Below are 1,153,433 nucleotides of genomic sequence, written 5' to 3'. Positions count from 1 at the left end.
TCTCGAGGACGAAAGTCTAAAAATCAAGGACAACATGGAGGCATACCTTAATTCCCCACACAAAATCTTTGAAGAAGACAAGTGTGAGGGAATGCCCACTGTCTATGTGGATGGATGCTCGTACCATGTTGACGACAACGGGGAGAAAGAACTGGTGGCCGGAGTAGGGAATGCATGGGTGAATGAGTCACCAGAACCCTCCGCTGGATACAAAATTGGTCCCCGAAATAGTCAGGTGGCAGAATTGATGGGTGTCCATCAGGCCATCCTCACTGCTGTCCAACATCATCTCCATGAACTGGTCATAATCACAGATTCAGATTATGTACGGAACGGGTTCGTGGAGCACCTGGTTAATTGGAAAACCAGAGGCATGTTATGTGCTAATAACAAACCCTTGAAACATGGGAAGTTAATCCAAAACATTGATGATCTGGTCACATCGAATGGGATGACCATCTACTGGAAAAAGATCAAGGGTCATTCCAAAGTAGAGGGGCCAGACAAAACTGGAAATGACTTAGCTGATCAGCTGGCCAAAACCGGGGCCATCCAAGGGGATCTAATAGAAATAGAGTCCCTGTTGGGGGAAATCCAGGTCACTGCTATCACTAGGTCTCAGACAAATGCTCACAATGATCTTTCAACTGCCCAATGGAGCAAGGCTGATTTGATTACAGCTCAGAAGGGGGATCCAATTATTGGTAAGTTTTACCAACACCTTGAGGACCCTGAGAACTTTCCCCTGACGGATACCGATTACATTGGGAAAGAGGACCTAAGAGTGTTGATGAAATGTCCAAAAATATTCCGGATCCAAGACGGTTTGCTGGTAAGGAAATCCAAAGCTGGCCACGATCAGTTGGTGGTTCCTACCTCATTCCGAAGTCTGATGTTAAGTCACGCCCATGACGCGGCCACCGCCAGTCATAGGGCGTTTCACACAACACTGGAAATCTTAAGAGAGGTTGCATACTGCCCACACATGGGGCAGGACCTCGACCAATACTTGAAGGGGTGTCTTGTGTGTGCACAATTTCAGCCATCATCCCTCACACACCGTGCGCCTCTCCAAAAGAGGGGGATGACACTGCCATGGTCAGATTTGCAAATCGACTTTGTAGGCCCTGTAATCCGCTCGTCTAGAGGAAACAAGTACATGTTGACCGTTACATGCTTGTTTACCAAGTAGGTGGAATGTCTCCCAGCCCCAAACTGCAAGGCAGAAACAGCAGCTGCCCTGATGATTAACCACATCTTTTCCCGTTTTAGTCTACCTCAAAGGATTGAGTCAGACAGAGGTAGCCACTTCACCAGTGAAGTAATGACAAAGATGTGGGAGATACTGGGGGTTAAAAGGAAGCTACACATTGCTTACAGGCCAGCTTCTTCTGGAGCAGTGGAGAGATATAACCGAACCATTGTGAGCATCTTAAAAAAGTTTGTGGCAGACTCTGGGCCAAGTTGGGATATCCGATTACCTCTGGTCCTAATGGCCATCAGATCTACCCCTTCATCTGCAACCAAAATGTCACCATTTGAGTTGATGACTGGACGCAAGATGGTGCTTCCCCAGCATTTGCTTTACAGAACCCAAGAGCAAACGTTGATAAATGCCTCCACAACTCATGAGTATGTGGAGAATTTAAGGAAACACCATCAGCATGCTTTTGCCTATGCTCAGCGGAATCTAGAAAGATCAGCCGAGAGCATGAAGACCCACTATGATTTAAAAACTACCCGAAAGGAATATAAGGTGGGTGATCGGGTCTATCTATACAATTTCCAAAGGAACCAGGCCAAACAGCGAAAATGTTTGCCTACATGGAAGGGACCCTTTGAAATTATAGACAAAATCTCCCCTGTTGCATACAAGATCCGCATCCCCAAAGGCAGTTTGGCGGAAGGGGAAGACAAGTGGGTACATATAAATCAGCTAAAGTGTTGCCATCACAGGAACATGCTGCAGCAACTGGAGGACTCCTCTGCAATACCAGAGGGGGCCGCTCCAGAGTAAGTCAGTTCAAACTCTAAAATATTCCACATATCAAAAATATAGTAACGTTATGCAAATGTGCCCTGTTATATATTGTTTTTAAAATCAGACTGCAAAATGCATTTGGATGTATAAAATGTACATGTTCGCCACACCATTAATAGTGGTGGAAAAATGTCTAGGAATGTGTATTGCCGCTTTGCTTTATCATCCTAGGAGAGATGAAACCATGGAGACTGACCAAGGAGGACGAGGGGGACCGGGAGCAGAGACCCGAGGGGCCCAGGTTACCGCCCAATCCTCCCATCAGGACCAGCAAGGAGAACTGATTGATCGACTGGAGGGAGGAAAAGATGCTCAACTGTGCCATCCATGGAATTGGAAGAAGAGGAGGTGAACATCCCAGATCTTGCGAGTTCCATCAGCGAAAGGACAGAATGGCCATCGCAAGAGAGGGGGCTTGTGGGATGTTTTTACCCATGCATACAAGCCCTACCATAAAACTGTGCAGTACTGGCATGGAAAACATCATGATGGCCAGAACTCCCCAGAGAGTGCACAGGGAAAACATGAAGAATAGGCTGCCACCCATTTTTGCCTATGTTGTGAGCACAGGAGGGCACTGCCTAAAACCACCATTGGGCTACACACACAGTAGCCTGAAACCATTGGGAATGGCAATGCTGATTGCCAAAAAAGCAACTCAGAACTGTGGGGAATTCATTTTCTTAATCCCAAAAATGGTTGCATTACCAGTACTCACCACTATCAGAAAGCCGGCGTTTTAAAACCACCAGACTTTTGTGTAAAACTGCACAAATGAAACAAAACCAGACCAAGGAAAGACTTGCTAAGAGGTGGAAGAATGCAAAACCATATTCTGAAATGACTTGAAGGAAGTAATTATTTAATGTATAGGTACAAATTGTCAGTTTGATTTGAAATTAGAAAACTGGGAACAAAAAGTGACATTTAGCTGAAACCTGGCTTAGTGAAACTGTATTCTGCCTGACAACTACCCCCGACAGGAGAAACCTGTTCAGCCACTCTTCCCATGCCTAGCTGCATCCTGCTGCCCCTTGCCAAAAGGAGTTGTCACCTCTCTGATTAGATTAGGGGTGGAGCACCTGGGAACTGGAAGGAACAGAACAATGCAACTCCCTTGACTCAGGCAAATGTTATATTGGGGGCGTCGAAAAGTGGCTTCCACTTAGGGGAAACTGGGAGGGGCAGTGCCTCTGCTAGCAGCTGAGCTTGGGGGAAGTGGATAAACCAGTTATTCCACCCTGTGATGTGGGAAGCCACACCCCTTTTTGACCAGGGCATAATTTTAAAAAGATAGATAACTCATAGTGCGGACTTGTCAGAATTGTATAAGTAATATCATTATTTTTGTGATTTTTCTATGAACATTTTGAGAGGCGTTAGGACCCTGTGGTGTATTCTGGGGGGTTGCTAGCGGAAAATAGGGTCTCACTCCAAATGTCTGCATGTTAAAAATCTGATACTTCATCAATTAATGTCCACACTCCTTGCGCACATGTGTGTAATTTTGGGTAAATGTCCGATATTGCAAAACCAGTTAAAAAGCGCAAAATGTTGTCATTTTTGAATGCAAGCCCCCAGGAAGATCAGAGGCGGACAAGCATGGACCATAAGGAATATATAATGTGCACATGTAATTTCAACAAATTGTATATCTGGGAAAGATGTATTTGAATCAAATATAGATTTGTGTGCAAACTGACCAGGGGAGGATCCTCTGACCCATAAACAGACCTCATCATGATGACAATCCATTTCCTTCCCCCAATCATGGGAGAGGGGAGAATTGGGCCAATGACAAGTAGAGAGGGGCAGGCTTAGCTAGACCCAGGCACACACCCATTTCCAAAACACATAAAAAGAGACTGCTGGGACAGGTAGAGAAATTCAATTCCATTTGCTGACGACTTCACATCCAGAGATCCAACAATTAGACTTCAAAGTGAAACAGAGACTACAGAACTTTGAACCAAGAAGGCCCACTGCAAGCAAAAGTATTTGTCAGCAGGCCTCAAAATCATTTGCAAGCTATTCCACAGCCGGGCGAGCTGTCTGAATTCTTTTGCCAAGAACTCTTGCCAGTACCCAGAAAGCAGTGTTACATCCAGAATCCACTTGATCCGGACCGGAAAGCAGAGCAGTATCCAGAACCAGAGGCCGCTGAATCCAGAGAGGCTAGACCAGCAGAGCAGAGCTGACCCAGATCGCTGTGAGCAGAACCGGTGCCTGACTGACCCGCCGAGCAGACAGAACCTCAGCCGGACGTGTTGACTAGATCCGTGACGAGGCCTAGTTCAAATTTATATTGTGAGTACCTAGCAGAACTGTGCAGAACCAATCTCTTAGTTAAAATAATCTAATCCAAACTATTTAACCTAAGTAGATCTGCCTCCTAGAAATCGTGTCATCTGTCATTTTTAAAGCTGCACAACTGTCACCTGTCAATTCTACAGCTGCAAGCTGTCACCTGTCATTTTGAGTTTTACTTTAAATCCGAAAAACTACCTTTATTAAATCGTCCGTATCTCTGGAACCGTTTGTGCTAGGAACGTGGTTTAACTTTCCTCTGAAAGCTTAGAATCTAAGCTTTCCAACAAGCATAGAACCGACTTCCTACTTATACTTTTACCGCAATCGCGAGACACGCACTCGCGAAATTTACCGCGATTTGCGATTTTGGCTCAATTTCTCCACTTGTCAAAATAGCAGCTCCATTCTTTCTTTTGTTAAAATCCGTTTGCAACTTGGTAATAACTCATAGAGCATTGCTAAAGTGAGCCTGAACTAATACCAACACGCATCTCCCACTCACCCTGAATCTCTAGAGGGAATTAAAATCAGTTGGCACATTTTCCCATCCATTGCCATCACATTTAAAAAGCATTTTGGGCCTGTGTTTCAAACTCCTACCTGTTTCCTCTAAGCTTGCTGGGGGGGAACTGAATTTCGTATTGTATTTGATTGCATTCCTGAGAACTGTGTGCTTCTCTTTCCATCTCCTTCCATTTCTCACATTGCATAGGGGAGGGGGGTGAATTGCCAGAGAAAAAGTGATTATCTTATCTTTTGCTAAAATCATATCAAGTATTTCTGTACTGCATTTTATTCCTCATTGCTTTTCCCTTGAAATCATAAAAGTATTTTTGCTACTTTATCCATCCTATACTAACTCCTCATTGATTGTAAAGAAGTGTGCTAGTGCCAGATTACCCATTGTTGATCAACATCGTATGTCTAAGTGTACTATCAGATATTAATTTATTATAAAGTGTGATATATATATATATATTGTTTAAATTCTCAAATAAACCTTTTAATTTGCAAAACAAACCTACTTCTTGGCTCAATGGGGTCAGGGGGATTCTAAGAGGGGGGTGTTATACAAGGGTGGTCATCCAGAGTACTGAACTAGACATAAAAATACATTAATAAGGGTTTTCCTCAGCATCCCAGACTAGGCATTGACTTGGCTGTAGTGTTGATTGAATATCGCTTACATACACTAGTCAAGTCTGCTAATAATTGAAATGTTTCATTAATTATATCGACTATACACATGCAATGTGATGCTCCACTGCTCATGTCTGGTCAGACAATGGTCTGCACAAAGGCAATTGAACCTACAATGCTTCAAAGCCTTAACATATGGCAGTTGGCGCTATACAAATACCATATGACATAACTTGTTGAAAGGCAGATGGTTTTGCTGAAGCTGGTAAGAATGGATCACAGTGCGACTCCACAATAGGTCCCAATCTTGAAGCTCTCTTTTGGGGCCTTCACATTGCATGAAGGATCAGTCTTATTGCTGTGGAACTAATTGCTGCAATAGCAGTTGCAGTACAGTTTTCTTCAACAACAGAGGTGCTAATTTCACCAATTCCAGCAGGAAAAGGTTCACCAAAAAGTCAAGAGTCAAGAGATTGGCACTGAAGGCTCAATGGAGGTGTTGCAAGTCCCAAAAGACATTATTGACACTATGTTGACGTAATGGTATCTCCCAAAAGAGATTTTAAATGTGTGCTGAATGTCCAAAAGTTACCTCTCCATTGAGATCTGGAAAACTTCTAAATAGAGAGCTTATCAATATGGTTCTGAAGGCCAAGATTCTTCATTTATGGGGGAGCTTGCGTGTGCAATCCTACGCAGTGTAGATGTCACAGCATCTGGTACAATGTGAAATGCTGCAGCTGTTGCTGAATAACAATTTAAATAAAATGATTACTAAGGAAAGCACAATAGTATATATTAAATTATTTAGGAGTAGATACTGGTGTCCAATGTATTAATATATAAGGACGTTAAAGGTTTCAGTTATTTCCCATGCCTTTTGTGATCAGTAAGGCATGGGTTTAGACATCACGCAAATATATATATTATCCACTAAATATGTGGACGTTCACGTTATGTTCTGATGATGATGCGGGTAATAGCTAAAAACATAAGGTTTTTGTGAATGCACTTACTGGTGTTTACACCATGACAGGTTATAGCCAAACATCACAAAGAGAAAGGAGAGCAGATTGGCAATGAATGCCTTTATGTCTTGGTTTTGCTGTGGAATGAGCCTCGTGTATGTGTGATCGTAATCTGTTATGTTGTGCTGCTGATGCAGATGGTTGAACAAGTGATGGCTAAGCTCTCATCCCATACTCACCACCCCTCAACTCCCCAAAGATTGTTTGATAAGTTTGACAAATGCAATGTTGTGTTTTTTAATATGTTTCACAACGCAATGTTCGCAGACTATGGCCGATGTCTCCGAATCCAACATGGTGGGTGTTTCCAAAAGCCTGACACACTTTGCGCTTTTCACCATCCAATCAGCGGGCGCGTCCGATGTCCGCGGACCTCACGTCAGCCTCTGAGCCAATCGGAGGCCCTTCCGCGGACCAAACAAGGAAGTTAGTCTGGGGACCGAACCAAGATATCACTAATTTTTTGTACCAACTTTCTGGTTGTTTTATGAAAAGACTACTGGACAGATTTACACTACATTTACAAAAGCACACTTTTGGGACCAAGCCACTGCTCCTGCCGCAAATTTGGTGAAAATCCGTCCAGCGGTTTGGGCTCTAGGCGTGAGCTAAATTTTATTCCCATTGAGTCAATGGGAAAGACCACAAGTTTGGGACCCCCCTATAACTTTGCCCCCTTGATGAAACCTCACCAAGATCGATCTGTCAGGGCATATACTTTGTTTGCTAAGTTAATGAGGATCCATCTGGGGGGGTTTAAGTTATAAGCCGCCCAAAAGGGGCTCTTCCTATGGGTTGAGCAACTTAACCATAACGACAGCGCTGCTACCGCAGGCCCTGTAATTTGAGAACACAGTGTTCTGAATGGACTGCCGCTCAGCCTCTAAAGGTGGGTGGCTTGAGAACTAGCCACTACAAACCAACACAACCGTACCAATATCCTCCTCTACCATGCATACAATCAACAGAACAAGTGGGTCATGGAACAAAAAACCAGGGCACTCTATCCGTGCTACATTAAAACATTTTCAAATTTTATTCAGTTTAAATCTAAAATATCATGGTTACAGACATGGAATTACTAAGAAACTCCAGAGTCTAGGATTCAACACTCCTATGGTCACCACACATTATACTCCTCATTCAGGGCTTCGTCAGGTGTAGTTTTACTGTCTAAGTTTCCAGGTTCTATTTTATTCCATTCTAGACCTGTCTCTGAATGGTTCTGCAAAGTGTGGTGCTGTTTTGCCAAGAGGGAACAAAATTATGGGGGTGGAGGGTCACAAAATATTAAAAGACTTATACATGTAGTGCCATTTGACAAATCCGGACCAACATTTGCAAAGGGATTTTAGACCTACATATGAATGTCTTTACAAAGTTTGGTCGGATTTTGTCAAGAGAGGACAAAATTAGAGGGGGGGGTTTGAACATTTTTAGATGACTTATTATAAGTTTGTTGCCATTTGACAAATGTGGAGAAAGGTTTTCAGAAAGATCATAGACCCAACCTTGAATGTTTGTGTAAAGTCTGAATGGATTTTGTCAAGTGGGGGCTAAGTTATATGACTATTTTATTAATGCATATTTTGAACATTTCGAAAAATTCAACATGAGCGGATTTAAAGCAAACTCATGAGGAGCATTGGCAGGGACCTGAAAACATGGCTTTGCAAATGTGTCCATGTTCTATTTTTTGAAAAGTGTCATAATGTAGGTACAAAAAAAGTTATATACCGTCGGTGAATTGTCCGGGCCATGGTCGAAAATCTGGCTACTCGCCATGACAACGAGGGATTAGTAATGGGGTTGAAGTAGGCATGGCCACCAGGGACCGGTTATGTGGTAACATTTTTCGAAATTGGGACAGGCTTGAATGGGAAAAAATGTGTTTGCTTGTGGGTACAGGTTGAAATGCTGGGTGGGATTGCAGCAACTATGTACGAGGAGGGCAAGCAAGCTCTTCAAAGCATATTTTTGCAAATATGTCCTGTGTTTTATTTTTTTGAAAGTGTGAAAATGTAAGTACACAGAACAGTGATATAACATTGGTATCTGGACAATGTGCCTGGTCATTAGCAAGGGGAAATGTGCACTGTAATGTGCTTTTTTGGGGAATGCAGCATGGGCGAAGCGGTAGCTTTGTATGGGAAAACATATTCTACTTGCGGTTACAGCCTGCAGTGGCGGACTAGATTACAACCTTGCGCGACGAGCATTAACAAGGAACTAAAAGCATATTTTGGAAAAGGGTCATTTGGTGGCTGGGTAGTGGGCCTGGCCCTCATCAAATGCAAATGTGTACTTTGCTTATTGGGGAATGCGGCATGGCAAAAGCCCATGTCCCATGGAGAATGGCCATGGTTGAAAGCCATGTGCACTGGTCATTGGTTACATTATTAGTATATAGTGGACACTGAGCTAGGATGCAGGGTAGGTGCAGTGAATAATAGCGGTGGTTGGGTTAGGCTGGGGTCATGGTTGAGCCTTATGCCGTAGGCAATTGAACAATGATTTACATCCCCAGCTTGCGCTGCTGAAAATAAATATGTTTCTTAAAGGAGGTTTATAATTCTTTAATATATATGAGAAGAGGAATTTGTAATAACTTATACACAGTGATGTAACACCATGAAAAGGTTTCACTTATAAAATCCTATTCAATTGATTAAAAAAACTTTATTAAAGGGATGTTACGGTCAAGATGCGTCCCATTGTTGGGACTCATCTACTCTAGTAGCTAGCCAGTGGTATCCCAGCTTGGCATCCATTGGTATTTCCCTCCTACGTTCTCATGAGCACTTGCCCATCCGTACTGCCCCTTCTATTTATGCACTTCTCTCACTACAAAATGCACATGTGCATTTATAGAAACATTGTGTACAACTTTTTTGTATTAGTAAGGGAAATGCAGATGAAAAAGATGTGTAGAAGATTGTTAAGTGGCAGTTGGTGTGTGGAAGCTTAATATGGTCATAGGGCTGTATGTACCGTTTTCAGAATTGATTGGTGGATGGATGTGTGACTGAGGGAGTGTTACAAATATAAAATTAAAAAGGTTAGAAGGGCTGCCCTGTGTGATGGTGTGCACATGCCATCCAGGTCTTTTAATGATCCACAGCCTGGAAAGTGGACTGTGGAGACCACGGATAGTTTTAAAGGTCCATCGTTTATGGTTCTTTTGTATGATAGAGAAAATTATTTGGGACAGAAAATTGTTTGTCCTTTTATATTTTTCTCTAGTATACGATTATCAATTATTCCCATTAGCATAGCACAAAATGCTAATGGAAATGTTGGAGAATCATATTGCATCTAACTACTTTACTGAGAAATGTAAAGTAGATGAAGTTCTATTTTTTAACTGTGAAGGGCCTTTTTTGATGTTTTAAAAAAAATATTTTTGCAGGAGAGGTCAGAAAGTAAGGTGGGGAGGGGAATGAGGGAAGAGGCACCATCCATAAATATGGAGGGGCAGGTAGACAGGGGAAGATGTTGCACCTGTGTTACATCTAAGGTAGGGGGCAGTGTTTCTCATGCTCCTTGATTCCAGCTTCAAAAGCACTTTGAAATTGCTCTCCCCTGCAGAATGGTGTGTTGCAGTATATACAAAGTACTGTTGCCTTTGAATGATATAGATCAACAGCCTCTTTTGTCCCTTGCAAGCTAGCTGGTAGGATTTTGTGTCCCACAGAAGTAGGCTGTGTGGTTACAGTATTGGTTGAGGAAGATGAGAGGGAGGAAGACAGTCTACTACTTCCTAAGAAAGGAACAACCTTTCTGAGAGCATTGCGGTGGTTGGATTTGTTGTGGTGGCGCATGGAGGTGGCCGTAGGAGTACTGTCCAGATAGTCGGCGACTGAGTGTTGCACTCAGTGCATTTCACTTTAGTAGCTTTAGCCTTTGGTACATTCCCAACAGTGGTAAAGACCTGCCACACCCATGATTCTCTCTGGGTGTTAGAGGTAGGCACTTCCTCTGCCTTATCTTCTTGGTTCTCTTCATTGTTTTTTAAAGTGCTGCACTTCTTTTGTTGTGTAGGTAATCCAGCTGGTGGTGGTGGTGGGGGTGGCTCTTGGGGAGCAGGGATGGCAATAGCTGATGCCATTTTAAAGATAAATAGCGGTTTAGCTAATATTCTTCCAGGTGTGTGCTGTGTGCTAGAGTGTTAATGTATAATGAGTAGGACTAGGTGTAGGAGCTGTGCATGGGTAAACCTGGAGCTTCAAAGTTCCTAGATCAGCTGAAAATGCAGTTCAGAACTGTTCGTGAAGCAGACTCGTTTGCAAACTGCGGCCTCGTTCGCGAACACATCATCATGCCAGGCGCTCAAAAAGTCACGTGACGCTGTTTAGAAAGTCTGCAATGACGGCACACGTTCGACGATGTCGAAGAACACAAAAACAGTGGGAAAAGTTGCAAAAAGTGTATAGAAGTGTTACACATTATGCTAGAAGGTGGGGAATGGTAGAAAATTGGACACAAATGTTGCTATATTGGATTGAGTATGATATTAGTTTTAGGAAATTAGCCTGCACTGGTAAAAAGCCATGAAATTCACTGAAACAACTTTGTTAAAGGGACATTATGGTTACAGGTAAAACCGAGAAAACACAGAAATTCACCAGTTATGGTAAGCTAAGCAACCAGAACTGGTGCCACCACGGTGCACTGCTAAGACTAACACCCAGGACATGAAAGATAACATCACAAATGGGGGTTAGTATATGTTTTCCTGTTGCTGTTACTACCAACAGTAATGGTAATGTGATCTCCTTAGCCAATTTGGGACAATACACAAAAGATTGTGCAGTAAGTGTGCGTGGGAGGACCTTGGTGGCATTCTTCCAGGGGCAATTTGCTTCGACACATTCATAAGAATTCCTGACTGTGTAACAGCCCCTTTTGCAAAATGGTGTCTGAATGAAAAATGACAATTGCAGTAGCCAGTGACGTCTCTTCTGGTTGATCTACAATAGTAGTGTCACTTGAATCAATTAGACCTAAAGATAAAATAAGTTGCATCAAGTTCAACAAGGTCCATCGGTTCAGAGTGCATTCTCTAGGATTGCAGAACAGGTTTTGAATTTGTAGAGCTCTCTGTGGTTTGTCATCTCCCATGCTAATTGCAAAGGGTGCCCCCATTCTTATATCAGGCTGTGATGTGCCCACCGTGGTGTTCGCAAAGTTCTTTCTCCATTCTTGCAACTTGCTAAAAGAATAGTTAGAAAGAGTCCCAGCAGCACTAATCTGTTTAGTTGGTTAATCTTCTGCAGGCCCACCTGGCCGTGTTCCCCGGTGATTATCAAATAAGCAGTTTAGGCCCTCTAAAATAGAGGCGTCCTCAGTGCAACATTGGATTGAAGTGTTTTCTTTAATTGGTGACGTGTTACGAGATTTAACATATGTTTCTCAAGAGTCCTTCTTAAATGCATCAAATTGTATTAATCACGCCTGGAACTAATATTTGTATATCAACAAGTAAGACGAGGCCTGCAGTCTGCCAAAACTATAACATCTTCACCACGGTTTTCAAATCGAGGGTTGACAACACATGTGGATCTACAATGAGACATGTGGACTATTGTGTGTTTTGGGGGGCGAGCAATGTGCTAAAGGTGAATCAACACTGAGCCAAGAGTGAGGACTCGCCCCGGTGGCCGAGGCATTTGACTGTGGTTACAAGGGTTAAACACTTGATTGATGAGGTCCCAGATGCAGAGTGTGTGGGTGGAGGGGGGGAGCTGTTTTGCTCAGTGGGTACTTTCCATTTGCTTTGCACACCAAAAGCAAACACAGCATAGAATGGCAACTCCCTGAAATAACACATGGGGATTTTATTTTATCTTGTAGATAATTTTAAGCATTTGACAAGTGTGGTGCTAAATTACCAAGTCCCAGTCTGGAAAGTGCGTTAATGAAATGAAGGTGCGACCCTCCCGCGGTCCTTCCTGTTTAAGAGGACTCAGTGTTCGGGGGGCTGTCGTCACAGAAGTCCTTGTCAGGAACACAATAAATCATTCCTGTTTCTGAAAGGATCCCTTTGAGGTCCCAGAAGTGGAAAAGTTCAGGTAACTAACACTGCAGGAACTCGGCTTGAGTGCTGGCCTTGCCAAGAGACCACAATCTTATTGCCGCATTTAAACGTGCTTTGTAGCTGTTATTTCAGCGTGTTCGCGAACATTATCGGCCATGTTGATCTAGTCCTCGCAAAGTCTGGCGGAGGAATAATTGCGGAGATTGTTGGAGAGGTGATTAGAACACATGCTATTGATTTGGCATGTGCTGCAGGAAAGGGTAGGCGTTGCAACATGTCTGATCCCATCTGCTCGGCGCTTATGTACACAGCAACACTGCCAGTTAATGGGCTATTCTCTGAAGTGCAGTGAGGTGGAGCTCGCAGGAAGCGCATGCCGCATATTTCCATCTATCTCTGTAAACACGATCTCTCGTTCCTCCAGGTCGGGCTATGGGAAAGAGCTCAGAGGATTGTCTTCAAAGAGACAGACAAACAATACAGAAACGGCCAGTGTCCAAAGTGCTCTCTGTGAGATGGCAGCTTCTCCGTAAACGGCTTTCCAAGTTTTACTGAAGCGGAAAAGCAGACCCATTCTAAACTCGCACAAGGAAAGTTCATATGCGAAAAACGCTGTATGTACCTGCGTGTTTGCTTACTCAGTATGGCAGCGAGTAGTGGCGTAGTGGACATTCCCACACTGATCACTCACCACTACATGCACAAATAAGGTTAATAATACCTTTTTCCAAGGCGCTTTTCTTTAAAACTAAGCTTGCATTGCATTACAAAATGCAAAACAGTGGTTTCTATTATTTGCCGGGTCAGATAAAGAAGCTATAGGGCCACAGATATTTGAATTCTATTTTACCCAGCAGTAATCCCTAAACACAAGGGGCCTCATTACAATCTTTGTGGAATGGGTTAACGGGTGCCGCTAATGGAGGCGGACCCGTTAAACCACGTTAAACCCATTCCGCAAGATTACGAGGTTCCCTCGCGGAACCCGGTAAGGACGCCTGGTAAAACCAGGCGTCCTTACCGGGTCCCGCGAGGGGACCAGGGAGCTAACAAAGGTGCCTTGAGGTCTCCAGCATCCCAGGCGTTTTACACAACCGACAAATTCTGTCTTTAAGCAAAATGCCCAAGGAGCCTCCCAAGGCAACTAACGGGAGCCGATTAATTCTCAGCCTTAACCGAAAACTCTGTACAGATACATTTGGACATTGCCTCAAATATCTCTCAGGTTTTAGGTATTTATGCACTACTGTAGCAACATAGCCATGGCTTCTAATCGTGGCAAGGTGGGTGTAATTATTAATCCAGTCTCATTGGTTTATTTTATGCTTAAAGATACATTTCAGGCAAGCAAAGTTGGTCCCCCGAGAGAAATCGGAGTACCAACTAATAGCCTCATATGTTTTATAGACCAAAGTATCAAACTGGGATTTCCCACTACGTTGGGCAACAAGGCTAAAATCCAACAACACAAGTAGTTGGCATTCGTAAGACGTATGTATTTTAATATGAAAAACACCCTGTCTGATTAGCAACTCGCTTTTAAGAGACACCAGTCCCAGCTCTAGTTTAATGTATTCCATGGGGGTGGATTTGCGCAATCTCAAAATGGTTTTCCAAAATGCGCCCTCTATTATCCCCAGCCACTGTAGATCTTTCATGGCCAGGGGCTCTAGCCCATAGAGAACCATGGGACAGAAGCATTGCTTATAGAGGGTAAGAATTTCCTCCATGGAAAATCCAGCAGTATTTCAGGCAAAGTTAGAAATTAGATAGGTCACATGCTTGGCCTTCATTTTCTTCATGGTGACTGTGTGTACATAGGCCCTACTAGCGCTCATATCGAGGTACAGATATGGGTACAATATCACATAATCCACCTTCCCGAGTGAGGACCGGAAATCAAGGAATTTAACCTTTTTTGATGTGACTGCCATGATCGTAGTTTTCCCCATATTTGTTTGCATCTCATTTACGGTTGTGTAGCTAATCAAAGATTCAAACATAGCTTTAGATCCCATACACGTGCAGTTAAACATAACCAGGTCATCGGCGTACAGCATACAGGGGATGGAGCTGGCACCAACCGTTGGTCAACACCACCGGACATCCGAAAGCCAAGCTGGGAGATCAGCCGTGAATAGATTATAGAGCAGTGGCGCAACAGTGCAGCCTTGCTTCATTCCTTTCCTATGGGGACTTGTCTGGATAAACTACCCTCTTAATTCATCCATAAATGGGCCTGAGTGGTAAGGTGCAATCTTGTTAGGATTGCAACAATCCAGGCCGGGCACCCATATTCCAAAAGTTTATTCCAGAGTCTGTTTCTGTTGACTCCATCAAATGCTGATTTGAAATCAACAGACATGACATACAATGTGCACCCAGCCATATCCAAATACCCTCGAATCCGGTGGTCCAACATTCTTAAATTATGATTGGTGCAGCGGCCGGGTCTAAACCCTGTCTGCATAAAAGGTAGTATGCCTGCATTATCTGCCCAGGTCTGAAGCTCCCTAAGCACTAGTGTGGAAAAAAATGTCCCGACACGTCTAATAATGGTAAAAGTGTGTCGTTGTTGGGCATGAGCCGATCACCCATTTTATATACTGGCAGCAGAATGGATTGCTGCCAAGACCCAGGGATTATTTCTTGTCAAACACACTTTCTCAAATAATATTCTTAATGAACGTGCCCAAATATCAGGGTTTTGTTTTAAGGCAATGTTCTCAAGGCCATTTGGGCCAGATACCCTGGAGTTCTTAAACTCAAAATAAGGTGATATATTACCTCCTCATCAATTGCCAAAGGCCAGCGCCCGAGCACTTGCTCTGCAGGAATAGCCAAATCAACATCCCGCTTTGCTTTAGAATATGGGCCACCCAATCGTTCTCACAAATGGGATTCAGCAGGTGTTTGCTTTGATCCCCCTTTGCGAAGGCTAGCAAATCCAAAATTCTCTTTATGATCAGTGCCAGTCAGGGAGATATACATTTCCTGCCAGCTGGCATAGAGGGTGGAATGCTTCCACCTTCTAAGCCATCTCTGATACTGTTTCTTAATAGGAGAGATGCATCTTGACGACTCACTGACTGACAACCCAGAATAACGTGCCTGTCATGTCAATCCACTGCTCAATTTCGTCACCAGTCATAGATTCAATTGCAAAAAAATCAGACTTACTAAGTCCAGCTAAATAAGCACCAATTCTCTGTTAATTCTTCCGGGTCCAACAAATACAATTGCCCGCGTGGATAGTGCGGACATTAATACAACCACTTCTGGTAAGTCTAGTGTGTTGTAGGTCAATATACAATACTAAAATATCATGATCGCTGCTATCTATGGGATGCACTTTAAGTTCTTGGGTCACAAGCAGACATGCCCTATTACCAAAATATTAAGCTAAAGTGGCAGTACACTCTTTTCCCCGCAAGGTGCACCTACCCGGGACATCACCAACACTTCTGCCATTGAGCATGCACAATTCCCATTGGTGAAGAAAGTCCACCCATACCTTCCCTTTACGGTTACTTCAACCGTGTGGCATTATACCATTTTTAAAAACATTTCTATAAGAAGCAACTATATTTTCGTCTGTGCACTTTGCATTAAAATCCAAACCCAATATGATCGTGTAGTCAGGGTTTTTCCCTACCCTGGTCCATATTAGCCCCTCGAGAACAAGTTGGACCTCGTCCAATTATTTAGTAGTAGGGGGTATGTAAACATTAATCAACAATAGTATCTAGTCACCCTCCTGCCAGACCTCAACAGCAAGGACGTTTTTTACGTCCAGAGAACCTATCACCTGGTGGGAATGAAAAAAGTGATTAATACCAATTATAGGACCCCCAAACGGTCTGCCCTTAAGGCCCTTTTCCACCAGAACTTGGTAAATGTAATACCCCTCTACCTGGAGGGCACTATCCAACCAAGTTTCTTGGAGCATAAAAATTTCATAGCCCATAAAAACTGTGAATGTCCCATTTTTCTGAAAAAGATGGCTAAAGCCTTGAGTATTACAGCTAGTGATGGTGATCGGTCAATAGTGCCTAACTTGTGGTGGTTCTAAAGGCACCTCCAAACACCCATCCCAGGTTACTGTTTCATAGTCAGAACCCGGGAAATCATCCCGCCTGCTATTTATCTGCATCTCCCTTAATGAGTCGGAGCACGAAGCCCCCCTTTACATATTAGGGCCGACCTCTGATGGCACACCGTTAAACTCGAACCCATTTTAGCCAATACATTTGCATTACCGAATAGCAAAGATACCACTGCGGGGGGTCGCAAATTCGAGCAATGCCCAGTTTGTTCTACTTCCCCATTTTGGGAGCTTTCTCTTAAGCATATCTTCGGATAAAATGGCAGACAACCAGGAAACGGCAGCCCAAAGTTTCAAAGGGGCCGAATTGTTTAAGAATGGGCTTGTTTCAGTGGGATTGATCTCATCTAGCCTCCCCGATGCCCCCAATCTAAGTTGATCCAGAGGTCCATTATTAGTGGGTCACATGTGGGCTCCCGATATCTTCTTCCCCCTTACAGCTACCCACATTGGAGGAAAGGGGGCCCACCAGGGTCACCCAATCAGAGGTCACAGGATTTGGGGCACTTACACCTACTTTCCCAACAGATGTTTTTAAATTATCCACAGGTCCATCCAGTTTGTTGTTCCCTCTCGGGGGCTCAAAAATGGGAACACTTCCAATATTATCATTCTTGATCAACTTAAGGGAACGTACAGTCTCCACATACAGGCCATGTGTTGGAACCTGCTTTTTTGGCAGCAGCAGCACCTCTGTGGGCCTATTTATCCAGTGGGCCATGGAGGGCCATCACCCGTCTGGAGCCATCCCCTTGCATTCTGGATATCAGGGTAGGTGCATTCACAGCTTTCGGTATACTACTAATTGTAGGCAGGACTCTAGGCTCAATGTCTAGCCAATTAGATGTAATGGAGTCCACCTTATTACTATAGTGAGGAATGTTGACCTGGTCCTCGGGAGTAGGTGATTTCATCATTGAGATTTCAGCACATAGCACATCCAGCGGATCGTCTTCAGTGGCGGCCACAATATTTACTGAATCTTGAGACTTCCATGTGATGTCAGGGCAATCAGAAATCTCAATTGCTCCACCCGAGGTATCCAATGTCACATCAATCTTGTCCTCCGCTAAACTTTACACACCTTTCTGAATTTTGATGGTCAGCACTTCTGGTAGGCGCAATCTTCCCTTGGGGAAGAGCAGATAATGGTTTGTTTATATGATGCTGCACTTGGCCGTGTGGTTCCAATATTCTGCACATCATAGTATGTATTATTCGCAGATCCGAAGCAACAACTGTACATAAAGGAAACACTGCTTCAATGCAAGCAGTTCTGGTAGTAGGTCAAAGTGAGGCCCTTTATGTTCAGGCTCCCTGAGAGATGAAAAGTGAGCTCGACAAGCACTACTTTGTGGTCCCAGGGTGCCCCTGGGGGACGCCAACATATTCAAATTAGGGCTAGCTGACAAATTAGAAGATGCACCAGTATTCCTTGCCATTAGGGTCGTTCACAATGATGTACGCCTTATGCTTTTGCACAAATTTTACAGGAACCCATTATTGTCCAAAGAATGTTGTGACCAAGAGAGCAGCGGATCTTGTGCTGATGTAATAGGAGCCTGGTCCATAGGCTGAGAGCTTAAAGTCAAGTCCACACATTGATGTCACAGCCTGCTTATCCAATTGGCCCTTCCAGCGAAAATGCCAGTGATGCTTGTTTATGCAGCACCACCAGCTTTTACACTGGTCGCTCAGTCTCTTTTCCCCTTTTTTGACTTTGACTGCGTAATCCCTGCCTTTTTGATGGCTTTAGTTTCATTATGCTTAGATAATATAAAACATTTTCACAAAAATGCCTAGCAAAACGTCTGGGCCCGAGGCCGTGAATCAAGCAGGCGAGATGAACAGGCCAATGTTGTAATAAATGTTCACTCAAGTGCAATATATCAATTGCAAGCCGGGCAATACGAAGTGCCTCTTTAAAGTACAGGTATTAACTGCAGCACACCCAACCAATCATACACACACTAAGGTTTTTTTTTACTTTCATGCATAAGTCCCAAGCCATAATCAAGCACAGATTGCGTGTAGGGAATGCCCAGTTGTGTGCCCTGCACAAACAAACCAGGCAATACAGAAATGACAGACCTCTGTAGGCAACAAAATGCAATCGGGGCGGGTGGCTCACCAACCGTCAGTACCTGCCCATACAGTGACGGCTTACCTCGAGGGTCGGATTAACTCTGTTCTGCGCAGTGGCACTTCCGGCACCAGGGAGACATTTGACAACCGTAATGTCTCTCTATCACGGGCGGCGAGGTCATGCAGTGAAAAATCAGCTTTTCGGTCGTGGCTGCCCCTCGGAACCCCGGAACACCGAAACACATTGCAGCACAGCGCTGTGCTCCGCTAAAGGCAGAAGCTTTTAATGAAAACGCTGTCCCTCAAATAGTTAAGAATGTAGAAAGACCCTGGCAAGCTCCGACAAGTTGGATACACGTTTTCACAGTCCAAACACTGCAGCACACCAGGGCGCTCCGCTAAAGCAGGTGCTTTTAATGAGAATGCCGTCCCTCAAATAGTTAAAACTGTAGAAAGACTCCGGCAAGCTCCGACAAGCTGGATTCACATTTTCACAGTGTTTCACAGTCCAAACACTGCAGCACACATGTTAAACATATGCATTCTATTGGTTACCCAAGTTAACTTATCTTTTTCCAGCCGTCTGTGTTCTAGTCCCAACAACCATTTTTGACACTATAGGCTAAAATCAACATGAAGTAATGTGTTACAAACTGGATATGCTAATTTCCTATTCTTAGAGTTCCAGATGTATGCCCAGGAACCCTGTTGCAGTGGTAGAGGCCTGTAATAAAGCACTTTACTCGGTGAAGCACTTGAACCGTCCTACCTCTAGGTAAGATTTGGAAATGTATATGACGCTTTAAAGGATGCCATATAGGTTCGTTCAATTACTGTTGTCTGTTAAGAATATCAATTTTACATTATTTAAAACTTTGTTCAGCAAACAATCATCCTTTGGGGTCTAGCTCTGCAGTAACCATTGAGCATCAGAGAAGACATAGAGCAAATGACCTCAGTAGTAGCGTCCAGTTCTTGGACCAGTAAATGAAAGTTCCCCTGCAGAGAAGGGGTGCTTTGTGCACAATGGCACTGGCCTCTGCATGCAATTAACCGCCTTTTATGTTTAAGAATGCCTGATGTGTACATTTGCAAGTTTAATTCTATGGCTGCAAGTGGATGAGAGTGGCCTGTGAGTGGATGGACATCTGTTTTTGGGATTTGGGTGGTTAAGCAAGTAGAGAGCATTTGGGCTAATTCATAGAAATTCACTTCTGAGCAACTCTCCATTGACCCCTTCCCTTATATGCAAATCGTGCCTATTACCCACTCCACCTCCTATGCTTAAGATGTGAAGACTGACTGCATACATACATGTTCTCGCTTTGGGTCAACTGCGGATCTGCTATGGAAAACCTTGGGATTTTGCCCTTAGAAATTATCCATTGTTCTCGCATTTCTCACGATTTGCAATGAAATCATGTTTCCAAATGTCTTACCTTACAGGGTCGACATAACGCGAAACAATGGCAGGGTTTTTGAAGGCCACCAAGCCTCACCGGAAGCCGCCTGACGTATTTGTATTTATGAATCTGAAACTGTATGCATTGATTTTAATTCTTCCATAAGTGCATACGACCATTCCAAAACGTCAATTTCTTAACATGTTGCATCTAGTCTTTCTTTCCAAGCCTCCACACAAGTGCAGGCCAAGACTTCTTTATATACAGCACCAAGGAACAGTGAGTTCACATGAAGCTCCTGCCAGGAGGCTCTACATATGTCTGCTCAGTATGTTCAGAGCAAAACTGCATTCATCAGAATTGGAACGTCAGAGTTTCCTACAATCTGTCCCAGGAAGACATGTCTGCCGCATCTAGGAGCACGGCTATTGCGACACAAAAGCAACGACGCCGATGGATACGCTTCACTGTAAGAGCTCGCATGTCTTTTAAAGACCTTAACTGTCATACATAACATTGTTAAATACATTTGAATATTGAAGTGGCCAGCGCTCTCACCATCATTAAGATATTACATTATCGCACAGATGGTAGGTGGATTCTATGTTTATTTTCCATTCACAGCTACAAACAAATAACTAAAAATGTTATACAACATCAAGGTGAAATGAAAATAAAAAAGAGAAGCAGAATAATTGTGGCCTTGTCTGCAAATGCGAGTGTATAGACGTATCTGAAAGGGTCTGGTGGATACACAGTTATGGACGGTCAAAGCTCATTCCTTTAAACAACTATTCTATGACAAATCGATAGATACGATCCTAAAAGCTAAAATTGATGGGCTTTGCAACTGTATGGGAATCATATACCCTGAGAGTTGACAGCCATCTTGGCTGTTAGAAGTCCACAGGGCCGCGTTCTATCCCTAGTAAGGCCATGGTGGTTAAAGGGATCTCAGGGATGTTATCGTATGGGTATAGCCACTATGGGAGGTACAACCATTAGCACCTGTTTTGACTTTGAGGGTGCTAAATTCAGAGAGGGGAAATATGTGTGTGTCCTGAAAGCAATGTGGTAGGAGTGCACATATATTTTCTGAACAAAAAGGAGATTTGAGTAAAACCTCTAAGAGAAGGTCCCAATGAAACACATAGTAGGGAGAGGTAAATGCACTTCCTATTTCCTTTTATTTAGCTTCATAGAGCCCGCACCAGTCAAGCTATGCATGCGTACTCATTTCAAGTCCCTGTATCTTCTTCAGAATTGCTGGAATCCGAAAAATATACAAGTGGCAATTCAAGGGCCACATTTGTGGTCCAGGACGAGGGTGCCTGTGTTCTACAGTAGGCACAGGATATATGTGAACAATATCAGACATGAGAACGGTATAGGATAGGTGCAGGCCATGAATCAGAAGCCATATGAAAAAAGGTACCTATATCCCATCAGGGAGAGGACGCCGAATAGCAGTCTCACAGAATGGAAATGTGCTTAGACATGGAGACCGGCGGGAAGGAACAAGGAATGGTCACATACCATTGCAGAGAGAGTGGCTGTCCATTAGAAGCTAGGAGATAGGTGCACGTAACTTGACAAAGGGTGAAATTAGAACAGCGACATGGTTTTCAAGTGATGACTTTGTGGTGTGCAATGGTCACTTTTATTGAATTGCAAATTAGTATTCGCAATCTAGTGTCACAACATTGAAAGACATTTTTTCTGAATAAAGTGACATTTGCAAATAACTTATCTGCTTTCCTACAAATCTAACCAAACTGCTGATGGAATTCTCAATTGCACCTGGGCCATGCCGCTTCCCATGTATCTAGCTAGCATGTTAAGCCTAAAGATTCAATTGCGGACTCTGGGACAAGGGAATTTTTTTCAAATATGCCATTGGTGTCACCATCATAGGTGGCTATTTTACATATTTTCTCAACAATTTCTACTTATTCCGTATTTTCCATTTTTCAATGACATTCCATTCTCTTATTTTTCGTTTCACTAGCTGGACATTTTCAGAACAGTTTCTCAACTCCAGATTTCATTCTTTGAGGTGATCCTCACAATAAATCGTAGAGTACCAAGCCAGCTCTAGAGTCCCTTGTTGTGATATCTTGCTCAGTTCTACATATAAGTTTATTTCTCTTAAATGTACATACATGAAAATATAGGTTCAGTTTAGTCAATTCAATAATGGGGAGCCAGGAACTCCAACCAAGTCCAGATATGATCGCTGTGATTGGCAAATTGGGTGGTAGTCTGAAGGCTGGCCACCATATTCGTCGCACAGCCAGCCATTTCCAAGTTTTGTTATAGATTAATTCTAGTCCAAAGAGGAGGCTAAGTATGAATAGATGAGTAGTTGTAACGAAAATCACCCACATATTTTTAAAATGATTTTCATTTGTACTATTAAAACGTCCTCTATTTTGCTTCATTTTTTGTTAACTAAAAATACATGCTGTTTGTAAGCTCGAATGAAACGGAAACAAATAGTAATCATCATTTAATGTGCCATTTAAAACCCTTACATTTCATGTTTTGTTTAAAATGAATAACATTCATTTTCGTATGATTAGTTTTAGGGTATTGTGAGGGCACATTTTCCAAAACAGTTCAAGCTCCATTGTAGACCAATGGGAGTGGTGTCAATTCGGAGGACGTCATCAGCATATGCTAACCAGCCTATATATATATATATATATATTATATATATATCGCTCCTACCTTTGGTGGAAAAGCGTTACACCGTGACAGGGCCACTTGTAAATCTGAAATATATGTATATATTAAACAGTAAGGGAGCCAATACACCTCCCAGCCTGAGTCCTGTAAAAGGGTGTACCTCCTAGGGAAAAAAAACACTCTGAGTCCAATCATATCTGCAGGGAAGAATCCTCATGAAACATCATGACCATGTTTTAAAGCCACCAGGCATATCCCCTTGAGCAAGTTTCTTCCATAGCAGTTTTCGGGTGACAGAGGCAAATACTGCTATCCAATCCTATCAGGCTGTAAAAAGAGAGCGGCATTGCAAATCAATCGCATGCCATTGGCACATTGAATAGATCACTCCATTCAAGGATGTCCCAATATTTCGCCAGAAACCAGTTTGAAAGATGCTAAGCCTCTTAATAAACTCAGCCCAGTTTGTTAGGGCCCTAAAAAAGAAAGAATCCAAACCCTTGCTGCTAGTGTCAAGTAACAAAATTGGTCTATGATCTAGGGGATGACCATCTTACACCTTTCCTATTGATTGGAATTTTGAATGCCTTTCAACAAGAAAGGGGAAATGTGTCTGTTGCCAAGATTTGGCGATATAACATCATACGGCTTTCGGCCAGCAAACTAGTGTTGGCCTTATAGACTGCATTCCATGACATCAGATCCACTGGCCCTAGAGCTTTTCAAAATGCCTAGCAATACTTCAAGATCCTCGGTATTAAAATGAATAATTCGATATTGAGGTATTTTGTGAACTACAGCCTCAGAACAAATCATACTTGCTTATAATTTTGAAAAATACATGATTCACATCTTAACATCAATGCAATTAGATTGCTTAGCAAATTGGTTTAATGTTTCGTTGTGCAATAGTGACCAGAGGCCTTTGTTGTGTACTCAACACTGATTGTCAGTCTCTAAAGGTGTGATAAATGCTGTACCTGTTTAGCCAGTTTTTATACCTGTGCTTTATTAATTTCCGACCTATATTTACCTATGTGCTACCTCCTCACAAGTCATTAATGACATTATTTAAAGCAGATCTGAAATCACTTTTATTTATAATCTCTATATCAAACCCACAACTTTGGTTCTCAATAAATGGTTTAAGCCAACCCACAGCACAGTTTTTTTTTGATACCATTTTGGGCCACTCCTTTACAACTACAGTAGAATTGACAAGGGAACTTACTCAAGTGATTACTACGTGATCCGCTTCTCTGAAATCACTGGCAAAATAAAATCTATACTTTTGTATGAAATCTCATAAAGTGAGGGGAAACAAAACTAAAGTCACTCTCAGAATGTGAGTGCAATCCGGTCCAAGTTGGCTGACTGGGGATATCACTTTCTATTTTGCCATTTTCTTTAAGTCAAATTACAAATGGTGAAGAATTTGGCCCAGTTACCGCCTCAAGAATATTCCCTATTCCCTAATGTATTTGCCGGAACTACACAAGTATGATTATGCATCCTGTCCATTAACATATCTTCTGCTTCCTTCTCTGACATTTCCCCAAGACATCTTACCAACTTCTACAAAATGTGGAAATGTAAGAGCGCAATTCAATCGACATCCCGAGTACTTCAGAGAGACATCCTGGCAGAGCCTCTCCTCCTCTGCTCTCTTAGCTGTTAATAGGTGAGGCAGAAACTTCCCTGGCTCCAGGAGACCCCCTGTGGGGAACAGCTCACACCCTGTTCATATGCTAATCCCTGAATACCCCTATGTACCTTTGGAAGGACAGCCCTGAATTAATAAAGCATGTCTTTCTTATACTGCTCCCACCATTTTAGCTGTGCAAAAGTAAAGGACAACCCCCTTAAACCCTTAGCTAGAAAGGGGCCAGAGATACTGCAAACTCGAGATGCCAGATTTATTGGAAAGCCCATCATATGCTGCAGCATTACCCCTGTCTGTCACTGCCAGCACACTGCTCCTCACCATCCTCTGGCCCTCACACCAGTCCCCTTTTCTACCTCAAGGTGCAGCAAATTTTTGAGGAATACACACCTCTCTCTCCATCTTTTCTGCTCCATATTTCATCATGAAGAATCCCCTGCAGTGTTGCAGCATCACTGATATCGAAGGCCTAGTGCCACATCAAAACCTGGCAAGCTTGTGTGTGTTGGTGGTGCTGGAGGGGGGACTTTCAGTCTGGACTGCGTGAGAAGTGTTTGGGGGCTTAAGAGAGATAGCACAGTAGACCTCTTTGTGAAATGACCAGGGATTCCAGCCTGACAAGTGCCAGAGAATGTCTGACAAACACCTTTTATTGCCCTGCTGATGACAGGCTCAGCTCTGATGGGCAGAATTCCCAGCAGGGCACCTGAGCATGGTAGAGTGACCTTTGAGGCATCTCTCAACCTGCCAAAAAGCATGCTAACCAAGGCCAAATGGCACACATTTCAAGTTGCCTTTTCTCTGAACCAAAGGTTCTTGCCTCCCATGACCCTTAGCAGTTGCTTATGGTAATTGACTGGAGTTTACAGATTACCTAGCCCTTCCCCCTCACCTGCCAACTCACAGATGCTGCTTTTGCTGCACATGAGATACAATGTATCGATGAGAGAAAGAGAGAGTGATAGAGAGAGGGGGCAGGGACAGTGTGAGCAAGTGAAATAGGACCTGTATGCAAGAAACCAGTGGTGGGAGTGCGGGTTGCAGGTTGTTTTGCCTTGACTACATGTTATTCAGTGTGCATGTGTTCTGCATTTAAAGTATAGCAAAACCCTCAACTTTAGAATGTTGCCTTAGGGGTTGATCAAGCTCATAGAGTATTGCTAAATCCCACTAAGAATCCGGTCCAGCTGTCAAATAATCACTGACATAACAGTCATCTCTGCACCAGAGCACAATGTTCTGCAGGAATTTCATAATGTTTTAAACAAGTCATCTCTTCAAGTAATTGAATAGTCATCTAAGCCGAATTACTACTTGCATGCATAATGCTCTTTTATTTCCATGTTGGAACAGACGTTGGTCTTCCAAAGAGCCTTCTACCCCCACAGCTCCTTGAAGCCATAACAATGGAAGTATGCACTATACAAATACCAAATAACATAACATATCTGGGCACTTAAGGTGTAGGCCAGCAAATATTATAGCCTCTAAACACCCCAAATCTATCCATCAATTGAAGATGGCTACCAGCCTAGACATCAATTGCTTATCATTTTCCACTCTAATGTTGTGGCACCTATTAATCACTAATAAATATTTCTCTTCTAGTCCATCATCGCTAGTCAGTACAACTGTAAGGAGAGAGTTTGAACTCAAAAGGGCTTTCTATGAGTATGTCACCAAATGTAACTTGTACTTCAATTAAGAGACCACCCAGGGTTCTGCCCATTTTTCCTCTAAACACTTTCTTGGGACAGACAATAAACCCATCAATAGTCAGGAGTATTAAAAGCCACAACTCTTGAAAGAATAATATGTCAAAGTCAAATATTTGATCATAAATATTAGGGCACAAGAAGATATTCAGACCGCTACTGTTCCAGATCAGTAATCGTGAACTCTTTGGATTAACAACTTGGGTGACACAAGGTGCTAAATGCAAGGTGGTCGGCAGCCAAGACCAATTGTGCACACCTTCTTTACTTGAGCTTTTCCCATAATTATTGCTGAAGACCTGCCTCCACCCCTGCTACTGCATTGGGCATGTGATCATTAAAACATTGGGATTAGATTTGGGCCAGAGATGAGTGTCTTCCTTAGCTAAGATTGCCTTATATGTTCTGCTTGTATGCAGGACGTCATCCGTCCTAAAACATGGGCATGTTATGTCAATATACCCCTTTTCATGCGCCGACTTCACCAGCATAAAAAAACAGCATCAGAATAAAAGTGGAAAATCACATTGTTCTCTTGGAGGTACGTCCCAAAATACACCTGTTTAATATCAGCAGATATTATAGTGTTCAACTAGGGTATCCCAGAGAAGATTTGCAACATCCTTGTTCTATTTAGCATTACAACATCATCCCCCTTCAATATTAATTCTATTCATAAACATAAGTCTGATCCAAACTTCCTTGGCCGCGAGTTACCAAAGTCAGAAATTGGGGTAACATGCCCACTACCTGGGTTAATTGTGATGATCTGCTTCTCTTCCACAATTATATTATGGGTTACTAAACCCCTTACAAAGGAACAGTCAACAGTTTGGTCCTCTCATCTTCCTTCTCCTCCAAGATTTCTATGCAGCTTTCTAACTCAGGGTAAAAACTACCTCTTACCTTTACTGCCTCCGTGGGTCTACTATTATCTTATTGGAAAGAACATCTCTAATGTCCTTCTGCTTAGACAGTTTCTTCCTGTTCATTTTTACTTCAGTAGAAATAGGCTCATGACTTTGTGAAGTAAAGTCTGCATCTATACTAAATTGTAATCTTTCATTCTTTTTGCTAGACACCTCAGGATTTTCCTCGATTTTTTTTCTTCACTTTACGGATGTTTTTGATATTTTTAGATTTCTTCTTGTTAATTATTAGGTGTTTTGTTACTCCCGAGTGTTGTTTCGGGCTTGTGCTACGAGCTGTTCAAGAAGTGGCCCCTGATAAAGGCACTGATTCTTGCCATAAGCCTCCATTCAGCCAGGTAATATCAATTCACACCTTTTAATAGGGATACAAAATTAAAGGATTTGACAAACACGCAGAAAGTGCCTTCAAAGATTTTTAGGTGCGGTGGAGGAACTGTGATCCTGGCACAGAATCACCACAAATAGAATAAAGAAGATCCAATATTAGGACCCTCACGTCCCCTGCACACTTTTACAAACTGTAAGTGTCATGTGCATCAGATATCTGAATAACTCATCAAAGAGTATTTGAGTGGCAAATAAATTTGCAAAATGTAATTACAATCAACATCAAACATACAAAGATCATGTTAAATAAAAAGTCTGCTGTAAGCTGACAAGTTTCGTGGTGATAACCCCTCCTACCTGAGCAAAGCGTACTGAAAAAAACAAATATCAAAAAGGACCAGTTCAATTTTTTCGTGTTCTCCACATTCGTTATTTTCTGTACATATTTAACTCCATGTATACGTTCACTTATTTACACAGTGGTGAGATCCCAATTAGTTAGTTCAGCTGATTAGCCATTTGAGCCAACTGTATGTACTCCATTTCTAATAAATATGGTGATTTTAGTCTTATCACCTAGTGAATCCCCATATCAAATCATATACTCAGTGATTCCAGTGCCTCATGCACCTCCCATGTACACATGTAACTGTGGTAACAAACTTCAAAAAATGCTTACCAATGTTCCCAACTTGAAGTAGGATCGTTCAATAATTCTGATAGAGCGCAGAATCAGTTTCTGTGTTCAATAATGCATCCACTGCACTATGCATTCAATCGGGTAAACAAAACCCAGGTAGTACAGCCACAGTAAAGCAGTATATGTACAGGTCCAGACCAACTCCCCACAACAGATAAAATCACCTGGTCATTAACCAATCTGTGCGCTCTGGTCGTGATATGCACTGCCTTTAGTGTTTCACAATCATAAGCACCCTAGAAGCACTATGCCCCTCAAAGCATCTGGAATGATAAAAATGTATTCAATCCACTTACCCCATCGGGGTCACATTAACACTAGTCTACGTCTAAATAGATCAAACACGGACGGTGTCTGTTCCACCACAAGCACAAGCAGATGTGCTGGCTTCAAGACTCCATCTTTTAGCTATTCCCACGTTTATTCTTCAAGATACTACAAAAAAGTCAGATACGTGTAAGCCTCGCTCGCAGCAGTTGAGCATTTGATAAATGAGCAGTTGATAATGTAAATAGGAGACTTCTTCTTCTTGGCCCATTTCTGATCATAGAACAGTCTGAAGTATAACCCTGAATTTGGAACATGGTGATTTGCCAGCAGCTGCTGACCTCTTAGTACTTTATCTACTTTAGCAACCTCTAATAGTTTTGCGGAGTGAGCCCTGACCTAACATCCAATATTGTCATATAGTCTGAGAAAAGCCTGCGAAACCATGTTCAGGGTAGCAAGAGAGGAAGAACGGAAGGAAGCACCTTCTATACTGAATGGACAGCCAAAATCACCTTCTTCCACACGAGGGTGGCCAAAGTTTGTTTATATATTTGGGTTATGGTTATCCTCCTTATTAGAAGCATTGCTCCATATGGGGCAACTTAGATTGTGTCTGTCTCAATCTGAAAGGATGTTCATTCGCAGTGTTATGGCCAAGTTCAATGAAGTATCCCCTAGGGGCGAGATTTCTGTTTCAAGGCTGAGGCACAAGTCCAATAAAGAAGTGGTTTGGGGACTTTTATCCCGTGTACACTGTCAATCAATTGTAATTGTGATAGATGGCATACTTGGCGGTGCTGGCTCTAGAGTCTGAGAACATTCCTGCCTCTCTTTATGCAGGGCCTGACTATATGATTTTGGAAACTGTTGTGGAAAGTAGTCATTGTAGAGGGGGGTTTGTAAATCCTTCCTTGGAAATGTAATACGTTATATTTGCAGTGAAATACTGGGTAGTGCTTCCCTTCCTTCCTTGAATGCCAGCGACTTGGAAGTGGAGAAATTCACTGCTCTCCCCTTTCTGCTCCTTAATTTCTATACGTTATTAAGGCCTTTCATGTTAAAGTTAGTCAATACGACTTTCACAGCGTCTTAGGCACTACTTAATGGTTTTACAGTCAATGCTGATTAGTATATCAAAGCAGCAGGGACCGGTCTGATATCGGGCCTCTTCACACACCTAGGCCACCGAGCCCACTGCTGGCTCCAAACCTTCTGCAGGCTTGCTGGCATCATGCATCTGGGAGTTAACTGGCAATTGCCTTTCTCCCTTTCACCATTCAGGGCAGCAGTCAAGATGAATAAAGGGGATCCATTTGTCCATCCAAAAAAGTATGCTGTCACTCTCCACTCCACGCTCCTCTTGCATGGAGCTGCTGTAGCTCCATCGGCACCGTTTGCAGTCATAAGGTCTTAGAGAAGAGGACATTTGCCTGTTATGGAAAAGGAGAAGGATTCTAGCTTCAATTTATCCTTCATCAAGGAAATTACATAAGTATCAGAATATGAACTGAGGTGAACTTAAAAGATATTGGCCCTCATTACGACCCAGGCGGTAAGTTACCGCCTGGGTCGTACCCTTACCACCATGGCGTAAACTACGTTTACGCCATGGTGGTTGGCGGATTTACCACCCCATTCCAAGGTGAGTGGGGCGGTGAATCCCCATTTCCCATTTTACCCTTCCCCATTCCCTTTTTCACCTCATAGGGCATAATGGGAATGGGGAAAGGTGATAATTACGGCACCGTAAATTATGGTGCCGTAATTATCGCCAAGGTCCCTTTGCGGCATGGCTTTTAACGGCTGCAAAAAAGCAGCCGTTAAAAGCCATCCCGCAAAGGTAACCTTGTAATCAGGCGTTAAGGGTCGGCGCCGTTTACTGTGCCGTAAACCCCTTAACGCCTGAGTCAGAATGAGGGCCATTATCTAAGGGTTTTCTGTTGTATTTAAAATCTTGAAATACACCATCCTCACAGACTTGTGGAATGTATAAAAAAGCCAACCATTTTCAGTGTCAAATAAGCAGACCTGAAAATATGCTCATCAGAGGCCTGTGACATTTGGTCACCTCTCTTCTGTCTAGGATACCTTCTAGTCAAATGACCTACTCAAAAAGAGAGATCAGGCCATGAGCAAGCAATGCCACCAGCATATGAGAAGAGAAACCTTCTCATAGAGCATTGCACACATCTATGAAGTTAGATACGATCATTTGTCCGGCACTTTATCATCCACTGGCAAAGCTGGCAAGCCAGGATATGGGCATTCACACTTTGGTTCCACACTTCTGAATTTAGCTACCTAATCAGCTCTCCTGACTGACACCATGGGCTCTTTATTGGGGGTGGGTGTCCTTGTTTGAAGTAACCAAGCTCTAGACCTGCACCATACTCCTGCTATGTTACTTTTCATAGCATGCACTATATGGTGCAGGTACTTTGTGTTGTAGCACAGTAGGTGTTACTGCCATCAAAGTATATATGCACACACAGCTGTATTAACCTCAGATACAGGAAATATTTAGTCAGCCTTGCTGTAATTTGGAACTCTGATGTGGCATTTGAACACAAATCTCTGTAACAATTGCTTAAAACATTGAGCTATCTTTTGAATTATGGTTGGATTTAAATTTATCAACATGCATTTAAACTTTGGGTATTGCACATGATCACTATATTCATCGTAGAATGGCAAGAATGCTCCAGGAGTTGTACTATTATGAACTGACACACGCATGAACGATAGTGAAACACAGAAAGCATTACAGGATTCACTGATTGGAGCCGAATGTACTTGTCCCGAATAGCCTGGTAGGAGGTTGAAAGAATCATCAGTGCATCATAGAGTTTCCTGGCAGCCTTCTCATGTTTTGTAAAACAATGGGGACTGACTTTTTTGAATCAGTTATCCATGTGGTGGCCTCCAACAAGGTGGTGACCCAGGCCATGTGCCTATTTTGCACTTCCATAAAGACTGCTCTGTGCAGATGTCCAGAGGGAGTGTGTGTCATAGCTGTGCACTGCAAGACATCTACCTCAATTTGTGGTGAAGGTTGTTCATCTGCAGTTGCTCTCATTGAATGAGCCTGGAAATAGTCCTGAGATGAAGAGCGGAATGCCAGGGCTTCTTTCTGGTTGTGATTCTCTCTGCTGTGTCATAGAACGTTTGGAGATTATTCTTTCACTAAATGAAATAGGTTGAACCAGTATAGTCAAGGCAAGAGTTTATGGTGTTCCCATTGCTAGTAAGTAGCCCCCGAGTAGGATTACATGGAAAATGCAACAGAGCAGCGGTTGCATGTGGAGAGATGTGATGACGGTAGATTGAATCAGCGCTTTGAAACATAATTTACTTGCTGTATAAGTGCCTTACAAATGCACAATAACATCTATATAAATAAAAATGTAAATGGTTGTTTGTTCAAAATCTTAAATCTCTGAATGTTCTTCACCGATTGCTTTGAAATTTTGAAACAATGTTGCATTCGAATAGGTGCGTTTTTTTTATATACCTACTATACATAGATGTCACACCTGTGATAGGTAAAAACATGCTTTTTCTGAAAAACAGTGGCATCTGTCGAACCTAAAACAAACACATGCTATTTTTACGATTCCATTTCAATGCTCAAATACGTGTCGAGGAAGCAGCAGAGCAACGTGCAGCCAGACTTTAGGATGCACGGTTGCGAGCACAGCGTTCACGTTCTGCAGCTTCAGATCTGCTTCGTTCTCAACAGAATGGACGCGACATGCTGAGAGTGGCTGAAAGACGTCAACGAGAAAAAGCAAATCAGCGTCAAACACGACTCCGTGCTCAGCAAACACGACTCCGTGCACAGCAATCACGCGATTACAATCGCCTTGCATTCCGGTACAACTCAGCTGATGATTATAGTTTGAGCCGGCATGTTCACATCGGCACCATGACTGAAGTGTGTCCTTATTGTAAGGCTCTGAAATTTAATGGAGAACCGAAAGGAATGTGTTGTGCTGCTGGGAAAATTTAACTGCCTCAACCTGGAGAACCGCCAGAGTGGGAACATTGAACTGCTCCAACTTGGAGAACCACCAGAGCCATTAAAAACTACCCACAAACATTGCCAAATTAAATATTTTCTTTCTTTTCCATTTAACCAGACTGAGCCACAGCAACGCGTGGCCGGGGACAGCTAGTAAATAAATAAAAGAAATTTTGCAAACCAATTTAATGATGACTCCTAAATATTTACATTGGTTTAATGAATTGTCTATGATGAGTGTTGTTTTTTTGGTCAATATGTAATGTAATGTCATGTAATTTGTCAATTATATAGCACCTTTTCCATAGGTATGACCTCAAAGCGCTGCAGGCGAATGCCCTCGAGGACCAAAGTCCAAGGTATGGTAAATTCGTCAGAGGAGTTTAGAATGCATGTGTGCATTTTAGCCAACACGAAGGTAGGAAGTGGTAGCTAAATCCCTGTTAGATTCCCATGTCGAGCTTGTGTGTGGATGGGAACTGGGAGGTAGTCAGGAGAGTATGCAAGTGCAGGAGACTCATTATGTGTCCATCAAGAGCGAATTGTTTCATGCGACATAGCTGCATTCTTATGGCAGAGCTGTTGTGTGATGTGTCCTAAAATTGTGTATGATATCAGATGCGTGCGGGTGGGCTGCTGTGCCTGTGGCTATCTTCCATCAGCATGGAGTGCGATATGTACCTGTGTCCTGGTTAGTTTCTTGGTTTTTCAGCTGTGGTGCGGATACTGTTTGTGGTCTGCTGGAGTTTTTTCTCTCCATCGGTCAGTATATTTCATGAGGGGTTCATTGCTGCCTCAACCTTTCTGAAAGGTGGTTAAATAATCTGAAGTGTGTCATGGAGTCATCAGGAAGCGGGGGTGGGAGGAAGCCAGGTCTTGCGGAAGGCACAGTTATCCTCTATGCAGCAGATGCTAAGGCAAATTGAGTTCCAGTTTGTGGGGGCTTGGACGGAGAAGGAGGATCTCCAATTCTTGTTTATTTGAAGGGATGGATCAGAAGGAGGAGTGTAGTGCCTGAATGCTGGTTTTTTATTTGTTAAGACACAATGGGAAACCCCAAATAGAAAAACCAGACTCAATAACAGAAATAGAGAAAGTTAAAGACAACACCAAGCTTTATTAACATCCAAATAAAGAAGGGACAGCATACGCACATAAAATGACATTCTTATCTAAAATAACATGTGTGATGCTCATTATTTGTCATAACTGACATAATACTGTAATGTTAGCTACCAAAACATAGTGGCTAGGGGGATTGGTTAAGGGGATTGACTGCATATAACTTCTATAGGGGTTAAAGTTCTGATTCGGTAACGCTTGTCTGATGGCCCCTCCTGAGACCACCTCTAAATTGATAAGTGTAAGAAGACATCATCTCTAAAATAAACTATTAGTTGGCATAATACGTAATTGAGCCAGCCTAACATTGGGGGTTTTGAATGGTTGGCTTTCTACTGACCAACCATGGGCAACTGACTGGCCGTCAAGACATGGGCCAGACAGGAATCTGGGAGAGAGGTCCATGGACTGCTTTCCCTTCAATTAAAGAAAATACCATCCCTCATTCCTAGGCCATGAGCCAGGTTGATTTCTTTGTATTCAACGTTCTGTGGTGCCTTGTGTCTGGGAATATGTGTGAGGAGGGAGACAGGTGTCCTATGTGTTCTGCTTGCTAATGAATAGACAGTGTTCTTCAATTATGGGTCACATGTGATGAGATCGTGTTTGGAATTATTTCACTGATCATTTATTGGAATTTTGCTAATATTAGTGTGAGTGTTATGGTTCCTTTTAACACTTGGGACACTCATGGGTTATTCATTGTTGGGTCTTCTTAGGCTTATGGTTCACTTGCACCTGGCTTACAAAAAGGCTGGTGTTTAATCTAAGAACATATGGATTGTGTCTTGCGGATGGATATCTGATGCTTTCACTGCAATGTTGCTATCCTTCCTTTTTCATGGTAACCTTGGCTTGGGTTGCTAGCCACTGCCTAAGCTCTCCATAGATCTGTATTTCTGTGATTCAGCATCTTGAGTTCTCGTGAAGCCTTACAGCCTTTCATTTACTTAGAAACGTGTTGTGGCTTCCATTTTGGAATGGATGGCTGCCCATTAGTCTTGTGTTTCTATGTTAGTGAGATTAGTTATGCAACATTAATGTTACATTCAGCTTATACATTGCTTATGGTACTGTTTTTCATGTCTTGTGGATGCCATGTTGATATTCTTCTTGTTTATTTGCATTTATTACCTAGTGTTTACATTCTTCATGTTGAGTGCACATTTCCTTTGTGTCGACTCCATGCACATGCATGGTTTCAGCATTAGTTTCCTTTACTTGTGCTGTCTTCAGTTTAAATTGTGTGCATCTGCTGCTGTACCTGCCTGGGATAAGGGTGGTATAAGGGAGGTATGATTATCTTGGTTGTCTTAGTAACATTTCTCACCTGTGCGGTATTGGACCTGGGGAGAGGCAGAAGCTATGGGTGATGTATTCATCTGCCTCTCAACATTCCCCCCTCTGGTCGAGTCCTCAACCACACCCTACGCCATGCCCTCCACCACAAAGTGCTTTTTGGGAAGCCATACTTTAGTCAGCCCCTTCACGGTGCCTGTATGCCTGACATGTTTGTCCACGATCCGTGTCATATAGCAGCATTCCCCATTGGAATCACAATATACCCAATTCTCTGTGTAATTGTAAAGATCCTATGGACAAACAAATTTTTATCCTGGTGGGGCAATAGTACTTTCCAATGCCTGGGAATGAGGCAGGTCATCTGTTTGAGTATACTCATGTATGTGGGCATCCAGATTTATTACTATTTCTATTCCAACTGCCCCATTGACAGCCTTTTTGCAACTGTTTATTGCTATTCTTAGAATGCAGAAAGCCAGTAGTATCTGTACTACTATGGCTATTCATATTGTGAATTCATTAGCGAGCCAAGTGGGTATCTAGGAGAACAGGTAGCTAAACCAGTCATCATTTGCAATCTCTTCCACCTCCTCCACCATTTTTGTGTGTAGTTCTGTTAAGGTGGCTAAGGCCTCTGTGAGGGTTCCATTTTCCTTATCGTGATGAGGATACCTCTGCGCAGCAATAAGGCCCAATTATTGCACACATGCCCCCCTCCATGGCAGTTGTCAAATTGAAAAAGCATACCTGTTCCTGAGGGTCACAAGCCTTATGACCCCCAGCCATTCCCAGTTGCATTGATTGCTTGCAACAACTCCCATCTGGGTTATTTGTAACAACTTTGCATTTGTCGATGCCTGCAAACCTGGAGTAAATAAGGATGCAAATAATACTGTCGTCCTACTGAACAATTCTGGTATGCCATCATAAGCCTCTATTGATTTAGCCGAAACATACTTTTCCATTTTTCTGTGTTTTAGGGTGAGGGAACTTTTATTCCTTAGGTGTGAATTCATTTGGGGAAAACAGCAATTTGTAATTAACTGGGTATTACTAGAGCTGGTGTATTTATTAGTACTATGGAGCATACGCCTCCCCATTTTGGAGGGAGCTGCATATAGGCTTTTGAACCACAGGCCCAGTAGTGGTCCATGTGGCAGTGGCCAATTTTATACCTGGTATATCAATGACTTTTGCATCCCTAATTTTTGCCAACTTTCAATGGCCCATTATTTCTAAAACATAACTTCAGTGCTTTCATTTTAGTTATGTTTAGTGGTCCAGCTTCATCTTACACTCAGGTTAAAAGTTTGGAATTTTGTTTCCATTCTTCATGGCAGACTTTATCTGCATGTTTTTTTGGATCTATGGATGTGGACATCAGTACCTTGGTTGTGCATTCCATTACTCCATCAACCCATTCCCCCAAGGAGAATACATGTCTTGTTATCTGCAATTAAAACACTAATGTATCAGCCTTCCCAGGGCATCCCTGCATTTGAACATTTCACAAGCCAGTATCTGGAACTCCCCCGTGTTTGGACCTGTCAGGATATATTTAACCACCTTAGTGGGAGGTGATTTTTTTTTTTTTATTGATTTAGCTGATTTCTCAACTTTTCAATTTATACAAAAAAGAAAAAAGGAAAATGTCTTAAACAGTTTGTTAAAAAGGTTAACAGATACTTAATTCATTTTCACCAGTTTTTCAAATAGTTAACCATTCATAAAATGTGCGATACATCAAAACACAGAATCACAAGAATACACACACATGTAATACTTAACCAACCTAAAACATTAAAACACAGCAAATATGTATACATCATAACATAACATAGCATGACATAGCATATTTCAAGCCATTGTTCACAGGTCATCTGAGAAGACTTAATTTCTTCTTATTACATTTCAGTGAAGATGGGTCTGGCTTCTAACTTTAAAGCATTCAGAAAGTTGGTTGTTGCTATGTATAAACTCATATTTTCAGTTGTGAGTATTTTTAACCATCTGTGTTCTGGTAATACATAGGACATATAGAGCAAATGGTTAGCATAGTGTTTATCTCTCAATTTGCATAGCGCAGTGCATTTCATAACAAGATGTTCAAGTGTTTCTTGAAAAGAAGGATTAAGGCAAAATCAACAGTAATTTCTTTCCAAATGTAGCTGTTTTCTCTGCGCTTGAATGTCCCGAGTAGGCCATAAATTCAAGCGTAAACGTAGGATCGCTGAGCGTGCTTTGGGATTTGGAGCTTTAAGCAAATAGGTTTCAGTTACTCCCATTTTTTTGTCCAGAAATGCTTGCGCATTGAAATGTTTGTATGAAAGACAGCTAGCACGAGTAGTTATCCAATCTTGCATGAAGATCTTTTTTTTGACATGATACGGATTATTAATCAACATTTCAAGAGTGGCTTCAGCCTTGGCCAGTATTGATATTACGTTCTTTGTCCATTCTTGAGTGAAGCGATGTTTAGAATGGAACATATAGTCTGATACAGTTGCCAACAAGGTGTTATTCTTATCATAAATTATACATTTCCTGAAAAACGCACATAATTGCCAGTGATATCTGGCGTGTAAAGATGTGAGTCCCAGCTCGTATCGTAACCAGGGCCCAGGTGTACATATCGGAACTCTTAATGATTGTCGCCAGTATTTTGCTTCAATTTTTTCAAAGAATGAATTTTCAATAAATGTTCTGGTTTCAAGACCATAAAGAAGAGTAGGCGTGATTTTTTGTCGCCAATACTGGATTGCCGGGGCTATTGAAAATTTGCCAAATTTAAACAGGATTATCCTGGTTTGCGATATGGCTGGGATCACTTTATTTACAACGATGAGCTTTTGGGTGTCAATGTTAGGTACATCATCAAAAGCCAATCCTAAATATGTGTAGTTTTGAACAATATCAAGTTTAACATCTTTGATTTTCCAGTTCATTGTATTGCTCAGAGAAGCTTTTGGAACGTATTGTACTACTTGTGACTTTTTAAAGTTTATGATGAGTTCGTTTAGATCAAAATATTGAGACAAAGCTGTCAAGAGCCTTTGCAGGCCACTAGGGGTTTTTGATTTAAGGACAAGATCATCCGCATACCAAAGAGTTTGTATGAACACATTGTTTAACTTAGGAGAATATGATGGTACTTCTCTGAAAATCTTCTTGATATTTTGAATATAGAAATTAAACAAGGCAGATGCTAATAGACAGCCTTGTTTTAAACCTTTAGATGTTCTAATAGAGGCAGACAGCAGACCCATTATTGACAGTCTAATACGTATTGATGTTTCAGAATGCAACGCATAGATAATACAATTAAAGTAGGGGGGCATTCTTCTTCAATGAGCTTATTAATGAGTTTGACTCTAGAAATAGAGTTGAACGCTGCCTGTAAATCGATAAATGCAAAATATATAGGCATCTTGGTGTAATGTGCTTGTTTTTTTAGGGCATGTAATGTAATTAAATTGACAGCTGTTCCCATGCCTGGCACAAAGCCCGTTTGATTCGGGTCTCGATGTTGGGTCTCCAGAGTCCATTGATTGAAATCTCGCAAGACAAATCGACAAAATATTTTGCTCGGGGTGTCCAGAAGGGCGATGGGGCGATAGTTAGAAGGGGCCTCACGATTGGCGTTTTTGAAAATTGGGACTATTAATGACGTACACCATGATGTGGGTATGGCTTTTGTGTGTAGAATTTGTTGGAATATCTTGTTTAAGATTCTAGCCCACAATTTTGGATGATCTTTCATCATTTGGTTTGTTAGACCATCAGGTCCCGCAGCTCGAGATGAAGAGGACTTATTTATGAAGTCTTCGATGATTTCCGCAGAAATATCAAGATTCCAAGATGCATTATTTTGTGTTAGATATTGATAATGCTCAAAGTTTTCATCGTGGTATAGTTCAGAGAAGTGTTTTATCCATTCCCTCTCTGCAACACCATTTAGTTGTGTGTCGACTTGTTTGTGGACAACTGTTTCATTCAAAAGGGACCATATTTGAGATGTATTTTTGGTACGGGTTAGATACATAAAATTTTCACTGTCTCTTTGAAACATAGAGGCTTTGTGACCACGTATCCAATTCTTGTATTTGCATTTTAAGCTTCTTTTCGCTCGTTTTTGCTGATCTACAGATAGAAATCGCGTCAATCTTAGTTCTTTTCTGTAAATAGATTTCACCTGCTGTAATTGGTGATCGTAGACGTGCTTGTTTTTTTTGGGAGAAATAAGATGTATATGGCGAACTTCATTGAACATATTCAAGACTGTTGGGTAAGATTGAAACGCAGGAGAACTTATCTGTGCTTGTAGTTCTCTTTTCATTGATTTTAGTTTGGCTTGGGTCCATTTAAATCTTGTTTTGGCATTATTCATTTGCAAATTTGGCATCATCCGATGTTGTGGATCTTCTTGGGATTCTGTCCATGGCCAAGTCAACAGCAGGATATTGTGGTCACTTGTTGATTGTTGGATGATTTCAAATTTTAGAGCCTTCATGAATATATCTTCAGAAAGGAATAGATAGTCGATAATGCTTGTAGATTTGCCTCTGTGCCACGTGGGCTGAGATGGTATGTCTCCTGGAAGAGAACCATTTGCGATATATAAATTGCACTCACTCATAAAATTTTGAGCTCTAATAGCATCTTGTGATAGGTTTTTTTTAGATGTGGACATATCATGCAAATTGAAATCGCCAGCAAGTATGATGGTTGAGATATCTGGGGTTTTCGAGATTATTTCCAAGAGGCTAGATAGATCTTTATAAAAGGTTTTGTCAGGAATTGCCGCTGGATTGCGATACAATGCAATATTCACGGAACCTCTCGAAATTTTGACTAACTGCATGAAATTGTTTGGGGAGGCCAATGCATGGAGTTTAAGGCCTAATGTAGTTCTGACAGCCACCAATAAGCCTGACATAGGTCTTCCTTTTGTGGAGGCGATTGCTGGAAGATGTACCACGGTATGCTCGTCCCATATTGGGGTCTGTGTGATCCACGTTTCTTGAAGCGCTACAATTTCAAAGTTGTTTATGCAGTTCTGCTCTTGGTTCAGTAAATGTCGATAGCCTCGCGAATTCCATGAAATCAAGGAAACATTTTGTTTGGGCGGGCTCAATGATGGTTATGTTTTGGCTGATAAGTTGCAAAAGGCACATGTACATTCTTCTTGTCATTGATTGACCTGTGCATTTTGTTTTTGATTTGATTTTTGCTCTTGGTGTTCGTTGTAGCTTCTTTCTGGGTCTTGTGCCAATAGAAATCCCATATCAAATAAGGCAATTTTTGCTCGCCATAGGGTGTTTAGCACTAAACCAGATCTAATCCATAGGCGGACGATAGAGAGATTACTATCGCACAGAAACTCCACTTGGTCAATGTCAGATGATGAAATATCTTCCAAAACTGGTAGTTCACCAAATATGTTAAGAACGCTTGTTCTGGACAAGTCGTATTGGGCATGCGGAGCATTTCGACATTTCAAAATAAGAGTATGGAAATCATGAAATTTGTTCTTCTTGGTTTCTTTTTTTGGAGGTACTATCTGTGTCTTTTTTATTGGTTGTTCAGGTGTTGTAAAATGGACTATCTTCTTATTCTGCACCTCATTAGCTGAGGTAGATCGTTGTCCTGTTGGATGATAATTCAATTGGGCTACTTGTGACCAATTTTTTTCTGCAGGGTAATTTTCATCCTGTATTTGTGAATGCGATTCCCAGTTTGCTGCTTGTCTAGAGTGATTGTTATTGGGAAGTTGTAAACGTTGATGTAAATACTCGTCCACAGCTGCTTTGATTTCTTCAGCTCGTTCAGAAATATGATTTCGGTCAGAGATCGCACTGAGGGATGATTTTGTAAATGATGATGATGATGCAGCTGTGAAAAATTGCAACGGCAGATTTTTGGAGATAGGAACAGCATTCACTCGGGTATCTTCTGCTTCTTCAGATAAGGCAACCAAAGCGTTCAAAGGTGAGTGTGAAGGTGGATAGGCCAATCGAGTCTGAGTCGCAGAAGTAGCTATCAGAGTGTCACCTGAGGATCCAGTGTCTTTCGCCGTATTGCATTGTCTTAAAGCAGGAATCATAACAGCTGCTGTTGGTACTTGAAACTCATTTGGTTTCGCACTGGTTTGGCTTATTGTTTCTGCTTGTTGAATAGTAGAACTCGAATGGATATCAGTAGATGCGTTTTTTAGTATGTCATCATTTATTGCTAGGCGTGCTTTCACTTTCATCATTCATCTTAATTTTTGTGTAGTATGACGTGGTTTTGAAATGAGAAGCCTTGGAGGGGGCCCCTGACGGGCTTGCTTTTTGAAGACATCGTAGGTTACTGGAGCCGTAGGGAGTGGACTTGTGGGTATTTTGTCGACACTAATCCATGATGCATTCGGGTCAGGGTTGATGAGATTAATACTCTCCACCGGCCGGATGATTCCAGTTACAACAGGAACTGCAGTAACTTGGATTTTATCCTCAATTAATATGGCCTGCGGGTGCAGATCCTCTGTGTTATTATTTGGTTTAGGCTGATTCATGTAGGGGTGAAATTGTATCCACGTTGCAATTTTTTCAATTTGCTTGGATTGATAGTTTATTTTTTGCTCGAGTGTTTCGAACATTCTGTATAAACTTTTGATTGTGGTGTTTACCGCTGTGAGGGTGATCTCCAGGAGGCCATTATTGGCAGATGTTGTCGGACGTTGAGAAGATGATAAGCGCCGTCGAGGAGTGGGTTGAATAAAAGAGGCTACTGAAGAAACACTAGAGTCCATCGAACAAGGTGCTCGGTAGTCGGGTATATTTGACACCACTGATGAATTCTGGATCGTATTGGTTGCACATGTCGGTGTATTAGAAAACACTTCATTGTTGTCTTCTTCTTCAGCCACAGATGGTAAGGGTGCATATTGTTTTTGATTGATGATTGGAGATTTAATGGTTTGCAAAATGGTATTGTCCCACATGCACTGTTCCTCGTTTTGCAAAGGCAGAGATTGTAACGGCTGCACTTGCTTTGGAATTGGGGAGGTATTATTTGGAATCTTTTCTGATGGGGCTGAGGCAGGCACGGTGGCCTGAACATGACTTGAAGTCTGCGCACAGAAAGTGCGGATGTCATGCTTGGATAGAGGTGTTTTGGGCACCGGTGTAAGCGTGATGCTTTGCCGAGTGGCCATGCGTTTGGCTTTTCCAGCAGCTTTAGAGGTATTGTTTGCTGGCGTAAGTGGTAAATCAGGTACTTCAGGCATGTTTGTTTTCAGAGTGTAAGAGAGCATGAAAAGAAAACCAGCTCCATTAGAGACAGAGCAATGTGTTAGTTTTCAGAGTGCTGCGTGCGTATTGCCACTGCTAACTACGGATGTTATGTAGCATAATCAATAAAACAAACAGAGCATAACATTATAAAGTGTCAAAATTGCGAGAGCAAAGTAAGCAAAATTTGCCAAGGTAAAAATAAATAAATAAATCAGTCAAGAAATATACCGCCGCAACGCCGCAGCTTCGCGGCTAAGCGGCCAAGCGGTACTTGCACGGTACTTGGTACAGTGCGCGTGCGCGGTGCGCGCGAGAGTCTCAATAAATACACGCCTTCAAAGGGGTGTGGTAAAGGTTGCCGCACAGCCTAAACAAACAAGATAGAAATAACTGTAAGGAATTAAGTTCATATAGTAGCTTCTTTTAGTCCATACATGTATGATGTTCATCTGATGGTAATCAAAGTCATTTCGTAAAAAAGAAAATCCACAGAGAAACGAACAGCAAGCAGCGGACAATCGGTACTTGCACGGTACTTGGTATGGTGCGCGCGCGCGGTGCGCGCGAGAGCCTCAATAAATACACGCCTTCAAAGGGGTGTGTTAAAGGTTGCCGCACAGCCTTAACAAACAAGATAGAAATAACTGTAAGGAATTAAGTTCATATAGTAGCTTCTTTTAGTCCATACATGTATGATGTTCACCTGATGGTAATCGAAGTACTTTCGTAAAAAAGAAAATCCACGGAGAAACGAACAGCAAGCAGCGGCCAAGCGGTACTTGCACGGTACTTGGTACGGTGCGCGCAGGGTGCGTGCGAGAGTCTCAATGAATACACGCCTTCAAAGGGGTGTGTTAAAGGTTGCCGCACAGCCTGATGGTAATCGAAGTCCTTTCGTAAAAAAGAAAATCCACGGAGAAACAAACAGTAAGCAGCGGCCAAGCGGTACTTGCACGGTACTTGGTACGGTAATTTATCTATCAGGCTTGCTTCAACATTATCCATCAGGTGTTTCTCCTTTATATAGTTATTTTTTTATTGTAAATTTGTAAGGCGCTTATACATCAAGTAAATTGTGTTTCAAAGCGCTCACAGGGTAATGGGGGGAACATGGGAATGAGAGGCAAATATAATAACAGTGAAGATAAAAAAGAGGCAGTCCGACTAGGCCTTGTGAGCATTCAGAATTTGCAAGTGCAGAGAGAGAGAAGGGATGAGGGAGGGGGGGTAAGTGATAGTGATCCCATATATAGTTACCTACATATGGGAAGTTTGCACATGGCACATATTATATTACAGATGATTGTCCTTCAAATTCTCCTCTTGTCAAGCACAGTGTAAGATGTGCCAAGCAATATGCTCTGTGTTCAAGTACTTCATGAGGTCTGAATACTCTAGAGGCACTCATGGCATATGGGATAAGTGAGCAAACAAAACAGCTCTCATCAGATGTATCTCTTCCTACTCGGCTAACATACTCATACCACAATGTATTAGTGTCATAGGCAGAACCAGACATATATTTACTCAGGTGCCTAATGTCATCTAACCCACTTTTTTTTATTCTATTCATCTGCATGCTTAATATAGGGAATTCCGTTGTTGCCATTTCACTTGTCATTGTAACAATAGTAATATTTCTGTTTACTGGTCAGTCTAGCTACATAGTAAATGCCCAATTCTTCTAATGTCATAAGATGGAGGCTAAAACATGTAATTTTCTTTGCTATATGCATAATTCTAAAGTGTCTACCATTTTCAAATAATTGGAATTGTATTCCTGCTGCAACAGGTTATTATCTAACAGTATTGAATAATCCTATTGTTTACACCAGAATAAGTCATTTTACCTTTCTTTAAAGAATGGGTATTTACAGAAAAAAATGTGTTCATATTGAAAGGACAATTATTTAAAAAACAAAGTAGGCTTTTATATTAAACAATAATACAGTGAAACAGATGTTACTTGCTCCTATAAAGGGATAAGTGTCCATTAAATAGGGTAAAACCAACACAAATATAATTGTTTTAGGGAACATTTGTTATTATCTTTTTACTGTGGAACTATTCAAGATTTATTTCAAGCAAGCATAATTGAAAAGACATTGAACAGTCTTGTCTGTATAACTATAAGCAAACAATGTTTTTTTCTTCTTCTTGCTGCTGATTGCCCCTCATCATTGATCTTGTTTGGACTCTTCCCATGTCTTCTTCAGCTTTGTGCTTGATATTGGCAGGCGGGGGGGTTTCTCCTTTGTAGAGTTTGATGTCACTGAGGTACAGCCAGGAGCCCCCCTTCCTTGGAGTTTCACTGCTGTCTATGTAACCACTTCCACGATAAACAGTCCCTCGAAACGGGGCTTCTGCCACTGTTTCTTGCACAGCACCTTGGCTCCTGTATACAGCACTGTTGGTCTTAGTAAGGTCTCAGAATCAACTTGTTCACTTGCTTCATCAATCTTCTTTGACTCCTCTGCCACACTCGTAGCTGTTGAGACATATATTTAAGAGATTCCATCATAGATATCAAATAATCATGCATTTCTGTCCCTAACACAGAAGCTGCATTCTCTGCCTCAGTTTGAGCTCACATGAGAGAGAGCAAAAATGGTGTGCCTTTGCCACCCCTTCAACAGCTCACGTGATGACAGTTGATGGTCAGAGACAGGCTGATTGTGTAATGCAAATAGGGCTGAAGGAAGGTAATGGAGCCAACCTTTTTCACTGTCTCTTTTAGTTTGGCAATCTGCTCTTTAGGAGGCCATTGAGGCACTCGCAGATGATGTTTGCTTGTGGACGGTAAGCGTACAAGAAGGCATGCTTAATACCTAAAAGTATTGGTATGTGCAAAAATACCTCATTTACAAAATGTGGTCCATTGTCAGACCAGAGAAATTTGCACAGTCCCCACCTTTGAAATGCCTCACGTACGAGGAACTTCATAGGACATGCAGCATCTGGATGTGTGCACGGACCTGCTTTGATCTATTGTGAAAAGGGATATACGACTAATAGCATATACATGTAGCCGTTCCAAATTTGGAGAATATCTACATATTAGATATGCAAATGCTGAAATGGTCCAGTAGGATAGGGGTATTGCTCCTCTCACTGTTCACAAAGTATGGCCAGCTGTTAACTTTTGTAACATAAAACAATTTACAACAAAACCTGCATCATGTTCTGCCAAATGTGGGACAAACCACTCCTCCAAAATCTGTACCACAAGACACTCTCTTGATGTGGGTGCTGGGTGGTGCAGTTGGTTTAATGCTACTTTAAGCAGCCCTAGAGGTATGACTTGTTTCCTTTTGCTGTCCTGCCTCCACATTGCATCTGTGGGGACAATGAGCACCCCCTTTGTTTCCATAACTCTTGCTATTTTGATGCTGCTCATCCCTGTAAGTCAGTTATTTGTCCTTTGAGTAGTGTATTAAAACCCTCCTTCATCACCATGTTGTGTGCACAGGTGTATTTGTTCAGTACAGTCCCAATGTCAGATTTTTCTGAAAAATATGCTACTATTTTTGCTACAAGTTTGGTGGTTTCATTGCCATGAGAAATCAAATCCACACCTCCAGTGTGCACTTCACCACGGCAATCGCCATTGGGAGTTCAAGTTGCATCCATGAGCCTGTCCAATAGTGGCACATGCTGAACTGGTGTGCCATCTAACTGGTGTTCCGTCTTCGCATAAGAAGCCGCACCTCTTCCAACATGACAGTCTTAGGTGTACTGTTCATGTCACTTAGGCATAATTGCAATACACATTTACAGTCTCTTATTCATGCGCCCCAAGTGCCAAAATCAGCGCTACCAATTCCTAATGACAGAGACATTGAAGGGTGTTGGTGCTCTTGTCGCTGTCTCAAGGCTGCCATTCTCTTTTGCTGTTAAAACTGCTGTCCCACTATGCCACTTGCCAGTGCTCTGGTCTATTGATGAGGACCCATAAATAAAGAGAATTATCCCCCCGCCTTGGGCATTTTCCTTGACCTGTGGTATTTCATCATAGTATTCAGTGTACTTAGTGCAATCATGCACTGTCTCCTTTCTTCACTGGTTCTGTTAGATATCTGGCTGGATTTACCACTCGGCACCTGACAATTTTAATTGATGTGTTGGATACAATTACTACATACCTGGAGGATCTCTGTGTGGTCAATGTGCTTTTGGGCTTTTTAAGTATAGCAAATAGAGCATGCTCAACACACAATGTAAATTTGCAGCCATAGTTATTCTGGCAGATTTCTCAATCGCAAAGACGGCTGCGCCTATGCTTGCTCACTCGGGTAATGGCCTCTCATCACAGGATGTAAAATTCCACTGTAGAACACTGATGTTTTAAATTCCATGGTAGTTTTCTTTGCAAGGACAGCCATCATCAAAACTCCATTTGAATGAGAAAATTAAAAGTATTCTTCAGCTGTGTTGATTGTTAGCTTCAATTCATCAAAGGCATCTATCATCTCACCTGTCCAGGATATATGTTATGTTATGTTATTTCATTTGGCATTTATACAGCCCTCTATATATCATTGGTATGACCTCAAAGCGCTTGTGGGTTGAACGCCTTCGGGGTCCATAGTCCAGGTCAGTTGAGAGAGTAGGGTATTATAGGGTGCTTGGGTGCACTCAATATGGGAGTAGCTGATGTGAATGCCTGCCTATCACTGTTTTCCCTCTGTGGCTCCTTGTGCCCTTTTAGAATTGGCATTATGTAATGGTTGTAGTCAAAAACCCATGCCCTGCAATAATTGCAAAGGCCAGGACATTGCTGCAACCCTTTCACTGTCTATTGGCTTGGGTATTTTCATGATTGCTTCTGCTCTTTCAGGTGTAATTTTCCTTCCTTCCTTTGATATTAGCTAGCCTATATACAGTGCAGTACTTCTTCCTGGCAATAATGCATTTTTTATTTGTCAGCTTTGTACCATTGTTCTGCCAGTACTGTCATCAATTTTATTGAGTCTCTCCTGCACTCTTCCTCTGTGTATCTGCACACTAAAATGTCATCTACATATTGTATTACTGAGCTGTCAAGTTGTACGTTTCCCACGTCCATCTGCAGCACTCGGTTAAAGACTGAGGGGGACACACAATTTCCCTGAGGTAACCGAGTATGTTTTAGTTTCATTGTGAGGTAATGGGACAAAGTCACATACTGGGATTCTTCATGCAAGTGGATGGACAGGAACACATTCTTTAAATCAATCAGTGTAAAATACTTAGCTTTAGATGATATGTTAAATAATATTGCTTTGTTTTTACCTTTCATTTATAAAACACTCTGTGCGCAGACAGTAGGACAGCTACAATCAACCATAAATAGAGCATGCAGGTACAGTAAAGGCCCATTGCACTAACACAGCACGCACAGGTATGCTTTTCATTACATACAACTTAACTTCCCAAGGCTCCAAGGAATTAGATTGAAGGTGTACCCTTACTCCTAAGGAAATGACAAAAGTCCTGCCAAACATTCTGAGGACGCATTTGGGGGACACCAAGGACAAATTCAGATCCTCTGTATCATTCGTCCATAAAACTTTGTGTATCCAATCTTCGTGGGTAGGTGGCCCACTCCAGGACCAACACAGCAATATGGTTTTCTTAGCAAGCAGCACTCTCAAGTTCAGAAACTGCTGCTTTACCATCGTCATCTTACACGTGAACCCCAACATACAATCCTGTGCCTCAAGGTTGAGCTAGCGTCCAGAAATACCTGACAACATCTGGCAAATCAATGCCTATTAGCACCCAGCCAAGGACACCCCAAAACATGTGCAGCAATGTGGCACTCACCTCGTGACATCTGGGGCAGCACTGAGTGCTCTGAGCGCCAAATGTATTAATCCTAGAGGGTGGATAATACAGTCTGTTAAGCATCTTAAACTGTATTAAACAACATTTTGAATCGAGTGTGACCCCTTTCATCAAGTTGCATATATGCTGCCATTGAGAACCGCTAAATTCTATGTGAAGGTCAGTGCACCATTGGTTACTAGACCACGGCCCACCAAGGTTTCCGTAGCCTGTGCCAATGTGTAAAGTGTAGAGACATCTTTGTTAGTGCCAAGGTTACATAACATATATTTCAAAGAGGGGTGTGAGGGAGGTTCTGCCGGGAACACAGGCCAGTGCACCTTGAAAGCAGCTGTCATGCAAAAATAGTAGAACAACTGCAGGGGATCACTGCACACATAGTCCTTAATTGTATCCCAGCTGACAAACTGGTCATCCACACACAAATCCTCAAGGACACAAACAAGCGCATTGCGCCAATACCCATCAATTTCTCTGTTATTAGTGGGTGACAATACCAGTCTAGCATTAGGCCTCTGCCATGCCACCCACATGGCCCCCATTGGAATCAGGGGATGGGAAGGCTGATACCGGAAAACAGCGTCACCAAGGGTGTGGCACCCATCTGCAGCCTCCCCAAGTGAACTTGTGGGAAGTCCGAAATCGCACCCACCCAGTAGTATGCAAAGTGAACCTGTGCCAACAAGTAGTATGGTTCCCAATCCAGCAGTGCCAACCCCACCACAGCATATGGCCTGGCAAAATTAGCCCATCACATTTGAACCTGCCCATTGGCCCACAAAAACCAGAGCACGCCCATGCCAAGTCCATGAAGAATGCCCACCCCAGCCACAACAGAATATTCGAGAACAGATACAACCACTTTGGGAGTATGGTCATCTTGATCAGGGATAGACGTCCAGTCAGCGACATGAGGATATGACCCCATCTTTGAAATTTGGATACTAAGGCAGTCAAATATGACAGGTAATTGAGGGTCAGCATTTGCTCTACCGATCTGTTTATCAATATCCCCAAATAGCAGAAACTGTGCTCAGACCATCAAAGACAACAAGTGTCCTCCAGTACTGTTAACAGAAATATCTCTCGCTTGTCGGCATTGAGATGCAGATGCAGACAGCGTGGCAAGATGAGCCCATCACATTTGAACCTGCCCATTGGCCCACAAAAACGCGGAGCAAGCACATGCCAAGTCTGTGAAGTATGTCGACCACAGCCACAACGGAATATTCGAGAACAGATACAACCACTTTGGGAGTATGGTCATCTTGATCAGGGATAGCCGTCCATTCAGCGACATGAGGATATGACCCCATCTTTGAAATTTGGATACTACGGCAGTCAAATATGACACGTAATTGAGGGTTGGGATTTGCTCTACTGATCTGTTTATCAATATTCCTAAATATCAGAAACTGTGCTCACACCATCAAAGACCAGAAGTGTCCGCTGGTACTGTTAACAGAAATATCTGACTTGTTGGCATTGAGATGAGAGTATCTATCGAAAGCCGTCACTATTGCAAACAATGTGGAGAAATTGACCTTCAGGTCTTGAATTTCTAAGAGTATGTCATCAACATAGAGTGATATAATTTCAGACCTCCCTTCGAGCCATATGCCCACTCTGGAATGATTATCTCTTATCCTATCCACCAGGGGTTCAATAATCAACGCAAAAAGGAGGGGCAACTGGGGACAGCCCTGCCTGTTGCCACCATGCAGCATCAACGCCGAGAGACAGAAACCCATTTGCGCATACCCTTGCCTGACACATAATATAAACCATGGGCAAAACCCATAATTAGCTAATACCTGAATTAAAAATGGCCAGGACACTGTGTCAAATGCCTTCCTCATATCCAGTGAAACCACCACAGCACTGCACTCCGGAGGGGTCTGTGCCATCGCGCCATACAGTCTACACAAGTTCAGGGCTGTCGAACGAGTGGCAATGAATCCCGACTGGTCAGGATTTACCATGTAGGGCTTCAGTGACGATAGCTTGGATGTTAGTACTTTAGCAAATACCTTTGCATCCATACTAATAAGGAAAAAGGCCTATACTATCCCCAGTCCTCAACCAGTTTGCCAGGCTGAACAAGAGAACAATAATTGCTTTGCAGATAGTATCAGGCAGAACCCCTTTCCGCAATGCCCCTTGCCACAACTTCAACATATACAGGGCGAGAGAATCTTGGAATTTATTGTAAAATTGTGCACAAAAACCATCGGAACCCTAGGCCTTGCCATTCAGCAGCCCTCTTATGGCCTCCTTAATATCCTCAACAGTAATGGGTAAGTCAAGAGTCTCTTCCACTTCAGCAGATAGTATAGTGGTCGGTATCCCATTAAAAAACATTAAGTTTCACTGAGGTCAATAGAGGTCAGAGTAAAACTGGAAAAACACATCATTGATCTTGACATCAGTATGCGCCATCATACCATCCTGGCACTTCATACACGATATGTGCCCACCACCCCCATCCACTTTCACCAAGCTTTCAAGAACCCTTCCAGGCCTGTCCGCTTCACCATATTCCCTAGCAAGTGCTGGTCTGTCAAAATACTTCGCCTCTTTCCCTGCAGTGTTACGAAAGGCGCCCAGTTCAGTTTTAATTGTGTATCTCAACTCAGGAGAGGGGCTAAGCACATACTGCCACTGCAATGTCAAACACTTGACCTCTATGGGGTGCAGCTCACCCCCTATACTCTGTGGACCCCACATTTGGTTGATATGGCCACCCCACGAATCAATGCCTGAGAGTCACTACCATGTCTACCATGCCCAGGTTAAGATCAAAGTAAGAGGAGACCTGCTCACGCAAGTTTTGCAAAAACACTGTGTCAAGCAGCATCACTGGTTTCAAACACCACAGCGGTCAAGGCTCACACCCAGGGATAAACTCCATATATAGCTGTATGAGAGCATGGTCTAATAAAGTGCGTGGCAGGATCATGCAGCGCACCACCTTATTCAAAATGGAGCTGGACACTAGCCAATTGCCTACACAAGAGTGCGTAACATGAACATATGAATAGAAGGAATACTCCCGACCGGCACTATACAAGGTGCAAGGTGCGCCAGGCATCAAAGATGTTCATGGCATTCATATGTGAACAAAGACACAATGCGGTCCTCGTGGGTGCCCTAACACTAGTACCTGTGTGATCAAGGTAAGGTTGCAAGAATATGTTAAGATCACCACCGAACAGTATCTCAACCATCGGGTACACCACACACAACAGAAAAAAGCCATTGTAAAACTCAGGGTCATACATGTTAGGGCCATACACATTAACCAGCACCACCTGACTTTGCTGTAATATACCATGCACCATTACAAACCGCCCCGCTCATCAATCTTGGTGTCTAAGTGATTAAACTGGAGGGATCGATGAATGAGAATCATCACCCCCTGGCATGAGAACAATAGAATGTATAATACCGCTGAGGGCCCCAGTTTGGTGCAAGCGCCACGGCCTGTCACCCCATGTGTCTCCTGCAAGAATAAAACCGTAACCCCATTCTGATTAGTATAGGAGACAATTTGAACAAAACCTTAACCTCCTTCTGACCAATATAGGAGACAATTTTGAGGACCTTAACTGGATTACCCAGTCCACGGACATTCTAGCTAAGAAGGGCTACTGGATGGGTCATCCCATGGGGTACTGTCATATTGACCTAGGCAACCCACCACAACCAACTGCAGCCACCAATCCTTGCACACGCCCCACTCCATTTGCAACCAAGTGTGTTTTCAACTGACCCAACTCCCAATTCCCATCCCCCACCACCACCTCCACCACTCCCAAACAACAGCAGTGCAGAACCCTCCCCCCGGCAAATCAACATGCCACATATTTGCACTTGCAAAAGGAGACAACGTTGCTGTGCAGTGCGGGTCCCCGGCTATCAACACTGGATAAATTAACCAAGGATAGGGCTGTGGGCCTGAAAACAATATTCAACACATTGCAGTGAACTTGCACAATGACACATAATAGTGGTAATATGTACCAAAGAGCCCACACACATGCATCAGTGCATCACAGAGGCTTCCCCGCCCCGAGCATCACCCAGTGGTATCTTAGACTCAATAAAACAAACCGTCTCCTCTGGCACAGTGAAAAAATATGTTTTGTTATTTAACTGAATCTTTTATTTTACCAGGAAGAGCATCACATAGGGTATGTTTCTTTCACTAAGCAATTTCTTATCTCCCATGAACGTGTGTCACTCCTGCTAGACCGCAACTGTAAAATCTGGATAGATATGGATCAACTGAGTGTCCAGACTCAGCTCCTTCTGCTCTCTGCACATCGCAGAATAAATTGTGATCTCTGTAGTTCATGAAACACAGAATGATGGGCCTAGGGTAGTTACCAGGCTTAAGTTTCACCATGAGAGCTCTGTGGGCATGCACCACTGTGAAATGTGGAGATAGTGGTGAATATCCAACAGGTTGCAGAGCAGATCCTCAACCGCCCCCTCCATGTTTTTGCATAATGCCTCCTCAGAGACGCCTATTACACGGATACTGTTTCTGCGCAACCTAGAATCCAGGCCATCACATTTCACCTTCACCACCTTTATATCCCTTGACAGAGTGGAAATGGCAGATTGCAGGGTTGCCACATCATCCTCTGTTGAGCTAATCAGACCTGCCGTAATTACGTTGTATCCCTCTCCAACCGGCATAGGGTGGCATCATTGGTGTTGATGTCATCTAGTTTCTCGTTCACTGACGCAAATCCATGCTGCATTGACTCTAGGATCTGCTGCATGTCAAGCTGGGTGGTGGCAAGCATAGTCAGGGCATCCCCAGGTGGTTGTATCAAGCCTGTGGTGCTAGGAGATGGCCTGGGTGTGGATTTTATAAACAAATCCATGCTCCCTCATTTCTTGTTGCCAGCCCTATTTGTCATTTCTGGACATACCATGGGCAACACTCCTATGGTCCTAGCATGTTTTTGGAGCGCAGTGCCACTACATGGGATCAATATATAGCGTGTTTTTGGAGTGCAGCACCACTGCATGGGATCAATGTGTTGCTATAACGTGGTACAGCAAGCTATGTGTTGCCGGTGTAACATATGGATATGTAAATGAAGACAGGCTACTCAGTCAAAAACACAGCATTTATTTTCACATTTAAAAACTCATTTTTTTTTCTTTTCTTTCACCTGAAATGCCTCTGTTGCAGGAGACACATTAGAGGATTAATGAACTAATATAATTAACAGTACTAACATGATTCTAATCAAATAACATCATAATGTGTTCTCCAGTGCAAAATGAGGTAGAAAAGACAGGCTCTGAAAGTCATTTTAAACGTGCACTTGGATTCATTTTTTTCTCTGTTCACTGTGTTAGCTGGATGCAAAATCTGCATGCCAGGAAAAGAGTAGATACAGTTTCTAAACCGTATAGGCCAAGCCATTGTTGAAAGAGGAAGATAGATTTTTGTGTATTTTGATTGGTGACACTTCACCTTGGGGGCTGTAACGGAGGTTTCCTGAAGAATCTCAGGGAGAGAGAAAGGCAGTGGACATTTTTACACAGCTTTGGTGAGGACTTGGCGGGAGTTGCTGTGGGGCTGCCTGATTGAGAGGCGTCGTTCCAGTGTACTGCTGACCTTCACAGGCTGGAGATTCCAGTCAATTGGCACCGGCTTGAGGACCAAAGAGTGCAGATTGGAACTGCATGTCCTCGCCGGGTGCTCTAAACGGAAGCCCCGAGCCATTTAAAGAAAGCGACTTGTCCAGAGAGTTTGCGTGCTGATCTGCTACAATTTTGCTGGTAATTATCTTACACGAAGCGAGAATGCGGTGTGTGAATGAAAGCTATTTCAGTCAGGCAGCGTAGCGATAGCTGCATTCTAATGTTGTTATTCAGAAATGCAAGTCAACTGATGCACTGTTCTTTTTATTGTTGCAAAGAATCTAATGAAATGCCATGTATTTTGCAGTTGCTTCTCTTATGTTTATTCTAGAAAAGACTGCCTCGCAAAACGGGTAATTGTCATGATCTCTGCTTCCAAAAGATCAGGACTTGCCTGACTCCCTTGGAAGCAGACCCATAACCCCGGTTCCGAGTGCCAGCCAGTCCCAATTGGGACCTTTTGGACCCTGTCCTGGCGCCAGTGGCACCAGGCTCATAAAGATGCCCAGTCCCAGCGCTGGAAGCGCCGGGCTCATAATGCTTGGGTGGACTTACCTGCAGCAGACCATGCTGCTTACTTACCTGCCAGTTGAGCCCCTGATCCTCTTCTGTTTGGGACTACTTTTCCTGTTGGGTGGGGCAGGAGCCACTCCCTAGGTTCAGAACACTGGAACTCTTCTGGAAAGCAGGAACTCTTTTCTTACCTAGGCGAGGCTGTGGAAGGAGACACCTAAGCACTACAGGAGGCTATTTAAACCACACCCGATGGATGAATCTTGCTTTGCGTTATTCTGCATTCTCTGCAGCAGAACGCTCATCGTGTCTTCTGCTTCTGATCCTGGGCCTAAGTGAACAAAGGCTTACCATCCTGGAATCCAGTCTTCAGCAGCACCTGTAAAGACAAAGAAAGAACAGGTTAGCACTACGGTCTTCAGTGGCAGCGCATCTCTTACCTGGTCCATCGGCTGTCACCAACGCCTCGCGCTGCATTCCGGCATCTGAAAGACAAAGGCTTACCTACTCTTCGCATGCTCCGGAGGTCTTCGCACTGCATTCCGGCATCTGAAAGACAAAAGCTTACCAGCTCTTCGCACGCTCCGGAGGCCTTCGGCGCTGCATCCCACATCTGAAAGACAAAAGAAGGTGCGTTTAAAGACATTGGGCAACTTTATTACTCACGTGCCATTACTCCTTCCCACGCCGAATCCAGTGGGAATTCCAGCACCCTTCAGCTTCTCTAAAGCTCCGAACTTGTACCTGCAAGATAAAAGGGACAGTTAGTGCGCATCGTGAAGCAGGCTACAAGCGCTTACTTACGTGCTTCCAGGCGCTTCTATTCCTCACGCGGGTTCGTTCCTCAACTCTCATCAGCTCGCCAGCCGCCATCGCCGGAACCCTGCAAAACAAGAGATATCATTACAAAAGACTTTTAAGACATTTGAAGTGCCCAGAACTTACAGTTCGTGCAGTTAACGACGTACAGCAGTCCTCTGAGGTCAAGAGGCCTGCACCCTTATCCAGTGAAGAAACTGGTTACGGCACCCTGCCCCGAGGCAGATGGAGAGCTCGGCGTTCACTTACCTAAGACATCTTACTCTTCGAGTCAGACATACAGTGTACAGAGGTCCAGCCCAAAGAGCCAACCGTGTGTTACACATCACCTTTGAAGATACGGCATTCACCCAGTCAAGACCGGCGCCTCTGCGGGAATCAGGTGAGCGTTACAGAACGCAAAGCCTACCGCAAAACTCCCACCCAGGCGCTATGGAAACCTCGGATACCGACCAGCTAGCCCAGTTACTTGGGGAACTAAGAGCAGAAGTGCATGCAGCCCGTCAGGAAACGAATGCTCTAAGAAGGGAACTGATTATTTCCAAGGAGCGAACAGACGATCTCGCTAGACAATTGCTACAGTCACAAGCCGGACAAACTCCGTTACCCGCATCAGGGGCAAATCTTCCTTCAACATCCTCTACGAACCCAGTGCAGATCAACCTACCTGGGAATGTACCTCTGGCTCCGCCCGAACGATTTTCTGGTGACCCAAAGAGGTTTGCAGTATTTATTAATCAGTGCCGGTTGCACTTCTTATGCCGGCCAGCAGCCTTTCCAACTGATCAAGCTAAGGTAGCTTTCGTGCTTTCGTACCTTAGTGGCAATGCGGCAGACTGGTCGATCCCTCTAGTTAATCAGGATGATCCGGTTGTCCATGATTTTCAAGCTTTTCAGCTGAGTATGGAAAAACTGTTTGCAAGACATTGACAGGGGCAGGCCTTGGACAATGAGCTCCTTTCATTGCGACAGGTAATCAAGACCTTTTGGCTTATATTGCGTCTTTCAAAAGACTGATAGTGGAAACTCGATGGCCTGAGGACAAAAGGATTACGCTGTTTTATAGAGGTCTACGTGGAGAGCTTAAAGATGTGTTAGCCCAAGTAGTGAATCCCCCGCAAGACTGTTCGGACTATATTGACTTAGTCGTTCAAATTGACCACAGACTGCAGAACAGGAAGGCCGATCGTTCCAAGTTTGATGCTCGAGTATTTTCCAAACCACCAACTCCTACCAAAGGATTAGACTCCGGGGAACCCATGCAAATAGGGGGCCTGAAAGGACCACTAACACAAAAGGAGCGGGAAAGGAGAAAACAGCTGCAATTATGCCTCTATTGCGGAAACTCGGGGCACTTTCTTCGAGACTGTCCGGTGAAACCAGCCAAGAAGGCAGTAGGAGCGGCAGTTACCAGGGTCACAAACTCTGAGCAGGGAAACGACCTTGCCCGACAAGAGTAGAGGTCCTCTTGCCGAGCGTTAAAACCAGTTCCGTGACCTCGCATTTCGTGATACCTATGGTCCTCATTAGCCCTGAACATCCGGATCGATTACATGCGATTGAAGCTTACGTCGACAGCGGTGCCATCGGCAATTATGTGGATCATGAAATGGTTTTGAGGATGAATCTGACTCTTTGTCCAAAGGCTGTAAAGGACGTCATTTCTACGGTGGATGGTATGGAGATAGCCTCCGGACCAGTAACGCATACCACCCAAGAAGTGACGCTAGTAAGTCAAGATGGACACCATTAGAAGATTGTGTTCGATGTGATCAAGGCGCCTCAGTTCCAGATTATTCTAGGAATTCCTTGGTTAGAGAAGCACAATCCTCAGATCGATTGGCGAGCAAGAACGGTTCAGTTTCCAGAATGTGTCTCTACTTGTCACCCTCGACCTGGTGTTGCACTGGCAGCAATTTCCTCGGAGGCTCCCCAGTTACCTCCTGAATACCTAGAATTCCAAGATGTTTTCCGGAAGGATCAGGCTAACCCTCTACCTCCTCATAGGTCTTATGACTGCCAGATAGACCTGATACCTGGATCTACTCCTCCTTGTAGTAGAATTTATGCCCTCACCGAGCCTGAGAATCTTCACCTCCGACAATACCTGGATCAATACCTAGCGAATGGGTTTATTCGTCCTTCCAAGTCCCCTGCTTCCTCAGCTTTGTTCTTCGTTCCAAAAAAAGAAGGGGACCTTAGAACTTGTATAGATTATCGCGCCCTGAACCAGATCACCGTTAAGAATAGATATCCGTTACCTTTGATCCCTGAACTCCTGGACCAAGTCAGAAAAGCATGCATATATACAAAGCTGGATCTTAGAGGAGCCTACCACTTGGTACGAGTAAAAGAGGGCGATGAATGGAAGACGGCCTTCCGCACCAAGTATGGGCTATTTGAATATCAGGTCATGCCCTTCGGACTTTGCAATGCCCCGGCCGCCTTTCAATATTTTATGAACGATGTCCTCAGAGAGCTCATAGATGTGTGTGTTGTTGTTTACATTGACGACATCCTCGTTTATTCTTCATCGGAAACTGAACATCGGAAACACGTGAAAATGGTCCTCGAGAGATTGCGTCAACACAAACTTTTCGCTAAGTTGGAAAAATGTGTTTTCAACGTGACTGAAGTTGAATTCTTGGGATTCATATTATCACCTAGCGGAGTGCGTATGGATTCAAAGAAGGTCGATGCAATTCTCAAATGGCCATCGCCATCCTCCGTAAAAGGTGTTCAAAGCATGTTAGGCTTCGCTAACTTTTACCGCAGGTTTATCCCCGAATTCTCTCGAATAGTCCAGTCCATCACCGCCTTGTTAAAGAAAAACAAACGTTTTGAATGGTCTACCGAGGCGGAACAAGCTTTCCAGAATTTGAAGACTAGATTTATCTCTGCACCGATCTTAAAACATCCTCGCCCAGAACTCCCCTACATCGTTGAAACTGATGCTTCGAGCCTTGCCATGGGGGCAGTTCTATCACAAAAGGACCCAGTAACCAATCAGTTGCATCCCGTGGCATTTTGGTCCCGCAAATTCTCGCCTCCTGAAATCAATTACACTATTACTGATAAGGAACTTCTAGCTATCAAGTCCGCCTTTAAGGCTTGGCGGCATTATCTTCTGGGGGCCCGACACACCGTTACTGTGATTACAGATCACCGAAACCTGCAATATTTGAAAACCGCAAAAGCGCAATCCTCTAGGCAACTCCGTTGGGCACTATTCTTTGCTGAGTTTGACTTCATAATTACCTATCGACCTGGTACAAAAAACGGTAAAGCTGATGCCCTTTCTCGGATGGGAGTGGAAGAACATTTGATCAATCCTAAACCTGTACCTATCATTCCCGAACAAAGAATTCTAGGTGTAATCGCCACACAATCCATAGAGGAAGTTAAGGATAAAGCCAGGCTACTGGTAACTCCAGCAGACATACAGAATTGGCATCTGCAGGGAAAGGACTTTACGGTGAAGGACAACCTATTATATTTCCAAGAACGGTTATACCTGCCCAGCACAGATTTACAGAAAAAGGTAATCTCTTGTTATCACGATTCTTTAATGGAAGGACATCCCGGTATGACCAAGACCTCGGAAAAGATCAAGCGCTACTTCTGGTGGCCGTCTTGGAAAAAAGATATCAGAGACTTTATAATGTCCTGTGGAGTATGCGCCCAAAACAAGAGTCAAAAGAAAAAACCAGCCGGCCTCTTACGCCCTATTGACATCCCACCTCGCCCTTGGCATACGCTTTCTATGGACTTCATCACCGATCTAACTCCATGCTCCGGATACAATACGATCCTAGTAATCGTGGACCTATTCTCCAAGATGGCGCATTTCATTCCACTCAAAGGCTTACCAACACCAGCAACTCTGGCCCGAGAATTTCTGGAAAACATCGTCCGACTGCACGGTTTTCCTTCAGTTCTCATTTCGGATCGAGCTAGTCAATTTATTTCTCATTTTTGGCGAAGTTGCTGTCGGTCGGCTCAAATTGATGTGAGACTTTCGACCAGCCACCACCCTCAAACCGACGGACAAACCGAGAGGACCAATCAAACTCTGGAACAGTATTTGCGCTGCATGCTACAACAAACTGAAAAAACTTGGAAAGATATCCTTTGGATAGCTGAATATGCCTACAATAACTCTGTCCACTCGGGAACTGGGAAGACCCCGTTTTTTCTTTTATACGGTAGTCACCCTCGAACCTCGGAGTTGGATCCACTCCAAGATCTTGGAACACCAGCAGAAGACCACCTGCATTCTACAATCACCCAAGCCTTTAAGGAAGCCGTTTCTCACCTTCAAAGGGCTAAATAACAATACAAGAAAAGAGCAGACCAACATCGGAAGGAAGCCCCCCAATATCAAGTAGGAGATCAAGTCTGGTTATCCACCAAATATCTACCTCTAAAAGGACCACGCACATTCAACCCAAGATACCTTGGTCCCTATTCCATCACTACCATAGTAAATCCAGTAGCAGTCAAGTTGGACTTGCCCCCTCACATGAAGATACATCCGGTCTTCCACGTCTCTCTATTAAAACCCGTGCAACCTCAAACCCGACTAACTAAATCTCCAAACCTATTCTAGTTGATGGAGAACTCGAGTTTGAAGTCAAAAGCATCCTGGATTCCAAGATCTCCAAATCTAAACTATTTTACCTGATTGACTGGAAAGGCTACGGTCCCCAAGAAAGATCCTGGGAACCTGCAGAATATGTCCACGCCCCTCGTCTAATCAAAAGATTTCATCGAACATTTCCTAACAAGCCCAAACCCCCGGAGAAGCCCGGTTTGCGAGGGGCCTTGAGGGGGGGTGCTGTCATGATCTCTGCTTCCAAAAGATCAGGACTTGCCCGACTCCCTTGGAAGCAGACCCATAACCCCGGTTCCGAGTGCCAGCCAGTCCCAATTGGGACCTTTTGGACCCTGTCCTGGCGCCAGTGGCACCAGGCTCATAAAGATGCCCAGTCCCAGCGCTGGAAGCGCCGGGCTCATAATGCTTGGGTGGACTTACCTGCAGCAGACCATGCTGCTTACTTACCTGCCAGTTGAGCCCCTGATCCTCTTCTGTTTGGGACTACATTTCCTGTTGGGTGGGGCAGGAGCCACTCCCTAGGTTCAGAACACTGGAACTCTTCTGGAAAGCAGGAACTCTTTTCTTACCTAGGCGAGGCTGTGGAAGGAGACACCTAAGCACTCCAGGAGGCTATTTAAACCACACCCGATGGATGAATCTTGCTTTGCGTTATTCTGCATTCTCTGCAGCAGAACGCTCATCGTGTCTTCTGCTTCTGATCCTGGGCCTAAGGGAACAAAGGCTTACCATCCTGGAATCCAGTCTTCAGCAGCACCTGTAAAGACAAAGAAAGAACAGGTTAGCACTACGGTCTTCAGTGGCAGCGCATCTCTTACCTGGTCCATCGGCTGTCACCAACGCCTCGCGCTGCATTCCGGCATCTGAAAGACAAAGGCTTACCTACTCTTCCCATGCTCCGGAGGTCTTCGCACTGCATTCCGGCATCTTAAAGACAAAAGCTTACCAGCTCTTTGCACGCTCCGGAGGCCTTCGGCGCTGCATCCCGCATCTGAAAGACAAAAGAAGGTGCGTTTAAAGACATTGGGCAACTTTATTACTCACGTGCCATTACTCCTTCCCACGCCGAATCCAGTGGGAATTCCAGCACCCTTCAGCTTCTCTAAAGCTCCGAACTTGTACCTGCAAGATAAAAGGGACAGTTAGTGCGCATCGTGAAGCAGGCTACAAGCGTTTACTTACGTGCTTCCAGGCGCTTCTATTCCTCACGCGGGTTCGTTCCTCAACTCTCATCAGCTTGCCATCCGCCATCGCCGGAACCCTACAAAACAAGAGATATCATTACAAAAGACTTTTAAGACATTTGAAGTGCCCAGAACTTACCGTTCGTGCAGTTAACGACGGACAGCAGTCCTCTGAGGTCAAGAGGCCTGCACCCTTATCCAGTGAAGAAACTGGTTACGGCACCCTGCCCCGAGGCAGATGGAGAGCTCGGCGTTCACTTACCTAAGACATCTTACTCTTCGAGTCAGACATACAGTGCACAGAGGTCCAGCCCAAAGAGCCAACCGTGTGTTACACATCACCTTTGAAGATACAGCATTCACCCAGTCAAGACCGGCGCCTCTGCGGGAATCAGGTGAGCGTTACAGTAATGCATGATTTTTTAAATGAAACTGATGTAAATCACAATCCGTGTAAAGGCTTCTATTTGATCTGTTTTTCTCTGGTACAGTTAGCCCATATCACCTGATAAAAGGGGAGATTATTTGGTAATCTATGTCAAGCATCCAATGTGGAAAAGGTTATGTTATGAGTAATTATAAATAGCTGTGTGCGTGGTTCCACTCAGTGTATGTGTGTGTGACTTCTGAGTGGAACACAATCTGATAGTCTGTTGGACATACATGAGTCAGCAGAGAAAGGGGCCTCTGGAAATAGTTTCACTAATGTAAATAAATTAGTGATTATACCACATGTTATTGTGAATACTTTATGGAAGCATAGCTCACTGGTGTGGATAAATCAGTGATAACAGCCATAAGTGGCACTCCATATCAAAATGTGGTGTTCTTGAATAATGTAGAAGCCTGAGGCCTCTAGAGATCACAAGAACAGTCTAAACAAAAGAAAGGGGTTTTGTATGTTGGGGCCACAAATAAAACAAAGAAATTATGCTCATCACTATACCACAACGAAATGCATACCAACTAAATGTATCTGTGTACTGAAATAATGCATAGCCACCATACCACTATAATACCAAACCCAATCTGAATGCAAGGAATGATTGTTGCTAAATTACTTTTATTCTTGGTGGTAAGAAAATACCGCTAGGCCCCAAATCTACACAAAATACCCTACATATTTATGGAGCGTTGGACAGGAAAGTGATCATAAAGCACCTTCTGGGCGTGGCAAGTGTGTCTCACACCGCCATCTGTACATTAAAGGGAACCCATTTCATAATAGCAGTGTGTCACTAAAAACGAATTTCAGAATGTCTCAAAGGGAAACCACATTCTCAGACCTAGTGCAGTATTTAGAGGCAAAGTTATTCGCACATGAGACGTGGTCATCAAAGAGTACCTCAGAATGGCATGACCGCATTCAGGGTGAGGTGCAGAAAGAAAAACTAGACAATATTTTTGCAGAAGGCAGCATAATTCAGGTCTGCCTTCTAAGGCTATTAAATGCAGCCGATAAAAATGCAGAGAAAGACTGTTTGATACGGTTATGTGCCAAAATCTGGTTTATTTTGAATAGGTCCCTGCGAATGCAAGAAAACGACACCCAGCTAATTAACAGGTTAAGGACTGAATTAGATGGGGCAAGTAAAAAAGAGGAAATGTTAAGAGCAGAATTGGATTTATGCCAAAAAGACATGCAGTTAAAATGCAGAGATTTTGATGTTCAATTGTCCAAAAGCAAGAAACAATTTGAGGACAGTGAACAAGAATTGGTACACTTAAAAGCATTGGTGGACCACATTAGACAAGATAAAGATGAGGTTGTGTCAGAGATGCAGATTTTACAAAAAGAACATTATGAGAAAGAAAGTGACCTCCAAAATGGGAACAAGAAATGGTTAAAATGCTCCAAGAAAGAGACAAGAGGAATAAAGAATTTAATGAGTGGCAAATGCAAATGTGCGACATGCAGGAGGTAATTAATAAAATGAGTGATGCAAACAACTATTTGCAAAACGAAGCAAACAGGCTCCTTAAAAGTTGTAAGGCCTTAGAACAGCAAATGTGCATTCCCATGTCCCAGTAGAGGCGGCAGGGTACCACATTCAATGGAGTTGAGGTGAATTATATTTCTACCCAAAGGACTAGTGCCCCAGGGACTGGGCCGGTGACTGAACTTGGTTGCAGCAACCTTGGGGGATTTGATACTCCCATTGGGGGCCGCCACCAATCCCATACACCTGGAACCAGGGTTGAGTCACCAAGTAGTGCAATTCCATGCATTGCAACAAGTAGCCCCATAAAGATAATGAAATCCATTAAAGCCCTGATCAAACCATTTAAAAAAGGAGGGGAATGCTGAATTGAGGATCACTTAGAAGCGGTTCATGACATTTTTAAAGCACTCCAGATACCTAAGGAACAGTACAGGCAATATGTTCATTTAACTTTAGATGCTCCGACGGGCAGTATTATAAGAGGATTGAATGAACAGCAGAATATGACATGGGTGGAGTTCGAAAAAGAGATTAGGCGTCATTTTTCTCCTTTCCAGTCATTGCAGGAGGCAAAGAAAGTCGCTTACACAATCACTGCTGGGCCGAATACATCCCCTCGCCAGTTTTTACAAGACTTAAAAAGAGCATTTTGATGTATCTTTTGACCCCAATTCCAATGAGTTTAAAACTGCCTACTTCTATGGGCTACAGAAAGACATCATATCCCAATTGGTCCGTGAATTTGACCGTGACAAGTCCCTGGAATGGATTGTAGACCAAAGCACAAAACTATATGAGTTACTCTATTGTCAGGGTAGAGAAAGTGATAAAATGAGAGATACTAGACCTAAATCTAAAGAACCCTCAGCAACAGTGATGGAAATCAGGTGAGCCAAAATGTCCCTTGAGTCTGCTCAAAGTCCAAGTAAAAATAACTTGGCACCTTAACAGAGGGGTAATCAACAAAGGTCATCACACACTGCACCAATGTTCCAATCACATGATCCTAGTAATAGGGAGAGCTACATCAGCCCCAGGTACTTAGGAGATACACCCCGGGCAGGCTATCGACCTGATATGTCAGGTATGAACAATAACCAAAGACAAAATCAGGATCAAAGAAATGATGGTCCTTATCAGACATTGGGGACACAAAGCAGATTTGATCCCAATACCATGATATATGGTAATCAGGATAGACCCCGATATGTGGATCGATTTGCTGATAATGGGAATCAACATAGGGGCCAGTACCACAACCTGAGAGACAAGACATGAGGCAGAACATGAACTACACTTCACATCAGTACAATGATTCCCCACCAGGGGACTACAACCAAAGGATGGGTGCACCCCGCTCCCTTCCGCGAATGAATCAAGAGTTCAGGAACCATCCCAATAGAAATCATTCTCCTGAGAGATATCAGAATAGATCCAATCAGGGAGAAAACAACCAATATCGATCTAGGCCACTGAGAGAGGATTCTAGAGAGATGGAAAGATTCCAGTGCCTCGAGGCCCAAGTGAAAATGTTGGCTGAGCAAATAGGAAAGCTCTGCACAACACAAAAACAGTAATCAAAGGAGAGGGCAGAAGGCCATAGCAATGATCGGGGGGCTTCTGAAAAGTGACTAAGTACTTATGATACCTGCACCGCCGAAAAGACAGTTTGCTCTGATGTAATTTTGCATAATGACTCTGAGATGCCTAATGATTTAAAAGTAGAAATACCAGTACATGAACATGTAGCAGAAAATGCAAATACTTCTAAAAGAGAGGTACGGTTTAACCTAAAACTAAATCAAACATTGGCGATTTGTACAAATGAAATAGGAAAACCTGAAAGTCCAAAAGAACAAAGAGACAGGTTTAAGAAAAATGACTCATGCATGGGGAATACCAGTGAACCGGGAGTCAGTGGCGATGCTATACCTCCTTCCCTGGGCAATCCAAACAATGACCAAACACAGGCAGGAAAAAGAAATGCTCAAAAGGAGGGTACAGGTCAATCACCCGAAGAATTCTTTGAACAACATCTTTTTGAAGAGGTTAAAAGGGCTGGTATCATACTGAATAATCACAGATGCACAGAATTAGACAATGACAAATTGCCAAGTGATGTTGTTACACATGTTCAGTTGGAGGGTTGTAGTGTGACCTCTGATGATACCTGGATGGATGGGCGAACGGTGGCCACACTGCAAAAAACCTCTGAACATGGGGAAATGAATACACTCTCTCACACAGGAATGAGCAAAAAGGAGGGAAAAATGTCTTTCCATTTACCGATGTGCTTAGCCAAAAGTGAAAAAGGCCTGAGAAAGGTGAGCCCTGAAATGAGTAAGAATTCACATTTCCTATGTGTGTTTGAGGAAGTTGAAGACAGGTATTATGCTCCCATCATTGTGGAAGAAAAATGCTATACATTTGCAATTATTGACACTTGCGCACAGGACACAATTATGTCTAAAGAATTAGTAAAGAGTATCAATGAAGGGAGATCCACGCAGAATCATATCACAGTAAAGGAGAATCAAGGTCCAGTGCATAAAAATTTAACGGGGAGGAGGTGCCTATTATAGGTGCCACCGAGGTTGACATAAAGATAGGTAAACACAGAATGAAACAGGTATTGGTCACATCCATTTGTGATATTCCATTTCTGATGGGAACAGATTGCCTGAAAATATTATCTCCGCTCATAGATGGGGTGAATGGAGTACTGTGGGCCTTAACCAAAAAACCATTGAGACCTAAGAAACTACAATCACAAAACAGCGATATAAATTAATGTCACACCGTTGCAAAAGCAAATGATGCAGTGGAGGTGTATCTCCAGAATAGTTGCATACCTTGTGTCACTGTTATATTAATGTGTCAAGACAAGATGCAGAGTGAAAATAAAAAATTAATTGTACAAATATACTTAGACCCAAGGAAAGAATGGCAAACTGCCATAGATGCGCACACCTTACGTTTTTATTTAAAAGAGAAGACATGCAAACAGAATACTGCTCCTAGAGCAGGTTCAGAAAAACACATTACCACTCTTACTGAAATACACATGGAAGATGAACAACCATGGGTTCATGTTGGGATAAATGACTATTCTAAAACAATATAAGCCACTTTAGCGCACTTTAGGAGAGCTTCATTAATGAGAAATTGTTGCAAAAAATAATGGAAAGGGAGGAGATCCCGAAATTTAGGATTAAAAACCAGTATGTCTCTGGTTTGGACGGTCCAGACTTTGAAAACCGAATTACAGGTAGATGCATGCTGAAAATTAGTATTGGACAAAAAACAATTTACCATAATTTTTGGATAGTGTGTGGAACACAAAATGACTTTTACATGGGCAATGACATCATGCACAGAATGTGTATGGTGCTAGATTTCCTTAATCAAAAGATATGGTCACGCATAGGTGGGCCGGCACCTGAATTTGAAGACAAAAGAAGGGCTTATCATTGCGCACAGCTAGTCCCTTATGCAATTGAATTACAAATGAGGAAAGATACTGTTATCCCTGCATTCACAAAGCAGTTTGCAATAACATTGAAATGCAAAAATGGACAGCAGATGAAAGATTCTGATGCATTTGTGTGTCTGAATGAATCCATAAAACAGCAAGGCCTGGATCATGATACATTCCATTGGTAGATGTGGGTGAAGGGTCTGTAAAAATTATGGTGAATAATAAAGGTTATCAGAATATTCATTTAGAGGAAAACTCCCCAGTAGGAATGGCCATACAAAAATCACATTGCACAGAAGATCTAAATAACATGGTGATTGGAAATATACCTGAAAAGTATGTAGATGCTAAGGGTGAATTGCCAGAATACCTGGACTCTCAGCCCAAAGGGATATTTAAAATTAAATCTGTGTACCCTTATGATTCAAGCGAGACAGTGTGCTGTCATCAAGAGGATTGCATAACATTTAACTTAAATGAAAATGAAATAGAAAATCAGCCCATTGAAGTGGAAGCTGATATGCCAAAACATTTAAATGTGACAGCTTTACAAAGAGACACAGCCACACAATTAGAGGAAAGCGCAGAGATTCCCATGCCAGAACATTTTCCAGAGTTTTCCAAAATGGTAGAGGAGCAGATTTTGTTAGCGGATGCATGTGACAACGAGGAGGATAGAAATGAATTGAGGAAGATATTTATGGAGTTTAAAGGTGTATTTGCAAAAGATGCTTATGATTGCGGGCTAACTAATTTACTTGTGTCCACACTTCCGGAAGGGTGTAGCAGAAGCCCAGTATTTGTACGCCAATATAGACTACCGCTGGCATGTTTAGAATCATTGGCAGAGATTATTAAACATTTGGAGTCGCGGGGAATAATCAGGCCCATTCATAGCACATCCAATACACCTATTTTAGGTGTGTTAAAACCAAACGGTCAATGGCGACTCTGTGCAGATTTGAGAGAGTTAAATAAAAGAGTGCCAGTATCCAGATGGCCACTGCCATTCATTGATCAGGGATTAGCTCAGGTACATGGTTCAAAAGTGTTCACCACATTAGATTTCACCTCTGGATATTGGTGTGTGCCATTGGCAGAGGAGATACAGAATTTATTTTCCTTTTCATTTGATAAGACTCAATACGCATGGGTTAGAACTCCATTCGGGTACGTCAATAGTGGGAGTGAATTTGGCATATTTTTGAGGAAGGCTATGCCTGATGCAGCAGAAAGAGGAACCATAATTTATGTGGATGATGTCCTGATAAAAAATTATAGCTTGAAAAGCCATTTTGATGAAATAAGACATGTTCTTGGCCAATTGCAGAAAGCAGGCGCCAAAATATCTTCACAAAAAGCACAATGGTGCAAGAAAAAGGTGAATTTTCTAGGCCATGAAGTGACTGAACATGGACTTAATCCACAAAAGAAGAAAATAGAGGCCATACAGAAACTAAAAGATCCTAAAAATGTGAAAGGGGTAAAAAGTTTATTAGGAATGACAGGCTATAACAGAAAGTTCATTGAAAATTATGCTGAAATCTCTCAACCATTGACTAAACTGCTTAAACTGAATACACACTGGAAATGGGAAAAAGAGCAGTCTGAGGCAGTGGCTAAATTAAAGGAATGTCTTGTAAAGGCACCATGTTTAGCATATCCCATAAAGGACAGGGATTTCTTTATAGAAATAGGTTTCCCTGAACATTGTATGTCAGCAGTGTTATCACAAAAACATGATTTGAATCACAAAACCATTGCATATGCAAGTAAGGCATTTTCCCAAGTTGAAATTAAATTCAATGAATGCGAAAAGACCCTATTAACCACTGTGTGGGCGCTACAACATTTCCGCCCCATTGTTCAGGGAGAAAAGGTGATTATTGAGAAAAATCATCAACCTTTGCAGTTTCTAGAGAGTAAAAGAATTCGGTCAGGCAATTTAGCGCAGTCCAGAATCACTTCATGGACGCTAGCATTACAGGGTTTTCCTGTAGAAGTGAGATATGGCCAAAATAAAAAAAGCCCAATTGCTCAAGGTTTAGCAGATTTACATGACTGTGCAGCTGAACTAGTACCAAATGAAATAGAAGTGGAACCTAATTGGCAGGAATTTGAACAATCACCACACAAAGCTTTTGATGAAAAAACATGCAAAGACTTGCCAACTGTATATGTTGATGGTTGTGCCTTTCACATTGAAAATGACAGTGATAAACAATTAGTGTCAGGAATAGGGAATGTCTGGTTGAAGTGTGAAGGTATCCCGAGTATAGGGATGAGAATTGCTGCTAGGAGCAGTCAGGTAGCGGAATTGGCAGCCATTTATAAAGCAATTGCTTCTGCAGTTGATAATAAATTCAGTGAAATTGTCCTGGTGACTGATTCTGATTACGCACAAAATAGCTTTGTGGATTATTTACCTGGCTGGAAAGCGAGAGGCATGATTACATACAACAAAAGGCCACTTAAACATAGAAAAATGATACAAGCCATAGACAAATTGGTGTCAGAAAATTATTTAACAGTATACTGGAGGAAAATTCGTGGGCATTTAAAAACTTCAGGAGAGGATAAGGAGGGAAATGGTAAGGCAGATCACCTGGCTAAAATTGGGGCGGTGATGGGAGAATTGCTACCTATTGAACATTTACTAGGTGAAATACAAATTGATGCAGTAACACGTTCTAAAGCACCAAAGGAGACAGATCAACCAGTGGTACAGTGGAGTAATGATCCACCAGACCAAGATCTGATTGAGGCACAAAAGAATGATCGAATTTTGGGAATCTATTATAATCATTTGATAAATCCTGAAAAAAAACCTTTAACAGAAAATGATTGTATGGGAAAAGAAGAGTTGAGGGTGGTATTAAAGAATAAAAAATGAATAAGACTACAAGATGGACTCATGATTAGAGAGTCCATAACAGGACAAATACAGTGGGTGGTACCCCTTTCATTCAGAGGGCTAATGCTAGAACATGCGCATGATGCTATAACTGCAGGCCACAGAGGCTCACAGAAAACAATGGAAATACTAAAAGATTATGCTTATTGGCCACATATGTCCCAAGATGTAGAATTATATACTAGAGGATGTCTAGTATGTGTCCAATTTAAACCTGCTTCACCAATGCATAGAGCTCCATTAATGAAAAGAGGCCTAACTCTTCCATGGTCAGATTTGCAAATAGACTATGTAGGGCCTGTAAAGAGGTCGAGCAGGGGAAACCGTTATATTTTAAGTGTGGTGTGTTTGATGTCGAAGTGGATTGAGTGTATTCCTGCACCAGATTGTAGTGCGCAAACAGCAGCCACATTGCTGGTGAATCATGTGTTTTCAAGGTTTGGGTTGCCACAAAGAATAGAATCAGACAGAGGAAGTCATTTTACAAGTGCTCTAATGAGTAAGGTATGGCAAATACTGGGTGTGAAGAGAAAGCTACATATCACATATCGGGCGGCTTCTTCAGGTGGCATTGAACGCAGCAATAGGTCTGTTGTGGACATTTTAAAGAAATTTGTGGCAGAAGCAGGTTCCAGCTGGGATTTACGCTTACCTTTGGTTCTGAAGGCAATCAGATCAACTCCTGCCAAAGCAACAGGTATTAGCCCTCATGAAGTTTTAACAGGTAGGAAAATGGTGTTACCACAACACCTGCTATACAGGACACATGAGAAAACACTTGTGAGCACATCCACAGTTCATGAATACATTGATGAACTGAGGAAGCATTTACAACATGCATTTGCTTTTGTACAGAAAAATGTAGAAAGAGCTGCTGACAGTGCAAAGTCATATTATGATAAAAAAAGACGTCAGTAAAGGAATATTGTGTGGGTGATCAGGTGTATAAATTTCATTTTGGAAAAGGTAAACAGAAAAATTCCAAATTTCTAGCAGCCTGGCAGGGGCCATTTCGAATTATAGATAAGGTCTCTCCTGTGGTCTATAAAATTTTGAAGACTGAAGGTGAAACAGCAACAGAACAGTTTGTTCACGTGAATCAAATTAAACCATGTCACCCCAAACATTAGATTAAACAACTTGAGCGTGTAGAAGCAGATAAAGTCCCTTGAACATAAAAAGGTAAAGTGAAAAGGTCTAGTCAATAGTAGTGGCAGAGAAGTTAAATAAAGATGGTTGATTATGATAATGGCACATAAACACTGTAATATATGTAAATATATATATATCCATATATATATATATATAAAAATGGAAGCTAAAATTTATGGAATTGGTGTGCAAAATGAAAATGTATTCAATATTGAATGCTGTTTTATGTTTGTTTGTTTTCTCTTTAACCTATGTTTAATTTCAGAAAGCAAGAGGAAAAAGGGCGAAATATTTTACAAAGCATGTTTTATTTTTGGCAAAAGGGTGAAGTTAGTATTGTGCTATGTACTTAATTTGTTTCTTTTCTATTTGATTTAGAATATTAACATATTTGTACTTGGAGGACACGGGACCAGAGGACACGGGAGGCGATGGAGTCTTGGAGTCCCCTGGAAGAAGATCAAATGATGCCTGCCTCTGGGTGGAGGTGAAGACAAAATAACCGGAATGCCAAAGAAAAGATGACTTCTATGGAAAAAGGATCCAAGAGTGCCAAGATGGAAGAGCACCCGAATGAATCAAATGATGTGACATCGCCGGTCGGGACATATCAGAGGCAGACAAGTGTCCCGGAGTATGGAGTTCCATGTATTTATTATTTTAATTAATTATTTTAATCTGTTATGTTAATTATTTATTTTAACTATTTGTTTTATTTTATTGTTTTGTGATTAACTTCAAGTATAAAGTTAAAACACTGGACTATGGACACTTCCATTGGGAAGAGAAATGTAAAATATTTTATAAGAACTGATGGACTCAAAGATGAATTTTGATATTATGATGATTGAACAGTGACTTTTCAGTTTCATTTCTTCACATATGAGTATTGATTTTGTTGGATTGCTACATGTTAAAAGAAGAAAGGGGGCAAGTTGGATTTCTTCCAATTGTGGCTTGGACCATGGCCAAAATTCTCAGAAAAAGGAGGGGATATGTAGGATTATTTAGCGTGTTTTTGGAGTGCAGCGCCACTACATGGGATCAATATATAGCGTGTTTTTGGAGTGCAGCACCACTGCATGGAATCAATGTATTGCTATAGCGTGGTACAGCAAGCTATGTGTTGCCTGTGTAACATATGGATATGTAAATGAAGACAGGCTACTCAGTCAAAAACACAGCATTTTCACATATAAAAACGCATTTTTTTTTTCTTTCACCCGAAATGCCTCTGTTGCAGGAGACACATTAGAGGATTAATGAACTACTATAATTAACAGTTCTAACCTGATTCTAATCAAATAACATCATAATGTGTTCTCCAGTGCAAAATGAGGTAGAAAAGACAGGCTCTGAAAGTCATTTTAAACGTGCACTTGGATTCATTTTATTCTCTGTTCACTGTGTTAGCTGGATGGGAAATCTGCATGCAAGGAAATGAGTAGATACAGTTTCTAAACCGTATAAGCCAAGCAATTGTTGAAAGAGAAGGATAGATTATTGTGTATTTTGATTGGTAACACGTCACCTTAGGGGCTGTAACAGAGGTTTCCTGAAGAATCTCGGGGAGAGAGAAAGGCAGTGGACATTTTTACACAGCTTCGGTGAGGACTTGGAGGGAGTTGCTGTGGGGCTGCCTGATTGAGGGGCGTAGTTCCAGTGTACTGCTGACCTTCACAGGCTGGAGATTCCAGTCAATTGGCACCGGCTTGAGGACCAAAGAGTGCAGATTGGAACTGCATGTCCTAGCCGGGTGCTCTAAAAGGAAGCCCCAAGCAATTTAAAGAAAGCGACCTGTCCAGAGAGTTTGCATGCTGAACTGCTACAATTTTGCTGGTAATTATCTTACACAAAGCGAGAATGCGGTGTGTGAATGAAAGCTATTTCAGTCAGGCAGCGTAGCGATAGCTGCATTCTAATGTTGCTATTCAGAAATGCAAGTCAACTGATGCACTGTTCTTTTTATTGTTGCAAAGAATCTAACGAAATGCCATGTATTTTGCAATTGCTTCTCTTATGTTTATTCTAGAAAAGACTGCCTCGCAAAACTGGTAATGTATGATTTTTGAAATGAAACTGATGTAAATCACAATCTGTGTAAAGGCTTCTATTTGCTTCTGTTTTTCTCTGGTACAGTTAGCCCATTTCACCCGATAAAAGGGGAGGTTATTAGGTAATCTATGTCAAGCATCCCATGTGGAAAAAGTTATGTTATGAGTAATTATAAATAGCTGTGTGCGTGGTTCCACTCAGTGTATGTGTGTGTGACTTCTGAGTAGAACACAATCTGATAGTCTGTTGGACGTACATGAGGCAGCAGATAAAGGGGCCACTGGAAATAGTTTCACTAATGTAAATAAATTAGTGATTATACCATATGTTATTGTGAATACTTTATGGAAGCATAGCTCACTGGTGTAGATAGCCTGAGGCCTCTAGAGATCACAAGAACAGTCTAAACAAAAGAAAGGGGTTTTGTATGTTGGGGCCACAAATAAAACAAAGAAATTATGCTCATCACTATATCACAAGGAAATGCATACCAACTAAATGTATCAGTGTACTGAAATAATGCATAGCCACGATACCACTATAATACCAAACCCATTCTGAATGCAAGGAGTGATTGTTGCTAAATTACTTTTATTCTTGGTGGTAAGAAAATACCGCTAGGCCCCAAATCTACACAAAATACCCTACACCACTCAATAAAACCTCTCCTTTGCATGTTGTTTGCATCTGTACCTCTGAACAATTAACACACCACAATCATATCATGACCCGTTGAAGCCAAGTCCAAAGCAAAATATTCCTTTTAGAAAATCTAACTTTTCTATCAACAACAGCCTCTCTTGCCTATCACCAATTTGGTAAAGACTGCTGACATTCAGGGAAGCACTTGCTTTTTATAACCGAAGCAAGCATTCAATGGGCACCTAGCAGTGTAAAAGAAATCTGAGAACAAGCTCCATCCTGCAGGTGTGGCAGATGGTAATAGATATTGAGTTTTTACAAGTCCACATATATTTCAGTCGGCGCAACAATGGGCTCGAAGCCTTGTTTACGGTCTTTGGTAACATTTTTCAGAGTCACACCAGGTTGTTCAAAAGTGGGTTGGACAAGACTCTACACAATGGAAAACCTTGTTTTGTTGGGGAGGATAGTCATTGTTTAAAACATCCAGAAACCCACCTTTGTAATTGGTTTGGATGCAGTGGACAGTGTATGCAAAAAGAAAGACAAGTTGCAAAATATGGAGAGATTGCATGTTGTTTGTATGGGCCAAACACATTGGGCCTCATTACAAGGTTGCCGGTCCGGACACGATGGTACCGGTAAGCTTACCGGTACTGTCGGATCCGGACCAGCAAACTCTGAGTTGCGCTGCGGGTGCCTTTCATTCCGCCAGGTCTGTCCTGGCGGAATGAAAGGCACCCGCGAGCACAGCTTGCCTGTTGCATCAGCACCATTAAAGGGCAATTACCGGGTCTGGCGGGGTCGGAATAACCCAGTAATTGCCCATACTTGGGTGCCGGACTTTCATGCCGGTATGGAGGTAGCCTTGACACTCTTACCGGCAAGGCTACCTCCAACCTCGTAATGAGGCCCAATATGTCCATTTTGATGGGTTAGGCTAGAACTAGGTTTTGACCATCCAGGACTGTGGATGACCTCAAGACAGCGAACTAAAATGAATTCTTGGTTGGGATAGGAGGATTTACATTTGTTTTCATCCACATAGACATGCCTGAAAATACTGAATCTGTTCACAAGTGACAAGAGGTGGGATATGTTAGAGCCCTAGTGAACTTGCATGATCTATTGCCTAATAATGACTTGAACCAACTGATCACTGCAGGGAATGAAGTGGGACAGCAATACAAGGCAGCATAACAGCTCCCTTTGGTCCACCGGGTTGGAGATCGGGGAGAGATCCAAAAGAGTTGCCTTACACTGTCGGGTTGGAAATAGGGGAGAGATCCAAAAGAGTTGCCTTACACTGTCGGGTTGGAGATAGGGGAGAGATCCAAAAGAGTTGCCTTACACTGAAAGGCTTTTCACAAATAATGTATTGACATTGTTGTATAAGGTTGTAGAAGGAGAGCTATTATTGCACTATGGATTGTGGTCCTAACCTCGTGGACAGCTCGGAAAAAGGTGTTGCTGTTATCAGCCTGAGCCAAAATTCTTTAAGGTAGGACATCCTTTTTCAATGAGAAAATTAGTTTATTGTACTCTATTGTATGTGTCCCTGCCAATGAACTAGAGAGGTTTGAACATTACAGGGCTCTGTTTTTATGTAATGCTTTATGCTTTATAAAGAGTGAGTGAACCGTGCGTGGATCTATGTTTTGCTTTGTACAGTTTTCCAGGGCCAAGTGTAAGTGTATACAAGATCAAAGTGGATCCATCATTGTACTAGCCTGCTAAAGTATTACAGGTGATTCGAAAAAAGAGAAGTAGACTGTGCGAGAAAGGGGCAGATTGTTTTCTTTTCATTGATTGAAAGAGGTGCCTCCTTGAGAGTCTGTGAGACCTGCAGTATATTTGCTGATAAGGCAAAAAAAGAAAAGCAAATGAGGGCATCATTATAAGTTTGCTGGTCGGGAAATAAGGGTGCCGATAGCAACGGATCGGCAACCTTTCCAGACTGAAAGACTACAAGTGTGCGTGCCGACACTGTTGCATGAGACAGGTCTGACCTGCCTGGTGCAATTGCCCTGGTAGGCACACTTGCCATGGAAGCACCGGCATCGTCACTAACGGTGCCGGTACTTAGTCCCCATTTCTATGGAGTCCTATACCTGTATGGAAACTCAAAACTTGTGTTATTGGAATCACCTGAAAGCTGGAATGGGTACCGACCACAAGGGTATGTATGAGGAAGGAAGGATGTCTGTGTCATGGACTGGGTGTCTTGTGTGTGCATATGTGTATGCGCATGCAAGAGATGCATGCCACCCTTAATGGCAATGAACAGAGGACTGAAGGGTTAATTATTCTTGCATTTGACCCATTTCACTTACTTCATTCAAACCCCTGATGTAACTTCTGGTCAGAAAAATGTATTTCTGTTCCCAATATGTCAATGCATATTCCTTATTGGGACTGTTGAATTGTAAAAGGACCGTCCAAAAAAGATCATTTTCAGAGTGTTGAAAATCCTGATAATTTTGTACCAACGGACCATTTAAGTTACCAGTTTTAATACAACTCCTATGTTGACTGATCCTTAGTTTGATTTTACATGTGGTCTTACTAATATATATTTTGTTGCATGTGCACTTGATGTAGTATGTGAGCATCTGTGAATAACAATTAGTCAGTGTGCGTTGTTGCCAAGTGCGTTCCATTCCAATATCCACCTCAGTTGAACGTGTTGTGAACTTACATGTGCTGCAACATCCACATGGGGTATGTCCTATGGCCTTCGGAAGACCCCACATCTCGGAAAGGGTTAATTCCTTTTCTTTCTTCCTTCTTTGTGCATCTGTTCTTGCCATTGCGTTCTTTATATGTTTGCTTTTCTTAAAAGCGGAAAGTGGGCAAGGTAGATCTAATGTTTCCTTTTCTAACAGATGCCAATGCTTGGTAATGCTTCTTTTAAGTTTGAAAGATAAATGTGACAATGGATACACACACTAATCCATTCTTCCTCTTGGATTCCAAGAGGATTTCTCTTGGGATATCACCCGATTTCTTGTATTACTTATGATCTTTAGGGATATGATTCCGCTTGCAACTTTTTAGTAAGAATTCCAGCTGATTCCTCGAAATGGACCCTATTGGTGCTGTTCTAGGTCAGCCTCATGAATTGACTGAAAGGCAGATTTTTACTGAGATTTTAAGGGTGAGAACTGTGAAAATTAAGAGGTGCATTGGAGTCAGTGGGTTTTATATAAGGTTTCACTTTCAATACATTGGCACTCATTATGAGGTTGCCTGATCTACCGGCAACCTCCGCTTACCGTTTATGACCCCCGATATTCCGGTAATACCGGGATATTATGGGCGGTGGAGGAATGGTAAGTTCTCAATCCCGTGGAGTCCCATAGGAGTCGACGGGAATGGGTACACTGAAGCACTGGCACCATTACTAACGGTGCCGGTGCTTCAGTGAAAAATCTGCTGGTAGGAGCCTGAACATCCAGCAGGTCAGGCCTGCCTGTTGTTTACAGCCACTACCAGCATACTTAGAGTGACCTGGTCCTCAAAAGGTTCCCAGACCAGGTCACTCATAATGAGGGCGATTGTCTTCACTAAATACTTTGATGTCTAGAAATGCGATCTCTGTCTGTGAGTAAAATGGAGTTTCGGATACAAAAGGTTTATCCAGGTGAAAGATTCCTCCATTGTGTCCAGGGAGCCCTCACAGATGAGGAACACATTGTCAATAAATCTTTTCCACATTTTGATTTGGTGATGGTAAGGATGGTTGGCGACATATAAATGGGTTTATTCAAAATAGTTGACATATAAATTGGCCAAGTTGGGGCCACCATGGAACCCATTGATGTTCCTTCGATTTGATGATACAGTGTCTGTTGGAATCTGAACAGGCTTTTAGTGAGAAATGGTTCTTTGCACCATACAATTAACTCTCTCATGTCTTGCGTTAGTTGTTCAAATTGGGAGCCTACGGGCCTCATTACAATCGACCCGGCATGGAAACAAAGGTGGCGGTAAACCCCCCGCCACCGTTGTTTCCATGCCGGGTGATCACAACTCCTGCAGGCGGAGGCGTCAAACCCGCCAGGTCTGACCTGGCAGGTTTAACACCGCCCGCCTGCAGGCTGACGAGGAAATACCGGCACCATCACTAGATGTGCCAGTGTTTCCATGATCCCCGTTCACATTGAGTCCTATGGACTCAATGGAATGGGGATTAACACCATTTCGCCTCCAGAATTTCCGGGTCACCGGGGTTGTGATGCCCCGGTAATTCCGGAAATCACGGTGGCAGAGTGGTAATACGAGTCTGCCGGTAACCAGGCGGTTTTACCACCTTGGTTACCACCAGACTCGTAATGAGGCCCTACATGTTCCGTTACTATTTCTAAAATTCTTGTCTAAGGTACATTTGTATATAATGCCTCTAAGTCCATGCATATGAGGAATTGTATATTGGGGTCAAAATTGGTGCCTTCCACCGTGTTGATGAAATGCCCAGTGACCGTGAGATATGATTGCATTTCCCTCATAATGATTCTCATTCACTCCTCTTGGTTTCAGAATCACAGTCACTTTACTTTGTCTGGGACGGGTATGATTGGTCCCATAACGATTCTCATTCACTTCTCTGGGTTTAATTATCACAGTCTCTTTACTTTGGTCCAATTACAATTCTCAGCTCCAATCCCGGGTCTCTTGTTCTCCCTGTAAACTAGGGCCCATATGGATAACATCACTGGGGTTTCTAACTGCTCAGTGCTTTTATTTTATTTACTTTAAATTGTTTATTTATTGGGTATTTATAATGTGCCTAGACAGCAGAAGGTGTTTCCAGGTGCAACAAGACAAAAGGGTGGAGGACAGGGATGAAAAACTAAAATGTTCCACTAGCCCTTGTGTCATTTGTATTGTGCAAGTGCAGTAACAAGAAGTGCAGGGGCGAGGGTATGGGGAAGTGCTAATCAGGGAAGAAGGGCCCATGGGTTAAGAGAGTGCCAAGGGGAGGACAGGTGGACAAATGCCAGGGGAATGCAGAGAGTGCAGGGGAAAGAAGGTCCATGTGCAGGGACGGGGTTGGAAGGGTTTGATTGGGATTAGGCCCAGCCAGGCAAGTACGGAGGGAGCACGGAAGAGCAAGTGCAGGTTGGGGGTGTCAGAGGAGACCAAGTGTAGGGGTAGATAGGTCGAAGAAGGCCAGGTGCCCTGTAATAATCTGAATGAACCAGGCAGGTAGTCAAAAGGAGGCAGGGGGGCATTGGCAGGGGAGGGGAGAGGGAAGGAGGAAGAGAAAAGGAGGGTCTTGAGAATCCTCCAGAACTTAAGGAGATCCAGCTTAAGTTGGAGAGGGGTAGTGTGGGCATTCCAGAGGGAACCACCTTCAGAGCAGAGAGACCTACCCCCCACACCCCAATCTCTGATTGGAAAAGCATCTGATCTGCAGAGAGTTGGAGCTAAAAGAACGAATGGCTCTAGAAGGGAGGTATTTAGGGAGAGAGAGCTATATGTAGTAGGGTCCCAGACCCCAGAAAGCCTTCTGGAAGATGCAGAGGGTCTTGGACTTGATCCTCGCAGCAACCGGGAGCCAGTGGAGAGATTTCAGGGCTGGAGATGTGTGGTCCCTGGGCTTGAGGCCAAGGGTAATTCTTGCAGTCCTTTTCTGGATTATTTGAAGGGGGCGAAGGAAGGAGTTAGGCAGATTAAGGAAGCATTCATACCAGATAATGCCAAGTTTCGACCAAGTTCTATGAAATGGTGTGACACTCCGCCATTTAAGGTATCCACTTCAGTGAAACCAAGATTGTTGTTTGTTTAGGAAACAGGAAAAGGGGTGTGGATGAAAGTTAGCTTGTGGCAGACAAGAGGAAAATCTTACATGTGGCAGCATTCCACCCTTTTAATCCATCACCAGCATGCTTTAGAGTTTCAGTCTCTATGGATTGGAACTAGACTATTCTCCACTCCAGAGGAAAAAGTACATATGCATGCTTAGATTAGTATAATTCACCATGTGTGCACTTAATTCTCACGTGCTTAACTTACATCCTACCAAATATGTCCCATGGAAGAGCGTAAAATTTACACTGAGGAAGACCAAGTAAGGGATTAATAGGATTTACTGCCCAGCAAAATTGTCTCATTCCGAGACATGCCCAGTGCACTATTAACTTCCACAATGAGGAAACAAGCATTGCAATCATGCAATGTTCTTCTGTACTTCATGAATTTCTACCGAAATGGCATCCTGTGTGCCAGCAAATCCACCATCCACTTTATACATTCAACATACATTGTCACTTCCAAATAATGCATTTTCTTTATTCATTTATTGGGTATTTATAATGTGCCTATACATGAAAACATGTTTCAAGGCACATCAAGACAAAGTGGGGGGGGGTATCGATCCTACTATGTCTTGAGTGAGTTATTCGGACCGTGCAAGTGCAGTAACAAGCAAACAGGGGAGAGGGGAAGGAGGGGAAGTGAAGGTTGGGATGAAAGATAAATGACAAACAATAGCTTTCCTACTAAGTCATGAGACAATTCATAGAGTGCAAGTGTAGTAACATAAAAGAGGGTAGACAGGGAGGAGGGGAAGTGAAGGGTGGGATGAACAGGGAAAGACAAACACTAATATTCATACTAAGTTGTGAGACAATTCGGAGCATACAAGTGCAGTAACAGAAAAGATGGGAGAGGGGGAGGAGGGAAGTGATGGTTCTCTCTACCATGTGAGGTTTCTCTCTTGCTTCTGTATTGTTTCCTCTTTCATGCCAATGTGGAGGATTGTTATATGGTACTTTCGTACCGTTAAGTCCACCGTCTCCATCTGTGGAGTGGTTTTGGCATTGTGTGGGGTAATCCTGGTCCACAACAAGTCTTTCATGGTCACACCACCAGCTTTGCGCGCTCTCTCTCTCTCTCACTCTCTCTCTCTCTCTCTCTCTCTCTCTCTCTCTCTCTCGACGTTCTGCATCTGACTACTTCTCTCACTCTCCTCCAGGAAAAACGCTGCACACACATCTGTTTTGACTTCCCATTCCTGTTTGGTCACAGGGCACTGTGCATCCAACTCTCCCTTTACCGAAGCCAGCAGCACCATTTTGTAACTCGCTGGTTTTTTGCTTCGCCAGTATCCTCTCTGCTCATGCCTTAGGTATGCTTAGGACTTCCCTGGCATATATCTTTTTCCTCTTACATGGCATCTTCTTCCACATATCATCCTCCTTGTCCCAGTTGAATGGGATATTTCTTTTAAAAAGATATTTACAGTTTATGGGTGAGAGTAGCAGATATTGTTTTCTTCTTCATACATGTTTCCATGGAAAATGTTCTCAGAGGTATTGTAGAGATGACTTTTAGGGAGTTCCTTATCACAATGGGAGACCTTTTCCCTAAAGGGGGTGTCTCTACTAGTGAGGTCCCACTTGCCTCTACCACTAGGCAGGGTATTGCGGAGCAGGCTCTCCTCCCTAGCCTTACAATGGGGGTTCCCTTGGGGAGAAGGGATGAATTCCCACAATTTATCACATTATGCATGTGAATGAGAGCATCCATACCATATGAGTGGTGTGTGTGCCTGAGTGTGTGAAGGGCCAGGGAACAGGTCTCTGCCACCAATAACACCCTCCCACTCTAAAATTAAAGGCTTTTTTGCTGGACATCAAGAGTAAACCAAACACGATAAGTGGTGACATCAGTCTGGTCATATATTTTTTACTGTACAATGTATGTTTGCTGGGTTTAAAGGCAAAGCACACATAATGAGACTAGCCACACACAACGGCTAGATTTGACCACATTGGTGCACTCAGTCTGGACATGTGTTCTTACTGTGGTGTGACATTTCCTACTGGGCATCAAGGGTTCTTACATGGATAGGCTTGTCTACATTGGTGCAGCCAATCTGGCTATATTGGCATGGCATTATTTACTGGGCATCAAGGGTAAAGCCAACATGATAGGTGTAATTGTGTGGCTATGGTGGTCTACCTTGGAGCAGTGAGTCTGAACATATTTTAAACTATGGCACATGATTTATTATAGGGCATCGAGGGCAAAGCAAATATTACATGTGTTTGTATGTGACTAAAGTGGCCTACATTGGTGCAGCCAGTCTGGATATATTCTCTTATGACATTTATGTTTTGCTTGCTTTCAAGGGTAAAGCAAACATGATAGGTGTTATTACATGGCTAGACTGTGCTAGATCCGTGCAGAAAGACTGCATATACTTTCTTAATGGGGCTTGAGCTTTTTTACTGGCAAAACCAATAGAAGGAAGAAGTATGTTCTTATATGGTAATTTTTCATAGACATGAATGACAACAGCGAGCATTAAAAAATGTTTTAGACTGGCATATATTGTTGGCAAAGGCATCTTGTGCACTATTGGTGACCTGCATCTATCGGATTTCTTTCAAGTACTTCCATAGAAAACAGATTGCAAACTGTGTGGCTTTTACTACATTTTTCACAGAATGCGTGTTAACATGCCATTTTAACTCTTAATTTTTCTGTTGGTGTGGGCTGCGCACAGACAAACATTTTTATCCTCCAATTAAAACATTCAAAATCCACCACTGCCCTTAAGCCGACGGTATTCTAACTGGGGGTCGCGACACCCCAGGGGTCCGCGGGTGCATCCCTGGGGGGCCCTGAGAGCTCAGCAAGAAATATAAATAAAAAAAACTTTTTTTTTTTTAGATTGGAAGAAATGGGCAGGGATGGCTCACATGGTTGGGCTGAAGCATGAAACTGTCTCAGGCAACAATGAAAAAGTGGCCCGCAGTTGTAAATGGATATTCATTCCTTTAGTCACAGACTGGGCCTCATTACAACTATGGCGGTACGGTAACAACGGTGCTGGTAAGCTACCGGCACCGTTGCTACCGTACCGCCATAGTACGAGTTGTGCTCCTGGGTGCCTGACAGCCCGCCTGGTCTGACCTGACAGGCCGTGCGGTACCCGTGAGCACAGCTCATCGGATTCACCGGCACCATTATTAACGGTGCCGGTGCATCCGAGCTCCCCATTCCCATTGAGCCCTATAGGGCTCAATGGGAATGGGGATCTACCGGTACCGGCACCCGCGAAAGGGCAATTATCAGGTCTGCCTAACTCGGCATGACCCGGTAATTGCCCATTCGCGGGTGGCAGACCCGGATACAACGCCGACAGCAGCCGTGCCGGTTTTACCGGCACAGCTACCGCCAGGGTTGTAATGAGGCCCACTGTTTCAATAGTACCCAAGGGGGTGCTTTGTGTTAAAATGTAAGTAAATTGTGATATATTCAGCAACAATGGTCAAAATTACTAACTGCATAGTTAAGTAACTCATAAACCTGGTCCACATTGGCCAAAATGGTCGCCCATTTTGACTGGCCTACACTAGCATTTTACATTTTTGGTACAGGCATTGCCTTATAGGCCAGTCTGAGCCTGGCGGCTCATCCATAATGGCGAGGGGACGCCCACCCAGTGGCCCCTCACCCATTATGGAGGAGCTAATGAACCAGCCCAGTGAAACAGTGAGCACTCCCTCAGCTGCTTTTTCCAGCTGATGGAGTGCTCCTGGGCTGGCTGAACTGTTTCCCTTTGACAGTTCAGTTTAGTTCCCCAGCCGCACATGCTCACTGAGCCATGCAAGTGCTGGGGTGTTTTGCTTCGCCAGCATTGCATAGTTCATTGGAAAGGCTGGCTGGGGCACTGCATGTCTGTATGTCCGAGGGGGAGCTCCTGCGCCTCCTCGCACATACGGACAGAGCAGCCTGGAGCAGGGCGTTTCAGCACCCACACGAAGGCCAATGCAGAAGGCACGTTTATGTTCATTGTTTGTTTTTATTTAAACATGTGTATGGATGCGTGTATGCTTATGTTATGAGTGATTGTATGGTGATGGATGCTCGTGTGAATGATAGAGTGATTGCTGTATGAATGTGCAGCGCCTTGCATACACACATAATCATGTTGATTGTGTTAGGCCCAGTGGGGCCCAGGAGACAGGGATGGTATCTTTTTACTGGACATCTAGATGTCCAGTAAAAAATGTCATGCCTGCCCCCTGGGCCCCCCAGCACCAATTGCAAACTGTTTGGATATGTACCCATTTTTTTGTTAAAAGTATGCGCTACAATGCAACATTTCAACCCATTATTTAACAAAAATACATAATTCTACATAATTCTCGTCCAATGAGGGATATTAAAGTTGAATTTCGAGTCGCAACACAACTATAAATATATACCTAAGGACATCAGCAACTAGGATTCATTATCACAAGATCAAACAATCACATATTACAGTTACGTATCAGTTCATTACCAACCCAATAGCCTTGAGAACGACTTGTAGTCGAAACACGTGTCGGCTGACTTTCCATGGATATTATTAATACATTTTGAATGCTGCTTTAGTCTTGAACGTGACATATTATCACATCTGACTGAAATTTGGGAAGAGCACGATTTTGCATGTCATTTTATACAGATTATAAATAAAGGAGGCTGACAGAACTCTGGACACACACTCTCTCCAGAATTTCCATCCCGGCGTATCCTGATCTTCTTCATTCATCTTGCCAGATTCCAGATCCTACTGCCAGGCCAAAGCATAGCTGAAACTATCTCAGCAAGGTCTACATCCAGAAATCCCATTAAAAACCCCAAGAACAAAGGGGAAAAGCTGTGGTTCCCTTTTGGGGAGCATCCTGTGACCAGACTGGCTTTTGCCCACTAACTGCATGGCCGCTGTACCCCTGCCATCCAGCTGTACTTGCTATCCAGTGACTGGGCAGGCCCAGCTGTTGTTCTGCTAGGAGAGTCCGCTGCTACCTGGTGACCCGATCCTTGGACTCCAGAACCCGGTTGACTGTCCCTAATCCCAAATTCAAGAGCAGATTGTGAGTATTCCCCATCCCATAGCAACATACCCTACCCCATCTAGGCCCTTTGTCTTGGTTCCACTCTGGGTGTTGGCGCCGTTAAACCCTTAACGCCTGATTACGAGGTCCCTTTGCGGGACCCCACCTTAACGGCTGGTTTTTCCAGCCGTTAAAGTAGGGACCTGCAAAGGGACTTTGGTGCTAATAACGGTACCGTTATTAGTGCCTTCCCCATTCCCATTGAGCCCTATGGGGCAAAAATGGGAATGGGGAAGGGCCATGGCAGCATGAGGAATTACCGCCCCACCAACCTCGGTTTGGGGTGGTAATTCCCCATTCCGCCATGGCGGACACCGGCATGGACCATGGTGCTAATAGCACCATGGTCCTCCGCCTGGGTCGTAATGAGGCCCCATGTCTTGGATAATTTGTTCAACTGGCAGAATTCTTTGTGCATCCTGTCCTTGATTCATAGTGCTAGCGCCATTCTTTCATTCACCCCATCTTGTAACTCCTTAATAATATTTGGAATAATTTAAGTAATTTCTACATAAAGAGAAACGAGGCATGGAGCGGGTTAATCCGGCCGCTTAACCTGTTTCATGGGCAGCGCTATCTTTTTGATAATCTAGTATAAGTAAACTATGGGGGTCATTACGACCCCGGTGTTAAGGGGTTAATGGTGCCGTAAAAGGCTGCGGCGCCGTTAACCCCTTAACGCCTTACTACGAGGTCCCTTTGTGGCTCCCGACCTTAACGGCTGGTATGGACCAGCCGTTAAAGTAGGGACCTGCAAAGGGACCTTGATGGCAATTACGGTACCGCAATTTGCGGCACCGTACTTAGCGCCTATGGCGCGAAAATGGGAATGGGGAAGGGCCATGGAGAAAGGGGGAATTACCGCCCCGCGAACCTTGGAATGGGGTGGTAATTCCCCCTTTCTCCATGGCGGACTCCGGCTTGGACCATGGTGCTAATAGCACCATGGTTTAGCGCCGGAGTCCTAATGAGGGCCAATGGCCCTCATTACAAGTCAGGCGTTAACGGTTTAATGGCGCCGTCTGCGCCGTTAACCCTTAACGCCTGATTAAGAGGTCCCGGGTTTTAACGCCTGCTTTTTGCAGGCGTTAAAACCCATGCCGCAAAGTGACCTTGGTGCTAAGTACGATGCCGCAATTTGCGGCACCGTACTTAGCGCCTTTCCCCATTCCCATTATGCCCTATGGGGCAAAAATTGGAATGGGGAAGGGCAAATGGTGAATGGGGAATTACCGCCCCACTCACCTTGGAATGGGGCGGTAATTCCGCCATCCACCATGCCGGAGTCCGGCATGGACCATGGTGCTAATAGCACCATGGTCCAGCGCCGGACTTGTAATGAGGGCCTATGGGCCTCATTACACGGACGGCGGTAAGGGTTAACGGTCACCGTTAATGGCAACGGTGACCGTTAACCCTTACCGCCGTACTACGAGGTCCCTTTGCGGGTTGGAGGAATTAACGCCTGCTTCTTGCAGGCGTTAAGTACCAACCCGCTAAGGGACCTCGGAGCTAATTACGGCACCGCAAAATTGCGGTGCCGTAATTAGCGCCTTCCCCATTCCCATAGAGCCCTATGGGGCAGAAATGGGAATGGGGAAGGGCAATGGCGGAAGGGGGATTTACCGCCCCTCCAACCTTGGAATGGGGCGGTAAATCCCCTTTCCGCCAAGGCGGTGCCGGTAATTTACCGGCATGGTCCAGGGTGCTAATAGCACCCTGGATTACCGCCTTCCGTGTAATGAGGCCCTATGTCTTTTTCTTTCCAAACTGATTTTCTCTCTTTAACGGCTTTATTTTTCCAAAACCGAACCTCCTTTTGTCTTGCAAATCTCATCAATTCTTCAGCTATAGCCATCCTTTCACTTCTATATTGTCCCAGTGATGTGCATCTATTCCCCAGCCCAAGAACTACATTCCGATTTCGAGTATTTTACAGTTTTTCTTAAAAAACGTTTTTGACATTTCAAAATGCAATTGAGAAAAATGAAACTTTTCCATGTGATTTGACTGCACGGGTTCTCAATTTCAACCTGCTTTGTGAAATGTATGCCTTTTGTGATACCTTACCTTATAGTTGCCAGTGATATAACATCCCCGATACTGTGATAAAACATATGTACATAATTATTTAAATACACATATAATCAATTATTTGTTAAAATCCGAGTGTCATTTTAGGCCATTGCAAAGGGTTTTTGCCTCTTATTTTGTGAAGGAAGTGTGGATTTTGATTCTATTTGCTGCCTCATATTCCTGACTACCCGCTGCGTCTTGCTATCCACTCAGAATTCAATTAATTGTGGGTTGAGGGAACATTGCATGGGGAAACCTTAACTTGGGTGCTATCTAACCTAATTGAAAAAGTGTTCCTATTAAATTGTGCTTTGGATATGTTCTTGTAGAAGGTTAACCAAGTGTATTTCCTCAGTTTCCATTGTAATTATCACCCCATTGGTGATTGCTGCCCAATATTAAAATTTGTGTGATTTCTTTGAATTTTAAAATAAATAAACATTGCTTTCCTAGCAACCGGCCTGGTTCATGGTCCATTGTGACCCGGGTGATTTGAAAAGGGGGGTGTGAGATGGGTTGTGTGTCACCTAAAATTGAATTTGTAGAAAATAAAGAGAAAGCATTCCAATTACGCGCTACATCCAAGGGTAGGGGCAAGGGTCCTGGTCCGGTGTGTGTCGCCCGATTGAAATCCTTAACAGGGGTGGTCTGGCCCCTGAGTTGCAGTGGCAGAGGGAATGTTAGCATGGGAGGGAGAGAGGGAAGGAAGAGGAGAATAGCAACGTCTTGAGAAGTTTCTGGAACTTAAGAAGACCCAGCTCAAGTCTGAGGAGGGCCGGGAGGTCATTCCAGAGGGTGGAACCTGGTGACGAAAGGGATCTACCGCCCACTCTCCGTTTGGAAAAACGTTTGACCTGCAGAGAGTTGGAGCCAGAGGACAGAAGGACACTAACGGGGAGGTATTTAGGGAGGGAACGCTGGATGTAGAGAGGTACCAGGCCCCAGGCAGACTTGTGGATTATGTAATGAGTCTTGAATTTGATACTTGCGATCACCAGGAGCCAGTGGAGAGATTTTAGGTCTGAAGAGATGCGATTCCTGGGCTTGAGGCCAAGGATAAGTCTTGCAGTCCTTTTCTGGATTAGTTGAAGGAGACAAATGGAGGAAAGAGGCAGATTGAGGAAGAGGATGTTGCAATAGTGCAGCCTCGAGAGATCCAGAGCTCTGGAGTCATTGAGCTTCCGGGGGAAGGTGAGAAAAGAAGAATGCCCCTGAAGAGGTGGCGCTGGAAGTTGGACTTCTTGGCGAGGTCACAACTCTTCTCTTGTTACCCATATCACCACAGATCTACTCCCCTGGAACTACCTATTTGTACTTGTTTGTTTATAACAGAGTATACAAACAACACTTGGAGCTCATCTATGCCAACACAAACCCGACGGGCTCAAGCAAAACTCCAGGAGAATCATTCTAGCAGTAGAGCTGGGAGACCCTGATGAGGCTTTTGCTTCCCCAGGTCAAAGCTTGGGCTCTGGCCTGACCCTCCTCTTGGGGCAGTGCTTGTCTAAAGCAAGGGCCAGACACAAATTCTGCTGGTTGCCCCTGACCCCCATAAAAAGTGCTTTAAAAAGAAATCACTCTACCTGACTTCCAGTCTGGACTGCCTGACTTCCTGACCTGCCCCAGTCACTCACTGATTGGCTGGGACAGGGCAGGAGTGCTTCCTGGCGTGGCCAATGAAGCAATTTCAAAGGTAAGTGACTCTTGAGCACAAAGACTTGATAGGCACAACCAACACTTTGTGCTCCTCTGGTGCTCGCTCCTCTTACAAAGCGCTTCCCCACCTCAGAGAATGGGAATATCCCCTTTTTCTGCCCAGCACACTCCCCAAAACAACAGTGTTGTCACTATACCGCAGTCCCCAGCCCTCTTTCTTGGCCCAGCACCATTTGGCCCCTCTTCTTGCCCCAGCACCGTTTAGGCCCTTTACTTGCGCCCAGCCCCTTGTAGCCCCTTTTCTTGCCACCCAGTCTTTTTATCCCCTTTTCTTACCCCAACCACATTTATCCACTTGTATTGCCCCCTTTAGCACCTTTTGTAGCCCCCTTTAGCATCTTTTCTAGCCCCCTGCTCTTGCCCCATACACCCTTTGCTCCTTTTCTTGCCCCGTACCTTTTTTTCCCGTTTTGCCCTATCTAGCCGTTTTCTTGCCCCAGTCCCTTTTAGGCCCTTTTCTTGCCCTTTCCATCCTCTTGTATCCCCTGCTCTTGCCCCAGACCCCTTTTGCCCCGTGTATTGCCCCAGTCACTTGTATCCTCTTGTTCCTGCCCCAGTCCCTTTATCCCCTTTTTGACCCTTTTGTTGTCCCCAGACCCTTTTAGCCTTATGTCATGACCCCCAGGCCTTGGCACTGCCCCCTCCTCCATTTTGCATGGTTTGCCCCTGGCTCTGCTCATTTTTGTCCCTAGGAGCCAGAGCACACCCCCAGGCTCGTCCCTACCCCAGAATTCTATGGTTCTCCCAGATCTATCTAGCACACATCAACAACTTCCCTTCCCTCTTCCTTCTCTTGAATAATTGAGAGTCAAAAGGATGTAAAAATGGCAGACGTCATGCACTACAAAACCCAGATATATTTAATTGCATTTATAAATATCTTATTAGTTAAGTAAAATATGTTTCCTAATGAGGATTATGTCTGCAAGGTTGCAGTAGAAAATGAATGAAATGGTTTGGCGGATTACTTATGACAGGAGAGATTTAGTGCACAGGAGCCATATCTCACAGTCAGATCACTGCACTCCCACATATCAATGCTCCCTCTTTCAAGTAATTAAAAATGTGCTGCGTCACCGCATGAGCTTGTTGAATATCAATAGCAAACTGGGCATGAATATTCAAAGGAGGCCTGGGGAGCAGTAACTCATCCTTTCCTACAGAAACTAAGCAATCTGTACTATAGCTTACAATTGTAAGAAAAAAGTCAAAACACGGGCCCACATTTTATGATAATGCACTGGTATGTTTCATTGACACAACACACTAGAAGGAAGGTGAGGCGTGAATGGATTATCTCAAGGGATGCATCTACACGAATGTGTGTTTGGCCGGAGACCAGTGAGCAGTTCAGCGAATGTGTGCGCCCTTTGCATAAAGATGCTTGTGTGTTACTCGGTGCTCATCTTGCTATGGGGCTGCTGGGCATTGGTTGAGAAGAGAGCCTAACAAATTACTCCACGCACTCAAGCTACACACGTTCTGGCTTTTGAAATGCAGCAAACCAAAACACGCGTGAGGAACTTTTCCCAGATAACAATCTTCAGAAAGCATTTACATTCTTTGAGTGTCAGTAACCCGTTAACACTGTTGTCCGTTGTTCATCATTGGTCCCTCATTCTATAGCACTGCACGTGTATCGCGTTTTAAATGTGATGTGTTTCTCTGTTTAGTTTCCCTCATTCCCTGTATTATGAAGGAGAGCATACGACTCCAGCCCCTGTCTGCTTTCTCTGTTTCTGAGTCACTGGTCCCCACTGGACGTCTCGGTCTCAGCAGGAGCGCACCTGTCAGAAGCCCTGACATATCCACGACCTGATGCTGTTGTTTATCTCCGTGTGCTGATATGGTGCGCTGGTCTCAATGCACGTGACGCTTTCAAGAAGAGACTACATCAGCCTGGAGACAGCTGCTTTTATTATTCAAATGATGGAGCCGATCTGGATCATTCAAACAGGCTGTTTGCCGCATAAGGATTTAAAATCAGCATTCAATGTGGCCTCCTCCGTGAGTTTACGTTTCTCCATCATTATAGTACATATAAGTCGCTCTTTTCAGGAATTTCAGCAGGGACCTCATTTCACAAAGATGTTAAGGGTAGCGGAAGTGACATCACGTGACCATTGACCATGATGACATCACAGGAAGTGATGTCATTCGACCCCACCCCACGGTGACACCACAGGAAGCAATGGAACACGAAGAGTTATTACCCCTTTGACAAAACAGCAAATGGTGTAATGCATTGTTTCTAAGTGCACTATGAAAAATCTGGTTACACTATTACTGTAACGTGATATACATTTCATACAAGAATGGATCACCATATGTATAGGCAGAAAAATATAACTGCAACTTGGGAAAAGAAAAATACATAGGGCCTCATTACACGGTAGGCAGTGAACCATGGCGCTATTAGCGCCATGGTTCATGCCGGTAAAATACCGGCACCGCCTTGGTGGAAAGGGGAATTACCGCCCTATTCCAAGGTTGGCGGGGCGGTAATTCCCCCTTCCACCATTGCCCTTCCCCATTCCCATTTTTGCCCCATAGGGCATAATGGGAATGGGGAAGGTGCTAATTATGGTACCGCAAATTTGCGGTGCCGTAATTAGCACCGAGGTGCCTTTGCGGGTTGGTTTTTAACGCCTGCAAAAAGCAGGCGTTAAAGTACCTACCCGCAAAGGGACCTCGTGATAAGGCGGTAAGGGTTGACGGTCACCGGTACCATTACCGGTGACCGTTAACCCTTACCGCCTTCCGTGTAATGAGGCCCACAGTCTGAAATTAATGCTTATTCTATTCTAAATGCTTTTTGGAGGAGTTTGTCTGCATAGTGAATTTGAGGTGTTTAAGAACAGACTAAATCAGTGACTCACCCCCTGAAGTGTGCCTGAAATAAACCTTTAATGAGTCTAGCAATTATTGTATGGAATTCCATAAAGACAAATAGCTCAAATAGCCACATGGCATTGGCCACAGCCCAGGAGCTTCAATTTGTAAAAAACAAAACAAAAAAAAACACGTTTTTTTGTTGTTGAGGGATAGCAAGGGAGACCTCAGGGGTCGCAAGTGCGACCTCTGGCGACACCTAAATGACGTCCCTTAATTTCAGTCTTCAACGAAAGCCCACTGGATGTGCATGGTAGACACAAGTTAACATTTCCAGCGTAGGAGGCACTGGCCCTCATTACAACTCAGGCCGTGGACCATGGTGCTATTAGCATCATGGTCCATGCCGGATTTCGCCATGGTGGATGGCGGAATTACCGCCCCATTCCAAGGTGAGTGGGGCGGTAATTCCCCATTCACCATTTGCCCTTCCCATTCCCATTTTTGCCCCATAGGGCATAATGGCAATGGGGAAGGCACTAATTACGGCACCGTAAATTACGGTGCCGTAATTAGCACCAAGGTCGCTTAGCGCCTTGGACTTTAACGCCTGCAAAAAGCAGGCGTTAAAGTGTGAATCAGGCGTTAAGGGTTAACGGCGTCAACGGCGCCGTTAAAACCTTAACGCCTGACTTGTAATGAGGGCCACTGAATAGTAAATGCACGTACTGTGCTTATTTGTTCTTTACACATAGCTCTGTTCGTTTATGTATTTCACACACAGGGCCTCATTACGAGTCATGCCGGTAAGGGAAAAATAATGCCGGTATGTAAATACCAGCATCATTTAACGCCCCGTAGCATTCTGACCCGCAAACCCGGCATTAGCGGCACCGTTATCTACGGTGCCGTTAATAGCGGCATAGGCGCGTACACGTGCCTCTTCGGGTAGTAAATACCGGCATGTCGGTAATAGGGGGCAATCACAACCCACGCAAACATGCAAATACCGGCATTGCGAACACGGAAATAACGGGCTGCATGATGCCAGAAAAACAGGCATCGCGGACTACCCGCAAACAGCAGCCAAGATACAAGGCAGCTGCCACAGGTGCACACAATCCCCACAGGTGGAGTCAAAGGAGGCTGTGCCAGTACAAAAGAAGCACACCCACACACCACACCCCCCCACAGGTGTAGGCAATGCAGAGTGGGCCCAGTACAAAAGGACCACACCCACACACCACACCCCCCCATAGGTGTAGGCAATGCAGAGTGGCCCAGTACAAAAGGAGCAAACCCACACACCACACCCCTTCCTACACCAAAATGCTACCACTAGCATTTGCAATCATGGCGCTGGAGGACATCCCTATACTGCTACAACTACAGCAACAACAGCAACAACAACACCTACAGCTGCAAGAACAGGCAGCACAGAGGAGATGCAGGAGGAGAAGGAGGGTGAGACAGGCCCAGCAATTACCACCAGCCCAGCCACCAGCGCCTCGTAGGCAGCCACCAATCCCTCGCACCAGACCCAGCCCATTCAACCTAACCCCTGAACAGATCCACACCCTGTACCGGTTGGACCGTGACACCATCACCACCATAGTGGACATGATACACAACGACATTGCCAGCCACATACAAATACGCACTGCCATCCCCCCACTACTGAAGGTGGTGTCTGTGCTACACTTCCTGGCCACAGGCACCTACCAACACACAGTGGGCCAGCTGCATGGAATTTCACAACCACTATTCTCACACATGCTGAACCAAGTGCTGGATGCCCTCCTGAAGCACGCAAGCACCCACATATCCCTACCACGGACTGCCCAGGAGATAGCAGAAACCAAAGTAGGCTTCCATGCACTGGCAGGCATGCCCAATTGTGTCGGTGCCATCGACTGCACCCATGTGGAATTGGTAGTCCCCCTTGCCATAGAGGCGGTGTACCGCAATCGCAAGCAATACCACTCCATCAATGTGCAAATGGTATGTGACTCCAGCAAGATCATCACCCATTGCTGCGCCCGATTTCCTGGATCCACACATGATGCCATGGTACTGCGCAACTCCACGCTACCTTGTCACATGGAGCGACATGCTGGACCACGTGCCTAGCTGCTCAGTGAGTTGCACAACAGGCCCATGGCCATGCTGTGGGGTACTCATGTGTGCGGATGCAGAAGGGGGGGATAGTACACCTGGGTGGGAAAGGGGGGGGATAGTTTACCTGGGTGGCAATAGCCAGTGAGTGGAAAATGAATGCAGAGCTAAACACTCCTCACCTGACACAGCCAAACAGAAAATGACACATCACTGGGCCACATATCACAAATAATGCAAATGGAAGACAACAAGTAAGAGGCACAACCGGGGCACCATGGTGATGGCAAGTAATGCATGACTGAATAGGATGGCAACTGTGCCAATGCGGCCTGTGTGACCATGCATAGTCAAGAGTATACAGCATGAATTGGAGGCTAAACATTGTCGCACTGCCACAGCACATCTGCCGCAGCATGCATGATTACACCCTGAATCATCTATTCAACCCCATCCAGTGTTCCACACCTCTTTACAGTATACATTCCATATTGGTGACTATTTGGTACACGTACAGGGACATGTGCATGCTCACACCTAATAGCTGCTGCCATGACCGTGCTCCCTGAAGGTGTCAGTTCAGAGTGACACACACCTATTTGTATCTGCTTGCAGGTGATGGAGGATATCCCTTGAGGCCATGGCTACTTACCCCTGTGCGGATCTCGCAGAACAGCCATGAAGAGGAGTACAATCATGTGCACACTTGTACCCGTGTTGTGATTGAGCAGACATTTGGCCTGTTGAAGGCGCGGTTCCGCTGCCTAAGCAGGTCTGGTGGGGCACTCCTATATAGACCTGAGAAGGTGGCAAAGATCACCATGGCCTGTGTCATGCTGCACAACATGTGCGTCCGAAGGAATGTACCACTGCCACCTGACATTGACATGCATGGCCCGGGTGAGGATGAAGGGGATGGAGACGGAGGTAAGGGAGCCCCCCTGCCAGTACGTGATGCACGGGACGGCCATGCTGTACGCCAAGCACTAATTGACGAATACTTTTAAGATACATGGACCATGAATGACTTTTGTCAGTCAGACACTAGGCCAATGTGAACATGCACAAAGGGAATGTTGTAATTTGGACATTGAACACCGTAACACATTAAATGGATGCACACCAAAAATAACAATGTCCAGCCATGGATTGTTCTCCAGAAAACTTGTGTATTATATGAAAGTGCAAAACTGTGCCCACTCCCCCCTCCCACAATCCCCCAACAAACTCCCTCTCCCACCCCACAAACCCTCAAAACACCCTTGTTACCACCCTCTCCCACCCCACAGATGCAAAGTGTCCCCATGTGTGCAACGGACAGTGCTCCCTTCCACAATGTGTTTTGCCACAATGTCATTATCCGTACATTCACTTCTTTCGGACTTTAGTGTCGGGTGGTGCCATGGCCGACTGTCGTGCGCTCCTCCTTATGTGACGCACCGGACTGGATTGCGCCGAGGTGGTAGGGCTAGTAGTTGCGGAGGAGTCTATTGTCAATCGACTGTCTGTGTGAAGGTGTGGCCGCTGCATCGGAGCGTTACCTGCAAGGATGGCCTCCGTGAGTGTCCCCATGCACTCCCGGAAGGCACGCGTGGATGCCTCCACTGCTGCAGTATTGGCTGCTATTGCCCTTTTGATGGCACTCATGGCCTCATTGCCTGCTTCCACCTGCTGGCGCATGATCTGGAGCATGTACTCCTGCCGGGCCTCGACCCTTGTCAGGCGGGCATCAAATGAGGTGTCGTCCGCAGGTCTGCAGGTTGCTGGCAGGGTGGAGGAAGGCAGAGTGGAGGAAGGCAGAGTGGAGGAAGGCAGAGTGGAGGAAGGGGCGTGTGCGGAGCCATCCTCCGGGGCACTGTCCTCAAACAGCGCAATGTCTGATTCCCCGAGGTCGGAATCATGTAGACACGGATCATCGAGGCACTCAGACTCCGCTAGAGCTTGGGGGCTGGCAATGTGGCTTGGGGTGGGTGTGCCAGGCATCATGTCTGATTCTTCTTCCACCTCTGTGGACACAACATCCCTGTTGGCTGGCGGCAGGGCTACCACTGTTGTGGTTCTTTGTTGTTGGGCAGTGAGTGCAGGTGTCCCTCGCAGGGTTGGTGCCTTGCGTGGCACACTGGCTTTGGCAGGTGTCTTTTCCTTGGCCGGTTGTGTTGGGGTGTCCCTGGTCGCCTTGCGTGCACTGGACGTGCTTGCACCCCTGTCCAGTGGTCCACCTTCATCATCGGTGCCTGGGAGATAGAAGAGATGCAGGTCATCAGTGATGTTGTCAAATGGCAGCTATGTTGAATTGCGGTGGGATATGTTGATGCATTCAGCCATCATTTCATTTCTGGTTTGTTGCTTTAGGTGGTCTAAGTGGGTATGTGGGGAATCAATGCATGGCTGGTGGGGTAGCATTAGTTTGGTCTCTGGGTGGTGGGTGCATGGGCATGGTTGGGTCATTTGAAACCTCTGTTGGGATTGGGGTCGTCACTCAGCGTCCATGTGGTGCAGGGAGTGACAATGATTATTCTATGGATATGGTGATGCATCACCTTGCCCACTCTAACTTCCCCAGTTGGGCCACGTCATGTGTCGTGATACTTGGTTGTGATGGTACACTCACCTTCCTCTGTGGTGGTTGCTGCGCCGACCTCCTGATCTCCGATCCCCTCAATGGTTTCGGGGTCAATGAAGCCACTTGCCGTCTCCTCCCATGGCATCAATTGGACTGGGGAGTGTGGGCCACCGCCTGTCGCCATTGCGGCTCTCCGGTTCTCAGACATGATCCTCCGGACACGGAGGCAGAGGTCATCCCACCGCTTCCGGCAGTCGCGCACACACCTTGGGGCGCACCCCACTGCTGTCAACCTCTGAGCTACCTCAAGCCAGACCTCTTTTTTGCGGGTTTGGGCCGAATGCTTTAGGTCTGTGCTGCGTATTACATCCGCATGCTCTTCCAGGGTGTTGGCGAGCATGGTGAGCTCAGCGTCCGAGAAACGCTGCTTCCTCTTCCTCTGTGTGGATTTCCTGCTGGCCTTGGACATGATAATGCTCCTCTGACACACTACGACACGGGAGGAGTGTTGGTTGTGGAGGATTGCAATGGATTGTGTTTTTAAAGATGGCCGCCGGCCCATTTCCCGTTCCAGCGCGATGACGTAATTTCCGGGTCCGGTTTTGCGAACACAGTTATTCCGTGCCGGAGTTACCGTGCCGGTGTTTAGGGGTTCATTGAAGGCGGTTACGGAGTGGACGCAAGCCACAATCCCGGTATAGGGGGGTTGGTGGGACGTTACCGGGATGGCGGTTTTTCCACTACCGGCATGGGGGGACGCGTGTGCTCGCGCGCTCGTGATTGGCCGCTGGTAGCGGGTTCTCGAGGGCACGGACACGCACTTCCCGCCATGCCGGTAATTGTGCCGGATTTTCCGGCCGACTCGTAATGAGGTCCACACTCTTGAAAACAACATGCCCACACGCGGTCATAATACTTAGGTTCCGGTGCCCTGTCAAATGTCAGTGGGTGACTTGCCGTGCTCTCACTGTTCACGTGTACTCAGTGAAAACAAATAAGACAGGTGGGTTCTGGGGGAGGAAGGAACACCAACATGGCCACATACCAAAACAAAAGAACATGGACGAATTTGGAGGAAAAAAAATACACACGAAAAAAACAGGGAACACAGTTTTGTGCTGTAAGAAATGAAAATGGAAAAATGAACATGGAATAGCTGGACCAGCAGAGAATGGTGCCCCCCACCACCACCTCCTCCTTGGGAAAGTAAGTTGAACATTCTTGGGCAGGCTCCGTAACGAGGAAGAGCCATGCAGGAAGGCAAAATAAGACAGAGCATGCAGCCGAAGGGGGATCAGGAGTGGCAGTAAGGATGATGACAGAGCGTGATGGCCAGTTGTGCTGTGCTCCCAAAGGCGCTACACATGTGGCGACATTGCAAATGCTGCATAAGTGACAAAGTCGTCACTCATGCTAAGATAACCGTGATGACGTTGTACATTTGCACAAAAAGGCAAGGAAACACCATACATTCCCGGGAAATGGTGATATAAACATATTTGTTTTAACTTAATGACAGTAATGGGATGCGAGGAAACATTTGAGCAAAAACAGAAAAACAAAAAGAACTCTGAGTTTTTAATATGGTTGGTGACTGCGTCTTCATAATAACAGTTTTGTATATGAGTCCAGTAAACACTATGAAGGGTAGAAAAGTGTTCCAATTTTCTTGGTATGCGCTTGAATACCAATGAACATAACGTTGTGTTGCAAACCAACATGGTTGACATGGCATTTGGGTCTGCTGGAAATATTTTCCCATTGGCATTTCCTCATAGCATTTTTGTAGCGCTAACGTTAAAGTTGATACCACTCCTGTGGTTCAGCTCACTGGACGTTCCCTGTCTTGATTTTGAGACTGATTATGTGACTGGCAGATGATAATGACAGGTTTCTGTAAGCAGACCCCTCACAAAGAGCTGCCAGCGTAATCTATGTATCAAGCTGGATCATGTAACAGATGGCGCCTGAAGAGGTTTCCATGATTGGATAGGCACAGCAGGTGAGAATGCTAAATAACTCTGAAAAAGGTGGAAACTGTCAAAATTAGAGGGGCACTTCAGTCGGTGAGTACTGCACTTCAGAATTAGAGGCAGCTGGGCAAAAGTTACAGTTTCCACAGACCATATTCAATTTGTGCACTTGCTCATCCTAAACTATTACGTCCGAAAATAACCATATTCGATCCATTAAAATATCATGATACATTGATATGTAAATTCCACAATTGCCATTATTCAAAACATGTTTTGAATAGCTGAAGCACCAATGAAAGACAGATAGGGAGTATCGGCAGATTTGATTCACAGCATGATTTTCTATGACTGAAGACCAAACATTGCCAAACTCTTGATGAAAAATTGAGAGATAGTTAAATAGAGGAGCAGTTTAGAAATGTATTTCTCAAACTTGCCAAACCTGGATATTCATGTTAGTAGCAATCTGAGAAATATGTTAGAAATCGAAGAAAGGAACAAACAGCGAACACCAGTGTTAAGACGGCTGGGAAAACCCCAGAATTACACAGAGGATCAGGAGCCAGAAAAAACGGGCTCAATAATGAAAATACACAAAGTGAAAAGCAAAACCCAGCTTTATCAACATCCAAATAAAGCAGGGACAGCATACAAGCAAAAAAGTCATTGCTGTCAGCATGCTTATCAAAAACAACCATTTTTATACTACGAATGTGTCATTAAAAAACTCATCATACACTCACAGATATCAAAACCTTCAGGAAGAGCAAATTGGTTAAGGGGATTGACTACATATACATTCTGTGTGGGTTAAACCTCTGATTGGGTAACAACAATCTGATGGCTCCTCCTGACACCACCTCAAAATTGATAATACTAAAAAGACATTGGGCCTCATTACACGGATGGCGCTAAGGGATTACCGGCACCGGTAAGGGCACCGATGCGGTAATCCCTTAGCGCCATACTACGAAGTTCCCTCAGTGGGTCCCGTCCTTAACGTGTGGTCAGACCACACGTTAAGGACGGGACCCGCTGAGGGACTTCAGGGCAAATAACGGTACCGCTAATAGCGGTACCGTTAATTGCTCCTTCCCCATTCCCATTGAGCCCTATGGGGGCTTAAATGGGAATGGGGAAGGGCCTTGGTGAATGGGGAATTACCGCCTCACCAACCTTGGAATGGGGCGGTAATTCCCCCATTCACCAAGGCGGAATCGGTAAAATACCGGCAGCAACCATGGCGCTAATAGCGCTATGGTTACCGCCGTCCATGTAATGAGGCCCATAATCTCTGCAATAGGTTACTGGTTGGCCTGATACGTACTGGGGGCTTAACATTGGGGATTTTGATTGGTTGCCTTTCTACTGACCAACCTTGGACAACTAACGTATCATCAAGACGTGAGCCAGACAGGAGTAGGGGGAGAGAAGTCCATGGACTGCTTTCCTTTCAATTAAAAAAGATAAAATGCCTTTTTCCTAGTCCATGAGCCAGGGTGATTCCTAAGTAGTTGGAGTTGTACAGCGTCTTGTGTCTGGGAATATGCGTGAGGATAGAGGCAGGTGTCCTATCTCTGTTTGTTGTAGTTGAATAACAGTGATCTTCCATAATAGGTCACATGTGATGAGACCGTGTTTGGAACTGTTTCACCCTGTATTCATCAGGGTTTTAGCTAATATTAATTTGAGTATTATGGTTTTCTCTACCACTGGGGACACTTGATCCATTTCCCATGGAGTCTTTGGGCTTACAATTATCCTGTACCTGTCTTACAAAGACTGTCTGCTCTTTAAATGAATCTAAGAATATATGGTTTGTGTATTGGGATTGGCTATCGTGTGTTCTCTCTGAGATGTTCGGACCCTCCCTAATTTCTCAGTAACTCTGGCTTTGTCTGCTTAGCTACTGTGGAGCACTGCACAGATCTGTATTTCTGTAATTGCTGCATTTTGAGTTCTCCTGAATGTTCGAGGCCTTTCTGTTTATCTAGAAGCATGCTGCTTTAATTTTGGAAAAGATGCCTGCCAATTACTGTTGTGTTTCTATGTTAGTATTGTATTGTATTGTTTTCGTCATTTATATAGCACCCTTTCCCCATTTATATGGCCTCGATGCGCTTTGTGGTTGGAACGCCCTTGGGGACCGAAGTCCATGTGTGGGAGATATTAAGAGTTAATTTTAAGATAAGTGTGTGTATTTTGCCAGGTTAGGACTTAGTTGGGCTGGCTAAGCTCCAGTAAGCAGCCCGGAGGTCAGGCACAATTGTAAAAATTCCACAATTGCGTAAATGTGTGATTTATGTGAAGAATGATTTTAGCTAAAGTAATTGTGGGATGATCCTTTGATTTGTAAAGCTCACCTCAAAAAGCTGATGTCATGTCCCTAAAAATCCAACCAGCTGACAGCAAGGCGATAACAATCATCCCTGACCAATCCACTTGTTTAAAGGTGTGCCCAGATAATCCTGCCCCACCGTATAATCTTATGGTGAAATCATGTCTTATAAATAAAGGAGATTATATAGTTAGTGGGTAAAGGCTTGTACATGCACTTTGCACACTCAACTTAGGTAATAGGATTGAGCTGCATTGCAAGTGTCAGGTCCAGGAACCCACTAATTGCCTGGAGTAGTAGATAATCTGTATAAAATGACATGCAAAATCGCGCTCTTCCCAAATTTCAGTCAGATGTGATAAAATGTGCTTTTGGTGATTTAGGATAGAGTGCTAGTGCCAGAGACTTGATGTGTGTCCAGCTAGACTGAATTTCAGTCAAAGGTTGTTGATGTATATTAATGGCAGAGGTGTTGAGGTAGGTCAGGTGCTTCAGTGTGGACGGCTATGCGAGCTGCTAGACTGGAATTGCATAGCCATAGCTGCATTTTATGGTGCATGGATTAGTAGCCGTGCCTGTGGCCTGTGTCCAAAGACGTGGTGCAAGGTATACATACCTTAAACCTGGATGGAGTTAATCTTCAATGCCGTTTTCCTAAGTCCCACGTGATTGACTGGTCTCGCCAGCTGTGGTCTCCCTAGATCGAGAGCCTGAGCTGTGGGAGAGGGGCCCAGTGGGATGGTGCAGTGATGTACGATAATCTGGGGGACACCTAGATTCAAGACACCATGAAAACTGGGAGAAATGCCCAAATAGGGGGTACAGCAGCAAATGCAGCAGCACCCAGACCTGGCACACCTGGATAGAGGGAGAAACACCTAAAATGGGGGCACAACAGCAAATGCAGTAACATCTAGATCTGGGATACCGGGATAGAGGGAGAGACACCTAAAATGGGGGCACAACAGTGAATGAATTAGCACCTAGATTTGGGATACCTGGATAGAGGGAGAGACACCTAAAATGGGGCACAACAGGATTTGGGATACCTGGATAGAGGGAGAAACACCTAAAATGGGGACCCAACAGTAAATTCAGTAATACCTAGATTTGGGACACCTGGAAAGAGCGAGAAATGCCCACAATGGGAGCACAACAGTAAATGCAGTAACACCTAGATTTGGGATAACTGGATAGAGAGAGAAACACACAAAATGGGGGCACAACAGTACACGCAGTTACACCTAGATATCGGAAACCTGGATAGGGGGAGAAATGCCCAAAATCGGGGCTCAACAGTAAATGCAGTAACACCTAGATTTGGGATACCTGGATGGAGGGAGAAACAACTAAAACGGGGGCCAACAGTTAATGCAGCAACACCTAGATTTGGGATACCTGGATGGAGGGAGAAATGCCTAAAATGGGCTGTTCATGTTGCATTCATCTTATATATTGCTTATGTTAGTGTTCTTCATGTCTTATGGATGCCATGTTAATATTCATCATGTATAAATATATATTTGACCTAGTTTGCAGATTTTTCATGGTGAGTGCATATTTGCTTTGTGTCTAATGCATGCACATGTAATGTTGCAACGTCAGTTTGGTTTTACTCATGCCATCTTCAGCTTAGACTGTGTCCATCTCCTACTGTACCTGCCTGGGATAAGGGAGTTATGGTTGCCTCAGTGAGTAGGGTTTCTCAACTGTGCCGTAATGGGCCATGGGAGGGGCAATAGCTATGGATGATGTAACCATCTGCCTCTCAACACCAGTATTTTCATGAACACCTAACAATGAGGTTATCTTTGTTTACATTGCTCAAACTATGGCAACAGCCCACAGAGATAGCTTATCTCATTAATAACACTGTTAGCCACATGCAATTTTAGCAATGCAATGCAAAAGACTTGTGTGATTTAGCACATAGGTAAAACCAGTAGGAAACTGATGAACTTAACACAGGTCAAAAATCAGGAGTTCAGATATGATGCAGGTAATATAAGGAGGACAGTGATAGACACAACGTTAGGAGTAAACATATATCTTGCAATAATAAAAGGCCGGATGTGTGTTTGTCCAGTGCAGTCTTGCACAGTAGACACTGCCCGCTACTCATGTTGTTACCACTAGAGGGAGCTGTTGCCTTAGGAATTCATCACTTTCTTTTTCCCCATAAAGAGGGCTTTCTGTGATCCAACACAACGTTGGCCCCTGTACACAGAGTTTTCTACAAATTAAATAATAATTGATGGCTCACAATTCTTGGGAACACTTACACACTATTACTAACTTTTCTAAGAAGATGGAAAGAACCAATTGGTGGAAGTGTGGCAGTGATCTACAAAGCCAGTATCACTCTACATGTAATTCATATTTTCATCTTTCTACATTCTGAAGGCTTTCATATCAAGTGTCAATTCACTTATACAATTATTTTGTATTGTTTAGGTTAATGCCCCTCTTTTAGCACATATGTTATTGTTTGTTGAGTCAACATCATCACTTTAATTGTAAATAAACATCAACATTTAAAAGTCGAAAGACATTTTCATTTTTAGTTGGGGAATCAGGCATTCCTTCATAGTTGTATACTAATTGACCTTTTCACAATTGACCTCGGGAGAATTGACCTCGGGAGAATTGACCTAATTTAGAAGGTCAATTAGGACATATATGTGGGGGGAAACCCCCTGCTATCCCCCAACCAATCCAAAACCCCCTCAACTCCCCCACCCAATCCCCTTATATTATTTATAATACAAAATCATCCCAATACATATATAAAATAACTAAAATAATATAAAGGTCAATTGTGCAGAAGGTCACTTAGGAGCACTATAATTAGGTCAATTGTGCAAAAGGTCAATTGTAAAAGGTCAATTTGGGTTATACCTTCCTTCACACCTATTCACTGTTGTGTAACCAGAAAGATTTACGGTTATCATTGTGGGCCCAACAGCTCACCCATGAAACAGGTCATGTTGAAGGTTGTCCCTCCAATTAGCTGGTTTGATCATTACTGCCTTCCATTCAATCTGTATCAATGAGACCTAAATTCAATTTCCTTAATCACTCATAATTAAGCGGTCACTCAATCTATTTTACTCAAACCTAATCAATGTTCTTTATGAAAAAAAGGTGGATTAAAACAAACGAAAAACTTATCAGAAGTCGCTTACTCCAACAATGGCAAACTGAAGACTAGCCAAATGTAATGTCCATGGAGAGTGGAATACTGTCCAGCTCGACCTGCCAAACTAAAAGCATTCAGAAGGTACTTCAAAAAATGATTATTGAAGGAAAGCAATCCTTCCATACTGATAACATTTCGTTTATAAAAAACATAAAAAAACACTCTTCAAAGTCTTATAGGACATACACACAATCGAAGTCTTAAAGGACATACAAACAAAGTGACAGACTGGAATTCATGTTCATGATTCACCTGTGTCAATTTTCTCTTATGAGGTTAAGACAATCAGTAATGTGATTGGAATACACCACCCCCAAATGTAAATATTCTTAAAAATGTGGAAGTGACTTGGTAACACAGTTCTATTATTACTCAGTTTATCTAATTAACACTGAAGAAACAAAAGACAACATCCTCTTAAAATAATCTCTACTTTCTGCTACCACAAATGATCCCTACCTGGAAAGAGTAATATATGCATTAGGCACTTCGGTGGCCCTGGACCTTCAAAATGTTGTTAATATTGCCTTGATGGTGGCTACTGTCCCGCAGACTTTAACTCTTGTAGTGGTGCAGTCCTTGTTTAAAAATGTCAAACTTGTATAAGTGCCAGACTTAGAATTATGAATGTGTTGCATCTAGATAGGATTGTGAATGTTAGCAAGTGCCACAGTTAGATAGAATTATAAACATTAGCCTGTGTCACATCTAGATAGAATAGCGAATATCAGCCATTGCCACATCTAGACTTCTTTGGTAATATTACCAATGCCACATTTGGATAGAATTGTGAATGCTAGATTGCTTCGCATCTAGACAGGATTCTGAAGGTGGGCCAGTGCCAAATGTGGATATAATTGTGAATATTGGCATGCATCATCTATATATCCAGGATTGTGAATATTAGCCAGTGCCGGATCTAGATAGAAATGCAGAGAAATTCAAACACCACATCTAGAAAGAATATGGAAATGTAGCACATATCACTCCTAGATAGCAAGGCCAATAACCAACCCACTAACAATTTCACCCCTCTGCATACACCTCTCAAACTCTAACCAAACACATCCACAACCCTAAAGCACAGAAAACCGCACAAACTTCACTACACCGCAACAACAAAAAAACACACACATAGCTGCGCACAACAGCACATGACAGCTACTGACCGGAAAGCACTCGAAAGCTCAGTGAACGGTGTTAACCGAACTGAAGCTGTCAACAGCACATCACTCACTGCTCTCTTGCACTTATCCCGCTCGTTCCCACTAACTGAACCCCCTCCCCCTTTCCTTTTCATATCTGCCAGAGCACCAGGGGACCATTCCTGTGGTGATAGTGCACGGTATAAACATCCTTTAACATTAACATTAACTACTGACTTACAGACCTTCTGCCCGGTATCTCAACCAATGTTTCTAGGAAAATTGATTAAGGACACAGCATACATACACATGCAACCATTTAAGAGAGAAAATGCAGCAACTTTATTTGTAAATTAAGCCACTGGGCAGAGGGACCAAATCGGTCCTAGTAGTGATAATAGATGATCACAAGCGGGTTTTTTATGAAGTTGGTTCAGGTATTCTGATGTTATTAAATCATTAATCGATTGCCATTTCAGTTGTTGTAGATAGGTGTATGCTACTCTCAGCCTGATGGTGGTGGCTGTCAAGAAGCTGAGGGGAACCATAAATGATGGACAATGTTCTGGGCTAACAAAGTGGATGTATGCTGATGTGGGTTGATACAATGCTTGGGCAAAAACAAAGAACTGACAACAAAACACAGTATGGTCTCTCTGTGATTCTCAGTATGTAAAACATGTTTATGGATGCATTACGTGTTCTCTTGCTGAAACAAAGTCTCTCGTACTGGAGACCTGTCATGGAGATACTTTGGTCAGTGACTGTCTGTATTGTCAAGTGGCCCCCAGAGCCTTTTCTTGGTTCTTGGATTCCTTAGTTGCTGTCAGCTTCTTCTGGTTATCTGGATCTCTTGAGACGATTCCTCTCCCGTCTCCAGGATTGAGTGCTTTGTCACGTGTGAATGCAACATTCCACTCAATCGTGCTTTTTGCATTCTTTTCATTTGCTACTTTGCAGGTTTGGGTAATCCACGATGTTACCATCCTCTTTTCCATTCCCTTGGTTGGTTTTGCAATGTTGTCTTTCAGCATGGACATTTAAATTGGCGATATATTGTTACTAGTGAGGAGTGTTATAGGATGACCTCCATTGGGGTTGCCGGTACATATTGCATGAGGCCACTGATATTAGAGCTGATGCCACAGTGCAATGAGACTGTACAGCATTAGGCAGCTGGCACTATAAACCGCTGGCACTGCAAAAGTGGCCTTGGTGCTGGGAAGCAGAGTGGGAATTGGACTGCCAAACGATAGAGAACTGCCTTTAGGATGTAAGATAATGGAAGGAAATATGCTGACTGTTTAGCATGGGGAGAAGGCAGCAGATAGCCACAAGATTACAACCAGAGTCTGGAAATTGTAATAAGGTGTGTGACATGTGGTATGGTGCAGCAAGGCTGTTGATGCCCTAATAGGGACATGGAAGTAGGTGTCTACCGGACTTGCTCCTGAAGCATTGAAAGCCTCCTTCTCAGGACTGTCCAAGGCCATATTGCCTCATTATTTCTTATACTCTTTCCTTTCAATCAGTCCTCTATGTCTTATACAAGCTCACAATCTGGGGGGGGGGAGTCCAAGTTGCTGGTGAAAGGTTAGTAGGAGGCATGCTGATAGTTGATAGTATCGCTGTGCAATACAATAAACTGACTATGTTCTTTACAACTCTTTAAGATTCTACTGTGTGCACTCCTTTTCTCCAGGACACATGTTAGACGTGGGCAGCAAGAGGAGGGAGGTTAAAGTGATGTCAGGCTAAGGCCAAGATTCTCCACCAAGGGTTGGGCCACCTGTTTTCATCTTATTCCTGACTAGGGGATGTGTCTCTGTTTCCCATCACCATTAGTTTAGTTTAGTTTAGTTTATTATTTGTATAGCGCCGCCTGGCTCTGGGGCATCCAGGCGCTTGAGATGAATACAACAGGATTAATACAACAGTACAATATGATAAAATATGGTTTTAGGGGACCAGTAACAGAGATTGAGGGAGTTGTCAATCAGTTTCAATTACAGATAGTTACATATATGGTATAGCATGGTCAAGGTGGATGAGAGCAATACATTTGGGACATTATCACGCAGTTAGAGGTAATGTACAGACCGATTTACATATTTACAAATTTACAGTCTTGGTGCATGCTAGTAAGGTAGGGCTAGGCAGTTTACGTTTCTTTGGATAGAAGCCATGTTTTGGTGTTGTGTCGCCATTACGCCCCATAACCCAGCTCCTTGATCTGTCAGGACAATCTTATTCCTTGTTCCTCCCTCCTTGACTCAACTCTTTGGTCTTGCGTCATCTCCCACTTCCTTGATGCTTTTTCATATATCATTCCTCCTCCCGCCTCATTGCTCCACTCTCATACTTATGGAAGGCTTTTTTCTCCTCACTGCTTCTGGCTTCCCCTTGGATAATCTGCTTCTTCTTTCTTCCTGAAGGATCAACCCCTATTTTCTCCACTACTGTTGGTTGAGCCTTTTCACCTCCTTAGCCTTCTTCTTCCCACCTTGATGGTCACCTCCTCCTTAGTCGCTTTCAACTCCATCACCACCTCCTCTATCCTTTCTTCCCTCCATCCTGCTATTATCCTCCCTACCTTCACTTCCTTCTCTCCAATTTCCCTGCTCCAGACTCCTGCTCTGCACTCTAGCTAGACCTTCTATCACTTAATTTCCATTCCCAAGCCTCCAGCACCACACCCCAACTCCCTTCAAATGTGAACACAGCTTTGCACATGCCTCTCCAAGCTCCCAGACGTTTTGAGTAGCTGATATATTTGTATTCACACATTTTGGTATCCAATGACCAGGCTCTTGCATCAGCATAATAGAGTATTCTTTTATGGGGTTTGAGATTTTGGGTACATACATTTACAACACAGCATAGGCACAATTGTTAAGCATGAGTCACTGGGGAGCTGGGGCACTTTTTACAGGCCTCATATAGGGTTCCCTATTCTATCTCTTGCTACCACCTGTTACTATCAGGACTAAGGTATGCAAACGTTTGCTTTCTAAAGCACAGTTTGTTGAGAGTTATTAAACTGCTGTCTACCCACAGCATTGTGGTTCCTGCTACCTTGTGCATTCTCTGTGGGCCAAGTCAGTAAAATTACCCACCACCATCTCAAATGTATATCTCATGCATGTGCAGGAGGACTAGTTGCTCTGGACCTCCATACACTTTGGACTCACCAGGGTTCACACGGCTGGACTCACCGACACAGCAGAGGATTACTTAGTATGAACATAAAAGCATTCAGGTTAGTTTTTTTATGAAACTGTTATGCATTTCTAATCCCAGTGTCACTGAAAGCTTCGTGCTTGAGGTGCTTGCCAGCCTTCCAGGGACATGTGTGCATGGATCTTTGTGGAACCATGCCTGAGTTGGGGTTATGATTAAACAGCGAGAGTGGTAAGGCACACAGGCCATTCTACCACAGCACATCTCTAAAAGGGACAGAGTCTCAGGCATGCTCAGGGGGGCAATATCCCGTCACATGGGCGGGTTGAGGTGGGATATCCGCAATGCCTCACACCAAGTAATGCACAGTGGGAGACAGCACAGAGGCCCTGTGGCTTCCCCTCCATTCACACCCAGATTCAGACAGCAAACGTCATCACACTGTATTGATTCCATTCTTGTAAACACTTGCTCTAAGTTAATTCATCTCTCCACACATGTTCTTAACATGACTCAAAGGGCGAAAGCACTTTTCCAATATAAGTCTCCAATGGTGTTGCCACCAAGAGTAGTCTTAGAAAATGTTGTCTGCCTCTTGGGCTGGAAAGCATCCCTCATGGCGTACCATCTTCCATTTACTTGAGGTATTGATAATGCCACTGGGGTAATCGGTGTTTCCCTCTTCTTGCCCCGCGTTTAAAGATCCACAGTTGAAATGCTGCCAATACTGTGGGTCCTAGACAATAATATATGAACATTCGTAAATACCACGTTAGTAATTTCACTGATGTCCTGGCCTTTGGAAGCAAATGGGGCACCTGCAAGGCATAAACTGCTGACATGGAGTGCAAAACATTTTGGACACAGTCGATGTCAGTCCCAAACTTGCCGGTTTCCATACTCTCTCTCCTTGAGGCTAGAGGTCACCAGGGGAGTTGCTAGGTCTGGAAAAGACCCGGGGCTACGCTGATGTCGGAACCGTTGGGACTCGGGGCTAGCTAGTCTTTTGGCTGTAGCTCCTGAGATTCTATCCGGGGCTACAGCCAAAAGATCAGGTACTATAGCCCCCTTAGCCCCCCCTAGCAACGCCCCTGGAGGTCACCCTGCCGTTGAGGCATTAAGACTTTGAGGCTTGTTGTACAATTTACCCACTCACAAGAAATAGTATTTTTTTCCCCAGATAGCTTGAGGTATTTTTCTTGGGGTTCACTGCTTTGTATGGTGTGCAAGCTAATATGAACTCTGCGCAGTCTTTACTTTCGGTCAGTGCAATGTCTTTAGGGCCTAACTCTATGTGCTTGTTGAGTTTAAATCCCCTAAAAGGTCACTGTTTTTTGACTGAGTCTAAATCTCATTTCCTCTATAAGTAAGAGTAATCCTGGATATTTTGCGGCAATGGAAAAAGTCTGGAATGCTTCTCTTCAGGAAATAATCCGCAAAGAACTGTGGTAATAACCTCAGCACGCCCATCCGCGCGCGCGTGCGTGTGTGCACGTGTGTGTGTAAAAACGGCAAAAAGATACGTGGTTTGCTGTCTGTACTTCGTACCTAAAACCAGACCGAAGTGCTGAGATGTTTTTTGATATTTCTAAATGCCTTTTTTTTCGAGGCCAGTGGTTTCAGAGAGATATTAGAAGTGACGTCTTTCATTTTATTTGTATAATTTATGTGTTATAGTATTTCATTATCATTCGCCTAGGGCTAGAGAGATGATAGAATTAATGATGTTTGCTTATGAGCAATGGGGAGCCCCAGAACCAAGATGATATGTGCTGCTGGCTGCATTGAAATTGTTTGACATATAAGTATTTCCATATACGTCACAGATTTATTTCAATGCATTTTAACTGAATGCAGACAATTGTGTAACTAATATTCCCTTCATGACACTGCAGTCACAGACTTAGCAGTGAGCATCAGGTAAGCCGACGACAGTGTGTTTAGCATATTTGATATTACAGTGGAGTAATTAAAATGCTATTGCTATTAAGGTTTGGGTCAATGGACGGATTTCTATGAAATAATGTTCGCAAAATAAAATGCCTAACACGGCCCCTCCTAACTGGAAACTTCGGGACAATTTGTTAAACAGTTATAAAGTTATTAAGAAAATAAACAAAAAAGTTGTTGTCGGCCTACTCCCATTCGATTTCCCATAGAGAAAAAGGTGCTTATAGCGTGAAAAACACTGGGTAGCTATGCACCAAATAAGAAACAGCGTGTGCATAGAGCAATGTAGATGTGCCTTTTGGCCCCATTATGTGAGAGACATGTTCTGTTGCGTCCTGGAAACTGAAGCAAAGTTTCCAAAGCATGAGTCAACAAGGAACATTGTGAGAGAAATGGAAATCTCGTGCTGCATCCTGAAACATAGATTGGAGGTCCTCAAGCACACAATTGTTAAAACCGAACAGAGTCAATGGGAGAGAAGCATTGCACTGAATCCTGGGTTTTGAAGTCCATATTGAGAGAGAGAAAATAAAAATAAAATAAAAAAAACAACAAAAAAAGACCCCGGTGATACATATTGGAATCTGTATCTTCATACATTTTGTCGGGATGGTTGTAACTTCTTTAGATTTTGATTAGATTATGCAGCAGTCAAATGAGAAATGATATGGTCACAATGGCAAAGGTTTTCAGGATGTGTGTCTCAGTCATCTGAGACACACATCCGTGAAAGGAGGATAGTACAGGGGCGACATGCTGGTCTTGGAAGCAAGACCACAGAGAGCAACAAAGGTTTGAATCCTGGATCCGTGCTTAGAAACCAAACTCAGGCATGTTAAAAGAAAAACAATAAAACATAAACAAATAAAGTCCTGTGTGTATGAATCCAACTGGGGTTAGCTAACACAAATATCATTAGCACTCTCAGTTACTAGGGATACAGTACTTTGCTTCATTCATGGCCGACCCTGTACGTTTAACCATTCTCCTTCCATCAAGAACTTATCATCTCTTGCTTTAGGATCTTGTTGGGCCTACATTTTGAAACCCGCTTGACATTTGTCACCCTCCTGAGTCAGTATCAATACTGCAAAACAGAACCCTACTAGCAGGTAATTCCCCACTCCCACTGCTTAGGTTGTTTGTCAGGGGTAGATATGCTCACTCATTAGCCATGGGTTGCCTTTCTGAGCCAGATTCAATGCCTCTGTACACATAACTACCAGAAACTAGTTCTCCCTCTTGCTTATGATTGTGTAAACCCTCCCTCCCTCCATAGGCTGGACATTCCTTTCATTATCACAGTAGCCAAATATTCTCACCCTGTGCCAAGATCACCCACCGGTGCAAGCTTCACACTTTCTTCTTGCTCTGCTTGCAGGCTTTAGTTAATCATTGGTGCACCATCTGTCAGAGACGGCATAAAGGTCAGATTTGAATTTACCTGGACTGAGGGCTTCATCAGTTTTAGGTCGTTTTTAGTAATTCAATATACCATTTCACCAGATAACATCCCCCACCCCATAAGGGCATGAGGAACACAACACAAATTCACCCCTCATTGACTGGCTATCTGCTCTGTCCGGATACTGCCCATGATGTCATAGCAGTCATCAGAAATTGGACTTTGGATCTGGTTTTCTAAATCTATAGAAAGATATTGGGAATCAGCCACCTTTCTTATTAAGGTCTCCATGCTCAAAATGATACTTTGAGGATCACCACTGTCCAATAATATTCAAATGGTGTCTTCTTTGAGGTCTACTAATTGTGTCAGATGTAGGAAAAGTACTTGTATTGAACAATGTTATTTAGATCTACAAATGCTTCCATATTTGATAAAGTTGGTCCCTTTGTTAGACACAGTTAATGGTCCAATATTTCCAGGGATGCTAACCTCTTCTTTTATATGGTCTTCAACAGCATAAGTCAAAACTTGAGCCGATCAAAATGTTTTCTCAACATTGTCGAAGCCCATTGGGTTACACCCAGTCTGGACCAACATTTATTTTTTAATGAAGTTCAGTTTAATAAAGAATCATTGGAGAAGGTCCTTACCAACACAAACATCTGAAGTGACATCTATAATGTTCCAACAATTACGTTCTGTGGTTTTGGTTCCAATTGACATTTGTAACATAAACAGGCTAGGGAATATGTGTTTAGAATTTTGAACTTCTAAATCAACTTCCCATTTATTGATCAAATGACATGAGGGACTGGTCTGATCTTTTGCAATCATTGAAACAACATTTCACTTATAAAGCTTGTCACATTGTTTAGACAGACTCTGTTGAGTACAGGATCCATCTCTCTATTGTTCTCCATAGGTAACAATACACCTTCTCCTTTCTTTTGTATGCTGGCCAGGCTAATGTTTTGCTTTTCTGCTTTACCCTCGAGCTGACTTGGTTTTCCGTAGAGGCCTGCGGGATGTAGAAACCCATGAAGTACGGATAACAAATTGTTGTTGGGAGGAAGATTGATCTTTAATGGTTGAGATGAGGTCCCTTCACCATTCTTTTCTTCTACTGAGATGACAGGGACATTTCGGACCTGTTTGTTTGGATTCAATGTGGCTGAGGTACCGTTCAATCAAGTGACAGGTGTTATTCAAGCTGATCAGTGGAAATACCTGCTAAAGGAAATCACTCCCCAGTTCATATGGTGTGTCCACAACAATCACTGTATGGGTAACCCGGTGCTGTCCAATTTATATCTCCAGATCTGGAATCCCATTGACAGAGGTTTCTTTGCTGTGAAAGTTGGGAGTTTTCCAAGAAGAGGTTTGAGAAGAGTTTTAGGTCTGTCCCCCCTCCCTAGATTCAATTTGTCGAAAATATCTCATGAGATCAAAGTTGCATGTGACCCTGTGTCTATGGGGGCCAATATGTCACTGTCCCTTATCAGGAATAAGAGCATACATTTTATCCTCCTTATATTTTAGTTTACATAGAAAGGGTGAGTTGCTGGACAACTCACACTTACATTTCTGTAGATTGATTTAATGGATTTGACATTTGTTTGCCACTGCATAGTCATTTGTTCCCCAAGATTAAGTTCATGTTGGTTGGCTTGGGAACCTGTTGCAATAAAACACACTTTGCAATCAGATAAGGAACAGGCACATTCTTTTCGCCCCAGAGTCTTTTATGCCCCTGCTTTCAAAAAGCAGTCCTTAGATTCCTCCAGGTGGGAATTTATTTCTATTTTTCCTGGACTCTCGCTAAAGTTTCTATCTTTTCTTGTCAGACTTTGTGTCTAGGGGTTTCTTTACAAATACCTATTGTCTGTTCTATGCTATTGGAAACTGTTTCTATAATTTCAATCCTTTTCTGTTTAAGAGATGTCAGTACATCTCTGAAAGAGAAAACCCATAGTTCTGTTTTGACTCAGCTTCACTCTTTCTTAGTGGTGACCATCTTGTTTTTCTTATCATCAAATGTCACTTGCCTCTTCTCTTTTTAGTTTGATTTCAGGGTGATGTGTTCACTGATTTCTGATAGATTTAGGTTTAAAGGAATGGTGCGGTCAGAAATATTATTGTCCCTATGGTTCGGCCATGTGTTTTTAACCATAAGTCTATCGATCGTACAAACATTTCCTATGCACCTTACCCGAGTTTTCGTCTCTTGAACACAGGCGAAATCAGGCAGCAGGGCGCAGCCATCTTGTCATAATCTTATCACTTGCTGTATCTCCCTGGGTGACCTGCGTTTGTGGCACTAAATCATATCCCCCGCCCCTGAGCCTGACATCACCAAATCATTGATATTCTCCACCTCTCTCCATGACGTTACTGGGCAGCGTAGCCAAAGCGCCCAGTCGAAACCTACGCGACTTGACGCAGAACCCAGAAAACAACACACATCGTCTCACAGCGCTGTGCGTCACTATTGGGAATATGAAACTGTACTTTAAAAGGAAACAGCAAGACTGTACAATTGGTAAAGTACATTTATTTCACATTAAATGTTTCAATAACATTCGGCGTCTGACATATTCAATCAAAATGGGACTTTTCTTCTTTGCTCTTGATCCGCAAATCTGCAAATGTTTATCGCGAGTCATGCGCTGTTCCTTTTTGGTACAAAGGGTATTCGTTTTGGCTAAATGAAACACTTCAGTTGCACAGTGAATTGCAAGGCTGGTGCATCAACTTGGCACTAGACCACCGTAAAGGTTGTTATGTTGCTCCTAATCACTGGTACCACGTAGGGGCATATTGTCCCTTGTCTATCGTCCCAAAAAATGGTCAAGTAAATCCAGTGATTGACATGTAGCTGCAGCTGGCGATTGAAGAATCCATCGGTCGGGGTCTGGAATAGATGACAATATCAAAAAAAAGGCACGATGTACCTGTTTGCAAAACATAAAAATAGAAATGTGTCTCAGTAGCCGATCTTTATTACAATGAATCATTTTCTTTATTATCGCAGAGGTGACACAATGTGAAACGAGAGAATACAACGTGGAATATCAAAATACTCAGCTATTTGCTTCCGAGGATAGTGAAATGTAGTATGTTGAGCTCTAAACATTATGCGTAAACTGAGGCAACAATTCGAGGTGCACACACAATGTAATGATATATTAGCGTAGAACCAGGGGGAAACCAGTGGTGGTGCACATGTGCCCGGTAGATAGCCCAGCACACAAAGGTTGTACTAGCACTTCTTAGCAATATGACATACAGAACGAAAAAGTACATTGTAACCCAGCAATAACGGTCAGCTATTCATATTTCGACTAGTTCTGGTATAAAATCGTCTAAAGAGAAACATACATTATATTCGGCATTTCCATTCTCTTGGCGTAATGCAGACCGTAATGCAGACTCCTCCGTTCGTCTCAACGATTTTTCATAAACTGCACTTACATGTAACTAAGTCCAGTTTTGGAAAGAACAACTTTATCATATCATACGTTATTACACCCCCCCTTCAATTCAATCCCTTTCAGAATGGTCCCTGTCTCTCAAGGTCAAAAACAATAGAACCTTATACGTGCGCGGGACTCGTGGGCCTCCCGGCTCCCCAAGCAAAAATTCAAAGCTGGTGACCTTCACTCACAATGAACATACATTCTCAGTTTGCAACATCCCGTGTCAACGCATTCATGAGAACATGAATTTTGTAGCACAGGTCATGGAGGAAAAAATTGCGGGCTGTCACTGCTCGTTGTTCGTGGCACTGCTGAGGGGTAGGGTAAACTTGCCAATGACAGAATGCCCCGTACTCCAAAATGATAGTCTATGTAACACAAAAACTGAGTCAAAGGGCCTCATTACACGGTAGGCGGTAAACCATGGTGCTATTAGCACCATGGTTGCCGCCGGTACCATACCGTTACCACCATGGAGAAAAGGGGAATTACCACCCCATTCCAAGGTTGGCGGGGCAGTAATTCCCCCTTTCTCCATGGCCCTTCCCGATTCCCATTTTTGGCCCATAGGGCATAATGGGAATGGGGAAGGAGCTAATTACAGTTATGCAAATTGCGGTACCGTAATTAGCACCAAGGTCCCTTTGCGGGTCCCAACTTTAACAGCTGGTCTACACCAGCCGCTAAGGTCGGGTCCCGCAAAGGGACTTCGTAGTAAGGTGGTAAGGGTTAATGGTCACCGGTACCCTTACCAGTGACCGTTAACCCTTACCGCCTTCCGTGTAATGAGGCCCAAAATGTGTCTAGTAATAGGCCGACCTCTGCTTATCTCATGGCCTCCTATCCCATGGCATGTTTTCACAGTCAGTACTTCTTGCGTGCCTAGTATGTTATGTAGCCTAGGTCTAATCCCTTTTGTGTGGCGAGCAGATATTCAGCTGTTTGTGGAACTTTATGGCAAGGCAACTGCCAAAACCCAAAGGTTCTCACACACTGTTATCCATTGGTCATTAACACGAAAAACGAAGGTCCCACAGTAGCGCGACTAAACTGTGAAATGTGAAAGCAATCGTAATAATTGTACTATTTTTTTTTAAACGGACTAAGAGGATAGATTTCAAAAGACAAATTGCATACTTTATTTGGAAACTTTTTAAAAACATTTTTGCCAAAAATAACAGATGGTAATCATTTGTACCAGGATTTGAACTGTTCAACGAGCTCTGCTTTGGGTGGACAGGGCACGTTGGCAATGTTTTTTGGCAATGTATATGAGTATGCATCTCTACGACATTAATGATAAGATCCTTCACAAAATCGAATTCCATTTCCTCATATACTGGTTTGACAACCCATTTTTTGCTTCTTTTCGTGAAGGCCATAGTTTAGCGAAGCATTCCTAAGTTTCCTGCAGTCCTAGATTGTTCACGGCCTAGATTCTCGCTATGCACTAATTCCGCTAGTAAAGTCCTAGATTTCATCCCTTGGAAGCCGAAATGCAATCACTTTGGCCTGTACTTTAGGCACATATTGTGGAACACCTCCAAATCTCCTGTGAGACAGAATTCTGATCTCTTGATAGAGTTTTATCAAACACAATCTTCTCACGGGCTTTGTGTGGAGGTGAAGATGGGATCAACCACTTATTCTTCCGTGCCTACTCTGGGGACAACTCTGGGGACAAGGGGCCATGTTCACATTGGTGGAAATGTTGGTTTTCTGTCCACTGGTGAACGTTGGAACAGTGGTGCATTAGTGACCACCATTTTTCCAGTAGAATTTCCACAGACCCATCACATGTTTTGGAGCTCCACCAAAAATGGTTGCTGAAAGACTGGGACCATTGTGAAATAGTTTCCAAACCTTTTTTTTTCCCTGCAGCCGAGATTCTTTTATTGATTGATTTGGCAACATGTCATGAATCAAATTGCTGTTTAATATTTGGTTACTGCTCTCTCATTGTCTTGGCTATTGAAATGTGTCTGTCCATGTCTATGAGTTCGATTTGCATTCCCCTCGATTGTATATCTTCCGGTGATTTTATAAAACCAAGTTTCTCCATGGCCACTGAGGATTTACATTGGGACACCTGCATGACCACCGAACTCACAATTTGTTTACTTTCCATGTCCTGAAAATGGTACGTGTGTACTTAGCAGAAAATCCAGGGCTGTCACACTGTCCATTGCTAGCTAGCCTGAACCGTTTGTCGGAGAATGTACTTTGAATAGCCAATTGTTCAATTTTCCAAGCTTCACTAATAGCAGGCAATAGATAATCATGTTGGTATTTGTAGTTTGCATTTTAGAAATGAAATGGAGTCCCACAAACTGAAAGAAACTAGATCCACTGAAAAGTAAAGCTGCTGCACATAGTAGATTGCCAGCTGGCATTTTCCCCAGCTTCGGTTGAGCGGACCATGAAAATGTTTTATGTAACTTTTCACAGGTGGCATGTATTTTAAGGTTACTGCCTTGTGTTAGACAGTCACGTTCACCAATGGCTTCCCACATACTTCCCCTCCCACTGAATGCACACATTTCAGCATCTTTATAATCTCCATCAAGCTGCTGTCGAATACTATGTATTTGGCGTCTTTTATTAGACTGTTATCCGGCAACACTGTTGTTTTGGACTGAACCGTTGTGCACATATCAGCCAAACTGGACATACTATAATTAATATCTTTGTCTAGTTCGTCGGTCAATAGTGTTCATGCTTCAGTCCCTGTCATTTCAACATCTGTTACTTGACCAAGGATAGGAGAAAACATCAATGTTGACTGTTTTTTGGGGGGCATTTTTTTGGGGTGTCGATTGTGTGAAGTGCTCAGCGAGTAATGTAAAACTATCTTCTATAAATTCAATTTCATCTTCAACTGGCAGAGCATACGCATTGTAGCAATGGTCCAAAAACACTTTGCTGGATTCCCTGGTCACATTAAATTCATTTTCTGGCCATTGGACATAGGCATCTCTAGTGTGAACACGCCACGCCTCAATTAATAGTTCCTCCATGGTGAAAACAGTTTGGCAAGCAGCATCTGTCATTTGTATCGCTGTGTGTGTCTGCATAGTCCGTACTCCATCGGGCAACAACAGGACAGATAGGAAAAGGGATGTTCAGTGTAAATCCAACAAACAGTGTTGTACAATTTACATTAAAAAAAGCATGTAATGAAGGGCTCAGCACAAAACAATAGCCAAAAATATAAACTGATTATAACTAACCTTATTTTTCTTTCTTTTCTTTGAAACCTTCTTTACTCTAACATCACCATCAGCAAGCTGGCGCACTGACTCAGATCCACGTGCCTCCCGTTCAATATACAGATCTTGTATACAGCCCTACAAAAAAGAGTATCCATTTAAAATAAGTCATTTGCATTACACATATAATTAGCCCAACTTTCTTTCATTAGAGGGTACTGTCAGTACGCATACCTCTGGCTCCGGATCAACTACAAGGTCTGGTTCCGGAACAACTACAAGGTCTGGTTCCGGAACAACTACAATGTCTGGTTCCGGAAAAACTACAAGGGATAATGTAATTGTAGAGGACGCTCCAGCATCTCCCTGAAACACAGTACTTGCATTAGTATGGATTAAAATATTGGAAACCGGACCCACAATTTAGTAAAGTTGACAAAGGTACATATCAGTAGTAACGTACGAATGAAAAATTGTGTGAAACAATTCCACGATAAGTAAATCTGATCAGATTATCTCATTCAATTGAACTGTCAAGACCCATACATCTGGCTCCGGATCTACTACGAGGGATGTTGTAATTGTAGTGGATGCTTCAGCATCTCCCTGAAACACAGTACTTGCATTAGTATGGATTACAATATTGGAAACTTGGACACACAATTTGGAAAGACGACAAAGGTACATATCAATAGCAAAGTACGAATGAAACATTGTGTAAAACAATTCCACGATATGTAAATATGATCAGATTGTCTCGTTCAATTGAACTGTCAAGACCCATACCTCTGGCTCCGGATCTACTACGAGGGATGTTGTAATTGTAGTGGACGCTTCAGCATCTCCCTGAAACACAGTAATTGCATTAGTAAGGATGAAAATATTGGAAATTGAACACACACATTGGGACGCGGACAAAGGTACATATCAATATCAAACCACGATAAACATTGTGTAAAGCAATGATACGTTGCAAAAATATTATCACATTTTCTAAAATTCTGTGCATAAAACCAGTCTGGAACAGAATAGCTAGGTAAGATTACCTGGTACACGCTCAAAGTGGTTGATGACTCCAGGCAAGACATGGATGTTGAATCGTGTTGCTTCATATTCGGAGGATAGTACTGGAGTTGTAAAGGGAAAGTATTATTCGATTTAGAAATGCCAACAGTAAAAAGTGACATGTAAGGAGACTCAATACTAGAAAATGATGCTTATGTAAATGCATAATATAGCATAGTTATCTGTGCCCATAAATCAATTTTCTATGAGGGTTCTCAAAAACAAGGACTGATGTTTACCAAAATAGTCATTATTTAAACAGTTATTCAATCATATAAATATCAAAAGTAGTATAAGTGACATTTACACCGAAAATACAGGCGTAAAGCTAAATCCATAAGCGTGACTCACCTGTGGCGGCATTTTCACGAATAAAGTCGGAATAGCGTTTGGGAGCAATTTTTGAGTTGTTCTCAGTTGATTCCTCTTTGTGTACAAGGATGTGTCGTACATATTCGGGGTAAAGTGGAGGCTGCAGCTGCGGTATCGATGACCCCTCTTGTCCTCCAAGACTGGTTTGACTCTACTTTCAAGCTCTTCTGGTGGATATCCGCAATATCTGACCCATTCTCGTATTCGATCAACAGTCCTAGGGAGTACATGCATTGTAATGCCTTCAGATTTGTCATGGGTCTTCGAAGGGCAACCGAAAATAGAACATGCAGGCATTGTTGTAAATTCTGCAAACTAAAGGTCAACATTATTCGAAAATTATTTAGCATTAAAGGGGCCGATTCATGGAACAAACGTGCGCCGAAAATCTTCGCGCAAGCAGGCGCAAGCGGAAAAAAACAGGCGCACGCGCACGCGTGCGATTCAAGGAAGTCCCTGCGCGTATTCACCGCGGGATGTGCGCCAAACCCATGCATGGCGCACAAGTCACTGCAACATCGCGAAAGGCGTGCGCGACGCGCACAGTGAAAGCGCACAACCTCAGCGCACACACCAGAAAGTGGGCGGGACATGGGGCGTAACGCGCGGAATGGGGAACAACACGGGAAAATAAGGGCGTAACTGGGGATGTACTGCAGGGAAGCAGACGGAACGCCCACACGCACTCGAACCACACGTATTCATGGAATCGAATAGGGCAAAGCCACGCACAGGCAAAGACACGCACAAGCTGAAACACGGCCGCCACAAGAAGGCAGGCGGTAGATTCCCAGCGCATCAAAAAAGTGGCGCGCGGGAAGTCAAATACGCGATTGAGCGGGGTACGTGGATCTCAGGGGTGCGCGAGAAATTCTACACGCGATTGGCCTGGGTACGTGTATTTCAGGGGTGCGCGTGAAGTTCCACACGCGAATGGGCTGGGTACGTGTATTACAGGGGTGCGTGAGAAAATCTACACGCGAATGGGCTGGGTACGTGTATTCCGGTGGTGCGCGTGAAGTTCCACACGCGAATAGCCTGGGCGCGTGTATTTCAGGGGTGCGCGTGAAGTTCCACACGCGATTTCTGCAGGGTACGTGTATTTCAGGGGTGCGCGAGAAAATCTACACGCGAATGGGCTGGGTACGTGTATTCCGGGGGTGCGCGTGAAGTTCCACACGCGAATAGCCTGGGCGCGTGTATTTCAGGGGTGCGCGTGAAGTTCCACACGCGATTTCAGCAGGGTACGTGTATTTCAGGGGTGCGCGAGAAAATCTACACGCGAATGGGCTGGGTACGTGTATTCCGGGGGTGCGCGTGAAGTTCCACACGCGAATAGCCTGGGCGCGTGTATTTCAGGGGTGCGCGTGAAGTTCCACACGCGATTTCAGCAGGGTACGTGTATTTCAGGGGTGCGCGAGAAAATCTACACGCGAATGGGCTGGGTACGTGTATTCCGGGGGTGCGCGTGAAGTTCCACACGCGAATAGCCTGGGCGCGTGTATTTCAGGGGTGCGCGTGAAGTTCCACACGCGATTTCAGCAGGGTACGTGTATTTCAGGGGTGCGCGAGAAAATCTACACGCGAATGGGCTGGGTACGTGTATTCCGGGGGTGCGCGTGAAGTTCCACACGCGAATAGCCTGGGCGCGTGTATTTCAGGGGTGCGCGTGAAGTTCCACACGCGATTTCAGCAGGGTACGTGTATTTCAGGGGTGCGCGAGAAAATCTACACGCGATTGGGCCTGTGCGAGTGGGGCAGTGTATTACGTGGGTGTGCGGGAAGTTGAAGAGGTGAATTGCCAGTGTGGGTCCTCCCAGGTCTCCCCTCTACCCCCTCCACGACCTCTGCAGGCAGCCCACACCACAGGGGACTAGCCTGCACCCCTGGTCATGTCCCGCAGGCAGCCCATCCACCATGGGCATGCCCCCCAGCCAAGCCACATGTCCCCCTGCACCCCCACCCCCCAGCACTGTGGGGCACCTGCCAGCAGGCCCCCAACCATGTCCAACTCATGTCCCCCACCCCCCCCACCCCCCAGCACTGTGGGGCACCTGCCAGCAGGCCCCCACCCATGTCCAACTCATGTCCCCCACCACCCCCACCCCCCAGCACTGTGGGGCACCTGCCAGCAGGCCCCCACCCATGTCCAACTCATGTCCCCCACCCCCCCCACCCCCCAGCACTGTGGGGCACCTGCCAGCAGGCCCCCACCCATGTCCAACTCATGTCCCCCACCCCCCCCACCCCCCAGCACTGTGGGGCACCTGCCAGCAGGCCCCCACCCATGTCCAACTCATGTCCCCCACCACCCCCACCCCCCAGCACTGTGGGGCACCTGCCAGCAGGCCCCCACCCATGTCCAACTCATGTCCCCCACCCCCCCCACCCCCCAGCACTGTGGGGCACCTGCCAGCAGGCCCCCACCCATGTCCAACTCATGTCCCCCACCACCCCCACCCCCCAGCACTGTGGGGCACCTGCCAGCAGGCCCCCACCCATGTCCAACGCATGTCCCCCACCCCCCCCCCACCCCCCAGCACTGTGGGGCACCTGCCAGCAGGCCCCCACCCATGTCCAACTCATGTCCCCCACCACCCCCACCCCCCAGCACTGTGGGGCACCTGCCAGCAGGCCCCCACCCATGTCCAACTCATGTCCCCCACCACCCCCACCCCCCAGCATTGCGGGGCACCCTCCACCAGGCCCTCGCCCATGTCCCATCCATGCCCCCCTGCACCTGGGTCCCAACAATCCCCAATCATGTCCGTAATGGCCATCCTCCCCTGCCAAAAGGCCCAACCAACTATCACATCCACCCACATATCAAAGGCAATTACATGTTACACACCCAATGTAAATAATGCAAATGAACACATGTCTGTCACACACAATGGCTGCAAGTGAATGTTAAAACACCCAACATGACATGCATGAAAGCAATGAGATGATACGACACATTGAAGGATGAAAGTAAAAATGTATTGAAAATCAACTAGAATGGAAATGAAATGAGAAAAACCACAAAGAAAAACAACAAAAAGAAGATGAATGTCCATGAAAAAAATCCAAAAAATCAAAAAATCCATAGAAGAACCATTTACAAGACAATCCCGGGTCCATGAGCCCAACCAAATGAAACCTAACTATGTCAACTAACTAAAAACTGAACTATATACAAAAAAGTGGCGCATTGTCCAATCGCAACCAAATTAAAAAAAAAAAATTCAAAGGAAACCTACCACTAACTATATAACTATATACAATGGCAGCGGGCAAGTCCTGCGGCTCACTCTGTGATGTTGCCGGCCAGGGCATCATCGAACTCCATGTCGATGTCCCGGAGGCGGGACTCTGTCCTGGCCCCGAGGTCTCGCAGGGTCAACCCCGTGTCCACCTCAAACTCCCTGCGAGCTTCCTCGAGGCACTCAGCCCGCCTCAACGCCCGACGCATGGAGAACTCCGCCCTGACCATGGTGAGCCGCTCCTCTTCCGCCCGCTGCCGCTCCGCACCTATCCGCTGGACCAACTGCTCCCACACGGAAGACACTGCCATCCCAGGGTTCTCCTGCCCTCCGGCCGATGCCTGCCCCTCTGATCTTGATGGCCCCGAGCCATGATGCCTCCCACGTCGAGCCTGCTGCTGCCTCCGACGCCACTGCCTCTGCCAGCACGACGGCATCCAGGCTGATGGAATCCACCAATGCCGTCGTGCACGTGCCCTGCCAGATGATGCCGGCACATCCTCCATCTGCAGGGGGACAGTTGCTGGTGTGTCCACCCCTGCTGGACCTTCGACTCCCGACTGTGGCAGGGATGGGGTCCCCACCGAGCTGGCTGCGTTGGTCGGGGCAGGTCCACAGGGGGCCCTGGTGGCATCTGGGCCGGAAGACGGCATGGAGCACGACTGGCGCATAGCCCCCACAGAGGAGGAGAGGGTTGCCAGAAGGCCACACACATGTAGGAAACCCCCGACCATGGCGGCTCCCAAATGGTTCACGTACGCACGGTGCTCTTCGTGATGATGTGCATGCTGCTCCCGGGAAGCATGCACCTCATCACGAATGCCAGCCGTGCGCAACGCGACACCAATCAGGACCCTCTCCACACGGCCAGGGGTCCCCTCGTCCGCAGGTAGAGGAGTGTCAGATGACATGGACATCTCCCCTACCTGCGGACGGGCCTGGGATGGGGCATCCCTGCTGGTGCATGGTGGTGCAGTCACAGTGTCAGGGACAGTGACATGCACAGGCACCTCCACGGCGACCTGTGCTGCCTCCTGCCCCTGGCCCTGGACTGCACCACTTGCACCAGCGGGGATGCCCCCACCAGGCCCCATGTGTGGCTCAGTAGCGGCCTCCTCCCCCTCTGTGGAAACCACCAACCTGGATGTCTCCACGCCGTCTTCCGCCGGTGCAAGCCCCTGTGGGGGCTCACCCACCCCTTCCGCTGCAGCCGTGGCGGCATCCCCGCCGCTCTGCTCCACAGCGCCTTCTCCGCCCTCTTCTTCACTTGCCACTGTGTAGAGGGAGACATAGAACACAAGCATCAGGGTACTGTACAATGGTCCCCTAGACAGGAAGCAACAGCAGATGAGTGGCACTGTCATACATCACTTCCATCATGTCCCTCCACAACACATGGGTCAGTGCAGGCAAAACACATACAGTAACAGGCATGGCGCATGCCATGGACATTGGCATACATGACCAAGGGACTCATGATTCATACAATGTTGGTTTTAAACTCACATGCATCATGGGTCTTGCCATCACATGCACACACCTCACCGTAGTTCCATCCATCTGGCCTCGTACACCACAGACGCAGTGGATACAAGGATGACTAGGCTGCATCAATGAATCTGAACATTGTCACAGACATGTGTCATGCATCCATGGCATTTACAAGTCACAGACACACAGGTCAGACACACACACATGGACACCATACGTGTACATGGGACCAGCACCCATCCCTCACCCCCACCCATGTCCAGGAACAGAGACTGCCATGCTTCCATGTGTCCATTCCGCACAGAGCCCCCCATGTTGCAATAGAACACATCACTGTACTCACATGCCTGACCATGATGTCCCTGCACACACACATACGTACATGGCCTATGTCACACATACAGGCAGGTATCAGACAACCAGCACACTGCAACATGCCTTGTCTCACACAGCAATGCTTGGCCACTTACCGGCCAACTCCAGATGGGTCTGCCTCCGAAGGATCTGGGCGTGGAGCGCTGGGTCTACGCGTTCCAGGACCCTCATCTGGATGTCACTCAGGCGTGCCCGGCCCCCCTCCGCGAGGCGCCGGGCCTTATTGAGGGTCCTGGACCTCAAGTCCTCCCAGCGCTTCTTGATGTGCTTGATGTCGCGGGTTGCCACCCCCTCCGCGTTGATGGCAACCACTACATCGTCCCAGATCCTCTCCCGTCCTTCCTTGTTGGCGCGTGGTCTTCCGAAGAGGGCATCATAATGCCCCAGGACATGCTCCACCAGGACACCAACTTCCTTCTCACTGAAGCTGGTGGCCCTCTGCCTCTCTGGCTGGGGGTCGCCACTGGTCTCAGATGGTGCTTGCCCCGACATGGCGACCCCCGAGGCAGGCGTGGGTGGGCAACTGGGTCCTGGGGCTGGGCTGTGGAGCGATGGTATCCCAGTCGGGAGTCTACTGTTCCAGCAGGGGTGGACACAGCAACTGGACCCCTGCAGATGGCTGATGTGCAGGCACCAAATGGCAGGGCACGGTGGCAGCAGGCAGGCAGGCAGCAGCAGATGGCACGTGGGAGGCTGCTCGGGGCACTGGGGGGCAGTGATTCGGCCTTCTGGGCAGGAGCGTGGTCTTCCGTGTGTATTCGCGTGGCCAGCTTGATACGGAGTGATTTGGCACGTGAAAAATCTGCACGTCAGCGTGTAATTCGAGGAAAGGCCCTTAGCGCGTAAGCGCGTCTGCACGCATACGCATTTTCATTGGACCAAAGGCCCTCAGCGCGTGAGCGCGTCTGTGACGTGACGTGCGAGGGTGTATCCCTCATTGCACGTGATGACAGAACACACGTGGATTTCAACCAATCGCGTGTGAAAGTTCACGGCACCCCGGAACACACGTACCCAGGCCAATCGCGTGTAGAATTACTCGCGCACCCCTGTAATACACGTACCCAGGCCAATCGCGTGTAGAATTACTCGCGCACCCCTGAAATACACGCGCCCAGGCTATTTGCGTGTGGAACTTCACGCGCACCCCCGGAATACACGTACCCAGCCCATTCGCGTGTAGATTTTCTCGCGCACCCCTGAAATACACGTACCCTGCTGAAATCGCGTGTAGAATTTCTCGCGCACCCCTGAAATACACGTACCCTGCTGAAATCGCGTGTAGAATTTCTCGCGGACCCCTGAAATACACGCGCCCAGGCTATTTGCGTGTGGAACTTCACGCGCACCCCCGGAATACACGTACCCAGCCCATTTGCGTGTAGATTTTCTCGCGCACCCCTGAAATACACGTACCCTGCTGAAATCGCGTGTAGAATTTCTCGCGCACCCCTGAAATACACGTACCCTGCTGAAATCGCGTGTAGAATTTCTCGCGCACCCCTGAAATACACACGCCCAGGCTATTCGCGTGTAGAATTTCTCGCGCACCCCTGAAATACACGCGCCCAGGCTATTCGCGTGTGGAACTTCACGCGAACCCCTGAAATACACGTAGCACGCTCCCCCAGGCCCGATCGCGTGAATCAGTTCACGCGAACCCCTGAAATACACGTAGCCCGCTCCCCCAGGCCCGATCGCGTGAATAAGTTCACGCGAACCCCTGAAATACACGTAGCCCGCTCCCCCAGGCCCGATCGCGTGAAAAAGTTCACGCGAACCCCTGAAATACACGTAGCCCGCTCCCCCAGGCCCGATCGCGTGAGTGACTTCACGTGAACCCCTGGAATACACGTAGCCCGCTTGCCGTGCTGGTACAGGGTTAGCGCAGCCCTTTGCGCTGGATTGGGGATTTTGATGGCTTTTCCCTGCGCGGAAGGCGTTCTTGGGGGCGTAACTGGCGCTGCTGCAAGGTCGCTGCGCCACTATGCGCCACGGCTGGTTTTGGTGGCTGGAATCCATGAATACGCTGTGCGCGGAAATGGGTTTTGGCGCACGCGGCTGGCGCAGGGATTCGCACGCGCACACTGTGCGCCAGCCGCGTGCGCCACTTGTGCGCCGAATTCTATGAATTGGCCCCAAAATGTGAGAAAGAAGGAATTGGACCATACACTGTTCATTGCACACTTTCTTTTGGGCACCACAGCAAAACCAGTGCAGCATGGGCGGCTGTATTATAGGATAACTTTTACAAAAAAATCATTGATTTGTTGAAAATCAGAACATGTTACTCGTCCCTTGAATGTTCTATTGTGCATGAAAAGGAAATATGCTTATACTATAGACACGGTCCGCGAAGGATGCAATTCGATGCCAATTGACACTGATAAAAATTAATATATATCACATAACAAAAGAAACTCAAGTCAATAGCAATGAGACAAATTAACATAGCACTACTGAGTATGTTACTTCGAAATGGAGATATGATTAGGATACATGCACTTACCTTGACCAACAAACAGTTAGATTCAGCAAGCAAAGTAGTTAGTGGCAGGAGAACAGGGAGATGTTTAAGAGTTCACTCGAAGCGGTCACAGAAGTTCACAGATAACACGATGAAGAGCAGATTAGCATCGGTCACCGGGCTTCTCGAGTAGCACATTCACGAGTTGACTTGCAGTGCTGAAAGATGTTCTCATGATAAATATCAAGTGTTTTTATAAAGAATTACAAAAAGGGGTGTGTTTGTGAATGAATGACGTGTATATGTCATGGTATTATGTGTATTGCAGGGGCGCGGCCTGCTTCAAGGGGAGCCTGCCTGGAGACACGGGGTCTGAGGAGGCCATGTGAACAATGACCCTGCGCGAAAGATAGCTTTGAAGTGTACATGGTGTTTGGCACCTTGGCCGTTCGCGCCCCTGACAGCACCCCCTGCCAGCGCACATCCACTGGTGCGAACTGCCTTTGATAGTGGAGGGGGGATGGATTGGCCTGCGGCGTGCAGACAAGGCACCGGAACACTGCTGAATGGAGACTCACTTATGTGGATTGCAGGGGCGCGGCCTGCTTGAAGGGGAGCCTGCCTGGAGACACGAGGACTGAGGAGGCCATGTGAACAATGACCTCTGCGTGAAAGATAGCTTTCAAGTGTACATGGTGTTTGGCACCTTGGCCGCTCCCACCCCTGCCAGCCCCCCTTGGGAGGGCACAGCCACAGGTGCTAACAGTCATTGATTCTGGAGGGGGATGGATGGGCCGGGGATTTTTCAGACAAGGCACCGCAACACTGCTGAATGGAGACACACTTTTGTGTATTGCAGGGAGCGGCCTGCTTCAAGGGGAACCTGCCTGGAGACACTGGGTCTTAGGAGGCCATGTGAACAATGACCCCTGCACGAAAGATAGCTTTGAAGTGTACATGGTGTTTGGCACCTTGGCCGTTCTCACCCCTGCCAGCCCCCTTGGCAGTGCACATCCACTGGTGCGAACTGCCTTTGATAGTGGAGGGGGGATGGATGGGCCTGGGGCGTGCAGACAAGGCACCGGAACACTGCTGAATGGAAACACATTTGATTCACTTACAAACTGAAACAACCATTGATAAAAAATATGTTGTGTTTTATTTGGTTTCTTATTTTGAGGGCACAAAACTACTACACATTGTAAAGGTCTGGTTGCAGCACGGCGAGGCAAAATCCCCTGTACTGACCGCTGTCACTCGGGAAAGTTTCTCTAATGGCACCAAGGACACAGGCGGGTATTACTTGTCGAACGTGGTGTCCTAGCCTCCATTGAAGCCACCATGTAAACGAACGATAGGCCACCAGCCTGTACCACCTGTGAAAAAGAAAGATAGAAACTGTTTTTAAATGACCAATATAAGTATATTAAACCTTAGTTGTCAATGAAAATTTTTGTATCCAATGACATTTTTGCCAGGACAAATGCTAACTAGACAATGCACAATATTGAACAACTTTTATGCGACTATTACTAGAGAATTGCAAGACTAAACTGATTTGACAGTAATATATTGAAGTTACGAGAATATAGGAGACAACCATGAAATAGTAGTGGCCTAACTGAAATCACAACCAGAGTATACTTACTTGTTACTTGGATTACGAGGGCGAACTGTTGCGTGAAGTTTGTGCATAAGCCCCATCAAAATCCTCAACATGGACCGTGTGAGGCAGGCTGCCCTGAAGTCTGGCAGCTCGGTAACGCATTGCGACTGTGGATCGCCTTGCGATATGTAGGACAAGCATCCAGAGTTTTCTCGGCAGCAGCAGTTCTCCTCCTCGGTTGGCATTAGCGTGCACCGATTGCAGGTACACCAGGTGGAAACACTGTCCATGCAACTAGGCGAGTTGTCCATGCATCTGTTGAATCGTCCTCCCAACTGTCGTCCGAAGCCCCATCGTTTCTGCATCTTTCTCTTTCCAGTAATTCCTCCTCGGAATACTCGGGCTCGTACAGGTAGGGCATTATTGTTGTCATTGTGTGGTAAACAAACAAAAATAATTTATGGCGGTGGTACTGTTATCTGTTCACACGGGCTACAAGCAACGAAGGTAGCTGACCAGAGCACAGAAATGAGCCACAGAATACTCAAAGAAATACAGTGAGAGTAATAGAAAAGAAAATCTGCTGTTGTGTGTTGTGAAACAGTCTGTTTATACTTATCGAGGAAAGAGGCTTCCTGTCATTTCCATGGCGACACATCATTAGCTGAAGCGCAGAGAAAGTTGACACGGGACATGCTTTGGCGTTGTGAAATGGGCGGTACGCGTCTGGTGATGTCAGGCTCAGGAGTGGGGGATATGATTTAGTGCCGCAAACGCAGGTCACCCAGGGCGATGCGGCAAGTGATATGATTATGGCCCTCATTCCGAGTTTGGAGGCAGCCATGGCGCTATTAGTGCCATGGCTGCCTCCAAAATCGGTCCGACTCCAGTCTGGTGAAGGGAGTAATTACCGGTCCAGTCCGAGGTTGGTGGGACCGGTAATTCCCCATTCACCAGACCCATTCCCCATTCACATTTGAGCCCCCGTAGGGCTCAATGGGAATGGGGAAGGTGCAAATAACGGTACCGCAATTTGCGGTACCGTTATTTGCTCCCTGGTCCCTTTGCAGCTCCCGCTAAGGCCGCCTGGTAAAACTACTTTAAGTTATTCTACTTTAAATATAGAAGATGGCATTTTAACTGTGAGCCCTACTCACAATGCATGAGAATTACACCTATGATTCAATTGGTAATCCAAGTTCACCACAATATGTGCATGAATAATTCATTCAGTAAGACCTGTCATATCAGCTAATATGAAATACTTACAATAGAATACGCATACCTTTTTTTAAAAAAGCAACCGCCTTATAATCCACAGGTGGGTGATTGTTCAGACTGACAAATTCAGTTTGGCAAAATCCATTGATCACAAGGATAAGCAACATGTATTTTGATTTACACTTTCTAACAGATTAAAAATCTACATAATTTGAGGCAAATCGGTAAAACCATTTGCCTATGAAATATTACAAAAGTACATACAATCTATTGATCGATGACTTTGTTTTAGGTGTGTTAACCCAAGTTCCACACCTTTAATACTGGGATCCTTCAGAATACGAACCGGTCTAAACACATAGTGATACAAGACAACTATGTATTGCCATAATGATGCTTTTATGTAGCATCTAAAATGTTGGTCTTTTCAAATAAATATCTTGTATCACAAAATATGTTTCAGGATTCCTATGAACAGTGAACGTTTCTCACTTTTTCTTCTTTGTGACTCAGGCCCATTTTAACATCCATAGAAAATGGGGGGCGTGGCTTGGTGCCATAGGGAATGGCAACCTAGCCTTTGCGTTATGCTCGGGTGGAGTTCTAATATCTTTATTTCTCCTTTCTTGCCTGATATTTGGCCTTTCCGGATAAACGTATGCCCTCCACTTGACTTCCCAAGGGTCTGTACGGCTTAGGTGGGAAATGCTGAGACTACTTCTGCTGAATAAAACTTCCAGAGGCTGGCCTAAAAGCCAGGGCATCATGCCTGAAGTGCGGCTGGCGTCTGCTGTCAGCTGTGCGGCCGCAGCGATGTTGGCATCCCGCTGTGTACATGGTAACACGTTTTCTTCATAATCCCGGGTAAATACATGCATAAAACATTTTAAACCAGAATGTTTCTATTTTTTAAAGGGTATTGACTGTCTTTAGGGATTTTTCTGTCAATATTTGTTTGCTTCTTGTTCCTGACAGAAGAGGAACAGGAAAGGGACATTTTACCCTTTAAAATATACAGTTGTTTGTCTTTTCCTCTGCCTTCTCCCACATAATACTTACTCCTTTCACATGAGATAACTTCTTGGACAGTCTTCTAAGCCAATTCATCAGACCATTCTTAAATACTTACATTTTGAATATTTTGGCTTGGTGAAGAGACGAAGGAAGGAATGTAGTTAGAGATAAAAGAAAGAAAACAGAAGAAAAGGAAAGAAAGAAGCAGAGAGGTAGGGCGAAGAGCTAAGGAGAAAGAGAAGAAGAAACGTAAAGAGAAAAGAGAAAGGATAGAGGAAGAGAAATAAATAATAACGGGAGGTAGAAAAAGAGAAGGGAAAAGAAGAGAGAGAAGAAAAAAGGAAAAAAATAAGAAAGAAAAAGAGAAGAAGAAATACTAAAAAAGAAAGTTGAAGAGGAAGAGTAAAACAAGGAAAATAAAAAGAAGAAGAAAAAGGAAAAAATACATTATTTTTGTCACATATGCTTTGATTGCACTATGGCCTCAAAAAAGGGACAGACAAAGGAGATCCCCTTATCAACACCGACTACTCTCAAAAGGCAAAAAAGTGAATCTCCTACACCTCAAGAAGATGCAACTGACCCTGTTATGCAGACCATTTTATCAGAGATAAGGGCCCTCACGGAAGATACCAATGCTAAATTGCAACAAATGGATAATAAATGGACCATCTTTGAGGCTCAAATGAATCAAGTGGAAAGAAGGGTTGGAAACACAGAAGATATATCTAACAAAGTTACCAACTTAGAAATTACAGTAGACACTCTAGAACAACAAGCTGAAAATCTGAAAAACAGGAATAGAAGGAACAACCTTCCTGAAGGAATTGAGAAAGATAATCCCATTGCCTTCATATATGAATTCCTGCCTCAAATTCTAAATTTATCAACGTCTGTGCAGCTTAACATACAAAGGGCATATCGAATGGGGCCAATTAGATCATCTTGAAGTGCACATGAGTTACCTAGGACCCTTATACTCACCCTTCTAGACATTACCCATGTGACCCTCATCATGGCAAAAGTTAAAGAAACATTTGACCTGGGAAGGAAAGAACATTTTCATCACTCAAGACGACTGCAAGGCAACTGCAGCAAGAAGGAAATAACTCCTAACTTTTAGGACAGCCCTCAAACAACTGAATGCCGGATACAGCATTATACATCCAGCCACCTTAAAAGTTACCTTAAATGGTCATTCCTCAACATTTCAAAACATAGGAGACTTAAGACAATGGGCCTCATTACGACCCAGGCGGTAAGGGGTTTACACCAGCGTAAACAGCGCTGACCCTTACCGCCTGAGTACGAGATCCCTTAGCGCCATGGCGGATTTAACACCTGCTTTTAGCAGGTGTTAAAATCCATGGCGCTAAGGGACCTTGTTGTTAATTACGCCACCGTAATTTACGGTGGCGTAATTAACGCCTTCCCCACTCCCATTATGCCCTATGGGGCAAAAATGGGAATGGGGAAGGGTAAATGGGGATTGGGGACTTACCGCCCCGCCAAGGTCGGAATGGGGCGGTAAGTCCGCCAACCACCATGGCGGAGTTGGCAACTTAGCGCCATGGACCATGGTGCTAATAGCGCCATGGTCCTCCGCCAAGGTCCTAATGAGGCCCAATGTATTCAATCCTATAAAAGGAATGACATGGACACATCAAATTCTATCACTTGAAAGATGATTGGTAACTTGCTCAAGCTAATTTCTCTTATTTCTGAATTCTCCACCAGAGTGAGGTTTGACACTTTTTCTCCTATACTTCTTAGACATATCCTATTCTTACCAAGCTCCATGTTTTGACTGTTCGTCATTTCCCCTCACTTATTTGTCTTCCCCTGTATGTTTTCATATTGCTTTGTCTTATCCTTTGTGAGTATCCTTTTTTATTTCATTCAGCTGGTATCGAAATCCTTGTACTATTGTAACTACTTCATTCTATGTACATCTCATAATTTATGATCTTATCTCCCAGATCCATGTCACTTAACATAGTCTCTTGGAACATTAAAGGACTACATTACCCATTTAAGAGACAAACAGTCTTATTTCACCTTAATAGACTAAAGCCCTCAATTGCATGCTTTCAGGAGTCACATCTTTCTAATGAAGAAGCTTTAAAACTTAAAAGACATTGGGTGGGCCAGGTTTTCTCTAGTGCTGCTATTGGTAAAAAAAAGTTAGTTATTACACTAATTAGCAAAGCCCTTAAATGTAAAGTACTATCCAAGGAATCTGACAACCTAGGAAGATGGGTTTTACTTAAAATATTGAATGATTCTAAAGAATATTCCGAACTCAATATCTATGGCCCAACATCTCCTGACCCTACCTTTTGGCGACAACTAAGAAATCATATGCTTCAATGTAATCCCCACAATTTGATTGTCTGTGGAGATTGTAACCAAGTTGTGGACCCTTTTTTAGATAGAAAGTCCAATGTATGATACATCGATACTACATCTCATAAGAAATGTTTAGACTTTATATCGGAATTGGGGCTTAGCGATGCATGGGGTATATCTCACCCTACAGACTCTACCTTCACCTTTTATTCTATATCCCATAACTCCTTCTCGCAACTTGATTATATCTTCATTCCCAACTCTATGGTTAATCTCCTTCTCACTGCCCAAATAGAATCCATCCTAATCTCTGATCATCCCCCTGTATATATCCAACTTGCACTCCCAACAAATTCTAAGATTTCAAACAGATGGAGATGTAACACTAGCTTGTTAAGTAATGATTCCTTCGCACCTTTTATTATACAACAACATAACAATAAGAACAAAAATCAAGACACATCCATCACTGATAATTGGAACTGTTATAAAGCAGTCCTTAGAGGTCATATAATATCCTTTGTTGCTAATCAAAAGAAAACACTTTAAAAAAGAGTCAGAATCCATTCTAAAACTGCTTAAACATGTGGAAATCCAATATGCTAGTACTAATGCCTCCTCTTTTCTCACAGATATTCTAAAACTAAGGTTTCAATGTAATAAAAATATTACACAATACTCTTGCACAAATGTACTCAAATACAAAGCTAAAAGATATCAACTCTCAAATAAAGCCAGCAAGTCTTTGGCTTCCTATCTTAAATTTAAGAAAGAAAGATCGAATATTGTCATTCTTAAGGACCATCTAGGTAATAGGAAATGTTTGGATAAAGAAATAATTAAAATCTTCTCAAAATATTATTCTAATCTTTATTCCTTTGAAGCCCCTCCTAATAATGGTTTTATTGATGACTTTTTACATAGTATATCTAGAAACTGTTATCCTTTAATACACCCTCAATCACTCAATGTTCCAATTATTCCTTCTGAAATACTTCTTGCTATTAAACATCTTAAAAAAGGCAGAGCTCCAGGACCGGATGGCTTCCACTCTGATTTTTTTTGCCCATTTTTCTAACCTTTTAGTCCCTAAACCTAGTGACCTTTACTCGAATTTCATCTCAGAAGAAAAAAAATCAAGGCTCCTTTCTTGATGCCATGCTCATTGTCTTCCCCAAGCCTAACAAAGACCCTGAACTTCCTCAAAATTATTGTCTCATCTCCCTAAAATCCTAGCCAATAGACTTATCCCTTTTTTACCTAATCTCCTCAAACAAGATCAAGTTGGTTATGTCAAGGGTAGAGTATCCTCCTCCAACATTAGACTTTTTAAAAATATCTTAGATGTAATTCACAATTCAAAACATCCCCATGCTGCAATAGCCCTTGAGACCGAAAAAGCTTTCAATTGCGTTAAATAGGATTCTTTTTATTCGAAACTCTTAAATGGCATGGCTTTGGCCCCCCTTTTATATCTATGATTAATGTTCTGTACTCTAAACCCAAAACTGATTTTTTTGTAAATCAACAAACATCCTCTTTTATTCCCTTCATCAAGAGGGACTCTCCAGGGCAGCCCTCTCTCTACAATCCTTTTTATTCTAGCACTTGAACCCCTTCTAGAAGTCAACAGGCAGAATAAGAATATTTCAGGTATACAATGCAAACATCTTCATATTAAAATGTTAGCATACGCAGATGATATTCTTCTGTTTGTAAAGAATCCAGAGCAAAGCGCCCAACTTTTGCTGGCTATCATCTCAAAATTTCAAAAAGCATCCGGCTATAAACTCAACATTGATAAGTCTGAAATACTTCCCCTTAATAAATATTGTTTACCACATCATACTCTTTCCCTAGGAATATAATGGTGTCCCAAGGGTTTCAAATATCTTGGGATTCATATTGCAGCTTCTATTAATAACATTTGCAAACACAATTTGGAAATAATACTGGTCAGAATCAAAGAATTAGTAACTTCATGGCCACCCCTTTTTCTCTCCTGGTGGGGCCCTTTAGAATCTATTAAGATAATGTTATCCCCCTTTATCCTATATTTCCTACATATGCTCCCCATTTCCCTTCCCCTTTTCTTTTTTAAATCCATAGATTCCTACTTGATCAGATTTTTGTGGGGAAAGAAAAAGCATAGAATTTCATTGAGTAAATAAAAAAAAAACCTGCTCCTTAGGTAGGGTTAACCTCCCTGATTTTCAGAAATATCACATGGCCTTTGTCACTAAACAAACGCAGAAGTGGTTCACCCAGGAGGAAGTAATGCATATAACCAATTGGGCGCATCTGGAGAAAGCCATTGTCTCCCCAATCTCCCTAGCAGATATTTACCTCATTAAAGGTAAAAGTAGATTTACCAGATTTCCTTGTATTCGCCAATCTGTACTTTATCTCAAAATGTATATGTTTCCATCCTTAACTAAACTGTCCACGTTTACCTCTCCCATCATTTGGTTTATTCCCCTAATTAAAATCAAAGGTACATCTATTATTCGGAAACCATGGCTCTCTAGAGGTATTACATTTTGGAATCAATTCCTTTTGCAGAATTTTCCCTTCACCTTTTACAACTTTGCTGTTAAGTACCATCTGCCCACCTCTTTTCTGAGACAATATTTTGACATTATGGCTGCTTTTCTTGAAAATGCATAATTCTAATATGCCGGATGTGAAAATATTGTTACACATGCTGACTTCTAATACTACGTCCTCTGCTTACTATAAGATATTGATGTCAACATCACCCAATCCAACGGTTGACCTCCTCCACAGTGACTGAAAGAATGATTACACACTACCGGATCATAAACTATGCTGGCCTTCACAGTGGATTTACGTTTCTAAGATTACTGCTTCAGCCAGCCTAACCCAAACCCTTTTCTTTTTCCATCACAGAGCCTTCAGCACCCTATTTCCCTTTTCAAATATGGACTAATAGTTAATGCCCTTTGTTGGTCCTGTTTGCAGGTTCAGGGTTTGTTTAAGCATATGTTTGTAGAGTGTCAATATGTTCAACCTTTTTGGATCTCTGTATGGCATGCTATCAAATCTATCTTTAAAGTTCATCAAAACTTTTGCTTTGACTTCCTTATATTTGCGAGTTCCCTTTTACAAATTACTCCTTTTAACAAATACGCAAATTACCTATTTGATTTATGTTTAATGGTTGCAATTCAGACTATTACTACTAATTGGAAAAACCAGAATCACATTCATTATAATATATGGTGGAACAATATATGTAATATTAATGGATTAGAAAATTACATTGCATCCTCCCCTGACCTATAACGTAAACATCAATTGAAATGGCAACCCTTTCTTGATGTCTTATCTAATGCTGATTCTTAGTAACATCATATAAGCATCATTTGCCATAATTACCATGTACCACCTCATCCCCCTTCTCGTTTTTTCCCCCATGTAGGTGTTATGTCCCGTTTTGTCTTGTCCGTTATTTGTTTGTTTGTCATGGTATTGTCATCCTCCCTTTATATTTAAACATTTTTAAGCCAATTGTACCCAGTCATCTATACATGCCTGGCTTCAATATATGCCAAATATTTGCTTCTGTTAATACATTTGTTGTTTATTCTATATATTAGTAATGCTTACTAATGGGCATGTATGTTTATGTACAACAATGAAACATTTTGAAATAAAACATCCATAGAAAATAGATAAGTTTGGCTTTTTTCACAGCTGGTCTAAAAGGCGACTCCTTATCATACCTGATTTTCTTAAGGACCACAGCGTCAAATTGAAGAGTAAAAAAATGCATAAATCAGTAGAATATAGATAGTGTCGCAATTCACTGGAGTACAACAGTATGAAGCCTAACCCATTAGATAATTGTTTGTAGAAGGAGACTCCAGGACTCTGCACCAATTGTTCACAAGTTCTGTGCTTTAATCACTGTTAGATCAAAAAGGTGCCTTTGATAACACATGTTTCGGCTTAGCAGAGCCTTTCCCAAATCTGGGCTAGGTCCTTACTAATATTCTAAAATGCATGTTTAACATAGATTTATATGGTGCCATTCATAAATAATAGAATATGTATCACAATAGCCATAGTATAAACATCACCCCCAACAAACACACATTAATGGTTACATAATCAAATAATGATTCATAGTCGCCAAAACCATATAAGTTGCAGATGTCATGGCAGAAAGTAAGGGTTGGCGTTGGGGAGCATTGTATAGGATGTGAGAAAATAAAAACATAAAAGAGAGAAAATATGGGAAACAAAAGAAGAAAACATAATCAATTAGGATCTCTTCAAAACATCATGTTTTTACTGAAAGTACCATGAATGTACCATTCCGTATATATGTGTATACTGAATATGGTCTGGGTAGCTTACCCAATATGATTCTCATCTTCTTGCTCATTAAATTAGAAGTATTCATTTAATTGGATTTAATCCCAAAATTCTTTCCTGAACATGATATGTTAACAGTTGACTTCATTACTACCTGTAATTACATTTCATAATTGATTTTAGTGCACTAATTGTTTAACATAGGAACTGGTGCTATTCATAAATAATTTATTTATTTTATTTATTTATTTATTTATTTTATTTATATAGCGCTCCAGGCCCAAGGGCATCCAGGCCCATCACTTAGTTTCAGGCAAGACATTTGAATTGAATATACAGAAATATGCAAGTTATAAAATTTCTAATATACAAAATACAAATGTACAAGAGCAGGTTATAACAAGAGGCCATTAATGCTATAGCTTATGATCTGGGGCAGAGACATGGGCAGACATCCAAGCTTTAGCTTTGTGCTTGAAAGCTGGGAAGGAGGATTCAGCTCTAAGAGGATTAGGTAATGAGTTCCATAGCTTGGCTGCTAGGACTAGGAAGCTGCGTCCACCAGATCTTTGGAGGTTGAAGCGCGGGATGTCAAGGCAATTGGTTTGGGTACTTCTGAGTGGTCTCGCAGCGGTGTGTGGTGTAAATCGGTTGGCTAGGTAGCTAGGGGCTTGGTTGGCAAGGATTTTGTGTATTAGCGCAAGTGCTTTAAGAGAGACTCTTTGGGAGACTGAGAGCCAACGGAGACTCCGACTGGAGTCAGAAATGTGAAGGTTCCTAGGAATGTTTAGAGCCGCTCTGATTGCATTATTTTGGATGATTTGTAATTTTTTAATATTGCATTGGTTGGTGCCCAGATAGAGGGCATTGCAATAATCAATTTTGGATAGGATTAGGGTCCTGGCTAGTGTGGTGCAGTTGGCTGGTGAGAGGAAGGGGCGGCATGCTGTGATGAGCTTGCAGGTGTATGATCCTGCTGATGATACTGCATTAGTTTGTCTGGATAGTGAGAGTGTGGTATCAATGTAGATACCAAGCGTTTTAGTGTCATTGGCCACTTTGATGGTGTTACCATCAATGGTGAAGGATTTAAACGATGGGTCAAGCTTGCTAAGTGTTTGGTGGGAGCCAAAGATGGGGAGCTCAGTCTTTTTCGTCATTTAAGCACAATTCATGCTGCACCATCCAGGCTTAGATGACTTGACAAATGACGTTGATGGCTAGGGAGTCAGTTTTGTGGTCTCCTGTGATGTGATGGGATAAGTATCTGGGTGTCATCGGCGTAGTTGGTATACGTGACGCCCAGTAGATCCAAGATGTCAAAAAGGGGTTTTGTGAATACACTGTAGAGTGCTGGGGATACACATGATCCTTGAGAGACTCCACAAGTGACCGGAGAGGGTTCAGCAGTGGCCGTAGGGGAGAAGACCCTCATGGATCTATTGTCCAGGAAGGAGGTGATCCAAGCTGTAGCTTTGCCCAAGAAGTGGGCGGCAGTTTTAAGGTGGCGGCATAGGATTTGGTGATTTACTAAATCGAAGGCCGCAGAGAGATCTAAGAGGAGTAAGAGGGCCAGTTTGCCCTTATGCTTTAGGTCTTCAATGTGAGTTTTTAGGTCTAAAAGAGCAGTTTCTGTACTGTAACGCGGGCGGAAGCCAGATTGCCTCAATCCCAAGAGATTATTGGATTCCAAATACTCTTGGATCTGCAGGTATGCAGCACGATCAAAAATTTTTAGAAGAAAAGGAACCATGGTGATTGATCTGTAGTTAGTGGGTATGTTAGCGTCCAAAGTGGTTTTTTTTCAGGAGTGGAATAACCCCGGCATCCTTGAGGTTGTCTGGGACAATCCCAGAGCTGAAGGAGGAGTTTATGAGTGTGGTGATGAAGGGCGCTAGGTTATGCGAGGCCTCCTTAATAATGGTGGCAGGGCATGGGTTCCCCTGACAATTGGAGGGTTTACGGTTGTTGATAATGTGTTCAACTTCAATGAGAGGTGAGAAGCTAAATAGTTTCAGGGATTCAATGTTGGATTTGATATTAGCCTGAGGGGTATTATGTGACAGACTGGACTGCAAACTGTTTTTTTTCTCATTAATTTTAGTTTGGAGGGTGATGATTTTACCCAAAAGGGCCTTTTGAATGTTAGCACACCAGATGCTGTCTTTGGAGTAGGTGTCTGGAGGAGTGGCATGGTATTTCAGTTCCTTTAAGATTTTTAATAACTCCTTGGTGTTAGATTGGGCTAGTTCAATGCGTTTATTTTATGTCTCTTTTTTAGCAGAAAGTATGGCTTCTTTGTAATTTAGGGTGGCTAAGGCAATGCTTGCTTTATTGGCTTCCATTGGATGGCTTTTCCAGCGTGCTTCAAAAATCCTTTTTTCCTTGCATAGGGTTCTCAACTGTGGCGTGAACCAAGATTTGAGGTGGGCCCAAGGTTTGGGTTTTTGTAATTTGGAGGGCGCGATGAGATCAAGCGCTTTTAGCATGGTCTGATTGTATGTGTCTACCAAGATTGTGGGATCAGAGCATGAGGAAGAGAGATCATTGAGAGCAGGCAGGGTGAGTGGGAGTAGTTTGGCACAGGTTATGTTGTGCTTATTTCTTGTGGTGGTGGCGGGAGCAATATTAGGGATAGAGTGGATGATTTTAGTGGGGATACAGAAGGTGATTAGGTGATGGTCGGTCCATGCACATGGTTGATTGGAATTGACATTAGTGTCGCAATTTAAATCAGCTATCCAATCGTGGGTCCTGCCCTTGGAATGAGTTGGCGTAGTGACCCGTTGTGTGAAGCCTAGGTTAAGTAGTAGGTTGTTGACTTCGTGGGCAGAGGCATCATTAGTGTCTTTGTAGCCTAGATTGAAATCACCTAATACAATGATTTGAGACTTGGTCTTGGTGTTGTCAGTGAGGACGTGATGAGAGGTCCTCGACAAATGTGGATAGTGGGCTAGGAGGTCTGTATATAATGTGGAGTGTAATAGTCTGGTTGGGGAAGATGGATAGTTTAGCTGTGAGTAATTCTGCTGAGGTGATTTGGCAGGGAGGGGAGAGTCGGAGATTAAGCAAGGTTTTATGAATAATGGCCACAATGCCTCCTTTAGTTTGATCAGTGTTACGGTCACTTCTGATAATAGTATAGCCTTCAGGGATAGCTAGTGATAGAAGAGGTCCTGAGGCAGCGTGGAGCTAAGTTTCGGTAATGGCTAGGAAGTCCTGGTCGTGAGTTGTGATGAGGTCAGCCATGTCGAGTGAGTGGGCCGTGAGTGACCTAGTGTTAATCAATGCAGCCTTAAGATAGGTTGTAGGGCTAAGTGGTAGGTACTTGAAACAGGAGTGATGTCCAATATGGGTATGTCCAAAATAGGTGTGGGTATGTGGTGTTGGGCAGAGGTTGTAGGCTTAGTGCGCAATGGTTTGGCTGGCAAGTTGGTGTTAGTGGAACGGTGGGAGATGTGGGAGAGTCTAGATCCTATTCTAAGATTTCTCACGGGTACAGTGCAAGGTTGGTTGAGCGTGGGCTTCATGGCAAAGTGCTGGAGCCAGAGAGACAGAGAGTTAAGGTAAGGGTTGGCAGGAGGGTCGACCGTAGAAGATAGTGTGAGGTGGTGCTGCTGTGTGTTACACAAAGTGTCACTAAGGCAGCACATGTGAGAGGTGGGATGCATGTTGGGAGCAAACTGTGAAGCACAGGAAGATGAAGAGAAGGCGTCTGGGCAGGTCAGTGGTGAGGCTGCAGTAGGGGTGATATAACAGAGTAATAGTGGTCCCAACAATGCTGATAGTTTAACTGTGAGACATAGTTGCAAACAGGCAAAGGTAGAGCTCTGGGCGAGCATAGTAGCAGGTAGATAAGGCTTGCAGGGTCGCAGTGTATCACAAGAGAGCAGGATAGGGTGTCATCTAGGGTGAGCAATGATAGGGCAGCCAAGGTGCAGTATTTGAGGAGGAGGCTAGGCATGGATTCAAAGCATACATGCAAAGAAACATATGCCAGTATGTTTGGAGGACTACACAATAGGCATAATCATAGGGTCGGCAAACCATGAACAATTATAGAGGCTGAGCAGGACCAGTAAAAAATACAGTGTGGGGGTGACAGGCAAAGCATGGATCAAAGAGCATACATGCAGCAGTAGAAACAGTGTGCTGCAGCGGCTAATCTGTAGGCATAAATGCAAAAGTCAGCACAATAGGAGAGGTGAGAGACACGGCAGTGAAGAGGCAGGGTCAGGCAGATCACAAGTGAATGACGCCAGGTAAGTAGCGTGGCCATGAGTATTAGCAACAGTGCTCACCACACAACACTCACACAGGCAAAGCATGGATCAAAGAGCATACATGCAGCAGTAAGAACAGTGTGCTACAGCAGCTAATCCGTGGGCATAAATGCAAAAGTTAACACAATAGGAGAGGAGGAAGGCACGGCAGTGAAGAGGCAGGGTCAGGTAGATCACAAGTGAATGAGGCCAGGTAGGCAGCTTGGCCGCGAGTATTAGTAACAGTGCAGTAGCAAGGAAATACCCGACGTGGAGACATGGGCCGTTATACAGGGTGGTGCAGGGAGCGTTGCAATGTTCACAGGGCTGAGGAGGGCGCGATCATGCGCAGTAAATGGGCGGTTGGGAAATAAGCAGGCATACGTAGCATCTGTGGGGGGGTGCAGGGAAAATAGCTCCTATAGGGATGCCAGAAGCAACAAATAATATAGGTAGTGTATAATAATAATAATAGATTATGTATCACAATAACCATAGTATAAACATCACCCCCCAAAAAAGGATTAGCATTAAACACACATTAATGGTTACATAATCAAATAATGATTCATAGTTGTCAGAAACATATAATTTGCAGATGTCATGACAGAAAGTAAGGGTTGGCGTTGGGGAGGATTGTATAGGATGTGAGAAAATAAAAACATAAAGCAGAGAAAAGATGGGAAACAAAAGAAGAAAATGTAACCAATTAGAAGCTCTTCAAAACATCATGTTTTTACTCAAAGTACTGTGAATGTACCATTCACTATGTATGTATATACTGAATATGATATTAGTATCGTACACAATATGAATATTGTCTTCTTGCTCATTAAATTAGAAGTATTCATTTAATTGGGTTTAATCCCAAAATTCTTTCCTGCAAATGATATATTAATAGTTGACCTCATTACTACCTGTAATTACATTTCATAATTGATTTTAGTGCACTATTTGTTTTCTACAATTTTCGCAGTCCCCGGTTATTAACATTACAAGATTGTTCTAATTTTTTTCCAAATTTATTCCATCCAATTTCTCCATATATACATGCACCAATAAACTTGTGTGCGTGATTCTTACGAGTGCGTCCCAGCCAGTACTTACTATTCAAAGATCTTAAGACCTCCATTAACTGTGTTCCCCATGCATCGTATCCGTAATAAAATAAATGATACCATATATCATTAATTTTTATGCCATTTGAATAACTCTGCTTGAGTTAGGTAAATAGATCAGCATATCTACTTGTGGGGCGTTTACCGTAGCACAAAGTATTCCCGCGCGTTGGCTAGGCACGAACCTCCAAGCAGTCAACGCCATTTTGGAACTCATTGTTATAGTGTTACTATGACAACGTGGCATATTCATTTCCCTAATACGCCCGTTTCACTATGCGTTTGATTTACATGGTCTTCGACCTCCCGGAAACCATCTTTAAATGCTATTGTGCTTATTTTTGTTATTCTATATTGTGTTATTATAAAACCCATTAATGAAGAGACTTCATAACAATTTGGTGTGCACTAATTGATATATAATTTCTTTGTTGTATTATTGTCATTGCAACTGCCGCCATTTTAGGGATTGTTGTTGTAGTGTTACTATGACAACGCAGCATGCTGATTTCCCTAGTAAACCCGCCTTACTAGACGTTTCATTAGCCCGCTTTTCTGCTCTACACAAGACCATCTTTGTATCTTATTATACTGCTTATATTATTCTTAAATGTTAGAATTGTAGAGCCGATTTATAATTTTAGCTGCAGATCAATACAAATAAAATTTCAATTTCTTCTTATAAAGTTACCTTAACGGCGCAGTATGCTCATTTCCCTAATTGAATCACGCCACCTGCGAAATATCCACTCAAAAAGTAATTACACTTACTTCTCCTACCTATCTTGATGTTTATTGTATACCAACTACCTTTGCCTTTTATACCTCAGTATGTGCTTTCCTCCAATATGACCCAATCCAATTCTCTTCCTAAATGCCTCCTGCTGCAAAGAAAATGCAAAAATAGTGCAAAAAACTGTGCAAAAACAGTTCTACATGAACATTCTTTTAACATTGGTTCTCCAATAATGTTCTACGGATTCCTGCAGTATCACAAGTACTATACAGTTGGGTAATACTATTGTACACCATATTATTCGATATCCTAGAATATTAGAATAGCTCTTGACACTCAATAGACTGTTCAAAAGAAAATGTCATCTACATAGCACACCTACAGGAACAATGCTATCTCATTATCAGGGTTTAGACCTGTTACCATTGAATTTAAAAAACAAATTAGCCGTGCCTCTGCCTGTCGTAATGCTTTGGTCCTATCCCCTCCCCTTTTAGACAAGGTCACATGTTGGAGGCCAATGAATTTAATATTTGATTTATAATCCATTTGATGAACATTTTGCCAATGCAGATACAATGGCAAAGAAGGGACCTGACTCCCAATCTTCATCATATGCTCACAAATCCTTGTTCTGAGCTCCCTTTTAGTACTTCCTCTGTGCACTTTCTGACATACACAGAGAATGCCATACACAACATACTTAGTTCTGCAGTTAATTCCCTTCTTAATCTTGACAATTTTATCACTGATGTCCTTGAATTCCTTTGTTCCTTCTGTTTCGAATTTGCATACAGAGCATATGCCACATTTTCTAAAGCCAATATCATCAATTCTCAACCATGTTTGATGCTTAGTCTCCTTGATATCTGGTAATAGTGATGGGCTGATTAGTGTCTTGAGGTTATCCGCTCTCTTGAAGATCACTGATGGTTTAACACCTACATATTTGGTTATGTCTTCATCCAATTTGAGTAAATGCCAATGTTTTTGTAATGCCTTTTTAATTCTGTAAAAATTCTTATTGAATTGAGTTATGAAATAACTTCCGTTAGTCTTTTTGTCTTGTTTTGTTAGCTATCCAACTGCTTCAAATGCTTGGTTTTCTCAAATGCCTTTTTCACACAACTCATTGGGTACCCCCTGTTTTTGAAGCGATTTTTCAAGAGCTTACATTCCTGCTCAAATTTGTCCTGTTCTTGACAATTACGGCTTGCTCGGGTATGTTCTCCTAATGGTATATTCTGAATCGTAGTACGGTGATGACAACTTTTATCATGTAAAATTGAGTTAACCTCTGTTTTCTTTCTGAATGTCCACATTTCTAGATGGTGTCCATCAGTATGTATCGTAAGATCTAGAAAATTGATTTGATTGCATTACATTCTCCTGTGAATTCAATATCAAAGCAATTCCAATTCAACCTGTTTGTGAATTTTTGAAAATGTTCCTCTGTTCCCTCCCAAATGAGGAGGATATCATATATATACCATTTCCACAACTTTATTTTAGTACCGTAATCCCGATCTTGATATACTACTTGCTCTTCCAGCATGCCCACAAAGAGGTTTGCCAGGGCTGGAGCATATTTAGTCCCCATGGCTACCCCCTTCATTTGTTGATATGTACAATTGTTAAAGGTAAACATGTTGGAATCCAATGCCAACCCTTACTTTCTGTCATGACATCTGCAAGTTATATGTTTATGGCGACTATGAATCATTATTTGATTATGTAACCATTAATGTGTGTTTAATGGCTAATCCTTTTTGGGGGGTGATGCTTATATTATGGCTATATGGCTATTGTGATACATATTTTATTATTTATGAATGGCACCATATAAATCTACGTTAAACATGTATTTTAGAATATTAGTAAGGACCTAGCCCAGATTTGAGAAAGGCTCTGCTGAGCCGAAACACGTGTTATCAAGGGCACCTTTTTTGATCTAACAGTGATTAAAGCACAGAACTTGTGAACAATTGGCACAGAGTCCTGGAGTCTCCTTCTACATTCATAGAAAATAAGCTCAATTCCACAGAGCTTCTATACTTACTTTGGTTCTGTCTCTCTCAAATCCTGGCAGGAACATAGGGAGGGACCACAATCTTTCAAGAGGCCATTTCCTCCTTCTTGGGACACCTGTCCGTGTCTATGGCTAACAAGTCCCTCTCAGTTTCGGCACTCAGTCCTGCTCTGGGATTCTTCATGCAATCTGTCCCCCTTGCTAAGGGTGTGCATGCAATCTAAACTGCTCTCTCCCATAGCAATGTTGTCTGTGATCAAACCAGTTTGCTCCCACTTTTTAGTTGATTCCCCTTCTTCCCAAACGTTATGAGCTTAAATGGCACACAAATCCCTTCTGCTCGCTACTCTAAACACTCTTCTATTTTTATACTTTTGGATCTTTCTCCTGCTTTTCACACAGTGGACCACATATTACTTCTTCAGTCTCTTTCTTCTATTGGTTTTTCTGGATCTGTATTATCTTGGTTTCAGTCTTTTGTACCTAACTGTACTTACTCAGTCGCACGGGCCGGAACCTGCTCTGAGGCCTCTCTGCTTTCTCACAGTGTTCCTCTGGGCTCTGTTCTTGGTCCTTTTCTCTTTTCTCTTTTTACCTCCCCTCTTGCATTTATCATTTCTTCCTTTGGGTTATCTCATCACTTCAAGCTGAAGACACCCACATTTTCTGGTATTTTCCTTCCTTTACTTCTGCTAAGCATATGAATCTCTCAGCTTGTCTTTCTGCTATTCAAACTCAGATGTGATAATTTTCTTTTTCTTAATGCTTCTAAAACTGAAGGTCTTTTCTTTCCTGCCAGTACTATTCCTTCTCCATCCCCTCCTTCTTTTGTCCTGTTTCCTCCATTTCATCTTTCTATTTCCCTTACTGCCCATAATCTTGATCTTCATCTCACACTGATTTATTTTTTTCTCACCATATTTCTAGTATCCTTCGACCCTGTTGATTTCATTTATTTAAAATGTGTAAGGTTAGGGCCTTTCTTACATTCAGGGCTACTAAACCTTTGATATCTTCACTTATTTTCTCAAAGTTGTTTTACTGCTCTACACTACTCTTTGGCCTTCTTGTTTCTCATCTCACCCCTTTAAAGTCTATCTTTAATGCTTCAATGTGTCTTCTCTATTTTTCACCTCACAATTCTATTTCCACCTCTTTTTCTTCTCAAATTTCTACAGGGCCTTGCGCAGATCTATCTTGCATCCCTTGTCTCCTTTCATGTTCCCCCTCAGGTTCTTGGTTCTCAATTTCTCTGTTTGTTATCTGTTCCTCATCCTGCTTGTGCACAGTCACATGTTTCTTCTTTTTCTCTGTATGCTCCCTTTCACTAGAACACTCTTTCTCTTTCTCTTTGTTCTATTGTATATGCACATGATTACCAAAGCACTACTCCTGTTTGTGTATTATGTGTCCAATAAGTTGTTTTTCAAAATGTCCTGGCTGTTTGGAGCGTTTTTGGCTATTGTTTCCATATCTTGGTATGATTTGAGAACTCTTTTTCTGAATGCAGCAAGACCAAGGCTTAGCCACACTATGTTTTCAGATTTCCCATACAAGGTTGTGCCGGTTAAACGGTCTGCAGCTTCGTAGCAGCCACATTCTCTATGGGAGAGCATTGCTATGCCAAAGCTGTATCATTTTTGTCACAGTGTTTTGTCAGATGCTATGTCATCCCAGTACCTTGACACATTTACATGGTCAAGAGAGCAGAGTTCTCCTGGTGTTTTCATGTCTATTCCTGCTTTGTTTTAGTTTGCTATGTGTAGGAAATTGTTCAAGTCTTGCCATGCATATTCTGCACAACTTAAAGTGACAAACCATGTGGCTGGGCCAAGGTTGTGTAGCATACATCGTACATTTGCGTGATGTTGGAACCAGTATTCATTCGTACCACGCATGTTTGCCAAGAGATTTGTAATACTTGACTGTAAAACTTCATCTTTCTCTTGCACCTTTTGAAGTAGCTGCGTAGTACACATGTTTAGAAAATTGGAACCTGTTTTCAATGTATGTGCAGCTCCATAACATAGAGTTGCTAGTTCACTTTCAAAGAGGAGGTGGAATATGTATTCAACGTTTTGTCTGAATCTGGGGTCTTCAGAACACATTTGTTAAGAGCGGTATTCTGATGCTGTTATTTGTGTGCATCTTCAGTCATACCTTCCACCTTTTCCAGTAGGAAACAGTAGAGGAAAGGCTTGTGTGTCTACACTTTTTTCCCCATATGCTGATTGGAGATGCTTTGGCTTGCCGCATTTGATATTTTTGTAGTGCATCATCTATGGTGTCTTTGGAGTGCAGTGGGTGAATTGTATACTGGTCTAAAATATTGGAGGCTGTAGTAGGATCTAGAAGTTCAAAGTGTCCAGTTGATGAGGAATCCTGAATTAATTTGGTGGTTTCTCTCAGGTTTTCTTCAATGTTTATTTCTTTGAAGTATTCATTGTTCTCTTTGAGAGATTGCAGGGCTTCCCTAACTTTGTCTTAGTCTACTAGTTGCTGTCAATTTCTTTTATCTTTTGCAGGTAGACCATTCACTAGGATAATCAGATTGATCTATTGGCTGTTGCACTCCTAGAGTGTCTACGTTTTCTTTAAGATCTAATGGCAAATAAACTACTTTGCCACAAATGCCTTTCAGTAATTCAGAAGGAGGCAACTTGGCTGTTTTCGGTTTGGATTACAATGCTCTCATACAAATTAAGCTGTTGGAGTCGTTTTGGCAGTGGGAATATTTCCAAGTTATTAGTGATAGCCCATGAAGGCATTTGGTTATTGTCAGGTTTTCCAGTGCAGTAAGTGCAAATTATTGAGGGGTTAGTAATTTTGTATTTGTTTTCTGCTATAAGATAGAGAGGTAATTGGAACGATTGGGATTCCTCATTGTCTTCTATTTTGTACGTTATATATATAGTTTTGGTGCTTTTTGTAAAAAAAGTTCTGCGGCAACACACACATACTTGGTTTGGTACTTCAGCAGATGTGCTTTTAAACTTTGATATTTCTTTTTTGTATGTGTGTAATAGAAGGTTGGCATCTGCAAGGTTGTCGCTACTCTCTTCTAAAGTTACTGGATTTTGTAAGTCCTGCCTCAATTCCACTAGGCGTGGCTGTGTCTTCAGGACCAATATCACAGGAGAAGCTGATCATAACTGTCATAGATTTTCAGGGCATTATGTTGGATCTTTCTGAGCAACTGTTGACAGCATTGCATCAGTGTTCATTGGCCGAGTGATCCTATTGTCTAATGTGCCAGCTTGGTTAGTGTTTTGAAGTGCTTAGAACTCTTTTGTTGCACTTCAATCATTTTTTTCATTTTTTGCGACCATGTGCATTTTCTTTGTTCCTCCTTTGATGGTTTTGAGCATTGCTACTGGTCTGGCTCACTTTATTTAGTAGCCCAGTAACATTATGAGAGTCTTTGGAGGGAATACGTTCCTGTTGTACGGCCAGGATTGTTGCTGCAATCTCGACATTGATCAATTGTGATGGCCCATTTTCTTCCATAGAAGCCTTGCCTAGCTCACTGACTTGCATGAATGATGATTGCAGATGGTTTGCGGCTGTTAGGGATTCAATGTGCTTAGTGTAGCCCTATTCATCTTCTGAGTTTTTAAAATGACAGAACACTCTGCCATTATAACTTTCAAAAAGACCAATAGTTGATCCTAGTCTAGTAAAGTTGGCCTACTGGCTGTGCTAGAAACAATCTCAGTAGTAGTGGTCTCTGTATATGGAATTAGCATTGGAGATGCTAACAGGTTTTCCATGTACGATACATGCCTTGCTAATGTTAATGAAGTGTTTGCAGCCATGCTAGCATTACCATTAATTTCCTTTTGGATGTCATAGCACAAGGAATTATTGTCGATCAGCAAAGAGGTAGTATTGGGTATGGACAAGACATTTTCTGTAATTATTTGTTATTAGTCAGGCCAGGAGTAGAATTATCTGATGCAGCTTGGAAAAAGGCAGTGATTTCTCCATCTGTTGTGATCTTCTGTTTTTTTTTTACATTCTGGCTATCCAAACTAAGAGCTTCAATAAGAGAGGACATTTTATTTTCAACAGATGAAATCATCACTTTCTTCCCCCAGAGCACTTCTTCGATTGTAAGGTATAATATAGAAATTGCAGAAACAGGTATGAAGTGTGAGGAAAGCCTACCTTGGAAGTAGTTGCTGAAAAACTAGTCATTGAAAAGCTGGATAAAAACTTCAATTCCAGTAGCTAATAAGGCCGGTCATCAGCCACAGTCGCAGACTTGCAGACTGCCAACTGCACACTTCCAACACACTTTCTCACAATGCGCAATGCTGCATTAAAGTACAAGAACTCCAAGGGAAGGCAGTGCTTCCTCTGCTCTATATCATGAAGCGAAAGAACTGCAGAATCTTGATCTGGTCCATAAGTGCAGCAAATTGCCTGCAGTCCTCCAGCTATTTCACACTTCCAACACACTTGCTCACAACCTGCGCATGCTACGCTTAAAGTGGAAGAACTCCAATGAGGTGGTGCTTCCTTTGCTCTGTAGCATGAAATGAAAGACCTGGATAATCTAAATGAGCCCTATAAGTACAGCAAATTGCCACCAGTCCACTGCCTACTTCACACTTCAGGCACACTTGCTCACAGAGTGCATGCTCTATGTGCAACGCTGCATTTAAAGTACAAGAACTCCAAGGGGAGCAGCGCTTCCTCTGCTCTGTAGCACAAAGCAAAAGAACTGCAGAATCTTGATCAGCCCTGTAAGTACAGCAAATTACCAGTAGTCCTCCACCGACTGCACACTTCCAACACACTTGCTCTCAATGCCATTTTGGGACATTTTTTCTTTATGTATCCACATTATTATTTTTCATATAAAACAATAATTATCAAACATAAATCTAATAAAGCACACACACAGCCATAAAGGACATACACGGAACTGGGTTATTCCACATCAATGTCAGCTCCATTTTTACTATAACAACAGATGTTCAATCTTGGAATTGCTGATGACTTAGGATATATTTTTTCAGCAATGTGTACATTTTAATACTATTTTTCATACAACCTTTGCAATCTCCATGATGCCAGTCTGTAATGTGATTTGCCTGCATTGCATGATTGACAGCACAGAGAACCAAGCTGAAAGATATGCTTTTCTGTTTTTTTTCATTCATATTTATAAATAAATACAGCCAGAAAGCAGACTGATTTCTATCTGTATTGATTTATAAACATCAATAAAGACAGAACACTGGGAGCCTTACTCATAATAGGCTATTCTGTATCTGGCAAAGCAGGCCCTGACCTTTCAGATCATTTCATAAAGTGGGCGCTGGTTCTCAAAGAGCCCTTGATGGATATTGAGATTTCTGAGTTCAAATGTAAAGGGCAGTTTATTAATTAGCAAACCGAACCACGAAAACCATTATTGTGAGTATATTTCTTTGTATTTTTTGCGAGTTAATCTCCAATGATGCAAACTGTTATGGTACTCTCCTCTCAAACAAGCTGACTCATGCCCACTTAATGGCAAGCTTATTAAGGCTGCAGGGTATAATTTAGCTGACATTAGGGATGCACATCTCAGCAAAAAGGAAAACCACAGAATAAAACAGCAATGTAGAGCCTTGCAGGAGCTTTGATGAATGCCATTCATGATTGCTCTGGTATTGACACACTCAGACACATAGCACTTGCTTAGTCAGACACCTCAGCAAACATGGGTTAGTGGAACACACAATAACCCCCCTAAAGCTATGCATCTGAAAATAGGTAGTCCAAATGGGTGGAAGACCCTGTCCTCCAACCACCAGTGAGGGACAAGAGAGATGACCTACTGAAAAAAGTTGAAGTTTACGTTCTCCAAGAATACTGGTATTTAGGAAGCTCACTGACCCTGTTGTTGCAAGCCTCCTTCAAGTAATTGTGGGACCTTCTCTGGATTGCAGGTTGCAGAAGACAACCCTAATTATTCAATGAAACTGGACAAGGGCTCACATTATTTTCCCAATGCAAGGGCTTTACCCCTGGCACATGCTATTGTTCAGGATAACAACATTTCATTAAAGAACAGTTGGAACCTGTCTTAATACTGTAAAGCTGCCCTCTGGCCCCTGATGCAACCACCTGACATTTCACACTACTAACTGCCATCTAGGACTAAGCTCACTGCCATATCCAGATTTCTGGATTAAATCATCCATTTCTACTGCAGTACCATGAAGCATGCCCAATTACACTGATGATCCTTTTTAAAACACTAAGGTAGTGAACTTGTGAACCAGAAGCCCCATTGCAGGGCATTCCTTAAACCATGAAAACCTGGACTATTACCTTGAGCCAAAGAGATTGGGTATGTCACACATTCCTAAATTATCCAACAATGTTTTAAAAGAAATAGTTTTGGGGGTTTTTTCAATGCTCTATTGATTCTTGCCGGATAACTGTGTAGATCTAAGGTCTATATATCTTTTTTTGGGTACTTACCCTACAGGGTTTGGCTTTTAGAGATTATGGGCCTCATTACGACCCAGGCGGTAAGTTACCGCCTGGGCCGTGACTTTACCACCATGGCGTAAACTACGTTTACGCCATGGTGGTTGGCGGACTTACCGCCCCATTCCGAGGTCGGCGGGGCGGTAAGTCCCCAATCCCCATTTACCCTTCCCCATTCCCATTATTGCCCCATAGGGCATAATGGGAGTGGGGAAGGCGTTAATTACGCCACCGTAAATTACGGTGGCGTAATTAACTCCATGGTCCCTTAGCGCCATGGATTTTAACACCTGCTAAAAGCAGGTGTTAAAAGCGCCATGGCGCTAAGGGACCTCGTAATTGGCGGTAAGGGGTCGGCGCAGCTAACGCTGGCGTAAACCCCTTACCGCCAGGGTCGTAATGAGGCCCTATGTTAGTTATCTGTGTTTAGGTAAAGTGTATATTTTTATAGGACCTTGCTTGGACATTTCTTTTATTTCATGTCCCTGGTGGCCTGAAGAACCCACCAACTCTCAGATATAGTTCAAGGGTTTCTATTTTAGTTTTCAACTGGCCGAGTGGCCATCCCTCTCTCTATAACCTAGGAATTGGCAATCCAACAATAGCCCAGGTTTTTTTTACCCTGGACTGGCACTAGTAGCCGGTAACCCATACTATTTAAAAGCCATCTATCTATAGATGATGGTCTTAAGGCAAATGTCTAATCTTTATAGACTTCCTCAGGGAACACTCCTTGGAGAACCTATCCAGGAACGTGGTTGCATAGTGCCCTAAACTCACTCTGGGGCACTCTCTTGCTCTTTCACACAGATCTATGTCTTTAGCTAATGTTTAACTCTCTCCATCTCTCTCCTTACTTCACTACTCTTCTCCCTTCCTTTCTTCCCTCTCGTCTCCCTTTCTCTCTCCCATTCTGGTTTCTGTCCTTCTGATGTTCTTCTTGTTGTTACCTACCTCCATCCTATGATTTGACTCCCTTCTACTCTTGTCTCTTACACCATTATAACTCTCCCCTCTACACACTACTCATCCTCCCATCTCTACACCACTATTACTCCACCCCACCCTCTCCTTAGTCACCCTCCTTTCACTCCCTCATTTACTCTTCATCCACTCCCTGATCGCCTTTCTACCACTCTCACTCACAGACCATACATCCACATTCACAACAAAGTACCACTATCTCTCAACAGCCAATTCCTTATCTTTACTATACATTGCCTCCACACTAATTTCCACTGTCCTTTCTCCTTTTGGTCTGCTTCCTCTTCCTCCTCTGGCCTCACCCAAATAACCCACACCTTCATTTTACCCCTTTTATCCTCCCCCTCTTGCCTCCATCATCTCTCCCCTCCTTTCTCCCCAGGCTAATTAATCGTTGCCTTCCCCTCCAGGAAGGTGTTTCAAACAGTAAAGCACATATATAGTTGTCTAAGCCTCTCCATTTCCCTCATGCAGATCTACTGCGGATCAGCAATGGTGTCCCACTAACATCAACGTTCCAGTTCATTTAAGGGACAAGTTATTTGCAAGGCAGTCTCTATTAATTTGCTGTTCTGCATTGTGGTCAACAGTGAGTAGTTGCACTAGTGTATGTGGCTGACAGTACGTTTCGGAAAGCTGCTCCTCTGTGTTTATCCAGCTAAGTGCTGCTATTGTGCGATGCAATGGACAGTGTTTTGCTCACTCACCTTTAGTTTGGTCACTCCTACAATGTCCTGTAGCAATTCCAAAGGGTTACTCTGTTGGCTGGATTTTGTTGTAACTAGGCATCTCTCTTTTGGCTCTTGTGGGCTGCTTACCCTCCGGTCCACCACTGGTGATACTGGTAATGGTAGTTATCTAGACGAAAGAGAGGAATATTGACCAGCATTTGGAAACAGAGCTAAGGCGTGATTAAGGGTGGTACTGTATACAATTCCACTGGCAGTACAGAAGGAACAGGGACTGGGGCCGTCCTAAATGCCACTTCCCCTGTCTGGGATAGGACTGGCTATGGCTTCTCTAAGACAATGGTTGAACAGTGGGAGGACTGTGCCCAAAGGTACTCTTTCAGGGAATCTGAGCATGACTATCATTGACATTGTTGCTTCTGTTTTCAGGACCTGGATGCCATGATGATACAAGTCAGTGTCTCTGTGGACTTAAACGATCTGGAACAGTGATACTGGGTGAAGTTCCTTTGAAATGATTATGCCTGCCTGACTGCCTATAGTCTGACTACTACCAGAGTCCAGTGGAGCTCTTGCTGTGACTCCCTCGATCCACTCTGGTACATGGACATTCTTGTCAGTCTCCCTTCCCTATAGTACATTCTGTCCAGGGGATTCATTCTGTTTCCTCTTCATCACAGTTAAACAGGTCAGCAAAATATTCAGGATTGACTGGTTTCTCTAATCATTCAGGCCTGGATCTTCACTCTGAGTATCATGAACCCAATTTCCATTGGCTCTTCCATCAATTTCTCTGGGCAGAATCTAGTGATGTGTCCAGGTTTCTCACAATCACAACACTTTATGATTTCCCAGTCGAGAAGCTTTCTCGTCTTTTCATGGGATTACCCTTTTCAGTTCCCCAACCCTTTTTGGCCCAGGATTGACTCATAGCAGTCTACTGTAAATGGGTGCTGGAGGAGCAGAGGACACATCTGTGTCCTCCGAGAGCGGGACTGCTGAAGCGAGTGCACCTTGAGCATTGGTTTATCATGCAACAGGGCCTTGTGTTGGATGGTGGATCATGAGACCAAGTCAATGGAAGGGACCAATTGTAAGCTTCCCTGCAGTGTCTGGGGCCACATATTGCAAAGGTTCTTCACCATCGGTGTGTATAGAATAGGAGCAGTGCTTTCATCTTCCTTAGGGGACTCATTTTGCCAGCTGTTTTGGGATGAGTGTCAGTGGCTGAAACCACTGCATTCCTGAACAGATCTTCCACGAACAGAATTTCAACTTTCTTAGCTTGATGTTTAGCCAAAGGCCTTTGCATTTAAGCCAACTCTGGTCACATAGGACAACACCATTAGCCATTTGTCAGAAACCAGTCCCTGCAACATTGATTGCTGTATTGATTGCATCCAAAATAATGTGCTAAGGGCCAGAATCAATTTCCTGCTCGATTGCCGGTTCTTTCTCTTTTCTATCCTCTGGTGGACAGTTCTGCATTGTTCCAAATGTGTTGCCTACAGTCATAAGGCATCAGAATAGCAAGAGCATTGGCTGCTCACACTGCAATCACTGCTGTTGTGCGTATCCTCTTTCCTCATATCCAATGACATATCAGTGGAATGAAGGGTTTGATAACTTTATTCTCACTATTGGAACAACTTCTAAAATGAGACGAGACAGAGATCAAAGACGCTTGAGAGCTCTGTCTTGTGGCTTAATTTTCTTTTCCATCCTTTCCTTCAGTGTATCGCTCCTTGATACAGCCAATGATGGACACACCATGCAAGGTGTCTTAGTAAAACGGCTTTTGAATAAGAAGGGAATCCCAAATGAGCTCTGAATGAGTGCAGTTCCTGGTGAAATCAGTGGCACCATAGTTGGTTCTTCCAGTGACTGGGACATTGTCATTATAGACTTCTTAGATAGCAAGTTCACAGTTGACAATTGTTTTGAAAAGGGAAGAATTGAGGTCTTTGTAGTCACAGTCAACTCTGTCCTTGTTGCCAGCATTGACAAGATCTTGATTGATGAGGATGAAGATGTGTATTATTCCATGATTAAATTATTTGTGTAAAAGCAGTAATTATTGGCCATTTATGAAGATATCAGAACTGTGAAATCTGCTGTTGTAAATGCTGATTACCCTTTTTTGCTTGAGAGCGGGTTTGGCTGCCTACGTCTGATATTCACCATCCGCTTCTCCCTATCCACTGTGCTTCTATGACTTGGATCATTTGCTAAAGCTATTTTTCCCAGGCCTTGTTCTACCCGTCCAAGAAGTGGCTGCACTCTTTGTTGAATGTGCCTCTGAGGTGGTCACTGCCCCATCTTACAGCCAAGCCATCAATCTCTTGTGCTGTGGAAAATGACTGCCATATATGGAAACCATCCACAGAATGGTCATGGAAGGGGCAGCCAAGACATTCCTTGTGCCTATCTTCCGCATAAACATTTTAGATGGGCATTTAGTGAATCTCTTTAGTAAACCTTAGAATTATTCCTCTAAAACATTGAATGAATGAGCATGAGTATGTACAATAAAGCATCTGAAGATGACTCCGATAGCTCACTTAAGTGAATGCAGTTCATTGTTATGCATATGGAACTGCATTGTAAATGTCCCAGGGATTACCATTCTGTTGCTGAGTGTTGGGATGCAGGTCCGACGCCCTAAACACTTAGGGAAGTAAAAGTTGCGGAAATTCTATTACAATGAAGATTTGGTCATTTTTAGTTGTAATGCTTCTGTCAGCGTTTAAGGTCATTTTCAAATGGGATTTAGTTTTTCTTTCGTTTTGACGCATGTTAAAGAGCACTAGGCTACGGGTGGAAAGATGGACAGCAAATCAATTGTTACTGGTTTCTATTAGCATAAGGGCCTCTTGCCACAATAGCCACGGTCCTGCCATTTTGAACTAGGCCCCATCAGAGTGTGTAGATTTCCTTTCTTTAGGGCACTAAGCCGTAGTTCTGAGCCTCTGCCATTCCATTTAATTAAATGTATTCCTTCTTCCCCCAGCGAGTGCTCGTCATGCAAAGGTCCTTGGAGGAAGGGTGAGATGCAGCACACATATTAGTTATTGTTGCAGGGCTTAGCTGTTTGCAGGAGCTTTTAGTGAAATTTTGAATAACGGTTTGTGTTCTTGACGATAGAGTAAATACAATACTTACGGAGGATATATTTTGGTTGGAACAGAGCCTTGGGTGAAGGAATTGCAAAAGCGTAAAAACTAGATCGTGATCATACTGCCCCTGGGAATGTTGGGACAACTGAACCTGCAATAGAATGACTTGGTAGCATGAATAAATATGACAAATTAATTTCCAAGGAGTGGGGCCTCAGTTTAGTTTTTTATGAACCCACCTGCTTCCCAAAAGGTAGCTGAAAGAAGGGACAGCAACATGTTTCAAAACAGGAGTTGCAAAAATTGTTGCAGAATAAACTGCCACAGGGCCTGAGAACAGCCTGGGATTGCCAAGTTGACTGATCACTTGGGAGAGGAAATTGCTGTCTCCAATTTGTTGACTTCATTGTAAACACCCACAACATTATTTTGTCATTTTGGGGGGACTGCACATCAGAAGTTACATGAACTTGTCTTAACCAATGCATATACACCATTTTAGTAAATGTTAAATGCATAACTTCAGCCAATCAGGATGACGTATTCTCTGCTGTCTGCAGAATTAACTCATTCGTAAGGGTCTGCACATAGGATGGTCACAGGCAATGTACTAACCAATTGGAGGTACTTAGTGGGATACTAATGTATTTTGTGTTTAGATTTATCTACAGGTGGGCACCAATTGGGAGCGTAGGATTAACATGTACTTGATATTACACAGCCACAGGTAGTGTAGTTATGGTTAAGTTGCTAATCCCATTGGAAGAGTACTTTTTGGGTGGCTTATAACTTTGATCCCCCTGGACGAATCTTCACCAAGCTTTGCAAAACAAGTATATGGCCCACTCTGAATTATTTTTGCAAAGTTTGGTGAGGGTTGCTCCAGGGGGGAAAAAGTTATAGGGGGGGGTCCCAAAACCTGGACGGATTTTCACCAAATTTGCGGCAGGAGCAGCGGCTTGGTCCCAAAAGTGTGCTTTTGTTAATTTGGTGTAAATCTGTCAAGTAGCTTTTTTTTAATGACCAAAATATAAGGCAAAAAATTAGTGATATCTATGTCTGCTCTGCGGACACACTTCCCTGTTCGCTCTGCAGACAGGACATGGATTGGCCAAGCGGCTTGCATCATGCCCGCGGACATGTGACGTGCTCTCTGATTGGCTAGGGTGAAGCGTGAAGTGTGTCAGATTTTTGGAGACGCCCGCCATCTTGGATTTGCGTCCGGTGTCCGCAGACATCACGGTAAAACATATAAAAAAACACAACATTGCACTCATCAAACTTATCAAATAATCTTTTGGGAGGTGAGGGGTGATGAGGACAGGATGGAATATGGCTGCAAGCGGCAAAAGAACGTGTTAACTAAAAAACATTCGAACATGAAGAAAGCACATAGCGGTGTAGACCACGCTCACGCATAGAAGAGTTCACGTGGTAAAGCGCACCTGCACAACTACTTCACCCGCTCCTGACATATACCGCGCCAGTCAAAACGCGCAGACACTTTCTTTTTCAAACTTGCACGCGCGCCTCATCCGAACACGGACATGTGTTGAAGAAAACAGGCAGAAATGATGACCGCGCACAGGAGTTAACTGAAAACACATAGCAGTGAAGACCACGTACACGTGCTGTAGAAAACACGTAGATGCGAAAACCACACACACACGCTGCAGATAACACGTAGCTACAAAGACCACGCACACGCATTGTAGAAAACACATAGCTGCGAAGACCGCACACACACAATGTAGATAACACGTAGCTGTGAAGACCACGCACACGCGCTGTAGATAACACGTAGCTGAGAAGACTGCGCACACGCGTTGAAGGAAGCACGTAGCATTGTATCTTTTTCAAACTCGCACACGCACTTTTAACAGATGAATCCGAGCTCACACACGCCTTATCCGAACACGCACACGCACTGTAGAAAACACGTAGCTGCGAAGACTGCTCACATGCGCTGTAGAAAACACTTAGCTGCAAAGAGCACGTACACGTGTTGTAGAAAACACGTAGTTGCAAGGACCAGGCACACGTGTTGTAGAAAACACGTTGCTGCGAAGACCGCACACATGCACTGTAGATAACACGTAGCTGCGAAGACCATGCACACGCATTGTAGAAAACACATAGCTGCGAAGACCGCACACATGCGCTGTAGATAACACATAGCTGCTAAGACCATGCACAAGTGCTGTAGATAACATGTAGCTGAGAAGACCTCGCACACGCATTGAATGAAGCACATATCAGTGTCTTTTTCAAACTCGTAGGCACGCTCTTAACAGATGAATTCGAGCTCACACGCGCCTCATCTGAACATGCACATGCGTTGAAGTAAAACATGCAGAACTAATGACCGCAAACAGGCATTAACGGAAAACACGTAGCAGTGAAAACTGCACAGACGCACAGTGGAAAACACGTAGCTCCAAAGACCGTGCATATGCGCTGTAGAAAACACATAGCTGTGAAGACCGTGCACACGCACTGTGGAAAGCACGTAGCTGCGAAGACCCCGCACACGTGTTGAAGGAAGCACGTAGCGGTGTAGACCACGCTCACGCATAGGAGAGTTCACATTGCAAAGCGCATAGGAGATTTCATGCAGCAGAGAAGTCTGTGCACACACGTTGGAAGAAACATGTATCAGTGAAGACCACAGCAGAGTTAGTGACACGAGCAATCGAAAACCGCACACGCGCGCAACTACTACACCCACTCTTGGCAAAGATTGGTGGGATTCTGTCAAGAGGGGCAAAACTAGAGGGGGGTCCCAAAATTATGTAAAAGCTTATAAATGATGTGCCATTTGACAAATCTACACTTAATTTGGGAAACTGATAATACATATAGATATAAATGATTTTGGAAGTTTAATGGGATTTTGTCAAGAGGGGCAACATTAGCGGGGCGGGGTCCCAAAATATTGTAAAGGCTTATTAATGTGGTGCCATTTGACAAATCTACACAAAGGTTTGCAGAAAGATTATAAATCTAGATATAAATGTTTTCGTAAAGTGTGAATGGATTTTGTCAAGTGGGGGCTAGATTATTTGACAATTGTTTGTGCGTATATTTGACACTTTTGAAAAATAAAACATGGGTGGATTTCCAGCAAACTTGTGTACGGAGCATTGAGAAGGACCTGAAAGCATGGTTTTGCAAATGTGCCCGTGTTTTATTTTTTGACCAGTGTCATAATGTAGGTACAAAAAATAGTGATATACTTTGGTAACTGAGGTGTAGCCTGTGGCCATTGGCAGTGGCCACATTGTCCGGGTCATATAATAAGGTAATGATCTGGACAATTTGGCTACTGGCCATGACCATGAGGGACAAAACATGGGATTAACGTGGCCATATCCTCCTGGGACTGGCTTTGTGGTAAAGTTATTCGAAATTGGTATAGATTTCAAATCAAAAGGAAGAAAAATGTGCTTGTGGTAATATGGTCATAGAGTTCCCTTTTTGCCTTCTGTAGGCTGCCATGAAAAGCGAAGAGGGGCCCTGTGTGGAACCCTGCCTTCCCTTTCCATGGTGTCCATCTTGGTAAAGGATTTTCCTTCCTACACTGGGACGCCGCAGTGTGGGAAGAAAAATCTTTTTTTTAGCACCCCGGCATCCCGCTTTGGGAACCTAGGCTACTAATGGCCTTCATCCATTTAAAGGGACGTTATGGTTCAGTTGCACTAATAAAAACCGATGAAATTTAGTAAAAAAACTTTGTTAAAGGGATGTTATGGTTAAGTTGCTCTGCTAAAAACCTATGAAATTCAGTAAAAAAACTTTGTTAAAGGGACGTTATGGTTCCAAGTAAAACCGAAAACCCCCTGAAATTCGCCAGTTATGGTAAGCTAAGCAACCATAACTCACGCCACCACCGTGCACTGCTAAGACTAACACCCAGGACATCAAAGATGACATCACAAATGTCATTGATGACATCACTGATGACATCACATGTGCATTTACTTTTCATGAAAAGTCTGTACAAGGGATTCTTATTATAATGTTGACAAAAAAGTGTCAAGGATCATTGGAATAAATATCATGAGCTACTTAGTGCATTAAGCAATGCATTGATATAAATAGCATTGTATTATGAAGTTCTATCCAGTATGCTAAGCTACTCATGCAGAAACATAGGCATTGTGTGCAGCATACATGATGGATGTGCAATATTCATAATCTTGCCATGTTGAATAGTGAAATGATAACTGCTTTCTTATTAGAGTTTTGTGTGCTGTCAAACATGTTATAAGTAGCTAATAAAACCCACTTACTACATAATTGCATTATTACAGACAAAACACAAAGAGACAGCAATACATACAAATATGAGTATATACAAGGAAAGTGAAGTAAGCAAAAAAGCAAAAAAGCAGCAGTAGTAGCAGAAAGTGTTCATAACCTAAATGATTATCTTTATGCAGAGAAATGATTGCTCTGTTTCAAAGCTGCTACTTACCCTATGTATATGTATCACACGATGTGACGGGACCCTAAGGAAAGTAGTGTGAGTACAATGTGTACAAATATGAGCATATACAGGGAAAGTACAGTAATAACAAAAACAACAGAACTATCAGAAAGTGTTGATAACCGTACTGATTATATTCATGCCTGTGGGGTCATTCCGAGTTTGGAGGTAGCCATGGTGCTAGAACTTGGGTCCGGGTCCAGGTAGGCGGAATGGGGACTTACCAGGACATTCCGACCTATGCGGACCCGGTAAGTCCCCATGCCGAATACCATTCCCCATTCCAATTCAAGCCCCCATAGGGCTCAATGGGAATGGGGAGGGCGCTAATAACGTGCCCGCAAATAGCGGGCCCATTATTTGCTCCCTGGTCCCCTAACGGGACACGCTAAGGATGTCTGGTCTGACCAGACACGTTCAGCGGGTCCCGCTAGGGAATCTCAGAATAGAGCGGTAAGGGGTTACCGGCACCAGCATCCTTACCGGTGCCAGTAACCCCTTACCACCAACCTCGGAATGACCCTCTGTGTCTTCCCCTATGTATATGTTTCATATGATGTGACTGGACCCTAAGGGAATTACTGTAAGAACATAATTGAAGGATAAGTCTACAAATATAGTACCTTTTTAATTTTTAGTTCCTGACTGTGACTGAAGAAAACCATGTGGCCTAGATATTTCAGTAAAGGAAAAAAGGGGAGCCAGACATGTGATGTCATCAGTGATGTCATCAATGACATTTGTGATGTCATCTTTGATGTCCTGGGTGTTAGTCTTAGCAGTGCACGGTGGTGGCGTGAGTTATGGTTGCTTAGCTTACCATAACTGGCGAATTTCAGGGGTTTTTCGGTTTTACTTGGAACCCTAACGTCCCTTTAACAAAGCTTTTTTACTGAATTTCATAGGTTTTTAGTAGCGCAACTTAATCATAATGTCCCTTTAACAAAGTTTTTTTACTGAATTTATAATATTTTCTGATTTTGCGGTTTATGTCCTTAAATGCTGTAACTCAATGTGGGCGGATCCAGTGCGTTTTCAGTTTTTCAGTTACACAGAGCTGATTGACCCTCCCAGCTCTAATTTGCATGTATTAAAACTGTTTTTCTTGCAAATTGTGCACTCTGTTATTGCTTCCTTGGATTGATTTTTTTGATCAGTTTTTCAGCCTACCATACACTTTTTGGTGACCTTGACGTGATATCCAGAGCCTCCCAATGACGCTGTGTTACTCTGATTGTCTGTCTGATCCCTTGAGTGTGGGCTGTGCAGGCCATTTTCAGGTCCTATGAGACAAGGACAGGATATCCCTCAGCTCTAGAAGGGGAGTTTGAGGAGGGAGGGGTTTTCTCGCCTTGAGGCTAGGAGGCAGATGAAGGCAACATTGTTAGTGCATCAGGTATAAACAGTGGTCCTATCCCACCTGGATGGGCGCAATACACTCCTTGAGGGCCTCCCGTCATACTCCCTTGTGCCCCACAGAAATGTAGATGCACATGTCAGGATGCGTCCTTCTTGGTCCTCGTGGGCTCATCGTTGGCAAGCTGTTCCCTCATCAAGATGGCGGCTGCAGTGGTACAGCTCATCCCACACCAACATGGCCGCTGTGTCTGTTGCCAGAAGTATGGCACTACAATACAAGCACCCATAAAGATACCGGTCACAAGGTATTCCTTGCGTTGCAACTTCTTTCCAGTTGCACAGCGCTCCATTTCTTCTTGAATCCCTTTTTACTTAACTCCTTGTCTGCCTGCTCTTAATGTCCTGAGACCCACCTTCCTGCTACTCTTCTACCTTTCAAAACCCTTCCTTGACTTGTTAATTCTTGTACTGCCTTGCTGTTGCCTCTGAGACCTTTCTGCTGCAGTCCTCTACTGGAGTTTCTACCACACCTTCTATTCATACAGCCTTACCTGTGTCCTCCTTGCACAGCGGTTGGAATCCAGAGGGTTTTTTTGCTTTGAGTTTTTTTCCCTCTTTGTTGGGCTGCTCCTCCGGAGTACCCACAATGCATTTCCTGTTTTCTCATGACACATCGTGGCTACACGGAAGGAAAGACCATTTATCTACCCGGACCGAAAACCCACGCTACAGATGGTAATGTGCAAACCTGAAAGCACGCCTCATCAAGTGTCTATGCAGATATGACCATATCACGCCAGCCCTCATCTACCTTCACTGGCTCCCACTGCACTCATGAATCACCTACAAGTCTTGCTGCATCATCTATAAGGCAGTCCCCCAATTACCTCGCAGAGAAACTCTGTATCTTTGGTGGGCAGTGCACCACTAGAAGCCAGGATACGTGCAGACTTGAAATTTGCTGCTGCAAAAAGGAAAGCACCAGGAAACAACCCTTTTATGCCTATGCCCCAATACTATGGAACCTCCTCCCTGTCAGCATCAGACTCGCCCCCATGCTCCTACAATTCAGAAAATAACTCAAGACCCACCTCTTCAAGGAGTCTCTCCTCCTCAACACCTAGGCCATCACATTGCCCCTCACACCACCTGACTTGTTCAACACCACCCGCCCCTTCTCCTCCCCACCACCTGGTACAGCTGTACCCCTCCTCTGTTCCCCGCTGTATCCTACCACCTGCTGTATATCTGTTCTGTTGTTACCACTGAAAAGCACTGCATTATGCATCTGTAATGTTGTACACCTCTGTAATGTGTTCTCTTATGTATCTGTGTTGGTGTATACCTCTGTAAAGCTCTCTGCTGCATCTCTAAACTAGGTCCTTGCTAAATAAATACATTAATACAAATAATAATAATAATAATAATAATAATAGTAATAATAATAATAATAATAATAATAATAATAATAATAATAATAAGTAAAGGTGAATGTGGGTAGGGAGCTCTTTGTGTGTAAACAACTGTGTTTTAGGGTCAGGTGTTTTTATATTTGTGTGATTGTTTTATTGGTACACTGTGAGACTTGAAATAAGCTGCTGCAGGTCTGGTGTCTGCAGGAATTATCTAGTTCATTTTGGATGAGGTCGGAACCTTGTGTTTTTATGGATACTTCGTTGGAGATTATGTGTAAAACATTTCCACAATATGAAGTGAAAATCCTGAAGTAGCACCAAGATTGGGTTCAGGGAACTTTGGGCAAATTGCTTAAACCTTGGCCCTAGGATGGCACACATGATAAAAATGTATCAGAATATATACATACTCATTTGTTTTCAGCTTATAAAGGGAAGAAATTGAAACATAGGCAGAGTGTACTTGAATTATAGAACATGATTGATGAGGCAGATAACGCCCCGAATGACAGTATAGGGGGAACCAATAAGCATGGTGTACAGGCCACCAGGCCACCCGCGTATGGGTGCTTTCCTTTACAATCCTCCGTAAGGTACACCTACCCCAAGTTTTTGCTCCTAGCGGACAAAAAAGAAACAGTAGGGAAACCTGAGGAGGCCTCCAGAGACCCATTAATTATGGAATAGAAAATAAGGCTTGCAGAGAATTAGAGGCAGCATTGCAGAAGGCAGAAGAGCAGCTAGCGAAAGTGGCACAGGAACAATTAGTCTTCACCTCCCCCTTTGAAGAATAGGCAAAACCTTTACCCACATCAAATGAGCCAAACCTCCAAACTTGGAAGTCCACCTTCTTCAGGTGCATTTTTCCATCATCCAAAAATACTTTGCTATTTAAAACTATTGAAAGTGAGCATGCAAGCTCTACAATGGACTTCTTGTCCCAAAATCACTCAGGTACTGGGACGAAGAATAGGGAAAGAGTAATACAGAGTGGGAGAAGCGGCAAGCCCAGCAAGCACTCTAGTCTTTTTCCAAAGACATCTGTGCCCAGGAAATTTAAAGGATGGTAACAAGATGCAAGAGGCTGCTGTTGGGGAGACCACGTTTCACCTCTTTCTGAGGCCCGAAGGACTGAAAAGGATTAGCAAACATGGTGGAGCCGGGTGGCTCACCAGCAAAGAAGAAGGGAGATGCTGAGAGCACGGTTTGTGCTGATGGGATGCTATGAGCCAGGGAAAGACTCCTTGGAATTCGCTGACTGCCACAAGCAGCCCCTTTTTTACCGGAGACTGAGGCAAAGCAGACAAATGGAAGAGATGCCGCGAGAGATGGGAAAACAAACACGAAACAACCATGAAGGGAAACCAGGCTGTGCACATTGACTATGAATGAGCCCGAGAATGCCACAATAGCTGGTGAGTCAGCCCAAAGACAGTGGGAAGCCCCTGGACATAGTGGCGATCACAGAAAGAGAGAAAACAAAGAGACTAACTGTAAGAAGGGGAAGAGAATTTAAACCCTTGTCTATAAGATATGATATGATATGATATTTTATCTATAGTGCACCTATACACAAGTGTTTCAAGGCACAATGAGGCATGGAAGGGAACAAGGGAGAACAAGACAACGATCTTACTAGGCACAGTGACAATGAGATTGCGCAAGTGCAGGGAGGGGAAAAAGGGAGAGAAGTGCCAGGGGAAGTCGAGGGGAGAAGTGCAGGACATATGAACAAAAAAACACAAAGAAAACAAGAAGGAAGAGCGGTCAACAGGTGGCAGTGCAAGGGTTAAGTGCAGGCAGCAGGTAATTGGGGAAATGCAGGTGTGGGGACCTGGCAACACAGCCCCAAAGTGCAGGGTTGCCAGGTGGCAGTGTAGTTGTGCAACTGGGGGGCAGGGATCTGGGCCCGAGGTTCAGAGGGTAGCCAGGTAACCAGTGCAGTGACAAATGGGAGTTCTGCAGGGAAGAGGTAGAGAGAAAGCAGAAGCAAAGAGGACAGTCTTGAGCAACTTTCAGAACCTGAGATGGTTCTGCTGAAGTTTCAGAGAGTCCGTGAGGCTGTTCCAGAGGAAGGCACCAGCTGAAGAGAGAGATCTGCCTCCAGCTCTTTGCTTGGAAAAGCGATTGACCCTCAGGAAGTTGGAGGTGGAAGAGCGAAGAGCTTGAGCAGGGATATACTTCCTAAGAGAAAGCTGGAGATATTTTGGTCCCAGGGCCAAGAAGGTCTTGTGGATAATGCAGATGGTCTTTTATTTGATCCTTGCAGCCATTCAGAGTCAATGGGGAGATTTCAGTGCTGGAGAGATACAATCCCTGGGCTTGAGGCCAAGGACAAGTCTTGCAGCCCTGTTCTGGATGAGTTGGAGAGGATGGAGAGTAGAGGCAGGGCGATTTAAAAGAGAGGCTGTAACAGTAGTCAAGCCTAGAGAGGACCAGAGCTCTAGAGACAGTGAGCTTCTGGGGGAAGGAGAAGAAGGGAAGAATACTGCTGAGGAGGTGAAGTTGGTAGTTTGACTTCTTAGAGATGTCAGAGATGTGAGGAGAGACGGAGAGAGTGTATTCAAAGATAACCCAGAGATTCTTAACCACACAGGAGGGAGCAGGAAGAGGGCCAAGGGAGGCCAGCCAGAGAGAGCAGGCAAAGAGAGTAGTAGGTGCACCGATAAGGAGTATCTCCGTCTTGCTTGCATTCAGGCAGAGATCATTGGCGGCACACCATTCTTTGATTGCTGACAGATAGTCAGGAATGAGAAAAGGAGAGGAGGCAGCAGAGAGGAGCCTGAAAACAAGCTGGGTGTCGTATGCATAGCATTGGAAGATGGAACAGAGTGCAGCAATGCGGTGGGTAAGAGTTGCCAAGTATTGGTTGAACAGCCAGGGAGAAACGTTAGACACCTGGGGAACACAGCAGGTGGAGAGAGAGATAGAGGAGAGGAAGGAAGTTGGACCTGGGAGGGTCGGTCAGAGACGAAAGAGGTCAGCCAGGCCAGAGCCTGATCAGTGATACCCAGGTTATCACCCAGCCGGTTGAGCAAGGTGGCATGGTTGACCGTGTCAAAGGCAGAGGAGAGATCAAGAAGGATGAGGACGGAGGGGAGATTAGAATCAAGGTTAGAGAGCAGGTCTTCACAGATGTTCAGGAGAGCAGTTTCTGTGCTTCTGGCCGCTTTGAAGCCAGATTGATGGTCATGGAGACAACAGACAGATTCAGTGTGAACTTTAAGCTCGGAGATAGGCAGATTTTCAAGGAGTTTTCCCAGGAAAGGAGTGATAGACATCGGTGATAATTGGTGCAAGGAACGGGTCAGATGAGGGTTTCTTGAAAAGACGGTGCACAAGAGAGTGCTGAATGTATGCTGAATGATTTGTGATATGTGACTGCATGGAATGTAAATACATGAGAACAGCAAATAAAAATGTAAATCAAGAGGATATATCATCTAAACAAGTAGATATACAATTGGAGACTATACTAAGCAATTACAAGTTTGTCAAAACAGGAAGCCCTGACAGGAAAGTATCCCATGCAATTACAAGTGGGTGAGAAAGAAACCCTGGCATGAGTGTATACATGGCAGTTATAAGTGCACGAGAACAGGAAGCCCTGGATGGAGAATATACTAGGCAATTATAAGTATGTGAACATGAGAAGCCCTGGCAGGAAAGTATACCAGGCAATTACAACTGTGAAAGGAGCAGAAGCCCTGGCAGGAGAGTATACCAGGCAAATCATAAGTGTGTGAATCTGAGAAGCCCTGGAAGGATAGTATACCAGGCAATCAGAAGTGTGTAACTAAAAGAAGCCCTGGCAGGAGACTACAACAGGCAATTGCAAATTTGCAGGGAACAGGAACATCTAAGTAGAGGAATATCAGAACTGTGCATATGAGGAAAATCTAAGTCCTGACACAAGGATTTCCAAAGCTAGGGAGCTTTGGTTGTGACAGTGCTATTGTGGGCCAAGAAAGACACTGTTGCATTCAGTGAAGAGAAATCCAGGGGAAGGGAACCCCCCCCATGTTGGAACAAGAACTATTCATTCATAAAGTATGTTTGTATTGGAACTATTTATTGTTCATCAGAAGAGACCAGGGTGAGCGCATTACATGCCTTGGCCCCACATGGATAGGGATAACTTAATGTGCACCTTGTCGCACCCTCACAGCGGGAGCAACAAAGTGGATTTATGCACTCAAAAAACAGACAGCAGGAATCACATTAGCAGTAGTGGACATGGAGAGCTTGTTTGCTGCTCTGTTGGGGAGCAGGAGTACAAGATTTTGAAAAAAAGCAGTGTATAAAGAAGTAAAATTGAGCAGTGCACCATGTAACTTCTGTCAAGCGCGCATGTGCTAAACTTTGAGGATAAGACACCAAACACATCTTACATAAATGCAATCATAACCAGCACCATGAAGGCAGATGAGGACCCTGCTCATTACATTTACCAAATACATGAGATGTGGCGGTTGGAGACTGGAGAGGGGTGGATCAAGAATATAGCTGTCTTTTATCACATGTTGGTCAAGAGTCTTCCTCTAGAGATACAAGCAGATTTGAATAAGGTGGTTGGAATTGAAGCAAAGCCACAATCTTAAATACAGCCACACATAGTACATTATTATAGAGTAAGACAAACAAAGGAGAAGGAGAGAATAGAGCAAACACAGAAGGCAGAAGCAAATCTAGTGCAGAAAAAGCTAGCTAAACTCAGCATGGAAGGAGCAGTGATTACTAAAACCATGGCAGGGCAACAGGAACAGTGCACCTTGCACGTTTTATTGCAGGGATGGACAGAAAGGCTGGTAGATGGTAGGTTTCCAGAGGGGGGATGCGGAAAAATGAGACCAAGGTTTGGGGGACCTTGTTGGTCTTGTGGGAAGATAGGACATCTTGCGCAAGACTGCAGAAGTAAGCAACCCTTGTCTTACAACAATCAGGTGGTCCAGCAGTCCAGCTCTCTAATCACCCACTGTCCCAGATGCAGCACCTGTTTTTTCTACCTGACCCAGGTCCCATGCACCCACAGCCAATTCAATACCAAGCACCAAATCTCCCTCAGACACCCATACAGCAGATACCAAATATCCTTCAGACACACATACAGCAGGGACACACTCAACCCTGGAGAAAAAAACAACCTCAGGGCAGGATAAATCATTACACAAGTGTTTACCCACAATAGGACAGCCCACAGAGCGCTCTGATGTACCCAGTACTATCCAGATCAGAGAAAGTAATGATATGGTCATTGCCAAGCTAAGAAACTGAAGCCTGGTAAATATGAGTGCATAACTACAAATGAGTATACAATGTGCCTCATTACGAGTTTGGAGGTAGCCATGCCGTATTTAGCGGCATGGCTAGCCCCAAACTCGGGTCCAGGTCCTGCAAAATGGGAATTACCGGGCCATTCCGACCTTTGCAGACCCGGTAATTCCCATTCGTGGGACCCGGACACGGTACGTCCCCATTCCCATTTGAGGGCTCAATGGGAATGGGGAGGATGCTAACAACTGACCCGTTAATGACGGGTCCATTGTTAGCATCCTGTTCTGCTAGAGGGTGCCGCTCTGCACGTTTGGTCTGGCCAGGCGTACAGAGCGGGACCCGCTGCAGAACTCGTAATGTGGCGGCCCAGTATGAACGGTGCCGGTCCGGCATCGTTCCTACAGTGGCCCCCACAGTCGTAATGAGACCCAATATCTTTTGAAGTTTAAACTAACAACATAATCTTTGAAAACATTTCATATTTAATATCATTTTTGTAAATATCCTTTTTGTTTAGAAATTGTCCCTGAAGATGGTCATAATTACCAAAATGCATTGGACATACATTTCACAGGCCTTTTCTTCCCCTCTTTTGGAATAAAACATTTTACAAGTTTTTGAACCACTTTGATGTACAGTATCTTTCTTTCCAAAGAAGAGAATATAACAGATCTAAATAAAAATATTAAAAAATAACTCAGAGTGGTAATCCACACAGGTCCTTCGAGCCATCTGGGTTACCATACCCAGACAAATGATCAGTCAATTCTACCCCAGGCACATAACATGCTAGAGCTACTGAGGTAATACACGCACTTTATGGCCACAGCGGCCTGCAGGGTGTGTCTCTCCATACAGATTTGTTCTTCTATGGGGTAACACTTCTGTTAGGTTTCCTGCCTGGTATTCAGAACAGAACACTATGAATGGGTGCAGAATTGCACTTCAGACCAACAGTCCCACAGGAAGTAGCACCAGGCACTATCCTCACACTAGATTTAGACGCAGTGATCACCAAGGCAGACAAAGTAATACTGTCTGGCACAGAAGAGAATGACATTGGATGGCGACAGTTCTATGCATTGACCCAGTACACCAACTGTGAGAGGTGTCTGTGGAGCAGTTGTTTGAAGACACTGATGACACAGGGGAGATGGTGTTTCAAATAGGCGTACCCTGTCAGATAATTATCTAACAGAGAGTAGTATCCCATACTGTGCTCCTTGCTAAGACACTGCCACCACACCGGAAGATAGATTTAGAGAAGGTACCCAAAGAGTTATGGACCAGTATCCCCCACAATGTAGGTCTCTTAAAAGAGATTGGGGCAGCTTGCATCAAACTGAAACCAGGGGCAGTGTTACCCCGTGGTCAAGCAGTACCCCATCACCAGAGAAGCAGATATAGGTATTTATTCCACCATAGTAGCATTATGGCAGCAGGGCATACTAGTGCCATCAGAGTCCCCATGCAACACACTGTGTCCCCTGTAAAAAAAAGCAAAAGGGTTGTCATGGAGGATGGTTCAGGATTTATGACCGTTGAACAATATTGTAGATGCAGAGTTTGCAGCAGTCCCCAATCTTGACACCATCCTTTGCAATATACCTACTGCTCTAACCCATTGCACAGGAATATATCTCAAGAATGCATTTTCCCCCATCCCATTGCATCCTGAATCCCAGTATCTCACAGCATTTACCAACAGAGGATAGAGGTTTCAAAACACTTGTTTACCACAGGTTATTGTGAGTCCCCAAGCATTTTCAACAGAGTACTGCAAATGAAACCACAGGTGCTGTTTGTTACACCTGTGTGATTTCCACACTCTCGGCAGGTTTTGCTCCATTTCCTCTGAAAGTCCTCCTTCAGAAGGTCCGCCTCCCTGCCACTCTTGTTTCCCCCTTTTCCACTAACCAGCTGCTAGTAAGGCTTCTTTTTCAATTTCACACTTCTTTGGCTTTGGCAATGTGGGTTTAAGCCATTTTCTCTTAAGACCTGCTTTTCATATGTGCTATTGCTTATACCAACACTGAAAGTATCAACTGCCTTCTTCTGGCTTTGGAAATTCTGTTTTTTTAATGGCCTGTGTATGTTTCTCTTAGGCACTGGCAATGATAGTTTATATTTTCTCTTATAACTATTGTTCCTTTTCGTTGCTGAATCGTATTATTCCCCACACTGTCACAATCACACTCTTTTGGTATGATAGTCAAGTTCTTAATTTGTCTGCTGTGCCTTTTTAAATCAGCTTGGTTCACAACAGAAGGATTAGCCTGCTTTATAGTGGTTCGGCTTTTAAAAATTGTCTTCGTCACTTGTTTTACTCTGTTCATCCCGTTTCTATAGATAAGGCCCCTGGACTTGGCCAGTGGGCGGTTACGGATAAGTCTGCAGTCAAAATCTAACAGTAAATTCACCACATCTGGCGTGCGTGTCCATTCACCTTGCTGCCTCCAGGTCCTCTGCTTCTGTTTCCCAACACAGTCAGGAAATCTCTCATTCACAGCCTTCCATGACTTGCATCTGTCACCAGCAGGGCTCCCCTGGCTCCCACAACTCTCCAGTGCTTGCCAGTCACTGGTGCTTGACAGAATATAGGGGAAACTGTTAAAGTGTTTGCTTTCCAGTGCGCAACCTCTGCATCTGCAATCCTCAGAGGGAGAGTTAGTACTCCCAACGCTTCCTGCTGCACCAGCTCTGCAATCACTTCTTCATCCTAAAAGACCCTCTCAGGAATGGCATCTAATTTCCACGCCACTGTGGTCCCGGGATTTTGGCTCATATTTGACCTTTGCGTCTACTGACAATTGGAGGTAGGAAAACTCCTCCACCTTCTATTGCTGCTCATTCTCATGGCCTGCACCCGAGTGGGCTTTTTATGCCTCCCAGTATTCCTCAGGTGTGGGTCATTATTCCTGATTAACTGTAACCTACAGTCTTGTGCCTCTGAATTCTTATTCTTGAAGTGCACAATATCAAAATTAGGTTTTTGAACAGTTTCTACTTTTTATACGCTATTTGAAGGTTGGGATCTTGGAGAAAATTTTACAAACTGGTGTCCCATTCTTCTTGACCTGGTCCTCGCCATATGATACTTCTGCAGACACCACCCCCAGGGTTAGGATCAGAAAGCGCCTGCCTTTCCCTGGCCACATGAGAAGGGTGCCAGGCCAGGTTTTCTGGGGGAACACTAATACGTTTTTCTGTACCATTTTTCTCTTCTTCTCTCTCTTTCTCTCTCTCTCTCTCTCTCTCTCTCTCTCTCTCTCTCTCTCTCTCTCTCTCTCTCTCTCTCAGTGCCTCAAGTTATGTGGTTGTTTTCTAGGGTTGGGTCTAGTAATGTCCCTAACAAGGCATTTATACCAGTGAATTAGAAGTGATATTTGACAAATCCAGTGATGTCATCCCTTCTCCCGAAGGGAGAGACCCTTTCCATGAGGCCAGGTAGGTGTGGCCACTACCCGATAGTCTGCCTGGAGGTGGTACTCAGTGGGAAGATCTCATGGGGAGGAATTCCCCCTCTGGGATAGAGGGAACACAACATTGTCCAATGCGGTATTCGCAATACTCACCCACCTCTTTCCCATTTCCTTCCTTACCTTCCTCTAATCCTGCAAGCTTCCCTATATACATGCGTCAAACCACTAACACCTCTAGTATTGGGATGAAGAAGAGTAGGGTTGACTCCATTGGACCTCCATCAACCTACTGAGACGACGAGAAGGCACGGAGCAATGAGGAAGCCTCCACGCAATCTAATAGAGCAGTCCAGCTTCCAAGCAGGTAGTGGCTTAAAGATGCAAGAGGGACTAACATGGGTATCAGTCCCTCCCGGAGGCATCATGAGCAAAGGTACCGTACTGCAGGTGGAGAACCTGCTCCTGCAGCTGCTGACTGTGACATGGCGGGAGAAGTTAGAACTTCCCTACCTGCTCCAGAGAAGACTGAAATATCAAAGCCAGAAGAGGCTTAGGTTCCCGGCATGGAAGAACGTCGTGAGATACGGTCAAGTAGCTACGCACAGCCGTCTTCTAGGAAGTGCTAGGGATCTGCGTATGGCAGTGCACAAACAGGAAAAAACCATCAATTGAGACCAAGGACAGCGACCCGGAACCTATACAGAAGGTACAGGAGTGGCCCAAGAACCTTGAGGGGTCACAAGAAGTCATTTGTGAAGGGGTCTGGGACCAATAACAAAAGGACATTGTGAAGGGGCCTGAGATCCGAGAACGAAAATCATTGTGAAGGGGTCTGGGACCTGAGATTGAAAAGCCTATGTGAAGGGGTCTGGGACCTGAGAATGAAAAGCCATTGTGCAGGGATCTGGGACCCGAGATTGAAATGCCATTTTGAAGGTGTCTGGGTCCCGAGATTAAAAAGCCTATGTGAAGGGTTCTGGGACGTGAGATTGAAAAGCCATTGTGCAGGGGTCTGGGACAAGAGAACAAAAACCTGTTGTCACAGTGCCAAGGTCCCTCAAGTGGAGAACAGGTATACCTGTTAGAGGCGTGTACCAGGGATACTGGAAGAGAACCAGTTGGACAAATACAAGGTCAAGGACCCATCTGTGACTGAGGAGGAGTTCCTCAGATACACATCTTCCTCGTGGCAGTACCTGGCAGGGGAGTATCCCAGATCTGTCCAACAAAGCCACTGGAGAAGCACATCAAGTGCTTGAGAGAGGCCAGGGGAATGGAAACATTCCACCTACTTTGTGTAACTGTGAAAGCCAGACTGAGGTAGGCCATGGAAAGGGAGACGTTCCCTCTACATTGTGAAACTGTAAATACCGGCCTGAGAAAGGCCGGGGGAGGGCCTTCATTCCCCCTACTTTGTGAACTATAAATGTCCAGAAGAAGGGAGTCATTCTTCTGGACTCAGAAGAGATTAATCCAGTTTAGTTTAGTTATAAGTGTAAGGGATAGAAGGAGAGTTTTGACACAGGATGGTATACTTTGTAGTTGTGGACATTCTGACATTTCCTTAGTATTTTGTTGAGGTAGAGAAATCCCTCTTAGAGTTAGGGATAGGTAGGTTTTCTCTTCTTTTGTGTATAAATAACAGTGGTTGTCCAAAAGCATGCCACCTGTGTGTCAGTGCCATACTTCTGCACCCTTACAGATATTTCAAACCCAAGGGCTAAAACAGACGTGTGGTATAACCATATGAAGGTGATGGGAAAAGGGAAGTCAAACGATTCTTGTTAAGTGTGTTTGTTAACCCCCCATTCAAAAGGCATAACCAGACTGTTCAAGACTTACCACAAAATGTGGTACAATGTTAAGTGCATCTTGCCTTATGGAAGGCAAAGGGATTGATTCCGGTACAGAGGATCGGAGCACAATTGATAGAAACTGACACCATAGCATACACAGATAACTGCATAAATATAAAGGAAATGGAATAGACGGGGAGTACAATGAAGCTCAAACTTAACTACCAGACAACAAGGTAGAGGAAAGGTGAAGTTGTATTTATTGTACCACCCCTGATCAGGTGTCCTGATGAAGTAGAACAGGAGAAGCTTGAGTGCAAAATAAGGCCTTAATTGCAGATGGAAGGTGCTGACTACTGTGGAGATAATTGTGTTAAGGGATTGATTGGGTGCAAAGTACGAGGGGTGGTTGGACTATCAAAAAGTGCATTATTATAAATAAATGAGACATGTTTCGTGGTGTGGGAAAAGTTTGTTAAGAAATTGACTTGGATTGACCAACACGAGAAGCCTACCCAAGTACTGAAACTCGCCCGATTCTCATTGTGTTTCAGAGGCAACGGAAGTATGCATGTGCGGACTAACAAGAATCGCAACCAAACCGGCGATCGCCCAGAAATTGGGGTGAGACCAGCAGCTCTCATCGATGTATACTGGGTCTGCGGGAGCATAGCGTACATCCAATTGCCACCACTCAAGAAGGGTGTGTGTTCCTTTGCGGCCGTGCAGTCACCCGTTCTCATTGTACCTAATGTCAATCTCACCCTAATCAATGAACACCCCATGCCAAAGCTAGTACACCTCAGCATCAGCGGCCCTGGCACTCTTCGAGTTTGCAACGCCATCAAAGCAGCAGCTATTTTTCCCAAGACTTGAGCAATAAATTAAATGCTATCTCAGAGGATTATAGGTTATTTAGTAAAGTTGAGATATGTTTTATCTCACTTCTTTCTCCCTGTGTATAGGTAACCGCGAATGGAAAATGTCTTAAAATAGAAAAGGCACTAAATGCCATTAGAGAAGAACTGCATGAAATTAGATTGACCATTCTCCAAAATTGATATGTCATCGCCTAACCACCATGGAAGGTGGCATCTGTGCAAAGCAGTTCCTGTTGCACTTACATACCTTCCAATGATGCAGACAATGGCATCTTAACACAATCAATTCACTCACTACACATTTTGTTTTCTGAGTTCCGGTGTTGATGCACAATATATTGAAAGTACTGGTTCATGTGCTTGTTTTGGTGCTTACTGATTTTTTTACCTGCCAGCTGATTATGGGTTGCTGCAGAAAGATGGTGTCCAAGAAAATGTTTATGATATCACTTACACTGAATACAGGTGAGGCCACTCCCCTTTTGAAACATGTGCTCACACAAACAGATCAATGGATTGGCGAGATTGAGCATCGCATGGTTAGGATACCAAAACCAATAGGTCCACCAGAAACACGTATTTAACCCTCTCCTGATCCAGAGAATTATTGAGAAGAATATGCTGACTGCAGAGGGGATGGGGGTTGTTGTTTTCTAAAGTGTACGCCTGAGGAATATGCAGTGCAAGGAGGAGACATGTGTCATGATAGTAAAGTGTGGGTACCACAGAATGATTTTGCCAAAATGAAAGAAGCAGGTAGGATCGTTAATGGATTAACTAAAGAGGTAAATGTTGTAATGCATGTGCAACACCCTAATCGTGTGAGATTTGGTCATTTTCATTGTTAGTGCTTCTGAAATGTCTTGCAGCATTTCAGGTCATTTTCAAATGGTATTTAGTTTTGACACATGTCAGGGAGCAGTAGGTTACTGGTGGAATGATGTACAGCAAAAATATTTCTACTGATTTCTATTAGCAGAAGGGTCTCTTGGCACAATGGCCAGGGTAACACCATTTTGAGCTATTCCCTGTCAGAATGTGTATGATTCTGTTCTTTAGGGCACAAGGCCACAGTTCTGAGCCTCTGCCTTTCCATTTAATTATATTTTATGCCTGCTTCCCCCAGTCAGTGTTTGGCATGCCAAGGTCCTTGGAGGAAGGGTGAGGTGCAACACACAAATTAGTTATTATTGCAGGTCTTAGCTGTTCCCAGGAGCCTTTTGTGAAATGTAGAATAAAGGATTGTGTTTTTGACAATAGAAAAGATACAATAGTTGCAAAGGACATATTTGGGTGTGAACGGAGCCTTGGGTGAAGGCATTGCCAAAGTGTCAAAACTAGATTGTAGTCATACTGCCCCTAGGGAGTGTTGGGATAACTGAGTCTGCATTAGAATGGCTTGGTAGCATGAATACATATGAGAAATTAATTTCTAAGGAGTGGGACCTCAGTTACGGTTTTTATGAAGCCACCTGGTTCACAAGAGATAGTTGCAAAAATGTTGGCTAGGGACAGCCACATGTTTCCAAATGGGAGATACAAAAAGTATTGCAGAGTAAACTGTCACAAGGCCTGAGAACTGCCAAGGATTGACAAGTTGACTGAACTTGTGGGAGAGGAAATTGCTGTGCCTAATTTGTTGACTTCACTGTTCACACCCACAACATGATTGTGTCATTTTGGGGGGACTGCACATCAGAAGTTATATGAACTTGTCTTCACCATTTTAGTAAACGTTACATGTATAACTTTAGAAAATCAGGATGAAGTATTCTCTGATGTCTGCCCAATTAGGTCATTCGTAAGGGGCTGCACTTGGGATGGTCACGGGTAATGTACTAACCAATGGAAGGTATTAATGGGGATACTAATGTATATTGTTTTTAGATTTCTCTATAGATGGATAATCTGGAGCGTGGTTCTTGACATGTTCTTGATATTTGTAATATATTCTAATATTGCAGGTTTCATCCTTAAATATTGTAACTCAATGTGGGCGGAACGAGAGTATTTTCAGTTTCTTAGTTCCATGGAGCTGACTGTCCCTCCTGGCTGCAATTTGCATGCATTAAAACAGTTTGCTTGCAAATCATGCACTTCATTATTGCCTTCTTAGATTTATTTTCTCGATCGTTTTTTGGGCCTACCATACACGTGAAATGTTCGAACATTTAAATCTACAAAAGATAGAATGGTGGACAATTACGAATAATTCCTACAAAACATGTGGATCTTACATTCATGTTCAGCCCCCACCATTCTCAGAATGTGGAAGAAATATCATGCATGGGATGGAAATAAAGATGTTCCGAGAGGAGTACAGCTTTGATCAGATCAATATCATTGCTAGATTGCCACGCTACACTGATCATATGCACTCGGGTAGTGTCTGATGAGCAACAGTTTCAGTTAGCTTATGGGAGAGCCCAAGCAGCTGCCCTATAGATCATTTAAATATTCATCTATACATGTGAAACACAAGAGTTATTTTGCAATCAAGGTGGGGGTCCAAATAATCATTGTATTGTTCAGACACAGAGTGATTTGATTGAAGCTGTGAAGCTCACTCTCTCTTTAGGCCGGATGATGGTAACTAAAACACCAGTTTCCAGGTCGCTAATTTAAAATGACGTGTTGCAATGATTTGAACTGGAGGACTAGCTTACAAGATACTTTTTCTGATCCTACTGTAGAAATGTCTCATGTACAGATAGGTGGAAGAGTTTCTGGTCTGAATGCCAATGTGCAAATGTGAGGCTTTCTGCGAGAGTTCTATTGGTCACCGACCTACAGGTGCTTCACCTAGAATAAACTATTAGGCAAAAGTCAACCATTTTAATAAATACATTTGAGGTTTGGTTATAAATGAGCATAGGAGATGGTGTTTTAGAGAGGTAATCTGGTGAAGGGGAAGTATTGGGAAGGAAGTTGGCCTTAAGAGCCAACCCCTCCCACTTTTACCATTTCCCTGATTAAATAACAAGACATTTCAGACAAAAAGGAGAACAAAAACTTTCTGCAGCCGGAGAGATTTCCCCTTTTCCACAAAACAGTTAAGCATCAAGATAAGGGCCAGTAGCGTCCTCCCAGGTGGAAAGAAGCATTCAGAGTCATTTTCCAACTTGCATAAAGAAAAGGAAAATGAGATGCTCAATAATGCACAAAATATATTTGTTGCTGAATCTGGCTGATCCACCGCTTTGCCTCCTCAAAAATACTTAACAACCTAGACTGAAGGCTCATGACGTAAAGTTGCTTCTGCAAAAGGACCTAAAGGACATATTTTAAAGACAACAAATGAAGGTCCCCTACTTACATTATGTTTTAGTCAAAAGAAGAGCACAAATCAATTGAGGCTCATACTGAATTTCTTAACATTAAAACAATATGTAAAGAAGGAGTCACTCACAATGTCGGTAGACTAGATTTTTCCATGCCTCACTAAGAACAATTAGATGTGTTTGTCATACCTTCTAATTGCATGTTTCCACATTTCATTGGCTTTATAATAGCCCATGTTCCTGACAGTCATGATGAACAATCAACACTACAAATAGAAAGTGCTCTCTATATACCCTGACAAATGCACCCACCATCTATTTCTACGATTTCGTTGGAACTTAATCCACACTTAAGAGATCTTATTGTGATATGGACTGGCTAATGAAGAGTTGCTATCTTGTAGATTCTGTCATGATACAGAACAACGGGAAACACTAGAACATTTGCTGCTACAATGTTCAGGGTTAATGGGATTACGATGCAATGTTTTTAAGAAGCATGCCTCAAATGTCACCATTTTTGGTTTTGAAAGCTTATCTGGATCGACTACATCCATTGTTGTTGCAGTGGCAACAGTTTTTAGAGAACTGAATATGGATGTTAAGTCTTACGATTTATTTTCATGATCAGCTTAAGATTTTGCTATTTTATTAAGTTTAATTAAATTATAGGAGTCTGAACATTTTATTTACCTTCTTTGTAAATGTACACTGTGTTGTTAAAGGTCACATTTGTTTTTTTTTTTAATTTATAACCAATAAAACAAAAAAATAAATAAAAAGAAAGTGCTCTCTTTAGCCAACAATTAGTCCTAAGAGTATACTCAAAGTACATGGCAGTGGTAGCTGCCCACATGTGGGTGTTGAGGCAAATCTCTGTATATCCATTCCTCGCTTCCTAGGTCATAAAATAAAACTCAGCACTGAAGGCCAGGGAAAACAGTCAAATGACACCATTCTGGATCATCTAGGCATTCAAGTCAAAATAAATAAATGAGTTCCTCAACTATGTAAAAAATGTATTTAATTGGAGCAACATTGGGCATAGAAAAAGCAAGAGTGTGTCAGTCTCTAATGTCAATGAAGCTTTTCATTGAAAGAGAGATATGTTAATACCTAGGGGAAGTGTCCCGTTGTATCTATATTGGCCAGAATACACGGCTGCAAACAATATAATTCCAAAAATATCAGAAAACCAGTGGTCACAAGAGCCTGGTGACTGTAAGAAACATTTCATTTTGAAACAAACAGTATTATAGTGTGTGTCCTAGTGGTGCAAGGTCAACAATCCTCTACATTGATAGATGTCTCCGTAGATCATTAGGGTTCAAGTGCTGTTTATCTGACAACTTAATGAAAATGGCAGGGAAATGGAAGATATGCCACATAAATATATGGTGCTCAGAACAGGTCGCTTGCCTTTGAATCCATCATGATTCAGATGAACAATGGCTAACCCACATCAGCACTAATGTGAGTTGGAGTATAAATTATACTAAGAGACCCAGAGGCGATTATTATGAATTAGATCTTTTTACTTCAACCATCAGCAAAGAACAATGTATTTTAAAACTTTGTGAACCAGAAACGATGTTTCCATAAAACTCAGAAAACAAATGTTTGTATCTCCAATCCAACACGGGAGCCTAATTCAAGCCCCCCTAAAAGCCAATCAATTACAATTGCAAAGCATAAAGCCCCATAAGGTAGTTCCTCATTGTCTTTGGTAGCTATGCAAATAATCGTTAAAAGTACCAAAACAGGAAAGCAATCCATCCCACCAAAGAGTGCAGTGAGGTCCTCTGGATATCAACATACTGGACAAAAGTTCCATTCCTTCATCAACTGAACTTTGCAAAACAGAGAGAAACAAACCAGTGCAGGTGTGAGTGAAAATGTTCTTCTGTGTGTCAATTAATCTAATCTAATCCCCACTGACATTAGCGCTGCTGAAACGTCAAACATTTAGTATCTCTGTGAGATTTTTATCCCCTCTCTCACTTCTGGACTCTTCCCTACCTCTGTCAAATCTGCAACTGTCCTACACATTTTTAATAAAATATCTATTGAAAAGAGTGTCCAGGCAAAATATTGCCCGATTTCCCTCCTTCCGCATCATTCGAAGGTCCATGCATGGGATGTTTTCAACCAGATCACTAATTACCTGGGGCATGGTGGGCCTTTTGACATTTATTTCAATCTTGCTTCCACAATAACCGCTTCACCTAAACTGCACTCATGTATGTCTCAAAATGGGGCTCTGATGCTCACCACTCCCGACTCTCTTCTATACTCATCATTTTGGACCTCTCTGCCTTCTTTGAAACTTCCTGTCTTGCTTCTCCATTCTCCAATCTGCTTGAACCTGGATTGGCTCCTACCTAAAAGGTTGCTTCTTCAAAATCTCACAAACCTCTGACCCCCACACTTCTCCCTGATGGTATCCCTCAAGAATCAGTTATTTGGGCCACTGTTCTTCGCCTATTTCTTTAATTGTTTTTTGGTTGTTTGCTTCCCGTTCTATGTCCCATTTCATTCGTACCCTTATATACTGGCTGACCACTTCTTCTCAACGTTGTGCTCTGTACAAGCACCATTTCAGGGACTACCTCCTTGAATTACAACATTAGTCGCATGCTGAACATGTTTATGGTAAAAAGTCTAAAATGTCAACACCTTCAAGCAGGCAACTGCATGCAAAACCTCTTCAAGCCTTCCCCTGAAAACACTGGTTTGGAGGCCATCACATTCCAGCCATGCAGAAAGCACCCCACATAAAGAAATTGTCACCCTAGTCTCCTTCAGCTCCCTGCAAGCTAGGATAGAAAAGGTAGTGTAAGACTTGTAAAATGACATAATCAGGTAGAGGTGTATGGAGGATGAAACACTCTAGTCTTGTGGTCATAGCATTGAAAAGAATGGACCCTACACAGTTTCTGATCCTCTAGAAAGAAAGGATAAGAAATTAAGGAGGCTATAGATTTAGTTTGTTGTGTGACAACAAAATATCACTCCCTCAGAGGAGTATGAATTTGTTGCCCACGTCCTGAGCTATAACATCTGAAAATATATTATTAGAGATGAGGAATAACAACATTATTAACTTTGTATGATATTTCAATGGTTCTAATAATGGCCAGACAACAATTGTCTGATGTTGCAAAAGTTGTATACTAACATTCCAAAATGCTTACTATCTAACCTTAGCCCAGATATTAATTAAAATGGAGGTAAATGCTCTTTTCACCAGAAAATGTCTACCCACCAGTTCCCCCTTGAACAATGTTTGGCCAGCAGAGATTGCAGACCTAAAAGGATAAATGCTTCCTAAACAATGCAACCAGGAAATTCCTACTGTCTCGACTGATGTCGGTCGCAGGAGGTTCAGATCACACTCTGTGATGGTTCAGATAATTTGCTTTGTGAAAAACCTAGGGTTATTCTCCCATGTAGACCCCAAGAATCCTCTGCTCATGGGACCAAGGGAGGGCCATCTCTTTTGGATCCCAGCCCTTGGGGTGAACAAGCGAGGGAGGATCACCTGGGTATAGGAGGCCGGGGTTGCCCTCAAGAGAATACCCTAGTATAGACGTAGTATTCCAATGGGACGATAGGATAAGGAATCCCAAAAGCATTTATGGGTTATGCAGGTCCCATTACCCCTAACCGCAGAGAGAGACAAACCGATTATCCCAGAACAACCCTGGGGAAACACGAAAGCAAGGGAAGACAAAGACATAATCTCTATTCCAACGTTTCTATGTTTTTCCCTAATTCAGATCATGGGAAGGGTTATACAGACCCAGGGCCACATGGCCGGGTGGGTAGGAAAGGGAGTAAGTTAATACAAAGAAAATCACCTTTTGTATAGCAATATAGGGACAGGGGGTCTTCACCTATCCTTAACTAATTGCCTTGTAATAATACAGCCATTATGGGGTATCTCCACTATCCTCCCATCTCGCCCTTCCCATTTCCAACAAATACTGAGACAAGGAAGAGGCAACTAAGATAAGTAAAGATTATCCACAGAAATAACATGGGGAAAGTAAGGGCAACCTATCCTAGAAAGAACTCGAGTTGGCCCACTAATAGAGTCAGGCAGGGTCAGTCAGTTAATTGTGACCATTTAAACCTTACTCCACTCGACTGTTTTTTTCAGTATAAAAGGAGTGTTTTTACAGAGCTGATGATCGAGCTGAAAGAGCACTTTGGACCAGAGAAGCCACGAAGCTAGGAGCTGCAGGAAGGGAGAACCGGAGGAGAGCGGAATGCAGCCCAGTGTGTGAGGAGGGCTGAAGCGTGGCTGGTGAGCCATGTCTCCTGGGAGTCGGAGCAAGGCAGCTGGGACCCTACTGGCAGAGTCAGTGCAATTGCTCTTTCCCTTGGGCCTTCTGGCAGGCCCAAGGATGTCTAAGGGGTAGGTGGTGAGACTCTGACTTCGAACCAAAGCATCACAGAGAGACCGTTCACCAGCGCTAGACTACCCAGGGAGTTTTGTCTGACAGTAAGAGAAGCTTGAGAGCGTGCAGGTGGCTGGAGCTTGAAAAGGAAAGAAAATGCAAATGGCACGAAGCAGAAAGCAAGTGAAAGAAAGTAACTGTGTGTGCGAGCGGCGAGGAAACAAATGACAGAACACAAAATAGATTTGAAAAAAAGAGCAGGCGACCCGAATGTAAAATTAAAGCAGACAGTTTGAAAGAAGGGGCAAGCGGCCTGAATGTAAAGTTAAAGCAAACAGAAGCAAAGTGAGTAGAAAGTGTGAGGGCGCACAGTAAAGTCAAGAGAGGGCAAGAAGCCGGAAAGGAAAGTAACGAAAAGGTGCAAATGGGCACAGAGAAGGAATGTGACAGTTTAAATGTGCAAGGATGCACAGCAAGGGAAAAAAAGTACAAGTGTGCATGATCCAAGACAGAAGTGAGCGAAACAGAAGGGTGCAAGAAGCACAATAAAGTAGGAAGGTGCAAGAGGCACAGCAGAAGTATATGGTGGAAAAGAACAGTGCAAGTGTTCGCAACAAATTGAAACCAATAAAAGACAATGCAAGTGTGCACGAGAAACACCTGAAGATAAAATGTACCAAGGAAAAGTGAAAGTCAGAAATATAGAGATGGGCAAAGGATCAGAGTGGTTATGCCTAGGAAAAACAAAGAGCCTGGTGTTTTCAAAATACTCTGATTCTACACAATTAGATGATTGGATATAAGAAAAGCTGTAAATAAGGAAAAGGCATATCGTGATCAGCTGAATTTTTGTTTGGACTTAGAGGAACCTAAGCTTGGGAAGAGCACCCTGAGAAACCTGAAAGAAACTATGATATATCTTGTTGTATGTTGAAAGCTGGCAGAAGCCTGAGCTTGGGGAAGGGAACCCTGTGAGGCCTACTTATCAAATCAAAGTACATCCTAAGAAATATATATATATTCAATGAAAAAAACGTTGTTAAGGGTACATTATGGTTAAGTTGCGCTACTAAAAACCTATGAAATTCAGTGAAAAAACGTTGTTAAAGGGACGTTATGGTTCCAAGTAAAACTGAAAAACCTCTGAAATTCGCCAGTTATAACCATAACTCGCGCCAACACCGTGCACTGCTAAAACTAACACCCAGGACATCAAAGATGACATCACACATGTCATTGATGACATCACTGATGATATCACATGTCTGGCTCCCCCTTTTTTCCCTTACTGACATATCTAGGCCACATGGTTTTCTTCAGTAACAGTCAGGAACTAAAAATTGAAAAGGTACTATATTTGTAGACTTATCCTTCAAGTATGTTCTTACAGTACTTCCCTTAGGGTCCAGTCACATCATATGAAACATATACATAGGGGAAGACACAGGCTTGAAAGACAGCAATTCTTTTTGTGCATAAGATAATCAGTAGGGTTATCAGCACTTTCTGATAGTTCTGTTGTTTTTTTTATTACAGTACTTTCTCTGTATATGCTCATATTTGTATACGTTGTACTCACACTACTTTCCTTAGGGTCCAGTCACATCATGTGATACATATACATAGGATAAGTAGCAGCTTTGAAACAGAACAATCATTTCTCTGCATAAAGATAATCCATTAGGTTATGAACACTTTCTGCTACTACTGCTTCTTTTTTGTTTACTTCACTTTCCTTGTACATACTCATATTTGTATGTGTTGTTGTCTCTTTGTGTTTTGTCTGTAAAAATGCAATTATGTAGTAAGTGGGTTTTATTAGCTACTTATTACATGTTTCACAGTATGCAAAACTCTAATAAGAAAGCAGTTATCATTTCACTATTCAACATGGCAAGATTATGAATATTGCACCTCCATCATGTATGCTGCACACAATGCCTATGTGTCTACATGAGTAGGTTAGTATACTGGATAGAACTTCATAATGCAATGCTATTTATATCAATGCATTGCTTAATGCACTAAGTAGCTCATGATATTTATTCCAATGATCCTTGACACTTTTTTGTCAACATTATAATAAGAATCCCTTGTACAGACTTTTCATGAAAAATAAATGCACATGTGATGTCATCAGTGATGTGATCAATGACATTTGTGATTTCATCTTTGATGGCCTGGGTCTTAGTCTTAACAGTTCACAGGTGTGGCGCGAGTTATGGTTGATTAGCTTGCAATAACTGGCGAATTTCAGGGGTTTTTCGGTTTTACTTGGAACCATAACGTCCCTTTAACAATGTTTTTTCACTGAATTTCATAGGTTTTTAGTAGCGCAACTTAACCGTAACGTCCTCTTAACAAAGTTTTTTCATTGAATTTCATAGGTTTTTATTAGTGCAACTTAACCATAATGTCTACGAACATCTGACTTCATTGCAGACCTTCCGGAGAGTGCCAAATCACCATATGCTGCACGCACCATGATGACTTGTCCGAGAAACCGTACGAACTTCACAATAAGATCTGTGCTTCACAGAAAGTTTGGAACTGCATTTTCTACTGATCTAGGAACTTTCAACTTCAAAATTTCCCTTGCACAGCACCAACACCTATTCCCACTCATCCATTAACAATCTAGTACACAGTACACACTTTTAGCAAAACTGCTATTTATCTTAAAATGGCATCAGCTAAGGCCATCCTTCCTCCCCAAGAGACACCACCACTGCTGTAATCAAGGAGCATGAGAAACACTGCCCCCTACCTTAGAAATAACACACGCACAACATTTTCCCCTGTCCACCTGCCCCTCCATATTAGTGTTTGGTGCCTCTTCCCTCATTTCCCTCCCCACCTTTCGTTCTAAGGTCTCCTGCCAAAAAAATACATCCAAATACAAAATAAATGTGCCTTTACGAACCACCTTTCACAGTTAAAAAATAGAACTAAAAAAAAACCGCATAGACTCCATCTACTTTAGATTTCTCAGTAAAGTACATAGACTCAATAACATTTTCCAACATTTCCATTTGCCTTTTGTGTTATACTAATGGCAATATTGGGGCGTTTATCCTCCGTTCAAGGGACTGGAATGGTGGATACCGGCCCAGCAGCCCAAGTTATCAGCCGAAGCGAAGCGAGGGTGGATCACAAGGTCTCTGGACCATTATCCCCCCATTCCTGCCCCTGAAATGGGGGATGAAGGCCATTAGCAGCCTAGGTTCCCAAAGCTGGAACCCGTGGTACTAAAAAAGAGGATTTTTCGTCCTACACCGGGACGCCTGTGGCATCCCGGTTTAGGAAGGACAATCATTTTCCAAGATGGCCACCATGGAAAGGGAAGGCGGGGGTTCCATACACGGCCCCTCTTCGCTTTCCATGACAGCCTGCAGAAGGCAAAAAGAAAACCATATGACCATATTACTACGAGCACATTTTTCTTCCCTTTGAAATCTATCCTAATTTCGAAATACTTGACCACAAAGCGAGTCCCAGGTGGACCTGGCCACTTTAATACTATGTTCTGTCCCTTCTGGTCATGGCCAGTAGCCAGATTGTCCGGATCATGACCTTATTCCATGACCCGGACATTCTGGCCACTGCCAATGGCCACAGGATACTCCTCAGTCACTAAAGCTATACCGCAAATGTTTTTAACTACATTATGACACTTGTCCAATAAGAAAACACTGCCACATTTGCAAAACCATGCTTGTAGATCCTTGCCAATGAGCCTTACGAAAGTTTCATAGCCAAATGCGCCCATAATCACCTACGTGACGTGACGCAGAACCCGAAAATCAACACACATCGACTCACAACACAGCACATCACTCACAATTCAGAATATTAAACCGTTTTTTAAAAGAAAACAACAACACTGTACAATTTGTAAAGTACTTTTATTTCACAATAAATGCTCCGAGAACATCTGACTATTGCCCAATTCAATCAAATTGCAAATTTGTTTCTTCGCTCACGATCCAAAATGTTTATCGTGAGGCACGCGTTGTTCTTTTTGCGTACACAAGGTGTTCGATTTTGGTAAAAGAAGCGCTTGGGTCGCACAGTGAATTCCAGTGCTTTTGCATCAACTTTGGGCTAGACCACCGTAAAGGATGTTATGTTGCTCCTAATCGCTACTACAGCGTGAGGGCATATGGGCCCTTGGCGATCGTCCCAAAAAAGAGTCACTGTGATCCAGTTGTTCACAACTATGTTCAGCTGCCGGTTGAAAAACCCGTCAGTTGGCATCTGGAATCTATGACAATTGCAGAATGGCAGAATTAATCTGTTTCAAAAACATAACAGAAATGTGTCTCACTACCTGATCTTTATTACAATTTATCTATTGACTTATTAATTCGGCATAGAGTTTAAACTAACGATTAGCACAGACATGAAACAATCTCAACAGAGAGAAAACAATGTGGAAAGTGGTACACAATTCAAGATGGTCATACATGACATTTTAATGAAATATTAGCGTTGAACCTGGGGGAACCGAGTGGCGGTCTACATGCACCTCGATGCTGGACTCCCCATAAGTATGTTAAAAAGACCACTACACACAAAGGTGGTACTTGCATTTCATTGCAATAAGCCACACAGAACAAACAAATAGAATGTAACCCAGAAATAATGTTCAGATAATAATAAGTTAACGTTTGTTCCGGTATACAATCGTCGAAAATCAAACTTACATTATATTCACCATTTCCATTCTCTTGGCGTAACTCAGACCGTAACGCTCACTGCGATCCCATAAACGATTGTTCATGAACTGAATTTACATGTTCCTTCCCCACTTTTGGAATGCATAACCTTATCATATCTTCATTATTACAAACCTCCTTTCATTCAATTCCTTTCGGAATGGTCCTTTTCTCTCAAGGTCAAAAAACAATTGAACCTTATACTGTGTGTCCGATGTGTGGGCGTCCTTAGCTCGCAAGCAAAAATTCAAAGCTGGTGACCTTCACTCACAATCAAAATACATTCTTACTTTGCAATAACTTGCCTCACCGCATCCATGAGAACTGTTATTCTGATCCACGTCCATCAGGCACTGTAGGTTGCTGCCTGAGGTGCCAGGCTCTAGGGGGTGCCAGTCTTACTCCATTATTATTTTAATTACATTTTAACACGGACACATTAGCCCTTTATTTGCTGCGCTCTGGGTGTAGCACCAGCATATCAATTTATAAACATCAACCATTTTAATTAAGAGTGCAAAATAACCTGAAATTGCTTCTATTTAATATTAATAAATATTGGGCAACCAATATAAACAATATAGAGGAACGGGCATTCGGAATTTAGTATTACTCTGTAATACCACAAGATATGTTTGGGGTTGCAGAATCAACAATCTATGTTTACAAGTCCACAATTCCATGATTATACATCTCCATCCCTTGAATGCCAAAATGCAATCTCTTTCACCTGTACTTTAGTCACATATTGTGGAACACCTCCAAATGTACCTTGTGACTTTCGTGACAAAAAAACACACGTTTTTTGCTTCATGCAGCCATATCCCATCCCATCCTCATCACCCCTCCCCACAGATTATTTGATAAGTTTGACAAGTGCAATGTTGTGTTTTTTAATGTTTTTACCGCGATGTCCGTGGACACCAAACACGGATCCAAGATGGCGGGCGCATCGAAACAATCTGACACACTTCACGCTCTTCACCATCCAATCAGTGAACGCGCCACATGTCCGCGGACATGATGCAAGCCAATTAGCCAATCGATATCCTGTCCACGGAGCGAACAGGGAAGTGTGTCTGCGGAGTGGACATAGATATCACTAATTTATTTAGACCTACTTTTTGATCGTTTAAAAAATAAACTACTGGACGGATTTTCACCAAATTTGCAAAAGCATGCTTTCGGGACCAAGCCGCTGCTCCTGGTGAAAATCCATCCAGCGGTTTGGGCTGTAGGCGTGCACAAAGTTTTTTCCCCATTCAGTTTATGGGAAAAAAATAAATTATGGGACCCCCCCTATAACTTTGCCCTCCCTGGACCAAACCTCACCAAACTTTGCACAAACATTCAGAGTGAGCCATATACTATTTTTGCAAAGGTTGGTGAGGATTCGTCCAGGGAGAGCAAAGTTATAAGCCGCCCAAAAATTGCTTTTCCTATGGGATTAGCAACACAACGTAACCATAACCATAACTACCGTGGCTGTGTAATTGTGTAATATATATATATATATATATATATTTATATATATATATATTGTATTGTGTTGAAAACTGGAAGAGGCCTAAGCTGGGGCAAGGGAACCCTGAGAGGTCTACTTAAGAAATCAAAGTTCATCCTGAAAAAAACTGTCTTTGTGGTTTAAAACTGGAAGGGGCCTCAGCTCGGGAAAGGGAATTTTAACAGGCCTGGACAAGTTAACGACTTATTGATTTGCCTTATAGTGTTGAAAGGTTTGAAGCATGGGGAAGGGAGCCATGAGAAGTTTATAAGGAACTGTGATACATTTTCTTTTGCAGTGTTTGAAACTTTAATAAGTTGAAGCTTGGGGAAGGGAACCCCAAGGAACACAAAGACACTGAAGGTATTGGAATTCACTGCAAGGACCCTGCACGGACCAGGCGGCAAAGGTATTGCAGGCAACTCTGTTTGATTGAACTCCTTCTGGTGAGCTTGAAACCACGTCTGGCAAGAAGGCTACCGGAAACCAACCCTGGTTTCCTATTTTTCTGTTGAACCATTACTTTTCATTTTTGACAAAATAAACCCTTATACATTTTTTGCATAGAGTGAGGCGAAGCATAGGTTTAGCCACAGACAGGCTTTTTATTTGGACTTTCAGACATCAACGGCCCTTAAAAGCATCATTTTAGGGAAACATCCCTTTAGAGTTAGATTAGTTAGGTATTACACCAACGCTTAAACTTTAAATTAGGGTTTTGAAATCTTACTTTCTGTGTCAGTGTCTCTCTTGTCACCATACCTGTCTCACAGTTTCCAACCATTTTCAACTTGTGAAACTTTCAGGACATCATTCAGATGTAATACAATTCAACTGTGGTTTTCCCTAGGGATCCTTGCTTTTGCCCATTTTATTCAGTCTCTATCGCCAACCTTTAATCAGTATTATTTGGAAAAATGATATGGGTTTGCATTCCTATTCTGACGACACTCAGATTCATCTGACAGTCAATAACTCAGACGAGTCTTTGCACAGTGTAGTACAATGTATTGAGGAGGTAGGGCAATGGATGCCTCATAACTGGCTCCAGTTGAATCTGTGCAAAATCAATTTGATTCTGTCTGGACTCTAACATCTCTTAAAAGAGCAATCCACGTGCCCTCCACCACCCTGTCTATTGGAATCTAGACTAATCTTTGGCCCCAAAATCAAGTATCTGGGCTGCATTAGGCAATGAAATTTTGGCAGTGAGCTTGAACAGGTCTGAGCCAAGGTGCAATCATTGTTCTATTGCCTTCATTTGCTAAGCCTCGCTCTCCTATTCCTCCCCAAAAAGACCATTCTACTGTGGTTGGTGGCAGTGATGAATTCTCTTCTAGATTACAGTAATAGCACTTTAGAAGGCATTCCTAATAAACTGCTGCAGAGGCTCAGAACACTGCCGTACAACTTCTTTTTAGTGTCTAAATCTGCCACGATTTCACCTCTGTGCATATCTCTCCATTGGCTCCCTGTTAAGAAAAGGATCGACTTCAAGATTATCTGCTTGGTTTTTAGGTGCATACACAACCTCACACCCAAATACCTCACAGACAAATTGATGGATTATAAACCAACATGCCTGTTTCGATCTTCAGAAAAACAACTTCTGATGATTCCAGCCTCCACATGTGTTTCGAGGGGGGTTAGGCCTTTTGCGGTCTACGGCCCCAGACTTTGGAATTCTCTGCCTTGGCAGCTCCGGAGTGTAAAGAATCTTTTACAATTACACAAATCCTTAAAAATTGACTTGTTTAAATAATTGGTCCTAGGGGCCACTTTCTGAATCACCATTGTATTGCTTTGATCTATCTATTTGAGTTTCTACATTATCACCTTTCCCCATTACAATTTTGTAGCTGCACAATATCGGAGGAGCATAACAAGCATAAATACCCTCACCCAGGCACCAGCCCACCCACCTTGCCCAGGGTGAATAAAAGTGGTTTGAATGGATTTGGCCCATTACTCCCTTATGATCTGCAAAGTTTCCCACAAAAGGCCTGGGAAGGACCAGGACTTGCATAAATCTTCCATTACATGAGAGGGAGGTAGTCTGTGAGGACCAGGTCATGGATCCAGCCCCCTCAGGCCTGTGAAGAGATGAGGAAGAGAAATCTGTAGAAATCGACAGCCAGTTCCAGTTTCAGAAAGCCTCAAAACTAAACTTGAGATGGAACAAATGCAGTGATTAAAAACAATGGATACATGTTTCCTCCACCAAACCTTAATGCCAGCTGAATTGTCAAGTTATATGACAGTTGAGACAAGAGGCAAAGCTATCTATGTCCATTGCACCAAGATGGTGAACATACTGCCATCAAGCTCCCAGTCACTCCTGCCCTGAAGGTGCGTGGGATTCCAGTCTGCTACTGTATTTACAAATCCTGAACTTCTGCTGTGTATACACAAACATCTAAAATATCTCTTGAAATCTGCCTATGTATGTATCATACTGTGGAAACATTTTCCACTCCCAGAAGGGCACAGCAGTTCACTTTGTCCTTAACCAAAATTATTAGAGTAAAGCAGTCATCCATCAGCTTCAGATAATTAATACACAAAGAGCTCCCTTCTGTAGATCATTTTCCCACAGAAGAGGCCTCTCATCTCCCTCCCCACCTCCCCAGCCTATCATACTTGCATCTGATTCCATTTAGGAGAGGGAGCAAAGATTGCCCTCTCATTTCAGACTTCAACATTGTTGAGCCACCACAATAACACTTCCCTGGCATCTGGTGAATTAAATGGGAATAGAAATAACCTTTACATATGTGACTGGCCTTTCATTTCTGAAGAGCCCTGTATTGCAATGGGGCCAGGAAAAGTCCTTGAATGGAGGTTGAAAATATTCCCTCCACTTGAGCTAGGAGTCTGAGAGAGGTCTTTCTTCCACATTATGGACATACATTTCCTTAACTTTTGTCTTTGAAAAAGAAGACATTTCTAAGAACTGATTGCGAAGACCAGAAATGTGATGGATTGTGTCGGTCCAAGAACAGAATTCCTGTTATTTATTATAAACCCCAGGTCTTGTAAGAGTGACACTGTAAACCTGATATGTATGAGAAGCAACTGACATCTTGCATCACCAGGAGCATACCAATGAGATAAATGATTATCCTTATCCATTTTGCCCTGATGAATACCATTACCAGACATAGCGGTTTTGTAAAGCACCACTGTACTGTCAAAAGGCCATATGAGGTCATCAACCTTTGTGTCGAACACCAGAGGAACAGGGGAAACCAGATGCCACTGAGTAAACCTCTGTTTGGTACCATGATACAGTTGGTACTATGATATAGTTTGGAGCACCAATGTGTCTGAGGTATAGGTTGAAGGGTTCTGGGGGAAACGGGTGAATTTGCACCCTCAATCCTTTCTGGGAAAACACTTTAGCATTCAGTCCACATCCTCTGCCAGATATTCTCCGCCATTTGCCCCCTCTCTGGGGGAAGAAGCTTACCTTCCCTCCTTTAATGGAAGGCCGTGGATAGCCACTTTTGGTTGTAAGTGGGAGGGAAGTGATGGATCATGTGAAGTTAATTCATGGTAGGTCATGCCCCTTCCAGCCCTGGAAAAGACTTATCTTGGCATGCCTGCAGTTCCCTACTTATTCATTTGTTTGGGTCCTCCCTTTTCCTGTACAAGAAAGCCACCATAGATGGCCCGGAGTCTGGGCAACCTTGTCCTTAAAACCAACCTGCAGAAAGCTGAACTGAACTGTTTCCATCTGTCTTTCCTGAACCCGTCGATACTTTAAGATGAGGTAACAGTATCTGAGATGGATGGGAATGCAGATTTTACTCATCCATCAATAGATCGACTCGTGAAGTTTGGCAAAATCATGACTGTTTTAATAACACTTATTAAAACAGGGAGTACAACGGGCATCAACGAACGCAGCACAGCACAATCTCAATACATTTCATAAAGCATTATACATTTGTAACAAACACTTGTCATACGTGACATGATACTATGTGGCAAAATAAGAAAACCTACTAGGGGATGTGATAGGCTTAAGGGGAACATCTAACTATACTTTCTACAAGGGCATGGATCGTGATTGGGTCTCTAAGATCAGGTGGACAACTAAGCCCACCCCAAGTGCAAAACATCTTCTGTGTTAGACTAATACACAATGTTCTATTGACTTCTCAAACTATAGGGCTCTTTGCTACGTGGCCCTCTACAATTGTTTGGCATGCTTGTACCCTTCCAGAATATTCCACTTGCTAGCAGCACACAAGCTGGTACCCCAGGTGCAGGGGGGATGACCTGGCCATGCCATCCCACCCAATTAGCCCAACATCCATCATCACTCCAGCGGTCTACCATTCAATTACTGTGTTTGAACTTGGCCTTGCAAAGACTCACTGTGCCTGAGAATAAACGGGAGTGAAGGCATGGCCTTATCTTCTGGTCTCGGTGTAGCTCGCCCCAAAGTCTATTTTCATCTGACCATGTGACTAGAGACCACGGTTTGAGAACCTTTTTTGCTTTTAATATTATTAAATGAAGAAAACCTGGCACTTCTAGTGTTTTTCCATTACACCTCTAACAGGAGCTCAGCTCGCATCTTACGATCGCTTCTTGAGTAGATAACCAGGCTCTTGGCGGCCCGACTCTTGACACTGGGCCAGGCAAGCCTTCTCGAATCTTCCTTCGCCTTCCGCTTGTTTTATTCTGCTGTGTCACACTTCCAGCCCTTTCATTCATGGGATCCAAGTTTGCTAAAATGCGTCATGGAATATCCAGATTCTATACATTCCTACATATATATTGGCAGCACTGCCTGCAGTCTATTCACTACATAGCCAGCCTCATGATTACTTTGTCTACTTGCGTTACTACATCTGTACATTTGGAAAATGGCTTTGCATTTTCTTCAGTGCTTCCCTGCATATGCAATCTTCATTTTGCTCCCAAAATGTTTGTCAATTCTTTACTTCGCAGCAGATTCTGTAAGGTCTATATTCTTTCTTCATTGGCATCTTTTCTAGGTGTGTCATTTCTCCTTCATTCATTTTCACACTCCTTCCAGAACTTCCTTCAGAAGACCGTCATTTTTTCGCTGATACATATAGGGTTTTCTCAATGGATACCTTGTTCCAATGACTCTTTGCAGTATAGGAACAATTATTGGCTTTGCGCATGTTGCAATTTCCGGCTGCCAACATATAGCCAGAATGGGGGCAGGATTTCCAGTAGAGGAGCTTGGCTCCACCTCTACACTTCCCTATGGGCCTCCTCATGCAATGACTCATGAAAGTACTCACTGCTTCCAAAGGAAATAACTCCAGAGAACGCGTCTGATCCATGTTCGCCAAATCAAAATAGTCCTTCCCTAAACCATCCTTAAACAATGACCCAGAGAAAGCATACTCAATGGAGCCATCCTTTTTCTTTTTCCTCTGAGGAGGAGAATTCAAGTTCTCAGAGGGAAAAAAGGAGTTGTCTGTACAGAGACAATCTGTGATGGCCTCACATCCAGAGACAGGCTGCCGCCACCAGAGTTTCCTCTTAATCTTAATTGGTTGGGCTAGTGAGGTGTAATCCCTCATAGGAAAAAAAACAACTCAATTCACACTTGCCTTCACTAAGGGTCCTGATTTGCTAGACTACTTATGAGATTTGGATTGTGAGAGCACAAGTTTGACTGAATGAACCGGGTAGCTCGTGAGATGAAAATCTGTAATGGTGTCGATTAGGCAGTCAAAAGTCACAGTTAGTGTATTTAACAAATTCAAGATAATTTATTGAGGCAGGAATTACCAAGCTCCTTCATGGTGTACACCAACTTTCTAAGCGGATCCCCTTGTCCTCCAGGGAGCTACACCCAGCCTGAACATTAAATTGCTTTGCCCCAAGGAAGTCACTGAATCTTGCAGGGAACCCTCTCCCCATTTAGGGGACATTATTGGACCTAGAAAAGCACTCCCCTTCTGTTTAATTAAAATTACTGTCTCTTTAAATTGTTCTAGGCAGTAGAGGCACAGGCGCCAACCAGAGGTACTCTGAATCGACCCACAGCAGGACATTGCTGGGCTCCGAGGAAGAGAGAGTAAGGGCAACCAGGCCATCAGTTATGGAAGGAAGTGGGCATAGAGCAGGCACAGAAGCCAAGCAGATTTTCTTTCACTTGTCACTAGGTAATGGGGGAGTGAGTAATAGTCCACTTTAATTGTTCTGAATGAGATTCATTGGGGGATCGGCACCTTACGGACTGATGTGTGAGCTCCCATCGTAGAACCAGCAATGCATGACTAACACTGGGTGTGCTTATGCCAAGGTCATGAAGAGCTGTGAGTGTTGTACACAGCACACATCCTTCCTCACATGTGCAACACACTTTTGTTGCTTGTACAATCTCATACAAAATGAAAGTATCAAAACTAAAAGAATTATGTAGCAAGAATTATAAACCTTCAGAAATAACAAGCTTTAGCATGCAGCAAAGACATGAAATACATAACTGTGCTGCTCAAGCAGCAAAGAAGAGGATGAGGGACTAACTCAATGGGGCTTTATGTTCTTGGACTGGGACTCAATAGATGTTAATGGGTGGATGTCAATATAGACTGGATGCTCCACCGCCAACTCACCAACACACCCCTAGCTACCTGCCTATCCAGAGTAAGACTTACACTCCCTATATACATTGACTATATGTCTAAGCATACCCGTAAAAGATAATACCACCGCTCCTAATATCGCATACTTTACAAGTGATTATCTAATCATTTGCTTATACTGTCCACCTTATTAATTATACACGTTTTTGTTCTTTATGCTTGATTTTACAATTGCCTCTCAATGTCCACGGATACCACATGACGTATTACCTCTGATTAGCATTGCATCGGCCCTTGTGCCTCCAACCCCACTAGCAAACGACCGTCTTTGTGTTACAGCGTTGCCGATTATTGTTTGTATTTGCACCACCTGGATGCTTGTAAAACTACTCGAGTACTAGTTGTTATTTGTACTATCTGCACTATTGCCTCATTCATGTTCCTTGCTACTGCACCGTACCCTAATTTTGCTTCACTTTTATGCTCTACACTGCTTCACTCCAACGAATGCTTAGACCAATTGCCAATTACTGGCAACTTCTGTGCATTTCTTCTGTTTTCTCAATTAAGTATACTACTGCTAACTTAAATGCTGCACATCCTTGATGTATTATTCCCACTGTTACAGACGCGGCATTGTTAACTTGCCAATTTGTACCTTACTATCCCTATACATTTTTTCTGGCCCACGCCAACTATCAACAGAAGTGCCGCTTATAAACCTTTGAAAATTGTACCCCGTCACACCTAACCCATTGACATACTTGCTGGTACAGTCACTATGTATGGCCGGTGCATATGCTCTGTTGCTGTTCACCTCGCACTGTGTTTCCTCCTAAAGTTATTAGCATTGTCTAGAGTATACTCATCTTATCTCAACTCCTCACCAGGAGCCCGATCACATACCTGTTCGCACTTTCATCCTATGCTCCCCTGCGCTTCTCAACTAATGTTTAACATGTCTCCCACCTCACATGCACATAGCCTTAGCACTACTTTGCACATCAACCAGCAGCACCACCCTATCTCAGCTATGGCCACCTTTGCACACTCCACTAACCCATACCTCAACTCCCCAGACCTCTGGCTTGAACACTTTGCCACCAAACCGATTCCCAACCAATCATGCACTGTGCCCCTGAGGAACCTCACACTTGGATCTAGACTCCCTCATGCTTCCCACAGCCATACAAACACCATACAGCATACTAACCTATCACATTCAGAGGTAACAGCTCACGCCACATCTCCACCTACACCTATCGTGGACACTAATCTCGATGGGAGCATCCTATCCATTCCCAAAACATCTATCAAGGCTGCATTGATCAATGCCAGATCCCTTATGGCACATGCACTTGATATGGCTGATCTCATCACAACACATGACCTTGACCTCATTGCCATTACTGAAACTTGGCTCCATGATGCCTCAGGACCGCTACTGTCATTAGCTATTCCCACAGGCTATACCATCATTAGAAGTGACCGCAATACTAGTCAAACTAAAGGAGGTAGCATTGCCATCATTCATAAAAACTCTATTAATCTCTGCCTTTCCCCCTGCTCATCAAACACTTCAGCTGAAGTGATTACAGCGAAATTAGCCATAACCCCAAATCAGACTATTACATTCCACCTTATCTATAGGTCCCCTGGTCCATATCTACGTTTGCCAAAGACCTTTTCAACATCCTTGCTGATAATACTAAGACCAAATCTCAAATCATCATACTAGGTGATTTCATTTTGGGTTTCCAAGACCCTAATGATGCTTCAGCCTTTGATATTAACAACTTGCTACTTAATCTAGGCTTTACACAACAGGTCAACGAGCCTACACATTCCAAGGGCAGAATCCTTGACTGGATAGCTGACTTAAATTGCGAAATTAATGTTGAATCTAACCAACCATGTGCTTGGACAGACCACCATTTAATCACCTTCAGTATCCCTGCCAGAATCCTCCATACCATTCCTGACATCGCACCTGCAATCTCTACGAGAAATAAGCATGACATAACCTGCGCTAAACTACTCCCACTAATCCTCCCAGTTCTCAATGAACACGCCTCTTCATGCTCTGATCCAACGGTCCTGGTAGACACGTTCAATCAGACTATGTTCAAAGCCCTTGACCTTATCGCACCCACTTAATCCAGAAAACCGAAACCACGGGCTCACCTCTACTCATGGTTTACACCACAGTTGAAAATTCTACGTAAAGAAAAACGGAACCTCGAAGCGCGCTAGAAAAGCAATCCTACGGAAACAAATAAAGCAAGCATTGCACTAGCCACTCTGAACTACAAAGAGGCTATACTTCAGGCTAAAAAAGATATGTATAACAAGCGCATTGAACTAGCTAAATCAAATACTAAAGAGTTATTGAGAATGTTAAAGGAATTGGAATCCCCTGCCACTCCACCCGACATCTGCACCAAAGACAGTACATGGTGCGCCAATATTCAAAAGGCACTCCTTGGTAAAATAGCTATTCTCCAAACTAAAATCAATGACTAAAAAACCTGTCTGCAGATTGACCTGCAACCTAAAACCCCTCAGGTTAGAAATAACACCAACTTTGACTTTCTGAAACCTTTCAGCTTCTCGCCCCTTTCCATCATCGAAGTTGAACATATTATCAACAATCTCAAACCCTCTAACTGTCAGGGTGACTTATGTCCTGCTCTCATTATTAAGGGGGCATCTCATAATCTAGCACCTTTCATCACCATTTGCCCTGACAACCTGAAGGACGCCTGGGCCATCCCACTCCTAAAAAACCTGCATTGGATGCTAACATACCTACCAATTACAGGCCCATCACCACGGTCCCATTTCTGCAAAAAATTCTTGATCGTGCTGCCTACTTGCAGATCCAAGATTACCTGGAAACTAACAATCTAATGGGACTGAGGCAATCAGGGTTCCATCCTCGGCACAGTACTGAAACCGTCCTTATTGATCTCAAAACACAGATTGAAGACCTAAAAGATAAGGGTAAACTGGCCCTCCTACTCCTATTAGACTTATCTGCGGCTTTCGACCTAGTAAATCATCAAATCCTTTGCTGACACCTTAAACTAGCTGCCCACTTTTCTGATAAAGCAACGGCATGGATCACGTCATTCATGGATAACAGATGCATGAGGGTCTTCTCTCCTTCTGTGGCCGCTGAACCCTCACCAGTCACCTGTGGGTTACCACAAGGATCGTGTATTTCCCCTACACTCTACAACATGTTTACGAAGCCACCTTTCGACATCCTGGACTATCTGGGTGTCACCTATACTAATTATGCAGATGACACCCAGATACTCATCCACATTACAGGCGATCACACAACTGATACTCTTGCCGTCAACTCCATATACCAAGTCATCCAGGCCTGGATGTCGCAACATGAACTTTGTTTGAATGACGAAAAGACTGAGCTTCTCATCCTAGGCTCTCACCAAAGACTCATTAAACTAGACCCTTCGTTTAAATCCTTTGTCATTGATGGTAAAACCATCAAGGTCACTAAGGATACTAAAACGCTTGGCATCTATATCGACTCCACCCTCTCTCTGACCAGACAAACTAACACAGTATCATCTGCTGCAGCTTATGCATGTAAGCTCATTACAGCACGTCATCCTTTCCTATCACCAGCCAACTGCACTACTCTAGCCAGGACATTGGTTATGTCCAAAATTGACTATTCTAACGCCCTCTATCTTGGCACTAACCAATGCAATATCAATAAATTACAGGTCATCCAAAACAATGCCATTAGAGCGGCACAAAACATCCCCAGGAACCATCACATTTATGACACTAGACGGAGTATCCGATGGCTCTCAGTAACTCAAAGAGTCTCACTACAAGCTATAGCTCTAACACATAAATGCCTCACCAACCAAGCGCCTAGCTATCTGGCCAGTAGATTCACTATGCACACTACCAAAAGACCTCTCTCAAACTAGCTGCATCTGCATACCTCGCTTCAACCTTCAGAGATCTGGTGGGATCCGTTTCCCAGTCTTGGCGGCAAAACTTTGGAACTCGCTACCGATTCCTCTCAGAGTGGAACCCTCTTTCCTGGCTTTTAAGAGTAAAGACAAAGCCTGGCTGTCTGCCCAAGACTTGCCCTGATTCTGACCGCCCATTTTTCCCCAAGCCCTAACTCTGGTGTAAATATGTAATTAGTAGTCCTTTATAATTTTAACCTGTATATAATTTTCAAAATGTTCTCTTGTTTACTGTATTGCTCTGTTTCCTACATTGTTATGTACTATGTTGTAACCTAGGTGATGCGCCCGGATGCCCTCGGGCCTTGTGCACTATATAAATAAATAAATACAAGTAAGGGCAGACCACCAACAACCAGACAATAAAAAACAGTCCTCTATGGAAACAGGCTCAGCGCGCCTCTTGCAAGTATAACATGGTTTATTTATTATACAGAAAGGAAAAATGTATCAGAAGGGGCATTTAATCCCGAGTGCCATGGAGCGTACTGGTTAGTTCAAAACAGACAGGACATTTTAAATGACATTGTCATCACACGTGATGCAACCAGAATACAGTTTTCATTCTCCACACTCATTGGCTACCCGCTATATAAATATCATCTGTTCCCTATAGTGTATTGGTTGACTGGCTTGATCTACTGTATGCCAATCTGCTTATACATGGTCTTCAGCCTTGCCACCTTGGGTCCTGTGAACATGATTGACGGGCCATTTAAGAATGTTTCCCTCCTCGTGGGTACCTCACATGATGTGCACCTGGTAGTTGGGCAAGATAGTCTTGAGGTCAAATTGGCCCTCTGGAATGAGAGATACTTGTCTTGATTCCAGACATGCAGGCGCCCCCACCATGTCTCCCCAGAGCAGAACTAGATTTGTTACTATCACCCTGTGTACCTCATAGAACAAATCACAAGACATCATGCTCTGTGCTTCCACCTTAGAAGATGCCCCTCCTCAGGGTTTCACCTGGGCCTCTCTGAACTTACATCTATCAATCGGGTTCAAGGATTTGATGGCAATTGATATATCTGATGAATGTGATTCAGGATGTACGGACTCTGAGACGTGGAGTTACGAGTAAACCAAATATTTTTTTTTTAATTCTTGGCTTAGGCCAAAATGAGGGTTTGTTAAACGGTAATTATATAGTGTAGTATTTATATTGGCCTAAGACTATTCACGCTACACGGGAAACCGCGTTGCAAAGTTCTGATTTTTGAGTTAAACTTTGCTGCCATTTTAGGATTTATCTGCCATTTTGATTTTCACTCATGTGTTCTATGTTCTAAAATGGTCGAGTATGTTTTCGACTTGCAGCCAAGCCTTCCGACCGTTGAGTTCTGTTAATGTTTAGGTTGTCTGAAAGCCGACTGTTTAGAGTGAGCAAAGAGACCTTGTGTTTCATATGAACTGTCATTCAAGTGTTGTCTGCGCTCACAATCCTCATCCTTGTATAAACATTGGAACAATGAAGAACAAACCTCAAGCGTATGCTTTATCTGAACTACATTGTGAAGTAACTTGGAACAAGGCTTACCGCGGGATCCGAGAACATACATCACCATTCTGTCTTCATGGAAATACAAACTTATGTATCCTTATGTAAAGCCTCCTGTCCCCCCTCTGGACTCTTTCGCGACCTCTGCGACTCTCTCTCACTCTCTATTCTCCCGTCTGGGCCGACTCATTTTGCAGGGCACACTCTTGATGCCCTGATCTCTTCTGACCTTCCCCTCTCTGTCCCTCTCTCAACTCCTCTCTCCTGGAGTGATCACTTTCTCCTCTCCTCCCACCTCACCCTCCCTACCCCACAGGCAAAGCCACCCTCATCACTGCCATCTTCCTCCTCGGTCATCCGACCCATGAAGCAAGTGTCAGTTGAGGCTTTCGCTGCCACCTTCTTGTCCCCTCCTCCCCCTTCGGCTGACTCCCACCCTGACACAGCCCTCTCCACTCTCTACTCTGCTATATCTGATACTCTTGATATCCTTGCCCCTGTCATGAGAATCCGCTTGAAGCCCAAAGCCAAATGTAACTTCTGGTATGACTCGGATCTCGTCACCTTTAAACGCAAGTGCAGGGTGGCAGAGAGGAAATGGCGTGCTTCATGTTCATTCTCTGACAAACTGGCCTGTCGCCTGCTCCAAAGGCAATACCAGCTCTCCGTTCTCACCAAGAAGAGAGCCCTTATGCAAACCAGCATCACTGCGGCATCTAACAATTCGGCCGAACTCTTTAAAATCTGCAAGGAGCTGGCCAACCCTGCTGCAGTCTCTACCTCTCCTGTCCCCTCCCAGGCCCTCTGCACGGCACTGTCCTCTCACTTCATTTCAAAAACTCAGGACATCCTGTCCTCACTTTCCTCCTATCACCTCCCCCCCTCTATTCCCAGCCCTTCCTCTGGCCCTTCTGCAGCCACCCCTCCTCTCTCCTTCTCTGCCTTTCCCCTTTTTTCTGCTGATGAGGTTTCGAGACAAGTCCGATCTATGAAAGTCTCGTCAAAACAGGTCCACCCCTGTTCCCCCAAAACTATCAAGGACCACATTGACTCCTTGGCTCCTGCCCTTGCTGACCTCTGCAATCACTCCTTCGCCTCTGGAGTCTTCCCACCCCCCTTCAAGCACTCCCTTGTGCACCCCCTTCTTAAGAAACCCTCTTCCGACCCTTCCTGCCCCGCTAACTATCGCCCAATCTCTATCACTCCCTTCCTGGGCAAGATCCTGGAGAAACTGGCCATCTCCCAGCTAAATATCCATGCTGAGTCTGTTGGTAGCCTTCATGACCATCAGTCTGGCTTCAGAGCCGCCAGAAGCACGGAAACTGCTCTTCTGAACATCCGTGAGGACCTGCTCTCGAACCTTGACTCCAACATTCCATGTGTTCTCATTTTGCTTGATCTCTCTTCTGCCTTTGATACTGTCAACCATACCATCCTGCTCAACCGTCTCCGTGATAACCTGGGTATCACTGGTCAGGCTCTGGCGTGGCTGACCTCTTTCCTCTCAAATCGACCCTCCCAGGTCCAACTGGGGTCTTTCCTCTCTGACATCTTTTTCTCTACCTGTGGTGTCCCCCAGGGTTCTAACCTCTCTCCCTGGCTGTTCAACCAGTATCTGGCACTTCTCGCCCACCGCATCGCCGCTCTCTGCCCCAACTTTCAGTGCTATGCGGATGATACCCAGCTAATTTTCAGGCTACCCTCTGCCTCCTCTTCTCCTTCCCTCATCTCTGACTGTCTTTCTGCTATCCAGGAATGGTGTGCTGCCAACAACCTCTGCCTTAACGCCAGTAAGACTGAGATTCTACTCATCGGCACACCCACTCCCTCCTTCCCTGCAGCTCTCTGGCCGGCCTCTCTTGGGCCTCTTCCTGCTCCTACCTGCAAGGAAAAAAACCTCAGGGTCATCTTAGACTCCACACTCTCCTTCTCTCCTCACATATCCGACGTCTCTAAGAAGTCACACTACCAACTACACCTCCTCAGAGGTATCCTTCCTTTCCTCTCCTTCCCCCAGAAGCTCACTGTCTCTAGAGCCCTGGTTCTCTCGAAGCTGGACTACTGTAACAGCCTCTACCTAAATCTGCCCGCCTCTACTCTCCGCCCTTTGCAACTCATCCAGAACAGGACTGTCAGACTTGTCCTTGGCCTCAAGCCCAAGGACTATATCTCTCCAGGACTGAAATCACTACACTGGCTCCCAGTAACTGCGAGGATCAAGTTCAAAACCCTTTGCATTGTCCACCAGGCCGTCTGGGGCCTTGGGCCAAAATACCTTCAACTCTCTCTTCCTAAATATCTTCCTTCTCATGCTCTTCGCTCATCCGCCTCCAACTCCCTCAGGGTCAGCCGCTTCTCCAAACAACGAGTTGGGGGCAGATCTCTCTGCGCTGCAGGGGCCTCCCTCTGGAACAGCCTTCCTGTCTCCCTGAAACTTGAGGAGAACCAACTCCGGTTCCGGAAGCACCTCAAAACCTTCCTCTTTGCCTCTGCTTTCTCTCCCCCTCTCCCCTGCTAAAATTACTGAAACTGCACTGAATCTGCAACTGGGCCACTCACCGTTCTCGGTCCTTGGCCCAGCCACTCTCCCCTGTACTGCCTCCCTTGCAACCCCTGCACTGCGGGACTGTGTCTGTATCCCTACAGCCCCCCTTCCCAGCACTTGTCTGCACTTACCTCGCACTTGCCACCAGCTGGCCCTTGTTATTTATCCTGTATGCTATAACCCTGTACTGCACTTTTCCCTCCACCTTTCCCCCCCTGCACTTTTCACTTCCCCTCTACCCTTGCACTTGTGTGATCTGAATGACACCTGGCCTAGTAGGATCATTGTCTGTCTCCCCTTGTTCCCCCCCGCCTCGTCGCGCCTTGAAACACTTGTGTATAGGCGCGTTACAAATGCCATATCATATCATATCATATCAATATTGTAAAATCTGTACGTGAACTAAGCACAAACTCTAGACCACAAATTATTAACATGAAGAGAGGCTGGACAATATTACATGAATTGTATAAAAGCACGAGTGTTTAGATGTTCAGCTCTCTCTCACCTCTCCTTGTCGGCTGGTACAGACTGCGAGGTGTTGGGAGCCAGATAGCTATCTGTTTTGCTTTGTAAACTGTACTGCAATAAAAGATCTGTGAATCTTTTTAGCCTGTGATTGGTGTATTTCCTTAGTGGTACTCAACCTCAATATTTCTTTGTTCTTTCAGATGGTGCCCGAATAGGGACCCTCAAGATTGATGCCACCTCGTTGAAGAGTAGACACGGCTATCGGACCGGGATTGGACAGTGAGAAAAAGGGGGCCCCTTTTGGATGAGACGTGACACCTCAACAGTACTGCATGATCTGATCCCTGGCGGGAGAGCACGCGGTCCGAGACGGCATCTTGACGGGCAGTTTTTCTGAAATCACCAACCACGAGGGTCCTTTGTCCTTTGTAATCTGATCAGACATCCGTTTGTCCTTTGAATCAGGTGAGTCGTGCCCCGATTCCTAAGTATCCTGATATTTGGTTGTAGAATTGTACTTGCGACCACAATCGACGCCAGGTAACACCAGTAATCTGATATGCCTGGGAAATTGTCTGCATGTTTCAGGGCGTTATTCTGCAGAGACAGACAATCTTTGGAATTTGGCCATCCAGAACCACAGGAGGGGTCGCTGGCATGTACTATGTACTGTAAGTACGGCATTGGTAGTATAGTATTCAACGATATTTGGCACAGACAAACTAGACATGCTCCCAAACTTCAGTGGCCAGTCAATCGTAGTTTTGAGATTGCTCGAATAGAGTATTTAGAATCCATATTGTTAAAGAAAAAAGCCAGACCTGCAGCATTTGATGTAATACAAAATTTGAAAAAGGAAGCTATGCAGCAATTTAAGAGTAAAGAGAAGCATGCTCGTCGCCATATGTCAAACTCTGAAAAGGCATTATTGTACGATCAACAAAAACAGTCAGAGTCTGTTAGAAACATGATAGAGCTTTTCAACTTGGTATACAGAAAATATATCTGTCTAAAGATTTTCATGCTTCAGATGAGCTAATTGATAAACGTAGGCCTAGTGCCACTGCACCACCTCCTTATGTACCTCTTCCTGCTGTCTTACCTCTTCCTACTGTTGTTCCTCCTCCCGTAGCAATTCCTATTCTTCCTGTTGCTACTCCGCCGCCAGTTATTGTTCCGCTTCCTGTTGTTGTTCCTCCGCCTGTACCTTCAACTTTACCGACTGTTACTGTTCCAGTAAATCCATCTTTGTTGCCAGTGGTAGTGTCTCCACTACCTATTGTACAGGATTTGTCTACTCTCTCTTTCCCAAGCGGTTCTGCTCCGCTTGTAGCTGATAAAGGGGTGAGTGCTGAATCAATAGTTGTAACTCGGAACACAGTTTCCAAAGAGAAGAGGAGAAATTTGAATGCATGGGCAAAGCAATGTATAGATAAAGGTGAAAAATCCACTGTCTTAGCTACACTCCTTAATCTAGAAAGTATTCCCGATCAGAACGTCTTTATTGAGGGGATGGGGATACATTTGGCTGTAATGTGGAATAGATTGACGGACACAGATGTCCCACAAGGGTTGAGAGATATGAAAGTTTTAGCTTATTCAAGGGATACTGTGGAGAAAGTACATGAGCATGTCAAGAGGGTTTTTGAGTTCAGAAGGGAATTAGAACAGTTACAGAATGATGAAATAGATGGTGATAGTTTGGATGCTTTTTACGTGCAGAAACGGTTCCTTCCTCTTTGTAATCAACGAGGGAAAAAACACAAATTCGCACAAGGGATGCGCTTAGATGGATTTCAGATATGTCGATATCTCCCGTAGAAGTATATGATACGTATAGTCAGTATACTCCAGAATAGCACAGGCAAGTGTTATAGGTAATGATAGAATACCTGCAGGATGAATTTATAAAGAAAAAGGTTTGCTGTCCCGCAGAATTATTGAATATTTATATGAGAGCTTTTGCGTCTGATACTGCTTCCACCACTTTAGCACTCGATTTGCCTCTGTTGCCTAGTTAACGTTCGAGTTGCCTACTTCTCAGCTGCCTATGAGAGAGGTTCCTCCTACACTCATTCTTAAGGTTGAGATTCCGGCTAATGTTGCAACAGGTGCAGCAGCCATTGATATTGAAGCTCATTATGTATCGCATTTTCGTCACGTCCCGTTCTCAAGACAGGAAGTGAATACTATTAGACAATCGATTACAGACATAAGGAAAGATCCAACAGGGTTTTACAAAGAAATAGAATCTGTCCTGCATTTGTCAGTTTTCACTCTGGGTGATATAGATTTGTTGTTTCCTGTGATCCTACCTGCTGATTTATGGAAACAGATTAGGACTGTAGATGATCCAGCAGGGTTAGGTGACATGTGGCTTAACTTGGTTAGGCTAGATTGAGAAAGGAAAGCTGGTGAAAGACCACCGCAAGTGATACTGACTTTGCCAGATAGAATAGTAATGAAATTAAAAACTTTGATTCCAGAGAGAAGGATTGTTTGGGACAAACTCACTGCTTGTACCCAAGGAAAATCTGAAGGTGCTACTGAATTCTTTAATCGGTGCGAACAAGTATTCTCAGATTTTAGCAGACAGGATTTAAGCACCGAGTCAGGGAAAAGATTGTTTGTGGATAAGTTTGTGCGTGGATTGTTGCCTGATATCCAGTCACAAATTATGACTTCAGAGAGTGCTTGGCAAGCTAAATCACAGTCCGAAGTGCTGCATATGGCTCAGTATTATGAGAATAGAGTCAATAATGAAAAAGAAAGGAACGAAAAGAAAAGGGGAGATCTAAAAACCAAAATATTATTGCAACAGATGGTCAGAGGGCCTAGAGGTGGAAGCACACAGTTTCGATGTCAATTCGTTCCACAAAGTAATTCGCCGTTGGGTCCTGCACACGCAAACCAATGTGCTTATTGCAGTCATGAGGGTCATTGGCGAGCACAATGCCTGATCCTCCAGCAAAAGTCGAATAACACATATGGTGTCATGGGTAGATGATCCAGAGGCCGCCCTGAAGTAGGGTGTCCTGGTAGAAGCCAGTTCGCTCAAAATTCTCAGTCATTTTCGCAAGACAATCAGTATCCTAGTGTAGATAGCAGAAATATTTGTGATAATCCTTCAACTGCCTATCTTTCTGAAGATCTTGTTTTTGACGATATCTTGTTTTGTTAGGACAGCCCGAAGCAGGGTCTGGAACCGACGCCTATTCTCATTAATCAGAAAGGTCCCTACATTGAGATGATGGTGGGGAATAGGAAACATCTATTTTTGATAGACACAGGAGCACAGAAGTCTTCCATTGATCATTCACGGGTTCCAGACACTCCACTGTCAGGGCAGACGAACGTTTCTGTAGGGTTTTCTGGCACGCCAGTGGTTATTCCGATTTCTCTGCTGGTACCGATTTCACTGGGGCCATTCACGGATCACTGTCTGTTTCTTCTGACAATGAACTGTGGAGAGAATTTGTTGGCTTTGAATCTGTTGAAGGAATTAAATGTGGTAATTCATTTTTCTTCGGATGGAGTGCGTTTGACGATTTCACCTCAGCAATCTTCTGCCTCACAGTTTTTGACTAGACCTTTGCCGCCAGAATTTAGTGGAGTTCTGGCGTGTTTATGGGCGGTTCACGACAATGATGTTGGTATTTTGCAAATTGAGCCTGTTAAAATTGTTTTGAAACCAGGAGTTAAGTTGCCACGAATTCCACAATATAAGATTTCAGTTGATGGTGAGCAAGCTTTGAAATGTATAGTCTCCGACTTTGTCCATCGTGGAGTAATTGAGGAAATTGCAGGAAGTTTGTGCAATAGCCGATTTTACCGGTGTATAAGAAAGGGGATAATGCGATTCCGTTCCGTTTCATTATCAATTTGCGCGCTATCAATAAGACTGTTGCTCTACAATTTCCAATTGTGCCTGATGTATCGACGATACTAACAATGATTCCAGCTTCTGCTACTCATTTCAGTGTGGTGGACCTTAAGAATGCCTTCTTTAGCATTCCCATACACGTGGATAGTAGATATTTGTTCGCGTTCACCCTAGGGGGACGCTCGTTTACATTCACCCGTGCACCACAAGGGTACACTGAGAGTCCCAGCATGTATAGTAGGGCTTTGAAAGAGCAGCTCGATACACTTGAGTTGCCTTCTACTTGTGCATTGCTGCAATACGTCGACGACCTTCTCTTAGCTGCAGACTCAGAAAGTGCTAGCAAGGAAGGCACTGTGTTATTGCTTATTCATCTAGCAAAGCATGGGCTTAAAGCTTCATTGAAAAAGTTTAAGTATTGTCGACAGGAGGTTGCCTATTTAGGCTATCTCCTGTCAAAGGAGGGAAGAAGATTGAAACCTGAATGAATTAAGAGCATTTCTAGCATGTCTGTCCCAAATACACAGAAGGAAGTCAGTGCCTTGATAGAAATGGCTTCTTACTGTAGACAGCGGATCCCAAACTTTTCACTAGTGATAAAACCAATGTTGGCATTGACAAAGAAGGGCACTTCTTTGCCACTACCATGGAACTTGGAACACCAGAAAGCTTTTGATCTGCTCAAGACTGCACTGTGTTCAGCACCGGTTTTGGGCACACCAAATTATGATAAGGCCTTCGAGTTGTATGTACATGAACGTGATGGATGTGCATTGGCGGTGTTAACGCAGAAACATGGGGGGAAGAATAGACCGTACAGTTATTTTTCCTCCACACTTGATCCTGTTGCATGCACTTTGACGAGATGTTTGAGAGCTGTTGCTGCTGCGTCTGTAAAACAAAGGGAGGGTATGGTTTTAGGCCATACTTTGACCATGATGGTACCTCACTCTGTAGACGTTGTATTAAATAGAACGCAAACGCAACACCTTACTTCCGCATGATTAACAAGATATGAACTGATCCTATTTGCACCGCATATCCAAATTAAGAGGTGTTGCGTATTGAGTCCGGATGAATTGTTACCTCTTCCGCAAGATATTGCTTGCAATGACGAAATGTCACATGACTGCCTTTATACTACAGATCAAGAAACTAAAGGCAGGATTGATTTAAAAGATACACCTCTGAATGATCCACAAGGGTGGGGGAGTTGCGATGGCTCCTGCTTCAAACTTCCGGATGGTACATACACTGCTGCGTATGCCATCACCACACTAAGCATGATCGTGGAAACCAAGAGAATTTTGCATAACTCTGTGAGGCTGCAGAGATTATTGCACTGACTCGAGCTTGTGAACTTTCCAAAGTGCTTAAAGTGAATATATATACTGACAGCCAGTATGCCTTTGGGGTGGTCCACAACTTTGGTAGATTATGGGCAGAATGAGGTTTCTTGACCTCACACGGAACGAAAATCCAACATGGCACCTTGATAGTTCAGCTACTCTCAGCACTTGCGCTTCCTACTCAACCAGCAATCATGAAGTGCGCCGCATATCAGAAGGTAGTAGATGATGTAGGGAACGGTAACGCTTTCGCTGACAGGATAGCTAAACAGACTGCTACTGATTTATGTTCAGAAATATATGTTACGAAGGAAGCCACAAATACCTGTACAGTAGATGAAGGGATTGATTCGATAAAGAATATTCATGCTGATGCCACTCTAGAAGATCTTAAACACTGGGCTGAGGGTTTAGCAAGTTTGGATGAGGAAAGGTGTTGGGTAGACAGTTCAAAAGGAAGATGGATGCTACCCAATGCATATGTCGTCGCCATGATCACAATGGCTAAAGGTCCCACACACATATGTGCTAGGAAAATCTGTAAATTACTAGAATCTGTCTGGGTAAATGTCAACATCTCAAAAACTGCTAAGCGTTTTGTCCAGAATGGTATGGTTTGTTTACAGCATAATGCAGGGAAGGGTACGACGACACCAAGGGTTAGTTTTGGTCCGCCCTCTGTGCCTTTTGAACTGATTCATTTCGACTTCATCGAGATGGAGCGCTGTAATAACTACAAGTATATCTTGGTAGTCATTTGGGCCTTTAGCAAGTGGGTTGAAGCCTTCCCTGTGAAAGATGCTACAGCAATGACAACGGCGAAAACCATGCTTAAGGGATATTTTCCTAGATTTGGTTTGCCGAGGGTCATCTGGTCGGATAATGGTCCACATTTTATCGCTGCTGTTATTCTGTAAGTATGCGCAGGATTACAGATTGATAAACGGTTCCATTTGGCTAGACACGCTCAGAGTGCTGGACTTGTAGAACGCCATAATGGTATCTTGAAGAATAAATTCGCAAAGGTCTGTGCTTGCAGTAATTTGAAATGGCCAGACACCTTACCTATAATGCTACTGTCCGTGCGGACAACCCCACAGACTAGAACTGGACTCTCCCCCTATAGAATTATAATGGGCAGGCCAGCTAACATTTGGAACCTGGCAAACCCTAAGAAACTGAAAGATGTGGAGCATTTGCTTCTTGCTGAACACTGTGACCAGTTAACTCAAAACTAGTATTTGATTTATCAACAGGTGCGAGAAGCCCTCCCAGTTAAATACGAGGGGCCAGGTCACATAATTTGACCCGGTGACTGAGTGCTCACTAAGTCATTTGAGAGAGCATTCAGCCTTGCACCGCTCTGGAGAGGACTGTTTCAGGTCCTGTTAACCACACAGACTGCTGTACGAGTAGCTGGCCAACGACACTGGATACATGCTACACACATCAAGAGGATACCTTTCCCTTTGCCACACGATGGAGAGGAAAAGAAGGAAACTACTTGCTCTGCTCCCGGTGATCAATCGGTCTTGACCAACATCAAGGGCATTCCGTAGACTCTTCCTGAGCCGGTGCCTGGGGAGACTGCTGCTTTGTTTCTAAATTCTTCTTTGGATCTTTCTGCACCCTTGAGCGACCTTGCCTCTGTTTCACCGCTTCCACCAGGAAGCAACGACACACTGTTTGCGGATCAGGCAGTACCTGCAGTCTTAAGGTACGATCTGCGTCCACAGCACTAGACCTACAGCACAGCACGGCTGTGCCTACAGGAAACGACTGTTGAGCTCGTCCTTTGCAACTTTCTCGGAGAAACATAAGTGAGAGGCTGGGACCGGCAAAAGTTATCTTCATTCAAGATAAATCAAGTGGTCAGGAGATCACCAACAAACAAACTTACTGAGTCTATCGCAGTAACTTTCCGGGAAAGAGCTTTGAGGAACAATGCCTGTCACTATATCTACTTGTACGGAGCAACCAATCGATTATCTGGCTAACAAAGACATTGGACAGAAAAATACATGGTCCTTCAGGACGTACTGTTTTCTTGTAATTATGTTAACTGGTCTGACAATAGTAATTGCTCTTGGGTTTTGGTACATTGAGGGCATGCGTCCACTTGAAACTTTTATACCCACTGAAAGTGTTCCCACTATGCCTTCACCTTTCGTGCATCTGCACACTCTATCTCCTAGGGATTCCCAACACAGACAGAGTTATCACAACAATACACTTTTGTTAATTATGAATGCGACCAATGCAATCTTAAACAGAACTTATTGCTGGATATGTTTGCATCTGCCACAGCACGGGGAAAAAGGGTTGGGCTGGTATATTCATCCTTTGCTTCTAACTACTGCATGCTATGCCCCTCTAAGGGCATTATTCTTTGGTCGTTGGAAGGATAGCATCTCAGGGAACTTTGATGGGACTCATTTAAATGAATTTGAAAGGTGAGTCCTGAGGCCTCTGGGATGCTCCCTTTTCGCAAATAGGAGCAAGCTTAATGTTTCTTCCATTAGGCCCTCCGATAGACTTTCTAGACCTTTCCAATCGGTACTTTCTTTCAAGATGGTTCCCGTAGGCAACCAGGATGCCACGCCTTCTTCCTACACTATCAATCACATCCCCAACTCTATTTCCTTCTGCATACAAAGGAATGGTTCTCAGTCAATGGGTACTTTTGAGGGTTGTACCAATATTGCGAGCTTGACTAGTGAGGACAGACCCTTGTATGTAGGTATCCTGTTTATTTCATTTGTGGAAATGAAGCTTATCCTTGGCTACATAGGAATTGGCAGGGTATCTTGCTACCAGAGGTATATGTAGCTAGCACCTCTGAGGTCTCTAGGGCTCGTCCAAGGCGGGACGAGAACTGCGATACTCCTTCACAAGTCATGGGTGATGTAGCGAAATCCTTTGTGCTATTTTGGGGACAGATCATGAATTGTGAGGATATTAGGAGGCTGGCAAGAGTATTGGAGAGAACCATCAACCAGACCACCGATATACTCTACAACATGACGTTGGAACAGAAAGCAATTAGATTAGTGGCTCTACAGAACCGGATGGTATTAGACGTCATTGTGGCTGAGCGTGGTGGAGTATGTAAATTGGTGGGATCTGCTTGTTGTGTTTTCGTACCTGACTCCTCCCCTACAATATTCAAGGCAATACAAAATCTGCACGTCCTAAGTACAGAAGTACATGTTCCCGAGGGAAACTGGGATCTTAGAACTTGGTTCTGGAGCTTCTTACGGTCTTGGGGATGGAAACTCTTTTCAGTTTTGATGGTAATCCTTGGTATTCTGTTGTTCTGTTGTTCTGTTGTTGTTGCATACAATGTTTTCCTGTCATATGTTCGATGTTAGGAGGATGTTGTGCACAAACTGTAGGAACATTAGGACTGAAAATACACACACCTGAGAAGATGACTAATGTTTTTGTAATGAAGGATATTACTGTCAAGGAGCTGATGGCAATTGATATATCTGATGAATGTGATTCAGGATGTACGGACTCTAAGACGTGGAGTTACGTGTAAAATGAATATTTTTTTTAAAGCTCTTGGCTTAGGCCAAATGGAGGGTTTGTTAAACGGTAGTTATATAGTGCCTCCTTAGTATTTACATTGGCTTAAGCCTATTCGCGCTACATGGAAAACCGCATTGCAAAGTTCCAATTTTTGGTTAAACTTGGCCGCCATTTTAGGATTTATCCGCCATTTTGATTTTCACTCATGTGTTCTACGTTCTAAAATGGTGGACTATGTTTTTGACTTGCAGCCAAGCCTTCCGGCCTTTGAGTTCTGTTAATGTATAAGTTGTTCGAGAGCCGACTGTTTAGACTGAGCAAAGAGACCTTATGTTTCATATGAACTGTCATTCAGGTGTTGTCTGCGCTCACAAGCCTAATCCTTGTATAAACATTGGGACAATGAAGAACAAACCTCAAGCGAATGCTTTAGCTGAACTACATCGTGAAGTAACTTGGAACAAGGCTTACCGCGGGATCCGAGAACATACATCACCATTGTGTCTTCATGGAAATACAAACTTATGTAATCCTTCGCATAATATTGTAAAATCTGTATGTGAACTAGGCACAAACTCTAGACCACAAATTATTAACACAAAGAGAGGTTGGACAATACTACATAAATTGTATAAAAGCACAAGTGTTTAGATGTTCAGCTCTTTCTCACCTCTCCTTGTTGGCTGGTACACACTGTGAGGTGTTGGGAGCCAGATAGCTATCTGTTTTGCTTTGGAACTGTGCAGTAATAAAAGATCTGTGAATCTTTTTAACCTGTGATTGGTGTATTTCCTTTGTGGTACTTAGATTCAATATGTCTTTGTTCTTTCAGGGGTGCTGTTTGTGGGAACCTGGCAGTTCAAATAGTATGACCACCCTCCTGGGGAACTGTAGTGTCCTAAATCTTGGTTGGGATGCATTTAAGTGCACATTTTGTGGGAGAAAACAATGTGGGAGGGGAAAAAGGGATAAGCGTGACAGTTGGCAAATGCAGAAGGAAGTGGGGATGTGGCGACTGATGTGTGGGTGTTGAGTAGAAAGACGACATGGCATTTTGTTTTTTTTTCATTGAAATATTTTTTATTATTATATGGAATAAGAAGATGATGGAGTAACGGGACCCTTTGAGGGAAGAAGACAGCTCTGTATCTTTAAGGAGTAAAGAGGAACGAGGCTAGAGGCTACATATGTTGAGAGGGCCTGGTATCTCCCAACCCGATATAAAGGGGGTGTGAGAATGAAGCGTAATATTTTGGCGTTTTTATTGCTTTTGTATTGTATTGGTGTGGACGAAGCAGGGGTCCAGGTTTGTTGTGTAGAATTTTTGCAGTGAAGTGGAGTGAGGGTGTGAGTGGCAGGTGCGTGAGAGAGCGGGGGTGTATTGGTGCATGAATGGAGTGGGGAGTAAACGTATTAAGTGGTGTGATGAGGAGAACGAGTATGGCTATTGAGATCGGGAGAGGTGGGGGGCAATGGGACAGCCATGTACTGCTGGATCGGAACCTGAATAAGCAAGGATTATATAGCTAACATGTGATTCTGCAACAGTCCTTGCACTATCTTTCTTTTATAAGCACCTGAGCTGGAAGGTAAGAATGCTAGGAACTCATCAGGATCCACAGCTTCCTGACATTATGTGTTGGTGTTGTCATGGGATCCTGATGGCTTTTGGGATTTCATGGTGGGATCCATCTTTGTCCACCCCTCCTCCCCACTACTCTGCTCCTATTCCTGCCCTGTCCACACTCCCTTCCCCCCCTCCCTTCTTGTCTGTGCTAGCCTCTCTCACCACAGGCCAGACCTGCATGACCACCCCTTCTCTCTTCACACCTGTGCAGTCCTGCAACATAAACATAACAAGTGAAATTTTGCCCCAAGGCGACCAAACAGTTGTCGCTCGGCAGTCATTCCTAAGTGGCTGTGACACTTTTCTTTTTTTTGTTTCAAACTATATCTCATTCTAGTACTCGATCCTGTAGACAGGTGCTAACAGCTTTATTGTCAGCAGCTGCACGGCAATGTGTCCTCTTACGGCTCCCAGCATCCCTCCTTTCAAGCAGTAACACCAGACTTTGGACTGCTAGTGTTATTTCTAAGTGGTCTGATGTGGGTGATTGTCCACTTTACGGCTGTAAAGGTTCTACTGATACAATAAAAATGTCTTAACCAAATGTACCTTCAGCCTAGCCCTATTAGAAACAAGTATTGACACAACCATCAGTTTTGGCTTATCTAAACATTTGCCAAGCACTGTTTTCCAGCTCTTGCCATATTATTTCTTGGTGCCTGGCAAATGTCTGCTCCAGGCCTAAATATATGCCAAAATTGCTGGCTTTGCCAATGTTTGCTGAAAATTTGTAGTCAGACTCAACAGAGGAAGTACTTTGAGTTTTCCATCACAACAAATATATTTGGAAAGTTGTTACCTAAACAATATTCATGTATTTATTTTTTCTTAAAAGAAAAATCATCATAGTGCACCGCGTACGTGTTTTGCATTCATGGAAAGTAGGGCTACATGGAATGAAACATTGGAACACGTTCTACTCAAGAATGTTCTTTGTAGCAAACACACCTTAATTCTGTGTGTCCTGTAGATACAGCTGGCTGCACTTTTTTCAAACACTACCCAATAAATGTAACGCGGGAAAAGAGCCCACGGCTGCTTTCAAAATAAAGACAGCCTATATACATAATAACGCCTACGGATTGCACAGAACACCTGCAAATTATGTTTGGATATTAAAAAAAGAAAAAAGAAAAAAAAATCCCTTCGTCGCTTACACATTTTGAGGAACGGAAATTCGTGGAGGAGAATCACAAGCCATGCAAGATGTGTGTGTCTTGCTTTTCAAATGGCAGTCGTGCTGTGTGCTGGAATTAAATTGCCGTACGGCACCCATTGTTCATACTGTTTTCCCCTCAAAGCTGCAGCTCACCACATATGCAAATTAATTTTCTGCAGTGCCAGCATATTTTTTGTAAGTAGGTCTGAGCACTCGTCAGAAATCAGCTGTCTTGGTTTTCTGCAGCTGTTTGCTAAACGCTGCACATTTCATAAACACACCTGTCAAAGAGGCCCTGCTGTCTCCACACTCGCCCGTCCAATTCTCTCCAAACACTCGGAGCCGTGCTCGGCCTTGCGAATATCTGCTTTCCTGCAACTCGAAACCGGGCAGTGCATGACATGCGGCTAAGTCAATTAATGGTAAAAGCGTCTTGAAACCATCGGCTTTCGAAATTAAACACCAACTGTGGTATGATGACTGTTTCATAGATGGTGCTTTATAAATATACTTTAAAGAAGTATAAATGCATGTTTGCTTTTTCTATGCTTAACTGTGGGCGCTACGAAGTAACTTTGTTGTGCAGTTGGTGCTGAATATGTCAACACAAGTTGTGAAGTTATTCTTTAGATGCATGTGCCATCCTAAATTGTCCAGGCTCAGGCAATGAATAAGAGGAAATATGAGCGAGAAAGGGTGCGAGTGAGAGGGTAAGAAATAGTGTGAGAGGAAGGATGAGAGTGAATAGGAAGAGGGGCTAAAGTGGGTTGGTTGGGGACTTGAGGGTGTAGGGTGAGATAGGGTAGGTGGGGGAATAAAGGTTGTGGGGTGGGTGGGGCTAGAAAGAGAGAGGGGGCAGTGTCCATGGTGGGAGTAAAGAGAAAGGGGGTAGGGTTGAATAGAGAAAGATGGGGTAGGATGGGTGGTGGTAGAGAGAGGGGGTTGGTAGGGATGGAGAGAGAGGGGGTAGGGTAGGTGGACGTGGGTAGAGAGAAGGGGATTTGGATGTAGAGAGAGGGGGTAGGGTCAGTTGGTGGGGGCAGGGTGGGTGGGGGTAAAGAGAGTTGGTAGGGTGGGTGCTGGTGGAGAGAGTGGGGTAGGAAGGGTCGGTTGAGGTAAGGTGGCTGGGAGTAGAGAGAGTGTGGGTAGGGTCTGCGGGTATAGGTATAGAGATTGCGGGTAGGGAGGGTGTATGGGGTTAGAGACACTGGGGATAGGGTGGGTGGTTGGGGGTAGAGAGAGTGGGTTTAGGGTGGTTGGGAAGGCGGTAGAGACTGGGGACAGGTGGGTGGGAGTGAAGAGAATTGGGATAGGTTGGGTCGGGGTAGAGGAAAAGGGGCTAGGGTGGGTGGGAGGTAGAGGGCATGGGGGTAGGGCAGTTGGGTGTAGAGGGAATGGGGATAGGATGGGTGTGGTTAGAGAGAATGGGGGTGGTGTGGGTGTAGACAGAATGGGGGTAAAGTTGGTGGGTGGGGGCAGAAGAATGGGGGTAGGATGGAGGTAGAGCGAAAGGGGGTAGCATGGATGGGTAGGGGAAGAGAGAGTGGGGGTTGGGTGGGTGTGGGTAGAATGAGTGGGGGTAGTGAGTGTGGGTTGAAGTAAGGCGGGTGGGAGTAGAGAGAGTGGGTTAGGGTATGTCGGTGTAGGTATAGAGAGTGGGGGTAGGGCGGGTGGTTGGGGTTAGAGACACTGGGTATAGGGTGGGTGAGTGGGGGTAGAGGGAATGGGGCTAAGGTGGGTGGGGGTAGAGAGCATGGGGGTAGGGCAGTTGGGGGTTGAGAGAATGGGGATAGGATGGGTGTGGCCTCATAGAATGGCGGTGGGGTGGGTGTAGACAGAATGGGGTAAAGTGGGTGGGTGGAGGTAGAAGAATGGGGGTAAGGTGGGATAGAGAGAAAGGGGGTAGCATGGATGGGTAGGAGTAGAAAGAATGGGGTAGTGGTAGAGATAGGGAGGGTTGGGTGGGTGTGGGTAAAGTGAAGGTAGGGAGGGTGGTTGGGGTAGACAGAGTGGGGATAGGGTGGGTGGCTGGGATAGAGAGGATGGGGTGATGTGGGTGGGGGTAGAGAGTGGGGTTAGGGTGGGTGGGTTGTAGAGAGAGTGGTAGAGAGAGTGGGGGTAGGGTGGGTGCAGGTAGAAAGAGAGGGGGTAGAGAGAGTGGGGGTAGGGTGGGTGGATGTGGGTAGAGTAAGGGTACGGATAGTGGTTGGGGGTAGAGCGAGTGGGTGGATGGGGTAGAGAGGGTTGGGGTGGCCTGGGATGGTGGGGGTATAGAGTGGGGTTAGGGTGGGTGGGTTGTTGTAGGGAGAGTGGGGGTAGGGTGGGCACAGGTAGAGAGGGTGTTCGTACAGAGAGTGGGGGAGAGAGGGTGGGGGTGGAGAGAGTAGTGTTAGAGGGGGTGGTATTAGGAAAGAGAGAGTGAGGTTGGGGGTTTGGAGGTTCAGAGAGTAGTGGTAGGGTGGGTGGGTGGGTGAAAGTAGAGAAAATGGTTTAGGATGGATGGGGGTAGAGAGAGTGGGTTAGGGTGGTTGGTATGGGGTAAAGAGAGTGGGAGTAGGGTCGGTAGGGGGTGGAATAGAGAACGTGTGGATAGGGTGGGTAAGGGGGTGGGGTTCTGAGAGTGGGTGTCATGTTGGTAGGGGGTTGGTGATTGAGAGTGTGGCGGTGGGTGGGTGAAGGTAGAGAGAGTGGGGTTAGAGTGGGTGTTGGTAGAGAGAGTGGGGGTAGGATGGCTGGGGGTAGAGAGAATGTTGTTCATAGTGGTTAAGTGGGTGGGCTTGGGGAGAGTGGGGTTGGGTGGGGTGGCTGGGTGGTGGTAGTTCATTGGGTGAAGGAAACATAAACAGCACTGCCTCAGGAGGACTTGTCAAATGTACCCCCAAATAACCTAAACATAACCCAAACAGCATATGGAATGGGGGTGGGGTCGTTGGTGGTAGAGAGAGGGGGAGTTGGGTGGGTGAGGATAGAGAGAGTGGGGGTGGGGTTAGGGTAGAGATAGAGGGCAGTGGGTGGGTGGTATTAGAGAGGCGCCGCGGGAGGTATACAAAATATATATTGCTGCTGAAATTAGCCCAAAAATAGCCAGTGTGCACATGAACAAGCCCAAAATAGCCGAACAGTCCAAATCACTAATCAGCTGGGAAATGGAAAGCCTGTCCAACTTGCTTCTTGCAAAGCTGCAGATTGGAGCAGATCTTTTTAGGGAGCACCTCAGTGGGTAGTACGGCAGCGTAGTTTGGCAAAAATAAATGTTTGTGAGTTGGCCATTTCATGCTATGCCAACCAGCTATTCTCAGCTGAGTACCCTATTTCCCTCTGTCTCACTTTTGGAACATAGGTTTCAGAAATGTTACGACTTGCGCCACAAAAATTCACCAAAAGCAAAAATGCCTTGCCTTCATCACCACATTGTTTGGGAATAACAAGAAGGTGACCTGATGACACTATAAAGGCACAGAAGCACTGCCTTCTCTCCACTGGAGACAACAGAGCAGGGATTGATTTAGTCTTGACAGGAGATCATTAAAATACAGGAAATCAAAGGGATAGAAATGCAAGTCTCCAATGATTATAAAAAACATGTGCTACCCTTTTTTGTAGAAAAAAATGGGTATGTCATACTTACGAATGACCTTACACTTTGGCCTCTGACCCTGATGGGCATCGCAAGAGAAGATTATCTTTCACTGCCTGTCACATTATCAAGATATCGCTCTTGGTGTGCGTAAGGGGGCTGTTGCAGTTACATATGCATGCGCATTTCTTTCAGCTCTGCAATATGTAGGCTAAGCAGAGCTTCAGGGCTGAAACACGGGCAGTTCTCAATTCACACTCATAAACCTTTCCCGCCCAGGTGCAAACGTAATTGATTCAGAAGTTTGTGATCTCTCTGAGCGTGAGACAATCCATACAATTGCACAGGCTTTCCTTGCCAGGGGCACTTAACTTCACCACTGCAAACCGAGAGTGCAGCAAATCCACATGACAAGAAATCACGTGACTACATTTCTGATTAGATTCCTTTGTCCCTTCCCCCTCACATTTCCAGCTCTACACGATCACCACAAAACCTAAATCAGGAAATGCGGCGGCGAAGTGTAATGCCCAAGAATTCAGAGATGTTCGGCAAGGCTGTCAACTCACATACATATTTCATATAAGGTGGTAGGTAGCCTGCATTACAGAGGATATCAAAAACTAAAAATAGTAATGTGAATCACTCCACCTTATATGTGATTTTAAGCTATGCTTTATTTGAGTTGATATTTAAAAAAAAAACCTACTCACAATTGAAACGCATTGAGTTGTCCATGCAATTTTCAGTATTGCATAGCATCACGGGTGCTACGAAACCTACATTTAGGGTTCTGGGGGTTAACCCTTCAAATTTTGGGAGAGGCGTGAACTTCAGAGACAGTGGGGAGGTGGCAACTTATTTGTGTGGGGCACATCCAACTTCTTTACGCATTCTAATGAGACTATTCTAGTGCAGCTTCAATGTTACAAGCAGTTAATGCTCTCCTTTAAGTCTGGAAGCACCGACGTAAGGACTTTTGTGAGAGTGCACGGTCTCCTGTCCTCTCTATACCCTTACAATCACTCTGCTGGCATGCAAGTACTAACTCCGCATCACGATTTGAATTTCCTAAAAATGTGTGCATATGAATGCAGGTGCTCACAGTGAAATGGTTTACATTAGTAATTGCAGGACCTTTGTTAACAGAGAAGCCCAGGGGCTTCCGTTTAACATCTGTGTCTTGCTCTGTCTGGCCACGCTCTGTTGTTAAGCCAGGTTGAGTCAAAATAGCCCAAAATTTCGCACGGGGGGGCGGGGTCAGATCAATGGTGTAAGGGAGGAAGGGTCTCGCAGGCCCCCCCTTCATTCCTTAATGATGCACACAGTAAGTTCATTGCAAGGTTCACAGCACACCTCTGGCCAAGGTGTGAGGTACCCATTGAATGATACATAACAGTGCATGGCTTATGAGCCACAAGACCCCATTTTGTATGAACTGCCGACTCCATGTCCCACTAGGCCGCAAATACACTCTGAATGCAAGCCTGCACCTCTCCCCTTCCCTATCTGCCCACAGACACCCTGGCACCCCCCCACCTCCTCCCCTCTGCCGACTCCATGGCTGTTCTGTTCTCACGGAAGCTCCGGCACGAATTCTTGCAAGCTAGCACTGTATCTCTCTTCTTCCTCTGAGATCACTGCCCTGTGTGTGACCGGGCAAGACCCTGGCTGTAGGAAAACCACCCATCTCCACAAACCTGCCTCTGTTCCGACAACCCCCTCCATGAAAATTTTGCACCTCAAGCCCCTAACCTTATATCCGTTTGATGTAATAGTTGCAAGACCCTTGCCCATGTGCCACCCCAGTTTACCCCCATGTATCTAATCCTGCGAGGCCATATATTTTCCCTGTACTAACAAATAGTAAAACACCCATGTTTGATCTAAGAAACGAATGACCAATGTATCCTGAAAGACTGTGTTAGATAATTCACCTGGACCCATGTGCCTTCGCTCTCCCTGTGGCCCAGATCAAATGTGTAAGTGGTATATATTATGTTGAAGTGTATGTACAACGCTAAATCTTGTGTAGCTTAGTGTGAAGACTTAGATAGCAAGAAATATAACTTCACGGACATCGCCTGACCCCGCACCACTCTCTGAGGAGCCCAGCTGACCGCGTGCCTCAAGAAGTTGCAAGTTCAGCGCTGACCAATCCTGGAGCAACACATTTATATGATCTGTAATGTCTTGTCTTTTACAGCCAATGAGCAATACTTATTGTATCCCTTATAGCACACGTCATCAGTGATGTGTTTTTGTAATATAATGTGTATTTCCTATTGTTTGGGCAGAGCGCTCTCGGAGTAGCAGAGTCCACTGCATGCCCCATTTTATCTTTATATAAAGGCCTCTCTTTTACTCACTCGCAGTTGTCCTGGTCTCATTCCCTACTGGGGTGTGTCTATTGGTGTCCCATTATTTGGTTATTTCATTGTATGAGTGGGGAGAGCCAGCCTTCATTTGGTGACCCAGACGCGATAGCGTTATTTCGTTCTTTGGTACGAGATGTCCCCCGGCCACAGCGGCGAGATCCAGGGTGCCCTCGTCAAGGATGTCCACCTACGGCAACTGGCCATTGAGCATGGGGTGGCGCCTTGATAGACCGGATCCGGAGGCTCTCGGATCAATGCGGACACATGAGTATCAATTGCGAGAGATTTCAAAAGAAGGTGGGGAAAATGGGAAAGAGTCAGACAGGTGTTCTGGGGATATCTGGTGGGGGTAGAAGCGGGGGGTATTTTCTTTACTACTTCTCTCTGCATATGGCCATTAGGATTTTAAAAAGAGGTGATAGGGTGAACAGAGGTACATGGAACCTAGCTCCGCAAGGGGGTAGAAGGCGGTGCTAAATAGTACTCGACTAGTAAAAGAGGTTAAATGATGGAAAAATAAACAAAGTAGGAGTCTTGTATAAGGGGAAGACTCAAAATACTATTAGTTTTGCTTTCTTTTCTTTCTAAGGAAATAAGGTTTCTAAAGTGAGGTCCAGAAGGGACCAGGAAAGGGGGAGACTCTGGGTGAAGTAGGGGGACAGGGGAAACAGGAAGGCAGGGTTTGTGTTTTAATGTTCATGTATCATGTTGTGTTTAATGTTGCATGATATGTGTTGATATGTCAATTTGTGCTTAAAAGTCAAGTGGCCAGTGTCATGTTTTATTTTGTTTTGATGATAATGAAATTTGGAGTTACAAGGTGCTTGCAGGTTTAAGAACAAGCGTATCGTGAAAGTGTCACTATAAAATTGTTGAAAAGTTCCTTGTTTTTTGAAGAGCATCTTGTAGCAGAAGGTTGTCAAAAGGTGGTCTTAGATTGTTCATACCTCCACCCACTCATACCACAGCTAATAATCAAGACACAATGGGAGCGGAAACCAAATTAATGTATATATGCCAGAGCCTACCGGTGTATGGTGAAAAAATCAAAAAGTACCATGAACAGTGGCAAACAGAAATGAAAGGGGAGGGAATGCCCCAGGTATGGCCAGAAGGTGGGTCATTTGATAAATCAGTTCTAGACATGGTAGCAACATACCTGACCAATAGATATACAGGTAAGCAACTCCAAAACAGAAGAGAAGTGTTCAATTTGTGGAGGTTATTCGAAGAGATACCCCCGAGCAAAAACAATGGCAAAACTTTACTACCCCAGGTAATGAGCAACAATGAGGAAGGGGGAGAAAATAAGGAAAAGGAAACAGAGCCTAAAAGGTTACAGCCCCTGCTAACGAAACCCGCAGAGGGATATAGTGACCCCATGTATGTACCAAAGCCAAGTGTTCCCCCCAAGTTATCCGCAACAGCTCCTCCCCGTGATTACTCAAATGGGTCATACGGGCAGGCGTGCGTCCCTCCCGTAAACATAGGGCAGTTAACACATGAGTTAGAAACACAATTAACAATGACACAAGCAGAGGTAACGAGGTTAAGAGTACTACGTGAACAGAGCCAACTCTTATCGGGGGGCCACCCCCGATATCCAATACCCCAGTAAGTACATTGGGGAATGATTGGAAAGCAGGAGACATTTCATTCCGCATTGATAACACTTCCGTTTAAATAGTACGAGTAGACAGAGGAGAGGAGCAGATGAGTACGGGACAGGGGAGTTTGACATTAGAAAGGGAGGAAGAATATTGGAGTGACCCAGACGAGGATAAAGGGGGGAAGGAGCAGATGAGGTGTCAATACCCAGAGAGTCCGCGCTCAGTGAACAGCGGGAGGAGGAAGGATGGCACCCAGGGAAATTAAAGAATAGAATGGGGATAATGGCGGTAGCTCGAAAAGAAGGAGTGAAGGTGAGCAAGGGAAGGGGGAAGAGTAACCTACAGATGCCACTGATACACAAGGGAGTGGGGAGGCCACATTATATTCCATGGACACAAATGGATAAAGACAATCTACTGAAAACATTGCCACCACTTTCAGGGGGAGCGAGCAAATGGATATACGCCTTTGAGAAAAACACTGCAGGAGTGCCTTCAACAATTGGTGACGTGAAAAGTTTGTTGGTATCAGCAGTAGGTGATCAAGCTAATGGGGTGTGGGCGAAAGCAGGATTCCCTGGGATAACGCTGGATTGTGACCACCATGATCGAGCATCATTTAACACTGTGAGGGCTCAAGTGTGGGAAGCACTGAGGAGTACATTCCCAGACACCTGGATTTACAATCAGTGATGCAGTGTACCATGGGGGAGGACGAGGATGCTGCAACTTACATTTTTTGGGTACAGGATATGTGGAGGGCAAAGACGGGCATGGCTTGTGACCAAACCACCTCCCTTTTCTACTTCATAATTAAGAGGGGCCTCCCAAAGGAAGTACAGAAGGCACTTGATAAAATTGCAGGGATAGAAGCCAAAATCTGGCAAGAAATACAGAGCATTATAGTACACCACTGTCGGAGGATCAAAAAACAGGGAAAAAGATTGGCAGACGAAGCAAGGCATGTACAAATGAAATAGAGGAGGAGGGGCCAATAGCAATACAGGCAAGAATGGAGGCAAACTGGGCAGTAAATGGATAAGAGCAATGGGCGGGCGAGGAGCAGTATGGTGGGCCACAATGGCAAGGAAGAGCTGGAGGAGGAAGAGGAGGATGACAAGGTTGGTACCGAGGACCAAGAAGAGGTTAAGGGGCCCACGGGCCCAGAGGAGGGGGACAAGGAGTGTGTTGGACATTTGGTAGGTGGGGTCATTTTTCAAGGGAATGTCACAGTCGTCCCATGGTACCTTACCAGAATGAACAACAGTATGGTCACCCCAACCCAGATAGCCCCATATGGCCTGCCCTTGTGTGGATTTAGACATGAAGAACAAATAGACCTCCGGTTCGCACACAAACAAAGAGCAACACTGCAGGGTACACAGCCACGATTACAGCAACAGAATCACCTAATACAGCATGCAGCAATCCATTTGTTAGCACGGCAAATGGCACACCAGCGCCGTTTGGATGAGTAGCAGTGGTGGGAGACCACCACAAGCCGCCGAGACATCCAGCATAGGACAGCCCACAGAGAGAACTTGCGTGTCCAGTCCTGTCAATGACCCTAAACCCAGACGAGGAACCACTGGTGGGGGTGGAGATAGGAAACAAGCAGTTAATCTTTATGGTGGACTCGGGAGTGGAAAAATCATGTCTAAAAGAAGGCCGGTTTCTGCTTTCGGACCGGACAATGGAGACGCGGGGATTCTCTGGGGTGGTGTTCGAGGTTCCATAGACTCAGGATTTGGATGTAACAGTGGGGGGAAGAACAGTGCAAGCACACCTACTGTATTATGAAGAATCACCAATAAATTTACTGGGGAGGGACCTCCTCAGCAAGCTCAATATGGCTATCTCTTTTACAGAGAGAGGAATAGTATGCTCGACACCGGGGATATGTACCATGAGAATGTATTTCTGGATGCAGGGCGCACTCCTAGATTAGTTATAGGATTAATTATTTAAGAAAAATTAGAGGGGTGCATGGGAGATAAACCAGCCCTGACTCTAGGTGATATTCAAACTGAAAGCACAATGGATGTCCACAAATTATGTAGAACTCTCCTATCACTCGCACACCCGATTTGTGTTAATGAACTACAAACAAAGTATAGATCTATACATTAATTTTGGAAAAATAAAGATTTTACTGTTTTTTGGAAAAAAATTCAAGCAGAATAATATTTCTTCAAATATTCAAAAGCAATTTAGATACAAAAATATCTTCAGTAATCATTTGGCATTAAACCTTCAAAAACCTGTGCTCTATTATTAATATAATTCACTTCAAATCATTAGTTATAATAAATGTTTTTCATCAATAGAGGATTACCACAATAGAGAACATAGTAGGATCCACACTATTGGACTCCGGTAGTTGCATAAATCCGCTCTTGACATCACAGACTTTTGTAAACACAGGACGTCATCATGTGATGACGTCAGTAAATGAAAAGCAGCCATTTTGTTTTTTATTTTTACATGCTGCAGCAAGCAAATAAGATGTATGATTCGCTTGGGCTCTACATATAGGTAAGTGGATTAAAACACCACCCTAGGAAATCAGGACCTGGCACAGTATAAGCTACACTAACTGGGCTCTAAAGCTTTGCTTGCAGACCAAGTCGGCACATAAGAACCATACGAGTGGAAGCTCTGTACTTGATATACAAGTGAGATCAAGAATCACATACCCAATAACAAAGGGCATAGGTAAGAAGAATGTGCTTTGAATGTCACTCTGCACCACAGATGGAGCGGATTAATAGTACTCCATATAGTTATAGATGTTTTCCCTCTTCTTTAGAATCATTAATCAGGACTAGTGATCAGAACGAGGCATTTGTACCCATAAGGGCTTCCTATGGCTGATGGGCTGAAACTTACCAAACATTTGACGCAACCATTGCATTGGAGTACAGGTATACTTTATTTTATATACACTGAGTGAGTGTTTAATTTTAGAACTTTTCCTAAATAGACTTATCCCTCTATAAATGTTCATATACATATATTTATATTTTGAAACCCCACAGTCCATACACCGCTCCAGAGTGGAGAGGATTGGGAATAGTGTTACAGACACCACAAGTTGAGGAAGGTAGTAATTTTTGAATTTCAAGAAACTGACGGAGATCGATTCTAAGAATATCATCCAACTGATTTATTTATTTAGAATGACAGTGAACTGGTGAAATAGAGTCAAAGCACAAACCCATTTACACTTTCTGTATAATTTCTTTTCGATTTAATCAAGCATTAAGAATTATAACAAGTTTAAGAGCTCCTGGTGAAGGGAACACATTCCCGAAAACGCGTTGAGCAAACTAGGTTAAGAGAACATCAAGAGTTCCTTTTGATGACCAAATGTGAAATGATGCTAATATTTGATACGGATTGATTTATATGTTTGACAAATTGTTTTCATGTAACTATTGATTTGAAGTTAATTATATTAATAATAGAGCACAGGTTTTTGAAGGTTGAATGCCACATGATTATTGAGATATTTTTGTATTTAAATTGCTTTTGAATATATGAAGAAATATTATTCAGCATGAATTATTTACCAAAAAACAGTGAAATCTTTATTTTTCTTAAATTAATGTATAGATCTATACTTTGTAATTTATTAACACAAATCGGGTGTGCGAGGGACGGAAGGGTTCCACATAATTTGTGGACATCCATATGTATATGAGAGCAATGTTTCTAATACACACAATGGCCAATAAGTCAACCGTTTGTGGAGTACCAATTGACCCAGGCATGTTTGTACAGGGGATAGTAGTACCTGAAATAACACGGCGAGTACCATCAGAATTTGTGTTACGCCCTGTGGCAGCCCCAGAGGTGGCATCTGGGTCGATAATGTCCATAAACCTGCATGGTGTGCAAGTATCTGCATGATGAATAGCGGTAATGGGAATGGACATGCATGGATGTGAGTGGCGGACAGTGCTCTGCATAGACCCCAATATAGCACTACTTGATTTATCAGATGAAGAGCTGTTCACTGACAGTGACAATGATGGAGAAATTATAATGCAAATTTGCATCCCTTGTGAGATAATGATTCAGGACAGACAAGTAACAAACCCCCTCATGGCCATTGTCAGTACACCACCGGCATTTTCTGACCAAGACATGCAACAAGTACCATAAATACTATGGACTATTGGTCCCCATGATGTAGGACTCCTGCAAGAAGTGACCCCCGTTAAGATCAAGCTCAAACCAGGTGGGATATTCCCCCAAGTAAAACAGTACCCATTGTAAAGAGAGGCTGAGAAAGGGATAACAGAGACAAAATAGGCCCTACTAGAACAAAGGATCATTGTGCCATCACATTCACCCTCTAATACTGTCATTAATTCTATCAATAATGCAAAGGGTGGGGCTTGGAGGATGATACAGGACTTGAGACCCCACAATGACATCATACAAAAGGAATTTCCACTTGTCCCAAACCATGCATCCATTTTGTGTGGCATTCCCAAGGACAGCAACGTGTCTATCAGTGGTAGACTTGAAAAACACATTTTTTCTTGGTACCACTGGACCCATAATCACAGTATTTGACAGCATTCACCTTGGGGGGTAAGAGATGTGAACATTGCCGGTTGCCTGAGGGGTATTGTGAAAGCCCAAGCATTTTTAACAGAATACTATATGAAGACCTTGGAAATATTGACACAAAGAGCACAATCATTCAGTACGTGGATGATCTGCTAATTTGTGGAGAAAATGAGGAAGAGTGCAGAAATGACTCATTCATATTGCTCACTTTGCTGGCTCACAAGGGGTACAAAGTAAACAAACAGAAATTACAGTACTGTTTAACAGAGGTGCTGTATTTGGGACAATTGATATCAAAAGATGGCAAGAGAACACTACCAGACAGCGCCGCTGCAGTGCGCGTGGATATTAAGCCCCAAACCGTGAAAGATATGTAGACATTTCTTGGCATATGTAATTATTGATGAGCCTGGATTTTGGATTACGCATCATACATGAGGCCCTTATTGCAAGCACTCAAAGAAGCACAAAGAGAAAGCACTACACTTACATGGACCCCAGAAATGAACACAGCTTTGGACACACTTAAAGAACTCATTTCAACAGCATCAGTTCTAGCAACCGCTGATTATGACTGCGAGTTCTACCTGTTTTCACATTGTGACGGAACACTCATGACAGCAGTACTAACACAGAAAACGTCCTTAGGACATAAGCATCTAGCTTACTACAGTGGAACACTTGATACGGTAATGCAAGGACACTTTGTAGGCGAACAGGCTCTCGCAGCTGCCACATTTGCAATTGAAAAAAGTGCCACTATTGTAATGGGATGTTCAGTAATATTGTTTGTTGAGCATTCATTGTTTGCCATTCTTGAAAGATCAAAATCTACACTGACGACACAGAGAACCACAGCATATGAAATTATCTTGTCCACTTCAAATGTACACACAGTAGGGTGCAAAACAGTAAACCCAGCGACATTCAATACAGAAGCGTGCACCATAGAAGATATGCAAAATCATGATTGTGCCATGTACCAAGGGAAAGAGGATGACATGCCCATAGCAAACACAAATACCCTAGAAGAAGGGGAAGTGTATTTTGTAGATGGGTCAGCGTCAGTGTGCCCAGAAACAGGCGAAAAACAAGTAGGAGCAGCAGTGGTGCAGTTAGAAGATGGAGAGTATGAGATAATAGTGCAAAAAAGGTTACCCATGCACTTTTCAGCCCAGGCAGCAGAATTAGTGGCACTAATAGTGGCTTTACACAGAGCAAACAGAGCAAAAAAATGTACAGTAACAATCTATACAGATTCAGCCTAAATGACCACAACAGTACACGGGGGGCTGTCACAGTGGGAGAGGAGATGATTCAGAAGGGCAGATTGGTCCTCAGTGCAACATGCAGAGCCTTTAAAATAACTAATAGAAGCATTAACAGAACCGACAATGGTGGCCCTGTTTAAATGCCAGGACCACACGAATAAGTGCCTGCTCTCCCCTCCCCTCCCACTTCCTGGTCCTCCTCTCCCTCCCGCCTCCCTGCCCACCCATACCCCCCTCCCCTTCCTCTTCCTATAACCATTCTCTCCTGGGCAGCCCTCTGCCCGGCAGCCCCCTGTGGCTAAGGGCCCCTAGGCCAAGGGCGACTCCTACAGTTGCGGCTCCCTGTGTGTCTGCAGGTGTCCGCAGGGGACGCCAGGCGCCAGCATCACTTTCTATCTCCACCTTCTCCCGGCCCACCCCACCTACACTGGGCCACTACATTCGCATTGGTGTCTTCACCTCACTGTGTCCAACAGTTGTGGTTAACTAGGGTTTTTCTCCCCTCGCAGGATTCTCAAACTTAGGTGGGCTCTCCACTGTGTACCTAATACTCATTACTGCTGCTGTTTCTGAATTGTGCTAAACTAGGGTTTTTCTCCCCTCGCAGGATTCTCAAACTTAGGTGGGCTCTCCACTGTGTACCTAATACTCATTACTGCTGCTGTTTCTGAATTGTGCTAAACTAGGGTTTTTCTCCCCTCGCAGGATTCTCAAACTTAGGTGGGCTCTCCACTGTGTACCTAATACACATTACTGTTGTTGTTCTGAACTGTGGTAAACCTGTGCCTGCCGCTCTATTCCTGTCTGCGGGCTCTCGCATCGTCTGTCTTCCCCCCCTCCACTCCCTCCTACTCCATGGTGCTCTCTATCTCGCCTATCTTCTCTAACTGCTTCTCCATCGACTATCCTGCTCTCCTCACTAAATCTGGTAGGAAAAAGTTTAAAAAGGACATCCTGGTCTCCAACCCAGGCCTCCCTATCGCTGACACCTATACCAGTGCCTGCTCCAAGGAAACTCTTACTGACATCCTCTTTTTTGTGCCTTCGCCTGACCTATGGACCCTTCATATGGTCTCTTTGCTCTCTCCTTTCTCCTCTTCTCCCATTAATGGTGGCACCCGTTGGGATGTCCTCCTGGCCCCCTTCTGCTCCTCTAAGGCCATCATTAATGTCTATGCAAATGGGACCGTCTTGGTCCAAGGTCCTCAGGCCAACCTTCACCTCTTTGATAGACGCTTCCCTCGCCTCATCAACTTCCTTTCCTCTCCCGCTGTCCCCCCTCCTCTGTCCTCGGCTACCTTGCCTCTACCCTCCCTCCCTGCCCCCTCTAGTGCTCCTTCTTCACCTCCTTCTTCTATACCTCCGCAGGGCGTACCTCTGATCTGTACCCCCCCCCGGAAGTCCTTCAAGGCTGGCAACCTTCTCGACATTGCCACTCTTAACTCTCGCTCTGCCATCAAGCATTCCTCTGATATCTGACACCTTCTTGAGGAACTGGACCTTGACGTCCTCCGTCTCACTGAGACATGGTTCACAGCCAGCTCTGTCACCAGCTTTGACACACTCCTTCCTGACGGTTACAAGATCTTCTCCGTGCCCAGGCCCAACCGTGCAGGTGGGGGTGTTGCCCTTATCTACCCTGAGTGGATTCCTGCCTCTGTCACTCCTACGCAGACCTACTCCTCTTTTGAATGTCTTGTCTGCCGACTCTCTCTCTCTCCTAGCCATTCTCTTACTGTGGCTACTATCTATCGGCCACCTGGTCAAATTTCCTCCTTCCTCTCTGAATGGGCTGACCTCTCCTCCTCACTCTTGTCCTCACCCACTCAACTCCTCTTTCTTGGAGACTTCAACATCCACCTTGATGCCTCCTGTCCCCCCACTGGACTCTTTCGTGACCTCTGCGACTCTCTCTCACTCTCTATTCTCCCGTCTGGGCCTACTCATTCTGCAGGGCACACTCTTGATGCTCTGATTTCTTCTGACCTTCCCCTCTCTGTCCCTCTCTCCACTCCTCTCTCCTGGAGTGATCACTTTCTCCTATCCTCCCACCTCACCCTCCCTACCCCACAGGCAAAGCCACCCTCATCATTGCCACTCACCTTCTCGGTCATCCGACCCATGAAACGCGTGTCAGTTGAGGCTTTCGCTGCCACCTTCTCGCCCCCCCTCCCTCTTCGGCTGACTCCCACCCTGACACAGCCCTCTCCATGCTCCACTCTGCTATATCTGATACTCTTGATATCCTTGCCCCTGTCATGAGAATCCGCCTGAAGCCCAAAGCCAAATGTAACTCCTGGTATGACTCGGATCTCGTCACCCTAAAACGCAAGTGCAGGGTGGCTGAGAGGAAATGGCGTGCTTCATGTTCATCCTCTGATAAACTGGCCTGCCGCCTGCTCCAAAGGCAATACCGTCTCTCCGTTCTCACCAAAAAGAGAGCCCTTATCCAAGCCCGCATCTCTGCGGCATCCAACAACTCGGCTGAACTCTTTAAAATCTGCAAGGAGCTTGCCAACCCTGCTGCAGTCTCTACCTCTCCTGTCCCCTCCCAGGCCCTCTGCACTGCACTGGCCTCTCACTTCATCTCAAAAACTCAGGACATCCTGTCCTCACTCTCCTCCTATCACCTCCCTCCCTCTCTTCCTGACTCTTCCTCTGGCCCTTCTGCAGCCACCCCTCCTCCCTCCTTCTCTGCCTTTCCACTTTTTTCTGCTGACGAGGTTTCCAGACAAGTCCGATCTATGAAAGTCTCGTCTAAACAGGTTCACCCCTGTTCCTCCAAAACTATCAAGGACCACATCGACTCCCTGGCTCCTGCCCTGGCTGACTTTTGCAACCACTCCTTCGCCTCTGGAATCTTCCCTTCCCCCCTCAAGCACTCCCTTGTGCACCCTCTTCTTAAGAAACCCTCCTCCGACCCCTCCTGCCCGGCTATCTATCGCCCAATCTCCATCACTCCCTTCCTGGGCAAGCTCCTGGAGAAACTGGCCATCTCCCAGCTTAACCTCCATGCCGAAACTGTTGGTAGTCTCCATGACCATCAATCTGGCTTCAGAGCGGCCAGAAGCACGGAAACTGCTCTCCTGAACATCCGTGAGGACCTGCTCTTGAACCTCGACTCCAACACTCCGTGTGTTCTCATTCTGCTCGATCTCTCTTCTGCCTTTGACACTGTCAACCATGCCATCCTGCTCAACCATCTCCGTGATGACCTGGGTATCACTGGTCAGGCTCTGGCATGGCTGACCTCTTTCCTTTCAAATCGACCCTCCCAGGTCCAACTTGGGTCCTTCCTCTCTGACATCTTTTTCTCCACCTGTGGTGTTCCCCAGGGATCTAATCTCTCTCCCTGGCTGTTCAACCAGTATCTGGCACACCTTGCCCACCGCATCGCCGCTCTCTGCCCCTACTTTCAGTGCTATGCGGACGACACCCAGCTCATTTTCAGGCTACCCTCGGCCTCCTCCTTTCCTTCCCTCATCTCTGACTGTCTGTCTGCCATCCAGGAATGGTGTGCCGCCAATGACCTCTGCCTTAATGCTAGTAAGACTGAGATTCTACTCATCGGCACACCCACTCCCTCGTTCCCTGTAGCTCTCTGGCCATCCTCGCTTGGCCCTCCTCCTGCTCCTACCTGCAAGGCAAAAAACCTCGGGGTCATCTCGACTCCACACTCTCCTTCTCCCCTCATATATCTGACGTCTCTAAGAAGTCACACTACCAGCTGCACCTCCTCAGAGGTATTCTTCCCTTCCTCTCCTTCCCCCAGAAGCTCACTGTCTCCCGAGCCCTGGTTCTCTCGAAGCTGGACTACTGTAACAGCCTCTATCTTAATCTGCCTGCCTCCACTCTCCGCCCCCTGCAACTCATCCAGAACAGAACTGCGAGACTTGTCCTTGGCCTCAAGCCCAGGGACCGTATCTCTCCAGGACTGAAATCTCTACACTGGCTCCCAGTGGTTGCGAGGATTAAGTTCAAAACCCTCTGCATTGTCCACAAGGCCTTCTGGGGCCTGGGGCCTAAATACCTTCAACTCGCTCTTCCTAAATATCTTCCTTCCCGAGCCCTTCGCTCATCCATCTCCAACTCCCTCAGGGTCAGCCGCTTCTCGAAGCAACGAGTCGGGGGTCGATCTCTCGCCGTGGCAGGGTCGTCCCTCTGGAACAGCCTTCCTGCCTCCCTGAAACTTGAGGAGAACCATCTCCGGTTCCGGAAGCACCTCAAAACCTTCCTCTTTGCTTCTGCTTTCTCTCTCCCTCTCCCCTGCTAAAGTCTCGACATGAATCTGCACCGAATCTGCAACTGGGCCACTCTCACCGACCTCGGTCCTGGCCCCAGCCACTCTCCTCTTGCACTGCCTCCCTGGCAACCCCTGCACTGAGGGACTGTTCTCTGTATCCCTACAGCCCCCCTTTTCCCAGCACTTGTCTGCACTTACCTTGCACTTGCCACCAGCTGGCCCTATTTATTTACTTATTCTACTTACTTGTACTGCACTTCCCCCTTCCCCTTGCACTTTTCCCCTTCCCCCTTCCCCTGCACTTGCGCGGTCTGAATGTCACCTGGCCTAGTAGGATCGTTGTCTGTCTTCCCCTTGTTCCCCCCCCCCTGCCTCGTCGCGCCTTGAAACACTTGTGTATAGGCGCGTTACAAATGCCATATCATATCATATCATAATAACAATGGCGTCATCTCTTTGGGAAATGTGGCAGCGGATGTTGCCACCAAAGAATCAGCATATTTAGAAAAACCTGTACAAGGAGACTTCATATTAAAAGGGAATGTGGAAGAAGAATGGTGTAATGGAGCATGATATCTGATTGTGGCGGTCTGTCCCTTTTAATGCTGGGTGGAGGCAGGACCCTGTGTCCACCCAAATGCGAAATGGGTGGCAAAATTCTTAGTGAGGGAAAGTTTTGCCCAATGGGGAATATGTGACGTCATACGTTCTGACAATGGGATACATTTTGTAAATTACCTGTTTAAAACAGTAACTACGCTGTTGGGCATTAAACACAAACTCTGTTCGATTAAGCATCTGCAAAAAATCAACGGCCTCCTTAAAAGCAGATTGTCAAAATTGTGTCACAACCTAAAGAAAAATTGGGTGTACTGCTTACCGCTGGCGCAATTCAAATTAAGAACACGGCCTAGCAAAGACCACCACTTGTCCCCACAAGAAATAGTGACTGGTAGACGCATATATAACCCGATATCACCTTTAAGGAGAACATCAGATGCGCACAGAACAGTCACAGTATTGGGTGAGGAATTTCAGGAGTATTTAACAAAACTGACCAAAGCAGCAAGAAGCATAGCAAAACAAATAGCTCCACTGTTTACAAGGGAAAATGAAACTGATACAGTGACAGCAGAAGCAGACAGTCCCAGCACCCAGCTAATGCCTGGGGAGATAGTGTACATGCACAGTTTCGTAAGACTGTGGAATGCTCCATGATTTCATGACCCATATGAAGTGATATATTGCACACCCACTGCGGTGAAGGTGAAAGGCTAAAATATTGAATCCATTTATCAGACGTGTGAAAGGCACATGACAGTGTAATAGCAGAGGGGGAATATCATATTGAGGAAGGAACCACACAAACATGGGGGTATACTGGGGTGGCACATGATCAAGGGTCTTGCAGCTGTTACATCAAAGGAACATAAGGTTATCCTCTATAGCATATGTCATCAGTGATGTGTATTTATAGGTGGTCAGTCATAATTTAGAAAAAATAATGTCGAATGACAAAAATGTCGAAAAAAGAATGTCGAAAAAAAAATGTCGAATGTATTATTTTTTTATATGTATTTTTTGGCTTTGGTAAGTATAAAAAATGGGTAAAATAAAATAATAAATTAAAAAAGGGGGGTTGGGGGAGGAACCCCCCGATTAAAAAAAAAAAAACGTATTGAAAAATAAATTCGAAATTTTTTTTTCGACATTTTTTTTTCTAAAAAATGACTTTCAACATTATTGTTTTCTAAATTATGACTATAAACCGTTTTTGTACTATAATGTGTATTTTCTGTTGTTTGGGCAGAGCGCTCTAGGAGTACCATAGTCCTCTGCATGTCCCATTTTAACTTTATATAAAGGCCTCTCCTTTACTCACTCACAATTTTCCTGGTCTCATTCCCTACTCGGGTGTGTCCATTGGTGTCCCATTATTTGGTTATTTCATTGTATGAGTGGGGAGAGCCAGCCTTCAATGGTGTTGTGCTACTGCATAGAGTGTAGATTTGATGTGCATTGCAGTGGCTCATTTGAAATATACGCCACAGAAAACCTGCTTCCTAGGCAACCAAAGAATGGGCTCTAATAACTAGTATTATTGGCCAAGAGAGACATCAGGGCATGCATTATAACATGCAGATCACAACACTCAAGGTCAATTTGTCTACGATGTTACCAAAACCACAAGACATCATTAGAAGAACACAATGCAGCACTGTTACTGCTATGCTCTCTATATCAAAGTGTGTTCAAACCATTGATAAATATCAAATAGAGCATATGTATAATTATTTACATGTTATTTCTGAGGTATACAGAGTTCGGAAATGACTCTAGAAAGCGAGTTTGGTGGCATCTCAGCGGTAAATCCGCAGAGAATCGCCAAACGGAATTACCATTCACACTTCTTGGTCCTGTGGTTTATTATGGGATTACAAGTGGTGATAGCATTGTAAATCCCCATTTTCTGGAGTCCATAGGAGATTTTTGGAGACAAAGTAAAGAATTTACCTCCATCCATTTACTTTTCCTAAAAAAAATATGTGGAATTTCCATTCATTCCGCCATTTGTAATGGGAAAAGTTGAGCTAACAAAATTACCTTCATTTATTTCCTGCGCCGCCAAACTCGTAATGAGGCCAGAATAGAGACATTTTTAACAATTTAGTCACGTTTGGATCATAGTGGCTTTGGGCCTCATTACGACCCTGGCGCTAAGGGGTCTGCGCCAGCGTTAGCTGCGCGGACCCCTTACCGCCAACTACGAGTTTCTGGAGCGCCATGGTCATTTTTCCGCCCGCTTTTTGCGGGCGGAAAAATCCATGGCGCTCCGGGACCTTGGTGTTAATTACGCCACCGTATTTTACGGTGGCGTAATTAACTCCTTCCCCACTCCCATTGAGCCCTATGGGGCCGAAATGGGAATGGGGAAGGGTAAATGGGTCAATGGGGACTTACCGCCCCGCCGACCTCGGAATGGGGCGGTAAGTCCGCCATCCGCCATGGCGTAAAGGGACTTTGCGCCATGGCCGGAAAGTCCGTCGATGGCGGTAAAAATCCGCCAGGGTCGTAATGAGGGCCTTTGACTGTTGCAGTCCACTGACAGGAATGCATTTAAAAAAAACATTTATATAGGTTTAGGTTGTTGACCACACAACTACTCCTCACACAACTGTCTGTAACAAACAATAATAATGTAGGGTGCACATTTTTAAATGTTAACACTTGGATGTAGAAATGTTGTCTTGGGGGCAGGGCTTGGCGCCGAACGGTGTGGCAGGCAGATCCTGTGCTCCCGCTGTGCTCCCGCTGTGCTCCCGCTCGAACGCCGTTATTTGCGGTATAAATGCGATTTTCATCTATTGTAACTTCATTCCTAAAACAGAACCTTTGCTCACCTTTGGGAGTATTCTACTCAGCGGGACAGGGAGAGGTATATTTGGCATTCCTTTTTCTTCCTCTGGAGCTCGCTCGAGGGCCTTCTTGTCAGCTATTTTGGCTGACAAGCGAAGTGCGCGTTGGCTGAACCGTGGGTAGGTTGTTTTTCCCACAACTTTGGCTCCCTGTCAAAATGCAGGACCGGCATGCAAAAAGACATAAAAGGTGGGCATTTTGAAATAAAATATTGGGTTTATAACAATTCACCTTACTGTTGCTGTATACAAACCCCCAAAGTAAGATTTACCATAAGAAAAAAAAGTTCAACACAGGATATTTTATAATTCTGTCACCTTTGGCCTCTATATGGATTGATATGCTTTTGTCATTCATGAAGTTTCAGTGAAAATATTTTCAAGAGAGGTCGGAATTCTTTTACATATTGAAGTTATGGTGGAATAAATAAGGGACATGGTCTGAGGTGCTTTTGAACTTCTCTCCACTGGTTTATTGGTGTGTATCACCATTCAGGACTGGGGATATTTTAAAGAAAACTGAATTTCATACAACAAAGTACCCCAAATATTGACAGGTATTACATATGCCCATGAAAGTCACTCAGGCATTTTATGAATGTTATTAAATAATTGCTGTACATGACTAATATGAAGGAACATATGCGGGGTAATTCATGGAATTTCGCACAAAAGTGGCGCACGCCGCTGGCGCACAGTGTTCCCGTGCGATAGATTGCACCAGCCGCGTGAGCTAAAATCCATTTCCGCGCACAGCGTATTCATGGATTCCAGCTACCAAAACCAGCCGTGGCGCACAGTGGCGCAGCGACCCTGCAGCAGCGCCAGTTACGCCCCCAAGAACGCCCCTCGCGCAGGGAAAAGCCATCAAAATCCCCAATCCAGCACAAAGGGCTGCTCTAACCCTGTACCAGCACGGCAAGTGGGGAACGTGTATCACTGGGGATCGCGGGAAGTTTCACACGCGAATGGCCCTGTGCGAGCGGGTTACGTGTATTACTGGGGTGCGTGGGAAGTTACACACGTGATTTCAGCAGGGTACGTGTATTACTGGGGTGCGCGGGAAGTTTCACATGTGATTGGCCCTGTGCGAGCGGGGTACGTGTATTACTGGGGTGCGCGGGAAGTTTCACATGCGATTTCAGCAGGGTACGTGTATTACTGGGGTCCGCGGGAAGTTTCACATGCGATTTTAGCAGGGTACGTGTATTACTGGGGTGCGCAGGAAGTTTCACACGCGATTGGCCCTGTGCGAGCGGGGTATGTGTATTACTGGGGTGCGTAGGAAGTTTCACACGCAATTTCAGCAGGGTACGTGTATTACTGGGGTGCGCAGAAAGTTTCACACGCGATTTCAGCAGGGTACGTGTATTACTGGGGTGTGCGGGAAGTTTCACACGCGATTGGCCCTGTGCGAGCGCGGTACGTGTATTACTGGGGTGCACGGGAAGTTTCACACGCGATTTCAGCAGGGTACGTGTATTACTGGGGTGCGCAGGAAGTTTCACACACGATTTCAGCAGGGTACGTGTATTACTGGAGTGCGCGGGAAGTTTCACACGCGATATGCCCTTTGCGAGTGGGGTACGTGTATTACTGGGGTGCGTGGGAAGTTTCACACGCGATTTCAGCAGGGTATGTGTATTACTGGGGTGCGCAGATAGTTTCACACGCGATTTCAGCAGGGTACGTGTATTACTGGGGTGCGCGGGAAGTTACACAGGCGATTTCAGCAGGGTACATGTATTTCGGGGGTGCCGGGGAGTCCTACACGTGATTTGGCAGTGTGGGTCCTCCCAGGTGTTCCCTGTACACCCTCCACGGCCCCTGCAGGCAGCCCACACCACAGGGGACTACCCTGCACCCCTGGTCATGTCCCGCAAGCAGCCCACCCAACATGGGCATGCCCCCCAGCAAAGGCACATGTCCAATTGCACTACTGATCACCAACTCATGTCCCCTTGCACCCCCACCTCACAGCAGTGTGGGGCACCTGCCAGCAGGCCCCCACTCATGTCCCCCTGCACCCCCACCCCCCAGCAGTGCAGGACACCTGCCCGCAGGCCCCCAATCATGTCCCACTCATGTCCCCCTGCACCCCCACCCCCAGCAGTGCGGGGCACCTGCCAGCAGGCCCCCACTCATGTCCCACTCATGTCCCCTTGCACCCCCACCCCCCAGCAGTGCGGGGCACCTGCCAGCAGGCCCCAACTCATGTCCCACTCATGTCCCCCTGCACCCCAGGCCCCCAGCAGTGCGGGGCACCTGCCAGCAGGCCCCCACTCATGTCCCACTCATGCCCCCTTGCACCCCCAACCCCCAGCAGTGCGGGGCACCTGCCAGCAGGCCCCCACTCATGTCCCACTCATGTCCCCCTGCACCCCCACCCCCCAGCAGTGCAGGGCATCTGCCAGCAGGCCCCCACTCATGTCCCACTCATGTCCCCCTGCACCCCGAGCCCCCAGCATTGCGGGGCACCTGCCAGCAGGCCCCCACTCATGTCCCCCTGCACCCCCACCCCCCAGCATTGCGGGGCACCTGCCAGCAGGCCCCCACTCATGTCCCCTGCACCCCCACCCCCCAGCAGTGCGGGGCACCTGCCAGCAGGCCCCCACTCATGTCCCACTCATGTACCCTTGCACCCCCACCCCCCAGCAGTGCAGGGCACCTGCCAGCAGGCCCCCACTCATGTCCCCCTGGACCCCCACCCCCCAGCAGTGCGGGGCACCTGCCAGCAGGCCCCCACTCATGTCCCACTCATGTCCCCTTGTACCCCCACCCCCCAGCAGTGCGGGGCACCTGCCAGCAAGCCTCACTCATGTCCTCCTGCACCCCCACCCCCCAGCATTGCGGGGCACCTGCCAGCAGGCCCCCACTCATGTCCCACTCATGTCCCCTTGCACCCCCACCCCCAGCAGTGCGGGGCACCTGCCAGCAGGCCCCCACTCATGCCCCACTCATGTCCCCCTGCACCCCCACCCTCCAGCAGTGCGGGGCACCTGCCAGCAGGCCCCCACTCATGTCCCCCTGCACCCCCACCCCCCAGCAGTGCGGGGCACCTGCCAGCAGGCCCCCACTCATGTCCCACTCATGTCCCCTTGCACCCCCATCCCCCAGCAGTGCGGGGCACCTGCCAGCAGGCCTCCACTCATGTCCCACTTATGTCCCCCTGCACCCCCACCCCCCCAGCAGTGCAGGGCACCTGCCCACAGGCCCCCACTCATGTCCCACTCATGTCCCCCTGCACCCCCACCCCCCAGCTGTCAGGGGCACCTGCCAGCAGGCCCCCACTCATGTCCCACTCATGTCCCCCTGCACCCTCACCCCCAGCAGTGCGGGGCACCTGCCAGCAGGCCCCCACTCATGTCACCCTGCACCCCCACCCCCCAGCAGTGCGGGGCACCTGCCAGCAGGCCCCCACTCATGTCCCATTCATGTCCCCTTGCACACCCACCCCCCAACAGTGTGGGGCACCTGCCAGCAGGCCCCCACTCATGCCCCACTCATATCCCCCTGCACCCCCACCCCCCAGCAATGCGGGGCACCTGCCAGCAGGCCCCCACTCATGTCCCCCTGCACCCCCACCCCCCAGCAGTGCGGGGCACCTGCCAACAGGCCCCCACTCATGTCCCCTTGCACCCCCATCCCCCAGCAGTGCGGGGCACCTGCCAGCAGGCCTCCACTCATGTCCCACTCATGTCCCCCTGCACCCCCACCCCCCAGCAGTGCAGGGCACCTGCCCTCAGGCCCCCACTCATGTCCTACTCATGTCCCCCTGCACCCCCACCCCCCAGCTGTCAGGGGCACCTGCCAGCAGGCCCCCACTCATGTCCCACTCATGTCCCCCTGCACCCCCACCCCCAGCAGTGCAGGGCACCTGCCAGCAGGCCCCCACTCATTTCCCCCTGCACCCCCACCCCCCAGCAGTGCGGGGCACCTGCCAGCAGGCCCCCACTCATGTCCCACTCATGTCCCCTTGCACACCCACCCCCCAACAGTGCGGGGCACCTGCCAGCAGGCCCCCACTTATGTCCCACTCATGTCCCCCTGGACCCCCACCCCCCAGCAGTGCGGGGCACCTGCCCGCAGGCCCTGACACATGTCACCCAGCCAACACGTCATCACAATCTAGATCCCTGGCCCTTATGGGCAGCCTCCACATGCCAAACACCCACCCAGGTATTGCATCCATCCACTTAGAAATGCCAATTACATGATACAACCCCAATGGCAAGTATGTAAATGAACACATGTCCCTCACATACACACAATGGGTGTAAGTGAATGTCAAAACCCATATCATGATATGCATGAAACCAATGAGATGATACTACACATTGAAGTTTGATGAAAAAAATGTATTAAAAGCAACATAAAAAGAATTAAAAATAAACAAACGACAATGGGAATTAAAAACCAAAAGCAGCATGTCCGTAAAATAATGAAAAACCACAAATCATAATCCAAAGGAAAGGTGTCCAAAGTCACAGTCCAAAATAGTAAATCCAAGGGAAAATCAAAACCGAAAACCATTGCTCCATGGGTAAATCCCAAAAAAAAAACTATAATAAAACAGTCAACTATATACAGATAAACAATCCAGGGTCCATGATCCCAACTGAAGAAATGAAACCTATCTAAAAATACTACCTAATAAGAAAACTATATACAAAAATGTGGTCCATTGTCCAAAAGGTCCAAAATAAATAAAAAAGCAAAGGAAACCTGACACTAACTACATAACTATTTACAAGGGCAGTGGGCTAGTCCGACGGCTCACTGGTTGATGTCATGGGCCAGGGCATCATCGAACTCCTGTTCAATGGCTTCGAGGCGGGCATGTTCCCTGGCCCTGAGGTCTTGCAGGGATAATGCAGTGGCCAGCTCCAACTCCCTGCGAATACCCTCGAGGCACTCAGCCCGCCTCAGCGCCCTCCGCATGGAGTTCTCCGCCCTGACCATTGTGAGCCGTTCCTCCTCTGCCCGCTCCCGCTCCGCACCTAGCTGCTGGCCCAACCGCTCCCACACGGAAGACACTCCCATTCCAGGGTTCTCCTGCCCTCCTGCCGATGCCTGCCCCCCTGATTTTGATGGCCCCGAGCCATGATGCCTCCCACGTCGAGCCTGCCGCTGCCTCCGACGCAACCACCTGTGCCAGCACGACGGCATCCAGGCTGATGGAATCCACCGACGCCGTCGTGCACGTGCCCTGCCCGATGATGCTGTCACATCCTCCATCTGCTGGGGTCCAGTTGCTGGTGTGTCCACCCCTGCTGGACCTCCGACTCCCGACTGTGGGAGGGATGGGATCCCCACAGAGTTGGCTGCGTTGGTTGGGGCAGGTCCACAGGGGGCCCTGGTGGCATCTGGCCCGGAAGACGGCATGGAGAACGACTGGCGCATAGCCTCCACAGAGGAGGAGAGGGTCGCCAGAGTGGCCGACACATGTGCGAAACCCCCGACCACGACCGCTCCCAACTGGGCCACGTTGGCACGGTGCTCTTCGTGATGACGTGCGTGCTCCCCCGGGAAGCATGCACGTCATCACGAATGACACCCGTGCGCAACGCGACACCAATCAGGACCTTCTCCATAAGGCCAGGGGTCTACTCGTCCGCAGGTGGAGGGGAGTCAGATGACATGGACATCCCCCCTACCTGCGGATGGGCCTGGGATGGGGCATCCCCGCTGGTGCATGGTGGTGCAGTCACAGTGTCAGGGACAGTGACATGCACAGGCCCCTCCACGGCGACCTGTGCTGCCTCCTGCCCCTGCCCCTGGACTGCACCAGTTGCACCAGCAAGGATGCCCCCACCAGGCCCCATGTGCGGCTCAGTAGCGGCCTCCTCCTCCTCTATGGAAACCACCAACCTGGATGGCTCCACCCCGTCTTCTGCCGTTGCAAGCCCCTGTGGGGGCTCACCCACCCCTTCCGCTGCAGCCGTGGGGGCATCCCCGCCGCTTTGCTCCACAGTGCCGTCTCCGTCCTCTTCTTCACTTTGCGCTGTGTAGAGGGAGACATAGAACACAAGCATCAGGGTACTGTACAATGGTCCCCTAGACAGGATGTAATAGCAGATGAGTGGCACTGTCAAAGATCACTTCCATCATGTCCCTCCACAACACATGGGTCAGTGCAGGCAAAACACATGCAGTAACAGGCATGGCGCATGCTATGGACATTAGCAAACATGTCCAAGGGACTCTTGAAACATACAATGTTGTTTTGGAACTCACATGCATCATGGGTCATGCCTATCACATGCACACACTTCACCGTACTTTCATCCATCTGGACTCGTACACCCCAGACACAGTGGATGCAAGGATAACTAGGCTGCATCAGTGATTCTGAACATTGTCACAGACATGTGTCATGCATCCATGGCATTCACAAGTCACAGACATGCAGGTCAGAATCACAGACATGGACACCATACATGTACATGGCATCAGCACCCATCCCTCACTCCCACCCATGTCCAGGAACAGAGACTGGCATGCTCTGATGTGTCCATTCCGCATAGGGCTCCCCATGTTGCATTTAAACACATACACCAACCGTGTACTTCACACATTACTGGTCTCACATGCATGACCATGATGTCCCTGCACACACACATGCGTACATGGCCTATGTCACACATACAGGCAAGTTCCAGACAACCAGCACACTGCAACATGCCCTGTATCACACAGCAATGCTTGCCACTTACCGTTCGACTCCAGACGGGTCTGCCTCTCAAGGATCTGGGCATGGAGCGCTGGGCGTACGACTTCCAGGACCCTCATCTGGATGGTACTCATGCTGCCCTGGCCCCCCTCCACGAGGTGCCGGGCCTTCATGAGGGTCCTGGACCTCAAGTCTTCCCAGCGCTTCTTGACTTGCTTGATGTTACGGGTTACCACTCCCTCCGCGTTGATGGCAACCACAAAGTCTTCCCAGATCCTGTCCCATCCTTCCTTGTCGGCGTGTGATGATCCGAAGTGGGCATCAATGCCCCAGGACAAGCTCCACCAGGACACCAACTTCCTTCTGACTGAAGCTGGTGGCCCTCTGCCCCTCTGGCTGGGGGTCACCAGTGGTCTCGGATGGTGTTTGCCCCGACATGGCGACCCCCGAGGCAGGCGTGGGTGGGCAACTGGGTCCTGGGGCAGGGCTGTGGAGCGATGGTATCCCAGTCGGGAGTCTTCTGTTCCAGCAGGGGTGGACACAACAACTGGACCCCTGCAGATGGCTGATGTGCAGGCACTAAATGGCAGGGCACGGTGGCAGCAGGCAGGCAGGCAGCAGCAGATGGCTCGTGGGAGGCTGCTCAGGGTTCTGGGGGACAGTAATTTGGCCTTTTGGGCAGGAGCGTGGTCTTCCGTGTGCTTACGCGTGGCCAGCTTGATACGGAGTGATTTGGCACGTGAACATTCTGCACGTCAGCGTGTAATTCGAGGAAAGGCCCTTAGCGCGTAAGCGCGTCAGCACGCATACGCGATTCCATTGAACCAAAGGCTCTTAGCGCGTAAGCGCGTCAGCACACATACGCGATTCCATTGGACCAAAGGCCCTTAGCGCGTAAGCACGTCTGTGACGTATCGCGCACGGGCGTTGCCCTGGCAGGGCTTGACGATCCCACGTGGATTTCCATTGCTCTGTACGTGCTTTTCGTGGGGTGCGGTGCGTGTGTTTTGCAAGCATTGGGGTTCACACGCTATTACTTCACAGCGGGTGGGTTTTGGCTACGTGTTCTTCTACACGCAAGGCAGACCGTGAGTGGTACCCTGCTCCCCCAGGTCCGATCGCGTGTAAAACCACCTGCGAGCCCCTAAAATACATGTACCCCGCTCCCCCAGGCCCGATCGCGTCTGAAAACACCTGCGCACCCCTGAAATACACGTACCCCACTCTCCCAGGCCCGATCACGTGTGAAAAAACCTGCGCACCCCTGAAATACACGTACCCCGCTCCCCCAGGCCCAATCGCGTGTGAAAACACCTGCGCACCCCTGAAATACACGTACCCCGCTCCCCCAGGCCAATCGCGTGTAAAACTTCTTGCGCACCCCTGAAATACATGTACCCAGGCCAATCGCGTGTAAAACTTCTCGCGCACCCCTGAAATACACGTACCCAGGCCAATCGCGTGTAAAACTTCTCACGCACCCCTGAAATACACATACCCAGGCCAATCGCGTGTAAAACCTCTCGCGCACCCCTGAAATACACGTACCCAGGCCAACCGCGTGTGAAACTTCTTGTGCACCCCTGAAATACACATACCCAGGCCAATCGCGTGTAAAACTTCTTGCGCACCCCTGAAATACACGTACCCAGGCCAATCGCGTGTAAAACTTCTTGCGCACCCCTGAAATACACGTACCCAGGCCAATCGCGTGTGAAACTTCTCGTGCACCCCTGAAATACACGTACACAGGCCAATCGCGTGTGAAACTTCTTGCGCACCCCTGAAATACATGTCCCACGCTCCCCCAGGCCCAATCGCGTGTGAAAACACCTGCGCACCCCTGAAATACACGTACCCCGCTCCCCCAGGCCAATCGCGTGTAAAACTTCTTGCGCACCCCTGAAATACATGTACCCAGGCCAATCGCGTGTAAAACTTCTCGCGCACCCCTGAAATACACGTACCCAGGCCAATCGCGTGTAAAACTTCTCACGCACCCCTGAAATACACATACCCAGGCCAATCGCGTGTAAAACCTCTCGCGCACCCCTGAAATACACGTACCCAGGCCAATCGCGTGTGAAACTTCTTGTGCACCCCTGAAATACACATACCCAGGCCAATCGCGTGTAAAACTTCTTGCGCACCCCTGAAATACACGTACCCAGGCCAATCGCGTGTAAAACTTCTTGCGCACCCCTGAAATACACGTACCCAGGCCAATCGCGTGTGAAACTTCTCGTGCACCCCTGAAATACACGTACACAGGCCAATCGCGTGTGACATTTCTCGCGCACCCCTGAAATACATGTCCCACGCTCCCCCAGGCCCGATCGCGTGTTAAACTTCCCGCGAGCCCTTGAAATACACGTACCCCGCACCCCAGGCCCGATCGCGTGTAAAACTTCCCGCGCACCCACGAAATACACGCACGCGCTATTATTCACACAGCGGGTGTCCGTGTTTGTCGCGTACCCCTTTGCACGTCATTTGTCCTAGAGGGCCACAGTATGGGACTTTCATCAGAGCTGTGTATACGTGCTTTTTGTTAGTGCACATTTTGGTGCACATTTTTTTCATGCGCAGGGACGCTACCGCCTGCTTTCGTGTGGCGAACGTGTATGGGCCTGTACACGTCTTTGCCCATGCGCTGGTTTTGCCTATTCGATTCCATGAATACGTGTTGTAGGCGAGAGTGTGGGCGTTCCGCGCACTTGCCTCCTGTACTTCACCTGTGACGCCCATATTTTCACGAGTTGTTCCCCATTCCGCGTGTCACGCCCTGTGTTCCGCCTACTTTTGTTATGTGCGCCGTGCTATGTGCGATTTTGTTGTGGACGTGGCGCACACCGTTAGATGACCTGTGCGCCGGCGTGCGCCGTGCACTTTTTCAGCGCACATCCAATATTTTTCTCATGCACGGACTTCCATGAATCGATGTGCGCTGGTTTCCCTGCGATTTTTGCACTTGCACTGCGATTTTCGCTCTTTCACTGCGAATCGCACGTTTTCGCACGCTTGCGCCGGAATTTTCGCCGCACATTAATTCCATGAATCGGCCTGATGGTCTCCAGCACCTCATCACTATGCAGATATGTTGCCAACTATCTAATATGAATTGAGTGATGTAACATGCTAAAAGTATTTTGATATCTCTCCAAAAAGTGCTGGTGGCTGATACAAGTTATCTATCATGCCATATGTGTGGCTTACTTTCTCTCTGGTCTTGAAGAAGTATGGTGGCATTTACACACACTACCAGCATTTATGTTATCATTTCTGGCACATGATAACTAAATTATGGTGACTTCAAAGAAAGGTCAAGCCAAGGAGACTGCTCTTGCTTCGTCTAATAAACTCAAAAGGCAAAATAGTGAGTCGCCAATGCCAAAGAGGACAATATGGATCCGCCATGCACGTCATATTAATGGAATTAAGGGTCCTCAAGACCTTTATGTAAGCCACTGACACCAAGCTGCAAAAATTAGATGACAAATGGTCTGCGTTTGAATCAATAACTGAAGTCGAGCAGCGAGTTAGTGATGCAGAGGATGTCACCAACAGAGTGGCGGTTTTAGAAACCATAGTAAATGTTCTGCAGAAGCCATCTGAAAACTTAGAAAACAGAAATAGAAGGGGCATTTTACGCATTGTATGTCTTCCGGAGGGAGTTGAAAAGGACAACCCCATTTTATTTCTTACTACCATGCTCCTGAAGCTCGTGGATCCTCTGTCTTCTTTACAATTGAATATTCAAAGAGCAAATTGAGCGGGACCTGTCAGCTCATTACGCAACCTCCAATAATTCCTCAAGAACTCTTATCTTTGCTCTTTTGGATTACACACATGTTCATCTCATAATACATAGAGTCAAACAAGCTAAACATCATATGGGGTGGCAGAAAGATGTATATCTCACAGGATGTGTGTAACGCAACAGATGCAAGGAGAAAATAACTTCTTGTCTTTAGACCAGCGCTAAGGCAGGATAGTTCTAGATTTGGTATAATTCATCCTGGCATCTTGAAAGTAACCAACAAGGGTTGTACAGCTACTTCTGAAAATCCCAGTAACCTCAGACACTTTATTCAGTCCCAGAGGATGGAGGAAATGGATACTTCGATCCCTCCTCCCAAAAATACATCATAGGCACTGTGAGAAAACTGAGGGCGTCCGACTTCTTTTTCCCCATCATCCTCTGCTCAGGTGGCCAGGGAAAGGCTATTTGTTTTGGATCCTGATCCTGGGGGTGGATATGTAAGGGAATATAACCTGGGTGGAGGAGATTTGATAATGCAGAGCGGCTGTCCTCAGGTGAGGCATAGTATTCCCTATTTCCATTTCACAATGAACCTTCAGTCCCAGAAGCCTTTATAGGCTACTGTCAAATCTCCCACTTTTCTTCCATGCAAAGTGATCCTTGGAATTACCATTGTTATAGAGGGACAGGGAATAGAACAAATAGGAGGACACATCATTGTATGGGCAGGTTATATGTACATCAACCTCGACTAGTTAATACAGAAAAGTGTCAGTTCCATAACAAAACAGGGAAGACACAACTGGGATTCATGTCCCCTCCCATTCAGCCTTTCAGTCTTTCACACACACAGACTGTCCACATTCATATGCCTTTAAGACTGCGACAAGGAGGAGGCAACTGAGAGTTATGCACACTTCCATTTGTGCACACCACGTTGGTACTGAGGCGAGGATGAGGACTATGGAGCACCAGCACAATGGTCAGGCATGTCCCACTAATAAAATTAAATTAACATTGGTCAGGAAAGGACTTGCATCTGCAGCCAATTAAGAGGCTACAGGTGCATAAAAGGAGAGACAGCAGGAGACAAGGAGAAACCCACCTGGGAAGAAGGACGCGGCAACCTGACGTGGGGCAGGCTGGAGAAGGGCAGGTGAAAAGGACGCCATACGTTGCAGAGGAGTGAGGAAAATTCGGAGTGCCAGAACAGGCCACAAGAGGGTTGAGAGCCCTGCAGTCCCCTTTGCTGCGTGTTCACAGCCAGAGCTGTGAGACACAGAAGACTCCAGTGTGCTGCCAACCACAGCATCAAGGTTCGAGAGAGGTGAGCGCATCTCGCCAGAGCTCCCGACAAGTACACTGGGAGCGAGAGAAACCCAGAGAAGAGAGCAAAGATGCCTGGATGATCTGCCGGACACCGGTGAGTGAAAGAAAGGCAACCCTCAAACTGGGGCGCTCCAGGGGCTGGAATTCAGCAGATGGAAATGCTGATTGAACAGAAAATGATAATGAATGGGTTTGGAGACTGAAAAGAAACATTTTGAATACTGAACAAGCTGTAAAGTACTTTTTGAATGTTTGAATACCAAACTAAAGAACAGATATGCAAAATATACGAAAATACTGAACGAGTGAAATGAAAGTGATGTGCATTGATGAGCACAGTGAAAACTAGTAATGAGCATTGATGGACAATGTGAAAGTATGAATAAAGTGAAAGCCAACAATGAATACTTATGAACTAAGTGGATAGCAAATTATAAGCATTATTGGACAGTGAGAAAAGCAAGGTGGTGACAAGGAACAAACACCGCAAAGTGTGTTTTGTGAAAGTCATGCTGTGGTATGGGCAAGAGACTGCCAAGGAAAAACAGAATTGATTGTGGACTAATAATACAGGTTCAGAGGGAAACCTGTGTTGGCAAGCAAATCCAATGAGAGTATGTGAGGATAACAAAGTGCCAAAGGTTTTCGGTTGCATGACCAGTAACTGGAGCATGTGGTCCAACAACTGAGCCCAGACCGAGTAACCCCTACATGGAAAGAACCAAGGAAAGCCATGATACAGAAACTATGTTGAATAATACGTACTGGAACAAAAGAGCAATCTATGTGAACTGTTGAAAAGCCTGAAAGGTTTTTAAGTTGATTTGGAATCATAATTGAAAGCTGAGAGATTTGAGCTAACTGGGATTTTGAACCTGGAAGAGCTGCATTCTTGATGAAAGGAACCCCAAGACTTTGTGGATGGTGTTCACCTTAGGAAGGGAACCTTGAGGCCTTTTGGAACTGTGTTGAACTGGGGGAAGGGAACCCCCAGGTCTTTTGGAGTTGTGTTGAACTTGGGGAAGGGAACCCCAAGGCATTTTGTGGAACTGTTTGAACTGGGGGAAGGGGAAGCTGAAAAGCAATACAGGAGCTGTAAGAATCTCGCAACTTTATGTTGGAACACTGTTCTTTTGTTGCTGACATCCCTACACATTGTATATCTTTAGTTGCGAGGGCAAGGATAGGTTTTGGACACAGACAGACATTTGAGTTGAACTTAATGACACCAACTATCCATAGTTTCTTTAGGTAGGGAAATCCAACCTTAGTATAGGGCAAGTTAGGCCTTACTCCATCCTGACGATCTAAGAGCAATAAATCATTTTGTAGAAATGTGAATCTGTTGTCTGTGTCTTACTTCATGATGCCTTCACACCACTCATGGTGTAAAAATGTATTGGGTATGAAGGATAACTTGTGTTAGAGTGGTGCCACAGTCAGCCTCATCTCAATGGGCTCTCCACCCCTACTATATATTATGTCAACATGATCTGGTGTGGCTGTTTCCTGTTCACCGCAATGCTTTTTTGTTGTCGAAAGTTGCTACTTTTTATGGATTACACTCATGTTGTTTGTCTTCCCTTTTCCCTCTTGTCTCTTTTCCTCCTACTTGTTCTTTCCTCAGGATAATCCATATGTGCGTCATAAATGGATTTTGTATTGCTGTCTGATGATAAGTCATAATTCTACTTCTTGGATGCTTCCCTTCACTCTAACAATGTATCAATATGTTTTTCATTTTTACTGCCCTTTGCTCCCACGCTGCTAAATATATCTTCCTGGAATGTTAAAGTTCTTCATAACCCTATAAATAGACAAAAACTACTCTCCTGGTGGGGACAGGTTCAGACCAGCAAAATTATGATATCCCCAATTCTTTTGTATACCCTTTATATGCTTTCTTTATCTATTCCGTCTAAATCCTATAAAGCATGTCTGACCACATTTCTATGGGGTAAGAAAAAACATAGAATCTCACTGGGCAAACTCAAGAGATATGCTCAAAATCAGGGTATTGGGTTCCCAGATTTTACAAAGTACCATTCTGCTTTTGTGTTGAGACAAGCTCAATTGTTATTTGCACCTACTGACTATAATACTACACAGACTTGTGTGTCTGGAAAATAATATATTTTTGCCTTTATCACTGATATATTGTCATATGTTTACGAGGAGGCTCAAATTCATCAAATACACTGTTATAATTTCTGCCAGACATATTAGAATGTACTTATACTCTGCTAACTCCTCACCCCAGTTTGCATTGCAATATCTGTTGTTCAATGATTTGATTCATATTAATGGCAAAATGGTCTTGTTGAATCATCAATTATTTATTCAAGGGGTTCCACTCACCTATAATGAATTTAGAGTGAAATTCTCTACTCCGGTTTCCTTTTGGCATCAATTCTCTTTTTAAATCAAAGCTTTGATGGATAATTCTGAGACCTTATTGGTGAGTGTACTTTCTCTCAGCCATGAAAGACTACAACATATGCATAATTCTCATTTTACTGCAGTCATCCTGATAATCTGGCTGCAACAGCATCAAACACAATCGCACATGATGTTCATTGGATTGTGGCTGTCATCAGTGCTGGTAGTTCTGTATGTGCCTGAGAACCTGAGAAGATCATTGAAACTATATTTGTCAATCTTGACCTTCCAGTATGTGAGAAGAAGAAAATAAATTCCTCATGTAGCTGTAGCTAACAAAAATGTATTTATTTTTACAAAATCAACCAAAAAATGCACTTCAAAGTTAATTCTATGTCAGATGGTCTTTGTTGGCCAAGGCATTGACAAGATCAAGATCAGATATATTCATTTGGTTGCTGATTGTTTCTGTAGTTTGACCATCATGGTGGCTATGATGGGTAGTATTGTCGGTGAAGCCCTCAAAAACTGATGTTGTGTGATGGACCGAATATGGGTATTGATATTCAGAGTCCCCTGAAAAATGTGTTGGGCACTCAGGTGGCCCAAAGTCACACCCAAATCACTGCAAGATGACAAACCTGCATGCCATGCATCAGTGGGACAATCAGAATCCCCATTCATCCAATAGATGTTGGGCAGGCCGATCGGAGATACAAACTCGCGGAGGAGGTTGAGGGCTGATTAAAAATTCAGCTCACTTCCTGTTTTCTGTGGGATGTTGTTGGCTGTTAGCGGGGGAGACACCACCATTGGTCCACATGGGGAGAGAACAGGGGACTGTGCTGTAACCAAGGCAAGCATTATTCTTTTAACATGCAATTCCCTGTTTGTGACCTTTTTTATTGTGCTTCTTTTCTTAGGTTCTTATTATTTGTTCAAATCTGCATTTGAGAAATCCCTTGTGAAGTCCATTCTGATTGCTTGGTTTCTGTCTCCTATTCCTTCCAAACTCTTCCTATCAGCTGAAAAATAAAAATACAAATATTAGTTTACATTTTTATAAAAACCATTAGTGAATCCCTTTTTGATGTTTATCCTTTAGAATCCCTTTTCTTGACCTTCCTCTTTCGACCAAGGAACGGAAATCAAAGACAAAAAGAAACCTCTCTGTAAACCTCTAATGAACCCCTTTATTGTTGTTTATTCCCTTTTACCTTACACCACCCGTATGGATAAATAACACTTCATTGGCTGTTCAAGGTAAGCATATCTTTATTTCATTCCAACAACTTTGAGTATGGAGTGTACATAATCCCACTGTTCACCTGCTCGACTCCTACAATGGTCTCCATTATTCATGACCTCACTCTTGAAACTTAGAGCAGAGCCTTCTTATATTTTAGTAAAAATACCTTCACAATGGAGGACACTTGCCTTAACACATTTCTGGTGGTGGAGTAGGGCCTGTAAGGAGGTGTGCAGGGGAATGATTGGGTAAGAAGGCGGGGATGGAGAGAAGGAATGAGAGTGGAGGGAAAAGTGTGAAAAACTGTGTGTGTGTGCATTTACCTCCATTTAGACATAATCAAGTAAATATATAGGTTTACAGCATGAACTCCCAGGTAGAATTTTACTCACTCCTGCATCCTTTGGGATCACTTGTTTTTTATTCTCTATACCTTTCCCTCTCTCTGTTGATCGCCTGGTTACCTGCTGGTGTGAACCTCCAGCTCATCTGGACTGTACTGTGTCCTTTCAATGTGGGTTATTAGGTCCAATAGTGGATGTATTAGCTATACCCAACCTAGTTTTGAAGAGAGTGTTCATACCACTTGAGCACCCTATTGTTGTTCCACACTCTCCCGTCTGTGGAACTGATTGCACCATGGAGTACATTTCATATTCTACAAGGACATGACTACACTTGTGCTTGCCCGTTCAATGTACTGGGAAGTTTTATGCAAACCCAGTCTCCCACTTTGTGTTCTCGAGAGAGAACAGCTTTACGTTTGTCATATAATAGCTAGTTACTCACTTGTTAATATGTGATCTTGCTTTTCAGTTACTCTAAATATACACGTACCTTACTGACTCTCCTCATTCATGATTGACACACCTTGATATTGGGTTTTCTCCCTCCTAGTAGTTCGAATGGTGAGACACATGTAGTTGAGCAGATTTATGTGCCACCACCCTGTTTGTTACTGTTGATTCCAGTTCTGTCCCAAGGAATTTGCTATTTTTTTGTACTCTGTTGAATATTTCAGCCATCCCATTTTTCTCAGGAGGGTACACCGAGCTTTTATTGTGTTCAGTACCCTTGCTCTTGAGCAATTACTCAATTTTTCGGAATACCAATTGGATAGCATTTTAGCTCAGTATAAGATCTCTCTTTGAAATATCGCATCTAAGAAAAATATACCATCCTTGGTGGAAATATTTTGTGCAAAAACAAATGCTACCCGCCTGGATAATAGATCTACTGGGCCCAGGCAAAATCACTTACACCTTCAGCCATCTATAGATCCCACATAATCAAAACCTGACTCTCTCCAAGGGATGCCAGGAATGGTCAATACTGCCATTGGGCTGGTGCAAGTGGATCTTGCTTTCTCACATTGTCGACTGGCTTTAGGATTTAGATTCCTTGAAGTGAGCAGGTGGAGAGGACCATATTCAAGTGCGCTATTGCTTTCTTGGGAATTGCTTAATGTTTAGTGACACTAATTTTCATGTTAATTTATTATCTCTACAAGAGAATACATTTTATGTTATTTTAGTTCATTACTCAAAGCGCAGCTCAAGCTCGAGAGCGGCAGAGAATTGAACAGGGTGTGGGTAGCCAGTGTTTGGGCTGGCATCTTTTAACAATAGAACAGTTCTGTGAGTTGATGTCTGTGCATCAGTATGTGTGTCCACTGCAATTAATCCGAGGTCAGGTGTTGTTAAAAAAAAAACAAGTTATGAGATGATTGCGAAATTGGAGTATTGTGAGGGCATTTCTAGTTTATACCAGGATCGAGTTTCAGAGAGTCGGTGCGTGAAAAGAAAAGGATCGGTTGCGGCTTCTCTGTGGAAGAGTTGTGATTGTTGCTAGTTAGTCGATTTTCATGGAGATTAGCCAACAGGTACACTAGTCTGGTGCTCGTGAATGCTTTGAGGATGATGCATGCAGTCTTAAACAATATTCTGGCCTACAGAGGAAACCGATATAGTTTGCGTAGGACAGGTGTGAGTCGGTTACATTTCCTCAGAGCATTTCTGGAGTCCCCCAGCACTAAACTGATTTCCAACTCTTTACTGAGGATTTGGCATTACACTATATTCATAGATGATCCTCGGCTATTGATATAATTGCTCTGAAGAGGACTTGTCAATCCAGTCTTGTGGAAAAGACATCACAAACCTTGTATACTGACGAATTGGGTAGCCTGAAAGCACTAAAAAACAAAGCCTATCAACCATGGCAAAAATCTTCATCCATTGCTGATAAAGAATCATATTCTTTAATTGTTAGGCAGTATGACAATTCCGTTATATAAGCCAAAAAGCAGCATCTGAATAATCGCATTAATCGAGCTGCATCTAATACTAAATCATTATTCTTGATCCTAAGAAAACTTGAGAAACCTCATGTTAAAACACCAGCCTCTGTAATTATGGATCAGGATTGGTGCGTCAACATCCAGCAGGTCCTCTTTAAGAATGTATTCTTAAGCAAAAGAGATATTTCCCAGAAGCAGATTTGTTTATCATTACCTGCTTTTCCAATTTCAACTTCAAGTCGTACTGTATCTTCTTTTAATTTTCGGGAGATGACTGTGTCAGAAGTAGAAAAAGCAATCCAGTCTCTAAAACCTAAACATTTTCCAAGGGATCCATGTCCATGTAGGATTATAACAATCTGTGTGAATACTCTTGCACCTGATTACTGATTTTGTGAATGCCTCATTTTTGCTCGGCGTCTGTACCTGCTTGCTTTAAACTAGCTTGGATTACGCCTTTGATTAAAAAAAAAAAAAACTGCAGACTGACCACAAGCATGCATTTTTTGCTTAAGATACTGAATCACTTTGCATATTTACGGCTACAAGCCCATTTGGAAGAACACAATTTGTTTGGCTCCAGACAATTGGGATTCAGAGCTTATCACAGTACCAGGTCTGTACTTCTAGACTTGAAGATGACTAGGAATCAACCTATGGACAATGGGCCGATTTATCTTCTTACCCTTTTGGAGTTATCGTCAGCGTTTGATCTTGTGGACTTTAATATTTTATATAATAGAGTTCAGGTTACCGCTTTTTTATCAGAAAAGGTGGCTGATTGGGTCTTATGTTTTTTATTTGGAAGATTAGCAAGAGTTTTCCACAAAACGTGTATGACCCCTACTGTTAAAGATCATTTGTGGAGTCCTCTAGGGATCCTGTGTGTCACCCACTATTTTTATATCTTTTTAAAATACCTTTATATGACATTTTAGATTACAAGGACATTTTATACACAAACTATGCTGATGACACACAAATTCAGATTCGGCTCACTGGTGATTACTATATAGATCCAGCAAGAGTAAATGATGTTTTCCACTTAATTCAAAGCTGGATGGCTCCTAACGGCCTAGCTCTGAACAATTAAAAAAGTGAGCTTCTCCTAGTCGGTGTCCATCAAAGATTGTCCAAGCTTTAAGAGTTGTAAACACATTTTCTTATTGGTGATTGCTCTATCCCAGTTCTCACCAAGGTCAAAACCCTTGGTGTATTTTTGGACTCAAGATTGTCTGTGCACAACCATACTTTGTCACCTCAAACCCTTTGTTTCTAAGGAGAACTGTGCTATTCTTTCTAAGCTACTCTTGGCACAAAAATTGATTATTGCGGGGGGTTTATTGTTGGCACAGCTCAGAAATGTGTCAAAGCTGCAAGTTCTATAAAATAGTGCAGTGAGAAAAGTATCTAAGCTTAGTAGAAGAGCACATATTACACCAGCATGAAGGGCTCTTCACCGGTACACTGGTGAAAGAGCTGCTGAATTTTAGAATACTCTCTATCACACATAAAAGAATTCAGGAGAATTAATATACACAATCTTTGAGATCCACCCGGGGCAACCTGATGACACTTCCACCTGTACAACTGGAGAGGGCAAGGAAATGTTACTTTAACTTCTAAGCCCCTTCATTGTGGAATAAGCTACCTATCTCGTTAAGATTGGACCTTCATATTCCTCCCTTAAGATAGCTCTAAAAAATGTCTTTTTTACTTGATGTTATTAGCTAGTCCTGGCTGTTTTATCCTGCTGATTTTATGGTGCTGCGTTTTATACCTCTTAATGATTCTATCAATTTTATTACTGCTGTTTTATGTTTCAATCTTTGTGTAGCCTGTCTCCAATGCCGTGATTATTTGCTTTATTGTTTTTGTTTGGTTTGTTATTTATGTGCTCATTTGCCTTCGGGCCTAAGACAAGTGATTAAACATAAACAAAAACAGATGTAATTATGCTGCTGCAGTGTGGTGGGCTGATTTAAGGGAAACCAAGTGAGCAGATGGGAGTCCCATCTGCAGAAAAGTTCCCCCATCAATATGTTGAACCACAAGGGACTTCACTATGCTCTGGAAACCCTGCGTCAGGAAGAAGGCATTGATTTCTAAACAGTGGAGATTGGGGCCAGACCATTTGGGCCTTCTTGGCTATGTATTTTTGGAATGACAGGTTGCTGTAGATGGTGAGGCCTAAGGATTTGGATGAATCTGAGAGTTTCTGGCCAAATCCTTCTAGGTCCTCTAGGATCATTTCATTGAGCCATTGTTGGCTGCGTTGTTGTTAAGCAGGGGGACCAATGAGGATGTTTTTGGTGTTGGAGGGGTTGAATCTGAGGTAGGCAGTCATCATCCAGGACTGGATGATGGCTAGTGACTGATGCCCTGTGGGTGTTTTACTCTGATGTACAACTGAGTGCCGTCCTTGTATTGTTGTATGGCTATAATGAGATCTTTGATGAGTGTACCCAGAGACTCCATGTAAAGGTTACAACGTATTGATGGCACCTTGTGGAACACTACAGGTGACTGGGAATCGATTAGAATGCAATATGTTGATCTGGACTGACTGGTACCTACCCCTGAGATAGCAGCTGAACTAACTCATGACAGTGCCAGAAAATCCCATCTTGTTGGCAAAGAAGGAGTGGAGGATATGGTGGTCGATGGTGTTGAATGGAGCCACGGGGTCAAGGAGGACTAGGAGGCATGAGTCGCCCTTATACATGATTTTGAGGGAATCATCCACCATTTGCATGATGGCTACCACATTGCTACACTTGGGCTGTACCCCAAAAGATTGTCATTGAGGAGCAGTAGTAGTTCGTTTCTGGTGAGTAGTTGCATAGAGGCTACTGCTTCCAAGATTTTGCTGATAAATGGAAGGTTCATGATGGGCAGGTATTGTTGTGTCCGGGTCTAGAGTCATTTTTTTCAAACATGGTACATCTATATAAATGCTAAACTGACCAGGCATTTTTTATGTCTTTGTATTTTATGAGTATAAAGAGTCATGATGCCATGTGCTTTCACCAAACTGCAACTCGCTGATTTTTTAACCACTTTACCATCAAAAGTGGGTTGAGACCCCAAACCCAGAAACCCTCTGTCCACTCAATATTGCCCCAGCCTAACCCTTTATCTACTGTTCAGCAGTAAAAAATGGTAAAGAAATGCAGTGCAAAGGTTCGACCAGTTGGAGTTCTGTGAAAGCACGTTAACCCAAAGTCATTATAGCACAAGTTAAAGTCCTTGTTTTTTGGTGATAAAACTCTGTATGGTTGTTTTCATGACATACAATATTAATCATTTACACAAGGTTAATTAAGCAATAGAACCTGAGCATCGGGGGCATTACCGACTCAGGTAATGCCCCGGGCCCATAGGTAAGGACCCGAGAGAAGCGATGCCAGCCGCCATGGAAAAATGCCAGCCGCCATGGAAAGGGAAAACGGAGTCCGTTTTCCCTTTCCATGGCGGCCATCAGGAGCGGACGCGCTGGGAACACAAGTGTTCCCAGCGCGTCCGCTCCCGAAAAAGGATCAAAATGAAGGTAAGTGGGGTTGGGAGGGCGGGAGTGGGACGGGGAAGAGGACGGGGAAGAGGGGGAAAAAAAACTACAAAACGTACCTGCGTCCCTGGCGGAGGGCGAGGGAAGCCCCCAACTGTGTGGAGGCACAGAGCGGTGGATGGCCCGTGGGACGCCGGACCAAGAAGGTAAGTTGGGGGGGCGGGTGGGAGGTCGGGAAGGGAATATAAAAAAAGACTTACCCGGGTCCCGGGTGGGGGGCGAAGGCAGCCTCTCAGCCGCGGGGAGGCTCGGAGCGGGGATGGCCCTGCTTCGAGCCCTGCTTCGAGCCTCCTCATTGGCTGAGGGGTTGCCATGCCCCCCCACCGGGGACAAAGGCCGTGGAATCCCGACGGAAGGATTCCCGGCCGGGTGGGGACCTGGCGAGAGCCAATCAGAATGCTTGTTGCATTCAGATTGTCTCTCGCTGGGTTACTAATATGAATTAGTTCCTAGATATTCTGGGGGAAGGTTCACAAACATTTTGCTGACTAATAGTAAATCTGTCAGAATTACAGGGTTGGAGCTTTGAATCTGAGTGATCGGTTCCTTCTTGCTTCAGGGCCATTCACTTTTGTAGTTGACTCCAAGACCCCTGCTGAAATTACCAACTGTATATTTATGTTTGAGACAGCATTCAAACAACAAGCATGTGAGAAGATGTGGGGTGGAACCAGGGCTATTTCATTAAGAAGGGTGACAATCAAATCAGATATGTCTGCTGTATGTAGAACATCTAACTATACACCTTTTGTCCAGGATATGTTAACCCTTGTGAATTGGTAGATGGAAGATTAGAAACAAATGTGGATTGCTACTGATTTGCCAATTTTTATATATGGGTTTTGATTCCTTTAAAACATTAACTTTTAGGAGACTGTGGATTTTGAGAGGTTTTAGCCCCTTCCATGTATTTGGCATACCATGGCGGAACTAATATCACATGACAACTGGTACATCTTTTCTGATAGCACTACTGTGAGTTTGTCCTTAGTTGTACCATGCCATATTTTAGATGGCTATACACATTGTTGATTGTCAAAAGGCTTTAGATTTCAAGAAGCGAGTAGGAAAGGACAAACTGCAACTAGAGTATGGCTTTTCTTGGGATTTGCTTGCTTGACTATACTATCTAAATGTCCTTTTATTAGCAATATAAGAGAGTACATCTACATGAATGCTAAACTGACTTGTGAGGATATTCTTTATGTGTTTCACAAAGAGTCATTATGCTGCAAGTGTAAATGCTTTTTTTGTTTTAGTGATAAAACAGCATTTTGAAGTTTTGTTGACAGCTAATTGTAATAAGTTACACAAGGGTGATACTAATGTATTTCTAGATCTTCTGGGGAAGACCCACAACAATATTTGTGAAAGTAAACCTGTCAGATGCTCAGGTGTAGAGGATTGTCGTGCCAGAAAGTGCAGAGATCTAACTCCCTCTGTAGCCTTGAATTGGTTACAGCACTGTTTTCTGCCACAAAACCTTTCACAGCCACACTAGGGCATTCTGACTGTTGCTGGGTGGAGGTTAGACTCTAGTGGGTATGATGCAAATAGTGTCAGCTCCTGAAAAAGGATAGTGTTGGTTTATTTCTTGCTTCAGGGCCATGGACATTGTGTTTGACTCCAAGGCAATCACCAACCCTAATAACTCTACCTGATGTTTGGGACCGTAGTCTAGAAGTATCAGGATGTCAAATTTGTGGGATGATGTGCCGCTGAAGGAGGGCCCTTCAATTAAAATAGTGTCAATGTAGAGGGTGGTGATCAAGTCAGGTATGTCATTCATAAGTAGAATATGAGTCTCGGGAGGATAGCTCAGGGGCAACATGCTCCCTTGGAAGCAAGACGACAAGGAGCAACACAGGTTCGATCCCCGGGTCGGCGCTTAGGAACCTCTGGATATTAAGCACATTATAAATAACCTATCACATCATATTACATCATATCATTAATAATTGAGCACTTACAAGTTTCAAATTGCAAATCTGGGAGGGGAGACAAATGGGTGGTTGGCAGGGGATCTGTATGATGATTTGAGACCAATACTCTTGGTGAGGCAACACTACCTCTGGGCTTTCTACAGCAACTAGGAGTTTGGGGATAGTGGTAACTATAACTGGGGTATGGCACATTGTGACATTTTGTCGGTGCAATACAGAACTGGGGGGGGTCGCCAAACAGGTCTCACATATGTCCGATGTTGCCCCTTTTTGTGGACCTCAAGGGATGAAAAAAGACAACAAGTGTACATAACAGGCGAGCAGTACAGAGAGGGGTGGTTGTCTGTTTTCTGGTGGAGAGAAGATGCCTGTGAGTTTCTTCAGACATCAGGAGAGGGATGAAAAATAAAAGAGAGTGGGGATGAGTGGGGATGAGTAGGGCTGGGCAGAGAGAAAAGGGATGTGTCATGGGCTTAGGAGCCTGATATCCACGGGTCATAATGGGGATCAATTGACAGGCACACTGTTCAAGTGGCATGTCTCCTGTGATCCAATGGGTGTGGTGGTTTGTGAGGGCTTGTCAGGGAACAGAAAACATCTCTGGGAGTGAAAAGAGAACTGAGAGTGAGAAGTGCAGGTCAAATTACACATTTTAAACAGATCCACATTTTGCGTCACTTTTATTTTTTTGTTTCTTTATCTTGTGCTGCTTAGTTATTGTCTCTAAGTGTTGTCATAATAATTACAAAAAAGGGAGTGTTGCATTTGTTTAAAAAAATCATGCACTGAGATTTTATTGAAAAAAAGTAACCTAAGTAAGTTATCAATTAGTTCAGAGTGTTAACATAAGGTATTGATTCATTATCTTTAACAATGGACAACAGCTAGCTCACATATTGTATCATGTGGGTGTACTGTTGCACAGTTTGCTGGGGTGTTAGTTCTCAAAGTCTAGTGTCTCTAACAATGTTATTTTAACACTATTGCATTTTGATGCTCGGCTGGTAGGCCACAGTTAGCATGAAACAGCAACTACTAGGTTCATGACCAATGTCCTATCTTAATATGTTAGGTTGGTCATGGGATTGAAATAAGGATTGATCAGTCAATCTTGATTGTTGGTATTGTTAAGAATACCATCATTCTTCTAAATAACTTCATCGATTATATATCCACACTTGGCATTTAAACCCCCCTACCAACAGGTTATAAACAGTAAAGGACCCCAATTCTCCAACCAGGATACAGATTACAGTTTTGACAAAAGCATCCTCATATTATGGCCACACAAGATTCCCTTCTGTAAGCACATATCTCAAGTGATCTTGTCATGAAACACCTAGAAACAGACCATCACACAGCACATTGATACTTCTGAATTGTGTGCATTGCCAGAGAGTGCAGTATAAAATTGCATAACAAATGTTTCCCTGCTGGTATTTCTTTAAGACCTTCTGCAACTGGTGTAAATCAAGCACATTCTTCACCATCCGGGCCAGCTCTTTGACATTTCAATGCATCTTTTATAACTTAGCTTGTTAAATGGGATATCATATTGTACCTCCTTTATTGTATATATTGGCCTAAGCCCGGCCGCTCTGCGAGGAAATCCACGTTGCAAGGTTCTGACCTTAGATCGATTAAGCCGCCATTTTAGGTTCATCCGCCATTTTGATATTCACTCCAAAGTCACCCTGTGTTCTAAAATGGTGGACAGTGTTCTTCTGTTTGTAACTTGGCCGTCTTGACCTCTACATGAAGTTAATGCCTAAACTGCCCGCAGGCCAAATGTTAGAGTCATGTAAGGAGACCTTGTCCTTCGTTGACCTGTAGATAAAGGATTACCTGTGCCAACAAAACTGATCCACAGGCATATATTAATCACAATGTTGTTTAAATACTGAATGTGAACACTTGTAGAACTGCATTGTATGAAACATGTACGAATGCTTAATGTTAAATCCAAAGGTACACTGTTGCCATTGTGACTCATTTGTGTATAAACGGGGAATCATTCATATGCATATAGGTCAATAAATTATAAGTGAACGCGGCACAAACCCCTAGCCCTAGGAATGATTAGCCTGTAGATGGGCTAAACATCATGTTAGAGAATTGTATAAAAAGAGTGAGTGTTCTGATGTACAGCCCCACTCACTTCTCACACCGAAAGGGCTGGTATTCGCTGTGATGTACTGAGGGCCAGATAGCTATCTGTATCTAATACTTTGTTCCTTTGAAACCTGTTCAGTTGTAGAATAAAGATCTGTGTATCTTTGTAAGCCCGTGTTTGGTATATTTCCTTTTGTGGTACTCAGCCTCGATATCCTCTATTTTGCTTTTACAGATGGTGCCCGAATAGGGAGCCTCAAGATTGATGCCAGCCCATTGAATGTTGACACGGCTATCGGACCGGGATCGGACGGTGTAAAGGGGGCCCCTTTCTTGGATGAGAAGCGACACCTCAGCAGCACTGCATGACCTGATCCCTGGACGGTGAGCATGTGGTCCGAGTCGGCATCTTGACGAGGGTCCATATATCGAGGCGGGCAGATTTGCCGAAATCACCAACCATGAGGAAATCTTTGTTAGAAAACTTTGTAATCCGATCAGACCTCCTTAGGATTTGATCAGGTGAGTCGTGACCCGATTCCTAAGTATCCTGATAATTTGTTTTGGCGTATTGCACTTGCGAGTTCAATTATTGGCCAGGTAACACCAGTATTCTGATATGACTGGGAAATTGTCTGCCTGCTTCAGGGCATTATTCCGCAAGGGCAGACAATCTTTGGAATTTGGCCGATCGGCACCAATGGAGGGGTCACCAGCCTGTACTATGTACTGTAAGCATGGCATTGATAGTATATTATTTAATGATATTTGGCACAGACAAACTAGACATGCTTCTGAACTTCAGTGGCCAATCAATGGTAGTTTTGAAATCCCTCGTATTGAATACTTAGAATCTATATTACTGAAGAAAAAGGCTAGAGCTGCAGCATTTGATGTATTACAGAATTGGAAGAAAGAAGCTTTGCAGCAGTTTAAGAGAAGAGAAAAGCACGCGCGCCGTCATATGACGAACGCTGAAAAAGCGTTGTTGTATGACCAAAATACCAATGCTAAAAATCAACTTGCAGACCTCAATAAACTTTGTGACGATTTCAAATCTACAACACTCACTAGGAAGACAAAAAAGTTACAAAAGGACATCAAAGAATTCCAACTTGAAATAGTTTACCCATACATCACTGACAATTACATTTCTGACCTTAATCAAGGGACAGCACCAAGTAACCCGAACGCAAGACCACAGAGAAACCGCCGTAGAGGCGTTACCTTCTCAGGTTCAAGTAGTGGATCTTCCTCAGACGACCAGTCTAGGTTACAACAGGGTCGCCAACAGGCAAATTTTGCATATCGCCCGCAACCACCAAACCCCTTTTTTCCTTTTTTAGGTGGGGGTTTTGGCAACCCACAATGGGTGCAACCACAATGGGGCTTCCCCGCCCGCGGAGACAGGGCAAACCAACGCCGATGCCGACAGAGGTACTGAATCCCCTAGCCAATGCTCAAACTACTCCTGTCTTTAATCTAGCTCCTATTGACCTTTCTGAATCCGAATTATCTGTACTTTCTAAAGGTTTATCCTTCGTACCAACATCCCCAATAGACTGGTATGATTCGGAAATGGAGATACGCACTTTTCTCCGCAAAGTGAGACTGAGAACCTTTTTTCAGGAACATGACTTGGTTGTAGAAGATGATGGAGATGATACTGGCCTTCATTTGCCCTCAACTTTCACCCCGTCTGACAGCCAAGTCCCCCATGACCTTCTCACTTTTGAAAGGTGCATCCTAGAGGACCTGGATCGATTAAAAACCAGAACCATGAGAACCAGACACAACCTCTCCGCAACAGAAAGAAGAGCTTTGACATCACTACAGAACAATAAAAGAATTGTCATTAAGCCCTCAAACAAGGGAGGGGGTGTAGTGATAAGGAGCAATAAACAATACAAAGACATGGTACTTTTGCTACTCAATGACAGGGACAGTTATAGTATTCTTCGCAAAGACCCCACAAAGGATCTTTGCCAGGAAATTAGTGACGCCGTTGCCTATGCACCAGAAAGAGACTGGATTTTAGAAAAGGAGGCAGCCTTCCTGAGCAGACCATCAGGGAGAACTCCTTGTTTCTATGCCCTACCAAAAATACATAAAGATCCCCTGAACCCACCTGGCCGCCCGATTGTATCCGACTGCGGATCCATTCTGGAGGCCCTATGTAAGTTTGTAGATCACTTTCTTCAACCCATCAGCATACAAACACGCATATACTTAAAGGACACAACACACACCATCTCAATCTTTGGGGGCCTTCCTTTTGACCCCACAGCTCAGTTTTTGGTGACAATGGACATTAAGTCCCTATACACTAACATTCCCCAAGCTGAAGCTATTGAATGTGTTCGGGAGTGGATGTCTGCTGACCCAAACCCCCACAAGACCCCGATTAACTTTGTACTGGAACTTATGGATATTGCATTATGCAAAAACTTTTTCACCTTTGATAATGTAATATACTTGCAGACTAAAGGAACTGCTATGGGTGCGGCATTTGCCCCTAGCCTGGCAATACTGTATATGGCCAAATTCGAGAATGATTACATCTTCTCGGACCTTAACCTGTGGCAGGCTCAGATCAGTAATTGGCACAGTTACATTGACGACGTAATCTTCATCTGGACGGGTATCGACATCGAGCTCAAAACATTTTGGACATGGCTCAATACTTGCAATCGGGATATACAATTCACCATTGACCATAGCGATGCTGAGATTAATTTCTTGGACTTAATAATCAGACACAAAGAGGGTTCCTTACAATGTGACCATGTGGATCTGCCACTTAGAAGACCAACCAACCATTTCACAAAATTTTTGGACCAGCCTAAATACTTGAACCGGTCCACCAAAACAATTGCTTTGAGTATTGTTCACTAGCAAGGGCACATCTATTTGTTTTCATGTATGACCAAAATAAACAGTCTGAGTCAGTTAGGAATATGGATAGGGCATTTTCACTTGGGATTCAGAAAATGTACCCTTCTAAAGACTTTCATGTATCTGATTAACTTATCGATAAACTATTAAACGAACGGAGGCCTGGTGCCACTGCGCCACCTCTGTATGTTCCTCTTCCTGCTGTTATTCCACCTCCCATAGTTCCTCCTGCTCCTCCTATTGTTCCTCCTGCTGTTCCTCTTCCTCCAGTCGTTGTTCATCCTCTTGTCGTTGCTCCTCCACCCGTTGCTCCACCTTTGCCTGCTGTACCAGTAATAGTACCTCTGTCCCCTGATGTTCAAAACTTGCCTACTCTCCCTCTTCTAAGTGGTTCTACACCGCTTGTAGTAGATATGAGAGCGGGATTGAGGGTTGTAACTCGTAATACTGTGACTCCAGAGAAAAAACATGAGTTAACTGCGTGGGCTAAGCATTGCATGGAGAAGGGTGAACAAGCTAATGTTTTTGCCACACTTTCTAATATAGACAATCCTCCTGAGAAAAACGTTTTTATTGAAGGATTAGGAATTCATTTATATGTAATGTGGAACAGGCTGAATGACATAGATCTCCGACAAGGATTGAGGGATCTGAATACTTTAGCGTTCTCTAGAGATACTGCGGAGAAGGTGCTAGAGCATATTGAGAGGATTATTGAGTATAGAAGGGAGCTGGAAAAATTACGGAATGAACATGAAGATGGTGATAGCTTGGATGTTATGTTCGTACAGAAACGGTTCCTTCCTTGTCAGAAATCGATAACTGAGGAAACACTAATTTGTACGAAAGATGTGATTAGATGGGTCTCAGACATGTCGATAACTCCTGTAGAAGTAAATGACATTTATAGTCAGTATACGCCAGAAATGCAGAGGAAAGTGATACAGGTAATGGTAGAGTGCCTACAGGATGAGTGTGTAAAGATGAAGATTTGTTGTCCCGCAGAGTTATTGAGTATTTATAAGAGGGCTTTTTCATTTGACACTTCTTCAGCTGCTTTAGCGCTCAATTTGGCTCTGTTGCTTAGTAAGCGTTCGGAGTTGCCTACTTCTCAGTTGCCTATGAGAGAGGTCCCTCTGACATTTGTCCCAAAATTAGAGATTCCTGCTAATCCTGCAACAGGCGCAGTCGCTCAAGATATTCCTGCACATTATGTGTCGCAGTTCGTTCACGTCCCGTTCTCAAGACAGGAAGTGAACACCATTAAACAATCTATTCCTGACATTAGGAAGAATCTGACAGGGTTCTACAAAGAAATAGATTCTGTCTTGCAATCATCGGTATTCACCTTAAGTGATATCGATTTGTTATTTCCCGTACTCCTGCCTGTCGATTTGTGGAAACAGATTAGAACTATAGATGATGTACCAGGGCTAGGAGATACATGGACTAACATGGTTAGACTCAATGGAGAAAGGCCAGCTGGCAAAAGACCGCCTCTGGTAATACTAACTTTACCAGACAGAATAGTTACAAAATTGAAATCTATAATTCCTGAAAAGAGAATTATTTGGGACAAGCTTACTGCCTGTGTCCAAGGGAAGTCTGAGGGTGCTACCGAGTTCTTTAATCGATTCGAACAGGTATTTTCAGATTTCAGTGGACAAGATTTAGGCACAGAGTCTGGGAAGATATTATTCGTGGACAAATTTGTGCGTGGATTGCTGCCTGACATCCAGTCACAAATGATGTCTTCCGAGAGCTCTTGGCAAGCGAAGTCTCAGTCAGAAGTATTGCACATGGCTCAGTACTATGAGAATCGAGTTGAAAAGAGAAAAGGAGTCTTAAAGATGAAAGTTCTATTGCAGCAAATTGCTAGAGTCCCTAGAGGGGGTAATTTGCAATTTAGAGGTCAATACGTTCCACAAGGAAATGCGCCCTTGGGTCCTGTAATCATTAATCAGTGTGCATATTGTAGACAAGAGGGTCATTGGCGTGCACAATGCCCGATCCTCCAGCAGAGGTCAAATAACGCATTTGGAAATATGGGTAGACGATCCAGAGGTCGCCCAGGTGTAGGGGGTCCTGGTAGAGGTCAGTTTTCACAGGATTCACAGCAACCTTTTTCGCAGGACAATCAGGCATCGAGTGTGGATAATAGAAACATTTTTGATCATCCTTCTGCTGCTTACCTCTCTGAAGAACTTCCTTTTGATGACATTCTGTTTCACTAGGATTGCCCGAAACAGGGTTTGGAATCAACGCCTATTCCCATTAATCAGAAAGGTCCCTACGTTGAGATGTTAGTGTGAAATTGGAAACATCTATTATTGATAGATACAGGGGTACAGAAGTGTTCTAGTGACCATTCGTGGGTTCCAAACATTCTACTGTCAGGGCAAACCAATGTTTCTGTAGGGTTTTCTGGCACACCAGTTGTCTGTCCGGTTTCTTCGCCGGTACCGATTACCCTGGGTCCATTTTCAGACCATTGTCCATTTCATTTGACTACAAACTGTGGAGAGAATTTGTTGGGGTTGAATCTGTTGAAGGAATTAAATGTGGTAATTCATTGTTCTTCTGATGGAGTGCATTAGACGATTTCACCACAGTAACTTTCTGCCTCTCAATTCTTGACCAGACCTTTGCCGGCAGAATTTAGTCATGTTCCGGAGTGTTTGTGAGCTATTGATGATAGTGACGTCAGTGTCTTGCAAATTGAACCTGTTAAGATTATCTTGAAACATGGAGTAAATCTGCCACGTATTGCCCAGTATAAGATCTCGGGTGATGGTGAGCAAGCTTTGAAATGCATTGTCTCCGATTTTGTGCATCGAGGAGTGAGTGAGGAAATTGCAGGTAGTTTGTGCAATAGTCCGATTTTACCCGTGTACAAAAAAGTCGATAATGCAATTCATTTACATTTCATAATTGATCTACGTGCCATCAATACGTTTGTTGCTCCACAATTTCCAATTGTGCCTGATGTGACAACAATATTAACCATGATCCTGGCTTCAGCTACTCATTTTAGTGTCGTGGATCTATGCTTTCTTTAGTATTCCTATACACAAAGACAGTAGATACCTGTTTACGTTCACCCTAGGGGAACGTTCGTTTACCTTTACCCGTGCACCGCAAGATTACACGGAAAGTCCTAGTATCTATAGTAGGGCTTTGAAAGAGCAGCTTGATACCCTTGAGTTGCCCTTTACTTGTACACTGCTTCAAAATGTTGATGATTTGCTTTTAGCTGCTGACTCAGAGAGAGCTTGTAAGGAGGGCACTGTGTTGTTGCTTATTCATTTGGCTAAACATGGACATAAAGATTTGCTTAAAAAATGTCAATACTGTTGTCAGGAGGTTGCCTATTTAGGCTATCTCCTGTCAAAGGAGGGAAGAAGGTTGACCCCTGAACATATAAAACTCATTTCTAGCATGTCTGTCCCAAATACGCAGAAGGAAGTTAGAGCCTTGATAGCTATTGCTTCTTACTGTAGGCAGTGGATCCCCAATTTCTCACTAGTGATTAAACCAATGTTGGCTTTGACAAAGAATGGCATTTCTTCGCCATTGCCGTGGAACTTGGAACACCAGCAAGCATTTGATTTGCTCAAGACTGCATTGTGCTCGGCACCAGTTTTGGGCATACCAAACTATGAAAAGGCCTTTGTGTTGTATGTGCATGAATGTGATGGATGTGCTTTCGCTGTATTAACACAGGAACATGGATGGAAGAATAGGCCGTGTGGCTACTTTTCTTCCCCTTGATCCTGTGGCATGCGCTTTGCCACGATGTTTTCGAGCTGTTGCTGCTGCTGCTGCGTCCGTAAAACAGAGCGAGGGAATGGTCCTAGGCCATGCTTTAACCCTGATGGTACCTCACTCTGTAGATGTTCTATTAAACAGAACACAAACATAACACCTCACCTCCGCACGATTAACGAGATATGAATTGATCTTGTTTGCACCGCACATACAAATTAAGAGGTGTTGTGTTCTTAATCCGGCTGAACTTTTACCTTTCCCGCAAGGTACTACTTGCAGTGACGAAGAGTCACATGACTGCCTTTACACTACCGAACAAGAGACAAAGGGTATAATCAATCTGAAAGATACTCCTTTGAACAATCCACAAGTAAAGCTGTTTTGCGATGGCTCCTGCTTCAAACTTCCGGATGGTACATCCACAGCTGCTTATGCAATCACTATATTGAGCACGGTCGTGGAAACCAAGAAAATCACACATAGCTCAGCGCAGGCCGCAGAGATTATAACATTGACCCGAGCTTGTGAACTTTCCGAAGGGCTTACAGTAAACATATATACTGACAGGCAGTACGCCTTTGGGGTGGTTCATAACTTCGGTAGACTTTGGGCAGAAAGAGGTTTCTTGACTTCACATGATACAAAAATCCAACATGGCTCTTTGGTAGTACAGTTATTCTCAGTGCTTGCACTCCCTATTCAGCTAGCTATCATAAAATGCACAGCGCATCAAAAGGTTGTAGATTATGTAGGAAAGGGGAACGCTTTTGCTGACCAGATAGCCAGACTGCCACTGATCTCTCTTCAGAAATGTACACTTCAAGGGAAGTCACAAATGCCTCTACTTTGGATGAGGGTATTGATTCCGTAAGGGATATCCAAGCTGATGCCACATTAGAAGAATCTAAGAAGTGGGCTGAGGGTTTGGGGAAACTGGATGATGATGGGTGTTGGGTGGACAAAGTTGAAGGGAAGTGGTTACTGCCTGATGCATATATTATGATGATGGTTGTTATGGCTCATGTTCCCACTCAAATACGTGCTTGTAAAATCACTAAAATGTTGCAAAATGTGTGGGTAAATGACAAAATCCCTAAAGTAGCTGAACGCTTCGTTCCGGGGTGCATGATGTGTTTGCAGCACAATGTGGGAAAGGGCACATCAACTCCTAGGGGTAGTTTTGGTCCACCTTCCGTCCCCTTCGAGGTTATTCTATTTGATTTTATTGAGATGGAGTTTTGCAACAATATTAAGTATGTATTAGTCGTCATCTGTGCTTTTAGCAAATGGATTGAAGCCTGTCCTGTCAAAGATGCCACAGCTATGACCACGGCAAAGACTATGTTAAAGGAATATTTTTCCAAGATTTGGGTTGCCGAGAGTCATCTGGTCGGACAATGGTCCACACTTTATCGCTGCGGTAATTCTGCAGATATGCGCGGGATTACAGATCGATAAACGGTTCCATTCGGCCAGACATGCTCAGAGTACTGGACTAGTAGAAAGACACAATGGCATCATCAACAACAAGCTCGCTAAGACGTGTGCCAGCACCAAACTAAAATGGCCGGACGCCTTACCGATCGTGTTGTTATCTATGAGAACAACCCCTCAAACTAAGACTGGGCTCTCTCCCTTTCAGGTGGTTATGGGTAGGCCAGCTAATATTTGGAATGTTCCGAAGTCTCGTTCTTTACGAGACGTCGAAAATTTACTTCTCTCTGACTATTGTGGCCAGTTAACTAAAAATCTGTATTTGATTAATCACCAGGTGCAAGAGGCTTTACCTGTACGGTACGAGGGCCCTGGTCAAAGCATACGACCGGGAGAGTGGATCCTCGTGAAATCGTTTGAGCGATCTTCTTGCCTCACACCTCGCTGGCGGGGCCCCTTCCAAGTTTTGCTAGTCACACAGACTGCGGTGTGGGTAGCAGGCCGGAAGCATTGGATTCACGCGTCGCACACCAAGAGGATTCCACACCCAGTGCCACACGATACAGAAGATGCATAACCCCTCACCAATGCTGTAACCAACGTTCACGAAGCAGCAACCAGCATCGAGAGTGCATCAGAGATTCTCCCTGAGCCTGTGAGGCCTGGGGAAACAGCCATTTCATCTCCACACTCTCCAACAGTTTTGTCTTTTGAATTTGTTCTGGATCTTGCATTAGATCCTGCTTTGGATTCGTCGCTTCCAATGGGAAGTGACGACACGTTGTTCACAGGTCACTCAGTACCAGGAACCACAAGGTACGATCTGCGTCCGAGAAATTGACTTACTGCACGGTTCGGCTGTGCCATCAAGGAAAATCATAGAAGGGCTTGTCTTTTTGGCCCGATCAGTTGTGCATAAGGGGATTCTGTTGGCTAGGGTTTGTGGAAGGACTAAGAAAACGCTCGGCCTGGAGGTTGCCAGAAAATAACATTGGTGCTTTCGTTTGAAGAATACAATGCCTGCAACCACTCCCGAATGCACAGAACAGATAAGAAAATGTGTGACCAGCTGCGAAAATGGACAATCCACTGTGTGGGCCCCGAAAACGTATTGCTGTCTTGTGATAATGTTAATTGGTTTCACAATAGTCATTGTTTTAGGTTTCTGGTATTTAGAAGAAGTACATCCATTTGAGAATGTGTTAACTACTGAAAATGTACCTACTTTTTCTACTCCTTTCGTGCATCTGCATACTCTATCTTCTAGAGACTCTCAGCACAGACAGAATTATCATAACAACACACTATTACTTATAATGAATGCTACACATGCCATTTTTAACAAATCTAATTGTTGGATCTGTTCACATTTACCTCAACACGGGGATAGGGGTTAGGTTGTTATATTCATCCTTTACCTTTGACAACTGCTTGCTATGCTTCTCTTACAGCACTATTCTTAGGCCGATGGAATGATAGCATCTCGGGGAATTTTCGATGGGACAAACTTAAACAAGTTTTTAAAAAGTGTTCTGACGCCCCTGGGATGCTTGCTTTTTGCAAATAGAAGTAAGCTTAATGTTGCTTCTATTAGGCCTTCTGATAGATTGTCCCGTCCTTTTCAATCTTTCAAGATGGCTCCTATAGGCAATAAGGATGTCACGCAACCTTCCTACACTGCTAACCATAGCCCCGATTCAGTTTCTTTCTGCATACAAAGGAATGGTACTCAGTTAATGGGTGATTTTAAAGGTTGCGCCAACGTTGCGAATTTGACTGGTGAGGACAGACCCTTGTATGTAGGCGAACCTGTCTATTTCATTTGCGGTAATGTAGCATTTCCGTGGTTACCCAGGGATTGGCAGGGAACTTGTTATTTAGGGATTCTGTTACCCGGGGTATTCATTGCAAGTACTCTAGAGATTTCAATGGCTCATCCATGGCGGGACAAGAATGGTGACACTTCAGCACAAGTTCTGGGCAATGTAGCTAAATCCTTTGTGCCATTTTGGGGACAAATAATGAACTCTGAAGATATCAGGAGACTAGCGAGAGTACTGGAGAGGACCCTCAACCGGACCACTGACATACTCTATAATATGACTCTAGAACAGAAAGCAATAAGGTTAGTAGCACTTCAGTACCGGATGGCATTAGATGTCATCCTGGCTGAGCGTGGTGGGGTATGTAAATTGGTGGGGTCCGCTTGCTGTGTTTTCGTTCCAGATTCCTCCCCAACTATCTTTAAGGCAATACAGAATCTGCATGTCCTAAGTTCAGAAGTGCATGTTCCTGAGGGAAACTGGGATTTTAGCGCTTGGTACTGGGACTTCTTGCAATCTTAGGGATGGAAACTACTTTCGGTCTTGCTGATTATTTTGGGTATTCTGTAGTTTCTTTGTTGTTGTATACAATGTCTTCCTGGTATGTGTTCAATGTTAGGAGGATGTTGCGCACAAGCGATGGGTACATTAGGACATAAAGTATACGCCCCCGAGAAGATCTCCAAAGAATATGTGCTGAAAGAAATCTTAGTATCTGATTTTATGACAATTGATATCTCCGATAGTGATTCAGGATGTATGGACATTGAGACGTGGAGTTACTCGTAAAGTGACTAGAAGTAGTTTAGCGCTTGGCTTAGGTCAAAAGGAGGGTTTGTTAAACGGGATATCATATTGTACCTCCTTTATTGTATATATTGGTCTAAGCCCAGTCGCTCTGCGAAGAATCCGCGTTGCAAGGTTCTGACCTTAGATCGATTTAGCCACCATTTTAGGTTCATCCGCCATTTTGATTCTCACTCCAAAGTCACCCTTTGTTCTAAAATGGTGGACAGTGTTCTTCTGTTTATAACTTGGCCGTCTTGACCTCTACATTAAGTTAATGCCTAAACTGCCCGCAGCCCAAATGTTAGGGTCATTTAAGGAGACCTTGTCCTTCGTTGACCTGTAGATCAAGGATTACCTGTGCCAATGAAACCGATCCGCGAGCATATATTAAGTACAATGTTGTTTAAATACTGAATGTGAACACTTGTAGAACTGCATTGTATGAAACATGTATGAAGGCTTAATGTTAAATCCAAAGGTAGATCGTTGCCATTGTGACTTATTTGTGTATACAAGGGGAATAATTGATATGCATATAGGGGAATAAATTAGAAGTGAACGCGGCACGAACCCCTAGCCCTAGGAATGATTAACCTGTAGATTGGCTGGACATCATGTTAGAGAATTGTATAAAAAGAGTGAGTGTTCTGATGTACAGCCCCACTCACTTCTCACACCGAAAGGGCTGGTATTCGCTGTGATATACCGAGGGCCAGATAGCTATCTGTATCTGATACTTTGTTCCTTTGAAAACTGTTCAGTTGTAGAATAAAGATTTGTGTATCTTTGTAAGCCCGTGTTTGGTGTATTTCCTTTTGTGGTACTCCACCTTGATATCCTCTTTTTTGCTTTTACAAGCTAACTGAACCAACAAATGGGTCTGTGAGTGTTAGGCAGAAACCTGTGCAGTTCCCTCTGGGACCACTGCAAAAGATTTAAGACTACAGGTGTTTGGCAGTAAACCCACTTGGTAGCAGTCTGTACCACACATATTCACTTGGTAGCTGTGGCTGAGCAGTCAGACATCAGTCAAGAAGAGTTAGGTAGTATACAGAGTATTCACAATAGGTCAAGAAAACACAATAGAACAAGTAAACACTGACCAGGGCTTGGTGTAAAAGAGATATAATTATTTATTTAAAACCACATCTAGAAAAACACACAGGCACTAATAGTAAGCAATTCAAAAACACGGTCACTAAAAGATATACACTCCCTTAAAAGAATATTAGACAAGTCTTAAGTAAAGCACCACTTATTTTCAGACAGCGGTGAGCGCTTAACGTAGATGGCACTCTAATAGTTCGTTTTGTAAAAGGGAGAGAAAAGCAGAGAATAAATTGAAACAGATCCCAACACTTTTTCACGAACACACAAGAGAGGAAGGCAAAGTAACACCATGAATTCAGAGTCAGTAGGCCGGATCCGCTTTAAGAGGAACAAAACAAAATGTGTCCAAGGTCACACGGTTGCAGTGCACAAAAGTCTTGTAACGGTTCAAAAAGGAGTTGGACCAAAGAAAGGGACCAGTTAGAGGGTCAAGGCAGCCAGCCCAGTCCAGAAGGTTAAGGGGTTATTATTACCTTGTAGCAATCTTTAGAAAGGGAGGCCTGGCGGACACAGTACCTTAAAGTGGTGAGAACACTCCAGCAGGGGCAGTTATTCCTGGCAGCGGATGCAAGTCAGTGCTTCGTCCGGGGGAAGAGAGGATCTTGTCGTGGAGGAAGCAGGAGTCTGTTGCACTGCCAGGGAAGAAACCAGCCGCTGAGTTTCTCATGTACAAGGAGCGGCCCGTTGATTCGCGGTTCAGTGGTGAGTGGCTATGCGGCCGCTGGGGTGCTTGGCATGGGCAGTTCGACCACAAACTGGTCTGGGGTGCGAAGAAAGAAGGTAAACTGGTTGTGCCCACCAGTCAGGGGAAGAAGCCTCTCCAGCCGGGAGATCTTCTCTGTCGTCGGGAAGTGGTAGTCGGTTCCGCAGGGCTCCACCGGTGGTGTCGTCGTGGTAGGTCGGCTCAGCTTCTCCCTCGTCGGATTCTCAGGTCCTGTGGTGACTTCTGAAGTTCCAGTCCCCAAAGCCCTGCTTTTATGCAGTATACCCCCATTCAATCAGCGTAGCTGTCAATCAAACATGCTAAGTGGTGAGCCGGCCGGCTCACCACTTGGGCCAATCACACAAGAGTGCGACTTGAGTTACCAAGGTAACTCAGTCCAGAGTGCCTAAACCCCCTACCACACCCCCTGTGGTACCCAGACAGAGTGGCACCACTTTTGGAGGCTTCTGTGGAGAAGCCTGCCAAAAAGTGGAACAAAGGGCTCGACTTGGGTTGGAGTCACAGAAGAGAGCACAAACGCCTTTTTAGAATCGAGTCCTGGCAAAAAATACCAACCGGCGAATTAATATTAATTAAATAAACCGGCGGTATGTTCGAGGCTATGAGAATTAAATAATTAAAGTTAGTAGCCTCGAACAATGGTAAAATCCCATAGGGAAATATTCGCGGTCGAATATAAAAAGTAGTTTCCACTGCCACCAGCCAAAACTCGATCAGGGGGGACGGAGACGTGCCCCCTCGACTAACAGACCCCGGGGCAATCGAATTGCCCCGACCAGTACGTCCATAATATGATGGTTTGTACTGGTTTCTGTCAATAATTTGGGACTAGTAAAGCCAATGGTGACTTTACATGCCCTGGGAGACAGTAGTCAGTCCCGGGGTATGGAGTCTATGGTGGAGTGTCACTATGACACCCCTGTGTTACTGCACGGAGGGTGCTGTGTAACACACATAGTAAAAACACATGAGACCCTATGGAGTAAAGGACCCCATAGCCCATAAAACACATTAACAGTCAAAGGAACACCATAAACATGTCCAAGAGTGGGAGAAAAAGAGTCTCACTCTTGGCAGGAGAAAAAAAACAAACTCCAGAAATCCAGCAAAGCTGCTGGGGGACTCACTAGGTTAGGAAATTCAGCCTAAAGAGAGAATTCTCCTTAACATTGAGTAATGGTGCTACATTAGCGGGGAGCCACTGATTTCAGTTGTTTTTTGGAAGCATACACCAAAGAATCATTACCCAAGAAAAGATGATGTTCTTTTTTCATACCAGACGATTTTGTGGACTGATGACCATCGAGGGGATTAAAACACTGCCTTTTAAAAACATGTTCTAAAAGAAGGGCCATGCTTTTGGCATGGTGCTTTCAAATGTTCTGGATTGTCCTCTTTTTTCCAATCATGATCATTCATTTTACAAATATATGGGGTGAGACCTGGAACCTTTTGGGATCTTCTTTGTTATAACAAACCTATACTTAATTTTGGCAAAGTGATTAGTAGGACAAACTATCAAAGCGAGATTCTTAATAGGGGTGAATTAGAGTTTGTACCTACTGTAATTTGAGGGTTGAGTCAGTTTTGTAAATATAATTAGCCAATCTAGCAATAAAGAAAAGCACAGTATGCATGTCATTTGATGACTAATAGGTTCACGCTTATAAATCAGTTTCATGTTACATTCCCCCAACCATAACATTCTTGCCATGGGCCAGGCTAGAAACTGATTTTACTCTGCTAATCAGGCTGTGGGTGACTGTCTTAAATAAAAGGGTTGAAGTGAATGCCCAGTATGATATCCGACTAGGTCTGCTGCCTGGATCTTGGGCTGAAACGAGGGATAGCCATGGATGGGTGCAGTCACCATGTAAGTCATACTGTGCCCAGGGGCAGTGCAGGAGGCTCCCACAGATCACCCCACAACACCCCAGTTGTATGGCAGGGGCTTGTTTCCAAAAGAAAACCTGAAACCTTGTCAGTTTATGGGAATCTCTTATTCAGCATGAGTCATTTAAACATTCCACTCTCTCCTAGTTTGGCATTCCCCACATAACAGATGTTTTGGAAGAATCAGTAGCACAGAGCAGGAGACAAATACCTTTAGTGGGGTGTTGCTTTTGGTGGTGCAGGGCATGGAGAAGCTATAGAATTGTGAGTGAGACCCAGAATGAAAGTGTTTAATCTTCCATGCTCAAGAATTTGCCAAATAACACAATTATGCATGTGAATGGGAAAGGCAAGGGAGAATTGTGGAGCATACAACTCTACTGCAGCAGCCTCTTTCTGCCTGAGTGTGCTAGGAAATTCCAAGCTGCATCCAGCCTATATGATCGGTTGATCCATAGCTATGCATATGTTGCTGGTGTGGCATTCAGAGCAACATGGAAGCCACAAGCAAGTGAACATCAATCATTCCTTTGTTAATTCATGAAACCATGCCCGCCTTAACAACATGAAATAAGGATAGTCTCCAGAGGAGGAACTAGACCTGATGACAAGATAGGACGGGTGTTTGAAGAGAGTGGTGGAACACTGCAGGAATGTACTGGAGAGGCAGCAGAAGGATCCCAGAGAAGAGGGGGCTGAAGATGGAGATGGTGAAAAGAGGCTGAATAATGGAGGCTTCAAATAAGGAGGGGGCAGACATAAGAATTGGCGGTGCTACAGAAGGAGATGGCAACTACGGAGGAGGTGAGGAAGAATGTTGAGGAGAAGGACCAGGAAGAGAGAAAAGTCAAGGTGGATGAGGAATAGAAGGTTGAAAAGATCCAGGAAGGAGAAGAACCCCACATGAAGGACATTGAGTGTGATCTGATGATAGGGGAATTAGATACAAATATGAATGCAGAAGAAAGAAAACACAGGAAACTGAGCACATAAAGTACAGCTGAGCAGGGTCCAAAAGAGAAGCGGAACGGGCATGTTATTCACCTTATAAAAAGAACATGAGGAGGGGGGATGTACAAGCATCTGGTGAGGCATCAAGGAGGCATCAGGGCAGTCAGTACTAGAATATCATGATATGATAAGAAGATAAATAGTTAGGTTTTGCTTAAGAACAAGATCATCCTTAAATTACAAGAAGGCAGAAGATGATGGGCTGCTGGGAAAAAAGATTTTGATCCTCTAGACCAGACGGATTGGTGCAATAGTTAATGGAGTTTGCATACCAGTTCAAGTGGTGAAAACCCTGTTGGGAGCTCTCGAGATTGGTTTGGAGGCGTAAAGCCCTCCCTCCTGCAGCTGTCTCAGTCTAAGATGTGTGTGCCCCTGGGTCCAAGAACTGATGGACAGTACTTCTAGATGACCAAGTGACCAGGATGAGAAACAGAAGATCTAAATTGATGAAACCAAGAAATGAGTGCAGGGCCATTTAAATCCAGCAGACTGTGAGTTACAGAAAATTGGACAAGTGTTTTCTGAGAAAGCACTATGGACGTTTTGTTTTGAAAAAAGAAAAGTAGTGCAAAGGCACTAATGTAAAGTATTTATAATAGACTTGACTTCAGTGCACTTCACAATTGAAGAATGAGTTTCCTTTTAGTCAATTAATGTATGGATAGTTTGTAGCAGGATATGTGTTGGTATAATCATGCAGCAGTCCAGCATGTCCTACTAGGCATAGAAATCTCTCTCAGTCTTTGAGAAAAAATATTGTTTTATATTTTATTTGTGGGGCTTAGACATCTCCCTCTCTCATCTGCCCATGAACTTCCCTCTAACCCAGGTGTCCTTAAACATGGTCAGTTCAACAGAAAGGTAGCCCCTACTGTCTGTCGTCTAGACTTCTCCTACAGCGTGTTTCCCTATATGCAGGGTATAATCTCCCTCAGGAACTTCCTAACTGTCCCAAGGCTAGCAATAGGCTATTGTTTTAATGGGAGTTTGGATAGTGCCTTATTTTATTTCATTTTATTTTGACACTTGTATAGCGCACAAAACCCAGAGGTATCTAGACACTTTTGACTTATGAATACAGTTTCTGTAAGAGCTTCATGTTACATAAAACGGTGACAGATTAAATAGGCAGATATATGGTGCCTTCCCCATGTTGCAGGGTGGCAGCAACACACATATGCGAAGAATCAAACTAGGTTCAAGGGCAAATATATGGTGCCTACCCCATGTTGCAGGATGGCAGCAGCACACAGGTGCGAAGAGTCAATCAAAGGCAATTACATGGTGCCTACCTCATGTTGCGGGATGGCAGCAGCACACAGATGCGAAGAGTCAATCAAAGGAAATTACATGGTGCCTACCTCATGTTCTAGGGCGGCGGCAGCACATAGATGTGAAGAGACAATCAAGGCAGTTGTATGGTGCTTACCCCATGTTGCAGGGCGGCAACAGCACACAGATGGGAAGAGTCCATCAATTTTATTTTATTTTATTTATTTATTTATTCATATTTGTTGAGTGCACAGCAGCCCGTAGGCATCGTGGAACTTGTTACATTGGTACTTACAGCTTAGTTACATACATAGATACATACAAAGGCCGAATGGCATCATGGGGGTTGCTACAGAGGGTGGGGATAGCATAGCTACTTATAATTCCCTATAGGCATACTAGAATAGGGTAGTATAAGTCTTAGCAGAGTGTATCAACATGGGTGTGTGAGAGCGAAGATTGTCAATTGAAGAGAGCCGTTTTGAGATTTTTGCGAATGGCATGGATAGATGTTTCAGCTCTGAGGGCTGTAGGGAGTGCGTTCCAGAGTTTGGGGGCGAGGTAGGGAAATCCAATACCTCCTGCCTTGGACCTGTTGTTGTGTGGTACAGTGAGTTGGTTAGTGTAGTATAGTCTAGTAGGCCTGGTGGGTTGAGCTCTGGTTAGCATGTCTGATAAGTATGCGGTTGCAGAATGGTTGATGCATTTGTGTGTGGTTGTGAGGATTTTTAATGTGTTGCAGTCTTTAACTGGGAGCCAATGAGCGGTCTTTCGTGCTTGTGAGATGTGGTTTCTTTTTAGGTATACAAAGAGCAGTTCTGAGCGAGTTATTTTGGGTGGTTTGGAGTCTTGCTATGTTTTTTTTGGAGGTGCCGGCTAGGAGTGCATTGCAGTAGTCCAACTTGGCTCCTGTAGTGGCTCTGGCAATGGAGAGGCAGTTGTTCTTTGTTAGAAACGGTTTTATAGCATTGATCAGTTTTGTGCTCAGGGCAGAGGCTGAGACAATAGCGCTAACTTGTTTATCCATGGATAGCGTACCATCAATGTGTACACCGAGAGTTTTAACAGAGCTTAGTACAGGGATGACATCGTCGTCGATACGGAAGTTTAGATATGATGAATCAAGATTGGCTAGTGTGGATTTTTGCCCAAGAATGAGGATTTCTGTCGTGTCCCCATTAAGACATAGACCGTTCGTGGCCATCCATGCTTGTATGGTGGAGTAAATTTGCTGTAGGGTAATGGTGTCTCTTGTTTGTAGTTCCCAGTAAGGGGGAGGAGCACTTGGGTGTCATCAGCATAGTTTGTATATGTGATCCCAAATGCATCCAGTGTATCAAAAAGAGGCTTGGTAAAACAATTATAAAGAGTGGGGGCCGAGGATGTTGGTGATTTGTTTTTTTAGATCTAGTATAGCGGTTTCAGTTCCGTGCCCTTTGCGGAACCCGATTGTCTCTTTCCTAGGATAGAATTGGTTTCGAGGTATTGTTGGATTTGTCTATGGGCAGCCTTATCTAGTATTTAAAGGAGAAATGGGACGGTTGTTATTGGTCTGTAGTTATTAGGTTGGGAGGGGTCTAAGGTTGTTTTTTTTTTAGAACTGGGCGCACCCATGCCTCTTTCAGGCTGTTGGGGACTGAGCCTGACACGAATGAGGCGTAGATGAAGGCTGCGAGAATGGGAGCGATTTGCTCAGCACATTCCTTGATAATTTTGGGTGGGCATACATCAACTTTACATTGTGAGGGTTTGAGGTGTTTCAGGATGTCAATAACATCAGCTTCTGTAATTTCCCTAAATGCAAATTGTGGGAAGTTGATAATTTTGGAGTTGGGAGCAGTCTGCCTTGGGTGGTTCTGCTTGGGTAGGGCTTTGTAATGGTCTGAGATTTTGTTTTGGAGGAGTTATTTGTTTAGCATAGCAGTTTGTATGCTGTTGCACCATGCTTCATCTTTAACGATCCCGTCCATGCCGATGGGTGGTACTGTTAGTTCTTTGAAGATAGTAAAGAGTTCTTTACTTTAGGAATTAGCAGTGGAGATGCGATGATTGTATGCTTCAGATTTAGTATTGAATATGGTGTCTTTGTATTTTTTTGCAATAGTATGGAAGTTATCTTTAGTGCTGTCACAAGGGTTGATCTGCCATGCTTTGAGCGCTTGGCACTTGCTTTTTCTCAGATTCTGGGGCACCTCAGTGAACCATGCGTTAGAATGGAATGATTTCTTCTCTTTTTTGCTTTCTAATGTTGCAATAGAGTTGATTGCATTGATAAGGGTGTCTTTGAATATCTCTGCTAAGAATGGTGAAGCAAGGCATGGAAGGTTTAAGTAGGCCTTGAGGTTGTCTGCCGTGAGTTTTTTTTGCACTTCTGGCTAATATAGCAGGTGCTGCAGTAGTAGATTTCGTGGCTGGTATTAAAGGGATGGTGAATTGTAGACAGTTGTGGTCTGTCCATGGGAGGCTAGTATTAGAGATGATGTCTGTGTCACAGTTATGGTCTATCACCCATTCTAGGATGTGGCCTTTGACGTGAGTGAAAGAAGTGATTTTCTGTGAGAAACCAGATCGTGAAGGTCCCTAGAGAGAGAGTTGAGTGTTTTGTCATTAGGGTCATTGAAACCTAAGTTTAGGTCTCCTAAGAAAAGAGTTTTGGTAGATTGTTTAATGTTGTTCCCTAGGAGATGTGTGACTTGTCCTTGGAAGTCAGTAGAGGGTCCTGGTAGACGGTAAATTACATGGATATTTATAGAATTTTTGGGAGAGAGTGCTAGCCTGGCTGATAGGATGTCTGTGTTCCCTTCACCTATGTGGGGGATGGGTCTAATAGAAGTGGTCTCTTTGAAGATAAGAGCGACCCCCGCTCCTAATTTGGATGGCCTATCCTGTCTGAAAATTGAGTATCCTATAGGTAGGGTTAGCGCGGTGACATGACATGATTGGCCTCGTGAAGCCAAGTTTCAGTGATTGCTAATATGTATAGGTCTTGTTTGATGATCAAGTCATTAACTTCTAATGTGTGAGCAATAAGAGAGCATACATTGAGTAGAGCGCATTTGTAGTGCATCGGCTGGTGGTTCTTTTTTGTAGGAGGTGAGATGCTTGTGTTAGGTGAGGTAGAGAGTTGTGAAGTGGAGTTGTAAGTGGGCTTACCGTGGGCCATCTTAGTGTTCCTGGTGATGTTGGGCACATACATGGTGTCTACCTCGTGTTTCAGGGCGGCATCAACACACAGATGCGAAGAATCAAACAAAGTTCAAAGGGCAAATACATGGTGCCTACCCCATGTTGCATGGGGGCATCAACACAAGTTCAAAGGGAAAATACATGGTGCCGACCCCATGTTGCAGGGCGGCATCAACACACAGTTGCGAAGAGTCAAACAGAGATTCAAAGTGCAAATACATGGAGCCTACCCCGTTTACCAGGTTGTGGCAGAAAACACAAGCGCGGACAAGAAGGATAATGTTGAGCTGGCACCGTGCGCATGTGAAGCAGGGCATTATGAGAAGCAGGTAAGGGGTGCTAATAATACAGCAGTCATGCACAAAGGTGGATAAGTGAGGCTGGTATATCTTCATAAGGATTGACTTAGTTAAGGGGATGGTGCACCAGGTGACCCAGTATAGAAAAATTAATGTCCGCAGGGGCCGGATCCTTTGGCGATGACTGCGGTTGTTTTAGTAAGTGAAAGCCAACATCAGTATTCATAACGCAATACAGGAGACCAACCCAAGTTAAAAGAACATTGCGAGGAAAGGGGAAGAGAGTTACAGTTTGGTGAATCGGGCCGTGTTGGTAGAACGGATGGACAATGTTCCAAAGTGTTTGGAGTTCCAAAGAACATAGATACAGGCTATCGCGGATAAGATGGCAGTAAAGCAGGCAGCTGCAGAGTCACGTGTTAGGCAGGCAGAGTGCGATATGTGCTCAGGAGTGAACGGGAGGAAGATGGTTAGAAAAAAATTGCACAAGAGAGTAGAGACTAGACCTGAAAATGCATGCCTCTTACCTGAAAGGACAGGAGAGCCGCAAGGCGCACGCAAGTAACGGAGGGTGGTTGTTAGCACATTGGGCAATTGGCAGTTCCCGGGCAAGGCAAAGACAGATTGCCTTAAACAAAGAGGCCAATCAGACGGCTGCATGTACGTATGTGCTCCATTCTCACCAGGCTATTTGTGTCTTGGGAAATCCAACGAAAAGGCGGCAGCCACCTTAAAGACGGCGAGGTCTGCATCTGAAGAATGGTGAAGTGCAGACAGTACTCCCAGATAATGAGGGCCCACCCTTCCTGGGTGATGGTCACAGGGCAAAAGGGCCTTGCACCTGCTCTTGTATGCAGAAGAGAACAGTCATCCCCCCTCACCTCTTCTCCTCTACTCTTACTACAACTCCCTTTGGCTTACTCCTGCTACAGTTCTTCGTTCCTCCAATGATTTTCTCCTCCTACTCCTCAACTCCACCCTTTGATGTAACCAATCCTCCAAAATCCAAATCACTACTCCGCCTCTCTGTCACTACTCTCCTACACAATACTACTCTACTCCTCCACCAACTATTACACTCTTCCTTCCACAATTACGCTATTATGCTTCCTCTCTCTACCACTAATTGGGCTGAATTCCCAAGGTTTTTTACAGGACTATAGCAGTGCAGGGTTTCTGGGGGGTGTCAGTCTCGTAGGTAGGTGATTTTTTCCCTTTGGAATTCTAGGATATTTCATGGTTGCTTCGTTGGTGATCTTGAACAGCTTCTGATATGACGGCGCAAGAGAAACACAGATGATCATGTTGGTATTGAGACAGGGTACCTAGGGTACCTACTGACACAGGTGCGGGAAACAGGAATGTGGGACATTTCTGTTGCCACAGTCGACCTCCATGGTAAGAGACCCTAGATGGCTCCTTTACCTTAACAGACATTCAACCTTCCGGCTGAGAGGGTTCCCATGCCCTTGGGACACAACCTCATTACTGGTATTGACACAACTATCTGGGGTTGATTCCCAGAAGGTGTATAGTCCTGAACTGTATGTTGAACTGTGGCACTGTATTTGTGTTCCTGTACTTTGGAATTGTATACTCTACTGATGTCTACCATTAAAAACGACAAATAATTACTGCAACCTGGACTCCTGAAATGTGTGGCTTCAAACATTTCCAACAAGTCCAACAGGACTGAGATTGTCCGTATTGGGACCCCTGCTACCGCTTTCCACTTTCACTCTGGCCAGCCTGCCTTGGCCCTGCGCCCGCATCCGCCTGCGAGGCAAGAATTCTTGGGGTCATCTTTAACTCCACTCTCTCCTTCTCCTCTCATATTTCGGACATCTCTAAAAAGTCTAACTATTAGCTACACCTCCTTAGAGGTACTCTACCTTTTCTCAATTTCCCCCAGAGGCTCACTGTCTCTAGAGCCCTGGTTCGCTCCATGCTGGACTATTGCTACAGCCTCTTCCTCAACCTCCCTTCTTCTGCCCTGCACCCTCTGCAACTCATCCAGAACAGAACCACAAGACTTATCCTTGGCCTCAAGCCCAGGGACCGCATCTCTCTGGTGCTGAATTCCCTTCACTGGCTCCCGTGGCTGCAAGGATAAAATTCAAGACCCTTTGCATTGTTCACAAGGCTTTCTGGGGCCTGGGATCTACCTACCTGCAACGCTGCCTACCTAAATACTGTCCCTCATGAGCCTTCTGTTCATCTACCTCCACCTTTCTGCGAGTGAGTCGGTTCTCCAAGCAGAGATTTGGAGGGAGATCCTTATCCTCAGCAGGTACATCCCTCTGGAACAGCCTCCCTGCCGCCCTCAGTCTTGAACCTGATCTCCATAAATTCTGGAAACTCCTCAAAACATTCCTATTCTCTCTGCCTCTATCCTGCTAACCTAGTTCTCTGTTCTTTCATTCTCTCCCTCCTCGTCCTACAGCATGCTGACTGGCTGCTTGGTGTACCACCGAGTCTCACTGGTCCCCGGCACCGCTGCCAGTCCTCTTTTGCACTTGTCTCAGGGCCCTACACCCCTCCCACACTCTATGCACTTGAACAATTAATCCAAAAGAGTGGCACTCTCTGCACTTACTCCCAGTCTCAACCGACCGGGTGCACTTGATCCTCCCCTTCCCTGTGAGCCTCTGTGCACTTGCTCGATCCGTGCGCATCGCACTGAAGATTGCCTGCCTGTTCTCCCTTGTTGTCACCCCTTAATTGCACTGTTAAAATTGCAGAATCACCGCCAGGCCTATTTGCTCTATCCCAAACTGTTAAATGTATTGTTTGCGCACTTACTCTGCCTGTGCAGACTATTATCGTCTCAGAACTTCAAGGGCTCTGAGTGACGGTTGTTTTTTCCCCATGTTCCCACCCTGCTAGAGCGCTTTGAAACCCTTGCTTTTGTATAGCTCTATATAAATATTACCATACAATACCATACATTTGAAATTCAGAAAGATATCCATCAAGAGTCCATGATTGTACAAGGCACCAGATATAATGGTTGTGCTCAAAGCTCATTCTTTCCTAATGGTAAAAAAAAGTAGACAAGCATTATATCCAGCCCCTACAGGGGTAGGGGGACATGCACCACCTCGATTTGGGTTTCTTAAGAACTGATTCTTGGATTTGTGGTAACAATTTGCTTTATTAATGTTTGGACGTGAGACGACAGAACTATACTGAACTTGTGAGTAATTGCCCATTTCAATTAGGCACTTTACCACAACATACTGAAAAGGATAGTTTTTTCTCTGAAGAGTGTCCACATTTTTAGGGTGTTGGTCATGTGAAAAATGTGACCACACTGTCATCAACACATGGACTTACATATGAAATCCCCAGGCTACATCGCAAATCAAAGTCCATGAAGCACACATTCCATAACCCCCCCTACCCGAATCCATTTTTTGATTGAGAGGAACAAGTGAACAAGATCCAAGAGAATCACTCGAATATTCTGGTGAAAGGGATTTCTTGGAAATCCCAGGCTGTTCACTACAGCTAGGAAGGACATCAGAGACAGCATCCTTAATCCCAACTACTGTATGTTTTCAATGGACTGGGAATAGGTGGGCTGCATCCCACAATATTCCCCTTTCTTAATGAAGGAACACCTGGACTGGACCGGCCAGAAGGATGCCTTCTCTAGTGTTAGCCAGGAACACTAGAAGAGGGACTTGAATGCCCCACAGGAGTACTGTCTAACCTACACTGGTAGCACATATGGGTAACCAGCACACTTTCCCACAGAATACTCATCGGGCAGAATGAAGCCCCTTCCCACAGTGGAAAAATGGAATGACCTACTCATTGACATACAGAGAGGAGAAATGGTTCTTCATCCTTCCTACCCCTCAAGGTAAAAGCTCAGCCCTCTCCTATGGTCTATGGGCATCAGCCACATCAAATTCATAAGCGGGGCAGCTTCCATAAGCCGAACCAGAGAGGGAGAAGCATTTGCCACCCATCTTTTGGAAAGAACATTCTGGATTGTGAGCCAAGATGGTAACTGACCTCTTTAAATCCTTCAACCCTTCTCAACAGCCCTTTCAGTCAGTATGCTCAGAATCACCATGTGTTGGCCCAGGCAATCAAGGTGAAAACAAACAAGCCAGCCAGTTGATATAAAAGAGTCAGCTTGCAGTACAGTGGTAGAGGGGAGTTTTAGGAGCTGTGCAGTGGAAGTTTAGATATGGAGAGGGAGCACTGGAGGAGGCTGATGGAGAGAACAGAATGATCTAGAGCAGGAGAAAGTAGGGTGTAGAGAGGCCATCAGAGAGAAGGATAGGAGGCAGGATAGAGTACAGATTTGGGAGGTGATGGAGAGTAATGAAGGGGTGTAAAGTAACAAGAGAAGCAATTATATGGCTAGAGGGAAATCTAAATGAGAGGGGGGAAACAGGAATGAGTACCAAGGAGATTGAAAGTTGGAAAAGGAGAGGGAGACTCTTAAGAAGTGGGTTGCAGGTGAAATCGAGAATGAGAGTGCAAGTGACTTCACCAGGAAGGAGGAGTTTATTCAACAGGTGGCCAGAGGAGACCTTAGTATACAGGCAACAAAGAGTGTCATAGAGACAGTTGGCAGAAGAGTTTAAGGGGAAGGGCAAGTTTAATAGGGAAATGTTTGAGATGAAGATCAGAGAAAAAGCCAGGAGAGGCAAATGTAGCTTGCTCTAAGCAAGTGTGACATTAGGGTAGGTGGAGGTACAAGCACATGTCAGAGGATTGAAGAACTTGTCTTTTACGACTCATCAAATAGGCAGTTGACACCGAAGCTTTGGGCGCTAGTGCCAGGACCATAAGACAGAGGGTGGATAGGAAAATCAGACATAGCCACTTGAACAGTTCTATTGGTCAGCCTCTTGGTGAAAGACACCGTTACCCTACCTGCTCCTGCTATTGCCAGGCCTGTCAAGCAAGCGCACATGGGGCCTAACACAGGCCATCAAGGCTCTGTGTGAAACCTGATGATGTCTCACCCGCTGGTTCCAGTGATCTGTCATCCAGGTGGGCAGGACACGCCCATCACTTTTGGATCCAGTTCCTGGGGGTGGACCAGTATGGGAGGATCAACTGGATCAGGGGTCTTCAGGGAGTGGAGGCGGAACACCGGATGGTGAGACGTGGTATCCCCTTTCATGTATCATCTTTTCCCCATCCTACGATGTAGAATACCTAGCAACCCCCCTCCTGCTTCCACACATGAACACTTTCTCAAGGACAGCTCACTGTGAGCAACAACGGACTAACACCAGAGCTGTATACCTGACATGTCCCAATACAATGGTCAGGCAAGGTCAGGCAATTATGGATCATTACACACACTTGACTTCTTTCACACTTCACCACATGGATAAAAGGTGAAGCACAAAAGCACACTCAGAGCAAAGCAAAATACACAAGGAAACAGCAGTTCCAAGATGGCAGTTTAATACGAGGAGAAAGACGGCAAGACCAGAGAGGGGTGCAAGGAGGGAAGTGCCCTTGAGCTGTAAAGACTGTTACTTTCATGAACCTTGGAAAGTAAGAAACCTAAGACCAGGGACTAAAGCTGCTCAAACCTGGACAGTGTGTTGGATGTAACCAGGGCTCTCCCACTTAACTAGGTTGGGGAGGTGTGATTACTGCTGTGGTACTGTCCTTGGCTCCTACAACAAAGCAGCCTCAGTAAAGACAGGACAGCTGGTGAGACGGAGAGACAGATACCGAACCAGCCTGTGTTTTGAACTAAGTTTGCAAGCGGCAACATTGCATGAAGATATCTGAAGAGAATAGTGTTTGAGGCGTAAGTGATGAGTGACATGAATATAATTGAAAACCAAAGGAGTGACTGAACTTTGGGAGGTCGAGAAAAGATACCGCAGACAGAACGGTCCGGCGCCACGCGGGTGCTCATTCGAAAGTCTCTGTTAGGTATCCAACTGATGCTAAGTGTGAGAAAAGGGAATCTTGACATTGATGTGGTCCTGCAATGGGTCAAGCTAAACCCTGGGTACATTCAAACATCTTCAATGGTTTAATGTACACTGCAATTGATCCGAGCCCAGCCGAGGGAGACTGATTGAGTAGAAGATTGTAATACAGGGATCTGAGCCCGGCTGAGGGGGATCCGGGGTGAACCGTGAGTCACCCAAGAAAGAATATTCGTTGAACATTGTAATAAGGGGATCTGATCCCAGAAGAACGGGATCCAACGTTGAACTTTTGTTTTTTAAATGGATCTGAGCGCAGCTGAGGGGAATCCAGGGTGAACACCCAAATACTGGTAAAATGAAAATAACTTTTGCAAGTTGTTTTTATGCATCAGCCCCCATGAGTCAAGAGACTTTTAAGAAGTAAAGAGACTTGGAAACAGAAGGCCCTGATGCTGGTAATGCAACTGCATCCTCATGCCCCAGAAGCCAGAATGTGTGCTTTGCTCGAGTGAACCACCTTTCCCTGAACTGAACACGTGGGGAAGGGAGGCCAACGGCCCACACTTCTTGACATATTATTTTGTTAACACTCCTTTCTTTTTCATGAACACTGCCCCTCACTATTTGTAAATTAGCTTTAAGGATTGACAATAGGTTTTTTAGTAGAGGCCCTTTTATTTTGACAAGACCCCACTAGGATTGCATTATTATTATTTGATGGTTATAGCTTGCTCCCATCTGTAGATTTAGGTTTAGATAGGTATTGTTCACACCCTTGCGAAAGTTCAACAAACACCCTTGAACTGTGGTCACTTGTGTCTGTCTTACTGTTGATACCATGCCTTCCTTACAGCTCCCAAGATATGCGAATGGAGAAACCAAGTAGCTGACCGAGAAGCCAAGAAGGAAGAGTGGAGAATGAATGACAGTGAAGAGGGAGTATCGAATGATCAGGTCATTGGAAAAAGGAGGGGAACTCCAGAGATGTTCTTTGTAGACTCTGAGTCTTTTGGACGGAACCCAGAGACATTTGATTGATCCAACAACCTTTGTTTGATCCAGAGACTTTGGATTTAGCCCATCATTTTTGATGAGCACCAGAGATGTTTACCTATACCACAGATCAAGCCAAGAAGCTGCCATACTGTAGAGTGGTGGTGAGGATACTCAGAGCACCTCTGTTAATCCTGACATCTTGAACAATCAATTGAAATGTAGCTGCTGTGTAGTATATTTAGCATTGAGTGCAGTGGACATTTTCCACGATACATTAAGAAATGAAGCTCTTTGTAAAGGATGTTTGCGTAAGTGTGAAGCTTACAGTCAGTGGTGATTGCCAGCATCTGATTGCACCTTTGCAAATACTGTGATATGCATCTGGACATGCACTGGTGGTCACATGTTGGATTCACTCTTTTTTTAAATAGTACATCTTGCTGTGTGACATTGTTCCATTTTCTATCAGGCACAAATGTGTAAAGTTTATGAGTTTAGATAAGGTATAACTTTCCATGGCTGAACCAGATCTCAGGTACAGCATGCGATTTCATGTAACTGCTGAAAGAACTTTTTCTTCTTTTAAATTAATTTTGAATATGATACTTTATAAGTGTACTGTAGTGGGCAGTGAGGACCATTGCACAATTCCAACTACAATGCCTCTATACTCCTGCCCTGTTCTTGACCCTCCTAAAAGCTGCATAACATTTTCATTCCTCTGCCAACCATGGGCATGACTGCTTCAGATCGGCTTGTCACCCTTACTCACTACAATGGGCCGCAAAGGCTCTGTTGTGCCTGTCAGCTATGGCCTCGTTAGCCACCTGCACTTCCTCCTAGAGTTCTTCTCCAACCTCCACATGCAGATATTTCCAGATCACTTCCTCCTTAAATCTCAATCCTATCTCTTTCACCTAATGACTTACTCCAACCTTCTTCTTAGTCTCATTCCAGCTTTCTTCTTCTGATGGCATAACCCATTCTAACCTTAGCTCTCAATCCAACATCCTCCTTCTGATTACTTTTCTCCCCCTCTTGTCTCCAACCTCTTCCTGGCTCCAATATCTCTCCTATTTCCTCCCTCATCACCCAACAGACTCCAAATGCATGCCACCAGCTCCAACTTAAAATTCCACACTGCTTGGAAGAGAAAGCAGTTTTGAATGCTTAAAATTTCCCTGGATGAGCTGTTCATGCTCGCTCCTCAGAGACGTGATTATGTTGCCAGCCTCTGCAGAAGATGCCATGTATGAGTTTTATAGTGAAGCACGTTGGCCCCAGTTCTCTGTGCGAGCTGACCAAGTGAGTTCTGCTGGTAGATTTAATGTGCCCCTTATGTCTGAGCATGCTCACTGTGGGAGCACCTGAGAAAAATGTCATTTATTTAATCTATGCATGTATAGCAGCGCACCAAACCCTCAAGGAATCAGGGTGCTAATTGCAGTAAGTGTGAAGTGACAATGTTCAAAGTGCAAGACCACACATACATTAAAACGTTTAGGTGGTTCATAAAGTGATAGTCTAGCAAAGCTATGCCTTATGGTACAGGGCCTACATTAGGCATACAGATACAAGAGTCAAAGTTGAGGTAAATGCATAGTCTAGCAAAGCCAAGCCTCATGGTAGGGGGGCTGCATTATTTATGTTTTATTTATTTATTTATTTATTTATTTATTGATTTATAGGGTGCCGAAGCCCGCAGGCTTCAGGGTGCACAAACAAAAACACAGTGGACAAACATAAAGGCACAGGACAAAAGCGCAGGAAGAACCAGCACATCAAGGAAACAGCATTAGTTCAAGGTAGAACTTAAAAGATTTTAGATGAATAGAGCAGTCTTCAGTTTCTGAGAAAAGATATTGGGCCTCATTACGACCCTGGCGGAAGACCATGGTGCTATTAGCACCATGGTCCATGCCACTAAGTTACCGACTCCGCCATGGAGAAATGGGGAATTAGCACCCCATTACAAGGTTGGCGGGGCGGTAATTCCCCCTTCCTCCATGGCCCTTCCCCATTCCCATTTTTGCCCCATAGGGCTCAATGGGAATGGGGAAGGCGCTAAGTGCGGTGCTGCAAATTGCGGCACCGTAATAAGCACCAAGGTCCCTTTGCGGGTCCCGACTTTAACGGCTGGTCTACACCAGCTGTTAAGGTCGGGTCCCGCAAAGGGACCTCGTAATTAGGCGCTAATAGGTTAACGGCGCCGCAGCCTTTTATGGCGACGTTAACCCATTAGCGCCTGGGTCGTAATGAGGCCCATTGTATTCCTTTAGACTAAGCTCCAGGGGCAGGGCATTCCAGATCTTAGCGGCCCTGATAGGGAAAGCTCTCCCTAAGCAATTGGCGAGAGAATTTGGCAGTTTTTAGCAATGCCAAGGTGTTTGAGCGCAGTTTCCTCAGTGGCTCACAAAGAGAGACCAGGTCCTTAATATAGATTGGAGCGGTGACAAAAAGCGCTCTGTGGGTTAGTGCAGCAGCCTTGAATTCCAGCCGAGCAGTAACCGGGAGCCAATGAAAATCTCTCCAGTTAGCCAAGATATGCTGATGCTGATTCATGGAATTTGTGTGCTGAAAAACAGGGATTTGTGCGCCATTCTGCCAGTAAATCCTTGTTTAATAAATGGGGATTTGCGGGCAAAATGGCCCACAAATCCCCGTTTTTCGGCGCACAAATTCCATGAATCAGCCCCGCTGTCTTCTGGATTTCTTCGCAATGATGCAGACTACATCCTTTTGAAGGATTTGCAGAGCTTGAATGTTGTTTTATTGGCTCCGACTTACAGAGCATTGCCTAGACAGAAACACAGCATAAGCAACCGAAGAGCAGGTAGGCGCTGACAGGAAGGGGCACAGGTTTCTCAGCAGCTGAAGCTAGTATGATCCATTCTTTATTGTCTGATTGATGTGGGCATCTGCACTGAGTCATCAATTGGTCGAGATAGAAGCCAAGAATCTTAACACTCTCTGAGACAGGGTTTGGATAGCCATGCATAGATAATGATTGAAAGTTAGAGTGTCATTTTGCTCAAGCATTCTTGGTACCAAACACCAGCGACTCAGTCTTATCTCCATTTAGACCCATCCAGTTCTTACTCATCCAGGTCTCAATGTGGCTTTAGGTGGTCTGAGAAGGTTTGCATCCTTGGCATAGTCACCTGATAACTCAAGTACTAGCTGGGTGTCATCACCATAGTTTGAGAAATACACTCCAAGCCCATCCAACATAGAACAGAGAGGTTGGATATAAAGGTTGAATAGCAGTGGGGACATACGTGCTCCCTGAGGAACCCCATGAGAAATGGGGGTGAAGGAATGATTTCACCCTTAGAATAGAATCAGGGTTGTAATGGCCCTGTTTCTCTAATACAAGCAAGAGTTGATCATGATCGAGGAGATCGAAAGCCGCTGATAAATCCCAAAAAAAACAACAAGTGACCAATATCTGAGATGTCCAGCATATGTGTCCATAGTACTTTCAAAGCAGTCTCAGTACCGTGATGAGGTCTGAAACCCGGCTGTCTCGGGTGCAAGATATTACATTTCTCAACAAATGCTTTTTATTGGTGGCACTTTTATCAAGTACCTTAAGGAGTAATGGGCAGTTTGGTAATGGGACAAAGGTTACTTGGGTCATCAGTGTCAAGTCCTGGTGTAACGCTCACCTGATTCCCGTAGAGGCACCGGTCTTGACTGGGCGTATACCGTATCTTCAAAGGTGATGTGTAACACACGGCTGGCTCTTTGGGCTGGACCTCTGTGCACTGTATGTCTGACTCGAAGGGTAAGATGTCTGCAGATAGAAAATATGGGATTAAGGAACTGGGTTATTGAATGTCTCTCTCTTCTTCCCTTTCTCTTCTCCTGTAGAACCCCAAAGGTTAACGCTCTCACCTTAGGTAAGTGAACGCTGTGCTCTCCATCTGCCTCGGGCAGGGTGCTGTAACCAGTTTTTTCACTGGATAAGGGGAGCAGGCCTCTTGACTTCAGAGGACTGCTGTCCGTCGTTTACTGCACGAACGGTAAGTTTCAAGTAATTCTAATGTCTTTAAAGTCTTTAGTAATGATGTCTCTTGTTTTGCAGGGTTCCGGCGATGGCGGATGACGGGCTGAAGTGAGTTGAAGATGGAGCCCGTGTGATGAATAGAAGCGCCTGGAAGCACGTAAGTAAGCGCTTGTTGCCTGCTTCACGATGCGCTCTAAATGTCTTTTTATTTTGCAGGTACAAGGTCGGAGCGGCTGCAGGGTGCCGGAATACCCACTGGGTTAGATGTGGAAAGGAGTAATGGCACGTGAGTATTAAAGTTCCCCAATGTCTTTAAACGCACCTTGTTTTGTCTTTCAGATGCGGGATGCAGCGCCGAAGGCCTCCAGAGCGTGCGAAGAGTTGGTAAGCTTTTGGCCCTCATTACGACCCTGGCGGAGAGGGGTTTACGCCAGCGTAATGCATGGCGAACCTCTCCGCCAGACTACGACATTCCGTAGCGCCATGGTGATTTTTACGCCTGCTCTTGCAGGCGGAAAAATCCATGGCGCTATGGGACTTGTTGTTAATTACGCCACCGTAATTTACGGTGGCGTAATTAACGCCTTCCCCACTCCCATTATACCCTATGGGGCAAAAATGGGAATGGGGAAGGGTAAATGGGGATTGGGGACTTACCGCCCCGCCAACCTCGGAATGGGGCGGTAAGTCCGCCAACCCCCATGGCGGTGTTGGCAGCTCTGCGCCATGGTCCATGGTGCAAATTGCACCATGGACCTCCGCCAGGGTCGTAATGAGGGCCTTTGTCTTTCAGATGCCGGAATGCAGTGTGAAGACCTCCGGATCGCACGAAGAGTAGGTAAGCCTTCGTCTTTCAGATGCCGGAATGCAGCGCGAGGCGTTGGTGACAGCCGATGGACCAGGTAAGTGAAGAGCTGTCACTGAAGACCGTAATGCTAACCTGTTCTTTCTTGTCTTTATAGGTGTTGCTGAAGACTGGATTCAGGATGGTAAGCCTTTTTCCTTAGGCCCAGGATCAGATGCAGAAGACACGATGAGCGTTCTGCTGCAGAGGATGCAGAATAACGCAAAGCAAGATTCATCCATCGGGTGTGGTTTGAATAGCCTCCTGTAGTGCTTAGGTGTCTCCTTCCACAGCCACGCCTAGGTAAGAAAAGAGTTCCTGCTTTCCAGAAGAGTTCCAGTGTTCTGAATCAAGGGAGTGGCTCCTGCCCCACCCAACAGGAAAATTAGTTCCAAACAGAAGAGGATCAGAGGCTCAACTGGCAGGCAAGTAAGCAGCATGGTCTGCTGCAGGTAAGTCCACCCAAGCATTATGAGCCCGGCACTTCCAGCGCTGGGACTGGGCATATTTATGAGCCTGGTGCCACTGGCGCCAGGACTGGGTCCAAAAGGTCCCAATTGGGACTGGTTGGCAATCGGAACCTGGGATATGGATCTGCTTCCAAGGGAGTTGGGAAAACCCTGACCTTTTGGAAGCAGAGATCATGACAGTACCCCCCCTCAAGGCCCCTCCCAAACCGGGCTTCTCCGGGGGTTTTGGCTTGTCAGGAAATGTTCAGTGAAATCTTTTGATTAGGCGAGGAGCGTGGACATATTCAGCAGGTTCCCAGGATCTCTCTTGGGGGCCGTAGCCTTTCCAGTCAATTAGGTAAAATAGTTTAGATTTGGAGATCTTGGAGTCCAGAATGCTTTTGACTTCAAACTCGAGTTCTCCATCAACTAGGATAGGTTTTGGAGATTTAGTTAGTCGGGTTTGAGGTTGCACGGGTTTTAATAGGGAGACGTGGAAGACTGGATGTATCTTCATGTGCGGGGGCAAGTCCAACTTGACCGCTACTGGGTTTACTATGGTAGTGATGGAATAGGGACCAAGGTATCTTGGGTTGAATGTGCGTGGCCCTTTTAGAGGTAGATATTTGGTGGATAACCAGACTTGATCCCCTACTTGATATTGAGGGGCTTCCTTCCGATGTTGATCTGCTCCTTTCTTGTATTGTTCTTTAGCCCTTTGAAGGTGAGAAACAGCTTCCTTAAAGGCTTGGGTGATTGTAGAATGCAGGTAGTCTACTGCTGGTGTTTCAAGATCTTGGAGGGGATCCAACTCCGAGGTTCGAGGGTGACTGCCGTACAAAAGAAAAAACAGGGTTTTCCCAGTTCCCGAATGGACAGAGTTATTGTAGGCATATTCGGCTATCCAAAGGATGTCTTTCCAAGTTTTTTCAGTTTGTTGCAGCATGCAGCGTAAATACTGTTCCAGAGTTTGATTGGTCCTCTCGGTTTGTCCGTCGGTCTGAGGGTGGTGACTGGTCGATAGTCTCACATCAATTTGAGGCAACCGACAACAACTTCGCCAAAAATGAGAAATAAATTGACTACCTCGATCCGAAATTAGAACCGAAGGAAAACCGTGCAGTCGGATGATGTTTTCGAGAAATTCTCGGGCCAGAGTTGCTGCTGTTGGCAAGCCTTTGAGCGGAATGAAATGCGCCATCTTGGAGAATAAGTCCACGATTACTAGAATCGTATTGTATCCGGAGCATGGAGGTAGATCGGTGATGAAGTCCATAGAAAGCGTATGCCAAGGGCGAGGTGGGATGTCAATAGGGCGTAAGAGGCCTGCTGGTCTTTCCTTTTGACTCTTGTTTTGGGCGCATACTCCACAGGACATTATAAAGTCTCTGATATCTTTTTTCCAAGACGGCCACCAGAAGTAGCGCTTGATTTTTTCTGAGGTCTTGGCCATACCGGGATGTCCTTCCATTAAAGAATCGTGATAACAAGAGATTACTTTTTTCTGTAAATCTGTGCTGGGTAGGTATAATCGTTCTTGGAAATACAATAAGTTGTCCTTTACTGCAAAGTCCTTTCCCTGCAGATGCCAATTCTGTATGTCTGCTGGAGTTACAAGTTGCCTGGCTTTATCCTTAACTTCCTCTATGGATTCTGTGGCGATTACACCCAGAATTCTTTGTTCGGGAATGATTGGTACAGGTTTAGGGTTGATCAAGTGTTCTTCCACTCCCATCCGAGAAAGGGCATCAGCTTTACCGTTCTTTGTACCAGGTCGATAGGTAATTATGAAGTCAAACTCGGCAAAGAATAATGCCCAACGGAGTTGTCTAGAGGATTGGGCTTTTGCGGTTTTCAAATATTGCAGGTTTCGGTGATCCGTAATCACAGTAACGGTGTGTCGGGCCCCCAGCAGATAATGCCGCCAAGCCTTAAAGGCAGACTTGATAGCCAGAAGTTCCTTGTCAGTAATCGTGTAATTGATTTCAGGAGGTGAGAATTTGCGGGACCAAAATGCCACGGGATGCAACTGATTGGTTACCGGGTCCTTTTGTGATAGAACTGCCCCCATGGCAAGGCTTGAAGCATCAGTTTCCACGATGTAGGGGAGTTCGGGGCGAGGGTGTTTTAAGATTGGTGCAGAGATAAATTTTGTCTTCAAATCCTGGAAAGCTTGTTCCGCCTCGGTAGACCATTCAAAACGTTTGTTTTTCTTTAACAAGGCAGTGATGGGCTGGACTATTCGAGAGAATTCGGGGATAAACCTGCGGTAAAAGTTAGCGAAGCCTAACATGCTTTGCACACCTTTTACGGAGGATGGTGATGGCCATTTGAGAACTGCATCGACCTTCTTTGAATCCATACGCACTCCGCCAGGTGATAATATGAATCCCAAGAATTCAACTTCAGTCCCGTTGAAAACACATTTTTCCAACTTAGTGAAAAGTTTGTGTTGACGCAATCTTTCGAGGACCATTTTCACGTGTTTCCGATGTTCAGATTCCGATGAAGAATAAACGAGGATGTCGTCAATGTAAACAACAACACACACATCTATGAGCTCTCTGAGGACATTGTTCATAAAATATTGAAAGGCGGCCGGGGCATTGCAAAGTCCGAAGGGCAAGAAGGAAGATTTCCCCCAGATGCGGGTAACGGGGTCTGTCCGGCTTGTGACTGTAGCAATTGTCTAGCGAGATCATCTGTTCGCTCCTTGGAAATAATCAGTTCCCTTCTTAGAGCGTTCGTTTCCTGACGGGCTGCATGCACTTCTGCCCTTAGTTCCCCAAGTAACTGGGCTAGCTGGTCGGTATCCGAGGTTTCCATAGCGCCTGGACGGGAGTTTTGTTGTAGGCTTTGCGTTCTGTAACGCTCACCTGATTCCCGTAGAGGCGCCGGTCTTGACTGGGCGTATACCGTATCTTCAAAGGTGATGTGCAACACACGGCTGGCTCTTTGGGCTGGACCTCTGTGCACTGTATGTCTGACTTGAAGGGTAAGATGTCTGCAGATAGAAAATATGGGATTAAGGAACTGGGTTATTGAATGTCTCTCTCTTCTTCCCTTTCTCTTCTCCTGTAGAACCCCAAAGGTTAACGCTCTCACCTTAGGTAAGTGAACGCTGTGCTCTCCATCTGCCTCGGGGCAGGGTGCTGTAACCAGTTTCTTCACTGGATAAGGGGAGCAGGCCTCTTGACTTCAGAGGACTGCTGTCCGTCGTTTACTGCACGAACGGTAAGTTTCGAGTAATTCTAATGTCTTTAAAGTCTTTAGTATTGATGTCTCTTGTTTTGCAGGGTTCCGGCGATGGCGGATGACGGGCTGAAGTGAGTTGAAGATGGAGCCTGTGTGATGAATAGAAGCGCCTGGAAGCACGTAAGTAAGCGCTTGTTGCCTGCTTCACGATGCGCTCTAACTGTCTTTTTATTTTGCAGGTACAAGGTCGGAGCGGCTGCAGGGTGCCGGAATACCCACTGGGTTGGATGTGGAAAGGAGTAATGGCATGTGAGTATTAAAGTTCCCCAATGTCTTTAAACGCACCTTGTTTTGTCTTTCAGATGCGGGATGCAGCGCCGAAGGCCTCCGGAGCGTGCGAAGAGTTGGTAAGCTTTTGTCTTTCAGATGCCGGAATGCAGTGTGTGAAGACCTCCGGAGCGCACGAAGAGTAGGTAAGCCTTTGTCTTTCAGATGCCGGAATGCAGCGCGAGGCGTTGGTGACAGCCGATGGACCAGGTAAGTGAAGAGCTGTCACTGAAGACCGTAATGCTAACCTGTTCTTTCTTGTCTTTATAGGTGTTGCTGAAGACTGGATTCAGGATGGTAAGCCTTTTTCCTTAGGCCCAGGATCAGATGCAGAAGACACGATGAGCGTTCTGCTGCAGAGGATGCAGAATAACGCAAAGCAAGATTCATCCATCGGGTGTGGTTTAAATAGCCTCCTGTAGTGCTTAGGTGTCTCCTTCCACAGCCACGCCTAGGTAAGAAAAGAGTTCCTGCTTTCCAGAAGAGTTCCAGTGTTCTGAATCAAGGGAGTGGCTCCTGCCCCACCCAACAGGAAAAGTAGTTCCAAACAGAAGAGGATCAGAGGCTCAACTGGCAGGCAAGTAAGCAGCATGGTCTGCTGCAGGTAAGTCCACCCAAGCATTATGAGCCCGGCACTTCCAGCGCTGGGACTGGGCATATTTATGAGCCTGGTGCCACTGGCGCCAGGACTGGGTCCAAAAGGTCCCAATTGGGACTGGTTGGCAATCGGAACCTGGGTTATGGATCTGCTTCCAAGGGAGTTGGGAAAACCCTGACCTTTTGGAAGCAGAGATCATGACAGTACCCCCCCTCAAGGCCCCTCCCAAACCGGGCTTCTCCGGGGGTTTTGGCTTGTCAGGAAATGTTCAGTGAAATCTTTTGATTAGGCGAGGAGCGTGGACATATTCAGCAGGTTCCCAGGATCTCTCTTGGGGGCCGTAGCCTTTCCAGTCAATTAGGTAAAATAGTTTAGATTTGGAGATCTTGGAGTCCAGAATGCTTTTGACTTCAAACTCGAGTTCTCCATCAACTAGGATAGGTTTTGGAGATTTAGTTAGTCGGGTTTGAGGTTGCACGGGTTTTAATAGGGAGACGTGGAAGACTGGATGCATCTTCATGTGCGGGGGCAAGTCCAACTTGACCGCTACTGGGTTTACTATGGTAGTGATGGAATAGGGACCAAGGTATCTTGGGTTGAATGTGCGTGGCCCTTTTAGAGGTAGATATTTGGTGGATAACCAGACTTGATCCCCTACTTGATATTGAGGGGCTTCCTTCCGATGTTGATCTGCTCCTTTCTTGTATTGTTCTTTAGCCCTTTGAAGGTGAGAAACAGCTTCCTTAAAGGCTTGGGTGATTGTAGAATGCAGGTAGTCTACTGCTGGTGTTTCAAGATCTTGGAGGGGATCCAACTCCGAGGTTCGAGGGTGACTGCCGTACAAAAGAAAAAACGGGGTTTTCCCAGTTCCCGAATGGACAGAGTTATTGTAGGCATATTCGGCTATCCAAAGGATGTCTTTCCAAGTTTTTTCAGTTTGTTGCAGCATGCAGCGTAAATACTGTTCCAGAGTTTGATTGGTCCTCTCGGTTTGTCCGTCGGTCTGAGGGTGGTGACTGGTCGATAGTCTCACATCAATTTGAGCCAACCGACAACAACTTCGCCAAAAATGAGAAATAAATTGACTACCTCGATCCGAAATTAGAACCGAAGGAAAACCGTGCAGTCGGATGATGTTTTCGAGAAATTCTCGGGCCAGAGTTGCTGCTGTTGGCAAGCCTTTGAGCGGAATGAAATGCGCCATCTTGGAGAATAAGTCCACGATTACTAGAATCGTATTGTATCCGGAGCATGGAGGTAGATCGGTGATGAAGTCCATAGAAAGCGTATGCCAAGGGCGAGGTGGGATGTCAATAGGGCGTAAGAGGCCTGCTGGTCTTTCCTTTTGACTCTTGTTTTGGGCGCATACTCCACAGGACATTATAAAGTCTCTGATATCTTTTTTCCAAGACGGCCACCAGAAGTAGCGCTTGATTTTTTCTGAGGTCTTGGCCATACCGGGATGTCCTTCCATTAAAGAATCGTGATAACAAGAGATTACTTTTTTCTGTAAATCTGTGCTGGGTAGGTATAATCGTTCTTGGAAATACAATAAGTTGTCCTTTACTGCAAAGTCCTTTCCCTGCAGATGCCAATTCTGTATGTCTGCTGGAGTTACAAGTTGCCTGGCTTTATCCTTAACTTCCTCTATGGATTCTGTGGCGATTACACCCAGAATTCTTTGTTCGGGAATGATTGGTACAGGTTTAGGGTTGATCAAGTGTTCTTCCACTCCCATCCGAGAAAGGGCATCAGCTTTACCGTTCTTTGTACCAGGTCGATAGGTAATTATGAAGTCAAACTCGGCAAAGAATAATGCCCAACGGAGTTGTCTAGAGGATTGGGCTTTTGCGGTTTTCAAATATTGCAGGTTTCGGTGATCCGTAATCACAGTAACGGTGTGTCGGGCCCCCAGCAGATAATGCCGCCAAGCCTTAAAGGCAGACTTGATAGCCAGAAGTTCCTTGTCAGTAATCGTGTAATTGATTTCAGGAGGTGAGAATTTGCGGGACCAAAATGCCACGGGATGCAACTGATTGGTTACCGGGTCCTTTTGTGATAGAACTGCCCCCATGGCAAGGCTTGAAGCATCAGTTTCCACGATGTAGGGGAGTTCGGGGCGAGGGTGTTTTAAGATTGGTGCAGAGATAAATTTAGTCTTCAAATCCTGGAAAGCTTGTTCCGCCTCGGTAGACCATTCAAAACGTTTGTTTTTCTTTAACAAGGCAGTGATGGGCTGGACTATTCGAGAGAATTCGGGGATAAACCTGCGGTAAAAGTTAGCGAAGCCTAACATGCTTTGCACACCTTTTACGGAGGATGGTGATGGCCATTTGAGAACTGCATCGACCTTCTTTGAATCCATACGCACTCCGCCAGGTGATAATATGAATCCCAAGAATTCAACTTCAGTCCCGTTGAAAACACATTTTTCCAACTTAGTGAAAAGTTTGTGTTGACGCAATCTTTCGAAGACCATTTTCACGTGTTTCCGATGTTCAGATTCCGATGAAGAATAAACGAGGATGTCGTCAATGTAAACAACAACACACACATCTTTGAGCTCTCTGAGGACATTGTTCATAAAATATTGAAAGGCGGCCGGGGCATTGCAAAGTCCGAAGGGCAAGAAGGAAGATTTCCCCCAGATGCGGGTAACGGGGTCTGTCCGGCTTGTGACTGTAGCAATTGTCTAGCGAGATCATCTGTTCGCTCCTTGGAAATAATCAGTTCCCTTCTTAGAGCGTTCGTTTCCTGACGGGCTGCATGCACTTCTGCCCTTAGTTCCCCAAGTAACTGGGCTAGCTGGTCGGTATCCGAGGTTTCCATAGCGCCTGGACGGGAGTTTTGTTGTAGGCTTTGCGTTCTGTAACGCTCACCTGATTCCCGTAGAGGCGCCGGTCTTGACTGGGCGTATACCGTATCTTCAAAGGTGATGTGTAACACACGGCTGGCTCTTTGGGTTGGACCTCTGTGCACTGTATGTCTGACTCGAAGGGTAAGATGTCTGCAGATAGAAAATATGGGATTAAGGAACTGGGTTATTGAATGTCTCTCTCTTCTTCCCTTTCTCTTCTCCTGTAGAACCCCAAAGGTTAACGCTCTCACCTTAGGTAAGTGAACGCTGTGCTCTCCATCTGCCTCGGGGCAGGGTGCTGTAACCAGTTTCTTCACTGGATAAGGGGAGCAGGCCTCTTGACTTCAGAGGACTGCTGTCCGTCGTTTACTGCACGAACGGTAAGTTTCGAGTAATTCTAATGTCTTTAAAGTCTTTAGTAATGATGTCTCTTGTTTTGCAGGGTTCCGGCGATGGCGGATGACGGGCTGAAGTGAGTTGAAGATGGAGCCTGTGTGATGAATAGAAGCGCCTGGAAGCACGTAAGTAAGCGCTTGTTGCCTGCTTCACGATGCGCTCTAACTGTCTTTTTATTTTGCAGGTACAAGGTCGGAGCGGCTGCAGGGTGCCGGAATACCCACTGGGTTAGATGTGGAAAGGAGTAATGGCACGTGAGTATTAAAGTTCCCCAATGTCTTTAAACGCACCTTGTTTTGTCTTTCAGATGCGGGATGCAGCGCCGAAGGCCTCCGGAGCGTGCGAAGAGTTGGTAAGCTTTTGTCTTTCAGATGCCGGAATGCAGTGTGAAGACCTCTGGATCGCACGAAGAGTAGGTAAGCCTTTGTCTTTCAGATGCCGGAATGCAGCGCGAGGCGTTGGTGACAGCCGATGGACCAGGTAAGTGAAGAGCTGTCACTGAAGACCGTAATGCTAACCTGTTCTTTCTTGTCTTTATAGGTGTTGCTGAAGACTGGATTCAGGATGGTAAGCCTTTTTCCTTAGGCCCAGGATCAGATGCAGAAGACACGATGAGCGTTCTGCTGCAGAGGATGCAGAATAACGCAAAGCAAGATTCATCCATCGGGTGTGGTTTAAATAGCCTCCTGTAATGCTTAGGTGTCTCCTTCCACAGCCACGCCTAGGTAAGAAAAGAGTTCCTGCTTTCCAGAAGAGTTCCAGTGTTCTGAATCAAGGGAGTGGCTCCTGCCCCACCCAACAGGAAAAGTAGTTCCAAACAGAAGAGGATCAGAGGCTCAACTGGCAGGCAAGTAAGCAGCATGGTCTGCTGCAGGTAAGTCCACCCAAGCATTATGAGCCCGGCGCTTCCAGCGCTGGGACAGGGCATATTTATGAGCCTGGTGCCACTGGCGCCAGGACTGGGCCCAAAAGGTCCCAATTGGGACTGGTTGGCAATCGGAACCTGGGTTATGGATCTGCTTCCAAGGGAGTTGGGAAAACCCTGACCTTTTGGAAGCAGAGATCATGACACCTGGCTTTTTAATCTGAGGGGTGACAGTAGCTTTTTCTTTTATAGAATCAGCAGCTTAGTTGTTAGAAAAGAGGAGTTGACAAATCTTGTCAAAAGAGGAGCAAAGATGACCTTATGATCTAGGATAAGGTTAGCTGGAATAGTATTCTCTGAACACTGGGATGGACAAATGGTGGACAGGGTAGCCATCATTTCAGCACTAGAGACAGGAGCAAAGCTAAACATACATTCCAACATATTGATTGGAGCGGCCAGTGGGGGACAGAAGGGAGGGAGTTTCTCAACCAGGAGTTTAGCCCTGATTTTGTACCTTGCCTTATCTACCTTAGCATTAACAGCGCACTATATGTCAGAACATACTTGGTCTGTGGGGCTATAGCTATGGAAAGGCCACTAGGCTTTTCTAAAGATTTAACACTCTGAAAGAGCCTTTTAGAGCAGTTATTACCTTCCTCAGTTTGTTTGTTGTAAATGTTATTTTTTTGCTTCATTGATAGCTGTCTTATAGGCTTTCTCTAGGGTATTCTACTGATCTTTATTTTGAGTGGAAGGGCATTTAAGCTATTTAGTCTCGGCCTGAAGTTTTCCAATTTTCAATTGGTGCAGATCTTGTGTAAACCAATTCTGATGGGAAGGGTTGTCTCTTGTAAGTGATTTCAATCCGGCACACACCTAAGTCAAAGCCCATCATGTAGTGCACAACTGACAACCTTATTTATTTTTGTCTATAAGTTCAATATTCTGAACAATATACCACTCATATCACACCCTTCTCCTGAGAACCCCCCGGTCACACTGAACCAGGAATCAGGCTAGTTTGCAAAGGTAAATATTTATTTATGTATATAGAATGTAATCACAATATATTTTAATAGGTACACAGCAATCACCAATGGGGTGACAGAACACTGAAAAATATATTTAATACACTAGGAATAAGTAAGGAGCAAAACAGATGCAGCACAGAAAATAATACTTTTGTGTTGGTTTGGACAGATGGCACTATGGTTAGAGTTTCCCCCTGCAACACGCCTCAACCCCCAATAGGCAATGTAAAGAGATAGGAGGAGAGAGCAGGTATTCAGGAATAGCACAATCAAATAGAATACCAGTCCACCCTTTCCCCCTTTAAACACATGAGAAAAACGGAGTTGACTTTTCAGCTGTCAGAATTGGCTTTAAAATTGTCTTTAGAATTGACTGGGCAAAAACACCAATTATGGTCAAAGATACTGAAATTGTTATAAATTCCTATGGGAGCCGCTTTGAACAGTTGCAAACAATCACAAGCAATGATTAGTCCAAAGAAAACATTTGAAATCTTAAAGTCCAGGTCGGAAGCAGTTTAAATCTATTTTACATGTGTAAACCTAGTCGCCGTCCCAGCTCCTGACCGCCTTTACCATCCCGAGCATGTTCAGGTGAGCGTGGGTGAGGCCTCGACCCTCCTGGGCCTTGTTATTTGGGTATTGTTTTGTTATTTGATTCCCCCGGGCCCTGTCCGCAGCGTTGTCTGCCCCGTGTCCCTGCTTCCCCTCTCCTCCCTCATCCCGCCTCCCAGCCATCCCCCGTGGTCTGATTGGCTGCTGTATAATGCAGCCGGCGAACCTAGTCGCCGTCCCAGCTCCTGACCGCCTTTACCATCCCGGCATGTTCAGGTGAGCGTGGGTGAGGCCCAGACATACCTGGGCCTTGTTATTTGAGCATTGTTTTGTTATTTGAGCCACCCGGGCCCTGCCCGCAGCATTGTCCACCCTGTGTCCCTGCTTCCCCTCTCCTCCCTCATCCCGCCTCCCAGCCGTCCCCCATGGTCAGATTGGCTGCTGTATAATGCAGCCGGCGAACCTAGTCGCCGTCCCAGCTCCTGACTGCCTTTACCATCCCTGCATGCTCAGGTGAGCGTGGGTGAGTCCCCGACCCTCCTGGACCTTGTAATTTGGGCATTGTTTTGTTATTTGAGCCCCCCGGGCCCTGCCCGCAGCGTTGTCCGCCCCGTGTCCCTGCTCCCCCTCTCCTCCCTCATCCCGCCTCCCAGCCATCCCCCATGGTCTAATTAGCTGCTGTATAATGCAGCCGGCGAACCTAGTCACCGTCCCACCTCCTGACCGCCTTTACCATCCCGGCATATTCAGGTCAGCGTGGGTGAGGCCCCGACCCTCCTGGGCCTTGTTATTTGGGCATTGTTTTGTTATTTGAGCCCCCAGGGCCCTGCCCGCAGCGTTGTTCGCCCTGTGTCCCTGCTTCCCCTCTCCTCCCTCATCCCGCCTCCTTGCCCTCACCCATGGTCTGATTGGCCGGCTGGCTCCTTTGACTGACCCTTCCAGGGCAGCCCTCTGCCCGGCAGCCATTGCAGCTAAGTGCCCGGGGCAAAGGGCGGCTCCTACATTGACGGCTCCAGGACGTGTCTGCAGGTGTCCGCAGGGGACGCCAAGGAAACCAGCAGCTAACAGACACCAACAAAAACTGTGAGTGTGGCATGGGTGGGGAGGAGAGTAATTACTCTACTCCAGAAAACCCATGCCACTCTATCTTACCTCCCAATAACATAGACTGCCATAATATTAGCATGCCCGCACTTAGATAGAATTGTGAATATCAGCATGTCCACACTTAGATAGAATTGTGAATGTTAGCATGCCCACACTTAGATTGAATTGTGAATATTAGTATGCCCACACTTAGATAGAATTGTGAATATTAGCCTGCGTCGCATATAGATAGGACTTTGAATGTTACCATGCCCGCACCTAGGCGAAACCAGAAGACTAACATATGCCACACTTAGAATTGTGAACATTAGCCTGCGTCGCATCTAGATAAGATTTTGATTGTAGGATAGCATGCCCGCGCCGAGATGAAACTTGAATGTTAGCATGTGCCACACTTAGAATTGTGAACACCAACCTCCGTAGCATCCAGATAAAATAGAAAATGTTAGCATGCCCACACCTAGACAGATTTCTCAACATTAGCCTGCGCCGCATCTAGATAAGATTGTGAATGTTAGCATGCCCACACCTAGATAGAATTCTAAACATTAGCTTCCATCGCATCTAGATAGGATTGCGAAGACCAACAAGTGCCATACTTAGACAAACTGTGAATGTTAGCATGCTAATAGTCAGGTAACCCACTAACCAATATAAACTCAAACCCTGCATACTTATCTCACTCAAAAAACTCACTCAACTATCTCTCATACAACAAGCCGCATGCACTTCACAACACTGCAACAACACATAAGCCGGAGCAATAGCACACGCGGACTGACACCGATCCAATACCCGCACCAAAGCTCAGCACCCTGTGTATAGCGAGTTGAAGCTGTCAACAGAACACCACTCCTCTCACTATCCTACTCCTTCCTCTCCTTACTAACCCCTCCCACCTTATCCTTCACAGATCCGCCAGAGCGCCTGGGGACCAATTCCGTTGGTGACAGTGTGCGGTACAAATACCTTTAACATTTAACATTTAAAAACCTTTCCGATTTTCAAAATTGCGGCAAACGTTTCCTTGTACGATTTTTGCTATAATGGAGAATGTGCGGTTTATGGGGTCTATGGATAGCTCTGGATGTTAGGTACAAGTAGGAGTTGAAATGTAGTTCTATCATGAAAAGTGAGGGAGTTATAGTGGTTTTAGTAAAGGTCGTTTTTGCGAGATAGGCGCGAGAATGGCAAACAGAACTGCACTTTGAAAATGAGAAATGGGTTTGCTTACACTAGAGGATGACTATGAAAAAGCGAATACCACAGAGGAATCGTACAGTTACGTGATCAGTGTAACCCGCCTACTGAGGAAACTCAACTTCTTCAGATGAGAAAAGAGTCAGCGCAAAGATATTTCTAACAATACTGGTTCTGAATGAAAGATAGGATGGGTTTGAGACAGGGATAAGACAATGCAAATATACTATGGGCCACAGTTCGTCCTATTAATACTTACAGGATAAGTTTTTTAATGGGACTGTCTGCTCACGTCATTGGATTGGGTCTGGTCTAGGAAAGACAGCACATCAGGCATGGTACTGGATCACCTAGGCCGGTCACCAGATTTGCACAGGATCTGCCCTCCTAGTCTGTGGGTATTTTAATCCGCTGGATTGCGAGTTCCTCAGGCAAGCCTAGTGGTGCAAGCCAGAGGATTTCAGGATACTGGTTCAAACGGTCTTCTCACACCACACAGCGCTTTACTGGGTGGAGAGAATACATTTGAGGATTTGGGCCTTGCTGGAAATCAATAGTTCTCTATTGCTGGCAAGAGTCTTGGCATCTGGATCTGGAAGAATATTAAAGCTGGATGTAGATTGCTGGATCAGAGTGCTTCGCCGGAATCAGGAAAGTGAGTGGATCTGTTAGTCCCTATGTGTTGTCAGCTGTCTCTATTTATCCTTTAAAATGACATCACAAAGGGGGTGTATGGGCCGTATTAGCTAAGCTTGCCCCTGTGAGCTGGGATAGGACCAACATTCATCTCCGCCTTGCAATTTGAGTGGTTGGGTTCAAGGCTGGATGATGTCACATTTTATGATTTGCTTTACAATCCTCAGAAACCTCCCTTTAGCCACTGGTCTCAAAATCAGATTTGATACTAAATGTACATTTCTACATTGGTCACCTTTATACAAATCATACACAAAGATGCCATATTTTATGTAGCAGCTATTCTTCAAAACCCTGCAGCGGTGGGATCTTGTCTCAGCTTTCTTCAAAATGTTGTCCTTTTTGCTATGAACACAATTTCCAAACTTTATGCAACTTTCCACAAAGGTGCGTGTTTAACATAGGGATGTGCGTGTACATTTTCAAAATTTAACATTAATACATTTTTCCTAAAACTACATATATTGCCATTCCTGTCCAGGACATGTCACACAGTTCTACCGCCTCTTCACACATGTAGCCAAAAATTAAATTCACAACTCTGTCCTTGGTATATTTTTCACCCTTTTGGATGACAAGTTATGAGTCTTTTAAGACTTGTTCTTTGTTCATGTTTAGCAACAGATGGTCCGCCCCTTTTTGTCTCCCTGCAGCCCAGTGGCATCCCCCTCCTTGTTTGTTCCTTCCAGGAGGCAATTACGACCACCTTCACACCTCCAGTTTCCTGGGCTGAAGCTCAGTCATTGTTCCTTCTCGTTCTATAGACAAGAGTCTGGGCTAACCAAGAATTAGCACCTCCCCATGAATTTCTGCTGAGAGGAAGGCCCTCTTTCTGGGAGGAACCTGCTTTTCCAGTTCTTGCAGCTCAGCGAAGCTAATTAACTAATTAACTTCTTAAATCCAGCCAAAACCAAGTTTGTTGCATCAAACATAAATACATTTCTAGCTTAGCCTTAAAATCTGTGGGATCAAAAAAACACAACTAAAATCTGTATTCCTTTTTGTCAACAATCCTTTTTATGTTTTGCTAATCCAGCAGAAGTCTTAGTTATAGGTCACTTTAAAGTTTCATCAGTACTCATCTGACAGCTGTCATTCAGGTAGCCCCAGGTACTGCACCCAGATTTTGGCACAGTCAGTTTTCAGACAACCCAGTTTGTCTGAAGAATGTTTTGCTCTTCACATTAGGACTTTGTATGTTCACAAAGTTTCATTAGATACATGAATTTTAGCACCAGGTAAGATTGTGAATGTCAGTAAGACTAGAAGGAGAATCCGAGTCAGAAGTGGCTGACATAATGCACTGCAAACAGTCTTTCATATTTAGCTGCTTAACTTTCGTTAAGTTCTGTTTTTTTATGGTTTTCTGCAGGTTGGGTAGCTTGGTAAGTGGGGTAGCAATAAAGACTGTGAAAGAGATTTGAAAGTGGTCAGACCAAATACATGGAGAGGTGACCACCATATTTACAAGGAGATTGTTTGCCACAAACCAATCAAGGGTGTGGCCTTTGATGTGAGTGGGAGGACAGTAAAACAAAACCAGATTAAGGCAGCTATTCATTGACCGAGTCAATTTGAGGTGAAGATTATCACAATCATTAAGTAAGCAAGGAGAATGGAAACAGTTAAGGTGGCTTCTTGCTATAATAGCAACTCCCCCTCCCCCTTGGCCTGAACGGCGGTTCTGACAGAAGGTGCTATAACTGCCAGGGGTGGATAGCTTAATCAGTGGACCACTAGCTTCAATTAACCATGTTTCTGTGAGGTACAGTATGTCAAGGTCTTTTTCCATGATATAATCATGGAGGTTATTAGCATGTTTAGGGAATTAAGGGTATTAAGTGAGGCACAGTTAAGATTATTGATGGCCTTGTTAGTTGTTGCATTCTCGCAAGGAATAGCATGTGGTGTAATCACCAACGGGTTGACGAAGATGGTCTCATTGTTCATCTTAAGTGGTAATCTATAATGCAGAGCACTAGAGGCTTTCAATATAGTTAGTGGCTGAGCATTATTCAGAGTAGAGGGACGCCTGCTCAGAGGCACAGCTGGAGGCAGAGCACATTTCATATTCGTGTTGACCTTATTGTTGTTTGCAGTCTTGTCAGGGGTAATTCCATTGAGCAGCACAACCAGAGTCGAGAGGCCCAGAGGGGATCTGTGATTATCTAAAGGAAGTGGCGTTTCTGTGCATAGGTCTTTATTGATTTTTTTCAGAGCAAAAACCTTGTGGGCAATTTTCCTTAGGCATACAGATACATGAGAGTCAAAGTTAGGGTAAAAGCATAGTCTAGCAAAACCATGCCTCATGGTACAGGGGGCTACATTAGGCTTACAGAAACAAGAGAGTCAAAGTTAGGGTAAAAGCATAGTCTAGCAAAGCCACGCCTCATGGCACAGTTGGTTACATTATACATACAGAAACATGAGAGTCAAAGTTAGGGTAAAAGCCTAGTCTAGGAAAGCACACCTCATGGTACAGGGGGCTACATTCAGCAGATATATGAGCTTGAAAGATAGGGTAAAAGCACAGTCTAGCAAAACCACGCCTCATGTTACACAGGGCTACATTAGCATGTCTGGGAGAGGAGGAACGGGTGGAGAGATGTGTGTACAGAAGCTAAACACATGGTTTTTTGAGCTAGTTGAAAGGCAGCAGCCCTTCTTACCTTTGTAGGCAATGAGAAGGATGGATGGGGGATCCAAAGAGTCCATCAGGCATTGGCAGGAGACAGCAGGATGAGAGAATACTGCCCTGCAGTAGGCAGCACACAGCATGGTGACACCAGAAACACCAGAAACGGATGGACAGGGCCAGACAGAATGGACTGCAGCAGGTCTTAAAAGTTGGCCTTCAGAGGGGGCCGGCATCACCTACCGGCTCCCAGAAGGCATTTCCTTTTCAGCTACAAGCAGACTATCAGCTGCATGGGAGGGTGGGTACTCAGGCATCAATGCATCCGCAGGCTCATTAGAGGAATCAAAGCAGCCATTTTTTGTGTGATTATTTATGTAGCATGTTTTTATGTGTGTATGTATTTGTGAGTGAATGAGCAAGTTTATAATGCAGGGTTGATTTGGTTCAAGTATGAATGAGTGAGCGTGTGGTGTATGTCGGTGTACATGAACGAGCATTTGAAGGCTGTGTCAATGCCTTGTGAAAGCTGCTTGAATGCAGTGTGAATGAGGGAGTGAATTCTGTGTGAAGGTTAGTTTGAATGAGCCCCTGAATGTGTGTGCTTAGGTTTGGTCTATGCAGGTTCAGGGTTTTGATTGGGGGTCGAGGGGGAGGAACTGGATGAATAATTCTTTTTTGCTGGACATCTATAATAGAAGGAGTATAATAACTATTATTACGTGGCTAGACTTGCATTTGTTGCAGCCAGCCTTGCCAATTCTGACTGTGGCATGACATTTTTTACAGGGCCTCTACGATAAAGCAAGCATGATAAGTGCTGTTACGCGGCTAGACTGGCATTTTGGTGCAGCCAGTCCAGTCATTTCTTCCAGTTGCATCACAGTTTCTATTGGACATCTATTGTAAAGTAAGTGAGGTAAGTGTTAATATGTGGATTGATTGGCATTTTGGTGCAGCCAGTTTACCTATTTTTAACTGTGGCATGATACTCTCTACTGGGCATGTATGAGAAAGCAAACATGATACGTCATATTATGTGTCTAGACTGGCCTATATTGGTTGCTACCAATTTGGACATGTTTTATTATTGTGGCATGGCATTTTTAATGGCAAAGCCAGCAGGATTATATTCTTATATGTGGGTACTGTCATATATTGGCAGACACATCTTGGCCATGTTTTCGTATAGTATCATTCCTGGCAATATGTACAAAGCAAACACATGGGCCCTCATTACGACCCTGGCGGAAATCGAAAAACGATGGCGGAAATGCAATACCGCCATCGAATAGCGCTCGGTGCGACTATGACCCGTCACCGCAAAGTACGAAGCCATTAGCGACACCGTAGTGAACGCCAACGCTAACTGCACCAAGCACGCGCGCGCGCGCCATGCCAAACCGCAAACACCACCATGGTGCAACGGTACGCCAATTCCGACCCTAGCGGACATGTACCTAACGCCATCAGGCATGGCGTAATGTACCATTCCGCCATGGCGAGAAGTACGGCATCGCGAATCAACCGTAAACGGCCCCACTGAGTGCCTGTACACCGCTCCCTGCCCACAAAGTACAACTCCCCGTAGGTGCAATGAAGCCACAATGCAACCATTGAAATGTACAAGTCACCCATGCATGCCAACGAACAAAAGAAACACAACAGGGGCCAATGGGAGCTGCAGGGCACAGATGGCACGAATACAGAAGCCATCCCAATGGACATGACCACAGTCCCCCACCAAGAAACGCACGCAAACACAGGCACCTGTGACCAGCAATATTCCGAAAATCACATCATTCCACCAGTCCACCTGGCTGACCGCCATCTGTTACACAAAACCCAATCCCCCGCCCCTGAGCATGACAACATTCAAACTGTCATATTGGCAGCCCCCATCCCTGACCTCACTGGGCTTCGTAGGCAAACGCGGCCAGTACAGTACCACGCAACTAAACCCCGAAGCCGGAACCCGATGCAGATCTCCTCACAATACATCGCCCCCCAAATTGGCATATGCCACATCACTTGCAAAGAAAAACGCTACACGGGCCAAATCCGAATAGAAATTTTATGCACATCAAAATCACCAAGCCCATACAGCCATCAGGCCATGAACTCCAAAACACCAATCACCATTGTGGGCTGCTTCCGCAAGAAATGACCAGCCACCACCTGTGTGTCGCCCTGTTCCCCCATGGTACACAGAGCCACAATCACGTACGAAAATGCAACATGGAAGCGCACAGAACCGCAGGGCCGTCCCAATGGGGAGGCACTAGTCCAGCTGAAAGGCCGAAATGTTGCTCCGAGCCACCAGTACTGCGTAAGGGCATGTGGCCCATTGGCGATCGTCCCATAAGATCATAATGCTGCTCCACTGATTAACACGAAGCAGCAGGTGTCGGGAGTAAAATCCATCTGCAGGAGTGGCATACAGATGGCAGTGGCAAAAGGGGAGGAGATACCTGTCAACCAAAAGAAAAGAAAAAGAACAGAATGGCCATCAGAACTACATTCCAACTACTCACTTCAATGATCACACGAAATCCACAGCCATATGCATGCTAGCCCAACCAAAAGGATCATCACCACCCCAAAACCACTTGCGACTCATAACCATCTATATCGAGGTGCAAACACCATCACAAACGAGTGTACCTGTGCATGCGTCTGTCAAAACAGATTCCATCAGATGGGAATGTTAACGTGCATGGACACAAGTGTCTGAGGGCGCCTCGAGACAGGGAGGGCTCAACAAGGCCAGATGGACGATGGTCCCACAATGGCAGCCCTGCATCACATAGCGTAGGGGAGGCGGATAGATCCCAAGAAGCCCTGTACATGGCAAACTCTGTATCAAATCACCTGCCCATGCATCCATCCATCATTCCCTCATCCCGGGATCAAAATGCCTGAATAATTACTCACATAACATTAGAAACATCCATTGAGTCCGTGCGTTATGCAGCCTGCTAAATCCACAGTGCCCCAGCCCGTAATTCCAGTGTTGTGAAGTAACATGTTATTGGGAACGGACGGCCTCATCGCCCACTTCGCTATTGCGCATCCCAAACTATTCATATCAATCATTGCTCCCTCGCCATGGGCCCTGTCTCAAGGACATACAACAATAGAACGTTACATTTGCAGTCAGACCTGTGGGCATCTCCTCGCCGCTAGCTGGAAACCGAAAGCGCCGCCCCTCGAATTCCTCATTTGCAACATCACGTCGAAAAGGCATCTGTGGCCGTTTGAAATCACTAATTATTCCATCGAGTGCGGCTGTGTGTGAAAATGGCAACTGCCTTCACCCACGAATGGGACGCCCCGCCCGTCGTTGAACCTCGGTGCAGTGATGCATGAGGGTCCACCGTTACTCGAGTACTACGTTCCAGTGACCCTTCACAAGTCTGTTCGCGACTGCAATGAATGCATGTGAAACAATGGGACCACAGCAGAATGAACATATCAACCAATCTTACACGGCCATCGGGTACAAATACATGATTGCAATAGCAAGATGCCATTCCTCGAATTGCAGCGTTGTGTGCGGGACGTGCTCGCCCAAAGGGGAGAGCAGCTTGCACAGGTGGAATGAATAACCACAGGTGGAGGCCATACAGCCTGAAAACACATAAATTGCACAGCCAGTCTCCTCCCACAACCACACCGAAATGCTACCGGCAGGACTCGCGATGTTGGCCCTGGGGGACCTGATAGCACTGCAAGCGCTCCGACTCCAAGAAGAAGACGAACACCAACTACAACCAGCCGCACGGAGGAGACGCAGGAGGAGGAGGAGGCCAAGGCAGGGCCAGCAAGGGCTGCCAGCACAGCCACTACCACCACGCAGGCAGCCCGCAATCCCACGCCTCCGAGCACATCCGTTCAACCTCACTGATGAGCAGATCCACACCCTCTACCGTCTGGACCGGGACACCATAACCGCCATTGTGGACATGACACAGGCTGACCTTGTCAGCATGATAGATAGCCCAACCGCCATCCCACCCCTACTGAAGGTGGTGTCTGTACTCCACTTCCTGGCCACAGGCACCTACCAGCACACAGTCGGACAGTTGCATGGCATTTCTCAGCCACTGTTCTCACGGACACTATTGCAAGTGCTCGATGCCCTCCTGAAGCACGCAGACGACTACATCTCTCTACCACGCTCGGAGCAGGAAATAACCAACACAAAAGTGGGATTCCATGCACTTGGTGGCATACCGGGTTGCATTGGTGCCATCGACTGCACCCATGTTGAATTGGTCGTCCCACATGCCATGGAGGCCCAGTACCGCAACCGAAAACAATTTCATTCCCTGAATGTACAGATGGTGTGTGACTCCAACAGGATCATTACACATTGTTGTGCCCGATTCCCTGGATCAACCCATGATTCTATGGTCTTGAGGAACTCTACAATACCACGCTACATGGAGCGACACGCAGGGAACAGATCCTGGCTACTCGGTGAGTCTCATTACATGCATGATGAAGTGGGGTATGTGAATTGGCATTGACCTGCCAGGAAGGGGGGGGGGGGTGTGCGTACGTATCAATGGCATTCCACATCATACGTTTCTCGTCCACATACAGGTGATGCTGGATATCCACTGAAGAGATGGCTCCTCACACCAGTCCGGAACCCACGGGACCAGCATGAGGAGGACTACAACCATGCCCACTCACGTACCCGTGTAGTCATTGAACAGGCATTCGGCCTACTGAAGGGTCGTTTCCGCTGCCTCAGCAGGTCTGGCGGGGCACTCCTGTACCGCCATGAGAAGGTTGCAAAGATGGTGATGGCATGTGTCATGCTCCACAACATGTGCGTACGTAGAAATGTGCCCATGCCCCCTGACGCATAACTGCAAGCACCTGATGATGGTCATGATGAGGGTGGGGATGTGGCAGCACCTCATGGAGTCTGCGAGGCACCGGAGGCCCGTGACATTCGTCAGCATCTCATTGATGTATGCTTCTAGCACTCACGCCTGGTGGCTGATACATGGACATGGGACTCGTGGCACTGCGTGTGTCTGGGACATGCACAATATGGACTGTACGCCTATGATGGCCTAGTACACAAAGATCAATGTCCACACTTCTCATTGGTTGGTCGTGCACTTTTTATGGCATATGTGATATCATGTTGAACACCCTATCGACCCGCCACCCAAGTGAGCCCAACACACCCCCTCCACCCTCCTACCTCCCCCCCGAACACCAGTGTCCAAAGATGCTCATTGTCAGTGGGCTGTCGCTATTGCATGCCCCCTCTACGGGTATCAGGGGCACCCCTGCCTGTGGAGCGCAGGTTCCTTCCAGATCTACGTTGGGGGCTGCCCTGGACGGAACTTGCAACGGATGATGTGTCTGCCTGCTCACGTCCATGCATGTCCCTAAGGGTTTGCGAGAGCTCAGTGAGCACACGGCGCACTGCGGCAAGTTCGGCACATACGTCTTTGGACGTCGCATGCAGATCCCCCCTCAGGCTCTCGGTGCTTCTCTCAATTTGTGCCCTTAGCGTCTCTGTACCTCTCTCCATTTCTGCCCTAAGTGTCTCAGTTGATGTTTCTATGTCTGCCTTAGTGCCCCCACATTCATCGGCATGGTCCTTGAGGAGTGTGGCCAGTTGCTGCTGTTGTTCGATCAACTGGTCGAGGGACTGTTGCCTCTGCTGGGCCATGGCCATTTGCGGGGGTGTCACAGAGGGGCTGTTGTCCTCATGTTGCCTTGCCACAGGGCTTGTGGGGGATGGCCAGTCGTCGTCTGGTGGGTGCCCCTGCGTGGTATCCTCATGTTGTACGGGATGGAACAGACAGGGGGATTGGGACAGGTCATGGATGGATCTGACTTCGGCATCCCCGTTTTCTGTGTCCGAGCATGCTGCCATCAATGGGGTGTCACCTATGGTGCTGCTGCCACCAGAGGCAGTGCCTTCTGTGGCATCCATTGGGGGGACCTGTGGTGGTGGTGTTGTGGGCATGCTGGCTGCTGGGGTGCCTGTTGATGTTCCCTCCTCTGTGCTGCCACCTGATTTGTGCTGCTGCCGTGTCTTGATGCGTGCAGCTGAGGTGGAGGGTCTCTGGCCGTTGGTCTTGGCCCTCTTTGCAGGTGTGCTGGTAGGGGTGTCCTGTAGCTCGTCGTTTGGATCGGACCCTGTGGTGGAGTAAAGGAGGGCGAGGGTTATTGATGGGTCTGTGGGAATTGGAATGGCATTGTATCACATGCATTGGGGTGGTACCTGAGGGTGATTTGGGTCGGGGCCTTGGAGGTGCTTTGATTTGTGTGTGGAGTGAGGGAGCAGTTGTCTGGCAGCCTGCAGTTAGGGTGTGCCTGCTGCACGTGTAGTGCGTGTATTAGGGGTTTTTAATTATTTATGTATTTATTGTGGGTTTTAACGTGCGCTTGCAGGCCGATGTGTGTGGACGTTCTCCTGGACATGTGTTTCTGTTGCACTATGTGGACGCATGGTACTTCACATGGATGGACTGTGTGGATTTGGCATTGTTTTATCTGGCCCACCTACCTGAATCTTCGGATGTCTGCACTCCTTTCTCCATCCCTCCGACTCCCTCTATGCTCTCCATTCCGATGGTGGAGGCACAGATTTCTTCCCAGGGGGTCAACTTGATGGGTGATTCAGGACCTCCCCCGGTGGCTGTGGCAATGTTGCGGTTGGCAGAGAGTATGCTGCGGACGCGTATCCGCAGGTCGTCCCATCGCTTGCGGCATTGCTGTGGGGTGCGGGGTGCGGTCCCCACCGCACTTACCCGCTGTGCCACCAGAGCCCATATGGCCTTCTTGTTTGCAAGTGCCGTCCTGGTCATTTGCGTGCAGAAGACGACGGCAGCATTCTCCTGGAGGGTCTCTGTTAGCACGGTGAGTTCCTCACGGGAGAAGTGGACCTGCCGCTTGCGGTCGCACGCTTTCTTCGCTACTTTTCCCATTTTTCTTGGTTTCGCTAGGGTGGTTGACGGGTTGGGGTGTGTTTCAGGGTAGTGATTTTAGTGGTTGTGTGGTTTTAGTGTATTTATAGGTGTACGCCGGGATGTTTCCCGTTCCGGGCCCATGTTTTAACTTCCGTTTCCGTATATTTCCGGGCACCGTACTTTCCGGTAGGCGCACACTGCGGTGACCGCTAAGAGGGGTGGCGGTATTGCACCTAGGGCGCCGTACGGCGGCGGTGTGGGCCGTTTTGGGGTCATTTCCGCCATCGCGGACTTTGCACTTCCGCCATGCCGTGGTGCTCGTGCCCGATGGGTCGGAATGGGCCGCACTTTGCTCCTTCGTGCAATGGCGGAAACGCTATTTACGCTGTGGCGCTCCGGTCAGTCGCTTTCCGCCAGGGTCGTAATGAGGGCCATGGTCATTTATGGGACTACAACCTGGAGAGAAACCTATGGGCACAGCCAGCATGAAAATGTGTTTTATAGTGGCATATATTGTCGGGGAAAGCATCATGAACATGTGTTGTAAAATGCTCCTGTGCACTGTTGGTGACTTGTATCTATTGGATTTGTTCATGAGTTGTAAAGAAAGTGTGCTTTATAAGTGCACTATAATGTCTCATTTTAAACTATTTTCCAAAACAAAATTCTTGGGTGGAGACCCTCCCTCGAATCTCCTATGCTCATGCGCTCGCTCATATTTGAGGCAAAATGTACACCCTTCCACTTAAAATATACACCAGCCACCACTGGCAAGTGATGAAACCAGGATGTGTCCCTAAATGAGTTATCACAGAAGGTAATAGAGGTTGTCCAATATGCTGTAGTCACTGAGGAAAGAACACGGGTAAGTTAGCCATGAGAAAGTAATAAGTGTTAGTATGTGTGGAAGGGGAGGCGTGTTACTGTACTGTGGGCTTTGTCACTGTACTTATTGTGGTCATTTATTTTATGAAATTCTGAATTCTAAATCTAGCAGTCTATTTGTTTCTTGTAGTTTAGCCCCTTAAAATTCCAGTAAATAGTTAGACTGCCAGATACAAGGAACCCTGGAATATTTCAAACCATGCCCACTGATAACTGTGCTCACATTACCACTGATACAGTTTTGTTCTTCTTCTAAAATTATCATTCATGTGGGGGTGAAGACAAAATAGAAGCACACAACAACTCGGCCTCTTTCCCTGAAGACACTCAACTCTCTTTGTTGGTCCCATGATCACAAAGGGCACATCATCTCCACTCCTTCCCCTCTCTGATTTCACTCCCTCCTCTTTTGAGCATATCTCCGTCCAGCCACATGCTCCCAACCCACTGTCAAAGATGGCACAGAAATCACTTGAAGTCTTTGGGACAGGTCAAGGGTTTTTATTTTATCTGTGAGGCCTTAGGCCATCTCTCTCTCGTCCCTAGTCTCCATATGGGATGAACTCAAAAGAACCGCAGACTCAGAAGGCTGTGCAGCACTATCCTCCTTAACCTCTCTGTGGCCTTTGACACTATTGATCACTGCATCCTCATGGACAGACTCCACTCGCTCAGTGTTAGGGACACAACATTAAGCTGGATTACATCCTTCCTCTCCAAATGATCACAAATCACCCTCATTCCTCCCTTCTCCTTGCCCTCTCACCAATGGAGTACCACAGGGTGTCTACCTACCCCCCTGCTCTTCATCCTCTACCTGAGCCTGATCTTTGTTCGTATTTATGAATAGGACCTAACCTGTTACAACTACACAGATGACAACCAGATCATCTTCAAGATTCCCAAGACCTCTGCCACCCTCCAACCTTTCCTCATACCTCACAGAAACTGACCACTGGATGACGGCTAACCACATCCTCCTAAACCCTGGAAAAACAGAAATAATGATTTGTGGGAGAATGCCTCTCTTCCCCCAACTCACCCCCTGCTCATCCTCCCTAGGACCGTCTCCCGCCGAATCCAGCTCAGTAAAGAACCTAGGAGTTGCCGTGAATGTAGGTCAACTCTGTGTCTAAATCCTGCTATCTACACCTCTGCATTCTCAGACACATGTTTCATTACCTTTCTTATCCTCACAGAGTCACAGCAATCATGTCTATCGTCCTTTCCCACCTAGACTATGCTAACTCCCTGTACCTGGGTGCCCCGGTGGCCCTGCATGTCAACTCAGAAAGCAGATCACACCTGCCCTCTTTGTCCTCCACTGACTTCCTGTCGAGAAATGGCCCACTTTCAAAGCCATGTGCATCACCCACTTTGGCCTGCACAAGACAGGCCCAGAATAACTTTAACACAAGCTCGCCCCTTAACAACCCAATAGAAACCTGCAATAAGGTGCCACACTTCTCCTTGTCATCTGCCCCTTCAAATCGACAAGAATAGGGGTTCCTCCTTCTCTGTCCTAGCTCCTATAATGTGGAACACAATTCCCTGCAGCAGTCACCACTTAGAGGATCACCTTGCCTTCCGAAGGCACTCAAGACCTAGCTCCCCCCTCCCACACCCTGACAAATCCATTCCACATCCCGTTCTACCTACCCCCTTTGTCAGATAGGCCGAGGCAGCATTTTCACCCCTCAGAATGCACTGAATGGCAGAGAGAACAAACTCCAGAAGACTGCCCACATCTACACCACATCTACACCACATCTATGAAACCAAGAAACCAGCCAGGTTACACAGGTAGGTATCACACTCCATGTCGATGGAAGATAGTCGCAGGTACGACATTTGCTATCATACACCACTTAAAGACACATTGCACAACACCTCTGCCATTAGAATACAACTATGTCCCTTGACAAAATTACAGTCTAGCTGGACACATAGTCAGTCTCCTGCACTCGCATACACTCCCAAAAATCTTACAGCTCCCATCCTCAAGCCACATCAACATGGGTTGCTAGTAGGGACTTGGCCACCCCTACCTTTCTTCATATTGGCTAAAATGCACACACTCATTCTAATCTCCCATACCCTGGACTTTGGTTCACCTACATCGCTTTGACGCCACACCAATGAGAAAAGCTTCTATACAAATGACTAATTACATTACATTATGACCTTCTACCTAACCCAGGCATTTGTAAACTCGCGTTAGTGCTATAGAATGTTGAACCCTACTGTCTAAATGCTGTCTTGCTATGCATGGTTCCCTGAATGCTGGTTATCTAAGCTCCCTCAGGGACTTTCTAATCCTCCCAATGCTAGCCAAAGGTTAGTCTCCTAAAGGGCCACAGGGATAGCGAGAACAGGAACTGGGATAGTGACTTACATCTCCACTGGTTTGAGTGAGGCTATTCTGGCACATCCACTCTCACCTCTCCATCTCTACCCTGCCTTCCTGGTCACTCCTCTCTCCTGTTTCCTAGCACATCAATGTATCACTCCTTCTGATCTTGCCTCCTCCTTTCATGATATTTATCCTCCCACTCCACTTCACTGCACCTCTTCTTTGCTACTTCCCTCCTCTCCACTACTAATCCCCTCCTCCACACTTTACTCTTCTCCTCCACACTACTTTCTTCTTCCCATTACTACTCTCTCCCTTGCACTATTATATTCTTCCTCTGACTACTACTCTCCTCCTCCCACTACTGCTATCCTTCCACCATATACTCACTCTCCGTTCACGCTGTACCATTCAATTCACATTCACTTCTTATACTAACCTCTGTACTCACTTGTCATACAAACACACACACTCACATTGCAGGACCACTTGTAATCTTAAGCCAATACCTCACCTGCTCCACAAATCCCCTCCTTAAGCCACCCACCCTCCTTTCCTGCTGGTCATGTGGACGTCCTCCATCTCCAACCTCACCTGCAAAAAATAGACTTCTTCTTTCCTGTCCCCTGCTTAAATCCTCCTCCCCCTACAAGGATTGGCCACCTTCCCCTCTGGACCACCAGGATATTGGCAAACTTGTAATGAGGCCCAGTGTCGTTAAGAGGAAATATATATTCCAGTGTTAAATGTGGATTTAACTGTGATGGAGGATCTCCAGTACTGGTACATTGTGTTAGTCTTTTAGCAGCAGCTGATTCATTAGCTCCCACATTTGTTCTGCTAACCGAGTAACAATCTAAGTTACTAAAGCCCTTTTTCCGAATTGTAAGTAAATAGAGAAGCTACACTAAACAACTATGACCAGTTCAATCTAACGATCCCAGAAACAGGATTCATAGTATAGCAAAGAACAGGGTCAATTTAACTCTTATCCAATACCTATAAACTTAAAATCAGGAAGAATTTCCAAATAATATCTGGTTTATTTTAATCATAGTTATGAAACAATTAAAATGAATTCTCAATTCAGGTCCACTCAAAAGACAGTCTGACATGACATGTTTAGTGGTATAACACACCCTTTTTCTAATGACCTGAAAAGTGAAAACAAAAAGACAAAACTTAAGTTTAGCACACAAATGTGTGTAGAATGTTGACCAAGGAATCGTTTGGTTCTCCTGTAGATGGATTGGGTTGCTATCATGATTTGTAACACTTTCTTTCGGAGAGCAAGATTGTTTTAAAATGACAAGGAATAAAGGCAAATAACATTGAGTGTAAAAGCGTTGTTGTGCCTGTTTGTCAGCATAATAATTTAAAAAAACAGTAGTAGGTGGATTGCTTCAGGCACATGATTTTGCAGCTGAAAAATGTACAAGTATGTGTTGGGCAACTAGGATCTAGAATGGAGTTTGAATCTTGCGCTCCTTCTCCAGTAAAATACATCGGGGCGCTGTCAGAATGTGGTAAAAATCATGCGATTATGGATCAATTTGCAGGCCTGAAGGGCCAATTTTTGGGTCCCAATTGGCCAACTTGTATTTGCAATGCCGGCTGTGTTCATCAATATGGTAAAGGCCAGTCTGAATGTCTACATGAAGGGATGCAATTATCATTGTTTCGAGCACTAGCAAAAATGGTCCTAATGATGCATGCGAATTTTTGAAGTGGCTCCGATGAACCTGCCAAGAAAATCCACAAAAAGTTACTTATTGCAGACATCTGAGGCTCCCACCACCCTGTACCGAATGGGAAAGGCTGATAAAAAGTGTAACATGACCTCTTCCAAAAAGCAATGCAATTTTATTGTCTGGGCTTGAAGGTTTGACTCCATTTCCACGGACCCCACTAGCTGGGACCAGAGACAACGAGCTGGGCTTCACACAAATCTCAAGACATGCAAATCAAACTCAAGACCCAGAACCAAAACAAATTAAAAAAGACATTGAGCAATGTCTCTGCCAGGGTTGGAATTATTCTCTAACAAGGCACAAGGTGCAAACGCCAATCAAAAGAAGAAAATAGGACCTAGATAGACAGGTCTAAATGGAAAAATAGTTCAGGGTGCTAAAGTAGGAGGCCTACTAGATAAAGTTACTAAAACACTAAAGTTTAATCAGAGGAACAAGGTTAAAACAAGTATTAAATCAGTCAACATGTGATCACAAAATCACAATAAACACAAAAATGTAATACACAAATATATAATAAATAATGTTCACACTGTGGAATAGGAAGACAAAAACAAACAGATCTGATGGTGAACAAAAGTAAAACAGGTGGGTACAGCTGGGGTAGATCTCTGTCTTCGGCTGGGGCCTCCCTCTGGGACAGCCTCCCTGCCACCCTAAAACTTGAGGAGAACCATCTCAGGTTCCGGAAGCACCTCAAAACCTTCCTCTTTGATTCTGCCTTGTCCTCCCCTCTCTCCTGTTGATTCTACTCTCCCTCGGCACCATGCACCTGGCCACTCTCTGTTTTCTGGGCCCAGGTACCTGCTCATCTTGCCACCCTCATGCACTGCCTCCGGGCCACCCCCTGCACTGGTGTCTGTATCTGTACCCCTACAGCCCTCCCCTTTTCTTCCTGCACTTTCAGACCTACATGGCCTGCTGCCATAAACCCAGCACTTGCCACTTGCTGGCTGCACTCCCATTGTTTGTTGCCTTTTTATTTATTATTTTATTATTATTTTAGTTTTTTCCTTCTCGCTCCACACTCTCCTTTTGTTCCCCCTTCCATGCACTTCGCCCCCTTCCCCCTCTACCCTGCACTTGCACGTTCTCAATGTCACTGGGCCTAGTAAAATCGTTGTTTTTGTTCTCCCCTGTTCCCCTTCCCTTGCCTTGTCGCGCTCTGAAACACTAGTGTATGAGCGTGATAGAAATAAAAAATCAATATCAATGGTTCAGTCACTGGGCCTCATTACGACCCAGGCGCTAATGGGTTAACGGCGCTGTAAAAGGCTGCGGCGCCGTTAACCTATTAGTGCCTAATTACGAGGTCCCTTTGCGGGACCCAACCTTAACAGCTGGTTTTACCAGCCGTTAAAGTAGGGACCCGCAAAGGGAACTTGGTGCTAAGTACGGTGCCGCAATTTGCGGCACCATACTTAGCGCCTTCCCCATTCCCATTGAGCCCTATGGGGCAAAAATGGGAATGGGGAAGGGCCATGGAGGAAGGGGGAATTACCGCCCCGCCAACCTTGTAATGGGGTGGTAATTCCCCCTTTCTCCATGGCGGAGTCGGTAATTTACCGGCATGGACCATGGTGCTAATAGCACCATGGTCTTCCGCCAGGGTCGTAATGAGGCCCACTGTGTACAAAAAACAATGTTCTTAGATATAGTTCACGTTAATCACTCTAATAAGATTCAGAGTTGTACAGTCTCGACATGTTTCAGTTTTTTGTCAAAAGTACAGACCTTTCATCAGGAGAGGAGTCAAATAGAATTCCTATCAAGAGTGTGGGCCAGACACAAGAACTGCCAAGGGTAAAAAAGAAAGAAAGAAACTTCATACGGTTCAAGTGGGGGCAGTTAATTCCAAATTATGAGATAACCAAGGAGGAAATCAATGCACCTCAGGCAAGGCTTACAACCTCTGCAAAAAATGAACTGCTGGCAGATACTTAAATGAGGGGAGAACGATGGACTCAAACGTGTCCGGTCTCCTTACTAATAGAATACAGGGTAAATGTAGAGGCGTAGTCAAAGCACTCCCGTGCGCGGTAGAGCCTGGTAGGCCGGTACATAGATCGCCGTTTCTCGCTCAGATTTAGAGTAAGCAGCACAAGCCAGTGCGGATGAATCTCGAATAACCGCATACGTGTTCAGTGCGGGCTTGACAGGTCTTGTGTCTGGCCCACACTCTTGATAGGAATTCTATTTGACTCCTCTCCTGATGAAAGTTCTGTACTATTGACAAATAACTGAAACATGTTGAGACTGTACAATTCTGAATATTAGTAGAGTGATTAACTTGAACTATGTCTAAGAACATTGTTTTTTGTACACAGTGACTGAACCATTGATTTGTACCCACCTGTTTTACTTTTGTTCACCATAAGATATGTTTGTTTTTGTCTTCCTATTCCACAGTCTGGACATTATTTATTATATATTTGTGTATTACATTTTTGTGTTTTATTGTGATTTTGTGATCAGATGTTGACTGATTTAATACTTGTTTTAACTTTGTTCCTCTGATTAAACTTTAGTGTTTTAGTAACTTTTTGTAGTAGGCCTCCTACTTTAGCACCCTGAGCTATTTTTCCATTTAGACCTGTCTACCTAGGTCCTATTTTCTTCTTTTGATTGTCTATCCTTATCCGGATCAGATAGGACCCGACACTTACAAGTGGCTATTGTTAAGTGTCACCCGGGATTCCTCCTTTATCCCTAGACAAGGTGCGAAGCTACATCTCTATGGGCATGAGGAGTACTGTGGGCCACAAGCCTGTTTTTATTGTTACCTTCAAAATTGACTTATTTTTACATTTTATTATTTTGTTATGCTTTCTTAAAACCTTTCACAATACAAATGTAAAATACTAAAACTTATAAGGCAATATGAATTCAATAAAGCTCTAATAATATCCAACAGAGCAACATGCATACAATTAGAAAATAGTTCAATTTCCCATAGATTTTGTTGAAATGTGTCTCGTGTTTACCTTTATGCCTCCTCTTCTTTCCTCTCCTCTTTGCTCTATTTATCTCCTGATTGTCTATGACTCGTGTTTTTGCTATAGATGTGCTGTACTTAATTAGCTTCTTTTAAATGTGTATATGTGTATGGATTTCATCTCTAGTCCTTGGTCTTATATGAGACTGTGTAATTAGAAATTGTACAAATATAAAAATAAAACAAGAGATTGCCATTAAGGGCTCCAGCTCCCCCAACCAGGCTGACGTTTCTCCCAGAGGTAGAGCCTCTGCTTCTAAAAGCTCCCCCCCCACCCCCATCACATGTCCGTTCTGCACTGCGATGTCCGGCTGTCGCCACGGCTCACCTGTGCCGTCAGGGACAGTGAATTCCATTGTACTTCAGAAGATTGATTGTCGCCCTTTGTCTCTTTCAGGGCATTCCTAGTAGCATTCTTCGAGGTATTTGCGTTTTGGTTACTAGGAAAACGCATGCTTGCGCCTCTTCATCACTGTCGGGCGGGATGTTTAAACACAGCTCCCATTGTACTTACTGCACACCTGCCTGTGATCTTTCACCCTTTCCTCCCCTTGTGTTTTCTATATAGTACAACAGATCATCAGTGGAGATTTTCCTTCCTAGCTGACTTTCACTTTTGCCATCCAAAATACTATTATCGCCAACGGATATATGCACTGTCCCCTACCCATGAGAATGGATCCATGCTGGGTTCCCCTTCCTCAGGTTCCCAAGACGCCCTGACCATTCTGTGCGTGCATTATGTACACCTCCGGAATTACTGAACTCTTATTGGGCGCCAGACTCTTTTGTACTTGTCTGGTTACAGTGGGCACAGTGAGTTGCCCACAGTTGCAGACAGAAATATTTGTTTTAATGGTGTTTTCATTTTAAAGGTAACAGTGTTATAGTGCGTCTTGTCGAAGAGTCACTAGAGGGAGGGGCGACTCAAAGCCAGTCATCATGATTCACAGGCTAGCAGGGCCAATCGCACGACAGTGAACTGTGGGGGCATTGAGTTGATTTATGATCCTCTGCACTGAGTAGGCCCAAGATATAAATACAAAACATGTGTGTTCATGACAATGTGCGGATGTACGGGCCTACTTAGAACTTCTGGACAGCCACCTTACCTGAATCATTTTAATACACAAAGAAAGCAAGCACACATTGCATTAGTCAACGCACGCAACCCTAATTACATTCGGTCCAAGTAGGTCAGCAAGGGATGATTATTTTATGTCTATTGTTCCCACTTAGAGGCAGGCTGAATCCATAGGTCTAATGAGCACAACACTGAGTGGTTCCTTTGTTCTCACCTGGAACTGCAAGATCGGGTTCTGTTAAAACACAGTAATGCATGCAGGGTGAACACAACCATCCAAGAAGTAGCCAACCTCATTCAAGACTGAGGAATCCTAGGGGTATAGCCTACTGTTCTTAATCGTAATACAAAACGTCATTCCCGAAGGTACTATGTTTCTCTGCTGTCATGGGCCTCATTACACGGATGGCGGTAGGGATCTACCGGTACCGGTAAAATACTGGTACCGGTAAATCCCTACCGCCTTACTACGAGGTCCCTTTGCGGGTTGGGGGATTTAACGCCTGCTTTTTGCAGGCGTTAAAATCCAACCCGCTAAGGGACCTCGGAGCTAATTACGGCACCGCAAAATTGCGGTGCCGTAATTAGCGCCTTCCCCATTCCCATACAGCCCTATGGGGCAGAAATGGGAATGGGGAAGGGCAATGGCGGAAAGGGGATTTACCGCCCCTCCAACCTTGGAATGGGGCGGTAAATCCCCTTTCCGCCAAGGCGGTGCGGGTAATTTACCGGCATGAGCCATGGCGCTAATAGCGCCATGGCTCACCGCCTACCGGGTAATGAGGCCCATAGTCATTCGAGGCCAGTGCCAAAATGCTCCATGTTTCACCTTTTGTCCTAACACTATGGTGACTCCCATTGGGGCTGTGTGGAAAACTTCAAATGGACATTTACGCTGCCCTAATGATATGCAGCATAGGTCAATGGTAGGAGCGAATGGACTTTTAAATATAAACATTTGGTAATGTGATAAGTAGGGGTATTTTAATGGCAATGAGCTGAGCCTCTTAGCAAACGATGGCACTGGCTGTAAAATGGAGGAAGTTCCCCGGATTCTGATGGCGTAATCTTGCATAATGTGCGAGTAGCTGGCCATATGAAAGCAAAACATTGCGTATGCCTGCAAGACAGTGCTGCAGGTTGAGCACTCACTTCTGAGAGCTGTGTCCGTAATGATAATTATATGAACATAATGTTCTGTGAATAGTGCTTGATAAATAGCCAATGAGTATTATTTTAATTTTAGGATGTAAGTACCTGGCTCACTGGAGTATGGCTATGGTGTGGGTACCTGATCTTTGTTGGCAGTACAGGAAATGGAGTTCATATGTCTGGTTTTGCTTAGAACACTGATAAGAAAGGCGTGCACCTTGTGTTCTAATGGTAACACTTACAAATCATATGAGTGCATAGACAATTGAATCAGCATGCGGGTGAGCTGATTTGGTACAAGGAATATCTTGTGGAGAATAATATTGAAAGAAAATCTGATATAAAGGTGCACTGCATCACATCTAATCAGTTAAATAGACAGGCTACACATGTTTGTCCATGTCAAGCTTGTTTATATAACCTGATCCTGCCCCACCTGTCTTTCACATCTCTGTTGCATATGATTGATTATGTTATCTGTGGCTTTTTGGGGGACATTCTTCATCTATTGCATTTTTTTTATTTTAATTTTTTTATTTGAATTAGCTGAAATAAATCAACCTTTCAAAATGTATAGATAAAAGTTACATACATCAAATTTGCAGTGTTTAAAACAAAATAAACTCACTTCGTAATAGATTAACCATACAGTATGAAGTATACTTCATACACATAACATACAATGTGATGGCAATACATGAAAGATAAGAGGACCAAGGATGCAAATCCAGAAATTCAGGATAAAAGAATAAAACAAATATATAAAATGAGAATAGAACATAACAACGATGGGAAGAATGAGCAATTATTTTAAACAACAGATGGAGTAAGATTAGTAAGAAAGTTAATTGAATAACTCAAATACAATCATGATGTCTATCACTTCACATGTCTTCCAATTGCAAACTTGTCAAAAAGTTAATAGTGGCAATTTGAATAGGCATGTATTAATTGCATGTATTCGTGTAGAGTGTAGACTATTGACTAGAGTGGCATCATCTTGCTACTAAGTGAAAGAAAGGCAAGCAAGCCGTTCTAACACATTAATATGGAGACATCAAATGGATACTTTGGCAACAGCATTTTTCCCTCTACACTTGCTCTCCCTGAGAATGTATTTTGATGGACGTCTCTTGGTCATGAACTTACGTTCTACACAAGGCCCCCACAAATCGGATTAGTGAAGCATTTAATCGACATTACATGGAGACCCCTAAACCCTGCTCAGGCCTTGATCTAATCTTTAGGTACTTCAGGTCATGTTCTGTTCTGTTATTATGTTATGGTATTTGATGCTTGAAAAGCACTTGAACGCAAAGGCATACAGCACATGTGTTCCATTTAGGCAATTCAATGGTAAATTTACTGAGAAGGAAGGTATGGAAGAGGAACATCCTTAAAGATTTCATAAACTGCAAGAGGCTATGGAAAGTATCGAGAGATTCAAACCTCATACAGGATGGTAGCTCATGGTCGTATGCTGCCAAGAGCACTACCCTGTCTTACTCGTGTAAAAGGTGTGTTATGTACAGCATGTTTGATATAAAAATTGGCATATGAAGGCATAAGATTGCTAGGCCGATTACTGCCTATGTCATCATCATACAAAGGCCCAAACTGTGAGCTTAGTCTTTCCTTAATTATTTGAGTAAATGTACACACAGTGCTTGGGAAACATTGAAACATTGATGAGGTGCTAAGCAAGCCTTCAGCAGCTTTAGACATCCAGATTTTGCATAAGGCAAATAATGTAAACCTAAGGTGGGATCAGTCACTGCTGTCACTGATGCAAGCACAGCTATATATATTGGCAAACAAGGGGGTTAGGGGCACACTATGGTTTCCAGCTCAATCGGCCTTCCGCAGTACAGATGATGTTCTACTCCAGGTGCGTTCATACCTCTCGCACTCATCGCACTCATCAGGTAGGCAGTCTATTCAGGTGTTGCTGTTTATTAGACAGTTGTTGCCTCAGGGAATTCTGGTAACTGCAGTCCATACAGGCAGCCAGGAACCAACACCTCCTCCCATTACTCAGAGTGCATTCCACAGTGGGGGGAAAGGGGAAAACCAATAGTATGGCTCTCCTAAGTGGAGCATGTGTCACTCTGGTGCTGCCCCTCTGGAGTCGACACTCCCAAATAGTTTGACAAACTAGGGGGGTGAGGTGCGCACTCTGGTTCCCAGCTCAACTAGCCTTCCACAGTACAGATGATGTTATCCTCCAAGCACTTTTAGTGCTTGGAGGAGAACTCTTGCACTCATCAAGATGGAGATAATACATACAGGGGAACTAGGAACCAACTCCTTCTGCCAAGGATGAGGGGAATAATGCCACACGTGTACACTTTTTGCCTAACAAAGTTCTATAAGGATTTATATATTTGAGTGACCCTATAGGATTTATATATTTGAGTGACCCTATGGTATTTGTAGTTTTGAAGTTATCTTTATAAAGCAAACTCAGTTCTATAAGGATTTATATAGTTGAGTGATCCTATTGTATGTGTAGTTTTCAAGTTATCTTTATAAAGCATAATATTATTGAAAGCCAGATATGGGGGTGAGCAGGGGAAATGATGAGAGGGTAAGTAAGTCATGAGTATTTGGCCGAGATGTGGCAAGAGAGTTAGGAATCCTGGACACAGGTGCAGTTATTTTCCCCTAATTGTGGCTGCTTTGTAGGGCACAAGAAAGACACATGTGGTTTTCTTCAGTGGGCGGACACAACCCCTTGTTTTTTTTTTAGGTTGGAAAGCTTGCTCAAGTACTTAGCTACCAGGATTTTACTCAGGTTTGTCATGTTCCTAGTGCAAACACTTACTCACAAGACCACACGCACCATGTATACTTTGCCAGAATATTTATTGGAACATTTCCTCTCTCAGGTTATTTTTCTGGTGTTCATAATTATTTTTAAAGTCCAATGTTATTTTGTCTTGTGCACTTTCATCTAAGGAGTAGGCCTATTGAACTTCATTTTTATATTTCACTTTAAGATATATGTTCACTTACTGTGGGTGCCAGCTTTTGATTTATCGCTATGGGATAAAAGTACTTGGCCATATGTTACTCTTGCAGCTGGTCATTTTTTCCCCTTTTACGTGCTGCTTAAATGCTGATAGTTGCGGTTGTGCGATGTATCACAACAGTCACAAAGAGACCGGCCATTAAAAAAGGGGCTTGGAACATTCTGCTTAACAAAAGTGTGTGGTCAATGGCAAATAATGTAATCTCACTGCGTATTGCCTAAAACATTGTGTGTTCCACTGTCAAAACAGGAGAAAATCTGTTTGTGATTGATGAAAGTCTTTGAGCAATGGGTTGCAAGTGTTTTAAAATATAGAGTGGCCATGCCCATCGGCCATGTGCAAAAGCCATGGTTAGTGGTTTGGTACTGTTTGGGCAAGCCCACCAGCCATAGCAATGGCCATGGCTAATGGTCTGGTAGCATTTTAAAATGGACAGTGGCCAAATACCATGCTAGCGGTCTGGAAGCATTCTACACATCTATGGAATAACAAAACCCTTGAAATTCATTGAAAAACCTTTAGTTGCAGGGACGTTAAGGTGAGAACTTAACGCAAAAAAACCCCTCAAATTCACCTGAAGCCACCATAACTTTGCACCCCCTGTAGCGCAGTCTATGACCACAATGATGACATCACAGATCATATCACTGATGACATCACTAATTACATGTTGTATGAGAACACATATGACATTACAATTCACATCACTCATGCCATCACCGGTGACAACACTAATTACATTGTATATAACTGATTACATCAATAATGGATTTAGACATAAAATCATGTATGTGTTAGCTCATGAAAACTTTGATTATCTTAATAAAAATGTAGGCCATGGACTTGGCCATGTCAAAGACTGTGATCACTGGCCAGCACCAAAGTCCATAGCTAGTGGTTGGTTAGAGTTCAAAAATACTAATGAGCATAGTTATGCCTAGTAGCCCATTACTGTTTTGAAATATACAGTGAGCAACGTTGAAAGCTGTAGTCAGTGGTCATGGTTAAAGGCCATAGCTAGTGCCCATTAATATGTTAGAACATACAGACAGCACAACCAAAGGCCGTGCCCACTGGCTAGTATCGTGTTGATGACCATGGCTAGTGGCTGTTAGTTTATTTAACATACATTTGGCATGGCCAAAGGCCATAGATAGTTTCTAGTGGCTGGTTAGTGTTGTATAAAACACAGTGGGCACGGCCAAAGGCCAAACTTATTGCATTTGATTATTTTAAAATATACAGTGGACATGGCCACAAGATGTACAAACTGCTCAAGGTCAAAGGCCATGGCTAGTGGCAAATTTAAATGTTAGAATATATAGTGGAGACAGCCAAAGATTGTGGCACATGGCAAATATTGTGCTAAAGCCCATGTCTAGTGCCTGATCTGTGTATATAATATGTGTAATATACAGTAGACACAGTTGAAAGCTGCATCCACTGGTAAAGGCCAAAATCTATGGTCGGTAGCCTGTAAGTGCTTTAAAATATTCAGTGCACATGGGTGAAGGTTGTGACCACTGTCCATAACTGAAGGCCATGGCTAGTACCCATTCATGTGTTAAAATATATTTGGCCATACACACTGACTATGGCTGAAGGTCATACTTAATGGCAGTTACTGTTGTAATGTAATTAGTGATGTTATGTTATGTTTTGTTATGTTATTTGGCATAAGCTCAAAGCGCTGGTAGGTTTATTGCCCTCTGGAACCGTAGTTCGAGTCAGTAGAGAAAGAGTCATAAGGTGCATGTGTGCACCGGATATGTGTGCAGCTGGTGAGGTAGTTGCATGATAGCTACTTCTTAGCGGTAGGTGTAGCGGTTGGGAGGTCAGGTATATGTGTTCATTCTGGAGGGATGACACCCAGACTGATTTGTGGCTGCATTAGGCCTGATAAGACACTTAAGCTAGCGGTGTGCTTAGCTGATGTTTAATTAGGATGATGAGGAGTATGTGGCGGGTGTTAGTATGAGAACAGCTATACCGAATGTGTCATAGTATCGCTGTGTTCTAGTTGCATGTTTTTGTATAGGAGAGAGTAAGCGTGATAGTGTAATATGATGGTTACCAGTTTCATCCACTCCATCTGTTCCATCCACTCCATGTGTTCCATCCGTTCCATCCACTCCATCCGTTCCATCCACTTCTTCCGTTCCATCCACTCCTTCCGTTCCTTCCACTCCATCCGTTCCGTCCACTCCATCCGCTCTGTCTACTCCATCCGCTCTGTCCACTCTATCCGTTCCATCCACTTCATCCGTTCCATTCACTTCATCCGGTCCATCCACCCCATCCGTTCCATCCACCCAATCCGTTCCATCCGCTTCATCCGTTGCATCCATTTCATCCTTTTCATCCATTTCATCCGAAAGGCTCCAAGGAGGTCGAAAATACACTGCAATCACCGTGTGTGCTGGGAGCATGCCGGAAACTGGGCCAACAATGAGGGTCTCAGCCCTGTGCAGGTGGAAATACATGGGGCCTCATTACGACCCAGGCGGTAAGGGTTTACGGCAGCGTAAACAGCGCCGTCCCTTACCGCCTGAGTACGAGGTCCCTTAGCGCCATGGAGCTTTTAACACCTGCTTTTAGCAGGTGTTAAAATCCATGGCGCTAAGGGACCATGGAGTTAATTATGCCACCGTAATTTACGGTGGCGTAATTAACGCCTTCCCCACTCCCATTATGCCCTATGGGGCAAAAATGGGAATGGGGAAGGGTAAATGGGGAATGGGGACTTAACGCCCCGCTGACCTCGGAATGGGGCAGTAAGTCCGCCTACCACCATGGCGTAAACGTAGTTTACGCCATGGTGGTAAAGTCACGGCCCAGGCGGTAACTTACCGCCTGGGTCGTAATGAGGCCCATGGCCTACGGGCCAATGGGAGGTGCTGGGCGGGTTGGGAGGAGGGAGAGGGGGGGCAGGGAGCAGGATAGTGTAGAGAAATGAGGATACAACAAGAAATCAGGAGAAACAATCAAAATTAAACACAGAAGCCGGTCAGGGGAGGTTTGCCTACCACACGGCCATGGTGCCAGGAGGCGCCGAGATGCTCCAAGGAGGTCGAAAATGCACTGCAATCACTGTGTGTGCTGCGAGCCTTCCGGAAACCTTGGCAGTAATGGGGGTCTCAGCCCGGTGCAGGTGTAAATACATGGCCCACGGGCCAATGGGAGGTGCTGGATGGGAGGAGGGAGAAGGTGGGGCAGGGAGCGGGGGAGTGGAGTCATTAGTGATGTGATCTGTGATGTCATTATTGTGGTCATATGCTGGGCAACAGGGGGTGCAACGTTAAGGTGGCTTTAGCTTAAATTCAGGGGTTTTGTTGCATTAAGTTCTCACATTAACATCCCTGCAACTAAAGTTTTTTTGTAGAATATATATATATATATATATATATATATATATATATATATATATATATATATATATATATATATCATCATTGACATTTGTGATGTCATCTTTTATGTCCTGGGTGTTAGTCTTAGCAGTGCACAGTGGTGGCACGAGTTATGGTTGCTTAGCTTACCATAACTGGTGAATTTCTGAGGTTTTTCGGTTTTAACTGTAACCATAATGTACCTTTAACAACGTTTTTCCATTGAATTTCATAGGTTTTTATTAGTGCAACTTAACCATAACGTCCCCTTAACTACGTTTTTTCATTGAATATATATGCTACAAACAAAAACCGACAGTGTGAGATGCCTGTGTTGCACAACTTGCGCACAAACGCACCATCACAGACAAAAATGAGTCTGTTAAAACATGTAGATCATTTCAATACGGACCAGTGTCCACATATAGAAACAGCACAGCAATGTGTTTTGTGCCCCCACTAGGCACTTGTTCACACTTAATGGTACAATGCATCTCCAGTGAATAAAATTATATTTCTGCCTTCTACTAACATATAGAGCAAAGACGACGGACATCTATTAGTATTTGTAAAAAAAACACCATTCAAAAGTAAGTAGACAAATACATGTATAAAGTGCAAAGTGCTTTCAATTAATATTTCGCAATAAGAATGGCATGAAAACTAGTGGCATAAATATCACAATGCATACAGGCATGAAAATAAACATGGATGCAACAATGCATAATAATAAATCTCAAAGTGCTAAATGCAGAATGTGCAGATAGCCCATGTAGACTCAATGTAAATCTATACTGCAAAGTGCAAAATGCAGATGTAAACCATGAATACATATGCAATGCATATGATAGCAACAATAACATTGCATGTACTGCAAAATGCATGGTCCAAACGTAAACAGAGTACATAAATACAGTTCTCAATATATTTAATGTATACATGTCCTTTGGAAAAACAATAATAGAAATGTAAACAATGTATTACACATACAAGTAACTTCAAGTTCTATTTGAAAAAGAAAATACAAGCATCATCACTTAAGATAGACAGGAAGAAATTGATAAATCTAAAGGAAGCAGCAGAACGTAGCTGAGAGTAACAGAAGAGGGAGAGCTTTGCAGACCTTAGGGCCAAGAAGTGCAAAAGAGTGAAAACGTGATTCAACACATGGAGGATGACAAACTGCTAAGAGATAATGAGGAGGTGAGAAAAGAAATGGAGATGGATTGTAGGAAGAAACAAAAGGAAATAGATAGCAATTAGCAAGATCAGGGAGACATGTAGAAGAAAGAGAGGGCTAGGGTCAAAGAGAATATGCTAAGGTGCAAGACAAACACCCGGAGAAGGGGCAGTGTGACAAATGTGGACAATTCTGTTCCTTCTCCACAGAGGGGAGCTGCCCACTTTGAGGCTAGGGAGGTGAGCCCCATCTCTGGAAAAAGGACTTCGATTCGGGTAAGGAACTCCCAGTACGAGTACATTCTCTTCCTACATGGGAGTCGGAAAGACTGTTGATAGTTCTGTTTTGAATCCAACCAACAGTGACATTTCTTCAATCTCTTTGGCTTTAGGTGATGCTGGCTCCCACCTGAACTTCACAATCAAAGAGAGACGGCACACCCCTTTTGTTTGCAATGATGTTCATAAAACCATGTGGAACATAGAAACAGGGAGAGAGATTCCTATGCTGACATGAGCCTCAGACAGGAAGACGTCCTGGAGGGGAGGAGCCACACTGGACGATGGAGCCAGCAGTAATGTTGAGACCATACAAAATACTTGCAGATGCCTAAAGGCTGGTTGTTTGACTGGCAAAGAGTCCTGGGTCAAGGAGGAGACAGAGACGCGAAAGCAACTGTCTCGCCTGGTGGCGCGACCACTCGGAAGCTGTGGTGGGCTGGGGGCCCATTATCTGACACAGAGACCAGACTGGAGTAGAGACCAAATCCATGAGCTCCGCACGAGAAGTGTAATAGCAGCGAAGCAGTGGAAGGGAAGCTAACACTCCTAAACAGGTAATGCTGTGGAGAGGACCGAACCGTGATCATCAATGCTGGGAAGGCCACAAGAGTTAGTGGAGCCAAATAAACCTGAATAGAGACAAAGAAAGCCTAGAAATGATCCAACAAGCTTTGGGGGTCCCTGGGAAACCAAAAGACATTGCCACTCAAGGACGGAGAGCCCCCTATGGTTACGGGAGGCTAGAAAACTGAAACAAGCATGCACCATACTGAGGGCCTGCTAAAGCAAGCCTGACAGAGGGTCAGAGAACTTTGGGGAGCCCTGGAAACAAGAAACATAGTGAACAGAAATGTGAGGAGAGAGAAGCTAAAGTATTTAAAAACAAGACAAGGGCACAGTCAAGTACCAAGAAGGAAATGGGGATATAATCTGGGAGACCCACTATTTACAAAGTTGATAGAGAAGGCCACATCCCCTACTCTGGCAACTCCCTAGTCCATTGGCTTAGACATATATAGTGCAGAGAGCCTGTCCATACCGCTGAATGAAAGGTGCCTAAAACCAATAGGTCTGCGTCTTTCCCCTCCACCGGGAACCTACATCTGAGTAGGGACTAGGTCTGGACTGGCGACATGCCTTGGAGCCTGCAGCTGGTGAAATAGATCCCGATTATAAGGGGAGGTGATGGTGATCCTCCATAACCACAGGAACACAGCTTATCAGATTAGAGAGGAGGGAGCCATAGCGCAAAGGATCCTTGAAAAAAGCCCTCACACCCGTTCCTCAAGGGGTGGACACCCTAGTAGAACAGAGAGAGGGTTGATGGGATTTGCATAAGCCAGCCTTGTTAAAGACGAACAAGGGGTAAGAGAGGCTGCGGATATTACTCCATAACCCAATCTTGCCTTTGCCCACAGGAAAAACCCAGCCCTGACGGAGGCCTTTGAGAGGTTAACCTCAGAAAAACAAGGGCATAGTCAGGCAGGCCCCTTCCTTTTTTTTAATAAGAAAAGTATTGCTTTTTAAGGGATGTTGGGAAAGATGGTCTTCACCAAACAAAACTGGTGATTCCCTGTAGTCATTGGAGGATAGTGTTGGAGCTGGTCGATTCCCATCTCACGGCCACTGATGAGAGGATAGGGAAACCCCAAAGCCAGGTAATACCCCAGTTTTACTGGCACAGAGTGTAGCAAATGTGAAGAACTATGTCACTACCTGAGAGAATTGCCCAAAAAATGCAGCTGCTCTGGTTTCACACACCCCATTAGAACTCCTTCCCAACGTCAACGTGTCTTTTTCCAGAATAACAATGGACATAGTGGGCCTGCTATAAACATCTTAGCTCAGCAGTATATTCATACTTGTTCACTTTGCTACTCGCTATCACAAAACATTCCCTGTAAGGAACAATACTTGTCAACAAGTCCTGAAACCTCTACTCCCCTTCCTTTCACAAGTCGGATTCCCAGAGGAAATCTTCACAGATCAAGGTACCACATTTATGTCGGAAATCATGCAAGACGTAAAAGAAATACTGCATGTTAAAACCCTACGTACCTCTGTGCACCATCCACAGACAGATAGCCTTGTGGAAAGTTTTAATCAGACCTTAAAAAGAATACTTCACAAGTTGGTAGAGGCCAATGGTAGAAATTGGGATGTCATGATTCATTGGGCTCTGTTTACAGTTAGGGAAACACCTTAGGCATCTCTAGGTTATTCCCTATTTGTGTTATTATGTGGGTGAAAACCTCTAGACATACTGGATATGGTAAAGAAGACCTGGGAAGAGAGAGGAGAGACCATTCGACTCATTTCCAAGACAGCTCAAACCCTAAAATCCCATATGGCTAGTATTAGGGACATTTTGAAACATCCGTTTTTCTTCTCTAGTGTGCGACACACCAGAACAAAACTTGAATAAACTGCAAGTGGTTCAAAACAAAACCCTCTGAGCAGCCACAGACCTGAGCAGACATGACCATGATTCCGAAATGAGTAGATCCCTTCACTGGGTCCCAGTCAGGGAAAGAATACAGTCCAAAACACTTTCTATCACTCACCAATGTTTAGCCAGCCATGTACCAACATACCTCACTCAAAAGGTCAAAATACAAGCCCCTACAAGACTGCAGCGGTCGGCCTACCAACCCTGCCTGGAGGCTCCAAGATACTAACACAAAAGAGCTGGTGAGGACAGTTTCCTAGTCCGGGCTGACACCCTTTGGAACAATCTCTCCCTCCCCCCACCTCGAGCTGAACCTTGTTACCGAACATTCTGAACAAAACTGTAAAGCCACCTTTATAATTAACAACTACCACATTGTCATCCTTGTTCTTGTACTGTAAAAGCGTCTAGATGCCCCCGGGGTAGGTGCGCTGATATAAATTCATAAATAAATAAATAAAGTAGGGCGCAAGAGCATCACAAGTCAATATAAGATAAACAAGCAGTAGCCCAATCTTTCTCCATTGGGGAATCGGTGTTAGTTCACCTTTGCATATCAGTGAACAAAATTATCTCAAAAGAGTATCTTCCCAATAAGATTCTTGAGAGAAACGCTCCCTTGAATTATGAAGTGGCCCAGCAGACACCCAAATATACCATGTGAACTTGTTAAAAGATTGGAAGGCCGACCCAGTAAAATAGTGTACTGTAACCATGTTCACCATTCTTACAGACCAAAACTTAGGACACCAGTTGGTCCCTAACCATCTCCCACTAACTCAACAAGAAGATCTTCATGATTTGTTGGCCCAGTTTCCAGAGGTTTTCTATGAACAACCAAGGAGGGTGCAGAATATCGTCCATTATATATGAACACCAGCTGGGTAAATGATCAACTTAAAGCCTTCTTGGATCCCAGAGGCAATTTTCAAAATGGAGCACCACAAAATGCTCAAGGCCGACATCATTGAGCCCTCAGAGAGCCTTTGATCTTTCCCCATAATTTTGGCGGCAAACAAAGACGTAGAATTTCTGTATATATTTCAGAAAACTTAAGTCCATTTCTACATGCAATAATTACCCCATGCCACAAATTGACCAGCTCATTGAGAAGTTAGGGTCATCTGAATATATATCCACTCTGGATTTAACCAAAGGATACTGACAGTACCTCTTCACTGATAAGGAAAAGACTGCCCTTTCCACCCAGCAGAGGCTCTTTCAATTTAAAGTACTACCCTTTGATTTGAATGGTGCTCCTGCTACATTCCAAACATTAACAGATATGATTTTAAAACCATACTCTAGCTTTTGTGGAGCCTACTTTGATGACATTATCATACAGTAAAACCTGGCTCGAGCACTTGCACCACTTCTATGTGATCCACAGGGCATCAGAACGCCAGGTTTAACACAAAACCCAAAGAAATGCCATCTGGCCCAGGCAGCTTTAAAATATCTGGGCTACTACATAGGAAATGCAGTGATTAAACCTCAAGCTGACAATAGCCAAAGCGGTAAAACAAACACCTGTATCTAAAACCAAGAGAGACCTTCAAGCTATTTTAGGATTGACAGTCTATTACCTGTGCTTTATATGCAGTTATTCAACCTTGGCTGCCTATTTTACAGACAAGTTAAAAACACTCTCACCCACTAAAAGCTTGTCTGGGGAAAAGCTTTGCAGGTCCTTCTTTGACAGCATGCCCAGCATATTCACCTGCTTGTTACTATTTGTTTAACATCCCAGTGCTTGTGTCATTGTTCCTCCTTTTTGCCAGTTATTTTTCTTCTTGTGACACTGTTATAATGTCACCCACTAGCTCTATCCACCATTATCACAGTCCTTCCTCTCTTACTCCATCTCGTAACTATTCTAATCTTATTTGTCCTCACTGTTCTTCTTCTCATTTGCCTTCTATTAATTTGGCTCTTCGGAATGTTCCATCCCTTTGCAATAAGTCTTCCTCTGTTTTAGACCTATTTTTCTGCTTGAATTTGCACTTTCTTTGCATTCTGAGACCTGGATCATTACTGAGACCTTTTAATACTGCTACTCCTGCTTTTCTTTCTCTGTCTCTTAATTGATTTTCTCATAATTATCGCCCCTTTGCGGCGAGCACTGGTATGCTTTATCACTCTTCCTTTGTTCTTACCCCTACGACACTGTCTCCTCCAGCTTTTTCATCATTTAAATATTCATTTACATCTTTTTCCAAGCCTTATTCCTTATCATTGTTACTTGTCTGTCTTCCTCCTGGTCCTGTTGTGACCTTTTCTGAAGATATAGATAATTTGCTTTCCTTTATTTTTCCTTCGTCAACTTCATTTATACTTCTGGGTGATTTTTAAACTTCATTTGTCTGCTGTTCACTCATCTCTCGCATTTCTTGATATTCTTGATTATTACTTTCTTTCTCCTCGTCCTTCTCTTTCGCCTCATGTGTCTGGCTCCTGTCTAGATCTTATATTTACTTTACCTCTTTCCTTATCTTCTGTTTCTGTTCTCCCAGTTTTCTTCTCTCCTTTTCTATTTTCTTCTTCTTCTTTATCTTATTACTCTTCTTCTAAAACACCTTGATATGTCCAGCGAGATCTACATGCTTTTAATACTTGCTTGTTTGTTTCATCCTGAATTTCTGCTCTACTGTCTCATTCTTCATTTGCTGCTTTCTCTGCTAATTAAGCAACTGTAACTCTTTCAGCTTCTCTCGCTACTTCTTTGAATTCTCTTTATTCATCTATGACATGTTACCCTTCTCGTAGACCTCCACAACTTTGGCTTACTTCCCATTTTCGACCTATGTGGCATGTCCTTCGCAGTCTTCAAAGACACTGACGCAAATCCCTGTCAGATGTTGATCACCTGTCCTATTCCTCTTATCACACGGTCCACAACGATGTCTTACTTTCTGCTAAACGTTTCTATTTTTCTGATTTCCTACAGATGCAATCTACCCATGCTAGATGTCTGTTTCAAACGTTATCATGTCTTCTTCCCCTCCTTGTCCTGATTACTCACTTAATTCTACTTTGACTGCTTTAGATTTTTCATTATATTTTTTCTCAAAAGTGGCCACAATTCGTGCTGCCATTAAATCTTCCATCCTTCCCTCCTCCACAGTTTCTCTGGCATTGCCCTTTAATATTACTATCTCTTATTTCTCCCTAATCTGTAATGATGAGACTTCTCTTCTGTTAACTCAAGCCCATCCTACTGCTTCTCCATATTATCCTATCCCTTCATTGCTTATTCCCAAAGTGTATCCTTCTCTTATGGCCTATCTTACCTCTCTCTTTAACATTTCACTCTGTTCTTTCTATTCTAAAGAAACCATCATCAGATCCTACTCTCCCATCTAACTTCCATCCTATTTCTCTCCTTCCTTATCTTTCTAAATGTCTTCAATGCCTTGTTTACTCCCAGGTTACTACTTCTGTTTCCGATAACTCTATTCTTCCTCCTCTCCAGTCTGGCTCACACCCTCATTCTACTGAAACTGCTTTTCTTTCTGTCTGTGACTCCTTGCTTTCTGCGCGTTACTCTAAACACTCCTCTCTTCTCATTCTTGTGGACTTGTCAGCTGCTTTTGCCACTGTAGATAACACTCTATTATTGTCTTTGCTTCCATCCTTTGGTGTTTCTGGCTCTATTCTGTTTTGGTTTCATTCATATTTATCTAATCATTCTTTTTCGGTATCTTGGGCTGGATGTTCTGCTGACATTTTACCTCTTGTTCATGGGGTTCCGCAAGCGTCTGTCTCAGGTCCTTTTCATTTTTCTCTCTACACTTCTCTACTGGCCAAAGTGATCTCATCTTTTGGACTATACCATCATTTTTATGCAGATGACACTAAACATGTCCCTGTCCTTTTCCTCTTTTACTTCTTCTATTCATGATACTCGTTCTGCCAGTCTTCTAGTCTTGCACCTCTTAACTCTGTTTTTAATGCTTCCATTTGCCTGTTGTATCTTATTTCTCCTTGAGACTCCATTTCTTCATCTTTATCCTCTCTTGGGTGGCTTTCTTTTCAATCTCAATTGAAATTTAATTGTCTTTGTCTTGTTTTAAAATCCCTCTATGGTTTTGCGCCTGAGTATCTTACCTCGCTTATTTAATTCTTCTGTCCTTCTTGTTCTCTTTATTCCCAATCTTAATTTCTTTTCTAAGTTCCTCATTCACCATGTGATCGGTCATGATTTTGTTGTTTTATTTTATTATCCCTGCTCCACTTGAATGCTCTTCCACTTTCTCTTCATTCTGTTAATTCTTATTCTTTATTTCGTACCACTTTGAAGAAATATCTTCTTCAAACTAATGTTTGATTTTGAACATTTGCGTGTGATTTCAATTTCACTTTTTTGTACTGATTATTGTTTCTATGTACAGTGCTTTGGCTTAAAGCGCTATATAAAATACAAATAAAAAATACAAGAACATGATGTCATGGAACAGCCCATCTTGTATACAAGTCTCACGCGGTTCCCTAGACAACAAACGTATGCCATGGTTCCGGCCCTTGACAGATGACTCCCCTCTGACCTGCTTGAGTCTAAGGAAAGATTCCAATGCTCAAGTCATAAGATGGTTGTTAGATCCTCAAACATTTTGTGTCACAGTGGAACATCAAAAAGGGAAAGAACAAGGCAATGTGGACATTTTACATTGTTTCCCGCTTCCCAATCGAGGGGGAGCCTCTCATTTAACAGGAAGGGAATGTGACAAATTTGGACAATTCATCCATTCTCCCAAGAGGGGAGCCACCGTGTGTTAGGCTACGTAGGTGAGCCCACTCAGCAAAATTCTCCCTAGGGGTCTAGGCAAGTGGGACCTGACTGGGAGTGACTTCCATCTCAGGGACAAGGATGTCCATTCCAGTAGGGAACTCCTAGTCCAGAGTACATTGTCTGCCTACATGGGAGTTGGAAATTATGTTGCTACTTCTGTTTTGAATCCACCAAACAGTGATATTTCTTCAACCTCTTTGGCTTCAGGTAATTCTGCATCCTGCTCGAACACCACAGTCAAGGAGGGACACCATACCCCTTTTGTTTGTAATGACAACTATTAAACCATGAGGGATGTTGAATCAGGGAGAGATGTTCCTATGCATCAGCAGAGTCAGTGGGAGGGTAGAGAGCAAACCAAATGCTCATAAGAGGCCGAAAGGCTGGCATCCTGACCTGCAAAGAGGCCTGGGCCGAGAAGGTGACTGGGACAGTAAAGCAACCATTTCACCTGGGGCCAATAATTGATGCTGAGACCAGACTGCAGCCGAGAGATCAAATCCCTGAGCTCTGCATGAGAAGTTCAATAGCTGCTGAGTAGCGGAATAGAAGATTCACTGTGGAGAGGGGCAACGAGTGATCATCAAGGCTGGGAGGCCACAAGGGTTATGGGAGCAAGATAAACCTGAAAATAGACAAAGTAAGCCTATCAGAAGGCCAGAGGGCTTTGTCGAGCCCAATGAAACTGAAAAACCTTGACACTCAAGGCTGGAGAAGGTGCAAGAGTTACAGGAGCCTGGAAAACCTGAATGAAAAGATGCCATACAGGGCCCTGCTAAACCAAGCCCAGGAGAGGGCTGCACGACTTCGGGGAGTCCTGGAAACAGGAAATATAGAAGACAGAACTGGGAGGATAGAGAATATGAAGAGTTGAAGTGCTTAAAAACAAGACCAGGACACCGTCAAGTACAAAGTGGTAAATGGTGCTGTTGTGTTAAGGAAATATTGTCTTTCCCAAGAAAAAGGAGACTGTATGAAGTATATAAAAATACTGGCATACAGAACCTACAGAGAGTCTGAGGACTGTCGAGCAATACATTGATGAACTTTTCAAACTTTATTCTTGGAGAAGGACTCCAAGTGTTGGGCCAGGAAGAAGCCAGAGATAGAGGCCATTGCTCCGCCATCCTTCTCGTTGTTAAGTTTTCTTAAGTGGTAAGGCCAGTTAGCCGAATAGGATTTGGATGAAAAACAGTTTTTTTTGGCACATTTGCTAGCAGCATTAGTTTTACTGTGTTAGGCATGGGACTTTACTCATAGCGGTAGGGGTAGATAGTAATGTTCTTTCTAGTTTAAAAAAAAACATCTTGAACATGTCAGTAATATGTCCGATTACTGGTAGCCACAGTGAGTAGAACAGGATTTCCATTTGTTAAAAATGGAGGTCAAGGAGTGGTAATGCATCTAACATCTAAGAGCAGAGAGAGAGTTAGCTATTGTATAATTAACATGATCAGAGAAAGAGGGGAAAGACCAAAGAAGCTGATAACCATGAGCATAGACTTGTCACATTAACCCATAGGAAGAAACAATAGAGGATACGTTTATAGTGAAATATGGAATACTAGTGATAAGAGTACTGCCAAGAAAGAACATTGCCAAAAATACATAGAGAGGAAAGGAATGAAAAGAGAATAGAGTGATACAAATTGTCAGACACTGCAGATAAACGCAGCACAAAGAGTTCTATATATGTTCCAAGGTAAGCAAGCTAATTGAGCCTAAATGCACGTGCAGCAAATTAGCAACAGTTCTTGTGCTGCTGAGGCAGTTTTCAAACATTTCACCAAATACTATAACACATGAAAAATGCTAAGCCAGATACTAAAGATCTAAGTCTTTAATCGTTAGGTGATGGAAAAAGGTGACATTGAACCAACAGGAAAGTAGTTATATGTCTTGAAATGATAAAGAAACGGCAATGACATGGAGATTCCTAGCACTCTTTAAAAATGAAACACAAACGTTGGGAACCGTAATCCTTATCTTATGAGTCCATGCCACTTCTGGGACACACCACTCTTGAAAAAAGTCTCAGACATTGTAGCCAACATCATTATTTTATCCTAGTCATTATGAGTCTTTGGTTTTCTGGCTCTGGCTATTCGAATCTAATAAGACAACTCTTCCAAATCATCCAAACTGTGGACAACACAAGTGTTCTCAAAGCCGACTCCCAAAGTTAATCCAAACAACAAAACATGAAGAAATTATACTGTGAAGTCATCTTCTGGAGCTTCTCATAGTCTGGGCTTCTCCTTCTGCATCTCGGCCTTAAACTCTGGACTGCAGGCCCTCTGCCAGGAACGTCGCTTTTATTTGATGGGCACTCCAGAGCATCCCAATTTATACTTATAAGCTTCAGGATTCACAGCAAAATCCATCAGGAACTTGGCACTTTTACATGACAAATCTCTCTGATCGAACCCAGCAAGCAGATCTCTTCTAGAGGCATGTTTTGTTCGGGATTTTCAACACATCCTTCATAGATCATGGCCATGTTCAGGCGTAACATTTGGCCTCTCCAATGCCTAGGCCTTTATTCAGTTTCTCAGCTGGTATTTTATAATCCTTGGCTTTATTCAGGTTTCTCAACTGGCATCACATACGTCTAGGCTTGGTGCAGGTTTCTGAACTGGCCTCACATATTTATTGGGATTGTTGCAGTTTATTTATTTATTTGTATTTTTCTGTATAGCACATAAGCACAAGCCCAGGGGCATAGTAGCACAGATATGACAGATAAAACAGAAAACAAAAATCAGAGGAATGGTGTCAGAACTAAAGGTGGTCAAGGTCATTAAAATAAGGTTTTTTTCAAGCCGTGTTTAATGTTAGGGAAGGACCGGCAATTTCCGAGGTCAAGGGGGAGAGCATTGCTGCTTTTGGAGCAGCGTAGCTGAAAGACCCCTGTGCCCCCACATTGAGTTTTGCTCCGGGAGTTTACAGGAGGCCCACATTGTTGGATCCCAGTGTCTTCTGTGATGGCAGCCATGTAAAACGATTGTAAAGATATCTTGGGCTGGTGCCATATAGGCACATGTGCATTATGCACATAAGGCGGAAAGAAATCCTACTAGCTACAGGAAGCCATTGCAGTGCATACCTTGCCTCAGAGATACGATCCTTCTTCCATGGGCCTTCCACGACTCTGACAGAGTTATTTTGAATGATCTGGAGGCACATTATTTCTTCCTTGTTAATGCCTTGTAACAGGCTAGAGTCATAAACTAATGTGGCTCCAATAATTACCCTAGCAATGGTGGCACAGTATCATGAGACAGAAACACCTTAGCTGCACCAACAGTTTGAAATAATAGGATGTAGATGAGATCAGACTACTCACATGGGCCTTCATGCTTAGCTCTTGATCAATCACTACGCCCAGCGTCTTGACTTTAGGGAGGGTGGCGATACTACAGCCAGCTATCTGAAACTCACAGTAATCCAGGCTACAATATTTCAGTCATGCTGCTGTGCCTACACTCATCAGTTCTTTTTTAGTGTCATTAAGTGCCAGTCTATTATCCAACATCCACATTTGTATGATGGAGTAGACGGTGTAGATACATTCAGTGTCCATGATGTAATCTCAGGAGAGTGAGATGAGACATTGGGTTTCATCAGCATAGTTTGTATATAGCACACCTTTGACATCTAACAGTTCAAACAAGGACATAGTGAATATGTTGAACAATATTGGAGAATGCTGGAGCCCTGTGGGACTACACAGGGAACCACAGAATCATCGGCCTTGTGGCCGTCAGTGAAGATCCTCATGGTACAATTTGTCAGAAAGGACTCTATTCTTCTTGCAGCTGAGGGTGAGAAGTGGGTGGATTGAACAAGCCTAGAGATCAGCTTAGAATGTTCCACCAAATCCAAAGCCGCTGAAAGGTCAATAAGCATCAAGAGAGCGGTGCCTCCTTTCTCCAGAATTTCCAGCAAATTAGCCTTAGGGTCCAGCAGGGCAGTATCCCAATGCCTGTCTTCCAGTCTTGCACCTCTTAACTCTGTTTTTAATGCTTCCATTTGCCTGTTGTATCTTCTTTCTCCTTGAGACTCCATTTCTTCATCTTTATCCTCTCTTGGGTGGCTTTCTTTTCAATCTCAATTGAAATTTAATTTTCTTTGTCTTGTTTTAAAATCCCTCTATGGTTTTGCACCTGAGTATCTTGCCTCTCTTATTTCATTCTTCTGTCCTTCTTGTTCTCTTCATTCCCAATCTCAATTTCTTTTCTAAGTTCCTAATTCACCATGTGATCGGTCATGATTTTGTTGTTTTATTTTATTATCCCTGCTCCACTTGAATGCTCTTCCACTTTCTCTTCATTCTGTTAATTCTTATTCTTTATTTCGTACCACTTTGAAGATATATCTTCTTCAAACTAATGTTTGATTTTGAACATTTGCGTGTGATTGCAATTTTACTTTTTTGTACTGATTATTGTTTCTATGTACTGTGCTTTGGCTTAAAGCGCTATATAAAATACAATTAAAAAATACAATAACATGATGTCATGGAACAGCCCATCTTGTATACAAGTCTCAAGCGGTTCACTAGACAAAAAACGTGTGCCATGGTTCCGGCCCTTGACAGATGACTCCCCTCTGACCTGCTTGAGTCTAAGGAAAGATTCCAATGCTCAAGTCATAAGATGGTTGTTAGATCCTCAAACATTTTGTGTCACAGTGGAACATCAAAAATGGAAAGAACAAGGCAATGTGGACATTTTACATTGTTTACCGCTTCCCAATCGAGGGGGAGCCTCTCATTTAACAGGAGGGGAATGTGACAAATTCGGACAATTCATCCATTCTCCCGAGAGGGGAGCCACTACCTGTGAGGCTAGGTAGGTGAGCCCACTCAGCAAAACCCTCCCTAGGGATCTAGGCAAATGGGACCTCAGTGGAAGTGACTTCCATCTCAGGGACAAGGACGTCTGTTCCAGTAAGGAACTCTTAGTCCAGAGTACATTGTCTGCCTACATGGGAGTTGGAAATTATGTTGCTACTTCTGTTTTGAATCCACCAAACAGTGATATTTCTTCAACCTCTTTGGCTTCAGGTAATGCTGCATCCTGCTCGAACACCACAGTCAAGGAGAGACAACATACCCTTTTTGTTTGTAATGACAAATATTAAACCATGAGGGATGTTGAATCAGGGAGAGATGTTCCTATGCATCAGCAGAGCCAGCGGGAGGGTAGAGACCAAACTAAATTCTCGTAAAAGGCCGAAAGGCTGGCATCCTGACCTGCAAAGAGGCCTGGGCCGAGAAGGTGACTGGGACAGTAAAGCAACCATTTCACCTGGTGTGTGACCACACAGAAGCTGTGGTGGGCCTGGGGCCAATAATTGATGCTGAGACCCGACTGCAGCCAAGAGATCAAATCCCTGAGCTCTGCACGAGAAGTTCAATAGCGGAATGGAAGATTCACTGTGGAGAGGAGCAAAGAGTGATCATCAAGGCTGGGAGGCCACAAGGGTTATGGGAGCAAGATAAACCTGAAAATAGACAAAGTAAGCCTATCAGAGGACCAGAGGGCTTTGTCGAGCCCAATGAAACTGAAAAACCTTGACACTCAAGGCTGGAGAAGGTGCAAGAGTCAAAGGAGCCTGGAAAACCTGAATGAGAAGATGCCATACAGGGCCCTGCTAAAACAAGCCCAGGAGAGGGCTGCACGTCTTTGGGGAGTCCTGGAAACAGGAAATATAGTAGACAGAACGGGGAGGATAGAGAATATGAAGGGTTGAAGTGCTTAAAAACAAGACCAGGACACAGTCAAGTACAAAGTGGTAAATGGTGCTGTTGTGTTAAGGAAACCTTGTCTTTCCCAAGCAAAAGGAGACTGTATGAAGTATATAAAAATACTGGTATACAGAACCTACAGAGAGTTTGAGGACTGTAGAGTAATACATTGATGAACTTTTGAAACTTTATTCTTGGAGAAGGACTCCAAGTGTTGGGACAGGAAGAAGCCAGAGATAGAGGCCATTGCTCCGGCATCCTTCTTTTTGTTAAGTTTTCTTAAGTTGTAAGGCCTGTTAGCCAAATAGGATTTGGATGAAAAACTGTTTATTTTGGGACATTTGCTAGCAGCATTAGTTTTACTTTGTTAGGCATGGAACTTCGCTCATAGCGGTAGGGCTAGATAGGAATGTTCTTTCTAGTTTAAAAAAAAAAACATCTTGAACATGTCAGTAATATGTCCGACTCCTGGTAGCCACAGTGAGTAGAACAGGATTTCCATTTGTTAAAAATGGAGGTCAACGAGTGGTAATGCATCTAACATCTAAGAGCAGAGAGACAGTTAGCTATTGTACAATTAACTTGATCAGAGAAAGAGGGGAAAGACCAAAGAAACTGATAACCATGAGCATAGACATGTCACATTAACCCATAGGAAGAAACAATAGAGGATACGTTTATAGTGGAATATGGAATACTAGTGATAAGAGTACTGCCAAGAAAGAGCATTGCCAAAAATACAGTCTTCAAACATTTCACCAAATACTATAACACATGAAAAATGCTAAGCCAGATACTAAAGATCTAAGTCTTTAATTGTTAGGTGATGGGAAAAGGTGACACTGAACCAACACGAAAGTAGTTATATGTCTTGAAATGATAAAGAAACGGCAATGACATGGAGATTCCTAGCATTCTTTAAAAGTGAAACACAAACGTTGGGAACCGTAATCCTTATCTTATGAGTCCATGCCACTTCTGGGACACACCACTCTTGAAAGAAGTCTCAGACATTGTAGCCAACATCATTATTTTATCCTAGTCATTATGAGTCTTTGGTTTCCTGGCTCTGGCTATTCGACTCTAATAAGACAACTCTTCCAAATCATCCAAACTGTGGACAACACAAGTGTTCTCAAAGCCGACTCCCAAAGTTAATCCAAACAACAAAACATGAAGAAATTATACTGTGAAGTCATCTTCTGGAGCTTCTCATAGTCTGGGCTTCTCCTTCTGCATCTCGGCCTTAAACTCTGGACTGCAGGCCCTCTGCCAGGAACGTCGCTTTTATTTGATGGGCACTCCAGAGCATCCCAATTTATACTTATAAGCTTCAGGATTCACAGCAAAATCCATCAGGAACTTGGCACTTTTACATGACAAATCTCTCTGATCGACCCCAGCAAGCAGATCTCTTCTAGAGGCATGTTTTGTTCGGGATTTTCAACACATCCTTCATAGATCATGGCCATGTTCAGGTTTAACATTTGGCCTCTCCAATGCCTAGGCCTTTATTCAGTTTCTCAGCTGGTATTTTATAATCCTTGGCTTTATTCAGGTTTCTCAACTGGCATCACATACGTCTAGTCTTGGTTCAGGTTTCTGAACTGGCCTCACATCTTTATTGGGATTGTTGCAGTTTATTTATTTATTTATTTGTATTTTTCTGTATAGCACATAAGCACAAGCCCATGGACAAAGTAGCGCAGACATGACAGATAAAAACAGAAAACAAAAATCAGAGGAATGGTGTCAGAACTAAAGGTGGTCAAGGTCATTAAAATAAGGTTTTTTTCAAGCCGTGTTTAATGTTAGGGAAGGACCGGCAATTTCCGAGGTCAAGGGGGAGAGCATTGCTGCTTTTGGAGCAGCGTAGCTGAAAGACCCTTGTGCCCCCACATTGAGTTTTGCTCCGGGAGTTTACAGGAGGCCCACATTGTTGGATCCCAGTGTCTTCTGTGATGGCAGCCATGTAAAACGATTGTAAAGATATCTTGGGCTGGTGCCATATAGGCACATGTGCATTATGCACATAAGGCGGAAAGAAATCCTACTAGCTACAGGAAGCCATTGCAGTGCATACCTTGCCTCAGAGATACGATCCTTCTTCCATGGGCCTTCCACGACTCTGACAGAGTTATTTTGAATGATCTGGAGGCACATTATTTCTTCCTTGTTAATGCCTTGTAACAGGCTAGAGTCATTAACTAATGTGGCTCCAATAATTACCCTAGCAATGGTGGCACAGTATCATGAGACAGAAACACCTTAGCTGCACCAACAGTTTGAAATAATAGGATGTAGATGAGATCAGACTACTCACATGGGCCTTCATACTTAGCTCTTGATCAATCACTACGCCCAGCGTCTTGACTTTAGGGAGGGTGGCGATACTACAGCCAGCTATCTGTAACTCACAGTAATCCAGGCTACAATATTTCAGTCATGCTGCTGTGCCTACACTCATCAGTTCTTTTTTAGTGTCATTAAGTGCCAGTCCATTATCCAACATCCACATTTGTATGATGGAGTAGACGGTGTAGATACATTCAGTGTCCCTGATGTAATCTCAGGAGAGTGAGATGAGACATTGAGTTTCATCAGCATAGTTTTGTTAAAGACTCCAATCAAGCAGTCCCACTAAGTCAGTGCCTTGTCTGGGATTGCTCAAGGGAAGCCCTTAATTATATATTTTTATGTCCAGTTCGTGTACTCTGGATGACAACCCTCAAATAACACCCCTCTCTTAGAATCCCCCCTTACCCCACTGAGCCAAGAAGTAAGTTTGTTTTGCAAATGTAAAACGTTTATTTGAGAATTAAACAATATATATATATATATATATATGTATATATATATATATATATATATATATATATATATATATATATATATATATATATATATATATATATATATCACACTTTTATAATAAATTAATAATTGATATCACACTTGTGAATATGAGCAGTAATCAGCAATAGGTCATTCTACAATAGCACAGTTCTGGTGACTTATGACTAGGAACAGGGGAATAGGGTATCAGAGAATGCTTTATGGTTTCAAGGAGATGCAAAGATGAATAAGAGGCAGTATAGAAATAAACTTGATATGATTTCAGCAAAAGATAATGTGATCACTTTTTCATCGACAATTCACCCCCCCCCTATGCAATGTAAGGAGATGGAAGTAACACGCACAATTCTCAGGAATACACACAAATGCAATACAAAGTTCCAGTTCCCCCCAGCCAGCTTAGAGGAACGCAGATATGATTTTAAACACAGGCAAAATCCTTTTAAAGGTGGTGGCAATGAAGTGAAAAATATACTCAAATTGCTTTTAATTCCCTATAGGAGGTTCAGGGTGAGTGATAATTACTTTAAATTAGTTCAGTATCACTTTAGCAATGCTCTATGAATGATTGTCAGGTTGCAAACGAATTTCAGCAAAGGAAAGCAAGGAGCTGCTATTTTGACACGTGAAGAAATTTGAGCCAAATGTAACGCTCACCTGGTTCCCACGGAAGCGCCGATCTGTTCTGGACTGCTATGACCTCTTCTAAGGTGATGCGCAGGACTCGGAAGACGGACTGGACCGGACCCCCAAACCTCGCCTGTCTGGCCCGTAGAAGAATCCTTCTGTAGATGGAAAAGGGGATTAACTGTCTGCTGGATAATGTGTCGGATTCCCCCCCTTCCCCCTCTCACACTCCTCGAACCCCCTCCGCGATTCCCCGTAGAGTCTCACCTTAGAGTCTGAAAGGATGAGCTCTCCATCCTGCTTCCGATGCAGGGGCGCGTTGATTTCCAGTTACTTCACTGGATCTCGGGTTTGGTGAGTATTCAACTCTGCTTGACTTTTCTGATATGAGGCCGTAAGTATTCAGTTGCAAAAGTTCAAGCCTTAATTGTCCTTTGTCCTTTTCTCTATTTCAGATGTAGGATGAAGAATCCGCGTAGAGGAATGGATTCGCCGAAGGTAACTCTGGTGAGTCTTTTTGATGGATGGTTCCCTTAGTGATCTTGCTTTCACCCACTAATGCGTGTGTCTTTTTCCCCTTAGGGGCCAGGGTACGGAAGTGCCAAAGAAGCGGTGCCGACCCGAGGTGAGGAAAGATTGTCCCAACAATAATCAGGTAAGTCTTAAGGTGGAAGAATCAGGCCTTCCTCGATCTGTTCCTTCGCTCACCTTTGTTTTGTCTCTTTTTCCCCTTAGGGGCCGGGGTACGGCAGTGCCAGAGAAGCGGCGCCGACCTGAGGTGTGGAAAGATTGTCCCAACAAAAATCAGGTAAGTCTTAAGGTGGAAGAATCAGGCCTTCCTCAATCTGTTCCTTCGCTCACCTTTGTTTTGTCTCTTTTTCTCCTTAGGCGCTGAAAGGCGACGGATGGTGCCAATGGTGGCTGAAGAGCCCGAGGGCGCCTCGTGAAGGTGAGTGGAACGCGGCGCTGCAGCGAGCGATGCAATACGCTTCTAAAAATAATGTCTTTTCTCAGGATCGTCGGAGTGATGGTTCCGGACTCCGGATGGAGGTAGGTAAAGTTCAATTATTCACCTTTCTCTCCTTTCCTTCCTTTTCAGGTGTTCCAGGTTGCAGACGGGCGTGGCTGGAGCCAGGATGCAGGAGCAGACACGGTGAGCGCCCAGCTGCTAGATGCAGAACAACGCGAAGCGTGAGCTGCTGTCTGGGCGTGGTTTAAATAGCCCCAAAGTAGTTCCAGGTAAGTATTCTTCCTCAGCCACGCCCGAGTGGTAAAATAGTCCCATAGGTAAAATAGTCCCTTTCAGACCTCAAGGAGGTCTGGATCCGGCAGCATGGTCTGCATCAGGTAAGTCCATCCAAGCACTTCCATAATGAGCCTGGCGCCTATGGTGCCAGTACTGATGCCTTCTATGAGCCTGGCGCCAAAGGCGCCAGGACAATGTCCAAAGAGCCCCTATAAGGGGTTGCTGGGTCCCTCCCTGGGGACATGATGTCTGCTTTCGGGGACGCTGGCCCTGAACTGGCTTCCCGGGAGTAGGCATCATGACACCAAATCGCAAAAATTTTTCCGAGTGCGTCGAGTGCGATTACAGAAAAAGTATAATGAATGGAAAGTCAGTTCTGGGTTAGTTGAAACGCCCGGAATCTTAGCTTTAAAATGACAGTTAAAACCCGCTCCTAGCACCAACGGTTCAAGAGATACGGACGAATTAGTGGAGGTAGATTTTCAGAATTGAAATTGCAGTTTCAGAATGACAGATGCGCTTTGGAAGGTTTTGAATCAACAGGATGGACACGAATTCTGATGATGCAGTTCTAATAGGTTAAAATAGTTCGAATTAGATTATTTTAAACTAAGAGATTGGGTTTTTTCACAGTCCTAAGGATACTCACTCCTAATTTTGGAAGGACTCGGCCTCGTTACGGATCTGGTCAACAGGTTTGGACTGCGGTTCCCTCGCCACGGGTGGTCTCTGCCTGGTTCTGCTCACAGCGATCTCTGGTCTCTCTGCTCTCTGAGTCTGTCAGGCACCGGTCTCTGGAGATTGATGGATTTGACGTCTGGATCTCTGGATGTGAAGTCGTCTGTCAGCGTGCTCCGCAAGGAAATGGGAATTGCCAGTCTGTCTGGCTTCCAGTGGCTCTTTTTATGTGTTTTGAAAATGGGTGGGTCGGCTAATTCTGCATGCCCAACCCTCTCAAGATTTGCTAGGCCAAAGGATTCTTTGGTCCCTGATTTGAGAAAGGATAGTGTGTCAGAGTGATGTCAGCCATTTACGACCTATTGAAGAAACACCCCTTTGCTTTTACCTTAGAAATCATTTTTCATAACTGCCCAGATACACAGTTGTTTGACATTACATGTACATATTACTGATTACTTAAGGTACATTCTGGCCCAACTCTGAACTTCCTGGGGGCTTGCATTCCAAAATGACAACTTATTTTCATTTTTAGTTGATTTACCAATATCGGACGTTTACCAAAAATGGCACACATGTACACCGCCTTTCTACCCATATTCCATTAATTTACTAGGTCTCTAGCATAAACACAGTGTCTGTAGTATTAATAATTAGCGGGGTTTTGGCTCAGAACATCACAGAGCGACCAGCCTAGTTTTGAACTGGGAGTGAATGTGTCAATTTAAAGATCCCAAAGTTGTACATTTCTGTCATCTGGTAACAATTAGTTATTAGTGTTTTTATAAACATATATTTGCCTTTCAATTCAATTCACTTCAGTGTTTGGGTTCGCCCCCAGAAACTTGGGAGTCAGGGATCACATGTCTCTTCTTCCAGGCAGAGCTCTGTTTACAGTCAACACTCAAATCAGCATACTCCATTCAATTGAAAGAGTCTATTGTGTCGGCTGAGGTCAGAAGGCCAGGGGGCCACTCTTCATTTGGTTAGCATGTCCATGTGATCTCCTGGCTTCTTGTGTGTAGTTCTGAGGTGAGAAAGTTTCCCGGCCTCTTGCAATGTTAATTGAATCAGCCTGTCTTTAGGGAACAGCAGGTGTTTACATTTTTAATTAACCAAAAAGGCTTTGAAGTTTCCAGTTGTCTCAGGAGGCTGGCAACTCCTGAAGTACAGTTCTACTGTCAGAGTTTAGACCGATAGCGCCGGCTTGTGTCCAAAGCTGGTACTGCAGCTATTTTTTTAGGAGTTGAATTTGACAGGAGGATTTTGCTTGACAGCTCTAATCCTTGCTGCCATTGTTTTGATGGGCAATCTTACAGTAGAGTGGTGATGTGGAACCCTCCTCAAGAAGGTTGGATCTTTAGAGTGGTCTTGTGCCCATGATTTTAGCAACTTGTTGACATCAATAAAAACGGATTTTGAACAAATTGAAATGGACATTTTGAGCTTGCACTTCAGAGAAACAGCAGTGAATTCAAGGCGCTTTTGATCTAACAGGCACTGCTATTTTTCCTTTGGCACCACCTTTCACCCCTGGCGCTTCCGGTCCATCACGCTTGCACTGGTGGGTGGCAGGTTAGGCGACCATTTTGGTGTGCACAAAACTGCGTGGTTCTCCTGGTTCTGGGATAGAATGATGGGCGGCGACAGCTCAATCCCCACATCTACCCAATCTATTGATTTAGGTTTGTTCTGGAATAGAATGATGGGTGGCGACAGCTCATCCCCTCCTCTACCCGGTCTATTGATTTAGTTTTGTTCTGGCCTAATAATTCAACATGGGTCAAAACCCTTGACAGTTTGTATATAGCACACCTTTGACATCTAACAGTTCAAATAAGGACATAGTGAATATGTTGAACAATATTGGAGAACAGCTGGAGCCCTGTGGGACTACACAGGGCACCACAGAATCATCAGCCTTGTGGCCGTCAGTGAAGATCCTCATGGTACGATTTGTCAGAAAGGACTCTACTCATCTTGCAGCTGAGGGTGAGAAGTGGGTGGATTGAACAAGCCTAGAGATCAGCTTAGAATGTTCCACCAAATCCAAAGCCGCTGAAAGGTCAATAAGCATCAAGCGAGCGGTGCCTCCTTTCTCGAGAGTTTCCAACATATTAGCCTTAGGGTCCAGCAGGGCACTATCCCAATGGGTGTCTCATAGACCTTTGCTTTATTTGGATTTCACAATAGTTCTATCTTAGACCTTGACTTGGTTCAGGATTTGCAGCAAATACATTTCAATTTATGCGAACACTACCTGGACATTAACTTTCTCAGGTTTCACAGCAGGTCCATTGTGGGTCTTGGCTATCTCAATATTCCCAAACGGCCTCTCTTGGAGAAGGACATTCTCAGAATGTTCAACAAGTCCCTCCTGGGACAAAACTTCCACAGGGCTCAGAACAGGGCCCTCCTGGATGTTGACTTTCTCAGGGGTCCCAAATGGTCCTTCCTATAGATTGACTTTCTCAGGATTTTCAGAATTCAGAACAGGCCTCTCCTTGACCTGATGCTTCTTAGGGTTTACAACAGGTTCCCCCTGGACTTTAACATTCTTAGGATTCTCATTGTGTCCCTCTGGGACCTTGGATTTCCCAAGATTCACAAACGATCCCTCCTAGACCTTTACTTTTCTTTATATTCATAATGGCTTAAATAGGTGATCCTCCACACACATTCAGTGTATGTGTCAAGCAGTTAATGCTATGTCACCCCCTGATGTGACCAGAAACAACAAGGCTATAGTGCCCTCTTTTTTGATAACGAGGGGCCTGACTCTTGAGGGTGTGACAATAGAGAAGGGGAAATTAGTCAAGGCTACCTCTTCTTTCGAACGCTAAGCGGATGTTAGCATCTATGTAGAGTCTAGTGGGAAAACATTAGATCACACTAGTGGAACACATAACAATTTTTTTCTGATAAAAACGACTAACTAAAAACAAAACAGACTCATGACAAATTGACACAGTCTCGTGTACTGGAGGTTGTACATAAATGCGTGAAATGAAAAAAATAAATGACATTTGTATGGGAACATGAAACCAATTCGGAGAATTTCACAGTGCAGAATGCATTTTTAAGATGTTGCATGGGTCACAACTGAGTGCATGACTCATAGCAAGACTTGTCGACACTAAATTTGGTGTTTCAAGTTCGGAACAGTTAATTTCTCAAAAACAGTTATTTAATAACACAGTTCACAAGGACAATGTCCGAACTGTCCTTAGGACTGGTCGTGTTCTTGGAGGCACGAAGATAAGTAATAATGATCAGTGAGGTGCTGTTTCAGAGAATCATTGCTTGTTTAGTGTTTTTTGTTGTTGGGCTGTGGTCCGAGGCTCTTATGGCGAGTGTCGGATGATCAAAAATGATGCATCAAAGAACTGGTTTTCAAGAAAAGTGAGAAAACTCAGGAGAATCTGCAGGATGGTGTGGCAGCGTTATAATATCCGACCTGTTGAGTGGGACAACTAATGTCCCCTTTTAGAGCACCCAGAAAATAATATTTAGCTATAGACCAGTGATAATTAAACCACCACAAATTCAACATATTATTACAACTCTTACAATTAGTAAACTAGAGGGCTTCCTTGGAGAAGGGCTTACCTAATCTCACGAGTGAAAGGGATGTGGCAGGATCCCTTCTCACCCATCCTCTGATTGGCACATTGAATAGCGACTGGAGCAGCCCAGACATTTCGGCACAATGCCCCCCCACACAAAGATGGGGAGTTCAGGTAAATCACCACTATACCCTCTGTTCATAGGCTGTTCACCACTCAGTTCCACTATTAATTTTCCTCATTCTCTGCTTTTCATCGTACATAGATTTTGCTCTCTCCTATTGTCATTCTGCCTCTGCCTTTTTCTAACTGACTATTTATTTCTCTGGGTGGCTTTTCAGCACTTTAAATCTCAAATAATTGTCCACCTTGTTTTATCCTTCTCTATCTCCTGTTATGTTATGGAATTACTCTAATATCCCGTGATTTCTATTTATTACATTTCAACTTTTAATTTTGTCCCCATGCCCTATCTCTCCCATCATGTATTTCTTCTCAACTCTCACTCTTACTGTCTTTCCCCTTCTTTTATAGCTCACTTCTCCCTCTCTCTTCGTTCTTAACTCTCCTTTTCCCTCACACTATTTATCTTTTTGTTTCCCAATTCTTCCATCATGTTTCTGTGTCCTTGCCTTTGACTCTGCTTCTGTCTGTCTATTTCCTTTCATTCCCACTTTCTCTTATGCTCCACATCTCAGAACATATTTCATTCACCATCCTTCCTTCAATTGGTTACTTTTCATCTGGTCTCCCCATTAATTCCTCTCTCCATCCAGCACAGCATTAAGTTTAGTTCTGCTTGTCTCTCTCTTTATTTTATTTCCCTTTCCCACTCAATGTTTATTTCCCCTTTCTTCCTGTCATCTTAACTCTCTCCACTGCTTCTTTCGCTCATTCTTTGCTTCTCTTGTTCTCTCATCCTGTTTCATTGTCTTTTTTCCCTATCCCCTGCTGTTCCATTTGACCTGTCTCTCCCCTTCTTCTATTTCCTCCTTCCCTCATTACATCTTTCATTTTGCATGCAGTCTCTCTTTTCTCTCATTCTTATTCCCTCTCATCATCTGTCTTTGTCTCTTTGTCCACCTCTGTCCTCTTGTTACACATCTCTTCTCTATGACAAGGGATTAACAGAACACACAAGTCATAAAAACATAATTTAAAAAATGTGTATCGGGAAGACATATTTGTAGGGGCTTTCCATAACCAAATGGGATATTTTTCTCTGAGGACAAACTAAACAAACAGGTTTCAGGGGAGAGTAAATTATAATATGTCAGGGTTACCAGTCTAATGGGGATCACTTTTCATAGCCCTCTATGCTTTTTCTGGGTGTTTGGGCCAGATCATCCATTACACTGCTTGGCTCTTGTTGCCCCTTGCCCCTTATGAACAGGTGTTAATAAATGCCTACATGACCAAGAGCAATCACGCTAGAAACAAATAAAGCATTTAATTTGATAAAGGTTCACATGGTTGGGATAACTAAAGGTGTTTCAGTGGCCTACCTATGGGATTACTGTTCTTTACTCTAATATACGATCTCACTGATGTAGCACCTAGTTTTTGTCTCGAATGCAGTCCTGGTTTACAGTCACTTGCATATAGTGCCCAGTGTCTTTCTTGAATTCAATTACCAACACATATGTTCCTGCTCTTCCTTAGGTGTGTCAGGCATACATATTCTCAGCTTCCAGCTGTGCACCATACTCCTAGGCAAGCAGAAATATTGCACTTCACCAAACAGATATTTATTCTCCCATCTCCTTTTCTTGTGGATTTAGTCAGCCTATAATATTGTAACCCACAAGTCATGGCTCACCTGCCATGGCCAAGTCAAAATTCTCAATCAGTTCACCTTCAGGTCTTTATATAGACTTGTCCTACCCCGAGACTCTCTGTGCACTCGATATACATTTGGCCAACTTCTGTGCCTGTAATGTACCCCTCAAAAAGGTTATCAGTTGTCAGAGAAATAGCATGCAGCAAATTTCTTTCATTGGGCTCCTTTCTTTTCCCTCTGCTCCCTGGTCAGTAGCCTGATCTGTGGCCCTGCCTTTAGAATTTCTTTTTTTTAAATTTCCTTTGACTGAAGTAATTACCTAACAATTACCTAATGACCTAACAACTTGTCTACAAGTTTTGTTGATTTCCATTTGGCTTGGGACTGGGCAACCCCTTACATTGACAACAATAGTTCTCTCATAGTGGATTATGACAGGTCCTACCAATATTTAGCTGTCAATATGTCATACAATCGGCTAGGAACAAATTGATTGAGCTATGACAATGTAATAAAGACCTTTTGTACTAATATCACCCATTTCAAAGGTCTGGTCACCCCAACTATCTGGCCTGAAGACATCCTGTTAACTATATTTTAGAGCGGGTTAAGGGAAGATCTAAAAGACTCACTAAGTCAGATGGTTGCCCCCCAACTCTTTCTGTAAATATTGCTCTGATGGTAACGGTGGATCAGCGTAGTAGTGAAAGGAGAAGGCAAGATTCCAGGAGGGTTAGCCCTCATCTAGACAAGGACACTCTACACACTAACAGTCTGAACTGCACATTCATAGTCCCAGGGACCCTCTCCTCCCAGAAGAATGACACAGGAGGCTAAGGCTCAAGTTATGATTTAATTGCAGAGACTATGGCCATTCCCTTCACCTTTGTCCTCGTTGTCCCCCATTCCTATGTGAAAATGCCTTGACTTACCCTCAGTAGGGAAGCTACAGGCGAGCTTGGACCCAGATCCATCCCAATGGGTGGTTTTCCCCAAAGTTCCTAGGCATGCTTCTCATGTTTTCATAATGATCAACCTTTCAACAATAGACCATCATTGGAAAGGGGTAGTTGCCTTGCTAGGTAGTGGTGCCACTGGGAATATCCTAGATTTCGCTTTTGCCCATAAGAGGAAGATTGCTCTGAGCACCAAAACTAAACTAGAACCTCTTTTGTCAGTAAACACATCCACTCTCATTTCTGGTCCTACAGATCTGCAAACACAGTCCTGTTTCAAGGTCTTTGCTATGTGACATCACGAAATTACAGTTTTTAATGCCAAAGCCCATATCATTTACAATCAACCCTAGGATTTCCATGTTTCAGATACAATAATTCATATATCAATAGGGAAGAAAAACAGACTCACCTTACAAGGCACTCAATGCCAATTTGCTTGCTCAAATATACTCCTTCCAGGGCAATGGCCTATGGAGAACCCTTATACCGTGCCTCCCCAAGAACATCTATTAAGAGTCTTTCTGGTCCAAGAGCCACTTCAGGCTGAGTATCAAGATTATGCTGATCTGTATGACCCTCAAAGAAGCAGACAAATGACACCGTCATTATGATTATCTTTTTCAATATCAACTTTATTCCAGGAGCCCAGATTCCTTACAATAGAACCTATTCCTTTTCTGAAAAGGAAAAAAAACATACGCAAGAAGTACATAGATGAGAACCTAGAAAAGAAGTCTATCGGACACAAACTATCTTCAACAGGAGCTCATATATTCTTCATCCCTGAGAAGGATGATGCTGAACTCTGACCTTTTGTGGACTATTGGATATCCAATGCATTAACCATCAGGATCAGATATCCTCTTCTGCGCATGCACGTCTTAATAGATCAAGCTAGGAAAATCATAATCTACACCAATTTGGATATAAAACGGGCATATAGATTGAAATTGATGGATCCGGGAAACAAACGGAAGGCAGCTTTCTTGACTGGGTTTGAACACTATGAGTATATCGTAATGGCATTTGGGCTTTGCAATGTGCCTACAGCATTCAAATTCTTCCTCAGTGATGTTTTTCAGGATATCTTGGATGTTTTTGTCATAATCTATTTAGACGACATATTGATATTCTCTACTTCATAGAAGGAACATTTATGACATGTTATGGACGTTCTACTGTGACTTAGAGACCAGCTTCTATAAGCTAAATCCTCAAAGTGTTCTTTTAATCACGAATGACTATCATATCTTGCATATACTCGCATGCCCATTGGATAAAGATGGATATCCATAAGAACTCCACAATCTTAGAATGGATGCTCCCTCATTCTGCTAAAGGACTACAGAGATTTTGAATATTTGTGAATTTTCATAGCTGTTTTATTCCTGGCTAGTCTCACATCTCCTCACATTTCTATTTGAATATGAATGGACCCCAACCACTGAATTAGAGCATATGGATTTATTTGTAGTTAAAGAAGTGTTCACCACTTACAGGCATCTGTTCAAGGGTGTTCATCATTCCATCAGAGTTTTCACTGATGACAGGTATCTGGGATTCTTGAAAATGTCAAAGCGGTCAACTACAGACAAAATAGACAAATCCATTTAGTGTCACCTTTTGACTTCATAGTTACTTATAATCCAGGACTATAGAACACAAAAGTCGACGCACTCTCGAGATCCTACAATGAAGACACTCAGGACATGGAAGGGATTTCCCTTTTTTCCACCCAAGAAATTATTTATACTAACTACTGTCCATCTTTACCCAAATTAAGAACTACTCAAAAATGCATATATCAGAGACCAAAAGAAACACTTCTTGGAATTACACCTCTTCCATGAAAAAGAACAAAGATTATTGTTCCACCATGCCAATGATGGCTTCCTACGAGAGAAAGCCGACACACCCTTCTGAAATTGTACCATGATGTTCCTGGCATGGGATATTTTGTTATTCATAAGACCCTTTGAAATTTCAGAGATATGCCTTGAGGAACACACTGCAAAGTAACATTACGGATTACACATACATCTGCAATACTTGTGCTTGATCCAAGGCTACCAGGAATAAGTCCAGTGAGTTATTATGTACCTTTCCTATTCCAGACTTACTTTGACAGATATGTTTAATGGATTTCATAACAGATCTTCCCAAGGAGCAAGGTAGTACAGTCATTTGGAACATAGCAGATACTTTTAGGAAGATGGCTTGTTCCATAACCTTGAGGAAAGTACCTTCCCCACTACACTTGCCAGTTGCTTTCTCCATTAGATATTCTGTCTTCACAGACTGCCCAACATTATAGTTATGGTTAGACGCTCTTAATTTGAATCCCACATTTGGAAAGACGTCAGTCAACCCTTAGATGTCCAACTGAACTTTTCTTCTGCTTACCCTCCTAAAAGTGATGGTCAAAGTGAAAGAGCTAGACAGACTATTGATCAGCATGTGTGATGCTATGTATCTGAGTAAGATCTGGATAGGGTGACACCACTATCTTTAGCAGAATGTCCATTCCATCCTCTAGAAAATCCGTTTTCATTTGTTGCTAGGTGTTCATCCTAAATTCAGTACTGTCACAGAGTTGCAATTTATAGTCCCATCTGTGGCCAAGCTCATTACACATATTCAGGAGGTCTTTCCTAAAAACATCTAGAGGTGGCTCAAGAAGATTGTTGGTAATATGATAACAAGAGAAGGCAACCAGCTCCTCAGTATCAAGTAGATGATATGGTGTGGTTGTCCACAACACATGTTCATCTTCCTCTCTTTAATAAAGATATTCAAGCCTGGATATCCAGGATTATCAATCCTGTAACCATGGAATTACAAATCCCTTCCATCTTTAATATTCACTCTCTCTTTCATGTTTCCCTCCTCAAGCTTGTCCACTCCTCTTACAGCTATCCCTCACAAGTAGCTACTCCCCAACCAGTCACCATAAAATAATGAACTCTAGTTTGCTTAGATGTTCTCTACAATATTTGGTCCATAGGAAGAGATATGGTTTGTATGATAGATATTGGGTGGTTGAGTACCACGCCGTTGCTCCCAAACTGTATGTCAATTCCATTTGAATTACCAGCGCAAGCCTGGTGCACAGTGCATGGAGCCCCTTCTTGCTGAGTGTGGCTTGAAGGAGGGGGTGTAGTCAGGACCTTGTGGCAATCCCACATGAGAGCCCATCTTCTGCAGCTGCTCATCTCAGAGAGTAGGTAGGATGTAAAGTCCCTTCCTTGAAATAATGTTGGCCCATCAATGTGGAAATGTTCAGCATGTCAAAAGGTCCTTTACGTTAGTTGAGCTTCAACACAAGGATGCTCCAATGCTATGGCAGGGGGGAGAATAAAGGGCTGCAAAACACAGCCCTGGACAATCTCATAATGGTCCTTTCTTGCTGAAGGTCTTTTATGCTGGAGGATGAATTCATCCTCTCATGAATCCTGTTATTAGGTTTTTGACTTTAATGTTGTCGTTTGTCCATTCTTATTTCGTTGTCCTACATTCTGCCTGAGTCATTGTGTGTTCCCCCTGGACTCGGATGGACTTGACTGTGCTGCAGTAGCATCCACACTTGTGACAGTGACACACCAGGTCTCAGAGGGTGCCGCAACTCCTTCCTGATCTAGAATACCAAGTGTGTCTATTCAGGTGAGTCTAGATTCTTCTTGCATGGTGAATGCAGGATGTTCTAGTAGCATTGTAACAATATATCCTCTCCTCTGTTGCCACGAGGACCTACCCATGTATTCGATGTGAGGGGGTTCAACTAGTACTCCCCCTTCTAAAAACCCTCCTACCATTTGTTTTACTCCCTCTGTGGGTCCGATCCTCCACAGTTTAGAGTGTACCTCTTCCAGGTTCCAGAGAGACTCAGCACGTCACGACACAGATCCCGATATCTTCATCCTAGGGTAACTGGACTACAAGCAGTCCATTAGATAAGTCATATAGCACAGTGATGGAATACACAGTGACTCAGATCTGTTTCTAATTATGGAATTGCCAGACACAAAAGACAGGTAGCATCAGAGGAGAGTAATGAATCACTTAGCTTAAGGCCATTGTCCTCAGCAGAGCCTGTCTGACATGGTCACAACTCTGTCTCCCAATCCTCTGTCTACTATTTCATTGTCTTCCTCTGGCTCTGAAAGTGCTGGAACTCACCCTACCCATTTCCACTGACCAGGTGCCTGAGTTGATGTTTTTCCCACCTGATACGTTTGCTTGTGTAAATCAGCCCTCAGCAGAAATTGGTGCCTGCTGCATTCTTCCGCCTTGGGAAGTCCCACAAGGCAGAGTATGGGGAAAAACCCATTGTGTGATGAACATTGTCCTATGGCCTATGTCAGAATGTTAAAAGCAGAACCTCCAAGTGGATGACCCACAACCGTGATAGCACGCGTGCACCATGTGGAAAGCTAAAATACCACACAACCAAATAATAATGGTTTGTATCTACCGACAAAATCATGAAAAATACAAAATGCATATCACAATTAGTTATCTAAAGATAAGGGTATCTTCAATGTTCAGTAATAAGGTCAGTTCCAGTTCAATAGCACTCGAAATTTATTCACACTTGAAATTCTTGAGTACAATTTGTCAAAGCCTGAGGTTATGCTGCTGTGACATTAAATTCAAATTACCACCAAAGTCATATCCTTTAAAAAAAAGTATGTTTATCAAAACGTGGTTAATTTATTCATGTTTGCACTATGCAGCAGTGTTACTGCTTTAGGGAGATGAGATGACGTTATTTTTGTCGTTGTTGTTTAGATTGTAGCTGCACTGTACACCAGATTTTGTTTTAAAATAGTATCACATGTGTGCATGCACATTTCACCCCAATACTAAATGAATGTAATTACACTGTGATAATAGTAGACATGGTTATTTTTGCTTAAGCAGCAGTTTCCTTTATTTTTCAGCGGTTACATGGAGGGTACTTGTCGTGCTTCGCAAAACACATCTAGGGAATTCTCTTTTTGGCATATTAACTTGGACTAATTTAATTACTTTTGTTTACCGTTTTAGTTAAGAAGGTGCCACTCGGGGTTTATATTCTTGTCTTTTACTTTTATATACAATGCAAAACGTGTGTTTGGAGCGTGTATATTCAAGTAAGAAGGTCATCCTGCTCCTGAGACAACACAAGCAGCCACCTAGAGGCCCACAACTCTCCTTTGACAAACACAAGGACGTGTATGGTATCTGCCATAGCGTGCAATCTGTCATGGAGTGCTACACACCCTGTATGCCTATTCACGATGTTGCGCTCGCTCGACTGTGACATATTCACTTTAAATGGATCTGATCCAACAAAGCTCCCTTATTTAACCCAACTGCAGAGTGAAGAGTTTACGAGGTTGTTGAGTTTATTGGTGACCCGCTTTCTCCCAGAGACCAATATGTTTCGAGGCCAAGTGCTACCTAGAGTACTCTATCTTCGCAATGCACTTAAGTGCATGAGTATCGAGATCAGGGTGTGTGCAGGGTCGGACTGGGGCACGCAAAGAAACGTCCCCGTGTCCATGCTCGCAATTCTTGCTTTTTCACCTCAAACTGTTTGAGTACTATTTGGAGTGGCATGATTTGATAGCATGTGACATGATATGATGTAATAGTTTATTTATAACGCGCTTAATACCCAGAGGTTTCTAAGCGTGGACCCGGGATCGAACCTGTGTTGCTCCGTGTCGTCTTGCTTCCAATGAGAGCACGTTGTCCCTGATTTATGTAACTGCTGCTCCTGTACGTGAAGCTAAGCTTTGCAATTTATGCAATGTCCTGCACTTACCTGAACCAATGTACACCAGGTCTGTAATCATTGTACGGCACTTAGTGTAACCATATTCTTAGGCTAAGCACCAAGATGCCTGATGGCTTTGTGCACTATACAAATAAAAAAGCAAACCAAACCCTGAGCTATCCTTCCGAGACAGTGGGACTGATTATGAGTATGGCGGTAGCCATGCCGGTGAATACCGGCATGGCTGCCTGCCGTAGTCGGCACCGGTAATTGCCCATTGACGGGTGCCGGTAATAATTACTCCCCATTCCTCTTTGAGCCCCATAGGGCTCAATGGGAATGGGGAGGTCGGATGCACCAGCACCATTCGTGAATGGTGCCAGTGTATCCCACATGCACTGCTCGCGGGTGTCGTTCCGCCCGCCAGGTCAGACCTGGCGGGCAAAAAGGCACACGCGAGCAGAGCCTGTAGTGTGCCGGTCCGGTAACAATGGTACCGGAAATCTTACCGGTACCGTTGTTACCAGACAGGCAACCTTATAATGAGGCCCAGTGTGTGTGATGTTTTGTGAATTTTTAAGTATGCTGTTCTCCTATTATTTTTTTTAATCTACCCGCTGAAAGTGCTCTAAGTGATGAAAGCTGTTTACATTGGCCATCAAATGTTTCCAAAACTGATTTGTGAAGCCATCCCTTCGAGTATTGCCCTTTTGCCCTATGAGCCAGTATGAGGGCCTGATTTACAAAACAGTTTTCAATGGGACTTTCCCATGTTACATTTGTTTGTAAATCAGGCCCTAAACCTCCATATATGGCTGAAAACAATGACTAAGACGTAAGAGAAGTAAAACGTGTCCAAGAGTAGGAGCGAGGGAGAGAGCTGTAGATTTGGGTTTTCTGAGAAAGTGTGACAAGATTATGATCAAACGTTTAGGGCTGGTTTGAAAAATGTGTTCTATGAAATGATTAAAACATGCATTAAATGGAGTCAATTTTGGTTGGTTCATATGGGCTTTTGTTTTTATAGTTTCATTCCCTCCCCCTGCACTCCTGAAAGACTCCTTTTTTACTTCTTCCTGTGCACAGTAGTCTGGCACCTAAAAAAGGTAGCTTCACCAACGAATCACAAACCTATCACCAGTACTTTGGATGGGATTATAAAAATGGCGCCAGTACAAGTGCAATACGCACTGGGGCAAAATTGGCCCAGTGCCAGAAGCATATTCTTTCAGTGCATTTTTCAAATGGTTGCCTTATTCCTAGCATTACAGCAACATGTGTTCAGCTGCAAAAATGCACTGAAAACATATGAGCGATATTATGAAAAGAAATGCACTGGTGCGAGTGAAATTAGCACCAGAGCAAAAATGTCCCTAGTGCAAAACACATTTAATTCCAGCATATTTTTGCACAAGAGGAAAAGACCAGGCAACTGCTAGGTGCACTTGAACTGGCGCAGAATTTCGGTAATACTGCTAGAGCAAGGTTTTCCCTGATGCTAATTGCTTGCGCCAATGCAAGACTTCTGTAACAGCGCCCTATACCTTGGCAGCTAAACTCAGCTCCCCTGTGAGGGATTTAATTTGCACCACAAATCCAAAACTCGCCCTTTGCCATCCATCCCAATGCTGTACGGTGTTACCTCAACATCGTGGATTTTCTCTTCATTCACGAAGCTATGTATTTGAAACAAAACTGATTTGGATATTGGCTTTGGATATAGGGTCTGATAACTCGATTTTATGGCACTGTTTCCAGTTTAGCACTCCGTAGAAAGATGCATATTTGGCACCGCACATGTAAAGATGGTGGATTGTAACACAGAATATTTGTACCAGTGCAAGTGCAATTAACAATAGGTACAACAAAAATAAAATGGCCCTTTACAAAACATATTCTTGCAATGCATTTGTGCATGAGTGCAGAGGGCTAACACGAGGGCTCTATTGCCCTGTTGCAAAAGCGCATTAGAAGAATATGCTCATTTGCACTATGCAAACAATTAGCCCTAACGCCTGGCAATGTTAATTCAGATAAGTCTTCGCTATTGACACTTTTGCCGTGTATGGTTAGTTTGCATCTACTATTTTTTATTTGTTTTGCAAAAATAAGTCATTATGACAGTTGTATGTGTTGCAGCTGTTATTTTTATGATTTATTATGTATGTCCTAGTAGATCAAGAATCTGAAATCTAATATTCAACAATCAACACAGTTGGTAAACACAAGCAATGGCAAGAGGCATATACATATTCTCATTCCCAAAAGTGATGGCAGAGTAACATTCTAAAAAACAACTATTGTTAATTACTTTTAAGCGCTGAAGAAAACAATTTTGCAGAGAATCTGTGATGGTGTAGAAGACAAATGTACCTGATTTGCAAAGCGTTTCAAAATTAGACTTTTGAAAACAAGCCCACCTGACTCCTACAAGGAACCAATACTTAAGCTGCTAAGCTGCAATTCTGGAGACCCATCCAGTAGCTTACGTTTTTCAAAATGGTCGATGTTAATCTTCTGGATCACATGGTATGACATGAATCCTCAGGTAATTATTATTCAGTCTAACAATAGGTGAATGTCATCTATTCCTGATAATGTGCTTTTCAAGTAGACACCACTCCCTGGTATTAAGCGCGTTATAAAAGAACAATTATAATTATGAATATTCATAACTCAATAGCAACACATGCCTCCACTAAACAGACAGTCGCCATTACGCCACATCCTGCTCTTCCTAGTCAACTCATATAAATGTTAAAGGGTGCCCATGTCTTGAGACAGCCACACCACACATATGGGCTGTTCCACAACGTTCTAAAGATGGCCTCTTTCCCTCAGCTGCTCCTTAAAATTGCAAATTGATGAGCCATGGACCACTGCTGAGGGGCAGGGGGGCAAAAGGATCAAAACTAATGTGGCAATGATGAATAGCCCTTAAATTATTTGTGATTACCGAGTACAAACTGGGTATCACTACAACACTCCACTTACTTGACCTCCATTACTTACATATTGAAACAATACCACATTAATTTGAACATCTTTTTCTACAAATGATAATTAAAGAAATAGGAAAAGGTATGAAGGGCAGCAGGCACGAAATAATACTTTGCTCATGCAAAACATTACAAAGATTGGATATGAAAATCTTAGTGGCAGACCAATTTCCAAACCTGTCAGTCATAATGGAAGGATCATTTGGAATCTACTCATAAATGACAATGCAAAATAAAAGGTAGGGAGGCGCCCAAAATGCTGCTAAACATACAATTGTTAATGACAGTATTTTAGCTTCTGCCAATGTGGTCACACCACTTCTTACAGATGTTTGCCAAACAGGGGAAGACTTAATAGCACCTAATATTCTGTAAGCCTCCAAAATCACAGGGTAAGCCATCTGCTCAATGAATCAGTTGATGTTTGATGCCTGGATTGCTGAGAGAAATGTTTACAAAGAATGCTGCATAATTTCTGAAAACCACTGACCAATCTGTCAATTAAGAAATTACAGAGTAAGGTAATGCCCCTGGGACCATAGTTACAGGCCGGAGGCTTGCTCGGTCCTTAACGAAGGCCCCAGGGCATTACCTGACTCGGTAATGCCCCTGCGGCGAGGGGCTTATTGCTAAGGGTATCCCAGCCTGCAAGACCGGGTCTAATAGCATTTTTTTCTGTTCCGAAATACGGCAGCTGCTGGGAAAGGGAAAAACTGAGTCAGTTTTCCCTTTCCATCACAGCCATCGGGAGAGATGCGCTGAGGACAGAAGTGTTCCCAGCGCGTTCGCTCCCTAAAAAGGAGAAAAAAGAAGGTAAGTGGGGTTAGGAGGGGAAGGGGATTGTTTGCAGGGGAGGGGGGAAGAAGAAAGAAAACACTTACCTGAATCCCCGGAGGGGGAGGATGGCAGCCTGCGGCCTTGTGGAGGTTCGGAGCAGGGATTGCCCCGTTTCAAGCCTCCTCATTGACCGAGGGGCTGCCACACACCCCCGCTAGGGATGAAGATTCGAGGGATTCTGCATGGAGTATGGACCGTGCCAGTGCCAATCAGACTGCGTCTAACAATCTGATTGCCTCTCGCCGGTTACTAATAAATTCATCCTCCTGGTATCCAATGAATGTGGTTCGTGTCCTTCTGAGGAGGAGTAGGAACACACACCAGGCGAAACGTCTTATGGTTATCATGGAATGCTGAATGAACTTCAGGGAGAAAAGAAAACCCTGTTCAATAAAAGCATATTTGAAAATTCAGGCAAACAGTGCATAAAAATCACAAGGGCCTCAAAATCACCCAACTCCGGCCAGAGGGCATAGTCAAAGATATATGACCCCAAAGTTCTGCAATGAAATATAGCAAAGCACTGTATATTGCTTTGGGAATAGGTTCATTGAGTACAGAGGAACTTCACTGATGTAATACCCCCACCGCAACAATACCACCCCATTAGCTAGGACAAGAAACAGGTTGTTTTAATCATAATATGTTTTTTTCCTAATAATAAACCAACATACATAAGATGCTCCCCTGCAGGGAAATCACACACAATACTACTAATGAATAGAAATGACTGCAGGCAGCTTGTCTACAGAAAAAAAAACGCAACGTTCCTGATGTTGTTTCATTAACGTTCTCATTCGAAACACAATATCCAACTTATTTTGCATAATCACAAAAACATCCATACATTTGTATAATCAAATATAAAAGAATGGTCTACAAAATGTGCAGGGATATTAAATTCTGAATTACTATCCTCACTCAATAATTTGGCTGGTGCCAACAAAATGTGCTTCTAAATTCAAAAACAATGCTGAGTCGAAGCAACATGGGGAAAACAAGAACAAATACAACAATTTGTCCTTTACATGCTGAATATAATTAAACGGGTCTAATTGGATAGAGATAATATCTCAATTCAAATAACACTCAACTCAAAAGAATCATAGGATATGGGAAACATAATTCTTTTGTGCTGTGCAATTTATCAAGCTGTGCCAGCAAACTATTGAATGAGACGTTCCACGTCAAAAACGCTTTTGTATATAAGACCCTTTGCATCTAATGAGAAAGAGATAGGTTCATGATATTTTATGAAATAATATCAAAATAATTCCCTGTAAGAGGACAAGGTGTTTAGATGTTTTCAATGACCACACTCCTCGCCCTCGCCCTTTGTTGCACCAGACACATTGCTTGAACTACACAGAACTGTACCAATAAAAACATGTTTTATAGAAAAAAAGAGCAAATCCAATGTCCAATGAAAAAGACCTTAAAATAAAATAGCACATCTCAAGGGCAGTCATACTAAAGTCAAATTTTCATGTGATAGCTAAAGTGGAAGCATCATTGAACTGGACATACAATGGTCCAGAATAATCATAACTGTTGAAACATTCTTTCTCAAATGATAGTTGTGCTGGAGATACTCTGGAAAGTGACTCTCCCTGCAACCTGTGATTATAACATTCTTTTGAGAGTTTAATTCTGTAATGTGCATTCTCGTGAGGGTTTTCTAGTATTGGCCCCAATGGCTGACCTTCAATTTTACCTATTCTATTCAAACCTCTAAAGTCTCACATCTTATGTTTTTGGAAACGTTGGAAACAGTATTACCTTTGACCTTTACTTGAGCCAGCATCTTTCTTTCACTTATATCTCAGGGATTTCCTTTTTCAATGTGATTGTTGGGCAATCATCTGTTCTTAAATCAAAAGTCCAGTAGAAATGTGAGATGGTGATGCCCACATGTCTTTTGACCCCTGTGGGGATTCTCTCGTCTAGACAACAATTATCCTTCCCAGAGATTTACTGTTGGGAATCATGATGCTCACAAAGGAGGATTTGATTGGCGGACATAGAGCAGGAACTTTCAGTTCTTCTCTGGATAAGTCTGTGGGTTTCAGACATCACAGGTTTCACAGACCCTACATTTAGGGCAGACAACATCCACTTGTAGTAGAAGATTTCATTTATTTTTTATTTTTGAGGGGTGAGTGTGATGAAATGGTCCAAGAGGAGTGATTTGGTGATGTTACCCTTTCAAATGTAAGCTGCTTTCCATTGGTTGTTATGCAAGCTCTCCCCTTAAGCATGTATTATTCCTTCTGTTGGTCTTCCACAGTACCTACAAGCTCTGAACATCCAAGAAAGGGTGCCAGATCCATAAGTGTGAAAGGGACACACAGGGCTTCAGTAGGGTTTTATTTGTGTTAGGTTTGTCTTCCATTAGGGACCAATCATTAGGATCATAATTATAGAGTAGAACTTCTGAGTCCTTCACATGAGTTTTTAAAAGACTGATTTTCTGTTGATTAAGGTCAATATCAGTAAAGGTTTTCTACGGAGGAAGCAAAGATACACAACACTGGGTTTGTTTGGCTGCCAAAAGCAGAATGACACCTTTATCAATTGGGTTTTTTGGCAGAATTCAGCCTAGAAGTTGATGACAAATTCTCTTCTTTGTCTGTCTCAATGTGCTTTCATCTTTTCTCACTTCTGGTGCAAACTTTTTCTCCATCATTAAATGCACTCTTGTTGCAGGCATATTTATTCATAGTACGGCGTTCATGTTACTCAATTTGAAACATAATAGCATTCCTTGCCAAAAATGTAACATCTATCAACAACAGGCAATCAGCTGAAGTATGTGATAAAGGGATACACATGACAGATGAACTGACAAGCAGCCAAACGGTATTGGACTTGGCAGCAGTGCAGTACATGAGATGAATTCATTGCCCAAAACAATGGTTGTGGCTGTGGTCGTGGACACGTGCACATGTCTCAACGCCACTTTGCATGTTATGCATTACGTACAGAGGACTACAAACTCAGGGGGCACTCAGGTTTGACTCTTGTTCCCGCTCCTTACCACAACTTATTTTGCAATTGCTGCTGTATAGCTATGTCTTAACGCAACGGCAGTATGTCACCTCCTCTCTGATGCAATCAGAGATCAGCAACCTAGATTCCCGTTTTACCTCAAGTTCAGCAGACTCTGCATTCTTCCAAACCCACACATGAAGCAGCATGCCAAATTGTTCACGTGTCATTACCACAGTGGTGCACATAGCGGAATCTGTAGGTCCCGATAGCACAGCTCTCCAAGAGGCAGGATTTGTTACAAACATATGGTGACCTGGGAAAATGTTTTTTAGATTAACATAACGGCCAAGTATTTTGGAAATGGCTCAGCTTTTCCTGTTGAAATCTGTGGCAATCACTACTAGGCAGCAACTTTTATTTTCGAGAGAAAAACACTATTATCTTCTTAAATGTCACATAAACATGAGATTATGAAATCAAAAATGCTGATTAATCATCAAGTACTTTTTAGTTAGCATTACGAGTTCACTTATGGCAGAATCCTTCAATATCTTTGCAATGCTGCTTGGGAAAATGAAGTTGGTAATTTAAATAAAACTTACCTCATTTTAAGGAGTAACAAACCTGTGCTCATGATTTTTTTTTTTGTAAACTACGGTTTTCACAGGTCAAGAATGTTTATCAATCCCTGTAAATTCACAACACATGTTTTACACCCCTGACAAACCCAAATATGATTTGCTCCTCTGAAAACCAAGGCAATTAATGAATTGGTATCAGTAGAAGCAAATATGCCATGCAACATTGTAGATTTTAGGGAAGTATAATGTTAATTATATTTTCACGACGTTTCATTTATGAGCCAGTACTCCTAATTAGAATTCTTTAGTAAATGTGGCATTAACACCGATCCGGCCAGCCGTATCAGGTGTCCTGGGCTGATTAAACCCGATACGGCCTGTCGGATTGGCTGTTAAGGCCATTAGCACGCTGGGTTACCAAAGCAGCAAGGTTGGTAAAAGAATTGCCTTCGTTCACCGGGACGCAGCGCACATCCCGTTGAATGATGAAAAATCCTTTCCCAAGGTAGCCACCAGGGAAGGGGAAGACGGGGCTCTGTACGGAGTCCCTCTTCCCTTTCCATGGCATCCAACCAGGTCACTCAGGATGGTGGGTAGCAGCCGTGGGCAGCGGCCAGTGCCGCCGCCACGAAAAGGTAAATGGAGGGAGGGGGTTTAGGGGAAGAGTTAAAAAAATGGCAATCCGCAGCAGTGAGGCAGCCTGCAAGATCTGTACAACGCGGGCTGAGATCAGAGAATTTAGCCCACGCTCTGTGGAATCTGATTAGCTGCGCCCCCCCGCCATGGGTGCTAATGGAATTGCATTTAATTACAGTGGGGCAATTTACACATACATTGTTTACATTTTTTGAAGTGAATTACATGAATCCATCTGGGATATCTCAGGCCCACTCCTGGATGGTGTTTACCACTAGTTGCAGTTGTCAAGTGACTACGTCAAAAATTCACCTGAATCTCCACAGTCCCAAAGGATCATTTTAAAATATGTCCTCTGTTCTGGAACCTTTCTGGCTCACTTAGGAAATACTTTGGGGCCGGTCCTCCTTCCCCTCTGTACAATTAGGTATCAGTTTCTTCAGACAGATTGAGTGTATCTGGCATGCAGTGAGAAATTCCAGCCAGTCCCAGAGTTAGACTATTTGTAAATTAGCATTCCCACCCACCAGTGCATCATTTAACAATGCATGTTAGATTGGACTGTTACTGTGATTGGTTCCCTTCTCCTTCTCACACTGGGCACATGACAGCTGCCTTAGTTCAACTTTTTAATTGAACTTGATGGGTCATAAGAAGATATCTCGGCAAAAATGTAAACGCAACCACAATAAATGTGAATATTATTGGTGAAAAAATGTAAATTTGTATTTATTATAATTTAAATGTATAGGCATGAAATAAAGAACATACAATAATGTTTCTGCATATATTGAATTTATATATATCCTTTATGTTTCTATCACTTCATGCATGACAGAGTTATTAAAATATGCAAATCATACATAAAAATGCATTTCAAAATTGCTTCATGTTATGTATTGAATTTGTGTTTTTCCACTGCATTCAAATCGGTTTTTCAGTGAGGCAGAATGATTAAAAACTTCAACAAATAATGTATTCCCAATTGTCACTTTGTTTTACAATTTAAAGTCAATTTTACTATATGTCAGCTGAATTGCAGCTCTGTGTGGCTTAGCCATTAACATTAAAAAATAAATAACCACCTGTTGTGTTGGTCAGGACAGACTGTTGAACAAAGGATAATTGTAATGAGTAGTTTTACATTATCCAATGTGAAATGTGATACACGTTCTTTTTTAAACATTATATGCTCCAAGATTAAGGGTTGATTAACCTCTCTCTCCATCCACTGCTTTAAAATTGCACAGAACTGGTTGACCAGATACTCATTACTCAATTCAATAGTTGTCTTTCAAATTAGCTAGAACAACACAGCGCTGCTTTGGCCAGAATGTCCATTATAATGCTTGTGTTTAATGTTATTTTGGGATTTTGAGAAACAGTATATATTGTGTTTGGTACACATAGGTCATCTGCTTATCTTCCATGCATTGATCTAAGTGGTATGTTGATAGCTTCTTGCATTTCTGGGAGCATGACAAATGGTTGTTTTACATGAAAACATGGGTTTGGGAGATACGTATATGCTGTCCCATATAGAAGAGAAATGTGCATTTTAAGCTGTCCTTACAATAGTGATACAATATATGTAGGTCTATCAGCAGATACTATATTTATGCTACGATTTATAATGAATATTTTCATATTTTAATTTTTTTAAATAACTTTGCATTCTCTCCTTTTCCTACTCAAGTTGCAGTTCATTATATTGTCTTTCAAAGGGCAGCAGAAATGTGGAAGCATATTTAAATTATATTTGTCTTTCAATAGTGTCTATAGCTCATGAAAGGCTTGAACATCTGCTCAGCACACTCAAATGGTAACATTAGAAAGCCTTAGCATGATGTGAATCATGCACTTTGATAATGGTGCTATCAAAAGACAGATAAGAAAATTATTCAGCTTGTATGTGAAACACATCTAGCACAGAAGAACAAACCAAACCCTCTTACAATGTACTGTACATAAATGATTTTATATCCTTAAGGATATACATGGCTTTGTAAACTTCCTAAACCCCTGATGTCAGCACCAAACTTGATCCCATGAAGGAATTCTTGAATGTAGCATAAATAATCCTGTCAGTGGGGTAAGAGCGGGTAACATCATCCGGTGATGCAGAAATGTGGTCTGGTGACATGTTCTGGTGATGCAGAAATGCATTCTGTTATATCTAGCAGTAAATGATCCACCTCAAATAGCATGGAGAGCACAGATTCTATGATCTCTCCCTTTTCAGGTTAGTCATTTCCCTGTGGACAACATTCCAACTGTCATTTAATTTCAGTTATTAACGCTGAATTATTTTTTTATTATTTTTTTATTATTAAGCATCATTTGGTATACAAAAAAACTTAAATGCTATACAATTTTAGAAATTACAAAAGAAAAAAATGCAAAAAACAACTGAGAAGGCCACAAAACAAAACAAGTACTAAAGGGAATGAGTGCCGTTTAGAGAACAGAGAATACTCTGAGTCCCTTGTTCAAAAAAGATTCGTACATCATCACGATTAGAAGAATTAGTCCAACAAACAGTTAATTTCTACTCGTGTGAGTTGTTGAAAGATTTCTTTCACAAAGTTCAATAGTGCCAACGTCAATGATAGCCTTCTACCCCATCTTAAAATGTGCCACCATTCGTCCAACAAGTATAACAATGACTCTTCAATACATTTTCCCAAGTATTTATTTCTCGTGTCCATTAGAGAGTCACACTGCAAGACCAGGTGCTTCATGTTTTCGATAGAGGTTTTACAGAATCGGTAGATCCAGTTTCTAGAGGCTGGATCTCTTATTCTCCTCTCGGTGACCTCTTTCGTTGGATATAGTTTGAAACGTAGTCTCATAAAGTTTTGCCTTGCGACCTGAGATGGGAACTTATTTATGTACGGTGGTAGAGACCCTCTTTTATAGAGTTTGTTACACCCCTGGGCAGTTGATTTTAGAGAGGCTAGCCTTTCTTTTGTTGTTATCCAGTACACGTCTAACAATTCTTTTTCAGCCTGTCGGGGTTCGTAAGTAACGTTTCTTTTGTTTGAGCAATGTTCATCAAGATCGAAATGCATATTTCTTGCCACGATGTTAAAGATTGGTCTTCTTGTTTGTCCAGTGCTCATTTTATGACCATGGAGCCACTCACTCCCGGCGTGTCTAAGCACTTCCTAAGAAACAAAAGCGTTTTCCATACCATAGATGAATGCAAAGAGGTTTGGTCCAGCTCTCTCCAAATAACGCTGAAAATTCAAGACACACTGTCTGTAGCAGGAAGAACACCCAGATTTCCCCTTAGTTGTTGGATGATTTTGCTAACAACCTACTTGAACACATATCTGAACTGCACTTCATTGGACCCATGCTAATTCTCATGGGATGATAAAGATGATGGTTGTGTCGGGCAGTAGGACAGCGAAGGTAGCTCTGCAGATAGACTAACATAAGTTGGAGTAGGCTGACAGCTACCCTTATTTGGGCCTTGACTTATCGGTAGATGGGGCCATAGAGTCAAAGTTGAGAGTAAAAAGAGAAAAGCTTGACATCTAACATTTTTGATCAATAAATGTGTTTAACAAACAGCAGGCTATTCTCTGGACGGGATTCTAAAGATATATAAACAGAGCTTCTCACTGTGATCCTCTATGGCCTCGACACACTGGCCATGAGGGACCTGACTTGGTTGAATGTGGTTGAGGGACAATTTTGGAGGAAACTCCTAGGTCTCCAGACTACAACGCCAATGGCCTATTTAACATTGGAACTGGGACTAGTGTCCCTCATGAACCAAGCCCTAATACAAAGGGGTTCACTGTACATGAAGGAGAGAAGTAGACCAATGTGTAAATTGTTGAACCTAATGGGATCAAAATATGAAAAGGAAAGCTACCACAATTACATCATCTTAAATGAGGCTTGCTTCTCAAACATAGATTGGTCCCCCGATTTTGATAGAGGAATACGTTTTGAGACACTGAAATGTTTTATTTAAAAATAAAGTGAAACAGTGGGATAGAGTGGGAATTTTCACACACCTGGAACAACTTCAGAACTACAAATATGTATAGGGGATAGCCCATTGCTATTTTCAGACCCAAAGATATCTCTTGAAGTCCCAAGTACGGCAGTCCGAATGTTTAGGCTGAAACTATGAGCAAACCAACTACCATTGCTGGTACTACAGGGTGCACAAGCCAAAATACTGGCCGATCAGAGAACATGCCTTGTGTGTGGGTTAAAAGAGCAGATGGAAACACCTAGGCATGTACTGACACAGTGCATAAGATGGCGTCCCACATATATAACAATACTGGGGGAGTTTGTAGGAAGCTATGAAGCAAATAAAAGCGATTAGTTCTGGTGTTATTGTTTAAACACAGACCTTGAATCTGTGCATATGGTGTTGTTTTCAGTTTGGCAAGTTATCTCAGAGTGCCCAAATAAGATGTCATAGTGCCAAAAACACAGTATTACCAGCCTTACACAAAATCTGATGTGAACTCTTGGCAAACCCTCAGTGTTTATGAGTGAAAGGGTAGAACCCATTCAATGGGTACATGTTTAAACTCCTGTTGAGATAGCGTATATCGCAGAAACCTGAATTTTATGAATTTGTATGAACTTTTATGAATTTTAAGAATTTGAAGAACTCCAAATATGAATGAAGGGTTTTTATGTTTATCGAAATTTGTAAGGAAACTGTCATGAACAATTTTTTAAAATGTAAAATGGTAATTGTGTTGTTTTATAGTCCAAAGACTGACTGACATGTTGTTGTTGTTAAATATATATTATATTTTGTAAAGTTTCTTTTGAATCAATACAAACAAAATAAATGAATACAATAAAGTAAAAAAATAAAGATGAGGATGTGGAGGAAGTGCAAGATTCAGAAAAGAGAAAGCATCACTGTGAGACTTTTCTTTTGTTCAATGATTCAGGAGTCACCGCTCTTTTCACGAGAAGCTGGCCGAACCATGAATATCAATTTTGATTCTATTTGCAAGTACAGAAAGGAGGAGCTCAGTAGGAATAGTTAGTAACAAATGAAACAATGCTGAGGAACTAAATACCAGTAAGACAGCTTAGCGGGTTGAGCGCTTGCTGCTGTGATCTGAGTGTGATCTGCAGGTTCGAATCCCGGCAAGGCCAACTCAGCCTTTCATCCTTCCGAGGTCGATAAATGAGTGCCAATTTTGGTTGGGTGATATTGTATGCAAATATGTGTTCTGTAAAGCGCTTTGGATTAAGGTGCTATATAAATAATACATAATTATCATTAAATATCCCATATAGAAATGAATTGGTAACCAGAAGGGCCCAGGTCCAAAATCAGGCATGGCCACTGAGCCTGAAATCATTTTGTAGTTAAATAATGTATTACTACTTGTTTGAGTAATAGAGCTATTACAACTTTGTGGGACTAAAATCAGAAGAGGATAACCCTGTTAATGAAAAATATAAATACACCTATTAGGATGCTGTTTGTGTTAAATTTTAAGGTGCGATTAAGAATTCTACCTTGATGTCTCATAACAGATATATTTCAAACAACAACAGTGCTTCTCAACATTGTCATTGGAACAACTGTCTATAGATAAGTAATATATAAACTAAGCAAATAGATGTTCTTTCCTTCCATCATTCACCCAGCATGCGCTCAATACATAAAATAGCCATTAAGCAGAGAGATGCATCTTTGGATGTCGTCCCTTCTTGCCTGGGGGGTCTTTTCCCCCTGTGGCCAGTGTGATCCAGCCACAGTACAATAGTCCCCCTAGTGGTGGTGCACAGGGGTGGATCACATGCAGGAGGGAACTCCTGATGGGCCTAGGGACGACCATCCCAAGAGAATGCAATATGTTTTCCCTATCTCACAACTTTTCTCTTTCCCAAAGCCTATCCTTTCCTCCCCTCCACCAGGCAGTACTAGCATGGGCTTATGTAAGGTATGCCATCCTCGTATCTTAAAAAGTACCATGACTGAAAAGAACTACGTTGTCTGTCAGACCTCCACAGTGTAAGTACTGTGGAGAAGAAGGTAGGTAGAAACCTGAAGATCACTCCAGAGTACCGGAGTGAACAGTCTAGTCTTTCTCAGGATCTGATTGGGCAGATAAAATACAAAATAGAAGAAGGAAGCCAAACCAAAGAGAACCATCTTCCCTAGCGAACCCGCAAGAGACGCCTGCTTGGTGGAAGGATCAAATCAGGACGGGACACTGTGTAGAGAGGAGGAAGAGAGCCCAAAGGTAGTTCAAGACAAAGAGACTCCATGGGTTGCTGCTGAACAGATCCTCTGGGCCTCCCTAAGGCTAGGTAAGTTTCGAAAAGGGAAACCGCATGCCAGGGAAGAAACAGCAACCTGCAGCGCCACCGCATTCGAAGTGAAATACCCAAGCACTACCGGGGCACTGTGGAGGAACACAGCTGCTTGGGAGACACCAGCACTGATGTGAACCACAAAAGCAAGTATGCAGGTGACCCAAGAGGTGTTGAAGGTCAGGACAAGCCGGGGAATGGGATACCGAGAATTGGATAAGACGGTCTGTGATCCCAAGATATCAATAGAGAGAAAAGAAACAACGTAAGCATGGCAACTGAGTAAACCAAACAATAAGAGGATGGAACTGCAAGTCTGGGACCCACACCCATATGAAAGCCTGAGAGTTAGGAATGGCTTAATCATTTACAGATCCTCATAGTCACATTACCGGTTAGAGATGGAACCCAGGTTAACTGTGAAACAAAGGGAATTTAAGAGAACCAGGGGACTAGGACCCAGAAGAATAAAAAGGAGAGATCCTCAAATAACGAAGTTAATGATCCCATTGGCAGTGTCTGGCAGGCGAGTGAACCAGACCTACCATCTATGTGAGTCAGTAGAGTGGGATGCACAAAAGTAAAGAACATTGTTTTGCATCATCGTGAAAGGCTCAGACAGCCAAAGAAAGGGAGACATTTCCCCCAGTGTAGAGAACATTGTTTTGCATCATTGTAAAATCCTCAGAAGTCCAGGCAAAGGGAAACATTTCCCCTAGCACAGTGAACATTGTTTTGAATCATGGTGAAAGCCTGAGAAGGCCAGGAAAAGAGTGACATTTCCTCTGCCACAGAGAATGTTGTTTTGCAAGGAAGACATTTACCCTGCCACAGAGAACATCATTTGGCAACACTTGGAGAACCTAAGGAACCCCAGGTGAAGGGATCCATCCCCCTGGGACTGGAACATTGTGGCACTTGAAGAGTGCATTTGTTTTCTTTATTAGCAACAAAATACCTTTCGGAATGATATGCTTGTGAAGAACTTTCTACCACCAACTGGAAGAAGACAACACCCTTGCACTTTAGTTTCCGTTATTAGTGTTAGCGTCAGGAAAAGGCTTTTTGGGCATGACAGTTGACTGGCATTTCCTTTGACATCCTAACATTCTCATTACTTTTCTTTGAGGCAGGAACTCCTCTTAGCTTTAGAAACTTAGAGGCCGTTTTCCAACCTACCAATTTCTTTAAATAAAAGTATTTAACCAAACCCATGTCACCTCTGTTGTCAAATCTTACTTCTGCAGCCTTATATATGGTGTGGTGTCAGTAGTGCGATCCAGCCTGGTTGACATAAATGGGGGCCCCTAGAATTTTCCAATTTTAGTGATAAAGCCACTAGCCCCTCTATGGCAACCAGGGTAGTTCCCAAAATCCCAAGCCTTAAAATGGGAGTAATATTTAATCTCTTAACCTCCCAGGCTATTCATCCAGTACGGAAGGCAGTAGAGGGGAATAGTTATAATCTTTTTTGTCCCTCAAAATATCTGATTCCTGATAGAGACAAGATTAACAGTTCTCTAGATTTATAGGTAGAACCTCCCCCTAATTTTGTCATCTATATTATACATCCTTGGGAAGTTGGCGGAAGTATAGATTGGACATTGTTACACTTCCTATCTTACAGAGAGGAGGTGAAGCTTGCTCTCTGGAACTTCAATCAAGCCCAGTGAAGATCAAAAGGGGCAAGGTGATGGGTCATCTGATACATGAAAGCCTGTGGGAGTTCTCGTCCAGTCAGACCCACAGAAAAGAAGATCACCCTGAGAAACAACCTGCAGAGAGTCAGACCCAAGAAATGTGTTTCTATTCCTCAGAAGGGGAGACTAATTACGATCAGGCCGAGGATGAATCCTTGTGGGAGAATACCAACCTTTCCCATATCCAGACATCTTTGAACATTTCTTCCCTCTGGATGTAAAAAAACCTTTACATTTCATGAGCCTAAAGTCTTAAGGTCCTCCCATAGGGGTGATAACATTACTGAACCTGGAGACATTGAGAATGTCAAGCTATACCTTGAAAAGATTAGAGCATCTGAGCAACCAGTAGTGATAGCTCAACCAACCCTCCAAACCACTAAAATCCTAGCCAAGACCCCTAACACAGAAAGACACAGTGCTCCCGATTTCCCACCTTCTTGGGAAATCTCCTACACCTTAAAAAATTAAGACGATGAGACTTCCGAGAACCCAGTCATCCTGTCGCCCATCCGGGATGATAACCCCATTACGTCCGGAAGAGAGAGGAAACATATTTCTCACCCTATGAAAGATACCCTATCAGAGCCATCTGTTCTCCTGTGCTATAAACTAGTTGAAGTGAATTAACAGTGCTCCTTCATTCATTTTGTTGATCAGTGCTATATTTAATCCAATCTTGATAACAATTGCATTAGGTTAACCTGTATAAATCCTAACGTCCTTAAAATAATTGGGCTTCTGATCCCCTTAGATCATTAATCCAGGCTCCATTATTAGTGGAGACTTCACCAATTTGGTGTTATGAATGCTTTTGCAAAAGGAAGGAACAGTTATAATTCACTGCAACTAGTTTACAACTCAGCACAGACAATTGCTATCTACAACAATATTGGATGTTTTATATGATTAGGCATGTCAGCACTTAAATATATCTGTGTGTCTCAACCCAGCCTTGATAAGGACTGCCACTAGGTCGAAAGATGTGTTGGCTTAACTGCAAAAGGTTATATATTTCTGGGTTGTGGGCAAAATTAAGTAAATACTTTGTACTGTGGTCTAAGACATACGTGATTGGCAATTTACACATGTATTGTGTTAACACTCTGGTACAAGAACCATGTAATATGTGCACATGAATCCTGCGTTAAGTAATTAATATATGTACAGATGAGAGTCCAGAGGACATTAAATGATAGATATTGACCAATTGGACATCTTACAATTGACGTCTAAACATTCTTGTGACTAAAGCAAAGAGAACGGAAGGTACCATTTGGTCTGCTGTTTTCAATCATATTTTCTAATTAGCGAATCAGATCCTATTATTTCTTGTTGCACTTATCATAGACTTGCGTAGGAGTGAGGTGTAATTTAGATTCCTGTTATGTAATCACAGGCTTTGGACCAGCCTGTGTACACCCACCCGAGCAGCAGTCTTCCAATTGAATCCTACTTTTTCCATGCTCAGCTAAACTGGGTTTACCCCAAACCTGCTCCTAACATAAAACGGTATGCAGTGCACATAAAACATATGAATTTTGGTGAACATGCCTCAGGAGTCCAATCACAATGATAATAATTACAACACGCTAAAAATCTCCATTCAGGCTGAAAGACATATAAGGCTGGTGCATACATAAGATCTGTCACACGTTGATGTATTAACTATGTATAAAACAATGTTGCCCTCTAAGACAATGACATCAAACTCCTATTGAGAAAAAAAATCAAGCATTCAATTTCATGGCCACATAGCATAGTGCCTGCCCTGTGGCTCTGAACCGGAAGTTAATTTCCAGGGATGGCTATCTAATAGTGTTGTCACGTGTTTGGCTTGTTGTGGTCCATTCAACTTTCAAATTATATGGTAGATTTATTTTAAACCCATCATAATAATGATGCAATTTGGTAAAAATCCCCCAATGCTCCAATCACAAGGATGTCAAGTGTACCCCAATACCAATCCCCAATGAGAGTGAGACACATTTGTGGTTCTTGCGACCTCGAGAGTTGCTGATCTTGTGGCTGTAAAGGTATAGTGCTGCCCTATAAGACAATTACATTAATTTGATATGAAAGTGGGGCAGGCCCACAGTGCTGTTTATCCCTTGCTTTGAACTGGAGGTGACCTACCATGATTGGATTTTAGGGAGGGATGTGATATGTGTGGCCAGTTAACTGACATTGCTTATTGTACACTAACGTGTAATATTCCAACTATAAACATATGGGTTTGATCTTGAAACGTGTGTACTTTTTTATCATACAAATGTATATGTTCTTTTTCTTAAATGGTATTAAAGTATCTATGAATGTAAAATCTATTTCAACATGTTTAGTTTTTCTACAGAGTGTATATACCTGTATATATAGGTATGTTGTATATACCTGTATTTATGTATATAATCGTGTTATTACTATTACTATGTGTATGTATATATCGTTGTTGTTGTAACTAAGCTTTGCAAATTCATGTAACTGTTGCACCCTGTTACCTTAGGGTATTCTGGCGCGTTACAAATAATAAACAAACAAACAAACAAACAGATCCAGTGACCTGACCATGTCTGTTGGGGATTGGACCCCTCTGTATCTGGGGCAGTGGCATACCACAGGGATTCCCAGAGCCTGTCCTGCCCCAAAGGTGGGGTGTAGGAGTTGGGTGACCCCAGTCCCTGCCTCTTCTCATGTGCCTGGTTAAATGGACCGAATACCAACATATCATGCCCCATACCTGCTATGTTACCAATCTCTATTGACCACATTGGGGTTTAGGTACACGTGGTTTAGGGAGGAAACTGCCCTGGGAACACTAGAGAGGGAGAAAGGGATGGCCCTTAGTAGGCCCCTTATCAATAGTTTCATAAAAGCTCTTCTAGTGTCGTTGAGAGTTGGAATGTTCCTGTCACCATCTATGGCAATACTATAATAATGTGTTTGTAATTTTGTTCTGATTTGAAGTTTTTATTTACTTTTCTTTTAGCTCGTTAATTTACCTTGGATCAGAAAAATCCCAGTAAGGCTCTAATGTTTTTAGGTGGTTAGAGGAGAAGCAAGTGCAATGTCAATACTGCACAAAGCTCTATAATTTCTTGAACTTCATTTGAAAAAGTTGCAGGGGGACACAGGTCACTTTCACGAAAGTTCAAGTATGACTCAGACCACACCTATTGATTATGTTATTGGGCCTCATTACGACCCAGGCGGTAAGTTACCGCCTGGGCCGTGACTTTACCACCATGGCGTAAACTATGTTTACGCCATGGTGGTTGGCGGACTTACCGCCCCATTCCGAGGTTGGCGGGGGCGGTAAGTCCCCAATCCCCATTTACCCTTCCCCATTCCCATTTTTGCCCCATAGGGCATAATGGGAGTGGGGAAGGCGTTAATTACGCCACCGTAAATTACGGTGGCGTAATTAACTCCATGGTCCCTTAGCGCCATGGATTTTAACACCTGCTAAAAGCAGGTGTTAAAAGCGCCATGGCGCTAAGGGACCTCGTAATTGGCGGTAAGGGGTCGGCGCAGCTAACGCTGGCGTAAACCCCTTACCGCCAGGGTCGTAATGAGACTCATTGACTGCTAAAAAGTATTATTTGGTTTCACGGGATACAACTATAATGCCTGCTGTGAACGGTGTATTTGCTTACATGTCCTATCTATCATAACTCCTTTCCATCTACTTAACAACTCCTTCCCACTAGTTGCTGTGCCTTTTCAATGGCAAGCCTGCATGGCCCATGGACATTAGATGATGGATCAGGCAATATGTGACTGCCCAACCAGAACACTTGAGTCCATATTTGAAAATATATTGCTACCACTGCGTACTTAAACATGAGGTATGAAACTATCACCATGCTTGGGAAGTTAGGTTTGCAAACACATGCCGTCATGTCTTCATCACCAGATGACTTACAGAGTTTCTTTACAACAAGTCAAGCCGCATTACGGTTCCGGTGGTAGCCGTGCCGGTAAAAGCAGCAGTTAGCCACCGGACCCGTAATGAATTATTGGTGCCTGACTTCCTGGTGCCATGGTGCTATTCCAAGTCTGGTGGACAGGAAGTCAGGCTCAGGCAATTGTGTTAGTCCCCATTCCCACTCCCTGGGAATGGTGACATGGGAACACCGGCACCGTTAACAATGGTGTCGGTGCTCTCGTGAGAACTCTGCGAGCAGGTGCTGTCCCGCCCCGCCGGTCTGACCATGGCAGGCGGGACGGCATGCGCCCACAGAGTTGTACTGTGCCGGTCCGGTAACAACGGTGCTGGTAGGCTTACCAGCACCATTGTTACCGGACTGGCACAGTTATAATGAGGCCCAAATTCTGTCTTTATGAACACAGACAGACTTTTGCTTTTAATTCATGCTTGTTTCATGCTTGATGTAAACTTGCTGGATCATTGTTGGGTTTTGGGATGAGGGAGTGGTATTAATCTGAGTATTTATTTATGCATGTTTTGTACTTTTCCAAATCTCTGTAAATATATATTTTTATTAGTTTTCCTTTCGAGGACTGAATTTTTGAAGGCGGGTTAGTTCAAACAGTTAAAAGCACTGCACTGCTGCTACTCCAGTCAAGAAACACTGGCGTCTTTTAGGGGCAGTTCTCCAGCTGGATTGTGTCGCATCCACATTAAACCTTCCTCAAAGAGGCTGCAGCTCACCAAGCAGTTAAAAGTCAACTCATCTATGCCATCCCCCACATGTTTATTCTGTGTTCCTGGACAGAGAACGCTCTTCCTCACCCCAACGCAGCTTGTGCATGTCATTGACACCTTACCTTTCATTTCTTGCACTTCTCCGGGAGTTCCACTGCCTGTCAAGCTACTGATATAACCATTGTCTGTGATTTATCAAACCTTTAATGATTTAGTAATTGGTTACATACCTGCCAACAGCTTGCTCTCATCATGAATGCGAGTCGTTCGTTTGAACCCGTGCCTACCCAATCACCAGCTTCCAATTATCAGCGGGTGGACAGACGGGATTGCGAGTTCTACATATTTTCAGAAATGTTAGTAATACAGGGTTGTGTGCCAGCCTGGAATGTGAGCTGATAAACACAAAATCCGTGATTTACGATGCCGTTAATATCCATGATTTAATTGTCAACGATATATGGAATTGCATTTCTATAACAGCATTGATTTTTTTCAAAAGATTGTTAAAGCATTGTTATCTCATTAACACCTTTGGCATCCTCATGTTATGTCTAATGGACTTTCGCCTCAGGGTAGAGCGGCTGGCTCTGTTTACGGGGTACTGACAATAGATTGAAATGTGTTCATTTGGAAATACAAGCCGTTTACTGTGGAATAAAATGTCCCTGTGTGTGTGTTTGTTTCAAACAACTCGGCATTTGCTCTATTATTATTCCCCTAAATCAGCTACAGCAGTCTAGAGCATATACATGGCCCCCTATTGCAGAAACTTCACGGGTGCAAGTGCAGTTCTGTACAATGTTAGCATTAATGAAAAAAGATTACCTTGGCGCAACATATCTAATATTTCAATGTGTTGAAGAATCACGGCACTCTGCACTACTGCTTTATGGCACAGTAACAGCACAAGGGCAAACATCGCCCTTGTAAAAAAAAAATGCTTTGAAATAAATATTTGCACGTGGACATTTTTGCCCACGTGCTAATACCATGCAACATTGCTTCTATGCCATGGAAGGTTTGTCGTTATACCTGCCCTGATCATGTAGATTGGTAGGTGTTTGTGTCTAGTCAGGAGGCTTCCAATTGTGCATTATCTTCTTATCCAGCAGTGGCAGCCTAGGTGGGAGGAGCAACATTCAAGTGACCTGCATATGTATATATGCATATATATTTAGGAGCCGATTCATGGACACGAGCACATAAATCATGGAAGGGCCGCGCCGCGAGAACGACACTGCGTGCAGAGTAAAAAAAACATGCCTGCGTATTCATGACATTTTCCATCCAAAATAACCATATACGCAAGGCCTCGGACGGGACGGCCCCAGACATGCCTCCATGCAAAGCAAAAGACAGCCAGTGCAGCTACCTTTGCATGCTCCCCTGCGTGGGAATACAGGCACCCATCAAACAGTGCATGGGGCCCACCATAACTGCGACCGGCATCCCGACAACAGGCGCACAATATATCATAAATCTGCGTGCGAACACCTGGAAACCATTCCTGCTCCACACTACACTGCGTACGTGCACACCAGAGTGCGGTTGGATGCCGGCTGCATACACGCACCCCTAAATCCGACATTCAAACCGTCTCCATGCTGTGCCTGCCTTCGAGTGTCAGAGACATAGAAGGATTTGCTTGGGCATTTTGCAGGCGGGAGGTTGCACGGTCACATCCATGAATACTCTTTGTTGTGCACATTTGTGGGCGTGCTATGGACTGCCTGCGGCCCGTCCCTCATAACACCCACATTTATCTTGTTCTTCCTCATTTTCCGAGTTCTGCCCCCTACTCCGCCATCTGCATAGGCCTTGCCCACACTCTGTGTGGTGGCCCGGGCAAGGCACTCAACCACTCGCAGAGACTAGCTGTGTGTAGTTCAAGCAAGTTAGAAAAAAGTGCTGTGCAGTCGATTCCATGAATTGACGAACAGGGTGTTGCACGCAGAATGGCACGCAAATCCCAGATTTTCCACGCAAATAATTCCATGAATCGGCCCCATAGTTGTTAATAGTAATCTGGGATCAGTTGAGCCAACGACTAGTTCCTGATAGAGTTCCAGGTAGACTCTCTACACATGTTGCATGTCACGTTTATCCTAGACCTGGGAGAGCCAGGGAATTCAAGTTTAGAACCCAGCCTGTGGTGAGCCGATCTGGGGAATAAGCCACACAAAATGGGGAAGGGGCCGGTTTCAGTGGCTGGGAACAAGAAAAGGGGCTTAAAGTAAAGGTCTTGGGCGCAACTAAAGGGTCTAAAAGGGCAAGAAAAGAGGATAAGAGGGACTGGTGCAAGAAAGGGTCTACACGGAACTGGGTGACAAGAAACAGGGCTAAGGAGGGCTGGGACAAGGAAATCGTCTAACAGGGACAAGACATTAGGATCAAAGGTACTGGGGCAAGAAAAGGGACTAAAGGTGTCAAGAAAAGGGGTAAAGGGGACTGGGGCAAGACAAAGGACTAAAGCGGGTAAGAAAAGGGGCTAAACGGGTAAGACCATGGGCTAAAAGGGATTAGGCACAAAAAGGACTAAAAGGGGCAACAAAGTGGGCTTGAGCAAGAAAAGGGGCTAAATTGGACTGGGAGAAAACATTTAGGCTAAATGGAACTGGGTGGCAATGAAAGGGGTTAAAGAGGACTGGGGTAGGGAAGGGGGCTAAATGGGAAGGGGCAAGAAAAGGGGATACAGGAGGCTTTGGAAAGAAAAGAGGCTAGGGTGTGGGGTGTAGGGTCAATAATTGTGTTTTGGGGGGGGGGGGGCAGGTATAACCATTCAGTTATTGGTGCCGAGCTACATGGCGAAGGATCTTGGCTTGCACGTCTCTGTCTCAATACTGGATGCTTTATTGCACACATGATGTGGTGAGACTGTTTGGATTTTTTCTGGATCTTGCTTTCAGAAATAGAGGGCCCGATTTACAGAAGCATTTTACAATGGTGCTACCCCATTGAAAAACGCTTTCTGAATCGGGCCCAAAGACTTCTATCAGAGATAATGCTACTCTTGTTCCACGCGTAAAGCAAAGGAAGGAAGAGAGTCTAATTGCATAGCATGTCATATGCTGTGCCTTACCGTGATTGGCAATTACAGAGGTCTTGCGATTAGTGAAAACCTTGGTGACTGATCTTTGGAGACAATTCTTCTCATTTATAATGTTAAAGCCATGCAAACACTAGCTATGGGGCCGAAGTGTGGGGCCCTCTCTTATAGCCTCAAGCTAACGAAAAGAGAATACTTTCCTGCATTGTTTGGATTATCGACCAGTGCTCCTACATACTTGCTACATTTAGAAGCCAGTTGGGGCCATATTTCTAATACCTTAAATCTGAAACCGTTGACATTATGGGCAAGATTGGGCACACTAGGGAATGTGTTTATCATTTTACACATCAGAGCATAAAGGATCTGCTGACATCAGAGTTGGGCAGCCGCAGTCCATGGCTTCAACTTATAAAGCACGTCTTGTCCTCAATGGGATTTTGTAAGAAACTTATTACGGCCTTTCAGGAAGGAGCAGTTGTTATCCCAAAATGTAAAGCTGCTTTTAGACAGGAAAAAGATCTAACTCGGTGAAGCTGTAAGCTTAAAAATCCCACAGTTGGATTTTCCTGGAGCATAGTGCATGAGTGAGTCTGGATAACTACACCACCTGGCTTTCTGACCCATGTAAGAGGCCCATTTTATTCATTTTTAGAGTAAACCACCTGCCACTAGCCTCTGTAGTGTGTAAAGGTACAGAAGGAGGAGACAGACACACAAGTGGCATGATTCTTTGCATAAACCTGTATTTCATGCACATAAAGAGGATGCTTCTCCCTAGCTCCAAGAGGGGCTTCCCTGCCTCAACTAAAGAACTAAGGATTCTGTTGGAATGTTCAAGTAAATGAAAAGAGTCCACAATCATGTGTCAAACTGCCTACTTCTGTCCCTCATTCTTTTAACTAAACTAAAGAGGTAGTGGATCTTCTTGCTCCATATGAATGGCTCCTTTCTTCTGGGCAACAGATCATAGTTCCAATTGGCAGGCTGGAACTCTGCCCCCAATTTGCGTGGTCCCTCTCAAACCCACAATCGTGTGTGCTCTAGTGCCCCCCTCCATCCTTGGCCGTGCTCAGTCGGTGCATTCCCTGAATGTTCGTGATCGTCGTGCATCTTGCTGCCAATCTCTTCTCAGCCTCACTCACGTCTGTGTGCCTTAGCTCTAAATTCTAACTCAAACACCATTCCTTATTGCACATCGTTTTCTTCCTTATTGGGTTCCTCAATAATTCCTCCCTTCTCCTGGTATCATGTTCTCAGTATTTTCACAGTGCCAGGGAAATTTCTCCCATCCCCAGGTCTTCCTTGGCTTTGCTTTACAGTACACAACACCAGGGGGTATGGCTTCCTTCCCCTGTTGTCTCTCGGCTTGCCGTCTCACCATAGTAGGGGGAATGTCTCCCTTCCTGTGGCCCTTCTCAGGCTCTGTGTCACAGTTCAGGAAGGCTTGGGGATTGACTCCTTTCCGCAGGCCTTTTTGAAGCTCTTTATTACAATTCACGAAGATTGGGGAATGACTCCCTTCCCCTGGGCCTTCACAGGCTTTCTGAGGCAGTTTGCAATGCCAGGGAGAATGACCCCCTTCCAGGCCGATAGGATTCTGCTGCTTTCCCTCGGCATACCTGGTTCACTATTTTTGATGCTCTTCTCAACTGGGTGCGGGTCCCAGACCTGTACTACTCTCACTGATAACTCAGACCGGCCTGGCTCACCCCAATGCCAGGTACTGTGCCGAAGAAGAGGATTTGTGATGCTCTTCTCAATTGGGTGCATGTCCCAGGCTCATACTTCTCTATTTTTTGTATCCCCACCAACCGTCCCGGTCACTTAGATTCCTTTAGGGTGCTCTCTGTGACATTCTATGACTTTCTGGGTGCTGCAGTGAATCTGCACTGTTCCTCTCCTATGGGGCTGTGTGGCTTCCCTCGGCAGCATGCTTCCACTGCTGTTTTCGTCTGGACACAGGGCTTCCCCACTCGCTGGTCGGTCCTTCCTCGCTAGACTGATTTGGAACCCCTGAAAGTCCTTCTTGGTCCCTGCTACAAACCATGTTGCTTCTTCGTTCCGGTCGGCATCTGTACTGGGGGTTCCTCCAGGGTGGGCCTCTCTCTATGCTTGGTTTTCCCTCCAATCAGGATTCCTGACATACTAGACTATTCCATGAGTGTTTTGAGGATCGCTCTCCATTCCTCTCACCTCTTCCCAGTATTTCCCTGATATCTCTCTCGAAGGTAGGCCTGACTCTTCTTAGTCCCAGTACTTTTACAATAGATCTCTCTTAGGTTGACAATGTTCTTTATCTTCCCAGTACTGTTACTATTATGTACATGGCACATGTACATGGGATGGCAAGATAAAGGAGGGTTAGATGAGGAGAAGTATACCACATTCTCTCTGGATAATCGTCCCTAGATCCATAGGGGGGTTCTCCCGATGAGATCCTCCCACTGAGTACCACCCCAGGGGGACTATTGAGTAGCGGCCTCACCTCCCTGGCCTCATGGGAAGGGCCACCCCTTAGGTGATTAGGGACAACATTCAAGGATCTGACACATACCCTTGCCCTAGCAAGAGAAGGTTCCCCTTCTAATGCTGATGAGGGGGTTTCTTTAAATTCCCATAGAGGCTTTGGTCAGTTTTACCATACTGTCCAGCAATGTATTTTCCGCATCTCTGTTTGGGCTATACACAAGACCATTAATTGATCTGATTTACCGTACTGTCTGCGGCCAGTTAGACTAGGGGCCTCATTACGAGGATGGAGGTAACCATGCCGCAATTTGTGGCATGGTTACCTCCTTGCCGCATTCCGGGTTCCTCGAATGAGGACCTACTGCGCCATTCCAACCTTGGAGGACCAGGTAATTCCTCATTCAAGGAACCCAGACCCGGTCCATCCCCATTCCCATTCGAGCCCCCATAGGGCTCAATGGGAATGGAAGGGAGCTAACAACGGGCCCATTAATAACGGGCTTGTTGTTAGCTCTCAGGTCTCCTCGCGTGACCTGCTAAGGATGCCTGGTTTTACCAGGGACCCTTTGTGGGACCCGCAAGGACACCTCATAATAGGGTGGTAAGGGGTTAACGCCGCGCTGGCACCATTACCGTGGCCGTTTAGCCCTTACCGCCCACCTTGTAATGAGGCCCTAGAAGTTTTGGATTTACAGCTGCTATACTCTCTATTTCTTTTCCCCAGATTATAATGGGGATTTTGACAAAGGGGTAGATGTTGGTGTGGCCATGGATACAGTATACCACTTCTCTTTTTTAATTCCCCCTGGAATTAGTTCTGGTCTAATGACACATTCCTTGCTCCCACTGTCTAATTGGGCCCAAACCTTTTTATTCCAAATGTTGGCTGGGACTCTATATATATGTTTCCATATAGTTTACAGATAATGGTCCAAACTTTGTTTTTGGATTTTCTACCTTTACTAGGAGAGTGTAATGGATGTTTATTTTCAGGATCTATGTTAAGGGTTGGTGTTTGGGCCTGCAGAATAATTGCAATAAAAAAGGGGTGGCTTTTTCTGTGTGGTCTTTCTGGAGCTTGTTAGTTGGAAAACATTTTGAAGATTGGGTTTGGTTCCATGGATTTGAAGTATCAGATCGCTGTAAAGTTCTCATCATATCTGCCTGAACCAGGGTGGTGTTAGGAAGGGCAGTCAGTGGGCAAAGCACTCCTACTGGATAACTCTCTCTCTTAGGTTCCACTACCACAGCTGCACTACTTACAGGTAAATCTCCATGAAGGTGAATGATGGCAAAGTATGGATATACTCAGCAAAGTCTCGGGAGGACAGCTCAGGGGCAATGTGCTCACCTTGGAAGTAAGACGACACGGAGGAACAAAGGTTCAATACCCAGGTCCCGCTTAGAAACCTCTGGGTATTAAGCGCATTATAAATAACCTATCATATCATATCATATCATATGATTATCGTTGTTTTCTCCATCTGGAGTTTTACCAATTTATTTGTTTTTTTGGGCATTCAGTGGAGATATCTCCTCTAATGGGTTCAGGTGTTTTGAACATTTCACAGGGAAAATTGTATTCTCAGGTTTCTCCTGTTTGGGAGTGTTATTACCCTGGGTGAATGTCCTTTGGATTGGGGCCTCTGGATGGAGTTGTACAGCTTCCTCTTTTCATTGGGAAGATATTCTCCTGGGATATTAAAGAATTGGGAGAGCCGCTATCTTTCCCTGAAAGTCTTAAGGTGGTTAGACCATAATCAGAGTCAGCATCTAAGTCTGTCCCCAGTTGTAAGCCAGAGAAAAAATGCCTTGGATGAATTTCGCACAAAGTTGTTTCTTTGAATCACCCAAGTCTTCCCTACTAGTGTTTTGATCTCGGCACACTTCTCCTATGGCCTGAAACGCCAAGTATCCTACCACCTCACCTCTTTTGATGGAAATAGAATTTGGTGAAAAGTTCAAGAGGATGAACTTCAACCCTTGCCCATGGTATAGAAGAGGTACTATTGTTATTGTCTTCTTCCACTCAGGGCCTTACGTTGCTAAATTGGTAGGGATTTCTACCAGTTACCCGAAAGAGATTATGATCTTGTCCCTACTGTGGACACAACTTTCTTTCTTTCTTTCTTTCTTAGTTGATCCCCTGTACACTTTTCCTCATTGGCATAATGGCTTGGGAGGTTAATGGACAAAATATTACTCCCATTCTTGGGCATATATGGCTGTGGGGTTCATGGTTTCTCAGCCAATCCTGGACTAGTAGTCTTGACCCAATGAAGTGCGTTTGATCAGTCTCTATTTCTAGGGTAAATGATATACTCTTGGAAATTATGATCTTGCTCCACTCTATTCTGGGTGTAGCAACCATTGGGCTAAAGATCATATTACCCTGCTTGCTGCTTGTGAGGGTTCCCCATTTTGTATCAACTAGGAAAGATCCCATTTACTGACACTGTATGTATGTGTGCAGAAGGTGGAGACTAACACACAGGTGGCATGAATGTTGGCATACACTTGTATTTAATCCAAAAAAGAGTAAACCCACTTCGCCTTAACCCTAAGAGAGGTTTCCATGACTCAACTAAGGAGCTACGGATTCTGTCTGAATGTCCAAGTAAATGAAAAGAGTCAACCGCAATGTGTCAACATGCTTTTTCTGTCCCTCGCACTTGTAACTAAACTAAAGAGGTAGTGGACCTTCTTGGTCCTGAAGAATGCCTCCCTTCTTTTGGGCAAAGGATCAAAGTTCCAATTGGTAGGTGGGAACTTTGCTTGAGAGAATGACTCCCTTTACCAGGCCTCTGTTCCTTTCCAAGATACAAAACAAGTTCCAGAGAACAATCAGTTTTGTACTTTCCATTACAAAATAGATAAAAAGAAGATCACCTTTTAACACAAATGTGAGGAAAATTACACAAATCAGTCCTCACAGTTTTACCATATTCTTTGTTCCGGTCCCGATCCAGCCTTCATTTTATTTTTCATTTATAGCTTTTATTGGCCATCATATGAAGATGTAAAAACGTGCAAAGTCCCTCCTACAATTCACTTACATTAAACCACCGGCCACTTCTAGATTTGATCCCTGTGCATACCGGGACCACAATGCTTTAAGGACAATAATAGGCTAAAACGAAAAATTTCTGCTACTACTAGCTATGCTGACCTGTGCATGCCCCTCCAGTCATCATATGTACTCAGATGAATACGCATAACTTCAAAGGAGGACCACAATTATGAGCTAAGAATCAGTTGCCAGTAAGAGTGTTTATTGTTTACAAGTATTACTGACAGAAGTCTCACTCTCTAAAGTTAACAGATAGGGCTTGTCAGAAGGACAAAATAGATAAGTGACTCTTTAAAATATGACTACATTTTAACCTATGTAACTTCAATGGAAACCCCTCATATCTAAGGTTTCTAGAATGCAGGTCTTTTTCAGCTCATCCAAAAAGGACCCAGCAGCGCTAGGTTGTAAGAATACAGATTGCACAATTTCTGTATCCTTATGAATGGAAGGAGTTTTTCATCTACCTATCAACATTAAACATTAAACTATAAGAGTCGCGATCAATTTTCAGTACACTGTAAAAAGATGCTGAAGGAAATGGAAAGGGAAAGTTGTTTGGATGATGATGCTTCCTTTTTATGATTATGCTTTTCAATGTCGTTGTTCCTTGAAGCCACCTGTCAGTAGAGCTGAATGTGATCCCTTAATACGTAGCAACATTTCACCTGTCCTTTGTTCCGAGAGACCCTTTTTGGAAACAGTCAGCGGACTGATTAGTCCTCCCAGCCCATGTCATTACAGACCTGCAGATCTAGTGTCCACCAGCCTTGTCCTGGGGAGGAAAAAGCTCCTCATTATTCCCTTGAAGCAAGTGGCCCACAGCAAAATAATCCTGCTCCTACCATGCTGGGGGCTGAGCTGAAGAAGATACCTACATATGGACCATCATTTTGTCTGCCTTTTATCCCACCTGAAAATGTTAGAATCAGACAGCACCCTGGCTGGTCCTTCCAGGCAATGTGATTACTGGATACCAGATCTCGTTTTATCAGCCTTGCCCTATGGATGAGAGAACTCCTTCTTCCCTTAAGGCGCAGGATCAACAACCTCTGCTCATTTCCTGCTAGAGCTGGGCTGAAGAGGATTCCACACATTGATCACCTTTTCACCTGGTTTATCAGACATGACCCTGGCTACATTATTCAGTTTGTATCCAGTTTCCAAGACTGTAAGTGATTAATTAATGTATTCGCTCACTTTAGAGAGAAGCCAGGACTAGCACTATGGATCAACCACACTCCCTGAAGAAGGCAACTGCCTTAAAGTTAGAGGGAGGTTAGCCAGGGAGGGATGCGAATTGGAAGTGAATGACCCACATATAAAATAAAGGTTTCTCACAGAGTAGAAACACAATATACATAAGCAGTATTGGAGTAATAGATATTGGGTATTGATGGAACCAAAACACCCCATAATTAATCACCCTATGACCTTTGCGAGCTGACATGCGTGCAACTAATACAATCCGGAAGGTTTTGAGCTAAGGGACAGGACAGTATCACGCCATCTTTGTGATCGACCATATCACCCACTTCATTCATGGCATCTTCCAGAGATTTACCAGTGTGGCAGATCATATTCCAGCAAGCCAGATCATGAAGGCCCTTGATATTCTGCCAATTAGCCATCATCACTTTTAACCAACATGCAATTGTATAGAACACAATTAGAGCGTTGCCCTGGTACCCATTTTTGAACCTATTGTTTTCACACAAACATTCGATATGAGGACATTAGAGGGTAATTGAAAAGGGCATGATTTAAAGTCCCAGTAGAAGATGAAAAAATACAGCTAAGATCGGTTGCGTTCTGTTTGACTTTATGATGTCAAGAACGGGTGATTAGGATATGACTGCGTACTGAGGTTTTGTACAATGATGACAACATTACAACATCAAAGCCAACTTATCCAGATCTCATCTCAGTCAACTCTGTTAATTTGTCACTTCTAATCAGATTCCCAGGCCATTTCAATTTAGTTTTTTCAATGTTCTTTGACTGGGTTATTTTATGATACCATGCTCCTGACCTCATGTTTATAAAACTGCACCTTACATATGCCCGAAACGACAGTGGCCAGCATTAGCAATCTGCAAATGAGTGCATAATTTAGTGTGTTTTAATTGGGAGAACTCAAAAATGCAGATTTGCTCACTGTATCATGACCTATTTGCTTCAAATGGTAACTAATTTTTGACCTTATCCATTTGATCAAATAAGAGTAACCAAAGCAGTTGTCGATTTCTTTCACACCACATATTTGTCCTAAATTCAGATGTGCTTGTTCCACAAGAGGGAAGCATCAGCAGCATCCCGGGTCATTATTTGGCAGAGGTCAGTGCTTAGTGAGTTGAACGTTCTGGTGGCCTGATGCATAATGAGACCTAGACGCATGCATACACTGGGGTATGTTTATAGCAAGAGATGGAGAGATATGGACATGAAATATTCCCAGGGAAGCCATGGCATGTCGGGATGTCTGGGCCAGGGCATGCCCCACCTCCAAATCTGTCATGTGTTGCATTGTAATATTCAAATATTGGTACTGTAAGCCCCCCTACAGTGATCTTACTGTTTATTCTAACCCTTTGGCTTGCCCAGAAAATTAGGTCAACATCTGTAAAGCTTCTTTTAGCAGGGGCTCGGCTAAGGAATATGTAAAATGAGTAGTAATCATAATAATAAAAAAAACATATATTAAGCACAAGCAAATTCCTGTGCTGTACAAAGAAAGAAAACATTACAAAGCACATATATGTCACAAGAAATGAACAAACATAATGCATAAAATCCAAGCATTTTCGAAGACATAACGCAGACTTGGTCATTGTCAGCAGGCAATATTTTGACACTGTCATGATATGTGGGGCTTTAGGGTTGAGGACTATTTTGGTATGCTCTCCAGACATACCTGACATGTGATTTATAAAAAGGAACATCGAGGGATCATCTTTGACATGCTATCAATTGTAGAATTAGTGTTTAGGGGGCTTGTAAAAGACAGTGGGCCTCATTACGACTCAGGCGGTAAGGGGTTTACGGCGGTGTAAACAGCGCCGACCCTTACCGCCTGATTCCGAGGTCCCTTAGCGCCATGGAGGTTTTAACACCTGCTTTTAGCAGGTGTTAAAATCCATGGCGCTAAGGGACCTTGATGTTAATTACGCCACCGTAATTTACGGTGGCGTAATTAACGCCTTCCCCACTCCCATTATGCCCTATGGGGCAAAAATGGGAATGGGGAAGGGTAAATGGGGATTGGGGACTTACCGCCCCGCCAACCTCGGAATGGGGCGTAAGTCCGCCAACCACCATGGCGTAAACGTAGTTTACGCCATGGTGGTAAAGGTACGACCCAGGCGGTAACTTACCACCTGGGTCGTAATGAGGCCCAGTGAGCGTGTGAGTGACACTGCCAATTACTTGAGTGTCTTTTTTTTCTCCATAAAAGATTGTGCAAGACAAACATGTTCTGAAGTCACATAGGCTTAAGGAGTATCATATCAGTCTTTTCCCAATGTATTCAGTATCCCAAAAGTTCAGCCAATTCCTGGATATTCTGAATGAGATGTAAAGAAGACCTTTCAGGATGTGAAGTATAGATGAGGACATGGTCCATACGGGATGAAGCATTGCACTGAGTATACCGTAAGATAATCTGTGACTATCTGGGTGCCTTGGAATCTTTATGAGTAAGGTTTCTAAGGGCAGAATGAATAGCACTGGAGAGAGTGGACACACATGGTGAATCCCCATGGAACATTAAAAGAGGGTAAATGTGCCATTAGCACAGATCCTAGATCTGCGGTTTGTATATAATACGACTGATCGTGCAGAAACATGTGGGCCAAATCCATAAAGAGTAAGTAATGATAGCATTAAATCACATGCACCATGCTGAAAAGCTTTCTTCATGTTGAGTTAGATAGCTGCTGCAGGCTATGATATTCTGCTCACCACATAAAGTAGGGGGCAGGAGAGCCTAGTACTAACGGCAGTAAGTTGGCACTTAACAAAGACCCACGTGATCTGATAATGTTAACTTGTGAAGGAACATATAAATGTGGGTGGCAACATTTTTCACACAACCCATCGACAGAGAAAAGAAAAGCTTACTACCAGCAGCTAAAAGCTTACAGGGCATACATATGTAAGGCCAACATATCTTTTACTGGAATATAATCACCAATGCCCCAAAAACCTGTAGGGAACACCGCAAGATTATCTCTGAAATCAAGGCCACTTTGTGCACCTCCGACTCCCCCTCCCACACGCAATCACTCTGTGAATTTCTCTCTGAACACTTCCACAGCATAGCCCTGGAAAGAAACTGCACCATTGGCACTAAACTAGTTTTGCTCATTCACACCCACCAGGACCCACATCCGGGCTATCAGACCTGCCATCCAACCATCGACTCTTCGCTTCCTTCTCTCCTATCTCCCACCCAGAATTTCAAAATCGACTGGCTAACAGCCACCCCACAGTATCCCCTGGAAACCACTCCTCTTAAAATAGAAATCCTATCCTCAACATGTGCCGGCTACGTCCTCAAATCGACAATTAACTCATCTACCACTTAAGGCACTATCCCAGCATCTTTCACATAACTTGTACATCAAACCCCTGCTAAAAAAAGACCCTTGACCCCCATCTACTGGCCAACTATAGACCTATCTCTAACAACTGTTTCATAGCTTAACTAATTGACTGAACAGTTTACATCCAGGTATACCTTTTCACAGAAAACAGCCTCTTCCTCGACCACACCCAATCGACTTTAGACCCCTATGAGGAACTAAATCTGGCCCAGTCTCCATCGGGGATGATCTCAAAAGGAACCTCTGCCTTGGAAGGCTGTGCCACACTCTTCCTCCTCAACATCTTGGTGGCCTTGGACACCATTGATCTCCTCACCCTCATGGACATAATCCACTCTCTCATTGTCAGAGATGCAGCCTTGAAGTGGATCTCCTCTTTCCTCTCCAATAGATCCCAAATAATGGATATCCCTCCCTTCTCCTTGAATCCCTGCACTGTTACTCACTGAGTATCACGGGGTGCCTTTCTCTCTCCTCTGCTCTTAAACCTCTCTGAACCCTTCCCCGCTATCATCCACTCTTATGGATGCTACAACTATGCAGACCACACCAAAACCATCTTCAAGGTCCCAAAGGACCCTTCCAACACCACCCTGGACCTCACATCATGTCTCACAAAAATCAACCAGTGGATAACTACTAACCACCGCCTTCTGAAACATGGAAAATCTGAAATTATGATCTGAAAGGAAGACTACCTTCTTCCCCCAAACCACCCCTTGGATGCTCTCTTTAGGCCCACCCCTTCTACCTCCAAAACAGTTAAAAAAAAACCTGGATGCACAATGGACTCAAACCTGACCCTATCACATCACATCAACTCTTTGTCAAAATCCTGCTATCTGCACCTACGCATTCTCTGATGCATCTTCTCTTACATGACCTTCCCTCACAGAGTCGCTGCGATCATGGCTATCGTCCTCTCATTCCTAGACTATGCTAACACCCTAAACCTGAGCTTGCCTGCATCACAACTTTGAAAACTCCAATGGGTTCAAAAAACACTGCCGCAAGTTTCTTTCATCAGATCATACCCGCCCTCCATGTCCTTCACTAGTTGCTGAGTGAGCTACAATCCAACTTCAAGGCAATGTGCATCACCCACTGAGCTGTGCTTAACACAGTACTAGAATATCTACAACACAAGCTCACACCCTATAGGCCCACCAGAAACCTGAGCTCAGGTACAGCTCTCCTTCTCGTCACCCCAGCTGCACAATCAGCCAGATTAGGGTGATTTTATTTCTCTGTCTAAGCTTCTACCATCTGGAACTCGATTCCATTTAGCATCTGCTGTAGAGAGGATGAGTTCGCTTTCTGAAAGGTACTCAACACCTGGCTCTTCCCTTGTCCATCTTGACTGACTTAGTGAACTACCACCCCCAGACAGGTATGTGGGGGCACCGTTGAGTCACTTGAGCAAACAACATGACAGTACCTAGCCCACACAGAAAGGATTCCAATCGATCTTTATGATATGTTCTGCAAAACCTCATCCCAACTGGAAATCAGCCTTGACACTCTGGTACGCATAACACTCCATCTCAATGGAACATAGCCGTATCCCTCTCGGGGCACACCAACCCACCAACATACATCAACAATAATGTACTACTCGACTCTATAACGCACATCACCTCTGCCATTAGAATGCAGCTGAGTCCCACAAAAATCAAATTGTTCCAAATGGGCACATAAACAGTCTCCTTGACTCGCTTACTCTCCTGACAGTCCATCACAGCACCCATCCACTACTCAGAAATCCATGGGTCGCTAGCAGGGACTCAGCCACCCCTCCCTACCATTGTGCTGGCAAATATCTGCCATCCCTGACATCGACTCACTCGAAAGCTATGCAGCTATGTCACATTACACGCAAGGTAATATTGATCAGTGCCCCTTCCTACAAACTCTACCAGCGTTGACATCTCCACTACATTTACCCCCTGTGACATGATTCACCTGCCCTGATGGATTCTTCCGGTTGAACGCTCCCCCGATACTGATCAAAGCCTTCCCCCAGTGCGGCATTGAACCCTAACTCTTTACTTACTTACAGACTGCCTTCACCAGAACCTTCTCTTTTTGCCATCTTCTGAGCCACTATCTTGACTATTCCCAGCATCACACGTTTATTGTATCACTGGCCCTGCCTGTATCACCTTTATTTTAATGGTTCCACCTATATGCTATGTTACATCTTAGCTTGCAGCCTCATATTGCCTGACCTCTGCAGCCCCCACCTCCTCCAGCACCACTGCTGCTGACCACGCTCCTCTTGCACTGCCCTCCCCTTCCTGCCCACATTATCCTTGCATAATTGTTGTAGCCCCGCATACCATGAGGTGTGGCTTTCCCAGCTTATACACCGACTTGTCTCACCTATGTATACCTGATGTAGCCTCCTATAGCATGACATGCAGCTTTCCCAGTTTATACATCTACTTGACTTGGCTATGTATACCTGATGTAGCCCCCCATACCATGAGGTTTGGCTTTCCCAGTTTATACACCTACTTGTCTTAGCTACGTATACCTGATGTGGCCCCCCCGTACCATGAGGTGCGGCTTTCACAGCTTATACACCTACTTGACTTGCCTATGCATACCAGATGTAGCCCATCCGTACCATGAGGTACAGCTTTCCCAGTTTATACAGCTACTTGACTTGCCTAGGCATACTTGAGGTACGTCTTTCCCAGATCCTATTGTACTTTGTAACCTGCACCTTTAAGTATTATACTTCACACTTACTGTAACTAACACAATGCTGCCTGAGGATTTGGTGTACTGCTATGAATGCAAAATAAATAAATAAATGCACACACTCCTTCTAAAATCCTCCTCTCAATTCTCGCCGCACCTCAGACTTTGGTCCTTCAAGGGCATTCACCACACAGCACTTTGAAGAATTACCAATGGCAAAAGACTCTATACCAATGCCATATAACATAGCAAATATTCTATTCAAATTCTATAAGGGAGATAGGCCTATAATGTATAGGGGCCATGGGTTCTCCCAAAGGTTTGATGAATGCTACCATGAATACTCAGGCAATTATCCACTAGGCCATGACATATGTTGTAGAGTGCACTGTTAAGAATATCCATAAATCCTTTAGAAAATGTGGGGGTTAAGCCAACTGGGCCCAGAGCATTGTTATTTGCCAGCAACTGTATAGCAGACCTGATCTGAACTGAAATGTCTTCATCTAGATCATGCCACTCTGATGCAAAAATGGATGGGATACAATGGCCACTATGGATTTGTTCACGCACCACATCTTGCAGGGAACCCTCAGGAGTGTGAAACCCATGTAAACATGTTAAGAAATTCTTAGCAATTAAGTTGTCTTTTGTGTGTGTATTATATACCACTGGTATGAGTAATGTTTGCTAGATTGCATTTGTCTTAGTTTTCCTTGCTCACTTGTCCCAAAACATGGGCTCTTTCAAGGAGGATTTTCATCCTCGAACAAAGAAAACCTACAGCTATTGATTCTTTAGAGTGATAGCATCCCAGGATACTGACAATCCATCATTGGTCTGGAGGGAGAGGACCATTCCAGGCAGGAGCAGCATCTTAAGACATTTATCTGAGGTGAATCTGGCCATGAGTGTTTCTACCAAAAAGTAGAATAAGTCTGGATTTAAGTGAGACCATTCATATAGTCATGCAGTTCATTGGGCCCCTCAAAGAAGAGGGATATATCATGCACAATGATGCACATTTTAGTGGGGCTATCTATGCCATTGATGTTCATAATTTTAGGAGTAAACACAGAAGTCGTTTTCTTGTTTTCTACTGTGGTCCTTTCCTAATCTTAATTAATGTTAATGGTACTCCAACATGATTTAATTGGGCCATGATTGCTTAGGTCAATACTCCGATGCTGTCCTCTCTTTTGAGACTTATCAGGATAGCATACATTCATAAATTATTCCCTTGATTTCAGTCTTCTAGGTTACAAAGCTGATTTTTAATGGGTGGAAATGTCTTATTCCACCTCCTGAATGCAAGGCATTATGTCCTCCGCCAGTGTCAAGCAATGCTCTGAATTATCTTCATGAAAATGTCTGTTGTTATGAATTAGTTTAGTATTACACGTATTATGCTGTATACATTCTAACACTGTATTGGTTTGGCCCTTGAAGGCCTTCAGCATTAGATTGGGAGTCATGTTGGTGGTTGAGGGTGTCTGATTTCTGCTTGGCTTCTGGCATTAACATTGAAGAGGTATCCTTAATAGTTAATTTGAGTGTAGTGGTACTTGACTTTGAAAATACCTAAGCCCCAACGTTCTACTAATAACCCTAGATGTTAGGTCAGATGTGATTCAGTGGTAAAAAGGCAATATAGGGTAATGAAAAGGCTGAGCTAGGTATATGAAGATGGGTGCATTAGTTAACTAGCATGTCTCTAGTAAACAAGCGTACCTTCCACCAGAACAGAATCGCGGGGTGTGGGCATCAAGCAGGTATACCCCAGTGGAGCAACCCCCACAATGTCTGTGGAGGAGGTTAGTGCCCTTCTCAAGGATGTATGCAGATCAAGGTACGGCAGCCGATGGAACATTGAAGATTTACTGAGAATGGAAGGCATCATAAGACCCTCAGTGACTGATGTTATGTTTCGCAGGAAAGCACAATGTGGGCTTCCTTATCATTGCATGTGCATGTGTTGGGGCCATGTAGAAGACGCATGTCATACAATAGTAACGAGTACTGTGAGCATGTATACTATCAATGATTCCCCAGAAGGTGATCTGTCTGCGTTTCTGTGCTATAAAAGTAATAGATGGTTAGACTTTGCTGTGTATATATGAGTGCCAGAATAGGACATATTTTGTTTAAAACAGCTGTGGTATACTACAAGCTTGTGGTCAAGTGAACAAATGAAGAGGGAGAATTGTGTGGTTGGTTTATGGTGATTGAGCACAGAGGATTTTGGAGTCTTTTTTCACTTCCTACTCTTCTTTCTGGAGGCATACTCAGCATTATCTACTCGTGTGGAGTGGTTTATGGATCGCACTAGCACTTAGTAGTGAGTGCCCATTAAGATTCAAACCCCACTATTAGTTTGAGCTTGATTTTGACGGTATTGATGTGGGTTGAAATTGACATCCTGGAGACTGTGGCATGCAAGCGATGGAAAAGAAGGCAATCGCTGAGCCGAGTGCACGCTTTGCGCAGAATGGGACATCTACAGCTGCACATCTTGGGTAACAAACCAGCGGCTGCAGCAGTGGTCAGGACCGAAAATCAGAGCATGACAAAAACATCACACACTACTAGCCTGCCGCCAGGGGTAAAATCAAATCCAAACACAAATGAAAATAATATGAGCACAAGAAATGTGGGGGTTGAACTTTGAATGCAGAATATTTTAAATGGGGCTAATGTTGAAAGATCTAATGCTGCTAAAAGGAAACGAATCTGCAGCAAGTCTATCCAAATTAAAGGATAACTATTCAAAAAGTTGCACTGCTTCTGCCCCCATGTACAACATTGCTTGCAATTTTCCCAATTTCAACTGCAAACATAGATAACAACAATTCCCTATTAAAAATTGTGCTTAGATGTGCACAGAGCATCTGTCGGTGGATTGGAGGTAAATACACATTTCTCAATCACCCCTGATATGGAAACCATTGCCCAAACCGTACAGGATGTATCAGTGCCCTCCACTATGGACAATAATAGTGACATTACAGGTTATTATTCTCATCAGCACCAAGCAAGTTTTAATCCGAATCTGAATACTGTTGTAGTACCAGTTGATGCAATCCTTGGGCTGTGCTCGACTGTGGCAAATGAGCAGCGGGCAATGACGCAGATATTCTCAAGAGTGGTTGATATAATCTGAGTAAACAGTGCCAAGGAATTAAAGAGGATACTCCTGGGAGATACCATTGTAGCACAACTGGGGACTCTGAACAAGAATCCAGTATGCTAGATTCACCACTCTCGATAATGTCGAGCATCCCCGTGCAGCCAAAAGAATCTGTATTTTCTAATTCAAACTGCCTAAGGGATAGCCCAGAGTTGGAACAAATATCTAGTATAACGGTGCAGATGGTAGCTTTGGAAACCACACTAGTGAAACGTAAAAGGTGAAAAAACAAGAGAAAGACTATTGCACCTACAAAGAAATTACCAAAAAAGCCCCCGGCGAATGCGGGCTCATTGGCAATAATTACTAATAGATTGCCAAGTGGGAAGGCTAATATGGAATCACAAGGACGAATTACATCCAAGCATAAACAAAAGATGTCTTCTGGTGAGATTGGAACATTAGAGACATGGCTACAGTTCCCATAAATGAATATGTTGGTAAAAGTAGGTGAGGAGTTAAATAGAAATATGGTGGTCGATCCAGGGGTCCGGGGGACGTGCACTCTGAAACAGATAAGGCGGACTACTGCTGTTTAATAGCACCCTGCAAACTGTATGTGCATATGTGCCAACTTCTTTTCCGAACACTCCTCTCCAGAATGCCTTAGGGAACAGAAAATGCACAATGTGACCATTATTCGCAGCCACAAATGATTCCTGCCCTGCCTAGGTTTTTGGAAATAGAAATAGAGAAACCTAAGCATTGTGACTATGGCCCTAGGTATTATCCTACTGATACACGGGAAATAACACTTAAGGTGACTAAGAGCATCTCACATAGTATATGCATTGAGGAAGTGGAACCTAATGCATCAAGACTCTTGGTGTTGCAGGACATAGAAACAGTGGAGCTGCCAGCATTACATAGCCAGAGCAATGGGGCAGTAGTGGCTTTTGTAAGCCTGTTTGTAGTGGCAAAATGAAAGGGGTAGTTCGTCAGAAATGTTATTGGCCATATGGATCGGGCATATATTACAGAGCATACATTGATCGTTCTTAAATACATTTCCAATGCAACTTACCTGATTTGTTCTCACATGTGAAAACGACAGCTCAGGTATCGCCATCTTGTGCTGTTCTTATCTGTTGATCTATCGCCCTAAATTCAAGTCTCCTCGCGGCACTGATTAGGTTCACCCGCCCCTAACGCTGACATCACTAGATGCTCATGCCCCATTTCACAACACCAATGCACGTTTCATGCCAACGTCCTCTGTGTGCAGTCTATTGATGTGTCTCCATGGAAATGCCAAGACACCTCCTTTCTTATAGTGTAGCCAAACCCTTGCTTCCCTGATCTGTTTCTGCTCTGTTCAGCCTGCCAAGTACGACACACTGAGAACAGGTACTTATGCTGCCTAAAATCAATTAACTCACTAGTCGCTTTTCATTTCTTATATTATTTACAGAGGTATTTAGCAAACCATATTTAAATATGTGTCCATGGACATTTTTACAGTTTGAGACCATTAATCTTGCCTTTTTATGACATTGGCTGTTTCTTTGATTGTCTTTCTTTAACATTCAATTTACACAAACAAAAAGTTTTTTTTTTGCCTCTCTACAGATTCTGTGCTTCTTCACTATTCAGGAACTATGGCAACAATTCAGCACTACATGTACGAAGAGGAGATCTTTGAAAGATCCTTGAAAGAAAAAAAGTTGAGATGATGTGGAATCAAATGAAAGTCATGAGGATCAATCACCGGAGCCTGAAACCCAGTCACATGGAAGAAGTTTCTCCCTGGTGAACCTGCCATCGTTGTGAGCTTTTGCCTACTCTGGTGGAGAACTGCTGTTGCAGAGAAACCTCTAGCTGCTTGACCTTCATTGCCAAAGGAGACACACCACCGCTGTGCGTTACCGAGCTGCATGAATTTAAGGCTGCATGCCTTACAAGATCCATGCTGTGAATGATGATGGTCCTTAGGCATGATCTTTGAGCTACAATTCGCCCTCTTAATCCAAGTAACGAGTAAGTTCACTCTATATATGTTATTTGTTTGACAATAGAGACAGGTAACATAATATGTTGTTCACCTACATTAATATAAGTTTGACGGATCACTGAAGCGAGAATGTTTCTGTACATTGAATAGTGTACTTCTTGTAAAATGAAGCCAAAGTGTTCCACTTTAGATTCATCGTCTTAACAATTATGTTTTCTTTCACTTTGAAGTATCTCCCAAACTTATTTTTTTAATGTGTGTTCACATTTGTACCTGATGTGTACTTGAGATCACAAGTACTGTCAATACGTTGTATGCAAAGGTACTTTTTTTGTTTTTCTAAACATGATTTGTATTAGTTTTCATATCAACATACATCAACAAACACCATTAGAAATTTGAATGACCCACCACCCCAACCTCTCCACCTCCCTCACACCCCACCAGACAAGTGTCTCTTTTCATTACCAGCTCTTTTTTCTCACAATCCCACGATATCCAATATTCTAATCTTGTGTGGACACCATTGTTCCATAGAGGGGCGGGGGTGGAAGCATGGGACTCTGCAGTAGATAGAGGGGCACTCACGGAGGCCCCAACCCATTTCTGCCCGATGTTCGGGAATCCAGATTTTCAGCCATAGATGGGGAAAGGGGCGTATAAGAAATGGAAGGAAGCAGGAGAAACCAAGATACGAGGTTTCAGGGACAAACGGTTAGGTCATTCTAAGATTGCACTCAAGAATTGGGCCTGACAAACAAAGATGGGTATAAATATGAGCAACTGAAACATTTGATGGTCACCCGACCATTAAGAAAGCGGCAACAAGAAGATTAACACCATTGGAAACATATGTAACATCCCACATGGGATCAAATAACTTAATCTCCAGCATATACAGATACCCGAATTAAGTTCATTGGAATTATATGAAAAAATCGGAAAAAAACCTAGGGAATCCATCTCAAAGAATCACTGGGATCACCTGTGGGGGACTATCCCTAAGTTAACACGAGCCACACAACTAAGAGAAATGTGGATACAAATTCTCTTACAATGGCACTACACCCCAGAGAGGCTACATGGCATGTTCCCACACGTATCAGATCAATGCTGGAGGGGGTGCAAGAAAGTGGGGGATTGGAAATACACATGGAGGGATTGCCAGGATCTACAAACATTTTGGGAGGGGGTGCAAAGGCAAATGCAAGGGATGTTTCTGGGATTGTAACAGTGGAAGGAAATGTATGGTTGTGTGGTATGTGGGATCCGAAGAGGAAACACCCAAAAAAAGCACAGAAAAGTAGCTTTTTGACTGTATTAATTGCGGAAGGGTCGGTCATAGCACAAAAACTGGATGCAAAAGGTGTGCTATTTTGTCTCATTGGAATGGCTAACATACACGCTTCATGGGGATCAAGAGGGCTTCATGAAAGGAACAGACACCCTAATCTTCAGATAAGCAAAGGTACTTTTGAAATCAAAACAATGCCGTACATTTTACAAGGTAGTGCAAATTAAAAAAATTCTATTATTGGGTTCATTCCAGTAAACTGTGTCTATATCTCTTACACAGGTGGTACAGGCTTGTGGCATATTGCGCACTTACTTGGTGGATTCCTGGAAAACTTGGATTTCCCATCCGAAGATTAATACCTGTCTGTGTGGTTCAGGAAATTGTGATGATTTCCCCAGTGATAGGGGGCAATACCATGTATTCATGCAACCAGTACCTCGACCGCAGTAGTATGATTTGTAGTGTCATTGACATCCACCGAACTAAACTAAATACAAAAATAAAACATAATTCAAGCTGAACCGTTGTGAGACATTTTTTGTAAATCCACTACACGTTCAAACAGATAAGAGTATTGTAAGATATTGGTGTACAATAACTTGTGTATTGGCCTATAATACTCGCCCCATTCTCATGCATCTTCCCTTCCAGTAGCAAAGACAGTTTACACCGCTAGCCACTGTAGACCCGGTGTCTCCAGACTCCTCATTGAAAACCCTGTCACTGCAATCAACATATGTATGTTTCCCTTGAACATTGCTCCAAGCCTATCCTGCCTAGCCCAACCTCATTCACCCCCCTTCCAGTACAAATGGCAGTTCACAATGGTGACTGTGCACTCTCAAAGGGGCTGGGTGGATAGGAAGTCCCAAGGTGCCAAACACCATACACACCTCAAAGGTATCTTCTGCACTGTGTCCATTGTCCACATGTCCACCACATACCCAGTGTCTCCAGACTCCCCTTTGAAGACCCCATTCCTGTAATCAACATATGTATGTGTCCCTTGAACATTGCTGCGGTCCTATCAAGCGCGCCCCATCCTCATCCACCCCGTGCAGTATCAATGACAGTTTGCACCTGTAGGCGTGCGCTCACAGGGGGCTTCACTGGCGGGATTGAGAAGGTCAAACATTGTGAAAGAGATCTGGTGGTTGCGAATGAACACATTAGACATTCACATATACACCCACTTTAGTAAGCCATCATAAAGACTTTAGAAGTTACCAAGAGAACATCTTTAAAATTGACAATGTATTTCAGCATCTCTCCACTTCTTACCTTGCTCTGTGAATCAGCGCATCTGTTGTTCCAAGTGATGGTTAATCAAAATTTAGTGTAGTTTTCTGTATTGTCAATGACACTTTCGGCCTCATTATGACATTGGCGGTAGCCGTGCCTGTAATACAGGCACGGCTGCCACCGCTGTAATTTCTTTTCCGTCTCCTGCGAACGAACCCTGTAATTGCCCATTTGCGGTTGCCGGAAAAAAGATGCTCCCCATTCCCATTCGGCTCCATAAGGCTGAATGGGAAAGTTGGATGCACCGGCACCGTTTATAACGGTGCCGGTGCATCCGACATGCTTTGCTCACGGGTGCCACTCTGCCCGCCATGTCCAACATGGCGGGCAGAAAGGCACATGCAAGCACAACTCATAGTTTGCCGGTCTGGTAACTACGGTACCGGCAAGCCTAACGATACCGTAGTTCCCGGAACGGCAAACTTATAATGAGGCCCATTGTATTGCTTTATACTCCAATGTATACCTGATTCTCACTTTATTTTATTTAAAAAGTCTACACCATTATCAACTGGCCTATACATTTTTATCTCTGTTATTAGCACATAATATTACAGAGTATTGTTTTTAACTGTCATTTTTAGTAGTGCATGTTTTCAATGTGCTTTCAGTGCCATTTTCTGTAAAGTCAATTTATTTTTATTATCAGAGGGGTTTGATATTTGCTTTACTCACTGTGATACTTTTTTATTACTAATCATTTTTTATATTTTTTTAACTGCTCATAAAGGCAATCCAACAATGCCTTCTTGTATTTCTTTAATTTGCAGTAATACCAGCCATGCTAAAAGTGAAAGTGCAGTCTTTGATGTTTTTCAAAAGGATTTAAATTTAATCAGAAAATGGCTCTTGAACCATGGATTTCCAGTGCATGAAATTGAAACCAGATATAAGGATTTCTTTGACAACGTGAAGGGCAATCAATTCCGAGTTTGCAGTAGGCTCTTCTCAGAAGATATGTATGAGCAATCACAGTAAAACAAAAAGCGTCAGCCCAGAGTCGTTTGAAAACTACTGGGCAATGCAGTTACAACTGCATTTCAGTACTCACTGACCCAGGTGAGTAGTGGGTGCTACATTTTTAAATGTATTTTACCACTTTCTAACTTTGCATATATAAGAAGTCTTTGAAGTGAACACTCATATGGAAATCGTCTGTGGACAGGTACCATAAATAACATTTTTCAGTTTTTGAGGTATAATTCCATTGATATTTTATTGCATGCCTTTCCTTCTTGACACAAACTTCTTTGGTTTCTACATTTCTAACTTTAGATTACTTTGTGAGATACTCAAATAGCTCTGACCAATAGGAGCCTTACCAAACACACTCCCACTGAGTCTTCTGAAAATGATGTCATCTTTTTTGGTAAATTACCATGTCTGTCTTTACATAGACAGCACAGATGAAAGTACAGACCGTTACCATGGAGGAAACCACAGACACTTCCAACGTCCTAATGGTGAGGCCAAGCAACTTGCACACAAACATCTTTTTTGTTGTTTTGATGTGGTCTAAGTTACAATACCAATGTACATTTTCTAACAAACAATGTTCTGACTATTTGCATCGATTAAAAGACCAGGATGCTACATTGACCACAATTCCAGAGTCAACAGCGGCCTCACTCACCTTTCAAGTACATCCTTTAGAATAAACCTTCAGATGTGACGACACACAATATGTATTTGTACAATTTCCAGCTAAAACATATTGATTATTGTTATGTATAATGTTAACTTTTAGGCTTCTTTGTCAATACCAACCTTTTTGATGTAATTTCGTTTGGATTTTGCTTTTACATCTTTCTCTTTTTAATTATCATTAAATAAGCAGCGCCTGAAACTTTGACAACGTACTGTTGTCCTACGGTAACCAGTCCAGAGGATGAGGTAAGAGAAGTGAACATTTATTGATTTATACTAATGGTTATAGATTAAAAATGTGTTTTTTACATTTAATTTGCAATTTATGGGGTGATTTGCAATACTGTCAGCAAGTTGCAAAGCATTACATCAACAACCTTAATGTGCCTATTGCAGAAACACATACAACAATGCAAGTAAACTTTCAGAAACATGTACTTTGTCACTGAATAACATAGACCCTTTCATCATATTAATGGTGTTTGTTTTAGTTAATAAACTTTAGCTGCTTAACAAAAAATGGAATAGGTGAAAAGAAACAACATTACAATGCATTTAAGGGGATACGATTTAATCAATATATTTCCCAGGGTGAACTTGAATCAGCTCCCATCGACATCTCTGAAGGTTATGAGGTACAATTTTCATAGATGTCTTTTTAAAATATTACACATAGACTCATTGTTCAATTCTATGTTATTTTGAATATAAAAATGTTTGTCAGAGGATGAAACTTCATTTTTTAGATAGTTTAACTCATATTGCAAGGATGACAATATTTAAAACCACACTCTCAAGATGTACTTTGTGAGATTGAACGCTTTTAACATTACATTGTTTAAAAATGTATTCAATGTTGTGTTAAATTATTATGTACATGGTATACATAACTTATTGTAAAATATCAAGTATCATCCATTTTAACAGTAATGTAATATCTTTTAGTTGCTTCGGTAGTGACATTTCGTTATATTTGAATATATGGATATATGATTCTTTATGTGGAAGAGGACATTTCCAGGTGTATACAATTTAAGAATGTTGTTCTTCAGCTTGATATGATGGTGAGCAAATCCAATTTTACATTTTCAATGAAAATCTGCAAAACAAGGGTACATAACATAAAGGTTTTTTAGTATTAGTTTAGGAGTTACTCCATTGATATTACATTTTTTAAAGTTGTAATTGATCTATTATGTCTGTGTGCTAAAAATTAAGCATGTTTTTTTCTCTTAAATTAGAGACTTAGGACGAAGAGGAGTAAAAAGACTCATACAACTACACTAACCAATGATGTTGGTTGCCAAACAGACGTGATTTGGGAGCAGCTACATGTTGAGGCTGAGCATGGTTCACGCACGATTCAGTGTTGTGCTGCAGCAGTCCAATGGCTGTTTGAATTAAATGTCAGCAGTGACCCATTGAAAGTATGCATGGACCATTGTTACACCACACAACTTCACCCAGAAGAGACTGACAGCACAGCAGATGTTTCGGAATTGCTTGCAGAATCACCCACACAATCAACACCCTGTAAACAAATTGTTTCTGGGAACCTGAAAAGGTTCCCTGTTTCCCCAATACACATAGACATATCGGAAGTATAACACACAGAAATAACTGAACAATCTTCACCACTAATTGATGATTGTGCTCGTGATGAGGACCTCACTCTTCCTAGTTTTGAGGACTTATCCACCAAAATGGAACTGCAATCCACTGTACCTCTGGACGATTGGCTACTGAAGGAACCAAAATACAGTGTATTCAACTGCTGCCTGATTGAGATTATCCAAATGGTTAAATGTGATCATAAATTACGTGGGAGGATTTGTGTGGAACCATTGTTGGAGTTTACTCATGTAGTTAAAGGCACCAAAGTGCAGATCAAGGGTAGCTGTGGGCACCACCATAACTCATTTTCATGGTCTGCTCAACCTACGCTTGGAAAAGTGCCTGCTGAAAATGTACTTTGTTCATCTGCATTGTTATTTAGCGGATCAATGTTCAGTACACTTTCAAGTTTTTCTAATTCTGTGGGACTCCAGTTCCTTTAAAAAACCCAATACTACAAATATCAGAAGGATTTCTTGTACCCCCCATTAGGCATACAGTGACGCTCAAACTGTTGTCAATGGAGAATGCTCTGACTTGCAAAAAGCTCTGGCTTGCTGGTGAAGGACAGTGCAACAGTCCTAGTTGTTCTGCTAAATACTGCACTCACCACTTCAAAGACATGGGGCCTCATTACGAGTCCAGCGGTAACCATGGTGGTAAAACCGTCTGGTTACCGCCGGACTCGTATTACCATTCCGCCTCTGTGACTCCCGGAATTACTAGGGCATTACAGCCCTAGTGTCCCGGGAGTCATGGAGGCGGAATGGTGTTAATCCCCATTCCCATTGAGTCCTATAGGACTCAATGGGAATGGGGATTAACAGCATAGGACTCAATGGGAATGGAGAAGTGGAAATACCGGCACCATCTCGTGGTGGTGCTGGTGTTTCCACGTCTGCCTGCAGGCGGGAGGTGTTCAACCCGCCAGGTCAGACCTGACGGGAAGATCACCTCCCGCCTGCAGGACTCGGGATCGGGGGTCCAGAATTAACAGTGGCGGCGGGTTTACGGCCACTATTCATTCCTGACCGCCCGACCCGTAATGAGGCCCATGGAAACCAAACAAAAATATTGAGTTTGGTGTTTGTGCAAATAACTGAATATACATCTTCTGTTGCTATGGAAAAATATGGTTTCATCAAATTCATTGAACATTTGAAATTGGGAGGAATGAATTTAGACCTGATAGCCACTGACAGACAAATTTCAATTGGCAAGGCCATGCAAGAGCACTTCCCAGGATAAAAGCATCAACAAGATTCATGGCATGTCACAAAATCCATTTTGAAAAAAATTACAGCTGCTGGAAAAGAAGGCCACAGCAAACATTTTAAATTGGCCACAATCTATAAGCAACCATTTTTGGTGGAGCTCAAAAACTTGTCAAGGATCTGTTGATAATATGCTTGAAAAATGGCTTTCACTGATGCACCATTGTTCTAACGTACACTCTTGGCAAGAAAACAAACATTTCCATGAAGGTGCACATGGACCACTGAGCAAGGAGCAGGAGCGTAAGAAAAAGGTGGTTGGTTACAGGCTCCCCTGCTCACACAGCACTTGAAAAGATTGTTTTTGACAAAATGCTTTCAAGAGACATGAGGGGACTCACTGAATTCTGCCACACCAGAGATTTGGAGGTGTTCCACAATATGTGCCTAAAGTAAAAGCCTAAAAGGGTAAATTTTTTAATAGATGGTATGGAGGCCAGAACAAGACTGGCTGTACTTGCACACAAAAAGAATATTGGAAGACAACAAACAAAAAGGAGTTTTCTAAAGGAAGCAAACAGTGGATGGCAAAGCCAATTTACCTGCAGATAGATTTTGAATTCATGAAAGATATGACATTGAATGTGCTGGCCATGCAAACGCATGGCACTGATCCAGATGTTCTTTTTTTAGGATCCAGACTGTGCCATGTAACATTTCAAAAGAGGTTTACCTTCCCAACCTTGAACTTTTGGAAAGGTTGACTTTGAGATTTGAATGATGTATGACTCTCTTTGGAATGTTTAACAAAGGCAGTTTCAAGCTTTCGCACGGTGCCTGTAAGCTGTTTTCATTGTACAAAAATGAAATAGTATCTCAACTGAGATGTAACTGATAAAACATTTGCTTTTAATTGAATTACTCTTTGTGAAATAATATCACTAGATAGGCATACAAATGTCTACTTTCTGTTACTTTTTCTATGTTTAACCATCAAAATAAATGATTTATTTTTCAACATTAAATGCCGGTCTGATTACTTCAAGTATTTCACTCAAATCATCTTTGTCTCAATGACAGCAAGCCTGAGATCTTTTCTATTAAGACTGCATTTCGTTCTTTCCTCAATTCACTCTGGCTACCCTCCCTGTGCTCTCCTCCCTCCGCTTCCCCTAAAGCCAGAAACCTTGGAGTCATCTTCAACTCCTCTCTTTCTTTCCTTCATCACATTCTGGACCATGCCAAGGACATTTTCCAACGTCACCTCTCTCCTTGGCTGGTGCCTCCCTCTGGAACAGCAGCCATGCCTCTCTGAAACTTGAGCAGGAACAGCTCAGGTTCTGAAAGCAACTGAAGACCTTCCTTTACGCTTCTGCTTTCTCTCGCACTTGTCCTTGCTGATGTCTCGTTCTGCTGCAGTAACTGGTTACCTGACCACCCTCTGAACTTTATGGGGACCAGGCTCCTTCATGACCAGTATTCCCATGCACTGCCTACAGGCCCACTGTCCACTATGTACTGTATATGCAACCCTACAGTCCCATGCCTACTTGCACTTAATTAGAGCTGACCACACCGGCAGCACTTACTTGAGCTTGTTTATTGCACTCTCTCCTTCCCTCCCCCTTTCACTTCTGTCCCTTCCCTTTGCACAATCTGAATGACACAAGGCCTAGTTAGATTGTTTGTTTTGTTCCCCTTTGTCTTCCCCTTCATTTTCTTGTCCCACTTAGAAACACCTGTGTGCAGGAGTGTAATAAGTGACTTATCATATCATATCATTGTTGTTTTCTTCCCTGCCTCCCCACCCTTTTTTGGTAATGTGGTGACTTGAAACACAGTTTTTTGGTGTAGGCGCTTAACAAATAACCAAGAAATAAATCCATAAAGTAAATGTAGTCTGAACATGCTGGAAAGTAGGAACCATGATAAGTAGCTGCAGATTGCAATAGACCAAAGCTTTATGTGCCACAGTGTTAGCCAACATTGAAATAACAGAGCGAAGGAATATGTATTGCCAATGTGCATTAGAGCATGTGCCTGTGGCCTTTGCACGTTTACATCATACTGTGGAGGCCCACATGTGGAGGAAAACTAGGCGCGTGCAGAAATCAATATGATTGCAGGAATAGATCTACACAGAAGCTAGCAAGCCTCTACTCGACTGTTCATTCATCTACACTCTTCCATGATCCCTGTACCTCTCTCTCCCTCACTATTGTCCCTTCAGGCCCCAGCCATTACTCCGGACAAACTCTTATGCCTTCGTGATTGCTTCAAGGATCAAATTCAAACTGACTCGGGCACGCTTTGAATGCTAGATGAAGGTGCCATTGTTATGTGTCCTTGAATACACCACTATAAGAATTTGAAGGACCAAATGTGTCTCAAATCCACAAAGAAATTATAAGATTCACTATATTAATAGCTTACGCTGGAAAGTAAAGTTTCTATTTAAAAAAACTGTCTTTCGAATCGGTTGGTCTTCTGGCACATCGAAAGAATGGATTCTCAAAACACAATGTAAACAAAATTTTAAATAATATTATGCAAGTGTGGATGGAAAGTCTGCTGTGTGCTACATGATGAACGTTGTGACGGATGAATGTTCAATTTGATGCAAAGAATAGACATTGTACCTGGTAATTGTACCTTAAATGTATAGCCAACATAAGAATGTACTGTGTATATTCAATTATAAAGTGTGTACTTTTAAATATGTTTTTGCATTCTCGATTTTAAATAGTTATCTAATCCCGATGTGTGCCTGTCATGGGTAAAGCCTACTGGCTGATGTTTTCTTCAACAGTATTTGGACAATTGACTCCCACCTAGCGTTCCGCAAAGCCATCAAAACAACGCTATTTGCCTAAGCGGCCTTCGTCAACCCCCAAGCAAGCGCTACCTTGTACACTACTGTAACCTAACGTGATCACCCTAACTGTACTGTGTAACCTTGCTAATATGCTGTAACTAAGTAACCACTGCATGTTCTGTAATCCTGCTTACGTACACCTTCTTGCAACAAGCGCCTCAAAGCCTTTGGGTGCAGTGCACTCTGCAAATGTAAAAAATAAAAAATAAATAATCATCAACAACACATCTGTGACAACAATCTATCCTTTCACAGTTGCAGTAACAAGGAGCAACATGGCAGCCTATACTTTCTCGAAATGTGTCGATGTGAAAGTGCTGCATTTATTTCAATTTTAAAGCACTAAATTCTCCACTCTAATGTAGTGCCATCTGCGAAGATTAACTTATCGTTCATGGAAGATAAGTTTCGGTGAAGAACGCAAAGATCTGGATTAATCGATTGATGATCGGATTCGGGATTACAAGATCACCGTTCACAGTTACACCAAAAATTGGATTGATGCTAAGTTTGCTAGCTATGAACTGTGTTCGAAAAAGTTAACCACGTTTTCATGGATGTAAATAACTATTTTTATTGTTGTGTTAAAATGAAAACTACTTGTTACACTTCAGACTATTGCTGTTTTATTCAAAATAAAATGTTTCTATCATTTTTGTAAAAACAAACAAAGGTTTTGCGCGTGTTGTGGATGTGTGTGTTTAAGTTCCTGGTTCTGCCTTAGATAACATCATGATGTTGCTGATGGATGACAAGGTACGTTTGGCTATGCTGCCCACTCATGTCATTAAAATAGGTGGAGCTCATCCTGAGCGTCTAGTGATGTCAGCGTTATGGGTGAGCAAACCTAATCAATGCTGCAAGGGCCCTTGAACTTGGAGCGATAGATCAACGGATTAGAATAGCAGAAGATGGTGGGACCCGAGTCTTCATATATTTGCATGTGTTAAAGTGAGAAAAACTTGGGTAAGTTGCACTGGAAATGTATTTAAGAACAATCAATGTACGATCTGAAATACATGTCCGATTCATTGGGCTAATAACATTTATGACCAAACTACCCTTTAATATTCTCGGCAGAGGAATGTTGGGCTATTTTACAGGTGCAATAGTCTGAAACTAATGAAGGAAGATTTAAAACACCATTATACACAATTGAAGGAAAAAAGGGACGCAGTAAACAGGGGGTCCTTGGGAGCATTAAAAGCAAGTTATGAATTGGGACAACTGAAGGACTGTTCCACTGAGGCAGCTGATTAAAAATTGGCTATCCATGTTGGAAGAACCTAGTGGTTGACTCCTGAGGCTGATTTAAGGTTACAGATACTTTTGTGGAACACCCAGGGAACACCCAGTGCTATAGATCATTTACCTACCACACTGGGGGCATAGACCTCTTCTGAAATGTTCATGTTACAGGTAACTTGGTTACTGATACAAGGGTATCAGACATTTGTATTACCAGCAACCAAAAACCAACAAAGGAAGACCCAAGGGGGGTCTTTACATTGGGGTTAGAAATCACCTAAAAGCCACATTATATGATTTAGTCATAAATTGCCCTGGTTGTTTGTGTGTGGAGGTCAGTAGTTTACTGACTAGGAATAATTGAATATAAGTGACTAATATCTATGACCCTCCTGAAGGTGATGGCACTAAGGAACTTTGTGCAGGTGTGGAAATGCACCTGCTAAAATTCAAGGAAAAATATTTAATGGGAGTGATTTTGCTATTGGCTGACTTTAATGCTCATTGCATATCTGAGGATGAGTAGCAGATTGACAATGGTCTGGTGAGGTGTGAAGGACTGATCCCTGTGTTTTCAGTGCATAACTATGAGTTGCTCAAAAAAGAGCATAGATGAACAGAGTTGTTACGCAACTTTCAATTGCAGCCACTTGTGCCAAGTGCAAACGAGAGCCTTTTAGAAGTAGTAACTTGGGCAAGGGGAGGAAGTTCCTCCTGTTTAGATTGTATATACAAGAAAAGACAACCGGGTCAATTAGGCTAGAAAAGCCGGGAATGCTACTGCCTTCCCAAACTGTAGAACAACGTACTGGTACACAAAACAATGGTTCAGTGGGAGTACAAAGGTCTAATTGCAGTTGAAGGCAAAAGAGAGTGGTTGTGGCAACTGAAAAATGGTTCCAAGTGCGAGACACAAGATGGCCCTCAGGAAGGACACCCTATCCCTACAGGGGGGGTGCCTGTCTCTATATAGCGGATGGTGCAAGGCCTATCTAAGAGGGATAGGAGGAGAGAATGTCCCTGACTCTCTACAAAGAATGTGGCTCTCTATACAACACAATCAATTCTGTAAACAAAAGCCTAACAAGCAAAAAAAGGAAGGGAGGGGGGGCAACCAGCAGTGTTTGTGGTAAGTACGAGAGGGGGATTAGATCTCATAGTCATAAACCAAAATGCTTCGGTTAGCATGTGAGGATTGGGGGCATCAGGATTTTTAGCACATTTTTATTACCCTGATGGCTCCATGTTCTCTGCATGTTAGTGGTTGCCCAATCACTGGGGATATAAAACATCATAAGTTTAAATTTCTGAATTTTCTTAGAAACACAAGCCCCACTGGCTATGGAGTTTGCTATAGATAGAACCCATGCTACATGGGTTCTTTATAAGTTGTAGGAGTATCCCCTGCTGGTATTGGGGATATCGCGTGGTGTTGTGGTGGAGCCACAACAAATCTGGTCGACCGGTTTCAATGGTGCTTTAGTGGTTTAGACCATCTTCTTCAGGACACAAATTTCTTCACAGATTGGTCAGTGACATCTTCCTGCTGGCCTACGAATAAGGCAGCAAATGCAGGCTGCTTGGAATCCTGGATGCATTTATGTAGTCCAGGAGGCGCGTGGAGTGCAGGGGAAACAAATCCTGTGCAGATCAAAGCCCTGCTGGGTTCTTGAGAGAAACGCTGCAGCCTGCTCACTGGCTCACAATGCTACCGGCATTCTCCCAGGAGGAGAGAAAGCAGAAGCAAAGAGGAATGTCTTGAGGTGCTTCCGGAATCGGATATGGTTCTCCTCAAGATTTAGAGAGGCAAAGAGGCTATTCCAGAGGGAGGCCCCAGCAGAAAAGTGAGATTGGCCACCAACTTGCTGCTTGGAGAAGCGACTGACCCTGAGGGAGTTGGAGGCAGCTGAGCGAAGAGCTCGAGGCGGAAGATAGTTTGGAAGAGAGAATTTAAGGTATTGAGGTCCCGGACCCCAGAAGGCCTTGTGGACAATGCAGAGGGTTTTGAACTTAAACTTCGCCACCACTGGGAGCCAGTGGAGGGATTTCAGTCCTGGAGAGATACGATCCCTGGGCTTGAGGCCAAGGACAAGTCTCGCAGGGGAGAGTAGAGGCAGGCATATTTAGAAAGAGCTTATTGCAATAGTCCAGCCTAGAGAGAAGCAGAACTCTGGAGACAGTGAGCTTCTGGGGGAAGGAGAGGAAAGGAAGAATACCTCTGAGGAGGTGCAGCTGGTAGTGTGACTTCTTAGAGATGTCAGAGATGTGAAGAGAGAAGGAAAGTGTGTAGTTGAAGATCACCCTGAGGTTTTTAGCCTCACAGGTGGGAGTAGGAAGAGGCCCAAGAGAGGCCCACCAGAGTGTGCCAGTGAGGAGAATGTCGGACTTACTGGGATTAAAGCAGAGATCATTGGCGGCACACCACTCCTGGATGGCGGACAGACAGTCAGAGATTAGAGAAGGAGAAGAGATGGAGGAAGGGAGCCTGAAAATGAGTTGAGTTGATCCGCATAGCACTGAAAGTTGGAGCAGAGAGCGGCAATGCAGTGGGCAAGAAGTGCCAGGTATTGGTTGAACAGCCATGGAGAGAGGTTAGACCCCTGGGAAACACCACAGATAGAGATAGAGGAGAGGAAATACCCAAGTTGGACCTGGAGGGTCGATCGGAGAGGAAGGAGGTCAGCCAAGCCAGGGCCAGATCACTGATACCCAGGTTATCACGGGGACGGATGAGCAGGATGGCATGGTAGTCTCAAAGGCAGAAGAGAGATCAAGTAAGATGAGCACACAGGGGGTGTTGGAATCAAGATTGGAGAGCAGGTCTTCACAGATGTTCAGGAGAGCAGTTTCCATGCTTCTGGCAGCACTGAAGCCAGACTGATGGTCATGGAGACAACCAACAGATTCAGTGTGAAGATTTAGCTGGTAGATGGCCAGCTTTCTAGGAATTTGCCCAGGAAAGGAGTGATGGAGATTGGGCGGTAGTTAGCAGAGCAGGAGGGGTCGGCAGAGGGTTTCTTAAGAAGAGGGTGCACAAGGGAGTGCTTCAGAGGGGCGGGGAGTACTCCAGTGGCGAAAAATGGTTGCAGAAATCAGCCACCAGAGCAGGAGCCAGGGTGTCAATGTGGTCCTTGATGGTTTTGGAGGAACAGGGGCGAACCTGTTTTGACAAGATTTTGATATTATATATAGCCTGTGGGTCTGTACATAGGAGATGGTGTAATTCCACATTGACACCAGTCTATAAGAAGAATCCGAGTGATTTGCCCGCGGCTGAAATTACCGCGTTCAAATCGTTCGCATGAGAAAGATGCAAACTACCAAAAGGTTGCACCTTTCTCATGTGAGCACACATACAAACTCACACCCACACCCACAACACACCCATAACACTCCCCCACCCACACCCTCAGCACACCCCCACCCACACCCCCAACATAAACAAACCACACTACTTTTCACTCTGGGTTCCTGCAGCGCCAGTTCCCTTTCTCTTCCGTGATCCGGTTCCGGCGCTGCAGGGTCCTTTTCTTCTCCTTTTTGTTTTTTTTTGTAAACGGAAGGCTGCGGGGGTGTCCCCTGCAGCCCCTGCTCACTATACCATAAAGTATAGTGAGCGGGGCGATGCGGAGGACACCCCGCAGCCCCCGTTTCTTTTTTTTTTTAAACAGAAGGCTGCAAGGGTGTCCCCCGCAGCTCCCGCTCACTATACCATGAAGTATAGTGAGCGGGGTGTTGCGGGGGACACCCCCGCAGCCCCTGTTTTTTTTTATAATGCTACCACCAAAGGTTCAAACTTTTGGTGTTCGAACCTTTAGTGGTAGCATTTTTAGAACAAAAGGTTCATGCAAACATTTTGATGCGGGAAAATCGCCCTAAACCTATAAGAAAGGGGGGGATCATGCTGTGGTGGGCAATTATAGAATGCTATCAAAGTTGGATAGAAATTGTAAAGTTTTTGGCACCATGTTGTTGCAAATATTTTCAAATTGGGTCAAGGAAAAAAGGTTTTTGAGGCCCCTTCAGCTTGGTTTTTAGAAATGGTTGCTCCACTACACAGGCTATGTGGGCACTCCAGTATTCAGCAGCAGATGTCTTGGAGGGGTCTGGATGCAGTGCTGTGTCTGTGTTTCATTGATTACACAGCAGCCTGAAATCTATCCTGTGGGCTAATCTCAAAGGCTGGGTTATCAATAAACACCTTTTGCTGTACACTGGTATCATAGTGTGTGTTAGATTATCCCGAGAAGGTGCAGCTACTGCACCCATGTCTGCAAATAGAAGACTCAACCCGGGGTGCGTTCGGCACCCCTCTTGTTTAACCTTCATGTGGCGGACAAGGGGGAGGCATTAGCCTGGTGTGGCAGCTCCCCACGCAAATTAGTGTATTTGCGTTGCTATGGATCGCCTACACAGATGACACAGTACTGCTGAATTGCATCCTGATGGGTCTGCAGCGATCCATTGATCCACTGGCAAAATACGCAGAGGTGAACCAATTAAGGATTTTACAGAATAAAACCAAGGTTTTACAACTGCAGGGTAAGGCTGCTGTGCTTCTGGGTATGGATGTCTCATTGGTGGTATAAAGTTGGAAGTAGTGGAAAACTACTTATATTTGGGATTGCCCTTTTATAGTTTTCTGAGTCCAGTAAAATACAGGACGTATATAGCATTGAAAGCCACCCACAGATGGCACGTATTGAAAGGGTACATAAACATGGTGGGTGGTGGATACGTAGAGGGCCTCCTGGAGGTCTACTTGAAATCAATCGTGCCATGCACACTGTATGGGACTGAAATCCTTACTGAAAAGCTGGTGATCTGACTTGACATTGTGTAAGGGAAAATGCTAATGTCTATACTTAATCTCCCTGTGGGAGTACCAGTGGGAGCTCTAAGACTGGAGTTAGGAGTTACGTCCCTTCATACGAAATGGAAACTCGCCTGATGGCGACTGCTAATGAATATCAAATAAACTGAGCAGACAGATTCATCAGACAGTATATTGCCTATGTTTGCAGCACATTTTTGCTTACGACTGAGAAATTTGGCACAATTTCACCTAGCAACTGTGGTCCTGGGCCACTTGACAAATATTGGACTAGGGATGGTGGATGTGAAAAGTCCTGGTTATGTCCTCAATGATATTAAGATAAAGTCACTTAAGTTCGATCGGGTAAGGACTGCTGATAACCTAATAACAAAAAACAATATCAGGAATTCAGGTTGCCGGGGTCTGTACCACTGAGACTGTATAGTTATGTAACAAAAATTCATGAATAAAAAATGAGGCACTTTATCTTCTATCTAAGGCTACATTTGTTACTGACCCTGTAGTACACAGGGGCTTGGACGGGTATGCCTTGCGAACTTAAGTGGTGCTGACTATGTGGTCAAGAAATAGAAACCAGTCACCATTTATTGACTAGCTGAAGGTCTGCCCAGAAATATTACCTAGAGAGTTATCATAGGCTTTGTGTATCTATCGAATGGATAGAAATGGATCAATACTGGGCGACCATAATGGGGGCTGAGTCATCAGTTCTTACAGCGGCTCAATGCACATTTGGGACAGGACTTTGCTCTTATTAAAGTGAAAAGGCTGTACTTTCTTATAGAATAGCCATGGACATATTGTGTAAGGTACTATGTAAGGTGTACTCACCAGGATGGGGAGGTAATTTGAAGTGTAATGCTATAAGAGATTTGGAAAAGCATATTTTATTGCAGTGTTATTGTTGTTTTATTGATTTCTTTGTTTTGTTTTGTTTTGTTTTAATATGCAAAATGCTAGATACATTAGCCAAAAGCATTAATTAAAAAAAAAAGAAGAAAAAGAACAAATTAAATTGGCCTCCACTCATGCGGATTAGCCGTAAAATGTTTGTGATTAACAATCTGGTTGGTCACAATGAGGCAAGAGTAGAGAGTTTTTAATATTTTCACATTCTTCAGGCTTTGTTATACCAATCCCCTACCCCAATCCTCTACGCTCCTCACCGATGTTGGCCAGGTCCCTCTTGGTGACCCTATTTAGCAGTTTTGAGATTATAGTAAGCCACTAATGAAAACCGTCACTGGAAGTCAAATAGCAGTGGTAGAACACCACAATTAGAGGCATATCTGCTTTATGCTGGGATCATCTTACAAAGTGTTACAGCAATGTGGGTGGCCATCTTGGAGCAGGTTCAACCTGATTTTTCTCTACAGTTATTAAACAAATTCTGATGATGTCCTTTCAACTGTCATAACAGTAGCATCCAAGAAGAGTCATTTTCATATTACCATAATACCGTAAAAGACATTTCACACTGAAAATTACAGTTATTCCTACCCTCAATTATGTACGGGTGAAAAAATTCTGGCAAACCCCCGACCAACACGTTTTCACTGCAGTCTGCTGGTACAGGTTCCATCAAACGTCCCCAAAGGGACTCGGGTGACAGCTTTGGGTTCTGCTCATGGCAACCCATGGTGATAAAATGTTGCTGTAAATACTGGGTTGAAACTGTACTATCGGCACATTTTTTAAGAAAAAGAAAAAGAAAAAGAAAGTAGAACGTTATTGGAACAGATCAGAAGCTTTGCAGACACGGATGTTTAAAGTAAATGACTAACACTTGTCTTTTTCATTAATATATAAACCAAAATTAACTCTTTGTTTGGAGCTGACAAAACATAGTAGAAGCAAAAGAAATTCCCAAATGTAATCCATAATAAAACATGCAGAGTATTCCGAAGGGCTTGTACGGCAGCAACCCAAATGATGTGCTTGCCAGCCCCCTTGCATGACTTAGCATCAGGAGTATGAGTGGCAGTCCCTACACCTATACGCCCTTTAATATTGATAATAATATGTTATGTGTTTTTCCCCCAGTAGAGAGCTCACGCCTTTGCAATCCTGCCTAACAAAATGATATTCTTTAAGGGGTGCCAGAGGCTACCTGATGGATGCTTGCAATGTGAATGACTCTGCCTCAGACCTACTGGCCTTTCTGAGTTTATTCAACTGCACTCTTGGACTCTCCCAATTATTAAAGTAATAACCTTGCTAGTCCCCATGGAAGCAAACTAAATGAATGCAATGTCATGTACCCCTAATATATGATGACTCTTCCCCAGCCCTATAGGATTTTCAGAGGTCCATGTCTGTGGTGAATTCACTATGTTTTAATATTATAAACATCAAAATACACAATCTGTCGACATCTTTATGATGAAAAGCAGACACAAGCATACCTGATATGTCAATGACTGTTAGTCTGGCATGCAATCTTACAATTCCCCTCTTCAACTTTACTAAATTGATCAGCTTCAGAGGATGAAAGGTTCAAGTCCTCTTATCCAGTTCATTACTTATTTAATTATTTATTTACTGACCTACTTATTTATAAAATACACCCAGCCTATGGGCAACTAGGCACTGGTTACCTTGGGGTGAAAAAAGTAGAGCATTACAGCCACAATGCAAAGTGAAGTGTCAGTTGAAGAGGTGGGTGTTTAGTGTCTTCTGTAGGACGGTTAATCGGGCAAGTGCACAGGTAACTCATTCCAGAGCGTGGAGCCTAGACTGTTTCAAATGTGGAGCCTTCAGGTAACACACATAGTTATCTTCATAGATCTCTTCAGTAGGTGCAATATTCTAATGAACTATCTAACTGCAGGGTTTAACTTGTTGTCCCACTTACAGATGCTCTGGAATCTGTTTCCTCTTGCTAACCACCACTCACCCAAGCCCACCCTTCTCACTAACCTTTCTCTCAGTGCCTGAAGCCTTTCAAGTTGTTTTGTATATGTGTTTGCCCATGAATCAGTCTGAACCTGCACGAAAGTTGCCTAAGCATCTTTGAAGATGTATTACTGGTAAAGGAGATTCTGACAGATTCTTGCTGGAAGAAACTTCCATGGGAACTCACTAATTTACCCAAATCTCACAAGGAGATTCACAACAGCCTGCATGTCACTTTTGAGAAAGTTCAACCAGCCTAATCTCAATATTTACCTATATGAGAAAAGTGTGTACACTCCAACAAGGGATATAGGTTGTCTAAAATCTATTTCATTTTACTGACAGTACTCAAAGAAACCATCCCATGACTAGATCCCATGACTAGATCTGCACACGGAAATCGTAATCACCCAGAACATGCTCCTATCAAATATCAACTACGGCATAGTAATTAACATTAATTAGTTATCCCAAGTAGGACAGCTCAAGTCTGTAGGCTACTCAAACAGAGCAGTTTGACTAATCCTGGAGCTTGTAAAATGTATACAATACAATAAGAGAATAGGTTATCAAAATTATTCTAATTCTGAAGCAAAAGGAATAACTAATGCTTTTAAATAGTGCAACCTTTATCCAAAATGAAAGAGAGCCTATTTCTACTTCATGCCAGAAACCAAGGCTGAAACACCACTATTAATCAAGAGGAATTGTTCCCATCGTTTATAAAGCTACTATAACTAAGTTTACATATGAAGTTCAAAACATGAATTGCTTTAGTTCATCTGTGCCTTCAATGTAGTTCACTTAAAGGTATCTGTAAAATGTATCTCTTTAAGAAGCTGAGCTCCACGAAATAACAGACCTTTGTTCTCCAAAGGGTCAACTGGTTTCAGCAAAGTTCTTGCATTCATCAGGATGCTGACCCTCTCATGATCTGGTTACAACCATTCTCCATAACTGGTCAGTCAGTATCCCAGAATAACTCATCTGTTCTGAGCACCTTCCCCTTTCAAACCTGTTTTCACATTTGCATTAAATTATTTTTCACAATTTGGTATTTTTCATCAAAAGTCATATGATGGCATTCAGGCATGACCTGGTTGTTCTTAAAGGTTTTCCTATGTTTGTAGGTTGAGAAAGCATTCTTTCCTCTTTTAAACAAAAGACACGTATCATCTGAAGTGGTCAAGTACTAGTTTTCCTCATTGTGAATTGAGGATGGTGGATGTCATCCATGTCAAACATTTACTTTTCACTGCAGTAAACTTCAAAGAGGCGTTCAGAGCCCTCAACCCCTTACATTGGCTCAAAGTCCAAGCAAAATTGATTTCAAAAGACTTTACATCATTGGAAAAGTTAAGCACCTTTATTCCACGTCCATAGGCAGATTCACTGAAGCACCGTAAAGGTGCAAGAGATTGTGAGGGAAAATGCTTGTCAACAAAGGCCCTAATCTTGGAACCAACTCCTCGAAACCGAGGACCGAAAACTCAGATATGATCTGAAGAACCTTACTGTTGCAAAAGACCACTCAGCCATGAATGCTGAAAATTGTTGTAACCTATGACATTGTAATCCCTTCATATATTGCACAGCTGGATAGATGGAATACATCTCTCTAACATGCTGTGACTGAAACCTATTGCTAATGCCTCATCACGTCCGACTCCCAAACCCCCCAACAACACACCTTGTTTTTAGTCTCGCTGCTCACAAGGAATCATTAGGAATGCAGCATGCTTGAAAAATAAAAGTGCATGAAAAATTAAACAAGGGCACACCTTTTGGTGTACATATATTCTTGCATTTTAAGCTACTTTCTTGTGGTATAGCAAGAGCCCTAGTGCTGTTACATTTTCTTGGAAAGTTGCTACATAACAGATTTAAAATAAACATATTTCCAAATTGAGACATGTATAAAGTAGTGATGCTACTCAGATGATTATGGCATGTATAATGTCTAAATTGTTCATCCCCACCAAAGATATAATTTGTTTATGGGTCACACAACAAACGCTGCAAGATCTTCCCCAAGTGTGTCCCATGGATAATTTGCGGGACACAGAGTTAAAAGTTCTATTTCTGACAAATGCTCACTGAAGTGGCAACCCAGACTACTGCTTCTCATAAAAGCACCCGTGCCTTCTTCAGCTCTAACCTCTGATTGCGACCCATGGCCTCCTGGCCTCCCTCACACACACAAAACCCAAGAGTGATGTCATTGATTTCAAGTTCAGAGCATGATGCCAGCAGGGGTGTAATTTGGGGGTCATTAAGGGTGGAAGCCATGACCCCTGCAATCTCCCTTGCTGCCCCTATGGTCTCCATTGCTACCCCTTAAAAATAAAAATCTTTTACTTACTTTTTATTTTTAAAAATGGAAGCTCCTGTCAGACAACAATTACTGCTTCCTTTGCATCCCACTGATGTCTATAAATGGCACAAAAAAATGCAAAGCTTACATGAAGAGGCTGGACACTAACAATCCAAAGGCAGGCACCCTTAGTGCAAAATTCCCTAAGAACGGAGGGCCAGAGATTATTCAACACACTACCATTAGAGAAGAACCCATATGGTACACATATTGCCAGTATGAAGATGCATTGGCAAGGCAGCACAATATTTTCAAACTGAGGCAAATATTATGAAGCTGAAATTCTATTATATGGCTCAAAGCACTGTGGAAATCATAGATTGACTGCTTTTGTGCAAAGTGGTGCCCTCCTGTAGTTTTGGAGTCTACCATGATTGGGCACTTGAGGACATGGACATGGTGCTGATCTGTTTCAAGAACCTGAAATTCCTGAAAGGTTGTTACAAAGCAGAAACCCAAACATGGGAGGAGGCTATGACCATTACCAAAAGCTTGGAGGAAACAGCAAGGCATGCAGCGATCGAGAAAACCAGAACACATGAACCAAAACTGTGCGTGAGATATGTTGTGTGAAACACCAAACCATCAGGCAGGAAGAGACTGTGGGCCTCATCAGGGGTTGAGTGGAGCTGTAAAAGTGTGGCAGTAACGCTGTTGCCGCCGCATTACCACTCCGCCCAATCCCGAGTTTGGGTGGGAAGTGGGAGGGTGACCGCTAGTTTTTTGCTGGAGGTAAAAACCTCCCCTTCCACCCATATTTGGCACTACTACCACCGGCGGTATTAGCGCCAAAAAGCCACATGGAGTCCTATGTTATCAAAATAAATGGGGATTAACAGTGCCACCACAACTCAGGATCCAGAGCAAATTTTGCCAGATGGAGTTGCGGTAACGCTAATAGGATTGAGCGGTATCCCGGTGCACTTACACCCAGGTTACCACCAACTCATGATGAGGCACTGTATGGGCAGATGGCAAAAACCCATGGGAGGAAGCAGCACAATGGAACGAGAATGCTACCGATGTGAGTACAAACATATGGCCAATGACAAACACTGCCCTGCCTAAGACGCTAAACGCACCAATTGTTCATAATGCAGTCACTTTTCCAGGTGTTGCACAATGTGGAATATGTGGCTGGTGTCCCAGAGTGAAGATAGTTCCCGCAGATTGAGATGACCGGAGGGGCAAAACAGAGGGGTCATCCTTTGATTTAGATGCAAAAACGCAAATCAAAAGTACCAAAACCTATGTGCGGAATAGAGCTGTGTCAAGAAAACGTCAGGGTGTTAGCCGACTCCAGCTCTTATTATGACATCATATTGTAGAGCACATATGCAGAACTATGGCAAGAAAAATATCAGACAATAATCAGACAATGCATCTACATCAGAAGGGGAAAAGTTTCTTCAGTTATAATGGTCAAGTCATCATTCTAGTGGGCTACATAAGTTCAAGAGCAGATCATTATGATGCAGAGTGAACATAGTCAAGCAAGGCAGCCCATTCTTGGCTGGTGCAACTCGACATCAAGCTCAACCCAAATGCAAAAGAGCTAGTAGTCATGTTGATCAAGGTTTCTGAGCTAGAAGGCACCTGAGTATACGCAAATCTGTGTTTGATATTGCCAGAGGCGTGCTAAAGAACTATACACATGCAAATCGACTGAAAAAGAAAGCAATCCCGGTGAAGTTACTTACTGTAATATCATCATAGGGCAAAGGTCATGTGATATCACTTCTGCTACCCCCGGCATTTTGGTGAAATGATATTCCTGGATGCCAGGCCCCTGTAGCTCATTAGGGCAATAGGGCATGGGGCAATAGTGCATGGGGTCATGTAGGCCCCTTTGGGAGATGGCAGAAGTAGTTGATGGGATCCCTTTTTTGCAATGTTACATTTTTGACAGGTGGGAACTACCTTGGATGTCCTTAGTCCCGCCTTATTATGATATGGTTTGATATAAATGTAATATAAAATTAATATCAAAGATGATATCTAGTTGATATCAAATGTATATTTTTTATATAAAGTGTTTTTGAATTTTGATATGATGTTCAGATGATTTAATATAACGTGAAAAAAGGTCATAATAACATGTGGGCTGGGAGCTTGTGTGCGCTTCTGCCTGTTGGAGGTTGAAGTGAGCTGTGAGGAGATAGACTGCGAATGTTAGTATTTTGTCATCTGATGCTTTGATGATGCAGGAGTGGGTTTGACTTTGTATATATTATTGATAAGCCTTTGAATAATGTTTATATGTACTTTGTATTATTTTTTATACAAAGATGGCAGACATTTGATAAGAACTTGAGTAATGTTTATATAAACTTTATATTATTTTTATATATAGTGGGCGTGCATTTGATACAACCTTAATAATATTCATATCATTTTGATCTACAATTTGATTGAAAGGGCCGGCTTAAGGCTGTGACGGCTTTGGGGGGTAGCCTTTGCAACCCAGATATATAGCTTTTTGCAGTGAGCTGGAAAACACAGTGCTTCTTGATCCTTACAGGGGCTATTCAAGAAACAGCTACAGGTACTACGAGGGGACAACACCCTCAGGAACCTCAGTGGATTTCACTGTGTATGATGGATGGGAGATGCTCAGTATTTGATGGCCGACTATGAACCTGAAGAGTTCTGTGACAATTACAGTGTGGTTGTGGAGCAGCCATTTGCGGCCGTTGCGAGATCTGAAGACAAGGACTGCAAAGCTATGGTTCTACATGCGGAAGCAGCAATGATGACAGAGACTGATTTTGCCCTCCGGAGCCTTGATGAACAACAGGATCATGTGTGTGTGGGTGAGGAGAAGCAGACTGTGGCAGAGACTATTAATATTTATTGTGCTTGCTGTTCGAAACAACTTGAAAACCCTGGGTATTTTGAAAGTAGCCTGTGTAAGGCCTGTCTTTTGCTGATGGAGACCGATAGCCTCAAAGACTATACTATTATTCATTGAGCTTGTTGTTCAAAACGAATTGATAGCCGAGTGGATAACAGTCTCTGTAAGGAATGTATTACACTAATGGAGACCGATTTGGACACAATGCTCCTCTTTGCGCTGATATTCGTGCCACCCACGGGATTAGGGCCATAGTGACTGTGGCGTGTTTAAAACAACATTTACACAGATGGTGCAATGGTCATAAAATTAATGATCACCAGCAGGATGCCCATGAATGTTTTGAAATAACTTACGCAGATAATTCGTTAAGTAAAATATGTTTCGTGTTGAGTCCTTAATGCAATGTAGAAATGATGAGCTTGACGTAACCGCTGACACATTTAGGGATTGGTGCAGGAACTGAACGATGTATATCTAAAACATTATGGGCTATGTAATTGGTGAATAACACTCTTTTAAAAATGAAGCAGTTTAGACACATGTCTGATTGGTGTTAGAAACATCATTGAAAAACAGTTCTCAACTGGGCAGGGGTGAAGAACATATAAATGAGTGCATAATGGAGTCTAACTTGCTTGCTTAATGAAGCAGTGGAATGCACTGATTGTGTCCTTATGTTGAGCTGTTATAAAGCGATGGTGAGAAGGTGTCAGGGAGAGCTGGCAAGATGTTGCCGGCTGGGGAGGAGGATTATATGCTACACATGCACACAAACATTTTAAATGATTAATTACTATAGTATCTGATATCAACAAACAATGGCAGGCAAATATTATGGATTTGAATCAGTTTTGAGAATATAACAATGGTTTTCATTATATTCTAGCCATCATCGACGTTCTATTAAAATATGCCTATGTTGAGGCCTTAAAGAACAGGACGGGCCACTGCGTGGTGGTGGCTTTTAAGTGCATATTTAACAACGACAGTGTTCCCACTAAACTACAGATGGATGCTGGTAAGGAGTTTTTACATAAGCCACTGCAGAATCTTGTAAAGCAACATGTGATGCATCACTTTGTAGTTAAAGCCTCTATTGTAGAATGTTTTATACGTACATTTAAAACACAGCTCTGGTTATTTTCTATGGCTAAACACACCGTAGATATGTGTAGGTGCTACCCACACTTATAAATTTGCATAAAAACATGCATTATAGATCTGTTAAAACCACTGGTGTAACACCGCTGAATAATTTAAAGGTCTGGAAAAAACTATAAAGCGAAATACTTTTTAAAAAGTCAAAATATACACCCCTTAAAAAGGGGGATCATGTGTGGTTCTCAAAACACAAAGCCGTCTTTACAAAGGGGTCTGAGCAGGACTACGGCGAAAAGATTTTTATTATAGATGGAGTGGCTCACCGGGAGGGCCTTTATATATACAGATTAATTAATTATTTGGGAGAATCTGTTCAATGTGTTTTTTACAGGGAACAGATCCAAAGTCAGTAAAGACCAGCAACAAGTTTATAAAATTGAAAAAGTCATAAAGATTAAAGGTCCTGGTGTCAAGAAGCAATATCTAGTTAAATGTCTGGGGTTGCCTGACAAATTCAACAGTTGGGTTCCAGTCGGAACCCTAGAGATCACAGGTGTGTAACGATGGTTTGGAAATGGAGACTGAATCCGTTTATATTATGCTTCCCAGCAAAGCATCAGACAAGACATATCCAGGAAAATATCCAACTTTACTGTGAATCTGGCCAAACCCATAAATTTAGAGGGTCAATGGGCAGTGGAGCTCACAGAAGTTCATCGTCATGGGATACTCTAACCCCGGGAGGAGCCACCTTTACTATAAAACAAACAAACCCTCTGCGGCTCTGGCTGGATGAATTTCCCAAAGGGCATTACCCAAATATACAGTAACTTGTGAGAGCCATCAACAAATCCATATCAAATATACCCGAGTACGGCGATACGATGCTACACCTGGACCCGCAACAGAGGAAATTTCTTTTACAGGGACCAGACCCATCTGTTAGGTTTCCAACAGCGGGGAGACTGTGCAACATATTGGGAACTGTGCAACACATTGGAAGTAAAAAACCATGGCATAATTCATGCGCCAACATTAACAGGGTTTTTTATAGCTTATTGCTTTCCAGCGATATCGTGGAGTATCAAAGGGTGGGGGATAACTACTCCGGGCTACTTAGAACTATGGAGATTAAAGGGAACAACAATGATATTGTGAACATTCAAAACAATAAACCTGATTATGTCCCTGTGTGCAAAAAACATTTTGACACCATCATCAAGGATCAACAACAAGGACAGTTTGTATCATTTAAAATATGGAAAAACCTAGCTGCGGTTGCCCTTTATACTGCTCTGGCTGAAAAACGAATTAAACAGCGTTATAATGGCTGCGGTAAAGAACTATGGAGAGCCCAGGGCCTATATAGAATGTTATATGAACTATGCCGGTTATGGCGATCAGCCATATTGTAGCGGAACACCCGTAATGTATGGGGCGGGACTCAGTGGTATCTTTAAACGTCTTTTTAGATGCACAATGCCCTTTCTATGCCATGGCTTTGAACTAGCTAAACCGTACAAGAAACGGCAGCTAGCAATATTGCAAAAGACTTTGTGGGAAGCGTAACTACATATTTTGTGGGGCGGCTTTCCAAACAGCAAAAGGAGGGGCAGGACAGATTGGACTCATTTATAAACCACGTAGGAGCCTTAATCGAAAGAGGTCACCATCTCTGCTGCACTTTCCCCCAAAACCCAAAAACAGATCAAAAGCCTGACACACCTAGTAGAGTAAAAAGAAGAAGTGTGTTATTTCTAAAATACACAGGAACTGTGATATTTCTTAACGACAAATGGCCTTCTTACACATAAAATCTGAGCTCAATTTCTGTCTTCAGCATTCCACCGGTACCCAGGGTACCAGTCAAGACAAACTATTTCTGGGGCAGCTTCTAAAAATTATTATAATAGGAATTGTTGAAACAATGGATCTCAGCGGGGCATAGGATAAAAACCAATTTGAGTTCAAACACTGTAACATTAACTATGGGGCTCTGCACAAGGACAGTGTTCTGATTCCTACCAAAGCATATACTCCTAATTTCTGAATTCCAAACATAATCAGAGAATACATGTGGCTGGTGGTTGTCAAGGGAAAGTACATGCATGATGTGCCGGTTTCATTCACACGCAGCGAGTATGCTCTCAGCTATACCCTATTTGCCTTTTATTTAAGACCCGATAACGTGTCAGTGGGGCATTTCAACCTCGTGAGGACCAGAATCCTACAGGCTGGAGTATAACGTTTGAAGTAAACCTAACCGCCACACACTCCTTCCTAGTGTGAAGCATTTTCAATAGTGTTCTCGAGATCAACGAATTAAGAAACATAGTTTTTGATATTTAATGGATACTCTACAGATAAAATGATTTCTGTGCAAGCATAGACATGCTCTGAAAATATTTTACGGTGTGTATGCTAGCGATACATGTCCCAGACGCCTACCTAGAAATCAACCTGCTAGCCTGGTGGTGAACGCTGATCCAAAGGCCCAGGCTGGAACACATTGGATAACTCTTTTGCTGGATGGTGATGTGTTAACAGTGTTGGACAGTTTGGCACACTTCACATATATGCCAGAAATTTAAGGGACTATGTTCGAAGCATAGCAAAATATGTACGTTAGATTACTGTACCGGTTCAAGACTCTAAGCCATGACCTGTGGTCAACACTTGATATTCTTTATCAGTCAAATGTCAGAATGGAAATCGCTGTCGGTTGTTTTGAAAATGTATTCAAGCAATTTCATGCAAAATGATCAAATGGTAACCAGATGTGTTAACAAGACTCTACGTAATGTGAATAGATCTTGCAAAATGTTTACAGTGTCAAAAATGTAAATATGATCATCTATGCAGTGACAGGTGTATCAATAAAATAACATTGTGCCTTATTATACATAGTAAATAATATAACATAATAAAAGACCAGTCGGTTTTATGATTTGAAAACATTTATAATAAAAAAATACATATTTAATACATAAAGACAAAAAATTTTAGGCCACAATGTACCAAAGAAGAAATGTATACATTCAACAAGGGAAGCCCCCACATTATTTCGGATAACCATATAGGTCTGTGGCGTCTTCCGTGTGGCCTAAACATTTCGTAGTCATGCATGATGGGGGTGGGTAAGAATTCCTGAAACCAGCAGGTATTCCGTTCCTTTTCGGGGCTGGGGGAGCGGGAACTGTTCAGAGGGATGATTAATGGGCTGTGTTTTTGGTGAAAAGTTGCAGGAGCCCCAATTTTCAGCCACTCCAGAAGGTGCCATTGGGCGACATTACGCACATCCAAAGCTGGAATATTTGAATCAGCGACCGCTTGCATAAACTCATTCCAACAAATGGAGCCATTTATTGTAGCAATGGGGTGTCAGTTTGTAGCACCCTGTACTAGATTGTGCAGGTTCTAACTCCTTAAAACCCTGCCTTTGTAAATAAACTCTCCCCTATCGGTCCACTTGGCCCCATCCTTTGCAACTTTCCCCTTATGTAAAAATAGTTCCGCGTTAGGTTTACAACATTGGCTAAGAGTGTTTAACACATCAGCCGTAACCGGATCTGTCTCTTGTGGAGTCTTCACACCACTAGATTCTTTGGGTGACATGTATAAAGTTAGCTTGTTTAACTCTGCATCACTGTGTTGGGTGTGGTTTAAATATTTATGCTGAATATTCATATATAAGGTCGCTTTATCATGCGCCGCTAAATCAGATCTGTTTAAAACATCCTCCCTTTCTGGGTTGAAATACATGGTAACAACTTTTCGTATTTATCACAGTCCGGCACTGATGTGGGAGTCGCCAGTCTTTCTAACTGATGCTTGTCCACCAAATACATTTCATGAGTGTGTTCCATTATTGTCCCCGAGTAAGCTGGTGATTTTCACTAGGGCTATGCCTATGAGCGATCCTATGAACACACCGACCTGCAAGACCACTTTTCTTTTAGCCCTGAGTGATATTTCCGTATTCCTCAGTTTCTTGAGGACATTATTTTTCGTTTACAACACACTCATTTGATTGTGTGTTAGGGGGATGTGTCCCTTTAAAGTGTTCTGAGCAATCTCCGAAATAGCAGCCACCAAATAGTCAGAGGCCATGGCTAGAATGGCCCTGCGTTGTTGAGGGTTGGCACATACAAGCATTTTCTGCAGTGCAATGTTTCTTTGTATGCATGTTGACATGGTGAAAGCGCGACTGGCTACTCATCCGATATTGCACTTAATGTTGTTTTTACAATGGGCCTCATTACGACCCAGGCGGTAAGTTACCGCCTGGGCCGTGACTTTACCACCATGGCGTAAACTACGTTTACGCCATGGTGGTTGGCGGACTTACCGCCCCATTCCGAGGTCGGCGGGGCGGTAAGTCCCCAATCCCCATTTACCCTTCCCCATTCCCATTTTTGTCCCATAGGGCATAATGGGAGTGGGGAAGGCGTTAATTACGCCACCGTAAATTACGGTGGCGTAATTAACTCCATGGTCCCTTAGCGCCATGGATTTTAACACCTGCTAAAAGCAGGTGTTAAAAGCGCCATGGCGCTAAGGGACCTCGTAATTGGCGGTAAGGGGTCGGCGCAGCTAACGCTGGCGTTAACCCCTTACCGCCAGGGTCGTAATGAGGCCCAATGTCTTTTTCGGTTTATAAACAGCGGTAATCCCAGCAGAAACTTTTCAGTGTTCAATCTGTAATTCTCTAGGGTGGTTGTTTTTAAATCAACCAGGAGATATCCACAGGGCTTAACGATCGAGTCTTCAAAAGCCTCCTGCAAAAATGCATTTTGCTCGGCTACATCTGGCGGGCTATCATGCCTAGTTGTTGTTTATCATGGGGGTTTTAAATAACAATATATAACTAGCGCTTACTGTTATAGATCTGTTGCTCCTGCCCTTGTTAAATAGGTTCTGCACGATATAACAAATGCTTAGATTATGATGATAGAAATATTCAGTAAAGACCTTTTCTAGCGGCGTTCTGACCCCTCTCGGTCATCAAATCGTCCACAAAAATCATATTCACCATGCCCAATGGCAATAAACAATCGTCGTTCAGACTGTCTGGCATACCTTCTACAAACCGCTGGTGTTTAAACTGCTGTTGCAAAGTTTTGTAAGGAGGATGCTAGCAACTGTAAAACCAAATAATATCATTGGGTATATGTGATATTTCGGTGTGGATATTTTCGAAATGTTTTTTGACAAAATTACTCTTGCCACAGCTAGACGAGCCAGCTAGCACACAGTCGAAGGCGTGTTGTAGCCTGGTATCCATAATGACAAATACTTGAGCATTAACAAAATATGTACAGATATCTAAGTGTGAGGCGTCTTGGGTGAGGGTGAATGACAGCAGGTGTTTAGCCTTTCAATCTTTGAGAAGTTGATAAAAACAAGCATTACTGTATCTGTGCATTTGTATTTGCTGTTTAAGCATTACGTAAACACTTACAAATGAAATGCACAGCCTCCACTACATAGCTAGAAGCTGTAAATGAAAAACATGATACAGCTCTTGAAAACTGTATACAACCCATGCACAGTATATCACACACAACATTGCTTTAGAAGTTATAATAAATAATACTGCATGTAGCATCCCATCCCATCACACATGTAAAAAAAAAAAACATTGGGTTGCTGTTTGTCAGCCATTCCATGACACCTGTTTGCAAAAAATGAAACAACAACTCCATCCTTTGGGTCGGAGAGGCATAATGCGGAAGGTACGTGGCACAATAGCCTGCCATACCAAGAATTATCACTCATCCACCACCTGCATCGGAGGGGCCAAGTCCACAATAGTGCTGACCATGCCATTCCAGCATTAGAAAAAATATAGCCAAGAAATCTCATTTTCTTCTTGTTGATATTGCATTTGGCACACATTGAGGATCGAACCTGCTTTTTGCAAAGCCACATACTTTTCCACCAAAGCCTGACCATGTTATGCTGAGGGGACCCATACACCAGAATATCATCACTGTAATTCAAAGTAGATTTTATAGGGAGAATTACTCAATGAATAGCCTCCTGGAAAACCTTGGTGGCTGAGAAAATGCCAAAGTTCACAGGCCATTATGGGTTGAAAAGGTTGTATGTTGCTCTAGACTCAGGATGCAACTACAACTGATGGTATCCCTGATTTAAATCAAGTTTCGAAAACACAGAAGCACGGTTAAATTGTACAATCATATCCTCAATGCTACGCCCAGGATGCCGCTCATGCTGAATGGCAGTATTTGCAACCCGCATGTCAAAGCACAGCCTGATTTTCCCACCGTCCTTTGGTGTGGCTCCAGTAGCTCTCTCAATGATATTGTTTCGTAAGAACTGTTCCAACTCTTCCAAAACGGTCTCTTGCAAATGAAACCCCACTCTTCAGGGCTGTTGAGGATCAGGTCTAACTGACTCATCAATATGCAGCTTGACGACCATCCCTTTCATGTGTAATCCAAAAAGTGACGAAGAACACATTTATGTTAATGTTCCCCACTAAGTGTTCTCATTTTTCTACACCAAATAATTGTATGTACCATTTATATCACTGATTTTATATGTTTGTACATGTTAGATTTCACCATGTATGTTATTCTTGGTTTTTTTGACATAAAGCTTTTACTTTGCATTTTCCATAATGCTTATGCCTCATTTGTGAAGGAATGACTTCTACTTCTACCGCATGCAATATGTATAAATTACACTAGTTATACAGGTTTTGGACCACATAAGCAATTATAATTCATTTATACCTTACACGGGCCAACCTTCTGATACACCAGGACTTCGTTTTGTTGTAATCTACAGATGATTTTTGACCCCCCTGGTGTTTCACCCCTGGGTCAGACCACTGCTGCTACATGGTGGCACTCTTTTTTGTATATAGACCATCCCTTTCAGCCTACCCAAACCCTCAAACAACTTTGCAAACATAGCTTGGATGGATTATTTGGATAGAGCCAGAACATGTATCATACAGACAGACTTTATACTTTCAAAAGGTCTTTCCACAGATTGCACAATGTCACTATCTTGAAAATGTACATTGATCAGCCCCAGTTGATTTGCTATACCTTTGTTAAAGAGACATCTCCCTTTTATGGGACTGCGAATGACATGGACAATAATATCCGTTGATCTACCCTTGTACACCAGTCTACGTTGAAACTGACCCAATGACTGCAATGGTTAAACAGCAACCCACTGAAAGATCCTCACCATAGACCTATCCAGCATTGTGACCATAGTCATCGGCAAGAATTCCTGCTCTCCTATGACATTCACAGTCACTCCTGTATCTATAAAGAAACAATGAGCGTTACCCCTGCTGTCAATAGATATCCTTGTGGCCTCCTCTACTTCCTGACCATCTTGTATCAATTTCACATACTCATCTGATACCTTTGTTCCAATTATCGGCATAACTTGCTCTGACCACTGAAACGGACCTCCCGGCCTGACAGACAGTCTGAAAGTGACCTTCCCGCCCACAATTTGAGCAACGCTGAGCAATGGCTGGACACACCCCTGCATGCAGGAAAGCCAATCCACATCGAATCCCAAGCCTATTAAAATTAATTCTTATGATGCCTCTCATGCAATTAACAACACTAGTTATCCTGGTTTACTGCCCAATACACCACTGATTACTGTGAGCAATATTTCTGGCACCCTTACAACTGCTCATGCTGATTATGATGTTATGTTGCCCTCTATACCATTGACTACTGTGAGTGATGTTACTGTTGCCACCCTTACAACTGCTCATGCTGATTATGATGTTATGTTGCCCTCCATGCCATTGACTACTGTGAGTGATGTTACTGTTGCCACCCTTACAACTGCTCATGCTGATTATGATCCTATGTTGCCCACTGCCCCAAAGTTTACTATATTGAATGAACATGTTGTCACTATGCCCACGAACCCTCCAGCTATGGGTGCCCTGCCTGTTGATAGCAGCACAACACCCCCATTTAAATGTGCACTGGTCAACGCCCAATCTATCCCTGTCCACACTCTTGATGTGCATGATTTGATCACCAGTGACCATATTGACATCCTCTTTCTCTGTGAGATATGGCTACAAGACTCCTCCGGCCCGGCCCTCTCCCTAGCCATCCCTAGTGGGTACACTATCTTTAGGTAAGATCGAGTTGGCCAAAGGGGTGGAGGTGTTGCCGCTATTGCCAGAGATACACTCAACATCAGGACAATTCAAGGTGACCTAGGCCATAACTCTATATCCTCATCAAACAGCAGGCTTCGCCCACTTCCACCATTGCCTTCCATCTTGTCTATCACCCTCCAGGCCTTTCCACTGACTTTCAAGATGCCCTTATACACATGGTATCAGACAACCTCAAAATAAAAACTCAAACGTTGTGTTACTGGGTGACCTCAATCTCGGTCTGAATGACAAAAATGATGCACAGGCATCTGCTCTACAGAAATCTCTAACCACACTAGGATTTATCCAAGCCATTAATAAGCCTACTCATGAGAAAGGATGCACCTTGGACTGGGTAGCCCACCACAATTGCCCCATTCTCATCCAGGACATATCCGCCATCCCTTGGTCCGACCACTTCTGCATCAAACTAGACATCACCACCACCACTGGCCCCACTAAAACTAACATCACATTTCCAGCTGCTCTCTCTAGAAGCTCACGGAAGCTTACCAAAGAGAATCTTTTCCCACACGTCCTAGCACCTGCCCTCCAGCCACCATTTCCAAATGACCCTATCCTTCTGGCCAACTCCTTTAAAAAAGTCATCACTCTTGCAGTTGACACCATAGCTCCTCTTACCCGTAAAAAGGCTAAGGAAACCAAGCATTCCAATGCATGGTTCACTCAGGAACTAATGTTCTTCCGCTCTAAAAAAAAAGGGCCTCTCTCACCACTTGAAAGAAAAACCCTACTGAAAAAAAACAAAGCAGCATTCCAGGCCATCACTAGAGACTATAAAGCAGCCATCACACAGGCCAAAGCTGCATCCTTCAATACTAGGATCAACAACGCTCAGTCTGGGACGAAGGAAATATTTGCTATCTTCAGGGAATTAGAGACTCCCTCTACCCCTCCATCAACCCTCCTAAAGGACAAGTCATGGTGCAACACTATCCAAACTGCCATGCTAGACAAATTGGACACCCTGCACTCCAAAATTCTAGCTCACCAAAAAGCCATATCTGCTCTTCTAGAGACACTTGTCCTACTCCACCCCGCACAGCATCTGCCTGTAAGGATATACTGACATTTGAATTCGCAGACATGAGCGAATCGGAAGTCATTGCCCTTATCAGTTCCATCAAACCCTCCAATTGCAAAGGGGATGCCTGCACGGCGCATATCATTAAGGATTGTGCTCCTGCCCTCGCCCCCTTCATCACCGCATTCATTAACTCATCCTTCCGCTCTGCCCAGGTCCCGACGTCACTGAAGGAGGCCTGGGTCCGTCCGCTCCTAAAAAAAAATCCCTTGACCCACTGGTCCCAGGGAACTACAGACCTATCACCACTGACCCCTTCCTGCTAAAGATTCTGGACAAAGCAGCCTACCTGCAAGTTCAGAAATTCTTGAAGACAACCAACTCTTGGGACTGTGCCAGTCTGGCTTCCGTCCACGGCAAGGCACTGAGTCAGCATTACTTCAGCTTAAAAACGAAATCGATGGCCTACGGGACACAAGTAAGCCGGCTCGCCTCCTTCTTCTAGAGGTCTCAGCAGCTTTTGATCTGGTTGATCATAAAACACTATGGCCCTCATTACGACCCTTGCGGAAAGCGAAAAACGATGGCGGAAATGCAATACCGCCATCGAATAGCGCTCGGTGCGACTATGACCCGTCACCGTAAAGTACGATGCCATTAGCGACACCGTAGTGAACGCCAACGCTAACTGCACCAAGTACGCGCGCGCGCGCCATGCCAAACCGTAATTAGCACCATGGCGCAAGGGTACGCGAATTCCGACCCTAGCGGACATGTACTTAACGCCATCAAGCACGGCGGAAAGTACCATTCCGCCATGGTGAGAAGTACGGCATCGCGAATCAACCGTAAACGGCCCCACTGAGTGCCTGTACACCGCTCCCTGGCCACATAGTACAACTCCCCGTAGGTGCAACGAAGTCACAATGCAACCAGTGAAATGTACAAGTCACCCATGCATGCCAACGAACAAAAGAATCACAAGAGGGGCCAATGGGAGCTGCAGGGCACAGATGGCACGAACACAGAAGCTATTCCAATGGACATGACCTCAGACTCCGACCAAGAAACGCACGCAAACACAGGCACCTGTGACCAGCAATATTCCGATAATCACATCATTCCACCAATCCACCTGGCTGACCGGCATCTGTCACACAAAACCTAATCCCCCGCCCCTGAGCATGACATCATCCAAACAGTCATATTGGCAGCCCTCACCCCTGACCTCACTGGGCTTCGTAGGCAAACGCGCCCAGCACAGTACCACGCAACTATACTCCGAAGCTGGAACCCAATGCAGATCTCCTCACAATACATCGCTCCCCAAATAGGAATATGCCACATCACTTGCAAAGAAGAACGCTACACGGCCGATATCAGAATAGAAATTTAATGCACAACAAATTCACCAAGCCCATACAGCCATTAGGCCATGAACTCCAAAACACATTTCACCATTGTGGGCTGCATCCGCAAGAAATGACCAGCTACTTCTTGTGTGACGCCCTGTTCCTTCATGGTACACAGGGGCTACATTCCGTACGAAAAGGCAACATGGAAGCGCCTAGAACCGCAGGGCCGTCCCAATAGGGAGGCACTAGTCCAGCTGAAAGGCCGAAATGTTGCTCCGAGCCACTAGTACTGCGTAAGGGCATGTGGCCCATTGGCGATCGTCCCATAAGATCGTAATGCTGCTCCACTGATTAACACGAAGCAGCAGGTGTCGGGAGTAAAACCCATCTGCAGGAGTGGCATACAGATGGCAGTGGCAAAAGGGGAGGAGATACCTGTCAACCAAAAGAAAAGAAAAAGAAAAGAATGGCCATCAGAACTACATCCGAACAACTCACCTCAATGATCACACCAAATCCACAGCCATATGCATGCTAGCCCACTCCAAAGGATCATCACCACCCCAAAACCACTGCGACTCATAACTATCCATATCGAGGTGAAAACACCATCACAAACGAGTGTACCTGTGCATGCGTCTGTGAAAACAGAATCCATCAGATGGGATTGGTAACGTGCATGGACACAAGTGTCTGAAGGCGCATCGAGACAGGGAGGGCTCAACAAGGCCAGATAGACGATGGTCCCACTATGGCAGCCCTGCATCACATAGCGCAGGGGAGACATGGCAAACACCGTATCAAATTATCTGCCCATGCATCCATTCATCATTCCCTCATACCGTAATGAGAACGCCTGTTACCATACTCACATAACATGTGAGAATTCCATTGAGTCTGTGCGTTATGCAGCCTGCAAAATCCACTGTGCCCCAGCCCGTAATTCCAGTGTTGTGAAGTAACATGTATTTGGGAACGTCCGGCCTCATCATCCACTTCGCTATTGCGCATCCCAAACTATTCATATCAATCATTGCATCCTCGCCATGGCCCCTGTCCCAAGGACACTGAACAATAGAACGTTATATTTGCAGTCAGACCTGTGGGCATCTCCTCGCCGCTAGCTGAAGACCGAAAGCGCCGCCCTTCGAATTCCTCATTTGCAACATCACGTCGAAAAGGCATCTGTGGCCGCTTGAAATCACAAATTAATCCATCTAGTGCGGCTGTGTGTGAAAATGGCAACTGCCTTCACTCACAAATGGCACGCCCCGCCCGTCGGTGAACCTCGGTACAGTGATGCATGAGGGTCCACCGTTACTCGAGTACTACGTTCCACTGACCCTTCACAAGTCTGTTCGCGACTGCAAAGAATGCATGTGAAACAATGGGACCATAGCCGAATGAACATATCAACCAATGTTACACGGCCATCGGGTACTAATACATGATTGTAATAGCAAGATGCCATTCCTCGAATTGCAGCGTTGTGTGCGGGACGTGCTCGCCCAAAGGGGAGAGCAGCTTGCACAGGTGGAATGAATCACCACAGGTGGAGGCCATACAGCCTGAAAACACATAAATTGCACGCCCAGTCTCCTCCCACAACCACTCCGAAATGCTACCGGCAGGACTCGCGATGTTGGCCCTGGGGGACCTGATAGCACTGCAAGTACTCCAACTCCAAGAAGAAGACGAACACCAACTACAACCGGCCGCACGGAGGAGACGCAGGAGGAGGAGGAGGGCAAGGCAGGGCCAGCAAGGGCTGCCAGCACAGCCACTACCACCACGCAGGCAGCCCGCAATCCCACGCCTCCGAGCACATCCGTTCAACCTCACTGATGAGCAGATCCACACCCTCTACCGTTTGGACCGGGACACCATAGCCGCCATTGTGGACATGACACAGGCTGACCTTGTCAGCATGATAGATAGCCCAACCGCCATCCCACCCCTACTGAAGGTGGTGTCTGTACTCCACTTCCTGGCCACAGGCACCTACCAGCACACAGTCGGACAGTTGCATGGCATTTCTCAGCCACTGTTCTCACGGACACTATTGCAAGTGCTCGATGCCCTCCTGCAGCACGCAGACGACTACATCTCTCTACCACGCTCGGAGCAGGAAATTACCAACACAAAAGTGGGATTCCATGCACTTGGCGGCATACCGGGTTGCATTGGTGCCATCAACTGCACCCATGTGGAATTGGTCGTCCCACATGCCATGGAGGCCCAGTACCGCAACCGAAAACAATTTAATTCACTGAATGTACAAATGGTGTGTGACTCCAACAGGATCATTACACATTGTTGTGCCCGATTCCCTGGATCAACCCATGATTCTATGGTCATGAGGAACTCTACAATACCACGCTACATGGAGCGACACGCAGGGAACAGATCCTGGCTACTCGGTGAGTCTCATTTCATGCATGATGATGTGGGGTATGTGATGCGGCAATGACCTGGCAGGAAGGGGGGGGGGTGCGTACGTAGCAATGGCATTCCACATAATTCGTTTATCTTCCACATACAGGTGATGCCGGATATCCACTGAAGAGATGGCTCCTCACACCAGTCCGGAACCCACGGGACCAGCATGAGGAGGACTACAACCATGCCCACTCACGTACCCGTGTAGTCATTGAACAGGCATTCGGCCTACTGAAGACTCGTTTCCGGTGCCTCAGCAGGTCTGGCGGGGCACTCCTGTACCGCCATGAGAAGGTTGCAAAGATGGTGATGGCATGTGTCATGCTCCACAACATGTGCGTACGTAGAAATGTGCCCATGCCCCCTGACGCAGAACTGCAAGCACCTGAAGATGGTCATGATGAGGGTGGGGATGTGGCAGCACCTCAAGGAGTCTGCGAGGCACAGGAGGGCCGTGAAATTCGTCAGCATCTCATAGATGCATGCTTCTAGCACTCACGCCTGGTGGCTGATACATGGACACGGGACTCGTGGCACTGTGTGTGTCTGGTACATGCACAATATGGACTGTACGCCTATGATGGCCTAGTACACAAAGATCATTGTCCACACATCTCATTGTTTGATCGTGCATTGTTTATGGCATATGTGATATCATGTTGAACACCCTATCGACCCGCCACCCAAGTGAGCCCAACACACCCCCTCCACCCTCCTACCTCCCCCCCGAACACCAGTGTCCAAAGATGCTCATTGTCAGTGGGCAGTCGCTATTGCAAGCCCCCTCTGCGGGTATCAGGGGCACCCCTGCCTGTGGAGCGCAGGTTCCTCCCAGATCTACGTTGGGGGCTGCCCTGGACGGAACTTGCAACGGATGATGTCTCTGCCTGCTCACGTCCATGCATGTCCCTAAGGGTTTGTGAGAGCTCAGTGAGCACACGGCGCACTGCGGCAAGTTCGGCACATACGTCTTTGGACGTCGCATGCAGTTCCCCCCTGAGGCTCTCGGTTCTTCTCTCCATTTGGACTCTCAGGCTCTCAGTGCTACTCTCCATTTGGACTCTCAGGCTCTCGGTGCTACTCTCCATTTGGACTCTTAGGCTCTCGGTGCTACTCTCCATTTGTGCCCTAAGTGTCTCAGTTGATGTTTCTATGTCTGCCTTAGTGCCCCCACATCCATCGGCATGGTCCTTGAGGAGCGTGGCCAGTTGCTGCTGTTGCACGATTAACTGGTCGAGGGACTGTTGCCTCTGCTGGGCCATGGCCATTTGCGGTGGTGTCACAGAGGGGCTGTTCGCCTCATGTTGCCCTGCCACAGGGCTTGTGGGGGATGGCCAGTCGTCGTCTTGTGGGTGCCCCTGCGTGGCATCCTCATGGTGTACGGGATGGAACAGACAGGGGGATTGGGACAGGTCATGGATGGATCTGACTCCGACATCCCCGTCTTCTGTGTCGGAGCATGCTGCCATTAATGGGGTGTCACCTATGGTGCTGCTGCCACCAGAGGCAGTACCTTCTGTGGCATCCATTGGGGGGACCTGTGGTGGTGCTGTTGTGGGCATGCTGGCTGCTGGGGTGCCTGTTGATGTTCCCTCCTGTGTGCTGCCACTTGATATGTGCTGCTGCCGTGTCTTGATGCGTGCAGCTGAGGTGGAGGGTCTTTGGCCGTCGGTCTTGGCCCTCTTTGCAGGTGTGCTGGTAGGGGTGTCCTGGAGCTCGTCGTTTGGATCGGACCCTGTGGTGGAGTAAAGGAGGGCGAGCGTTATTAATGGGTCTGTGGGAATTGGAATGGCAATGTATCACATGCATTGGGGTGGTACCTGAGGGTGATTTGGGTCGGGGCCTTGGAGGTGCTTTCATTTGTGTGTGGAGTGAGGGTGCAGTTGTTTGGCAGCCTGCAGTTAGGGTGTGCCTGCTGCACGTGTAGTGGGTGTTTTTGGGGTTTTTAATTATTTATGTATTTATTGTGGTTTTAAAGTGCGCTATCAGGCCAATGTGTGTGGACGTTCTCCTGGCAATGTGTTGCTGTTGCGCTATGTGGACACATGTGAGTCACATGATTGGACATTGTGGATTTGGCATGGTTTTATTTGGGCCACCTACCTGATTCTCCGGATGTCTGCACTCCTTTCTCCATCCCTCCGACTCCCTCTATGCTCTCCATTCCAATGGTGGAGGCACAGATTTCTTCCCAGGGGGTCAACTTGATGGGTGATTCCGACCCTCCCCCGGTGGCTGTGGCAATGTTGCGGTTGGCAGAAAGTATGCTACGGACGCGTATCCGCAGGTCGTCCCACCGCTTCCTGCATTGCTGTGGGTTGCGGGGTGCGGTCCCCACCGCACTTACCCGCTGTGCCACCAGGGCCCATATGGCCTTCTTGTTCGCTAGTGCCGTCCTGGTCATTTGCGTGGAGAAGACGGCGGCGGCATTCTCCTGGAGGGTCTCTGTTAGCACGGTGAGTTCCTCACGGGAGAAGTGGACCTGCCGCTTGCGGTCGCACGCTTTCTTCGCTACTTTTCCCATTTTTCTTGGTTTCACTAGGGTGGATGACGGGTTGGGATGTGTCTCAGGGTGGTGTTTTTAGTGGTTGTGTGTATTTTGTGGTTTTATAGGTGTACGGGGTGTTGTTTCCCGTTCCGGGCCCATGTTTTTACTTCCGTTTCCGTATATTTACGGTCGCCGTACTTTCCGGTTGGCGCTCACTGCGGTGTCCGCTTTGATGGGTGGCGGTATTGCACCTAGGGCGCCGTACGGCGGCGGTGTGGGCCGTTTTGGGGTCATTTCCGCCATCGCGGACTTTGCACTTCCGCCATGGCGTGGTGCTCGTGCCCGATGGGTCGGAATGGGCCGCACTTTGCTCCATCGTGCAATGGCGGAAACGCTATTTACGCTGTGGCGGTCCGGTCAGTCGCTTTCCGCCAGGGTCGTAATGAGGGCCTATGCCATCACCTGTCATCCACGGCCAACTTCTCCACAAAGGCCTGTTAATGGATATCATCTTTTCTCAAAGAAAAAGTGATGAAGGTGTTCTCGGATTCCGCTAGTGCTAACACCAGTCCAATCAAATGTGGTGTCCCACAAGGTTCCTGCATAGCCCCAACTCTCTACAACCTCTTCACCAGGCTTCTATTCCAAATCCTCGACGCCATGGGCTTCTCATATACCAATTATGCATATGACACCCAGGTGCTCATACCTCTGACGGGTGACTATCCATCTGACATGAACACCCTCAATCTCATCTACTCCACAATTCAATCGTGGATGGCTGAAAACTGGCTTTGTCTCAACAGTGAAAAAACGGAACTCTTGCTAATTGGATCCACATCTACGCTGGGCAAATTGGACAAGCAGTACTGCTCATTCACAATAGTCAACATACCAATCACTGTGTCTCAAGTAATCAAGACACTGGGCATATATCTTGAACCTAGCCTGACCATGGAGAGGCAAGTTAATGCCATCGTGTCGTCAGCAGCCTATCATTCTAAACTAATCAATGCAGTTAGGCCATTCTTATCACAAGAAAACTGCCTCACTAATGCAAGGGCCATCATTGGATCTAGGCTTGACTACTGCAATGCCCTTTTTGTTGGAATGTCCCAAAAAAATCCAACTAGCTCAGAATAATACTCTACCGGCCGCAACTGGTATCTCACGTAGGGATCACATTTCTGGTGTCAGAAGGCAAGTGCTCTGGTTACCTGTCAAAGAATGGATTGTTTTTAAAACACTGACTCTCACACATAGATGTCTTCATAGGTTACCCCCCCAACCTAGCTCAAAGGATCATCAAACAAACATCCTCTAGACCGTCCAGGACTGCATATGCCAATTGCATCATTGTCCCTTCTACACGGAGAGTGCGAGCCGGTGGCTCAAGCTTCCCAACCATGGCAGCGACATACTGGAACACCCTCCCAGCCCACATCAGATTGATCAAATCTCACCTAGCCTTCCGTAAGGCATTAAAAACTAGCCTCTTTGTATGACGGCCTCCCCTTCCAACCTGCTTTGTGTTTTGTGCCCTCTGTTGTTCTCATAGCATGTACTGTACTGTGAAATGCAACCTGTGCTGGGTGTACGGACTCTCTGTAACTAAGCAATTGTATCAAACTGGGGCCGCTCACCTGTAACCCCGAAGCAAGCCTACTTTCATCTTCTTACAGCACCTCGTTGCCCATGGGTTGTAGTGCGCTATACAAATCCAAAATAAATAAATAATAAAATAAATCGATAACACAGTATCTGAACCTTTGCCTGCCGATATGCAGCCCAATTTAAAAACTTCATTCAATCCCCCATCTCCTGGGTGTGCATTGCATCCATCACCATACGATCGACTGGCCAGCCAGGAGCACCCTCCATAGATGCTGCCTGTACATCAACCCTCCATAAATTCCTGCCAATTCAATAAATTGGTCAATGGGAATTGATTTCCTCAACAGTTGTTTCCTAAAAGCAGAGGAAATACACCCTTTGATGACGCACAGCCTAATCACTTCATCATCTGAAAATTGAGATAACTGGCAGTGTATCAACTTCTGACATAGTCATGTAAAAAATGCATAAATAGTCTCTTGTACCTGCTGGGTACACTGACTGAACACATATATTTCATAATCCCTATTGAGCTGGATGACAAGTTTCTTATTCAGAGCATCAATCAGTTTCTCAAAGGTGCCCCTTTCACCCAACAGAATCGTCTTAATATTGTTCTTAATCTCTGTCCCAGCAATGTTAAGGAAAATGTCAAGTAAGACTCCTGAAGCATCTTCCCTTGCAGCCTTAACAAAGCCTTGAAAATCCACAACCCACTCCAGCCACCTGGGACCCTTGTCATCCTGAGGAATCAATGCAAAGGGGAGTGGCTTGCGAAGGAAGGCTACCCTAGCCATGGAGGCCACTATCGCCTGTTGCGCCCCCGGCTTCATAGTCATTTTCAATTACAAGGCTGAAAAAAGGTAAATCAACAGTCACTGTACTTTCCAGCACTTTTCCACATTCAGGAAGCTCAATACCCCAGGCAGTGCCACACTGCCATTCACTGGCACTTCTCCCTGCTCAGGCAGAATGGCACCTACACCGTCAGGTAGCGTATTTCCTACTCCAGATGCTTTTCCGTCTGCGCAGCGGCGCCAGTGCACCTTCAAACCACACCCAGGTGCACTCTTCGAACCCACACAAAGCACCCCCTTCACAATGCACCATGTGTATCAGTGCAAACTGCAGTGATGGCGAGCAGCCACCCAAGACAGCAGCCAGGCAATAAGAACGCACAGGCCAGAACTTTGTTGCCAATTGTTATCAGGTATGTGTAAAGAAAGCAAGTAACACAGGGCCACGTTTGCTTTCACAAGCTACCCTTTATTATCATTATGTGTTCCTTTAAATACCATCAGGCCACCATGTTCATACCGACGTGGGTCTTTCCTAAAAGACACAGCATCTTCAGCTTCAATCTGTGACACCTTGAATGAATCAGAAAAAGAACAACTTCGATCGTCGGGACCCCTCAGCCATTCCTTAGGCCCTTACGATCAACAACCAAGATGAATCAAAAACAATGCTTCAGATTCTGTAATGCCAGTTCTGATGATCAGCACCCCTTGATTGATATCTTCATAGCAGCAGCTTCTCTGCTGTATAACCCTTGGTGATGACGAAGCAATGGGCGCCATCACCCCCTCTGTACGTTGTGCTTGTGGTTAGTGATGGGGTCCAATTACCCTGTTTCTTTCTCAAGATATTTCCATAACCCTTGTTTCTGGGGCTCCATAAACTAGCCCAATAATAATTCTCCATTGTCAACGCCAACCCCAGGCCTTTGTGGCGAGAAGCCGCCTGATAACCAGCGAATGGCACAATCCATAAATCCTTGTTACGCAGATCTATCCCTGATGCATGCCTGAACTCATCAGATACATCCAAGGGTATTCCTAGATCCATTTCACATTCCTTGATGTTTGCAAAAATGCACAATCTGTGATGCAGCCCAGATCCATGACATCAGCATCTGCCAGTTGCAGGGGTCCACATACCACACTCAGTGCTGGAACAGCATAGAGCCCATGATGGGTTGTCGGTCTGCTAAGCACCATTCTTGGGGCCCTCAGAACAGCCAACTGTGCAGGCTGTTTTTCCAAAAGCAGCCTGCTGCAACATTCAATTGTTGAGACACATTTTAATAAACACATACATATACAATCAGTGGATAATAATATTCAGCGTATCTCAATATTCAGAATGTTTCAATATTAATATTTACATGAGCCCAAATATAACACACTGATTCTTGCCACCCTTAAACATGTTAGCCACCAGTCTGAGCTGTGACACATTGGCAAAAGTGTCAATATTTTATAACAGTTGCAAATATATATTTTAAATTCATGGCTCACAATTAAGAAACCACATTGCGCTTGAGTTCTAAGAGTGCAAGGTTTACATTAATATAATAAACTTATTACAAAACATCCGACAACAGGGCCACATAGGACAACAGGGCCAATAAGTAGCTCAGGCCCCATTTATAAAATGTGCTCCCCAACCATATACCCCAACCATATACAATCAGTGGCATATAATAGTCAGCGTATTTCAATGTTCAAAATATTAAACCATTATAACAACCAAGCACACCTTGATCCCAAATATAACAAACTAATTATTGGCAGCCTTACAAATGTCAACCCCCAGCCTGATCTGTGACTCATTGGCAAAAGTGTCTATATTTTAAAAAAGTAACAAAGAGGTTTAAATTAATATAATGTACTTACTGCAAAACATTGGACAAAAGGTCCATTATGTAGCTAAGGCCCCATTTATAACATGTGCTCTCCAACCAAGGCCAAAGTACAAATTAATATAATGTAATTAATACATCAGCCTAGAATTCTGGTTGTCAGAACAGGTAAAAAAAAAAGTTCAAATAATGTGTGGTTTAAAACTCTAATTAAAACAATTGTAACATTGTGATGTGTGCTGCCCCTCTAAACACGCCTTGGTTATTTACTGGTGTGCACTATGACACAGTAGACATTTTCTAAATCTACAAAATAAGGCTTAGCACTGTTGCTGCAGGCTGCCAGAACCATATAATACATACAAGTTTATAGTGCAAGCATGCCTTATTTAGCCAGACACACCCAAAAGCCAGGATGTGAATATTCTACATATAGTTTATAATACACATATCAATACTGCCTTGCATTTTAATACAGCTTTAGGTTTATAGCTTAACACAGGCCTACATTTTATAATGACTAGATTACATTTTCTCCATGTTTGAATCTTGCATATATAAGATGATGCACCTTGTTACTCTAACACCAGCCGGTACCTGTGGCAGTTATACCACTGTGTTAAAAAAAATGTGTTTTACAATGTTTTACAAATGTGTCTTAAAAATACACAGTGCCAGATTCTAGAACATAAACTTTAAAAAAAGCAGGCTTTCACACTAAGCATCTCTTTTAAAATATATTCTGCTGCCTCCCAACAGTTGTGACATGTTTAGAAAACAACAATTCCGCCCTTGTATAAAATAACTGACACAAATGTTGCTACATCATGTTTGCTGTTTACCAATAAACTCAGTCTTATTCAGACATGACCCTGCAGCTTGTTGGCCTCACAATGCATTATATTTTATTCACACGCCAGCCCCCAGCGGGCCTAAGCTTGTATCTATCCATAAGATGCAATTTCAAATTGTAAACCCTCTAAGTATAAAGGGTTTAATATTTAGATGTTGGACTACTAAATAACTGAGCTATAAACACTTACAAACATTATTACACTGCCTAGCAAAGTAAAAAAAACACATGTTAGCGACCTGAAGCACCTTCTCAGCAATAAGAAATACTGTTCTTTAGATTTTAGGGCCATATACATGTTTTACACTTTTAAACACAGGCTGCCAGGTCAGAAACAAATAACTGTTTATTTGAAAATACCTTCACACATTGGTGCAAGACTGCAGACAAATAAAAAAAACAAGTTTGCAAGAAATACAAAATCTTCCCCAGCAGCTCTCAACCTCTAAATAAAAATACATCATAGACATGCATAGAACATTTTGCCCCTCAGTTGAAATGTGTAATCCAGCTTACCTTAATGTTCTTTCATAAAAATAAGGCCTCTTCGGACCCAAAACAGAATTCCAATGATCCAGGAAACAGTGTAGAGATCCTCCGTGGCTTCAACACACTATTTCTGGCTGGCTTCCAAAGGCTGGTTTTTAAAGGCCCTGCAGTTGGCCCCAATCCCTCTGTATCCTGCTATCAGCAGTCTCCAGCTTGACATATTCTGCACACACTGTATGACTCAGCCCTGTAGTTCATTAGTCACGCATATTCTGCAGAATAATATTGTTGATAACACATTGACATTCTGAGATAAGACAACATGCGCACACAGCCCTGCCCATGTGTTTTTGCAAGTCACTATTGCAGCCTAACAGTTACATCAACCTGTTGGCTACCTGAAAACAGAACCCAGCTGAGCCAGACCAAATGGGCCCATGTCTTCATCTGTTAATGTGTTGCCTGAGTCAGCTGTGAGCGTTATAGATAAGAGCCCTGTCTCTGCTGTGAGTGTGTGTGAGCTGGCCAGCAGCATCGCCAGGCTTAGCCCACTTCTGTCTGCATAGGACTGTGTTTTGCATCCGTGAAAGTTTCAATTGGCATTACACTTTTGGTTGGCTAATGTATGCAAACAATTCTCACTCTGTAAAATTACATTTTACACTGCCACAAGCACTAGCTTTCAACTTTTTTTCTCAGACCTGTAAAGTGACAATTGCTTTTTGTTTTGCAAACATCTGTGTTCCTTCTAACAAGTTTTAATGTTAACAGATTCTATATTTATATTCACGCCGTGCAACTTAGCTCTGCTTTGTTGGCCTATATTTTCAATTATTTCATATCCACACATGCCCGGTCCTCCCCGGCTCATCCTAATATAAACATTTAAACATATTTTATTTGTATTAAAATGCCAAAATCCTCCCAGACCTACTTGTAGCTCAAGCCTCTCTTTACATTTAAAAATGTTGATGGTGTGACATAAAAAACACAACCTCCTTTTAATATAAATCTGTAGAAAAACTGTTATAAATGATGACGTCAGCTACTCTGCCTAGCTTTATAAAACATCTATATAAAAACTGTTACCATCATACACCCACTTTATATACAAATAATAGAAAATTATTAAATGTCATCAAATTCTTATCAAATACTTTAAAGTGCTTATCAATAATATATACAAAGCCATACCCACTCCCACGTCATCACCGCGTCACCACGACAAAACCCTAACATTCACAGTCTATGTCCTTATAACTCACTTCGAACTCCAGCAGGCAGCAGCGCACACAAGGCCTCCCAGCCCACATTTTTATATATATTTTATATTCACTGTAAATCAAATCATCAAACTACAAAAACACTTTATATCAAACAATATACATTTGATATAAAATAGATATCTTTAATATTAATTTTATATTAAATTAATATCAAGTCCATATCAAACCATATCATAAGGTGGCCGAACTAAGCACACCCATGAGGCATTCTCACCTGTCAAAAATGTAACATTGCAAAAAAAGGGGGCCCCATTAACTACTGGCAGAAACGCATAATCGTACTTCCCACGATGAATCTCTGGAAACGTTCTAAACATTCCCTGGAACAAAAACCGCCAGAGTTCGGGTGATTTAGCAAATTATCAAACATGTTTTCCCTGCACCAATTGTGATGCATGAACACACACTGACTATTCACCTCATACAGAAATACGACAGTTAAGCTGGGCGATCCTTTGCTTGCAATTCAGTGCATTGCTGTGTTGCTCTTGGTCACGCTCCATCTGAACGTTTACCTTAAAGTCAGACACCACTGTGGCTGATACAGGATACAGGGGGGCACAGGATGCCCATCAATGTCATCCTTTGACTGCCCATTGGCACCAATGATGCAGAGCGATCTCTGTGCTCTTCAATATACCACTCTCTCTAGCACACTTGTCTCAAAAGCGCAGCTCTTTTAATCCTGGCCATCTGCAGGTGAATGTAAAACACTAATCGCCTGATTTCCAAAAAACGCGTTAACATTGGAAAATGCCATTGAACATGTGTGTAAATCAGGCCCTAAGTGTCCCATAAAGGAGCCCTCAAAGGGTGTACCTTAAGCTAGTTTTGATATTTGTATGACACAGTGTTATTTCTTGATGCTTTCCAAATCAGCAGCTGTAGTGTTTAGAACTGATCTTCAGATGGTAATCCACTTAACTAAACTGAAAATATCATTTTAGATTGAAACAGATTGGTGCAAGTGTAAACATCAAGCGAGGCAGCATTGAACATCGTGCCGCCTCCCCGATGACCCCCCCAACCCTCCCCACCTCATTCTCTTCCTGTCACATACACACAGTACCACAGTTGGAAGCAATGAAGACACTTGCCAAATACATCCAGTGACTAAAAAGACAATTGAAAGCAATGGCATAAATGTTTTTTTGACAGGAATAGATACATCAGCAAACAGCAGTAAGTATGCATTGTGTCCTGGGTACAACGGGAAAATCTAATTTATTCTCTGTGAATGAACCATTTGCATATATTGAAGGATACAAACTGCATTTCCTCCAGATTTTGCACGAAGCAAACCTGTTACATCGCACCTAATTCAAATTAAATTCTTTGCTGTTCAATGTTGATTATGATCTCATGAGTTCTATCGCGCCATACAATTTCATTATAACAGAGGCCAGGGGAAACACAGCAGCTGTTTGATATTATGCAGAGAGGCTTGGATCTGTTTTGGTTTACAGGAGTAAATGTTGAAAAGTGAGGTTAATGCATGCTAATACTACTGCATTGTCTAGCAGGACGTTACTGGTAAAGCATTGAAATATAGCATTAAAGGGAAGCCTACAAAGTCTATTCACACACAGCAGAAAGGACAGATGTTCACACATACATATGTAGGCGATCATTGTGAAGATATGCAAGTGACCAATCAAAGAGTGGTGTGATACCTTTTCATCGTTAGGTATAGCACACTTCTATAACATGGAGGTAAATATTGACCATCTGTCAGCCAATCACCATGCTCATAATGCAGTAATTGCCTGGAGGTATTGACTGCCTTTCAAATATTCTAAATTAGGAAATAGACAGAGAAACAGCAGGGATAATGTATATGCATTCAAGAAATAACAAAGCAATTTTACAGAAATGTTCCTTTCAACAAGACATCTGGGTCCTGATTTACAAACTGTTTTTCATTAGGAATTCCCCATTGAAAAACGCTTTATAAATCATCCCCCAATGTCAACGTGAAAGTCTACATCCAATTTAGCATAGTACATGTAAACCTGAAACATGAACAATGCTTTCACTTCCTTATGAAGACACCAATAACATTTACATTGTACCAAATGCACACTCAGACTAAGGGTCTGATTTATAAAAAATGGTTTAACATGGGAAAGTCCCATTGAATTTTTGTGTGCAAATCAGGCCCTAAAACTGCTCCAGTTCATCCAAGTTTACAATTAATAAGCATACCTCATTGACAACTGTGATATTTTACTTTTTACAAAAAAACACCATATTCAATTTACTAATACATTGCGAGTATTTTCCTAACTCACTTTTAAGGGGCCCTTTTGCGCAGAGGAGCCGTCATGGTGGGCATCGCCTGAGCTCCGTGTGGTGCGGGACTTTCTGTCGCAACATGCCGGACCCAGGTGCCTATCCTAACCCTGCATGTGGGGACCTACTTGTGCATGCATCTGCTGTGCTGGGAGCGTTTGCTGTGGGCTGTGGCCTGTGGCGGCCTGCAACTGCTATCCACCTGTTAAGTTGCGAGGGTGAGGGGCAGAGGACATGCTACCGGCGATTCTTGGCAGCGGGACAGCTGCTGTGAAGAAACAAGGGCCTCCAGCTACTTTAACCTCTTGATGGGCTGTGGTGATCAGTGTGAGGTCAGGCCAGGCAGCCCCCTCTTTCTCCTCCAGTCAGTGACACGGGGAGGGTGTTGACAGCTGACAGTAGACGTCAGGATGCTGGGAGCAGGCAGCGGATTCCCTAGTGGGAACTGGATGCCGTGGTGCGGTCTGGGTATTGGAGGCCTGCCCCTGCTGTGTATACTGACACTCTGTGTCCATCATTAGTATTTTAGCTGCTGGATGGAATGGTGTGGATGCGCCCTGGCTGTGTTTGTGCTAGACTATTTTTCAAACTACATAAGAAGGCATCAGTGGTGACGTTGAGGGGCTGGAACTATTGAAATTGTCAAACCTGCTGCGTTTATCCCTGCTAGCAGCACTTCTTTAGTTTCTCCTTGTCGCTTGGTTCACAGCTTGACTGGCTACCTCTGCTTGAGCCACGGGGTTTGGAGTAGTGCCTTGTGATGATGAAAGGTGGTGGTAATAAGAAGGGTGGGAGCATGGTTTACAAAATCCATTTCGGCCCTCGACCATCTGCCACTACTAGGGCCATCCTGCATTCGCCCAGTGATTCCCAGGCTGCGGCGTAGGCCACCCTTCTTGACACTCAGTAAATCCTGGAGACAACGCAGTGTGGATTTGCTTCCGTGAATGAACGACTGGATGACATTAATATCAATGTTGCCACCCTTTGCACCCAGTTGGAGATGGATGTGACACGCTTTACGGCGGCGGAGGGCCGCATCAGCTTGACCGAGGATAAAGTTGCGGTGCTCCAAACCACCATTGCCAAGCTATCGAAGGATATAAAGCAGATGAAGGCGACGTGCGATGACCCGGATTCCAGGTCTCCAAGGAACATAATCAGAGTCCCCGGAGGAGTTACTTCATGGGAATATGGACGTGGAGGTTGAGGAACTGCTCCAAAACATCTTTGTCACTGCACTTCACGGGTGGAACACACTCATAGGGCTCTTGTGGCAAAAGCTAAGCCTGCCGATTACACTAGGCCCATCATTGCACAAATTCTGAATTACTGCGATCACACCAAAGAAACAAATACTAACGCTACCTTTTATTTTCACCATTCAGATTAGGTGACTCTATTATCTAAGAGAAAGGACTTTACCCTGCCGAAGAGCCAATTATAATACAAATGGGGAAACACGTGTCGAGGAACATCATAATCTATCCCAAAAAGGATATACTACTGAATACTGTAAATCAAGCATGCAAAAGGAACACCATTGTGAAGAAACAATAGGATAAACCTTCCAATTATTAAAAATTGCAAATCAAACAGGAAAAAAGGAGAACCTTTGTGAATAAAACAATAGACCAATCGCCAAGTAAAAAAGGAGCACCTTTGTGAATAAAACAATAGGATCAATCTCCAAGTATTACCATAGCAATTCAAGAAACCTTTGTGCAGTAACAATTGGACCTATCTCTACAAACTATCTATGAACTTATGTGTAAGACAAACTTATGTGAAAGGTACTTCACACAACTTTATAACAAACTGGCTAAGAGGTTTTTCCAGCGAACTGAGCATATTGAATCGTAATTACAAGTCCTTTTTATCTTCTATGTAATAAATTGAAAACCAATTTGAGACAACAAATGGATTTTTGACTAATTTATTTTGGTTTGACACACAGAACATTAGAATATCTGTTGGCGCAATCAGATGGTAAAACATTTTTCTTTATACTTTACTATTTTCGGCATTGGGCAACCTCAATGCAAAATTTACCATGCATCCCAAGACTACAACCTAAATACAAATAATAAAGCTTATACTAGGAGCTCGCGTTCAAGATTGCAAGCAGGTTGAAACTATCTTATGGTTTAAGGATGCATCTCCGGTGATGTTCCATTTGCTAGTTCCACCTGGGTATTCAATTCAAGTTATTAATAAGACCATTAAGGGAGGTCATCAATAAGACCAGTCTGAGGGTCTCACATTTGGAGCATGTATGATGGTATTATGTGCAACAGGTTAGTCTTATAACTGTGTGGCTTTCACAACCTCCTTTAAAATCATTCTGGGTTATAGACCCCTGAACCTGCAAAAACATTCCTGATTAATTTTGATCTATTCCTCTCGACCACAGGAATTAGGCATCAGCAGTTGATCTGTGTCAGTGATTTTAATGTTTGCCTCGATGATCCCACAGCAGTGGATTCTTCTGAGCCTGGGAGATTCTGAACAGTTAAAATTTGATTTCTCTGGACATGTCCCCTTTTCACCATCAGGGCCACAGCATGTATCTTGTCTGGGGCTCAGAGATGGCCATGCCCAATACCAAGCAGTCTCTTGGTCAGATATTTTTTATAAGATTATTCATGCTCTTGTGAAAAAGAAATTCACAATACACATAGGGCCTCATTACGACCCTGGCGGAATGGGTTAACGGGTGCCGCTAATGGTGGCGCACCCATTAAACTCATTCCGCCTCATTACGCGGATCCCGATGTGGACATATGGTTTTACCAGATGTCCTTACCGGGTCCTGCGAGGGGACCAGGGAGCTAACAACGGCCTGGTCGTAATCAGCCTGTTGTTAGCTCCCTGCACCCATTCCCATTGAGCTCTATGGGGGCTCAAATGGGAATCGGGAAGGTCCGGGCCCGGGTTCCCTGTAAGGGGAATTACCGGGCCCTCCAAACTCGGAATGGCCATTCAGGGAACCCGGACCGGGACCCGGTTTTGGTGGCAGCCATGCCCTTATTAAGGGCATGGCTACCGCCAAAGTCGTAATGAGGCCCATAGTGTCCTAAAATTCAGTCCACCTATTGGAGGACCAAAGATCTCTTGGTTATGCCAGGTTCTCAATTGGGGGAATACCCTGACCTCCATTAATACATCATTAGACTGTGATTTTCTGACTCATGGGTCTGTGGCTACAGACTCCATGTGCAAGGAACATGCCACATTGTTACAACAGGCACCAAAAAAACAATCTAATCCTTGGCACTCTCTGGAATTAGCTGACTTGAGGAAAAAAGTACCGGCAGATAGAAAATATTTGGCGAAAACATAGAATACCACTAGCTGCCTTAAATGCAAAATCTGCACTAAAAAAATACAAAGCAGCACATTTTTTAGGCCGAGTTGGAATTTTTACTGGGAACTATTCAGACCTCTAGGAATAAACCAAGAGAATATTATGCCTCTATCTCTAACGTTTTCCATCCTAGCTGCATATCAACAGCAATGGCACTGCCAAGTACTCAAGACAATGCTTTCAATCAGTTTTTCATGAATATGATTATAATAATGGAACAGAAACTGGTAATCTCGAATCCAGATATCGAGATACCTCTTCCTCTTTCTACTGCCCTTCCGGTCCCACAGTTTGAGTTTAATTTACAGGGTAATTCATAGAAATTCGCACAAAAGTGGCGCACGCGACTGGCGCACAGCATGCCCGTGCGAATGTCTGCGCCAGCCGCGTGCGCTAAAATCGATTACCGCGAACAGAGTATTCATGGATTTTCGCATCCAAAACCAGCTGTGGCGCAGCGTGGCGCAGCGACCCTGCAGCAGCGCCAGTTACGCCCCCAAGAACGCCCTCGGGCAAGGAAAAGACTTCAAAATCCGCAAATAATCGCAAAGGGCTGCGCTTACCCTGGACCAGTTCACAGGGCTGGCAAACAGCAAACGCCAAGCGGGGAACGTGTATTTCAGTGGTTCGCGGGAAGTTCCACACGCGATTGTCCTGTGTACGTGTGCATCAGGGGTGCGCGGGAAGTATCACACGCAAAATCAGCAGGGTATGTGTATTTCAGGGGTGCGCGGGAAGTTCCACGCGTGATTTCAGCAGGGTACATGTATTTCAGGGGTGCGCGGGAAGTTCCACACGCGATTGGCCCCGTGCGAGCAGGGTACGTGTATTTCAGGGGTGCACGGGAAGTTCCACACGCAATTGGCCCCGTGCGAGCAGGGTACGTGTATTCCAGGGGTGGGCGGGAAGTCCCACACGCGATTCCAGCAGGGTACATGTATTTCATTGGTGCGCGGGAAGTATCACACGCGATTCCAGCAGGGTACGTGTATTACAGGGGTGCGCGTGAAGTTCCACACGCGATTTCAGCAAGGTACGTGTATTTCAGGGGTGCGCGGGAAGTATCACACGCGATTCCAGCAGGGTACGTGTATTTCAGGGGTGCGCGGGAAGTTCCACACGCGATTCCATCAGGGTACGTGTATTTCAGGGGTGCGCGGGAAGTTCCACACGCGATTCCATCAGGGTACGTGTATTTCAGGGGTGCGCGGGAAGTTCCACACGCGATTGGCCCCGTGCGAGCAGGGTACGTGTATTCCAGGGGTGCGCGGGAAGTTCCACAAGCGATTTCAGCAGGGTACGTGTATTTCAGGGGTGCGCGGGAAGTTCCACACGCGATTCCATCAGGGTATGTGTATTTCAGGGGTGCGCGGGAAGTTCCACACACGATTGGCCCCGTGCGAGCAGGGTACGTGTATTTAAGGGGTGCGCGGGAAGATCCACACGCGATTTCAGCAGGGTACGTGTATTTCAGGGGTGCGCGGGAAGTTCCACACGCGATTCCATCAGGGTACGTGTATTTCAGGGGTGCGCGGGAAGTTCCACACGCGATTGGCCCCGTGCGAGCAGGGTATGTGTATTCCAGGGGTGCGCGGGAAGTTCCACACGCGATTTCAGCAGGGTACGTGTATTGCAGGGGTGCGCAGGAATTTCCACACGCGATTTCAGCAGGGTACGTGTATTTCAGGGGTTCTGGGGAGTACTACACGTGAATTGGTCGTGTGGGTCCTCCCAGGTGTTCGCTCTACAACCTCCACGGCCCCTGCAGGCAGCCCACACCACGGGGGACTACCCTGCACCCCTGCTCATGTCCCGCAGGCAGCCCATCCACCATGGGCATGCCCCCCAGCCAACCCACATGTCACCTTGCACTACTGATCAACAATGCATGTCTCCCACCACCCCCACCCCCAGCAGTGCAGGGGCAGCCTCCACCAGGCCCCCACCCATGTCTACCACCACCCCCACCCCCCAGCCACCAGGGGCAGCCTCCACCAGGCCTCCACTCATGTCTCCCACCACCCCCACCCCCCAGCAGTGCAGGGGCAGCCTCCACCAGGCCCCCACTCATGTCCCCCTGCACCCCCACCACCCAGCAGTGCAGGGGCAGCCTCCACCAGGCCCCCACTCATGTCCCCCTGCACCCCCACCCCCCAGCAGTGCAGGGGCAGCCTCCACCAGGCCCCCACTCATGTCTACCACCACCCCCACCCCCCAGCCACCAGGGGCAGCCTCCACCAGGCCCCCACTCATGTCTACCACCACCCCCATCCCCCAGCCACCAGGGGCAGATTCCACCAGGCCCCCACTCATGTCCCCCTGCACCCCCACCCCCCAGCAGTGCATGGGCAGCCTCCACCAGGCCCTCACCCATGTCTCCCACCACCCCCTAACCCCCAGCAGTCAGGGGCACCCTCCACCATGCCCCCACTCATGTCTACCACCACCCCCATCCCCCAGCCACCAGGGGCAGATTCCACCAGGCCCCCACTCATGTCTCCCACCACCCCCACCCCCCAGCAGTGCAGGGGCAGCCTCCACCAGGCCTCCACTCATGTCCCCCTGCACCATCACCCCCCAGCAGGGCAGGGGCAGCCTCCACCAGGCCCCCACTCATGTCCCCCTGCAACCCCACCCTCCAGCAGTGCAGGGGCAGCCTCCACCAGGCCCCCACTCATGTCTCCCACCACCCCCACCCCCCAGCAGTGCAGGGGCAGCCTCCACCAGGCCCCCACTCATGTCTCCCACCACCCCCACCCCCCAGCACTGTGGGGCACCTGCCAGCAGGCCCCCACTCATGTCCAACTCATGTACCCCTGCACCCCCACCCCCCAGCACTGTGGGGCACCTGCCAGCAGGCCCCCACTCATGTCCAACTCATGTCCCCCTGCACCCCCACCCCCCAGCAGTGCAGGGGCAGCCTCCACCAGGCCCCCACTCATGTCTACCACCACCCCCACCCCCAGGGGCAGCCTCCACCAGGCCCCCACTCATGTCCCCCTGCACCCCCACCCCCCAGCAGTGCAGGGGCAGCCTCCACCAGGCCCCCACTCATGTCCCCCTGCACCCCCACCCCCCAGCAGTGCAGGGGCAGCCTCCACCAGGTCCCCACTCATGTCCCTCTGCACCCCCACCCCCCAGCAGTGCAGCGGCAGCCTCCACCAGGCCCCCACTCATGTCTACCACCACCCCCACCCCCCAGCCACCAGGGGCAGCCTCCACCAGGCCCCCACTCATGTCCCCCTGCACCCCCACCCCCAGCAGTGCAGGGGCAGCCTCCACCAGGCCCCCACCCATGTCTACCACCACCCCCACCCCCCAGCCACCAGGGGCAGCCTCCACCAGGCCCCCACTCATGTCTCCCACCACCCCCACCCCCCAGCAGTGCAGGGGCAGCCTCCACCAGGCCTCCACTCATGTCTCCCACCACCCCCACCCCCCAGCAGTGCAGGGGCAGCCTCCACCAGGCCCCCACTCATGTCTCCCACCACCCCCACCCCCCAGCACTGTGGGGCACCTGCCAGCAGGCCCCCACTCATGTCCAACTCATGTACCCCTGCACCCCCACCCCCCAGCACTGTGGGGCACCTGCCAGCAGGCCCCCACTCATGTCCAACTCATGTCCCCCTGCACCCCCACCCCCCAGCAGTGCAGGGGCAGCCTCCACCAGGCCCCCACTCATGTCTACCACCACCCACACCCCCCCAGCCACCAGGGGCAGCCTCCACCAGGCCCCCACTCATGTCCCCCTGCACCCCCACCCCCCAGCAGTGCAGGGGCAGCCTCCACCAGGCCCCCACTCATGTCCCCCTGCACCCCCACCCCCCAGCAGTGCAGGGGCAGCCTCCACCAGGCCCCCACTCATGTCTACCACCACCCCCACCCCCCGGCCACCAGGGGCAGCCTGCACCAAGCCCCCACTCATGTCCCCCTGCACCTCCACCCCCCAGCAGTGCAGGGGCAGCCTCCACCAGGCCCCCACCCATGTCTACCACCACCCCCACCCCCCAGCCACCAGGGGCAGCCTCCACCAGGCCCCCACTCATGTCTCCCACCACCCCCACCCCCAGCAGTGCAGGGGCAGCCTCCACCAGGCCCCCACTCATGTCTCCCACCACCCCCACCCCCCAGCAGTGCAGGGGCAGCCTCCACCAGGCCCCCACTCATGTCTCCCACCACCCCCATCCCCCAGCACTGTGGGACACCTGCCAGCAGGCCCCCACTTATGTCCAACTCATGTTCCCCAGCCAACATGTCATCACAATCTAGATCCCTGATCCCTATGGTCAGCCTCCAAATGCAAAACACCCACCCGAGTATTGCATCCACCCACTCATAATTGGCAATTACATGACAGAACACCAATTGCAAGTTCTGAAACAAACACATTTCCCTCACATACACCCAATGGGTGTCAGTGAATCTCAAAAAGCCATATCATGATATGCATTAAACCAATGAGATGATACTACACATTGAAGTTTGATAAAAAATATGTATTGAAGGAAACATAAATAGAATCAAAAATAAATAAACAGAAATGGGAATGTACAAAAATGAAAAGAAGCATGTCCGTGAAAAAAAGCAAAACCAAAAATCAAAATCCAAAGTAATGGTGTCCAAAGTCACTGTCCAGAAAACAAAATCCAATGGGAAATAAAATAGAAAGCCATTGCTCCATGGTTAAAATGTGAAAGAAAAATACAATCCAACAGTGAACTATTTACATACGAACAAGCCAGGGTCCATTATCCCAACAAAAGAAAGGAAACCTATCTAACTACACTAACTAATAAAATAAACTATAGACAAAAATGTGGCCAATGTCCGAAAGATCCAAAAAAAAATGAAACCTAACACTACCTACATAACTATGTACAAGGGCAGTGGGCTAGTTTGACGGCTCACTTGTGGATGTCCCGGGCCAGGGCATCATCGAACTCCTGCTCAATGTCCCGGAGGCGGTCCTCCTCCATGGCCCCGAGGGTCCGCAGGGCCGTTGACGTGTCCACCTCCAAACCCCTGCGGATTGCCTCGAGGCACTCGGCCCGCCTCAGGGCCCTCCGCATGGAGTTCTCCGCCCTGACCATTGTGAGCCGTGCCTCTTCCGCCCGCTGCCGCTCCGCATCTATGGCGTGGCCCAAACGCTGCCACACGGAAGACATTCTCTGTCCTGGGTCCTCCTGCCCTCCGGCCGATGCCTGCCCCTCCGATGTTGAAGGCCCCGAGCCTTCATGGCTCCCACCACGTTGCTGCTGCTGCTGTGCCTCTGCCCTTGCACTGCCTCCTGCTGCCTGCACATCCTCCGTCGGCTGGGGTGCAGTCGTTGATGTGGCCACCCCTGCTGGACGTCCGACTCCCGACTGTGGCAGGGATGCCTCCTTCACCAGCAGTCTCCTCATGAAAAGACTGCAGGTCACCTCGCATGGCCCGTTGACGCAACGCCACACCACTCAGAACAAGCTCAACCTGGACCCGGATAGCCACGTCCGCAGGCAGTGGAAGGCCAGTTGTCGTGAGCTCATCCCCTGCCTGAAAACGGGTCTGGACGTGGGCATCCCTGCTGGTGCAAGATGATGCAGGGACAGGATCAGGGACAGGATTGCACACAGGCACCTCCGCGGCGGCCTGTGCTGCCTCCTGTCCCTGGTCCTGCACTGCACCACTAGCACCAGTGGGATCCCCACCTCCAGACCCCGTCTCTGTTGCTTGCATGGCCTCCTCCTCCACCAAACCCCCCACCAACCTGGATGACTCCGTGCCATCTTCCCCCGTTAGGCCCTGTGGGGTCCCAGCTGCCCCTTCTGCTGCCGAGGAGTCCAACTCCAACCTCCGCCTCTTGGACCTCCCACCGGCAGCTGCGGCCTGGGACGCGGCACCGGACTCCTCACTCCCCGACGAGATGACAACATGGGAGGGGAGCCGGGCCTTGCGTCTCCAGCTGGCGGTGGGATCCCAGCCGCTGTGCTCCACAGCACCTTCTCCGCCCTCTTCATCAGTTGACGCTGCAGACAGGGAGAAATAAAACACATGCATCAGGGCACTGTACAATGGACACATACACACATGACAGTTGTACATGAGTGGCATTGGCAAACCTCAGACATGTCATCACAATCCCCAACACACATGTAATTTCAACTCGCACACATGAGCCATACCACAGCCATATCGCAACTGCCAGCACCATCCATACACATACAACAGCATGAGCAGGCAAAGGTGAGCCAGACATCACATGCAACACAGGAAGTGCACCACACATGTACACACACCACCACACTTGCATGCATGTGTACACCTCTGCCAAGTGTCGCAGTGTTCAGATGGGCATCCATTTCACATCTGCCCATCAGGCTTCCACATACTGCTGTCACATGCATCCATGTTGCATCACTGTTGCACCCTTGTCAAATACACACACATGCACATGTACACAGTGCTGATACATGCAGCTGAAAACAACATACATGCGTGACATCACGGACATGTCTACTTACATACACATTCATCCAAACATGTGTGCCCACACAACTGCATTTGGCATGCAAGCCTACACACAAGCACCATCCATGTCTCACACATTCCAGCCCTCACATGTGTTAGCCCCACGGCCCTGTACACCCCCACCCATACTCGACCCCATACAAACAGATGTGCAACCTGCACACTACTGAAAAATCACCACACGCACAGCTCACAATCAGGATGCATGTACACTTACCGCTCGACTCCAGACGGGTCTGCCTCTCAAGGACCTGGACGTGGAGCGCTGGGGATATGCGTTCCAGGACCCTCATCTGTTCTTCTGACAAGTGGCCCCGGCGCCCCTTGGCATCCGCTGCCTTCAAGAGGCGCCAGGCCTTGTTCAGGGTCCTGGACCTGAAGTCCTCCCAGCGCTTCTTGACATGTTGGAAGTCGCGGACTGCCACCCCCTCCGCGTTTATGGCAGTCACGATGTCAGTCCAGATCCAAGTCCGTCCTTCCTTGTCGGCGCGGGAACCTCCGAAGAGGGCATCATACTGCCCCAGGACTTGCTCCACCAGGACACCGACTTCGGTGGCACTGAAGCTGGTGCCCCTCTGCCTCTCTGGCCGGGGGTTGTCAGTGGTCTCAGATGGTGTTTGCCCCGACATGACAACCCCAGAGGCAGGAGTGGGTGGGCAACTGGGTCCTGGGGCTGGGCTGCAGAGCGTTGGAATCCCAGTCGGGAGTCTTTGGTTCCAGCAGGGGTGGTCACAGCAACAGCACCCCTGGCTGATGTGCAGGCAGCAAATGGCAGGGCACGTGGGCAGCAGGCAGTCAGGCAGCAGCAGATGGCAGGTGGGAGCGTGCTCGGGGCTCTGAGGGGCAGTAGTTCGGCCTTCTGGGCAGGAGCGTGGTCTTCCGTGTGCTTACGCGTGGCCAGCTTGATACGGAGTGATTTGGCACGTGAAAATCCTGCACGTCTGCGTGTAAATCGAGGAAAGGTCCTTAGCGCGTATGCACATCAGCACGCATATGCAATTTCATTGGACCAAAGGCTCTTAGCGTGTGAGCGCGTCTGTGACGTGAGGCGCGCGGGTGTTTCCCTCATTACACGTGATGACAGAGCACACGTGGATTTCCACCAATCGCGTGTGGAACTTCCTGCGCACCCCAGAAATACACGTACCCGGGCCAATCGCGTGTACGCTCACTTCCCTCCGATTACACGCGATGACACTCGGACGTGCAGTTTTACCACGTGTGCTCGCATATGCGATTTCATTGGCCCAAAGGCCACCATGAGCAGCTGTGACGTCACGTGCATGGCCGTAGAGAATGGCGCATGTAAAAATGAAGAAATACACGTCCGAGTGTCAAAGCGCGTAATTGGTGGAAATGGCCTCATTGCGTATGCGCATCTGTGACGTGTGTATAAAAGGTACGTGTAGAACGCCATTTCCTTGTACGTGCTTTTCGTGGAGAGCGAGTGGGTGAAATCTGTACTTCTTGTCGGTTCACACGCGATTTACTTCACGGCGTTTCCAGTTCGTACTCCCTGTTACCTCTGACAGCTTTTCCTCTTTTCCTCTTTTTCCTGGGCCTGTTTCCTCAAACAGCTTCCCTACTACTGTTGTCCTATCTCCTCAGACAGCGTATAATTCTTCTTTTGGCGGGGGTGTTGCCAACGCGCACACGCACATATTTTCACTCTTTTGTTCCTGGCAGACGGTGAGTCGTGCACGTATCTAACATCTGTGCTTGCCCCGTTTGTCGCGTACCCCTTCAGAGGTCATTCTAGGCTGCGTGTGACACGCATACGTTCATTCTTGTGTTCCTGGGTGCCACAGCGTAGTGCAGGTTTATTTTTACACGCACGTGGTCTAGGAGGGGTTGCGTGCACCTTACTTTGCTTTTTTGGGGTGCCTGTGCGTTGCGTGACCCGTCATCTTTCCCCAGGGGTGACATACAGCCTTGCTAGAGCACTAGGGTACGATTACCATCTGGTACCCAACCCCTTTGACCCCCAATTGCCCAGGACAATAGTCCACATCGACTCCCATACGCACAATAACATCAGTGCCATGGCTGGGAGGCGAACAAGCCGTAAGGGTGGCAAAGGTGGCCGAGCCCCAAGTGGTGGCCATGGTGGATCCGGTAGGGGACGTGGCCATGACTTGCAGGGTGCCCCTAGCCCCCCATGTGTGGAGGAGCAGTCAGGGACACCCATGCCCCCCCCCTGGTTGAGGTTACCGTGGCTGACACCATCCATGCTCAGCCCTTGTTGGACCAGCCCACTGTGGAACCAGACCTGGCACAGGGTGACTCCATGGCTGACTTCAAGGTCAGCAGGTCTAGGCCACGTGCGCCGGTGAACGTTGGTGTCATCAGGCCACGTGGATCAGGGGCAGCTAGGTCATCTGCTGCCCTGCGTAGGCAGGCTGGGGAGGCTGCAGGGGCAGCTGCGGCTCCATCCACCCCACCTCTCACACACCCATCCAGGACAGTGTCGGTCCAAGTCCATCATGCTGACATTCCCCCTGACACCATCACTCTTGAGATAATGCCTGCACCAACTCCCATGCTGAGTGTGCAATCCCACGCTCCTGCCCCTAGTGTCCAGAGCGGCGCAGGACACTCCGGATCCCCACCACCTTCCAAGCGGAAGAGGAAGAGTGCTCGTCCAGTAGAGGCTGATGCCGCAGACACGGCTACACAGACCGGCCCGTCAAGGAAGCCCAGCTTCAATGAGGCCGAACTGAATGCACTTGTAGAGTATGTGTCCACACATGACCGCGAAATGGTGATTGTTGCAGGATCCAAGACCACACCTGCACAACGTCAGGCACACTGGCAGACCATTGCGGACATCATAAGTGCCCATGGAATTGTGAGGCGCACAGCTAATGAATGCTACAAGCGCTGGAATGACCTGAAGCGCAGGGCAAAGAATAAGCTGGCCTCAAGTCATGCCGCAACTCTAGTGACTGGAGGTGGGTCTCCAGCAGACGACATAGAACTCACTCCACATGAGCAGGTTGCTGGGACCTACGTCACGGAGGAACAGATCCAAGGCGTGGGAGAAGTGGCAGATTACGAGGCATTGTCCGGTGAGTGCACATGCATGTGTGTGTCATCCATGTGCATGGTGTGCGTGGGAGGGCTTCTGTTTGGGTGCCAGGGGAGTGTGTGTGTGCCTGAGTGGTTCGGCTCACCCATGTGCCTCTTCCTAAACATTCTTGGCAACAGCATTTGGGTATAGCAGCATCCCTTCGGCCAACATTAGACATCCAGCCCAACACCACGCCAGTTGCCCTTGGAGTGTCATCTTGCCACTACACTGTTGCTTATTTACCTCTGTTTATTCATACATAGCCGGTCAAGTGGCACAGCGAGTAGAGCGCCCGCTTTGACACCCGTGCAGAGCCTGTTAACGCAGGTTCGAATCCCGGCGGGGCCAAACTCAGCCTTTCATCCTTCCGAGGTCGATAAATGAGCACCACACACCGTGGGTAATAATAAGCAGCGCTCAGATACCTGAGGGTTTGTAGCGCTATATAAAAGCCTAATTATTATTATTATTATTATTATTATTATTATTATTATTATTATTATTATTATTATTATTATTATTATTCAGGCAGATTGTTTGCATACCACCACTTTTACTCGGGATTTCTCAGTCCTATTGTCACATGTCTGACATGGCTATGGTACAGTGGACTGGCTCAGTTTCGTGGACATGATTAGTTTGGACATGTCCCTGTGCTATAGGACCATTTTTGACTGGCAGCTGCATGTTAAACATTTGAACCATTACAATGAAAATAATCAATCATATGAACAAACTGGACTGAATGAACAATTGGTGACCTCCTCTCCCTCTTCACTTCATGGCTAGGGTACATGCCATCTGTGTGATGGCATGTGTATTTGACCTGCCAATCACTGGCCAATGTGTGATGCCACTGCTAGGAAGCATGCAGCAAATGTTTTCATCATCCATCTTGGTGTCATCAATGTGTGCCATCTGCCTCCCCATCACACGCAGTGACGGTGCATGCATGGGAGTGTTTTAGTCATGTGGGACATGTGTCAATCAAGTACAGTTTCTGTAGCCTCTCAGCCCTCATTGTGTGCCATAGTGCTAATGCCTGTTTCCATTTGTTTTCTTTTATGTCTTTGCAGGGGAAGACGCACCTGATACTGCTGGGGTTGTGGAGATGGTGCAGACCCAGGAGGGGTCTGAGGGCCGACCGACCACCAGTGAGGGACGTGGTGTGGTGGTGGGTGAGAACCCACAACTGCTGCAGGTCGTGCTCTCAAGGGGTGTCTCTGGCTGCACCTCCCCCGAGCTGTACTCAGGTGTTGATTCGGATGATGAGACCTAGGTGCCGTCGCAGGTGAGTGGTCCTGGGAGGGATTCTGTTCTGTCCGACCCACCTGCACCAGGGTTAGAACCCTCAATGGGGATGTCAGTGTTGGCAGGTACGCCTTTGGTGGTTACGGATGCAGGGTCACACTCCGCGACATCTGATCCTGTTCCTGGGCCAGCAGATCAGAGGGGGAATGCAGTCCTGCAGCCTCAGGCAGTGCCGGCACAGCAAGGCGCAGTTCGCCTTGCCCCAGACAGGTGTGGTGCCCGCCGACGTGGTGGCCGTACGCCACCTGGCAATACCGCATGGGAGCAATCCATTTACGGTATGGCAACCCAACAGGCAGCATCATCAGAGATGATGGCTCAGTCCATGGATGGGGTGGCCACTTCCATTGTCCCCCCCGAAAGGCTGATGGAGCGACTACAGCAGGCAACCGACTCCATCTGCCAGTCACACAGGGAGGACATGTTGGCGTCCGACAGGGACAGGCGGGCGGCACTGGCGACTCTGCAGGAAGCCATCTCCATAGAGTCCCAGGGCCACAGCGAAGCCCTGAGGCTGGAACTCCTTCACCTCAGGACGACTCTTGTTGAGCTTGAGGCTTCAACAAACTGAAGGACAGAACAGCAGCTGGAGCGTCTCACCCGTACGCTCTCAGCTGAGATGCAGGCAACTAGGGCGGAGGTCCGGGCATCCCGTGAGTTGTTGCATGGGGACCTCCGCACACTCATCCTCCAGAACGAGACCTACCACAACCGCATGCTTGCAGCCATGGAGGAACAGACTAGGGCTTTGCGTGGGCTGCCTCCCATAGTGCCACCACCTCCGGATGCAGCTGCAGAGGGTGAGGATAGCGACAGCAGTGATACTCCCACAATAGGGTAGCCGTGTAGGCCATGAGCCCATGGAGGTGTTTTTTTTTCGCAAGATCCACACAGGTGGGTTTTGGTGTGCACCCTGTCCTCGGACCTCCTGGATGGCCTCCCCAACCCCCCCGGGCCCATTAATGGCCATTTTTTTTTTTTTTTTTTTTTTCTTTTTTTCTTTTTTTTTTCTTTTTTTTTGGGACAGTGTGTTGCCTTGTGTGGCTCCCGTGGGCATACGCTGCATTGTGGCTGGGCACATGCAGGCTTGTCATGGATTTGGTTCAGATGCTTGGGTTTTTGTCACACACACCCCTCCTGCTTCCTGTTTCCATGGGATTGCAAAGGGTGTGCCCAAGTGACATTGACGTACATGGTGACATTGGACTCCCATGAGCTGTGTGGCCAGTCTGTAGTCAACACTGTGTATACATTCATAGTGCATATTGTTGTATTGTACACTGCGTGGTGTATTGATATGTGCCTCTGCATCCATCTCATCCTCCATATTTGCAGGTCCATTCCTCATGTCTTCACAATGCGGTCCACCTTGGAACTGGAGTCCATGTTGTAAGCAGTGCACCTACACTCTTGCGTGGCGCTAACACTGTATACTTGCAAGTGTTCGGAGGGCTGTCATCATCAGGTGGTGAGGCTAGCTAATTTTTAAGTCTGTAATGTCATGTTTAAGGTAGGTTGGAGGTTGTGTAGGTGATTGGTATTCTTGGTAAGTATTTGGTAATGTGGGTTGTAGGTCCTGCATTACTGTGAGCATTTCATGTGTGGACATGTTTCCATTAGGGACACTGTAGCTGCTGACACTTGGGGCATGTTGTGGGGATTAATTTCTTTCCTCTCACATTGCATGACATGCCATGGTGTGTTGTGTGGCCGTGCCGGGGAGGGGGTGGGTGACATGGCACTGTTTTCATGTAGTATTTTGCAAGTGGGTATTCATTTCTGCAGCATGGAAGTGTCTTTTCATGACACTGCATTGGTGGTGTTTGTGTAGGTAGGGATGCACACATTGTGACACTTCCACATGAACAATCTCAGGCTGCTATGGCTCTGACAGTTGACAGTCCCTTTGTTCGTCTTAATTGTCAGGTCGAGTCATCATTGCTTATCAGATGGTATGTGCCAGGCCTGTGTGCACTCCACTGGGGTGTGATTTCTATGTGAAGTAATTAGCCACCAGCTGCGTACGGGCTGCCTCACCCCGTGCCCTCTCCCCTCCCATGCGCAGCGGGCGTGCATGTGGTTGGGGATGTGGGGGCACCACCATGTCCACGGCCAGGCCCCGGCGTGTTGCAACATTGTGCAGGACACATGCTGCCACTATGATCCTGCACACTACTGGGGGCGCATATAACAGCTGCCCGCCAGAACGGTCAAGGGAGCGAAAGCGTGACTTGAGCACTCCGAATGTGCGCTCCACTATGCCCCGGGTTGCAATATGGGCTGCGTTGTATCTTACCTCTGGAGGCGTGATGGGGTTCCGAATTGGCGTCATCATTTGGGTGCTCAGAGGGTAGGCACTGTCCCCTGGTGAGGAGGTGATGGGTATCATTAGTGGGGTAGTGACATAACTCTGCATCTGACATGCATGCATGTGCAGTGGCATTCATACTCACCAAGCAGCCATGTATCGCCATGCCGCCCAGCTTCTAGGTCCCGGCTTAGGGTAGACATTTGGTAAATGAAGCTGTCGTGGGTGGACCCTGGATAGTTGGCATATACTGAGGTGATGATTCCCTTAGCATTACATACTACCTGCACGTTGATGTAATGCCAGTGCTTGCGGTTCCTATAGTTGTGCTCAGATGCCCTGGGGGGATGTAGTGCCACATGGGTGCAGACAATGGCACCTAGCACTTTTGGGAATTGTGCCACACCGTAGAAATCGAGGGTGGCAGCCTGCCTTTCTGCAGGTGTCCTGGGCAGGTATATGTGCCTACGGACTGATGGGCGTGCAGTGATGATGTTCAAGACCTGGTGTAGGCAGCGTGACTGCGTGGCCTGTGACACCATACTCACTATGGCACTTGTCCGCTGAAATGATCCTGTGGCCAAGAAGTGCAGTACATTGAGGACCTTCTCCAGGGGGCTGAGTGCTTGGGAGCACAGGGTGGGTGATGTGAGGTCATCCTCCCACTCACTGACCAGGTCCAGTATTATGTGTGGGGGAAACCTGTACCTCCCATACACCTGGTCATCAGGCATCCCAAAAAGGCTGGTTCTGGGAGTGAAAATTCGGGCCCTCACTATCCTCCTCCTCCTTTGGTAACCCACGGCCACTGCTGCTAGGAATGGTATATTCATCCTGGCGTATGAGCTTGTTTGTTGTTTGCGCGCACTTTTATGCTGCGCGGGTTGACGTACGCCTGCTTCATGCTGGCGTACGTGTCTCAGGATTGGACCATTTTTCGGCACGTCGTAGGCGAACGTGTGAATCTTCCCGCCCACCCCAGGAATACACGTAGCACGCTCTCACAGGCACAGTCGCGGGTAAATATTCCCGCCCACCCCTGGAATACATGTAACCCACTCTCACAGGATACACAGGTGGGTTTGCTCTGACAACTGGATTTTGGGGGGTACTCTTTTTTTATATAGTGCCCATTGGGTTATTTAGTCATGACACACGTGTTCAATCATGTGTAATAAAAGTGAAATCTAAACACAAATAGACTTACGGATTGACATCTTCATATAAAGTAAAGGTGCATTTATTCATTTTGCATTTCAACATAAATATTTAGTTTTTTTCTTTTACATTTAAATTTTTATAAATTCAAAGAAGTTTTTGGCAAACATAATTCAATTTTGATGCCTAGGAGTTAAAATCGTAACCACCACCTACTGGTGGCAAGTGACAAACAAGTTAAATTTAAGTAAACATATTCCAACCAATGTTCAAAACAGTATAAAGAGCTATTGGTTTTCTTTAGCCAGGCTTGGGGTGACTCTCACAGGCCCAATCGCGTGTGGAAGTTCACGCGCACCCCGAAGTACGCGTACCCAGGCCAATCGCGTGTGGGACTTCCCGCGCACCCCGAAGTACACGTACAATCGCGTGTGGAACTTCCCACGCACCCCGTAGTACACGTACCCAGGGAAATCGCGTGTGGAAGTTCACGCGCACCCCGAAGTACACGTACCCAGGCTAATCGCGTGTGGAACTTCCTGCGCACCCCGAGGTACACATACCCAGGCCAATCGCGTGTGGAACTTCCCGCGCACCCCGAAGTACACATACCCAGGCAAATCGCATGGCTGGGGGGTGGGGGTGGTGGGAGACATGAGTGGGGGCCTGGTGGAGGCTGCCCCTGGTGGCTGGGGGGTGGGGGTGGTGGTAGACATGGGTGGGGGCCTGGTGGAGGCTGCCCCTGCACTGCTGGGGGGTGGGAGTGCAGGGGGACATGAGTGGGGGACTGGTGGAGGCTGCCCCTGCACTGCTGGGGGGTGGGGGTAGTGGGAGACATGAGTGGGGGCCTGGTGGAGGGTGCCCCTGGTGGCTGGGGGGTGGGGGTGGTGGTAGACATGGGTGGGGGCCTGGTGGAGGCTGCCCCTGCACTGCTGGGGGGTGGGGGTGATGGGAGACATGAGTGGGGGCTTGGTGGAGGCTGCCCCTGGTGGCTGGGGGGTGGGGGTGGTGGTAGACATGGGTGGGGGCCTGGTGGAGGCTGCCCCTGCACTGCTGGGGAGTGAGGGTGGTGGGAGACATGAGTGGGGGCCTGGTGGAGGCTGCCCCTGGGGGCTGGGGGTCGGGGTGGTGGTAGACATGAGTGGGGGCCTGGTGGAGGCTGCCCCTGCACTGCTGGGGGGTGGGGGTAATAGGGGACATGAGTGGGGGCCTGGTGGAGGCTGCCCCTGGTGGCTGGGGGGTGGGGGTGGTGGTAGACATGAGTGGGGGCCTGGTGGAGGCTGCCCCTGCACTGCTGGGGGGGGGGTGGTGGGAGACATGAGTGGGGGCCTGGTGGAGGTTGCCCCTGGTGGCTGGGGGGTGGGGGTGGTGGGAGACATGAGTGGGGGCTTGGTGGAGGCTGCCCCTGGTGGCTGGGGGGTGAGGGTGGTGGGAGACATGAGTTGGACATGAGTGGGGGCCTGGTGGAGGGTGCCCCTGGTTGCCTGGGGGTGGGGGCGGTGGTAGACATGGGCGGGGGCCTGGTGGAGGCTGCCCCTGCACTGCTGGGGGGTGGGGGTGGTGGGAGACATGAGTGGGGGCCTGGTGGAGGGTGCCCCTGGTGGCTGTGGGATGGGGGTGGTGGGAGACATGAGTGGGGGCCTGGTGGAGGCTGCCCCTGCACTGCTGGGGCGTGGGGGTAATAGGGGACATGAGTGGGGGCCTGGTGGAGGCTGCCCCTGCACTGCTTGGGGGTGGGGGTGGTGGGAGACATGAGTGGGGGCCTGGTGGAGGGTGCCCCTGGTGGCTGGGGGTGGGGGTGGTGGGAGACATGAGTGGGGGCCTGGTGGAGGCTGCCCCTTCACTGCTGGGGGGTGGGGGTGGTGGGAGACATGAGTGGGGGCTTGGTGGAGGCTGCCCCTGGGGGCTGGGGGGTGAGGGTGGTGGGAGACATGAGTTGGACATGAGTGGGGGCCTGGTGGAGGCTGCCCCTGGTGGCTGGGGGGTGTGGGTGGTGGTAGACATGTGTGGGGGCCTGGTGAAGGCTGCCCCTGCACTGCTGGGGTGTGGGGGTGGTGGGAGACATGAGTGGGGGCCTGGTGGAGGCTGCCCCTGGTGGCTGTGGGATGGGGGTGGTGGGAGACATGAGTGGGGGCCTGGTGGAGGCTGCCCCTGCACTGCTGGGGCGTGGGGGTAATAGGGGACATAAGTGGGGGCCTGGTGGAGGCTTCCCCTGGTGGCTGGGGGGTGGGGGTGGTGGGAGACATGTGTTGGTGATCACTAGTGCAAGGTGACATGTGGGTTGGCTGGTGGGCATGGCCATGGTGGATGGGTTGCCTGTGGGACATGAGCAGGGGTGCAGGGTAGTACCCTGTGGTGTGGGCTGCCTGCAGGGGCCGTGGAGGGTGTAGAGGGAACACCTGGGGGGGACCCACATGGCCAAATCACGTGTAGCATTCCCCGGCACCACCGAAATACACGTACCCTGCAGAAATCGCGTGTGAATCTTCCGCGCACATCGGAATACACGTACCCAGGCCAATCGCGTGTGGAACTTCCCACGCACCCCCACCTAGCCAGGCCAATTGCGTGTGGAACTTCCCGCGCACCCCATAGAACACGTACCCAGGGCAATCGCGTGTGGAACTTCCCACGCACCGCCACCTACCCAGGCCAATCGCGTGTGGAACTTCCTGCGCACCCCGAAGTACACGTACCCAGGCTAATCGCGTGTGGAACTTCCAGCGCACCCAGGAACACGCGCACACGCTATTTTTCACACAGCGGGTGTCCGTGTTTGTCGGGGCCCCTTTGCACCTCATTTGTCCTAGAGGGCCACTGTATGGGCCATTCATCATGGCTGTATATGGGTGCTTTTTGTTAGCGCACATTTTGGCGCACATTTTTTTCAGTCGCAGGGGCGCTACCGCCTGCTTTCTTGTGGCGTACTTGTTTGGCCCTGTGCGCGTCTTTGACCTGCGCTGGTTTGCCCTATTCGAATCCATGAATACGGGTTGTAGGCGAGCGTGTGGGCGTTCCGCACACTTGCCTCCTGTACTTCCGCCGTGACGCCCATATTTTCACGCGTTGTTCCCCATTCCGAGTGTTACGCCCCGTGTTCCGCCTCTGTGATGTGCGCCGCGCTATGTGCGATTTCGCAGTGGCCGTGGCGCACGCTGTTGGATGACCTGTGCGCCGGCGTGCGTGGCGCACATTTTTAGCGCACATCCAATGTTTTTCTCACGCACGGACTTCCATGAATCGCTGTGCGCTGGTTTTCCTGCGATTTTCGCACTTGCACTGCGATTTTCACACTTGCACTGCGATTCGCACGTTTTGGCACCTCTGCGCGGGAATTTTCGGTGCACATTAATTCCATGAATCGACCCCATAGTGTCTTTGAACACCATTACTTATCTAATGCAGAAACTAAAACCAACAAATGACGCAATGTTCAAGCTGCCTGCACAGCTCAGTTCAATGCGGCAGACATCACTTACTTTATAAGCACATTTGTCAATTTCTTATTATGTCAGGGTAGGTTCTCATCAGAGTTTAAACACTCTGTTGTCTCCCCTGTATTAAAACAATCTACACTCAGCCCCACTGAGATGCAAAACTATCACTGAGTAGCTGGCCTACCGTGGTCAGCTAAAATCCTGGAAAAAGTAGTCACTTCCAAGGTGCAATAGCATGTGGAGAAATATGCACCATTGGACTCCCAACAATCTGGTTCCGGACCAGACATCGAATGGAGACGGCCCCGGTGGCAGACAGGGATGAGCTATTTCAACTCTCCGACAGAGGCAAATGATCTTTTTTTGGTGATGTTAGATCTATCAGTGGCATTTGACACCATGCATCACAGCATCCTATTATGACGCTTGAAGATGTTCTGAGATGTTTCAGAGCATGCACTTAACTGGTTTAATTAATTCTTATCTAACCGTTGTCAACAAGTGAAACTTGGAGACTTTCTATCTGACACCTTACCTCAGAAAAGTGATATGCCGCAAGGCTCTTTGCTTTCACCATTACTGCTCAATCATTATATGCAACCATTAATGAACATACTGAGGAAATATGATGTTGGGTTCCAATCATATGCGGATGACACACATTTATCTGAAAGTAGGTAATTTTGAGAAATCCTTCCAGAGAGTAAAACAATGTCTGGAAGAAGTGAGACTGTGGATGTTCTGGAACTGGCTGCAATTAAATCCAAGTAAGACTGAAGTGGCACTGTTTGGACCTAAACACCTTCTTACAGATGAGTCTAAGGGCCTAATTCATGGAACATTTAGTGTGTTGCAAAGTGACTTTGCACTCTCAACAAACATGTTGAATGGAGCCTAATTCACAGAGCAGTGTAAAGTGTATTTTTGCAGATGAAGTCACTTTGCACTGCAAAAGTACTCTTTGTACTGTGCTAAATGGGACCAATTCACACAAAAAAGCAGTCTGCGCTACCTAGTGCTTTTTTGTTTAATCAGGCCAATTTAGTGAAATTGTCACTAGTAATTTCTCCTTCATGCTTTTTCTCCAGAGGAGAACGATGCATTTCAGTGTTTGGGCCTAGGTTATTGAATACTTTGCCTTGGGAGTTAGGGAACCTGGCAGAATTAATACAGTGCTGAAAATCTCTCACCTAAATAAGGCAATATGACAATTCTGCACAAAATGCTAACCCCCTTACACATTGCTGGCAGTGAATTGACAACTGGGGGATATTGTGGTACTGTCCTTTGATAAGAAATACAATATGATTTTCAGAATGTATATGGTATTGACATCAGCAGGCACCATGGCAGCCCTGTGACAGGCATTTGTTGTTTCCGATAGGAGTGCCTTTGACCTAAGCTGTTCCTGATCCTGATGACCTGCGAATCACTGGACAGCTGGCAACATACAAAAAACACAGAAACACACAGACCCACATCATCGGGTCTGGGTTTTGAGGTAATTCCAACCAGGGTGTGGTAACACATTATGGAAATGAAACTGCAGTACAAAGGGTCGTGGGGAACTGAATCCATCCTGTATGTACAATATATTAGACAAGAAGTAATCAATGTATGAGAATAATTTAAAGTAGGCTAATATGCAACAAAAAAAAAGAAGAAATACTTACCTCGTGAACATACACCAAAACCAGTGTTTGGTCTCTCCCTAAGTAGATGGGGTGATGCATCCCGACGTCCACCTGAAATGCTGATCTCATGCAAAACAAAGTAAAACATCTGGTCCTGAAGAAGATGACAAACTAGGAAGTCATTGAAACCGGTCGACCCCTTTTTTTTAACAGGATATCCCGAAGAACACGCAGGGATCCCGACTAGAATTGGCTTTTCAATCAGTGGTCCGTACTAAACTCAACTGCGAGACCATTCTAAGGCTGGACTATTTAACCAACCCAGCCTTATTTAATTCCCTGGCCTTACTAAAAAGGGCCTGTTTACAAGGACTGTACTATGGGATTTTGTTTTTAATGCACGTATAGTCACTCTTTTAAATATAGCAAGTAGTCAACAACGTAGGGTCCACACACTCCTTTGAAGGTCGAATAAAACTAAAAGCATAAACAGCTCCTCACAGAAATGTGGCCCTAGTGACTGTGACACTGCTTAGTCTGAGCTATAGGTTCTTACTACCCCCAATCCTGCACATCACCCCTCTTCCAGGGACCGACACCTCACACTAGGTGAGGGCCTCCTCTCATAGGTAAACATTAATCGCAAACTAACAAGCAAATCAGAACTGTTTGGACATAAACACCTTCTTACAGATGAGTCTAAGGGCCTAATTCATGGAACATTTAGCATGGTGCAAAGTGACTTTGCACTGCCAACAAACATGTTGAATGGAGCGTAATTCACAGAGCAGTGTAAAGTGTATTTTTGCAGACACTTTGCACTGCAAAAGTACTCTTTGCACTGTGCTAAATGGGCCTAATTAACACAAACAAGCAGCCTGCACTACTTAGTACTTTTTTGTTTAATTAGGTCAATTTAGTGAAATTGTCACTAGTAATTTCTCCTTCATGCATTTTCTCCTGAGGAGACAGACACATTTCAGTTTTTTGGCCTAGATTATTGAATACTTTACCTTGGGAGTTAGGGAAACTGAAAGAATGAATACAGTTCTGAAAATCTCTACAGACATTCCTGTTTAAATAAACTACAATTAAAGATCCGTAGGCAGAACCTCTTTAAAAAATGTAGTTGGAACATGGAGTGGAAGATGGAGTTAGGAACATTGGTCGCCCAGGCCAATTGAGTCTGCTCAGTTTTTGCACTTTATGAGAACAAAAAAGAAACAAGAAAAGGATATGCTCACTCTTCCTGCTGTTGAATTTCTTGCTTAATGTTATCACTTCATTCTCCAAACATTATTGTTTGATACCCACACAATTCAAGGTCTCGATGTTATCTTCCCCATTTTCAGCATGCCAGTGGCATGACAAGAGATTGTTTTATGCCTTTAACAATAATTGATGTAATGTGTCCAAAAAAGATTTGTTGATTTCTTTTTAAAATGAAGAGCTCAAGAGTTTTAATAGCAAAAGTATGACATATTTACATATATAATGACACCATATTTAAGGTAAACAATATTTAGATTTGTTCCCATTTTAATCTATTCACAATATTGGTAATGTGCATAATATGCAAACTCTCATTAATATATGAGCATAGTTTGTGTACCCTATATCATTGATAATTGTCTCACTTGAGGTTGTTTGTTATATTCGCTTTGTACATTTGGTTTAAACAGATTGTTGTTATGGTTGGGTTATTAAGGATTAATTGTCTCTTACAGTTTATTGGTAAACATCCTTTCCAGAAACCAATGTTGTTCCTGCTTTCAAACGTTCCTTTGAAGGACTTTCACCCCTGCTGTGGGGAGTGGATATGGCCTTGAATGGCCCACCAACCTATGCCCTGATAGCGAGGGATGTGAACTGTTAAAGGCCATGTCCACCCCCCCACAGTGGGCGTGAAAACCATTTGCTTTATCCGGGGTGCAAATGTTTGTTTTTCCCCTGGGGAGATTGGCATCATTTGAGCAGCCTATCTCCTGAGGGAAAAACAAATTAAAAAACATGTCTCAAGTGTTTTAATAGCAAAGTTATGACATATTTCCATATATAATTACACCACATTTAAGGTTAACAGTATTCTGGTTTGCTCCCAGGGAGAGGCTCCCTGTTGCCTCCTCACATAAAAAAAATGGCACCTCTGGGGGAATGGTGTTGGGTGGATGAGAGCAGCGGGTTGGCTAAGCACCCGTCCATGGGGTGCAAACGTCAAATTGTCTTTATTTATCTTATTGTTACAATCAAGAGTTTTTAGATGCTCTTCTCCCATTTGCACATAGTCCTGTATATCTGATAAAACAATATTTTCTACTTTATTTGATTCCTTAATGGCAAGATTGTCATCTGATATTATATCTCTGAAGTGAAATCTGCTCTGCTTTGTTTAATGTGTGTCTTATATAGGTGTCCAGACATTTGGCCGACCTAAAACTGGTCGAATGACATTTGGTCGACGCAATTTGGTCGAAAACCAAATGGTCGAATTTTTTTTTTTAATTATATATTTATTTTTCGGGTTTTCGTTTTTTACAAAAATGGGTTTTTAGAAAAAAAAGGGGGTTGGGGGGGGGCCCCCCCAAAAAAAAAAAAAAAAGGGGTGCAAATAAAAAAATAAAAAATTCGACCATTTGATTTTCGACCAAATTGGTTCGACCATTTGTCTGGTCGACCAATTTTTTTCGAACAAATGTGTGGTAACCTCTTATATATGTCCTTTTCTTTTGTCATTTAGCTTACATCAGAAATTTGTCTTTCAAACCTATTTTAAAAGAAATGTGGTTTCTGTGTCATTTAATTATTTTATTGAAAATGACTTGTGTTATTTTCTTTTTTGTACAACATTTGTAAAAAAATGAGGTATATTTCTACTGGTATTAATCTAGTACTCAGTGCAAAAGACTGAACTTTGCTTTGTTTTATTCCCTCAGATGTAATAGTTTTAGATGATAGATTCTATACGTTTCTTGTAACTTTTGGCTGTCTACCACTTTTTATTTGTGATCTTGTCATGGCTCCTTCTTCTCACTTGTTTGTATCTTCTTTTTAGTCTTGTGGCTTTCCTGCTTTTACATCCTCATGTTCTGTATCACATATCTCCTGTGTTGGTTCTCTAAAAAACTCACTTTCTTGGAAATTAACTGAGTTGTGGCGCCTTTTGCATATCTCTTATTTTCAGCTAAATAGTTTCTCGTAGGCATTTGCTCTGTTGAAGTAGTAGTGGTATCCTCGATTCCCCTGTATCCACTTTCTGAATCCAAGCTAACCAGAATTGTATAACAAGTGTTTTCTTTAGATGCTGTTATGTTCATGATGTTGTCATTTCATGGTTGGTTGGTATAAAATGTCTATAATCTATGATTTTGTTCATCTTGAAAAAATGTTTTAGTTTGGCTTAATTTGTTTTTTCCTTGGGAATATTTGTGTATTTTGTCCATAGCATTATAATTGTTCTTGACTGACTCTGCTCTGTCTAGCTTGTCTAAATCTGCTTTTAAGTTATTAATGTCTTTCACTGTAGTTCCACCAAGTTGCAGATTTGCCCTTTTTTGGACTAACTGAAAAATCTATGCAGAGATAGAACAACATATTATCTTACAAGGTACCACAGACCTCTTCATCAGATGTTGCACAGTGACATGCTTTGTAAAGGAAAGCCACAGCACAAATCATTCTCAAAAGGATAAGATAAAATTCGATTGGCTGGTGGTACAAGATGACTGAAATGTGGGCCTGTAATTGCTTTCTTATCTAAAAGGCCATAAATACTCCTGGAAGTAGGAGACACATGGGGTTGGAAACAGTACACATATTGAGAGTTGTATTTTACAGAAAAACAGAAAAACAGATTATTTTCATATGTAACCATTAGGTTAGGCACAAGCAGTCTTAAGGTGTGAACTTTTAGGTTCCTACAATTACTGATGTTATGTTAAAACGTGAATTGATGTGAGAAGTTTGAAAAGACGTAGGGCCTAATTCACAGAAGCATTGAATAAAGTTAAACCCCATTGAAAAACTCTCTGAGAATTCGGCCCATAATTTGGGAAATGGGGTAGATTTACATTTTAAACACAGTCCAAAAAAGTGTTTTGCAGCATCTAAGTAGTGCCATGGCATTTTATTGATTCAATGCAGCAGCTAAGACTTCCTGGCTGGTACACAATTTGGCACTACAATAATGTTCACTAGGATTTTACTGATGTAGTTTACAATGTTGAGAATAGTGTGTGATACATCTAATATCAATGTTAAGACTGCTGTCTTTTAGATTAAGGTTAGGTGCCTGGGTTTACACATCCTTCTGTGTGGGGTATTTGAGAGGCCACCTTTTAAAACCATCACTGACAGATCCTGCAATGAATGTTCATCCTCTATGAAGTGTTGATCTACTGGTTTTGTTGTGTTGTGGTTTGACATGGTGTATCTGTGAAGGTTCATCCTTTCATGCATCTCTTTGCAGGTCTCACCCACGTAATTCCCTTGAATACTTTTTTTGTACTTGTTCTGTCTCTCTTACATATCTTTATTGTAGCAAGTTGTCTCTGGGTATTTTCAAAGCATAGTTAAATTTCCTGTTAAGTTGCATGGCTGAGTCACCTTTTTGCAAGAAGGATTTGTGACGTTTGGGACTTTGGCTGCACCTTGTTTTCCTGTTGGAACATATGCATTGGTATTGGATGGCCTAGCTGTAAATAACTGACTATTTTTTGTAGCCGTGATGATAACTTGCGCTGTGCAGGTATTTATTTATTTATTTCAGTGGGTTTCTTGTATACAGCTGTTTCTAGATGGCCATTTCCGCCAGTCAAATATCTAGGAAGTGCCTGCTCTTTTTGGAGTATTCCATGGTGAACCTAAGGCATCTGTGGAAGCCATTTAGTGATTCATGCAATTGTTTAAGAGAGAGTCTTCATGAAGACACCATCAATGTAGCGCAGTTATGCGATTGATTTGAGGGATTGTTGTTGTAAGAACTCCTGTTTGAGATGATGCATGAAAAGTTTTGCGTACTGATGTGCCATTTTTGTTCCCATGGCCATTTTAGTCTTTTGCAGGAAGTGTTTTCCATTGAAGCAGAAATTGGTGTGCATGAGTGTGAATCTCCTGAGAACACTGAAAGCTGTGATCGGGGTGTCTATTTAGGTGTGCACATTTTGCTGAATTTCTGGCATGCCACAGTTCCATCTTCATGTGGAATGTTGGAGTAAAGTGCAGCGCCATACAATGTGGCCAGGAGTGATACATAGTCTATCTCTTGGTTTTTCTGAGGAAGTGTGTTATGTCCTGTACACATCTTTCTGTTTCAATCTGCAGGGGCTTTGGGATGTATTCCATATATCCGCATATGGCTTTGGTTAATGTATTTAATCCAGAGGTGATTGGGTGGCCTGGATGTTCTGGCTTGTGGATCTTTGGGAGCAAATAAAAGGTCCTAGGAGTTGGATTGTTCGTATCAGATGTTGGTGGTGTTCCTTGGTTCTGCTTGGCATGGATTTGACAATTTGTTCTAGAGATATTTTGTACTCAATGGTGGGGTTGCCACTAAGTTCCAGGTCATAATTTGTGTCAAGCGATTCCATTTTGTATTCCTGTGTATCCATGACCACAATAGCACCACCTTTGTCAGCTAGTTTATTTTAATTTCATTGTTTGCTTGGAGTGTTCTTATTGCACTTCTCTCTTGGCGAGGAGACCATGTCTGATCATATGCATTTTCTGAGACAGTCGATGTGGGTTTCAACATTTAAGGTACATCCACGTGGCGGTGTCCAGTTTGAGCATTATTATGTGTCATCAGCCCTTTGTTCGTTGTTATGTTCATGGAAGTATTCTATGATATGCACATGTTGTATGTTGTCTTCAATGTCCCCACAGAGTTCAACTTTCTATAGTATAACAGACTTTCCAGTATATGTAAGTGCATGCCCATAGAAGTTGATGACTGATAGTTGATTGGTGGCAAGGTCTCCCATCTAGTCTTCAGTGTTCAATCCTGGTTGTTGTTATTTTATTGGAGGGGATTTCAATGTTGATCCTCTTTGGTGCAGGAATCACTGTTTCATGGGGAGCTGTGACTCTTCCTTGTCCCCAAACAGAACCATGTGTCATTTCTTGAAGTTCCTGTAGTTTCTTGTTTGTCTGAATTAGTAAATAATTTAGTGTCTTTTGATCGTTTTTTGTGCTCATGTTCGAGTTTTGCTGCTGGGCCATTCATTTGCTCTCCCAGCCTTCTTGTGAGGTTGTTTATCTCCATGTTCAATCTCATTCCCCTGGAATAGAGATGGTGTATGAGATGATTAATTTTCCCTGATGTTCTCCTGCAAACCTGCTGAGCATACAGCATATTATGGGTAGTTCTCAGTGGGTTTGCAATCCTGATTCCTTTTGGTATCTTTTTTTTTTTTTTTTGCAGGCAGTCTAGAAAACAATATCACTGTCCAGCTGTGCTTCCTTTCTTCTCATTTGGCAGATGTTCCACTGTATGTATGTAGTTCCATGTAATTTATCAGTACGTCTGATTAGTAATTTCAACATACTCTTAGGGAATTGAGTTAGGCTGTAATCAAATAATTTGACCAATTCTTTGATATCTTCCTGATCAACATTATGGGAATATGTGTATTCTTAAACCTCTGTATATCATGCTTTTTTTTCTTCAAGATTTTGTGTTAAGGCCGTAACTTCCAAAAACAAGGCAAATTCATTCATGATAGCTTTTTTATTGTATAGAATGTTTCCATTATTCTTTCAGTGTGGGCAATTCTATTTGGAAATATGTGTTCTGTGCTACCCCTTAGAGCAAAGAGTACTTAAATGTCCTAGCTCTTCCATTTTAGTAACTAGTCATGATGTAATTAACTTTGCTGCCATACTTATTATGTAATACATACATTATGGGGAAAAAACAGGTTCCTTTAATAAGAGGCGTATTGTGTGAAATGTATCCAATGTTTTTAACTTAAGTTTAATGTATGGGGCTAGCCTGGATTCAGAATGTGCTCAGGTTTGAACAGATATAGCTAATTGAAAGTAGGATACTGTAGGATAGCTGCAGACTTTGGGTCTCAGAGATTTTGTGCCTATCTCCTGATAGTATAATGTGAAGCTTAAGTGCCTCCCAGAGTATTGTGCTTGTCCTATTACGATGTTAGAATGTACTTAATAATACACAGTTTCTAATCAGACCATCCAGTTTATGGTGATTTTGCGATATGCAAAAAAACGCAAAATGTGCCCTTTGCTGATGTGGCCTCTATAAATCATTAAATGAGTGCGGAAAAGACACATTAGGTTAATGTGTCTCTTTTTGTGCTCATGTAATGATTTATAACAAACACAGCAGGTCTGCCAATTGTAGCAGCTCGAAGGTTAACACCTCCCATGCTTTGCATGCTCACGTTGCAGGCCTGGGACTGGAGGAGAGTCACGCTAGGAGATGCACAGCCATTGGCTGTGTCCCCAGGCACCTTCCAGGTCCATTACTCGTGTGCCTGCCCTGCAGAGCTGACATTTGGTGATGGCACATAGCCATCGGGTAAGCACTGGCCTGTCCACCCACCTGCCCCCAACAGCACCCACATAGGCCAGTACGGTGTTTTCATTACACCTGCCTGTACCTTTTACTTTATGCTTTCTCTGCCGCTCGTACCTACAGCTATAAGTGTCTTTCTGCACTGCATTGCCCCTGTGTCTTGGGCCTCGTCGATTCCTACCCTGTAACTTCCAGGGTTGACACCTTTGAATTGAAGCCCCTCTGTTTATTTGCTTTTTGCATGTCTGCTGGAAGCAGTGGCACAGCACTATTTCCATGGAGCTGATTGGGCTCTAGCCCCGCAAGCCCTTCCACACCCCAAAATCTTGGGCTGTGGTGACTCGACTGTGCTGTCCTACAGAGCTTGGCTAGACAGAATAGGACACAAATGTTCTTCACTGACAAAGGCCTTGCAATTATCAACTAATAGCAGCACCTGGCAATTCCTATACACAGTTGTGTTAAAAACAGGTCAATACTGTTGGATTTGCGAATGCTTGTTTTTAACAGGACTTCAGTGAAGGACACTCATAGTGCTTATAAATCGAGTGGCAGAAGGCATTAATTCAGAAGACTGCTTTGAAAAAACACTGACAGGCACTTCGGGCTCACAGTTTGATGCTAATGCTTGATAAAGTTAGCTCAAAGAGATTCCGAGAGAATGTGTTCTGAATGGGCGGAAAGTGGGTGGGTGGGAGTGGCCATAGGGATGCGGAGGGAATTAAGTCTGGAATTGAAATGCAGCCTGTAGCATGTGTGATGTACTAATGTTTTTATGAATTTAGATATATTGCTGTGTAGTGAGACTGACAACATATTCCAATTGTACTTTTTACAGTAGACATCAAATACTTCCTGGTTAAAGAAGAGTGCCAGAGAGCAAAGACCAGTTAGCAAGGTTAGTCTTCCATGCCACAGTGGGCAGGTGGTATGTCAAGGGCCATATGCAGATCATTGCTGGTTGGGGTTTTGGACATTTTGAGGAGTTACATTAAGTAATCAGGAAGTTATGGTTGGCCGCCAGGCACTTCCCTAACCTCCAGCATTCTCAATTACTAACCAGTCACTCTATAAACATACCAAAAAAAGGCACCCACACAGCCTGTTGGACGCAACCTGAGAACTAATTTGTTTTCTGTTTGAGCAATGACAATGCACTGTTCAATAATGCAATTTCTTGTGCATCTGTGGCTGCACCAACATTCTACATACTCTGTTGGAGCAGCAAGGGAGATTGATCATTTGTTTTCTGCTTGAAAAAGTAGGCAATGTTCAGCCTAGCAAGGATGCCTCTTTGTTCTGTATTCCACCAGGAACATATGTTGCCATCCTTGAGATAAGTTGCAGGATCGGCATATCCCAAAAGAAACCACTGCAGCTGACATCATAGCAGACTTTTTCCAGAACGGTCAAGCGAGAAGGAGAGCACCACACTGCAGCAAGAGACTTTTAGCCCAGTCAAATGGAGAAATTTTTGCAACTGTTGAAGCCTAAGAAGAACCGCTCCCAGATAATTGCAACTAACAGGGCAAAACAGTACAGCATGATAATGTATGCAGGTGGTCGAGTCATGTTTTGCTCTGTATTTATGTAATGTAGCTGTGGACTACGTCTGAAATACACCATTGATATGCACATGCGCTCATAAAAGCACACAAAGCATTGTGGAGATGATGCTGAGCCTCATTCATCCTCAAAACGTCCTCGGAAACTACTGTTAACTCAAGCTCTGGTAAAATTACAGCTGCTATTGCAGCCAACCAAGATCTAACAATTGACTGGATCAATGTGTGCACATCCTTAAATATCCGGCTAAGCAAGAGCGGCCACCCTGTGTTGTGCAGGTTGCTTCATGGCAAAGTCCGCAATAGTGGCACCATCCCTGGAAGTCACCAGCTTTCCCAGGGGTATTTGCCTGAAAGATACATGCAGGCCAAAAATGACCTCAAGGAGAAACTGAAAAATCAAGACATATGAGTCCTATTCGATGAGACACTGGATGTTGAAGGACGCTATGCCCTCAGTATATTATTTGGAGCAGTTTGGATGATGGATGGCAGTCAAAGAATACACATATAACTGGCTGACACAGTGTTCCTAGTGCAGTGCAGCCATGGCACAGTTGCATAGGCAGTTGTGAGGGTTCTCACTGACAATGACATTGCATTCCAAAATGTTCAGTGCTTCAACACAGACAATGGCGCATACATGCTTAAGGCATACAAAACTATTCTACAAAATCTGTATCCAAACTCAATCCACATCACATGCTTGGCACACATCTTCAACCTTGTTGGGTGTTTTTCGAAAAACAATTTGTTGATTTGAATGTGTTTATAATGGACTTCTCTAGGATTTTTTTTTATGGCTGGTTGCAGAAAGCAGAGATTTTTACAACACCTCACTGAGACACCTGACCCATGCAGTACCCATTGGAGTTCTTGGTTTGCTGCAGTTCAGTATCACTGCAAACATTTCCACACATATTCTGGTTATGTGGAATCTGAGCTGCATCTCAGTAAGTCACCCCCAGATTCCTTAGAAAATCTTCACATGATTCACAGTGGCAATAGAAAGAATTGCATCAATGTTCAGGTGGAGATGGTGGCTGACAAGTGCCAGAGCATCTTGTTTCTGACATCTTTCAGAGTCAGACAACTGTTGCCATGAAGGTGTATGATTATCTTGAAAACCTACAGATTAACTTTACCAACAATTCTGTGATGTGATTGGATTCGGTGCAGCCTTTTATTGATGCAGGAGAAGGAACTACATTGAGCCTGAATCAGAAAGAACAGCTCAAGAATCAGCTTACTAAGACTTTTGAAAATGTTCTCGACAAACTAGGCGAATACATGGATCATGGTCAGCCTGGAATATACTTCTTAAAATCGGTACGCATATTTAACCCAGCCTTGCATTCTAATGCAAGACAAACATGATTATTCTGCAATCCCAGGACTAAGTGAGATTCCTGATCAGGAGTTTCTTCTGTACTTTGAAAATGTAGGTCCTGAGGCAGTTCATGCATCTGTCACTGGAACCATTGACACAGACATTTTCTAGCACAGGATGGCTGACTGTCTACCTGTACTATCAAAAGTGGCTAAGCATACAAATACTGTGTCATAGGTTCTGGTGATGCAGAAAGGAGTAAAAGCATTTACAAAATATTGTCTGCTAGGCGACGATCGCTTGTCAAGGAAACAATACAAGCACTTGTGTTTTTGCACTCCAACCAGCAGCAACGGGATGTTGAGTTTTCTTCTGGTTCGTCCGAGGACTTGCAACAAAACTGACAAGTTTCAGAAGCCGAGACTGAAGATAAGGCCGATTAAAACTAAACTACTATTTGTAGGTTTTTTAAACGTTTCAGCGTATGTCCTTCAAGTTGTCCAGTTCATGCAATTCCTGCCAGTGGTTTGCTAGTGGCAATCTCATATCCTGAGCATCGAGACAGGATAGGTGTTCCTGAATATGAATACGTAATTCACATATCATTCATTCCCACATAAATGTTTTGATATACACAAACAATTGCATAGACCACCAACTTCGTTTGACAATTAATCACATCTCTTATTTCTATTAGCATATTGTCTTTACATACAAAATTGAAGCTATCTGGATGTGCATACTTGCTTATGCTGCAATTCCCACACGTAAAGAAACCGTGGTTAAGAGGTCTCAACCATTCGCACACACTCCTCACATTGTCAACTGAGGGTTTAAGGAAAGAAGGAATTACAATATTCCTAGTTGCTTCTCGTGTATATATAAATGTGGGTTTTTCTTCTATATATTTGGTCAAATCCGTATCCATCTGCAATATGTGCCAATATTTATGAACCAATCGGAATAGCACATGACTGTCCTTAAAATATTTGGCAATGAGGCTTACCACCTGATGCTGTTTGGTGTTCTCTTTCTTAACTGGATTCAGCATAGTCTGTCTGGTGATACCTTGTATCGTATTGCAGGCCTTCAATACACACTCCCTTGGATAGCCTCTCTCACAATATCCGTTTGTCAATAAATCACATTTTTGATCAAATGCAGTATCATTACTACAATTTCTGAATGCACGATATAATTCGCCCATTGCAATATTGGAGATGGTAGATTTCTTGTGACAACTAGTGGAAAAAGGGTAGAATTCACCTAGGTTTGCTTCCTTTATGTTCTGGTTTCTATTCTGTCAATCACAACATATGTATGTAGATCCAGAAAATCAATAGCTTTAACATCACTGTATCCTGTTAGTTCAATTCCATAATCATTGTTGTTCAGAGAATTTGAAAACTTGTAAACATATCTGATGTCCCATTCCAAATCACAATGTCATCAATAAAATGTTTCCATATAATAATCTTGTCCTTATATCCATTGCGTTTCAATGCTACCATTTGGTCAAATTGAAGCATGAATAGATTTGCTAGTGGTGGGGTGCATTTAGTACCCATCACTACTCCCTTAGTGTGTAAATAATATTCTTTGTTAAAAAGAAAATAGTTATTGTTCAAAGTGACTCTCAGAAATGATTTTATCATTTCTACATGTAGCCTGTGAGATGCTAAATAATCAATGTATGTGAGATCTATTGATTTTAGTGCCAATTCATGATCAATTGAAGTATAGAGATATTGCACATGTGATGCAGCTAAATCATAATCTGGTTGCCACTTGATCTTGTCAAAAAATGTGTAAGACCTGTGTGGAATCTCTAATATATGAGGGTGGGTTTAATACTTGGTGTCCAAGCACACAGTCTATATATGTTGAAAGACCCTCTGTGGCCCAGCCTATTCCACTAACGACATACTTCGGGTAGATTTTTAAAAGGCTTATGCATCTTTGGAAGAAAATAAATTGTTGGCATAATGGGTTTGGTTATGTTAAGAAATAGTTTTTCTTCATCCTTCAAAAATCCCTTCTTATGCCAATCATAAATTATCGCTAACATTTGATACACAACAACTTTAGTAGGATTTGTTGTTAAATTTGTATAACACCCTGGTGTTTCAAGATGTGCATTGGCCATGTGTATATAATCCTCCCTGTTGAGAACAATGCTACCCCCTTATCTGCTTCCTTTATGACAATAGTGTGGTCCTCAGATAGTTTCTCTAAAGCTTTTGTTTCTTCTTTACTAAGATTCTTCCTGGTATTATTGGTTCTTTTATTTTTCTTATCAATATATCAATGTATTTCTGTAGTGACAACCTTGTGAAAGGTTTCAATCATACTGTACCTGGGTGACTGCGGACAACATTTTTATCTAGATCTCAGTTCTTGTATTTCAAGGTTCTTTGCGTGTACACCCAACTCTTCACAAATTAGATCCCTACTTTTCAGTGTCTCCTTGTCTAGTGATAGCAATAGATGAGTGTTCTCTATGTCTGCTATGGTAGGACTAGTGTGGGCAGTGTCTATTTCATATGCTTTATAAATGGTCACATTGTGATGGAAACATTTTGTAAGCTTTACTTTCATGACAAATGTGTATATGTCAATTTGGAAATGTATTAATTCTGTACCCACCATTGGCGCAAACGAGAAACCCTTATGAAAAACAGATGACTCTGTTCTATAAAAAAAAATGAATGCTGTAATGATATCATAATTCTTTAAAATATGGGAGAATAATTTGTTTAGAAACAAAATAGTTTGTTTTTATTTTAATATGAACAAATGTATTGATACTTGTGATGAAAATATGCACATACTTACTATTGTATGTGTGAGTAGACATACTAAGCAATGTGAAGCCTCCGCACCAAGAGAAAAGGCTATAGTAAAAGCAAAACTAGGAAAATAAAGGGGAAAAAAGGGAAAAAAAGATAAGAAGCCCCAAAAAAAAGTAATGAGGCATACCTTAATTATGTGTATCAACCAATTTCCAAGGAATGATAGGATAATTCTCTAAAATAAAAGAATAAAACTCAAAACATTTATAAATTAAAAATAACATATAAACTTACAGTGGGGTGGAAATTTCCTTAACAATAATATGCAAGAATAGAGAGCGAAATGATAATCTAGCACATACAAAGCTGGAACAAACCCTACAAAGTCTGCCGTCTAGCTTCAGCATACAGTAGAAAAGGTGAAAACCAAAATGGCTGTGGCACACGAAACACAATGACATTATCGCGCATGCAAACGCAATGACGTCACTGCGCTCGTTGATATAAGACTGCAAAAACAAACCAAAAACATAATTGTGGAACGGCAGTGAAAGTCACAAGCCTATCTCCCATCACAAAGGTAAGGAAATTATTTTTCAAACCATGAGCCCACTTGTGCAGAAAAGTCTGTAATTCCCTAAAATGATCTTGTTTTCTGGTAGCATGCCATTTAGAAGGAAATGAAGTCCTTTTGCTTGAAAGTAACAGAATAGCTTTAAAATAAAATATAGTCTACAAAGCAGGTTGCTTATTTAAAAAGTAGAATCTACACTGGCAATTGAATAGCATCAGACTATAAATAACCATAAGGGAACAGCATCTCCGACCAGGATCGGAATGGAAAGAAAGATATTGAAGGCTAAACTATACAAGAGAAAATTGTATTTTTGCAAATGAATAGGTGCATTTTTACTGGATGCCAAATATACCTTTGTACTTGATAAACAATCAATCTATTCATTACTTTAAGGTTTTGAACAAGCTGTGCAAATGAACAGTGAGGGATAAAAAGCCACAAAAAAACATCAGATAACATGTGACTTCACAGACAAATGTGTACAGAATTAAGAGCAGGGTGAGCAGGGTGATTAAACATAAGTATTGTAGTTAAAAGCACTCATAAGAATGGGTGATTAATTAAGTAAATTACTAATATTGTGGTGATGTATGATTTTCTTTACAGATTCTCTCCTGAAGATCCATGTTAAATACATGATGAAACACACGTAGAAAGATAAAATGTTGATATGTATAGAACAACAAGGCAAAGACAAAATATCCTTAATTTTGGAAAATTGGAAAACAAAAGTATCTTTTATTTTTTGGAAAATTGGAATACAAGAGAAATAATTGAATAATCAAAAATGAAATCAATACCTGGACAGTGTGTTTTTGACTAAATTTGAAGCATCACCCTATAATTCAACAAATATTGGAATTGGCGCACAGGTAAAGATACCATTTGGAAAAATATAATATCTATTGTTATATTGAAATGGTCACAATATAGGAATCTTCTGTGCCGACAACCACACACAAAAAAGAGGCACATTCGTCTAGGACTTAAGCCAATTTCTTGACTGAAACATTTTTTAATGTAAACACTATGGGCCTCATTACAAGTTTGCCAGTCCGGTGTACTCCTATTCGCTTTGCCGGTGTTACCGCATAGCTAGGGACCCGGCGTGCCCGGCCACACAGTTGACATGCAGCAGCCGTGCAAGTGATACCAGCATGCCGTAAATAAGTCCACATTAAGAGGTGCATGGACACGCAACCACCGGCATGTACATGCCGGTAATAATGGACACATTGATGCTGGAAACACAAGCATCGCGGACCAGGCGTTAAGAGGATTCTGGTGTGTAGAAACCTGCCATAGGTGCTCACAATCAGCACAGGTGGAAGCAATGGACTGTGGCACAGCACAGAAGGACCACTCCCACATGCCACACCCCTTCCAAATCCACAATGCTACCATCAGCACTAACAGTACTGGAGCTGGAGGACATGCCTGCACAGCTACCCTTTGAGGAGGCAGTGAGCGAGAGGATGCATCAGAGGCACATGAGGAGAAGGAGGGCAATGATGGCCCAGCAGATAACCAATGTGCAGCCGGTTGTACCCCACAGGCAGCCACCAATCCATCGCCTAAGGGCCACCCCATTCAATTTCACCCCCGCTTAGATCCACACCTTATACCGACTGGAGAGGGACACCATCACCACTATAGTGGACCTGATACAAGATGACCTGGTGAACCTAATAAATATCCAGACAGCCACCCCCCCTTGCTAAAGGTAATATCTGTGCTACACTTACTTGCCACAGGCACTTATCAGCACACAGTGGGTCGTCTGCATGGAATCTTCCAATGCTGTTTCTCCTGTTTACTCTCCCAGGTGCTAGATGCACTCCTGTCCACTTACGTGACCACATCAGTTTACCACGGTCTGCGGAGGAGGTGAAGTCAACAAAAATAGCATTCCATGCACTTGCAGGCATGCCTAATGTATTTGGCGCGGGCGACTGCACACTTGTGGAGCTGGTTGTCCGGTATGCTATTGAGGTAGTGTACCGCAACAGGAAGCTGTACTACTCCCTCAACGTATAGATCGTTTGCAATGCACGCAAAATAATCACACATCGCTGCGCAAGATTCCCTGGCTCCACACATGACTCCACGGTTCTGCGCAACTCCACGCTGCCCTGCTCCATGACACAACATGCTGGACATCGGACCTGGCTGCTGGGTGAATCTAACCACAGGGCCTTGAGGAGTGTTGAAATGGGGGCGGGGCACTAAACAGTATAGACAACCTGGCTGCTGGGTGAGTCTAACCACAGGGCCATGAATACTGTTGAATTGGGGTGGGGGCATTAAACAGCATAGGCAACATGGCTTCTGGGTGAGTCTAAACACAGGCCATGAAGAGTGTTGAATTGTGGGGGGGCACTAAACAGCCTAGGCAACCTGGCTTCTGGGTGAGTCTAACCACAGGGCCATGAGGAGTGTTGAAACATAGAACAGCATGGCATGCATAAAGAGCGAATGTGCACACTGCATGCATGAAATCAGCATCACTCCTTCTGCAATATCCCGTAACCATTACCAAGCATTCATTGAAGTGCACAGAGACTGGATAGGCCAATAGAAGGCTAAGGTAAATGAGGACTAAGACCATGCAACTTCATCATCCGCAACCTGTACAACATCAAACCTCACACATAGAATGGATCATGACCAAACACAGCGTACTGAGTGCTCTGAACTGGCTAGTGTGTTGATGTAACTGAATGTGCAACACAGTAATAGCATGCCGAAGTGCAAGACCTTCCCAGCCATGTCTCCATGCATTTAACAGACACAGTGCACACATAATTACATGTATCCGAATCTTTACACAACAGAAATCACATGTACCAGAATACACCACTCATAAGTGACATTGGGGGTCATTCCGAGGTTGGAGGTAAGGAATTACCGGCACTGGTAAGGGTGCCGATGCCGGTAATCCCTTACCTCTGTATTCTGAGGTCCCTTTGCGGGTCCTTCCTTACCTCCTGCTTTTAGCAGGAGTTAAGTACGGGACCCGCAAAGGTACTTTGGAGGTAATTACGGTACCGTAATTTACTGTGCCGTAATTACCTCCTTCTCCATTTCCATTGAGTCCTATGGGGCAGAAATGGGAATGGGGAAGGGCAAAAGGTGAATGGGGAATTACCGGTCCCTCCAACCCTGGATTGGACTGGTAATTACTCCCTTCACCATGCCGGATTTGGGACGGTTTTGGAGGCAACCATGGAGCTAATTACTCCATGGTTAGCTCCAAACCCGGAATAAGGCCCAATGACTGACATTCAAAAACACAATTAAGTAATTCACAAGTCATGATGGTCAGCCAGAGAGAAAACTATCTGCCACACTGAAATTAACAGTGACTGCACTCAGACTCCGCAGGTACACTGCTGGTCTGTATACCTTTCATGTCTCCATAATGGACACCTTCAAGTAGAATGTACCAAAATGTTACAAATCTTGACTACCACCAATACATGGTTGAGAGCTGCCGACCTCACCTAATGTAGCTTCATTCATTCATGCAAACACCCACCAAGCAGTAATGTTGTTACGTAACCCTTTACCGGTCACACATACTACCAATGGATAGGTGACCTTGTCATATGGGCAACGTTGTAGATGGATATGCACATTAAGTCCTGTAGATGTAGATTGCATACCATGAAGACCACTGTATAACAAATTTAAATGAGGCAAATGTGTAATGTGCCACTGTATAGGCACAGTCCACGTTCATCAGTAACACAATAATGAGATTTGAGTCCATTGTTGTGAGCTGTACTTGATTTGTGAGCGTGCAGGGTCACAGTGAATGGCCCATGTGACACGACTGCACCTAACCCCACCCCCATGCATCTGCCCTAAGTCACTTATGGGGTACATAGCCAGTTACATACACCATGTACAGTTATAATTCCCTGTGCATAGTTGACTTATCAAATGAACACTGTACACACTGTGCCAACATGGAATTACCACATAAGTCACAAGTACCCTTTATCTTGCTACCATGCAGGTGATGCTGGGTATCCCCTGATGGCATGGCTCAAGACCCCCATCAGACACCCCACAACAGGCACGAAGAGGCCTACAACCGTGCACATGTACCCGCTCGCTGCACCATCGAGCATATTTGGCCTGTTGAAGGCCAGGTTCCTCTGCCTCAGCAGATCGGTGAGAGCCCTCATTTACAGCACAGAGAAGGTGGGCAACATTGTGCTGCTATGTGTCATGCTGCACAACTTGTGCATCCTGTGCAACGTAACCCTGCCCCCTGACATGGACATGCTGCCACCAGAGGATGAAGATGAAGAAGGTGTAGGAAATGCACCGCGCCACAATGGCAATGATGGACGTGCCACGCAGCAAGATTTAATTCAAGACTACTTTTGATGGACTGTTACAGACATGGCAATGGACATGGGTCACACTGAGCACTGGACATGGACCACACTGAGCACTGGACATGGATCACACTGATCACTGGACATAATTAAATGCACTCACACTGAATAAGCGATGTCCAGTCATGTTTGTTTGAAACCACAGGTGTATTGCAACATGAAAATCTATGTACAGATGTGAATGACATTGCCTACCACTACAATTACATTCTACTGACCCCACATCTCCTCTCCAACTACCCCCGCGCTCCCTCACCAACTACTCCCTCCCCAGATGCACAAGAACCTTGGCATATTTACGCCCCCTTTTAGGTGGATGGGGGTGCCCCTCAGATGGATGATTGAGCCACTGTGAATGACGCACAGGGCTACTTTGCATCAAACTCATCAGTGTTGTGCTCGAGGATGGGCCCAGTGGGGCGGTGATGTGGCGTTGTTCCGCAATTGCGTGGAGGTTGATTGACTCCACCAGAAAGTCATGGTACCATTGCCTTCCCCCACACGCCTCGCCAGGTGGTAGACCACCTCCGTGGCTCTGCCCAGCATTCGTGCAGTGTTCCGTGAGGTGTCCTGCATGGTCTGGCACGTTAGTTGTGACTCAGTAAGGTACTGCTACACCAATGCATGCATTGACTGCTGCCTTTCCTCCATCCTAGTGAGGGGCCCCTCAATGTCACGTATATGATGGAGTTCCAGTTGTGGCTTGGGTGGTGGGCTGTGAGGGTCTGTGAGACTGAACACTGTGTCTCCTGCTGGCGGGGCTGCTTCGCAGCAGGTGTTTCCGGCTGGTGGGGCTGATTGACAGCAGGTGTTGCCGGCTGGTGTGGGGGGGAGCAGGACCAAAGGTGTAGTTGCACGCTCTGGTCTGGAGGCGGATGTGCTTGCATCTTGGCTCAAGATGGTGGTTTGCCTGTGGCAGGGCTGTGCTCTGGTGCCCCTGGATCTGGTTGCATGTTCCATGTCATTGTCAGATGATGTGCCTGTGGGGGACAGTGAGGCAGGGCATCAGTGATGGGTCTGGATCCATCAGAAAAACATCAATGATAATACTTTCTGTATCAGGTGCATTGTCATGGACATGGTGGAGGGCATGGCATGGTGCACACATGCATGTGTTGGTGATACATGTTTATTGTGCGAGCATGGTGTGCACAGTGTCTGTTGACTGGGGTATTTCTGTTTACATGTTGCTATGTGACATGTTGAGTTTGATTGTGATATGCATGTGATTCACTTGTGAATGCTGCCTATGGCTCTTGCTGCGTTGATAGTGATTCAGCGTGATGGGACATGGTGGGTGTGACAGGTGTGCTGCATGTGTCATTTATGTGTGCATCTTGTCATGATGTGGCTTTGGGCATGTGGTGGCACGGCGGTCAGAACAGCAGGTGGCCATTGTCTGTATGATGTGTGTCTGTGTGCATGCAGGTCTTACTTGTGTGGCCAATACAGGGGAGATGTGGGGTGTGTCAGTGGTGATTGTTTTCGGGTTGTGGGCAAGTGTATTGTGCATGTGTGCTACAAGGTTGTTGGTGGGTGGGACGGTAGCAGGGTTCTGGTTCCACTAACTTGACATGTTGCCCTAGCTATCTGCATTAGGGCTACAAGGTGTGTGATGTGACTTTGGCCTTACAGACACTCACCGGCATCATCGGATGTCACACCTCCTGCTTCCACATCGCCAACTCCCTCTATTGCCTCCATGTGCAGGACAGAGCTGCACATCTCCTCCCGCGCCTGCAGTTTGATTAGTGATGGTGCTCCCCTCCTGTGGCCAGGCCCTGGCTGCGCTCTGCGGCAAGGAGGTTGCAGACATTCAGACGTAGGTCGTCCCACCTCTTCTTACAGTCTTGCATGGTCCGGGGTGTTGTCCCCACCGCCGAACCTTTACGGGCAACCTCCTCCCATGTGGCCTTCTTGCGTATTTGCGCTTGGCACCGCAGATCTGCGCAAAAGGCCACATCGGAGTGCTCAACCAGGGTGTCAGCAAGCATGTTGAACTCCGGTTCACTGAACCTCGGCATGCAGCGACGGACTGCAGGTTGCCTTGCAGACATGTCCCTCAGTGTTTGTAGCTCCTCAGATTTGGACTCACACTCCTGTGCACTGAGAATTACAATGGGTTGTGTTTTTGTAATGGCTGCCGGTAAATTTACTGTTCCGGCACAATGATGTTATTTCCGTTTCCGGTAATACCGGCATCGGTAAAAACTTCTCGTGAGCCGGCGCCGGAGTCAGCGTCAGCGAGTATGCCGTTAAAGGGGCTTTTGGGGCCGTTACAAGCATGCTGGTGCTACCATTTCCGTCATGCCGGAATGCGTGTGCACGCTGACTCGGAATCTACCATAGATTCCGGCAGCAGTGCTACACGGACACGGTAGCACCAGCATGCCAGTAATTTTGCTTTTTTAACGGCAAACTCATAATGAGGCCCTATGTCTCCATTATGATCATGCCAATTCAAGATGAATCATTCATTTACGGAATCGTTTTGAGTCACAATCCATCTCCACAAAGGCTCCAATAGCTGGAGCCAATTCAAACCTTTTATTTGAAGATTCAAAGTGTTATTCAAGTCCAGCAATTTAAGACTCTCCCATACCTAGCTAAGATGGTTCATTTTATGAGGGCTTGGTTCATATATATATATAGATATATATTCAGTGAAAAAACTTTGTTAAAAGGGACGTTATGGTAAGATAAGCAACCATAACTCGCGCCACCGTGCACTGCTAACACTAACACCCAGGACATCAAAGATGACATCACAAACATCATTGATGACATCACTGATGGCATCACATGGCTGGCTCTCCCTTTTTTTCCTTTACTGACATATCTAAGCCACATAGTTTTCTTCAGTTACAGTCAGGAAGTAAAAATTGAAAAGGTACTATATTTGTAGACAAGTCATATCATATGAAACATATATATAGCGGAAGACACAGGCTTGAAAGAGAGCACTCCTTTCTGTGCATGAAGATGATCATTACAGTTATCAGCACTTTCTCATAGTTTTATTTTTATTACTATACCTTCTACCTTCCCTGTATATGCTCATATTTGCACTCCTTTCCTTAGGGTTCACTGACATCATTTGATACACATACATACAGTAAGTAGCACCTTTGAAACAGAACAATCGTTTCTCTGCATAAAGATAATGAGTTAGGTTATGAACTCTTTCTGCTACTACTTCTGCTTTTTTGCTTACTTCTCTGTCCCTGTATATACTCATATTTGTATGTGTTGTTGTCTCTTTGTGTTTTGTCTGTATTAAGTGTAATTATGTATTAAGTCGGTTTTATTAGCTACTTATTACATGTTAGATTATGAATATTGCACCTTCATCATGTATACTGCACACACTGCCTAGGTTTATGCATGAGTTGCTTAGTATACTGGATAGAACTTCATAATAGAATGCTATTTATATCAATGCATTGCTTAATGCACTAATTAGCTCATGATATTTATTGAAATGATCCTTCACACTTTTTGGTCAACATTATAAGAATCCCTTGTACATACTTTTCATAAAAAGTAAATGCACATGTGATGTCATCAATGATATTTGTGATGTCATCTTTGATGTCCTGGGTGTTAGTGTTAGCAGTGCACGGTGGCGCGAGTTATGGTTGCTTATCTTACCATAACTGCCGAATTTCAGGGGTTTTTCGGTTTTACTTTGAACCATAACGTCCCTTTAACAAAGTTTTTTTACTGAATTTGATAGGTTTTTAGTAGCGCAATTTAACCATAACGTCCCTTTTAACAAAGTTTTTTCACTGAATTTCATAGGTTTTTAGTAGCACAACTTAACCATAACGTCCCTTTAACAAAGTTTTTTTACTGCATTTCATATGTTTTTAGTAGTGCAACTTAACCATAATATCCCTGACTTTATATACATGTAACATAGAACATACTGAACCCCTAGCTAGTGATTTCGATGTCCGTGGACTACCACCATGTCCGCGGACATATCGAAAATCTGAGCATGGTGAATGTAAATTTAAATAGTGTGCCCCATTTCCCCTTTGAGGTTGGCTCTGAAAAGAGCCGTTTTTGGGGGGGTTTTGCAGATGCTTGACAGACACCTGTTATTTTGTATTTTTATTTTTTATTTTTCTTACTTTACTCCTAAAATCTTCACATAACCTTTTCCAAAGCAACCCTTACATTCCAAAACAGAATAGCATTTCCCATAAAAGATAAGGAAATGCCATCTTCTTTAAAATAAACAGCATTACTGGAATCAATATTCTCATTATTACAGAAGAACATACAAACTCTAAGAATGAAGGCACACATGCCTCGGTTGATTACACACCTAGCATTGTTTTGCTGAGGACAAACAACTGAACTATTGTCCCATATTGCCCTAGGTACTAATCCAGAAAATATTACTTTGGCATTTGGAAGGATGTTCATTACTGCTTGAACCAAGTGTTCCAAATCTGCCAACAAAGTAGGGGCACTGACATAGCCCAAATGGAAAGCACCATAGTGCAAAACTACCACATGGGGACTGTTGATCCTGCCCATATCTTCACAAACTTGTACAATTTCCTGTACATTGCAATCAGGCACAGTGCTCCACACCACCTCCACTCCTTTAACATCGCAATTCTTTGCAACATGCCTGCATTGAGCATACTGTTGTAAACCATGCACAAACATACCCCCGAGCACCAACACCCTGACTTTCTCCACTTCTGCCATCTTCACTACACACAGTCTCTTTGAACACAAATCCACAACCTCAACATCTGATTGGCTGATCCCTACAGTCTTCTTTCCATGCTGGATTTGCTGGAAAACCCTGGATGTAGCACGCCCTGTCCGCGGACCGCGGAACTCTTAGACAGCCCTTCTACCATTTCCACTTCATTCTCTGTGCCATTCCCTCATTGGATACAGCTAAGCAGGCACACAATACGGAGAACGTCCTCAGAACACCCCCATTTTGTTTATTTTCGAACATTTTCAAGACACCGCGAGTGTTCTTAGAACACATTCAACTTGCCAGCGAACAATACGGACAGCGGGCCTCATTACGACCCAGGCGGTAAGGGGTTTACGGCAGCGTAAACAGCGCCGACCCTTACCGCCTGATTCCGAGGTCCCTTAGCGCCATGGAGGATTTAACACCTGCTTTTAGCAGGTGTTAAAATCCATGGCGCTAAGGGACCTTGTTAATTACGCCACCGTAATTTACGGTGGCGTAATTAACGCCTTCCCCACTCCCATTATGCCCTATGGGGCAAAAATGGGAATGGGGAAGGGTAAATGGGGATTGGGGACTTACCGCCCCGCCAACCTCGGAATGGGGCGGTAAGTCCGCCAACCACCATGGCGTAAATGTAGTTTACGCCATGGTGGTAAAGGTACGACCCAGGCGGTAACTTACCGCCTGGGTTGTAATGAGGCCCAACGTCCTCACAACACCCCCATTTTCTTTATGTTCGAACATTTCAGGACACAGCGACTGTTCTTAGAACACTTTCAGCTTCACAACGAACAATACAGACAACGTCTTCAGGACACCCCCTGCGAACATTCCAGGACCCCACGAGTCTTCTTAGAACACTTTCAACTTGACACCGAATCCATTCTGCTTATTTACGAACATTTCAGAACAGCCGTGTTGTCCGCAGACAAATCGAACACAACAAAGCGTCTAGCACATAAAAAAAATACAACATTGCACCTATCTCATACTCCCCCACCCTCCCCAAACACTCTTACACACCAACACACTCCACTAAATACAATTTTTAATCCAAGTTTCACTGCGCTGTCTGCGGTGGTCCGCGAATGCAAGATGGCGGGCGCCACAGAAAATCTGACACGCTTCACGCACCACGCCGTCCAATCAGCGAACACGTCAGATGTCCGCGGACGTTGCGCAAGCCGCTCGGCCAATCAGGGCACTGTCCACGGAGCGAACCGGGAAGTCCGTCTGCAAAGCGAACGGAGATATCACTAATTTTTTTGCCTTACATTTTGGTCATTTTAAAAAGAACTACTGGACGGATTTATACCAAATCTGCAAAAGCACGCTTTCGGGACCAAGCCCCCACTCCTGCCGCAAATTTGGTGTAAATCCGTCCAGCGGTTTGGGCTGTAGGCGTGCGCAAATTTTTTTCCCATTATGTCTATGGGAAAAAACAAACGTTTTGGGACCCCCCCTATAACTTTGCCCCCCCTGGACCAAACCTCTCCAAATTTTGCAAAACAATCCAGAGTGGGCCATATGCTTTTTTTGCAAAGTTTGGTGAGGATTCATCCAGAGGGAGCGAAGTTATAAGCCACCCAAAAAATGGCCTTCCTATGGAAACACCAACTTAACCATAACTACATGGACGCTACCGCGTCCATGTAATATATATATATATATATATATATATATATATATATATATATATATATATATATATATATATATATATATATATATATATATATATATATATATATATAGATCTCCACCAATCTGTAAGCTGCGTGCATGCATATTCTCAAGTTCTGGCAGGGCCCTTTCCGCCTTTTATATTTATACAGTTGATAAGAATATGTACCATTTCGTTTTATAATAGTAATAGTAATTTCTAATGGATATATCTTATTAAAGCTCACAAGTCGGCCTTTTCCACTGAAGCTTAAAAAAAAAACTCTGATGCAGGGAATATATTGCCTTTAATTTATCAGGCTTTTGCCCTTGAACAAAGTACAGACAGTGCAGCCCCAGCCACTAGTGAAATTCTGGCTACACAACTACTCTGCTTACATAGCAACATGCACAGGAGCTGCAGAAAGAGGTGCATTAACTGTTGCTTTGCTTGTAATCTCTCAGGATGGCCAGAAAAATGAGGGGTCTTTTGTCAATGGACAAATTCCCATCCAAGCTGTTCTCCTTGCCATCCATAGCAGCTGTGTTCCATATGATATGATATATGATATGGTATTTGTAACGCGCCTATACACAGGTGTTTCAAGGCGCGACGAGGCAGGGAGGGGAGGAACAAGGGGAGACATACAACGATCCTACTAGGCCAGGTGTCATTCAGATCGCGCAAGTGCAGGGGTGGGGGAGGGGGAAAAAGTGCAAGGGGAAGGGGAGGGGGGAAGTGCAGTAAAGGTAAGTGGCGTAAAGTAATAATAAAAGGGCCAGCTGGTGGCAAGTGCAAGGTAAGTGCAGAACAAGTGCTGGGAAAGGGGGGGGGGCTGTAGGGATACAGAGACAGTCCCGCAGTGCAGAGGGGTTCCAGGGGATCAGTGGCTGGGCCAGGACCAAGGCCATTTAGAGTGGTCCAGTTGCAGGATCAGTGCAGTTTAGTGAAGAATTTAATTAGCTGTTCAGCAGGGGAGAGGGAGAGAGAAAGCAGAAGCAAAGAGGAAGGTTTTGAGGTGCTTCGGGAACCGGAGGTGGTTCTCCTCAAGTTTCAGGGAGGCAGGAAGGCTGTTCCAGAGGGAGGCCCCTGCCACGGAGAGAGATCTACCCCCAGCTCGTTGCTTCGAGAAGCGGCTGACCATGAGGGAGTTGGAGGCGGATGAGCGAAGGGCTCGGGAAGGAAGATATTTGGGAAGAGAGAGTTGAAGGTATTTAGGACCCAGGCCCCAGAAGGCCTTGTGGACAATGCAGAGGGTTTTGAACTTTATCCTCGCAGCCACTGGGAGCCAGTGTAGGGATTTCAGTCCTGGAGAGATATGGTCCCTGGGCTTGAGGCCAAGGACAAGTCTCGCAGTTCTGTTCTGGATGAGTTGCAGAAAGCGGAGAGTGGAGGCAGGCAGATTAAGATATAGGCTGTTACAGTAATCCAGCTTCGAGAGAACCAGGGCTCGGGAGACAGTGAGCTTCTGGGGGAAGGAGAGGAAGGGAAGAATACCTCTGAGGAGGTGCAGCTGGTAGTGTGACCTCTTGGCGACGTCAGAAATATGAGGAGAGAAGGAGAGTGTGGAGTCGAAGATGACCCCAAGGTTTTTTGCCTTGCAGGTAGGAGCAGGGAGGGGGCCAAGGGAGGCAGGCCAGAGAGCTGCAGGGAAGGAGGGAGTGGGAGTACCGATGAGTAGAATCTCAGTCTTACTGGCATTAAGGCAGAGGTCATTGGCGGCACACCATTCTTGGATAGCAGACAGAAAATGAGAGATGAGGGAAGGAGAGGGGGAGGCTGAGGGTAGCCTGAAAATGAGCTGGGTATCGTCCGCATAACACTGGAAATTAGGGCAGAGAGCGGCGATGCGGTGGGCAAGGAGTGCCAGATACTGGTTGAACAGCCAGGGAGAGAGATTAGATCCCTGGGGGACACCACAGGTGGAGAAAAAGATGTCGGAGAGGAAGGACCCCAGTTGGACCTGGGAGGGTCGATTTGAAAGGAAAGAGGTCAGCCACGCCAGAGCCTGACCAGTGATACCCAGGTTTTTCCGGAGACGGTTGAGCAGGATGGCATGGTTGACAGTGTCAAAGGCAGAGGAGAGATCGAGCAGAATGAGAACACACGGAATGTTGGAATCGAGGTTCAAGAGCAGGTCTTCACGGATGTTCAGGAGAGCAGTTTCCGTGCTTCTGGCAGCTCTGAAGCCAGATTGATGGTCATGAAGACTACCAACAGATTCAGCATGGAGGTTAAGCTGGGAGATGGCCAGTTTCTCCAGGAGCTTGCCCAGGAAGATAGTGATGGAGATAGGGCGATAGTTAGCCGGACAGGAGGGGTCGGAAGAGGGTTTCTTGAGAAGAGGGTGCACAAGGGAGTGCTTGAGGGGGGAAGGGAAGACTCCAGAGGCGAAGGAGTGGTTGCAAAAGTCAGCCAGGGCAGGAGCCAGGGAGTCGATGTGGTCCTTGATAGTTTTGGAGGAACAGGGGTGAACCTGTTTAGACGAGACTTTCATTGATCGGACTTGTCTGGAAACCTCGTCAGCAGAGAAGGGTGGAAAGGCAGAGAAAGAGGGAGGAGGGTTGACCGCAGAAGGGCCAGAGGAAGAGCCGGGTAGGGAGGAGGGAGGTGAAAGGAGGAGAGCGAGGACAGGATGTCCTGAGTTTTAGAGATGAAGTGAGAGGCCAGTGCTATGAGTATACAAATGTTATGCTAGGGGTGGGTGAGGGCTTTCTAAGCCATGGTTAGGCCACCTTGTAAGGCAACCAAGAGTAGCAGATTAGGGAAACAAATCTCAGTTGGCTCGAGTGGATCAAGGCATTATAAAATAAACAATATGTGGCTAGACAATTCCATGCAGTCATATGACTCACTAAATTCAAAGTACAAGCTTCCCTCAAAATATACAGACTAGTCTTTGTGATGCGGGTGATATTTGGTGACCCCCCTCAATGTTTCCCCTATTGAGGCGGAGGGGCCTGCCAGCCTCTACTGTGTAGACTCTCTTAGGTGCAAAGTGGACGATGAGAGAGTGGATGGTAGGGATTTTGTTGAATGGGGAAGTCAGCTTGGTAGGGGCATTGATAGTGAACACTGATCCGGGGCATTTTTAAATATAAAAAGGTGGAGCTGAACCTAAGCCAACAGAAAAGCTTGTTTAGTTTCTACTGGTCCCCATAGAGGTCGTCCAAGAACACATGGAGTAATTGGGATATGTGTCGGGCCTAAGCACTGGCAGCGGATACAGCGTTGCATACATTCTGGGTTTGCACACGAGTAAAAGATTTCTGTAAGTAGGTCCACGACCCATGCGCGGTTTGTCTGTATTGGGAATATTCCCCACACGACTTCGTCATCCTTATGGGAGCGCACTCGTGCAATAACGAGTTGAGAGTGTAGTTGAAATGGAACTCCAGAAGGATTGGAAGTCCACCAAGAATTAATCAAGAGTGGATGAAAAGTGTGTTTGTTATCTGCGAGAGAGTTGTGCATGAGAGAAGGGCATCTCTTGACCTGTGCGTGGGCCCCTTGCCGCGACTCACTCTGTAGGACTCTCATTATCTATATGGCTTGCTCGGCCATCTCCCCGCTGTCTCTTTCTTGTCAGTGTTGCGCGTTCTCCTTTTAGATATGAGAGTGTAGGCGTGTGCATGTTATACCTGCTGTGCCGTCACTTGATGCACTGCTCCTTATTTTCAGGCATGCTTGCTGGAAAGGATTGGCTGTGTGTCAGAAGCGCACTCTGGACACGCTGCCACCTCATGAAATTGCTGTTTGGTGTGTTTGTATCTCCTGTGTTATGTGTGCAATCACATTTTAAAAATGAAAAGATGTGCTGTTAAGATGGACCCCTTTTGTCGTGCTGCTGGATCCAGAGGATATTGCATTGCTTCTAAGAATACATTTTTCCGAGGTAGGGCTATTCGTGTGTACTGGGATGTTGCACATTGGATTTTAGTTTTGGATGAATGGTGGCACAGATAGCAGTTGTCATGTGCGTTGTGGATAATTGCAAAAGGAAACACACTACACAACATGTTGTTGGGTGCATGGTTTCAGGGGTAGGGTTAAACCACGGTGTTCTATTAGAATATGGGTGCAGCTGCATTGCAGTTGTGATTGCATGTTTGCACTTCCCATTGTAGCTTTACAATCAATGGCAATGTGAGTAACTGTGCATATGATGGCGAGCCATGGAAAATAGTATATGCGTAAGGAATGCATGCATAATGCCCATGCAAAGCTTGTTTTAAGATGGACCGAGCATGAAGAACATATAGATGGCCTATTTTTTTTAATTCCCGTGTTTTTCATCTTTGAAAATTAGCAATTTTCTCAGGAAAAGCCTTGTGTAAGTGAACAGAGAGCGCTCTCTGATTGAAGTTTCGAAAGTGTGGAAAGATCTGCTAAATTTTAACATAGATTTTAATGGCCGCCCCCTCCAACATTCCTCTTCCTTCTCTGTCCTCTGAATCTACTTAGCCCACAGGCCGTTCTTCTTAGGTCAGGGGTCTGCAGCTACCCTAGCCAGCATAGTCAATGGTGTGAGGGATCAAGGGAGTTGTAGTCCAAAATATCTGGAGAGTGCCAGGTTCCAGACCTCCATCTTAGGGTTTTCCTGGGTCCCACGAGCCACACTCTACACTGTACCGGATGACATAGGCGGGTCGAGGAAGTGGCCTGGGCGGCACGTGCTTCCCCAGGAATCTGATTGGCCACCGCCGGCGCCGCCACATTATCCTAAACTATGATCATGAAACTTTGAACACAGGAATGTACGACACTAATGTTAGTAATCAAAGTAGATATAGGTACTGGAGACAAATAGCAAATGAATGCTATTCAGATGTGTGTGTGTGTGTGCACGCTCGTACTTCCTGCCACCCCTGCATATGTCGGTGCCCCGCTTGGGTCACCCCAGTCAAAAGAGTCTGGACATGCCACTGCCGGGCAAAGTTATATTTGTGATGCTGGGCTCTTAACACCCACACAAACCGGCAGATGAAACAGTTTCCAACACCAGTGAGCTGTATTTCAGCAAAGGTGGACTGTCCTATAGGGAACTCTGGAGATTTCCCAGTGGGCCTCTGCACCCTGAGCCTCTTTTGTGTGGTATTTCCACATTTTCTCATAGTAAAAGCATTATTTCCAGGGCCTCTTTTAGTTCCCAGTCCACCTGTATATTTTAACATATTTGCACAATGAATCAACACATTAACCTATCCCAAAAAGGCTATGAGTTCTGATTGAAGGAAACCGCAATCTGTTGAGAGCCGTAACTGGTTTGCTCAGCTTTCCACTGTATGCAAGGATCCCATTCCAAGTGAACGCATGCAAGGCCACAATCCTCAGATGTCCGGTAGAACGAGCTATCAATTTCCAATCAGAGATTATAACCCACATTAATCAAATGTGATGATTCAAACTCACACTGCTGATCTCGGGCTCACAAGCAACGCGTGCATTGTTTCACTTAATCCCACACTTTATCTGGTCTGGATAATTAGTTGACTTAATGATTTGCCTGCCAACAAACCAGCTGCCTTCTACGGCCTGTAACTATCTCAGTTTATGTTTGACTACTTAAGTATGTTGTTTGAAAGGGTTCTCTGTGCACATTTCATCAGCGATCAATCAGTATTCAATGCAAATGGCGAGCCCGTGGCACATACTGGTGCGGTGTGCTGGAGCTGACTTGTACTGCTGTGACAGACGAATCTCGAAGGTACGATGACGCCGCACGTGGTTTTGTTTGTGGTGTGTGGGAGATAGAAATAGGCGTGTCTCTGCTGTGACAGCCAGATGTTGCAGATATGCCCCCCTCGCACATACTGTTGTGGTGTGATGAAGAAAACTTGTAAATCTATGGGTGTCTCTGCTATGACAGCCAGATGTTGCAGATATGCCGCCCTCGCACATACTGTTGTGGTGCGATGAAGAAAACTTGTAAATCTATGGGTATCTCTGCTATGACAGCCAGATGTCGTAGATATGCCCCTCAGGTCTACTTTTGTGGTGTGATGAAGAACACGTGTTAAGCTATGGTTGCCTCTGCTTCAACAGCCGGATCGCACAGTTAAGCACCTCACATATACTGGCCCTCATTACGACCCAGGCGGTAAGGGGTTTACGCCGGCGTAAACTTCGCCGACCCTTACCGCCTGAGTACGAGTTCCCGTAGCGCCATGGTGATTTTAACGCCTGCTTTTTGCAGGCGTTAAAATCCATGGCGCTAAGGGACCTTGTTGTTAATTACGCCACCGTAATTTACGGTGGCGTAATTAACGCCTTCCCCACTCCCATTATGCCCTATGGGGCAAAAATGGGAATGGGGAAGGGTAAATGGGGATTGGGGACTTACCGCCCCGCCAAGGTCGGAATGGGGCGGTAAGTCCGCCAACCACCATGGCGGAGTTGGCAACTTAGCGCCATGGACCATGGTGCTAATAGCACCATGGTTCTCCGCCAAGGTCGTAATGAGGGCCACTGTGGTGGTGTTGGGAAGCAAAAGTGTAGAGATGGGGTGCTTCTTCATTGACAGGCAGATGCCGCTGGTGTGCCCCTGGTATATTGGGGTGTGGTGTGGCGAGGCTAGCCTATATATGGTAGTGCCTTTGCTGTTAGATCCAGATCTGGCAGGGATCCCAATGGCGCCTACATTTGTGTTGTGGGGGAGCTACAGTAAAGTGCGGATAGGAGAATATAGGCTATTCTGATAGTCCCGGGAGGATAGCTCAGCGGCAACGTGCTCGCCTTGGAAACAAGTCGACATGAAGCAACACAGTTTCTGTCCCCGGGTCTACGCTTACAAACCTCTGGGCATTAAGCGCATTATAAATACGCAACTAAGACATATTCCTCTAACAGCGTCTTGGTGCCCCGGGCTCCGTGAGCGCTTTAAAAATGCAAAATAAATATATGTTCTGTATGTTTGGAAAGACACCTTCTATCCTATGGGGAATGCAAAATCCTTTCAAGGACTAGGACTCGTCTCTGCTACTTTCACTCTATGTGTTTGATCCACTGACAGAGCTAAAAAGCCACTTGTGCCATGCAAGCCGTTTTCAAAAGCAGCTATTCAACTGAGCATGAAATAACCTAACGCGCTGAAAGGTACCTCTTACCCTAGTGATTCTCCTCGAGCCTTCTTTTTCTTTGAATGGTGCCATGTTTGGCTTCGCCAAGTAAAAACGCTTAACTACTCCTATTTTTCTCTCTTGCATACATTGTTATCTTGCTCCAAACTAAAAGAAATTAACATTTGTATTGCAATCTTGCTTGTAATTAAAATACTAATGCCATACTTTAACAAGCATTGGAAAAGCCAACAGTTTAGGCTTTTGTGTAGGTATGGGATAGGCACTTGCTAGGCATTGATGTAAAGGTAGTACTGAGATACAAGATCACAACAGTTGAAAAAAGGAATGATTGCCTGGGCACAAGGTTTCAGTACCTGGCAAATCCATATCTAATATCGCAAGCCAACATTGTTGGCTTTCTCATTGCTTGTTTTTAAAAGGACTTTATTTATTCTTTAATGTGATATAGGTTGAAAATAAATTCAAACTTTACACATAATACACAGAAGAACAGCAAATATTATATACATTAATACATTAATACCAAACCGTCAAGAACAAGTCCACAAAAATGTTATACATAGATAAAAAAGTAAAAATAACGGATGTTAGAATAGGCAGATAGTGATAAATCCCACATTACATCCGGAAGTGTATGTATGTTTCTAATTTTCCTAGTTTCCCCCAAGATTCTATACACACTTATGGGCATATACTAACATAATTAAGAATCAAAAGAATAAAATGGAGAGCTCTCCTCATGGTTATTCAAGTCGAGTTTTTAGGTAGCCAGAGTTTAGCAAAAGGCCCACGCTCGGACCAAAATGGTGTGTCTTTTATAGGCTCTACCATTTTCTCAAATAAGGGCACCCAACCTTGCTTCAATCTGTTGCCAGACATTATAAAGTGTAATAAGTAAATGCATATTACATGAATTTGTACAATATAGCCAAAATGGGGTTTCACATATGGCTAAAGGATTGTGTACAAATTCGCCCAGATGTGACAATGTGTAGGGCAGAGATTGAGGTATGCTTGGGGTTTCATGACAGTATATAGTCTGAATTTTATAAAATGATAGGACTTTAGAGTGCTTAGATGAGCAAAATTCTCGAGCCAGTCCCACAGGTCCACCCTTTTCCCAAGAGAATTTAGGACTTCCTTGGAAAAGGTAACCCCTCTGTACGTCCAGCCTATATCTGCTTGGAAGTTTTCCATGTCTTTGACTAGAGGTGAAGTCGTGTGCTTTTTAGCCTTTTCCTGGTGGATCACCAACAATAGGGGATTTGTAGGCCTACTGATCATCCTAAGATTGAGCCCCGCCCTCCTCTTCAGTACCATGGCTTTCAATGATGGAAGACCCAATTCGAGTTTTATTAAGGCCATAGGGACTCCAGGGGACAGCGCCAACAACCGACTCCAGAATTTGCCCACCATCACTTGAAGCCAAGTTAGATCGAATGAGAGGATGGACTCAAGGCCATATATGATCATGGGGGTAAATACTTGAAGGTATAGATGGCGTGTCCCCCAGAGTGTAAAGCCCCCCTGTTTGTTAGTGAATACAGATATAAATGCGGTGGCTTGCATTGCCCTAGTTTTGCGTCCTTGTCTACATTGATGGTAGTCGCCATTAGGCTCGATATCCACTCCCAAATAAAGATAGAAGGGAGCATAAGGTATATGATTAGAGTGCACCATCAGATTTACTCGGGATGATCTTTTCCCGGTGAATCTAAGCACCTTGGTCTTATCTAAATTAATAGTAAGTCTGTTGGTCTTGGCATATTCCCACAGAATAATGGCTGAGCGCCGGAGCCCACTTATAGTGTTGTCAAATACAACCAAATTGTCTGCATACGCTAGGACTACACAAGGTGCCTCACCTATTTTCGGAGGGCAATTCTCTGCACCAGCCAGAGCTGCCAGAATATCATACACATACAAATTATAGATAAGTGGTGCAGTCACAAATCCCTGTTTTACCCCCCTATTTTGGATCACTTTTCTGGTCAACGTACCTTCCTGATTGAGTCTGAGTCGGGCAGTGGTACCCTAGTGAAGGAGTCTCAGATAGTAAAGGAGACCAGTGGGACAGCCCATTGCTTCCAGCTTCGCCCAAAGTCTAGCTCTGGGGATAGAATCAAAGGCAGCCTTAAAATCTATGTATAAAGCATACAATGGGGGTTGTCCCTTGTGATGCGCTCGGGTGCGGAGTAAATCCAGCACCAGTAGATTGTGTGAGGTGGAAAAGTTCCGTCGAAATCCACACTGAAATCTACTGAGTATGTTTGCCTCCTCTACCCATTTCTGCAGTTCACTTAGTAATAGGGAGGCAAAAGGTTTGCCTGAAATATCTAGCATGGAAAGGAGCCTGTAATTATTAGGGTCAGCGCGATTGCCCTTTTTAAATACCGGGATGAGAATAGCTGTTTGCCAAGATTGGGGAATTACCCCCTGAGCTAACATCTTAGCAAAGAGCAGGGAGAGTAAGTTGGCCCAGAGTTTGGGGAAGTTCTTAATGACTACATTCGCCAGCCCATTGGGGTCGGGAGCTCTGGAAGACTTAAGACCTATTATTTTGTTTAGAACGGCCTCAGGGGAAACATCAAAGGGAGGATAACAGGGTACTTTAAAGAAAGATGTAATCAAGGGCTCCGTCTCCTCTGAGTTATGACCAATTAGAATTTTTACCCAATCCTCCTCGCTACTGGAGTTGACTAGCGGGCCCTTAACCTTCTCCCTAGTCTCATTTAAGAGCGACCAGATGCTGCATGAGTTCCTAGAGCATATAGTCTTCACTAGCCTTTGATAAGCAGTATTTCTTTCTGCTTTTTTTATGTTCTTAACTCTAGTTCTATATCTCTTTTTGGCTTGTCTTACTCTCTCGCAGTAAAAGATGCCTGGCAGGTTCAAGGTCTTGATACCCCGGATCTCCGCTCTCATTCCTCTCTCAGCATCCCTAATTCCTTTATTATAAGGAGGATTCCCGCCCTCAGTTCTTACCATGTAACCCATTTTCAATGTGGCATGCTTGGCCGAGAATGCCAGAATCCAATCCTCAATGGCATTGATGGTCATAGAGTTAAAGTCAGGGAGGCCACCAGGTAAAGTAGCTTTTAGGGCTTCAGTGGCAGATCTTATATTCTGTTCCGACCAGGCTATTCTGGATACTGCGGTATTGAGATTAATGCTACCAATATTCGATAATGAAGCGGGAGGGCTAGGTAGACATATTACACAGTGAAGCAGTCCGTGGTCATTCCAGTTGTTATTCAGCACTCTCATGTCGATAACTTTGGACTGCATCTCGGGGCACATACATATATAGTCCAGCGTTCTGGAGGAAATACCATTAGACCAAGTGTTTCCCAGGCCTATCCCCGGGAGTGCGTCCATTAATCATCCCCAGGTCCCAGCCCAGGAGTCAAACAGCTGGAGCCATCCTAATCCTTCAGACTCCCTTTTATCATGGGTCATTAAACATGTTGCATGAAGTTTAGGGTTAGAAGATACAAGTGTGCTGTCTTTCATGCAGCAATTAAAATCCCCCATGACTACCACTGCGTCATTCCCAGGGATCAGTGACCCAGAAGACAATAGGTCCTGTAGAGCTTCTTGTAAGGGTTCTCTGACTACCGCCCCCGGTGTATTATACAAATTAATAAGAAGGAACCTATAGAGACCGTATTCCTCATTAAATTCCACCTCTAGTGCCAAGAGGTTCTCCTGGGATTTACACTGGATCCTGTGGGATACCACTGTGTTAACCACCCCCACAAGTAAACCCCCAAACGGGCGACCCTTAGTCCCTCATTTTGCAAAAGATTGGTACATAACAAAATCATCTAATAGTAGAGGGTCCATTGCCCAGGTCTCCTGAAGACAGATGCAGCTATACTTAGACAGTAAGTCTGCAGAGCCATCAGGCCTTAATAAATGGGCAAAGCCTCTGCAATTCCAAGTAAGTAATGAGAAGGATGAAAGGTTCTGTAAGGCTCCAGGGAGTGATTCCAAAAGTGTTTTTAGGACTTGTTGTATTTCAGCAAGTACTAAGTTGTTCCCTGCCGCAGGCTTGAGGTCATTCGATGAGGAGATCGAGGTGATAGTGTCCTCAGGGTTGATACCCTGCTCACTCTTATTGGGATCCACATCAATGTCAATGTCCACTGCCCTCAATTCCTCTTTATATTTCCTGATCAGTCGCGCTGTTGATAGGAAAGTACAGTGTGGGGCAGAGACGTAGATATTAGGGCCATTCAAAGGCTCAACATACAGGAAATCATCAGATTTCAGGACACGGAGTTGAGGAATGTAGTAGAGTCTGTGTAGTAGTTCTGAGCAGGCCAGCCAGGTGTTTTTGCCGCTCAAATATAAGTTCTTAATAAAACAAATGCGGTTGTCATTGATGTCCTTAGGTTCGCTCTGCAAATCCGGCAATATAGTGACCAATGAATCTTCCTCCTCAGTCGACCCCAAATGTGGCTCAGATCGAATGGGCAAGCTTAATTCGAGCCCCTGTTCCGGGGCAGCTGAAGGGGGTTCGTCTGGGTCCATACTGATAGACTTCTCTTCAGGCACAAGCCAGTCAGTAAGGAGGCCTTTGGTCGTTGCTGCCCGTGCTGTAGCTCCCGCTAGTCTTTTCCTGGCTTTTTTGGAGCGCGTCTCCAATGCTATCTGTGGCTCCACGAAGGGTGAAGAAATATTTGTTTTGGCTTTCTTATTTTTAAGTGCCTTTTTCGCCAATTTGCGTTGTTTACGTGAAGGGAACACATAGGGCCTCATTACGACCCAGGCGGAGGACCATCGGAGGACCATGGTGCTATTAGCACCATGGTCCATGCCGGTGTCCGCCATGGCGGAATGGGAAATTACCACCCCATTCCGAGGTTGGTGGGGCGGTAATTCCCCATGCCGCCATGGCCCTTCCCCATTCCCATTTTTGCCCCATAGGGCTCAATGGGAATGGGGAAGGCGCTAATAACGGTACCGCAAATTGCGGTACCGTTATTAGCACCAAAGTCCCTTTGCGGGTCCCTACTTTAACGGCTGGAAACACCAGCCATTAAGGTCGGGTCCTGCAAGGGGACCTCGTAATCAGGCATTAAGGGTTTAATGGCGCCGACACCTTTTACGGCGCCGTTAAACCCTTAACGCCAGGGTCGTAATGAGGCCCATAGTCACTTATTTCTGGCTCAGGCTCATCTTCAATCTCGATAGGCGCGTCATAGGCTGCCCTGCAAGGAGTGGATTCAGGAGTCCCAGCAATAGCCCCTGCTGTATTCCCCAGGTCCTCCGTCCCCTCTACAAGATGTATGGCAGCAGATAAATTGACTTCCGCCTCTTCACGGGTATGTTCCTTTAGATCTAATGCCAGAGTAAGGATGTTGGTATTTGGCAGAATATGTCCCACCATTTGCAGCAGAATCTTAAGTGCAAATTGGAGGGCAGCAACTGATGATTGCAACTCTGCTATCTCAGTTGCGCCCAAATGTGGACTAATATTCTCATCATCCTCTTTGTCAGGAGCATCCTCCATCGATGCCATAGCTAGATTGGGCGAAGCAGACAATCGGCCACTACTTCCCACTGAATTGTGCAGGGCGGGGGGAGTATTCATGTTGTTTCCAGTGGAGAGTGTAATGCCACTGTTGCAATTGAGGGGTTTGTGCCGACATCCCTCTTTGTATGGTCAAACAAAGATCTAGGAGGGAGTTATTGTCAATGTCATCAAAATTTGTAGTCTTACGAGAAATGCAATCGCTAGGTACGAGAGCTGCCGACTCCTCGATGGCAGTGGAATTGATTTCAGGTGGAGGGTTCACTGGAAAATACTCAGTGATGGCACCTTGCACCACCGGCATGGCATATTTTGCATTCTTCTTAGGTTTGACACCATTCTTGTAAGTCTCCCTGTTCTCCTTTGTGGGTAAGGGCTTAGATTTCCTCAAATTATAGATTGAGTGGGGAGACCATTTCCCCCGCTGCATGATAGTGCTGCAGACCCATGACCACAAAGAATTTGCTATTCGAGGATAAGAAAACACTCCAATCAAGAATGCAGCGTAATTGCTAAGGTCCGGGGGATGGGAGTAATTATTCCCCTAAAAGGGAGAAGATGGTATGACAGCGTCCTCCCACGCAGATCAGGCAATTCCTCTAACCAAGCGACCGTGAGTCAAATCAGCAATAAATAGCTGTAAACAATTACCCCGGATCAAAGGCGAGAACCCGCAGTCTCCGGGGCATAAGCACCAGGTCTAATGATTCTCTCTTCCTGCTCCAGGCCACGGGTGCCTACAAAAATCAGCGGTCAAGTTTGGCGAGGGGTGGTAAATCGCCTTAAAAGCCAGGAGGCTGTATATGTGCACCAATTGTGCTTAGGGAGGTAATGGTGCAAGCAAGAAAGGAGGCAAATGGCAATCAGCCTACTCCACTCACCTCACCGTCTTCTGGCTCAATAGAGAGCTAGGTCAAAAGTGGCCACAACTTGTTCAGCCTCTCCGGGCAGAAGCCATACTATACTGCCCAGCCAAGATGTACTCAGCATCGGCGCCTCCACAGCCGCCGACGTAATCGTGGTGATAGAGGTCTCCCCTCAGCCCCTCCGCTCTGTAAAGCACAGGGAGCACAAGGGAGCAATCCACGTTCCAGCACGCGTCGTGACTCCTCCAGGGAACGCAGGGCCACTACAGGACCGCCACCGCTGTGAGCGATCGAGTCCCGTCAGGGATGGGAGGCGCGTGAGAGGAAAGGACCCAAGGCGTCCTCGGCGTCCTCGTCAATGTACAGCAGAAGTAGAGCCAGAAGCAGGAAGTGTCAAGCCACACCTCAGAGCAGTGAGCACAGTTACGAACCCGGAAGTGCAAGTTGCAAGAGGCCGCTTCCGACGCACTTCCTACGACGAAAAGGACTTTAGTGCAAGGACAGGTACAAATCAGGAGGCTAAAGGCCAGATGACAAGGGGAATGTTACCATTCCCTTGTCACCTAGAAACAAAGAAAATCGGGTGAGTTTCTTGAAGTGTAAATACATTTTTATTATCACTCTCTGCTAAGACCTGCATACTGCCCATGCACACTCCTACCTCCATAACAACTACTACTAATATTTCTTGTTTTCATATCAGGACCCCTCTGCAGCCTCTGTATTCATTGTGGCAATACATGGTCTTCCTACTTAACGCATAACGGGATGTGCCCTGTGGCGAATGATTGCTCCTCCCCCTGTTACCTCTGCAATGTACTTGTGTGTTTCTGCGAGATGTGAGACATGACAGCACACACCACATATGCAGTTGTGCCCTCTCCTGCCCCACCCTCTTCACAGATCCACAGCACACTTTTCCTTGCACAGGACTGTGCCTCTTCGAGTGTCATCTCCAAGCAAGCATATCCTTAGAAAACAGATAACAAAACAGAAACAACAATAACAAAAAACATTTTCCTTCCTACTCTTTCTTCCTGCTACGTCCAATGGCGCACTACTATGAATATGTCCTGGGGATAGAAAGCAATGTTATAATGTATTTATACCTTGTACTTCCCATTTAGTAGGTCTTCCTTCGTTCGTCTGCATGGAGAGCACTGGCCTTGTTCCGGCGTACTTCTGTAAGGTGCCTTTTCGTCCTCATTCATTTGCTAAACTCAGTGTTTGTGGTGCACTGTCCTTTTCCTTTTATGCAGCTGAACTTTCAGTGTCCCTACAAGTGATGGCAGGTCTGCGTGGCCAATGTTCGTTACTCTCTCTTTGTCACCCTTGTTACCCTTCTTCAGGTGAGGTTAAGTCGCAACCTTATCTGTTTCTGGCTGGTTTGTCCAGGTGAGATACAACCATTTCTGTTATTTCCCTAACCTGTTCCTACTCTGACACACCTACCCCTGACTCTGTAACAAACGCATGTGATGTACGTGTGCATGCAAGTTTGGCATATGTGTATACACATTTGCCTGTCACGTATCTCTGTAACTAGCACTACCTGTCTGTTCCTTTACTAAGACACACCCAACACACTGTGCACATTAAGCCTATGTACATTGTCAGGGTGCAACATAAACATAATCACAGAGAATATTACTATACCTGTTCTTGTCCAGAGGTCGCCTTTACTTTTTACATATACTCAAAATAATTCCTCTGTAATGTGATATGACCAAGTATATATATAAAACCCCTACTTAACCCGTGCATTGCTACACTTCACTTAAAATGCTATCAATTAAAAACCACTATGCTCCACAATTACCTTTTACTTGTGCACACCTGTGTCTCTTTCCCTTAAAGAGCAATATAGGAACTCGCACACTCTCTGTTTCTATGAATACCTATCTTTTATCCCTATTCACTTCCCCTTCTCCTCTACAAGTAGTTACCTTTTTCTTGTATTGTTCCATCCACCTACATCACTAAGCTGTACCCTTAATAAGGCCATGCAGGAAAATAGTGGCCTTTACTCTATAACACAAACCAATATATCTGTTAATATACAAGACATGTGGTTACTTGCTCTTATACGTTGCTTCCATTCTGCATATTGTGATTTTCCTCACAGCCCCTCATTTGTGGACCTGACAAGTGCATATTACTAGGTGCCATTTTGTTTCTTGTAGCCCCTCTATAATTTCAAAATGCTTCAAATATACTGCATATGTGACATGTATTCACTCCCCATGTGCCTTCCGGTTGTGCTAGCACAAAATGTGGTTACTGTTGTTTAATTTGGTACAATGCTGGTATTGTAGGACCATTGTCTGATGTTGTGGGGGATACAGAGTCACAGTGTGTGCTGCCCCCGTCTTTGTGCCAGTAAATTGACAAAACCATAATGTGATACCCCCTACTTCTGCATATTTGTGCATCAAGCTCTCTCTTTCCGCATGGCTAGCATTATCTCCACTTACTCCGGGTTTCCTTCTCTTTACTCTTTCTCCATGTATATATGCCCCCCAGAATATGTGCACTGGGCACAATGACTACAGTAGTATTTGTAATTATAGGTAATATAGTAGGAGTAAGGCCAGAATGATCATAGTAGCAACAGGTGTAACGTAATTGTCCTAAAATGTAGTGGGAGTATAACGTGTTTTTAATATGTGGTATTATGAAATGGAGTTGTTGGGAAAAATAAACTGTACTGGATTTAAAAAAAGAAAAAAACTAAATACAAATATTACAAATAGTTGCCGGTAACAGTTGTGAGACACTTCGGTAAATGCACTATACTTTTAAACATATAAGCGTATTGTTACGTATTGGTGTACAGTAACACATGCATTGGCCTGTGACACTCGCCCTACCCTTACATACCCCCCGTCTAGTATCAATGGCAGTTGGCACCTGTGAGGGTGTGCTCGCAAGGGGCAGGGTTGATGGAGAAGCTGAAGGTGTGGACCAGAAAGGTATCCGATGCACTGTGACTATTCTGCAAATGGACACTGCAGTGCTGGTGTGTGCAGACTCTCCTTTGAAGACCTCGTTCCTGCAGTGAACATATGTACAAGTCCATTAAATGTTGTCCCAGGCCAATTGCGCTTACCCCATTTTCATAATCCTCCTATTACTTTTACCTAGAAGCAGAATGTGTGTAGAGCAATGGTACTTTGTAGGCAGTACTATTGCCACAGCCTTTTCTTTAATTTACCCACTTTCTTTTGTGGCCCACTCCAGGTAATTCGAAATAAGGCTGGCAGACTTATCACTGGCCTAAACACCAGGGACCGCATATTTGATCCTTGGTCTTCGATCTTTACTTGGCAACTGTAGCGCACCTAATGACTACATTGCTATATAACTTTGAGTGTAATACGGATGACAAGCTTCAAGCTGTGTGCTGCATCCTCCTGAAGGTGGGCACTCAAACACGCAATTCCACAATAGACCAAAATAATGATAGCACACCCTGTCAGGGAATGAGACCAAGAGATAAATTGCAAAGATAACAAACTTTATGTAAAATAAATTCAGCAAGCAAAGAGCTCTACTGCCCAAGAGCGATCAGCCAAACAATACACGGGAAGCACATTTTAAGGGATATTGGCCCTCATTACAAGTTATGCCGGTAGCCATGTCGCAATTTGCGGCATGGCTGCCGGCAAAACCGCATCCGTGTCCTTGTCCTCGAAATGAGGACTTAACGGACCATTCCGAGTTCGGATGGCCTGGTAATTCCTCACTCGAGGACACGGACACGGTTCATCCCCATTCCCATTTCAGCCCCCATAGGGCTGAATGGGAATGGGAGAGGGAGTAAACAACGGGCCATTACGAGATGGCCCGTTGTTTGCTCCCTCTTCCCCTCGCGGGACCCGGTATGCACACCTGGTTTTTCCAGGCGTGCTTAACGTGTCCCGCGAAGGGACCTCGTAATGTGGCGGAACGGGTTGAACGGCGCCGCAGCCTTTTACGGCGCCGTTTAACCCGTTCCGCCAGGGTCATAATGAGGCTTATTGTCTTCATCTGTGAGGTCCTACTACACAGTACAAAGTAACAGTGTGGATTGGTGGGCCTGTATGGCACAGCCTGCTCTATAGGGGATGCCGGGCTGCAATTGGCAGTTGCCTCCCAGTCTATCTTGTGACGCGTGGGTCAGCTGGGCTCATCTCCGCAGTGAAGGTCAGGTCAAAATGTAACACACTTCTAACTGGCTAAGCTAAGCAACAGGAATTGATAATATGAGAATAAAGGCAGACATAAAATCATTGCTTCAAGGGGGTATTTAGAAAAGGTGGGCTAATATGTGGACATTCCGATCTCTACTACATTCAGAACTTTATTGATAGTGGGGTCCTGCTCCCAGGTGTCTTCCCCTGGGGGTTTGAATTGCCATTTATGTTCCCTGGTGCCTCATGATACAAACAGACATGTGTTGGGATTGGGATGAATATACTCTGGCAATGCATTAAGTCTAAGGTGGGTGTTCTGGAATGGCCAATGCAAGGGGGTCAGATGGGTATTGTCATGAAAGAGGGTGAGGGGTCGAGGACTGGTGGGCCCTGGCCTGGCAGGGCGGGGGTTGAGAAGGCACAGACAGTTTAGTGAACATGGATGAGCACTTGTGCTGGGGCCTGCTCTGGTCTCACGCTCGGCAGAGAGCACATTCTGTGGAAGTGATACTAAACAATTGCAACAATAAACGGCTGGACTTCCGTGAGAACAAAGCTTGTGCTCAGCTGGCAGTGGGATGCGATGTCCGGAGCTCTCTGTGCGAGGTCCTGCGGAAGGGTGAGCTAATTTTGCAGAGGGCTGATTGTTGGGCCTAATAAAAGATGGAGCCTGCTCTAAAACAAACCGCCGTATATCTGCGGGATCTTGGGCTGCACTACGCATGTAAATCTCTGTTTTATATCATAAGACAATGTGCCGTGGAATGGGGGTATCTCCCTCTTGGCCTACATGTGATCTATTCACCGCGGGATTGGCGAGAGCGGTGGGATAGAACCACCTCCTCCCTAACATTCCCCCCTTTCGTTACTCATAAAGTAACAAATTTGTCCCAGGCGGAGGTACTTTTTGTGGGCATCCATGCCCTACACACACTTCTTAGACTCTCCCCATGGCGTACATATTCTGCGGGAGTGCATGCATGTAAATAGATCCCCCATCCCCATCCAGGTCAACCTACACCTCTTTGTAATTGTTAAGATCTTGGGGCTGTTTGATAGCTGTGTGGTAATAGTTAACTACCTCATCCCCTATTTGGTATGTAGCAACCATGTGATATTTGGGCTCATAATTTTTGCCAGTTTGTACCTTAGCTTCCCTAGTATCATGAGGCACCTTGTTATTGATATTTCTATTGCCAATGGTCACCATCATCATCACACTACCAGGGACAGCTTTTGCACCGCACCGAACCCCTAACTGGCACACACAGAAGATCAGCAGGAAGAATACGATGATGGGGACCAGCCAAGCCACAAGAGCACCCAGCTGAATGCCATACTGAACTAGTCAGAGGCTTGAACGCCTCCTTCGTTTTTCATTTTCACACCAAGTTCATGCACTGGTGCGATCACGTGTGATAACGTCCCATTTTCAGCATCAAAAAGAGGTGAGAATGTGCAACATGAACTCCTGATTTTCTAGCAAACACCGCCCTCCATAGCCGTGAGGTGGTCTAACACATACCGATTCTGCATCGTCATGAGTCGGAGTGCTCTGAGTTCTACTCTGATGATGCTGAACCCCTCTTCAGTGTCGTTAGCCAGCTGGATCAGCTCCCACCGGATGATCTGGAGCCATTTTGTATGTGTTCTTGTCTGGATACTGGGCACAAGTGATGCACAAAATGTCTCTGCTGAATTGAAAATGTTGTATTCATCAGCATTCAGTGCAAGGAGATCAGATGATTCTTGAGACAGGTAGTTTGATGCTCGCTTCCTTCTGGATACCTGATCTTGTTGCCCTTCTTCAGACAGTATGTGGAAGATGGGGGGGTGATGCTTCGTTTGGCTGCAATGCCAGTTGCTGTCCTGTAGGCATCACTCCCCCTTGATATGCTCTTCCGGTATTATCTGCAGTGCAGAATGCAGCATTGCCAGGGCACAGTAGCCCCTCCAGGATGGTGGGAGGTTCAAATATGCCTGTTTGCCACACACCCAGTAGTAATCCATTAGTGCTGCAGTGCCTTTTTGTAGATCAGGAATGATGAGGGTTTTGTTGCAAAGTGTGTTAGGCCCCATTGCCACTTTTCCTTCTCCACAAAAACAAAGTTCATAATTTTCCTCATGCTGGACCTTGATTGGTTTTTCAAGAGCGGTGACCCATGTGAGTTTTGTGATATGTTCAGTCCATATTGGTGCCACACAGCCCTTCCACTTTGCACATTAATGTCGATTGTCGCAATTTATTTTCTGAGAATGTCGTTCCATATATAGCCAGGACAGTTCCTTGAAAGATTTTGTGCATTGAGATCCTTCTTTGCAAATCTTCTCGTCCGGCAGGAGTAGCTTCATTCTTACTGTGTGTGCCTGGAAGGTGCTCTTTATCCACATAGTGTGAGATGAAGGAGGCATTTCTACTAAAGGGGCTACTTGGGGCACTAGGACCTTGGGCGACCCAGACATGTGTGGTATCAAGGAACAGACGTGGCAACTACCATTTGTTGTCTGTCTTCCTGAGGCACTGATATCCGACTACCACTTGTTAGACAGCCCAGGATGACGGAGGTCCTCTACTTTATCTAATCCTAAACCATGATAGGCATCATATTTCTACTGATGTGTCTCCCTTTTCCTTCTACTGTAAGTGTTATTCTTTGAAGTTGCAGCAGTTATGCTGGACAACATTTGCAGCCTTGGTGATGGCTGTAAGGATGAATGAAAATCCTTGCATTATCGAAAAGGCTAAGCACACTACCTTCAGCTCTTTCTTACAAACTAGTTTTCTTCACAATACATTTGATGTTGCTGCTACAACTGTGTGCTAGGGAAATGTGTTTTATAGCTCAGAGCAGGGGGTATATTACTGTTGACGTATAGGGAAATACGTGCCTGTGTGCACCGTGGATAAGGTTATTTTTGAAAGAAAATGTAAATGTATTGTAAACGGTGTGAGAAACCTGATGGTATTCTCTGAGTAGAGCTTGAGAATCCCTTATTCAGGTAGCCAGGGAGGGGCTGGTGCTCTCAGATCCCAACCCTGGGGGTACACGCATGAGGGGTGATCAACTGTGTAGGGGAACCCAGGGTTATGCTTGGAGGACTACCCCGTGAGAGAAGCGGTATTCTACCAGGGATGACGTCCTGAAGGTTTTTTTTGGTTATTCTGCATCCACCTCCCTTCCAACCAAAGAAGCTCCCTTAATAAAATCCTGCCACCGACAACTCTGGTAGACCAACTAGGAACATTGTTAGCCTAAAAAAAACACGAATCCCAGAGTCATTGTTTTCCTGTTTTCTGCCAGAATACTCCCAACCATTCTTCTCCACATCCCTATGATTATTTGTTCCCAAACACCCCATCTACCTTGACAAAACCCTACCAATCCCGTCCCTCTGATTACCATTTCCTGCATTCCCAACCTGCTCAGACAAAACACTACCATTCCCACAAACCCCCCTGTTTATCTTTTGACAATAATCCTGGTCATTCCCGTTTGTTCCAAACAGCCTTCAACATCTTTTCCCCATCCTACCATGTAGGATATTCCAAAACACTGCCCCCCTTTTCCGACACTTTTGCACAACGCGAAAGACAACGGACCAACACCAGAGCAGTTTACCTGACATGTCCCAATGCAAGGGTCAGGCAAAGTCAGGCAATTGAGAAGAATTAAACACACCTGATGGCACGTTCCCTTCCCCACACTGCTAAAAGATGGGTGTCCAGTCAAAGGGTCAAATAAATTGTTTCGAACTGCAATAGTTTTGAATCAAAAGGACCGAAAAAAAAAATCGAAGGCCTTTTTTTTAAATGTCTTTTTTTTGCCTTCGTATAGGAAAAAATACTAGTTTTTCCCCCAAAAAATTGGGGTTTTGTGGGTTTGGGGGGACCCCCCCCAAACAAAAAGGTGCATTCACATTCATTTTTTTGCTCCTTTTGATTCAAAACTATTGCATTCGATCCTTTTATATTCAAATCTTTTACTATAAACCAAAAGATGGAGCACAAGAGCACAGGATGAGCAAGGCAGACCGCACAACGTCAGAGCTAACTCAGCACAGCAGTTTAATAGGAGGCGAAAGACGGCGAACACCGAGAGGGTGACCAGGAGAGAAGTGACCTTCCCCTTTCTGATCAAAGGTCAGTGAAAACCTCTGCAGATGGAAACATAAGTCCACGAATAATAGCTAGCGTGTGTTGCAGCAGTTGTCTGCGGTACGTGAGACCCTCCTCCTCTGATAACTAAGTGGGGGAAGAATAAAGAAAGGCAAGCGGTTCATCACAGCCAGTGAGTCGAGGGTAGAATCGCTAAGAAACCAAACTGCGATGAATGAAAAGTAGCCAACGGCTAATTTGAACTATGAAAGGCTTCATGATATATTGATGAAAGAGGGGCAAAACCAGGAACCGAGGAGTATAGCATCATCTGGGTGCTCAAGCAGGAAACTCTGTGCAATTATCCGAAGATAGAAACTACTGTAACTAGAAGCCCTTGGGAAGAGGTGAATGAAAACTTTAAGTCGTCATACAGGGTTATTGTAAAATCCTCTGTACCGTTGAAAGTCTTTGGTCGACAGATGATCGAGACGCTAAGGGAAATGAATCCTGGTTGGTGAAATGAGTGTATGAAGAGTGATTTGAAGTTGGCAAGAGTAAACCCAGCAGACGGATGCTAACAGAAAGAGGTGAGGTCTGAAGTCCCTATGCACAGTGTGTTAACTAAAGTGAACCCGACCACAGGGTGTCCACAGTGAAATGTCTGTGAAAGTTGTCGAGAGTGAAGCCAGTAGAAGGAAGCCGACAAAAAGGGGTGAAGCTCAAACAACTGTTTAAAAAGACATTAAGATTTGTGAAAGCAAGAAAAGCATCAGTGAACTGAAAGGAGGGAGGCAATTGTCTGAAAGGGGTCCGAGCCCAAAGGAGGGAGATCCGGGGTGGAAAGTTATCACCCAAAGACTCATTGGAAAAAGGAACTGTTCAGTCAAATTGTTGAATTTGATATTGTGAAGGGTCTACGCCCAGAAGAGTGGGACCCAGGGGTGAAGCCGTCACTCAAAGCCATATGTTGAACAAACCTTTTGTTTGTTTGTTTTGTTGTTGAACACATCAGGCCCTCAAAGGCAAGAGACTTTACCACCGAAGAATGTGATAGATGTAATGGAACTGTTGGCTCATGCTGAGAAAGCTTGAGGGTGTGCTGTGCTCCAAGCTCCCACCTTATCCCGTGCTGAAAACATAGGGAAAGGAGACCCCTGGCAATCACATCCTGACTTATGATTTGAGAACACTTCTTTCTTTATTTGATACCCTATGCCACACTCTTTCTGTAATTAGTTGTAATGAATTGGCAATAGGTTTTTCTTAGTATAGGTACTTTTATTTCGACACAACACCACTAGTACTGCCTTATTTTACATTTGATGGTCGACGCATGCTCCCGTTTTTGATTTAGGTTTAGGTTAGACGTTTTTCCACCCTGCATTTATAGTTCAATTAACAACCTTGAACTGTGAACACTTGTGGCTGTCTTTACTGTTGCCACCATGAGTTCCTCACAACAGGCGCTTTGATACAAGTAAAATGGAAGTAAATATTGTGATATGTGGTTCACTTGAAATATTTGGTTGTTTTTGTACTATACTCTTTGGCAGTAATAGTCTTAATTGTTGTGGCATGTGTTTCTAGAAACTAAACTGACTCAGGCACGCTGTGAACGCTACATGAAAGGTGGCATTGTTATGTGTACTTCAAAATAGTGCACTAAGAATTTGTGGGAGTAAATGTGTTGAAAATCCCCAAAGAAATGATAAGATTTACTCTATTAAAAGCAGACATCAGAAAGTAAAGTTTCTAATTCAGAAAACTGTGCTGTGAAGCGGTTGGTCCTTTGCAACATCGGAAAAATGGATTTGCAAAATGCAATGTAAGCAACATTTTAAGGGAAAGCTATTGAATTGTGGAAAGTGTACTGTCTGCCATATGATAAACGCTGTGGCGGATGAATGTTCATTTTGCCTAAAAGAGTAGATGTCGTACATGTTACTTGCAACTTTAATTTCTAGCCAAAATAAGAATGTATTTGTATATTTAATTGTAAAGTGCTTACTGAAATATGTTTTTCTGTTATCTACTTTGCATAGTTATATAATCCCGCTCTGTTCATGTCATGGGTTCAGTCTACCGGCCAACGGCTTCTTCAACAGTGTTTGGACAATAATTATCAACAACAATTATCAATACGTCACAAGTATTGTGTGGGATGATCGCCAGAAAATGTTGCATTTATTTAAATTTGAAAACAGTAATTTGTCCATGTGTAATGAAGCGCCATGTGCACAGATTACTCGTCGCTTATGGCAAATCATTTTTGGGTGGAGAACATAAAGAATTGCTTTGATGGATCGATATGATATGATATGATAGTTTATTTATATAGTGCCTATACACAATGTATTTCAAAGCACTTCAAGGCAAGGGAGGGAACAAGGGAAAATACAATTACATTCTTACAGGCCATGAACAGTAAGGATGTGAAATTAACTATCGTACTCTGCCTGACGACATTTCAGATAGTGCAAGAGCTAAGACATAGATAAGGAAGGGAGGGGGAGTGTGGGAAGGAAATGGAAACAGGTGACTACCGTATTAGGACTGACGACATTTCTGGTAGAGCCGGAGAAAAACAAGAGGTGAGGGAGAGAGGTGCAGAAAGGTAGGGAGGAACAAAACAAGCAACTGTCATACTAGGCCTGATGACGAGGTTGCTATCATACTAGGTCCAGGGACAATTCTGATAGAGTAAGTGCTTAGAAGAAAGTAAGGGGAGGAGATAGGAAAAGGGAGAAAGGAGGAGGAGAGAACAGAGAGTAAGCAGTCAAAAAGAGTGGAGAAGCAAGAGGGGAGAGCGAATACAATTGCAGAAGTCAGTAGTAACACAATGTTGCAAGCCAGGATACAAGATGAAGATGGGAACAGCATGATTCAGGGCCACCATGAGTACAAGATGCAAGGGAAGTCCAGCATGAGAGTTGAGAAAGGGTGATGCACCGTGAATGAATGAAGTCCATAAAAGTCAAATCCAGCTCGATGATCGGATTTGGCAGTAGAAGACTCCAGATGACAGTATGATTGAAAATGTAAACGCTGCAACGGTTGGTTGCTATGAACTGTGTTCGAAAAAGTTAACAAAGTTTTTGTAGACTTAAGTGAATGTTTTCATCGTTGTGTCAAAATTTAAAGTATTTCTTACGGTCCCCACTATTGCTGTTTTCTTCAAAATAAAATATTTCTATAATTTCTGCAGTTAGTTCTGCATAACATAACGTTATGATGTTGCTGATGACCGTGTATGTTTGGCTACGTTGCGCACTAACGTCATTGAAATAGGTGGAGTTTATTCTGAGCGTACAGTGATGTTAGCGTTAAGTGCAGGCAAAAGTAATCAGTGCTGTGTGGCCCTTTGAAGTTAGGCTGATAGAATCTTATGGAGTTTATCTAGTTTATTGTACATGTAAGTAGATGGATTCTATAAGATTACTTCTATTTTTTAACTGTGAGGGGTGGTTCCTGATGGAACCTTTCCGTTTATTTTTTTAGAAAAGGTCACAATGTAAGGTGGGCCGGGAAATGAGGGAATAGGCACCAAGCAGTAATATGGAGGGGCAGGTGGACAGGGTAGGATGTTGCACATGTGTTACATCTAAGGTGTTTTTCATGCTCTTTGATTACAGCTTCAAAAGCACGTCAAAATTGCTCCACATTGCAGAGTGGTGTGTTGCAGTATATACAGAGGAGTGTTGTCTTTGAAAGATAGGGATGAACAGCTTATTTTATTGCTTGCAAGGTAGGTGGTGGGATTTTGTGCCCCACAAAATTAGGCTGTGTGGTTTTGGTACTAGTTGCGCAATATGAGGTGGAGGAAGATAGCCTAGTATTTGCTAAGAGAGGAACAGCCTTTCCGAGAGCATTGCGGTGGTTGGATTGGGTTTGGCGGCACATCGATGTTGTCCCGTAGGAGTACTGTCCAGGTAGACCGCAACTACTCTCAGTACATTTCACTTTTGTAGCTTTAGCCTTTGGTACATTCCCAAAAGTGGTAAAGAACTGCTACACCCATGATTCTCTGTTGGTGCAAGAGGTAGGCACTTCCTCTACCTCCTTTTCTTGGTGCTCTTCATTATCTTTGGAAATGCTGTGCTTTTTTTTTGTTGTGTTCATCTTGCAGTTGGTAGTGGTGATGGTGGCTCTTGGGAGGAAGGATGGCAGTAGATGATGCAATTGTTAAGATAAATAGCAGTTTTGCTAATATTCTTCCAAGTATGTGCTGTGTGCTAGATTGTTAGTGGATAATGAGTAAGGATAGGTGTAGGAGCTGTGTATTTTGAGCTTGAAAGTTGCTAGATCAGCAGAAAGTGTAGTTCCGAACTGTCCGTGAAGCATGGACCTGATCACCAAGTGTGGACAGGTTCGCGAACACGTCATCATGGTGCGCGTGCAAGATAATGGGCCTCATTACACGGTAGGCGGTAGGGATTTAACGTTACCGGTAATGGAATACCATTAACGTTAAATCCCCATGCCAATTACGACCCGGATCACCGCTATTAGCAGCACCGCTAAGTACGGTGCCACTAATAGCGACAAGTCCGCATGCGCGCGACCCTCCATCCCGTAAATAACGCCATGCCGCTAATAGCACACCATCACAAGCCAAGCGGACATGCCAATAGCGGCATGGTAAAGCCCCCAAAACCCCTTACCGCCATGGCGCTAATATCGGCATCGCGAACCACCCGTTAAGAGAACTGAGCAGTGTGCCCACCTGCCACAGGTGGACACAATCAGCACAGGTGGAGGCAATGGAGACTGTGGCAGCACAAAAGGAGCACACCACACCCCTTCCCACACCAAGATGGTCCCAATACTAGCAGCATTATATGGGCTGGAGGACATGATTGCAGTGCAGCAGCAACAACAACAGCCAGCACAGAGGAGATGCAGGAGGAGGAGGAGGAGGAGAGCAAGTCAGGCACAGCAAGCACCACCACGGCACCTAGTCATACCACAGAGGCAGCCAGCAATCCCCAGGATCAGAGCCAGTCCATTTAACCTAACCCCTGAGCAGATACACACCCTGTACCGTCTGGACCGGGATACCATCACCGGCATCGTGGACATGATACATGATGACATTGTGAGCCTCATAGACATCAGAACTTGCATCCCCCCTCTACTGAAGGTGGTGACCGTGCTCCACTTCCTGGCCACAGGCACCTACCAGTATATAGTGGGGCACATGCATGGCATCTCACAACCAGTATTCTCAGGCACGCTGTACCAGGTACTCAATGCCCTCCTGAGGCATGCACCTAAACACATATTCATGCCACGGACTGCCCAGGAGATTGCAAACACCAAAGTTGGCTTCTATTCACTGGCAGGCATCCCAAGTTGCATTAGGGCCATCAACTGTACCCATGTGGAATTGGTGGTCCCACATCACAATGAAGTAGTCTACCGAAACAGGAAGCAATTCCACTCCATCAATGTCCAAATGGTATGTGACGCAAAAAAGATAATCACACATTATTGTGCCCGATTTCCCGGATCAACCCATGATTCCATGGTCCTGCGGAACTCAACCATCCCACGCTACATGGAGCGACAAGCCGGACAACGTTCGTGGCTACTTGGTGAGTAGCAAGGCAAGCACATGGCAGTGTGATTGGGGGGGGAGAGATACATACTCCAACTGGGTGTGATGGGGGGAGAGATACATACTCCAACTGGGTGTGATTGGGGGGGAGATACATACTCCAACTGGGTGTGATTGGGGGGGAGAGAGATACATACTCCAACTGGGTGTGATTGGGGGGGGAGATACATACCCCAACTGGGTGTGATTGGGGGGGAGAGATACATACCCCAACTGGGTGTGATTGGGGGGGGTAGATACATACTCCAACCGGGTGTGATTGGGGGGGAGAGATACATACTCAAAATGGGTGTGATGGGGGGAGAGATACATACTCAAAATGGGTGTAGCTTGTCGTCCATAGGACAAATGCACATACAGATGTACGCCAATGTCCATCTGGGAAGGCCGCAACGTACTTGAGATGAACCGACATGCAAGTATAAGCTACACAACATAGAGACCAATCCTGGTCTAGAAACATTAAACATCCATCCACATCCACATTGCACAACATTCCACACCACAAAAAACACAAATCTCCTACATGCCGTCAAGATAGTCATACAGAATTAGCGCAGCACAACAACAATAATGCAATGTGCCCTTGAATGCATGCAAAGGGATCACCCCTAGCCATAGCATTGAAGCACACACCTATAGCACCACTGAAGTGATGCCTCTCAGCATGGCAACATCAATGTTGGAATGGCAGTACACTAGCAGTGTGGTACCAATTCTGCCTGGGCCCAGGGACACCTAAGACCTGGCCTCACCCAGGACATGTCAATTACTGTTGGAGGCATTAATGGGGCATGTTTACTTGCAGGGTCGAGCTCACCTTTGCACATTGCAGTCACACAGATTGTCTGCATGCATGCTGTTAATTGTGGACTTCAATCACAATGCAAAGTCAATTTCGTTGATATGAACAGGCCGCTCTTGAGGTGAACAGTAACAGGACCCCATTCGTCCTCCCATACAGGTGATGCCAGCTATCCCCTGAAGAAGTGGCTCCTTACCCCTGTACGGAACCCACAGAACAGGCACGAAGAGGACTACAATCGTGCACATACCCGTACCCGCATCGTGATCGAGCAGACTTTTGGCCTTTTGAAGACACGGTTTAGGTGAATTAGCAGGTCTGGTGGCGCTCTCCTGTATGGCCATGAGAAGGTGGCCAAGATCACCATGGCATGTGTCATGCTGCACAATATGTGTATCAGACGGAATGTGCCACTGCCCCCTGACGTTGAAATAGAAGCAGGATGATGATGGTGATGAGGACGGAGATGACGGGGATTCAGGTCATGCAAGAGGGGATGGCCAGGAGGGACCTGTTGTGAGACAGCATCTGATCAACCAAATATTCTGAGTAACATGGTTTCTTTCTGTAGGATGGATATGGGTAATAATGCACTGGTGTTGTTTTGAAGCGCACAATGGACCCTGTCGCAAATAAAGTACACATACACAATGAAGAAGTCCAAGCCTGTGTATTGATCAAACACCAGTGTATTAAGGAATGTAAAGATGTATAAGTGCATGTCCCCAAACATCCCACCACCCTTCCACCCTCCCCCCACAACAGTCCCAAAACACCCTTCCCCCCTACCACCACAACAGTCCCAAAACACCCTTCCCCCCTCCCCCCACAACAGTCCCTTATGTGTCTGGCACAATGTTGTTGTCCAGCTATACACGTGGAAGCTTGACCCTGCAGTCCCTATTCGCCATTGCCACCACCAACATTAGGAGGCTGGCTAGATGTGCACCTGGTGGTACGTGTGGAGCGGCAGAGGGGGCTTGTCTGCCTCGAACTGGCGGATGAGGATGTGGCTGTCTGTCCTGGTGGTGGTGGTGGTGGGAACTGGCGGTCCATTGCGCCTGCTATCCGCGTGAAGTCCTCCCTGAGTTGGACAATCTCCCCACACAGCCTGTTGGTACAGGCCTCCATTGCCTCCCTGGAGTGCCTAGCTGTCTCTGTAAGCTCCCCCCTGAGATGGGCAGCCTCTTCCACATGCTGCCCAACCAGCACAGTTATATCCTCTTGGCGCTGCCTGATGCTGGCCAGGTCAAGGGCACTGTGGCGTTCTGGTGGTGTGGCTGCTGCGCCTTCCGATGCAACCAGGACAACTGGTGAAGCCACCGGTGGGCTACTGAACCTTCCCATGTTGTCCTCGCCAGGGACACTGGACCCAGGTGTCTGCTGTGGTGTTGCCTCATGGGTTCCAAGGGGGTTTGGGGTGTGCATTTCCATGTGGAAATCTGTCGGATCCTCCACATCTGACAGTGGCGCTGTGGCTGCCGCCTCTCCTGTGGAACTTGTTGCAGCTGAGGGTGGGCCCTCAGTGGCTGGGATCTGTGGTGGGGGGTTCACTTTAGGAGGTGGTGCAGTTGTTGCTGGTGTGGACAGTTGCATCTTGGCAGTGGCGCTCCACCGATGTTTGCCACTCTGCATGGGGACTCTTCTCCCTTTGTTCCTTGATATCGTGGGGGTGTCCTCTGTGTCCTGTGGCCTTGATTTTTTTCTGGCAGGGGGTGCCTGAGTTGCAGTGCCAGTATCTTCACTGTCTGTATGTGAGCCTGTCGGGGATAAAGATGGGGATGGCATTGGTTACAGTTCTATGTACTTAATGCAGTATACGTCAATCATGCAGTTGTGGGCATTTGGACTTTATTGGTAGGGATGCAGGTGATGTGTCTGTTGAGTGGCTCATCCATGCATGGTTGTGTGTGGCACTTGTCTCTGGTGATGTGTGCATGTGTGTGTGTTTGGGTTTGACACTGACATGGCCAGGGTTGTATGCATGTGTGGATGTTTGGGCATCCATGAGGTGATTCTGGGCTCACATTTGGGGGGACCTGAACATTCACAGTGCATACTTTCATGTGTACACTCACCTCCATCTGAAGTGGTTGCCACACCATGCTCCATTGTCCCGACTCCCTCTATTGATTCTACTCCAATCAGGTTGGCGCAGGTCTCTTCCCACTCCTTTAATTTTATCGGCAAATCAGATCCACCTGCTGTGGCTATGTTGTGGTTCGCAGACAGGATGCTTCTGACCCGGAGATCATCCCACCGCTTTCTGCACTCACGGACATTGTGGGTGGTGGTGCTCACTGCACTCACTTTCAAGGCAACCTCTGCCCAGATTGCCTTCTTGCGGATAAGGGTCTCCCGACGCATGTCGTTCGCAAATACCACGTCGGCATTAGCAGCAAGGGTCTGTGTGAGCATTATTAGTTCCTCTGTGGTGAACTTCTCCTTGCGCTGGCGGTCGGTGTTTTTTTTAATGGCCTTAGGCATGGCGAGGGTGTCCTTGTGGCTTTCCAATAGCAAACTACTCAAAACAGGTCCAGGGGGCAGAGGATGGCAATGGATTGTGATTTTAAAGATGGCCGCCGTGCTCCTTCCCGTTCCTGTGCGATGACGCTATTTCTGTCATGATCTCTGCTTCCAAAAGATCAGGACTTGCCCGACTCCCTTGGAAGTAGACCCATAACCCCGGTTCCGAGTGCCAGCCAGTCCCAATTGGGACCTTTTGGACCCTGTCCTGGCGCCAGTGGCACCAGGCTCATAAAGATGCCCAGTCCCAGCGCTGGAAGCGCCGGGCTCATAATGCTTGGGTGGACTTACCTGCAGCAGACCATGCTGCTTACTTACCTGCCAGTTGAACCCCGGATCCTCTTCTGTTTGGGACTACTTTTCCTGTTGGGTGGGGCAGGAGCCACTCCCTAGGTTCAGAACACTGGAACTCTTCTGGAAAGCAGGAACTCTTTTCTTACCTAGGCGTGGCTGTGGAAGGAGACACCTAAGCACTACAGGAGGCTATTTAAACCACACCCGATGGATGAATCTTGCTTTGTGTTATTCTGCATTCTCTGCAGCAGAACGCTGATCGTGTCTTCTGCTTCTGATCCTGGGCCTAAGGAAACAAAGGCTTACCATCCTGGAATCCAGTCTTCAGCAGCACCTGTAAAGACAAAGAAAGAACAGGTTAGCACTACGGTCTTCAGTGGCAGCGCATCTCTTACCTGGTCCATCGGCTGTCACCAACGCCTCGCGCTGCATTCCGGCATCTGAAAGACAAAGGCTTACCTACTCTTCGCATGTTCCTGAGGTCTTCGCACTGCATTCCGGCATCTGAAAGACAAAAGCTTACCAGCTCTTCGCACGCTCCGGAGGCCTCCGGCGCTGCATCCCGCATCTGAAAGACAAAAGAAGGTGCGTTTAAAGACATTGGGCAACTTTATTACTCATGTGCCATTACTCCTTCCCACGCCGAATCCAGTGGGTATTCCAGCACCCTTCAGCTTCTCTAAAGCTCCGAACTTGTACCTGCAAGATAAAAGGGACAGTTAGTGCGCATCGTGAAGCAGGCTACAAGCGCTTACCTACGTGCTTCCAGGCGCTTCTATTCCTCACGCGGGTTCGATCCTCAACTCTCATCAGCCCGCCATCCGCCATCGCCGGAACTCTGCAAAACAAGAGATATCATTACAAAAGACTTTTAAGACATTTGAAGCGCCCAGAACTTACCGTTCGTGCAGTTAACGACGGACAGCAGTCCTCTGAGGTCAAGAGGCCTGCACCCTTATCCAGTGAAGGAACTGGTTACGGCACCCTGCCCCGAGGCAGATGGAGAGCTCGGCGTTCACTTACCTAAGGTGAGGGCGTTAACCTTTGGGGTTCTACAGGAGAAGAGAAAGGGAAGAGGAGAGAGGCACCCAATAACCCCAGTTCATTAATCCCATATTTTCTATCTGCAGACATCTTACTCTTCGAGTCAGACATACAGTGCACAGAGGTCCAGCCCAAAGAGCCAACCGTGTGTTACACATCACCTTTGAAGATACGGCATTCACCCAGTCAAGACCGGCGCCTCTGCGGGAATCAGGTGAGCGTTACAGAACACAAAGCCTACCGCAAAACTCCCACCCAGGCGCTATGGAAACCTCGGATACCGACCAACTAGCCCAGTTACTTGGGGAACTAAGAGCAGAAGTGCATGCAGCCCGTCAGGAAACGAATGCTCTAAGAAGGGAACTGATTATTTCCAAGGAGCGAACAGACGATCTCGCTAGACAATTGCTACAGTCACAAGACGGACAAACTCCGTTACCCGCATCAGGGGCAAATCTTCCTTCAACATCCTCTACGAACCCAGTGCAGATCAACCTACCTGAGAATGTACCTCTGGCTCCGCCCGAACGATTTTCTGGTGACCCAAAGAGGTTTGCAGTATTCATTAATCAGTGCCGGTTGCACTTCTTATGCCGGCCAGCAGCCTTTCCAACTGATCAAGCTAAGGTAGCTTTCGTGCTTTCGTACCTTAGTGGCAATGCGGCAGACTGGTCGATCCCTCTAGTTAATCAAGATGATCCGGTTCTCCATGATTTTCAAGCTTTTCAGCTCAGTATGGAAAAACTGTTTGCAAGACATTCACAGGGGCAGGCCTTGGACAATGAGCTCCTTTCATTGCGACAGGGTAATCAAGACCTTTTGGCTTATATTGCGTCTTTCAACAGACTGATAGTGGAAACTCGATGGCCTGAGGACAAAAGGATTACGCTGTTTTATAGAGGTCTACGTGGAGAGCTCAAAGATGTGTTAGCCCAAGTAGTGAATCCCCCGCAAGACTGTTCGGACTATATTGACTTAGTCGTTCAAATTGACCACAGACTGCAGAACAGGAAGGCCGATCGTTCCAAGTTTGATGCTCGAGTATTTTCCAAACCACCAACTCCTACCAAAGGAGTAGACTCCGGGGAACCCATGCAAATAGGGGGCCTGAAAGGACCACTAACACAAAAGGAGCGGGAAAGGAGAAAACAGCTGCAATTATGCCTCTATTGCGGAAACTCGGGGCACTTTCTTCGAGACTGTCCGGTGAAACCAGCCAAGAAGGCAGTAGGAGCTGCAGTTACCAGGGTCACAAACTCTGAGCAGGGAAACGACCTCGCCCGACAAGAATAGAGGTCCTCTTGCCGATCGTTAAAACCAGTTCCGTGACCTCGCATTTCGTGATACCTATGGTCCTCATTAGCCCTGAACATCCGGATCGATTACATGCGATTGAAGCTTACGTCGACAGCGGTGCCATTGGCAATTATGTGGATCATGAAATGGTTTTGAGGATGAATCTGACTCTTTGTCCAAAGGCTGTAAAGGACGTCATTACTACGGTGGATGGTACGGAGATAGCCTCCGGACCAGTAACGCATACCACCCAAGAAGTGACGCTAGTAAGTCAAGATGGACACCATGAGAAGATCGTGTTCGATGTGATCAAGGCCCCTCAGTTCCAGATTATTCTAGGAATTCCTTGGTTAGAGAAGCACAATCCTCAGATCGATTGGCGAGCAAGAACGGTTCAGTTTCCAGAATGTGTCTCTACTTGTCACCCTCGACCTGGTGTTGCACTGGCAGCAATTTCCTCGGAGGCTCCCCAGTTACCTCCTGAATACCTAGAATTCCAAGATGTTTTCCGGAAGGATCAGGCTAACTCTCTACCTCCTCATAGGTCTTATGACTGCCAGATAGACCTGATACCTGGATCTACTCCTCCTTGTAGTAGAATTCATGCCCTCACCGAGCCTGAGAATCTTCACCTCCGACAATACCTGGATCAATACCTAGCGAATGGGTTTATTCGTCCTTCCAAGTCTCCTGCTTCCTCAGCTTTGTTCTTCGTTCCAAAAAAAGAAGGGGACCTTAGAACTTGTATAGATTATCGCGCCCTGAACCAGATCACCGTTAAGAATAGATATCCGTTACCTTTGATCCCTGAACTCCTGGACGAAGTCAGAAAAGCATGCATATATACAAAGCTGGATCTTAGAGGAGCCTACCACTTGGTACGAGTAAAAGAGGGCAATGAATGGAAGACGGCCTTCCGCACCAAGTATGGGCTATTTGAATATCAGGTCATGCCCTTCGGACTTTGCAATGCCCCGGCCGCCTTTCAATATTTTATGAACGATGTCCTCAGAGAGCTCATAGATGTGTGTGTTGTTGTTTACATTGACGACATCCTCGTTTATTCTTCATCGGAAACTGAACATCGGAAACACGTGAAAATGGTCCTCGAGAGATTGCGTCAACACAAACTTTTCGCTAAGTTGGAAAAATGTGTTTTCAACGTGACTGAAGTTGAATTCTTGGGATTCATATTATCACCTAGCGGAGTGCGTATGGATTCAAAGAAGGTCGATGCAATTCTCAAATGGCCATCGCCATCCTCCGTAAAAGGTGTTCAAAGCATGTTAGGCTTCGCTAACTTTTACCGCAGGTTTATCCCCGAATTCTCTCGAATAGTCCAGCCCATCACCGCCTTGTTAAAGAAAAACAAACGTTTTGAATGGTCTACCGAGGCGGAACAAGCTTTCCAGAATTTGAAGACTAGATTTATCTCTGCACCGATCTTAAAACATCCTCGCCCAGAACTCCCCTACATCGTTGAAACTGATGCTTCGAGCCTTGCCATGGGGGCAGTTCTATCACAAAAGGACCCAGTAACCAATCAGTTGCATCCCGTGGCATTTTGGTCCCGCAAATTCTCGCCTCCTGAAATCAATTACACTATTACTGATAAGGAACTTCTAGCTATCAAGTCCGCCTTTAAGGCTTGGCGACATTATCTTCTGGGGGCCCGACACACCGTTACTGTGATTACAGATCACCGAAACCTGCAATATTTGAAAACCGCAAAAGATCAATCCTCTAGGCAACTCCGTTGGGCACTATTCTTTGCCGAGTTTGACTTCATAATTACCTATCGACCTGGTACAAAAAACGGTAAAGCTGATGCCCTTTCTCGGATGGGAGTGGAAGAACATTTGATCAATCCTAAACCTGTACCTATCATTCCCGAACAAAGAATTCTAGGTGTAATCGCCACACAATCCATAGAGGAAGTTAAGGATAAAGCCAGGCTACTGGTAACTCCAGCAGACATACAGAATTGGCATCTGCAGGGAAAGGACTTTACGGTGAAGGACAACCTATTATATTTCCAAGAACGGTTATACCTGCCCAGCACAGATTTACAGAAAAAGGTAATCTCTTGTTATCATGATTCTTTAATGGAAGGACATCCCGGTATGACCAAGACCTCGGAAAAGATCAAGCGCTACTTCTGGTGGCCGTCTTGGAAAAAAGATATCAGAGACTTTATAATGTCCTGTGGAGTATGCGCCCAAAACAAGAGTCAAAAGGAAAAACCAGCCGGCCTCTTACGCCCTATTGACATCCCGCCTCGCCCTTGGCATACGCTTTCTATGGACTTCATCACCGATCTACCTCCATGCTCCGGATACAATACGATCCTAGTAATCGTGGACCTATTCTCCAAGATGGCGCATTTCATTCCACTCAAAGGCTTACCAACAGCAGCAACTCTGGCCCGAGAATTTCTCGAAAACATCGTCCGACTGCACGGTTTTCCTCCAGTTCTAATTTCGGATCGAGGTAGTCAATTTATTTCTCATTTTTGGCGAAGTTGCTGTCGGTCGGCTCAAATTGATGTGAGACTTTCGACCAGCCACCACCCTCAAACCGACGGACAAACCGAGAGGACCAATCAAACTCTGGAACAGTATTTGCGCTGCATGCTACAACAAACTGAAAAAACTTGGAAAGATATCCTTTGGATAGCCGAATATGCCTACAATAACTCTGTCCACTCGGGAACTGGGAAGACCCCGTTTTTTCTTTTATACGGTAGTCACCCTCGAACCTTGGAGTTGGATCCACTCCAAGATCTTGGAACACCGGCAGTAGACCACCTGCATTCTACAATCACCCAAGCCTTTAAGGAAGCCGTTTCTCACCTTCAAAGGGCTAAAGAACAATACAAGAAAGGAGCAGACCAACATCGGAAGGAAGCCCCCCAATATCAAGTAGGAGATCAAGTCTGGTTATCCACCAAATATCTACCTCTAAAAGGACCACGCACATTCAACCCAAGATACCTTGGTCCCTATTCCATCACTACCATAGTAAATCCAGTAGCGGTCCAGTTGGACTTGCCCCCTCACATGAAGATACATCCGGTCTTCCACGTCTCTCTATTAAAACCCGTGCAACCTCAAACCCGACTAACTACATCTCCAAAACCTATTCTAGTTGATGGAGAACTCGAGTTTGAAGTCAAAAGCATCCTGGATTCCAAGATCTCCAAATCTAAACTATTTTACCTGATTGACTGGAAAGGCTACGGTCCCCAAGAAAGATCCTGGGAACCTGCAGAATATGTCCACGCGCCTCGTCTAATCAAAAGATTTCATCGAACATTTCCTAACAAGCCCAAACCCCCGGAGAAGCCCGGTTTGGGAGGGGCCTTGAGGGGGGGTGCTGTCATGATCTCTGCTTCCAAAAGATCAGGACTTGCCCGACTCCCTTGGAAGCAGACCCATAACCCCGGTTCCGAGTGCCAGCCAGTCCCAATTGGGACCTTTTGGACCCTGTCCTGGCGCCAGTGGCACCATGCTCATAAAGATGCCCAGTCCCAGCGCTGGAAGCGCCGGGCTCATAATGCTTGGGTGGACTTACCTGCAGCAGACCATGCTGCTTACTTTCCTGCCAGTTGAACCCCGGATCCTCTTCTGTTTGGGACTACTTTTCCTGTTGGGTGGGACAGGAGCCACTCCCTAGGTTCAGAACACTGGAACTCTTCTGGAAAGCAGGAACTCTTTTCTTACCTAGGCGTGGCTGTGGAAGGAGACACCTAAGCATTACAGGAGGCTATTTAAACCACACCCGATGGATGAATCTTGCTTTGTGTTATTCTGCATTCTCTGCAGCAGAACGCTCATCGTGTCTTCTGCTTCTGATCCTGGGCCTAAGGAAACAAAGGCTTACCATCCTGGAATCCAGTCTTCAGCAGCACCTGTAAAGACAAAGAAAGAACAGGTTAGCACTACGGTCTTCAGTGGCAGCGCATCTCTTACCTGGTCCATCGGTTGTCACCAACGCCTCGCGCTGCATTCCGGCATCTGAAAGACAAAGGCTTACCTACTCTTCGCATGTTCCGGAGGTCTTCGCACTGCATTCCGGCATCTGAAAGACAAAAGCTTACCAGCTCTTCGCACGCTCCGGAGGCCTTCGGCGCTGCATCCCGCATCTGAAAGACAAAAGAAGGTGCGTTTAAAGACATTGGGCAACTTTATTACTCACGTGCCATTACTCCTTCCCACGCCGAATCCAGTGGGTATTCCAGCACCCTTCAGCTTCTCTAAAGCTCCGAACTTGTACCTGCAAGATAAAAGGGACAGTTAGTGCGCATCGTGAAGCAGGCTACAAGCGCTTACCTACGTGCTTCCAGGCGCTTCTATTCCTCACGCGGGTTCGATCCTCAACTCTCATCAGCCCGCCATCCGCCATCGTCGGAACTCTGCAAAACAAGAGATATCATTACAAAAGACTTTTAAGACATTTGAAGCGCCCAGAACTTACCGTTCGTGCAGTTAACGACGGACAGCAGTCCTCTGAGGTCAAGAGGCCTGCACCCTTATCCAGTGAAGGAACTGGTTACGGCACCCTGCCCCGAGGCAGATGGAGAGCTCGGCGTTCACTTACCTAAGGTGAGGGCGTTAACCTTTGGGGTTCTACAGGAGAAGAGAAAGGGAAGAGGAGAGAGGCACCCAATAACCCCAGTTCATTAATCCCATATTTTCTATCTGCAGACATCTTACTCTTCGAGTCAGACATACAGTGCACAGAGGTCCAGCCCAAAGAGCCAACCGTGTGTTACACATCACCTTTGAAGATACGGCATTCACCCAGTCAAGACCGGCGCCTCTGCGGGAATCAGGTGCGCGTTACAATTTCCGGTTCCGCTTTTTAACGGTGACCGCTATTGCGGTGACCGCTGTTTGCATGTTGCGGGAAGTCGGAAGTGCTATCAGCGCTTTCACCGGTGCCGGTAAGGGTCTTTTTGGAGTCTTTAGCGGCATGGCGGTAGGGTCATTACCGGCATGGCGCTCTGCTAGTGTACGTGTACTCATAATGGTACGCTATTAGCGGCCTCTTGCAAGGGCGGACACCTTAATAGAGCCAATGCCGGTAATTTGCGATTTTTACTGCACAACGTGTAATGAGGCCCAATGTGAGGCTATTCAGAGGCTCTGCGATGACGTCAGACGTTCGCGGACATCGACGGATGCAAATGCTGTCAAAAGAATTCCAAAAATTGTATAGAAAGGATACAAATGATGCTAGCAGGAGGGGAATGGCTGCGTTTTAAGGTGAATCTTTGTAAATTGTACACAAATGTTGCTATATTGGTTTAAGTATGATATTAGTAAGTTGTAAGAAATTAGCACGCACTAGTAAACAACCATGAAATTCACTAAAAAAACTTTGTTAAACTGATGTTATGGTTAAATTGCACTAACAGGTTAAGGTGCACTAATAAAAACCCATGAAATTCAATGAAAAAACTTTGTTAAAGGGACGTTATGGCTAAGTTGCACTAATAAAAACTTATGACTTTTATTGATAACATTTTGTTAAAGGGACGTTATGGTTGCAAGTAAAACCGAAAAATCTCAGAAATGTGCCCGTTATGGTAAGCTAAGCAACCATAAATTGAGCCACCATCGTGCACTGCTAAGACTAACACCCAGAGCATCAAAGATGACATCACAAATGGCATTGATGATATCACTGATGACATCGCATATGAGATTATTTTGGTGGAAAGTCCCTATAAGGAGTTGTGTTTATAATATTGGTAACAAGATGTCAGGGATGATCGGGAGATCTATCATGAACTACTTAATCTATTAAAGAGTGTTTTCATCTAAACAAAACATTATATTGCAGTGCTGTTGTCAATACAGGAACCTAATCATACATAAATATAGGCAAGGGCTGCAGCATGCACCATATAAGTACAATATTTATAATCTTGTCATTTTGGATAGTAACATAATGAATGCTACCTTATCAGAGTTTTGAGTAATGTTAAACATGTAATAACAAGCCAACACTTCAAGACTTGCTACACACTTCTACTAGTAAAAGCAATAGGCCCACAATGCATACAAATCAGAGGCACGTACAGTGAAACTAAAGTAAGGAAGAATGAAAATGCATCACCAGAAAATGTTAATAACATTCAAGTTTATCTTCATGTATACAAATACATTGTGTCTTTGAGGCCTGCTTATTGCCCTATGTATGTGCACCATGAGCTAAGACCAAACCCTAGGGAAATTACTTTAAGAACATAAGACAAGGTTAACATCTAGATATATAGCACCTTTTGAATTGTATTATTCTGACTGTCAGTGAACAAAACCACCTGCCTTAGATATGTCAATGAACAAAAACAAGTGGCCCTGATATTTGATGTCATCAGTGATGCCATCAATGGCATTTTTGATGTCATCTTTGATGACCTCGGTGTTAGTCTGAGCAGTGCATGGTGGTGGCACAAGTTATGGTCGTTTATCTTACCATAACTGGAAAATTTCAGAGGTATTTTAGTTTTACTTGTAACCATAATGTCCCTTTTACAAACATTTTCATTGAATTTCATGGGTTTTTATTAGTGGCAGTTAACCATTACGTCCCTTTAACAATTTTTTTTCAGTGAATAAATATATTACAGGGCCTGTGGTAGCAGCCCTGCAGTTATGGTTAAGCGGTTCAACCCATTGGAAGAGCACTTTTTGGGTGAAGTATAACTTCAACCCCCCGGATGAATCCTTACAAAACCTTTCAAACTAAGTATATGGCGCTGTAGGTGAGGTTTTGTCATGGCGGGCAAAGTTATAGGGGAGGTCCCAAAATGTGTGGTTTTTCCTATAGATGCCATGGAAATACATTATTTCTCACGTCTACAGTATAAACCGCTGGACGAATTTTCACCAAATTTGCAGCAGGAGAGGCGGCTTGGGTCCGAAAGCGTGCTTTTGTAAATTTGTTGTAAATCTGTCCAACAGTTTTTTTTTTTTTAAAACTGCTAATAAATAGCTCAAATAAAAATGCGTGGTGTCTGTGTTTGGTCCATGGACACATTTCTCTGTTCGGTCTGCGGACAGGCCTCCGATTGGCCCAGGGGCCAACATGATGTGTGGTGACATTGTACACACTCGCTGATTGGATGGTGGAGAGCATGAGGTGCGTCATATTTTTGGAAGCGCTACTGTGCAGGAATGGTAAATTTACCAAATTTACTGCAGCAGACCGCAGACAGCTTGGTGGGGAAACAGTCTGGAAAGCACATTTTTGGTCATTTGGTGGTGGAAAGAAGGGCTGGGAAGGGTGGTGGAGTAGAACAAAGATGATATGGGGCTGTTTTTGTAAATTGAAAAAGGTGGGCAGGTGCTGTGGTTGTTCACAGACCATGCAGTGGTTTGTGGACAGTGCCGGAACGGGTGGCTTTGAATTGCCATTTGGGGTTATTTGATGGCTGGAAGAGGGCGTAGAAATGGTAGGCAAGTGGAATGAAGGTAAGCTAGAGTTTTCTCTATAGGTGAAACCGGGTTTGCAAGTGCCGCCGGGCCCACGGTCAATTTCAGTGTCAGCGGACACTGCTTTGATTGCAAGGGTGTGGGGGTGAATTTTATTGGTTGACTGTGTATGATATGTAATTGCTATAGAGTTAATTGTGTTGTGGTCAGTGGCCAGATTCTGGGGGGCATGGCATGTTGTAATTGAGGGAATGCATGAAATAATTAAATACCTGTTGGCCTACTGTAACTACATTAGAGGTTAGACGATGTTTTGTTATATAAATGATATCTGGCCTAGAAATCTGAATGACACCTGGCCTAGTAGGATCGTTGTCTGTCTCCCCTTGTTCCCCCCGCCTCGTCGCGCCTTGAAACACTTGGGTATAGGCACGTTACAAAGGCCATATCATATCATATCTATTATATCATATCATATCTATCATATCATATCATATCATATCATATCATAACATAACAATTTAGACAGCATATTTGAAGTGCTTTGCAATGAAGGGTGTTTTTGAATTAGTTAGATACCTGTTGGCGTATTGTAACTGGATTGACTTTGCAAATTGTTATTGCAGTATTATGGATGTAGTTAGATACCTGCTGGCGTATTCTAACTGTTAATTATGCTACATTTTAGTGACTAAATTTGGGTTGAAGGAATATTAAATAGGCATTTGTTAAATTTGCTGGTAATCTATGTTTTGGGGTAACAGAGTTATCGTTACTTTTGAACAAACATTTTTTTCTTTTCACATATGTAGGGCAGTGCCCTGAAGTAGTTGGGGCACCACTGGCTCACAATGTTGAACAGGTGTTAAGCTCACCTGGCTCCCACAGAGGCGTCGATCTGAACTGGACAGCTGCGGTCTCCACCAATGTGACGCGTAGGGCCGAGATGACGGACTGGACTGGCCCATCTAGCTTTGTTTGCTTGGCCCGTAGGAATATTCTTCTGCAAATGGAGAAAGGGAATTAACCACCCGTGGAGTTGAGCGTAAATCCACCCACCCCCGCTGTTCTCCCCACAGATCACCTTTAATGTCCCCTCTTATAGTCTCACCTGATGGTTTGAAAAGATGAGCTCTCCATCCTGCATTGGGCCTCATTAGGACCCAGGCGGAGTGGGTTTCCGCCAGCGCTAATCGCGGCGGACCCGTCCGCCGTACTACGAGTTCCCTTAGCGCCATGGAGGTTTTCTCCGCCTGGTTTTACCAGGCGGAGAAAACCATGGCGCTACGGGACCTCGTTGTTAATTACGCCACCGTATTTTACGGTGGCGTAATTAACTCCTTCCCCACTCCCATTATACCCTATGGGGCAAGAATGGGAATGGGGAAGGGCAGAATGGGGATTGGGGATTTACCGCTCCGCCGAGGTCGGAATGGGGCGGTAAATCCGCCAACCCCCATGGCGCTATCGACGGCTTTCCGCCGTGCTTCGCGGTGCATTTAGCACCGCGAAATCCGCCTGGGTCCTAATGAGGCCCATTGAGTGCAGGGGCGCGTTGATAACCAGTTGCTTCACTGGCTCGAAGGAATTGGTGAGTTCCAGAACAATATTGACTCTGAAAAGTATGTAGTTCGTAAGAGTTCACATGTCTGACTTTCACTCTTATCCGATTCCTTGCAGTTTGCAGCTTGACCCCAGCGAAGAGTTCCTCGTGGTAGCTGACGAAGTTCAGGTAAAGATTTGGCTTATCCTATACAGTTCAATAAAATAAGTCCAGAATGTAACCTGCTGCTTGCTCCCTTATTCATGTGTGGAGAGAAAATATGAAGTTCGGGGAATAATGCCTCCGGCGGTAAAATTAGGTAAGTCTATTGTGGTGAGAAGAGTTCCCCTAGTTTGTCCCTTTGTCTCACCTTGTTGTCCTTTTGTTCCCCTTAGGGGCCGGGGTACGGCGAGGATGCAATGGAGACTGCGCCGACCCGTGAAGAGGAATAGTACCCCCGGCGGTAATCAGGTAAGTCTAAGGGGGTAATTACTATTGCCTCTGTTTATTCCCTTGGCTCACCTTTGCTGTTCTTGTGTTCCCCTTAGGTGCCAGAGTGCGGCGGGAACGTGCAGAAGGATGCGGTGGATTGTGAGGATGCTGCGAAGACAGGTGAGTTCAGCGCGGCGCTGCAGCAGGCGAGGCGGCGTGTGTAAAATGCTTCTTTCTTCCAGCTCGAAGGCGCGGTGGATCCGAATTCAGGTAAGGATCGAAGGTTTTGCTCTTATTCTAACCTCTTCTCCTTCTGTTCCTCCCTTTTTCTAGGAGCTGCAGACTCGAGGCAGGCGTGGCAGAAGACTGGATGCAGGCTTGCAGACACGGTGAGCATTACGCTGCTGGATGCAGAATAACGCGAAGCATGTGCTGCTCTTCGGGCGTGGTTTAAATAGCCTCCAAAGTAGTCCCAGGTAAGTATTCCTCCCCAGCCCCACCCGAGTAAAAAATAGTCCCTAGGTAAAATAGTCCCTTCCAAGCCTCATTTGGCTTGGAGCTCTGCAGCATGGTCTGCATCAGGTAAGCTTGCAGCATGATCTGCATCAGGTAAGTTCTAATCTATGAGCCTGGCGCCTATGGCACCAGGACTGACTCTCCATATGAGCCTGGCACCATAGGTGCCAGGACCGCACCCAAACAGCCCCTAGAAGGGGAGTTGGGCTTGCTCAAAATGACTTGATGCCTGTTTCCGGGGTTGCTGGACCTGGTCTGGTTCCCCGGGGGTAGGCATCATGACAGCACTCCCCCCCAAGGCCCCTCCTAAAGTCGTGCTTCCCTGTGGTTTTGGTTTGTCTGGGAAATTTTGGTGAAATCTTTTCACCAATCGAGGTGCATGCACGTGGTCACTAGGTTCCCAAGACCTTTCCTGTGGTCCGTAACCTTTCCAGTCGATTAAATAAAAAAATTTTGACTTCACCATCTTGGAGTCCAGGATGTTCTTAACTTCAAATTCGGGTTCCCCGTCTATAAGGATGGGGTCTGGTGGCTTGGTTAGTTTTGTCCCTGGTTGCACTGGCTTCAAAAGTGACACATGAAAGACGGGGTGAATTTGCATATTAGCAGGTAACTCCAACTTGACGGCCACCGGGTTGATAATGGCCTTAATAGAGTAAGGTCCCAAATATCTAGGGTTAAAGGTCCGCGTTCCCTTGAGAGGTATGTGTTTTGTGGCCAACCATACTTGGTCCCCTGTCTGGTACTGTGGAGTATCACTTCTATGCTGATCAGCATCTTTCTTATATTTCTCCTTCGCCTGTTTTAAATGTATAGCTGCCTCCTTAAAGGCTTGTGTAATCATAGCGTGTAGATGGTCCACTGCAGGCATTTCTAAGTGTTGGGGCGAGTCAAGGTCTGAGGTTCGAGGGTGGTGCCCATATAGGGTATAAAAGGGGCTTTGTCCAGTTCCAGAATGTACTGAATTATTGTATGCATATTCGGCGATCCAAAGAATGTCCTTCCAATTACCCTCAGTCTGATGTAACATACAACGCAGGTATTGTTCAAGAGTCTGGTTGGTCCTCTCCATTTGACCATCGGTCTGGGGGTGGTGACTGGTCGATAACCTCACGTCGATTTGCGCCAATTGACAACATTTCTTCCAAAAATGTGAAATGAATTGACTGCCCCAGTCAGAGACCAACACGGATGGAAATCCGTGTATACGAACAATGTTTTCTAGGAATTCCTTGGCCAGGATTGAGGCTGAAGGTAGTCCTTTTAAAGGAATAAAGTGGGCCATCTTGGAAAAAAGATCCACAATAACTAGAATGGTGTTAAACCCATTACAAGGAGGTAGATCGGTAATAAAGTCTAACGATAAGGTGTGCCATGATGTAGGCGGAATGTCTAAAGGTTGTAAGAGTCCAGCTGTTTTTTTCTTTTGACTTTTGTTTTGGGTGCAAATGCCACAAGACATCATGAATGATTTAATATCCTTTCGCCAGGTGGGCCACCAGAATTGTCTTTTATTTTTAGCTTCAGTTTTTGCAATTCCTGGGTGCCCCTCCATTAGGGTATCATGATAACGGGAAATTACTAGCTCTTGTAGTTCCTTGTGTGGTAGAAATAGCCGCCCTTGGTAATGAGGCAGATCATTGGTGACAGAGTAGTCCGGGCCTTTCTTTACCCAGTCCTGCAGGGCTGTAGGATCAAAGAGTTGCTGGATCTTTACCTGAATGTCCTCTAGCGTCTGTAGAGTAGTCATGCCAAGAATCCTTTGTTCGGTGATTATAGGTACTAGTTCTGGGTTCACTTCTGCCACTCCCATCCCTATTCAGGATAAGGCATCAGCTTTACCATTCTTACAACCTGGTCGATAGGTTATCACGAAATCGAACTCGGCAAAGAACAATGCCCATCGGAGTTGACGTGACGATTGGGCCTTGGCTGTTTTTAAATACTGTAAGTTTCGGTGATCGGTGATCACAGTAATGGTATGCCTGGCACCGAGAAGATAGTGCCGCCAAGCCTTGAAGGCGGATTTAATGGCTAATAACTCCTTGTCGGTAACCGCATAGTTTGACTCGGGTGCCGAGAACTTTCTGGACCAAAATGCTACTGGGTGAAGCAGGCCAGTTTCAGAGTCCTTTTGAGACAGGACAGCTCCCATGGCTAGACTGGATGCATCAGTTTCCACTATGTATGGAAGTTCAGGGCGTGGGTGCTTTAACACAGGTGCAGACGTGAATTTCGCTTTCAGATCTTGGAAGCCATTTTCAGCTTCTTCTGTCCACATAAAGCGTTTATTTTTTCGCAAGAGTGCTGTGATGGGATGTACGACATTTGAAAAATCTAGGATGAATCTGCGGTACAAATTGGCAAAGCCGAGCATGCTTTGTACTCCTTTAACTGAACTTGGTGATGGCCACTTAAGGATTGCGTCCACCTTTCGTGAGTCCATTCGGACTCCCTTTGGGGTCAGGATAAACCCAAGGAATTCAACTTCTGTGGCATGAAAAACACATTTTTCTAGTTTTGCATATAGTTTGTGCTGCCGCAATTTCTCAAGGACTGCTCGGACGTGCTTCACATGGTCAGATTCTGAAGAGGAGTACACTAGAATATCATCGATATACACGACAACACAAACGTCAATGAGTTCACGAAGGACATCGTTCATGAAGTATTGGAAGGCTGCTGGTGCATTGCACAACCCGAAAGGCATCACCTGGTATTCGAATAACCCATACTTAGTGCGGAAAGCATTCTTCCATTCGTCGCCCTCTTTTACACGTACCAGATGGTATGCCCCCCGGAGATCTAATTTAGTGTATATACAATCGTCCTTCACTTGGTCTAGTAGTTCAGGGATCAGAGGCAATGGGTATCGGTTCTTAACAGTTATCTGGTTCAATGCGCGGTAGTCTATGCACGTTCTGAGGTCACCTTCCTTTTTGGGCACAAAGAACAAAGCTGAAGATGCAGGGGACTTGGATGGGCGAATAAAGCCATTGGCAAGGTACTGGTCTAAGTATTGTCGTAGGTGAAGGTTCTCAGGTTCTGTAAGGGCATAGATCCTGCTACAAGGGGGTTGTGCACCGTGTATGAGATCGATTTGACAATCGTACGATCTGTGAGGAGGTAAGGTGTTTGCCTGTTCCTTTTGGAAGACATCATGGAATTCTTGGTATTCTGGAGGTAGTTGCATGACTGCTGTGGTTACTGTGGCCAGGCCTGCATTCTGATTTTTCTTTGGGTAACAGGTTTGTGCACAATCCGGGAAGGTTATTCTCTTCTCTCGCCAATCAATACAAGGATTATGTGTTTCCAACCAAGGTATCCCCAGTATTATTTGGAACTGTGGGGCTTTGATTAGATCAAACACAATAGTCTCTCGATGCCCATCCTGACCCAATAGTTTTATCTCTGCGGTGGAATGAGTTACAGGTCCAGAGGCAATTTCAGTTCCATCGACTGTGGTGATGACATCTGAGGTGGTTTTTCGGCAGAGAGGTAGATTCATTCTGGAAGCGAATTCATAGTCCACATAGTTTCCTATGGCCCACTATCAATGTATGCCCTTACTGCGTGCATACGCGATGGCTGCCCTGGATCTACGAGGACCATTGGTATGATGAAATGCGAGGTCTGAGTATCCTTCTTCAAGCTCGGCAAGCGGACCTCTACACTTGTCGGGTGTGGTCGTTTCCTGAGTCTGACTCCATATGGCTTTTATCAGCAGCTCCTACCACCTGCTTGGGTGGTTTTACAGGGCAATTCCGTAGAAAATGCCCAGAAGTTCCACAATATAGACACAATTGAATTTGCCGTCTCCTTTCTCTTTCCTTCTGGGTTAAGGGTCCTTTAAACCCTCCGATTTACATGGGTCCTGAAGCATCTGCTCCTTTGGGGTTAGCGTGGGTTTTGACCCACACCCGATTCTCAAACTTGGCTCGATCAGCCTTTCTGTTCTGAAGTCTGTGATCTAACTGGACCATTAAGTCTATATATTCAGCGCAGTCTTGAGGTGGGTTCACGACTTGAGCCAAGACATCCTTGAGTTCTCCTCGAAGCCCTCGATGAAATAACGTGATTTGTTTTACCTCAGACCATCCAGTTTCCACTATCAACCTATTAAAGATCGCGATGTAGGATAGAAGGTCCTGGTTACCCTGTCGTAGGGACAAAAGTTCGTTATCCAGGGCCTGTGCCGAGCAAATAGTCTTTCCATGCTAGTTTGAAAGCCCTGAAAATCCCGAAGAATTGGGTCATCCTGAGTAACTAGTGGAATTGACCAATCAGCTGCACTGCCGCTGAGATATGACAATACAAAGGCTACCTTGGCTTGATCGTTTGGGAAGGCTCCAGGTCTGCATAAAAAGTGCAAGCGGCATTGGTTCATAAACACGGCAAACTTTTTGGGATCTCCGGCAAAGCGTTCGGGTGGAGCTAATGGAATATTACCTCGTAGGTTTATTTGCACAGGGTTACTTGATAACACAGGAGCTGGATTTTCCCCGGAACCAGGTAGGGGTGCTTGTCCAGCCTGGCTTTGCAATAGTTGCCTATGAAGGTCATCAGTTTGCTCCTTTGAAAAAATCAGTTCTCTCCTAAGAGCATTGGTTTCTTGACGGGCGGAATGCACTTCAGCCCTCAGTTTCCCTAGTAATTGGGCCAATTGGTCAGTCTCTGAGGTATCCATAACGCCCGGGTGGGAATTTGTGGGTAGGCTTCGCGTTCTGTTACGCTCACCTGGCTCCCACAGAGGTGTCGATCTAAACTGGACAGCTGCGATCTCCACCAATGTGACGCGTAGGGCCGAGATGACGGACTGGACTGGCCCACCTAGCTTTGTTTGCTTGGCCCGTAGGAATATTCTTCTGCAAATGGAGAAAGGGAATTAACCACCCATGGAGTTGAGCGTAAATCCACCCAGCCCTGCTGTTCTCCCCACAGATCACCTTTGATGTCCCCTCTTATAGTCTCACCTGATGGTTTGAAAAGACGAGCTCTCCATCCTGCATTGAGTGCAGGGGCACGTTGAGAACCAGTTGCTTCACTGGCTCGAAGGAATTGGTGAGTTCCAGAACAATATTGACTCCGAAAAGTATGTAGTTTGTAAGAGTTCACATGTCTGACTTTCACTCTTATCCGATTCCTTGCAGTTTGCACCTTGACCCCAGCGAAGAGTTCCTCGTGGTAGCTGACGAAGTTCAGGTAAGGATTTGGCTTATCCTACACAGTTCAATAAAATAAGGCCAGAATGTAACCTGTTGCTTGCTCCCTTATTCAGGTGTGGAGAGAAAATATGAAGTTCGGGGAATAATGCTTCTGGCAGTAAAATTAGGTAAGTCTATTGTGGTGAGAAGAGTTCCCCTTGTTTGTCCTTTTGTCTCACCGTGTTGTCCTTTTGTTCCCCTTAGGGGCCGGGGTACGGCGAGGATGCAATGGAGACTGCGCCGACCCGTGAAGAGGAATAGTACCCCCGGCGGTAATCAGGTAAGTCTATGGGAGTAATTACTATTGCCTCTGTTTATTCCCTTGGCTCACCTTTGCTGTTCTTGTGTTCCCCTTAGGTGCCAGAGTGCGGCGGGAACGTGCAGAAGGATGCGGTGGATTGTGAGGATGCTGCGAAGACAGGTGAGTTCAGCGCGGCGCTGCAGCAGGCGAGGCGGCGTGTGTAAAATGCTTCTTTCTTCCAGCTCGAAGGCGCGGTGGATCCGGAATTCAGGTAAGGATCGAAGGTTTTGCTCTTATTCTAACCTCTTCTCCTTCTGTTCCTCCCTTTTTCTAGGAGCTGCAGACTCGAGGCGGGCGTGGCAGAAGACTGGATGCAGGCTTGCAGACACGGTGAGCGTTACGCTGCTGGATGCAGAATAATGCGAAGCGTGTGCTGCTCTTCGGGCGTGGTGTAAATAGCCTCCAAAGTAGTCCCAGGTAAGTATTCCTCCCCAGCCCCACCCGAGTAAAAAATAGTCCCTAGGTAAAATAGTTCCATCCAAGCCTCATTTGGCTTGGAGCTCTGCAGCATGGTCTGCATCAGGTAAGCTTGCAGCATGGTCTGCATCAGGTAAGTTCTACTCTATGAGCCTGGCGCCTATGGCGCCAGGACTGACTCTCCATATGAGCCTGGCGCCATAGGCGCCAGGACCACACCCAAACAGCCCCTAGCAGGGGTTTTTGGGCTTGCTCAAAATTACTTGATGCCTGCTTCCAGGGTTGCTGGACCTGGTCTGGTTCCCCGAGGGTAGGCATCATGACAACAGGATTCACAATATTCAAGAGGATCTCGTAATTCCCTTCTCCAAGCTCAAGTGTATGTGTTCAAAATGTTCAGCAGAAGCTTGGGGTTCCCTTCCCCAAGCTTAAAACACTGATGAACAAACAGTTCTGTGAGAACTCAGGGTTCCTTTCCCTCAAGATCAAGACAATTCCATTACCCCTTTTGATTCCCTTCCCCAAGGTCAAAACAGACATATTGTACGTGTTCTCGATCTCTAACTACTCATTCTTCATTGTGCTTTCCCTTACTTCAGCTAGCTCTTATATATTGCTTGCACTTGCTCAAATGTTCAACACAGAATAAAAACAATAGGTCCATTTAACTCACTTTCTGGTTTGCTTCATCAATAAGTTCACAGTTCTTTGTAGTTTACTCACAGTGTCCTTTGTTCAGTCTCATTTAGGTCTCCCTGGTCTGGGTGCAGTTGTCAAAACACAAAGTTCACCCATCACAGGTCATGCAACCAGGAGCCCAATACGTCTCTTTGACTTGATTTGTGATGTCTGTGATTTTCACGGTAGGATACTTCGTGGTCTAGGTGCATTTTCCAGACCACAGGGTCCACCCATTACAGGTCGCACTACCACAGGTTCCCTTTAGCTTTGCTTGGCCCCCTCACAGGCTCTTCTGCTTTGGGCTTTTGACTTTTCATAATTGTATTCTCTTTGGTTACTGTAACACTCTCCTGTATCAGTCTTTCACCTTGCCACAGGCTTATAGTTCTTTCTCACCTTGGGTGATAGAATACTCAACTGATTCGTTGAGTATCGTTCCCTCCGGGTCTTGCAGGTCCTCAGTGAATGAGATAAATAACATGGTCGGTGTCACCAACCAAAGCATGAGAATTAAATCCATCATACAAAAACATTGGAAAACTTTCGATATCAAAGATGTGTCCATGCCTCAACCCATTTTTGCTTTTAAAAAAAACACTTCAGTAGGTAATAGGGTGAGCAGTAGTAAGTTAAAATCTAACACCACCCCACAGCCCAGCATCACCAAACTGTGGGGTATGGACCCTATTGTTGGACACCACCCGTGCGAGAACTGTGGGGTGTGTAAACTCACCGAAAAGACATCAGAGGTAGACATTGGTACGAACAGACTTTGGAAACAAAAAAACATGACTAACTGCAACACCAACCATGTTATTTATCTCAGTTGTTGCAAATTTGGTTTATCTTATGTGGGGAAGACAACTAGAAAGGTAAAAACCAGGATCTTTGAACATAGAAGCTGTCTGAAAAACAGAACCGAGAATGCACCTATGGTTCAACATTTCACCACCATGAAACATGATTTTGAAGATTTTACATGGACGGTTTTACAAACATTAAAAGGTGGCTCCAGCTCCACCTTGGGCCAAAAACTACTGAAAATAGAACAAAAATGACCTTTAGAATGAGAAGTGATTTACATGGTCTTAATGACTCGATCAAATGGTACAAGATCAAGAACTGATAAACGGACATGCTTGCACTGACTATGTTTCTGTTATTCATAACTTGTTTGAGATTATGTCAATTTACCTGTATCTATACTGTTTCTTTATACACTTGTTGATTTAATAATGTTTTATCCATGTTCTAATTCATTATTCATTAAACTTTTGTGGTTTTTGATATTCAATGTAATTTGTTTTTAGTACTTCACTAGACCTGTCTATTTTCTTGATATTTTCTTGATATTTAATGTCTATTCCACCCCAGATTAGATAGAACGGACACTCAAAACTTGGTTTTTATCAAGTTTCCCCCAGGATTCCTTCCATATTTTTTGATTGAATAAGTAGGGACATTACGATGTTTTAAGGAAATCAGTGGTTGTTATAATGGTGTGATTTAGAGGCTATGTATGAGGGTCGTGTGGGTGTAATGGAAAATGGGTGAGGAGGTGTGCGTATGTGTGGTAATGTGTGATAGTAATTTGGAATGCAATGATTGTGAAACTTGTTGGGTTGGAATTAGGACCTCATGTTGATAGGGGAATGGAATAGTAAGGAAGTTAAATTGTGTTATAGAAGTTGATGAGAGATGATGTGTTTTTAGCCAGTAAAGAAATGACTGGTTTATTGAATAATTGAATAAAGAGCAATGCTTGGATGGGAATTGAAAGAGTGTGAATGTTGCAACATAATGAGTAAGAGTGAATTAAATGTTGTTAAATCAAAAAGAATACTCTAGGCTAATATATAGTGAAAGTACATTTAGAGAGATATACATGCTATATTAATGTACCTACTTTGTTGGATGTGAAGAGTGTTCTTTTTTCGGTAGCTGTCTTTGGCAATCTTCTTTTTTCCTGTAATTGTAAAAGAAAGTTAGTGGGTATATGTGGTAATGGCAAATTACTTTTAGTAAGAGAGGTTGTTGTTCATGAAGGTAGGAGGAGTTGTTGGGGAAAAAATGTTAGTAAAGTTTTGCTATGAGTGGTGTAGTAAAGTATGTTAACTATGTTGTTAGAACAATTGGAGTATGAGTAGTGATGTTTGGGACATTACAAGGAACAGAACAAAAATGGGTGTAAGAAAAGATGCAATCAATTCCCTAAGAACTAATCATAATATAAGCATAAGGAAAGTGGACAAAGGAGGAGCGATTGTTTTGCTCAATCGCTATGATTATATAATGGAATGTGAAAAACAATTTAGCAATAGAACTTTCTACAATGAAATTAAGGAAAACCCCACTGAACATATGCAGGTACTAATTAACAATAAAATAGATAAAGCCAAAGAACAGAATTTGATTACGCACAAAGAAACAGATTATTCTACAACTAGGAATCCTAATATTCCTCAGTTTTATATTTTACCAAAAATTTGCAAGACACTCATCAACCCACCAGGACATCCTATCGTCTACGGAAGATGATCTGTACTAGAACCACAGGCTAAGTTTAGGGATCATTTTTTGAAAGGCTTTGTCACAGTAATGCACTCCTACTTACAAGATACCATGAGCATCATTAACCTTATAGAAGGTCACCAGTTTAACCAAAAGACTGACCTGCTAGTGACACTAGAGTTGTGTCACTTTATACAAAAAATTCACAGCAAACTACATTAGAAATTATCGAAGAACGATTATTATCTAAACAAACAAATGGAGTTACCCCCAATTCTTTTATCCTATGGTGTACAGAAATGGCACTCACTGGGAATGACTTTCAGTTTAACAATAAGTTCTACAAACAAATACACAGGACAACGATAGCCTCATCAGTTGCACCCACACTTGCTAATTTGTATGAGGAAATGCTAGAAAGCAAAAACAACTTAATAGCCACAAATCCTTTTCTGAAACAAATAATATAATGGAAACGTTACATAGATGACATGTTCCTACTCTGGCACGGTGATCAGTTGGGTCTTGATGCATTTCTTGACTGACTTAACACGTTAAATCCTTATTTACAATTTACTTTGAAAAAGAGCCATACGGAAGTTAACTTCCTAGATGTAACAATTTACAGTGACAGCCAAGAAGGGAGTTTTAAAGTGAGACCCTATCATAAACCAACTGATAAAAACGGTATCCAGGCATTGTTTCGAAAACATAGTTTCGAATGCCAAAGTTCTGAAAAAAATGCATCTTTTCGTAGGGAAAGGTTTTTTTTTTACTAAAATGGGTGTGAAGGGGTAAGAAAACAGGGCTTGGGGGGGACACCACCCGATAAAAAAAAAGTAATAAAGGTAACACACTAACTAATAATCTACTTAGATGTGGCTAGCCAGCAAATGTGTGAAGAATGCCCTTAAAAGAGCACATAATAACAACACAGAGAGCCTGTTAGAGTACAAATCTCAAACAAAATGAGCCAGACAGTATGGTATTTGTGAGTCCCTATAATGCCATGTCAAACCGTATCCGCACATGCTAGCCAAAAGCAAAAATGCAGTTCTTCCCCCTAGATGTGCATTTAAAATCTAAAGGAACTAGTACCTAAAAACAATGTGTATGAACAAAAGTGTAACCAAAAGACCATTACAGAATTATGGGGCCTAGATAAATTGAAAGGACACAATCCCTGCAGCAATTGTAGATGATGCAGCTAAACTAGCAAAACCACTTCACTGGATCTAGGCCTGAAGACACCATGGCATCAGAGATCACTAACTAATTGTAGCACAGCATGGGTAATCTATGCCATCTCTTTCCCTTTACATAGGGAAGACATAAAGACTGCTGAAAATACATGTCCGTGAACATAAAAGCTGTATTTGGAGTCAAACATTAACAGCAGCAATGGTAGGTCATTTTACAAGTGTAGGACACCTGCAATGAGATTAGATGGTCAGTGATCTTTAAACTGCAGCAGAGTGGGAATACAGCACATGACAAAAGGAAACTCTCAAGGGAGGAAACATGGTTCATTTTTCTGACCAGAAGCCATGAACTGGGCTTGAATGACTCACTAGATTGGACTATGGCATATTATTAATAATCTGTTTGCCACCTGTCCGTTATTGTTTCTCTATTTTATTAGAGACTTACAGGGTAATTCATAGATTTCAGCGCAGAGGCAGCGCACGCGAGCAGCGCAGAGAGCTAGCGTGCACCAGCGTGCGCTAGCCGTGTGCGCTAAACAGCATTCTGGCACACCGCGTATTCATGGAATATCAAAGCCATTTTGAGCGCTGGTGCAGAGAACATCCTGCAGCACCAGTTTTGCCCCCAGGAATGCCCCTTGCGCAAGGATAAGGCATTGAAATCCCTAATGCAGTGCAAAGGGCCGCGCTAACCCTGCACCAGTTCACAGGGCCAGGACAGTGCATTTGGGGGGTGCGCGGGAAGTTTCACACGCGATAGGTATTGGGCAAGCGGGGTACATGTATTCCGAGGGGTGCGCGTGGAGAATGACACGCGATAGGCCTTGGGGAGCGGGGTACGTGTATTCCGACAGGTGCGCATGGAGAATCACACGCGATAGGCCTTGGGGAGTGGGGTACGTGTATTCAGAGGGGTGCGCGGGGAGAATCACACGCAATAGGCCTTGGGAAGCGGGGTATGTGTATTCTGAGGGGTGCATGTGGAGAATCACACGTGATAGGCCTTGGGGAGCCGCGGAAGTGTTTTCCGAAGGGTGCGCGGGGAGAATCACATGCGATAGACCTTGGGGAGTGGGGTACGTGTATTCCGAGGGGTGCGCGGGGAGAATCACACGTGATAGGCCTTGGGGAGCGGGGTACGTGTATTCCGAGGGGTGCGCGTGGAGAATCACATGCGATAGGCCTTGGGGAGCGGGGCACGTGTATTCCGAGGGGTGTGCGGAGAGAATCAGACGCAATAGGCCTTGGTGAGCGGGGTGCGTGTATTCCGAGGGGTGCGCGGGGAGAATCACCCGTGATAGGCCTTGGGGAGCGGGGTACGTGTATTCCGAGGGGTGCGCGGGGAGAATCACACGCGATAGGCCTTGGGGAGCGGGGTACGTGTATTCTGAGGGGTGCGTGTGGGGATTCACACACGATAGGCCTTAGGGAGCGGGGTACGTGTATTCCGAGGGGTGCGCGGGGAGAGTCCACGCGATAGGCCTTGGGGAGCGGGGTACGTGTATTCCGAGGGGTGCGCAGGGAGAGTCAAACGCGATAGGCCTTGGGGAGCGGGGTACGTGTATTCCGAAGGGTGCGCGTGGAGAATCACACGCGATAGGCCTTGAGGAGCGGGGTACGTGTATTCCGAGGGGTGCGCATGGAGAATCACACGCGATAGGCCTTGAGGAGCGGGGTACGTGTATTCCAAGGGGTATGCGGGGAGAATCGCACGTGATAGGCCTTGGGGAGCGGGGTACGTGTATTTTGGGGGTGCGCGGGGAGGTTTACACACGTTTTTCCTGCCACGGGAGGGGTACGTGTACTCCTGGTGTGCCCCAACGTGAATTGACAGTGTGTGTCCTACCAGGTGTGCCCTCTCACCCCTCCCCAGACCCTGCAGGCAGCCCACAACACAGGGGACTACCCTGCACCCCTGGCCATGCCCCGCAGGCAGCCCATCCACCCTGGCCATGCCCCCCAGCCACCCCACATGTCACCATGCACAAGTGAGCACTGACACATGTCCCCCTGCACCCCCACCCACCCAGCAGTGACAGGCACCTGCCAGCAGGCCCCGACTCATGTCCCCCCACCCACTCACCCACCCAGCAGTGACAGTCACCTGCAGACAGGCCCAGACTCATGTCCCCCTGCACCCCCACCCACCCAGCAGTGACAGTCACCTGCCAGCAGGCCCCGACTCATGTCCCCCTGCACCCATACCCACCCAGCAGTGACAGGCACCTGCCAGCAGGCCCCGACTCATGCCCCCCCACCCACTCACCCACCCAGCAGTGACAGGCACCTGCCAGCAGGCCCCGACTCATGTCCCCCTGCACCCCCGCCCACCCAGCAGTGACAGGCACCTGCCAGCAGGCCCCGACTCATGCCCCCACCCACTCACTGACCCGACAGTGACAGTCACCTGCCAGCAGGCCCCGGCTAATGTCCCCCTGCACCCTCACCCACTCAGCAGTGACAGGCACCTGCCAGCTAGCACCGACTCATGTCCCCCTGCACCCCCACCAACCCAGCAGTGACAGGCACCTGCCAGCAGGCCCCGACTCATGTCCCCCCACCCATTCACCCACCCAGCAGTGACAGGCAACTGCCAGCAGGCCCCGACTCATGTCCCCCCACCCACTCACCCACCCAGCAGTGACAGGCACCTGCCAGCAGGCCCCGACTCATGTCCCCCCACCCACTCACCCGCCCAGCAGTGACAGTCATCTGCCAGCAGGCCCCGACTCATGTCCCCCCCAACACCTCATGACAATGCACAATCATGGGCCTTATGGCCCCCCAAATCACACCCCACGCCACCCCAGTCCAAACACGCAACCAGTTATGACAACCACCTCACAATGAAATCCCCATCACATGATACATCCCAAATGGCAAGTATGCACATCAACATATTTCCGTCACACCCACACAATGAGTGCATGTGATTGAGAAAACACACATTGTGACATGCATGAAACCAAAGAGAGAATACCACACATTGAAGTAGGAAATAAAAATGTATTAAACACAAAAGCAAGGGAATGAAATGAAACACACAAAAATGGAACTAAATAATGAAAAGCTGCAGGTCCAAAATATAAACCAAAAATGCATGATAGCAAAATCCAAAGCAATCCAAAAGCACGTGTCCAAAGTGTCAGTCTGGCAAAACAAATACAAAGTGCAAAAACAATAAAAAAACCATTGATCCATGGAAAAAAATAATAAGAAGCCAAATCCATTGTCGAACTATTTACAAAGTACAAATCCAGGGTCCATGTGCCCAAACTTTGAAATGAAACCTATAAAAAAAAAACCTACGGCGCATCGAAGTGGGCTCCAAGTGGACTGTTGGGCTGCCCGGAATTGCTGAGAGGATTCGCAACGCTCCATCTGGGTCGTTTGTGCCTCCTCTTCCACCCGAACCGCCGTGCGCAAGAGGAAGTTCTGCGTGGGCGAAACGCCGTATTGGACATTCCATCAATCACCAGTCCGGTAACTCCGCCCCCTGCTATCAGCGCCCGGCCCCCCTGCAGCTGCCGACCTCCCTACTTAGCCCATGCACTAGCGCATCGCGCGTGCGCATCGAAGTGGGCTCCAAGTGGACTGTTGGGCTGCCCGGAAATGCTGAGAGGATTCGCAACGCTCCATCTGGGTCGTTTGTGCCTCCTCTTCCACCCGAACCGCCGTGCGCAAGAGGAAGTTCTACGTGGGCGAAACGCCGTATTGGAAATTCCATCAAGTAATGAACTCTAGTGTATTAGACTCGGAATAGTTTCTCCCTTTTTTAACTCTGAACCACTGCCGCGGCATTGCCACGGCAGCTCAAAGGAGTCTCTTGTGTTGTGTTCGCACTGTGCCCAGAAACCTAATAGTATCCCTTTTCTATTTTGTTTTAGTCACCAGTCCGGTAGCTCCGCCCCCTGCTATCAGCGCCCGGCCCCCCTGCAGCTGCCGACCTCCCTACTTAGCCCGTGCACTAGCGCATCGCGCGTGCGCATCGAAGTGGGCTCCAAGTGGACTGTTGGGCTGTTAGGCAGTGAGGCTGGGAGCACGGGACAAGTGAGTTCTTCTTTCTTCCTGGTATCTCAATTTTTCACGTTTGGTGTAAATGGTATCAAGTCTGCGCAGTGTGCGCCCCATGAAATCGTCTCCCGCTAAAATTACAAAAAAAAGTCAAATTAATTTAAAAAAAATGTCACTGCCTAAAGAAGTTGGGAAAAGTGAGGTTCCTGGGACGAGTGCATGCACTGCGTTAGCGGCACTTTGGGGTCCAATTATCGATCAGGACTTAATAAAACATGAAGTGGCATTCTCATACGCGCGTGCACAGGCACTCGCAGCACCACCAGATGGGTCTCCCCCCGCTGACTCTAAATCCCCGCCTAGGAAGCCCTCACCCAAACCTGCCCGTAAAAGCTTCTTGAGCATGCGCATGGATACCGTAGCCCCTGAGCCTGTGCATTCCATTGACGATACCGCCTCCTCCCCCTCCGACAACTCCATATTAGCGCCAGTGGTACTTGCTGCCCTGGAGAAACAGGTGAGGTTATCGGTGGGTCCTTCGACACCGGTTACCTTTCCGAGTTCCAAAAGCGCTGATGTCCATATTCACTGCAAAGACGCCCTACATATGGAGGACGTAAACAGCTCGCCAACACCTCTCCCCAATTTACCCCAGTCTGTCACCTCTCCTGGCTCTAGCTCGTGGCCGTCTTCCCCCGCTCGGCCTCCTTCCCTCACCCGGGCTGCACCTGGTATCAATACCTTAGAAACGGATCCCCTGTATTCCCCCCCCAAAAAGGCCTTGAATCATCCATTGGGCTTTGATATGCTGGAACCCACAGGTGACATGCAATCTCTGGAAGCATCTTACCAGGTACTAATAAGAATACTCAACTTGTTGGATCATGGTCATGAGTACGCGCACTACGAATTGAGGGATTGCAAAACAGCTCTCACAGAAATCCTAATAAAAATAAACAAACTAGACGGTTTCATTTTTGCAGACAGCCTTAGACAGGGTGGTGACGGGCACAAACCATTGAGAAAAGAAATGCTGCCAAACAGTTCCGTCTCTACCCAAACAGATGTTTTAGAAATCCCAGTGAATTAATCTATCATTAGGAATGCCCCCACAGTCAACTACGCATTCCCTCAATCTTTTGCGCAAACCCTGACTGTCCCAAGACCGGCTACTACATGTCATATCCTCTCGCATGCGCAACTATGTACGGAAGTTGCACTACATGCGGAAAAGTTGGAACAGCTCTTATTCTTCCTGCAACCCAGCCAGGGGGAGGAAAAAGTGTGGCTGTCTCTTTCCTGCATGGAGGGGGGCAGGAACTCTATCCAGACAGCCCCTCTGTACTAACCAAACTGTTTGAAACCACCAGTCAAACTGACTCTTATCTTGACAATATTATATCTGCTCCTGATATCAGGCAACCTGCTGTTGAGAAAAGTCCCCCGCAACTTCCAGAGCGGTCCTTTATCTCAAGGAAGGAAAAAAGGCTATTCTTCCGTGCTTTGAAAAGAAAAGCTGATCGGAAAAAAACGGCAAAAACGTTCCAAGACGAATTGATCCCTCCTGTAAAAATGAATGAAAAAAGCAAAACAAAAATTGAGAAGAAGAGTGCAGGGAACCCACTAAGCAAGTCTGCAGGACGGAAAAGTCCTGTAAATGACTTGGACACCGGCGAAATAATTGCAACCAAAAACACAAAAAAGTGCACCTGCAAGCACCCCATTCTGTGATTGAAGAGCTAGGACACCCCTCATCTCAGACGCAACTACCTAACTTCTTTAAACCTATAGATAACAAAACAACGCAAATAGGTAAGGCAGTTGTGTCTCCTCCCAACAATAGGGAGAGGGAGACAGAGATGGGGATCGCTGATGCGATGGCCGTAGGAGGTGATGAAGGCATTGAGTCACCTCATCCTGGCAATGATCGAGAGACTGTGAAGAAGTCCTCTCCCGTGCTGAACAAATTGGGAGTAGGTGAAAAGCAAAAGCAGCAGGAGTCAGTGCCAGAGCGGTTTGTGGGGGACCCTGAAGTATTGGGGGAAGCAACGAAACAATCCACTACCATCTTAGGATGGGAAATTATATAATTTAAGAATGGCATAAAGCGACTTAATCGCTCTGCCCTGATGCAAGCCTTCACCCGTATATCTGGTCTGCGCATGTTGCACACGAATGATATCGAAAAGGATAACTTTGCCACCCATGCAAAACCATTGCATGGTATGTAAGGTGCAATCGGCCATTATCACCAACCTCCTCCTGCAATACATGGACGAGTTACGTTTTATTGGCCTAATGCTGTATCCGTTCGATTCAATCGATGATGCTATTTCATTTAACGAAACGCCTCTGACGCCTGATCCTGCGCAGTTGCCAAATTTGGCCACTGCTGGTTCTCACAGTGGCGTTAATGCTGAAGTGATTGCACAACTTGTAAGCCTATCTAATACTAGTAAGGATTGGTCATGGTTAGCCGCCCTGCAAAACACTCGAAACTCAGCCATGTCTAACACTCCCCAGTAAGTAGCCTGCTTCCCTATCTATTCTATCTTGGAATTCATGCGGGTATAGCAATTTGAAGTTATGGTTTAGCAATCCACATGTAGGAATGGAGTGTGATATTATGTTATGTCAAGAAACTATGTGTACCCACGATCTCGTGTTGCCCGGTTTCACTGTTATCCAAACTCAAGCGAAACAAGGCACAAGTGGTCGGCCGTATGGGGGTCTGGCGATAGCCTTGAATACCAATCTGAATATATTGGTACTGGATGTTTTTAAAGCAACTGTAATGATGGCCGTACTAATTATGTTCAAGGGTTCTCGGCTAACTCCTATTCTCCTGGTATCCCTATATCACAATCCTATAACGCTTAACCAAACATGTGCATTTCAAGAGCTCAATACTTTATTCGATGACATCTTCGCTCTTCATCCCTCATGTGATATCGTATTAGGAGGGGACTTCAATGCTTATTGTATGAAAACTAACTCTAACCCGTTAAGCTGTGGGGGTACTCACCAAACATGGCATAGAGGCAGATTGTGGCAGGAATATTTAAAATCTTGGGAACTTGACATCATCCCATTTTGTACTATTGACGAGTGTCATACCTGGAGAAGAGGGGATAGATCGACATGCATTGACTACTTCGCCATATCGCGAGGTATGCAATCGTATTCCGATAACATCGCAATACATAATCCTGGTTTTAGTGACCATTACATGATCTATCTAAATCTTCATTTCGACACGATGCACCTGCCCATGGACTCTCAGCAAGGGTTTATAGAAGGGGACCGTCCTGGCCTGTCAATTCGATGGGCCACCAAACTTTGTGATAGGGTGAACGACATGGTTTCTGCATGTTTGACATTGTATCACAGTTCTGATTTCTATTCTAACAGTCCTAACCAAGAGATCACCGTTATATCTAGAATAATAACGGAGGTAATACAATCGCTGCGAGTACATGCACCGCTCCCCGAAGTAAGCTCGTCTCTGCAAGCCCCTAATTTTATTCTTGAATCCAAAAGATCAAAGAGGGCGGCCCTGCGGCGAATGTCTAAAACTGCTCCCACATGGGGGATTTATTTGCTAGAGAAAAAAATTGTTCTGAACACCTATCGGAACAAATGCAGAGATCACAGGCATTTTATGCATAACCAGGAGAACCAAAAAATGTTTAGTACACTCTGCCACAGAGACAGGCGCTCCACTTGGAGTTTGCTTAGGGCAGGAACAACTGTACTCTTCTCCGATCAATCATCATCTATCTCTGCGCAGACTTGTAGAATTTATTTCGAAAAAAAGTTTGCTCTTCCAACAGCATTTGTAGAAATCGTATATAAATGGACCTGCTTAGCATCACCCACCTTTCCACTCTGGGATATTTCGAGTATTGAAGCCGCAATAACTGCCCTGAAATACTCAAAAGCAGCAGGCCCGGATGGGATTCCACCGTGTGTTCTTAAACGCCATCCAGCTTTGTGGGCAGGGATCTTCAAGAAACTGTTTGATAACATGCTGACAACTGTGTCTACCCCCCGTCATGGCTAAATTCCATCATTGTTCCAATTTACAAAAAAGGAGTGAGGTCTCAGCCATGCAATTTTCATCCAATAGCGCTAATTGATACGGCTGCTAAAGTGTTTGCTAGCTTACTCTTGGGGGAATTACAAGCAGTGATTAGAGATCTTGTCTAAGTATCAAATTGGTTTCCGTGCAGGAATGGGGACCCCTTTAAACGCTACAATTATGGCGCATTTATTAGCTAAACACAAACTTAAGGATTCTGGCCGACTATACATGGCGTCGATAGACCTCACATCCGCCTTTGACTCGGTTGTACGATCACTTTTGTGGAAAAAAATGGTTGCTATGAATATACCACAATACATTATACAACTGATATCCAAGCTCCACACAAACACCAATTATTTGGTAAGGGCAAACAACGAAGGTGCAACAACACATCCAATAAAGATCGGCCTTGGTGTGAAGCAAGGATGTAATTTAGCAGCCACCCTCTTCAATCTTTATTTATGTGGCATCAATGACATTTGGAATACCCAGATTTCCTATCCAGCAAGGCTTGGATATCTTAAAATACAATGGTTAGCCTTTGCGGATGATATTGTAATATTTGATCGTACGCCCAAAGATATGCAAACCAAATTGGATCTATTCGCAGCTTACTGTCTGACTCACAATCTGAAATGTAATGTGGAAAAATCCAACATAGTAGTATTTAGGAATCGCAAGAGGAAGAACATCACACGCAATTGGAGAATTGAGAACTTTCCTTTAACCATAGTTTCTCAAATCCGTTATCTTGGTTATACTATAACTGATTCCCAATCGCTGGCAATGTGGAGAGAGGTAATACAAAAAAAAGCTGCTCCCCTCGCCACGCAAATGCGGATGGTATATCTGAAGTTTTGTAAATTTTCATTGCTGCCACTAATGCAATTTTACATCCTAAAAGTAGAGTCTGTCTAACAACGGTTTGAAATAAAAAAATAAATAAAAAAAAAACCTACCTAATGAAGAACTATATGCAATTGTCCAAGTGCCCCAAAATAAATAAAAACAGAAAGGAAACCTACCACTAACTAACTATATACAATGGCGGTGGGCAAGTCCTACGGCTCACTCTGTGATGTCCCGGGCCAGGGCATCATCGAACTCCATGTCAATGTCCTGGAGGCGGGCCTCTGCCCTGGTCCCGAGGTCTCGCAGGGATGCATTCATGGCCTGTTCCAACTACCTGCGAGTTGCCTCAAGGCACTCAGCCCGCCTCAACACCCGGCACATGGAGAACTCCGCCCTGACCATGGTGAGCCGCGCCGCTTCCACCCGCTGTCGCTCCGCATCTATCCGCTGGCCCAACTGCCGCCACACATAAGACACTTCCATTCCAGGGTCCTCCTGCCCTCCGGCCGATGCCTGCCCCTCTGATGTTGATGGCCCTGAGCCATCATCGCTCCCACCTTAGCTTGCTGCTGCTGTCCATGTGCCCTGGCAGATGATGCCGGCACATCCTCCATCTGCTGGTCTCCAGTTGGTTGGGTGTCCACCCCTGCTGGACCTCCGACTCCCGACTGTGGCAGGGATGGGAGCTCCACCAAGCTGGCTGCGTTGGTTGGGCCAGGTCCACAGGGGGCCCTGGTGGAATCTGGGCCGGAAGATGGCAGGGAGAACAACTGGCGCATAGTCTCCACAGAGGAGGAGAGGGCCGCCAGAGTGCTCGACACATAACCCTCCGAACAGGGCCCCTCCCAACTGTGCCACGTTGCCATGCAGCTCTTCGTGATGGCGTGCGTGGTCCCCCCAGGAAGCACGCAGGTCATCACGAATGACATGCGTGCGCAACACGACACCAATCAGGACGGAACCCATACGGTCAGGGGTCTCCTCGTCCGCAGGTAGTGGAGTGCCAGATGACGTGGGACTCCCCCCTACCTGCGGACGGGCCTGGGACAGGGCATCCCTGCTGGTGCATGGTGGTGCAGTCACAGGGTTAGGGATAGTGACATGCACAGGCCCCTCCGCGGCGATCTGTGCTGCCTCCTGCCCCTGGCCTTGGACTGCACTACTTGCACCAGTGATACTACCCCCACCAGGCCCCATGTGCGGCTCAGTAGTGGCCTCCTCCTCCTCTGTAGAGAACACCAACCTGGATGTCTCCGCACCATCTTGCGCCATCGCAAGCCCCTGTGAGGGCTCAACCGGCCCTTCCGCTACAGCCGTAGTGGCAGACACGGCACCAGTCCCCTCGCTCCCAGATGATGGCAATTCCTGGGAGGGTGGCTGGGCCTTGCGTCGCCGCCCGGTGGAGGCATCCCTGCCGCTTTGCTCCACAGTGCTGTCTCCACCCTCTTCTGCGTAGAGGGAGACATAGAACACAAGCATCGGGGTACTGTACAATAGTCCCCTAAACAGGAAGCAATAACACATGAGTGGCACTGTCAAACGTCACTTCCATCCTGTCCCTCCACAACACATAGGTCAATGCAGACAACAAACATGCAGAAACAGGCACAGCGCATGCAATCAACATCAGCATCCATGTACAAGGGCCTCTATTGAAAGAAATGTTGGCTTCAAGCTCAAATGCATCATGGCTCATACTGATCCCATGCACACACATCACCGGACGGTCATGCATCAGGGCTTGTACACCAAAGACACAGTGGATAAAAGGATGACTAGACTGCATAAGTGAATCACCACATCGTCATGGAAATGTGTCATGCATCCATGGCGTTTCAAAGTCACACATACGCTTCTCAGACACACAGACATGTACATGAGAGCATCACCCATCTCTCACACCCCATCCATATCCAAGAACAGAGACAGGCATGCAATCATGTGTGCATTCCTCTTGCTGCTCCCCATGTTGCATTGGGACACATGCACCATCCATGTGGTTCACGCATTACCATGATGTCCCTACACACACACATCCATTCATGGCCTATGTCACACACACAGGCAAGTAGCTGACTACCAGCACACTGCAACATGCCCTGTTTCACACAGCAAGGCATGGCCACTTACCGCTCAACTCCAGATGGGTCTTCCTCTGAAGGATCTGGACGTGGAGCCCTGGGCTTATGCGTTCCAGGACCCTCATCTGGATGTTGCTCAGGCTGACCCGGCACCCCTCTGCATCCTCTGTCTTCAAGAGGCGCAGGGCCTTGCTGAGGGTTATGGCCCTGAAGTCCTCCCAGCACTTCCGGACGTGCTTGATTTCGCGGGTTGCCACCCCCTCCGCATTGATGGCAACCACTACATCCTCCCAGATCCTCTCCCGCCCTTCTTTGTTGGCACATGATGGTGTGAAGAGGGCATCATAATGCCCCAGAACTTGCTCCACCAGGGTACCAACTTACTTATCGTTGAAGCTGGTAGACCTCTGCCTCTCTGGCTGGGGGCCGCCAGTGGTCTCAGATGGTGTTTTCCCCGACATGGCGACCCCCGAGGCAGGTGTGGGTGGGCAACTGGGTCCTGGGGCTGGGCTGTGGAGCGATGGTATCCCAGTTGGGAGTCTTCTGTTCCAGCCGGGGTGGACACAGCAACTGGACCCCTGCAGATGGCTAACGTGCAGACATCAAATAGCAGGGCACGTGGGCAGCAGGCAGGCAGCAGCAGATGGCAGGTGGGAACGTGCTCGGGGCTCTGGGGGGCAGGAAAATGGCCTTTTGGGCAGGAGTGTGGTCTTCCGTGTGTTGTCGCTTGGACAGCTTGATACAGAGTGATTTGGCACATGAAAAACTGCATGTCAGCGTGTAATTTGAGGAAAGGCCCTTAGCGCGTAAGCACGTCTGTGACGTAACGCACATGGGCGTTTCACTCAACACGGGTGCATAGTGAATCAGCACGTGAAAAAACAACATGTCAGCGTGTAATTCGAGGAAAGGCCCTTAGCGCGCATGCGCGTAAGTGACGTTGCACGTGTGGGCTGGCAAAAGTCACGCATATGATGCCATTTTCTCATATGTGCTTTTTGTGGAGAGCGAGCAGGTGATTCTTGTACTTCTTGTCGGTTCACACGCGATTACTTCACAACGGTTCCAGTTCGTACTCCCTGTTTACTCAGACAGCGTTCAATTCTTCTTTTGGAAGGGGTGTTGCCAACAGGCACATGCGCGTCTTTTTCATGTTCTTTTTCCAGGCAGATGATGAGTCGCGCACGTATTTTCCAACTGTGGTTGCCCCCGTGTGTCGCGTACCCCTTCAGAGGTCATTGTATGCTGCGTGTATCACGTGTATGCTTATTTTTGTGTTTCTGGGTGCCACAGCGTAGTGCGGGTTAATTTTTCCACACACGTGGTCTACCAGGGGTTGTGTACACGTTTAATATTGTTTTCGGGGTGCCTGTGCGTTGCGTGACCCGTCATCTTCCCCCAGGGGTCACAGACAGCCTTGCTAGAGCACTAGGGTACGAATTCCATCTAGTACCCTACCCCTTTCATCCCAATTGCCCAGGACAATTGTTTACTGCAACTCCCATACGCACAACAACATCAGTGCCATGGTTGGGAGGCGACCAAGCAGTAAAGGAGGTAAAGGTGGCCGAGCTCAAAGAGGTGGGCGCGGTAGGGGAGGTGGCCAGGATGTGCAGGGTGCCCCGAGAGGCCAGTGTGTGGAGGACCAATCGGGGCCACCTATGCCCCTACACCCCCCCACTGGTTGGGGGAAATGTAGCTGACACCATCCCAGCTCAGCCCTTGTTAAACCGGCCCATATTGTCAACTGAACTGGCACAGGATGACTCCCAGGCTGACTTCCGTGTCACCAAGTCTAAGCCATGTGTGGCGGTGAAAGTTGCTGTCACCAGGCCACGTGGATCTGGGGCAGCAATGTCATCTGCTGCCCCAAGTAGCTGGGGTGAGGAAGCTGCAGGGGCAGCTGCAGCTCAATCCACCCCAGCTCCGAGTCTCCCAGCCGGGACAGTGTTGGTCCAAGTCCATCACACCGAGGCTGGTCCTGACAACATCACCCTGCAGCCAAGGCCTGCAGTGAGACCTTTGGTCATTGTGCCTTTAGAAACTTCCAGTGCCATACCCTGGTGTTCCCCATGAGTTGACTAGGGTTGGGATTAGGACCTCATGTTGATAGGGGGATGGAATAGTAAGGAAGTCAAATTGTGTTATAATAATAATAATAATGATATGATATGATATGATATGATATGATATTTGTAACGCGCCTATACACAAGTGTTTCAAGGCGCGACGAGGCAGGGAGGGAGGGAAACAAGGGGAAGACAGACAAACGATCCTACTAGGCCAGGTGTCATTCAGATCGCGCAAGTGCAGAGGTAAGGGGAAAAGGAGAAAGTGCAGGGGGAGGAGGTGGGGGGGAAGTGCGGTACAAGGTAAGTAGCGTAAAAAATAAATAAATAATAAGTAATAAATAAAAGGGCCAGCTGGTGGCAAGTGCGAGGTAAGTGCAGAGCAAGTGCTGGGAAGGGGGCTGTAGGGATGCAGTGACAGTCCCACAGTGCAGGGGGAGCCAGGGAGGCAGTGCAAGTGGAGAGTGGCTGGGACCTGGACCGAGGTCGCTGAGAGTGGCTCAGATGCAGGTTTAGTGCAGAATTCAGTGGGGAGTTAAGCAGGTTTAGCAGGGGAGAGGGAGAGAGAAGGCAGAAGCGAAGAGGAAGGTTTTGAGGTGCTTCCGGAACCGGAGATGGTTCTCCTCAAGTTTCAGGGAGGCAGGAAGGCTGTTCCAGAGGGAGGCCCCTGCTGCGGAGATATTATTAATAATAATAATAATAATAATAATAATAATAATAGAGATGGATGTGTTGTTAGCCAGTAAGGAATTGATTGTGTATTCAATAAAGAACAATGCTTAGATGGGAATAGAAAGAGTGTGAATATTCCAATATAAGGAGTAAGTGTGAATTAAATGTTGTTGAATTGAAAATAATACTCTAGGCTAATAAATAGTGAAAGTAAATTGTTACAATTAGAGAAATATACATGCTATATTAATGTACCTACTTTGTTTGATGCATACATAGGTTATTTCTGTGCTGGTGATTTTAATAAAAGAAGTGCTGAGTTTGTGGTGCAATGTATTTGTAATGTGTTGCAATGTGGGGTAAGGGCGCAGTGTTTGGTGCTGTGCTGGTTCCTGGAAGCACTCTCTGGTCCCTGCTCCTCTGAGGCCACACCCTCCTGGACATTTCAGCACTGCCCCAGCCCCACAGCGTTAAAGCCTGTGGCAGGGCAAGGGTGCAGTGTTTGGCGCTGTGCTGGTTCATGGAAGGACTCTCTGGTCCCTGCTCTGCTGAAGCCACACCCCCTTAGACATTTCGACACCACACGAGCCCCACAGCAGTGAAGCCCATGGTGGGGCAATGGCTCAGTGTTTGGTGTCATGCTGGTTACTGGAAGGACTCTCTGGTCCCTGCTCCTCTGAGGCCATGCCCCCTTGGACATTTTAGCACCACACAAGCCCTGCAGCGGTGAAGCCCGCTGCGGGGCAAGGGTGCAGTGTTTGGTGCTGTTCTGGTTCCTGGAAGGACTCTCTGGTGCTTGCTCCTATGAGACCACACCCCATCCACATTTCAACGCTGCACCAGCCCTGCAGCTGTGAAAACCGCGGCAGGGCAAGGGCACAGTGTTTGGTGCCATGCTGGTTCCTGGATGGAATCTCTGGTCCCTGCTCCTCTTAGGCCACACTCCACTGGACAGTTCAGTGCTGCACCAGCCCCACAGCGGTGAAGCCCACTGTGGGGCAAGGGCGCAGTGTTTGGCACCGCGTGGTGTTTGGCGTAGCTTGAGTCCAAGCCCAAACCCAGGATGGACGGGGCACTGAATACTGAGGGGAGCACTTGTGGAAGGGGACTGAGCCCGGGGAGGAGGTATACAGCGGGCTCCTGCCAAAATGTTTTGAAACAACAGCTTTGTGGGACCTGGTCATGGAGCAGCCATCTAGCCACCCTACCTACCCTTTCCCTCTGCTCCTTTTTTGCCCCAAACCACTGCCAAAGACCTTCTCCTCCACAAATCCCATTGCAAGACCTTGGTAGTGAGGAGGTAGCGACAACAGGGGTGGGGGGCTGCACTCAGCTGTTATCACCGAGCCTATTTTGGGGTAACCAGAACATTTTCCAACAAGCCCAAGCCCAAGCTTCACAATTCTGCAGTGATAGCCAATTTGCCAACAGAAAAGACCCTGTGACATCATCAATGACATTTGTGATGCCATCTTTTATATCCAGGGTGTTAGTCTTAGCAGTGCACAGTGTTGGTGTGAGTTATCGTTGCTTGGCTTACCACAACTGGCACATTTCAAGGGTTTTTAGGTTTTACTTGCAACCATAACGTCCCTTTATCAAAGTTTTTTCACTAAATTTCATAGGTTTTTATTAGTGCAACTTAACCATAACGTCCCTTTAACAAAGTGTTTTCACTGAATATTGAATTATGTTATGTAAATATGCATGTCTACTGTGCCACTAATTAAAGCCGGGTTTGGTTGGGTGTAAGTGTCAAAGGCAGTCTGGCAGTGGATCCTGTCCTGGTTGTTGGCAAACAGACACTGGAGGAGTGCTTTCCATATATCCACTATAGACTACTCTAGCCTGAGAGCTCGGCGCTTGGCGTGATTGGTCTGCCTGCATCTGTAAAAACTGGGAAACAGCACAAATGTGCGCGTGAATGTGAAAGTGGCTGTAAGTGGCAAAGGCAGTCTGGCAGTCCAGGAGTCGGTGAGTCATCCATCCCTCAAATTAAGGGGAGCTTGTAACACATATGTACTAGTAACGGTGGTCAAGTTGAAAGCTACCTCCCACGTAAACGTGTGACACCCCTTTTGTATCCCACCTCCTGGCAGAGTAGGCAACCACTCTAACTGTAACATTATGAGGAAGTGCACATTTCTGAGAAACGGCTTGTGCAGTGCTGTGGTTAGTGCTGGCAAACGAACCCGAAGCCCAGCTGCTAATAAAGTTGGTGCTACTCTGCCCGCTTGCACAAATACGGGAAGAAAGACTCTAAGCACAATAAAGGAATGTCCACGCAGGCCATAACTGGGTTTCTGCAGAACAAGAATGTGGTATTGGTTGCGGATAAAAATGTGCCCAGTTTGGGAACCATGGGCAATGTGCCTCCTCTACCACTGTCATCACCCAATTCTGATAACACCTCAAACTCTGCTGCTATGGTTGATGTTTCACATTGCTCATCTACGATTGACATTAATGGCTCCTTATTGAATAAGTGCCTGGGACTGAAACGAAACTCATTACCCATGGGAAATAACCGTCATGAAAGTATCACAGAACTAATCTGTATGTTATGTCATGTTATGTTATGTTATGTTATGTTAAGAAAACTTGTATTGCACACGGTCACCCGAGGGTATCATGGCGCTAGAGAGACAAAGCAAGACAGGGAAACGAGGCCGCACCGGCTAAAACAGAAAGGTTTTGACGGCCTTTCTAAAAGACAGATGATTAGTTAGGTCGTTTATGGCCACAGGGAGCTTGTTCCATAGTTGAGCCACAGAAATGGAAAAGGCACTGCCCCCAATCCGCACATGGCGGAATAACGGTACACATAACAAGTTGGAAGAGGAAGACCGCAAACCGCGTTTTGGATAGTAGCACATGAACTTGGTGCGGATGTATACCACACCCAGGCCATGTAATGCCCGATGAACAATGCCTAGCGTTTTGAACTTCACCTGCTTGGCCACTGGAAGCCAGCGCAGGGCACGCAGAACAGGAGAGATGTGAGCTCAATACGGAGTAACTGTGGGAACCTGTGCCGTTTGATTTTGAAGACAATGGAGCCGTAGGATCAGCCCCTTGGGTTGGGCCAGATAAAGAGAGTTGCAGTAGTCAAGCCGACTAAGCACCATATCGGCCACAACTGGGGGCGCATAGCAACAGGAATTATCGGGAGTGCTTTTTTCAGAAGTTTGAGCTGAAATGTCCCACTTGGCACACCGAGGTGACTTGGGCGTCCCTAGACAGGGACACCGAGAGCACCACACATAGGTTTTTCACCTTCATCGCCGGAACAGGAAGAGGGCCAAGGGAAGAGGGCCAAAAGGAGGACACCCAGCGTGAAGGATCAGGAGAAGCACCAACCACCAAGACCTCGATCTTGTCTCCGTTCAATTTAAGCCAATTGTGGTTCATCCACTCCCCTACGGCAACCAGGCACCTCAGAAGACACAACGACAACTCAGCCTGATCAGATCAGGATCTGGGTGTCGTCGGCATAAGAGTAGCACCTGACACCGAAGGAGCGAATGAGACACACAAGAGCCCAGATGTATATATATATTAAAGAGAATCGGAGACAAGGAGGAGCCCTGCGGCACCCCACAGGTCAAATTGCAGTGGGCTGATTGAAAAGGGGGCATAGAGAGAGTCTGTGTACGGTCAGCTAGGAATGATGAGAACCAGACTAGTACCTGCCCAGATATCCCTATCTGAGCAAGACGGGACAACAGAATGGGGTGGTATACAGTGTCAAATGCTGCAGACATATGTGATTCCAGATTTAGGAAAACGGGCTATACCATCAAATATTTCATCCAGTGATAGCGATAATGAGTTGGACATATCAGTCTATGGCACAGACTCTTACCATACCTCTACTGGGCCTCGAAATTCAGAATTGAATACTCTTGCAAACAAACTGGATGTTCTTTTCCAGCTATGTACAAAAATGCCAGAAGATCAACACTAAACAAACCACATACCTGGCTTCATAGTAGACATAGACCCTCATTACATGTTTGCCGGTCCAGAAACAACAGTGCTGGTAAGGTTACCGGCACTGTTGTTTCTGGACCGGCAAACTACAAGTCTGCGGGTGGGTGCCATTCCGCCTGCCAGGGTCAGACCTGATGGGCGGAACGGCACCCGCCCGCAGACTTTCATGGAAGCACCGGCACTGTTATTAACAGTACAGGTGCTTCCGTGGTCCCCACTCCCATAGAGTCCTAGGACTCTATGGGATTGGGGATCATAATTTTACCGTCGCCTGATTTACCAGACCGCCAGGGTTGCAATGCCCCAGTGTTTCCTGCAAGTCAGGCGCTGGTAAATCATTACAGGTCCAGCAGCTACCTGTCGGTTTTACAGGCACAGTTACCACCGAACCCGTAATGTGGCCCATTGTCATCACATCGATCCCTGATTGCTTGAATAGTGTTAACAAGCTAGGACGTAGCAACACAAGCAAAGAGGAAAATAAACTATCCAGTAATGGTGAGATTACTCTGTGGGATCGAGATTTAACTGTTATCCCAGATAATCCATAAATAGTTGACTTAGTAACCCAGATGGAGGCCGGTGAAATGGTAAGGGTAACAGCAAGCACTAGGGAGCTAGCCTTAGAGGGGTTCTCAAATGAGAAATCCTTGGGGGTCATTACGAGGTGGGCGGTAAGGGATTTACGGCACCAGTAAGGGCACCGTTGCCGGTAATCCCTTACCGCCCTACTACGAGTTCCCTTTGCAGGTCCTCCCTTAACGCCTGGTTTTACCAGGCGTTAAGGACGGGACCCACAAAGGGACTTTGGAGCTAATAAAGGTACCACAATTTTCGGTACCGTTATTAGAGCCTTCCCAATTCCCATTGAGCCCTATGGGGGCTCAAATGGGAATGGGGAAGGGCCCTGGTGAATGGGGAATTACCGCCCCCGCCAACCTTGGAATGGGGTGGTAATAGCTCTATTCACCAGGGCGGAGTCGGTAAGGATTTGGAGGCAGCCATGGCGCTAATAGCGCCATGGTTACCTCCAACCTCGTAATGAGGCCCCTTGTATAATGCTCCAAACAAGAACAGCAGACCCCAGCGAGCAAAATGGAAAATATGTTCACAACAAGCACAAGGGCATAAAGGCCCTTTACTAAACCCTGTCAATGGGAACAGTAAGAATTCCATAAGACAACCTACATCCCTTAGACTCAAGACCTGTGAAGATGGCAAATATGTTGTTAACAATGACTTGGGGTACGGGGTCTTAAGAGAAGTGGTATTGCAGGGACCATTGGATAACTGGGTTTCCTCCACATGTATGAAGTTGGCTAGTAAGGATATTACATGACAGGCATCAGAAGGTCCTGTGGCCCTTGAAGGACATGGTGCCTCTGAAACCTTAGACCCACAGGTTTCCGAGGATTGGAGGTGGCAAACCAAAAACAATGGTCCATCATTGCAAGTAATGTCCCAACAAAGAGAGGTTGCATAATTGCAGGGACAATCAGCTCTGGCACCAAACTTGGTTGTGTTCCTCTGTCCTTGGGCTGCTCCGTATACACCTAGCATGGCCGGTCTTACCCAGTTTTCGGAAAATATCACCCTCCAGAAGAAGTGATTTCTACGTCGGGCAGCCCAACTGTTTTACCATGGTTTTCCCAAGTGGCTAACGCTCAACCTACTACTTTGGCTAGGGACATAGAAAAAGCACCCTCTTAATACATACAAATAGTGGCGGTCGAGCCTTCTGCATCTAGACCCTTTCTAAATAGGTCCTGTCTATTGGATTTACTGCACTTATTGACGGATCTAGAAATGATCACTTCTAAAGATATTGAAGGTAGCGAGTTTCCCAAATTCAATAGTCAATCAAATTGGGCTCTGGTAACATGTATTTCCCCATTGATTAAGGAATGAGCATGCTTGAATGCAAAAGCCTTATATGTGCTTGGCTTTGAATTATACACGTTTTACCCAACAGGGCTCAGAGTGTTCAGAGGGCATTATATGGGCCTGGGTGTTCACAAGGGTGGGCTACTATGTTTATTAATAAACAGGGCCCCAATACAGAGTCTTTCTATTGGCAGGAAGTCCATGCAACATCCACCAGGATCCAGGGTGACTGGATAAGGGCACACAAAGGTCGGGATTGACCTAAAGCCTTGCAATCTGTTCCCTTCTCAGTCCTATCCTGGAATTCGCGTGGCCATCGTTCTTGCTTGATAAATCCACAGGGTAGTCATTAACATTTCACATCAAATCTATTCTTCTTACAGGAAACATGGTTAACAACTCCTTTTTACATGGATGGGTATTCTACATTGTTTAGTCTTTCATCTCATATGCTTAGGAACCGGCCAAAAGTTGGTCTGTGTATAGGTGCCAAGATTGATCATATGCCTTCCCAGTACCAAGGTGCCATGAATCATGTAAATTTCCTTGTGGTGATATTGGCTGACTTTTCCCAGTCTTCGGGGGATACTCTCGTTGCAACTCTCTCTGATCCACTGAGGGGTAAGCACACGGGAGAACTTAGGAAGGTTGTGATAGTTACTCTATATTCATGGGCAGCTCAAAAATAACAAAGGTGGTATCATCTTGGCTGGGGATTTTAACACAGACTGCTTCTCCGTCCCCTCACCCCTCAAAGAAGGAGGGTTGGCTCCTTATAGTTCTAGTTGTGGGTTGGAGTGGGTTTCACCTTTAGCTAAATTTGAACATGTTCCCCTAGTTATAAACACATCTGGAACAAACTACACTTGGTCTAATGGTAGTGCGTCTTCTGTGATCGACTTTATCTTTGTGAATCATATGATTTGTGATCTAATTCTTGATCTACAAACTAAAGCGGTCACTATGAGTGATCATGTTACACTGAGAATGACCTGCCAAGTACCCAAGATCAAATACCGCACAAAACTGAAGCACCCCCACAGTAAATCTACAGGGAACCCGGCTCTGCTGAACATCCATAAACGTGTAAAATGTGAATGCTGGTATTAAGACTCATGGGTATTATGGTGAAGAGACCCTCAGGAAACACTCATGGGGCCTGAAACATATGGTTGCAACAAGTATGGATCACAAGGGAAGGGGGGCTTTCAAAGTGAAAGGAAGCAACCCCTGTGTCCCTTATGATGCTGGCATTGCTGAGAAGAAATGCAGGATAAATATTGAGGTCCATAGGCTAAAAAGAACTAGAGTGTTGCCTCCCCTGGTCATTAAGTGTTAACTGAGCAGGATGAAAACAGAATATAAGCAGTAGTTGAACGATTCTTCTTTTAGGGACACTACCGCTAAATGGAAGACCATAAATAGGATCATTCATAAGCACGATTCCAAAAGGTCCTGGCTATTGATCCGCTCCATTAGAGGGGGCCAAATAGCCTTGGAGATTAGCCCTATCTCTGAGGAGAAACGGGCTTCCCATATAAAGAAATGCTTTTGGGTTAGCCAATAAAGTTTGTCTAGCCCCATGGTTAGTTGAACGGAGGGCTCTGTCCTGTGGCATCATTTGATGAATTCAAATGCGGAAGCGGTAATCAAGAAGGCAAAGCCCTTGCGGGCCATTGGTTCTGATGGACTGTGCAACATTGTGCTAAAGAAACAGCCTGTGCTGTGGGCTGAGCTCTTGAAAATGCTATCTCTCCACATTTGTCGAACTGGCCAAGTTCTAAACTCCTGGCGGGACTCTATTCTTATCCTACAGACGACTAGCAATGCTAGACAGCAGTGCAAACATATTTTCCACCATTCTGCAGGATATACTTGCCTCATTGTCTGTGACAAACCCTCTCTTAAGCAAACATCTTTTTGGGTTTGATACCAATCACCCGTTATGGGTCCTTACAAATTTAATTGTGGATGTTTATGGGTATCCTGGCCTTTCATTATTTGTTTGTTATGTTGACTTTAGCTCTGCCTTTGATACGGTCATCCTTTCTAGATTGTGGGAGGAGTTGAGTAAATGGGCCATTGATCCATCCCTCCTCTACTTCATTAAACAATTGCACCATGATACATCGATACAAGCGCGGCTTTCACAGGATGGCACCTTGTCTCAACCTTTTGCAACAAATGTTGGCCTAAAGCAAGGGTGTGTGGTGGTGCCACTACTATATAACTGATAGATGGCTGATCTGGACAAGGCCCTGAAGACAGAGCAAAAACATCCTCCTCACTATGGCCATGAGGCAGTAAATAGCCTCAATTACGGAGATTATATTGTTCTATTAGATAGAACTACAATGGGGCTACAACACTCTCTAAATGCTTTGTATACAAGTATAAATATGAGGAAAACAAAGATTATTGCCATTGGTAATAAGGCATATGGGGGAGACAAGTTTAACTTTCAACTCGGAGGGACACAATTGGCCCAAATTGACACATATTATATAGGTACCTGGAAATCCAGGTGAAAGCATCACCTTCATTTGCATACTTGTATGAGACCATAAAACCGAAAGTATGAGCCAAATGGTTGGCAATCAGGAAGGTGATCAACATATGGGGTGGTTGCTCCTGCCCTATAGGAAGGCAATCGTTCCAGGGATCCTATATGCCTTATAGGTTTTTCCTAAGAGGGCTATCAGTTTAGTTACCATTTTAGAGGCCAAAATATTACGGTCTCTACTGGGCCTGCTGGGCCAAGTACCAATCGAAGTTTTTGACTTGAATTGGGCCTCCAATCACTCCTGTCAATCTGGACAACTGCAATCTGCAAACTATGGGTCAAAATCCAGTTTGGGGAGGGCAGATGTGCATTTTTGCTGTACTCTGCCATGGCTCATGCTGAACCTTACTCTCTTAGCACATGGTATGGTGATTTGGAGAGTGTGGCACTTGCCCACTGTCAGAATATCTCTTTAACATGCTGCTCCGAACAAGAGGTTCCTATCTTCTTGGCTAAACTTGACATCAGGAGTCGTGAGCGTGACCATGTCCTAACACGAGCTTCTCTGGGGGAAAGGCGTACATATATTCAGTGTACACATCAGGGGGATTCCACCTGGGTCCGAGGCAGTATTTAATTAAATTGCGCCTCCCCATGCTGATTCGCTTTATTATGTACTTGCGTCGTGATTTATTACCTTTTTATGCCAATAGGGTAGCTTGGCGTGGCAGCCTTTGCTGACTCTGTGGCAAACAAATCGAAACTGCCCGGCATATATTGACACATTGCCCCATTTTACCAGATTACTATGATAGGACATATGTACAGTTTAAGATGTATGAAAGTGACCAATTTTGGAGCTCGCTCTTTGCAGCAGAATCGTACGTGTTGGCCTCTGCGGCCCACCATGTTTGCCTTAGAGCTACTGTTATTCTCTCGGAAGCCAAAGATACTTGACTATTAAGTTCATCATTGGCTGTGGAAATTTCCTATCAACCTCTGTGATGGTGTTTGTGATTGCACATTTAATGTCTTTTTTAAGAGTTTTATGTTTTGATATGAATTGTACTCATTGTTTTAATAATATCATTCATTCTTTTTCTCTTTTATATATTATATCTGCCTCACTGTATTGCACTTGAAGGCTAGTGTACAAAGTTGTTTATTCAACTGAATGCACTTAAGTAAAGCAAACAAAATAAAAAAATTAAAAAAAACATTACATTCAATCACAATTGACGTGTATGGAGCTTCTAGGGTCAACTAAATAGACAATCCTGCCAATTTCTCTCTGAAAGAAAAAAACTCTCAAGGTGTCGAATGATATGTTCTACAATGTACAAGATACCTCGGGGTAGAGTGGGGACTGTTAACAGGAAGCCAGCTGCATGAGCAAAGGCAATTCCCTCAGCAGACATGTACATTACGCTGATATACATGGTATTCAACATGTCTCTTCTCTAGGTAGCACTTTATTACATATGTGTGGAACAGATACGGCGAAGGTTGGTTGGAACTTAGCTTTTATAAACTGAGCTTAGAAGCCTTTTATGCAAAACGTGTGTTGAAAATCATTTGCTACCCGTGCTCAAGCAAGACAGTGGGGCCCAATTCACATAACGTTTTCCAATGGGTTTTTTTTTCCATTATAAAACGCTTCTGTAAATTCGGCCCTTAGAATCGTTTTCTATTCCTTAGTCACCGTGAGTGTTCAGGCAAGGTATACGTTCCAGAGGTTCTTGTGGGAATGATTGACATGGACTCGAGTGGTAAATCGAATTCCAAAAACACAAGAAAAGGTAATTTCTCAGACTAGGGGCACTTGAAATTAAAACCGGGAGGCGTAGCTATGTCATGTGAAAAAGTGAGTTCTAACATCCACGCTTCTTTTCTGGACGTTTTATCTTTGGCTTTGTTTGACACGTGGAATTCCATCCGTCTTGATTTCGCTCTTTTCTTCTTCTCATGAATAAACATGAGCACACAGTGGGGCTGGCAGCTCTTCCTCCTATCTTGATGGATCGCTGGGGCTAGGCACAGCTTTCTTTACTAACTAAACATCTATGCATTCACTGTAAAATGAATCACAGACTAGCAAGGTATGCAAAGAAAACGAGTGTGCCCCCTTTATCTCTTGCTAGTCTTTCTTCGTCTACTGCACTTCTCATCCGTCTTATTGTTGTCAAACACTGTGCCGCAGTGCCAGGAGATGGCCTCAGAACACGAACAGTGCTACATGCAGTTGTCACGTGATGCACGTCAGAATGATAATGATTTACTTTATGTGCCGTGCTTAAAAGCAGAACATATAATGTACACAAGAAAAACGGAATTATGCATAATTGTAATTGCTTCTCTCATCTTACTTGTAACAATTGACTGACTGGCTGCCTGGCTTAAAGCACTTGCATTGTCCATTGGACCCTAAGGGGCTCTCAGTGTGCTGATGGCGTGCAACATATTTGAGATTTAGAATGCATGTAATTTCCAGTGGTCAGATAGGAAAGATTACTGATACCCCGCAACAGTAATCTCTGGCAACAGAGATCTAGTTTATTTTCCTCAAATAGGACATAAGTCGGACTCCAGTGCTTTGTGCAATCGGAGAAGTATACCACGATTTTGAAAATTGACGCAAAATAATAGGGTGTCAAAATGTAAGACTGAACTTGTATTTTAACTTTTTTTTTTTTTTTTGTAAAGCATTTACACAGCGACGGGTCGTTTCAAAGTGTTACTAGAGCACGCTTTAAAAGTTGCCTGAAACTGACAGGTCAGCGGAATTCATCTCCTCAGAATGTTGGTGCAAGATTCTATTTTCGTTTTTTTATTTTTTATAAATCTGATTTTTATTAAACCATGTTTAACCAATACAAGTAAAAGCAGATCTCAGTCAGAACAACATTTCATCATGAACAATTACACACAGGGCAGTGACAGTCCAACATTTCAGGTGATCACAAAACATAAAAATAGTCCCAGTTCATGTTCAAACCCAATTAACCGCCTAGATTGCTTGTTGCATTGCCCACTACCAAATCAAGTTCATGTTCAATTCTCTACTTTGACATTACTCACTGATCCCAGCCCGGACAGTGGACCACTGAACAGCACAATGGTAAAAGCAGCCCAGGACCTTCTGCCTCTGGCCAGCAAACCAAGAGCCAATAAGAGGAAACAGTAACAATTATGACAATAACAACTTAAACGGGACCAACGGAACTAACACAGCACATGTCACTAGTCTTTGTCAGCAAAATCAGTCCCTCTACATACAACCATCCGCCTCAGGTCAGCTGAAGGGGGAGCCCAGAGAGTAATTACATCATTCCAAAGCAAGGTGGAGAAGGGTGTGGGGGGGCGGTGTTATTTTCACTTTAAACACAACAACCGAAATGCCAGGTTTCAGTGGAATATTAAAATGTGTATTTATGAATTTATGTATTTATTTATTTATCATGTCAGTATAAAGTTCCCACATTGAACCCAGTCACTGCGGGGGAGGGGGAGGACGAGGAATTGACCTTCTCAACCATCCAATTTCGGGTGCAATGACTTATAAGCAGACACAGCGGGGTAGCATAGTAAAAAAAGTCATAAAGGGCAAGGTAGAGACCTCACCGTAACCAAGAAGAGAAAATGCAGGGAAATACAAGTGCAGTGACTAGGTAATAACAACAGGGTAGGATTTAGGTGTGAAGGAGAACTGCTGCCAGTGTAGCCACTATACTGTGCTCATCGAAGCGCAGCCAGCACCAGGGCCCAGGTGGGAGAACATTAGTGTCAAGAGTTGAGGCCATAGGTAAGGGTTAAATAAGCCTTTGAAGACCTTTTATGAAGTGACTATGGATGTTCTGTTTCCTAAGGTGAGATGGAAAGAGTTTCGACAAGCGACACCCAGCAACACAAAAGGCCTTGCACCAGATTTATTCAGGTGAAGGTGATCATATCGGATTACGAAAAGCTTTAATTGCAAAATACTGAGGCCCACTTTGCCGCATTTTGCAATTCGAGCTTTTTGTTTATTTTTTATTTGTCCCCTGCATTTTTTCCTGTATGCGGGGACAGCCCTGCAACCTCCAAACCCAAAAATATGAAACTAGGGGCGCGGGGGACACTCCGACAATCCCCGCTCAACTAATTATGTATTTTCGGGTTCGGCCTTTTCTAGCCATATCGAATGCGTGCAAACCACCCGTTTGTTCTTTCTTTCTCTGTCTTTTGGTGCGATTCCGATTTATTCCACTAGGAATGGTGGCCAACAATAGATTTTGAAGTGAATGATCTCAGTGGTCTGGATGGACAATCGATCATCACTGGATGTTGTCGATATAAAGGGCAAACTACGTTAAATTGCTATGGGATTAAGCAGAGGGCTTGGAACATGGCTGAAAAACTGACACAGAGAATCCAAGGCAGTGGGATCTGGGTCCCGGGGTAAAGACCAGAATTACCAAGGCTGCCTTTGTTTGGATCATCTGCAGAAGATGGAGGGTGGTTTTAGGGATCTGATGTAGAGGTTGATGCATTAGTCCATTAAAAAAAAATAAAAAAAATAAAAAAAGAGCCCTTGTCACTTTCACCATATGAAAGAATTTGAGAAAAGGAAGAATGCATCTAAGGTGTTGCTGATGGAAGTGGGATTTCTTAGATATCTCAAGCATCCGTGGCATGAAGGAGAGAGACTTATCAAAGATGATTGCACAATGTCTGGCTGTGGAAGCCAGAGAAGGTAGTGCCCCCATAGAGGGAGGCCATTGAAAAAGAAGGGGGTGGGGTGGTATATGAGTATGCTGTGCAGACATTGGAAGTTACATGCATATTTGTTTTGTTTATCCTACATATTTAGGAGGTACGCTGTTCTACAGGTTCAACTGCTTTGTCCTCTCACTGCAACCTTCCATGAACATTGGTCTCTCCCCACATTCCATATCCAGCCTCCTTGTTCTGCCAGCCGACAGCATAGATAACACACATGCCCCTTCTTTCTGTGAGCAGACGTCTCACTCCACATAGTCCCATAGATGCTTTGTCCTCCTCCTACTTCTTCCTGATCTGCTTGGCCCCATTCTGCATGCCATTTCCAGTCTTTGCCCTCTTAAGTCTTGAGTGTCTGCTCCTTCCCAAGGTTGTGTTTGTTTTGGTTAAGGAGTTTGGATTCTGCTCGTTCTAATATCCCCATGCATTCTTGCACATCATCACACTCTCCAAGTTCCACAATCTCTCATCAGCTGCCTCTATTGCACTGAAAAGCACTCTTGAAACTCTGATTGGCTGTGCTATGTTACTTACCCTCTATAGTCAGGCCCCCGAAAAACAAAAAAGAGGGTTCCCCCGCCCCTTCCTTTTTCCATTGCCTCTTGTATGCTGTCAATTACTTTCTTTAACTCTATGTCCTTCTCCATTGCTTCCTTCCATCCTTTTTCCTGGCTGGAGTGACTCGTGACTGGCATTATCTACTCTGTGGCCTCTTCAATGGCTTGCTCATCCTTGCTTGTCAACCTTGAAAGACAATCTGCAGTGTGATTCTTGACTCCTGGTACATATATCACCTCCATTGCATGCTCTTCAATTTCTACTACCCACTTCCTTATTCAGTGGAACACTTTGTCCAATCCTTTATGCATTGTGATTTCCCTCAGCGGTTTATGGTCGGTATGAATCTCAAATGGTACACCCCACAGGAACAACTGTAACATAGTCACAACCCATCTTACAGCCAGCATTTACTTCTCTTTTGTCATATAAACCTTTTCAACACCTTACAACTAACTTGAAGCAAATGCAATTGTGTATTCTCTCTCCAAGTTCTTCTGCATGAGGGCTGCACCAAAATCTACATTGCTTGCATCTGTCACAATTATAATTCCCCTGCCCTGCTTGTAGTTGCTTAACATAGCAGTGTTTCTCACTGCATCCTTTAATGTAAGGAATTCCTTGTTGCATTTACCCGACCATTCAAATCTTACACCCTTTTTCATGAACTCCCTCAGGGCTACCGTCTTGTTTGCAAACTTCATCATAAATTTGGCATAGTACTCTGCCGTTCACTAGAAAGTCATACTTATTTCTGGCCTTTTCATTGGGGTGTTCTCTCAATGGTGTCCACCAATTCTCAATGGTGTCCATACTCTTTTCCGAAATTGTAATGTCCAGCAATTCAATGTATTGCTTATTCACTTAGCACTTCTGTCCACCTAATGACAAGCCTGCTCTCTTCAGTTTCTCTAAGTCATATTTTATTCTGCCGTTGTGTTGTACTTCATGCTCTCCATACACTAGAATATTGTCTTGGAAGAATAAAATACCCTCATCTCCATTGAAGATCCTGTACATGATGTTCTGGAATACCATGGGTGCTGACACCAGTCCAATCGGCACCCTTACTCATTGATACAAGCGTTCTTGTTTGATAAATGATGTAAGATGCTTTGCTGTTTTGTGTGGGCGTTCCTGGTGGTATGCTGCAGTGAGATCCAGGGTACAGAATACTCTCACTGGTTCAATAGTTGACAATAACACATGAACATTTGGCAGGGAGTGCTGGTCCGTATTACACACTTGTTTAGTGCTCATAGATCTACACATATTCATAGCTTTCCCAGTTGCTTTCTCACCACTGCCAAGAGAGATACACATTCCGATCTGTGGATCCTGTCTACCATTCTCTGCCTTTCTAGTTTTTCAATTCTTTCATAACTTTGTTTCTCATTGTGATGGCTACACTTCACAGTTTGTGCATGACAGGTCTAGACTCAGTTATCATTTATATCTGGTGCACATTTTTAGACTGGATTTCTAAACTCTGGCCTGGTGGGCAGTTGTGTAGGAGGCCAACCTAGTTAGTCAACATAGAAAACTCTGGGAGGTGTAGCCAAACCAATCAAGGTAACATGGGGAGTGGTCAAGGCTTAGTCTCAAAGCCTGAGCATAGTAAAGGGTCCACAATGAGTTCACACAGCAATTAATCAAGGATCACACTTAGACAGGTAGTTATATAACATGGTATTTATTTATGGGCAAGTAAACACTATACAAATGGCTCTAGGCAAGTAGTACTATCAAACAACACTAATAATACAATACATATATACAGTCCCAGTAGCCAGTGGAATACAATCACAATCCCCCCACCCCACAATACTGAAAGGGAAGGCAGTGGTTATTATTTGCAATGGCAATCCACAAGAATACAACCCTAACTTTGAAAGTCCAAACATAAGTTGACTGGTGTCTTGTGCCCAACACGTTCACAAAGTTTCCAGGAGACTTGGGAGCTGGGAAAAATTAAGAGGAGGTTCTTGTTGATGGGAAAAAGGTTCCAAAAGTCAGAAGAGGAGGTATTCTAGTGAATAAGACTGTTCCCAGCTTCTCAGTGGGCTTTCATAAACACGTTTTGCCAAGACCAAACAATTATAAAACTTTTAAAAAAAATTCAAAACATTTACAAGCAGAGATAGAGGTGTGGGTAAGTATTGCTGTAACTCACCCCCCATACTCTGGTTTCTCCTCAGACTTGGTAGGTCATTGGGGGGTTTCCTGTTGTTGTTTCCGGTACAAGAAGCCCAAGAGCTGCAGGTGCAAGATGAAGCTTGTGCAACCTGTTCCAGTGAATGAATGCAGACCACACCAATGCAGCACTCATCTAGGTACTTGCCCAGACACGGCATGTCAGTTTCAATGAAAGTCACCAATGCGTGGTGATAGGAGAGGACACAAATATTGCGGTCAGATCTGGACCCCTATCTCGGGTCCCATAGATGCTGGAATACTGACATTTCGCAGGAGGGACTCCTGTAGAACAAGCCGAAGGTCCACACATTTCTAAGCCGAAACATGGAACAACGACTCCTCTACCGCCATAGCCGATCCTAGATTTGGTCGGTCCACAGGATGGTTCCAGGAACACCTCAGAAGGCTCCAGATGGCAGGGCACCGAGCAGACTTTGTGTGTGGTTGGTCCCACACTCCAAGGGTCAAACGTCCTCCGAAGGACTTCTACAGATTACCAGCCAGACAGGGCTCCACCGGGACTGCAGCAAATATTGGTCACCATGCCTTCTTAGGACATGTCCATGGGTCTTTCAATGTCTTCACAGCTGGGCAGGATACTTGGCTCCTTGCAAGATGTCTGGGGCATTTCTGCAGGACTCCTCTTCTTATCCAGAACTCAGGTGAGACAGAAACTCAGCCCACCCAGTGGAAAATCTTCCCCTCTCACACACCCCAGCAGTGGTCCAATCAGGACCACTGATGGTGAATCTCATGGATGCTCTCTATACAGAAAACAGTTTGTGGATTGGGACCAGGCAGTTCCAACCCACTTCCTTCAAACACACAGACATGGCCCTGCACTAGCCTGCCAAAAGCATTGCTTTGCCGGGAAGTGTATGATATAAAAGGCATGTCCTGATCTGGTAAGGCAGGAAGAAGGTAACAAGACAAGATGGCCAAGGAACAAACAAAAAACCTTGTGGCATGGCCATGTGGGGACACTAGCCACTGTTAGTAGACCAAAGGCTGTAAACTTGGCAAGGCTAACAGAAGGTGCAGTAATAATCATCAAGAAGAAAGGGCTGCCACCAGTTTGTCCTTAGGCACATTTAAAATAACCAGAAAATCCCTTTGAGTGTAGTCTAGGGTCATACAAAAGGACCCCATTGCACTGCATTGAAAGATGCATGGTGCAATGATAAAACGTTACCCAAAAAATAGATAACATGTAAAAAGAAAAGGGAAACATAACAATTAGCAAAAGTGCAGTGGAATGAAGCTGAAGGCTTCACTTCACTGGGAAAAGTCAAGGCAGAGTACAAAAACATAAGCTAAAGGTTTGGGGGTCCATAGAAATGGAGGGAAAGTTGCTAAAAAGAGAAAACTTTCCTAACACATGCAACTTTTCAGACATTCCAATTGGTCCAATTTCTTTATTATGGGTTCATTTGCACACATCAGTACTGCATTTTCAGAGTTGCGGTCCAGTTTCACATGCAGCTTTTTTTGGTGTGCCCAACTCCACAATGGTATGTCACTCTTCTCTGTCGCATACACTTTTTCTTAAACAACCCTGTCCTTGAATTGTAGGATGGCATAGAACCACCCAGCAGATCAATTTTTAACCTTCCATACGTTGCCAGCCTAATGTCAATTTCATGCAGTGCACACTTCATGCAGTGCTCTCTTGTTAAATACTTCATCAAATTTCTTCTTTGGCAATAGGTAATATTTGGCTCCCGAGTCCACCATCATGGTTATAGGCTTTGCATCTACACGTACTATGGCTCTGGGACCATGCAGGGCTTTGGCCTCATTGATTATCACATGTATGCTTTTCTCAACTTCCTCTGCATATTGTTCTTCCATGCAATGGACATATCCGGTAGACCTACAGCACCTTGGGGTGTGGTCATTCCTATTGCATTTCCTGCATATCATTTGTGGGCCTTAGTGTAGATTGCTCAACAGCTACCTCATTTACGGTGTTACTGGATATCTCACCACCTTGTGTTTTCATACTCCTCTCATTTACAAGCCTTCCCAGATGCTTCCATGTGTTCCACCTCCTTTGTTATGAGAAGAACCTCATCCAGCGTCAGGTTGCTTTTTTACCACAGGTTGTCCCTCACCTTACTATTTCTACATTCTAACATGAACTGGCCTCTTAGTCTCTCTTCCAGCTACTGTCTAAAACCAAACTTTCTTGACAAACCTTGCATGACTGTTATGTATTGTTCTATGGTCTCTACTTCTTCTTGCACACTTTTTCCAAAATTGTATCTTTCCAGGACTATGCACATTTTCTTCTTGCAGTCTTTATCAATCTCTTTCATGCATTTATCATACTAACTCAAAAGCCCTGCCTCCCCATCGGGCAGATTTTCTCTTGTAGGTTGTCAAGCATCTCTTATATTGCTATTCCAAGGCAGTGCAGCAGTAAGGATTGTTTTCTTTGCCATTGCACAATCAGCGCCCCATACTACGGTAGCATAGTGTTTAACTTCTTCCAGTGGTCCCATGATATGGGTGGCTTGCCAGGAACATCATGGTTGGGTTTACATTTTGGATTGTGATTTGTGGACTCTTACTGTACTTGCAATGTATTTGTTGATTAGGGATTGGTTGTTGGCAATTGTGTTTATTTTTGCTTTCTTGTGTTCAACATTACACTCTGAAATTCTGTCAGTTGGCATTTGTGATTATTTGTGCCTTCCTGTGTTCGACCTTTTACTCTATGTTTCACCTGCCCAATGCTGTTGCCTTTTTTGTGCATGAGTGCAGCGCTTTGTACTCTCTTGCCTCTGTATGATCCAGCACCTCATTGCAGTCCCTGTCCACACGTTCCTCCTCAAATGCCTTGTTATCTTTGTCTTGCTCCTCTATTTTTTACTTTACTTTAGAGGTGCACCACCACTTTCCTGCAGGGAGAAGTGTTGGCTGTAATACACAGTTTAGTTGCTGGGCAACCTGCCTGCATATGTGGTAATACATCCACGTCCACTCCCTACGCCAGGCTGCGTTCTTCTTTCGTGCCTGCGCTGCTTGAGCCGGTCTCCTTCCACTGGGACAAGGTCATCCCTGCTCATCACTAACAAGGCTGAATTACGTATGGGCCTACCTGGCTTTGTCTTCCAGTGCATTGCCATGGAGGCTTTCTATGGAGCTCTGCCTCCCGCAGGTCCAAGCAGTGTGGGTTTCTCACCCGTCGTTGATCGTCACATCTGAAGAAGGCTGCACAGACACTGGAAGGGTAAGTTAAACGTATATTTTTATGTTTTTCTTGCATATTAAGGAGCTCTCTTGCTCTGCTGGTTCTCCTTCATCCTCTCTCTGCAACCTTCCACAACTGTTGGTCTCTCCCCACATTCCATCTCCAGCCACCATGTTCTCCTAGCCGGCACCATGGATATCGCAGAATAGTCCAGGTAGTGTACTTTAGTCATGGCTGTATTAAGCCACAAATTGTCTTTCAACATCTTGCCTGGGAGAGGCAGAAGGAGGGGAAGATGGGAGCTACAGTGATGCCACCTTCATCTTGGTGGCCTTATGTGTATATTTGGTAAAGGACTGAAAACTGCAGGAGAAATTAGAAATTTGGTTAGCCAGAGGTGTGTGGTAGGTGCTAAAGAGCTAAGGAGAGAGAGAGTCAAGCATTGAGGAACCTCCGTGTTAGAAGTGTTAGGTATAGAGAAGAAAGAGTTAGACCTTTCCTGAGACACTCCTTTAAGCATGGAGCATATCAACTCCAACGCACAACCTTTGATAACCAAACAAGTATTAAGATGGTTAAGAAGGGTGGCATTACTGACAGTGTCAAAGTCACAAGAGAGCTACAGGAGGATAAGGATAGCAGGAATTTTAGTATACACAGACTGACAGAGTTCCTTCCTCATGCAGAGATTGGCCAATTCACCCTCTTACCTTGGGCTGAAGAAACCCCTTTTTTCTTGTATTAAAGGAAATTACTGGTGTTTCCTTCTGCACATCACAAAAGGACACCAAATGTTTGGGCTCCTTTGGAAACTTTACCTCTCCCTTTGAGGAGGTGGTAAATATAGACAGACTTTCATCTAAAAGTTATTTTAGAATCCAATCAGCTCTGTTTTCATACAATACCATTGCAAATATTTAGCACAACCCTGAATTTGGCAGATGGTATATGCAGTGTGCTTTGGCCAATACCGCTGGTTTACCAGTACTGCCAACATCTTAGTGACCCTCTCAATTTTAACCGAAGGTCATTCAGTTTTTCAAGGAGTGGAGCACTTTAAATCTTCAAGACAAAGGTGATACATGCTCCAATACAGAAATAACACATTGCTTGAAGGGAAAGATGTTATACATTCTGTTTGTGCCCTTTCAGGTTAGAAAGTCCTCGAACAAGCTTATTGTTCTGTATGATATGATATGGTATTTGTAACGCACCTATACACAAGTGTTTCAAGGCGTGACGAGGCAGGGAGGGGGAACAAAGGGAAGACAGACAACGATCCTACTAGGCCAGGTGTCATTCAGATCGTGCAAGTGCATGGGTAGAGGGGAAGGGAAAAGTGCAAGGGGAAAGGGAGAGGGGAAAGTGCAGTACAGGGGTGGTAGAATAACAAGGTAAATAATAAGGGCCAGCTGGTGGCAAGTGCAAGGTAAGTGCAGACAAGTGCTGGGAAGTGGGGCTGTAGGCATATAGAGACAGTCCCGCAGTGCACGGGTTGCCAGGGAGGCAGTGCAAGGGGAGAGTGGCTGGGCCAAGGACCGAGATCGGTGAGAGTGGCCCAGTTGCAGATTCAGTGCAATTTCAGTCAGGAATTGAGCAGGGGCAAAGGGGAGAGAAAGCAGAAGCAAAGAGGAAGGTTTTGAGGTGCTTCCGGAACCGGAGATGGTTCTCCTCAAGTTTCAGGGAGGCAGGAAGGCTGTTCCAGAGGGAAGCCCCTGCCGCGGAGAGAGATCTAACCCCAACTCGTTGCTTGGAGAAGCGGCTGACCCTGAGGGAGTTGGAGGTGGATGAGCGAAGAGCTCGAGAAGGAAGATATTTAGGAAGAGAGAGTTGAAGGTATTTTGGCCCCAGGCCCCAGAGGGCCTTGTATACAATGCAGAGGGTTTTGAACTTAATCCTCGCAGCCACTGGGAACCAGTGTAGAGATTTCAGTCCTGGAGAGATACAGTCCCTGGGCTTCAGGCCAAGGACAAGTCTCGCAGTCCTGTTCTGGATGAGTTGCAGAGGGCGGAGAGTAGAGGCAGGCAGATTTAGATAGAGGCTTTTACAGTAGTCCAGCTTGGAGAGAACCAGGGCTCTGGAGACAGTGAGCTTCTGGGGGAAGGAGAGGAAAGGAATAATACCTCTGAGGAGGTGCAGCTGTTAGTGTGACTTCTTAGAGACGTCAGATATGTGAGGAGTGAAGGAGTGTGGAGTCGAAGATTTTTTGCCTTGCAGGTAGGAGCAGGAAGAGGGCCAAGAGAGGCCGGCCAGAGAGCTGCAGGGAAGGAGGGAGTGGGTGTGCCGATGAGTAGAATCTCAGTCTTGCTGGCATTAAGGCAGAGGTCATTGGCGGCACACCATTCCTGGATAGCAGACAGACAGTCAGAGATGAGGGAAGGAGAGGAGGAGGCTGAGGGTAGCCTGAAAATGAGCTGGGTATCATCCGCATAGCACTGAAAGTTGGGGCAGAGAGCGGCGAAGCGGTGGGCAAGGAGTGCCAGATACTGTTTGAACAGCCAGGGAGAGAGGTTAGATCCCTGGGGGACACCACAGGTAGAGAAAAATATGTCAGAGAGAAAGGATCACAGTTGGACCTGGGAGGGTCGATTGGAGAGGAAAGAGGTCAGCCACGCCAGGGCCTGACCAGTAATACCCAGGTTATCACGGAGACGGTTGAGCAGGATGGCATGGTGACACACCTACTAAGACAAGCCTATCTAGATCAGGGTTTCCAAAGTCTTGTTCTTGAGTGCCATGTCTAATCAATCTCTAGAGGATATGCACCCAAAATAAATGTGAATACAGTGAATCTAAATCTGAGTTATTCTGTGGTTCTCATGAAATTATTGTATGGTTGGTGTTCTGGAGGCCTATCTGGGTGACCTAAAATAACAGGGTGTTTCAGTGGTCTTCATACTGTGGACTGGCCCCCCCTAGGGGCAGTCAAAGGATGTCCTGGGGGCGTAAACCCCATCAATAAGTGAGTACAGTGACTGCTTTTAATGGAAAATATAAGCAGATACGGTATCAGGAGGGGGGCTCAGCAACAATATTTTGACTCAAGGGGGCTCAGCAGAAAAAAGTTTGAATACCACTAGGTGTTTTATGTTATCACTCTAACCCTAGATGGTCAATACTTTAACATTTGCTTTGCCAACCTTCTTGCACTAGTCATCCTGGAGCCTAGACAGTGTAAGAGGATTCAATTCAACACTACAGCTAAGTCAACGCCTAGTCTATAATACTGAATGAAAACCCTTATTGATATATCTTTATGTCCAGTTCATGCGTTCTGGATGACTACCCCTATATAACACCCCTTTCTTGGAATCCCCCTGACCCCACTGAGCCAAGAAGTAGTTCTGTTTTGCAAGTTAAAAGGTTTATTTGATAATTTAAAATATATATATATCTATATCACGCTTTATAATAAATTAATAATTGGATATCACACTTAATCTGATATGATAAAGATTAACAACGGAGAATCTGGCACTAGCACACTTCTTTATAATCAATGATGAGTGGTTATAGGATGGATAAGATAGCAACAATACTTTTATGGTTTCCAATGGATGCAATGTGGAATGAAATGCAGTACAGAAAATACTCAATATGATTTCAACCAAACAATGTAATCACGTTTCTCTGGCTATTCACTCCCCCTCTCTTTATGCAATGCAAGGAAATGGGAGGAAAGCACACAGTTCTCAGAAATGCAATCAATGTAATTCAGTTCAATCCCCCCCAAGCACGCTTAAAGAAAACAGATAGGAGTTTTGAAAACACAGGCCCAAATGCTTTTATATGTGCTAGCAATGGATGAGAAATATGCTGGAAATGCTTTGAATTCCCTTTCAGAGGTTCAGGGTGAGTGGTATCTAGTTAATATTAGTCCAGGCTCACTCTTGCAATGATTCAGGGATAGTTTTTATGAGGCAAACGATTTTCTGGCAAATGGAAGGCAAGCAGCAGCAGCTTTTTACACATGAAGAAATTGCAAATCGCGGTAAAATTCGTGGATGCGTGTTCCGCGATTGCGGTAAAACTATAGGGGGTAGGAATGCGTTTCTTAGTGCGATTAAAAGCTTAGATTCTCAGATGAAAGTTACTGCAAGTCTCTAGCACAAACGGTTGCGGAGATATGAGCGATTGAATAAAGGTCGTTTTTCAGATTTGAAATTTTAAAAGCTCAAAATGACAAGTGACAGATTTTGCAGCTAGAATGACAGGTGACAGATTTGGAGCTATCAGGCAGTTCTACTTAGGTTAAATAGATTGAATTAGATGAATTTAAACTAAGAGATTGGTTCTACACAGTTCTGCTGGGTACTCACACTATATTCTTGAATTAAATGGGCCTCATCACGGATCTGGTCAGGGTTTTAGACTGGGCTCTGGTCTCTCTCTGGGCACAGCGTCTGGTCTCTGGAACTGCTCGCTCTCTGGTCTGGTCTCTTAGTTCTGGATAGATTGAAGTCTCTAGTTTGGCTTTCTGGAGGTTGATGAATTTGAAGTCTGGATCTCTGGAAGTTGTATGGTCCGGCAGAGCGCGTTGCAGCAAATGGAATTGAAGGTCCCTATCTGTCCTGTCTGTCTGATTTTATGTGTTTTGAGAGTGGGTGGGTATGTTGGTCATAACTAAACTTGCCCCTCTCACTTGTCATTGGTCAAATTTCCATTCCTCACTGGATTGGCGAAGCTAAGTTGTGTCAGAGTGATGTCATTTTATGGCTTGCAGATAGGACACTCCTCTGTCAGATTGCACACATTCTATATTTGATAACAAAAGACATATTTCACAGTTACACAGTTGCTTGAAATTACATATACATGGTGTGGCTGAATTTAGCCATGTCTCTGTCCAAATCTGTTGTTTCTAAGAGCTTGCATTCAGAAATGGCACATAATTGACTTTTTAACTGATTTTTCAATTTCTGACATTGACCCCACTTTACATACATGTGCGCAGGGAGCATGGACATTAACTGATGAAGTTTCAGATTTTTAACATGCATACATTTAGAGTAATATCCACTTTTCCGCTAACACCCCCCTGAACATACCACCGGTTCTAAAAACCTCTTAAACTGTGGGCAGAAAAATCACAAGAATTATGGTATCATTTATAAAAATTTTCACATGTCCGCTCTATGAATGATCCATCTTTTTAAAGTTATGTTCTGGCTCCAAAGGGGTGTGGTTTCCTCTCAGCACAAGGTAGAAATACTGGTTTATCCAGTTCTGCCAAGCCAGCTTCTGTCTCCAGTTTCTCCCCCTCCCAGTTTCTGCCAAGAGTAAGCCACTTTTACGACCCCTGCAATATAAGATTTGCTTGGGTCCTGAAAGGCTCATTGTTCAAGAGGAAGCCATTTATGATCCTCTCAATAAACCCTCTGCCTGGGTGAAGGGAGTTGCATTGTTCACTCTCCTGCAGAGCACAGGTAATTCAATTATCAGATAGATGGTATATTCTTAGTGTGGCCAGCAAAAAGGCAGATAGTCCTGGGAACACAGCTGTGACTCAAGTTTCACTCCTGATGGGGGTAGTTGTCAAGCAAAATCAAGTTCCTTAAGCCAGACTTTCAGCTAACTGTCATGTTTTTTGTTGCTTTTTAAATTAACTTGCAATTTTACACATGCAGCTAGAATGCTGATTCTAAGTGCAAAACTATGACATTTCAACAGTTACAAAGGCATGTGACACCAAACATAGGTCACTCATTTAATCTAAACATTTTCGATTTTAGTGTCTTTAAATCCAGTGCAACTTAAACTGCTGACTCCATAGCAGTTTTGTTATAAGCATTGTCTTGGGCTCTTCATTTCCCAGATTTTGTAGGCACACAACACTCCATTCTACCAAATGTCTGCTGGTGTCCAGTGAGTTTTTAGATATGTTGCAATGTTTAAAATAGACAGTTTGAGCCTGCCTTCAGAGAAACACAGGGTGTTTTTAAACTGCCGGCTTTTGGATAGTGGTGAGTACTGGTACTGCACCCATTTTTGGGATTTAAGAAAATGAATTCCCAACAATTCTAGGTTGCATTTGGCAATCAGCATTGCCATTCCTAATGGTTTCAGACTACTGTGCGGGTAGTCCAATGGTGGTTTTAAAGCGCTTTGAAGCTAACCGGCGCTACTGTTTTTCCTTTGGCAACCCATTTCCCTCATGGCAACCCGGCCTTTCATTCTCGCACTGGTGGGTGGCAAGTGAGGCAACCATTTTGGTGGGCGCACAAACTGCGCAGCTTTCCTGGATTTCGGCGCACATGTGGGTTTTCCGCCATCTTGAATTTTCTAAGCCCACAGCACCAAATGTTGCAGCATGATTACTTGCACGTGGGTCAAGACACCCAACAAGCCCCCCCACGCGACTGCACTTTGAATTTGAGTCGATGGGGAGTCGGGTGCACAAGGGTTTTGACCCACGCACCGGTCTGTCCGCATAATCTTCTTCCGGTAGATGGCACAGTTCAGCATCTTTTCCTCCATCCGGTCGGATCGATCGGTTCTCCTCGCCAGTCCTGATGGGAGTATTGGGCGGTCCACTGGGCCCATGGGATCTTCGTTCCTGGTCTCCGGATCGCCCTCCTTGGCCCGTCTCCCGGTTTTCTTTCTCCTAGGACGACAAAGGAAGAGCGGCAATACCTACTCATAGACGTTTTTCCACCACTGTTGAGATAGTGGGGCAGCATATGCATTTCATCATAACGAAACATTACATTCTTATTTTGAAAAAAACAAAAAAAACAGTATAACTAAGAGACAGTTTCATGCGAATCACAATATTTAAGAGACTAGATGTGGTATGTTTTATGGTTGGAACTGAATTAGTCTGAGACAGTACCCGCTAGGATTCCAGAGGATTCCTCCAGTTGTTGCAGAGTGTGCCTGGGATGGCAACATTTCAACTGGTTTATGTGGACCCACTTGTCTTCCCCCGCTGCCAAAGGACCTTTGGGGATGTGGATTTTGTAGGCCACAGGGGAGATTTTGTCTATGATCTCAAAGGGTCCTTTCCATGTAGGCAAAAATTTGCGCTGCTTGGCCTGGTTCCTTTGGAAGTTGTATAGATAGGCCCGGTCTCCCACCTGATATTCCTTCCTGGAAGTTTTCAGGTCATAGTGGGTCTTCATGCTATCAGCTGATCTTTCTAGATTCCGCTGAGCATAAGCAAAAGCATGTTGAAGGTGTTTCCTTAAATTCTCCACATACTCATGAGTTGTGGAGGCATTTATCAGTGTCTGCTCTTGGGTCCTGTAGAGCAAATGCTGGGGAAGCACCATCTTGCGCCCAGTCATCAACTCAAATGGTGACATTTTGGTTGCAGATGAAGGGGTAGATCTGATGGCCATTAGGACCAGAGGTAATCGGATATCCCAACTTGGCCCAGAATCTGCCACAAACTTCTTTAATATGCTCACAATTGTCCGGTTATATCTCTCTACTGCCCCAGAAGAAGCTGGTCTATAAGCAATATGCAGCTTTCTCTTGACCCCCAATATCTCCCACATCTTTGTCATTACTTCACTGGTGAAGTGGCTACCTCTGTCTGACTCAATCCTTTGAGGTAGACCGAAACGGGAAAAGATGTGGTTAATCATCAAGGCAGCTGTGGTTTCTGCCTTGCAATTTGGGGCTGGGAGACATTCCACCCACTTGGTAAACAAGCATGTCACAGTCAACATGTACTTATTCCCCCTAGCAGAGCGAATCACAGGGCCTACAAAGTCGATTTGTAAATCTGACCATGGCAGTGTCATCCCCCTCTTTTGGAGAGGCGCGCGGTGCGTGAGGGATGATGGCTGAAATTGTGCACACACAAGACACCCCTTCAAGTATTGGTCGAGGTCCTGCCCCATGTGTGGCCAGTATGCAACCTCTCTTAAGATTTCCAATGTTGTGTGAAACCCCCTATGACCGGCGGTGGCCGCATCATGGGCGTGACTTAACATCAGGCTTCGGAATGAGGTAGGAACCACCCACTGATCGTGGCCAGCTTTGGATTTCCTTACCAACAAACCGTCTTGGATTCGGAACATTTTTGGACATTTCATCAACACTCTTAGGTCCTCTTTCCCAATGTAATCGCTATCCGTCAGGGGAAAGTTCTCAGGGTCCTCAAGGTGCTGGTAAAATTTACCAATTATTGGATCCCCCTTCTGAGCTGTAATCAAATCAGCATCAGGGGTCTCCTTACTCCATTGTGCAATTGAAAGGTCGTTGTGAGCATTTGTCTGGGACCTAGTGATAGCAGTGACCTGGATTTCCCCCAACAGGGACTCAATCTCAATTAGATCCCCTTGGATGGCCCCGGTTTTGGCCAGCTGATCAGCTAAGTCATTTCCAGTTTTGTCTGGTCCCTCTACTTTGGAATGACCCTTGATCTTTTTCCAATAGATGGTCATCTCATTCGAGGTGACCAGATCATCAATGTTTTGGATCAACTTCCCATGTTTCAAGGGTTTGTTGTTAGCACATAACATGCCTCTGGTTTTCCAATTAACCAGGTGCTCCACGAACCCGTTCCGTACATAATCCGAATCTGTGATTATGACCAGTTCGTGGAGTTGATGCTGGACAGCAGTGAGGATGGCCTGATGCACAGCCATCAATTCTGCCACCTGACTACTTCGGGGACCAATTTTGTATCCAGCGGAGGGTTCTGGGAACTCATTCACCCATGCATTCCCTACGCCGGCCACCAGTTCTTTCTCCCCGTTGTTGTCAACATGGTAAGAGCATCCATCCACATAGACAGTGGGCATTCCCTCACACTTGTCCTCTTCAAAGAATTTGTGTGGGGAATTAAGGTATGCCTCCGTGTTGTCCTTGATTTTTAGACTTTCGTCCTCGAGACAGTTTTCTCTGGCACAATCATGCAAGTCAGCCAGACCTTGCGCGAGGGGACTCTTCTTGTTTTGGCCATATCTGACCTCCACAGGAAAGCCTTGCATTGACAGAATCCAGGAAGTAATTCGGGAATTACTCACATTTCCGGCCCGGATTCTGTCACTTTGGAGATATTGCAGAGGCTGGTGTGGAGTCTCCACTATGATGTGTTCCCCATGGATAAACGGGCGGTAATTCTTCAATGCCCACACCGTTGCCAGGAGTGCCTTCTCACAATCGTTGAATTTTTCCTCCACAGAGGATAAAGTTTTGCTCGCATAGGAGATTACTTTATTGACCTTGTCATGCTTTTGATATAATACTGCCGTCAAGCACGTATTAGAGAACCCCGTTTCCAGGAAGAACTCCTTGTTTCTGACAGGGTAAGCTAGGCAAGGCGCTTGTGAGAGGCTTCTCTTGAGTTGTCTTACTGCCTCGGCTTGTTCTGGACCCCATTCCCACTTGACCCCCCCCTTCAGGAGATGAATCAGGGGTCTAGTGATCTCTGCGTAGCCCTCAATGAACTTTCTGCTGTAATTAGTCAGTCCAAGGAGGCTCCTTAGTTCTCGCAGAGTTGTGGGGTCTTTCAGTTTCTGAAGTGCTTCCACTTTCTTTTCCTGGGGACAGAGACCCTGAGGAGTAATCTCATGCCCCAAGAAATTAACACGGGTTCTACACCACTGTGCTTTCTGAAAGGAAAGTTTTGCTCCGGCGGCCCTCAACTGTGTCAGAACATAACGGATCTCCGCTATGTGTTCCTCCACAGATGAACTTTTGATGAGGACATCATCTACATAAGCCAGGTTACCCCTCGCACCCAGGTCGGGCATGGCCTTATGTAGGAAAATGTTGAATTCATTGCCGGAGTTGAGGTATCCGAAGGGAGTCCGGGTCCATGTGTACTGCTGGCCCCCAAAGGTAAAAGCCAGTTTGTATTGGTCCTCCCTGCTGACAGGCACGGTCCAGTATCCATTGGTCAGGTCTATTGCAGTGAATACCTGTGACCCCTGAATCTGGGCCAGCCCTTGGTCAATGTAGGGCAGAGGCCATCGGGAAGTATGGACCCGTTTGTTGAGCTCCCTAAGGTCGGCGCAGAGTCTCCACTGGCCGTTTGGCTTCAATATTCCCAGCACCGGATTATTGAAGGTGCTGTGGACGGGACGGATTATTCCCCGGGACTCAAGGTTCTTAATTATTTCGGTAAGGGACTCCATTGATGCGAGAGGCAAGCGATATTGCTTCACAAACACAGGAGTCATGCCAGGGTCCGTGGGGATTGTTGTTGTGTGGATGTCAGTGCGACCACAGTCATATGAGTCTACCGCAAAGAGATCTTGGAAATCCAAGAAAACTTGTTTCAACTTTTGCTTTTGTTCCAGAGTCACACAGGCATCAGCTAGGTTGACTCTCTCTTCCACCATCTGCCTGAAGCCTGGAAAGACTTCTGGTTTGGCTATTTCAGCGGCCTCCTCCAGCTGGGTGGAGAAGTCCCTGGTCAGAGTGCTGATTTGGACTGGAGGCTTCAGGTGGGAAAGGCAGCCCTCATGGACTTGGAAAATCACCTCATCCCTCCTGAAGTCACAAGTCACATCTTCCTTACCATAGGGGCAGGAAGTGTACACCAGGAAGTTCCCCCCATGCCGGGTAAAAATCCTGTCTGGTGTTGTATTGTCATCCCTGTCACTGTCAAAACAGTCCTTGGGGATTGGTCCTAACAGTTCATTTCCAAGATCAATGGAGAAATGTCGGTCATCAACCGCCATTCCAATAATGGTGCCTGCGGCTAGGGTAATACTCTTTAAGTCGCTGTTATCCACCTCTATTGGAATGGTGTCATGTTCTATGTTGACTAATGGTGTTGGGTTTACCCCTAACCCTTGCTGTTGGAGAGAAGCATTTAGATGTATGTAAGCATCAGGGTTTTGCAAATATTGTCCTCTTTTAACTTTCACTTCCAGGGAGAATTGTCGGGTCCTTTCTGGGATGGTGACTTCCTCTTTAATCTGAATTTCAACTGCATAAGGTAGCAATTGAGCTGACCTAAATGCTTTTTCTGGATCATCAAAGCTCATGGGATTATCCGCTAATCGGGACCAAGCTTTGAAGTTTATTAGGTCCAAACGAATGGCAAAGCGATTGAGAATGTCACTGCCTAAGTAAAAGGCGGCAGGGACGTCTCGCACGACCCAACAATTGTGGACTATGCTCTTGTTGCCAATGGAGATTTTGAGCATACACCTGCTTGGCAGGAGATGTTTGGAATCAGGTGCTTCCAGGTCCATTTCCCATTTGTCTATCAGTTTGAAGGTGGGAATGGCTGGATCTTTTGGGAGTTGGCGAAACATGGCTTCGCTGATGAAGCTCTTACCGTTGCTCACACACACTCGAGCGAGAACAGAGTCCTTCCCATCATTTAACTGAACAGGGATGAACAACTGCTCTCCAATTTGCTGAATATCAGCCAGGCTTTGAGCTAATTTCACATCTTTCTGGACTATAGGAGTGGGAGTTTCTGATTGTGGATTAGTATAGAATTTCAGAGTGTTTCCTTCCAGTGTGGAATACCACCTTAAACTGGAAGGAAGGTTGATTTTCAGAAATAGAGAGGACCCCCCATCACCAGTCTGTTGTCCTACTGCTATTACTGTCACGTCTGGAATTTGGCTATTCTGGAAGTGAAATTCTACTTGGTCAGATTTTTGTTCAACCATGTGGCATGTGCCGTTTAAACTAACATGGTTGAAACTCTGTTTTAATTTTATTGGTCGGCTAGTCTGGGTCCAGAGGACCTTGTTTACACAATCTATTAGGGGTGACAACCTTCTCAGGAGGTCATTCCCTAGTAAACAAGGGGTGCCCTCCGGGGTCACAACTATGACCGGGTGTTTCAACTTATGTCGCCCAATTTTAATGTCCAAGTCTGCAGTCCCCTCAACGGGAATTTCCTTCCCGTCAAAGTTCTGTAGTTGTCCCGGAAGAGAGGTGAGAGGAATTTGGTAATTCTCTCCCCTTCCTGCATTCAGTTCGTCAAAGGCCCTTCTGGACAGAAGGGTAGCTTGAGATCCAGTGTCCACCAGTGCCAAAATTGTACCCTGTCCCTGTACTTGTACCGGGGCATAATATCTTCCCTCCTTCTCCTCAAGGGGGCACAGATAATGTACATTTTTGGACAACTGGTGGGCTAATTTTCTGGTTTTGGGCATCGCTAGCGAAGAGATTTGGGCAGAATTCTGTGGAGAGCCTTGGGAATCTGATAGAAAAAGTTGGCAACTGGAGATCAGAGCCATTGTGGGTTCCCCTGGCTCCGGTTCTGGGCCGCCCCCCCTTTTTGGAGGCAGTCACCAGGATGGGTTTGAACCAGGGGATTTTCTTGCTGTTGGTTCTGGGATGAGATGGTGGGCGGCGGTAGCTCAGTCTCCACATCTCCCCAGTCTGGATTTGCATCCCTAGGGACCCATTTTTCTTTGGGAGGAGTTCCCCCCTCTCTGAAGGAGAAGATCCTTTTCCCAGGATCCTCTGAGGATCCCTCTCCCTCAAATTGGAAGATCTGTACCTCCTCCTCAAACTGAGTCTGTTTGGGTCTTTTGTTTCTCCTACCCCCCCTCTGCTCCTTAGGAGGCAGACTTTCAGGGGCAAGAGATTTAGTTTCCGGTTCCTGGGTTTCCAGGGGCTGTTTACAAGTGAGGAAGGAAGCTTCCTCCAAGGCTTTACACCCCCCTTCCCTTTGTGCCTCCTCCCTGGGAACCGATGAGTTATCGGGGTGCTGCCCCCGTCATTGTTCTGGAGCACCAGGTCCAGAGTTGGGTACGTTCTGCGCCGGCATGCCGATCTGAGGGTTCTGCTGAGCCCTCAGTATGTGACCCATATCCCGCGCCATGTTTTGAACCTGGCGCTCTAACTGGGAAACCCGCTCAGGCTGATACGGGGCCCTGTTTTCTCCCCTGGGCTGATCCCGGGAAGGGTAGCTGTCCCTCCTCTGGTAGTACCCCTGGTTGGGAAGATTTGGGTACCCCTCCACCCTTGGCCTCCCCTCTCCCGGATTCAGTGGTCTGGGCTCAGGGAATTGGCGAAAGAAGGATGGATGGTTTTGGGGCTGAAAGTCGGGTGGATATCTGGGGAAAAAGTTCTGCCCAGGGTTTAGAGAATTTCTGCCCTCCTGTGGGAAGTTTGGAGGGAAGTTCCCTGGGTTAGGTGCTTGGCTGGATCCCCCCCCTTGGGCTGGAGGAGTCCACACATAACCCAGGATGGGTCGATTTCCCTTGTAACGGGGACTTACATAATCAGGAGAGCGAGGGACCCCATTTGTGGGGCTGCCTCCTTGGCTCCCTGTCTGTGACTGACCCGAGGACCTCCTGGGCCTAGCATTATTAGGTGCAGGTAGGTTTTTAGGCCCCCCCATCTCCAAATCCAAAACGGGGGTGACCTTTACCTCTGCCACCTTGGCAGCAGAAGGGGTGCTGTTGGCTTTGGGGTTTTTCTGGGCATTACTTTTGCTATCTATCGGTTTCTGCACCTCATAGATCCGGGTAGCCTGTTCAATGACCCAGTCTAAGGATCTTTTCTCGTGAAAATCCCTCACGAGCTGGGTCATGATGTATTTGGGCAAGGCATGAAAAAATGTATTAACGAATTCTCGACTGTCTGTGCGCACCCTTCTGGTGGTCTGCGCAAAAGCACGCTTTAACTCCTGCACAAATTCTTGTGGGGCCTGATCCTCCCCACATTGCAAATTGTAGGCCGCCTTGCGAGCCTCTTGAGGATTTCTGTGAACAGAAAAATGTTTCAAGATGGCCGCCTTATAGGTGGACCATCTTAAATGATTTTGGTCCTCCAGCCCCGCAAAGAAACTGGAGTATTCCGGGGAGAAGGTCCACTTTACATATTGAATACAGCTTTGGCTGTCCTTCAAATGGAAAGTCTCCATCATTTGTTCAAACAACTCTAAGTGCTCCCAAACAGAATACTTAGCGTTCTTATGGTAAGGCGTGATGACGCTCCTGATCGCCTTAATCTGCTTTAAGGGGTCCTTAAGCAAGGCCCTTTTTGCCTTATTGGCCTTTTTGGTTCGGGTAACCCTTGTCCATTCGTCCTCGGACTCAGAGGCACTGCTCCCAGAGGTTCCCGTCTGTTCTTCCAGGTTTTCCCGGATTCTGCGAGCCTGGGAATGGCTGGCAGAATGTGGGGACCTGGTCTCCTGTGTCCTGCGCAGTTCAGAGGAGTCTTCAGATTCCTCCTTGCTGCCAGGATTTGATGGGTACCCCCTCCACTGACCTAACTGGGCAGAGGTTTTCAGGATGCCCTTAATGGGCCTACTCTCCTGGGGTTCCCCACTGAACTGTACTGTACTTGGGTGCCCATACCCGGATGCCCACCCCTCCATTCCTGAGTGGTACTGGCCTATGAGCCCCATACTCTTAGCTGGATAGTAATCTGCCATCCCTGTGGCCCTGTGCTCATGTGCGCCAGGGGACATGGGGGTGGTAGAGTCCAGGGACTGGGGGAGATGAAGGCCCCTGGTGTTAGGGCTCCTGCGGTTATGTTCAGGAGTCTCTCTTTCCCAGCGGACCTCATCTCTATCCGCCCCTGCTCCCTGTTGCAATGCAAGAGCCTGCATTTGTGCTTTCAGTTCCTCTGTTAAGGCCTTACTCGACTCTATCAGTTTCTCCTGCATCGCTACCTGTTGCTGGAGCCTCTCCTTGTGCTGGCAGAGAGCCTCATTTTCCCTCTGTACTTCCTGGTTGGTCCTGGAGAACTGGGCCAGTCTTTGCTGCAGGAGGGTTACCTCCTGAGCTGTGTCCCTATTGGCCTGCTCCTTTCTTGCTCGAGCATCCTCCACCCTCCTGGTGTGCTCTAGCAAGTTCTGGTGTTCTTTTTGGAGGTCACCCAGTCCCTGGTGGGCCAGGTGATTTTCTTCCATTTTTCTTTTTAAATGGCAGGCTTCCTGGCCTAAGGTATCCCTTTCCTGACTAAGAGCCTGCATCTGTGCCGCCAGGTCGTCCCTTTGCCTTTGGAAGGCACCAGCATTCTGGCGCTCCTGATCAAACTCTGCCTGGGTATCCAGGTCTTTCAGAATTAGTTTGTTGCTCTCTGCCTTCACTCTATCTAGGTGGCCTTGCAGGGTGACTACCTGCTCAGCACATACCCTGTTGAAGTCCAGTTGTTGCTCCAGCTTTTTCTGGTTTTGCAGTAGGGAGTCCAAACCTTCTTGGTATTCCTTCTGCAAGGCCAGAAATCTGGTATCCTGTTCTACCTTTTCCTGTTGCAGCACATCCATATCCTTCTTTATTTTAATGATGTGCTGCCTACTATCATCTTCTGACTCCTGGCTCCTCTGCAGCCTCTGCTCAGAAGAGACCAGGTCAGATTGGACCTTCTCTAACGCCATCTGTTGCCTATTTGCCAGATTTTGGCTTTCAGCACATCTATCCTGCATGTCTCCCATATATAGGTACAGGTATGCCGCTATCCTGGCAATCTTATTGTGTTCCTCTTTGGCTTTAGGAGCCATATATAGTTCACTCAGGGCCACATGTAATGGACCCTGATCTCTCCATAAGTCTGACCCTGTTTCAGTGACCTGTCGCGTGATGGCCTGCAACCAGGCATCCTGGCCCTGTTCGGTCCATTCACCTCTCACAAATAGCTTATGCAAGAGGTGCTCTCTGGCTATTTTCATATCTACCAAGGTCGTCATTCTAGAGATTGGTCTCTGTCCTGACTTACAGAAGTTAGTATTTTATTTTTGCAGAACAGAACTTTTCTTGGAGTGTCCCTTTTGAGGAATGCTTTACAGCGTAACACAGCGTGGTGATCAGACCGGATATGTGTATCTGGTCAGCTGGCACACTGTATTAATCTGCACAAGTGGTATTCTAACCCAGAATCCCGGATACGAGCCCCCACTTTGTAAGAGGATTCAATTCAACACTACAGCTAAGTCAACGCCTAGTCTATAATACTGAATGAAAACCCTTATTGATATATCTTTATGTCCAGTTCATGCGTTCTGGATGACTACCCCTATATAACACCCCTCTCTTGGAATCCCCCTGACCCCACTGAGCCAAGAAGTAGTTCTGTTTTGCAAGTTAAAAGGTTTATTTGATAATTTAAAATATATATATATCTATATCACGCTTTATAATAAATTAATAATTGGATATCACACTTAATCTGATATGATAAAGATTAACAACGGAGAATCTGGCACTAGCACACTTCTTTATAATCAATGATGAGTGGTTATAGGATGGATAGGATAGCAACAATACTTTAATGGTTTCCAATGGATGCAATGTGGAATGAAATGCAGTACAGAAAATACTCAATATGATTTCAACCAAACAATGTAATCACTTTTCTCTGGCTATTCACTCCCCCTCTCTTTATGCAATGCAAGGAAATGGGAGGAAAGCACACAGTTCTCAGAAATGCAATCAATGTAATTCAGTTCAATCACCCCCAAGCACGCTTAAAGAAAACAGATAGGAGTTTTGAAAACACAGGCCCAAATGCTTTTATATGTGCTAGCAATGGATGAGAAATATGCTGGAAATGCTTTTAATTCCCTTTCAGAGGTTCAGGATGAGTGGTATCTAGTTAATATTAGTCCAGGCTCACTCTTGCAATGATTCAGGGATAGTTTTTATGAGGCAAACGATTTTCTGGCAAATGGAAGGCAAGCAGCAGCAGCTTTTTACACGTGAAGAAATTGCAAATCGCGGTAAAATTCGCGGATGCGTGTTCCGCGATTGCGGTAAAACTATAGGGGGTAGGAATGCGGTTCTTAGTGCGATTAAAAGCTTAGATTCTCAACTTTCAGATGAAAGTTACTGCAAGTCTCTAGCACAAACGGTTGCGGAGATATGAGCGATTGAATAAAGGTCGTTTTTCAGATTTGAAATTTTAAAAGCTCAAAATGACAAGTGACAGATTTTGCAGCTAGAATGACAGGTGACCGATTTGGAGCTATCAGGCAGTTCTACTTAGGTTAAATAGATTGAATTAGATGAATTTAAACTAAGAGATTGGTTCTACACAGTTCTGCTGGGTACTCACACTATATTCTTGAATTAAATGGGCCTCATCACGGATCTGGTCAGGGTTTTAGACTGGGCTCTGGTCTCTCTCTGGGCACAGCGTCTGGTCTCTGGAACTGCTCGCTCTCTGGTCTGGTCTCTTAGTTCTGGATAGATTGAAGTCTCTAGTTTGGCTTTCTGGAGGTTGATGAATTTGAAGTCTGGATCTCTGGAAGTTGTATGGTCCGGCGGAGTGCGTTGCAGCAAATGGAATTGAAGGTCCCTATCTGTCCTGTCTGTCTGCTTTTATGTGTTTTGAGAGTGGGTGGGTATGTTGGTCGTAACTAAACTTGCCCCTCTCACTTGTCATTGGTCAAATTTCCATTCCTCACTGGATTGGCGAAGCTAAGTTGTGTCAGAGTGATGTCATTTTATGGCTTGCAGATAGGACACTCCTCTGTCAGATTGCACACATTCTATATTTGATAACAAAAGACATATTTCACAGTTACACAGTTGCTTGAAATTACATATACATGGTGTGGCTGAATTTAGCCATGTCTCTGTCCAAATCTGTTGTTTCTAAGAGCTTGCATTCAGAAATGGCACATAATTGACTTTTTAACTGATTTTTCAATTTCTGACATTGACCCCACTTTACATACATGTGCGCAGGGAGCATGGACATTAACTGATGAAGTTTCAGATTTTTAACATGCATACATTTAGAGTAATATCCACTTTTCCGCTAACACCCCCCTGAACATACCACCGGTTCTAAAAACCTCTTAAACTGTGGGCAGAAAAATCACAAGAATTATGGTATCATTTATAAAAATTTTCACATGTCCGCTCTATGAATGATCCATCTTTTTAAAGTTATGTTCTGGCTCCAAAGGGGTGTGGTTTCCTCTCAGCACAAGGTAGAAATACTGGTTTATCCAGTTCTGCCAAGCCAGCTTCTGTCTCCAGTTTCTCCCCCTCCCAGTTTCTGCCAAGAGTAAGCCACTTTTACGACCCCTGCAATATAAGATTTGCTTGGGTCCTGAAAGGCTCATTGTTCAAGAGGAAGCCATTTATGATCCTCTCAATAAACCCTCTGCCTGGGTGAAGGGAGTTGCATTGTTCACTCTCCTGCAGAGCACAGGTAATTCAATTATCAGATAGATGGTATATTCTTAGTGTGGCCAGCAAAAAGGCAGATAGTCCTGGGAACACAGCTGTGACTCAAGTTTCACTCCTGATGGGGGTAGTTGTCAAGCAAAATCAAGTTCCTTAAGCCAGACTTTCAGCTAACTGTCATGTTTTTTGTTGCTTTTTAAATTAACTTGCAATTTTACACATGCAGCTAGAATGCTGATTCTAAGTGCAAAACTATGACATTTCAACAGTTACAAAGGCATGTGACACCAAACATAGGTCACTCATTTAATCTAAACATTTTCGATTTTAGTGTCTTTAAATCCAGTGCAACTTAAACTGCTGACTCCATAGCAGTTTTGTTATAAGCATTGTCTTGGGCTCTTCATTTCCCAGATTTTGTAGGCACACAACACTCCATTCTACCAAATGTCTGCTGGTGTCCAGTGAGTTTTTAGATATGTTGCAATGTTTAAAATAGACAGTTTGAGCCTGCCTTCAGAGAAACACAGGGTGTTTTTAAACTGCCGGCTTTTGGATAGTGGTGAGTACTGGTACTGCACCCATTTTTGGGATTTAAGAAAATGAATTCCCAACAATTCTAGGTTGCATTTGGCAATCAGCATTGCCATTCCTAATGGTTTCAGACTACTGTGCGGGTAGTCCAATGGTGGTTTTAAAGCGCTTTGAAGCTAACCGGCGCTACTGTTTTTCCTTTGGCAACCCATTTCCCTCATGGCAACCCGGCCTTTCATTCTCGCACTGGTGGGTGGCAAGTGAGGCAACCATTTTGGTGGGCGCACAAACTGCGCAGCTTTCCTGGATTTCGGCGCACATGTGGGTTTTCCGCCATCTTGAATTTTCTAAGCCCACAGCACCAAATGTTGCAGCATGATTACTTGCACGTGGGTCAAGACACCCAACAACAGGTTTTCCTGATCTCATCCGGAGGTCTGAACACTGCCTGGCATGCCACCACATGGCTAAGTGGGACAACAAAGGTGTCTAGCTTTTTCCCCACAACCTTTCTCCATCATTTTGGGAGGTGTGATATGGATCAATAAAATCGGCTAAATGACTGAACATTTCTGACAGTTGAGTCAATGAACCTTAATATTAGGCATGGACAGAAGGCCCCATTGTGCCTTTCACATTTCTACCTGAGAGGAGCAAACCGCTTTCAATCTTAAAACATAAACACAGTTGGAGGGAAAGCCTTAAACAGCAAACCTGGCAAGTGCTTTTTAAGACTCCATTATTTGCATTTTGAAAGTCTTAACAGTTTCCTGAAATTCAAACGTACCCCCCCCCCCAAATGGACGAGTTCAGAGGGGTGCTACAAACACGCTGATGCAACTTTGGAAAGATGGTGTTTTCTACAGAGAACTTTCATTTACTTAATGATCCGTTGCATGATTGATGCTGCCGCCTCCTGTAAATGAAAGGAACGTGGCAAAAGTTCACCCACAGCCATGTCATCATTTAGTCTTCATTCTTTAATCGAAGGCGCGCAGAGACAAAAGGAGAAATCTTATCTCTGTGCATACTACAAAGGAAGTATCTCAATCTTATGTCATTAAGTTATGCACCCCATTTATGTCACACTAATGCGCATTGTGAATAGACGAAATTGTTAACCCCGATATGAACTTTGTTAAACACAGCAGAAAAAAAAGTAAATACAATTTTGTAAATGAAAGCAGTATGCAGAATCTGAAAAGATCGGAGACGTTAACCAGATTCACGGTACAACTGCATTGACCACTACCCATTCAAAAGCAACTTTATGTAACCCCATACCTCTTCTATCCTTGTTTCTGGTTTATGTTTCAACATCCCCCTGCATCATCAAGTCGTATATCCACACCCGCTCACCCATTGTTATGGACACTGGTCTCCAGCTCTGTAAATCAATCTTAAACTGTTTTGGAAGCATTTTTGTGTCAAAAAAGCATGGCTTTCTGATACTATGAAGGCACAGCATTCGAAGGTAGGAATCTTTAAGAGTCTATCGAGATGAGCAGAGATCAACAGGCACCACAGCCAAGCACTCCTTCAACAGCCCTGTGTTCCAGAGCCCGCCTGGAGCACAGAGCCCTACAAACAGTCACAGATATAATCTCAAAATCTGGCAGGAAATTTCCTGACCCTTCCACCCACTTGGCTACCTTCCACCGCTTCACCACTTCCACCACAACACTCCTTACCAACATTTCCATCATCCATGGGTGCAATACTACCACTAATTTTAACCTCTCCTTCTTGCCCCTGGTCCTTGTACAACTGTTCCCTGCTCAACACCAACCTTCCCTTCAACTATACAACACCACCATCAACATTCACCAGACTAACTCTTACTGCCGCAATCCTTTTTAGACTCAAAAATGTACTCTCTAAACATTTGAACCCATAACTGGGATTCTTATTAAGTACCACATCCTCAATCACCCATTCTTGTTCCTTAGTTTTAGAAGCTCCATCAAACACACTCTTGTATTGGCATTGAGCATCTTCTATCAATCTCATTACTTCTCTGCGATTGACATTCATACTGCCAGCTAACCCCACCCAACCTGGACATAATTTGGTGCCCGGTTCGCGCCCTTTCAATGAGACAAACAGGGATAGTTTAGTGACCGAATGGGGCATGATACAATAATCCACACCATTTCCTTTAGAACTTCAGCCCATGATAAACCTGACCTCATGGCCAATTGAATTCCTCACTTCAAAAACCTATTTGCATGCTCCACCAACCCGTTTGCCCTGGGAAGATATAATGCTGTGCAGGTGTGCACCATCCCAAAACGCAACAAAAACGTCTTCATAGTTTCTGAACATAACAGTACGCCGTTATCCGTCACAATCTCCATGAGAAACCCTACCCTAAAAAAACGACCTAAAGAATTGCCACCGATTCTGATGTCATAGCCTCTCTCAAACACTTCCACTCTATCCACTATGAGGGATAATCAACCAACACCACAATAAATGTAAAGCCTTCACTCAACCCCTGCATGGGACCCATCAAATCCACTGCCACCTTTTGCCGGGGCTCTTCAGGTACCCGCACAGGCTGAAGTGGCATCACCCTCACAACCTTGTTCTTGTCACATGATAAATACACAGCACATTCCCTTATCTTCCTGTCCACTCTACTGTCCATCGCTGGCCACCAGTAACTCTGCCTTAACATCCTCTTGGTACCATTCATACCACAATGCCCTTGATGGGCAATATCAATAAGTTTTTACCTGATTCCTTCTGGAGGAATTACCTTGCTACCCCTTCTGAGCCATCCCCCAGACTCTGCCAAGCGCAACTCATTTCTTATCTCATAAAAACAATCACATTTCCTTTCTATTTCATTTTTACCAGGCCAACCTACTACTGTTCATTCCTTCTCCTTACTAACTACATCATTCTCTATCCCGCCATCAGCTTCTTTGTCCACCGCTCCTTGTTCAATACTGGCTACAATCATCTCATCTTCCTGCACCTTTCCCCGGCTTCTCCGTGTCCTTCCACCGGAAGCCATGAGAGTCAATCTGCAACTACATTTTCCTTGACAGGAACATAAAACATTTGGAAATTATAACCTTCAATTGTCCACGGAGAGGCAGAATCAACTTTCATTGACAGTTTAGATCCATCAATCTGGAACACATCCACCGGGCCATCTGTTCCCTAAGACATTGCAGAAATCTCAATTATATGTTGAGGCTTGACTTTGATGCTCTGAACAGATGAGGCACTCTCTTGTTCACTATGTCCCTGCTTATGCTCCACAATGTTAATGGTCCACTCCTTGCAAATTCGTGCGAAATGCCCTCTCTTTCTGCACTTGATGCATTCTGTATTCCTCGCCAGACAGAATACGCCGTTTGCTGAGTGTCTGGGATTCCCACATCTAAAGCATTTGTGCCCCATCCATTCTTTTTTCAGCACAGCTGGTCTTCTTTGACCCACCGTGCACACTTCTTGATCAGCCTCTCCACTTTCATCTCTTTCATGTACTACGTTGTTTGCTCAATGCTCCTAGTCAGTTCCACTGCCTGTTCTAAGGTCATGGCTTTTGCCAAAGGTTTCTCCTGCACCTTGGGAGTGTTGGTGCATCTTACCAGTTGGTCACGACTCAGGGAATTTGTTAGGGCACCAAACTCGCAAGTGTGTCTCAATGTTGTTAGCACCGCCAGATACCCTTCTACTGATTCCGATGGTTCTTGATGAAAGAATATGTGTCTTTCAAAGATTACTTTTTTTTGGTTCAAAATGTTCCTCTATTTTCCTTATGGCTACAGAGAACTCACCCAGGTCCCCTGCTCCTACTCCCAGACGCTCAGGGAGGCCATCAAAGACACTGCGCTCCTCTGGGCCTAAATTGTGGAGTAATAGCACTTGCTTCCTGGAGGGGTTAAATTTGTCCCCACCCATGGCCACTATTTAAGTTTCAAACATTTGTTTCCATCTTTCCCATATAATTGGTGGTGTGCCAGAAATGGAGGTGGAGGCGGTGTTGCTGCAGCCATGGTTAGTGTAATTCCTTCACTTTTGCTTGTTTTGCAGTCTCTTAGAATTTTTCTTGTAACTCTTGCCATGCAGCTGTGCTATTAGATTGCTCTTCAAATGATCTGATAAATATTGTTCCTGGGCTAAGGTTATTGTTCATGCAATCTTCCTCTTTTTTTCTTAGCTATGCTATGTCGTATAGCTTTAATTTAACATTGCGTCAGCAACTTTGCTTGGCTGCATTCTTGTTGCCTGGGAGACCATTGCCCTATTGAAGGCCAAGACACGTTGCGTTACCGAGCAACGCGTCTCAATGCTTGATTGAGGGATGGGAAGGCATAACGTGACTTACATGTTGCTCCGTTGGCAGGAGGCTGTCACGGGCGCACATGCTACTCTCGTGCCTGTGTATTTTGTGTCTATGTTGTTCCTTTAAATATTCTCTGCCTCCGTAGTGCATCGCCCCCCCCCTTATCCACAGAGTTGCAGCATCCTCCTCGCCTCATTACCCGAGGCATGATCCTCGCTCCCTCCACACACTGCAATGTTTGTTGCTTCACAGAGGGGCCTCTACTTTCCTTCTTCGCCACTGATACGATGAAGGCACAGCACTCCAAGGGAGGAATCCTTAAGAGTGTATTAAGATAAGCAGAGAGCAACAGGCACCACATGCACACCCTCCTTCAATAGCCATGAGTTCCAGAGCCCACCTGGGTCCTGGAACACAGAATAGAACACAGAGAAAATACAGAACACAACACTTTCCCTGTAATTTTCAGTTAAAAACAAACAAATAAATAAATAAATATTGGTTTCCCAGTTTCAATATAAATACAATGCACCATATGCCTCAACAAGTAAGAAATAAATGAATGCATACACACACACACACACAAGTAAAAGGTCTATGGAAAAAGTCACAATGAAATATGTAAATCAGTGTAATTTACTGTACCTGTTTTGTACATGGAAACACAAACCAGTAAGAAAAAAAACACACACACACACACACCATTTCAAAAGTGTAAACATTTAGTTTGAAATTGCCACCCTTGGTAATGTCCCAGAATAGAGAAACTTGATAATTGTTCGGCCATATGGCTTCTTTAAAAAGTACAACCATGACTAAAAGTTGAGGAGAAGCTGATGAGACACTGTGAGAGGAGAAGTGTTGTGGATCAACAACCCTGTCATACGTTGGAAGACACCAGAATGAGGAAATATGCCCCTGGCCGAAAGTCTGCACCTGTTTCCTGCATAACATCCACAGAACCTGTGGCCCAACGCGGCTATAGTATCGCCCAGGCCCTCAGAGTGTCATTGTAATTTCATAGGGAGATGAACAAAATACAATCTAAAAACTTTGCCTGATGTGTGTCCCATAGCCCCATCACAGGATGTGTGCCCTGTCTGCAGTTAGAAAGATGGACCGCATTGTGCCCTGGGCTCCCACCACCTTATCATTGCTTCTGGTCTCATCATCCTCAGTTAGAGACTGCAAGTTAAATTAGTAATGACTTTTGCTGTTGTCTCATCCAATGGAGCTCTGTGCTCTACTCCTGCAGCACCTGTCTGAACGAGAGACTGCCTGCATATTGCCTGAGTGACCCCAGATTGACACTGCTTGAAATGTGGAAAAGGAAACTGCTGCATGCTGTTACACACTGGGAGCTGAGCTCCATGGCACTGAGAAACAAAAGAAAGAGTATTCTGCTTGCCCATGGAACTGAGAAACAAAAGAAAGAGTACTGTGCGGTTTTGTACGATCGGACCGAAAAAAAAGGTCCGACTGTACAAAACAACCGAAAAATGCTACCACCAAAGGTTCGAACACCAAAAGTTTGAACCTTTGGTGGTAGCAGTGCAGGTAAGTAAAAAAATAAAAAAGACTGTGGGGGCAGCGGGTGTGTCCCCCACAACACCCTGCTCACTATACTGTGTGGCATAGTGAGTGGGGTGTTGCAGGGGACACCCCTGCAGCTCACCCGCCAAAAATAAAATGAAAAAAAAAAAACAGGGGCTTCAGGGGTGTCCCCCGCAACACCCCGCTCACTATACTTTACTGTATACTTATACTTAAACTTATACTTTACTGTATAGTGAGCAGGGGTTGCGGGAAAACCCTGCAGCCCCCGTAGTATGTAAGTGTGTTTGCATGAGAAAGGTGCAATCTTTTGGTAGTTTGCACCTTTCTCGTGCAAACATTCCGGCTGCGCAAAATCAGCTTGATTTTTCTATCATGCTTTTGGATAATTGTTGATGCCATGCACGTGCCCCTCGAGGTCTTCACACCAGTCACAATGGCTCAATATGACTGTTGGTAGAGTCCCCCAGTGTAGGGATGTGTTCCTTGGATGTTGCAGGGTATCGACTTGAATCCTGGTAGTCATGTGCAGTGGGTGATTCCCCCACCAATCGCACCCATGTAGGTGTTGAATACTTAATGGCTCCAATTTGAGACATCCTTGTCACATGTGTTTTCCCATTTGTATTCATCTGCACATGTTACCAAGGTGTTATGCAGTGTTACTGTCGGGTAGGGGCAGTGACAGGAGATTTCCCTGAGGGGGAATTCATACTGCACACTCATGGAAGCATGACCTGCGAGGTGCTTCGATGCAGTCATGTGTATTCAGATTTGTGACTGCATGATGGTGCATTGTGGTGCTGTGGGTACGGTCAGGGAATGTCCGGTGGACAGATTCAGGGGTGTGTGCTGATTGGTGTGCGGCCCGAATATGTTGGCCTCTATTTTCTGTGCCATGCATTTTATTTGTATGATTCATGGCACGCTGTTTGCCAGCATGGACAGTGTCCAGAGACCCCATTGAGGACACTCTCATGGCCCAGAGGGCAGACAGGTTGCATATGCATGCCCCCCCATAATACACCCCCATGGCCCAGAAGGCAGACAGGTTGCATATGCATGTCCATCCCACAATATACTCCCATTGCCTAGTGGGCAGTCAGGTTGCTTATGCATGTCCCCCCCACAATATGCTACCATGGCCCAGAGGGCAGACTCACCCAGAAGCCAGGAGGGGTTCCGCAGCGCCATTGCATCAAGCAAAACCATTATATTAAAAAAAGATCCTGGGATCCTGGGAATCTGGCACAGCAATGTGTTATCATCTTGCTGGCATCACACACCATCTGCACATTGATGGAGTGTTATTGCTTCCGATTGTGGTACACAACCACCACAGCATGTGGGACTACCAAGTCCATGTGGGTGCAGTCGAGGGCACCAATGACATTGGGCATGCCTGCCAGTGCATGAAATGCTATTTTGGTGTCATTCACCTCCTGTTCTGTCCGTGGTAGGGATATGTGGGCCCTTGCATGCTTTAGGAGTGCATCCAGCACTTGGTTTAGCACACCGAAGAAACATGGTTTCGAGATGCCTTGAAGCTAACCCACTGTGTGCTGGTAGGTGCCTGTGGCCAGGAAGTGGAGCACAGACACCACCTTCAGCAGATGGGGGGTGGTGGTGCGGATGTTGATCAGGCTGACCAAGTCTTCATGTATTAGATCCACTATGGTGGTGATGGTGTCCTTGTCCAGGCGGTACAGGGTGTGGATCTGTGCTGGGGTTAAGTTGAATGGACTGGCCCTTTTGCGAGGGATTGGTGGCTGCTTGCGGGGAACCACTGCCTGCACTGGTGGGATTTGCTATAACGGTCTCACCCTCCTTTTCATCCTCCGTCTCCTCTGTAATTCCTGGTGTACTGCCTGCTCAAGGAGTAGCAGTGCAGGCATGTACTCCAGCTCCAGTATCGCAACTGCAAGTGGAATCATTTTGGTCTTGGAAGGGTTGTGGTGTGTGGGTATGCTCCTTTTGTGCAGGTCCAGGCTCCATTGCCTCCACCTGTGTTGACTGTGTGCACCTGTGGCAGTTGGGAACACAGGAGTTTGCTATTTACAGGTGGTCCCCGTTGCCGGCATTGCCGGCATCATGGTGGCCCTTCTTACCGGCATCTGGATGCCGGTATGTGCATGTCCGTGCGACTTGTAATGTCCTCTTCCTTGCGGCATGCCAGTGTTACTGGCACGGCGCCCATGCGCATGCCGCTATGGTGGTGCACGCCCACAGCGGGTCCCTGTTGATGCCGGTAGCACTGGCATCTAGGGTCGCAATACACCGGTCCGGTAATGGATTCCGGTATTGCCTTAACAGTATCGTTATCACCGGAGCGCCAACCTTGTAATGAGGCCCATTGTGATGTGTAAATCAATAAAGATAATGTTCTGTGATCAGAAGCCCTATGCCATTATGTGAATAGAGTGTCCCTGTCTGTTCTCAGCTCCCAGCATGAAGCACTATATAGAGCAAATAAACAAAATGTGCTAGATTTCTGACTGTAGGCTGCCAACCATATACCGAGCAAGAGAACACCTAAAGAAAAAGAAAAGGCCTGTGCCCTTCTCTCTAAGCAAACAAAAATAGAAAACCAAAGGCCATCATGGACCAACCACTTTCCCAGTGGGTTCCGCCTCACCTTCTGACTTCAGAAAAGGCATGTTTACAAGTAGGAGGCATCATGAGCCTCTTAGGCCAATCCCAGGCTGCCTCACTTTGTAGGAGAACCCACAAGAAGCAATATGTCCTATCCCCTTTGGGCTTTGTTAGCCAATCTTTAACCAGAGCAATGATCACCATGCAGAACGAAAGAAAAGTGAAGCCCATCAAGGAAGGATGTTTTGCCAGACTGACCAGCATTCACTGTGAGCACCACCAGGCCCTTGCAGACCAGATTACATCCTTGCAGCCACTTCAGAAGATACATAAGCCTAGTTTTAATTTGTATTTAGGGGGTCACTTGTCGTTCTTGGCAGATTACAGCTGCCATTATTAATTTGTGACTTTTAGGGTTATGTTTTTTAAGTAAAAGAAATCTGAGAAAGAATATTGAAATTGAACAAGGGCATGTGCCCCGTGTATTACCTCTCCAACCAGCACCATATCAGCACTGTTGGTCTTTACCAGCCTCCTTTCAAGTGTGGATCTTCAAAGCGCCTCAGTAGCGGTGGGTTGATAGAGTTTGTCATTTGTAGGAGGGTGCATGGCGGAGGGATATGAATGTATGGAAGAGGCATGTGTTGAGTAAGAAAACAAGAAGGGTCAGGACATGGAAAGACAAACTTGTAGATTAGCTGTTGTGAGCGCATGTGAAGAGGGAACATGGCTGGAGAGTGGGAGCAGGGGCAGAATGAAATGGGCAGTGAATTGGTTTCCCCTCTTTGCAGTGGGAGAGAGGGACAGTTGCGGGTAGTGATGAGATGACCTCCTTTAAAAGAAATAAAAAGGGATGGTTAAAGAGCCACACCGACCAGCATGTAATAATCAAAGGGCTGCAAGGGAAAGACTCACACACAGAAAGAAACAGCATGGGAAAGACATTGATGCATACTCTTCAGTTTAAAGCTTGCCCGGGACTTTACAATGTGGATTGTGCAATAAGAAACTGAAGAAAGTAATGGACTGCAAAGAAAACACACTTTACACATATCATACTTACCATAACCACAACTCCCATCCAACCTAGCCAACATAATGAACGGTGAGGGATCATGACCATCATAGTCCAAAACATCTGGACAGCCACAGGTTGCAGCCCCATAACCTAATGTGAATTGCGGCACTTTGTTATTTATTGGGATTTACATCACAATGTTTATGGTTATTACACTTCCACTATTTACTGATCTAAGTTGCCTTCTTTTTCTCTGAAACAATATGAAATATTTTCTAACTATATGTATTCCATTTGTAAGTCCATCCTGTGAAAGTGTTCAATTGGAGGAAAGTGCCCTAACCACTGTTCTTGAATTTTGGCAAAATCAAAATCTAGGGGTGTTCAACCTGGGTTGAAGAAAGATGACAAACTAGAGAAGAGAGTAATCATGTTTCTGAAATAAACTTTAAGAAATCTGATATGGTGTTGTACAGATTGCTGAATGGTACAATTATGCAGTTTCCTTACTTTACATCAGTGAAGAAAATGAATCATCATTCATTCAGAGTCTTTCTAATGTAATGTTTTATTCCTTTAACAACGATCAGATTATTCTACCAAACTTATATAATGAAATAATACCCTACAGAGTAAATATGTTGAAAACAGTTATTCTTTTGTGTTGGTTTGAATAACATTGGTATTCAATTCAGTCTGGCATTGTACTGACTTCAAGTTGGCCCATATTTCACCGTAGATTGGCCCCCACCTTTTGGAAACTCCTTTGGGGAGGGGATTATAAAATAACTCTTAGATTCCAAGGAAATAGAATGTGTGGTCTTCTGAGGGATTAACACCTGCAGTGACTAAAAGGTAAGATGTACAGGAAAGCAACGACAGCCAATTCATCCATTATAAATTACACTTTTGAACTCTGGCTGGCATCAAAACTGGCCATCTCGAAACAAATGCAAAGAGAACAAAGAGACCTGTCATCTCCTCTTTAATCATTCACTGAACCCATGCTATACATTTGCTTACATGATTAGTTAAGTGCAGAACCACAAGGCCTTAGGCCACAAATTAAATGCAGAGCATGATTCAAATATACATTTTACATAGATAGGTTAATTAGGCTCAACACATTGAAATCTTCTGTTCTACCAACATGGGAAAGGGTGCGTTTTGAACATTAGAGTTTTCTCTTCAATTTGACACCAACCAGTATTAAAAATAATGCAATTATACATATTAGTAAAATTATGAATGGAAATGCCATGCATTAATGGTTCATACCCAGACATGTGTCTAGGTCTGGGTATTAAAGACAATCCATCTCTGGTTGCTGCCATGAATTTTGGAAGAACAACAAATTGGAATTAAGCAGTAAATTACTAAACCCCTTCCTTTGCTCATGTACAAAATATAGAATTTATGATCATCCAATGAAGACTGGATGTGTGTATTCAGTAGGAGTGTCCATAAGGCAAGCCAATGGAAATATCAAGGCAGTCACATAGTGTGACATAATTGTGACATAAGCATGGGAATTTTGTACACTTTAAAAAGTGTGAGCACAGAATGCATATCATGCTGACTCTGGAAAAGGTGCCGGGATGAAGAATACCTGTCTCCATTAGTTGAATATGGACACCCTTTGGGGGACTGGCCCTTGTTCTTAAGAGATTCTGAACCAAATCCCCCCAAAAAATTCTAATATTTTGTATGAACTGCAACAGTGTTTCCCTTTATATTTAAAACATATTGAGATTTGATTGGATATTGAAAACATTATAGTTTGCTAGTGTGAGTTGCATCCTGATTTCATTGTATTTTAAGTCACAGGAGTTTACATTCAAATAAATAAAAAACTATGCTTCCAATGCGTTGAGTGCTGTATAAAACAGGGAATGTTTACCAGCGCTGACAGTGTAGCATTTTATAAGTGATATTTAAAAGGTCCCCAAAGCCCTATTTTGTAAATAGTAAAGCTTAGACTATGGTTTAAGGGCCCTATAACATAACATAATAAAGAATTGTTTACAACGTCCATACTATGAAGGCCATAGCTAATTGGAAGGGAATGGAGAATGGAAACATGATTATTGTGTCATTTCTATTGTAATAATAATAGCATGAAGTGGGTAGCTCAGCCAAAATTGTCTCTGCATTCTAAATGGAAAACATTTTTTCCCAAACTCAAAACCTGCAGAATTCAAATATAATCTCATAGGACCATATTTACATGGGAATTATGAGACCTGAAACAGTTCTTTGCTTACCCAATGACACCCATGCATGCTAGAATCAATGTTTTTGCATCATGTAAAAATGTACTTTAATGTGCAATTTAGAAATGTTCTGAGACAAAGGAAATCTTTACATTTGTGCCGATAAGCGGCAGAATTGAAATTAGAGGACCTATTGTAATTTAAAACCTAATATAGATAAATAATTAATTATGCAAATGGTGTTTGAGTGCATACATAAATTAACTTCATGCAGGCAGGTAACATTTGTTTTTGTGGACATGCTGCCTGTGATTGTGTAATATTGTGTTGATGTTCCCTTCATGAAGCTTGTGAACATCCTTTGATTTCTTTATTTAAATACATTTGAGTTTTGATAAAAGCACCTACACAGAATTGTAGGTTGAGACTGTAAAACTAGAGGGCATTGTATCAAGTGTCCACTTGCTATAGTAGCCATACATTATTCTAAATATATCTTACACATCCCTACATTCTGTGTATTACCTACTTTTTTCAAAATTTGTTTATGGGTTAATAAAACCTTTACAAAATTATTACATCCCAACATATTACATTAATCTAAAAACAATTCACACCATTTACATATAAATTATAACAATTACAATTTCCCATATTCAATGATCTCACTATTACATAAATCGATTTTGAGTTAATTGGAAATGCAATAGGATCACAAAACACATGTATTTTGCTAAATGGTACTTATGAACTACTGCCAACCACTCAATTTAACTGGCATTCTCACACCTTACTCCTTTTGCACTTCGAGTTGGGTTAAAGTATTAAATTGCTAATATAACAGTGCAACCTAAAATATATCAATTATAACACAAACTAAACGAAAACGACACCAGATAAAAATCACATGAATATAACAAAATCTAATAAAAGAATTAAAAATACACTCTATTTACATTTTAAAAGGATCATCATTCAAACTTCATGTAGATCAATGTATGATTTAGTTCATATGTAAAAGCAAAAAGAGAATATCGAGGCTGAGTACCCCAAAAGGAAATACACCAACACGGGCTTACAAAGATACACAGATCTTTATTCTACAACTGAACAGTTTTTAAAGGACGAAGTAACAGATAGCTATCAGGCCCTCAGTACAACACAGCGAATACCAGCCCTGTTCGGTGGGTGAAGTGAGTCGGACTGTACATCAGAATGTTTGTGCTTTTTATATAATTTGTAACATGATGTCCAGCCCACTTGCAGGTCAACCATTTCTCAGGCTAGGGGTTCATGTTGAGTTCGTTCCTAATTTATGCATCTATTCATTTATGGATTATCCTTAATACATACTCCAATAGTTTACAATAGCAACAGTGTGTCTTTTGATTCAACATTAAGCCTTCGTACATATTCTATACAATGCAGTTAAACAAGTGTTCACATTCATCATTAAAACAGTATCATGCTTAAAATATGTTCATGGATTAGTATCATTGGCACAGGTAATCCTCGATCTACTGGTCAACGAAGGACAAGGTCTCATTACGTGACCCTAACATTTGGCCTATGAGCAGTTTAAGCATTAACTCGTACAGAGGTCAAGACGGCCATGTTACAAGCAGAACAACACTGTCCACGATTTTAGAACACAGGGTGACTTTGGAGTGAGAATTAAAATGGCGGATGAACCTAAAATGGCGGCTTAATCAATCTAAGGTCAGAAGCTTGAAGCGCTGATTTCCTCGCAGAGCGACTGGGCTTAGGCCAATATATACCATAAGGAAGGCACAATATGGTTTCCCGTCTAACAAACCCTCCTTTTGGCCTAAGCTAAGCGCTAAACTACTTCTAGTCACTTCACAAGCAACTCCACTTCTAAGAATCCATACACCCTGAATCACTATCGGAAATGTCAATTGCCATAAGATCAGTTACTAGGATTTCTTTCAGCACATATTCATTGGAGTTCTTCTCTGGGGCGTATGCGTTGCGTCCTAATACACCCATCAACTGTGTGCAACATCCCCCAAGCACCGAACACATATCAGGAAGACATTGTACACAACAACAAAGAAACAACAGAATTCCTAAAATGATCAGTAAGATCGAAAGTAGTTTCCATCCCCAAGATCGCAAGAAGTCCCAGAACCAAGTGCTAAGATCCCAGTTTCCCTCGGGAACATGCACTTCTGAACTTAGGACATGCAGATTCTGTATTGCCTTGAAGATAGTTGAGGAGGAATCTGGCACAAAAACACAGCAAGCGGACCCCACTAATTTACATACCCCACCACGTTCAGCCAGGATGCCATCTAATGGCATCCGGTTCTGAAGTGCAACTAACCTTATTGCGTTCTGTTCTAGAGTCATATTATAGAGTATGTCAGTGGTCCGGTTGATGGTCCTCTCCAGTACTCTCGCTAGTCTCCTGATATCTTCAGAGTTCATTATTTGTCCCCAAAATAGCACAAAGGATTTCGCTACATCGCCCAGAACTTGTGCTGAAGTGTCACCATTCTCGTCCTGCCGTGGACGAGCCTTTGAAATTACTACAGTACTGGCTCTGAATACCCCGGGTAACAGAATCCCTAAATAATAAGTTCCCTGCCAATCCCTGGCTAACCATGGAAATGCTACATTACCGCAAACAAAGTAGACAGGTTTGCCTACATGCAAAGGTCTGTCTTCGCTAGTCAAATTCGCAACGTTGGCGCAACCTTTGAAATCACCCATTGACTGAGTACCATTCCTTTGTATGCAGAAAGAAACTGAATCAGGGCTATGATTGACAGTGTAGGAAGGAGGCATGGCATCCTTATTACCTATAGGAGCCATCTTAAAAGAAGTCAAAGATTGAAAAGGAAGGGACAGTCTATCAGAAGGCCTAATAGAAGCAACATTAGACTTACTCCTATTTGCAAAGAGCGAGCATCCCAAGGGAGTCAGAACACGTTTTTCAAACTGGTTCAAATTAGTCCCATCGAAGTTCCCTGAGATACTATCGGTCCAGCGGCCAAAGAATAGTGCTCTAAGAGAAGCATAGCATGCAGTTGTCAAAGGTAAAGGATGAATATACCAACTTAGCCCCTTGTCCCCATGTTGCGGTAAATGTGAACAGACCCAACAATTAGATTTGTTAAAGATGGCATGTGTAGCATTCATAATGACTGATAGTGTATTATTATGATATTTCTGTATGTGCTGAGAGTCTCTAGGAGATAGAGTGTGCAGATGCACGAAAGGAGTAGAAACAGTAGGTACATTTTCAGTCGGCAACAAATTCTCAAGTGCATGTACTTCTTCTAGATACCAGAAACCTAGGACAATGACTATTGTAAAACCAAATAACATTAGCACAAGGCAACAGTATTTTTTTGGGGCCCATGTAACAGATTGTCCATTTTCACAGCTGGTCACACGTTCTCCTATCAGTTCTGTACGAGCGGTAGTGGTTGCAGGCATTGTAATTTTCAAACAAAAGCACCAGTGTTATTTTGCTGGCGACCTCTGGGCCGAGCGTCTTCTTAGTCCTTCCACAAACCCTAGCCAACAGTATCCCCTTACGAACAATTGATCGGGCCAAAGAGGCAAGCTCTTGATGATTTTTCTTCGATCGCACAGCCGAACCGTGCCATAAGTCTATTTCCTTGGGCGCAGATCGTACCTCATGATCCCTGGTACTGAGTGATCTGAGAACAATATGTTGTCACTTCCCGCTGGAAGCGATGAATCAGGAGTGGAATTGGATGCAAGATCCGGAACTGCTTCCAGAAACAAAACTGTTGGGGATGTGGAGGCAAAATGGATGTATCGTATGGCACTGGGTGCGGAATCTTCTTGGTGTGTGACGCATGAATCCAATTCTTCCGGCCTGCCACCCGCACCGCAGTCTGTGTGACCAGCAGGACTTGGAAGGGGCCCCGCCAACGAGGTGCAAGGCAAGAAGATCGCTCAAAGGATTTTATGAGGATCCACTCCCCAGGTCGTATGCTGTGACCGGGACGCTCGTATCGTACAGGTAAAGCCCCTCGCACCTGGTGATAAATCAAATACAAGTTTTTAGTCAACTGGCTACAGTAATCTAAAAGAAATACATTTTCAACATTTCGCAAAGAACGGCACTTCAGAACATTCCAAATATTAGCAGGCCTCCCCATAACCACCTCAAAGGGAGAGAGCCCAGTCTTAGTTTGAGGGGTTGTTTGCATGGATAAAAACACGATCGGTAAGGTGTCCGGCCATTTTAGTTTGGTACCGGCACACGTCTTAGCGAGCTTGTTTTTGATGATGCCATTGTGTCTTTCCACTAGTCCAGCACTCTAAGCGTGCCTGACCGAATGAAACCGTTTATCGATCTGTAATCCCACGCATATCAACACAATTACAGCAGTGATAAAATGTGGACCATTGTCTGACCAGATGACTGTTGGAAACCCAAATCTCGGGAAGTATTCCTTTGACATAGTCTTTACAGTGGTCATGGCTGTAGCATCTTTGACAGGAAAAGTCTCAACGCATTTGCTAAAAGCACAGGTAACAACTAACACATATTTCAAATTATTGCAATGCTCCATCTCAATAAAATCAAAATGGATGACCTCAAATGGGGCAGAAGGTGGGCCAAAACTACCCCTAGGAGTTGATGTGCCCTTTCCCACATTATGCTGCAGACAAATAATACATTCTTGAATGAAACCTTCTGCTACTTTAGAAATTTTGTCATTTACCCATACTCTTTGCAGCATCTTGGTAATTTTACGAGCGCATATGTGTGTGGGACCATGAGCCATAACAACCATCATCATAATGTAGGCGTCAGGAAGTAGCCATTTTCCTTCAACTCTGTCCACCCAACACCCATCATCATCAAGTTTCCCCAAGCCCTCAGCCCATTTCTTGGACTCTACTAACACAGCATCGGCATGGATATCCCTTACGGAATCAATACCCTCATCCATGGTACAGGCATTTATGGCTTCCCTTGAAGTATACATGTCTGAAGAGAGATCAGTGGCAGTCTGTTTGGCTATCTGATCAGCAAAAGCGTTCCCTTTTCCTACATCATCTAGAATCTTCTCATGCGCTGCACATTTTATGATAGCTAGCTGAGTAGGGAGTGCAAGTGCTGAGAGTAGCCGTACTATCAAGGAGCCATGCTGGATTTTTGTACCATGTGAAGTCAAGTACCCTCTTTCTGACCAAAATCTCCCAAAGTTGTGGACCACCCCAAAGGCATACTGACTGTCAGTACATATGTTCACTGTAAACCCTTCGGAAAGTTCACAAGCTCGGGTCAATGCTATAATCTCTGTGGTCTGTGCGGAGTTATGCGTAATTCTCTTGGTCTCCACGACCGTGCTCAATGTAGTGATTGCATAAGCAGCTGTGTATGTACCATCCGGGAGTTTGAAGCAGGAGCCGTAGCAAAACAATTCCCCTTGTGGATTGTTCAAAGGAGTATCTTTCAGGTCGATTCTACCCTTTTTTCTTGTTCAGTAGTGTAAAGGCAGTCATGTGACTCTTCGTCAATGCAAGCAGTACCTTACGGGAAAGGTAAAAGTTCAGCCAGATTAAGAACACAACACCTCTTAATTTGTATGTGTGGCGCAAACAAGATCAATTCATATCTTGTTAACTGTGCGGAGGTGAGGTGTTGCATTTGAGTTCTGTTCAGTAGAACATCTACAGAGTGAGGTACCATTATGGTTAAAGGATGGCCTAGGACCATTTCCTCGCTCTGTTTTACAGACGCAGCAGCAGCAGCGACTGCTCGCAAACATCTTGGCAAAGAGCATGCTACAAGATCAAGGGTGGAAGAAAAGTAACCACATGGCCTATTCTTCCCTCCATGTTTCTGTGTTAATACAACAATATCCAAGATTAGATCAGTAATATGGGATGACACTCCTTAGTATATATTCACATTTTATTAGCCAAATTTAGTATATAGAAAAACATTTTTCACAGGTAAAAAATTCATAAAAAACATCTCATATCGACATTCATAGCCACATACCAAACTCATTCATACAATCGCACAAAATACCAACACCCATAATATTTCATTTCTCATTGGGTTTGGAGAATACAACTTCATTGCATATATTACACAGTAGACCCAGTCCCTAAGATTAGGTGTCATGGTGTGTCTCACACCAGATTTTTTAGGTCAGATATTTGTTACACAGAAAACCGTCGACACGTGTTTCGGTCAGAGACCTTCCTCAGGACATGAGGCAAAGCAAAAGTTCTTCGCCCTGATTCTTAGTATGTAAGGGCCCGTGACCAATCCCCAAGTTCCAAGTCGAGGAAAGGTGAACAGAATATAAGATATTAATCCTCCACTGGACTCAGTGCAAGTACTGAACATGTGCCCATGGTACAGCTTCAGGCAAACCGTCGTTGTTTTACCACTGCAACCTGCAGCGTAAGAAATGGCACACTTGATTTCCCATTCACTGTGTTCCGCACGGTAGCCGCGTCTCACTTCAATCACTCTCGAATTGGCAGTCTTCCAGAATATATACTAAGGAGTGTCATCCCATATTACTGATCCAATCTTGGATATTGTTGTATTATATCTGAAGGATCAGGGTTTAAGCGCAGGTCTACCCCTTTATTTTTCCCTTTGTGTTAATACAGCCAAAGCACATCCATCACATTCATGCACATACAACACAAAGGCCTTTTCATAGTTTGGTGTGCCCAAAACCGGTGCCGAGCACAGTGCAGTCTTGAGCAAATCAAATGATTGCTGGTGTACCAAGTCCCACGGCAATGGCGAAGAAATGCCCTTCTTCGTCAAAGCCAACATTGGTTTGATCACTAAGGAGAAGTTCGGGATCCACTGCCTACAGTAAGAAGCCATTCCTATCAAAGCTCTAACTTCTTTCTGCGTATTTGGGACAGACATGCTAGAAATGAGTTTATCCGTTCAGGTGTCAACCTTCTTCCCTCCTTTGACACAAGAGAGCATAAATAGGCGACCTCCTGAGAACAATATTGAACATTTTTAAGCGAAGCTTTGTGTCCATGTTTAGCCAGGTGAATAAGTAACAACACAGTGCCCTCCTTACAAGCGCTCTCTGAGTCAGTGGCTAAAAGCAAGTCATCGACATATTGAAGCAGTGTACAAGTAGAGGGCAAATCAAGGATATCAAGCTGCTCTTTCAAAGCCCTACTATAGATGCTAGGACTTTCTGTGTAACCTTGCGGTGCACGGGTAAAGGTAAATGAACGTCCCCCTAAGGTGAACTGGAACAAGTGTCTACTGTCTTTGTGTATAGGAATACTAAAGAAAGCATTCTTTAGATCCACGACACTGAAATAAGTACCTAAAGCCGGGATCATAGTTAATATTGTCGGCACATCAGGCACAATTGGAAATTGTGGAGCAACAATCTTATTGATGGCACGTAGATCAATTATGAAATGAAAAGGATTTGCGTTATCACCTTTTTTGTACACGGACAAAATCGGACTATTGCACAAACTACCTGTAATTTCCTCAATCACCCCTCGATGCACAAAATCGGAGACGATGCATTTCAAAGCTTGCTCACCATCAACCGAGATCTTATACTGTGGAATATGTGGCAGTTTTATTCCAATTTTCAAGACAATTTTAACAGGTTGGCAGGCCGATTCATGGAATAATTAGCGCGGCGCAAGTGGGCAAAAACGTGCGAATCGCAGTGGAATAGCGAAAATCGCAGTGCAATTGCGAAAATCGCACGAAAAGCAGCGCACGTCGATTCATGGAAGGCCGTGCGCGAGAAAACCAGCGGATGTGCGATAAAAAGTGCGCGGTGCACGTTGGCGCACAGGCCATCTAACAGCGTGCGCCAGGTCACTGCGAAAATCGCACAGGCCACAGCGAAAATCGCACATAGCGCGGCGCACGCAACAAAAGTAGGCGGAACACGGGCGTAACACTCGGAATGGGGAACAACTTGCCAAAACGTGGGCGTCACGGGGGAAGTACAGGGCACAAGTGCGCGGAACGCCCACACGCTCGCCTACAACACGTATTCATGGAATAGAATAGGGGAAAAAAGCGCACGCTCAAACCAGCGCACAGGCACAAACACGACCGCCACAAGAAAGCAGGCGGTAGCGTCTCTGCGGCTGTAAGAAATGTGCGCCAAAAGGTGCGCCAACAAATCGCACCTATATACTGCCATGATGAATGTCCCATACTGTGGCCCTCCAGGAAAAAAGACGTGCAAAGGGGTACCCACAAACACGGACACCCGCTGACAAAAAATAAGTGTGCGTGTATACCGGGGTGCGCGGGAAGTCTAACACGCGATTTCAGCAGGGTACGTGCATCACAGGGGTTCGCGTGAAGTTTCACACGCGATCGGGTCTGGGGGAGCGGGCTACGTGTATATCAGGGGTTCGCGTGAAGTTCCACACGCGAACAGGCTGGGCGCGTGTATTTCAGGGGTGCGCGGGAAGTTCCACACGCGAATAGCCTAGGCGCGTGTATTTCAGGGGTGCGGGGGAAGTTCCACACGCGAACAGCCTGGGCGCATGTATTTCAGGGGTGCGCGGGAAGTTCCACACGCGAATAGCCTGGGCGCGTGTATTCCAGGGGTGCGCGGGAAGTTCCACACGCGAATAGCCTGGGCGCGTGTATTTCAGGGGTGCGCGGGAAGTTCCACACGCGAACAGCCTGGGCGCGTGTATTTCAGGGGTGCGCGGGAAGTTCCACACGCGAATAGCCTAGGCGCGTGTATTTCAGGGGTGCGGGGGAAGTTCCACACGCGAACAGCCTGGGCGCGTGTATTTCAGGGGTGCGCGGGAAGTTCCACACGCGAATAGCCTAGGCGCGTGTATTTCAGGGGTGTGGGGGAAGTTCCACACGCGAACAGCCTGGGCGCGTGTATTCCAGGGGTGCGCGGGAAGTTCCACACGCGAATAGCCTGGGCGCGTGTATTTCAGGGGTGCGCGTGAAGTTCCACATGTGATTTGACAGTGTGGGTCCTCCCAGGTGTACCCTGTACACCCTCCACGGCCCCTGCAGGCAGCCCACACCACAGGGGACTACCCTGCATCCCTGGTCATGTCCCGCAGGCAGCCCACCCACCATGGGCATGCCCCCCAGCAAAGGCACATGTCTCCTTGAACTAATGAACACCAACTCATGTCCCCTTGCACCCCCACCCCCCAGCACTGTGGGGCACCTGCCAGCAGGCCCCCACCCATGTCCAACTCATGTCCCCCACCCCCCCCCACCCCCCAGCACTGTGGGGCACCTGCCAGCAGGCCCCCACCCATGTCCAACTCATGTCTCCCACCCCCCCCATCCCAGCACTGTGGGGCACCTGCCAGCAGGCCCCCACCCATGTCCAACTCATGTCTCCCACCACCCCCACCCCCCAGCACTGTGGGGCACCTGCCAGCAGGCCCCCACCCATGTCCAACTCATGTCTCCCACCACCCCCACACCCCAGCACTGTGGGGCACCTGCCAGCAGGCCCCCACCCATGTCCAACTCATGTCTCCCACCACCCCCACCCCCCAGCCACCAGGGTCACCCTCCACCAGGCCCCCACTCATGTCTCCCACCACCCCCACCCCCCAGCCACCAGGGTCACCCTCCACCAGGCCCCCACTCATGTCACCCACCACCCCCACACCCCAGCAGTGCAGGGTCACCCTCCACCAGGCCCCCACTCATGTCTCCCACCACCCCCACCCCCCAGCACTGTGGGGCACCTGCCAGCAGGCCCCCACCCATGTCCAACTCATGTCCCCCACCCCCCCACCCCCCAGCACTGTGGGGCACCTGCCAGCAGGCCCCCACCCATGTCCAACTCATGTCCCCCACCCCCCCCCACCCCCCAGCACTGTGGGGCACCTGCCAGCAGGCCCCCACCCATGTCCAACTCATGTCTCCCACCACCCCCACCCCCCAGCACTGTGGGGCACCTGCCAGCAGGCCCCCACCCATGTCCAACTCATGTCTCCCACCACCCCCACCCCCCAGCCACCAGGGTCACCCTCCACCAGGCCCCCACTCATGTCTACCACCACCCCCACCCCCCAGCCACCAGGGTCACCCTCCACCAGGCCCCCACTCATGTCTCCCACCACCCCCACCCCCCAGCACTGTGTGGGACCTGCCAGCAGGCCCCCACCCATGTCCAATCCATGCCCCCCTGCACCTGGGTCCCAACATTCCCCAATCATGTCCGTAATGCCCATCCTCCCCTGCCAAAAGGCCCAACCAACTATCACACCCACCCACATATCAAAGGCAATTACATGTTACACCCCCAATGTAAATAATGCAATTTAACACATGTCTGTCACACACAATGGCTGCAAGTGAATGACAAAACACCCAACATGACATGCCTGAAAGCAATGAGATGATACGACACATTGAAGATTAAAAAAATAATATGTATTGAACAGCAAATAAGAAAAAACACAAAGCAAATCAAACAAAACAAGATGAATGTCCAAGAAAAAATTCTGAAAAATTAAAATAAGCCAATTAAGAAGATCATCCTGGGTCCATGAGCCCTACCAAATTAAACCTAACTGACTGCTAACTAAAAAGTGAACTATATACAAAAAAGTGGTGCATTGTCCAATCGCAACCAAAAAAAAATCAAAAAAACAAAGGAAACCTAACCCTAACTATACAACTATATACAAAGGCAGCGGGCTATTCGGACGGCTCACTGGTTGTTGTCATGGGCCAGGGCATCATCGAACTCCTGGTCAATGGCTTGGAGGCGGGCATGTTCCCTGGCCCCGAGGTCCCGCAGGGATAACGCAGTGTCAAGCTCAAACTCCCTGCGAAGACCCTCGAGGCACTCAGCCCGCCTCAGCGCCCTCCGCATGGAGTCCTCCGCCCTGACCATCGTGAGCCGTTCCTCCTCTGCCCGCTGCCGCTCCGCACCTATCCGCTGGCACAACCTCTCCCACACGGAAGCCACTCCCATTCCAGGGTTCTCCTGCCCTCCGGCCGATGCCTGCACCCCTGATGTTGATGGCCCCGAGCCATGATGCCTCCCACGTTGAGCCTGCTGCTGCCTCCGACGCAACTGCCTGTGCCAGCACGACGGCATCCAGGCTGATGGAAACCACCGACGCCGTCGTGCACGTGCCCTGCCCGATGATGCCGTCACATCCTCCATCTGCTGGGGTCCAGTTGCTCTGGTGTCCACCCCTGCTGGATCTCTGACTCCCGACTGTGGCAGGGATGGGATCCCCACCGAGCTGGCTGCATTGGTCGGGGCAGGTCCACAGGGGGCCCTGGTGGCATCTGGGCTGGAAGACGGCAAGGAGAACGACTGGTGGATAGCCTGCACAGAGGAGGAGAGGGCCGCCACATTGGCCAACACATGCAGGAAACCCCCGAACATGGCCGATCCCAATTGGGCCACGTCGGCACGGTGCACTTCGTGATGACGTGCGTGCTCCTCCCGGGAAGCACGCACGGCATCACGAATCACAGCCGTGCGCATCGCGACCCCAATCAGGACCTTCTCCGCACGGCCAGGGGTTCCCACGTCCGCAGGTGGAGGGGAGTCAGGTGACATGGACATCCCCTCTACCTGCGGACAGGCCTGGGACGGGGCATCCCTGCTGGTGCATGGTGGTGCACTCACAGGGTCAGGGACAGCGACATGCACAGGCCCCTCCACGGTGACCTGTGCTGCCTCCTGCCCCTGGCCCTGGACTGCACCACTTGCACCAGCAGGGATGCCCCCACCAGGCCCCATGTGTGCCCCAGTGGCGGCCTCCTCCTCCTCTGTGCAAACCACCAACCTGGATGGCTCCTCACCGTCTCCCACCGTAGCAGGCCCCTGTGGGGGCTCACCCACCCCTTCCGCTGCAGCCGTGGGGGCATCCCCGCCGCCTTGCTCCACAGCGCCGTCTCCGCCCTCTTCTTCACTAGCCGCTGCTTAGAGGGAGACAAAGAACACAAGCATCAGGGCAGTGTACAATGGTCCCCTAGACAGGAAGCAATAGCAGATGAGCACCACTGTCAAAGTACACTTCCATCATGTCCCTCCACAACACATGGGTCAGTCCAGGCAAAACACACACAGTAACAGGCATGGTGCATGCCATGGACATTTCCATGCATGTCCAATGGACTCTTGAAACATTCAACGATATGTAACTCACATGCATCATGCCTCATGCCCATCACATGCACACACTTCACCTCAGTCACATCCATCTGGCCCCAAACACACCAAACACAGCGGATACAAGGGTAATTTGGCTGCTTTACTGAATCTCTGCATTGTCACACACATGTGTCATGCATCCATGGCATGCACAAGTCACAGACACGCAGGTCAGGCACACAGACATGGCTACCATATATGTACCTGGCATCAGCACCCATCCCTCACCCCCACCCATGTCCAGGTACAGAGACTGGCATGCTCTCATGTTCAAAATCTGAATAGGGCTCCCCATGCGGCATTTCAACACATGCAACAACCATGTGCATCACACATCACTGGTCGCACATGCATTACCATGATGTCCCTGCACACATACATGCATACATGGCCTATGGCACACATACAGGCAAGTATCATAGAACCAGCACACCGCAACATGCCCTGTCTCACACAGTAATGCATGGACACTTACCGCTCAACTCCAGATGGGCCTCCCTCTCAAGGACCTGGGCGTGGAGCGCTGGGCGTACGCGTTCCAGGACCCTCATCTGGATGGAACTCATGCGGCCCCGGCCCCCCTCCACGAGGCGCCGGGCCTTCACAAGGGTCCTGGACCTCAAGTCCTCCCAGCGCTTCTTGATCTTCAGGACGTCGCGGGTTGCCACCCCCTCCGCGTTGATGGCAACCACACAGTCGGCCCAGATCCTCTGCCGTCCTTCCTTGCTGGCGCGGGACGATCCAAAGAGGGCATCATACTGCCCCAGGACATGCTCCACCAGGACACCAACTTCGGTGACAGTGAAGCTGGTGCCCCTCTGCCCCTCTGGCCTGGGGTTGCCACTGGTGCCAGATGTGGAAGTGCCCAACATGGCAACCCCAGAGGCAGGTGTGGGTGGGCAATTGGGTCCTGGGGCTGGGCTGTGGAGCGATGTAATACCAGTCGGGAGTCTTCAGTTCCAGCAGGGGTGGACACAGCAACTGGACCCCTGCAGATGGCTGATGTGCAGGCACCAAATGGCAGGGCACGGTGGCAGCAGGCAGGCAGGCAGGCAGGCAGCAGCAGATGGCACGTGGGAGGCTGCTCGGGGCACTGGGGGGCAGTAACTCGGCCTTCTGGGCAGGAGCGTGGGCTTCCGTGTGTTTTCGCGTGGCCAGCTTGATACGGAGTGATTTGGCACGTGAAAATCCTGCACGTCAGCGTGAAATCCGAGGAAAGGCCCTTAGCGCGTAAGCGCGTCAGCACGCATACGCGATTCTATTGGACCAGAGTCCCTCAGCGCGTAAGCGCGTCTGTGACGTGACCCGCACGGGTGTTCCCCACTCAGCACGTGATGACGGGGCACACGTGGAGATACTGCACGTCAGAGTGTCATCGCGTGTAATTGGACAAAAGTGCGCGTACACGCGATTGGCCTATGTACGTGTATTTAATGGGTGCGCGGCCACTTACACACGCAAGTACGTCAGCGAACCTGTATCACGTGGTGCGTGTGAATTTCCGCACGCTATTGGACTGGGAACTGGATTCCAGGGGTGTGCGGGTCACACGCTGTATCCCGTGGTGCGTGTGAATTTCCACACGCTATTGGACTGGGAACTGGATTCCAGGGGTGCGCGGGTCACACGCTGTATCCCGTGGTGCGTGTGAATTTCCACACGCTATTGGACTGGGAACTGGATTCCAGGGGTGCGCGGGTCACACGCTGTATCCCGTGGTGCGTGTGAATTTCCACACGCTATTGGACTGGGAACTGGATTCCAGGGGTGCGCGGGTCACACGCTGTATCCCGTGGTGCGTGTGAATTTCCACACGCTATTGGACTGGGAACTGGATTCCAGGGGTGCGCGGGTCACACGCTGTATCCCGTGGTGCGTGTGAATTTCCACACGCTATTGGACTGGGAACTGGATTCCAGGGGTGCGCGGGTCACACGCTCGCCTAGAACACGCGCTAAGCATAAATTGCGGACTTTAACAATAACAAGCTCAGACGCCAGGATGAACATACCGTTCCTAGCAGCAGTGGCAGTGGGCTACCAAAGGAGGAGGAGGAGGATAGTCAGGGCCAGAATATTCACACCCAGAACCAGCCTTTTCGGGATGCCTGATGACCAGGTGTATGGGAGGTACAGGTTTCCACCACACATCATACTGGACCTGGTGAGTGAGTGGGAGGATGACCTCACATCACCCACCCTGTGCTCCCAAGCACTCAGCCCCCTGGAGAAGGTCCTCAATGTACTGCACTTCTTAGCCACTGGATCATTTCAGCGGACAAGTGCCATAGTGGGTGGGGTGTCACAGGCCACCCAGTCACGCTGCCTACACCAGGTCTTGAACATCATGACTGCACGCCCATCAGTCCGCAGGCACATATACCTGCCCAGAACACCTGCAGAAAGGCATGCTGCCGCCCTGGATTTTTACGCAGTGGCACGATTCCCCAAAGTGCTAGGTGCCATCGACTGCACCCATGTGGCTCTACGTCCCCCCAGGGCATCTGAGCACATCTATAGGAACCGCAAGCACTGGCATTCCATCAACGTGCAGGTAGCATGTAATGCCAAGGGAATCATCACCTCAGTATATGCCAACTATCCCGGCTCCACCCACGACAGCTTCATTTACCGAATGTCCACCCTAAGCCGGGACCTAGAAGCTGGGCGGCATGGCGATACATGGCTGCTTGGTGAGTATGTATGCCACTGCACATGCATGCATGTTGGATACTGAGCAAGGTCACAACCTCACCAATGATACCAATCCCCACCTCCACAGGGGACAGTGCCTACCCTCTCAGCCCCCACATGATGACGCCAATTCGGAACCCCACCACGCCACCCCAGGTAAGATTTAACACAGCCCACATTACAACCAGGGGCATAGTGGAGCGCACAGTCGGAGTGCTAAAGTCACGCTTTCGCTCCCTTGACCGTTCTGGCGGGCAGCTGTTATACGCTCCCCCAGTAGTGTGCAGGATCATAGTGGCAGCATGTGTCCTGCACAACGTTGCAACACGCCGGGGCCTGGCCGTGGACATGGTGGTGGCCCCACATCCCCAACCACATGCACAGCCGCTGCGCATGGGAGGGGAAAGGGCACGGGGGGAGGCAGCCCGTACACAGCTAGTGGCTAATTACTTCACATAGAAATCACACCCCTGTGGAGTGCACACTGCCCTGGCACATTCCATCTGACAATCAATGATGACTCAACCTGACACTGATCCTGAATGTCTGGAGAATGAACCGGGAATTCCATGTCAGCCTGAGATTGTTCACCTGGAAGTGTCACAATGTGTGCATCCCTACCCACACAGACACCACCAATGCAGTTTTGTGAAGTTACACATTGAAGCAGCTAAAATGAATACCCACTTGCAAAATGCAACAAGAGGACAGTGCCATGTCAGCCAACCCAACCCCAGCACTGCCACACGACACACCGTGCCATGTCATGCTAATTGCAGGTAAACAAAGTAATCCCCACAACATGACATCACTCTCACTATGTACAGTGGCACTATTAGTAACCTGCAACACCTGAAATGCTCACAGCAATGCCGGACCAACAACATACTTGAGCACGCAGTACCATTAACATGACATCAAAAATGTTACATATTAGTAGTCTCACCACCTGGAAATGCCTGCACTCCCACCACTACCAACTGTGCAGTGTTGGCGCCATGTAGAGTTGTAGGTGCACTGCTGCCAACATGGTCCCCATCGCCAGACTAGAGGTCCTTGTGTGGACTTGAGGAAGGGACCTGCAAATTGGGAGGTAGACACAGAAGAAGAGTTACACATCAATGCAACATGCAGTGTACAACACAACAGCAATATGCACTATGAATGTATACACAGTATTGACTACAGACTGGCCACACAGCTCATGGGAGTCCAACGTCACTGTGTAATTCACTGTCACTTGGGCACACCCTTTGCAAGCCCATGGAAACGGGAAGCAGGAGGGGTGTGTGTGACTCAAACCCAAGCATCTGAACCAAATACATTACAAGCCTGCATGTGCCCAGCCACAATGCAGCGTATGCCCACAGGAACCACGGAAGCCAACACATCGAAGCCAACACATCGGAGCCAACACATCGGAGCCAACACATCGGAGCCAACACATCGAAGCCAACAGATCGGAGCCAACAGATCGGAGCCAACAGATCGGAGCCAACAGATCGGAGCCAACAGATCGAAGCCAACAGATCGTCCCAAAATAATTGGGAATAAAAGAAATCAAAATAAAAATAAAAATAAGAAACAATCAAAAATGGCCATTGATGGGCCCGGGGGGGTTGGGGAGGCCACCCAGGAGGTCCGAGGACAGGATGCACACCAGAACCCACCTGCGTGGATCCTGGGAAAATAAAACACCTCCATGGGCTCATGGCCCACACGGCTACCCTATTGTGGGAGTATCACTGCTGTCGCTATTATCACCCTGTGCAGCTGCATCCGGAGGTGGTTGCACTATGGGAGGCAGCCCACGCAAGGCCCTAGTCTGCTCCTCCATGGCTGCAAGCATGCGGGTGTGGTAGGTCTGGTTCTGGAGGATGAGTGTGCGGAGGTCCCCATGCAACAACTCACGGGATGCCCGGACCTCCGCCCTCGTTGCCTGCATCTCAGCTGAGAGCGTACGGGTGAGACGCTCCAGCTGCTGTTCTGTCCTTTGGTGTGTTGAAGCCTCAAGCTCAACAAGAGTCGTCCTGAGGTGTAGGAGCTCCTGCCTCAGGGCTTCCCTGTGGCCCTGGGACTCAATGGAGATGGCCTCCTGCAGAGTCGCCAGTGCCGCCCGCCTGTCCCTGTTGGACCCCAACATGTCCTCCCTGTGTGACTGGCAGATGGAGTCGGTTGCCTGCTCTAGTCGCTCCATCAGCCTTTCTGGGGGGACAATGGAAGTGGCCACCCTATCCATGGCCTGAGCCATCATCTCGGATGATGCAGCCTGTTGGGTAGCCATACCGTAAATGGATTGCTCCCATGCGGTATTGCCGGGTGGCGTACGGCCACCACGTCGGCGGGCACCACACCTGTCTGGGGCAAGGCGAACTGCGCCTTGCTGTGCCGGCACTGCCTGAGGCTGCAGGACTGCATTCCCCCTCTGATCTGCTGGCCCAGGAACAGGATCAGATGTCGCGGAGTGTGACCCTGCATCCGTAACCACCGAAGGCGTAGCTGCCAACACTGACATCCCCATGGAGGGTACTGACCCTGGTGCAGGTGGGTGAGACAGAACAGAATCCCTCCCTGGAACACTCACCTGCGACGGCACGTAGGTCTCATCCGAATCAACACCTGAGTACAGCTCGGGGGAGGTGCAGCCAGAGACACCCCTTGAGAGCACGACCTGCAGCACTTGTGGGTTCTCCCCCACCACCACACCACGTCCCTCACTGGTGGTTGGTCGGCCCTGGGACACCTCCTGGGTCTGCACCATCTCCACAACCCCAGCAGTATCAGGTGCGTCTTCCCCTGCAAAGACATGAAAACAAAGTAATGGAAACAGGCATTAGCACCATGGCACACATTGAGGGCTGAGAAGCAAGAGAACCAGTACTTGATTGACACATGTCCCACATGACTAAAACCCTCCCATGCATGCACCCTCACTGCGTATGAAGTGCAGGCAAATGGCACACACTGATGACACCAAGATGGAAGATGAACAAATTTTCTGCATGCTGCCTGGCAGTGGCATCACACATTGGCCTGTGATTGGCAGGTGAAACACACATGCCATCACACAGATGGCATGTACCATTGCTATTGAGTGAAGATGGAGAGGAGGGCAGCACCTATTCATTCAGTCCAGTTCCCGCATGTAATAGCTTTTCTGATTCTAACAGGTCAGATTTTTCACCTGGAGCTGCCAGTCTGAAATGGTCAAATTGCACAGGGACATGTGTGTACAAATGATATCCAGGTAACAAAGTCACTCCACTTTACCATACCCATGTCAGACATGTGACTAGTGGACAGCGACATGCCTAGTGAAAGTGGTGGAATGCAAACAAACTGACTGAATGAACAGTGAAAAATAAGCAAATATGTTGTGTCAAGGTGACACTTCAAGGGCAACTGGCGTGCAGTTGTGCTAGATGTCTACTGTTGGCAGAAGGGATACTGCTATGGCCAAATGCAGCTGCGCAGGAAGTATTGCATGAAGCACATGGCTGACCCATACAACTGAGGCGCACACACTCTCACCTGGCACCCAAACAGAAGCCCTCACACACACACCATGCACATGGATGACACACACATGCATGTGCACTCACCGGACAATGCCTCGTAATCAGCCAGATCTCCCACGCCTTGGATCTGTTCCTCCGTGACGTAGGTCCCAGCGACTGACTCATGTGGAGTGAGTTCCATGTCTACTACTGGAGACCCACCTCCAGTCACTAGAGTTGCGGCATGACTTGAGGCCAGCTTACTCTTTGCCCTGCGCTTTAGGTCATTCCAGCGCTTATAGCAATCATTGGCTGTGCGCCTCACGATTCCAAGGGCACTTACGATGTCCGCAATGGTCTGCCAGTGTGCCTGGCGTTGTGCAGGTGTGGTCTTGGATCCTGCAACAATGACTATCTCGTTGTCATGTCCGGACACATACTCGACAAGTGCATTCAGTTCGTCATCCGTGAAGCTGGGCTTCCTGGACGGGCCGGACTGTGTAGACGTGTCTGGGGCATCAGCCTGTGCCGGACGAGCACTCTTCCTCTTCCGCTTGGAAGGTGGTGGTGATCCTGAGTGTCCTGCGCCGCTCTGGACACTAGGGGCAGGAGCCCTGGTGGACTCTGTATCAGGAGTGTGGGATTGCACACTCAGCATGGGAGTTGGTGCAGGCATTGGCTCTAGTGTGATGGTGTCAGGGGGAATGTCAGCAGCATGGACTAGGACCGACACTGTCCTGGCTGGGTGTGTGAGGGCTGGGGTGGATGGAGCCGCAGCTGCCCCTGCAGCCACTCCGCCCTGCCTCCTTGGTGCAGCAGATGACCTTGCTGCCCCAGATCCACGTGGCATGATGGCATCAACGTGCACCAGCGCACGTGTCGTAGCCCTGCTGACCTGGAAGTCAGCCATGGAGTCAGCCAGGTCTGGTGCCACAATGGGCTGGTCCAACAAGGGCTGAGCATGGATGGTGTCAGCCACTTCAGCCTCAACGGGAGGGGGGGGGGGAGGGGGAGGATGATGGGTGCCCTTGACTGGTCCTCCACACATGGGGGGACAGGCTCACCCTGCAAGTTACGACCACGTCCCCTACCGGATCCACCACGGCCACCACTTGTGGCTCTTCCACCTTTGCCACCCTTACGGAATCCTCGCCTCCCAGCCATGGCACTGATATTAATGTGCGTATGGGAGTGGCTGTAGACAATTGTCCTGGGCAATTGGGGGTCAAAGGGGTTGGGTACCAGATGGTAATTGTACCCTAGTGCTCTAGCACGGCTGATTGTAACCCCTGGGGAAAGATGACGGGTCACGCAACGCACAGGAGGCCCAAAAAAGGGAGATGACGTGCACGCAACCCCTCCTAGACCACGTGTGCAGAAAGAAAAACCTGCACTACGCTGTGGCACCCAGTAACACAAGAATGAACGTATGCGTGTCACACGCAGCCTAGAATGACCTCTGAAGGGGTAGGCTACACACGGGGCAAGCACAGAAGTTGGATACGTGCGTGACTCACCGTCTGCCAGGTAAAAGAGCGTGAAGAATGAGCGCGTTTGGCTGGCTAAACCCCCGCCAAAAGAAGATGTGTACGCTGTCTGAGAAGACAGGACAACAGTAGAAGGGGACACTGTTTGAGGGAACAGGCCCAGGTAAACCAGTAAAAGAGAAAAAAGAGAAAAAGCTGTCAGAGGTAACAGGGAATACGAACTGGAAACGCCGTGAAGTAAATCGCGTGTGAAACGACAAGAAGTACAGAATTCACCCACTCGCTCTCCACGAAAAGCACGTACAAGGAAATGGTGTTCTACATGTACCTTATATACAGGCCCACACGTACAGCGTCACTTACGCGGCGTGTACGTTCACCAATCACACGCTTTGTCACTCCTGCGTGTAGATCCATTTTCACCAATCACACGCTTTGTCACTTCTGCGTGTAGATCCATTTTCACCATTCACACGCTTTGTCACTTCTGCGTGTAGATCCATTTTCACCAATCACACGCTTTGTCTCTTCTGCGTGTACATCCATTTTCACCAATCACACGCTTTGACACTGGGACGTGTCACGCAACAATTTCCTGCACGTGCAGGTGACTATAGGCGCTCATATGCTGTTGACGGGTTTACGCGCTAAGGGCCTTTGCTGACGTGTGGGATTTCACTCCCTATCAGGCTGTCCACGCGTTCACACACGAGAGACCACGCTCCTGGCCAGGAGGCCAAATTACTGCCCCCCAGAGCCCTGAGCACGCTCCCACCTGCCATCTGCTGCTGCCTGACTGCCTGCTGGCCACGTGCCCCACAGTGCTGGTGGGTGGGGGTGTTGGGAGACATGGGTGGGGGCCTGGTGGAGGGTGCCCCTGCACTGGTGGCGGTGGTGGGAGACATGGGTGGGGGCTTGGTGGAGAGTGCCCCTGGTGGCGGGGGGGTGGGGGTGGTGGGAGACATGGGTGGGGGCCTGGTGGAGGCTGCCCCTGGTGGCGGGAGGGTGGGGGTGGTGGGAGACATGAGTGGGGGCCTGGTGGAGGCTGCCCCTGCACTGCTGGGGGGTGGGGGTGCAGGGGGACATGAGCAGGTGTGCAGGGTGGTCCCCTGTTTTGTAGGCTGCCTGCAGGGGCCGTGGAGGGTGTACAGGGAACACCTGTGAGGACCCACCCAGCCTAATCGCGTGTGATGATTCCCACGCACCCCTGTAATACACGTACCCTGGCCAATCGCGTGTTAAACTTCCCGCATACCCCTGTAATACACGTACCCTGGCCAATCGCGTGTTAAACTTCCCGCGTACCCCTGTAATACACGTACCCTGCCTAATCGCGTGTTAAACTTCCCGCGTACCCCTGTAATACACGTACCCTGGCTAATCGCGTGTTAAACTTCCCGCATACCCCTGTAATACACGTACACTGGCCAATCGCGTGTTAAACTTCCCGCGTACCCCTGTAATACACGTACCCTGGCCAATCGCGTGTTAAACTTCCCGCGTACCCCTGTAATACACGTACCCTGGCTAATCGCGTGTTAAACTTCCCGCGTACCCCTGTAATACACTTACCCTGGCTAATCGCGTGTTAAACTTCCCGCGTACCCCTGTAATACACGTACCCTGGCCAATCGCGTGTTAAACTTCCCGAATACCCCTGTAATACACGTACCCTGGCCAATCGCGTGTTAAACTTCCCGCGTACCCCTGTAATACACGTACCCTGGCTAATCGCGTGTTAAACTTCCCGCATACCCCTGTAATACACGTACCCTGGCCAATCGCGTATTAAACTTCCCGCGTACCCCTGTAATACACGTACCCTGCCTAATCGCGTGTTAAACTTCCTGCGTACCCCTGTAATACACGTACCCTGGCTAATCGCGTGTTTAACTTCCTGCATACCCCTGTAATACACGTACCCTGGCCAATCGCGTGTTAAACTTCCCGCGTACCCCTGTAATACACGTACCCTGGCCAATCGCGTGTTAAACTTCCCGCGTACCCCTGTAATACACGTACCCTGGCTAATCGCGTGTTAAACTTCCCGCCTACCCCTGTAATACACTTACCCTGGCTAATCGCGTGTTAAACTTCCCGCGTACCCCTGTAATACACGTACCCTGGCCAATCGCGTGTTAAACTTCCCGAATACCCCTGTAATACACGTACCCTGGCCAATCGCGTGTTAAACTTCCCGCGTACCCCTGATATGCACGTTACCCGCTTTGCGTTCCTTGTTTGGCAGCCCTGTAAACTGGTCCAGGGTTTGCGCAGCCCTTTGCGATGATTTAGCGATTTTGATGGCTTTTCCTTGCGCGAGGGCGTTCTTGGGGGCGTTACTGGCGCTGCTGCAGGGTCGCTGCGATACTCTGCGCCACGGCTGGTTTGGGAGCATGAAATCCATGAATACGCTGTGCGCGGAAATCGGTTTTAGCGCACGTGCCTGGCGCAGTCAATCGCACGCGGACACTCTGCGCCAGCCGCTTGCGACACTTTTCAGCGAAATTCTATGAATTACCCTGTCAATCTGTAAAACACCAACATCATTATCATCGATAGCCCATAAATACTCCAGAACCTCACTAAATTCCGGTGGCAAGGGTCTGGTCAAGAATTGGGAAACAGAAAATTGCTGTGGTGAAATCGTCAAACGCACTCCATCAGAAGAACAATGAATTACCGCATTTAATTCCTTCAACAGATTCGACCCCAACAAATTCTCTCCACAATTGGTAGTCAAAAGGAATGGACAATGGTCTGTAAAGGGACCTAAAGAAATAGGTACCAGCGAAGAAACCGGACAAACAACTGGTGTGCCAGAAAACCCTACAGAAACATTGGTTTGCCCTGACAGTGGAATGTTTGGAACCCGAGAATGAACAATGTAACACTTGTGTGCCCCTGTATCTAGTATCTATCAAGAATAGATGTTTCCTATTTCCCACTAACATTTCAACGTAGGGACCTTTCTGATTAACGGGAATAGGCGTTGGTTCCAAACCCTGCTTCGGGAAATCCTAGCGAAACAGAATGTCATCGAAAGGAAGTTCTTCAGAGGGGTAAGCAGCAGAAGGATGGTCAAAAATGTTTCTACTATCCACATTCGATGCCTGCTTGTCCCGTGAAAAAGGTTGCTGTGAATCCTGTGAATACTGTCCTCTACCAGGACCCCCTACACCTGGGCGGCCTCTGGATCATCTACCCATATTCCCAAATGTGTTATTTGACCTCTGTTGGAGGATCAGGCATTGTGCATGCCAATTACCCTCTTGTCTACAATAAGCACACTGGTTAATGTTTACAGGACCCAAGGGCGCATTACCCTGTGGAACATACTGACCTCTAATTTGCATACTACCCATTCTAGGGCCTCTAATAATTTGCTGCAATAATACTTTAGTCTTCAAATCACCTTTTCTCTTTTCGACTCTTTCTTTTTCATTATTAACACGATTCTCGAAGTACTGAGCCATGTGCAGTACTTCTGATTGAGATCTTGCTTGCCAAGCGCTCTCGGAGGACATAATTTGTGACTGGATGTCAGGCAGCAATCCATGCACAAATTTGTCTACGAATAATCTTTTCCCAGACTCTGTGCCTAAATCTTGTCCACTGAAATCTGAAAATACCTGTTTGAACCGATTAAAGAACTCGGTAGAACCCTCAGACTTCCCTTGGACACATGGAGTATGCTTGTCCCAAATAATTCTCTTTTCAGGAATTATAGTTTTCAATTTCGTAACTATTCTGTCAGGCAAAGTTAGTATCACCTGTGGCGGTCTTTCGCACCTGGCCTTTCTCCATCGAGCCTAACCATGTTAGTCCATGTATCTCCAAACCCTGGTACATCATCCACAGTTCTAATCTGCTTCCACAAATCAACAGGTAGGAGTACAGGAAATAACAAATCAATATCACTCAAAGCGAATACCGATGATTGCAAAACAGACTCTATTTCTTTGTAGAACCCTGTCAGATTCTTCCTAATGTTGGGAATAGATTGTTTGAAGGTGTTCACTTCCTGTCTCGAGAATGGGATGTGAACAAACTGTGACACATAGTGTGCATGAATTTTACTCGAGCTACTGTACCTGCTACAGCATCAACAGGAATCTCCACTTTTGGGACAAATGTCAGAGGAACCTCTCTCATAGGCAACTGAGAAGTAGGCAACTCCAAACGCTTACTAAGCAACAGAGCCAAATCGAGTGCTAAAGCAGCTGAAGAAGTGTCAAACGAAAAAGCTCTCTTGTAAGTACTCAATAAATCTGCAGAGCAACTAAACTTTCTTTTTACACACTCATCCTGTTGGTACTCTACCATTACCTGTATCACTTTCCCCTGCATTTCAGGCGTATACTGACTATACGTGTCATATACTTCAACGGGAGTTATCGTCATGTCTGAGATCCATCTAATCGCATCTTTCGTGCAAATCCGCATTTCTTCAGTTATTGATTTACGACAAGGAAAGAACCGTTTCTGTACGAACATAACATCCAAACTATCTCCATCTTCATCTTCATTCTGTAACCTTTTCAGCTCCCTTCTATACTCAAGAACTCTCTCAACATGCTCTTGCACTCCTTCCGCAGTATCTCAAGAGAACGCTAAAGTATTAAGATCCCTCAATCCTTGTAGGAGATCTGTGTCAGTTAACCTGTCCCACATTACACACAAATGAATCCCTAATCCCTCAATAAAAACGTTTTTCTCCGGAAAATTGTCTATATTAGAAAGTGTGGCAAAAACATTAGCTCGATCACCCCTCTCCATGCAATGCTTAGCGCACGCAGTTAACTCACGTTTTTTCTCTGGAGACACAGTATTACGAGTTACAACCCTCGATCCTGCTCCCCGATCTACTACAAGTGGTGTAGAACCACTTGGAAGTGGGAGAGTAGGCAAGTTTTGGACATCTGGGAACAGAGGTGCTATTACGGGTACAGCAGGCAAAGGTGGAGGAGCAGGTGCAGGAGCAACGAGAAAAGGCGGAGAAACAACTGGAGGAAGAGTAACAGCAGGAGGAACAATAGGAGCAGCAGGAGGAGCAGGAGGAGGAATAACAGCAGAAAGAGGCAAAGCAGCAGGAAGAGGAACATACGGAGGTGGCGCAGTGGTACCAGGCCTTCGTTCATTTAACAATTTATCGATAAGTTCATCGGAAACATGAAAGTCTTTAGAAGGATAGATTTTCTTGATACCAAGTGAGAAAGCCCTATCCATATTCCTAGCTGATTCAGACTGTTTTTCTTGGTCATATAACAGCGCCTTTTTGGCGTTCGTCATATGACGGCGCGCATGTTTTTCTCTACTCTTGAGCTGCTGTAAAGCTTCTTTCTTCCAATTCTGTAATACATCAAATGCTGCAGGTCTAGCCTTTTTCTTCAATAATATAGATTCTAAGTATTCAATACGAGGGATTTCAAACTACCATTGATTGGCCACTGAAGTTCGGAAGCATGTCTAGTTTGTCTGTGCCAAATATCATTAAACACTATACTACCAATCCCGTGCTTACAGTACATAGTACATGCCGGTGACCCCTCCATTGGTGCCAGTCGGCCAAATTCCAAAGATTGACTGTCCTTGCGGAATAATGCCCTGAAGCAGGCAGACAATTTCCCAGGCAAATCAGAATACTGGTGTTACATGGTCAATAATTGTACTTGCAAGTGCAATATGCCAAAACAAATTATCAGGATACTTAAGAATCGAGTCACGACTCACCTGATCAAATCCTAAGGAGGTCCGATCGGATACACATTTTCTAACAAACAAAGGACCCTTGTGTTTGGTGATTTCAGCAAATCTGCCCGCCTCGATATGTGGACCCTCGTCAAGATGCCGACTCGGACCGCGTGCTCACCGTCCAGGGATCGGGCCGTGCAGCGCTGCTGAGGTGTCGCTTCTCATCCAAATAAGGGGCGCCCTTTTACACCGTCCAATCCCGGTCCGATAGCTGCGTCAACCTTCAACGAGCTGGAATCAATCTTGAGGGTCCCTATTCGGGCGCCATCTGTAAAAGTAAAAAGAGAATATCGAGGCTAAGTACCCCAAAAGGAAATACACCAACACGGCATACAAAGATACACAGATCTTTATTCTACAACTGAACAGTTTTCAAAGGACAAAGTAACAGATAGCTATCAGGCCCTCAGTACAACACAGCGAATACCAGCACTGATCGGTGTGTGAAGTGAGTGGGACTGTACATCAGAATGTTTGTGCTTTTTATACAATTTGTAACATGCTGTCCAGCCCACTTGCAGGTTAACCATTTCTATGGCTAAGGGTTCATGCCGAGTTTGTTCCTAATATGTACATCTATTCATTTATGGATTATCCTTAATACATACTCCAATAGTTTACAATAGCAACAGTGTGTCTTTGCATTCAACATTAAGCTTTCGTACATATTCTATACAATGCAGTTAAACAAGTGTTCACATTCATCGTTAAAACAGTATCGTGCTTAATATATGTTCATGGATTAGTATCATTGGCACAGGTAATCCTCGATCTACAGCTCAACGAAGGACAAGGTCTCATTACGTGACCCTAACATTTGGCCTACGAGCAGTTTAAGCATTAACTCGTAAACAGAGGTCAAGACGGCCATGTTAGAAGCAGAACAACAACGTCCACCATTTTAGGACACAGGGTGACTTTGGAGTGGGAAACAAAATGGCGGATGAACCTAAAATGGCAGCTTAATCAATCTGAGGTCAGACCCTTGAAGCGCTGATTTCCTCGCAGAGCGACTGGGCTTAGGCCAATATATCCCATAAGGAAGGCACAATATGGTTTCCCGTCTAACACGTGGGGGATATATCCTAATAAAAGATGCATATTGTGGCAGCCTACAAGTTCGTTATGTACTCAATGATATATGGTTACTAGCTATCTCTATTTTTGCATCAGAACAATCATGAATCTCTAGTTCAGTTTCCATGAATTTTAATAGCTGTACCAGTGAAAATATCAAAGGTTTATAGTTGCCCAACATCATCCTATTCCATAATGATTCAAGACAGTACACAAACTCAATATTTGTAAATTTCGTTGACAGATTTGTTTGCGCAGCCCTACAGTGAGAACATTCCAACACTAAGTGTTCAAGAGTTTTGTTTCATTCAGTGCACAACGGAAAGCGACAGTTTGTTGCATGTTCATGACCTTTTGCTCTTTCCTAGTATCTTGTCCTTTTTCTTGTGTAGTTTTGGTTCATTTTAAAGCGCATATAATACCTGTGTGTTATATTGCATGGAAATATATTAAGTAGGTACAGCGCATAGCTCTTCTCCAGGTATGCTTTGCATATTCACTATAAGTGCTGTATCTGCCTAGTTCATCTATTGTGCTGATCCAATCTCCTTGAAATATGTTTTTTTGTTTGTTTTATGTACGCTGGTCTAGTACATAAGTCAAAGGGCGTAACATTTAGTTCTTCCAGGAGACCTTACATTCTACCAAGAAAATGCCTAAAAGATCCTCCACTGTTTCCCAATAACATTTGCTGAAAAACCTGGTACAGAGAATTGCTTGGTGGATCACTCCTTTTAGCATAGTTCGCCAGAGCACGCCATTCCCATCTACAAGAGAGTGAGATAAGGTCAAGCTCATGCTTTACTATACAGTTTGGAATTGATAAAGACAGGCACAGAGCTGATTTTATTAAACACCCCTGTAATATATCCAGATATTAAAGTCTAAGGTATATAGAAAAACGACTTCTACCTTAAGATTGAAAAAATCGAGCAGTGGAAACAAAGAGAATTTACAGTTCTTTATAAAAATCACCTTCAACTGACACAATAAAGGTCTTGCTTTCAAATTGAGTCTGTCAGTCCATAGCTTAAAAGATGAAGCATTGTTAATGTAGTACCCAAGATAGTTAGTATCGTTTGATTGTGAAATTGAAATACTATCGATCACCCACCGATACTGTATAATCTTTTTACCAACGTTAAAGACCATTATACAGGTCTTTGTGGCATTGGCTCTAAGATTGTGAGAATACACAAACTCTTCAAAGAGATTTAACTTCTTTTGTAAACCTGATGGAGTTGGATCAAATAGGATGACATCGTCAGCGAATGCTAACCAGTGCAACCTTGATGTGCCAAACTATAGAGCTAACATATTTGACTCTTTCCATTTCTCGTCTAGGTCACAAAGGTAAAGATTAAATAGTGTTGCAGCTAAGTTTCAACCCTGTTTTAGACAAAGATAGGTTCTTACTGCTTCAGTTATTGCCCCTTCACCTGTAATCTGATCTTATATGAAGTAGTTGTGTGAAGTAGAGTTATCCAAAGAATTAGGACCGCTGGAATTCCTAAATTGGTCATCTTCCATAGAAAGTTTCTTACCACACTATTGAAGGCGGCAGACATGTCTATGAATGCCATATAAACCGGGCATGCCCCTTTCATTTTAGTTCCAGCTAATATACATGACATGGCAGTTGTGTTTAGCACAGTGCTCATACCTCTGCAAAAACCTGTTTAGGATTTGGAATAGATATCATGTAGAGCAATATATTTTTCTAATTCGTGCATGATCAAAATTACAAAGATTTTTGCATCAGCGTCCATCAAAGAGATAGGACAATAATTGTTGGGATTAAGTGGATCTCCTTTTTTAAAAATAGGTATTATTATTGAGGTGACCCAAGACTGTAGGACATTACGAGACCAAAAGATTAGGTCAAATTTAGTTTTAAGAATTCTGGCCCATAACACTGGGTCTGCCTTGTATAAACAAGGCAGAATACCATCTGATCCTGCTGCCTTCAAATGGGACAATATACCAGTAGCCCACTCGTTATCCGCTAAGGACCAATTTAATTCTTGCTTGACAGTACCTTGTTAGTGTTCATAAATACAATCCATAAAGCATTCAGGCAGTTCATATTTGATTGCAATGTGGGCTTCCACACCTCTGCTGAAGTCAAGTTCGCAGAGATTATATTACTGTGCCCATTTGATATCTTAATTGCTTCCCAAATAGCTGTCGTGTTATGTTGACAAATTGATCTAACACGTGCACAGTTTATTTTATTATGGTTCTGGATTAGAGATCCTCTCATTTTATTTTTATAATTCTTCAGGATCCATCTTTTCAGATAATGATACTGCAAGTTACTTAATTGTCCTTTTTTCAGAGTTCTCAAGTCCCTGTTCTTTTCTCGTTTTACAATATTACACATGGGCCCTCATTACAACACCGGCGCTAAACCATGGCGCTATTAGCACCATGGTTGGTGCCGGTGTTGTAACGGGTCCGCCATGGTTCAATGGGGAATTACCACCCCAATCCAAGGTTGGCGGGCGGTAATTCCCCATTGAACCATGGCCCTTCCCCATTCCCATTTTCGCCCCTTAGGGCTCAATGGGACTGGGGAAGGTGCTAAGTACGGTACCGCAAATTGCGGTACAGTACTTAGCACCAAGATCCCTTTGCGGGTCCCTACTTTAACGGCTGGTGTAGACCAGCCGCTAAGGTCGGGTCCCGCAAAGGGACCTCATAATCAGGCGTTAAGGGTTTAACGGCAACAACACCTTTTACGGCGCCGTTAAACCCTTAACGCCAGGGTCGTAATGACCCCCATAGTGTCGAACAAGTGAATAGTCACTTCTTGACGTGGCTTTTGCTTGGAATTCAGATGCGCTAGCACTGTACTGACCATATTAGCAACAATCGACCCCCATTGCAGAATTTACCTACTTTACATGCATGTTGCCTTGGAAGTAAGGACAAACCTTTTTTGTGGCCCTTCGTTCTAAAATAAAGCATGACTTCCAGACGCATGAGGGTTTGGAAGGTCTGAAGGGACACTGTGGGATTACTCATATGCTTCGTTTGGGTAGAATGTCTCCTATCATGTGAGAAACCCCCCACACACACGTTCTCTGACTCCCACAGAGGGGGTTCATCAAGTGTGACTTTGTCAAAGACAAGGTTACATTTTTGCCAACATTCATTTATTCCAAAGCCACTACACACATGAGTAATTCAAGCAAATGTAGAAGGAAGGAATCATGCATTGGTATATAGCTTACACACTTAGAATTGTGCTTGAAATCTCAATTGTTTGAAGAGCTCATCTGCACATGGACCTGTATGGCACTCTTCACCACATAGTGTTCACACCTTGTTCCTTCCACCCTTCGTGGGATGCCTCTTGCTTTTTCATGTTTATGTAATGTAGCATACTCCATGATAATTCCTGTTATGGCTAATCTGAATACTTGCAAGCGTGATCATATCCCATGTCAGGCTCTGCTTTTCCAAGAATCACAATCCAAATCATTGAGACTCTATTCACGATACAAACGCTCCATCTTTTTAATAACAAGATGTATCTTGACAGAACATTTCTCATATCACTTATTTCTTTTTTCCTCTCTGAAACGTACGTTTGGACACAATACTTACAATGTGTCATAAACCAGTGTATAACAATCTTGCATTCACAAAAAAGCATAACATATACAATTTGAAAATGATATGTAAAGAAATGCATTTCTGAAATGGTTTTAAAAGGACCAAAAGCTAGTTGTTCAATGCCAGCTTCGGTTGTCCATTGCATGCAGCATGGGCACGTCAATCTACTGGAGCTTGTTTTCATTATGTAGAGCACAATATGGATACCTGCAATGGATATATGTATGCTTGATGACTATTTCTATTTTAATTAATCAGAAATGTCTCAAAAGCTACACATGTGTACTGCAACGTTTACAAATGTTAATGCTAAGTTTCGAGAGCATTGCCATTGTATCCTGTGGAATCTGTCCATAGCAAGTTACAAAGTCGTAATATTGAGTTCCCATACCTTTCATTGTGTAGGATGGATAACAATAAAAACATTCTCCTATTAAAGGTATATTTTCATTTTGGCGTAAAATATCAGATACACATTTTGGGGACTCAAACATCATGGGAGTCTGACTTGGCCCTCTTTGGATTTGAGTCTGCGAAGTGCAGGTTAAGCCCAGATCTCTAGGGCAAGCTTTTAGCATGATCATATATCTGAAAGGTCTCCTTGAAGCATCAGTATACTTTGTTCAGCCATGTTCAGCATAACATTTTTAATGACCCCTCACTAGGGTTTTGAGTTCTATTCTCCTGTGTAATCGCATTTAATTTCTCATTGACCAGGGTATTCTTGTGACCTAAATGTTGATTTATGTTATGTGACATTGGTAAGCATCCAATTGCAGTTAATAAAGCATTGCAAGCAATATGGGTCGTCTTGGAATCTGGAAAAGCGTAGTCTGATCTTTTAATAATAACCTGTACATTACATTGCAGTAAAATAACAATTGCTCTTGCAATGATCAGCAGTACTGAAAAACTGGCTTCATAAATTGTCATTTGTTGAGTGGTAACTACTGTGTGTTTGACTGTTAGTGAATCAGTGATTGCTGACATGAGTAGCCAATTTACATTATCTCATGATACACCTATACATTTGGTTGCATTTGTGGAATCTTGAATTAACAGGAATATACTTCTGAGCAGTATGTGTAATTATGATAAGTTATTGAGAAAATTCCACCTTGAGGATTGAATCATAGGGTGTTAGAGATCTAGATAATAGAATTCCATTTCCATGCTGCGCGTGCAGTCACAAATCTGAATAAATAGAGGACAATGTCCATGTTTCACGGTAGATCAAATAATTGAAGTACATTGACTTGCAGCATGTATGGTTATAGACCTACTTAGTAAACATATGCCATGTGCCAAATCAAGTTATTTAATATATTTTGTTTGCAGGGGAGAGTATATGTGTTACAACGTATCCTAGTTTACGCAAATAGGCATACATTATGTAGAATAATAGGTATACACCTAGCGTAGTGATATTGCTATGGCAATTCCTGTCCTCTGAAAGAACACTTGCATCTTATTTTTTATATATTTGTTCACTCTGAATTATAGTCCCCCCTCCCCCAACCCTGAGGATCTGCATGCCAACTATGGCTTACCTTGGGAATTGCTGTGATTTTCTAGGAGCAATCTTGTAAAAATTGTTTCTTCTTTTAAACAATTAAGTCAAGTAAATAAAAAACTAAAAACATTGCTGTGAAATGTGCTCCATTAACATATTGTGTGCACAGTAGCCAATCACGAGAAGTATGTTTGTGACCTTGAGGCGCCAACCTTAGGAAGTTTGAGAAGAGACTGGGATCAGGCAGAAGACAAACAGAATCCCCTGTTCATAAGATGTGCACACAACTCCCATACAGTGACCTCAGCATGGGTTTGTATTGATCATATGTTATGGTAGGTTGAGAATGGTGGGTTTGGGGCTAGACCACCATCATTTCTGTACATCAGGCATTGATAGGAGAAAGATGGCAGAGCAGAGTAGCCATCTGTTGCAGATTCCTGCTTCCACAGAGAGTTCCCCGGATACACTATATTTACCAGCATCAGTTAGAAATCCTCCTGGGGTGGTACAAAAACAGAGACAGACCTGACATCTTGTGCCATGGCTGGGACAGCTGAGCCCTTTAATAATGAAAAGTGCTTGACACAGATATTCCAGCCTGCAACTTGAACTCTCCAGCTTTGCAATAACCAAAGGTATGTCTTATAGATTGATTGGCAAAATGTAGTGTTTCAGAGTGAAAGCCTATACAGTACTGGAGGTTCCGGGTGGTAGGTAAAAGGAGATAAAGACATTTGAAAGTAAGCCTCCACACTTCAGTGAATGAGGAATAAGCACCTTGAGTTATAGACACCTTGAAGCATGGTGCTTCGAAGAATAAGCACAATAAGGAAAGAATGCAAGGGAAATACCCAATAAGGGAAGCACACATTGAGGACAAGATGAATTAAGGAAAAGGCACAAAGTACCATACAGAATATCCAGGGCAAATTGGCAGACACTCGCCCAATAGTGCCACTCTTATGAACTATTTTGAAAGTCAAAAGAGAACTGTACAATGGAAAGGTATAGATGCCTCAACAAAGGATTACATACATATTTTAGATGAACTCTCTATCACTTGATGATACCCGGCTATGTGTGAAGGATTCCAATTCATTGTGGAGGCTGCCCAACCATAATTACTGGATTTGAGTGAGAGCATATATAAAAAAAAGTTCTTTCAAGGAGGATATTGTTACCTGGCTATCCTCTGATCTCAGGCCTAGGTCCCCTCCCTGTCCGTTGCACACCTGCACTGCGCCCTGGCAACCCTTGCACTTGGGGGCTGTTTCTGTATCTCTACAGCCCTACAGCCCCCACTAGCATGTTCCCATGATGCCTGCTCTTACCCTTGCACTTGCCACTAGCTGGCCACACTTCTATTTATTGTCTTATTTATTTACTCTTATCATATGTACTGCACTGCCCCCGCCCCTTTCCCCCTGCACTTTTTCCCTACCTCTGCCCCCTGCGCTTGCGCGATTTCAATGTCACTTGGCCTAGTAGGATCATTGTCTGTGTTCCCTCTGTTTCCCCTCCCTTGCCTCATTGCACCGTGAAACACTTGTGTATAGGCGCGTTATAAATGCCATATCATATCATATCCAGACAGCACAAAGAAAGTGCATGCAGCTATTCCACATGTTTACGAAATGAGTAGTGTATGCAATAAAGGCAGATGGCCAAGGAGTTATATGCATACATTTTGGAGTTACAGAACACTCTAGAGATATGTTGGCAGGAATGGCAAGAACGGGAAAATAAGAAATTTGCCTGAGTTAGGCAGAAAATTGAATTTGGAAAAGGGTGAACAGCTACCACTATACCATGCCAATACTATGAAATGCTGGCTGGAGCAGCCCCAGTTACGATTACTATATCGAAGGTTAAAGAAAGCAATGCTTATCTAGTAGACACAAAGCGGGTACTTTCAGAGGAAAGTAAGATCATTTCTGTTTGGTGGACAGATTTCTTACAGCCAAAGAAAAGCAGGCAGTGATTATTCAAAGGCAAATTAGGAGAGGAACATAAGAATGTGGCTACATTGTTGAAGGAAGAGGAGGACAAGAGCTTGGCATTCTGCACAATAAATACGAAAACAACAAAAAATAAAGAAACCCCACACAAATCGAAAGGGCATCAGACAATATTGAGTAGGGCAAAATTGAGCATGATAGTTGAATCTTTGTAAGGGATATATGTGTGCTGGAATTATTGGCCTTTCAATAGGCTTATCAGCTGATGAATGGGTCAGAGATGAATCAGGAGCAGGCATGCTCATTTCTGATATCAATCGTCAACCCTCAAACTAAGACATACATTGTGCTCAGTAAATTGCAACAGATGGATGCAATTCACAATACAAGGAGACAGGAATGCTGAGGGTGGGCAGATTCAATAATGGCTATTTCACATACAGATTTCAACATCAAATGTTAACCTGAGTTATAAAGTAGATTATCTCCTAAAGAAGGCCAATGTTCATCAGAATACACATGACCGTTTTTCTTAAGGAGTTTGCACTTAAGATAAAGAAACATTTGCATATGTAAAAAATTGCTGGAGTGGGCAGATCAGGAATGCATGAGCAAAACGAAGGTTATACCGGTGAGAGAACAATGAGAATGCTTTGAGGGTGCTTACCCATAAAGAGCCTGGGAATGTGAAGAGCATGGGCACAAGGAGAGATGGGGTGGCAACACCATGACCTCTCAGAGATAAATAAAATTAGAGTACAAGAGGGAGGATGTAGATAAAGAGACGAGAGGAGCACAGTTATATTAGTCAAACGGAGCACATCATGTGGTATAAGGGCCCTAAGAATTCAACTCAGTACCCTTCTTATAACATTACACAGATCCTTTCCACAACTTTGCCACATTGAGAGAAAAAGAGACCAACGGCTCCACGCCATATAGGTTCGACACAGACTCATAGCATATATTAACCTTTGGATGAGCAGATGGTGGACTATATCTCATATTTACAACAGGTGTACATTATGCTCATTTTACATCACTACATATACAAACTTACTTTAATTGTATTTATCGAAGATTCTAGAACATTAGAATGATTTTGAGAATGGGTTAGTAGATGTCCCTTTAATTATATGTACATTTTCCGAAGCTATGTGATAACTTGTGATACCTTAAGCTTGATCAATTGACCTCACCTCATTCTCCCCATGCCTGCTGATTATATTACAGGAACACTTTTTATCAGCGCTCTTCCCATTGGTACATTCACGGTCTTGGTATCCAGATCTTAAGCTAATTCGTAAGGGCTGTATTTATTGCAAGTTAACAGTGACTTGTTACACCTTATTATCTTTACAGGATCCTGCATGTACATGTTACATTCTTTGGGTCACCATGCAGCTGGCTCGTCGCTTGCAGAACGTTACCGTGCCAAGTGAACACATCCCGTAACCATCAATAAACTACCCCTAGCAACCAGACGCTCACATCTAACTTGCTTAGCAGGTTGTGGAGCGTGTAACGCACAGGTGGATGTCACCACATCATGATATGATATGATAGGTTATTTATAACGCGCTTAATGCCCAGAGGTTTCTAAGCACGGACCCGGGGATTGAACCTGTGTTGCTCCGTGTCGTCTTGCGTCCAAGGAGAGCACGTTGCCGCTGAGCTATCCTCCCGAGTCACACAGTCCGTTGCTAACAGCGGCCTGTCCTAGCAACGCAGTCTACCCTTCCATACACAGGATGCCGGAGAGCAGACACCATAGAACGCTATCCTCAACTCATCCCCTGGTGAGTTTCATCACTCTCATTCATTTGTAGCATTTACACTACTCTAAGGGGAAAGCCCTGTTTATAAGACTCCTCCTTTTCTAGATCGCACCTGTTTGGAACAGATCACGAGCCATTTATTTCATGGTGAGCAAGCATTCAAGCGCAGCTTACATCGCATTCTCATGCCACACGCCATGTAAGTTGTAAGTGCCTCTTTTTCATAATATTCTTGTGCAGTCCATGCATTATCTTTGCCGTACAAGAGTGGCTATTTCCACTCACACATCCATTTATGTGCCTACTCCATAGATGGAAGACCCCAGGAGGCTATCAAGCACATATCAATACGTGGAACCAGATAGCACAAGCGTTTACTCTTCACACGACCTTGTGCGGTGAGAAACAGGGCGATTTACATTCAAACTAGGTTCTTGACATACATCTTGACAACAAGACTCCCTTATTTTATTTTCAGTTCCATGATTGAGCTCCGTGAGACTTTGCACATTGTATAGACTTTGGTGCCAGTATCCTTCGGAACTCTGTGATTTGTGAAGCTTATGCAGTATTTATTATTTTTCTTAGTCATGTCACAGTTATATTTCCTGAATAGGAACCCCTGATGAAGAGCAATTTTGCTTCAAACGCGTCGGCCATCCCATTAAAAGAAGAATTTGTGAAAATCACAGTATCTCGTGGACAAAATGTTTTGTTCTCAACATATATGGCGATATGACGTATTATGTATTATTACCTTAATGTGTAATGAAACTGCTTCACTTAACAACTACCTTAAACTACATTAGCTTTAATTGAACTAATCCATACCCTCTTCTTGAATAATTGACTGTCTCCATCCATTGAAAGTGTGCAGCGGACGGGAGTTCCCCCATGGTGGGAACTTTTTTCTTCTTGCTCCAGAGCTTTGAAGGAGGCTTGTGTTATAAGGCAAAATGATTATGATGTCACATATAACCCTTGTTGGTCATTGTTCACAAGGCCACTCAATGAAATGTGTTGATTACATTTTATAAAATTATGTAAAAGGCTATAATTAGCCACACACATTTTAATTTAAAAAAGGCCAGTCGTGTCACCTTGTCATTAATATTTTGAGGTACACTTGTTATTTTTGTAGTGCATTGTATGATGATAATGTTGTGTGTGTGTGAGTTGATACCTAGAGATTATAGTGATTTCAGAGGTTTCAAGTCTTACGTTCCAGCTACAAATGAGAAAAATGTAGGGAATTTAGGAGTTATTATGGGATAATATGAGTGTAGTGAGCTATACGAATACGTGCACATATGTTTGAATTATGTCAAATTAATATGTATACTGTTAAAGTATGGCTGTGTCTTTTGCAGTGCCTGTGCCCGCACAAAACACTCATGTCTTAATGTTCCTGCTCTGAGAAGCAGCTGACACCTAGCCTGTCGATCTGCATGAAAACGTGGCTTATCCTGGGGACAGGTCCAGATTGTGATCTATTAGCAACCTATGCAGGCAGTAGCCAATAACAAGAAGAGCCTGTCCATTGGAAACTGGCCTTGGGAAACAGAACATCTTTTTCAGCAGATGGACACGCCTTTGCAGATATTTGGGTCAGATTGGGGCCAGGCTATAACCATTTCTGCACATCAGTTGTTGCTGGACAAAAGGGGAGCATAATAGAGTATCCCTGCGTTTTTGAGTGCTGCTATCATGGTGAGTAACGCAAGACAAATCTGTGAACCTCTGTCTTGGCGTGTTCCATTATTTGGGGAAAGGCAGCCCGGATTCACCTTGGTGGAGTACACAGGGTGAAACAATTCAAACATGACATTTTACAAATTGTATTGTGATACAATCAGAATAATAAAGGATGGCGCCGCATAGTGGTGGCCAGGCGGGGAAGAGCCAGGAAATCACAGCTACCGCGTGTGCACACCGTGGTTTTTTCGTTGTGGTGCATTTGCTTTGAAGACAGCCCATCAAACACCTTCAAGAAGCAATGGTCTCACGCATTATGGAGCATCACATGTTGACGTCCTATTTTCATGACTCTGACTTCACTGAATGTGGGTCTTGTTAACATATGATGTAGCCCTCTTTTTAGATTGGATCTAAAAATTGCATTAGTGTCTGTCGGCCAGTAGTGTCTGTGAGCCAGTAGTGTCTTTTCACTTCCGCCGCTTCGGCCTGGCTTCCAAAGGTTTCTTTTTTTACAGTCTCCTGCAATCCAGTGAAATCACTGGTATTGTTCCCATTTGAGAACATTGTTTCGCCCCAGGGCCTCAGGTACTCGAAGAGGGTGTAGGCAGAACGACAGGTTAGATGGTCACATATGTCACCTTAGCGGGGTTTATATTGCCTGCAAAATCAAGTGTTGCTCTGTTTAAAACTATAAGATTCAGGTCTGTTACAAACACGAGACCTATGGCTGCCTCTGACAGTTCTGTCACAATTCACAATGTGAAAAACAGACTAGTATTCATATGCCAGTAACAGTCCATTAACAGCATACATTTCATCATGGCTATTGATTTTTTGTATCAACTCGTTTTGCCTTACATAATAGAGTTGTGGGTTTTCTTTATATATGAGCGAAAGCACATGCTGCATTCACTTCGATCGTTAACTTTGCTAATTTACTATCGCACAGAAATGCTCATATGCAGAAAAAATGGCATCCATTAAATTCATTATAAATGTGAGCAATCCTGTTTATCAATGCAATAAAATCCTTAGCAAGGATGCCCTACACAAAATGCGAAAAAAATAATTTGCCTAAAAAACATTTTGCGTATGCAAGGGTGGGCTGCCAGTTAAAATATTCGCGTATATTGCTTTCATAATAAGCCCATTTTAAGTATAGGCATGACCAGCTGGGAGGTCAATGGGGAAAAAATGCACAATGACAACGCACTCATGGATTGGCTATTACACTGCCCTTGCTAATAGATGATGCACGATTCAGACCTGTTTCGAACACTCTGAATTGGGTGTTGTGAGGAATCAGGAAACGTTCCAACAGAATGTCCAGGGTAATGTAAATCTGCACACTCTATCAGATTATTGGTATTTTGACATGTATGTCCTTATGAAATTGTAATCTATTTCATGTTCTTACATTTTCTGGGAGCTTGAATTAGAGATGCATTCTTTATTACTATGGGCCTCATTACGATCGTGGCGGTCCGGAAATAACGGTGGCGGTAAACCCGCCGCCACCGTTGTTTCCGGACCGCCTGATCCCGACCCCTGCAGGCGGGAGGTGATGTTCCCGCCAGGTCTGACCTGGCGGGTTTAACACCGCCCGCCTGCAGGCGGACGAGGAAACACCGGCAGCATTACAAGATGCTGCCGGTGTTTCCATGATCCCGATTCCCATTGAGTCCCATAGGACTCAATGGGAATGGGGATTTACACCATTCCGCCTCCGTGATTCCCGGAAAACCGGGGTTGTGATGCCCCGGTAATTCCGGGAGTCACGGAGGCGGAATGGTAATACGAGTCCGGCGTTAACCAGGCGGTTTTACCGCCTCGGTTAACGCCGGACTCGTAATGAGGCCCTATGTGTTGTCTCTTTTTGATGGTCTTTGAAGTTTAGAGTGTTCATATCCTTCTTGTATGGTTTGCTCATAACTGTTAAATAGTGATGCTTGGGAAACACTAAACTTGCTGGTAGAGCACATTTCAAAGCCCATACTCCCTCTCAGATGCCTTGTGGCCAGCATAGGCGGACTCATATATTGATGTTTGGATGGGACTGATGAATTGCAACAGGTGGCTTGCTACTCATTTATCTGTATTTTTGTATCAATGCATTTAGATTGATTTTAGGTCAACTTGTAGCCGTTGACATCTGATACATTATATGTATCCCGTGCATTAATTGGCTTTATAATGTCTGGAATACCATTGAATGACGACTGCTTCACCTATCCTGATAGCACTAATGCGAGCAGGGCCTTAATTATAGTGTTCCATATTTAAGATAAGTAGGCACATTGTTGATTGGTAATAGGCTTTATATTCCTGCAAGCGAATAGGAAAAGAGTATGATGCTAGGACTATAGCCAAGTACACTAGTACTTAATTTGGTAATTGCTTATTGTTTGACTATAATATTATTATTGTTCATATATTAGCTTTGCAATATAATTCATATACATGCACACATGTTAAACAGATATGTTTGTTTGTTTGTTTTATTATTTATAATGCGCGACACACCCTCAGGCAACAGGGCACGAGCAATTACAAGTATATGCAAAGCTTAGTTACAGCAGCGTAAATAATTACAGACAGGTATTACATACAAAGCATATACAGGTAAGTCCTATTTACCGAAGACATGTGCAATAACAGGAGAGCAAAATGATACATACAACTTACTTACATCAACAGTATATACAGGAAAGGGTCATGACAGGGTAAACGTGAGCAAGCATACATCTGGAGACAAGTGGGATTAAATCTGGGCGATGAATCCTAACTACATACTATGTTAATGAGCATTCGCTTTCAGCCACAAGATGGAATTAGTCCTGAAATGTTGATAGGGTAGGTCAGTTCTCAAAGTGGGAGGTAGGGAGTTCCACAGTTTAGCTGCTTTCACTGGGAAACTATTACCGCCAATTGTAGAGCGATTAAACTTAGCAATAGAGATGCAATCTTTATAGGCAGTTCTCAACGGCATCAAAGATATCCGTCAGTGGAATCTGTCGACCAATTAGGTAGGTGCAGCATTATTACGGGATTTGTGCGAAAGTGACAGCGTTTTTAGGAGGATTTTCTCATTAGTTGGAAGCCAGTTGTTCTGTCGGCTAATCTCGGAAATGTGGTCTCTTCTGGAGATGCCTAATGCCGCTCTAAGAGAATTATTTTGGAGAGTTTGGATTTTTCTAATAGTAGCTTTAGTTGACCCCAAATAAAGAGCATTGCAATAGTCCAGGCGAAATAAGATGAGGGCTCTGGCTAGGATAGTGCAGCTAGTGTCAGATAGAAATGGCTTAGCTGTTCGGATAAGCTTACACGTGTACGCCGTGGAGGACGCTAGCGAGTTAACTTGTTTGCTGAATGTGAGGCTTGAATCAAGATAAAAACCTAGTGTTTTTACCTCATGTCCAACTTTGATACTGTTGCCATCAATCGTGAAAGAGGAGTAAGCGAGTCCTAGTTTTTTTTAGGCTGGATGTAGTGCCCAAGATGATAAGTTCAGTTTTATCATCATTCAGGCATAGACCATGCGTGGCCATCCTTGCCTGGATGGTGATGTACACTTTATTCACAAAGGCCAAATCTGCTTCATAATCCCCAGAAAGCGGGAGGAGGACCTGGGTATCATCTGCGTAGTTAGTGTAGGTGATACCGAGATGATCCAGATCATCGAAGAGGGGCTTGGTAAAAATGTTGTACAATGTGGGCGAGACACAAGAACCCTGGGGAACACCACAGGTGATTGGTATAAGGTCGGCAGCTGCTGTGGGAGAAAAAACCCTCATGGTTCTGCCGTTTAGGAAGGATCTAACCCATGCAATTTCATTGTCAGAAAAGTGTGCCTCTGTGTTAAGGTGGTTGAGTATGGTGTGATCAACCAAGTGATCAACCAAGTCAAATGCGGCCGAAAGGTCTAGGAGGAGAAGTAGGGCAGCTTTGCCGTTGTCTCTAAGCTTATCAACTTGAGTCTTGAGATCGATAAGAGCTGTCTCTGTTCCATGCTGAGGGCGGAAGCCTGATTGTCTGGTTCCTAATAGGTGGTGTACTTCCCAGTGTTTTTGGATTTGTACATAGGCAACCTTATCCAAGATTTGTAGAAGAAAGGGTACTGTTGTAATTGGCCTGTAATTAGTTGGTGTAGATGGATCAAGAGTAGGTTTTTTTAAGAGTGGGAGTACGCAAGATTGTTTAAGATTGGTAGGGATAGTTCCAGTGGAAAAGGATGCACTAATTAGCTTTGTAATGAAAGGAGAGAGGTCTCGGGCTGCATCATTGATGAGCTGTGCATGGCAGAGATCGCCCTGGCAATTAGATGGCTTTAGGGTCAAGATAATCCTTTCTACTTCAAGAATAGATACTTTGGAGAAATTGAAACGGTTGGAGTCGTTGGCAGTGCTACTCTCGAGTATTTTGGATAGGGTGGAGTCATTTAAAGAGGCTCTTTTGCTAAAAAATGTATTTTGTAAGGTGGATATTTTATTGGCTAGTGTGTTTTGGATCTCCGAGCACCGTTTTTTTAATCTTTGATGCAGGTGTCAGGGGCAGCTATGGGGATCTCTAGTTCTTTGAGAATAGAGAATAGTTCTTTCATGTTAGATTTGGCTTGGGATATACGCGTATCGAAGGATATACATTTTGCTAGACATATTTCTTTTTTGTAGCGGGATGAAAGTTTAGTGAGTTCAAGTTTATTGGTTGCTGAGGGTAGTTTTTTCCATGCAGCCTCGCAGCTTCTTTTTTGTTGCCTTAAGTTTTTTAAGAAAGGCATAAACCATTTATTCAAATGGGTTTTAAGCTCGCTTGGTCTGAGTTTGAGGGGGGCAATCGAATCCAAGGAGGTGGTCATAACATTATTATATTCTTCGACCAGGATCTCCAGATCTGTGTTGTCAGGGAGCGAGTTGAGGGTGGGGAGTAAAGTCGGGATAATCCTATCCACGGTGATACTCTTTTTATTTCTGGTTAGCGTAGGTGGAGCCCTGATGGCAGGTAGTGGTGGCAGTCTGTTGGTAGAGAGCATAAAAGACACAAGGTGGTGGTCGGTCCAAGCTAGGGGTGAGATGGCGAGATTATTGGCTTGGCAGTTATAATCTGCCACCCAGTCGAGTATTCTACCTTTATTGTGGCTAGGTGCATTACTTCTTTGGGTAAAGCCTAGTTCTGAGAAGGTATTGCGTGTAGTAAGGGCAAGCTGGTCTGAAGGGTCATTACAGCCCATGTTAAAGTCTCCCAGTACAAGTACTTGAGTAGAACTTTTGAGGTTGTTGGACAAAATAGTGTCAGTGTCATCCTCAAAGGTTCCAGGAGGGCCTATAGGGTGGTAGATCAGGTGGATGTTAAGGGTCTGGGCATTAGAGAGAGGGACTTTTATAGATAGTAGTTCGCATGAAAGGACATCAATAGGAGTGATTGTTCTCATAGGGAGGCTACATTTGTGGATGATGGGGATACCACCTCCTCTAGATTTTGATCTGTCTTGTCTCAATATGGAGTAGCCGTCCGGAACTGCTACCATGAGCATGGGGCCTGCTGCATGGTGTAACCAGGTCTCGGTGATAGCGAGGAAGTCTAAGTCTTCACTAATAATTAAATCAGCATTTTCTATGGCATGTGCTACCAGAGATCTTGAGTTAATAAGTGCTCCCTTGATCAGAGAATTCACAGTAGTGGTCATGGTTGAGTGTCTGATTTGTGAAGATTTAAGTTTACTATGCTTAGCTAAGCTCTTTATTGGCATAGGGTCAGAGTTAGGAGCTAGGTTCAGGTTTATATTAGTTTGGCAGAGCCAGGTTGACTTAGTCCTTGATCCTGTTGTAGTAGGAATAGAGCTGATGTGGGGCTCATAGATTTTGGCTAATCTGGCTCTGAGATGTAGGTTCCTTTCTGTAGTTGAGCAGGGATTGCTAGGTGGTAGGGATATGAGGTCATTCGTGTCTGGGAGAAGTCTAGTAGTTGTAGTATCATGTAATTTGGAGGTATGTGTCGGGATAGGTGAGTGTTGTAACATGGTGTAGAGCATAATGTTTTGTAGGAACACGATGATGTGGGCTATCTGGCTGGCAGCTATCGGACGCATGCTGGCATGTGGTGGTGGGGCACTTTCTAGGAGTTAATAAAGTTAGGTGGCTGTAGGTTGTAGCAACAAAGGCAAGGGTCAGATAATCAAGTGAGGCTAAGGATGAGAGTACATCATAGGCTAGTTGATACGAATAGTGGCAATGGTCGGCAGCAATCAATATGAGGCACTAGCCATACTTATTCAGAGCAACTTGGCAGACAGTAAATATGGTCTAAAAGGTAGTCAATCAAACACTGAGCTATCAGTACGGATCAATGAGAGACACTAGCCATGCTTATTCAGAGCAACTTGGCAGACAGTAAATATGGTCAAAAAGGTAGTCAATCTAACACTGAGCAATCAGTACGGATCAATAAGAGGCACTAGCCATACTTATTCAGAGCAACTTGGCAGACAGTAAATATGGTCAAAAAGGTAGTCAATCAAACACTGAGCTATCAGTACGGATCAATGAGAAGCACTAGCCATGCTTATTCAGAGCATCTTGGCAGACAGTAAATATGGTCAAAAAGGTAGTCAATCAAACACTGAGCAATCAGTACGGATCAATAAGAGGCACTAGCCATACTTATTCAGAGCAGCTTGGCGGAGTTGGCAGACAATAAATATGTACAGGGTGGGCAATCAAACAGTACATGTATAGGTAATCAGTGAAGGGTGCAGGCTAAATTGATAAGTTTGGGCAATCGAGCATTGAGGCACTGGCATTGTTTGAGCAAGCCAACAAACAGGCACTGGGCTCAAACGAACCAGTTTACAGAATGGGTATGGCAGGCAGTCACTATTGACACAGGTGGTTACACCAGGTATGGCAGGAAACATGAGGAAGCGCGGGCTGCAGGCTGGGACAGAATAGCGGACAAATAGTCAAGCAGTTTGTGCAGTGCGGTTCATCGCAGGTCAGGTTTATGAAGGGGAAATATAAAGGGCGCTATCACAGGCAAAGGGATGACAAAGATAAGGCAGAAGGATTTTGTTGGAGGATTGCTGTGAAGCGCAAGACAAAATAAGTTACAAGTTAATGTTTTTCCGACATATAACTGTTCATCGTGGAGCACAAGTGAAAGGAGGAGCAGTGACTCATGCGAGGACTGGGGCTGGTTCCGGATTCAGTGCTGCGGGGTATCGTTCGCAGCAGTGTTGGCAATGATGCAGCGATGGAATCAGAGACTCGATGGCATGCAGATTTCATGCGGCGACAGTCACTGGGCACAGGCATCGGTCGGATGAATTGTGGGTGGGGCTACAGGAAGCCCTTGTTTCTGGTTATGAACGCTGATACAGGGTGGTGAGGGCTGGTTCAGGACAAGCGGGGGTTACTCGGACCGGTCCATAGTTGCGTGAAGGAGAAGGGACAAGAGAGTCACAGCCAAGGGGTTTGATATGGGTCTCACCTTGATGTAGAGAGGGTAGGCACACAGTCCGGGTCGCCGGAGCACTCGAGCACGGCCAAGCTCGGTCAGGCTCAGTCAGGTGGAGCCTTTTTCGGATTGCCTTTGTCGGGGGCCGGATAGCGCCTGCCGCTGCTTCCTGATTGGCTATCAAGCCAGGGCCAGCCTATCAGGAGGCAGTTGGTCTTCAGAGGGCATCAGGAAGGTTTGAATCAGCCAGAAATGCAGCAGTGGCCATCTTGGAAGGGCAAAAACCTAGTGTTTTTGCTATTACGAATTTAGGTGCTGTGATCTTCGTGTCTTATCCCAAACAACACAAGGGGCTGGGAATGGGTGGGAAGACAACACAAACTAGCAGCCTTAATTAGAAGGTAAAAATGACGATTTTGCAGAGTACTGCAGGGCAGTGCCTAATACCAATGGTGCAGCCTCCAGGCTTACCTTTGGCCAGCCAGAGCTTGGGGCTGCATGGGGCTGCTCCAGCAGCTGGTGGGAGAGGGAGCTCCTGCTCCAACCTCTACAGGCAATATGTAAGAGCATTCTCAGAATATCCCTATTATATGAGTATGAAAAGGCACTATATTGCAAGTGTAAATGTTTCTTGCTTACGTGTTAAAACATTGTAGTGCCTTTTGATGATATCTGATATTAATCGTTTGCAAAAAAGATAATACATGCAGGTTCAAAGATGTTGTGGGTGTAATCAGTGTTGCTGACTAATAGAAAATCTAGTAGGTGCTATGGTGTTCGCTTGCCATAAAGAGAGGGGATCTAACTCTTTATGCAGCCTTCGTGTATAGTACAATTCTCTGAAGCAATACATGCTCCAACCTGTTGCCATGAGCAGGTCTACAGTAAGAGGGCAGTACTCACTGTTTTCTATGCATCTTGGCAGTTTCTAATGGGACTAAGGCACACATGTTGAGGCAAAAACACCAACTTCTGAGACCCTCTGTGTTGTTGGCTGTCTTGTGAAGTGTGTATTGGACCGCCTTTTGCATGTGCTAAAGAACAATCTGCTGGTGCATTTGCTTTCAGAACTATCACCCCTTCTCCATTGTGTAGCACACCATTCTCATGCAGCTTAGTGGACTTCTGGGGTCTCATCCTTAGCTCAGCTGATTGGATTGCTTCTGGCTTCCCTCACAACAGTTTACTCAGACATTACTCTGACTGACAGGTTGGCCTGCTTGTGCCCTTAAACCTGAAATCAATGTCTGGTTTTGTTTGTTCAGACCTCGCTTCAACATTGGCTGCCTTATGAGACAGACCTACTCTTTGGATTGGTCTCTTGTATTGCCACCTGGGAACACTCTGCTTAAGTGTCCAGCCTAAGGTCACTCCTGATTGTCATTATATTGTGATGCACCTGTTTTACAGTGAACACTATCAAATGGATTGGCTTGTACGATTCTCCCAAAAAGATGTTTTTTTCACAGGTCCCTCTACTCTTTCTGGACAAATTAATGACTCTCCTTTTCTGCCAGTGGTCGAAAAGGACGGGAACAGTTGGCAGTGGTGTGCCTTTACTTTTTTTAATTAAGTTTGACCCTTCCTATACTTTTGTTTTAAAAACAAACCATTCTGGATAGTTTTTGTTTTAAAATAAAAGTGTAGGAAGAAGTAGAATATTGCTGCACTGAACATTTCCTTAAACAGCAGGAACATTTGGGGGTTTGTATTGTGTTGGAGGGGGCATGGCGATGGGGTATGTGGAGAGCGGGGGCATGCCAGCAAGGAACATTGTTCCTCTACTTTCTTACGTACTCTTCCACCACTGTTTCCTGCACTGTCAACATCAACCTCCTTGCTGCTCTCTTCTGGATGATGTTTCTCTTCTTCCGGCTCATTGCTTGAACTCTGGGTTTCTCCAATACCTTGGATTTGCCTGTAATGTGTGGTACTTTAGCATTATCCTCACCTGCCCGTCTGTATCTGTGGTTGGTGCCCCTTCTTTCCCGCGCATTACTTCCTCGCCCTCTCCTAAAAAAAAAAAATCCCCCCAAAAATATAATAGCCAGAAAGACAAAAAAAGTTCCTATTGGACCCAACTTTCACAGTTAAAAAACAGATCTACAAATAAAAATCAGAGGACTTTTTGCTGTCTGCATAGTCTGCGCATAGTACGAAAGTCCACGGAATTATGGAAAATTCTGGGTGTGGGAATTAAAATGAATTATGTTGTTTTTCATTCAAAAATGGTGGCTCTTCAAATAACCTTTTTTTTTTTTTGCGGGGGGTTTATATACTGAACTCACAAATGTGCTGCTGACCGTAATCATTTTTTCTAACTTTCACAAAAACTGCTTCAAAATTATTTTTGTTTTTGTTTTGTATTTTTCTTCAACCACTAAAAAAATACTTCACAACATCTTTCACGAGTTCACACAAATTGTTTCAGTGCATTTTTAATATTCAAAAGAAAAATCTGATTTCCGACATCAGTCAAATGCACTCTCATCTCCACAAAAAATATTTACGCCATCCAATTTGAGGTTTTCGTTGTGAAAAGAAGTTTCATTAGGCTTCTGAACGTATCCTTTGAGGCCCACTGCAAAGATCCTGCAGGTACACAGCCCAAACTGTTGCCTCCACAATGCACAATAATAATATCTGGACATTTAAAGTGAGACATACTCTCACAGAATGGTAATAAAGTTAGCCAGCTTAAGCCACAACCTGCATACCATGAAACGTCCACTTCACCCAATCCAATAGTAGCAGAGATGCCACGAGATTCAGTATACACCTTTCATGAATGAATCCAAGAATCCCCCACCATCCACACAATTTGCTTCTTCATAGCCATAAACCATCTTACCTACACACAACAAAGAAAACACTTCTTATCCTTTACTCCTGTACACTTCAACTCCTCCTCCAGACCCACAAACCCTGATTGGCTAATCCCCCAATGTCCTCTTTCCATGCCAGATAGCCCTAAAAGAGCCGGATTGCACGTGCAGGTTCGCAGACAACCGCATTGTCTGTGAACCTGGCGGCACCTGCAATGCCATTATTCATCTATAAAAACAGCACTCTACCAACTTTCTTCCACTCCTCGCACTTTCCAGTCCCTCTTTAACTGCCATGTCCACAAACTATGCTGGCTGTCCACGGATCCAATTTGGGGAACCGTTTCAAAGGTTTTGATGCACCCCACATTTTTAATTGGCCAATCAGCAGGCATTTATAATGTCTGCGAATGTCACGCTGCTCTCTGATTAGTTCAGAGGCATCCGCAGACTCCAAATCAGGAAATGACCAAACCCAGATATCACAAATTTTGTGTTAGCTACTTTTCGCCCATTTTTAAAAAAAAACCTCTGGATAGATTTACACCAGGCCCTGTGATATATATATGTATATACAATACAACCACGGTAGCGGCTGTGTAGTTATGGTTAAGTTGCTGTTTCCATAGAAAGAGCCCTTTTTGGGTGGCTTATAACTCCGCTCCCCCTGGACGAATCCTCACCAAACTTTTCCAAAAAAGTATATGGGTCACTCTGAATTTTTTTGCAAAGTTTGGTGCGGTCTGGTCCAGGGGGGCAAAGTTATAGGGGGGGGGTCCCAAAACTTCTTTTTTTCCCATAGACTGAATGGGGAAAAAACTTTGCTCATGCCTACAGCCCAAAACGCTGGACGGATTTTCACCAAATTTGGACCAGGAGCAGCGGCTTGGTCCCGAAAGCGTGCTTTTGCAAATTTGGTGAAAATCCGTCCAGTAGTTCTTTTTTTAAAATGACCAAAAAGTAGGTCAAAAAAAATTAGTGATATCTATGTTCGGTCCGTGGACACATTTCCCTGTCCTGATTGGCCAACCGGCTTGCGCCATGTCCGCGGACATGCAACATGTTGGCTGATTGGACGGTGAAGAGCGTGAAGCGCATCAGATTTTTGGAACACCCGCCATCTTGGATTCGTGGACGTCCGCGGACAGCACAGTTAAACCTGGTAGAAAGAATACTATTTAATAGAGTGTGTTGGTGTGTAAAAGTGTTTGGAGAGGGTGGGGGAGTAAGAGATGGGTTAAATGTTATATTTATTTAGGTGGTAGACCCCCCTGTTGTGTTCGCTTTGTCCGCGGACAACGCAGATGTTCTGAAATGTTCTAAATAAATGAAATGGGGGTGCTCTGAGGACACTACGCCTGTACGTATTGTTCGCAAGCAAGCTGAAAGTGTTCTAAGAACACTCGCTGTGTCCTGAAATGTTCGAAAATACATGAAATTGGTGTGTTCTGAGGACGGTAAGACTGTCCGTTTTGTTTGCAGGCAAGTTGAATCTGTTCTAAGAACATATCATGTGTCCTGGGATGTTCGTCAATAAATAAAATGGGGGTGTCCTCAGGACGGTATGCCTGTCCGTTCTGTTCGCAAGCAAGTTCAAATTGTACTAAGAACACATGAAGTGTCCCGGGATGTTTGTAAATAAACAAAATGGGGGTGTTCTGAGGATGCTGCGCCTGTCCGTATTGTTCACAGGCAAGTTGAAACTGTTGTAAGAACACTCGCGGTGTTCTGAAATGTTCGAAAATAAACAAAATGGGTGTGTTCTGAGGACGGTATGCCTGTCCGTTTTGTTCACAGGCAAGTTGAAACTGTTCTAATAACACATGCAGTGTCCTGAAATGTTCGTCAATGGACGAAATGGGGGTGTCCTGAGGATGCTGTCCGTATTGTTCGCTGGCAAGATGAAAGTGTTCTTAGAACACATTATGTGTCCTGGGATGTTCGTAAATAAACAAAATTAGGGTGTCCTGAGGACGCTATGTCAGTCCGTACTGTTTGTAGACAAGTTGAAACTGTACTAATAACACTCATCATGTCCGCGGACATTAAAAGTGCCAATATGGAATAGTTAAAAGGTTTGACTCTATGGGTGTGATATGCTGCAGTGGTTGTGGCCAGGGCATAGAGTCTAGGGAGCATGGCCATATGCATGGCCATAAGAGGCTTATAACTTTGGGATCCATGAACAAATTTATAAACAATGAAGTTATAAGCCACTATGGGTGTGATATGCTGTGGTGGTTCTGGGCAGGGCCTATAGTCTTGGGTGCATGGACAAAATCAAATTTATAGGCAGCAAAGTTATAAGTTATAAGTCACTATGGGTGTGATTTGCTGTGATGGTTGTACTTAATATAATATACTTACTGTTTGGTTTAGTAACTGGAGTACATGTATTTCTTGTTTATTTCTGTGATAAAAGAAAAGATCATGTTAGTATTGGTATTTTGCAACAACTTATAACATTGTATAATCCAAATTTTTTTTTTACCCTCATATTTAGTAGATTACAAACCAGTGTACTGTGCAATTTGCTCAGTTTCTGTGTTTGTTGCTAAATTCATTGGGTCTGTGGGAGAAAAAAAATCCATGTTGGATTAAAAAAAAACCTTTTTTGTTATGCTACAGTCTATTTGTTTGTTTGATTTCAGTGTTCACTTGTTGTTTCTGGCTAATGCTCTATATATTGGCTTGTTGCAGATTTTTGGAGCAGTTAGATACCTGTTGACATATTCTAACAGTCTATTTTTTGTTATAATGAAGTGGTATTGATTTATCTGTTTGGATATTGTAAAATGATGGGGTAGTTAGATACCAGTTGGCGTATTCTAACTGTCTATGTTTTGTTATAATGTAGTGGTATTGATTTATCTGTTTGGTTATTGAAAATCTTGGGGTAGTTAGATACCAGTTGGCGTATTCTAACTGTTTATTGTTTGATATAATTTAGTGGTATTCATTTATCTGTTTACTTGTTGTAGAATCTTTGGGCAGTTATATAGCTGTTGGCATATTGTAAGAGTTTATAGTTTTTTAAAAGTACAGTTTAGTTAATACATTTTGGTTTTAAGAACATTAAATAAGCATTTGTAAGATTTGCAGGTAATCTCTGCTTTAGAGTAATGGTACTATCATTACATTCGAACCATCCACATTTTTTTTTATATATGCAGTATAGTGACCTGCATTGGTTGTGGCTCCTGTGTGGTAGATTATACCTATTGTTGTGAAGGTTTTTTTTACCAAGTAATACTTGACCATGTGTGAATCCAGTCAGCTTGCAGTTGTTTTTGGTACCATCTGCATTGTATCATAGAAGCATTAGTATTACGTATTTAGTATGTGTTTGTATTAGTAAGGTGGAGCGATTATCCGAATTGCACGTAGTACATAATCTACCATGGTTTGCATTTTGTACAAGTTGCTGAAATGGAACGGATTCACAATTAGGTATTGATACATACACAAAGCGCTCATTGAGGATTTGTTCTTGTGTCACATTGTTGCACATTTATAGGTATGTTTTGTTTTCAAGTAGTTGTAGTAAGTACATTAGAAATTCTTGTGGATCTTCCTGTGAGTTTATAGTGAATTTCACCATTCTAGCACAGTAGTCCAATTGTTGTCTTATTCCATAAACACTATACGTGTTGTCAGGATTGTTTGTTGCGTTTGTATGAAGTACTAACATTTGCAAACATAATTGGTCTGTACTGTGTAAGTAAATGTTGTCAACTATTGGTGGTAATTGAAATAGAATATTCATTGCTACATTTGCGTAGCAACTTACACCAATTACATTTGAAAGTTTAAATGGACCAGGAAGTTCTGCATCTGAGTGTTTTTTTTTGGAGTTTGTCTTCCTTCTTTGAAGAAGTGCCTGGTTTACTTTCCCTAATAGGTTCTTTTTTGATTGTGGTACTTGATGAAGTATTAATTTCTTTTAATCTCTTTGGAGGATTTGCAGTGACATCCTGTTGCATTTCTGTTTGATTTAGTTTTCTTTTAGAACATTTTACTTTTTGTGGAATAGGATATGTTTTTAGATGGGGGTGTATAGTGAACTAAGTCTATTGTATTCTGAAATGCAAGGAATATTAGCGTTTACTTTACTTGCATCAAAGTTGATTAGAAATAGACTGTCAAGTGTGCGTAAGTGTGATAGTGCTATGTAGCTCATGCCTTCTTTAAAGACTGTGCTACCAATGTCTATCAATGCTTTGTCTAGGGTAAGACCTTGTGATTTATGAATGGTGACTGCGTATGCAAGAGTTAGAGAAAATTGTTCTTTTCCTACATACATGTCTTTGAAGAAAAGGAATCTAGCTGTTGAGTGTCCTATCCTTTTTACTTCTGAAAGTTTGTCAAAGAGAATATTGACAAACTGAATGTTGTTGTCACGTGGATATGTTTGAAAGCCAACAACTGTAGCCAGTGCTGCATTAACTAGTCCTTGATCCACGTTAAGGTTACGTTTAAGCATTACTCTGCAATTTAAGGATAATTTTTATATTTTTTCCAATCCTGCTGTGTTGGAGATTGAATTTTCTAAACTATTTAGTCTAGTTGTGGCTTGTTCACACATGGGTAGTGTCATACCATGTATGTCTCGTTTGTCTGTGGTGCTAATTTCAATTATTGGTTGCATTTCTTTTTTTAACATTGTTTAATTGAATTTGAAACAGCTTGCAAGAGTTGGCATAAAGGCCATACAATTGACATTTTTGTGAGCTAATTGTTCCATAACATCCGTAGCACATACATTATCGCCATAAAGTGCATGAATGTGCCGGGTTTTCAATATTACTTGTGCTTCTTGAGATAATATACCAACTGTAATATTTTTTAAGATGTTGGCATAAGTGAGATCTGCAGATTGCCGCATGTTTTCTGTTAATTCTCTGTATTGGAAATGTTGCCAAAGGTTGACATTTCCAATGCTGCCAACAGTTTTACAGCAGAGTTTGTGTCCTAAGGTTTTAAAAATAGGCTCACCTTTCACTGGTGTCAATTGAAGAAGATCTCCGAAAACAATAATGTGTTTTCCTCCAAAGAGCTCTTCGTAGTTTGTTTTCAGTACTTCTTGTAATCTGAGGTGAATCAAGGCCAACATTAGGTTGGAGACCATGCTCACTTCATCTATTAGTAGCATGTTCATTTGTTTTTATACTCTGCGTAGTTCCATTGCAGCTTCTGTAGAAAGTTTGTAATAGTATAATTTGTTTTGGTGTTCTACTGGCAGGAGTAGTAATCGGTGTAAAGTGACAACCCCTATGTTGTAGGCAGCTAGACCTGTGGGGGCAGTGACAACAGCTGACCGTTTATTGTTTATCAATTGTTGAAGGAATTTACTGATGATTTTGATTAAGTATGTTTTTCCAGAACCAGCTTCACCACTGACGTACAGTAGTATAGGTTTGTAATTTTGGCAGGTGCATTGTTTGTTTTCATGTTGTACACCATGTGCAATTTCTTTTGTTACTTCTTCAAAAATGCTACGTTGCTCATTGTTTAGTTTTGATTGTAGTATAGTTAAGTCTTCTTTATCTTCATACTGACACATGGTGTTTTCTACTTCTGTCATAGCTAATTCTGCCTCATTTGTTATTAGTGGCTCTCCCAGTAGTTCTTGGCTTCATGTTACAGAAGGTTGACTACTGTCAGGAGTGTCCTTATCTAGTTGGGCCTGGAGTTCTTCTTTGTGTTGCTGTTCATTGTGCAACATTGTTTTGTACTGTGTAAAGTTTACATCAGTTATAGTGCTTTCATTTGCTTTGAAAGCGTCTTCACAGGAGTCATAGTTATCTAGTATTTCTTCTTCTTTTCTCCATGGTTTAAAGAGTTGTAACAGGGACATGTAATATAGTTCTTTATGTTGAGGAGTCTTTAATTACAATTTGATATGATTAATTATATTTGGTTTGGTGAGTTTTACTAAGCTGCCTTCACAATTTGTCAATCTGTATTTACCTTTTTTTTCATCAGGTTTTATATTATTTTTGTATGTGATGTTTTGGGCTATGTGGTATAGACACATGGTTTCCAAAGTGGTAATTCTGTTTGGGCAGTATGTGTCCAGTAAATTGTTTTTTAAAATGTCTTGGCTGCTGGGATCGTGTTTGGCTATTGTTTCTATATCTTCATTTGATTTTAGAACTCTTTTTCTAGATTTAGCAGGACCAAGACTTAGCCATACTATATTTTCAGATTTTCCATACAAAGCAGTACCAGTTAAACAATCTGCTGCTTCATAGGAGCCACATTCTCTATGGGAGAGCATTTTTATGCCCAAGCTGTATAATTTCTGAGACAGTGTTTTGTCTGATGACCGGTCATTCCAGAGCTCTTGGAGCTCTGTTTTTTCTGCTTTGGTTAAGTATGCAGTAACATATCGTGCAACTGCAGTGGAAATGTCTGCAATGTACTGCACATCTATGTTTGCATTCCATAAGTGGGCAATGATTGCATTGTAATCATTGATATATTTTTCTTCTACTGTTCTTTTTATGTAATATGTATTTTTAGGTGATTTACCTTTAGCACTATGTCCAACTGAAGACATGAAGTTGTTCACTTGACCTGTTTTCGTAACTGGTCTAGGGAAACCAAAGCGGCATTTGTTGTAGTATTTCATTTTGTTTTTGTATATGCGACGACAATATTTGCCACATTTGTGTTTTTGAAATTGAAAAATGTGTGCATGAAGATCACTATTTGTTGCTTCTGATGAAATTTGACAAGTGACATATCGTTCAATAAACTGTAAAACAGTGGCGTAACTGTCTTGACCAAATTTAGGAGCTTCTTTGATCCATAAAAGCATGTGGATATGTGGTGCTCCTCTGGCTTGGTATTCTTTTCTCCAAAAGAAGTGTTGCACTTCTCCGAGGGGAGGAGCAGTTTTATTACAAATAAAGTGTAGCATAGCAATGAAGCGATGGTGAAAATATCTTGAAACATTAACAGGATCTAGAGAACAAAGTTCTCCAGGTGTTAGTATATCTATGTTTGTTTTGTTTTTGTTTGATATGCGTAGGAAATCATGTAAATCTTCCCATGCATACTCTGCACAACTTAATATAACAAACCAAGCGGGTGGGCCAAGGTTTCTTATCATACAACATACATCTCCATGACGTCAAAACCAATACTCTTTAGTACCACGCATATTTTCCAATAGATTTGCAATATTTGATTGTAAAACCTCATCTTTTTGTTGCACTTTTTGTAATAATTGTGTAGCTAGCATATTTTGAAAGTGGGATCCTGATTTTAATGTGTGTGCAACTCCGTAACATAAAGTTGCTAGTTCACTTTCAAAGAGTAGGTGGAACATGCATTCCACATTTTGTCTAAATCTGGGATCTTCAGAATACATCCGTAATGAGCGATATTCTGATGCTGTTATTTGAAAATGTCTATCATCGTACCTTCCTCCTTTGCCAGTAGGAAAAAGTAGAGGAAAAGGACGTGCTCCTATACTTTTTTCCCATATGCTGATTGGTGATCCTTTTGTTTGACGCATTTGGTACGTTTCTAGTGCATCTTCTACGGTGTCATTAGAGTGCAATGGGTGAATTGTATAATGGTCTAAAGTATTGGATATTGTAGCAGGATCTAGGAGCTCTAATTGACCAGCTTCTTGTGTCTCTTGAATTATTTCAGTCGTATCCTTCAAGTTTTCTTCAATATTAATTTCTTTGTAGTATTCATTATTGTCTTTTAGATATTGCAAGGCTTGTCTAACTTTATGTAAATCTACCAGTTGTTGCCATTTTTTTTTTTTTGGTCTTTTGTAGGTACACCATTTACTAAGATAATTAAAGATTGCTCCATTGGACGTTGCACTCCTAGAGTGTGCATATTTTCTTTTAGATCTGATGGTAAATACACTACTTTTCCCCGAATACCTTTCACTAATTCAGACGGAGGTAATTTTGCTGTTTTTTGTTGAAGGCATATTATTGCTTGAAATGCGTGCACTGTTTGAATTATGATGCTCTCATATAAATTCAGTTGTTGTAGGGGTTTTGGTAGTGGAAATAATTCCAAATTATTTGTGATAGCACGTGAAGGAGTTTGGTTGTTGTCAAGTTTTGTAGTGCAGTAAAACTGCAAAGGATTAAGGGGTCAGTTATTTCGTATTTGTTTTCTGCTATAAGGTAAAGAGCTAATTCACACCATTTAGAATCTTCATTGTCTTCTATTTTGTATGTTAGGTCTACAGTTTTTGTGTTACTTTTATAAAAAGTTCTATGGCAACATACACACACATGGTTTGGTATTTCAGCAGATGTACTTTTAAATGTCAGTGTTTCTTTTTTTTATGTGTGTAGTAGAAGGTTGCCATGCATAGAATTGTTGCTAATTTGCTTTAAAGCTATTTTATTCTGTAAGTGGCTTTCACTTCTAAAATATTTTTTCTGGATATAGTCAATTTCTTCAAGTAGGTCTTTTTCTGTACCATATAGAAGAATGTTATTTAATTTGGCTAGTGCTAAAGCAGGACTTTTAGCATCGTACAGTTTATAGACTAGATTTCATATAGTTGAATAATGTGTTGATATCATTTTGATATAATGGAAGGTGGTTTTGCAAGTAGGTCCTGAAATGCAGGCCAGTGAATGTCCTTGTAGTCCTGTGTACTTGTGCACTGGACAGGTATCCATATTTTGCAGTAGTTTAATTTTGATTTTGTCTTTGCCTTTCACATATTGATTGAGGAATTGGCGTAAAGACTTGAAAGATTCTTTGGGAATGTTACACATTGACGTGCATGACCATTTGTATACTAGACGTTCTGATTCAGTTGAATGGATAGGTAATTCTAAGTTTTCTGGGGATATTTTTGTAAGCAGTATTTCTTGTTCCATTATGGTATTATTAACTTTTTCATAACCTCGTCCACTGCTATGTATGGCAATTGTATTTGTTTGCTTTTGTTTGTATGCTTCTTCATTAAAGTATGGTTCTGTGCTCGTAGTGTGACTACATTCACCTCCACAGATACTAAAGAAGTTATTTCTGTTGACATTTAGTTTATTGAGAAGTCTTTTTTGTAATTTAGTCATTAGTTTTGTTAGTGGTTTCATTTTATTTAACACTAAAATAAATAACTTTCTTTTGAGAAGGATTGCACTGTCTATCAACGCTTCTAAGATTAATTTCCTACAATAGGTTTTGAGGGTTGCGCTTGATTTCTCTCCTGTTTTTATAAGATTTTGAAGGACTCTGTGACGGAACATTTTTGCTAAAATACTTTTTTTGCTATGCTTAGTTTGCACTACATCAAGATTTATAGGAGCAGTTTATCTGTAGTGGTAGCTGATTTTCTGTTAATTGTTTTGTGGTTTGTTTTACATTTTGATAGAAGGGGCAACGTTTCTGTACTTGAAGATTGTCTTGTTTCGCTAAATGACTGTATTAGCTGTTTTGTTTTAACTTTTTTTACAAATTCTGCTAGAGATGGATGCTTGTTTTGGACACTACTTTTTTCATTTGCTCTGCTTCTGCGTTGTTTCTATGGACTTGATTTTTGGTAGGCATTCTTTAGGGTCTGTTGAAAATAATAAAGAAGGTATAGGTTGGGGTGTTCTTAATGTATGTGTGCTGTGTGCATGAGTGTGTGAGTAAGATGATAAAGATGTATGTAATGGTGTGTGATTGTGCATTGGGCAACTACAACTAGTTGGGATGGGTATTCTTGAATGCGTGTGCTACTAAACTGGGGTTCAGATGATAGTAGAAAGTAAGCTGGTGGTGTGGAGAAGTAGAAATAGTAAATCTAATTGTATACAATTAAAACAGTTCTTTGTTACATAACATCAAAATTCTAGGGGTTGAGTTAGGTTATTTGTGTGTCGAAAAATAAGAAATTGTGTGTCATTCTGCCCGTAAATCTCTGTTTAAGAAATGGGGATTTGTAGACAGAATGGTGCACAATCTCTATTTTTAGGCACATAAATAGCATGAATTAACCTTACAGTGTGTTTGAATAATAGTACAAATAATATGGTGGTATTTAACTTACTTTTTTTCTGAAATTAGCAGGTTTCTTCTTAGTTGTTCTTTGTACTTCAAATTCGGCTGCTTCTTTTCAGGAGAATGGTCTTCACTGCAATTGTAAAGGAAATAAATAAGTAATTTTGTTTGTATATAGCATTGTTTTTAATATAGACATTGATTTTTTTAATTGACATTGACCCTCAGCGCCTTCCTCAAAATCATGAAACATAAGATGCGTTGCACCAGTTGAATACATATCATATGTTCTTAATGCATAAACTGTATTGTAATGACTAACTGTACCAACCAAAATATAATTTGTACGCCTTGTGGAATTCATAATTTACCACTGAATACCACTATTTCTGTAACTAAGCTCTTGTAAGTAACAGCGCCTCAATGCCATGGGCTGCTTGTGCATTATATAAATATAAGTAAATAAATGTTTATGTTTTTGTACAAGTATTGTTGTTTGATTTTTGAACATACTGTGTGCATGCAATTTTCTTTGAGTATGTTAACTCTTCATATTGTACTTTAAATATGTTAGTTCAACATGCTTTGAAAATGTGTGTGTAAAAAGAAATTAAATAGCAGATATGTTTGGAAGTGACAGTTGATTTTAGGAGATGGAAAAAATGATAGTAAATTAATTTTATAGATTATACAAGCTAAAAGTCAGTTAATCTGTTTATATGAATCTATAAAAATTGTACATGTACTATATAGAAAATATGCATACCTGTAGTTTGTGTTCATGCATATGGCTATGCATGCAGCTGCAAGTAGAAATCTTGGAGACTTGTACAGTATTTCTGGTAGAAGGTGCTTTCCAATGATATGACACTTGTACTCAGAGAGATTAAGAGTACATTTAAAGTGCTGATCTATGATGATGCAGTTAGATGTAGAGGTCTTAGATGTGATTGGTGGATGTTCATGTGACTTCTTAGCTATATCCAATGAGGGAATGGCACAGAAAGTGAAAAGGAAATGGTAGAAGGACTGTCCATGTTACGATATGTCCGTGGACATGGCGGTAGTCCGCGGACATCAGGTGTTACATCCGGTGATTTTTGGGTTGGGGAGCCATGCAAATGAGAATGAGCAGAGAAAGGGATTGGTCAGGAAAGTTTAGTGGGTGTGTTGTGCCAGGAGAGAGTTTCTCAGATACTCTTTTTGCTGAGAGAAGAACAGATAGCTAAGGCTGTGTGTTTCAGAAAACAGATTGTTTGGATTTTGGGAGACTTGTGGATACATTGGTTGAAGGTGCATGCAGAAAGCTGTGGAGTAGCTGTAGATCTTGGATTCCCACATTTGGAAGTGCACTGGCATGGAGTACGTGGAATGAAGTGGTTGGACTTGCTACCTCTCTGTGCTACTTTGGAGACAGAGCAACATCCAGACATAATTGTAATTCATTGTGGAGGGAACAGTTTAGGACATGTGTCTGGAATTTCTTTGCAATTTGCAATAAAAAAAAAGGACTTGGGAAGGTCATGGACATGTTTCCAAATTCTCAAGTAATTTTTTCATGGATTGTGCAGAGACAAATGTGGCTTTGTTCTTCTTCATTTGGTCCACAAATGGAGAAAGCAAGGCGCAATGTCAATAAGGCTGTTTGTGCCTTTCTAAGAGATTTTGGCATGTCCTCTTTTCACAATGAAAATATTATGTTTCGTAGCACATACATTTTTCGCAGAGATGGAGTCCATCTTACTTATGCTGGCAATCAGATATTTTTGAGAAATGTACAAAATACATTGCAACCTTTTTTGGAATTACAGCATCCATTTTATAGCAGGTGTTGAGCATTTCAAATTTTTCAAACACCAACAAACACCACCAAAAGGCTCTTTTCAGAGCCACCACTTCCTCCCAGATAAAACTGCAATGGTTATGATAGGGTAGCACCCTAAAATTTTAGATGTCCACACGGACTTCTAAAAAATACACAGGGACTGCTTCAATTATTTTCACTTCTATTTTTTAAATGTGAAAGGCGGGTCTGAAAAGAGCCTTTTTTTATTTTTGTTGTTTTATATTTTTTTGGTTTTTTATACAAGACACACTAGGAGAGGAGGGGAAAGGAGGGTAAGGGGGGGCACCAACCACAGGGATAAGAAAGGGCGAGCCGAGAGAGGAAGACGTAGAGTGGGTTTCACTTGGGTAGTGAGCAGACCTTCTCGTGCTCTGAGACGATAGCCTCAAAAGCACTACGAAGTCTCTACCCCTGCACAGTACTGCGTCGCAGTACATACACACAACTGTCACCCTTGAAAGGTAAGGGTCATCACTATTGCGTATGGCCTATGAGGCAGCGTGAGGAATACGCTGTCCCACAGGAGTGTTCCTTGTGGTGACAGGATCGGAAACGGAGGATGAAGTAGAGGAAGTCAACCTGCTACGCTCCTCGCAAGGTACAACCTTGCGAACGGCCCCCGAGTGGAATGACTTTAGGTGTCTCTTCATGGTAGTTGTCCCAAAGCTGTATGAACCATGCCTCCCGTGACTGAGTACCATTTTGCACTCTTTGCAGGTGACTTGGTTGGCACGCGCCTTAGGACCATTACCATGAATGGTAAATAACCGCCACACCCAAGACTCACGCCGATGCTGGTAGTAGGGACTTCCACTACATCATTCGCGTCATCCTCTTCATCCTCCTGTGCATCCTCACTCCTGTCCCCCTCTTCAGGTCCTTGGGGCGGTGGTGGTGGTGGAGGCGGTGGGGGTGGTGCTGAGGCAGATGCAGCACCAGGTGGCAAGAGTGGAGCCATGGAAGCCATCAGCTGGGCATTGAAAATCTTCAAATTGGCAGCAAAATACGCTGTGCTCTGTAGAATAGCCAGAAACACAATGAGAATGAGCTCTAGGGCGTGGTCTTTTATAGGGGTGCTTGAGCGCGGTTCGCGGACATGCGTGCTGTCCGCGGACAGATCGAACAGAAAAAAGGGTTGAAAAAGTCACAAAATCTATGTAGAAACTCAGGGTTACTATGTGGGACTTGTTCTATGGTGAGTTTTTATTGGAAAATATTGTAGATTACTTGAAAATGTAGTTTTAAATTGTTCAGGGACACGAACAGTGTTCGCAATCAGAACACATGCTGATCGTGGGCGCGGTCACATGATAGGTTCGCGAACGTGTTCGCAAAGGGAGCGGGTGTCCTCAGGACACCAAATGCACTGAAACAATTTTGCGCATGCGCGTTGGTGTTCTAGGGACACTGTTCGGGTCCTGAAGTGATTAAAAGTGCATCACAAGTGAAACGAACAGTTATAGACAGGCATTTGTTCTTAGATCCGTTTCAACTTGTCTGCGAACAATACGGACAGGCATACCGTCCTCAGGACACCCCCATTTTGTTTATTTATGAACATTCCGGGGCACTTGATGTGTTCTTAGAACAGTTTTAACCTGCCTACGAACAGTACGGACAGGCATAGCGTCCTCAGGACACCCCCATTTTGTTCATTTACAAACATTTTAGGACACAGCCTGTGTTCATAGAACAGTTTCAACTTGCCTGCGAACAATACAGACAGGCATAGCGTCCTTAGGACACTCCCATTTTGTTTCTTTGCAAACATTTTAGGACACATCCTGTGTTCTTAGAACAGTTTCAACTTGCCTGCGAACAATACAGACAGGCATAGCGTCCTCAGGACTCCCCCATTTTGTTTATTTACGAACATCCCAGGACACATAATGTGTTCTAAGAACACTTTCATCTTGCCACCGAACAATACGGACAGCGTCCTCAGGACACCCCCATTTCGTCCATTGACGAACATTTCAGGACACAGTTTATGTTCTTAGAATAGTTTCGACTTGCCTGCGAACAATACAGTGAGGCATTGCGTCCTCAGGACACTCCAATTTTGTTTCTTTATGAACATTTTAGGACACAGCCTGTGTTTTTAGAACAGTTTCAACTTGCCTGCGAACAATACGGACAGGCATAGCGTCCTCAGGACACCCCCATTTTGTTAATTTACGAACATCCCAGGACACATAATGTGTTCTAAGAACACTTTCATCTTGCCAGCGAACAATACGGACAGCGTCCTCAGGACACCCACATTTCGTCCATTGACGAACATTTCAGGACACCGCGTGTGTTCTTAAAACAGTTTGAACTTGCTAGCGAACAGTACGGACAAGTATAGTGTTCTTAGGACACCTCCATTTTAGTTTCTTTATGGACATTCCAGACACCCGTGCTGTCTGCGGACACCTCAACTGCTTTAAAAAAAAAAACAAGAAATGAATTAGGACACAATATAATAATTTTACTTTATTTTACATGTATGTTAAATTTATGACAGAGAAGGTGAGGCAGAAACTGAAACAAAAACAGGAGAACTGTGGGTTTCAATAGGATTTATATGAGGTGAAGAAGGGATGGAAGTCTCATCAAAACGTTTTGGTTCATGGAGAGGGTTTGGGGATAATTGACTGGGATATGGTGAGGGGGGACAGGTACATGTGAGACAATGATATGTAGTTGTTTGTTTGAAGTGATCCTCCACAAAGTTTTTTAAATTATTAAAATTTGCCAAGAGTAGGTACATTTTTTCTTCTATGTGCTGAAGAGTCTTATCCAATACAGCTTTTTCTTTAGTATTTTCAATTTTTGTATGGTCTGTACAAATATAAAATATATGTTAAATGTATATAAAATAATATTAATTAATTGGTTTATATAGTAAAGTGTCTACCATTAGATTCACTATCTTCTGACATTTCCTCACGTGGGAAATGCTCCTCTAGCCACTCTAGAGTACTAGACATTTCTGTGAGAAAAAAAAAACATAATATCATTTTGTTTGTATGTTTCTAATACAGAAAGTTTACAAATATATGAGTAAAATGCAGTACACTTACTTTTTCAGGTAAGGTGTGTTCTGAGTGGTCTGTAGATCTGCTGTTGCTCTTAGTTGTGGAGTTTCTGTGAGGTAATCATGTTGGAAGCCTATCTTTCTTCTTTTGGTATATTCCATTTTAGAAAATATTGTATTTAAATGAATGGTTAGTGTGTTATATATATGGGTTACAATTCTTGTTTATTACTACATATAATGTGTATGTGTGCTTGTTTGTGAATTTGTAAAATGGTCATATGTTATGATATATCAATTAAACATACCCCCCAGACATTTTGGGTAGTGGTGCTGTTGTCCGAACATGTACGCGGACATTAAAAGAGTTTGCGGACATCAAATCAGTAGAGGGGGTTCAGTATGTTCCATGTTACATGTACATAAAGTCAGAGTTATTATTGTTAAGTTGTGCTTCTAAAAACCTATGAAATTCAGTAAAAAAAACTTTGTTAAAGGGACGTTATGGTTAAGTTGCGCTACTTAAAACCTATGAAATTCAGTGAAAAAACTTTGTTAAAGGGACGTTATGGTTAAGTTGCATTACTAAAAACCTATGAAATTCAGTGAAAAAACTTTGTTAAAGGGACGTTATGGTTCCAAGTAAAACCGAAAAACCCCTGAAATTCGCCAGTTATGGTAAGCTAAGCAACCATAACTCGCACCACCACCGTGCACTGCTAAGACTTACACCGACGACATCAAAGATGACATCACAAAGGTCATTGATGACATCACTGATGACATCACATGTCTGTCTTCCTCTTTTTTCCTTTACTGACATATCTAGGCCACATGGTTTTCTTCAGTAACAGTCAGGAACTAAAAATTATAAATGTACTATATTTGTAGACTTATCCTTCAAGTATGTTCTTATAGCAATTCCCTTAGGGTCCAGTCATATCACATGAAACATATACATATGGGAAGACACAAGCTTGAAAAACAGCAATCCTTTCTGTGCATGAAGATAATCAGTAGAGTTATCAGCACTTTCTGATAGTTCTGTCTTTTTTTATTACTGTTGTATATGCTCATATTTGTATACATTATACTCACACTACTTTCCTTAGGGTCCAGTCACATCATGTTATACATGTACATAGGGTAAATAGCAGCTTTGAAACAGAGCAATCATTTATTTTCAAAAAGATAATCAGTTAGGTTATGAATTGTTTCTGCTACTACTTCTGCTTTTTTGCTTACTTCACTTTCCCTGTATATACCCATATTTGTATGTGTTATTGTGTCTTTGTGTTTTGTCTGTAATAATGCAATTATGTTATACGTGGGTTTTATTAGCTACTTATTACGTATTTCACAGTACATAAAACTCTAATAAGAAAATAGTTATTTCATTATTCAACATATCAACATTATGAATATTATACCTTCATCATGTATGCTGCACACAGTGCCTATGTTTCTGCATGAGTACTTTAGTATACTGGATAGAACTTCATAATAGAATACTATTTATATCAATGCATTGCTTAATGCACTAATTAGCTCTTGATATTTATTCCAATGATCTTTGACACATTTTTCTCAACATTATAATAAGAATCCCTTGTACAGACATTTTATGAAAAGTAAATGCACATGTAATGTCATCAGTGATGTCATCAATGACATTTGTGATGTCATCTTTGATGTCGTGGGTGTTAGTCTTAGCAGTGCACGGTGGTGGCGTGAGTTATGGTTGCTTAGCTTACCATAACTGGCGAATTTCAGGGGTTTTTCGGTTTTACTTGGAACCATAATGTCCCTTTAACAAAGTTTTTTCACTGAATTTCATAGGTTTTTAGTAACGCAACTTAACCATAATGTCCCTTTAACAAAGTTTTTTCACTGAATATGTATTACATGGACGCGGTAGTGTCCATGTAGTTATGGTTAAGTTGGTGTTTCCATAGGAAGAGCATTTTTTGGGTGGCTTATGATTTCGATCCCTCTGGACGAATCCTCACCAAACTTTGCAAAAAAAGTACATGGCCCACTCTGAATGTTTTTGCAAAGTTTGGAGATGTTTGGTCAAGGGCGGTCAAAGTTATAGGGGGGTCCCAAAACTTTGTTTTTTTCCCATAGACAAAATGGGAAAAAACTTTGCGCACGCCTACAGCCCAAACCGCTGGACGGATTTACACCAAATTTGCGGCAGGAGTGGGGGCTTGGTCCCGAAAGCATGCTTTTGCGAATTTGGTGTAAATCCATCCAGTAGTTTTTTTTTAAAAATGACCAAAATGTAAGGCAAAAAAATTAGTGATATCTCTGTTCGCTCCGCGGACGGACTACCCTGTTCGCTCCGCGGCCATCGCCCCGATTGGCCAAGCGGCTTGCGTGATGTCCGCAAACATGCAATGTGTTCGTTGATTGGACAGCGTGGTGCGTGAAGCGCGTCAGATTTTTTGTGGCGCCCGCCATCTTGCATTCGCCGACGACCGCGGACAGCGCGGTGGTACTTTGATTAAAAATTGTATTTAGTGGAGTGTGTTGGTGTGTACGAGTGTTTCGGGAGGGTGGGGGAGTATGAGATAGGGTCAATGTTCTGTTTTTTTTATGTGCTAGACGCTTTTGTTGTGTTCGATTTGTCTGCGGAAAACACGGCTGTCCTGAAATTTTCTATATAAACTAAATGGTGGGGTGTTCCAAGGACGGAGTATGTGTCAATTTTGTTCGTAAGCAAGCTAAAATTGAGGTAAGAACACTCGCGGTGTCCTTAAATGTTGGTACATAAACAAAATGGGGGTGTCCTGAGGACGCTGTCCGTATTGTACTCTGGCAAGTTGAATGTGTTCTAAGAACACTCGCGGTGCTGAAATGTTTGCAATTAAACAAAATGGGGGTGTTCTGAGAACGCTGATCGTATTGTTCGTTGTCAGGTTGAAAGTGTTCTAAGAACCCTCCTTATGTCCGCTGACATTACAATTTCCTATGGGCCTTACCCGACTTTTTGTCCACTAAACAAACGATAAATCAGGCTGCTATGCGCCGACATTATGTGATAATCCTATCACTTGCCCCATCTACCTGGCTGACCTGTTTTTGCGACACTAAATCATATCTCCCGCCCCTAAGCCTGACATTATCAAAGCATTCATATTCCCCGCCTCTCTCCGTGACGTTACCGGTTGCGTAGCCAAACACACCCAGTCGTCTCCAGTCCTACGCGACTTTACACAGAACCCGGAAAACAACACACATCATCTCACAACACAGCGCACCACAATTCGGAATATGAAACTGTGATTTAAAAGCAAACAGCAAGATTGTACACTTCGTAAAGTACATTTATTTGACATCAAATGTTTAGAGAATATTCGGCGATTTGCATTTGTCTTTTCTGACGATCGGCAAAAGTTCATCTTGACTCACGCGCTGTACCTTTGCGCTACACGGTGTTGGTTTATGATTAAAGAAGCACTATGGTCGCACTGATAATCGGAAGGCTGTTCCAACAACGAGGCATTAGACAACCATAACGGTTGGTATGTTGCTTCTAGCCACTAGTACCGCGTAAGGGCATATAGGTCCTTGGCGATTGTCCCATAAAATGGTGAGGGTCATGAAGTTGTTTACTAGGAGCTGCACCTGGCAGTTAAAAAATGCGACGGGGCATTGACAGTAGGGAAGGATGTACCAGTTTTAAAAACATAAATTAGTCTCACAAGCCGATCTTCATTAAAAATATTCATTTCATTTATTAGGGCGTGAAACTACTTGCTAGTGAGGATAGTGCAACAGAGTATGTTAACTTATTCCCACTAACCCACCCTCTCTCCTGTGCCTTTTTCAGAGCTGACTGAGCGCCAGCGGACCACTTTGGCGCTGATAGTGCGCGGTACAAAACAATATGCCACATTGAACGAACAAGTACAACTTAACCAGGCTTTAACGCCATGCTATTGTTATTATATTCCGGTATAAAATAATTTAAAGGGTTACTTACATTATATTGGCATTTTCCATTGTCTACGCGTAATGCAGTCCCTAAATACGACTCCGTCTGTGCCAACGATCTTTCTCATAGTGATATAATATATAAAAGCGGTTTCGTTTCAGAAATTTCATCCTTATTGTCTCTTACGTTTTTGCACCCCTCCTTAAAAAGAAGTCTTTTGGCACGATCCCTGTCTGTCAAGGTAAAAAAACAATAGAACCTTATAGTGCGAGTCGTGGGCCACTCCGGCCCGCGAGCAAAAAATGGAAGCAGCTGACCTTCACTGTGAATGAGCATAAATTCTTCATTGCAACCTTCTGTGTAAAGCCATCCCTGAGAAATTGCTTTTTACACTCCATCTTTGTATATTGTCTGCGTGCTAATGAAAAAGGTTTGTTAAAGGGAGTTTATGGTTAACTTCCGCTACTAAAAACCTATGAAATTCAGTAAAAAAATGTTGTTAACGGGACGTTATGCTTAAGTTGCGCTAATAAAAACCTATGAAATTCATTAAAAAAACGTTGTTAAAGGGACGTTATGGTTAAGTTGCGCTAATAAAAAACTATGAAATTCAATGAAAAAACGTTGTTAAAAGGGACGTTATGGTTAAGTTGCGCTACTAAAAACCAATCAAATTCAGTAAAAAAAAACTTTGTTAAAGGGACGTTATGGTTCAAAGTAAAACCGAAAAACCCCTGAAATACGGCAGTTATGGTAAGATAAGCAACCATAACTCGCGCCACTGTGCACTGCTAACACTAACACCCAAGACATCCAAGATGACATCACACATGTGTGAAACTTGGATTAAAAATTGTATTTAGTGGAGTGTGTTGGTGTGTAAGAGGGTGGGGGAGTATGAGATAGGTTCAATGTTTTGTTTTTTTATGTGCTATATGCTTTTGTTGTGTTCAATTCGTCCGCGGAGAACACGGCTGTTCTGACATTTTGTAAATAAACTAAATGGTGGGGTGTTCAGAGGACGGAGTATGTGTCCTTTTTGTTCGCAAGGAAGGTAAAATTGAGCCAAAAACACTTGCGGTGTATTTAAATGTTCGTAAATACACAAACTGGGGGTGTCCTGAGGACACTGTCCGTATTGTAATCTGTCAAGTTGAATGTGTTCTAAGAACACTCGCGGTGTCCCGAAATGGTTGCAATTACACAAAATGGGGGTGTTCTGAGAACGTTGTTTGTATTGTTCGTTGTCAGGTTGAAAGTGTTCTACGAACCCTCCTTTTGTCCGTTGATAGTACAATTTCCTATGGGCCTCACCCGACTTTTTGTCCACTAAAGAAACAATAAATCAGGCTGGTGTGCGCCGACATTATGTGATAATCCTATGAGTGGCGCTATTGACCTGGCTGACTTGCTTTTGCGACACTAAATCATATCTCCCGCCCCTAAACCTGACATTATGAAAGCATTCATATTCCCCGCCTCTCTCCGTGACGTTACAGGGTGCGTCATCAAATGCGCCCAGTCGTCTCCAGTCCTACGCAACTTTACACAGAACTCGGAAGACAACACACATTATGTCACAACACAGCGCGCCACAATTCGGAATATGAAACTGTGATTTAAAAGCAAACAGCAAGATTGTAAATTTTGTAAAGTACATTTATTTGACATCAAATGTTTAGGGAATATTCAGCAATTGCATTTGTCTTTGTTGTCGATCTGCAAAAGTTCATGTTGAGCCACGCAATGTTCCTTTGCAGTACAGAGGGTGTTAGATCAGCTTAGAACAGAGTGCGCCACAATTCGGAATATGAAACTGTGGTTTAAAAGTAAACAGCAGGATTGTACATTTGGTAAAGTACATTTATTTCACATGAAATGTTTAGTGAATATTCAGCGATTTGCAATTGTCTCTGCTGTCGATCAGCAAAAGTTTATTTTGAGCCACGCGCTGTTCCTTTGCGGTAGATAGGCTGTTGGTTTATGATAAAAGCAGTAAATGGTCGCACTAATAATCGGAAGGTTGCTCCAACAACGAAGCATTAGACCACCATAATGGTTGGTATGTTGCTTCTAGCCGCTAGTACTGCGTAAGGGCAAATGATTATCTTCATGCACAGAAACAATTGCTGTGTTTCAGGCCTGCTTGTTCCCCTATGTATATACATCATATGATGTGACTGAACCCTAAGGAAAGTACTGTAAGAACATATGAGAAGGGTAACGTCTACACATATAGTACCTTTTGGATTTTCAATTTCTGACTGTCAGTGAATAAAACCACCTGGTCTAGATATGTCAAGTGAACAAAAATGAAGGTGCCAGACATGTGATGTTGTCAGTGATGTCATCAATGACATTTGTGATGTCATCTTTGATGTCATGGGTGTTAGTCTTCGCAGTGCACGGTGGTGGCGCAAGTTATGGTTGCTTGGCTTACCAAGAATGGCAAATTTCTGTTTTTTTTTCGATTTTACTTATAACCATAATATCCTTTCAACACACTTTTTCCACTGGTTTTGATAGGTTTTTATTAGCTCAACTTAACCATAACGTCCCTTTAACAAAGTTTTTTCACTGAATTTCACATGTTTTTACCAGGATACCCTTAATTTGTGTACATGTGCCATACAACTTACTGACCCCCCCCTGGTCCAATATGATAGCCACAGAGTCTGCAGACTGTGCGACTGTCCGCGGACGTTGGGCAGCATCCAACCTGCAGAAATGCTCAGGGGTGTTCTTAGATTGTTGTAGCAAGTGGCAAACAAATAGAAGAGGTTTGAAGGGCAAACCATATGTGTACTAAAAATGTAAGTAGGTCTACAAACTCTGTACTTATCAAAGCAGCAGTGCAATTACATAGGTTGTGCAACATAATGGAATACACCAAGCAGAAACATAACCGGTGCATCCAACACTATTACCTCAGTGCTGCTTTGCATACACTGTGAGAGACAACTGTCACAAGAAAGTGTAATGTTCTAAGAGGACAACCATACACAAAAGTAGTAAGTACACTACATTTTTTCCTGTAACTGTGGAGTTTGTTCTGTGTACATGACTAGTAAAAAACATTATTTTCTTACACAGAAATGGCTAGCACCTTTGAGTTGCTTGTGGAGAATTTCCCTCATGATGAAATGAGTGACGATAGCAACTCCAATGGTACACATTACAATTTTTGAAGTAGGAAAATTAATGCACATTGCTTCAGATGTAACTAAAACATGCTTCCTGTTTAACAGTACATACTGCAAATGAAGTCAATGAGCCAGAAGTACCAGCCAATGTACAAACGGATGGGCAAAGAGACACCCAAAGTACAAATGGGGAAAATGAACTGAGAAGTCTGTTCGCAAAAATTGATAGGTTGAACAGCAAGTTTGCAGAGTTACAGATATTTATAGAAAGGCATAAAATGGACAATATTAAGTACTGCTGCCCCACTCGTACCTGCACCCCTTCACCCTCTTTCAGCCAAGTATCCCCACAAATTCCATTTAGTCAAAGACGCTATGATGGGACCTCAATCCCTTCCTCCCCTCATGGCCAGCTTGTGCAAAACCCCAATTCCCATGTATATATTTCCCATTCCTCTACCCCTTCCCTAATGCAATGTTTTTATGTGTGTGTTAATAAAGTTCTGTGTGTTTACTGTTGTTGTGTGTGTGTGTTTTTTAAAACAAGACACGTTAGGAGTCTTTAGAAGTGCAACTCTCCATAATCAAAATGGAGGTGTCCCACGGACACCGCACCTGTCCGAGCTGTCCGTAATGAAAACGGAGGTGTCCTACGCACAGGGTGCCTGTCCGGACATTTCTGCAAAATTATGATGCATCTTGGGGGCCCAGGCCCTGTCCTGCGGACACCTGAGTGCATGCAAATCCGATCCCCTGTGCCCACCGAACACTGTGCCTGTGTGCAAAGTACATAAAGTTGTGTCGCACTTTTAATTAGTTCAGGGGTCCCGCCCCTGTCCTACAGACACCTGGGTGCATGCACATCTAATCCCCTGTGCCCTCTGAACACCACCCCTGTCCGCAGATGTCCGTAGAAACATGACAGTTTAATTATTTCGGGGATCCCGCCCCTGTCCTATGAACACCTGGGTGCATGCGCATCTAATCTCCTGTGCCCTCTGAACACCCTGCCTGTCCGGATCTCTGCTGTATGTGGCACACTTTTAATTAGTTGAGGGATTCCGGCCCTGTCCTACGGACACCTGGGCGCTTGCGCACACAGCATCCCATGGAATGGATGTCCTATGGACAGCCGTCCCATCAGCGAATGTTTGTGACTTCAGCATGTGACCGCACCCACGCTGGGCATTGGTCTGTTTTTGCGGACACTGATGGGACCCCCTGATACCTAAAAAGTGCATTTTTGACCACTCCAAGGTGTTTTAAGGTGACACTTCACCCTTGCAGAGGTCCTGGACCAGGCCCTGGTCGATCTAGAGACTTTCTGCAACTTTTTTAGTCTAGCTTGGGGTTAGAAGTGTCCGCGAAGCGCTCCCCTGCACCCTAATAAAAGGCCATACCCCACTGCTGCTCCTCATTCTGTTTTGGCTGACCAGGACAGAGCACTGCTCCAGATTGCTCCTTGCTGGAATTACTTTTGGCTCCTTGCTGGAACTGCTTTGGTACTGTGCTGTGCTACTTTTGGTGCTGTGCTACGTTTGGTGCTGTGCTGTGCTACTTAACTTTTGGTGTGCTGATCCAAATGGCAACCATGGCTGCTGCTGCCGGCTCCTCAGCACCACCCTCACCACCACCATCACCATCTTCTGGAGGGGATGGGGAGGGGGACAGGCATGGTGATGTAGATGGGGATCAAGAAGAGGAAGAGGATGAGGTAGTGGAATTCCCCACTACCAGCTGCCAAAATGGGTCTTTGGTGTGGAGGCTCTTTACCACCATTGGAGTGGTACCCAAGGTGCGTGTGGCCAGGGTTTGCTGCACTGAGTGCAATAGCGTACTCAGTCGTGGTAAGCCTGGGCTGTACAGCTATGGGACCACCTCCATGCGGTGACACCTGAGGTCGAACCAAAAGGCAGCAATTTGGAGGATTGTACCCTTCGAACAAGGTAGCAGGTTGAGCTTCTCTATTGCATCCTCTGCATCTGCTCCTGTCACCACAAGGGACACTCCTGTGGGCGGCAGATCCCTGACCAGGCCTCAGAGGCCATACACAACACAGCAGCCCCTTACCTTTCGAGGGTCACTGTACTGTGACATGGTACTCTGCAGGGGGAGCAATTCTGCAGTGCTTTTGAGGCTATGGTCCGGGAGCACAAGGGCCACTGCCCCTACCTCCATGAGGCCCACCCAACATCTTCCTCTCTCCACCTTCCCCTTCATCCCTGTGGTTGGTGCCCCTTCCCTACCCTCCCTTCCCTTCCTTGTGTGCAATGTACAAAAAAACACACATTTTTCTAAAACAACAAAAACCAAAAAAGAAGTCTCTTTTTAGGGCCACCTTTCAGAGTTTAAAAATAGAAGTACCAAAAAATGGTGCAGACCCCTGTGCAGGCTGCGGACAGCGCGGTAGTTCGCAGACATCCAAAAAATGTAGGTGGTGGCAGCATCTAAACCATTACACTCTTTTGTGGGAGAAAGTGGTGTCTCTCAAAAGTGCCTTTTTTGTGTTTTTTTGTTTTTGAAAGGTTTTTTGGAAGTTTTTGAGATAAGTGCTTGCTATATCTAAAAAAGAGCTGCAAAACATGTTGGATATTTCACCAAAAAAGCTGATTGTCAACATCAGTAAAAGGGACTCAATCTCTGCGAAAAATATTGGCGCTATGAAATGTTTTAATTCTGGAAGTGTTAGTAAATATGATCATACATTTTATCATAAATTCAAAATATTGGTAACAATCTTCCATAGTAGAAACACAATCCACCATCTAGGATCACTTATGATCATTTGATTTAAATTCATGGGTTCCTCTGATTAAGTAAAGGTCCTAAATTCATTTTTTTGTCTACACACCTTTCTATCTATTTACTCTTTCACTTATGATGTTTCTTTGTAATCTTTTACCTGTATGTAATTTTAGGAACTATTTAGACTGTGTCACTAATATTTGTACTTGTCATGATTTACTGTTTTATTAATAAATGTTGATAAACTTTAGACACTTATTTTGATTTTTCCTAAACGTTACTCTTTGAGCACAGAATAATTCTAATTTGAATTCAAATGAATGCTGTAAGCCAATTATGTTGTTCCGAATGTGGATGCCCTATCTTTTGTTAAATATTAATTGTGGAAAGACGACATCCCAACAACTCTCAAAAAAGTGCAAACAGCCTTTTTGACAATGCACCTCGCTTTCTCCATTTGTGGACCAAATAAAGAAGAGCGCAGTCATGTCTGTCTCTGGGCAATGTGAGAGAAAATTACTATGGAGTATGGAAGCATGTCCATGACTTTCCCAAGTGCCTCCTTCATCACAAACTGCAGTGAGATTCCGGTAACATGGCCTAAACTGTTCCCTCCACCATGAATAATAATAATGGCAGGATGATGGCACGTCACCAAAGTGGCACAAAGGGGAACCAACTCCACCCATGTCATGCTGCGCACTCCATACCAGTGCACATCCACATGATGAAATCCAAGATGTGTGGCTACTCCACAGTGCTCTGCATACACCTGCAACCAATGTATCCATGAATCCCCCAAACTTCAGACACTCTGCCTCCTGAAAGGCACAGCCATAGCCATCTGCACTCCTCTCACCAAACAGACCCCTCTTCCATACTCTCTCCTTGCACAGCACACCCAGGAAAACCTATTGGCCAATCCCCTGGCCTCCAAAGTCCTGTTTCATGCCTGCTATCCTCAAAATCCCGGGATGTGGTACGTGCAATCTGTGAACTAACGCAGTGTTTGCAGATAAATCGGCCAATTCAAAGGGGTGGGAGAAAACTTAAACCCAGGGTAGGAGATTTCCTCTGCAGTGGTGGCTCTGGAAAAAGAAAATCTTTTTTTTGAAGGTGCTTGTAAACAAACACCTTTTGTTTTGTATTTTTGGGGAGGTTTCTCTTCTTTTCCTCCTTACTGCCTTACATCAACCTCTGCAAAGCATCCCTTAGATTGTGAAAGAAAATGGCATTTCCATGGGTGGAGAAAGAAATGCCATCGGTGGCAAAATAGTGCACACTAAGGGAATCAATGTTCTGATTGTGGAAAGAGAAAATCCCAGCACTTCGCAAAAATGCACACATGCCTCTGTTAACAAAGGAACCTTCCAGCATTTTGCTGGGGTAAGAGGACATTGGGGGTGTGCCATAGTGCTCTAGGTGCTATTTGTGAGAAAACCACCTTTGCACTGGGAATAAAAGCAGCATCAGTGCCTTCACCAACTCCTTCAGTGCACTGAGCAAACTTGGTGAACTCATGTAACCCAAATGCTCTCCTCCACAGTGCACCACTACAACATCAGGAGTACTGAAACTGGCCATGTCTCTGCAAAGTGCAAGCACTCCTTGTAAATTGTGGCCAGGCACACTGTACCAGAAAACCTGCACTCCTTCAAAACGAATATTGACAGAAATGCCTCTTCCCTTTGCATACCTCTCCAGATCACACACAAAAAAATCTTCCACCATCCATGCATTAACTATGTGTACCTCTCCACCAGTCACCTTCACTACACAACCAACACAGCAATGAAAACTAGTATTGCCCTCTCTTCCTGTAAAGTACAACCTGCACACCTGATTGGCTAATCCCCACAGTCCCGTTTCCATGCCAGGCATGCTGAGAAGCCCCGGATGTGGCATGCCCTGTCCGTAGACTACTGCGTTGTCTGCGGACCCCATAAAACAGGGCAGCCCTTCTTCCCTTTCCACTTCACTCTTTGCAGCACTCCCTCATTGGCTACTGTTAAGCAGGAACACAACCATCCACCAATCACATCCAAGAACTTAACATCTACCTCTGTCATCACAGTTCAACACTTTAGATGTACTGTTGAAAACTCAGAGTACAGGTCTCTTGTAATTCCAAAGCACCTCCATCAAAAAGTACTGAAGAACTCTCCAAGATGTCTGCTTCCAGATTCATCCACATCTGCATCCATCAACACAAACTACAGGCATGCATATATTTTGTACAGTACATTTGCAACTCTTTTACAAATGCATTTGAGCAGGGTGCCTGCCACTTACCCTGCTTAACCTACTCAATAATTCTACTTTCATTTGTCCCATCTCCTGACATCAAGTGGCAGTTACTTACAGTGCTGTGTGTTTTAAATGTTTTCTTTTAATGCCCACTTGTATAACAGTTTTAAACCACATATTTAAATTTTAGCAGAAATCGCTGTGCTTTTTTGTACAAAAAAAGAAAACCACATTGGGAACCTTTGCAGAGCAATTTCAAGTGCCAGATCCTATGTGAAACTTCAATGTATTACCACGACGTGCATGCTTGCCGATATCACCCATTCTAATGTGCACACTGTTATTTTCTTCTTTCCTTCTGTCACTTTTACAACAACTTCTCCCACTAACACACCTGCTGCAAAATGCCCAGAATGCACACAGAAAACTAAAACTGCATGTATGTTACCAAAGCATGGCAAGTACATAGATTGCACAATTAGCAAAATGTACTGCACTTACAACTACTCATTTCAGCACCATTTGAAGGAAAGCAAATGCATGTGTACATTGGCAACAGTGCTATCGGTAAATTGTGATAAATAAATGAAAGCATCAGGAAAGGATTCTGAATTATACTGCAATGGCACTCATGTAGCAAGCATTTATGTGTAGGAAAGTTAATACAATTCCACACACTAACATTCTTCTTTCTAATCTGTGCATCTTTCTGGGCTTCTGCCTTGTTTTACCCTAGTAGGCCTTGGGCTACGTGTCCAATGCAAGTAGTGCAACAACAACTCACACACTTGAAAAAGTGCAGCCCTGTAGGGCATACTTATCACTGCACCAATGACCCCATACCAACGATGCTGATGCGCCCATGTCCCCATTCCTATGTGCTGTACAAGTGCACACACATACTGACTAACATTTTCCAACACTAGACTTTCCAAGCCAACATGGCCTGTAATATCCTAGTGACACTGGGACGCTTGCTGCCAAACAAGTGTTAGGAATCTAGTGGCAACCTGTCTGCACCAACAGCAATGTTACAACCATATTCAGAATCATTTGCAATGTTACTAACTCTTCCTCCCAACAAATCCTCCTACAATGTACAATAATGTACAATAATGTGCTCTCATGGTGCAATCATTGTGCCATTAACACACATACCCACTAACTTCCTTCTTTCACAATTGCAGTGAAGAACAGCCTCCTGAAAGACAGAAACATATCTACTGGAAGATAAAACCCAGAAGAAACCTACTCTTCACATCCAACACAGTAAGTACAGTATTCTACATGTTACTCAGACAGTGCAGTGTTGTTGTATTGTAGCCTACAAAATTCTATCCAACTCAACAGCATTTGGTTCACTCTTACTCATTGCACCTCAGCAGGTCCTCTCGTATTCTCATCTGAACACCAGTATCGTAACACCCATTAGTTTTGTGAAAACCTTGTAATGGCCTTACTTATTCATGCACAGTACACTGCCATACACAATGAAGCAAACCGTTCACACATCAACAGACACAGATAACAGTATAACCTTCCCCACCAGAAGTAACAGCCCATTGAACAATCACACACCCCTCTATTTATGCATACCCTGATATTCAAACACTCATGCATAGTGCATGCAAACACATTGCACACCTTTGAAACCCACACTTTCCTTTTTTCTCCAACAGACAAAAGAGAATGTCTACCAAAAAGCAACTCAGTAGAGAACAATGTAAAAATAGAGCAGATAAAACTAAAAGCATGCAAAATAATCATCCACCTCTAGCAGAGTTTGTGTTAAATGTTCAAACAAAACAGCTAATACAGTCACTGAGCAAAACTGAACCAGCATGCAGGAAAAGAAGTGTGGCCCTTCTTCCAAAATGCAAAACTAAAAAGAAATGTATTAAGAAGAACACAACTACCAGTAGTGCTGGCACTGCATCTACCAATCTTAACACAGATAAGCATTTAAAAAAAAAATATTTTACAAAAAATGTTCCAGTGTAGAGTCTGTCAGAACTTTATAAAAACAGCTGAGAAATCAGGCTCAACCATTAAAACCTACTCCAGAAAACTGATCCTGCAAGCTCTCACAGACAGTGCAATGCTCCTCAAAAGGAAATTGTTTGTATTAATTTTAAACTTAATGAAACCACTAATAAAATTAATTAGTAAACTACAAAAAGTACTTCGTAACATGCACAATATCAACATCAAACTTCTGTGCAGTTGAGTGGATTCACACAACCAGCACAGAGCCATATTTCAATGAAGAGGCATACAAAAAATAGCAGAGAAACCCAATTGCCATACCTAGCAGTGGCCGAGGGTATGCAGTCGTAGACAACACCATTATGGCAGAAGAAATGCTCAATGAAAGAATATCCCCAACAATCAACTCTCCATTCCACCGAACCAATCCGTCCAGTCTACAAATGGCCCTGCTCCTCAATGTGTAACATACAAATACAGTCCTTAAATCTTTATGGCAATTCCTCAATCACTATATGAAAGCGAGAGAGAAAATGAAAATGAAAATGTTGCAAACCATGGACTCCTGTCCAGTGCACAAATACACTGGACTGCGAGGACATTCATTAGCCTTGATTTCCGGCCCTGCTTGCAGAAGCACCTTCCACCACATCAAAATGTTAGCGACACACCATTCCACTTTACGGAATCTCGTCCAGAGACTGTACTATGCAAAAAGTCCTGCTTTGTAACTGGAGCATTTAAATCACATTCTCCTACATGGCCCACCCAAAGAACTCCTGGAAGAAATAGACCACATCCAAAGCAAATATTTTGGAAGTGAACAACACTTACAAAATCCAGTAACTTTAGAAAAGAATAGCAACAACCTCACAGATGCCAACATTCTAATACTTGTGTACAAAACAGAAATAGCCAAGTTTCAAAGAACATCTGCTGAAGTACCAAACCAAGTATGTGTGTGTGTTGTTGCAGAACTTTTTAGACAAAGAGCACCAAAACTGTAGATATAGCGTACAAAATAGAAGACAATGAAGAATCCCAATGGTTCCAATTAGCTCTCTACCTTATAGCACAAAACAAATACGAAATTACTAACCCCTCAATACTTTACACACACTTCACTAAAAAGCTTGATAATAACCAAATACCTTCACGGGCTATCGCTAATAACCACGCCAAGAGCTTAATTTGTATGAGAGCATTATAATCCAAACAGTACACCCATTTCAAGCGATAAAACACCTTTAACTTCAAACAGCCAAGTTGCCTCTTTGTGAATTACTAAAACGCATTTGTGGAAAAGTAGTTTATTTGCCATTGGATTTTAAAGAAAATTAAGACACTCTGGGAGTGCAACGGCTAATAGATGAATATTTGATTATCCTAGTGAATGGTGTACGTACAAAAGACAAAAGAAATTGACAGCAACTAGTAGACTTAAACAAAGCTAGAGAAGCCCTACAATGGGCCTCTTTTCAAGTTTACCAGCCCGGAAACAATGGTGCCGGTAAGCTTACCGGCACCATTGTTTCTGGACTGGCAAACTACGAGTCTGCTGGCAGAATGGCACCCGCCAGAAGTCTTTGGCGGAAGCATCAGCACTGTTGTACACAGTACCGGTGCATTTGTCCTCCCCATTCCCATTGAGTCCTATGGGACTCGAATGGGAATGGGGAGTAACAATTGCTGCAACCTGATTTACCGGACTTCTAGGGCTGTAATGCCCCGGGTATTCTAGAAAGTCAGGCAGCAGTAATTCATTACAAGTCTGGTGGTAGCCTGACGGTTTTACCAGCATGGCTACCGCCGGACTCGTAATGAGGCACACTATCTTAAAGAGAACAATGAACTACAAAGAAATAAACATTGAAGAAAACCTGAGAGAAACAAGCGAAACAATTCAGGATTCTTCATCAACTGGCCAATTTGAACTTGTAGATCCTATTACAGCATCCAATATTTTAGACCAGTATACAATTCACCCACTGCACTCCAAAGACAGCATAGTCGATGCACTAGAAACATATCAAATGCACGCCAAAGGATCTCCAATCAGCATATGGGAAAAATGTTTAGAAGCACAAGCCTTTCCTCTACTCTTTCCTACTGGAAAAGGGGGACGGTATGTTGACACAAATAACAGCATCAGAATACCGCTCTTTATGAATGTATTCTGAAGACCCCAGATTCAGACAAAACGTTGAATACATATTCCACCTCCTGTTTGAAGGTGAACTAGCAACAACTAGCAACTCTATGTTACAGAGTTGCACACACATTGAAAACAGGTTCCAATTTGTTAAACATGTCTGCTACACAACTACTTCATAAGGTGCAAGAAAAAGATGAGGTTTTGCAGTCAAGTATGACAAATATATTGGCAAACAAGTGTGGTATGAAAGAATACTGGTTCTGATGTCATGCAGATGTACAGTGTATGCTACGCAACCTTGGCCTACCCACATGGTTTGTCACTTTAAGTTGTGCAGAGTATGCATGGGTAGTCTTGCACGACTTCCTACGCATAGCAAACGAAAACAAAACACGTATAGACATGAAAGCACCAGGAGAAATCTGCTCTCTTGACCCTGTAAATGTGTCAAGGTACTTCCATCACCGCTTTATTGTTATGCTGCACTTCATCTGTACAAAAATAATTATTCCTGTCAGAAAAGTGCAACACTTCTTTTGGAGAAAAGCATATCAATTCAGAGGAGTGCCACACATCCACATGCTTTTGTAGATACAAGATGCTCCTAAATTTGGTCAGGACAGTGATGACACTGTTTTTCAGTTCATTCACAAATATGTCTCTTGCAAAATCCCTTCAGAAAGTGCACATAGTGAGCTACATGCACACATTTTGCGGTTTTAAAGACATACATGTGGCAAGTATTGTCAACATAGATATAAAAACAAAGGGAATTACTACACCAAATGCCACTTTGGTTTCCCTAGACCAGTTTCAGCAGAAGCAGCTTCATGTGTTCTGTTAGACACAGTGTGAAAGGCAAATCACCTAAGAACACATACTGCATTAAAAGAAGTGAAGCGTCAAAGTACATCAATGATTACAATGCAATCATTGCCATCTTGTGGACTGCAAACATAGATGTGCAGTACATTGTAGACAAGTCCACTGCTGTTGCACAATATTTCACAGCCTACTTAACCAGAGCTGAGAAAACAGAGCTGAAAGACCTCTGGGATGACATATCATCTGACAAAACACTGTTACAAAAATGATACAGCTTTGGCATAAAAATGCTCTCCCATAGGGAATGTGGTTGCTATGAAGCTGCAGACCTTTTAACAGGCAGAGCCTTATATGGGAAACATGAAAACAAAGTCTGGCTAAGCTTTGGTCCTGCTACATCCAGAAAAATAGGGCTCAAATAGTACCAAGACATAGAAACAATAGCCAAAAATGATCCAAACAGCCAAGAGATTTTGAAAAACAATGCATTGGACACATACTACTACCCAAACAGGAGCACTGCTTTGGAAACCATGTGCCTATACCACATAGCCCAAAATTTCTCGTACAAGAACAATATTAAACCAGATGAAAAAAAGGTAAATACATAGTGAAAAGTTTTGAAGGAAGCCTGGTTAAACTTACCAAACCCAGCCTGATTAATCATATGAAGCTATCATTTAAAACTCCTCAACATAGAGCACTTTACTACATGTCCCTACTCCAACTTTTAAACCATGGAGAAAAGAAGAAGATTTATTGGACACCCATAACTCCTATGAAGATGCTTTCAATGCAAGTGTAAGCAGTATAAAAGATATGAATTTCAAGCAGTACAAAAACATGTTGGCCAATGAACGCCAACACAAGGAAGAAGTTCAAGCGCAACTAAATGAAGACACTCCTAAGGGCAGTCACTCTTTTGTTACAGGAAGCCAAGAACCACTTGGAGAGCCACTCATAGTAAATGAAGCAGAATTAGCCATGATTGAAGAAGAAAACCCCATGTGCCAATATGAGGAACCTGAAGAACACTTTGCTCTACTGAAATCACAACTCAATAATGAACAATGTAGCGCTTTCCTGGACGTAACTAAAGAAATTGAACATGGTGTGCAGCATGCAACTACAACTTGCAGCTGTCAACATTATAAACCTGTACTCCTGTATGTAAGTGGTGAAGCTAGCAAGCTGTGCACAATTCAATGAAACAATGTTAAAAAAAGAAATGCAACCAATAGTGCAAATTAAATGCACAGACAAACTGGAAGTGCGCATTATAACACTGCCTATGTGTCAACAAGCCACAGCACGACTAAACAGCTTAGAAAACTCTATCTCCAACAAAGCTGGGTCAGAGAAAATGTTAACATTGTGTTTAAACTGTAGAGTAATGCTAAAACATAACATTGACGTGGAGCAAGATTTAGTTAATGGAGTACTTGGTACAGTTGTTGGCTTCCGGACATATCCACATAACACAACATTCAGTTTGTCAACATCCCCTTTGACAAACTTTCAGAAGTTAAAAGAATAGGACGCTCAACAGCCTGATTCCTTCTTTTCAAAGACATGTATGTATGCAGAGAACAGTTGCTCTGTCTCTTGCAAATGCAGTCACTATCCGTATATCGCAAGGTCTAACCCTAGATCAGGCATTGCTTGACATTGGCAGCACAGTGTTTAAATAAGGTATGAATTACGTAGCACTGTCACGGCTACGTACACTTTAAAGACGATTTCTAGACAATTTTGATACAAAGTAAAGGCTGACATTCCTTGCATCATAGAGTACAACATACTATCTGCACTCTACATACCTCATCTCAATATGTACCCTGATCCTCAAAAAGGAAAATTTGTTAAATGAAAATGAATGCATACCGAAATTATAAGAGAGCTCCCAACAGTAACACCAACGAAATTGAAAGCAATTGCTACTACATCAAGTAGCACAACCACAAAAGGATGTAGTGAAAATGCAAATGCACATCCAACAGCACAAAGAAAGAGAAGTATGTCTTAAAAAAGAAAACAAGTGGAGCTCCAGCAAATTACTCAGACACAGAACTGTCGTCCATTCAAATTTTCCAACACAACTGGTGTAGATTGATATGTAAATGTAGCAATCAATGTTCTGTTCCAATTGACACCAATTGTTGAAAGCATTTACTAGAACGGAACAGACCAGTTGTGTTTGCAAATACCACCCCTTTATAGAAATGCAACAAACAGTCCTGACAACACTTACAGTGTCTCAGGAATAAGGAGGTAATTGGACTACTAAGTGAGAATGGTGAGATTCACCATAAACAAACAAGAGGATCCACAAGAATGTCTAATGTACTTACTGCAAGTGCTTGAAAGCAAAAACATACCTATAAATGAAACCCTTCCAAATTTCATATATCTGGAAACATACATGCACTCTCTGCAGTCATGTGGCACAGGAGCAAGTCCCTAATGAGCGCTTTGTGTATGTATTTATACCTAATTGTGAATCTATTCCATTTCAGCAGCTGGTGCAAAATGAAAATCATGGCATATTATGTACTGTTTGCACATAAACTCACACAGCCAATATGTAATAGTAATGCTTTTAAGATACAACGCAGATGGTACAAAAAACAACTCCAAACTTACTAGCTTCACACACAGGCAAGTATTGCTTGACAAGAAAACCTTCACAACAGTAGGCATAATCTACCACACACGTGCCACAACCAGTGCAGGCCACTATACTGAAGTCATTAAAAAGAAATGTGGGTGGGGTGAATGTTACAATACTTCCATTGCTTAGGGAACAGATATTACCAGCAAATCTATCAAATGCCTACTTAGTATTCCTGAAACCTATATTTACTCACTGAACTGAAAAAGTAGCATAACCTACTGCCCGATAGACACCAACAAGTGCAAACGAAAAATACCCTTCTGCCCTGAAAACTGTAAGAACTTAGCATACACCAACTGGCTAGTGAGTACATCAGTTGCACTGCTGTAAAGATTTTTTCTCCAATTACCTAATAAGTATAGACACAGAAACAACAACTGTGGAAAACATGCACTATTATTGTTCACCCATAGTACTTAAAAAGTACTGAGTATGAGGGTCTACAAACTGTCTGCAGTAACCTGTAAAACTACCAACTGCTAGAATATGCCAACTGCTGTCTAACTGTGCCCATACCACTGCAATGAATATGGCAACTGGCATCTAACTGCAACCATAGTACTGCAATATCACTTGCCAAAAGTGGAAAACTTAAATCCACCAACAGGAATGAAAGTACTTCAAAGCATACCCTGTGAAACTGTGAACAGCTAGAATACACCAACTGGTATCTAACTGCACCCATAATACTGCAATATACTTTCCATTACTACAAATGTTCTTCTGAAAATGCCCTTCAAGACTCTTGAAGTATCAACAGTCAGAATACGCCAACTGGTATCTTAGTACACCCACAGTACTACAATTTTACTTCCAGTAGTCAAACTGTTAAAATCCACCTTCAAGGATGAAACTGCTTCACAACATACCCTCGAGAACTGTGAAACTAGCAACAGTTAACCATGCCAACAGGTATTTAACTGCCCCAACAATACTCTAATATTAGTTTTCAATACTACAGTACTTACAATACACCAACAGGAATCATGTTGCATGAATGGACAGTGTTAAAAAGTGAAAAAAAGGATAAACAGTTAGAATATGCCAACTGGTATCTAACAGCAACCATACCACCATGCTTCCGAAAAGCAAAACACATACACCATTTCAATTCCTCCTACTGCAACAGTGCTTGTAACAGCAAAACCACTTAGTTCTGCACCTTTAACATTCCTAAAATTCCTGTACATTTTGCACAATTCAATGGAACATATGACACATAAAATCAAATAAATACTATACACATATTTGTCCAATACTTAAACCAGTGGACAGATTCTTGGGTGCATGGCTGTATTATGCTGTGGTGGTTATGGCCAGCACGTAGACTCTTGGGTGCTTGGCTTATGGCCTACTGCCTCTGGACAGGCACCCAAGACTCTAGGGGCTGGGCACAACCACCATAGCATAACACGGTCAGACACCCAAGAATCTGGCCAGTGACCTTAACCCACACACACAAATTAACTGTTACCTTCCCAATTCGAACACCATCTACAGATATTGAAGTACCCCGCCAACCCTATTTTTCCCCAAAGCCAATATCTCCATAGCATCCAGACTCCACTCTCCTAATTTAAGAATCCTTCATGCAGGCACCAAATAATCCCAAACATGTTTCTGCAACTGCCCACCACACACTAGCTACTGCAATAGCTGTGGGTAAACACTTGATTGCATGGTCGTATGATAGTGCAGTCATTCTGCCAGTACATACATTCTTGGATGTATGTCCTATTTTTAACCTATCCAAACATCCTCCTATTATCTGCATTCCACTCCCCTAACCTAATAAAGCCTGCCTGCTGTCACCACATAAACTGTCTTCCAAAGGCCTGGTCTATGCACTACTGTACACACATTATTGTAATGTTTTTTCCAATAGCCAAATTCCACTTCTTTACACATACTATTACAGTACGTGCAGCCAGTAAGCAGACTCTTGAGTGCAAGAGTCTAGGGGCTGGCCACAACCACCACAGCATAATACAGCCATACGCACAGGAATATGGTTAGTGGCCACAACCCACACACATAAGCCACCTGCCCGAGGCCCTGTCCACTTCTGTACACATACTATTATAGCACTTGCAGCCAGTGGGCAGACTCTTGGATGCATGGCCATGCACCCAAGAGTCTAGGAGCTGGCCACAACCATCACAGCATAATACAGCCATGCACCCAAGAATCTGGCCAGTGGCCACAACCCGCACACATAAGCCAGCCGCCCAAGGCCCTGTCCACTTCTGTACACATACTATTACAGTACTTGCAGCCAGTGGGCAGACTCTTGGGGCCATGCACTCAAGAGTCTACGGGCTGGCCACAACCACCACAGAATAATACAGGTATGCACTCAAGAATCTGGCCAGTGACCACAACCCACACACATAAGCCAGCCGCCCGGAACCCTGTCCACTTCTGTACACATACTATTACATTACTTGCAGCCAGTGGCCAGATTCTTGGGTGCAGGTCATCCAGCTATGCACCCAAGAGTCTAGGGGCTGGACACAACCACCACAGCATAATGCAGCCTATACAAATATCCTCATATCATCTACATTCCACTCTTCTACCATTATGAAGCATGCCTGCAGTCAGCAGATAAGCCGGGCGCCCAAGGCCCTGTCCGCGGACTACTGCCGTGTCTGCAGACTGCCACTCTCTGCAGTCTTATTCCACCTAAACAAATACGTCATATCAAACATCTTTCACTTCCTCACCCTTCCCAGCCCCACTTCCCAACACCAAATGCCCAAAACATTTTTCCCAGCCCTGTTCCACACACCGCTTTCCGTGGATATACCACATGGCGGACGTTTCGGGAAAATATGACGCTCATCATGCTTTTCGGAGCTAACAAGGGAAATAGGTCCGCTGTTATCACAACATTTTTTGGGACCTATATTTTGCCTGTTTTAAAGAAAACTACTGGACGGATTTACACCAAATTAACAAAAGCACACTATCGGGACGCTGCTCCTGCTGCAAATTTGGTGAAAATCCATCCAGCGGTTTAGGCTGTAGGGGTGAGGATTTTTTTTGTTCCATTGTGTCTAAAAAAAAATTGGGAACCCCCCTATAACTTTGCCCCCCCTTGACGAAACCTCACCAAACTGGCAAAAACAATTTCTGAGTGGGCCATATACTTTTTTTGCAAAGCTATAAGCCGTAGAAAAAGTGCTCGTCCTATGAGTTGAGCAACTTAACCATAACTACACAGCCATTACTGCAGGACATGTCATTTGTTTTGTTTGTGGTATTTGTCCCACTTGTTGCACCACCGCACTTCCAGAGAACGACTCCTCCATCTGTAAATGTGTTATTGTATGTAATTTCCAGTAGATATTGACATCCTTGTTCTTCAAATAGATACAAATACAAATACAATCCAAGACTGCTATGCTGTTGTCTTTTGTGATTAACCTGACTTAGTATACATGTTATTACACCCGCTCACCAGAGGAAGTGGACAAATCCTCATTTCACTTGAAGATACATATACATTTTTAAATATACTGAATTGGAGACACAGCTTTTAAAGATCCAGTATTGTTTGTAGTAGACAGAACATCGATTCACTGTTGAAGCTTTCAATTGTATATCATTCCGACCAAATCCCAATGTCCAAAGTACATTAGTCAACAGAATTTCCCAGACAGGCACTGGGTCACATCTCCATTTTTTAGAAAACCTGAGTCTCTTATGTAGGGAAGCTTGCTGCTGTGGGTGCTGCTGTAGGATTTTGCAAAGGATGCTGGCTTGGCTCAAAACACTGCAGGCAAGAGGAAGCCTGAGCCTTATAACTGCAGCTTAATAAAAGGAGAAGGGGTACCTCAGTGAATATATGGCAGCTCTGGCCATAGGACCCCTCCTAAATAAGCCACAGATCCTACCACTTGCCGTCTCTGTCACTTTATAATGCTTCCTCAGGCAACCACTTCTAGTTCAGCCACGTGGGTAACTCCTATTTAGGGAAGCACTCACCAGTTATGTCGTGGCTCAATACAAATACAACCATGCAAACCTACTGCACCAGGAACTCTGCCATGAAGCAAACCTTGGTTCAAAAGATACAGCAGCACAATATTACAAGCATTAGAGCTGACATGTAGTAAACACAAGTGCCCACGGATAAGAACAAACCCAAAGGAATGGGTGATTTTCCAAAGTGCCTGTCATTATCTAGATTTTGGAGCTTTGGCTAGAACTTGTACTTGGACCAACTTTCACTTAGAAGGGTGTTCCATGGGAAAGCCTTTCTGACTGCAAAGGTACACATTCAGAGCACTGAAAAGTATATTTAGCAACTAAAACCCTGGCAACGGAGTACCATAAATGTGCTCCTGATCTTGAGGCCATGCCAGGGTACGTACACGAGTTCCCTAATCTCAAAGTATGAAGAGACTACCTACGAATTATATTTAACGTGAATTGTTCAATTGAGATGTATGGGCTGTTGTGGGGATTTACAGGAAACATCATTATTTTATTTTTTTAAAGCGCTCACACAGCCCGCGGGCATCGAGGCACTGTTACAGGGTTATTTGTTTTGTTTTGCGTATAGTTGCGTATTTATAACGCGCTTAAATACCAAGAGGTTTCTAAGCGCGGACCCGGGGGTCGATCCTGTGTTGCTTCATGTCGTCTTGCTTCCAAGGCGAACACGTTGCCGCTGAGCTATCCTCCCGCACCAATCAGTATTTGCTACCTTTGTCTCGTGACTGTGAACAAAGGAAGCAGACATTTAATTACTGAATATAAGGCACCTAATGATAAAGCAAATAGCTAATGGAATATGCAGGTGTGGACGCCTTTAGATTGGATATATAGAGCAGGAATAGATTTATAACTGTGGAAGATCATCTTTTATTTGAATCGATTATGGAGAGAAATTGAAAAACTGGGAAATAACCCATACCTTACAAATGGACTAAATGCATGATGAAGGAGGGAGCCTTTGGCTTTAACAATGATTTTATTTGTCTGTCTTACTATGACATCATTTTATGAATCACTTACATTGCACTGTGTGGAATTGTACTGCTGTGTTTGACCTTGGATTTGAAAAATGTGTATGTTTAATTGTTTTATGTATCAATTGAAGTGTATGGAAGGTTTTACATTTATGACCATTATACAAATACATTTAAAAAAAGAAATGTACATTGGTGGAAATACAATTCATAGATAAAAAAGAAGGGTGTTTTCTTCAAAATATATTTATATATTTTGCACCGAGATGTTTGTAGGACACTGCAAGAACAAGGAGCCATGTATAGTGAGCTTTAACCATATGCAGATATTTTTGACTACAGCTCCCATCATCGCTATGCAGCATAGGAAAAAGTGAAGGATTGTGGGAGTTATAGTCCAAAACATCTGGAGAGCCACAGGTTGCAGACCCCCGCCGTAGGGATTGCAATCAAAGATGAGTGTGACAGTTCTTGCTTTTAATAATCTCCTTTTTTATAAAAGCAAAATCGCAAAGTTCACCTAGGGCACATTTCAATTGTGGAGCCTAATTATGTTTGTTGCATATACAGTCAACTATTGTGAACATATTCCAAGTATTGTGGAAGATTTCTTTCAAGATGATAGTCGATATTATTACCTTGCATAAAATTGTGGGAACACGCGTGCATTTCTTGTGCACATACAAACAGCCTTTGTGCATGCAAAATTGCATTAATGGTAGTGCAAACAGCATGTCCGTAAACACTAGGGCTGAACAAATGCAACTTGTCCTTACATAAAAAAGCATTTCCGCGATGTTTTGCTAATCCAGCCAAAATGGTTACCAGGCGTTTTAGAATTCAATATAATCCCTTCATTCTTAACTGAAGTTACTGGTGTGGGGTAATCCCCAAGAGTGTGCTAGGCGTGGGAAAGGACTGACCACCAGCGGCTCTGCTGTTGAACAGTTCTACTTCAATGGCTAGCCTGCACCTAATTTAGGAAGTTAAGCAGAAAGACAGTGGTGTACGCTCTGGTTGACTTCAAATTGGCCTTATCCAATGAGCTCAAATAACCCTGGAATTCCACCCACGGTAAAATAAGTTATTTTTAAATGGCTCATGGAATCACTAATCTACATTACTCATGGACCGTTCTTTCAGCAGGCATGGATCAATGGCTAATGTCCAGGGCATGGTTTTCACGATCATTAAATCTCCAGGATCCGAGCTTGCTATGTAATACATTTAAGAAAAATACAACATCCAAGAACAGGGTTTGTTCTATGATAGAGTATTAAAGTGAGCTGCGTAAGCCGCCACCAGCAATGGGAGACCAGCAGCTGCTTGTGATCGATCCATTGTTATGGAAGAGGGATCACAAAACGTCACTTCCTTATGGTGCCAACCATCCTTGCATAGGCCCTAATTCACTAACGTGTTCATAAGATTGTTTCAATAACACATTTTTCTGTTGTATACACCTCATATAAACACCTGTTTTTTTACTTCTGTAAACAAGCCACATTTCGAACAAGGGTTGGCTCCTAGGTTTGGGATGCTCAAAGGTCCATGGTTTACAAATGAGGCGAAAGTATGTGTCCGAGCCAAGCCACACACCTGCATATCTCTCGCTGGGAAGATCTCTCGGTAGGAAATAATCAGGCCGATATTAGTAATATCAATCAGCACGAGACGCGTGCAGAATCTTTGCTAGATCCCATTAAAAGATAAACAGGGTGCACATGTATTTATCTGAAGAAATAGGACCGGGACAGCCCAGAGCAGTGGCTTGCAAAGTGAAGCGCAGAAGCGTGTCTGCGGGCTCTCCGATTGATCCTAACACACTCCAGCATCGGCTGGTTCTTAGCATTCAGCTGTGCAAATGGGTCTGGAGAATCTGCATTGAAAGGATTACATTCAAGCGGGTGTGAGGATATGCACGTAATGCTGAATGAAATCGATTAAAGTTACAACGTGTGGTAGTTACTGAACTGTAATGACTAAACGCAGTCATTTTTGGCATTTCTTCTAACACGTTTGTGCGCGTGAATTTTGTAAGCGGAAATACATCGCTGGACGGAAGCTGAAGCGAAGTCTGGAGCTGAATTAGGTATGCACTGATAATAAACATTGATTTCACAGAATTGGGAGTAAACTGCTGAATTTGGAAGGTGATATCAATCTGTTGCTGGGTAATTAATACAATGTTAATTGCCAAATGTGATGTGAAACTGTAAATGTGATAATTGCCGTGTTACTTGGCCATCTGCACGACTCTCCCAGCGTTTCCAATGTGGACGCCAGACTCTCGTTGCGGATGTTCGTGGAGCCAGATAGTTCGCCGCCATCTTGGATAAAGTGAAAAGAAGAGCACTGTCTTGTAGCCATGTTGAAGATGTTTGTGCTATGGAAAGCCCATTGGAACACATTACTACAATACCAGACTGCCAATGATGTACTTGCCAAAATGCCTGACACTCAAGGGACAGCTTTACAAAGCATTTGTGTGAACACTGTACTTTGTTCAAAAATGTTGCACACAGGTCTTCGCCCACACTCCCCGCCCACCTGTCAACAAGGAAAACTCGGTTGTTGCAGCTGTCATTAGAAACACGTTTTCAGTTTGCACTTTACAGTGGAGTGCAATAATTGTGAATGTCCAAGGACATGCATAACCACCCAAATTGCATAGGACGAATGGCATTCGCCTTCCATAAAAGCAATACACACACAAAACCAAGAGAGGATATTTTCTTCAAATAGGTTTTTTGAAATCGTTAACATGTGTGCACGTTTTAAACTCCAGGAACCAATACAAAGGTTTTCCCTGGAACTTGCAGTACCAAAACTGGCCATTTGACCTTAGTTGTTTGTTATTTTTCATGAGGTTATATAGTGGAGTGGTGTGGTGTTCAGCCTGCAAAAGCTGTGGTTCAATCCCTGAGGTCGGCTAATTCATGAATTCAAAGACGACCTTCAATGTTTCTCATTTTAGCTGGGGGGACCGAGTCCACCCTCTGAAAAAAGTGGGTGTCCACCCGCATTTACCCTCAACTTGAGCCCTGGCAAACTGGCCAAAAAGAATGGAAGCTGATAAAATAGGAATACTGCTTTCAATCCGGTGTCATTATTGAAAGCATTATTCCGCTTTCTTTTATTGTTGCTTCAGCTTTCATTCTTTTTTGCCAGTTTGTCTTATGTGTTAGTCACTCTTCAATTTAGGGCCACTAAAACATAAGGCAAACTGGCCAAAAAGAATGAAAGCTTAAGCAAAATAAACACAGTAATACTGCATTAGTTTCCGGGTCACGTCCAATCCTCCATCCGATTGGCTGCAAAAGGCCACTGCCGGTAGCCAATCGGATCGAGGATTGGATGGGACACGGAAACTGCGTCGAAAAACCAGAGACTCCAGGGTCTTCCCGGGAGCCCAAGAGAAATGTCCAGAGGTTAGGCAGGTATGGGGGGCAAGCCAGACCCCACACTGTTAAATATATAAATATCGTTTAGCCATCCCACGCAAACCCCGTTCCTGCTGACCTACACTCTCATCCAAAAAAAACATCCATGGCATCCTATTCCCCAAAAATTAAAAACAAACCGTGTCTCCACATGTTCCCAGATATGGCACAGTGAGATAATTTGATTTGCCCTCGCTCATACACTAGTTAAGTGTTGAAGTTGGAATTTAAATTCAATGGGAAATCCCCCTCACTAACGTGACAGGGGGTTTAGATTCTATTAAAGACAGGAGGCGAGTATTATGCATTTCAATCTTTACTCTGAAACCACAGCAGCAAAGAAAAAAACTTATACAAACAAAAAAAGTTTCAACAACAGAACTAGATAGAGTTCACTGTCAACGCATGGGGAACTCCCCAAACCATCATGGAGGACAGGTCATGCCCTGCAGGGGACCAATGAGCAGGGACCCTCCTCTATATATGTCCTTTACTATAACCCCAACCCCTCTTTCTGCAGCTGTCTTGTACCAGATGTCCAATGTAACGATTCAACTGCGTAGCGCGGAGAAAGCATCCAGCAAAACTGGAGATCTCAACCTTTCCGCAGCCTGAAGCTATGACGGAGCTCTTCTGGATAGGACTTCTCACCCGAAATCTGAAACAATATGAAATATAACAGGGTGGGTGGGTGGAACAAGAACTGCCAATACAAAGGGAGGGTGGGTGGGATAATACTCGCCTCCTGTCTTTAATAGAATCTAAACCCCCTGTCACGTTAGTGAGGGGGATTTCCCATTCTATGGCATGACAGGAGGCTTCATATTATGCAAGTTCAAAGCCCTTGCATCCCAATCCCAATCCCAACCTGAGCAATACACTTGTGATAAAATAAAATAATTCCAAATATTATTCCCATGACCAATCAGATGCTTTGATAATTCCCTCCCCACCGGAGAGCGTCTTAAACACTATAGCATCTTCCACTGAAGGACCAAGGGAGCAATAGACTCCCTCACTCTGCAGCCTACGTAATCCATATGGCCCAAGGGTAAGAGACCCCGCAATAGTGCTCCCACAGGAAAGCAGCTGAGAGGTATTTAGGGGTTAAGTACAACTTAAGCATTTTAAAACACTTAATAAATTATACATTAGAAAATGTCCCGGAAACCTGGATAATAGACGGAGGAAACCCTACGGGTACCCATTCTGGCAATAAAAAAGTGATTTTGCCTCCCCCCGGGAGAAACATTGCACTGTCCATATCTAAAGGACTGATACAGGAGATGCACTTGTACAGGAAAGAAACTCCACATGGATAACCTTGAAAAACAGTTGTAGCACAGACAATCCTTCCTTGGAAAGGGAAAAAAATGCGGTAATGCAATACGATATAATCGTAGCCTGAAAGAAACACCTAGTTAAGGTGGAACCCCAAAGCCAATGGACCTGAAAGTCCTGCGCACCAAGTACTCCAAACCACTGTTTCCACCCTTAGCGACCATGTCTCGCTGAGATAATGGCAGTAATGCAATCATCGACAAGTAATGTACCCTTCGTAGACCATTCTACCAAAAATACCGATTTCTGGAGTCACATACCCATTCACTGAATAGCCGCCACCTAAAAGAAACAGACTTATTAAAGGCTTTCCCAAGTCCTTGATGACACAGATAGAGCACTGCAACAAGAAACTTCGGAAGCCCCAGGAAAAGAGGTGAGTATATTCTAATGAATAACAGAGAGGAACCCTTGAAGGAACCATTCATAAGAAAAACTGTCAGGCAGAGATAGACAGAGGTGGAGAGGGATGATACTAGACAATATGAACTGCAAAATCCTATAGGGATGGGAACCACCCCCCTCCCGAGAAGGCCAGCACTAGCTTCGTCGTCTGCTTGTGCAGTCGAACTCGCAACCCCTGCTATCCTAACACAGGAGGGAAAACACCCAAAAGGAACTGGGCAATCCCGGAGGAACCGTCCGAAGACAGTGCACTCGCATCCACCTTCTCACAAGGAAAAAAGAGATCACTCAATCGGAACTCCAACCGTACAAGATCGTGGCAAAGAGAGAGTTAATAATTTAACTTTCATAAAGCGCTACAAACCTTCAGGTATCTGAGCCCTGCTTGTCATAGCACATGGTGTGTGGTGCTCACTTATCGATCTCGGAAGGATGAAAGGCTGAGTTTGGCCCTGCCGAGATTGGATCCTGCACCAGCAGGCTCTACACAGATGTCAAAGCGAGTGGTGTACTTGCTGAGCTATCGGACCAACATCCTGATTGACAATATGTTGCTCCAGTCTCGCAGCTATCTGGAATAAATCTTAGAAAAGGGCTCTTGAGTGCAACAGATTTCGGTAACAATTCCAAAGGCTGATCTAAATGCGAGAACGATAGATTCTCACAAGGATACCTGGAACAATGACATGAAGGACCTGACCATCTGCCCATCTAGGTTAGCTAGCTAAGGGAAAAAATCTCCCTTTCCAGGGGAGAAGACGGATAACTCCTTATTTAAGTACAGTCTATCATCCAGAAGGATAAGATGCAGAGCTATAATGTCGTGCTGAAAACCAAGAACAAACTCTGAGATCGCGGAAGGGACATCTCTAACTGTATCCCAGAAAAAAAATATATATATATATATTCCCCAGAACCCTTTGGAAATGAGGTGAGTTATCACCTTCTTCATTAACTTGGTAAGCAACAGGGACTGATGGGAAAGGCCAAACCGAAAGGGAGGGACATTGATAAGAGTGAACCCATCAGTGGAACTGAAGCGGAAACTCTTGAGAGGAGGAAAAAAGGAGGAACCCCCAGCACTAATCCTCGAGGTCTAACACAACCATACCATCTGCCAGGAGACAGGAAACAATGAGCATAATAACACTTCCATTTAAAAGGAGCCACAAACAGATGTTAAAACTTGCAAAATTATTATTATTATTATTGGAAGTACCCCATATGCCCACTCCCAATTAGTGGGAGCAGAGTTATCTCATTCATAATTGAGAAACCGGGAGGGAGGCTGTTATCACCGCCCCTTCCAAAAATGAGGTCACTGACCCCCATACTAACACATTTCTTACTTGCCTAGTGACCACTGGGAAAGAGGGCAAGGGAAAACTGACAGAGGAAGTGCGCAAATTGGAACCTTGTTGACCTACAGCAACCCCCAGGGGTTTGTGGTGAACACCATTTAAGAAAAAACCTGGTGAACACCTGAGGCATTACAGGAGATATCCTAGGATTAGCAGGACTCCTGTCGGCATAATCCCTCCAAAGGAAAACATTGTGCTCAAACCCCTCGAGCAGAGGAGTAACAGTGCGCACCTCTTGATGCGTCTTTTCCCAGATAGGAAGACTCAGGAAAAACAAAGGAGCGGGCTCTAATCACCTGAGGGGCAAAGATTTTAATAAAAACCACCTGTCCAATAATACTTTGGGATGAAGTCGCCCGGGACAGGGCTTACGTCCTCCTGTGGCCATGAAGGCGTTTATCAATGCCGAGCAGGCAACCGTTCTTATAATCCAGCCCCTCATGATCCGCACATTACAAGGGCTCATATTACAATCCGAACCTGGATGCACTGTATTGTATTTACCTCTCAGAGGAATGCGTTGCCCTTGAGCCAACCCTCTTCACAAGAGGGGTAGTTACGCCGCTCCGTAAGAGCAGATGCGTTGACGTTGCCGAGCAGGCAAACAGGTCTCAATCAAGTAGCACAGTACTTGTGCATCAAAAAAGGGAAATACAGGTTACTTCCCTCTGTAGCCAGCCGAGCAAACTGGGTTATATATGACCCAAATTCACCGCTCTTCCTTCGTAGGGTCCTTTCATTCTTGCCCTACGGCAAAGAAGGATATGAAGGACTGCCCGCACAATGTCGAGGGGGTTAGCTCCCGAAACAAGAGGATGACACTGCCTACCAGGACCATCCCTTCAATGAGGTAAAGAAGTCTAAGCTCTTTAGTGCCTTTATGAAGGCAAACAGGGTCCTCCAAATTATCTGTCGCAGAAACAAGGGCCATTCAGTAGCGGAGATAAATAAGTAAACAGGCGATGAGGAACAGACCAGGACTGTGGGAACTCCTCCTAACCTGCACAACTGACCCCTTTTAGGGGAGGAGAAAAACCTAAGGGAAGCAAATGGACTGAATTGTCCTGCAAGACTAATGGAAAAAAAGATGGGGGTAACTAATCAGATATTTGTTCCATGAAGGGACATGAAATATCAGGCTAGCACAGGATTGCGTCTGAATGATGGCTGGATAGGAAAGCTCAAGCCCCCTATAGGTCAGACAACGACCTCCTCCACCAACCACTGTCTTTTCTTTAAAGGATCTGTCACTGAAAGGCACAGGAGACCCCACACTCTAGATTAGGGTATTACCGTAATAATTAATCTCGGAAAGGAAATCCAGAGGAAGCAATTTTCAAAAAGGGTGTATTAAGGATTTTATTATACCCAATACATTTTTTCTTTGTGAGTTTTCTTTAAAGGATAACATGAGAAAATAAATAAATAAAAACAAAGCAATTCTTTTAACAAAAGGGAAGCGTCAATGCTTCACCCACAGTTTAACCATTGCTGTAACCAAGGAATGCGCTGAGCAAGCGCACCACAAGCTGCTTACCTGAGCAGGGTATGGAAACCAGCAGCACACCAGGGAAACACCCTCGCATCCAAACTCAGGTGAAACCTGAAGCCGAGCAGGCAGCGGCATTCATAACATCTGTGCCGAAATTCTGACGCAATATACCTGTATTGCCAAAATAGAGAGACACCTTGTATTTTTGTATTATATTTCTAAATGTAAAGGAGATGGCACATGGCGCTCCCCTCATCTGCGCATCAGAAAACAAAGCTGTTGTCAGGGCGTGCGTGGGGATAGAAGTGGGTGGCCCATGCACTTTTCCCATAAGTTTCCTTGAAAGGGAAAAAACTCTTAGGGCCTCATTACACAGATGGCGGAGAACCATGGCGCTATTAGCGCCATGGTTCATGCCGGTAAAATACCGGCACCACCTTGGCGAAAAGGGGAATTACCGCCCCATTCCAAGGTTGGCGGGGCGGTAATTCCCCCTTCCACCATTGCCCTTCCCCATTCCCATTTTTGCCCCATAGGGCATAATGGGAATGGGGAAGGCGCTAATTACGGTACCGCAAATTGCGGCGCCGTAATTAGCTCCCTGGGTCCCTTTGCGGGTTGGTTTTTAACGCCTGCAAAAAGCAGGTGTTAAATCCCCCAACCCGCAAAGGGACCTCGTAGTAAGGCGTAGTAAATCCTTACCGCCATCCGTGTAATGAGGCCCTTAGTATCACATTTATTATATTTTAATAAATCAGCATTTATATAGCGCTACGAACCCGCAGGTATCTGAGCGCTGCTCCTCAATCCTCAATACCCCCAGGCCTGGGGCAGCACATAAGTAGGGAAAAAATCCCATCACAAACCCCCCCCCCCCACCGCGTCGGAGAAAAGCAAAGCTTTCAACATGCGAGATGTTTGGGGAGGGAGGGGCCGATCGGTAGTTAGCCGAACGTATTAATGAGTAGGCTTCCATCCGCGCGACGGGCCTGAAGCAAAAGCTTCTGAAAGAGCCACGCGCGACAGAGGGAAGCCCAAACAGCAGCCTGAGTGCGCGAGGTCTGAAGCCAAGGCTTCTGAAGACCCATGCGCAAAGCTGATAACAAAATTAGTAATAAAAAAGAAAACATAACCTGGTGCTCTAGGCGTATCAACCCTCGCGTGACAGGCCCGAAGCTACAGCTTCTAAACGGGCCGCACGCCAAAATGAACAAAAGGCTGTGCGCGCAAGGTCAGAAGCCACGGCTTCAAAGACCCGTGCGCCACAGTTCACATTCCATACACATCAAAGCATAAAAAACACACAGGCCGGCACAATCCGGTGCACCAAACCCACGCGTGACGGGCCTGAAGCTAAAGCTTCAGAAAGGCCCACGCGCGTTGGGTAGGTAAATAAAAAAGATTTCCTGAAAAGCAAAATATTCGTATTATAAAAGGAAACCACACCACAATTCAAGTGCGGGTGCTCACGACCCCATATTTAGGTTAAACGCCACGAAATAAGTGGCAGTTCATACAATACAGCAAAAGTAAACTCAAAATGAGGAAACACAATTCCCAAGGTGAACGCAGTAAAGCACCAAGCATATTAAATATGAAACACAAAGTCATATGGCAACCACTGACTAGCATGCAAGGCACAACTTAAAGAAGTGATTTAGCTGTGGTGTCAGCAGCAAAGAAAGAGGGGTTGGGGTTAGAGTAAAGGACATATATAGAGGAGGGTCCCTGCTCATTGGTCCCCTGCAGGGCATGACATGTCCTTCATGATGGTTTGGGGAGTTCCCCATGCATTGATTTCGAACTCTATCTAGTTCTTTTGTTGAAACTTTTTTTGTTTGTAAAAGTTTGTTTTCTTTGCTGCTGTGGTTCCAGAGTAAAGATTGAAATGCATAATATGAAGCCTCCTGTCATGCCATAGAATCTGCAATTCACACACTTCTCCACATATATTCTGCTTCCTATAGGTGACTTGAAAGATGCACCAATCACATTATAAATAGCCTGACAATATATAAATTGTGTTTTAAGCAAGATAGAGCTCCCTCACCCACATGCTTTTCCAAGCTCAGGAGATCTACAGAGCAACACCACACAGGAACACACAGATGTTCGATGGCTCTGATGCTAGAATTAAATGTACCTAAAACTCTATTGTGCTGTCCAATCTGCCTGGAAAATAAAGAAGCTGCTGTACCTAAAAAAGACAGAGGACAACACACACAAATAAATCTTTAGTCATCCCATCAGTTGTTAATGTACCGTAGTATCTAGAAAGGCAAACTGAAAAAAGCCAAATTAAAAATCGAAAATTAAATTGTGGTTTGAAGACCAGGGGTTAGAGAATTAGATGAGGAAGTTATGGAAATCAGGGTGTAAATAAATGTTTAGGTTTGCAATAACAAATTTAAAAAAAAAACAAAAAACATGCTGTGCCATCTCACCAAACCACCAGAAAAGAATATACCACCTCCATAGCTCTTCATTTATGTGTTACAAAAATATTGCCAAGAATCGCAAAATCCACCTGCACCCTTTCAAAATGTGTTCTACTCTATTACCAAAACTATACCTCACATTAAGCCATCATAAAATCTCACTCTCAAAGGATTTCATGATCTAGATCAAGAAACATAAAAAACTATCTCTATCTCAGTTAAAGCTAACAGCTGAGCCACAGCGGAGCTAGCCTCATGGTTGATTTACAACCGTCATCTAACCATTTATGCAAAAATAATAACAAGTAATATATGATATATATAAAAAAAACCTAGTGAAAAAACAAAGCCAATACATGTAAGTATGTGCATGTAGCTGCGCAAGATAACTGTTAAGTAATCGCTTATGCAAAAATTATAAACAAGAAATGTATGTTTTGCATAAATGTCTGGGTTAAAAAATTGAGCTAATACATGAAATTATGTGCAGGAAACAAAAAAACCTGGTGTCAAAACGAAAAACAACCTAATAATCTGAACTGAATACAATCCACAATATCAGGTTAGTATTCATTTAAAATTGCTTAAAGAAAACCCTTTCTAAATAAGAAATTGCAGAAATGTAGACATGGGGCCTCATTACGAGTGTGGCGGTAAGGGGTAACAGCACCGGCATCCTTAATGGCGCCGTTAACCCTTACTGCCGCACTCGTAATGAGGCCCACAGAGTTCTTTAATGGGGTCCAATGATTGAGTCATATTCAAAATGAAACTTGTTCATCCTGAAGAAGACCTAATAGCATACATAGAAAAGGTGTTAGAGATAACACCCAATAGAAAGAAAGGCCGAAACATATGTAGACAATTTATGAGGCCGAATTAAAGAACCTCACCATTTCCGAGAACATAGTTGTTGGCCCTCCATATTTAACAACTGTTTTTGTGACTTATATATGATGGCACTACAAGAAGTATGAGGAAAATATGACTGTTTCATTAGTATTGATTGTCCCATATGACAAATTCTAAAGAGGTGCTGTACACGTCATATTAAGGACAAAAAGTCACGTACTAATCCCACTTTGGAACATTTCTTTCTTCTTTTTTTCATAAAAAAGCTGATCATCTCTGTTTTTTTTATAATACAATAATCTGTTTTTACTTGTGTTTAAAAGTATTGAATATACTATTTTTGTAAGATATTTGTGTTGTATGGAAGGAAAAAACCTGATCAAACGGACAAAGGGAGGGGTAATCAGTCTTAGTTCTCTTTATATATACCTAACATCCAAAAAGCCAAAGGAATTAAACGAAAGAGGTCCAATAAACAAGAAAAGAACTTTGAAAGCCCCTTAATTCAACAAATATGAGAAGTGCAAACAACCCCTCGGGATTAAAGCCCATTAATACAGTGTGTTCCTATAACATTTTCAGAAATCAAAAGGAGGGTATACTAAAAAGAGAGGGTGTAATGAAAGAAACAAATAGACAGTACATTGATGGAATTGAATACCAAAATTGGTTTCTATAATTGTCCTCATTCAAACACAAAGAAGATAACCAGAGTCACTCTTCACATTTCCCAAATGGTCCGGATCCCAGGATGACAGTGTGACTTAAGGAGAAACTTATAAACATGACTACTTAGACTGAAGGTCCTGGGTCGAAACAACAGCATACAGGAAACAGTTCAAACATAATGCCTCGTTCATCCCCTTAGAGGACATTGCATCCAATCTATAAATCTAATACGCTATCTTTGGAGCAACATCTGTTCAATATTACCACCCCTGTGATTCATTTTTACTTTCTCTACACAATGCAGACACATTGTGGAACAAATGCAATGTGTTGTGTTAAAGTGTCTCACAACAAGCAAATTCACATTTCCAGTTTTAACATTGTTTTAATGCTCATCACAGCAAAGCTTTACCTTACAGGTTGTCATCCCTACATAAATAAACTCGCATGGGCAGCAGATCCCATGAATTAAAAGTACTAGTGTCACATCTTGCATAATGAAACTTGTTTTTGCTTAACAAGAGGGAAAGGGGAGGGGTCTCAAGGAGGGCGGCCAGAGAATATGAGGGTTTTAAGGGGGGGGAGGGTTCCAATGAGAAGTACCTAGATCTTACTGGCATTAACACAGAGATCTTTAGCAGAACACCATGCCTGAATGGCAGTCAGACAATCAGGAATGAGAGAGAAAGGAGAGGAGGTAGAGGAGGGGAGCTTAAAGTAGAGCTGAGTGTCATCCGCATAACACTGGATGGGAGGAGAGAAGGTGGAGATCAGATGGGCAAGAGGGGCAAGGTAAATGTTAAAAAGCCACAGCGAGAAGATAGAGCCCTGAGGGATGCTGTAACAAGAGAGCGAGGTAGAGGAGAGAAAAGTGCCCAATTGCATCTGGGAGGGCCAGTTCGAAAGGAAAGAGGTCAGCCAAACCAGTGCCCTGTTTGCGATACCCAGAGTATTGCAGAGTTAGTTTAAGAGGGTGGTATGATTAACAGTGTTGAAGGTAGAGGAGAGATCAACAACGATGAGAACAGATCGAGAGTTGGAGTCAATGTTAGAGAGCATGTCTTCATGGGTGTTCAGGAGAGCAGTTCCGTGCCCCTGGCTGCTCTGAAGCCAGACTGGTGGTTGAAGGCAGCCATCAGATTCAGTGTGGTGGATTATTTGGGAGATGACCAACTTCTCGAAAAGTTTGCCCAAGAAGAGGGTAGTGGAGATAGGGTGGTAGTGAGCCGGACAGGAAAGGTCCACAGATAGTTTTTTTAGGAGTGGGTGCACAAGGGAGGGCTTGAGAGGTAATTGGAACGAGCCAGTGGCAAAAGCGTGATTGCAAAACTCAGCCATAGAGGAAATGAGGGCTGCAATATTGTCCTTGATAGTTCTAGAGGAGCAGGGATGCACCTGTTTGGAGGAGACTGTCATGGAGCATACAGACTTGGTGACCTCATCCGGTGCTATGGGTGAGAAGGAGGAGAGTAGGGGGGATGGAGAGAGAGGGGCCAAGGGAGGCCTAAATGCAGTAGGAGGAGGGAGGGGAGTAGAGGAGAGTGAGGACAGGATGTCTGAGTTTTGGTTATGAAGTGGGAGGCCAAAGCCATGCAGAGTCCCTGGGAAGGAAGAGGAGAAATAGAAACCCCAGTAGGATTGTCAAGTTCCTTACAGATTCTGAAAAGTACAGCCGTGTTATTGGTGGCACCAGAGATGCAGGCTTGAATATGGGCCTGCTTTTTAGACCAGACGAAGAGTCTGTAATTCCTATGGAGTAGGCGACAGGCCAGTTTGTCAGAGGATGCGTGAGATGCCAACCACTTCCTTTCTGCAACTCTGCACTTGCTTTTCAGCGAGGCTAGGTCAGAATTTTGGAGGTAGGCATCATCCACATCCTGAGGACAGGGACAAAGATGTTAAGGTATTGGAGATGGGAAGGTGAAGTTTAGCAAGGAGTGAGACAGGGTTAGAGTCAATAGTAGGGATGTAGGGGGAAATAAAAGATGCAGAAAAGGTGTACGCTTCCCCACACAGCCTTACGGGGCCAGCAGGAAAACCTCCAGCCTTGATCCATAAAACGTGGCAATTTATTTCAGAAACTCTAGCCTTGAAAAGGACCCTTTGGGGTCAAGAACACGTGTCGGCTGACCACTTATGATCACTTGTTAAACACCAATAAAGCCACATTGAGTTTAAAAAATAAGTGTGTAGATACCAAACAATATAAATATTCAACACAAGGTATTTGGGTTCAAACTAGCTTTCAAAAAAAGAGGTGTGGGCAGCACCTCTACTCACCCATGACCATTCAGCTAGAATCTAACCTTTAACTAAAGCAAGTAAACTATGGAGTGAAGCGCAAGATGAGTTTTAGACCTAGAGCCCAATTGTTGAGGTTAAATATTTCAATAGAAATGAGAAGCATAACAGTTAGCTGGAGCAGACAGATATGAGCACACAGCAAGAGTATCAAAGGAGGACAATTAAGTACAGGTCACATGCGGCATGACTCAGGTTTGGAGGAAAGATGTCACTATTTGAACATCAGGAAGCAGCATGAATGTCAAAAGTTAGAGGCACAGTGCAGTGGATGCAGGGAGGCTGCAGCAGCATAAAGGTCCAGGGAGCAGGTGAGGACCGGCTGCCAAGTTGGAGAAACTATTAGGTTCACGAAAAGGGGGTGGGCTTGGGTAGAGGTGTGTGAGTGCTGGGGCTGCTTTGCAGGAGTGAGACCTTGGATGTCTTGTGGGTAAGTCGCATAATTTGAGTCAGCAAGGGGGGTACAGTGAGACCACCTCAAAGGTGGGAGGAGTGGATGGAACAGGGGGCTCAACAAGTGCCAGGAGACCAAGATTAGCAATGTGATAAGTGGTGGGAGTGCTTACAGGTAAATATATTGAGAAGGGTCAATGCTGGCCAATGGCCATTCCGCGACAGCAACAAACAGGGAAGGGGCCCACCCAGGCCTGGACAGGGCTAGACGGGTAAAACACTACCCTTTGTTGTTTGTTGTTCCACTACCCTTGGAACTCTTGTTCCAAGATGGCCGACCGCCCTTTGTTGTCTGCCATAAGAGCCTAACCAGGCCCCCAACAGCCACTGCCACTATCTGATTGGCAGCCTCTGCCTTTTACTTCCTGATTGGGCGCCGGCAGGTGAAGCCGCCCCTCTCCCCCTAAGGCCCACGGCAGCAAGGCTAGGACCTGTTTCTTGCCTGTTCTTTGCCGGGTCTGCCGTCTGCCAGACCCCCTGGCCATCACACCTGGCTCACATCCTGCATATCCAGCCTACTCACCTCGCCGGAAGGAAGAGCCGCTGTCCCGGGATCTCCCAACATCAACATTCAGCTCCAGCTCCTGAAGTCAATGGGCAAGCCACTCAGCTCACTGTGCGCTCTGTGCTGCATGCGCAAGACCCACCTATCTGCTCATTACCCCATACCTTACAAGGTCACTAGCCCACGAGTGCACCAGCATTGTGCAAGTTCACAAACCACGGCCCCAAATGGTCTCCTTCTCCATATGCACCACCTATAGTGCATGGGCCCGATGCCTACAGTAGCCACCCAAACCCTGCATGACAATTGCATTTTGAACCTGCCTCTATGGCCTTTGACTGCTGAGTTTTGCACCGAGGTGCACCCCTCTTTGACTGCCATTGTTTGCTGCATTATACTGCCATGCTTCCTTTGATTGCTGCCCGCTGCACCTAGCTGCACCCCTCCTTGAATGCCATTGTTTGTTGCATTATACTGCCTATACTGCCTCTGATTGCTGCCCTCTGCACCTAGCTGCACCCCTTCATGAATGCCATTGTTTGTTGGATTATACTGCCTGTACTGCCTTCTTTGATTGTTTCCCTCTGCACCTAGCTGCACCCCTCTTGACTGCCGCTCCTAGCATCCGGCTACATTGCCATCCGATCACAGCCCTCTATCTTTGCTCACCACGTGTCTCCCTCAAGCAACCAGCTCACCAGCCGTCCCCCCACCTTCCCCTCTAACATTCCCCCCTCCTACTTTCTACCCTCCTTCTTCACTAAAAGCAACATCATAGCCACCGATCCTCCACCCACCATAACATCATACACTAGACCCACTAACATCAGGAACCAACTCCTGGGACTCCGCGCCAGACACCCCAACATAATCCACCAAGCACCACCCAACTCACGCAAAACCACAGAAATGCCCACCCTCACGGCCAAACCATCCCGACCCACACCAGTCCTGGCGCACCCCAACCCCGCCTCACCGGCACCACTCAACACTACCCCCTCCTCATCCCAGACCTCACACAACCTACAGTGTGCCCTTAGTAACGCTAGATCCATCCCTGTTCATGCCACTGAAATTCACAAACTCCTTATCAACCTGGACTTTGACATCCTAGCCATCACAGAGACTTGGCTTCATAGCGCCGCAGGGCCAGCGCTCAACCTTGCCATCCCACAGGGCTATTCCATCATCAGGCAAGACCACCTTTCCTCAGTAGGAGGTGGGGTAGAACTCATCCTGAAAGATCACTTAGAGGCCAGACAAATTCCATCAAACATGGGCGATACCATAGATTCCCTTGCTATAAAAATCGCCCTCTCCCTCAACTCCACCATCTCCACCAACTCCAATGGGAGATGGGACCTGAGATAAATTGAATGAAGGACAGTGTCAGAAAACTCTCTCACGGCTTCGCAATTGCAGTAATTTCAGCACAGCAGGAAATGCCAAAGTGATGTGAAAGGTCCCATCTCCCATTTACAGCCTCGGATGAAGTGTCGGTTTAGACTCGAAACACGTGTCAGGCTACTTTGCAAATAAATCCATCAGACTTATAACCACATCTCTCTTCAATTACTTGCAACACATGCCTATATTGCACTCTTGGGCGCAGTGCGACTGAGAATTGCCCGTGCTCTAATTGTTTCCACAATAGTGGGTTGTACTTGGCAGTACTCCCACACCTCTCAGGCACCTGCAGCCTATGTGCACTCTTAATATTTATTCATACAAGTGCTGTGGTTTTGTGACTTTTTTCTGCCAAACCTGTGTTTATGTTAAGTTCAATCCTACTGTACCACCTATCACTGTACTACTGCTACCAACTGTTACACCCTACCTATGTTTAAACTCAAGCCTTCTGTAACAGCGCCACAATGCCTCAGGGCAGCTCTGTGCGCTTTATAAATGCAAATAAATAAACTAAAAAATAAAATAAAATTTGTTGGAGACCCTTCAATGGGGCCGGCATTCAACTGCCGGCTTCTGGGCCAGTCACTGATTAGTAGGTAGATGGCAAAAGCCAATCAGGCTGAACGAGAGAGTCTGGTGAATCCTGAGAGGCAAGCAGTTATCTCAGCGGCCTTGATGAAAAAGGCTGGGTTGATGTTGTAGATGCTGACCTCAAGGCCCCATGGGAGACTTAGCAATGAGATGCCTTGCTCGAGTGAAGAAGGAAAAGAAAATGCACACAAGGGAGACACTACCTTTTGTTGGAGGCCCTTCGATGGGGGCCGGTGTTCGCCTGCCAACTCATTGATTAGTAGGTGGCAACAGCCAATCAAGCTGAACGAGAGAGGCTGGTGAAGCCTCAGAGGGAGGCAGCTATCCTGGCGGCCATGATGAAAAAGGCCTTGTGTGATGTTGCAGATAACGTCCTTAATGCCCCAGGGGCCTTAGCATCTAGGTGCCTTGTTGGAGTGCACAAGGAAACAAAGATGCAGACAGGGCAGACACTACCCTTTGTTGAGGCCCTTCGATGGAGCTGGTGTTTGCCTGCTCGCTCAGTGTCCAATCACTGATTAGTAAGTAGATGGCAACAGCCAATCAGGCTAAATGAGTGAGGCTAGTCAAGCATCAGAGGCAAGCAGCTATCCCGGCGGCCATGATGAAAAATGCCAGAGGTGATGTTGTAGATGCCATCATCGAGGCCTGAGGGGCCTTAGCAGCGAGGTGCCTTTCCGGAGTGTATAAGGAAACAAAGATGCAGACAGGGCTGACCCTACCCTTTGTTGGAGGCCCTTCGATGGGGATCGGCGTTCACCTGCCTGCTCTTAGGCCAATCACTGATTAGTAGGTGGCAACAGCCAATCAGGCTGAATGATAGAGGCTGGTGAAGCCTCAGAGGCAAGCAGCTATCCCAGTGGCCATGGTGAAAAAGGCTCACCTGGGGTACCAGGAAAAGGAAGAGCGAGTCATAAGTAATGTAATGGATATCTATTGGGGTACCAGGACAAGGAAAAGGTAGCTCGGGGTAATAAAACAGATTAACAACAAGGTAATAGGGTGAGGAAGAGTGAGGTGGGGATAATTTGATGGATTACTAATAGGGACAAGGAAGATGGAGGCAGGGGGGATGGTATTAATTACTAATGGGGCACCAGGATGAGGAAGAGAGAGGCAGGGGTGATGTAATGAATTTCTAAAAGGTTACACAAATGAATAAGGGAGACGCTGGCAATAAATCAATGGTGCATCAGTACGAGGAATAGGGAAGTGCAGGGTAATTTAATGGATGCATACAGAGGAAATGGGATGAGGAAGAGGGAGGCAGGGGTAATGTATTGGTTTACTATTAGGGTAATGAGAGAAGTAAGAGAGAGAAGGGGTTAATTTAAAAGATTCCAAACAGGTACATGAATAAGGAAGAGGGAGGAAGGGATAATGTGATGGATTACTAACCGGGTACTTGGATGAGAAAGAGGGGGCTGGGGGTGATGTAATGGTATGGTATGTAGACTTGGAAGGCACAACTGTGGGTATCTTGGCGCTAAGGAAAAGGAAGTAGATAGAGAATGAAGGAGAGACAACAAAAAATAGACAGCAAAGGGGCTAAACACCACGTGAAAATAAGAGAGTATTAAGTGACTTCTTAAAGGCTAGATGACATTTGTCTTACAGAGACAGCGGAAGGTTGTTCCAGAGTTTTGGTGCAGCCACTGAAAAAGCACAACCACCCATCGTGCTCTTTTGAAATCGAGGTACAGTCAAAAGGAGGCTGTCAGCGGTGCCAAGTACATGGGAGCAATTATATTTTCCAAGCTTTTCCTGGAGATACATGGCAACTTTGCCATAGAAAGCCTGATGTACAAGGCAAAAAGTCTTATTTTCTAAGAAGTGGGGAAGAATGAGCAGATTTGGGCGAATGCGTTACCAGCCAAGTGGCAGAGTTCTGTAAAACTTGTAAACAATTAATATGGTATTTGGGCTGCGCCAACAGTGTGACGATGCAGTAATGCATTACTAATGGATTACTAGGATCATGAAAATAGAGGCAGGGGCAATGTAATGGATTGCTAATGTGGTACTGGGACAAGGAAGAGTGAGACAGAGAATAGATTACTCGTGGGTTACTCCAAAGAGGAAGAGTGACAAAGGGGTGATGAGATAGTGGGATGAGGAAGAGTGAAGCAGGGCAATGGATTACGCTGGAATGAGGAAGACTGAAACAAGATAATGAAGTATTGGGACAAGGAAGAGCGAGGTGGGGTAATGTATTACTAATGGGGTACTGGAGCTAGACAGAGTAAGGCAGGGGTAACAAAAAACTAGGATGGAGGCCGGGGTAATATAATGGATCATTAACAGGGACATGGGTTGAGGAAGAAGGAGGTGGGGGTAATGTAAAAGAATACTAATGCTGTAGTGAGACAAGGAAGTGGGTGCTGGTACTACTTTAATAGATTACTCATTGGTACAGAGACAAGGTAGAGGGAGACAGTTGAAATGTGTTTGATTTCTCTACTGGATAACCGATTTAAGATATTCGGTAGGGCCTTACTTAGAAAGTTGGATAATTGGGACGAGGAAAAGGATATGTTGGCTTAGATTCAGAGGGGGTTTGGTCCAGACCTTGGGACCTGTGAACAAGCTTTAAATCTTTATCTGAGCAGCAGGCTCAGTTCTTCTCAAGAAAGAGACAATGTTTTAACATGGGAATGTCCCTTTGAAACATTTCTGTAATTCAGGCCCAATCATTTTGGCATTCATGAACCTAAGCACTGCCTTTGAAAATGTCAATAGATCCAAATGATAGCAGTTGCTCAGGTTGAGGGGATGTCCATTGTATATAATGAACATTCTTCTCAATGTCCATTCTGAGAACAAGGCATGTGTGCAAAGTGGAGATAATGGACACTGGACCCCTTATTTTTCTGTTGACTCAGGTGTTAAACAGGGTTGGGTGCTAGCCCTGTTTTTATTATTGTTATACCTAAATGGCCTCTGCGATGCTTTAGTAATACTTGGAACTGATGTACTGAGGTTTGGTAATAAGGTACTCCCAGTTCTAGCATACACAGATGACATGGTCACACAATTTATGAACATGTAAATACTGCAAAGTATGCTATTTTAGTCTGCACTACAGGTAGAACACTCATTTGCAGTTTTCTTTATTAGAAATTGGGCATCTCTGGGAAAACCCTATATGATGTACCCGCAGAGAAATGACAGCCTTTTAAAGGAGGTTCCGGAAGAAGTGAATGAAGGAGAAGACTGGTGACATCACATGAAGCAGAAATGACGCACCCAGAAAAGATTCCAATGAAGAGAGTATATAGACCTTATAGAATCTGATGGCGAAGTGAAGAATTGAGCAACATTTCATAAGCGGAATGAAGATTGCACGTGTAGAGAGCACTGAAGAAAATGCAAGCCGTTTTATAATTGTACAGATGCTGAAATGCAAGTAGACTTAGTAATCCTGAAGGCTGGCTATACGTAGTGAATAGAATGCAGGCGGTGCCACCAATATATATATGAGTGTATAGAATCTGGATGTTCCACGTTGTGTTTTAGCAAACTAGAACCCCATGAACAGAATGGCTGAAAGTGTGGCACATTAGCAGAAAACAACTGATGATGAGGGAAGATTCAAGAAAGGTTGTCTGGCCCAGTGTCAAGGGTTGGGGCAGCCAAGAAACTGGTTATCTATTCGAGAAGATGCAATGAACATGAGAAGCAAGGCGAGCTCCTGTTGAGGTGTAATGGAAAAACACTAGAAGTGCCAGGTTTTATTAATTTAATAGTGTTAAATAGAAATTTAAGAGCTGAAACAGGGTCTCCTGCAACATGGTCTAGATGAAAATAGACTTTGGGCAAGATACACCGAGACTTAAAGATAAGACCATGCTCACACTTCCTTCTATTCTCAGGCGCAGTGATACTTTGCAAGGCCGAGATCAAATAATATTTGAATGGCGGACAGCTGGAGTGATAATGGCTGTTGGGCTAATTGGGTAGGGAGACATGCTCAAGTCCAACCCACAAGCACCTGGGGTACCAGCTTGCATGCTGCTGGTGAGTGGAGTATTCCAGAAGGGTACAAGCATGTCAACCAATCGTAGAGGCCCACATAGAAAAGAGCCCTATATTTGAAAGCCAATGAAATGTGTATTTTATGACAGCAAAGATGACTTGCACTAGTTGTGGGGATATCTGTCCACCTGACCTTAGAGACCCAATCACAATTCTATCCCCATAGAAGGTATACCTAGATGTTCCCCTTAAGCCTATCACAACCCCAAGTAGTTTTTCTTATTTTGCCACGTATTATGACATAAATGATGATGAGTTTTCTATATAACTGTGTTTTTTCATGTAAATCATTGAGAGACTTGAGCGAACGTCCGTTGATGTCTGTTGTACTCCCTGTTTTAGACAATTTCAATTAAAACGGTTATGTTTTGCCAACTTCCTGAGTCGGTTTTATTATTGGTGTAAGAGTAAAATCTGCACCCCCATCCATCCCATATAGCGCTATCTCGCTTAAAGGGTCTACGGGTTCACCTTTCTCTTAGAAGTCACTAGTATTAGAATGTGTTATGCAATTATAAACTATTTTGTATGTTTTAAAATATTAATGAAGGATGAGAGAGTATTAGCCACTGAAAGATGGATAGTAGAAAGATATTGATAGCACGGTGTAATTTATGGATGGCCTGAATGTAAGTATTTATTTAGCAGTAATGTTAGTTATATTTCAAGGTGCTGCTATATTCCCAACCTTTTGTGTCAACAGCTGAGTGATATCATCAACCGTATTTAAAAGGTTCTAGGCACCTATATGTCTCGTATTTGGTTGGTGGGTAAACATTTTTATGTACTTATATATGATGCAGGGTTGCATGCTGGCACACAGTGGAAAGGAAACACATATATTTATTTATTCATAACCCCGCTCATCTTCCACATTATATCCATTTAAACCTTGGGTTACTGCTCTTTGATTCCGCCACTGAAACTCATTGCCTAGACAGGAGGTGTGCAGTGGTTCTACTTTTCTATTCTGGTTGTAAACTCCCACTAAGATGGGGTGAGATATGGAGGACGACTGGAAAGCATGCTCATGGCTCATGGGAGGGTGAATAGTGTGTGGGCAGGGGTGCTTTGGGGTGTGGAGGATAATGATAAAGGACTAACAGCACGTGACAACACATTTAAAGAGTAGTGTGTTCTGATCGCTCACTGACTTAATAAAAGAGGGTCTTGTACAGTTGAAGTGCTGTCATTTTCATGGCTGTGTTGTATTCAGTTCTGCAAGGGTTATGGGATTATAGGAGAAGAGTGAAAATCAGGAAACGAAAACCTGACATGTGACGTGTGCTTATCGGATTTTTCCACCTTATGTGTGTTAGGGAGATTCTAGATGGTTCATTAGGGCATGTGGGTTTTGTTTTGCCAGAGGAGCTCCGTGTGTACATATGCACTGTTGTGTGCTAATGATATACTGTCGATGTTTGCCTTGAATGTTATTTGACAGGTAATTTTACAGAGGGCAGCTCCTAAGTAAAGTAAGGGCACATGATGACTCAGAGTTGTGAAGTCTTTGAGGAATCTGAGCTGCATCACAGTTTATACCTTTAAGATTGTCAAATGTGTGTTTAGTGTATGACAAGCTTTGCAAAATAAACATTACAATGGCTAATCAGTCAAGTGTTCAGTCATTTTTAATGCCATTGACATCAGTAATGGCGGTCATGTGGTTGTTCAAGGATCATGTGCTTTAAAAGGGGGGGAGGGCGTGGTAATGGATGATGCTGACCTTTGCCATGCTAACGATGGGAGGGATGTTGCTATCAAGGGCTGGTGTGGGATGTATTGTGCCGTTCCATGCTGAACTGCGCAATGAATTTCAAAGGAAGTTACAGTGGTCAACCTACAGTCAAATCCCGAAAGTGCTCTACCTGAGAACCTCAGCTGTTTTTGTGGCGTGGCGTGTTTACTGAAGAACCTCACTTCCTCGAGGTATTGCTTGTGCAATCACCAGATAGGAAATGAGCAAATACTGTTTTCAAATTTGAACCTTCAGCAGAGCAATGGTCACAAAATTGTCCAAGCTATTTAACTTTCCAGGTTTACAAAGAGCATTGTTATGTGATAGGCCCAGGGATGTCATTTGGAGGATGACAGGGGTAGCAGCTGCTAGCCCTGGCTCCCCCTCTGCTAACTGTAGATATGTCCGTTCCACCCCTGTGTCGCAGAATAAAGAGGCAGTGCCAAGAGCAGATATCTGTGTTGCACCTGAAAAACACAGTTGTAGATGCAGCTAAATATGCCACTACTTTTTTCACCAGGAATCGCAACCTTGTTAGATGGAGAAATAACAGGGATGCAGGAAAAACCCTGAAGCTGCCATCACTTACAGGTTGGCAGTTCGTTGGTAAATAATGCCTGTATGGATGGGTTCAGAGGGGGGGCTGTCTGCAGCTCATACCCAGTGCTGTAGGAACAGGAAGGGTATGGGGGGATAGGTCTAACTGGCTGGGAATGGGTAGGAGCAGCCTGCAGTACTCAATGACAGCATAGCATGAATGCAAATCTCATCAGTGTTTTTCATTGTCTGCTTTGCACATCCAGTGAGCCACTGGGCCTGTGATGAGACGGGCATGTCCCAGTGGCTTCTGCCACCGATCCTGCCTGCGAACTGTGTGACATAACCCAGATCTGCCCGACCTGCATCACAGGCACACTGTAGATAGACGCATGCTGAGATAATTAATTTACATGAGGTTGCCCTCCGCCTTTGAAGTAAACCATCTGTTGATTCCTCAAGCAGCAAAAAATGTATTTGTAAGAATAGCTCAGGAGAAACATACTTGCTTTGGGAACAAGAAGATGCAGTGCAACATGGGTGCAGTTCCTGTTCCAGTGATTGGAAGGTGGAGGAGGCTGGCACTAAGCAAGACATAAAGGAGCAAAGAAAATAATAAAATGTGCCTTTTCTAGGGGCGTTGTCATGGATCTGCTGTTGTTTACAATTTAAAATAAAAACAACCCTGCAATTACTGTGACCTGCAACACATCCCTACCCTCTATCTCCCATCTAACAAAAAAACGGTGGGTTACTTACCAAAGAAGTAAAACAGAAAGGTGATGGCTGGAAAAAACATATAGAATGAGCAAGGGAACTATTAGTGCAAAGAGGGAAGAATTTCATAATCAATGTACCTGCAAGAAGGACCCCAGTAGCGGTGTACAAGTAAAAGTTGTTTTTGTTATGACTGTTCTATCTTTTGGAATGCTGGATAAATGTTGTTTCAGAACGGATCTTAACCAGCAAGCACAAGTCGTGCATCAGTTTGCTCTTTATCTTGCAGCCATTAGTATCATAACCACTGGCAGAGCTCTGGGCAACCCTCCAGACAATCGTTTTTCTGGTTGAAGTTGCAGTTTCTAGTCTGTGACACTTGACAGGCACTGGATGTCAACACTTTGAGGTTTAGCCTCCTCAAGATGCTCTGTCTGTTTACAGTTTAGCCAGAGGGATGTACAATAGTCCAAGTTGTTGTGTTGGACGTCTGCCTACATTCACAGAAAATTGGCAACATGGGCCTATACACACTGATATTAACACTACATATGGAGATCCATGCTTGAATGAAATGCACATCATATTACAGTGATATCGTAACTGTATTTTTCTTACTGTACTGAGGAACAATGATATGTGATGCCAATTCATGTTTTGTCAATGGGTGAAAAGTCATGCGCCATCACTTCCTGCGATGTCCCTTGGGGGTGTGGTTAAATGGCATCACTTATGGTGATCTCATCAGAGGTCAAGGGTTGTGTGATGCCACTTCTGCTACCCCTGGTATTTTGGTGAAATGACATCCCTTAGACCATCTTGTAATTTACATGAGAACAAGTAATTGGGTTGATACAGGATGTGAGTTAACATTGAGGTAGTAGCACAAAGAGGCATTAATCTCCCTGCTGTAAATGGTCTTAATATGGTGTGCGAGTGGTTCTTGGGTTGACACAAGGAGATATAAAGTGAACGCAACTATTCAAGAAGCATGTATACCTCTCTGGTGGGTGGAATCAGAACTCTGGTGGTCAAATATGTACGTTGGTGCTGTTGAACTGCCCTTGCAGGGCAGACTCAGAACAGCAAAAGAAGGTAGAATAGCAGAGTGCTGTACTTTATCTTTGAACATCAGAACTACACTGTAAGTGTATGGAATCTTTGAAAATGCACCCCAGGATCCCTAAAATAACCCTATGTTTTGTATTTGTGTTTTGGTGTCTGCCCTTCTTAACATCTACATATCAGATTTGGGTGCCAGTCTAGTCCAGAGTGCTTATTTTCCCCCATGGCTAGGGCATGTCTGCATCCAGCATCTTATCTACACAGAGGGTATCTTCATTCTGTACCAAACCCCACTTGGCCTGCAGAGATCTTTGGATGTGCTGTCTACTTACCTAGCAGACCTAGATGTCTCTAAAACAAAAATAATCACTTTAGAATCCAAAGCTAGGAAGCTAATGAAATTGGACTGGATTTCCACTATTGTACCATGTAAACTCTATTAGCTCTATTCACAAACCACCATTAAAGAGAAACCTCTTAATTGTCTTCTTCCCTATTTAATGAAATTCCCCAATAGAAAGGATAATAATAATAATAATAATAATAATAATAAATCTGTTTCGATTGAGACTAAACCTTTTGCCTAGAATGGAGATTCAGGGACTTTGACTGATGCTTCCAGTGGAGGAACAAACTAGTAGATTGTGTAGAGACACAGATAATCTAGAGACCTTAGAACATGTATTCACTACATACATTTTTTAAATGCTACCCATTATATGCTTTTTGGTCCTTTTTTTAATGATCCTGCTCCATCCACTTTCAAAAATCTTTGTTATCACATATTAGAACACCCTAGTGGGTGTTTCACAATTGTGATTGGTCAATCTGCAGGCTATACGAACTGGTATAGAATGCAGATTTAATACAGCCTGCAAATAGTGTTTAAATGACTTACATGTTGCAGCTGCCGGTCTGGGTGTAATGTCCGAACGGAAGGAGTTAACTTTCCATTCTGAATTACACCTTGCAAGACCAACGTGGGCAACGCTGCCCCACCAACCGATTGCAAGATGGAAGAAACCGTTTCTGCTTTGGCTTTGCAATGATTGTAAAACCGGCTGGAAAGAAAAGCTTCTGTTTTCTTTCTTATGGAACGTGGCCTTTTCTTTTTTCACCACAATGAAAATACGGGGAAGCTTGCCCTTACCTCCTCACATTGTTTTGTTGTTTGGAGCAGCAAAGTATGAAAAGAATAATGGGAAACCACAACAGACAAATATAAGTAGATAGCACACTAAGGTAATTAAAATGCAGAGTTACCTTGCTAATGTTTGGTTACTGTGTTTTTGTGTAATTGAAAGCATATGTTTATGTAGGGGGGAAAAAGAAAACACCTGAAATTACCTTAGTCAAACACTGGGCAAGCATACCCACACCTGATTTCTGTTTAACATCATACTCCTCCCACCCAATCACCTCCCACCACCCTATAAAAAACCACAACCAAGTGAATGGCTGCAGCATTGTGGCTTCTACTTCGGTGTGCTTCACTGTGGTTTTTGGTAGCAATGGCAGTGATAACATTTAGCCTCCTTGGAAATAAAACCCTGAAAGAGTGGCTGAAAGAACATACTGAAGGCATTGAGGAAATGCCAAAACGACACAATTGTGTGTCTGATGCAGATTTAAATGCCCTGGAGATCAACAAGTGTGAAGCCAAAACCCAAAATGCTACCAAATGGGCAACTGACATCCGTAAAACCTGGCTGGCACAGTGCAAACCTTCCTTGCAATTTGAAGAACTTGAACTTCCAATGTTGAACAACTTGCTGTGGAAATTTCACGCAGAGGTGTGTTATTCATCTGGTGCCGAATATCAACCTGCAAGCCTAATTTCAATCTTTGCTGGCCTTAATAGGTATCTTAACCCTCAATTTTCGCAAAATGTGAACTTGATGCATGGGCAAGTGTTCCAGAGCGCCAACAATGTTTGTATTGCCATGATAAAGAAGGCAAGACGTGAGTGCAAAGATCAAACAACGCACAAACCATGCATTATTGGAAACAATCTATACACATTAAAGAACAGTGGAATTTTCAATACAGAACATCCAATAACTCTGCAAAACTAAGTATGGTCCAATATACAACTGCATTTTGCATGACGAGGAAGAGAAGGACAGAATTCTCTACCAAGTAATGCTTTCAGTATTTGTAGAGATGAAACCAGCTGCAAATATGCAACATTATCATTTAATGAGACTACCAAAAACCACCAATCCATAAATGAGAAAAAGCATAGTTAAGCTCAATCTACACAAACCACTCCTTGCGTGTGACATCTGTGCAGACTTTAACCAATGCATGCTTGCAAACACGTCAAATAATGCCTGTTACTGGCCACAGAAACGAGTCTTCAATTAAAAGCTACTGGATACCACAGTACTCTGAGTGAAGGGAATGGTCTGGACTTCTGCGCAATGTAGGAAAACAAAACAACAAAACTGCAACTTTGCATTCAAGCACAAAAGTGGACACAGATACACCTACAACAAGCAGAAAAAGACAAAATCCGGCAGTAATAGAAAGCGGAGAAAAACCACTGCAATAACTTTACCAGATGAATGTCCAAGCACATCATCAAAGGCCAATACTGTAAGTGGTACCATATGCACTCCTACAGCCAACAAAAATAATAAATATCCTAAACTGTCCCAAAAAAGAAACAAAGAGGCTGAAGAAACTTTTCCAGATGTACTGCCAAGCACATCATCTGGGCATAATTTACTGTCTACCACCTCAACCCCAATTCTGAAGGTGGCGCATTCTTCCAAAGTTGGAAGGAATGCGCCACTTTCGGAATACATGTGGCGGTTGCTAGGATGGGTTGGAAACCAACCTAGCAACCGCCACATTCGTAAACTGGCTTTTTTGGAAGCCTATTCTTGTGGCACTCCTCCAGTTTACTATGTGCGCTAAACTAGCGTACATTTACGGTGCCCTTTTGGTGCCGTTAAACTTGAGGAGTGCCACCAGTGTAAATGGAAGTGTCCATACACCCGTGTTGTATATGGACACTTTCATGTACACCAATGCAAGCAGCTTCAGATTTGCTGCAACGTTCCATTACTGGAACCAAAGATCATTAGCTCAGTTTTTTTGCTGTTTAAGCACATCCAATTTTCTTCCATCCATTTATCGATCAGGTTGTACAAAGTCGTGATCTTATTTTTATCAGATAGGTAGTCGCCCTCCAATTCTAAAACTAACTGTGTGTCATCGGAGTAATGAATTCTAAAAGGACACACAGATATTTCATAAAGAGGTTAAAAAGCAGAGGAGATATACTGGCTCCTTATGGGACCCCTGCACTAATAGGGGTAGGGGTATGGTAGAGAACTTCTGTTGCCAATGTACTCTGGCCACTCGATCAGTAAGGAACGATGTCAGCCAGGCCAAGGCTGCTTTGGAACATCCAGCTGTTTTCTCCAGTACCTGTTGCAATAGTGGGTAATCCACCAGGTCAAAGGCAGCACTTAGGTCCAGAAGTATTAATATCTCTGTCTTACCCTTATCCATGATAGAGAGCATTTGTGATTGCAGGTCTAACATAGCGGTTTCCGTACTGTGAGCGGCACGGAATCCAGGATGCTGCTCGTACAGGATGTTGTTAACTTCAACATGGGACTGCAGCTGTCCTGTGGCAATTTTGTCCATGATTTTCAGGATAAAGTATGTGTTGGTTATTGGGCGCATATTTCCAGGGTCCTTAGGATCCAGCCCAGGTTTTTTTAACAGGGGGATAATGGTCACCTCCTTGATGGCTTGGGGAATCATGCCATCATGGAAAGAGGCATTGATTATTTTGGACAACACAGGTGCAAACAATTCCTTATTCTCTAAGATTAGTTTAGGGGGGATTAGATTTTCTGCACAGGAAGATGGCATCATAGTAGCTTGCACCTTCTCCAACTCAGTATCAAAGATGGGATGAAAGTTGAATTTGTCTGACTTAAATGGCTGGAGTTTGGGCACGTTGGGGAGGTGGGTCTCTTTGGTAGTTTCCCTAGCCAGGATGATAGCATCTCTGGCTTTTTGGGTTTTGTCTGCAAAAGCCCTTTTCACGTTTTCGCAGTCCTCCTCTGTGGGTGTGTAAGGGGGAGGGGGGTCAATGATTTAGGTTTCTCAAGTGACTTGAGTATGTCAAAGAGCTTACTTGCTGAGTTGGGGGCCTCTTCAATCAGCGTGTTATAATGGTTGTGAGGGTGTGGAGTTGTGAAAGGGGTGATATTTAGAAGTATATTTATGTTTCATCGGCGTATTGGTGGAAATGGACATTGTGTTTGCTGTGGATTTGCCCAAGAGATTCAACATATATGTAGTGATGTTCTGGTGCAAACTTCAGGATAAGAGGACACCGCTACTTAAAGACTTGTGTGTTCTTTCTTTCCTTGGCTGGATCTCATCTCTGAGTTAAGTGGTGTAGTAGATTGAAGGTTGTTTTGTGGGATCCTCAAACGAAATACAATGAGAATTCAGAAATATTCTGCACTCAGACACAGGGGTTTTCACTCTTTTCTGACAGGTTTTGGGTTGGCGACATTACAGTGGCAATTGTGTGGGGTCTACAGAAGAAAGGTAGCACTGCACTCTTTTGTCATTATCTGTGTCCTCCCAGACTGTTTAGTGCTTGTAATGTCTGTATCCACATAAGGAAAAGATGCAACAAAGACAACACTTTGTAGTATGACAGACTGCAAATAGCCAATCATTTGTCTAGCATCTGAAATTATGCTTCTCCTTTTTTTATAGAGCATCAAAAAACATATGGACAATGTTTTATAAGTACCCCTATGGAATGGAGAGAGTGATATTGTGGTGATATTCTTTCTTACTCACCAATTTTTCGAGCCGGGTAGCTGATATCAAACAAACATAGATTCTCTTCATCACACAGCTATTTTATGCAATGCAGTAACACTAACTTCACTTATTTTTCTTCAAGATCATAAGCTTTCTTAAAGTTGAAAATACCATTTTGTTCTTAGCTCAGCACACAAATTCAGACACAGCACACTTTATTCTTTGCACTGCCCCTGTGAGGTCAACTGCCATGTTCCCTTTCAGCTACAACACTCTCACTGCCACCCAGGGCTCCACTGATGGTTCTATTCATAGTTCTACTGATGCGGTTTCCTGTCTAACTCTATGGACATCTACTAAGGTGGGCAAAAGGGGGTCTCCATGAGTTGGTGGATGATAGAGATGATCCCATGGCCAAACTTTATTAATCCCTGTTTTCTGGCAGGGGAGAGTTGCCTGCACAACTAAAACAATACTGGCCCTTTAAGGGAAACCCAAGCAGACCCAAAGCCTCTTACGAAAAGTGCTGCACTTTCCCTAATGCAGAAGGGGCTGGAGAAGTTCCTTTACATAAAAAGGTGGTAAATCAAATCACTGATTCTGTTTACCTTCATCACTGGTTCAGAGGTAATTGTGGCTCCATGTCAGATGCTGAATGCTGGCACGCATGCACAAACAAGCGCAAACAACAAATACAAGATGCAGCAATGGCTTTTTGAAGCCACAATCACTCTCCATACCATCTAACCAATCCTCATTTACTATTGCAGAATCACAATTAACCAATCCAGACGCGCAGAAATCAGTAAACCCGGCTGCAAATATTTGAACACAATTACACAATTGGAGAGGGAAAATAGGGTGTAAAAAGACTGACCCAAACCAGGGTAATGTGGGTGTTTGTAGGCAGATATTGGTGTTGGAGTTGTGAGTGAGTGGACAGTACAGAGAGGATGTTGTAAAGGAACATTGGAGTATAGGAGGCAGGAGGTGAGGGAAGTGAGGAAGGTGAGGGAGGTGAGGGGGAAGATGTGACTAAGAAACATCTGAATGAGGAGGTTGGCCTTTAACAGGTGAAGGTGGTTAAGAAACATCAGATGGAATATTTTGGAATTTAGGATGTGTAGAAGGCAAGTGGAATTGAACAGGGCAAGAGGTGGTAAAGTACCATTTGGCAAAGGTGCAAGTTGAATTTCAGCAGGTGCCTGGAATTGTTTATCAGGAGGAGGTTGGTGTGAAACATCAGAAAGAGGTCCCGGAGGCAGGCCAGTGTGAGGTAGCAACAGCTAAAAGGTTCTAGAGTGCACATCGGCCAAACACATAACATAGGAGTGAGCCATTGATCTGAAGGGCTGGTGGCCACGGGAAGAGGAGGAACACACATGTAGCATTTTGAAGATTAGTACCTGTAACAGTGCAGGAACTGATAGGCTGTCAGGAAGGAAGGCCTCAGTCACTAGGACAGGGAGATGAGAAGACCCTTGAAAAGTTGCTTAGGGAAACTGTCAAAGGCAATCCCAGTTGGCATCCTCTCAAAGTTCAAAAGAATCAACACCTGTGTATACAACGCAATGGGGGAGACAAATGAAACATACAGAAGTTACAAAGAGAGTGAAGGTTGCTGTACTGCACCATCAATGAGAGATGGCAGGACGAGAGCTATAGACATTATGCACAGACTGTGAGTAGCGAGGGTGCACCCCAAATCCTGGTGAAACCTCCAGCGGGTCAGTTGTTGGAACTTTTGAGAAGTGGCTGTCCTCGTATGTTATTTTTCTTTTTTTAACAGAGAAAGATACGTTTCTGCTAAGTGAAATATGCTTTGAGCTGAAATTGTGTACAGTCGTGTTGTGGTACCCCCTTGTCTGCAAATTCTCTATCCACACTTATTAAGTTCCTCAAACATGTCCATGTAATTGAATGAAAACAATTTAATCTTGAAAAGATTAAAGTATCATGGAGAATAAAACGACTTAAATTAATTTTGATTTTTAAACATAATTTGCAGTTCGGCTAATATCTCCATTCTCAGCTACCCTCCCAGCTCCAAGTTCCTCTCCTCTCATCACCAAGCATAATTGAACACCGTGCGTTTGTACCATTTCCTCTATTATTTCGACTCTCACCTCCACCTATTACAAGAGTTGATTCATTTAGACAACACAAATGTTACACTAAAAAACACTATTCACCAATCATTACTTGCTCAGTAGACGGCACGAGCAAGAGCATCCCATTCACCTGCACCGACAGATGTTGTGCATAATTCTCAAAAGGCACCAGAATGTGCGCGGCATAGATCCACATATTCAGATGCCCTTCCACCACCTTTTGAACAATTATGGAACCCATGGGTCAGTTCTGTGAATTCACAAACAAGTTGCACTTTTAAACATTTAAAGGACCAACCAGTTCCCCTTTGCCTGTTTGGAACAGACGCAGGAGGGTGCACAAAGCATAGCAGAGTCATTGCCTTTTATTGCATGTCTTCGAAGTGGAACCACAGTACTAAAAAACACGAGTGTTCCACTTGCATTTCTATCCTTCATAGATTTGTATTTTTTTTTTATTTCACAATGCCCGGCCCTTTATATCACTGTAAAGGGTGCTCCCAACATGGGTGCTGGGTACCTGTCAGACATTGGTGTCAGAAGTGCTCTTCTGAAATTAATGAGTGCAAGTAGGCTTTCCAGCACATCATTTGCACTTTAGCACAGCCTGCTGGAAATGTGCTGTTCACCTTTTCTAAAAAACAAAACAAAAAACAAACATGTTTTTTACCTTCTAAATAGGGAAGAACTTCAACTTGAAAAAAGACAACAATGAGCTATACACTATGCTATAATATGCTATGCAATATAATTGTGACAGAAGGCCTATTATCACTTAAAAGATTACTGGGGGTAACATTGAGGAATGATAGTGAAAGACTGATCTTACATCCATCCTCAAAATGTGCTGCGGTTCCAATTCTGAGAACTGTTTCAAGTTCCTCAGGAAAAAAAAACATATAGAAGGAGCGGGAGAACTATTAGTGCAATGGGAGAAGAATCACATTATCAACGTACCTGCAAGAAGGACCGCAGTAGCGGTGTAGAAGTAAAAGTTGTTTCTGTTATGATCGGTCCATCTTGTGAAATGCAGGGTAAATGTTCTTTCAGAGAGGATCCTCCTAATCAGCAAGCACGAGTGACGCATCATTTTGCTCTTTATCTTGCAGCCATTCGGATCATACATTATTGGAAAGTGAAGTACCCCCAGGCCAGTGCACACAAACCTCCTGTGCCAATGTACAATGAAAGAGGGACATCGAGAGTTAAGGCATTATGCATTGATTAAAAACACCACCTTGATATCAAAGAAAGTGTCTTGGCGGTAGCCTGCAGCTGCAATAAAATCTGTGCCAGGAGATATAGTATAGGTGTGTGTTTCATTTTGTGTCTGTTTGTGTTTATTGACGGAATTCCTTAGACTCAAACAGCTGCTAAAATTACAGACCAGGATGTGCTTTGCTTTCAGTGGCGATTGCTCCGGCTTTATTACTGTGAGTTAAGCTGTTGGTATAGTGTTGTTTCGTTGCTGGCACGGCAAAGGATGCACTCATTAATGCAGTTTAGCAATTTATAATGTATCCATAAATTAATATTGCCAATAATTAGCAAATAACCTACTATTTTGAAATGTATTTTGACAGGTAGGTTGGCATGGTGATGTTAAGTACATGCAAAGAGGCACTCAGATACCATGTTGTTAATAGTTTAATGGACGAATTTAAATGCCTCAAAAGCAGTTCATGTACGAGAATAATTTGTACAGGTACAAAAGCATTGATAAAATGTGAACTTTACTACTAAAATGATGGCCTCGGTCAATCACATGTATTTTAATGAGAGCTACCCTCTGTAGATAGAAGATAACCTAGTGCCTCAATGTGCAGGTGATGAGAGGCAATGAGGGAAGGACCGATACTTGAAAGATGACAAACTTATGAATTATTGATTTTAAGACTGCATATTTTGGGATCAGTTGTATAAAACGGAATGCAATGCGTTTTGACTCTCTACTGCTTAACCTCTTGGTACTTATTTTTTGAAGGGGCACATGATGGTTTATCACGCTGGGGCCTGCTGTTGCAAAAGTGTGCATGAGAAGGGACACCTGACACATATTATGGCACCATCAGAAACACTGCACGCAATCTCGGTTGTGTATACACAAACATGGAGTGCCTCGCAGGCATGAGTGGCATGTCTCCCTGGGTGAATTTATTATTATTATTAATAATAATAATAATAATAATAATAATAATAATAATAATAATAATAATAATAATAATGTATTTACTGTCTTATACCCTACATGAATAGGCCTTAACACAAAACTCCATTTTACATCGAAATTATAAAATGGCATACATTACATAATTTTCCAAGAAAAAGGAGAAATACATGAGAAAAAGAAAAGGGACTCGGTGTTATTTACAACCTCAATGTTCCTAAAAGGAGTACAATGCAATCAGTAATGATCTTGAACAATGATCAAAATAAAAACGCTCCCAGAGTAAATCACAAGGCTAGAGCCAAAGACCCGCAGTAAAGTGACCAAAGGTGTTATTCCTAAGGGAAGTCAAACCAGGAAATGCACACACACCAGTTGTTTTAAGAAATCAACAGAATTCAAGCCGCGACTACAAGTACGATCGCTTAGATCTTTCACTTTCTAGTGCAATTAGTTTTCCCTTGTTGGCAGTACATTTAAATGAAAGCATAGCAGACATCTAGCAAAATCCCAGGACGGGTGCAATTACAGGTATGGAGCAAAACAACCACATTTCCGATGCACCCCACCTGCATCTCTATTTCTCTTCTAAGTCTTAGATTTTTCACAGGTATTGATCCAATCATGTTGACAAATCTTCTTCCTGGCAAACATGTTATTTGCCGCCGCCACTTCCAAACTTGTGGATGCCAAGCTCAAATGCCCACTACATGATTGGACCTAAACACTCATGCTTAGGGACTTGGTAGACTCCATCTGCTCAAAAATGGAGTTTGCAGGTGTATGGTGGATCTTCAGGCACAATTGGGTTCTTTTCCAGCGTATTTTAGAATTTAGGGAATTCTGGCCCAATTCTGCTCGAATAACAGCCATTGGAACTGATCTTGGGAAGGCAAGGGTTCTTTTCCAGAGCGATAGTCAACGTCATACTCACTTAACTGGTAATGTACCTCTAACCCATAACACTCAGTCGGAAGCACTTTTGATTCATAAAACTTAAGCAGAGGCTTAAGTGAGAATTTGCTGAAACGGCGGTGTAGTGACTTTATTTGGCAAGCCATGTGCTTAGTCTTGGCAAACACCTGCTTAATTAAGAGTGTTTTCCCTTTCATTCCATAGATGTCAAGACCCAGGTATCTCAGGTTTTGGGCTTATTTGAGTTTAATAGAGTTTAGGATCCAGATCGTAGATACCTTCCTCCGCCCTCTGTGTAAACCCAGCATTTTGGATTTCAAAATGTTATTAGTCAAGCCATTTTTCATTGCATATAATCCAAAAACCCTAAGCGGTCGCTGGATACCAACCTTTCAGTGGTCCAAAAGTAGAATGTCCTCTGCATAGGTGACCCAGAATAATTTGCACCCTAGCATGATGGGGGAGCCAAACACTGGCTCCACAAGGTCTACTTCAATGTTTGATAGAAGAAGATGAAATGGTAAAAGCGCCAGGATACATCCCTAGAGCAGAGGTTTGGATAGTCGAGGATATGTTGCCCTCCTGATTTAGGGCCTCATTACATGGAAGGCAGAAAGGGTTAACGGTCACTGGTAATGGTACCGGTGACCGTTAACCCTTACCGCCTTACTACGAGGTCCCTTTGCGGGTAGGTACTTTAACGCCTGCTGTTTAGCAGGCGTTAAAAACCAACCCGCAAAGGGACCAGGGTGCTAATTACGGTACCGAATTTGCGGCACCGTAATTAGCGCCTTCCCCATTCCCATAGAGCCCTATGGGGCAAAAATGGGAATGGGGAAGGGCAATGGGGGAAGGGGGAATTACCGCCCCGCCAACCTTGGAATAGGGCGGTAATTCCCCTTTCCACCAAGGCGGTGCGGTATTTTACCGGCATGGACCAAGGTGCTAATAGCACCTTGGTCCTCCGCCTACCGTCTAATGAGGCCCTTAGTCTCACTCTAAGTAATATACCAGAGTGCAAATTTACCAGGACAGAGAGCAGGTTGGTAGGGATCACCCAGTTCCTTAACTTATCCAGAGCAAGTTTCTTTCGATTTTGTCAAAAGCCATCGACAAGTCAATAGATACCACGTAAATGTCAGGCACTCGCTTTCCCTAAATACTCTGCTGTAAGTGGTTGATGATTAAACCCGCTGTTGAGGTCCCCACCCCTCTACGGAAAGCAATCTGCTTGGGTTTAGTAAGCCTGTGTTAGTTGCCCATAGAAAGAGATCAGCCAGGACTAAGGAAGCAACATTGTTGGACTCAGAGTCTGGCAGAGCTATGGGTCTATAATTAAGGGGACTATATTCGTCATCCTTCTTGAAGATAGGTGCCACGATCTCGATGTGCCATGAACCTGGGAATTTGTGATACACAAGGACAGATTTAATTAATCTGTATAAAATGGATGCCCAGAAGCTGGGACTGCATTACAAAGCCCACGTGGCCCTGCGGCTCTTGAGCGGCTAAGCTTTTGTATAATGACTTTGATATCCTCACTTGAAAGACCCATGACCCCCTCCCCCACCTTCTACATCAGACAGTGGAAGGCTGGAGCTATACAGCTGTAAAGGATTGGTCACCCATGAATCCTCCGAGGCTGGACAGTCCTTTAGGATCTGCTGGTTATTCTCCCTCTCTTTTCTAATCTGCCAAACATTCTTATCTGACCCATTCAAGATGGCAGACAAAATACTCTCCCATGGTCTCTGATATCTCATCACCCGTACATTTTTTAACCTGCTCCTGAAGTTCTTCTTTTCCTCTCTAATACCTAGGAAGCATTCGGGGGAGCTCAAGCTAGAATTTGTAATGTTGCGAATATTCCCTGTCATCTTGCGATTTAGTTCTTGAACTTCGAGGATATAAATACCCTTTCCAATAATTGCACCAACGCCCATGGTTTCGATGCTTGCTATGGTATTGTGCTGCACTTTAACAAAAAGGGCATCAAGAGGTAGTGCCTCACTTGCCCCATTTCCCTGGGTGATTAGTAGCCTCAAATCACTGAGTGCAAAATGAATCGATAAGTCTGCTAATGTATTCAAATATAAATGTACTCATCGATTGATCATCGTATACCTGCACAATAAATAATATAAAAGGCTTTCAATGTTGTGTTATTTTTGATGCATCAAATTTTGTGTTGGTCACTTTCTTAAATCTTTTTTTTTTTCAAAGGTTTGGCAAAAGCAAAAATGTGTAAAACAATGACAATACTGGCACATGTTATAAATCCACTGGTGTTTTTTATCTCTAATTTGAAAATAAAGCAAGCCTATTATTTGGCTATTGGCATTCTCTTATCTCGATTTGTCACTACCTATGGTACAATGTTATATGATGTTCGGAACCTAGATTATGTGTTTTCCAGGAGGTGATGTTTGGATGTGTCCTTTTGTAACTATTTAATTTATGACATTGTGATGACTTTGTCCAAGAAGGCACGGCCTAGAAAAATCCTATAATCAGCGCGTGTGACTTCCAATTGTATGATGTGTTAGTTAGCAAAACGACTCTGCTAACTTTGAATATTTTGTGGAAGGTTGCAAAGAAATAATGGACGGCAAGTAAATCCAGTTTTAGGATTACACTAAATGCCCATTTGGATAACATTTAATAAAAGGTCCGGGCATTTGCATTTTGTGGCTGTTTGCTAAGTTTGGTTCATAATGAGGAACCAAATTGACCAAATGACTTTACAGCTAGTTTGTAGAAGCTGTCAATATGTTACTCCACTGGTGTCTTGTAGAAAAGTTGCTAGAAGGTAATCTCAGATGTTAATAATTTGTGTGGCTAATACAGTCCCTTTAAATGTCGAAAAATCGGTGGTTGTTAATATATATATTTTCCTCCTAAGGTGAGGCAACTATGCATCTTTAGGGATGAGAGCCTTCTTTACACGGTAATGTCTGGCACGGCCGAAGCCAGTACAATCACTGGAGGAGGTGTTAATGATAAATTGGGGAATGAACTGGCTTGGTCTGTTGAGATTTTGCTAATAAGGAAATATGTGGAATCCCCAAGAGAAGTTTTTTTAATCATGGTCAAGATTTAGTGCATTTTATAGACAAGGTTATGTGTACCCATATGCTTGTGGTGTGTAATGGGAGAGGCAAGGGCGATATCCCCCCTAAAATCACTTTTAAACTTGGGACTAGTATATCAGCTATCGATTATCGTTTGGTGGATTGCTTTTCTTTGTGCAATGTCAAGGTTTTTGAGATTGTGGAGAGGGACGAGGGCGACCATAACCGTCTGGAGTTTTCATGGATGTTGGAGACCTCTTAATTTAAACAACAAATCCATGGTGGTTTGGCGAATTCCTCTCACATGCACAGGGTGGATAAAGATAAGGTGACATGTATACTTGGTGATGCAGAAGTGGGGCAATCACTGCAGTGGTTGTGCCCCTGGTGTTGAAATTGTCTCCTTTGAGTGCTTTTTCCTCAAATATGTCTATAATAAAGCGGGGTGTACTGCCATATTCTCGAGGAGGGAGAAAGTAAACAGGCACATGATGCTCACTGGTTTGAGCCAGAATGCAGGCATGCAGATGCAGCCTGAATCTGGATGCAATGGAGGGTGCACTGAATGCAGGGCAGCTGCATGCTAAGAAGCAAGCTTACAGAGAACTTCTTAATTAAAAACAAGTCTATGTTATGTTATGTTATTTTGCATTTATATAGTGCCTTATATACCATTGGTATGGTCTGAAGGCGCTGGTAGGTTGAACACCCTTGGGAACCGAAGTTCAAATCAGTAGAGAGAGTAGAGAGAGTCAAAAGGTGCATGTGAGCACCGGGTATGTGTGCAGCTCGTGCGATATCCGTGTAGTAGCTGCTTCTTAGCGGTAGGTGTGGTGGTTTGAGAGGTCAGGAGAATGTGTTTGTTCAGGCAGGTTTTATCCAGAACGGCTGCAGCTGCGTTAGGCTTGAGGAGAACGCCTGGCTGGGGGGTGTGAGACCAGCAGTGTCAACTTAGAATGATGTGGGGTGAGTGGCGGATGTTGATATGAGAACAGGTATACCGAATGGTGTCATAGTATCTCTGTGTTCTAGTTGAGTGGTGATGTAAAGGAGAGAGTCAGCATGGTGGTGTGAAATGATGAGTTATATGCTCTTTCAAACGTTCTTTGCATTCTAGTCCATACTATATACGTCACTCAATATTTATGCGTTCCAGTCCGTACCGTGGACAGCTATCCATTCTATGCACCCCATTCAGGTCCAAATACACTCTGGTCTGCCCTGCGTGGTCTAGTCTGCTCCGCGCATGCGCTCTTGTCTACCACACGACTGTCCACTTGTCCGCACCACGCATGGCCTCTTGTCTGCCTCACGCATGCACTTTGACTGCCCCAGGCATGTACTCCTGACTGCTTCATGCTCTACGCATTCAGTAGCTCAACGTACTCATCCGTTCTACGCACTCATCAGTACTGGATGCGTCAGTGCTCGTTCGTTCTACGTGCTCGTTGGCTCTATGCGACGCGTCAGTTCACTCTGGGCACTCGATCGCTCCAGGTACTCATCCGCTTTATGCCCTCACGCGTGCTATGCGTTTACCTGTTTTACGCACGTATCCCCTCTACGCACTCACCCCCTCTATGCACTCACCCCTTCTACGGACTAACCCCCTCTATCGACTCACCCCCTCTACGGACTCAGCCCCTTTAGAACTGTAGAACAACAGGCAGTGTTTAAAAAGGCAGTATGGGAAATAATCGCAAAGTGTTTTGGAAACTTGTCTCAAGGGGCTATGAGGTGAAGGAGGAGGGTGATGTTGGATCTATTTCTCTGTCAGCGTGGCTAGCACACTTTTGAAGAGTTTCGTTTAATGCAGGCCCCGGATGCCTCTCGTTTAAACTGAGGGCCTCTGAAAATGATCACTTCCACAAGAAAAAATTGGTTACCACATTCTGGATATGAAAAAGGGCAAAGCAGCAGTCCCTAATGGGCTAAGACCCAAGCTTTTTATATGGTTTTGGAACTGGTGCGTTCCAGTACTGGAACAAGTATTTAATGCAATAGTATAGGCTCCTATCCATCCAGCATCCAGGAATAGAAATGTTTTGGTCCATTGTTTGAAAAGGGATTGATAGCAGATCTTCACTGCTACAGTCCAATCTCGCTGTAAAATGCAGTTAGCAAGATTTTAGCAATCTGTCTGGTTATGAGGTTAATAGAATTGGCTTCAGAAAATAATGTTCTACCAGATAGCCATGTTGGTTTTAGAGAGGGCTTCCCTATAATGGATCGATGATTTGTGTTGAACACCATTATAGAAAAGTATTCAAAAGCCAGGAGAGGATGAGTATATAAAGCCTTCTTAGATCTGTCTAAGGCCTTTGATTCCATTGATCGTGCTCTGCTATGGAAACAGTTGGATTGCACAGGTGTTCCCCAAGGCCTTCTTCAGCTAATTCCATTGTTACACGAGGATACTTCAGCAGCTGTTTGCTGCTGGAAGACAAATGATTACTGTAGAACTTCCACACAAACAAGAGGGTCAGGCAAGGCTATCCATTAGCCGTGTCTTGTTTACTTTGATTTTGTCCGAATTCAACTGGCTCTATCCCAACCTTATTAAATAGGATTGAATTTAGTGCCCTGTTAAATGCTGAAGATACAGTCTTACTTGACCATACCTTGGCAGCCTAGAGCAGCGTTTATGGCATTCAAAACACATAGTTTGATAACCATGGTGTGAAGTTAGATCTTATTTGTTTTTAGGACTGGAATTCATTAATAAAGGTAGCTGGGAAATACATATAAAGAAGATGTCCAAAATGGTTGTGTCTGGCTTTAGGAGGCTAATTTGTTTTCACTATAGTTACAGGGAAGGGGGAGAAGATTGGACAAATGTTTCTTAGTGTTGGAGACTAAAACCCAGATGTCAGCACTATAGAGCGAAATATGGTGTTTCTCTACTTGTGCAGACCTGGAGGTTTTTTTAGAACACATTATTGAGGAAAGTGTCAGGGTTATCACCCAACACGATGCTTTGAGCCTCGAGGTAAGGTTTCTTAGCATAACCTGCCAAGAGAAAGAGAGGTTTTCAGATTTTTTTTTCTTGCAAATTCAACTGTCCGTAAACCATAATATAGGCAATGCCCTTACAGAGGCGGTGACTTTGCGCACTCAACAAAAGTTTTACTGGTATTCGAGTGGGGTTTCAAATAATGAGTCTTGTCTCAGCAGTACTTGTGTGCAATGTCACTTAAAAAAATACAACATGCTGTTTTTGTCCAAGGAAATTCAGGAGGCCACTCTCAACATTATACACCAGCAGTGCCACTGTAAAACTCATTTTCTTCCTGATTGTCTCAAAAGAACATCGTGAGTCCTATCTCAACAAGATTTGCCAATGCTGGCAATCTGTCATGATGTTTCTGCCAAAAGGATACCATGGGCCTCATTACGACCCAGGCGGTAAGGGGTTAACGGCGCCGTAAAAGGTTGCGGCGCCGTTAGCCCCTTACCACCTAATTACGAGGTCCCTTTGCGGGTCCCTACCTTAACGGCTGGTCTTGACCAGCCGTTAAGGATTGGACCCGCAAAGGAACCTTGGAGGTAATTACAGTACTGCAATTTGCGGTCCAGTAATTACCACCTTCCCCATTCCCATTGAGCCCTATGGGGGCAAAAATGGGAATGGGGAAGGGCCAATAGTGAATGGGGAATTACCACCCCGCCAACCTTGGAATGGGGCAGTAATTCCACCATCCACCATGGCGCAATCGTTAAAATACCGGCATCAACCATGGCGCTAATAGCGCCACGGTTAACGCCTGGGTCGTAATGACCCCCCATGAGCCTGTACCTTGAAGATATGCCGGTGTTACTCCATCCCTTTCATATTTCTAGGACCCAAAGAACATCATGTCCATTTCTCATATATCCCATTCCTGGGCCACATTTATGCTTGTTGTGCCTATAGAACATCAAGAGGCCTGTCTAAACAAAGAATATCATGAGTACTGTTATTGCATGCAATATATGATAACACTGAGCCCCCCTCGTTATACTGGCAATGTGAAAAGAACATGTTTTGGGCGCTTTGAAGCAGTATTTTCTTATTGCATAAGCACCTAACAAGCAAACAATAAATACATAAATACACATCAAGTCAATTCAGACCAAAGCACAAATCTGCACAAATAAAATATAAGCACAAAATGCTATATCAAAACCCTGTCATAAAAAAAGTAAATGCACACAGATTCTTACACTAATTTTAAGTTATAGGCATATTATCACTCTTAAACAAAAGGGGGTGCTCAAGGAGTATTTATTTTACATTACTCCTCATTTCCATGCATTGAGATTTGTATGGCAGCAAGGGGGCACAGGGCATAATTTACAATGCCACCTCCCCCTTTCTTTCCACCATAAAAATGTGGCAGCATTAACACCAGCACGGCATTTTGATGTTGATGTAAATTCTATGGATTCCTATATCTATTGTAAACACATCATGCCATGTGTAAATGGCAGATGGCATTTACTCAATTGGCATGGCAGAGTAATAGAGGGAGTAGCAAAGACAAGTACACCTCTCTTTTGACATCCACAGTCCAAATGATGAAAATTATGAGAGGGGACCTGTTCACACCCACGTGCACATGTTTCAGCTCCCCACGGCGTAATGTAAGGGAAAACTAGCCCCATACATGTTTATATTGGAAGATACTGATGGATAAAGAGGTCTAGTACTCCTGATACTTCTTAGTCCTGTAAAACATAACATTTTGAATTATAATATGTACTGCATAGTAGCCATACAATATCTACACTTTGGAATATGTATATGGCTGGTACAAAGCTGATTCAGATGCATTTTACAACCAGTAAAGTCACTACAGGGCATTGGGTACTAATTTCCATCTACGTGCCTTCTGAATATGTCTTACGTCAGGATTCTTAAGTAGTGAATTTAAGCATTTTCCACACAGGGCATGGTCCACAAGCCAAAATAATAAAATGTGGTCCAAGGTCTCTCAGCTGGAGCCCAAGGTTGGGCACAAACATTTGTGGGCCGAGCGGCCAGACCATATATCAAAAAACGTTAAGAAGGGAAGAGTACATTTGGAGTCTATATGTGAAAAAAGAGGAAGGCGAGGTGTGCACTCCAGTTCCCAGTCAAATATGCCAAATGCGGGAAGTAACTGGGTTAAATCCCTAAATTGAACAAGTATTAACAGGGTTAAATCCCATCTGCTGCAGTTCGGTTGCTCTGTCGTTCTTCTCCTCCTAGCGCTTTCTTGTCACAAACAATCATCAGGGAGGCTGTATTTCTTTACAGGTGTTTGACTGGGAACTGGAGTGCGCGCCTCGCCTTCCTCACTTTTTTACATTTGGAGTCTAGCGCTTGAATCCTGGGAAAAATCATCTGATTGAAATATTTCCTCAAGCAATGCAAGTTCAGGTCAAAGTAATTCTGGTTTGTGAGGTTTGTTCTGGATATCAACAAAGTCTTGGATTCCACAAAGTCTCAGTAGCAGTGCTGTAACTTCCCTGTTGTGCGAATCATGCCGGGACCATATTCATACAAGATCAGCAGAGGCTCTGAGGATCCCACTTGCTTTGTATGCTGAAGCCTCGAATAAAACTCCCTCACCAAGACTGAATAGGTACTTGCAGGAACATGAAGGAGAGATTTGATAATCCCATTGTCCTTTATCGTGAGTACTATGGCTGTCATGTCTCTGCATCTCTGCTTCTGGGTCGCACTGTCTGCAGACCTGCTCGGTGTTCTCTATACCATCACAAGAGAATAATCTTTCCTTTCACAAATCTGTATATCTGAAAACATGGACTTCAATCCCCACAATGCACCTGCAAGATACCTGGAAAGACCGGCAGCAGCATCTGGAAACTCTTTTGGAATCTGAGTTGCCTGCACACTGGTTTCACTGTGACGGGAAGCACAATGTCTCCTTTCAATGGACTGAAACATTCAACATGCCACGACAATGATTGTGCTTCTGTTTCAATACTAATACTCTTGGTGTTTGTCAGCACTGGATCCTCTCTCAAAGTCCATTCCTGAGATTCCCTTTTACCACACCCGTGAGTGATTGTGTACAGGCCAAGCATGCAGCTCCACCCTGGCTTTCCACCCTGCTTGCACTGCTTATAAGATGCCACACCCTCAAGCTTCCTTGTTCTTGCATTGCATTCTGCACCTATTTGGAATCTCTCTGCTTTGCTGACTATTTTGCCTTGTGCTTTTCCTATGACTCTTCCCTGCTCCTTTGCTGCCTTTCTCCATATCTTTGAGCCTTGCCTTATAGTCTGAGTCTAGCTCTGCCATTTCCTTGCTTTTAGATTTTCCCCATTAGTCAGTCTCTGTCTTGCCTCTGTTTGTATCCTGCTCAGTCACCTTGTTCCAGTATTCTGTCTCTGTTACCGTATACCAGCTCCTTGACTCTGTTACCTGGTACCGGCTCCTTGCCACATTTATCTTTTACCAGCACCTTGCCTCAGTTTCCTGGTACCAGCTACTTGCCTCGGTTATCTTGTACCAGCTCCTTGCTTCTGTCACATTGTGCCAGTTCTGTGCTATAATGTTCTGCTTTTCTAATTCCTGTGTTCTTATTTTGAACTCTTGTTTCCCTTTTGGGGCTCTTAGTGTCAGGTAAGTGTTGTATGATGTCCACACCCTTGCCTCTGTGTGTTCCTTTGTACAGAGATTGACTCGTATACTATATAGTAGGCAATATCTGCCCTGTCCTTTGTCTCGTTTTACCTGTAGTCTATAGAGTATCTTATTTAAACGTTTGTTGTGTTTTGTTCCCTCAGAAGGCATCCACTGTATGTTCTGGCTGGACCGACGCCGGCTTGTCTCATGTTGGTGCACTCCATGTTTGTGCTTTAGGGTCCAGATATGGAAGCCACTCTTGCTGCACCCTTCCATGGGCTTGCATGGTGTGGTGCCTATAAGAATAGCATACACAGAGGCATTGAGCTTCCCTTATATGTGTGGGTAGTCTCAAGTCCAACCTGTGTGTACACTCTTAGTGGGATGCCTCATTGTTTGTCCAGTGCGTTGTTCCCAACCCTTCTTGTTCGCCATGGTGTTCTGCCCTTTCTTCCTGTTCCGTTATTCTGAATCACCTTGTCTATTCTTCCTTCTTTTTTATTTTTTTTTATTTTATTGCATCAATTAGTTACCAAAGGAAACTTTAAATGCATTGTGGAGATAAAAAGAAAAGAAAAGAATTGAAAAAAAGGAAGAAAAGGAAGAAGAAGAAAAAGAAAAAAAACACAGTTACATCGATTATATATATATATAGGGGGGAAACAGTATAACTCGAGAAAAGTAACTAAATGTCCAAAATTGTAAAGGTTTCTCTCATAAAGTTCAACAGAGCCAGGGTCGTAGATACTTTTTCCCCCCTTCTCAGAATTAGCCACCTGTCCTGCAAGGTTAAAGTGCTTAAATTTGAAAGGTGCGTCCCCAACCATTTCTCTCTGAACTTAGTTAAGGTAACACAATTCATCACTAGATGCTGTAAGGTTTCAGCCTCTTGCCCACAGCCTCGACACAGCAGACTGGGTTTTTCCTCTTTTTTGGTTCTTCTCCCTAAGACTTCTCTTGTGTGGAAGAGGTTTAGTCTGAATTTTAAGAACCGCTGTCTTTCCGTATTTGAGGGAAATTTATCCAAGTAAGGGTGGATGGTGCCTCTGCAATAGTGCTCGTCCATGCCTTGGGTGATTGATGGCAAAGCACTGAGCCTGTCCAGGGTGGCTATCCAGTCCCAGTCCAAGAGTTTTCTCTTTACCATGAGCGGATTTAACATGAGATTGTCTGGTTTTAGTGCTATGGTATTCAGGATTTCTAAACAAATTAATTGCCACTTGGTTAGGACCGGAATCAATTGCCTTTTGATTGCTTCTTTAATTGCCACAAATCCACTTCTTTCCTGGGGGTGCAGACATTTGCAGAGGAGTGTCAGGGATTTCCAGGCCGTAGATATGTAAAGGGACGATAGGCCTAGTTCCTTACGCACACTTTCCATTGGAGTTGATGTCGGTAAGCCCAATACTCTTTTCCAGAATAGGCCCTCCAACAGTTTCCAAACATCTGAATTGATGAAGAAATTTGCCTCTGCTGCGTAAGTGAGAATTGGGACGACTTTCAGTTTGTAGAAATCTATCAGAGGACGAAGGGAAAAAGAACAGTATCGTCGCTTGATTAACAAGGCTTGCGAAGCTAAGTTCATAACTTTACTTCTAAGCCTGCAGATACCTGGACCATCTTGGATGCTGTTGTTTGAGTTACTCCAAGGTATATCATGGACGAAACCACTGGTACTTCTTCCCCGGAAAGGTACCACCTTAGATTTTTCATGCCGATGATAGGTCCTAGCCTCAAGATCTTTGATTTTTTTGGATTTATACGCAGGCCGTTTCCTTGTGTGTATGACTCGAGTGCCTTTAGTTTCTGCTGAAGTCCGATGGCCGTTTGGTCTAGCAACAGAAGATCGTCCGCAAATAACAGCCTTCCCACGACGGTCTCCGCGTTTTCGGGGGGAAACACCTCACTGCTTCGAAAGCTTCCTGCATGTCGGATATAAAAAGGCAAAAAACAGCGGGAGCCAACCGACAGCCCTGTTTCAGACCGTGCATGGCCACCACATTGTTTGAGAGGTTGCCCTGTCTGTCCAACCTTACTCTGAGGGTTGTCCCCGTGTGTAGTGCTTCGAGAGGTTCTCTCAGGTTGGTCGGACATCCCCATTTCCTTAATTTGTGCCATAGCATTCCGCGATCAACAGAATCGAATGCCTGTTCCAAGTCTATTGACGCGATATAGATGTTCTTATATTTCTTGGCCTTAACCATGCATTTGATTATGTTGATGAGTAGCACATTTAAGGATGTTCCAATGCCCTTTCGAAAGCCTGATTGCCAAGGGTCCAGATGGTCTGCCAGCCGACTCCAATCATTTAGATGTTTCAAGATTAGTGCTGCAAATATTTTGCCGACGACATCCAAAAGGGCAATCGGTCTGTAGTTAGTGGGCACGGACCTATCTCCCTTCTTAAAGATCGGCACAATTATGGACGTCGTCCAAGATTTAGGTAACTTTTTTAGTCTTGTTATGTTGTTATACAAATCCAGCATGAACGAAGCCCATTTTTCCGGGTCCCTTTTGAGGATGTCGTTGGTGAGACCATCAGGTCCTGCAGCCCTTGAAGAATTGGACTGTTTAATAAGGTCTAGAATATCTTGTTTTCCAAATTTAAAGTCCCAGGGCTCATTCGATGGTAAGAATGGGGCAGGACCACAGATTTTCCCCATAGAGTAAAGGTTCCGAAAGTGAGTTTCCCAAACTTCTGAGGCTATTGGATTTACCATTTTTGAGTCGGAAGGGATGTTTATTTCATTGATCAACTTCCAAATACCAGTGATGTTTTTAGTAGATAGTAGGTGAAGCATCTTCTCACTGTCTTGTTGCATTATTTGATGTTTGTGTTGCTTAAGCCAGTACCTGTAGGTGTTTCTAGCTTTAGTATACAGGACTAAGTCAGCTGGTGCTCTAGTTTTAACATATAATCTCCTGGCTTTTTTAACCAGTTTTTTTTTGTCACTACTTGGTGATCATAGTGGTGCCACTTGCATTGGTGAATTGCATTGGTGAATTTCCTTGGCGACTACTTTTGGGCGAAAGATCTTCAGTGTTTCAGCATATTCTATCAGGTTTGGACCTTGGTCCTTGATTAAGGAATCCAGCACCAGGGCCATCTCTTTTCTTCCCATGCGTAGTCTATTGCCACCAGACTACTTGTTTCCCCTCCAGCTCTATGTGCTTGCCTGTCCCATTACATCAGCACAGCCACCCCATAACTATCTGTGTGCCCTGTGTAACCTCTTACAATGGCATTGGTATGACCACAAAACTCACTACCATAGATCAGTGGCTTTAACTTTTTGGGCTCTCACTGGTACAGGTAGCAACATAGACCCTATAAAACAGTGGAAGTAAAATATAACCAATCTAGATTACCCAGTAAAAGGGTGCTGGATTCCATCTGCCCTTTCCATGATCCAGTTGGTGTGGAGAATTCCCATATGGCAAGGTTATACCATCTGTGAAAGAACAATCTGCTGATCAGATTCCCTTTTGATAAGCTCCATGCCAAAAGTATAGTGTGTCAATGTGCCCTGCTGCTGCAGTATCCTGGTCTGCAGTGCCTGCTCTACCAGTGGTACAGAGCAGGTTCAGAGGTCACAGGTGCCCATATGTCCGCTGCTATGACAGCCAGGTTTTTGCAGCAGAGTGGCTTATTTTAAGACATGCATCCCTGTTCCAAAACTCTGTAATGATGTCTTTACTGTCCTGATGGCAGATCAATCTTTACATATCAGTCATACCTGAGTCGTGGTGTGGTGGATGGCATTTCTCATAATTATTACAGCCACTGCAATTTGATATCACACAGGTGTCAGACCTGTGATCTCAGCTCAGCTATGAAAGGATTATTTGTAGTCTCTTTAGGCTGAACCTTGTCACTGCTGGCAGGACTGTAGCCTTGGGGATTGCCTATTTCTGTTCCTTTGTGAGAGCAGGTAACACCCTCCCAAGAGAGCCAGCCATTCCACAGTAAACTGTCCTGTGAACAGGGATCAAAGGGCACACCCAATCACAACAGAATTAGTCTCACACCAGTGTGCTGCATATCTAAAGGCTTTTCCTCCGATTGAAAAGGGAAAGTGGGGTGGTTAGTGTAGAGAGGGGGACCTCTTTATAGCTGGAACAAGGTGCCACAGTCTTCTTTCTCTCTGCTCTATCTTTCCTTCCTGTCCACTCCACTTTACGTAGCACAGAGCGCTTTGGGTATGATGTCAGTAGGCAATGCTCACTTATTCTAAGTACAGGGATTAGACCTTACAACTGGATAACTTTAGTGCAATCAATTGTGAGATGTGTCCCTTAAAAGAAGGTATCTCACATTCCTTCTTTCATTTGATTTTGGACAAAAAATAATAACAGGGCTGAATCCCAGATGCAAATAGTCCCGGTGAATAATAGCCCCGGTGCTGCTGCCTCTGGAGCGCACGTTTGAGACTTGAAAGTACTTGGAGGAGTAGAACTAACTATTGTGCTTTGGAACTGTAGCAGTTGGGATTTAACCCTGGTAATTTCTGAACATTGTTGGGACTATTTGCATCTGGGATTCAGCCCTGTTATTATTTTTTGAACTGTGTTGGGATTCAACCATGTTATTACTTACATCAGGATTAAATGACTTGGAACCAGAGTGGGCGCCTGACCTTCTTTTTCTACTTAATGGTACAGGAGACCCGGGCTCCAGAGGCAGCAGCACCGGGGCTATTATGCCCCCACTTTGGAGAGCCATATTCATGGTTTTCCCCCCTCCCCCAATTGTGGGTAAGATTTGTGTTTGAAGGGGAGTTGGTTCCTGGTCTCCTGAATGAAACACTTGTGCCATCACTACAATAACCAGAATCCTTTGAGACTGAAATTGACAAAAGTAATTAGCAACACCTGAAAAGGAACACAGCTAACACAGCCTCCCTAATGAGAGTTTGAGACTTGAAAGTACTTGGAGGAGTAGAACTAACTATTGTGCTTTGGAACTGTAGCAGTTGGGATTTAACCCTGGTAATTTTTGAACATTGTTGGGGCTATTTGCATCTGGGATTCAGCCCTGTTATTATTTTTTTAACTGTGTTGGGATTCAACCCTGTTATTACTTACATCAGGATTAAATTACTTGGAACCAGAGTGCGCACCTGACCTTCTTTTTCTACAAAAAAAAAATTGGTATATCTCTTACCTCTGCCTGTTTTACATGTATGATTGTGTTGGCTCTTGATTTGCTGAAGTGTGAGGGCTGAGTGGATGATTTAGATTCTACTCATCCTTGTACTCCTGCACGGCAGAGGTCGATTTGTCACACTGGTGGGCAGCAGTTGGGATGTCAGACAGACTGCACCTACAGCTTGGTCGGCCAAAATAAGAGTGTGCATTTAATGTTACATTGGATAAATTGTGAGCTTGAAGGATGGGCAGACCCCTGCGCTAAATTTGGTTTAGTTGAAGGGTAGTTTTAATCCTGCTGCCGAGTACAGGGTTTTACTTGGGACAAGCTAAAAAAATTCCCAAAAAGAGTGGGTGTAAGAATTTTTAGGAAACCCAGTTTGTAATGGTGCTGGATTGAATTCACATCCTGTTAGTGTGGGTTAGTTTGAAAAAGGTCATTATACCTTGTATGTGTTGGAATGTTTTTTGGTTTTATTGAGCACATGAGTCCTAGCGGTTAACTTGGCACATAAAGTGCTTGATCACATGTGAAAAAAGCCAACACGTGTTTCAACCAAGTTTTTAACAAGGCTGTGCATGTGTGGTGATGTGCAAGCGTGTAGTGTCATTGGGCCTCATTACGACCCTGGCGGTAAGGGGTTAACGCCAGCGTTAGCTGCGCCGACCCCTTACCGCCAACTACGAGGTCCCTTAGCGCCATGGCGCTTTTAACACCTGCTTTTAGCAGGTATTAAAATCCATGGCGCTAAGGGACCATGGAGTTAATTACGCCACCGTAATTTACGGTGGCGTAATTAACGCCTTCCCCACTCCCATTATGCCCTACGGGGCAAAAATGGGAATGGGGAAGGGTAAATGGGGATTGGGGACTTACCGCCCCGCCGACCTCGGAATGGGGCGGTAAGTCCGCCAACCACCATGGCGTAAACGTAGTTTACGCCATGGTGGTAAAGTCACGGCCCAGGCGGTAACTTACCGCCTGGGTCGTAATGAGGCCCATTGTGAGTAATAACGATGTGACAGGTTTATAACAAATTCATGAATCATGCAAACATTATTCATATATGCAATGTGATTGGTGAGGTGGGTGGTGGCATGACAGTAATAGGTATATATGTACATTAACAGAGACAAATAGTTCGAATATGAAACCACATTGGGTTTTTGCATACAGACATCATGTTTGCTCACCAAGGACAAGGAAGGGAAAGAGAGATAACCGGGTCAGTTAGCTCAGACCAACTATACTGGACATTATGTAATTGCTATTTGCAATTGGTCCTTACCAGAGTAAGTGATAATTGGTCTTCCTTGTTTAAGCGAACTTGAAAGCCACAAGGTGGTTGGAATTGCTGATCGTTCAGTGAGGAGGCTGAATAGCCAATGTAGAGATAGGAGAGATAGAACACCCATTAGGTGTGGTGGGTGGGCTGGGACGCACGGCTGATAATAGGTGCATTGACTCTAATGTTTGCCTAATGTACTAGTGTGATTGCTGGCTGGTAACGGACTGTGTCATGGAAGGAGTGGCCCCAATGTTGGAGTGAGTTTGGGCTGGAGGTTGTGGTCCTTGCTAAGGAGTGTACAGATCTGGTAGCTGTCGCAGTCACTCTCAGATTGGCCTGGGGCACTAATATCATCACCAGCTGGCTGTGATCTGTGTTCTAGTGGTAGTGGTCACCAAGTCAAGGGGGAAGGTCCTGGAGGTGATAGTCCCATTGTGAGAAGGGAATGGACGGCAGTAGTTCTCTAATGCCGGACTGGCGATCACGTCATTTGCGAGGGATATCCATGGTAACTAGGGCGATGGTGGGCTACAGTAGTGAAGGCTGGGCCGGAGGGGTGAGACCATGAGCGTCTAAGGTTTGCTGGAGTGGAGGGAATGGTGGTGATTTCACTGGGTTGGTATGAGAGGTAATCGATGTACTCGGTAAGAATGTGCGATCAAGTGCATCACTGATAGTAGGTTTGGGATATAAAAAAGTGCAGCAGAGTCTGTAGACGGCCACCTTCCTTACGCACTGCCCGGCCTGCTTAGGACCTGCTCACAGCTGGAGCACCTTACCAAAGGCACACTCCTTCTCCGCACACCAAACTGTGTACTGTCCAGCCCCCTTTCAGGCATGATGAACTCACGCCCTGAGCACCGCTGGGACTGCAAGAGTACCTTCCCCACAGTACCCTCCTCCTCTGCACACGGAACTGTGTGCTCTCAGCTCTGCTCCTGGGCACACCAAAACTCCTGCCCTCAGCACCACCTGGCCTGCTGAAACACAGCTTCCAGACCAGGAAACCAGAAGCTGACACAACTGGCATCACACATAGGATGTGGATACATGGAGGGCGATGCTCCTGTACTCAACTGCTGCCCCATCCTCGACAGGATCCCATTCTGGTCGCCAGTGAAATATCGTGGTACCATAAAGCAACACCTGGACCAGCAGGTAAGTTAATTGTAAGTTTATTAGTATGATAGTTGCCAGGAAGACACTGGCACATCCCTCTTTGTCAGCTTACACTCTCCAACTGTGGGCCTCATTACGACCCAGGCGGTAAGGGGTTTACGGCGCCGTAAACAGCGCCGACCCTTACCGCCTGAGTACGAGGTCCCTTAGCGCCATGGCGAATTTAACACCTGCTTTTAGCAGGTGTTAAAATCCATGGCGCTAAGGGACCATGGAGTTAATTACGCCACCGTAATTTACGGTGGCGTAATTAACGCCTTCCCCACTCCCATTATGCCCTATGGGGCAAAAATGGGAATGGGGAAGGGTAAATGGGGATTGGGGACTTACTGCCCCGCCAAGGTCGGAATGGGGCGGTAAGTCCGCCAACCACCATGGCGTAAACGTAGTTTACGCCATGGTGGTAAAGTCACGGCCCAGGCGGTAACTTACCGCCTGGGTCGTGATGAGGCCCTGTAACAGTTAGAACCTCAGTTCAGATCACAACACCACAGCACTCTACACTACACTGACATCACAGCATTCCAGAGTCAGTGATGTCCCCAGCACTCAGACATACACTACAACAAACAGTGTTCTTGTAAATGCTCAGGAAACCCCTGCTATCAGAGACACTGGGGCAAGCATTACAGTGGTTGATGACTTTTTTTCAAACCTGGAGATGTAGTTAAGGCACCCTAAGATCTCACCAAACTTGCACGAGGCCCTATCCAAATGGTTCCTATTCTGCCAGCTCTCATCCAGTGCAATAATAGGACTGTTAGGATTCCTGTTAGTGTACAGAATGACGTGATAGGGATAGTCCTGTTGGGAAATGACTTGAAAACTCTTGGAGTACTGTTCAGTACTCCCAGGCCTCCCGGCAGAAAAAAGCAGAAGCAAACAAGATTGGCCAGAGAGGCAACCTTGCAAGACTCTCAGTTTGAGTTTGAGGAGATTTCCAATACCTCCAGTCCACATGAAGACCACCCTTTACTTCCAAGCCAAAAAAGAGACAAAGGAGAAATCCAAGATCTTTGGGAGAAAGAAAGGTTTGAATCCTAAACCTGTTCATAGGACAATGACATCCCTGAAAGCACTGTCCCAGGTCACTCCAGTGAACCCTTCCCCAGCTGATGCTGCGTGGGAGAACCAACTCAATTCTGTGCAATCAGCTACTGGTGACACAGAGCTGGAAGAAACCCTTCCCTGCATTGGACATCTGGATCCTAGAGTCAATCCTGAGCTGCAGAATTTACTTTCAGAACGTGGACCCTCTAGGGCAGACTTCAGCAGAGAGACAAGAGAGTGTCCCTCTCTAGAAGGTCTATGCCAGCAGACAGCTTCCCAGTGTAAAGGGCAAGGACCAGGGAAGTATAGGCTTTACTGGGAGGATGGCCTCCTCTACAGAGAACCTACTGAGTCTACCCCAGGGTACTACAGGAGACTGGTAGTGCCTCAGGAGGCAAGACAAAAGTTCTTACAATAAGATCCCTTTGGCTGGTCACTTGAGTTTCAAGAGGACTAAAGAGATGCTATCTCTGTACTTATACTGGCCCAAGATGGGTGCTGATGTAGATACATTCTGTAGGAGCAGCCACACTTGTCAGAATTCTGGCAAGAGTGGATCCAAGAATGTGGCACCTTTAGTGCCCCTCCCTGCGGTGGGAGTCCCTTTAGAGAGGGTGGAGATTGACATTGTTGGTCCCCTAGACTCTCTACCCTCTTCAGGCAACTGATTTTTATTGGTTGTGGTAGACTATGCTACTAGGTATCCTGAGGCCATACCTATGAGAACTGTTACTGATCAGGCAGTGGCTAAGGCACTCCTTGGTATTTTTACCATGGTAGGTTTTCTTAAGGAAGTCATCTCTGACAGGGGATCAAATTGTATGTCCCACTACATGCACACCATGTGGAAGAACTATGGAGTGACTTACAAGTTCTCAACAGTCTACAATCCCCAAAGCAATGGGCTGGTGGAGAGGTTTTCTCATACTATGAAGAGCATGATAGGTGCTTTAGAAGAACCCCTTAGAAGAAAGTGGGATCTTCTACTGCCATGCCATCTCTTTGCCTATAGAAAAGTCCCTCAAGCAGGGGTTGGTTTTTAGCACTTTTTAACTTCTTTTTGATCATCCAGTCAGAGGCCCTTTGGCCCTGATCAAGGAAGGGTTGGAGAGTGCTCCTCCCCTACAGCCAGTGTGAGTCACTGACTATGTGCTAGGCCTCAGGAAGAGGATGACACTGATGATGACAGACGCCTCAGAAAACCTGATTGCATTGGCATGACCAGAAGGCCAACATGGTGGAGTTTACTTCAGACCAGCTTGTATTGGTTATGGTACTTACAAAGCCAGAGGGCCTTACAGGACAAGTGGATTGAACCCTTCAAGATTATAGGCAAACCTGGAGAGGGCAACTATTTTGTGGACTTGGGCAGCCTCAAAGAAGCCCCTATGGTCTTTCACACTAACCATATGAAGTCTTATATTTCCAGACCAGATCTATGAGCTTTGCTTCTAGCCTCTGATTAAGAGGAGGAAGAGAGTGAGCCTCTCTCTGATCTCCTCAGGGGACAAACTTAAGATGAGACAGTTGAAAGAGTGAAACTCTCTTCAGATTTGACTCTGCAACAACAGGAGGAGTGCAATGCTCTGTTTAATCAGTTTGCCTCCCTGTTTTCACTGACACCAGGCTTGACCCTTTGGGGCCAGCATGATATTCTCATGGTGACAGTCTCCCCGTCAAAAGCAGGGGTTACGGAATGTCAAATCATGTTAGAACACACATAAAGGAAGAGGTCAAACAGATGCTTGATCTTGGGGTTTTTGAGTTATCTACAAGTCCATGGGCTAGTCCAGTTTTACTAGTGCCAAAAGCAGGAACCAAATAGTTGAGATTTTGTGTGGACTAAAGAGCTCTTAATGCAGTCACCACAACTGATGCCCATCCTTTACCCAGGACAGATGAGCTGGTGGACACACTTGGTTCAGCCAAGATCCTCAGTACATTTGACCGGACCTCAGGCTATTGGCAAATTGCTATGACCTCTGACAGACCATGCCAAGGAGAAAACTGCATTATCCACCCCAGAAGGTTTATACCAGTATAGGATCATGCCTTTTGGACTCAAGAATGCACCTGCTACATTTAATAGGATGGTGAATCAAGTTCTGAATGGGTTAGAGGACTTCTGCATGGCAACTTGGATGACATTGCAGTGTTCAGCCGCACTTGGGAAGAGCATCTTCACATCCTAGGATATGTTTTGCAGACTCTGCAACAGGCACATCTGACCAAAAAGGCTAGTAAATGTCAAATTGGTAAGAGTAATGTAGTCTACCTTGGACATGAGGTAGGAGGAGGTGAAATGAGGCCATTCCCTAGCAAAGTACAAGCTGTACAAGACTGGGCACCCCAACTAGTCAGACTCAAGTGAGAGCCTTCCTAAGTCTCACTGGGTACTACAGGAACTTCATAGAGAACTATGGGACCATAGCTTATCCCCTGAATGTAATTGTCCCGACTGCAGGTGTCCGCCAACTTCCGTTCCTCCCCACTCTCCTCACCTGATTCCAAGTCCTCCAGGTGCTGTTGTCCGTGTGAGAGGTAGTCCTTCTCCTTCTTGTGTGCAGCGTATCTGTCTCGAGAGGAAGCCACAGTGAGCGCTAATAAATAGCAAACCTGGGACTTCCTTCCCGCGAACAGAAAATAGCGAAGGGAAAATGCCTGAACAGGCAGAAAAAACCCTTTGATGAGAAAGGCAGCTGAAGATGGTCCGAAGCAAGCAGCTGGAAGCGGAGTCCTTGAGGTAAGTAGCAGATGGGGGCAGGCGAAGCCGAAATCCAATGTAGAGGAGGAACCGGAAAAAAGGCAGCGCAACAGGAAGGGGAATCCAGCGAAAGCCTCCTCCGGAAAACAACAGAGAACCGAAGCGGCTGGGGAGAGAAACGCAGCCGGGAGAGAAGCAGCAAGAGGCGGGCGCGGAAAGGGAGCCGCAGCCGGCAAGGAAAAGCGGAAGTCAAAGAAAAGGAGCGAGCGGAGAAGGAAAGCGGGGAAGAGGGAGGAGAGAATGAAAGGGAGAGGTTGCCCGGAGAGGAAGCGGACCGAAGACCAGAAAAGTGGCCCGAAAGGCCAAAGCAGGAAAACTAGTGTTAAGACCCAAAGTTGCGAGGAAGCGCAGTAAGGAGGGTTGCAACGCGGCGATCGCTGGGAGAGAAAGAAAGAAGCACTTCCCAGCGGGCGCCATGTTGGAAAACCTCTAGACCGTCAAGTGCGCTGGGAAAACAACGTAGTGGCACATCCGCTCGACCTCCTGCCATGTAGCCGCCAACGCGGATACAAACACCAAACAGGGCGGCGGATGACAGTATGCCCCCCTCCAGAGCGCAGAACCCCCGGCTTATAGGGGAAGCGAGCATGAAACCGATCCAACAACCAAGGGGCATGAATGTTGGAAGCCGGTTCCCACGAGTCCTCCGACCTGGGTTACCCCTTCCAGGATACCAAGTACTCCAACCTCCCACAGTAGTGGCGGGAGTCACGCAAAGTGGAGACCTCATATTCAACCGAGGAATCCCTCTGAGGGACAGGCTGGTCGGGAACAGCTATCTGCTGGAGATCCGGGAAGAAAGGCTTGAGAAGAGAAGCATGGAAGACAGGATGAATGCGGCTAAGGTAAGAAGGTAGTTTAAGCCGGAAAACAACAGGATTGACCTTGAAAAGAATGGGAAAAGGACCCAAAAACGAGGAGAAAGTTTAGAAGGGTGAGCCCATCGTGGCAAGAATCTGGTGGATAGCCAAACCTTGTCCCCCTCCTTCCAATCAGGGCAAGGTCTACGATGTTTATCCGCTTGAGACTTGTTATATCTGTGACTCTCCTCCATGCACCGTCTGCCAGTGATGTGCGCATCAGATATTGACTGCAGGACCTCTTCAGCCGTCGGGGAGTTGGTTGACGATGGTATGAATGGAAGGAGGGATCTAGGGTGCACTCCGTAAGTACAAAAGAAAGGAGAGAGACCAATGGCAGCATGTGATGAGTGATTATAGGTAAACTCCGCCGTGGGAAGCAACAAGACCCAATTGTCTTGGAGTTGATTGCTGTAGCATCTTAAGTACTGCTCCAGAGTGGCATTAAGGCGCTCAGTTTGACCGTTAGTCTGTGGGTGAAAACCAGAAGATAGGGCACGTTCCATACCCAAGTGGGAGCAAAGAGCCTTCCAAAACTTTGAGATGAATTGGCTGCCACGATCAGAGATGATCTTATCAGGAAGACCATGGAGACGGAAAATGTCCTGGGCAAACACCTCGGCCATCTCGGTAGTGGTAGGTAGACCAGGTAGAGGGGAAAAATGAGCCAATTTAGTCATGGTGTCGACTGTCACCATGATACATGTGCAGGAGTTGGATACGGGAAGCTCAACAATGAAATCCGTAGAAATCAATCCTCATGGACGAGTAGGTACTTCTGGTTGGGTAAGAAGACCCAAGGGTTTTCCCGGCGAGGGGTTTCGCCATGGCACAAACAGGACAACTGAGTATGTATTCCTCCACATCCCTCTTGAGTTCCGGCCCAAAAAAAAGATTGAGCGATCAATTCAGTAGTGTTAAACTTCCCACGATGACCTGCAGTGAGTGAATCATGGCACCAACTAATGATCTTCGGACGTAATGGTCCGGAAGGTATGTACAGCTGATGGTTAAGGTATAATAAACCCTCCTTTTTGGTATAGGGTGTCTCTCCTCTGGGCTGTGGGACAGTTCCTTCCGAAGCTACACCAGCTCGAACCTTTTGCAGAAAAGTATTGACCAAACTCAGGATCTTATTCCTGTGGAACATCGGTTCAGGGGTGTGTATCTTCTCTTCATGTTTAGGACCTTTCAGAGAGAGTGCATCCGCAAGCGTGTTGTTGGTACCAGGCAAGTAAGTAATCTGCAGGTCATATTGTGCAAAGAAGTATGCCCAACGGGCTTGTCTGGAGTTGACACACTCCATATACTGCAGAACCTTAAGATTTTTATGATCCGTTCTGATGATGACAGTCTGCCTAGCTCCCATATGCAAATGTCACCAGTTCTCACATGCTTGTTTTATGGCAAACAATTCTTTTTCCAGCACAGAGTAATTAAGTTGGCTAGGAGACAACGTCTTAGCGAGGTACCCAATGGGATCTTCCCGTCCTTCGAACAATTGTAATAAAACAGCCGCGATGGCCATGGCAGAGGCGTCAGTCTCTACAATTAACTGTTTGTTCTGGTCAGGATGGCGCAAAATGGGAGCAGTACAAAAGAGGTTCTTTAGATGATGAAAACTCTGTTCTACTGCATTGGTCCAGCGAAAGGGATTGTTGACCTTCTTGAGCAGACGAGTAATGGGCAGTACAGTCTCAGAGAAGTTTGGGATGAAAGTGCGATAGAAATTTGAGAGTCCGAGAAACCTTTGCACTTCTTTAATCGAAGCCGGATAAGGCCAATCAAGAATAGCAGCCACCTTACCAGGATCCATAGAGATACCTTTTTCAGGAAGGTGATACCCTAGATAAGGAACTGAAGTGGCAGCAAACACACACTTCTCTGGCTTAACGAGGAGCTGGTTGTCTTTAAGCCTTTCTAGAACTTGATGGACATGTGCCTTGTGATCCTCTAGATTGCCAGAAAAGATTAGGATGTCGTCCAGGTATATGATCATGGAGACTGACAACAAGTCTGAGAACATCCGGTCCATGAACCGTTGAAAAACAGCAGGGGCGTTCACCAAACCAAAGGGCATGACTCGGTACTCATATAAGCCGAACGGAGTGCGGAAAGCCGTCTTCCATTCGTCTCCTTTGGCGATACGTAACAGATGATATGCATTCCTGAGGTCTAATTTGGTGAAACAACTTGCCCCTTGCACGGTTTCGATGATCTCATGTATTAATGGCATGGGGTACCGATCTCGGATCGTGACCTTGTTGAGGCCTCGGTAATCAATACATGGACGCAATTCAGTAGAGTCCCTTTTTGTTCCTGCAATCTGTACTCAATTTGTAAGGCCGCAGAGAGCAAATCCAAAAAGAAGGTGGTCTGGGTGCTCTGGCGAGTTCTTCCTTAATTTCCTCCTTGAGACCTCGCCGGAATATGGCAAATTGTGCCTGTTCTGACCACCCAGCACCCGATGCCAACGTCTTGAACTCTGAGATGTACGACAGAACATCCGATGACCCTTGTCGGATATCTAGTAGATCCTCACAGGCGGTATAAGTCAACTCCGGCCTCTCAAAGGTCTGTTTCAACAAAGTCTGAAACCCAGCAAAATCGTGCAAAATGGGATTAGCCCCGGTAACCAGCGGAGTAACCCATGCCAGGGCATTGCCGGTCATATTAGAAATCATTAACCCAATCTTTGTCTGATCGGTAGCAAACAACCGGGGCCTGAAAGTAAAATATACTATACAGGCCGCCAAAAACTCTTTAACCTTTTTAGGAGTTCCATCAAACTTTCCTGCCGAGAGAGCCATAACAGGAAGTTCAGGAGATGGAGGTTCGCGGGCTGTAATCATTTGTTTCAAGACAACGTTTTCTGCTTTTACAGTTTGTAGCTCTTGGGACATTCCTTGAATGGCCTTCCGTAGTTCTTGTATTTGCTCTTCCGCCAACATCTTTTCTGAGTGGCGTTGCAAACTGTCCCGACTGCAGGTGTCCGCCAAATCCCGTTCTCCCCACTCTCCTCACCTGATTCCAAGTCCTCCAGGTGCAGTTGTCTGTGTGAGAGGTAGTCCTTCTCCTTCTTGTGTGCAGCGTATCTGTCTCGAGAGGAAGCCACAGTGAGCGCTAATAAATAGCAAACCTGGGACTTCCTTCCAGCAAACAGACAATAGCGAAGGGAAAAAGCTTGAACAGGCAGAAAAAACCCTTCGATGTGAAAGGCAACTGAAGATGGTCCGGAGCAAGCAGCTGGAAGCGGAGTCCTTGAGGTAAGTAGCAGATGGGAGCAGGCGAAGCCGAAATCCAATGTAGAAGAGGAACCGGAGAACTGTTTTGGGACTAGAGGCAGAGTTGACCACTGGGAGAAATACCCGATGAAGAAACGGTGAATGAAGCTTGCTGCATCCTCCTGGACCTTTGAATTGCCCGGTGAAGCCCTGCTTCTGTGCTGAAACTCCTTTTTAGATTCGACAGAGCAGCTCCGGAAGGGACGACTTCTTCCCTTGCGTTAGTGGGACCAACTAACCCTGAGACGAAGTCCACAGGACCATCTTCCCTGACTGACTGTACTTCTTCACTGCTTGTAGTCGATTGCAACGTCTCAAATCCGGCCAGAAGCTGCAGGAGTCTCCTAAGGACCCTCCAGAAGCAGGACGACCTGAGCTCTCATCCCCTCACAAGAGTGCAGGACCCAAGGAGGGAAGGAAGCCCAACCGATATCCAAGATCTGCGATGGTGATGTTAACTAAGCGATGAAACCGCAAAGTGCTGCTGAACCAAAAAGAGCCTGTAGCTGCCGACGAGATGCAAATTGCTGCCGCTGGAGCCCTCCAGATGTTCTCCCTCTTTTCCCTATGACTGAGTCTCAGGAACACAGGATCTGCACCGCTGTAACTAGACAGAATCGAGAAGGAGCACTCTTCTTCAAACCAGAGCTACTGTTTAGGCTTGGGGTACTTACCACATTGTCTTTTTAGCTGTGCTCTTCTCAGTTGGGAATTGCATTGGCTTACATTTAGAGTTGATACCAACTCCCTTTTCACAGGATTAATGGCTTTTGACCCTACAAGTGATTTTTCTACAAACTCTCTAACTTTGTGAAAGACGTTTTATCTAAGAAGTGCCTGCACTCCATAGACTGTTTCAAATTGATGTGTGCTGTCCTGTCTCCCTGCAGACTCTTCTAGCCCATAGACTTTAATATTGCTGTCCCTCATAGGTGGTAATTTGTTTTAGACTGTTATTGCTGGGAAAGGCTTGTCTAGATTTAATTAGATGATTTAGGTGTCCTCACATATACTGAGAACCTGTTTAACCTTTTCCTTTCTTAAACCCTTCCTTTCTGCAACCTCAGAATCTGCAAAGGATAATTGGTGTGATACATAAATGCCACTACTGTCCTTATGTATGAAGTCGACTTAGGGTTTAGGAATTGTGTATGAAGCATATCCAAAGATTATCCACTAAGTTGATTCTGAAAAGTATTTTTAAAGTATATTTACATTGTTACACAAATTGCCTTTTTAAAGAATGCTTATTTAAAAACTGATGTTAAATAAATAACTATTTATAACTGAAACCTTGAGTGTAAGTGTTACTTGGTTGCTTGTATTGACATATTTCATTGCCACAGCTCTACAGCTCACATATAACCCTCTTGAGATGGGCCTGGTTGCTCAGTCACACTACCAACTTGTGTAGTAGAGACCTGTACCAAAAGGTAAGTTACCTAATACCAAGCAGATAAGTGTTGTTTAGTCTCACACAGTGTGACTGACTCAATTCTTACGTAACACTCCCATTTTTTGGATCTTTTATTTGTATTTTATTTCCATTGATAGAGCAATTTCGCCAAAGTGTTTTGCAAAAAATAATTAAAAATATAGTACAAATAAATGGTCAAATCTACAGGAACATTTTAGCCAGAAGAAAGTGGGAGTAAGAGATGAGGCAGAAACGCTAGATATGAAGTGAGGGGGAAACACGATTGTCAGGAAAGAGGTTGTTACATAATTTAGGAGCCGGAAGGGAAAAAGAGCAGAACCATGAAGGAGCACAGGGAGGCTTGAGAGAAGTTAGAAGGTGAAGATGCTGAGAGCTAAGTGAGCATGAGGGAATTTAAGGAGAAAAGAGAGAAGAAATGTAAAGTTGAGCAAGACCATGATAGCATTTGAAAACAATACAAAGAAAGTGGAAAAGAAGGCAGGGGTCCCAGGGAAAGAAGAGAGTGCTTTAGAGGAGAGCAAAGAGGCAATAGAAAGATAAGACAAATAGTGGAGTTGAAGATAAAATAGAGACGGGTGAGATGAGATGAGAGGAAAGAAGGCCCACCAATAGGGCTGATAAGTAGTCTTGATCCGAAAAGATATAAGAGAAAATGATCCACTTTCTTGATGGTAAGAAACTTTTTACCACACCACTGAATTATATGTTTTGCCTTCAAGTGGAGGACTTACCTCAGCAGAATGTTGGAGATAAATCCACCAATTTGAGGTCAAAAATCATCTGATTTGCCATGGCAGAATTAGTGTTCATGTTAATCATTTGATGTCCCCTTTTGGTCCTATAGACATAAATAATGAGGAATTACATTGCCATTACTACACTGGTAATGCTCCGGGAAAATTTGTGGTACCAAGTAGCCGTAATTGAAAATTATTTTTTGGCAGTAATTCCAGTGGAGTTACCATCAAAGTAGTGAGTGTGTGTGTGTGTGTGAGCAACTTCACTTGGGGCCCAATTCATGGAAAAGTGTGCGCTGATCTAACAAAGTATGTGCGTCAAAAACAACATAGCGCGTCCCTGCACGCAGATGTTTTTAAATGTGCTATGCGTTTTCATGGAATATTCCCCGCAAAGTTACCCAATGCGCAAGTAGCAGACGGAACACCTATGACACACCTTCACACAAAGCAATTCCAACCACATGAACCGGGACAGCTGACCCAGCCCTTTAAGACGAGATAGCAATACTTTGAGATGAATGGGAATGCAGAAGTTACTCAAACATCAATACTCAAAACGACTCATTTATCAATGTATCAATTTATCAATTATCTAAAACAGGGAGTACAACGGACATCAACGGATGTCTCATAGCAGGGTCTCTCAATGCATTTCACAAAAAACATCACACTTTATAGTAAGAATCCGTCATAGCTGACGTCAACCTACCTATTTGCTACCGTCATCCTACGTGGCAAACTACAAAAACCTAGTGGCAAATGCGATAGGCTTAAGGGGAACATCTAGCTATACGTTCCATACGAGTTTAGGAAAGTGAAAGGCTCCTTAACATCAGGTGGGACTACCAAGCCCATCCTTCAAACAAGTCACTATGAACATCACTAAATACACAACATCTCATTGGTTATAGAAACTATAGGGCTCTTAATTACGTGCCCCCCTACAATTGGTTGGCACTCTTACATTCATCAGTATTTTTCCACCTACGTTAGCAGCACGCAGGCTGGACTTCCAGGTGCTGGTGAGCTGGTCATAACCATAGCTTCACACCAATTAGCATATCATCTATCATCACCTCAGTTAAGCCTTTGAACTTGGCCTTGGAAGTGTTCTTTGCTCTGGAGAATACAGGGGAGTATAGGCATGCTCTGCCTCTCTGCGTAGGTGTCTTTCGTCATGTTTGTCCACATTCATCCCTCCACGTGACTGAAGACCACAAATTCGAGCTCTGGTGCATTTAAAATACTACTATTTAATGAAACTCTGACATCTTCCTTGTTTTCATCCATGCCTTCAGAACAGGGTTTTCATTCTTTCACACGATTGTAACTAATGTCTGTTCATCCTAGTCCGATAAAACCTTGACTTCTTGGGGCTGATCCAGCCTCGACTTTCTGAGATTCACTTCTGTAATTCAATTGTTTTTCAACTGTGACACATAGGAAAAGGCCTTTCTTCTCTGGTCCAGCTCTGCTATGACACCTCGTTGAAACATCCACTCTTTACTTACTCATATATATGTATACGTTGGCGCATGCCACGATCTATTAACTACATAGCTAGCCTCAAGAATACTTTGTCTACTTGCGTTTCTTTGCTTCTATACACATATAAAATTACTTACTATCTTCATCATTTCTGTAGCATAAGTTTCTTCATCTCGAGCCTGAGATGTCATTTATTTTTTATCCTTTCTTTATGCTTTATAGAATATCCTCATCCTCTTGTCTCTGCATCTCTTCTATGCACATCAGTCTGGATTCGTGTGACATCACCAATCTGCTCTTTCATTTATTGGTCATGCTTCTTCTGGAATTTCATTCAAATGGCCATCATACTGTCTCGTATGCAAGTATGGTTTTCTCAATGGGAATCTTGCCTCCAGAATTCTCCTTGGTGTTGGTATTTTCACTGGTACTGCACGTGTCTCAAACTCTGTTTCCCAACATAGAGGCAATATGGGCGGGATGGTTGAGGTGGGGGTACTTGGCTTCTTCTCTACACATGTATACCGACCTTTGTCCTCGTCTACGAACTCATGCACCCCGACAATATTAAATGCAAACCCCCCCAACTAAGGCAGCACCCCGGCAACACTGCATGGAGTCCCCTGCAAATAATCACAGTGCCCCTTCAATATGCATACCATTTCTCACAACTGTATTCAGTCCCCAGTAAATCTGCATGCGAAACCCCATAAACTGTGGCTGCACCCCACTACACTGCATACGAACACCCCTAACTCCAATCTGCACCCCAACTGTGGGCACACACCTATAAATTCCCAATCGGACCTTACCTTTGTGTGGTGATTCCAATATGATGGGGACTTTACGCCTGCCTTCAGGTGGCGGTGTGTTCGCAAAGTTTGCGTGCTGATTTCCCTGATGTGACATTGTGCAGTCAGATCCATCAATACGCTTGGTTTTGCGCAGTTGTGAGCGTGCGATTTCCTCACAAGAGCCATCCCTCAACATGCCCACCTTCCCCTTGTATTTCTTCATTCTGCATGTTCCGCCCCTATTTACATCTCTGCGCAGGCCCAACCGACATTCTCTGTGGAGTCTAACACAACGCGCTTGACTTCACGCAGAGAAGTGCTGAACCTGCGCCAAGACCCTGCAGTGTACGGAAAAGACCTGCAAAGTTGAATCCATGAATTGACAAAGGTTTCTTTTTTGCGTGCAGAATGACATGCAAAGGACCTATTCACCCGGCAAAAAAATACATGAATCAGTCCCTTAATTTGCTGACTTTGGTCCTCAAACATAAAGTGTTAATGAGACATATGCCACCTCACTGAGTAAATGTGGGTGTGTTAGGCAATGATAGACCGCCAGTCACATGTTCATATCTTCTATATTTCTCCTTTTGATTAAATTCCTCATGGACTTAATTTGATCCTATACCAGTCAGACATTCACATTCTTGCAGTCATTCCCCTCACAGTATTTAGCATTTAACATTACAGCTATCAAGCAGTGCTGGACTGGGAACTAGAAATGGCCCTGGCGATGTTTTTCTAAGCGGCCTTACACTACTCTGTGCGAGCGAATGTAGCAAGTAGGCCCAACCCCTCAAACCAGGGCACCCACACAAAAGAGGCCCAAGGTGCAGGGGCCCAGGGGGCTATCTCCAGAGGTCCCTGTAGGACAGTCCACCAGTGCTGTCAAGTAGTTTTATCCTGTGAAACTTGTATCTGCTTCCATCGTCAAGGCAGTGTTTTCTTTTTGGCATGATTTTTTTCTTGCCGTTATGTTCTTTGTTTTAATATAACGTTTATATATACGTATACATGAGTGACTTTGCCTAATTATTAATATTAACCAAGTGCTTAATGGTTGTTATATAAACACTGCCTAGATACCCTCACTTCCAATCCTGCCATTTTTGCTTTTGATTGTGGTGATTGATCTTAATCCACCACTGGTTCTATGGAATCCTTCAACTACCTGCCTTTCCAAGCACCCAGACTTCCTGCGCTTAACCATAATCCTGTGTATACGGAAGCATCACCCGGCCTTCTCATGCTTTCAGTAGATCAAACAATTCCACTTTAATCCCCTCTCTTCATGTCCAATTCCACAGTTAAGTCAACATGCCTCTTGCATGAAAACTTTATAGTTTTGAACCAGACATCAGCCATGCTGTGAAGGTGTGTCTGACTTCTTTAACCGCTGATACAATAATGACTTTCAGTCCTACCTCCTCCTTGGGTGGAAACCTAAGTGTTGTCTCACTTTTTCCTCCCTCACTTACTACATTGTTATTAATGTACTGAAATTGGGCTGCGATTCTTGTTAACATTTTTTATACAAATAACGTTTACATTCCATAGATATGCAAACACAACACAAATATCTGTAGCAACACACATTATGACTATCGTCTCACATACCCCCTCCAGCCTACCTCTCTAGATTACCTGTGCCCACCCATCCACATGCCAATTAGACAGGGTTGGCTAGCCTGGTCTTGGGCACCTTCTTATATCCTCGTATAATAACACACGAATAACAGTGCCTTCTTGTATTTCCCATATTAGTGACCCCTGTCCCACCAACGGTGTTCAACCTACAGTGCGTTGTGACCATACCAGTGACGAAAGGCGCTAAACAAATGATGAAATGAATGAATATATACAGTGTTTATTGAAATGAAACCATGATCCAGGAACTGTACATACTTGGAAGGAAGGGCCAGATCGAGGACACTAAAGAAATACTTAGAAATGCAGTGAGCTAAAGTGAGCGTGCAGAACTAATTTTTTGTGTGCTTGTTGCTTGCATTGGAACTATACAATCGTGACTTTCCCAGGGCAAAACAGAAATACTCTTTGTCATTGTGCAGTCTCCGTATTTGGATGCGGCGGGAATTTGGTTTTGGAGGAGGGACTGTAAAGCCTCTCCTGTAATGCTAAACTGGGGTGCACTGCCAGGCATAAGGAGTCGTGTACTCAGGCCACGCAGTTTCTGTAATACTGCAGAAGATGCGTTGCCCCGTGTACTCTATGCTTCCTTCACGCCCCGAGTACTCACGTTCTGCTGATGCTAAATAGTATTATAGAAAGGTCACTATTAACAATGAGGTGGATTCTACCTTGTGTTCGAGTGGCGTTACTCAAGCTTCGTTGTTGTTGTCTGTACCGCCACTCGAATCCCACAGCTCCAGTACATCACCAGTTATTAGATATTGCCTATATCACACTGTATATGTATGTGCACAGTTACACCTTAGTTCAAACTGTTTAAACTCGTTCGCGCCCCCCCCCTCGTATTTTATATTGCTTACACTGCTGACCTGGAAATCCCTGCGTCTAACTTCCGGTGTCATCCCTTGTTCCTCCCGCAGGGCTGCCTTCGAGAGACGAGTTGCAGCTCGCTGATAGAACGCGTCTATGGGGCAACCTTCGTGAAGGGCCCTCTTTTACATTATTCTTGTACGCTGCATATTTCCTTACGCACACGTAGGTCTCTCCTAGAGGCCGCCGATACATTTCTTCCTTTACTCATAACCGATTGTAACCCGTGAGACCGATTATCAGGGTTAATTTAATAAATAATGCGTCGCATTTCCGTATCTGCTCCACTGATTTCGTTTCAGAGGATGACAGCGCAAATCCTGCCTCCCACGGCGCCCTTCGGTTCCCTGCATCCTCGAGTTTCCACGTCCATTCCTATTCTTGAAATGTGATTGATTTCAGCAGCCTTAGTCATAAAACCCTGTGGTGCCTCTAATAATTGGACCTTTCTGCTTTGATCTTTCGCAACTCACGCTATTTGAACTGTGTAGCCATTCGGTGCAAATGCCACTATTCTAATTCTAATTACATTACAGGGGTCATTTCAGGCCATTTCACTAAACCCCCAGCAGTCACAACAGCTCAGTCAGCGATGCCTACGACCCGAATTGTGTTTTTGAAGTCGCCTTCATGTGTTAAAATGCGCTCATATGTTTCTGTTTACAGAAGCATGTCGTGCATTCGGGGTTTAGTCTCCAAGTTTGTTTGGTGCTCGAAGATCAACAGACCCCGCCTGTCTGCATAAACTGAAAGCCGGATTCTCAAAAGTATTTGACGCTCCCTTGTGGGAAACACGCACGCACGCACGCGCGCGTGCACAAAGCTCTTGACAGCAAAAATTGGGCTTGATTGACAAGTGCATGCTAACTTTCCATAAGCTCAAACGAGACCCAATCAAAACACGCGGGGTGGATGGAACAGGGTTGCTGACAAAACACCCCTCTTCCTTTTCCCCATACTCAGTACTTACGTGCAACACTGGCTCAAAGTGCGCTCACGGGGTACAGCCGCACAAGGTCCCCCTCCCTCTCCGGTGCAGCAAATAAAGGGTGCCGTGCCTTCAGCTCGGTGTCACGTGAACTTAAATATCGGTCTGGCATCTGAGGGCGAGGCGCTAGTATCATTTCATCTGATTCCCGTGAGCAGAACACCATAAAAGAAACGTCTATAATACATCATTCATAACATGTGCCACATAATACAATAACAGCAGCATATAACCTCACAACATACAGCAATTTCAACATATCATATGCAAACAATATTCACCCAGGGCCCTTTATACCAAAATACCTTAAAACATGCAAAGTCCCTGCTATGTGCCTACATGACAATCTGTCCATACAGCGCTCCTAGGTTTTCGTATAGAGACTTGGAATACCAGAATGTTAAACGTGGATCTTTACAGAGCTAGCTAAATTATACCAGCAGCCCCAGTGTCCACGCCAGGTTACATGGGCGCAGTCTTCCAAGCAACAGATGACAGGACGAATTGTCCACTAAAGTAAGATTTTTTCATTTTATTCTGGCATGATTAAACACCTAAGTACATCACATCAAAACACATTTCATTTGCATATCAAACAAGATAAAAAAACAAGAAATCTATTGCTATTACAAAAATATTCCCTACATTATGGGCCCGATTTACGGAATATTTGCCCGGTTCAAAATTACTATGCACTGCTGAAAAGTGACTATGCGCTATCTACACAACCCCTGATACATTGAACCGTGCAAAGTGGATTTTTCCGGGCAGTCATTTTGTACTGCAAAAATGACTATGCACTGACTTGGCCCGTACTTTGCACTGTAAAAATACACTTTGCACGGTTCCATGAATCAGGGTTTGTGTCGACAGTGCAAAGTCACGTTTCAGCAGTCAAATTCACTTTGAACTGGGCAAATAGTCCATGAATCGGTCCCAACATTTGTCTAACGACTAGAAACTACAGCAGCCCACCTTACACAGATCGGCATTGCACAAGTACTGTACAAAGTCCTTATTTCAACATTAAATACTGCAACAAGCAAATAGAACGATTCCATATAAAGACCCACAACGCGTGCACCTCGTCTTAAAAATAATTCTATCACTTTAAAATGTTACCATACTATATTCTGAAAATAATACATCTACAGTTTTAATAAGCTACATTGAAATAAAAGCTTCAAAGCACTAATACATATTAGTGCACCCATTAAAATCCTGGCCCAAAGGACATCTTCATCAAACATTCTAAAGTGTCTCAGGGACCTTTCAAAGAACAGTTGACACTTTCCCCTTAACTCGGGCAATGACACAGTATATGATTTAGAGTTTCAACTCAGCCTGAGTCTTTACAAACAGCATCAGGACACTCCACTCCTTGTCTTATATACATGATTCCACGTGTTGGAAGTAGATTCAAGCTTATTCAGAGGAACTGTTGCCTTAAATACCTATTAGGAAACCTTTTTAAGTAAGTGGGTAAAGTACCCCATTATCTATCTTCCAAAAGATATTGGTATAGTTACAGCCTTAAGCATGATAATCAAGTCCTGAGCCTATGTATTTGTTTTAACTCCTAGTTATTCCAGTGGTCTTTAAACTTTTTAGGAGTATTTTGTTGGACCATCGTGATCTTAATTGTGTTCAACAATCGCTTTGCTTCCCTGGATTGACCTGCACTGCAAGCTGTGAAGGGGCTCTTGCAGGTGCGCGAGCGCTGCTGTGAGGAGGCGGGGCTTGCGCTCGCCACGTGATCTATCACGTGACATGTTCCACCTTTTAAAGCGCAGTGCTATCCGCCCGAGCGGCGCGTATTTTTTCTGGACCAACGTGATCTTAATTGTGTTCAACGATCCTTTTGCTTCCCTGGATTGACCTGCACTGCGAGCTGTGAAGGGGCTCTTGCAGGTGCGCGAGCGCTGCTGTGAGGAGGCGGGGCTTGCGCTCACCACGTGATCTATCACGTGACTTGTTCCACCTTTAAAGCGCAGTGCCATCCGCCCGAGCGGTGCGTATTTTGCTGGACCAACGTGATCTCAATTGTGTTCAACGATCATTTTGCTTCCCTGGATTGACCTGCACTGCGAGCTGTCAAGGGGCTCTTGCAGGTGCGTGAGCGCTGCTGTGAGGAGGTGGGGCTTGCACTCGCCACGTGATCTATCACGTGACTTGTTCCACCTATAAAGCGCAGTGCCCTTGCAGCCTTAAGCCCGTCGGGGTCAAGGCCACTGGCTGTTGTGCGGCTGTTTGGCGCTGGAGGAGCTAACTCTGAAGACAGTAGAACATAGGAGGCGACCTGATCCTCGTAAGTACTGTTTGCTGAGAGCCCTTGATTCGGCATCATAGTGTCACCAGACGCATTTGCAAAGACAGTAACTGAGAACCTGTTCCTAAACTGAAATTCTTTGCTATCCGTAACATTTCTAGTGGTGACCTTGTTGTGCTTACAAATAATGAGCGGCAGGAGACTACGGGGCTAGTCCCTTTGATCCCAGTCGCATAGTTTTTTTGTTTTATTTTGTTTCCTAATACACTGCCCAAACTTGTATAACTAGAGTGGTTAGCACAAAATATTTGCTTAGAATCAAGAGGACATTTTTTTTGGGTGGAATCATGACATCGAAAGGCATCTACCGTCTGACAACAGCGATGCCTGTGAACATTCGGCAGCGAATAATGTCAGAGTCTCAGCAAATACATGAAGATCAACCAGTAGTCAAGGCGGCTGCTAATACTTGCTCAACCCCAACCCTGCGAACACCCCGATCTAAAACCAAAATGAGCAACAAGAAAAAAGGGGTACCTCCAGATAACATAGACATTCGTAAATATGGATTTGGTATCATGTGTGAGAGCGTGTCGGCCACTAAAAACCTCACAACAGTTTCTCCACCTACTAATGGCCCTGGTAACACAAACTCCAATACAGGAACATTTAGTCATGCTCCTTCATCCTCCAAGGTCAGAACACAGGTTGAAGTAGTCCCTAAACCTGATGGTATTAACAGCTCTCTTACGGATAGCATGATCTTACGTAACACACTCTCTGGAGCGCCGTCTCATGCAATCCTTAATATACCCAATCCTAGCCAAAAGGCTGTGATTGAACTGGACTCAACAAATTCCTGTTTCTCGGCTGGAGTGGAGGACTCTAATCTTTCACAATCCCCTGACATGTTTCGGCAATCTGGCTGCAACATCTCAGACATAGATGTATCTTACATTGCTCCTACACCTTGTAGAGCAAATGAAGAAACACAAATTTTGACAAAAAACTCTGACCCATCAAAAACCTTGCAATTGACTCTAGAGGTAATGAATATTGCATTAATGGCACTTGCTAAGTTATTTGAATCTGTTGACAGTACTCTCAAAGATCTAACAGAAAATGTCAACATTATGAGACATGATCAACTAATTATGTCTACAGCCTTTAATCACCTACAGAATAGTCTCAACGAGAAACTTGACAATGCAATCAAATTGTCCAAAGATTGTTCCCAAATTCTAGCTGAGAAACAAAAGGATAATTTGAAAAACATTAAAGCTTATGCTGATGTTGACATACAAACAATCAAAATCACTGAATGTCAAACTGTAGTAATTGTATCGGATTCTATTGCATGTGAAAGTATTATGCCCACGGTTCAACCTGTGGCCATAAAAACATCTGTGCCTTTTGTTAAAGGAATAATCATGGAAAAACTTGTAGCATCAGTTTCGTCATCTCCTTCACATGACACACAACATTTGAGTCACTCTGAAAAACCGACGAGTGACCCTCATGACCTGAAGTCTATATACCCGGTTTTTGATGTAAGAGCTTCCAACATACCGATCCCAAGGAAACAAATCGTAAGAAAGCTCAAGCCCAAAAAAAACTGAAAAATGTGAAGACTGTGAAACTAGTTGCAACCTCTGCAACAAAACAGTTTATCAACAACCTAACACATGCAAATAGTAGAGCTCTGGCTGCATCCAATAATATAACAAAAAAATATGCAGCATTGGTGAATTTGAAGAAAACTAAGTATCTTGAGTCTAGTGAATCCCCTAGAGTAATTGTTGACCACCCCCCACTAGATGAACTGATCAAATTAGTATGAAGCCAGCAGACACCCCAATCAACTCTCTTTGAGAATTACTCTCCCTCCCTACAAACAGTTCATGCTGGTAATATTTCAAAAGAACATATAGAGCCTTTCAAGAATTCCGCAGTTGCTAGAACAGCACTAAGGCGTGAAATTGATTTGTATTTAGAACAGCGCACATTTGGACCCCCTTCTATGCCCATTATAACAAATGGGCCTGCAAAATGTACCTCTGCATCCTCAATGCCAGTCATGTCGTTAGTGATCTCTAATGAAAAGAAGAGTCTTCCATCTAAAAAAGTATCATTTGTAGAATCGGAGCATCTGTCGCCAGAGAGCGCCCCTCCCAAGAATGCTAACCATGACAACTAATCCCAATGTGATCTTCAAGAAATAGGAGACTCTATTGCTCGTTTGTGGCAGATGAATGCGAAACAAGCTCTAACGTCTCAATCTGGCACATCTACAGAAATGAAAACACAAAGCCCCCAAACCATGGATAGACAGGACTCTGTCAATACGCCTCTGACTTTTCAAAAGCGTTCTTCACTTTTTACTAAAAAGATAAGTCCCAAGCCAGAAACGAGATACTCTATGTTGCTCTCATGTCAACCTGAAATTACTCCTGTGTATATCATGAATCGTCAGAGTATCTTAAAAAACTTTTCTGACACCTTTGAGATGCAGGAAATTCGATCTGATGATCTAGATCAGATTGAATTCCCTAATCAAAATAATCTGGGTTTAGCTCAAATATGGACTCTTTCCTTAATAATACATAATATTATCTGCGCCGCAAGGGATACCCTGTTCAACCTGAGATTCTTGATCTCATATAATCTTGATAGGAAAAGTCCTCTAAAGTCTTGTTTTAAGACTAATCAGAATCCCGTCTCTTACACTGCCAGACAAAATGCTCCTGAACACAAAGAATATAGTCACATCACTAGAGTATAACTAGAACCTGGGAATGTCAAAGTGACTCTATCAGTAATCAGTTGGAACACCCAAGGCTTTAGCCATCTTATTAACAACCCCCGGAGTATCTTGGGAGATTATGATCTCATCTTTCTTCAAGAAACCTGGTTGTCCAGCCCCCCGGTTTGGAATCATTTTGATATCCATCTGGAATCTGCAATACAAGCAGCCAAGGGCAGACCAATGTCAGGCTTGTTAATCGCCACTAATATCACAACTATCAAGCATTTGCACACTCTGCCTGCTGTTAATTCTTTCATACAATTTTCTTATTTTTCTGTTAACTCCACTAAAATAGCATGTACCAACACATATTGGAACCCTGTGGGCATTTCAACTCACCTGTTTCTCAAAAATTTGACAACTTCTATGGAGCATATCATCCAGGAAAATGGCATTAATTATGTCATCATTGCAGGTGATTTGAACATACATCTTGTAAATAAGAATTTATCTAGAAAGCAGGACCGAGCAAAATTGTGGAACAGTTTTGCCAAAGCATGGAATTTGGTGATGTTGAATGGAACAAGCATGGCTGACTCTCCCCCCAACCCAACTTGGTCCAGACGCAACCAAAGCGCAATCATTGACTACATCTTTGTTACAAGAAATCTATTTGATCACATTTCAGAATTTGCAGTGATAATATCTGAATATAGCGATCATGGACCGCTAACTTTCAAACTGACCATGTCATCCTTCCCTTGTCCACAGAGACAATCGTTGCAAGGCTCTGTGAAAACAAATAACTCCTTGAACCGATTAAAATGGTCAGAAAAATCACTTGTTAAATACAGAAATCATCTAAAAAGCTTTGATCAAACAGGTATGAGTCTCATAGTAGCAGACAATGTAGCACCTTATGACCTTATGCAGCTGTATGCTACATGTCAGAATTCCAAACCAAGAATCCATCCCAATGCCAATAACACCGTTCGTCTTAGAAAAATAAGGTTCAAGAAGCAGAAACGACAAGTTCGTACTGCACCATTGGCTTTCAGAGATGCAGCCTTGAAATCTATTAAAACATTGTACAGAAATTGGATGAAGGAATATAGAATACTCGCTCAACAAAAAGATGCCGAGAGCATGCTAATGCATATTCAAAGTAAGAACACCACACAAATTTGGCAGCTGCTCAACAACATCAACAAGGCCCCTCAATTAACATCACAGCTAAACGGTGTAAAGGAAAATGACTGGATAAATCATTTTGCGGCCATTTATGCTGCGCCTTCGCAACAAGATGCCCCATGTCTTGAGCAAATTATTTTCGATCTAAAATTTGACGAAGATGATATTCGTCACTACATTAACAAGGCTTGCATGTCTCGAGCCCCTCCGGAGGTCCGGATGGGCTTTCGAATGCAACATTGAAAAACAATATTGATCTATGGGCCGCAATCTTGTATACCTTATTTAAATTGATCATACGTAATCAAGAGCTGCCTAAATCCTGGACCCACTCAATCATCATGCCGATCTACAAAAAAGGAGATCGACAAAACCCTTTGAGTTATCGGCCCATTGCACTTTTAGATGTGCTAGGGAAAATTTTTTGTAGATTGGTTCTTCGTGATTTGAATGCTTGGTCTCTGGCATCTCATCGTAGAGATCCTTTTCAAACAGGTTTGTTTCTGGTTTGGGCACATCAATCAACTTAACTCTACTTAACACCATCAAATCATCATGCATTTTATGGAAACAACCCATATATATGGCCTTTGTGGATTTCTGCATGGCATTTGATTCAGTTGACCGAAATCTCCTTGTGAAAAAGCTGTTAAAATATAAATGTCCAGATTCATTGATAAAGATGGTGAGCCTTTTGCACACAAACACGTATATACAAATAAAACTAAATATAGAAGGCCTCTTATCTAACATCATTGCCACCGCTAGAGGCCTGAAGCAGGGCTGTATCCTTGCTTCGACACTGTTCAATCTTTTTCTCTTGGACATTGCAGACGATCTGGCCTCAGCCCCATCATACTCACCTAAGATAGAAAATCAAACTGTATCTTGGTTGCTATACGCGGATGATTTGGTCCTAATATCACAAACTCCAGTGGGGTTACAGACTCTTCTTGATGTACTTGATCGCTATGTATGCTCAAACAATTTAACGGTCAATGAAGACAAAACCCAAATAATGATGTTGAATAAACCAAAATCTTCCTTCTCAAATAAGCACCAGTAGTCAATAACTGGTCTTAACTTACTGATAGTTTCAGAATACAAATATCTGGGGATGATGTTTAATAATCTGAAATCGGACAAATCGGTTGAAATAGCTATTTTAACAAAACTTACCATGTTAACATCTCAAGCAAAAATAATCTTGGCTAAATTCTGTAAGTTTACATGCACCCCGATTATGTCCTTTTATCAACAAAAGGTTCTACCTGTGATCACCTATGGCACGGAATCTGTGCTACCTAGAACCCAGTTATTCTGGAATCAAATAGAGGCAACATTTTGGAAATCCATACTCAATTTACTAAAAAGCACTCCGACTATGTTATTAAGATTTGAACTTGGGCTTCTATCCATACACTCTCAAGTTACTTGGAAAATGTACACGTTGTTTAGAAAATGTTTGTTGGGTGTCTCTACCCAAAATAGTTTAGCCATTTTAGCTAATCACCTCTTGACCTCAAACCAGATATTTTCATCTAACTGACAAAATCATGTGATGAATGCTCTTATCAATGCAGAAATCTCAATTGAGCTATTACTCACAAATCCATCTAGAGCTAAAATCAAATTATACCAGCTTAATTGGATATCCACTCAAGAGAAATGCATGAAGTTAAAAGATTTTGATAGAAACCTCTTCGGTCATAAGAGATTCCGCACAATGGCTGATTATCTCGTGAAATGTCCATCTTCTGCCTTAAAACAGAAAATTCTAAGATTTTAACTGAAATTATGGTCGGTAAATGATATTTTGTTCAGAAGAGGTATAGTGAAAAAAGATCTAATGTATTGTCGATTTTGTAAGGATGTATCCTACACAGAAACTCTTTGCCAAATTGTTACACAATGTGAGGCATTTGTGGCAAACCGCTCGAAATTGGCCAAATGCATGAAGTATAAGCTCAATACAAGATCTGCTAATGAAATTTGGGCTGAAATCTTCAGCACAAAAAAGATTTCAGTTAGAATAGCAACCATTAACATGCTTGATGCTGCATTTCCATATGAACGAAAAAGCAATATAACTGTCAAGTGGAAATAAAAATGTAATTATGTCGCTGTTAACCGACGATTTTTGCATGATAACATGTCCTTTCTTAAACTCCTCATTTAGACCTAAGTCTACTTACCATGTTTTTAGATGTAAAGAATGTGAAAAGATTGATTGTATTATAACAATGATGATTTGTTCTTTTTAATATTTGTAAAGTTTATTTTCAACTAAACCAAATTTAAAATAAATAAATAAATAAATAAATTAGGCCTGCTCCCCAAACCCCTGGCCAAAATGTGGGCAGGCCGGGCCCCCCCAAAAATGCCAAATGGACAATAAGTCCAAATGGCTATGAACTATCGCACGCCGTCACTGCACCCTACTCCCAGTATAGTCCCTGGACTCCCCATCCTGCTCCCATCACAGTCTCCGGACTCTCTCATTCCACTCCTAGCCCAGACCCTGGCCTCTCCAAACCCTGCTCCCACCACTATCCATGGCTATCGGCAATCCTGCTCCCACCACAGTCCCGGGGCATCCCCGCCCTGCTCTCAGCACAATCCCAGGGCCAGTGTTGCCAGGTGAATTTCTTAAGTGGAGGGGCATCCCTGTCCCCTGGGTTTCACAGTGCCTCAGAAGGAGAGCTGATGTTGGCAGTTGGGTAGAGGGATTGTGCAACAAAGGCAATATATCGGTTGTATAGCCCTCCTCCCCCCTTCTACCCTCCACTTGCCAAAATCAATCAATGGACCAAAACAAACACACTCACACACACAGCAATCACTCTATCATTCACATGAGCACCCATCACCATACACTCACTCATAACACAAGCATACACGCATCCGTACACATATTTAAATAAATTAACATAAATGTACCTTCTGCAGGGGCCTGAGCATGGGTGCTGAAACGCCCCGCTCCAGGCTGCTCTGTCTGTGTGTGCGAGGAAGCGCAGGGCTCTCCCTTGCACATACAGACATGCAGTGCCCCAGCTAGCATTTTAAATGTGCTCTGCAAGGTTGGCGAAGCAACACACCCCCAGGATTGCATGACTAAGCGAGCATGTGCGGCTGGGGAACACCCCTTTGGCTACTATTCAAACAGTCTGTGACTAAAGGAATGAATATCCATTTGCAACTGCGGGTCACTTTTTCATTGGAGCCTTAGACAGCTTTATGCTCCAGTCCAACCATGTGAGCCGCCCCTGCTCATTTCCTCCAGTCTACATTTATTTTTTGTATTTTTTTACATTTCATGCTCGGTTTTTACGCCCCCTCAGGGATGCGGCCTTGCCCCGCTAGGAGCGGCACCCACAGTTTTAACACGTTTTTTATATACCCTTGTAACAATGGAATGCAAAATGTATCTTTACAGACCTAGCCACAGTATACTAGCAGCCCCAGTGTCCTTGTCATGTTACATGGGGCACAGTCTTCCAAGCAACAGATGACATGACAAATTGTACACTAAAATGAGATATTTCGCCAATTTATTACAATTTTTAAAATCGTAAAAACCAATTTACTGATTTCTTCATTTCAGGGTTAAGTTTACAAAGGTAACCACTCTGTGTAGGTAACATTTTTTGTCACGGTTTACAAGCAGAAGAAAGGCCATGCTGTAGTTTTTCCCCATTCTCTGATCATTTCAATCACCCACCTCCTCCTGAAATCCTTAAACAATGGTAAAAAAAGTATTTACTCTGTCTCCCAATATTCATGGGCAACGATCTGGTACATACTCATTTGACCTCCACTTTACTTGGTGGATTCCATTCCACTCTAATGATTGAATCCAGATAGGCCAAAAGGCCATCCATCAATGTGCATGCCAATAAGTCCTCAGTGTACACTTATGAATGGACTCTACCCAATTCTGTCCAAGTCTGGCTTTTGCTGCCAGCCCTATTACTGTACTCACCTCTACAGATATCTTTGTTGGACCATTGAACCACAAGCTTGCCTCTAGCCCTGTCAACAGGTTACTCATATCACTGAGTCATCCAACTGTGTGCCCCACAGTTGAGGCATGCAGATCGTTTATTAGTGTTCCACACAATGAGCCCTCCTGTTTACCCCACAGATTTACCCAGAGTTTCAGGGGTCAAGCCAAGAGTATATACATTACGGCTCCCAGATTTAGCTACTTGAGGACAATACCATTAGCTACTGCCTCGGGTACACCAAATAGACTTTTCAAACAGTCATTTTCAATGCTCAGAAACTGCTTTCTGCCCTAAGTTAACTGGGGAAAACCTTTTGATTTATTCTCCTCTTTCTGAAGCCTCTCTTAGTATATGGTGCTGCGAAAGGAATGTCCCATGTTCAATGATTAAACCTGCTCTTTCTCAAAGCTATATGTAGGGCCCACGATAGTTTGAAAGAAAAATAGAATCCATAATATTCAAAGGTTTACTTTCGATTACCATTATATTTTCTTTTGTTTGGCTGAATTGCTCATGGCGGAATTGACTCTAGTTAATTTCTCCACAAAACTAATTTTGTCGCGGCCAAACTCCACAAATCTACGCCTCCCCCACTCCCCCAATACACTCCCCCAATACATCCCCACGCTCCCCCCAACTTACCTTTTGCACGTCTGCCTCATTCTGACCCTGCAGCATCAGTTCAATCCCTCTCACATAGTTCGGATCTGATGCTGAAGTCCCCCACTTTTTTTTTTCGTCCCCGGCTCCAGTCCTCAGGAAGCAGGGGACACCCCTGCTACCCCCCAAGACAATCACTACCGAACATTGGGAGTGGGGGACGCCCCTGCAAACCCTGCTTCCCATGTTCGGTAGTATTTCCCAATTTGATCGATTTCAAACAATAGCATGGTACTGCCCAAATTTGACCAGATGTACCATTCAATCAATTAAAATCGATCAAATTGGTAATACCTTCAGAACATCAGGTGTTTCCCTTAGCAAATAGCTCCCCATCCCGTTAATAAACACCATGAACAAAAGGGCGGCCAAGTTGGACCCTAGCTGAATCCCATAGGGTTACTGTGGCATTCCCTCTGCTGACAAATCTCACATGAGAAATGCCCTTGTCATACAGCACCATTATGCAATTCAAAAGACTTTGAGGGTTTCCCAAGGTTTACGCCCAGGTACTCAATCAAAGACCACACTAAGCCCCCTAAATACTAAGAACAGCTTGTCCTGTTTTACATGGTGCACCTTTTGGTTAATATGCTGAGGGTTATACATTGAATAGTAGCATTCGGAAAGCAGGGGGAGATGTTGTTAGAGATGATGTTATTTAGTTCCACCCACTCAAACATGTATCTATGAAGGAACCTCTGAATGGAAATGTTATCGAATTTGAGAATTCAATTCGCTATCTTGGGTAGCCTTTAAAAGTCCATTATTCTCTTAAATTTTGGCAATTATATCTAGAGATGAAGGTGCGTCCATTAGCATCAATGATGAAGGTTTTGATAAGAACTATTTGTGAGTTTTCCTTGTTACCGTTGATTAACTTCTATTTGATGAAAGTTGAACCAATCCTCTTATATGGTTTGGATATATGTCTTCTTCTTGAAGGAACCTCCCATATTTTACTGCATGTGTGTTGAAAGAGAAATAGGATGGTAGCATGCCGGATCACTTTTATGAAAATAGGTACCATTTAAGACTTCTACCATGGCACTTCTTTGAGGCAACTGCCAGTCTACAAATATGCAACACGTCTGAGCTCCATATAAGAGCTTCTGCTTTATCTAAATCTGAAGAGATGTGATAAGGGTCCAAAGCCTTCCCATTTTTCATTTATTTGATTGCCTTTTATCCTCCCTTGATTCCAAGGTGATGCAATTGTGTTATTCCAGGAAGAGGGCCTCTTTTAAGTGATATATGTTATGTTATGTTATGTTATGTTATTTTGCATTTATATAGCGCCTTATGTACCATTGGTATCGTCTGAAGGCGCTGGTAGGTTGAACGCCCTTGGGAACCGAAGTTCAGGTCAGTAGAGAGAGTAGAGAGAGTCAAAGGTGCGTGTGAGCACTGGATATGTGTGCAGCTGGTGTGGCATTCGTGTAATAGCTGCTTCTTAGTGGTAGGTGTCGTGGTTGAGAGATCAGGAGTATGTGTTCGTTCTGGCAGGATTTATCCAGACCGAATGTGGCTGCATTATGCCTGAGGAGAACGCCTGGATGGGGGGGGGGGGTGTGACCAGCAGTGTTTACTTAGAGTGATGGGGAGTATGCAGCAGATGTTAGTATGAGAACAGTTATACCGAATGGTGTCATAGTATCTCTGTGTTCTAGTTGAATGGTGGTGTAAAGAAGAGAGTAAGCGTGGTGATGTGATATGATGGGTTACATGTTCTTTCAGACCTTCCATGCACTCCAAAACGTTCCATGTAAGTCACGCAATTCTATGCACTCCAGTCTGCTCCATGCACTCCAGTCCGCTCCATGCACTCTAGTCTGCTCCATGCACTCCAGTCCGCTCCATGCACTCCAGTCTGCTCCGTGCACTCCAGTCTGCTTTGTGCACTTCAGTCCATTCCATGCACTCCAGTCTGCTCCACGCACTCCAGACCGCCCCATGCACTCCGGATCCACCCCACGCACTCTGGATCCACCCCACGCTCTCTGGATCCGCCAAATGCACTCCAGTCCACCCCATGCATTCCAGTCCACCCCACGCACTCCAGTCCACCCCGCGCACTCCAGTCCACTCCACGCACTCAGTCCACTCCACGCACTCCAGTCGGCTCCATGCACCACACACTCAAATCTGCCCCACACACTCCAATCTGCTCCACACATTCCAATCTGTTCGACACACTCCAATCCATACCACACACTCCAATCCGTTCCACGCACTCAATCAGTTCCACACACTCCAATCTGTTACACGCACTCCAATTCGTTTCATGCATTTGAATCTGTTCTATTTACCCCGATCCACTAAGTGTATTTTTTAATGGTTTTTTCAATGGGGACTTACCAGTCTTGCAAAGGTTGGACTACACCCGTAAGTCCCCATTAAACAAGACCAGTGCCGGTACCGTTATTGGAGGCAGTCATGGCGCAAATAGCGCCATGACTACCTCCAATCCCGCAGTGAGGCCCTCTATCTTGGTAATTAAGGAGGCAAGCAATTACTGTCCGTGGTGGTGCACCCGGTTTCGCGTGAGGGGCCAGGGACCTGTGGCCCTCTCAATCAGGAATTGTTGGGAGAATTAAGCATCTGGGCGGACTGTCCGGATCACTTCTTCCAGGAAGACCTCCATCGTGACATTGAGAGGGTTTTCCACTAGGCCAACTACTCTTATATTGTTCCGGCGCAATCTCGATTCCAGATCATCGCATTTAGTCTGGACCAGTTTTAGGTTTCTCTTGATTTCCTCAATGTCTTTGCCGTGCTTGGTCAAAGAATCTTCTAGTTCCCCTATCTAACTCTCTGCCTCCATGACCCTGTTGTTTACGTGTTCCAGATCCACTTTAATGGAGGATATCATGCTACCTATGTCGTCCAGCTTGCTATTAACAGCTGCAAACCCAGCCTGCAGTGCTGTCATGTAGGGATCAGCGATGTCCCCGGTGGGGGCCTGAACACATGAGGATGTCACCTATGGTACTCCACCTCTTTCCTCCATGTTTGGGCTAGTGTAGGCCTCCATGGGGTCCTTACTACCACCTTTGTTGCCCCTGGGCATGACTATGCAATTGTGGAAGATGGCGAAGCCAGTCGGAGTCGTTGTTGATGTATACCTCTGGGTGCGGAGTTGGTTCTTGTCACTGGATTCAGGAGATGATGTATTGTGCACCACTGCATATGCCTGCCTGCCTGGAGGCTCCCCCTGCGACCGTTCTCTGTGACAGACCTTAAGCATGTCTGCCTCTGTTCATCTCTAAGGTGGTCCAGGACGCAGGTGTGCTGTTCAAATTAAGGACTGCTGATTCGCACCAGTATGTTAACAGTTTTCAGCACCAGCAGGTGTGCTCAGTGCCATGACAGAGTGTTCCACGTACCAATCAGCCGGGTCAACCCAGGGGCCCAGTGCGCGGGTCTTAGAGGAGCGCCCGCTAGTTCTATCGCCAGGTATTTGCCACTGCTGCTGGTTATGGTGTTATTAAACCAGTTCCTCACTGAGGGGCTGCCCATGTGGTCTGTCGTGGCAAGGTTCCCAGCGTGGCTGTTATGGCCGTTCCGAACGGTTTTCTGCTGTTGTCGGGGGCAGGGTCAGCACACTCCACAGAGACTTGTATTCCGAGGATACGTGCACAGTAGGCAAAAGGAGCAGAGTCCAGTGGCGGGGCCTCCGCACCACGTATGGTACACTAATAGCTCTGTTCCTATGACAGTGTTCAGGCAGTGTTGATTAGGGGCACGAAAGGCGTTGCATAACAACGTCCGGGAACTATGGGCATTTTTCTGGTCTCTCAAGTCTTTCAAGCCTCCGCTCTTGGGGAAGGTGGGCAGGGTATTCACAGACAAACAGGAGCCCACTGTCATGATCCGACGCCCACCCACTTTGGCTCGGTTATATTGCACGCAGTAGCGATCTATTGTGCCCACTATGCCTGAAGTGGCGGGTCAACACGTGCGTTCGCTGCAAGCCCGAGTCCAGGGCGCCGTCTGGCAACAGACCGGGGGATGGCGATTATATGTTATTTGCAGCACATACCTCACGGGCTGTCACAATGTCTGTGGGGTTCCTCTCGACCCAAGTATCCTCTCCGCTTGCTCACAGTGGGTGTCGGGGAGGGGAACCTGTGTGCTTTCAGCTGCTGGGGGAGGTATTTTAGAGCTCAGTTCTTCTCCAGCAGGCTCCCGCATACTTTGGAATGTGTGGGGAGGATCGACTCTCTACTGTATCTGGGCTTCCTTATCAGTTCTAAAAAACACTATAACATCCACTCATTCTTGGCTACATGCAAAGGCTATTAAACTAGCAAGTCAATTAAGCAGAGTTGACACAAAATATGGTACATTTCCTCTCTTGCCAGCAGTTCTATCAACTGAAATTTGTCCCTAAGATCCTTTATGGGATTAAAGTCTATGACTAGACCGTGATGGATTGTCTGCCTGTCTTGGAAGCCTTGATGTGGAGAAGAGTTCTTCGTCCCCCCACACTTCAATACCACACTCAGTAATGCATTACGAACTGGGCATCACATCTTTAAAGGCTAGAGTTTACTGGAGATACTTGGCATTGTATCGGAAGATCTCGATCCCTTCAGATAACTCACTTTATTGCGATCTCAAAGTGATATCGCAGGAAGGGAGTGTGCGGGCACTGAGTGACCGTAAGGAATTCTCTGTGGAACTCTTCCTACTGCTGATCTCTTGGTTGTCCTCTACAGCCCTGGCTGACTTTTGCAACCACTCCTTCGCCTCTGGAGTCTTCCCATCCCCCCTTAAGGACTCCCTTGTGCACCCTCTTCTTAAGAAACCCTCTTCCGACCCCTCCTGCCTGACTAACTATCGCCCAATCTCCATCACTCCCTTCCTGGGCAAGCTCCTGGAGAAACTGGCCATCTCCCAGCTTAACCTCCATGCTGATTCTGTTGGTAGTCTTCATGACCTTCAATCTGGCTTCAGAGCTGCCAGAAGCACGGAAACTGCTCTCCTGAACATCCGTGAGGACCTGCTCTCGAACCTCGACTCCAACACTCTGTGTGTTCTCATTCTGCTCGACCTCTCTTCTGCCTTTGACACTGTCAACCATGCCATCCTGCTCAACGGTCTCCGTGATAACCTGGGTATCACTGGTCATGCTCTGGCGTGGCTGACCTCTTTCCTTTCCAATCGATCCTCCCAGGTCCAACTGGGGTCCTTCCTCTCTGACATCTTTTTCTCTACCTGTGGTGTCCCCCAGGGATCTAATCTCTCTCCCTGGCTTTTCAACCAGTATCTGGCACTCCTTGCCCACCGCATTGCCGCTCTCTGACCCAACTTTCAGTGCTATGCGGACGATACCCAGCTCATTTTCAGGCTACCCTCGGCCTCCTCCTCTCCTTCCCTCATCTCTGACTGTCTGTCTGCTATCCAGGAATGGTGTGCTGCCAATGACATCTGCCTTAATGCCAGTAAGACTGAGATTCTACTCATCGGCACACCCACTCCCTCCTTCCCTGCAGCTCTCTGGCCAGCCTCTCTTGGCCCTCTTCCTGCTCCTACCTGCAAGGCAAAAAAAAGAAGTCACACTACTAGCTGCACCTCCTCAGAGGTATTCTTCCCTTCCTCTCCTTCCCCCAGAAGCTCACTGTCTCCCGAGCCCTGGTTCTCTCAAAGCTGGACTACTGTAACAGCCTCCATCTTAATCTGCCTGCCTCCACTCTCCGCCCTCTGCAACTCATCCAGAACAGGACTGCGAGACTTGTCCTTGGCCTCAAGCCCAGGGACCGTATCTCTCCAGGACTGAAATCTCTACACTGGCTCCCAGTGGCTGCGCGGATTAAGTTCAAAACCCTCTGCATTGTCCACAAGGCCTTCTGGGGCCTGGGGCCTAAATACCTTCAACTGTCTCTTCCTAAATATCTTCCTTCATGAGCCCTTCGCTCATCCGTCTCCAACTCCCTCAGGGTCAGCCGCTAAATTCTTTGCTGAAACTGCACTGAATCTGCAACTGGGCCACTCTCTCCGACCTCGGTCCTTGGCCCAGCCACTCTCCACTTGCACTGCCTCCCTTGCGTGATCTAAATGACACCTGACCTAGTAGGATCGTTGTTTGTCTTCCCCTTGTTCCCCCTCCCTGCCTTGTCGCGCCTTGAAACACTTGTGTATAGGCGCGTTACAAATGCCATATCATATCATATCATATCATCCAACTGTGACCTCACCCGGGTAAGCCACACTGCCCATGTCCTGCTGATTCATTTTATTCTCCTTCCCTAATGGGGATCGGGCCTCTGTCTCTGGCCAATCGTCTCCTGTCTTCCCCACTCGTGGCATGTGTATCAAGAAGTGTGCTAAACCCAGCACACTTTCCCCATGTGGGTCTGCCGCAGAGTAACAATGCTGGTCAGGGAAAACAACTGTTTGTGTTGGTATTCTGTGGACCAGTCCATGACACGCCTGAGGTAAGTGCAAGGGGGAATGTCCTCCCTTTTCATCCCTGGTGGTCTACGGATTGTTCAAGTCCTTCTTGGTGCTTTCTGGTCTCCTCTGGTAGTTTTGCATGATCCTGTAGTGTGTTACCTCTGATTTTGGTATTCAATTGCGACTCTCCATCTCTCCATCTCTCCACTGTGGACTGTCAGCAGCTTTGGGGTTCTTAGGTGTTGCAGTTTCCCTCTCTCCTTGGGGGTTTCTACACTGTGGATCCTACCTATAACTGAGTGATGCTGGAGCTTCTTCCTTATGGACATAGCGTGCTGAGTGAAGGCTCTGTATTGGATGCTTCGTATTGGTTCCCAACTGGCAGGTTGAGTGTTGTGGGATGTTTTTAGCCATGCATCCAAACCCAACCATAAAACTGTGCATTACTGGCATTGAAAACATCATGATGACCAGAACTCCCCAGAGAGTGCACAGGGAAAACATGAAGAATAGGCTGCCACCCATTTTTGCCTATGTTGTGAGCACAGTAGGGCACTGCCTAAATCCACCACTGGGCTACACACACAGTAGCCTGAAACCATTGGGAATGGCAATGCTGATTGCCAAAAGCAACCCAGAACTGTGGGGAATTCATTTTGTTAATGTCAAAAATGGATGCAATACTGGTGCTCACCACTATCAGAAAGCCGGCGTTTTAAAACCACCAGACTTTTGTGTAAAACTGAACAAATGAACCCAAACCAGGCCAAGGAAAGACTTGCTAAGAGGTGGATACAATGTAAAACTATATTCTGAAATGACTCGAAGGAAGTAATTATTTAATGTATATATAAAAAATAGCTGGGGATGTCAGCAGCTTAAGTGAATTTGGGGTTAAAGCCACTAAAATCGAAATGTTTAGAATAAATGAGTGACCTACTTGTGAGTGTCACATAGGTTGCAATTGTTTAAATGTCATAGTTTTGGACTTAGAATCAGCATTCTAGCTGCATGTGCAAAAATTGTAAGTTGGATTTGAATGTAGAAAACTGGGAACTAAAGTGACATTTAGCTGAATTCTGCCTGACAACTACCCCCGACAGGAATTCAACTGGCTCAACTACTCTTCCCAGGCCTGGCTGCATCCTGCTGCCCCCACCAAAAGGAGGTGACACCTCTCTGATTGAATTAGGGGAGTGGTACCTGCAGACTGCAGGAAGTTGAACAAAGCCCTGTCCTGGACTCAGGCAAATGTTATATTAGGGGGGTCGTAAAATGGCTTCCTCTTGGGAGAAACTGGGAGGGGCTGTGCCTGTGAGAGCCAGCTGAGCTGGGGGGAAGTGGATAAACCAGAAATTCCACCATGTGCTTAGGAAAACCACACCCCTTTGGGGCCAGAGCATGATTTTAAAAAGATGGATAATTCACAGTGCGGACTTGTCAAAATTATATAAATAACACCATCATTCGTGTAATTTTCTGTGCACATTTTAAGAGGTGTTAGGACCCTGTGGTATGTTCTTGGGACAGTAGCGGAAAAAAAGGTTGTTACTCCAAATGTATGCATGTTAAAAATCTGACACTTTATCATCTGAAACCCATATCCCTGGTGCACATTTGTGTAAAATCTGGAAAGGTTTAGAGGTCGTTATCTGGATGAAAAGGGGAGAATTCTGCGTTGAGTGGACACAACATCGTACAAAGAAAGGGATCGAATGGTTTGGTGCTACAGAAAATATGTTAACTGGACCTATAATATTAGAAAAATGGTACATAGATAAATATGTATTTGGGTCAGAAATAGATTTGTGTGCAATTTGACAAGGGGAGGTTCCTCTGACCATAAAACCTACAGCATCACTCTGACACTCCATTTCTTTCCCCCAATCATGGGAGAGAGGAAAGCTTGGCCAATAATGAGTGAGAGGGGCAGGCTTAGCTAGGCCCAGACACACACCCATTTTCAAAACACATAAAAAGGAACATTGAAACCCAGGTAGAGACATTCACTTTCCACTTTCTTGCGGGACGCTTTGCCGGGAGACTTCAGACTTCACATCCAGAGATCCAGACTTCAAATCCATCAATCTCCAGAGACCAGAAATTAACTCCAGAATTTCTAGCATAGAGGCCTGAATCCACAAGATGAATCCTCTTCAGCAGGCCTCAAAACCAACCAAACTATTCAACAGCCGGGCGAGCTGTTTGATTTCTTTGCCAAGAACTTTTGCAAGAACCTTTAGCAGTATCCAGAAAGCAGTGCTTTATCCAGAACCAGAGAGAACCAGAGACCAGATCGCTGTGAAGAACTGCTAGCAGAAGTCCAGCCAATCCTGACCCGATCGGTGACGAAGTCACATTCCTGTCCAAAATCTAGTGTGAGTATCCAGCTAGTACTGTGCCAAAATCAATCTCTTAGTTTAAAATAATCTAATCTAAACTATTTTAGCCTATTAGAGCTGCCTCCTAGAATCGTGTCATTCTGTCATCTTTAAAACTGAAAACTGTCATCTGTCATTCTGAGCTTTAAAATTTCAAATCCGAAAAACTACCTTTACTAAATCGGCCGTATCTCCGGTACCGTTTGTGCTAGGAGCGGGTTTTAACTGTCATATTAAGGCTAAGTTTCCAAGCTTTCCAACGAGCCTAGAACCAACTTCCTTCTCCTTATAGTGCCTCCGTAATTGCGCTCGACACACGCGACTAAATTTGCCGCGATTTGACATTTTGCTTCATTTCAGCCACGTGTAAAAATATTTGTCCTTGCTTTCCTTGCTGAAATTCGTGTGCAACCTGACAATCATTCATAGAGCATTGCTAAAGTGATCCTGAATTAATTTAAGTATCTCTCACTCACCCTGAACCTCCTATAGGGAATTAAAAGCATTTTTCGCATATTTGTCACTTCTTTGCAAACCACATCAAAGTATATTGCCTGTGTTTAAAACTCCTACCTGTTTAACTCTAAGCTTGCTAGGGGGGAACTGAATTATATTTGATTGCATTCCTGAGAAGTGTGTGCTTTCCTCCCATCTCTTTACCTTGCATGGGGGGGGGTGAATTGTCAAAGAAAAGTGATTACATTGTCTTTTGTCGAAGTCATATCAAGTTTATTTTCTGTACTGCATTTTCATTCATCATTGCATTGTCCTTGAAGCTATAAAAGCATTCTCAGCTACTTTATCCTCTCTATATCACTTCTAAGCCATCAAAAAGAGTGTACCACTGTAACATTATCCATTGTTGATCACTATCATCTTCACAAGTGTGCTATCAAACATTAATTTATTATAAAAGTGTGATATATATATATATATATATATATATATATATATATATATATATATATATATATATATATATATAGTTTCATTTTCAAATAAACCTTTTAAATTTGCAAAACAAACCTACTTCTTGGCTCAGCGGGGTCGGGGGGATTCTGAGAGAGGGGTGTTATATAAGGGTTGTCATCCAGAGTAAATGAACTGGACATAAAAATACATCAATAAGGGCTTCCATCAGCATCCTAGACTAGGCATTGATTTAGCTGTAGTGTTGAATTGAAGTTGCTTACAGTGTCTAAAACAAATAGAGCAACACGGGTGAATATTTTTTTACGAGAGGGATGGCATGAGATATTCTTGGCATGCAAAGAAACATACTGGCATGGGGGGCATGTATTAGGGTCCCTTTCATGGCTTTTGCCCTCAGGATGGGGTTAGCTTTGGATTCCTCCCTCTGCCTCTCATTCCCTTGGACAAGGCCAGGGGGCTATCGTTGTCACAAGGGACAAAGAATCTTTAATAACTTCACATTGTGCTTAGAAAACAGAATATGCAAACTGGTTAAGGAAGCCAAAAAACATTTAAATTGAGTGTCCTTTGGGTTGAGATGTACATGATACTTAAGAATCATGAAAAGGAAGCGTAGTGTACATTCACTGGGCCATCTCATATCCAGCAGTGTACCTGAATTTATTTAGGCACAACAGATTGAGACTGTATATTGCATATAGTTTAATCATCCTTGTAGTCTGAAATATCTGTCTCAGAATACTCCATGGCAATACACTGCCTCTTATGTGGATTTATTCAACTTTAGCAGAAATTTGAATTCGGAAAGAGCACCTGGTTGTGATAGTACAGGCAACTCTCTGCTTCAACTAGCGCCAAGTAAGTGGGCAAGGACATTCCATGCCTTTTTCTGCTATTAGTGTTAAGTGTGCTCTTCCTCCCACCTGCACACAAAGTAAACTGGAAATGGTTTAGAAACATGCAGCCCAATAAAATTATAGTTTGCTTGCGATTTTGGATACTCGTGCAAAGATGCATGCCTGTGTATTATAAGTGAGCCTAATGAATGGGTGACCACATCATCCAAACCGGGTTCCGGAAAGACAGTTCTACAGCAGTTAATGTTCTGGCGTCCACTACATAGATTGAACAAGCTAACACAACACCGCGTGAACTTTGCCTTTATAGATCACTCCATAGCATTTGACACCATAAAGCAACAGCATCTTTAGCAGAAGCTCCATAATTCGGGTGTTTCGGATGGATTGATGATAAATATAAACATGGATATTATTGATCAATATTTACAAGAAATAATACAACATCAGTGATGAAATTGCCCTTTGTCATCATGCATATCAGCTGCATGCAGGCCAGAGTCTGTCTATCATCTGGAGATACACATTAGATACTGGCAATTCCCTGAAAATGAGCACGGATGCCCTTCATGGGACTTCTGTCTGATCATGGGCATATGACCTGAGTCTGTGTTTTATGGCTACCATGTCGTTATGTCAAAAAAATCCATTTGACGAACCAGAAACTGGCAAATGCGAGGCCTTCAAAAATTGGGTAAAAGCCAGAAAGGACGACCTTGCGAAAATCGAATGCGGTGACAAAGAGTTGAAAGAAAATCCTGATCGAATTAAAAGGAAAATGGAAGACTTGGACTGGATTCTGACAACAGAGAAAGCAGTAGGGAACAAACTTCTAAATCAGCTGCCTCCAACATTCAACAAGGTGAAAAAACCACTGAAATACTGTGCCAAGTTTCCAGATAAGAAGCTGAGAAATTCGATCATGAGAGCAAGGTTAAACCTGCTGCCTACTAGAGAAATCATAACAATCAGAGGAGCTGGTGCCGAGAAGCGATGCCGATTATGTAAAAAGGAATTATACATCGAGACTTTGAAGAACCTTGTGATAGAATGTCCGAACACAAATGAAAATAGAAACACATACCTCCCTTTGCTGGCCGAAAACCTGTGGATATTGCAAACAGACGAGTTATGGAATAGATTAATTTCCAGCGAGAACACTAGATGGACTCAAGCCTTGGCCAAACTGATCGATCTAGCGTTTGACCAGATAAACCAGCTAAGGGGCCGATGGTCGATCGGTATTAGATCAGGAAGCAGCTTAAAGAAAAGTCTCACAGTGTTCCTTCAAGGAACTAGCCCTCCGGCTAGCTAGGTGGCTTGGCCAGCGCATAGGGGAGGCGTTAGCCCATCTCATCCAGAACTGCATCTGTAGATATGGAAGGTTTTTGACAAAACTTAGTAGTTACTGAGTAAAGTTAAAAAAAACCTAAAAAAAAATTCCATTTTAAAACCTTTGGATCAGAACAAGCAAGTAAGCATGTGCAAAGCTTCACTCATTTCTTTTCATTGAATATTTGCCACAATGAAGTGTGTGGACAATTTTTACTTCAATTAAATATTTAAAAGAATGCCTGGAGAACGAGGTCTAGGCGGTTTTAACGATAACTTTGGACTTGATTTAAAGGATTGGAAAGTAAGAATGAAGTGTGTGGACAATTTTTGCTAAAAGGTTTAATAAACTAAAATGCAAATAAAAAAAAATAAAAACACATTTGACAATTCCGCAGTATTGTGGTGGAAAATGTTTTTCATATTAATCGGCCCAAATGATATAGATAACTCAGCTCAGAGCATGCACATGTGAAAACAAGGAAATAATATGAGGCAGGGTAACCAAAAAGGAAACACACCAAGCACAGGTTACAAAGGAACATACAAAGCACTTTATTTTATACTGAATCCAGTTACAAAAGAACAGAACAAAATTCAGATAGCTATCGACCCTCAGTACAACACAGCGAACTCTGGCGTGGTTCGGTGTGCTCAGTGAGTGCAAATATTCATTGAAACAGTCAGGCTTTTATACATTTCAAGTCTGCTGTTCAGCCATCCTTTGGGTTAACCATTCCATAAATAAGTTACTGCTCTAGGGTCCCTTGCCAGGTCAAATCTAGTTCATCTTAGGTTTATACATTAACAAGAAGAAATGGTAATAATGTATGCTCTAGGCCTAACATTACAATGCAGGACTTAATTTATACAATATAGTTAAGCAGGTGTTCTCATTCAATTATAGATCAGTTTCGGTGATACAGGTAATCCATTGCACACAGGTCAGCAGAAGGACAAGGTCTCAGCTCATGACCCTAACAAGTGGCCTGCAGGCAAGTTATACATTAGCTGTACAGAGGTCATGACAATCGAGTTCTGTTCTGAATAACATAGGCTACCATTTTAGCTCACATGGTGACTTATAGAGCAAGAAAACCTAAAATGGCGGCTTGACCCAAAATGACAGTTTACATGGTTTCTAAGGTCAGGACCTTGCAATGCGAGTTTATTCGCATGTAGTTTATAAGCAGCTTGTTAGCAGCTTGGCGTAGGCCAATATACATATATTCATAGCAATAGGAGGCACGATATAATTTCTAGTTTGACAAACCCTCCTTTTGGCCTATGCCAAGTGCTAAACTACTTCTGATCTCCCTGCAAATAACTCCATGTGTCATCGTCCACACACCCTGAATAGCTGTCAGAAATATCTATCGCCATTAGATCTTTTACTAAGATCTCTTTCAGTACATACTCCTTAGAGGTTTTATCCGGGGCATACACTTTATGTCCTATTGTACCTATCGCCTGAGCGCAACATCCCCCTAGCATTGAACATATACTTGGTAGACATTGGATACAACAACAAAGAAATAGCAGAATTCCCAAAATAATCAGCAAGACTGAAAGCACTTTCCTACCCCAAGACCGCAAGAAGTCCCAGAACCAAGCGCTAAGATCCCAATTTCCCTCGTGAACATGCACTTCTGAACTAAGAATGTGCAGATTCTGTATTGCCTTAAAAATAGTTGGGGAGGAATCCGGTACGAAAACACAGCAAGCGGACCCCACTAGTTTACATACTCCAGCATGTTCAGCCAGAATGACATCTAATGCCATCCGGTTCTGAAGCGCTACCAATCTGATTGCTTTCTGCTCTAAAGTCATATTATAGAGTATATCTGTGGTCCGGTTGATGGTTCTCTTCAGTACTCTTGCTAGTTTCCTGATATCCTCGGAATTCGCTATCTGCCCAAAGAATGGAAGGAATGATTTTGCTACATCTCCTAAAACCTGTGCTGGAGTGTCGCCATTCTCGTCCCGCCGTGGACGAGCCTTCGAAACCTCTACAGTACTTGCTATAAACACCCCAGGTAACAGGATTCCTAGATAACAAGTTCCCTGCCAATCCCTGGGCAACCATGGAAATGCTACATTACCGCAAACAAAATAGATAGGTTCACCTACATACAAAGGTCTGTCTTCCCCAGTCAAATTTGCAACGTTGGCACAACCTTTAAAATCTCCCATTGACTGGGTGCCATTCCTCTGTATGCAGAAAGAAACTGAATCGGGGCTATGGTTAACAGTATAAGAAGGAGGCACGGCATCCTTATTGCCTATCGGAGCCATTTTAAAGGAAATAAAAGACTGGAAAGGACGAGACAGTCTATCAGAAGGCCTAATAAAGGCAATATTGAGCTTACTCCTATTTGCGAAAAGTGAGCATTCCAGGGGAGTCAGAACACATTTCTCGAAACTATTCAAATTAGTTCCATCAAAGTTCCCCGAGATGCTATCGTTCCATCTGCCAAAGAACAGTGCTCTAAGTGAAGCATAACAAGCAGTTGTCAAAGGTAAAGGGTGAATATACCAACCTAGCCCCTTATCCCCATGTTGCGGTAAATGTGAGCAGACCCAACAATTAGTCTTATTAAAAATGGCATGTGTTGCATTCATTATAAGCAACAAGGTATTATTGTGATACTTCTGTCTAGGTGACAGAGTATGCAAATGTACAAAAGCTGTAGGAACAGTGGGTACAATTTCAGTCGGCAGCAAAGACTCTAAAGGATGAGTTTCTTCGAAATACCAAAGGCCTAAGACAGTGACTATTAGAAAACCAAATATTATCATAAAAACACAGCAATACGTTTTCGGGGCCCAGGCACATTGTTCATTGTCCCAGTTGGTCACCCCCTTATTTATAAGTCCAATACGAGCAGCAGCGGTGGCGGTAGCAGGCATTGTAGATTTTCAATTGACGACCCTAATGTTCGTTGCTGGCGACACTACGGTCGCGCGGCTTCTTAGTCCTTCCACACCCCTAGCCAACAGAATCCCCTTCCTCAACTTTTTGGGCAAAAGCAAGCCCTTGATGATCCTTTCCTTCCTTGAATGCACAGCCGAACCGTGCCGTATGTCTATCAGATGCACAGCAAAACCGTGCCGTATCTATCTTCGTGGCCGGAAGTTGTATCTTGGTGTGCCTGGTATTGTTTGATCCGAGAACAAGATGTCGTCACTTCCCGTTGGAAGCAACGTATCAGAGGCAAGTGAAGTTGAAACAGCAATTTCCGGGAGCAAAATTTTCAGAGAGTGAGGAGACAAAATGGAAGCTTCCCCAAGCATCACGGGCTCAGAAAGATTCTCCGACGCACTCTCAGTGCTACTCACTGCTTTGGGATCATTGGTTGCAGCGTTAGCGAGGGGTTCTGTTTCTTCTGTAACGTGTGGCAGTGGGTGAGGAAGTTTCTTGACATGCGTCACGTGGATCCAATGCTTCCGGCCTGCGACACGCACCGCTGTTTGGGTGACCAGCAGGACCTGGAACGGGCCCCGCCACCGAGGTGCAAGGCAGGAAGATCGGTCAAAGGATTTGACCAAAACCCAACTTCCAGGTTGCATACTGTGGCCTGGGCCCTCGTATCGCGCGGGTAAAGCGTCTCGTACCTGGTGATAAATGAAATACAGGTTTTTAGTCAACTGGCTACAATAGTCTTAAAGCAATACATTTTCTGCATTCCTCAATGCCCTAAGCTTCGGAAGACCCCAGATATTGGCAGGTCTCCCCATTACCACCTCAAATGGAGAGAGCCCAGTCTTAGTTTGAGGGGTTGTATGCATGGCTAGTAACACGATCGGTAAGGCGTCCGGCCATTTTAGTTTGGTGCCGGCACACGTCTTAGCGAGCTTGTTTTTTATGATACCATTGTGTCTTTCCACTAATCCGGCGCTCTGAGCATGTCTGGCCGAATGGAATCGTTTGTCAATTTGCAATGCCGTACATATCTGTTGAATTACAGCAGCGATAAAATGCAGACCATTATCCGAGCAGATAACTCTCGGCAAACCGAACCGTGGGAAGAATTCCTTTAACATGGTCTTTGCAGTGGTCATGGCTGTAGCGTCTTTAACAGGGAAAGCCTCGACCCACTAACTAAAGGCACAAATGACCACAAGGACATATTTTAGATTGTTACATCGCTCCATTTCAATAAAGTCAAAGTGAATCACTTCAAACGGGACAGAAGGACGCCCCAAGCTACCTCTTGGAGTTGCTGTCCCCTTTCCCACATTGTGTTGTAGGCAAATCATGCAATTTTGGACATAATGCTGGGCAATTTTTGAAATCTTATCATTTACCCAGACTTTCTCTAACATTCTCGTGATCTGTTGAGCGCACACATGTGTGGGACCGTGTGCCATGGTAACCATCATTACTATATAGGCATTAGGAAGCAACCATTTCCCTTCAACCATGTCCACCCAACACCCATCATCATCGAGTTTCCCCAAGCCCTCAGCCCACCTCTTGGATTCTTCTAATGTGGCATCGGCTTGGATATCCCGTACAGACCCAACACCCTCATCCATTACATAGGCATCTACAGTCTCCCTTGAAACATACATCTCCGTGAAGAGATCAGAGGCAGTTTGTAGCTATTTGATCAGCGAAAGCATTCCCTTTCCCTACATCATCTATAATCTTACGATGTGCTGCACACTTAACGATTGCTATCTGACTAGGGAGCGCAAGCGCTGAAAGCAGTTGTACTATCAGGGAGCCATGTTAGATCTTGGTGCCATGCAAAGTTAAAAACCCTCTCTCTGACCAAAGTCTCCCAAAGTTGTGAGCCACCCCAAAGGCATACTGGCTATCAGTATATATGTTTACTGTTAGCCCTTCGTAAAGCTCACAAGCTCGAGTCAATGCTATAATCTCTGCGGCCTGCGCAGAGTTAGGCGTAATTCTCTTGGTCTCCACAACCGTACTCAATGTAGTGACTGCATAAGCAGCTGTGGATGTACCATCCAGTAGTTTGAAGCAGGAGCCATCACAAAACAGCTCCCCTTGTGGGTTATCCAAAGGAGTGTCCCTCAAATCAACTCTGCCTTTTGTATCTTGTTCAGTAGTATACAGGCAGTCATGTGACTCTTCGTCACCGCAAACAGTATTTTGCGGGAAAGGTAGGAGTTCAGCCGGATTAAGAATGCAGCACCTCCTAATTTGAATGTGGGGAGCAAACAAGATGAATTCATATCTTGTCAGTCGTGCGGAAGTGAGGTGTTGCGTTTGGGTTTTGTTCAATAGAATATCTACAGAGTGAGGCACCATCAGGGTTAAATCATGGCCTAGGACCATTCCCTCACTCTGTTTTACAGACGCAGCAGCAGCAGCGACAGCGCGCAAACATCTTGGCAAAGCGCATGCATCAGGATCAAGGGCGGAAGAGTAGTAACCGCATGGCCTATTCTTCCCTCCATGTTCCTGCGTTAATACAGACAAAGCACATCCATCAAATTCATGCACAAACAACACAAAGGCCTTCTCATAGTTCGGTGTGCCCAAAACTGGCGCCGAACATAATGCAGTCTTGAGCAACTCGAATGAATGTTGATGCTCCGTATTCCATGGCAATGGCGAAGAAATACCCTTCTTCGTCAAGGCCAACATCGGTTTTATCACTAGTGAGAAGTTTGGGATCCATAACCTACAGTAAGAAGCCATACCTATGAAGGCTCTAACTTCCTTTTGTGTATTTGGGACAGACATGCCAGAAATGTGTTTTATTCTTTCAGGTGTCAATCTTCTTCCCTCCTGTGACAGGAGATAGCCTAAATAGGCGACCTCCTGGCAACAATATAGAAACTTTTTAAGCGAAGCTTTGTGACCATGCTTAGCTAGATGGATGAGCAACAACACAGTGCCCTCTTTACAAGAGCTCTCAGAGTCAGCGGCTAAAAGCAAATCATCAACATATTGAAGCAACGTACAAGTAGGGGGCAATCCAAGGGTATCAAGCTGCTCTTTCAAAGCCCTACTATAAATACTAGGACTCTCAGTATAACCTTGAGGTGCACGAGTAAATGTGAATGAGCGTCCCCTAAGGTGAACGCGAACAAGTATCTACTATCCTCATGTATAGGAATACTGAAGAAAGCATTCTTTAGGTCCACAACACTGAAGTGAGTAGCCGTAGCTGGAATCATGGTTAATATTGTCGTCACATCAGGCACAATTGGAAATTGCGGAGCGACGACTTTATTAATGGCACGTAAATCAATTATAAAACGAAATGGAATTGCATTATCACCTTTTTTGTACACGGGTAAAATCGGACTATTGCACAAACTTCCTGCAATCTCCTGAATCACCCCACGATGCACAAAATCGGAAGCAATGCTCTTCAAAGCTTGCTCGCCTTCAACTGAGATCTTATACTGTGGAATACGGGGCAGCTTAATTCCATGTTTCAAAACTATTTTAACAGGCTCAATCTGCAAAACACCGACATCATTGTCATCAACTGCCCACAAACACTCTGGTACATTACTGAATTCTGGCGGCAAAGGTCTAGTCAAGAATTGCGAAACAGAACATTGCTGTGGTGAAATCGTCAAACGCACTCCATCAGAAGAACAATGAATTACCACATTTAATTCCTTCAACAGATTCAACCCCAGCAAATTCTCTCCACAATTCGAAGTCAAGAGAAATGGACAGTGGTCCGTAAAGGGACCCAAAGAAATAGGTACCGGTGAAGAAACCGGACAAACAACGGGTGTGCCAGAAAACCCTACAGAAACATTGGTTTGCCCTGACAGTGGAATGTTTGGAACCCGAGAATGATCAATGGAGCACTTCTGTGCTCCAGTGTCTATCAAAAATTGATGTTTCCTATTTCCCACTACCATTTCAACATAGGGACCTTTCTGATTAACGGGAATAGGTGTAGGTTCCAAACCCTGCCTCGGGCAATCCTAACGAAACAAAATATCATCAAAAGGAAGCTCTTCAGATAGATATGCAGCAGAAGGATGATCAAATATGTTTCTATTATCCACACTCGAAGTCTGATTATCCTGTGAAAAAGGTTGTTGGGGATCCTGCGAATTCCACATTCCCTTGTGGAACATACTGACCTCTAATCTGCGAACTATCCCCTCTGGGGCCTCTAACAATTTGCTGTAACAATACTTTAGTCTTCAAATCACCTTTTCTCTTCTCGACTCTATCTTTTTCATTATTGACACGGTTCTCGTAGTACTGAGCCATGTGCAGTACTTCTGATTGGGATTTCGCCTGCCAAGCGCTCTCAGAAGACATAATTTGTGACTGGATGTCAGGCAGCAATCCACGTACAAATTTGTCCACAAATAATCTTTTCCCAGACTCTGTGCCTAAGTCTTGTCCACTGAAATCCGAGAATACCTGTTCGAACCGATTAAAAACTCGGTAGCACCCTCAGATTTTCCTTGGACACAGGTCGTAAGCTTGTCCCAAATAATTCTCTTTTCGGGGATTATAGTTTTCAGTTTTGCAATGATTCTGTCAGGCAAAGTTAGTAGCACCTGAGGTGGTCTCTCACCAGCTGGCATTTCCCCATCAAGCCTAACTATGTTAGCCCATGTATCTCCTAACCCTGGTACATCGTCTATAGTTCTAACTTGTTTCCACAAATCTACAGGCAGGAGTACAGGGAATAGCAAATCAATGTGGCCTAGGGTAAACACTGAGGACTGCAAAACGGACTCTATCTCTTTATAGAACCCTGTCGGATTTTTCCTAATGTCAGGAATAGTTTGTCTAATAGTATTCACTTCCTGTCGGGTGAACAAACTGCGATACATAATGTGCAGGAATGTCCACAGCAGGTGTACCTGCTGCAGCATTAGCAGGAATCTCAACCTTTGGGACAAATGTCGGAGGAACCTCTCTTATAGGCAACTGAGATGTAGGCAACTCCGAACGCTTACTAAGCAACAGAGCTAAGTCGAGCGCTAAAGCAGTTGAAGAAGTGTCAAGTGAAAAAGCTCTCTTATAAATGCTCAATAACTCTGTGGGACAACTAACCTTTCTCTTTAAACATTCATCCTGCAGGTACTCTACCATTACCTGTATCACTTCCTCTGCATTTCTAGCGTATATTGACTGTATGTGTCATATACCTCAACTGGCATTATCGATATGTCTGAAATCCATCTAATCGCATCTTTTGTACAAATTTGTGCCTCCTCAGATATCGATGTACGACACGGAAGAAATCGTTTCTGTACATACATACTTTCTTCTTCGTCATCCTCATTCCGTAACCTTCCCAACTCCTTTCTATACTCAAATATCCTCTCAACATGCTCATGTACCTTCTCCACAGTGTCTCTTGAAAACGCTAAAGTATTCAGGTCCCTCAACCGTTGTGGGAGGTCCGCATTATTTAATTTACCCCACATTACACATAAATGAATCCCTAAACCTTCAATGAAAACATTTTTCTCAGGAAAATTATCCATATTAGAAAGTGTGGCAAGAACATTAGCTCGATCATCTCTCTCCATACAATGCTTAGCCCATGCAAACAAATCCTGTTTCTTTTCTGTAGGAACAGTATTACGAGTAACAATCCTCGACCCCGCACCCTGATCAACTACAAGCGGTACAGAACTACTTGGGAGTGAGGGTGCAGGCAAATTCAATGGAGGTACTATTACTGGTGCAATGGAAAGAGGCAGAGGAGCAGGTGGAGGAACAACAACCGGAGGAATAGGAACAACAGGTTGAGCAGGAAGAGCAGGAATAACAGCAGGAAGAGGTACAGCAGGAGGAAGAGGAACATACGGAGGTGGTGCAGAGGCACCAGGCCTTCGTTCATTTAACAATTTGTCGATAAACTCATCAGAAACATGAAGATCTTTAGAAGGATAGATTTTCTGGATACCGAGTGAGAAAGCCCTGTCCATATTCCTAACCGACTCAGACTGTTTGTCCTCTGATCATATAACAACGCCTTTTCAGCATTTGTTTTATGACGGCGCACATGTTTTTCCCTACTTTTAAGCTGCTGCAACGCTTCTCTTTTCCAATTTTGCAAAACATCAAATGCTGCAGGTCTGGCCTTCTTTTTTAACAAGACTGACTCTAAATATTCAATACGAGGGATCTCAAAACTACCATTGAGTGGCCACTGAAGTTCGGAGGCATGTCTGGTTTGTCCGTGCCAAATTTTATTAAATACTACACTTCCAATGCCATGCTTACAGTACATAGTACATGCCGGTGACCCCTCCTGTGGTGCCGGATGGCTAAATTCCAAAGATTGTCTATCGCTGTGGAATAATGCCCTAAAGCAGCTAGACAATTTCCCAGGCATTTCTCAAATACTCGGTGTTACCTGGTCAATAATTGTGTCTGCAGATACAATGCGCCAAATTCAAATTGTCAGGGTTGAATTAAGAGTCGGATAACGACTCACCTGACCAAACCTAAGGAGGACCGATCGGTTTACAAAGGACTTACCCAACGAATTTTACCTTGTGTATGGTGATTTTGGCAAATCTGCCCGTCTCAAAAAATTGACCCTCGTCAAGATGCCATCTCAGACCACACGGCTATCGTCCAGGGAACGGATCGTGCAGCGCTGTTGAGGTGTCGCGTCTCGTTCAGTCGGGCCCGTTTTGTCACACCTTCCGATCCCGGTCCGATAGCGTGCGTCAACCTTCAATAATCCGGCATCAATCTTGAGGGTCCCTATTCCGGGCGCCAACTGTGAAAACAAGGAAATAATATGAGGCAGGGTAACCAAAAAGGAAACACACCAAACACAGATTACAAAGGAACATACAAAGCACTTTATTTTATACTGAATCCAGTTACAAAAGAACAGAACAAAATTCAGATAGCTATCGACCCTCAGTACAACACAGCGAACTCCGGCGTGGTTCGGTGTGCTCATTGAGTGCAAATATTCATTGAAACAGTCAGGCTTTTATACATTTCAAGTCTGCTGTTCAGCCCTCCTTTGGGTTAACCATTCCATAAATAAGTTACTGCTCTAGGGTCCCTTGCCAGGTCAAATCTAGTTCATCTTAGGTTTATACATTAACAAGAAGAAATGGTAATAATGTATGCTCTAGGCCTAACATTACAATGCAGGACTTAATTTATACAATATAGTTAAGGTGGTGTTCTCATTCAATTATAGATCAGTTTCGGTGATACAGGTAATCCATTGCACACAGGTCAGCAGAAGGACAAGGTCTCAGCTCATGACCCTAACAAGTGGCCTGCAGGCAAGTTATACATTAGCTGTACAGAGGTCATGACAATCGAGTTCTGTTCTGAATAACATAGGCTACCATTTTAGCTCACATAGTGACTTTATAGAGCAAGAAAACCTAAAATGGCGGCTTGACCCAAAATGACAGTTTACATGGTTTCTAAGGTCAGGACCTTGCAATGCGAGTTTATTCACATGTAGTTTATAAGCAGCTTGTTAGCAGCTTGGCGTAGGCCAATATACATATATTCATAGCAATAGGAGGCACGATATAATTTCGTTAGTGGATCTTTACCTAGTGTACTTTATCCCTGAACATGAATTTATCACATTCATTTCTGATGGTGGAAGACATTTGGGAATGGTGTGGAAGGTTGTTGGTATGATGGGGACATTCTTTAACTTGCATTACTTCCTTAAATTGCCATTTCGACCCATCATGCAGAAATGCCCAACGTGAAATGGTGCAACCAGGGATATGCATTCCTCTCTGAGTGGCAGATAATGCACGCGTGTCTTTCTCCTCTTTTTCAATGCATGGACAGATTACATATTTTGCACTACTGGAAGGCAATGTTTGATACATTTTTCCAGTGAATTACAAGTACAAAATATGTTTTTTGTGCCTGCAGTTGGTATGCATTTAATTTTTAACTGGTCACTCTTGGTAAATGTGGTTGCAAAACCTACTAGGTCTCACATTTGCTAGCCACAGGTGCAAATGGCCAGGCACAAGTACAATGTATGTATTTTTGTTGGCTATTATAATTATAATTAGTTATTTATAACCCGCTTAATACCCAGAGGTTTATAAACGCCATCCCGGGGATCGAATCTGCGTTGCTCCACGCCGTCTTGCTTCGAAGGCGAGTTGCCCCTGACCTATCCTCACAAGCAATTGGTACGCTGTGCATAACCCTAAAGATGCACCTGCCTCAACATGTTTTATTCTTATTTTGTGCTGCTCTGCAGGGCTGTCAGAAGCAGCCACAATAGGTTTTGCACTAGCAGAGGCCTCTCAGAGGGCTCTTTCGTCACCCCCTAGCTGGCAGATTGCACTCAATTACACCTAGCTATAAATGTAATCACATTTTAGTGTAAACGTTTCAGGATGGCCTTCCTGCAGGTATCAGGCTCGTGTCGGCACCTATGGCCATTTACACCACTTCGCACTCTACAGCATCAGCTTGGTAGGGTGCAGGCTGCCTGCAAAGGCAGTGAGATAGCACCGGCCATCATGCTCCATTCTCAGCTGATCAACTCGTTGCCACCTGGTCTCTCTGCATCTTGCTTGAGTGACCTGAGGGTCTGCTTCATGCATGCTCTTTGGCCTTATTCCTGTCTGCCACCCTCCCACCCCGCTCAGTTTTCAGGAGGAAGTGTGCCCAGAATAGCTGTTTCTCATACGGTTCCTGGCCACCAGATGGGCTGAGGGACAGAAGAGGACAGTGGTGTGTCCAAGAATGTATATTCTGGTGAGGAGATAGGGCTCATTAAAACGTCTACATAACAATTTGTAAATTGATATCATCCTCAATGTTGCTCCCCACAAGCAGCGTGAAGGTCCATTTGCACCATCGGAAAGGCCATTAGCCAATGAGGTGGATGCAACAGCGGGCGAGAATATATATTCTCTGCCCGCTGTTCCAGCCACCCGAGGCACTTCCCCGAGTGGTGGCATTTTTTATGTTGGGAGGCAACAGGGAACCTCTCTATGTTTTCTTCTCACCTTCCTCCACTCACAAAACCAACCAAACTCTTTCTCCATGCCCTCCCCACTTACCTGCAAGACCGGAGCTTTGAGCTCTGGTCCTCACGCTCCTTCCGATCCAAGCCGCCGCCACAAAACTTTCCCCATAGCGGTGGCCACCTTTTGTTCCTTTTTCTCCCCCTGAGGATATTGCCAGCGCAAACAGCACAAATCTCCTGAGGGCAAAAAAAAAACATTTTCACCCTGGGTGCAAAAGGCATTCAGACCACAGTGGGGGAGGGGTCTTGGGGGCTGGACATAGCTGGTAACAGCGCACATCCTTCATTCAGGCCCTCCATGGCTCGGGCTGTCGGGCCATTTCCGCCCACGTACACCCCCCGGCCAGGGCGCATGATCCATATTAGCTCACTGCCAATGCATACATAACTCAGTCTTATTCTGCTTCAGCTATGCCAGTATACTAAAAGAATCATACATATCCCAGGGAATCAAACATGCATTTAGATACGATTTTTATACAGGCATGTCAGTAGTTGAGTAAGAGTTACAGAAGGCCCACTTGAAGAGACATTAGTTTAAAACAAGGAGATCATTCTGAGCCTATGCTCAGATGTAGTCATGTATAATAGTCCATGACTTCCAAAGCACTTTACATAAAACAGTCTTAGCAAACATGATAACATGTCAATTGAAATTAATACTCAAGTTTTGACCATAGGAAAGACATAATGTAAATGGGACCCAGTTTGTTGAACAAAGCACAACGTTAGTGACTTGTTCATTTATATCATGTGAAAAGGTTACAGGGAGACAGATGCTGGAAGGAGGAACATCTATTCTGCACAGACCTGTTGCACCAAATAATGAAACATGTATACAACTGCACTAGTTTAATCCTGTCCTTTAAAAAAATCAATCATTTGTATTATGAATTGCTTTTCATATCTGCATACTATTGAGAAAATGTGTTGGCCACAGTCAATTTAAATAATGCTTTTTTGCACAACCATTCCCACTGTACCATTTCTTTCTGTATACATGTTGTCTCTCGAAAATGGTTTTAAATAAGATAACTGGTCCCTTTTTACAGAGAATTAATGCATATATTAGATTAACTTCATTGCTGATTGCCAAACACCAAAGAAAATACATTTTTGACTGGACTTGTTACTTTAAGAGGACAAATAATGTTCACAATAAAGTGGGAGGCCAATGGCTTTGAAAGTGGGTTGGCTAGGAAAATGAGGCCTGAGTCAGCCACCTGCCAAAACCAGATCTCTCAATAATCAATAAAATCAGGGAAATAGGCCCAATTACTTTCTAATTTCTTGGTTTTCCTGGGCCACATCGACATTATGGCTCAGAGATGGTCACATGCAGGCAGGCCTGCTTTCATAACTCTAGCCTGTTTCATGTTCTTCAGGCAAAGCTCCACAAAGATATAACCTGGTCATGGCTTAGAAACTAGCCCAGTCTTGAATTAATAATTAGTTAATGACATTTTAAAAAAATGGCTGCAACTTTGCAATACATTTTGGTAATCTGAGAAAGCGAAGACAGTTTTGGAGAGTTTCGGACTCAATGGAGCATGCCCCATAGGTAGGTCCAAACAGTATACATTGATATATATCAATAATTAACACATTTGCATAATTTAAGAACTGTCATCTAGCTTGTTAGGGACAGGGGGATGCTATGTATTCGTAGATCCGGGTTTGATGTGCAATTCCGAAAATGCATGCCTCAATAGGGGGATCAACGTTATGGGATAACATGGTCTTGGGCCTGAATCTGATCTTGTCAAATGGTTAAATAACAGTGATCTATCCTAATAAGTGGAAATAATAGTGCGAGCGTCAACATGTGAATGCAACCAATAAGAAAACTCATCCAATGAATAATTGCCATGTCAAATTATGCTGCATTTTATAATTTGCCGTCGATTTAAGCTACAACACACAGGAAGAAAGGAGAGCTCTGCGATTCTGACAAGTCTACACAGTAAGGACCCCTTCTGACAGGAGAAGTGCTGATGTGGGGTATTACCTTGTAGGTAATTGAAGGATCCCCAAGAGGGCCTTGTCCACAAGAAACCTAATGCAAAACATTGACTAAATGGGACCAGATTCCATCAGAACGTTGTTGAGAAACCGAGGACAGCTGGGAGGCATAGTTGACTGGGTGAAGTTGCCTGGGGGTGTACAACGTCATATGGGTCCTTTGCTTTAAAACACAAACACAGAAGTGGGCATAACGACCCCCTGTGCAATTAGATATATGTCCTCAGGGATCCTTCACCAGATAGGCCACTGAATGAGGTTGGACTGTAAGGAAAGCCATTAGAGGAAGTGATTTAAAATATAATGTTAGACCACTGTCAGCACAACATGCACACTGTTTTCGTTCAGTAGCCAAGTCTGGCCTCTGCTCCACAATGAGCCCGCTTGCGTGTGTTACTCTTATTCTTTTAGCACCATGAGCAATCAGTTAGTCACAATCTGCAAATGCTGCTCTGGGGATCTTGTCACTGCCTGGCTACATCTTTCACCCCCCCGCCCCCCTCCTGCCGCCCAATGCTGCCTCCAGTTTCTTGACTAGGGGGTGGATTGATAGCTCCTAAGGAATTTGTGTAAACAAGGCGGGTCTTGTAATGGTGCCATATTGTAATATTAGTGTTGATTTGTTGTTAGCAATAGTTGAGGAGCACTCACCTTATCCTCTCCCCCAAAGTAAGCCACAGAAGCTCGGTTGGTTGTGCGTAGTCCTGCTTATCATGTAGGCTTGATATCTGGAAGGGCTGGCCTGAGGCCTGCCCTCCTCTGGAGGACAATATGTTGGGTAGCGGGATTGCCGCATTTTAGGTGCTTGGAATTTATGATAAACACGGCAAGAGTGGTATCTTTCTAGTGTGTTCGCGTGCGCATGGCAAATGCCGCCTCCTGACAAGAAAAGCTTGTTCCCGGTCAGAGCATCTGCCCCAATGCATCTCTCTTTACACAAAATGGATCGTTTGAGACCCTGCTGCTGCAGCTCAATGACAGTACGTTGTGCACAGAGGAACAGCTCCCCGCTGTAGCCCTCACCAACACTGTGCTTGCCAAGAGACGAGCAAGTCAGCCCTCCACTCCCTGAACATTGCAGGCACTGCTTATAAATGCAACAAGTTGTGTGAAGACCTCTGCACATGGGATGATTCAGTGCAGAACAGAGCACCGCAAGAGGCACTTCTGAATATATGTACAGCCTGTGGCATCTCATCAGCAAACCTCAATACACATGGTGTTGGGGCGGCCAGGTGTCACATCAGCCTTTCATCCTTATGAGGGTGAGACATTGAGTACCATTATATTTGGTAGCTGCAACACCTAGTATTACAGCTCTTAGAAGCCAAAGAAATCGGACATGTAGTGCTAGACACAAGCATGTGATATAGTAGCAACTGTAGCAGCTGGATATGGAATATCCAGGCGACAGTAACCTCAACACATGCACCATTTTATATTAGGAACAAAATGGTAGGACACAGAAACATAACAGAGTCAGGGCCACTCTAGATAATGTCTGGGGCATCCAGCCTCCATGCCCTGTATCGGCAGACCCTATTCTCCCACTGTACCTTTATGAACATAACGCATTACAGAAAGCCAAACCACACATGAGAGGAAGGCTTCTTGGCGGAGGGGATTAGTGACACCGCAGACTACTCACCCTCCCTTCCCAAGTCGAACCACATACTTTCCTGTCCCTTCACATCACTTACGCTCCTCTATGTTTCCATCAACTCGTATTGAGGAGCAGTCCTGCACAAAGGTTGTAAAATTACTTCGTTTTAAAAAATAAATAAGAAAAACATTAGAATTGCAACCCTCCAAGGCATCCTCTTTTTCCGTGCGTTTACCTCGAATACCTATTTTTGACAATGTAAAATTAAGTCAGTAAGAATGTTTTTGCCTTTTCTAGCCCCGTCCACTTCTGCACTCTTTCAATAGGCGCGCCTGTGGCCACGCCTCTACAAATAATGTTTCCATCAAATCCCATAATTCCACTATTTCATTGTTTACACTTATCACTGATTGTGGATAGATGTGTTTTTGTTTTGCTTGTATGTCTCTTTTAGACATAGGGACAATCGCCTATCTGAAAGGTTCCATTTACATGCATATGTGCATAGAAAGTTTGACACTTATTCAGATAAAACCTCTATATAATCCACTCTCCTCCTTCAATGTATTTCTTTCATTTAATGTATAGACCCTTTATCCAACCCAACAAACCTCTCAGCACAAACATGTACGCCACCTCTTTCTCATCAGCTCACCTTGGATAGAAAGCTACCAGAATTTAGAAACTGGACATATTTTGAAGCAACAAGATTTCACACATGAGTACAACTTTAATCCATCAAACCTGGCAATCCAACAGCATTTCCTGCACTGGCTTGACTTGGTCTAATGTGGCTGGCACAAAGGTAAGCACACAATTCAACTCTTATAGACACCGCCTAACCATCACTCCCAGAAGAACAAAACATTCACAAGGGCAACTAGATAGAACAAGCTTCAAGCATCCTGCAATTCGCTCTCCTCCAACTTCAGCAAGATAGAAGAAACTCCTAGACTCTGCCTTCTTCAAGCATAAGCACAACTGAACCTCAGTAGGTCCCAGCAAGGCTATGCCTGAACAACTGGCATGTATTCATGGTCATTTCTGCATGTGGACAGCATTATAAATCTGTACGTGATAATGGAAATAATGCACTACCACAGAAATACTTCTACTAAATGTGCACAAAGCAGGAAGTGCTGCAGCTGCCATTTTGGAAAAAGGCCATTCGGAAAAACTGTTCAGCCAAAGTGTAACTGTACATGATGGCGAACTCCGGAGCTGATGGAAGACAGAGAAGAGTAACATTATAAAAAGCATGAGGTCCTTGCAATGGAGACAAGAAAGAATGCACAAAGGATGTTTGTCCACCTTCTGAGCCCTCTCTGGAACCCCCTCCCTGTTGGCCACCCATCCTAGATAAAGCCATGGCCATCTCCACCACATACTAGCGAGAGGTACGGAAAAACACTTGGACAGCGCGGGGTGCATGTCCAGAAACGTGTGACTCAATATCAAAGGGAGTGCATGCCTACTGGATGGGGCACCATTCAGCCGTTCATGCTACATCCAACGGAGGAGAGCAGGGGAGTATCCAGCATTGCAAGAGTGTTGGGGGGGAGGCGAGTCACAAAAAACTCTTGCTACTTTCCCCCTAGTGCAGGGCATGCAATATCCTTGCACCTGCCCAATCAACATTTTTGATAACATGAGTGGCAGATGGCATTTTAACACATACACCTAGCAAATAAAATAAAACTGCAGGACCATTACAGATGCAGGGAACCCATCTATTATAGGTCTGTGTGGCAAAGTACATGCAAACCTTACATGGATTGCAAAAACAGAAAAGGGCATTGCAAGGAGCATCATCAGTCTTTGATATTTGGAGGCACAATGAACGTGACTTTAGAATAAGTTTCCATAAGTAAGCCAAGTGGCAAATAGCTGTGTGCTGCAAAATAGCTACATTACACTAATTTTATATATGGAGCAACTCTATAGTCATTAGGCCTTTTTATGATAGCATGATATATTAACATAAGCTATGAAGTGAATCGCTTACGGAGATGCAGATAAGACAGAGTTTGATTAAAAGATTTACTCAGGATCATAAACTTTGGTTAAATGGTGAAACCGGGATGTGGACTATTTAAGAAACTGAACACATCTTCCCAGGTTTAGTTGATATAGATATTTATTAAGGTTTCGCTTTGCAGTTCATGTGCTTAAATAATACTGTATTTATTGCAATGCCATGGAAGCAAGCCACATTACATAATAAACTAGCCTTTCATAATAAACTCACTTTACACTATATACATCATTGTAGAAATATGTTGAGCAATAAGAGTATGGCTTTAGTTTTATTCTCCCCATCCTGCATGCACAGTCACAATAGCATCATGCAGGTTAATGTAGGCTTACAAACCCCCCTTGGAATTTATAGCCATTGTCATTATTTCATAAAACATGCAGCATTATGCACCCTTCTCACTTCTGATCACCCTCATTCACATTTCATAAGACACAAAAGTCCCTGATTATAGACCCTCTCCCTCCCATCAGTGTCAAATGGCTCTCTTTATAGTGCTCTGTTGACACAAAACAAAGTGTCAGGTCTTTGGACAGCCACACTGCTGCCCGGAGCTCCACTGGACATTGGGCCTCATTACACAGTAGGTGGTGGACCAAGGTGCTATTAGCACCTTGGTCCATGCCGGTAAAATACTGGCACTGCCTTGGAGGAAAGGGGAATTACCGCCCTATTCCAAGGTTGGTGGGGCGGTAATTCCCCCTTCCCCATTGCCCTTCCCCATTCCCATTTTTGCCACATAGGGCATAATGGGAATGGGGAAGGTGCTAATTACGGTACCGCAAATTGTGGTACCGTAATTAACACCCTGGTCCCTTTGCGGGTTGGTTTTTAACGCCTGCTAAAAAGCAGGCTTTACAGTACCAACCCGCAAAGGGACCTCGTAGTAAGGCGGTAAGGGTTAACGGTCACCGGTACCATTACCGGTGCCCGTTAACCCTTACCGCCTTCTGTGTAATGAGGCCCATTGTCCTGGCAGCGGCACACCTCTCCCGTTCGGCACCCGCAGACAATGAATGTGCCAAATTGTAAAGGTGCCCTGATGCTAGGACAATGAGGGTGCTGTTCGGCACCCTCATTGTCTAGCCAGTGAGATACCTCTCCCATTCAACAGGAGAAGTGTCCCGATGCAAAATGTCCCAGTCGGTTCTTAAAAGAGCAACAGGGAGGCAAGCTGCTACCCGCAGCCCCCACTCGGCACGCAACTGGACGAGGGGGCTGTGTCTGTTCTGCATATGGCAAGCGTTCACCAGTTGACTACCCTGAGATAAAAGCAGGAAGATCCACAGCAAATGGTGAGTGTATTTGAAAATCCAATTCATGGTACTCACACTATCTCTCATAATACAGCAATGTACATCCAAGCACATGCTAGTTGGGGCAAACACATCCCTAAATTGAAAACATCTGGAAGCTAAACTGTTTCACACATATTGAGCCATTAACTACTGGGATGTGTAGTGTCAAAAAGTCAATGCAACAAAGACTACAAATACCGGATCGCCCATTGAAATTATGTGAATACGCATGCATGCCTGCATGGCAAGGTCTTTCTTAACACAGATTATGAGTACATCATCAAAGTTTGTAAGATTGATCAGCCAAAAAGTCAACCAAACAAGATATCAAAGAATAAACATGATTGTACAGTTTGAGCAAAATTGCATTCCAACAAGGGATATTTGCTAACATAATACAGGCACCACCGAATTGTCACATCCCAGCAACAATGCTAGCAGCAAATGTGATTGGTCATGCCTATCAGAATATCAATGTCACACGGGTTGATAGCCATACACTGACTATGGAAACCAGATAGGAAGGGTCAACTACCCTTTTGTCATGTCAAACCGTGGGGCCTTCTAATGGCATACACATCAGGTACATAAAGAGCCAGCTATGTACGATCAATACTTGAAGGCCATGTATGGGCATCAGGTGCAGCTACACTACCATTAGTGATTCGCTAGCAGTATCACCAACATTAGTGATACTGATACCACAGGCACCAGATCATTGTGATGACTCATCACAGCGGCATTCCTAGGACCGCGACTACAACTGTCTCCACTATCTGCTCCTCCATTATTTCCTTCTATTATATTTTGAGTTTGTTTTGTGCATGAATATAGCTTTTGGAAGAAATGGAGTGCTGTACATTGATAGGGGTTACACGTATACAACTCAATACATGCTTACGGTACAAAATGATATTAATTATCAACACATCATTTAGGGAATAATTCATATTTACATTAGGCTTGGAACACGTAACTCTTCCTGGACCGGTATTGCGGTTGCTGTTGGAAACAGGAGAGTGGCTGTATGTGGTAGTCACTGGAGGTTTTACTTGCCTGGGTGGTTGCACGGAGCGGTCTATTAAAGAATGTGAAGCAGGCGCCCCTTCAGGAGGAGGATCTTCATTCATTTTCTGAATTCTGCTCATCACCACTGCCTCTTCCAATGCTTCGGGACCTACCCATGCAGAAATGGACAGAGCAGGTGGCCAGTTGGTAAGGTACCCCTGCATACCTCAAGTAAACCATCCATCATCAGGGTTACACCCACCTGCGCCCCATTACCCACATCTTCTCTAACCTCATGTTCAGTTTCAATGAGGGTTTGAGCCCCCTTTGGCCTTCTGATAGTTTAAATGGTTTTGCAGGATACATGTGGCAATTGGTGTTAGGGCAGGGTAGGTCTATGTGAGGATTTAGAAAGGTGGTGTGCTTTGTTGCGGACTATGGGAGGGTCACACTGGTATAGTTGTGTATTATGAAAGATTGCAGGCATAGCTGAGCATTATTAGTGGTGGTTACATACAGTTACATCTTCGGAGGGTGGGTTTTTTGAGGTTTGTAGGTTAGGTGTGTGTGTGTGTGCTGGGTTTGAGGGGGAGAGGTAGAAGTTGGGATTTGCGGAGTGGATGCGTATTCTCAGGTTTGGTCGAGGGCGGTGTGTGTTGGGGGTTTTTAGAGGGGACATCGGTATGTACATTTGCCATCATGTTAAATAACCTTGGCAGAAAATGCTGGTATACATGAGTTTAATTCCTGAACATCGTGGTGCTGGGGGTGGCAATAAACAAAATGGAACACAATTTCATGATGGCCGCTAAGCTGGGCTGTTAACAAAATTTCCCACAGGTTACTGATTCACAATAAACTGCTGCTCCATGTCAGGTTGTCGAACCTATTTCCTGATCAATTGAATTTTGTTCAATTGAATTTTCATAATTTCATAAAAAATACAAACATGTCCATACAAGCAGGACATACGCATAGGATGCAATAGAACAATAAGATAACATGTACATGAAACAGTATGATAATAAGGCAGGCTGGTCTATGCAAGTGACAATTCAAAGCTGATACACACCATTTTAAGATCTAAAAGCATTTCATCCATGTGTGACATTTGGTGATGCTGACATTATTTCATTTAAAAAAAAAAAAACGTTTTCACTGACCAAGAACCTGCAGGAGTTATTAGACATGGCCAAAAACATCAGAGCAGTGCCACAGAGGCTAAAATGTGTCATGCGTAGAATTGGTAACATTTTCAGAGTGCATAACGATTTGCATTTCGCACAGAATAGCTTAAAATGTATTATATATTCTATAACATCTGGTCCACGTGTACATTTATCATCAGAATTCATTGCGCCTTTCCACTTAATATAAAAAGGCTTTTAGTGGGAGGAAACCAGACCTACATTGTGTAATAAGTGAACCGGAGTACAGGCCCCTAATCCTGATTAAATAAGAGTCAGCACAAGGTGGTAACTCGATAGGTGGGTACGTTCAAACTATTGGTTTCTGTATCTCACAATCTTCTCTAAGGGAACTCTGGTAGCCAACCCAACGTTCCTTCAGACATGCCTTCCAGTTTTTCCCTATGAGAGTGGTATCAGGAAACCAGGATTCCAGGCTGATCTCTAACCTCATCCCGACATCACTTCTCTAAAGGTCAGTGAGCAGGCCCGCGAGTTCAGTCAGCTTAGGGATTCCTCCAGCTAGAGCACCACTAAAGGTGCAATATCAAATTCAGGATTGATAGAGTAGGGTGGGGTGCACTGTGATACCCTTCAGAATCCTGCAGAGAAAAGTGTTTTCCGCACTGGCGAATGGTGGGACATTAACATAGCCCCAAATGCTTGCTCATAGGCAACCATTTCAACATCTCTTGATCAGTATGTTGTGTAACATGCAGTGCAGCATAACAATATTGTCAACATTATTCGGGCTGTATTGCAGTCCACTGTCTGCATGATTTAAGCGGGGGGGGGGGAACACCTTGAGGAGCCCAATTGCTTGCTGCATAGGGTGTTGGGTCAGATTAAGGGTCTCATCACGGGTTTGGTGGTAATTCAGCAATACATGTGCCAAATTACTACCAGACCTGAGTACCGTTACCACCACTTGGTCCCGCAGATTTACTGCATGATTACAAGTGGTTGTAGAACAGTGTAATTCCCCATTTCTGGAGTCCATATGACACCGTGGGGATTTCGGTGGAATTACCACTGGCAGTAATCCTGCTGCCGCAATTTCACTGTTTCTTGCCAGTAAGGTCGAAGATTTACCTCCAACTTTTTTCTGGCTGTAAAGCTTCCACAATACCACCAAACTTCTATTATGGCAGTGCTTTAATGCAGCAGTAACAGAATTATTGCTGCATTGCAGCTGTGTTGACATGGACTGTTGTACTTTTAATAAGGCCCCGTATGTGTGCTTGAAAGCAGATCACCACATGCAGGTTCATCCGACATGACTAGAGGACAGGAGCCATGCCGGGAGTGCACATCAAGTACCACGTGTAGAGGAACGATACATTGTAAGGCTTATGGTGGACACAGATATCATGTGCCCTTTATCTTGTGCATCCAGTGACCTTAAATGCTTCTATCTTTCAACACGCATCTAAGTGCATGGCCATGGCATTGGTATAATTATTTCACACCATGGGTGAGTGGGGAAGTGTGCAGATGCCCATCAGTGTGGGTAGAAGACTGGCTGTTGGTCAAAATTGATTAATCCTGCCACCTACCTAGAAGCCATTTCCAGTTTAAACCAGTGAATACATGAATCTTGCAGGGTTGCTGTGCGCAGGATCCTAGAGTTTTGATTCAATCCGTGGGAGCATGCAGAACAGTGCATGATGCATAGGGCAGCAATAAATGTCATCTAAAACATTGAGCATGTAGTGTTGTTTTCACTTCTGACAACCTGCTCCCTTGCCCATGGGGCAACAGGAGGGATATGGGAGAAGTGCAGTGCTACAAGCACATTTGCAAAACAAGCAATGGCAAATAAGCTAGCTTTGGCATTATTTGTATCAGCTTGATTGGTGCAGGGAGATGTAGGTATGGGCATGAGGTGACATAACATTCTGGATGTGGTTCATGCCAAGGGAAAATGTTGGCTGATGCATTCCCTTAAGCAGTTCAGAGTTGAAATCTCTATGTGGCACAGAACTGGAACATTGGGGTGACAGTGTCCCTGCTCTGCCTGTACAAAATCCCAATATACTGATTGCTTAGCTGCTCTGCAATGGTGGGCGGAAAAGGTGCAAATTCAGTGCTGCAAGGGGGGTGCACCTACCAATTACATAACTAATAGAGGGGCGCAGTGGGGTAGGGGAGGGGCCACTACTGGGGTGCAGACATCATTGACTGCTACGCTATGTAGCCTATGCACAGGTGCAGCAGGAGAGGTTCACAGGGGTGAGGAGCATGTGGGGAATAGGGGTAGTTGATGGGGGGATAGTGCAAAACAATGTCAACTATACGCAGCCAATTTTTAGTATAGGCCTGGGGTAAGTAAAACACTTTTCTTATCACAGCTGCAGGCCCCATATACTGGGTGAACAGGGATTTTTTGAGCACTCACTCTCAGGCATGTGCTGGAGACATTGTGCAAGCTGACGGTTCCCAGGAGAACATGGCTACTTCCAAGGCCAGTGAGCTAGGCACCTAGGTGCTCGCTAGGAATTTGTAGGGAATTAGAAATTAAATACAGTTAAATAAAATCCAACCACGGTGGGGTAAGCAGTTTCAAATTGCCCCTTGACAGATGATTCTGGGAAGAAGGTTGTGGGTGAAGGAACGAGCAACGGGGAACCAATCATTGGTAGAGGTTTCGGTGTCCTTAGGGTCGAACAGTGTTTTTTGTCCTTGCTGATGTCCGCAGAGCATCTCATTGGTTGGATGCCGTGTGAACGTCTCCCCTTTGGCAAACTCATGTTGTTTAGCGTGTTCTATGAGGACTGAACAATGGCAGATGCATAAAGTTCCAGTGGTCAGCACAATCACGTAATGCTTTAAAATGTCATTGTGATGTGGTGTGGGAAGGTTTGTGACATAATGATCGGAGGTGATGGACAATGGGGGCCAGGATGGAGTGAACCAATTACAATCATTCAATGTATGTCTGGATATAGGGGACTGACGCAGTGCTACCAATCAGCTTTTGCAAGGTGTTTAAAAAATATTTGAACTGTGTGTGTGCAAATTATGTTGTTTGTGTATAAAAGGTTTGCGTGCTATGAGCGGCGTCGACAGCTCACTTCATTCAGTTCCGTTCCACAGTGCTGTTTGAACTGTGCTTTCCCAGCTGCGTTGTGGACCTAAATACATTGGGCCTCATTACACGGAAGGCGGTGAGTCATGGCGCTATTAGCGCCATGGCTGATGCCGGTAAAATACCGGCACCGCCTTGGCGGAAAGGGGATTTATCGCCCCATTCCAAGGTTGGAGGGGCGGTAAATCCCCCTTCCGCCATTGCCCTTCCCCATTCCCATTTCTGCCCCAAAGGGCTCTATGGGAATGGGGAAGGCGCTAATTACGGCACCGCAATTTTGCGGTGCCGTAATTAGCTCCGAGGTCCCTTAGCGGGTTGGTTTTTGCAGGCGTTAAAGCACCAACCCGCTAATGGACCTCGTAGTAAGGCGGTAATGGTTAACGGTCACCGTTACCATTAACGGTGGCCGTTAACCATTACCGCCTTCCGTGTAATGAGGCCCATTGTGTTACTTCCTGCATGTTGTACGCTCCTTTCTGGATTACTTTGCTGTTCCACTCGTTACTTTCCTTGGAGGATCCCTGACACAAATCTTTACCTTTGTACTGGGGCCCACCTTCCCCAATTCTCCCGTCTGGTCTCCATTTCTCTCTGGGCAGCTACTACTCCCTCGATGACTGGCATAATATCTTGGATGCGCCTGTTTAGTGCACCATCCTCATACATCCTCAAACATATTGATCAGCAGTCTGCTTACTGGATCTCTGTCCTTGACACCTTTTTCCGGTGATTATCTGCTCCAGACCCTAGTTTGCTGTGACCTGCGGGCCATTACCTGGTGTTGATGTAGCATGTGTGATCATCACCCTGGCAATGTTTTGATTATTTCTGCAGGAGTGATTAACTGTTTTAGAAAGTTATCCCCCATGCATACCTGGCTACTGGTAATTTCTTTGTGTGTGATGGCGTCCACATATTTAAACATGTGTATTCACCAATAATTTAGTCCCATCTGTTGTCCTATGAACAGATTTAGCTCATCTTTCAGCCCATTTCACCAGACCATTGTTTTTCCAAGATTTTTTTCAAATTTATGACGAGGCAATTTATAATGTCTTTGTTTTCAGGAAACACTGTCATCTCCTGAATAGCGGGTGCAGATTTGTGTCCATTGTACTACATGGGGAACGAATGTGTTAACAGAAGGTAGGAAAAATTGCAGTATCCCAAATACTTCCCATATTTATCTTTACATTGTGGGCCTTACACTCTATGCACACAACAAACAGCTAATCAAAATGTACAAATGGCCAGTTGTTTAGGATTGGAGCATAGGTCCTTAAAGATGTCAAGAGTAAGGTAAGGGAACTTAAGTAGACAGTCACTGTCTGTCAAGCACATTGGGCCTCTTTATGAGTTAGCCGGTCCGGATTTAACGGGGCCAGTAAAACCATACCGGCACCGTTTTCCGGACCGGCTAACTCCAAGTTCTGTGGCCATGTGGCACGACAAGCGCCAGGTACCTGGCGGGTGTAACGCTACCGGCCGCAGATGGACATGGAAACACCGGCACCATTACCGCATGGTGAAGGTGTTTCTGCGATTCCCAATCCCGTGGAGTCCGATGGGACTCCACGGGAAGGGGAGTAACGGAATGCCAGCGTCAGATTTACCGGACTATCGGGTCTTTAATGCCCCGGTAATTCCAGCAAGTCCTGCGCTGGTAAATCCTCACGAGTCCGGTGGTAGCCTGCCAGATTTACAGGCACAGCTACCGCCGGTCTAGTAATGATTGACTCACTTTGGTATAATTAAGACAAAAACCACCTAGCCACGTGACATGTACAAGGCAAAGTATGGGATAGGGTTGAAGTGAAAACCTCAGAACAGGGATATAGTGGTGCGCTCAGTGTCCTCGTCCCCTGGCCTAGCGAACCATATCCCACACACTGTTTACATGCATGGCTCCCGTGGGGTCCGTGATTGATGCTGGCCGCGCTGCTACAATAAACACATGCTTGCTCCTGTGGATTCACTTCAAAGCTGCACAAAAACACAAATATTGAAGTGAAATCAGATACATACAGATTCGAATGTTTCTTTTTGTGACGGTCTCCTTTGTGATGTTATAAGCTACGTTTCTTTTTTTCCACCGAGTTAAACACTCAAACAAATTCTGGTCTGGCACCCGACGTGGGCCATTTAGCAGTGTTGATTTTGGTGACAGCAGTACAATACCTCGTACCTAAAACTAACATTTGCTCACCAGAGACGCTGCGCGGCTGTAATATGTGAGCAATTTTAAACATTTGTACAGATCAGTCGATTGAGGAATTGCTTGATAGATAGGTCCAGATTGTGAGATTAAAAATAACAATAGTCTAGACACGGTGTCCTTTTTCAAAGCTGGTCTTTTTTATTTGACAGTCATCTCGACGGCATGGCTACATAGTTTCCCTCCTGCGTAATCTCTGGAGCAGTGACCTGGACTCAGCGCAGTATTTGTAGATGCGGATGTGTTCCCAGGCTGTGCAGAATGTACACCTGGAATGCATGAGCCCCCATGGAGATTGCTGCAGCACCAGTGTTTGTCTTCATAGGCTGAACTGCTATAGAGAACATTCCAGTTGATTCTCATTGCATCCTGTAATTGGCTAATGTGTAGGGTGACCAGATTTTCTAAATAAAAAGAGAGGGACAGACCACAAACATAAAGATAGGACTATGCATGCCGCCCACAAGCCTTCCCACCCTCCCCCACTCATCATGATCTCATCTCAAACAATGTACATGTTACAGCAATGCTCGTGGATTTAAACTGTGGAGCTTTAGTTGCCACTATAAGCAAGTTAAAAATAAATAATGTTTTGCTCTGTTTGCTATTACAGGTTTTTCTGTGTATCTGTGAAGTCTTTGAGGTACAATCAGTCAATGTGCGTGTTTGATAAGTCAAAGGTTGGATGTTCGAGTCCACCGTCAGATGGGAGAAATAATTATATAGAATTAACAAATATGACGATTATTTGTTTTATAACTCTCATAAAGAATAGACACATGACACTTTGCAGTGGTCACCCTCGCATTCTGCAAAATTGGGGCAGGTTTTTTAAATTCAAAAACTCTCGGGACTGTGGTACAGAAGGACCAATTTCGGGACAGTCACAGCAAAACCAGGACATCTGGTCACCCTACTAATGTGACTGTTGTCGACAATAGTTTTGGTTAGTGTTTTTATTCAACCGCAGTTGTGGCTCGTGAATATTTTGATTAGAGGGGTGTAAAAATGTTTCCATGAATGTATGTCAGTGACCGAGAGTATCGCAGGAGCCTGAACCCAGGCACAGTGGTGTGGAAGGGGGTGCTCCCCCTGACACAATGTTTTAAATAATGGTTTAAAATGGTGCATTTGAGAGTAAAATGCAACACGGGCTGATTTACTAAGCTAAATAAGTAGCTTAAATAAGAACCCAAGTCATTGTTTTGTATACGTTTTACTTATCCTCGTTTTTTTGAGTTTAGTGCATTTTGTTTTACTTACACTATTTTGTTTAGCTTAGTATTTATTAAGATCAACGTACACCAAACAATGGCAAAAGTTCTACTTACACTGTTTTCTTTTACCTCGGTAATGTTGTCTTACTTAAGTTACTTTTTTAGCTCAGTAATAAATCATACCCAACACAGTATACAGTTAGTCAAACATTGTGCCAGAGAAGGTGTTTGAGGAGATCCTGTACTGAATCAATCATTAGTTGTCTGTGTCTCAAACCACCAATGTAAGGACCCTTCTCTTCTAATCTTTCATAAAACCATCTGTGCAAGTACATTTCACACCCGGTTTATGGTTTGTGCCAACTCCAACTCGCTTGAAATATTAAGGGTTCTTCCATGCAATATAATTGTATAATTCAATTAGTTTTACTTACATTATCAGTCTGATAGTTTGGGTTGATTATTTAATTTGAATTGCAGTTGCCGCAAACCATGAACCAAGTGTAAAATGTACTCCTGGTTCGAAACTCGGTTGCGTGCTTTGTATCTGAACTCTTTTAGTGCAATGTGATAACCCAATTTAATAATGTTTATAGACAGTTTACTGGTTCTATGTTGTTTCCGCAAAGGCCGATTTGATAAAATCCTGAATCACTGGGTAAAATTTAGACACTGCAGGGACATATAATTTCCCATTGCGTGCCACCTCTCCACTATTCTCCTGTTTGGGGGACACCCTTGCAGCTCCCGTAGTCTGCCCAACCCTGCTACCCCCACTACTTACTCTGTGTTCAGTGGGGGAGACCAGAGGCCTGCTCTCTGGCCCGTTCTCTGTCTCTCTCCATCACGTTCTCTCTCTCCTCCCCACCCTCCTTTCCACAATCACGCTCACACATGCAAACATACACACATGCAATACACAGACAACCTATCCCAGTCCCCCTCCTTACTTTCTTTCTCCATATTTCTCTACCTCCGCGTTTCAGACCTTCCGGTGAGCAAACCAGATGTATTTTGTTATGCAGTGCATGATTGATGGTGATTTTGCATTGGACACATCGGTTGTAATACAGTTTATCATCAGTTTTGTAGGGTAAAATGGGAATAAAATCCATTAAATGCCAAGTCACCAACAGTGCACGTGTGCCTTTTCCAACATATTTCCATTACGCCTTTGCCCACTATATGCTAGTAAAAAAAGCTTTTCATGCTGTCTGCGCCCATTCATATGCATGCTGGCTGCACAAATATATGCCAGTATTTCCATATAAGAACCGGTTAATTTTAATTTTGAAATTAATGTCAGGTATGATTGTATACGAAGCAATGTGCATGTTGGTTCTGGCAATATATGCCATTATACCCAGATACGAACATACCACTGTTGGGTTGGTCCTCAACACCAGTAATAAATGCCATTCTATAGTAAGAAAAACTACCCAAACATGTTGCACAAATATATGGCAGTATGTTCACGTAAGAACACTTTTCATATTGGCTTTCTCTTAACGTCAAGAAAAGTGTATGTAAAATATCATGCTCAGTAACAACTGATTTAGGGGGACCCCATGGTTCAATAATATTATTTAGTCCTGACAAAAATCCTATATCTAATATTGTATGAAAGACTGAAAACAGGTGAGCCTAGGAAGATGCAGACAATATTACACAATGGTCTTGTGTGTGTACTGTATAACTGTGAGAGTCTCTCTTCACATCATCTTCTTACACTAGTTTTGCTTTCTTAGAACTCAGTTTGATTGTCAATGTTTTTTGCTGTGCCAATTCAAGAACCAAAACCCTCCAATTTCTGTTTTATTTAATTAGGTATATAGATTCCACTTCAACACCCATTCTTCTACAAGTGGTAAACACTTCAGTGATAATTCTTTCTAAAAACTGACCACCAGACATCTACAAGACCATCCTCACACAGACAACATCTGCAGAATATTACCTCAACCTCTTCAACCACTCACTACCAACAGGAACCATGCCACAAGTCTTTAAATCAGCGTACATCAAGCCACTCCTTTTAGACCCATCAGGAAACACGGAAGTCCTAACCAACTATCGAACAATCTCAAACATCCCATACACAGTAAAACTATTAGAAAGCTACATCTACAAACACATCCTGGAACATGTAGAAAACAATTGGATACTAAATCAGGCACAAGAAAGCTCCAGACCCATGAGAGGAATGGAAAATGCATTACTATCTATATGGGATGATATAAAGACCAACGCAGACTTCAAAGTCAATTTAGCACTAATACAATTCAATCTATCAGCAGCCATTCGACACAGACAACCATGAAACACTCTTCAAAAGACTAGAAGGCATTGAAATCAGCAACCCAGCTTTCCTCTGGGTAAAATCCTCCTTGACAGAAAGAACAGAAACAACCTGGATATCACCATTCAAGTTAGCAGCTTATGAAACAACATGTAAAGTACCACATGGCTCATCGCTATCACCACTACTCTTCAACATCTACATGACCCCTCATCAAAAAACATGTCCTCACCTGCTACAACTACACAAATGACATTCAAGTCATCTACAAAATCAACACCAGCAAAGAACAAAACCCAGCACTAACCAACTGCCTCACTGAATGAAACCATTGGATGAGCACCAACAGCCTTACACTCAACCTGGAAAAATCTGAAATCATGATTGCACCCAATGACCTGTTGAATAACCACCACATCCCATGGCCCCCCAAGCTGGGTAACCCACCAGCACCATCTAAAGTGGTAAACAATCTTGGAATCCCAATGGACAACAAACTTACACAGGCGCCACCACCAACATAGTAGTTAAGAAATGCTTCTTCCACCTAAACACAATCAAGAGGATACTTCCCTTCTTCATTGCCACACACAGAACACCTGCTGTCATCTCTCTCTTCATGTCAAAAATAGACTACACCTTCAAATCTATCTCGCAAAGCCAGAATACCTTATGAGAAAACTACAACGAATAGAGAACACAGCAGCAATACTTCTTCTCAGACTCACTAACAGAGAACACATCACACCAGCGCAAGGAGAACAATACATTGGTTACCATTCAAAAAACAAATCTTCTTCCAAACACTCTGCATAACATACAAAAAAAACCACGGCCTAGTAGCAGAATTCATACAGGAGAAAATTTCCTTCTAAAAACCAACACAAACCAAAAGTCAAGCAACGGCATTAGCCTTGAACCGAAACAATACGCAAAACACAAATTTGGGGATCAAAAATCCCCTGCATAACAGTGAGACTTTGGAACTCGCTGCCAAGGGAAGTATGAATAACAGAAGAGCACCTCAAATTCAGGAAACTGTTATAAACATAGCTCTTTAACTGACCAAGCTGAAGAGATAATACTGAGGAGACAAGAAATGCCACTTCAACACAATGAGAATCTACTTGACCGGATCACACAAGAAAAACCTTGCCCCAAACTCAATAGAATAAGATTAACCCAATGAATCAACACAATGCACCCGAGAACATGAAAATGGCAGCGGTGCACAATACAAATCACAATAACATAACAATACTCAAGAAGTGAGATTTAGTAACCCAAACAGTTTTTCATGCTATGGCTCTAATATGCTATTTGGGATTTGTTGGTGTTGTGCACTTTTGATATCTTCCACCCTTTTGACAGCCATTCTTTGGATTGGCACGGCATGGAATTTCCATTTTACTTTCTCAAATATTAAGTATATGCCAAAGTTTAAACACTATCCCGTTGTTCTTTCTAACAAGCTTTTCAAATGTGTTCACAAATGTGAGCCTCTCGACTGTTGTTTTGCTCTTCCATTACATTTTCTGTGTTACTATCAAATTCCCATTTCATTGATCTCCAGGTCAATCATTTAGCCTAGCCTTTAGGTCTTTGATTGATTCCATCCTACGGTGCTCAATGTGTGTACTAATTGTATGCAAGAAGATGAAATTAACATTTGGCAGATTTTCTTTAACAAATTGTGATGGTACAAGTAATACCGTAGTAGGATGTTTTGTCAGTGAATTCAAAATACAATGTTACACATAGGTTTCCATCAGCATGGAAATGCATTTTGATCAGTGTGGCAGAAGGTGAGTAGAATTGTAGTTTTGTTTGTATCAGTAAATGGATGATTCTGTGTTTTGATCCGAATTTCAAACGTTTAAATTTTTTTGTCACCATTGCATATGACGAACCCATCATCTATTTACATTTTTTATGGCTGCATTTGGTTCTTGCATGGATTATTTCCGTTGTATGATGGAATAATTGAAAGAGTGAACATAAAAGTTAGCAACATTGGGCACAACAGTCGGTTGTATAGTTGTTGATTGGATTACATATAAAAGCCATTTCATTGCATTAGACAATAACACTTCCCACTGAAGATTGTGAAAAGCAGTGATTTTAAGTTTGTGGAGTAATGCTCCCATGCTATGACTAAAGTACACTGTTTTTCCGAGGAAGTGATCTCCCTTATTAGAAACTTCAAATTTAACCTAAGAAATAATGGTTATGAAGTAAATGGTGGACAGGCACCTAAAAAATAGGGACACATGGGTAGATCATGAAGGATCAGACTTGGACAATAAGCTGAAGGTGTCATTATCACCTTTCCTAAAACAGGACTGCTGCAGATTTCATGTAGTTGTTATAGAATACGCTGACACTGACTACAGCGGAGATGCAATCATCTATTGCATTTAGACATGAAATACTATGTGAACATTGTCAATGCTCAAGTTAGCTTTTACTTTCTAATGACTGGTTGTTTATCTGCTTGCATCATTGACTTGGTTACCAGTAACTAGAGGTGAGTCAATACATACTCAGTCATACATTAAACACACTACTGTACCTGAGACCTGTCACTAATATACATGACACATAGTCTACTATACTGTAAAGAGATGTACTTGATTTCTTTGTTTGTAGCCTCTGCGTGGATTTTTGTTTTTAAAAGGTATTCAGTGTACTTACATGTGGAAAATGAGTTCTCTGAGTTATGCCACGTAAAGCAGTGCCTTTTTAGACAATTTATAATTGCTTCTCTGACTTTCCAAAGTGTCCTGTGTATGGATATCAAAGTGTATTCATTTGCAAATGTTCACAATGTGTAGCAGATCTCACTTTTCAAAAGCACCATTGCATGTGGTGCAAGTTGATAATACACCATGACATTTGGTGAGTGATCTAACCTCTGATTTGTTGAGTGATCGGACATGTACTTTGAAAGCGCAAAATGAGGAGTGAATGCCATCTTCCAAAGATTAACTCTGTGTACATTGCTACTGGTCTGTTAAGTATTTTGTGATACGATGATTAACCTGGGTGTGATTCCATAGGCACTTTCAAACATAGTTGTTTCTTCAGATGTATTATTTAGAGAAACGGCCAACACCACCTTCATCATCAAAGACAATATTCTGTATGTATTTCAGAAAATTATAAGGCATTCCATTCATCCATCAACTTTATCCTCCCGTGTGGCCCCATTGGCCCAATCAAATACTTGTAGTTCTGATATAAACACCACAATGTTTCCCTTTCTCTCCTAAGTGACTTTAAACATGAACAATGATGTCCATGTACAGGTATTGTTATGATTCCTTGCCCCTTTACAATGGCCTTACCAAAACACACTAATTGCAAAGGAAATCCTTTGCCCACTATATGCTAGTAAAAAAAGCTTTTCATGCTGTCTGCGCCCATTCATATGCATGCTGGCTGCACAAATATATGCCAGTATTTCCATATAAGAATCGGTTAATTTTAATTTTGAAATTAATGGCAGGTATGATTGTATAAGAAGCAATGTGCATGTTGGTTCTGCCAATATATACCCAGATACGAACATACCACTGTTGGGTTGGTCCTCAACATCAGTAATAAATGCCATTCTATAGTAAGAAAAACTACCCAAACATGTTGCACAAATATATGGCAGAACACTTTTCATATTGGCTTTCTCTTAACGTCAAGAAAAAAAAATAAGACATGTACATGTTTTTCTTCCAAGTGTATGCAAAATATCATGCTCAGTAACAATTGATTTAGGGGGACCCATGGTTCAATAATATTATTTAGTCCTGACAAAAATCCTATATCTAATTTTGTATGAAAGAATGAAAACAGGTGAGCCTAGGAAGATGCAGACATTATTACACAATGGTCTTGTGTGTGTACTGTATAACTGTGAGAGTCTCTCTTCACATCATCTTCTTACACCAGTTTTGCTTTCTTAGAACTCAGTTTGATTGTCAATGTTTTTTGCTGTGCCAATTCAAGAACCAAAACCGTCCAATTTCTGTTTTATTTAATTAGGTATATAGATTCCACTTCAACACCCATTCTTCTACAAGTGGTAAACACTTCAGTGATAATTCTTTCTAAAAACTGACCACCAGACATCTACAAGACCATCCTCACACAGACAACATCTGCAGAATATTACCTCAACCTCTTCAACCACTCAATATCAACAGGAACCATGCCACAAGTCTTTAAATCAGTGTACATCAAGCCACTCCTTTTAGACCCATCAGGAAACACTGAAGTCCTAACCAACTATCGAACAATCTCAAACATCCCATACACAGTAAAACTATTAGAAAGCTACATCTACAAACACATCCTGGAACATGTAGAAAACAATTGGATACTAAATCAGGCACAAGAAAGCTTCAGACCCATGAGAGGAATGGAAAATGCATTACTATCTATATGGGATGATCTAAAGACCAACGCAGACTCCAAAGTCAATTTAGCACTAATACAATTCGATCTATCAGCAGCCATTCGGCACAGACAAACATGAAACACCCTTCAAAAGACTAGAAGGCATTGAAATCAGCAACACAGCTTTCCTCTGGGTAACATCCTCCTTGACAGAAAGAACAGAAACAACCTGGATATCACCATTCAAGTTAGCAGCTTACGAAACAACATGTAAAGTACCACATGGCTCATCGCTATCACCACTACTCTTCAACATCTACATGACCCCTCATCAAAAAACATGTCCTCACCTGCTACAACTACACAAATGACATTCAAGTCATCTACAAAATCAACACCAGCAAAGAACAAAACCCAGCACTAACCAACTGCCTCACTGAATGAAACCATTGGATGAGCACCAACAGCCTTACACTCAACCTGGAAAAATCTGAAATCATGATTGCACCCAATGACCTGTTGAATAACCACCACATCCCATGGCCCACCAAGCTGGGAAACCCACTAGCACCATTCAAAGTGGTAAACAATCTTGGAATCCCAATGGACAACAAACTTACACAGGCACCACTACCAACATAGTAGTTAAGAAATGCTTCTTCCACCTAAACACAATCAAGAGGATACTTCCCTTCTTCATTGCCACACACAGAACACCTGCTGTCATCTCTCTCTTCATGTCAAAAATAGACTACACCTTCAAATCTATCTCGCAAAGCCAGAATACCTTATGAGAAATCTAAAACGAATACAGAACACAGCAGCAATACTTCTTCTCAGACTCACTAACAGAGAACACATCACACCAGCGCAAGGAGAACAATACATTGGTTACCATTCAAAAAACAAATCTTCTTCCAAACACTCTGCATAACATACAAAAAAAACATGGCCAAGTAGCGGAATTCATACAGGAGAAAATCTAGTTCTACAAATCAACACAAACCAAAAGTCAAGCAACGGCATTAGCCTTGAACCGAAACAATACGCAAAACACAAATTTGGGGATCAAAAATCCCCTGCATAACAGTGAGACTTTGGAACTCGCTGCCAAGGGAAATATGAATAACAGAAGAGCACCTCAAATTCAGGAAACTGTTATAAACATAGCTCTTTAACTGACCAAGCTGAAGAGATAATACTGAGGAGACAAGAAACGCCACTGCAACACAATGAGAATCTACTTGACCGGATCACACAACAAAAACCTTACCCCAAACTCAATAGAATAAGATTAACCCAATGGATCAACACAATGCACCCGAGAACATGAAAATGGCAGCAGTGCACAGTACAAATCACAATAACATAACAATACTCAAGAAGTGAGATTTAGTAACCCAAACAGTTTTTCATGCTATTTGGGATTCTTTGGTGTTGGGCACTTTTGATATCTTCCACCCTTTTGACAGCCATTCTTTGGATTGGCACGGCATGCAATTTCCATTTTACTTTCTCAAATATTAAGTATATACCAAAGTTTAAACACTATCCCGTTGTTCTTTCTAACAAGCTTTTCAAATGTGTTCACAAATGTGAGCCTCTCGACTGTTGTTTTGCTCTTCCATTACATTTTCTGTGTTACTATCAAATTCCCATTTCATTGTTCTCCAGGTCAATCATTTAGCCTAGCCTTTAGGTCTTCGATTGATTCCATCCTACGGTGCTCAATGTGTGTACTAATTGTATGCAAGAAGATGAAATTAACATTTGGCAGATTTTCTTTAACAAATTGTGATGGTACAAGTAATACCGTAGTAGGATGTTTTGTCAGTGAATTCCAAATACAATGTTACACATAGGTTTCCATCAGCATGGAAATGCATTTTGATCAGTGTGGCAGAAGTTGAGTAGAATTGTAGTTTTGTTTGTATCAGTAAATTGATGATTCTGTGTTTTGATCCGAATTTCAAAAGTTTAAATTTTTTTGTCACCATTCCATATGACGAACCCATCATCTATTTACATTTTTTATGGCTGCATTTGGTTCTTGCATGGATTATTTCCGTTGTATGATGGAATAATTGAAAGAGTGAACATAAAAGTTAGCAACATTGGGCACAACAGTCGGTTGTATAGTTGTTGATTGGATTACATATAAAAGCCATTTCATTGCATTAGACAATAACACTTCCCACTGAAGATTGTGAAAAGCAGTGATTTTAAGTTTGTGGAGTAATGCTCCCATGCTATGACTAAAGTACACTGTTTTTCTGAGGAAGTGATCTCCCTTATTAGAAACTTCAAATTTAACCTAAGTAATAATGGTTATGAAGTAAATGGTGGACAGGCACCTAAAAAATAGGGACACATGGGTAGATCATGAAGGATCAGACCTGGACAATAAGCTGAAGGTGTCATTATCACCTTTCCTAAAACAGGACTGCTGCAGATTTCATGTAGTTGTTATAGAATACGCTGACACTGACTACAGCGGAGATGCTATCATCTATTGCATTTAGACATGAAATACTATGTGAACATTGTCAATGCTCAAGTTAGCTTTTACTTTCTAATGACTGGTTGTTTATCTGCTTGCATCATTGACTTGGTTACCAGTAACTAGAGGTGAGTCAATACATACTCAGTCATACATTAAACACACTACTGTACCTGAGACCTGTCACTAATATACATGACACATAGTCTACTATACTGTAAAGAGATGTACTTGATTTCTTTGTTTGTAGCCTCTGCGTGGATTTTTGTTTTTAAAAGGTATGCAGTGTACTTACATGTGGAAAATGAGTTTTCTGAGTTATGCCACGTAAAGCAGTGCCTTTTTAGACAATTTATAATTGCTTCTCTGACTTTCCAAAGTGTCCTGTGTATGGATATCAAAGTGTATTCATTTGCAAATGTTCACAATGTGTAGCAGATCTCACTTTTCAAAAGCACCATTGCATGTGGTGCAAGTTGATAATACACCATGACATTTGGTGAGTGATCTAATCTCTGATTTGTTGAGTGATCGGACATGTACTTTGAAAGCGCAAAATGAGGAGTGAATGCCATCTTCCAAAGATTAACTCTGTGTACATTGCTACTGGTCTGTTAAGTATTTTGTGATACGATGATTAACCTGGGTGTGATTCCATAGGCACTTTCAAACATAGTTGTTTCTTCAGATGTATTATTTAGAGAAACAGCCAACACCACCTTCATCATCAAAGACAATATTCTGTATGTATTTCAGAAAATTATAAGGCATTCCATTCATCCATCAACTTTATCCTCCCGTGTGGCCCCATTGGTCCAATCAAATACTTGTAGTTCTGATATAAACACCACAATGTTTCCCTTTCTCTCCTAAGTGACTTTAAACATGAACAATGATGTCCATGTACAGGTATTGTTATGATTCCTTGCCCCTTTACAATGGCCTTACCAAAACACACTAATTGCAAAGGAAATCCTTTGCCCACTATATGCTAGTAAAAAAAAGCTTTTCATGCTGTCTGCGCCCACTCATATGCATGCTGGCTGCACAAATATATGCCAGTATTTCCATATAAGAATCAGTTAATTTTAATTTTGAAATTAATGGCAGGTATGATTGTATAAGAAGCAATGTGCATGTTGGTTCTGCCAATATATACCCAGATACGAACATACCACTGTTGGGTTGGTCCTCAACATCAGTAATAAATGCCATTCTATAGTAAGAAAAACTACCCAAACATGTTGCACAAATATATGGCAGAACACTTTTCATATTGGCTTTCTCTTAACGTCAAGAAAAAAAAAAAAACATGTACATGTTTTTCTTCCAAGTGTATGCAAAATATCATGCTCAGTAACAATTGATTTAGGGGGACCCATGGTTCAATAATATTATTTAGTCCTGACAAAAATCCTATATCTAATTTTGTATGAAAGACTGAAAACAGGTGAGCCTAGGAAGATGCAGACACTATTACACAATGGTCTTGTGTGTGTACTGTATAACTGTGAGAGTCTCTCTTCACATCATCTTCTTACACCAGTTTTGCTTTCTTAGAACTCAGTTTGATTGTCAATGGTTTTTGCTGTGCCAATTCAAGAACCAAAACCGTCCAATTTCTGTTTTATTTAATTAGATATATAGATTCCACTTCAACACCCATTCTTCTACAAGTGGTAAACACTTCAGTGATAATTCTTTCTAAAAACTGACCACCAGACATCTACAAGACCATCCTCACACAGACAACATCTGCAGAATATTACCTCAACCTCTTCAACCACTCACTATCAACAGGAACCATGCCACAAGCCTTTAAATCAGTGTACATCAAGCCACTCCTTTTAGACCCATCAGGAAACACGGAAGTCCTAACCAACTATCGAACAATCTCAAACATCCCATACACAGTAAAACTATTAGAAAGCTACATCTACAAACACATCCTGGAACATGTAGAAAACAATTGGATACTAAATCAGGCACTAGAAAGCTTCAGACCCATGAGAGGAATGGAAAATGCATTACTATCTATATGGGATGATCTAAAGACCAACGCACACTCCAAAGTCAATTTAGCACTAATACAATTCGATCTATCAGCAGCCATTCGACACAGACAACCATGAAACACTCTTCAAAAGACTAGAAGGCATTGAAATCAGCAACACAGCTTTCCTCTGGGTAAAATCCTCCTTGACAGAAAGAACAGAAACAACCTGGATATCACCATTCAAGTTAGCAGCTTACGAAACAACATGTAAAGTACCACATGGCTCATCTCTATCACCACTACTCTTCAACATCTACATGACCCCTCATCAAAAAACATGTCCTCACCTGCTACAACTACACAAATGACATTCAAGTCATCTACAAAATCAACACCAGCAAAGAACAAAACCCAGCACTAACCAACTGCCTCACTGAATGAAACCATTGGATGAGCACCAACAGCCTTACACTCAACCTGGAAAAATCTGAAATCATGATTGCACCCAATGACCTGTTGAATAACCATCACATCCTATGGCCCACCAAGCTGGGAAACCCACTAGCACCATTCAAAGTGGTAAACAATCTTGGAATCCCAATGGACAACAAACTTACACAGGCACCATCACCAACATAGTAGTTAAGAAATGCTTCTTCCACCTAAACACAATCAAGAGGATACTTCCCTTCTTCATTGCCACACACAGAACACCTGCTGTCATCTCTCTCTTCATGTCAAAAATAGACTACACCTTCAAATCTATCTCGCAAAGCCAGAATACCTTATGAGAAATCGGCAACGAATACAGAACACAGCAGCAATACTTCTTCTCAGACTCACTAACAGAGAACACATCACACCAGCGCAAGGAGAACAATACATTGGTTACCATTCAAAAAACAAATCTTCTTCCAAACACTCTGCATAACATACAAAAAAAACATGGCCAAGTAGCGGAATTCATACAGGAGAAAATCTAGTTCTACAAACCAACACAAACCAAAAGTCAAGCAACGGCATTAGCCTTGAACCGAAACAATACGCAAAACACAAATTTGGGGATCAAAAATCCCCTGCATAACAGTGAGACTTTGGAACTCGCTGCCAAGGGAAATATGAATAACAGAAGAGCACATCAAATTCAGGAAACTGTTATAAACATAGCTCTTTAACTGACCAAGCTGAAGAGATAATACTGAGGAGACAAGAAATGCCACTTCAACACAATGAGAATCTACTTGACCGGATCACACAAGAAAAACCTTGCCCCAAACTCAATAGAATAAGATTAACCCAATGAATCAACACAATGCACCCGAGAACATGAAAATGGCAGCAGTGCACAGTACAAATCACAATAACATAACAATACTCAAGAAGTGAGATTTAGTAACCCAAACAGTTTTTCATGCTATGGCTCTAATATGCTATTTGGGATTCTTTGGTGTTGTGCACTTTTGATATCTTCCACCCTTTTGACAGCCATTCTTTGGATTGGCACGGCATGGAATTTCCATTTTACTTTCTCAAATATTAAGTATATGCCAAAGTTTAAACACTATCCCGTTGTTCTTTGTAACAAGCTTTTCAAATGTGTTCACAAATGTGAGCCTCTCGACTGTTGTTTTGCTCTTCCATTACATTTTCTGTGTTACTATCAAATTCCCATTTCATTGATCTCCAGGTCAATCATTCAGCCTAGCCTTTAGGTCTTCGATTGATTCCATCCTACGGTGCTCAATGTGTGTACTAATTGTATGCAAGAAGATGAAATTAACATTTGGCAGATTTTCTTTAACAAATTGTGATGGTACAAGTAATACCGTAGTAGGATGTTTTGTCAGTGAATTCCAAATACAATGTTACACATAGATTTCCATCAGCATGGAAATGCATTTTGATCAGTGTGGCAGAAGGTGAGTAGAATTGTAGTTTTGTTTGTATCAGTAAATTGATGATTCTGTGTTTTGATCCGAATTTCAAACGTTTTAATTTTTTTGTCACCATTCCATATGACGAACCCATCATCTATTTACATTTTTTATGGCTGCATTTGGTTCTTGCATGGATTATTTCCGTTGTATGATGGAATAATTGAAAGAGTGAACATAAAAGTTAGCAATATTGGGCACAACAGTCGGTTGTATAGTTGTTAATTGGATTACATATAAAAGCCATTTCATTGCATTAGACAATAACACTTCCCACTGAAGATTGTGAAAAGCAGTGATTTTAAGTTTGTGGAGTAATGCTCCCATGCTATGACTAAAGTACACTGTTTTTCCGAGGAAGTGATCTCCCTTATTAGAAACTTCAAATTTAACTTAAAAAATAATGGTTATGAAGTAAATGGTGGACAGGCACCTAAAAAATAGGGACACGTGGGTAGATCATGAAGGATCAGACCTGGACAATAAGCTGAAGGTGTCATTATCACCTTTCCTAAAACAGGACTGCTGCAGATTTCATGTGGTTTTTATAGAATACGCTGACACTGACTACAGCGGAGATGCTATCATCTATTGCATTTAGACATGAAATACTATGTGAACATTGTCAATGCTCAAGTTAGCTTTTACTTTGTGATGACTGGTTGTTTATCTGCTTGCATCATTGACTTGGTTACCAGTAACTAGAGATGAGTCAATACATACTCAGTCATACATTAAACATACTACTGTACCTGAGACCTGTCACTAATATACATGATGAACACACGTAGGGGAGTCCCCCGAATGAACCATTCAGCAACTAATTTGATAGCCCAGTTTTAGCTCATACTAGGCCCCATTCCATATGCTGTTTTCATCACCACACAGAATGTAAAATATAATACACAGTGTTTGTCATTTTGTACAAAAAAGTAATAATGTATTACATAGGCCATTGGTCCTACGTTTACACAAAAATATAAAAAAAGCCACATGAATAAATATATCAATATGGGAGATGTATATATACATCTGATGGCGTTTTAGTGATTTAATCATGAAACAAAAGGTGACACAAAGACAATTCTATATTATGGAGGAAAGAGGGCACAAACCACTGTCTTCCTGGCCCTATCTGGCTAATAAGTCACAGAAGTCCTCCAAAACATAGTGTCACCTAATACATATTCTAAAATTGATTATGCATGACAAGAATTGTACTTGACTAAAAATACACATCCCAGGTCGACGTCCATAGTGGCGATGTTGAACCACATAGCATAACTCGTTGGTACAGAGTGATGCAAAGGACATTTCTGCAGGACATCAGTTATACTGCCTTCGTCAGGACCCCAAAGGAGATGGAGCTCTGTAGATGTGATAAAGATTTAGCTTTACTATCAAATGAATAAAAAACATGTTGTAAAATCAGTGCCTATAAAAACGGCTGCTGAAGAAATGAAATTATCGAAACGTGAGGCTAAAAGAAAAAACCTCCACCAACGCAATACCAAACTACTGTGTACAGAGAAAAAAAAAACACAAAACCAACACCTACCCAGTGTGGTGATATCTACATTGAGAGCACCCTCCACCTAAAAACGGTGAAGGGCAAGAGAAAATTAAAACAACCAATGAAATAAGATCCCCAACAAGTTTGTGTGTGGTGATCCTGTGCCCAAAGACCGGTGTGTCGAGTGCCCCAAAAGACCGAACCCAAGGCTAAAAGCCCCGTAGCGCCCCAAAGCAGTGTATATGTAGAAAAAGAGAGGAGGAAGGGGCTGAATGGGCCCTCAACTTACTTAGAAAAAAGAAACGGTCCTCCAGAAGTAAAGTTGCTGCCACCAAGGCGGCGTAAAGGGAAAAGAACCTCCTGGTCTGCAGACATAGGGACAAGAAAAGCATAGAACAATGACGCCCTAGTCAAAGGGGGAGATATCGACCCAAAATGGACTACAAATCTAACCCTGAGCCCTGCAAGGAGCCCCACCCATGCTCACCTAGATGGGGGGACTGGGTGTGCCCTCAACGGGTATGCCTCTGTTGACTGTCATGTGGATCAAACGTCCATGTAGCCAAATTCAGTGGTCCGGGGCAACTATATAGTCGGGCGTCCTCCCGTAAACGTCCCTAGGCTGGAAACAAAGGAACAGAAAAAGCCAGATTCACTTGGCTGTGCAATCATGAATAGAGGATCTATACGTGCTAATCGCTCATAGTTAATGAACATTTCACAGCTTGGAAATACGTGTAGAGCCGTGTGCATGGGTGTTTACATAAAGCGCGTGGTACATGACCTTAGCAACATGACCCATATATCGGGCATGCGGACATGGTGACTCGTAACTTTAGAATGCGGCGCCTACCTGGGAAACGCTGCTCAACTCTGCAAGAAAGGCGCCGAACGTGACTTTGTAGAAAGCCTTCCACTTGACACCCCGTGTCCGCGGTGTTATATCATGACACATAGTCTACTATACTGTAAAGAGATGTACTTGATTTCTTTGTTTGTAGCCTCTGCGTGGATTTTTGTTTGTAAACGGTATGCAGTGTACTTACATGTGGAAAATGAGTTCTCTGAGTTATGCCTGGTAAAGCAGTGCCTTTTTTGACAATTTATAATTGCTTCTCTGACTTTCCAAAGTGTCCTGTGTATGGATATCAAAGTGTATTCATTTGCAAATGTTCACAATGTGTAGCAGATCTCACTTTTCAAAAGCACCATTGCATGTGGTGCAAGTTGATAATACACCATGACATTTGGTGAGTGATCTAACCTCTGATTTATTGAGTGATCGGACATGTACTTTGAAAGCGCAAAATGAGGAGTGAATGCCATCTTCCAAAGATTAACTCTGTGTACTTTGCTACTGGTCTGTTAAGTATTTTGTGATACGATGATTAACCTGGGTGTGATTCCATAGGCACTTTCAAACATAGTTGTTTCTTCAGATGTATTATTTAGAGAAACGACCAACACCACCTTCATCATCAAAGACAATATTCTGTATGTATTTCAGAAAATTATAAGGCATTCCATACAATCATCCATCAACTTTATCCTCCCGTGTGGCCCCATTGGCCCAATCAAATACTTGTAGTTCTGATATAAACACCACAATGTTTCCCTTTCTCTCCTAAGTGACTTTAAACATGAACAATGATGTCCATGTACAGGTATTGTTATGATTCCTTGCCCTTTTACAATGGCCTTACCAAAACACACTAATTGCAAAGGAAATCCTCTTGAGCATGTAATTTCTCTATATAATTCCCATGATAAACAGATGCCGAATCAGCATCCCCATGATAAACAGATGCTGAATCATCTCTGGATAAGGCAACTTGATTGATAAGATCCCTGACTGAGTTGAGGAGACCTTAAGGGCAGTTGTAAGAGTGACCCCAAGCTACATTCATGAAAGCACTGATTTACTCAACAATCTGTATACAACAGGTCCTCGCCCATGGGGTGAATTAGTACAACTATGGATGTTGAGTCACTCTAAGCAAACATTCCCCACTTCAATGGCACTGAGCATGCAAGAATGGTTTTGGTGACCATAGCATGCCTGCAGACGCTAGAGCTAAGTGCATAGAATTAATCTTGAGTCACAACTATTTCACACTTGGTACTGATACTCATCTCCAAATGATTGGCATTTGAACAGCGCTTTAGTATGCAAATGTAGTGATGTCATAACTGGATACAGTTTTCTTCTCCCCCTTTATCTGCCGATCACTGAAGTATGTGCGCTACATTGATGATAACCTCCTTATTTAGACGACTAAGAATAAAGACCTCCTAAACTTCCAAAGAAGATTTAATGAATTCCATGTAACCTCTAACCTCAAACTCCCCAACTCTCCTAAAAAAGTGCATTTCCGCGACACCTCCTTAGCAATAAAAGATTACTAGATACAGACCACAGTATGTCACAAACAATCAACCCAGACACCTAGTTAAGAGGGGAAGATTTAACCTCGGGCACACAATGCATGCTACAACAGTCCGTCAGTTATTAGCATACAACTGGATATGCTCAGATACAATCGACCAGGATCAACATACAGAAGTTTTGAGATATTACTTCATAAACCAGGGATATAACCACATATTTGTGCATGTGCTTCTAGCAACATTGTAAAAATGATAAGGTTCATGATATGCCCCATCCAGCACTGCTATCAAGAAGACACCAGTCAACAAATGCATGCATGCATGATTTTCCACTCGCTAAGCTTTAAAGCACAAAGGACATTCCGCTAGTGAACATTTCTCAGAACCAAATCATACCGTTGATGATTTTCAATTTGTGGTAATCAGGTCTAATTTCAGGACTGACAAAGGCAGGAAGACCTATGTATTCAAATGCATGCAGATTGCCAATACACTGATAGGTGGCTGATGTGACGAGCAGTGTGCCACCACTGATCATGCAGAGAGATAGGCCTGAGATACGGTGACCTTTAGAAGGACTGCACCAACTATGACCTTATCCCATCCCTTCCTGCCTTCCTTAAAGCCCACCGGCAGGTTATTCTTTTCTTTTCTTTAGCTCCCCTAACCAGTACCACACTTACCCAGTGTGCTATTTAAACCTTTAAGACTGCAATGTGTGAGGAGAATTACTATCTAAAATGTGTCTCTCTCTGAAGAAGCTTAAAAACAGGTACACAGGTACAGATACAGAACTCCAAAAGTGGCTGGTTAAGCTGTTTTTTTTTTAATGCTTCTTGTAATTTCTGTCTGAGAAATGAGTCACAATATAATGAAAGCTTACAAATAAAAATCTTAAAGGGCCCATCATTTCTATCCCTATTTGATGGATAGTAACCAAAGTGGGACATTAGCGGTTCATGCATGCATAGGAAAGAAATTACCCTCTCAAGCATTGCATTTCCCCTGCACTTGTTTAATAGGGACACCGGGGAATGTTTTTGTTGTCTGCACATTTTAAATGTGTATCCATTACTGAATGTGAGATGTGAGTTAAAATATGCAGAAACGTCCCTTATTTCTGCAAATGTGCTTAGGAGTTGAAAAGGGAACTTGAATGTGTGCATCTCCCTCCAGAAGACTTTTAAGATATGTTGGGCCTCATTATGACCCTGGCGCTAATGGGTTAACGGCGCCGTAAAAGGCTGCGGCGCCGTTAACCCATTAGCGCCTGATTACAGGGTCCCTTTGCTGGACCCGACCTTAACGGCTGGTCTACACCAGCCGTTAAAGTAGGGACCCGCAAAGGGACCTTGGTGCTAAGTACGGTACCGCAATTTGCGGCACCGTACTTAGCGCCTTCCCCAGTCCCATTGAGCCCTAATAGCGCCATGGTTTAGCGCCGGTGTTGTAATGAGGGCCGTTGTGTATGTTTATACCCAAGAATCAATCTGAAACAGACAAACCTCTGAAATTCCATGAAGTTTCGCGACTCCTAAAGGAGCATATTCAGACTAGAACAATTATGTGAGGGTACTTGGGTGCCTACCCAAAATTCACTAGGAAATTCTCTGGAGCTCACAGATCACTTTTCAGAAAGTTTGCTCAAGCTTACTAGCTAACTGTCGCTACTCAGTGCCTGGACTGCTCACCATAACACCTTATTACATTTCTCTATGCTTACCACTTAATTGTGTTTCTTCTACCCAGAGACGCACACAGGATAGGGCTTGTGTATGCAAGTCCCACCCAAAATGTGTAAATGCCTACTCAGCATTCAGTGTTGTGTGGGCATTTACAGATGTCGATTTGAGCCTGAGCAGTAGGGGTCAACCTCCAGCTGCTGTGCCCTGCTCATGTCAGGAACCAGGAATCTCTCCCTAGCACCTAGACGCATGCTCGTGTGACCCCAGGATGCAATTTTCTACTTTTGTATAACTGAGTGCAAAGGAAAAGGGTAAAATCAAGTGAAATCGCATGTACACCTTTGCCTTTTCACTCTGTTTTATCAAAAGTGTGAATGCTGCCTGCTTTGAGCTGGTGCTAAATCCATTATTTCTAAAACAGCATGAAATTCAACGCTCTCGTAAAACAAAATGGTGTGGCAGGCAGATAGGAAATGCAGATCCCCTTCCACCTAATACTTAACCTGCAAAATAACATTAAAAGGCTACATTTAACAGTTGCCACTTACTTTGTATACCTCATTGTTATCTGCGGGGGAGAGGGGGGACTCGAACATGAAATTGTTGGTGTCCTGTGGAATGCACCTCATTAGGGGTGTGCCGGTCCGGTACTAACGGCGCCGGTAAGCCTACCGCCACCATTGGCGCACTTCGAGTCTGCGGGCGGCTGCCATCCCGTAGCCAGGTCTGACCGCAGACTTTCACGGAAGCACCGGCACCGTTATTAACAGTGCCTGTGCTTGCATCATCCCCATTCCCATTGAGTCCTATGGAACTCAAATGGGAATGGTGACTAACGAGTTTCCGGCGCCTGACTTTCAGGAACACCGGGGTGGTAATTCCCTGGTGTTTCCGTGAAGCGAGGCCACGGAACAATGCACAAGTCTGGCGGCAGCCTGCCAGTTTTACCTGCATAGCTACTTCCAGACTTGGAATGAGGCCCTATGTTTAATGTAAATCAAACTGGAATCTTTGAATAGGTGTCCCCTACCCAATATCTGCAAATTCAATGCATGTCCAAACCTCCACTTTGCCTAAACCCAAATGTACAAATGCAAACCTCGTTCTGTACTTCCACACTCAATCCAAATACCTAACACACCGGGCTTCATTACACGGAAGGCAGTAAGGGTTAACGGTCACCGGTAATGCTGCCGGTGACAGTTAACCCTTACCGCCTTACTACGAGGTCCCTTTGCGGGACCTGACCTTAACGGCTGGTGTAGACCAGCCGTTAAAGTAGGGACCCGCAAAGGGACCTTGGTGCTAATTACAGTACTGCAATTTGCGGTACCGTAATTAGCGCCTTCCCCATTCCCATTATGCCCTATGGGCCAAAAATGGGAATGGGGAAGGGCCATGGCGGCATGGGGAATTACCGGCCAGCCAACCTCGGAATGGGGTGGTAATTCCCCATTCCGCCATGGCGGTATCGGTAAATTACCGGCATGAACCATGGTGCTAATAGCACCATGGTTTACCACCTACCGTGTAATGAGGCACACCGTCTTCTCTTAGCAACCTCCACTTACACCCGTAAAGCAGTCTGAGCTGTACTTTACCACAGGTTCTAACTTACCGTGACAACCTTTATTCACATGGGTGCCTCTTTCAATCACTCGCTGCCTCCATAGCTGCCTGTCTTCTCGGAAATGCGGCTATTTTTACTCTTGCTGTACTTCAGTGGGCTACAATCCCACGGACCCAAGCTATGCAAAGTTGTAAGGCATTTTCAAAACACCACCCCTGTCAGCCTGAGGATGCCCATGTCCCCACAACCTTAAATGTTAGGTCTCACGTACACACGATGCGTTCTGATCACTGTCTGGATCTCACGGCATGTGCTAACGGATTAAAGGGAATGCAACTGCTCGAATAGTCCTGCAAATCTAGTCATGCCTCGCTCACCACCGCCATCCCAAACACGTGCTTGACATCATGACACTAAACTGTTTTTGAATCACCTACTGATAGTCTGACATCCCGATGCAATTATCCCATGCGTAGATGGGAACAATAAACAAGACATTGCACCATGATAGCATTGCTTCAGTATTTAATAATGGTAACCCTTACGTGGACTTTCAAAATAACAACTTTTCCTTTGCATCTCAGTATACTCAGAAACAGAAAGGCTGCACATAACACTGGTGCATGCTTTTTCTTTGGAATGCCAAACCAATCAAAGGACAGACGATACGAATACCAACAATGCATCCTTGCGAATATGTATGTATTGCATGTCAGAGTGCATGGCATAATCAAACAAGGAACTAGCCATCTCTACCAGCAATGGCATACTTTGCTGTAACTGGGGCTGCTCACGAATATATAGCCATTAATAGCAGACCATCTATATTACACAGACATCTTTGTTATGCTGTTATATGAACAGACATCATTGGCACTACATCACAGATGTCGTGCAACATGCAAAGGTGGTCTGGGTGCAGGAGGACCAGCAAATGGCTCGCGTCATAGCACTTTCCATGATTATGCATTCTACACAAGTTCTTGCTTCCTATATATGCACCCATGCAGATGAACTGGATGCCAAACCTCACAGTCCTGCTAGTTCGACTTCTGCGCTGTGAGAATGTGGCTTTGTGATCTGACTTTACCAGGACCCACTGGATGGCTTTTGTTCCAGGAATTCTATGACCTGTCCCATACTGAGCCTGGGGCCACTTTGACATTAGTCACTGCATCCTTTCTGAAGTACCGCCACCAGAAGCCACATCGTCTACGAATGTCACTTGCTTAGTTGTAAGTACTATTCTTGAATTTGCATGGGGCATGTCATTATGCAAATCAGGGAATGGCAGGTGTTTCAAAATAGCTCACTTGTGTCAAATTACATAGTGTCAATGTGGCTCCTTCTATTTAAGTGCTCAATGTAACTACTAAAGGGCTTGTTATTTTCCACTCCCTCAGAGTGCTCTTTCAACAGGTTCATGGGAGTGTCCCTGGACAAGTGACCAGCTCTGCCTCCTCCAGACCACCATCTAATCTGGTACAGCCTGCTCTTTCTTTTGTCCAACCTTCCAGGGCATACTCATCAATGGCATTCTTATCTAAGGACAAAGACAACGATCTCACTGGTTTATGCCTGTTAAGTCTTGGCCAGAGCCTTTCCCATACTTGTAGACATCCACACCAGCAACACTCACAGAATCCCCACGCTGCATGTCCTGAGAACTGCAACCATGACTCTCTTATGACTACCCAGCCCTGGTTAATCTTGAGCACCCTGATGGTAATCAACGCTCACTCATCCATCCTTCATGTTCACAACATCCCTCATCTCATTTCAACACACAGGTTCGATGCCATCTTTAGTACTGAAACCTAGCTCTCTCTAACTCCTCCCATGTTTCTGATATACTCTTCTCACCTGGGTACCTTTGCCTGTAGGACACGCAAACAGACTGCCATGTTCCATTTCATCTATTCCCCACCTCATCGGGATGGTTTATTCCTTGATTGTATCTCTGATTACATCCCAAAAGGCTCAATTGCACACTCGACACACATCTTTCGTTGAGATCATATCTTGCAAGCAACCGAAGACACCAAAAGCACCAGGGAGGTTGTCTATCACATCACAGAATCCATGAATCTAAAGGTGCATACACATCAGGAGAAACATGCTCAACCATGCCTTTTCCATACGAGCACTCGTCAAATGCCTCAAACCAACCCCTCATGACTGGACAGACCAAGTTGCCATCCCTAGCCTCCTCATGGTTACCTTCCCGACTAATATGAAACAAGTACACTATGGGCCTCATTAAGAGTGTTGTGGTAAGGCAACAATGGTGCCGGTAGTGTTACTGGCGCCGTTCTTACCTCACCACAACATTCCGAGGTTTGCTCGCCGGTGCCGCTCTGGACACCTGGTCAGACCAGGCGTGCAGAGTGGCACCCGCAAGCAGACCAGGATGGTAGCAACGGTCCTGTTATTAACTGCTACCATCCTCCCCATTCCCATTGAGCCCTATGGGGGCTTAAATGGGAATGGGGACGTATCGGGTCCGGGTCCCATGAATGGGAATTACTGGGCCCTCCAAGGTCGGAATGGCCTGGTAATTCCCCTTTTGCGGGACCCGGACCCGAGTTTGGGGGTAGCCATGCTCTTGTTAAGGGCATGGCTACCTCCAAACTCGTAATGAGGCCCAATGTCTTCCCATTCTTCTTGTAAAACTTCCCCTTGTATGCAGTAGACCATAGTCTTGAAAACCGGAGCTGTGTGATCGCAACCCCCAGAATTCCGATGGCCGAAAATGCTGACCTTTTTTCTTTTTTTAAAGCCCCTTTACACCACATACATATGCGGGGGAGACCCCATGCAGCCCCCCATACTACTATTCTATCCCATACACCCCAGATATATATGTGGTGTAAGAGGGGTCGTAAAAAAAAAGTTGAATTTCAGAAGTCGGAATTTTGAGGGCAACATTTTGGGCCGTTACCTTGAAAAACCAGCTAGCCAAACAGCCGGCAACATTGTCAGTTTTCAAAAAAATCTGTAAGGAACTGAAAGACATAGGGCCTCATTACACGGATGGCGGAGAATCATGGCGCTATTAGCACCATGGTTCATGCCGGTAAAATACCGGCACCGCCTTGGCGGAAAGGGGAATTACCACCCCATTCCAAGGTTGGCGGGGCGGTAATTCCCCCTTCCACCATTGCCCTTCCCCATTCCCATTTTTGCCCCATAGGGCATAATGGGAATGGGGAAGGTGCTAATTACGGTACCCCAAATTGCGGTACCGTAATTAGCTCCCTGGGTCCCTTTGCAGGTTGGTTTTTAACGCCTGCAAAAAGCAGGCGTTAAATCCGCCAACCCGCAAAGGGACCTCGTAGTAAGACGGTAAGGATTTACCGGTACTGGTATTTTACCGGTACCGGTAAATCCTTACCGCCATCCGTGTAATGAGGCCCATAGTGTACCCATCAAACAACGCCTTATCAGGGCTAAACCTTCTGCTTTCTGGTTGACCCGAGAACTGACTGACAAGAAACACACCAAATTGAACACAAGAAAAATGCAGGTGAAAAATATGTTTCAGAACCTCCTTACTTGATCTGACAACTGCATATTACACCACAACTATCATGTTGACCGCTGATTCGTAGATTGGAGAGACAGTTCCGGGAGAAGGTGATGCGGGATTCACACCATGCCGGCGCAAGAAAGGCATTTAATTTTTTCTCCAACATGTTGTCCAAACTGATAATCCCTGAGTCCATATCAATTGTATTGCTTTTAACAAGTTCTTCCTCACAAAGCAAGATAACATCAGTCAGCTTATGGATGCGTCAACATTAGTGGTCCCACCACTCATGATTCCACCACATGCAACACATACCCAGAAAAACCATTACACCCCTCTCCACAAGGAACCAACTGACACTCTAATATCACTAAAACCTACCTTATGCAAGGATGATTTCATTCCTTACGCCATTATGAAACAGTTCTCAGGATCCCTCTTAACCCCCTTCTCCAATGTGTCAAAGCCTCAATGGAAATGGTCATCGTCCAAAGCACTAAAAAAACAGAATGCATCTGCCCAGTCCTCACAAAATGCACTTTAGACCCAGACAACCTTGCTAACTATCAGCTAACTACAATCCTTCCATTTATTAGTAAAATGGTATGCTGGTATGGTAATAGTATATGTTAAGGTCACATCCTTTTAAAAAGGCATCTTAGCATTGAAAAAAACCCTGAGAAATACAGAGCATACTGTCATAATCTGTGCTTGGGGCCTTATTATGGGCTATGTCTTGTTATAGGGTTGTGATGTCACTGTGGAACCTGGGTGGTGCCTGCGGATTCTGAGAATGGCAGTTGGTGCTGCTGCTCTATATGGGAAAGGATGTCCCTGTTTTTTCTCTACCTGTTATCTTAAGTGAAGCAATAAACTCACGTATATATAACTTACATGGCTCAGGTACATCAGTTATATCACTGGCGATGGGATGCTGCTGGTAAGGGGCAGCTGTTTGAGTAATACTGTCTTCCAGAGGTGACATCAGTTCCATGTTCCAGATAATGCCAGAGCAGGTTTGCTGTGGGCCCCTGTTAGCCGGGCGGTGGCAGAGGGCAGCAAAGGTGCAGCATCGGGGCCCAGGAAGAGGGCTTTGGTGAGGAACAAAGATCACTGGTCCAGTGGTCTCTATCATGCCAAGCAGGACAGCAGGGATTGTCATCCCGGGTTGGCTGTTAGGAGGCTGAGGTTGCTGCTGCCGGCTGAGGGAGGTCTGTTCAGGGTGTCGGTGATCAGGAATGTAAACGGTGAGGAACAGGCCAGTTTTGTTTTGACTACAGCTGTTGAAGTGATGAAAGTGTGCGGGTTGGTGTCCACGCTGGCAGGTTGCTGCGCGTCAAAGCCTGGTGCCAGTGGTCGAGGAGTGGGCCAGTGTGTGTGGTCGTCTGCCGGCCAGGGGGGTGTTTTCTGCCGTGCAGAGAAGGCGATCAAGGCAAAGCTCTCAGAGGATTTGTGGATGCCAGGGTTGGCGGCGGGGAGCAGTGATGTTTACTTCTCAGTGTCGAGGGAGAGAATTATGACGTCGACTGATGATGGGTGTGAGCTCCAATGTAAACAGTTGGAATGCGACATTGGATGTGAAGGCGACATTCAGTCGGAACGCACCACGGGCAGCATAGCCGCAGGCCCGCAGGTTTTTCTGGCATCTCCAGGGAAGCCGAGATTACTCGTTGGTGTGGCGCAGCTTGTTGCAGCAGCGACAGGCATCAGTCATGGCGCCCGGATGACCGAGGGCGGTCAGAAAACGTTTGGTGTGGAGCCCAGCACAGAAATGGATGGGTGGCGTGATGGTGTCAATGGACGGAACAATGAGGAGTTGAGCGGAGCACAGTGACTATGTGCGAAAAGTACGCAGGACAGTTTCAAGGAGTTTGTGGCTGTGGACACATGTTTTATGGGTGCCAAAAGGAGGAGCCTGCTATGGGAGCCCTGTGAGAAGCGTTTTGGAGCCGTTTTGTACTCCAGAGACTCGGATCCTGATCTTTGGGGTACGTGGTTGAGAATCAGGGGTCCCGCTAAGTGGATGGACTAATCAGGGTAGGTGTTAGTTGAGGCCTGTTTTCTTTTATTATTGTGTATACGTCGTGTTCTTCGGGGTTAGTGCGTGCATTGGGTTGGTCTTGGGTTTATGTTAGATGTTTCAGCCCAGTGATGGTATGTGGATTGTAGTCTTCATGTGGTGGCCTGTTCTGTTTAGGACTCCTTGTTGGGGTGATTTGTGGACTGGTGGGTGCGGGGTCGTGGATTTGCAGTGTATATGTTGTTTTCTTTGGCAGGGGGTGGTTTGGACATTTTCTGCGGGGTTTGATCTATTGTTTTGTTTTTCTTCTCCTGCATCGTGGATTTGAGGGTGTGGGGTGCAGGACTGGACTGTAGCGCAATGGACATTTGGTTAGGGGTATACCTATTTGCATCTCATTATGGGACCTCATTTCTATTTTGTTTTATCTTTTTGTGTGTGTTGTGTATGTTTGTAGGGGAGATTTCACCAGGTAATCTCTGGGGTGGTCAGATGGTCTCTGGAAGGGGCGGAGGGACAGTGATGCCTATTCTAGGTTGACAGTTTTGTGCTGGTTGGCGGTTGACACTGAGGTGCTGTCTGTTTATGTTATAGTTAGGTGCTTCCTAGTTAATTTGTGGGCAGTGAGGTGCTGTTTAGGGGCAGTGAGGTGCTGTCTAGGTTAAGGGGCAGTGAGGTGATGTTTGTTTTTGCGGTTAAGGGGTGGTGAGGTGCTATCAATTTGTAGGTTAAGTGGCAGTGAGGTGCTGTCTAGGTTAAGGGGCAGTTGGGTGCTGTCTAGGTTAAGGGGCAGTGAGGTGCTGTCTAGGTTAAGGGACAGTTAGGTGCTGTCTAGGTTAAGGGGCAGTTTGGTGCTGTTTAGGTTAAGGGGCAGTGAGGTGTTGTCTAGGTTAAGGGGCAGTTAGGTGCTGTTTAGGTTAAGGAGCAGTTAGGTGCTGTCTAGGTAGGTTGTGGGGATAGTGTGTTGATGTCTGGCGTGAGGCACATAGTTTTGTTTTGAGTTTGTGGGCCATTGGTTTGGAGTTCTTGAGTTGGACATAGACATGGTGGCCACATGTCTGTGTGGGGCTGAAGAGTTGAGTGGGTTAGTTTTGCGGTTGTGGTTTGCAGGGTCTCCACCGGGGAAGGATCTGTTGTATTGTTTCTTCCATTTCTATTGTTGTTGTTCATCAGCAGGTTTTCTAGCTGGTGCGGGCGTTCAGGCTTTGCGGATGGCCTGTGGTTTTGTTCTAGTTTATCTTTTGATTTCCGTTTAAGATCTTTGTGAGATTCATGTGACATGGCATTTTGTTTTCAGTGGTAATTATCTCTGAGCTTGTGTGAGCCGCAGGGTGTTCTTCCATCTTTGTGGGTTGGTGCGCAGTGTTGCAATCAAGGAGTTGTGTTCTAGCTTATGCTGTGTTAGCTGGGGTAAGGTGAGAGGTGTGTCATAATCTTTCTTGCACTTTGATTATTGAGGTGCAGCTTGATTATTGAGGCTGAGTGTGCTGAGTGAGTTGCTTGTGGCTTGTTTATGGGGTACTGAGTTACTCAATAATTGTGACAGTGGAAAGGAGGGAGATGTGTCATAGTTTGTGTTTGCTCCTGATTATGGGCTATATGGTTGTGTCAGTGGTAAGGAGGGAGACGTGTCATAATCTGTGCTTGGGGACTGATTATGGGCTGTGTCTTGTTATAGGGTTGTGATGTCACTGTGGAACCTGGGTGGTGCCTGGGGATTCTGAGAATGGCAGTTGGTGCTGCTGCTCTGGATGCGAAAGGATGCCCCGGTATTTTCTCAACCTGGTATCTTAAGTGAAGCAATAAACTCACGTATATATACCTTATCTGGCTCAGGTACATCAGTTGTATCACATACCTAAACATTCTACCAAAGTACTAATGTGGATACAGCTGTGCCTTTAATTTGCATCTCCACTACCAAAGGTTAACAGTATTACCCAAATTGATCATTTACAAATGATTGTATGGTAAATCTGTCCGAATTCGGCCAGTACCATTCGATTGTTTGTAAACTATCAGTTTGGGTAATCAGTACCAAACATGCGGAGCAGGGAATGCATCCCCCGATTCCCATTTTTGGTAGGGATGGCCTTTGGCGTTAGCGGGGGTGTCCCCCGCATCCAGTGGTTTGGAAGTGGGGGATGAAAAAAGAAAAGAAAAAAGAAAACCGGACCCTGCAGCATCAGAATTTGTCCCGCATAGGAGGGACGGATCTGATGCCAGAGGGTCAGAAATAAAGTGAATGCCAAAATGGTAAGTAGGAGGTGGTTGGGGGAGTGTTTTGGGAGTGGTGGGGGATTTCAATTTTACTCTATTTGGCCACAGCAAAATTGTCTTCCCTGCCAAATTGACCACAGTTGATTCAGCAGCAAAAAGTTGTGCCACAGCCAAATCATATACTTTCAGGTGAAGTGGGTGGCTGCCACTAAACAATTCCACAAAATGTCCGCCTACACCAAGAAAGAATGCCCACCCACAACATATACCTGAATTTAGAAACATTAACCAGACCTAAGGATGATTTTCTTATGGCTGTGCCTAGTTTATATTGCATGAAACATTTTTGTAAGAAATTAGTGCATGATTGTTGTAGGACCTATATACCAAACAGATGGTCTCATTCCAAGTCAGGTGGTCCAGTAAATAAGTGCCAGTATTAGTGCATACCAGTACTTTACTGGACTGCCAGACTAAGGGTTTGCTGGTGGGGCACCCGGGTTACCTCCAGCTAAAAGCTAAAGGTGAACCAGGCACCCTAGCAGCAATAAAAACCATCATTACCACCACTGGCATTGCCAGTGGCAGTATTGATGGCAAATCCCCTCATGGAGTCCTATGGAACTCTATGAATGGGGATGAACACCGTCACACCAGCACTCATAATCGGGCAGCAATGGACTGAGTGCTGGTAAAGGTAAGTACCAAATGCCGGTATCCTGGCAGCTCTACCGCCAGGATATCAGCAGGGTCAGAATGAGGCCCAGAGTGCCTTAACCTGGATATGTCTTTGTGTCGGAAACCAATGCAGTACGCTAGCTCAGGGGACCAATGCATCCACTACAGGGGCCTGTGTTTGACCCGCTAGATCTACTCAGCTCTTCATCCTTTCAAGGTTGATTGAATGAGTGAGTACCAATAGACATCAGGTGTCTGTCAATAGCACTAAGATACCCCTCTGGGATAAAAATGTGCACTACAAATGCAGCTGTTCTGTTATATTATAGACAGAGCCAGTGAGATATGGTCCGTTAAGCCCAAATGCAACAGCAGTTATGCTGCAGCCTTGTGGATGATTTTGAGTTTATTTAATGCAGTCTTTGGTGATCCCGAGTAGACTGCGCTGCAAAATCCCACAGTGACAAAAAACAAATGAATTTACTAGTTGGAATTTGTCTCTGAAAGAAAAATTATCTTCTAAGAGTTTGAAGTTGAAAGCACCTTGGATAGTGAGCTAATCTGAGCATCTTGTGTTAAAGATGGATCAAGCCGTACCCCAAAATTTCTAAATTTCTTCATTGGGGCATGGCAAGGTCCAAGGAGAGGAATTACTGCAAATTAAGATTTGTGTCTTTTGTGTTTTAAATTTCTGCCAATTTGGATTCAACTGAAAGATTAAAGAATATCGAGGCTTAATACCACATAATAGAAATACGCCGGTCACAAGTCAAAGTATAATGTATATTTATTAACAGACAGCTGTCTGGCTCTAAACACCCCGCAATGTGTGCAAGCAGAGACTGTGAGATGAGAGAGTGCTGGACATTTCAAAAACACAAGTGTTTATACAGATTTTCCACAATCCCAGACACATCGTCCAGCCCATCTTTGTGCAATATATATACACCTAGGGTTCATGGCCTATCCACATAACTAAGTCATGCTTATACATCTTTGAATAGTTTGTTGTTTTCTTTTAAACATTTCACATGTTTTCCAAATATAAGACACAAAGGTAACATTCCTTATTTTGCTCGCTTATATTTGTCTATCTTTTGTTCTTGAGTTTAAAGTCGGCTTAGTGTCAAGGAGCGAAAACAAAGATTTATGCAAAAAGAGCACATTCAACTGTTCATCATTCTACTTAGTTGTTTCAACAGAGAAGGCACTATTGGAACAGATGGTATCTAAATTACTGATTAGTACAGCTTTTGTTTAACTCCAAGCTTTCTCAGTGTAGGACAAATAATCCACTTTAGCAGCTTCAACATTCTTATATATGTTGACATCATGGAAACAGTACAAAGTTCATTTTGCTCTGCTGGAGCCAAAAACACAATTCTACATGGGACAGAAAGCAAGAGGCGATCGAAATGGCGCATAACTCAAAATGGTGGCGTAGTCAGCCTGTTTCAGGTTCATTCAATGCAATATATAGTGCAATGTGAATGTGCTTAGGCCAATCGTTTACTATCGGGCAGTATTCATGCAAAAAATACTTTTACAAACCCTCCTTTTGGCCTAAGCCAAGAGCATTACTCAAACATTAGCATCATCCAAAAACCATGTATCATCATCAGAGCATCTGGAATAGCTATCTTCAAAAACATTGATCACCATTAATTCCTTTATGGTGATGTCCTGCATTGCCAAGGCATTAGTCATTTTTCCCGGCCTATGTGTCTTAGGTTCTAGTTTACCAACTGCTTGTGCACAACTTCCCCCTATCATGGAACAGATAACAGGAAGACACTGTATGCAACAACAGAAAAACAGTACAATGCCGAGGATTACCATTAGGACTGCAAACATTTTCTAGCCCCAAAATCGTAACAAGTCCCAGAACCATGTGCCTAAAGGTGCTAAAACTCATTTTTCAAACTCGTTGAGATTAGTCCCATCAAAATTCCCAGTGACACTATTGTTCCTTCTGCCAAAGAATAATGCCCTAAGCGAAGCATAACAAGCAGTAGTTAGAGGGAGTGGATGTATATACCAGCCCAATCCTTTTTCCCCATGCTGTGGCAGATGTGAACATATACAACAATTGGTCTTATTCAAAATGGCATGTGTGGCGTTAATGATCATTAGGAGAGTGTTGTTGTGATAACCCCCTCTATGTTGCAGGTCTCGAGGATGGAGAGTGTGCGAATGCACATAAGGTGGAGACACAGTGGAGACACTTGCAGTTGGCATTAAAATATGAAGCGGATGTGCACTCTCCAGATACCAAAATACGAATGTCAATGTAATTACAATACAAGCTGTTATTGTGATCAGTATCCATTAGGTCCTAGGGGACCATGGCCTTTGTAAAACAGGTTCATCATGAGTAAAATGGTCAGTATCCTTTTTACTATGAGTGGCCCCGAAAACAGGCAAAGTTTCTCAGTGTCCATTAAGAAGCCTCACTGTTAGGCTCTTTTAGTTCATCCGGGGGTGGCACTTGACCATGTTGCCTATCTTGATTGAAGGTAACTTTGCCGGTCCCTGACTCCTATTGTATGCAGCAGAAGAATGATGATGGACTTGCTCAATGTTGGTTTTGTGGGTTTCTTGTGGGAACAGAATCCTAGCTGTACTTTCCTAATCTATTTACATTAATGTAATGTCAAAAGGCCCTAAATCGAAATCCTTTTCCGTGGTCACAGATTGTACCTTAAAACTCCAGGTACAGAATGATCAGTGAACAAAGCGTTGGCATTTCCTGAAGAAGATGAAGAAGCAGAAACAAGATCGATCGACAGTGAAGAAAATATTGAAGAAGAAGAAGCAATCTCCCCAGGCCACACAGGCTCAGGAAGGACTTTCGAAGAAGAAGCAACAATCTCCCCAGGCCTCACAGGCTCCAGAAGAATTTTCATGGCACCCCCTGTGTCGCTCAAAGCAGGCTCGTTATGAGTGTCAGGATCATCAATTCCCTTCTCCTAACCCTTCGTCATAGGCCCGAGGAAAGGAAATCCTCTTCACATGTGTCGCGTGGATCCAGTGCCTCTTTCTGGTCACTCATACTGCAGTTTGTATAGCCAAAAAGATCTGATGGGGTCCCTTCCAAAAGGTGCAAAGTAGGTGCCCCTCTCGAAATGTTTCACCAAGTCCCACTGACCAGGTCGGAGTCAGTGACCTGGACCCTCGTATTTTACAGGGAGGGCTGCTCGTACCTGTTGGTGAATCAAACACAAGTCTTGAGTCAACTGGTCACAATAATCAGAGAAAAGTGGATACTCAATATCTTTCAACTGTTTGGGCATCGGAGCATTCCATACGTTGGCTGGTCTCCCCATGACAATCTCATAGGGGAAGAGCCCTGTCTTTGCCTGTGCGGTCTTTCGCATCGATAGTAAGGCTATTGGCAAAGAGTCCAGCCATTTCAGAAAGCCTCAACCCATTTGCTAAAGGCACAGATCACAACTAAGACATATTTCTAGTTTTGGCAGTGTTCCATCTCAATGAAATCAAAATGGATCACATCAAAAGGAATGGAGGGGGGACCAAAACTGCCCTTCGGTGTTGGTGTTCCCTTCCCAATGTTATGTTGCAAACATATCATGCAACTCTGGACCAAACGTTCAGCAGTTTTCTGGATATTAGTCTTATACCAGAAGGGATCTAATTGTTGACAAATCTTTTTAGCACATATGTTTGTTGGGCATGTGCCATGGTGACCATAGCAGTGACATAGACATTGGGTATCCTCCATCTTTGTTTCTCACTATCCACCCAACAACCCTCATCATCTAGACCCGCTGGGGCCTTATACCACTGTTTGATTTCTTCTGGAGTAGCTTCAGCCTGAATTTCTTTTACACTGCTAACCCCTTTGTCCATCATGCAAGTATCAGTAACCCATCTTGCTGAATCGAGCATGTACATTTTTGAGTGGAAATCAATAGCAGTCTGTTTGGCTATTCTGTCAGCAAAAGTGTTTCCTTTTCCTATATTGTCCGTCACTTTCTGGTGTGTGGCGAAGTTCATTATTGCTAGTGGCTAGTTGTCTAGTTGTGCTGATAGCAACCGGACTATCAGAGTGCCATGTTGAATTTTTGTTCCATGTGAGGTCAAGAATCCTCTCTCAGCCCATAGTCGGACAAAATTATCAACCACCCCAAATGCATATCGGCTATCTGTATGTATATATTTACACTAAGCCCTTCAGAAGTTTCACAAGCTCTGGGTAATGCAATAATCTCTGCATCTTGCGCAGAGTTATGCAGAATGTGTTTACTCTCCACAACATTGCTAATGTGGTGATTGCATAAGCAGCTGTAGATGTACCATCTGGTAGTTTAAAACAGGAACCATCACAGAATAGTTCCCCTTGTGGATTCCTTAAAGGTGTATTAATTGAATCAATTCTGCCCTTTGTTTCTTGTTCTGTAATAAAGAGGCAATCATGTGACATTTCGTCACTGCAATCCTTCACTTGTGGAGAAGACAATAGTTCAGCCGGATTCAATGAACAACATCTCTTAATTTGAATATGCGGAGCAAATAGAATCAGCTTGTACCTTTTTAGTCGCGCTTATGTGAGATGTTGCATCTGCGTTCTGTTTAATAGAACATCTACGCAGTGGGGTATCATCACGGTTAAAGAGTGACCTAAAACCATACCCTCACTTTGTTTCAAGGATGCAGCAGCAGCAGCTACAGCTCTCAAACATCTCAGCAAAGTGTATACAACAGGGTCTAACAAGGAGGAAAAATAGCCGCACAGCCTTTTCTTGCCCCCATGTTTCTCCTGTCAAAACAGCCAAAACACATCCATCATGTTCATGCACATACAAAACAAAGGCTTTTTCGCAATTTGGTGTGCCCAAAACTGGTGCTGAACAAAACGCAGTCTTAAGCAAATCAAAAGCGTTATGGCAATCCATGTACTACAGTAAAGGCAAAGAAATGTCCTTCTTTGTCAGTGCCAACATAGGTTTTATCAACAACGAAAAATTTGGGATCAACTGTCTACAATATGAGGTCATGCCTATTTAAACTCTGACCTCTTTCTGTGTATTTGGAACAGACATATCAGAGATGCTTTGTATCCATTCAGGTGTCAGTCTTCTTCCCTTCTTCGACAGGAGATAGCCCAAATAGGTGACCTCCTGTCGACAATACTGAAACTTCTTCAATTAAGCCTTATGCCCATGTTCTGCTAAATGAATTAGCAGCAACACAGTGCCCTCTTTGCAGGCATCTTCAGAATTGGTAGCTAGAAGTAGATCATCAACATATTGCAACAACATGCAAGTGGAAGGCAACTCGAGCGTATTAAGCTGCTCTTTCAACGCTCTACTATAGATACTTGGGCTCTCAGTGTACCCTTTGCGGCACACGAGTAAATATGAAAGAGCATCCCCCTAGGGTGAACTCAAATACATATCTGCTATCAACATGCAGAGGGATAGTAAAGAAAGCGTTTTTTCAAATCCACAACACAAAATTTGTAGTCATGGCTGGAATCATAGTCAGAATTGTGGTGACATCAGGTACAATCGGAAACTGCGGAGTACCCACCTTATTAATTGCGTGCAAATCAATAATGAAACGAAAAGGAATCGCATTATCCCCTTTCTTATTGACTGGTAAAATCAGACTATTACACACACTCCCCGCAATCACTTCAATATCGCCTCGGTGTACGAAATCAGAAATAATACTTTTCAAAGCCTGTTCACCTTTGACCGAAATCTTATGCTGCGGAATACGTGGCAATTTATCACCGGGTTTTAACACAATTTTAACTGGCTCAACCTGTAAAATTCTACATCATTGTCATTATCTGGCCATAAACATGTTGGAACCTTATTTAATTCAGTTGATAAAGGCATATACAAAAGTTGTGGAACGGAAGTTTGTTGGGGAGAAATCGATACGAATGCTCCATCTGGAGAACAGTAAATCACAGCATTCAATTTCTTTAATAAATTCAATCCCAACAAATATTCACCACAATTTGTAGTCAATAGAAATGGACAAGAATCAGTAAATGGTCCCAGTGCAATTGGTACCGACCGAGAGACCGGACTAACCACTGGCATACCAGAGAACCCTACAGAAATATTGTTCTGGCCTGACAGTGGAATATCTGGAACCCGTGAATGATCAATAAAACACTTTTGCGCTGCTGTATCTATCAAAAAGAGATGCTCCATATTGCCCACCTTCATTTCAACATAGGGCCCTTTCTGATAAACAGGAATAGGTACTGGTTCCAGACCCTGCTTCGGTCTGTCCTAACGGATCAGTATGTCGTCAAATGCAAAATCCTCAGAATAATAGACAATAGAAGGATTATCAAAAATATTCCCACTACTAACATTCTGTTGCTGATTATCTTGTGATGGTGTCTGTTGGTTCTGTGCAAACTGATTTCTACCAGGACCCCCTATCTCAGGACAACCTCTGGATCATCTCCCCTTGGCACCATACGTACTATTTGATCTCTGCTGTAGGATCGGGCATTGTGCTTGCCAATGACCCTCCTGTTTACAATATGCACACTGGTTTATGTGTACAGGGCCCAGTTGTGCAGCACCCTGTGGTGTAAACTGGCCTCTGAATTGTGCATTCCCACCTCTGGCTCCACTAGCTATTTGTTGAAATAACACTCTAGTCTTCAGGTCTCCCTTTATCTTTTCCACCTTCTCCTTCTCTGTATTAACCCTATTTTCATAGTATTGTGCCATGTGTAAAACACAGATTGTGATTTTGCTTGCCAAGCACTCTCAGAAGTCATAATCTGTGATTGGATTTCAGGCAACAATCCATGGACAAACTTATCAACAAATAGCCTCTTTCGTGGCTCTGTACTTAAATCTTGACCACTAAAATCCGAAAATACTTGCTCAAATGTGTTAAAATACTTAGTTGCACCCTCTGGCTTCCCTTGCATGCAAGCTGTAAGCTTATCCCATATGATTCTTTTTTCAGGAACCAGAGTTTTTAATTTAGTCACTATTCTGTGTGGCAACATCAGTATCACCTGTGGCGGTTTCTCACTGGCATTTATTTCCCCATCTGCTCGTACTAAAGCACCCCATGTATCACCCATCCCTGCCTGATCATCTACAGTTCTAATCTGCTTCCATAAATCAGCAGGAAGGATCCCCGGAAACAGCAAATTTATACCACCCAGCGTGAAAACTGACGAATGCAAGCTAGATTCAATTTCTTTATAAAATCCTGTTGGACTCTGACTTATATCTGGAATTGATTGCCTAATGGCATTCACTTCCTGTCTAGAAAATGGGACATGGACAAACTGTGAGAAATAGCATGCTTCAATAGTGGTGGCAGGTTTTCCTGCTGCAGCATTAGCAGGAATCTCTACTTTCGGAACAAATGTCGGAGGAACCTCCCTCATCGGCAATTGTAAAGTAGGCAAATCTGAACGTCTATTAAGCAACAAGGCTAAATCAATTGACAAAGAAGTCAATGCAGTATTGGGCGAAAATGCTCTTTTATAAATAACCATCAAATCTGTGGGACAACATTCCTTTCTCTTCATAAATTCATCTTGTAAACACTCAACCATCACCTGTAACGCTTTCCTTTGCATTGCTGGAGCATAATGACTAAACGTGTCATGCACTTCAATGGGAGAAATTGAAACATCTGAAATCCATCTAAGAGCGTCTTTTGTGTAAATGCGCATTTCTTCACTGATTGGTTTCAATGGAGGAAGAAATTGCTTCTGCACATATGAAGCCTGCCGTCCATTATCATCCATCTCATCTTTCTGTAACCGATCTAGCTCCCTTTTAAGCTCAAATACCTTCTCTACATTCTCATATACTTTTGCTACAGTGTCCCTTGAGCGGGCAAGGACATGCAAATTCCTCAACCCCTGTGGGGCATTCATGTCCGTCAAATCACTCCATATATCAACTAAATAAGTTCCAATCCCTTCTATCAAAATATTCTGTTCAGGAATACCCCCTTGATCAGAAATCGCAAACTAAAAAAGCCGATTCATCACCCTCTTCTATGTACGTTTTAGCCCACGTATACAATTTCTGTCTTTAGATAATGTGCCATGAGTCCCTATTCTTGGATCAGCTCCCGCCCCTTCAACCACTACAGGTGGAGCAGAACCACCTGACAAAGAGAGTTCATACAATTCTTGTTCAATAGGTAGTGGAGGTAATACTGTTGGCGGTGCAAACAGAATTATGGGGACGGCAACTGTTGGCACAGGTGGCAGTGCAGGAGGAGGAACAACAACGGGATGAAGAGGAACAACAACGGGAGTCGGAGGATCAACAATGGGGGCAGGCATATTAGGAGGTGGTGCAGTTGAAACAGTTCTACGTTCATTCAATACTTTATTAATTAACTCGTCTGATGTATGAAAATCCTGAGAGAGATGTATCTTTTGCACATCTAGTTGGAAAGCCCTGCCCATACCTCTAATGGATTCTGACTGTTTCTGTTGATCATGCATCAATGCCTTATCAGTATTCGTCATGTGTCTACGTGCATGCTTTTGAGTTGCTGCATAGCTTCCTTTCTCTTTAACTGCATCAAATGCTGAAGGCCTAGTCTTTTTTCTCAAAAATACAGATTCTAAATGCTCTAGGAGGGCAATTTCAAAACTACCATAAACTGGCCACTGAAGTTCGGAAACATGTCTGCGCCAAATTTCATTAAATACGATAGTTCCTAGGCCATACTTGCAATACATTAAATAAGCCGGCGACCCATCGGGTGGTGACAGTTGGCCTTGTTTCAAAGATTGTCTTTCCCTGCGGAATAATACCCTGCAACAGGATGACAATTTCCCAGGTTAAATCACAATCTTACCTGTCTGCATTTGTTTCAGCAGGGACAACACATGCAACAAATATCAGGATTCTAAGAATCGGGGCATGACTCACCTGATTTCAAATGAAAGGGTCCAATCGGACATCAAATCGTCAAAACTGGTGTTTCTGCAAAACAGGCCTCAATACAAGGACCCTCACCGTCAAGGAATCGGGCGTGCAGTACTGCAGAGGAATCGCGTCTCAGTTTGCAGGGCACCCAGTTCATCTCCGATCCCGGTCCGGTAGCCTCGTCTTCATCTAGCGATGCAGCATCGATCTTGAGGGTCCCTATTCAGGCGCGATCTGAAAGATTAAAGAATACCGAGGCTGAATACCTCATAATAGAAATATGCCGCTCAAAGTTTAATGTACATTTATTAACAGGCAGCTGTCTGGCTCTCAACACCCTGCAATGTGTGCAATCAATGTGTGAGATGATAGAGTGCTGGACATTTCAAAAATACAAGTATTTATACAGATTTTCTACAATCCTGGACACATCGTCCAGCCCCTCTTTGTGCAATACATTTTCCTAGGGTTCATGGCCTATCCGCATAACTAAGTCATGCTTAAACATCTTTGAATAGTTTGTTGTTTTCCTTTAAACATTTCACATGTTTTCCAAATATAAGACACAAAGGTAACATTCCTTATTTTGCTCGCTTATATTTGTCTATCATTTGTTCTGGAGTTTAAAGTCAGCCTAGTTTCAAGGAGCGAAAACAAAGATTGCTGCAAGAAGAGCATGTTCAACTATTCATCATTCTACTTTTCTGTTTGAACGGAGAAGGCACTATTGGAACAGATGGTATCTAAATTACTTATTAGTACGTCTTTTGTTTAACTCCAAGGTTTCTCAGTGAAGGACAAACAATCCACTTTAGCAGCTTCAACATTCTTATCTACGTTGACATCATGGAAACAGTACAAAGTTCATTTTGCTTTGCTGGATCCAAAAACACAATTCTAAACATGGGACAGAAAGCAAGAGGCAATCAAAATGGCGGATAACTCAAAATGGCGGCATCGTCAGCCTGTTTCAGGTTCATTCACTGCAATTTATAGTGCGATGCAAATGTGCTTAGGCCAATCGTTTACTATCAGGAGGTATTCATGCAAAATATACTTTTAAACAACCACCCACTGTCCTTCTTCATGCAATGTTTAAAATGCTCCACTGTGTAACTCAGGGCATCCCGAAAACAGAGGATCACATGGGTGTCATTAGTGCACATAAACAACATAAAGGTAATGAGCGAACAAGATCTGCAAATGGCTTCATATAGATTTTAAACAACAAAGCCTGTCCCAACTATCTCTCTGGGAACTGTCATTAGATCACATTTTTGGTTGATACAAAATGGTTCACAGCAACTGTTTGAATTATGTCAGTGAGGAATTAGCTAAACCAGTCAAACGTCTTGTCTCCAATACGAAACTTACACAGAAGCCCAAGTTGGTTGGAACAGTCAGAGATGTCAAAAACTCTTGACAAATTAAGTAAGCTAAGGATCCTGACACAGCCACATCCCACCACATGGCTAAGATTGTCCACGGCTGCCAATACCACAGATTCTGTATTTGGAATGGTCTTAAATCTGGCTTTGCGAGTCATCCAGCAGACCAGACTACTCTATAAATGTCTGAAATTGTAATCTGACCACCACCTGCATCAGTTTACCTGGTTGGGGAAGCTTATAGAATGGGTTGCAATTTCAAGACCCCCTGATTGCAAAGTCAGTTTCTTCTGCAGTGGTTTTACTGCCCGAGATTTAAAATATTCTGATGCTAGTTCTAAATGGCTACATGTCTTTATAACAAAACATTTTATGAAGAGAGCACTTAGAACAAAACTTTTATTTAAAAACAAATAACATTTTTTTGGCAGGTGACCCCCCAACCCCCTATTTCCCACCCCTAAGAACTCACCCCTACCATTTCCCCCATCATATTTAATGCTATACGCCACCGCCACATACATTTTTGCTATATTTTCCGTTATAAAAGATTCAATATATGTGCATTCTTCATAACATTTTCATTATAAAGACTGCATACAGTTCTAAATGAAGGGACCTACTAATGACCCTGCAGAGACCAGAACCGCGCAGGATCTAGCCTCTATTTTGACCCTTGCTGGGCTTGGCTCCTAAATTGTGCCAGAAGTGTGTCATGCTGCCATAATTTCACGTACAATTGTGTCTGAAATAGCATCATAATTGCAAAAATTGCTTTCGAGTTCAAACCATCTGCTGTCAATGGCATAGCATTGTGCAAGTCAATCATAAGTGCAATTTCTAATAATTCAAACTGAATCTTATTGATTTTGTCCAAAGAATAGTGACTACATCTTTGCATAATGCCAGAGAGGAAACTATGGGTCTAGAGAGAGCAATCAGGAGAAAGAAGGTCATTAAGAACTATCCTGTGATACTTTAGGGCTGGTGTAAACACAGTTTTTTTATGCTTTGTTTTCCGTATCTGTTTTTTTATAACTATGCAGTTTGCAATTGTATACAGTCTCTGCCCTCTGCTAATTATGTTTACTCCAAATATACAGGGAAAGTCATCCAATAACAACAATGATCCAGTAAGGATGTACTCCTAGAAACCACACAAAATGCTGGAAAGAGATACAAGGGACTGGCTTTCTCTAACATTACAGCAAAACTCAAAGGGCCTGATTTACAAAGTCTTTTTCAATAGGGTTTTCCCATTCAAAAACCCTTTTGTAAATCAGGCCCGAAAACTCCCAAAGTGAAGCCGCACAGCCCAGGATCACCTCACTTTTAGAAAAGAATTAAAGACTCAGCCTCAACAGAGGTTGTGTGGTCCGGTAAAAATGCAGCATTAACGCTATTACTGCCGCATTACAGCACTGTCCAATTACTGCTGCAGTAATTGTGTCAAAAATGGCCATTGAGTCTCATGCACTCAAAGAAATGGGGACTTACACCGCCACTGCATGTGAGGATCCGGCGCTAATATCGGCGGGCCAAGTTGTGACAATGTTAATTGCTTTGGGCGGTATCCTGGCATACTTAATACCGGGATACCGCCCAACTTGTGATGAGATGCTCAGCGCAAAGCGCCATCCCAACAATGAGCTGCTAAATCAAAAGATTCACTTCCTAAACTCCCGAATGGCCATGCAGCCAATCGCCCAGAGTACCAACCTCAACTTCTACACACAATCCACGATAAGCTGTGAGAAACATGGAGGTGTTTACATGTCTAGTCCCGGGGGATCTGTCATCCAGGTGGCCAGGACCTGGCCATCACTTTTGGAAGCAGCTCCTTGGGGTGGACCAGTGAAGGAGGATCACCTGGATGGGGGCTGCTTGGGGTGTGGGAGTGCGACACTGACGGGTGAGACGCGGTATCCCCTTTCTTTGAAAACAAAGAACTGTTGATATAAGAAAAGGGGAAAGCCAGCATAGTAGGATCAAGCACCACGTAGGTGCGCACTCGCAGCGATTACCCTGTTGCTGAACTTCAGTTACCAGAAGGCCTTGGGAGAAAGGCGAGAAGAGGGGTCAAAGTGGTCCTACGGGGGTCTTGTAAAATCCTCTGTACAGTCGAAAGTCTTTGACCGGCAGATGATTGTGAAGCAAAGGGAAATCAATCCTGGATTTTAAAATTAAGCGTGAGCAGTGTGTTAAAAGTTATTAAGATTTGTGAAAGCCAGAAGTTTTGCAGGACAAGGGCAAGTGAAGTGTCCCCCTTGTCATTTGGGGTCTGAGCCCGACCGAGGGAGATCCAGGGGTGGAAAGTCATCACCCAAAGTTCACTAAGAAAGGAAGTGTTTGGTTGTTTTTTTGTAACAAGACTTGCAAGGGGCCTGTGCCCGGAAGATGGGGGACTAGGGGTGAAGCCATCACCCAAACCTATATGTTGAACAGAACTTTTGTGTTTGTTTGTTGAAAATATCAGACCCTTGAAGGAAAGAGACTTTTTACTAAAAAGAGACTTAACCATTGTAGAACCTGATAGCTGAAACGGAACTGTTGGCTCGTTCTGGGAAAGCTTGAGTGTGCTGTGGTCAGGAGATCCACCTTGTCCCGTGATCAAAACATGGGGAAGGGAGACCCACTGGCAAACACATCCTGACTTATTATTTTTTAACACTTTTCTCTTTTTTGAAACCCTTATCCCACACTCTTTCTATAATTAGTTGTGAAGGTTTGGCAATATGTTTTTTAGTATAGCCCTTTTACTTTGACAGGACGCCAAAAGGACTGCCTCATATTTCATTTGATGGTCTACGCTTGCTCCCATCTTAGATATAAGTTTATGAAAGGTGTTTATCCACCCTAGATTTGACCAGAGGATACTGACAAGTTCCTTTATATAGGCCAGAATAGGAATAAAACAGATTGTCAATGCCTTTAGGACTATTCCAGTTTAAAGTATTCCCCTTTGGCCTAAACAGTGTGCCAACCACTTTCCAATGCCTCATAGATAGGATCCTACAGCCCTACTCTGATATCTGTGGAGCCTATATTGACAATATTGTCATTTATAATAAAACTTGAGAGGACTAGCTCTTCCACCTTTATACCATCATGAAAGTTCCCAGAATCGCTGGCCTAACTGTTAATCCAGCTAAGTGCAGATTGGCCCAATCAGTCATAAGATATCTTGGCTTCTCCATAGAGAATGGGAACGTGACACCCAAACATGAAAAGGTAAAAGCCACCTTAGATACACCAACCCCTAATACCAAAAGAGACCTTAGAGCTTTCCTCATAATAATAGGGCAATACCATAGGTTTATCCCCAATCTTTTGGACAAAACAGCTCGGCTGACTGATAAACTTAAGAATGCCGAACCTCAGAAACTTCATTTGAATGACAACAACGAGATACGCTATAGCATACTGAAACAAACTCTATGTCAAAATCCAATCCTGAAGGTAGTCAACTTCTATAAGGAGTTTGTGTTACAGATGGAGGCCTCCCTTACAGGGTTAGCAGCCGTCTTGTCCCAAATCTGCAATGGACTAGAAAATACCATGCTATACACCGCCACAAGCCTCCAAATTATGGAACACAATACCTGCGCCTTTGCGAGCAGAACCTTCATTTAACCTATTTAAACATAACACGAAGTGTTGGCTTCACAACATGGACTCTATGACAGCCTAACTGCCTGATCCCTGCATGATCGACTGTCACTGGTACACTTTGTAATTAATGTACTTATACTAGACTATGTATATATGCATTTGCATGACTAAGTTTGTACCCACCTGTAACTGCAATGTAACGTAACCTTTATTCACTGCTTTCAATTGCAACTGTAACCAGATCTAACTTATGCGCCCGTATGCCCCTGGGCCTGGCTGCGCTTTATAAATAAAATAAATACAAATACAAATTCACAAGTTATTTCCATGTGAAAAAAACAACTCTGTGGTGGAACTAGAGGCCCCAGCCATCAAATGGGCTATTATCCATCGCAGATACTACCTATTAGGACGAAAGTTCACACTTGTCATAGAACACTCTCTCCTAGTTTGGATTAGCCAGTGTAAAGATTCCAACCCTTGGGTCATGCGAACGTTTCTACACCTACAACCCTATTCTTTCACAGTGGAACTCGAACAAGGAAAAGACTAGGGAAATATGGATTTTCTTTTGCCGTTCCCCTGTGAAACAATTGTGGCTACATCGCATGGAGGAAGGATTTGTAAGAAACCTGAAGGTCTCTCCTGTCTAGTCCCCGGGGATCTGTCATCCAGGTGGCCAGGACACAGCCAACACCTTTGGATCCAGTTCCTGGGCATGGAATCGATGAAGGGAGTTTTGCATGCAGAATGATGAGTAAAGTCCCGATTTACTGCACAAAAAAATCCAGGAACAGGCTCCAAGTATTTCCATACATAGGCTTGTCAACATATACATTAACAGGATCCATTTGCGATTTTATGATGACCAAATTATAAGCAAATTGTGTCCATTACATATATTGCATGTCAATTTTTCTTAGACATATTTACTGTAGATATGCTGTATTTATATTTGTTTTTGTTTTATTTCTGTTCATTTGCAGTTGTTTTGGTGCTTCTGCAAGAAGCACTATACAACTACGTATACAAGTGGGTGTGGAACATTCCCATTTCAGTGCACCTTCATATGGGTGGGTAGTATTATTACAGCATATCATCAGCCAGATGGTCGAGGAGGAAGTTGGGAATATGAAATAGGGATAACAAAGAGGCATAGTATACATTATTTAGAGATGTTTACACATAAAGACAGATTAATGGATGAGAGGTAGGACATAACACATACTGTACATCATTTAAAGTATTGTACAGTTGAGGAGATGGTTGGGGATTAGGGTAAAGGGATTAACATTTTTCACATAACATGTTCTCTCTTTTCGGTATGAAAGTAATTCTTGAGTGCACTTTTAAAGTCCTGGAGCATGTTGGTCTTCCTTATTTCAAATAGTAGGGAGTTCATGTTGAGGACCAAGGTATGATAAGGAGCAGACGAAGGATGCATCACGTGGCAGCTGATGAATTGACAGATTGAGAAAAGCTTGGGACTGCAAGATTTAAGGAGGGGAGGAGTAAGAGACAACGTTATCCAGGTGGGGGCATGCTATGAACTGATTTGAATCCAAAACGCGAGCATTTGGGGAGGGATCAATGTTGCCTAAGGAGCCAACCTGCATGAAGGTGGAGGGAAGTGGTGCGAAATGCATTTCGAAGTTACAAAGTTCAGTACTTGTTGAGGGGTGAGGAGAATGGAGAGGAAGACATTGATGGTGGCTACAACAGTTGTCAAGGTGACTGTGGACTATAGAGGATATCAGTGTTTGAGTAGAGTGGCATGGGATGTGGGGACATATTTTGCATAAATTCAGACGGTTTAACCTGACTGTTATCACAATAGAGCCAAAGAATTGTTGGAAGTGTCAGTGACCTAATAAAGAGGATAACAAGGTTGCACGCCTTCTTGGTTTGTGTGAGGAGGACAAGGGGGAAGAATAATAGGAATACCAGAAAGTATGGGGATCTGGAAGCTGGGAGTTGACTTTGGTCTGAGAAGAGTTCAGCTTTAGGCACAGAAAGGCATCCAGTGGTGAATGCCAGAGAGCATGTCTGAAATGCTGGAAGATAGTTCAGGGTTTAGACTGTGAGGGAGAATACGATTGAGGAGTACTTAATATATTATGGGTAAAATAAGGCAAACAAAGAGGTAAGTCTAATGAGAAGAGCCAAAGAATGTGAATGGGGATGGGCCAAGAAGAAGACCCTTGGGCAACCTTCAAACAGTGGAGGAGGCAAGTAGAAACAGCAGTGTGCCATGCAATAGATGAGGGCTGATCTAAAATGTAGGACTGCATTAATTATTCAAGGGCAGAGTCATGAATGCCTACATAAGAGAGGGTACGTAGGACAGAATGATGACGGATAGTGTTAGTGACATCGGAGAAGTCAAGGAGGATGACATATATGAGAATTCAGAGTTGAGAGCAATGGTGATGAAGCATAAGTGAGAGCCATTTTTCTGGAGTTCCTGCTATGGAAACCGTATTGGAGGTGTTTGCTGAATCAGTTGGTCTCCAGCTAAGCAGAAATATGTTTAAGCAAAGCAAACAGCAAAATGTCTTAATCATATGCGAGGTATGAGAAAGTTCAGTAGCTGCCAGGAGTATTGGGGTCAGAAGAGGTCTATTTTATTGAATAGTTAGACTGTAGTTCTTTTGAAGATAGTAGGGACATTCTGACAGGCAAGAGATAGGTGAAAGAGAGAAGAGAAGCAAAGGCAAGTGCTGTGTGCAAAGTTCTTATTTGGCTGGTTGGTGAAACTTTCCACAGGAGCGCAAGGTGGGTTGGGAGCCAGAGAGATGTGTGCCAACTCATTACAGGTAGTATTAGGGTGTGAAAGTAGAAAGAAATGTATGGGTTTGTAAGGAGATTGAATGGGCAGGGAGGCATTAGAGGGCAGTGTTGGTATCCCTTATGTTTATCAAATAACTAAGAGGTCACTGGCTGAGACGAAGAAATTGAGTCAGATCAAGGGCAGGCGAGCATGGGATAAATATGGACGGAGAAAGGCAACATTGTTGGTGAAGTAACTGGATTTTGATGAGCCCATAGGAGAAGAAATAGCAAGAAGCAACTTCATAGCATAACCAATAGAGTCTCATCATAGCCATCAGTAGGTGGATGAAGAAACACAAGGCTTGTATCAACACAATGACATGGCAGAGCAATCAGGATAGTGATGCTCAGTTGTAGAAGTAACAGCAGATTAGTACTTCATGAAGGCCTTCTCAATAGCTTGGTCATTGTATTTAGAGAGAACAAATCATGAAGACCTGGGTTCAAGTATGTAGGAAGCCATAGATTCAGCTTTGAATTTGCGATTATTGATAGGCCGTAAGGTTAGAGGGGCAGAGATAGACACATGCAGGGGATAGTGTTCAGATTAAGGGGGTTATTTGGGATGGGAGTGGAATATGAGTTCTATATAAATGCCCTGCCTGTGTATAGGCCCGTTGTGAAGGGATAGAGAGGAAGGAGTCAACACTCAATATAGTTGATTTGGTATTGGTGATATGCAGGGGTTTTAAAACTTCTATGAGGACAAAGAAATTGTCTAGATGGTGAAGGTCTCAAGATTGAAGATACGGACAGGGAATACATATTTGAGAGCCAGAGGGGATCAATAAATGAGGTGAATAGCAAGGGGTGTTGTCTGCAAAGTTAGCCCGCAATATGTTTTGAGCCTTGCTAATCATGAGACACATCTATGTGTCTAAGCTAACAAAGGAGTTGTTTCTTTGAGCAAAAGATAAGACTGGAAGTGTCTTAGTCTCTTCTTTTCTAGTTTTTCTGGGCTCAGGGTCGGGAGGGATATCGGATGTCTCATCAGCCTCTCCAAAGCCTTGAGTTCCCCTATCTGTACTTTCCTTCTGGGATTCTTGCTTCATCCTCGGGAACCCTGCTTCCTTTTCAAGCACCCTTTCAGCAATTTGATCACCTTGATTATAATTATAATTGTTCTTTTATAATGCGCTTAATACCAATGAGTGGTTTCTAAGCACAGGATCAGGATTCAGATCTAAGACAAACCCGTTGCCTCTGAGCTATCCTTCCTCACTGAATTTGGAATGGGACTTTTCCGTGATTTTGTAGTAATACCTTAAAATCACCACTAAAGTCTGGGTCTATTACCCCCTTAATACATACATTCCAAATCTCCATACCAGCTGTGATTTGGGTGCTAATTTGATGTTTGTATCGGGGGGAGGATTTGTGTCAAAACAGCGGTTATCAGTCTTCTTTCCCCTGGAGGAATAGTCTCATCCATACTACTACAGATATCAAACTCGACAGTGCCCTTGGTACTTACTGAAGGGTCTGATGCCCTGGCACTCAGCTTTTCGAATCTTAGGTTTCCCCAACTTGCATCGGTTGAGCCGCAACCCTCTCCTGACACCATTTGTGAAGGAATCATGGAGCAAGACACAGGCAACAGATTCAAAGTTCAAAATCAAATATTTTATTAAATCAAATGTCAGCATGTTAGAAGGCCTAACTTGCCCTATGCTAAGGTGGTATTTGCCAACCTGAACGAAACTAAAGAAAGACTGAGTCAAAAAGTTCAACTTAAAAGTATATCGGCATCTAACCCCTGTCCTTGCCCTCACAAAAGCTAAACAATGTGCAGGGATGTCAATAATAAAAGAGATGGTGGTCAATGTAAAGTTGTGAGCTTCTTCCATATCGTAGCTTCCTTTTTAACTCCCCTTCTCCAAGTTCAAGAAAGTTCCACAAAAGTCTCAAGATTACCTTTCCCAAGTTCAAGGCACTATAGTTCGACACAATCCTCAGAGGTTTCCTTCCCCATGTTCAAGGCAATACAGTTCACAAAGTCCTTGGGGTTCCCTTCCCCAAGACTTCAATGTAGCAACTTGTATAGGTTTCAACCATTCAAAGTTCAACATAAAGCTAGGTCCATTTAACCCTCCTTCTAGCCCACCTAACCATTTCACCCACAGTGCTCCTTCTTGAGTTTATTTCACAATGTCCTTGGCTTTCACTATTTAGGGCTCACTGGTCTAGACACAGTTGGTGGACCACACAGTCCCCCCATCACAGGTTGTGCAGGTACCCTAGGCTCTTCAGACCAAACATGTTCTTCGGTTGTTGTCCCTGTGTACATATTCAAATTCACTTAATTTCTCATTGTCAGCCTCTTGGCTTTGTGTGTAGCTTTACACTCTCCTGGATTCGCTGGTTAGCCTCTTGACTTTGCCTTAATACATCACACACCCCTTGTCAGTCTTGTCTTCTTCCTGTCCCACCTTTCTATTGCACCTTTCTTTTGCACTCTTTCATACTTGCATTCTCTTTCTGTAAGTTCATTTCAAATGGGTGCTTTTCCATTTGGCTTTCATCAGCTATTAGCTTTGTACCTACAATGTTATTCTGTTCAGAGTTCAATATGTTTAATTTTGCTTGGTTTCAAAATTTCATTCGTTTCGGCATTGAATATGTTTAATTAAACTTTTCTCAAATTTTCACTAATTCAGTATTCATGAGGGTGCATCTATGAGACCCTTATGATTGCGCTCTGCCCCTTCAAGACCCCATCCTTTTCCCTCTGGTGTCTGGCAGGCTCACCAGTCTTTGCAATATTCCACTACCTCTGCTTAATGCCATGTCCACTGTACATTCGCTGGGGAGATCCAGCTGCCTTTCCCACCTCTTTTACTCTGGTTTCTATTTTATAAAGGGTAAGGCATCAAGACCAAAGATAATGACACAACATATAAGAACAAAAAGGAGTGTATTAAATGCATATGTGTTTCATGAGGGCATTGGCAGAAGGCAGGACAAGGCATCTGACAATGTGTGATAAGATGGTATGTAGTGTGTGGGGTGAGAGAGAGCTAATGGCACTTGTTACATGTGCTCTCTCATCCCACACATGAAAGGGAAACCCAAGCTTTTTTTGCCCCAGGAAGTGACAATGGGGGAGGAATGGTTCATAATGCTCTTGTTATTTTCCAGGGACAGACAATGTCGTTCACTGGATAGTTGAAGTGGGAAATGTACATGCAGGCAAGTACAAAAAGCTAGGGAGAAGGTCCAAAAATGAGGCTATCAAGAACATAATATTAGAATGCATAACAGACGGTGCAAGGAAAGGAGAGCATCTGTTCACAACTCACAGCAGCGTCTACTGCAGAAATTTGACAAGGCATGATATTCCATGGTGCCACGCAAGGCCATTAAAGAGGATACATGAATCAGTGTTTCATGATGGTAAATGGGAGGGAGGAATGGTGCAGTGTCGAGTAGAGGGATTGTTGGGGTTTGAGGAAGATGTGGTAGCAAAAATAAATAATAGTTGCATGGCTGTATGGAACAAATATATAAATGTGTTGACCTGGATAGATGAGAGACATCAACCGGTCCACATAACACTGCTAACATGATTTTCCTAATGTTTCAGGTCCACAGGGTCAACATATCTGGGGGCCAATGTCAGCTGCACCAAGGTGATGAGTATCCCAGCACTGCAGAGTTGGACAGAGGCAGTGATGGACCATTTCTAGGCATGTTGGACCCAGGATTATGCTCAGCTGCCTCCTGATTGGTTGGGGACTGTGTTCCCTCATCATGATTCACAGCCCTGCCCTGGAGGGCGGAGCAACCTCTGAATGGGCCCATGAGATTCAGAGCTCACCCTCTGGCACCTTAAAACGAGATAGCTGCACCTTGAGGAGGATGTGGTGCAGGATTCAATACCAATCAATAAGGAAAAGTCAATGGCTTGGCAAAGGGAAGTCTGTTTAATGACAAGTACAAAAAAACAAGGAAACAAATGGAAATCATCAGAGCTGCGATCGCTTGTCTCGGTGCAACTTCCAAATTCTTCATGCAAACAGTAATTTTTATAGCAAATTCTCGTCATCATTGACGTGTAGAACTCATAAGTTTGACATGCAATTCTATTGGTTGGGAAAGGTAACTTAAGTATAGGTACTATATCTGTATATGGTAACAGAGCGTGAGGATTGGAAAACTCTTATCGGGCAGGCGTCTATGCCCATCCCTCTTCCTCACTCTATGCCCATCCCTCTTCATCACTCATGATAGACATCACTACAAGTACGACGTCTTATTGGTTCTACTTGCTATAGGACCCTAGATTATTTGGTCCATTGTGATTGGGTAGGTTACACCCCTAGGCATAAATCTCCACTTTAACTAGCAGCATGCAGAACGGACACCCAGATGCGGAGTGCCCCAAGATTCACCCTGCCTCCCTTCCATCAATCAGCGCTTTAGGGCTATGTGTCAATTAGTTGGCTGAGGTTGGGCTCGAAACTGTAGCTTCTTATCAGGAATAGTTGTGGCATCCTCTGGGTTTGAATGACATCAGACATGGGTACCTCTCCGCGCCAGGCTGTTCACGTGTCAGTTCACCGTGAATCGGCTGCAATTTCCTTCTATTTGTGTGTTAGATCCTTTGTTCAGCCTCACCACCTGCCTGGGCCTCCTTATCTCGACCTTTACGGGACAGGCTTCTATGCTGTTAAGTTTCAATTCTTCAGAGTTGCTGCTCTCCTCCCTTCCTTGGGTTGACCTCGAATTCCTAGCCATGAGCTGCTTCTTGCTGAGTTTCGATTCCGCTCTTTCATCTGACTTTGAGCTAGTTTATGAATCCTGGCCTGTTCGTCCTCAATCATCCTAGGCTTAGTTCTGCTTTTATAAAATGGAGTCGCACTTGTATAATGTGCTTCTTGAGGTAGATATATAGTTGGTGCTTGCCGCTCTATCCTCCTACTAAGCATTGCAAGCAGTATTGTTTCCTTGGCTTTTTGCGTTTCAAGCCTATTTACATGCAATTTAGCCACTACCATACTTCCATTCTGCTTAAATGGTTACATTTCTCCATAGTTCAGCATTGTTTCTTCTTTTATGTTCATTACATCCTTCTTTGCAACATTTCATCTTTGTTTATCGCCTTTTGGTTGTCGTTTCTTTCCTCTGTGAGTCGGTCCGGACCATTGTGACGTCAGCATTCGCCTCCAATTAGAGCCCTTTGGGTCTCTTCAGGAACAGTTTGTAAGTAGTCTTCATTTCGCGTCAGCTGCCGGTACGGTTGTCTCAATGGGTATCGTGCTGCCCATGGTTGTCTGGTTAATGGTGCTTCAATAATTATACAAGTCCTTCTGATGGGCACTGGACAGAGCCCTACTGTGGCTGTCCGTTGGTTTATTTGCTCCTTATACGTCACATATCTTGCCGAGTATGCTTCTGGCATTTCAAAATGGGTGGCTGGAGTGCAGGCCATATTTGGGACCTCCTCTACACACACCCCTCTGGTCGGTTTATCAACCACTTCTTCTTCCTCCTTTAGACTATTCTTACTTGGTTCTCCTGCATCCACTTCTTCATCTTCTGGGTTTGTATATGATGGTGTAAATGTGTGTTTCTTTGGAGTTCATATTTTTATCACTCTATTCAGGCTTCCTGCTGTTTTTACGTTTGTCTTTGTTCCAGGTCATAAGCTGACACTGACCATTTGGGCAACAATAAATCCATTTCCTTCATAATGTCTACGTCTTCTGGGATACACAAATATTGTTCCTTCTGGTGCAAATTTGCTGGCCTTCACGAAGTCTCTTATTTCTTCATCTGTTAGGTCTTTCGGCTTCCAGCCTGGTTTGACTTCAATCATGATCTTCATCCCAATGGCTTTCTTCTCACTTTTCTGGCATTGTGTGAGGATTATCTTGATAACGCAAAATCCTAGTAGTATCATGAATAGCAGGGCTCCCAGAAACTTGAATATGTCTGCCATCCATTGTGGGACCCATGAGAAAAGTTTTCCAATCCAGCTGTCATCATCAACTTCATCAGTTTCATTGATCATCTGGTTCTGTAGGTTTGTCAGCATACTCATGGCTTCTGTTAAGGTTCCATTTTCTTCGTCATGCGAAGGTATAAATGTGCAACACGATTCTCCAATTTTTGTGCAAATACCTCCATCCATCGCTGTGATCATGTCAAGTACATATCTGTTCTGGAGGGTCATCAGTCAGATTGCTCTTAGTTCTTCCTTAATAGCATTGAATCCTTTTATGGTAGTGTTAATGGTCTGCAATAACTCCCATCTGGTTATCTGCAACCATTTAGTATTTACTCCAACTTGGATCCATGGCATGAGGATCGTTGTGAACACCGATGAGGTGAGGCTGAAGAGCCTGTGTTCATACGGGATTGCATGGAATGCCTCTTCCGATTTGGCAGAAAAGTAGTTTTCTCTCTTCAATCGGGATACCAGTTCTGCAGGTCTCCTTTTCCTCAGGTGGGCATCTGCTTTTGGAAAGCTGTCACTATTTAGGTCACTCTTTGGGATCACTAGTGCAGGAATGTAGACGTTCACTATTGTGCATATGCCTCCCCAATTTCTTGGCAGCCTTATGTATGCTTTGGATCCACACGCCCAGTAATGATCCATAATTACTGCGGTTCCATGAGTCATACCTGGAGCTTCAAAGATGCGTCTGCAGTTCTGATTCTCTCCCATCTTCCTCATGCCATTGTTCCTGTAGCACAATTTTGGGCTTTCCAGTGGCACTATCTGCAGTGGTCCCCATCTTCGACCCAGGTTAGTAACTTTACCAACTTTGGCCATAGAGATTTGCACAGTTTTTGTGAGTTTTCTACTGCTTCCTTGCAGGCTCCAAGGACCATCCACGCTCAGCATATCACTACTCCTTCTTCCCATCTGTTTAGTGAAAGCACCGTTCCCCAAATCTGGATTTGGCCTCTATTCTTCCAAATTTGTGCTTCTTTTGGAGTTTTTCCTTGGACGTTCAGTCTCGGGTTAACCTCCCATCTTGTTCCTGTTTCTTTAACTTCTGGCTTTTCATACCTATTACGTGATTCCTGGTATGAGCTCTGTTTCTTGTCTTAATGTCCTGGATATAATCATCTTCATCGGGATATGCTGTTTCAGTTGCCCATATCAGTGAGGCATCTTTTCCCATAAACTGTCCTCTGGTGTTGCACATTGCTATGTGTGACAAACAGTGTGCTTTCGGGACATCAATTTCTACAGCTATGAAGATCTTGGATTTTCCCATGCTGTACAGTAGAAGTGCACACACAAAGCATTCTCCTTCCGAATTTCATCTTCCAACTTCATTCATGTGCTGGTACCAAATGTTGTTCCCCAGATGTGCTGTGCTGTTCAGGTGATCGTTCAATTCATTGTTGTCTTCATGTGGGCTTCTCTTGATTCTTAGAGTCTTCCTGTAGTTCGCTATAACTTCATCTATAAATGCGTCTGTGTGACTTTTCCTTGCTGGGGGATTCTCAGGCATTCTGGTCGATGGAGCATGTTTCCTTCTCTGCATCGATGTGGTAGGTGGAGGTTTTGCAATTCTCTCCTTCTCTTCATTCATCCTTTTCCTGCCCTTTATGGTTGTCTTTATTAGCCACCGGCCTGTCACAAGCCCTGTGTATGGCTGCATCATGGGCCTGGTACTTGTTCCTTGTGTTGGAACTTGTGTGATTGTCAGTACAGTCTCTGCGGGTTTGGTTTCCAGTTCCTCATGTAGCTTCTTAGATTTAGCTATGAACGGGAATAAATGATCTGTCAACATTTGTGTCCTTGCAGTGAATTCTCCTACAGCTGCTTCAGTCTTTTTAAGGGCTCTTGTTATGTCTTCTTTAGTTGGCGTTTCTCTTGATTATTCTCGGTTTCTCTCATTGTTTTCTGAGGCTGATTGTTCGGCAAGCAGTCTTGTGCTCTCTGCTGCCTTTGCTTGAGGTTCCCTAGCCACTGGCACTTGGCCTAGTTCATGTGCATTCAGTGTGTGGGTGCGTGTAGTGGTCAGTGCTATGTTTTGATTCATTCCGTACTGACCCTGTCTCCAGCTCTTTTCTTCATTCGTTAACTCAGATGTGTGTGTGTCACTGTGGATTAGATTCAATTTCAGTTCATTTACCTTGCCATCGGATTTTCTCGGGACTGGAATAACTATATAGGGTCTAGGGGCTTGTATGGGACTCATGCGTACATTATCATGTGGGTGCACTGCAATTGGACCGCTTCGTGCACCAATAAAGAATGCAGTTCTGATTGTTAATGACAAAAAGACAATGATAATCACCATGCATATACATATGATCATGCGGTAAAACAGGTGGCAGCATTTCCTGCCAGGGAAGCGGGTGCGCCCCTCTGCTGGTGGGATGACCAAGTTACTGTTCTGGGCACCCATTTTGATTATAGGAAAATGTCAATGTTCTATTCTTTTCATTCACTCCATTGTTGGTTCTCGAAAGTTAGTGTCTTAAAGTGTCTGGTGCTTCATAAGTGTCCCCCCTCTTGCGGGTGATGATTGTCTCTGGATATAGGATACAGTCCCTTGCTAGACTATGGGAAAAGATTAGACTAACACCTTTGGCGAGTCACATTCATTGTGCATATTCAAAATAGGTGAGATCCCACTCCACCCCCCGAATCTGCTTCAGTCCTGAGGACATAGCGGAGTCTGTTTAATGCAAAAAATAGAAAACTAGCAATCCCTCAAAATTAAAGTAAAAAAATAGGGAAAAAAAATGGTGAAGTTCTCGTCTCTGCTTCCATGCTCTGTCTCACGGCGGAAAGATGAAGTGCTTTGACTCTGTGTCCTGGATCTGTCCCACGGCAGACGGTTTCACTGGAATCTCCTCATGTAGTCTCTCTGAAAGTTGGGCAGCTCCACTTGGAGCATGATACCGTGGAGGAGCGTTCCCATCTGTGCACCGTTAGCTGGATCTCTGATGAAAGTGAGGACATCAACCTCGACAGGTCTCCCCACCATTTCCGGAAAGTCAGTTACTAGGCGAAATAGGATGTTGTGTGCCAGCCGGCTGTCCTCGGGTGACAGGGACATTTGTCCTGCTTGCTGGGTTCTGGATCACTGGCCCTTCTTTTGACGAGAACAGTCTCTGCACTTTCCTGCTGCGTGGATTGCCACTAGGTAGTTTAGTTTAGCACACAGTTGGTTCAAATGTTCATTGTTTGTTGGATCTCTGATGAATATAAGCGTGTCAGTGGTTCTTCCGACAATAGCTGGGCACTCTTCTATGATGCGGAAGAAGAGTGTATTGACAAGTTCATCTATAATTGCCTGTGGTGGAAGCATTTGTGTCCTTATCACTATATTCAGGTAACTGAATGTAGGCTTCTGCAATGACAGTTAAAAGTTGCCAGATTACTTTCTTATTGGCAGGATCTTGAATAAAGTCTGTGATGCTGGTGACTCTCCCTACAAGTAACGGATATGTTTCCAGCACTAATTCGAAACAGGACAATACATCCCTTGTGATATGTCTGCTAGGTGACACCATAGATGTTACAACACGACGTCCTGTTCTTTGATGAATCGGGATGCTTCATTTAGCTCTTTAGGCAAAAGTCTTTTGATCACAATCTATTTGTGTCTTGTTTTCTTCAACGCTTCAGTGTGGTTGCTTTATAAGTCTGAGTCATCAAACGTGTCATGGCTTAGATGCGGAATTGTCTTCATCACCCTTCAACTGAGATGCATAGAGTGTCCGTTATGTCCTTATCCCCTTTTTTCTTAGAGGAACTGTCCAGTTTAAGCCACAACTTGCAAACGTGTTCTTTGTCATGGCTTTTCTGCTCATGCGTCCTTCTTCCTCATCATGGATCTCGCCTGCACGTGCTGAGGTTCTTCCCTGTTGTCTATAGGTTCTTCGCGGTGGGGTACAGCTTGGGGGCTTTCTCCGATATAGGGCTTAATGTCATTGAGAAAAATCCATACTCTCCTGACCTGCAATTTGACTGCTGATGGAGTGCAGTGTTCTACAACGAACGGACCATTGAATCTCGGCTCATCCTACGTTTTCCTCGTGTGGTTTTTGATTAGGACTGTGTCTCCAGGGAACACGAGTGGTATGCAACGATCTTGAGCTGGGTCTGCTGCAGAGTCTTCTGTAATGCTTTGTGCTGTGCTGCACCCTTTTTGTCACCGCTGCAGCTGGTCTGAAATAACAGTAAGGCTGGATGTCATACAGTTCAAGTATTGTGACATTTCGGTTCCCAGGACCTCGTTGGTTGGCTGGGCATCACATCTAGCTCTATCTCGTGGGGTGAGAGGGGTATTCATTCTCCTTCCCGTGACTATTTCGTGCTGCGTAAGATGATGGTCGGAGCCTGGTTGGTTCCGAAGAACATACAATGCCAGTGGAAGGCAGTGCAACCATCCTCTCTTTAGAGTAAGCTTCAACTTGGCTATCCTTTCCTTTAACAAGCCGTTGAGCCTCTCACAAATACCATTACCTTCCGGATGATACGCTGATGAGAACTTGTGCTTTATACCAAGCAACAAGCTGATCTGTTCAAAGACTAAGTTAACAAAATGAGCCCCGTTGTCTGACCTCATCACCTCACACACCGCCCATCTAGGGAACACTTCCCTCACCAGGAATTTGCCCGCACAGGTTGAGTCTGGGTGTGTACAGGGACCTGCTTCTGTCCATCTAGAGAATGGACACACCACTACAATTAAGTACCTGTACCCATTACACACTTGGATCATGTCGCCGTAGTTGATATGTAAGTTCTGAAAAGGGCCATTTGGCTGGGGGAGGTCTCCTCTCACTACTTTTAATGTGTGCCCGGCAGTGAATTGCTGGCAGATTATGCAGTTCAAAAACAAAGAGGTGATGGCTGGAAGGTTTAGACTGAATCGTAACCACTGGCATTGCTCTGGGCAACCCTCCAGACCATCGTTCTTCGCCTGCCAAGCCATTACAGAAGGGGAAAGACCATAAGCAAATCAGGCTTGGTCCCACCCCAAAAGGGGCAGTCCAGCCCAAACTGCTAGGTCACATCCTGTCTGCACGAGACCACACGCATCCCCAAACATGTTTTGGCCTTTTTGGGCCTCATCAGTGAGGAGTAGGTTGGGTCTCTAGGCCCAGCAGGCACAGGACCCACATCTGGGCATACCCGTCTCACTCAGGGTGACAAAGCAAAAACAAAGAAGTGATGGCTGGAAGGTTTAGACTAAATCTTAACCACTGGCATTGCTCTGGGCAACCCTCCAGACCATCGTTTCTTGCCTGCCAAGCCATTACAGAAGGGGAAAGACCATATGGGAATCAGGCTTGGTCCCACTCCAAAAGGGGCAGTCCAGCCCAAACTGCTAGGTCACATCCCTTCTGCACGAGACCACAAGCATCGCCAAGCAAGTTTCGGCCTTGTTGTGCCTCATCAGTGAGGAGTAGCTTGGGTCTCTAGGCCCAGCAGGCATGGGACCCAAGTCTGGGCATACCCGTCCCACTCAGGGTGACAAACCAAAAACAAAGAGGTGATGGCTGGAAGGTTTAGACTGAATCTTAACCACTGGCATTGCTCTGGGTAACCCTCCAGACCATCGTTCTTCGCCTGCCAAGCCATTATAGAAGGGGAAAGACCATATGCAAATCAGGCTTGGTCCCACCCCAAAAGGGGCAGTCCAGCCCAAACATTCTAGGTCACATCCCTTCTGCACGAGACCACAGCATCCCCAAACATGTTTCGGCCTTGTTGGGCCTCATCAGTGAGGAGTAGCTTGGGTCTCTAGGCCCAGCAGGCACGGGACCCACGTCTAGGCATACCCGTCCCACTCGGGGTGACAAAGCAAAAACAAAGAGGTGATGGCTGGAAGGTTTCGACTGAATCTTAACCAGTGGCATTGCTCTGGGCAACCCTCCAGACCATCGTTCTTCGCCTGCCAAGCCATTACAGAAGGGGAAAGACCATATGCAAATCAGGCTTGGTCCCACCTCAAAAGGGGCAGTCCAGCCCAAACTGCTAGGTCACATCCTTTCTGCATGAGACCTCAAGCATCTCCAAACATGTTTCGGCCTTGTTTGGCCTCATCAGTGAGGAGTAGCTTGGGTCTCTAGACCCAGCAGGCACGGGACCCACGTCTGGGCATACCCGTCCCACTCGGGGTGACAAAGCAAAAACAAAGAGGTGATGGCTGGAAGGTTTCGACTGAATCTTAACCACTGGCATTGCTCTGGGCAACCCTCGATAGACCATCGTTCTTCGCCTGCCAAGCCATTACAGAAGGGGAAAGACCATATGCAAATCAGGCGTGGTCCCACCTCAAAAGGGGCAGTCCAGCCCAAACTGCTAGGTCACATCCCTTCTGCACGAGACCTCAAGCATCCCCAAACATGTTTCGGCCTTGTTGGGCCTCATCAGTGAGGAGTAGCTTGGGTCTCTAGGCCCAGCAGGCACGGGACCCACGTCTGGGCATACCCGTCCCACTCTGGGTGACAAAGCAAAAACAAAGAGGTGATGGCTGGAAGGTTTAGACTGAATCTTAACCACTGGCATTGCTCTGGGCTACCCTCCAGACCATCGTTCTTCGACTGCCAAGCCATTACAGAAGGGGAAATACCATATGCAAATCAGGCTTGGTCCCACTCCAAAAGGGGCAGTCCAGTCCAGCCCAAACTGCTAGGTCACATCCCTTCTGCACGAGACCACAAGCATCCCCAAACATGTTTCGGCCTTGTTGGGCCTCATCAATGAGGAGTAGCTTGGGTCTCTAGGCCCAGCAGGCACGGGACCCATGTCTGGGCATACCCGTCCCACTCGGGGTGACAAAGCAAAAACAAAGAGGTGATGGCTGGAAGGTGGTTTAGAATGAATCTTAACCACTGGCATTGCTCCGGGAAACCCTCCAGACAATCCTTCTTCACCTGCCAAGCCATTACAGAAGGGGAAAGACCATATGCAAATCAGGCGTGGTCTCACCTCAAAAGGGGCAGTCCAGCCCAAACTGCTAGGTCACATCCCTTCTGCACGAGACCTCAAGCATCCCCAAACATGTTTCGGCCTTGTTGGGCCTCATCAGTGAGGAGTAGCTTGGGTCTCTAGGCCCAGCAGGCACGGGGCCCACGTCTGGGCATACCCGTCCCACTCGGGGTGACAAAGCAAAAACAAAGAGGTGATGGCTGGAAGGTTTAGACTGAATCTTAACCACTGGCATTGCTCTGGGCTACCCTCCAGACCATTGTTCTTCGCCTGCCAAGCCATTATAGAAGGGGAAAGACCATATGCAAATCAGGCTTGGTCCCACCCCAAAAGTGGCAGCCCATCCCAAACTGCTAGGTCACCTCCCTTCTGCACAAGACCACAAGCAGAAGGGGCACATTCTCTGGGGCACTTCTCTTTTGATCATTTTCACCCGGAATATGAGACTCACTTCTACCCTTGTCTCTTCTGAGTCAGGCTGTTCTTCAAACAGATCGTCAGGGGTGACGTCAGTCACTCGATACCCTTCTTCAATAGCAATAATTGCACACCATTGTCTGCCTTCATCATCGTAGCCTTCAACTAATGCTATCTTACTTCGCACTGTTGCAGCATATATCATCAAGGGAAATATTTGTCCCTTCTCTTCATGTATTGGTATTCTCGGCCTGAATAAAAATTTGTCCGGGGTTCTCCTGACCTTGTCTGCGAGGCCTGGTAATCCCGCCATAAGTACACATATGCCATATGCAAAAACCTCAGGTTCCAGTGGTATAGCTCTCATGGCTTCGTGTCCTGAATAGCTCCTTGCATCATCTTCGTTGTTACTCATTTCCAGCCTATCCCGGGACAGTCTCCTGCTCCCACTACTTCGGGTGACATCCTCAGTGTCATACAGCTGAGTGCTTTCTAAGCGCTCGTCTTCCCTTTCCCCTTGGGATACTTGTTCTAACCCTATTTCATCATATATTTTATCGATCGTTTCCCCGATGCTTCTGGTGTCGAAGTCATCCTCAATATTCGCCCCACTGGTGCCTGGTACTGAATTGTACGCAGGGTAAAATTCTTCATTGTCTTCCCATTCTACAACAGGATTGGGTTTTTTAGCTTCCCGCTCCAGATAGTCGAGATCGTGTGCCCTCTGTCTACGCTTACATTCAAGATCATCATCAAATTCTTTGCGCTTCCTCGCCTCTTCTCTGCCCTTATCTTCTTCCCTTCTTCTTTCATTTCTATGTTCGTTTGCCCTTCTAACTTCCTCATCTTCTCGACTCTTTATTTTTCTTTCATGTTCTCGTTGCTCTTCTTCCAACCTTTGCAGGTTCTGCCTGTACTTGTCATAGGCTGCGCACTGCTTGCGACTAAGCGGCTTTCCTTGCTCTTCGCGATATAGCTATTCTAGCCTCAGCCTATCTTTCCTCTTCATTCTTTCGTCCCTTACTTCCTTTTCCTTCTCTTTCTCCCTTCTCTGTGCCTCATCAGACCTCTCTCTCGGTCTCACATCATCACTTCCTTTACCATCAAGTTTCAACAATATCTGTCCTCCCATCCATTCGTCTTTCGCAAATGCTATCTCATCAGTTCTGTGTTCACGTCCTTTCCATTTCGTTCCCTCTCTCTCCTTATCGAGAGGTGCACTTGTCTGTGCCTGATCCTCCTTTTCATCATAGTGTCTCTCCTTGTCCCCAGGGACTGCAGAGGTGAGATTCTTATCCTGATTCTTCCCTTTATTTTCGTCACTACCGCACGTAAGTGACTCATATGCGGGTTTGCTGTACCCTGTAGCTGCCTTGAGCTCTCTTAATGGGTAGAGTCCCTCTGACTTACTTCCCTCACTTTCTGTTTCAGGCGGGGCTGGTGGCGCGGTAGGCATCTCACCCTCCTCCGTCCATACATTTAATATCCAATCTGCAGGTGGCTCTACTTCTTTCGCCTGTTCGAACATTTTCCAAAGTTCTAGAACAGCGAGGCATTTCTCTCGTCTCTTGCCTGTATATGTGGCAAGCAAATAAGTCATCATATGTTGTAAAACGGCTTTAGATAAGGACCCATTTTGTGGCCACGGCATGAACATCTTGTGGGCGGTGCCCTTAATCACTCTGTACTGTATTTCTTAAGCTTGGGTGCATGTTTAGGCAATTGTTTACACAAGTGAGCTAGCGGAGTAATATCTTCCATGCTCAATCTGTTTTAGCAATACTTTCATGCAATTTCACTGCACCCACCAATATGAACGAGCACCAAATGTTGCAAGCTCCAAACCAATCTTCTCCCGCAAAAATTTTTATATCACCAATTCATTCAAGAACATCAATTCATGTGCGATTACCTCTTAATTATAGAATCGCGAAAAACCCCTAATCCATTTCAAACAACACAGAAATACATTTTCTTACATGTGATACATCAACAGAACATGTATGATGAACGTTAAACAGACTAGACAGACTAGACAGACACCAGCTGGACACAGATATCTCTGCCTTCTAATCAATACCCCGACATGGAGTTTAAACAAACTCCTTTTATGACGTCTTTAATCATCATAGTAGCCTAGTTTTTCCCTATTATGTGGGACTATGAGTACACGTTTTTTCTGACCGCTATATTAAAGCACAGGAACAAGGCAAATCCTTTAACTCGGGTGTCCTCCCCAGTATCCGCTCTCTTCTCAGGTGTCTGTCCTGCTATCCTCTGTTTTCTCTCAGGTGTCTATCCCGGTATCCTCTGTTTTCTCTCGGGTGTCCTATCCCGGTAACCTCTGTTTTATTCAATTACCCTAGAGTCATTATTCCCCTATATATATATACAGTCTACTCTACTTCTGACTATTTTGTTTTCTCCACCTCCCTCCGTTACCTTTCCCCTTACTTGTTCTATTGCCTAGGAACATTTGCCAAAGCATCACTTTTCATTTCACTCACCACTCGCATCGTTCCTGTGGATCCTCGGGATCACCAACTCCTTTTACCACCTCCTTCGGTCTTTTCGTCCGATCGGCTGACCGTAGAAATTAGAAAGGTTATGCTTTGTAAGGCAGGTTCCTTGAGACCCACTGCAGTTTTTTGATGGACTTACACTATCATTGTCCACCAGAAGCTTCTCAGTCTACTCAGCCGAATGGCGAAGGTCTCGTCATATTGCTGAAAACCTAGAGTTACTACGTGTCGACGGTCAATAGCTGTTTTATCAATAATCAAAATTCACTAGTTGATGGTCATAACCATCCTCGTCGCTACCAAGTGTACTAAAGGACGGAGCGACCTCTGAACGGGCCCATGAGATTCAGAGCTCGTCCTCCGGCACCTTAAAACGAGATAGCTGCACCTTGGGGAGGATGGGGTGCAGGATTCTCTTACTCCAACACCAATCAATAAGGACAAGTCAATGGTTTGGCAAAGGGAAGTCAGTTTAATGACAAGTACAAAAAACGGGGAAACAAATGGAAATCATCAGAGCTGCGATCGCCTGTCTCGCTTCAACTTCCCAATTCTTCATGCAAACAGTAATTTCTATAGCAAATTCTCATCATCATTGAAGTGTAGAACTCATAAATTTGACATGCAATTCTATTGGTTGGGAAAGGTAACTTAAGTATAAGTACTATATCTGTTTATGGTAACAGAGCGTGAGGATTGAATAACTCTTATCAGGTGGGCGTCTATGCCCATCCCTCTACATCACTCGTGATAGACTTCACTACAAGTACGACGTTTTATTGGTTCTACTTGCTATAGGACCCTAGATTATTTGGTCCATTGTGATTGGCTAGGTTACACCCCTAGGCCTAAATCTCCACTTTAATTAGCAGCATGCAGAACGGACACCCAGATGCGGAGTGCCCCAAGATTCACCCTGCCTCCCTTCCATCAATCAGCGCTTTAGGGCTATGTGTCAATTAGTTGGCTGAGGTTGGCCTCGAAACTGTAGCTTCTTATCAGGAAAAGTTATGGCATCCTCTGGGTTTGGATGACATCAGATGTGGGCACCTCTCCGCGCCAGGCTGGTCACGTGCCAGTTCACAGTGAATCATCTTCAATTTCCCTCTATTTGTGTGTAGGATCCTTTGTTTAGCCTCGCCACCTGCCTGGGCCTCCTTATCTCGCCCTTCACGGGGCAGGTTTCAATGCTCTTAAGTTTTGATTCTTTGGAGTTGCTGCTCTCCTCCCTTCCTTGGGTTGACCTTGAATTCCTAGCCATGAGCTGCTTCTTGCTGAGTTTCGATTCCGCTCTTTCATCTGACTTTGAGCTAGTTTATGAATCCTGGCCTATTCGTCCTCAATCATCCTAGGCTTAGTTCTGCTTTTATGAAATGAAGTCACACTTGTATAATGTGCTTCTTGAGGTAGATATATAGTTGGTGCTTGCCGCTCTATCCTACTAAGCATTGCAAGCAGTATCATTTCCTTGGGTTCTTGAATTTCAAGCCTATTTACAGGCAATTAGCCATTACCATACTACAATACTTCCATTATGCTTAAATGGTTACATTTCTCCATAGTTCAGCATTGTTTCTTCTTTTATGTTCATTACATCCTTATTTGCAACATTTTGTCTTTGGTTATCGCCTTTTGGTTGTCGTTTCTTTCCTCTGTGAGTCTGTCTGGACCATTGTGACGTCAGCATTCACCTCCAATGAGAGCCCTTTGAGTCTCTTCCGGGACAGTTTTTAAGTCTTCATTTCACATCAGCTGTTGGTACGGTTGTCTCAATGGGCATCGTGCTCCCCATGGTTGTCTGGTTATTGGTGCTTCAATAGGTATACAAGTCCTTCTGATGGGCACTGGACAGAGTCCTACTGTGGCTCTCTGTTGGTTTATTTGCTCCTTATACGTCACATATCTTGGCGAATATGCTTCTGGCATCTCAAAATGGGTGGCTGGAGTGCAGGCCATATTTGGGACCTCCTCTACACACCAATAAGCTTCATAGTATTAACTACTAATGGTTACAAACTTTATCTATGCTAATAATGTGAGAATATATAAAAAAAGACGTTTTTCCACATAGGTGGTGCAGACAGCTCCATTCATTCAGTTCTGCTCTGCTCTGCTGTTTGAATAGTTCTCTCTCAGCTGTGTCTGGGCCAATAATAAAACTGTGTTACCTCCTGCTTTTTTGGATTACTTTGCTCTTCGAGTCGTTACTTTCCTTTGGAGTTCCCCTGATACACTATGCTCCAGGTATTAGACAAATAGGTGACCAATCTAAGAACTGATTGATATCTGAGACCCCCTAAACCTAACCCAGGTTTAAAAGATTTAGGTGATGTACTCTTTGGGGGATTTACAAGGGATCATAATTGGCCTCATTACGAGTCCGGCGGTAGCCATGCCGGAAAAACCGACAGGCTGCCGCCGGACCGGTAATACCATTCCGCCTCCATGATTGCCGGAATCACCAGGGCATTAGAACCCTGGTGACCCGGTAATTCTGGAGGCGGAATTCGGTAAATCCCCATTCCCACAGGACTCCATGGGGATGGGGACCATGGAAACACCGGTTCCGTCTATGACAGAGCCGGAGTTTCCATGTCCACCTGCAGGCGGGTGGTGTTAATACCGCCAGGTCAGACCGATACTGTGCATGGTAATAATGATATGCAGGGCAGTTGTAAAGCACAGGGGAATCCCACAGGCTTCATCTTCCTCTCTATTGCCATAGCAATTTGGGTTCAATCTGTGCATTTAGATGACCAGCTAGCTGAAACAAGGCATGCTCTCTATGATGATCAAAATGTATGTTGTCCACCATATCGGAATCAGCCGGTCCGGAAACAACGGTGGCGGCGGATTTACCGCCACTGTTGTTTCCGGACCGGCTGACTTGTAATGAGGCCCAATGTCTTATTTTAGGCATTATATAAAGGAGATTGATTTGAATGAACCAACAGTTCAATTCCATAAAATAAAACAGATTGTATCTTTATTCCATATATCTCAAGAGTTCAATCGCTAACTCTAGCACCAAAGCGGTGCCAAGCACACAATAATGGATTTGCTCTTCTGGATTTGTGGAATAATACAAATACAAATACCAAGATTATCATAGTGGGTCACAAACTCTAGATCTTTGATAAGTATCATCAAGGGTAGACCTATTTTATCATTCTTCTTAGTAGAACAAACCATACATTTGGTTTTATGGGTATTAATAACAAGTCCCTTGTTTATATAACAATGTTCAGATGTTTTCAGCTGTTTTAGCAGGCTCATTGCAGTTTTTCAGATCAAATTTTAATTATCTGCGTACATTAATATCCCATTTTTCTGTCCCACTAACAGTGGTCCATTTGCTTCAAGCTGATTTATGGACATAATTAAGGAATTTATGAACAAGGAAAATAATAGAGGGACATTACATATCGCTGCCCTACCCTGATATCACTGGAAAAGGCTTCTTGTGACCTCCCATCCTTGCATATATTGGATGACAGTGTGATTACCACTATGAAGGCAGTATATAGCACTTAATATGCCATTGGTACCCCAAATTTAAGAAGTTCATGCCATAATTTAACATTGGAATCGTATTAAAAGCCAGCTTCAGGTCAATTTAGGGGAGGTAAAGGTTTTGTTTCTGCAATATAACACATTTTTGAAGAATGATGATGAGCCTAAAGACCTGGTCCAGAGAATGTAGACCTATTCCAAATCCTGCTTGATACCAGAATAGTGTGTTATTTTCTTCCACCCACTCAACAAGGTGGTTCAATAGGACCTTGCAGTACATTTTTGCTGAGCCTTACAGCAGATAAATGGGTATATAATTAGAGGCTTCACATTTGTTTCCCATCTTAAAAATTGGCATGATAATTGCACCCTTCCAGCTAACTGGAAGGGACTTGTTCGTATTCATCTTATTGAAGAGGTTCTTTAGTCCTGACACCCAAATTGTGGGTACGCTACAAAATAGACCAACTGGCATCATCTCCAAGCCTGGTGACTTTCCCTTTTTTGGGACACAGGTGCCCTTAAAAGTCTCTACTAAAGAAAAATAGAAAATATTTCCTTCAATTGAACCTACTAACTCTTTGGACCTAGAAACATTGGTTGTGTTCTCTTGGTATCCATCAATAACTTTGTTTTAATACAATTTGCTGAAGTTATTAAACAAGTCTACTTTGAGAATCTTATGGTCTGGCAAAATCTGCCTCAACACCTGAGCTAAATGTACGATCTTCCTGAATAATCTAGAATTATTCAAGGCCACAGCACCTTTCAAGATGGTAATCCTTCTTTTTTCTAACTATTAGATGTGTGTACTGCATACGTACTTATACACACTTGATTGATATTCTCACTCCTCCTGTTCAGCCTTTTTGCCTTTTTTTAAAAATGTGTTTTTATTTCTCTACATTCTTTGTTGAACCAAGACTTGCTGACAAAGTTCAAGATTCTAGGTGGACAGAGGGCAGAGTAACATACAATCAAATTAGTGTGGTCAGAAGGTTGGAAAATTATATCTGGGCTTCGCTTTGACTAGTATTATTAAAAGCACTTCTAGCTGTAGAAGGAATGTATGATAGCTCATAGGTAAAATTGTTTCTTTTTCGTTCTTCCATTGTAATCCATGGTGTATTAATGACACAATAGTAATGGCTTTCAAGAGCCTCACATGCTCGAAAGTGGGTGTTCAATAGTAGGTCAAGCCTAAGATACAGAGGATCATGTGCATGTTCTATCCTTACTTCCATTTCAAATTAGTGACACATTCCCATCCGTCCCACTCTGTAAAATATGTAATTATGTTATTGATATAGGATGATCTCAAATTGTCTATAGATTGTACATGAAGGCTGGTCCCCAGCAATCGCCCGTTGCATCCATGCAGTCTGACCTCGTAGAGCTTATACGTGAGGGACTGTGCATGGTAATAATGATATGCAGGGCAGTTGTAAAGCACAGGGGAATCCCACAGGCTTCATCTTCCTCTCTATTGCTATAGCAATTGGGGTTCAATCTGTGCATTTAGATGACCAGCTAGATGAAACAAGGCATTCTCTTTATGATGATCAAAATGTATGTTGTCCACCATATCAACAAGATCAAGAAAGGCGTAGACAGAATTATCATCAGTCCTAAATAAACAGTAAACAGTAGTCCGATATACTATTTACCATCAAAATCTATTTTGATTCCTAAGGCATCTGGCAGCTCAGTGGCTACATTTACTGCCCTGGTGTTTAGCTCTACTGACAGCCAAATCAGTAGACCACCACTGGGCCTACCCTGATCGCTCTTCTTATAAAGTATGTAATGGCTCATGAAACCCTGCAAGATAATGTCATCCAGCTGCCATGTTTTTTGAAGACATACAAATTGGAATCCCCTGATCTGCTCATTACATTCCCGATCCACCATTCCACCTGCGCATCCCTCAATGTTCCGAAGAATAGGGTCCACTGGGCACCTAGAATGGGACCATTCCAGTTTGATAACACTGGGAAGACGGTGCAACACTCCATTAATCCTACAGTTTACATATTTGACAGGAGGATGAGGGGTAGATGTATGTAGGGCTTTGTCAAGTGTGATCATAATTATCTCCCCAACAAATCTTAATGGACATAGAGATAGTGAAATGTCTGAAACAGGCAAACAAGATTAGTCAATAGATACAAATCCATCGATCAATTCCAGGTGGGCATGTGTAATTAATACCCCATCAGTAGTTTTTGGAAGGCTGTTAGAGACCCAATTAACTTTAAGCATATCGGATCTAATGACTGAAAGACACCCTTGTGATGTTGTGGCCAATACATGTCCCCTTTGATAATTTTAGTACCCCTCCCATTTATATGGTGCACCCTTACCAGCATTGCCCATGCTAAATTCATAATTCTCAAAACTATTTCAGGATGCTAACTGTGTCCCAAAACTGCATGGGGGCCCGTTCCTTGAATTATTGTCCTTCGATTGATATATCAAATACTCCATCAAGACTAAATTATTTTTATATCCTTCCTAAGGTCATTAAGTGTGAGTCTCATACAAGCTGCCTGAGTGATTCTCTGTTCCTCATGCGCCTCCTATCAAGTGTAATCCAGTGACACATGTGTCATTCAGTGACTTGAAAAGACTGACACTGCATGGTATCTCCTACATCCCAGAATCTTGCTTACATTATCACACACAAATCACATGAGGTGAGTCTCACACAGGTTTTCCTACCCCACCTGCTCTTCCTCTCAAGTGTCACTCAATGATATGTCTCTTAAATTCACGTCAAGCAATGTCAACTGTATGGTATCTCCCACCTCCCCTAATCACTGCTAAGTCTATCAACAAAGATCACACAAGTGGGAGTCTCTCGCAAGCTGCCCACATCGATTTCGTGCTCATCCAACCAAGTGTCACTCAAAGTTACTCGTTCATTCACTCTCAGAGATTCCCTCTCTCTAGTCTCTGCAGATAGCGCTTGTTTTGTTCACCCACTTGAAACCACTCAATGCGCCACTCAGTTCAAACAATGGTCCTCATTACAAGTGTTGCGGTCCGGAAACAAGGGTGCCGGTAAGCTTACTGACACCCTTGTTTCCGGACTGCCACACTACGAGTCTACCTGCCGGGGCCACTGCGTCCATCAGGTCTGACCCTGCCGGGTGCATCGGCCCTGGTATGCTAAATCATCACAAGTGGACCGGCACAGTTAGCAACTGTGCTGGTGCTTCCGTCTCCCCACTCCCATAGAGTCCTAATGGGACTTACGAATTCCGGCACCTGACTTCCCACGTCGCTGGGACTTGTAATTTGCTGGTGGCACCGGGAAGTCAGACACCAGATTCGGTTTGATGGAGTTGGCTTCAACTGGCCGGTTAAACCAGTGGGCTACGGCCAACCTCCTAATGAAACCGAATATCTATCCTAAATGTATCTCTCTGAGTCCCAAGTCGATCATTACCTTTCTCCAGTGTTCTTCTTATTCAATTGCACTATCCCCACTTCAGGTTATTAACCTTTCCCTAAATATCCTCCTCTTGAAACAAACAATGGCATCCTGCCTCTCCAAAAGTTGCCTAAAGTTGAATATAAACACCAACCATGTGTTCCCTTTTCTAGCACATGAAGGTGAACTTCATAAAATGATTAATATAATTTTGCCCTGTTTGCATCACCAAAGTTCTGGTGTTTCGGGTTCTCTCGAAAATGTTCCTCAAGGATTAATAGTCAGGCATGTATTTCTTGTTTTCAAGAACTATAAATGCTTGCCACCCATCATGTGATAATCCCTCCTCACTACAAGGCATTAACAACACGCATCAACAATGGAAGCTCGTGCTGCCTGGAAAAATACTCCTGCTTGTCAATTGCACTGACTCACGGCTTACTTGCGTCGTTAACATTTTTATTGTACACACATGCACGTTGACGGTCCACAGTAATTATGTTTCAATTGTTTTTCTGCCATCATTTTGTTGTACATTTGTGGGGCTTCTGGGGCCTGCATATATTGGGGCTTCTGCTAACTGGTTCGGGGAATATGAACATCTGGGCTAAGTCACTGCACGTGGCCCTTCCCAGCATTAACCCAAAGAAAGACCTGAGTGCTGACATTTCACTCAGGAAGGACGCAGGACATGTATTGCAGTGGGAGGTGCACCATCAGCTTTCAACATATTTTGCGGCTGGCGCACCTTCACTAAAACTGACTGTGTGGTTCCGGCTGCTTAGTCAATATCTGTGTTTTGACCAGTATGTCTTTGGAAGGGGCTCAGAAGACAGGGACATGTCATACTTGCAGAGCCATCCCCTCGGCCTTGTTGGCCTTGTCCATCCTTTTTCGGTATATTGATTCTCTCATTTCCACGGGTACGTTCTAATGCAAACGAGGGGTCAGCCCTGACAATGTACAGCTGCGTACCTTCTATGCATGTACGTAATTGCTATGAGAGTAGGGCATTGTGTGTGTCCCCTGTATTCCAAATAGTACACAATGGGCCTCATTATGAGGTTGAAGGTAGCCATGCCATTTATACCCGCATACCCACAAACTCGGGTCCGGCTCCGGGTCCTGCAAAAGGGGAATTACCGGGCCATTCCAACCTTGGAGGGCCCGGTAATTCCCCTTTCGCGGGACCCAGAACGGGTAGATACGTCCCCATTCCCATTTGAGCACCCATAGGGCTCAATGGGAATGGGGAGGATGGTAGCAGCTTTACCGTTCATAATGGTACCGTTGCTACATCCAGTTCTGCTTGCGGGTGCCGCTCGGCACGCCTGGTCTCACCAGGCGTACAGAGCGGCACCCGCGAGCAGAGCTCGTAATGTGGCGGCATGGTAACAACGGCGCCGGTAGCAATACCGGCGCGGTTGTTCCCTTACCGCCACTATTGTAATGAGGCCCACTGTCCTTTCCACGTCGGACACGCTCAGTAATCTAGCCGCTGCTGTAGATCAGAGCCAAAATGCATAAGGCAGGATTTTGGCAAAGCTCAGTCACTTATATGGCGGACATATTTTGAGGCGATTGATGTTGTTCAGCCTATTGATATGAGCACATGTCACCACATCAGAAATAGAAAAGGGTGTTTGGTTTATCTAGTAACTTGACTGTGTTAGCCTCGGGCTCCTTCTAACGGAAACTTCACTACGCGCTAAAGAACAAAACATGATTCACTCCCTTGGCAGAGCAGGAGGATGTGTTTTCATGTTTTTGATTAGAAACCCGCAAATTGCTTGCATTTATTGGTCCTGTATGCCTCATCTCATTTTATATGACAGAGTGAACAAATAGGTTACACGATGCCTTTTATTGGAAGAGCATATACATTTCAGTTCATGTGCCTGAGAACCTCCAGGGGCCGTCACCAGATGTGGTAAGTTTTCAGTAAAATAAGAAGCCAAGTCTCCAGTGATGGCCCAGGGGAACGTGCACGTGTTTCTTTGCAGTTTTCATGAGGAACCTCGAGACATCTGGTTTGACCCAATAAGCTGTCCTATGATGTATGAAACATGAGGCGAAGAAGCCACTGCGCTCTGCTATGGGTTTTGGGGCTGCATATCTTCGGTTAGAGCTTTTTGGAGCTGCGATAATTGTGATGGCATTTGATTAAATGTTTTGACCAAATCATGAACAATTATCTTCGAATCAGAAACACATGAATTAATTGCATCAATGAAATTGCAAATTATAACTATGAAAGTTTATTGAACCTATGCAGTCCTGTGGGATGTTAACAAAAAGAAAAAAACTAGCACATATCCACTGCCTGACCCTATATGATTACATGACAACTGATGCCATTCACACACCAAGGGTAGACACTACTAGAAAACGTTATCTCTCTCGCTACTCTGCCAGAACAACAACTGGTATGAGATTTTATACAATGTGAAATTATAATTTGTGGCTAGTGGAAATTAAACATAGTTGCTCCTTTGTTAGTCGAGCACCTTTCAGAAAGTCGAGATAAAAGGATATGTCAGGGCTGATGTATGTATGAGCCTTTTAAATTAGCGCGAGACTTTGCTGTGTCGCCAGAGCCACTTTCCACGCTGTAGTATGTCAGGAACAATAGGGGTCACTTTCTCATTCTTGCTCATTTACTCCGGTGGAATCCTTCAACATTCCACCCAATCTTTCACATGATTCCTCTTCTGAAGATGGCTATAAAATAAAGCAAATACATCATAATGGGCCTCATTACGACCCAGGCGGTAAGTTACCGCTTGGGCCGTGACTTTACCACCATGGCGTAAACTACGTTTACGCCATGGTGGTTGGCGGACTTACCGCCCCATTCCGAGTTTGGCGGGGCGGTAAGTCCCCAATCCCCATTTACCCTTCCCCATTCCCATTTTTGCCCCATAGGGCATAATGGGAGTGGGGAAGGCGTTAATTACGCCACTGTAAATTACGGTGGCGTAATTAACTCCATTGTCCCTTAGCGCCATGGATTTTAACACCTGCTAAAAGCAGGTGTTAAATCCGCCATGGCGCTAAGGGACCTCGTACTCAGGCGGTAAGGGTCGGCGCTGTTCACGCCGCCGTAAACCCCTTACCGCCTGAGTCGTAATGAGGCCCATTGACTAATTTATAAAAAAAAAATATTCAGAGACAGCAATCATAGGACCCCCGGCATGTGCTGGCTTTCTCCTCATTTTTAAATCACAGATTCTCTTTTATCCTCTTAGTTGCTAGAATGTGTTACCTGCCTCACTTACAATTGCATACACCACCTTTATACTGCATTAGCTTCACCCCATTGAATGCAGGCTCTTCCTCATGTTCTCATAGCAAACGCAGCAAAGAGTAGCAGAGAGAAGGTGGAGGACAACGTCCTAAATTCCCCACATTACACAGGGGCCTACCACAAGCAAAGGCGAGAGAGAGTACTTTTATTTAATTCACCATTTTATAAGATCAGCTTGTTTCAATATCCACTCCATTATCTTTTATTTCATGACAGTCGTTAGAGTTGTATAGTAAAGCATGCATGGGTTTAGGGCTTACTAATGCTACGTTTAGCTTTACATGTAAAAATGACTGAAGAAAAGCAACTCTGGTGATTAGATCAAGGGCCTGATTCACAGAAGCGTTTTATAATGGTGCAATCCCATAGGAAAACGCTCTGTGAATCAGGCGCTAAATGTGCTCTACTTAAAGGCCTGAATGAGGTGGTTGAGTATTGACAAGTTGTACACCTGTGGTACGGGAAAATACGAGAATAATGTGTGTTTCTTATTAATATGTAAGTTTTTTATAGATTTTAGAAGGGGATTTACTTTATTAAAACTAATATTAGGTCATGTAGGGAGGCCAGGTCCTTGGCCATGAATCATAACAATGAAGATTTTATGTATGACGTTACGAATTATGAAAGAGAGACTTTTAGAAGAATATCTAGAGCATTCTGAAGATTTTATATCGACTGTGATTATTTATCATGTGAAGGTTTCAGACAATGGGCCTCATCAGGAGTTGGGCGTTATCACCAGGATACCGCCCAAAACTGCCCATAGCACCAGCGCATTCACCTCTAGCTCTATGGAGAGATAGGGCCATACTCGGCACTAGGTGGAATGGTAAAGCGGTGGTAATAGAATAAGCACTGCTTTTTTACTGCTCTGCCCAACCCTGATGAGGCTCAGTGGGGCTCATTACAAGTATGCCTTTCTGGAAACAACGCTGTCGGTAAGCTTACCAGCACTGTTGTTTCCGGAAAGGCATACTTCAGGTCTGTCTGCTGGAGCCGGGAACAGTGGCCACGGTAGGCAGACTATCACAGAAGCACCGGCATGGTTAGCAACGATGTCGGTGCTTCCGTGGTCCCTACTCCCATAGAGTCCTACAGGACTCTATGGGAATGGGAATTCACAAAATTGTCGGCGCCTGACTTCCCGGCCGCCGGACTTGGAATAGCCTGGTGGCACTGGGAAGTCAGGTGCCGGTCATTTTTCATGACGCCGTGAAACAGGCTCTTCAAGACCATTTTCTTCCCATGGCAAACGTGGACTTTGACAGATATGTCATGTGTGCTGAGAAGCAGCTAAAAGAGGAATCGCTAGACCAGTTCTGTGCATGGCTGAGGCACCTGGCAAGCTCCTGCAGGTGGGTGAATGAGGAGGAGATGGTCCGGAACCAACTGCTGCAAGGGTGCAGTTCGGGGAAGCTACAGAGGCAGGTGCTGAGAGAGCCTGGTCTGACCCTACAACAGATCCTGGACACAGGGAGAGCTTATGAACTGGCGGAGGCCAGGGGGGCGAAGATGGATGCGGCCACATACCCGGGTAAGGGCGAAGAGGCACTTGCAATTGGGCGCTCTGCTCCAGGGAGGGCGAGATGGACACCAAGGTGGGAGGATGGCCCCCGGTGCCGAGAGCAACACTCAGTCGTGCCCTTATTGTGGCTATGACCTACCGCACGTGGGGGAGTGCCCAGCAAAGTCGCGTGTCTGTGGCCGGTGTGGCACACAGGGACATTACGCGAGGGTGTGCAAAGCATCCACCCCGGTAGCGGCCTCGAGAGGCAGGAGCAACATCCGGAGGGTGAGGGGTATGTCATCAGTCGAGGAAGGCTTGCAGGACCTGAACATAGCAGAGGAGGAAGAGGAGGAAGAAGAAATGTTCTTCATCTCAAGCATTGCCACTGGTCCCAGAGGGAGCAGACAACCGACCTGCATGGTGAACATCGGAGAGGTTCCCACCCCGGTCCTCATAGATACGGGGGCGTCAGTCTGAGTGCTGGCGACTGAACATTATGAAGCACTCCCAGGCCCTCCCGAGTTGGCGGAATCCAAGGCGCTGATATATGCCTTTGAGGGAGACACACCACTTCCGATCCAGGGCGTGTTTGTGGCACCAGTGTCCCATGGACAGAGCAAAATTAAAGCAAGGTTCTTCGTGACAAGTGCGAGCCCGCACTCCCTCCTAAGCTGTGCCGGCACCGAAGCCCTAAATATAGTGCACTTCACGCTCGCGGTCTATCACACAGACCTAGAACGCCTGCTGCAGCCTTTCAACACCATCTTCCAAGGGAACGGGAAGCTGAAAGGGGACCCCAACAGGGTCCACATTGATGGGTCGGTGCGACCAACAGCACTCAAGCATCGCCGAATCCCGTTCCAGCTGAGGACACAGGTGGAGAAGGAGTTACAGACACTTGTTGACCTGGACATTATCGAGAGAGTGGAGGGCCCGACTCCTTGGGTTTCTCTGATTGTGGTTGCCCCTAAGCCTAAACAGCCAGGAGCAGTCTGCATCTGCGTGGACATGAGGTTGCCGAACATGGTGATCAAACGGGAACGTCATCTCATGCCCACCCTAGATGACATTGTCGGCGAGCTACAGTGGGCGAGAGTTTTCTCTAAACTGGATCTGAGGTCCAGCTACCATCAACTGAAGCTCCACCCCGAGTCAAGATACATTACCACCTTTACGACTCACGAGGGGCTGTACCAGTTTAAGAGGCTCAGCTTCAGGGTCCCGTCGGCAGCGGAAGTTTTCCAGAACGCCATCAGGGGAGCCCTGTCAGGGCTAAAAGGAGTGATCAACATGTCAGACGACATCCTGGTGTTCGCAAGGTCAGAAGCGGAACACCTGAAGCGCCTGCAGAACACCCTGGTGAGACTCTGTAGCCTGGGACTGACCCTGCACCGGCAAAAGTGTGAATTTTTGAAAGACCGGATAGAATTTTTTGGCTTTGTATTCCACGCCGGGGGCATCTCCCCGGACCCGGAGAAGGTGAAGGACATTCAAGAAGCAGCCCCGCCAGAGTCACCCACAGAAATAAGGAGCTTCCTGGGCATGGTCAATTACTGTGGATGATTTATTCGCGATTTGGCCTCGCTGTCGGAACCCCTGCGGGTTCTGACCAGAACTGACGTGGCCTGGACCTGAACGGGGAAGGAACAAAGAGCGTTTACCACCATCAAGAATGCCCTGTCGGGGCATGAGACAATGGCGTATTTCAATCTGGACCGGGAGTCGGAGATCGTAGTAGACGCCTGCCCGGTGGGACTTTGGGCGGTCCTTATGCAGGCGGACCCACAAGGGACCATGCGACCCATCGCCAATGCCAGCAAGGCGCTCACCGAGACTGAGAGGCGGTATTTGCAAATTGAGCACAAAGCCCTGGCCATCCTGTGGGGCTGCAAGCATTTTCGGATTTACATTCTAGGCAAGCCTGTGGTGGTCGTGATGGACCACAAGGCCCTGATTCCGATAATGTCCGGGGCATCATCCAAGCCACCACCACGCATCGAGAGGTGGATGCTCTTGCTCATGGAGTACGGCGTCAAGCTGCTGTATCGTCCCGGCACGCACAACCCAGCGGACTATCTGTCCCGCCACCCGGGAGCAGGGCGGCCCCGAGACTCAGTGGAGGTGGCAGACTGTGTGGAAGCGATGCACCTGGTAGTGGAATCGGCGCTGCCTGTTGCCCTGGCGCGCCAAGAGATTGCGGTGGAGTCAAATGCAGACAAAGTGTTCCTGATAATCAAGGAAGCTGTGGCCAGTGGGGAGTGGCGCGAAGTGCTCATGAACAGTGCCAGAAGGGATGATGGTGCACAGAAGGATCTACAGGCTCTTTGGAGGGCCTGCCGCGAGCTGTCGATGGCTGAGGACTGTCTTCTACTGAGAGGGCACCAAATTGTTATCCCACAAGCACTGGTGGGCAAGGTCCTGCAGCTCGCACACAAAGGACACCAGGGGATGGCGAAGACGAAGGCACGCCTCAGGTTGAAAGTGTGGTTCCCGGACTTGGAGAGCAGGGTGGATGAGTTTGTGAAAGCATGCATCCCTTGCCAAGCAGCAAGTCCAGTGGAGAGAGGGCCGCCCATCCAGGCCATGGAAAGGAGTGAACACCCGTGGGGGACAGTGCATGCAGACTTCGGGTCCACGGGCCGGGGAATGTACCTTTTGGCAGTGATAGACCAGTGGTCGCGCTATCCTGAGGTGGAGCTGGTTGAGTCCACGGCCAGTGACCACACCATCCTGGCACTGGAGAAAATGTTTGCCACCCATGGGTTCCCCATGGAGATATGTTTGGATAACGGAGCGCCATTTCAGGGGCAGCGGTTTGCGCAGTATTGTGAGGAAAGAGGGATCAAGCATAGGAAGTCTCCCCACTCTGGGCCAGGGCAAATGGGGAGGTGGAACGCTTCATGCAGACGCTGAATAAAGTGTTCCGAATATCGCCGAATGGAGGGGAAGAACTCCGACGCAATATGTTTGATTTTCTGCGCGGGTATCGCATGACCCCGCATCAGTCTACTGGGGTCGCCCCAGCTGAAGCCCTCTTCAAGCGAACTCCCCGGGGGCTATTGCCCAAAATCGAAGGCCGCAGCCCGGGAGAGATTGACAACAACCAGGTACAAGAGGAAAGGGCTGCCCAGAACGAGCGGGAGGGTGTCCGGCGAAAAAATATCAGAGATGGAAATTGCAGTGGGGTACACGGTGCTGGTTCGGAACCGGAGGCCGGAGGGAAAGCTATCTTTACCTTACGAAGCACAGCCATTGGGAGTGACCCACGTCAAGGGGTCCATGGTCACAGCAGCCAATGCCCGAGGAACGGTCACGAGGAATGCATTGTTCTTGAAGCGGATAGAGGCGGCGCCAAACCCAGATGTGAGCGACATGCAGGGGCCGGCGTCTGACGGAGGATATTCACCGAGGGATGATGGACCGCCAATGGCTCCAGGGACACCAGAGGCGCCCCCAGAAGAGGCACGCAGGTACCCGAGCCGGGCAGGACGCAAGCCGCCACAGAGGTTCCAAGACTTTATTATGGACCCAGCCTCGTAACAGGTGGAAGACTGTTAGTCTAAGTTTGAACTGTTGATGTTGATTGCACTGGTTGTAATTGTGTCTTGTTTCGGGGGAAAAGGAGGAATGTTGCGTAGTGTATGCGCAGTTATTACGCATACGCGAGTGGCAATGAGGCTCGCGCATGCACTGTTGGAATAAAGACGGTCACCCGGCAGTTGAAGCCAGGGACCCGAGCAGTCCACATGCGTCCCGTGTGGTTCCTCGTGTGTGTAGGTGTGGCTGCGTGTGAGTGCGGGTGGAGGCCCTGGCCAGCCCCACCATACAACAGCAGGGTTACCGCCGGACCCGTAATGAGGCCCAATGTGTGTTGTTTATGATTTACGTTAATGGGTACTTTCCGAATAAAGTTTATACATACCCTACCATAATCGTTTGTGGAGCAGACCACCAAATAGGAAGCTAATTTCACAGCAACATTGCTACATACTGGTAGAGAGATGGGTAGAATGTGGTGGCCAAAGCGTCCACATTAAAGTTCAAAGCAGGTTTGAAGAAATTAACGCTTTGGGGAATAAGTGGATTTGAGGACTGCTTTGTAGAGGGAATTTTCCACTACTTCACCAAATCTGTGTTTGATGTGTTCCTGGTGTGTGCTGGGTATGGTTATCAGAGCTTAGCGGACAGCCACACAATGAAGGACATCAAAATGCAGTGATTAAGGGTTTTCCTTGGAATATTTACAATGTTGGGCAACATAAAGGGTAATGGATCTCAAAACCCCATAATGGATTGCTAATATTCTTCAATTCTGTGATCGCCTATCAAAATCCTGATAGACTTATCCAGGTCTCTCATGAGTCACTCACACGCTACTCAGAGCTCAGGGTGGAAGTGACCCTGCAATAATTTGGTGAAACTCTAGAATACTCTACTCTAGGATTCTTTGAAGCGTGTGTGGGTGCTGAGATGGTTGCCCCTTGATCTGTGGTCTGGATTTTGCATTCTTAAGTGGGATCTTTGCAAGTCAAACCTGCATAAGCCCGCCGTTGTATCCATGAATGAGGCCACATGACAGGCTCCACGCTGGGCATCCTGCTCCCTCCCTTTCCTAGGGTCCCGGCTCTGCTGCACACCATCCCACTCTCACCTTCCTCCTTGACATCTCACCACATGCTGGTTTTTAATGGAACATCTTCTCTTGCCTCTCTTATCTTACCACCATATTCTTCACCTCTACCTCTTTTTTTTCCCACCACATACTTTTTCCTCTCCTAGGCTGCAGTGTAGAAGAACTCCAGCAATCAGTGACTGCCTTTGCTCTCTGAAGGTCCAATGTAAATGTTCATAAATGGCATTATTGTGTCTATAATAGAGATTTTCCGAAAAATGCAGTGCCAAACCCCCTGCACCGTGTCAAACACGAGTCCATACCATTACAAGTGCTGTAGACATATGTTACGCCAAACCTGTCCTCCTTTGAATGAGAAGTCTGCAGTGCAATGCCCCCCTCTCTCAGCACATACACATAGACAGCCACTCTTTGCACTCGACCCTTCTGTTCAGGGCCCCAGCATACAAAAGATAAAGAACAGATGTACACACACCCAAGCATTTTAAGTTACTCTTGAGTTCAGAGGCCATGAGATAGATTCAGTGCATGTGCATAGAGTGATACTGGACACAGATCGGGGCCATGATGAAGCTGCTTTGATACATGCAGTACCTGTTGCAGCACACATGCATGCCAATCAATAAAAGCGACAGTGTGCACATTCTGTATCCTTTATTCTGTAAGCCTATTAACAGATTAAAATTACAGAGCACAAAGGCATTCCTCACTTTGTCTCATGCCCCTTTGCCAGTCTGCTTGCACCTGATTTCACCCAAATGTTAGACGACATTAATAATTAGCATACACATGTGGCTATATCCAGTATAATGCACCATACGGTGCCTGAAGGTCTAGCCAATACACAGCCGTTCTACGGTTGCTGGGCCTTCACTATTCCATGACCATGGAACCAGAATGTTTCTACAATACTCACACCCTGCCATGGAAACTCACCTTTGATTGGCCCCCACTTGCCTTCAGATTTAGGGTTCACATTTCTCTCCTCAATATATTATTTGTTTATGTATTTATTTATTGTTACATGTATAACAGCGCACAAAGGCCTGAGGCAGCAAGGCGCAAGGTACAGTAGAAGTGTGAGTTAGACATTAGAGAGTGAATGCACAATCTGGTAAAGCATCACCTCATGGTGCGGGGGCTACAACAGTGTGCAAATAGGCAAATGGACACATTAGCTAACATTTGTGTAAGTACAAAGTACAGCGAGCTACACCACTTGGTGCAGGGGGGTACCACAGTGTGCAAATAGGCAAATGGACACATTAGCTAAAATGTGTGTAAGTACACAGTACAGCGAGCTACACCACTTGGTGCAGGGGGGTACCACAGTGTGCAAATAGGCAAATGGCACATTAGCTAACATTTGTGTAAGTACACGGTACAGCAAGCTACACCTCATGGTGCAGGGGGCTACAACAGTGTGCACATAGACAAATGGGGAGAAAAGGTAACATTTGTGCAAATACACGGTACAGTGAGCCACACCTCATTGTGTGGGGGGCTACAACAGTGTGCAAATAGGCAAATGGGGGAGAACAGGTAACATGTGTGTAAGTACACGCTGCACCAAGCCACACCTCAGGTGCAGGGGCTACATCAGTGTGCAAATAGGCAAATGGGGAGAATAGGTAACATTTGTGTAAGTACACAGTACAGTGAGCCTCACCTCATTGTGTAGGGGGCTACACTAGTGTGAAAATAGGCAAACAGGCATAATAGGTAACATTTTTGTAGGTGAAGGGTACAGTGAGCCTCACCTCATGGTGCAGGGGATGTGTTGAAAGTGCAGTATGAGCTGTGGATATGTGGAGACAGTCATGTGTAGTACAGTACAGTACAGTGGGACTATGGCCCCATTTGCTGTAATCGCAAAAATGAACAAAGAATGTACAGGAACATTACAGGCAGGCAAGGGATCAATCAAGCAATGGTTAGTGCTCTTGAGATCGTAGTTAAATACATAAAGCCTGAAGATGGTCAAGACAGTGCATGCTGGCAAAGCCACACCTGGAATAGCAGGGGCTACCTCAGTTATGCCGGTATAGATGGAACAGTTTAGATGGCAGTAGTGATAGTGATTGTATATAGAGTTAAATATGCGTTCATCTTGGTCTGAGAGCTGAGCGAGGAGGCACAGTCAGCAACATGCACCGTGTGGCAAATGCAGGCAGCAGTGCTAGTGATAATGAAGGCATCTACACTCATTGCAGTTGCGAGGAGGAACACCGGGAAAAAGATTGGACATGGGGGGGCGAAGAAATGGTTATGAGGAGTAAGGATAGCTGGCAGTAGGCTATGTTACCTGCAAGGCAGAGCTCCAATATTTGCGAATTGTCTTGTGCGGCTGGACTCAAACTCCTTTGTGTGGCAGTGACTGTTAGGTGGGCAAGGAGCCCTTCCATGCCCAGACAGGGCCAGACAGGGGTCTTCATGCAGGGCCTTAAATTATGGCCTTTGATTGGGCCGGCGTAGCCTGCCTAGTCCCAGGAAGAGGTGTAGTTATGCTGCAAGGTCATCTATCGATGGCTGGCGAGGGCCTGCATCTAGGAAGGACCTCTCCCTCTTCATCTCCCTCTTTTCCTACTCCCTCTCTTCTTTCAAGCCATCTCCAAATACACTCTTACTCCAAAAACCCAGATCACAAAGTCTGTTCCCCCCCTTTACATGGAAGCCTGAGAAGTGACTAGGGCTTCATTTCGGGAAAAGGATTCATTGTGCAGTATGTGCCACGTGTATTGGCGTTCTCGTAGTATTACAGCAGTCTCATGTTCATTTAATTATACAGCACTCTGCACCACAGAGTCATGAACTGAATGTTCCACCAGCAGGTATGCTGAAACTGCATAGAGCGTACACCACCTTTGGATGTTGTCAGCTTCCACGTGTTGCCTGCCTCCCTTCTGTGAAGATCCTGAACTGCAGCATGTGCCCACCAGATTGACGTTGATCCTGGTAGCTCCCTGAATCAATGTGTGTATTTCAAAAGGTTGTCACCAGTTCAGCTTTCTTCTGTATCGGTGTTGCAGGGAAAACAAAAAAAAAACATCTAGATGTGTTAGGGGGCATTTGGCCTGCAATATGTTCAAATGTTTTTTAAGGACATTAACCTAACATCCCTTATAAGGCCATTGGTGAGTCCTGACAGTCTTCAGTGGCAAGGTTAGGATAGCCTGGGGATACTTGCCATGCCACCCCTGGAACCAGCATCACTCATTGGGTGAGGTGTTCTGCACCCTTTGCTACTCGACCATCCATAACCAGGGTCTGTCAAGGGACTTAATCACAGCTGTGGGTGCCTGACCATATCATGTTTTGCTTTAGAATGAACAAATATACAAAATGCTTGATGATATTTCAGAATTGTTTGATCAGTCAGTAGAGTGAGGAACACTGTAGAATGCTAAACACATCTGGCAATTTATACGAACAATATTATATGTTCTTCAGGCTTTTATTATGTTTTCTTGGTAACACCCATGTGACTCTTTAAACAGATCCAATGCCATATTGTTCAAACTCCATTTCCCACGAACAGCCCTATTTTCATAGCAGGCGGCATTGTGAGGCATGGGAAGTGGTGCCTAATACTGCATCAAGCAGTTCATCTTATTTGATTTGACACATAGCTGAGATCAGTATTGGTGGCAGTCATGTTAATGCATGGCAACAGCCACGACTGTGGATCTCTATGGACTCTGCCTGCTTGTAGCACTCATTTAAAAGCAGGAGAACTGTGTAGGGATTCCTGCGTTCCACTGGCATCAGAATAACGATGCTGGTGAAAACACATTTAGATTCACTGCATAAAAAGTGGAAATTCACATAATGAATTCTCCAGGGTGGTTCCTGCTCCATCAGGGGAATCGGTGTTGAAATAGTGCAGACGTGGACAAAAAAACCCATAGAAACACTGTTTGAAGGTGTTTTATGTTTAATGAGCTCAAAAAGGCAGAGCCTGCTTTACTTTCAGAGGCTCTGTTGCAAGGAGTTTTTTAGACAGGGTAAGTTGCAACTCTGGCCTTCCTATAGAGAGTTATGGCTCAGTTAATATTGAGTTATTTGAGCTACTGTAGGGACTACACGTGTATAAGTCATAGAAGTAATTTTGATCAACTGTTTTCTGCCTCATTATCACACACATTCAATTTTACTTTCTATAAAACAGATTCTTCTGTTGCTAGAAAACTACTTACTCGAAAACAACAAAAATTCAGGACAAACATACACACCCTTAGCACTTAAGGGGTCAGTCTTCCATAGGGATTCATATCCATTTTCAAATTCAAAGTTGATTCTCAAGTGATCCAAGATTGGGACTGTTTTCACATATGTTCTCTCTCTCTCTCTCTGCTTAGTCATCAAAGCTTCATGCGGACAATGCCTGGAAATGTAGCCTTCTTGAAGACATGGATACCCGGTGACAAGTCTTTGCACCAGTGCCTATATCTCTGTATGTCTTTATATTGTGGGTGTACCAAAAAAGCATATGTAGTATTCGGCCGAGCAATGAAAGGTTTGTCAAGAATTCGGCCAAATAGTTGTTTTATTTAATACATCCATGTTCCAAACTTTAAAGACACACTTACAAAAAATGAACCTTATGTAAAATGTGTTCCCATGTGTCATGTATTTCTCTTTCTTTTAATAAGCATATCTATACTATTTAAGGAATACACCTCAGATATAAACAGATTTACAAAGAAGCAGAGACAAAGTGCACGGAAGGATGTTTCATATGGAATAGCATTGCTAGTCAAAGTGTTAGGCTTCACAAATGCACAGTGTTATGTTCTGATAAACACCATAGATATTGCAGTTTGCACTTGCCATTGTGAATCACAGATATTGATCTCTTGTGAGTTGCAAGACTTCTTAGGTGGAAATACGAGTTCTGAACCTTCCTTGCAGCTCATATAGAAATGCACACGTGTTCTTACTGTTTATCAAGGAAACAAGTCATTGGTACATGTGAGAAGAATGGACTCCATTTCCCATCTATTCCACCATAATATGTCGATGTGGGAGATTACTCTCACCTAGACGCTCAAAGGTTTGGGGCTGGGGCAACCACTGGTAAGAAGCCTGAAAAGTGACTGAAACTTCCTAAACCCTTTACGCTCAATTGTGGCACTGCTCTGTTGGACAGACACTCAATTTCACCAAATTTCAAACAATGTTCACTCACCACATTTCCTATCCACCACACTAGATTATGACAGACTCTATGGGTTTCTTCATGACTGTTACTCTTTAAACATTATTCAATGAAAAAAGAAGATAGAGAGCTGTCTCCTGGTCCATATAGAAATAAGCTCTAATCTCTCAACTGTTCCTGTTGTGGCAGACTAGCCTCTTATGCTATATGGCAAATGTCCAAACAAGCCAGTGCTCCAAGAGCCCAATGTGGATTGGGAAATGTAGGCCACACCTTACACTGCTTGACATGTAAATTATTTGTCTCCAGCTACACTGACCTAGAAGAGGCAATTCAACTCTTGGAAAAATTTCCAATTTCCAAACATCCTCCCCTCCTACCAATTATAGTAGAAAAGCATAGCTCTTTGACTTCGTCCCATACAAACATCCTGCTGACCTTCTTTCACCCTCCATAATCACGACTGCCTATCTGCCATCCAGTCCTGGTACACCTCCAATGATCTCTGCCTCAACTCCTGTAAAAGTGAGATCCTTCCCATCGGCACTCCTGCTCCATCCTTCTTTCCTTTGCTCTGGCCTTCCTCCTTGGGCTCTCCCCATGCTCCTTCTTCTGAAGCCAGAAACCTTGGAGTTATCTTCGAACCCTCTCTCTCCTTTCTCCCTCGCACTCAAGACATTGCCAAGAAGTCCCACTTTCATCACTTCCTTCTCAAAGGAATTCTCCCTTTTCTCACTTTCCCCCAGAGGCTCAATATTACCCGAGCCCTAGTTCTCTCTAGGCTTGACTATTGCAATAGCCTCCTCCTGAATCTACCTTCTTCCACTCTGCGACCCCTCCACCTAATCCAGAATAGGGCAGTCAGACTTATCCTTGGCCTTAAGGCCATACACTGCATCTCTTCAGCCCTAAAAAGTGTTCACTGGCTTTCGGTTGCTGCACGGATTACATTTTAATCCCTCTGCATCATCCACAAGGCTGACTGGGCCAGGGACCTCACTATCTTCAACTTTATCATATTAAATACTCTCCCTCTAGAACACTAGGTTCCTCTGGCACTGTTTCTTTGGAAAGTGGTTTGCTAAACAGAGGGTTGGTGGTCTATCACTTTCCTCAGCTGGCTCCCTCCTATGGAACATCCTCCCCCCTCCCTCTACGCCTTGAACACGACTTTCTTGAATTCTGGAAGCTCCACAAGACTTTCTTCTTTACCTCCTCCTTCCCTCTTCCCTCCTCTGCTAATCCCACAGTTGCTGAGATTGGTGTCGGAGGCCCTTATGCATCCTTGGGGCCCCAGACCTCGCACACCCAATTACTTCAGATCCTGTCTACCCTCGGTCCTTGTCTCTGCACACCCTCCTCCCTGAAGGTTCGCACTTACAACCAACATGGCTCTAAGCCATGTAGTACTCAACATTGCAAGCACTTAATTTGTGGCTCATCCATGAGCTTGTACTCCCCAGCACGTCCCTCCTCTGCCCTCTTCCTTGCTGCACTTGCACGTTCTGAATACTCACAAGGCATATTAGGTTGGTTCCCTTTTCCCTCCACTGCCTTATATTTTGTGTTTGTAATGTGTTTCACTCCTTTGTTCCCTCCCCTCACCCTGTGGGAGTTTTGAAACAGTATTTTACTTACTGTGTAAGCGCCTAACAAGTAAACAAAAATACATAAATCCATCTATACTCCCCCTAGCAGAATGCACACAGGGGAACTGACAAGACCTCTTAGGCGGTGGCATGTAACTTTGCCTGACACATAATCGACTACCTTAGTGCTAGTGGTCTCTACTACCTGCTGTGAATTCTCAATTTTCTACATGATCATTTGCCTTAAAACCAGACCATGCTCACCTCTCACTCATCCTCACCAATCCTTCTCTCCGACACACAAACAAATGCACCTCATACATAATCAAGAATGTTGTTGGCCAATGTTCAATTATGTTCTCTTTTGCATTGTTCATTCCATTTTCGCTTCTTGGAGTTGCATTCAAATGTTATTATTTGTTCAGTTGGAATTTAGCTGAATACTTCATCAAAGCTGAAGTTTGGCACACCCCTATTTTGTATCAGGAGTGACAATTTGCCAGGTATCCTCACTTCTCTCTAGGGGAAGCCCTTTCCCTTTCCCATGAGGCTACTGAAGGGTGGCTGTTATCCAATAGACCGCCTAGGGGTGGTTTAATGTGGAAAGACATCATGGGGAGGCACTCCCCTTCTGGGGAAATGGATGGTCAACTAGGGTAAAGCCAGTTGAAAAACGTCACACCCAAACCTTCTCTCACCCCTCCCTCCATTTTACGCCACTTCTTTTAGAGTAGACCAATGTATTATTGTTGTACTTGGCATACAACTAGAACAGAAAATACCAGCACGAAGAAGACCACTGAAGACATTAAGATTACTGACTGTGCTAGTACTGGTACGAGGTAGCCCTTGGGAGACATAGAGATCCAGGTGTCAAAACAAACATAGGACTTTGACAATCTGCCAGGGCGGGACTGTCAACAATGTATAAGAAGAAATGATGGACTAAAGAACTTGTCAAGCTCAGCCAGTAGAAGGAACAGAGGCAGAGACTGTCCTGTGAAGGAGTTTTGAACCTGGATGTCAGACATGAGAAAGACAGGAACGGAGGATGCTGGCGAGCAGCTGAGAGAGTCCTCCTGGGGTCTCGCTGGAACAGACCCAGGCACGAGACTGAGAGGAATCAGACCTGAGCGTAGCTGCACACCGAGATGCCACAGTGCAGCGAGAGTGGAGGAGAGCAGCCCGAAGAACTGGAGAGACAAACCTCAGTCCCAGGAAGCCCTGGTGACAAACCAAATCCCTAGTGAAGGTAACGGTTGGTAAGGGAGACCCAGAGAGAACACAAGGGTGCAATCGGGGCAGACTTAGGTGACTCTCCATCACCTCATGAGTAGTGATATAGCTGTTGGGCCTAAGAAGGATCAGCCGTACGTCCAAACTAATCCTCCTCATAGCAGTTGTAGAGAAAAGCCCACTGACCACCAGAGAAGGGTTTGGTACCCCAATGTCAGTGAAACAAGCATCTGAGGACATCCTCCCTGTAGCACTGGCAGATAAAAGACCACAGGCAACCAGAGAAGTGTCTGCAGACCATAATATCAGTGAGGCAAGTATCTGAGGACATCTTCCTCATAGCAGTGGTGGAGATAAGCCCACTGACCACCAGAGAAGGGTTGGGGAACCCAACATAAGTGAAATAAGCATTGGAGGACAGTATCCTCACAGCACTGGCAGAAATAGATCCACTGATCATCAGAGAATGGTCTTGGACCCCAACGCCAGTGAAATAGAATCAGAGGAAATCTTCCTTGTCTCAGCGGCAGAGATAAGTCCACTGAAAACCAGAGACGGATTTGGGGCTTTGTTAATAGCATGTGAGAGTCGAAAAAAATAAACACCAAGTTTGAAAAATATGGAAGAGAACTCGCAAAACCAGGAGAAGGGAGTCATTCTCCTGGTGAAGTAACACAATGGTTTTTGAATATACTCAAGAGACACCATGGGAAGTGGATCACTCCCCCTGGCCTTGTTGAGAATTATACTGTAGTGTGCAGACCAATACCAGGAGCAGGGAGTCATTCTCCTGGTACGGGAATGTGAGTTGCCCAAAGTTCTTGTTTATACCACAAGCCAGAGGAAGGGAGTCATTCCCCCTGGCAAGTGGAGAACATTTTCGGGAAGAACATCCAACTGCTAGGAGAAGGGAGTCACTCTCCTGGTCTATAAATTTCAGTTGTACAAGGTTTGGTGGAACTACAAGCCAGGGGTAGGGAGTCATTCCCACTGGCATCCTTTTGCAAGAGAACATTTTGTGAACACCAACCGAATACCAAGAGAAGGCAGTCATTCTTCTGGAGAAGGAACTTTCTGTTGGATTATATTATTCTTTAGTTGTAATGTAAGGGATATAAGTAGGCTGTGACACAGGATGGTGGAGTTTGATTTTGATAGACATACTGACAGATCCTTTAGTATTAGTTTGAGGCAGGGAAACCCCTCTTAGAAGAGAGGGACAGTTAGGGTTTTGTATCATTATAAATAAAAGCGTATAGCAACCATCATGCCACCCCTGTGTCAGCTTTCTTCTTTGACACCCTGGCATATGGTATCAGGAGTCGAATCTGACTCAGCTGATATAAATTGAGGAACCCCAAAAAGTATATGGCCAAAGCAGGAAGAGATTTATTGGCCATTGGATCCCAAGGAATAAAACCCAGTTTGAGACGACAACCCACCTCATTCCCTTTAAAGATCCCTGTTACTTCCTCCCTACCAGGTAGCTCAGATAGAAGAGAGAACCCTGAAAAATCTCCCCAAAAGGCCTCAAAGATATCAAAAGCAGGACAACCACCTGTAGAAATCCCAGAGCCTCCTTCTGTTTATTCAAAGACCCCTAGTGAATCTTCAAAATCCCTTTCTTCCCACGGGAAAGAATCGTCACATGAGTCAGAGGAAAAAAAAGCAAGAGTCTCCCCAGGTAGACGTACCAGACTCTCCTCCCAGTAGTTGCAAAGACTCTAACAAGTCCCTTCCTCACCATCAGTCTAAATCATCAAATGAATCCGTAAGTGAAAATGTAGACAAAGTGAGTTCAGGGGATTGGGAGGACATGGCAACATCAGACACCTCTCTAAACTCAATGGCAGAGAAAAAGGGGAAGAGAGACAAACAGGAAAAGACTAGCCACAGAAAATAGAAACAACCAGATTCTCGCACCCAGTTTCCCAATCTACTCATGATGAATCTGATCGAGGCATTAGTCGATCACTTGACAACCCATCAGATCCAGGTTGACATAAGATTCCAGGAGAAGCTGGACAAAATAGAATCCAGCCAGCAAAAACGAATCCTGCCAAATTAGATTCTTCGACCTTATCGAGAGGGTTAAGACCTGGGGATTTTGTTTTATATATTGAGAGACTGGCATGCACTTTCTCTTCAGTGAAGAGATTAAGACGTTCTGCCTCATGCCTCACTCCCCTACTCACAGGTGAACTCCAGGCATCCTATCAAAACCATTACCCTGTGGGAACGATATCATTTAATGAAATAAAGCAAGGTCTCCTACACAGAGTAGGACAAACTGAGAGCTTCTACCATCATACATTCTGGGAGATCAAGCTAAACCCTTCTGAGACTTCGCTGGAATTAGGGGCCAGGATACAGAATACTCTGTTTCAGTGGTTTGGCAAGACAACCCTACCAGAAGTAATTGAGGCATTAACATTACAACAGCTGATTCCGCTATATTTGCAACAAGCAATTTTACATCTTATTAGACCTACCTTGTATAGCGCTATTGAAACCTGTCAAGCCCATGTAGAGGCAGCCAGCGAAACAACTGAGGGCTTTGCATAAAAGAGAGACAGGGCAAAACAACCTAAAATTAAACCCTAGAAACCTACTTCCAAAAGACTTCAAGAGTAACCCCAAAGTAGCTTTTCCCAAGAAAATCGCTAAGACCAGTAGTACAGGGGCTAGAGAGATAGAAAAAAGGAAGAGAAAAAATATATTCCATATAAAGAACAGGGGTTAACAAACCTGAGGAGGTGAGAGCTTCGAATGTACCAGTAATAGCCTTGTTCTCTTGTGGAAAAAAGGGGCAAATGGCTAGACAATGTCCCAGAAATCAGTAAGATGAACCTATGGCTGAAGAGGAGTGGGGAGGTACAGAACCAAAAGGAGAAACTGACATCGAGACCCTTAGCAACTGTCTCTCCACCCCATTTACTTTAAAACCCATGAGATTGTCATAGTCAATGGATTGCCAGTATCAACTCTGGTTGATTCCGGCAGCCGACAAACTGTAGTCAGAGCAGTCTTGGCATTTGCTGCTGAAATAAAATGGGAAAACCACTCAGGATAAAATGTGTCCATGGAGATCAAGAATTCTACCCTAGAATACCTGTCTCTATTAGCATCAGGGGAAAAGAAACCATTATAAACACAGCTGTAGTACCCAGACTCCTTGAGGAGACCATTATTGGTACTGACTTTCCTCGATTTGGTAATCTAAGAAAATAAATAAATAAGGTACCAGTTAAATATTCCCCATTTGATACCTGGGAGGAAGAAGGATTTAGAACTGATACCCCTGTCAGGACATAGTATCAAAACCCCAGAGATGGTCATAAGCAGGATAAGCAAAATCATGACTTCTGGACAATCTCAGATGGGGAACCAGCATCATCAGGAGAAGCGTATGTGGCAATTTGACAGGTAACAACATTTTTTCCAGGGGGGAGCCCTTTCCCAAGAGACTAGCAAGGTGAGGCCACTACCCAATTGTCCCCCTAGGGGTGGTTTAATGCTGGAGGATCTCATGGGTAGGTACTCCCCATCTGGGGACTAGGATGATCACCTAGGGTACAGCCAGATGATCAACATCACTCTGCAACCTCCCTTCCCTCCATGCATTGCAAGCCACTTCTTTGAGAGTAGACCTATGCAATATTGTAGTACTTGGGATTCAACCAAAACAGAAACTACCAGGACAAAAAAGAGCACAGAAGACATGAAGATTACTGACTGTGTTAGTACTGGTAGGAGGTGGCCCCGAGGGGGCATACAGATCAAGGTGTCAAATGAAACAAAAGACTGACAATCCACCAGGGAGGGACTGGCAACAATGCATAAGAAGAGACAATGAACTATAGAACTTGTCAAGCCCAACCAGAAGAAGCAGCAGAGGTGGAGAGTGCCCCTGCAGGAATTTCGAACCTGGATGGCAGACCTGAGGAAAATAAGAATGAGGACGGCAGCGAGCAGCTGAAAGTACCCTCCTGTGTTCTCAATGGAACGGTTACGAGACAGAGGAGAAGTAGAGCAAAGCAGAGCTGCACATCGAGACGCTGGGGTGCAATGAGAGTAGAGGAGAGCAGCATAAAGAGCCGGAGAGACAAACCTCAGTCCTGTAGGATTGTTTAGCGTGTTTTGGGAGCACAGAGTACAGCACCACTGCACAGGATCAATATATAGCATGCTTTTTTTATGCAGCACCACTGCATGGGTTTGGTGCATTGCTATGATGCAGTTGTTTCAAGCTATGTGTTGCCAGTGTAACATGGACATATAAGTAAGGGCAGGTTATTCAGTCAAAAACGATTTTTACATATAAAATGCAAATACATTTTCACATTTAAAAGCACACATCTGTACCTTCAAAATGCACACCATTTCTCACCTGAAATGCCTATGTTGCAAGAGACACATTTGGTAATTAACAAACTAATCTCACTAACAAGACTAATAATTATAACTCATTAATAAAATAATGTGTCTTCACTGCAAAATGAGGCCTACTCAGAAAATCAGTTTTAAACACACATTCAAGTTTTTTTTTTCTTTTGCCTTTCTGTGCTCTGTCCACAGTAACTGCAGGAAGCAAAGACTTCGAATAAGCAGGAGATCAGTTTGCTTACAGTTGCAACTGTATAAGCCAACCCATTGTGTACAGAGGGTGGTTAGGGCATGATAGAATTTTATTGGTTAGGATCCTTTGGTAGGAGGGAACCAGAGTTGTTTTTTTGTTTAATCTCGAGGAAGGAGCTAGGGGCAGACGAGCTTGACACAGCTCGAAGAAGGATGGGGTTGACAGCTGGGGATGCCTGATTTCTAAAGCAGATTCATCTTGGTTGCAGATACTGGCTTTTCCAGTCCACAAGTCCCAGTTTGAGTGACAGCAGATGCTTGTCCTTGCTGGGTGAATCCCTCCAGAAGGCGACCAGCCAAAGAAGTTACATACTAAATAAGCCTGGTAATTATGTCGCTGAGGTGTGGGGGCTGAGTGTGTACGAAAATATTCAGTCAGTGTAGGAAAGGAGATTCCTGTGCTTTACCCACGTGTTTAATGTTACAAATTGAATTCTTGTCTCCGCCACTCTCTTTTCAGTGTATCACAAATAATGCTGTTACTGTGCTATTTCATTTATTTCTGTAAAGAGTGAGATCGTGTTTAAATGCAACTTTTATAATACACAAAAATATCTGAAAGCAGACGGGTGGTGTGTTTTATATTTACCAATACAGTGCTGATGATGTGGGGAGATGTTTAGACAGTGCAATTGTCATTTTTAAGGTAGCTAAAAATAAGATTTGGCTGCAGCTGTGTGCACAATGTCATTCAGTATGGGCAATTATAACTAACTGTGTGTGTTGTAGTCTGCCGGAGGTCTATGAGTCGGCAGAAAGGGAGGCCCGGGACATAGTTCACTACCGTATATGAGTAAGTGAAAATTACCACATATAGCTCACTGTTGTAAATAATTCAGTGGGAATCGCCCATGGTGGCACACTAAAACTGAAGATGTGGTATTTCTGAAATGCAGGCCTGAGGTCTCTCTAGTGATCACACGAAAAATCTAAACAAAACAAGGGGTTCTGGATATTGGGGTCACAAATAAACCAAAGGAATTATGCTCACCACTATACATACATACCAACCACGCATGCCATCTAAATAGGTCTGTGTGCTGAAATAATGCATATTCACTGTGTTATTGTTATACATAGCCCAATCTGAATGATTATTTTATCAGTAAGAAAATACCATCAGGCCCCAACTCTCCACAAAAATACCCAACAGCCCCAGGAAGGCCTGGTGTTGTACCAATGTCCTAGTGACGTTAAAGGGTCGTGACAATGGTAGAGAAAAGACCACTGACCACCAAAGACGGGTCTGGTCCCCAATATCAGTGAAGCAAGCATCCAAGAACATCCTCCTCATAGCAGTGGCAGAGATAAGCCCACTGACCACTTACTATTCTTCCAAGTATGTGCTTTGTACTAGATTGTTAATGGATAATGAGTAAGAATAGGTGTAGGAGCTGTGCAAGGGTACATTTTGAGCGTCTAAGTTCCTAGATCAATAGCAAACGGAGTTCCGGACTGTCCTCGAAGCAACGACCCGAACACGAAGTACAAACGCGTTCATGGACACCTCATCATGCCACGCGCGAACGCATGGTCATATGGAACTGTCCAGAAGGTCCGCAATGACATCAGATGTTTGTGGACGTTGATGGAAGCAAAAACTGTGCAAGAGGTATAGAAGTGTTAAAAATGATAGTAGAAGGTGCCAAATGGCAGAGTTTATGGTGGAACTTTGTATATTGGACACAAATGTTGCTATATTGGGGTAAGTAAGGTATTAGTAAGTTGTAGGAAAATAGGATGCACTGGTAAAAACCCATGGAATTCTTGAAAAAAAATGGTTAAAGAGACAGTATGGTTAAGTTGCACTAATAAAAACCTACGCAATTCAATGAAAACACGTTGTTAATGGGATGTTATGGTTAAATTGCACTTATATAAATCTATGAAATGCAATGAAAAAACATTATGGTTAAGGTGCACCAATAAAAACCTACCATGGGTGATTTTTATAATGTTAAACATGTAATAGCTAGCTAACAATTCAAGACTTACTACACACTTGTGCTAGTACAAACAATACATATGAAGACCAACAAAGCGTACAAATCAGAGGCACATACAGGGAAACTAAAGTAAGGAAGAAAGAAACAGCATTGTCAGAAAATGTTAATAGCATTAAAGTTTATCTTCATGTATACAAATTAATTCTGTGTTTGAAGCCTGCCTATTGCCCCATGTATGTGCACCATGAGCTGAGACCAAACCCTAAGGAAAGTACTTTAAGAACACATGACAAGGTTAACGTCTAGATATACAGCACCTTTTGAATTTTAATATTCTGACTGTCAGTGAACAAAACCACCTGGCCTAGATATTTCAATGAACAAAAACAAGTGGGCCAGATATGTGATGTCATCAGTGATGTCATCAATGACATTTGTGATGTCATCTTTGATCCTGGGTGTTAGTCTTAGCAGTGCACAGCGGTTATGGTTTCTGAGGTTTTGGGGTTTTACTTGCAACCATACGTCCCTTTTACAATATTTTTTCATTGAATATATATTTATATTTATTTCAGTTGTGAACAGCATACTGAAACGCCATTCCATCGAGCAGCACTCCTCACATAACAGTTCCAAACATGAGGCTCAAAGCTCCTTGTCGCAGACAAAAATCAACAGAGAAACTGTGCTGTTTCGTATGAAGTTAACAACCTTTATTACAAAATTAGAGTTTAAAAACAGAGGTTAAAGTATCCCAGTCAAGGTATTGCCAGAAAGCAGCCTGACGCGTTTCGCCACAACCTAGTGGCTTGTTCACAGTAATTCCTCCCCATGAGGAAGTTCATTTTAAAACCAAACACTACAGTGATAACATAGAAAAGGTGACTTACACAATTCACACCATAGCTAGTGGCCATGTTTGTATGGGCTCACAAATGTGATTAACAATGCATAAAATTGCATGTAATCTAAACCTATTCCATTCTTTTTGGGCGGCTTATAACTTCGCTCTCCCTGGACGGATCCTCACCAAACTTTGCAAAAAAAGTATTTGGGTCACTCTGAATTTTTTTGCAACGTTCGGTGAGGATTCGTCCGGGGGGGGCAAAGCTATAGGGGGGGGCCCAAAACTTTTTTTTCTCCCATAGACTGAATGGGAAAAAATGTTTGCTTGCGTCTACAGCCCAAACCGCTGGACAGATTTTCACCAAATTTGGACCAGGAGCAGCGGCTTGGTCCCGAAAGCGTGCTTTTGCAAATTTGGTGAAAATCCGTCCAGTAGTTTTTTTTAAAATGACCAAAACGTCGGTAAAAAAAAATTAGTGATATCTGTGTTCGGTCCGCGGACAGACTTCTCTGTTCGCTCCGCGGACAGTGTCCTGATTGGCCAATCGGCTTGCGTGATGTTCGCGGACATGCAACGTGTTTGCTGATTGGACGGCGTGGAGCGTGAAGCGCGTCAGATTTTCGGTAGCGCCCGCCATCTTGGATTCGCGGTCGTCCGCGGACAGCGCGGTGAAACTTTGTTCAAAATTTGTATTTAGTAGAGTGTGTTGGTGTGTAGGAGTGTTTGGGAGGGTGGGAGTGTATGAGATTGGATGAAAGTTGTGTTTTTTATGTGTTAGACGTTCTTTTTGTGTTCGATTTGTCTGCGGACATCACGGGTGTTCTGAAATGTTCTAAATAAACTGAATCGGGGTGATCTGAGGACTCAATATGCGTCCGTTTTGTTCGCAAGCAAACTGAAACTGTTCTGAGAACACTCGCGGTGTCCTGAATTGTTCGCAAATACACAAAATGGGGGTGTTCTGAAGACGTTGTCGAACACTCGCTGTGTCCTGAAATGTTCGCAAATATGAATGGGGTTGTGGCTGAGAAGTTGAATGTGTTCTAAGAACACTCGCGGTGTCCTGAAATGTTCGCAAATAAACAAAATGGGGGTGTCCTGAGGACGCTGTCCGTATTGTTCTCTGTCAAGTTGAATGTGTTCTAAGAACACTCGCGGTGTCCTGAAATGTTCGCAAATAAACAAAATGAGGGTGTCCTGAGGACGCTGTCCGTATTGTTCTCTGCCAAGTTGAATGTGTTCTTAGAACACTCATGGTGTCCTGAAATGTTCGCAAATAAACGAAATGGGGGTGTTCTGAAGACGCTTCTAAGAACACTCGCAGTGTCCGGGGAATGTTCGTAGGAGGTGTCCTGAGGACGCTGTCCGTATTGTTCTCTGTCAAGTTGAATGTGTTCTAAGAACACTCGCGGTGTCCTGAAATGTTCGCAAATAAACAAAATGGAGGTGTTCTGAAGACGTTTCTAAGAACACTCCAGTTGTCCTGGAATGTTCGTAGGGGGTGTCCTGAAGGCGTAGTCCATATTGTTCGCTGGCAAGTTGAATGTGTTCTAAGAACACTCGCAGTGTCCTGAAATGTTCGCAAATAAACAAAATGGGGGTGTGCTGAGGACGCTGTCCGTATTGTTCTCTGTCAAGTTGAATGTGTTCTTAGAACACTCATGGTGTCCTGAAATGTTCGAAAATAAACGAAATGGGGGTGTTCTGAGGACACTGTCCGTATTGTTCATTGTCAAGTTGAATGTGTTCTAAGAACACTCGCGGTGTCCTGAAATGTTCGCAAATAAACAAGATGGTGGTGTTCTGAAGACGCTTCTAAGAATACACGCGGTGTCCAGGGTATGTTCATAGGGGGTGTCCTGAGGACACTGTGCGTATTGTTCTCTGTCAAGTTGAATGTGTTCTAAGAACACTCGCAGTGTACTGAAATGTTCACAAATAAACAAAATGGAGGTGTTCTGAAGACGTTTCTAAGAACACTCCCGGTGTGCTGAAATGTTCGTAGGGGGTGTCCTGAAGGCGTAGTCCGTATTGTTCGCTGGCAAGTTGAATGTGTTCTAAGAACACTCGCAGTGTCCTGAAATGGTCGCAAATAAACAAAATGGGGGTGTCCTGAGGAAGCTGTCCGTATTGTTCTCTGTCAAGTTGAATGTGTTCTTAGAACACTCATGGTGTCCTGAAATGTTCGTAGGGGGTGTCCTGAAGACATAGTCCGTATTGTTCGCTGGCAAGTTGAATGTGTTCTAAGAACACTCGCAGTGTCCTGAAATTTTCGCAAATAAACAAAATGGGGGTGTTCTGAGGACACTGTCCGTATTGTTCGTTGTCAAGTGGAAAGTGTTCTTAGAACACTCATGGTGTCCTGAAATGTTCGCAAATAAACGAAATGGGGGTGTTCTGAGGGCACTGTCCGTATTGTTCGTTGTCAAGTTGAATGTGTTCTAAGAACACTCGCGGTGTCCTGAAATGTTCACAAATAAACAAAATGTGGGTGTTCTGAAGACGTTTGTAAGAACACTCGCAGTGTCCTGGAATGTTCGTAGGGGGTGTCCTGAAGGCGTAGTCCGTATTGTTCGCTGGCAAGTTGAATGTGTTCTAAGAACACTCGCAGTGTCCTGAAATGTTCGCAAATAAACAAAATGGGGGTGTTCTGAGGACACTGTCCGTATTGTTCGTTGTCAAGTGGAAAGTGTTCTAAGAACTATCGCGTTGTTCTGAAATGTTCGTAGGGGGTGTCCTGAAAACGCTGTCCGTATTGTTCGCTGGCAAGTTGAAAGTGTTCTAAGAACACTCATAATGTCGGCAGACATTAAAAGTTTCCATAGACCATAGTTGAAATGTTTGACTCTATGGATGTGATATGTTGCGATGGTTGTTGCGATGGTTGTTGCCAGGGCATAGTGTCTTGGGTGCATGGCCATTTGGCCATGCACCCAAGACTCTATGCCCTGGCAACAACCACCGCAGCATATCACATTCATATTTGCTTATAACTTTGGGTGAAAAACAAATGTATAAGGAACAAAGGTATTAGATACTATGGATGTGATATGCTGCTATGGTTCTCCTTATTATTGTATACTTACTGTTTGGTCTAGTAACAGGAGTCCATGTTTTTCTTGTTAATTTCTGTGATAAAAGAAAATAGCATGTTAGTATTAGTATTTTGTAATGACTTATTACATTGTATAATCAATATACTTTTTTTTTGGACCCTCATATTTAGTAGATTACAAATCAGAGTACTGTGCAATTTGCTCAGTTTCTGTATTTGTTGCTAAAATCATTGGGTCTGTGGAAGAAAAAAAAAATCCATGTTGGATTAAAAAAAAACCTTTTTCTGTTATGCTACAGTTTGTTTGTTTGTTTTCAGTGTTCACTTGTTGTTTCTGGCTAATGCTTAATACTTTTGGCTTGTATTTTTTTGGAGCAGTAACATATTATTTATTTGTTTTGATATTATAAAATTTTGGAGCAGTTAGATACCAACTGGCGTATTCTAACTGTCTATTTTTTTGATATATTTTAGTGGTAGTGATTTATCTATTTGGATATTGTTAAATTTTGGGACAGTTAGATACCAATTGGCGTATTATAACTGTATATTTTTTGGTCTAATTTAGTGGTAATTATTTATCTGATTAGTTGTTGTAGAATCTTTGAGCAGTTAGATAGCTTTTGGAGTATTTTAACAGTTTATATTTTTTTAACACAAGTTTACTTAGGGTTTAAATACAGTTTAGTTATCAAATTTTGGTTTTAAGAACATCAAATAAGCGTTTGTAAGATTTCCTGGTAATCTCTGCTTTAGAGTAATGGTACTATCATTACATTTAAACCATCCACATTTCTTTTTTATATATGCAGTGTAGTGCCCTGAATTGGTTGTGGCTCCTGCATGGTAGATTATACCTATTGTTGTGAAGGTTTTCTTACCAAGTGATATTTGACCATGTGTGAATCCAGTCAGCTTGCAGTTGTTTTTGGTCCCATCTGCATTGTAACGTAGAAGCATTAGTGTTATGTATTTACTATGTGTTTGTATTACTAACGTGGAGCGATTATCTGAATTGCAGGTAGAGCATAATCTAGCATGGTTTGCATTTTGTACAAGTCGCTGAAATGGAATGGATTCACAATTTGGTATTGATATATATATGAAGCGTTCATTGGGGATTTCTTCTTGTGTCACATTGTTGCAGAGAGTGCATGTATGTTTCCACATGTATGAAATCTGAAGGTTTCATTTATAGGTATGTTTTTGTTTTCCAGTACTTGTAGTAAGTACATTAGAAATTCTTGTGGATATTCCTGTAAATTTATAGTGAATTTCATCATTCCAGCAGAGTAGTCCAATTGTTGTCTTATTCCAAAAAAACTATACGTGTTGTCAGGATTGTTTGCTGCATTTATGTGAAGTACTAACATTTGCAAACACAATGGGTCTGTACTGTGTAAGTAAATGTTGTCAACAATTGGTGGTAATTGAAATAGAATATTCATTGATACATTTGCGTAGCAACTTACACCAACTATATTTGAGAATTTAAATGGTCCAGGTAGTTCTGTATCTAACTGCTTTTTTTGGAGTTTGTCTTCCTTCTTTAAAGAAGTACTTGGTTTACTTTCCCTAATTGATTTTTTTTTTGCTTGTGGTACTTGATGAAGTATTAGTTTCTTTTACTCTCTTTGGAGGATTTGCAGTGACATCCTGTTGCATTTCTGTTTGATTTATTTTTCTTTTATAACGTTTTACTTTTTGTGGAACAGAATATGTGTTTAGGTGGGGGGTGTATAGTGAGCGAAGTCTATTGTATTCTAAAATGCAAGGAATATCAGCGTTTATTTTACTTGCATCAAAGTTGATTAGAAATAGACCGTCAAGTGTACGTAAGCGTGATAGTGCTACATAGCTCATGCCTTCTTTAAAGACTGTGTTACCAATATCTATCATTGCTTTGTCTAGGGTAAGACCTTGTGATTTATGAATCGTGACTGCGTATGCAAGAGTTAGAGAAAATTGTTCTCTGCGTACATACATATCTTTGAAGAGAAGGAATCTAGCTGTTGAGCGTCCTATCCATTTTACTTCTGAAAGTTTGTCAAAGAGTATATTGACAAACTGAATTTTGTTGTCGCGTGGTTATGTTTGAAAGCCAACAACTGTACCCAGTGCTCCATTAACTAGTCCTTGGTCCACGTCAAGGTTACGTTTAAGCATTACTCTGCAATTTAAGGATAATTTTAATATCTTTTCTAAGCCTGCTGTGTTTGAGATTGATTTTTCTAAACTATTTAGTCTTGTTGTGGATTGGTCACACATGGGTAGTGTCATACCATGTACATCTAGTTTGTCTGTGGCGCTAATTTCCATGATTGGTTGCATTTCTTTACTTAGCATGATTTCATTGAATTTGAAACAGCTTGCAAGAGTTGGCATTAAGGCCATACAATTGACATTTTTGTGGGCTAATTGTTCCATAGCATCTGTAGCACATGCATTATCGCCAATAAGTGCATTAATGTGCCGGGTTTTCATTATTCCTTCTGCTTCTTTAGAAAGTATACCAACTCTGATACTTTTTAAAATGTTGGCATAAGTGAGATCTGCAGATTGCCGCATGTTTTCTGTTAATTCTCTGTATTGGAAATGTTGCCAAAGGTTGACATTTCCAATGCTGCCAACAGTTTTATGGCAGAGTTTGTGTGCTAATGTTTGAAAAATAGGCTCACCTTTTACTGGTGTTAATTGAAGCAGATCTCCAAAAACAATAATGTGTTTTCCTGCAAATAGCTCTTCATAGTCTATTTTGATTACTTCTTGTAATCTGAGGTGAATCAAAGCTAACATCAGATTGGAGACCACGCTCACTTCATCTATTAGTAGCATTTTCATTTGTTTCAATACTCTGCATAATTCCATTGCAGCTTCTGCAGAAAGTTTGTAATAGTCTAATTTGTTCTGGTGTTCTACTGGTAATAGTAGTAATCGGTGTAATGTAACACCACCTATGTTGTAGGCAGCTAAACCTGTGGGGGCAGTGACAACAGCTGACAGTTTGTTGTTTGTCAATTGTTGAAGGAACTTACTAATGATTTTGATTAGGAATGTTTTGCCAGAACCAGCTTCACCACTGACGTACAGTAGTATAGGTTTATAATTATGGCAGGAACATTCTTTATTTTCATGTTTTACATCATGTGCAATTTGTTTTGTTACTTCTTGAAAAATGCTACTTTGCTCATTGTTTAGTTTTGATTGTAGTATAGTTAAGTCTTCCTTATCTTCATACTGACACATGGTGTTTTCTACTTCTATCATAGCTAATTCTGCCTCATTTATTATTAGTGGTTCTCCCAGTGGTTCTTGGCTTCCTGTTACAGAAGGTTGACTACTGTCAGGAGTGTCCTTATCTAGTTGGGCTTGGACTTCTTCTTCGTGTTGCTGTTCATTGTGCAACATTGTTTTGTACTGTGTAAAGTTTACATCAGTTATAGTGCTTTCATTTGCCTTGAAAGCATCCTCATATGAGTCATAGTTATCTAGTAATTGTTCCTCTTTTCTCCATGGTTTGAAGAGTTGTAGCAGGGACATGTAATATACTTCTTTATGTTGAGGAGTCTTTAATAACAATTTGATATGATTAATTAAATTTGGTTTAGTAAGTTTAACTAAGCTGCCTTCACAGTTTGTCACTCTATATTTACCTTTTTTTCATCAGGTTTCATATTATTTTTGTATGTGTATTTTTGGGCTATGTGGTATAGACACATGTTTTCCAAAGTATTACTTCTGTTTGGATAGTATGTGTCCAATAATTTTTTTTTTAAATGTTGGGATCATGTTTGGCTATTGTTTCTATATCTTCATATGATTTTAGAACTCTTTTTCTAGATTTAGCTGGACCAAGACTTAGCCATACTATATTTTCAGATTTTCAGATTTACCATACAATGCAGTACCAGTTAAACAATCAGCTGCTTCATATGATCCACATTCTCTATGGGTGAGCATTTTTATGCCCAAGCTGTATAATTTCTGAGATACTGTTTTATCTGATGACAGGTCATTCCAGAGGTCTTGGAGCTTTGTCTTTTCTGCTTTAGTTAAGTATGCTGTGACATATCGTGCAACTGCAGTAGAATTGTCTGCAATGTACTGAACATCTATGTTTGCATTTCATAAGTGGACAATGATTGCATTATAATCATTGATACATTTTTCTTCTTCTTTTCTTTTTATGTAATATGTGTTTTTAGGTGACTTACCTTTAACACTATGTCTAACTGAAGACATGAGGTTGTTCACTTGACCTGCATTTGTAACTGGTCTAGGGAAACCAAATCGACATTTGGTGTAGTATTTCCCTTTGTTTTTGTATTTGCGACGACAATATTTTCCTCATTTGTGTCTTCGAAATTGTAAAATGTGTGCATGAAGATCACTATTTGTGGCTTCTGATGACATATTTTTCAATAAACTGTAAAACAGTGGCATCAGTGTCTTGACCAAATTTAGGAGCATCTTTAATCCATAAAAGCATGTGGATATTTGATGCTCCTCTGGCTTGGTATTCTTTTCTCCAAAAGAAGTGTTGCATTTCTCCAAGGGGAGGAACAGTTTTATTACAAATCAAAAATAGCATAGCAATGAAGTGATGGTGAAAATATCTTGAAACATTAACAGGATCCAAAGAACAAAGTTCTCCAGGTGTTAGTATATCTATGTTTGTTTTGTTTTTATTTGATATGCGTAGGAAATCATGTAAATCTTCCCATGCATATTCTGCACAACTTAATGTAACAAACCAAGTGGGTGGGCCAAGGTTTCTGATCATACAACGTACATCTCCATGACGTCGAAACCAGTACTCTTTAGTACCACGCATATTTGCTAATAGATTTGTAATATTTGATTGTAAAACCTCATCCTTTTGTTGCACTTTTTCTAATAATTGTGTAGCTGTCATATTTTGAAAGTGTGATCCTTATTTTAATATGTGTGCAACTACGTAACATAAAGTTGCTAGTTCACTTTCAAAGAGTAGGTGGAATATGTATTGCACATTTTGTCTAAATCTGGGATCTTCAGAATACATCCGTAATGAGCGGTATTCTGAAGCTGATATTTGAATAGGTCTATCATCATACCTTCCTCCTTTGCCAGTAGGAAAGAGTAGAGGAAAAGCGTGTGCTTCTATACTTTTTTCCCATATGCTGATTGGCGATGCTTTTGTTTGACGCATTCGGTAAGTTTCCAGTGCATCTTCTACGGTGTCATTACAGTGCAAAGAATGAATTGTATAATGGTCTAAAGTATTTGATATTGTAGCAGGATCTAGTAGCTCAAATTGACCAGCTTCTTGTGTTTCTTGAATTATTTCAGTTGTATCTTTCAAGTTTTCTTCAATATTAATTTCTTTGTAATATTCATTATTCTCTTTAAGATATTGGAAGGCTTGTCTAACTTTATATAAATCTACCAGCTGTTGCCATATTTTTTTGTCTTTTGTAGGTACTCCATTTACTAAGATAATTAAAGATTGCTGCATTGGACGTTGCACTCCTAGAGTATGCACATTTTCTTTTAGATCTAATGGTAAATAAACTACTTTTCCACGAATGCCTTTTACCAATTCAGAAGGAGGTAATTTTGCTGTTTTTGGTTGAAGGCGTATTATTGTTTGAAATAGGTGTATTGTTTGAATTATGATGCTCTCATATAAATTAAGTTGTAGGGGTTTTGGTACTGGGTATAATTCCAAATTATTTGTGATAGCACGTGAAGGAGTTTGGTTGTTGTCAAGTTTTGTAGTGCAGTAACTGCAAAGTATTAAGGGCTCAGTTATTTCGTATTTGTTTTCTGCTACAAGGTAGAGAGCTAATTCACCATTTAGAATCTTCATTGTCTTCTATTTTGTATGATAAGTCTACAGTTTTTGTGTTACTTTTATAAAAAGTTCTACGGCAACATACACATACATGGCTTGGTACTTCAGCTGATGTACTTTTAAATTTTAGTATTTCTTTTTTGTATGTGTTTAGCAAAAAGTTGCCATGTGTAGAATTGTTGCTTAATTGGTTTAAAGCTATTTCATTCTGTAAATGGCTTTCACTTCCAAAATATTTTTTCTGGATATAGTGAATTTCTTTAAGTAGGTCTTTTGCTGTACCATGTAGAAGGATGTTATTTAACTTTGCTAGTGCTAAAGCAGGACTTTTAGCATAGTACAGTTTATAGACTAGATTTCTTATAGTTGAATGATGTGTTGATATCCTTTTGATATAATGGAAAGTGGTTTTACAAGTAGGTCCTGTAATGCAGGCCAATGAATGTCCTTGTAGTCCTGTGTACTTGCGCACTGGACAGGTATCCAAATTTTGCAGTAATTTAATTTTGATTTTGTCTTTGCTTTTTACATATTTATTGAGGAATTGGCGTAAAGATTTGAAACATTGTTTGGGAATGTTACACGTTGACGTGCATGGCCATTTCTACACTAGACATTCTGATTCAGTTGAATGGAGGGGTAATTCTAAGTTTCAGAGCATATTTTTGTAAGGAGTACTTCTTGTTCCATTATGGTATTATTCACTTTTTCATAACCCCGACCACTGCTATGTATGGCAATTGTATTTGTTTGCTTTTGTTTGTACGCTTCTTCATTCAAATATGGTTCTGTGCTCGTAGTGTGATTCCATTCACCTCCGCAGATACTTAAGAAGTTCTTTCTGTTGACATTGTGCTTATTGAGAAGACTTTTTTGTAATTTAGTTATTAGTTTTGTTGGTAGTTTCATTTTGTTTAACAGTAAAATAAATAACTTTCTTTTCAGAAGAATTGCACTGTCCATCAACGCTTCTAAGATTAATTTCCTACAATAGGTTTTAAGCATTGAACCTGATTTCTCTCCTGTTTTTATAAGATTTTGAAGGTCTTTTTGATGGTACATTTTGGCTAAAATACTTTTCTTGGGATGCTTACTTTGCACTATATTAAAATTTGAAGAAGTAGTTTTATCTGTAGTGATAGCTGATTTTCTGTTAATTGTTTTTTTGGTTTGTTTTACATTTTGATAGAGGAGGCAAAGTTTTTGTACTTGAAACTTCCTGTGTTTCACTAAATGACTGTATTAGCTGTTTTGTTTCAACTTTTTTTTACAAATTCTGCTGGAGATGGATGCTTATGTTGGACACTTTTATTTTCATTTGCTCTACTTTTGCGTTGCTTTCTACGGACTTGACTTTTGGTAGGCATTCTTTAGGGTCTATTGAAAAAAATAAAGAAGATATGGGTTGGGGTGTTCTGGAATGTATGTGTGCTGTGTGCATGAGTGTTTGAGTAAGATGATAAAGATGTATGTAATGGTCTGTGATTGTGCATTGGGAACTACAACTAGTAGGGACAGGTATTCTTGAATTTATGTGTTACTAAACTGGGGTTCAGATGACAAAAAAAAGTAAGCTACTGGTGTGGAAAAGTACAAATAGTAAATCTAATGTATACAATTAAAACAGTTGTTAGTTCTCTAATATGAAAATTGTAGCGGTTCAGTTGGGTAATTTGTGTGTCCAAAAATAGGAATTTGTGGGCCATTCTGGCTGTAAATCGCTGTTTAAGACATGGAGATTTTTGGACAAAATGGTACACAATCTCTATTTTTAGGCACCAAAATAGCTTGTATTAATGTTATAGTATGTTTGATTAATAATACAAATATTATGGTGATATTCTAGTTACTTTTATTCTTAAATTAACAGGTAACTTCTTAGTTCTTCTTTGTTCTTCGAATTCGGCTGCTTCTTTTCAGTAGACTGGTCTTCACTGCAATTGTAAAAGTTTCAAATTAGTAACTTTGTTTGTATGTAGCGCTGTTTTTAATTTAGATATTGATTTTTTTAATTGAAATCCTCAGTGCCTTCTTTAAAACCATTAAACTAATTTATTTACATAAGATACATTGCATCAGTTCAGTACATATGATATGTTCTTAATGAACAAATTGTATTGAATGACTAACTGTAGCAAAATAAATATCTTTACTATGTCTTGTGAAATTTATAATATACCAGTGAATTCTACTATTTCGGTAAGTAAGCTGTTCTAGGTAATAGCGCCTCAATGTCATGTCTAAATTAAAGTAATTAAGTAAATAAATAAATAAAAACAAAAAAATATGAAATTGTATAAGTATTTTTTTAAAGATTTAAACATAGATTGTGCTTGCATGCAATTTTGTTTGAATATATGTACTCTATATATTTCATTTAAGAAATGTTAGTTTAACATGATTTGAGTGTGTGTGTATAAAGAAAGTAAATAGTATAAAGGTTTATAAGTGATAGTTGATTTTAGGATATTGAAAAAAATACAGTAAATTAATTTTACAGATTACACAAGCTAAAAGTCTGTTTGAAAATGTGTTCATCTACTGTACAGAAAATATGTACACCTGAAGTTTGTGTTCATGCATATGGATATGCATGGAGCTGCAAGTAGAAATCTTGGAGACTTGTACAGTATTTCTGGTAGATGGTGCTTGCCAATGATATGACACTTGTACTCAGAGAGATTCACAGTACATTTGCTGTGCTGATCTATGATGATGCAGTTAGATCTAGAGGTTTTGAATGTGATTGGTGCATGGTCATGTGATTTTTTAGCTACATCCAATGAGGGAATGGCAGAGAGAGTGAAGTGGAAATGGTAGAAGGGCTGTTCATGTTACGATATGTCCGCGGACATGGCGGTAGTTCGCGGACATTGGGAGTTACATCCGGGGATTTTTGGGTTCAGAAGTCATGCAAATGAGATTAAGCACTGAAAGGGATTGGGCAGGAAAGTTTAGTGGGTGTGTTGTGCCAGGAGAGAGTTTCTCAGATACTCTTTTTGCTGAGAGAACAAAAGATAGCTATGGCTGTGTGTTTCAGAAAACAGATTGTTTGGATTTTGGGAGATTTGTGGATACATTGGTTGAAGGTGCATGCAGAAAGCTGTGGAGTAGCTGAAGATCTTGGATTCCCACATGTGGAAGTACACTGGCATGGAGTACGTGGAATGAAGTGGTTGGACTTGCTACCTCTCTGTGCTACTTTGGAGACAGAGCAACATCCAGACATAATTGTAATTCATTGTGGAGGGAACAGTTTAGGACATGTGACTGGAATTTTTTAGCAATTTGCTATGAAAGAAGGACTTGGGAAGGTTATGGACATGTTTCCTAATTCTCAAGTGATGTTTTCATGGATTGCACAGAGACACATGTGGCTTTGTTCTTCTTTATTTGGTCCACAAATGGAAAAAGTAAGGCGCAATGTTAATAAGGCTGTTTGTGCCTTTCTAAGAGATTTTGGCATGTCCTCTTTTCACAATGAAAATATTATGTTTCGTAGTACATACATTTTTCGCAGAGATGGAGTCCATCTTACTTATGCTGGCAATCAGATTTTTCTGAGAAATGTACAAAATACATTGCGACCTTTTTTGGAATTACAACAACCATTTTGAAGTAGGTGTTAAGCATTTATAATGTTTGACTTACAAACACCACCCAAAGGCTCTTTTCAGAGCCACCACTTCTTCCCAGAGAAAATTGCAATGTTTGTGATGGGGTAGCAACCCAATTTTTTAAATGTTCGCGAACTGTCGGCGGATTTCTAAAACACACAAAGGGCCCTGCTTCATTTGTTTTCACTTCTATTTTTTAACTGTGAAAGGCAGCTCTGAAAAGAGCCTTATTTTTTTTTTTTGATTTTTGATATTTTGTATTTTTTTTGGTTTTTTATACATGACACACTAGGAGAGGAGGGGAAAGGAAGATAAAGGGGGGGACACCAACCACAGGGATAAGAAAGTGCGAGCTGAGAGAGGAAGATGTAGAGTGGGTTTTATTTGGGTAGTGAGCAGATCTTCTCGTGCTCTGAGACGATAGTCTCAAAAGCACTACGAAGTCGCTCCCCCCTGCAGAGTACTGTGTCACAGTGCATACATACAACTGTGAACCTCGAAAGGTAAGGGTCATCAGCATTCTGTATGGCCTGTGAGGCAGCTTGAGGAAAACGCTGTCCCACAGAGGTGGTCCTTGTGGTGACAGGATCAGAAACAGAGGATGAAATAGAGGAAATCGACCTGCTACGTTCTTCGCAAGGTTTAACCCTGCGAATAGCCCCACAGTGAAATGACCTAAGGTGTTGCTTCATAGTAGAGGTCCCAAAGCTGTACTTACCGTGCTTCCCATGACTGAGTATCATTTTGCACTCATTGCAGGTAACACGGTTCGCACAAGCCTTAGGAACATTACCATGAATGGTAAATAACCGCCACACCCAAGACTCACGCCTAGTGCGGGTAGTAGGGTTTTCCTCTACCTCATTCTCATCATCCTCTTCTTCCTCCTCTGCATCCTCACTCCTGTTCCCCTCTTCAGGCCCTTGGGGAGGTGGTGGTGGTGGAGGGGGTGGGGGTGGTGCTGAAGCAGGTGAAGCACCAGGTGGCAGTTCAGCAGCCAGGGATGCCATCAAAGATGCGATGGAAATCTGCAGTTGGCAGCAAAAATCGCTGTGTTTCGAAGAATAGCCAGAAACACAATGAGTATAAGCTCTAGGGCGTGGTCTTTTATAGGGGTGCTTGTGCGCGGTCTGCGGACATGCGCGCTGTCCGCGGACAGATCGAACACAAGAAAAAGTTTGAAAACTTTCAAAAGATATGTAGAAACTCAGGATTACTATGTGGGACTTGTGCCATGGTGAGATTTTATTGAAAAATATTATGGATTAATTGAAAATGTACTTTTAATTTGTTCGGGGACCCGAACAGTGTCCGCATTCAGAACACGCGATCAGCGTGGGCGCGGTCATATGATCCGTTCGCGAACAAGTCCGCGAAGGAAGCGCATGTCCGCAGGACACGAAATGCATGGAGAGTGGCTAGCGCATGCGCGTTGATGTTCTACGGACTCTGTTCAGGTCCTGAACTAATTAAAATTGCGTCACACGTGAAACGAACATTTCAGGACACTGCGTGTGTTCTTAGAACAGTTTAAATTTGCTAGCGAACAGTAAGGACAGATATACTGTTCTTCAGGACACGTTCAATTTCGTTTATGTACGAACATTTTAGGACACCAATTGTGTTCTTAGAACATTTTCAACTTGCCAGCGAACAGTACGGACAGATATAGTGTTCTTTAAGACACCTCAGTTTTCGTTTAATTACAAACAATTCAGGACACCGCTTGTGTTCTTAGAACAGTTTGAACTTCCTAGCGAACACTACGGACAGATATAGTGTTCTTTGGGAGACTTTAATTTTTTTTTTTTTTCACGAACATTTCAGGACACCGCCTGTGTTCTTAGAATAGTTTCATCTTGATATCGAACAGTACGAACAGGTATAGTGTTCTTCAGGACACCTCCTTTTTCGTTTATTTACAAACATTTTAGAACACCTGCAATGTCCGCGAACACCTACATTTAAAAAAAAAAAAAAAAAACAATTTACAACACAATATAAAAAATAAACTTTATTTAACATATATTAATAATTTATGACAGAGAAGGTGAGGCAGAAACAGAAACAAAAACAGGAGAATTAGGGGTTTCATCATGATTGTTATTAGGTGAAGAAGGGATGGAAGTCTCATCAAAACGTTTTGGGTTATGGAGAGTGTTTGGGGATAATTGTCTGGGATATGGTGAGGGGGACAAGTACATGTGGGGCAGTGGTATGACGTTTTTGTTTTTAAATGATCTTCAACAAAAGTTTTCAAATTATTAAAATTGGTCAACAATAAATCAATTTTTTTTCTTTTATGTTGTCAAGCGTGTTTTCCATAACAGCTTCTTCAGAGGTAGTTTCTATTTTGTTATGCTCTGTACAAAAAAATATATATATGTTAAATGTATACAAAATAATAATATTTAAATGGTTTGTATTATAAAGTGTTTACCATTAGTTTCACTATCTTGTGACATTTCTTCATGTGGGAAATGTTCCTCTAGCCATTCCAGAGTACTAGACATTTCTGTGAGAGAAAAAAAAAAGATTATATATTTATTTATCTAATACAGAAAGTTTATAAATATATGAATACAATTAAGTACACTTACTATTTCAGGTAAGATATGTCCTATGTACTCAGTGGGTCTGCTCTTGTTCTCAGTTCTGTTGTGTTTTTGAGGTAATTATGTTGGAAGCCAATTTATTTTCTTGTGGTATATTCCATTTTAGAACATAGTGCATTTAAATGAATGGTTAGTGTGTTGTATATATTGGTTACATTTCTTATGTATTAGTACATATAATGTGTTTGTGTGCTTTTTTTAAAAATGTGTTAAATGTTCCTATGTGATAATACAACAATCAAACCTACCCCCCCAGAGTTTTTAGGTAGTGGTACTGTTTTTCGAACATGTCCGCGAACATTAAATGAGTTCGCGGACATCAAGTACAGTAGAAGAGATTCAGTCAGTTCCATATGATATGTATATAAAGTGAAAGTCATTATTGTTAAGTTGCGCTACTAAAAACCTATAAAATTCAGTGAAAAAACATTGTTAAAGGGACGTTATGGTTAAGTTGCGCTACTAAAAACCTATGAAATTCAGTGAAAAAACTTTGTCAAAGGGACATTATGGTTAAGTTGCGCTACTAAAAACCTATGAAATTCAGTGAAAAAACTTTGTCAAAGGGACGTTATGGTTCCAAGTAAAACCGAAAAACCCTTGAAATTCGCCAGTTATGGTAAGCTAAGCAACCATAACTCGCGCCACCACTGTGCACTGCTAGGACTAACACCCAGGACATCAAAGATGACATCACAAATGTCATTGATGACATCAATGATGACATCACATGTGTATGTACTTTTCATGAAATATGTGTACAAGGGATTCTTATTTTAATGTTGCAAAACAAGTGTCAAGGATCATTGCAATAAATATCATACCCTAAATAGTGCATTGAACGATTAGTGATATCTGTGTTCTCTTCGCGGACACACTTCCCTGTTCGCTCCGCGGACAGGACCGTGATTGGGCCAGCAACTTGCGTGATGTCCGCAGACATCTGACGTGCTCTCTCATTGTCTCATTGAATGCGGTGAAAGCGTGCTGTGCGTCTGGCTTCAGAGACGCCCGCCATCTTTCTTTGCCGCATGAGAGTCTTTGTCAGGTCAGCAGGAGCGTGTCTGTCTCTTGTTCCTCCCACACCCGCTCATGCCCGTGTCTGCACCACCCCCCGCTCATGCCCTGTGTGTCCTTTCTGTCCCCCCCACCCCGCTCATGCCCCGTGTGTCCTTCCTGTACCCCAACCCCCAGTCATGCTCCGTGTGTCCCCTGTTCCTCCAGCCCTCCCCTCACGCCATCGCACACTGTGGCCAGCGGAGGGCCGAGGAGCGGGATCTGCCGCACAAACTCATGTCCGTGCAGCATGTCTGTGTTTTTGTTTGTTCCCCCCACCCCCCGCTCATGCCCCGTGTGTCTCTATCCCTCCCGCCCACCCCCCGCTCATGCCCCGTGTGTGTCTCTCCCTCCCCCCCACCCCCGCTCATGCCCCGTGTGTCTCTATCCCTCCCGCCCACCCCCCGCTCATGCCCCGTGTGTCTCTCTCCGTCCCCCCAACCCCCGCTCATGCCCCGTGTGTCTCTCTCCTTCCCCCCACCCCCGCGCATGCCCCGTGTCGGTGGCCAGTGGAGGGCCGAGGAGCGGGATCTGCCGCACAAACTCATGTCCGTGTGGCATGTCCGTGTTTTTGTTTGTCCCCCACACCCCTCCGCTTATGCTCCATGTGTCTCTATCCCCCCACCCACCCCCCGCTCATGCCCCGTGTGTCTCTATCCCTCCCACCCACACCCCGCTCATGCCCCGTGTGTCTCTATCCCTCCCACCCACCACCCGCTCATGCCCCTTGTGTCTCTATCCCTCCCACACACCCCCCGCTCATGCCCCGTGTCTCTCCCTCCCCCCACCCCCTGCTCATGCCCCGTGTGTCTCTCTGCCTCCCCCTCACCCCTGCTCATGCCTCAGGTGTCTCTCTCCCTCCCCCCCACCCCCGCTCATGCCCCGTGGGTGTCTCACCCTCCCCCCACCCCCGCTCCAGCCCCGTGTGTGTCTCTCACTCCCCCCACCCCCTGCTCATGCCCCGTGTGTCTCTCCCCTCACCCCCTACTCATGCCCCATGTGTCTCTCTCCCTCCCCCCCAACCCCGCTCATGCCCCGTGTGTCTCTCTCCCTCCCCCCACCCCCGCTCATGCCCCGTGTGTCTCTCTCCCTCCCCCCACCCCCGCTCATGCCCCGTGTGTCTCTCTCCCTCCCACCCACGCCCCGCTCAAGCCCCGTGTTTCTCTAGCCCTCCCCCCCACCCCCCGCTCATGCCCCGTGTGTCTCTAGCCCTCCCACCCCCACTCCTGCCCCTTGTGTCTCTAGGCCTCCCACCCACCCCCCGCTCATGCCCCGTGTGTCTCTAACAGTCCCACCCAGCCTCCGCTCATGCCCCGTGTGTCTCTAGCCTGAACCACCCACCCCCCGCTCATGCCCCATGTGTCTCTAGCCCTCCCACTCACCCCTGCTCATGCCGCGTGTGTGTCTCTCTCTCCCCCACCCCCTGCTCATGCCCCGTGGGTCTCTAGCCCTCCCACCCACCCCCCGCTCATGCCCCAAGCCCTCCCACCCACCCCCCGCTCATGCCCCGTGTGTCTCTATCCCTCCCACCCACCCCCCGCTCATGTCCCTAGCCCTCCCACCCAACCCCCCGCTCATGCCCCGTGTGTCTATAGCCCTCCAACCCACCCCCCGCTCATGCCACGTGTGTCTCTCCCCTCACCCCCTACTCATGCCCCGTGAGTCTCTAGCCCTACCACCCACCCCCCGCTCATGCGCCTAGCCCTCCCACCCACCCCCGCTCATGCCCCTATCCCCCCCACCCCCCGCTCATGCCCCGTGTGTCTCTATCCCTCCCCCCTCCCCCGGCTCATGCCCCGTGTGTCTCTATCCCTCCCCCCTCCCCCCGCTCATGCCCCGTGTGTCTCTATCCCTCCTCCCCACCCCCTGCTCATGCCCCATGTGTCTCTATCCCTCCCGCCCACCCCCGCTTATGCCCCGTGTGTCTCTATCCCTCCCGCCCACCCCCCACTCATGCCCCGTGTGTCTCTATCCATCCCGCCCACCCCCCGCTCATGCCCCATGTGTCTCTATCCCTCCCGCCCACCCCCCGCTCATGCCCCGTGTGTCTCTATCCCTCCCGCCCACCCCCCGCTCATGCCCCGTGTGTCTCTATCCCTCCCGCCCACCCCCCGCTCATGCCCCGTGTGTGTCTCTCCCCCCCCCCGCCCCCGCTCATGCCCCGTGTGTATCACCCCCTACTCATGCCCCGTGTGTCTCTATCCCAAACACCCACCCCCCCGCTCATGCCCCTATCCCTCCCACCCACCCCCCGCTCATGCCCCGTTTGTCTCTATCCCTCCACCCACCCCCCGCTCATGCCCCGTTTGTCTCTATCCCTCCGACCCACCCCCCGCTCATGCCCGTGTGTCTCTATCCCTCCCACCGAACCCCCCGCTCATGCCCCTTGTGTCTCTCCCGGCACCTCCGCTCACGCCCGTGTGTCTCTATCCCTCCTGCTCACCCCCGCTCATGCCCCGTGTGTGTCTCTCCCTCCCCCCACCCCCTGCTCATGCCCGTGTGTCTCTCCCCTCACCCCCTACTCATGCCCCGTGTGTCTCTATCCCTCCCACCCACCCCCCGCATGTCTCTATCCCTCCCTCCCACTCCCCGCTCATGCCCCGTGTGTCTCTATCCCTCCCACCCACACCGCGCTCATGCCCCGTGTGTCTCTATCCCTCCCACCCACCACCCGCTCATGCCCCGTGTGTCTCTATCCCTCCCACCCACCCCCCCGCCCTCTCATGCCTCGTGTCTCTCCCTCCCCCTCACACCCTAATCATGCCCCGTGTGTCTCTAACCTGACCACCCACACCCCGCTCATGCCCCGTGTGTCTCTATCCCTCCCACCCACCCCCCGCTCATGCCCCGTGTGTCTCTATCCCTCCCACCCACCCCCCGCTCATGCCCCGTGTGTCTCTATCCCTCCCAGCCATCCCCCGCTCATGCCCCGTGTGTCTCTATCCCTCCCACCCACCCCCCACTCATGCCCAGTGTGCCTCTATCCCTCCCACCCACCCCCGCTCATGCCCTGTGTGTCTCTCTCCCTCCCCCCACCCCTGCTCATGCCCCGAGTGTCTCTATCTCTCCCTCCCACCCCCCGCTCATGCCCCGTGTGTCTCTCTCCCTCCCCCCTCCCCCGCTCATGCCCCGTGTGTCTCTCCCCCTCCCCCCCACCCCCGCTCATGCCCCGTGCGTCTCTCTCCCTCTCTCCCTCCTCCCCACCCCCGCTCATGCCCCGTGTGTCTCTCTCCCTCCCCCCGACCCCCGCTCATGCCCCGTGTGTCTCTCTCCCTCCTGCTCACCCCCCGCTCATGCCCCGTGTGTCTCTATCCCTCCCGCCCACCCCCCGCTCATGCCCCGTGTGTCTCTATCCCTCCCGCCCACCCCCGCTCATGCCCCGTGTGTCTCTATCCCTCCCACCCACCCCCCGCTCATGCTCCGTGTGTCTCTATCCCTCCCCCCACCCCCTTCTCATGCCCCGTGTGTCTCTCCCCCCACCCCCTGCTCATGCCCCATGTGTCTCTAGCCCTCCCACCCACCCCCTGCTCATGCCCCATGTGTCTCTCCCCTCCCTCCCACCCCCCGCTCATGCCCCGTGTGTCTCTCCCCTCCCCCCCACCCCCGCTCATGCCCCGTCTGTCTCTCCCCTCCCCCCACCCCCCGCTCATGCCCCGTGTGTCTCTCCCCTCCCACCCACCCCCCGCTCATGCCCCGTGTGTTTCTCCCCTCCCACCCACCCCCCGCTAACGCCCCGTGTGTCTCTCCCCTCGCACCCACCTCCCGCTTACGCCCCGTGTGTCTCTCCCCTCCCACCCACCCCCGCTCATGCCCTGTGTGTCTCTCCCCTCCCGCCCACCCCCCGATCATGCCCCATGTGTCTCTGAACCCTCCCAGCCACCCCCAGCTCATGCCCCGTGTGTCTCTCCCCTCCCACCCACCCCCTGCTCATGCCCCGTGTGTCTCTCCCCTCCCACCCACCACCTGCTCAAGCCCCGTGTGTCTCTCCTCTCCCACCCACCCCCTGCTCATGCCCCATGTGTCTCTCCTCTCCCACCCACCCCCTGCTCATGCCCTGTGTGTCTCTCCCCTCCCACCCACCCCCCGCTCATGCCCCGTGTGTCTCTCCCCTCCCACCCACCCCCCGCTCATGCCCCGTTTATCTCTCCCTCCCACCCACCCCCGTTCATTCCCTGTGTGTCTCTATCCCTCCCGCCCATCCCCCGCTCATGCCGCATGTGTCTCTATCCCTCCAACCCACCCACCGCTCATGCCCTGTGTGTCTCTATCCCTCCCACCCACCCCCCGCTCATGCCCCGTGTGTCTCTAGCCCTCCTCCCACCCCCTGCTCATGCCCCGTGTTTCTCTCCCCCCGCCCCCTGTTCATGCCCCGTGTGTCTCTAGCTCTCTCACCCACCCCCTGCTCATGCCCCGTGTGTCTCTCCCCTCCCTCCCACCCCCCCGTTATGGTTAAGTTGCGCTGCTTAAAACCTATGAAATTCAGTGAAAAAACTTTGTCAAAGGGACGTCATGGTTCCAAGTAAAACCAAAAAACCCTTGAAATTAGCCAGTTATGGTAAGCTAAGCAACCATAACTCGCGCCACCACCGTGCACTGCTAAGACTAACACCCAGGACATCAAAGATGACATCACAAATGTCATTGATGACATCACTGATGACACCAAATGTCTGGCTCGCTCTTTTTTCTTTTGTTGACATGTCTAGGCCACATGATTTTCTTCAGTAACAGTCAGAAACTAAAAATGTTATTTTATTTGTAGACGTATCCTTCAAGTAGGTTCTTACAGTAATTCCCTTAGAGTCCAGTCACATCAAATGAAACATATACATACGGGAAGACACAAGCTTGAAAGACAGCAATCCTTTTTGTGCATAAAGCTAATCAATAGACTTATGAGCACTTTCTGATAGTTCTGTTGTTTTTTTTTTATGGCTGTACTTTCCCTGTGGGTCCAATCACATCAAGTGATACATATACATAGAGTAAATAGCAGCTTTGAAACAGAGCAATCATGTATTTGCATGAAAATAATCAGTTAAGTTATGAATTGTTTCTGCTACTACTTGTGCTTTTTTGCTAACTTCACTTTCCCTATATAAACCCATATTGGTGTGTGTTCTTGTGTCTTTGAGTTTTGTCTATAGTAATGCAATTATGTAATGCATGTGTTTTATTAGCTACGTATTACATATTTCACAGTACACAAAAATCTATTAAGAAAACAATTATCATTCAATATTCAACATATTAACATTACGAATATTATACCTTAATCTTGTACGCTGCACACAATGTTATGTTTCTGTATGAGTAGCTTAGTATACCAGATAGAACCCCATAATAGAATGCTATTTATATCAATGCATCGTTCAATGCACTAATTAGTGTATGATATGTATTGCAATGATCCTTGACACTTGTTTCGCAACATTATAATAAGAATCCCTTGTACACATATTTCATGAAAAGTACATACACATGTGATGTAATCAGTGATGTCATCAATGACATTTCTGATGTCATCTTTGATGTCCTGGGCGTTAGTCTTAGCAGTGCACGGTGGTGGCGCAAGTTATGGTTGCTTAGCTTACCATAACTGGCGAATTTCAAGGGTTTTTCAGTTTTACTTGGAACCATAACGTCCCCTTGACAAAGTTTTTTCACTGAATTTCATAGGTTTTTAGTAGCGCAACTTAACCATAACGTCCCTTTAACAACGTTTTTTCACTAAATATATATATATATATATATATATATATATATATATATATATATATATATATATATATATATATATATATTTATATATAAATGCCCTCATGGTTAGAAATTAAGGAAGAAAGTTTTAAGAAGAAAACACAATGTTTAGCATCTCTAATAAGACGTACGCATTCGTACCAATAACGTATCATCAGAACCATGATATTTGGCTGATACCTGCGTACACAATTAAGTAGCACGTTCATTATGCAATATATAATGTTGTAGATACACATTTCTACAATTAAACAGTAAATAATGTTCTTAGAAATTAGAAAGCATAGTGCTTTCCAAAAGGTCATATTTAAGGTGCATGGTGCATTCAAAAGAGTTCAAATAGGTTCCTAGGCCATATGCGGCTATAGAAAAGTGCATAGTGCCTCAACAATCTAAGAATATATATGCCAACCTTTCAATGTTATATCTGGAATGTTATGTGTATATAAACATATGTTTGATTGTATTGTGTATTATGTTAGATTCACTAAATCGAAGCACAGTGTTTCAATACGATCACTTACTATCTTGAAAAAGAATGTGAAAGGATCTAAAGCAACTAGCTCACAATTATATGTAAATGTTGCATTCCTGAAGCAACAATGGCATAGTATAAAGTGTATAGTGCATTCCTATAATAGATAAGCTGCATATGACTTTGGGAACACATAATGTAAAGTGCAGAGCACATTCCGATGATGAATATGCATTTCACATTCATGAAGCAGCATTGACATAATATAAAGTGCATAGTGCATTCCTATGATAGATAAACCATATAGGACCTTGGAAACACATAATGCAAGATACAACAATGCATTCCTATGACATATGACATAAAAAGAGCATAATATAAAATGCGATATAAAGTGCCATGTTCAAAGTGCATCTAAGGGTTGAGTGTCCAGGCACTTCTGATTCTAGAATAAAATCAGCATTTCACCATTATAAATGTTGTTCATGAAAATATAGTGATTCAGCTACATAAATGTCATACTGTTAGTGTTACTCCCATCAACTTTTACAACCATGTATACGGGCAAATGTACAATAGATAAAAGTGTGAGATAAAATAGTGTTTCAAGTCACCATAAAACAGTGAAGGGAATAAGAAATTCATGAACCAAAAAGAAAAGGAAAAAAGAAAGCCTCAAAAACAACCAAGCACCAAGGATTACAGTATGGGGTCCTTAAGGTTGATGATGGTCTCTTTCTTGACTCACTATATTTAATGTAATAGGATGATTAGGTTCCCAAGAAAGTATATAGTTCTTCATCAACATTATGGCCAACAGGGGTCTTGCTCTCATAATCGAGAATTAATTTTGTCTCTTCTTGCCGGAGTATTCTTTCATGTCTCTTCCCCTGGGGCCAGGGATGACCTTATGTATGCCAAAGAATATTAGACTGACCGGGTCACCATTATGAAATTCATAAAAGTGCCTGGTCATAGGATATGTGCGGTCTTTGTTGATGATGGCTCGAACGTGTTGTAGGATACGTACCTTTAGCTTACATTTGGTACTTTCAATGTACCACTTAAGACATGGGCATATCAAGACATAAACCACCAACTCAGATTCACTTGTGATTTTGCTTTTTATGTGGACCAGATGTTTTAAAATTGGATGAATGTAACTTTTATAGTTTTTTGCATATTTGCAAATTTTATATCTGGTACACTTCGAGCAACCACCTACTGTTGTAGAAAGCCAGTTAGTGCTTACATCATTCTTTTTCACAGTCATATAGCTGTTAACCTATAGGTCTTTAATATAGGTGCTCTTTCAAAAAGTAATGTCAGGATGATCATTTAGTGAGCTACCTATATCTTTGTCAGCTTTCAGCATTTCCTGTATCTATTTATTATCCTTTTGATAACTTGGGAGTGGCTTCCAAATGTCAAAATGAGTCTGGTGGTGTTTTCTTCTTCCTTTCGCAGGTACTTCTTTGATGTTATTAACATTTTTTGTCTACTCATTTCTCAGACCTTCAGATATGCCCTTTCAATGATCTTCTTAGGGTACGGCTGTTGTAAGAAATATTGGGCAGTTACTTTGCTAGCTAGATCAAAATCCATGATGTTGCTGCAGTTCCGTCTGATACGGATGAATTTGCCCTGTGGGATGCCTCATAGTAGAGTTTTAGGATGTGCATTGTTTGCATGCAGCAGAATATTGACGCCTGTAATTTTTCTGTGTAATTCAGTCTCAATTTTTTGTGCCACTATCTTAACCTGCACATCCAAGAACACAATTGATTGTCGGCTATGGTGTTCAGTAAACTTAAGATTCAAATTGTTGATACTAAGCAGTTTGACAAATTTGTGCCATCCCAAATGATTAATAATATTACAGGGCCTGCGGTAGTGGCCCTGTAGTTATGGTTAAGTTGCTCAACCCATAGGAAGAGCGCGTTTAGGGTGGCTTATAACTTTTCTCCCCCTGGACGAATCCTTACAAAACTTTGAAAAAAGGTTTTGTGGCCCCGTCTGAATTTTTCCCGCAAGGTTGGTGACGTTTCGTCAAGGGGGGGCAAAGATATAGGGGATCCCAAAATTTCCGTTTTTCCATAGACGCAGTGGAAAACAAATTTGCTCATGTGTCATGCCAAAACTGCTGGATGGATTTTCACCAAACCTCCGGCAGTACGCGGACAGCGTGGTGCGGAACAAGTCTGGGAAATACATTTTGGGTCATTTGGTGTAGGAAAGATGGCCTGGGAAGGGAGGGGGAGTGAAAACAAGATATGGGGCTATTTGTTTTGATAGAGGAAGAGTGTACGGGGTTCGGCAGTCCACAGACAGAGCCTTGGGCGGGCAGCTTATCTAGTGACTGCAATAGAGCTTTGCCATGGTAGGGGAGTGGAATCTAGATGTTATGGTGATATTTGCATAGGTGAACAGTCATCCAGGCACCCAAGAATCTAGGCACTGGCCACAGCCACCACAGCAGAGTCTTGGGCGGGCAGCTTATTTGTTGACTGCAAGAGGGCTTTGTCAGGGTAGGGGAGTGGAATTTAGATGATATGGGGATATTTGCATAGGAGAACAATAGGGCATGCACCCGAGAATCTATGCACTGGCCACAACCACCACAGCATAATATTGCCATACACCCAAGAATATGGCCACAACCAAAGTAATAATAAGTCTTGGGCGAGCAGTTTGAGAAAGATATTTGAGGTTATTTTGTGCGTATAAAATGGCTTGGTTAGAGTAGGGGAGTAGAATCTGGATGATATGGGGATATTGGCATAGGTGAACATTTGGGTTGGTAGTCTATTCGATGTCTGCAGATGTCATTTGAATTGGGAAGTTAAGGGCAAGTAGTACTGCGGTGGTTGTGACCAGTGCCTAGATTATTGGGTGCATGGCTGTATTCCATGCACCCAAGAATCTAGGCACTGGCCACAACAACCACAGCATGATACGGCCATGCACCCTAGAATCTGGGCACTGGCCACAACCATTGTAATAATATGTGTACAGAAATGAAATCCGGCCAATGAAAACAACCATTACAATAATATGTGTACAGTAATTATACATAGTTTGTGGGCAGTGTATAGTATTTGTAACATGGTGACACAATACAATTGAAGTGCAAATGGTACTTATGATTGCTGTACCATTGGGGGCACAGGTTGTCTTTGTTGTACATGGTAATGCAGGAGAAATCTTTGTTTCTTTTTCTGTGAAAAAAATGCATAATATGTTCGGTAGGATAGTTCGCAATGTCGCATTGCACACATTTTCACATATTCATGTACTTTTTAGACCCTCATAATTAGTGCATTCTATGTACATTCTAAGTACTATGTTTGAAACAACATTACTGTGCATTTTGCACACTTGCTGTTTTTGTTTGCATAATCATTGGATCATTTGGAAAATAAATCCATACAGAATTTAAAAAAAACTACTACATTTATTTGACGTTATGTGTCACAGTATGTTTGTTTGAAGTGCACAGTACTTAAAGGAATGTTTAAGGTACACTAATAAGTGTATTAGTTGTTAAAAGCAGTGTTGCAGTAGGAAAAATCACAATTCTGCATTTGCAATGAAGTGAAATGACAATATTCAAAATGCACTCAGAAAGTTCTTGTGAAAATGATGTACAGTGCATGTGATTAGGTGTAGAAAGAAATTCTGAAAAGCCCCCAAAAAAATCAAAATACAAAAAAAAATGTTCTCTTCATAGCCACTACTAAAGATTATATAACTTACATTCTGTTTAATTTCTCTCACCACCCCCTTGAATTGGACGATCTGTCCATGACCACTGTGGTAATCCATGGACTGCACGTGCCACATGCAGGTTTTATGAGGATGCCAGGCATGGAAATGGGACTGTGCAGCCCAGGGGATTAACCAATAAGGTTTCCTGGGTGTGGTATGCAAGGAGAGAGTTTGGCAGTAGGTGTGTTTGCTGAGACGAGTGCACATGGCTATGGCTATGGCTGTGTCTTTCAGGAGGCAGAGTGTGTGGATTCTAGGGGACTCTTTAATTCATTCTTTGATGGTACATGCTGAGAATCATGGCATCCTTGGAAATGTTGGGTTGCCAGAAGTGGATGTTTCCTGGCATGCAGTTTGTGGCTCAAACTGGGCAAGCTTGCTTTCCTTTGTCAGAGTATGGCATATTTTAAAAGTCCAGACATTGTGATTGTCCATTGTGGAGGGGACAGTGTGGGGTCTGTGACGGCAGGGTCTCTGCCAGTTGTGTTGAAGCATTTTTTCTAAAGCCTTATGCAACTCTTTCCTGCTGCTAAGATTATTTTTTCAGAAATAAATCAGAGACAGACATGGATATGTCCAACAAATATTTTCAGTCATCAAATTGAACAATCAAGACAGAGGGCCTCATTACAAATCGCCCAGTATGGAAACAACGGTGGTAGTAAACCCGCCGCCACCATTGTTTCCATGCCGGGTGATCACAACTCCTGCATGCGGGAGGTGATGTTCCCGCCAGGTCTGACCTGGCGGGTTTAACACCGCCCGCCTGCAGACGGACGAGGAAACACTGTCAGCATTACGAGATGCTGCCGGTGTTTCCATGATCCCCATTCCCATTGAGTCCTATAGGACTCAATGGGAATGGGGATTAACACCATTCCGCCTCCGTGATTCCCGGAAAACCGGGGTTGTAATGCCCCGGTAATTCTGGGAATTACAGAGGCGGACTGCTAATACGAGTCCTGCGGTAACCAGGTGGTTTTACTGCCTCGGTTACTGCCGGACTCGTAATGAGGCCCATATTGTCAATAAAGAGGTATCTGCTTTTTTGTATGGTTCTGGAATGTCATCTTTTGAGAATGAAAATATCAATTATGAGGGTTTGATTTTTTTAGCTCCAGATGGAATTCTCTTTTCAAATATTGGAAATGCAATTTTCCTTTATAATGTAAGGAATGCATTGAAGAGGTTCCTGTAAGGAAGAAAACAACATAAAAGCAAAAAATAAAATAAAAGAAAAGAGGTGTTTGTTTGCATAACTTACTCTGTGTTTAATTTCTCTCCTCACCTCTTTCAATTGGACGATCTGTCCACGGACACTGTGGTAGTCCGCGGACAGCACATGCCACATATGGGTCTTTTGAGGATTGCAGGCATGGAAATGGGACTGTGCAGCTCAGGGGATTAGCCAATATGGTTTTCTGGGTGTGGAATACATGCAGAGAGTTTGACAGAAGGTGTGTTTGCTGAGAGGAGTGCAGATGGCTATGGCTGTGGCAATGTCTTTCAGGAGGTAGAGTGTGTGGATTTTGGGGGACTCGTGGATCCATTGGTTGAAGGTGTATGCAGAGCAGCATGGAGTGGCTGAAAATCTTGGATTTCATGATGTTCATGTGCAACGGTTTGGAGTGCGCGGCATGATGTGGGTGGACTTTCTCCCATTTTGTGTCAATTTGGTCACACTGCAACATCCGGACATTATCATTGTTCATTGTGGAGGGAGCAGTTTAGGGTAACTAACTGGAATTTCATTGCAGTTTGCAATGAGGGAGACATTTCGCTGAATGAAGGAAGTGTTCCTAAACTCTCGACTGATTTGGATGCGCTCCAGTTCATTTGGCCTGCAAATGCAAAAAGCGAGGCACAATGTCAACAAGGATGTGTGTGCATTTTTGGGAGATGTTGGCATGGTGCCTTTCCATAATGAACATAATAAATTTGACAATGCCAATATTTTCCGCAGAGAAGGAGTACATCTGACTTATTCCGGCAAAATATTCAAAATGCTTTGAAGAACTTTTTGTAAATATAGAAAGCATTTTGCAAGTTGAAAAAAAAGTTTCATTCTGTAGAATGTTGCTTAGTTTTTTTAAAACTTGAAAAAAAAACTTTAAAAAAAAGGTTCTTTTCAGAGCACGACTTTCCCACGCAACAGAGTGCAATGTTTTTGATGTCACCACCACCCACATTTTATAGATTTCCGCGGACTACCACGCTGTCCGCGGACTTCGCAGGCTGCATCTGGGCGAGTAACTTTTTTTGGTACTTCTATTTTTGAACTGTGAAAGGTGGCTTTGAAGAGAACCTTGTTTTTATTTTTTGTGTTTTGTATTTTTTTTGCTTTTTTTTGCAGAAGAGATAAGCGAGGGGAGGGAAGGGAGGAAAGGGGCATCAACCCCAAGGATGAAGGGCAGGTGGAGAGAGAAAGATGTTGGGTGGTCCTTAATCAGGTAGGGAACAGTGTTTCTCATGCTCCTTGACTGCAGACTCAAAAGCACTTCGGAACTGCTCCCTCCTACAGAGCGGTGTGTCACAGTTCATACAGAGCACTGTCACCCTCAGAGGATAAGGGTCAACTGTGTCATGTATGGCCTGCAAGGCTTCCGCAGGGATCCTCTGCCCCACAGGAGTGTCCCTTGTGGTGGCAGGAGCAGATGATGAGGGTGCAGTACTGGCCATCAGCCTACTTGTTCCTTCAAAAATACAATCTTTCAAACTGCTGCCTTGTGATTGGACCTGAGATGGCATCGCATGGAGGTGGTCCCGTAGCTGTACAGACCCGGTTTTCCACGACTGAGTACAACCTTGAACTCAGTGCATCTAAACTTGTCCGCCTGAGCCTTAGGTAAACCGCCAATGGTGGTAAAAAGCTGCCACACCCACGTCGGGAGCTCATCGTCCTCTAGATCCACCTCTGTATCACCCTGTCTGTTCCCCTCTACAGGCCCTCCAGATGGTGGTGGTGGTGGTGGGGCAGCTGCAGTGGCCATGGATTCCGTCGTATCCAAGAAATACAAAGTGGAGATACTTTTAAAACAAAAAAAGAAAACATTTATTGAATTATTTAGTTTATTACAAACTTTTTCACTCTTAATTTTATAGTAAACAATTTCCTTTGTTTAGACATGTACAAAGTAGAGATACCGAATAGCCAAAATCAACTGCATATGCTCTCTCCTGGACAGCCAGAAACACAATGAGGAGCAGCAGTGGGTGGGTCCCTTTAGAGGGGCTGTCTGCGGAGAGCGCGACTGTCCACAACAGTACGAGCCACAGATAGGGCTCAAAAAGTTATAAAAAGTTAGTTGATCAACTAAGACACGGTCTAGGAGCTCTGTAAGGGCAACATTTCAGTTTAAAACACCCTGGATTGGCCCAAAATTCTGTTTTAAACTGTCCAGGGGCACAGACAGTGTCTACGGATGCTCCCAATGCACAGCATATGTTCGTTCGCATGATGACGTCCCCGGACGGCCCCAGACAGGACAGCTATCCTGTGGACACCTGTTGCGCGGGTGAAGGTGTGCGCATGTGTGCCAGGGTCCGTAGGACAGGGTGGGAGTCCCTGAACTAATTAAAAGTGTGACTCGTGTGAGTGGACATGTCCGGACAGGTGCAGTGTCTGGGGCACAATGGGATCAGGTGTGCATGTGTGTCAGTTTGCGTAGGACAGGGTTGGAATCTCCAAACTAATTAAAAGTGCAACACAACTGAGCGGACATCTACAGAAACACCTGATGTCCGGGGGCACCTCCATTTTGGTTACAGACAGCCCGGACAGTCGTGCAGTCCGTGGACTCCAAATTGGGCTTTGAAAAAAAAAGAAACACGCACCAACAGTATATACATAAATATTTATTAAACAAAAACATATACAATAAATTAGGAAAGAGATGAGGTAGCAGAATGGGAAACATATATGGGGGAATTGGGAGTTTCTACACACTGTTCATGAGGGGAGGAAGGGATTGAGGTTTCATCATAGCGTCTTTCTTTTAGGGAATTTGATGCAGATGATTGTTTGGGACAGGGTGAATGGGCACAGGTATAAATCGGGCAGTGGTATTGGATATTTTCTTTAACATGATTTTTGACAAATGCCATTAAGTGTATCAAATTATTATTTAGTTCATCCATTTTTGCAGATTGGTTCATTAGTTAATTTGCATTTGCAGTTAAGGGATGTCTGTGGCCATCTTCAGGTTAATTCAATTGTAATTCGGGCCCACCTTTTACGTGCCCACTATGTACGGTTAAAAAGAAAACCTTGCTTTAGTGACAACAAATTACATCACTTATTCTGCTTTAAAAATGTATTCTGTACCCATTGGAGTTGTTTCCTTCACTCATTTCGTCATGGGGTAAATGTTCCCCCAACAACTCCAGTATTCTTGCCATTTCTGTTCAAAGAAAACAATACTGCTATTTCTTACAAGTTATGTATACATAATACATTGTAATGTTACAGAATGAAATGCAGTGTATTTACTATTTTTTAAGGGTTTCTTCTGGAATAACTGCCAGCTGCTTGTCAGTGTGTAAGCAAGGATCCACAAATCTTAACTGTAATCCACTAGGTGTACAGTTAAGATTTGTGCTTGGTGAATTCCATTATGTTGTGCAACCTATGAAAACATAGTTCTGGTTTATCAAGTAGAGAATTTGTATACATATTTATTTTTGGATGTGCTACATATATTTCTTATTGTTTCATGTACATGTCTTAACCCATTGAAGGATACAACTATGTAAGGTAACTCTGGTGCTTTTGGGCAGTGTGAATGCTGTCCGAAGTCTGCGGACAGTCGCACAGTCCACAGACTCTGATTTTATCCCAATGGCCTAGAGGAGGAGTCAGTATGATATCAGCAACATGTAGAAAAATTAAAGGTATCCTGGTAAAAACTCATGAAATTCAGTGAAAAAGCTTTGTTAAAGGGTCATTATGGTAAAGATGCACTAATATTTTTGCATCGTTGCAATGAACTTGGGGTTGATCACCCTAAATTACCTGGGGGAGCCAAGACGCGGACACCTTGCTAACTGTGCTCAGAGAGGCACAACTCCATCTCACTGATGAGGCCTAACAAGGCTGAAAAAAGTGTCTGAGGTTGCTGTTGCTACTCTTGTTCAAAGGAGGTTTGCCTGGCATTTTGATGCTGGACTGCCCCTGTGGGTGGGACAATGACTGATAGGCAAATGGTATTCCTCCTTTGTGAAAAGTACAGTGAGCAAAAAGCGATGGCTGCAGACTCTCAAAGTGGGAAAAAAAACATAGAACAGATTATCATGCCATGTTCTTTCTAGAGAGGGGTGTCTGCTACCTTTTTTGTATCTTTGCAAGGAACTTGGGTTTGGTCACTGTAAATTACCTGGGGGAACCCAGACATGGACCACTTGCTCATTGTGGTCAGAGAGGCACAGCTCAACTTCACTGATGAGGCCCAACAAGGCTGAAACACGTGTCTGGGGTTGCTCTTGGTACTCTTGTTTAAAGGAGGTTTGCCTGGCATTTCGGTGCTGAACTGCCCTTGTGGCCAGGACAAAGATTCATATTCAAATGGATATTCCTCCTTTGTGAAAAGTACAGTGTTAGGCGGAAACCTGTGCAGTTCCCTCTGGGACCACTGCAAAAGATTTAGGACTACAGGTGTTTGGCAATGAACCCACTTGGTAGCAGTCTGTACCACACAGATTCACTTGGTAGCTGTGGCTGAGCATTCAGACTTCTCTCAAGAAGTGTTAGAGAGTATGTGGAGTATACAAAATAGGGCAATCCTCACAGTAGAACAAGCAAACACGGAACAAGGCTTCGGTGTAAAGATATAAAGGTATTTATTTAAAACAACACATTTATGGAAAACACTCTGGAACTAATACGGCAAACAACTTCAATCACAATTATTATACGAAGAAAAATATCAAAACCCCCTAACAATAGTTCGACAAGTCTAGGTTCACCGGCATCACTTATTTGCAGACAGAGGTGTATGCTTTAACCTAAATGGCACTCTAGTATTCGTTAGGGCGGGAGAGAAAAATAAGGCAGGTTATGAAGTCAACTCGGTACCAATACTTTACACACAAATGCAAGGCAAGTAAGGCAGGGTCTACTGCAGATCACAAAGTTCAGAGGCCAGGCCCACTCGGAGAGAGGCAAGGCGATATGTCCCAAAAAAGTGTCTCAGTGGAAATGCGCTTCGAGTCTGTATCGCAAATTGTTATGGAAGATTGGACCAGTTCAGAACAACACGTTAAAGAAAGCTTGGAGGCGACCCAAATGGAAAGGCGAGGATTAAGACACCTCACTCTATCCGGCAGAAAGGGAAGCCAGGCAGGTACAGTACCTTGTTGTGGAGAGACAGCTCTGGCGGGGGCAGTTGTTCCTGGTGGTGGGTGCACGTCGGGTCTTTGCCAAGAGTAGAGATGATCTCGTATTTGAAGAAAAGTGAAGTCTGGTGCACCACTAGGGAAGAGACCAGCCGCGGAGTGCTCCGTCACAAGGCACCACCTTTTGGTCGCGATACAGGGGTAGTGGCTATCCGGTTGCCGAGGTGCTCTGCACGGGAAATTCGACCACTGCGTCCTGAAGCGAAGAAAAAGCAATGGTGACTGGTTGTTCCCACCAGCCAGGGGAAGAGACTCTCCAGCAGGGAGATCTCCTCTGTCGTCAGAAAGTGGTGAGTCGGTTCAGCAGGGCTCCACCGGAGGTGTCATCGTTGCAGGTCGGCTCAGCTTTACCCTTGTCGGATTCTTAGGTCCTGTGGCGACTTCTAAAGATCCAGTCCCAAAAGCCCTGCTTTTATGCAGAAAACCCCCATTCATTCAGCTTAGCTGTCACTCAAAACACGCTAAGTGGTTAGCGGGGATGCTCACCACTTGGGCCAATCACACCAGAGTGCGACCGGAGTTGGCAAGGCAACTCGGTCCAGGGTGCCTAAACCCCCTCCCACATCCCTGTGGTAACCCAGACAGAATGGCACCACTTTGGAGGCCTCTGTACAGAAGCCCGCCAAAAGTGGAACAAAGGGCTCAACCTTTGCTTTAGGAGTCACAGAGATGAACACAGACGCCATTTTACAAAGCCGAGTTCTGGCAAAAAATACCATGTGATAGACTTATTTAAGATAAGTAAACCGATGGTATGTTAGAGATCAACGGGAAAAAGTATCCATCTCCAACAATGGGAAGAATCCCATAGGGTTATATTCGGGGTCGAATATAACAAGTAGTTTCCACTGCAACCAGCCAAACCTCGATGAGCGGGGACGGGACAGTGTCCCCTCGAATAACAGACCCAGGAGTAATCGAATTACCCCTACTAGTACGTCCACAATAGGATGGTTTGTACTAGTTCTGTTAGTAAATTTAGGTCTAGTAAAGCCAATGGCGACTTTACATGCCCGGGGAGATGGTAGTCAGTCCCCGGGTATGGAGTCTATGATGGAGGTCCGCTAGGACGCCCCAGTGTTACGGCACGTAGGGTGCGGTGTAACATACATAGAAAAACATATGAGACCCTATGGAGTAAAAGACCCCATAGCTCATAGAACACATTGACACTCCAAGGAATTACACACATTCATGTCCAAAAGTGGGAGAAAAAGAGTCTCACTCTTGGCAGGATGGAAAAAAAACAAACTCCAGAAATCCAGCAAAGCTGCTGGGGGACTCACTAGGTTAGGAAATTCAGCCTAAACAGAGAATTCTCCCTAACACTCGCCCCCCCCCAGACTAAGGGACAGGAGGATTTAATCCACTCCTGGATGAATCTCATACCTCTAGTCGATGACATATATCCTAGAGAGACCATCAGCATTTTGGTGGTGACACCCTGATCTGTGCTCAATGGTGAAATCAAACCCTTGCAGGCAGATCGACCATCTCAGTAGTTTTGGGTTTTCCCCTTTCATTTGCATTAACCATCTCAAGGGTTGGTGGTCAGTCTGAATGACAAAAGTAGAACCATACAAGTACGGCCTAAACTTCTTCAGAGCCCACACGATAGCAAAGCACTCTCTTGCGATCGTTGCCCACCTTGTTTCAGGATCCTTCAGCTTGCGGCTGATGAAGCAAACGGGGTGCTCCCTACATTTCCCATCCAGTTGACTGAGTACGGCACCTATTCCTACATTTGAAGCATCTGTCTGCACAATGAAGTGTTGGCGGTAATCAGGAGCTCTGAGTACTGGGGCTTGGCAAAGAGCCTTTTTCAGGTTTTCAAAAGCCTGATTGTACTCCTCGTTCCATCTGACCTTCTTAGGAAATTTGGGCGAGGAGATGACATTCAGTGGAGAAGCTATGGTCCCATAGTTCTCTATGAAATTCCTGTAATACCCAGTGAGGCCTAGGAAGGCTCTCACTTGGGTTTGAGTAGTAGGTGTTGTCCAATTTTGCACAGCTTCAATCTTACTGAGCAAAGGCCTTATTTCTCCACCTCCTACCTCATGTCCAAGATAGACTACCTTACTCTGTCCAATTTGGCATTTACTCGCCTTTATGGTCAGATTGGCTCGTCCAAGAGCCTGCAAAACATCTCTTAGGTGGGTTACGTGTTCTTCCCAGGAATTGCTGAACACTGCTCTGTCATCCAAGTATGCCATGCAGAAGTCCTCCATCCCATTCAGAACCTGGTTTACCATCCGTTGAAACGTAGCAGGTGCATTCTTCAATCCGAAAGGCATTACCTTAAACTGGTATAAGCCAACGGGGGTAGAGAATGCAGTTTTCTCCTTGGCATGGTCGGTCAGGGCTATTTGCCAATAGCCCGACGTCAAGTCAAATGTGCTGAGGAACTTGGCGGCACCAAGTTTATCCACCAACTCATCTGTTCTTGGCAAAGGGTGGGCATCAGTCTTGGTGACTGCGTAAAGAGCTCTATAATCCATGCAGAATCTAAGCTCTTTAGATCCGGCCTTTGGTACTAACACAACTGGGCTAGACCATGGACTAGTAGATGGCTCTATTACCCCGAGATCGAGCATCTTGCTGACCTCACCTTTGATGTGGGTTTGTATGTGTTCTGACATTCGGTATCCTCTGCTTTTGACCGGCAGACAGTCACCAGTGAGTATGTCATGCTGGCCCCAAGGGGTCAAGCCTGGTGAAAGCGAGAACAGAGAGGCAAACGGATTCAATATGGATTTGCACTCTTCTTGCTGCTCGGGTGTCAGATTGGAGGAGAGATTTACTCCTTCAATTTTTTCATCTAAAGGTAAGCCTCTGAAGAGATCCGGAAGAGCTTCACTCTCTTCTTCTTCCTCGGATGATGCTAGAAGCAGCGCTCCTACATCAGGTCCAGAGATACGCTTTGAGTCGGTTGGTGTGGAAGACTGTCGGAGCCTCCTTGGGATTGCCCAAGTCCACCAGATAGTTGACCTCTCCAAGTTTACCCACCACTCTGAAGGGTCCCATCCATTTGTCTTGCAAGGCCCTCTGCCTTGTTGGGATCATAACGAGAATGAGCTGGTCTTGAGCGAACTCAACCATGTTAGCCTTTTGGTCCTGCCAGTGCTTGACCAATGCTTGTCCAGCTTTCAAGTTATCGCTTGCTTCCGTCATCATGTGCAACATTCACCTCCGGAGACCTATCACGTAGTCAGTCACTCGGACTGGCTTGGGGGAAGGAGCACTCTCCAACCCCTCCTTAATCAGGGCCAAAGGACCTCTGACGGGATGACCATAGAGAAGTTTGAAGGGAGAATAACCTACTCCCTCCTGAGGGACTTCTCTATAAGCAAAGAGAAGGCACGGCAGTAGAAGGTCCCATTTACGCTTAAGGGGTTCCTCTAAAGCACCTATCATGCTCTTCACGGTTCGGTTGAACCGTTCTACCAACCCATTGGTTTGTGGGTGGTAAGCTGTTGAGAACTTGTAAGTAACTCCACAGATTTTCCACATGGCCTTCATGTAGTGGGACATAAAGTTCGACCCCCTGTCAGAGATTACTTCCTTAGGAAACCCAACCCTAGTAAAAATACCAAGGAGGGCCTTAGCCACAGCCGGAGCTGTAACAGTCCTCATAGGAATTGCCTCAGGATACCTAGTAGCATGGTCTACTACAACAAGTATAAACCTGTTGCCTGAGGAGGTTGGAGGATCAAGGGGACCAACGATGTCAATCCCTACTCTCTCAAATGGGACTCCTACAACTGGGAGAGGCACTAAAGGTACCACATTCTTGGAGCCAACCTTACCAGAGGTCTGGCAGGTGTGGCAGCTCCTGCAGTGTTTTTCTACTTCGGCCCCCATCTTTGGCCAATAAAAGTAGAGAGAGAGCCTTTCCTCAGTCTTCTTGAAACTCAGGTGACCAGCCAAAGGAATCTCATCGGCTAACTGCAAGAACTGTAGTCTGTTCTCTTGGGGTACTACAAGTCGCTTGTAGTCTCCAGGTGCAGACTCGGTCGGTTCACTGTAGAAGAGGCCATCTTCCCAGTGCAACCTGTGTTTCCTAGGCTCTTGCCCTTCAGCCTGAGCTTCTGCCTGGTGGCGAAGACCTTCCAGAGTTGGACATTCTCTCTGTCCCTTACTGAAGTCTGCCCTGTTGGGTCCACCTTCTGCCAGGAAAGACTGCAGCTCAGGATGGTCAACAGGATCCAGATCTCCAATGAGTTCCTGGCCTTCCATTAGCTCTGTCCCTCAGAGTCTAATTCTACCACACAGGGTTGTACCTCCCTTTCAGCCTCAGCTGGAGGTGGAGTTACGGGTGTAACTTTGGACAACCGCGGGGAAGTCCTTGTTGGCTGCACTGGAATGCTGGCTGCTGGTTTCGGTGTAGAAGTTTTAGGTTTCCCTTTGCTTCTGATTTCTTCAAGACAGCTGCCGACAATTCCAGTGGAGCAGGAGTGATCTCTTTCTTCATCATCTCCTGGAGACTACCGTGCATGGTCCTCTCTCTTGCGGGTCTGGTTTGCTCCTGTAACCGTTTACTAGGAGGTCTGGGAGTATGCGATACAACTCCGAGAGTTTTCAAATCGTTACCCAACAGTACGCGTCCTGGTACCTCACTCTGTATGCTGACAGGTATCTTTACAGTCATGTCGTTACACTGGATGAGAACTGGTAATTGGGGAAGCATCTGCACAGGCCCTCCAGCTAACTTGGTGAGGCGTTTGGGTGCCTTAGCAACATCCTCAGCCTGAAAAAACGATTTATCCACCACAGTTATGCTGGCCCCAGTGTCCCTAATGGCAGGAGTCTCCTGACCATTCACCTGGACACTATCCTTATAATACTCTTTAGTATTATCGGGGATCGAATTATAGACATCTAAATTCTGTTGTTCCCACAACCCCAGAGATACTAAAGAAACGCTGGCTGAGACTCCAATGGGTTTGTCAGCTAGCAATAGAACGTTTCCACTTGCCATTTGGACTTCCTCCTCTGGAGCGAAGGCTAAGGAGACAAGCTGGACCCCTGAAGGTTTACCCTTACACCTGGGATCTCCTTTCACGTGGTCAGTCGAGCCACAAAGAAAGCATTTTCCGAATGCTTTCTGGAATGGTGGCTTGTTCTGGCCTGCTTCCGGTTTGGCACCAGAAGACACACTATTCTGCTGCGGTTTTCCTTGTGGCTTACCCTTCTGGTTTTCTTTGGGGCCCTCTTTGGAATTTGAGTTATTTGAATTCTCTTTTGAGTCTTCTTTAGGCTGTTTTCCCTCATCCTTTTTCTGAGGTGCCCCAGAATCCTTGTGAGTAGCCCTGTTGGCACCCACAAGTCAGCAGCCTTAGCCAGTTTCCGGGAATCCAATTCCTTCGAATCAGCCAAGTGCTGTCTGAGCTCAGGAGAACAGGCATCATAAATTGACTCCAACATAAAAAGATTCTTCATACCCTCATAAGTGTTCACTTTGTAACCCTTAATCCATCCCTCTAAGTTTTTCAACCCTTCACTCACCCAGGTAGCCCAAGGGGTACCATCATGCTTTTTGAGGGTTCTAAACCTCTTAAGATACTGTGAAGGGGTCTTCCCGAATCTAGCTATCAAAGCTAGTTTCACACTTTCGTAATCCGTCTTATCCGCCTCCCCCAACTCCATTACCACATCAGTCACAACAGGGGGTAGCCTAGAGAACAACCAGGGAAGTAAGTCATTCCCGGTGATGTCCTGGAGCCCATGATTGTACTCAAACAGTTTCAACCAATCCAACACATCCAATCTCGGTTCATACATACCCACTAATTCTTTCGGCATCCGGGGTCTTTTGGGACTGGAGCTCCTAGAGGAACCAGAGGAGAGAGAAGCATTTTCTATAGACAACTTTTTCATCTCTAACGCGTGATTAAGTTCTATTTCCCTGAGCCTCAACTCAGCTTGCTTCTGCTCAGCCTGGGCATTCATCCGTCTGAACTCGAGCTCTTGGTTTCTCTCAGATTGAGCCAAGAACCGTTTGTATTCTAATTCGAGCTTCATTTTTTCAAGTTCAAAATAAGCAGGGTTACATGTGGGACCTGGTATGTGCCCCGTAGGTACAGCTGGTAAGGCAGGTAGAGGAGCAGGGGAGACATTTTCGTTAGCCTCTCCTTCCTTTTCAGCCTCTTCATCACTATCATCAGAATTATGATGTAGATCAACACCATCACTGTTATCTACATTTGCTGGAGAAGTTGGTTCCTCTGAACCAGTACCCAGACTTTGGTTTTCCAGTAATCTCGCTATCAGTTCTAAGTTCTTGCCTCTTACAGGAAGATTCTCTTGCCTACAGAGAGCTCGTAAGTTCTCAGTATTTTCACCCGACAAGGTCTCTTGACTGTAAGCTTCCATCGTAGACATGTTTTTGAAAGTTGCTTTTTAGTGCAAAGCTTTGTGGTTAGTTATCCTAAAGTGTCGAAAAGCACTCTAAACTGTATACTCGATACAAATCCCACCGCTGTACACCATTGTTAGGCGGAAACCTGTGCAGTTCCCTCTGGGACCACTGCAAAAGATTTAGGACTACAGGTGTTTGGCAATGAACCAACTTGGTAGAAGTCTGTGCCACATAGATTCACTTGGTAGCTGTGGCTGAGCAGTCAGACTTCTCTCAAGAAGAGTTAGACAGTATGTGGAGTATACAAAATAGGGCAATCCTCACAGTAGAATAAGCAAACACGGAACAAGGCTTCGGTGTAAAGATATAAAGGTATTTATTTATAACAACACATCTATGGAAAACACTCTGGCACTAATACAGCAAACAACTTCAATCACAATTATTATACGAAGAAAAATATAAAAACCCCCTAACAATAGTTCAACAAGTCTAGGTTCACCGGCATCACTTATTTTCAGACAGAGGTGTATGCTTTAACCTAGATGGCACTCTAGTATTCGTTAGGGCGGGAGAGAAAAATAAGGCAGGTTATGAAGTCAACTCGGTACCAATACTTTACGGACAAATGCAAGGCAAGTAAGGCAGGGTCTACTGCAGATCACAAAGTTCAGAGGCCAGGCCCACTCGGAGAGAGGCAAGGCGATATGTCCCAAAAAAAGTGTCTCAGTGGAAATGCGCTTCGAGTCTGTATCGCAAATTGTTATGGAAGATTGGACCAGTTCAGAACAACACGTTAAAGAAAGCTTGGAGGCGACCCAAATGGAAAGGCGAGGATTAAGACACCTCACTCTATCCGGCAGAAAGGGAAGCCAGGCGGGTACGGTACCTTGTTGTGGAGAGACAGCTCCGGCGGGGGCAGTTGTTCCTGGTGGTGGGTGCACGTCGGGTCTTTGCCAAGAGTAGAGATGATCTCGTCGTAGAAGAAAAGTGAAGTCCGGTGCACCACCAGGGAAGAGACCAGCCACGGAGTGCTCCGTCACAAGGCACCACCTTTTGGTCGCGGTACAGGGGTAGTGGCTATCCGGTTGCTGAGGTGCTCTGCACGGGCAATTCGACCACTGCGTCCTGAAGCGAAGAAAAAGCAAAGGTGACTGGTTGTTCCCACCAGCCAGGGGAAGAGACTCTCCGGCAGGGAGATCTCCTCTGTCGTCGGGAAGTGGTGAGTCGGTTCAGCAGGGCTCCACCAGAGGTGTCATCGTTGCAGGTCGGCTCAGCTTTACCCTCGTCGGATTCTTAGGTCCTGTGGCGACTTCTAAAGATCCAGTCCCAAAAGCCCTGCTTTTATGCAGAAAACCCCCATTCATTCAGCCTAGCTGTCACTCAAAACACGCTTAGTGGTGAGCGAGAATGATCACCAGTTGGGCCAATCACACCAGAGTGCGACCGGAGTTGGCAGGCAACTCGGTCCAGGGTGCCTACACACCCTCCCACGCCCCTGTGGTAACCCAGACAGAATGGCACCACTTTGGAGGGCCTCTGTACAGAAGCCCGTCAAAAGTGGAACAAAGGGCTCAACCTTTGGTTTAGGAGTCACAGAGACGAACACAGACACCATTTTACAAAGCCGAGTTCTGGCAAAAAATACCATGTGATAGATTTATTTAAGATAAGTAAACCGATGGTATGTTAGAGATCAACGGGAAAAAGTATCAATCTCCAACAATGGGAAGAATCCCATAGGATTATATTCAGAGTTGAATATAACAAGTAGTTTCCACTGCCACCAGCCAAAAGTCGACGAGGGGGGACGGCACAGTGCCCCCTCGAATAACAGACCCAGGAGTAATCAAATTATCCCTACTAGTACGTCCACAATAGGATGGTTTGTACTAGTTCTGTTAGTAAATTTAGGACTAGTAAATCCAATGGTGACTTTACATGCCCGGGGAGACAGTAGTGAGTCCCCGGGTATGGAGTCTATGATGGAGGTCCGCTAGGATGCCCCAGTGTTACGGCACGTAGGGTGCTGTGTAACACACATAGAAAAACATATGAGACCCTATGGAGTAAAAGACCCCATTGCCCATAGAACACATTGACACTCCAAGGAATTACACACATTCATGTCCAAGAGTGGGAGAAAAAGAGTCTCACTCTTGGCAGGATGGAAAAAAAACAAACTCCAGAAATCCAGCAAAGCTGCTGGGGGACTCACTAGGTTAGGAAATTCAGCCTAAACAGAGAATTCTCCCTAACATACAGTGAGCAAAAAGCGATGGCTAAGGACTCTCAAAGTGAGAAAAAAACACAGAACAGGTGATCTTGCCATGTTCTTTCTAGAGAATGGTGCTTGCTACCTTTTTTATACATATATTTTAAGACATATATATGTTTTTAAAATGAAAAAGGATCACATGAAATACAAATGAAATAATATTGATCTATCTGCTGACTACTAAACCTAAACAATACAAACATGTACAGAGAGCCTAGTAGACTTGAGGCTGATGCTCACAATAGGATAGGACATATGATACTACAAACCCACCGAAAAATGCACATTTTAAAAGATAGGAATGAATTCATAGAACATGTGAATGTAGTACTTTCACCTATTAGATCAGGCTTGTCTAACCTTTTTGAATGTGGGGCCGAAGCATTCACTTTTTGTCACCCGGAGGGCCGGTGAGCCAAAAGTGAACACCCTCACCTAAAGCAGTATATTCAAAAGCGATGGTGTGTGACCTTTCACACAGTAGCATCAAAGGCATAGCCATGCAGTCCCAAAGATAGCTTTGGGTGTCGGGGGCAGTGATGAAAGGTTAGTTTCTTGTGATTTCTTCCAGTGTGTGTGTGTTGATATTTCTCGGAAATAGTGGGGGCGACCGAGCGTAGAGAGGGAGCTATAACAATATAGGGAGGGTTGTTTTTTTTTCCAAATATGGGGCTGAAACTGTGCATTTTACAGCAGGAAAAGTGACCAAAAAGCCATACGTTTACAATCTGTTCTAAAGGGGAACATGTACATTCCATGTCACTAACAGCATACAAGAACATTGTAGAACACAACACATTTTAATGATCAATGTGTCCACAGTGTAAGACAGCACTGTCACTGATGTAACACATTGACATGCTGGTTGTGCCCAATATATGCCTCTGTAACAACATGTCTGTGCTGGCTGTTACCAATTTAGGCCAGCATTGTCCTCTACAAGGCATGATTGATGCTGCCTGAGCATGTGCAGTGTGCCCAATACATATGCCAGCTTATCTCTGTAATACACATTCATTACTTCTGTGGTAATGAAAGAAGCATAATCCAATTCCAGGGGGCACCTGAGGCAGTAAAAGTCCTCCGCCACGGCCCGGTTTATTGGTCGGACCCAACATTGCAGAAATCAATTAATTAATCATGTCCACGGACCCGACAAACATTGAATAAATAAATCGGGTAGGGGAGCCGACTTATGAATTTCCCGGGTGGTGCCCAAATATAGGAAGTGACATCACCGGCAGTTATATGACCGCATTTGCACATAGTCGCCAACTTGGTGCTAGGGGGATGGGGGGGTGCAGAACAGTGGAAACATTGGCTAGCATGTATTGCATATACTAAAGGCAAGTAAGAAGGAGGTTTAAGCCTTCCAGTTGCATCCCAGTAGGCCAATACTGCCCCTACTCCATACCTCTATAATCATCCAGGTTGTAGTAGCCCTCAAAAGGCAGAGCAACACAACTAGGATAGGAGAACAAAATGCCATCCCATCCTGTGAGTGTGTCAAACCTCAGAGCAAAGACTGTGCGTGTGCCTTGGAGCACTATCTCACTAATTTGGTGCAATTCGCGCAAGTGGGTGCATGGGAATGCCATGCGTGTGTGTGGGCTGCATACCCCGGATCACTTGCTCACTTCTTCACTGTGAAACTCTGTCCAAGGCAGTACTGTCCCAATGGTGAGAAGTGTCATATTTTCACATTAACTATGCTTAAGCACTTTGGGTTATTGAATAGTGCTGCTACATTCGGAGTAATTCTATCCCTTTAAATATATTAGCTCTTGTATAACCACAACAGTGTTGATGTATTCTGATGATGATGAAGATGATGTTAGACTTGCTCAATAGTTCTGGTTCTGTATCATTAAATGTACTTCAGATCTTCGGCGTCTCGGGAGGATAACTCAGGAGCAACACAGGTTCGATCCCGCTGGGTACATTATACCTCTACATCTGTGCACCCCTCTTACCAAGAGAGGTGCACAGATGTACAAATACACCCAACCCAAAACTATTTTTTAGAAATTGGGGGACAGACTTGCTTTGCATCTGTGCCTCCATTTCTAAAAATCATTTTGGGTTGGGTGTACCTCTACATCCGTGCACCCCCCTTGCCAGATGCAAAACAAGAGCATCTTGCTTTGCATCCGTCCCACAATTTTTAAACATTGTTTTTTACCCGGCTTTTACCCAGGCCGCCAGAGAGAGACACAGTGTGGATGGAACAAAGGACCATCCATACTGCGTCTCTTCTCTCCGGCCTGGGGGGCCGGAGCACCCGCATACTCTGCACCCCTGAAACTGGGCCGTGGCCTGTAACTGCCTCTGGTGCTGGGGCACCAGAGGCAGTTACAGACCACGGCCCGGTTTATTTATTTATTTGTTCAATGTTTGTCGGGTCCGTGCATTGCAGAAATAAATAAATTAATCGAGTTCACGGACACGACAAACATTGAACAAATAAATAAATAAACCGGGCCGTGGCAGAGGCAGTAACAGTCCTCCGCCACGGCCTGGTTTATTTATTTATTTGTTCAATGTTTGCCGGGTCCGATGACCCGATTAATTAATTTATTTCTGCATTGCAGAAATAAATAAATTAATCGGGTTCACGGACACGACAAACATTGAACAAATAAATAAATAAACCGGGCCGTGGCAGAGGCAGTAACAGTCCTCCGCCACGGCCTTTTTATTTATTTATTTCTTCAATGTTTGCCGGGTCCGTGGACCCGATTAATTTATTTATTTCTGCAATGTTGAGTCCGCCCAACATTGCAGAAATAAATAAACTAATCGGGTCCACGGACCCGACAAACATTGAACAAATAAATAAATAAACCTGGCCGTGGCCTGTTACTGCCTCTGGTGCCCCCCCCTTTTAGGGGGCACCAGAGGCAGTAACAGTCCTCCACCACGGCCCGGTGTATTTCTTTATTTGTTCAATGTTGTCTGTACAGCCTCGCGGGCCACATGAAATGGCTTGGAGGGCCGCATTGTGGCCCGCGGGCCGTATGTTGGACAACCTTGTATTAGATACTTTACTGGATAGACCAGAAGGCATCACCATCACTGACAAATATTTCCAGTATTTGTTCCTATTTTTCATCATATACAGGTAAATTAGAGTAATTGGAAATATGATTCTATCTGTAAGTATCTATATTTAATACCCGGAACAGGACCCCAATTCTGTTGCAACTGACTGGAGAGAGATGTCAGCACCTTGATGACCAGTTGTGAAGCCCCAGATGCCATAGTCATTCGGGATCCGTAGAGCCTTGGAAATCTTTGCTAGTAGGAATCATGGCATTCGAATATGACAGAGAAGAAGTCTTTCAGTGTTGCTCTGATTATAATTTAGAATATAAACAAAAAAGTAAAGAAAATACCCTCAAAAGTATCAGACTGAAATGTCCAGTCATCTGGTGTCCTTGGTGTCCTGGAGGTGCACACTATGTTTAGTTAGCTACTTCCCTTATCACTACAAATGGTGTCTTGCATTTGTAATTTCTAACATAACTTTAATAAAAAAACAATATGGTGAACCAATTGTTCAATTATTGGCAAGGTTGATGTTTTATTGTGGGGCTCAACCAAGATAACTTGCCACCCCAGGCAGATTTGTCAAAGCTTTGCCTCACCTGAACCCAAGCATGGGAACCCAACTGGAGACGTCAACAGTGATAGAAAATCTAGGAATTCTCATGGACAATGCCTCACCTTGGAACCACGAGTAATGCAATAGAAAAACATGTTTTTTTTGCCTCCTCCAATTAATAAGAGGGATTCTGCCCAACCTCAATCTCGCACACAGAACCCTTAAAATCCTCTCCCTGGTCTTATCTAGGATTGGCAAGGCAGATAGTCCCTACCTAGGAATGCCTGAACGCCTTAGCTAAAAACTTCAATGCATCCAAAATACTGCAGCAATTCTACTCCTGAGACTAAGTAGAAGAGAACACATCACACCAGCCCTAATACGTCTACACCGGCAAGCAGTAAATGACACATAAACTTCAAAGTTCTATGCACTGCCCAGAAACGCTTACACAGACCAGGAGCAGAACTCATCCAAGCTACAATCACCCAATGCCAACTGAGAAGAGACTTAAGATCTAGTACCGGCCTATAACTAGAAATAAGACACTTGACGGAAAAGAAATTCAGAGGAACCATCTTCTCCTATCTGATTTCCAAATCATGGAACTTAGTCCCAAATGAAATAAGAAAGATGTAAGACCACCTAACCTTCAGGAAACAACTAAAAACCTGGCTATTGAACTCATCATGATAAACATAGACCAACTATACAACAATCACCCTCACGAGCAGTCCACCCTACCCATACAATAACTGCTGCTACAAACCATATGTCAGAAACAAGGGACAAATACAGAATCAAAGACAATAACAAAGCCACAAATACTCAGAGATCACCCAACGCCCACTAACCATTCAACAAAGGTAGCAGGCGCCCCTCTCTCGGAAGAACAAGGCATGATAACCTGTTCAGTGGTTATTAACCACATTGAGAGTTCGCAGCCATCTGCTTTTTGCTCACTGTACCTTTCACAGATGGGAAATATCCATTTGCATATCAGTCTTTGTCCCGCCCACATGGGCAGTCCAGCACCGAAATGCTATGGCAATTCCTCTCTGAACAAGAGTACCTACAGCAACCCCATACACGTGTTTCAGCCTTGTTGGGCATCATCAGTGAGGTGAAGCTGAGCCTCTCTACGCACAGTGAGCAGGGAGTCCACGTCTGGTTGCCCCCAGGTAACCTAGGGTGACCAACTCCAAGTTCCTTCAAAAAATTCAACAAAGGTAGCAGGCGCCCCTCTCTCGGAAGAACAAGGAATGATAACCTGTTCAGTGGTTGTTAACCACATTGAGAGTTCGCAGCCATCTGCTTTTTGCTCACTGTACCTTTCACAGATGGGAAATATCCATTTGCATATCAGTCTTTGTCCTGCCCACATGGGCAGTCCAGCACCGAAATGCTATGGCAATTCCTCTCTGAACAAGAGTACCTACAGCAACCCCATACACGTGTTTCAGCCTTGTTGGGCATCATCAGTGAGGTGAAGCTGAGCCTCTCTAAGCTCAGTGAGCAGGGAGTCCACGTCTGGTTGCCCCCAGGTAACCTAGGGTGGCCAACCTGAAGTTCCTTCAAAAAATTCAACAAAGGTAGCAGGCGCCCCTCTCTCGGAAGAACAAGGCATGATAACCTGTTCAGTGGTTATTAACCACATTGAGAGTTCGCAGCCATCTGCTTTTTGCTCACTGTACCTTTCACAGATGGGAAATATCCATTTGCATATAGTCTTTGTCCCGCCCACATGGGCAGTCCAGCACCGAAATGCTATGGCAATTCCTCTCTGAACAAGAGTACCTACAGCAACCCCATACACGTGTTTCAGCCTTGTTGGGCATCATCAGTGAGGTGAAGCTGAGCCTCTCTACGCACAGTGAGCAGGGAGTCCACGTCTGGTTGCCCCCAGGTAACCTAGGGTGACCAACTCCAAGTTCCTTCAAAAAATTCAACAAAGGTAGCAGGCGCCCCTCTCTCGGAAGAACAAGGAATGATAACCTGTTCAGTGGTTGTTAACCACATTGAGAGTTCGCAGCCATCTGCTTTTTGCTCACTGTACCTTTCACAGATGGGAAATATCCATTTGCATATCAGTCTTTGTCCTGCCCACATGGGCAGTCCAGCACCGAAATGCTATGGCAATTCCTCTCTGAACAAGAGTACCTACAGCAACCCCATACACGTGTTTCAGCCTTGTTGGGCATCATCAGTGAGGTGAAGCTGAGTCTCTCTAAGCACAGTTACCAAGGTGTCCACGTCTGGGCTCCCCCAGGTAACTTAGGGTGATCAACCCCACGTTCATTGCAAAGATGCAAAAATCCTTTCTCTAACAAACAACCCACACTTCCAACTTACAACACATGCCCAGAGGGCTAGTGAACCAACCCACCAAAACATGCAAACTGCACATCACTCTCTAGCTAAGCTAGAAACCCAATAACCTCTGAAAACAAACAACTCAAACACTGGACACCACCCTTATGGACACAACAAGCCCAGTGTACAAATAAAAACACACCCAGAACCCCCACACATAGAGACGCCAGTTCCTCCTGGTTTTACACGCATTAACTGATGAGCTCAGCATCCATCCTATCCCTCTCTCCCTCACTAACCAACCCAACCCACTTTTCCTTACTGTGCCATGTAGACCAGGAAAATTGTAGTGTTGTGTGGTATAAATGAACTTACCATTACATAACATAACACATACCTCTGCCTTTCTCAAAATGTGGGCCAATGCTTCCTGCAACATCCATGATTTTTTTTAAGTAACACATAATGAGGGAAGAAATAAATCCTCGACCCCAGTACAGCATCCACAGTAGAGCATGACACTTGCACACAATTACATGTAGTGTGGAGAATGGGGTGTCCTACTCCAAACTGAAACACACAGTGTAATGCAAGCCAAGCAAGGAGAAAATATAAGTATATCATAACTTTTGAAATGCACAAGTCATCCTGCTATCTAAAGCTTCACCTTTTTCCAGGTCATGAATAAGTGCGGACCTTCATGCACATGTATTGCACACATAGCACAAGGAGATACACACAAGTACACACACATACATCTTCTCTTTTATTTAAAACTTCTTTGTAGGTCACACTGAGAGTTAAGAGGAACTACTGCTCTGCTGTATTGAATTTAGAAAAGTGTACAAGAAATAAAAAAAATTGAGCTAGTAGATTTCATGTTTTTGTTATGTTAGATTGATGTTGTGTTAGTGAAAAACTATTTATGAATAGTTGGTCGACGGGCTTCCTGGATGTCACAAGTTTAGCCGGGAACTGCTTTTCCTCGCAGCTGGTGCCTGCTGCAACAGTTCCGCTCTCCCCTGAAGGATTAATTCATTTTGCCTAGAGACTCAGGCTGCTGCAGGAAGACTAGTGGACATCTTAACCTGCTTCCAAGCACATAGCGTGCTGCCGGAATTGTTGTCTTTGTGATTGTGCAGGAAAAAGTGAGTAGAATTAACATTCACTCAACATTCAGATACACTTTGTGTTAACTGTTACATTCTAAATGCCGCTAAAATGGATGTATAACCTCCGTAGAAACAAACAAGTTATGGCTCCTGTACCTGCAAAAATTGTTACCACTTGTTCGGGTAGGAGAACAAGATCAGTCTCCTCTCCACCCTGTGCTAAAACAAATTTCATCTGAGCTGGCACCAAAATTACAAATTACTTCAATGTAAAAGGGGGTAGAAACAAGCCGCACAACGAGCTTGATCCGTGTAAAGAGCCTCTGTGGCTCGTGAATCCATTGAAATTGACAATAACAATCTTTTATCAAACTTGTGTTTGTCTTCGCAAGCTGATATCCTTCAGCAACCTATTGTTATTTGTTTGAATTTAGAGCAAGAAGCGGGATGACCCAGTGCTACATTGGATGGTGGTACAATTAAAGGAACAGTAAATCAACTGTTATCAATTTCGCCCTGACTAACAGGTCTGCCGGATGCCACTAATCACAAGGTTCAAAAAGCGGATAAGTGTGATCTCTTGGAAAATCAGGATACCTTGCAAGCCCTGAGTGAGTCAGAGTCAAATGTTCTACTGGCTCTAGATAATGAAGACACGCACTTCGCTTTAATAATTCTTCTTAAACTTTGTAACTTCCTCTCCATTGAATCAGAAAAACTCACAGCCCAACTTGCACAGCTGTCATCATTGGCTAACGATAAAGTTATTGCTATAGAGCTGCATAGGAACATCTCTGTGCAACCTAATTTAGGTGAGTTGAAAGCGCGTAGAAAGACATCCTCTCCTCCACCTGTTGCTGAAGTAGATACATACATACATACAAAAGAAGATTTCCAAGAATTCCCCATTTACCAATTAGATGGTCTAGAGAGAGAGCGAAAACATCCATGTAAATGAAATCCTACAGATTATGTAACCATGTCAAAAACATATTCCCAATGCATGATTTGTGTATAAATTTATACCAACTTGTGATACTATGCACTTTTCAACAACTTCTAAATATTGCAAATCATAGAATGGTATGCTCATTTTGAAATTCAGCCATCTTTGCACCAATAAAATAAGATACACATAGCAATTGTGTTATACTAATGCCTTCAACATGTAAAATAGAATAAACAAAATATAGCTGTAAACTCATCAACTTCACACATGCACAAGTCTCTCTTGATTGAAAAACATTCACCACAGTAGGCATTATATACCACACAGCTGCTACAATCTATTCATGGCACAATATTGCATATCTCAAACAAACAAATGGTTGGTTTGAATGTAACAACAATTTGGTTAACCGAATACAAAGATTACCACCAAACCTACATAATATATATTTAATGTAACGTAAACCAAAAATTAAATCATTAATGTATACATCAAATATATATGTGCTTTAACAGTATAGCAAGGTAGCTATGTCATCTAACCATCTTTGTAAGATACATTGATGATGTGTTTGGTATTTGGTCAGGTTCCGACGCTGAATTACAGGAATTCTTCTGTATAATGAACGAAATGCACCCTAGGATTAAGTTTACTACAGAAAAGAGTAAAACCACGATCAATTTCTTGGACATAGAGGTCTATGTGAAGGGGGATAATCTTGAGACACGGATCTTCACTAAGGCCACCGACAGAAACAGCCTCCTACTAGCAACAAGCTTTCATCCTCGTAGGACAATTGACAGTGTCCCTCTGAGTCAGTTTTTACGCTATCGTAGAAACATCTCAGAAGATACTGAATACGTGAGACAATCAGCCTCTCTACGTCACATGTTCATAGAAAAAGGCTATAACGGAACCACCTTAGCCCAGATTGAGGAGAAAGTGGCAACTATGGAGAGAGACACCATACTGAAACCCAAAGAGTGAAACAAGGAGGAGTCAATGGTCTACGTTACAACATACTCAGCTCAGAGCAAAAAGCAAAAAAATCAGGAGTATTATCCAAAGAAATTGGCCAATGCTGCAAATGGATCCCTCAACACAACCACTTTTTCAACAATTGCCAATTTTCGCTTACAGGAACAGCAGCGCCCTTAGAAACAGCTTGGTTAGAGCGGACTTACCTTTGCCTCAGGGGACTGAAACACAATACAAGGGGACCCAACCTTGTCATAACTGCCAGCATTGCAGCAACATCCTTGCAGGCAACACAATTTCACACCCACACACAGGCAAGCTGATTACGCTCAAACACTCATGTACGTGTGATTCCACAAATGTGGTCTATGCGCTGAAATGCCCCTGGGGTTTCTATTATGTTGGTATCACCATGAGAAAAGCGAAACTGCATTGGACTGAGCACAAGTCCAACATCCGTACAAAAGGTTTGAGATCCCCAGTTTCTACGCACTTTCTAGAAGCCAGACACAGCATTGCCCAACTGAAGTGTATGATTTTGGAACAAGTAAAGGTGGGACAAACAGGGGGAGATGTCCATAAGAGACTACTCCAGAGGGAGATTGCTTGGATTGATCTCTTGGATTGTCTGAGCCCAAGAGGAATGAACTGTGAATTCCACCTAATGTGTTTTCTTTAGTTGTCTTTAGTGTTTTCTTGAGTGCTCTTAGTTATTTGTGTAATGTTGCATGTAGACTGTCATTGTAGTAAGTCAATGTAGTGCTTATAACAGGGTACCTCCAAGCACCTAGCATACTATGCTTGAGGCTAGAGCTTGAGCAAGAGTCCTATCTACGACTGAGTCTTATATCTTGAAGACAACTGATACATTTAACTGTCAGACTTTGCTATGTTTTTCCAGATTGTTAATGGCTTAGGCACCGGGAGACCCAATTCTGATCAATAGCATCTGAGTCGTGTAACAGATGGTTAGTTAACCCATTGAATAACCAAAATGTGAACGGTATACATACCACCAGGTTTACATAATTTATTGGAGAGATCTAGCAAACCTCACAGAGTTCCAGGAGTTAGGTATCCTGTAATGAATGAGTCTGTTTACATACCTTTAAAGTAGTGACCATCAGTGGAGTGAGAGGGTGTACTGATTTCCTGGATTGCCCCACACTCGCCACCTGGTCATCCTTACCACTCTACGGGAGGCAGGGGCACCACGCAGTATTTTACTGCTGTGATGCCCCTCCTCCCGTACTTTATTCTCCAAACTCCAGTTACCGTACTCTAAGGGTCAGTAGAAGGGAGGGGCACCATGCAGGTGTATACTGCCCCGATACCCCCCTCCCGCTTGTTACCCTCCTTTGAGAGCCTTGAGTCTCGACTCACGTGTAATCACTATTAGACTTCTATCTCCTGTTTGCACATTACTTATGGTGCCACCATACAATAGTATTCCCAAACAACTGCACTTGTGCACATAACGGGAATCCACACTGGTTTATTGTCTAGCACTGGGACGTGCACACACTTACGTGCCGCCGGACTGTCAGAAACGCGCATTCGCGCCACAAGTAGATCGATCTCTGCACCACAGTGTTTAGACACTTTGGTGCCTCTCTTATGCTCTGGGGTCCTTCACCCTTGCATCACTCCATTAGGATATGGTATTGATGAGCCATAGAAGTAAATACTGCAAGCCTTTTGCTGCCGATGCTGAGTCCCACACAAAGATGGTAGCCAGGAGCCGAGACGCGCATGCGCGCGGCTTCCATGGCTACCATGTAAACAAGCCACAAACAAGCAGCGCGTCTTGGCGATGGGCAACTCGTTCAACCCTGGTGGAGTTACGTGATATCGTTAGGTGAGTTTGCATCATGCGAAGCATTTACTGCTTCGTGCACAGTGAGACGGTCACACAATGCAATGTGTTGCCCGTTGCTTGAATTATTACAAAAGTGTCAGCTCTTCGATCGGACGGCATGACTTTAGTGTGACTTTCACCGCGCATATGTTAGGCGTCTCTGTTAAGTCGCGGACAACATTATGTCCAGCAACTGGGGATATGCGCAGCATTTAGAGAGAGCCATAGACTGTACTTCTCTCTAACACTATTTTCCACAAATATGAGCACACAGCAGTATGCTCACTTGACCACCTAAGAGAGCACAAGAGTTAGGGATGTGATAATCGTAGGCAATCCTTAAACTTATTCAGTTTATTATTTCAACCACATCAAGGAGATATATTGACTATATTTACACTGAATATCCTTCACTTGTCTTCTTGCCTCCAGGCGTTGAACACTTGAAATCACAGCCTGTCACTGTCACACTGCCCGGGAGAGGTTTTTGTTCTACCATCCAGGTGAGTAGACCAGACTTCAGATATATTATTCGAGAATTCGACTCTTGCTTAAGAATGTACACTCATTACGTACTCCTTTTTATATTTACCACGTATACAGGAAATAAGGTTAGTGTTTTCGCTTTATTTGAGAGTAACTTGAGTAATCTCCCTAGACTACATAGAGGTCTAATTAGTTTATCTTTACCACCTCTAGGAATTTTGAATGAACTCTGTCGAAACTATAACACACCCTGTCCTGAAGATGGATTTTGATTAAATCGAAATGCATCGACACACATGATTCAATATGAGTGTGTATAGGAAGCTCTGAGCAGGAGAATTAGTCTGCCCAGAAGGACAATTACGTGAACGTGGTTCTGTTGTTCAGCCACAAACGAATTCCTATGTTAAATGATTATGCTATAATGTTTGTAAACGTTGGTACACATTTTGATGTTTGTTAGGACTGGTTTTCAGCTCAATTATATCACTGTCATTGTTGCATAATTTGTGAATCTAGTATTTTGTTGTAACGTTATCCCACACTATGAGTTAATAGTGTGGTCTCAAAATTGTTTACTCGTTTTGTAAAACATAAAACACTTTAATCTGTCTAAACTCTGTCTTGCCTCAGCCTTGTGGTTCCTGTCTGTAGATGAGCAGATAGACAGATTTTCTGATATATTGTTGATAGATTGAACAGTACATAAACTCTGAAACTTTTGATTGCATGGGAACAGGCTGACTATAATGACCCCAGTGGGCCTAAACATCTTCGGCAGGGAGTTGGATTGGGTTTACGAGGTTTCAACAAAACATCGGGGACTAAGTCCCACAAGGAGTGCAGCTTAGGGTTACCAGCTGGCAACAGCTGGTTTGTGTTTGGTGCTTTTGTTTCGTGAATCCCGAGTGGCCTTGTGATTCTCCCTGCTGCACCTGAAATTCCATTGGAATAAATCATAAGGACTCTGATTATTATACCTCCCTTAAATACTGACCGAAATAGATCATATGACACTGTTGTGCCTCCCCTCCTACACTTTGTTCTATTTTAACAGTATAGTCACAATATGCCAATGGGTATATAACTACTTTAAAACATAACAAAATGCACAAAACAAACACACTGACAAATTCATGCATTAATAAATTTCTTTATACAAACAAAATAGTATGTCTTAAGCAAATTACACTTAGAATATGCCATAATTTATTTAACTACTGTAAATGTACTAGAACACACATAGCTGTGAATAGCAAAACATAATGAGGCTGAAAGGAAAATAAGATTGTTTTCAATCCACCTAGGTATTGTTTCTCATTACACCTAATGTGTGAACCCTTCAATAACCTTTAATAAGTCTTAAAGCAAGCACGCTCATTTGCTCCAATGCCCATGTTATTCCCTCACCTGTCTTCAAGTGGTGATGCTGGAGTTGATGGTGGCCCACAAGGTTTAGGAACAACCATCACTGCTGCCATGTGCCATGGTAACAGTTGCTCCTCAAACTACTTTTCAGGTTCAGAATATGTTTGAAAATGAATAGGAGAAACAGGTGGGACACACTGGATGTGCTGTCCATGGTCTCTTTTCCATGTCCACGGATGTCAGAGGCTGGAAAAAAACAGGAAAAGTGGAACAAAGTAAATAGAGTAACTCAAAATCATATAAGTAAATGGGCAAAGACGTACACTGAAATATAAACATTCATAGTAAGCTACTATTATAGCTACTATTAACAAAAATGTACATAATTGTGCTTTGAGGAATTCCTCTTGCCTGGCTCCAGGAGAAGAGAATTTAGAGGCAAAGGGGCTGTATGCTACCAATGTGGCTATTCAGTGCTGGGCCCAAGTTAAATGCGGGGATCCCATGGCCTACACCCCCATGCCTCGGATGTCTTGCAGGGGTACGTAACATTGGACAGGAGCATGTTCTTGTGTCCTTTAGAGAGGTTCCAGTTTGGGGTATTACAGACAAATTATTTGCTCTATGAAATATTAGTGTGACCTTCACAATCCACAAGACACACTTGTAAGGCCTTTTCCAACCAAGAAAGCGATCACCATGGAGCTTCAGGGATAGAAGGAATGGTTTCTAAGTCTCGACTGAAGAATAATCAGTGCCCTTGGAATCGCAGAGTTAGGAAAATGGATGGTGTGGTTTGAAAATATGATTACACATTTTAACGTAGTATGTACAAATAACTGCAGGCCAAGAAACCTCTGTTAGGCCAAGTTACAGTCACCATGGAATGATACCTTAAATGAACACAAAATGAGGAAATACATGGTAACAGTCTGCTCTCGGGTGTAATCCCAAGATGGTGACCTGCCTTGATCAAGGCTAGGAATGCACCTCTGCAAACTAAGGGTGCAGTTATCGCGTAGCAACAAACATGTGAGCAAACAGTTAGGCCAATCTTATTAAAACCTAGGGATTCTAGAATCTGGCTGCTCCAGGAATGCAGCTTGAGAGTTGAGCTCCTGTGCCCTGAGCTTATCTCCTATTATTATAACGGCTGACCTTACTGCTACTGAATCATCCCAACCAGCTAAAAGACAAACAGGAGGTGATGCTAATACTACAGAGTGTTAAAGAAGAGAGGACAACCTCCTGGAACTTTTAACCAAAGTGGCATCTGACATTGCAGACATCAAGGCAAAATTATTTGCTTCAGAGGAAAAATATGCTGAGCTATCCACCAGTGGAAAGTCACCTGAACAGGAAAACTTGTCCAGAAGAAATAATATTCAAATTGCAGGATTTCCAGAACATGTTCAGAGGAGTTGTCCTGTGGTTTCCTTGGTTTTCGTGGAGAAAAACCTGATTGCATTACTTAAACTGGACCCTAAAATGCCTTTTGAAATAGAGAGAGCTCATAGGTCCCTGGGACCAAAACCAGAACTGGGACAGAGACCACAACATATTAGTGTGAAGTTCCTGAGGTTTCCTGTAAAATAATTAATTCTCAGAAGGGCACTGGAATTGGGTGATCTTTTTTGTGGAGGTCAGAAAATTATGATTTTTGGAGAATTGAGCAAGGATGTGCTTGACAAAAGAAGAGCTTTCAATCTGGTAAAAGAAAAAGCAAGGAGCAAGAATCTAAAATACTACATGGTCTACCCTGCAATCTTCAGAGTGGTGCTTGTTTGTCAAACCCACTCTTTTACTGAACACCGTGGAGCAGAGGCGTTCGTAACAGACCTGGTCCAAGAGCCAATGGAGGAATCAGCAGCTACACAAAGGAATGTAGCTTCAGGAAAAAAGAAATAACTATTTCGAACAAAATGTGGTCTATCTTTATTATTATGTTGGATCACAGTTGCACCCAACAAATGGTGATGTAAATATCTTTATTGGTTATTTCCCACTTTGTTTTTTAGCTTCATGGCTATATTTAAATATAAAAGTAATAACAAAAGATGAAATCGTTTGAGAACAGCTTCCAAAATGTTTCAGTTTGGTGCGAGCGCAAGCAACATAGAAAAGGGGACCCTAAAATGCTGCGAGGCATGGTCACGCAGATCCAGGAAGTAACTGGCTATGGTGATCCTTACGACACTGTGGGCCTCATTACACGGTAGGTGGTAAGGGTTTACCGGTACCGGTATTTTACCGGTACCGGTAAACCCTTACCGCCTTACTACGAGGTCCCTTTGCGGGTTGGAGAGTTTAACACCTGCTTTTTGCAGACGTTAAAAACCAACCTGCAAAGGGACCAGGGAGCTAAGTACGGTACCGCAATTTGCAGTGCCGTAATTAGCACTTTCCCCATTCCCATTATGCCCTATGGGGCAAAACTGGGAATGGGGAAGGGAAATGGGGGAATGGGGAATTACCGCCCCACCAACCTTGGAATAGGGCGGTAATTCCCCTTTCCACCAAGGCGGTGCCAGTATTTTACCAGCATGGACCAAGGTGCTAATAGAACCTTGGTCCACCGCCGTCCGTGTAATGAGGCCCTGTGTCATTAAAAATGACCAGAGGGAGACAGAATTTCCCAGGGAGATGTGGGAGTGAGAGCAGCAGAGCAGATGATCTGGATATTGGGCAACTTAACCTAACAAGGTAACTTAACTCTTAAAACACGCCCTGTTATGTGACCGTACAGGCCTTGGAGGAGCTCATTAAATCATAAAGCTCCTCTCGGTTAAATGGCCAGGTAACTTAAGGAGAAGCACCATCAGCATGGCGCAGTTTATATTTTCCACAAATTGAACCAATTCAACTGTTATCTCCCCAATAGAAGGTCTAGCTGTATACCATATCGACTTACTCCACACCTTAGTCGGGTTGAAGTTAGTACCCGCTTGACTTCATATACAGATTTGGGTGCTGCTCATTTTTCAAGATTTCTGAAATCTTTGTCTAAAGAGTTGTGCATAAAGGAAGGAGAGGTGGCCATTCTGATCAACAAAAGGGAGCAGATTTAAGGATCATGGCGACAACATTGTATCCCCTCATTCTCTTCTGCTAGGGCCCTCAGAGCTGTCACCTAGAAATGAGTTATTGCACTGACTCGCTCCCAAAATTCCATATTGCTTTATTTTGCATGCAGCAAAAAATAACCTCACCTCCGAGTCAATAGACCAGATGTTCGAGTGCAACAGACTAACTGCAGAAGAAGCAGCACTTTTTTTCCCCCTCTGCTGCTAATCACTGAAGTTGCCCGGAGAATAGGTGGAACTCTTGCATGCCCTGTTACGCTATATTATGTAACCTTGTGAAACACACCTGCCATGCTGACAGCTTCTTAGAGCTCTGGGGATGATGTCCTTGAAGTGCTTGAAGTCCTTGAAGTAATGTTTATTGGGAACTTCAAGTTGCTAATATACATTTTATGTGTGGTTGTCTGGGGGGGTGCCAAAGTAGGGTTTTAAGGATATAGAGTGTCACATTGGTTTATCTGTGGTGGGTTAGTGTGGCAAATGTTGTGTAGGCACAGTGGTTTACATTCATTGTGCAACTTATCCTTATTATTAACCTGCCGATGGTTAGGGTGGTAGGTTGACATTTTGAAGTTGCTATGGTTACCATACTTTACCAAACAGACCACCCAACAATAACTGCATGCAATCTTTTTTACTTTTATATCCATGAAAAACATTTCTCCTGTGTTTATGCCTTGTTCTGCCATAGTATGTGCGGTTAGGCTAACCCACATCGGGTTACCCTCTGCCAGGTCAAAAATTCAGGGCCCACAGTTTTAATCAGTTACCTGGTAATTGGCCTGACTGCCCACCAACATCTCTAAGACACCAACTCAACTATAGCACCTTTTGGTCTGGTATGGGATTATGGTAGACTGCAGCTGGGCATGCTACAGTAACTAGCAAGCAACAAAGCCAACCAATCACTGCATTACCTTGCTGGTCAGTACCATTAAAATGATGCATTTTCCCTTTAAATCTGAATGTGTTTTTGGGCAATGTCATTGCCTCAATCTGCATTAATTTGTACCTTTTTCTGCTAAGTTGACACCAGTTCCCAAATACCTTCCTTGTGGAGAATGGGCAATGGGCCCCCATACAATTATGTGCTCCCCATCCACACAGGCTTCAAACATCACCATTTAATCACCACGTGAACCGTTAGCCCCACCAAACTTCGGTTTAGTTGCGTCCTTGCATGGAATGCCACCTCAACAGACAAAGGCCTCAGGGTGGAGAAAAAACGATTGAGTCTGTTCTTCCAACTCTCCCTTCCATGTCTCCCCCTCTTATTCCATTTTCTATCCTTTTTCTCAGACTCCCTTTCACCCAGCTTGTGTGGTATAACCTTCTGGTACATATGTGCAAAGCCTTTTGAGGGATCCCCTTTCCACGTGAGTTAATGATGCAGTGTTCCTCTTCACCTAATGCTCCCTTAAACTGATATGTGGTCCTGTGTGTCTGGGTTTTACAAGCTCCTGTTAAACTGTGTTCGTATAATACCGCCTTGTTATGAATATTGGTCTAAACCCATTTGCGCTGCATAGAAAACCGCGTTTGAAATGCTCGATTTCTGATCAACTTCACAGCCATTTTTAAGAACCATCAGCCATTTTGATTTTAACTCTTGCTTTGTGTCCTAAAATGGTGGACTGTGCTTTCAACTGCAGCCGAGCCGAACGACCTTTGAGTTACGTCAACATTTAGGCTGACCAGACTGTTTGTTCTGTGCAAAGAAACCGTGTGACTCGTATGAACTGCAATCCAAGAGTTGTCTGCGCTCACAAGCCTCATCCTCATCTAAGCAATGGAACAATGTAGAGCAAAAACAAACCATGTGCTTTGGTTGTAATATATTGTGTTCTTTCTTGAAACTAGGCTTACTATGAGCCGGAAACCCAACACTGCCATTACATCTTCATGGACAAGCAAACTTGTTAAATAGGTTGAACAAAATTGTCAAATTCGTCATGTGAACTGGGCACGAACCCTAGCATGTAAATTATTAGTTTGGAGAGGGGCTGGACAATGATTGGAAAAATGTATAAAAGAACCTGCATTAAAATGTCCAGCACTCTCACCCATCACTGTGTCTGCTGGTACCCACTGCGAGGTGTTGGGAGCCAGATAGCTATCTGTTTTGCTTTGAATCTGTACAGAAATAAAGATACTTGTATCTTTCAAACCATGATTGGCGTATTTCATTTTGTGGTACTAAGCCTCGATATTTCTTTGGTCTTTCACTCCTTGGGGGAGAGAGAAGAAGACTGTAATATATCCCTGCATCATTAAGACAGGTTGTAGATTTGTTCTCCTCCCCTATGGGCAGGAGGTTAGAATCTGCCTGTGTTCTCATCCCTAATGTTTTGTTAGAAATAAGGTGGATGAATTCAATAACAACTTGATTCTAATATTTGAAGTGAGAGATGAATAAAATGGGTTAGATAGAGGTGGAACATAGAGTGTGATTGCAGGTTAAAATAATATAATGCGATATGAGAAGGGAACTAAATGTAATGCTTCTGTGATGGGCACCGGTTATCGGGAGGCTATGGTTCAGAATACGATATGTATAAATCGGATTGTAACTTATATGTGGTTCAGTTTGAACTCGACTGATATGCGGCTGACACGTTACAGTTCTTTTTGATTTATTTTTGCTTTGTGTTGTATATCTATGTTAGTTAGGTTGTTTGGATGTAAAAAAGAGGATGCATGTTTTCTAAAGGATTGGGCAGATTATAATAGTCACAAAAATTCCTATTGTTACTTACAAGAGAGAAGTAATTATACAATATGTGTAGACATAGTTACTGATATACTTATGAAGAATTTGCAATATAAAAGTTACTATGATATAAAATGAATGATTTAATATTTGTGCCTAGAACGTTAAAGGCTTGAACTGCCCAAAAAAAAGAAAGAAAGAAATGGCAAGGATATGGAGAACAAAGGAAGATGTAGTATTTATAAAGAAAACACACTTGCTAGATGAGATTTCAAAATATCTAACCAATGCAAAATACTTGTGTGAATTGTCAAATTGCCACTCTTCAAAATCAAGAGGAGTAGAGGAGTTAGCATTTTGTTTAGAAAGGCCTTAAACTTCAAAATTGAAATAGTGTCTATGGATGGTGTAGGCAAAATGATCTTTGTGGACCTTCTTTTTTAATGGTAGGGTGATAACACTAGGATGTGTTTATGGTTCACGTCCACCTAACAAGCTTTTTTTTAGGGTATCACCCAATTATTATGTGATATGCATGGAGAGACAATTGTACTAGGTAGGGAATTTGACTGTGTTCTCAACCATGTTGTTGACCGTTCAGCTTCATGCAGGTATATGAATCACGGAATAAGCATTTTTTAATGGATGTATGGGGGACCATGCATCCGTCTGTGAGAGAATACTCCTTTTACTCACCGGTGCATGACTCATTCTCCAGGATTGATTATATACTATTATCTGATAGACTCATTGATAAGGTATCATGTATAGACAATCAGGAGCGTGAAATCTCAGATCATGCTGTGGTGGATTTACGTCTGCCAATGGGTGAAAAAAGGTCTTGTTTTTTAGATGGAGCCTGAAAACAGGTATTTTAAAGAACGAAAAAGAGATAACACATTTTAGAACATTTATTGAGATGTTTTGCTCAGCAGACATTCAAATGGTTTGGGATTGTTTTAAAGCTACAGTGAGAGGTGAACCGATTTATAAGACTTCTTACACAAAGAAGTTTGTATTAAAAGAGATACATGTCTTAGAAAAGGGACTTGCCAGCCTGCAACGAAGATATGCACAAACTACAAGAATGGGTGACCATATTAAGATGGTCCGCGCACAGTAGGATTTAAATAATAAGACTAATATGCTGGTGGAAAGGGATTTTATTTTGAGGGACAAAAATACTGGCAATATGGCAACAAGAGCGGTAAATTATTAGCTAGTAGGTTGAAGGGAATGATGGAGGCATCATATATACAAGGCATTGAGGATGAACATGGCTGTAGAGTAGTTAAAAACACAGAAATGTGCCAGTGTTTCCACTCTTTCTATAAATCTATATATACAGAGGACACCTTCCCGTTAGTGCATGATCTAGAGATTTGTTTAGCACTTTAAACATTCCCAGTTTAAAAATTGAGGATAAGCTGTCTTGGAAGCCAAGATTGAGATTGAAGAGATCCTACAGGAAATTGAACAGCTCAATATTGGTAAATCGCCAGGCTTAGATGGCTTGCCGACAGAATTTTATAGGTAATTTGGGCTTACCGTGACTCCCTTTTTATGTGACTTATTTGATGATTATATACGGGTAAAGACCATAAGACATGTGGAAATTACAGGCCAATTTCATTGCTTAACGTGGATGTTAATACATTTTCAAAAATACTAACGAATAGACTAGATAGATGTATTGGATACCTAATTCATGAATCCCAGGTCAGTTCTATGAAGGGTAGGTTTGGATATGACAGCATTAGGACCATAATCAACATAATGGGGCTTCGCAAGAATATGATTCTAGATACAGTGCTAATCTTTATGGATGCCGAGAAGGCGTTTGATAGAGTGAACTGGACATTCCTGGAGTTTACTATGCAGAAGATGGGGTTTGGTGCATGATTTTTAAAGGCAATTAGTTGTCTACATAATGCTGTGACTGCAAGGGTATGGGTGAATAATGAAGCTTCTGACTCATTTACGTTTGAACGGGGCACAAGACAAGGGTTCCCATTGTCATCATTCTTGTTTAATATTGCTTTAGAGACATTTATTGCATATATACATAGGGAACAAGGAATTAGAGGACTTACATTTGGAGATAAAGAAATTAAAGTATTATCATATGCCGATGATATGTTTATAATATCAAATCCGGAAGAGGGAAGGACTATTTTGAAAAATGCATTTGAAAGGGTGAGCAAGCTTTCAGGGCATAGAGTCAACTGGGAGAAATCAGAGCTCTTTACACTCTCAGAGACGTGAAGACAATAGCCCTCATTCCAAGGTTGGAGGTAAGGGATACCGGGCACCGGTAAGGAGATTGGTGCCGGTAATCCCTTACTGCCCTACTACAAGGTCCCTTAGCGGGCCTCTCCAGTAACGGCTGGTCTGACCAGCCGTTATGGACAGAACCCATTAATGGACCAGGGCACAAATAACGGGCTTGACATTCGCAAGCCCGTTATTTGTGCCCTCCGCATTCCCATTGAGCCCTATGGGGGCTCAAATGAGAATAGGGAATGACATTTTCAATGGGGACTTACCGGTCGCGCAAAGGTCGGACTACACCAGTAAGTCCCCATTGAACTATTCCGGTGCCGGACCCATTATTGGTGGCAGTCATGGCGCAAATAGCGCCATGACTACCACCAATCTCGGAATGAGGCCCAATGTGACTTTGCAAGATGGAACTGTAAATGGTCAGATTCACAAGTTAAATATTTGGGAATTTACCTTATCATGGATCTGAAGAAAATTGTACAGTTTAATGTGGAAAATTGATAGGGGAATTGATGAGAGATGTCAGGAAATGGGAATGCTTAGCTTTAGGAATCTGGGCCAAGGTCAATGCGGTTACAATGGGCCTCATTACGAGATTGGTGGTAGTCATGGTGCTATTTGCGCTATGACTGCCACCAATTATGGGTCCGGCACCGGTATAGTTCAATGGGGACTTACCGGTGTAGTCCGACCTTTGCGGGACCGGTAAGTCCCCATTGAAAATGCCATTCCCCATTCCCGTTTGAGCCCACGTAGGGCTCAATGGGAATGGGGAAGGCGCAAATAACAGGCTCGCGAATCTCAAGCCTGTTATTTGCGCCCTGGTCCCTTAACGGGTCCCGTCCACAATGGCTGGTCAGACCAGCCGTTACTGTAGGGACCCGCTAAGGGACCTTGTAGTAGGGCGGTAAGGGATTACCCGCACCGGTCTCCTTACCGGTGCCCGGTATCCCTTACCGCCAACCTTGGAATGAGGGCCAATGACTTTGTTACCAAAGGTGTTATATCTTGTGTTCAATTGCTTCCCTTGCGCTCCAACACAATATTGTTACAAAAAATGTATTGAATATTTCAGAAATGAATATGGGGTGAAAAAAAGAAAGCAAACATTCCTAGATATATTATGGTACGCAGCATACAGGAAGGTGGTTTTGGTTATCTGGATCTTATCATAGGGGTTTTATACTGAAGAAAGCCGCTCACTGTATGGCAGCCACAAATATGCAAGAACCAGTTTGACTGACAATTGAAAGAGATGTGTTTATCCGTTTGAATTAGATAACACTATTCAATGGGGAGAATACCAATGAATGTGCATAGATTAGCCACTATAGATGTGACACATGCAACCCCTATTTCTTGGCTGACTGATACTGATCAGAATATCTATGTACATTGTAAGGCCTCACTTTGGGGGAACCCTGGGCTCCAAATTGAAAATAAATCCATATGCTGGTGCGACTGGATCTTAAAAGATATTCTGAAGATAGGTGACATCATGCAAGATGGGCAGATAATATTTTTTATGGAACTACAGAGCAAATTTGGTCTAGGAGATAGGGAAATGTGTAAATTTAAGGAATTAGAGACACTCTTGCAGCAGAGGCTGAGAATGTTGACTGGCCCAATGGAAAAAGTACCTTCAGGATGTACCATATTCAAATCTTCGCCCTGCATGGTATCTACTTAGGTTAATCTAATGCCTTTGGATCATTCCATTATTGAATCATAGGACAAGTTAAAATACATTCGGGAGAATGAGTTGGAAAGTATTATTTTAGAGGAAGAGTGGAGAAAAGTACAGCAAGCTTTGGGAGTAAGTTAGATTTGAATTTAAGGCTCAAACATCAGAATATTCTGGGTTGCCTATACTGGATGCCAGCATGCATGTATAGTCTTGATCTTTTGGACAATGAGACATGCTGGTGGTGTGGAAAGGCGAGGGGGACGTTGATTCATATTTTATGGAATTGTGCTCGATAGGTTGGATTTTGGGGGGGTGTACTGGATGGGATGGACACGGTCCGGTCTATAAGCTTCCCTAAGACACCCTTTTCAACAATCCTTGTGCCTGATAGGGCAAGGTGCATGGTTGCTAGGAGATTTAGATGCTGGATTGACAAAGCTCTGATGGTGCCAATGAAGCAGATCTTGAAACTATGGAAAACCAGGAAAAAAAACACAAGTGGAGAATTGGCTTAGTGATATGCAATTGTTGTCGGATTTTGAGAAATGTATATATCATAGGAGGAATCAGGAGGATGCCTATTTGGATCTTTGGATGCCATTTAATGATCTATGTGGTCCAAAGAAGTAGATTGCATGGAAGAAGATCTAAACAGAAGCATGCAAACTCAAGTTAATATGGGAAGGTGTGCACATACTTATATGTTTAAGTGTGTATTCATGCGTTTTGTTTATTTATTTATTTATTTATTTCATTTTTGTTTTCTGTTTTTATGTTTTGTTTTTTGTCTGTCTTTTTCTATCTTTTGGACTTCAATGAATTTACAACTATGGTAATTGTGTTTTGAAAGTTGGTAACAGTACAGTGTTTATATTTGTATTGTTTTGCTCTGTTGAATATCTATAATCTCTAGAAATGTTTAAGTTATTTAAATGCTTTACATTACTGTATACATTACTACCAATGTTAGGTTGTTGAATCAAATGTTACCTATTAATACATTTTATTGAATATTTATGAAAACTGATGAATACAGATTATTTTAAAAAACTAGTATCAATCCACATCTGAACTCGTTTAATCATTGATGGTCACTGGGGGGAAAGGCCAACCCATCATGCAACCCACAAGCTTTGAGAGAGTGGTATAGGTCTTCTTAGAAGGAGCTTTGGTGAGCGATGGAGAAGGAAAGATGAGAAAATGTACAGCAGAGCAGGAGGAAGGCAGATGGAGAGGTGACCAGAAGGGTTACCAGTGATAGTATGGAAAACAAAAGGATCAAATGCCTTTTGTTCGACAGTGAAAGGATTGAAAAAAAGGGTTGATTTTTTTTTTTTATGGGGGGGTCCCCCCAACCCCCTGTTTTCTTTATTAAAAACATTTTTTTACCAACCCAAACTAAAACAATATATAAATAAATAAATTAAAAAAAAATCGACCCTTTTTTTCCGATCTTTTTGCATTCGAGCAAAAGGTCATTCAATCCTTTTTTTTCGATCATTTGACTGGACACCGACCAGAAGGAGGTAGAATGGGAGTGAGGTGGATAACAGGAGCAATGTAACTTGCAGAAGAGAAAAAGAATGGTGAGGCAGAAGGTGAAGAGAGGAGATGAGCAGTTATATCAAATATGGAGCCAAAGTATACAATCAGGTGGTAGTTAAAAGGGATATAATGTCTGATAATTACCATTGGATGAACAGATCATCAATTTATATGTCACACAATGCTCTCTTACCTGCTTAGTTGATGCTCTCTTGAGTTCACATACACTCCTTCATCCCATCATCAGGTTGCTATAGAATGATGGAAATCATCTCCCCATAGCAATTCCTTGGAAATGCTTGAAGATGTCTCAATTGGACAGAAACATAATTTCATGAGCCATAATGCCCTAATTCCGACAAGCATAGTCCAGCGCTGGAGCATTTTGATTGGTTTGTTCTTTAAGAAATATTCATCAGTATTTAACCCTATCTGTGTGATATACTGGTATATAATGCCACCACATTCATAATGACCATGTAACAATTCTCTTTCCATGATATAGTGTCAATTTTGGCCAGTAGATCAGTGTTATTTCAGAGATATGAGAAGTGGTCTGGGACAAAATTAACATGTTTGTTGACCTAGTTGTGGAGATGCTCTACAATAGTGACTCACTGATTAATTCTATTCATACCTTTGGCCCCAAGGGACATTTGTATAAACAAACAATATACATTAAAATATCTTAAAGATAGGCATACACCACTGAAAAGGATAAAATATTTCTAATTAAGGACATTTCAAAAATAACTAAAAACTACTTTCATTGCATGAAGAACAAATATAAATTCAAATCAAAGTACTCACTGTGACGATTCATAAGTGGTTGCCACTTTCCCATGAGGGTAGGGAGGTGGGGCCACTACCCAATAAACTCATTAGGGGTTGTTTAATGTGGGACAACCTCATGGGGACTGTCTGCCTCTCTGGAGACAAGAATGATCCCCTGAGGTACAGCCCTTGAGAATTGCCACTCCCCAACATTCCCTAGCCTTTCCCACTAGTGAAAATGCATTTATTCAGGTTTGCCTTAAGCTCCTCCATTCTGTTTTTAGAGCTGGAAGGACTATGTTTGCCACACAGAAATGCTGAGCCACACAGAAATGTTGTTGCAAAGAATGATGAGCTCATTGTTTATACAACCCAGGATATTGAACAACCAGTATCAAGCACAATAAGATATACGGAGTGCCTGCCCGGCTGCAGCTGTTAATTGCTTGTACTAATAATTTATGACACAGGAGATGTTCTATATGTACCAGGAAAGGGTTATCCTAAATAAACTGTAAGACACACCAATGCACAGTAACCCTTGGTCATGAAAACAAAGATAATAGCGGTAGGAATGTCTCCTTTCAGTGGGAACAGTTTGTTGTCTTGTAAAGTCAGAGTTAGAATGTACAAGCATGAAATCACTGACAAATGTATGTTTTCACAGAAAACCCTATACGTAGCAGGAGGCTGTAAACTATCTATGCCATGGCACTCGCAGCAGAACTCATGTAAACTGGAGTGCATAAAAGACACGATTCCCTTTCAGTAAATTGTTCACTTCTCCACGACTATTGTTGTGTTGAACCTGCATTTGCATGAAGCAAATAAACTCTGTTTTTTAAACTTGCCTCCATGTCTGATGGTCTTATTTTATTTATAGTCACCAGATTTTGATTTTACACACTGTTCAGAACCATTTTATTGAAAGTAAGTCTATGTAGTGTGGTACCACAGGGGATAAAGACAAAGCCAAAAGTACTAGGACGAAGAAGAGCACAGAAGACATTGACTGTGCTAGTACTAGTACGAGGTGACCCCATGGAGACATGAGGATTAAGTTATCAACAGAAACAAAGGGATATTACAATCCACCAGGGTAGAACTAGCAACATTGTATAAGCATGGACAATGGACTAACAAGCCTATCGAACCGAGCCCTGTGTGGGAACAGGTGCAGAGACCAGCGGGAGTTTCAAACACTGTGAGCAGACCAGAGTCAGAGAAGAGCGAGGAAGCCGACAAAACACAGATGGATTTTTCCGAGGGTCCAGCTGAAGCAGGCCTGAAAAACAAAGCAGGAGAGAAAAGCCGAGCAGCTTTCCAGAGCATGGAACTGCCACAGTGCTTTGGAAACTGGAGAGAGAAGCTTGGTCCATCGGCAAGAATAACCCCAGTGCCAGAAAATCCTGGTGGCATGCTGAATTCCCTCAGAAGATAAAGGGAGGTGAAAGAGACCAGGAAGGAGAGGAGGAGAGTGAGGACAGGATGGCCCGAGATTTTGTTGTGAAATTGGAGGACAATGCAGTCTAGAGAGTCTGAGAAGGAAGAGTAGAGGTGGCGACTGCAGTAGGATAGCCAAGTTCCTTACAGATTTTGAAAAGTTAAGCCGTGTTGTTTGAGGCCCCAGAGATGCGGGATTAGATGTGTGCCCATTTCTTGGAGCGGATAAAGTCTGTAATGCCTTTGGAGCAGGTGGCAGGTCAGTTTGTCAGGGGATGTTCTAGAAGCCAACCACTTCTGTTCCGCAGTTTTACATTTTCGTTTTTTCAAAGAGGCTAAATCAGAATCATACCAACTATTGCACTTAGAAGCAGGATTCAAACATATCCTCATGGCAGGGGTAAGGATGTCAAGAGTGTTGGAGATGGAGAGGTGAAGGTTAGCAAGAGCTGAGTCAGTGTGAGAGTGTATAGTAGGAGTGGGGGGTTGAAGGAGGTGGCTACTGACACTCATTTCATCAGTCGAATGACGGTGAAGGAGACTGGCAATGCAGGAAGAAGCTTAGCCGGGGAGTCCAGCTCCATATGGGAGGAGAGGAGAGAATGGTCTGACAAGGAGACAGGAGTAGGGAGAGGGGTAGAGAGGGAGATATCAGCTGCGATGGGTGCATCCAGAGTGTGTCCGGCTGAGTGAGTTGGATTAGAGGGAAGATTGGTGAGAGAGAGAGGAACGAGAAAGAGAATGTTAGTAAAAGTCTGCCTGGAAGAAGCGTTGACATATGTCAGTGCTTCTTTGCAATCCAAGAATAAACAGTATGAAAAACCTGAAGGATGTAACTCTTTCTCAAGAGATTTAAAGGCATTAGAGTGACAACACATAGCGTGATGTTCCTTCCATTCAAATTGACTCTATTCACAAAGAATTTATTCACTGCATATCTTGCCAGTGAAGTAAACTTCCTATCTACTAAAGATGCACAGGTTACATTACTTTCAAGAGCGGCATTCAGGGAAACTCTTCGAAAGAAGCAAAGCATGCTTCCAAAACGATCTTTCATTACAACAAAACATTCTATATGTTTCTTGAAATACCACATTTCAGCTCCATCGGTCACTGCAATTCCGATTTTGACCTAAACTAAAAGATCATATCAATTTGGGGAGAGGTGATATATCCATACCTCCTCAGCATTTGTGTTACTGCTCTTACAGTAGATTGTGCTTTTTTATACAACATAAGATGCAGGATATCTCCAGTTAATACCATGTGGGATGTTCGTTCCTATTAATAAGTAATTTTTAACCTGTTCTAGTGGGACCCAAGCAGGAGGACAGTCACTTTTACATAGCCTTTGTGTACCATAAATCTGAATTTTAGATTAGTTTTGTTTTTTAAAATTTTATTTTGACCACAGTATTGTCCTCAATAGTTAACCTATGGAGGCCACTATGACTCTGCCAGATGGGTTGTTTGCCATTTTGTATATTTTTAGCAGAACATATATCACAGGTGTGATGGATCGGGTAATTGTCAGAGTGTATTCTTCTTCTTGTTCAAAGAGGCATGAGATGCACAAGTTGTATAGTAGATTGGCCATTATTACTTTGGTGGCCAAAGGCAGATTTTTTGTTTTTATCACATGTAACAGTTGGTGTCCTTTAAACAATGTTTGGCTTCAGATAAATGTTGCTGTTCGTCTTTTACAACAATGTTGCCCGTTTGTCTAAGGGTTGTATCAGAGTCAGTGCTAACACTTTGTGTAACACCCCAAATGAAATTGTCTTTATGCGTTGGTCTCTCTTTCAAGAACTTCTTCCTCAGAGTGAATATTCTGACAAGATCATGTTACTAAAAAAAAAGCAATATTGATATTGGTGGAAGTTGTGGAATGTTATGGCTAAAACACAAAACGAAAAACCAAAAATTCTCCATTTATGGTTCCGAAAGTAGCCATACCCTGTCCACCGTGCACTTCTCATGATGCCATCTCATATATAAAATGACATAGTATGTCATCACTAACATCACTGAGTGTGTTCGTGTGTGTGTGTGTGAGTACTATATGCATTATTCATTTTGCATGTGTAACGTGCCCACCATAGATCTTCACTTGGCTCTGCGGGCCATCTTTTCTGATTGAGCAAAGATATGGGACATTGCCGCAATAATTCAGTACAAAAGAAAAATGGAAGTGGATATTCTCTGCTGCATCTCCTTCACAGGCATGGTTATGACAGACACTGCAAGGCATTGAACTCAAGTTTCTTCAAAGCATATGTTACAACCGCCAATTAAGGTGCAGCCTCAACTCTAAATCTCAGTAACAGATTGAAATGCCATGTTTCTCAAAACCGTGTTTACGCTGCGCTTCCTTCTCATTTCAAACCGCCAAGCTCTGGCACGTTCTCCCATCCAGAGAGGTAAACTAGAGGACCACCTAGCTGTCAGGTAATTTGCCAAATCCTAGCTATTCCCCTCCTCTGGGACCTGATCAGAGCCTCAATCTATACATGGCATTGACCACATTTAAGAGTATAATTTATAATGGCTATTTTATAATGCGCTTAATACCAGAGATTGATTTATAAGCGCAGGATCGGGATTCAGACCTGTGTTGCGCTGCGTTGTCTTGCTTTCAAGGAAAACACATTGCCCCTGGACTATCCTTTTTCATCCCAGCAGCAGTAACTCTGGAGAGTGCTGCAATTACAAACCACACATTTCTACACATATTCTCGTATACAAAATTCACCTCTGCCAGAATTCAGCTACCCCAGGTCCATTTGCCTTGCTGCACACATACTACTGATCCCACACAACATGAACACTAGTCCTTGCATTAGAATGCAGCTGCTCACCACGAAAATTCGGCCTGGCTGCACACATGCACAGTGCACCCATGCAATACTAACATACTCTCTCCACTGATCTGGACTACGGTCCCCGACGGCGTTCATCCCACAGCAATTTTGAGATCATACCAATGGTAGAAAAGGTGCTATACAAATGACCAATAACATAACATTTCGATATGATCACAGTCATTTAAAATCCCAGCTACCAATAGGATATTGCCACCTACTGTATTTTTCTGCAGACACTGTAACCAGTAAGCAGGAAAACATGCTGCATGCCCCAGAGATACATCTAAAATCCTTCCAGCAGGTCCTGCACTCAAAGCCTCCACAATATGTTTAAATCATAATTAAACTGATGGCATCTCTCATCAGTATCCTGATGCCACATAGATTACTCATCAGTGGCGCGCCACCACGAAGAGTCAACTGGCTGGACTGATGCACTGCCTCTCCATCAGGCGCCGTACATCTTGTGCACATAACATGGCACACACTGGCTGCAACATACACAATGCAGCAGCATGATAAGAGCACATCTCGGGCCCTCACCGAACATGATGCACCTTATGGCTCTCACCCAATAATCCCCCAACATGATCGACCTAGAACACATCTAACCGGGCACCTATCCATTCACAGCACCATGATCTGGCCTACAAACCTCCAAACAGGCCTACAAGGTCGCATCAGCAGAGGATACGTGCCACACAAATGCAAATTAGCATAAAATGTCGCACTTCCACCAAGTGAAAACGAGATCCCTGTACAATTCCTGCATAGGACGATCTCACAAATCAAAGTATGATGCTAAATTACATGTTTTATAGAAAACATGTTTTGTTCGTAACCATTGGAACTCGATGGGTTTAACTACTACCTTATTCTCGGCAACGTGCCCGAGATCAAAATGCGAAAAGAGGCCAAGATAACACACTGTGAGTGAAAGAGCGCAATCTGAGATAGTAAAGGATGGAAGGCGAGATAATGCAGACATGAAGCCACTTGTATGTACAGGTGTTTACATTTAGTGAAATAGAACAGCATACATACAGTTGATATACATGCATGTTGTTATACAGTCACCAGCCCTTACTGCTGCATACTTTGCCCAATTGTCCGTTTTATGTGGTCCAATAATATTTGCATTGTGGGTTCCCCTAGCTAATTAGTTTAAGGGGCCAATTCATGGTACAAAAGTGTGCCAAAAATCTCAGCGCAAGCTGGCGCAAGGTAGTGCAAGCGTGAAAAAGCAAGTGCATGCGTGCGATTCAAGGAAGGGCCTACACGCGTTTTCCAAAGGTTGTGCGTCAAATCCATGCATGGCAAACACAGGCGCACACGTCATTGCAACAACCCGAACGCCGTGCGTGATGCGCACACACCTAAAAGGGGGCGGGACACAGGGTGTAACACGTGGCATGGGGAACAACGCGTGAAAATGAAGGCGTAACTGGGGAAGTACTGCAGGGAAATTCATGGCAAGCCCACATGCACGCGAACAACTCGTATTCATGGATTCGAATATGGGAAACAAGCGCACGCGAAAAGATGCGCACAGGCATCAACACGTCCGCCACAGGAAGGCAGGTGTAAGCATCCCTGCACACAGTAAAAAAGTGCGCGAAAACAACAAACACATATATACAGCTACGATGAATGCCTCATTTGTCGCAGCACTGATCATGGGACACCGCAGGAGGAGGAGAATAGCCAGGGCCTGCATTTTTTCCCCCCCGACCAGCCTTTTTGGGATGCCTGACGACCAGGTCTACGGCAGGTATAGGTTTCCACCTCGTATCATCCTAGACCTAGTCAGGGAGTGGGAAGATGACCTTACATCCCCCACCCTCTGCTCCTAAGCATTGAGCCTCTTGGAGAAGGTGCTCAATGTCCTGTATTTTTTGGCCACTGGGTCATTTCAGCGGACTACTGCCATAGTGGGGGGGTCTCACAGGCCACGCAGTCACGCTGCCTACACCAGGGGTTGGTAATCATGACTGCGCGCCCCTCAGTCCGCAGGCACATATACATGCCCAGAACACCCGCAGAAGGCAGGCCGTGGTCCAGGACTTTTACAGGGTGTCACACTTCCCCAAAGTTCTCGGTGCCATAGATTGCACCCATGTGGCCCTACGTCCACCTAGGGCCACTGAGCACATCTATCAAAACCGCAAGCACTGGCATTCCATCAACGTGCAGGTGGTATGAGATGCAAAGGGAATCATCACCTCTGTCTATGCAAACTACCCAGGCTCCACCCATGACAGTTTCATATACAGAATGTCCGCCCTGAGCCGAGCCCTGGAAGCTGGGCAGCATGGCGACACAGGGCTCCTAGTTGAGTACAAATGCCCGTGCACATGCATGCATGTCACACACAGACAAATACACAAACCCCAATAATCACAACCATTATCACCTCTCCAGAGGAACCACATGATGGCGCGAATCTGGAACCCCACCACACCACCACAGGTAAGATACAATGCTGCCCATATTGCAACCAGGGGCATAGTGGAGCACAAATTCGGAGTGCTAAAGTCACGCTTCTGCTCCCTTGACCGCTCTGGTGGGCAGCTACTCTATGCACCCCCAGTAGAGTGCAGGATAATTGTGGCAGCATGTGTCCTGCACAATGTTGCAACACGGCAGGGTGTACTGGTGGACATGGTTGTGCCCCCACATCCCAAACCACAGGCACAGGCACAGGCGCTGCCCTTGGGAGGGGATAGGGTACGAGGCGAGGCAGCCCAGACCCAGCTTGTGTCGACATTTTTCACCTAAACTCCCACCCCTGCGGAGTGCACACAGACCTGGCCCATACCAGGTAACAATCGATGATGACAAAGAGACAGTCAATTCTCACAACCTTACCACCCTGAGAATGTTGCCATGGAAGTGCTACATTGTGTGCATCCCTAGCTACTAAAACATGAACAATCGTGTGTGACCAAAAGGAACACATGCAAGGTGTGCATCACACACCCCTGCAAAACAGGCCATCACAATCCCTGATATGTCATCCAAACCCTCCTAAACCACAACACCCTTGTTTGACACACCATGACATGGCAAGCAATAGCAAAAGGCCAACACATTACCAATAATATACAAAGTGACATGTGATAAATGTAAATTGGCTTCACTCAATGATGCCTGTCATGGAATCTGATGAAATGACTGACCAACAACCTCCCACACAAAACAAGTCATACCCAAATGCATTCCAACAGTTGTAGCATGAACATATCAATCCATGCCTGTTCACATGCACATTGGCCAAGGCAAAATCCCTACTCCTGAATACCTGTGCTGTGTGCATCTCCTCCAACACACTGCTCAGCACACAGCATAGTGACCAGCCATTGTGTCAGAGACACACCTTGAGCATCACATGAAAAGGACAACATAAATAAATAAATAAACAATTGATGCATGTACAGGATCCACAATTGTTCATAGATCATGTGCTGCGGGGACACAGTGGTCCCCAGAAGGCAAACTGTGTGCACATTTGGACATGGAAGGGTGGATGTACATGTGGTTGTGCGACTATGTGTGTCAGTAGGGACATGCACTCAATACATGCATGTACAATCAAGTGACCATCAGTGTCCTCTACACATCACATGTGAACATTGCCCATGTGCACACCCCAGCCTGTCAAGCCACACCAATCCACTCACACCTGAAAGGTAAACACAACACAGGAACAGGCATTGACCAGCAGAACACATCATGTACATAGGACACCACAATAACAATGTCAGAGTGCCCATCACACTGTAGGCCAAGACAACTGTCCAACAACCAAACACCCTCCCTCATTCACATATCACCATGACCTGCTGAACAACTGTGTCTGGGGTATGTAGCCTTCTTCCTTGAAGTCTACCTGGCCAGAGGATCACCCTACCCCTTTGTCTCCATCTACCACCTTGCATGTAAATAGTGTCCAGCGCCCTCAGAGGCCACCTTGACTGGCAAATATACCAAATCGAAGCGAACTCAAAGGAGCCAAACACACAAGCCAGGCAAAAAGCCTGTAGGCAGCAAAAAACACCTGAAGAGTCTCCAGTAGATGACTTGAAGTAGCAGCAAAATTTCAAAGCACATGTACAAGCACAATGATGGAACAACCAAGTTAGCACACTTAAACAATGCTACGACAGAATGTGTACCATGTTTACTACATAATATACAATGATGCAGCACCAACTGATGGGTAGTGTCACTGCTCCGGTGTCCACGCGCAGGAGTGGCACGAACCAACCACCCCCTCCGTGGGCTGAGCGCCTGCAAGGTCAAACTTACACAGGCCTCTGAGACAACGGTGGGGAAGGAGGGTCAGGGATATATTTACTGGACTGGCATTGGTATTTTGGATAACCAGAAAGAGGGGCAGGAGAGGGGAGTTGGATTGTCAAGGGAAAGTAGGGAAAAGACAAAAAACTACTATTCACAATAACACATACTCAATCAGATAAACCATGTACATCATGCACATTGTACCAAATGACTCAAATGGAAGTCAAAGAGAGACTTATCTCTGGGGTGAGTGCTGGCCTCCTGCCTGCGCACTCTCAGGTCTGGTAACAGGAGCAGTTCAATGCTGCAAAGATAGTAAGAGTTATTAATCTGTGTGTGTCCATAACACAAACACACACCACCATACATGCCCCAAAGCAAGTAAATCTTCCACAAACAAACATTCTTGTCTGCTGCTTCGTACCCATACATAAGACTCCCCCCGTGATGGTTCATACACTGTCAATGCAGTAAGTCAGGCGCACGTGGGCGCGTGTCAAAAGAAGACCAATGTGTCAAGATTCACACATCATGCAATGGTCCCTGGGTAAGCAGCTTCATGCAGATAGCGAGGTACGACTTCAGTACAATTAGTGTTCTGGCATCCCCCAAATAAAAGAGGTAGAGCATGTGTCAATTTGAACATGCAAATGATATGCACTGCACACCAGTCTGTCTCTCGCTGGGTGTCCCTGTGTGCAGCTCTATTTTTTCAGGCGCTTTGAACGCTAATGGGCTTATACATCTGCTTCAATGGAGCATGGTGGATTGGAGGATATGTGCGACAGCCCCTGCATGTGCCCCTGACAACTTCGAAAGCAACTTGCCATGTGTCCACCAACTCATCTTAGCTGTACTGTGCGCTTCAACACCAATAACTGTCCAAGCTCACCGTCAGTGGCACTACCTAGCATGCATGTGCAACAGGCCTAGTGGAAGGTTGGCTGTGGTGTGTGCCCCTTGTGCTACTCACCTTGCATGGAGTTCCTGGAAACACGTCTGCTTCTGTTGGATGTATGAGCACAAGCCCTGTGGCACTGCTAGGGCACACATGCACATGTCTGCACCACCGAACGTGGCCAGCTGCCAGATGTACACTGGCCCATGTCTGTCGACAAAGTTGGTCTGGAGGCTCATTCACCTGCAGAAAGGGCACAAAACACACAATTAATGCAGGAAAGTCACCTGTGTGTGTCTCTTTTTGCTGGTTGTGACTGGACCATGTCAGAGACGTACATCAGATTCCATCCCACCATCAGTGTGACTTTGACAGGCAAAGGGTGGCGGACACTCTCTACAGCATGAAGTGCATCAAGCACATGTACATTAAAGAAAATAAACATACAACACAATGTATAGCAATCAATGGACACCTGATTCCTGAAACCACCCATTTCTAATGCTGAAATGCCATCAATAAGACCCCTACAATCCCCACTAGGGGTGTTAACACAAGTAGTACAGCAGCAGACAGGCCACAGATATGACAGTCCAAAGACCTTGGGAAATAGACTGTAACACCGAACCATCCTTGCGAACCCATTGATAAGGGAAGCAGGAGTGGCCTATGTGAGTCAGGACCCCAAGCTGCAAACACATACACGAGACAAGCTTGAAGGGCCCAGCTGGAACAGACAGTGGATGCTTTCAAAAGCCACAAAGCACCACACAGTCACATGAAAGCTCAATAGAAAAGCAATTTTAAACTATATTAACTAATTACACTAACTATAAAAAACCTACATTACCAAATTAAACTAACTATCAAATTGAATGTTAACTAAATAAACTAAAATGAAAAATAAAAAATGGCTGCATACAACCCAGGGGGGCACCCAGGAGGGGGGAGGTACAGGGTGCAGCTCATGCTATGATGTTGAGGAAAAAAAAACTCCATGGGCTCAAAGCCTGCACAGCCCAACCTGTGTGGGAGATACCTTGTCGTCCGAGTCTGGCTCATCCTGAAAAGGAGGATGTGGCACAGGAGCCTGACCATGCCTAGCCGCAGCTTGCCCCTCGTTGGCAGCAAGTCTGCCTGACGGGTGAGCCTGGTTCTGTGCGGCGATGACACGTAGGTCTGCATGCAGAACCTCCCCTGATACGCCTGCTTCCTCTTTCAAGGTAACACATGTAACACAGAGTTCTTCCTGCAAGGCCTGGCTGGACAACTGATGCACCTCCCGGCAAGCACCTAGCTCAGCCGAGATGGTACGCTCAAGCTGCTCAAACCTCCCCTCTGAACCCTCCCTCTGGGACATCAAGAGGACACCCAGAGTGAATCTGAGGGACTCATACTCAGCCCTCAGGGCCTCCATGTGTGCCTCTGTGTGAGCAGCAATATCTTGATGTAAAGACATTTCAGCATGGCGTGCCCTGTCTGAGGCCGCCATGCCCTGCCTGAAAGAGCAGGCCACGGACTGTGCCGCCCGCTGCTGGAGAAGCACCTAGCAGGGGGAGCATGGATTGGGCCACCCGGTCCATACTCACAGCGATGTTTTCCATTGCTGCCCCCTGGCGTTCTGAATTGGCAGTCATGTCTTGCTCCCACTCAGTATACCTCAGTGGCGCGCAGCCACCGTGTTGCTGAGCTTGACACATGGGGGACCCAAGGACCGGCCATCCTCGTTGGGTTGGCACCGCCCGCGGCTGCACGACTACATGCCGCCATCGACGTGAGGGCCCAGGCCCATCAGCGACTGATGTGGAGGTTGACCCTGCGTCCCGATCCACCACAGGCGGAGGTCCCACCACTGTCTGACCCCTCAGTGCAGGTGTCCTGACAGAGGAGTGTCCACATCAGAATCACTCACCCCTGACTTATGGAACTGATGCACATCCAACTCGACATGGACGTCAGAGTGGTCATCTGGGCTGGACTCATTGCCAGCCAAAGACAAGATGGTCTGTAGCACATGTAGGTTCTCGTGGTCTACCACCCCACGACCCCCACTTGTGCCGGGTTGCTGTAGTGATAACAACCCTGTGCCTGGCATGACAACACCATCCTCTGGCTCCATTGCGTCATCATCTGAAAAGTAGAGGGAAAAAAAGATCACTACACATGTTAGAAGCACACAACACACACACACATAGACATCACACAGACAGCCAACACATGAAGCAGACATGTCACACACAAAAAAGAACCTGCCATGCATGCGGGCTCAACTTGACATTGCTTCTGTGATTAGGCATGTAGAAGGGTGTCATACCGCTCAGAAGTGGCTCAATGCAGTGCAGAACATTTGTACGTTACTCCCTATCTACACGTACAAGTACTTCATGATGTGTATCAGAAAACATGAAGGCAGTGCAAGGTCAAGTTCAGGCATCACTTGCAATGTGCAAGCAATTGGTTGCATGGCTACAAGCACACCACCCCTTCCCCTAAGTGGAAATGCAGGGATGCCTTTCATGGTATCAAAAGAATGACCAGAGACCTGTGTATTGGCAGACAGTGTTGACTAGCATCAAGGTTGGCTGGTGGAAGTTAGCATGTACACAGGACGCATGAACAGGCCATTGCATTACGGCAAAATGATGCAGACCAGTGCAAAGGAGATATTGAGGTGCAGGGGGGGTGGAGGGGCAAGAGAGCATGCCTACGTGGAGTACCCGCATACAGGCAGAGGACACATTCACGTCAGTCATGCTATGACATAGTCCCAGTGCTGAGAGGAAGGACACCCCGGGCTACATGCAGAAGGGCCAGTGAGCTGGAACATGGACCTGAGGGGCATCGAGGTGACCAGCATGTGAGTAGGGTGCAAGTGTGGTGATGAGGACAGTCCCCGTCTGCTCCACATGTCCACCATCCTGCAGAGCAGCCATGCATCAGTGAAGCATTGCATTACTTGCACATCTGAACCATGTACACATGACATGTAGTGGCTGTCATGCACAACACATCACACAAGTAAAACACACATGGCCTCGACAAACACGCAGCAACACTCACTGGACTGGGCATCAAAGTCCGGCATCTCTCCCACTCCTTCGACCGATTCTGGTGGTATGAACTCCGCAACGAGTGACTCGTGCGGAGTGAGGTCTTCCTCCTCAGGTGCCAGCCCACTGCCAGTCACCAGAGTTATGTTGGAATTTGAGGCACGCTTTGCCTTAGCGCTGCGTTTGAGGTCATTCCAACACTTTTTGCACTCTTGCGCCGTGCGCACCTCATGACCGAATGCACTCACATGTTCCGCAACTTGGTTCCAGTGGGTATCACGATGGGCAGCCGTAGTTTGACAATTAGGCCCCACTAGCATGTCACGGTTGTGGTCCCACATGTAGTCCACGAGGAAGTCCAGTTCCTGCGCACACAAAGTCTTTTTCCTCGACATGCAGGAGGTTGTGGCTGTGTGTGGGGTCCCAGCCTGTGCTGCAGGTGCAACCTTCCTCCTCTTGGATAGTGGCACGGACCCTGGTAGGCAAGTGCCTCCCTGATCAGTATAGCCTGTGGCACCGGTGAATTGAGCCAAGGGAGTGGCAGGTGGAAGGATGACCAAAGGCCTGACTTGCATCAGTGGCTGCTGGGTGCCCTCGAATGGACCCTGTGCAGCAATATCCGCTGTGGCAGGGTCATTGACCGTGACTGTCCTGGTTGGACTCACAACCGGGGTGTTGTTGGCTGCATCTGCCCCTGCACTTGCCAACACCCAGCTGGTCGGGGCAGCAGATGACATTACTGCCCCAGGGACACGTGTCTCGGTCAGGGCAGCCCTGCATGCACCTACGGTGTTCCTCCTGCCCTGTTGGAAATCCTCCATGGACACTTCGAGTGCCAATGCAGCCTGCGCTGGCAGACCCTGATCCTGGGTGGTGTCCACAGCTGCACCTGCAGCTACCACTACCCTTGGGCCCGTGGCAGTCGATGAAACGGACTGCCGGGTCACATGGGCACCAGTGCCAGATGCAGAAGCTGCATCTCCCTGAACCACAGGGTGTGGTGGCAAGACTGCACCAACACATGGCAAAACATTGTGCCGAAGTGGCGCACCCCTGCCTCTTCCCCCTTTGCGGCCATCATGGACACCCTGGAGTCCTCCTACTCCCTGGTCACCCCAGCCACGTCCCTGACCATGCCCACCACGAGGAGTACGCCCAGCTGAGGCGCCCCTCACCTTTGGTGGCCTCCCAACCATGGCACAGATGGAGTAGTGCCGGCACAGATGGTGAAGTGCCAATGGGAGGTGTACATGACAATTGTCCTGGGCAATTGGGGCGAAGGGGGTGGGATGCAAGATTTTAACAGCATCCCTGCACCTGCAAGGCTGTATGTGACCCTGGTGATTAAGTGACAGGTCACGCAATGCCCAGGCACCCCAAAACTGCAGTAAAACCGTGCACGCCACCCCTGCAGCCTCCGTGCGTGGAATTAACCTCCCGCATTACGCGGTGGCACCCAGGAACACGAAAAACACGTACGCATGGGACACGCAGGCTACTATGACCTTGAAAATGGGTACGCGATACACAGGGACACCCGCAGTGGGATAAATAGCATGCGTGACTAACCGTCAGACTAGCGTGATGCTGAAAAACACATGTAGCCAACACCCCCACCAAAAGAAGAGATACTTCCTTGATCCGCTGTGAAGTTGTGATGGCACGCGAAACAACACGAAGTAGTAACAAACATGTCAGTCTCCACTAAAGGCACATACAGCGAACTGTTGGCAACGCTCACCTTTTACCCATGCTGAGGGTGATGCCTGCGCGCATCACATCACTTACGCGCTTAGGCCCTTTCCTCGGATTGCACGCATTCACACACGGATGTGTGGTTTTTTCACATGCTGATCCACTATGCACCTGTGTTGAGGGAAACACCCGTGCGTGTTACGTCAAAGACGCGCTTACGCGCTAAGGACCTTTCCTCAAATTACACACTGATGTGCACTTTTTTCACGTGCCAAATCACTCTGTATCAAGCTGGCCACGCGACAACACACGGAAGACCACACTCCTGCCCAAAAGGCCATTTTCCTGCCCCCCAGAGTCCCGAGCACGCTCCCACCTGCCATCTACTGCTGCCTGCTTGCCTGCTGCCCACATGCCCTGCTATTTGGTGCCTGCACGTCAGCCATCTGCAGGGGTCCAGTTGCTGTGTCCACCCCTGCTGGAACAGAAGACTCCCGACTGGGATACCATCTCTCCACAGCCGAGCCCCAGGACCCAGTTGCTCAGCCACACCTGCCTCGGGGGTCACCATGTCGGGGCAGACACCATCAGAGACCACTGGCGACCCCCAGCCAGAGAGGCAGAGGGCTACCAGCTTCAGTGACAAGAAAGTTGGTATCCTGGTGGAGCAAGTTCTGGGGCATTATGATGCCCTCTTCACACCATCGCGCGCGGACAAGGAAGGACGGGAGAGGATCTGGGAAGATGTAGTGGTTGTCACCCCCTCTGCTTTGGCTGGTGCATGCACCACCATGCACCAGCCAAAGCAGAGGGGGTGGCAACCTGCGACATCAAGCATGTCCGGAAGCGCTGGGAGGACTTCAGGTCCAGGACCCTCAACAAGGCCCGGCGCCTCTTGAAGGCAGATGATGCAGAGGGGTGCCGGGTCAGCCTGACCAACATCCAGATGAGGGTCCTGGAATGCATAAGCACAGCCCTCCACATCCAGATCCTTCGAAGGAAGACCCGTCTGGAGTCGAGCGGTAAGTGGCCATGCATTACTGTGTGAAACAGGGCATGTTGCAGTGTGCTGGTAGTCAGCTTCTTGCCTGTATGTGTTACATAGGCCATGTATGGATGTGTGTGTGCAGGGACATCATGGTAATGCATGTGAGATCAGTTATGCGTGAACCACATGGACGGTGCATGTGTTCCAAGAAAAATGAGGAGCTGCATGTGGAATGCACACATGAATGCATGCCTGTCTCTGTTCTTGGACATGGATGGGGGGTGGGAGATGGGTGCTACTCTCAAGTACATTTATGGTGTACATGTCTGTGTGTCTGAGAAGAATGTGTGTGACTTTGAAACGCCATGGATTCAATGCACATGTCTATGACGATGTGTTGATTCCCTTATGCAGTCTAGTCACCCTTGTATCCACTGTGTCTGTGGCGTATGTGCCCTGATGCATGACCCTCCGTTGATGTGTGTGCATGGGATCAGCATGAGCCATGATGCATGTGAGTTTGAAGCCAAACCTTTATGTTAATAGAGGCCCTTGTATATGGATGCTGATATTGATTGCATGAGCCGTGCCTGTTTCTGCATGTGTGTTGCCTGCATTGACCCATGTGTTGTGGAGGGACAGGATGGAAGTGACGTTTGACAGTGCCACTCATGTGTTATTGCTTCCTGTCTAGGGGACTATTGTACAGTACTCTGATCTTTGTGTTCTATGTCTTCCTCTACGCACCGTCAAGTGAAGAAGAGGACGGAGACGACGCTGTGGAGCAAAGCGGCGGGGATGCCTCCACCGGGCGACGACGCAAGGCCCAGCCACCCTCCCAGGGTTTGCCATCATCCTGGAGCGAGGGGAACAGTGCCGCGTCTGCCACTACGGCTGTAGCGGAAGGGCCGGGTGAGCCCCCACAGGGGCTTGCAATGGCGGAAGACGGTGCTGAGACATCCAGGTCGGTGGTCTCCACAGAGGAGGAGGAGCCCGCTACTGAGCCGCACATGGGCCTGGTGGGGGTAGTACCACTGGTGCAAGTGGTGCAGTCCAGAGGCAGGAGGCAGCACAGGTCGCCGCAGAGGGGCCTGTGCATTTCGTATTCCCTGACCCTGTGACTGCACCACCATGCACCAGCAGGGATACCCCGTCCCAGGCCCATCCGCAGGTAGGGGGGAGGCCCACGTCATCTGGCACTCCACTACCTGCGGACGAAGAGTCCCATGACCGTATGGGCTCCGTCCTGATTGGTGTCACGTTGTGCGTGCGTGACATTCGTGATGACGTGCGTGCTTCCTGGGGGGCCACGCACGCCATCACAAAGAGCTGCGTGGCAACGTGGCACAGTTGGGAGGGGCCATGGTCGGAGGGTTCCTACATGTGTCGTGCACTCTGGCTGACCTCTCCTCCTCTGTGGAGACTATGCGCCAGTCGTTCTCCCTGCTATCTTCCGGCCCAGATTCCACCAGGGCCCCCTGTGAACCTGGCCCGACCAACACAGACAGCTTGGTGGAGATCGCATCTCTACCACAGTCAGGAGTCGGAGGTCCAGCAGGGGTGGACACCCCACCAACTGGAGATCAGCAGATGGAGGATGTGCAGGAATCATTGGACAGGGCACATGGACAGCAGCAGCAGCAGGCTCAAGGTGGGAGCGATGATGGCTCAGGCCCATCAACATCAGAGGGGCAGGCATCGGCCAGAGGGCAGGAGGACCCTGGAATGGGAGTGTTTTCCGTGTGGCTGCGGTTGGGCCAGCGGATAGATGCGGAGCAGCAGCGGGCAGAAATGGCGCTGCTCACCATGATCAGGGGGGAGTTCCCCATGCCCCGGGTGTTGAGGCGTGCTGAGTGCCTCGAGGCAACTGGCAGGGAGTTGGAACAGGCCATGACTGCATCCCTGCGAGACCTCGGGGCCAGGGCAGAGGCCCGCCTCCGGGTGATTGACATGGAGTTCGATGATGCCCTGGCCCATGACATCACAGAGTGAGCCGTAGGACTTGCCTGCCACCACTGTATATAGTTTTTTGTTTTTATTTCTTTTGGGACGCTTGGACAATGCCCCACGTTTTTGTATATAGTACTTCATTAGGTAGGGTTTTTTTTATAGGTTTCATTTCATTCGTTGGGCTCATGGACCCTGGTTTGAATCGTTGTACTCTGGATTTCTGAACAATAATTTATTTTAAATCACCATGGATCAATGGATTTTACAATTTACGTTTCCTTTCAATTTGCTTTGGTGGACGGAGAGTTTGGACTAACTTTCTTTTGGATTACTTTGGATTGAGACTTCCTTTCTTTTTTTCATTTTTGGACATGCATTTCTTTTCTTGTTTAAAATAATTTTCATGGTTTCATTCCATTAGCTTCATTTTGTGCAAAATACATTTTGATTTATTACTTCCATGTGTGGTATTCGCTCATTGGTTTACTGCATGTCACAATGTGGGTTTACACAATCACTGGTACCCAGTGTGTGTGTGTGACGGACATGTGTTTATGTGCATAGTTGACTTTTTGTTTGTGTCATGAAATAGGCCTTTCAGTGTGGGGTGGATGGGAAACTTGATTGGGTCTCAAGACTGGGGTGGTGTGCAGTGGGATTTTGGTGGACATGAGGCCCATGAATGTGCATCTTTATCACATGTTGGGGGGGCATGAGTTGGGGCCTGCTGGCAGGTGCTCGTCAATGTTGGATGGGTCGGGGAGCAGGGGGACATGAGTCGGGGCCTGCTGGCAGGTGCCCGTCAATGCTGGATGGGTGGGGATGCAGGGGGAAATGAGTCGGGGCCTGCTGGCAGGTGCCTGTCAATGCTGGATGGGTGGGGGTGCAGGGGGACATGAGTCGGTGCTCACTAGTGCATGGTGACATGTGGGCTGGCTGGGGGGCATGACCAGGGTTGATGGGCTGACCAGGGATGCAGGGTAGTCCCCTGTGGTGTGGGCTGCCTGCAGGGGCTGGGGAGGGGGTAGAGGGCACACCTGGGAGGCCCCACACTGCCAATTCATGTGTGAAACTCCCAGCGCACCCCCCAAATACATGTACCCTGCTCGCACAAGGCCTTTCACGTGTGATTCTCCCCGCGCACCCCTCAGACTACACGTACCACGCTCCCAAGGCCTATCGCGTGTGATTCTCCATGCGCACCCCCGAAATACACGTACCCCGCTCGCACAAGGCCTATCGTGTGTGATTCTCCACGCACACCCCTGAAATACACGTACCCCGCTTGCACAGGGCCTTTCGTGTGTGATTCTCCCCGCGCACCCCTCAGAATACACGTACCACGATCCCCAAGGCCTATCGTGTGTGATTCTCCACGCGCAGCCCCAAAATACACATACCCCGCTCGCACAAGGCCTTTCGCGAGTGATTCTCCCCACGCACCCCTCAGAATACACATACCCCGCTCCCCAAGGCCTATCACGTGTGATTCTCCACGCGAACCCCCGCAATACATGTACCCCACTCGCACAAGGCCTTTCGCGTCTGATTATCCCCGCGCACCCCTCAGAATACATGTACCCCGCTCCCCAAGGCCTATCGCATGTAATTCTCCACGCGCACCCCCGAAATACACGTACCCCGTTCGCACATGGCCTATCACATGTGAAACTTCACGCGCACCCCCCAAATACACGCAGGCACCCCATCCACCCTGGACATGCCCCACAGGTATCCCACGCCACACGGGGGTGCTTTTTGGACTCAATTTACCTGGCGTGAGCAGGTTACGTGTCTTCGGAGGGGTGTGCTGGGAGTTTTACACACGATTTTGCTACCAATGTTTTTGTGGTTGGGGGCTGTATGCTGGTCCACTGGCCTGTGCGGCATGTACGGGATTTGTGCGCTCTACATGGCGCACGGGGTGGGGTTGAGGGCGTAGCTGGTGCTGCTGCAGGGTTGCTGCGCCACTCTGCGCCACGGCTGGTTATGGATGTTAAAATCCATGAATACGCTGTGCGTGGAAATGGATTTTGGTGCACGCGGCTGGCGCAGACTGCCGCACGGACACACTGTGCGTCAGCCGCGTGCGCCACTTGTGCACCGAATCCTATGAATTACCCTGTAAGAGTTTAAGGGCGTAATTCACAGAAATGATTTATAATGGCAAAATCCCATTTGACACGTTCTGTGACTCAGGGCCTCAGGGCCTTGGTGCAGCTGTGGTGGCAGCCGTCATACAGGCAGAATGTTCACACTCTGACTGTTTTAGTGTCCTCCATATTACAGTCCTTAAAGTAAATACAGTTGGCAGTAGCAGTGGCAAGTGCCGCCACAAGGTGCAACATCACTGACAATCTGTCCATTTTACCGCCAACCCACAGAAAATGTGTTGAAGTTTTTTTCTCCCTACACATATAGAAAGCACAAGTGCTTCTCCTTAATACACGGGGAAAAGTATATGCGGACAAAACAGAAGTCCTGTTTTTTGTGCGGACAAAACAGAAGTCCTTTTCTTTCCTTTTCTTCCCTGCTAACACACATCCTCCCCCCTCCCCACCACCTTCTATTCTCTTCTCCTCTTCCCCACTCCCTATCTCTCCCCATGCCCGCAACCTTGGCTTCCACATTGATTCTAATCTCTCCCACTCCCATCATATCTCTCTCACCGCCAGGTCCTGCCGCTTCCACCTTTATAATATCCGCAAAATTCACCCTTTCCTAACTTTCCATTCTACCAAACTTGTAGTCACCTCTCTCGTCTTCTCTAGACTCTTCTACTGCTCCACCCTCTTTTTCGGACTCCTCTCTACTCACTTAACCCCCCCTTAAATTTATCTACCACTCTGCTCTTCGCTCCCTCTTTCTGCTCTCTCCCTACGAGTCCTTCACTCTCCTCCTTAGGTTGGCTCCCCTTTCACTCCCAGCTCAAATTTAATTTCCTCTGTCTCATCTTCAAATCCCTCCATGGCCTTTATCCACCCTACCTTTCCTCCCTCCTTTCTTTCTATACCCCTTCTCGCCCTCTCCGTTCTGTCGAACACTTCCTACTCTCTTCTCCTCCTTCACCCTGTGCCCCATCCCGCTTTCCTTCTTTCCAACTACTGCCCCTTGACACTGGAACCGTCTCCCTCTCCCTATCCATTCTAACTCCTCCTATCCTTCTTTCCGCACCTCTCTAAAATCCTATCTCCTCCAGTCCCCACCCTGACATCTTCTGCTACCTCTATCATCTCAGCCCTAGCACCCATCCTTACTCCTTCTTGTTCTTTCTCTTACTATAGCCTTACAACACTCTTGTTACACCACAGCGTTCAAGTAATCTGTTGTAAATTGTTGCACGTATTGCTTTCTGTTACTTGATTCACAGGTTTTCAATGCTTATTGCATTTACTATTGTCCTCTTGCAAAGCGCTTTGGCGTAAAGTGCTAAATCAAAATGTAATCAATACAAATACAAACATATATGGGGACATTGGAAGAGAGTAAACATTTTGCCATCTCTAATGCTGACCTTCTTGCCTCATATTCTTTTTTTATTTTTTGTATTTGCATTATTGGCTTATTACAAACTTTTTGCAAGAAAAAAAAGACAACAATGAAATCATGAAATCATCAAATTCCATCGTTGTTCATCACCATCATAATCAACATGTAAAAACCTTTAAAATCTGTGCCGGTTATACAATGCATGATTTACAATCCCCCCAGTTTTTCACACATAGGTCAAAACCGCTGTCACCTTTAATTTGTAAAACTCAACCAACGGTATGAGTGAAAAACAACCAAATCGTCTGTTGAGAATCCCTTCTTGGGCGACAAATGTTCTTGTCCTATTTTTGATTAACTCTTCAGTTTTAGATTGAACCTTAATTTGAATTTATATAGACACTCACGTATTTCAATGAGTCAACTAGTGTGACCCGTGATGACCCCAGTCTCCAATGGAACTGCGCTCTGCCCCTCGTTTTTACTTTGCCCAAGATCAATATTTTGGTTTTGGCCATAATTCCTGCCAACTCATTTTACCTAACATACTCCCCTAACTTTGTCAGCTGACGTTAAAGACCAATGGCCATCTGGTCCATCAATACCAGGTTGTGTGCGTAGAGTAGGTGACCCATTGGTGTGCCGTACAGCCTTGGTGGGAATGATGTTGCTTGGTTTAGTGTCAGCCCTATATGAGAGAATCATAGATTGAAAAGGGCTGGACCAAAGGGCAACCCTGCTTGAGTCCTTGAGAGGTTGGAATTTCTTCAGATAGCAGGCCTGCTTTATTTAGCCTCACACTCAAGGTGGTTCCAGTGTGTAAGGCCTGCAATTGGTCTAGTAAGTCCCCAGGACAGCCCTATTTCATCAACTTCTCCCACAACCTAGGGCTGCTTACTCTATCAAAAGTCTGCTCTAGGTCAATAAAAGCAACGTATGTCCTTATCCTACCTTCCAGAGCCCTGCCCTTAAGCACATTAATCGGGGCAATATTAGGGCTTCTTCCGAGGCCTTATACCAAGCCAGCTTGGAATGGGTCCAAGTGTGATGCTTTTTCCACCCATTCATTCAGTCTCTTAAGTAAGCAAAATCCAAAGAACTTGCCCATGATGTCCAAAGGGCAATAGGGTGATAGTTATTGGGATCATCCTTATTGACCCTGTAAAATATCAGTACCATAATGGCTTGTGTCCATGATACTGGGATGACTTGGTCACATTCAATTTACCCAAACACTACCCAGAGAAAGTGAGCCCACAGCTCCGGTTCTTGTTTGAGCATTACATTTGTGAGCTCATCTGGGCCCAGGGCACAGGGAGTGCTCACCCTTTTAATTAACTCCACTATGTCATCAACAATTTGCGGAACCATCTGGGCACCTGAAGGTCCACTGCTATCAGTTTGCTTCAATCAAGGAGAGATTTTTTTAAATGTTCCTCCCAAGCTGACTCAGAAACTCCATTTACCTGAAGGGCGTCCTGGATTGTGTGGGTAGATTTAACTAACCCCCAAATGTTCCATATTTCTTTTTTGCTGATGGCCCTCAGCATATCCTCTGCATCTTTTGTAATATAGAGGATTCATGACCCTGGAACCAGTATTTGTAACTATTTTTCAATTTAATAATCTCTTAAATTGCATGCCCTGGATTTAGGAGTGTAGCCTGCCTAATGCCTCTTATTAGTACCCTTCTATTCCCTACTACCATATCATCATACATATGGCGATATTTCAATGGAATAGCCAAACCATCATACTTTTTGACCATAAAGCACTGCAAAATTGGAGAGTAGTCCAACTCGGGATTATGATGGACACTGTTGGCCCAGTTTACACTGCCCTCTCCATTTACTACTTCCACATTCAAATCCATACAATCCCCACCTTCTTTCCCTTGACCTACCACTGCATTTTCAACAGATTATGGTCCATGGTTGGGGATCCCCCCACCTCGAAGTCTTTCACCTCTTGAAGCAAATCTCAGGAAACATAAATGTAGTCAATTAAGGCCACTTAGCTACCTCTAGTAGACCATGTGGGCTTACATGGGATATCCCCCATGAAACAGCCATTGAGAAGGTGCAAGTCCCTTGAGTCCATCAACCTGGACCAAGCCATCCCTCGTTTCTTTGACTGGGACAAGTTAACTCTGTCCACCCTGTCAATACAACCACAACTGTTCAGGCAAGTGTTATTTAAATCCCCACAGATTATGACTGAGTAACCCCCCTCCCCTCAACGTGTGCATCATCGTTGAGATTGTAGGCTCTTTCGATAAACTCCTCAACAGTCATTTCAGCTGGATTCCAGTAAAGATTTAATATGGATAGATGTTTCCTTCCCCCCCCAAAATTGAAGAGCCCATTATTTTGCCAGTGTAGGACCACCTTCTGCATTAATGGATTAGGATTATAAACCTATTTTAGTTACAGGTCAATCCCGTTTCTCGCTGCAAATGGTAGGCTTTAGGTAGGTCTCCCTTTTGGGGCACACAATGCAGGATTTAATGCCACAGTAAATCCATCCAGGTTCAGTTTACAACATAGCCAAGTCTCTTGGAGGCTGATGAGATCAAAATCGCCCAGATTAACAACCCCCTTTTTAAGAAGATGCACAAATCCCCTCGTGTTCCATGAAGCCATGGTCATAAACTTATCGCTGACCATCTCAGTTAGCTTCTGCATTTTTGCTCTCATGATTGCACCGGGAAGCCAGGACCACTGATCTTTAGATGGTGAGATCATGGAAATCTTCTTCAGTATCTCCACATTTCTTCCAACAATGGAACCTCCATTTAGCATGATCATCAGTCTCAAGTCTCGCATTAAATGGGGCGCAGAATCATTTATAGGTGATGGCCCCTAAGGGATTTGGAGGCCCCAAAATGAGGCCCCTCCATCTCTCACATCATCGTCAGCCCCATTTCTCACATCATCGTCAGCGTTGTCTTCTGATGTTAGAGATTCCGGGGCCGGATTGATGTTTTAACGCTGGCAGAGAATTGTCGTGCAACTCCTCCTGCAAACCAAGGCGAGTCTCCATCAGAAGAGTCAGATCGAAACTCATGAGTCGGAAGCTCTCACTTGCTTCTAGAAAGTATGATTGACTGCCATAGATAGAATGTGCAAGAAGACTGCATCCATGTGGCTCTCATCGACAAATTATATTGCCAACCGGTCCTCTGAAAGTATTTGACAGAGGCTCGGAATGCACTAGAAAAAAGCCAGGACATTTCTTTTATTTAGGATTAAGTGATCATCCCTATTTATCATTCTTTCCGAATGCAGACAGCGAAACTCGTTTTTGGATTAATGTTGTGTTTGCTAAAACGACCGTTGCACTACAGACCTCTTCTGAACCTTCATGAGGAGCAAGTCAGGTTTAAGGATATCACTAGGGGCACCATCAGCCTTGCCCATAAATAAGTCTTGCTGGTGTTCATTTCCAACTGGGGCTATCAAAGAGCCAAAATCCAAGAGGAGGCCACTTCGACGATCAAAAGAAGGGTTCAATTTTCCAGGATTCTGAGTTGCACGGAATCTAGCGTCGGCTTCCAGACGTTTTTCAACAACAGTTTTAAACCTGGTTTCTAAGACTTTAGTGAAGTCTCATGACAATTGCACCCCAGCAGAGGCACTACCCTCCCCGTTCATTAACGTATTACCTTCAGCCACCACCTTGGATCCTGTTAAGTAAACCGACCAGTCTGGGGTCACACTAAGAACCACTTGGTCCCCAGCTGATTCCAACTCTTTCAATTCCGGTTCCTATTATATGTAATGCACAAAGGGTCCGATTTGAAACCTCTGTGCAATACAAATAATTGTGCAACAACAGTATGATGAGGAAGGAAATAGTCTTTTTCTTTATATAGTTGCACTCATTTTGCTTCCACGGGTGGTATTGCAACAGACACACATCCATACTATGTTGGCAGTATTCCTGCAATTGGACGGAATGACAGGATAATTTCCGCTGACGCCAAACTGCCAAGAAAATCCACATCAAGCCGCAACAAGGTTCTAATTGAAAGTAATGATACCGAGAAAAGGACTTCTGCTCGTAGCTAAATATTAGTATGCAGCAAAGCACTGTAGCAATACCAGCACAATATATAGTTCTCACCGGGAAAATAGTCAACATAAGAGCACCCGAAGGAAGATGATTTTTAGGTCATTCAATACCTGTTTTTCTAGGTTTGAAATATAAACCAGAAATAAAAGAGCCTATGTCACAGGCTGTCCACTGAATAATTTACTAGCAGTGTTTGGTCAAACAGTAATGCTGCATTCATTAGCAATGTGCTTCAGGGGAAGTGCTCAGGCCAGATATTTCTGGCCCCTGATTTCCAAGCGGCCGCAGTGTAAGCACAGAAAATACCGCATTTTACAATTGCTTGCAGGCAGCGGATCAACGCATAATACAATTTTGAAAATTGCAACAATTTACCATCTGGATATAGAAATACTGAACGAGTGATGTCAACGAAGAATACTGCTGCAGAGCCCCAGGGATGTTCTTCGGGAGAATTTTACAGATATTCATGGCAGGAAAAAGATGCTAATATGCCTAATATGCATTATAAAAATGACAGACTACAGAATGTGCTACATGTCATGGAGTACGAATGTGGAGGAGATTTCACGTTCAAGGAATGCCATGGCACACCCTATGTACTATGCACCATGTACAACCAATCGAAACACTTTTGAATGGGGAAACCCCAGTGAAAAAGGCTTTGTAAATCAGTCCCGTAGAATCTTATTCTTTAACAAGGAGTTTGCTAATAGTACAGAAAGATTTCTCAGCTGGACTAAGATCTATCGTTATATTTTGTGTATATTTTAATATTGTTTCAAGTGTTCCCATTCCAAACATATACATTATTATATATCAGCTCTCAAAACATATTTAAACAAAAAAATCTAAATGTACGTCTCCAACTAAATTGATATCCTATACGCTATCAGGTGACTTTTCCCACAGCCACATCAATCAGATTACTATTGTTTCTAGAAAAGTTCATAGCTGCCCTATTGTGTTGTGGCTGTGGTTTGTTGTTAGATAAATCAGTCTTTTGCCGCTGGGGAGGTAACTTGGCTCTGGGCAGAGGTTGTACAACACTGGTTATACAAACAAGCAAAGCAAAAGAAAACAGATAAAACACAGACACAAACAGCAATACATCCAAAACAGTCCATGACGGCGGAAGGAGAGAAAAAGCAGTGAGACTGACTAGGAAACACAGAAGACTCCCGTTAAGATTGCACAGTGGCAACACTCCATGATTCATGGGACCTTCAGAAGAAGGGACCCAGCATCTCATTTGTTTCTAAAACTCTCTGTTTAGAGGCAGGCCCTCACTGCAAGGATGACTTTCCTTTGCAAACTCTTTACACAAAGTCCACATTCACAATTTGACTTAAAATTAGCCATTTCCTTGCGCCGTGGATCCCAAGTTCACAGTATCTGCATCCTGCCCATCACACATACCCTGGGCAGACTAACCGACTTCCAACCTGACTCTGTATCCTTGTGTGTACATTATGTGAATCAAAAGCAGTTGTGTGAGTAAATGGAGCGTGTACTTGCAAGTGCGGTTCATAGTTGGCTGTAAAATGGCGAATCCTTATTTTTTTGTTTTTTTTTGTAATCCTAATTTCCCAAAGCACCTGATGCAGCCTGATCAAACTAAAACATGATCATCAGAGAGACATTGAAATACGACCTCTGCAGCCCAAACTAGTGGGCATAGAGAGGAAAGGGGGTGGTCGATAGTATATACGTACTTGCTCAGAAAGAATGGTGAAACATCGAAGGAGAGGTTCCATTGTTATATTATTTTGGAATCAAACATATGTACTTTTTTTCATTACACCAACAAATCACTCTTAGTTGAATTGTCACCAGTAAAAATGCCACCAGCATTATTTCCATGTTTTTACCTAATTTTACATGGCTGTACATGCCGACCCCCACTATCTAAACCACTGCCCTTTATCCAAGGTACTCCCCTGGCATGGAATACTACATTCAGTGTTTGAACCGCAGCATTCCTCCCTGATTCCCCTCCCTGCCTACCGCATGTGCCTGAGCAAATCTTCCGGAGCTGCGTTCACAGATGGATTAAGCCTGGTAGCGACATTATCCCTGGCGTTTGCCATTTTCTTTGCCAAAAAAAAGACTCGAGCGAGACTTAACATTTTTTTCTACAGTAGAAGTAGTTACATTACTTGCAGTTTCTCCTTGGGTTGAGTGTCAACTGACCTTGAAAATCATTGGTGCAGCTAAGTACTGACTCGTGCAATGCCCTCCAGAGGAGAAAGTTTGTTTTTTACTTTTTAGATGCTGAATCAGAACAGTGTGGAATTGTAATGGCGGTGGTCTGTCAAGGTGCCCAGTCCTTCATCAAAACAGACAGATGCTTGGTGAAGGATCCTATTTACTGGGATTGTGCACCTTACTCCTGGATTGTTGCATATTGTGTTGGTGGATACCATGTTTGCAATCGTCTGTGTTATATTGGAGTCCGAGGGTCCTCATGAAAACATGTGAACATTTTGAGTATAAGAAACCTTTATTTTAGACTTGATAACTCGCTGCCTCATTTAAACATTCTTTATATGTACAAGGAAAGAGCTCACCACACCCCTGAGAGGATGTTAATCTGCTAATCTCCCAAATGTGGAGGTTCTAAACAGCGTCCTTGTCTGCAAAAAGGTTCAGCAACAGACTAGTGTTTCCCAGCATGTCCCCACTATTAAATGGAAGGTTCTTTGTTAGTTGCTTCTGCAGGTTTCTGGAAACCACATTGTTCCATTGTTCACGTTCCTCTTCTTAGTTGAGTTTTTCCACTAGATTATATTGTTCTAGAAAACTTGACATATATAGGTAATGTTTTCTAGATTTAACCTGTCCAAAAATACCCATTGATACATTTCAAGTCTAGGCTAAATATTCCCACCCTCTCTTAACCTCACATGCAACAAAGTTGTGGTTGAAGACCTGTCTGCTTTTATGTCTGTGATAGACTAACTGATAGCAAGTAAAATATCAAGATTGAAACTGTCTACCACACTTTCCCCATGGGCTTAAGAAATAATGGGGACCCAGGACCACACAGTCCCTTATTCTCAGTTAATAGGGTACTGCAGGTACAGAAATAGAGCAAGTAAAGGAAAGGAATATCAGATGTATACAAACGGAATGCAAGAAAGAGGGTCAAGATGCATGATTAATCAGATAAAATACTTCTTTATTGCCTAGGATTGTTGTGATTTGTTCGGAAACATGCTTACTTTGTTACATCCTACTGATGAAAGGCTACCAGTAAAACAAACGAGGGGACGTTTTGAAATTAATCTTAACCTCTCACATCACACTGGACATCCCCTCAGAATATCGTTATTCACCTGCCAAGCCATTACAGAAAAGGGAAAGACCATATGCAAATCAGGGTTGGTCCCACCCCAAAAGGGGCACCCTAGCCCGAACTGCTAGGTCACATCCCTTATGCACAAGTCCATAAGCATCCACAGACATGTTTCAGGCTCATTGGGTGTCATCCATAGGAGTAGCTTTGGTCTCTGATGGTGACCCAAGTCTGGGCATTCCTGTCCCACTCAGGGTGACTAGGCTACCAACAGCCAATCACCCAATAGTCCACAGGATTGTGGTCATGAAGTGTAGGAGTAGGTAAGGATATTTTACCCCGTGTCCTTGAGGTAGGCTGACTGTTGTTTATTTCACAATATTCTTAAGGCTATTTGGAAGATAGTCTGGGCATCAGCAATGCAATGATCTGCTGCCAAGAAAAACCTTTGGGGCCCCACTATGTGGCACGGGTGTGGTAATGCTAGTGGTGTAAACCGGTGTTCCATAACTCTTCAGTTTATCCGTTGTGTTTGTACCTTCCAAGAATCATCAATACATGTAAACACATCCCTGGTGCACATAATCATGTTTTTATGTCTCATGCCCACCATGGACATTCAATGAACTGGGCAACTCTATTTGCTCGAACTCTTGGGAGGTTTAACGATTTGGTTACCTGAAAATGAGCTAATTTATTATGTTATTTATTTTATTTTAGCAATGTATGAAGCAAATAACCCTAACCCAAAGGCAATATGGTTCTGTACAACGTGCAAGCGGTACAAAACAATATAAGAATCAAAGTACGTAACTTACCCTCTTAGTTAGATTGAACTGACTCGATTGATAAAAAACAAAGCTCTGTTTTCTTTTTTTTAGAACTGCTAGCGCTTTGATCAGTAGGTGTGCATTAGGGAACACTTTGTTGTGTGCTCGAATCACTGTGTTGTGTGGTTTGACTACATTTCCAAGCAAACTTAGCATGGGCTACTTATTTTGTGATCGGGCGCATCAGCGCTGAATGTCTTTGCCGGTGCGCGCTGGACGCGAGAGCGTTGAGAGCTGCCAGCATGCTTCCTGCTGTGCCCTGAATACGTCATCAAGTAGGTTCTTTACCACGTAGTTTCTTTATATCTTGCCCTCGTTCCGATACTGCTAGAGATACCATGCAACCCCTTAACCCTGGAGTTTTGGCTGGCAATATTATTGTTGATAGTCCTGCCATTTGCGCTATTGACTCAGCTTGCCCCAAGCATTGCCAATATGCGGACATCTTGTCCGAGTACCTGGAACAAGTTGATACCCCACCCACCAGGGATTCTGGAGCCAGTGAAACTATTCACATTAAATTGAAGTACTTTCTTCCCATATTTCAATCCGGGATTAATTTTGTGTCCACTGAAAACAATATGCCAGTATGTATGAGGCCATCTACACACTAACCATCAGTAGTCCTTAGCCCCTTTCGGGTGCTTTGTTGGAAGAAGTGTCTTCTGATTTGGGAAGTGGCAAATTGGATATTGCCCCGATGATCATTTTACAGGGCATTATTCTGAACCCTATTTCAATGGACACTCAGACTATGCTTGTCGTTCCCCCTTTGATTGGGCATAGCAAGGAAACCCTTGGTCCTAATGCTTCTGCTATTTGACAATCCATCTTGAAATGTGCCCTCCTTAATTCCAGATCCCTGGTGTGACATGCTCCTGAAATAGATATGACACTTACTCTGAATCTTGCTTGTCTATTTCTGACTGATACATGGCTACATGAGACTGCCACACATGCTGCTCTACTTGCCTCTCCTCCAAGCTTTAACATCTTTAAAGCTGATCAAAGCAGTGCTAGTGGCAGGGGTGTTGCCATCATTGCCAAGATTCATTAAAATGGCACTTATTTAATGTAGATGTGCTGGATAGCTGTGAGTGCCTACATCTTAAACTCAGTATCAGCACTAATACTACTGTGGCTCTCACTGTTCTTTATAAACCACCACAACACACTGTGTTTTGAAGACCAAATGGTGTCACTCCTTAGTGATCTATTGAATACCTCTTCATATATGATGGTTCTTGGCGATTTTAATCACTGGGCACATAACAATTCTGACCAGGAAGCTATCACTTTATAGTCAGCGTTCTCCGATATGGAATTTAACCAGCACATGGACGTTCCCACACATAGGGATGTAACCTTTTGGATTGGATGCTTAGTCACAATTTTAGCTTATCCACCCCCATTTGTACTACTTGTCCCTGGACAGATAATTTTCTTATTTCCTCTAACATTTCGATGCCTAGTGCACCTTGTTGAGTTAACTACCTACCAAGAGTGTACGTAAGTTAAGTAAGGTTACTTCGCAAGAGTTTGCTAAACTTGCTAAACCAGGATTATGAAGCATTAGTGATACAATTTCAGGAGATCACCAACAATAATCAATACCCTTGCCCCAGAAAACATGAGAACTGGAAAAAACAAAGTTAAGAACACATCTTGGTTCAATAGCAATATTATATTGCACAGAAAAGTAACTAGGTCCTGTTAACAATCCTGCGTAAAGATCCTTGTGTAGAGACTACATTTCCCTACCAGCTGGCAGCTGATGCCTATAAAAAGAGATTATACTAGCCACAAATGTAGGCTTTTAATAGCAGACTTGCAAGTGCTAAATCAGATCTAAAGGAATTGTTCTCCATTTCTAGAGAGCTTAAGGGTACCAAACAAATTGACAGCGGAGTTCACATGAGTGAAAGTTGTTGCAAAACCATCCAGCTTTGATTATCCAGTATTATAGAATCCTCAGTATCAGGGCAATCCGTTGCTGTCATATCTGGGGACCACTGGCTCAGGTAATATGGGCACTCTTATCCGTCAGTTTGACTTTTCTCAAGTTACTGAGGAAGATATCTATAAGATCATATTAGGCCTCTAGTCCACCACTTGCAAGGGTGATATTTGCCCAGCAAACATTATTAAGGGGTCTATTTGCTGCCTTGCCCCACTAATCACTTGTATAGTTAACTCATCCTTTTCAGCCTCTAGTGTGCCCAAGAGTCTTAAGGAAGTGTGGGTGTCCCCCTTACTTAAGAAGACAACGCTTGACTCTGGGGTTGCGGGCAACTACCGTCCCATAACCAACGTCACTTTTCTTCTAAAAACTAAGTACAGGACGGCTTGCCTGCAGGCAGCTTTAGGAATGCATGTAAAACCATTGCCTCCTTGATCCACCGTAAGCAGACTTCAGGAAATCGCATGGAACTGAGACTGCATTGATTCACCTCAGGGCAAACTTCACTGAGATCATCGAAAAGGGACAGGGTACTTTACTAATGTTACTTTTTATTTCTGCAGCTTTCGATCTTGTTGGCCACCCACTATTACTAAAAAGGCTTACTGAACTTGCCAACTGTTCTGATTCAGATATGGCATGGTTTAGCTTCTTACTTGGGCCAAGAACCTCCAGGGTGGCGGGTTCAGACTTTAAGGCACCACCTGTTTCCATGTCATGCAGAGTTCCGCAGGTATTGTGTTTGCCCCTTGGACTTTTTAATCTTTATACCTGGCTGTGGTAGGTGTAAAATACACCAACTACGCAGGTGGCACCCAGCTGACTTTTAAACTCACTGGGGATTATGACAATGGGCCTCATGGCTACCACCATACCGGGTACCGGGTCCGGGTTCCAGGAATAGGGAATTACCAGGCCAGTCCAACCTTGGAGGCCCCGGTAATTCCCTTTCCCGGACCCAGACCCCATACATCCCCATTTCAGCCTCCATAGGGCTTAATAGGAATGGGGAGGATGCTAACAACTGACCCGTTAATGACGTGCCCATTGTTAGCATTCTGGTCTACTAGCGGGTCCCGCTAAGGACGCCTGGTTTTACCAGACGTCCTTAGCAGGGACCGCAAGCAGACCTCGTAATGAAGCACTAGAAGGTTAACGCGCTGGCAGCTCTACCGGCGCCATTAACCCTCTACCGCCTACATTGTAATGAGGCCCAATGACTCCTTAGCGATCAATCATGTTTACTCAATAGTACAGACCTGGGTGGCTGTTAACTCTCTGGCTTTAAATGACTGCAAAACAGAGCTGCTCATATTTGGGTCCACTCAGAGATTGAAGAATCTTGAGGAAAGATATAACTAGTTTGTAATCACTGGCTGTGACATCCCAGTGGTAGGATGTGTCAAGACACTGGGAGTTCTTCTGGACTTCAATCTATCTAAGAAGAAACATGATGCACACCTTAAGTCTACCTGGGCATGTGCGACTAAGATAATCATGCAGATAAGACCTTATCTCTCTTCTACCACTTGGCCTATCTTTCCAGTGCTCTTTTAACACCAAAATTGATTACTGCCTGTTGGTTGGTACTTCCACAACTAATTTAAAATCACTGCAGATAATTCAGAACGGAGCAGTCAGAGCTGTAAAGTGTCTTTCATGTCACTGAGGCCAGAGAGCTAAATTGGCTTCTGGTGTGCCACAGAATTGAACATAAAATCCTGTAATTGACACATAAATGCTGTACTGGTAATGCCTCTGGATTTCTTTCAAGGTGTATACATGAAGCTGTTGCATCCAGAGTACTTAGGTCCAATGGTTAAAAAAAAGACTGCAGCAGGCATGTGTCAAATGAAAGATCTTTGGTGGGACAAACTTTGATTATTGTGCCCCAGAGCTTTGGAATAAATTTCCATCCAACTTGTGGGAATGTTAGGAATTTTGGTAGCTTTAAGAACACTATACATCTTCAACTCAAATGATTAAGTGGCACAGACTTGTATTCCTCTTGGACCTCCCCAGAGGTCTAGCATTTCTTCTTGCTGTTGATGCTTTTCACGTTGTTGGTTTTGTTTAATTTTTTGTGCGCACAGAGATGTGAGGGCGAGTTGCACATTATAAGAAATAAAATAAAATAATCACATAAATACATATTAAAATATATAATAGCTTATATATGAGTGACTCAGAATCCAGTAAATCCGTTTGCAAAGGTCCAGTTGTGATCACTGCTACAAATAATGCTAGGAAACTGAGGGTTTAAATCATAATTAATTGTAATTGGCACAGTGCATTTGTTCTAAGGCCAAAAATTTTATCTTTCAGATTTGGTGCTAGACCCAGAGTATGTTTGATTTTCTCTGCCATGGTTTTCCTTTGATTTCCAGTCCTCATCAAATGTCTTATTAGGGAAACAAACAAACATTGTGCGCTTTGATAGATGGTAAGTCCCTCATGGTTAATGCGGTCCAATGTTCCCTGCTTCTCTATGAAAATACTCTTGTACACCTGTTGATGTGCTCTCATTGGTTGGTGGCAACCTTTGTTTGATTTAAGTGGAGAAAATCTTACTGACCAACAGGGGTTGCACAGCTGAAAACCTTTGCCTAAATCTTGTAGTCTAATGGCCAGATATGTTTTCAGCAAAAGAAAGCTAGACACAGATGGTAGAATGCATGACAATGGGTATTGCCTGCCTTGGAGAGTGAGACCCAGATTTTCCAGAGTCAGATGATACCTATTTGTCAATGATGTTGGATTCAAGATAGCATCTTAACCTGAGAAAGTATCTGGGAAGAAGCATGCAGACGTAGAATGTGACAACCCCAGATCGATTGGTTTGTGTGATAACATCCCTGTGCTGACTGATGGGGTGAAGGGTTGGATGAACATGGTGACTGGGTGTCGCCATCAGCTAAGCAGTACTAATAGGGGAGGATTCCCATATTGCCAGAGCCAAATGTTCCCTATCTATCCTCATGAAATGTCTTATCAGGGATACAGCTACAGATTGTGGAATACTCAGGGTCAGTGTGACCCAGTGCTCCCTGCTGACATGTGAAAGTCTTCTTGGACAGCTGTTAGTGTCGGATACTCTGGTTGGTGGAAGAGTCTCTTTGGTTTTAGTGGGGAGGGGGGTAAAGCTTGCTCTATTACAGGGGTGTCCTAACTGCAAACCTTTGTGTAAATCCTGTATTTTAATGGAAAGATATTGTTTCAACAATCATATGCACTACATTGATGGTACCATGTATGGTAAAGGGAACTGCCTGCCTTGTTTCATAGAATATCCCAAGTCCCTGAGATGGTTAAAGGGCATGTATTCAATGATTTTTCAGGGATCTATAGCCGTCCCTCTCTCTCTTGTCTAAAAGGCTTCAATCCTCCCTAACCCAGGTATCCCTACTTCCAAGATGAGTAAACAAACCACAACTTCCTGTTTTCTGTGGTCTCTTATATCCTCCTTGTTGATTGTTGTCTGGCCCTGTCTACCCAGCCTAGGTGGTGTTGCATACAACAAATATAGTTTACAGCATGTTAAGCCCCTTCCCTTTTGTCAGTGTGGGGTCACCAGAGAATACCAATGGCGGTTCGGGTTGGACAGTGTCCAGGTTCTTTTTAGGGAGGATGTGGCCAGGCCTCCCCAAGATAAGTATAGCCTTTGTGAATGCTTGGTAGCCTGTTTTTAGTCCCTTGTGGTATAGTGGTATTTCAGCATTTCCATTGTGGTTTGCTTCAGTGCTGGGGATTGGTGTAAAGAATGTCAGGTCAGGGGGCTGTGTGGGATCTTTGCTGCAGCTTCCTCTCTCTCTCTCTCTCTGTCTCTCTGTCTCTCTCTCTCTCTCTCTCTCTCTCTCTTGCTTTGCCTGTTCACCACTGCAAGGTGTATAGCATTAGACACTACTGGGTTGTGTATTTTTTGTTGGTCTCTCACACTGGTTGTAGTTCTATTAATAGTTCTAAAATAGAGCGAACAACCCTGGTAAGCATGTGTAATAAGAGGCATGGGGTGATGCACATGGGTACTGGCCATGAATAGTCAGTCACTTGGAGAGGGGACAGGAATTGGGGCCCTTCCAACTGTGATCTTATCTCTCTGGGGTAGGTCTGACCTTGGCTTTCACCGTGGCTGGGAGTAGTTATCTATACCAGAATGCTGACCTTGTCACACAGGGAAGAAGCATGGAAATCCTGAATGCAGGAGACCTCCAGTAATTGGGCGATATCATAAAACCCCACACCTGACTAAATGTTGGGGTGAACATGGTGAATGGTTCCTCCCAGCTGTTAAGCACTCTTAGGAGGGGAGCATTCCCTTGCTCATCCTGTAGATTTGTGGCAGGGGCTTGCCACCAAGAGAAAACCTACAAACCTGTCCCTTTCAGAGAACAATTAACCGTGAGTAAGTCCAGGGATAGTGCCACCTTTCACTTTGCCAATAGTCCCCAAATCAGGGAAAGTCAATCAGACTCAGAATCATGTGGTAGCAGTGAAGAGCCTGCTTCCATTAGGTCAGAGAGCTTGTTTTGGAAGGTGAGGGGGAATGAAAATGTGCAGAAGCAGTGTAGTACAGACAATTTTCACAACGCAAGCTACTGCATTAAAAATATTTCCTGATTTACTAGATCTTTTCTGCTAGCAGATGATCAAAGAGAGGACCATAGAGCAGTCAGCTCTGCTGTGACTGCCTCTTTCTGTGCATGCACAATTTGAAAAGCCAGGGTGGTGACCAGACTACTTTAGGCTTGGTCTGTTTTTCCTTTCAAAGGAAAGCTGGGCTTCCTTATCTGCAGGTAAGCAAGAAGTGACCAATCACACTTTACAAGATATAAATGAATACACCTGCATGTAGTTGAGTAGAGGCAGACCCGAGAGAAAGGGCCCCTATATAAGGCCCAAGTCGTTGCTTCTCAAGAGAGTGTGGGAAGTTGTAGAGAGGGTCGGAGCAGTGCAACAGTGAGTTGGAGAGAGGAGGACAGAAATAAGGAGGATAAAAGACCCCGGAGAAAGGAGACTGGAGTTTATGAGAAGGTGGTGGTACAAATATAGGTGTTAGGTATGAAGGAGAAGGCAAGTAGGAAAGTTGAGGGGAAGTTTAATGTGGATATGAATGGTCAATATGTGGAACAGGTAGAACAAGGTCGGGGGAAGAGGAAGAAAAGCAAAGGATGGGGATGAGTGATAAAGATATCAGGAGGGAGATTGTGAAGAGATCTACAAACCAGGTTGAATGGCAAGTGACAACTTTGGGGGAAAACAGGTAAAGCCAAATTGAGGTCTCAAGAGAGAGAGAGCCAGGCATGCTATATACCTGACAAAAGTGGGAGACAGAGAGGAGGAGGCATGTGTACATGGTGAAGCATTTACAAGGTTTCAGAAAGTTGAAGCAGTGAGGAGAGAAGCAAGTAGAAAATATGGAAAGTTAACATAAGCTCAAGACCATCCACAGTCATTGATTATGAAGAAGAGCAGGGGTTTTCATAACATTGCACCAGCTCACCTAAGTCAGAAATATGAGAGTGATATTCTTCACAGCCTACTAACACAGTTAAGTGTCTTAACCCCGGATGGAAGCTCTGGGGATTTGGCTTGTTGCCTTCCAGCCTCTATTCTGTTGTTTCCAGACATGTAGTGCAGTGGCATAAGACCCCAGCAGAGTGGTGTAGAGGAGGTGCTAGACTTGCTAGACCCCACCCATCCCTCAAATTGAGTGCAGATAACTTGTCATGCTGATCAATAGTTTCAGTATAGCACAAATCAGAATTGTAGCACTTCTTCAGAGAAAACCACATCTTAGGGTGATATATTTATTTTTAGGGTCAGAATGCCTTACGCAGTGGAGGGTATCTCAGGTAGTATACATATATCATGAATATCGAAAAAAATCTAGTCTTGGAACTGCACAGAAAAAAAGGTATGCTCAAAAGTAGGTTGCCATTTGGTAGAATGGTCAAGTATTCAGACAGGGCTGGATTCTAAAATGGCTGCCGGAGAACAAGATGGTGGGGAAAAAACCCATAGTCACGCAAAGATAATTAAATAATTATATAACAACAGTTCATGGATAGTCCACTGCAGCTGGGGCATATATTTAGAACTCCTTGGCAGTAATTCTGACATTGATGGGTCGAGGGAGGCCAGTTTATGGTCTGGGAAAGTACCAATTAGACAGAACAGCTGTTAAACTAGCAACAAGTATGTTGAGTTCATAGGCAGTTCCCTGCAGCTGATGTTTATATTTAGAATTTCTTGGCAGTAAAGCATGGTATAGCCTGCCAAAAAGACTCAGATGATCTGAGAAAAATTACTCCTTTCAAGACATCAAAGGCTTTATAATAAAGGTCAGTAGGATATCACACACGTTTAATTAGCCTATATGCCAGTCAAGTGAGACATGCCAAGCTATGTCGTGTGGACCTGGTGAGTGTCAGTTAAGCCAGCAAATCACAGGCAAATAAGGGTTTGTCTTTAATTGAAAGTGCCAATCAAAATCTATTGTGTAATAAAAAGAAATATTGCACCAGCAGTAAAAAAAGTATATAAACCCAGTCATTTTGGGAGCTCATTGCTGTTGTTTTCCTACTATCCTGTGATGCATTAAAAAGGACTTTTGAAACCAGACCAGGCCTGTCTGCCTCCTTGCCTTTTGTTGTGTCTCTGCCGCTTGATCCACAGGTGTCATGCCCAGGGAGGGCACCGGGCACTCCTCTTCAGTAGTTTAACAGGATACCAGTGCAGTAGGGTGAGAAGCAGAAGGCATAACCATTAAGCAAGAAAGAAGTCTTTCAGTGACACAGGGACTGTGGAACCCAGATTGAAAGAATTTGGTTGAACTTGTAAAAAAAAATAATATCACAGTGACATTTTCACGTTGCAACCCATGGAGAACCGTCGTGCTGGGTTGCTGAACTTATATTATACTCAGATGCATACAACAGTATAAAAATGGTCTAAAAAGGCATAAAAGAGTATTTCTACTAGAAATGGGCAAAGGTCCTTATTGAATAATGAAACTGTAAATCAATCATCAAATCAATCGAATCTCATTTATGCTGCAACATGGTGCACCTCTCAGATCAGTATGGTCCCATTCCTTCTAATCGGGAACTCATCTCCCATCCTGTTCTAAGACCTTGGTAGATACATTTTGACAGGAAAGAGCTTGAACTTATATTGCACAGGTTAAAGGCTTGAGGCCTGGATGGTCTGTGCAATGCAGTTCTAAAAAAAAATACAGGTCTTTGGGCGGACATACTGATGATACTTTTTCAGGAGGTCCTTAAATCAGGTATATTTCTGAGCTTATGGAATAATGCCGTTATTTTCCCAATTTATGTAAAAGGGCACCTGTATCAGCACTTTCTGGTTGAAGTTTGTCTCCCTGTGTGAAAGAGGGTATGCCCAAACGTTGGTCTCTTGCTAGCTGTGCCATACTGAACCAAGCTGCACCCAACTCACTGATGAGGCCCAACAAAGTTGAAAGATGTCTGGGGTTGCTTATATTTCTGTGCAGAGGGTGCCGGGCCTAGCAGTTAGGGCTGGACTCCTCCCATTGGTGGCAGTACCTGGTTAATTTTTATATGGCTGGACCCCTTTTGTAATGGTGCAGACAGGCTAGAAGACAGTGGTTTGGAAGATTGCCCAAAGCAGTGCCAGTGGTTCAGATTTATTCAAAACCTTCCATCCACTGCTTTTTTGGTTGTAATTTGTCTCTCTGTGTGAGAGAGGGTATGCCCAGATTTGGGACCCACCACTTTTCTGGTTGTAACCTATATCACCAACCAACTATCAAACCATTTCTCTGATTGACATCATTAGTAAGGTACTAGTCGCCTTTGTTCTTAAAGATGTACAGGATCGGGCTGTGGCCACAAAACAACTCAGCATCTTTCAAACTCGGTTCAGAAAACATATCTCAGCTGGCTTATTTATTATCTTTGCCAGAGATGGATGTTGGTATAAAAGGCAGATATTTGTATTCAGCCTGTTTAGACATGTGTATAGCTTTCAACTGCATATATTGGAAGTTTCTGTGGAAAATGCTTGCTGCCTGGAAAATTCCACCTGCTTTACAAACCATGCTGATTTTATTTAACACTGATGACTCATTATAGATATGGCTTGATACCAAGGGTTCATTAACAAAGGATGCTAAGAAGTTCATTCATTGCCCATTTATTTCCCCGCAGAATCTTTTGCCGAAGAATTCCGACTGAAAAAATCCTCAAAATATATGGGGTGGGGGTTAAGGGCATATAAGGGGTATGGTGGGGTGGGTAATAGGGAATATATAATAGGGGAGATGTGGCTTGGGGGGGAACCCAGCCAAATAAAACGACAATTTGATTAATTGTTTTGGGAAAAAATATTCAGCAAAAAATTCAGCAAAGAAAAAGGGGGCTGAATGAACATAGAACCGAAAGGAGATTAAAACGCATATAGGTCTAAGGCAGGGTTGTGTCTTGGCCCCTAGACTTTTTACCTTATACATGTAGACCTTCAAGACATCTTATCCCAATCAAGTGCATTCTCTCTGAAACTGGACAGCCTTCACCTTGGCTGGCTCTCACATACTGATGAAATCCTTTTACTGGATACCAACCGTATAGGCCTCCAGAGACGTTATAGTAAATTTGAGACTTTTGCATCAACTAATAATTTAAAAGTACATTCTGGTAATTGGTAGATATACTTTTAAAAGACATAGACATTTTGAGGGACACAGATGGTTCATTGAAGGTGAAGCATTGGAAAAAGTTAATTAATTAGTGTATCTGGGCTTTTTAAATGCAAATTGAAACCTAGTAGCCCTGATAAGGATAAATTAACCAAAAAATGGGGCATTTTTTCCCACAAAATGATTAATATTTTAAGACAATTTTTGAATTTTCTCTGCAACCCATACATGTGTTTTATAAAGTGTAAGTCAATCCAGGCTTTACATACACATTAGAACTGATTGAGATTCTAAATTGGAAATGGCTAGGTGTGTTGGAAGTGTTAAAATGAACTTCATCCTTGCCAAATGAGCCAATAAAATTCCAACTGGGGTTGTGTTCTTTAATGTCTATTGCAGAATTGAATAAGATGGACTTATACTTTACGATTTATCTTGCAATCAATAATCAACCAAACTTATGCTATGAATTGGGAAGGATGATTACAAAACAAGATACTGTTTTAGGATTTACAATTATTTATGCAAAGGTGCAAAGGGTAGCTACAGGAGTTGAATATTGAAACTGACCATCTCCTTGAAAAATACAATGTGGTAAAGAGTAAACTGAAAATTGCTTACATCTCTTAAAATACTAACACCTGAAAAATTATATGAAATATCCCCCATTTCTCTTTACACTTATGGCTTATGTGAAACCATGTTCTTGTTCTTCTCATAGCTATTGGTATTTCAGATTTCAACTTCACATACTAAACATTATTGAATCTGTTGGGCCTATAAGAAAGATAGAACCAATGATGCAAGAATGACGACTATGAATATCTAACATCACAGAGTCAATAAAGCATCTAGTTTTAAATTGTGAGGTGATTGAAAATATGAGAGCAAGATTGTTTTCAATAATTTCAACACAATGGTGCATCTTTGAGATGTGAGAACTTTGAGAATGTTGTATGTGTGGCAAACAGTTATCTTTAACTGTAACCCTGGTTGCCTTCTTACAGGAAACTTTGAAGAGCGTCTGGGAATGTGAAATTACGAGTTAAGATTGATGGTTTATGTCTATGACATTAGTATTTGGTTTAACAGACAGTGCACACTTCAGCACATGTCACTTTGGTGTATCCATGATGACCTATGTAACCTCTGAATTATGATGTAAGAAGTATTTCTATCTTTGCTTGTCGATAATCACTTTATCGGTCATGTTTTCCCTCTCAAGGGTTATATTTAATTGGATAGAATTGATTTATTGGATAAGTAATTGCATTGTTTTGAATTGGCAAATATGTGAACCAATTTGAGACTGCAAAATTGAATTGTTTTTAGCTATATTGTATGTTTTATCTTTTTTGTTAATGATGATAAACGATGAATTGGAATTGTATACCTTGTGAAGAACAGTTTTTTCTTGTAACATTAGATGAATAGGCTACTTTAAATATTTTGTTTTTTTTAATGTTGATGTATTATGTATTGTGAAAGGTTTTGACTATTGAAACCGTAACACAATAAATACATAAAATAATATATTTAGTTCACCCAAGTTTATGGTTAACCGAGATACAGCTATAAACCTAGTTTATTTGGGTGCCTCTCATTGAATCACAATAAGATTCCTGAATGAGGCCACCAAATATTTGAACAAATTCAACCTTGTGATTGGGAGCTGGCTTACCTGCATATGTCCCAATATTCAATTAAGCTTCACTGTCTGTAGCATGTATTTATTTATTGTGCATTTGTAAGGCACTTATACATAGAGTTAATTTTGTTTCAAAGATCTTACAGATCGACAGGGAGGGAACATGAGAATGAGAGGCAAATATAATAATGAAAGAGAGAGGCGGTCCTACTAGGCCTTGTGAGCATTCAGAATGTGCAAGTGCAGCGAGAGAGATGGATGAGGGGGGTAAGTGCTAGGAGTAACACAGAGGGAAGTGCTAGATAATAAGTTGTAAGCAACTGTTAAGTGGCTGGCAGAGATCCCTTTGTTTGAATGGTCAACTGCTAATAAATAAGTGCAGGCCTGTGATACCATAGGTCAATGGGCAATGAGGCAGGTGCTGGGAGTGGGCAGGGGCTAAAGGCAATTGGGGTTAGTTGGCTGGGGGCCAGGTGGACACATAATGACCTTAGTCACCAATCTCAGTGACTGTGTGGTTTTAGCAAAGGAGGGAGGGGGTTAAGGAGGAGGTGAAGAGGAAAGTCTTGAGTAGCTTCCAGAAATTTGAGGAAATCCAGCTCAGGACAAAGATGGAGGGTGAGGCTGTTCCTTAGGAGGGAGCTAGTCAAGGAATATCATATGAAGAAGTTAATGGGAGTCCTTTCTGCTATGACAGAGACTGTGCTCTGGTGGCAGTTACAGTGAAGGCAGGCTTGCCAGCCAGGGACACAGATGTGTCTGTACTCGGCAGATGGTGTAGAGCATAGTAGTGGCGGTCAAATTAGATATGATATGATAGGTTATTTATATAACGCGCTTAATACCCAGAGGTTTCTAAGCGCAGACCGGGGGATTGAACCCATGTTGCTGCATGTCGTCTTGCTTCCAAGGTGAGCATGTTTGCCGCTGCGCTATCCTCCCGAGACAATGTTAAAGACTGTGGATAATAGCTAAATCTGAGAACTGAGAAACATTAGAGTGGAATGCATTGAACAGCATGCCTTCTAGAGGTCTTGCTTCACCTGATTGATGAATGTACACTGAATATATGGCTTGTAACTTAACATATGGAGTTTGCAGTTGCAAAATGTAATCTAATCCAGAGTAAAGCTTGTGTTTCTTTAAATAAACCTGATTCTATTTCCAGTGTTGCTGTGCTGCAAATGAAAAACACATGTTTGCTTTACTTCGGTGCTTTAATGTTGATGGAAGCCCTGGGGTTCAGCGGTAGTGATAGGGTTGCTTTGGTGAAGATTGTGTCTTCACAAAAGTAACCCACAAACATTTATGGATAAATAGCTTTTATATCAGTGAACCGCATATCATCGTGGGTCCGTTCTTGTCCCCCCCCCCACATTAATTATAATGTCCAATATGAAGAATCTGGTGGCATTTTAATTTCAAATATGTACACATTTGTTTCATATTATTTAATTTCCTGGCATTTATTTTTATTTATCACTTGCACACTACTGGTACCAATTTCAAGACAATATAACATTTAAATGAATGTGAGAATAACATAAGAAAACTCTCATGATAGTATATAAATTCAAGCAACTTGAAAATAAAAATGGACAAAGCAGCACACAAAATGCAGCAATTAGGCTAATATTTGTTGAAAGCTTAATTTTTAGACGATTAAAAAACATTAGTACCCGGCGAGGGGGGTGTGGTGGCCGCCATCCAATGATGAGGCTTGGAATGGGGTCCTTACCACACAAGGTAGGACCCCACTTCAAGCCTCCTCCAAGCATGAGGCCTCCATCTTCCCTCACCGGGAATAAGGTTAAGTGTGCTTCCTGTTCTCCGTGCCCCTTTACCCCCATCCCATCACACTTTTCCACATATTTAAGTTAATGGCTCCCCTCCCCACTTACCTTCTGCTGCGTTGTCCCTTGCTGGCCCCGGTAACAGGACTGTTCCCTGCACATCTTGGTCCTGCGATTAGCCACCATGGAAAGTGAGAAGGGACTATGGTTTGTTTCTTTCCATGGTGGCCATTTTGTTTGTTTAAATTTTTCCATTATGTTCAATGGTTGCCATGAAAAGGGAGAAGGGACTACATTTAGTCTGTTCTTCCTGATCCATGGCAGCCATTTCCTTTTCCTTAGTCGAGAAATGGTTTCAATACTGTTCCTCAGCTCTAGAAAAAAAATATATTAGTACCCTGGTACGACATGCTAGGGTACTAATAGCAAGAGAACCCTTGGAGGGGGGCATTATCGGTCTGGCAATGCCCCTTGGGCTTCATTAAAACTCTTGCTTGGCTTGAGCTTGTAACTATCGCCACAGGGCATTACCAGACCAGTAATGACCTCCTCCTTGGGTTCTATTGCTTCAATAGTCTGGGAAGAAAGAAAACATCACAATACTAACAGAGAATGCCAAGGAGACCTGAAAGCAGTTGCCCCTTTCCCATTTTCCATCTAACTGGAATGGTAATACAGTCTTGTCGTCTCTGAGCGTATATGATGCATTGCAGGGTGGCTCACTGTTAAACTGGCCCTAAGTCAAAGGTCAGTTAAGAAGAGTGCCCTCCGCACAATCATGGATCACTCACATTTTAGTTTTGCTAACAAACAGCTAGCTCTCTGCCTTTGTGTCTCTCTTTAGATGGTAACAACAACTGAGGACCAAACAAAAGATGGATGGTTGTATTGTGACCAATTTGGAGTTTGTGAAGCAGTTTTGTTTGAGATTTTCACACAGCTGTTATTTTGGTACACAACAAAGAAATGGGCCAGAGCGTGGATCATAGATGCCCAATGCTAAGGGATAAGCAGTGGCCAATGTGGTGGTACTGGGCATGATTCATGACAGCACTGGCTTGTGGTTTTATTGATAACACTGAAGAGGGGCTTGTGTCATGATTACAACCCAACTAGGTTAGTTTATGTTTATTAGGTTTATATAGCGCTTTAATCCAAAGCGCTTTACAGTATAACAATAAGGTTCAATAATGAAAGAAGCATATTTACAATCATGAAACAAAGCAGTGAGACAATGTGTTGAACAATTTACTTAGGTGGAGGGGGAGAGGGAAGGGGGAAGGGAAAGGGAGTGGAGGTAGGTAGGAAGGTTACAAATAACTGATTTGAGGTCAGTGGGTGTGAGAAGAAGGGGAAGGGAGTGAAGGGCATGTATGAACACTTTAGGCTGTGTCAAATGCACCGTACAGGGGGTGCGTTTACATCCCAGATGAATCACTACCAAATTACTTTTATTTTAGAAAAGCTAATTCTCCACTCTTCAGGCACGTATTGAGAGCAAAAATGAACACCCCCACATTGCTCCCAGATACTGAGCCAAGATTAAGGAGCAATTGTCTATCATTTCTATAATTGGTCACTATATGAGCACAAAGATCAGATTTAACAATCAGCCCCCGCAATATTTGGAGGTTGGTATTGAAGAGCAGAGGTGAAAGTGAGAATCCTTGCAGAACCTTTTAGTTTAATGGGGCCTCATCCATCCAATGCCGTCCCAACTTCTTCTTCTAGACCCTTTCTGAGATGAAGGACTGATTACTGGGCCTTACAAATCAGATTGGCAAGGTGTTTGATACCTCATGCATAACATACAAGAATTCCCTTGCTGTCCTTACCTCTGCACTGGACTCTGCCAAATCCTCCAACTTCAAAACATGAATCTCCTCCCTTTGCAATCGCCCCTGCAAACATTACTCTACCTTCCAATCATTGCTCACACTTCTGAAGCCAATATCCTTTGTCTAATCCCTTTCTGCTAATGAGTTGGCCCACTACCTTTCCTCTAAAATATCTAATATCCATGACACTCTTACAACCCTCCTCTCTTTCCCTTCCCAATGCTCCTTTTGTACACCACCTCTCCCCATACCTCTTCAACTATTGACTTCTTCTCCCCCACCCATACTATTGAATTACCATCCATCCTTCACAGTGACAACCCATGGTGCACCCCTATTGATCATTTTGCTTATAGACAAACTCCCAATCAATTGCTCTTTAACTTCACTCTCTGCTGGACTCTTCTCTGGGTCCTCCAATTCTGCAACTGTCTTACCCTTATTGAAGAAACCCCTCTGCTGACCCATTCAGCTCAGCAAATTATCAACCAGTTTCTCTCCTTCCCCATTATTCAAAAGTCCTTGAGCAGGTGGGCTTAGTCTGGGTAACTAAATATGAGGTTAATGGCCTGGGAAGTCCACTTCAATCAATCTGTCTTCCATAGTAAACACTCCACTGAGACTGCCCAAATGCATGCCGCTAATGTTCTCTTTAAAGCTCACTACCTACTCCAAACCTTCATCTATACTCATCCTTTTGGACCATTCCACCACATACGACACAGTAAAACACTCCTTTCTCCTCCTCACTCTCCAGGTCCCTGGGTTTCACAAGTCTGCTCTTGCCTGGATCAACTCCTATCTGGAATATCGATTCTCTTGGAAGTCAAAATCCTCTGACCCCACCCCTCTCCTAATCGGTGTCCCCTAAGGATCAGTCCGTGGGCCTCTGCTCTTCACCCTCTATACCTAAGCGCTAAGAAGATTTATCTCATCCTTCAAAATTTACTATCACCTTTCCTTGGCAAACTCCTGGAGAAGTTGGCTATATCTCAGCTGACCCTCCATGCTGAATCTATTGGTTGCTTCCATGACCATCAGTCTGGCTTTAGAGCATCCAGCGGCATGGAAACTGCTCTTCTGAACACCCACAAAGACCTGCTCTCAAATCTTGACACTAACACTCCCTCTGTCCTCATTCTTCTTGATATCTCCTCTCCCTTTGATACGGTTAACCATAACATCCTGAACACTCGTCTTCATGACACCCTGGAAATTCCAGGATTTCCTGCACATGCACCTACCTGCGAGGCTATAAACCTTGGGGTCATCTTCGACTCGGCTCTCTCCTTCTCCTCTCATATTTCGGACATCTCTAAAAAATCTAACTATCAGCTACACCTCCTCAGAGGTACTCTACCTTTTCTCATTGTGGGATGTTTCATCCACGCATCCAAGCCCTACCACATCATTGTGCATTACTGACATGGGAAACATCATAATGGCCGCCGGAAAGCATTCTACTCGCCAGAGATCATCCAATAATGCGCAGTGAAAACCTGAGAGATAGGCCACCATCCACTTTTGCCTCTGTCAGTGTTAATACAGGAGACCATTGCCAGACCCTATCCTTTGGCTGCACACAGAGCAAAATCAGTGCAAAGGAATATAGTGCTAGTCAAAATCTGTTGTAATTGATGTTAAAAATTGCCAAAATCATGGCTCACAGAAGCACTAAAAATGTCCCACCTCCTTGTTGGGGGGTCAACATCATTCTCCCGCAAGAATCTACATGAATCTGAGGTCCACAGAAGTGCACCTATATTTGAACAAAGTATAATTTGAGGACTGCTTACTGGTAAGGCAGTTGTCAAAAATGGCTGCAATACCGTTGCTTGACACTAATCGGCGCTAGCGATCTAAATTCTGACAGGAGACCTGTATTTCAGAAGCTAAACAGAATCCTAAGTTAGCTGAGACTTCAAAAGGATTGCTGGTCAATGAGAATTCTTAACACCTACTCTTCCCAGGCCCTACACCAACAGCACAGGATATCACAGGGTCCTGTTGATTAAAAGGGGAGGAGAGTTTCCCTGCAGCCTGGAGGAAAGAGACAATGAATGCCTTCAGCTGAATAGAATATGCTGATGTGGGTGTGAACTGTCAACCCTGCTCTGGGGGAAGGCAAGACATTTGACCTCTGAGCCAAGCCAAGTTTCTGGGGGTGGGGAAAACAAATGGGTGTACTGCAGTGGAGGCAAATGTATGTTTTATTAAACTTAAACTGCTTATAAAATATTGTATCAAGCTGACAGAAATTTACAATTTGGGGATTCTTAATATGAAAAATTCACTCACAGTTGAAGACGAAGTTGGACGTTGTGGAATGTTCTGAGGCAAAACCCTGGATTTATTAATATTGTAGACACTGTGTTTATGCTAGGACAATGCAAGCTTACAGTAATATGCGCAGAGAGGGGGTGTACCTCCGTGGAAGATTTGATGAAAAACCAATATGGCGAAACCCACTAAAAGCGCAAAATGTTGTCGTTTCTGAACCCAAGCTCGTAGAAACATGTGCCTCGTACCGAACTGTACCTTAAGCAATCTGTGATGTGTACATGTAATTTCAACAACTTGTGTATCTGGGAAATATGTGTTTTGGGTAAAATTGATTTTCTATAAGAAACCAAAGGGGAGTGTTCTTTCCTTAAAGCCATAAAAATGATACCTGATGACAAAGGATGACTTACTACTCTGTTCTCCAGTCAGTAAATCCTTTAACCTATCAGAACCCTTAGTGGGTTGGGCAGAGAAAGTCAGCCTTCCCACCCACTTTCAAAAGACATAAAAAGAACCACTGACAGCCAGATAGGGACTGCTCTTTCCACTTTCTTATGCAGCACTTTGCCGGACCAGACAATATCTAGAAGGACCATAGACTCCAGAACTTGAAGCAGAGAGGCCTGAACCAAAAGCTGAATCCTTCTCAGCAGGCCTCAGAATCCAGCAACCTAACTAAACTATTCAACAGCCGGGCTGTGCTGTTCGCTTCTGGCCCAGAACCCGTGCCAGAACCGAGATCCAGAGAAAGCAGTGCTGTATCCAGAACCGTTAGGTCCAGTTCAAGAGGCCGACCAGACCAGACCGCTGTGCAGTGCCGGTAGCAGACCCAGACCAGACCGCTGTGCAGTGCCGATAGCAGACCCAGATCAGACGCTGTGAGCAGAACCAGTGGCAGAGACCGTCCCATGGCGAGAGTGCATTCTAAGGCCCCTTCCGGTCCAAAAACTAGGAGTGAGTATCCAGCCAGATCTGTACAGAACCAATCTCTTAGTTTAAAATAATCTTATCCCATCCATTTCAACCTGTCCCGAACTGCATAGAAATTGTGTGTCCATTCTGTAATTTCCAACCTGTCAAAGTGAAATTGTCATTCTGAAATCTTGATTTCATTCTGAAAATTGACCTCCACAAAAACGTCAGTATCCTTTGAACCGTATGTCCTAGAAGCGAGATTTAACTTTCATTTTAAAGCTAAGAACCTAAGCTTTCCAACAAACCTGATACGACATCCCAGTTTTTCCGTAATCGTGATCGACGCACTCAGAAAAAGTGCTGCGAAATGCAAACTAGCTCAATTTCACCACTTGTAAAAATAGCTGCTTCTTGCTTTCCACTGCTGAAATTCATTTTCAACCTGATAATCATTCCTGAATCATTGCTAGTATTGACCTGAACTGATTCAAAGTAGCTGTCACCTACCCTGAATCTCCTATAGGAAATTAAAATAATTTTTAGCATATTTTCACTTCATTGCAAATCACATGTAAAAGTATTTTTGACTGTTTAAAAGCATACCGGTTGCTCTAAGCTTGCTAGGTGGGAACTGAACTGCTTTTGATTGTATTCCTGAAAACCTGTGTGCCCTCATTTCCATCTCTTCATATTGCATGGGGGGGAGTGAGTTTTCATAAAGAAAAAAGTGATCAGATTATCTCTTGTTGAAACCATATCCAGTTTATTCTGTGCTGCATTCTTTCCATCATTGCTTTTCCTTGAAACCATACAAAGTATTCTCTGCTACCTTATCCTTTCTATACCAACTCCTAAGTAATTAAAGAATTGTGCTACTGTAATATTATCCACTGTTAATCACTGTCATATTCATAAGAGTGCTATCAAATATAAATTTATTCATAAAAGTGTGATATATATATATATTGTTTAATTTTTCAAATACATCTTTTAATTTGCAAAACAAACCTACTTCTTGGCTCAGTGAGGTCAGGGGGATTCAAAGAGAGGGGTGTTATATAAGGGTTCATCATCCATATTTATGAACTTGTCATAAAAATATATAAATAAGGGTTTCCATTGGGGCATCCCAGACTAGGCATTGACTTAGTTGGAGTGCTGAATTGAAGTCACTTACATCATTTTCCACAGCGGCTCACTGCCTCCAGAGCCCTGGTTCTCTGTAGACTGTACTATTGCAACAGCCTCTTCATCAACCTCCCTTCTTCTGCCTGCACTCTATGCAACTAATCCAGAACAGAACAGCAAGACTTATCCTTGGCCTCAATCCCAGGGACTACATCTCTCCGGCACTGAAATCCCTCCACTGCGCATTGTCCACAATGCTTTATGAGGCCTTGGACCTACCTACCTGCAACTTTGTCTACCTAAGTACTGTCCCTCTCCAGCCTTTCTCTCATCTACCTGCAACCTTCTGCGAGTGAGCCGGTTCTCCAAGCAGAGATTTGGAGGGAGATCCCTATCCTCTGCAGGTGCTTTCCTCGGGATTAGCCTCCCTGCTGCCCTCCGTCTTGAGCCTTAAGTGTCGGGAACTCGTCAAGACAATCCTCTTTCTTTTCTCTCCCTCTACCCTGCTAGCCAAGCTCTCTACTCTTTCCCTCTCTCCATCCTCCTCCTCACAGCTTTCTGACTGGCCACCTGGTGTACCTCAGAGTCTCACAGGTCCCGGGCTCCCATGCCAGTCCTCTCTCGCACTTGCCACAGGGCTCTAAACTCCATCCACCATCACTGCACTTGAAAATGAACCCAAGAGAGTGGCTCTCTCTGCACTTACCTCAGTCTCCACCGACCGGGTGCAATCTGGCCTCCCTTTGACCATCTGTGCACTTGCATGATCCAAATGCACCATGCCTGAAGATCGTCTATCTGTTCTCCCTGTCTTCACCCCCTAACTGCACTAGTAAATCTGCAAAATCTCTGTTAGGCCTATTTGCTGTGTCTCAAATGTTAAATATATCACACACACTTACTCTGCCTTTGCAGACTATCATCGTCTCAGAATTTCAAGGTCTCTGAGAGACTGTTTTTTTTCTCCCATGCTCCCACCCTCCTTAAGCGCTTTGAAACACTTGCCTGTGTATAAGTGTTTTATAAATAAACAATACCATACAATACCATACCATACCTTTTTGCTGATGATGCTCAAATTGTTTGTTTTCTCATTAACATTGTATTGGAGGAAAGGTGTTTAGACCCCCTTACCCTACATCCCTCTCCTACGTGGGGCTTATGACTCATCGACAGCCACCCGTGCGCCTGGGCCCAGGATGGAGGATGGCTGCTGCCCGATGCATGAGACTGCATGGCTCACCCTGTAGAATGATATAGACTCCATTATGTGATACACTTAGACTCCATTTTGAATACTCTAACTCAGGCATTTGCGGCATAAACAGCCTGCAGAACTGCAGCTCTCCCCCATTTGATCGCGCACAGCGAGCCCACACTTCCCCCCAGCCTCCTCCCCATGGCGGCTCCACTGAAGGCCTGTTCTCACCAGCAACTAGGCGTGAACAAGTAACAGAACAAACACTGTATCATTTACCTTCCGCAGTACATCATTGCCCTGACGGTGACTGGAGCCCAATTTGAGGTCTGGGAGAAAACAAAGCTGTCTCTATCAAACATGCCTTGACCCCCGGCAGACCCCCACACTCATGATATATGTTGTGCCTAATCCCCTATCCTGCTCCCCGTTTGTCACCCAGTCTTACCCATGCTGCTAAGCCATTTGCAAGAAGGTTCAAAACTCATAATGTTCATTGTTCGTATTAAAATGGGTGTTATAATTAAAAGGGATGACCCTTGCCCACCCCAGATACCTACATGCAAAGTTGTCCAACATATGCCTATTCAAACCTAGTGTCACTAATCAAAGCTTATTGCTACTGCGCAATATTTAAAAGGCAATGTACAAATTCCATATGCATGATACAATTTTAAGTGTTGTAACATATACCAGCCATTTAAAGTGACACACCCCACCTGTTGGCAAATGAGATGTCGTTTGAAGTAATTGTTTTCACCCTTAAGAATGTACATCAGTCCAATTATAGGTGTAACATTGTAATTTGTACATATACACCAACCTCGTTCTACCTCACGTTTTATGCTATCTTTCCCCATGTGTCCCCGCAACAAAATGAAGAACTGTGAGTGATGTTAACCAAAGCTCTTTTATTGATTCTGTAAACACAGTACATATGAACCAGGAAGAAGTATAAGATGAATAGTGCCCACGATATCTCCATAGATTAATGCATGTATGTAAACATGCAATTGTACTGCCATGCCTCGGTTCTCCGTCTCTATAATGATGCGTCTGTTACGTGATAAATGTAGACCCGCGAGAAATTACAAGGCCATCTCCCTCTCCTGCTAGCAAGCTGCGCATTCAACTCCCACCTCCCTCCAAGGCCCGGCTGAGGCTTGAAGGTCCCTGGTTCACTGATGTTAGAATAATACAGCTGCACCTCCCCGCTTTCCTGTTTAGTCCACACCAAGTATTCCTCTTCCCCCCATGCCCCCTGACTCCTGATGCCACCATAAAATCACCCTGTACCACCATGCCCTGGAACAACACAGCCCCACAGCCCGCCACCTTTTGAGGTGCCAGCCATGTGCCCCTCTGACCCAATGGTACCTCGGTTCACCCCACCCTCAACTGACCACGGAGGTAGTCATTCACCCTTGTACTAACATATCCTAAAGCTGTCTCTTACTACATCTAACAAACCAAAGTGATGAAGGTACCTTAACCCGTGCCCCCTGATAAGACACCTGGACTCATGATACTAGGTCCTTTGTACCAGCAATTTTATGATGATGTATTGAGGATGCCCAGAGATATATACTGCTTCTCCCTGTCTCTTTTATGGTATTAGATTATTGAGTTGTAGGATTTATAGGCTAAACTGACACAGAACCTAGTGATTAATGTGAGTGGGTGGCCACAAAGGCAAAATGTTAGTGCATCAGCAATGTATCCACATGGAAAGCTTGTGACCTGATAATCCACCCCGATGCGCCCAGCTGACCCAAGCACCCAACAATGCCACCACGTTGATCTCCATCAATCATGGATCGCCGTCCTTGTTTTATTGGACTCATCCTGACATTGGCAATTTAGACTGTTCTCAGAGAGGAATACTTATTTGTGTTTCAGATAAATCCCAAGACTCTAGAGACCAGCATCCCAGAGAAACCTTGATTTTCAATACAAAATATTTGAACCTTCAGTTTAATTGTCACTTGGTTTGCAGATCTCTCATAGTGCCAAACTACCGAGCAACAAAGGTAAGATAATAGAACGTCATCCTTCAAGTGACCACTGCTCGAGGTGCCAAAGATCAAACTAAATTGCACCCTCCTTACCTTGTCTCAGAGGTATGTGCCCTTAGAAAATGTCTTCGTGCAGATGCACAGTCTTTCTGAACAGTTTCTCTTTCATGGTTTTTGCCATTCACTGGCTTTACTATTGCAAATAGATAATTGAATCATTGGGCAAGGAATCACCTTCACTTTACTACCTGGTAGAAAAACAGTGGTATTTTCAGAAAGCTTTTAAAATTGTCATGCAATAAAACTCAAATGAAGAGTATATCTCAGCACATATTGCTGCAATAATACTTTGTAAGATCGTGTCTTTGAAGACTCATAATCAGTTTGTGTCACCCTTTTGTTCCTTCATCCTCTCAACTCCTCATTGCACTTGCACTTTGAAGAGGCTGGTTCGCTGTAGTTGGATATAAAACACCAATTCAATGATTTAAAAGAAATGAACATAACTGAACTGCTGTGACATGCTCTTCTTGTTAGCCTTTGTACTTTATGATTTAGTAATGCCACACAAAGGCAACGTAAATGATTTAAAATGTGTGTAAAAAAGTGTCACATCAGACATAGATGCTGTTTTCAATCTAGGGTTCTTGATATTTGCCATCAGGTTTTATAATTATGATCATACTAGCGGTACCAGCCGGCGTTGCCCTTGTATGCATGTAGGGGTCTTTTATAGTTTTTGGGATGTTTTATTGTGTCATGAATTACTATTTTTGAAAAATTGCCAAATCAGTAATCTCCTGAAATCGCCTATACTGATAGCACAGTGCCAGATCTCGCTCCACTCCTGTGCATGGCAATTGGGTGGGATTGGTGAAATTTCACTATCGCCAGTACACCCCAGACTGGTATGCCAACCTTGTGTTCTAACTTCCTATTTTTGAAAAAGTCGCACAATTGGCAATCTCCTGAAATCGCCTTTACTGATATCACAGGGGCGGACCCCGCCCTGTGCATGGCGAATGGGTGAGGTTGGTCAGATTTCATGATTGCAGTACATCCCAGACTGGTATGCCAACCTCGGGACAAAATTTCAGCCCACCAATTGTTGTGAGACTGGAGCCAACAAAAATTAGCTATCTCCCGAGTTCGCTCATACTGGTAGCACGTGGCTGGACCCCGTCCTGTTCAGGGTGAATGGGTGGGGTTGGTCAAATTTTACTATCACCAGTACACCCCAGACTGGTATGCCGACCTTGGGCCAAAACCTCAGCCCACCAACTCTTATGGGCCTGGAGCCAACACCTATACTGATAGCACAGGGCTGAACCACACTCTGTGCAGGACGAATGGGTGGGGTTGGTCAGGATTCACTATCACCAGTACACCGCAGACTGGTATGCTGACCTCGGGACGAAACCTCAGCCCATCAACTGTTGTGGGGCTGGAGCCAACAATCACATGATCTGTAATCTCCTGAAATCGCCCATACTGATAGCTCAGGGCCAGACCATGCTTTGTGCAGGGCGAATGGGTGAGGTTGGTCAAATTTCACTATTGCCAGTACACCTCAGACAAACTTTCAATGACTCCCAGCCAGAAGAACTGGAGACTCAACCATGTGGCGAATTTTGCTGTCCTTGATTAGCCAAACAGAAATGACAGGGATCATATTGGATATGCAAGTATCTCCTAGAGCTCTCTTCTTCTAAGCATGTGTCATCCGGTTTTATCCCGTTGTGGCAACACAAATTTAAGTTCCAACCCGAAAACCTATCAGCCGATTACATTGGTCAGTTTGGGTAAGCTACATATAGAGAATATGCAGTTCAGTTGTATGGTTGGATAGCCATATCTAGTGGCTCCTCTACTAGGATTAGTCTACAATGGCGCGCAGTTGTGCAAAGCCCTATTGTGAAAGGGCTATTTTGTGGCTGTGATACTGGCTGTGATACTGCTGGACGCACACTTATGTACAACAACTGTGTTTGTTTTACATTTTTCTCCTGCTGCTGGCTAAGTGGCTAACCTCCACCCACCTCTTCCACAATCCCTCATTACTCGCGGGACTTGCACCATTGCGCGCGCGCTACTGTACAAAGCGCTGTTGTGAAAGGGCTGTTTCATGGCTGTTTGGGGCTGAGGTGGGCGAGGTGAGCCACAGTATTATTTCCTCCTATTAACGTGCACCTTTTTCTGTCCATGGTTTAATTGCACTTTTATGAGCATCGAAAATAGTGCTAGGCACTTTCTTTTACTGCCTGGCCATCGGGATATCGAGTCCCACTTGTGAGTATACGCTAAACGTTATTGTGTGCATCACACGCTTTTAGTTGAACCTTTCTATTCATTGTATGTTGTATGTTGAAAACTCGCAGATCAATTTTATATACGTTAAGGGCTGACATGCTGTCCAAATTAGACACACTGAAGCTTGTGGAACGTTTAAAACGCACACCTCTTTAACCAAATTGCTCACCTCATCTTTTTAAAGACTCGATATCTACACCCAGACATGGACCATATTCGGTGTCTGCCGATATACAAGCTTTTTATCCTGTTGAACTAAGCAAAACTCTTGCTACTAATCCAGGCAGTAACACTGCAATAGATTCACACAGAGACAACAATACAAAGGACAGCTTACCCCCTTTACGCACAAACATTAGTGATAACACCATGATATCTGTCGCCACCACATCAAGTGCTCCTAATCAGCCACTAGACAAGGTGTCATGCGAACCCCACGATGGCACCTCCCTAGCTAAAACCAATCCAGCCTGTAAAACCATACGACAGATAGCTGGTTGCAATCCCATCCTTATGAATGATTTGATAATCATTGATTTTCCTACATTAAAGGAAGCTGACCCAAATGTAGTTGATCAGGATGACTTCAATAACTCTAAACTTTCGGCTGGCCCACAATCCCTACACTCTCCAGCAAAATCTTGCACACATAAACTCGATTTACATCAGCATTCTGCCTTGTTGCAATCACCTATAACGTTTGCAACTGCTGGTCATAATTCATCAGCCCTATCTATAACCTTCCATGAGCACTCACCTGCGAAAGAGCCAATTACTATTAACCCGCAGCCCTCACCTTATTCTTCTTCTCCATTAGTAGATCCATTACTTCAGTCTACCTTGGTGGCCATGAACATAGCTCTCACAACTCTAAACAAATTATATGAGACTAAGGAGGACAGGATAAACACTCAATCAGATCTACTAAATAATATATTAAAACAGCAAACTGACGCTAACTATATATTGACCAATCGATACCTAACTCATTCCAAACTCCCAGGTGAGCTAACAATTAAATGTCTCACCGAACCTGTACCATCTACATTAAGAACTAGCTGCTTGTGCTGTCATGTTAAACATCAATCTTTATTAGAAGCAGCAGCTCCTTTCATAAATCTCAATTTGCGCACCCACCAACCATGTGTGATAGCTGATTACATCATGGCCTCCAACGTGACTCCAATCATAGAAAGCAGTGACACACAACATCCTCCTGCACAATCGCTTGAATCCAATAAACCCAATATAGATTTTATACTCGACAAGAATATAAGCCGAGGGCAAACCGCGATAATTGCGGGAACTAAAGACGATTTTGAAATATTCTCCACACTCACCAAACCACTCTGTAAGAAAGTTGTATTATTACCTCAAACAAAGAAAAATGCTTCACTACTCCAAATAAATAAAACGAAAAAAACATTGTCAGTTCCTCTAACTAATCATGCGGCATCTAAACACTTCTTAAAGAACTTAACGAAGCCGAATAAACAAACTATGGATGCTAGTACAGCGATTAGCAAGAAATACACAAAGATTACATAAGAAACGAAATATTGAAAAGGGGTAAACTTATCATTGCCACTGTGGAATCCGCTCTGGAGCCCTTAGATGAGCTCCTTGACGCAATTGAAGAGCAGGAAACACAATTGCTAAATCCTCCAAAAAAAGGAGAGTGCAACAAATTATGTTACTCGCCCTTCGAACTTGACATCCTTACAAGTTAACAAAATCTTAACACCATTAGACCAAAGATTAACTGGTTTAGAAATGCTAATTCAGCATTATTTTTCTAAATTGGCTCCTCCAATGCCTTCTCAACCCTCTTTAATTGGGACTAAAGTTCAATTCACGGAAATCAACAACATCAGCCACTTACCCTGAGGACCAACCAACTCACCCAACAGAATCCAAAATCTACTCTGACCTTTACCACTCATACTTAACCCCTGATAACAGGGCCTAAGCACAACTTAGCACAAGGCATCAATAGCAGTTAGTAAACCTCAAGAATAATCCGCAAACCCACCAAGACTCAAAACCTAAGCTAGCTCCATCAGTTAGTGGCCTTACAATGTCGTCCATTTTCACACTTTAACAATACAGTGTATATGAGATTTTGAGGAGAAATACGAACCTCAGTGTTGAATATTTTCACTGAAATACCAGCGCTTGAGGACTTATCATCATTGGATATAGACCAAGTGGAGTTTCTTCACGCGACATATCTAACTAGTGCAAGACTGTGGATTCGCTCTGGTGCAATTCTCAACTTAATATGGCAGGAGAGACCTACAATATTCAATCTGGGATTTACATTGTCTTACGAATCATATGAAAAATATAATACTGTTTTGAACAAACCTAGAGAATTTCTTAATCCAAGCCGATTGAACATCACACATCAACCAAAAACTACTAGATTAACAAACCCTACAGTAGGCAGTCCGGATCTGAGATAAACCATAAAAGTACCTATATCTAGTCATGATATTCTCCAGACTCATAATCATCAGCACAAGTAACAGAGCGAATATTCAAGTTATTATCATGGAATACCCGGGACATAGTCATCTCCTAAACCAAGGATCCCCAACGTGTAGCTCGGGAGCAACATGTTGCTCACGGCACCCTAAATTGTTGCTCGCCAGTTGCCCTGGGCCATGGTGTGAAGGCCTAGAAGGAGGTGCTGAATGGATGAGACCTCAGTAGCACTGTAGTCAGGACAGAGTCCTGGACTGTGCAAGAATGTTGGCCAATGAGCCGCTGTGTTTCCAGCTGGATTATTTTTATACATGCAAGATTTGTTTGGTGCCACCATGCACATAATTCTTCAGTAAATGTCCTTACTTGTTATGGTAGTGTCATTGCTAAAACCCTGTCATCTCCAGTTACTTTGCCCAGCTGACAAATGTATTAATGAGTACAATATTTGAACCATGTTTGTGTCATGGAGAAAATTGGCATATTCTGTTCTTTGGTACAACTAGTATGAGCATAATGGACAAGGAGGTGGTATGCATACCCAACTTTCCTTTATTAAATAATGTGCATGCACACTTTCTGTACAAGTGATGTATGTGTTTGATCCCACCATGTATATTTATCGACAATATTCATTTTGGTGTCTCCTGTATTTATTATTACATAGTGTCCTAGCGGAAAAATGGTCTTCGTTTGATAACCTGCCCATCTAGCACATGGTTAATGGGCAGATACGGTAAATGCATGCCACATTTTTCATAATTAATTTGCCCTGTATTCCAATCCAATTAATTGATTGCTAATAGGTTTAAACTAACAAGTCAATTAATTGATTCAAATACTCAGTTAACACCACCACACCCCTCTATGAAGTGGTCATCAAATGCTCAAAGGTTTGACCAATGTTTGCCAGTAAGGGCCTCATTACACGGTAGGCGGTAAACCATGGCGCTGTTAGCGCCATGGTTCATGACGGTAATTTACCGGTTCCGCCTTGGAGGAAAGGGGAATTACCGCCCTATTCCAAGGTTGGGAAGGCGGTAATTCCTCCTTCCTTCATTGCCCTTCCCCATTCCCATTTTTGCCCCATAGGGCATAATGGGAATGGGGAAGGCGCTAATTACGGTACCGCAAATTGCGGTACCGTAATTAGCACCCCGATCCCTTTGCGGGTTCGTTTTTTAACACCTGCTAAAAGCAGGCGTTAATTTACCAACCCGCAAAGGGACCTCGTAGTAAGGCGGTAAGGGTTTACCGGTACCGGTAAAATACCGGTACCGATAAACCCTTACCTCCTACCGTGTAATGAGGCCCTAAGTCATGTGTAAAATCCCTTTTGGGCAGAGTAAATAGGCTCCAAATAATTGAGAAAGGTATTATTTTTATTCCTAACCATTTTTTCACCAATGCAACAGCCTTCTGGAGCTTTAATACACACCATTTGCCATAACATTCCCAAATAATTCTCAGGAGGTAACCTCCAAAGGCCCAATGAAGTGATCTTTAAAGTCTACCATGTAATGACCTGAAGTACTAATTCATATTTATATTTCTCCATTAAGTCAGCAACATTTAAAAACATGTTTCATATTTTTCATACAATTCACACAGAACAAGCACAAAATAAAAAAGCAACTTTAACATAATCAAACCTGCTATATATACAAGTCTGAACATTACAATTAATTATATATAACATAGCTCCCATGCATTCCACGCTTATGCAAAACAGAGAAACAACAGCAAATGAACAGAAAATGAACCAAATCTTTGACTCCTATTTTGCAAGCGCACTTTGTGCTTCCTCCTGCACACTTTCTTAATTGAGGAGTGGGTACATTTAAACGTACCATTACCATCAGCCTACTGCATTCTGGGGATCTTATTTGACAGATTTCTCCTTGCCATCTTATATGTGTACATAAGTCTGTATAGAAGGCTAAAGTGGACAGCCTATGTATATTTTGGACATCTGACTCTTTTTCCATCGGACACGCTCTTGCTTTTGGAGCTATTTTGAGGTGGCTTAATGCACCAAACGTAGTTATATTGCATCCCTATTCAAATGGACAGTGCCCTACAACCGCCCATAACCACAAGTATATCTCTTCACCAGGGGCGGCTACAATCGCACTTGCACTGAAATTCACTTTATGATTAGCAGAAAATCCCAGATGTGCTTTTAAAAAATAAGGAACATTCTTAACTGGCCTGACACTCAAATTGAACACCCCCAATTCGGCTCAAAAGGGGCTAGCAGGTGTATCTGCAGGGAGACCTGCTATTTGGCAGAGGAATTTATTTTGCAACCTTTCCAGGAAATGACAGTTCTAACCACACTAGATTTTGTGGCCTTAAAATCATGGAGCAGACCTTTGTCTTATATACCTCCAACTTCTCCAAACAGAATGCTGCAAACCTGAAATAACAACGTAAAAAGCCATTTAATCATTAATGATGCCTTTTCAGCTATCTTATTAAAATTACTGATGCAAGCACTGTTCTTTCAGAAGAGTAGGATCAGATAAAAATGAGACTGTCCCCTCATCTCTACATTCATTTAAAACTATCCACAAGGTTTCACCCTTTGCCTGAACACCATCATTTTTATTTTTATTATATTTAATTTCAAACTGTAATTCCCAAAATAGTAACTTGTGTTTAGCAGGCCCTGTTGGAGACCTGCTGGGCGCAAGGCCAAATTAGTTGTGTCTTCTGCATAAGGCTGCATGCTATAAAATGGACCCTTCAGGTGGAGGGTGGATTAACTTTCCTAAGAGAAGTACTAGAATTAACATCCAAAAGGAATACATTGGGACCAACTGACATCCCTGCTGGTCACCTTTATTTGTGTTGGAAAACAATGTATAATTCCATAATCTTGTATATTGGACAGATGTTGAGAGGTCTGCATCTCACGTTGGATAAGACTTAAAAAACCATTAGTGACCTGTAAGAATTTAGAAGTAGGACTCGGACACAGTGGGCTCATGTTTATTGACATATACTTTTATTGAAAGGAAAAGGGTGGGGGACTGGGGAAACTCCTGCCTTTCCCTAAAGCTAAGAGGGGTTTCCCTTCCTCAACCAAAACTAAGGAAACTGGGTTCCATGTAATAATGTCGTCACAAAAATATCGCCATGCAAAAATATCACCGAAAAATGGTCGTTTTTCGTGGCAACATTATTGCATGGAACATGCGGGGGACACCCCCGCAACCCCCACATTTTTGTATTTATTTATTTATTTTTTGTAAAAAAAATGTTTTTGCCCCTATCGCCACATATATGGTCACCCTAATAATATCGCCACAATATTTTCCCGGCGATATTATTTACGGCGACCATATATGTGGCGATATTAATACCTGATACCGGAAACTTCCAGTATCTCTTGTCTAAAGTAGTCCACTGTCTGTCACAAGTCTGAAACCTATTTCCATCCCTCACACTATTTACTAACCTATAAAAAACAAAATGTCTTCTTAATTCAGAAGAATAGGTTGTAGATCCAATCAAAGAGTTCCAAATAACACAGGTTCCAAACCCAAAGTTCTTAAATGTAAAACAAAGTTCCATAAAGTTCTTAGACATTTCTCTGTTGCACAAACTTCGTAGCAACCTGGGCAACAACTCCCTTGCCCTGGTTCCTTCTCTTGGCAACTCTCTATTTATTGGACCACAGCCAGGGTCAATGACTCCTTTGCCCTGGTTCCTTCTCTTGTAGGTCTTAGATCTCTGCCTTTCTCTCTTTCTGCTTGGGCCAACTTGGTTCACTTCCCTGCGAAGTGTGGTCCTTAGTAAATTACTCTGTGGTTTCCCTTCTTCTCATTGGATTGTACCCCTCTTTATGTTTGGGAACTGGGAGCCCTCTTCTCCCAAGTACCACCACGAGGAAGAGGACTTGTGTGTTTCTCCTGTAGTGGGTCCCAAACACCCCTTCTTTGCGTGAGGGTACTTGGAGCTCTCTTCTCCCATATACCACCACGAGTAAGATGACTTGTGTGGTTCTCGTGTAGTGGGTCCCAGACACCTTCTTTGTGTGTGAGTACTTGGAGCCCTTTCCTCCCAAGTACCGCCACAAGGAAGAGGACTCATGTTGCTTTCGTTTGGTGGGTCCCAGACCCGTAAGTTTCTCTTGTTGGGGGACAGACATGGTTCACATGCCTGCCAGGTACTGTGACTATTCAGATGCTGACTGCACCATCTTAGTTTCCCACCAGCCAGCCTGAGTGCTCCCCTTTGTAGTGGACTCTGGTCTGCCCAGGAACACTGCAGTGTCAATCTTTCCCAAGACAGCGTGGGCTTCCTTTCACGCGCTTCCCTGTCTGCAGGAACACCGGGAGCTTCTCTCTGCCAGCTCGCCTTTCGGTCCTTCCACTGTGGACTGGCCCTTGTCCTTCCAGCTCCTCTCTTGGCATCCTGGTGTGCTTCCTTGCACTTTCCTGCACCGTGCTGGCTCCTGCAGCTCCTTCATGGAGGACTAGACAACTTCTTCCTGAGTCCCTCATCCTTTTCTACTAAGCATTGACCAATGAGCAGCCAGCAACAACTAGACTGCTCATTGTGGTTCTTAGGAGAACTCTTCATGCCTCCGCCCCTCCTCTTCATCCCAGTACTTATTCCAAGTTGTCTAGAATGCTCATGTTGGTTATGCAGAACACTCTACATTCCTCCATGCATCTTATTTGTCTCAGTGGTTGTCAATAACACATCTTTCAACTCTTCCCCATTCTTCCTCGTCTCAGTATTTCTAACCTTGATCTCCCTTGGGTCAGTTGTGCTCTTCATAGTCCCAGTACTTATCTGGGGAAGGGGTTGTTCTTTGGGTTATAGGAATGGGGGGGGGGTCCTAGGGTCTGGTGATTAGCGAGTATATTGCGTTCTCAGGGTAGGGTTGTTCCTAGTCCCAGGAGGGGTTTCCTCTCCCATGTGATTCTCTCCCTGTGCACCACCCTCAGGGGAACTATTGTACCGAGGACGTACCGCCCTGGCCACATGGGAATGCTCTCCCCCATAGGGGAGAAGGGACAGCATCCACAGATTTGTCACAGACTCCAATAAAATGTAAATTCTGCCACATTATGTTTCTATCAATCAAATACTGACGAAATCCACCCTGGAGTGCTACGGACTCCATAATTGGGGACTAACACCGCCAAACCACCACTTGGAATCTGGCAGTGATACCGCTGGACGAAGTAGCAGTAACGGTACCGTTGAGATGCCACCAAACTCGTAATAAGCCCCAATGTCCAGTAAGGGAATTGGCCTACAACCTTGAGAGGCTGGTGTTCCAAGAAATACCTGTCTAAGGGGATGGCATAATGCCTGTCTTGATTTTGGTGTCCTTCAAGAAAGCTCCCATTTTTTTCTCAAATTCTTTTTTTGTTTTAACGCAATTTTTTATGCCATTTTGAAACTATAAATCTGACCAGCAGTGTACACACCCCTCATTAAATCATGGTCCAGTTTTCTTTTCGAGATTCTACATTCTGCATCGAACCATGGTGCATCCCTTTCTACAACCTGGAACTCCTGAACATGGGAGCACGGTTTGCCAATAGCTCTGTCCTGGATAGTTTCTCCTAAAGACTCAGACAAACTGACGTTTTCCTTTGTGGCCTCTGAACTGTTCAACAGTTTTAAGAGAATATGTTAATTTCTTGTGAATTAGTCATTCTTTCCAATGCCTCCTTTTCGAGCGTAGGCATCGCCAACCAGCCTCTCTGGCTGTCAGATATCTTCTTCGTGGTGCCTACCCTGGCCATTCGAAAATGAACTCAAGAGGATTGTGTTTACTCTTTGATCAATAAGAAATTTAACATTTCATAACATTCCTGAAGAAAAAAAAATCCACAATACAGTCATCAATGACTGTGGAACAGTACTGCCGATCTTACATGCTTAGGAATGCACCATTTGCCATTAAAGATCCCATAAAATCCTAGGCAGAATCTCAAGCTCCGTTTGTGGCCATTTTTACTGTCCATACATTTGCACTAATATTTTGCTCGGGAACCTGAAACCCCTGGCAATGTTTATTTACTCCTACTCTTCTTTTGAACAGCTGGACTGGTCCTATATGTCTATAAATGTACTACTGACCACTCAATTTCCTCAACATTCCTTGTAAACAACCACTTAAAGTCAAATGAAGTTAAAGGCATTGCACATTTCCTTGACTAGAATAACACGTGGTCTAGATAAATATTAAGTACTGCAAATTAAAAGTTCTATATGCAGTTTTACTTTTGTTACATTTCTAATTTGTTTTGCGAACAATTTGTCCGCCAACTGTGCGCCGATATATATTCCGTCGAAAAAATGGATGTTGCTCACCATTTAATTTGATATGCCAATGTTGCTCATTGTGCACAAAAGGTTGGGGACCCCTGTCCTAAACAATCAATTTAATGGTCTTGAAACATTTGACATTATAGTTCTACAAGAAACTTGGCTGACGACAACTCCAGTATGGAATGATCATACCATTGTAATGACTCCTGCCCTAACAGAAACTAGAGGCTGACCAATGGCGGGTTTGCTTGTTGCCACCAAGAACTCAACTGGCCTGATATTAGAAAAATGGGCAGAACCAAACTCATACATTCAGCTAGTAAAAATGTCCTTACACTCTCATTCCATCGCTCTAGCTAATATTGATTGGAATCATCTTGCCATCACAGATGAAACTTTCTTTAATGACATGGAGATGACACTTAATTTGAAACTATCTGATCCAGCCATTACGACTACCATTATTGCAGGAGATTTTAATCTACACTGCCTGCCTAACTCAAACCAACATCAGACGCAAGCTGCTCATAGATAGATTGATCTGATGACTGACAGACAAATGCTTATGCTTAATGATGCTGTAGAAGGTGATGTGCCAGCGCATCCAACCTGGCATTGTCAACATCAAGATGCCAATCTTGATTATATATACACAGACCGGACTATGTTATCACACATTGATAACTTCACTATTCGGAATTTAGAATTTTCTGTTTCCGAGGGTTCTGAGGATCCAGATGAGTGATATAAGACTCCAAAATGTGTTATCCAGTCAGCTTCTGACACCATACATGCTTGAATTGCATTTTGAGGGGCATGAAAGTTGTTAATAAGGCACCAGAAGTCCTTTGTATATTTTTTTTGCAAGGTCCTCAGCATTAGTTCAGCATCATTTTGCAACATGATGTGCTTGTGAGATTTCACCCAGTTTTTATACCTTTGCTTTGCAGCCTTATTTGCTTGCAGTCGGACATGTTCATCTAGCGTCTTAGAGTGTCTTAATTCACTTCGTAACGAACACTTATGTTTCAAGCTCTCCAAGTCAAAGCTGTGCGCACGTGCGTAGGACATGTTTTTAAGGCCTGCCTTTTTAGGTTTAAACTGCATCAATAGCTGGTCATATTCCAAAGATTGACTGGCATTACAATACTCGCTTGTCAGGTGTTCCAACTCACGCGTATCCAGTCTCAGGCGAACTCTGTTAGATTCAGCCTGGATTTTATGCTGCCACATATGTGTTGGAGCTTTTAACTTCGTTGAAAATTCTGCTACCAACATATCATGGTCGCTGTCATTTTTCTTTATGTCCTTCAGTGAGCTTATTCGCGGATGTAAGGATTCTGAAACAAACATATAGTCAATTGTTGAAGCTAGGCTTGCCCGATGCCAGGTGTTGGCAGGTGGTATATCATTAGGGGTATTCCCATTTAGCATCTGAAAGTTGCATGCAGCCATCCCTGCTGACCAGGATTGCATTATATTCGACGGTTTAAACAGATCAATGTTCAGATCACCACATATGATTATATTTGACCAACTAGAATCCTCAATAAGAGAGTCCAAACTTTCCATTACTTTGGCCCTCATTACAACCCTGGCGTTAAGGGGTTAACGGCGCCGCAAAAGGTGGCGGCGCCGTTAACCCCTTAACGCCTGATCACGAGATCCCTTTGCGGGTTGGCCATTTTAACGCCTGCTTCTTGCAGGCGTCAAAATCCAACCCGTAAAGGGACCTTGGTGCTCAGTACGGTGCCGCAATTTGCGGCACCGTACTTAGCGCCTTCCCCATTTCCATTGAGCCCTATGGGGCAAAAATGGGAATGGGGAAGGGCAATGGCGGCATGGGGGAATTACCGCCCCGCCAACCTCGGAATGGGGCGGTAATTCCCCATTCCGCCATGGCGGAGTCAGTAAATTACCGGCATGGACCATGGTGCTTAGCGCCTTCCCCATTTCCATTGAGCCCTATGGGGCAAAAATGGGAATGGGGAAGGGCAATGGCGGCATGGGGGAATTACCACCCCGCCAACCTCGGAATGGGGCGGTAATTCCCCATTCCGCCATGGCGGAGTCAGTAAATTACCGGCATGGACCATGGTGCTATTAGCACCATGGTCCAACGCCAGGGTTGTAATGAGGGCCTTTGTCTATAAAGACAAAGTAATGGAAAGGGAAATTCTAAGGAGGTTATCTTAATGAATGGAGAGTAGTTAGTTGAATTTACAATCCTCCAGCCTGAAGATCTTCTGATCATGGTGAGTAGGCCAGCCATTGGACGACCTTTTAAGGGCTTAATTGCAGGATTTAACGCAACCTCAAAGTCATTAGTGACCGGGGCTTCCGTTAGCCACGTTTCGTGTAAGCAGATAATCTGCAATTGATCAAGCCAATTTGAGTTAAATAGATGCAGAAAACCGCGGGTGTTTCATGATGCAAGACTACACACATCCTGTATTGTTGCTTTTTGGCATTATTGTTGGGGTTTAATGCACAGAGCCTCAGACAGCCAGAGCCACTCAAGAGTTTCAATAGAGGGTTTCTCGAGTTTGGCTCTTGAACCTTCCGATGAGGCCTGGCGTGTGTTTCCATTGATTGTTATTTTGATCTTATCTTTTGGGGACCTGTTTCCATCAGAGGCGTCGATAGTTCTTGAATAAGATGGTTTGATGATGTATTATTTTTGACTACCATTTTGTCCTTCTTATTTCCACGACGAGAGCTTGTTTTTATGTTACCTTCAGTCAAGTTATTGGCTGACAATGTTTTCAAGATGGTTGCTCCTTTTGAAGACGTGCAACATACAGAGTCCTCACCTCTGTAAGCTGATGAACAGTGCATTTCGTCAAGTTTGTATACGTCAAAACCCAGCGAAAACAACGCAACATTAGCGTCTATAATAGTTGACCCAATCAAGGAAGATGAAACATGGAGGACGACTTTATCGTTTCTGTTCTCCACAATCTTCAAATCATTGGAACTTATTGCTCGCTGTGATGGTACCAAGTGAAGTAGTATGACAATATTACCACAGTTAACTTGTCAGAGGGTTCCAACCTCTCAATGATCAGTTTTTGAACTGAGCTTGATGAGTTACTGCCACTGGGGGATGAACCTTTACTAAATTGTACACGCTTTTGCGGACCGTTTGGATCACAAGATTGACTAATGCCTCGGCCAATTTCCTGCTTTCTAGCAGAACATTTTTGATCCCCTTTTTTCTCCCAAGGCACACAATTAGGTGAGTCACACAAATGTAGTCCTGCAACATTAATACACTCAAGAGGTTGAGCTACTGAGTTCCGCATCCTTTTTTCTTGTAAGGTTAGAAACGTTGGGCTGGCTGGACACGTTAATTGTGGTGGCAAACTGTCGACCTTGTTAATGATACGACAGATTCTACCATGAGGCACCAGAGCCTCTCGGGATGCTTGCGAGGACTCCTCTAAATTAGAGGCATTGTTAAGCATCTTAAGGCCATGCTGGGTGCCTGAGGTTCCTTTGAAAAGCCTTGTATGTTTAAGTTCATCTCGCCCTTGGTACTTATCGGCTCCACGGTCTCAAGCATTATGGGATCATTTTCCAAGTCTATGTAATCAGAATCTTCATACGTTGACAAATTTAACAACTCAGTAGAAGTGTCCTGAGCTGAGTCCATTGAGGTCACTTTGATATCAGTTGTGGGGATGACTTGTGCAGCACATGCTTGTTGCCGTAGATTGTTTTGTTGAGATGACGCAATTATGCATTTATTTATGCTACTGGCTACATTCTGTACTACATTTATACTCCGCAAAAATGTTCGGGCCCCTTGTAGAGATTTATTTTTCCGACTTATTTGTTTTTTTGTTTGTTTTGTTTGCTTTGAAGATTGCATAATAACCCGTTTTGGTGAGACGGGCTTAGGCAGAATTTGGGTGCCCCCGCTAAATATTGAATAAACGGGCCCCACTTCAAGGTCCTTTGGAAGAATATTGGTCACAACATCAGCGCTCTGCTCCTGCTGCGAGCAAGAGGCCACCTGTCAATCCATCTGAGCCTGGTTTGAACTGTTCCGAGCTTGTTCGAATGCAGTATTGAAAAAGATGTCTGCAGCCGAGGTAGTACCGCCACTCATAGAAGTTTGTAAATCTATGGTTCTTGGACAAGGAGTTTGCACAATTGTTACGGTCGAAGAAGAAGTCATTAACTGAGTTGGAGTAAAAGAAGGTGCGGACCGTGTCACAGGCGCATCACCTGCTCTCAATAGTGGACTACTGACAATTGCCATAGAATCCACCTTTTCTACAGAAGTTGAGTGAGGGGCCTGTGTACCTCGTTGGTCAACATTTGAATTAAATGAGGTACTATTAGGCACCAATGTTTCAAATTGACCTTCTCTATTTGGTAGACGGCTCTCGGATTTAAATAACGCGAGGACCTCTTTTGCAACATCAGCCAGTAATTTTTTGTCAAGAGTGTCATGTTTCCTTTGATCGTTTAACAGGCTGAAGGATATGTCAAGCCTCTTAATTCCTTCGTATTGTTCATGATATGAACAGTCGCACACTTGTTCCAGATGAATTAGCTTAGATAGTACCAAGGCCACCGTTGTCGAAAGGTCCTTGGTTGCTTCGTGCATACTTTCATATAATTTCATGAACGGTGCCAAGGAAATTGCCATTGATGAAATCAAGATTGCTTGAAGATCGTGAGATAAGACAGGAGTAGTTTTATTAGGAGAAGACTCATGGATCTGATGAGACCTTATGTTTGTTGCAGGAACTTCCCTGCCTTGACGAATTTTTGGAAATGGGCGTTGCATAAAAGAAGAATCTTGAGAGTCCTCCAGGCATGACCCATTCAGTCCGGGAGACAGTGGCGTGACCATAGACAGTTCATTGTCAGCATTTGTCTTCTGTTGTTTCAATACTACGCTCTTTTGCGATGAAAACAAATCAGTAGATACGTCATCAAAAGTAAAGCTATTATCAATTTGGCCATCTGTTTTTGCTCGTTTGTAACACACTTTGTGCCAAATGTCCTCATTTGTTCCCATTAATTGGCAATTTAGCCTTTTGGCAGGGGGTCTATCAATTTTAGTTGGTGAATGCAAACGCCCTCTGTGGGCGTGCTCATTACTTGTTTTGTTCATTGCTATAAAATTTCCCAGCATTTTATTTGCAAATGATCAACCTTGAGTAGCTCAGTGTCTTGTGTGCCTGTAATACATTCTTGGACGCTGCTGACGGTGGAAGAGATTGGAAGATCAAACACGTCATCCAGTAGCGCCTCACACAGGGGGCCGCCAAGCATTACAACTGGCACGCTGGTTTCTGGAGGAGAGCCACGGGAAAGGACTCCAGCGCCCGCAAGCGTCCCAGCCCCTAAAGGACCCGGCACAAGAACACCGGCGCCAGACCCCGTTTCCATCACAGTTCCGGACCCTCCCCTACCCTCGACGCCACAACCACCAGGAGTAGAGTGCGCCTCGTCCACGCACGGCCGCTGCCGCCCCACCAGCGCCTCCGCCTGCTCAGCTCCGCCCAGCCATTCCACGGCGGCAACTGTTAGGGCACGTCCACTCGCAGCAGAGGCTACCCGATCATCATCGCCGATGGCCAGAACCCCCCCGGAGGAGACAGAGAAGGCGAGGCCAAACCGCGGTGAGTTCACAAAGTCAACAGAATGTTCTACCGCAACTTTGCCTGCATTAGCATCGATTTCGTGTACATCAAGTTCACTTGGTGCAGCTTGTACTGTTTGTACCTCCTTTTTCAGTGTGGACGAAGTATGTACGTCAACCCACACATCCACCCCTTCTATTAAGAAACAGTCACTCGATATTAAATCTGCTTCTTGAGATGAGTCAGCCACAGCCACATCCATTATAGTACATCAGTTACTAGCTTTGCTGGCTTTGCTACAATCAAGAGTACCGGGGGGGGGAGGCGGGGGTACAAATTCTTCTGTAGTCGATACACACGAAAAGTAATGACTTACTTTATTAGTAGGACCCCGCTGAGTGAGTACATCAACGGCGGTACCGCCAGTGCATTCTCGCTTCTTTTGGGCACGGGTCCTTGAGGCTGATGATAATATTAGGTCCGGCATAGCCCTCCACGGAGCTTAAAATACCACCAGCTCAGCTCACCACTCGCCAAACAGCCTAACAGCCAGGAAAAAGTCCACAGCCCTTCACTCCACAGGGCATAACCGCGCTATTCTCTTTCTCGCGCAAAGTAATCGCGCGAACTTAGTGCTTTTAGTGTAAATGAGGCCCTTAGTGCTGCAGTCGAGCGTAGCTATTATGATAAATTGGCCTTGACCATTAGTAGCCCTCATTTACCTTGTGACTGTTAACTCGGGATCTGGTCAATTAACCAGTTAGTGCCTTCAGTCTCATGTACTAATGCTAAAAGAAAAAAAAACAGCAGATATGTTGCTAATGCTCATGTTCCCTTGGACTTTAAAGAGTTTGATTCATATATTTAAAATCTAAATAATAGTGCGTGTTAGCAGCTTTTTGGTATCTGTACGAATCTCACAAATACCCTAGCATGCCGTCCCTTAACATTGGTTCTTGTGTTTTTGGCCTATAGTTAAGCAAAGCATATTTTAATTCTTCTGGTATGGCTATTTTCTGTTCATGTTGTTGAAGGAGAATTTGAGATAGAGGCTACATTCAACTGCAAAATCACTGTGTAAACCAGCAGAGATGGCATAACAACTGTGGAATATCTAATATGTTGCTGAACAAAGAAAGGTGAAGAGAGAGGTTAGATAGCTTGCAACTTCTTACTTCTGCAACTTCTATTTTCTCTTGAACACAGAATTAAACAGTGGAGATTTCATAAAGGAATGCGATGGCGCATTTGTAAAGCTGTCATCAGAGCGGCGCGCAGAGATGACCATAATAATACTGGTGAGAGCTGACTGGGGAATCATGCCTGGGGCAGTAAACAAAGCAAACAGCACAGCCATCCACTCCCAAACTTGCACTCAATTTGAATTATTTTTCTCTCACTGCTCCATCCTTCCTCAGAGGCACTGAATAACATATTCTTTTTGGTATGCATTACGTGTAGCTACTGGCCAGTGCACATGCAAATGGTACATGAATATTCAGTGTGTGTTTGCACACATTCTAAAAATGTAATGTTGTATATGCAAATGCTTGAATCTCTGGTTCAGAGTGATATTGTCGCCCTCCAAGAGATGCACCTGCACCCCACCTCTGTATTCCCAGATGCTGAGTTAGGTGTGCTAAGGTGCTACACCTGTAAGGACTAAGAGCTGTCCTCATCACCATATACCACCTGAATCCTTATGTAAATCAGAATTACCATGATGCGTAAATGGTGTGACTTGACCTGGAGCTTTGAGGGGCTCCCCGAGAAAACCTTGTGCACGAGACAGTGACTCTTTAGCTCAGAAATACACTTGCACTGAAAGGTTGTTCAAAACGTTGTTCTTATTATTTTAATTCAAAATCAGAAACAAGAAAAAGTTAGATCACAACTATAATACATGTACAAAAAGATCCCCTTTGGGATGACAGTGGCTCTTCATAAATAAATACAATAAATGGTGCACACTTTGAATCAGTTAATATTTTGAATCAGTCTTACTTTTCTTTGCTGATTTCTAGTTGTACCAGGCAGCGAACTCCTGCCCTCAGGACTTCTCAGCCCAGGTACCTTGAAGTGACTAATCTTCATGAGGCCCTTCAGGCAGGCATTCATGGAGTTGTGACCCTCTCCCCCAGAAGTGGGATGCAGCATTGCCGAACCTTGCCAGAATTCCGACATTTGCTGATCTTCGGGATGTGACGAGGGACAGAGCAGCGCTACTCTGCCACTCTGTTGCCAGCGGTGAGGATATCTTTGATTTGGGTGCTGGTCCCCCTTTGAGCTACGGGAAGCTCACTGCTGGTTTCATTGGCAAATTAACGGTGGGCCAGCATGTGAAGCGAATGCATGTTGAAGGGTATGCAAGGGCAGCCTGAGGAACTACTTAGAAGTGGGGATCAGTTTGGTGGTTCAGGTGAGGAATCCAGTCTTGAGAGAGATTCCCAGAGCCACACTACTTCTTCTTGGTCACCCACGTCCTAACCAACTCTCTCAACTGTCACTTATTCTCAGAAGCTTTCCTGACAGGCAACTCGGAGTGGTACGACGTTCATTCATCTCCCGTTTTATTTATTTCCGCAGCACTTGTTGCCGAAAATGTTTTGGAGGAAAAAAACACCAAAAAATACGGGGGGAGGTATCTAAGGGGTAGGGTGGGGTGGTTTATGGGGAATACAAATAGGGGAGGGGTATTTGGGGGAAGCCTCCACAAAAAAAAAATGCAATGATTTTTTTGGGCAAAATATTTTCGTCGAAAAGTGCCAAAAAACAAAAACAAAAAAAACCAGCAAAGAATGATTTTTAAACCCTCAGTGTGTTCCATTTGCAAAAATGTTGGCGGTGGGACCCCTGTTTGAGTCCTTTCTCATGCAGCATTTAGGAATGTACCATGTTTAAACTGTGCAACATTTTACTTTTTCAGCCTTCCAAACACTTCCTCTCGTGTTTCTGAGTGGATTAGTAGACACATTGGGCCTCATTCCGAGTATGGCGGTAAGGGATAGCGGCCACCGGTAACGAGACCGGTGGCGGTATTCCCTTACCGCCATACTCCGAGTTCCCTCTGCGCCCTCGCCCTTAACGCCTGCTTTGAGCAGGTGTTAAAGTCGAGGGCGCAAAGGGGCCTCCAAGCCAATAACGGTGACCGTAATGAACAGTCACCGTTATTTGCATCTTTCCCATTCCCATTGAGCCCTATGGGGGCTCATTTGGGAATGGGGAAGAGCCTTGGTGAATGGGGAATTACCGCCCCGCCAACCTTGGAATGGGGCGGTGTTTCCGCCATCCACCAAGGCGCTGCCGGTCCGGGTACGGCGTCAACCAAGGCGTTAATAGCGCCATTGGTTAGCGCCGTACTCGGAATGAGGCCCCTTAAGTTTACAAACTTCTATTTGCCTATCCTTTTTCAATATCTTAAAACTATACTGTGCAGTGCATTTTACCAGCAGCTGTGACAGACACTCTGAGAGGCTTGGCTCAGGGGCTGTTCCATTTTACGGCAGTGTGCGACTTCGCAGGGTGTTACTCTGCTTCTTTTCGACTGGGAACTCCTCCTGTGAACTGGGACTGAGCAGTGCCTCGTCTGTCTCTACTATGTAGAGGCGTGCCTTTTCACCTCAAAACCGAACAGACATAGCAGAGCATGCGTGGTGTGCGACTTGTGTATTGCAGTTTGCAGGGTGTTACTTGGTTTCTTTTTACCTGGGAACTCCTCCTGTGAACTGGGACTGAGCAGTGCCTCATCTGTGTCTACTACTATCTGGAGGTGTGCCTTTTCTCCTCAAAACCAGAGACACAGCATGGAGCTTGCGTGGTGTGTGACATGTGTGTTACAGTTTGCAGTTTTGCAGGAGGGGCGTTCCCCACTGTCACTTCATGCCACCTGCACCTCAATAAGGATCAGTGCATAGTCCCTTTCCTCACACAATTCACTTATCTCGGAAATAAAGGGGGCTATGTGCAAGTTCTGAATAACTGATGGAAAGTTTACACAGGAGTGTGGGGCGTTTTTAAATAATCCCATAGCCTGGGTTTTATGCCTTGCACAGCCTTCTGATTTTGAAATTGTATGTGCAAGTGCTAAATAACTGCACTGAACAGTTCACCAGGAGTGTGTGGCGGTTTGGTAAAGCTTCATAGCCTGGGTTAAAGTTTTCTCGCAGATTTCTGCCTCCGGAACTTGACTTATGACAACAATGTATGACCAATCCACCTTTGTTGATATCTCTGATGCGGAAATGTTGCATGTGGTTAATCTTCCATTGCCGCCTTCTATGGCACAAAAGAAAGCCTGTGAACAGAAAATGGAATGTGCTTCATAGCACTGACTTTTGTGTTGCATGCATGTTATTTAATGTGCTCTAAGTGGGCAAAACTGTAACTTCATGCTTTGAATCTGTTCACCGTGGGCACTTTCAAAGATGGCTGCCCCCTTCTTGGGAAGTGGAGGCATCCTTTGCGCAAAGCCTGCTCCCCCTAATAGGCTGCCTCCAGTCAATTTGAACCAATCATGAGCACCGGGAGTCGGAAGCCGGCCTCCACAACTAAGACCCACATCTAAGGCCCTGCCTGTGCCTGTCTTGGCCAGAAAGGGCTCTGCGGTCTCTTTCCCCCTTTTTTCTATACAAAGCATGAAGCAGCAGACACGTGATCAGCCTGTTACACTGCAGACTCAGACAAAAACTCACTACACCCTTCACATTGCCAGTGAGTAATGTCTGAGCATTGGAACTGAGGCACACTGTGTTTTGCCTCAATTTTTAAAATTGGATTTAGGTGGGTTTCTTTTACATCTGTGCACCTCCTGTATTTCACTGTGTTGTACATCCATTTTTAAAATCGGATTGCACCTCCTGCATTTCACTGTGTTGTGCCTCCATCTGTAAAGTCGGATTTAGGTGTTTGTTTTAAATCTGTGAACCTCCTGGATTTCACTGTGTTGTGCCTCCATTTTAAAAAAACGGATTTAAGTGTGCTTGTTTTAGATCTGTGCACCTCCTGTATTTCACAGTGTTGTGCTTCCATTTTTAAAATTGGATTTAGGTGTGTTTGTTTTACATCTGTGCACCTCTTGCATTTCACTGTGTTGTACCTCCATTTTTAAAATCGGATTGCACCTCCTGCATTTCACTGTGTTGTGCCTCCATTTGTAAAATCGGATTTAGGCGTTTGTTTTAAATCTGTGCACCTCTTGCATTTCACTGTGTTGTACATCCATTTTTAAAATCGGATTGCACCTCCTGCATTTCACTGTGTTGTGCCTCCATTTGTAAAATCGGATTTAGGTGTTTGTTTTAAATCTGTGAACCTCCTGCATTTCTCTGTGTTGTACCTCCATCTTAAAAAATGGATTTAGGTGTGCTTGTTTTAGATCAGTGCACCTCCTGCATTTCACTGTGTTGTGCCTCCTTTTTGGTGTCTCCTACTAGCCCTCCTGGTGGGTTTAGCTAGAACTGTACTGTGCAGCAACTTTCTTTCTTGTCCAAACCTCTGCAGACCTATGGCTCTCTCAATTTCTCCTATATTCTCTAATTGCTATACTACCACTTTTCCACCCTCTCTCATAAAGTCCGGTAGAAAAAAGCACAAAAAAGAAATCTTGAATGCAAACCCTGGACTTGCCATCACAGACACCTATATCAGTGCTTTCGATAGAGAGGTTTTCACTGATATCCGCTTTTCTGTCCCCTCTCCAGATATGTGGACCCCCTATCTCATCTCTACTCTCTCTTCCTCCACAAGTTCTACCATTAACGGTGGCATCAAGTGGGACGTCCTCTTGGCCAGCTTCACATACTCTCCCTGCTTTGGTAATGTCTATCACACTGGCACTCTCCTGGTTCAGGGTTCACAACCCAACCTCCTCTTCTTTGACCGGATCCTGCCCTCTTTCTACTCTTTCTCCCCTCCTCTGACTGATGTACCATGCCCCCGTACACCACCTCAGAAAACCTTCAAAGGCACATACCTCCTCCACCTGGCAACTCTTAACGCCCGTTAAGGAAGAGCAGGCACCTCAACATTGACCTCAACATTCTCGCTCTTATCGAGGCATGGTTCAATGCCAGCTCAGTCACTGCTTTTGACTCCCTCCTCCCTGAAGGCTTCAAGATCATCTCCACTTCTCTACCTGACCACACGGCAGAGACGGTGCCTTAATCTTCCCTGAGTGAGTTCCTGCTTCAATCTTACCTTCCCAGCTCTACTCTTCCTTTGAAAGCATAGTTTGAAAGTTGGTTATCTCCCCTATCACCACCCTGACCATTACCACCATTCATCCAGGCACCACCACCCTGTTCCTCTCTGATGGGCTGACTTCTGCTCTTCCTTAGTTTCATCCACATCCAACCTCCTCCTACTGGGTGACTTCAACATCCAATTGGACTCCCCAGGTTCTGCATCCATGCTATTCACTGACCTCTCACCTCGCTTCCCTTCTCCATTTTCCCTTCTGGACCAAACCCACTCAGCTTGACACACTCTGGATGCCCTCATACACTGTGACCTCTCTCTTTCCCAGCTCTAGTCACCACTCTTTCCTGGTATGACCATTCTCTCCTCTCCTCCCACTTGAATCCCCTTGCCCCCTTGACCACCTGAAACCTGCCTCTAAGTGCAACAACTGGTACAACACCAAACTTGCGGCCCTGAAGCCCAAGTGCAGGGTAGCAGAACAGAAGTGGCAAACCTCAGGCTCATTCTCTTACAAGCTGTCCTGCCTGATCCAAAGGCAATACAGACACTCCATCCGTGACAAGAAAAGGGCCCACATTCAGTCACAGGTTTCTGGTGCATCCAATAACACGGCTGAACTTTTCAAGGTCTGCAGGGAACTAGCCAACCCCTCCTCAGACTACTCCTCCCCTTTTCCTGCCAGTCCTTCAGCAATGCACTGGCCTCACACTTTGCCCCCAAAACCCAGGACATCCTTACCACCCTTGCTACTCTACCTCAAAACCTGTCCCACGCCCCCTCACCACCACCCCCACTCTTCCGAGCCTCCTTTTCCTCCTTCACCCCTGTCACATATGAAGAAGATACTAGAGTTGTCTGCTCCATGAAGGCCTCTTCTAAGCAGGTTTCAGGTTTCCCCCTGTTCATCCAGGAACATCAAGGAGAACCTTGGCTGTCTTGTCCCTGCTCTTGATGATTTCTGCAATCACTCGTTTGTCACAGGATCTTTCCCCTTCTCCCTTAAGCACAACCTTGTGCACCCACTCCTGAAAATACCTTCATCAGATCCAACGTGCCCTGCCAAGCACTTCCCTATATCCATCACCACCTTCCAGGGGAAACTGCTGGAGAAGTTGGTTTTGCCACAAATTCAACTCACACACTGAACTTTTTGGTGGTCTCTACAACCATCAATCTGGATTCCAAGAATCCAGCGGCACAGAAACGGCTCTTCTGAACAACTGTGAAGAACAGCTCTCATCCCTGGAATCCAACTCCCCACCTGTCCTTATCCTTCTCGATCTCTTCTCTGCCTTTGACACAGTCAACCATCCCATCCTCATACAAAGGCTCCACAATACCCTTGGGATCTCGGAACGGGCACTGAACTGACTGACATGCTTCCTTACTGACTGCTCTTCCCAAGTCATCCTGGGAACCTTCTCCTCTCCTACTTCCCTCTCCACCTGTGGTGTCTCCAAGGGTTCTAACCTCTCCCCCTGGATCTTAAACATCTACCTTGCTCTGCTTGCACGCCTCATCTCCTCCTTCTCTTCCAGCTTCTAGTGTTATGCAGATGACACACAGCTCTTTTTCAAATTTCCTGATTACCCTCTTTCACCCTCCATCATTTCTGACTGCCTATCTGTCATCCAGTCCTGGTGCAGCACCAATGCTCTCTGCCTCAACACCTATAAAACTCAGATCCTTCGCAGAAGGACCCCTGCTCCCTCCTTCTTTCCTTTGCTCTGGTCTTCCTCTTTCGGCTCTCCCCTCTGCCCTCTTCTGAAGCCAGAAACCTAGAAGTCATATTCAACTCCTCTCTCTCCTTCCTTCCTAACTCTCAGGACATTGGCAAGAAGTCCCACTTTCAGCTCTTCCTTCTCAAAGGAATTCTCCCTTTCCTCACTTTCCCCGAGAGACTCAATTTGACCCAAGCCCTGGCTCTCTCTAGGCTTGACTATTGCAATAGCCTCCTACTGAATCTACCATCTTCCACTCTGCTACCCCTCCAGCTAATCCAGAATAGTGCAGCAAGACTTATCCTTGCCCTAAGTCCAGGGACCACATCTCTCCTGCACTAAAAAGCCTTCATTGGCTCCCAGTTTCTGCACGGATTAAATTCAAATCCCTCTACATCATCCAGAAGCCGGTCTGGGCCCGGGGACAACACTATCTTGAGCTTTTATCTTACTAAATACCCCCCTCTAGACCACTATGCTCCTATGGCTCTAACTCTCTGTGTGTAAAGCATTTTGCTAAACAGAGGGCAGGTGGTTTGTTCACTTTCCTCAGCTGGCTCCCTCCTATGGAACAGCCTCCTCCTCCCTCTGTGCCTTGAGCAGAACTTTCTTAAATTCTGGAAGCTCCTTAAGACTCTCCTCTTTACCTTCTCCTTCCCTTCTTCTCTCGCCTTCTAATCCCACAGTTGCTGTGATTGGGGTACTGCACCCTTATGCATCTTCAGGGCCTCAATCTCCTGCACCCAATCAGCCCAGCTCCTGTCTATCTGCACTTGCACTTACACCCTCCGCCCTGGTGACTCACACTTGCACCACTCACGACTCCAGGATGTGTAGCACACAACATTCTTAGCACTTCATCTGTGGCTCACCCATGAGCTCTGACTTCACAGCACTGATTCCCTGCCTTCTTCCTTGCTGCACTTGGACGTTCTGAATACTCACAAGACACAGCAGGTGTGTATTGGCTTCCTCTTCCCCCCACTGCTCTTATATATTGTGTTTTTAATGTACTTTAATGTATTTCCCACTCCTGCTCCCTCCCTTGCCCTGTTGGTGCTTTGAAACAGTATTTTCTTATTGTATAAGCAGCTAACAAGCAAACATTAAAATAAATAAACATGTTATTAATATTAACATCACACATGGGAATTTAAGGGGGACCTCAGAGCCTGATTCACCACCGGCAGCACCTGTTGAAACTATCTCACTGAAGAAACAAAAAAAAAAAAACTGAGATTATGTTGGGCCCCCTCGTGGGGCTGCTTCAAGTATGCCCAATAACCACACAGGAGCCATTGTGCACTCCAACCTTCCCTTTATTCCTCCATAGCCTTACTGGCTTCCCTCTTCCCTTGCCCCTCCCTTTCCTCCCGCTTCCCGCTCCCTCCCATAGTCCTGGGCTCCCCTCTTAAAGGGGCTCTGTCCCTTTTCCCACTTACAACACCTCCCCCTTGCTTAACATGAGACTTCCGGGGTCACATTTGCTCGATAAGACGTTGGGGTCTCTTTGTGGCTCGGTGGGGCCTGCCTGGTTGCTCGTGGGTCTCTTCCACGCTCTCTCGTTGCGGTGCTTCATAAGTCTTTGCTCTCTCCTTTTCCTTCCTCTCAATTGCTTCTCCTTTCATTGGTTCCTGCTCTTCAAAGTATAGCTCGTGGAGGAGGGAGTCCTTTGGCGTCATTTTGCCATAGTTCTCTGTCATAGTTGTCACCTGCTCTCTGTCCCTTGTTGCTAGGATGGGGTCTGTGCAGTTCGTCTGTCCTCTGGCTTTGTTTTCTTCTCCCGCATTTTGCTCGGGCACGTGGTCCTTCTTGTGGGTTACTCCGAATGACCTATAGTGAATGCTGATGAGTGCATGCTGTAGTGCTGTCCGGTGGCTAAGACGGCTGTGCCCTATGGCAGGACTCGGTATCATGCGGATGGCGTCAGACACTCTGCGGCCTCCTTGGGTTGGGTCGCGTCGTGACTGACCTTTTGGCTGTATTGTCTGTGCGGTCCTCCATTGGCCGGCATGGTCCTGGGGTTTGTCTAGGGGTTGTTCTTCCGCCCCTGTCTGGTACAGTTGCCTTGTACCAACGTTTCCTGTGGCTTCCGCATTCCCCCCCCCGTACGATATCTCGAAGGGTACTGGGTGGTTGCGATATTCATAGTTCTCTCGCAGAACGGGTGGCGTTCGTGTGCCAAGTGCCGGTCCGTCTCCCTTTTGGTGGGCTATCTCCGTGTAGAGGGGGTGTGCATGTCTGTGACGTCTCGGTGGGCTGGTGTTCGTGGCCTTGATGTCTTTTCTGATCTCTAACCGTGCCATCGGTGGACTAGGGTATCTTGTCTGGGCTGATGGTGTGGGTTGGTTTGCAGAGCTTGTGGGTGGTCCTGTTCTGCACATTCCCTGAAGGTGACCTTCCTGGCCACAGCGCCAGCATGTTCGTCCAACGGCTGGGTATGGTTCTCTGTGTGTGAGTTTCCACCCTCGCTCGAGGAACTGCTCTTTGTTCGAGCTTTGTTGCCGGTGTCTTCCAGGTTTCCTCTTTCTCCAGGGTCGAGTGGGCTTAGACTGTTGTGGTTGCCCTTCTGTGAGGGCTGCGATGATGCCGCTTTCAACGTTTCTTTCAATGGCGGCTGCCTGTGCTTCAATTCTCTCGTATGTCTTCGCCAGATTGAGTGTTTTCGCCAGGGACAGGGGCTTTTTGAGAAGGTGTTTTCTAAGCGTTGACGAGGTGCACCCTTCTATGATCCGCAGTCTTATAGCATCTTCATCGTTGAAGTTGGCGAAGTCGCAGTTTATTATTTTCTGCTGGAGACGTAAGACGAATTCTCCAATGGATTCGTGCGGACGCTGCCTGTGTTGGTTGAATTCAAGGCGTTCGTAGTCTTTGTTGGATCCTACTATCAGCTTGTCGTTGACTGCCTCGAGGAGACGTTGGTATGTTGTTTTGTCTGTAGCTGGGATTGTCTTGATGATGTCCTTTACCTCTTTTCCTACCAAGTTCCTAAATATGCTGAGTTTGTTTGGTGGGTCTTTGTTCCCTATTGCTCCTAGGAAGTCTTCAAACTCTTCGATCCATTCTTCCCACCTTGTTCCTTGGTCGTGGCGCGGGTGCAAGGCGAATGGGTCGGGTCTTCTCATTGCGGCAGCATGTGACGTGAGGCCCAGGCTTGCCAGTGTTTGCGCCTCTGCGTCGGCATCTGCTTGTGTGTGGTCGGTCATGGTGTGGGCGCGTTGTGGTGCTCCACGGGGCGGTAGGTCCTTGGTTGTCACTCCTGGCTTTCGCTCCTGGCTTTCTGGATGGTCATGGGCAGTTGGTTGGCCTGTGGCGTGGTTACTCGTATTCTCGTGTTGAGCAGCAGCAGTTCAGGTGCAGCTTTACTCTTGTGGGCTGTTGGTAGTATCCAAATGGGTTCCCTTGGTCCTTTGTAGTCTGCAGGGGTGTGAGAGGCGTGATGGCTCTCCACCTTGTGGTTGACCTTGTGGTGGTGATGCACAAATTGTGTTGGTATTGTCCTTCTGTGGCCCTGTCACGTTTCTGCACCGGTGGCAGGGTCTTGTGACTTGGGCTGGGTGGCCTCCTGGCTTGCAGTGTGGTGGCAGGTGGCTCAAGTTTATACGCAACCTCAACTCTGGTGGGGTTGTTGGCCGTGTTCGATGTGAGGTGGCACCCTATCCAGTTGATCCGCGTGGTGGGGCTGCTGTGATGTGGTTGGCAACACGTGTGGCCTGCGTGGCGTGGTCTGCGCACGTGTGCTGCTGTCCCTTCTTTCCTTCATGAGGCCCATTAGTGGGTCCGTGGGCTGGCGTCCCGGGGCCAGCAGGGTGTCCTGTGACACTGTTGGGCCCGTTTCCTTGCTTCGTTTGGGACCTCTTTCTTTTCCTCGTATCCCAAGTCTGTTCCTTCTCTATCTTATTATACATATGTATTTTTATTTATTTTTTTGGCGCTCACGCGAGCGTTTCCCTTTCTGTTTGACTGTCACTTTGTAGGAGACACGGGGATCTCGGGGATTCCCTTTTCCTTTTTTTTTTTTGAATGTCACGTCCTTTGTGGGAGACACGGGGTTTCCCTTTCCCTTTTTTTCGGATGTCACTGTGTGGGAGACACGGGGATTCCCTGGTTTGTGGCCGTTCCCTTCCCGACCCCCGACAGAACACCTTACTTGGTGGGGTGTGGCCGCCGCGGTCCGTTGTCTTCCTTTCTTCCTGCTGCCGATGGCGGGATGAAGAGGTGGATCAGCTGGGCCTGCTGCGCTGACGCGGGTGCTGCAGACGCGGTCTTCTCCCTTCTTGTCCGGCGGCTCCGCAGCCGCTGGTCCTTCCCTCCAGAGGCGCACGGGCCTCTTGGTGGATGCCAGGCACACGGGCCCGCGAAGTCGTTCCTCCTGGTCTGCTGCCGTCGGTTCCTCCACTGGGCTCACGGCCCTCCTACGTTGCTGGGCGCACGGGCCCCCCTCCGCTGCAGGCGCACAGGCCCTCGGGCACACGGGCCCCCGAATGCGGCTGGGCACACGGGCCCCCAATCACCGCTGGGCGCACGGGCCCTCAATCACTGCAGGCACACGGGCCCCCGGATGCTGCTGGGCACACGGGCCCTCCGGCAGGCACACAGGCCACTGCACTATTGTAGGGCGCACAGGCCCGCTAAAGCTGTAGGGCGCACAGGCCCACCTCCCACTGCCGGGCACACGGGCCCACCACGAGGGCACACCGGCCCATTTACTCTGGGCGCACAGGCCCGCTGCAGGGCTCACAGGCCCACCTCCTCTTGCCGGGCGCTCTGGCCCACCGTTGTTCCGAGCTCACGTGCTCACTGCAGGGCTCACGGGCCCCTCACTGCTGCTGGGCACACGGGCCCACTGCTGCTGGGCACACGGGCCCATCACTGCTGCTGGGCACACGGGCCCACTGCTGCTGGGCACACGGGCCCATCACTGCTGCTGGGCACACGGGCCCCTCGCTCCTTGTTCCCAGGGACCTCTCTTGTCCATTTTCTTCACGGCGTGGGACGTTTCCCTTCGTCGCCAGTTGTTGGGCCCCCTCGTGGGGCTGCTTCAAGTATGCCCAATAACCACACAGGAGCCATTGTGCACTCCAACCTTCCCTTTATTCCTCCATAGCCTTACTGGCTTCCCTCTTCCCTTGCCCCTCCCTTTCCTCCCGCTTCCCGCTCCCTCCCATAGTCCTGGGCTCCCCTCTTAAAGGGGCTCTGTCCCTTTTCCCACTTACAACAGATTACATTATGTTTTAGCACAAGAGAAGATTAATGCTGTAATAAACGCATCAGCTACCCTTGTCAACTCTGGCTTAAATCATGACCCTATCTTCATGCATTCATAACGATGATCAGAGTTTTTTGTGTGATTCGGATGACTTCATGAATATGACCGTCTGTAATGAAATGCATAACGGAACTATAAGAATGGGTGCTAACTCTGACGGTTCCCTTTTCTGTGCCTCTTCTCTCCTTTGGAAACGATGAGACATCCCTCTTATAAACATCAGGAACTAACTTTCGATGGTCTCTCCCCATTAATCGGTTGCTTATCGAAATTAACCATGTGATGTGTATCCTGGTCAAACTCTATGAGGGATTGAAATTCAATATTAAGGCCAACACAGCCTTACTCGAAATGCTGTTAACTAAGGTTGGGTCTGTATATGATCTACGTGTTAGTAATCAAGGGATGAAAAAGTTAAATGTACAGAGAGATCTAAAATGTCCCTCAAAAGATAACCAAAAATGTATTACTAATTTTGACCAGGAAAGGTCTACTGATAAGTATTAACAAGGATCTGTGTATTAGTAGTCAAGGGGTGTAAAAGAATATTACATTGAATGATTTAAAACATTCTTTTAAAAAAAGTGCAAAAACTCACAACCAATTTGGATCAGGGAATGTTGTCTGACACTAGCAGTAACCAGGGAATTGTGGAATCTGTAAATGTGACTGTGAAGAAGTGTGAAGGAGGAAGTCCTGTCACTTGATGATGATGTGAGATATTGGCCACCTCCTTCAACAGTCTCCTGCGATTTATATGAAAAGTATACTGCTTCTGTCGACACCCAAGCTCGTTTGCCTACCAATGTTACCCATATTGTTAGGAAAAAGATCAAGAATGAAACACAGAGCCCCTTACTAAACCTAAAATCAGAAAGTGTTGAGCTGCAAACATTAAATCAAAGCAAACCAAACAATTTCTGCTCAGCCTTTTGAGACAACCTGTTGTAAGAGATATATCAGCCCGAAATTCTAGTAAGGATACAAACAGCAAGCATGGAGACCGGATATATTAACTTAAATACTCAGTAAACACTGAGGAATTTTCTTTTAGCATCCCACTGCATAAGATAATGGGTTTCCAGGTTGGAGAGACAGTAGCTAAGTAGGGTTGTACAATAAAGAGATCTTTCCAGCCAGAGGTACAATGCTCATAATTAGGGATGAGTGTTCAGGGCGGACCCCAAGTTTATGCTAAAGAAACTCCTTTGGAAAAAGACTGAACAACCCTGGGGGGTTTGCCTAATGAGAATGAAAAAATTGTCCGCGGTGGTGGGAAGGAAAAATATACTAAAACCCATTCAGTGCCCTGATGTAGAGTAAAAGAGGATTATTCAACAGGGTTTAGGCACATTTCAAAGCTCAACCCTTCCCCCTTCCCCGTATGTTGGTTCTGCCCCCCATTAGTGGCTAACAGATGCTTGGATGTACAAAAGACAATACTGTCACAGTGGAACCTCAAAAAACCTAATGGAGAGGAGGAGAGCTCTCTGTCCATTTGTAATACACAAATAAATGAAGTGAGTGGTTGTCAAATTGGGGAACTACTTGATAGATTTCCAAGGTGCCCTTTACCCACTTGAGATAAAAAAGAATATAGTTCTAAGAGCATGAGCAGCGGCAAGCAGGCGCAGGTTCATTCTTGGATTAATCCAATTAATCACCCTACACTATAATGGTTGAGAGCATCCTTCTAGTAAATCAGTCATAAATAAAGAGACGCTCTATGATCCTGCAGCTGTTTGCTAAAATCCCTAATTTGTCTGGAATTGCTTCCTCAGATTTACAAAGAGTGGACTTTTGGAATATCAGATTGCTGAATGTGCTCTTGCAGTTTTAAAATCAAGATTTGAATTTTACTATATTTTGAAAGAACGTGATAACCTGCATTTATTGGGGTTTGATGTCTGTCCCTAAAAGGATCAAGTAAGGGAGGATAGTTCTATATGGCCTACGGCTCAAATTGCATACATCAGAAGCCATGAACAACTGGGCTTGGCTGCTTAATGCGACGCAGCAAAAATGAGAACATACAGCTATTGACCTACTTTGAAGATACTCAGTTGAATCTGGTCACATGGAGCAGAAGGAGCCATCAGTATCTGTTTACTGATCTGGATATAGGGCGCAAACTACAAGATTTTCAAATAATAGCTTTGCAGGAAACATGGCTGACTCACTTCCAGGTATTTGATGGGTATGATGTAGGCTTTCCATCAGCCAAGCAAGGTCCTAAGGGACACCCTTCTGGTGGACTTCTCACTCTTATCAAGTCCTGTAGATTGTTGGAAGTGGTAAGCTCATTTGAGATAAGTTGGGGGGTGTAGGCAGAGTTTACGAGATGTTAATTTTGAATGTCTATTAGCATGAAGGTATAGGTATGCAGGATGCCCTCCTAGATAGTATCTCAGAGTGTTTACGTGATTGGTGTTGGAGAGTCTCGGATGGACACATGTGGTCTCATTACAAGTGAGGCGGTAAGGGGTTAATGGCACCGGTAAAGGTGCCGGCGCCGTTAACCATGTACCGCCTCATTACGAGGTTCCCTCGCACGACCCGTTCTGGGCGTCTGGTCAGACCAGATGTCCTTTACGGGTTCCGCGAGGGGACCAGCATGCTAACAATGGGCCCGTCATTAACAGCCCATTGTAAGCATGCTCCCCATACCCATTGAGCCCTATGGGGGATCAAATGGGAATGGGGATGGTCCGGGTTCCCTGAATGGGGAAATATCGGGCCCTCCAACGTCGGAATGGCCTGGTATTTCCCCATTCAAGGACACAGACCCGGACCCGAATTTGGAGGCAGCCATGCCCTTAATAAGGGCATGGCTGCCTCCAAACTCGTAATGAGGCCCATGGTGTTGATTGGAGATCTCAACTCTGACTGTATAAACACAGAAAATTGGGAAGAACTTGGGAGCAAGGGGTCATGGAGCAATACTAAAAAAGGGGAATGGACGGCAATGGTTATCAACTAAGGGGGGTCTGGGTATGAGGCTTACCATAGTAATGCACTTCCCCTTTCAACATGGTCTAATGGTGTGAGTAGATCAACCTTATACTATGTCGTTGTTGATGGAGAACTAGGAGTGACATGTTCAAGATTTGAAGCTGCCTACACCACTCTCAGTGACCATGCTATGATTGAGGTGGGATTTAATGTTTCATGGAATGAAAGGAAGCAGTGCTCATCACAGCTTCAGGGAATGAAGTGAAGTGTGCAGGCAACCTTTTAATGACTCATGCAGGTAACCAGGTCCTATGGAATCCTCAGACAATCATAAAAGTAAACTCCCTACTGGGTTTTTACCTTTTCTCCACGGATAAGAGGTGGAGATTAAACACTTTTACATCCTCTAATTCTGGCCGTTTCATAGGATCATTATTACAACAGTGGGGGGTCTCTGATAAGGTCGGCAAGGATAGGCTAAAAAAAGAATCATATCCATGTGCATAATGAAGAACCTGTACAACGGAGGAAGGACATGTGTCAAAGGATTGCGTAGTTGAAGAAGTCTGATTGTTGTAAGAATGTTGATATAAGAGAGGGAATAAGGAAATGAAAACAATCATATTGAAATGGGCACTACAATCAAAAGCAAGTAGGATCCAACTAGATGCAGAAGCTATGTTTTTGTGTATAAACGACAAACATTCACAGGCATTTTGGCAAATAATTAATAAAAGTGAAGCTCCAAATCCTTTGGCACAAATCAATGGAGTAGTTGAGGCTGAGTGGGTACAGCATTATGGCAACATTTTTACAGATCCAAATGCACTAGATTGCAGTTATCATCCTGTGGAATGTGACATATCCGATTTAATACCAGCAGGTTACGGGGAAGAGGTGGTATTTAGGATACTCACCTCTACCATTTCATCCCGAGCCCCAGGCCCGAATGGGCTGACAAACCTCATTTTTATGGCAGATAAGAACTCCTGGGGCCAAGACATTATCCACACTATTTGTCAATAAACTTGCCACTGGTACTTTTTCCATCTACCTGGTCTATGGCATACATTGTCCCTATATAAAAAAAAGAAAACCAAGCCAGTCCTGCTATTTATCACCCGATAGCATTACTTGACATGGATAGCAAGGTATTTGCGTTGATTGTTTTATCTAATTTGGAGGAATGGGCAGCTGGGACAGGAAGAATTGCAAAATGGCAGACTGGCTGTAGTCATGAGATGGGGACAATGGTTGATGGGCTAGTGATAAACAGTGTCCAAAATCTTATCTGGTGGGGAAATATGATGTGATATATGGTTCCTTGTTAGATCTGACCGCGGTTGTAGGTTCTCTGGATTGCGGTAGGCTTTGGAAAACATGACATGCCTGGGTCATAATGGTAGGGCTACTTAATTTCATTATTGGCTTTTATTCAAGAACTGTAATACAAGTTTGATTGAATAATTCTGGAGACCTATCACAAAAAATGCCATCTGATAAGGCAGGGATGTGTTTTTGCTCCCTGTCTTTTTAGTTTATATCTCTTGGACATTGAGGAAGCTCTATTGCCAGCCTCATGTGTTGCCCCAAGACTGCAACACCTACGATTTTGCTGGTTGGCTTACGCAGATGTCTTCTTTCTTTTTGAAGTCAGCGCTATTGTATTTCATCGTCTAACGAAACAATTTGCAATATATATGGAAGAGCATGCCTTGATAGTCAATCCAGCTGTAACATATCGGCCCAGTCCTGCAGTGTCTCCCTTTTCTGGTGGCTACATACGGGGGCAAGCGCGTTCCAGAACTTCGTTGTGGCTTTGGTATCGGTTGCCATGGTGCCTGACCGTGCATCAGAGGACGCCGCATCAGCCGAGACATCCCGTGCGCAGAGAACACGTAAGGAGGCCCCGCCCCCCTGCACCATAAAAGCCAAAGCGACTCAGCGGCTTGTTACTGCTAATTGTTGCGTTACGTTCCTTCGGTTCCATCCCGCTCCGGTGCTTATTCCCTTTTCCCCTTGATTACTTGACTTCCTGGCGCTTCGACCCACCTTTGTCTACTTGGATTGTCACTCCATTTTCCTCCAGCCTGATCCGTGAACCCTGCTGCCAACTTCGGACTGTCTTTGGATTTCTACCGTGCCTTCGCCCTGTCTGCTGAGATTACCGCTCTACGCACTTTGAGTGACCTTTCCAACACGGATTGCCACGCTGCACATTACAGAGTGCCGCGTCAACTTGGCCTGTGCTTGTGCAATTAAGGTAAAGCTCGTCCAATTCTCCTGTATTGTTCATTATCTGAAACTGCATCAGTCCTTCTCATACATGTGGATTCCTGGAACAATCTCATTAATTTCCTGCCTTCTCTACCCTAACCGAGTGCATAGAAGTGACACTTTCCAGTGTATGCAGCAACTCTTCACTAGTGCGACCCTGGTGCCGCCTGGGTATACTCTTCCTTATTAACCTTCCCATTTGTTGTTTTGTACCCGCCGTTGTAGTCCTTTCAACTGGTACCCCATTTTTCCTTAGTAATCCCACTTATCAGGTCCGCTGGGCGTTGTATCAGTCATAGTGAGGTTGTGGTTATGACTCGTGCATACTCATAGTCTTGGGTTCTCTTGTAGGTTCATCATTTAAGGTCCAACACCACCTCAACCATTGTCTAGGTACTTAAAGAAAAATCTGATTGTCTGGTTAATTCCATATTGCCTTATTGCTCTAATCATACTGTGTTTTCTTTGCAGCATTGGTTATTGGCGGTGCGTGTTTTCCCCGCTCTTTTAGGCGATAGACATCTCTGCTGGCTTTTACTCAGAGAGGTACATCGTAGAAAAGAGCCCCTCTTAGAGGAAGCCTGAATCACAGAATTCAGGGGAGTTAAAATCCTGGAGGCTGAACCCGAACCTGTTAAATCCTACCTCCCTCCGCGAGGTTGTCTTACCTAAGCTCCAATCAGCATACGGAGCGGTAAGTAACAGAATTAGCAGCCTACATAATGTCTACAGAGACGACTGATGCCTTGAATCACATAGTGCAAATGGTCACGGATCTACTGTTAGGTAGAATTCTCTGTTTAGGCTGAATTTCCTAACCTAGTGAGTCCCCCAGCAGCTTTGCTGGATTTTTGGAGTTTGTTTTTTCCATCCTGCCAAGAGTGAGACTCTTTTTTCCCACTCTTGGACATGTATGTGTGTAATTCCTTTTGAAATGTCAATGTGTTCGATGGGCTATGGGGTCTTTTACTCCATAGGGTCTCATATGTTTTTCTATTTGTGTTGCACCGCACCCTACGTGCCGTAACACGGGGGCGCCCTAGCGGGTCCCCCACCATACACTCCATACCCGGGGACTGACTACTGTCTCCCTGGGCATGTAAAGTCACCATTGGCTTTACTAGATCTAAATTTACTAACAGAACTAGTACAAACCATCTTATTGTGGACGTACTAGTAGGGGTAATTCGATTACTCCTGGATCTGTTACTCGAGGGGGCACTGTCCCGTCCCCCCTCGTCGAGTTTTGGCTGGTGGCAGTGGAAACTACTTGTTATGTTCGTCCCCGAACATAACCCTATGGGACTCGTCCCATTGTTGGAGATTGATACCTTTTCTCATTAATCTCTGACGTACCACCGATCTACTTTTCTTAAATAAGTTTATCGAGTGGTATTTTCTGCCAGAACTCGGTTTGTAAAATGGCATCTGTGTTCGTCTCTGACTCCTAAACCAAAGGTCGAGCCCTTTGTTCCACTTTTGGCGGGCTCTGTACAGAGACCCTCCAAAGTGGTGCCATTCTGTCTGAGTTACCACAGGGGTGTGGGAGGGGGTTTAGGCACCATGGACCGAGTTGCCTTGCCAACTCCGGTCGCACTCTGGAGTTATTTGCCCAGGTGGTGAGCCTTCCCGCTCACCACTTAGCATGTGTTGATTGACAGCTAGGCTGAATGAATGGGGGTATTCTGCATAAAAGCAGGGCTTTTGGGACTGGATCTTCAGAAGTCGCCACAGGACCTAAGAATCCGATGAGGGTAACGCTGAGCCGACCTGCACGACGACACCTCCGGTGGAGCCCTGCGGAACTGACTCACCACTTCCCGACGACAGAGGAGATCTCCCTGCCGGAGAGTCTCTTCCCCTGACTGGTGGGAACAACCAGTCCCATTTGCTTTTTATTCGCCTCAGGACGCGGTGGTCGAATAGCCTGTGCAGAAGCACCTCGGCAACTGGATAGCCACTACCCCTGAACCACGACCAAAAGGTGGTGCCTTGTGACGGAGCACTCTGCGGCTGGTCTCTTCCCTGGTGGTGCACCGGACTTCATTTTCTTCGACGACGAGATCCTCTCTACTCTTGGCAAAGAACCAACGTGCATCCACCACCAGGAACAACTGCCCCCGCCGGAGCTGCCCTCCACAACAAGGTACCGTGTCCGCCTGGCTTCCCTTTCGATCGGTTCGAGTGAGGTGTCTTAATCCTCTCCGTTCCGTTGGGTCGCCTCCAAGCTTTTCTCATTCGTTGTTCTGAACTGGTTCAATTCACTGATAACAATTTGCAATACAGACTTGAATGCATCTCCACTAGAGACTTTTTGGGACATCGCGCCTTGCCTCTCCCCGAGTGGGCCTGGCCTCTGAACTTTACGATCTATTGTGATTCTTGCCTTCCTGCCTTGCATTTTATCCGATAGGATCGAACTGTGTTGATTTCGTAACCTGCCTATCTTTTTCTCTCCCGTCCTAACTAATATTCGAGTGTCATCTGGGTTGAGGTATACACCTCTGTCTGAAAATAAGTGGTACCAGTAGAACCTAGAGTTGTCGATATTGCTAGGGGGATTGATCGTCTACTCCGTAGAGTAATTGTGTTTGATTTGTTTGCCGTGGTTTGCCTTAGTGTTTTTCATACACATTTTGTTATAAATAAATACCTTAATATCTTTACACTAAGCCTCGTTGCGTGTTTGCTTGTCTTGCTGTGAAGAATTGCCCTATTTTGTATACTCCACATACTGCTCTACTTTTCTTGAGAGAAGTCTGACTGCTCAGCCACAGCTACCACGTGAATCTGTGTGGTACAGACTGCTACCAAGTGGGTTCACCGCCAACGCCTGTAGTCCTAAATCTTTTGCAGTGGTCCCAGAGGGAACTGCACAGGTTTCCGCCTAACACTGGTGTACAGCGGTGGGATTTGTATCGAGTATACAGATTAGAGTGCTTTTCGACACTGTAGGATAACTAACCACAAAACCTTGCACAAAAAGCAACTTTCAAAAAACATGTCTACGATGGAAACTTACAGTCAAGAGTCTTTGTCAAGTGAAAATACTGAGAGTCTGCGAGCTCTCTGTAGGCAAGAGAATCTTCCTGTAAGAGGCAAGAAGTTAGAACTAATCGAGAGATTGCTGGCGAACCAAAGTCTGGGTACTGGTTCAGAGGAACCAATCTCTCCAGCAACTGTAGAAAACAGTTATAGTGTTGATCTGAATCGTGATTCTGATGATAGCGATGAAGAGGCTGACGAGGACGGAGAGGCTAACAAAACTGTCTCCCCGGCTCCTCTACCTGCCTTACCAACTGTGCCTACGGGGCCCATACCAGGTCCCACAAGTAACCCTGCTTATTTTGAACTTGAAAAAATTAAGCTCGAACTAGAATATAAACGGTTCTTGGCTCAATCTGAATGAAACCAAGAGCTCGAGTTCAGATGGATGAATGCCCAGGCTGAGCAGAAGCAAGCTGAGTTAAGACTCAGGAAAATAGAACTTAATCACGAGTTAGAAATGAAAAAGTTGTCTATGGAAAATGCTTCTCTCTCCTCTGGTTCCTCTAGGAGCTCCAGTCCCAAAAGACCCCGGATGCCGAAGGAATTAGTGGGTATGTATGAACCGAGATTGGATGTGTTGGATTGGTTGAAACTGTTTGAATACAATCATGGGCTCCAGGACATCACAGGGAATGCGTTGCTCCCCTGGTTGTTCTCTAGGCTCCCTCCTGTTGCGACTGATGTGGTAATGGAGTTGGGTGAGGCGGATAAGACAGATTACGAAAGTGTGAAACTAGCTTTAATAGCTAGATTTGGGAAGACCCCTTCCCAGTATCTTAAGAGGTTTAGAACCCTCAAAAAGCATGATGGTACCCCTTGGGCTACCTGGGTGAGTGAAGGGTTGAAAAACTTAGATGGATGGATTAGGGTTACAAAGTGAACACTTATGAAGGTATGAGAAATCTTTTTATGTTGGAGCCTATTTATGATGCCTGTTCTCCTGAGCTCAGACAGCACTTGGCTGATTCGAAGGAATTGGATTCCAGGGAGCTAGCTAAGGCTGCTGACTTGTGGGTTGCCAACAGGGCTACTCATAAGGATTCTGGGGCAACTCAGAAAAAGGACGAGGGAAAACAGCCTAAAAAGGACTCAAAAGAGAATTCGAATAACTCACATTCCAAAGAGGGCCCCAAACAAAACCAGAAGGGTAAGCCACCGGGAAAACCACAGCAGAATAGTGTGTCTTCTGGTGCCAAACCGGAAGGAGGTCAGAACAAGCCACCATTCCAGAAAGCATTCGGTAAATGCTTTGTTTGTGGCTCGACTGATCACGTGAAAGGAGATCCCAGATGTAAGGGTAAACCTTCAGGGGTCCAGCTTGTCTCCTTAGCCTTCGCTCCAGAGGAGGAAGTCCAAATGGCAAGTGGAAACTTTCTACTGCTAGCTGACAAACCCATTGGAGTCTCAGCCAGCGTTTCTTTAGTATCTCTGGGGTTGTGGGAACAACAGAATTTAGATGTCTATAATTCTATCCCCGATAATACTAAAGAGTATTATAAGGACAGTGTCCAGGTGAATGGTCAGGAGACTCCTGCCATTAGGGACACTGGGGCCAGCATAACTGTGGTGGATAAATCGTTTTTTCAGGCCGAGGATGTTGCTAAGGCACCCAAACGCCTCACCAAGTTAGCTGGAGGGCCTGTGCAGATGCTTCCCCAATTACCAGTTCTCATCCAGTGTAACGACATGACTGTGAAGATACCTGTCAGCATACAGAGTGAGCTACCAGGATGCGTACTGTTGGGTAACGATTTGAAAACTCTCGGAGTTGTATCGCATATTCCCAGACCTCCTAGTAAACGGTTACAGGAGCTAACCAGACCCGCAAGAGAGAGGACCATGCACGGAACTCTGCAGGAGATGATGAAGAATGATATCACTCCTGCTCCACTGGAATTGTCGGCCGCTGTCTCCAAGAAATCAGAAGCGAAATGGAAACCTAAGACTTCTATCCCGAAACCAGCAGCCAGCATTCCAGTGCAGCCAATATGGCCTTCCCCTCGGTTGTCCAAAATTGCACCCGTAACTCCACCTCCAGCCGAGGCTGAGAGGGAGGTACAACCCTGTGTGGTAGAATTAGACTCTGAGGAAGAGCTAATGGAAGGCCAGGAACTCATTGGAGATCTGGATCCTGTTGACCATCCTGAGCTGCAGTCTTTACTGGCAGAAGGTGGACCCAACAGGGCAGACTTCAGTAAGGGACAGAGAGAATGTCCAACTCTGGAAGGTCTTCGCCACCAGGCAGAAGCTCAGGCTGAAGGGCAAGAGCCTGGGAAATACAGGTTGCACTGGGAAGATGGCCTCTTCTACAGTGAACCGACCGAGTCTGCACCTGGAGACTACAAACGACTTGTAGTACCCCAAGAGAACAGACCACAGTTCTTGCAGTTAGCCCACGAGATTCCTTTGGCTTGTCACTTGAGTTTCAAGAAGACTAAGGAAAGGCTATCTCTCTACTTCTATTGGCCGAAGATGGGGGCCGAAGTAGAAAAACACTGCAGGAGCTGCCACACCTGCCAGATCTCTGGCATGGTTGGATCCAAGAATGTGGCACCGTTAGTGCCTCTCCCAGTTGTGGGAGTCCCATTTGAGAGAGTAGGGATTGACATCGTTGGTCCCCTTGATCCTCCAACCTCCGCAGGCAACAGGTTTATACTTGTTGTAGTAGACCATGCTACTAGGTATCCTGAGGCAATTCCTATGAGGACTGTTACAACTCCGGCTGTGGCTAAGGCCCTCCTTGGTATTTTTACTAGGGTCGGGTTTCCTAAGGAAGTAATCTCTGACAGGGGGTCAAACTTTATGTCCCACTACATGAAAGCCATGTGGAAAACCTGTGGAGTTACTTACAAGTTCTCAACAGCTTACCACCCACAAACCAATGGGTTGGTAGAACAGTTCAACCGAACCATGAAGAGCATGATAGGTGCTTTAGAGGAACCCCTTAAGCGTAAGTGGAACCTTCTACTGCCATGCCTTCTCTTTGCTTATAGTGAAGTCCCTCAGGAGGGAGTAGGTCACTCTCCCTTCGAACTACTCTATGGTCATCCCGTCAGAGGTCCATTGGCCCTGATTAAGGAGGGGTTGGAGAGTGCTCCTTCCCCCAAGCCAGTCAGAGTGACTGACTACGTGATAGGTCTCCGGAGGAGAATGTCGCACATGATGACGGAAGCAAGCGATAACTTGAAAGCTGGACAAGCATTGGTCAAGCACTGGCACGATCAAAAGGCTAACATGGTTGAGTTCGCTCAAGACCAGCTCGTTCTCGTTATGATCCCAACAAGGCAGAGGGCCTTGCAAGATAAGTGGATGGGACCCTTCCGAGTAGTGGGTAAACTCGGAGAGGTTAACTATCTGGTGGACTTGGGCAATCCCAAGGAGGCTCCGACAGTCTTTCACACCAACCGACTTAAAGCGTATGTCTCGCGACCTGATGTAGGAGCGTTGCTTCTAGCGTCATCCGAGGAAGAAGAAGAGAGTGAAGCTCTTCCGGATCTCCTCAGAGGCTTACCTTTAGATGAAAAAATTGAAGGAGTGAATCTCTCCTCCAATCTGACACCCGAGCAACAAGAAGAGTGCAAATCTATGTTGAATCAGTTTGCCTCCCTGTTCTCGCTTTCACCAGGCTTGACCCCTTGGGGCCAGCACAACATACTCACTGGTGACTGTCTGCCAGTCAAAAGCAGAGGATACCGCATGTCAGAAAACGTACGAACCCACATCAAAGGTGAGGTCAGCAAGATGCTCGATCTCGGGGTAATAGAGCCCTCTACTAGTCCATGGTCTAGCACAGTTGTGTTAGTACCAAAGGCCGGATCTAAAGAGCTTAGATTCTGCGTGGACTATAGAGCTCTTAATGCAGTCACCAAGACTGATGCCCACCCTTTGCCAAGAACAGATGAGTTGGTGGATAAACTTGGCGCCGCCAAGTTCCTCAGCACATTTGACTTGACGTCAGGCTATTGGCAAATAGCCCTGACAGACCATGCCAAGGAGAAAACTACATTTTCTACCCCCGTTGGCTTATACCAGTTTAAGGTAATGCCTTTCGGATTGAAAAATGCACCTGCTACGTTTCAACGGATGGTAAACCAGGTTCTGAATGGGATGGAGGACTTCTGCATGGCATACTTGGATGACATCGCAGTGTTCAGCAATTCCTGGGAAGAACATGTAACCCACCTGAGAGATGTTTTGCAGGCTCTTGGACGAGCCAATCTGACCATAAAGGCAAGCAAATGCCAAATTGGACAGAGTAAGGTAGTCTATCTTGGGCATGAGGTAGGCGGTGGAGAAATAAGGCCTTTGCTCAGTAAGATTGAAGCTGTGCAAAATTGGACAACACCGACTACTCAAACCCAGGTGAGAGCCTTCCTAGGCCTCACCGGGTATTACAGGAATTTCATAGAGAACTATGGGACCATAGCTTCTCCACTGAATGTCATCTCCTCGCCCAAATTTCCTAAAAAGGTTAAATGGAACGAGGAGTGCAATCAGGCTTTTGAAAACCTGAAAAAGGCTTTTTTCCAAGCCCCAGTACTCAGAGCTCCTGATTACCGCCAACACTTCATTGTGCAGACAGATGCTTCAAATGTAGGAATAGGTGCCGTACTCAGTCAACTGGATGGGAAAGGTAGGGAGCACCCCGTTTGCTTCATCAGCCGCAAGCTGAAAGATCCTGAAACAAGGTGGGCAACAATCGAAAGAGAGTGCTTTGCTATCGTGTGGGCTCTGAAGAAGTTTAGGCCGTACTTGTATGGTTCTACTTTCGTCATTCAGACTGACCACCAACCCTTGAGATGGTTAATGCAAATGAAAGGGGAAAACCCAAAACTATTGAGATGGTCTATCTGCCTGCAAGGGTTTGATTTCACCATTGAGCACAGGTCAGGGTGTCACCACCAAAATGGTGATGGTCTCTCTAGGATGTATGTCATCGACTAGAAGTATGAGATTCATCCAGGAGTGGATTAAATCCTCCTGTCCCTTAGTCTGGGGGGGGCGAGTGTTAGGGAGAATTCTCTGTTTAGGCTGAATTTCCTAACCTAGTGAGTCCCCCAGCAGCTTTGCTGGATTTCTGGAGTTTGTTTTTTCCATCCTGCCAAGAGTGAGACTCTTTTTTCCCACTCTTGGACATGTATGTGTGTAATTCCTTTTGAAATGTCAATGTGTTCGATGGGCTATGGGGTCTTTTACTCCATAGGGTCTCATATGTTTTTCTATGTGTGTTGCACCGCACCCTACGTGCCGTAACACGGGGGCGCCCTAGCGGGTCCCCCACCATAGACTCCATACCCGGGGACTGACTACTGTCTCCCTGGGCATGTAAAGTCACCATTGGCTTTACTAGACCTAAATTTACTAACAGAACTAGTACAAACCATCTTATTGTGGACGTACTAGTAGGGGTAATTCGATTACTCCTGGATCTGTTACTCGAGGGGGCACTGTCCCGTCCCCCCTCGTCGAGTTTTGGCTGGTGGCAGTGGAAACTACTTGTTATGTTCGTCCCCGAACATAACCCTATGGGACTCATCCCATTGTTGGAGATTGATACCTTTTCTCATTAATCTCTGACGTACCACCGATCTACTTATCTTAAATAAGTTTATCGAGTGGTATTTTCTGCCAGAACTCGGTTTGTAAAATGGCGTCTGTGTTCGTCTCTGTGACTCCTAAACCAAAGGTCGAGCCCTTTGTTCCACTTTTGGCGGGCTCTGTACAGAGACCCTCCAAAGTGGTGCCATTCTGTCTGGGTTACCAAAGGGTTGTGGGAGGGGGTTTAGGCACCCTGGACCGAGTTGCCTTGCCAACTCCGGTCGCACTCTGGAGTGATTGGCCCAGGTGGTGAGCCTTCCGGCTCACCACTTAGCATGTGTTGATTGACAGCTAGGCTGAATGAATGGGGGTATTCTGCATAAAAGCAGGGCTTTTGGGCCTGGATCTTCAGAAGTCGCCACAGGACCTTAGAATCCGACGAGGGTAACGCTGAGCCGACCTGCACGACGACACCTCCGGTGGAGCCCTGTGGAACCGACTCACCACTTCCCGACGACAGAGGAGATCTCCCTGCCGGAGAGTCTCTTCCCCTGACTGGTGGGAACAACCAGTCCCCTTTGCTTTTTATTCGCCTCAGGACGCGGTGGTCGAATTGCCCGTGCAGAAGCACCTCGGCAACTGGATAGCCACTACCCCTGAACCGCGACCAAAAGGTGGTGCCTTGTGACGGAGCACTCCACGGCTGGTCTCTTCCCTGGTGGTGCACCGGACTTCATTTTCTTCGACGACGAGATCCTCTCTACTCTTGGCAAAGAACCAACGTGCATCCACCACCAGGAACAACTGCCCCCGCCGGAGCTGCCCTCCACAACAAGGTACCGTGTCCGCCTGGCTTCCCTTTCGATCGGTTCGAGTGAGGTGTCTTATTCCTCTCCGTTCCGTTGGGTCGCCTCCAAGCTTTTCTCATTCGTTGTTCTGAACTGGTTCAATCCGCCGATAACAATTTGCAATACAGACTTGAATGCATCTCCACTAGAGACTTTTTGGGACATCGCGCCTTGCCTCTCCCCGAGTGGGCCTGGCCTCTGAACTTTACGATCTATTGTGATTCTTGCCTTCCTGCCTTGCATTTTATCCGATAGGATCGAACTGTGTTGATTTCGTAACCTGCCTATCTTTTTCTCTCCCGTCCTAACTAATATTCGAGTGTCATCTGGGTTGAGGTATACACCTCTGTCTGAAAATAAGTGGTACCAGTAGAACCTAGAGTTGTCGATATTGCTAGGGGGATTGATCGTCTACTCCGTAGAGTAATTGTGTTTGATTTGTTTGCCGTGGTTTGCCTTAGTGTTTTTCATAGACATTTTGTTATAAATAAATACCTTAATATCTTTACACTAAGCCTCGTTGCGTGTTTGCTTGTCCTGCTGTGAAGAATTGCCCTATTTTGTATACTCCACATACTGCTCTACTTTTCTTGAGAGAAGTCTGACTGCTCAGCCACAGCTACCACGTGAATCTGTGTGGTACAGACTGCTACCAAGTGGGTTCACCGCCAACGCCTGTAGTCCTAAATCTTTTGCAGTGGTCCCAGAGGGAACTGCACAGGTTTCCGCCTAACATCTACGTACTGATTTGACAAACGCACAGGAGGCATTGCGTCAATGGGTGGACGCTATTCAGTCTTTGGTGCCTACTCCAGCCTCACAATCCAGTGGCACTGGAGCCACGGCTTCAGGGTCAAGGTTTCTAGCTCCCAGTCAGGAACCAGCTCCGGTAATGCTTACCACTCAGTTTCCTCTGGCCCCCCCTGTGGGATGTTTTTACCCACTAGTCCAGGCCCTGCAAAATTCCTGTGCGCTGCTTGCATCAGGAACATCAGAAGTGGCCGCCGGAAAGCATGGCGTTCGCTAAAAATTACCCAGAAGTGCACAGGAGAACCTGAAAAATAGGCTGCCAATTCACTTTTGCCTATGTCAGTGGTGACACAGAAGACCACTGCCAAAACCCATCATTTGGCTACCCACAAAGTCACCTGAAACACAGAGCTGTTTGGAAATCCGTTTTTCTTGGTTGTCAAATTTGCAAAAATCATGGTTCACAAACCACACAAAAGATCCAATCTCCTTGTTGGATGTTAAACATCATTTTACTTCAAGAATCCACATAAATACAATATCAGCAGAAGTACATTTATCAGAACAAAATCCACTTTCAAAGATGCTTGCTGTGAAAGAAATATGTCAAAAATGGGTGCAGTACCGTTACTCATCTGTATCAGAAGCTGTCGATCTCTAAACCTGTCATTTTAAAGTTGTACACTGAATCAAAATATGCCAAAGAAGAGACTTCCTATCCAAAGCAAGATGGGTTGTTATAATTCAATCCCTATAATTTAAGAAGGCTGAAACTAAGAGAGTTCTGGATATTTGTTAAAAATGTAATTTGTATTTTAGGACAAAACTGTTAAAATTGATTTTCAAAGTGAGTTAAAGCCAACTACACTGGGCTTCAAAGACATTCCACACCCTTTTACCCAACAAAGGAATCTTTCCCCGTGCTCTCTGCTAAGAAACTGGCAGGCTGGTGTGAAAGGAACTGGGAGGGGGACGTTGGCCTGTTGTTCTACTAGCAGACAAAGGACTCCCTTTAACTGAATGCAAATGCTAATTTGGGGTGTCAATAGAAACCAGCCCTGGCAGGAAGAAACTCAAGTTACTCTCTGGCTCAGCCAAGACCTTGGAGGCGGGCCCAGACTGAGATGTGGATTTTGAACTGGAGGAAATACATGTTTGAGGAAAAGACTTATAAAAAAATTGTACCGAACTGGCAAAAATATGGAAGTTAGAGATTAATATAATGAACATATCGCTTACAAGTAGAAACTACTCTGGAATTTTTGCGATGTTCAGAGACTGAACTATCAAAATGTGGACTTTTGCAGCAGTTGTGATTATGTTAAAAATAGGAAAATTTACAGGAATATGTCTAGAGGGTATGTGCATGTATGGGGAAAAAGTTGTACAGATTTAACATTGAGAAACCAACCAAAAGCTTCAAAAATTGTCATTTGTGAACCAAAACTCTTATGAAGATGGGACTTTAACAGAGACGTGCCTTAATTAATCTGTGATGTGTATATGTAATATTAACAAGCTGGGGATATTATGAATATGTCTTTTCGGAAAAATGGATTTTCTGGAACAGAAGCAAGGGGGAGGATTTTTTTCTGGACCGTAAACACAGTGTCACTCTGACACATCATGACACTCTGTTCCTTCTCAAATCAGGGGAGAGGGAATTCTCTGACCTATCTGATTCTTAGAGGGTTGGGCATAGTATAATCAGCCTCCCCACCCCTTTGGAAAATGGATAATTAGGGACTGCTGAGGATAGGCAACACACACATTCACCCATCACTGATCTACCGGCGAAGCACTCTGAAGGAAGATCCAGACTCCAGAACCCATATCCAGACTCCAGAACCCTGAAGCAGAGGCCCAACCCAAAAAGCTGAACTCTTCCCAGTCGGCCTTTAAAATCTTGCAACTTGATTTAACCCCAAACTTCCACGGGGCCTAACCCATTCAACAGCCTGGCTATGCTGTTTTGGCTGCTTCTGGCTAAAAACCTTTGCTAGAACCCCAAGATCCAGATCAGTAGAGCAGAGCTATACCCAGAACCAACCCGTCAGATCCAGTCCAAGAGGCTGTGCAGACCAGAGTGCCTTGCTGAGAGCAGAACTAAGCATCTGAAACCTGTCCGGTGGCAAGCGAATTCCAGCCAAACCTTTGACCAGATCTTTGACAGGCCCATTCCATTCCAAAGCCATTGTAGTGAGTATTTAGCATAGGACTGTCCATAGCAAATCTCTTAGTATTAAGTAATCCAATCCAACCCATTCCAACCAATTCAGACTGCTTTATAGAATCAATTTTGTCTATCCTGAATCCTTCTCTAATCCATATAATTCTGTGATAATTGTAGTGATAAATCATCTTTGCGCTAATATTTTTGCTGAAGAAGGCAAGTGTCGCAGCGGACAAAGATCACACAGAGGCGCCTCTGGACTGATGGCTGTACCATTTGTATCTTGCATCTTCATAGCCTCCCTTAGTATTAAGAAATCCTTGTTTGTAATCTTCAAAAAGGGCATCTCTCATTTGAAATCTTGACTCTTTTCTGAAAAATCGCCCTTTACTAAAACCTCTGTAACCTTTGAACTGTACATGCTAGGAACGAAATTCAAATGTCATTTTGAAGCTAACATCCTCAGCTTTCAACCACATTCCAATTCCATATAGTTCTGTAATCGCGTTTTCCATGTGCTGAAAAGTTTGCCATGATTTTGCTTTTGGCTCAATTTCTCTATATGTAAAAACAGCTATTTCTTGCTTTCAACTTCTGTATTTCGTTTTCAATCTGCTAATCATTCAACAATCATTGCTTGTGTATACCTGAACCTATCCACAGCGGTTCTCACTAGTTCTGAATCCCCTTTAGCGAATTAAAATCATTTTAGCAAGTTTTCCCATTCATTTCAAACCACGTTTAAAAGCATTTGACCTGTTTTAAAATCAGTCCTGTTCTCTCTCTAAGCTTGCTGGGGGGAATCGGGATTGAAACTGCAATTGTTGATTGTTATTCCTGAAACCTGTGTGCCCTCATTCCATCTCTTCATATTGTATATTGGGGGGAGTGGGTAGTGTCAGGGGGGAAGAGTGATTACATTGTCTTTGACTGAATTCATATCAAGTTTCATTTCTGTGTTGCATTAATTTCATATCATTGCATTTCATTGAACCCACACACAGTTTTATTCTGTGCTACATTGTTCTTCCTATTCCTAATCCTAATTGATTAAAGAGATTGTTGATTATTGTAATACTACCCATTGCTGATCATTGTAGAAATATTCATAAGTGTGATATTCAGATATTATTCAGATTCATAAAAGTGTGATATATATATTGTTCAATTCATCAAATAAATCTTTTAACTTTGCAAAACAGCATTCTTCTTGGTTCAGTGAGACCGGGGGGATTCAAAGGGAGGGGCGTGATATAAGGGTACATCATCCAGAAATAAAAGAACTTTTGAAATAAAAAATATATAAATAAGGGTTTCAATTGGGCATCCCATACTAGGCATTTACTTAGGTGGAGTGCTGGGTTAAAACCACTTATACCCCAGTACGTTTTCTGGGTGATCCCAACCAATACAGAACTTTCGTCAATCAGTGCAAACTGCACTTCCTCTGTCGTCCGGTCACTTTTACCTCTTCCACCACTAAGGCCGCGTTTGTGTTATCACTCCTAGGTGGTACTGCAGCCGCATGGGAAAATCCATTGTTGGAATCTAACAGTCATGTGCTCTATAATTGTGATGCCCTTCTTACCATGATGAGTAAAGTATTAGATACGAGATACACCGCTCAAGCCACCGACCTAGAGTTACTGAAACACAGACAGGGGAATAACACCCTACTGGTTTATTTAGCCCACTTTAATCAGTTGGCTGCCGAAACCGACTGGCCTGAAGAGAAGAAATCAGCTTTCTTCTATCAAGGTCTATCTGACGAACTGAAGGACATTTTGTCCACTGTTCAGCTTTTTCATCTCCCTGTTGATTTTTCCTCGACCCAGGGAGTGTCATTAAAAGCTACAGTGATCATAGATTCCAGTGCAACAGGCAATTATATTGATCAAGATTATCTATCTGTGTCAGGAATACCCTTACTCCGCAAAAAACACACACTGAAACTGTCAATGTCATAGACGGGTCTATTCTTGCTTCTGGCCAGGTTACCCATCAGACGGTTCCTTTAATTATGAGTACTGAGGATGGACATACAGAAGAAATATCCTTTGACAATATCAAGGCTCCAACTTATATACTCATTCTTGGTATTCCGTGGTTGCAATTCCACAACCCTGCCATTGACTGGTCAACGAACCAGATCAAATTCCCGTCAACCATTTGTAATACCCAATGCACTTCATTGCTCGGGATAACTCAAGACGGTCCGGCTAGAGCGCTAGCTTCTCCTTCCATGCATATTGGGGCAATCGCTAAATCTTCCAAACCCACGGTCCCATCTCAATATGCAGAATACATGGACGTATTTGACAAAGGAATGGCAGAAACACTACCCCCACATCGGGTCTATGATTGTCCAATAGATCTTGTACCAGGGGGAAGGATACCAGCTGGGAGCGTGTACTCCCTCACTCTCAAAGAAGATGCCGTACTCAAGGAGTACATAAATAAGGCACTTGCTATGGGCTTTATACGGCCTTCAAAATCTCCAGTCGCTTCTCCTCTCTTCTTTGTTCCGAAAAAAGAAGGGTAACTGCGTCCATGTATTGATTACCGCGCCTTGAACGTGGTAACAATAAAGAACCAGTAACCCCTTCCGTTGATCTCTGTTCTCCTCAATCAGTTGGGTTCCTCGCAGGTCTTTACGAAACTTGACCTTAGAGGAGCGTACAACTTGGTACGCATGAGAGAGGGGGACGAATGGAAGACCGCATTTAAAACACGTTATGGTCTATACAAATACTTGGTGATGCCCTTAGGGCTTTGCAATGCCCGGCCACTTTTTAGGCCTTCATGAATGACATTTTTTTCCACAATGTTTTGGATCAGTACGTCGTGGTATATTTAGACGACATTCTAATTTACTCACAGAATCTCTCCGAACATGTCCAACATGTCAAAACTGTGCTTTAACGCCTACGAGACCATAAATTGTTTGTAAAAGCAGAAAAGTGTATCTTTCATCCCTCCGAAGTAGAGTTCTTGGGGTACGATTTAACGAACCATGGGGTTCGGATGAGTCAGTCCAAGGTGAAGGCTATCCTAGACTGGCATATACCCAAATCAGTTAAGGCCCTACAGTGTTTCTTGGGTTTCGCTAATTTTTATAGGCGTTTTGTGAATGGCTTTTCTTATCTGTCAGCTCCTCTGACCTCCCTGACTAGTGCCAACGTCTCATATGTATGGTCACCGGAAGCACAGAAGGCATTTGACCAATTGAAATCTGCTTTCACTACTGCTCCTGTTCTTATGCACCCAGACCCGGATCTACTGTTCTTTGTAGAAGCGGATGCCTCAGGTTATGTAGTTGGCGCTGTTTTATCACAACAGTGCTCTTTTTCGGGTGACGTACATCCCATCGCCTACTTATCTCGCAAGTTGACACCATATGAGAGAAATTACTCAATTACAGAAAGTGAACTTTTGGCCATCAGGGATGCCTTCTTGGAATGGAGGCACCATCTTCTTGGTGCTCTACACCCTGTAACCGTTTGTTCAGATCATAGGAGTTTGTTGGCCTTCAAATCCATGAAATGTCTCACTGCCAGGCAGGCACGTTGGCATTTGTTTTTCTCACAATACCAATTTGTTATTACATATTGTCCTGCCAAGGCTCAGGTATCTGCTGACACTCTCTCTCGCTCTTGTGCGGGTGACCGGCTCATACAGACGGAACATAAGCTACTTCTACCAAACAGAATCATATGTGGATGTTCTGTTTAACCCTCCTTGCGATCCGTTATTATGGATTTGGCCTCTACTCACCCCAATGAGATCGCAGCATTGAACTTGGATCTGGTACAAGGTTTACTGTTCATACAGGGACGTGTTTTCATTCCACCTGGTCAAGCTCGTACTTTGGTCCTCTAGTGGTCTCATGATTCACCTGTTGCTGCGCATCCAGGTAACCAGAAAACATTGGAAGCATTACGACGTTGGGCTTGGTGGTCGTCTTCGGCACGCGATGTACATGACTACATAACAACGTGTGCCATATGTACTCAATGCAAAACTTCCAGAACCAAACAAGCAGGTTTATTACATCCCTTACCCGTCCCACATAAACCCTGGCAGATGGTGTAGATGGATTTAATTGTCGAATTACCCGAAATACAAGGACAGACACAATTTGGGTAGTAGTGGACTACTTTACAAAGTATGCTATATTCGTACCTTGCTCCGGGTTGCCATCAGCACCCAAACTGGCCAGGTTGTTCATGTCTAATGTGTTTCGCTATTTTGGGTTACCGTCTGTCATTGTATCTGACAGGGGAATGCAGTTTACTTCACGCTTCTGGAAAGCTCTTACGGCTTCCCTTGGCATCGATGATAGATACTCTTCATTTTACCATCCGCAAACAGATGGGCGAACTAAAAGGGTTATTGCTACTATTGAACAGTACTTATGCTGTCTCTGTCTCCAGTTTCAACAAACCTGGTTTACGGCGTTGCCACAAGCCGAATTTGCGTACAATAATTCTATGCACACCTCTACTGGAGTGTCTCCTTTCTTTGCCCTCTATGGATGTCATCCCAGAACATTACTGCTTGATCCATCATTGCCAGATTCCAATCCGGCTGCGCGTGACTGCGTCCGCAATCTGGATCAAGTACACAAAGATGTACAATGTCATCTCCTTAGGGCCCAAGACCGCGCAAAGAAGGCAGCTGATGCACATCATTTGCCGGCACCTGCCTATCAGATCGGTATGAAGGTGTGGTTATCTTCCCGTAATTTACGGATTGCCAGTAAACGCTCGTTGTTGCCTCGCTTCGTGGCTCCTTTTTTGATTAAAAAAGTCATCAATCCTGCTGCAGTCCAGTTGTTTTTGCCCAGATCCTGGTGTATACATCTGCTCTTTCACGTTTCTCTCATTAAGCCTTTTGTTCCTTCTTCTAGGCTACCGGTGCATCCATCCCCTGTTGTGATGGACGGCAAAGAGGAATATGAGATATCTCGCATCCTGGATTACAGGGTATCCAGAGGTACAATCCTTTATGTGGTCGATTGGAAGGGTTTTGGTCCTGAGGACCGTACTTGGGAGCCTCTTGTTAATTTGCATTGTCCTAAGGTTTTGAGGGAATTCCATTCCGCCAGGGGATGGCTGGTGTCTTTGGGGGCGGATGCTGTTACACATCGGCCCAGTCCTGCAGTGCCTCCCTTTTCCGGTGGCTACATACGGGAACAAGTGCGTTCCAGAACTTCGTTGTGGCTTTGGTATTGGTTGCCATGGCACCTGGCCGTGCATCAGAGGATGCTGCATCAGCCGAGACGTCCCATGCACAGAGAATGAGTAAGGATGCCCCACCCCCCTGCACCGTAAAAGCCGAAGCGACTCAGCGGCTTGTTGCTGGTAATAGTGGCATTACGTTCCTTCGGTTCCATCCCGCTCCGGTGCTTGTTCCCTTTTCCTCTTGATTACTTGACTTCCTGGCACTTCGACCCACCTTTGTCTACTTGGATTGTCACTCCATTTTCCTCCAACCTGCTCCGTGAATCCTGCTGCCGTCCTCGGACTGTCCTTGGATTTCTACCGTGCCTTCGCCCTGTCTGGTGAGATTACTCCTTCTTGCCGTTCTACGCACTTTGAGTGACCTTTCCAACGTGAATTGCCACGCTGCACATTACAGAATGCACCGTCAACTTGGCCTGTGCTTGTCCAATTAAGGTAAAGCTCATGCAATTCTCCTGTATTGTTCATTATCTGAAACTGCATCAGTCCTTCTCATACGTGTGGATTCCTGGAACAATCTCATTATTTTCCTGCCTTCTCTACCCTAACCGAGTGCATAGAAGTGACGCTATCCACTGTATTCACCAACCCGTCATTAGTGCGACCCTCGTGCCGCCCGGGTATACTCTTCCTTACTAACCTTCCCATTTGTTGTTTTGCACCTGCCGTTGTACTCCTTTCAACTGGTACCCCATTTTTCCTTAGGAATCCCACTTATCAGGTCTGCTGGGTGTTGTAACAGTCATAGTGAGGTTGTGGTTATCACTCGTGCATACTCATAGTCTTGGGTTCTCTTGTAGGTTCATCTTTTAAGGTCCAACACCACCTCCACCATTGTCTAGATACTTAGAGAAAAATCTGATTGGTTAATTCCATATTGCCTTATTGCTTCTAATCATACTGTGTTTTCTTTGCAGCATTGGCTATTGGCGGTGTGTGTTTTCCCAGCGCTTTTAGGCGATTGACATCTATGCTGGTTTTTACTCAAACGGCAGAGAGGTACATCATAGAAAAGAGCCCCTCTTAGAGGAAGCCTGAATCACAGAATTCAGGGGAGCTGGAATCCTGGAGGATGAACCCGAACCTGTTAAATCCTACCTCCCTCTGCGAGGTCGTCTTACCTAAGCTCCAATCAGCATACGGAGCGGTAAGTAACACCAGCGAAGTCTAAGGTGATTAGGTTTAGTGGCACAAGAAAGAGGTGTACATTTCAATGGCATATTGGGAGTACGGCAGTCTCAAGTGTCGAGTCTATGATTTACTTGGGATTTTTTGTTAATGCTAGGCCATCCCTTGCATTATATATTTGGTTTAATGAGCAAGCCTTTAAATTGGTGATGCAAACGAAAAGGATCGACACAAAATGTGGAGAGTTCTCACTAATTCCGGTGATCAGATACTACAAGACCAAAGTTAATCCCAAATTGCTCTATGGAATTGAAATTGAAATGTATCCATTGGCTATGTTGGATCATTTATTGCTCCTGGAAGGAAAAAATTGAGAAGAATTTTGAATCTGCCAAAGAATTTTCCGGTGGTTGCTATAAGATATGAACTTGGCATTGTATCTCTTAGAGCTAAAGCATCTGACCATTCTGCTTCGACCCTGAGTGTGCATTCCCTCCTCTGGGTAATCATTTGATGTGAGGCCCTGTGCATTTTGCTTTTCTGCGTTTTCCATGCAGCTCCCTGCGTTCATCCAGGCCAGCAGACCCTCCTCTGCGTAAGCATTTGATGTGAAGCCCTGTGAATTTTGCTTTTCACATTTTCCACACAGCTTCCTGCATTCATCCATCCCAGCAGACCCACCCCATGCTCTCCTCTCCCCACTTGCCCCTGCCTGCCCAAACTGGTCTTCATTGGTCAATGCTAACACCACATGACCGGAACATCAATGGGACATGAAGCCTTACACCCAATGCCACCAGCACCCTTTGTTCTTTCTGCTTCGACCCTGAGTGTGCATTCCCTCCTCTGGGTAATAATTTGACGTGATGCCCTGTGCCCTCCAGCACCATCTGCCCATTCTGTGTCAACCCTGAGTCAGATTCCCTCCTTTGGGTAATCATTGATGTGCGGCCCTGTGCATTTTGCTTTTCTGAATTTTCCATGCAGCTCCTGCATTCATCCAGGCTATCAGACCCAACCCCAGGCCCTCCTCTAACCACTCCCCACTGCACACGCAAAATGGTCCTCATTGGTCCGTGCTAACACCATTTGGCTGGAACATCAACGAGACACAGAGCCTTACTCCCCATGTCTCCAGCACCATCTGCCTATTCTGTGTCAACCTGAGTGCAGATTCCCTCCTTTGGGTAATCATTGATGTGATGCCCTGTGCATCTTGCTTTTCTACATATCCACACAGCTCCCTGCGTTCATCCAGCCAAGCAGACCACCTCCAGGCCCTCCTCTCCACACTCCCCCCTGCATGTGCAGACTAGTCCCCATTGGTCCATGCTAAACACCACGTGGCTGGAACATCAATGAGACACAGAGCTCTAATCCCGGTGCCTCCAGCATTCTTTCTGATTCTGCTTTTGTCCTGAGCACGGATTCCATCTTCTGGAGGAAGCATTTGATGTGAAGCCCTGTGCATTTTGATTTTCTTTGTTTTCCACACAGTTTCCTGCATTTATCCCACCCAGCAGATCCACCACAGGCCACCCTCTCCCCAATCCACTATGCCCACCCTGAATGCTCCTCACCACGTGAACGGAACATCCATACTTTAGAGGCATTCCCAGGTCAGCCTTTTCCAGACAGCTGGCTGAGGGCCATAGGTAAAGGGCATCTCCCTAGGCCTCCTCCTTTGCCCGTTTGACTGTTTGCCCTTGGACACCCCTGCCAGGCCCCTATAACCTGTCTGAAGCAACAGACAACATTTTACTAGCCTTGGAGTAATGGTTGTTTGCTTTTAACATTAGAACTGACTTGTAAATAACTATTGTTTTCTTTTTAACCAACTGCACCTTGAATACAATGAGTGCAATGATTCTAGCTGCATGGTTAAGTAGAGCCAGTTCTATTACCTACACTAATTTGAATTTCCCTACAGGAGAGCATAGATAACGTATTGCACTTAAGTACATTAGATTAAATATGCTAATTTTCTTTGGGTGCATACTACATAAAACCACTTCATTTATTTGATTCTTTAGGAGCACAGTAGAGTATAACCTCTGTGCAGTCTTTAACTGCATTTTGGAATATAGCCAATGAGTTAAATGTAAGTGCATTTTAGAGTGTAGCCAATGTATTTAATGCAGGTATTTAAAAACATAGCCAATTGCATTGAATTTAGGTGCATATTACAGAGTAGCCAATGTATTGAATGTTGATGCATAGTAGAGAGTAGCCAAAATATTCAATGTAGGTGCATATTAGAGAGTAGACAATTGTATTGAATGTAGGTGCATATTAGAGAGTAGCCAATGTACTGAATGTAGGCGCATATTAGAGTGTAGCAAAGGCCTAGCATTTAGGAGTTCATTTGAAACCAGCTGCACTCTGATGGTATTTTCTGTATTTTCATAATGTTGTTCTAACTTTACTTCTGATGTCACTTTACAAGCGTCATATAGTTACACTGTGTGTCAATCACTAATTTGTACTTCTGAGGGTTCTCCCCAGCATTGAATCTCATGGCAGCATCGGGGTATCTCCCAGCTGTGCATTCAAACACTACCTCCTCCACAAAACAGCCTCTCTCAGAGTGTGCTGGCAGTCCAGCAAGCCCAACATCTTTCCTTTCTAGCCGCCACTGCAGACACAACAGATCATTCATCATGCCAACCAACTCCTAGATCAGAGGGGCACATTGTCATGCCAGACACACTGCCGTCCCCACTGCCCAACCCCTCCATTCATAGCACCCTTCTCACAGCCAACCCTCGGGGGGCACACTCTGACCCTCAGACAGCTTACCCTGCCCCGTTACCCACCAACGACTCAGTGCCTTCTCTTTCTTCTCACACACCATCTCCCCTTTCCTCAATCACTCCTGAACCCCCCTTCTAGGATCTGCACATCACAAACACTAGTTTCACACACTCTAAGAATGCCAGAACCCCCCCCACCATAACATAAGAGACTCCTCACCTCCACCTGTCATACACTACTCCTCCACCTCCCCACTTGTCCCGCTCTCTGACCTCCCTACCCTCCACCTCTCAGAGGGCCATCAGCCCAAACCGCCCCTCACTGCTCTCTTACATCCTCATCAACGCTAGATCAGTCACCAAAAACCGACACATAATATTCAAACTTATCTCCACCAAAAGCCCAGACATCCTTTTCATCACAGAAACCTGGTTCTCTTATGATTTCAAACCCATTATTCATGAAGTATTCCCATCAGCCTACACACTTTCCACCCACAGCAGTTCAAACACACCAGGCGTGATAGCCATCCTCCACAAATCCCACCTCTCCATCTCACATTCCAAGGAACAAGCCTACAACGCAGAATGTGAATCCCTCCTAGTGAAATTTTGCCTCTGACTCTCTCCTCTCTTCAAAGATTCCTATTGGTCTACAGACCTCCTGACTACAAAAGAGGCTTTTCTAATGCTCTAAGCGACTCCTAGCAGCCATCCTGGTCACATATCCCTCATTCACCATGCTTGGAGATTTCAACATATGGTTCGATTCCCTGCACCATACCATGACACAACCTCTCCTAGACAACCTGGAAACCCTCAACATGACCCAACTAGTATCAGGTGCCACACACACACTGCAGGACATACCCTAGATGCAATCTTCAATTCCACTAACCGTATCTCCATGCCCCGCCCCACAACCACTCAAATGGAAAGACCATGCAGCCATTCTCTTCTCGGTGGCAACTCCTATCACTCCTCCCGGCTTGAGAGTCACCGGAACATACACTGGTCCTAGTATCGCCGGGCCTGACCGACTATCTGCTTTCCTGCCTTCTAAGTCTGCATTCTCAGACGTATCTTCAATTACCTCTCCTACCCTCGAAGAGTTGCTGAAATCATTGCAATCATCCTCTCGCACCTAGATTACGCAAACTCCCTCTGCCTGGACATTCCGCTTATCAACTCAGAAAGCACCCACCGGTCCAATACACTGCAACTAGACTCCTCTTGGCCCTCGGCCCCAGAGAGCACATCTCACCGGCCCTCTGTATCCTCCACCGGCTCCCTGACAGGCAAAGGGCCCCTTTCAAAGTCATTTGCATCACCCACTGTGCCCTCCACAAAACAGACCCAGAATAACTCCAAGAGAAACTCAACCATTACCAACCCCAAATAAAACTGTGCTCAGGCACTCAACTACTCCTTGTGATCCCGCCTTTCAAATCGACAAAATTAAGGGGGACCTCCTCCTCCGTCCAAGCCCCCTCAAACTTGAACTCAATTCCCCTCAGCATCCGTGGCATCAATGACCACCTTTCCTTCTGGGGGAACCTCAAGACTTGGCTTTACGCCTGTGCTTCCTGACAAGCCCTGGCATCCACTTCAGATAAGTTAGCCTCCTCCCAGGTAAGAAAAGAAACCTTCCATGAAATGTACAGAGATTGATTTGATATGATTTTGTATTTATATTGCGCACATCTAATGGATCCAAGCAGAAAACTGCATCTAGATGTAGATGTTTAATTCCCAGAACAACAACTTAGGACTGCAAAAGGTGGAGAAGTACTGGAACAGGTTTTTTTTTTTTTTTAAAATTCAAAAAAGATTCAGGGGAAGATGTCTTTAGAGTTTGTCAGGCAATGCATTCCAAGGTCTGGGAACTTCTACTGAAAAACATTGGTCACCCCGAAAAACAATGTGAGATGGTGGGATAATCAGCACATTTTACCCATTCGAATGCAGAGAGTGTATCGGATGATAAAGACTGATTTTAGAGGACAAATAGCTAGGCACACTGCCATAAATACATTTATGAATTAGGCATAAAGTCCTAAAGTCAATTTTTTTTGGACAGGCAGCCAATGTAATGTCCTGCGAACCAGGGAGAAACATGCAGATCTAGGAGAATAGGTATGAGTCTAACTGCGGCATTCTGGGCAACTTGCAGTCGACGTAGCTGACTCACTGGTGCCCTTAGGAGAAGGGTGCCACAGTAGTCAAGGATAGAATTGATAATTGTCCCCACAACAACAAGACAATCAGATTCAGAGATAAATGGCAGAACAGATATTAATAGCCTAAATTGATTATAGACGGATCTGACCACTTCTGAAACTTAAGCTTTACAGCTCAGAGATGCCTGACATATACAACCTACATTGTTCACCATGTAGGAAAAATGGCAGGCCATGGGGTCGTAGCATGCAAATCACTCAATAGATGTTTTGGACAGAAGACATTGACCTCGGTTTTTGATGGATTACGTTGGAGTTTGTTTTCAAGCATCCCATTTTTTATTGAATTGGCATGGTCCATTATCCGATTGATAGCTTCAAATGGGGGTTTTAATCTGGTGTAAATGTGTGTGTCGTTTTTGTAGCAATTATAGTTCCACTCAAAGCTAGCAAGAATATCCATTAACGGCCTAATATAAATGTTGAACAAAATTGGAGAGAGGGGCGACCCCTGAGACACCCTGAGGAGGACATGAAGATTGTCAGATAAAAAGATTCCCAATTTGACAGCTTGGGTCGTATCTGAAAGAAACTAAGAAAACCACTTCAGGGAATAATTTGAAACCCGAGCAACCTCAGTTAGTCTAGCTAGGAGCTGCCCGAAATCAGCCGTTTCATAGGCTACTTAAAAGTCAAGCATGCTTAACTCCCTCATCAGTGGCCCTAAGAATGTTGTCCCAAACAGCTACTAAGGCTATTTCGGTACCATATTCCAGTCTAAACCCAGAGAGACAGGGAATACACTCCAGCAGCCCACTGGACAGAATCTGCGACACATCTTTGAAACCAAGAATCTAGCCAGAACACATGGATATATATCAAACTCCATGCTTATGGCAGTCAGCCTAAGGCAAGGATGCCCACCCGCACGCAACTACTATCATACACCATTTTAAGACATATGACATAACACCTCTGCCATTAGAATGCATCTATCCCCCATGACAAAAATTTGGTCTAGCTGCACACATAATGAGCTTCCTGCAGTCACATACCAGAACGTATGGGTAGGTAATTACGACTTGGCCACCCCTATCCTCCTTCGTATAGGCTTACATGCACACACGCATTCTAAACTTCTCTGATGATTTTCCCAGACCTTGGACTTCAGTACCCTGAGGGCATTACCTACAGTGCTTTAAGACCATACCAATAGGAATAGGCACTATACAAATGATAATTACATTACATTAAATTAGTTTACATATGTTTTTCACACTATGTTAGTGGAACTATGTGCCCATTAATTCCTCTTAACTTTCCATGCTTTTGCTGGCTATCCCAGCCGTAACATACTTTGTCTATATTTATTTCACTCTGTTTCAGAGGGCCTATGGACGGTCAGCTTCTTTTAAGCTCCAATGCTTTAAGTGGCTATCCTAGCCGTAACATACATTATTTGTATCTCTTTCCCCTGTTTCCATTGGCCCTTGAGCCCATTGTCTTCTGTTAAGCTTTTCTGCTTTAGGCAGCTATCCCATTCCAAAATACATTCTTGGTATCTCTTTCTCTCAGTTTCAGTGGGCCCTTGAGACTCTTGGCTTCTCTTAAGCTCTTGTGCTTTAAGTGGCTATCACCGCCATTGCATACTAGTGTTAGCATTTCTTTAATTCGGTATTCGTACCTGTTGGTTTCTGTGCTCAGTGACATCAACCGTTGTGGGCCTCACTAGCATCCACACCTCAATGGTGTTTGTGTTTCCGATGTTACCTCTTTTGGTGGACCAAACGCTTGTAGGGTGGAGCTCAGGACCCACGTTTCTCTTTGGTCTCTGGTCTCAGCTTCGGTTGCTGGGAGTTCTTCCCGCCACTGCTCTAGTAGACCTGTTTCTTCCAGTTGCACCCTTTCTCTTGATGGAAGTCTCTTGCTCGGTCAACTTACCTGCCTTACAGCCTCCAACTAGTGGATTTTACTCCATCCACACCACTGCTGGCTTTGCGCTTGAGATAGCTCCGCCCCTCCAGGTAGTCTGCGCTACAGAGGCTTGCCCATGCTTAGTGGTTGTTCCCTCTGTAGTAGTCTCTCATCCCTTCAAAGTTTGTTCTCTTTGTATACACACTATGGTACTGAATGGAATTGTATCTGTTTTCTGTGATCACAGTTTCAGGCACTGTTCAGCATTACCTGAAGCCAATTGAGTCAAAGATGGATCTTTGTCATTTATGCTTGAAAAGGCAATGCCAACAGTCTTTCCGTATCCATATATACAGAAAGGGTGGTTTTGACTAGAAGTTCCATATTGGAAAGGAAGTTCTTGTCCCCAAGAGGGGAATCACTCCCAGTGAGGTCACACTTGCCAGACTCCTAGGCAGGGTCTTGTGTAGCAGGCTCATCTCCCCAGGCTAAAAAGGGGTGGATCCCCTGTAGGGAGAAGGGACAAATTGTCCAGATTCTTCGCACAGGTCTTACCCTACATATCTTGCTTCCTCATTTTTCCAAAATTAATTGCAGGTTCCGTGGATGCCTATCTGATTAGAGATAAGAAACAATGTGCTGTCTGTATTTCCCTACGATTCTGGGAACTTCTTAACTTCTTGCTGACCATTGTTAAACACCAGACTTTATTTAAAGCCGAAATTGACTTTTCTCAAGAAACCTTTTCTTAACCCTTTTGTTCCCTCTAACTTTTGTCACATTTCCTTTCTTGCAGTACATGCAAAGAAACTTGAGGCTATTAACACACTCCAGCTTTGTGAATGTATCAGCTTGCAAAGCCTATGTCAGTCCCTTGAAGCAGAATTATAGCCTGGCTGATGACCAAAACCTGCCCTTGATCTTGAATTGAAAAATATTCCGTGACTGGATGTCACAGGTTGCACAAATCACTCAGATGCTTGGGGTCAGGTCAAGGGTGTTTAATTTAAGAGTGTGGGACCTAGGACTGTACCTCTTGCTCTCAAGTCCCTTAGCATTCCTCCATGCGCCAGGGGTCTGTAACCCCAGGTAAGTAAACCCTACTGTATATTTATGGCTTGGGTTAATGATGACTCCCTAAACTCCCTCAAGGTCTTCCTAGCTTTCTCTACCCTATCGAGCTGTTAGTGTGCACGGGATAGGTGAGAAGTGCTTTGCACTTGCTCGTCTGGATTCACTTTTGTTAATTCACACCCCCATTTACCCCTTTTCTTCTACACTTGCTGTCTCAAACTCCACCCTACTCGACCCATCGTTCTCCTGTCCCTCTGATGTTTCAATCCTCCGCCACCCTTTGATGTTACTAATCCCCTGATGCTCCTACGTATCTAGTCCGACTCTGACACTTCCCTTCCTGCTGCAACACATCTCCTTCCTCTACTACTCTCCTCTCACTACTACAGTCCTCCTCCCGCTACTATTATCTTCCTCCCATTGCTACAGTCCTCCTCCCACTACTATTCTCCTCCCACATTTACTGACCTCTCACTACTACACCCCTTCACCCATTACTACAACCTCCTCCCATTCCACCCTATCTCTGCAACACACCATTCTTTCAATCATCCAGCCACTTTACAAACACCCCTTACTCTAAGTAATCTATCTTCACTCATTTGCCAGTCCCACTAATTTGCGTTGCACTACTCTTGTTCTCACAAAACTAATACCTCACTTTCTCCACACAACGCCTCAAGAAGATGCTGCTCCTTCTTTCCTCCTGCTGGTCTCTTGGTCCTCCACCTCAAACTCCACTGACCTCACCAAGATAACTCACTTTTCCTAACTCCTGAATAATATTTCCCCCCTCTGTCCTGATTGGCCAAATGTCCCTGGTCAATCCTGACCTAACTTCCCATCCTCTGATGTGTATGTTCAAGGGGAAGAATTTAAAAGGGGGCTAAGCCCTGCCCACTTTCCTCACATGTGCTCACTGTTCCTCGAGCATGGTAGCGTAAGGGAAGCAATGTTCTCATCTATATTCCAGACTGGTGTCTTGGTATGTTCAAGGATTTATTCCCTCCTTTGATTCCCTGGTGGGCTGTCGGTCTCATTTTGCTAATTTCCACAAGGAATGTGTACTCCACTTTAGCAGCTTCTTCGGTTCACCTTAGCAGATGTAGGTTGCTTCGCTGCATTGAACTTCTGCACTGCAATCGTGCACAGGTGCCCCAGCACTCTTTCTCGCTTCTTCTGGCAGGCAGTCAGGTTCGTGCGGGAATGTGGCTTCTTGCTGTGGATTCTTGGTATCCATTGGCATGGGGAACACTGATCCTGGCTCCTTTGTGTGGCCTGGATTGACAGTGCTTTGACTCTGACCAGAGGTTCCTGAAAAAGAAAAACACTGGCAAGCATTTCGGTTCAGAGGAATGGATGGAAATAAGTGTCTGCAGATTAACATGTAGGCGCAATCCGGGGAAACTGGAATTGGGGTCTATAATTACTTAAACCCGCAGATTAGGGTTGGCTCTTGCTGTTTCCTCTTCTATTCTACACTAATGGAGGCTAATAACAGCAATACCTCTATCAGGGTCATGAGCATTCTCCATTCTGCACATCTGCTCAATGGCTTTCACGCTATATCTCTTCTCTTCTCGCTTCATTCTCTCCTCTCACTTGTGATGTTCCTCGGGATTCACATCTGTCCTGTCTATTAATCAATGTCTACGTTCAAACTTTGACTGAATATGCCCTCACGGGCACTTTTTCTTCACTTATGAGTTCAGATCTACCAACTTTAGTCTCTAATCACTCCTATCAGTAAATGGATGAGCAGGCATTCTTGGGCTTGTAATGATAACAAAACAGGTGGACCTCCTGATCTCTGGACATCCCCCCAACTTCCTGGTCACTTCTGTAAATTAAGTTAAGAATTTATTTTGTTTATTTCATCTGCAGGTTTTAATGCTTTTGTCCAATTTCAATGGGCTATTGTGATGCTCTATACTTCAGGACAGCAGACTTTAGCAGTTACAGCTATTCTCACATCACCAATCTTCTATAATCTGTTCATTGGCACATCTTTATCATCTTATTATTTTAAAATCTCCTTCTATCACTAATCATCGCCTTTTGTTTGCCCACGTGTACTCTTAAGATAGTTCATTTTACCAGTTTTGAATCTCACCACAGCACACAACACTGTGTTAAACATTTGAGAAATGTGGTTCTCCAGAATGTCCGGTGGAGGTCACTCTTTCTGAACAGCTATGGATTGTAACTTTTTCCCTTCCCTTCTATGTTCTAGTAACCATCTTTCTTTTAGACAATTTCTGAAAACCCATCTGTTGAAGTGGCTTTCAGCTGATCTGCTATTTGTCTAATTCAGATTGATACCAAAGTACATTCTGCACCAGTGACAGCTAATCCAGGATGCCACAGCAAGACTAATTTCAGGCCTCAACAAATGTTCTGACATCTACCCTGTTCTATGTTATTGACATTGGCTATTTTGTAGATCTCATATTCCTTTAAAATCTTCATGCATCACTCATTATTGTGTTTTCATGCTTGCTACACTTTTTTGCACAACATGGTTTCTTTTCACAAACACTGCTCAGCGAACAATGTTCACAAACATGGTTCCCAGAAAGGCAGGCCGAGATTTCTCAGTCAGAATAGCTATCAAATGAAATGTTCTCCCTCAACAGGTTTTCCTACCAGTAATTGTATCTCTGTTAGATGACTCATAAAAGCCTTTCTGTCCTCTAAGGCGTTCAGCTAATGCTCTCCCTTAGGCCGCTTGCATCTAGAAACAATTATTGGTGACTGTGCCTTAGGCCTTTTTTAAATAAAATGTATTTTATTTGTTTCTAACGCCCAGATCCAGAGGTATCACAGCGCTAAAGGTACATAGTTAGGAATAGATGGAAACAGCATGGTAGTTACATTACATCATAGATCATGAGTCAAGTTCAGAGTAGATAGGGGCAGTCCAAATTATTTACAGATTTTAATTGAACAGTGAGGTTTTTACTTTATACGGATGAGTGCATAGGCAGGTTTGTCTTGGATCTGCTGAGGGAGAGCGTTCCAGAGTGTGGGAGCGATGGTGGTGAAGCAGGAGCCCCCGCCTCTCTTTCTAGCAAATCTGGGTAAGCTCAAATCTGATGTGGTGGAAGAGCGGATATTGCACATATTGTGTTTCTTGTTGATATGGTTAGTGAGGTGGGGGGCAGTGTTGTGTAAACAACGGTAGGTGATAGTAAGGAGTTTGAATTCGATGCAGGCTTTGATGGGAAGCCAGTGTGCCTCCTGTCTGATGTGAGAACTGTGGTTGTAGTGCTTCATTCCCCCGACTGCTCTGATGGCGTTGGATTGGAACAGTTGGAGTTTGTCGATGTTTTCGGTGGAGGTCCCTGCTAGAATGCCATTGCAATAGTCTAGTTTTCTGCCTATGATGGCTCTGGCTAGGGTGAGATAGTTGTTAGAGGTAAGGAATTTCCTGGAAAGGATTATAAGTTTGCTAGAATAGGCTGCAGAGGAGACGATAGCTTTGACATGTTTTTGCATGTTTAGTTCTGCGTCCATGTAAACTCCTAGCGTTTTTACATGGGCGCAGATGAGGATGGTGTTACCATCTATTCAAAAGGAAGAGAAGGTGGGGCTGAGGAGTTTGAGGCGGTATGGGGCGCCCGCGATAAGGAGCCTGGTTTTCTCATCTCTCAGGAAGAGATGATGGGTGGCCATCCAGGCCTGTATGATGCTGAAGGCATGATTTATGTTGGTAGATTCTAGGTCGTGGTTGCCAGTGATTTTGAGGAGGACCTGTGTATCATCTGCACAGTTGGTGTATGGTATGTTGAGGCTGTCTAGGTGGTCAAAGGGGCATATGGTACACATGTTATACAGGTTGGGGGAGAGGCAGGAGTCCTGTGGGACACTGTAGGAAACAGGTATGGAGTCAGCTGACTCAGGGCCTGCAAAGACCCTGGTGGATTGGACAGAAAGAAAGGATTGGATCCATAAAGTGGCTTCTGGGACCAGGTGCAAAGTGGTGGTGAGTTGTTTGCAAATGATTTCATGATCTACTAGGTTAAAAGCTGCAGAGAGGTCTAACAGTAGGAGGATAGCAAGCTCACCATTATCCTTAATGTGGTCGAGCTGGATCTTAAGGTCAAGGAGGGCAGATTCCATGCTGTGTCTGGACCTGAAACCTGACTGGCAGGTACCTAGTAGAATATGTCTTTCAATGTGTAGTTGCCATTGCGAGTAGGCAGTATGGTCCAGGATTTTTTGAGGGGATAAGGTACTGTGGTGATGGGGCGGTAGTTGGTAGGGAAGGTGGGGCCTAAGGTGGGTTTCTTCAGGAGAGGCGTGACCCACGCTTCTTTGATGGCAAGTGTGAATTGAGTTGGACTTAAATAATGCATTAATAAAGTTAGCTATGGTAGGGGCCAAGGGTTCTGTGCATATTTTCACAATGTGGGCATGGGCTGGTGTTGCCTACACAATTAGAAGCTTTCAGGTGCTGGATGGTAGTGAGGACTTCAGGAGGGGAGATGCCAGAGAATTGAAATTGGGGAGGAGGGGATGCAGTTGTGGCAGTGCTGACCAGGCGGCAAGGGTAACATGGGTGGCAGAAGATGTTTTTTGTGAATAGCTTTGTCCCTTAGTATGCGTGTTTTGGTGTCCAGGGAAGATTGGTTGAGTGTGCACCATGCTTTATTTGTTGGGAAGTTGTCAGATGAGGTTGCTGGGGATTTGATCTCTCTAAGAATTTTCAAGAGTTATTTGGTGTTGGAGCTTGTATCTGAGATTCCGGTGTTAAAAATGTTGGCTTTGGTGTCAATGATAGCTATTTTATAGATGTCAGCTGAGCACTGGAAGGAGGCTTTGTTGGTGGGACTAGGGTTTTTCACCAGAGATGTTCAAGGGCGCGTTTATTTTTCTGGAGGGAGGCTAGGTCATCAGTGTACCAGTTTTGGGTTTTAGTTTTTTACAGGAGGTGGTTTTGAAGGGAGCATGTTCGTCAAGTGCAGTGAGCAGTGCAGAGTTGTATGATGTTAGAATGAATTGGGGGGAAGATATGTTTGGGCTGATTTGATGGAGGATAGGATGGAGGGAGTCTGAGTCATACTTATAGTAAGCATGGAAAATGAAGCATAATATTGTAAATTGTATCGATCAATGCAGCCTGTGAGTACTACTTGGACATTTATTTATTTATTGTTGTTCTTTCGTTCAAATGACTTTTACAACAGTAAAACATAATAAATTACTTCCATTCTTATTCATCTACACAATAACTTAAATGCATTCCATCTTATCTCATATTATAACATCTTAAAAGCATCATCTACATCTCATACTCATCTTCCAAACCACTGATGATTTCGTAAATTACACATATTAATTCTAAAAGTGTTTCACCATAACATCTACATTTGCATTTCCATTTACATCATTGTCAGAGTATGCTCTACGTTCATACCAATTCACTTTTCTTCTCAATCTGTTACCTTGTATCCTCAAGGTCTATATAACTTACTTCTGCCATTTATCAATTTTTCTCTGCATTAAACAAGGATATGGCTATCTGCCACACATTATATAATGCGATGATCATGGTTTCAGAGCATGTGTTCAAACATAGATTCCAGAAATGTATTGTCGCTACTGAATCATAATGATGGAAATAACGATTGTACCATCTCCTATATACTTTTTCCATCTTAACACATGCTGTGAAAATGTGTCTAACAGTCTCCAAATTGTCCTCAATTAAACATATGCAACGCATGCGTTGATTCAGGGCCAATTTCCACTGGGAACGATGAGTGGCGCCGAACCGGCAATTGATTAAGACACATTAGTAAATGAAATCTTCGAACCTTGGGACATGGACATCTAATCAAGTACAACTGGTGAGGAAGACATTTATACACAATGTTCTCTAAGTGTACATAGTTAGGGAGACCACTCAGATAAATATAATGTTTCTCCCAGTCTCTTACCTTGGTTTTGATTTTAAAGAGATTTTAATAGCCTTATATTTGCCACACATAGAACGCTTAAGTGACCAATTTAATTCAGCATAATACAACATGCATAATGCTTCATATGATTTATCTGGCACTTTAAAGTTAATCAGATCTTTTCCAATGATTCTTAGCAAATGGCTAGTGGGATCCCTCAATGCCTTCAGTGGTAATAAAGCTCTTTGATATTGTATAGTCACTTTTAAAGAGGTGAAACCAAACCCTGTTCCTATATATTGCATTGTACATGTATGTGGAAGACACAAGATGGTTCGCCAAAAGAAACCCTCAATCCTGTCTATCCATGTCAGGTTTTCAAGAGTGAGGGCTTCAAGGCCATATGATAGCACTTGGACAAACCACTGCCTATATAACAACAAAATTCCTTTCAGAGTATATCCAGCATATTCCAGGACATACTTTCTCACTAACAATGTGATTTGCTTTATTCTCGTGATTCTACTGTCAATTAGAGGGAGGTATCCCAATTTACAGTCCATCTCCACGCCAAGGTATTTGTAGAAATTGACATAATCGATGGTTCCCCAGCTGACTTTCATACATGGTCTATTAACCTTCTTGGAAGAGATGAAAAATAAACTTTAGGCATCATTCCGACCCTGGTGCAAATGGATACCGGGCACCGGTAAGGACACCGGTGCCGGTAATCCCTTTGCGCCTTATTCTGAGATCCCCCAATGGGACCAGTAAGGTACGTTTGGTCAGACCAAACGTACCTTACCGTTCCCGTTAAGGGACCAGGGCACAAATAACGGCCTTGGCATGCGGCGGGCCGTTATTTGCACCCTCCCCATTCCCATTGAGCCCTATGGGGGCTCAAATGGTAATGGGGAATGGTTTGGTAAATGGGGACTTACCGGTCCTTCCAAGGTCGGAATGGACCGGTAAGTCCCCATCTCACCAAACCGGAGTCAGTCCCGGTTTTGGAGGCAGCCATGGCTACCTCCAAACTCTGAATGAGGCCCTTTGTCTTTTTCAAATTTACCATCATGTCATACTCACTACAGAATCTGCCCTACTCTTCCAATAGGTTTTGCATAGCTACTATGGTGTGATCTACTATCACCAGATCATCAGCATATAATAATGCTGTGATCTTAGTTGTAGCAAATCTGGCTGGACTGTGAGCATGTTTCTCCAAACGATGTATTAGTTCAGCAATATACAAAAATTAAAAAGAAGAGCAGCCAATAGGCAAACCTGCTTAATGCCCTTATGTATCTTTATAGGGCAGGATAATCTCCCATTATTATCAAGGCATACCTGGGCTGTATTATTCTTGTGGATTTTAATTAAAATCTCCAATAACCAGTGAGGGTACCGAAGAGCTCGTAATATCTCCCACAGTTTGTTATGGTTAACCTTATCAAACAGACAACTAAAATCAACAAAGTTTACATAGATAGATGGATTCGAGAGTTGTTTGGCTTTAGACATTATCGCATCTAGAAGTCTGATATTATCAGTTGTACTGGCTCCAATGCGAAAGCCAGATTGAAAGGGATGAAGTATCTGGTTTGCCTCTGTCCAAGATTGGAGATGGTTCAGGACAATCACGGCAAATATTTTATTTGTAGTGTCCAGAAGAGACAAAGTGCGGTAGTTCTCAGGGTAAACTCGAGGGCCTGCCTTGTACACTGGATTCAGTATCGATTTTAACCATGATGCGGGAATGCTTTTTTCCACTTAAGCAAACTCTGCAACAGTAAAAGTACATGAGGATTTAAAGATTCAGTTAAGTATGGCAATCACACATTTACATATTTTCGTACCTTTGTCCTCTATCTTGAGGAAGCGTTTGGGAAAAATAGTCTAGGTTGCTGGATAGTTGTGGTCCTATTTCTAAAGACATTTCAAACATTGTCTGCACTCTAGGGCACATATGCAAAGGAAATGTATGAGCCCATATGCAGGATACAAATTCACTGTATAAAGTAAGCACTATGACAAGGAAGAATAGGACATGAAGTAATTGATCATTAATTTCAGCAGGGCTAGTCACAACTGTACAATAAACTTGTAGCACACACATTTCAGTGCAATCCAAGGGTTTAACATAGTTCAGTTGGTCAAGCACCTGTTGTAGAGATGTGTATAATCCTTAATTAGCAGCCTGGACGATGGCAAAAACCAATCAAGAGGGCTTGAATATGGGCTAAAATGCCAGTGCACTTCTGCATATGTTTCCCCTGGCTGGTTCTGGCAACATATTCTGTTCTTCCTTTTAGGCCTGTCCTATTTACTGCAGCCCGTCCCCACCATAGGCACATCCCCACCACAAGTCAACTTGAAGGCCTGAAGTCCATCCTAACCTTGAGATCCATTCCTGCATTGAGGCTTAGCCCTACTTCAATGTTCATCCCAACACCATGGTCAACCGCCACAACATGAGCCCATAACATTTAGAGGTCTATTCCAGCTGTGAGGCTCATTCCCACCTCAAGACCCATTCTGAGACCCAACCCTCTTGTGAGGCCTATTTCTGCACTATTGGTCATCCATGCACTGAGTGAAATTTAATGTCTGTATATACACTCTGGGGCACAGCATTCTATATCTCGTTGCCTAGATCTGCTGCAATCATTGAATCCACTGTGAAGGGTGATGAGCAGCGTTATCCGCTCATGGTTGCAACCTGCTGTATAACATGCCATTTAAAAGTGTTAATCAAAAGACATTTGACTCTTCCTCATCTCTTTCGCTTTCATTCTGCTTCAGTTTGGCAAGACTTTTTGAATGCATTCACTGTACACACTTAAGACATCCATATTTCCATCATCCCACTTCCGCTTCAGGGTCCACGGTCATGGGGAGAACACATTAAGGACCTGGTACATTCTGCATGTCTGTGATCTAGCGATACCTCTCACCTCTGGGTATGCTGATATTCTAAATGCACTTACAAACACAGCAATCATTTATTTACAGATGGAAAGCATGTATTGTCAGCATATTTTTTTCGACACTGCTTGCAAGGGGGCCTGTCATCCTGACACACAAGAACAAAAATGTCACCACCAAAACGGAAGAACATATGGGGACCACTTATAAGGTGACACAATCCATCTGGATTTATTTTCCTGACACACTGGAAACATGTGGCAATACGCGAAATCGTGATATACTTAAGCAATATGCCCTGAGCGGCAGGGCAGTACCGACTCAGGTAATGCCAGGGGCCAATAGTTATAGCCCCGAGCGAAGCGAGGGCCTTAACGAAGGCCCGGGCATTACCAGAGTTGGTAATGCCCCCGCCGCTCGGGGCATATTGCTATTAGTACCTTGGCCCGCTGTGTGACCAGGGCACTAAAAGCATTTTTGTCTGTCCCGAAACGCTGCAGTGTGTGAAAAAAAAAAAAGAAATGACCAAGAAAATTAACAGAAGTGTTCCCAGAGCGTCCGCTCCCGAAAAAAAGAAAGGAGCAGAAGGTAAGTGAGGTTGGGAGGGAGGGTCATAAAACATAAAAAATACGTACCTGTGTCCCCGTGGGGGCGTGGCAGCCTCTCAGCCGTGGGGAGGCTTGGAGCGGGATGGCCCCGCTTCGAGCCTCCTCATTGGCTGAGAGGCTGCCACGCCCCACCAAGGTCAAGGTGGCTGGAATCCCGGCTGAGAATCGAAGGATTCTGGGCCAGGTAACGACCCAGCGAGAGCCAATCAGAATGCATGTTGCATTCTGCTTGACTCTCCCCGGGTACTAATCTAATTTAGCCAAGGAAAAAAAATTGCATTACACTCTTCTGCAAAAACAGAGAACCACGATCCACTTCATAGAGACTGTGTGGCATATCTGGTTACAGGCCGGAAAAAAATACCATCTCACCAATCCTTCCTGGAGTGGCTCAGGGGAACATAAACTAGTGCAGCATTATGAGGAATGCTGGCCCCTAAACAGCGTTCAATGTTCAGTGGTTTGGCTGTCCATTCTCCCATGCCACACCCTCATTGTGGCATATGAGATCCAGCAACAACTCTGTCAATTGCAGCCTACTGGCCACACCTTCTAAAACTACTTGATAAGAGGGCACGTGAACTTCTGTCAAACCTGCACAGTATTTACAACTTTGTTTCTTGGCTCCATTTTCAATTGTGACGTCCCTACCTTAGATACATCCTTAATGCTAGACGTTTAGGGCGGGTTGTTTGATAACATGCGCACAACAGAGAGACAATCGGTTGAATCAAACCTGTTTATAGAATTTTAATGTAATGATAAAAACCCTACAGCCATGTTGACCTTTTAACTCTAAGTCCCCTTGCAACTATAATCGCAATGTTCAAATGCCTGGAATCCCATGCCAGGATACTGGTACATTGCTGACCCCTAGAACTGTACACATGACACCCTTCTATAAACTAAGAAGCAATGATAGGGGTATCAGGATCAATTTAATGCAGATTGTGATTTGAGCAATAAAACAGGACTAAAATAGCCATTGCACTATTCTGAAAAAAAAGACAAAGAATGTGTTTGTGAGACTGCACACATTCCATATCCAACCAAATAAAAAACCGTAAGCATTGGCATGCCCTGAACGTTGCAGTAGGATCCCTTCTAAGAGCCAAGTTGTACTTCAAGCATGCACAAAATATATTAGAAACACAGTAGTCTGCTTTGCCACATGTCAATCCTCTGACAATAGACAGGTGACCTGTGCCAGGTTCCTCCCTTTATTTGGACACATGCCATGTCTGCCACTTAACCACTAGAATCAACAGTGCATACCTTGGACTGAGTATTCCATGTACACAAACTGTACACCCTTATTGTAAGACCTTAGATGTCATATGCATGGCTTTAATACTCTAGGCTCATGAACCAGGTGACGCTCAGTAGACGATACTCATATGCATACACCCGGAACTTAGATACCAGAATGTTTAAAACATGTTACACAGAAAAGAACAAGGATGGATGTTCTATCTGACAACACACCGGGTGGGTTTAAATTATGGGAATTGCAGGGAATAGCTGGATCTAAAAGTTGATGAAGATGGAAAGAATCACAGGACTCTTTGTCACCTGTATTTATTTATTTAATGTTTTTTGTTAATAACGCGCCTAATACCATACCTGTGTTTGGTTTTTAAGAGCGGATCCAGGATTCAAAACTGTTGCTCTGCATGGTCAGGATCGATGATTGAGCAGAATTAATAATTTCTCAACTAGTGCAAGTTATGCAAATGCGCAAGAAAACAGAGTGACAGAGCACGGAACCATCTTATATCAAAGTTAAAATACAGTCACAAAATATCATCTTTTATATTAATTTATTCAAAGTCAAAACAAACAATCACCAATCATTAAAGCAGATAGACAAAAAACAGAGAGAAGTACAACACACATATTGCAGTTTATATTGCACAATCCTAATTCCTTCTCCCTTATTTAAATTCAAAAAGTTCACGTTGGATAAAAAAATATGGAAGCACAAAAAAGACGTGGAAACCTATAAAGAGACTAACACCTATGCCTACCTCGTCGAGTCCTACTATGAAGACCAGAATAAACAAGCAAGAACTAGAGGGAGAAACATCAACCGCCATAGGAATACATTTGTAACTTTCTCTAATACCTCGAACACCACTAGCAGTGACTCTGACAGAACCAACTCAGGAGGGAATACTCACCCTAATAACCAACCCCATTTTCAGAGAGGCCGGGGGAGGAGACCACGCAACTGGCAACAGGGGCCCCCCAGGATGCAAACCCGCAACTGGCGAGGCCCCGCGATGACATGTTAATCCGAGTTTTCAAGTTATCCAACCACTTTTTGACTAAGGCAGAATCTCAGGTCCTCAAAAAAGGCTTGAGTTTCGTTCCCACAGCCAAGGCCAAAGATTTTGAAACTCAACTAGAACTTCAAAAATTCTTCCGTCTAATCAGATTACGATATTTTTTCAAAGACTCTCCTATATCGAGTAAAAAACAAAGTGTAACAGGTTTAAAACCTCCATCTTCCTTTTTCAATGGCAATGCCATGGTTTCACCAGCCATCGTGGCCTTCGAAAACAAAATTATCCAAGAGAGTAAAAAACTCATTTCCTTTAATAATCGACACAAAGCCAACATGAGTCGAGAGGAAAGACAAGCCCTCCTATCACTACAAAGAAACCAGACTTTTCATATAAAACCAGCCGATAAGGATGGAGGTATTGTCTTATGGGATAAATTACTCTACGACATTGATATCAAAGTACATCTCGAGAATCCTTTGTTCTATCGCAAACTTGATCGCGACCCCACCTCACGCCTAAAGGACGAAATTAAAAGTCTCATGGACTATGCTACAACTGAAGGCTGGATAGAAACGGATGAATATGCATTTCTGGTGAAGGACAATCCAACTATTCCGGCCTTTTACCTTCTGCCGAAAGTGCATAAGAATGCAGTGACTCCCCAAGGCAGACCGATTGTGTCTGCAATCAATTCGGTGCTTGAACCTTTGTCTATGTATTCAGACTGGTTTCTTAGACCAATAAGGCACACACATGGCCATCTATCTTCAAACACCTAATTAAAATTCATTGAGTGAATACTTCGACGGGCACCATTGGCTTTGATGACACAGAAAATAAACATAGATAAATGAGCACAGAAGGTTATGAAAAATATATGTTATTCTCCATTGCCATCCCTCCCCTGGCTCCCACTGGCTGCAAGGATTAATTTCAAAACCTGGATCTGATTCGTCCACAAGGCTTTCTGCGGCCAGGGTCTGCACTATATCCAACTCTCTCTTCCGAAATACCTTCCTTCTAGAGCCTCAACTCAACCCTGGAACTCAGCTACCTCCAACTCTCTAAGGATCAAATGCTTCTCCAAGCAGAGAGTGGGGTAGATCTCTCTCCTTTGAAATGTGCCTCCCTCTGGAACAACCTCCCCTGCCCCTCTCAAACTTGAGCTGGACCACCTGAAGTTCTGGAAGCAGCTCAAGACCCTCCTTTTCTCCTCTGCCTTCTCGTTATTGCTCGCTTACTAACTTACCCATTTTACTGCGCTGACTGGATGCTTGGTTCCCACGCACTTAGGGGCTTTAACTAACCCCTACAGCCCCCCTTCCTCCTGCACTACCTCGAGCTGCACTGCCCTGGCTGCACTTACTCAGAGCCATGCTGCCCTGTTTGAACTTCCCCCTCTCCCTGCACATTCCCCTCTACTTCCCTTGCACTTCTATTGTCGCACTTGCATGATCCGAATGACACAAGGCCTAGTAGGATTGTTTGTCTTGTCCTCCCTATCTTTCCCCCTGCTTGTCTTGTGGCGCCTAGAAACACTTGTGTAAAGGCGCGTTATGAATGCCATATCATATCATAACATCACAAAATGATGTGCTGCTGGGGAGTAAACAGTACTTTAGCCCTTCCAAATAAGAACTGCATATCATAACCACTGTGCACTCAGACATGCACCTGGCAGAACGGTCTAGATAAAGATGTTGAGGTATCTATACACCACAATTAACTGTGCACTTTTTTGCCTCTTAAAATTGAAGGAAATGAGCATTTATTGACACCATTTATGACAACATGGCATATGCCATTGCACTGAGTTCAAAAATCTCTAGAAAGCATATCCTTCGACCTAGATGACAACTTATAAATGAAGATTAGGTAAAGATACATTATAAGGAAAGCCGTGTTTACCATTATTGCTTGGAATATGTGTATATGTTCTTCACATGCAAAGTGTTAGACCTTTAACCTCCTATTAACAATAGGCCTTTGGTCCAGAATAACATGTTTTATATTGCCTTCGGCACCTATCTTAAAATGATGCAGTCAAAGGGCCTCATTACACGGATGGCGGAGAACCATGGCGCTATTAGCGCCATGGTTCATGCCGGTAAAATACCGGCACCGCCTTGGCGGAAAGGGGAATTACCACCCCATTCCAAGGTTGGCAGGGCGGTAATTCCCCCTTCCACCATTGTCCTTCCCCATTCCCATTTTTGCCCCATAGGGCATGATGGGAATGGTGAAGGCGCTAATTACGGTACCGCAAATTGCGGTACCGTAATTAGCTCCCTGGGTCCATTTGCTGGTTGGTTTTTAGCACCTGCAAAAAGCAGGCGTTAAATTCCCCAACCCGCAAAGGGACCTCGTAGTAAGGCGGTAAGGATTTGCCGGTACCGGTAAAATACCGGTACCGGTAAATCCTTACCGCCATCCGTGTAATGAGGCCCATAGACTGTTTCCTCGCTGAGGGAATGGCTCACAATCAGGCCACATTTTTATTCTGTAGATATATGGGATCCCCTCTTTGTGCCCATTCTTTATCACATTGCATAAGTCTAATAGGTTCATTGTGCCTGGTACCATTTTGAACATATGTTAACTTGTCCTGCTTGTTTTTTTTTTATATTAGGAAGCAATAGAGCGCTTTACAATCATAAGGGGAAGAAAATGGTGATGGCAGCCGAGAGTCTGGGGAGGGGAGAGTTAACAGGTGAGAGGGCGGGACACCCGTTTTCTAGCAAGGGTCCTAGAAGCAATCAGGGAGGGAAGTGGCAATGACCAGACCAGCCAGTCTCAGGTAGAGTGTGGAACTAGATGTTAACATTTGTTTCGTCTTTGGACTTTGCCTACAGCAGACACATACGGAACAGTAGTGGCAGTGCTGGCAAATTACACCACAAATAGAAAGGCATTAAGGATCTACAACACTTAAGCTTAAAACTTTTTTTTATCTAATGAGCCGTTACGTACTGTAGTTAATATAATTAAATACATTGATACCTTGTTGTGTTATATGTTCATTGTATAACATTTTTTGAACTCTATTTAGGGATGGCACCACGTGAGACCTTAAAAGAAGATGGCATGTTAGATGTACACAGTTATTATGCAAATGGTAACAAACAAGAGATATTGAACCACGATTGTTGTGTGAAGTAGTTCTTTCTCTGCAGGACAATGTTCAGACAATAGCCATACGTGCAACTTATGTATCACACACATGTCAGGTTGCATCCACTGCTGGATTGCCATAGAGCCCATTTATCTGGCAGGTCTTGAGGAAGTGAGAGTAAGCGATTTTGTATGTCTTCAAAATTGTGTATGTCTTCAAATCAATATATACGTATTGGCGCTGAGAACATGGTGGCAGAGGGTTCTTTTGCATTGATCATCAGAATAATGGGTTGTGTCAGGGTTTCTGCCTCCTCTCCTACAGACTTGCTGAGGCATGCATCTTGCAAAATTAGCAAGTGCCGCTCACTACAAAATGGGAAGGGAGCCTCACCAACGGACGCCCTGAAACTTGATTGGGAGGGGGGGGAGGACATGCCAAATCTGTTTTACAGGCACAGGGGTAGCAGGGGAACCAAAGCATACTAAATAGAATACTTTTAAAACAACTCATCAGATTAGGAAAATGTTCCTGAAATGTTAAATGTTTAGACCTTCCTGCAAATTATATGGATTTTTTCATATTCCTGCTGAAATATGTGCTTTAAAATGTGTTGTTTTTACTTGTTAATGAGACCTAATAGCACAAACTAAAACTGAGTTATCTGTGGATCTGCCCCTTGCCACGGTCATTGACCCTAGGAACATATGTCGATGGGGTATCACCACCTGCGCCTTTACTATTCGCTTATGGCCCTTTCATTTATATATGAGGAATCAGGCTCTAGATACGAAGCCCCTATACTTGCTTCCTAGACCCAGAGGTCAAATATGTAGGGACAGTGAGTGCGCATAAAGTTCAGGGAACGCAGGTGATATGGGTGCAGAGAGATGAAACCCTCCAACGCAAAGTGTTGTGTTAAACACCTGTGAAGTATGGATTTGACTGATCCTCTAGACAAACACTCAGGTTTGGCCGATCTAATTCCATTTGAGGGAACAGAAGATACGCCATCTATCTTTTCCCACACCCACCTTGTTCAATGTCTATAGTTGAGAAGACCTCAGTCTGATTTGGAATAAATGAAAAAGGGGAACACTTTTTTTTATGAAACCTTAATACATTTATGATGATGGGGATGTGAGGCAGGGTGTTACCTGGGATAACCCACCTCCAATATACAGATCACGCCTGGTTCCTCATTCCAATACCATTAGAATAGAATAGGTATGACCGACTGAAATATCTCCATCAGTGGGATGCAAGCTGGAGTGGAATGTGTTTCTAGTTCATTTGTCAGATCAAGAGAGGCTCAGGTCTGTGTGGTGATGCAGAAAGGTGATGGTTCTCGGGTTGCTTCCTCCCTTCCCAGTGGGCTGAAGAACAAAATCCTTTTTCCAAAGAAAAGAGTATTAACCAAGACATCACTTAGTCAAGTGATAAAGGCAAAGGTACAAGGAATTGTAGCAAACATGTCTATAGAGCTGCAAAGGAAAGAACATGTGAGGAAGATAAGTGTAACCCAGTTAAACAGTAATGAAGCTCGGGGAACTTTTTGTGCAGTGACTCTTGGACCTCCGCGACTTGATGCAGCATAAAAATGTTACAGTGTCGCACCGGTGGGAGCAGAGAACGGAGACATAGAGTTCCCCACTCCGTTTGCAAAAAGTGAAAAGGGGAATCATAATGGTGTGGAAACAAACTGGTGATATATTTTGTTTTGTGTTTCTAACAAAAATGCTGATCTGTTCGGGTCATGTGCTGGATAATATGATTGATATGCATTTGGTCTTTTGGGAACCCCTGGGAATCTGTTTTATCTATACATCACAAAATTTGACTTTCAACTTTAATTTTATTTAAATTCTGCTATCTTCTATAAAGTATATCAAGCGACCTTTAATGCCCAGATTTGAAAAAGGCACACTTAGGGTGCCGAAACACGTGTCATCCTTATGGGCTATCAATAAATATAAGATGAATTAAGAAAAACTGGTTTTGGTTGATAACTGAACTTCACTGTGGCGCGGTAATAGATTGGCGCAGAAACCCCTTTTCAGTTAAACAGTAACACTGCCCTCCACGTATACCCCTTGCCAATTACCTGAGGAATGAGCGCACAACATGATGATGATGAACAGACAAACAAGGGACCTGTGAGTCATAAAACAGACATTTGACATAGCCCCAAAACATAGGCACTTTGCCACGTGGAAGGGGGCGTAGAAGGGTTGGCACAAGGACGAATCTGAGGGCAACAGCACAGTTCCAGGGCGGATCGTGATCCAAAGTTCACAGACCAGGAAGTGAATCAAATTGAACATAATACACCAATGGGAAATCCAAGCACAGTTCCAAAAGCAATCCAAGTCTGTGGAAGTCAAGAAAAGCAGTTCCAATCCGTCAACAAAACAAAATCACAAAACCACAAACAAAATTCAGAAATGAAGCCAGGGTTCAATGTAACCAGGATGAGAACCAAGAAACTGAGCACACCATGTAAGGCAGAAAACACAGCTGTGAGGCCCAGGGCATGGGCTTACCTTCATCCTATACAGGTCTCCTCCGGCCAGCTGCAGCTTGGCATGCGCAATCTATTCCCACATAGGTCTGCGGGACGGCGTGCCTATGTGATTGCGCTGGTGGTACATGGCCCGCTGGCAGTGGGGGGGGTCACTTTTTTCTATGGGTTTGCAGGAGGTGCCATGGAACACACCAATCCCACAAACTGAATCCTGGAAGCCTGCAGAGTCTGACAAAAATAAGGATTCATATACGTTTTTGAGCAATCACATAGGAGGTCATTACAACCCCGCGTTAAGGGTTAACGACGGCGTTAACCCTTAACGCCGGATTCCCACTTTAACGCCTGCTTTTGGCAGGCGTTAAAGTCCATGGCGCTAACCCGCCATGGTGCTAATTACGCCGCCGTAATTTACAGCGGCGTAATTAGCGCCTTCCCCACTCCCATTATGCCCTATGGGGCAAAAATGGGAATGGGGAAGGGAAAATGGGAAATGGGGATTTACCGCCCCACTCACCTTGGAATGGGGCGGTAAATCCGCCATCCACCATGGTGTAAACATAGTTTACACCATGGTGGTAAAGTTGGTGCACTTAGCACCAAGGTTGTAATGACCTCCAATGTGTCATATTGCTTTCATCATCAGGTCACATTTCTATAGAAACGGTTGTCCTCGGCAACACTTGTGCATTGTCACTGTTTCCAATGCACTTATTTTTCTTTAGTATGTGTCATACCGATGGAGGAAGGCGTCAATGTGTGTCATAAAGGATGAGTCAGTCCACAAAAGACGGATACATTCACTGAGTTATGACAAATACAGAGGTTTAAGTTTTAATCGTGTGTTTTAGTCAATACATGTTGGATTCAAAACATCTGTTTCATGAGTAGACAGACTGAACCTACCCCATGTTGTGTGTGTTTAATTGAATGTTAATTCTCTGTATTTGCATGTTATTCATCCATATCTACCCAGCTCCCTCCACATGCACCGTGTTTTAGTTTTCATGGATCAAAATAGGAAGACACTTTTTGTGTTAATTCGTCGTAGATTTCATTAAACAAGTCAATATTGCCAAATGTGGAAAGATTAGAAGACCCAGTGTGCAAGCAATGAAATGGCTGTAGTGCAATTCAGCTCCAATATAAATTGCACCTGTTGGAAACATTGGACACTAGGCTTGGTGAGTCTCAATGGGGAGTGAGAGCTACCAAGAAAAATTCAAGATTTGGCCAAATCTAGTCCTCATTTACAACGAAAGCCTCAGTATCCTCTAGGCATTCGATGGATTCTCAAGGACCAACCACATCCTTCCAAAAACAGTTGACGCCAGAGGTGCAGCACTATCCCTGGCCACAACAAATAAGAACCATAATACAGATATTTAGGTCCAAGAGGCTGCAAGAAGTGTTCCTAATGTTGGGTGATTATGTCTGCCTGCTGGCAATGATCCTTTATACCAAGTTTTTCTGGAATACTACTGCAGTAGAAACACGGTTATGGTGATCACTTTTCCTAAACCGTCTTTCTTTCTTTCTTTCTTTCTTTCTTTCTTTCTTTCTTTCTTTCTTTCTTTCTTTCTTTCTTTCTTTCTTTCTTTCTTTCTTTCTTTCTTTCTTTCTTTCTTTCTTTCTTTCTTTCTTTCTTTCTTTCTTTCCTTCTTTCTTTCTTTCTTTCTTTCTTTCTTTCTTTCTTTCTCAGTCCTATATATTGGATCTCAGGAATTGTTAATGAGCATAATTTGTCAACTATATCTGTGGGTGCTATTAAACTGAATATGTCCACTTTTGATGTATGAGGTGCTATTAAAGAGAATTTATGGAATTGCAGTTTGTGCATGTGGTTGTTCATCACTCCGTTTCAGGTGATTTTTACATTTTTAAATAGATATATTTCACCCAAGTGACCACAGAATTGTGCCCATCAGCAATTACTATTACATGTACTACAGCAAAGGCTACATTTCTTTACAAAACACGTTCAGTGTCTACTGTTCAAAGGAACATTCTGCTGCAAATGAACACACTGGTTTTTTAGGAAGATTTTCTAAATGAAACTAATTGTATGCTCACCACACTTCAAAGAGCAGTTATTGGACAAATTGCGTTACAGTGCTATGTTATCATCCAAAATGACAGATGGGTGCCCCTCGGTGGCTTCTATGCCTTCTCCAATGCCGCAGGGGACACCAAAAGCACTTGGGTCACACAGCCAGAACGACCTTCAAGTGAGACTCTTGGTTCGGATACGTGGCTGGTGAGGGCAGTGGGAGCATATGGTTAAAATATATATGTTTTAGAGTGTTCTAATGTACTTTACAATGCTTGATCTTCAATCACATGAAGCTGCAATGCATGTATTTACACATCATTAGAGTGGCTTTCCCTATAGGACCCAGTGAGGCCCAACAAAGTGTGTGTATCTGATACCTCATTTGCTAGAAAAGAATATGTTATCATAAATTACCATGAAATTAGTCTAATGCTCATCACTATCTAGTGTCAATGAGTATACCTTGGCCAGAAAATAATATTTCTTTGGAATTTCTCTCCTGCTCTCCTAACAGTCATGGGGCCTAATTATACGGTAGGCGGTAGGGGATTACCGCCACCGGTAAGGGCACTGCTGCCGGTAATCCCCTACCGCCCTACTACGAGGTCCCTCAGCGGGAACCGTCCTTAACGTGTGGTCAGACCACACGTTAAGGAAGGGACCCGCTGAGGGACTTCAGAGCAAATAACGGTACCGCTAATAGCGGTACCGTTATTAGCTCTTTCCCCATTCCCATTGAGCCCTATGGGGACTCGAATGGGAATGGGGAATGGCAATTGGCATGGGGACTTACTGGGTCCTCAAGGGTCTGAATGAACCGGTAAGTGCCCATACCGCCTACCCGGACCCAGAAGGCGGTAGGGGGTAGCCATGGCGCTAATTGCGCCATGGTTACCTCCTACCGTGTAATGAGGCCCATGGTATTTAACTGGTCTTATACCGACCATCAAGGTATGTGCTCTTGGACTTCTTTATCCATATTGTTAATCGGCCTGAAAGAAAACCACTCCTACCACGTCGAGAACTTACACGCATACCGCTCTATCATGCACGTGATTTAGCCGCTTGCAACCTGTTTCATTACCAACCGTAGCGCATGTAAGCACTGAACGTCATTCTTGGTGCTTGTAACATACCATGCTGCGTTTACCTACCTAAATTCCCAGCACGTGCTCATTGGCATCCTGGGCAAGCAGGCTCTGGTGCAGCAACGTCCATGCCATCACCGCACTCTCCCAAAGTTTCGCCACAGCGCTCAGGCGTTGCAGCTACTCACACTTGTACAGGCTTCATAAACAGAAGCTAGATTTTGAAGAGTATCGCATCAGCATTCATACACCAAATTCCTACCTTTGGCAGAGCACGCCCCCCATGAAGTGCAAACGAGGAATGTAACCAGACATGATGTGATGCGGGCATTGTCTCTGATTCCGCCCTTCTCACCTAATCTGCCCCTTGGATGCAACGCCAGTTAGTTTTCGATGAATATTGTACAAAGCGCCTCAACTTAATTTGGGAAATACTGCCTCTTATCTTACCTGTCACGCCCCCCCCCGTGTGATTTTTACAACACATACGCACCTAACGGGAACGGGCCACGTGCTAGGGATGGATACAATGCCAGCACATCATTCTATAAGCTTCCATAATTCCAATCTTGCCCTTGGTTTTGTACAGAATGCTGTCCATGTTTATTTCATAATGGGCATGCTTTGTAACACCTGTTGGAAAGTTATCATCTAAACTGCTGTCACTCCTTTAGCTATAAGTACAGTTATCATCCACATCCCACGTTAGGCGGAAGAGTTGTCCCCAATGCACTATAGGCACACATGACTGTGACGTTCCTATCAGATTGTGGCTGCTAAAACCACTAGCCCCAGTCAGGACTTAATGCTACATCGTTTTCCTTTCATAGCTGGTGAGACAACATATTGGAGAGCCATACCACATCTGCTTGCACCCCCAAGTTTCCTCTTTTTGTACCAAGCCTCCTTTCCATCAGATGTATACGTTTGTACAAGGGCAGAGCCCCCAAAGTGTCTTTAGGTGCATTATTCCAGGAACATTGGAAACGGAAACTACCCAGCCAGATATGGGAATGGCTTGCCTCAGACAGAGCTCTTTCAGAGTGTGTCAGTAGATGCCATCTTCAAGTTTTAATCATGGCTTTATAATGCATGTGAATTAGCCTCTGCAGTGGTAGGTACTACACCAAGGTCCTCGCGGACACACAGCAATGGGGCGAAGGACTGCAAAGGTACTGATGCACAGAAAAAAGACATTGGGCCTCATTCCGAGTACGGCGCTAACCAATGGCGCTATTAACGCCTTGGTTGACGCCGTACCCGGACCGGCAGCGCCTTGGTGGTTGGCGGAATTACCGCCCCATTCCAAGGTTGGCGGGGCGGTAATTCCCCAATCCCCATTTACCCTTCCCCATTCCCATTCTTGCCCCATAGGGCATAATGGGAGTGGGGAAGGCGTCAATTACGCCACCGTAAATTACGGTGGCGTAATTAACATCAAGGTCCCTTAGCGCCATGGTATTTAACGCCTGCTAAAAGCAGGTGTTAAAAGCACCATGGCGCTAAGGGAACTCGGAGTATGGCGGTAAGGGATTACCGCCACCGCTCTCGTTAGCGGTGGCCGCTATCCCTTACCGCCATACTCGGAATGAGGCCCATTACGTAGAATTCCAAACACCCATGTGAGGTGGTGGCCTATATACAGTTGCAGGCAGTTTGTGTTCCTTTCCCTTAATGGCATTGGTTATTTTCATGCCTCCACGTGTCTTATTCAACCTCTGCATAGCTGGTGCATCTTAAAAAAAAATGTGCTGGCTTTTGCACAACTAACATAACCAATACAGATTTCAGAAGAACCGTATACCTAAACGACCATCCTCAGATGTTTGACCAGAACCCTTGGCTAGAGGCAGATTGACCATAGCGTTTTGTTTTACTCAGGGCCATGATCTTGCTCTTAACCACTTCAGTAACTCCCTACAGTACTGCACAGAGCCCTCAACAAGTGCCCAAAGGAATGTTGCACCTTCTGCCAATACTAGGACCCACTGCCCCCCTGATACGCAGCATTCAGTCCTATGAATTGTAAATAAATGTTCCGGTCCTTTATGGGAAAGCTTCAAAACGTATCGGGCCAGGACACATCCTTTTCTTACTCTCACAACAATGCAAACTATGTTTTTGTCTGTACGGGATCCATGGGATCACTTAAATTAAACGGAGGGGAGTGCGTCCATTTGCACCTATGTGCAAACAAGATCCCTCCATTTAAGTTAGATCCTTTCCAGCAGAAGCAAAGAGTGAAAAGCAGACACAATAACATTTACGCTTCACTTTCCACTTCGTGATTTGGGTATTGTGACTCCTGAAATTAATGATAGTGAGATGCATTTACAAAGGAATCCTATGGGATATTTCTACCAGGTGTAAAAGTCAGGCATATAACATAATAATCCATTTGTTTTCAACCAGAATGAGAATACATGATGGGAAAAAACAGCCTGATCTTGCAGGCGGTTCTGGAAGAGCAGACTGTCATGTTAAGTCTGCACCTCTCTCCAACTCCGCCTGACAAATCAGTGAAAACCCCAAAAAACCAGAAAAAGTTACGGCAAACGTTTGCTGCCAGGTTCACCACTACTTTTTTCCAGCCCATGGGACCTGGGAAATGATCCATATAGTGGGTTTGTTAGCACTGTCTGAAAACATTTATTAATGCATGTTTCATCACTTACTTAACAATGGTTGTCCATAATAGGTCCCAATTGATAAAATCAAAGGCTTAATTTAGACCCCTTAATGTCATTACAAATGGCTTGTTTGTAACCTTCACATATTGCAGAAGGTGTCTAAAAATGTGGATGGTAGGGCATACTCCAATTCTACAGCTTGCTTGCACTGGTGTCACTAAATTATTTGATTCCATCAAAGAGTGAATCATGGTCAGTACTATTGTATCTTAACCCAGCAGAGTGCCCGTTCTCTGAACGGTTTCTTGAGACAGAAATGATAGCACTGATCTTGAAGGTCACTGTTCCGATTTGCTTATCGCTTGGTGTGCATTGTACTCGGAAGTAAACTGCCCTGAGAATGGGCGTGTGGCTGGCTGACATACCCCGTAGCAGATGTTGTGGGGAAGGCTAGAGTTTGTGTGCTGCTGCATACTGGGACTTCCCGTGCTCTCTCCCCACATCGTGCCTCACCCTGGCGTGGTGCAGTTCGTTTGCAGTGCATTGTGGTGCAAATATCTTGGAAACCGTGAATCCTAGGTCCTGGACCTCGAGTTTTGTTCCACGTATCGGGACCGTCCTCCTACTACCACATTGATGTTTCGCCGATTTCAGGCAACTTTCATGTGTGAAGGTGCTGAAATCCAGGTAAAGGAGAGGTGCGTTTAAATGTCATGTAGCTAGTAATGTCCTGAGGGTCCTAACAGGTAACTAAATAAAATGTGTTGCAGATTGGTGAAACGCTATGGAATTGCATAAGGAACAACACTTCACCACAAATCCCGCCACAAACAAACACATTTTGACATTTATATATATATATATAGAGAGAGAGAGAGAGAGAGAGAGAGAGAGAGAGAGAGAGAGAGAGAGAGTTTCAGTTAAAGAACATGTGATATAATGTTCTTGAATATTCTTGTCTGCTTTTCTGCATATGGCTAAAATGATTGCTGAATTGCAGATTTGAGGGTTTTCATCAGATACAATTACTGCATTACGTCTTGAAAACCCCAATCTTGACAGGGGGTAATTTTTCCTCCTGTCTTTTCACAACTTCCTGTAAATGACCTCTATTGTATATCTTTGCTTTATTTTGTATTTATTAAATCTACATGGCAGTAGTTACGCAATTGAACATTTCCACCTATACCTTATATTGTTTGTAATTTCCTCGGGTTGATTGCATCGGATGCAGGAGTGAACAAATGCTCATTGGTAGCAAATAGGAGTGCCTTTGTTTAGCATACAGCGTACGGATGCATGCAGGGAGCTACGGTGTGCCTTGAGAAACCTTGAAGGATAATAAGGGATCTCTTGTAATGTGGAGGAAAGAGTATGCTCTGCTGAATTAGGAGCAGAAAGCAGAATTGGCCACTGAATGCTGGTAAGAGGTAGCAGTAGATGGTGTCTCTTTAAGTTCTCATACGCTTTGGCAATTGGTGGCAAAATTATCATACCCAAATTCATTTCAATCGGAACTCAAATATGCCAGCACAGGCTTGAGTCAGGCAATGTTCCAATAAATACGGTAGCGCACTTCAAGTAAGGGAAGCCTCACATCATAAATGTTCCTTCAAGGGCAGCAGGAATGACATTAAATGAAGGGCCGAATTCACAGAAGCGTTTTATAATGGCAAAACTCCATGGGAAAATGCTCTGGGAATTAGGTCCTAAGTCCATTCATATTACAGGAAGTACTAAAGGCCCTAAACAGGCAGCACACTAATACAAGCCATGGTCCTGATAGCATCCCATTATATCATTTTAACCACAACACAGATCTGTATCTCTTACAATTGATACTTTTTTCAGGGTAGTAAAAGCTGACTCTCTAAAGCTGGAAACACGTGATCATCACCCCTATATATAAAATAGGAGAGAGATACACTATTAATGGGTTTGCATCGGCCTACATTGCTACAGGATGGTGCATCACATATCTTTGGCTGTCTACTTCATGCTAGGATAATGGAGTGGCTGCATGATTATTTTCTACTGATAGATACCGACTTGGTTTTCCGTAAAGGTTTGAGGGCAATCAATCAGGCAAAGAACCTCTATCTTGTTTTATCTGAATATGTTACAAATAGAAACACAGGTATGTATTTTGCGTTTATGAATCTTTTATCTGCATTTGACCTTGTGGATCGGTCACATGTATGAGCTTAAAGAAGATGGGACTGTGTTGGGGGTCTTGTGTGAATGGGCATTGCCATGCATGAGGACAGTGAAGCAGTTGTGATGTCTGGCAGGGTTGGTAAGTGCAATTTAGGCCAAGACGGCAGTGAAAGAGGAATGTGTGCTTGATTCAAGAATCTCCTAATGGAACCTCCTTTGGCATGCACAGGCTGCATATGAATATGATGTGATGTTAATTAGATGTACATATATGGCCTCTTGTTTGATAAGTAGGCCATGTTCATACAGAAGATAACTTTCAAGGTAACATCTATGAAATCAGCTGTAATAAAAGTGGAGGTACCCAAGCAGCAAAATGTAGATTGTACTTGGGCGGTCCGTACTTTCTATTGTGTTTGTGTTTGACTGTGTTTGACTGTAAAAAATGTTACTACCCAAAACAAAAATAGGGTGAGTTAAGGTTACCTTGATATCTGATTTAATGTAATATTTTGTAGACATGTAGTGATAATAGTTGTTATCCCTCATCAGACATTGCTCTCTGCTTACCGGAACATCGCTGCTGGTGGAAAAAACCAGCCTCTACGCGCCAGATCTCGCGCTCGCTTCCTGGAGGAGGCGGAGCGCCCTTGCGCTCACGTGACAGGTCACGTGTCTCTTCTGCCGGCTCAAAGAGGAGCACAACCCGGCCGAGCGACAAATATTCCCTCATCAGACATTGCTCTCTGCTTACCGGAGCATCGCTGCTGGTGGAAAAACCAGCCTCTACGCGCCAGACCTCGCGATCGCTTCCTGGAGGAGGCGGAGCGCCCTTGCGCTCACGTGACAGGTCACGTGTCTCTTCTGCCGGCTCAAAGAGGAGCACAACCCACCTTTGCGGCGTTAAGCCCGACGGGTAAAGGGCGCCGGCTGTTGTGCGGCTGTTTGGCGCAGTGGGGCCCGCAGAAACATTGCTAGCTTGCTTGACACCGATCAGAAAATGACTGCTCAATCAAGTCATGGTGGACCCGTCTTAAGGCGTAAGACCATTCAGCAGCGCCGGATGCAAAATCCTTGGACTGCCCTCAAGCCTGACGGCTCGCCCTCTACACTCAAGAAACCAAAGGTAAGCGAACCAAGTTGTTTGCTTTCATCTACTGCCTTTAATGACCTGCAAGTAGCCCCACTAGCTGCTATGAACAATCTTGCACAGCTTAACACTTCTGAAGTTACAATCTCTGGTACCGAGTTAACCTCACTATCCTCAGCTGTACAAGAGCAAATAGACGTGACGACGGCCACGTCCGGATTGGCGGACACGAATCTCTCGCTACTTAGCACACAGGTTATTCCATCTGACATTTCCGCTGAGTTTCCTGTAAAGTCAGGAGAAATACTAGACGCTGTTGCGACAACTACAATAGATAACGGCCTGATTGGCCATCAAGAAGAGCCAGCGGATGTCTCTAAACTTTCAGTCCACTTAGGAGCCACTCACAGCTCAAAATTCCAACCTCAAATGCGTCTACTCTCCTTAAAAGACTTACCCCTGAATTCCCGCTTACCATCGACTGTATCTCCTCCTATGACAAAAACACTTACAGAGCAGTCGTTACTAACCGCCGAGACTGTTGACGAATTTTTCTCACCATTTGACTTCACTGACGCCGAATTAATGGAAGCTTCTCAATGTGACGAGGACACTGAGCCACAAAACAATTCCTCGAATACCGGAGTTGAAACTGAAAAAGAATTGGATGCTGTCGTTGATAAGCGGCAGGTGACCATATTAGCTGAACCCACTCCTACTCCGACGCATACAGACCCAGACGCTACCCAGCCTCAAATAAATCACGAGAAAAGGAGCACTTTGCACCATCCAATTGCAAATGTTCACCGGTCACTGAGCATATCAACCTGTCACCTAGAGCCAACAGCCTCGTTGCAAACACCTAAAAAACAGCAAATTACTATAAATAAAAATGACATGCAACGAAACATGATGCGACTAGATGACACCCTCTCCATTTTGTCAAAAAACAAACCAAACTCGCGTTCAACGCTCTACGTTGAAAGAGCAGGGTGCGACCTTACAGTATCAACACTGCAAACACCGAGTTTGAAGCCATACGCATCTCAAACCGGAAAGAAACAAGCTAGCATGCCAATAGCTCCATCTGCTCGCACAAACTCAGTACCTTTATCAAAAGAGAACATCTGTGCTGCACCAGAAAACTCTTCTTCATGTAGCGACCTGCAGTCAGAGACATTAAATAACACACGCTCTTCTATTGAAGAAAATTCAAGAGTCAAATCTAAACCTAGTCTCTCCTCTGCCGCTGCCATGCAAATCTACAACAATGTTTTAGCAGCTTCCTCAACAGCCCTTCTTCCCTTTTTAAAAATGTACAAATCCCTTCACGAGTCCTTTAAAGATCAGACTGCGCTCATTATAAATATAAAAACCAAGATGGAAAAATTTGAAGCAGTCAACGAGGCCCTACAGACGCAACTGACTCACGAGGCCGAACAAACATTAAGATGGCAAGAGCGGCTGAGTGACCTTGCCGCACGTCACCATTGTCAAAATGACTCTTTAATGGACGGGCTACTGGACGCAGTAAAATGGATGAGGCACACAACAGACAATGGTAAAGTTTCAAACTCTGGTGCCCCATGGTGCTGTCCTGGGCCTCACTTGACAACTACTAGCGTGTCACCAGAGGTCGCCACCGTGAACAAGGATTCGCCATTGCAACTTACGGAATTGAATAACATAAGGAACAAAAAATCGCACTCGACAATCAAGCTACCAGCAGTGGCCGACATTTCAGTAGTGGTGTCATCACAATCCACAAAAGGAGTTGTAGAACCATCACCCTTGAACGGAAAGTTCGCAGACAACTTTCAAAAACCAGTTGCCGATCAGGCGGATGAACCGACACCTCTAAGACCTCAAACTGCAAAAGGAGTAGTTGCAATTCAAAATGTCTCGTTTGGAATCTTTTCTGGTCCCGCCAAATCAATACAAGTCAAGAAAGCAAAGAATTGTACTCAAAAAGGAACACAAAATGTTAGCAAAAAGACGAATATTAGCACAAATAAACCTCTCCTGAAAAGGTCACGTTCTAACGGCGCAAAGAAATTTATAAGAAATCTGACAACCCCTCCACGCCCTGTTGCCACCAAAACAAGTGCCCTGAAATCCAGATTGGAAAAACCGCAAGACAAGTACATCTCCACCAATGATTTAGATCGCTTACCAATTCCATCTGTTAAGCGTAGACGTGAAGAGTCAATCCTCTCAGAGGACTTGTCTTCAATCACTTCAATCGACCTATGCGACCTCTCTACTTATTCAACTGATGACGAAGATTGTTTAGCAACTGTCGTCAGTCTGGCTGACGAATGTCCACGGCCACGGCGCGATCCTCATGGCGACCAAGCGGCGCGGAATTCATCTAAACATTCGTCAAGCCTCAGGAATCCACAAGTCCTAAGGATAAACAAAAAGAAAGACCGTCGTCATCGTCCAATACGCCACAGCACCCGAAACCTTCAATAAAGTCAACATCAAAAGTAGTTGAGTCTCCTGCTTCAAAGCTTAATCCGAAGCAAACTGCAGCTCACTCGATGAAAAACGCTCAACCCGAGACCAACTCAAATAATCGAGTACCTGGACAATCTAATTCACGATGGTGGAAATTGGAACTAGAAAACATCCTTGAAGAAAAAAACGATGTTAATCTGAATCGTGCCAATATAATGAAGCTGCTGCACTATATCCCAGCTCTACGTTTCATATCATCTGATGACATAGCGATCGTAGAATACAAATCAGAACGTAGAACTGATTGGGTCATTCTTCACATGAAATCTAGACACGTAGCAAAACCACTGCTCGATGCCAAAGATGACCTACTATTTTATGGATTCGATCTAACGATATGTGACGAGCAGTCTTCATCCAATACTGTCAACTCAAATTCTTCCAAACCCACCGGCCGCAATATGTCAAAAAGAGACTATCTGTGGAAACAGCTCAGAGAGCAGCCTTCGCTCTCATCCAACATATACAACCGGAACAAGCGCGATTAGGATAACGTCGGGTCAAATTGTATGACCCCATTGTTAACCTCATGGAATACAAGAGGATTCACACATTTGTTTCAACCAGGATCAGCGGCAGATCTAAGAAGCCCAATAATTTGCCTACAAGAAACTTGGCTCCGTGATTTACCTGTCTGTGATGGATATTCCGTGGGCCTATATGCTGCGGGGAAAAATCAATTTGGCAGACCATTTTCAGGGCTACTCACGCTACTAAAAAACACATTCGAGTGGGCCGTGATCGACAGTTCAAACCCAAACTTGTTCGTGCAAGCCATAACCCTAGAATCAACATGTGAAGCCCACTTTAAAAAGAAAAACATCTTCTGATAATAAACACTTACTGGAACCCCGCAATGATTTCAGAACTTGAGTATTTAGCATCAATCATGGCGCAAATAGATGCCAGTTTTGTGCAGTTTGACGACCCTTTCGTCCTGATCTGCGGAGACTTAAACTATTCTTGGTTTAACCAAGACAAAACATGCATCTCTCGGAATCAGTTTAAAAATCTTTCTGACCCTGCCGATCGCGGTCACAAATGGGAATATGAATTAAGTTTGCGACATTGCACAATGCTGAATGGCTGTACCACAGGCGACATTCCAGCAGCCGACACCTGGCACAGAGGTCAACTAAGAAAAACCTTAGACTATATCTGGGTGTCTGATAGTTTACACCGACACATTTCCATGCTGACCATAATAAAATCGGCCAAGAGCGATCATGATGTCTTGAGGGTATTTTGGGAGCTGGAAAACAAAACTACCCAGCCAAGATACAAAACATCCCTAACTACAAACACTGCGCAAAACCGACTAAAGATAAACAGCCGTCAGATTGACATCCTGACCGCTGACTTTTGTCACGATAATAAGCTGGGCAACGCGAATAACTACGCGCCGTTGTTGTTGCAATTTTCTTCATGTTCAAATAGGCATAACATCAAAGTGACAAAAAATAAACATTCTTTCAGTGAAGAACTAGCTGAAGCCAAGAAGTCGCTAAAAAAGGACATTCGGCGGTTGAAGAAACTAGCGGATGGAAATGCACATGAACAAATTGCGAAGAGACGATCACGTTATCGAAACTGGCTAAAATCATTTAACTGCATTCGTGACCAAGATCAAGCAGAACAAATGCTGCGTGTAATAACACAAAAAGATAGCAAGAACATATGGGAACTAATTAACAACGGCCATTTAAAACAGATGTTTGCATTATCCAATGGTGTGTCTGCATCCTGTTGGGTAAAACACTACACGTCTGTATTTACATCTTTGGACGCTGTGGAAACTGGACCAACGCTGTTGGAAAGCCGCATCTGGCATACAACTGAATCTGTAGAAGATATCGAAATTGCTATTAGAAAGCTCAAGAATTCAAGGGCGGCGGGCCTGGACGGCATATCAAACCTAATGCTAAAAGCTAATAGCAAATAATGGGCAACTTTCATCAAAGCACTATTTGATCGAATGGCAGCAACACAAACTCTTCCGGCCTCATGGACTTCAGCAGTAATTGTTCCAGTGTTCAAAAAAGGCAACCGCGAAGATCCGGCAAACTACTGCCCTATCGCGTTGCTCGATACTATGGGCAAAATATTTGCCACATTTTTACAAAAAAAACTTGCAAGTTGGGCTGACGAAGCAAATCTGATTGATGAAAGGCAAACTGGCTTCACAAAAGGAGTGGGAGTGGAATTAAACCTACTGCTTCTCAATCTGGTAAAGCTGGACGCCCTGATCCGCAAGAAAAGGTTGTTTCTTGCATTTGTTGACCTCAAACAGGCCTTCGACACCATTAACCGACAACTGTTATGGTCAAAACTCAAGGCCTGGGGTTGCCCACCACAACTACTGTCGCCCTTATTGGCACTTCATTCGAACACTACCATCCGTGTGCGCACGAATGCAGAGGGAGACTTAACAGACGAAATTGTAACAACAAAAGGTGTAAACAGGGCTGCCCGTTAGCCGCATTACTATTCAAATTGTTCATCTCAGATCTTCCAGCAGCTTTGTCCGTAACTAGGTCGTTTCCACCGAAGGCGAATGGCAAACAGCTCAGCTGGTTATTCTATGCCGACGACATAGTCTTACTTGATTCCACCGAAATTGGCCTACAAAGACTTCTGACATCCTTACAAGTTTACGTAACTCAAAATCATCTGGCAATAAATGCTATGAAATCAAAAGTTATTGTCTTCGGCCAAAACACGCAGGCCAAGAAGCCAGTCTTCACCTGGAAAGTTAATAATGAAGCGCTAGAAAAAACCGCTGCAATTCGTTACCTTGGAGTGTTATTCAACACCTCTATCAGAGAACAGAGTTGGACCCTTGATGTTCTATCCCGAATGAAGATTCTCGCTCAACAAGGATCAAAACTGCATGCTAAGTATGGAAAATTTACTCTGCATCCATTAATAATCTTTTACATGCAAAAGGTATCTCCGGCAGTAACATTTGGAAGCGAGACAGGATGGAACATAAAAGCGGAATTTTGGACTCAAATCGAGGGGTTCTTTTGGCGAAAAGTTTTGAAATTACCCCGTTGTCTCTCAATGGTTGCAATTAGATATGAACTGGGCCTTGAGTCGCTATATAATCTAGTGGTCTGGAAGTCACTTTCAGCGCTTCGAAAAATGCGTCTATCAGCACCAGAAAAAGCATATGAGATCTTATCTGAACAGTCTAACGATCCATCAGCAGGCCTACTAAACAAATGGGAAGCAAAACTGAAGTCAATCCTACTCAACGCTAACATCAACATGGAATTGTTGTTGTCGACTCCGCAGATAGCAGAAAAAAAATTTCATCAATGGAATTGGATAACAAAAATGAACAAACAAAATGCTCTTACTTCATCATTAGATCTGGGAGTGTCATCAAAGAGGCTCGGAGATCTGCCAAGATACCTTGAGAAATTTCCCTCTAGACACCACAGAAATCAATTTCTAAGATTACGTCTAAATCTCTATAAAACTCGTGAGGTGCTGATGCAAAGGAAAGATCTGTCTACACCGAGTAATATCTGCCGGTTCTGTACGAAAGATGTGGAAACGAGCAAACATTTTAGAATGGGGTGCCCAGCAATCGCTGCCCAATGCTCCTTGCATTTGGAACGTTTTGCACCCAAGAACGGAAATATGCAGGACTGGTGGAGTTACTTAATTTCAGGGACAAACACCCAACTAACCTGTGCCACCATTAATTTTATGGATTCGATTCTTCCTAACCTTGACGAGTTATAAGTCATTAAGAGCTGGAATTAGTATATTCCCGTGTGTTTGTCTGTCTACACCCCTCCGCTCGTTTTTATCATCTTACTTTGAACCTGTCACTTCATTTGTAAGGATTGCATTATGTAAACATTGGAATTACAAAATTAATGTCAATAAAAAAAAAATAAAAAAAATAGTTGTTACCGTAACATTGTTATGGCTGTTTGTAGACTTTAAGTTTTTGTTGGTTTAATCATAAATCTTTTGTAAAAAAAAACGTTTTGCATATGATTCCCTCTATTTTATTTTATGTTTCTTGTAATTCTTTATAACATTTTCTAAAGTCATATTACATTTTGTAAATTATTATAAGTTATAATGTACTTAATTGAAATATATTAATGTTTGCTGTAATTGGGTTTTCATGTTTATGTAGTTATGTACAGTCTAAATTATTAACACATGGAAAATGTAAATTGACTGTTTTGATGGCATCCACATCACCCCTTAAAGCAGTCCGTTCACTTCACTGTTAAGAAGAACCTTTGAATAAAGTCAAATTAAAAAGCCCACATTTTGAATCTGAAAAAATCCAAATAGATTTCATTTATATATTATAGCTTTTTGAAAAATACCAATTAAAGGTTCTCCAAGTAATTTGAATATGTTTATGTACTTGTTCTATTTTTTCTGGTTATCATTAGGAAAATCACCAGAAATTGAAAAAGTATGGATAAGTAGACTTGCATGTTATTCATTTTAAAATAATACACATTTTAAACTTTTATTTTGCTTTATTCATTTTTTCATATTTTAATTAGTACTAAGTTTGTGTTTGTATGATGTATTTAGTAAAACGAATATATTTTTAATTATAGTGTGTTTTATTAGGTATTTGTGATGTTGGCGGTTTTACATTTTTCTAATTAGTAAAAACTATTTTCAGTGTTAGATTTTTTTGCACAGTATAAAGCAAAGGTTGAAATTATACTATATGTTATATGCATGTTTAATATTAATGGATGTGTTTATTTAAATTGGTATAAATTATATTTCTGTTTGTTGTATTATTTTATTAATGTTTAAATGTATATATACATTAAGTATACAATGTTCCATTTATAAATGAAAAAATATGTTACTTATTTATTATAAGTAATTATATAACAGTTGTATATATGTTAAAATGTATGATGTTGTTTGGCCCGCATTATTTGTTTTTGATACTTAATATGTGTTAATAAAAGTTACTTTTATTTTTTATTATAACTGAGCTTCATTTCAATTATGTATTATATAAGTTATTATGTTTAATGCAAGTCACTGAATGCTCACACCAGAGAGAATACAACCCGCTAGGGAAGAAGGTCCCAAGTTGATCTTGTAAGGATAACACATTTTAATCTCACACGGAGATGAGAGCAACAACAAAGAACGCTGCTGCCGAGAATGTTGTGCCAAAAAGTAGTACAAGCAGAATCTTATAAAGGAAAACATTGTCATAGATGATGCAATACATAGAGTAAAAACCAGCATGGCTGGTTGGTGTGTGCCTATACATGATCCGCCTGCTCCATTAGAGATGCCAGTTCATTTGTTCCAGCCCAGTCCATCCGTCTTCCATCATGTGGGTGCTGCAGTGATCAGTTTCTTCTCATTTCGAAGGTCATCGAACAAATTAACTACACTCCTAACCTAATGCTACTTTATCATATACTATACACCTGGCAGGCCTTAAGACGGGCACAAAGGAGGTCCTGGGGCACTCACTCTAACCTTCACACACATTTCACTCACTCCCTTTCAGGCCATCCAGCTCCAAGGTCGCCACCCTCGTTTTGAACTATAATGTATCCCACCCAGCACCCGCAATACAAATCATACGATTGTCACTCAACGATGTGCCCTGTCCATCCTCTTTGAACATTTCAGGACCTGTTACTTTGGGGTTGGTGTTCAAGTGACACCAGGTTATGGGCTATAACTTGTGGTTGCCTGGGGATGATCCGGGTCTTGCTTTGGGTCATGCTTTGGCCAGTGTGAGATAACATGCATACCAGGCACCAGTCTGTGATCACGGCCTTGTAGGGCACATTCATCTTGAGTAAAAAACACACCTTTGCAACACTGTTAAAACACTGAATAAGCGTTGCAGCGGTTGGGGGTGTGAGCTGTTCTCATGGGAGCTCGGGCATAGCTTGAGATTTCCTTTGTCTCGTAATTTGGGCCTAGTACATGCAATGCCGCATTTGCAGCGCAAACCATACCTTCTACCTTGGATTACTAATATGTACGCAAAAAGGCAATGTTGCTTGTGCCCTGCGCTACACTGTGAGGGCTGATTATATATGATTATATTGAAGTGGGGTCCTTTACATTGGGAGGTCGTCCTATCAACATCCCCCCACCCCTCTGGCCCATCATAGTGCATTGAATGCATTTCACCTCACTCTAAAGCAATTAGGAGTGGGATGGGGCTGCCCCTTTCCCGACATCCCCCCTTTCGTTACTGCTACAGTAATTAACTCTTTAATACCCCTCTGCTCCCACTGTCTCCTTTCTGCTTCCACTAATGGCTGTGTTCCCTTTATCAGTAAACAAGCCCTGCATATTTACTGCACACGCTCCTCTCTATGTGCATATTCCTCAGGTGTGCGAGTCATATAGATGCACCTCCCACCCCCTGCCAGGTCCACGCAAACCTCTGTGTAATCCTCTATATCAGGGGTGGAGAAATTATACTGTGGTAAAAATGGCAACTTCATCTCTATACGGGATGGGGAGCATTTCATACTTAGTGCCACTTTGTGGGATATCAGTCTGTACTTCAATATCTTTTGTCTCGTGAGGTGCTTTTGAAACCCCAATTGATACCATCATTCTTGCACTATTGGGTGCCAAAGTGGCACAACATCAAAGGCCCAGTTGACAGGTGCAGAAAATAACAAGTATGAACACGATAATGGGCATCAACATCTTCACGATCGCTCCGAGCCATGACGGGGCCCAACTGAATGCCAAAGTAAACCAGTCATTGTCCTGTACTCCTCCCTCCTTCTTCATGCGAACAGTCAAGCCATGGACAGCTGCAATGATGTGGGATGATGATGCGTTCTCCACGTGCTCTCAAGGCTTAAATGTGCAGCAGGAAATGCCAACTTTTTTTGCAAAACCCTCCTTCCATTGCTGTTAACATGTCCACCACATATCGGTTTTGCATTTTCATAAGTCTCAATGCCCGGCAAATCAACCTTGATCACGCTGAACCCCATTCTCTGTATCGTTTGCAAACTGGACCAGCTCCCATCTCACGATCTGCAACCATTTGGTGTTTGCTGCGGTCTGCACTCGCGGCAAAAGTAAAGATGCGACAAAGGAATCTGCGGAGCTTAAGAGCCTGTATTCTTCTGGTATTTCAGCAAGCAATGTGGAAAAGTCTTTGGATATGTAATTAAATCTTTTCATCCTCTTTAGTTGTTGGAGCTGTCCTTTTCCTAGCAGGATGTGGATCTTGTGTGTGGGCCACAGGCCCTTATCATCATTTTTGAATGTGGGGAGACTAGTTGGCCCCTCTGTAGGCAGTCCTCCCCTCTCCAGGTGTTCTTCTGGGATCACTAATAGTGCTGAGTGCAATGTGGCCAGCAAACAAACAGCCCCTCCATGATGGTGGGAGCTGCAAGTAAGCTTGTTGGCCACAGCCCCAGTAGTAATCCATCATCACCACTATTCCCTTCTTCATATCTGCGATCAGGAGAGTCTTGTTGCAACGTTCGTTTGAACTGACAAAGACTGTACCCTTGCTGCAGAAACCAAGTCTATATTCTTCTTCCTTCTGCACCTGAACCTTTTTTTCCATTGTTGCAATCCACGTCAGCGTTATGATTTGCTCTGTCCAGATTTGTGCACTGAAATTGTCCACTTGTGCTATCCTTTCCTTGCTGTATGTTACCAGTGCTTCTGCCAAGCAAGGTTGTGTGGTATCCTGCCAGTTGTTATTGACATGTTTACGTCCTTTCGCCATCAGATAGGGTAGCTCCACACACTTGATGATATTTGAATTGCTGCTGCACTGTACAAGATCTGGACCCACCATTTGCAGTTGCACACTATGTCCCTGGAATATTCCTTTTATCCTACATAGCGCAACTAGAACTAGGCATTCTGACTCTATAATTGGGAATGCTTGCGACACTAACACCTTGTGAGCCCCTGACGTCTTCAGAATGCGTGAAAACACATAACAGCTTCTATTTGCAGTGTTTCTTCCCTCACCACTCATGTCAGAATACCATGAGTTGGTAAACTCGGGATGACGTTTATCCTCAATCACATCCAAACTCAGCCCTTGATACATACCATACTTTCCTTGTACTTCTCTTTTCATTATTCTATACACGCTCTCAGGGATCACAGCTTTAACAGGGCTATCGAAAACAGCATCTTCACTAACACTTGTATCAGCACTATTGCCATCCCTATATTCATTCCTATTTTTTTTGTTAGTATTCACACTATTACTAATATGTGTAACTCTGCTAATATTATTAACTTTTATATGTACTGTCCCATTTGGATAATATACAATCCCATTCTCCCCTCACAGGGCCTCGCCCTATAAACAGCCTCCCCCCATTTCAGTCCCAATAGTACCATCAATATCACACACAGACCTGCAATAATGGTCAACCCACAATAATAAACATAGGTCAATATTTTCTCATTCATACATCTACACCTAAGGTCCCTACTTAACAAATTACTTACATTAGTCACTTCCATCCTCTTCTCTCCGATATTACAATACAGATACACAAGACAACACAAAGGAGAGATGTACAAGTCATATTTTTTAGACAGAGAGAGACATAGAGAGAGAGAAAGAGAGAGAGAGAAAGAGAGAAAGAAAGGTTGTGAAAAGACAATGATATGGAGCTTAGAGCTGAGCTTTGGCCTGCCAATAGAGTGTGCCATCGCACACGTATTTGGCCTGGACAAGCCCGGTGAGGTAGATGGGGCACATGTATTGGTACCCCTCTTTTTTAGCTAATTGGTGTGCCAACGTGGAGGGGTCCTGCGGAGGTTGGAGAGGTAGACCCAATAGCGCAAGCCTTTTACTTTCACTGCAAGGGGAGTGCAAAACTCCACCTCATAGGGCCCATGCAACCGAGGGTTGATCTACCTGTGCATGAAATTACAAAAGTTTATATAATCACCAGGCAGCAGTGATTTTATTGTAATGCGCTCAGGATTTGTCACCATCGTGGTTGCTACGCCTGGTGTCTCTGTCGTCTCAATATTGGGAGGTGCAATCTGTAAGGACATTTAATTTCCCTAGTTAGTGTGGTCAAACAATCTTTGAACTCATCGCCTAGCACCGTTGCTGCCCTATGTGCATCTGGAGCTCTTCTTAAAGGGGATATGGGGGTGTGCATAGGCCAACCAGTGACCACTTCATGAGGTGACAGATGGTGGTCTTTGCTGGGCTATGGATGTAAACTGAAGAGGGTCAGGGGCAAACAGTGCACCCAGTTCTTCAACCTGGTACAGTTTAGATTATTTGCTTTTGAGGAGCCTGTTTATTCCCTCCACAACACTGTTAGCTGTGGGTGGTAAATCAAACACATCCAGTGCTTGATGACAAGTAGTACTGCAACGTGCTGAAACAATGCATTGAAAAAGTGTGTGCCATTGTCTGATCTTTAGACCTCACACACCTGGTCGAGGGAAACCTTATGTACCAAAAATCTAGCAGCACACTTGGCATCCAGGTGTGCACATGGCCCTGCTTCCACCCACCATGAAAAAGGATAACCCACTACTATGAGGTACCTGGAGCCATTACAATGCTCACCCATGTCAGCGCAATCCATGTGTAGTTCAAAGAACGGGCCAATAGGGCAGGGCAAGTTGCCCCATAATGTCCATAGTGTCATCCCTGTACTAAAACTTCAATGTACCACCATTTCTGTGATACTCTCCTGAATATTTGGTATAAACCAATCTACCTGAATATATGCTGCTATGTGCTGTTTCAAACTGTGGGATGGATAATGTAACTGTTCAAATGCTACTCTGACAAACTCCCGGGGCATTACTGTCTTCTCAGCGCTCTCTTGCATTCATACCAGGTCTGTCGGGAATTTCTTGAAACCTCTTCATAACCACAACTCTTTCCCCCTTTCAGGTGCCCTTCCTTGTATCTTGATAATCCTGGGGATGGGCAATGCTGTGTAAGGTGCTGAATGTTTGCTTGCTGTTGGGGCAGTCGCAGTATACTCAGTAGGCATTTTGTTTGGCAGATATGTCGCCATTTTGGCTGCCACATCAGCGCCTGCGTTCCCCATTGAAATTTCATCCGTCCCGTTAGTGTGGGCAGTGCACTTGATGACCGCCACAACAGATGGCTGCGATAATGCTTCTATTCATATTTCTAGCAGCTCTGCATGTTACACTGAAGATCCATCAGAATTAAGAAACCTTCTCCTCTTCCAGCGGGATAAATAGGCATGCACAGTTGTGATGTATGCTGAGTCTGAATATATTGTGACATGACAACCTTTAGACGGTCTCAATGCTCCGATAAGCGTTATGATTTCCGCCGCCTACGCAGAATATTGCATGGGCAATCTTTTCAAGACCACTATCTTGTACTCCCCTTCCTCAAGTCGTACCACTCCACTGCTGTATATCTTTGCCCAGCCTCCTGATCAATTGTGGATGACCAGTCAATGAAGAGTACTTCACTCTCTGTCAATGCACAATCCTTTGCCTATGGGATATCATCCTCCTCCCCTTCGTATGTGGCGCAGTCATGCATTGTCAGATCTTCAGCAGTGGCCATAACTGTTAAAAAGGTAGCTGAATTCACTGTTTTCACTGTTTTATATCTTAACACATGAATGTGGGACTTTGAAATAATAATCTCGTACACCAAAAATCTCATTGTATTCAGAGTAGATTTTGACCTTTCTAGAATAGCAAACAAAGAGTGTTACACCTACAACATAACAGAGCACACCATTACAATTGTAGAACTTTTCTCTATTGCAAAAGCAGCAGCTGCTAAAGCTTGTTTGCACGCAAACTGTCCTTGCATTCCATCATCCAGAGTGCTGCTCTAATAGACCAATGGTTTATGGCCCATAGTGCTCTTCTGTGTCAGTATCGCTGTCATCAGCTGGCCATCTGAATGTGAGAAAAAGTAAAATTCCTATGTGTAGTCTGGGGTAGCCAGTAGGGGTGCCGAACTAATAACTTCTTTTAAATCGTTAAACTGTTTGATCATGTCTGCTATCTGCTGTAACTTATGGTCCTTTGTTTTTTGTGCATCCCAAAGGCCTGCAAAAGTGGCCTCGTGTATGCCATGTAATCTAAGATCCATGCCCCTCAGTAATTGCACAGCCACAAAAACCTTTGCATTTCTTTAACTGAGGCGTATCTGTGGGTGTTGTGTACTGACGCTACCCTATCCCGCATTCACCTCAGGTGACACAGCTGAAATCTGTGGGCACTCGCCAACACTGTTTAGCACTCTGAGGCAACACCTCAGTGAGCACAGACTGCCATAAATGAACATGTCAGGGTCCATGGGAGACCCACGGACCACCACCTCATTTGTCATTGTTGTATTATCAACATTTCTCTTATAGCACACATCCCAGGCGTGGAGCAAACTATACCACACTTTCTAAATTATATTGTCATGTTTAATTTGCTGAGCAGATCCCAGCCCAGCAAATTAATAGGGGAGATTCTAGAATACAGTAAGGGTGTCCATGCTAGCTTCCCTCCCACCTTTAAGTCCAGCTCCTCAGTGTATGGAACCCTGGAAATATCTCCAGAGAATCCCTGTGTGTCAAGATATGTTCCTGATAAGGGACAATTTCCCTCCATAATACATGATGTAGTTGCAACTGAGTCTACCAGAAATATGAACTGCCCTTGGCCCTGCTGCTGTGACTCGTAATTATACCCCATTGGAGGCCTGCTCCTGAACTCCCTTGCAAAATGCCCCCACCTAAACAATTCCAACATTGTGATTGTCCAAACCGATGCCCTCTAGGTCTAAAACCTCCCCCTCTTGCTCCTTGGAATGCCCGTCTTCAACGCTGTGGTCCTCCTTGTTGGGATACTGCTGCCCCTGCCACACTGTCCTTGGCCTCCTTCAGCTCAGAGTGTACAGGTGTCAACACAGGTTCCTGAACAACACACTTTGGCAATTTCTTGTCTACCAACTTTGCTTCCTCCGCCTGACTCCTTTGTGCGTTTCCCTCTCTCGCTCCTTGATCCTTTTGCAATGATGCACTATTATATTACTTTACAACTCCTTCAAAGATTGTATGTGTTTTCCAATGTATGCAGTACATTGATCTGAAGTGGTTGTTGTTTTGCCTGTGTGGTACATTATAGCTATTGGTGATAAGGTTGTGTTGGCAAGTGATACCTGTCAGTGTGTGAAGGTTGTAAGATTGCAGTTATTTTTGTCTCCATCTACATTGTATGTTGAAAGCATTCCTATTGTGTATTGCCTATGTGATTTTATGTGTAAGGTGGAACGTTTATCAGCATTGCAAGGCCTACACAATATACTATGGTTTCCATTTTGTACCACTTGCTAAAATTGAATGGAATCATAGTTCGGTATAGATACATAGAGACAGCATTCATTAAGGACATGTTTATGAATTACATAATTGTTGAGTGTGCATGTATGTTTTCACATGTAAGAAGTCTGAAAGATGTCATGTATGTGTATTTTTTTGCTTTCCAATACTTGTACTAAGTACATAACAACGTCCTGTGGAACTCATTGTCTGTTTCATGTGAATTTATCTTTCTAAGACACTAGTCCAATTCCTTTCTTTTTCCTGAGAAACTGTAACTGTTTCTAGGATTGTTTCCAGCATTTGTGTGCAGGACTATTGTTTGTAAACAACTGGTCTGAGCTGTTTACATAAAGGTTTTGAATAATTCCTAGCCTTTGTAATGTATCATTGAGTGCTACATTTGTACAGTAATTTACACCACTTGGTTGGAACATTTTAATGCAGCAGGCAGTTTTCTGTTTGAGTACTTTTTGTGTACTACACTTTGTAAACAAGATTGTTGACACTACAATGGTGTGTTGCTAACATTATCATATGGTGGAAGGTACTTTTGCAAGCAGGTCCAGAAATGCAGGTTAACAAATGTTGTGGTACTCTTGTGCATTTGCACACTGGTCAGGAGTTTATAGTTTGTAGTATTTTACTTTTTCCTTTCTCATTGCCTTTCACAGGATGGTCGAGGAACTGCTTCAACGACTTCATAGAGGTGTGGTGACCATTGCACATTGATTTGCAAGGTGTTTGCAAATAGGCCTTATTGCTTCGGCACCATTTAGAGGGGTATCTAAGTTTGATGGGGATATTTGTGAAAGCAGTATATTTTCTTCCATTATGCTATTGTCTCCCTTTCCATACCCTCGTACAGTGCTATGTACAGCAAATTGGTTCCTTTGCTCTTGTTTCTATGATCCTATATTGAAGTATGGCTCTGTGCTGGTGGTGTTTCCAAAGCTATCTATACTGATGGTGGGTCTATAGATGTAGTGGTTGTAGTTTACAAAATAAGTTTGGCAGTGGTTTTCATTTTTTACAATTAATAGAAATAATGTTCATTTCTAGAGCATTGTACTGTCTACAAGACCTTCCAAGATTACTGTTCTGTGGTGAGGTTAAGGGCTGAGCGTCATTTCTCCCCTCCACTTATAAGGGTAAAGGACTCTGTGGAGAAACATTTCATGTACAATTACTTATTTGGAATGCTTTTTTGTTGTGACATTAGCATTTATACATGCTGTATTACCAGTAGTGACAATTGCACTCTTTTTACTGCCTTGCTTTTCATGTCTACATTTTGATAGAGTTTTTACAATCTCCTTACTGGAAGGTGCTTTAGTTTTCGTTAGTGACTGCATCAGCTGTTCCCTTTCAACTTTCTGTAGAAAATCTGCATGAGGTGGATGGCTACTTTCTATGCTTTTAGGTAGAGCTGGTCTATTTGTGTGTTGTTGTCTACTGAGTTCATTTTGCTAGGCATTCTGTAGCAGCTGTTGCAGAAAATAGGAAAGTGTGGGAGTGCATGTTTTTTGATGTATATGTGTGCAGTTTTGCTTGAATGGATGAATGTGAGGGTAGGGCTATAGATAGAGGTGTGTGATAGTGTAATGGTGTGTTAGTGTCCGGCGGGAAAGCTATAATGCTATGTGGGAGTTAATATAATGGTGGCGACTTGATAACACAAAGTGAGGAACTGTTGAGGTGCAATGCGTGACAATGACACAAACACCAGTAGGTTGATGCAGTTCTGTACCTGAGAACACAAGATCAATGTACAGTCTCAGTAAGAGGTGACACTGTACAGTAGCATTGCACTTACTTTGTTGGCTGTCGAGAGTCGGTGTACTCTGGGTTGCATTTTCAAGTGGACACACCACTGGCTTTCAGGGCAGAGGTGCTTACTGCAACTGTGAAAGAAGACAGTAAGAACATATGTTTGTTAATGGCATACTGAGTGCATTTGGAGAATACATTACTTAAAAGGGTAGGGAGTGTGTTGGCAGGAACAGTTAGTGTGTCTGTGTAGGTGGATGGATTTGTATATGAATGGGGAATAGGGAGCAGCAGCATTGTTGGTGAAGGGGTAAGTGTTTCACTTGTAAGTGTGCTCTACGACACGCGGTTTAGTAAATGTGTGTATTGGTGTAGGAGTATTTACTTTGCAAATGCATTAGACTTAGCTGCAGAATGGTGAGAGAACAGTCTAGAAAGGTGTACAGCTTGGAAAGGAAAATGTTTTTGTGTGTGAAATTCTATTACCTTTTCTGCTCATATATGCCTTCACCATGAGTAGAGTAATTATTTCACTTGTTGGTTTTATTTAGTTTTATTTGTCCACAGGTACAATTGGTACTGTTGCCAATGCACACACACATTTTTTTGCTTTTGTAAGTAATGTCACATTCTGTGAAGTGTGTAAGGTTAGTGGCATGCTCCCTGTTCTCATGCATGCAATGTATCTTTTTTGTTTAGGCTGGTATGAAGCATTTGGTGGTGCAACCATTTTTACACATTTTATAGGAGATGTGTTAGTGCGGAACGAAGTTGTACAATTGTTAGAAATAAAGAAGAGATTAATTGTTTGGCTATTGCATTGGTTGATATGGGTAAGTGAAAACTTTCAAAGTCCATGCCGTTGCAAGTGGCATTTGATGGTTGGTGATGGCAGAAATGACTGTTTGCTTTGTGAGAACGTTATGGGGGTTTAGTGGCAGGTACACTGCTCAGAGGCACTTATAACAGAGTTGCAAAAGTACTGTTTAAAATATATTGATACTTGTACTTTGTGCTGATGGGTGCCTATATGGATGAATCTGGATGCGGAAATCTTGCATAGTTTCACAAATCTTTGTGCTGGAGGTGATTTACAAGTGTGTTGTGCAGATATGATAGTTTTGGATGCAGAGGTGTTGGATGTGATTGGTGGATGTGTGTGTCACTATTTAACAGTACCCAATGAGGGAGTGCTGGAAAAAGGGTAGTGGAAAGGGAAGAAGCACTGCCCCTGTTTTAGTAGGGTGTGGTCTTCACAGTAGTTGCAGAGTGCACGTGCCATAGTCTGTACTTCTCAGCATGCTCATTATGAAAATGCGGCTGTGGGGACTATCCAATCAGGTGTTGAGGATGTGTTTCACAGGAAGGGGCGGAAATAATTTATTTCTTTGCTCTGTGTAGTGAGGATGGTAGACATGGACAGACACACAGTGTTGATCGTGGGTGATGCCTTTGTGCAAGATCTGCACAGGTATGTTGTGGAAAGAGGCTTTGATGGCAATTTCGCTTTGGAAGGAGTGGAGGCATTGTGGTGCAGTGTTTGTGAGTGCAGTTTTGGCACTGTGGGTGCACTTTGCAGAAATGTGGCCACTGCCACTACTGTTCACCTTGTCATGGTGCACTATGGCGCACTGCACTTGGGTATCATGCCTTGTGCACATTTGCTGCATCAACTGAACAATTTTCTGAAAGCAGTGAAGTGGATTTTTCCCACTGCCAAGGTGCTTTTCTTATCGATATAACCAATAAGACTATGGGACTATCCGAATGTAATTTGACCCCATCCAGATGTCGGAAGGTGTCAAATAAACAGAAGCATGTTTGAATTTCTGTGCACTGCTGGGATGTTTTACTCAGACAATGACATCCTTAATTCGCGAAATGAGTACTTATTCCATGCAAATGTCATTTCTTTGACCACCATTGGAAATGGTATTTTGTTTTACAATCTGCAGGATTCTTTGAATAGGTTCCTGTAAGAATGTAAGGAGAAGAAAAGAACCCCCCCAAAAAAAGTTATTTGTTTGCAAGCACCACAAAAAAAATGTGTTTGTTTGCAAGCCACTAAAGACGAAATCTCCTACCCTTGTTTAAATGTGTTCACACACTCCTGTACACAGCACAATGTGTCCGCGGATATCGCAATATTTGCAGCATCGCATGTGCAACATCGGGGGCTTTTGAGGATGACAGGCATGGAAATGGGACTGTGGAGGCTAATAGATTAGTCAATAAGGTTTCTGGTTGGGGTGTGTAAGCGGAGAGTTCAGAGTTGTGAACTTGGTGACTTTCTCACTATATTTAGCGAGAAATCACATCCCCCTAGGGACTTTGTACTGTAAAAGTGGCTAGCGCGAAATCTACCTACTTTCTTCCATTGGATTGCTAGCCATGCGGCTAATAGTTGACCATTGTTTCCGAATAAATACTCTGTAAAGTGCACAATTTGCATCAAATTTCATGAAAAACTCACAGTTGCGTAGTATTTAAAAAAGTCTGCCACAAAAAGAAGGAAGAGCCATTTGCAACTTTGACCCACTTTTTCATTGGTGCCCGAGACAATTCTATGCCCGAGTCCAACCGTGACGCAGATCTAGTAGGGGTTTCCGCACATCAGATGCAGGTAAGTGAGGTGCTTTGGTGGAGCAGTGCATTGTGTCAGTACTGGAATTATGAACTTTCGGGCGCTTTGAGTTTCCTACGCATGAAACATGTAAAGCTATTTAGGACTGACATAGTTTCTGGTTTGGAAGCGGACAAGGGCCCTGCAGAGGAATTTTTCACGTTTTTACCTTTTTCCTGAAAATCATAAAGAAGCAAAATATAGTTATTACTATTTCTAATAGGTATTTACTTGTGGCTATGACATATCGACATACATGCTGTATTGCACTTATGCATTATGTTATGTACTGTCATCTGTAGGTCATCAGACCACGCTGCACTTATACTTAGGCAGCTGGGTGAAAAATTGAATCAGAGGCTATAACAACTGTGCCCTCTGTAATTACCCATCATGCACGTGGCCAATTATGCAAATTAGGGGATGATGTTATTTAGCTACTTCTAGTTACTTTTAGGACAGCCAATAGCTACTTTCTTTACTGAGGAGTTGGCAACACTGAGAGACTGTGGCAGAAGGTCTGTTTGTAGAGAGGATTGCAGAAGCATATGGTTATGGTTGTGTGCTTTAGTAGGCTGAGTGTATGGGTTTTGGGGGACTCTTAGATACATTTGTTGGAAGTGCATGCAAAACAGTCTACAGTGGCTGCACATATTGGATTCTATCATGTGCAGGTGCACTGGTATGGAGTAAGGGCAATGAAGTGGCTGATTTTGGTTCCTCTTTCTGCCACTTTGGTGATGCTTAATCATCCAGCCATTCTTATTCTTCATTATGGAGGAAATAGTTTAGTACATGTTACCGGATTTTCTGTGCAATTTGCGATGAAGGAGGCACATGGCTAGCTCATGGGTATGTTTCCAAATGCCTAAGTTATTTTTTTCTCGCATTGTGCAGACAGATGTGGCTGCCTTGTTCTCTCTTTGGTGCATAAATAGAGAAAGCGAAGTGCAGTGTGAAGAAGGCTGTTTGTGCCTTTTTGCGAGATGTTGCCATGTCGTACTTGCACAATGCCAACATTGCGTTTAGTAGCTTTTTCCCACAGATGGAGTTCATCTCACTGATGTTGGTAATCAGCTTTGTCTGTGAAATATGACAAATGTATTGCTGCCCTTTTTGCAAGTAAAGCTAGTATTTTTCTAGTAGGTGTTGCTCATATCAACCCTTCGAAATACACTCAAACACCAGAAAAAGCCTCTTTTTAGAGCCAGGAATTTCTCCCTGAAACAGCTACAATGTTTTTGACTGAGCTACCACTCCCATTATTTGTCGTGCAATCTGTAGAACCTTTCGGCTGCGTGTCAGCCAGCATCATTTCATTGGCAATTCTATTTTTGAACTTTGAAAGTGGCTCTGAAAAGAGCCTTTTATAAACTTTTTTTCTTTTTTGGTTGTTTTAACAAACGACACAGAAGGAAAGGAAAGAAGGGGCACCAACTACAGGGATAAGATAAGGCACGTGCACAGATAGGAAGATGTTGTGTGGCCCTCAGTTAGGTAGGGGACACTCATTTGCATGCTCCCGGTTTGACCCCTCAAACATACTTCGAAGTTACTCCCCCCCTGCAGAGTAGCACATCACAGTACATGCACAATCCAATGACCTTTGAAACATAAGGGACTGCTGTGCTGCGTATATCCTGCAAGGCTGGTTTAGGGATGTGTTGCCCCCACAGGCGTGTTCCTGGTGGTGGCAGGAGCAAATTCAGTGGATGCTATAGAAGCAACTAACCTACTGCCTTGTTTGAAGGGCATTACCGTCTGAACTGCTGCCTTCTGGTTCGCTTTGAGATCTTGTTGCATTGAGGTGGTTCCGTAACTGTACACATCAGGCTTTCTGCAACTGAGTGAGTGCATCTTACCATGGTTAGCATGATATTTCGGCACGTTTCCTACGCTGCTTAACAGTTTGCATACCCAGCATTCACACTGCCTGCTGGTATTGGGGATTTCCTCTACTTCATTCTCGTTCTCCTCTTGATCTATATGTACATCACCACCTATGTTCCCTTGTCCAGGCCCTTCGGAAGGAGGTGGTGGTGGTGAGGATCAGGGTGTGGGTGCTGGTGACTTAGAGGCAGTAGCAGCAGTAATGGTTGCCATTAGTTGCAAAGGTAATATAGCACAGTAGAAATGATGAGCAAGCAATGCCAGCACAAAGCAGCATGGCCCCCTACTCTGCTTTGGAAGGACACAAACTGAATGTGGTGCACCTCTGGGGTATGGCTTTTTGTAGGGCTTCTGTGCAGCACTTGGAGCTGGAAAGCAGGCCTAAATAGTTCAAAAAAATAGTTACATGCACAGTGGCACAGCGAGGGGCTTTTGTAAGGGTGTACTTTCACAATAACACTTCTTCTTCAGGAATATGTGCAATAATTGCTCTAGTGTTGGGATGGCTGGGGATGATGTGTGCATATGTGATGATTCATTTTTAAAGGCTTAATCAAGCCAATATAAAATAAATAAAAATAATACTTCTTATATTGCAGAAAACACTACGTTTCCAATGCCTTGGGGTTCCGAGTGTGTCCGGCAAAATAAGAGTCTACGCGTGGCATGGATGCGGTCACATACTGATGTCGTGAATGTTCTCCACTGGGACAGCTGTTCGAAGGACCTGTATTGGGTGGATTACTTTGTGCACATGGGCATATGTGTCTTACTAACAGGCTTGGCCTCCCCGGACTTATTAAAAGTGTGACACATGTCCGGGACCAATTTCGCATAAACTGGTTGTGTGTAGGCTACATCCAATGCAATGTTCCTGTGCACAGCTGTCCATAGGACGTGGGTGGACGCTTCAAAGTACTGAAAGTACGTCACAACATTTTGCTATCATGCTGCACAGGGCCGGTGTTACCAGGACACAGAGGATGACATACGCATGCGCATAGCTGTGGGACGGACAGACGTGTGCTCCCACAACTATTTAAAGATGCATCACAAGATGCAGACATGAGGCCAGTTCTGTCCTGCTACGTATACCTGCATTGTGATTGCGCATACGCTAGGCAGGTGCGGTGTCCGTAGGAAAACTCTATTTTGCTTAACTGCAGCCATCCTGGACAGTACTGTGCGCTACAGACATATAATGGAATTATAAAATAAAAGTAAAAGCCCCTCACACACCCAGCAACACTTTACATCTACACCTTTAATTTCTGACATACACACACACTAATAGGAAAGGGAAGGGGTACCTGAATTGGATACATACATAGGGGAATTGGGGATTTGTACAAGGTTGTCATGAGGGGAGGCAAGGATTGAGGTCTCACCGTAACGTCTGTGCTCACAGGGATGTTGTTGGGGATGGTGGGCTGGGAAATGGGGAAGGGGTACATGTGCAGGTGTGGCAGTGGTATTTACATTTTTCCCATATTATGTCCTTGCACAAAATCTTTAAAGGTGGCTAAATTGTTTAGCAATTGTTCAATTTTGGTGTACAGTCTGTGTAGACTGTTACTTAAAGAGTTTACTTCCTTTTGTGTGGCCATATGTTGTTGTGGAAGAGGTGCCGCTTACGGTGCATTCATTTAATTTCCACTATGTCCTCTTAAAGATATAAATACTTGGTAGGTATATATGAAGCAATACATACTAACTGTCTTACTTTTCAGACTGTGCTGCATACCACTGGGGTTACTATTGTTACTCACTTCATCATGAGGGAAATTCTCTTCCAGCCATTCCAAGTCGCTTGGTATTGCTGCGTACAAAACAAAAACTCATGGTTGTCCACTATTGTACACTGCACACGTTGTGTAATTATAGAAGAAACTTCAGTGTACTTACTGCGTTGTAGTGATGTTCTGCTGTCAATGCTTTGCAGTCCTTACTCTGCCATTTGCTTCTTCGTTCCCTTGTACAGCCGCAGTGCTGTACTATTGTTCCACACAGACATCATTTCCCTTATTGGTACATTCCATTATGGTCTATACCCTATGAATTTGCTTTGCCTGTTTCCCTAGTACTGACCTACCCTATTTTCCTGTGCAATGCACACACATGGTGCTCTTTGTATATGTTCCTTGTCTTTGCTAAATGATACTAGTATGTATGTAACTGAACCCCTGCCTTTTCCTGCAGTTTGATTGCTAGCTGCTATCCATGCACAGATGCATAGTCCGTGGTTACTGTGCCCATCGGTATGCCAGCATCCATTTGGTATGGTACATCTATACAAACTAAGGTTATCCTGGTAAAAACCTATGAAATTCACTGAGAAAAACATTGTTAAAGGGACATTATGGTTACGTTGCACTACTAAAAACATAACAAATTCAGTGCAAAAAGTTTTTTAAAGGGGCATTATACCTACTTTGCACTAATAACGACCTATCCACATTATGGTTACAAATAAACCCCCAAAGAAACAGAAATTCGCCAGTTATGGTAAGTTAAGCAACCATAATTCAGGCTACCACTGTGCACCACAAGGACTAACACCCATGATATGAACTATGACATCACAAATGTCATTGATGATATCACTGATGACATCACATGTCTGGCTCCCTCTTTTTTTTCACTGATATATCTACGCCAGGTGGTTTTCTTCACTGACCGTCAGGAACTGAAAATTCAAAAGGTACTATATTTGTAGACTGTATCCTTCTCATATGTTCTTACACTACCTTCCGTAGGAGTCAGTCATAGCATATGATAAATATACGTAGGGGAAGAAGCAAGCCTGAAACATAGCAATCATTTCTGTGCATGAAGATAATCAGTTAGGTTATGAACACTTTCTGATAATACTGTTGCTTTTTTGTTTACTTTACTTTCCCTGTATATGGTCATATTTGTATGTGTTGTGGTCTCTTTATGGTTTGTGTGCAGTAGTACAATTATGTAGTAAGTGAGACAGTGTTAGCTACTTAGTACATGTTTCATAGTACGCAAAACTCTAAAATGAAAGCATTAATCATTTTAGTATTCAACATGGGAAGATTTTGAATATTGCATCTCTGTGATGAATGCTGCAGACAATGCCTACATTTCTACATGAGTTGGTTCGTGTACTGGAAAGAACTCTGTAATGCAATTGTGTTTATACCAATGTATTGCTTATTGCATAATGAACTATTTATCTCATGATAGTTTTTCCAATGATCTCTCATACTTTTCTGCCAACATTATAATGACAAACTCTTGTGGATGCTTTTCATGAAAACTGTCACGCTTACCTGAGCCTCTGTGGGAGCAATGGAGTCCACTGGCTCTTCTCTTACTTCCTGCTTGTCCACTACTGCTGGAAGAACTATCTGCCAAGAAAGGTAACATTTTAGAGGAGAGATGAGTTGCCCTAACCCCACCCCTCTTCCCAGTCTCCTCTAAACCAGCAGTGTTGTTTTCCCTCCCACCTAAGGTATGACTCACCTTTCAGTTCAATTTGGTGAGCTCTCCATCCTGCTCTTACAGGGGCGCTATCCCTGGGGCCCGGAGGGTGTAGCTCGAGATGGCCGCTAGTAATGGCTAAAGTTCAGGTATGTATTAGTTCAAGTAAAGTTCAGGACCAGTTGCCTCACTGGTAGGTTTAATTGTGCCAACGGTAAATTCAGGAACCCAGTTAACTCACTGGATTTGGAGTTGGTCTCGGAGGTAAGTTCTGGTACAAGGTAAGTTTGATTCCCCAGTTGCCTCACTGGGTAACAGAGGGTTACTTGCACTGCGTGATTTTCAGCCTAAATGCAGTGAGCATGCTGAGCGATGTTATCCGACTCTAACCTTGTCTTCTCTTTCTCGTCCCAGGTCCGCTCCAGGAGGTGCTGAGGTGCTGGACGGAAGAAGGAGCAGTTCCAGATGAAGACCGCACACCAGAGGGGAGTATTTGTAAGCGGCCTGAGAGCAGTGTTTTACGCGTTGCAGAAAGCGAAGCAAGCTCTGATGCAAGCCGGTTATTAAATCACCTGTTCATGTTTTCCTTTTCAGGTGCTGGTATGCTGTGAGAGCTGTCGTACGAAGTCGAGCGACACCGGAGACATACTTGCTATCAGTTCTTCATTCCACCTCAAGCCGACGGCCGAGAAGTCCACACAGTTATTCAGGTAAGCGGAGATGTCCACACGGGAATTCAGGTAAGCGGAGAAGTCTGGGTAAGCGTATGATACAGAATTCACACAAAGCACGTGATGGTCTCTGGGTGTGGCTTTTATAGGCAACCACACCCAGAGACCAGACTGCACTGCTTGCTTTGTGCTGGGAACCTTTGTCCATGTTGAGGGAAGCAGGGTGTTCTCTTGGCTGTGATTGGATGATAGGGTTTCCCTGATGACATGCTCTGGGTTCCCAAAGCCTTAACCCCTGCCACTCCTGACTGTCTTCTCCACCTATCAATATGAACTACACAGAAATAGGGCCTGCAGGTATGCTTCTGGCCCGTAACCATGACAAAAACTAAATGCACGTGTGATGTCATCGGTGATGTCATCAATGACATTTGTGATGTCATCTTTCATTTCATGGGTGTTAGTCCTTGCAGTGCACAGTGGTAGCACGAGTTATCGTTGTTTAGCTTACAATAACTGGCAAATTTCTGGGTTTTTTTGGTTTTATTTGAAACCATAATGTGGATAGGTTGTTATTAATGCAAAGTAAGTATAATGTCCCTTTAAAAACATGTTTGCTCTGAATTTGATAGGTTTTTAGTAGCGCAACTTAACCATAGCGTAGTGGCTGTGTAGTTATAGTTAAGTTGTTAATCCCATAGGAAGAGCACTTTTTGGGCGGCTTATACCTTTGCTCCCCCTGGACGAATCTGCAACAAACTTTGCAAATAAAGTATATGGCCCACCCAAAGTTTGGTGAGGTTTGGTACAGGGGGGGCAAGGTTATAGGGGGTATCCCAAAATTTATTTTTTCCCATAGACTGAATGGGGAAAAAACTTGTGCACGCCTACAGCCCAAACCGCTGGACGGATTTTCACCAAATTTGCGGCAGGAGCAGCGGCTTGGTCCCAAAAGTGTGCATTTGTAAATTTGGTGAACATCAGTCCAGTACTTTGTTTTAAAATGATCAAAAAGTAGGTCTCAAAAAATTAGTGATATCTATGTCCGCTCCGCGGACACACTTCCCTGTTCGCTCCGTGGACAGGAAACCGATTGGCTGATCGGCTCGCATCATGTCCGTGGACATGTGATGTGTTCGCTGAGTGGATGGTGAAGTGTGTCAGATTGTTCCGATGCGCCCGCCATCTTGGAACTGCCGACAGCGTGGCAGCGAACAGAGGCAAAATGCAGTTTTGGGGAGTGTTTTTTTGTGCAGGAGTGCTTGGGGAGGTTTGGGGAGTAAGAGATGGGTTAAATACTGCATTTGTGTAGGTGGCAGGTGCCCCTGATGTATTTGCCATGCCCGCGCTGTCCGGGATGTCCGTAATTAGTCAAAATGAGCGGTGTCCTAAGGACACTGTTCCCGTCCGTGCTGTCCGCAGGCAAGTTGAAACTGTTCTAAGGAGACGCGCGGTGTCCGCGGACATAAAAAATGCCCATATGACACAGTTAAAATGTTTGATTCTATGGGTGTGATCTATGGGTGTGATATGCTGCGGTGGTTGTGGCCTGGGCCTAGAGTCTTGGGTGCATGGACGGAGACCGTAGGCCATAGGCCATGCACCCAAGACTCTAGGCCCTGGCCACAACCACCGCAGCATATCACACCCATAGATCACACCCATAGAATCGAATATCTATCAAATATTTGCAAATCTACAGTTTGTGTCCTGTTTGATTTGTATAGTTT

Source organism: Ambystoma mexicanum, chromosome 4p (genome assembly GCF_040938575.1).
Source record: "Ambystoma mexicanum isolate Mex_15411 chromosome 4p, UKY_AmexF1_1, whole genome shotgun sequence".
Lineage (NCBI taxonomy): Eukaryota > Metazoa > Chordata > Amphibia > Caudata > Ambystomatidae > Ambystoma > Ambystoma mexicanum.
The sequence above is the reverse complement of the archived record's forward strand: the minus strand, read 5'-3'. Positions refer to the sequence as shown.